Source organism: Bos indicus x Bos taurus, chromosome 14 (genome assembly GCF_003369695.1).
Source record: "Bos indicus x Bos taurus breed Angus x Brahman F1 hybrid chromosome 14, Bos_hybrid_MaternalHap_v2.0, whole genome shotgun sequence".
Classification (NCBI taxonomy): domain Eukaryota; kingdom Metazoa; phylum Chordata; class Mammalia; order Artiodactyla; family Bovidae; genus Bos; species Bos indicus x Bos taurus.
Genome location: NC_040089.1, coordinates 19200593 through 20354025, shown reverse-complemented (window position 1 = coordinate 20354025; position 1153433 = coordinate 19200593). Strand labels below are relative to the sequence as shown.

The 1153433-nt window shown below is 45.3% G+C and overlaps 12 protein-coding genes, 6 long non-coding RNA genes and 1 pseudogene across 27 annotated transcripts; 8 read left to right on the top strand and 11 right to left on the bottom strand.

Annotated features, from left to right (window-relative positions):
- Positions 1–52365: 52365 nt before the first annotated feature.
- Positions 52366–57051, bottom strand: PPDPFL (pancreatic progenitor cell differentiation and proliferation factor like). Of its 2 annotated transcripts, none has more exons than XM_027560955.1 (5): positions 56864–57051; positions 56500–56616; positions 55095–55172; positions 54708–54807; positions 52366–54461 (listed from the first exon to the last, which is right to left on the bottom strand). In XM_027560955.1, exons 2-5 carry the CDS (start codon positions 56552–56554, stop codon positions 54266–54268), a joined length of 429 nt encoding a protein of 142 aa, XP_027416756.1. In that variant the 5' UTR covers positions 56555–56616; positions 56864–57051; the 3' UTR covers positions 52366–54265. The 2 variants fall into 2 exon arrangements, with proteins under 2 accessions (XP_027416756.1, XP_027416755.1); XM_027560954.1 differs by having other exon boundaries at positions 56500–56594; positions 56864–57048.
- A 36924-nt stretch (positions 57052–93975) lies between these two features.
- SNAI2 (snail family transcriptional repressor 2) lies at positions 93976–97614 on the top strand. Its single transcript, XM_027560953.1, has 3 exons — positions 93976–94203; positions 94891–95436; positions 96363–97614. Exons 1-3 carry the CDS (start codon positions 94125–94127, stop codon positions 96542–96544), a joined length of 807 nt encoding a protein of 268 aa, XP_027416754.1. The 5' UTR covers positions 93976–94124; the 3' UTR covers positions 96545–97614.
- Positions 97615–199060: 101446 nt separating this feature from the next.
- On the bottom strand, positions 199061–210020 carry LOC113904157. The gene is made up of 3 exons (XR_003514428.1): positions 209850–210020; positions 207407–207491; positions 199061–199398 (listed from the first exon to the last, which is right to left on the bottom strand). It is a non-coding gene; the product is annotated as an uncharacterized LOC113904157 (long non-coding RNA).
- A 69-nt stretch (positions 210021–210089) lies between these two features.
- On the top strand, positions 210090–224405 carry EFCAB1 (EF-hand calcium binding domain 1). 3 transcript variants are annotated; one of them, XR_003514427.1, is made up of 8 exons: positions 210090–210279; positions 214356–214514; positions 215224–215328; positions 215977–216128; positions 216844–216948; positions 218274–218353; positions 220762–221730; positions 224142–224405. XR_003514427.1 is itself a non-coding variant. In XM_027560950.1 (7 exons), exons 1-6 carry the CDS (start codon positions 210222–210224, stop codon positions 218331–218333), a joined length of 639 nt encoding a protein of 212 aa, XP_027416751.1. In that variant the 5' UTR covers positions 210090–210221; the 3' UTR covers positions 218334–218353; positions 219198–219597. The 3 variants fall into 3 exon arrangements, 2 of the variants coding, with proteins under 2 accessions (XP_027416751.1, XP_027416753.1); XM_027560950.1 differs by lacking the exons at positions 220762–221730; positions 224142–224405 and adding an exon at positions 219198–219597; XM_027560952.1 differs by lacking the exons at positions 220762–221730; positions 224142–224405 and having other exon boundaries at positions 218274–218647.
- Positions 224406–264976: 40571 nt separating this feature from the next.
- On the bottom strand, positions 264977–282840 carry LOC113904154. The gene is made up of 4 exons (XR_003514425.1): positions 282484–282840; positions 267633–267725; positions 265626–265704; positions 264977–265260 (listed from the first exon to the last, which is right to left on the bottom strand). It is a non-coding gene; the product is annotated as an uncharacterized LOC113904154 (long non-coding RNA).
- LOC113904155 lies at positions 278136–282475 on the bottom strand. The gene is made up of 3 exons (XR_003514426.1): positions 281370–282475; positions 279928–279985; positions 278136–278166 (listed from the first exon to the last, which is right to left on the bottom strand). It is a non-coding gene; the product is annotated as an uncharacterized LOC113904155 (long non-coding RNA).
- Positions 282841–349933: 67093 nt separating the features above from the next.
- Positions 349934–357986, bottom strand: LOC113904153. The gene is made up of 3 exons (XR_003514424.1): positions 357890–357986; positions 355074–355315; positions 349934–351241 (listed from the first exon to the last, which is right to left on the bottom strand). It is a non-coding gene; the product is annotated as an uncharacterized LOC113904153 (long non-coding RNA).
- Positions 357987–422031: 64045 nt separating this feature from the next.
- UBE2V2 (ubiquitin conjugating enzyme E2 V2) lies at positions 422032–445692 on the bottom strand. The gene is made up of 4 exons (XM_027560949.1): positions 445461–445692; positions 432126–432274; positions 427694–427819; positions 422032–426533 (listed from the first exon to the last, which is right to left on the bottom strand). The coding sequence occupies exons 1-4, from the start codon at positions 445675–445677 to the stop codon at positions 426387–426389; spliced, it is 639 nt and encodes a 212-aa protein (XP_027416750.1). The 5' UTR covers positions 445678–445692; the 3' UTR covers positions 422032–426386.
- A 365-nt stretch (positions 445693–446057) lies between these two features.
- LOC113903992 lies at positions 446058–470084 on the bottom strand (annotated as a pseudogene).
- A 5145-nt stretch (positions 470085–475229) lies between these two features.
- On the bottom strand, positions 475230–487313 carry MCM4 (minichromosome maintenance complex component 4). 2 transcript variants are annotated; one of them, XM_027560947.1, is made up of 17 exons: positions 486557–487313; positions 486319–486388; positions 486107–486196; positions 485846–486009; positions 485659–485760; positions 484591–484686; positions 484413–484508; positions 482406–482544; positions 481273–481493; positions 480782–480902; positions 480115–480374; positions 479486–479851; positions 478935–479062; positions 478033–478240; positions 477058–477286; positions 476504–476637; positions 475230–475846 (listed from the first exon to the last, which is right to left on the bottom strand). In XM_027560947.1, exons 2-17 carry the CDS (start codon positions 486380–486382, stop codon positions 475754–475756), a joined length of 2511 nt encoding a protein of 836 aa, XP_027416748.1. In that variant the 5' UTR covers positions 486383–486388; positions 486557–487313; the 3' UTR covers positions 475230–475753. The 2 variants fall into 2 exon arrangements, with proteins under 2 accessions (XP_027416748.1, XP_027416747.1); XM_027560946.1 differs by having other exon boundaries at positions 486539–487307.
- A 4-nt stretch (positions 487314–487317) lies between these two features.
- Positions 487318–615522, top strand: PRKDC (protein kinase, DNA-activated, catalytic subunit). Its single transcript, XM_027560944.1, has 86 exons — positions 487318–487570; positions 489186–489262; positions 489367–489459; positions 489786–489860; positions 490727–490835; positions 491360–491472; positions 491563–491662; positions 499043–499098; positions 499182–499212; positions 499663–499820; positions 501212–501358; positions 502606–502770; positions 503191–503359; positions 503722–503771; positions 504560–504685; positions 506121–506273; positions 507618–507733; positions 508307–508466; positions 509127–509213; positions 509593–509712; positions 509958–510117; positions 510765–510871; positions 513396–513486; positions 514127–514290; positions 514939–515091; positions 519155–519262; positions 521372–521598; positions 526910–527004; positions 528297–528396; positions 529465–529598; positions 532402–532653; positions 534272–534495; positions 535330–535538; positions 535727–535859; positions 536275–536433; positions 537324–537527; positions 539115–539300; positions 539669–539773; positions 540556–540723; positions 542441–542568; positions 547755–547962; positions 551987–552165; positions 553590–553758; positions 553964–554029; positions 554982–555054; positions 556019–556167; positions 556992–557129; positions 557307–557426; positions 559651–559794; positions 561217–561368; positions 562296–562427; positions 563562–563673; positions 565642–565766; positions 565944–566093; positions 567067–567240; positions 567713–567811; positions 568777–568984; positions 570558–570747; positions 571554–571766; positions 573318–573430; positions 574868–574999; positions 576036–576215; positions 577859–578064; positions 579324–579462; positions 580246–580434; positions 581203–581427; positions 582158–582266; positions 586756–586867; positions 593396–593570; positions 597933–598107; positions 598727–598908; positions 599521–599701; positions 600070–600230; positions 602039–602250; positions 603334–603421; positions 603505–603648; positions 604734–604938; positions 606086–606153; positions 606538–606758; positions 606962–607054; positions 609976–610065; positions 610237–610308; positions 610392–610593; positions 611011–611199; positions 611731–611870; positions 613570–615522. The coding sequence occupies exons 1-86, from the start codon at positions 487417–487419 to the stop codon at positions 613772–613774; spliced, it is 12375 nt and encodes a 4124-aa protein (XP_027416745.1). The 5' UTR covers positions 487318–487416; the 3' UTR covers positions 613775–615522.
- Positions 615523–617496: 1974 nt separating this feature from the next.
- On the top strand, positions 617497–619207 carry LOC113904151 (histone H3.3C). The gene has a single exon (XM_027560948.1). The coding sequence runs from the start codon at positions 618229–618231 to the stop codon at positions 618637–618639; it is 411 nt and encodes a 136-aa protein (XP_027416749.1). The 5' UTR covers positions 617497–618228; the 3' UTR covers positions 618640–619207.
- A 13528-nt stretch (positions 619208–632735) lies between these two features.
- Positions 632736–908637, top strand: SPIDR (scaffold protein involved in DNA repair). Of its 6 annotated transcripts, XM_027560936.1 has the most exons (20): positions 632736–632850; positions 665281–665436; positions 666075–666141; positions 672272–672451; positions 675841–676001; positions 729527–729828; positions 742976–743076; positions 759933–760146; positions 812616–812811; positions 814192–814421; positions 866750–866890; positions 888157–888241; positions 889256–889399; positions 889488–889547; positions 891924–892128; positions 892962–893108; positions 902376–902469; positions 903203–903320; positions 903537–903590; positions 908328–908637. In XM_027560936.1, exons 1-20 carry the CDS (start codon positions 632818–632820, stop codon positions 908460–908462), a joined length of 2823 nt encoding a protein of 940 aa, XP_027416737.1. In that variant the 5' UTR covers positions 632736–632817; the 3' UTR covers positions 908463–908637. The 6 variants fall into 6 exon arrangements, with proteins under 6 accessions (XP_027416737.1, XP_027416741.1, XP_027416738.1 ...); XM_027560940.1 differs by lacking the exons at positions 632736–632850; positions 665281–665436; positions 666075–666141; positions 672272–672451; positions 675841–676001 and adding an exon at positions 691578–691672; XM_027560937.1 differs by lacking the exons at positions 632736–632850; positions 665281–665436; positions 666075–666141; positions 672272–672451; positions 675841–676001 and adding an exon at positions 714086–714174.
- On the bottom strand, positions 901339–902369 carry LOC113904148. The gene is made up of 2 exons (XR_003514423.1): positions 902281–902369; positions 901339–901906 (listed from the first exon to the last, which is right to left on the bottom strand). It is a non-coding gene; the product is annotated as an uncharacterized LOC113904148 (long non-coding RNA).
- A 562-nt stretch (positions 908638–909199) lies between the features above and the next one.
- Positions 909200–910795, bottom strand: CEBPD (CCAAT enhancer binding protein delta). Its single transcript, XM_027560943.1, has one exon. The coding sequence runs from the start codon at positions 910751–910753 to the stop codon at positions 909983–909985; it is 771 nt and encodes a 256-aa protein (XP_027416744.1). The 5' UTR covers positions 910754–910795; the 3' UTR covers positions 909200–909982.
- A 20058-nt stretch (positions 910796–930853) lies between these two features.
- On the top strand, positions 930854–931633 carry LOC113903991 (vomeronasal type-1 receptor 4-like). The gene has a single exon (XM_027560641.1). It carries the CDS (start codon positions 930854–930856, stop codon positions 931631–931633), a length of 780 nt encoding a protein of 259 aa, XP_027416442.1.
- Positions 931634–955464: 23831 nt separating this feature from the next.
- On the top strand, positions 955465–962863 carry LOC113904144. Its single transcript, XR_003514422.1, has 2 exons — positions 955465–955653; positions 962159–962863. It is a non-coding gene; the product is annotated as an uncharacterized LOC113904144 (long non-coding RNA).
- Positions 962864–987113: 24250 nt separating this feature from the next.
- Positions 987114–1023207, top strand: LOC113903990 (cryptic protein-like). Its single transcript, XM_027560640.1, has 4 exons — positions 987114–987195; positions 1011618–1011771; positions 1011916–1012025; positions 1022939–1023207. Exons 1-4 carry the CDS (start codon positions 987114–987116, stop codon positions 1023058–1023060), a joined length of 468 nt encoding a protein of 155 aa, XP_027416441.1. The 3' UTR covers positions 1023061–1023207.
- Positions 1023208–1042285: 19078 nt separating this feature from the next.
- LOC113903989 (serine protease 40-like) lies at positions 1042286–1052842 on the bottom strand. The gene is made up of 5 exons (XM_027560639.1): positions 1052674–1052842; positions 1051733–1051895; positions 1049231–1049505; positions 1047530–1047696; positions 1042286–1042606 (listed from the first exon to the last, which is right to left on the bottom strand). The coding sequence occupies exons 1-5, from the start codon at positions 1052816–1052818 to the stop codon at positions 1042286–1042288; spliced, it is 1071 nt and encodes a 356-aa protein (XP_027416440.1). The 5' UTR covers positions 1052819–1052842.
- Between the last annotated feature and the right edge of the window lie 100591 nt (positions 1052843–1153433).

The following is a 1153433-nucleotide window of genomic DNA, read 5'->3' as shown; positions in this document are numbered from 1 at the left end:
CTTTCTGAGCCAGTGTGATGAGAAAATTATGGAAAAATCTAAGCCTGAATATCAGTCATTTGGTAGAGAATCTGTCATGATGTTTACTAGACAAAAGGATTAGTAAGGCAGTAAATGTGAGTTTTGCTTTACACAAAGTTCTCATAACTTATTTTAAAAGGTTAACTGTTAGCCTGTCTGGTTGTCCCTGTTCCCTCGGTCATCATTAGTATAAGAGGACAAAGGGGCCAAACCAAGAGGAAATATGGCCTCATCCTCACAAACTCACTCAGTGCCAATTTCCACAGGTAAATTTCCATCCTGAAAAGTGAGAGTATCTACCACAAAGCAGAAACCCTGGTAGAGGAGCTGAGACGCATGAAAAGGTATTTTTACGCAGAATATAAAATAAGTGAAACTCTTTTGAATTGCAATTGAGTGTAAGCCTTATTTGTGCCAAGAATAGTTTAGTGTGGCTTTTCTACTCAGCACAAAAAGAACATTTTTTCAGGTGCAATAGGATGCATCATCCAAGAAGACTGCCATGGAGTTACTTGGACGGCGAGCTATGAGCCTGGAAAGAGTCTGTCAGCAAGATAAGCTGCAGAGCTGAGCTCAGTGTGGGACTCCTACACCTGACCAGTCTCATCCTTTAATAGCAGTGGGTCTTCTCACTTCTGACATGGACACGTGGCAGGACTCTTACCTCAACAGCATCCAGCCTGGGGCGGGAAGTGCAGGTACACACACCTGCATGGTCTTGAACTCAGGAAGCTTCTCAGTTCTGCCTCTTCTGGAGTATTTTATTACCTCGGTGCTCAGTTGCTCAGTCGTGTCCAACTCTTTGGGATCCCATGGACTATAGCACACCAGGCTCCTCTGTCCATAGGATTCCCCAGGCAAGAATACCAGAACAGGTTGCTATTTCCTTCTCCAGACGATCTTCCTGACCCAGGGATGGAACCTGCGTCTCCTGCATTGCCAGGACATTCTTTACCACTGAGCCACCAGGGGAAGCCCTAACCGATGATGTAGAATTCTTAAACTTCCCTATTAAAATGAAGCCAAGATTGAGCAGGAGTTGGAGTCTTGTACTCAGATTTCTGTCTGACCCCTGCCCAGGTTGCAATCAGAGGTCACTTGATTTCCCTGGGATCTGGAACACAAGTGTCTAATCCTGACATGTAGGAAGGGCCCAGAAAATGGGAGACATTATTTTGTATATTTAGAGATGACAGAGAACAGGTAGAGAAACCTAAAAAATGTTATACTCAGGGAATTGGTCTATTGTAATCTGCATTTCAAAACTATTTGTTGCTGAAAAACTAATTTTTATATTTTCTTTCCTCTTTAACATGTCACTTATTGTAGTAACATCTTAATCCCACCAACGTTTGCCAGGATAACTTTGAAGGTACAAAGCCCCACACAACTAAAAATACCCTCCCCTGTGAGCTGTGCCACGGGGCTTGGTGGTTACAAAGAAGGGATGAAAGGGCTTAAAGAAGTAAATTCATCTCAAAACAGTTTTACTGTTTTGAAAAATGCCAGATTTATTAATATTAAAATCCTCTAAAGTTAAAAAAATAGATTTATGAAATAAGCTGATATTTGTAATCACTATCACTCCAAAGAGAAAACACTATCTTACGTTTTAAAGACAATAATGTCCTGATTATTTTCCAATCTGACTGGGCTACAGTGAGCCCCTTGATGACATAGCTAAATGTAACTGAGTTCATTTGAGGGGAAAATATACTCTATTCTAATAAATTAGCATTTGCTTCAGGGGTTTTAAATAAAATGGAAAAAAAATTATAACGTTTTTCTTCTTTACCTTGTACAACTGAGCAATTTTCTTTCAAACTTTGTGAATAACTCAGTCTGTTGATGTAATGATATTCTTAGTACATTTGCAGAGCAAAAAAAAAAAAAAATGCTGCTAATCACTTACTGAACAACTTCACACAATGAAATCATGAAGCAGCTTGTTTTTGTCTTTCCTTGTTCATTCAAATATATTCTCTGGAACTAGTTCTTCCCTTGCCCCTGATGAAACTTAGAGCACGTCCCATTACTCCTGATTTTTTTTTTTTAATGAGTAATACAAGTTTCTCCAGATGGTAATAACTATAGCTAGTCAAAGTTGATACAACTCAAAACTTCGTTCAAAGTCACAGCTCTGCCCACGTCCTGTGGAAAGAAAGCCCCTAAAAGCATAAGAAAGATGTGATTGGAGAAGAAATATATCTACTCATGCTGTTTTCTTGATAAAACAGATTAACCACTTTGACACTGAGTTCCCTAGCAGACACTGGGGCACCACTCATGGCAGCAGAGCCTGGTCCTTGAGTCTGGAGCAGGGAGACAGCAATGCTGAAGCACAGGATCCTGAGCGACCAGCCTGGCAGCCAAACCACAGTCTCTTCCAGACCCAGCAGATGCCAGTACCCTAGGGCTAGACCTCAGCTTGCAGAATCTTACCTGAAAACTCAGAGGGAGAGAGGCCTTTGGGGAATGAAGCCTTCATGGGGTCAAGCAGCAGAATCAGCCAGGAATGCAGAAAAGCAAAGGAAGCGCCTTCAGATTGGGAATCCCAGGAACTATGGGGGATGCTGGAGGAAAGTGATGGTTTGACTACAAATCTTTGTCCCTGAGGCCTGAGAAAGAGGACATTGTACAAAGAAATGTATTTACAAATATTTCTTAACTCACTTATAATCTGAGACAAAACTCCAGAAAGAATTCAAAAGTATTCCCCACACAGAGGTTTCCACCCTTCTCCCCACCCCAGAGCTCCCAAATGATTCCAGTTCCCTCTTTATGTCTTGGAGACACAAGTCCAAGTCTTTATGAGTAGCAAAGAAGCAAAAGAGAAGTAAACAGCAAGATTGTGAGAATTGTTTTCATGTTGCACAAAATTCCTTCTAATTGATGCCGCAGAGTAGCCGGAGGCCGTATCCTTGCAGGACTGAGCACCACTGCTCCGTCCATCACCTCCTCAGTGGTAACTGGGCGAGGAATGCAGACTTTCTGTAAATTCACATTGTCAGAGATACTCAGAGCACAGCAGGAGCCCCCGCTCCAAGTTCCAAAGGTGATCTGAACCAGAGACCCAAACTGTCTGATCTCTCCAGTGGAAACGCCCATCTTGAGCTCCTACACCATCCCCTCATCCTTCCTGTTCAGTTTCTAGCACATTGATTTTGGCTCCTGCAGAGACACAGAGGTGCTGGTCCGAAGGCTGGGCGTTGTCTGTTCAAAAGAAAGCTATGGCCAGGGGAAGGGAAATCAGAGATCACGTCATGTTTTCTAAAACAGTTTCCTTCGATATTAGCTTCTCTGATGCATGGTTTAATGTTTAAAAAAAAAAAAAAAAGGCGCTGGACGTGTAAAGCATACTCACTCATCCTTCTGAAAATGTTTCCTTTTCGCAAACACGGGACAATTTTATTTTTTAGGCTAATGATGCCGGGAAAGATTGAAGGCAGGAGGACAAGGGGGCGACAGAAGATGAGATGGTAGGACAGCATCACCAACTCAATGGACGTGAGTCTGAGCAAGCTCCGGGAGATAGTAAAGGACAGGGAAGCCTGGCGTGCTGCAGTCCATGATGTCAGTCCATGGGGTCGCAACGAGTCTGTCAGGACTGAACAACTGAACAGTAACAACAAAATGACACGTTTCAGGATCCGCAGGGAACAAGCACCCTGCCTGGACTCAGCCACCATGCTCTGCTACCGTGTTTCTACAAATCTGGAAAATAAGTTTTCTCAGGGATTATACAATTCTTTCCCCAGAAACACTGAAATTTAAACTGTAAAGAGAGAAAAAATAAATTTATCTTAATACATATCAAATAAACAGTGCCAAGCTTTATAAACCTGTGTTTCAAAACAATTCAACTGTTTCAACCACATAATAGGCCCAGAACATTCTTTTGTGCCATGTCAAAAGCAGAATCATGCTTAGTTAAGATGGAAAAGGCTTTACGTCTGTACGAGAAAATTTTGAGAGAGGGAGAGGCCACATTCACATAACTTTATTCAGTATGTTCTCATCGTTCTATTTTATTACTAGTTACTGTTAACCTTTTGCTGTGGAGTGAGTGGGAATAGAACACTCAACAAGGCTGTGAAGCTTGTTTTCTTACCAAGGTCCTTTGTTTTTTCTTGAGTAAATTCCCTTTGCATTACTTCATACCTTTTGTTAATCTCAAGATTTCTGGAAATGTTATTAGTAAAATTTATTAATGATAGAAGTTATTAATAAGTTTCTCAGTACTTTTCTGTAGGGAAGCTCTGGAAGGTCTTTGTGTTTTCAGACCTTTTGTTCCCCCTCCTTCATCCCCTCAACCTCCACACCTCACTCTCCACTAGAGGTAACTGTCTATCCCTGGATAAATGTGTAGAGAGGAGAGCGGAGTGGACAGCTCTACCCATCAGCCTGACTGTACCAGACCTGACTTCTCCATTCTCCTGCTATAAGAGGAAAGGGTTTTTCCTTCTCCTTGACCAATACAAATTCCTTCCTTTCTGTGTGCATCTTCTCATTATTCTCATCTTGCAGGAAAAGAAACTTCAAGTTGGAATATTTAAGTAATTTTTAAAAAGATCACAAAGCTGAGCGGAGTTAAAACCTACTGGTTTTGCCCTACTCTTCTGGTCTGTCTAGCATTATCACATTGTCTCATATTATTAACAAATCATCAGAGATTTTGCAAATACAGTTATTACTATTGTTCTCACAATCTTTAAAAATATCTCTCATTTCTGTGATACACTCAATTTTGAAATTACCCATTTTTATTTAGTCTTTAGGCTTTCCCAGGTTCCCAGTCATAAAGAACCTGCCTGCCAATGCAGGAGACATAGAGTGACATGGGTTTAATCCCTGGGTCAGGGAGATCCCCTGGAGGAGGGTATGGCTACCCACTCCAATATTCTTGCCTAGAGAATCCCCTGGACAGAGGAACCTGGCGGGCTACAGTCCATGGAATCACAAAGAGCTGGACACGACTGAAGTGATTTAGCACTCACAAATTTATCCTTTAGTTTTTCACATCTAGCCATGCTTTAATTCAAACAATTCAAAACTTACAAACTCTAAACTCTATAGTGGCTGTTGGTCATACTGGTTTATATTTATTCATAGTCATGTCTGACTCTTTGCAATACCATGGACTCTAGCCCATCCAGTTCCTCTGTCCAGGGGATTCTCCATGCAAGAAAACTGGAGTGGGTAGCCATTCCTTTCTTCAGGGTATCTTCCCAAATCAGGGATCAAACTCAGGTCACCTTCATTGCAGGCAGATTCTTTACTGTCTGAACCACTAGGGAAGCCCATTTATTCATAAGAGAAGTTCATTTCTCACTCACTACAACATGGATGTGCTGGATTGGCAAAAGCTCCTTCACGACTTGGTTCAGGGGCCAGATCCCATCCACCTTCAGGCTTGACCATCCTTCCAAAACACCTTCTGAGGTAATGTATTTGTATGGAGTCAACAGAAGAGGAAATTATATATGTGCCAGGAGTGAATGTGATCCACAGAACAGAATTGTGTAGTTGGGTGACACAGTTCAATGTCACTTGGAAAAGTAACTTTGCTTCGTGGACACTTAACCAGTTTCAGACACGATGTAGTATCATTATTAGAACTCATATGATTTGAAAAAAAAGGAAAAATATGTATTTCATTTAAGTTTTATGCTAATATTTCTCAAGTTTTGCTCTAAAGTTTTAGGAATACACTTGTAGTAAAATTCTACTTGAGTTTTATTTCTATTTCTCTTGTAATTATATTAGTCTCTTGAAGTTTGTTGACAAGCAGAGTGAGTTAAGTGGTATTGTCTTATTTTCTCATTATCTCTACTATGAAATTTGGTCTAGGAAATTTATAAAGTTAGATGGATTTTAACCCTGAACATTTTCATTCAAATGCTGAAAAAAGAGATTCTGTCAGTCTCTCTAGTGATTCCTTTTCTCTGGTTAACAATAGGCAAGAATATATAGGAAATGAAAACCCTGCTCACCCTTCTGAGAAAAGGCTATCATGACTTACCAAGTGACTGTTCCAGTTCAGTTCAGTTCAGTCACTCAGTCGTGTCCAACTCTTTGTGACCCCATGAACCGCAGCACACCAGGCCTCCCTGTCCATCACCAGCTCCTGGAGTGACTGTTTAAATCCTCTTAAATCTGGACAGAGAGAGTATGGAAGATTTACCCAATGCCTGTAACAGCCATTTACAATTAAAGTTCATTCTTATAATAAACTAAGAATGTAATTCTGCTACTAAAACTGTCCCCAGAGGAATTTTCTTATAATGTTCACAAGAAATTCCAATAAAGTTCTTTAAATTATGGTGCTAACTTGAAGACTTTAAATACAACACTTAACATTTAGCTTTAGATCTGAGTCTTATAACAGGATATGAACATCAATGTCTTAGGAATGAGAGTGTTTCCAACTCCCCTGAGATAAGCACTAAAGTATGACCTAACTCACTGCCCCCAAAATGGTTATGATTGAGCAAAAAAAGAAAACACCATAAATCCAAGTGTTTGTGTTTGAATTCAAACTAAAAGAACACACACAGACATATAGGATTTAGAAAGATTAGTTTTAAAATCCTGATTAACCGATAGTCTGAATAGATCATCAGGTTATATCTATACATAAAAATTGTTTTGTTTTGTAAAAACCAGTTTGTATTGAGGATATAGTCGAACTCAGGTCAATAATGCTAAGTTCATCATGTACACAGTATGATCTCAAGGGTTTATTAAAATTCACACCAAATGTTAAATTCTTTACATAGAGATATTTAACTGAGTGCACTTAGAATACACAGGTGATTCTTGAACAACATGGGTCAATCTGAGCATAAGTTATAGTCAGCTTGTATGTCCCAGTTTTGTCCATCTAGGGAGTCAGCTAACCATGGACCTTGTCTCATGTTTACTATTGAAAACTGCTTGCCTGTGAGTGGATTGGTGCAGTTCAGACTTAAGTTGTTCAAGGTCAATTGTATATTTTTTTCATTTTAACCCATACTGGGAATTCAAGGCATAATGTATTCAGATCTGACCACACTGAGGGCAGCATTTATTGTTGAGGTTGTTGCTTAGTCACTAAGCTGCATCCGACTCTGTGATCCCTTGGACTGTAGCTCGCCAGGTCCCTCTGTCCATGGAATTCTCCCAAGCAAGACTACTGGAGTGAGTTGCCATTTTCTTCTTCAGGGGATCCTCCTGACCCAGGGACCAAACCTCCATCTCCTTCATTGACAGGTGGATTCTTTACCACTGAGCCACCTAGGAAGCCCTGTTATTGAGGGGGTGGGGTTTTTTCAACCAGGACCTTGACAGGTTGTTATCATCTAGCTATCTCTTATCAGCTATTTTTATTTTTTATTGCTTCTGCAAAAGACTATATTTTTCTACTCTTCTAACTCCGCAAAATGATTCCTATTCTTTTCAGGCAGTTGCGATGTTAGGAATTGTTATAGATACAAAAGGTCACTCATGTTTTGGGCAGGTAATTTGTTAATGTCCTTAACAGTGAATGTTGCTACCAAGGAAATGACCTAAAATTTCTCTTCCTAATAAAAAAAATAGGTGAAAGTTATATTTGCTCAATTCCAGGCTCCTCTGGCCATCGAATTCTCCAGGCAGGAATACTGGAGTGAGTAACTATTTCCTTCCCCAGGGTATCTTCTCAACCCAGGGATCAAACTCTGGTCTCCTGCATTACAAGCAGATTCTTTATCAGCTGAGCAATCAGGGAAGCCATTTTTAATGCCAAGGAAATGAACTAAAATTTCTCTTTCTAATAGAAAAATAGAAGAAACTCATTTATATTTGCTCAATTTTACTATCTAGGTTAAAATATGTCCCCCTTTTAATTTGAATTCATATATACAATATGAAAATAACATGCATTTAAAATTCATTAATGGCAAAAACCGAACCAAGCAACAAGCAAAGAAAAATTGACCATTTTGCTCAGTGTTTAACAAAACAAAAATGAAGCACACTGTAGATTATTGTCTATCAGTAAAGTACAACTGCCCTGAACTTGCTTCTTTGCTTCCACAGTGTTTCATTTCTGCTTGGAAGACACAACCTTCTTTGCTGCAAAAAAATTTTTTTTCAGAAGGGAAGGCATTTTATTTTATTTTCTTCTTTTTTTAAATTTTAATTGGATGCTAATTACTTTACAATATTGTATTGATTTTGCCATACATTGACATGAATCCACCACGGGTGCACACGTGTTCCCCATCCTGAACCCCCCTCCCCAGCTCCCTCCCCATACCATCCTTCTGGGTCATCCCAATGCACCAGCCCCGAGCACCCTGTATCATGTATCGAACCTGGACTGGCGATTTGTTCCACATATGATAATATACATGTTTCAGTGCCATTCTCCCAAATCATCCCCCCTTCCCTCTCCCACAGAGACCAAAAGACTGTTCTATACATCTATGTCTCTTTTGCTGTCTCGCATACAGGGTTATCATTACCATCTTTATAAATTCCATATATATGCATTAGTATACAGTATTGGTGTTTTTCTTTCTGGCTGACTTCACTATGTAAAATAGGGTCCAGTTTCATCCACTTCATTAGAACTGACTCAAATGTATTCTTTTTAATGGCTGGGTAATACTCCATTGTATATATATCACCGCTTTCTTTTTTTTTTTTTTTTATCACCGCTTTCTTATCCATTCGTCTGCTGATGGACATCTAGGTTGCTTCCATGTCCTGGCTATTATAAACAGTGCTTCAATGAACATTGGGGTACACTTGTCTCTTTCAATTCTTGTTTCCTCGGTGTGTATGCCCAGCAGTGGGATTGCTGGGTCATATGACAGTTCTATTTCCAGTTTTTTAAGAAATCTCCACACTGTTCTCCATGTGACTGTACTAGCTTGCATTCCCACCAACAGTGTAAGAGGGTTCCCTTTGTCCATACCCTCTCCAGCATTTATTGCTTGTAGGCTTTTGGATAGCAGCCATTCTGACTAGTATGAAATGGTACCTCATTATGGTTTTGATTTGCTGCAAATTTTTTTCAAGCTCTTGAGATTATATTTTCTTCTTCAAGAATCAAAACCAAATAAAAAAGCATTTAATTTTTTCCCTAAATTCATTTTATGGGATTTTTTTCTAATAAAAAGCAAATTCTGATTTGATAATTATCTAGTTTTTTTCCCCTTCATGAAAGTATCATGTAATTAAGTGTACCAAATATACATCAACTTTGCAATAAATAAATTTGAAATATTTAACCCTTTATACAAACCTAAATGTACTTTGGAATAAATCTATTTATTTAGAATAAATCTCTTTATGAAAAGAGAAATAATGCTGGATTGACTGGTAAGAGTTTTTTCTAGTTTGAGTTAACTACAAACCATATATTTTAGATCACTTTTCTAGCATTACATATCAGAACATCTCTTCAAACTTCATTTTATGATTAAAAAATACTGTTAACAGTTTTGAAAGTTTTACAAGTATGCCTGGAAAACATTTTTAGCAAAAGTATTGGAAAACAGAGAAAGACTAGTCTCTTTCACAATGACATTCATACTACAAAATAGACAGTAATTAAACCTGGGCTGGCATCAGGTCCCACCACTTCATGGGAAATAGATGGGAAAACAGTGGAAATGGTGTCAGACTTTATTTTTTTGGGCTCCAAAATCACTGCAGATGGTGACTGCAGCCATGAAATTAAAAGACACTTACTCCTTGGAAGAAAAGTTATGACCAACCTAGAAAGCATCATATTGAAAAGCAGAGACATTACTTTGCCAACAAAGGTCCGTCTAGTCAAGGCTATGGTTTTTCCAGTGGTCATGTATGGATGTGAGAGTTGGACTGTGAAGAAAACTGAGCACCGAAGAATTGATGCTTTTGAACTCTGGTGTTGGAGAAGACTCTTGAGAGTCCCTTGGACTGCAAGGAGGTCCAACCAGTCCATTCTGAAGAAGATCAGCCCTGGGATTTCTTTGGAAGGAATGATGCTAAAGCTGAAACTCCAGTACTTTGGCCACCTCATGTGGAGAGTTGACTCTTTGGAAAAGACCCTGATGCTGGGAGGGATTGGGGGCAGGAGGAGAAGGGGACGACAGAGGATGAGATGGCTGGATGGCATCACTGACTCAATGGACGTGAGTCTGGGTGAACTCCGGGAGTTGGTGATGGACAGGGAGGCCTGGCGTGCTGCGATTCATGGGGTCGCAGAGAGTCGGACACGAATGAACGATTGAACTGAACTGAATAGTCATCACCCGTAAAGAGTCTGATGTAAGATCTTGTGAGAGGAAACAATGCAAAGAGGGAAGTGGATGTACCAATGAATTGAATGCAAAACCACTGACCCTCAGAGCTGATGTCATCTAACTCAGGGCTGGACACTAGCTTGACCGAAGAGGTCTCCGAACAAATGTCTAGGAAACATCCTTTTGTCTGCTTGATTTTCACGTTAATTCCATCTTAGGTCAATTACTCTAAGCAACTTAAATTTCTTGGAGCTACTACACATGGGTTCATGTGCATCACATATACGGGCACCTCACCAGCTTGGGATGAATAATGGGGGTGTGTTTCATTTAAATGTTCTGATTCATGTCTCCTTTCCCGGAGCCAGTCTGCAACATTATAAAAATATTACACATATTCACACTATTATATATAAGATAGGTAACCAACAAGGGTCCACCATATAGCAAAGGGAACTCCACTCAATATTTTGTAATAACCCATAAGAAAAGAGAATCTGAGGAACATGTGTGTGTGTGTGTGTGTGTGCGCGCGCGTGCGCATGCACGCACTCATTTGCTGAGTCATATCCAACTCTTGCAGCCTGAAGGACTGTAGACCACCAGGCTCCTCTCTCCATGAAATTGTCCAGGTAAGAATATTGGAGTGGGTTGCCATTCTTTCTCCAGGGAATCTTCCCAACCCAGGGATTGGACACGTGTCTCCTGCATTGGCAAGCAAATTCCTCACCATGGTACCACCTGGAAGCCTATGCATGTGTGTATATATATATATATAAACACACACATACATGAATCACTTTGCTGTATACCTGAAACTAACATGATATTGTAAATCAAATATACTCCAATAAAAAATAAAGCAAAAGACAAACTTAAACAATTAAAAATATCAGAAAACCCACTCAAGCGCAGGGTTGGTCCCGGTGCCCTGTACCTTGTCCTTGAACCCAGACCTAAGTCCACCCCGGCACCCCCACCCCAAGGCTAAAGAAGCCATGTGGGCTCTGGCACTAAGATTCCAGGAAAGCCTGTCTGACCGTTTTCACCACCAGCTCAGGAGGCGAGTCAGGGGCAAATGAAAGCTGGACAATCCCCACGGGATCCCTCACAGTTCTAGATGCTGTCAGGGCAAAACTGACCTGGATTTATCATAACGCTGTTCTATTAGGATTTGGCTCTTTCTCTCTTTCACAAACACCCAGCAACACACAGACAGAGCCGTCCCCTCCTGTACACCCATCAGGGGCTCCTGAGGCAGCCGCATACCACACCCCAGGAGCAAGATGGAGAAGAAAAAATTCATGGTGTGTTTCCCTTTAAGGTAAAGAGTCACTCAGGTGCCCAGCGATTTCTGTTCGGCTGCGTGAATCAAAGGATTCCTTCTCACCAGGTTGGACCTGCCAGCAGGAGGAATGAGAGCTTGGTTCTCTCACTGGAGATGCTTCAGCTCCTGAGAAAATATTCCCACCACTTTCCACAAACATTGAAAGCCAGGGTTCTGGAGAAGGGTGGCCTTTGCCAATATTAGCAAATGTTTCGTTATCCTAGGAACAGCTTGCTGACTTTTAAATGAAAACATTTTATTCTAAAAATATACTTCAAATGTAACCTCTCAGCTCCCTGTCACACCAATCCTATTGATCCCTCTCTCACTGACCGTTAAGTGATCTGATTTTGTAGCTATTGCTGAATTAGTGGTTTGGGAGTTTCTATGGGGTGTGCTGGGACTGTGGACCCTCCTAAGATAGCACAACATCCAGTCCCCCGTTTGCCAGGACATTTAGTCAATTTGCTCCTCATCGATTTCTAACTGAATGTTGTTTATGTAGCTCTGATTGGAGATTCTAAAGCATCTCAAATGATCATTTTGGACTGTAAAGAAATTCATCATGTGAATTCAATGAGTTCCTTCTTAATTGACATATATTTCCATACTTGGGCTTTGATAAATTTATCTTATAGGCCTTCAAGTTAAATTAACTGGTAATTGATTAGTCATAAAAGAAGAGCTGACACTTTGCTGACAAAGGTCCATATAAGTCAAAACTATGGTTTTCCAGTAGTCATGTATAGATGAAAGAGTTGGACCGTAAAGAAGACTGAGCACCAAAGAACTGATGATTTCAAATTGTAGTGCTAGAGGTTTTTGAGAGTCCTTTGGAGAGCAAAGAGATCAAACCAGTCAGTCCTAAAGGAAATCAACCTTGAATATTCATTAGAAGGACTGTGGCCTTTCGATACTTTGGCCACCTGATACAAAGAGCCAACTCATTGGAAAAGACCCTGTTACTGCAGGAGAAGAAGGGGGTAACAGAGAATGAGATGGTTGGATGGCATCACCGACTCAATGGACATGAGTTTGAGCAAGCTCCAGGAGATAGTAGAGGACAGAGAAGCCTGGCGTGCTGCAATCAATGGGGTCACAAAGAGTCAGACACAACTTAGCGACTGAACAATACAACAAGAAAGAGCACATTTGTAATCAAAGGGAAACCTTTTCTTCAATAAAATCACTTTGATCATTGGTGCGAATAACAGGAACACCCAGCCTGTGATTCTGTCTTGGTATAAGGTTCTAGGAACCCAGCAGATCCTCTACTGACTGAGCTGGTTCCCCTCCCCTGTAGGCAGCACTGATGTGTGGTGAAATCTGAACATGGGATGATGTAACTTTCACTCTCTTCCATGAAAATGTTCTGGTTTTACTACCTCACCATGACCTTTCACTTCCTGGGCCTCATTGATTTCTCAATTAGACAGGTGATGGCTCCTAGTTTTGTAGATAATCCACGTTTACAGTCTTTCTTTTTCTCTTTTCCCCTCTTTCCTTCAGATGTTGATGCTTAGCATCTTGTCTCCATGTCTTGTAAGGAGGAGGGTAATTATGGGTGAAAAGAAGAGAAATATAGAGCTTGACCTAAATTCTAAAAATATTCCCACCACTAAAACTCTGTCATTTTAGCCAATTTATTGAAATGCTCTGGGCTTTGATTGACAACGAGAATAAAAAAACAGTTCTACAACTCAACGTGCTAAACATTGTCCTGGGAGCTGTCACGTCTACTTTTCGTCTGCGGTAATTCCACTTTCAGTGGATGCTGACCCTTGGTGTGAGACTTAGCACATGCACTGCCATTATATGTTGGCAAAACCAGAACAGTATGTATTTAAAAGACACAAGGCAATAGTGTGAAGCAAGAGTGGTAAATAATTTCTAAAGGGGGAATTCCTGAATACATAACTTTCCAAGCTCCTTGTCACTCCTGATTTTCAGTGCCATGGACAAGATCATGTAATGAAAATGCAGCATCAGCTCACCTTTTTGACAACTGGATTAAATACTAGTGGACTGCTGCTGCTAAGTCGCTTCAGTCGTGTCCGACTCTGTAGGACCCCAGAGACGGCAGCCCACCAGGCTCCCCCATCCCTGGGATTCTCCAGGCAAGAACACTGGAGTGGGTTGCCATTTCCTTCTCCAATGCATGCAAGTGAAAAGTGAAAGTGAAGTTGCTAAGTTGTATCCAACTCTTAGTTGACCCCATGGACTACAGCCTTCCAGGCTCCTCCGCCCATGGGATTTCCCAGGCAAGAGTACTGGAGTGGGGTGCCATTGCCTTCTCTGACTAGTGGACTAGTATTAGTAAATACTAATGTCAAATTGGAATTGGACATTCCAATTACAGAACAATGGTTGACTCCAGGGGAGATGTTCACATGCCTGGGGTAAAACTTGTACATTTTTAAAAATCCATTTCTGAGTCATTTACCCCCTCAATCCACACCTAGCTCAGGATCTTCTCCCCTGATGAGACTGCTCTGTGTCTGCAGCATAGCATGCAGACATTCAGCCTCCTAACAGGAAACTTTCCCCACCACCCCTGGCTTCTAGGAGAAACCCAAGAGGAACTTGCTTGCAGAGACTGAGGCACAAAAGAAAGTAATTACTGTCTGTGGGAAATTTTTTAAAATAATAACTAGTACACATAAGTGTTAATCACTCAGTCATGTCTGACTCTGCAACCCCATGGACTGTAGCCCACCAGGCTCCTCTGTCCATGGAATTCTCCAGGCAAGAATACTAGAGTGGGTTGCCATTCCCTTCTCCAGGGCACCTTCCCGACCAAGGGATCAAACTTGGGTCACCTGCATTGCAGGCAGATTCTTTACCGTCTGAGCCAGCTAGGAAGCCCAGTAAACATAATGGGAGAATCATCATATGTTTTCCTTCTCCATCAATGTCAAAGATGTAAACTATCATGTTTTGAGCTCTCCCAACCTTCTGTGGAACAGGGAGCTGGTGAATCTGATGCTTTCGAGCGTCTGTGGTAGGTGTACACTTCAGTTTACCAAGACTCGCAGCTGCTAAAGAATGTTCAGTCTCCCAGTTCTTCAGTTTCACTATATCCTTATTTAGTAACACATGCAGAAAACAACCATGAACTCCAATAGTGCAGGCATCAGAATGCTGCTTCCCAACTGGTACATAATTAAACCGTCCTGACTGTTATCAGGATGCAATATCCAAATCACATTTAATACAACCACTTGTTCAAAAATTTTATGTCAGTGCTGTTAAAACTGACTAATTATTCATATTTCTGTTTGTATTTAATTCCTCTGGGGACACACAGAACTGAATTTCTTTCAGTATGATTTCATTTCAAGTCACTGTTTTCCCATTTAAAAAAGTCTCGAGAAATTGGTACAGGAATAGACCTCATAGTCCCTAAGAAGAATATTTTTTTAACTTTGCTGAGACCAGGCAAATGGTATTTTCCATCCCTCAGTAATGTCACTTACACTCTACCTTCAGGCTTTTTCCTGGTGTTTTCTTCCGTGAGAATTCTGTCTCTAACAACAGTATTTATAAGTCTGCTAACTCAGAGGCCCTTGCTATTTCTTCCAGTTACAGGTTTTGGTGGTTGTAAATTATCACCATCAAGGGTTTACAAGAAAGAAAAACAATAAAACACTAAAAAAAAAAAAAAAAAAAAAGCCCATGTACTTCTGAATATGCATTATGCAATGAAATTTACATTTAGATTTTCAAAAGCAATCTTCATTCTTATTTAAACTCATGTATATATAAGTACCTATACTTATATATGCATGAATACCCACACATAAAACTCAAAATGTTCACTTAAAACAAAACAACGCATGCTTTGAAATGTGTTTCTAGCATTAAAAGCTTTAAGGAAATGGATATGCTTTTAAAACAACAGTATTAATCCAAACTACAGGTTTAAAAATAAAAGAATGCCACCTAAACTAGCAAATATTTTTTGTATAGGCCTTCTTATTTAAATATTTACAGAAGCAATGGGAATTAATACATATGACTTGCTTTTTTTTTTAGTATGTGCATAGCAGAAAGTCCCTGCAAAGTGAACACAGAGTACATTCTTTTTACAGGGAGAATACTGAATTTTCTCTGTTGCATACAGTGACCTTGATAAAGTACTTTTTGGAGGATCAGAACATCAACCACATTTTCATTTGTCTGGAAAAAACACAGATGCAAAATAAGTGTTCCACTGACTCAGGAAAATAATAACTGTGAAGTTAACATTTCAATAAGCCAGTAGATCCTATTATAACTAGTATTAATGCCCTACTCATAGCTTCACTATTTGTGTTAAACTTTCTCTTGCCCCTAAGAGTGGAACTAATTTCACTGACTCTTAAACAAGGAAACATCATTCATTTAAATAAATACTATGTTTTAAACATTCATTTTCCAGATTAGAAGAAGAAGCTTATGCCAAAAAGTGTTATCCACCATTTGAATATCCTGCTCCCATATTTTTCTATATTTAGATTTTGTGTTTTCACATTTCACAGTTAAATTGCAACTGCAGATTACTGGCTTATGTCTTCAAATTTACAGACACTGATTTTTTAAATAATTAAGTAAAAATATTTTATTTAGAAAGGAAATTTTGAATTTAAACCCAAAAACCTAGTTATGAGTAGGTTATGTTCTCTAGCTGTTTTAAACCATACTATGATTTTTATCAACTTTAAAAGGTCTAGGCTCCTTTTTTTCAATATCCACCTGTCTTTAGCTTTCTCAGCCACAATTATGAACAGATGAACAGAAGAAAAGTACCTGTAATTTAGCAAAAGCCTAGAAGTGATTTTTTTTTTAGCCAGATAGTTAAGGAACAGAATGTGTGGACTTTTCCAGAATAAACACAGTTCCTCAGCACAGCTTTGCTTCAAGTGTGCTTTTAGCTGCCATGTCTAATCCACCGAAGAAATTCACATTATTGTGCTTCTGTGGGTTTTCATGAATTAAACTGGCACTTTCTGTTATAACCTTCTATTTGGGGGGGTTATAGTAATTTCACTGGAAAATGTAATTTGATACAGAACTACACGAAATTGCGGCTAGAGGACATCTAGAATAAATTAAAAGGGAAGGAAAGTCCTTTTGGCGGTTTTAATTTATAGAAGTTCAAAGACAAAATAGAAAATGTGCTGGACCTGTGACTCTCTTAGAGTGATGTCTATGGTGGGAGCAATTTGCATACCATCAAAGTACCATGGATGCATCTGACTCCCCGGCACCCAGGTCCTTCATCGGACCCCATGAGGCTCTTTCTCACAGGCTTATTTGGAATAAAAGTTGTCTGGGCAAAGTGTCTTCACTAATGCACTTCACTTAGCACTCATTCTTTCAACTAAAAATGCCCTTTCAACAAAGCAGAATTATCCTTATGTCTGGAACATCCCCTGATGCAAAGGCCTGAGAACTTCTTGTCCACAAAGCTAGCATCAGCTTTGATCTTCTTCTTTAAGACCTGGACATTCCCACCAAGGTTGGAGAGAAGAAAGTATGGTTTTGAAGATCAGTTGGTATCAGAGCCGGCAGAAGCCACCATCAGATATAGCAGAACACCTGTTACCTAGAAGACACACAATAAGCATTTAATTGAATTGATAGATTATGTAAAAATAACTACAAATGGGGGGATAAATACAGATTCATAAAAAGAATGTTTTTGTACTAGGAAAGTAACAAAAGTGGTGAGGCAAGTTTAAACCGAGCCATATGCAGCACAGATGAAGGAAGCGGGAATGTTTTGCCAAGAGATTTCATTCAGTGAAATGATGACATAATAGCTTTTATATACATGAATAATTTCCATGTGGAAAGGAGATTATATTTATTTAGGAGGCATAGACAAAAGTTGCAGCATGAGATGAATAGTCATTTTGAGAAGCAGAATTTCAGCTCAATTTGAAACACAAATTTCAAGCTTTGGAAAATCCAGGAAACACTGCCTTGTGCTGGGCGGTGCTCTCTCGCAGTGATGTGCTGAGAACCAGGATCCATGCACCTTTGTTCTGGTGCTCTTAGGAGACAGGATCACAATAAAACTTTCCCAAAATGGTCCATCAAAATCGCTTCTTTGGAATGTTCGTAAGAATGGTGTAGAAAAAAAAAAGTTTCAAGGCCAAATAAGTTTAAGAAACCCTAGGATATCATTCATAAGAACTATGAACATCCAGAGGACAGACATGTGGGACCCACCTCATCTGTTGGTCCATGTTTGGTGTTACTGCAGAGGATCCCACAAGTGCCCTGGGAGAAGGGAAAACATGAGAGATGCTTCTGGGGACTGAGAGGCAAGATTGGACAGCGGGTACCTTGTTTGGTTTTGTTTCCCATCTCTTACATGCTGCGGTGCAAACACATGTGAGATTGACCAGGTGGGAAATGAGAGACAGGAAGAAAAAGGAGAGAGATGGAAGGACAAAGGGAAGGGAAGAGAGAAGGAAGGAAAGAATGGAGGTTAGAAATTAAAGATAAAAATGGAGAACAGGAGGAGAGACTGGAGGGAGGAGGTGAATTCAACCGCACAGTTGTGGCTACAACACATTATTCTTCCCAGATTTTATTATGCAATAAAATATGTATCCCCAAAACATACAAAAGAAAACAAAAATGCACAGCTCTAAAAAGCTTGAAGCCTCTCTGAGCCAATCTGTGTTATAACCCCCTTGGGATCACCAGAGTAGTGGACATGACAACAACCACCCTGAGGCCCCACTCCCCAAGCTCAGCCAGGTCTCCAGCACAGGAGAATGCTCTCCTGAAGGAATGATTCTGAGTCCTATTCACAGCCTGGGGTGAAAGCAAGGTGCTTCTCAGGGTGATTCAGGGAAGCAGCACTTTAACAAAGCACTTAAGAATGGGCTCTATTGCAATACGACACACTTCATGGTTACTTAAGGAAAAAAATCAGTGTTGGAGAAAAACACGCTTGGTTAGGCAGTTACTTTTTCAGCAACCAGTATAATGAGTATCACAAAAGGTTAGAAGTACTGACACCCCAAAACCATTAGATTTCTACACAGATGAAGGATTTGCATAAAACCCATTTGGAGCTAAGTAAGCAGCAGAGTGTTGATGCTGCTCCCTGAGCACAGAGAGGCTGCAGATGAATTGCTTCACTTCACGCAGGCAAAACCATCAGGGGACCTGCTTGCGGTTAAAGATGACTTTGAAGAATGAGCAGAATCAACAGTCCTGAATACAGGAGTCAGCGAGCAGGCCAGACCTGCAGTGGGTGACTTCGCTTTCATTCTCAAATGAGTGCAGTCAGAAGCAGTCCCCATGATGGGTTTATGCACACACTGCCTTGGGGTTTCAGGCAAAGGCATTATTTCAAAGGTAAAGATCAATTATAAAAGTAAAGGTAAAGATCGATTATAAAGGTAAAGATCAATTATATGCTAATTTGCCAGCTGCTGCCACTTCCTCCAAGGGAGAGAGGCACACTCTGTGCACAGGGGGCAGGAAAGGTGGTCAGCATCTACATCTCCACCTCTTTCTTTCTAACAAAAAGGCCGCCTCATCTTGATGTGTGTCTTTACAACAGCTGTGCTTTAAACAAAGAACTCTGTTTCAGTTGTGTGTCTGGGGCACCAGATGCTCACACATTATCACTTTATTATCCTAGGCTTTCTCACTGGACCTCAGGTGAGCGAGCCTTTGCAGATTTTGCATATTAACAGTCTACTTGAAGTGTAATCTCTATACCGCCTAACATTCTAGGTCACAAGATTGCAGGCGGCTTGAGGAGAAAGAAGGAAGAATGGGGGGAAGGTTTCCCACGTTACCTCCAGCGCTGGGCGTGACAGTGAACTCAGGAAACGCTGCTTTCACGTCTTTATTATGAAGGAAATGAGCTGAAAGACAACAGCCTCATGTTTGATGTAGGCTAGACATGTAAAATTAATTCTTCTTTTAACATAAAGGCGCTAAAGTCTATATTTTCATCTCAGAGGTGTTGAGAGCAGTGCATCAAGATGCCAATTATCTAGAAAATTAGTGTGGAATTCCACTCTTCAACTGCACTATATCTTTGGATGTCCACACAATTTCAGGGCTTCCCCCGTGGCTCAGATGGTAAAGAATCTGCCTGAAATGCAGGAGACTCGGGTTTGATCCCTGGGTCAGGAAGATCCCCTGGTGAACAGAATGGCAACCCACTCCAGTATTCTTGCCTGGAGAATTCCATGGACAGAGGAGTCTGACAAGCTTCAGTCCCTGGGGTCGCAAAGAGTCAGACATGACTTAGAGACTGTTACAGTAGCAAAAGTTTAGTAGATGTGTGAAAACACCCTTTGTCTTGATAATGCTGATAACCGGTGTTGGTACAGGGAGTTCTCCCCCTCTCCCCCACCCCCTGCTGTCTCTGCTTGCCGGCTGCCATCCTCTGACCCTTCCCCCATCTGTGACACCTGCTGCCCGTGACTCAGTGTGCAGGAAATGACCAGAGAGTTTAATTCCCACAAAAATTATTTCTCATTACCATAGTTTAACTTTCTGCCTCCACAGGAAAGTGGACAGAGGAAAATATGTGTGGCACCAATAGACCTAATAACGGCTTCCCTGGGAAAGTGAAATCCAACCACAACATGATGATATTTACAGAGGCTGCTTTAAACAGAGCAAAACAAACAGCTGAGGCTTTATATTTAAATAACCCTTAGATAACTTCAAAAGATAAGCACAAACTTCTAATTTCAGTGTTGTCACTAATTTTTAAAAACAAATACTTGGTAACAAAAAACATAGATGACAGTCATGTACGGATGTGAGAGTTGGACTATAAAGAAAGCTGAGTGCCAAAGAATTGATGCTTTTGAACTCTGGTGTTGGAGAAGACTCTTGAGTCCTCTGGACTGCAATGAAATCCAACCAGTCCATCCTAAAGGAGATCAGTCCTGGGTGTTCATTGGACTGATCTTGAAGCTGAAACTCCAATACTTTGGCCACCTGATGCGAAGAGCTGAGACTTTGGAAAAGACCCTAATGCTGGGAAAAATTGAGGGCAAGAGGAGAAGGGGATGACAGAGGATGAGATGGCTGGATGGTATCATCGACTCGATGGACATGGGTTTGGGTGGACTCTGGGAGTTGGTGATGGACAGGGAGGCCTGGCGTGCTACGATTCATGGGGTCACAAAGAGTTGGACACGACTGAGCGACTGAACTGAACTGAACTGAGACAGTCAGATCACATGTAAAGTGCCTGTGAGGATGGGGTTTGAAGCCGGAAGACGTTGGGGCTGACTAAGTGTCAATAGTGGAATTCTCCTAGTACCTATAATTCTGAACTGGAAAATGGTAATAATAACATCATTGCTCAAAGCAGAAGATGTGCATGAATTATTACTTTAAACAATATCTTGAAAGGCAATTTATAAATTGCTAGTTCAAAATAAATACTTTAAAATGCACTATTTAAAAATGTGTTATTTTTTAAAGTGATACAAATGGGCTTAAAAGAGTTTATAAAAAAATAAACGAATGTACACTCTGATTACTTCCTGGATCTCCAAAAACATTTTCTTGTCCATTTCTCTGCGAGAGAAGCACTTGCAGGTCACCCCGCTCTGCTCTTTTTCTTCCTGATTGTACACTCGTGGTCCATCTCTGCCCATCACATCTCACACGGCTTCCCGCGGAAATGACACCACTTCTGCCGCTGGAATTCCCGTCACAGATGAACCACAGGCAGGAGGATAAGCAGTAATGAGAGTGCACCAGGGAGATGTCCCCGGACCTGAGGGGCGGCCAAGACGCCTTCAGGAAGGAGTTACTGCCCGACAACACTGAAGGAGCCCAAGAGTCCCTTCTGTCACCCAGACACCCTCATCTCAACATAGAGCGTCCACACGACAGGCGTCTCCCATCTGAACCTGTCAGGTCCACCTGCCCTTCCATCCTGCTGCCCTGAACTCCTTCCTGAGCCCCTGCCTCCACCCGACCATCACCACCAGGCTCCAGACACAAAACGCCAGCCCATCAAGTCACTTCGTCGCTGAAATCTGTGCATCTGATTCCAGTTTCTCAGGATGAAACTTGAACTCATGATCACAGAACCCAAGACCCTCAGAGATTTAGTCTTGGTCCTGTCTCTGCCCTGGGGTCTCTGCCTTCTAGAAGTTCTCCCCGCCTCACTTGGACAACTCTCCTAACCATTTTTAAATGTTGCCATGTCTTAACTGAAATACCATTTCCAAACCCTACAATTAGCCCATTTTTCATGTGCTCACAGAGCCATGTGGGCATCTAAAGGGTTGACTTTAGAATATTCTCATCACTGGGAAAGAAACGCTAAGCCTCTCACTCTAGTTCCCATCCCCTGCCCCGTCTCACTATCCTCCTCTCCCCCAGGCCATAAACAACCCAGAACCTGCTTCTGTCATCATGGATCTGACTGTCCTGTGCATTCCATCAGAATCGCAGATTATGTGGACTTTTGCTTCCGGATGTTTCATTCAAAATAGCATCACTATCAGCCACACAGTGTCACACTGGTATCAGCCTGCATTCCTGCTCACAGCTGAATGACATTCCATTACATGAAAGCATCAGTTTGTTCATCAGTAGAAGGACATTTGGACAGTTTCCACCTTTTTGGCTATGATGGGAAATATCGCTGCTCTAAACACATACACTCACATTTTTGTGTGAACATATGTTTCCACATCTGGGTCATATGGTAACTTCATGATTAATCATTTGAGGAACTGTCAGACTGTTTTTTAAGGACTAGGTATCATTCTAAACTCCCACTTTCAGTGTATGAAGGTGCAGAGATGACTCGTGAAGACTGACCTTTATTCTGAGGGTCAGCCGTAAGCTTTGTTTGACGCTATCCCAACAGAAAGCACAATTTTGAATACAAGGTAATGCTGAAATATAGACAAACCCATTCAATTACTGACTGCAGGAATATTACAGGTAAAACCTGGAAGACTCAGACATAAAAGACCAGGAGAAACAGCAGCAAAAGGGAAAACACAAAGGTGCTAAATAAAAAGAACTTTATGACAGGAGACAAAGTTTTTGTTTTTTACTGCACATGTGTTTTTTTCTGAGAAATAAATCAATTGGAAATGCTCTAAAATAAATGTTTGGGAAGATATTTGCGTGCCCAACACCTAACCGAGCCTGACAGGAGGGTGAGTTTCCACTGTGGTGTCATGAGAATCACTTTGCTCTCTGGCAGAACGTTGGGAAGAGGTGAGAGCATGGTCTTCTCATTTGTTCCCATCTGGGATGCTCTGCGAGTCACACAGCAAGTTCGTATTTGTGTTTCATATCTTAATCTTCTTTTTGCCCCTTTGACACTGTCATTTACCGAGTTATGTCTCAACACCAACGTTTCTTGAAGTGTGTGCTGGTTATAAAAACTCCCCATGTAGCAATAACGGAGGCCTGAGCAGAGGGTCTGCCGCTCAGGGTCCCAGGGTCCAATCAGGGGACAACAGGACCCAGCCTCAAGAAACCCCGGACCCTCAGCCTCCACTTCACTGCAGGGAAGCTGCAGTCTCTCTGGTGATCCATTGCTGATTTTCAATGTATGAAGAGATTACAGCTGCTCATTCAGAGAACGTCTCTCTTGTTCCAAACCCCACATATTAGTCTGACTTTCTAAGTGTGACCCCACCCTTGCTCCACACCGGTGGAAAGGCATCACACCAGTGTGGTCTGACAGTGAGGTGGTCCCAGCACAGTGGGCACCTGGACAGGAGGGCACCTTCTGAACCTCACCTGCCTGTCCTCAGCCCCTCTGGGTGCCTGTCCTCAGCCCCTCTGGGTGGACCTTGCCTTGTTTGACTACAGTGAACGTGGGAAAGACAGGCACGGCAGCTGTGGCTCAGACCAGCTTACAAACTAGACATTCACTAAACTGACATTTAATGAGTGAGTCTTGAGAGCCTCTTATATCCCAGCATTGTTATGGGTGCTGAGGATACAGAAGTCACAGAACACGAGACGTCTCGTCTTCCATGACAGCAAGTAAAGAGGACACCAGATATCCACAGACATAAACAAGTGGAAAAAAGCTGTGTCATTGGCTGTGCCATGCAGAGGACTGGACAGTGCATGACAGACTCCTGCCTCAGTCCCAGAGACGCCCAGGAGTACGGAAGCTCCGACTGAGACCGAACGTGCCAGTTCTAGCAGAGGGGATGTCGATGCTGGTGTTAACCAGGCATGCCTGGGTTAGCTGTAGCTTCTCTAGCTTGAGTCTCCTCATCTGTGAAAGTTAGGCGGGGGGTGTGTGTGTGTTGGTCACTCAGTCATGTCAGACTCTTTGCAACCCCATGGACTGCAGTCCACCAGGCTCCTCTGTCCATGGGATTCTCCAGGCAAGAATACTGGAGTGGGGTGCCATTTTCAGGAGATCTTCCCAACCCACGGATGAGTGTCCTCATCTGTGAAGGTGAGATAATAACAGCCTTAGCTCATGGGGTTCTCATGAGGAAAAAAGTTATTACAAAATGAGTCTGCCACAGTAGCACCCATAAGAGGAGGCATCACTGGAATTAACCATCGCTGTTTTGCAGTGGTTGTTACTATGAGCTTTCACGTTCAATTCCAAGAAGGAAGACACCAAGAAGAAAAGTTAGTGATGTGGGTTCACAAATACAGACTCAATTCACACAGATTTTAACCACAGGAGTGAGGAAGATTGTGTGGTGATTCAAAGTAACCTGGGCAGTTAATATACGTGTCCGTCTCCTTAGAGTCTCAGAATTACTCACCACATAAAACCTTCCCATAGACATTACTGAGGCCAGCAGAGGGGGCTGTTGTAGTTGAGGTCAAGTGCGGAAGAGGGTAGCTGGAAGTGCTTATCCCAGGAAAGCAAAAAAGTGTTCCACAGGGCTCCCCGTGCACCACCCCCCCCCGCAATGTCTATGGGCCAGCTGCCTCAGCGCAGGGTGCCCTTCCCAGGGGAGGGGGAGGGGCAGAGTTAGCCCTGCTGAACTGTCCTAACTGTGAAGCTCTACACAGAAGACCTCCCCTCCTTGTCTTTCTGCCCTACTAGTCTTCTAGAAAGAGTATCTCAGCTACTCCATCCACCCCACAGCAGGATACCCATATCCCCTAGCAGGCCCCACTGCCCCACCCCACACACTCCAGCCTCTCAGCGTCTTCTTCTTTTCAAAAAATATTTATTTATTTATTTATTTGGCTGCACTGGGTCTTAGTCACACCCAGTGGAATCTTCAATCTTCATTGCAGCACGTGAACTCAGTTGCTTGGCATATGGGATCTTGCGCTGGTACGTACAGTTTTCATTATATAATGGCTGAAACCAGAAAGCAGCCCAAACTATCACAAATTGGACTTAATTTAAATTCGCTGACTTAGTAAACATTGTACCTTGATCTTAGAGAATAATTACAACCTTCAAAAAATCACCCAGTTATACTCTATAAAGCCTTGAACAAAACATGAACTTTGATCTGTTAAGACATCTTCTTCTCAGATGCAGCCGACGTCCATTACCTTCAGTTTTATGCAATATTCTCCATCCTGGTGCTTCAAAACCCAATTTTCTTAATTCTTTAAAAAAAAAAAAACCACCCTCTTCAATTTTGCACTTTCACCCCCTTATCAACACTTCCCCATCCGGTCTTGTTTAGACAGTACTTCTTGGTATAAATACTCTTTTTTTTTTTTTTTAAATACTCTTCAGTTCAAGAATTCTAGAGCACCACTGCTGTTTAGGATCCCCCTGGTTCAGACATCTAAATAAAAGCACTTTGAGATAATATTTTTAAACTTGAGGATTAAAAAAAAAAGAAATCAATTTTTAGCAATAATTGAATCCACAGTGTGATAAAAAAATCATATTAAAATAATTAAACTCATATTTATAGATATGTACAATGGCATTCTCCTTACTAGAACACTGCTAAGGACATCGAGCCTAACTCAAATCTCACTTGCCTGACTGCACACTGTGAAGTGAACAGCAGTGATGATTCGTTTCAGACAGAATAATCATGAAGTAATCCTAGACCTACCCGTGCTCTGGAGGATGGAGCAGCTGATTGGACTTGACACAAATTGAAGGCCTTCCCTTGGGAGTTGAAATTAAAGTGAAGAGATTCCAGACACAGCTTGAACTGCAGTCTTAACAGAGATGTGACAAACGGGAGTGGTGACAGGACCAAGCGCTGCCTGGTCAACCATGAGGCAGACAGAACAGCAGCCGAGGACATGGACAGGGGACCCTGGACAGCACAGGGGTCATAGCCACTGTCCTGTAGCGACTTGTGATGGAGCGTAATCTGCAGAAATGCTGAGTCACTGTGCGGCACACCTGAAACTAATAAACATTGTAAATCAACCATACTTCAATAAATAAAACTAAAACACATTTTATTGCTGAAAATTCCAGCCAAGAAAAAAAAAAAAGTGGAGAAATGGAGAGAACACACCTGGGCCCTTGACTCATAATTTCCAATTCTAGCTCTTTCCTACAACCTGGCTGCATTTTCTCAGACATCCAGTATTTCTCTAACTAAATCCCTGGTTTTGATTTTTTTCAACTCAGTTTTTGTTTCTTATTTCGAGAGGGTTCAAATCAAGACATTTAGCCAGACTAAGATTAATTCTGCTAAAAAGAATGGCTTAGGATTAAAACTTGGGTAACATTTGACAGTGTGATTGGAGACTGTGGACTGAGATAGAGAACAATATTCTCAGGTGAGAATAGAGGATAAAAAAGGCAGAGATGGGAGAAACTAGGTGTTTGGGGAGCAGTGACCATCTTGAGATGAAAGGTATATTGTGTGGAATGGGACAGAATGAGAGAAAAGTCAGACGAAGATGAGGTCAAATAACACAAGACCTTAAATGCATTAGTAAAATGTTAAACTTCTATTCTGTTATCCGTGGGTGTTCAACGACTTTTATGATTACGGCTAGGGAAAGCGTTCCCTTCCAAAATTCTGCACAAATTATTTACTTTTATATTCCGCCCCCTTTCCCCACCCGCTGTACTTTTTAAAAATTCCATTTCCATGATGTGGATCGTGGCGACTGGAACATAACTGAGAACTACTCTAGGATGTGTCTCTTACAGCCGTAATCTCACCTTCATTTTTCTGTGTGATACAAGGGATCCATTTAATAACGACAGGATTCTTCCAGGCATTCTCCTTTCTTTATTTACCCTATTTTACAGCGACAAACTGCCTCTCAGAATATAGCAGTGATTGTTCAAGACCTCTCGGCAGAGAGGTTTAGGGCCTAGAGACAAAGTCGAGCATAGCCCTCATCGGTGGTTAATGGACAGGCTCCTTAGAGGAGCAAGGACTTGATTTCAGCCCAGAAGAAAGAGATGGTTAAAGGCTCTGAGAGGAGGAGGAGGCGGGGCTGAAGTGGACAGGCAGTCCTGAGCCTCACCGTCCAGTCGTCACAGCTGGGGGCTCATCGTCCAGTCATCACAGCTGGGTGGGGGGAGTCTGTCTGAGTCTGGGGCCCTCACCATTTAGGGGACTCTCTTCTCTCGTCCACCTGGTGGAGCGCTTGAAGGGGTAAAGGACGCAGTGAAAGGAAAGCATCCATGACCCAAATCTGCACTGCAGGATAACCCGATCAAGTACACTGGGCAGTGGAATCTGCTTGTTGTGGAGAAGCCTGGGCCGTCCCTGGGGCATGAGGACAGGGAGAGTGACCCAGGGAGGCCCTGCCAGCACCTGCTAGGGGGCTCCCTGTACTGAGCCCCACTTGCTTTTTACAAGGTGACTCCTCGCCCATAACTGTCCTCCAGTGACTTCATTTGTGCTTTTTAGGTCTTCTCCTAAGTCAGATGGTCATGAGCCCTTAGATCCTGCTCAAGTGTGTCCACTACCGTCCTGAGTGGGAAGCAAAGTAGCCTGAGCTTGGTTCTGGAGTCCCAGATGCTAACAGGTAGGAGACCAGTGGGCACGTGGCCCTTGGAATCTGAATCCTGGCATCACGACCATCCACACTCGCTTGTTCAGTGGTCTGGCTAAGTATTCTGTGAAGACTAAAGGTGCATGGTCAGAAAGCAATCAGTCCCCAGGTGATTTCTGAGCACATTCTGTAAGGTCGTCACGTGCCCTGTAGTCTCACTGCACAGGGGTGTGTGTGCTCTGCAAAGACGAGATCGGAACGCCCAGTGCCACTTAGCTTGGCTGGAAAATTCCCATATATCTTCCACTTGCAAAGAAAAAACAACACCCTGCCACTCACAGTCCTTCAGTTTTCTCCTAATGTTCTAGAAACAGCTTTGATTCTTCCCCTAACTCCATCCCCTCTCCAGGGTATAGGTTAGTACAGAAGCCGTGAGGCTCCTTCACTCATCTCAGGCCCATTTCTAACACAAACAATACCTGTTTATTGTTCTCACAGGTTCTTATCAGGATCAACATTTGCAGTATTTCCTCTACTAGATATTCTCTGGAACTGAAACTGCAGCTGCTGTCTGTGCTACACTTTCACACACTGTGGTCTGAGCACAGGACATGTTGTTTTATTTCTGTTCTACTTTGTCTCCAAAATAGCCTTGATACAAATGCTCTATGCCACTCCTCTGAGCTGCACTAACTCCTGGGATGTGAAGAGCATCTGATGAACTCTCAAAGCAAGACTGTAACTTTCTGCCAAAGGGTATAAAGAACACAAACGTTTGTCCACCAATAGGAAATATACTGTCAAGAAGCCCCAGCAAATGACTTAATACAGTAGCACAGATTTTTTTATAAGCTTGTTAAGCAATTAGATTTTGCTATCATAGTCTGTAGGGATTCCCTGGTGGCTCAGACAGTAAAGCGTCTGCCTGCAATGCAGGAGACCCGGGTTCGATGAGATACACAATTCATCTTTAGAGGTGAATATGCTCTAAAAGATGTAAAATCAAGAAATCAGCCTCAGTGATATTATCTTTTGGTTTTATTCTGCCCCTTTTATCTTATCTACTGCTGGGTTAAAATATTAGTCTGGTATGTTTTAAGGTCTCACCCCAGATGCTTAATGAATTGTTTACCATTTTCTCATCAGAAAACACTGCAAAATACGAGGTAGTTTGTACTAGGGATGGAAGGCTGCGGGTGGCAGTACAGATGCAGTGCATCTTGGTCCACTGCAGTTCAGCCGCTGGACGTCCGGCTTTTCTGGAGTAAGTTACCCTGGCGACCAAGGTCACTTGGTGATGAGCTCACTTCATGCCCTTCCTTCCGCCATGAGGACGGTGGCCAGGCACCACAGTTCATGAGAAAGCAGAGGGGCCTGGGCTTCTGGTATCTCTGGGTCCTCCCGGCCTGCTTTGACGGGCAAGTACAGTAACCCAGCCTGGAAAGTGTGCTTTCCCCGGAGGGATGAGGGTCCAGCTCAGCAGGAAGGAAAATCCTGGGGTGGAGGCAGGGGCTGCCCCAGGCTGGAAGGAAGGAAGCTCCTGGCCTCTCTGACCAGAAATCCTGGGCAGGCTCCCGCAATTCCGCCCCACCCTGGAGAGAGTGAACCTAACATGAGAAGCAGGTAGACCCGAGAGCCTGGAGGAGAGACCAAAACAGAGCTGCCAGGGTCTGTCCATCTCCTGGCTGTGCCTGCAAGCCCACTGCCTCTGATCCTACACAGCCTTCCCTGGAGAATCAGCCCCTGCTAGAGGAGCCCACCCACCCCAAAACCTGGGCATGTACATCAGACCCCCCACACCCCAGGTTCCACCACTGGTGATGCTGGGGGGCCAAGTCTGACCCACTCTCCTCAAGGCGGAATCATCGTGTTACTCACATCACATCATGTATAGTATTCACCCAACTCCCCCCGACTTGGTCAACTGGATCCAGAAAAGGTGGGCTCTGCTGAAGACACGTCGCACTGGGGCCATCGCTCTTCTCCATCCTGTGTCCAATCCCCCTGACACATCCTGCGTCTAGACAGCTCGACGTCAATATTGGCTCTGAGGGAATTTAGTTTGATCATTTTTACTCCTACAGAGAATCCTATAAGATGTATTTATGTGTCACTGAGGGTGCTTTCAGGATTATGGGCCTAGTTTGGGGAGTGGACAAGTCTAGATCACATGCCCAGTAAATTCATTTTAGGTATAATCTGTGATGACTAGGAAAGCATTCAGCATTGAAGAGGATAATGAGAAATGTTTGATGACTGAGGCAATTATTTGGTTTTTTAAAGTTGATTTTTATAGAGGATATGTTAGCTCAGCTATAACATATTTAGTTAACCTTTACATTTTTTACATTTTTCTCTTTTTATAACTGTTTTTTCTGACCTCCCCACTAATCACACATCCTCCACGCAGAACCATGAATGAATCTTCAAATGGGACCCTTTTCCGTCTATGCTGAGAGCTTTGAAGGCACTTTATTGGCAACTAGCTCCATCCATTTCTTATGTGTTTTAGGTACTGAAATAAATTGCCTTCTTTGGCTATCGGGCGACCCACCATTGAACAGCAGAACCCGGCCTGCAGCTTTCTTGGAATTCTTCCCAGAATCTAACCAGAGTGTCCTCAATCATAACTGATTGGAGGTTGGAAAAGGGCAGGTGGAATTCACATACTGACAGTGTGTTATCAGAAGATGCAGCCACCTTTAAAAACTACATGAAGGCCCAGATTATTTTGTGAGTTTACTTGATTGCAAGTGGCCAAATGTGATTGCCTATGAGGGCCGATGGGTGGGAGACGGAGGAAAAGGGAAAGGTGAAAGAGCTACCCAGACACTGGCCATACACTCAGCTCACACAGCCTGAACACTTCATCTTCACAACACTTCATAGATGAGAATTATTTATTCCATTTTACAGAGTGGGAATCTAATTCAGAACTATTGATACAGAGTAATTTGGATGTGGTTACCTAGTAGCTGAGCCAGAACTCAGGAGGAGAGTTGAAACATCTGCTCTTTCCATTAAACCCTTGCCTCTTTTGAGATCCAAGTAATCTGAAATTCTGTAATTTTACCACCATTTAATGTGACGTTTACTCCTTAAGATAAGCTTCCTTGATTAAAGCATTGCTTGTGCACTTACATAAACAGTGAGCACTTATAATGCCTGGGATTCTGGGAAATATGCTGAGAAACATATGAACAATGAATCTTAAATTGGAACTCCCCTTCTCAAATTTCAGCGTCTTCCAAACTAAAAGAGGGAAGGCCTTTGCCTGGGGAATGGACAAAAGGCATGACTGTTGTCCCTCGGGGTTTGTGGGACATTGATTCCAGGACTCCAACAGACCAGGAACCACAGACACTCAAAGGGAAGGGGAAGTCACTCAGTCGTGTCCGACTCTTCACGACCCCATGGACTGCAGCCTACCAGGCTCCTCCGTCCGTGGGATTTTCCAGGCAAGAGTACTGGAGTGGGGTGCCATCACCTCAAGCCCCTTAAAACGGCAGAGTCAAGTGGATACACCACCCTTGGTGCCCAAAGGGCTCTGCATCCACGGATACAGCGAACCTTAGACAGGAGCTCCAAAGAGGACTGACTGAGCTGTTACCCCAGCGCTGGATGTTCACTTGACATATGCAAAAATGTGTTACTTCCAAGTTCAGCAGACTTTTACATACCATAGTGTTTACAAGATTTCAAATGTGAAAGCCATGATTTAAATCCCAGGCTGACCTGTGACAGCTACCTATGAGGTTTTGCCCAGTTTTAGTTCTCGAAACCGCCATCTATTCACCAGCAAAGTGAGCTCTTTCTTTACTTTGTTGTGGATCTTCAATGAGGTCCGAATAAAATAAAATACTTGAGGAGACCATCGGCACATAACTGTTCAATAAATAATCATGCGGTGGATATTTAGTATCTCAATAAGATACTAGTCCCTTCTGATATAGAAATAGCAGAAAGAACTGAAAAATGTGTATTGTGTCCTTTCATTGGCCCTCTTCTCCCCTCTCCCAACCAAGGGTGAGGAGAGATGTCAGGAAAATAGGCTTTGAAATGCAAATTCTGCAACTTCCCTTCCACACCCACTTCAAAGTGAAGAATTCCTGTTCCGGAAAGAATTGAATTGTCCTAAAGGTAAGACGTTTAGAATTAGAGGGAAAAGAGGGAGCAGGGTGTGTAGCTAGTTGAGACAACTTCTTCAAATAATGGGAAGTGATGAAAGCTGACATTTTCATCCCAGAGTCTACTTGCTGCACACTTTGTGAATGCACAGCAGATGCAATACCTTCATAAGGGACTTCCTGTGGGTTAATTTCAAACACTCGGGAACCTGGGCTGTGCCCTAGAAAACACCTTCTGCCCAAAGTTGGCCCAGGAGCAGACAGCCACCGCCTCCAAGACTATACCATCCATGTTGACCACCCCTGGACCAAAGCTTCTGAATGTTTAGAGGAGGTCCGGTCCTTTTCAGATGACCCTGAGGAGCTGAGCAAGAAGGCGGCATTCCAAATTAAATGATGACACAGAATTCCCGACCAGATCGGCAGTATAGGGAGCTCAGAGCACATTGTATTAGAGAGAGAGAGATTAAAGGTGAAACTAAAGCTCGTGTGGGCTGGAGCAGTTTTTTCCTTGCTATCTCCACCCCTACCCCCCCACCTTCAGGCCCCCAGGGACCTCGTGCAACCTCAATTATAAGAACAAATTCGTTCCCATTAAGTGGTACCCGACTCTAAAGAGATCATTCTATGCTGTCTTGCAAACTGCATTTTACTATATTTTAAAATGAAAAATAGAAACAAATGGGCCCTTTTTACATGGCTCTTGCAAACATGAGACTCTACAGTTGGCAGACTCGTGCAGTTTTTAGCAACGAAGCCAAGTCTTTGCAAATAAATTCGATGATTTGAGGTAGAAAAGGGAAGTTAGCAGACCATGTAAAGATAGTTTCCAGGAAAACTCCTGGTGAGAAGAAGGTGATGAGGCAGAACCCACAGACGCTGCCTGCCAGCTTAGGGGAGGCTTGGACTGCTTTCTCAGCCTTGAGGACAAACTTGGGGGCCGGTGCAGCCCCAGGTCTGGAGGGTCAGTACCATGAGTGCCAATGGATGCAAAATGTAATCGCTTTCTTTAAGGAGCTGACATCAGCTGGAGTAGATACAAATAGAACATGTGTGTGTGTGTGTGTGTGTGCACAGTTGCTCAGTCATATCTGACTCTTTGCCACCCCATGGACTGGAGCCCACCAGACTCCTCTGTCCATGAAATTTCTAAGGCAGAATACTGGAGTGGGTTGCCATTTCCTTCTCCAGGGGATCTTCCTAACCCAGGGATCAAATCTGAGTCTCCTGCATTGGCAGGCGGATGCTTACCACTGAGCCACCTAGGAAGCCCTACAAAGAGAACAAAATAATCTCAAAAAAAAGATGTGCAGATGAAGTCGGCACATTGGGAGTATCCCTGGTGTCTGTCCTAGACAAGACGCCTGCAGGTTTAAGGATGACTAGGTCTTACCCTGTGGAGAAGGCAATGGCACCCCACTCCAGTACTCTTGCCTGGAAAATCCCACAGATGGAGGAGCCTGGTAGGCTGCAGTCCATGGGGTCGCTAAGAGTCGGACACGACTGAGCGACTTCCCTTTCACTTTTTACTTCATGCATTGGAGGAGGAAATGGCAACCCACTCCAGTGTTCTTGCCTGGAGAATCCCAGGGACGGTGGAGCCTGGTGGGCTGCCATCTATGGGGTGGCACAGAGTCGGACACTTGGCTTAGCAGCAGCAGCAGCAGCAGGTCTTACCCTGAGAGTGTGTGTGGGTGTGTGTGGCGGGGCTGTGGTGGGAGCAAGCCAGCCAGGAGACACTGACATTGTAACAATCCCTTGTTAAAGTAACAGATGGCATTGCAGAACGTCTGCTGTTTGCCCGGTGTGGCCTTAAGTTCTGTCCTTTAACTATGAATAACAGTGTTTAGAGTGACAGCACCATGTATCACCCATTTGAGAGGAAAGGAGATGCTATTTCATAATTATGCTGAAACAACAGGTACCAGCCGTGACTTTCAAGGAAAAATAGAGTAAACATTTATCATTTTTAATGGATTTTTAAAAATGAGATACAGAAGATTGTCACTTGCCCAAGGGGGAGATTTTAGGAGGGCAGCGCTAGGGCCAGGTAACTGGGGAGAAGGGCAAGACTGTACAAGAAAGGTAGAGAACAGGTGAGAGGCAGCTTAGAAGTAAAATGTGCAGATGTGGTGACTGGCTGAGTGTCACAGGTAAAGAAGTCCAGTGAATTCTGGCCTTGACAGACAGTGGACAGGGACCCACTGGTCCAGGTGGGACCACCGAGAAAGAATAGCTCCAATGAGAAATGCTGAGTTCCAGGCAGCCTTGGTCAGACGAGTCTGCAGTGAAAAAAAAAAAAAGGAAAATATGGCCAGCAGTGTTCATATTCAGTGGAGAAATTAAGAACATTATCAATTCAGTGGAGAAATTAAGAACATGAGGAGAAATTAAGAGATGAGGGGAAAAAATCTAGACGTATATTGGAGCTGGTTGAATCAAGTAAAAATGCCATATTGTTTAAGCACCCAGAAAAGAGAAACAAAATGGTTCGCCTTGTGCATCACCCGGATTAATCCCCGAGCTCCACAGAGTTTACTCTCTTCATAAATTAAAAGCTCTACCTTTTAACTGGATTCGAAAAAAATATTTTTAGGACATGATTTGGGACATTGTTTATGCAAGACGTAATTGGAAACAAGCGATAAAAGTACTGATTCCCAATTACCTGTTAATACTAGCTTTAACTTTTGCACTCAAAAAGAGCCTGGATTTGAAAAATCGATGTTCAACATTTCACCTTTGCGGTGTTTCTTCCTTCCTGGCAAAAGTCCAAATAAGCGTGTCTTCCATTCATTGCTTCTAAACTTCGACACTTACCTGAATTTTATTACAAAGACAGCCGTTTTCCTTTCTCAGCTCTTTTATAGACATCGTGTGAATTTTCTCAGTTTTCAGTAGAGCCAGCAAAGTAACAACCACAAACAAAGAAGCATCTGCAGACGCTTCTTACTCAAGGGTTTTTTTTTCTTTGTCCAAAGGATTTTAAGAGTAATGTATTATTTTCTCCTCACAGCTATTTCCTGTGGTCCTGTCCCCGAATTGACTGTTAATTTCATTTTCAGATTGTTCATTACCTATGTGTAAAAATACAGTTGATAGTTGCATGACGTTGTGGTTATGATTTGAAAGTACCGAATACATCAGAAGAAACGGCACTGGATCCACATGGTCCTGGTACCTGTGTTCCTAATCTTCATGCAGTGGCTTATCCATGCACTCACTCGTGCTGACTGATCACTGGATCTGATAATATCTTGTTCGTGGCGGACAGCTCTAACTGTGCTTCCCCTGGGTCCACCCCAGTCATGTCTGTCTCTACTCATCTCAGAAACGTTGTGGCAGCAGCTACTTTTAACAAAGCTTAGTTGTGACTGCTCCAGAATGCCAGTTGATTGTTCTATAGGAGATTTATGAAGCACTGTTGTCCATCACAGATGAGTTTCTAGATTTACCTTATCAAGTTTAAGAGAATAACATCATTTTGATCTATGAGACTTTGTCAAAGGATATAAAAATATGATTTTAATTTTGCTTTTCTTTTGTCAAATCATTCTCCATTGTAGCTTATTTAGACAATGTTAACATCTTTTAAAGATGTACAGAGACTATTACAGAGCTGTGATATATATACAGTAGTGAAAGTATGTCATTAAATACTAAGGATCAAGATGATAACCATGGTAACACTTCAGTGTGCATGCTAAGTTGCTTCAGTCATGTCCGACTCTCTGTGACCCCAGGGACTGTAGCCCACCAGGCTCCACTGTCCATGGGATTCTCCAGGCAAGAATCCTGGAGTAGTTTGCCATGCCCTTCTCCAGGGGATCTTCCTGACCCAGGGACTGAACCCCTGTCTCTTCTGTCTGCTGCATAAGCAGTCAGGTTCTTTACCACTGGTGCCACCTGGGAATCTCAACACTTGAGCAGCTGAAGTCAAAAGACATTTCACAACAGTCAGCTTTGCTGGTTCCTTCAGTTTTCTCTCTCTAAACTCAACATATAACATTAAGTGATATCATATAAAGGATTCCTGAATCTAACCCTGAGTCTGCTGAATCCAAGTCTCTGTTCTGGGATCCAGAAATATCCTCTATTAATACGCAGTCTTCGTGATTCTTAGATACTTTAAAATTTACATGCTCAGTCTCTGACTTTGCATCTAAAGTCACGACAAGGTAGTTATTCAAGGGCTCAACTCCAATTCAAATCTACTCTAGAATTAACTTGAAACTTAGGTTGATTCCTTCATATCTCTTCTTATTTAATTCCTACCTTAGGAAGGATTTCACTTACTGGGTCCCTTCTTTCCCTATACCTTCTGCCCCACGCGTGGTCAATGCTTTGACTCCTAACACGTCCACTCCTTTGGGGCTACGATCCTTCTTCCCAGCCCCTTTCTTCATCCTAACTCTCCTCAGAGATAGGGTCCCCCATGTTTCACCTCCCATGTACCACTCAAGGTACCTTCACACAGCACCCCAACCCTGAGCCACCTACAACCCCAAAGGAAGCTAAGAATGAAAGAGACATTGGAGATTCTAAAGTCAGCTCTGGCTTTTACCACCTGGTGAAAGTGGACCAGAGAAGTCCATGGACTGGTGCGCCATCTCACTGAAAGATACTAGAACCAGCTCCAGCCACATGCTCTAGCCCTTACATCCATTATAAAACACTTGTATTACACAGTCTTGTGCCATCAACTGTACTTAACAATTCACGTGCATTTGGTGGCTTCGCCTTTTCAGCACTTCTCCAACCTAGATGGTCGAGTCTGCTATTATTTTTGGCAATAAAAACTCTAGATATCAAAGCAGCTTTTGGCTTGAGCTTATTCTGCAATTTTTAAAATACTGAAAAACAGCTGAAGGAGGGCACTTGATCAATGCTTTCATGAAATATTTGGAATTTTAGCTCACCAACAAGTCTGAGTAAACAGCAAAACTGAAATAAAACTCCAAAGACTGTTAAGTGTTAGTGCCAAACAAATGCCCCCAGGAACGGTGCCAGTGGTATGTGTTTATGTTTTAAATAAACAATTTTAACTACAGGATTATGTTTAAATAAATTATGCAAATATAATAACATGTGAAAGCTCCAGGAAGCCACCTTCATATTACACCCTAAGTAAGTGGTGCACCGCTGTGCGTAATGGGTGATAGTGAAGAAATATATAATTAATTTGAGATTTATTACCAAAGAAAAAGTGTTTATTTGTAAACTGTCTGGAAAAGTTCAGACAAGCCAGTTAACGCAAAATGTTTCCATCACAGTAAAATAAAGAAAGTCACCATCTCAGCGCCTCCTCTGGCTCGATTCTGGAGGCTGAATCTGGGCGTGGATCTTTAGCCCTTTTGTCTTCCAGGCACGGGGTGGGGGAGGGGGCAGGCGGGAGGATGACTAGAGATGGGAAGAAATGAAAATGACAGAGAAGGTGGGCTGGCTCCTGCCTCAGGGCAGATTCTGAACTCTTTTAGCTTCTACTGGGTCTCTGTGACATTACAGATGCTCCCCAAGCAGAGGTGCTTTAATTAGTTGACAAAGCAAACCTTTAGGTCTTGCTTCTCATTCAGTCCAGTGGTTTGGGCCCTTGTCTGGAAACAAGAAAAGAGTAGCAAGAGCTGAACCAAATGATAATATTTTTCATATTTTTTTAGGTGGAAGAAGAACTGCTTTATAAAGCTGTGTGAGTTTCAGGTGTACAGCAGATTTACAGATTTACAGGTGTACAGATTTTTCAGATTGTTTTCCATTATAGGTTATTACAAGAAATGGAATACAGTTCCCTGTGTTGTAAGTAGATCTCTGCTGTTTATTTTACATATAGTGTTGTGTATGTGTTGATCCCAAACTCCTGATTTATCCCCCTACCTGCCATTTTGAGTCCAAAGGCTTGAGAACAAGGGGCAGCAGTAGTAGTTCTACAGTCGAGCAGGAAAGGCCGGGTTCCCGCTGCTTCTGCCTTTTTGTTCCGTTCAGGCCTTCACCCACATTGGGAGGGCAACATTACGGTGTGCAGCAATTCAAATGCCAGTTTCATCCAGTAACACCCTCTCGGATTCTCTCAGAAATAGCTGCGTGCTCTGAACACCATCTCACGTAGAGAAGCTAATGATGGTCTTAGACTTTTCCAAGGCTCCTGGAAGCATCTGCTTGCTACCTGGCGTCCTGAACGCTCAGCACTGAAAGGTCCTCAACTCTGACCATGTTTAATCACTGGGAAATGCAGACCAGAGAAGGAGGCACATAGAAGCACAGCTGGTAGATTTGCCTGGATTGACAGTTTGGGGAAGGGGTGGGGAACTTTGCAGGATGCTACATTTATAGGGTCTTGACAAGCCATCCAGATCTCAGTGGGAGATGCTTATTACAGTAAGGTTAACCATGCCACAGAAGACTCTGCCCTAAATGACAACCCTTTTCCCAGAACCACCCTCCTCTTATTCTTTTCTGTGTAGTAGTTATTCCTGAAAAGTGTTTCAAGGGAATGATCACTTCCAATTGTCTTTAAACTCACTTTAAAATCACTTGCTAAATCTGGACGACTGGACTTTGAAATGAGAGGGGTGACCCCACCGCAGATTCCCAAGCGTGTGAGGAGGTTTAGAGCTTGGCTGCTCGGAGGAAAATAAGTGAGAGTTTCCCAAAAGCCCGGGAAGCAGTGGGCATACCTGCTGTTGGGCAGGAAATGCCCTGATCTTGCTCCTAGACCATGTCCTGATGTCGTGTGTCTTCACCGTTGAGCTCTGTGGTGGGCAGAATAATGCCCCCCAAAGATGCTCACAACATGCTCCTCCCTGGACCCACAGATAGGGTCCTTCAGTGGCAGAGACTTGACAGGCGTGCTTCAGTTAAACACCTGCAGGTGCCCTATTATCCTGGATTATTGGTGTGCCCCTAATGTGATCACAAGGGTCCTGCCATCTTGAAGTGAAAGGAAGAAGAGGAACCGCAGGATGGCACCTGGTGAGTCCTCAGCACTGTGCCGCTGTGCTTGGATGTGGGGTGGGGGAGGATGGCCAAGGTGGGCACTCTGAGAGCTGAGACGGCAAGGAGACCGCCTTCCCAGCAGCCTCCGGGAGGAACACGGTCTTGCCAGACTCTTCACTCTGGACTCCTGCCCCCTAGAACTGTAAATGGATACGTTTGTGCTGTGTTATAGCTCCTGTTTGCAGTAATTACTTAGGGCAGCCCTGGCACATGATCTCAGAAACCCCCTCCTTCTTCCCCACCCCCACACAGAAGTAACCAACAACCATTCTGAGGTGACACCCACCCTGCCAACCTCACACTCGCCATCTACGGAGAAGCCCCTGGGCTTCTGCCTCATCCACTAAGTCGTGACCTGAGTGACCCTTGACCCCTACACACAAGTGCATTAAGTCCACAGCATTCACGACACCACCCAGCTTTGGATGCTCCCATGAGACAGTGAAGGCCTTCCAGGAAGCTCTCAGGCCCTGTTACCTATAACATTCAAGAAATACTGAAGTCCTCTTAACTTCCCTGACGCTATCCATTTAACCTTAGATTACTCCCTTGTCTTAAGGTCAGTAAAGAAAATAACCCCTTTGCCATGGAACCATAGCCAACACAAAATGCAGAGAAGTAAGGGGAAGTAATTGATAATTTTCTTAGTCTCCAGAACAGTGTTTGGGATGAGATGGTCTTGTTAACGCTGTGCAAGTGTCAAGTAACCAGCTGATGGTCTCACAGCTACTAATGGACAAAGTCAGGTCTGGGTGCCTGCCTCCAAAGTAAGAACGTTCTCTGCTTCATCATGCTGACTCCAACCTCAGGAGGATGTCGATAAAGCTGCATCAGCACATGCTGTCTAACTATGTAGAGAAATGGAGAAATATATCAGTATTCCTACTACTTCTCTTCCCATCTCATCCATGCACCTTGTCAGGTTGCTATGGAGATCAATGGATATATAGGCAATGCCTCTGCAAGAAATAAAGCACTACTGCCTTCCTTCAAATATTCAGATTATTTTATGACATTTAGAAAATTGTTTCCACTTAAAAAACAGAGAACTCTATACCTAAAAATCTCCTTAGCTAATTAACATGCTCTTAGCTAATAAGAGGATGCTTGATTAGAACATGCTCTTATTACCTTAGCATGCACACACGTGCACATACTGAAGTAGCTAACTATAAATCAGCTAATTCCCATGAAGTGTTTGTTATATGCCGGGCTCTGTGTGGGAAGCTTTAGAAGCATTTTTTTACCTCATTACAGTAAACCCAAGTGATGGTTTGGCAGTTTGTTTTTAATTATTCCAGCCTAGAGATTAGAGAAATGAAATTTAAAGTTCAGAAAATTCTTCCAAGTCACACAGATTGTGCTAAAGGTGAGAATTTGACACTTGCAGTTTGAAATTTTCAGTTTGTAAATCCAAAGCTGAATTGTGATATAGGCTTAGATTTGTAAATTTTATCTTCATGTAAACCACTTAGTGTTTAATTGCAACCTAAGTTCTATCCCAGAAAAGATATTGTGTATATAATTATCATTGGTTCCAAGGGACCTGGTAAGATATTTTTAAGCAGATAATTCCAATTAATTAATCCTGGGGTGAATCACATTCAAAGCACGTATTCTAGTGTGATGGCATTGCACATGTTTATTGCAAACACTAAAGTTAATTATCCTCATCCTGGTTGTAATGTATGAAGTTAAGATGAGCTAGGACCGGAAATTGGAGAAGGAAATGGCATCCCACTCCAGTATTCTTGCCTAGAGAATCCTATGGACAGAGGAGCCTGGTGGGCTGCTGTCCATAGGGTCCACAGAGTCGGACTTGACTGAAGCAACTTAACATGCATGCATGCACTGGAGATGGAAATGGCAACACACTCCAGTATTCTTGCCTGGAGAATCCCAGGGACGGGGGAGCCTGATGGGCTGCCGTCTATGGGGTCGCACAGAGTCGGACACGACTGAAGCAACTTAACAGCAGCAGCAGCAGGACCAGAAATGCCAGCTTTAATATGGCAGCGTGAAGTAGTCCTCCTGGAATTTGTCTAAGGTAAGCAAGACAGAGAAAAACAGAAATGAATAATCAATCTTCAGCAAAAATTGAGACTTTTTAACACGGGGACCACAAATATGAGGAAAGAAAGATAAAAAGTAAAAACTAGTGAAGATGAAATAAAAGACACTCAGAGAAGTGCTGGGAATTTAAAAGTCACGGGTTCATCCCTGTGTCTGGGAAATGGTGTGGCCTGGGGTCTGAGACCCGCAAACCTTAACTCTGTTAATAACTCATAGATGCAGGGCTGACAAGGTTCCGGTCCCTGATCTTTAGTGCAGAGTCTCAGCGAGCAGAGGAGACAGACAAATGAGCGATTGCACAGAAGAGCCATGATTTGAAAGAACAACATGCTGGTAGAATGCGGGTGGAGGAGAGGAGCTTTGTGTCACAAACAGAGCTGCGGGGGCAATTTTACATTGTATTTGGAGAATGTGGCTTTGAGGGCTCACTCAGACACAGACACACATGCACACACACAAAACCCAGTGAATAAAGGAGAATTCCTGTTTGTTCAGAACACGCAGCTCCGACTCGTTCCACTTGTGAAGCTCTTGCCAAGAAAAAAAAAAAAATAATAATTTTAAGCCACTTGTTTAGAAGTAACTTTCTTTGTTCAAAAGTGATTACGGGTATAAAAAGGAACAAGCACAGAACATCTGAAATATTCTACAAGAAATAAAGGCATATTATAAACAAACTGAGTACACCACAACAACAAAAATGTTACTAAGGTTGCCGATGAAAATTTTGACCAAATATATTGACATGAATAAAAATAGAAAGCAAGGAAAGAAGGAAGAAAAGAAAAGAAAATATAGCCTCCATGAAACAGGATCAAATGATATTTGGCAAAACTAATACAATTATGTAAAGTTTAAAAATAAAATAAAATTTAAAAAAAGAAAAAAAAAAGCAGAAGTAAAAAAACCAAGAGAGCTATAGAGATTTAACAAGAGAGATAAAACACACACAAGTGAAAGAGAAAAATTAAAAGTATTATGACAATCAAGATCAAATTACTTACAGTAAACAGGAGAGTAAAAATCACAAAAACAGCAAGAAACATGGAGGGGAAGAAAGAGAGAAGCAGGCAAATGAAATGGAAACGAGTTACACAGAACAGGAAGTTAGGCCAGTGAAAATGGCAGCTTAGGGGGTTCCAGAACTACCTGGTCTCATGAAAGCAATGAGAACAATCATAAAAATGGTCAAATCAGCTCCTTCAGAACTTTGGAAATGAACCAACAGTTTGCAACAGTCCAGAACATTTCTTTAAAAAAAATAAAAAGGAATGAATATTGGTAAGAATGTGAACACTAGCGGTTTATTCCCACATTCCTCTCCCCAGTTCTGTTCAAGCCATGAAAGCCCCAGCCCCCGTGGTGAAAACTAGCAGCCTTCTTCAGCACCACATACATTCTTCAAGGCTAGACCACCTCAGAGCAGAGCCCACACAGTCCTCAGGGAAAGGAATATAGTCCAAGAATTTCAGGCACAGCCAAACAACCATGCAAGCGCAGAGGAGGAATTAAAGACAAACATGCTGGAGTGCGGGTGTCCAGGGAGCATTGTTCCTACAAGTTATTCTTCAGCAAACTATCAGAGAATGAACCTCAGCCAACCAATTAGTGAATTAAATTATTATGGCAAAATTCCAGCATTGAGAATTGAGTATGTGAATTGTTTGACAGAAGTCTGAAATACATGTGTTAATTATGGTTACAGGAAAAAAATGTAAAAGTCTTGGCAATGTAGAAATGATATTAAATTGCTAAAATTGGAAAGAGAAAGACTGTAGAAGTTTCTGTACAGCTCTGATTTTCTCAATTTTTAAAAATAGCTGATTGACAGAGATCGTTAAATACTGCTAAGCCATATGGTGGAAATATAAGTATATTTGAAGTTACATAGATAAATAAAAGAAAAATAGCATAATCAGTTAAATACATTTGGTGGAGAAGAAAGAAGAAAATACTGTACAAAGGTCTACAATCCTCTTTCTGAAATTTGTAACTCCTGATTTTCAAGATACTAATTTATTTAGACAATTGTTCAACTCCAAACCTGATTTGAATAGGAGGCTTTCTATAATCTCCTTTTTTCTGCCCTCTGTGATCATATAATATTGACATTCTTAGTTCTGTTTGTTGGTATGTAATGCATGGGTAGCACTTACACCTTCACTCTAAAATTCTAAAAATTTGAATTCTGAGAATGTGCCCCGAGGATTTTGTCAAAGGAGGATTTATATGAATTCTATTGTTGTATAGAGTAGAAAACAAACAGGTATTATCTGGAGTTCTAACAGCGTCTTTAAAAGTTGTGGTCACCTTGCTAACCATTAGAGCAAGGAGTAATACAGAGTAGAATTTTAAAGAAGGAAATTCAGTGAGTCAAACAGATGTAAAATTTATTTTAAAATCTATGAAAATAAAAGCCACAGCACAATGTGTGAGCTAAGAAATAATATCAAACATGTCTATTGTATATACATAAATATAAATGGGCTAAACTCATATGCTAAAATAAAAAATAAAACATTAGAATTTAAAGTAAATCTAACTTTAAGTGGTAGGTAAGCAATATCTATAAAGCAAAGAAATTGAAAAAGTTTGTGCAAAAAACATTCAAAACATTCCAGACAAATGAAAGTAAACAAAACTACATATACTGTAATCTTAAAAAAAAAGAAAGTGACAGAATTCAGGATTGTAAATAAGTAAATAAATATCTGTCACAATGGGCACTTTACAGTGATAACGAGCTCCTTTTATTTTTATGTCTGACAAGTGAATGCAGGTAAAGTCTTGCCGCAAATGCTCTGCAGCTGGAGGCTCCCGTGGGTACCATCCAGGTATGTACTCCCCAGTGAAGGAGTCTGAGTCTGGGATGCTGTGAGAGACAGTGACCAGAACATCAGCCAAATGTGTAAGAGCAAAACATCTCCCCCTGCTGACCCACTGGGGTCAGTAGTTCAACAACGCTGTGTTTGAGGTGAAAGGAAAATGTGTACCCTTAAATACTCATAAGCTTTAAAATTTTCATATGGAATGGAAATAAATAAGCTCCAACTGAAGAACTGAAAAATATAACAAAAAATAAATGCAGGGAAAACAAAATGGTAGATAATGCAAATGCAAATATTTTTTAAGATCATTATAGTAAGGGTAAGACTAAAAATACTAATGCTAACTAGTTATTTGTGATAAACAATGAAATATACAAACATTTACCACCCAGTAGAGAAAAAGGCAGAGAAGGCAATGGCACCCCACTCCAGTACTCTCACCTGGAAAATCCCATGGACGGAGGAGCCTGGTAGGCTGCAGTCCATGGGGTCACTAAGAGTCAGACACTACTGAGCGACTTAACTTTCACTTTTCACTTTCATGCATTGGAAAAGGAAATGGCAACCCACTCCGGGGTTCTTGCCTGGAGAATCCCAGGGATAGGGGAGCCTGGTGGGCTGCTGTCTATGGGGTCGCACAGAGTCGGACATGACTGAAGCAATTTAGCAGCAGCAGGAGCAGAGAAAAAAGGATAAAATATTTTAAAATAAGAAATATTCTGATGGGGAGAGTATAAAACCCTTCAAATTAGAAGAATTCCAAGAGGTTATTTTGATCACTTTTATGCAAATAAATGTGACAGCCTGTATGAACTGGGTAAGACTGATGAAGCGAGGGCAGAGATGCAGCTATTCAGAGAGCTGCCCACCGCCCTTTCCCCCAGCAACCTCACGCTGTTTCTAAAAGGCTGCACTTTCCAGTGGCTTTACTGGATAATTACACCAAATCATTAGGGAACAGATGATGCCAATGCTTTTAACCTCTTCCAGAACTTAGAAAAAGAAAGAAATATTGCAAATTCTTTTCAGGACATAAAGCCAACATTAAAGCAAACTCCAAAATGGTATCACAAGGGAAGAAAATTATAGATCAATTTTATAATTAAATGAACTGAGTCATAGGCTCATAGATTAAAATGAACTCCATAGACTTTGAAATGCACTTAAAACATCATCATCCATTCTTCTTTTGAAAAAGTTCTTAAATAGATGCATTCCTTAAAGTTTGCAAGATGCTGAGTGAAAAAGCCACAGCAAGACAAGGTTCCTGATCGGCACCCCAAGAGTCCTTGTGCTGTAGGTCAGGGTGTTTTCAGGGACACAATGTCCTCTCCCCAGCTTGCTTAGTTCAGCTGTGAAGGTCATTTACCTGAAACTGATATGGGTATACCAGACTACACATCTGGACATGAGGCAGAAATGGCATATAAAAACCAAGAAACAGAAGGTAAAGTGATGGTTTGTTTGCAGATTTTATGACTGTTTATTGTTAATTTAAAAATCAACTGAAAAACTATTATAATTCATAATATGCCTAAACAGAAAATTAATATACAGAAATCATTAGCCTGCAATAGACAAACCCAAGCAGTTAGGAGATGGAAGAAAGCACATAAAATATCTAGGAACACAATCAGCTCCCAAAATACATATCAATGTGAGGGAAATTTTAAAATGGAGCTGAGATGCAAATGAAGCCTTGAGCAATAGAAAACCATGCTTAATCTTGGGGGAAATAATTAATTCAACAAGAGTGAACATCCTCCCTAAATTAATCTTGAAAGTTAATGCAGTCACAATACAATAGCAACAATATTTTGGGAGGAAATAAAGGGGGTGGGTAAAAGGCAAAGTTTAAAATAGTACAGAAAGAAAGACTCCACTTCTTGGGAATGTGGAGGAGGTGTATTCCTCCTGTATTCGTGCTTAGTCGCTCAGTCATGTCCGACTCTTTGTGATCCCATGAACTGTAGCCCGCCAGGCTCCTCTGTCCTTGGGATTCTCCAGGCAAGAATACTGGAGTGGGTTGCCATGCCCTCCTCTGGGAGATCTTCCTAACATAGGTCTCCCACATTGCAGGTGGATTCTTTACTGTCTGGGCCACCAAGGAAGCACATTCCTCCTGTAAGTAAAACTAAAACCCCTGATGTTATATATAAAACAAGCACAGACGTCTCAGAGAGGGGAATGGCCATGTTCTCACAGCCAAGGAAGGACATGGGGGAGTTCCCTGGGCTTCATTTCTCCCTAATGTATCCTAAGGTCTACCCTGGTGGTTCAGTGGTAAAGAATCCACCTACCAATGCAGATGCAGGTTCAATTCCTGGGTCAGGAAGATCCCTTGGAGTAGGAAATGGCAACCCATTCCAGTATTCTTTTCTGGGAAAACCCATTGACAGAGGAGCCTAGAGGGCTATGGTCCATGGGGTTGCACAGAGTTGGAAACGACTTAGTGACTAAAGAACAACAGTGTATTTCTTTTTCTTTTTTTTCTAATTTTATTTTATTTTTAAACTTTACATAATTGTATTAGTTTTGCCAAATATCAAAATGAATCCACCACAGGTATACATTTGTTCCCCATCCCGAACCCTCCTCCCTCCTCCCTCCCCATACCATCCCTCTGGGCTGTCCCAGTGCACCAGCCCCAAGCATCCAGCATCGTGTATTTCTAACTGAATACTGTAGGAGACAGCAACCAGGAAACACCAATGAGGGAAACAAACAAAAAGCTATAGTGAGCCTGCTCCGTCAGGTCAGAGGCCCAGGGAAAGGGCCTGCTGGCCAGACCCACAGTTTTGCAATAATCTCTGTCCTGCAGCCAAACAGCACAGAGAATCTTTAGCCGCACCCACCTGGCCAGCAGAGGCGAGTGGGGCCCCATCCCAGACTTCAGGCTCAGGGGCCGACCACCCCACCACAGAGTCTCAGTCCACAATGACTTCACTCAAGTACTCCAAGTTTTGAAAATTAAGTGATTTTATAGACTGCCTTTCTAATATTTATTTTGTCAGCCATAGAGCTGTCACAGACTCACAGAAAAAAACTGTTATCAAAGATGCATAACATGCATTTTATATGACGGGTGTGTGATGGAGATAAATCAAGAAAAATGATTGTTTCCTTAAACTGCATTTATCTCTAACATGGATCATGGGTGAATTAGGGGCTGGAAAACAAGAAGTGCATTTTAATTTAAAATGAGCAGTTATTGGTAATCATTACCATTTGAGGATGGAGAAGAAAACTGTCTCCCCGAGGGGAAAATCCTTCCAAACTCCAACTCTCCTTGCAGAGGCTGAAGTCCGCTGGTTGTGCATGTTCAGCTCCTAACCCCTTCTTATTTGAAATAATTTCTCCATGTTACATGATCTTGTGTGTAGTTGTCCAAGGCGCTCTCCCAGACCATTGAGTTCTTAATGCTAAAATGACAACCACAGCTAAATATAGCACTAATAGTAGTGCATAGTAACAAAGTAGTTTGTTTCCTGGGTTTGGGGAAAGGGGTGGTTGCAGTTTATGTCAGTCTAAGAAAGTGCTACTTTTTTTAAATATAAATTTATTTATTTTAATTGGAGGCTAATTACTTTACAATATTGTATTGGTTTAGCCATACATTGACATGAATCTGCCACGGGTGTACACGTGTTCCCCATCCTGAACCCCCCTCCCACCTCCCTCCCCATCCCATCCTTCTGGGTCATCCCAGTGCACCAGCCCCGAGCATCCTGTCTCATGCATCGAACCTGGACTGGCAATTCTTTCACATATGATAATATACATGTTTCAATGCCATTCTCCCAAACTATCCCACCCTCGCCCTCTCCCACAGAGTCCAAAAGCCTGTTCTATACATCTGTGTCTCTTTTGCTGTCTCTCATACAGGGTTATGGTTACCATCTTTCTAAATTCCATATATATGCATTAGTATACAGTATTGGTGTTTTTCTTTCTGGCTTACTTCACTCTGTATAATAGGCTCCAGTTTCATCCACCTCATTAGAACTGATTCAAATGCATTCTTTTTAATGGCTAAGTAATATTCCATTGTGTATATGTACCACAGCGGAAAGCGCTACTTTTCACATCAGTTACAAGTCACCAGGAGCCTCAGCAGAGAATAAATCCCCAGGCTGCAGCTCAGGGCTCTTGATTTCAGATTCCTGGAGATGGAGCTCTGTGTGTGCATTTTATCAGGCTCCTCACACAGTTCTTAGATACACCAGACTTTGAGAATTGCAGGGTTGCAGTTTTGCTAAAATAAATTGCTTCTTGTTTAAGCAACATCCAAGGGTTTTATGAGGTTTTTATACTTTTGTAATATATGTCCAGCCTATCTCTCTGTCACCTGTCCTTTTAATCATTTAGCATCAGAGAAGCTGCTGCTTCCATTTGAAGAAACCCAGTGCTTCAAGGAAACACTGCAAAGAATGACTTATAATAACTAGCAGGAGAGACTCAATATTTGAAATTTAATACTTTCTAAAATATTGAAATTTAATATTTTTAGAATTCTAAAGGGAGGAGGATTCTGGAATCCTATAAAAGGTGGTTTCAAAAGGAAAATACTTGAATTGAAATTAGTTGACCTGTTACAGATTAGTTAAACTTTTTAAATATATTTAAGAAAAATTTATTAACCCCATAGACCCCCAAATCCCTCTTCCTCTTCTACAGTGCTGCTGGGAATGAAGTCTAATTTGCTGTCAGTTTTGGATCCAGCTCCCACGTATTCCTGAATTCAGTCTTCTTTCAGCTCTTTGATTCACCATCAGATAGACTCAGACGAGTTCCCACCTCAGGGACCGCCCCGAGTGGAGCCAACCTGACGCAGCTCGGAGGCAGGACCCTCCATGTATAAGAGGGAATGTGGCCTCCTCCAGGATGCTCAGCGGCATCAGTGAGAGCAGAAGATGGATGAGCATTGGAATCCATCAAGGAGGACATAGGACAACGTAACGTGATACATCTACTTGGTGGCCTTCCTCTGTATTCCCTTTTCATGACATTGAAACATGTAAAATATCATGTAAGAAACGAGTTGCCAGTCCAGGGTCGATGCACGATAATTGATGCTTGGGGCTAGTGCACTGGGACGACCCAGAGGGATGATATGGGGAGGGAGGAGGGAGGAGGGTTCAGGATGGGGAACACATGTATACCTGTGGCGGATTCATTTTGATATTTGGCAAAACTAATACAATTATGTAAAGTTTAAAAATAAAATAAAATTTTAAAAAAAAAGAAATTTAGCTTGAAATCTGAAGACAGATAGCTCCCTCAAAAAGTTGTTTTAAGACTGCACAAATACTTTCAAAGGTAGTTTATTTGAAAATAGAATGTTTGTCTCTTTCCTTGCAAAGGAATTTCAACATCCTAACCTTTGCTTGAGTTGCTATCCAAAACGTAGTTCCAGTAACCGTTCATTTATTAATTCAAAACCCTCTGCTAAGCACGTTAAAAAGAATAGAATATTTATGAAACTCACACTCTGTGGCTCTTAGTCAAATAATTACTATAGTGAAAAGGATTTCATATATTTTGTGTTTACAACCTGGAGGCAAATAAGTCTCAGTATATCCAATTAAAATATGTTGAAGCAAAACTTTTACATTCCACTGATGCTAGATAAAGGGCTTCCTTATTGGCTCAGATGGTCACTAATCTGCCTGCAATGCAGAAGACATGGTTTCAGTCCCCGGGTTGGGAAGATCCCCTGGAGGAGGGCATGGCAACCCACTCCAGTATTCTTGCCTGGAGAGTCCCATGGACAGAGGAACCTGGGGGGCTACAGTCTCAAAGAGTCCAATACGATTGAAGTGACTTAGCATGCATTCATGCCTCCCTTCCTCCATCAACATCTTGAGAAACAAATAAGAAACATGAAAAAAATTTTCAGGTGCCAAACCTAAAATACGTTCTTTCTAAACTATTGAGAAAGGAGAGTAACTGTGTAGTAGTCTGTTTTTCTAGGTAATATAAGACAGTTCTATATTTTGAACAGAAAGTAGCAAAAAACAAATAAGAGTAGTACTTGGTATGAGAGGTGGGAAGACAATGACTTCTGAGACTGGAGACCCTGGTGAGGAGGGCCTTTGGGTGATCTGACTTCATACCGTTACTGCACAGCATGCCTTTGGACAATTCACTAGATCACAGATTTCTTAAGAAGGAAGCACAGAACCCCAGGCCCCACCATTTCTCATCCTGAGCTCAGCTGGAAACAACGCTGTAGACAATGTGACCTCCACAAGGAGAACACCAAACTCACCCAAAGCTTCTGTCCCCTGACGACAGTGTCACAAGGTACTGGAAACAGGTGGACAGCGTGGTCAGTCAGTCTGGTGTCCGCGAGAGTGCCTTGCTCAAAGGTGGCCACTTCCCCCCTCAGGGTCCGGTCCCTGGCCACCTTCCCTATGAGTCCTCTCCTAACCAAACCAATCAAAGCCTCTCTGCCTCCACCTCTGTCCTGGCCTAGTCGCACTTCGACATAACACCTTGTTTTATCTCCTTTACAGCACTTACCACTGCGGGAAACCATATTCCATGTTGATTTAGTGTTTACTCTCCTCTGCTAAAATGTGACGCTTCTTGGGAACAGCCCAGCTCTAGCCAAAGAAGCAGTGTCGTTCATCTGACCAATATTTATTGTTATGTCACAAGCTGGGGATAAAATGTCAAGGAGAGCAGACGTGATCCTTGTCCTCATGTGGTTTATGGTGCAGTGGGGGAGACGTATATTATGGTGCCGTGGAGAAAAGACATAACATGACACATGTAAAATTATCACTGTGGTGAGTGCCGAGAAGGAGAGAAACACAGGCTATCAGCGCCTATGATAGAACATCTAATTTAGTTAAGTAGATCGGAGGTTTCTCTGGGGAAGAGGCTTTTGAGCTAAGATTTAAGATGCATAGACATGAATTAAGGGAATAGAGTGGGGGCTGGGGATGCCCCATGGCAGGAAGGAAGATGGTGCCAGAAGGATGGACAGAGGATGATTGATGGGGCTGGACCACTGGGCACTGGGGGCATGAGAGACAGGAGTGGGTGGGAAGGATCTATGTGGCAAGAATATGCGGCAGGACGGGGCAGGGTGTGACTTTATCCTGAGAGTAATGGAACCATCAAATGTTGTGGAGGTGTGAGTATGCCTGTTCTTGTGTTCACAGGAGAAAATTAGCAGATTTGAATTTTGTGAAGATGACTGTGATTTATCTATAGAAGAGATTTAGAAAGGACAGAAGTGGACCACTGGAAGCATGTCCTGGCAGTGCCCTCAGGAGACATGATTGCAACTTGGATTCAGTTAGTAACGGTGGGAAAGGAAATGAGTAGGTAGATCCTAGAAACACACAGAATGAAATTTAAAGGGCTTGGTGTTGGATTGGTCATAAGGGAACCTCATCTCCCTAATCATCTGGGCTGATGAGTGAAGCTGCCAGTCTCAACTATAGGGGACAGTGTGGGCCTCAGAGAATGCTGTTGGGTGGGGGGGTGGATTAATTATGACTGTCTCCACTTCTTGAATGTCTATGAGTTAGAAGTTTAGCTCTATGCTATTCAACCCAGACAATTGTTTATATCCGCACTCTCTAGTAGCCCAGTGGAATTCTGCAATTTTGTTTCCCACAACCCTTGTTGTTGTTGTTCAGTCACTAAGTCATGCCCAACTCTTTGTGACCCCATGAACTGCAGTATTCCAGGCCTCTCTGTCCTTCACTATCTCCCAGAGTTTGCCCAAGTTCATATCCATTAAATCGGTGATGCCTTCCAACCATCTCATCCTCTGCTGCCCTCTTCTCCATTTGTCTGCAATCGTTCCCAGCATCAGGGTCTTTTCCAATAAGTCAGCTGTTTGCATCAGATGGCCAAAGTATTGGCCTAACAACCCTAACTTCTACAAAATGTATGAAGCATCAAATAGGCCTGAACTCCAGCAGGAGGACTTCAGAGAGAATTGGACTGGCTGTTGGCGGCTTTATCTGTAATGAATATGGGGCCAATAATATCCAACCTGCCATCAAAACCACTTCACCAAAAGGTTAGTGGAATCTCAGCATAAAATGTCACAGAAACTGAGGGCAAATTATCAAAGCTTTGTTTGATTTGATACCAACATCCAGGGCCAGTCAAATAGCATTTTATACATCACACTAGAATGATCATAGCATGTTTCAGATCACATGGACACCCCTCTGACATAACTACCTTTACTATTTATTATCTCCTCAGTAGGCAGCAAAGCCAGGAGATGTTTTAACTAAAGCAACAGTTATGCTGAGACCTACATCTGAGGTACTTTTTAAAGTACAGCCCCAAAGTGTCTAAATGGTAGGAAAATTGCATTAGAATCAATTATCTAGAATTTACCTAGAAGACATTTTGTTGTCACTATTTCTGTCATCATAAGTCTGTAGAAACTCTGGAATAGCACAAAGCAAGCCTTTCAGTTTTTAATCATTATATGTGGTATAGTCGCAAAGTCATGTTCGATTCTTTGCAACCCCATGGACTTCAGCCACCAAGCTCCTCTGTATGGGCTTCTTCAGGCAAGAATACTGGACTGGGTTGCCATTTCCTTCTCAAGGGGATCCTCCTGACCCAGGGATTGAACTTGGGCATCCTGCATTGCAGGCAGATTCCTTACTGACAGAGCCACCAGGGAAGCCAATCATTATATGAGTTCACTATGACATTATTTTTTGGAAAGATTCCTAATATTTTTCAGGGGATCTATAGCTATACATCTATCTATCTGGCAACTACAAATCCGCAAAGATAGATGTAGTGTGTGTGTGTATATACGTATACAGTACTCTAAAGTGCTTAATAACTATAGATGTTCATGATAATATGTTGGATTTAAAACCTTATGTAAAATTTAATTATCTTAAACAATAGTAACGGTCAGTAACAGCACTAAACACATTAAAAATACTGCAAACACAAAGGCAAAATTGTAACTTAACAAACAGTATCTTTCTAAGTAGACAAAGTAAATACCAACTTGATAGCTTATTTGGGGAAGTTTATCCAATAAACTAAACAAGCCATCTGTTCACACAAATCCCAAGTGATTACAAAAAAAGGAATTTGTTAATAATCTCAAATAAAAAACAAAACCCCCCACAATTTACCATTTTGTTTCATTGTGTTTTTCTCTCACTTTGGAAAAATTCAGTCTTCAATCATGCTAATTTGATTTTAGAGTAAAGGCAAATGAAATGTAGAGCTCAAAGGTTTAATGAGCCTCCACAAATGCATAAAAAATGTAAAGGCAAGTAACCAGTAGAAGAGCAGTAATATGTCAGCAATGAAGTACTCCTGGGCCACAGGGATGTTTGAATCCCTTCACTGACAGCGAAGTGATGAAGGAACGTGACTTAGAAGGAGGACACATCCCATCTGGAGGGACCAGTGAAGGCTGGTGAGGTGTCCATCACTGAGGAAGCCATCCTGCCATAGCTGTGTGGTCCTGTGGTTGGCAGAAAGACAGTGCTCCCTTCAGGTGTTTAGTGCATCATCGGCCACACCAGCATCGTAGCATCCCTAACTGCTAAGACTGGCATCGTACGTTGAAAGATATTTGCAAGCAGTATCAGAAAATCTTCAGCTGAAACTCCTTTAGCATTATCTACCAAACATGAAGGAAAGTAGGAAATACTCTGTCCGATGTCAGGAATATTCACATTCAGAAAGTGTATTCCAGCCCTCCTCTATGTGTTCCAAATTATACACAAAAACATGCTCATATTAGTCAATTTGTAAAGGTACAGAAAAATACAAAGAAGTAAATGAAAACCACCCAAACTCCCATCTCTAAAAATAACCATTGTTACCATTTTGATATATTTCCTTCCTGTCTACTCTTAAGCATATATACCTTTTAAATACAACAAAGTCCACACCATATACAGATTATCCTGCTTTTTTTCATCTAACTTGGTATCATCATGGTTTTCCATGTTGTTGAAAATAATTTACAATGATGAATTTTAAAGTCTGCATAACCAATTATGTACAGTAATGCATTCAACAGATAATGTATTTATGGGTATGTTTTCTATTTCCAATGTTCATGATTAAAAATACAATTTCTGCAACTTTTTTTTTACACTTCTGAATCCAGGGCTCTAAAACAATTATGTTAGGCATGAATGCTTCAGTTTTCAGGCATAATAAAACAATTAACAGATGTAATGAGAGTTTAACAAATTTTTTGAAAATTAACACACAATTTTTGATTTTTAAAAAATTTGAAAAAGTATAAGGTAATGAAAAGGCTATTTCACATGAATCTCTATATTTGAAGGTCACATGTTTTCAAAGTCTTTTCCAGTGTTTTCCATGTAGCTGACACCGTGGCAAGAATACTCTCAACATTGAAGCAAATGCCTAAACTTTTGCCGTCTGTGTGGCTGCAGTGGTCTTGTCTTGTGAGATATCCAGAAGATTTTCATCTTCCTATAGAGGAGATCACCAGGAGTAGCTCAGGTGCTAAAGGATCCGGGGGTCACACCTGCAGGGCCTCAGCGGGTGGCTATTACATAGAGTTGCAAACAACGGTAATACTTTACATAGTGTAGTAACTGTTACAACACTGCCCTCCAAACCGCAAAGCAAAGATCATCAGCTGAGAAATGCTCATTTGTAAGCTAGGTTGTCTTCACAGTCCAGGTAAACTGGAAAAATATTGCTGAAATAGTCCCAGACGTGCCCAATTCATTCCTGTGTCATTTTGATATATCCCCATCATTGGGGGGAATTTGTATCTTTGGGGGCACCATGAAATGGTCCGGGCTTGTCTTTTACTGTTTGACTGTTCCGGAATCTGTTTACTGTTCCAGAATCAGCCATTTCTCCAAGGACCTGTGATTCCTCTTGTTGGAGTAGAGAGTGGTTATTTGTTCCTGAAGGTACCTTGCTTCTGCTTCCTGGTCCATTCCCCCTAAACCATAATAATAACGGCATATAAGTTTTCCATTTCTCTTTGGAGATAGAATGCTCAGATCTGACTAATGATTAACTAAAAGAAACTGTGTCCCCACCTCTGCCCTCAAGTACAGGTTACATAAAAGACTTCACCTTCCAGAGAGGACCGTGTTTTATCCCTGCCGGTTGATGTGATAATTATGACACGCACTGCTTTCATCTGAAAAGGAAATATTCTTATCGGAAAAAAACTAAAACTTACCCACAAGCAGACTGGTCTTCACCTTTCACATTTGAAAGCACAGGTACAGATTGAAAAAAGGATTTAAACCACCAGGTGGATTCTGCCACTTTGGGTAATCCTATCAAATAAAATTCACATTTGTTGTTCAGTCGCTCAGTTGTGTCTGACTCTTTGTGACCCCAAGGACTGCAGCACGCCAGGCTTCCCTGTCCTTCACCCATCTCCCAGAGTCCGCTTCAACTCCAGTCCATGTGTCGGTGATGCCATCCAATCACCTCATCCTGTCTCCCCCTTCTCCCCCTGCCGTCAACCTTTTCCAGCATCAGGGTCTTATCAAACACAATTGAGAGACGAAAAACAAAGGGAAATAGGCAGGGTGGTGCTGATAAGAAATGAACTACATACCTAGCTGGGTTTTGTCATCACCTACGAAGTTGGCAGAATCAGGGCCAGTTAAAGAGGGGCCTGAAGAAACACTGGCCTCTGTAGGAAAGAAACAATAATAAACAAGCAACTAAATAATAAGCCAACACAGATTTTTACATATAAACTCTCAAGTAGCATGGTCTGAAATCATTTAATCCTGGATTAGGAACTGAAAATTTGGTTATATTACCAGCCCATTAGAAGTCTCCAGAATAATGCATATTACATTTTTATTAATAAAGTATATTCCTTTCCATGGTGAACAACTGTCACACAGATATTAAGTAGAATTTAAAATATATAATAAATGTTATCAAATTCAAAATCTTAAAAAGTACAAAATCAAGAATGAATATTATTGTACTATATTAAATATATTACTTGTACACAAGTCATATATAATGTATTATATTTAAATATCCTACAGAAGTTATCAAATTTAGAAATAAAAGAATCATTTTAAAAGAAAAACATCTAATTTGTCATATCATACTTCTATTTTAAATCTAAGTGTTGTAAAAGATAAGAATAGAAAAATAACTTTTAAGAATGTAATAACTCTAAGAATATGGGCATAGGTTAACTTTGGGTGGGGGAAAATAAATTAGTAGATGTTTCCATCTCTTGTCTACAAATAACCTTTGAAATAAGACTTTTCTACAAGCTGGTATGACTTAAAAAATGATAGCTTGGTTCTGAAATGATTGTTTCATTTTATGAAATTTCTGAATTTTCTTCGAGAAGCTATACTTTTCCATTTAGCTATAAATTTACACAGATGGAGAGATAAATAAAAATAAAACTGGCCAGGTAGAAGCTGACCTACTAACCACAGGAGAAAATGGAAATGAGAGAATCTCTGAAACACATTTGTGCTACTTCTCTTTTCTCAGAAATGAATATTTTATTTATGCAAAATTATCAGGTTTTAGTGTATCCTATTAAAGGCAAGGCACATGAAAGTAAAACCCACAGGAATGAGTTGCCATTTCCTCCTCCGGGGGATCTTCCTAACCCAGGGATGAAACCCTCAAATCCTGCATTGGCAAGAGTATTCTTTGCCATTAGCGCCACCGGGGAAGCGCCCGCCCTCCCCCCAACCCCGCCAAAATTGTGAAATATAAGCTTATTTTTACTTATTTATGTGTTAATGGTTTTATGGCTATAACAAAACATAGTTAAAGCAAAGTGATGAGGTTTGACAGTTTTTACTGATTCGGGCAGTCTCTGATAAGCTCTATTCCTATTTTTTTCACTGTCACAAAGAATTGTCATATTCTCCCTTTAGTTCTGACAGGACATGATACGTAGGTTAATTATACCCCACAAACATCACCTGAGATCATATTCTCTAGGGCCACCCTCTAGAGTTGTTACGACTCACTTCGATAATACTGATTTCTGGCCAGAAGACAACCAGCGGAAGGCACAGATGCCATTGTCCCCTGAGCAGGAGCCAGTGAGTTGGTGACCGGCAGCCTGCAAAACGGGCGATAAGAGGCTAAAGTTAATCATATTAGGTTCCTGTTCCTTTTCCCATGAGTATTTTTTGTAAAGCAACATAGCTTACCATGTAATAAATATCCCATAAAGAATTAAAGAGTTCACACAAAGTTGTGATCAAATTCATTGCCATAAACAAAAAATGCAATTCATTAGGTGAAAACACAAGAAAAAATATATATTCAAATATAACCATGTCCACAGCTGGCTCCAGAAGTGTAAACACAGCCCTGACCATCACTCACCTGCCTGCTTTCTTCAGCCTGCTCTTCCAGTGAACGTGGGTCTACAGCTTCTTCAGAAAATGCAGACTTGGGAAGGGCTGATTGATGGTGATCCGGGACAGACCTGCCATGGGGCAGGGGGTGAGCCGTCTGTGAGCACAGCACCCCTCAGTCTGGAAGGCAGAAACCTGAGCTGGGAGTGGACGCAGGTGGGCACTGGGCCACCACAGGCGGAGCCAGAGGCACCCTGCCTGCCTGCGTGCCCTTGACTGGGTCAGCCTGCCAGCGGGGGCTGTGGGCCAGGCAGGTCTTGGCCCGGACGTAGTGTTGTCCTGGCCCTCTGGACAGTCCTGGTTCAGGACTGCTGGCTTGACAGGGAGGGAGGTAACAGCCACTCTGGGGACAGAGACACAAACGTGGTCAGTCACGCAGCTGGGGACAGCACCACACTGGGCTCTGAGGGGGACACCACGGACAGGCTGCAGGCCAGCGGGAGGACTGGATGTCATCACAGCCACGGGGATGCAGTGCAGAGGCACAGGGTCTTGGGGGACAGGAAAGAGGCAGGCCAGCAGGAGGACTGGATGTCATCACAGCCACGGGGATGCAGTGCAGAGGCACAGGGTCTTGGGGGACAGGAAAGAGGTCAGGGAAGCATGGGAGCCTTCCAGAGGAGGGCCGTTCACTGCACCCCCAGTGGACAGCAGGTTAGAGAGTCCAGCAAGTACAATCCAAGACACATGGGAATCATGGGGACTGAGGAAACAGGAGCTTGATAGCCTTCTAGCAACACTGCTGATTGAAGCAAAAGCTGAATTTCTGTTCTGCTTTTAGCAATGGTCCTTACTTGAACTGCTTTGCCATTTCCTAGACTCAGTTTGCCAAGAGGTCCAGCTGTGGATCCCTGGATGTTAGGAAGAAGATGCTGTCAACTGGTGATTCAGTTCATTTGGCGGCTGTTGGTTTCACCGGCTTAAAGCAATTTTGGCAACGTGTACAGAATTGCTCATCACCTATGTTCAAATTTACTCAAAATATTTGTCTTAGTTTGCCATCATGGTTCTTTTTAAATACCTACTCTACCTGGTTATGACCCCTTTCTGTTGCCAGTATTATTCATTTCTGCCTTTTCTCCTTTTGTCTTGATTAATTTTGCTGGCGGTTTCTCTATTAAATCTTTCTTCCAAAGAACTACCTCTCTTGTTTTTAGGTTTTATATTTTATTTCCTGTCTTCTTTTATTCTTCTTCCTTCTATTTACTTTAAGGTTATTCTTGTTATCTATTTCAAAATATTTTTTACTGCTGTTATGACATTTCTTGAATATTTGAATTATTTAGTGATGCTTTTCTAGACATATACTTTCTCTGGTAGCCTAGAGGGTAAAGCATCTGTCTGCAATGCAGGAGATCCTGGTTCGAACCCTGGGTAGGGAAGATCCCCTGGAGAAGGAAATGGCAACGCACTCCAGTACTCTTGCCTAGAAAATCCCATGGACGTTGAAGCCTGGTAGGCTACAGTCCATGGGGTCACAAAGAGTCAGACACGACTGAGTGACTTCACTTTCACCTCCTAGACATATAAATGTTCTCAATTATCTTTTAATTGATGATTCCTAAATACCCTATGTTGTCAAAAGAGTCTTCTCCTTTTTATTCATTCTTTCAAATAATTTTGGAAGTGGCTTTCTGTGTATTGATAATAGTACATATTCTTCCATTGCACAGTCATGATTTTGTATCTATTTGATTGTGTTACTTAATTATGTTAAACAAACGATTTACGTACTTACTGATGTCTTACCATCTGCCCTCCCAGTCTGTAGTGCGATCGCATCAGTTGGGTCTGTCCATTTTGGCCTCATGTGTTTTGCAGCCGTGTGGGCAAGTGTGCACAGAATCCTGATGTCATAGCTTCTTGGTGGATCTTGGATTTTGCTTTCCTTTATCAGCACTAATGGTTTAACTTCTGCCCTAGATTCTCATTGGTCTAATGCTAATTTTGTGGCACCTGCTTTTTTCTATGCAATCAGAAATTGTCTCCTTTCATCTCTTTATTTTCTATCTGTTCTGTTTCCTTTTAAAAATAACCTATCAGCTCCCTTTAGCTACATTATTTTCTCCTAGTTTTACATATGCACTTTCTGTCACAGTTGTTGAACTGTTGGCTGAGTTGCTTAGCACCAAATTTCTTCACAAATTTTGGGATGTGGATTTGCAGGTTCCTTCTAAGTGGTAGGTAACTTCCATTGCTCTGTCCAGCTGTGCACCACCCCTGGCCACTATACCACACCTCTCTCCTATCTGGTGGTATCAAGATTTGACCCATGGTTTTAGTTTTTGAAGGATTCAAAAGTGAGTCTCTCAAAGACAGGGGGTTCAGTTCCATTCAGTCACTCAGTTGTATCCGACTCTTTGCAACCCCATGTACTGCAGCATGCAAGGCTTCCCTGTCCATCGCCAACTCCCAGAGCTTGTTCAAACTCATGTCCATTGAGTTCATGATGCCATCCAACCATCTTAACCTCTGTCATCCCCTTCTCCTCCTGCCTTCAATCTTTCCCAGCATCAGGGTCTTTTCTAATGAGTCAGTTCTTCGTATCAGGTGGCCAAAGTATTGGAGTTTCAGCTTCGACAGTCTTTTCAATATTCAGGACTGATTTCCTTTAGGATGGACTGGTTGGATCTCCTTGCAGTCCAAGGGACTCTCAGGAGTCTTCTCCAACACCACAGTTCAAAAGCATCAATTTTTCAGTGCTCAGTTTTCTTTATAGCCCAACTCTCACATCCATATATGACTACTGGAAAAACCATAATTTTGACTAGACAGACCTTTGTTGGAAAAGTAATGTCTCTGCTTTTTAATATGCTGTCTAGGTTGGTCATAGCTTTTCTTCCAAGGAGCAAGCATCTTTTAATTTCATGGCTGCAGTCACCATCTGCTGTGATTTTGGAGCCCAAGAAAATAAATTCTGTCACTGTTTCCATTGTTCCCCCATCTATTTCCCATGGAGTGATGGGACCGAATGCCATGATCTTCATTTTTGAAGGTTGAGTTTTTAGCCAGCTTTTTCACTCTCCTCTTTCACTTTCATTAAGAAGCTCTTCAGTTCCTCTTCGCTTTCTGCCATAAGGGTGGTGTCATGTGCGTATCTGAGGTTATTGATATTTTTCCTGGCAATCTTGATTCCAGCTTGTGCTTCATCCAGCCCAACATTTTGCATGATGTACTCTGCATATAAGCTAAATAAACAGGATGACAATATACAGCCTTGACGTATTCCTTTTCCAATTTGGAACCAGTCTGTTGTTTCATGTCAAGTTCTAACTGTTGCCTCCTGAACTACATACAGATTTCTCAGGAGACAGGTAAGGTGGTCTGGTATTCCCATCTCTTGAAGAACTTTCCATAGCTTGTTGTGATCTACACAGTCAAAGGCTTTAGCATAGTCAGTGAAGCAGACGTTTTTCTGGAATTCTCTTGCTTTTTCTATGATCCAACGGATGTTGGCAATTTGATCTCTGGTTCCTCTGCCTTTTCTAAATCCAGCTTCAACATCTAGAAGTTCTCAGTTCATGTATTGTTGAAGTCTTGCTTGGAGAATTTTGAGAATTACTTTGCTAGCATGTGAGATGGGTACCCTATATATTTTTGCTTTAGCGACACCCAGTACAAAATCCAACACATACCATAGTTCCTATTCTGAAAATCTGACAAAACCAATGTAGTCTTCCTCCTGTGTGTGGTAATGAGGGTTATATCCTTGGCTAATGATTAAAATGTTATAATAGGGCTCTGATCTCCACACCATAACCATGACATAAGGCAGGCTAATTTCTCCCCGATTGTTAGCTGACTCACGTTATTTTCCAATATCTCACTATTAAAATTAGATCCATCCACATTTCACTGAGTCTTTTATCCTAAAATTAAGTTATGCAAACATTTCTCTTTGATTATAACACACACTTCAAACTTAATGGACATCTCATTAAAGGAAGAGAAAGGCATATTTAAGAAAGACTATGGGGTCGCACAGAGTCAGACACTACTGAAGCGACTTAGCAGCAGCAGCATTGCTAGTCACAGTCCACCATAGTCTCTCTGAGGGGTGACCAGTTTATTATGTGTGAGACACTATTACTCTTTCTTGGTTTATTGATGATGGATGAAGTTGGAGACAGATATCCGATCGTTGTTTTGTAGAGCATGGAAATTCATGGCAGAAAGATGGTTGTGCTTATAGAAAATTCACTACCACCCTGTGCTGTTAGACCACTGACGAGGGGAAATCAGAGTCTGGGTGACTTCACTGCCTCTGCCTCATTCCAACTCCAGTCTGAGATGTCTATGTGTGCACACAACACACTGGGGGTCTTTAACATGCAGTGACATTGGAATCAGTGAACATGCCCCATTAAACATAAACACTCTGTTGTTGTTATCCACTCAGTGTTATCCGACTTTTTGAGACCTCATGGACTGTAGCCCTCCAGGCTCCTCTCTCCACAGGATTTCCCAGGCAAGAATACTGGAGTGGGTTGCCATTTCCTCCTCCAGGGGATCTTCCCGACCCAGGGATCGAACCTGCATCTCCTGCATTGGAAGGCAGATTCTTTACCACTGAGCCACCAGGGAAGCCCAAAAACATACACAAGGCCTCTATAATACCCAAAGCTTCAAATGAACACTGTTCAGTTCAGTTCAGTCACTCAGTCGTGTCCGACTCTTTGTGACCCCATGGACTGCAGCACGCCAGGCCTCCCTGTCCATGACCAACTCCCAGAGTTTAGTCAAACTCATGTCCATTGAGTCCGTGATGCCATCCAAATATCTGTGGCCGGTGCTTTATAGCTGAATCACCCTTCACCCCTCACCTTCCTCCTGTACCTGCCTGAGTCACCAAGGATGAACTTACAGTTCACAGTGTCAGATTCAAGTGGTGCCAGGGGACAGCTGTGGACCTGGGACCACGAGGGTCCCACCTTGCTCACACAGCTCAGGATTCTGTCCCTGAGGCTGACTATTGGTCCCCCTGCCTTACAGCTGCCAGAGGTGATAAATCCTTCACCTGCAGACTCTTACCATCCACCTACACTGGTTAATACTCTCTCTCCTTTCACAGATTTTTCCAGTGTGTGGATGCCATCCCACTACATCCAGCTCATCCCGATGTCCAGTGATAGCTGCTTCTCTGACCATCACACCCCTGAGCAGCTATGGATGCTGGACCAGCCCCTGCCACAGTGCCCCCCACCCCTCCACACCCAAATCACCACTGGTAGAGGCTGTAATAGCCACCCTGGTCTGCCGGGGCTTCTGTAACAAAGCAGCAGAGATGAGGTGGCTTAAACCACTGAAATTTGTATTTTCTCTTCTCCCAGTTCTGGGGCAGCATTGGGCTCTTCTGAGGCCCTGTCTTTGGTTTGTAGCCTGTTCTGTGTCTTCACAGGGTTGTCTTCTGTGTGCCCGTGTCCTAGTCTCCTCTCTTAACGGGCACTCAGTCACATTGGACCAATGTCCCATCCTAACAATGACATTTGAACTTAGTCACCTCTTTAAAGACCTTATCTCCAAATATAGTCACATCCTGAGGTCCTGGGGGCTAGGACTTGACCACGTGCCTCAGCCTGGAATGGCCTGCTGGAGTTTCCCATGGGCTGTGGCGCTTCACCCATCACCAACCACAGGGGCCACACAGCTGCCAACCAGGTGAAAGGTGCTCCAACTCTGAAACCCCAGCCCCAGGGCGCCCTGTCCTTGGCCGGATTCCCTGGAGAGCAGAAAGTGAGACGCACATGGTGACACTTGTGGGACAGAAAGAGGCCTTGGGCGCTACCTGTTCAATCCATCAATCTCATCAACACGTCACGAGATCACTCAGACAGCTTGCCAGGTAAAGCAAGATTTCAAACACAAAGTGTATGCTGAGCACAAAAGCTTTCATTTCAGACATGAATTGATTGAATATCCTGAATTATATCCATTTTGATGTATCTTTATCCATAAATCTGGGCACTGCTATCACTGGAACATGATGTACATAGTTTCTGACAAAAAATTTCATATGCTGTGGTCATGTTTTCACTGATCCTTTGACTAAGCTTACAAGAAATAGTTTCTTATTTAGAATTAAAACCAGAGAAGCCATGAACTTTAGAGGCAGAAACATGAGATTCATTTTTAATCGACTCATAGTAATTATCAAAGAGCACAAATCAACCCAACATGTTGAAAACATTAGATTGTGCATTCTTCCCTCGAAATAAATATTTTAAGTCTGAGATTTACACATAAAATGAAAGAATATTTTTCACAGTGATATTTATTTTACTGTACTTTTCACTCCTTGTGCCTGATGGAGAATAGAGTTTTTAAATGTGACATTTTTCACTTCCTATCTGCTTTTTTTTTTCTCTTACAAAAATAACTCTGCTCAACTTTCAGATGAAGTATCAACTTTTATCAGATGATCCAAAACACAAGTGGATTTTGATCTTCAGCCCAGGGAAGGAAGACTGTCTCTATGAATTTCATCAGCAGAGAGGAAGGGGAGGAAAAAAGGACTTCTGGCAGAACTTTCCCAAACTGTTGCCAGGAGCCATAGAAAGCTCACTTGTATTGCAAACCCATTATAACATTATAAAATAGTTTTACGTATTCAAGGTAATTTATGAATGGTTAACTACAGAAAGGCAGAAGCAATCAAGGTTACGTGAGTCACAGGGTGTTTTAATAAAGTGTTAGATTCTAGTGGTGTCAGATCTACGTGTATGTAAATACAGGCCCTCAATCACAAAAACATGCCTAGATGTGAAATTTTAGCTGCTTGTATAGTAAATGTTTGTAAAACTAGTTTTACCTGAAATCCAGAGAAAATACTGGTGAAATATTTGCTGAAAATTTAATTGCTTCAATCAGTGGCACAACTTTCTGTGTATACATCTATAGATGTATCTCTATGTAAAGATAAAATAAAGATTTTATCTTTATCCCAAAGATAAAATCTAGGATCCTTTCATGAATCCAGGCTCATTTCAGATTAGGGTGGATTTTCACAGGGGTTTTGATGTTTAATAACTCTTCGCCAAGGCTGCATCACCTTCCCCAAATCATCCCTCAGAACCACCCTACCTTACTAATGTTTAGTCGCTTCAGTTGTGTCCGACTCTTCAGCTGTGACCCAATGAACTGTAGCCTCCAGGGCCCTCTGTCCATGGAATTCCCCAGGCAAGAATATTGGAGTGGGCTGCCATGCCCTCCTCCAGGGGATCTTGCCAACCCAGGGATCAAACCCACGTAAACCAGAACAAATTTCCTTGTATTGACTTCCCATTATGGATAGTTTCCTCTTGTGTCTACTGGGAAAGAAAGCTAATGAAATTCAGAACCCAGTCCATTTAGGTCTGGATTTTGTGTAAAAGTGCTGGGTAAGCAAGATGGCATCCATCTCCCTACATCTTTATTTCTTTTTGCAAGAACAGGACTATTAAAGTTTAAATATACTTCAAAATATTGCACCTAAGGATCTTTAAGTTGGTGTATGCTCTGAAAAACATGATACAAGATGCCTCTTATTAGCAATTCAATCCAATTCATGTTCTCCTTTTACTTTAAAATTAATCTCTAATTGTACATTAGATATCTGTGAAAAATCATGAACTATTGTAGCCTCTTTTAGCAAATCTCCAAGGGAATATGTCTACTGGAGTTGGGCTATAGAGTAAATAATCATATTAGAGGCCAAGGGCTTCCTTCAGTGAACTCTGTAGAACTAACTTTCCTTGATCATTAAAAACAGTCCGCCTTTGTAGCAATTTTACATCCTTGGTGAACGTAGCCCTTTTATGAAGCATCTCCATGGAAGTATCTTTGATTTGATATTTTATTGAGAATTGAACAGAATTAATACATGTTTTCTGTAGGGCTTATGCTACAATATACCCAATGACTGCAAATTCACTGATTTCATTTTATCAAACATAACCAGTAATGAGTTTAGAGTAAACAAAACAGAAGCCACTCTTTCATGTCTAGTGGGAATACTCTTGGGTTTGTTTTAACTTTTAATTAATTAAGATGTCCATACAAGGGATCAAGTGTTTATGATTTTTCAATGAATATTTATGAAAGCTCATTGTCCAAAATTCACAAGCATTCATTCAGACTCATTAAAAACGTTCATGAATATTTCACCCAAAACAGAGATCATAAACTGAAGCACTTTGTCATCCTTTCAAGAGCCACGTAAAGAATATCCATGAACATAAACCACGCATATGTTGGTGAGCATCAGTGTTTCTTCCTTTGGAACATATGACCTCTTTACTTGGGATCAGCAGTGTTTTAGACCCCATCTGTCATGTTAGCAAGAGGTGTTCAATAACTCTCAAAAAGTTGGGGGGCAGGAAAGACAAAGTTCTAATACTGAGTTTGAGGCAACAATTACCAAATCCTGAAACACTGACGAATTAATTTTACAATCTAGAAGTCAGAAGTCAAACGTCATCATCAAATGACAGACTAAGATGAGAATGAATTTTCCAGCAAGTAGATCCATGTCACAGCTGTTTACACAGTGGTTGCTATGTGTCAGGCACCAGGCTACTATTTTTACTTTTGAGAATCCTGTGGACTGAGTGAAGACTCCTGAGGATTAACAGAGTGTCACATCTCTGTCTACAACAGAATGGAAAGTAGGAGTTGAAATCACAATGGCATTTTCAACAGACATCTGGTGTTTATCACTCATGGACACTAGTCTTTCACGGATATAGTTCTACAAGGAGGTGAAACTCAATATTGTGAATCCTTAGCACCCACTGAAACTCAGGTTTGCTTACTGTTCACTCCTCCTAAGATGTTCTTTAAGCAAGTACTATGTAGCGGGTATCTCACCATGCTAACACATATGGTAGCCAAGACAATATCCTTGATCTCATGGATGCTAGGAAGTAAACTAATATAATTCCTACCAGGGAAGCCTACTTCAAGTAAGAAACAGATAACTATGCAGGAAGAATGTTCCCTGGTGACTCAGATGGTAAAGAATTCACCTGCAATGCAGGAGACCCAGGTTCAGTCCCTGGGTCAGGAAGATCCCTTGCAGAAGGAAATGGCAACCCACTCCAGGATTCTTGCTTGGAGAACTCCATGGACAGAGGAGCCTGGCGGGCCAGAGTCCATGGGGTCACAAGAAGAGGGCACAACTGAGCGACTAACACTTTCACTTTTTCACAAGCGGGCAGCGTTGGGAGCTGATTTAGGTGAGAACAGCCTCTCTGAGGGGGTGAACCGGGCAGAGTCTCAGTGAAGGAGATGACTCGTGCCTGGTGTCAGGGTGAGGGCAATCTCAGACAAGCTCAGCAAGGGGGCGGCCATAGTCGGGGATAAGGGTCAGGACGAGACGTTTCCCAAACAGAAAACGCAAAGAGATCATCTCATTTTAGGAAAATTCGATGACTTCAGTCTTACACGTATTTGTTTATTCTTTTCTTTATTACTCTGTGTTCTTTTTTCTTGCCAAGTAGCATTCCGACATGTGACTTTACCACGATGTGTGTGTCCGTTCTCCTGTTGACAGACATTTGGGGGTTTCTAGTGTGGGATCATTGTAAGCAAAGTTGCTAAGAACACATGTCTCCAAGTCTTTTTGTAGACAAGTGTTTTCATTTCTCTTGGGTAAATACTTAAGGGGTGGAACTGCCAGGTCATGGAATAGGTACGTGTTTAACTTTTATAAGAAGCTGCCAAACAGGTTTCTAAAAATGGCTGTAAATTTTCACTCTCTTGCCAACAATGTGTGAGAACTTAGCCCAGGGATGGCTGTGCTCACGGTGTGTGTCTTTGTCGGGGCTCACCATCACCCGTCCTGCTGGGGTGAAATGGTGTCTAACGATGCTTCTCTTCTGTATTTTTTGATAATTGATGATGTCGAGGATCCCTCCCTCTGCTTCCTGACAACGTATTTTCTTTTCTGAAAAGAAAGCATCAGTTCAAGTTTGTTTGTGTTGCATTTGGGTTGTTGGCCCTTGGTTAATGACTTGTAGGAGCAAGCTTTTATTCTGAACACATCTTCTCTCCTTTGTGAATATTTCCTTTCGTTCTGTGTGCTGTCTTACAGTTTTTCTTACTCATGTCTTTTGGTAGGCTGAAGTTTTTAATTTTGTTGAAGACCAGTTAATCACTTTTAAAAAGCAGGTTTTGTGCTTTTTTGTATTCTGACTAAGAAATCTCTGTGTAGCCCAAGGTGGTAAAGATATTTTTCTATTTAGGTGTTGTATACCTTTATATTTCGGGTTTAGATGTAAGGTCCATCTAAAATCATTTTTATTAAACATTTATTTTAAATGATGTACTTTCATATTTTCTGGATTCTCTTATTTGGTTAAATTTTTCAATGTCTGATGATAAGATGACATTTATGACTAAGTGTTGCAGGTTTGGGCCCTAAAATATGATACCCCTTCGATACAAACACATTTCTAATCAATACCAAGTGACTGGTTGTTTTGTAAACTGAGATGTGACTGAATTAGAAAATATTTCACTCTGTACCTTTGAAATTTAAAAAAAGAAAACTTTTGTCTCACATTAGTACTTCTCGAAACTTTGTTGTTGCTGATGATAATCATTCTTTGTTATGGAGGGATCCAAACCTGCCCTTCACCTACCATTTTCTTTCTTGTTCCCTTCTTCTACCCTGTGTGTTTCCGTTCGGTGCTTAGAGTTTTTGAGCTACCTGCTTCATGAACATGCTAGTTACTTCATGTATGGATGCTTCTGGGAACTCTCAAGGCTCCGAGGCTGAATTAGGAGAGCAAAAAGTGTAACTGTTGTTTCTGAGTCACTCAGATGTGTCTGACTCTCTATGACCCCACGGACTACAGCAGCCAGGCTCCCCTGTTCTTCACTATCTTCCAAAGTTTGCTCAAACTGATGTCCATCGAGTCGGTGATGCCATTCAACCATCTCATCCTCTGTCGCCCCCTTCTCCTCCTGCCTTCAATCTTTCCCAACATCAGGAGCTTTTCCAATGAGTTGGCTCTTCACATCAGGTGGCCACAGTATTGGAGCTTCTTCCAATGAATATTCAGGACTGATTTCCTTTAGGATTTACTGGTTTAATCTCCTTGCTATCCAAGGGCCCTCAAGAGTCTTCCTCCCAACTGAGGAGCCACCAAGGCATGAACCTCTGACCCTGATCTAGCAACAGAAGGGAGCTCAGGGAGGCTGGCCTCTTTCTGTCTGAGGTCCTGGTGACAAAGTCAGGCAGAACTCAGTGACCTGGGTCTCCTCTCCCCACTGAGGCTGACACCCTCCTCTGCCTCCTACATAGGGGACAGATCCAGGAGCCGCTCTGTCTCTGTGTCCCCACTGCAGTCCCTGAGCCAGGTGGCAGGACAAGAGAAAGGAATAGAGTTCTTCCTTAGTTCCTGTTGCTCCATTAGGGATGAAAAGTCAGTTCCTAAATGATGCTAGGATAACTGGTAGAAAAGCTGGACTCAACCCCAGGCATCAGAAGATCAAAATGGGAAGTTAAATCAATAATTCAGAGAGGTCCCTGGGTGGATGCAAGCCAAGATGCACAGAAAAATAGATGTGAAGGGTGGAAGCTGCCGGCTCCCACAAGAGTGAAGTGAGAGCCAAGTCTATGCAGGGTAGATGTGGAGATGGGGCTGTACCCAGGGGACTGGACAAGGAAATTGTACCCTATGGAGACTAGGTTGTATTGGTCTCTCCAGACCAGGCCCCTTGACATGACAATGAAGGGTTTGCCGAGAAACTAGACATGAGGATGGTCAGTCGGGTGAGGGGGGAGGGCTGTGGCTGACAGTGGACAGTGGAAAGGACGGTTACAGTGGGTTCTGACCCCCAACAAGGGGACCCTGGAGGGGAGCTTGCAGTTCAATTCCTCAGGAATCTCTAGAAAGAATAGAACAAGGACATGAGATGTGGGTCTGAAAACATGGGAGTTAATCACTGTTCATGGAGAAGCCACACGTCCCCATAACAACCTACCACCACCATACCAGATGCAAAGGGCTGGTGGAGCAGCCTTGACCCAAACCAGCTGTGTTCCTCGAGCAGCAGCCAGGTTAGCTCAGGGGGTCTGACACCCAAAATGGCCCACCCACATGGTGGTGACTAGGGCCCCCCACTGCCCCTAAGTGAGTCTACTCTGACACGGCACCCAGTGGTCCACTCAGCCCCATCCATCCAGGCAGCACCAGAAGACACCTCTGCTCTTGAAACTAGCCTAGGAGGCAGGTGTTGCTGGCATCTCAACACATAAGTCGGGCTGTAGGCATCCTTGACTGAGCGACTAACACATCCTTGAGAACTACTCTTTACCTTGCATGGATGGGAAGCCTGAGTTCCACTGGCATCTTTCAGGGTCTGGATGAGGGATGAGCTGCCCGTGGTTTGCCCGTGTGTGATTTTTCTGAGCGAGTTCTATTCTTAAGAGAGAGATTAGCAAGTCTGGAAATTATATATAATTATAATAAATGAATGTAAATATTAATATTGTTATATAAGCATCCTTATTATACAAAAATGAGAGTAAAATATATATATACTAAAAGAAATCTTTTTCCCAGAAAATGTTGCACTACTAATTATACAACTTCAGACTTTGAGCTGCTGCTGCCATTTGAAGGAGGGAGCCATGAGCTGTGGAGTCTCAGGGTCACAGGTGGCCCTGCAGCAGCTCCAGGCAGCTCTCACGTGTGGGCTGTGAGACACTCACGACGGTCCAGGCACGAGGAAGGTAGATTTACTTGGTTTCTAAAGTTCCACTAGACGGAGAGCAGGGCAAGGCAGTGAGTGGGGAGAGCTTGGAGACTGTGTTCATGGACATTGTGTGTATGTGCACGTGTGTATATGTGTATGTGCGTGTTTGCCTGACTCGTGTGTGTATATTTGTGTCTGTGCACTCATGCATGTGCTTTCTTTGCATGGAACATATCTAGAATTCACACAAACAGAAGTACTGAAAAGAAGAGAAATTGCTTTACTCTTCTTGTCAGTATAATATCTGTGAGAAGCAGAATGAAAAAGAAACAGACCCAGCTGCTCCCATGAGTTCTTTGTGCCAGAGATGAACCAGGCGGACCTTCCTGGTGAGCAGAGGGTCAGGGACACAGTGGGAACTGGCTGGACGGAGGGTGATTTCCAGACCACACATGTGGTCACCACTGTCAGGACAGAGCCCTCATGTCAAGATGGGAGGTCGCCCCGCGACCTGCCTGTGGTGTCTCATGGCTCCCCTCTGCCCGGTCTCAGGGTCCACACTTCTCCATACTGAATAACTGCCCTCCTCACCTCGGGAGCTCCTGGGGCCTCAGAGAGACTATAGCTCACAGCTCAAGACTCCATGGTGACAATGCCACTTCCTCCAGGAAGCCTTCCCTGACTTCCTGCCCCCAGAGCTGAGGAGGCTCTGTTCGTCCACTGTCTTGATAGCCATTAACATCGACTGCAAGCGTCAGGCTGTCAGGGGCAGACCTTTCTGCTTCCCAGGACACCCACGGCCAGCACACCTGTCCCCACAGGGCAGAGTGAATGAGTGAAAGTCTCTCAGTGGTGTTGACTCTTTGTGACACCATGGACTGTACAGTCCATGGAATTCTCCAGGCCAGAATACTGGAGTGGGTAGCCGTTCCCTTCTCCAGGGGATCTTCCCAACTGAGGGATTGAACCCAGGTCTCCTCATTGCGGGTGGATTCTTTACCAGCTGAACCACCAGGGAAGTCCAAGAATACTGGAGTGGATAGCCTATCCCTTCTCCAGAGGATCTTCCTGACCCAAGAATCAAACCAAGATCTCCTGCACTGCAGGTGGATTCTTTACCAGCTGGGCTACCAGGGAAACCCAAGCCCCAGGGCATGAATATCAGCAAAACAAGGAGACAGAAGCCCAGGAAACAGAGATCAACCAAGGGGACAGGGTGGCAGGGGAGAGGGAAGGGGTGCCTGGATGGTTGCCACAGAGACGAAGCAGGTTTCGGGGTCTGAGCATCACAGGGCAGAGGTTCAGTCACCCTGCTGTGTCCTGTCCATGGGCTGGGGAGCTTCTGGGCCAGGTGGCCAGCAACAGTCCCTTTCATGTTTACAAAAAATATTCAACCACCGTACTTTGTCATAATAGTTAAGCAAATATCACAGGCCCACCTATATATAATACAAATATTTTTAAAGATTTCACCTACTACAGAATAGTTTTTGGATCAAGTTAGAATATTTTCCCTTTTTAATAATTCCAGGCCAACTGTAAACCCATACCGCCCTCTGCTGGTCATTGTGTGCCTAATATAAAAATGGATGTGGACCTGGTCTGTGGAGAAGTATGAACAACCTCAGATACCTGGATGACACCACCCTTAAGGCGGAAGGTGAAGAGCCTCTTGATGAAAGTGAAAGAGGAGAATGGGAAAGTTGGCTTAAAACTCAACCTTCAGAAAATTAAGATCACGGCATCCGGTTCCATCACTTCATGGCAAATAGATGGGGAAGCAATGGAAACCATGACAGATTTTATTTTCTTAGGCTCCACAATCACAGCAGATGGTGACTGCAGCCATGAAATTAAAAGACACTTGCTCCTTGAAAGAAAAGCTATGACCAACCTAGACAGCATATTAAAAAGCAGAGACATTTACTTTGAGACAAGGGTCCATCTAGTCAAAACTATGATTTTTCCAGTAATCATGTATGGATGTGAGAGTTGGACTATAAAGAAAGCTGAGCGCCAAAGAATTGATGCTTCTGAACTGTGGTATTGGAGAAGACTCTTGAGAGTCCCTTGGACTGCAAGGAACACCTGAGTTCTGTTCTTGACTTCACTGCTAGCCGATGGCCTCTGACAATGTAAACGAATCTGATAAACAAACCAGTCAATCCTAAAGGAAATCAGTCTTGAATATTCATTGAAAGGATTGATGCTGAAGCTGAAAATCCAATACTTTGGCCACCTGATACAAAGAACTGACTCATTGGAAAACACTGTGATGCTGGGAAAGTTTGAAGGCAGGAGGAGAAGGGGGTGACAGAGTATGAGATGGTTGGATGACATCACGGACTCGATAGACTTGAGTCTGAGCAAATTCCAGGAGTTGGTGATGGACAGGAAAGCCTGGCACGCTGCAGTCTATGGGGTCTCAAAGAGTCAGACAAGAATGAGCAACTGAACTAAACTGAACTGAGTCTGTGAAGAACCCAGCATTCCCCAGAAAACAAACTATTTTTCCTGAAGTGAATGAGTTTTTTTCTGAAACTTATTTTCCAACAAACAAAACTTTCAAATTTTTATCTTTTTATTTCTTTAATTTTTAAGCAGAGCTAGTTACTTAAAAGCAATCTTAGAATATTTTAGACTATTTATCTTAGAGTATTTTTATCTTTTATCTTTTTATAATCTTAGAATCTTTCTTAAAATATTTTTTATCAAAATGTCACTGATAAAAAGTTAATAAAATATGTGCAATAGAACTTCTCTCAAATTACACATATTTTAAAGACACTTTTTTATTTCATGCTTTTTATTTTCCATTTAATATATTTTCATATATGAACATAATTCTAAGATAAGGCTATAACCAAGACGTGCCATACATTTCACTAATTCTCTAGATAGATCGCATCTTCCAAAATGGATGGATTTAATTCACTAATTTATTTTTTCTTTCTTTTTCATTTTTTAAATTATGAAAATATTTACATGTTAGAGTTTGATAAAGGCATCACAGACAACTGAAATAGAAAGTAACAAGCAGCCGGAATTTGAAAGTCATAGATCAGCTTGCTTTCTAAGAATGTGACCTCAGGCAGATATTTACTGTAACTCAGCCTCAGCTTCCTCATCCTCAGACCACAGGTAGCACGGGATCACTGCATCGTTATTATGAATAATAACACGTGTTTCACAGAGTGTGACGCTGCCTGCAGTCACCCAGCCTCTTCCTGTGCAGAGCTGGGGCTGAGGAGCTGCCGTCTTCCTTGTCTGAGCAACAGTTCTCATGGGTGTACCTTCCAACGCAGGCACATACTAGGCTCTCAATAATACTGCTGGTGAGTGGATATTTTTAGCAAATGATGGCTGCAAGTGGAGAGATTTTAGCATATTCTGGGGTCTGTGGCCAGCCCAAATGCTTTTCTCATTCAACACATTAAAGGAGTTCTAATGGAAACAAAACATGAAACTATGGATTTATGGCATTGTTCCCGAAAGCAGTGGAATACATAATGCATCCTTTCTTAGTCTTTGTTTGGTTTCCATGGAAACAGCTGTGGCAGGTGAGATTGCTATGTATTTATCACAGACAGTTACCTCTATTACTTCTATCTCCTTGATGTAGAAATAAGAGAACAGTTCAGAGGACAGGGATGTGGAGAAGAATATCCGTACCTACAGGTGACGAGTGCCTCACGCACCTCACGATGTCCACTCATCACCTGTGGGCCCGCACCCAGCTGTGCTCCATCTCCCCTCTCCACTAAGTGCTCTGCCTCCGAGGGCAGGTGACTGTCTCAGCTGACTGCGTCCTCACGGGGTTTCGGCACAAGGAGACTTTGTATGTAGGGCAGCCGAGTCCGAGCTCGCCAGGGAAGGGTCAGTAAACGCTGGCTCCATTACACAGTTAATTTGAATGCTTAAAAAAGATCAGTGAAAGCAAAGAGCTCTTAATCTTCTTTGAAACAAATAGAAAAAAAAAACTGAAAATACAAATATTCATGCAAGTGGTCTACACACAGAAATAATCAACAATGGCACGGTCTGAGGGATTTCAGGCCCTGCATCTGCCCTAAAGCCCCACACGTATCACCTCGTGCATCTTATCACATCCTGTAGAGGTTTATTATCTCAATTCCATCCACGAGGCTAGCAATGATCATAGAAGAAATATGGCGTGTTTTTTAATAAAATAAGCTTTGTGATCAGAAACACCTGGGTTCTCTTCTTGACTTCACTGCTAGCTGATGGCCTCACACAACTTAAATGAATCTGATAAACCAAGACTTAAATCGTAATATCCGTTTTCTCTTGCACTAAAGACACATCAGCTGTAAAACAGCAGTGTGCCATGTGGATGGCAGTGTGGCTGTGGGAACTCGCCCGCAAACCGCCTCTGAACACAAATGGCTTGGGTGTGATAGCTGGAAGCTTGGCATTTGTATCAGGAGCCATGAACGCATTTGTACCCCTTGGCCTAATGATTTTACTTCTAGAACTGTTTTCTATGTCATCAAACATATTTATTGTAGCAGCATTTGTAACACTGAACATCCAGAAACAAACAATGTCCACAAACAGAAGATTTGTTGGACTAAAACGCCTAAGGATCTGTCCATGTGTTGGAATATTGTGTGTGTGTGTGTTATTTGCTCAGTCATGTCCGACTCTTTGCAACCATGGAATATTGTGTAGCTATTTATCATTACAATCCTGAGGAAGATTTAATAACAGGAAAATCCTTAGGGTGCAATGCTAAATACAAGAGCAGAACACAGTTCTGCTAGACATTATTATTTCACAACATATGCAATGTGTATAGAAAGAAGTTTGAAAATTAATACAACAAAGTGTTACCAAAGGCTCTGTTAGAGTGCTGATAGCAATATAACAAATTTTTCTCCATTTCCCACATCTTTAAAAAACTGTATATTCTTTTTAACAGTATAACACGATTTATTTTTTATGAATATAATAGACAGTAGCCTTTTTTTCTTTTTCAAGGATCCCCAGTAACACTATTACCTTTAGGGGAAAACATACTTGATCAATTTAAAAGCTGGTATTTTTTAACCTTTAACAAAACCTCCAAGAAATAAACAAAAAACAATACATCCAGAAAATATGATATCACTGGGCTGCTTCACATGGATATCAAATAGTTTAGGATGTCTTAATACATCAAAAGATTACAGTAAAATAAAAGAATAAAGAAACCAAAATGTAAGAGAAAAAAATGTTACTTTTAAAGTGTTACAGTTCTCCAGTCTTCAGAAGGACAGATGACTTCATATTAGACAGTTGGGACAGCCTTCATCAAAGCTGTGACTTACAGTTGGAACCTACCGAGTAGTGTGTTCATTTGCTTAAAAGGCAAACAGAGAAACTTCAGGGCCCGCGGTTCTGCTAAGCCTGCTGTGCGTCCAGCTGATAAGCTGAAAATAAATTGCATAGTGTTTGGGGAGCCCATTCCTTCCAAGCATCTCGCATTCATCCTAGGGGGATGAACACACAAGGATTTCATCATTCTTTCAGTCTTCCTTGAACAGCCCTCAAAGCCGGCCATGAACCGGGATTAGACTCAACACTTGAAAGGCTATGATTACAATCCAGCCGAACCTGAGTGGTTTGTGGTTCCTGGACGCCAGCTCCACAGCTCCTGTCTGGGTGTGATACTCGTGATACTTGTGTTTGTTTAACACAGACTTGTTCCTTTAAGAAGACTTTTTTTTAAGCTCAAAATAAAATAAACAATAACAAAACATATTTTATCTGTGGAAGGAAAGCAGATTGAAATTGATTCCTTTGGTGGCGTCCAGTGGCTGAAGGACCCGTGGACGGTTGGACCATGAGGGACGGCTTCCTGCCCTGGTCACATGGGCATCATGGGGTGAATCACAGAAACCCACGATGAAGCCTCCTCTCTCAGGACATAATCTAAACCCCAACAGAATTTAGTAGATTGTGAATAGTTTACAGTCAGATCAACAGGGGGCTCAGTTGTGAGGTTGAGAAATACTACTCTTTTCTCTCCTTACGAGGTCACCACATGAAGGTCTTTGCGTCAGTTGCGTCCAGATGCTGAGCAAATGGGTTTCCAGGCCCTGCATCCTTGCTGTCTCATCGGGAAGCCATGAGCCATCTGCCATGAACCATCGGATCTGCCGGCAGCTGGGGTCCCCATCCAGGGGACCAGCACTTCTCTGGACAGACGTCCCTCTCACCTGGACTTCCCTCTGGCCCGGTCTCACCTCTGTTTCTATCCTAGTAACATGCTGGATTTTCTCAAGCACTTTTTCCAGTATCAATTAAGATTTCCATTTGTTTCTAAATCTATTCATATATTAAGAAAAAAGAATTCAGACTTTTATTCTCTGAGACAGAATAACATCCCTAATCTTGGCTTCTATTTTATTCTGGGAAGTGCAGAGAATGAGAGAAGAGAGAAATTGCAGATCATATTCCTCATTCTTATTTTGAGTTTCCTGTATTTTTCAGATTTTCAACAGCATTTTAAATAAGATAAGCATGTTCCCACCCTGAGTTTTTAACCCTGTATATAAATATTCAATGATTCTTTTACTTATACATAACACTTCAATACTAAAAAATGTTTAATTTACAGTGATCTTGTTTCATAATACAGACAAAATACGTAGTAATGTTTGGGAGATGTAATTCCTATATTATACAGTTCAGCTAAGCAAAGTGTATAGCTTCTTGATTATTTCCTTCTCCATTTCCTTTGCCAGGGGATCTTCCTGACCCAGGGATGGAACCCAGGTCTCCCGCACTGCAGGTAGACGCTTTAACCTCTGAGCCACCAGGGAAGCCTCATGATTATTAGTATTGCTAAATCTGCAGGACTGTGCAGCCACCACCATGGTCCACTTTACAACATTACCCTCATCCATCTATCCTCATATCCTCATCAGCATTCATTTCCAGTTCTGTCCCACCCCCAAGCCCTTCAGCCCTGTGCATCCATGAGTGTATTTTCTGCCTCTAAATATGTGCTTGGACATATCAGACAAATAGATGTTTCTTTTCATTGTTTCACAATGAAATGCCTATCCATTTATTGCAGGATTTTCTTTTTTTTTTTTTTTAACAATGTTTTGTAATTGTCAGAGTAAAAGTCTTCTACATCTTTTGCTAAATCTGTCCTCAAGTGTTTTATTCATTTTGGTGCTACTGGGAAGCTGCTAACTTCCTTCTCAAGCAGTTCGCAGACCACTGATACTTGTATGCTGATCTTGCATCCTGCTTCCTCGCTGGGCAGGTTTACTAGTTCTAATCACGTTGCGGTAGACTCCATAGGATTCTTTATGAGCGAGATTGTGTCATCTGAAAATAGAGAAAGTTTTAGCTCTCCCTTTCTAATCTAATCTAATGCCTTGTTCTTGCCTGACTTCCTGGCTGGAACCTCCATACAATGTTGAGCAGAAGTGAGGAGGCTGGACATCCTTGAGCTGCTCCTGATCTTAGAGGGAACATTCATCCTTCATCATTAAGTATGTGAACTGTGTTGTTTTCTTTTCATCAATCTCCTTTGTCATGTTGAGAAAAATCCCTTCCATGTCTAGTCAAAGGCTTGTCTTTATCACACACACACAAAAAAATGTTGGATTTTATCAAGTGTTTCTACTTCATCTGTAAAGGCTCTGCTGGTAGGTGTATTTAAGTTGCAATTCCTATAACTTCTGAATGGGTTGACAACTTCTATAATAAAATTTCCTTTTATCTCTAGTAACACCTGAGTCTCTTGTGTGATAGTCATGTAGCCACTCTAGTTTTTTATGGGTGTTGTTTGCATCGTGCATTTTTTTTTCATCTCCTTCATTTCAAACTATATGAATGCTTGAATGACATGGAGATTCCCCCCCCCCCCAAAAAAGCACTAACTCAAATTTCCCCTCTCTGATTATAACCCTTAATCACCTCAACTTGTTACCCTCGATTCCCTAGACTTCTTAAATCTCAAAAGACTTCAGTGTATGGAGTCCTCTTGTTTTCTTTCCATCAGCCTTGTCTTTTCATTACTCATCTTTTTAATAAATTGGTTTATTGTATCAATAATATATTTGCTGTTAGTTTATAGTATAGTAGATTTAGCTTGATGTATTAAAAGTAAAAACAACACCATAGATGTCTATTTCTAACTAGTAAAAAAAAAAAAAAAAAAGACAGCTGTGAGTTACTTAAAAAAAGAAAACTGTCAACATGGAATTTGTTGAATAAGTACAGAACTAATATATATATAGTCACATTTCCTAAAGCCCCACACACCTCCTCACATAGAATGTATAAACTCCAGCTTTGAGAATAAGAGCAAAGCAGAAATTAAATCTATCTCCCTAATTTATTGCAGTGTAACAAACTCTATCCCAGCAATACTCAGGGCTGTAACACCTTCATACTTACAACTCCAGTCCCAAGAAATAGGACCAATACTTGTATCACAGACTCACCGTCTTCATCGAGACTTTGGCAGCCATCCTTGTTATGTTTGGAAGACTCTGCCTGACCGGCAATATACCCAGATCTGTGGATGAGTCATGTCGTAACAAGGATCCACTGTGCTGCTCAGGTTTGGTAGGGGAATGGCAGAGGTCTCAATAGCTTACTTTGGCTCAGCTCCACTGCCTTCTTGGGCAGCAGTGAAAACACCAACCTGAGGACCCAGGGCAGTAAGGGTGGAGACAGGACCTTATTTCAAAGAAGCCCCAGAGTTGCTTCTACCCCGGACTGTCAGAAGATGCTTCAAAACAAAACAAAAAGTAACCGAGGGTCACCTGGCACCAAGAATCCTGGCACCGAAAGGCCAACAATTGCTTTCCTAAAGCAAAACTGCTGCTGGATTTGCCAAGGGTCAGCATGAAAGTCACAGTGTCAGTCACTCAGTCGTGTCTGACTCAGTGCGACCCCATGCATTGTAACCCGCCAGGCTCCTCTGTCCCTAGAATTCTCTGGGCAAGAATATTGAAGTGGGTTGCCATTCCCTTCTCCAGGGATTCTTCCCAACCCAGGGATCAAACCTGGATCTCCCGCACTGCAGGCAGATCTTTCACAGTCTGAACCACCCCAGAGCTCCTATTAAAAATGTTTTTATAACAACAACAACAACAAAAAAAAGATGTCATTTTCAGGGTGTTGTATTATGGAACTCTAACAATAATAGCTGTCATTCATTCAACTTCTCATCAGTAGGTCTTACTGTCAGAGAAGCACAGGGCATAACATCTGTGTTCAGACTAACTGGACTCGAGTCTTGTCCACAGGACTGATGGGTGTAACTTGGGCAACTTGTGTGCAAAATGAGTTTTATTCCAACTAACTCAGGACTAGATTAAAGGGATGAGGAGAGGACTCAACAATATCTAGCACAAGGTCAGCACGGAATAAAGGATCGCTCTTAATACTCTGCTCTGTGCTGAGCAGTATAGTTAGCACCTTACACACAACATCTCAAGTCCTTCCAACAGCTCTGAGAGATAATCGTCAATATTCTCATTTCACTAAAGAGTAAACGAGAATTAAATAATTAGCCTGAGGTCACTCAGCTACTATGTGACACTAGTCATTACTCAAATCCAGACCTATTGAACTTCAAAGTCTGCAAACATTTTTAACTTGAAAACTGCATAATTTAATGGGCACTCAGGCTGGGTCATATTATTCTTTATTGTACCCTTAACCAAACACAATTACCCCAGTCTGCATAAGGGCTGCTATTGTCTGATTTCCAAATACTCAGAGGTCAATAAATGGTCGATCTGCTAATATTCAGTGTAAAAGCCAGTAGACTTAGTGTTAGAACAACTGCCATGTGTATGAAGTCTAGTTCTCAGTCTCACCAGCTGTGAAATAATAAATTATACCTGTCCTAGAGAGTTGTTATGAGATGGAAATAAGATTCATAAATATAGTTAGTGCAATTCTTGGCTAAAGGTAGGCGCTCAGTTAGTGTTTATTTTAAAAAAAGAATATATATATATATATATATATGCATGTTCTTCTAAGGATATAAAATCCATAAGAAAGAGGGAAGAAAAGAGAAAGAAAGAGAGCAAGGGAGGGAAGGAGGGAGATGGGAGGGAAGGAACCCAGCTCTGCTCATCCCGACCCTCGACCTCCAGGAGGCACCAGCCCGGAGAGATGCCTCCAGGTGTCTGTTTGCACCAAGGATCAGAAGCCTCCAGGGGAAAAACAACCAAAGGGTCAAATCCAAAGGCTGCTGGTTCAAGTCTGCAGCAGAGAGGCCCTTTGGCCTCGAGCACTGCGTTTGTCAGGGGCTTGTCATCTGATCAGGCCCCACGTCCTCACATCTCTGTTCTGGGTCCCAGGGTGGGAGGTGAAGTCAAGTGTATGGGAAAGGCAAGGCTGCGGGAGCCCCAGGGCCAGGGATTGCTGCTCTGTCCTGTCCTCCGTGTCATCCAGGACGTGGAGACCAAGGCAAGCCCGGGTGAGGTCCCAGTTCCTGGGGCTGGACACCATCTAACAGGACACACCTGACATGGATGGACAGGAGCTGAGGGGGGGGCTCGGGGGGTTCAGGAAGGGCTTCCGCAGCCTATGGGTCAGCCACCTTGGTGGTCAGAGATGGAAACACAGCCACCAAGATGGAGAAGCACCATGACACCCAGGACTCCAGGCAGGAGCTGGGGCCCCTGAGAGGAAGCCTGTGTATGCAGCTGGTGGGACAAAGCAGGAGAACCGCTCTGCAAGTGCTTCTATTCAAACCCCTTTTTATCCCCAGGCTGACAGAGCTTGAGAAAATGTAAGTCCCCTAGAAACAAAGGCTTTAAAATGGATCATCTTTAATTGTCCTTTCCAAGTCAAAAACTGCCTTTTCCTCACCTGAATGTACCAGCAATCATGTTGAGGCTTTGTTTGAGTGGTTGGTCTACCTGGACTGATTGTAGGTGTATCTGGTGAAATATCTTGAAAATACACAAATTTCCAGGTTGTTATGGAAAAATGATGAAGATGATGAAGATAATGGTAAGCACAACACTTCCTGTGATTTCCAGATTACAATTTGTTAAGCTCACTTTGGAATCCATTTGACTCACTGCTAGTGGAAATAGCTAACATCTCTATTCCAAGTATTTGAGGAGATGCCCCACGTCTAAAAACAAAGGAGAAGCCTCAGCAAGATGGTAGGAGGGGCGAAATCGCATTTAGAATCAAACCCATACCCTCCAGAAACACTCAGAGGGCTCAAAATTGTGTGCACTAGGACCCGGAGACCCCACAGAGACCGAGACAAAACTGTGTTTGAGTGCCTCCTGTGGAGGTACGGGTCAGCAGTGGACTGCCACAGGGGCAGGGGCTCTGGGTGCAGCAGACCTGGGTATAGCATATGCCCTCTTGGAGGAGGTTACCATTAACCCCACCATAGAGCCACCAGAACTTACACAGGACTGGAAAACAAACTTTTGGTGGGCACAGACAGAACTTTGTGTGCATCAGGACCCAGGAGAAAGGAGCAATGACCCCACAAGAGACTGACCAAGACTTGCCCATAAGTGTTCAGGAGTCTCTGGCAGAGGCATGGGTCAGCAGTGGCCTGCTGCAGGGATAGGGGCACTGAATGTAGCAGTGCATGCATGAGGCCTTTTGAAGGAGGTCACCATTATCTTCATTACCTTCACCATACTTTGGCACCAGGCAAATAACACGGACAGAATGTAGTCCACTGGAGAAGGGAATGGCAAACCACTTCAGTATTCTTGCCTTGAGAACCCCATGAACAGTATGAAAAGACAAAAGGATAGGATACTGAAAGAGGAACTCCCCAGGTCAGTAGGTGCCCAATATGCTACTGGAGATCAGTAGAGAAATAACTCCAGAAAGAATGAAGGAATGGAGCCAAAGCAAAAACAATACCCAGCTGTGGATGTGACTGGTGATAGAAGCAAGGTTCAATGCTGTAAACAGCAATATTGCATAGGAACCTGGAATGTCAGCTCCATGAATCAAGGCAAATTGGAAGTGGTCAAACAGGAGATGGCAAGAGTGAATGTCAACATTCCAGGAATCAGCTAACTAAAATGGACTGGAATGGGTGAATTTAACTCAGATGACCATTATATCTACTACTGTGGGCAGGAATCCCTTAGAAGAAATGGAGTAGCTATCACGGTCAACATAAGAGTCTGAAATGCAGTACTTGGATGCAATCTCAAAAACAACAGAATGCTCTCTGTTCATTTCCAAAGTGAACCATTCAATATCACGGTAATCCCAGCCTATGCCTCAACAAGTAACGCTGAAGAAGCTTAAGTTGAAAGGTTCTATGAAGACCTACAAGACCTTTTAGAACTAACATCCCAAAAAAGATGTCCTTTCCATTATAGGGGACTGGAATGCAAAAGTAGGAAGTCAAGAAACACCTGGAGTAACAGGCAAATTTGGCCTTGGAGTACAGAATGAAGCAGGGCAAAGGCTAATAGAGTTTTGCCAAGAGAATGCACTGGTCATAGCAAACACCCTCTTCCGACAACACAAGAGAAGACTCTACACATGGGCATCACCAGATGGTCAACACCGAAATCAGATTGATTATGTTCTTTGCAGCCAAAGATGGAGATGCTCTCTACAGTCAGCAAAAACAAGACCAGGAGCTGACTGTGGCTCAGATCATGAACTGCTTATTGCCAAATTTAGACTTATATTGAAGAAAGTAGGGAAAACCACTAGACCATTCAGGTATGACCTAAATCAAACCCCTTATGATTATACAGTGGAAGTGAGAAATAGATTTAAGGGCCTAGATCTGATAGACAGACTGCCTGATGAACTATGGACAGAGGTTTGTGACTTTGTACAGGAGACAGGGATCAAGACCATCCCCATGGAAAAGAAATGCAAAAAAGCAGAATGGCTGTCTGAGGAGGCTTACAGATAGCTATGAAAAGAAGAGACGTGAATAGCAAAGGAGAAAAGGAAAGATATAAGCATCTAAATGTAGATTTTCAAAGAATAGGAAGGAGAGATAAGAAAGCCTTCTTCAGCAATCAATGCAAAGAAATAGGGGGAAACAACAGAATGGGGAAGACTAGAGATCTCTTCAAGAAAATTAGAGATACCAAGGGAATATTTCATGCAAAGATGGGCTCGATAAAGGACAGAAATGGTATGGACCTAACAGAAGCAGAAGATATTAAGAAGAGGTGGCAAGAATACACAGAAGAACTGTACAAAAAAGATCTTCATGACCAAGATAATCATGATGGTGTGATCATTCACCTAGAGCCAGACATCCTGGAATGTGAAGTCAAGTGGGCCTTAGAAAGCATCACTATGAACAAAGCTAGGGGAGGTGATGAAATACCAGTTGAGCTATTTCAAATCCTGAAAGATGATGCTGTGAAAGTGCTGCACTCAATATGCCAGCAAATTTGGAAAACTCAGCAGTGGCCACAGGACTGGAAAAGGTCAATTTTCATTCCAATCCCAAAGAAAGGCAATGCCAAAGAATGCTCAAACTACCACACAATTACACTCATCTCACATGCTAGTAAAGTCATGCTCAAAATTCTCCAAGCCAGGCTTCAGCAATAAGTGAACCGTGAACTTCCTCATGTTCAAGCTGGTTTTAGAAAAGGCAGAGGAACCAGAGATCAAATTGCCAACAACCACTGGACCATGGAAAAAGCAAGAGAGTTCCAGAAAAACATCTATTTCTGCTTTATTGACTATGCCAAAGCCTTTGACTGTGTGGATCACAATAAACTGTGGAAAATTCTGAAAGGGATGGGAATACCAGACCACCTGATCTGCCTCTTGAGAAACCTATATGCAGGTTAGGAAGCAACAGTTAAAACTGGACATGTAACAACAGACTGGTTCCAAATAGGAAAAGGAGTTCGTCAAGGCTGCATATTGTCACCCTGCTTATTTAACTTATATGCAGAGTACATCATGAGAAACGCTGGGCTGGAAGGAGCACAAGCTGGAATCAAGATTACCGGGAGAAATATCAATAACCTCAGATATGCAGATGACACCACCCTTATGGCAGAAAGTGAAGAGGAACCAAAAAGCCTCTTGGTGAAAGTGAAAGAGGTGAGTGAAAAAGTTGGGTTAAAGCTCAACATTCAGAAAACTAAGATCATGGCATCTGGTCCCATCACTTCATGGGAAATAGATGGAGAAACAGTGGAAATACTGCCAGACTTTATTTTGGGGGGCTCCAAAATCACTGCAGATGGTAACTGCAGCCATGACATTAAAAGACGCTTACTCCTTGGAAGGAAAGTTATGACCAATCTAGATAGCATATTAAAAAGCAAAGACATTACTTTGCCAACAGAGGTCCGTCTAGTCAAGGCTATGGTTTTTCCAGTGGTCATGTATGGATGTGAGATTTGGACTGTGAAGAAAGCTGAGCACCAAAGAATTGATGCTTTTGAACTGTGGTGTTGGAGAAGACTCTTGAGAGTCCCTTGGACTGCAAGGAGGTCCAACCAGTCCATTCTAAAGGAGATCAGTCCTGGGTGTTCATTGGAAGGACTGATGCTGAAGCTGAAACTCCAATACTTTGGCCACCTCACATGAAGAGTTGACTCATTGGAAAAGACCCTGATGCTGGGAGGGATTGGGGGCAGGAGGAGAAGGGGACGACAGAGGATGAGATGGCTGGATGGCATCACTGACTCGATGGACATGCGTTTGGTAAACTCCAGGAGTTGGTGATGGACAGGGAGGCCTGGCGTGCTGCAATACATGGGGTTGCAAAGAGTCGGACAGGACTGAGCGACTGAACTCAACTGAACTGAAATAACAGGAAGGGAACACAGCTCCACCCATGAACAGAAAATTGGATTAAGATTTACTGAACATGGTCCCGCCCATCAGAACAAGGCCCAATTTCCCCCTCAGTCAGTCTCTCCCATCAGGAAGCTTCCATAAGCCTCTTACCCTTTTCCATCAGAGGGCAGACAGACTGAAAATCACAATCACAGAAAACTAACAAATCTGATCACATGGACCACAGCCTTGTCTAACTCAATGAAAGTATGAGCCATGGTGTGGGGCCACCCAAGATGGAAGGGTCATGGTGGAGAGTTCTGACAAAACGTGGTCGACTGGAGAAGGGAATGGCAAACCACTTCAGTATTCTTGCCTTGAGAACCCCATGAACAGTATGAAAAGGCAAAATGATAGGATACTGAAAGAGGAAGTCCCCAGGTCGGTAAGTGCCCAATATGCTACTGGAGATCAGTGGAGAAATAACTCCAGAAAGAATGAAGGAATGGAGCCAAAGCAAAAACAATACCCAGTTGTGGATGTGACTAGTGATGGAAGTAAAATCCGATGCTATAAAGAGAAATATTGCATAGAAACTTGGAATGTTAGGTCTATGAATCAAGGCAGATTGGAAGTGGTCAAACAGGAGTTGGCAAGAGTGAACATCAATATTTTAGGAATCAGAGAACTAAAATGGACTGGAATGGGTGGATTTAACTCAGATGACCATTATATCTACTACTGTGGGTAAGAATCCCTTAGAAGAAATGGAGTAGCCATCATACTCAACGAAAGAGTCTGAAATGCAGTACTTGGATGCAATCTCAAAAATGACAGAATGATCTCTGTTTGTTTCCAAGGAAAACCATTCAATATCACAGTAATTCAAGTCTATGCCCCAACCAGTAATGCTGAAGAAGCTGAAGTTGAACAGTTCTATGAAGACCTACAAGACCTTCTATAACTGACACCCAAAAAGGATGTCCTTTTCAATATAGGGGACTGGAATGCAAAAGTAAGAAGTGAAGAAATACCTGGAATAACAGACAAATTTGGCCTTGGAGTACAGAATGAAGCAGGGCAAAGGCTAATAGTGTTTTGCCAAGAGAATGCACTGGTCATAGCAAACATCCTCTTCCAACAACACAAGAGAAGATTCTACATGTGGACATCACCAGATAGTCAATACTGAAACCATACTGATTATATTCTTTGCTGCCAAAGATGGAGAAGTTCTATACAGTCAGCAAAAATAAGACTGGGAGCTGATTGTGGCTCAGATCATGAACTCCTTATTGCCAAATTCAGACTTAAATTGAAGAAAGTAAGGAAAACCACTAAACCATTCAGGTATAAACTAAATCAAATCCCTTACAATATATAGTAGAAGTGACAAATGCCAAATTCAGACTTAAATTGAAGAAAGTAGGGAAAACCATTAGACCATTCAGGTATGAGCTAAATCAAATCCCTTACAATATATAGTAGAAGTGACAAATAGTTTCAAGGGATTAGATCTGATAGACAGAGTGCCTGAAGAACTATGAATAGAGGTTCATGACACTGTACAGGAGGCAGGGATCAAGACCATCCCCAAGAAAAAGAAATGGAAAAATGCAAAATGGCTATCTGAGGAGGCCTTACAAATAACTGTGAAAAGAAGAGAAGCGAAAAGCAAAGGAGAAAAGGATATATATATATATATACCCATTTGAATGCAGAGTTCCAAAGAATAGCAAAGAGAGAAAAGAAAGCCTTCCTCAGTGATTAGTGCAAAGAAATAGAGGGAAACAACAGAATGGGGAAGACTAGAGATCTCTTCAAGAAAATTAGAGATACCAAGGGAACATTTCATGCAAAGATGGGCTCAATAAAGGACAGAAATGGTATGGACCTAACAGAAGCAGAAGATATTAAGAAGAGGTGGCAAGAATATACAGAAGAACTATTCAAAAAAGATCTTCATGACCCAGATAACCACGATGTTGTGATCAAGACATCCTGGAACGTGAAGTCAAGTGGGCCTTAGAAAGCATCACTACGAACAAAGATAGTGGAGGTGATGGAATTCCAGTCGAGCTATTTCAAATCCTATAAGATGATGCTGTGAAAGTGCTGCACTCAATATGCCAGCAAATTTGGAAAACAGCAGTGGCCACAGGACTGGAAAACGTCAGTTTTCATTCCAACCCCAAAGAAAGGCAATGCCAAAGAATGCTCAGACTACTGCACAATTGCACCATCTCACACACTAGTAAAGTAATGCTCAAAATTCTCCAAGCCAGGCTTCAACAGTATGTGAACCATGAAATTCCAGATGTTCAAATTGGTTTTAGAAAAGGCAGAGGAACCAGAGAGCAAATGGCCAACATCTGCTGGATCAACAAAAAAGCAAGAGAGTTCCAAAAAAACATCTGCTTTATTGACTATGCCAAAGCCTTTGACTGTGTGGACCACAACAAACTCTGAAAATACTTAAAGAGATGGGAATAGCAGACCACCTGACTTGCCTCTTGAGAAATCTGTATGCAGGTCAGAAAGCAACAGTTAGAACTGGACATGGAACAACAGACTGGTTCCAAATAGGGAAAGGAGTACGTCAAGGCTGGATATTGTCACCCTGCTTATTTAACTTATATGCAGAGTACATCATGAGAAATGCTGGGCTGGATGAAGCACAAGATGGAATCAAGATTGCTGGGAGAAATATCAATAACCTCAGATACGCAGAAGACACCACCCTTGTGGCAGAAAGCAAAGAAAAACTAAAGAGCCTTTTGTTGAAAATGAAAGAGGACAGTGAAAAAGTTAACTTAAAACTCAACATTAAGAAAACTCAGATCATGGCATCTGGTCCCATCACTTCATGGCAAATAGATGGGGAAACAGTGGAAACAATAACAGACTTTATTTTTGGGGGCTCAAAAATCACTGCAGATGGTGACTGCAGCCATAAAATTAAAAGATGCTTGCTCCTTGGAAGAAAAGTTATGACCAACCTAGACAGCATATTAAAAAGCAGAGACATTACTTTGCCAACAAAGGTCCATCTCGTCAAAGCTATGGTTTTTCCAGTAGTCATGTAAGAGTTGGACTATAAAGAAAGCTGAGTGCCAAAGAATTGATGCTTTTGAACTTGGTGTTGGAAAAGACTCTTGAGAGTCCCTTGGACTGCAAGGAGATCCAACCAGTCCATCCTAAAGGAAATCAGTCCTGAATATTCATTGGAAGGACTGATGCTGAAGCTGAAACTCCAATACTTTGGCCACCTGATGCAAAGAACTGACTTATTGGAAAAGACCCTGATGCTGGGAAAGATTGAAGGTGGGTGGAGAAGGGGACGACAGAGGATAAGACGGTTGGATGGCATCACCAACTCAATGATATGAGTTTGAGTAAACTCCAGGAGTTGGTGATGGACAGGAAGGCCTGGCATGCTGCAGTCCATGGGGTCACAATGAGTCGGACACAATGGAGCAACTGAACTGAACTGAACTGATTCCAAGTACAAAGGGAAAAAAGCAGCACAATCCTATCCTTAAAAAAGAATAAACAGCACATAGGTTGTTGTTCAGTCATTCGGTCGTGTCCGACTTTTTGCAGCCGCATGGACGGCAGAATGCCAGGTTTCCCTGTGCCTTACCATCTCCTGGAGTTTGTTCAAACTCATGTTCATTGAGTCAGTGATGCCATCCACCCATCTCGTCCTCTGCACATAGGACTGGCTTCCGAACTGGTTGGAATCAAGTGGGCAGTGCACTAAACTTTCTGTAGGGCCCTGCAGTCACTGGGCTTCCACCCCTGTGTGGAGGGGTTCAGCCCTGCCTCCTCCTAGTAGGTTTCTCTAGGGAGGGGCCCCCAGTGGTCTGCATTTGGGGAGCCTTCCTCACAGGGCACCTACCCACTTTCCTCCGTTGCTTAATCCTGGGGCATCATCCATGTTGACTTTAAACATTGTAGTGTCAAGTTGGGGCTTCCCTGGGGCTCAGGGGTGACACTTGCCAGCACGGAGTCTCCATTCTGACACAGCACGGCTTTGATCGATGTCATGGAGACAACAGGGACAGCCGACTCTGAGCCCTCCAGAATCAGGGACCTGGCCTCAGTCTACATGTTTAAAGGTCATGGCTACCAGGAACCCGTTTCCTTTCTCTTCCTTAGTGTAACTGGACAAATATACATCATCATCTTCTTAAGAACTGCGGGATGTTTATCTTGTACCAGGGGGTCAGCACGGTTGTAGGTGCCCGCAGGAGGGACTGAGTGGGGCTGGGGGGCCTGCCACACCCACGTGGCCAGTCCCATGAGAACACAGGTTTGTCCCGTGCTTTGGCAGGTGTCAGGGCAGAGGGACTATGTCCCCACCTCGGAGACAGCCCCATCCTCACGTGTCATGATATCCATGAGTATAACCTACTCATGAGCCAGATCAGGCTCTTTGAAGTGCTCCCCCAAAACAGCTCAGTGTCCAGGGGCGTCTCCCTGCCAGTGATCATAAAGAGCAAACCAAAAACTGGAGTCTGGGAAGACCAGACTGAGCTGTGCTCCTTGTCCTGTAAGCTGCCCCTTACACAGAGGCTGTCCCGCTGGGGTGTGTGGGGTCCAAGTCCTCCTTCACACTCAGAACCCAAGTCCCTCTGCCCTCTCCTTCCACAAGTGAGGGTCTCTCCTGGGTGGAGGCACGACTGCCATCTCAGCGGCACCTGCTGTTTCCTGCAATCTCTGCATAGCACCAGGACATCTGATGTGCAGGAGGAGAGGAGGTAACCGAAATTAACCATGCAGGTGGCATCCTCACAGAGGCATTGGGCTGGACCCCCTCCTGGGCGAGGGAGGACAGAGGAGGACAGGATGCTAAATGCACAGGAGTTCTGAAGTTGAGGATCATTCTTTCTATTGTGATGCCTTTAAATGCTTTGGAGGAGGGTCTGCAGATGAATCACATCCCAGCATAAGGTGGCCTGGCTCCTGGTACCGTGGAGACCCCTGTGCGTGCCTTATCTGGAGACCAGCAGCGTCAGATCTAATCCCAGTGAGGCTGAGAAGGTGCACACCTGGGCAGGGCCACACCTCACCTTCTTGGCCAAGGGCCAAGGGGAAGTCCTGCCTCGGACCCCCAGTTCCCGTGCTTCACCCCTCCCACACTCAGTTCCCAGTCCCAATGCGAGGTTTCCTCATGATAGCCCAGATCAACCACAATCACCCTGCTCACCAACATGTAAGGGATATAACGCATCTGTAAACACCACCTGTGTTTCTACAAACCAAGTAAGCCATCGTTAATTCAGAATAGAGTTTTTTAAAAAGTCAGGGTTTAAATAACAGTCTCCTGAAATTGGGGCAATTACAAAATGAGGTCAAGTTCCTGTCCTGGGTGTGCAGACTGTTGGCCCACCATCAGGAGGTGACAGGCTTTGCTAGAGTCTAAAAAGGAAAGCAGACACTCACCAGCAGGGGTCGCTGTGCACCCACAGATCCCGGAGCCGCGGAGCGGAGGACAAACACCCTCTCTGCAGTCTTTTCCTGTTCCTCTAACTGCAGAGTCCAGAAGTACAAAGAGGACACCGGGGGCCCGGATGTCTGACCTTGAATGACACAGTAACCGCGGGGCAGCCGCCAGAGGCAAGAGGGACTCGAAAACCGTAGCTGGAAATGAGGCTCAGAATCCAAGGGATTCAACACAAAATGCATCTCACGCTGCCCCCACGCTCAGCAAGATTTTCTGTTTGGTATCAGATGTACAGCATTTGTGGTGTCTCCTGACCACATCAGAGCCAGATGGACACACACAGAACCTGTGGCTGGGACACTGGCATTGGAGGCCCCGGACACCCAGGAAGGACGAACACCGACATACCACACAGGACAGAGTTCCCAGACAGCATGCTTCCCCATGGTTCCTTACCCCGGCTCTCCCTTGCACACGCACACACACACAGGCTCACGCTGACGTCCCTGAGCAGACACACATGTGTACCTGAGTTCCATCCACGTCCCTGGAGGAAAGGGACCCTGCTTGTCACGAAGCTCAGAACATCTTAGCAGAACCCGACACACACTCTGATTGTCTCCCTTCTGCCTTGGGAAATATTTGTCCCCACATCACCATAAAAGAAATAAAGGAAGAGTACCGAACATAATTTACAGACAGAGACACCCAGGAACCCAAGGGAACGTTTACTTCTCTTTCAGGCGCTGGTTGACTTTACCTGAAGCTGAGTTCCATCATGAGTTAGAACACATACACATACATCTGTGTACAAACACAGACACACACAACACCATGAGGCCGCTCACGTTTGTCATTCAAACTTCAAAGTTCAGTATCACGACCACTTTGTTACTGTCTAAATAGTTAAGAAGTTAGCTGCACGCTCTAATATTCTCTGGATATCACAGTCAAACCAGTGACATTCCGTGACTGCATGTTTTTCAACAGAGGTAATCCCGCCCCCACCCACACCAGGGTAATGGCCCAAACTGAAGTCAGAAAAGACGCCATGGTCTCAGGAGCTGGTTCTCTGCCTTGGCTGAGCTGTGGCTTCTTCTGGAGCTGGAATCACTCCGTTTCCTTAGCTCAGTATCTGTACTGCTGCTCCCATACCTGAGGACCTACCTGCGCACAAATCTTCCTGCAAAGTACACAAACCTGAGATGCACTCCCAAACTTCATGCATTTACTTTATTCCCTGAGTTGGCAAGGCGAGAATATGTCTTTCACAGAAAAGCCTGGGTCTGGGAGAAACCCCAGTGGTACAGGGAGCCGTGGGGAAGGGGTGGGCCCCCACGAGGTCACAGAGTTGTCTACAAGTCTTCTCCATCAGCTTCTTCAGAAAACAGAGCAAAGGAGAGACTGCCTGCTAGGCCACATCAGGTCCTGCCTGATAAACTTCGTGCTGAGTAAGGATCCAGGTGATGTGGGCCTCCCCACAGGTCACAGGTAAGGCGAGGCACTCCTGCCAGTGGGACTCAGCCACAGGGCGGGTATTGTTAGAGCCCCACTTCCTCCAGGAGAACAGAGATTCTCTGGGGAGTTGGGGCCAGGGAGCCCTGACACTGCCCTCGGACCATCCACCCGGCCCTCACGTCTCTGCCCCACAGTGGGCTGAGCCTGTCCCCACTTTGTCCCTTGTCAGGAGGGCACACCTGTGCCCCCAGCTACTCCCTGGCTGGGCTGCGAGTCAGTAACATCTCAGGACAAGTGTCCTTCCTCACTGTTCCTGGCCACCTGAGCCATCAGCCCAGGACTGGTTTCTTGCAGAACAGGACCCAGGTTGGGAGTGTGCTGCCCCAATGACACGTGTAAGCCAGGGGTCCTTGCCTCCATGCAGGGCTCTGTGCTGGGCAGTGACCGCCCCAGTATCATGTGTAAGCCAGGGGTCCGTGCCTCCATGCAGGGCTCTGTCCTGGGCAGTCACTGCCCCCACGTGGAAGCCAGGGGTCCATGCCTCCATGCAGGGCTCTGTCCTGGGCAGTGACTGGGCCAGTTTCTGGCCCACAGGAGAGGAACTTCCACAGGTCTGAGCAGAATCCCTGAAGTGGGTCTTCTTGAGGGGGGGTGTCCCAATGGTCCCCTCCATCCTGCCATCCTCACCAGCCCCAGGGTGTTTCAGCGGGGCACCTGTGCCCTGACTCACCTGGGGCTGGCCCTTCCTGCAGCAGAGCGGACCTCACATGGGCCTGGCAGACCTGTGCGAGAACAAGCCTCAGACAGGCTCCTGACACCCTTGCCGCCCGGCAGGCGCGGGAACACGTCCCGACTCTGCCCGATGTCCACGTGATGAGGCATCTGTAACCCAGATTCAAGGGTTTTCCCTTGAGTGAAATACTGTACAACTCTTAGAGCAGATTGTTCACATACACACTTAAGCAGGTCATCCTGTGCCGTAATTATCAACCAACAAACAAACACCAGAATGCCTCCAGCCCCCTCACTGTGCTGAGCAGACTCTGGGTGGAGCTGAAGGAGGAAGTCAGTGCATTGGCATCTGGGTTTTCTCAAGGGGGTCGCGTCCCTGAGAAAGTGCCTCCTGCAGGAAACGGGCTGGGAGGGGCGAGAAGAGCTCCTTTCCCAATAAACTGGCCAATCTGAAATCAAAGTGCTAGTCTCTCAGTCGAGTCCAACTCTTTGAAACCCACCCCATGGATTGTAGCCTGCCAGGCTCCTCTGTGCATGGAATTCTCCAGGCAAGAATACTGGAGTGAGTAGCCACTCCCTCACAAAACAGAAGTTCAGAAAGTTGCTCTGGGTTTATCCTGCAGTTCACAGTTTGTGGAGGACTCTGATGCATATTCATATTTTCCTGGCACCCATGAAAACTGCTTCTTTCAACATAAAGGTTCATCTAAATTCCTTTCTCTGGTGTTTGAACCAGTGACTGTTGGGAGGAAGGTAAAGGGATCCTCCACAATAGCGAGGCAGCTGGGGCCCCGCCCTCCCTGCCGCCTCACCGCAAGATTAAGAAGTTATGTGCCAGACATGCGCCTTCCTCTTGCAAGTCTTGACTTCAACTGTTATTTTTCCACTTGTTTTTTTTTTTTTTTTTCTCCTAGCACCTGTTCGAATCAAGGGTAGAGTGGTCTGATTGCAAATTTGTTCTTTCCTTAATTTTTAAGCAAGAGGTGGAAAGGAGAAGAGATGCTTGAAAACATGGTTGAAATGTCGTTTTTACAACCAGCCACTCTAGTGTATTTTTAGACTCAATACCGTACACAAAATCAAGGTGTTTCTGCTAGTTGCCCGGCTAGTATAGAAACTTAACCAAGCGCTACAGAGGAGGCACCCTTTCCTTAAAAACGCCACACAGGAGAGTGGCAGAGAGATGATGCGGTGACTTTATACTGAAAAAGGCACCACAGAAAGCAAATAAATGTTTGAAACTATTATCCCTAAGGGCCCATTCACGCTTTTTTCCATTAAAAAAAAAACAAACAAACCACCTAGTGATGCATGATAAGATAGAAGCGCTTCTCAGAGGCCTCTGGGAGAGCGTTCCAGATTCCCACGACAGGGACCTTAGTTCATCCTTCCCTCTCATCCTGGGGTCCCGCTTCTCCCTGGACGTGGGTCCTTCGGGGGCCACAAAGCGCTTCTTTCAAGCCCCGATGTTAACAAGTGACACGACCGCTTTATTTCCCGAGGAAGCGCCCTCCTACCCCCAGCCGCCGGGACACGAAGCGCATCCCCAGCGCGCGAAGCGGACGGGTCTCGACCCGGGCTGCCCCCTTGCAGGCCCGCGGCTCACTCACTGGGGCTTTGTCCTCGCCGCTACCTTCCTTTTTCAAAAGCCAGGAGTGAATTGCTCTGTCCCTGTGCGCGCCAAAGCTCTCCAAAGCCGCGAGGCTCCGGGAGCCCAGAGCCCAGCCTTCCCAGCCGGCGCGGAACCCGCACCTGAAAGCCAGGCCCGGCGGCGGACCCAGCGCGCCCGGAGCAAGGACGCCCGGCTCTGCGCTCAGGAAGGAAAACGACCTCTCCCGAAAAGACTGAAGCACTTTTTTCCTCTCCACTGAAAGCCCGGGGCACAGCCCATTTTGAACCAGAATAATTTAGTCTGACAACAGATTCCTCCTCTGCTCACAGCTGGCCCAGAGGGAGGAGCTGAAATCTGAACCTCTCGGCTGTGATTGGACCCTTCTCGCGAAAGAGAGGAAAAAAAGGCCTCCCCGCCGCCACCGCGGGCTCAGTCCGCGAGGAGCCCGCGACCTGGCGGCGCCGCGCGCGCACCTGCGGGGCAGAGATGCTGTAGGACCGCGCGCCCCGCGCCCAGCGCTCCGCGCCCCGCGCCGCCGCCAGGATGCCGCGCTCCTTCCTGGTCAAGAAGCATTTCAACGCCTCCAAGAAGCCCAACTACAGCGAGCTGGACACACACACAGGTAAGGGAAGGCCAGATGTCCGCATCTCAGTCTGTAAATAGGTAACGACAGGGGTGTGCCGCCGCTCGACTTTGATACTAAAGAGCAGGACACCCAGGCTGTCTGCTCCCGAAAGAGCGGTCCTTCCTCAGATCGTTCGGGCTCGGGTTTAATTCAAAACTTCCACACTCTGAGCTGGCGAGGAGAACTTCCCTGGGCTCTTGCGACGTCACGTTCCGCAGCGTGTACATACTTGCATAATGAGGACGTGGAAGCTGGGTGAGGCAGTGCGTGAACGTTGAATTATTGCCTTTTTCATGTAATAAGGCTCCTTTCCTCCAGAAAGAGGCTTGATTTACGCCAATCCTTGTACTTACCGGCGTGAGCCAAGCAAGCAGCCCACGCATAAGATGGAAGAGAACTTTTCTGTATCTTTAGAAAGTGGGTAGGTTTCCCTCTGCGCTCGCTGGTCGCAGGGCTGGGCAGCCCCCCACACTCGCTCGTATGCGGGGCCAGGGATTGGGGGGTGCACAAATGAGCCTTAAGCGCAGTGACCGCGAGCAGCAGCGGCGGAAAACTTATGTCCTCCCAGCGCCTGACTGCTCCTGGGGAGTCTGTCTCCTCGTTCCCTGCGCGTGCAGCCTGGCTCTTCTCTGCGCTTTCACGGTGCCCTCTGTCTCACGCCCCGCTCCTCTCCTCTCTCCGCAGTGATTATCTCCCCGTGTCTCTACGAGGGCTACCCCGTGCCTGTCATCCCACAGCCGGAGGTCCTCAGGTCGGGAGCCTACAGCCCCATCGCCGTGTGGACCACCGCCTCTCCCTTCCACGCCCCGCTGCCCGCTGGCCTCTCCCCTCTGTCCGGATACCCCGCATCCTTGGGGCGCGTGAGTCCCCCTCCTCCGTCCGACACCTCATCCAAGGACCACAGCGGCTCCGAGAGCCCCATTAGCGACGAAGAAGAAAGGCTACAGTCCAAGCTTTCAGACCCCCACGCCATCGAAGCTGAAAAATTTCAGTGCAATTTATGCAATAAAACCTATTCGACCTTCTCAGGGCTGGGCAAACACAAGCAGCTGCACTGTGACGCCCAGTCCAGGAAATCCTTCAGCTGTAAGTACTGTGACAAGGAATACGTGAGCCTGGGCGCCCTCAAGATGCACATTCGGACGCACACCTTACCTTGTGTCTGCAAGATCTGCGGCAAGGCGTTCTCCAGACCCTGGTTACTGCAAGGACACATCAGAACTCACACTGGTAAGAGAAACACATAGTCAGGGTGTCGCCGTCCAGCAGAAGGAAGCTCTGGGCTGGCTGTCCGATTTGCCTTAAGTGGTGACACAGTACTTTTGATGATGTATGTTCGGTTTTAGCTACTTCCTGACGGCTCAAAAAGTCGTCAGAGCACAAAGGACTCTACTGCTTGCTAACAGCCTCTGCTCCCGAGACTGCAAACAGCATTTAGACTTTGGAAAGTTAGATTCAGGAGGTTTGGTCTCAAAGATCAGTTAGCAAATCAGGAGAGATGTGCTTGGACGTGTGTTCAGTTAAATGTCTCCCAATGATTAGCAAATACGGATGTTGTTCTCCCAATCAATTGATTAGGCAGACAGACCGATGAAATTTTTGGTTCTTGGGTTTTTGTTAGCTACTTTCTTGCCGTGCTGTCTCTCACCCACAGCAAGTTGGATAGTGAGAGCTGAATTTGCTTTCCGTTGTTTGCTTTTGTTTTGTTTTTGCTGCTGAGTTTTCTATTCCTAGCACAAAATCACCCTGCCAGGAGCGGGGGCACTCACCCAGGCTTAGTCATAATACAGAAGGAGGGAAAAGGGGAACTGTTGGGAAACCTGGGGAGGAGCTGGCCGTTAGCTGCACCTGCCGAAGAAGAGAGCTTGAACAAGCCAAGTCCTAGGACAACAGGAATTATTTCTGCAGGACTGGCAGCAGCAATTATATATTTTTTAAATTTTTTAAATTGTATTTTTTTTAAGTGCAACTTTCACATTTGTCTTAAAGGGCCAGACATTGAAACAAATATCGATTAAGGGGGATTTGAATCAAGTTTTGCTCCTTCTCATGCTTTTGGCAAAGTGTGAAGATTGCTCGTAAGCCTCTTCTGGATCTGCATTTCCTCTGAAAACACTGACCATCTTTCTTTCTCCCCACCCCGCCCCACCCCCCAGGGGAGAAGCCTTTTTCCTGCTCTCACTGCAGCAGGGCCTTCGCAGACAGGTCCAACCTGAGGGCTCACCTGCAGACGCACTCGGACGTCAAGAAATACCAGTGCAAGAGTTGCTCCAAAACCTTCTCGCGGATGTCCCTCCTGCACAAGCACGAGGAGTCTGGCTGCTGTGCGGCGCACTAGTGACACAGCCCCTGTTTACTCGTGCAGACGCCTTTCTTGTTCACTTGTCACGCATTTTACTTGTCCCTCCACCTCTGAGCGACAAGTAAAAGTCCTAAGGCATTTTGTCTTGTGCTGACAAACCCGAATAATATGTATAGACACACACACACACACACACACACAGCTGCCAGGGCAGGGGATTCCATGTGCATCAGATTAATCCTTTCCATGTGAAATTTAAAATGACCGTGTATTTACTGACCGTTAGATGGAGAGGATAAAAGACAAGAATCTTGCTCTTCTGAGATGAAGCAAAAAGCACATTGCATCTTTCCTTACTAAGAAAGAATGCAAAGATTTACTTTGCTGCCAAAGCATTTCAACTGAAAAGAACAGTGTTGCCTTGTACGGGATTTGTAATAGATTTTCCTATAGGACAAGAATCTGCCAGACACTATCTCAGGTGCCTTATAAAGTATTCCAAGTTCACTTTATTACATGTGTCATGTCTGGTCACCATCCTTGAACTGAAGCCTACTTTGTTACCTGTCGTACTTTAAACTTTGTTTTTGAGGGAGAGAGGGAGAAGGAAATAGAGAAAGAACAAGAAGGAAAAACACAAGAGAATGTATTAAAAGTGTTTTTTTCTTCTTTTTTGGCCAATAAATAGTATGTGCCTTTGGGAGTCGGGAAAGACTATTTTGAACATTCCTGGTGCATACTCCATGTCTTATGTTTTAAAAGATTTTTAATGATTTTCTAAAATCAACTAAAGATGGGAATAAGTGCAACAAAGGATTTTTAGAAACTCTGTGATGTACTTAAACAACTTTAAATGCATACAACAAATGCAATCCACAACTGCACCCCTTCTAGCTGTCTTTTTAGTTAACTGTATAGTTGATGAGTCCATGTAAATTTGTGTTTATTTTTATATGATTGAATGAGTTTTGTATGAAAGTGAAAAGTTGTCTATAGCCAATGCCTATAAACAACCTGAAGACTTGTGAAATTTACATTTCTTTAAAAAAAAAAAAAACAGTTTTCAAGGTTCTTTTTTACAATAAACATTTTTGATTTAAAATCTATTGTTTGTATGCTCTCAGAAACTTTACTTACTTCATAATTAGTTCAAACAACTATATAAAGAGCTGCTTCTTTTGTTAATAAGAGATAAAGTGAATGGTGTTCATTATGAATATCAACTGTTAGTTTATGTGTTCGATTATAGTAAAGCCAGTAATTTTTTTTTTACTCTTAAGATAATACTGTTACATTCAGAAAGATAACATCTTACTGGGAGTTTGTTAGCATGCCTCTTTAACAAAAATCACACCTTCTGAGTGCTAAGAATATTCACCTTACTGATAGTCAAGAATATCTTTCAAAACTTTTTATTTTTGATGACTTTGATTGTGTTGGCTTTATGAAATCAAATTACAGTCACTGGTTGTAATTAATGTCTGCCACCAGAACAGTTTAAGGACTTTAAAAGAAATGTCATTAATGATATATAAGAAGAAAAATAGAGCATCTGCATGAAAAGATCAGGAAAAAGATTTATTTATAGTAGTAGACTTATAAATTACACAGGTTGGAAAATTATGTCATTCAAAGAAAGCCCCACATCTAGTGGGTTAAGACAATCAGCAGTCTGACAGGTGCATGGCTAAGAAAGAGAAGAGCGGGGTTTCTTTTTATGGTATTTTGAAGAGGCCCCCACTCAAACCCACCTACAAGCACATGCTTACCAAACACAGTGGACTGGCTCACAATCAGGATGCTAAACCACCGTCACAGGCGCTGTGACAGTCACCACCCCATGTATTTAAATCCAGACTCAAACCCATGTTGAGCAGGGTTCCTGCCACCATTAATCACGTCTCTCTGGTTTGCTCAGAACTCAAAGAATTATTTTTCCTTCTAATGTCCTTGTGATACAAACAAAAGCCAGAACCAGTATCTCAAAGATATTAGCAATACCAACATATCCCCTAGATGTTCAGATACATCCCAATGTATGTTACATTTAAGATTTAGCCGACATATAAAAAGAGAGTGTGTTGACCAAAAAACCCCTCAATTTCATATTGTTTAATTTTTTCTTATCTCAGGACATAGCTCTCAAAAGCAAAATTATTTGAAGAGCAATTTATAAATGTAACAGCGATGGCTGCTGTCTTATCTGGGGCATTCTAAAGTCAAGAAAAGACTGCTTTAGTTTGTGTATGTGGTGTATAAACGATGCCCAGAAGCTTGCAGGCCAGGTAATAAGTAGAAATGTCTCACAAGGACACGTGTAAGTGAGGCAGGCAGCATCATTGTGGCCTTCTCGTTGGTCCTCCCAGAACCACATGACTCGCTTTCCTTTCCTGTCTGTAGATCTGCTGGCATCTCCTTTCCTGGTGTACAAAACACAAACATTATTTTCTAAGGGGAAAAGCTATTCTTTCGTTTAATTTCCTAGTGAAGAATTACTGGTATAATATGTTTGCAATATTATATACTTTTTGCAGTACATATAAAATGTGTATTTCTGCTTTGTCCTCACAATTTTCATTCCATTCATGATTTAAATATTCTACTTTCATTAATGTCATGAGTTTGAAGTACAGTACATCAATTAGATATTGAGATTTTCTATAGGCATAACTCAGTAATTTTTAGAATTTTCAGCTTTTCTATGAGGTCTTTGCACATCCTGTAATACATAAGACCTGGTTTGGATGTCACATACTTTGAATACTTCCCCAAATTCGATCTTTCTGAAAGAGTTGTATCATTTACAATGTGGTGCTAATCTCCCTGAAGGGCGGTTTCTCGAAACCTTTTTCCCTCACTAGACAGAGCACCTTAAAATAAACTCACAGCAGCCAGTACATTGTCTAGAACACAGACATTAATGCATGTTTGTTGAATGAATAAGTGAATTAAAATAATAGAAATTGGTGAAAATGGCCTGCAGACCTAAAATACATTTAACATATTTCCCTTTACTGCAAAAAGTCTTGATAATCTTTGAGAGATCCTCTAGGCAAATGTGCTGGTGAGTCTCCTAACTTAGTGATGCCAGCCTCCCGCCAACAGGGCAGATGCTTCAAACAGGGGATAAGGGGCAAGTGCACCTAGACCAGGTTTGATGGACTTTCTGAGAACCTGAGCTTTGAAAACTATGGTTTCAATAAACAGGATGTGTTCTAAGGAGCCTACTCAGGATCCATCCTTGTTCCCTATAGTACGAGACAGAGTGGCACAGTTGGAGGAGTCCCAGCTTTTATTTTCAGTTTATATGTTTATATTATTGGTTTTATGTCCTTCTGCAACCTAACCCCTCGGCACCCCGTTTCCTGAAGTTTCAAGGAGGATGAGACCCGCGGGGTCACAACCGCGGCCCGACAGTCTCGGGCACGGTGTCCGCAGTGCTCCCACTCCACACACAGCCAAACCTGCTCCCTGCTCAGATGTCCCTCACCCGGTCACCTCCAGTGGCCACAGTGTCTCTGTGCAGCTGGTCTTTTACGGCTACAAAGATTAAACTCCGAGTTTGGAAAACGGAGCCAGGGCAGCAGAGGTCACGAGCTGCAGAACTGAAATCCAAACCCGAATTCTGCAGCTTTCCAGACCTGCTTCTTCCGCTGCCCTTGGGAGGAAGGGCCTCTGGAGCATCCGGGTCGTGGGCACCCGTGTCGCAGGCACACGGCAGGCAGAGGCCTCTGGAAGCCCAAGAGGACGTGCTCCTAGATCACACAGCACAGGGCTGAGCTCAGGAACCATCGTAACTCGGGGATTACACAATCACGTCCAACAATCTCCAGAGGCATTTCCCAACTCGGCTGGAGAAGCCCTGTTGGCCCCACTTCCTGCAGGGCCGCCTGGCAGGGCCCGCTCCCCACGGCTCCCCTGCGCCCTCCTGGGGCCACGAGCCATTTCCTCCCCCCACCCCCACCCTGGCAAGCTGGAAGGCAGCTGGTCTCCATCCTCGGCCGTTAACACTTCATCTTCTGAAGGCCACTACGGCTCCCTCTCACACCCACACTCCTCACCCGGCTTTTATCTCCAGAGACAACAAGGCTTCCAAGGCAAACATCCTTTCTTTCACCACTAAAATGTGGACACTCCAGGGTAATGAGGCAATTATAATTGTGAAAAGTCGAAGGCTTCCCTGGCTGACATCCACTTCCAAGGAGTTGCTCCTAGTTTAGATACGGGAAGTGTTCTGAGCAAAACTCACTTAAGAATGAGTGTCCTGTCATCACGGGGAGCAAGGATTCTCGAGTAAGACGGCTTTTCTCTCCTTCTTGTCTTCCCACCGGGGGCAGATGGAGAGCAGAAAGACTCCCCTCACCTGAGACAGACACACACAGAGGGGAAAATCCTCTCGTTTCATTTGCATTGGTAGAAGTACATGTCCACAACCACAGGGCCTGAGCTCTGGGCTAAGTGAGGGCCGGCCCCTCAGGCCTCCAGGAAGTAATCATTACCCTGTGGACGGCGTGCACGGAAAAAGCAGCGAGCCTGGCAGGACTTCCGCCCTGGCCCCCAGCCAGACCCCAGACAATGAGCGATCAGCAGAGGAAACGGCCCCGCATCCCTGGCCTGGGACCCCAGAGAGGCCGGCAGGGTATTTATAGCCGTGAGTGGGAAGGCTGCTGCCCACAGGAGGCGGTGCACTGGTACAGCCTATGCACTCGCTCACTGAGGTAGGCTCCTCTGCTTAAGATCCACTCAGCCAGTTGTTTGGGAGATGATCTGTGAGTTATCACTAACTAGTTTTCTTAGACAGCGTCGGGGTACGGTCAGGATGGGGAGAAGGATGGATGACCTTCTCCCAGGGTTTGTTCTGGGCTGGAACTTGACCCACCCCTCCCAGGGAAGAACTTCTGCTTCTGCAGAATCAGCAGGTAGCAAGAGCTGGTTGTAGAAAGTGGGAAGAAAGACTCAGGCAAAGTGAAATAGTGAGACATTCTTCTAACAAAGACAATGAATGAGCATCATATTTCTCCTGAGTTCCAGCTTCTGCCTGTAGACGCTCAGATGAGCAGAGTCGGAGCTCTCCTGTGATGCATGAGTTTTTTATTCAGACTTGGCAGAAAGAATGGTGAAAGAGGCTAAGGTCCTCACAGCCCCCACCTCTCAGATCTCTGTGAGCTGTGGTCATCCTGGGGTCTGGGGTGGGGCAGGGCCTGGGAGTCTGCATTTCTAGCTGGCTCCCAGGTGTTAGGCTGACCCTTGAACATCACCCCACAGTGTCAGGCTGTGACCACACTCAGCTCCCAGGCCCACCAAGATGAGGGTGGTAAAAACAGGACTACACAGATGTCTAGTGAAGCGGCTCCTCTCCTCCAGGCCACCTGATGCAAAGCACCAACTCATTGTAAAAGACCCTGATGCTGGGAAAGATAGAAGGCAGGAGGAGAAAGGGGTAACAGAGGATGAGATGGTTGGATGGCATCACCAACTCAATAGACTTGAGTTTGAGCAAACTTCAGCAGATAGTGAAGGACAAGGAAGCCTGGCATGTCCATGGGTTGCAAAGAGTCAGACAGACTTAATGACTGAATAGCAAAACACACACCAGCTGCTTCCACTCCCACTCCAAGACTGGGCCTTGCTATCTGCAGAGAAGCTTAAATGTGATTTTAGCCCAAAGGGAGAAAACCACCCACACTGGCAAGGCTGATGGGGCAGGTCCAGCCTGGACTGCTCCCCTGGCCCTCAGGTAGGCTCCTACCTGAGTACCATGGAACTCCTCTAGGAATGCTCACAGCCAGCTTGGGGAGCAACTGCACAGGCTTCTCCTGCCCAATTACCTTGTATCTTTTACAGACATTTGACATCCTGCCAAGTGGAAATTAGTTGATGTATTTTTTCTCTAGTTCCTAGGTTACTTTTACTATGTTGTTTTAATTTAATTACGTATTACTTACTAATACTTACATAAAATTTCAAATAGGCACTCTTAGGAGAAAATGATTTTTTATAAACTGATAGCAAATAATTCTTTTCTCTGTTAATTTTTTTTCCCCCATAATAGCCAAACTCATCCAAAATACAATAAAAGGATGACTGACAATTAAACTGAGGATCATTTTACTCTCTGTCTATCATTGAATAAGGAATATATAATAATAATCAGTTGATCCTTGAACAACACAGGTTTGAATTGCATGGGTCCATTTATAAATGCGGAGAAGGCAATGGCACCCCACTCCAGCACTCTTGCCTGGAAAATCCCATGGATGGAGGAGCCTGGTGGGCTACAGTCCATGGGGTCGAGAAGAGTCGGACACGACTGAGCGACTTCACTTTCACTTTTCACTTTCATGCATTGGAGAAGGAAATGGCAACCCACTCCAGTATTCTTGCCTGGAGGATCTCAGGGATGGCGGAGCCTGGTGGGCTGCCGTCTATGGGGTCTCACAGAGTCGGACACGACTGAAGCGACTTAGCATAGCATTTATAAATGGATTGTTTTCACTACACACTGTGGCTCCTCACAGTCCATGACTGGTTGAATCCACAGACTCTGGGGTCACCTGTAAAATTATACACAGATTTTCATCTGTGGACAGTTTGGCACCCCTCACCCCTACCTGTGTTGTTCAAGGGTCAGCTGTGTGTATAATGAAGGATTCCTTATTTCTTTTTTTTTTAAACTTTGAAGAGATTTTTTTAATTCAGTTCAGTTCAGTTCAGTCGCTCAGTCGTGTCCGACTCTTTGCGACCCCATGAATCCCAGCACTCCAGGCCTCCCTGTCCATCAACATCTCCCGGAGTTCACTCAAACCCACGTCTATCGAGTCGGTGATGCCATCCAGCCATCTCATCCTCTGTCGTCCCCTTTTCCTCCTGCCCCAAATCCCTCCCAGCATCAGAGTCTTTTCCAATGAGTCAGCTCTTTGCATGAGGTGGCCAAAGTACTGGAGTTTCAGCTTTAGCATCATTCCTTCCAAAGAACACCCAGGGCTGATCTCCTTTAGAATGGACTGGTTGGATCTCCTTGCAGTCCAAGGGACTCTCAAGAGTCTTCTCCAACACCACAGTTCAGAAGATTCAATTCTTCGGCGCTCAGCTTTCTTCACAGTCCAACTCTCACATCCATACATGACCACTAGAAAAACCATAGCCTTGACTAGACAGACCTTTGTTGGCAAAGTAATGTCTCTGCTTTTCAATATGCTGTCTAGGTTGGTCATAACTTTTCTTCCAAGGAGTAAGCGTCTTTTAATCTCATGGCTGCAGTCACCATCTGCAGTGATTTTGGAGCCCAAAATTAAAGTCTGACACTATTTCCACTGTTTCCCCATCTATTTCCCATGAAGTGATGGGACCAGTTGCCATGATCTTCGTTTTCTGGATGTTGAGCTTTAAGCCAACTTTTTCACTCTCCTCTTTCAATTTCATCAAGAGGCTTTTTAGTTCCTCTTTACTTTCTGCCATAAGGGTGGTGTCATCTGCATATCTGAGGTTATTGATATTTCTTCCGCAGTCTTGATTCCAGCTTGAGCTTCTTCCAGCCCAGCATTTCTCATGATGTACTCTGCATATGAGTTAAATAAGCAGGGTGACAATATACAGCCTTGACATCCTCCTTTTCCTATTTGGAACCAGTCTGTTGTTCCATGTAGAACACGGAATCAGAATGGCTTTAGACATTTCAACAATACTGGACATTTGAAGATAAAGGAACAGTGATTTCAAAATCAAAAGAAAACTCTCTCCAATCTAGAATTTTACACCCAGCCAAACAATCACAAATGAAGGAGCTATGAAGAGCATCTTCCATATGCAAGGGCTCAGAACATTATTCCATACACCCTTTCACAGGAAGCAGTAATCTTTTGTGCCTATTTCTTACATTAAGTACCATTTGGAGGATAAACTTCACATTATTGACCATATATCGATCACTTTGTGTTCTCTTATTTTATGGAGTAAATTTATTTTAAAACCATGTTTGTCAAAACAAAAGAGAATACAGATCACCACGTCTTAAGCCTATAGGTCTAAAGGAAGTAAAGGAGTGAATTATAATGGGGCAAATTCAGCAGAAATTACCTGAAAGTAAGAACCAGTGTCAGATTTGGGGAATGACACAGAGAAGAAAATGGTTACCCACTCCAGCGTTCTTGCCTCAGGAATTCCACAGATAGAGGAGCCTAGCAGGCTATAGGACGTGGAGTTGCGCACAACCATATGACTTACACACACACATGCACACAATACAAAATGCCATAAAGCATCACAAGGTGCTGCACTGGCCTACGGCAGGCATCTTTGTCAGGGTGGCCGTTGACCAGGTGCAGTTAGTCCCGTCTTGCTTAACTCGAGCTTTGGGTGGTCACTGGGAGGTCTACCTGCCACCCCTGACAGGGGAATAGATGCTGTGGTCTGACCCAGGTCAAGGCACTGAGAGCACTTGGGTGTCTGTGTGCCTGTGGAGCTTTGAGGTCCTGCCCTCCTCCTGGCTGTGCTTCAGGGCTTGCTCAGCTCTGGGCATCACCACAGGTTATATGTGCTATAGATAAAAGCAATCTTCTGAGTCCAGGCCCAAAATGCACACCTGGTCCCCTCTGAAGCACACTAACCACAGTCCCCCTTCCTGTCTCCTGTGGAAAGAGAGGATGATGGCTGGACCTGCAGCATCCCTGGGGGGACCAGAGGCCCTTCCAACCTCCATGTGTCCTGAAGACAGACACACAGACAGGTGAGAGGCCCAGTAAGAGTATCTCCAGCATTGGGGGTAAGATGGATGGAGAAGAAGGGGTCCCAGGGCCATGGAGAGCACTGCTGGTTATTGGCTGCTTAGTGGCTCTCGGATTTGAAAGAGCATTGGAATCATGGGAAGATCCCCTGGAGGAGTAAATGGCAACCCACTCCAGTATTCTGAACTGAACTGGCTCTGAACAGAAGAGCCTGGCAGGCTATAGTCCATGGGGTCACCAAGAGTCAGATACGACTTAGCGACTAAGCACGGAATCAGCAAAAGACTGGTGGAAACACGCATTGTCCCCCGAACTTGGAATTAGAAGGTTGGCAGGGGACCGAAGGTCCTGCATGTCTCCCAAGCTCCAAAATAAGGCTGGTACAGCTGGTCAGGGTCCTGAGCCCCTGCAGTTCGTGATGGGATTAGAGTTAGGACTTGTGCACAAGTTCAGGATCATTCTCTTGCTCACTCCAGTTCATCGCATCCCACTGCTTGCTGAGCAAGCCGGGTCCTAGACTCTCAATGGAAGGGACTGTTAGAGCAGACCATCCCCCCAGTGAAAGAATGGAAAGGAAACAGCACACACTTGTTCTGAATGATTCCAAATTCTTTACAAATTTCTTTCTAGCACAGCAGCTTTCAGAAAGTTTGAAATTCAGCTGAAAAGTACATTATATATATATATATAGTATTTAAGTATATTATATATTAATATATTATATATCATATGGTATAATAGATATTAAGCTGAAATTAAGCTGATATCATATAAAATTCAGGTTGTAGGGGTGGAGCTTCTTAGCACAATAAAAACAACTTTACAGGACAAAAGAGAAAGAAAATGATAGAGGCCTTAGCTACAAAGATTTCTTTATAATGCATAATAAATGAAACTGAGTGAGAATCCAGGCGTTTGGCTCATATGCCACAATTTTAAAGTCATTTTCTTGCATTTGTAAGCTAGCCTGAATGGGCCTGTCTGCCGTAATCAGGCTTCCACTGTGGGACGAATGCTGATCAGAGAAGGATTTCCCTCCACGAACCCAGCCAGACATGCCCTTCTTGGATTCTGTGCTTTCAACCAAAGACATAAAAGGGTCTTTGTATTACTGCTTTCCTGAGGCAATAAAAAGGCAATAAAAAAGAATTAGGAGAAAAGACGATTTTGAAATGTAACTTTTAGTTTTTTTACCATTTAGGAAAATCTGGAGGCCTTCAGGATGGAGCCGCTGCCAGGGTGCCGGCTGGACCCAGGAAGGGAGCGTCCTCACCGGGGCGCCAGCCTGGTCCTCTACTCCTGCCAACATGAAAGAGCCCGGGTACCTTTCCGGGGAGGCGTCCTGATCGACCTTAAAGGCAGCCACTCTCTTTTTTCAACTTTGATCTTAAACAAGGAAGGGGCATCATTTTCATTTATCCTGCAAAACTGCCATCCTGCAACACATCAGTGACATGACTTTTTAAAGGAACCGATGGCTGCAGCTCTGTTGTAACCTAGGCAGTTCTGGTTTGTGGTCCTAGCACAGAGGCGGGGGTAGGTGTGCAGGGCTCTGTGGCCCTGGCTGACCAGGCTCGACGCCCAACCCAAGCCGGTCTAGTGCTCCCCCTCCCTCAGCCGCCGTGAGAACGGTTCTTGACCCTGGGTGGGTGAGGAGTGCAGGCCATAGTGTCTCACACAGCAGGGCTCAGCACACTTTTTTCCTTCAGATTGAACCTGGTTTTCAATCTATAGACACCAGTTCTCAGGAGAAAGCTGAAAACAATTTTTCTCCAATGAGAAAGTGATTCTATCCTTGTCTATTAGAAAGAGATGCTCCCTCCCCTTCAGCAGCCTTCCTTTCCTGCTCTGGGCAGTTAACAAGACCACCTGAGATGGGTGTGATGTGGGCCTTCACCATGTGGTCATCACAGGTCAGAATCTGCCCCCAGCAGCCCACGAGCTGTCTCACCCAGAACAATGCAAGAAGCTGAGAAGTCAGAAGGATATATCTCAGACTCACAAACCATAAAAACATACAAAAAACTCTCCATCCAATGAGTTTGTCAAGAACTTTGAAAAGTTTTCACTTTCTGTATAATGAGTTTATATAAAGTGCACACTTAAATGAGAGTATCTCACTTCTGAAATCAGAAAAGAAACACTTTGAAAAGTCCAGAACAGATGCTTCATATCCCATGCTGTGACCAGGTTTCCTTTCTGTGTTCTATACCTGTTATCTGGGTCTATATCAAAGATAAAGTGATTTCTAAAACCAAAGTCAATTTCATTCCATCAGAAGGATTAAAATGATGTGCAGCAGAGAAGTGTCTTGAAGCAAAGTTGAGAAAGGAAGTTTAGATGTCTCACTTATCTTTTTCATGAATGTGTGAATTCCACTCTTATACACCCCCAACTGGGTGTTGCACAAGGGCAGCGAGTGAGCAGGACACCCCGACCCTTCAGTTGGAAGTGAAGCCAATGTGTGGCTGTCACAACACCAGTGATGACCCCACAAGATCAGAAAGTCGCCAGCAAACCCACTCCAGAAGTCAGGGATGGGGGCTGGTCCCCTGCTTTCCTGGGATGGACGACAGGTCCCCCACAGGCCCCGGGCTTTACCCCAAGCTTCTCTTCTGCCCTTCAACAGTGCAGCTGAGCTGAATGAAGGAAGCAAAGCCATGTGGGGTTGATGGATGATCCTCCTTGTTGTCCTTTTTGGCTTTTTCCTAGAAGCTAACCCAGTTAATCCAGTGAAATGCCAACCACCAATCCTTATTGCTCACAAAAGACGGACAACATGACTCACACCTGTTTGGGTCTCTGTTTTACTCTCTTTCCCGTAAAAAGCTAAAAATAAAGAAAATAATATGAAATATATATACATATATGGAATCACTTTGCTGCACAGTAGAAATTAAAGCAATATTGTAAATTGACTATTTAAAGTTGAAACTGTTAGCTGCTTAGTCTTGTCCAACTCTTTGTGACCCCATGGACTCTTCTGTCCACAGAAATCTCCAAGCAAGAAAACTGGGTGGGTAGCCATTCACTTCTCCAGAGATCTTCTGGACCCAAGGATCAAAACTTGGCTTTCTGCATTGGCAGGTGGATTCTTTACCATCTGAGCCACCAGGAAAGCTCAGATCAACTATGCTGTGCTAAGTCACTTCAGTCGTGTCCCACCCTGTGTGACCCCATAGACGGTAGCCTACCAGGCTCCCCCGTCCCTGGGATTCTCCAGGCAAGAACACTGGAGTGGGTTGCCATTTCCTTCTCCAATGCATGAAAGTGAAAGTGAAGTCGCTCAGTCGTGTTCGACTCTTAGCGACCCCATGGAGTGCAGCCTACCAGCTCCTCCATCCATGGGATTTCCAGGCAAGAGTACTGGAGTGGGGTGCCATTGCCTTCTCCGCAAATCAACTATACTTCAATAAAATAAATTTGTAAAAAAAAAAAAAAAAAGTAAAAAATAAAATGAAACCATTCCTGGCTTTGAGATTGAGATTGCCAATGCTCAACATGATCAGTTGTTGTTGTTGTCATTGTTTAGTCACTAATTCAAGTCTCTTTGTGACCCCACGGACTGCAGCACGCCTGGCTTCCCTGACCTTTACTATCTCCTAGAGTTTGCTCAAACTCATATCCATTTAGTCAATGATGGTATCCAACCACCTCATCCTCTGTTGCCTTCTTCTCCTCCTGCCCTCAATCTTTCCCAGCAATTGTGAATCCCACCAAGCACAACTCAGTGGAATTCAAACCTCAGCTGAATCCATAGAAGACATCAGATGAAAGAAAAACTCAGTAACCATATCAGCAAATCAGTACTGTTTCTTGTTGGCCAAATGGGCTTTTCATATACAGTAACCACAGGACCATATTTCATCAAGGAATAAGTAAGCAGAAGACTCTGAAGCTGTGAGGAACTGCTGTTGAATTCATTTTCCATCACTTGTAACTTTTACTAAATGAAAGGATCCAGAAAACTGACATTTCTTCCACAAAACACCATGGCCAATCCATCAATTGTATTGGATAATGCTTCCTGATGGGCTATTTATGTTCTGATTGGTGGACTCAGGTGGTAAAGAATTATGTTGCAATTCAGGTAAACTAGGGTTCAATTCCTGGGTCAGGAAGATCCCCTGGAGAAGGGTATGGCAATTCTCAAGTATTCTTACCTGAGAATCCCATCAACAGAGGAGCCTGGCAGGCTACAGTCCAAGGGCCACAAAGAGTTGGACAAGATTTAGTGACTAACACAGGGAGAAAGGTTAGCAGACCCTGTGCCCTAACATCAATGAGTCTTAGAAAATCCAGAAAATGTCTGCATTGGGGGTTGTGTAGGGACGTTCAAATAATTCTGACCCAAATGTAGATGTCTCTACGTGGGAATACCTTATATGGCTGTGGCTTTAGGCTCCAGTCTGATGAACCAGGAAAATGAGTATGAGAGCAGTGCCAACCCACTGGCCCGACTCCAGGGACAAACGAGTCTACTGGGTGAGGAGAGACTGAGTCTTTGCTGTGCTTCCATGGACATAGCCCACCCTCCCCACAGTTGGGTGAAGGGCAGCAGAGAGCTTTCCCGTCTTCCTCTGATAAAGCAAAGCATAGTCATGAACTCGAACGTGTTTTCTCAACGCAGCACACCAAAGGCGACCTCTGAACGAGCTGAGACCCAAACCCATAGACTTTTATTGATTCTCAGTAAATACGTAATTGAGTTTATCTTTGTGTGCACTCCAGAAATGTTGAACAGCTGGTAGTTTCCTAAACAACCTAAACTGCAGGACGTCGCACCCCGCCCACCTCTGGCACCCCTTCTCCCCTGGGTCTGTCTGGCTGACTCCTACAGGATCTTGGAACCTCAGTTCAAGTCCTGCCTCCTGCAAGGAGCTCCCTCCCACTCTCCCAGACCTGCCCCTTGGTTCTTACCCACGCACAGAGCACACCGTTCACGTGACAGCTGTTGCCTCTGTGCCCATGTCCTCTCTGGATGGTGAATTCTTTAAGGGTCGACACTGGAATCACATTTTTATCTCCCAGCAGGCTGGGCCTAAGAGATGAGCAGAACGGTTTTACTGAATGAAGGATTTTATCCCAAGGTAGACGTCATCTGGTGACTGTGGGAATAGCTTATCATAAGCCCTGAACGGTACTCTGAGACACCTTGCAGCTGAAACAGCACAGACATGCGTCAATGTATAATCAACAGCCGTCTCCCCGTGCGGCAGTGAAGCCAGCTGTCGAGACGGGTGCATTTTCTGAACCCTCATGCTCTGGCCACCATTTCCACATCTCCCCCCACCGATGAATTCATCACGATTAAACAACAGCAAGTGACTCTCACAGAAGTTATGTTTCCTCCACTGTGCGCCTGCCCTGTCTCTCTGTCCGTCTGCTCTCTCTCTCTCCCATGGATGCTGCAGGCTGCAGCCATATATGGTTTTTCCTATGATGTGAGCTCTCGACGTCTCCCCAGGTCGCCTCCCTGGCTTTGTGGTCTGGGAAACCAGCTCTGGGGATGATTCACCCACCACTAGATGGTCTGGATTGTTTAAGGCTCTTTCATGCACTTCATGGTTCTTCAAAGAAGGCAGCTGCTCAGTGTCTAGTCTGACTACATCCAGGAAGAAACAGAGTGTCTCCCCTCAAATCATCTTTACTTGCGCACAGACTAAGTCACTATCTGCACTTCTGGGTGTGTGTGTGTGCGTGAGAGTGTGAGTTTGTGTGTGTTACAGAAGCATGGTCACTGTGAGAAGTCTCTCAGGCTGGAGGCCTCAATGCAATACTTGTCTTTGAAAATCCCCATTTGGAACATTAGAAACATCTGGAGAAACCACATTTCCATGTTGAAATAAAGATAAGTTGTCATTCCTGCTGCTCATTTTGAATGTACCCCACAGCCTGATGAGAGCATTTGCCCAGAGCAAGTTATAGAGTAAGAAAGTAAAAAAGAAAAAAAAATAAGGAAAAGTAAAGAAAAAGATGGCTCAGATGGTAAAGAATCTGCCTGCAATGCAGGAGACCCAGGTTCGATCCCTGGGTCGGGAAGATTCCCCAGAGAAGGGAATGGCAACCCACTCCGGTATTCTTGCTTGGAGAATCCCATGGCTAGAGGGACCTGGCAGGCTACAGTCCATGGGGTCACACCCAGTCAGACGGGACTGAGCAACCAGCACAAAGAAAAAGAACGGATCTTTTTAGCATGAGTTTTCCAACTACCAAGCCCAGGGAGTGGGCTTCTGGGGGCATTCAGGCCAGGAGGACAGTCAGGACCGGGGCAGGCAGAGGTCCTGGGGAGGCACACTGACCAGACATTGTTGGTTTTCCTTGTGCTAAATTCAACTAATAGTTTAGATCTATGCCTACGATGGGCTTCCTTGGTGGCTCAGGCAGTAAAGAGTCTGCCTGTAATGCAGGAGACCTGGGTTCAATCCTTGAGCCTGGAAGATCCCCTGGAGAAGGAAATGGCAATCCACTCCAATATTCTTGCTGGAAAATCCCACAGATGGAGGAGCCTGGCAGGCCACAGTCCAAAGAGTTGGACATGACTGAGAGACTAACACACACACATGCCTAATGCATGTATTTGGTCTGGAAATTTAGCATAATGTAATATTAACACAAGGTTTCAGGCTGATGTTCTAATTTCACACTTGATTGCCTTCTCAGGCTTGTGATTAAATGTCACCATGTTCCATATGCCCTCCTTGTTGGGAGACAGAGATGCATTTGTGCACAAGTGCATCTGCCTGGAGCAGGCATTGGCCCATGGCTCCCATGCCTGCAGGTGGAGCATTCCCATTCCTTTGCAGGGAATCACGCACCCTGGGCTCTGCCCAGGACGGACCGGTGCCCAGCTAATGACCTCCCCAGAGCACTGACCCCCAATCACCAGAGCTACCTTCATCTCCTCACATTCTGTCCCATTGCCTCGGTGATCTGCTAAGAGGGGGTCCTTTCATTCCCTGTGGTTCTAACGCACTTGTGGGAAAAAATATCAGACGATGTTGGCTTTGGGATTTCATACTGGAGTCTGAATCTGTGGTTTCATTCCAAAAATACCATAAGAAAGTCTGAGGAGCAGCAAAGCCGGGGGAAAAAATAGCTGACATTGAGATTCAGTCCTGAGCATCCGCAAATATTTCTAGAATTTTTTTTTTTTTTTTGGTCAAGCAAACCTTTCTTCAAAGAAAAGCTTAGTCATTGAGGATCCAGCTGTGTGAAAAGCTGAGAAAGGCTCTCCTTGAAGCAGGACAGATCCTGCCTGGTCTTCTTTCCAGGCTCCTCCGCTGCCCCGGGCCGCCCCAGAGCTCACTAGGCAAGACTGACACCAGCTTCTGGTCCCCAAACTGTGCTCCAAGAAGTAGGCCCCTTCAGATGCTTCTCAAAGACTCCTCTGGTCCCGGGCCCATCGATGCTGTAGATCTTCTCACAGTGTCTTTGTGGTGTTGGACAGCAGTTCTCACACTGGAGAACAGGACATGCCAGGGCCTCTCTGGGTCATGGTCACTCCCAGATGAGCTGTCCTGCAGTCTGCGGGCCACCATGCTCCCCAGGGAAAGCCCTCAGGGAGAACAACCCCCAACTATCTGACCATTGCCTGCGTGAAGACAGACACTGGGAAAGAGGGTGTGAGGGGGAGTAACCCGGGATCCAGTGAGGCAGGGGAGGGTGAGGAGCCCATGTACATTTACGTTGGGTCGTTTCCAGTGATGAGGTCAGTCAGAGTAAATGTGGTACCTGCGCTCTCTGCCAACCAGAAATCCAGCGCAAAAGCTCCGCTGACATCCTGCCATCACCTCCCGCATCCCTCGGCAGAGCGACGGAGCACAGCAATGGCAAAGCAGGCGTCTCCTCCTCACTGGGAAAAAAATACCTTTCAAATGAATCTGAATATTCACCCCCAGTCTATTTCTAGCTCTGTAATGGCTTCCACTTCTGTGCAAACATGTGCACTTTAATGGTTTCTGAAAACAGAAAGAACAAGGAATGGGAAGAAAACACGAGACTGTGTCGCACGGCTCACACAGGTTGTCCTAAATCTATGGATGATGTGATATCCAGGCCATCGAATAGATCAACTGTTCTTTGTTTTTTGTGTGAGTGCTCCATTTTTTTCGTTTTCTGAAGGAATGGGTGAAATGCTTTGGGTAAACAGGTAAACCAAGAGATGATTCTGAGCCCAGACCTCAGCCATCCACTGCCCCGATCCTGATGGGTTTCGACCCTCCTGAAATTTTCCATTCGACTTGGGTGGCTGGCTTCACATGTTTCCTGAACCACCTCTGCACCCCGTGGGGTTTGGGACACCACCAAAGACAGGAGTGAGCGGCCACCTGCCTGCGGTCTCCAGGCTCCTGCCTGCCTGGCCACACGAAGCTGAAGGGAGGGAGCGGAGGCCAGGCTGGAGGAGGGAGAGATCTGCACTGGGAAACAGTCAAAGGAAAAGTAATTTCACACCAAGGCTGGTCCTCAGGTATAGATGGAGAATCCTTACTGAACCTCTGCTTTTCATACTAGGCTTTCATTTGCTAGAAGGTGAAAGACAAAGAAATAATTTCAATATATCTAAGAAGTTTGACAGACTTTTAGAACTAGAAATAGACTGGTGGGGATTCAGATTCACTTGAGAAATATTTCTTTACCCTCTAAAAAGACCCAAGTCAGAAATAAACCTGCTAAAATCCTAGTTGTAAAAGCAAATAAGAGGTTCATGCGGGACCTTTATGATCACAGCCACAGACCTAATTGTAAAAGGAAGTGTCCACCCCTTCTGGGGGGCTTCCCAGGTGGTACTAGTGGTAAAGAACCTGCTTCCCAATGCAGAAGATATAAGAGATGTGGTTTCAGTCCCTGGGTTGGGAAGATTCCCTGGAGGAAGGCATGGCAACCCACTCCAGTACCCTTGCCTGGAGGATCCCATGGGCAGAGGAGCCTGGCGGGCTACAGTCCATGGGGTGACAAAGAGTCGGACATGACTGAAACAGCTTAGCACACACACATGCACCCCTTCTGGGAGGTGATTTTCCAAACCTAAATGATTTCTTGAGAAAAGTGCTCAGAAGTGAATGAGTGCTACCATGCAGCTAGCGCAGTTACGACTCTGAGAAATTTAAAATTTGTTTTCCAAAGATTCTAGTTGTCATCAGCATTTTTGCAGGATCTCTGTTCTTCCATACTAACAAGGGTCTTCTAGGAAACGGTGAGTCATGGAATCACACTGGACAGCTGGCCATGATCCCTGTTCGTGGGACATGGGAGGACAGCTCCTTTGTGACCTCACTCTGAAAGGTGCCTGGACAAGGCTGAGGCTGTCTAAGGAGGCGCCCTGGATCACAAGAATGCCCAGGAGGGCAGAACTCAACTTCAGGGGTGAGTCCCCACTCCTGTCCACATTCTAACTCTGAGAAAACACTTCAGGAGCTTCTCAAAACTTTCAAGTAGCACGATTTTCACCAGCCGTGGAGGCTCTGAGGCCACCATGCGTTTCATGTATCACCTTCAGAGCAAGCTCTGCAAGGGACACGCATGATTGGACACTGCACCAGCACCTCAGAAGCCTTCTTGCACAGCTCAGTGTCCACATGGAGTCCCGTGTGACATGGGATAACTCACAAACTCCACAAAGCCACAGCACCTCAGAGTGCAATGCCGTGACAACAGAATTTGTCTCTGTGAATGGTTACCTTCATTTTCCACAGAAATAGACCATGTGTCCATCCTTACATTTTTTCCCTGAATTTAGCATGCCGTTTATCTGTGGAAAGATTTTTCCAGCACATATCTGCTTTTATTCTTTATACTGTGCATTTTTCAGTGTAAATGGTTGCAAATCACTATCTAGTAATGCTGTTCCTTTGTTTGCAGAGCCCAGAAACTAGTGGGCCTGTCCTTATACTTTTTTTCTCATCTGATGTTGAATTACACATCTCAGGGAACCTGTCCACTGACCACAAGCAAGAACAAGGTGCTGGGATGAGGCGAGGCCAGTGCCTTTGCACACGGGACATGACCGTCCTCAGGATGCACCTTCGCAGGGGTACAGCTGATGATGGATCCACAACCTCAGAGACCCCTGACCCTGGTCCCATTCCCTTGTGAACCTGCTGTGTGCGCTGGGGCTCATGTCCTCCTGTCCCGAGTGCTTACTCAACACATACGTGTCAAGTGGTTACATCATAATAAAGAATCAATAAGTGTGCTGATTGTCAAAATATTCAAGTAATTTAACAATGTCACTTGCTTTATCCTCATGAAATCTTCAGACAGGAAGTTGTGATTCTTCCCATTATTCAGGGGTGGGAAACAGCACAGACCAAATTACCTTCATGTCACAGAGCAGGACCCTGGCTCCACGCATGACCCCAGGCTGCTCCCAAGGCAGTAGAGCCTGCAGATACAGCTGGGAAACTTGAGTACACACCCCCCACTTGCTACCTGGAGCCCCAAGAAGCATGGAGGCCATCCAGGGTCAAGGTCTACCCTGATCTCCCTCTTTAAATCCTGGCCACATCTGGGGACCTCCTTCAACTGGGTTTGCATGCTTAATTTGGAAAGAACATGATAAATCTGCCAATACATACTAATGATATGCATTTCTCTTAAAAAGTGAAAGTGTTAGTCGCTCAGTTATGTCCAACTCTTTGTGACCCCATGGGCTATAGTCTGCCAGGCTTCTCTGTCCATGGGATTCTCCAGGCAAGATTACTGGGTTCTCCCTACCCAGGGATCGAACCTAGGTCTCCTGCATTGCAGGCAGATTCTTCACCATCTGAGCCACCAGGGAAGCCCTGGTTTAAGTTTCTCTTAAATGAGCCACCAAAAGAAAGGCCTCTGGCCGGGTCCGAAGACAGGACGCATGTCCTGAGCTTCTGGGGAAGTCAGACATGCAGAAGAGGCCATGAAGAAGCCGGCCCCTCCACTGCTGCCCATAGCCCTGCGCCAGACTGATCTGGATCTGACCATCCCCAAGGCTGGGCAGGGCAGCACCATCAGGCTGCTGGGAGACATCTTTCTCTGCTGAGAACATCCCCACAATCCCTGCAAGGGGCCACCAAGCTCTCCTGCCACTCATTAGCTGCTCTGACAGGGTAGAGAAAAGTGCAGGACACCTTCCCAGCCAGCAGGTGCCTGATGCCCACTTCCTCCCCTCTGCCCTGTCTGAGGGCTCTGGTCACAGGCGCTGACCACAACCAGACTGGTCCACCTCTCGCCGCCCACTATCCCCTCCCCTCCACAACTCAGCTGGGGCATCACCACTTGGCATTGTCCTCCACTGGCCCCTGGCCCCCAGGACAGGGCACTTTGCTATGTTATCCATCTGAACAAGAGTTTACTTGAGAAGAAGGTCAGGTTCAAGGTGGAGAGAAAGATCAATCTGTCATGAGTTATCAGTTTGCTCATCCAGTGTCTCACAAATTGTGCTTGGCTGGTCTAGGGAATTGGGCTCTAGGACTCTACAATTATAATCTAGAAACTTGTGGTTACCGTCTAAAAACATATGGTATCAGTTATAAAAACGTCTTTGTCATAGCGAAACTTTGACTTGAAAGATATATTCATACGGTAAAAATTTACTTTTAAAGTAAGTTACTCTCAAATTAATTTTTAAGTAATTAGGGTTAGATCCTGAGGGGCGGGGGTCTGCACATCATGTGTTGCTCACATTTTTTCTTTAAAAGAAAAAACTTGGATATTATCCAAGTTTCAAAAAATATTAGAACATGAAGTCTGATCTTAACGAAGTAAACTGCATTCACAGAAAAAAACTGAAGGAAAATACAGTAAAGAGTGAACACTGGATATTTCCAAAGGGAGCCATGGATAATTTGTTATTTCCATGCTGCAAAATCTGCAGGCTTCACCTTTATCCTAGAAAGAAAAGAGTAACTTTTAAAAATATATCAACTGTGTATAAACACAATTACAAACAGCATTCAGAATTTAGCAATCAAGTTACCAAACAAAAATCTAAAAAGACTTTCTATTAATGGGAAAAAATTTAAGAAATGATAATTTGGGAGGTTTCTAAAGCCCCTTGATTTATATTTTCCTGCAAATGTGTGTAGGTCTGACATTGTTCTTGTTGGAGAATTTTCTCAGAATACATATTGGATTACTCAGGAGATGATGCAGAAAAAACCATAGTACGGAGTGTATCGTATGCTGTAGCTGACAAACGATGTTCCCGAGCTCAGGGACAATGACCAGGGCTGGAAAAGAGGGGGACGAGCAGGTGAGGACACACAGGAAATAAAGTGGGCTGTGTGCTGAAAATCCTTGAAGCTACATGATGGGGAAATTGGGTTCATGATACTGCTTACTCTAGTATATGATCAAAATTGTCCATAATAAATGTTTAAAAAATAAAGCACAAAGCTAGTCACTCAGTGAGATGTTATTCTCCACCTCTCAAAATGGCTATCAAAAGATCAACAACACCAACAGTAGTCCAGACCTGGAGCCCTGAGAATGCTTGAACAAAACAAATCTGATTAGGAGAAAAAGGCTCTTAAGAGTGAAGCCTGCATTTTCATACATGGATTGGGTAGAAACTTTAGGAGTTTATTATCTATGCCACAGCCTAAATCTTTTCCTGCCTGGACAAACATGTATGTTTAAATCATGTGTACGTATATTTGGAGATGATACTCATGTGTGTCTGTGAGTGTGTGTGCTTATGTAAAACTGACAACACAAAATTCGCATCTTCCCATCCTTTCTAGATGGGATTAACTTGCTTAGATCACAAGCAATATCAGACTAGCCCAAAACTTGCAATGAGCACGCAACTGTGATGTCTTAATAATTATGACCTAAAGAACACAAACCCTTGTTACCACAGTGTACGCATCATAGATGTTCATGTATACATGTATCCACTGTATACACTGGAAAGTGTTAGTCCCTCAGTCATGTCTGACTCTTTGTGACCCCAGGGACTGTAGCCCACCAGGCTCCTCTGTCCATGGAATTCTCCAGGCAAGAATACTGGAGTGGGTTGCCATTTCCTTCTCCAGGGGATCTTCCCCACCCAGGGATCAAACGTGGGTCTCCCGCATTGCAGGCAGACTCTTTATCAACTGAGCCACCAGGGAAAATGGAGATCTCTGTTTTAACTTGTCACTTAGTACCTGCATACATAGAAAGAGCCCATATGACCCAATGCTGAGCATTGCATGTTTCCAATTTTTTTTAGTTCGTTTACTTAACATGTAATAGAGTCACCAGCACTGTACTGAATGTGTTTTCTATTTAAAAAATAGAAAGAGATATTTAAGAGATAAAGGAGAAGGAGTCCAAGGCTGAATTATGATAATTCTAAAGTTCTGGTATAATTATGGTGCATTATGACAGAAAACGAAGATCATGGCATCTGGTCCCATCACTTCATGGGAAATAGATGGGGAAAGAGTGTCAGACTTTATTTTTTGGGGCTCCAAAATCACTGCAGATGGTGACTTCAGCCATGAGATTAAAAGACGCTTACTCCTTGGAAGGAAAGTTATGACCAACCTAGATACCATATTCAAAAGCAGAGAAATTACTTCGCCAACAAAAGTCCGTCTAGTCAAGGCTACGGTTTTTCCTGTGGTCATGTATGGATGTGAGAGTTGGACTGTGAAGAAGGCTGAGCGCTGAAGAATTGATGCTTTTGAACTGTGGTGTTGGAGAAGACTCTTGAGAATCCCTTGGACTGCAAGGCGACCCAACCACTCCATTCTGAAGGAGATCAGCCCTGGGATTTCTTTGGAAGGAATGATGCTGAAGCTGAAACCCCAGTATTTTAGCCACCTCATGCGAAGAGTTGACTCATTAGAAAAGACTGTGATGCTGGGACGGATTGGGGGCAGGAGGAGAAGGGGACAACAGAGGATGAGATGGCTGGATGGCATCACTGACTCGATGGACGTGACTCTGAGTGAACTCGGGGAGTTGGTGATGGACAGGGAGGCCTGGCGTGCTGCGATTCATGGGGTTGCAGAGTCAGATACGACTGAGCGACTGAACTGAATTGAACTGAACTGATGACAAGTATTCTTGCCTGGCAAATCCCATGGATGGAGGAGCCTGGTAGGCCGAGGTCTATGGGGTCGCTAGGAGTCGGACACAACTGAACGACTTCACTTTCACTTTTCACTTTCATGCATTGGAGAAGGAAACGGCAACCCACTCCAGTGTTCTTACCTGAAGAATCCCAGGACCAGGGAGCCTGGTGGGCTGCTGTCTCTGGGGTTGCACAGAGTTGGACACGACTGAAGTGACTTAGCAGCAGCAGCAACAGCATGACCATTCAGACTTGACAATTTATACTGAACTATCATGATATAATATTCTTTGAGCTCAGTAATTATGACCTTTTTTCTAATTTTCCAACATTTTATATACAGGTTTTGTTTTCATAATTTTATAAATGTGCGTATAAGCACTAGGATATTGTCTTTAAAACACAAGTTGAAGTAAAGCACAGAAGAGTGAAAACGTAGGCATGGATATGGACACAGATGGAAATGTAGAAACAGAGATAGATCGGGATGTAGACAAAATGTGGTTACGGATACAGATGTAGATGTGAGTATGGGGTGGTGATGAGGACGGAGGGAGACCCAGAGGGAGACAGAGTCAGGGAAGGACAGACGGGCAGCCCAGGTGACCACTGCCTAGGTCCAGCCCCTTGCAGAGCGGAGAGCCCAGAAACTCCTGCAATTTTTCCCATCATGACAACCCCCCTTCTCCCCAAAAGGAGCCGCAGTGCGGGTTTGTGCCACCAGTCTGTTTGCCTGGCTTGTTACTGTGTGTAAACAGAACCGCGCTGTATATGTTCTCTGGTGTGCACTGCCTTCCTTGTTTCAACATTCAGTCTGTGATTCACCCCGCTGCTGAACGGAGCTATTGTTCACTCCAGGTCCGGGCCTGCAGATCTCACAAGAAACAAACCCATTTTGCTGAAACGGACATTTGAGTTATTTCCGATCAAGAGCTACTATTATTACAGATGCCACTGCCATGAACATTCTTGAAGGAATTTCTCACTGCTGTGTGTACACATGTCTGTGGGGTGTACACGTGAAGGAAAGAATTTTTTGTAGGGAATACCAAGCTTCCCCCAAAGTGGTCCCTGTTAAAAGAAAGACACTGAGACCTAGGGTTTGTGGACCCCAGAGAACCACGACTCTCATTTGAGAATTTATTTTAAAAACTAATTTGATAATTACTTAAGAAAAAAATTCTACTTTGTGAGTATTTTTCCCACTGAAATGTATCACTATGAAAGAGAAGTCCTTGTACTGTCTCAGTGTGGACAAGACTGAATTCTCTGTTACACTCTGAGCCCCTGGAGTTTTCTAACAGGGTGAACGATGCCTTCGGGCAAGCTTTCCTTTCTAGAGGCTCAGAGAAATACAGAAAACCACGTGAGATGGTGCCGTGGCTGCGGTAATGAGATTGCATTTACGTCTGCACATCCTTTAAACTGGCAGTTTGGGGAAACTTGGGCACTGACAAGAAGAGGAGACCCTTGATTAAACGAGGAGGGTGCCTTCTCCCCAGGGAGGCTGGGAAGGTCCCACAGCCCCCCTCGGCCTCCCTGCCCTCACACCATCCTCTAAACACAGAGCTAACCCAAGACTCCCCTGGAGGAAACCCCCTGTGGCTTCCCTTTCATAAGGTCTGAGTCTGAGTACCTGTCCCCAGCCTGCAAGACCTCCGCAACTCATGTCCAGACTGTGCGGCCAAGGCTGTTTCAACCCAAGCTCTCTGCATGAAATGCCCCCTGCCTGGCACACTCCCAAGTGAGTTACAAATACGAACTCACTTATCCTCATATCAGCCTAGCAGGTGGGCACCGTCGTTCACACACCCACCTTATAAATGAGGAAACTGAAGGACGAGGAGGGAGACGCCTCTGGTCGCAGGTGAGGGAGGTGCCCCAGCCAGTCCAACTTGGGGCAGGCTTGACCCACTGTCTGTGCCCCACCACCGCCCCCACCTCCCAGCTTCCCCAGCCCTCTTCATCCTGAGAGGCCAGGTGTTTCCCCCATCATCCTCACACCCTCTATGTTCCACCTGTGATTCTCTTTGGGCCACCTCTGAACTTTATCCCTTTTAAAACTTGGATATTTTAATTAAATTATTGTTTTTCATGTGTGTCCTCTACTAGAGTGAGAATTTATTGAGAGATAAAGTCCGCGCATGGTGGGGCTGAGCTATGTCGTCTAGAACACGGCCTTGTTTTTCCTGCCTCCTTAGAAAGGGCTTCCCAGGTGTCTCAGATGGTAAAGAAATCACCTGCACTGCAGGAGACATTGAGTTTGATCCCCAGGTCAGGAAGATCCCCTGGAGGAGGAAATGACAACCCACTTCAGTATTCTTGCCTGAGGAAATCCCATGGACAGAGGAGTCTGCAGGTTACAGTCCATGGGGTTGTGAAGAGTCAGTCGGTCCTGACTGAGCATTCACCCCTCCTTGGAAAAGGAGAGAGACCTTGCTTTCCTAAGAAACTCCCCGCCCATAAAACACATGCCTCCTCGTGATCCACAGTGTCATGTCTGAGAATCCACGAGCCTCGTTAGCATCATCGCTCTAACAACCCCTATTTGGCAGCAAACAAGGGCAGCGAAACGCTCGTCAGCTCGGGATGCTTTCCCACTGCCATTGTACATCCGGAGTAAACGCAGGGCAGCCTCCCCACAGCTCGATTAGTACTGCTCCTGCTTCCATCTGTGGAGACAAGGGTCTGCAGGAAGAGCCTGGTCAGACTCATGCATGTAGGTCCCGCCGCCTCCCTGGAGGGGAGACCACTTGACGAGCAGGTGGCCTTGAGTCCTCCTGCAGCAGCTCCTTTCCCAGCTTTGAAACCAGAGGATCTCAGCAAGTGTACATGACAACTGCTGCGAGGTTCACCACGAAAACCCCTGCAGGAATTCTGAGTGATTCTCAAGCATTGGCTGTAGGAGCAGCGTGGCGATTTTCTAGACAGCCTGTTATTTTAGAGCATAAGTGCTTCTGGGATTATGATTACCAAATAAAGTTCCATTTTTCCAGGGACTTTCAAAATGACAATTTTGCACCCGTGATGACTAAACACAGGAGTTTATTCAGAAACAGCTACTTTCTGAGCTGTTGTGACCAAATCCACATAAGTGTGATCTGGAGGAGTTGAAGGGAAAAGAAGGGGCAGAAAAGCAGATGAGGCCAGTCAGGCCGAGTGAGTCATGGTGCCCCCAGAGATCAGGGGCGGGAACCCCAGGGGACGCAGCGATGACCCCAACCGGAGCAAATTCAGATGACGTGAGGAGCCCACGGCCACAGCAGTCAAGCCGTGGGACCAGAGAGTCTGTGGGAGGATGGGGACAGAAGGGTTGTTGTCATGCAGGAGATGTACCACCCCACCCCGTAACCAGAGGCCAGAGGGGACAGACAGCATGCGGGCAGCTTGGTGGACATGGGGTGGCAGCAAGCGGATATTGTCTCTTCTCAGGGAGCAAGATAACAGAGCTTCCACGGAGAATGAGGGACTGACAATTTGAAGAAAGAGGAAAAGGTGTAGAACACTATCTGGAGAACTGCAATCTGATCTGTCGTTAGTATGAATCCCCTAAAGGGGGGGAACAGCCTCACCCCAGGGAGTGACAGTAGAAGGAGGTAGCACCAGGGTTAAGGATGCGAGCTCTCCTGTCTGGTTATTCCACTTTGTTCCAAGAGCATCCACATGTCATTAGCAGATGGTCCTGTGTACATGCCTCTCTGTTCCTGAGTCCTAGAGGGCTTGGAGCCACTTTTCTCAGTGACACAGACCTGGTACTGAAGGGCAGAGTGAATTCTCCTTTTATTCATCTCAGCCACACGTGGTTTAATCACTAAGTCATGTCCTACTCTTTGCAACCCTATGGACTGGAGCCCGCAGGGCTTCTCTGTCCATGGGATTTCCCAGGCAAGAATACTGGAATGGGTTGCCATTCCCTTATCCAGGGGATCTTCCTGACCCAGGAATTGAACTGAGGTCTCCTGCATTGCAGGCAGATTCTTTACCAACTGAGCTATGAGGGGATCCTGACCACCAGCCACACGTGGTCGTCCCCACACCTCAAGTGACGCACAAGCCCAAAGCCCCTCTTCATCTCATCTTCCTCCTGATTCACATTTTGCAAACCTGCAGTGGTCATCACACTGCAGCTTGATGTTGTCTGAGCACTTGGTGAGCCATGGTTGGAGCTCCGTTCCCTTGGTTACTGAGATCCCCTTGGCCAGAAAGACCTCTGGACCAAAGGCTCCTCCACCCCTGACTCAGTTGCACACCTTCGGTTTTGAGCATGTCACCTCGTTTACCTGATCGAAAGGCATCTCAAAGGACATCAGGGTAGCTGATTATCAAAGCGAAACAGGACACAGGAATATCAGCGATTCTGAGAAGAAGCTCTGTTCCTACCAGCTCCCCATCTCCCCAGGTAAAAACCAGCCACAGCACAGAACACAAGCCTCTGAGATGTGAGAGGTGAGAGGAAGGAGGATTTCGGCCAGGAGCTCAGGATGGGAGGGCAACACACAGGGAGGCTCCTGGGTTCCTCACTGCACCCAGGACTCTGAGAAAGGGCACCCCTGAGGCCTCCAACCCAGAACCAAGCAGCACAGAAAGAATTCTGGGAAAGGCCAATCTTTCTTGGCCAAGAATCAGGAAGAGGGTGGCCAGATCATGGAAAACCATTCTGGAAACTTGTGTCCAGGTGGGAAAACACCAACAGAGAGCCCACTGCTGTCTCCCCCTCTGCGGGTTTCTAGTCGCCAAAAAGAGATTTGAACTTGCTCATCCCATCCTGCCTGTGGGGCTTGGAGCAACCCCCAGGCTGATCAGGAGCCAAGCTTTCTCCCCCACCCCCTAGGCAGTGTCGCCCGGGCCCAGCAGCAGCAGAGCTGTACCCCTCCCAGCCAGAAGGAGACAGGCAGACGTGAGGTGGACACTGGCCCTGTATCCCCCATGCCCTGGTATTGCCCTGAGACTCCCTCCCGCCCAGAGGCCCCAAGTTCTGGCCTGGGGGCTCCCTTTGCACCCCAGCATTGAGATCAGGGGTGTACCAGTCGCCCCAGACAAACCAACCAGGCCAAACTAAGGCCACAAGAAATCTGAACTTAAACTCTCGTTGGAGCTGCAGCCACAAAATTACCCAGGACATGATCAAATGCAGCTTGAATAGGACCCAGAAGCTCCTGACACCATAGACAAAATCTAGGGGACACTCCAAAGCCACCTGCCACACAAGAACCAAGAAATATCACAAACTGAGGGAGAAAAGACCACCCACAGACACGGACATTGATCAGATGTCAGGATGAGTTGAGAGGAGCCTGAACGTTGTCATCATTGAAGTGCTTCAAGTACAATTTCAAAGCCTTTTGAAATTGATGGAAAGTAGACTTGGAAATCCTACAGACAAAGAGTAAGTTAGAAGTGGACATTCTAAAGCTGACAGTTATAACCAGGAAAGTAAAACCACTGTTGCTGAATGGGCTGAGTAGCAGCATGGAGACGACAGAGGGTAGAACCACTGGACTTAGTGACAGATCAATAGTATTTGCCCATCTGCTCAAAGGAGAGAAAACAAATGGGAAAAAAATGGAGAGAGTGTCGGGAGAGAAAACAGCAGAAGGAGCAACACCCATGCTGCCAGGGTCCCAGAGGTGAGGAGGGGAGTGGGGCTGGAAGCCTCTCAAAGCAATAACAGTGCAAACTTCCCAAATGTGGAAATTGAGAGACGGAAACCTACATCTTCAAAAAGCTGAGAAAACCGGAAATGGGAGGGATGCATGGGAACCCATGCCAAGGAGAGATCACATTATCAGCTTACAACACGGTGACCTGCTAAAAACTAAAAGCAAAGAAAAAAGTCACCAGAGGGGAAACCAATTTGCAGGAGGACAGATTTTTGATCTGAAGACCTGGAGGCAGAGGGAAGCACCCAGGCTTCTGCAAGCACCCAGAGAAACTCTGGAAGCTGCCATTTCTGTAATTTCGAGGAATGAAGGGAGACGGAAAGAAAACTCAGAGCATGTGTTGCCAGCAAACCAGCCCCTGGAGAATGGACCCCGAAGTCCCCCAGCCAGAGAGAAATGGTTGTGAGGGTCACTTGGAGCTTCAGAAGGAGGAACAGATCCTAGAATGCTTAAAAATGGGGCAAATGATGCAGCTAAATCATACATAATGATCGAGGCAAATTTTATAAAATTAAATTATCTGCTGTGTTAAAGTCACACCTACGAGACTTGCACTGACAGAGTAAGAGAGTCCAGGGACCTGAGCAGACATGTGGCCTCCCCACATCCCTGGGATTGGTGAGCCCTTGCTGCTGGCCAGCAGAGAGTCCTTCAGGCTGTGAGACATAGAGCAACTACTGGGAAAGACACACAGGGCAATGTCCTCAAGATCACTCTAAAGAAATCAAGTTCAGTTCAGTTCAGTCGCTCAGTCATGTCCAACACTTTGCGACCCATGAACCACAGCTCACCAGGCCTCCCTGTCCATCACCAACTCCCGGAGCTCACCCAAACCCATGTCCATCAAGTCAGTGATGCCATCCAACCACCTCATCCTCTGTCATCCCCTTCTCCTCCTGCCCTCAATCTTTCCCAGCATCAGAGTGTTTTCAAATGAGTCAGCTCTTCACATCAGGTGGCCAAAGTATTGGAGTTTCAGCTTCAATATCAGTCCTTCCAATGAACACCCAGGACTGATCTCCTTTAGGTTGGACTGGCTGGATCTCCTTGCAGTCCCAGGGACTCTCAAGAGTCTTTTCCAACACCACAGTTCAAAAGCATCAATTCTTCAGCACTCAGCTTTCTTTATAGCCCAACTCTTACATCCATACATGACTACTGGAAAAACCATAGCCTTGACTAGACGGACTTTTGTTGGCAAAGTAATGTCTCTGCTTTTTAATATGCTGCCTAGGTTGGTCATAACTTTCCTTCCAAGGAGTAAGCATCTTTTAATTTCATGGCTGCAAGAGGAATTGATAAATTAGGCTTCATCAAAGCTAAGAACTTTCCTCTGTCAAAGACACTGTAAAAAGCAAGAAAAGATAGGATAACAATTTGGGGAAAATGTTTGCTACAAAAGATAAGTATCATGCATAGATGGAGAACTCACAAAGCTCAACAGTAAGACGTAACTAATTCAATTAGACAATTGGTAGAAGATATGAAAAACGTGATTCAATGTGGAGAACAAACAGATGGCTAAGATGCACGTGACAGCTGGAATAAACAAAGTGACCACACCCACGCTGGTGAGGATGTGGTGGGAAAGCCCAGTGGTGCCGTCCCTCTAGAAACCGTGTGGCAGCTTTTCATATCACTACACGCACGAGTCCCAGGCAGCCCAGCAATGGAGAAAGGGAGACCTACGGCTGCACAAAATCTGAACATTTGTAGTGACTTTACTTGCAAGAGCCCAAAACAGGAACAACCCAGATGTCCTTCAGTTGGTGAATGACTGGACACACCACACCAGGGCCCATCTATACCATGGAGTTCTACTCAGCCACAGAGGAGAATGAGCCACTGGGACCCAGAGCAGCCTGGATGAAGCCCCAGGAATTGTGCCAAGTGAAAAGGGCTAATCCCAGTGGATTACACATGGTGTGACTCTGTTCCTAAAACACTCCTGAAATGGCAAATGTGTGGAGACTGACAACAGGTTGGTGATGGCAGTGGGCCAGGGATGGAACTGGCAGTGGGGGGCATGGGGTATGGGGGTGGTTGGTGGCTGCAGTGATGGGACATCTGTGTCTCCACGTACTGATGTCAGAGCCCTGGTCCTAACACAGGATCACTGTTGGAAGAAACCAAGCAAAGTGTCCATGGGAAATATCTGTATTATTTTTACAACTGCCTGTGAATCTACAATTATGTAAAATATTTAAGAGGAAAGCTAGACCCAAACTTAATCCCAACTTAACAAAATTAATGGACCAAAAGTTTCTAACACCAGCAAACATCTGGCCAATATTTACATCTTCTGTTAAAATTTGAATGCTTAAATTAATTTTCAAGCTGGTAGTGTATAGCAACTCATTAAGACTCGATTTCTGTTTGGAAAACTACAATTTGTTTATAGTTTTTTATGCTAATACCTCATCCTCTTGGGCAACATTCCACGTGAAAATTATACCTACAAGACCACACTTAGAACAAGAAAGGAAATAGTTTAATATATCAAACTATGCTCAGGGTCAGAATAAAAACTGAATTTTGAATTTCTTTTTTACTTGAGAAACACTTTAAATAACATAGGAAATTTCAACTAATTTAATTTGTAAAAGAAAATTTGGAAGAGAAGCTATGACCAACCTAGACAGCATATTAAAAAACAGAGACATTACTTTGCCAACAAAAGTCCGTCTAGTCAAAGCTATGGTTTTTCCAGTAGTCATGTATGGATGTGAGAGTTGGACTATAAAGAAAGCTGAGTGCTGAAGAATTGATGCTTTTGAACTGTGGTGTTGGAAAAGACTCTTGAGAGTCCCTGGGACTGCAAGGAGATCCAACCAGTCCATTCTAAAGGAGATCAGTCCTGGGTGTTCATTGGAAGGACTGATGCTAAAGCTGAAACTCCAATACTTTGGCCACCTGATGCAAAGAACTGACTCACTGGAAAAGACCCTGATTCTGGTAAAGATTGAAGGTGGGAGGAGAATGGGATGACAGAGGATGAGATGGTTGGATGACATCACTGACTCAATGGACATGAGTTTGAGCAAGTTCCAGGAGTTGGTGATGGAAAGGGAAGCCTGGCATGCTACAGTCCTTGGGGTCACAGAGAGTCGGACATGACTGAGCAACTGAACTGAACTGAATTTTGAAAATACGTATCTTTTCTGTAATATCCATGCTGTTTAGAGCAAGAGTAAGGTTTCATTTGATTTCCCTGTACGGGCCATTGCCCATAACATTTTTGGGCTTCCCCAGTGGCTCAGTGGGTAAAGAATTAGCCTGCAAGAGACACAGGAGACATGGGTTCAATTCCTGGGTGGGAATGATCCCCTGGAGTAGGAAATGGCAACCCAGATGAGTGTTCTTGCCTGAAAAATCTCATCCACAGAGGAGCCTGGCAGGCTACTATTCAAAGGTTGGCAATGAGTCAGACACCACTGAGTGACTAAACACACATTTCATTTGAAGGATTTTTTTGTTTTGTCCTAAGACATTTAATTGAAAACACGATACACAGGACATGGCAACCTCAATACCAGATGTGCTATTTCTTTAAGCAGCATGCACACGGGAGAAGGATGTGTCTAGATGACAGTAAACTGGGGTGACAGTCAGTACCCTTGTTTATAGACTAAAACAGCAAACTTAAAATAACAGTTGGAATGATGGAGTTTAATTAGCATCTGAGGCTAAAGCTCAGCTCTAGTCTCTCTCTGAACCTCATTGGTCAAGAGTGGTTGTACCCAGGGTCTCACCATCCTCAGGCCCAGTGGTCAGCATACAGAGGCTCACCCTCAAGTGCCCAGCATACCCAAGCTCATGAAAACAACATGTGCCACACACACACACACGCGCGCGCGCGTCTTCACTGACCCTCCCCATCATCCACTTGAAGATCACGGCTTGTTCTTACACTGATTTAAAAGAACAGACATGATGTATCAGCTCAATGGATTCTTATTCTAAACTGAACAGTTAGCACATCATTCCAACCTCTTGTGTTGGCCGCTCAGTCATGTCTGACTGCTTGTCGTTCCAACCTCTTATAGGTAAAAAGAAAAAGGTCTCAGCGTCACCGTTACATTGACTCTTATTCTTGCCGTGTTTGCCCAGAAGGGATCAAACACTCAAGCAGAGAAGTCCCTAATAAAGTTATCAGATCAGATCAGTCGCTCAGTCGTGTCCAACTCTTTGCAACCCCATGAATTGCAGCAGGCCAGGCTCCCTGTCCATCACCAACTCCCGGAGTTCACTCAGAGTCACGTCCATCGAGTCAGTGATGCCATCCAGCCATCTCATCCTCTGTCGTCCCCTTCTCCTCCTGCCCCCAGTCCCTCGCAGCATCAGAGTCTTTTCCAGTGAGTCAACTCTTCGCATGAGATGGCCAAAGTACTGGAGTTTCAGCTTTACCATCATTCCTTCCAAAGAAATCCCAGGGCGATCTCCTTCAGAATGGACTGGTTGGATCTCCTTGCAGTCCAAGGGACTCTCAAGAGTCTTCTCCAACACCACAGTTCAAAAGCATCAATTCTTCGATGCTCAGCCTTCTTCACAGTCCAACTCTCACATCCCATACATGACCACTGGAAAAACCATAGCCTTGACTAGACAGACCTTTGTTGGCAAAGTAATGTCTCTGCTTTTGAATATGCTATCTAGGTTGGTCATAACTTTCCTTCCAAGGAGAAAGGTCTTTTAATTTCATGGCTGCAGTCACCATCTGTAGTGATTTTGGAGCCCAGAAAAATAAAGTTTGTCACTGTTTCCACTGTTTCCCCATCTATTTCCCATGAAGTGATGGGATCGGATGCCATGATCTTCGTTTTGTGAATGTTGAGCTTTAAGCCAACTTTTTCACTCTCCACTTTCACTTTCATCAAGAGGCTTTTGAGTTCCTCTTCACTTTCTGCCATAAGGGTGGTGTCATCTGCATATCTCAGGTTATTGATATTTCTCCCAGCAATTTTTACTCCAGCTTGTGTTTCATCCAGTCCAGCGTTTCTCATGATGTACTCTGCATATAAGTTAAATAAACAGGGTGACAATATACAGCCTTGACGAACTCCTTTTCCTATTTGGAACCAGTCTGTTGGTCCATGTCCAGTTCTAACTGTTGCTTCCTGACCTGCATCCAAATTTCTCAAGAGGCAGATCAGGTGGTCTGGTATTCCCATCTCTTTCAGAATTTTCCACAGTTTATTGTGATCCACACAGTCAAAGGCTTTGGCATAGTCAATAAAGCAGAAATAGATGTTTTTCTGGAACTCTCTTGCTTTTTCTATGATCCAGCGGATGTTGGCAATTTGATCTCTGGTTCCTCTGCCTTTTCTAAAACCAGCTTGAACATCAGGAAGTTCACAGTTCATATATTGCTGAAGCTTGGCTTGGAGAATTTTGAGCATTACTTTACTAGCGTATGAGATGAGTGCAATTGTGCGGTAGTTTGAGCATTCTTTGGCATTGCCTTTCTTTGGGATTGGAATGAAAACTGACCTTTTCCAGTCCTGTGGCCACTGCTGAGTTTTCCAAATTTGCTGGCATATTGAGTGCAGCACTTTCACAGCATCATCTTTCAGGATTTGGAATAGCTCAACTGGAATTCCATCACCTCCACTAGCTTTGTTCATAGTGATGCTTCCTAAGGCCCACTTGACTTCACATTCCAGGATGTCTGGCTCTAGGTCAGTGATCACACCATCGTGATTATCTGGGTCGTGAAGATCCTTTTTGTACAGTTCTTCTGTGTATTCTTGCCATCTCTTCTTAATATCTTCTGCTTCTGTTAGGTCCATACCATTTCTGTCCTTTATCGAGCTCATCTTTGCATGAAATGCTCCTTTGGTATCTCTGATTTTCTTGAAGAGATCCCTAGTCTTTCCCATGCTGTTGTTTTCCTCTATTTCTTTGCATTGATTGCTGAAGAAGGCTTTCTTATCTCTTCTTGCTATTCTTTGGAACTCTGCATTCAGATGTTTATATCTTTCCTTTTCTCCTTTGCTTTTTGCTTCTCTTCTTTTCACAGCTATTTGTAAGGCCTCCCCAGACAGTCATTTTGCTTTTTTGCATTTCTTTTCTATGGAAATGGTCTTGATCCCTGTCTCCTGTACAATGTCACGAACCTCATTCCATAGTTCATCAGGCACTCTATCTATCAGATCTAGGCCCTTAAATCTATTTCTCACTTCCACTGTATAATCATAAGGGATTTGATTTAGGTCATACCTGAATGGTCTAGTGTTTTTCCCTACTTTCTTCAATTTAAGTCTGAATTTGGCAATAAGGGGTTCATGGTCTGAGCCACAGTCAGCTCCTGGTCTTGTTTTTGCTGACTGTATAGGGCTTCTCCATCTTTGGCTGCAAAGAATATAATCAATCTGATTTCAGTGTTGACCATCTGGTGATGTCCATGTATAGAGTCTTCTCTTGTGTTGTTGGAAGAGGGTGTTTGTTATGACCAGTGCATTTTCTTGGCAAAACGCTATTAGTCTTTGCCCTGCTTCATTCCGTATTCCAAGGCCAAATTTGCCTGTTACTCCAGGTGTTTCTTGACTTCCTACTTTTGCATTCCAGTCCCCTATAATGAAAAGGACATCTTTTTTGGGTGTTAGTTCTAAAAGGTCTTGTAGGTCTTCATAGAACCGTTCAACTTCAGCTTCTTCAGTGTTACTGGTTGGGGCATCGACTTGGATTACTGTGATATTGAATGGTTTGCCTTGGAAACGAACAGAGATCATTCTGTTGTTTTTGAGATTGCATCCAAGTACTGCATTTCGGACTCTTTTGTTGACCATGATGGCCACTCCATTTCTTCTGAGGGATTCCTGCCCGCAGTAGTAGATATAATGGTCATCTGAGTTAAATTCACCCATTCCAGTCCATTTCAGTTCGCTGATTCCTAGAATGTCGACATTCACTCTTGCCATCTCTTGTTTGACCACTTCCAATTTGCCTTGATTCATGGACCTGACATTCCAGGTTCCTATGCAATATTGCTGTTTACAGCATCGGACCTTGCTTCTATCACTAGTCACATCCACAGCTGGGTATTGTTTTTGCTTTGGCTCCATCCCTTCATTCTTTCTGGAGTTATTTCTCCACTGATCTCCAGTAGCATATTGGGCACCTACTGACCTGGGGAGTTCCTCTTTCAGTATCCTATCATTTTGCCTTTTCATACTGTTCATGGGGTTCTCAAGGCAAGAATACTGAAGTGGTTTGCCATTCCCTTCTCCAGTGGACCACATTCTGTCAGATCTCTCCACCATGACCTGCCCGTCTTGGGTTGCCCCACAGGCATGGCTTAGTTCCATTGAGTTAGACAAGGCTGTGGTCCTAGTGTGATTAGATTGACTAGTTTTCTGTGAGTATGGTTTCAGTGTGTTTGCCCTCTGATGCCCTCTTGCAACACCTACCATCTTACTTGGGTTTCTCTTACCTTGGGCGTGGGGTATCTCTTCACGGCTGCTCCAGCAAAGCACAGCCATTGCTCCTTACCTTGGACAAGGGGTATCTCCTCACCGCCGCCCTTCCTGATCTTCAGTAATAAGTTATACCTGTTAATAAATCCAGGCAGTGAGTCTTGCTGATTAACCAGGACATCAGCAAGGAAGCGTCCTCACCTTATCAGGCAATATTTAAAAAGGAAAAAAAAGATACATACAGAGCACAAATGCTTGCAACATAGTATATTACCTTAAAAGTAGTTTAGAATTTACCTCTTTATCTCCACTCCCAAATGGATTAACTTTGAAGCAAAATCAATAACCTTCAAAAGGGATACATAAATAAAAATAATAGTAATTGGGGTGATCGTAAACATATGCATCCGAAGGATATTTTTCCTGAGTTTTTAGTGTTCACTGACTTCGAAACAAAGGAGAAGGGCATTTTCACATTTAGAATCATTTTATCTATTGGCTTTTCTATCCAGGATTTGTTCTTAATGTTATTTTTTAAGAAGTAATTTAATCTGAAAGATAAAGAACATTTGTGACCATTTTGGGCCCCTCTGTGAGTTGTAGTCCCTGTCCCTCTCCTGCCCCACTATTTCGGGTTGTTACATGAGGTGGAATAAGTACAGTAACTGGTAAAGGTCTGGGCATCCTCCTCCAGCCCATTACATCATCACAGAGCTCAGAGCCTGCTCAGATCAAGCTGAGCCCCAGAGGCCAAGGGGCTTTGTCGGGGATCCCTGGAGACTCTCCCTGTTTGGAAAGCAGCCTGGGCTTTGAACCTGTAGATCAATAACTGGAAACAAACACGGTCCCAAGACCATCTGTGATGTTTGTCATCGAGCGCACCATTATTGTACAGGCAAAGTATCCACCTTGCACCCAGGCTCTGGGGTCTAAGAGCCCACCGCCTGTGCCCCCACCACGCGTCTGCAGCGTGTGTGGCAAGACCTCAGAGAGCAGGCATCCCACGCCTGGGGCCTCAAGAGGATGGAAAAGTGGTGAAAATTCCCACAGGTCACGAGGAACGCTCCTTTTCCTTTGAGTCTTCCTACCTATTCTTCAAAGTGAGACACTGGTGGTGACCCCACCAGCAATGATGCTGAGGCCTCAGGTGTCCCCAGGGCCAGGCAGGCACCAGGTGCCAGTGACCGAGGCTGGCCTGACACTCCAGGAGGGCCAGGGCCTCTCTGAAAGCACTTTCAGCGATATTTTTTTTTTAAGACTGCAGAGTCCAAACAAACCGTGACTCCTAATAAGATTTAATATTTGGCCTTTAAACACCAAACTGTAATCCTTATTTAAAAAAAAAAACAGAGAGAGAACCATGTCACCCCCTTCCTTACTCTCCCCACGAGGCAGCCCTGTGTCAGCACCTGCACTGTTCCATTTAATCCCAACAAAGTCTGAGCATGAAATATCACAGTCCCCTCTGCAGATAGGGACACCAAGGCTGGGAGTTAAGTGGGTGGACTGGGTCACACAGCGAGGAAGAAAGAGCCCTGCCCACACAGCCTCCACACTCTGGACTCTCAACACTCTGCCCCTAGCTCCACGAGCAGAAGTCTCAGTGCCGATGGCTTGGCCACAGCCAGCGCAGGACACAGAGGCCCGTGAGTAGTGACCTTCTGCCTTTAAGGAGGGTCATCTCAGTAAGGGGGGGAGGAAAAGCCCTGAACTGGAACCATGGGGCACTGGGCTCATACCCCCAGCCCCGCCGTGGGGAAGCCAGCCACATATTCGTCCCGCAGCATCTCACGAACAGGTGAGACCCTGGACATCCTATGAGGGTGGCCCCTGGGGCCACTGCCACCTGGCCATGACCAGGGTCAGCTTCGCAGGAAGCTTGCTCCGTACTTTATCCGGTCAAGACTTAGTGCCAGAGTCCCGGAGACCTAGGTAGGAGAACCCCTGAGGGCTGGCATCCATGTGTAGGTCTCCATGTGCCATTCCATCTGTTTGTCTGTCTCCTCTTTCTCAGTCCTTGGTTTGCCTTTTCTTGACTTTTGGGGAGTCCCAAGAACCCTTCTAGGATTCCACTCATGCATTCACAGTGCTTCTGAGTGCCTCCCATCTTGGGTACCTAAGCCACTCCTTAGGTATCACTGTGCACACAAGGGCGTCTGTCTCCTGGCCTATCTTTCATGACTGAAAGTGACATGTAGACTCTGCTCTTCCATGTGGGTCTGTCTGCTACCCTTCATACTTTCAACAAACAGTTGTCTCCAGTGTTTCCTCCATATTCGTACCTGGCACTGTATCAGATGGTGCTATCAAATAAGATTCAGGAAATTCATCATAAGGAGTATTATCTTAACCCCCACTTTTACTCATTCCAGTGGTTCTCTTTCCTGTCTGATGTTCTGAGCATCTGGCACTTCTATGCTGTTTAGAGACCATTCTCTCTACCTGCTCTGCAAGGGCTGGTTTGCAAGCAGTCATCTGTGTTAGAGGAGACCTAAGTTGTTTACCCCTTGATCCTGAAGAATATTTTCACTGGACACTGGATTCGTGGTTGACGTTTATCTTTGTCCTATACTGAAAATGGCACCAATACCAGTTCCTTCTAGTCCTATGGTTCTGGACAAGGAGTCACTGTCACAGCAACAGTGATGCTCTGCAGACACTGGTCCCTCCTCTGCCTGCATCGACATTGTTTATCCCCCCTAGTTTTCAGCAGTTTAACGTGATCTGTCCTGGCATGGGTTTCCAGGCATTCCTCCGATTTCAGGTTTTCTCAGCTTTTTGAAGATGGAGGTTTATGTCTCTTATTTTCCACATTTGGGAAGTTTGCACTGTTATTGCTTTGAGAGGCCTCCAGCCCCACTCCCCTCCTCACCTCTGGGACCCTGGCAGCATGGGTGTTGCTCCTTCTGCTGTTTTCTCTCCCGACACTCTCTCCATTTTTTTTCCATTTGTTTTCTCTCCTTTGAGCAGATGGGCAAATACTATTGATCTGTCACTAAGTCCAGTGGTTCTACCCTCTGTCGTCTCCATGCTGCTACTCAGCCCATTCAGTAACAGCGGTTTTTCTTTCCTGGTTATACCTGTCAGCTTTAGAATGTCCACTTCTAACTTCTCTTTGTCTGTAGGATTTCCGTGTCTACCTTCCTTCAGTTTCAAAAGGCTTTGAAATTGTACTTGAAGCACTTCTATGATGACAACATTAAAGCTCTTCTCAGCTGATCCCCATGTCAGACTCAGCTCTGTGTTGGCATCTGTTGGTCATCCTGGCCAGTCCACACGCACAGGGGAGTCTGACCAAAGGTGGTCCCATCTCAGTGCCCCTTGTCCTGCATGGGGCTCAGAGAGCTGCTTGGAAACCTCCACACCTGAGATGTTCTCCACTCTCACCTGGAAGAGCCAGGGCAGCCCTTGCAGAGAAGGGGCATTGAAGAACGTACAGAGCATCACGTCCACCCAGGGGACCAGGCCACACCTGGCTCTTCACTGGGTCTCTAACAAATCAGAGTGAGACAAGGAACAATCGTTGTAGAATCTGTATAGCTACTGTTTTAAGATGTACTTCTCATCTACACTGGGTACAGATTTTTGTCTTAACTTTCTAGCAAATAACTCATTTCCATCTTTTCTTTCTCTTTCTTCATCTTTGTTTTTTGGGGGATGTGTGATTCCAGGATCCACACCCCACCCCTTTACCTCCTGCTTCAGAAGAGTGCTCTGAGGGTATGGGGACAAAGGGAAGGGGAGATGGGGGGGCTGCTGGGGAGGGGAGGCAGGGGAGGGGCAGGAAGGAGCAGAGAGGGGTTCAGAGATGCTGCCGCTTCTCCCAGGAGCCCGGGACATGGCCACGGCCGCCCCGCCACAGGTGCTTGCTCCACAGAGGGAACCACTCAGGTGAGACACACCCCAAATCAGTGCCCAGGATCTGCTCTGGGGGCAGTCGGAAGGGGCCTGACTCAGGACTGCCCCTCCCCACCCCTTGCCTGCTGCTGGCCTGGCGCGAGGCAGAGGGCGGGCTCCCTAGAAGCCCAGTTCCACTCCCCGAGGGTTATGCGGGGTCCCCCGATTTGAGCCACTGCTGACGACATCATTTCCACAAGAAGATGAACTTTGACCTTCAAACAACCCACTCATGAATCAAACTTGAGATCACAATGCATTTATCAGCTACAAAACCCCTGCGGTTAAAATTCAGTGATTCTGTTCAGCAAAGCTGCCGCTCATCATACAGCACCAGATAAAGCGAGGACCCGTTCTGTTGGAGCAGGTGTCCAGGGGGTGCTTTCTTCTCTGTTTCTCACAAGTTTGGGCTGTTTTCCTGTGAAACCAGGCCCCATGCCTCTGTTTCCCTCCTCTCTTGGACTATCTGCAAACACCAAATGGAGCCAATTATTTACTGACAGCGGAGCCTAAACATACTGGGCAGGAATAGAGAAGACGAGCTTTAGTGTTTCTGGAAACACTAAGTCTGCGGGCTGGTAAGTTTAAAAAGAAGGGAAGAAAGGCTGGACTTGAAGCATCATGTGAAGCTCTTGCCCTGCAAACCCTACAAATTACCATCCATTAAGTAACCACATGTGACATCACCCGAGTCTGCTGGTCCTCACGGGGCCTGCGGAACCACAGAGTACAGCGGCTGCGGGGCCGCTGTGTGGAAGGTACAGTTGACCTCATATCCTGGGCATTTCTGCTCAGCAGCCTGTCTATCCCACAGGACCCAGGGTGGGTGGTAGCTTTCTGCAGACAGACGGGGTGGGAGTCCGCTGCTTTGGGCACATTCGACCAGCCTCCTGGTACAAGCAGCAAATCCAGCACAGAGCCTGAGGAAACTAATCCTAATTAAGAAAAAAAAAAAAAAATACAAAAAATGACCCAATCTCCTAACTCTAGAGACATCAAATGTGAAGAGAACGCCGGCTAGTTTTCAGAAAAGTATCGGCTTTCCTTCTGCCATCAGACTGGCACTATGGTCAGTGGGAGTACCTGACCCCCTGCCCTGTGCCGACCACCGTGATCTCCTGCCTTTGAGGGGCCGCTGGCATCAAGGCCACAGCAGCCTCCTCTCCACCTCACGGCTCTTGAGAATCAAAGGCTGCTCTGCCTGGAGTAAACCCCTGGTGCTCATTCCTCTGTGGATTTCTTTCTAACGTGAAGTTTAATTTCAGTGTCACTACTTGGAAAATAATTTTTAAGCAACATGTGGACACAGCTGTTTCTGCTTGGTATAGTTTTGAACTTGCAGTGAATTACATCTTCCTTTAAAAGAGGGGCCGCTTTCTGCTTCTCTGTGAAAGCAGAAGTCAAATAATTACAAATTGATAATAAACACGTCTGAACTTTCCTCTCCGACCCCCAAGCCCAGGAATCCGTCCGTGGCCTCTGTTCTTATTTGGTCTCCCATGTTTTAGCAGAGAAGTTTCATCTGTTCCGAAGCATGAACTTCGTGCATAAACACCGTTTAGGTTTTAACACTCTTCGTTTAGTTTGATAAACAAGAAAAAGAAAGAAAATGCTACCCAAACTGAATGATCACTCTCTAGCCAGAAAAATGTTGCTGTCAGACAATCCATTATTCTTTACCAGCTGAGCCACAAGGAAAATCCAATCCATTGACTATGTGACATTAAAAAGGAAAGTGAGTGTGTTAAAACGCGTTGTCCAGGGCAGTGAGTGAGGAAATTTGATCGGTCTTCCACCTTTAAAAGGTCCTGATATATAGTGACCTTTAAATATTTGGCAAGCTGCCCCAAAGAAGAGTCTGCAGTGATGGGAATCAAATAGCCATCTATGGTAAGTGGCCACCACACTGGAGACTTCATCTAAAGTGTAATGGACAACAGAAGGGACTGTAGTCTTGATGGCCCAAGTAACAAAACGGCATGTTGGAGAAAAAAGCCAGCAGGAGGTGAGGATGGTGGGGGGTTAGGGGGACAACAGAGGAAAGTCAACTTCCAGACCTTCTGACTCTCAGCCCAGATGGCAGCTGGCTCAAGTGATGCTGTTCTAACCCACGCCAGGCTTAATCAGTAAACCAGGGTGAGGGCCAGGAGCTCACAGACAAGGTGACAGTTTACGAAACTGAGCAGTTCGGTGGGAAGGAGACAGGATCTGGAGTTGAAGAAAATCCCATAGTATGGAGACACGTCATTACACACTTGTCCACACCATGGAGCATGAACCGCCAAGAGCAAGCCCTTGTGTGACCCACCGTAGACGTGGGTGATGACCTGTCATCGTCTCTCCGTGGATGTATCACATGCACCATCGGGTAGGGGGTGCTGACAGCGGGGCATAAGGTGCAGGGTGGGGTGGGTGCAGGAGGCGGGAGGTACCTGGGAAGTTCGTGCATCTTCCTCTCAGTTTTGATGTGAACCTAAAATTGCTCTAAATAAGAAAGTCTACTAAGAAAACATCTCAGGATTAAGAGGAAGGTGACCAAGATGCGGTGGGAGACAGCAGAACGGAGCAGAGGGAGCCCAGGTGTGCTTGCAAAGCATTCAGGGAGGTGAGAGGCTGTGCTGGAATGGGGGCCAGGTAGGGTGGCAGGCAGGGCTGGACGCCACGCCCGGTCGTATCTCTCAGAGTTGTTTGAAAGGCTGGGGCCCTGCAGCCCTCCCTTTCCTACCATGGCCTTGGCATCTGTGTGACCACGGTGCTATCTGGGTGCAGAGATAAGCAAGGCCCCCCAGCCCTGGGGCAGTGTGGACAGTGTCTCGTCTTGGACCAAGTGTTTGGAGACACAGCACCCCAGCATGAGGACCTCAGAAACCACCCCCCGGGGAAAGATGAGCAGCCATCGACCCACGCCCCGGAGCTCAGAGCCGTCGGGGGTCCCACTGTGCACACAGCGCCCCAGCTGCTCCCACACGCTGGACACGGTAGGGGCTGCCAGCTCACGGAGGCCCCGGGGGCCCGACTTCCTCTGAGGCACATGCAGACCCCCAACCCTCACACAGGTTTCCCTGAGACGTCACTGGCACTTTATGCTAATGTCACCGGAAACCTTAAAGAGCTTCGTCAGAAGGCATGGGGCAGACCTTGGTCCATCTCAGAGCTCACCCAAACCTCCGGGTCTTCACAACTGAGTCCGCCTGGCGGGGCAGGAGGCCGTAGGGCGGGCCTGAGGCTGACTCAGCCCAGACGAAGCAGGGCGGCCACCCCACCCAACCTGGAGGTGACGCTGCACTAAGGAATGCAGGCACCTGTGAGGGCAAGAGCAGGAGAGCAGTCACCTGTCACCTGATCCGCCAGGTGGAAATGGGGTGTGGTCGTGGCTGGGCCTTGGCTCTGAGCACCCCCTCCCCTCCAGCCGCCGGCTCCTCCCACCACAGTCCTCCCCACACCCAGCCCTCCCTCCCGGGACCCTCCTTCCCACCGCCCACGTTGCTCCAGGACTACAATCCCCTGTTGTCTGTGAATGTTGGTGCCCCGTTGCCTGTTAGGAAGCCCTGCTCTGTTACCCACGAGGAATCTGTGCCTTCAGGCCCCATCTTTCCTCCAGGAAAAGCTTCCAGAGTGGAAGCAGCTGAGACATGATGGGAGGTGCAGCCACGGGGCTCCCACAGCCTTGGCCCCCATGTCCTGCTAGAGCCATCTGTCTTGGGAACAGCACGTGGGCCAGAAATGCACACCGGTATGCACGCACAGAGACATGGGCACACACAAGTACATGCACACGTGCATGAACACACAGACAAGCCCTTCTGTCCTCAGGACCACACTGGAAGCAGGCTTGACGGTGGCTGAGGCCAGCAGGCCTGGCCTGAGTGCCCTGAGGCTTTGGGGAAGGTGGGGGTTGTCTGGGTGTCTGCAGGTGTTAGTGGGAGAAATCAGCCACTATCCGTGGTCCAGTGATCCCAGCCCAGAGCCCGGCTAGCCACATGTTTTCCCTGGGCTTCAAGGTTTGCAGTGATCACTGGGCCCCACAGTTTCTGCAGGGAGGCTCCCACAGGCAGGCGGAAAGCTCTCATTCCCTCTCCAACAGTTGCAAGTGCGAAACCAGGGCTCCTCTGCGTGGCTGTGGGCAGTGGGCAGTGCAGGGGAAGGTAGCCTGTGCTAACATCATGCCATGTGGGACAGAAGGACTCACAGGGGAACTGGCCATCACCATGCTCACATCCAGGGGCCCTGCTCCTCACTGTGTCTGAACCCACTGCCCCCACTGACCACATCTGCTCCCCATCCTGCTGCCAGAACAAAGGACTAGGTACCAGGGCTTCAAAACAGCAGATGCTTTATCTGCAGCCCTGGAGGCAAGGAGGGATGAGCCTCACTGGGCCAAGTCCAGGGTAGCTGGTCACTTTTGGAGTCTCCGGCTCCTGCCACCCCCGTGTCTACTCTCCCCGAATGCCTTGGCTCACGGCCCCTTCCTCCGTCTTCAAAGTCAGTCAGTATTGCCCTTTCATGATTCACATGCTTCCTGCCTGTTTGTGTCTTCCTGTCTATCTCTCTGGCCGCAGCTGGGGAAGCCCCTCTGCTCTTCAAGGCTGTGATTGGACCAGGTTCCCCAGGACAACCCAGCAGGATCTCTCCATCTCAAGACACTCACATTTCCCAAGGCCCTTGTCATGCAGGGATCAGGCTCCCGGCATCAGGAGATGGGCACTTTCAGAGCAGCCATGCTGCCTGTCACAGTCTGTTCTATCCCCTTGTTATCAGATGTGTCCTGGCACAGCTGTCCTCCAGAGTCCCTGATGTTTCCTCAGTTCCACAGAAGTCACTCAGCAGATCACGGATGGACAGATGGATGGATGGAAGCAACTGCTAAAGAAGATCAGCACTGGGTGTTCTTTGGAAGGACTGATGCTAAAGCTGAAACTCCAGTACTTTGGCTACCTCATGTGAAGAGTTGACTCATTGGAAAAGATTCTGATGCTGGTAGAGATTGGGGGCAGGAGGAGAAGGGGACGACAGAGGATGAGATGGCTGGATGGCATCACCGACTCGATGGACATGAGTGTGAGTGAACTCCGGGAGTTGGTGATGGGACAGGGAGGCCTGGCGTGCTGCAATTCATGGGGTCACAGAGAGTCGGACACGACTGACCGACTGAACTGAACTGAACTGATACGTTAACTAGAATTTTGATGTCCTCCCTGTACATTAGGACTTCCCTGGTGGCTCAGTGGCAAAGAACCCGCCTGTCAATACAGGAGATAAGGGTTTGATCCATTGGTAAGGAAGATCCCCTGGAGAAGTAAATGGCAACCCACTCCAGTGTTCTTTCCTGCGAAATCCCATGGACAGAGGAGCCTGGTGGGCTACAGTCCATATGGTCACAAAGAGTCAGACATGACTGAGGAACTAATTAACACAACAACATGTATGTTTCATTTCTTTGGAAAGCCAGGTCTTATCCTCCATTTCCACAGATGAGGAAGTGAAGGCTCAGTGTTAAGTTGCTGGGGTCACACAGTGGACTTCTGACAGGGGTGGGGCTTTGTGTATACGACCCGAAATCCAGGTGTGCCTCCCCTTTCCCCAGTGCACAGCTCACTTTTTCTTTTTTCACCCTAGACTATCAGAAATCACTGGAAAGTAGCTCAGATTTTCTGGCTGGAGTTCAACACCACTAGGGATAAAGGGAGCAGTGAGGGTGTGATGGTGAACTAGCCCTGGAGACAAAGGAGCATCGTGACGATGATGACAATGCTGGTGATGATAGAGCATCATCATGGAGATGCAGGCTGTCCCTGAAACAGCAGGAAAGTAGGACATGTTTTGTTGTCATTATCTTATGCTTATTGAGGCTTATGATGTGCCAGCATCCGTGCTCAACCATTTATAGGTATTAGCTCATTTAATTTCCTAAAATCCGGCAAGATAAAACCTCTCATCATCCTATTTCAGAATGGAGGTGACTCGCCCACATTCTCACAAGACATATAAGCAGTTGCTCCAGGAATCGATAGGTCACCTGATGCCAAGAGCCGAATCCCTGGAAAAGACCCTGATGCTAGGAAAGATCAAAGGCAAGAGGAGAAGGGGGCAACAGAGGATGAGATGGACATGAGTTTGTGCAAACTCCTGGAGATAGTGAAGGACAGGGAAGCCTGGTGTGCTGCAGTCCATGGGATCACAGAGTCAGACAGGACTGAGTGACTAACAACAACAAGCAGGAACTGAGCTCAGATCCGTGAAGACCTGCAGCCTGTGCCTTTACCAATGGCATCACATCAGAAGAAAATCCTAATAAACATTGTACTTTACCCAAACTAGCCAGTGTTATGAAAACCATAGTGAGTTCTCTTTAGATAGTATTATGCTATCAACTGGACCGTCAAAACAAATATGGATGTTCTCTGCTGGTGACACCAATCTATCCTTTTGGAGCTGCTATCCAAACATTAATGCGAAATTATTTTAAAAAATGTGGGAAAAGACAGCTGGCCCTGAGGGGGACGGGGAGATGGGAACATGTGTGGCCGGGGACCCCCCATCTTCACCTCAGCAGCAACTTAGGATCGGAAGAGGAATTGAGGGAATTTCCACTTAGAGGAAACTGCTCTGTATTCAAAATTCTCTGAGAGCAGAGGGTGACGGGGGGCAGCCTGGAAGTGGGTATGCAGAGGAAACCTCTGCGGCCTTCTTGTCACCAGGGTGTCCACCCGGGCAGCGGGTCAGCACTGATGTGTCCCCGGGCTGGAAATCCCCCGCAGCGGTCATATTCTCCACTGGGAGGACATGGCCCCAAAGCTCTGCTCTGAGTCTCTGTGGTGATATTTTCTGCTGTTTTTCAGGCAGAGATAACATTAGCGCTTATTACTTCCCAACACAAGATACACTCTATCTCACCACCATCTCCGTGACAGAAAGTCAGAGGAAAGGAAACAGCAGGAAAAGATCACCTTTTAACCTAATGTCTTCTCTATCCCACAATCGGGAGGATATCAAACAGAGTCCATCGTCGCCTATCAGATTTGAATACACAGTTAAAGACTGAGGAATTGGGCTTTTCTGAAATCTACCTTGTATATGCCATGCTGATTTTATCCCCACAGTAGATTTTTTTCATTATAAGAATCAGTGTAGGAATTTACAACATCAGACCCTTGTACGAGCCAGAACCCACAAGAAGAAATAAGCCTGCAACCTAATTCCTCTGAATTCACACCCTCTTATGTGAACTGTTGTTGTTTCACTTCATGGTGACCATCTAAACATAAGCACACACACACAAGTTAACAGTCGGGAGACGGTGGTCTAGAAAGCCATGGTTTCCATGACGACAGCCGGGCTAGTGTGCAGGACTCTTACCTGTGGATGGTTTCCTCCCCCACACCTGCGTCCACAGGGTCTATGCACCTGCTGGCTTGAAGCCCTGGGCTCTGCCCAGCTGGAGGAGATCATGGGCTGCTCTGCACACCCTCCCCACCTGCCATGTGGGGAAGTGCACTGAGATCCTGTTTGTAGGCGGCCCGTCTGCACCTCCCACACTGCCATCATCTCCTTGGTTCCTCTTCCCACCTCTGCCTTCCATGAGCTGTGGTCTCAGGGACACAGAAGCAGTACCCTCTCTACTGCTTCAACCCATGTTCCCTCAGCATCTTCGTCTGCTCTGTGGGGTGTGCACTTAACATCCCTCCAGGAGTTAAGACTGTTTCTGTATACAGAAGTCAATCCAGAGCTTTCAGGACTCTGGAAGGAGAAAGAAAAAGAAGAAAAGGTAATTTCTAGTGTCCAAGTATTCATATTAACCATCTTTTAACTCTCCAGTTAAGTTGAATATAAATACAGTTAATATCAATGGAGTATGAACCATACCTGTGTAGTTAGTTCCAACTAGTAGAGCTTATCTTTCAACTCAGTTAAATTTTAGATTTCTTTATGCACAAATCTCTCAGAATTTCCTATGTATTAACCTTCCAGATGGATAGAATGTACAATTTATATATATATTTATACATAGTTTTTAAGTCTATTAAATCAAGCAGAATAATCTAATAATTTGAAAGCTATTATATGTTGTCTCATATGAAGTATTTTAAAAAATATAATGCACATTTGAACTTAAATCATATCATAAGATCTAAAGATCAACAGTGCAGAGCAAGTTTTGGAGACTGCTGTAATTAACTGCACAGATGCTACTTGACTAAGGATGAGGTTACGTCTTGATCGACCCATTGAAGGCTGAAAGGGTCGTAAGTCAAAAATGAATCTAACACCCCTGATCCCCTGGACATCACAGCTCAGCTCAGCCTGAGTGAAGCGTGCTTAGAGGGCTCAGAAGCAACCTCAGACCACCTGGGAGCATCTCAGAGAGTGTCCTCCGAACATCACTAACGCTGGAAAAGATCAAGAATCAAAGTACAGTTTCTACTCAATGTCTATCAGTTTCACACCATCATCAAGTCCCAAAGTCCTAAGACACATCATTGTAAGTCGGGGATTGTCTGTATTTACTCGAGTTTACTGAATGAATTTGCAGCCAGGGATCAGTCATCACACGACACTGCTCCCTAGAATAATGATGTAAATAATAACATTTTGGTTGCTATTTATTCACTAAGTTGTGTTCGACTCTTTGTGACTCCATACACTATAGCCCACCAGGTTCCTCTGTCCATGGGATTCTCCAAGGAAGACTACTGGAGTGGGTTGTCATTTCCTTCTCCAGGGGATGTTCTTGACCCAGGACTTGAACCCATATCTCCTGTCTCCTGCATTGGCTGGCGGGTTCCTTACCACTGAGCCACCCTGGAAGCCCAAATAATAGCATAACCAGCCTTCATTCTACTGTTCTTCCTGTACTAGCCACTGGATGTTCTCATCTCACCCATTTTCCAGATAAGGACACAGAGGCATGGTTGAGGTATAAATATTGTTTAAATTCCACAGCAAGGAAAGGGGGCAGTTGCTTGTCACCTCCAGCACCTGAGGCTTAAACTTTGGGAGAGGGACCCCGGTCATTCCTGCCCAGGAAGAGGCCAAGTCAGGGGACTAGGCAGGGGGCCAGGCCCCCGGTACCCCAGCTCCCTCCCAAGCACCTGGAAGGAGGCCCCAGATGCAGCCCTCCAGCTGCCATCCACATGCACGTGCTTGGCCGTCCATCTTCCCTTGAGAGGAGGATGATGCTGAAATACACTCTGGCTCAGTCTGGGCTCACCCCAGTCCGTTACCACTTTCTCATGAGGTCCCAGAGTCAATAACATCACCTGCCAAACACTAAAAGACATTTTGGAAGGGGATGTTTGGGAGCAAGACACTCTACCCTGAAATGAATACTTTATAACCGCCCATGGCAGAAATGCAGGATCCGCTCAGAGCGCTCCATCAGGTCCCAGAAACTCATCTAGGCAGATCTGGCAGCTCCAACGCCAGATCTCAGGGCCTCTTTTGGACAGGGCGTTGGTGGTACCCCCATCCCGGGCCTCCAGGGGCCAGGAGACGAGTCCTGTGCAGGGTGTCCTCCCACCCAGACCCACATAGTAAATAGCCTGGAAGGAAAAGTCCAGACGTAACTCCTACAGGACAGAACATGAACTACCCAGGCCCGACCTACAGCACAAGCAACAGGAAGGCACCACTTTGAGAAAGAAGGTAATTGCTTAGATCAAGCAATTCTAGCTAGTTAGCATGGTAACAGAAAGTGCTAGAAAAAATCTAACTCTCCCAAGGCCGTCATGCAACCTCAGATCCTACGAACCACGCACACACATGGTGATTTAAACACCAAATAAACACGCGACAACACACTTTGGGCCTTATAACACGTCCTCGTGTGATTCGGGCTTATTTCCATTCCAGGTGTAGCTGTGCTGCTGCTATGTGCACAGCCCAGGAGCCCGGCCTTGCAAACACTCACGGTTCTTAGAGGGTGAGCTCTGCAGCTCCCCCCGCTACCCCAGGTGACCCACAGCCTGTTCTTTGCACCAAACTCAACAAGACGCATCATGCCCGCCCGGTGGACAGCGTGCGTCCAGATTTGCGTAACACCTGCTCAGAACAAATGCCTATTCTTCCCCTTTGTGTCTCTTGGTTCACTTAATTACACTTCTTGGCATGTTGTCTAGCTCAGCACCGAAAAAGGAATCAAGTGATTTTATTAAAAAGTCAACGTGTTTCTTTTCCTTAGAACAGTGACACTTTCTTACTCTCCTTTAAAAGGAAAAATGTACAAGAATAAGACTTCTAGGGCTCTTACACATCTTGCTCATGTCCAACTGATACAGTAAATCATATCCTGTTCCTCAGATGAATGATGTAGATGCTTCCAGTGACTCCACATTATCAACACACACTACCTCTCGAGAGGCTGGAGAGGAAAACATGTTCTGTGACATGACCCTCTTGGTAACAGGTGCCCGACAATTTCAGCCGGTTTTGCAGACCCCCAAGTCCCCCTCACATTCCCGCCCCTTGAGGAGTGCACCTCTGACACTCTCTCGGGTGGATGAGACCTTGTCGTTGTTTCGTCCTCTGAGTCACCAGTCCCAGCCAAATACATAATGAAGACAAGACAAGCCAGGGTTCTGCCCCCGGGGACCATGGCTGACAACTCTCAGGACTCTGCTGGATCATGCCCCAAGTGCAGATATGCCTGGACACGAGGCCAGTCTGAGAACAAGCTGCCTCTTCCCAACTGTGACCTGGGCCAGCCACTGTCCCATACCCTACACCCCTGGCCTGGGGACAGCCACTGGCTCCCCTTCTAGACTTCTGCCCCCACTTGCAAGGCCCAAATTGCATCCTGTCAGCCCAAAATTCACTACAACCCATGCATCATTTGATCTGCCTCCCCATCCTAAAACAGGAGGGCACCACACGTGGGCACAGACACATGTGCACATGGACACACAGACATGCAGACACACACAGGCACATGGACATGCAGACACGCACCCTGACAGTGGAAGGGGCTGTTTCCTCCCTGCAAGGTCTACGCAGGCCCCAAACTGTCCCCTTTGCAGGACCCCCCTCCCCTTCTCTGGTCCGGGGACGAATTGCAGGGTGACCGCCCCTCCAAGTTGACTTACTAGTGGGTCAGAAAATAAGACAGAACAAAATCAAACAGACAACATAAATCAAACCAGCTGAGCCCTGAAAACTACATCGCATCATCTTCCCCGCAATTTGAGTAAAACAAAGCGTTTCATACATGTGATGCTCAGTAAACGCTCTGTGAGCAGACAATCAACCAAGTGAACAGCGGTCTCCTCACTGCCTTGCAGCCCCCCACCCCCCTCCAGCATACACTTTCTGGAACAGCCCCTCTCAGGCTGCATCACAGCTAGCTGGTGAACATGCGCTGTTTGCAGGGAAATCTGGCGGCCAGGGGGGCTTTGATTTCACAGATCTTACACTATGTAGAGTAAAGTATAAGCTTTTCCCAAAGTAACCAAAGAGACCTCTTTCTGTGCAGCAAATTCCTCTGCAGACTGCATTTGTAGATATAGTTTACAAGTTGTTGAAAACAAGCCATTTGGAAATTTCTCAGCTGTTATTTGTTTAAAGATGGAGCACTCCAACTGAAATCAAGTCTGAGCTCAATCTAAACATCCCTTAACAACCAGGGCTTCACCCAGGCTGGTTGCCTGTACTCGGGTGGTCAAGGAATGGAGAGGAGGAAACCCACACGGGGCACCCTGTCCCCAGTCCAAGGTGGCCCTGCCCTGACCAGATGCACAGCGTACCAGGGTCCCCCGGAAGCAGACCCCGAGATGAAAGGTGTGTGGTTGGCTTGACATGTAATGATGTAGGAAATCAACACAGAAAAAAAGAGGAAAGTCACAAAAGAGGGAGCATTGCTGGTCCTGTGGTCCATACACAGGGACTCCGGGGGACAGCTCAGCCTGTGAGGGCCCAGGAGGCTGGATGTGTCCCCACGGGCCCCTTTCTAGGCAGGAGGGGATGGTGCCAGCTTCAGGAACCTGGCAGAATGATGGAGATGCAGCTCAACCCCAGCAGGAGGCCATCAGTACCCTCACCTGCTAGCTCCCAAGGGCCCCTTGTCTCCATCGGAGGACACGTTCACCTTCCAAGATTCTGAGTTCGCTTTCTGACTCTGCCATCTACTCAACTCTCTCCCTCAAGTAAAGCAGTCAGGACCTCACAGAGGCTTATGACATATTTCCGAGGAACTCTGCAACCTTACACAGGCAACATAAGGCAAGGGGGACTTGTTATCTCCACAGCGAGTGTAAACATAAACCAAGTAGGTATAAAACCTACTTTACAGATGTGGAGACAGAAGGGCACAGACATTAGGCCAGTTTCTTCAGTGCAAAGAACCAGGTCACGCCTGGATTGAAGCTGCGTGATTTTTCCACCTCCAGTAGTTTCTTCCAAATGTTTTAGGAGAAATGACATTAATCTTTACACAAACTTTCTCAAAGAAGAGAAAACAGAGACTGGTGGTCAACTCATCTTATGAGACCAGCATAAATCTCATACCCAAACCTACCAAATAGGGATTTCCCTGGTGGTCCAGTGGTTGAGACTCTGCGCTTCCACTGCAGGGGGCACAGGTTCGACCCTTGCTGGGGGAACCAAGATCCCACATGCCACACGTCATAGCCAAAAAAAAAAGCCCAACAAACACATCATAATTTTCAGACCAATCTCTCCCATGGACAGATGTAAAGATTTTAAACAATATATTAGCAAGTAAATCCAGTGTTACCAAAAGCATAATACCTGTGTTTCCTTTAAAAATGCTTTTTCACTCTGCAGTGTCAGGGTTGGATTTATTACATTAATGAACCACTGAGAGGTTAACAAATTGCTTCCTAGGTCAGAGGAAGCAGACTATCAGGACCATCAGCGAGATCCCTACACCTAATTTTTTGATGTATTTAAAATATCACAATCCCCATCTCCTTTCTTTCGATTTCCCCTGAATACCCCACAACACATCTTGGATTAAAGGCACAGTTTGACGGAAATCTCGTCTTGGCCACACACCAGTCAGTTCTCACAACAAGCTGGACCTACGAGAGGTGTTAAGTCTCACCCAGGAAGTGAATACAGGACCCCAGCCCCCCACTTTTAATGAGTAAACTCCTGACCCTGTTTCAGTTTCTTTTTTTTTTTGGACAGTGCAATGTGTGGCAAATGAATTTTTCCCCAGGTCCACTTCAAATCTCTCAATGTTTTCAATTCTAATTCAAGTCTCTGTTCTGTCTTCTCTGTTTGATGAAGACCTCAGTCTCCTGTCTATCTCCTTGGGCCATGCCCAAGCTCCATCATGCCTGTCCCTCCAACCAGCTGGGCCCCACAACCAACCAGATCACATGCTATGGAGACTGCAGAGCAAACGTGTCCAAAACCAGACACCTGCCCCTTTCTGCTTCACTCACAGCTCCTGCTACTCAACTGGGGCAATGCTCCTCCTCTGAAGCCAAAACCAAGGAGCTGGCCTCTTGTTAACAGGAGCAAAGTGGCAGGTTGTTTTAGCTATGTTACAACAGCTGAGGGGTCACTGAAGCTTTGATTCCATTTTAATTTCATTAATGTGTTTGAGGTGTTATGAAAATACTGCATAAATAAGAGATGAATTCACATTCAACGGTGGCTCAGTCATAAAGAATCTACCTACCAATGCAGAAGACACAAGAGACTCAGGTTTGATCTCTGGGTGGAGAAGATCCCCTGGAGAAGAAAACGGCAACCCACGCCATTATTCTTGCCTGGGAAATCCCATGTACAGAGGAGCCTGGTGGGCTACAGTCTATGGGGTCACAAAAAGTGAGAAAAGACTGAGCAACTAAACAACAATGAAAACCATCTTACAGTCAGCAGTCCCATGGTGAACTCACTCTGCAGTTCATAAAATAACTTTTGTGTAAAAGTTATGTTTTCAAAACTTTCACTTCACTTTAGAAATTACTTATTTAGGTCTTTCCCATACCTTGGCTGTTGTGAATAATGATGCAAACAGTGTATGGGTACAGACATCTCTTCAAGAGAGTGTTTTCATTTCTTTGGATGAATACCCAGGAGTGGAATTCTAGATTATATGGTAGTTCTAGTTTTGTATTTTGAGGATGCTCCACAGTGGTTGCACCAATTTACATTCCTACCACCAGTGCACAAGCGTTCTCCTTTCTCCATATCCTCACCAGCACTTGTTATTTGTGGACTTTTTGATCACAGCCATTCTGACAGGTGTGCAGTGATGTCTCATGGTGGTTTTGATTGCATTTCCCTGGTGATTAGTGATGTGGAGCATCTTTTCATGGGCCTGTTGGCTATCTGTGTGTCTTCTTTGAGAAAGAGTCTATTCTGGTTCTCTGGGTTCGAAGTTTGAAGACTGTGAGATCTAGGTTAAATTAGCTAGCAAGTATCAATATTTAAGGGGCTTCCCAGGTGGTGCTAGTGATAAAGAACCTACCTGCCATTGCAGGAGACATAAGAGATGCCGGTTCAACTCCTGGATCAAGAAGATCTCCTGGAGTAGAGCATGCAGCCCACTCCAGTATTCTTGCCTAGAGAATCCCATGGACAGAGGAGCCTGGAAGCCTGCAGTCCATAGGGTCACACAGAGTCAGACACACAACTAAAGAGACTTAGCACTTGAGCACATCAATATTTAAGGATCAGACTTCAGCATTTTCCCTTTCTGCAGTGTGTGAGCGCTGCTGGTCACTGAAGACACCCAACCCCTCCTGGGTGGGTGGAGGACACAGGGGAGGTTCCAGCCCAGTCCTGCCACGTGGTCCCTGCAAGGCCTTCGGGGAATGGAGGAGGGAAAGTCTCAACCTGCCTGGAACGGGGAGGGAAGCCTATTTCAGGAAAATGAAAGCCTTCAAGAGCAGATGGGGAACGCATGCCAGAGAGCACAGGATGTGAACGGAACATGGAAGCTGCGAGTGCCCCTGCACCTCTGCCCAAGCCTCGGGGGTTTCGGGGCCGGGCTGCCTGTCTCCTCCTCCTGGCCGGTGAAAACAGCCGATGGCCAACACAAAACCGTCGTCCGTGGAGTCCCCTTCTAATTGCTCTTTATTCTTTAAAAGCAAGAGGATGACATATGCTCAATCCCGCTAAACGCTTTAGAAAATACTTCTCAGCTGTCTTACAACCATTGGTCAGGGAAGCCGCGGAGCAGATCCTGACGGGGCAGGTGAGTTCCTGAAGGGAGGTGCACGTGGGCACCTGCTGCCCGAGACCAGGGAGTCCGGGACCCTGCCCACCGTCTGTCTTGGACCCTCCAGGTGCTTACAGTCAAGCGGCAGGAGGCTCGCCCTGCCCGAGGCCAGACACTTCACTCACCCAGGAAGTGGGAACTCAATGGATTTTGCAACTCAGTGTGGACTGCTGTCTTCAAACCCCTGCGCAGTTCGTCACTCACACTGCTCTTTAAATTACATGAATCGGATCTCTTGGCTGCATTCCAGCCTGGGAGCCCTGTGTCGGGGCAGCATTCACAAGCCCGTGTTAGGACAGGTGCCACGGCCCCAGACATGCCTGGCGGTTGGCTCAGGCCCTTTCTTGCTGTGTTTGGAGGTTAATTGCCCAGAGGAGTTGCGGGGGGAGGGGCAGGTGGATTGACGGCTTCTCTCCAAGGACGCCTCCGGGGGACAGGTGAGGCGGCCCAGCCAGGAAAACACTTGGCAGGATAGGGGGCTGGGAAACTGGACACAGACCCCTGGAAAGATGGCGGTGACGACAAACACCGCACTGTGTCCACAGGACCCCGATCCATGGTGGGGGAGTAGCACTGTGGAGGGAGTTCTCTCCCCAGTAGCAGAATGCAAACCATCCAGAGCTAGAAAGTTGGTAGGAATTCCCTCTAGGTGGAAAAATCTGAAAGGTACCATAAGCGGTGCCGAATTCCTGTGTCATTAATGGACTCTTACGTGTCCTGGGTCAGCACAGCTCCAGGCTTGTTAAGATAGGCTCACCTGCTTCTTGCCGTTTTGAATTACGTTTGCAAAGCGCTTCCAACTGCAGAACCGAGAGACCAGCTGCCCACGCTCCAGTTCGCCGGGGTCTCTAAGCATCTATAGACATGGAGCGTGAGTGTGATTCAGAACCTTCCACAGTCATGTAGGGGGTGGGGCGGACGTGGGATCCTCACATGAAGAACATGAACCACCCCATCGATAACCCCTCATCCTGGAGAGCCTGCCTCTGTCAACATTCAGGACCTCCACAGAGTGAGATCATGACACCAGCTGGTGGGTGGGAGGACACAGCTCAGGGAACTGTGGGAGGCCCATGGCCCCAGAATGAAGCCCCGGATTCTGGGTCTATGTACCATCCGCCCGATGTCAGCTTCCAGCCTCCCCAACCCGATACCGCGGGACATCAGGGGGCCAGAGAGGGACACGCCCGAGCTGGTGGTGACAGCCCTGAGTTCTTGGCATGACCCTTTCCCGTAGGTCACCCTTAGGTTCTTCACTGAGGCAGCACAGACCATCCTCAGGGGCCCTGCACAATTGCCTGTGGTCATTTTCCAGAGTGTTTCCAAAGATAAAGGGAATATTTAGGTGACATGAGAGGAAATTCAAATTATTGTTCCTAGACCTTCCTGGGGTGAGGGGGGAACAGCCTAAGGAAAAGCATGGTGAAGATGTCAACTATCCCTAAAGTTGTACATAAAAATAAACAAATGCATGTCAATGTTATTTATATATTACTTATATGCTAATATATAACAATTACATAAACATAAATGCATACACATATGTATAGGGTAAATGTAGTTCCGAGTAATTCCTATCAAGATTCCAGCATGGATTTTTGTAGACACAGACAAGCTTATTCTAAAATCTATGTAGCAAGGCTCAGGCTATAGACCAGATGAAACAGTCTTGACACTGAAGGACAAAGTGAGAGGACTCACTTTACCAGCAGTAAGTCTTATTATGCAGCTCCAGTAATCAAGACAGTGTGGGACTGGCAGAGGGACAAAGACACAGGCCAACGGAACTGAGCAGTAAACCCAAATACAGACCCACACAGATATGCTGAATTTATTTCTGACAAAGATGCGAAAAGAACTCTGTGGCAGAAAGTATTTTCAACAAATGGTGCTGGGGTCACTCGACACCCATATGCAAAAATTATAAATCTTGACCTAAAGCATACACCTCACACAAAAATTAATGAATACCGGGATTAAATGTTAAATGTAAAGTACAAAACTCTTAGGAAAAGAAAGACAAACTCTTCGAGGTCTAGGCTAGTCAAGAAGAATTAGGTTGACACACCAGCCTTACCTATAAAGAAAAAAAAAGCTGATAAATTGGACAACGTCAAAATCAAAAGCTTTTGTGAAAGTCCATCTGAGAAGTACAAAATGTCTACCCATAACCCGCAAAGGATTGTACCCAGACTATATTAAAAAAAAAAAAAACTTTCAAAACTAAATGTTAAAGCAAACAACCCAAATTTTTTGGATGAAAGACGTGAACAGGCATTTCACTGAAGACGATCCACAGATGGTAAAAAGGACACGGCCAGCCCTCAGGGAAATGCACATGGAAACCGCGGTAAGAGGTCACCTACCAGAGCAGCTAAAATAAAGAACAGCGACAACACTGCTGTCCCTGGTGAGGGTGTTCCCTCATGCTTGGCTAGTGGCCCATCAGGTGAGGCAGGCACGCAGGACTTCTCATACAACCAGACACTCACCTGTCTCCCAGCCCAAGAGGCCAAGGCATTTAGACTTTCCACTTTCACAGCACTTAAACATGCTGGAAATGGAGGCGACAGGTGGGAATTGCAGGAGGGGTGGGTATCCCGTGGGCTCTGCAACAGGAGGGGACGTGTGGGTCTGTGACCTCGGTGGGGGTGAAACAGCGCAACCAGTGAGGCTGTGTGGATCCGAGTGTGCACAGGCGAAGCTGAGAATCAGACCGTGATGGGCAACTGCATTCATGCCATGAGTTACCGTAGCCAACAACACGGGGCTTACAGATGACACACGTAAAACCTTGAGAGGGATTATTCGAGAGCGGGAGGAACCACGGAGAGGAACGCGTGCAGTCTCTGATGGGCGATCTGGGTGACAGCGATTAAAATCACAGGCAGAGGTACCGTCCTCAGAGGTCTTACTATTCTGCGACAGAATTGGCCCAGGCTCCCCAGTGGCTTCTGGCCTGGTGAGAAAGAGAGAGGGGTCAGCCTTGCCCCAAGTTATTAAGGGCCTTTCTGGGCAGCAACTGCTTATTGCTTTTCAGAGAAACAACCAGAGCTAAGAGTTCTCAGGCTTCTGGAACCTTGTAAGGGGTCCTCATGTGGTCCGTGTAATGTGCTACGGACCAGGCGAGGATGCTGGTTAGGAGAGAGATCGCACAGACCTCTGTCAAGGGAGAGTGTCGAGCTGAGCAAGTTCCAGGTCTCTTGCTCAGAAACCTCCCACCTTTAGCCTTCCAGTTAAAAACGATCAGTGAGGAACAGAGCTCAGGCACAGAGCTGGTGCCATCTATACTTAAATTTTTCTACAAACACAGATTCTGATGAAAATTGAGAAAAAACACATGGATAAATCTAAGTTTAACCACACATAGATATTTTCTAACATAGGTAATATTAAGAAAATATTTCAAGCCAACCAAAAAAAAAAAAAAAAACACCAGGCAATGAGGGTATTTCCTGCCAACCACCGTTTTCCTTTTCCTATCATTAGTCACTGTTCACAAAGATAGCTTCAAAACTCCCCAAAACTTTCTTTTCATAATGTGCTTGGTCTACACAAATTTGAAGGTGTCTCATTCAGCAGATTTTATCAAAGTTTAAGGTCTGCACAGAACTGAGCTGAAATCTGGTGGAAGCCAGTCTCCAGTTTAGGGTTGTTTTTACTGTACAGTCACTCAGTCATGTCTGACTCTTTGTAACCACATGGACTGCAGCACGCCGGGCTTCCCTGTCCTTCACTATCTCCTGGAGCTTGCTCAAACTCATGTCCATTGAGTCGGTGTTGCCATCCAACCATCTCATCCTCTGTCGTCCCCTCTCCAGCATCAGGGTCTTTTCCAATTTAGGGCCTTACTGTTAAAAGTCCCTCCTCAGTTGCGTGTTTATTGTTTCCTCTCTCCCCCAGTTCAACCCCACTGACAAGTGCAATGGAAAGTCATTTATTATAACTTAGAATCTCCGTTACTGAGGAAAATGGCAGCGTTTCAGCAGAGTTCTCATTCTGCTCAACAGCCAAAGTGTGCATTTCCAGCCATTCTGAGGCTTTATTTTCCCGGCTGAGGAGGCCAGCCAGCACAATGGGTGGGGAGGGGGACTGATGGGGGGCCGATGGCTGACTGTGCCAACCTCCCACCTGAGATTCTGGTTTACTCCTATCCATCCACCTCCAGGCCAGCACACTCTTCTGGGCTGAGTTGGACAGGGGCTCAGCCCGCTGGGTGCCTGTGGTCCTCCCCAGGCCTGAGCCCACTGAACCCACCTTCCTCCAATGGGAGAAATTATGCCCCTTTTCTTTGCATCTGTCCACCATCACCCCAAATTCCTGCACTGGGATTGTACATAAAAAGTCTGCTCTCAGAATCTCACTTCTTATGCAATTCTTTGAGCATAAAGTTTAACTGAGTCTCTTAGAAAACTATTCCAGCGTTATTGCAGTCTATTGTAATTATGGCTATTAAATGAAGGCCTCTCTGAAGAATTTCCTTGATCCAGCGATCAAGTGGGTCTGACAGGTTGAGAGTCAGAGAGTGCTTGTCCGCCACTCTGATGCCCTGTGGGCTCACGCGGACACGCTGAGAGTTCAGAGCAGTTCATGGAAGAAGTCCATCTGCAGCATCTCAGAGACTGATGACATGCTCCACTTCTCCACACTGAGAAGCACTGGTTTGCTTTCAACTTTGAAAAAAAAAATTTTTTTAAACAATAGATATAAATCGTGTGAGAGGTAATATTTTTGTATAAAAAAATGTTAGTCAAATATTTGTCCTGAGTGCCCTGAGATAGGCATGTTATTTTCTTTCTGGGGATTTTAAACAATTCCTCCTCTTCTTGCTCCTGTTCAGAGCCCCCACACTGCCCATCTGGCCTGTTACCAGATGCTGTCCAGTGCTGCTTAGGGTGACAGTTCTTTTCAAATCCAAGGTAACAAGTAAAACTATTTAAAGAACGTGTCATCTCAAGTCCTTTAAAATTCTTTTTTCCATATAAAAAGGAGATAGAGACAGAGAAGGAGGGAGGAAGACAGATAGAGGGAAGGAAGAAGGGAGACAGAGGCAGAGAGGCATAAATCTCCGAAAAGTGGTTTTCCTCCAGGACTTGGAACCCCAGGCTGTGATGAGATAGGGCTCGGCACTGAGTCACCACGAACGTCCCCGCTTCTTGCACCCTGAGTCCTTTGCCCTCCTCTCTTGTGTCTCTGAGACACTATCCTTCGGAGTCTAATTATTTTTGGTATCTGTTACAATTTGGATGACATCTACAATTACAACTAACTTGGGGGTTTTGGCCAACCTGAATATAAAAATCTCATTTCTATGAGAAAGAGTATTATTGTTTTATGACAGTGAGCAGCATGGTGAGAATTCTTAGGAAATGAAAAGGGAAAGAATCATAAAATCCTGGGAAAAAAAATTCTAGTATTTTTCTCTGTGTGATTCATTCAGATTCACCACAATTGAGCTGTTTTCATCACTTGATTTCTCTTGATCTTGGAGGCGATTTGTCTGACATTTTGAAACTTGGAGAGAGGGAGTGGGGTGCCTAGAGCCCAGAGAGGCCCAGAGTGTTGGGTTTATCTTGACCCAACAGGAAAACCCCAGTGGAAAATGACTTTAGCTGAATTCGAGCTAATAGCACAGAGATGCAAATGGCTTCAGGAGGGATGGGGTAGGACAGTTACTAAACTGTTTCCTTCCATTTCGGATGGTAAGAGTGCCGTGCCCACAGCAAAGCAGAGAACACAGTGAAGAACAAGAAAGTACAAACATGAACAGAGGCAACCAACAAGTGCACACGTCCTGGGTGTGTGCTGACATCTGCAGAATCACATGGAGCGCTGGAGGCTGCGGGTTTGTCTCAGAGACGCCCTGGGTCTTCGCCAAGAGCCTCTCCCAGGCCCCGCGTGCCCATCACAGCATCGCTCCAAAAAGAAATAGAAATGGAAGAATCTTGTCATGTACATGTTTTAACCTTTAAGCGACAGAAAGGAGTGAAGTCGGCTCAGCCTCACCCCCATGGCTGCCCAAGGCTTCCGAGGACACCACCACCACCTGAGTTATATCCGGTTTGGGAGAAAGAGTTTTATTGTTTTATGAGAGTGAGCAGCATGATGAGAATTCTTAGGAAATGAAAAGGGAAAGAATCATAAAATCCTGAAAAAAAAAATTCTAGTATTTTTCTCTGTGTGATTCATTCAGATTCACCAAAATGTTTCCTTTACTGGGCCTGCCATAGGGGCAGCTAGGAGAGACCCCACTCAGGATGTTCACAAGATCCCCGTCTTTCCCTTGCATTTTCCAGGGTGGACCCTAAACAGAGCTTGAGCTTCAGAGGAAGACACGCATTCCGTTCAGGTGCATCTAGTGGGCGGGGAGGGGGTTCCCACTGCCCCTAAGTGGACATGGGGCACCTACGGGGTGGGAACATGGAGGGCCCAGAGGAGGTCGCCCAGTGGTTTGAAGAAAAGTGAGGTCCGTGTGGTCAGGAGCTGCAGCAAGGCCTGCAGGAGGCCCCCCCTCCCTCCCCGTCTCCCAGACGTGATTGAGGTCCAAGTGCCCATCTCCCCTCCACAGGGCTCAGCAGCAACCTTGTCTCAGGTCAGGCTGATTTCCTCAGGTCCAACGCTGCTGGCCTTTGGGGCAGGTGATACTTCGAGGGGCTTTCCTGCATTTCGCGGTGGTCAACAGTCTCCTCAGACTCTGTCCTCAACACCCAGCCCCCACCAGCGCGACAGCCCCAGACATCTCCAGACACGGCCGAGTATGCCCAGGGCTGACCCTCCCTGGTCCAGGCCAGAAGGCGCAGGGCCATCCCTCTGCAGCAACCACCCCGAGGGCACCTAAGTCAGGTGACTTGGCAAGGCTGGGGGCGGAGGTGGGTGTTGTCTGATGACCCTCCCATCCCCCTAAAGAGAAGAAAAAGCTGCAGCCGCATTGGAGCCAATCTGGGACTCAGAACCAATGTGTGTTCTGACCCGGGGACAGATGCCAAAGACAGCAGGGTGAGCAGCTCAGGCCTGGAGCCCAGCCTTGCGGGAACTCATGCTGAAGGCAGTTTTCAGAGGGACATCTGAAATGATCCCATCTGTACACGCAAGGAGGGGCCTGCTATCCACAGGGCTGTGTGACTGGATGGATGTTTAGACAGAATTCTCCAAACTTCTGATCAACACGCAGCCTCCTCCACCCGAGCGGGCATGTCGCAGGCAGCCCGCCCCTGCCCGTCCCCACCCGCACGGCCTTAGACCTGCCTGGCTGCTCCAGCCCTGACCCCTCCCTCTCACAGTTGGGAACCTCCATCCTCACCACTAGCATTTGTCCAGAGTCTGTCCCCATCCACCAGCCTTCACTGCTTCCACTCCAGTCAAGCCAGGAGTCTTGATATGAATTCTTGAACCTCATCACCAGTCTCCCTGCATACACGCAGCTCCCCTTCATGCTCTCAGGACAGTCTGAGCCATCCTGAGGGGCATGCATGTCACTGGCCATCCTGGGGGACACACGTGTCAGTCACTGTCCTGTCCAAACAGCACCTGCCTCCAGCACCTGTCTCCCCAGTTCCTTCACAGCAGGCCTCACTACCTGACACACTCCGTGTTTCCTGCTTTGCTGTGGGCACTGACCATCACCCACCAGAGGGGCACCTCCTGAGGGCACACCAGTGTGTGTCCTCACTTATTCCAGAATCCAGAATGGAGCCTGCACTTAGAGCCACATTCCATGGATGGAGGAAGGAAGGAGGAACATGTGCTCAGCGCTGTGAACTGCACTTGTTATCACACTTCCAGTCCCCCACTCAATGCACATCCAGAGATTTTGGGAAAGAGGGGCATCCCCTCGCAAGGACCAGGAAATGGACCCACCGCAGGAATTCACGTAAAAACCCTCCCGGGCCTCCCAGCTTCTGATTCCCACGCAAAGACCTTGAAAGTCACTGCTCCGTCTTTACAGGAAGTGACAACCCAACAGACCGAAGGATGGTGGCACCATTGGGTCCCCAGTGGGGGCACAGTGATCACCCTTCCAGAGCAGGGTCACAGGAGCAGACCCAGCCGTGGACCCGGGGTAGGACCCAGACAGCAGTGAGAGGATCGTGGGGTGGGTCTCAGGGTTCACTGTTCAGGGGGACCTGGCCACAGGCCCCACAGAGTGGTAGGGTTTACCTCTATGAGCCCGACCAGTTCCCACGGTCAAAACCAGAGACAAGTCCCCCCAGGCTTCGGGCAGGGGGAGGAGAAAGCTCTGAAGAACACCAGAGCACTCTGTTCTTCTTAACAAGGCCTGGTTGCAGGGAAAACTAGCTAACCAGTGTCTAACCAGCTGGGCTTTATCAGAGCTGAATGCACTGGGGGAGGGGAAAGACCCAAGTCCAGCCAGCTCCAGCCAGCCTGACCTAGAGGGGTCAGGGGAAATAAATCCAGATGGAAGGAAGGAATAAAACTGCTTGGTCCACAGTTGACATGATTGTCTATGTGGAAAATAAAAATGAATAAACTTAAAAAGCTATATATATTTATAGTTGTATATATATAAAATCTTCTTCCAACACAGGCTAAACTTGCATACAAAGATCAATCAGCTGGATTCTCCTCTTTTTTCTTTCTCAACATATTCATCTCTAAGATAAAAATGCCAGCTCTGAGATGCAAACATAAAGGGTGTCTGGGCACCCAGCAAGAATTTGGGAATAAAGTACTCCCATATGGACTCTGTGGCTCAGAAAGAAATTTGATCTGACTCCTTTAAAAGTATAAAAACCATAAAACTGATCTACAGGTCTGGAAGCTGCAGACAGAACCTTGAATCAATCACAGCCCCGGATGAACCCTGTAAAGTGACCAGTGTCCTGAGAACAGACACTCGTGTACAGTCTGCCCACCCTCATTCATATCCACCCGTGGCTCCCCGAACCCTACGGCCCTCTCCTCTGCTGGGCTGACGGCAAGGTCCTCACTGATGCTCAGTCCATCTTTGGGCCCCTCAGTCCTTTACCAAACCACTCAGATTCTCTACAGCCTTTCGTTCGCTGCAAATGGTCCAAGGTCTCAGGCTGACGGAGCTGGCGTCAACACCTGTCACATGACGTAAAGAATGCTTTTTCTGCTCCTCTCACATCTTGTTCACATTCTATTTATCTTCCTCTTCTCCTCCCTTGCCTGCATTTACACCAAGCATCACCTTTCATTCATATCACCCTTTGATATTCTTAAATATTGGTGGAAATAGGACAAAAAGATGGTAGACACTTAGCTAAGAGGTATATAAGTGCCATAACCACATTGAAATTCTGGAAGTAAAACCCCGTTTTAGCAAGTTCAGTGTTAAAAACTCATCAGATTAGAGATAAAATGATGACCTGGGCTACGGGACATCACAGAAGAATGCCACATATAAGGACTGGTTATATCGTCTGGACCAGGTCCTTTAAAGAAGCATACGGTGGTCTTCTCTTAAACAGAAAGGAAGTTAGGAGACAAGACAAAGGGGTGTCTCGACTCCGTCACCTCAAGTCTCCAAGCTACATATCTGTATGTCGCTAGTTCATACCATTTCCAGCGTGAATGACTAGGGGGTTGGGGCTGGGCAGCTGTGAAATTGGGGTCCCCCTCCCCCCATGGAACTGAGCCTTCAGGAAGAAGGCCCTCCTCAGCCCTCTCGTCCCAAGAAATCCAGACAGTTTGACCCATTTCATTCTGCTTATTTGACTCACACCCTCAAGAGAATGTAGAATTTCATGATTTTCAGATGAGTAAACGAAACAGTAATTTTTCAAAAGATTTAGACAATTAATCCAAGATTCAACTTCCAGTATTTCTGGTTGTTGAAAAAACTCCACTTCCCTTGAGGTCTGTCTCTTGTTCAGATTCCCCCTCATGTACCCTGAGAACCCCTTGTTATGAGTAAAGGACAACAGCAAGCCATTACTAGAGGTACAAACATATTTACATTTATTTACTGTCATGCTATAAAACACATAGCCAATAGCATTCTTCAGTGCTACATACCTTTAAGAAGGCAGTGATGAGATGATATCCTGTAAAAACACCTTTTAAAACCAAATCCTGGATGGCAAGTCAGCAGGACTGAGGACAAACGCATAGGAGGTTGGGGCACATTACTGGCCCAGCTGCGTGGCTGGGCACTGGCCAGTCCACACCTGTGACTCTGGAGAGGGTGTGGTGTTTTCCCAGAATGGGCTTTGATGGAGCCACTGTCCCTACCTTCCTGGCCACTCCTCTGCAGTCTGGAGAAGGCAAAGTCAACCCCACCATGTTTCTGCAGCCTCTTTCCACTCACAGCTTCTGTCTCCTAATTTTCCCTGACATGCACCCTGCCCAACTTGCAGTAAATGCATGACTCTGCCTGACCCCTGTCCTTCCAGCGACCTGGAGTGGTCAGGGGGCCAGTGAACTCTCAGAGTAAAGTCAGGACATCCCACTAGTGTCCCCACAGAATCTGATGGCTCCTTCAGTGGCAGCAGGCTCAGGAGAGAAATGGTCACACGCCCCTGAAGGGGGTTATCTTGCCAGAACTGTCCAGCTGCCCCTCCTTCTTTGGAAAACTGACCTCTTTCTGGCTGCAGCATCTGTTGGACCCTTCGGAGAGCAAAGCCCAAAGCTGGAGCTCTCCCTGCCCCACGCTGTGTCCAGGTTGTACCATTGGAGAACACAGACCCCACATGTCAAAGACAGAACATACCTGTGGCAGATAGATGTGTGTGCCCCAGTCCCATCCCTTCCTGCAGCCCCCTTCTCCTCCTGACCCCGGGACCAGCTCTCCACCCTCCTCACCCACTGTTCCTGATGCTTCAACAAGGGATGCAGAGCACCCGGGACCAACTCCTCCCAGGGGGGTTGTGGGGGGACACATGCTGAAGCAGACAGAACTCAAGGGCGAGGGAGGAGCCCCAGCCTGGGACCCCGACATCGGAGGGTGGGTGGTGTCAGCATCTGGAAAGGACATCTTTCCAGTAACCCCAGCCAGTCTTCTGGCCCAGCCTTGGTGCAGAGATGCAGTCAGTCCCCCAAGGTGGCTCTCACTACAGATCATAAGCTCCAACAAATGCCGGGACTCACATGGAGACCAACCACACCCAGAGTCAGGGGTGCATGGCCCCAGAGTCTCCAGGGGTGCAGCAAGGGCACTGCTCAGGCTGTGCACCCCAAAGTCCTGACCCAGCCGCACCCCCAGCACTAGGTAGGACCTGCCCCCTCAGGCCAGGTGGCACCCCCTCCCGAGAGAGGGCCCAGCACCCCCAGCCTCATGCAGCCTCCTTGCCCCCGAGCAGGTGTGGACCCAGCCCGGGTGCTCATCTGAGCTCCAGCCCAGGCAGGCTGATCCGCCACCTCCCACCCCCACCCCCCTGCAGCCACAGCACCTGCGCTCAGCGCTCACCCCAGCCGCCATCCAGGCCGCCCTTCCCACACACTTCTGCTGTCATTCTTTGCAATAACTCAATCTTCTGAGCTTCCCCTTGGCATTTTGGAAATCACACCAAGAAGCCCTAAACTATTAAAGTGAATATTGTTCATGGCCCAAGCCATTTTCTTTAAAAACAGATCAATAACCTAAAACAACAAAGATGCACTTTGGCCCCACTGGCCTTCACTGGCCAGGACACTGGGCACCTGTGGTCAGCATTGGGAGGAAAGCCTGTGTGTCTCCCACCAGCCGAGGTCCGGTGCATGCTCATCACCCCACGCTGCTGGGGTCCCACCCATCTGCCAGTCCCCCCAGCTGGGGTCCCATCCACCTTGTCCATCCCCCCCACTAGGGTTTCACCCATCTGCCCACCCTTCTACCCCCATCCCCCACACTGGGGTCCTGCCCACCTGCCCATGTCCATATTCCTCCTCCATCTGCCTGGCCACCTGCTGTGAGTCCCTGACCCTTCCTGCAGGCCTGCCCACCTGTTGCTCCTGACTGTCCCTTCTGTTCTCTGCTTTCCCCATGGGTCATGGCCGGATTATTTCCGGGGCTGACTCATCGGCTTGGCTGTCTGGCAGCCATCCGCCCTGGCCAGGCTCCACTGGGGAGCGGCTCCCAGGCATGGACTCAGCCGCCTGGTCCGGCCCAGCCCGCAGCCATCACTGCGCTTGTGACCGGGCTCCCTGCGTCTACAGCATCAGCCACCTGCTTCAGGCCAGGGCTCCCGGGTCAGCTGTTGCCACACCTGCTCAGAATCTGTGTGTTCACAGCGGAATTCCCGCCCTCTGTCACAGCCTGTAGTCCCTCGGCTGTGGCTCAGACCCAAGTTCACAGCCACGTGCTGTTCCATGCTCCCATGCTCTGTGAGAGTGAGAGAAGATGCCCAGCGCCCAGAGAGTCAGGATGTGAGCCCACCCCTGTGCATCCTCAGATGGGCTGGGTCTCCCAGTCACTCAGGGCCTGGGTGTGTGTTCACCTGGCGGGTGGAGAAGGGGGTCTGATGATCTGAAGAGAGGAAGGGGCAGCGGGTGCAGAGAGTAGTAGTGAAGGGAAGGAAGGGAAGGGCTAGAGGTGGCGGTAGGACAGATTTCGTTTTTCACTTCTTCCACTTTTACTGAGGAATCACTGACGTGCCATGCCATGTATGCTTGTACAACATGATGGCTTGGCTTACATATAATGTGAAATGATCATCACAGTGAGTTTAGTGAGCATCTATCATCTCACACAGGCACACAAAAAAGAAAAAAATATATATTTTTCCTTGAGATGAGAGCTCAGGGTCTACTTTCTTAACAACTCTCCTGTATACCACTGGAGAGCATAACATTGTACAAGACTTCCCTTTTTACCACATCTTCGCCAACACTTGTTATCTCTTGTCTTTTTGATGATAACCATCCTGACAGGCATGAGGTGGTATCTCATCGTGGTCTTGATTTGCATTTCCCTGATGGTTAAGGATGTCGAGCATCTTTGCCGGTACCTGCAGGCGTCTGTATGTCTTCTTTGGAAAAATGTCTATTCAGATCCCCTGCTCATTTTTAAATTGGATTATTTGTTCTGTTGCTATTTAGATGTACGCGTTCTTCACATATTTTAAATAATAACACTTCTCAGATACATGGTTTGCAAATATTTTCCCCATTTCACAGGCTTTTTTACTTTGTGGTTTCCCTTTGCTGTGCAGAAGTTTGTTTGTTTTGTTTCTTTTTTCAGTCCCAGTTGTCTATTTTTTATTTCATTGCTTGTGATTTACAGGGGATTTCCAAGAAAATATTACAAGAACCAATGTCAAGGAGATTTTTTTTTCCTGTATTTTCTTCTGAGTTTCATGCTGTCAGGACATACATTTTAGTCTTTAATCCATTTTGAGTTAATTTTTGTGTAAGATGGAGTCATTCTTCTACACGTAAATATCCAGCTTTCCCAGTACTGCTTATGAGCTCCCCTTGTGGCTCAGTCGGTAAAGAATCGGTAAAGAGATTTGGGTTCGATCCTTGGGTTGGGAAGATCCCCTGGAGGAGGGCATGGCAACCCACTCCAGTATTCTAGCCTGGAGAATCCCCATGGACAGAGGAGCCTGGTGGGCTACAGTTATGGGGTCACAAAGAGTGGGACACAGCTGAAGAAACCAAGCACAGAGTTTAAGGAAGAGACTGTGTTTTTTCAGTATTCTTGACTCCTTTGTCAGATATTAATTGTCTATACATGCTTGGGTTTAGTTCTGGGCTCTTGATTCTGTCTCAGGAGTGTTTTAAAGTAAAATGCATAAATTTCAGGAAATTCTGTGTTTCCAACAAAATTTAGAACAGTGATGTAAGAAAACTTTTAATTAGCTAATATAATGATGCTAAATGATACTTCCATATAGCAATTAAAAATATTCAGTGAGTAACTATACTCTTTGGTCTCTTCCAATAAAGTGTAAACATATAATTTCATCTTATTTCCATGCTTCCCCGAAGGCCCTTGCTTATGGGGGAATAGATGACTCACCATAGTCCCCACGTGTGTTTGGTGCTCCCAGGTCCCCTTCTCTGTAGCCAGGCCCAGACACAGTGTCACAGCATCACAGGACAGCCGTTCCCAGCAGGTGACTGAGCAGAAATTCTCAGGGGTGAAGCACCTGCAGGGGCAGTTCACGTCTGCACTGAAACCAGAGTTGCCCCATTGCCTCCCTTTTTATGGGCCCACAAAAGCCAGATTTAATCAATCACAAGAACAAAATGAACGGGATGGTTTCGTCACCCCATGCAGGGAGTGCTGACATTCACCCACCATGATGGTGTCACCCACCCCAGCCGCACATGGACACAGCTGACCCCTGGCTCCATCGTCACTTCTGTGCGTGGGCAGGAGGTACCCAGTCAGGGTGAGGGGGTGGAGGGACGAAAGAATGCTTTCGAATGTAAGCAGCAGTCACAGCTGGAAAAGTCATTGAAATATAATATCAGCCCCCAATTGGTCATAAGTTATTTTTTGAGACTTATGAATGGTTAAAGAAATGGGATCCACCTTCGGGAAATAATGTTTCTTTATGTCTCATCCTCTCCCGTTATTCCCCAAAGATGGAACCAATGTGGGATGTTGTAAATCACAGTGTGGCCCTTGAACGGCTGTGCAGGCCCCCTGCCCATGGAGCCAAGGGTGCAGACAGCGTGCCCAGCCGTGGGGGCATCAGCAAGGACGCTGGAAGTGGGGTTCACAGGGTGCAAGGTCAGTACGTGAGACCCAGCACAGGTCTGGCATGGGGTGGGGAGCCTCCCACTTCCTCCACTGCAGCCTGAAGCTCCCTGCCCCGTGCTCTCCCGGCCCCACTGTGGCCAGAGCCCCATCCCCACCCCAGGCTGCCAGCCTCTCATGAGGTCAGCTGCCCCGTGTGGGCAGGCGAAGAATTTCAGAGTGGCTTGTGAAGACCCCATCCGAGACAAGCCTGGAAACAAGAGCATACCAAGGCCAGAGAGGCTGGCAGGGCCACCTGGCACGGCTGGGCAGGGCTCTGCACACCTCATGTTGTCTAGATGGGGCATCATACAGCAAAATGGAGGGCAGTGGGTGTACCTGGCCGTGGCCTCACTGAAGATGTGAGACTTTAAAAACTGAAGATCTCATACTATTCATGTTGTATCACCTTTCTTTTCTTTTTTTAAAAAAGATGTTTTTTTAATGTGGAACATTCTTATAGGTCAATTTTCAAAATTACTGTATTTATTTTTGGCTGTGCTGGGTCTTTGTTGCTGTACAAATTTTCTCTAGCTGCGGCAAGCAGGGGCTACTCTCTAGCTTCAACGCACAGGCTTCTTGCTGCAGCAGCTTCTCTTGCCATGGAGCATGGCCTCTAGGACGCACGGGGGTTCCGTAGTTGCGGCTCCTGGGCTGAGTTGCTCTGTAGTATGTGGAATCTTCCCGCTCCAGGAGTCTAACTCCCATCCCTTGCGCTATAGCCAGTCACTCTCCGCTCACTCAGCCCTTCCAAAGGGAGGACCACTGGTCAGGGCTTTTCCAGGAGCTGTCTCTACAAGAGAAGTTCCTCCTACAACCCAGATGAAGAAGTGGGAATAAGACACCACATTTCCTGCGCCCCCATAGAATGAAGGTAAAGGGACCCATAAACCACACTCCTGCCGGAGCTACCCACCTCATTCCTGTCTGGGCACGGGGGACCTGAGGCCCTCACCACTTTTTCCTCTTCACCACAAATAGCAAGTTTAAATCCACCCCAGGGTGAATGTGTGTTGTTACCCCCTGTGAAATCATACTCAGCTATAAAGCAGAGGGTGTCAGTCCTCAGGCCCACCCTCCCTCCCCACTGATGGCCTGATGGATGTTCCCAAACACCCTCGAGTCTATCTCCACTTGGGAACGTTCGCAAAGAGCAATGGATGGCTCAACGTGCCCGCACGAGAGGACACTGGAAACCGCCTGAGTGGAAGCACATTTTCCTTTTTAATAGTCTATAAAGTGGAAGTGTTACATGTCTTGAGAAAATATGGTATTATATCAGAGTAATGCAGTAGAAAGTCCGTCTCTAAACTGTTTGGCCAACCCACTTTACTATTCCCTGGCCGATCATTCTGTCTCCAAGAAGACAGCAATTAAATGCAAGATGAAGCCAGAATGGTCAAGAGCCTATGAACATACTGGGAATGAAAATTGCAAGTCTGTAGAAACTGGAATAAAATCAGGAATACATGGTGAAAAATCAAGGTCAGAAATGTCAAAAGAAAAGTGTAAAACAGGGGGGTTTGCTGCTATGGTTGCCTAGGTAGAAATAGGTGAGAGAAGGACAAGTTTTTGTGCCTCAAAGTGGTGATGATGCTGGTGACTAGGGCTGCCAGGACCCTCAGGGCTCATAGCTGTCCTGTCCACCTTCTCAGCACATCACTGTCACCTCCAGGGTCAGGTGCCTGCACAAGGTCACACAGGATGGCGGGAGGCAGTCCTTGAGGCCAACACCAATTCTGTGCTGTCCTGCAGGTTACTGTCATCTTTCTCTTCAAAAGATGAAACGCTCCTTCCAGTTTAGTTTCTCCTCATATTTTAAAAATGATAACAAGTGTCAATAATGAGTACAATATATATTTCCATTTGTACCATCTTCAATTTCTTTCATCCCTGTCTCCTATCTTTCCAAGTATGAGAGATACTATCTTTACCTCCTTATTTTGATTTATTCCTGGGTATTTTATTCTCGTTGATGAAACTTTAAATGGGATTGTTTTCTTAATTTCTCTTTCTGATAGTTCATTAGTGTACAATGTATTGCTGTTGTTGTTTAGTCGCCAAGTCGTGCCTGACTCTTTACAACTCCATTGACTGTAGCCCACCAGGCTCTTCTGTCCATGGGACTTCCCAAGCAAGAATACTGGAGTGGGTTGCCATTTCCTTATCCAGGGGATCTTCCCGACACAGTGATTGAACCCATGTCTCCTGCATTGACAGGTGGATTCTTTACAATCTGAGCCAGCAGGGAAGCACTTGCCTTTTTCAGATTCTACATATAAGTGATATCACACAGTATCTTTGTTTCTCTGTTGGGCTTATTTCATTCAGTGTAATGTCCTCAAGGTACTTCCTTTCATGTCATTGCAAACGGTGGAATTTCCTTCTTTCTCACAGCTCGTGTTCTATTGTACATACACCACATCTTCTTTATCCGTCCATCCATTGGCTGCCCTGGAGTTGTTTCCACATCTTGCCTATTGTGAATAAAGCTGAAATGAACATGAGAACACAAATACCTCTTTGAAACAGTGTTTTCATTTCCTTTGGGTTTATACCAACAAGTGGGATTTCTGGGTCTTAAGGTAGTTCTATTTTTAAATTTTTGAAGAACCTCCAGACTGTTTTCCATAGTGGTTGCGCCTCTGTGTTTTGGAAACATATTCCTCTAGCTTTTACTTCTTCCAAATATGTCTTGATATGATATGTCTGAACATGTGCTTTCATTCTTGAAGAATAGTTTTGGTAGATATAGAGTTTGCAGATGACAATTCTTTTCTTTCAGCCCTTGAAAAAGGCCGTGCCAAATACAATTCCAAACAAAATTCCAACAAGTTATTTTGTGGACATTCACAGATTGCTTCTGAAGTTTATATGAAAAGACAAAAAATCTGAAATAATAAACTCAAGACAGAAAGAGAGCAAAGTCTGGGAATGGACATACCTGACTTCAAGATTTACTCTGAAGCTCCAGGAATCAAGACAGTGTGGTGTTGGAGAAAGGATGGGCAGATGGGTGAACTGGAACAGAATAGACAGGCTGAAAACAGACCCAGAGAAACATACAGTAGGCCCCCTACTTATGAACCTTTAAGTTGCAAACTTTCAAAGATTCAAGCTTGTTCAGTCACATATATTAGTTCATGTGTCTGGCGTACATTGTCACATGCTCTATACGTGGTTGTGCTTTTGTGTACTTTTTATAGCGGGCTTCCCTGGTAACTCAGATGGTAAAGAATCTGCCTGCAATGAGAGAAACCTGAGTTCAATCCCTGGGTTGGGAAGATCCCTGAAGAAGGACCTGGAAACCCACTCCAGTATTCTAGCCTGGAGAATCCCCATGGACAGAGGAGCCAAGGCGGGCTTCAATCCATGGGGTCGCAAAGAGTCGGATACAACTGAACGAATAAGCACACACACATAGAGTACAGTAGTATGATATCTTTATTTCAAGCCCACGATGTCCAGAAGCAAGTGTAAAAGTAGTGATGTAGCTGGTACTGCTAAGAAGCGCCAAGCGCTAATGATGAAAACAAAAGTGAATATGGAGAAAATACAGCAAGAAGAAGAAGTAAGTGAAGAACAGAAGAGATTCACGATGCAGGAAATGGCAAGGGGGTTTTCTTTATTTGAAGAGGTTCTGTTAGTCTTTGAGACTCAGGACCCAAATGCAGAATGGTGCACCAAGTTTGCAGCAGCTGTTCAGAACGCAATCCAGTGCACCGTGTCATCTAAGATGAGAGAAAAAGAGCTACTACCCAGACATCACTGGACGGTTTTTACAAGAGGGTGGATAGAACTGAATCCAATAAGGAACCAGAACTGATGCCATCAACAACAGGCGTGAGTCAAGTTCAGCTTGCCCTCTGTCTCCTATTGTTAACGATCGTTTGGCTCTACCATCTCCTACCTCCTCTCCCTCCTCCAGTCAATACCTTTTCTTGCCTGTTCACCTGATGCCAGCCCCTGTACGCCAACTGTTGTTCTGTGGTATTGTGCTTTTCACAGTACTGTATTGTAAGGTTTAAAAATATTTTCTTAATTTTTTGTGTTTATTAGCTTTTTATGTGTTATTTCTGTGAAGGATATTATAAACCTACGATAGTACAGTACTATATAGCTGATTGTGTTAGTTGGGTACCCAGGCTAACTTTATTGGGCTTAAGAACAAATCAGACTTACGAAAGCATTCACTGCCTGGAAGGGAACCAGACAAAGACATAGTTTTCAACCTCCTTTTCTAAGTTGTTTACTGTAGTCAGCTGATCCCTGAGAAAGGGGCAAAGACAATTCAGTGAGAAAAGATAGTCCTTTCAACAAATGATCCTAGAACAACTGTACATCCATGTGCAAAAAATGACTCTAGACACAGACTTTATCCCCACTACAAAAATTAACTTAAAATGATTCACAATAACCAAGACATGGAAGCACCTTAAGTGTCCATCAGCAGATGAATGAATAAACAATTCAGTTCAGTTCCGTCGCTCAGACATGTCCAACCTTTGTGACCCCATGGACTGCAGCTCGCCAGGCTTCCCTATCCATCACCAACTCCTGGAGCTTGCTCAAACTCATGTCCATTGAGTTGGTGATAATATCCAACCAACTCATCCTCTGTTGTCCCCTTCTCCTCCTGCCTTCAATCTTTCCCAGCATTAGCGTCTTTTCCAGTGAGTGAGTTCTTCGCTTCAGGTGGCCAAAGTATTGGAGCTTCAGCTTCAGCATCAGTCCTTCCAGTGAATATTCAGGGCTGATTTCCTTTATGACTGACTGGTTTGATCTCCTTGCAGTCCAAGGGACTCTCAAGTCTTCTCCAACACCACAATTCAAAAGCATCAATTCTTCAGCATTCAGCTTTCCTTATGGTCCACTCTCAAATCCATACATGAGCTTTGACTAGACAGACCTTTGTTGGCAAAATAATATCTCTGCTTTTTAGTATGCTGTCTAGGATGGTCATAGCTTTTCTTCCAAGGAGCAAGCGTCTTTTAATTTCATGGCTGCAGTCACCATCTGCAGTGATTTTGTAGCCTAAGAAAATAACATCTGTCATGGTTTCCACTATTTCTCCATTTGCCATGAAATGATAGGACTGGATGCCATGATCTTCATTTTTTGAACATTGAGTTTTAAGCCAGCTTGTGACATATATGTGTGTGTGCATTCTGTGTGTGCGTGTGTATGTGTGTCAGAGTATTATTTAGCCATACAAAAGAAGGAAATACTGCCATTTGTGACAACACAGATGGACCTTGAGGACTTTATGCTAAGTGAAATGTCAGACACAGAAAGACAAATACTGTATAATCTCATTTATATGTGCAATCTTTAAAAAGGAAGAAAAGAAAAAAAAACAAATCATAGAAAAAGAGATCAAAATCTCAGATGTGTGGTTATTAGAGGGGATTGAATAACAGCGACTAGAGAAACAACTGGGAAATTTCTGAGCTCTGATCTGAGAATTGTTCAGTGCTGCCAACACTGGGCCACCTCGAGGGAGAGGGCAGGATGTGAAACCCATCGTGGGCTTCCCACCAGGGGCAAATTCAGGTCTCCTGTGTTGGGAGATGGATGGTGGACAACAGGCCACCAGTCTGCCAGAGCTAGGCCACCTGACCTCAGGTCCTGCCGGGCACTGCCAGCAGCATAGGCCTCGGCCCTAGGGTGACCAGGCACCTCAGGGCCCCCACTCATGGCACGGGGAGGAGCAGAGACCTCAGACCCTGGAGGGACCATCTGCAGACGCTGAACTCCACCCTCTCCCCCACTCAGTCCCCCCAGACGCAGGTTTGTGCCATGAGAAAGTTCAGATCGTTCACTGAGAAAGCCGAGCTGCCCCCGGAGGCCCCGAGCTTCCGCTGCGCTTGCTCCAGGGTCTGGCCTTTTCCCTTTTCTGCTCCTGCAGCCGCGGGGCCTCAGCACCTGCTCCCATCACACGATCCAGGTGCAGACGCACCCGGGGAGCAGATCGAATCTCCCCACCTGGCCGGGCATATGTCTGTCCTGCTGCGGCAGGAACGTGACGCCAGGTTGACAAAATGCATGCATCCAGGGGCCTTTGTTCCACTCAGCGCCCCTGCTGCCAGGTCTCCCCAGAGTTCAGGGGTCCAGACTTCTAACACAAATGGCGGATACCAGATCCCAGTGGGCGACACTCAGCTGGATATGTGTATCCCCCACTCAGGGTTCCTCCCTGTGTGCATCTCAGAGCCAGCGAGGAGTCTGGGGTCCATGTGCACACGTGTATGTGTCTGTGTGTCTGTGTCTGTGTGTGTACGCACACACCCCACCTCTGGCCAGGAAACCACGTTCCACCATCTCCACCCTCTGCCATATGCCTGGAGGCTCATTCTGCCTCTGAGATGCCTTCTCGCCGCTAAATCTGGTCTTTCCTTGGGGTGGGTCCTCGAGGATGCTGCCACCCCAGGGGTACCTGGATGCTAGAGATGGAGCTCTTCCCACGTTCCGTCTGCAGGGGAGGCGGGAACTACATGAGGCGGGGTCCATGGGAAGGCGGGGTCTATCAGGGCAGGGCCTACGGGGGCAGGGTCTTTGAAGAGGTGGGGTCCATGAGGAGGCGGGGTCTATGGACAGGTGGGCTCTATGGGAGGCGGGGTCATAGAGAGGCGGGGTCTACGGGGGTGGGGTCTGTAGGGAGGCAGGGTCTGTGGGGAGGCAGGGTCCATGGGGAGGCGGGGTCTATGTGGGCGGAGTCTACAGGGGCAGGGTCTGTGGGGAGGTGGGATCTGTGGAGAGGCGGGGTCTATGAGGAGGTGGGGTCTATAGATGTGAGGTCTATAGAGAGGCAGGGTCTATGAGGGTGGGGTCTGTAGGGAGGCGGGGTCTGTAGGGAGGCGGGGTCTGTGGGAGGCGGGGTTTACGAGGAGGCGGGGTTTATGGGGGAGGCGGGGACTTGGGGCCTCACCTAACAGAACTCCGGGTGCTGTATGGGCACCAGGATGGCCACCCTGGGCACCACAGGGAGCAGATATGAGATCACGGTGCCCTAAGCAACCTCAACAGTTGCTGAAGTATATGGCCTCTGAAAAGGGGTTAGATTCCAGTACCCGGGAAAGGACAGAGGGCAGGGACAATAGGAGAGAAAGTCAGGTTCAAAGGATGCGGGGACAGGGCAGGAGGTGAGGAAGAGTCGTCCCCAGGTGTCTGTGCCCCAGGCCTTCCCACCTGGGAGCCCCCGCCTCCCCAGCACTCAGCCCTCCTCACGCTCAGCACACAACCCCCTGAAGACCCTGGAAACTGGAGGAACCCCAGGACCTACAGAATGTCATCGCGGGGTTAGAAGGGTGGGGAGAGAGGAGAAGAGGGGAGGACCCCAGCCTGAACGCTTTGTTCCCTGTCTCCGACTCCGGGCGCATCCTGAGTGACTTGGAGGACAAAGCCGGGGGCTAAGAGCATGAACAAGCTCCCCCCTCAGCATCAACAGCTTCCTGGGGAAACCCAGGAGCCCGTGAACAGGCCAAACTCTGGGGCACAGGCAGCAGCTCCTAGATCCAGGGATTAGTCACATCCTCTCCGGGGCTGGGCTTTGGTCCTGCTCCCCGAGGAGGCTGGGTCTGGAAGAGCTGCCTCAGGCCGAGCCAGGGCCAGGCCCATCCAGGCTCCTCCAGGCTCCGCGGGAAGGCCCGCCCGCGCCTGGCACACCCACCCGAGCCTGGGACCCACAAAGAGCCCTCTGTGCTCCGGCCCCGCACATTCCTGTCTGCAGCGCCTTGTACAAATAGCAATTTCAGTTTTGACCAGTGTCTGTGGGCTCAAAACTGAGGGGAACAGAATAAAAGAAGGGCGGTTGGAAGCAACAACAGAAACTCAAAGCCAAATTCTTGGTAAGTATATGCTTTTCAGAACCATGAGAAAAAGGAAAAGGCTTCAGAGATTCCTGTGGTTGAGCCCACTGACCACTGCTCTTAGGGACATCTCACGTTTCTGATGACAGAGCACAGCCCGCACCCAGGCACAGGGACACTAAAGGGTCCTCTCCCAAAGCCTGGGGGACAAGCTTCTGAGTTTTTAAGTCGAGAGAAAAACCCAGATGGAAAGGGGAGCGTTCCTACCTGCAATTGGCCTGCTGGGCCACCCCAGCCACACTGGATGGCTGAGCCCCCGTGCCTGGAAAACTGAGCCCCTGGGCCTAGACGGCTGAGCCCAGGGGACTGGAAGGCTGACCGCTGAGGAAGGGGCTCCTGCTGACTGCTCCCCTCGCACAGAACAGTGTCCCACCCAAGAACCTGGAGCCTGGAGGCACGAAAGGCTGAGAAAGCAAAGCAGAGCATGATTCACTCTGAGATGAAAAGTGACTCAAAAAGGAAATTGCCGGGTGCACTGGGACAGCACGGTTCACAGTAACCCACCATGAGCAGGCCCCGCGTCAGGAGCCCTCGGGGAACACGCCAGGCACACCCCAGCCTCGACACCACCCGGAGACCAGGACAGTTCCTGGCTGGTCTGGCACTCCTGGCTGCTCCTGCCAACACTGTTCGAGACCCCCTGAGACTCCAGGAACCGAGTCAGAAGTGAAGACAGGATGGTGGGACCCAGGAGGGTGGCAGAAAAGCAGGGAACCCACCTGCTCCCCGATCCCTGGAGCCTGCGCTTGAACTTCCCGCCCCAGCTCGGAGTTCCCTGCAAGCCACACACAGGGAAAAGACATGAGCTCACTTGTGTGCTGACACGTGACTCTTTCCTAGTCTCTTCCTTTCTCTCTTTCTCCTTTCTCTCTTTCTAAGGTAAAGCAGCTTTTCTTAAGCCTTAAAACAGCTCAGTATTCCATGAGTTCGTTCACCCCTGAAAAGTAAAGATTAGGGTAAACTAAAAAAGTAAAGATTAGGGTAAACTAACATAATATTATAGATCAACTCTACTTCAATCAATAAATAAGTTACAATCAATAAGTGCACTTATAAATAAGTTTAAAAATAAAGATTAGGGTAAAGTATATGAAATTACTGCTTCGGTAAGTCAAAACTGGGGCAAATATCCTCATAATTAATCTAACAGATTATACTGGGCAGAAGCCAAAGCTGCTTCAAAAGTTGCCCTTTTTTTTTTCAGACGACTTCATTGGTGTCTCAGGAGATGTTAGCACCTGTCACTCTTCCTCACCTGGTGGTCCTTACCACGGGTCCTCAAGCACCCTGGGAGGCAGTCATCTTCCCTCACCCCAGTCGTGACAAGCCGAGTCCACCTGGCATTGACCTCTGGGCAAATTCACACCACGCCAGGCTCAGGGGTTACCAAAGAACAGCATGGACCTGGCCAAGGCCGAAACCAGACTGACAGAACAGACTTTCTCAAGGGGAGAAAGCAGCCTCCTTCCCCTTCGAGCTCGGGACCACTGTGTCCCATGACCCGGGCAGAGTGAACCAACTCGGCGGGTGGGGGATGGCCACCTGGTCCATGACTGTGGGTGTGCTGGTGGCACGCTATCCTCCACGCGCCATCGCCACCCAGCGCGGGGCTCCAGGACGTCTCCACCGGGCAACTCGGCAGCTTCCATGGAGCAGTCTGCCTGCCTGCGTTCCTGCCGCCCTTCTTTCCTTCAGCGAAAACTTAAGTGTTCATACAACACCAGGCACTTCCCAAAGAAGAATCATCAGTGTCTCAGACTGTTCCCAGAAGGCAGGGACTGTGCCCCAGCCAGGCCTGTGACGTCGCAAAGGGGTGTGTGTGGTGAAGATGGACTAGACCGCAGGGGACCAGCGAGCGTGTGGGGGCGTTACTGGGGAAGGAGCCACCCATCCCCTCCTGGGTGGCCACCCCCGCTCCAGGTGCTGGGGGCAGAGCAGTATAGGCACCTCTGACATCCGCCTGCCTCTGGATCACGTGGGCTTGACAGACAGGGGGTCTGGAGTTTAGAAAAAAATATGCAGTTCTTTAAAAGAAAGCAGGATAAATAAAGTTGTATTTAGAAAAATATATACACTTTTTTAAAAAACAGGAATCAGGAACGTAAGGATTTTCACAAAAGGAGCAGCTTTCGGTCATGGAAGCACATGGAACACAGTCCAGACAGGAAAACTATAGAAACAAAACTTTTCAGAATCTACAGCACAGGGAGCTACACTCAATATTTTGTAATAACTAACCTGTAAGGGGAAAGAATATGAAAAAATTACATACACACACACACACACACTCAGTCACTTCAGTCGTGTCCAACTCTGTGAGTCCATGGACTATAGCCTGCCAGGCTCCTCTGTCCACGGGATTCTCCAGGCAAGAATACTAGAGTGGGTTGTCATCCCTCCTCCCGGGAATCTTCCCTACCCAGGGATTGAACCCCTGTCTCCTGTGTCTCCTGCATTGGCAGGCAGGTTCTTCACCATTGAGCCGTCAGGGAAGCCCATATATATACACATGTATAACTGAATCACTTTGCTGTACACCTGAAACTATGCACTGTAAGTCAATTATACTTCAATAAAAAATGAATAAAAAAACTTTCAGAATCGGATGAATTCTAGAAAAAGGAGAACAGTAACACATCCTGGACTCTGCCTCTGACCCCCTCAGACGGATGACCCGCACCCCCAGATCTGCCCTAGTCATCGATACAGATGGAAAGCGTAATGGAAACAAGTCTGACGTTTCCACTTGCCTCCAACCCAGACCTCCTGAGCATTCTGCTTGGAGGCAGGGTGGACTGGGTGGAAAGGAAGAAAATGGCCCAGCTCCACAGAAGACCACTTCCCAACACTGATTTTCCACATTGAGCATTCTCAACGTCTGTCAGCTTCAGCTGGTGTATACAGGTGGATCCATTTCTGAATTCTCTCTTCTCTTCCATGAAGCTGTTTGTCTGTAAGCCAACAGCACACCACTATCAGATCAACACAGATCTGTAGGAAAAATCCCATTAGACAGTGTCAGTCTTCCAGTGGTTTTCATTTCTCAGCTTTGTTTTTGTTTTCTTGGGTACTTTGGTTTTCCAAATATGTTTTAGAATCAGTTAGTTTATTTCTTTTGAAAAGTGCACCCTGATATTTTGATTGCAACTGTATGAACAATAGATCGATTTTAGGAAAATTAACATTTTAGGAATGTCCTCCAATCGGTGAGCAGGAGCATCTTATTCCATTGACTTAGGCTTCTGTCAAGCAGTGGTCTTGTGTGTGTCTTTTCCTTCTTAAGTATTGTATTTTGTGTGTTGCTATTGTACACAGGATATTCGTGTCCTGTCTTCCAGTTCTTTGCTACTGGTATGTAATGTAACTGATTTTTTAAAACCGACCATCATCCTGTGACCTTGCTGAATGCACCTTGGGTTCCAGAGAAGTTTTAGCAGATCTATGTAAACCACTGTCACCTGCTAAAGAAATAATTTTACTTCTTCCTTTCCAATCATATGCTTTTTGTTTACATTTCTTACTGCACTGGCTACAATCTCCAGTATATGCTGAGTATAAGTAATGTAAGTAGTTACCCTCACATGAGTCTCAGACTCTGGGGGAAGACATTTAATGTTTCACCAACTAAGGAGGATGAACTGCAGTTTGTTTTCAATCAAGATCTTTTTACAGACTCAGGGGCTAGGACCCATAAGCTGAGGCAGTTCTGTTGGAGCCCGAGGAAGTGAGAGCCATGGCCAGTGTGACTAATCCTAATATTATGATGATTTCATTCATTCATTCATTTTTAAATATGTATGGAGCACGATCTATGCAGCCCAGCTCTGTGCCAAGTGCTAGAGATAGAGCAGAGAGCAAGTCACCCTGCCTTCAAGAAGCTTACACTCTAGTAAAATGGCATGATTCAAACAACATTTGAGGATCATTGCAAAGTGTGCTCTGTAGGAATCATACAGCCACTCCCCACCACGCTGAGTAATGGGTGGCGAGGAAGCTGCTGGCGGAACTGGAAGGTGGCAGAGGATTCAAGGATGCAGGCTCCCAGGGAGCCTGGCTCGGATGGGGGAGTTTGGGGTGGTGTCCTCACAGCAGGACAGAGAGTGGAAGGAATGAAAGTTGTTTCTTCCTTCCATCCCTCAGGAAATATCTCATTCACGCTTGAAGGCACTAAGCTGTATATCAGACACACCTCCACGTCAACCTTTTCATTCATGCTTTAGATTCCTTTTCATGCAAAAACTTGAGATTCCAACAGAAGTAGCACATTTAAACCAAGTGCACCAGGAAGGAAGGCAGTAAAATTGCATCTTTCTAATTTTTGTCACATGCAGTCAAGCTCAGCGGACGTGCTCCAGAGGAAGTGCATGGAAACAGCTCCTTAAGTAACAGGTGGCGTTTTGCTTTCCATCTGCCTGCTTTTCGGCTTTCTTTTGTTACAAGTGTTTTTTGCTTTATTTTGTTTTAATGTCAGAAAGAAGCTCTTCAGCAAACGCATAACTTAGAGCCTCCAGGTGTCTTTCTCGAGTAACAGTCTCTACATTTTCTATCCTGTGAGATTCTAGACCCTTGGAAATCATTTAATAAGTAGAATGCTTTTTCTTCCTTCAAATATACCCTCTTAAGTGTTTATTTTAGCATAAAAGCTTTCCTATGTCACCAAATAAACACCGTAGAATAATTTCAATTGAGAACAGAAATGCTTGTGCCTCCTCTCATCCCCACCGGTGACTGTATTTATTCATTTCATAAATACTTCTAAAGTGGTTCCCATATTGTGAGCCAGACACTGATAACTTAGCTAAACAACTTTCTTTTACTGCCTTCAATTTATAAATGCGGTTAGAAGACTTTTCTTCCTTGAAACTACAGGCATGCAGATATTAACTCTCTCTATATATGAACATATGTGCAACTATGAAGTTATAGAAGATTACTGTAGATTCTTAAAAAGTAATTAATTATTATGCTGCAGAGGGGTTTCACTGAGTCTAGATAAGAGATGTAAGAGCTTTAGCAAGAAAAAGAACATATTATCTATTTCACATGTTGAACAATAAATTATCTCATGAAACTTTTACAAGTGTTCCCCTGAACAAAATCCACAATGTGAAAAGAAGAAAAAATCCAGGGGGAAAAAAGCAAAATCAGTGTCATGCTTTTCTCTCAGTCCGAGTTCCATGGTCCCATGTCCGGGAGACAGTGGCCGCTCAGAGGCTGACTCAGTCCTGTTTCCACTGTAGGCGCTGCTGGGCCGGACCTGGTTTCTCAGCGATGTCATCTTATGTTTGTGCCACTTTTGTGGCTTCAGCCAAGAGCCCACCCCAGTTAAGTCTGAGAAGCTATCGTCAGTGTGCCAGGCACAAGCTGCCAGCCCATCGGGCCCCTTTGCCCACTCTGCGAGGGGCTGCCTGTCCCCGTCAGCCCCCTCTGGAACCAGATGGAATAATAAGATGAACAGAGTGGTGCTGCCACACAAGTGGGGGATAGGTAGAGAGTGAGCACCTGGGATGAATCTGCTTCCCAGCCAAGTCCCCTTAAAACTGGAGCCCTCGATCGGCGCCAAGTAAACCCCGAGATGGTCTCCAAGCCAGAGGTCTTTCCGGCAGCTCCCTCCATGGCTATTAGAGCGATTTTCTTGTCTTGAGAAGTTATGAGGAGCTTTGAACAAAGTCTGCCTTCACTGACTCAAAGAAACGATTCTCTCAAAAAGGTATCAAGAGCTTTGAGAGGCTCTTTATCAAAATATTTTTATGGAGGCTCTTTCTTAAATGTTTGACCTCCAAGTTTCCCAGACCTGAAGCTTTTCAGGTTTTCTCTCCAGACGAGAAAGAGAAGACGCTCCAGGGCTAACAAGCGCACATGGAGCAGAAACGGGACCCGGCAACAGTGAGCGAGCTACATTTGCGCATGCTCCTTTCTTCTAATACTGTTTATTTGAAAAATGCTAGAAATAGCAGAGAAACAAAAGAGTAAGACTGCAGAATGTTCATAAAATTTGAATTAGGCAGGAAATCACAACGTATTGCATTTGACAGTGAATAACTGCACCACAGGCCACAGAGCTGGAGAAAGGCCGCACACCACCAGCAGAATGCAATCATCTTTGCCTGGCTCACTCTGGAGGCGCCTGTGGGAGAAAGGAAACACGACCCTGGAAATGAGGTGACACCGAGGGATTTTCTTACAGTACCTGTGAGCAGCCGAACTTCCACAAAATTAGGGGATGATTGTCAATAATTTTAAGAAAAAAAGAGAGTTTTAATGGCTCAGGTAGCAAAAAGACCAGAACGGGATCTTCCAGTTCCATTCATTCGATCTCTGTTGATTCTTCTGGGTCCTAATTCCACACATCACCTGTTGGCAGTGTCTTCCTGGGACAATGAGAGAAACTTTGCCCATTTTAAGGCTCCATCAAGAAGACAACTCAGGTAGTAGCATTTACGAGTGAGAAGGTCTGTGTGCACCTGTCCCTGGATACAGGCTGCTGCCGCACTGGCCGAGAGCCTGAATCCACACTTGCAACGTGCAGGTCATACTTTCAGTCCAGGGCTCCCGGCTTCTGTCTAGGTTGTGGTCATGATGTGCACACTGTCTTCCTCTTGACAATCAAGATCAGCTGCTTTCTCCTTTGCACATGTTCTTTGACTTTCAAACTTTCAAGCACGTGTGTCTGAGGAGGATGTTGCTTTAAGACTAGCAGGGCAATTATGAGGCAGGATGGATGGTCCACACACAAGGGCTTGGAAGAGAGCCCTGGCATGGAAGCAACATGGGGTCATGCTTATGATGTGCACACAGCTGCCAGGTCCCTGATGGCTGCAGAGCCTGAGTATGTGCCTATAACTGGGGCATTGAGCAAAAACTTCATTGATGTCTCCTGCATCTTCCTGAAGACCAACAGTCTATGATCAGGGCAGAAAAATGCAGTATTTCCCAAGATTTTCTGGCCCTTTGGGCAAAAGAATAGTCTTTTTGTAAGTGGGAGTTTGTCAAATGAGAAATTTGGAGAGAACGTGTAAGTCAGCACGTGATTGTATGCACAGCTTCACTCCAGGCGCCGGCACACTAGGAAAGTATGACCACGATTACATCAGGCCACTGTGAACAGCTCTATGGACAGTAAAAGAAGAAATCCTGAGCACGGAATAGATGTGCTTCCCAGCATAAGCGAGAGCTCACCAGGCAAACCTCTAGCGCACATTTTCTTCCTAGTTACGATACTCGTCCCCCAGGGCTGGTGGATCCCTTCAGCCCCTGTCTCCGAGGAGCAGAGCTACATCCAGTCAGGCCCGCATGCCCTTTGCTGTTTAGCCTTCAGAGGACAGACATCATGGCTCAGGAAAAGCTCTAGTTAACTTCAGTCCACAGCTGCACTCGTTTATCAGGCTCCTGTACCCCCTGCCCCACTTTCCCTGGCAGCTGGGGTGGGGGCACAGGGAGGCGCGTGGCTTAGAGACAAAGCCCCTGAGGACACCAGTTTTCTCGTCTGTCTTCAGACTCATCTTATGGACTCCTGCCCTTTCTCCCCACCCTCAGGGAGGGGCAGCCTCCTTCCACCCTCTGCAGTTAGAACTCAGCCCTCACAGACTCCAGCACCTCCTCCTCCCCACCCCCAACAAACTGCCAAACTCCAAGTGCCTGGAGTCTCCCATCGATCACCTTGAAAGCCCAGACTACACTGAGAGCCGCCTATCACCTCAGCAGATCTGATCTCAGGAGGAGAGCTGTTATCTTGTTATTCCAAGCGGGGATGTTCAAAATTGAAGACCAGCAGACCAGCTTACCTAGAACACTACCTGCTCAGGTGGTCTGGGCGTAGCCCTTAGCATCCTGCATGTGTCTCGAGGGCAGGTCCGCAGAGCCATAGGACCCCGGGATGCCTGCCAGAGCGTGAGCTGGGGAAGCCATGCCAGCTCAGAGCTGGGGCACGCCTGGAGGGAGCGGACAAGCTGCGCCAGGATAGTGATGGGGCTAGCCAGATGCAGAGGTGGCAGAGCCAGGTGTGGGGTGTGGCCCTGGGGAGCTTACTGATTTGGAAAAAGCAGCGGCTGTGAGGACTGTGGCTCACAAGACACCCCCCACCACCACCACCAGATTCATTCCAGGATTGAGGAAACACAGGAGAAACTGTTCTGGGGGTGGTGGTGGAGACCACAGGGGCCAGGGTCCCCACCATGGCAGGATGGGGCAGATGCCAAACGTGCATGGATGCACAGAAACTGGGACAGTTTGTTGAGAGCCCAGGGTCGCGCAGCAGAGACCCTCTCCCCAGCAGACGGGGAAATAGCCCTGAAGTGAAGATTTGGAGCAGGAGTAAACAGTGGCCGCATTTGACAGAATGGCTCAGAATTCTCACTGAACTGATTGTATTACACAAAACAGACACATCAGCTTGGTGGCTACACGCCACAGCCCTTACTTTCTGTCTCCCTCGCAGAGACAGGGTTCTGACCCAGCAAACAGACCGTAATGAAACAGCGATCCACACCCTTTGTGGCTGAACAAGAGGAACAGCTAGACACAGTTTCCATTCCGTAGTCCCCCAAAACTAGATGTGAATTTTCCAGTATTTCTGCTGCTGTGGAGTAGAAGACATATATCTGAGGACCCAGACATTAAACACAGCCACAGGGGCCTGCTTTGCCCAGTCCACACCATCACAGTATCTGAAAGCCAAATATCCATTTCCTTCAGAGTCCCCATAGCACGCACCACCTAGATGCACTACATTTTGAAAAATCGATCTATTAATTTAAATTACATAAATTCAATTCTATTAACTTCACCCTAAAGTTTTAACGTAACAACAAAGTAGATCATCTTTGAGGGTTTCTTTAAATGAAAGATGCAAAGTAACATAACTGTGTTCTTTCTGCAGTTCCCTACACTCCTGTTCCTGAATCCAGGACACGGAGGTCAACAGCAGAAGAAGTTCAAAAGGTAACGAATTGTGGGAGCCTGTTGAACTGGAGAAGCAAGAACACAGGATTTAATTTACCTCAGTGCTTGAAGAAGAAGGGAGAGAGGACGGCAGAGGTGAAAGATCCGACATTCCCGTGAATCCTGGGAGCCAGCCGCGTCCGGCTTTCCCAGCTCTGGTCTGGTCTCTGGTGCCTGTTTCCTCGGCTCGGTCCAGAGGACAGAACTTTTAAAAGAAAGAGCAAATACAACAGAGAAGATTATTTTTACATCAGTTCTTTGAAGAAGTCTCAATACTGCTCATTTCTCTTCTGATCTTTAAACTTGAGTCTTTTTTTTTTAATTTCGGCTTCACTGAGGTACAATTGACACAGCTATAAGATATGGAAAGTGTACACTGCGGTGATCTGATACACGTGTGCACCATGAAAAGATTTCCCGCACATGGTTAACCAACATCCGTCTCCTCACGTTTATCTTCATGTGTGAGGACATTTAAGTTCTTCTCTCTTAGCAAATTTCAGTGATACAAACAGTGATCAACAGTTGTCACCACATTTTATATTCAATCCTCAGAAATTATCCTGCCTGTAAGCTGGAAATTTATACCCTCTACCAGCCTCTCCCTGTTCCCCTGGTCCCTGGCAACCGCCACTCTAGCTCTGTTTCTAGGATAAACTCAAGTCTAAGATGGAAAGGAAATAACCCACAAAATGTAAACAACTTAAATGCTCGTCTTAAGACAAAGTATCTACAAGAAGCAGTTATATTGAGACTTTGTTATTAATAAAATAGAAAATTCTCTCTATTAATAATACACTAATCCAACTTTATGTGTTTTTTTCATAAGCAGCCTTTATTTGATACTCCAACCCCTGTAAATTTGGGATGGGCTGGTAAATGCAATCCATCAACTAAAACTGAATTTTAATAATGTCAACATCTCATTGTGTTTAGAAGTGGTAGAAGCAGAATTTGAACCTGGATCTCATCCCCCAGCCTCTCCTGATTCCAACAGAACCAGTTGTCTTTCTTAGTTGACATGTTGAAACAAATTGATATACTCAAGTTACAGCATTTAAACTATGCATTTCCTTGGTGCACTGCCCTGAGATACTGGTGGGTTACCCTGGGGACCCTGGTAGGTTACCCGGGGACCCTGTTGGTCCCTGGTCCCTGCCCAGCTCAGCCCCACCAAGCACCTGCCCACCAGGCACAGAGAGTCCAGGCAGCAAGTCCTCACCCTGCTGCTCTCAGAGTGAAATTTTCTCCAGGCACGTTCTTACCTCCCAGCGGTCTGTGTAAAGACCTACTGGCACACAACCTTCTAAAGGAAATCAAGATCAACTGAAAGGCACGTTTAATGCTTATTGTCAGCTTTACATTTTGCCAATACTGTATATGAAATATATTGTAAAAAATTAAAAATAGCACTACCATATGATCCAGCAATCCCACTCCTGGGCATATAATTGGAGAAAACCATTATTCAAGAATATACAGGCACTCCATTGCTCAGTGCAGCACTATTTACAATAGCCAAGACATGGAAACAACCTAAATCTCCACTGACAGATGGATAAAGAAGATGTGGTGCATACATACAACAGAATACCACTCAACCATAAAAAGGAAATAATTTCATTTGCAGCAACATGGATGGACCTAGAGATAATCATACTAAGTGAAGTAAGTCAGACAGAGAAAGGCAAATATCATATGACATCACTTACATGTAGAATCCAAAAAAAGGTACAAGTGACCTTATTTACAAAACAAATCTAGTCGTAGTTGTAGAAAACAAGCTTAGGGTTACCAAAGTGGGGAAGGGATAAGTTGGGAGACTGGGATTGACATAAACACACTACTGTATATAAAATACATGACTCAGTTCAGTTCAGTTCAGTCGCTCAGTCGTGTCCGACTCTTTGCAACCCCATGAATCGCAGCATGCCAGGCCTCCCTGCCCATCACAAACTCCCGGAGTTCACCCAGACTCACGTCCATCAAGTCAGTGATGCCATCCAGCCATCTCATCCTCTGTCATCCCCTTCTCCTCCTGCCCCCAATCCCTCCCAGGATCAGGGTCTTTTCCAATGAGTCAACTCTTCGAATGAGGTGGCCAAAGTACTGGAGTTTCAGCTTTAGCATCATTCCTTCCAAAGAAATCCCAGGGCTGATCTCCTTCAGAATGGACTGGTTGGATCTCCTTGCAGTCCAAGGGACTCTCAAGAGTCTTCTCCAACACCACAGTTCAAAAGCATCAATTCTCAGCTTTCTTCACAGTCCAACTCTCACATCCATACATGACCACAGGAAAAACCATAGCCTTGACTAGATGGACCTTTGTTGGCAAAGTAATGTCTCTAATAAGGGCCTACTGTATAGCACAGAGAACACTATTCAATATTCTGTAATAATTCATACGGGGAAAGAATCTAAAAGAGTGAACTCTGTACATGTATAACTGATTCACTTTGCTGTACAGCAGAAACTAACACAACACTGTATATCAACTATATGCCAATAAATAGATAATACAAACATACATAAATACTCATTTACCAGCAAGAAAAAAAAACAAACGTGTTGAAAATTTGGGGTGCAAATGAGCAATAATCACTGTACAAATGGACATGAGGCTACTGATTGGCTTAATATGAAATTAGCTGTATTAAATTAACTAAATTAAAATGTTCACTGCTGTGGACACGGTGACAGTATGTGAAATGACAGGATGGATGCTGACTTTCCAGCCAAGTCAATGGCAAGAAATGATGGCAAAACTTTCCCAAAAGTGAGAGGAAAAACGCCTCATCCTCAAGGCAATTTGTTCAAGTTTGCAAAAATAGTTCCAGGGTATCTGCCTGGGGTGTACCTGAAATAGAAAATACCAGAACGTGTACAGTTTTCAAAACACTTTTTTATGTGCAAAGAATTCATGGCTTAATATTATTGAAAATATATACAAAATTCAAACCTCATCAAAATGAGTTTGTAGGATTGTTCAAATTGCTGCATAGCCCTAAAGAAAGAAATGAATCAGGTTATAAAGCGCTCACTAAAGCTTCTACCAGGGTACTGCAATAAGCAGATGGATCAGACAGCTGACACACAGTCAGAGTTGCGAATAACCCCAAAGTCATAATACCTGGAGTGAGTTTGAGGTTCACGGCCATGCAACATCTTTACAATTCAAAAGGGCACACACACACTTACACATGTCTCCTTCCTTGCATTTTTATACAAATTCACACACAATCCTGAATATGCATTATTTTTCTAACCTTCTGACAGATATAGAAGAGAAGAAACAGTTTTAAGAATTTATGAAACTTTTTAAAACATCATCTATAAGCTGATTAAAAGGTTATAGCTGAAGCCACATCAGGAAAAAACTGTAGTTACGGGGCCTATTAAAACCTCTACTAAACTTGGCCTCTCTGTATGTAGAAAGATATTTTTAAACACAGCTCAAGTGATGGCAGAATTATTGAATAATGACGTACAAATTGTCATTTTTATTAGCTGTGGCCTTTCAGTTTCATACTTTCCACATTGTTTTTGTTTGGCAATAAAGAGAATCCTGACACTGATAAGTCTGAAAACGTTTAGAACTTGAATTGCATTATCTCTGGAATGGAATGTCACCTCCTGAGGACATTTCTTTGCCAGGTGAGCAGACAGCCTCTGGGTGTGATGGGCTACGTGTGTCAGTCACGTGCTGGGCCCCGGGCCCTGTGCTGGTCACTGCACCTCTCCAGCCCCGCAGCCGAGGAAGCTTCCGCCGCGGCCCCGCCTTCCCGAGACAGAAGATCCTTCACGGCCCCGAGCGTCTCTGCAGAGGAGCGGACCGAACACACACAGCGGGAACCGCTGGCCGCGCAGAGCCTCACGCACTGGATGGACGTGAGGAGGCCGCCCGTGGACCGAGGCAAGAACCCAGGCTGAGGGGGAGTCTGAAGTCCAGACTCCTCTCTGGGTGAATGTAAGCCTTTTACAATACACGCCCCAAGGGTAGAACTGACGACTGTTAGAACAAAAACAAGGAGTCAGTATTCTACACAGCGGGTAGCGACCTGAGGGAGTCAGGATCCGGCAGGTCACGTGTGCACAGTCCAGAAGAGGCCGCCCCGCAGGCTACACCATGGCACGCGCTCACACCCGCTGTTTGTAAAATGGATACACTGCCATTTTCTAGAGTTATTAAAAATTATTTTTAAATCTTAAAAAATCCATATGTCTTTGAAAACATATATACATATTTTTCTATCCTTTGAGTAGAAACGTTTGTGTAAAATTAGTTTTAGGCCTTGATTCTGACGTGTTTATTTCTTTCCTTGGTTTGCATCAGGAATTACCCCCTGACAAGTCCCTTTCTGATAACACTGCTGGTTCTCATCTAAATAACTAATTTAAATAAAATAATGATAAATAACTGGTTCTCATTTAAATAACTAAGAAGTGACCAAGCCAAAGGCCAGCACACATGATGAAGAGAGACGAGGGACTCCTCTGTCACATTGCCTGACCTGTGGCCTCAAAATGAGAAACAAGTTTTGAGGTAAGAATCTTCCCAGAAGGGTGCAAATACTATTCAACGCCCATCAACAACATACACACTTCACAGAATCCCCCATTTATTGAGAATTTTCTCCCACCCTGAACTAAACCTCAGAGAAACACACTGGGCCTTCTTAGGAATAAGCCCAAAGCCTGAGGTCCCAGGAGCTATGAAATTAAAAGCAAATAAATAAAATTGAATAAATACATAATATGTTGAGCAACCTGGCTGAGCCTTAAACAACTTTTCCTTGTATGAAAACTTTCAGAAAGAAACTGCTCTGAAGTCGATAGGAGTGCATGCCCTAAGGGTTGTGCTGTGATATTTTAACCAAGATACAGGGAATGGTGACTGCAGCCACTGACAAGGTCTCCGGGCTGTCCCTTCTACTCGGGCACACACACACACAAATGCACACGCATACATGCTCATGCACACACCCACACATAAATGCATGCACATAATGCAGGCACACACATGCACGCACACACATGTACACTCATTGTATTTATTTTTTTAATGTATTTAGACATTGATGAGAATTTAGGAGCATCTCTCCTGCTCCTCTTGTTTTTGAAACTCTGATGCACATTTTAAATCTACAATAGGCACTATTTAGTCTCAGCAGGCAGGGACCCACAGGGACTGGGGGCCCTGCCTGCAGACCTAAGACAGGGAGGAATGACAGATAAAATACAACTTCATCCAAACCCTTCCCCAGAACAGATGCTGAAAGCCAAACCAGAACTGCTTTGAAGAGCATAAGAAGAGAAAACTGGGTTAACTCTGGGTTTTGCTGCTTTTAAATGAGGGTTAGTCTGCAGAGTCTGCACTTCTGAGCCCCTATAATAACTAGATGCTGCAAGAGAAATGCCAGGCCCACCCCCAAGCTGCCCAGCACACATTAATTGAGTGCCTACTGCATACCAGGGACAAGTCAACCAACCAGCACTTTCTCGGGGATCAGTAAGATGGGCAATGCTCAGAATACAGGTGGGATAAAGTGTAGTATTCTGCTTAGAATGCAGAGTCAGGCAATAGTCTTCACGTTTCCCACGCTTTCCAGTTTTCTCTCTGCCAGAAAGGCATCCTACAGCTTGGCATTCTTCTCGGAGAAATCTGTGACCACACTTATAAACAAGTAGCTATTTGTCATGAAGGAGCTTCTGTGTGGGGATACATGGACAGTCAGTGCACTGTCCACAAACCTCGAAGACCATGAGGGAAACGGAGATCCTGCAGGGCTGGGAGCTCCGGCCAGGTCCTACACCCATGCCCACGCTGCCTGGCTACTAGTGGGCCAGAGGACAAGCCTATATTTGGAACAGCTGAGTGTCCCAGGACCTGGCCAGGCATCTGAAGGCCATTCCAATATGGAGAGCAAGTTGTCCCACTGACCAAAAGCCTTCCCCTTCTGTCAAATGATAATTAACCAACAAATTAAATAATGTAACAAAAAAAAACCTACCTGGACAGTGCAGATCCACAAAATAACCACTGTCTACAGTGGGGCTTCTGAAAGTGAAGACAGTTCTGTTTTTAAATGCTCTTCAGACCCCAGGCCTGCACTCACTGGCCTCATGAGGCTGTTAATTAACAACTGTGACACTCACTCAATTGCCTAAACTGAGCTGTCAACCTGCTCACCCAAGAAGCTGCTACAGGACCAAACGTAAGGCATGACCTCGACTGAGAACAGTCCCTTTGACATCAATCCCTCCTGGTCCTCCTCGTCTCAGGTGACACTTCAGACTCCACCATCCTTCACATGGCCACCACTTAGTCCAGAAACAGCTCACCACCCCACGCTGGCCACTGAGTGCAGGTGGGGGTAGCTCCTAGAAACAGGAGTTTGTCTCCTAAGAGAAGGACACATAACCCCTCGACTCCCTCTGAACCTGCCAACTCAGCACGAATGTTGTCACATGGATGCTGAGAAAGATCAGAGAGAAGGAGGCAGCCTGATGTTGATACACCTGCAGTATCGGAGGAACTGACCTCTGAAATTCTCACTGTATGATGGTCGAATCAAGGGTTCGCTTGCAGGCAAGAGCTCCCTAGTGACTCAGAAAACATAGTATTCCTTCTGCCATGGTCCCTACAGATGAGTCTGAGAGTCCTCCAAAAAGCAGAGATTGAAAGACTGGCAACAGTCAGAGTACCATATTTTAGCTAAATGCAAATATTTGTTTTGAAATAAGTGTCGATTCACATGGCTCAGAAAGTAAAGAATCTGCCTGAAATGCAGGAGGCCTGGGTTCAATCCCTGGGTCAGGAACATCCCCTGGAGAAGGAAATGGCAACTCACTCCAGTATTCTTGCCTGGGAAACCCCATGGACAGAGGAGCCAGGTGGGATGACAAAAAGTTGGACACGACTGAGTGACTAACACTTTCACTTTTTCATAGGTCATTTAAACTTGATTTTAGAATTCCAATGGAAATATACTCCTTGGTATACCCCTCCAGGGGTAGGTGCATAGAGATCCCTGCTGTCACCAGGACTGGTGTCACGTGTAGAAAGCTTGCATCACTTTATACCCCCTTTTCTTCCATCACTCAAAAAAATTATTGGCTTAAATATTTCTTCTCACGTATAATGCTATATCCAGAAGTTTCATAAGTTTTGCTTAGACTGTCAGACACCATTTAGAGAACTCAACAAGAGAAGGCAAACACACTGTATTCTCACATTTTCTCTCTTTCCGCTCATCCTGCCCTGCTCCCCAGTCTCCTGGGGCTCGGATGACTCAGCACTGGCCCCTACAGCTGGCTCCCTCTGGGCCATTTGCTGGTGTGGGTGGGTTTGGGCAGGATCAGGTTGTCGTCTAAAAGCTTCCTGTCCTACGAGGCTCCCTTCCCTGGTCCTCAACCATGTCTTAGCTTCTGGATTATTCGGGCCCAGGTCTGGGGCACGAGGCGGAGAGAAACCAGGGACCCCTGCCCCACTCTGTGTTGTTCTCAGGGGCCTCTTGGTTCCTGTCCACCTGCCTGCCTCCACCGTCAGACTCTCACTTCATGTATTAGACTTTTGACGCCCACTGATTTCAGTTGTGCTTCGTGGAGGAACAGGAAAAGTGCGTCTAATTCATCCTCCTGAAAGAGGAAACGCCTCCGTCTCTGTCCGGTCACTGCGGAGGGGAAGGGGGGTTGCTTTTGCTTTTTGATTGTTTGGTTTAGTTGTTTTGCAAGCAAGAATCATGGCATTTTTGCGACATAAAGACAATATTTTCTCAGTTTCAGACTGAATTCACAGTTTTCTGAATGAAGCAGAGAGGCATCATAATAACAAGCTATCAGAATTCAACTGAACGATGGGAACCAGGCCGAGGCCCAGAGCCCCATGCAGACCCCGGGTGAACCAGGACACACAGGCCTCCAGGCCCCCCGGGGAGGAAGAGGAGTGTGGACAGTCCTCCCAGCCACCTCCCTCGCTTTGGGTTCCACTTCCACAGGCCTCTGATTCAGGAGAACGGCCAGCAACCAGGCCAGCTGCTCTGCGCCCGCTGCCCGGAGAGCCGTTGGGGACGCATAGGCCCAGAGGCCAGGCTATGAGTCCACTCAGGGAAGGAGCGACAGCGCCTGTCTTCCCTGCTCTGGGTTCATCCCACTCCGGGCTCCCGAGCCTGCAGCTCAGCTCCCAGCCGAGCAGGAGGGGCCTGGCGGCAGGCCGCGGCAGCAGGAACTCCTCTTGCAGACAGCCAGTCTGCGGCCGGTGGCCCACAGAAGGCCACTCTGTTCCCGGCCACCGGCAGCATCCCCACTGCACAGGCCTCGAAGGGGGAGGCTCTGAAAGGACTGTTTTTTTTCCCTAGAAAACACAGCACTCTTATTTCCTTGGGGGTGCAGCAAAAAAAAACGGGCCAGGACCAGATCGGCAAATGCTGGGGAGTCAGCAAGGACATTTATCTCCAACGCTGGGGCACGGGACAGGTCGCTGGGAGGCACTTGGAATGCTTCAGTAAATCATCGTGAAACATGAAAATAAGAAAGCATTTGCTAAACACGTCTGGGAGGAGGCTTTCATGCCTCTGCTTTTTTCTACCAACTGCTGCTCCTGGGAGAGTCGACGGGGCTGCTGGAATCCAACAGAAATTGGGTATTTGTTTGAGATGGGAGGGGGGAGAAAGCAGTCCATGCCTAGAGTCTTGATTTACACAGGTTTCTGAGGTCAAAGAAAATTCAGCTGGTAAACCCATGTGCGTATGTTATAGGAAGTGTAAAAAAAAAAAAACAACAATAAAAAAAACCAAGCAGGAATATATCTCCTGGATGTGTGCATTCTTAACAAAAGGTCTATTGAAAAGTACCATATCATTTGCTTTCCCTTTCATTAAAATATAAGAATTGGTTTCCTTAAAAATCTGTGAAAAGAAGCCACATTCTTTTATGAAGCAGGCTCGTGAGCAATGTTGCACTAGTGTGGACGCTGGAAGCCCAAGACCATCAGGAGACACACACTGGGGCTCAGCTCCCTTCTTGGCAGGCAAAGCCCTGGTTTGTTCTGAGCAGGAGGTGGAACCACATGAAAGCAGGAACCCCTTCCAGCCTAGAATCCGTCCCTTCGTGATGCTGGCCCATCCTTCCTTGAGGCCCTAACCCAGCCTGACAGCCACTTTCTCCAGGAGCCTGTCTGCAGCCCAGACTATGGGCTACCCCATGCTGTCTGTGCCCCCGGTTTCCATCAGGGACTGAATCGAGTCCCCCACACACTTGGGGCTGAAGTCCTGACCCCAGGACCTCAGTGGGGGATACACTTGGAGAGAGGCCTTTAAAGAGGTGGTTGAAGGTCCTGTCTAAATGGTGTCCTCATAAGAAGAAGAGCTTCAGACCCAGACACATAGAGGGTGATGGTGAGACAACAAAGGAGATGGTCACAGGAGAAACCTGCCCTCCAACCCTTTATCTCCAACTCCCAACTTGAGGACCATGAGAAGCTGCACGTCTGTGACACTTGTTACAGTCATCCTGGCAAAGAAACAGCCTCTCACACTCCGTGACATCCAGCTCCCAGCCTCGGGCAAAGGAAGACGCAAAGCTGGCTTGTTGGTGACCCAGTTTGCTGTTATATAATACATAATAACGTAAATATATGTAATGACATATGTAGTATATACAATACATATAGATTAGATAAATTAATACAGTGATGTCTCGTGTGACATAATTGATGTATAATTCTATGTAATGTATATAATATGTTATATTTGTGTAATACAGAATAATACATTATGTAATATAACACTATGCATCACATAGCATGATATACACAGAAGAAATATAAGGGTGAAAAAGAGAGCTGCAATTTTCTGAAAACTAAAAAAATGTACTGAGTTCTAAAAACATTCTGTAAGTAAGATGCTTATAAAATATTTAAAAGAAAAACTAAAAATCTAGCAGCCTTCCATCGGACTTTTGCTCCCAGGAAGATGTCATAAACAAGTTTTTCCCTTTCTTCCTGTTAAGCACAAATAAAAGCAATAAACAGCATATCTAACACAAACACAGAGGCAGGAGAAGGCTGGTAGCTAGAGAACAAAGTCACAGGGCCTGTAGGTGGATGTAAAAAAGAAAAGTCCCTGAAAGAAAGGAGGAAGAAAGTGTATGGAAAACTATTCAATGAAATAATGACTCAAAAATCTTCAAATTTGGCAAAGGACATAATCCTACAGATTTAAGAAGCTGAGAAAATCCCAAACAGGATAAACCCTAAAACATCCTTTCCAAGAAACATGCTAGTCACATTACTAACATGTGAGGGCAAAGGGAAAAATCTGGAAAATAGGAGAGGAAAAGAACATGCTTTCTCTAGGGGAAAAACAATTTGAATGAGAGTGAAGTTCTCTCCAGAAATTAGAGTCCACAATGTTTTTTAAGATATAATAGAAAAGAACTATCAATCCAGAATCCTATACTGATAAAACACCCTTCAAGAATGAAGAGAATTCAAGACTTTCTCAGATAAAGAAAACATCGCTGCTTGCAGAACTGACTCAACAGCGGGCTAAGTGAAGTTCTCTAGACAGAAAAGCATGTCTGACAGGAGACTTGGAGCAGCAGGAAATGAGAACAATGGAAAGAGTAAAAATATGTATCTAGACAATGCATGTCCTTCTCCTACGGAGTTTTCCAACTTACTCTTGATGATTAAAACAAAAATTATAACACTTTCTGGCGTGACTCTAAAAATACATAAAGAAAATACATAAGACAATTGTATTTTAAACAAGGTTATAAACGGGATGTAAAACAAGGTAGTCTCCAAACTTCATTCAAACTGGAAAATACTGACATCAGTAGTCTGTGACTAAAACAACAATAATAACAACTAGAAAGAGAGAAAGAGTTACATTTAAAGACACTAAGATAAATCTAAATGAAACTCAAAAGACGTGTTCAACTAACCCAGAGAAAGCCAGGGAGAAAAGACACAAAGAAAAAAAAAAACAATAAATAAATAAATAGAAAAGAAAAATGAAAGGGTAGGTTTAAGCCATAGCAATTAATAATTATATTAAGTGAGAGGTCATCACTTAAAAGACAAAAGTTGGCCCAGGGGATTGAAAATTATGACACAATTATAAATTATGACAAGCTATATAGTAAAGATGCATCATGCAAACATTAACCCAAGGAAAGGAGCTATCAACATCCATATTCCTATCAGGTAATGGAGACTTCAGAGCAAAGAGAAACACAGCGGCAGAGAGGAACAGTGCATTATGGTGAAAGGTCTGGCCGCCAAGAAGACATAACCGTCACGAATGTGTATGCACCCAACCACAGGGTTGTGTAAGTTATCAAACAAACCATGATAGAGCCGAGAGGGGAGACAGCAAGCCCACAACTCCATGTGGAGATGCCACGACCCCTCTCTCTGCACTTGATGGACAGTGACTCAGAAAACCACCAGCTACGTGGAAGGACTCAGTGGCACCATCAGCCAACAGGATCCAGTCAACACATCAAGAGACACCATATGCTGGTCGGAAAACAAAACCAACAAGTTTAACAGCATTAAAATCATACAGAATGCTTCCTGCCCATAACAGAGTCAACATAGAAACCAAAAATGGGAAGATACTTCTTTCTGTGGTGGATTCATTTCGATGTTTGGCAAAACTAATACAATATTGTAAAGTTTAAAAATAAAATAAAATTTAAAGAAAAATAAATAAATAAATAAATAGTCCATGGGTCAAAAAGGAAGTCTTGGGAGAAAGAAAGTGTGCATTGAACTGAATGAAAATGAAAATGGTCCATATTAAAATGTGTGGTGTGTGGCTAAAGCAGTGCCAGGAGGGCCATTCATAGCACTAAATGTTTATATCAGAAAAGAGGGAAATCCCCACATCGGGGATCTAGGCTTCCCACTCAAGCACCTAGAAAAGTAAACACGAAACAGAAGGAGGGAAAAGCCCAGAAACCACTGAAATTAGAAGCACAAAAACAGTAAAGAAAACCCATGAAACAAGAAGCTTTTTCTTTGAAAAGATCAACAACACTGACAAACCTCTAAAAAGACTTACAGGAAACAAAGAGAGAGGGTACGAGTTTCCACTCGTGGGGATGTTACAGTCATCCCCAGTCCTGCAGTCGTCAAAATGGTAATAAGAAAGTGACATGGGCAAGTCTGCACACGAGAATGTGACAGCTTAGATGAGTGGACCAATTCCTTGAAAAGCACAGACTACCACAACTTACCCATTATGACACATGGAATTTGAATAGCCTTTTAACTATTTGGGAAATCCAATTTGTTACTAAAAACATTCCCCAAAGGTAATCTCTAGGCACAGAGCGTTTCCCTGAAGAATGCTACCAAAACCTTGTAGAAAAATTAACATTAACTGTTTAAACTCTATTCTGGAAAATAGAAGAACTAAGTTACACCCCAGGCAGAATGAACAGCCGTGTCTGAGCTCCTGCCAGGGGCCAAGAAGACACAGGCTTTCTGAGCCACAGCTTCGGGCAGGGCTATGCTAGGTAGGCCTTTCAAGTAGCTGACAGAATCACAGGGTTTATGAGAAAGCAGATGCAGAAGAAAATAGTTAATATAAAATCTGCTAAGCATTCCAAAGTGAGTATAGAAAGGATGCCGATGGGAACAGGGGCGGAGGTAAGATGTAAAATAGAAACATTTTGGATTATAATAAACTTTAAAGTGCTTTGTTGTCAGATCTTTTGAGGAATTGCACATGTATTTAATAACAATCTGAACCATTAGAAGGTTGGAGGATATTAATGAAAGACCAAGTCTGTGTTGTAATTAGCACACTGATTTGCATGTAAAGCATAGCTGAGCACAGAAACGTGTCTATGTAGCCACAAGCCCTGGGTGTGTTATCAATTTATCAATTTTAAGCAAATAATTCGCCATGTGTTTAGAAATTTAAATTGTAACTTCATAGGATGTATGACATGGGACAGCCTGAGTGCACGAGGTTTTGCTATAAACACTAGTGAATTTTTGGTCTGCTTGAAAACAGAAGATTCCTTCCAACGAAGTGAGGTCAAGTGTAAAACATCAGATACAATGTGATAAAGAGCACAAAGTAATCAAGTTGCTCATGTAACCTCACAAATAGATGTTTACTTTTCAGATTCTGGTCTTCACCTTAAACTTCTCTGGCAGGAAGAAGTCTGCTTGACAAGGCATATAATAACATAAACTGAATCTGCACTCAGCTGAAGCGTCGAGGCCTGTGCAGAGCAGCCTCGCCGTTCCCGGGCTCCCCTCGCAGCATCCATGTCTGCTGGGAACTCTCGGCCGAGGGGCCTGCGGGGGCTGCGTTCTCCGCCCAGAGAGCACTGTCCACATCCATCTTCCAGGGGAAATAGCTGTCCAGGGGCCGCAGGCCGATAAGAAGTGGCAAGTGACAGATGAGGCACCAGCACCGGCGGACAAATGGCCCCTGGGGACAGGAGAGCCTATGAAACGGCAACTGCAGTTCAGCCGGCCACTGCAGGCCCGCCAGAAACATCACACGAGTGTGCACTGTGCACACACACGAGCGCAGACATAGAAACAACCACCAGAGCGCTAGGAAAGCACATTCTGAAGTGGCGCTCGCCCTTCGCTCCAGCGTGAAAATGGCAACTGACCCTCTCTGACCCTCAGGTCCCTCCAGCACAGCTCTGAGAGGAGAAAGGGGCCTGCCTCCCTGGGCCCACCTGGGCTCAGACGCTTCAGGACAGGCAGCATGCCGAGAGTGGCGTCCGGCACGTGGTCAGTCCTCAGTGACTGCAGCTGATCTTAAAGCAAGATGAGGTGCCCCATTGCCACCTTTCGGGTGCCTACCCTCCATCTCCAGCTTTCTACCTGTCACAACACGCTTCCCCGATTATAAATGCTGCCAAACTCCAATCAGCCAAGCTCACAATTTGTTCTGAGGACAAATCTTTATCCTTAACTGGCCTATCCGGCCCTCAGCTGTGTTTCCAGATGCTCGACACCCTGGATTCCACCTCCAGGTGAGGGAGGGGGACTCCCTTCCCGCTGGTCTCTGTCGCGGCCCTGGGCACCCACATCTGGGCCACATAGGGAAGGATCCAGCAGCCGGGCCAGGAGCAAAGCTCAAGGGCTGCAGGGCCCGCTCACCACCTCGGCTCCTCCTGGAAAAGCACCAGCTATTTTTGAAACAAAGTACTTCCTTGAGCCCGAGAAAGTCCATATTAGTAAAAGCACGGGGACTGCCTCCCGGCCCTTCCTCTGGCTCTCTCTCCCGGTTATTTTTAGCAGTTCCTTTCTCCACACCGGCCATGGAGAGAGAGGAAGCAAGCGTGTCCCTAGGGCGACGCTGTGACCTCATGGCTCCCCGGCCATGGGGTCCCCACGAGGCTCAGGCTCCAAGACGTGTGTGCCACCCCGGGAGTCACTGGACTGCTCAAGCCTCAGTCCTCTGCCCACAGAGCAGTTCTGCACAGAGAAGGGACCTCAGCCCAGTGCCTGGGAGTTCTGGACACAGCCCTGGAGTGAGAGGCAGCCTCAGCTCGGCATACCCCATTATATAAGAGTCTCCCAGAGATCCATCTCCAACCATCCTCGGAGGTTTCCTGATACTCTTGGCCAAGACCCCCAGAAGCGCATCCCTCAGAGCCGCTGGAGGCCACAGGCTGCCTCCTGCCTCCCCCTGTCCCACAGAGCCATGTCCCCCAGAAAGAGATGCCACTTCTCTTTCCCTGAGTCCACGCTGCTGTGGACCTGCTGTGACAGGGGATTGGGGCTGGAGGAGGGGCAGCCTCGAAGCAGTGTCCACCCCAGCTCTTCCCACAGGATGAGGCTGAGCCCCCTTTCCGGAGGGCTCAGAGAGGGGGCCACTCTGAGTGAGAGGGGGAGAAGAGTTCACCTCCCCTGGAGGCAGTGCTGGCCAAGAGCAGGGCCACCTCGCACCCTCAGGGCCACCATCGTCACTTCCCAGGAGACGCACAGAGAATGTTGAACCAAGCTGAGCCCAGATCACCAAGCACAGACCTGGGAAAAGACAGCTGGCCGTGGTTCTCAGCCACAGAGACTGGTCTAGGTGTCCATAGACACAGCTGATTCAGCCTGGCTGCAGCCCAGGCCTCCAGGCAGCTTCCCCCATGTACCCGGCCTCAGGCTGGTACATGAATCCCGAGCTGCCCCTCGCAACGCCAAAGGAGATCTGACTTCCCTGAGGAGACACAAGCGGGTCGCCCTGGTCAACACGCAACTCGAGAGGAACCCTAAGCTTCCCGACACTACTCCACGCAACCCACGAAATTCTCCCCTGCACGCTTGAGGTGCATGCTGCTCCCCTCCCTGAGGTGCCCCCACATGCCTTCACCTGGTCCTGGGAGGCCTCTCCCCTGACCCTGGCCCTGTGACGCCCTTCAGGCCATACATGTGGCCCTCTGACTCATGGCTGGTGTCCAGCAGGTCCTAGAATACCACCTGCCCACTGCATGGGCAGAGACCAGTAACACCTGCTGGGTTCAGACTGACATGGTTGCTTCCCTCGGAGCCGGGATGGGCTCCCAGCCATGCACGGCTCCACTCCACGGGACCCCTCAGACCTGAGCCCCCATCATGTGATTTCCCTTCACCCAGAACTGGTCTGGGGCAGGAAGCCTGTCCACCCCAGCTCCTGGAAAAGGACATGTGACTCCAAGGGTATCTTATGTCACAGTCCCTGAGGTGGCACAAACCCACCCACAAGGGAGACCAAGGCCAAGGTCTGGCAAAAGCAGCCCCATGCCTGGCTTCAAGCCTGTCACCATGGGGAGGTGACGAAAAGAATGGACCCCAGGAGGGAGCCTCCTAAGAGATGGGCAGATTTCCCAGGAACAGTTCTTGAGGAACTTGAATCAAAAAAAGAAAAAAGAAACTGATGTCGTAGAGAACAGACTTAGGGACACAGGTTGGAGAAGAGGAAGGAGAGGGCGAGATGATTGGAGGGAGAAGCATGGATGCATGTGTACCACCGTATGTAAAACAGATAAACAATGGAAATTTGCCGCATGACCCAGGGAACGCAAGCTGGGGCTCTGTAACCACCTAGAGGAGTGGGAAAGGGTAGGAGGTGGTTCAAAAGGGAGGGGAAATATGTACACCTATGGCTAATTCATGTTGACGTATTACAGAAATGAAAGCAACATTGTAAAGCAATTATCCTTCAATTAAAAATAAATGTATTAAAAAAAAAAAACTGATGTCCAAACTAACAGTACAAAGGAGAGAAGAGTGTGTGCATGCAGAGCTTTATGGGATGTCCCCTGGGCTCAGCTGAGCCATGAAGGAGTCAGTCCACACCACACAGGGCCAGCTGAGGTCAGCAGAGGGGTCCAAGCCTCCGATCTTGCGTCCAGCCGGAGAGAGCAGGGGAGAATGTAACGGATGCGAGCAGTCCTGGTTCAGGTCCAGCCTGGCCTCTGATTGGCTGGTTGGTTCATCCTCCTGGTCATGGGCTTCTTCCCTGAGAAGATCAGGAAATGCCCCGAGGCCATTGCCTAGGATGAAATGAAATAACGACAGAGAGGTCAAGTGAGCCCAGCTCAGGCACTCAGGAACCTGTGCTTCTCTGAGTGAGCCAAGGAGAAAACTACATGTAGGCATTTTGTGACCATTGTAGAGACAACATTTGGACTGTTTCACAGCCCCCTTCTTTCCAACACTGCTGCAAATGTAAACACTTCTATCTGACACCCTCACACAGACCAGAAAGCTCTGAAGGCTGCGGCCTCGGGGAGAAAGGATCAGGGCCCCATCCAAGCAGCTCATTGGGTCCCAAAGGTGGCCCAGCAATCAGGACAGCAGGGGTCGGGGACCAGCCAGGCTCAGCACACCGCCCACATGGGAGGGAAGCCAGGTCCCCCATAAGAGTGAGACAGTGGGGGAGCCACAGCTGGCAGAGAGGATGCCCCTTCACGAGATGCCCCCTGACATCCTCATCAAAGAGGATCTTTTCAGCAAGCGTTGAATCACTTGAAAATGCTTCAAAGTATATATGTCTATATGGAACTCACAGTCCTCCTACTAGAGCAGGACTCAGCTCACACCAGACCTTCTGCAGAGTCGGGCCCTGGACCACACTCCAGGTGTCACCAAGGGCATCTCCATGTCCCCTTCTGGCATGGTATTTCTCCACCTCCCAGAGCTTTGCTCATGACCCAGAATCAGGGAAATGAACCATTTTTAAATATAAATAGGGACTGACTTATTTATATTTCCCATCAATTAATTACATCAATTCCCAGGTTATGTGGACACACACACACACAATGAGAAACATCCATGGTTCAAACAAGACTTTGAAGCAGAGACATTTAAGAACTTGGTTTCCAGAATAAGAAGAAACACGTTGGAACCGAATCAAAGCTCTGCAACCAGGCTCGATTTTTGTATAAATGCAAGGTTCGCAGAGCACTGAGGAGAAGCCATACCTAAGTTCTCAGACTTAATGAGAAATGGCAGGATCCCCAGTGAATGCAGCCAACCCCTGAGAACTCCATACCAACCATCCTTCCATCAACCCCAAGGAGACTTAACCTGGCTCCCTCTCTTTTGACTGAGATTTCTATCTCCTCTCGTCTCCTGAGTTCCTGCTGGTCCCACCCCATCCCTAACCCAGCAGAAGCCACACTCCCAGCCACAAAGTCAGCTTCTCAAATGAGGCGTTGCCTTCTGCAGAAAACCAACGCATCAGCCCATGGAGATTATAAAACAAGGCTGCTTAGCCGATGATCTAGGCTGTCTCTCCCAAGTCATCAAGAGCGGTCATCTTGTTAACCGCATCCTCTAAGATCAGGGTTAGTCACACTTTGCTTCATAGGTTCCCAGGTCTGAACTGAATGGACGTGCTTCAGGGGACTCCAAAGAAGCACTAGAGTCATGAAGTTTCATTGACAGGAATTCCCCTGGTTGGAGACTCGGGGGAAAAATAAGTAGAAGCAACAGTGGGCAGGGTCCCTGAACCCCTTGTGTACAATGAGTCCTGAACAGTCACTTGAGCTTCAGTAAGAGATGTGTAGATCTGCCAGGTTTAGAACCTGACCTCCATCAGGAAATGATTTCACCAGGGATGAACCAAAAAGAAGGAGGTATCTGATTCTTTCTAAGCTCTCCTTGAAGGAAATACATTCAAATGTGTAAAATCAATATCTTATTAAAGGAAAGAATCCATTGACTCTGACCTTCCAAATGTGAGCAAACTGTGCTGTTTCTACTCGGTATAAAACCCAGGGTGGGATGTAAAAGAGAAAGTGAAGGTTCTGCTGATCTTGAGGCTGAAATCCACCGAGTCCTAAAACATGATGATGAACAGCAGGAAAATTGTAGGAAGCTAATTATCTACAAACTCGAACCCGACACGGACATGTCGAGTGATGTCATCATAACTGAAGCACTGGCGGGACTCTTCATTGTTTAACTGGGTCTCTCCTCAGCACAGGACATGACATCACCTCACGGAACACAATACGGGTTCAAGGTAGGCAGATGCTCAGAAACAATAGGGGAGGAAAAAAAACAGAAAGCCTGCTTTCAAAGCTCCAAGGATGTCACTGCAAGGGACACGTGGATTTAAGCTAAAAAAAAAAAAGTGAAGGGAATGTGATGTGCTTTTCGGAAACGTTATGGAGAGTATCCTTCTTCCCTGGGGAGAAAACACTTCCTCCGGCTAACACAGGAAGGAAGGGTAGGCGGACGCCCTGGCAGCCGTGGGGAAGAGGTGACAATTCAGAAGGTTCCCTCAGGACCACCTCTGTTTTCTGTTTGAAGGAGGTGGTGAGGCTGCATGCTCAGGTGTGACACCCTCAGAGTGCCCAGAGGAACAAAGGAAAACAGCAACGGCTCTCCCACATCACCCGGACGACCAACTTCCCCACCCCGAGTTGTTATATTAGAATGAGCTTTTGTTGTTGTTTAGGTGATGACGTGTGTTCCAAGGCAGGCTCTTAAAACCATGTGCTCTCCTTTTTGTAGAACAGTCACATGTGTGTCCCAAGACCAGTGTTCAGAGAAGCAGGGGAATACACAGGACCCCTTCATTCATTTATCTGTTGTATGCATTTATCTGCTTTCAGAACATCACGGGCATTGCCCTTAACATGGATTAAATTATCTGGTTTTGACTGAACTAACTGTGAAAAAAAGGGACAAGTAGGTTAAAGTCATTTCTTCACAGAAACACTGATTTGAGGGTAATGGTAACAGGAAAGGCATAAGCCCATGAGAAGAGCACAGCGCCGCTTCAGCCCCTGCCCACGGGGCTCTGCCATTGAGAGAAGGATGGCAGGATGATCTCGTCAGATCTGCAGAAAGATGGCCACCAACGAATGTATTCTCTGATCTATGAGATTACAAATGAATCACTGAAGAGGAAGCTGCGACTAAGAGAGCACTGCAGTTGAAAACACGAACTAATGACAGCACGGGCAGTAAGACAATTAAAAATAAGCATGTAGAACAGGGAGAGTAAATTGTAAAAAGCTTTACAATTTTTAAGGTATTTAAGGCTGGGTATACTCAACGTAGTACTTTACAAACTTTTTTTTAACTTGAGAAATATTTATAAATCTTGCTTGGGCTCTCTCGCTTCATAGGAAGAGAAAAAAAAAATAGCCAAACAGTTGGGGAAACTCTTGCTCTTCCTGGAGACAACATATCAAGATTATAAGCCATTCATTCTTCAGCATGCACAACTGGAAGATGCACATGAACAATTATGTATGGAGCATATCCCCTTCCTATCAGGGATCGGCTGCACCATTTTGCTGGACAGTATGTATTGTTCAGGGTTGCTGCTGCTGCTGCTAAGTCGCTTCAGTCATGTCCGACTCTGTGCGACTCCATAGACGACAGCCCACCAGGCTCCCCCGTCCCTGGGATTCTCCAGGCAAGAACACTGGAGTGGGTTGCCATTTTCTTCTCCAATGCATGAAAGGGAAAAGTGAAAGGGAAGTCGCTCAGTCATGTCCAACTCTTCGCGACCCCATGGACTGCAGCCTATCAGGCTCCTCCATCCATGGGATTTTTCCAGGCAAGAGTACTAGAGTGGGGTGCCATTGCCTTCTCCGTTGTTCAGGGTAGGTGATCTGTAACACAAGACCTCAAGTTTCAGGGTGGAAGAGCATGGAAGACCTTCTTACTCAGTGTCCACAGAAGGTGTCTGTCCTCCAAAGATCAACCTCAAACCCCCAGGCTCCCAACACATGTTCCCCCCCACCCATCCAGGGCAGCACACGTCCTCTGCCTCCAGGGTCAGGAGGGATGCGCTGTGGCCAGGCTGGGCAGCCCCTCCCACTTCTGCCCACGTCCCTCTGACCAAGGCCTGGCGATGTGGTCCCATCTTGATGCAAAGCCCTGAGAAGGGTGGTCCCCCCACAGAAGCAGGAGGGACACTAAGGGTGTGCTCCGAACCATCACAATGCATCTCAACACATCTAAGCTTACACGTTTGATTAACTGTATTTCAAGAACAAAATGCTGTGAGTCTCTCAGTAACAAAAATGGCAGAGAAGTATGTTCTCACATAAAAGGAAGTAGTAATTAAAAAGAATATCACATTAAAGATAAAATGCGAAGCTGTGAAACTTTGACCACAGTGAAAAAACAAAACAAATCTCCCTGAGTAATGCTCTGGAGACAACAGCAGGCCATTAAGTGGGTCATTTGTGGTCAAAGTACTTCAGTGACGAAGTTAATTCAAGGAGAACAAAGTCTGTAATGTAGTCAATTTTATAAAGCGGTGACTTACAGTGCTGCTGCTGCTGCTGCTAAGTCACTTCAGTCATGTCCGACTCTGTGTGACCCCATAGACAGCAGCCCACCAGGCTCCCCCGTCCCTGGGATTCTCCAGGCAAGAACACGAGTGGGTTGCCATTTCCTTCTCCAATGCATGAAAGTGAAAAGTCAAAGTGAAGTCGCTCAGTCGTGTCCAACGCTCAGCGACCCCATGGACTGCAGCCCACCAGGCTCCTCCATCCATGGGATTTTCCAGGCAAGAGTACTATTTGATAGTAACTCACAAGGAGGAGGGTGGGGGATGAAGGTGGACCTTCTGTGCATCAGTGATGCTCACTGTTCAGAGCACTTTGGAGAAGACAAATGCTGTGAGCATCCAGGATGAGCACGATCACTTAGTTTCCTCAAAGACGGGCATTCTGGATTTGCTGGCATTTTTTGTCATGTGCGGCTCATCCAACATGTGCTTTTGACCCTGCCGGCGAGGGAGGGGTGGATGAGCAGTACAAGCTCAACAACCCACAGATGACAAACACACTCAGGAAATTTGGAATAGATAACTTCCTACCCTGACGTAGGCCATCTGTGAGAAACCTACAGCAAAGAGCACATGTGATGTGAGACAATGGCACCTTTCCTCCAACAAGAGAGGCAGAGCAGGGGTCACTCTCACCACTGCCCTTCACAGCACACCGGAAGGGCGGGAGCAGGCATGCCTGCTGCCCCCTGTGCTGGAGGCATGTGCCCAGTGTTGATTTTAAAAGGCATACAGACTGGAAAACAAGAAGTAAAAATGCCCCTATTTATAGACAGCATGATCATCAATGCAGAAAAACTTAAATAATCTACAAAAAAATCTAGTAGAAGAATATATGAGTCCAGCATGGTTACAGCATACAAGGTCTGTATATAATTATCAGGTATATTTTACGTACTATCAAAGAACAACTGCAATATTAAATATTGCATTTATATTAGCATCAAAAATACTTACGAATACATGTAACAATAGGTGCTCAGATGTGTACACATAACACCTCAGAACAATGCTAAGAGAAACTAATGAAGACCTAAATAGAAAGACCTACCATGTCTGTGAGGGACTGGGGGCAGGAGGAGAAGGGGACGACAGAAGATAAGATGGCTGGATGGCATCACCGACTTGATGGACATGAGTTTGGGTAAGCTCCAGGAGTTGGTGATAGACAGGGAGGCCTGGCGTGCTGCGATTCATGGGGTCACAAAGAGTCAGACACAACTGAGCGACTGAACTGAACTGAACCATGTCCCTGGACCAGAAAAACCGATACTGTTAAGACATCAATTCAGTTCAGTTCAGTTGCTCAGTTGTGTCCGACTCTTTGCCACCCCATGAATTGCAGCACGCCAGGCCTCCCTGTCCATCACCAACTCCCCGAGTTCACTCAAACTCACATCCATCGAATCGGTGATGCCATCCAGCCATCTCATCCTCTGTTGTCCCCTTCTCCTCCTGCCCTCAATCCCTCCCAGCATCAGAGTCTTTTCCAATGAGTCAACTCTTCACATGAGGTGGCCAAAGTACTGGAGTTTCAGCTTTAGCATCATTCCTTCCAAAGAAACCCCAGGGCTGATCTTTAGAATGTACTGGTTGGATCTCCTTGCAGTCCAAGGGACTCTCAAGAGTCTTCTCCAACACCACAGTTCAGAAGATTCAATTCTTCGGCGCTCAGCTTTCTTCACAGTCCAACTCTCACATCCATACATGACCACTGGAAAAACCTCAGCCTTGACTAGACGGACCTTTGTTGGCAAAGTAATGTCTCTCCTTTTTAATATGCTATCCAGGTTGGTCGTAACTTTCCTTCCAAGGAGTAAGCGTCTTTTAATTTCATGGCTGCAATCACCATCTGCAGTGATTTTGGAGCCCCCAAAAATAAAGTCTGACACTGTTTCCACATCTATTTCCCATGAAGTGATGGGAACAGATGCCATGATCTTAGTTTTCTGAATGTTGAGCTTTAAGCCAACTTTTTCACTCTCCTCTTTCAGTTGCATCAAAAGGCTTTTTAGTTCCTCTTCACTTTCTGCCATAAGGGTGGTGTCATCTGCATATCTGAGGTTATTGATATTTCTCCCAGCAATCTTGATTCCAGCTTGTGCTTCTTCTAGCCCAGCATTTCTCATGATGTACTCTGCAAAATTGCTATATAGATCTGATGTAATCACAATCTTAGCAGGATTTTGCAGGGCGGGGGGCAACTAACAAGCTGATTTTAAGGCATGCCACCCTCATGGCACAAGGTGGATGTGTATGGCACAATTTTAAGGCACGAGTGTGGATGTGAGAGTTGGACTGTAAAGAAAGCTGAGTGCTGAAGAATTGATGCTTTTGAACTGTGGTGTTGAAGAAGACTCTTGAGAGTCCCTTGGACTGAAAGGAGCTCAAACTAGTCAATCCCAAAGGAAGTTAGTCCTAAATATTATCCAAAATCACTGCAGATGATAATTGCAGCCATGAAATTAAAAGATGCTTACTCCTTGGAAGGAAAGTTATGACCAACCTAGATAGCATATTCAAAAGCAGAGATATTACTTTGCCAACAAAGGTCTGTCTAGCCAAGGCTATGGTTTTTCCAGTGGTCATGTATGGATATGAGAGTTGGACTATGAAGAAAGCTGAGCACCAAAGAATTGATGCTTTTGAACTGTGGTGTTGGAGAAGACTCTTGAGAGTCCCTTGGACTGCAAGGAGATCCAACCAGTCCATTCTAAAGGATATCAGTCCTGGGTGTTCATTGGAAGGACTGATGCTGAGGCTGAAACTCCAATACTTTGGCCACCTCATGCAGAAAGTTGACTCATTGGAAAAGACCCTGATGCTGGGAGGGATTGGGGGCAGGAGGAAAAGGGGATGACAGAGGATGAGATGGCTGGATGGCATCACTGACTCGATGGACGTGAGTCTGAGTGAACTCTGGGAGTTGGTGATGGACAGGGAGGCCTGGCGTGCTGTGATTCATGGGGTCGCAAAGAATTGGACAGGACTGAGCGACTGAACTGAACTGATTTATTGGAAGGACTGATTCTGAAGCTGAAATTCCAATACTTTGGTCACCTGATGCGAAGAACTGACTCACTGGCAAAGACCCTGATGCTGGGAAAGATTGAAAGCAGGAGAAGGGGACGACAGAGGATGAGATGGTTGGATGCTATCACCGACTCGATGGACATGAGTTTGAGCAAGCTCCGGGAGTTGATGATGGACAGGGAGGACTGGAATGCTCCAGTCCATGGGGTCACAAAGAGTCGGACACGACTGAGCGACTGAACTGAACTGATGCCACCCTCAGTAAACCTCGGGCATTTGGCTTCCCCACCACTCACTTGCTTAAGGTTCCAAAAAATTACCAGAAATGTGTTAATAGCAGTGAGTGTTGAGTATGTATTTCAGGAAAATGTCTTCCTCACTCTCCAGCCCTTTAATGTCCCTTCTTTGCATTCACAGGGCTCTCCAGGACAGGCGCTGCAGAGGAAGGGCTCCAGGCTCCACCTGCTCAGGAACTCCCAGCTACCTCTCCCTAAGTGTGGACCACGGAGCATGGGCTGTGCTGCGAACTGCAGAAGGGTGACAGCGGACAGACACAGGGATTCAGAGATAAAACAGACACAAATATGGGGGGAAAGCAGGATCATGTGATTCACAGTCCAGCGGGGAGACATATCAGAGAGCCATCACTCACTGTGGGAAGCGCTGGGACAGAATGGTCTCCAGGCAGATAACGATTTACTCACGTCTCTGAAGAGCTGTCCTAGGGGACTGAGGGAAGGACAGGCGGGAGTCCTGGAGTGGGGAGACAGCTCCGTGCTGTTGGAGGGGCTGTGGGGAGCAGAAGAGGGGAGAGAAAGTGGTGAGAGATGGTCGCCTGTCTGAAAGGTTGGCTACAGTCCCCCCAGAACTTCTCAGTACTCTCCTACAACCTAAAACTGGTGTAGCTGGATATAAATCATGTAGATAAGTAACCTCTATATTTTCCTTTCATTAAAGTAATTTCATAGTAGATTTGTAATGTACCTGGAAATCAATTCTGTGATGTCATCTCCCACAGTTTCCAAATGCCTCCATTATAAAAGGTCCACATTAACTGAAATACTGTCATCAGTTTGACATCCAAGCTCTTTATCATAGCAAAACTTCAATTAATTGTGAGTCTAAGAGGAGGCTGTTTTGCAAACAAAATTAAAGGAAACACTCATAATCACTTTAATACACCGTTGTATCCACAAAAGTACCCATCCCAAAGCTGCTCGAACTCTGGACAGTTCTATGGCTATTTCTTACACAGCACAGAGTGAGCCCAGTTTTTGATTATTCTATTACTGATTGATTTGATATGAGGTAATTGTTCAGGCTTAATTTCTTCACTCGGAAAAAGCCCTTGGGACGCAGTCCTGCATCTCTTCCACACAAGCAACTAAACCTAAGAACAGAAATTACAACCAGTCTCAAAATACAGTCAGCAGACTCCATCAGGCCCACAGCTTGTTCTAAGGTATAAAAATATTAAGTTCAAAAAGGTACAAGAATGTAGAGAATGCTCTGAAGCTGGCCAACATGTGGACAAAACACACCCCTGATAAATACCTGCTTTCCCTGAGAAAGGTTTGCAAGACTGTATGGATGTGAGGCCAGTTCCACAACCCACTCTCTGAGATACTAGGGCGATGCTATGATGCGCTTGTAAAGTTTTGGCTAGGGAAATAACACAGAAGAAAGACCCGGGAGCGAGGGTGGGAGCAGGACGCCTCACCATGGTTTCTTGGCAGGTTCGGGATTTCAGCTGGTGGGACAGCTCTGACTCCTAATCAGGCTTCTGTCATACTGCCTTCCAGTGGCTTTTCCACTTTGAGGGAACATGGATGGCGGGACTCAGGCCTGAAGCCTATGAAGGAAGAACTGATCTGCTCCCCAAAGGTGCTTAGGAAGCTTCCGGCACATGAAGTCTGCAGAGATGCGTGGACACACAGATGTGCCAGCCGGGTGTCTGTTCAGCACACCTGGTAGACACGAGAGGGGCCAGCGGCTTCCCCTATTAACCACAAACAACCATTCTTTCAGCTGCTTGTCTCTATGATGAGCACCCCAACAATCTCTATGGACTAAATATTTGCCATAGCTCTGATATCTGACAAGTCCCTAAGGTCTCACAGTGAATGTATCCGAATACATCCATCCCCATTTGTTCCCTACACTCCTATTAGAAATGCCACACCTGCCCGACAAGACTACGCATAAGAATACCAGTTAGCCATTAACTGGCAAACTCACAATCACTATCACTTCATATTAGTTACTGTTCTCAAGGAATCTGCTTCAGGATAACACAGTGCCTGCCTTCCTCAAGCATGAATCCTTGACTCTGGATTCAAATAACATCCCAGTCTTCCATTCCATAACAAATGAAATAAGGAAACAGAATCAGAGACCTGATTTGGAATTGTTACTCATGGTCAGTAGAATTTTTCTGCTTTCCATTTTACAATGATAGTACACACACTATAAAATAATTTGTATTAAAAAGAATTACTGCTTCTGAAGTGAAACAAGTGACATGTTGGAGAATATTGTAGGACTTTTTCCTCCTGGCTGAGCTAACCCATGTTACTGTCTTAATTCAAACAGGGTGTCTCATCTGTGTTAAAAGCAAAAACTTCTCTCAGAGTAAAGATGTAAGAACTAGCCTTTGTTTGCAGTCAAAGAACTTGTCTTTCAAATAAGTAAAAGATTCATTTTGTTGGGATATTCTTCCAGAAAAGCAAGGTCAGGTTGTACCCCAGAGCCACTGTCCTTTGTCAGCGTGTCTTTATTTAAAAGGTTGACTCTTTATCCAGCTTAAAAAATTGCTAGGGGTTTTCCCCATATTCGACTGACAGCCTCCACCCCCACCTCAAGAATGAAAGGGGAAGGGAAAAATAAATAATTATTACAAGTCCCTCTTGCTCTCAGTAACAGCATCAAAACCTTGAAGATATCTTGCTGCAGACTCCCTCCTGGCATCAGAGCAAAAGGACTGGCAACCTGAGAGCAAGCCCCTCACCCTCCCTTCCTGCACAGCTGTCTTCCGGATCCACACCTGCTCATTCCTGCATGCCCCAGGTTCCCAGACCTCCCTGAGGACCTGGCGTCACGCTCACCACCCAAGACATCCCTGCACGGCGCGCACAACAAAATTCAGACCTTGACTCACGGTGCAGCACAGCAAAGGGGTTGTGAATCCGAGCCAGACACACCTGGATGGTCACTCGCCGATGTCACAGTCGGAAAGCGGTCGGAGGGCGCCTGGCCTGCTGCCCAGTGAGAGAGAGCAGACCCAGCAACCAATCAGCGGCCGCCCGAGGGTTGCCATGACCCCGCCGCCTGTTAGGACCGCGCCCTCTCCTGCCCAGCAGCCAATCGGCGGCCGCCTAGCCGTTGCCCCGGCCACGCCGCGTGTTAGGACCGCGTACACACACAGGGGAGACCTGCCTGCAGCCAAAGACCCAGGGCTCGCAACCGTCCTGGCAGCCGCCGCTAGACACCGGCCGCTTCCCGGTTTCCTGAGCTCCCAGCATGAACCGCAAGAAGCTGCAGAAGCTGACGGACTCCTTAACTAAAAATTGCAAGCATTGTAAGTAAGAATCAAGGGCTGGGCGGGCAGAGACTCCCAGGCCAGGCCCTATCTTGCGGGTGCTAGAGTCCGGTCTGCAGAGCCCCTCCGCGCCTGACCCTAAAGAGAAGTCTGGAAGGGAACACTAGCATCAGCTATTTTGGGTGGACACCCACAGAGCCCAGGATCTTAAGGAGCATTTCCAGGTGTCCAGGCACCAAATTCTACACCCATGCATGCACGTACTTGCTTTTCAAACTTTCTCTTAACTTCCCCTTACCTTATAAGAAATGCAATTTAATTACCCTGAAGACATATGTTGCCCTAGCCTCAGATTTAGGTGGAAAACAAGCACTAAAAACCACTGGAATCAAGAGAAGTAGCACAACAAAAAGCTCTTCTTAGAGCAAATCAACTGGCAAGGTCCAAGTTCTGGAAATTACTAAGCAAACCTTATGGGAAAGTGGTTATCAGTGGTTGAACATCCTTAGGAAAGGTGGGTTAAAGTGGTACAGAAACCTGTATCTCAGGGCAAGGAAATGTGCCTGGAAACAAAGGAGCTCAAAAAAGTTAATCACACGATAGAGTATCTGTTCCCATCTCTGGGGCCCCATTTTCCTGCAAAGTGAAGGAGACTTGGCAGGTGGCAAGATGAACACCTTTTAAAGATGTTAATGTCAATAACCTCCCTGCTCCCATCTCACACATATTCTGAAAAGTGGTCCTAGAGTTTCACAGGTAACTTTATAATTATATTCAGACTCAAAAACAGAACTGTGCTTGGGCAAGGAAGCTATGGATATGGTATAAATATTTGATGATCCAGCTTATAAGTTATGTGCTTATCACAAAACTACTCATCTCTTAAAAAGTAGAAGAAACCATAATCCCAAGACTATTCCCATAGTGCAAAGAAAGAAGAGCAAACATGTTTTGATGTAGTTCTAAAGATTATGGAATCTAGTGCCTTCTAATCAGAGTTAGTATCTTATACAATGAGAGGTAAGAAAGTCTGTCAGGATAGTGCTGCAAATAAAAGTTATGGTATGTATAAGCATCTTAAACTCCAAAAATAAAAGTTGTCCTATAATCTATTATTATGATTACTATAATCTGAGAGTTTTGTCCTGTTGTTTTTCTTAAAATATTTTCATTTGTTGGAAAAGACCAGATTTTCTTAAAACATCTAGTAACATATTGAATAAACAATGCAATAACTACTATACACAACAAACTCTGAATTTTATTTAGTTCCTTTTCCAGTGTGTTTACAAATGTATTGCAGACATTCTGTGAATATATTAAAAGATAAGTGAAAATGGGACAAGAAAACCAGTCAACAGTTTTGATTTTTGTCCTTCACATAAAATTTTTAAAGTAAATCTTAAGAACCTTGATGATTAAATTCTGTGGAAACAGTGACTAATCATAGACATTGTAATAATTTTGAATCTTTACACAGAAGACCTTTCTTCTAAAGTCAGATTTCCTTTTAGTTGCCAGGTGATGTTCCCAGCAGGATGAAGTGAGTAGATTTTGCAGAATCAGAGAAGAAAGTATCTTAAGTGGTGGTCTAGTTAATCCACCACCTGGCAGATCTGATGTGCAGAGCAGACTTACAGCAATCTGAAAAGATAAATCCCTTCTCTGGTGTCCCTAATTTCATTTAGTATTGTATTCTTGAATTTAAGAAACATTTCAGCAAGAGAATTTTTCCTGTGGAAAAATTACTCAGCTTTGATACTTTGGGTAATAAGCTAATATTCTTTCATTTTTATTCAGCTGAGATGGGAAAATGGCTAATCAACACCCCCTCAGCTAGCATTTCATATACATGAACAGATCACATCATCTTTCATGCAAGTCTCTCTTTCCCAACCATTAACATCTCTTTTTATTTTTAGAGTTTTTATTGTGGTTAAATACACACAATGTATTACACAAATACACAAAATGTATCACTTTAATTATTTGAAGTGCACAGTTCAGTGGCATTAAGTACATTCACATTGTTGGGCAGCCATGCCCCCTATCATCTCCAGAACTTTCTCATCTTCCCAAACTGAACCTCTGGTCCCTTCCTCCTCCCCTAGCCCCTGGCACCCACCACCTACTTTTTTGTCTCTGTGAATTTGACTACTCTGGGTACATCATATAAGTACAATCATAAAATATTTGTCATCTTTGTTGGCTTATTTCACTCTGCTACTGCTAAGTCACTTCAGTTGTGTCCGACTCTGCTCGACCCCACAGACGGCAGCCCACCAGGCTCCCCCGTTCCTGGGATTCTCCAGGCAAGAACACTGGAGTGGGTTGCCATTTCCTTCTCCAATGCAGGAAAGTGAAAAGTGAAAGTGAAGTCGCTCAGTCGTGTCCGACCCTCTAGCATGTTGTACTCAAGAGTCATGATATGGTAGCGTGATTCACCATTTCCCTCCTTTTTGAAGCTGAATCACAGTCCATTGTATGGATGGACACCCATCTACTCATCCTTCCATGGACACCTGGGTTACGTCCACCTTTTGTGAATACTCCTGCTATGAACACTGGTGCACAGGTATCAGAGTCCATGCTTTCAATCCTTTGGGGAAAATACCCAGAAGTGAAATCACTGGATTGTGTAGTATTTCAATGTTTAAATTTTTTGAGGAAGTGACATACTATTCATACCATTTTCTGTGGCAACTAACAGCTCTTTTAAAAAGTACAACCACTGTATCATTGTCTCCTATTTATCAATCTATTTACTAAATCATTTATTTTCTGAAGTTTTCAATGTTCCTCTTAAATTGTGGTGCCCCAAACCAGAAATCAGCCTCAAACCTGTCCTGGCCTGAAAGACGAGATGGGATTTACCCGCTTCTCTGTGCCGTTTCCTTGTACATGGACACATCTTCTTTGTTTTTAAAAATGCTCAACCACAATTTTGCCTTGTTTTGAAATAGAATCTTCCCCACCTTCCACCTGTAGTTCATATTTAAACTCCTTTTTATGTTCTTAATGCCAGACACTAATCCTTCCAGCTAGGCACCTCAGACGGTGATCAGGACACAATCAGCTCTGTGTTTACTGCGCCACCCTCTCCACACTCATGTGTACTGAAAGCAGACGCGTGTGTGCACACGCTTTAGACAAAAGTGTTCTTCCTCCAAGGTGCTGCTGCATGGTTGCCTGTTCATTTTCACATCACCCACAACCCACACTTCCTGTGTGCTAGAATATGCTTAAATCCTTCTTTATTGGAAAATAGGTGATTCTGATTTCCAAAATCTGACTCATGGCTCCACAAAAGCTAATGTGAGATGAAGTTGGTGCCTAGTTTGGGGGAGATCGGTATCTATCTCCAGGGGAACGCTAAACTGTAAATCTCATGAATGCCTGTAATCAAAATGCTGCAGAGGGCTTCCCTGGTGGTCCAGTGGTTAAGAATCTGCCTGCCAATGCAGGGGACACAGGTTTGATCCCTGGTCTGGGAGGATCCCACAGCCATGGAGCAACTTAGCCTGGGCGCCACAACTATTGAGCCTGTGCTCTAGAGCCGGGAGCTACAACTACCCAAGCCCTTGTGCCCTAGAGCCTATTCTCTGCAAAAGGAGAAGCCGCGGCAATGAGAAGCCCATGCACTGCCACAGAGAGTAGTCCCTGCTTGCCACAACTAGAGAAAGCCTGGGCGTGGCAGTGAAGATCCAGCACAGCCAAAAATAAATAAATAAAGTTATTTTTTTTAATGCTGGGGAAAATTACCATTCTTCACATCACCATGCTCACCTCTGCTGCCTTGCTCAGGTTATAATCAGACCCCACAGTTGCCTTTCAGATGACCTGGCTGATATTATCCTTTTTTTTTTTTTTCCTAAATATGAGAGCCTCAGTCTGTGGGAGGGATGGCTGTTGTTTCTACTGTGGCGAGACTCTGGGGTGATGGGGTCCTCTGTTAGCATGGGGGTCATGAGTCTCAAAGCAGGGTCGTCTCCTGTCGACAGCTGGCTGTGGACGGCTCCAGTGTAGTTTGTTTGCAGACTCATTCATGCAGAGTTGAAGCTGGACTTTAAAGGTTAAAATGCCTTTTGTTATGTCTTAATTGTATTCTTTCCCAGTTAGTAAATTTGAAGTGAAATGCCTTATCAACCTCTTCTATAACCTGGTGGGAGAAGTGACGGAGCGGCAGGGCGTGATCATCGGGCTGGACCGCAACGCCTTTCGGAACATCCTGCATATGACGTTTGGGATGACGGATGACATGATCATGGACAGGGGTGAGCAGATGCCAGCATCCTGACGGGCCAGATCCAGCCATAACTGAAGAAAACGGTTTGGAGTTCAGGCAAACTCTGGGAAGAACGCTTCATGTTCTGTGATCCCAATTCCACTTGAACATACAAATTTAATTTTCATATTTGTAGGGAAGAAGATAGCGACCACTCTTTTTGTGTATTTAAGAAGAGGACAAAGTCAGCCTGAATAACTAGGTTTCCTTTACCTTATATCAGAAAACCCCAAACATTTCTATTTCTACTTAGTAAATAGAATAATATTAAAAATATAGTTTTAAAAGGACATTCAAATTTCCTTATACCATTGAGAGTATTTCAGTAAAAATTAAGATATAGCCTGTCACGTAGTAGCATTACTTTCATTGAGTAACAAAAATACAAAATTATATATTTCATGTTAACATACCGACATCTAATATACCAACCTGTTTATGTGTTAATTGTTGATTCATGTCTTTAGATATTCAGTGTGCTTGTTCTCACAAAGTATAAAGGGAGAATGTACAAGCTTAGGTGAAAGAGTTTTCCAGTGCTATGATGTCTCAGTTTCCTGTTTTGTCAAATAAGAACATGGGGCCACATGGTCCTGAAGTTTTGCTTAAACATTAAGAGTGAGCCGTGTGGCACAGGCCTTCGCTGAGAATGCAAGCCCAGCACGAGCGTCATGTTGTATGTCTCTCTCTTTTTTTAGTTTTCCGAGGGTTTGATAAAGACAACGATGGTTGCATAAGTGTAACAGAGTGGGTTTATGGACTATCAGTGTTTCTTCGAGGAACTTTGGAAGAAAAAATGAAATGTAAGATTTCACTCATCCTACTGGTTTGTACTTTATGATAAGCAGGTGCAGAGAATGTGAATTAGAGTGGTGGGTGTCTGTTTGCTTCATTTGAACTCCCATTGACCTCATGTAGGGAGCAAATTCAAGTCAATAATAAGAGTGGAAAAAAGTAATAAACAGACAAATCAGGACACTCTAAGGAGGAATCATGCCAAGCAAGACCACACAGGCATGTAGCACACATGATAACCATATATGCATGCCTTTAGGTATGAAAGGATTGAGTATTTTACATACTTTGTTACTTGAATTATAATCGTAAAAGTCAAAAACATTGATTCAAGTTTCTGATTCTTAGTTAATTCCTAATTCACCCCCAGTGAGCTCTGTTTAAGAGGCACATTTCAATCAGTTTTCCAAGGTTTCCAAGATGAAATTGTCAACTTGTTGTTCCTTGGCCTGCTTTTTGTAGGTAAGTGTAAGAAACCTTTCTAGGACTGTTGAGTATATTCAGTAAGTGGATGTTGAGCATCTATTATGGGAATTGATTGCTTTGAGTCCTGGGCCTTGATAAGAGCATCACCCTAGAGGCCTGGGCCTTGAAAACCATCAGAGCAAACTCTACTTTGCTAATGGCAGCACTTTTGTATTGGTTGTTTTTTTAAGATTGCTTTGAAGTGTTTGACTTAAACGGGGACAGCTTCATCTCCAAGGAGGAGATGTTCCACATGCTGAAGAACAGCCTCCTGAAGCAGCCGTCTGAGGAAGACCCTGATGAAGGCATCAAGGACTTGGTGGAGATCACACTGAAGAAAATGGTGAGATGGATCATTCAGACTTTTCTACTGAAATTCACTTCCCAGGTGGCACTAGTGGTAAAGAACCTGCCTGCCAGTGCAGGACACATAAGAGACATGGGTTCAGTCCCTGGGTGGGGAAGACCCACTGGAGAAGAGAATGGCAACCCATTCCAGTATTCTTGCCTGCAGAATCCCATGGACAGAGTAGCCTGGAGGGCTATAGTCCATAGGGCTGCAAAGAGTCAAACACAACTGAGTGATTTAGCGTGCACTGAAATTCACAGGCCAGAGATGGGCTAGAAATAAGAATTCAAATTACGGAAACTCTTTTCCTGGGCTTCTCTGATGGTTCAGTGGTAAAGAATCCACCTGCCAATGCAGGAGATCCAGGTTCAATCCCTGAATCAAGAAGATCCCCTGGAGAAGGAAATGGCAACCCACTCCAGTATTCTTGCCTGGGAAATCCCATGGACACAGGAGCCTGGCGAGTTATAGTCCATGGGGTCACAAAGAGTCTGACGCAACTTAGCAACTAAACAAGAATCAGTCTTATGCCTGGTGAAAGAAAGCGCCAGCTTGTTCTCTTTCACTGTAGTATTAAAGGATCTTTTCCATTTCAGCACTTAGTCTTTTACTTTTCTAACATCTTTCTTTGAACCATGGACCACGAGAAGATAGTGTGTGTCTGTGATCAGTGTTTCCATGTTAACTGCCGCTTGGCGGTTGCCCCCAGGACCATGATCACGATGGGAAGCTGTCTTTCGCGGACTATGAACAGGCCGTGAGGGAGGAGACCCTTCTACTGGAAGCATTTGGGCCATGTCTCCCTGACCCAAAGGTAACAGCATGTGTTCACAGAACAGAGACCAAAACATCCTATAGGAGCAGCAGCCCAGGACTCCCTGGTTTGGCAAGTGATCAGATGAGTCACATTCACCCACAGAGGACAGCTTCTAAAAGAGAAAGGCAGCCGAGAAATAGGGCTGGTCCATGTCTTTGAACTCGTGTAGTCCGCTGTGACTTTTTCTTTCACTAACTTGTTTGTTCCTGTAAGAAACTGTTACTGAAGCATAATGTGGACCAGAAACCCAGATGAAAAACTCTAGGGCTGCACTCCAGAGCAGGGAAAAAAACCAACATGAAAATGATTACATGATAATAATAATCATTATACCAGCATTGCAGTAATGCTAATCAGTACCATGAGTGGTGCTGGCAGCCCCGTGTGGCCTCACTTGTCCTCTGACAACCCTGTGAAGTTGGCAATATCACTGTCCTCATTTTATGGATGAGGAAACCTAGGCTCAGAGAGTGTAGGCCACTTGCCGGGGTTCACTGATCACAGGTTACAGAGTCCCCGGGACCCAGGTGCTGGGGCTCAGAGGGGCATGTGTGGTCAAGAGGGGACGTGGAAGACTGCTGCAGGGAGTTGGGTGGACAGCTGGAGGGACAAGGCAGGCTCACGGGTCCTGTGGACCCAGTGGTCAACCAGATGCCGGGGGGCAGCAGGGCCCACACAGAGGGAGTGTCCTGTGTGAGAGGGAAAGGGGGACAGTATCAGAAGAGCATCTGGAGTCGTGAGACTGACGATGAGCCTGGAGGGCACGGAAGGGCCCAGTGCATGGAGCTCGGAGCTTGGCCTTTGTCTTGAAGGTCATGAGGATCTGTTGAAAGGTGTTAGGCAGGTGGAGTGATGTGATACATGAATATTGCCATACTCCCACCCCAGTGTCTCATCTGTATCTCCAGCTGGGCTCGTGTCTTATTTGACCTTGTCCCTTCCCCACCCCCAGGTCTCCCTCCAGCATCTCTGCTGCCACCACAGCCTGGCTGTGCCATGATGAGCCCTCTGGGATCCCCAGGGTGCCCGCCCTCCTGCAGCCCCGCTGCGGTGAGCTGAGCCCCTGGTTCTGGCCTGTGAAGCAACCCCTGGTTCTGGCCCTAAGCCTGTGGGCAGGGGCCCCTGGGAGCCAGGTCTCGCCCTCCTGGTGGTCCCTGAACCAGCACTGGGCTGGAGCAGAGTCAGCACCTGAGAATGAGCACACAGCCCATCTCAGGCCCCCACCTCATGCTCCTCATCGCTGCCAGGCTCTTCGGACGTCAGGCAGACACACAGAACGCTTTTTGTTAGTCTGTACTAATTTGAGCACCTTCATTTTACAGAGCCAGAGTGAATTTGAAGCCCAAGTATTCAAAGATCCAAATGAATTCAATGAGGTGTGAATTCCTAAATGTCATCTCAAGTGAGTAAAAAGGGAGGCTCACCCATACTGCGTGTTCTTCCTGCTTAGCCTGGACGGTGCGGGCGAATTTGGTGAATTGTGTGTTTGAGGGGGAAAGGGTCAGGGTTGACTAATGTACATCGTCACCTTTGGTATAAGATCAAGTAAGACACAGACACAGATTTCCTTATTAGCTGTGGTTGGGTTTGGCCCGATGGGTTATCACTGCAGAGAGGAGTTATCACCTAGAGCATCTGTTGACACAAACTATCATAAAATATCTCCATGAATGAAACGAATAGAGAGAGAATGTAATCGTGAGTTGTTTTTTTCATGATGGAAAGATGGTGGGCACCCATCTGAATATCACTAAACCTACTGAATTCCCTTTGGAGCAACCAGTAACCAAGATGGCTTCCAAAGAATGATGATTCTGGTGTTCAGTGTTGAGACACCTTCCTGCTGTGCCCTGGGTGACAGTCAGAGACACAGGGTCTGTTTTCATATGCTCTGTGTCACTGTCTGAAGTGCCTGAGGGCTCAGCCTGCTGCCCAGAGGGGCCCCAAGCAAACACCAGGGACAGTCAGCACCATGAGGCTGACCCATCTGTGGGTGGGCAGGGGCGGGGCATGCTCCTTCCTGGGTCTGGGGTGAGGTCTGGGTGTGAGTCAGCTCGGACATCCCCCTTCTGGTCAGATGCAAAGCCCCCACTCTGTTCTGCCCTTGGGATCTCCCCCTGGACCCCACTGTTAGTCCACATCACCCCACCTGGGACACCCCTTGTGCAGCCCCTCATCCGGGGCCACGTCACATGTGCCCACCGGCTGGGTATCCCCAAAGCTGGCCTTGCCTTCCCTTGCCCCAGTTTCCAGTGGGTGCTAAGGGCATCGGACGCAGCTCGAGAAAGACGGGCCTCATTCTGCTCAAGAAAGACGAGCCACGTCTGCCTCCTGCGAACTCCAGGGCAGCCGCGGGACGTCAAGTGGGAACCCCAGGTCCACGTGCAGACACGTAAAGGCCACACGGCCTATCAAATTCCTCTTGTTACTGCATATGCTTTATTGCATTTTAGCAAAAGAATACCTAGTGTTAAAAATGAAGTGCTATAAATAAGTGGAATATCCAGTTTCATGAAATAGAAGACATTTTACTGTCCAAGTGTTTTCTTAAAGTTTTGGATTCTCATACAGATGGACTTTGATAAAATTTTTCTGTCTTGAGTTGGCATATAAAAAATGCAACACAATATACTTGTAATTTTTATTGTATTTTTCCAATTACAAATAATAATCACTGAAAAATATTTCAGAAGTTTAAGAAATTTTAAGATGAAACTAAAACATTAATATTCTGGTATAGACTCTCTAGGCTTCCTTAAGGCCTCTGTGAGGACACCTATGTTTTCGCACAGTCGTCCATATTTTTAGGGGATACCACTGAACCTCCTCTTCTAAGCTGCATTTTTATGAACCACTGTGTCAGGAACATTCCCTCAGGTCAGGAAATCCTCGTCCAGAGCCGTCCTGGGAGGCTCTTTCCCTGCCCTTCACAATTTGAATGTCCCCACGTTTGCTGTTACGAATAATTCTCCAAATGAACTGTCCTCGGAGATAAATCTCCTCACAAGCTTCATCACTTCCTTACCTGGGGTGACTTTGTGAGTGGGAGTGCTGGCTTCCAGGCCTGCATCTCTGGAGATTTCCGGCACGTGTGACCACACGGTCCTGGGAAGGCCAGCAGGGCGGGCGCGTGAGGACCAACCCTGCCCTGCACTGCACTATTTACTTCTTTGCCAGCATGTGGGCCATAATCGACTGTGATTTTAATGGATCATGCAAAGCCCTGATTTTATACATCTGTCCCTGAACCTTTCCCTGTAGGTCAACCTCCATGTGAATAACCCTGTTTTACTACTTGACTTCATTTAAAACTAAAAAAGCCTTTAAAACACTTGTGGTGGGACTTGAGGGTGGGGCACCCAAGGGAAGCGGCTGGAGCCTCCCCACAGCCCAGGACACGCTCTGTCCCACGCCTCTGCCCTGTTCTTCCCTCCGGTGACTTTCTGTAGATGTCTAGATTCTCTGTGGCAGCTTGTGAATGACTTTATCCCCGAGGGTTCACTCAACTTCACAGCAGGTCCTCCGAGCACACGAGTCCCCCCTGAGGACCAGCCTCTCCTCCTGCTCCGCTTGGGCCCCGGTGCCTCCCCGCCTCCTCCTTCCAGGCTCAGCGGGGCTCAGCACTGCGTCTGCCCCGGGGTGGCCGGGTTGGGGCTGCGGGGAACAGTTGTAACCCGGAGCCTCCCTCCCACTGGCTCCTCAACACGCTCCCCCCTCCACGCCCTGGGAGGCCCCTCTGGGAGGGCTGCACAGCCCCTGAGCAGCACAGAGAGACTCTGTTTGGGAAACAAGTAACTTTTTTTTTTTCAGCCACAGGATTTAAAAGCTACCACTGAAAACTGGTAGTCCTGCATTCTTAACCTGCAAATATCTTTGGGAACAAGATTGCACTTGTGAGAAGCCAAGCCTGCAATTGCCTGCATCATAAAATCATCCAAAACATTCATGAGTCCCACCTCGGGCTAAGCTGGCAGGGGCGGGGGAGGTGGGTAACCCAGCCTAAATCAGTCCCCTGCCCGGTCCGCGGTGTAGACGAAGGCTCTGCACCCTGCGACACCCCTGTGACACCCCTGCTGTCCCCCTCTGCTGGAGCCCCTCCCCTCCCCCAGCAAGAGTCCTGTTGTGGAGATGGTTCAAGGGAATTCCCATCACACAGGCTCAGAAACTGTACCAATAGCCCCTCTAGAGAAGGTTCTGAGCAGCGCTTCTCAGCATCCCTGACCTCCCAGTCGTCGGGGTTCACATGCAGCTACCGGGGAAAGGAACAGACATGCACCCCAGATCATGTGTTGGTCATGATATACTAACTGTGCAACTACCTGGCGATACCCAGAAAGTGCAGAAGTCATGTGTGTCCCCCTCCTGGGGGACCACCCCTCCCTCTGGTTGGAGCACACGACCTCCTGAAGTGGCTCCAGTCTGGTCACCAGTGAAGGAGGAGCCAACCCTGAACACACCCCGGAACCAGAATCGGCCCCTAGACGCCAGATTTCCGGCAGAGAAAAGGGCAGCTATGGTGGGGCCAGCCCAGGAGACTCTCTCCCCATCCCAGCCCCATGGGGATACACCACTCCAGGTCCCATCATCCTAAGGGTAGCTTCCTGAGGCCCAAGCCTCCCACCATATCCGCCAGGAAAACACTCCTCCCCAAGACCCACATCTTCTTGTCTGCCTATACCTCCTGCTGCCCTGCCTGCCCATCTGGCCCTGGGATGGACCCACCGGCCCTGGCATCTCCACGGGAGAGACAGTCCACCTGGAGGTGTCTGCAGAAACCAGGTGAGGTCCCAGCTGTCCTGCCCTTGGCCTGTGTGCACCGTCTCCTGTCCCCACCCCAGGTCTCAACATGGACAATGCTCGGGGTCTCAGAGCCGGGACAGAAAGCCAGGTTTGGAGCAGGGCCCCAGGAAGGCCGGGAGTGGGCACGTCTTCCCTGCAGTGGTGTTTTGAGTGGAGCCACTGCCTCCTGGTGGGAGCGATTAGCCCAGAGCTCAGGACACAGCTGGGCCCCGCCCTGCCACAAGGAGGCCGTGAGGAACAGTCATGGGGGCATGTTGGAAGTCCTTCCCAGAGAGGACGAGCTGGACCCTCACACAGAGGATAGAGCGGTGCCAGACACAGACTTCCGTGTGCAGAAGGAGAAGCAGAGGCCACATGATCCCGCAGCACACACACAAGTGACCGTGTGGCCCTTACAGAGGCAGGGAGGGACCCAGCCCAAGGACCCCAGCATGGGGCGGGGGCATGGATTTGCACCAGGCCCTCCCACCTCGGTCCAGCTCTGACTGCCTGACACAGGCCACGTGGACTTGAAAGTCCAACATAAGTGAAAGGTGATTTGTGAGCTGGTGGGGACTGGAATACTCACCGTCCATCAGGGCTGCACGGAGAAGTTGTGGTCACAGTGGGACAGTCACGTATTCTCAGTCCATAACATTGTTATTGAATTGCTAAGTCTTGTCTGAATCTTTGGAACCCCAGGGGCTTTAGCCCACCAGACTCCTCTTTCCATGGAATTCTCCAGGCCAGAATACTGGAGTGGATATTCATTCCCTTCTCCCGGGGATCTTCCTGACCCAGGGAACCAAACCCACGTCTCCTGCATTGGCAGGCAGATTCTTTACCAAAGAGCCCCCTAGGAAGTCCCATAGGCTATAAACACTCTCCAAAGTGTGTTTCATATAAAATGTGAAAACACCTCCACTCTCTGCCTCCTCTCACAGGGACTTTGAGAATGAGTGAGAATAAGTTTATGATGCCATTTTGTAAACTGTGAAGTGTGACAAAAATCTGAGATAAATAAGGCTACACCGTAGACGTGAGGGTCTAGGGCAGGCAGGGTCCTCACCAGGATCTCGTAGCTGATGAAAAAATAAGAACACAGTGGACTCGACTTGAAGATCTGGCTCTGGGTCCTCCCCTTGACAAGTGTGGAGCGTCGTCTGAGTGGCGGAGCCGAAGTCTTGTGAGGGGTTCCCTAGAACTCCTTTAGTCGTCTAGTGTATTTAGAGAAACGGAGCTCATGAAACCAGCATAAAGCTCCAAAGAAAGTGTCACTAGGATTTTCACAAATGTGACACTCTTGGGGTATGTCTTTGTGAAGTTCCCCCCTGTTAATCCACTAATGCATCCTCCCCACAAACTCACAGAAACACACAGTATTTTATTCTGTTTATGAGACACACTCGAGTCCCCTGAAACCCCATGAACAATATGAAAAGGCAAAAAGATATGACAGTGAAAGATGAGCCCCCCAGGTTGTAGGTGTCCAATATGCTACTGGAAAAGAATGGAGAAATAGCTCCAAAAGGAATGAAGAGGCTGAGCCGAAGCGGATACAATGCCCAGTTGTGGATGTGTCTGGTGGTGAAAGTACAGTCCAATGCTGTAAAGAACAATATTGCATAGGAACCTGGAACGTCAGGTCTATGAATCAAGGACATGGCCAAACAGGAGATGGCAAGAGTGAACATCAACATTTTAGTACTCAGTGAACCAAAATGGACCATAATGGGCAAATTTAATTCAGACGACCGTTATATCTCACTCGTCATGACCCTGCTAATCCCGAAGCCATTGGTGCTGTCCCGCTAACGTCTGTCTTCCTGTCAACCCCACTCGAGGCTCCAGTGCTTGTGGCACTGGCTCGTGGGTGCGGAAATAGAAATCAGTAGGATACAGGGTTTGTGTGGAAGCACAGACGTCTGAAGGCTACTGAGCAAACAGGAGCTGCATCCAGTTTATGTGAGCTCCAACAAGCCCAGTCCACCTTTGGGTGTGCCTGCCATGTTCCTGAATGGGACACTGTGCATTTGACTAAGTGGAGAACAAGCTTCTTGCCTCTTTGAATTTCTAAATAATTATCTTCTGCTGATTTTGAGGCGTGTAAATGCAGAAGAGCACAGCGACCTCAGGAAACCAGGGTCAGTTGACGGCCAGGAAGGGTGGACACCTCCTTCTTGCCAAGGGCACCATCCTGTCTGGGTCTGTGCACAGAGGCTCCGGTGTGCAGAGTCTGCAGAGCACAGGCCAGGGCACTGGAACTCCAGGCAGTGCCCACCTGCAGGAGTACACGGTAGGGGGAGGGGAGAACCGTGAGGACGGGGGAGGGCGATGGGATGACGGGGTAGCAAGAAAGAGATGTTCTGACTGGCGGCATGGTTTTTAAATCATGAATTTTTTTTTTTAAGATAACAGGTAAGATGGAGAGTTAAGAGCGGCATTCGCCCCTGCCCGCGTCAGGTAGGAAATCCTGGCCGTGCAGTCTGGCCTCCGCGGGCACAGCAGGATGTGAGCAGGCTGGGGCCTGCAGCACAGCGCCAGGTATGCGGCCCGAGGAGGGCGCGCCCACGGCAGGTGCAGCTCGGCCAGCGCCCGCGGCCCCGGGACAGGAGCCCTGCAGGTACGGTCGGGACACGCCCGAGTCTGCAGAGCCACGCGGCGCCCTCCGCCTGCAGGTCCCGAGGTGCAGTGGGGCGGGGCCCGGGGGCTGCAGGGGAGGGTCATGGACCTGGCGGCTCGGGTGACGCCCACGGGCAGCTCCGGGAGGGGGTGTGGGCAGAGGGGGTTCCTGGGGAATCCTCTCTGCAGAGGCCTTGCCGGACACTCAGAGCGGCCCCACCCCTGCATTCTTGGCACCCACAGCCCCCCTTGCCCCGGGGCAGCCGCTCCGACCGTGCGCCCTGCCCGGACCTGCTGCTGCGGGGGAGGAAGGCCGGCGGTCACGTCCCTCAGGTGCTGCCGGGCGAGCAGTCACAGAAAGTCAGAGTCAGGATATTCTGGGACTCAGGCCCCCGAGGTTGTGATCCGAGACTAGGCTCCTGCAGCTCGCGGAACCTCAGGCGGTGCCGGCCCGGTCTAGGGGCGGGGGAAGGGGCGGGTGCCGCTCAGCCCCGCCTCTGAGCTGCCCCCACCCCCTCGCCCAGCCCCACCCTGCCTCCCCAGGGTCAGCAGGCTTGCTTCGGGTCCGGCCCCTCTGCACGCCCCGCCGCCGGGCACCCACAGGAAGGTGGGCTCAGCCAGGCGCCCAGGGTCCTTTGGGCCTCACACCGCGTGCCCAGTGAGGGCGACCCAGATGCCCACCCGCAGCGTGTGGAGACACAGGAAGGGGCAGATGGGGAAAGGGGTACCTGGAGGGCACCCGGCTCAGCCCCAGACTCAGTCGTCCAGACGTCCAGACGGCCTCCAGTGAAGACCTGGTGCTCTGGCCACGTGTCAAAGATCCAGACCGAAGGTGCTCCGATGGCAGTGAGGCAGGGCTCCCTGGCTCCCTCAGCAGGCAGACTCCCTCACAGGGCCTCGAGGGACAGAGTGTCTGGGGGGGGGTCACTGAAGGCGCTAGAGTGTCGTGTCCTTGGACTCAAGGGAAAACAGCACAGCTTGTAGTGACACGGGGACACTATGGTGACACGGGGCACAGTGACACAAGGATGCTATGATCACACGGGGATACTATGGTGAGTCAAGACACAGGGGGCACGCTCTCTTGCCCAGGCTCCTTCCTCAGCACCACCAAGTCCCAGGAGCTCACAGGTGACAGGTGAGGCCCAGGGACAACATCCTGCACCTGCTGCTGACCTCTGACGCTGTCACTGCTGTGTGGTCAGAACGCTGTCTCTGATGCCACTGTGGGCTCTGGTTGTGTCTGTGTGTAGATGCATCTGTGCTCACACACACGCTCACACATAATACACACTCACACAGACACACTCTCACACAGTCACACATACTGTCACACTCACACAACTCACACTCACATACACAACTCAAACACACACTCTCACACATACACACTCACACAACTCACACTCTCACACAACACATACACTCACAGTCTCATACACACTGTCATATACACAGTCACACACTCTCATACTCACACTCTCACACATAACTCACATTCTCACCCTCACACTGTCACACACAGTCACACACATACACTCACACACTCTCAGCCTCACACACGTATACTCACTCTCACACATATACACTCTCACACACACACACTGTCACACACCCTCACACACAGACACACGGGCTGCCTCCCTCTGCCTCAGGTGCCTTGCCGTCAGCTCCCCCTGCACTGCCCTCCCCTGCTGTTCTTCGGTGGCACAGGTGTCCCCCTCTCAAGAGAGGGTGAGGGCAAGAGGCACACAGCCTTGGGGCCTGGGGGCACCCCACAGCCATGGCTTGCTTCCCTGGGATGGAGGCGGCCAAGCCTCAGAGCACCTGGGGCTGCAGGCTGAGAGCATGGAAGAGCCAGCCTGGCTCAGGAAACACAGGGTCACCCCAGGAGGTCCTGTAATCCCTTCTACCTGGAAGGATCTGCAGCCCAGAAAGGTGTGAAGGGGTGGGGGCACAGCCCGATGTGGGTTTTTCAGCACCCTCTCCCGGTCACTCTGAACAAGCCTGTTCCTGCAGCTGCCTCTCAGAGCTTGAAAAATTACTACAGTGTTCAAAGTCCAGGAGCAAACAGCACTTGATTTTACAGAAAGCTTGACATTGGCTCTGATAGGAACACATGACTAGCGACCTCCTCCAAGGAGCCTTCCAGCCTCACCAAAGCCCAGTTTTCCTGATGACCATTGTCCCCTCCTCCAAGGTCACCCCTGGGATCTGCACAGTTACAACCCACAGGCGTCGTGGTCAGTTTGCTCCTGAGAAACCCTGATAAGCAGAGGAGCCGACGGCAGCAGAGGGACGAGGGTGAGGTCACCTGGGCCACGCAGGAGGGGGAGGTGGGGAGCCCGCCTCGTCCCGTCAGGTAGGAAATCCTGGCCGTGCATTCTCGCCTCCGCCGGTACAGCAGGATGTGAGCAGGCTGGGGCCTGCAGCCCAGCGCCAGGTATGCGGCCCCAGGAGGGCGCGCCCACGGCAGGTGCAGCTCGGCCAGCACCCGCGGCCCCGGGACAGGAGCCCTGCAGGTGCAGTCAGGGCACGCCCGAGTCTGCAGAGCCAAGTGGCGCCCCAGTCTCTGAGCACCCTCCGTCTGCAGGTCCCAGGGTACAGTGGGGGCGGGGTCCAGGAGGCCCAGGATTGGACAGCTAGGGTGACGCCCATGGGCACCTCTGGGAGCGGGTGTGGGTCAAGGGGGTTCCCAGGGAACCATCTCTGTAGAGGCTTCGCCGGACACTCAGTGCTGCCCCTCTGCCCCTACACCGGCACCCTGTCTGTCCACCCTTGGCCATCCCTAGGCACGTGGCTCTCTGAGTCTCCAGCTGCCGCCTGAGTCTCCTTGGCAGGTTCACACCCACCATGGGGAGGGGACTCCCAGTTCTTTGCTGAAGGACTGCTCCACCCCCTGGGAAGGCTCCCCCTCCCTAATGTGACCTCAGAAACCAGACAGGGTCCCCAGGTCCTAACACACCTTCTCCCTCTGCTTCCTCCAAAGACCTGGATCCTCAGACTGGTTTCACTGTTTCTATCAGTTGCATTGTGAGATAGGAGACGTGGTGCTAAGCTAAGGGTTGGAGTCCTGGAGGACAGCATTTCATTAGCCATCCCATCACTGCAGCCACACTAAGACTAACCCTCCTCACCCCAAGGGAAGCGGGCTTAGCACAGCCTCCATCACCCTGCTGCCAGCCTCTGCTTTGTTCTCAGTTTCTATTTACTTGTCTTATGGTTTTTTTCATTCTACACAAACGTAGGTCCATAAACACATAGGTCTGGCCACTTTTACTCACTCCTGTTCTCCTGCCTTTGCATATACTTGGCACTTAATAAATGTTTGCTAGGTGAGTTGATGACTGAATCCCAAGGCTGGGTCGTGGGAAAACCCCTTTTTGTTTTAGTCTGTGCACCCAGGGCAATGATGACTCCTGAGAAAGTTGTCAGGCCACAGCACGTGCCCAACAAAGTGGGAGGATCAGCTCCCCAAGGCCCTGACTACCTGCAACTCACCAGGAGACCAGGAGCCTGGCCAGCAGTCCACCCACCCATCATTTCAGGGGCATCAGTGTTGGCCTTTTATGTTGGTCACCAAACAAAATTAAAAATGTCCCTCTGAGACAAAGAACAGTGAACCAGGGCTACTTGGGTATCTGGAAAGTCATTGACATGAGTGGGTCTCTGCCCACGGCTGATTCAGCATCTTTACTTGATGTTCACAGAGTAAATTTGTCACATCAAATATGTCTTCAAAAAGGGAGCAAATGTAAACAGACTCCTTTTGAAGCATGGAGTAAGGATGGTTGGAGTTCAATACACAGTGTCCTGCTGATGAGGCTAGATCAAGCCAAGAGTCTTCTAAGAAACTGACATCCTTGTGAAACCTAAACATCAGATATTTTCTGATTCCTGAGTTGAGTCCCTGCAGGTGGACATTGCAGGATTCCACCCAGTCCAGGGTGAAATTATAAGACTGAGGGTTTCAAAACTCACGTGTATTCAGCACATGGCTAGCCACCAAGATCTTAACTTTTAAAGGCTGAGAATGTGCAGGTCAACAAGGTAAAAAGCTACCTGGGGAAGTCACGATCCTGAGAAGTCTCTCTTCCCCCACAGCTATGTGTTACAGGCTCAGCAACGGGCACCGTCTGGGCCTGTTAGAAAGTGTTCTGGCAACGTGATGCTTCCAAGAGGCTGCTGGCTGCCTGGCTCAACGTTACCAGGACGAGGGGCCCTGGAGATGACATCCCTGCTGTCTGCACGGCCTCACACCTCCTCCCCTTCCCTTCCCGATGGTCCACCACCTGCAGACCTCCCCGGTCTCTGCTGAGAGTTCAGCCCCGACCCCTGCCCTGCCCCCTCCTCAGCCAATTCCCCTGGGCCCGGGGCCCATAATTCACTGCAGTGCCCCGTCTGGAAGGTGACTATCCCCAGTCAGGTGATGGATGCGTGACGACTGTTCTCAGACCAGACTCGCAGACTCCAAGGGGGACTCTGGTGATTCCCCAAAGATCCCAGAATTTAGATCTCCTGCCCTGTGAATGACAGATGTCCATCTCTGTCAGCCTCTCACGCCCTCCGGGAGCAGCTACACCACAGCCTGGCCACTGCGGGACCCCCTCCTCCAGAACCTTCCATTTGACGGCTCTACCCTCCAGACACAGCCTTCTGAGTGGCTGCCTCTCAAGCCCATCCCACTGCACTTGACCTTCCACGCCATGCACACCTCTGCAGCTCACCCCAGGCCCCTGCAACCTCGCGTTTCAGCGTCGACAGGCACCTGCCCTCCAGGAACCAGGTGTCCCATGGATGCTGGCAATGAGAGAGCACTGACTGCTAGTCTGAGGATGCCGAAGCCCCCTGAGCACAGCCCCATCACTCCTGACACAGGCCCCCCAGGCCACCAGGACTCAGAGCCCGTTCCCCGAAGTGTTCAGCGAGGAGCCACACGCTGAGTCACAGTTGGCGGGCTGGCTCCCTGGTGTCCGTGCCCTGACCCTGTGCCTGCGGGGTTTTTATTATTTGAGTGGCACTTTTATACTTTGCAAATCACTTTTATACCCATGACTTCATGAAATCTTACAGCCGTCCCGGAAGTGGACGGGCAGACAGGGTGATTAATGGTGAGCAAACCAAGGCAGGGAGAGGTCAGACCTCAGCTGCAAGGTGCTCACCGGGCGGTGCCATGGACAGGGTCCCAGCGCCAGCCCGAAGTCACCCCAGCTTCGCAGGATCAACAGAATCCACAGGCGGCATGTGTCAGAGCACGGACAGCGCCAAGAGAGGCCTGGCTCAAGCGCAGAAGACACAGAGCCTCCCCAGCAAGGCAGCTTTGGGGGTGAAAGCGGCTTTGAAACATGCACTGAGTCATTGTGCTTGTTCTCACAGCATGCTGTGTGCTCTGGTGCAAAGGCCTAATTACCCTAACTCGGCCTTTAGCTCCCACCTGGCAAAGGCAATGCCCAATGTTACAAAGTCGCATCTCTGGCCACGGGCCCATTGGGCCTGGTCACAGCCCTAACACAGGTCAAACGCAGCAGCAGCTCCTGCCAGGGGCATCCCCCTCATGTCCAAGGACATCGGAGCCAAGGTGACCTGAGACATCTCGAGGGCAGGGCAGTGGGGCAGAGAGCCCCCCTTCCGGGGGGTGGCCAGCTCCCAGGGGACCAGACAGAGCAGAAAGGTGAACTGCCAGCCTCACACAGACGTCAGCTCCCCTGCGGACTCGGAGCCCGTGGCGGGAAGTCGCTGCAAACCTACCCAGCTGAAAGGAAATCATTCATTTGCCTGGAGAACAAGATGTACCCAGAAACTCGTCCAACTTCTCGCTGCCACCACCAGGAAAAACACACAGCGAGAAGCTGGACGACGCGGCTAACCATTGCTCAAACCTGCGGCCGGAGCAGGCACCAGCCTGCCCAAATTCCTCCCACCCACCCGCCCGCCAGGAGCGGCCAGGAAAACACAAAGGGATGTGGAGAGTTCAAAGGCTGAAGAGCTGGCTGCGTCGTTATCACCAGCACGGATGCTGAGGGCTGCAAGCGTCCACCAGAGAGCTGACCTGAGGCTCCTTTCCCTCTGCATCAGCCACAGCGGGTGAGGAGACTTCCTGGAGGTGGGGCCCCAAAGCTCAGTGTGTGTCCTGCACACGTGCACACTCATACAGTACACACACGCATGCCTGTGCAGGTGCACACACACGCACACACACACACCTGTCTAATAAGCAACCTGCTGGAAGGAGAGGCCGTGAGGACAAGCCTTCTCTGTGGAAACCATCCTGACGAAGACTCTGCTCCCCATTCTGTCAGCTTCCGCGGTCCTCTTCTCACGTCCACCTCCTCAGAAGGAGCACCCTCACAAAACTTCATCGAGACACAGTGCCCAGAGTCTTTTAAGTGAAAAACAAGCCTGCCATAATCGAGGGGGAGTGGACACAGACCCTGTCTGAATAAAGTTGAGACCCCCACCCCAGGCCACGTGGGCCTGGGAGTGGATGGAGGGTGTCCCCCACCACCCAGGGCTCCCAGGAGTGGACGGAGGGGTCCCCTACAGCAGCACGTCATGGAGAACCCCACTTGGTGAGGGGCTCCGAGCTTCTGTGCTTCGCTCTTCCTTTCTGTGTGGAGATGGAAGAGAAACTTCAGCAGCCGTGGAATCCAAGGACCTGGTTCTTAGCTGAGGAACTTGAGAAAATCTGCAGAACTCAAAAAGGCTCTGAAAGTACAACAATAAAAAAAAAAAAAAAACCACGCACAGCAAAAAATTTAAATAACAGTCCAAATATTAACAACAAGCACATTGGCAGGGCCAGCTTTTGTCACGGCCCCTTCCTGCAGCCTGGAGGGTGACACACCCGGAAAGGGTCTCGAGCAGTGCTTCCACACGTGTCACGGTCACTAAGACGTTGCCAGCTGTCGTCTGCGGTTAGGAGAGCAGGGCCTAGCTTCACACTACTGATGCCCACGGGCCTGATGGGAAAGAGACAGGTCCCGTCATCACCTGTTTCTGCAGGTAAGGAGCCTGAGGTCAGATCCAGCAGATAAACATCACAGCAGGACAACCCCCCCTCAGTCCCCTGAAACAGCTTGTGGTCTGACCCAGCCCAGCACCTGTACCAAGCAACCCCAGGATAGTGGCCTCGGTCTGGACACAGTTAGAAGACGGGCTGCTGGCTGAGTCTTGGGTCTATACCTGTCACACCTCCCACAGAGTGACCCCATCAGTCACCCCAGGCTTGGCCCCTCCCCAGCAGCACGCAGCACCCAGGGGCAGGGTGTGGGTGAGGGATCCTGCCGTCCTGGGAGAGGGGAAGGCAGGGGGGATACTTCCGTGCAGAGAACAGCCTGCCTTAGCCCCACCTGCAGGGCCAGCCCTGGGCTCCTCCTGCATCTTCTGAACAAACCCCAAGCAGATGTGACAGCTTCCGCAGCAGGACAGCCACAGTGGGACCTGGAGGAGGACAGACTGAAAGTCTCCCCCACCCCCATCCCACTCTGGGGCCCCAGCCATGGTCGTGTTGTGGACCCGACGTCAGCTCTCCTGTGTGGACACCCACAGGGGCAGCCGGGTGAAGAGGTGACAGGTGCTGATTGTGGAAGCAGCCTCTCACCCGTCAGCAGAGAGAAGCATGGCTCACTCATACAGTGTATGTAATCCAGCCTTCAAGAGGGCCGCACGCACAAGCCGGTCTGCAGCCTGGGAAGACGAGCCTGAGCTGCCAGGATTGTTCTGAGGGAAGAGTCAGTGATGCCCTGGTTTGTGTGCCCGTAGCACAGTGCCCGCATTAGCTCTTGTCTGCATCACCACTGATGTTATCAGCATACCGTGTCCTGATGCGTTTTCTCTGCTCTTTCAGCTCCTTACATGCTGTTCCTATACCTTTATGCTGTTTTCATGGGGAGGCTGTTAATTCTATGTTTGGCCCGAGTTTAAGTCATCAAACCTTCTCTTTATTAGTCCCACTGAAAAACCACAGTCATCAAATGAAGTGTGTTAAAACGTGGCCATCGCCCAGCTAGATGACTCTGCAGGGCTGCAGGGACCTGCGTGTGCCGGGGCCTGAGCTTGGGGGCCAGTATTTTGCTGTGTGGGCTTTGTCACAGTCTGGGAGGCGCAGGCTCCAGGTCAGGACCCCAGTCCCGCCGAGGCACCGTGTTTCCTTCCCGTGACCATCACTGGACTGTGTGCTGTATGCACATGCAGGCCCAGGCGGGGAGGGGAGCTGCTACCCTTAGTAGAGGGATGGGGACCCCTGGAAGCTTGGGCTTCTCAGTGATGGAGCTGCAGGTGGATGGCACCAGGGGTTCATCAACTGTCCCCTGTGTCACCTTGGTGGCAGAGCCTTGTTCCTCGGGTTCAAAGAGGCAGCTCCCAGTCCCAGGTCTTCCAAGAGACCCCCTAGCCCAGAGAAAGCCTGCCCAGTGCTTCCCACGCCACAGATAGAGATGAAATCCACTTTTATAAATATAAGATCGTGTGGGGAAAAACAGGTTTGAGTTAGGGAGAAAGTTCTTTATCTTTGCTTAAACAGTCAGATGGATATTAAGTCCCACTGGGCAGGACGCGGGTGGCTAGGTGACGAGGCAACAACACTCCAGCCAGCTGCCGAGGGCACAGACCCCACCAAGCCCTGGAAGGAGTCTGTGAGGGGCCTGGCCAGGACTGCTGGGAGTCTCTGCCCCACTCACGGGGTTTCCCTTTGTCTCTTTTCCAGCCACACCTCCTGAGGTTCACCTGCTCTGTATGCTTTATTTATGACTTCCTGTCTTCTGGAAAGTCACACAGACGTGTGCTAACCAGCAGGGCTACACACAGGGCATTCGCACCAGGGCACACGTCGTCCTGATTCAGCATCAGGCAGCAAAGATCTGTGTGGCGGCAGAACAAAGGCAGAGGTTGAAAGAATTATTTTGTGTTGGTTTCACTTGAATAGAAAATCCCCTAGAAGGTTTGAGCAGTGACCCGGAGACCCAAAGATTTCACACTAATGACATATTCTGTGCTGCCTTCATATCTAGATTCACCCAGGTATTGGTATTTATGCAGTAATTGCTGTGTGGGTCCAAGTTCTTCCTTATATATTAACCTCAAGATTGGTATTACCTTTGTTACATGGTATAAATCTGGGCAACACATTATCCTAGTGATAGACTCTAATAATTTCAGATACAAATGATCAGAATAATACTTGCTGCTGCTGCTGCTGCTGCTAAGTCGCTTCAGTCGTGTCCGCCTCTGTGTGACCCCATAGACGGCAGCCCACCAGGCTCCCCCATCCCTGGGATTCTCCAGGCAAGAACACTGGAGTGGGTTGCCATTTCCTTCTCCAATGCATGAAAAGGAAAAGTGAAAGTGAAGTCACTCAGTTGTGTCCAACTGTTCAGGACCCTGTGGTCTGCAGCCTACCAGGCTCCTCCGTCCATGGGCTTTTTCCAGGCAAGAGTACTGGAGTGGGGTGCCATTGCTACTATATAAGAATTTTGAGGGGCCCAGTCCACACTCATGGATTTAGAGTCCATGTTTTGAGTAATGCCATGCTCACTGTCAATATGCAATTCCCAATATCTAATATTAGGTCAATTTACTGGCTCACTATTGTAATATGTATCCTGTTTTGATCTCTTTCAATTAAGTCACCACATACATCATGAGTTTCAAAGGTGATTCCATGAAAGGAGTGTAAGGGACTGATCTGCTCAGGAGCCACTGCAAAAAGAGTATTTCTATTCTAAAAGGTTTTTCTAGACTTATGCATGTGTGCATGCTAAGTAGGTTCAGTAGTGTCTGACTCTTTGCCACTCCATGGACTGTAGCCCTCTGTCCAAGGGATTCTCCAGGCAAGAATACTGGAGTGGCTGCCGTTTCCTCCTCCAGGGGATCTTCCTGACCCAGGGATCGAACCCTCATCTCTTACGTCTCCTGCATTGGCAGGCAGGCTCCTTACCACTAGCGCCATCTGGGAGGCCTTTTAAACTTATATTTAACTTTAACTGTTGAGCCAGTCACCAGACTCAGCTGGGTGGTTAGCTGTATCTGTGGAGATCACACATTTTTGCCAGGAGCAGAGGTGGTCTCGCATAAGCTCAGGGAGACTCCAAAGAAACTCCCATGTTAGATCTTCAGGAATGTTTTAGCTGTTTGTTAAATTTCAAATGATTGAATATTAAATTATATAAACTTGCACCTGAATAAGTTATATTCAGTGTAAAAATGGTAAGAACTCAAAACTCATCACTTCCTAAATATTCACTGTTTCGCTGTGTCTGGCATCCCTAAGGCCACGTGTGGATCACAGCAGGTGGCAAGTCAGAGGCTCCTGGCTGTGGAGTCCTGCCTGAGCTCATTCACATCTCGTAGGTGAATGAGCTGGTCCGAGCTGGGGTGCTGACACCATAGACATCAGCAAACGTCACAGATCAGAGCTTGAGTCCCAAGTGAAGAAAAGAAGAAGAAAACATTTATGTTGCAAATGAGACCTGAAGGTGTGCATTTCTGTGGCCGTCACACCATGATGCAGCAAGACACGTGGGGGCCCACTGCCCCCAGCCCCCCTGCCAATCCATCTGGAGAGAAGCCATGTCCCATCCAAGGACAAATGAAGTCTGGCTCCACCCCGTATCTCCCCTCTGCCTCCATGCTGCATCACTAGGAAAACACCAGCCCACCATCACTTCTGTCCACAGCTGCGAGCTCCCAGCAGAGCCAGCAAAGGCATCCTTTGAGAGTCAGTGGGTTTGTATCCGGAGTGTTGCCTGTCACTGTCGGGCAAAGAGCTCCCAGCCTGAAAGGCAGGCGAGAGAGGCCCCTGTGATGCCACCACGGCTCCCGGGACAGCACAGTGAGGCCAGGGCCACCCGACACGGGGGAGCTGTCCCACCCTGCCCCTGCTCACAAGAGAAGTTCTGAGCAGAGCGTTTCCATTCCCTTCTCCTGTTTAGCGCCATCTGAGTGCATTTTTCTAAATTAATAAAACTCTCAATAAGGAACAGAGATCTGGACGAGATAGCTCTGTGATGTTTGCCTTGCGCATACGTGGGCTTACCACAGGGTGACCCCCCCACAGCAGGAATCCAACAGTAAAATGGTGCCCAGGGCCCTCCATCCAGTTTAATGATGCATTTGATGAGAATGACTTCACGTGTCTCATAAACCGATTAGTTACGTTGTTCTACTTCTAAACCATGGTGGGGCTGGGGCTTCAACAGCAGAGGCCAGAGGATCAACTGGACAAAAAATGAAAAATCCATTTTTCTTTAAGGATGAAAGATACAGTGTCAGGATGAATTCAACTAAACACACCACTAAACATCTATCGATACAATAAAATATAAAGAATGTAATGAACAAGCATCAGGGAAAAACATTTGCCTGTTCCAGAGATGTAGGAGGAGTTGATGAGGTTTGTCCACATAAAATATGACCCTCTGAGTCTGCCAAGGTCAGCGAGACCCAGGGCGGCCAACTTGGTCTGAACTGGGTTTGTTCGTCCTGCTCGTCTGCGCTGGTTCCTCCCTTCTTATATCTCTGCTGCTCTCTTTTACTTCCCCATCGTCCCTGCCTCTCCACCCCCGAGGGGCGCATACCACCCACGGCGAGGGCAGCGTGGTCAGGGTTGAGCGCTGAGTTCCGGTCTCCTAATTGGACCCGCTATCTCCATCTCCTTGTGGCCCGATTCTTCGGGGCGGTGGGAGGACAGATGCAAGTTGCTCAGATCATCAGAATCACTTTGTTACAAATCGGTCAGAGGGTGGCTCACTGTTGCTCATCTTTCCAAATTCCTATTTCCTTCCCAGGTTTTTACAAGCTGGCATCTCTTCACAGATGAGATGCTGATCAAGTGCGTTGGCAGGTTATAGAGGATAAGATTTTGCCTACAGCGTAAAATTATATGTAGGATGGGGAAAATAAAATCTAAGGCTTTTAGTGAATTATCATATTTAAAAGTCTAACGGCAAATATTAAGGTAGGTTAAGCCTCAAATCATCTCCCGAAATAATAATTTCTTCTGAAGTAAAAGTGTTAGTCGCTCAGTTGTGTCTGGTTCTTTGTGACCCCATGGACTGTAGCCTGCCAGGCCCCTCTGTCCATGGGATTCTCCAGGCAAGAATACCGGAGTGGGTTGCCATTCCCTTCTCCAGGGGGTCTTCGTGACCCAGGGATCAAACCTGGGTCTCCTGCACTAAAGGCTGATTCTTTACCATCTGAGCCACCAAGGAAGCCCAATTTCTTCCTAGGTGTGCTATTGAAAACACTCTACAACTTCTAGAAATACTGTGGTTGTTTGTTTGTTTTTTAAGAAATCTTATGTAGTCATGGAAACAGGAATATGGTGAAAAGGAAGAGATCCTTTTTAAGTCTTTTAGTACAAAGTAAAGCAGAGTGTCAAGCCAGAAACAAATGAACACAGAGTAGCGTCTGATGAGGAAAATCACAAAAGGAAAAACTGCGAAAGGACACATCCTCGCTATCACCTTGCTGCTGGGAAGAAACAGTTAAAGCCGCATAAATATTTCCTCCCTAAATCCCATTTATCTCATTTTTCTTTATGTACAGTTTTCTGAAAAACAAAGCATTTTCCCTGAAAACTTCCCATGCTAGGATTTTCTCTTTCTCCAGGGGTCACTTATTCACACGTTGGGAAAATCTGAGCAACATCTGTTCAAGGGTTCTGGCTTTCCGGTAGGATGAAGTGGAGGAAGCACAAGATAATACGCCTGCCCCTGAAAACTATTGGCTCATTTAATTTCAGACCCCTAATCAGTAAAGAAAAATAGCCATTTCTTCACATGCCTCAACAAGAAAGGCAGTTGTGTAGAGTATTACTAATTGAGCCTCAATAGAGACATGCGAGTTTTTCTCCAGACATGCTACACTCTTTGGAAATCACTCCTCAGACCCACGTGCCAGCTGCTCGATCTTGTCCCCATTCCTTTAGTCGGAGGTGGTCTGTGCATCCTCGGGGACAGATGCTGAGGACTGGCTGTGTGGCCTCCATCAGCCTTAGTCCACCTTGGGTCTGGGTGGCTCTCCGTCCCCCAAGGACTCCGTATTCATTCCCGCTCCATCACGGCCCTGACGCCTGGGAAAATCTAGCGACACCTGAGCTTGGAGGATGGCCGCCCGGCCAGCGCAGGACACCAAGGAGGAGCAGGACATAATACGGCCCAGGCTAGCGGCTCTCCTATCCTGGCTCTTCCATATCCATGTCCATAGGACGTCTACACAATTTTTCTCCAACATTGAGCTATTTTATTATCTTCTTGTCTTCAGAACTTTGTCTCTGACATTAAAGTTTCTTTTAAAAAAAAAAAGGAAAATGTTAAGGAATGTTGAAATTGTGGATGATCTCTGTATATTTTTTAAAGAGTTGTTGTGGATCATTTTTGAAGTCTTCAATGAATTTGTTACAATTTGCTTCTGTTGTTTATGTTCTGCTTGTTTGGCCACAAGGCATGTGAGATCTTAACTCCCAATCCAGGTATTGAACCCTCAACCTCTTCACTGAAAAGCAAAGTCTTAACCACTCGATCGCCAAGGAAGTCCCTAATTTCTGTATATTTTAAGGTAGGTGTTCCGTTTTAAATTTTGTTATCAATTTTTTAAATGTGACGGAAACAAGAACTTACTTTTGTGACACCCCTGGGACAGACCCGGAGCGTCTCAGACTGCCCAGCTTGCTCACCAGAGCGTCTCGGACATACCCTAGTCAGGGCTGACGTCTGAGCAGGGCCAGGCAGGAGGTGTTTACACAGACCATGTCCTGTGTTGCTGTGCGTCGCCAGGGCCGCCTTCTGGCCACTGGCCATCACTGATGAAGAGAAATCAACAAACAGAGCCTCATCCCAGTTCCTGCGCTGGTCTTGATGACGAGCGTGGCCGCCCAGCAGCCCAGGGGCCGCAGTGGAAAGCGTCTCTCTTTCTGCAGGAAACGCACGAGGGCAGGAAGTGAGCCCCGAGGTTAGCTTTCCTCCCCAGCTAACAGGTACCTGGCAGTTTTCCAGCTTTTATGACTTCTGTAAGAAAAGAGTACTTTTCCATTGTTATTACTACAATGGTTTTGTCTTCCAGTGACAGGATTCTTATCATCTCCTGTGACCCTCGAGTAAGAAAACTGCTCTTCTGTGACACCCACAAGTCCCCTCCCGTCAGCAGCGGGATGTCCCACCCACCCCCTCCTCACCCTCCCAAGTCTTGGGTGAAAACTGTGGAATCTTACCCAAGCCCAAAGTCAGCGGGTTCTCCCCACCCCATCCCCATCACCCACTTGGAGAGAAGTAATTACTCCTGACTGTACAACTGCTAAAAATTTACACACTGATGAAACTAACCCCTCATGCCCAGCTTGGCGACTTGGCAAGAAAAAACGTACTAAAAACTGTCCTGAGTGGATCTCCTACTGTGGACGGCCTGAGGCCCTGGCACTTCAGGATCCAGTGAAGAAGCTTAATCAGCAACGTCAGTAAGAGGAGAAGTCAGTGTGGGCTTGTTTGAAAGCTGTGTTGACCTCCGCTCACAGGAGGACTCTGTGTATTCTTGGGTGCTGTGCTGAGTAACTTGCGTGTCCTGTTTAATTTGGGAGAAAAGAATTAATGGCTGCAAGGAGCCAACATAAGTCTGTGAGACTTCAAAATGAAGTAAAAGATTTCAAGTGTGCCTCCTGAAGAGAATTCATTCAGAACGAGCAATAAGCTTCTCAACCGAGTGTTAATTATAAAGGAAGTGCAGCGATGCTGTGTTTCCATCCGTGGCTCCAAGTCAGTGAAGGGTCTTCAAACTCTTGAGGCTCTTCCAGTCCCAGGCCCCCGACACCATGGGAGGAAGCAGTACAGACTGTAAAGTGCCCGGCCCGCGTGCAGCCCGGGAGGGCAGGCATCTCCTTATTTATTGGCTTGTTGTTTCACTTGAAAGTAATCGTTAATGTGTGTTTACAGGTCTCGCTGGCTTCCCAGGTAGCTCAGCTGATTAAAAAAGTCTGCTTGCAATGCAGGAGAACCCAGTTCGATTCCTGGGTCAGGAAGTTCCCCTGGAGAAGGGAAAGGCTACCCATTCCAGTATTCTTGGACTTCCCTGGTGGCTCACATGGCAAAGAATCTGTCTGCAATGCAGGAGACCTGGGTTTGATCCCTGGGTTGGGAAGATCCCCTGGAGGAGGGCATAGCAACCCATTCTAGTATTCTTGCCTGGAGAATCCCCATAGACAAAGGAGCCTATAGTCCACGGGGTTGCAGAGTCAGACATGACTGAGCAACTGAGCACATACACATGTATATGGGTCTCGCTGCCTGTGGTCCCTATGGGATGATGGGGGGCCGCAAAGCAGAGTGGGCGAGGAAGAAGCCCCCTTGCAGGAGGTGCCATAGAAAGGAGGGTCCGGCAAGCCCCCAGGTTCCCCCTTGTGTGTCCACTTGTCTCCTAAACAAAACTAAGCAGACACTCCACTGCTCAAGGGCCCAGCCTCTTGCCACTCACTGTGAGTGACAACATCTCACTGCTCCAGAAAGCCTTGTGCCAGATGAGATAACGAGGGTGTTTCAGGGCACTTGATTTTCTTTTCAAGTATTCTGATCCACCCAAACATCACGCCCTGGCTGGGAAGGGAACTGTAATTTCACTGCTGACATTTCGAACCTCCCCTGGTTTATGGGCTCCCACCCATGGCTCTAGGAGGAAGGTAACTGTGCATTAAAACAGAGTCTCCAGTCCTCAGTCCCCAGGATCCACACTGGCCAGGGCCATGGAGAGGACACTCGCCTTGGGTTGCTTACTTTCTGAGGCTCTGGCCTCAGCTGAGACTGAAGGGTTAGTTTTCCCAGTGACCTTCCTTAGGGAGTTCAGTCAGTCTCCTATGCATCCATCAAGCCCTGCTCCTGACAACATTGAATTAGTGGTGACTGCAAAGCCATCTTTCCTTTGATGATATTGACCAGTGTAGAAATGACAGTGACTCTGAGGTGACACTAGCCACAGCCCAACACAACCCATGTCTGAGGACTGAAGGCCATTCCTTAATCTTGGGACTCACCCTTGACCATGCACGGTGACAGCTGGATGCGTGAAAGGAGTCCAGAGCATCCATCCCCAGGCACAACCTTCAGCTCATTGTGGTCTGTCTTTCTCATTTTAAATGTTCTCAGCCCTGAGGCCTCTTAAACACTTCTCAGGCTCAGTTAAGCTTCCTGGCCTATTATCTGAAGCATCTTTCTTCTCCCTTAACTACTTGGATATCTCTGGTGACAGGCTGTTACTCCAGGGACAGATGTCATGTGTAGCTGGTCAGGAATGCAACAGAATCGGGGAGGATTTAATGACAAAAGAGCAGAAGTCATTGGGACCAGAGGAGCTAACATCACAGGGGAAGGTGGGTCACACCTCACACAGCCCTGGGGGGTCCCAGTGGGTCACCTGCAGGCCCACCCCTAGAGAGGGCCAGCCCTGGCAACAGGCTGAAGCTTTACTAACCATCAACTTTGTCCTCAGTTTAGGCTGAGACCCATCAAAGACAGCCCATCCATTAAACTGCCCACTTGGTGCTATTAATAAATGAGAGGAAAGCATTTCCGTCCAAAGTGGCTTTGTTAGCCTACAATTGTTTGCAGATTAATTCTGAAAACTCTCTGCTTGTATTTCAATTATCTTCCTGTAACCCCCAGCCGAATTTGCTGATCACTTTTGTTTTGACCGGTCACTTTCTGGATCAAAGAGAAACCTCGAGCTTTCCTCATTGAACGTAGTCTCTTGGGATGGCATCCTTGCTGGTGACGGGCTTGAAGTCACTGGCCTGACAGCACATCCGCTCTCAGACACCAGCCTTAATGCTCAGTGCACTTTCCTACCTGCTTCCCTGTCCAGCGGTGTCTGGACTTGCTCTCTGGATCCCAGGCTTCACTTACACCAGCTGAGGAAGCGTTATATGCAGACCAAGCTGCACGCCCTGTACAGGACTGTTGACTGGACTCCCCTTCCCCAGGGATCAGAGCCTCGTCCCTGCCCTGGGGTTCTGCTGGGTCCCCTGGCCTCCCGGCTCCCCAGGGATGCAGATAGTATCTGGCAGAGCAGACGTGCGGCCGTAAGAACCCGGAGGAGACAGCTTTGCTCCCAGTACACCCCGATGCTGAGCTCTATCCTGGAGTCTTCACAGCAGATTTTAAACCCCTGACAACAAATTTATAATGGAAAAACTGCCAGACCACAGAGACGCCGCTGTGATATTTATAAGCACCTTTCTCTCTCCTAACACCCGTGCTCATTGCATGGGCCTCCCTTCTCTGTGTAAACACAGCAGACGGCCTGCTTCTCTCCCAGATGGTGGTTGCCCTCCTCCATCTGCAGAAGAAAGCAGGCCCCAGGAGGCAGTGGGCTCCCCGCACCACCCCCCAGCTCCGGCCCAGACGGCACAGCCTTCTTCCCTTCTGGCTTTGAGGTCAGCCAACCTGCACATCCCTGAGTGTTTCCTTAATTATTTCTTTCAAGGATGCACCTGAGGGGGTGGGGGTGACCAGGGACTGCAGACAACCTGTGAACCACGGGGTCTGACAGAATCTGACCATCGGGCTGGGCTTAAATAAACAGGGGAGAGGCCATGCACATCAGTGAAAGGACCCTCGGAGGCTGACAGCTTATCTGGCCCAACACAAGTGTGTTTCCGAGGAGATGGACCACATAATAGAGATGAGGAGTGACAAGGATTTCCTGAGTCTTCCTGCCTGGCCACCAAATCCCCCGGAGCTGGGACCTGGGAGGTGGCAGGGCAGTCTGCAGGTGAGAAGCAGACGGAGGAAAGGAAATGCCTCCTCCTCCGGGCAGGCGTCCAAGGAACCAGCTCCTCCTCCTGACTCAAGTCACAGGGGGTCACATCTGCAGGGTTGGAGCAGGCAGGCTGAGTCAGGAGCAGCCATGGCCTGGCAGCCCCCCTAACATGGGGTCAGCTTATGCCCAGCCTCTTGGTCTGAGATTTTCATCCAGAAATGGGCCAGGGGTCAGAAGCAAAGACTTGGATGGTCAAGGAAGGAGGGGGGACATTCCTGTCCAGGTGAGACAGTCAGCTACCGCGTCAGAGCCAGAGACACAGCCCCGGGGAGGTCACAGCGGGACCCACAGTCCAGCAACTGCATTCATGCAGGAGCCGGGTCACTTGACCAGACCAGTCCTGTCCCTGGGCCCTGAATCGGCTAATGCAAGCGCGTGTTTTGCAGCTGGTCTATATCCGAGGACTTGATTTCAGATAACCCTGCAAAACAGGAAGCAAAGGCTATAATTTTATAGAACTATTTGGCCATCAACCCATGAAGAATAACAATCCTAAGATTTTTAAGTGGAAGGAAAAAGACTCAGAATTTAATGTTAGAAGTTTTACGTATCTTTTCCCTGTAGTTCATCAGTCTTCACTGGGGCAGACATGAGGGAAGAGGAAAGATCAAAAGTTGCCCAAGCAAATAAGTAACTAAAAAACCCCTCAGACCCCCACCCCCAAGACAAAGGTGACATGGTGAGAAGTCAGTTTACTTCCCTCTGTAACACATCTTCCTTGAAGGAAAACAGAAAGGCTCATTTGGCAAAGTCAAAGTGAAAGCTAGTATAATCGTTGAACATGAAAGAAAAAATTAGAATAGTGGAGGGAAGGTTGGTCCTTTCCCACAGCATCTGGGGCCAAGGGCAGAAGTGCCACGTGACAGGCTGCACCCTCTACACGTGGGGAGGTGGGCTCGGAGGCAGGACCACCCATCCAGCCTGCAGGCCCAGCTCCCCTTCCCTGACACTGCCCAGCCCCCCGAAGATAGCCAAGAACACTGCACATAAAATCCCCCTTATTTCAACACAAACTGAATCTGAACACGTCTCAGCAGCTCTGTCTGTCCTGGAGCAAAACCAGCCATCCAGGGAGCGCCTGACCCCACCCGAGCTCGTGGACGTCGGCTGAGGCCCCCGGAGCCGCCGGCTGTCCTGTCCAGCCACTAAGACGTGCTCTTGGGCCTGGCATGAAGGTGTTGCACGAGAGAAAGAGCCAGAAAACAGCCCTCATAGACAGATGGCTCAGCACGCCGACTGTACTCTGCACCCCTCCAATTTCTGCCATCATTAATCACCTTCGAAGGTTGTTTCTGAGAGCAGATAGGGGCAGGGTGGGGGGCGGGCATAACCCCTGGCCCTGACAGTCCTGACCCTCAGAAAACTCCCTCTTCTGTCAAAAGGTTAGAGGTCAAAGGTCAGAGATAGTTGAGATGGACGCCGACTGTGAGCCCAGCCCCGGCAGTCACTCCCACATCCTGAGACGGAACCTGGGCTGGGTCTCGGCAGAAACCCAGGGAGGGCGTCTGGAAGTGCATCTTCTGTGTATCCACAACCTTCGTTTAAGAAGAAACACACCAGGACCACGTGTGGCCCTCCATGCTATGTTGTAGACATGACCATGGACTCGGGGGCACAGCGATGAGGTCCCAGCAGCCCTTGGCCCCCCACCTGCCATATCTGCACCCCAGGGGCCCAAAGACTGGACAGGCAAGATGTCCCCACAACACAACCCCCAACCTCCCCCCTGCTATATGTCACTGCTTCCTTTTCTCAGAACTTCACATTCCCCTCAGTCCCAAATAACTCCATCACCATTTTCACATTTTCAGCTGAAATGTTTCACTCTGGAGAAGTCTAAGTGTGAGGCCGGGGGTCACCAGGAGCTGGGCAGGCACCCCATGTGCTCCATGTGTCCTGTTTGTGACACGGGAACGTCCCTCATTCACGGCACAGTGGGCTGCTCTCCTGTCTTCTTGTCCTTAGAAAAACCATCCTTCTGGCCATCAGGGGACAGTGTCTGATGAAGAAACCAGGGGCTCTTCTCATCTGATGGGCAGCCAGCCCGGGACAGTAGGCCGGTCCCCTCTTCCCAGAACCTGACCCACTGTCAGGCAAGGAGCAAGAAAGTGGTTTAAATGTGCCCCACACTAAGGCTTCCGCCCTCCCCCCAGCATAGAACAGCCCCCGAACCAGGTGGGTCTCTACCACTGGACCCCTGTGCCCCCAAACAAAAGAGCAATGGGAAGTCACTGTGCTGATAATGTCCGCATCTAAGTTTTCTCCTTCAAAACACTGCGCATCTCCCAGGACAGTCTGTAGGGGACACTGTGACAGAGAAGCCGACACAAGTGACCTGGACACCGCGTGCAAAGGGGAAGGTCATGGTCACTGTTAAGTGGTGAAAGTTCATGGAAGCAGCAAGCCCCCCCACCAACTCCTGGACTCAGGGCCTCCCAAAGCATGTGTTAGCTTTAACCAGAAAAGTTGTAATCTTCTAATGCAACTTGAAATCACTTTGTATAATGTTCTAGTATGGTTTTCCTCACACAGAACTGAAACCCCACGCGACCCTTGTAACAGCCAAGGACACGCCCCACAAGCCCATTATCAAAGGACAGCCATCCTCCCAGAGAACCTCATTTGGGTTTGGCGGTGCCTTTGATGTGAATGAAATGCAAACCCTAGGGCCCAGCTGTTGGGTGTTGCACAGACACCCCGGGGTCACCGGCTCCATGTAATCTCCTGCTGGAGTCTCGAGGATGTGAGTCAGCCCTTCTCTCTGATGTCACTTCCACGGCCATCAGCAGCAGCTAGAATGCAGATAAAGTTCTGTAAGCACAAACCTGGCAATGAGACACACTTTCAATTTTGCACAAAAGACTCAGCTGTCAGACACAGCTGAAACCTCAAGATCAAAATTAAGCAACAACCTGTAGAATGCAAAGGAGCTTCTGTAGTGGTGCAGGTGGTAAAGAATCTGCCTGCCAGGCAGGAGACCCAGGTTTCATCCCTAGGTTGCGAAGATCCCTTGGAAAAGCGAATGGCTACCCACTCCAGTATTCTTGCCTGGAGAATCCCAAGGACAGAGGAGCCTGGCAGGCTACAGTCCATGGGGTCGCAAAGAGTCGGACACAACTCAAGCGACTCAGCACGTAGGATGCAAAAGAGAAAGGGACAATTGAACAAGATGTGGGGAAAGAGGAGGAACAGGGTGCATTAGACGAAGTGAGTCCAACTTGCTTAGGGAGTCACACGGCACTCTGTTTCTAAGTGTGTGTTGAAAAGTACCCTACTTTTCAGTACCCTACTTGAGACATGATCACTTTGTAGCTTTAAAATGTCTCTCTGAAACAGAACTTGCTAAAACATTCTGGACTAGCATTTGAAATTCAACTTCAGCCTTAACTACAGTAAATCTTATTGCAAAAAAATAATAATGACACTAGGTCAATGGGTTTTTTGGTTACTTAAATAGACTCCAAGTTTTAAACTGTTCACCAAATGTGATAAGAATTACCTTATCACCAAATGTGATAAAGTAAAGTGTAACAGGTTTATGAAATCCTTTCTAATCATACAACAAATGATTAGGTTCCAAATGTTCTTTTTTTTCAGTAGTTTGTCTACATGTCAGCCTGATTAGGTAGGGAAGCTCCCCACACGCTGACTCTTGTTTAATAGAAGTGGTTGGTGGGTCCCTGCTGGAGATGGATCACAGCAGTCCTGCGCATTCTGTGGGTGTGGAGGGAGCGTTGTGTCTGAGTGTAAACATGAGAAGTTTCTGCAGGGAAGGGCATGTGCCGGTCTCCAGAGGTGCCCTGACTGAAGGAAGACTGAGAGCCCCTCGACCCTTGCAATGCCAGCACCTCAGTGCATCCTGGCTTATTCTGTCTATGTGCGTATTTATCCTTCAGCTAATGTTTGTTGAGTGTCTGTGTGGGATCCAGTGATGCGCCCCCATCCTCAGAGCTCTTGGGCTAATTTGGAGACAGGGCTGGCAAGAGAGGCCGGAAAAGAAGTTCAGCCACCAAGCCAGCAGGTAGGACTTTCTGTCACAGCCCAGGTGTCGGGAGGAGGTGGGGGCCATACCCGATCTGCTCCGATCTGTCACAGTTACTGTCCCGAGCTGCTCACAAGCCACCATCTTCGGGCTGGCCCAGCCCCAGACACAGTTCCAGGGTGCTTTCTGTCCTTGACTTTCTTAGTGATGAGATGGGCCATTCCTGCCCCAGACCAGGAGTCAGCCAAAGTCCCAGGAAGCTCTGGTCTCCTGTCAGGTAACAGTGTTTACAGATCACAGACAGGATGCCAGGGATTCAAAATTCAGTATTTTTAAAGTGATAAAAGAGACTCCAGTTTTACATGGGATGTTTAGTTTCCATAAGCACACTTATGGAACCACTTATCGATAACACCACTCATCGATAAAGGTGGTGTTCCTCGGGACAGCCAAGGTGACAGGCAGAAGACGCTCAACTCTGCACCGCACCCGAGCCCAGCAGCCTCACCCAGCCACCCGCGGCTTCTCTCCAGTCCAGGCAGAGCGAGCACATGCTCCTCCAGATGAAGCAGGGAGACGCTCCTGGTGCTCCCTGCGCACTGCACCATGACTCACTGAGCTGAACAGGATCTCAAGGAGCCCTGGTGATCATGTGGAGCAACAAGACAGTCCTCACAAATGGAGAAGCTTCCTAGAAAATCATCAGTTCATAAATACACAGAGCTGTGGGCTTCCCTGGAGGCTCCATGGTAAAGAATCTGCCTGCCAGTGGAGGAGACACAGGTTCTACTCCACAGGTTCTACTCCTGGTCCAGGAAGATCCCACATGCTGCTGGGCAACTAAGCCCATGAACCACAACTACTGAGCCTGTGCTCGAGAGCCCAGAACCACAACTACTGAAGCCCACACACCCTAGAGCGCATACTCCACAAGAGAAGCTACCGCGATGAGAAGCCCACAACAGACGGTAGCCCCCACTCTCTGCAACTAGAGAAAAGCCCCCACAGCATCAAAGACCCAGCCAAATAAATAAATAAAAATTATATGTATAAAAGACCACAGAACCATTTCAAGCACCATATATTTTGATGCAACAGCTTCACATACAAGAATCCATTCTGGGTAAGTAAGAAATAAAAAAGCTGTGAGTGTGTTTGTTTCAGCAAAAAAAAACATCAGAAACAGACAGGGGTTTGGAGAAGGGAGAACAAACGAGGCCCATGCAATGCGGTAGACTGAGTGTGGTCCCCTGACTCCGTCACCGTGGCCGGCAGCATCCAGGGCTTGATCTGAGCCTCTCATGCCATCCACACTGCATCTTCACAACCACCGAGGACAAGCCCCCACATCACAAGGACGGTGGGACACGGAGCAGCTGGGGGCAGGGTGGGGCCGCAAAGCAGAGTCCTGACCTGCCGGCTTCTTACCCCCCACCACGGATGGGATCCGGTGATCCAGGTGACTCTGTGCCAGGATGTGGTGGAGAAAGCACGTCTCCTATTCTGTGACTAGACACACACACACTTGTTCACACTTGGGCACGGCACTCGTGAAATACTCTTATATGCATGACCACAGTCAAAACTCCCCAGTGTAAATAATGTGCATTTTTCTCAAAATCATTAATGGAATTTGCACTTATTTTTGATGGTTCTTTCCTTAACCTTTCAGTAGTATATGTTACTTTCACAGTCAAAAAAATAGCCATCACCAAAAACTGCTACACAAAGGAAGAGAAGTTGATCCATGATTTAATCTTGGTTTCTGGACCCAAGTCTGTCTCTGTATTAAAGATTTTTAACTTTTAAGCAGAATGCAAATATTAGCGATTTTATTACTCGCTTTATGCTTTGATTTTAGGGGGTCTACTTGGCCATGGATGTTGTGAAAAGCTTCCTGACCCTCTTTTCTCTCTGGAGGACCTTGTTTCCTGCCTTTGGATATATTTTAAAAGTAGGTACGGAAACCATACATTATTTCAAAACAATGAATTTATTGTTGGGATCCCTGTATACTTATTTCTTTCTGAGCAAAGTTGGTTTATAAAACCAGTTGTTACAGGACTGCTTTATGGCAGCTCTTCTAAAATTCCCAATCATTTTTCCCTTTTAGTAATTTGGCACCAAATCTCAGCTGTTTGGAAGTTGTCTTGTTCCCTCAAACATATTTTGGAATGTGCAAACAGTCCAGATAATAAAATTGTGCCGATAACTTGAGCCACTAAAAAATAGAGCCCTTCATGACTGTCCCAGGTGTCAGCTCCATCATACACCTTTCTGGCGAAGCCTCCACACCTGAGCTTGGCTGAGCCACCAGCCCACTCCAAGGCTGGTCTGGACCCAACCTTCTCCCCAGCAGTGAGTGTGTCCGCAGGGTCTCCGTGACACTCAGCTCTCCTGAATCCGTGGCTGAATCCAGTGTTCAGGGCACCACCCTAGTATGGGCTGCAGTTGTGTCCCTATCGAGGTCTGACCTGCCTAGAGGTCAGCAGGCGACAGCAGGACTTGGAGAGCTGACGGCAGGAGGAAAGGACCCCAGAGAGCATGGGCCCACTCCCCTCAATGCCCCGCTTCCTCTGCTCTAGGTAGCCTGCCGCAGCCACTGTAGACACCAGGTCCTTCATCATCCTGTCCCCCCGGCCCCCTCAAGATGATCAGAGTAAACATTTTCTGACCCAGTTTCCAGAGCTGTTTGAAAGGTGGGGAGTGGGCAGGCACGCGTGCACACACCCATGCACACACATGCACACACGTGCACACAGACCCCACATCTCCTCCCACTGCAAACACCGAATCGCAGGGCTTGGACTCCGTCCGGCTCCTTTCCTTTAACACAACTCAGACTGTTGAGAGAGGGGAAATTTGAGTCAAAACAAATCAAACAGTTGTGCTGCAGGTCGTGAGGCTGTGTGATGAAGTCGGCAGCAAACAGCATGCGGGGACCGGCCGTCAGAGGGCATGGAGCAAACCCGCTTGTCTTTGAAAGTTTCCTTTAAAAAGAAATATTTGGGTTCCAGTATCGACCGGGAAGCGGCCACCTGCTGACCTTGACTCAGGAAGCCGATAACGCCCCACCACCTGCAGCCCCGGGCCTCCCACTCTGGCCAGCCCGCCTGCCAGTCTCCCGGCTCCATCCGTCCACACAAACTGCAGACTCCCCTACACCCTCTACCCCGAGGACACAGAGCAGCTCTCCTCCCTGCCTTAGCAGTCTACATGGCATGCTCGACTCTGCATAAGAGCACAGCAGCACAGCACCCCCTGCTTCCCGGGGTCTGTTCTTGACCTCCCGGCCCCACCCTGCACCCGCACCACCGCCGCTCAAGCAAATGTGAGGAGCAACTCAAACACAGAGGAACAGCTCTAGGCTCCTCTTGGCTCCAAGGCTGTGCCATTGTTTCTGGGAAGCGCCTCCCAGCTTGAACAACTGTCAGTGTAAGTTAGGATTACCCCGTAAGCATCCTTCTTGCGTGACTTTAAACTTTTCATGAATCCTGAAGGCTGAAAGAGCCCTGGAACTGCACTCCTTGCCCACAGTCTTACCGTGACCAGCCTGCCATGAAGTGGGCAGTGGGCCTCACAGCTTCTCTTCCTGGCATTTCTGAAGAACTTTAGGTCTGCTTTGACCCCCCGAAACCATCAAGAAAGAGAGGAAGCTGAAAAGAGAGGGACATGAGCTTAGAGTCAATGTGATACCAGCATCTTGTCGGGACAGGAGGAGACCTGCTGTGCTGCTTCCTCAGGACCATGGCTCATGGGTCCCTCTGTCCCCAACCCCGTCTGGAGAACCCACCACCTCCCCTGAGAACGCACCTCCTGACAGCCGCGCTGTGGTAGAGGGTCCCGCAAACATGACATCACCTTCTAAATATAATAACAGATGCGAGAGCCACATGCCTACGACATCAGAAAAGCAATTCAAATGCAAAACCGAAGGCTTGCCTTCCAAGTCTTTGTGCGGATTCTCTGTAAATGTGCTCCACATGTCGGCTGTTTACAGAGGAGAGGTCCCTGCTCTCAGGATCACACATGTGGCGGACACGCCAGCCCCACGAGGGAAAGCTGGGGAGCACTCACCCGGCGGGGCCCGGGTTCCCGCACAAGCTGCCCAGCGGGTCAGAGCAGGAGAGGCGGGGAACCGACTGAGCCCGAGGCTCCAGGGCCCACGGTCCCACCCGGGCAAGGGGCATCTGCGCCCAGTGATCACCTTCCCAGAGCCAGAGGACAGTGCAGGAGTCAGAACAGATGTGCAAACTCGCCGGCTTTGAGACTTTCCCATGTTCCCGTGTCGTCACCTCGTGTATACACACCTTCGTGTACACACACATGTCTACACATACATACACAGGCCTGTGCGCACACACACACACCACGGCCCGGGTGTGGTCCTAAGGATGACAGGCTGTCATCAAAGCTCTTGGGGTCTCTTTGTGTGGGAATTCATGGTGGGTCACGGGGCAGGGGACTGGGGAAGGGACACCTGGGATGACTGGCACCTGCCCACCTTGCTCTTCCCACCTCCCCGAGGAAGAGGTGCCAGCTTGCCCCTCCCCCACCACTTCCTACCTGCCCCAAGGTCCCCCACACTCCACCCCGGCTGCCTCATACCCCAACCATGCCGTGCTTTCCTCCCTGTCTTAGGCCCATCGGTCACTTGGCCTGGGCTCACTTCTTCTAGGACTGCTGGTCACCTTCCCCTCCTATCTACCCCTGTCAGGATAAGCAGTGGCCAGTCACTGTTTCTGGAGAAGGCAATGGCATCCCACTCCAGTACTCTTGCCTGGAAAATCCCATGGATGGAGGAGCCTGGTAGGCTGCAGTCCATGGGGTCACTAAGAGTCAGACACGACTGAGCAACTTCACTCTCACTTTTCTCTTTCATGCATTGGAGAAGGAAATGGCAACCCACTCCAGTGTTCTTGCCTGGAGAATCCCAGGGACGGGGGAGCCTGGTGGGCTGCCGTCTATGGGGTCGCACAGAGTCAGACACGACTGAAGCGACTTAGCAGCAGCAGCAGCAGCAGCAGCAGCAGTCACTGTTTCAAGAGTTGGAGGCTCAGAGCTGCCCTCCCCAAGCTTGGGGCCCAGACAGAGGGTACCTGCCTGACGGGCAGAGGCTGTCATCACTGCCTGTGGGTCTGGGTGCGGTAAGCGCTGAAAGAACTGCTGAATCACCAGCCCAGAAGGTGTCTGCGGCTCTGTGTCCTGTGCTCCTAACCCATGTTTCTCTTTGAATCCTGCTTTTCATCTGTAAAATAAGATTAAAACTACCTACATTATACAGCCCCCATAAGAATTAAGTGAACAACATGTGGAAGTATTCTATAAGGTGAAAATTGTATTTTGCAAACATTATGATCATGACCAGGAGTGAAGTGAGGATGCAGAAGCAATCTGTTGGAAAAAACAAAGAAAAGAAAACCCAGGAGGAACCCAGTATTAAAGTGTAGCAGCAGCCTGCTCTCTGTGGGGTTCCTCTGAGCCACCCTCAGCCCCCAGCCACATCCACCCTCTGATCACTCATTAAAATCAAGGCTTGTTCCTCGGATTTCTCACACTGAAGGTCACTCACCTGAATCAGGTAGAAGAGCTCTCGTCCATTCTCCCCCAAGCTGCTTTCTGTCTCAGAAACCAGGGGCCCAGATGTCAGGAGCATACCCTTACTCTCTACTGACCCATCTGAAGAATCTCAAAACTCTGTAATTTTATTCTCACTTTAGTTCTAGACTTTTATTATGAAGTTTGAATGAATTCAGAGCTTGAGCAAATATATTTTCTGTCCCAGCAGTTGCATTTTAAGAAAAAGCTGAAAACAGAATCCGATAAGGTGAGTTAACTTTAGCATGAAGTGTATAGTAAGGCAGGGGCTTCCCAGATGGTGCTATAAGAACCCACCTGCCAATTCAGGAGACACAAGAGACACGGATCAGGCCCTGGGTCGGGAAGATCCCCTGGAGGAGGGCATGGCAACCCACTCCAGTATTCTTGCCTGGAGAATCCCCATGGACAGAGAAGCCTGGTGGGTAGTAAGGTAACTTGTGTCCTACACAGAAATACACACGACTGCGCCACCCCAGGGGGCTCCTGCCCAGCTACCCTGTGCTCTCTGCACACATTCCCAAAGGGGAGGAAGATGTACTCCCGTCTGGAAAGTGAGAGATGCTCTAGAAAATGCAACACTGCAGACCCGGGGGGAAGTGACCAATGTTGCCTTCTGCTCCTTCTGAAAGCAGCATCTATCCTTTCCCCTCCCACCCACCCCCCACCTTCTTTCTGCCTATCAGGAAATGTTCCTAAAGCCTCATGTGCGTAGCAGGCTGGCCCTGCAGCCGGGAGCTGAGTCCAGTGTGCCTGCCAGGGGCCCACCTCAGGGACGTGGGATAAGGAGGTCACAGGAGGCCCCTGCCACGTTATGCAGGTCCAGGCCCAGGGCTGCATGGTGCTGCCATGGCCCCTCAGGGCTGGCGCTCCGGGCCTCTGGGATTAACAACAGAGCCTGCAGTGCTGAACATTATGCCCCATGCCTGGTGGATGGTGAGGGATCCCAGAGCCCAGAGAAACCGAGCTGACGTTTCCCAGGGAGATAAGCAGAGGACAGGCTCCGCAGAGCCTTCAGGGAGTAATGCCAGGCACACACTCCAGAAGGTCCCCAGCCACTCCAAAGATAAAGACATGAAACCCTTGAAGATCTGAATTCCTGCCTAACTTTATCAAGACGGAGGACTTAAGACAAAGAGGCCGTTCAGCAACTCTGGGAAGGAGACTGCGGTTTCTCAAACTGAGTGGCTCCCGGGGTTTCTTTCAAGAAGGGGTCGGAGCATCCCCTCTCTGCAGCTGCATGGCTGTGCTCTTCCATGCACGGGCCTGTGGACTCCCCCATGGAAGCCCTGTGAGGCAGTGCTGGGTTACCCCTTGTTTACAGATGGGGAAACTGAGTTTCAGAGGTGAGGAGACTGCCCGAGTTTGCAAGCCTGAGGCTTGACTGCTCTGCTGTCTGCCTGTTGCCGTGTCTCTGTGTTTAAAGCAGACAGAAACCCACTCAAACCAGCAGAAACAGCCAGGACCATGCTGTGGAGGCCCCAGGCTGACCCTCAGAGTCTGCGGCGCCACCTCGGGCCACACTCAGGCCCTGTGCCTGTCCCTGAACTGAACATCATAATGGGAGCGGGGGGTGGCCTGTGGTGCTTGGAAGGTCTGAAGTCGGGTCCCTCCAAGAGGAGGAGGCGGGGGAAGCCGGCCTCCCCACCTGAAAGCTCAGTGCGTCTGAAGGTCAGGCAGGGAGGTCGGGTTTGGGAGAAGCACAGACTCACCCCCAAGACCAGAGCACAGGAGGCCAACCTTGAGCAGACCTCACAGGCCGGGGCTTTCAGCTAGAAGACACCAGCTTGTATTTTTAAATATTTTTCATACTTTTGCACCTTTACCTTATCAAGAATTCCAAATTTTATTACATGATTATTACCTAATGGCAACCAAGCTTTACATAAAAATGGAATTAACATTATCTGAGGGAATAATCCACCCTCACAATCAACTGGAGCTCTAAGTAGAAGGATGTCAAAGTCGGGCAGCGCGCATGTGCAGTGTGGACTCTGGACAAACGCAAGCGCCCGGCTTACTTGTTGAATAAACAATCTGCACCTTAGTCTCTTCACTAGCTCATCAATTCATACCGATTTCTCATGAGTCAGTGCGAACTTACTTACACGTTAGAGATAATATGATTGCAGAGGCCTGTTACATCCGTGTTTAACTTTTACGACCCTCCAAGTGATATCGGTCTGCCCGCTTCCCACGTAAGACGGGCTTTGCTCTGCGGCTCAGTGCAGCATCACGTATCGCCTGCCTGTCAGGGACATACAGCAGGCATTAGGGATAAACCTAAGTAAAATAACACCCATTCTTGTTCTCACAAGAAGAAAGACACGTTGTGTGCTGTGATGAAGGGAAGCTCATAGTCTCTGGAAACTCAAACAGAGGTTCTTAACTCTTGAAAGGGGAGAAATTTAGGCCCCAAAAAGGCAAAAAATAAAGGATTGGAGTGAGTTTCAAGCAGAGGGGGCACAGAATGGGAGTGTGGGCAGAGAAGGCGGCTGACATTCCTGGCCTGATGGAGGCAGCCCCATCTAGCAAATTCTCACATGAGTCACAATATAGGCCATGGTGTGACCTAAGCTTTCCAGTAGCCACCCTAAGAGACTAAGAAGAAAAATAGGTGAAACCAGTTTAAAATGCTTTCACCCCATTTTTCTAAAATATTACCAACTCTACACATAACTGATACAAAATTTACTTTGTTGTTCAGTAGCTCAGTCGTGTGGGACTCTTTGTAACCCCATGGACTGCAGCACACCAGGCTTCCCTGTCCTTCACCATCTCCTATAGTTTGCTCAAATTCACGTCCATTGACTCAGTAATGACATCCAACCATCTCTCGTCTTTCATTACCCCCTTTCCCTCCTGCCTTCAGTCTTTCTCAGCTTCAGGGTATTTTCCAATACTCTTCGCACCAGATGGCCAAAGTATCAGAGCTTCAGCTTCAGCATCAGTCCTTCCAATGAATATTCAGGGTTGATTTCCTTTAGGATTGACTGGTTTGATCTCCTTGCTGTCCAAGGGACAGGGACAAAAATTACTAATGAGGCCCATCTTTACACCCAAGGAGCAACTCTGCTTGGATTGGCCAGGGTCTGCCCTGGATGTAGAGCCCAGGGTCACAGGCTCAGGGCCCGGGAAGGGGAGGATCAGATAAGCTGGAGAAGTGAATAGTCCCATGAACGAGTCACTGGAAGTGGGGGGAACACAGGCGGAGAGAGGGGCTTGCAGGGTCAGTGCAATCTGAAGGAGGATGACACTGGGCCCAGGAGAAGGAGGCAGAGCTGGAAAGGCAAGACCCTGAGGCTGAAGGGTGGGTGGAGTCTGGTGGATCCGTGTGGGGAGCTCAGCCAGGGAGCCCAGCCGCAGACAGACAGTAGGAACCCAGTCCTTGGTGCAGAGCCGGAGGCTGCAGAAGGCTGGCAAGAGCTCCTGCTGTGCTCAGCACAGTGCAGCTGGTCACACACAAGACGCCCGCGTGTCACACAGACAAGTGCATGTCCCTGTGTCACCATACAGCCCTCTCCCTGCTCTGAGTGTGGAAGGGGTAGAAGCAGAGCCACCAGTTTCAAACTCAGGGCCACACTGTCAGCACTTGGCTGCCTTGGGGAAAAAGCTCCAGGGGCAAGTCCCAGCTCTCAAAGAAGATGGGCCGGGGGGATTCTCCTGGGCTCCCTGGACCCCACCATCTGCTTAGGGGACGGAGCAGGCAGACACCACCTGCTCCCCACCTAGACCCACTGCTGGCAGTTTGGACCCTGCGGCTCACACCAGCCACACACCGTGGGAAGGAACCACCACCCGCAGCTGTGGGCCCTCCCTGAGGAGTGGCATCTGGTCCTGGGAGCCCAGAGCTGGTTCCTCAGAAGCCTTGGGCTCCGGCCGGCTGTCCCCGAGGAGATGCCAACTGCGGCTGCCCCTCCTGCTGGTCATTTGGTGAGTAGGTGGGCATAGGCCTCCAGCAGGTGTTCACTGTTCCTTCTAGAAAGGCCAGGTGCTGTCCATGGCTGGGTTTGTCGTGGATACCACCTGTCTGCTTGCGTGTGAAGATGCTCTTGAAGGGAATAGAGAGTAACAGAGGGGATGGGCGAGAACCTGCCTGACCTGGCGGGCAGAGCGTGGACAGGCGTCCCAAGGCTTCAAGTGGTGCCCTCAGGAGGCAGCTTCCGGGCTGTGTAGAGCTGCACAGAGCCATGCAGGTGCGTCCTGAGCAGAGCAGGGCACTGGGGCCAAGGAGGAGACAGCTGATGTTTGGGAAAAGGAAGCGGTCTTATGCTTGGGAGGGAGGTCGGGGCTGCCCACAGCTTGGAAAGCCCAGACAGAGGGGACCAGGATGCCGAGAGTTGTCAGGAAACGTGAGCCAGCTGCAGGTCTGTGATTCGGGAAGGCTTTTGGAGGGGCTGTCTGCAGGGTGTGGACATGAGGCTGTGGCCGGCTGGAGGGAAGCAGGGAGACCTGGCGGGGTGGGGTGGGGGGCGGGCATAGGCCATGTGGGGTGAACCGAAGGACAGCAGTGGGAAGGGAGGTGAGGACCCCCAGGGGGGCCGCAGAGAGAGGAAACGGGCAGGAAGAACAGCTGGGCATGCAGGCAGGGGGTGGACGGAAGTGTTCACGCGGCCCCCATTGTCTCACTCAGTGGACAGAGTGGGCAGCAGTCTCATTTCCTGAAATGGGATTTCTGCAGGGGAGGCATAGCCATGCTGCCTCTGAAATTCCCGGCAGGTGTCCTGGAGGGCAGGTGGCCATGAAGCTGGGGCTCTGAGGACAGGCCTACAGCAAATTGGGGCTTCTGAGTGACATGGACCAGATCTGGACAGGACCCTCCACGTGGGGGCAGGTAAGCCAGGCTGGGGAAGCAGGGTGAGCAGGCGGCAGGGTGATGAGGTTGAGATGCTGACTCCAGGCTCTGGGGAGCCGGCCCCGCACCTGGATGGGGGAGATCGACGGTAGGTGGGTGGACCCCTGAGAGCCAGGTCAGCCCATCAGACTCTGGCATCTTCCTGTACCTAGACAAGCACTAAAATCGCTAATGGGCGGTATCTGTTTTCAGTGATCTGCAGACATCTCTTGGGGTTAACTGGATTGTTTTCTCAGCCAGGAGCTCCCATATGTCCTGGCTCCTTTCTGACCTTTTCAGGATGGTCCCTTGAGCTACTGAGAGGCCACCTCTGGACTCTGTAGAGTCCCTGGATGAAACACAAATCACACATTTATGTTGTGCATTCTCATCTGTCCAAACCCGGGAAGCAAACGCTTGTCCACAGTGGTCCAGACCCCTCTCCTCCACTGAAGGGGGCAGGTGACAACTGGATGTTCCTGTGAGAGTCCCTGAAGCTGGGGGGTGTGACAGGGCAGCAGACCTACCAGGTCTACCAGTTGACCAGACACCAGCCCCAGCAGCTGAGCACAGGCAGCAGGTGGACTCCAGTTTCTCATGCCCACGAGTGGGGCTACAGACAAGAACTCCCCGTGCCAGAAGAGGAGACTGATGTGGTTTCTGTCTCCCAGGAGAATGATGACAACTATGTGAGGACGGATTGGGTTGGGGCAGCAAGAGCAGTGAAGTCTCACACTGCTCGTTCCCTCACTGTGAAAACCTCATCTGTTTTCTTCTAAAGAGCATTATCCCAAAGGTTAGATTGATTCAGGCTAAACTGTCTCCTAAAAAGTTTGATTATGGAAAAGTCTGGTGACCACTGTCCTCTCCCTCTGAGCCGTTCCCCTCCCCCCAGCCCCGAGGTTACTCTTCAATACAGAAACACCCTCCTCAGTGCTTCGGGATGTCCTCCCCCTCCAGCTTGTCCAAGCCCATGGCCAGGCTCATTCCTGTTCTCAGCAGAGGGGACGGGTGCCTCTGCCAGACTTCCTGCAGCTGCCTTCTCTCAGAGCCTGTGCTCCAGTTTCCCAACTTGAAAGGTGTCCCAGAAAGGCTTGCCTCATCCCATTACCCGGGGGAGCCTAGCATCCCCAGGGACAACAGGCAACAGCTGGTCCAGGCGCAGGCATCCAAGCTTCTGAGGCCACGACCAGCAGACCGCGAGGATCGACCCGGGGAAGGCGGACTGGCCTTCCCCAGCCACCAAGCAGGGCTGGGCGGACGGCAGAGCTGTGGCTGGGACCCTGGATCCTGGTCCTGTCCAGAACATGGGCCATCCTGTGCCAGCTCCCGTGACGTCCTAATCATTTCCATCTTGGTAACGGCTGCCATATCACACAGCTATGACTTCACAGGAGGCTGGGCCAGATGAGAAGCAGAGCTGCGAGCAAAGAATGCTTGTTAAAGCAGAGCTACTTTCGGTCATGGAAAGAGGAGTTTGAGAAACTCATCTGGCCAAGAGCTTCCTTCTTCATGTTCTCAAAATTAGAGCCATGTCCAGCCCCTGTGCTGACAACACCCAGGACAGTCAGGATAAACGAGCCTCCCAGAAACCTCGTGAACAGCAGCCTGGGGGGTCAGCAGCCACCTGTCCTCTGGGACAGGGTCCTAAATTCCCCAGTCCACAAGCCTTCCTCCACACAGGAGGGACCCACTCTCTTATGATTTGGAAATAAAGAATGTTTATTCTCCTGAGGCCACATCTTGGGGTGCAAAGTGACTGATTTCTAGAGACACTGACAAACCATTTCCTCAACCTGAGCAGAAATCCAGGCTGAATGTCCAGTGTGAAGGGCTGGAGGCAGGACATGGGTGAGTGGCATGAAGAGGCTGTGTGGGTGTACTCTGCAGCCCCCAAACCCCTCCGACCACAAGATGAAAAGAGGGGGGTCCTGGCAGCATGTCTCCGGGCCTGGGGGCAGGAGGGGCCTTCATGAGCACTGGTGTGTAGCTGTCCATGGCCACATGGGTCAGGCAGCCAAAAACCACATCCCAGCTTTCAGAACCCCCCTTGCCTCCTCTCACTGCAGCAGAGCAAGAGGGAAGAGAGAATTGTGGCTGAGACCATTTCCGAGCAGAGCGGTCACTGCAGGGGGTGGAGACTCCCCACCAGAGGAGGACGCGGTGGGCAACCAGGTGGCCGCGGAGATGCTGCGGGCCGTGGTGGGGGTGAGGGGGGTCGCACAGGAAGCACCTCCTGTGAGTGAGAAGGAAAGTGTGCGGTCAGCACGGGGGTGGGCAGCTAGAGGAAGCAACCCTGAACCGTGTCCTGAAACACAATGTGTCCGTGCTGACCAACCGAGAGCTGCAGGAAAAGTGTTTTGACTTGTATATCCTTTCCGCAGACAAAGAGCTCTGTGTATCAGTATCTATTTAATCGGCTGTGCTTTCAGGACAGCTGCTGAGAGATGACCCCGGTCCTCAATCAGGACGGGGCTGATGCTAACAGCGGATAAACACAAACCACCTGGCAGCATCTACACAGAGAACCCCACCGTCGGATCCAAGAGGCAAGTCTCTGCTGGCATCACACAGACCCCTCAGACGACCGACAGCTCGGGAGGCTGTTCTGGACTCTTCCTCAAGCCGCCTGGGTCCACTCACCTTCACCTGCCCCAGTTCCGAGACCTTCAGAAGCTGACTCCACCTCACCTGTGAAATGAGAATGGTGCTAATACTCACCTGGTGGTCTGAGAAGCAAAGAGGACCATCTTGTTTGCACAACATCATCAGGAAAGAGAAGGACGCTTTGTTTCAGGTATGACTATGAAATAATCATAAAATAATACTACCTTTCTATTACAAGCACAGCAGAATCCCAAGTCTACATCCCCAATCTTTGCAAAGTAACCAGCTAAAATTTTGAAAGTGATACATTTGAAAATACTGAGCCACAGGAAAGATATGAACGATCTGCTTAGGTGATAATTTGATTCTGTTACACTGAAGGTGTTCTGAAGACAGCGTCTGCTCAGGGCCATCAGAAATAAGCTCTTCTTCGACCGGCGGCCGCCAACCAGGATGGAGCAGGAATGTGAATGCTTTTGGAAGCATTATTTGTAATAGCCAAAAACAAGGGCCAACTCAGGTGTCTTTCAGCCATGAGTGGTTACAGGAAAGGTGTTCTTTCCAGACTGTGGAAGATGCTCAGATGGAAAGGAGTCAGAGACCGGACAAAGAGGACAGGCCTCAAGGAATGACGCTCAGTGAGGACACCTCCCACACACACTGGACAACACACGAAGGCGGAAAAGAGACCGTGCTCATCAGGGGTAGGGGTGGGGGTGACCCCCGAGGGAAGCACAGGGACCCTGGTGATGGGGATAAATAAACAGATAAACAGACTCTCACCATAGGCAAGTCTGCAGCTGCACAAACTCAGCTTTAGCTTGTGACATGGAGGTGTTGGTCTATAGGCTCATGCGGCGTTACCTAGGGAGACAGGGTGAATGGTCATGGGTGTCTCTGCATCATATCTCACAACTGCACTGATTCTTCATCTCACATAAGAAGTTTAAAGGCATATACACACTACTCTGTGTATGTAGATAACTAACAAGGACCTACTGTATAGCACAGGGAATTCCACTCAATAATGACCTATGAGGGAAAAGAATCTTAAAAAGAGTGGACATATATACATATATATATATATGTCTAACTGAATTCTTTTGCTGTACAGCAGAAACTATTACATCATTGTAAATCAACTATACTACAATACATTTTTTACAAAACATATTCTTTGAGGGAAAATTTGTGACCCAGAACTCAGGTGCACAGCTTCCCACAGAGCTTCCTACAGAGCTGGCTGGCCCCTCCTTTTTGGAGAGAATCGCCTACTGACTTTTATCAGTAAAGAGCCTCCAAGCGCAGGTCAAAGACCCAGGCTGGCCCTGCTCCCCTGGTGCCAGTCACCCTGAGGCAGTGCTCTGAGGCCAGGCCCTCACTCATCCTGGATGTGGCTCCCAGGCCTGAGAGGACACCTCTGTGACTGCAGTGCAAACAGACGGGTCCTCCTCCCTCCCTCCCTGTAGCCCCCGTTCCTGCTGTGCTTCCCAGGCTCTGTCGCCTGTAGCCACTGGGGGTGGGGGGTCCACGTGCCTCTCTGCAGGACCAAGGCCCCAGACAGGCTGAGAAGCCTGCTGCAGACCTAAAGCCCGGACTCAAGCACAGAAGAACGGTGAATGGCCATGGGCCCTGCCCGACACGTGTGTGTGAAAGCGTGTGGCTGGCTCTGTGTCCAGCACAGGACTCAGCCTGTCTCGGGTCCTGGCCGCAGTGATGATGGGCTTGCACCGTGGTGATCACACTGACCCAGGTGGTAGAAGGGACAGGCTCTCCAGAGAGGGCGTCCATGTCTCAAGTTCCCTTCTTGTGACTCTGCCCTGTGCTCTCGCTGGGATCATATATGCAGACGGGTGGCCAGTGAGGTGGGGCCCAGGCCACTGACTGACAGGGCCGTGGGCAGCCCGAGGGCTGGCCACGCTTCCTCCCCTCTCTGCAGACAGCAGTCAGGCCTCCTCCAGATCCCGTGGGTAGACGGGCACCTCCTGGCCTTCCCTCATGCTCTGTGATATAAAACAGGAGGAAAATGGCTGAATCTGAGCTGCCTCTGAACAGGATGCATGGGGGTGTCGCCCGAGTGGAGTGGAAGGATGGAGCAGGGTCACGACCCTCCCTTGGGAGGTGGGTGTCATTCGGGGGTGGCCCTTCCTGCTGATGCTCGGCTTCCCAAGCCCTCTGCTGTCTGTGACGCACACAGTCATGTTAACACAGAGACACACAAGAGGAATTCAGGTGTAAAAACCAATGACTAGACACCAGCATTCATGTCTGCAGTCACGGGGGTGTTTACTCTGCATGCAGTCACTTCCACCTCCCACCCTGCATCTTCCTGCCACCACCACCGGCCCCCCTGCCCACTGTGAGAAGTGGTCCCCAGAGGAGGCTGAAATACCCACAGGGGCTGGGGGGCTATAGAGGCCGGACTCTATGCACAGAACCCTCCTGAGGGTCAGTGCTGGCTCAGGGGTCACAGCCCATGTGGGCCAGGCACTGGAAGGAAGCCAGCAGGGGGACAGAGGCACTCAAGAGGTTCCTAGAGCCCCCGCACCTCATGCCTGATGGTTCCCCTGGGGATTCTATGGTAATAAGATGGAGACGCAGGACGCCCTAGGTCAGCCTCCTCTGATCTCATCGTCACCGGTGAGGACATGACCCCCTCCAACATGGGAATCCCCGGACGTTCACTGCAGGATCAGAGATCAGTCCAGCAGTGTCCACGCAGGACAGGCTCGAACAGGAAAGCAGGTGCCTGAGCAGGTCCCTTACAGAGTGTGACCCTCTGGGCATGTGTCACCACCAGGCTGATCAGGCTGAGAGAGCAGGGGTCCATCTCCATGCCCAGGAGCATAAGGGATGGGGATGGGGGCCTCCCGGCAAAGAAACCCACTCCTGCTTGCAGACACGGAGTCGGGCCCCAGAGGGGCTGTGTGACCTCCAGTAGAATGCCTGACTCCCCTGAGCGAGCCTGCGGTGGAGAGCAGCCCCATAATAAAGAGCAGATGCCAGCACTCCCCTCCATCTGCAGGAGGGACCCAGACACCGGCATTCCTGCCCTCTGTTTCCTCTGCTTCCACTGAGATGTTTTGGGAACCTCTCCGCTGGCCACAAGTTTATATAACCTCTCATCTGCCAATTCTCGGAGAGAAAAATGCTTGAGGTTTTACAGAGCAGTTACATTCACATAAAAACAACATCAAATCCTGCACTGTAATATGCGAAATAAATCCAATTTTCATCACTAATGATAATAGAAGGAAACACCATTGGAAAGAAGGCTGTTTCGTGCCTATAACTGTAAAGAGCCTGGTAACCGTCAGAGTCTCTTGATGCAAGTGAAAGAGGAGAGTGAAAGAGCTGGCTTAAAATTCAACATTCAAAAAACAAAGATCATGGCCTCTGGTCCCATCATGGCAAATAGATGGGGAAACAATGGAAACAGTGACAAACTTTATTTTATTGGGCTCTAAAATCACTGCAGATGGTGACTGCAGCCATGAAGTTAAAAGACATGTGCTCCTTGGAAGAAAAGCTATGACCAACCTAGACAGCATATTAAAAAGCAGAGACATTACTTTGTGGACAAAAGTCCATCTAGTCAAAGCTATTGTTTTTCCAGCAGTCATGTATGGATGTGAGAGTTAGACCATAAAGAAAGCTGAGTGCTGGAAAATTGATGCTTTTGAACTGTAGTGTTGGAGAAAACTCTTGAGAGTCCCTTGGACTGCAAGGAGATCAAACCAGTCAATCCTAAAGGAGATCAATCCTGAATGTTCATTGGAAGGACTGATACTGAAGCTGAAGCTCCAATACTTTGGCCACCTGATGTAAAAAACTGACTCTGATGCTGGGAAAGATTGGAGGTGGGAGGAGAAGTGGACAACAGAGGATGAGATGTTTGGATGGCATCACCAACTCAATTGCTTTGAGTTTGAGCAAGCTGCAGGAGTTGGTGATGGACAGGGAAGCCTGGTGTGCTGCAGTCCATGGGGTCTCAAAGAGTCAAACATGACTGAGTGATTGAACTGAACTGAACCGTCAAAGAACCTCCAGGGAGGACCAAGTAAGATTCTCTTTCCAGTTGCCTTCCCATTAACTACGGTGTTGAACACAAGTTTGACCCTGGACCTCATGCACTCCTGTTCCCTGGGCACCCAGTCCTAGCATGGCTCACATGACTGCAGAGCCAGCGCCCACATGTACAGGTGGACAGGGTGAGCACAAGACTGATGCAGCTGAAGCTTGGGGTCAGCTGGTGAAAGCCTGAGGCAGTGACAGTGGGAAGTCTCCTGATGGGGCAAACACAGGAGCCCATGGGCTGCTGGTCACCCAACCTCAGTACCCAGGCTTCTTGAAGCGGGTGAGGGACCCGACCTGAAGTGGTGGGAAGAGTGTTTCAGGCAGAGGCAAATATTAATGCATACATGCCTGTGTGCACGTGCATGCTCAGTCACGTCCAACTCTGTGATCCCATGGACGGTAGCCCACCAGGTTCCTCTGTCCATGGGATCTTCCAGGCAAGAACACTGGAGTGGGTTGCGATTGCCTCCTCCAGGAGATCTTCCTGACCCCTGCATCTCTTGCATTGGTAGATGGATAATTTACCACTAGCATCACCTGGGAAGGCCCAAGAAATGTGAGCACAAAGCATTGGCTGGGAATTGAACCCAGGTCTCCCAAGTAGGAGGCAAGATTTCTACCACTGAACCACCAATGCCACTCATTTCAAGCAGACGGAGCAGCAAACATAAACCCTCAGAGTGAGGAGAGCATTAGTGGAAATGCACGGTGACCGGGGGCCATGGTGGCTGGAGAGGCGGGCAGTCAGGAGGCACACAACAGCCTCTGGACCCTATCTTCTTGAGAGCAATGGTATCCCATCGACATGTGGCTGAACTACAGCGTGCAGGGTCCAGGAAACAAGGCAGGCAAGGGTCAGCGCCTCCCAAGGCCACCGGAGGTCAGGCAGCAAAGTGAGGGGCTCCGGCCACTCGACAGACGCCGGCGGAGTCACTGGACACGGTCAGGCAGCATCCTGCTCACCCCGCGCCTGTGCAGGCGCCCAGAAGCAGCTGCCCTTGCCGTGGTTCTTGAGGAGGAGGGGGCTTGGTGTTCCTCATGACAAGCAGTTTTAAGATGCCTTCGAATTGCTGGGTTTGGAGAAGATTCTGCACAAGGGGGGCTGCAGTGGAGGGGGTGACGGCCGCTGGCCAGGCTTCCAGGCTGGGTGACCAGCTCTCAGGCTGAGAAGCCACATTTATTTCTCTCAAGAGAAAGCAAAATGATTTACAGAAATGTCACTGGTGTTCAAAATCCACCATGAGGGGGTGGAGGGAACAGAAGGAAGCCCCGTGTTGGCTGAGGGCAGCCCACCTCCTCGGGTCTCTGGAAGAAGTTTCTCCCCCAGCATGTGCGGGCGTCACAAAGGACTTACAGGGGTCCTGGGTGAAGTCCGTTAGATCTGGCTTGGTGGGGATTTTATTGTTGCTTTTGTTTGGGGGGTTTTAATCAAGTTGAACAAATAGAAGCACTTAGAGTATAAGTGTATTATTTTAGGAAGAATTGTAACCAAGTCACTTTACATTGCTACAATCCCCAGGTCAGAAGATTGTAAAGATGGGAGATGATTTCCGAAGGACAAAACCAGTAAAATTTCCAATTTATATTGTCTAACTTAAAGATGATGATTATGCTGCATGTTGCAGAGAGGGTCGGGGGGAGGGATAGAAGTGCTTGTGTTTTTTTAATCTAGGTAAAGTTTCAAAAACTAATGTAGATTAAGTGGGTCTGAGTGCAATTAAATTTATGAATACAGAGAAAAATATGAAGTTTTATTAACTGTGGAAGGAATGTGGGTCCTTAGCTGCCCAACCAGTTCATGAAGACCAAGGAGATCAGCTTACAGGGGTTAAATAAACACACTACTTTTTATTATAGCTCAAATGAATCCTCTTGCAGCAAAGCACCGAGTCCACAGTTGGCTTACGAGGTTTTCATCTTCAGGAGCTCTGGATCTGCCCAGAGAGCAGGACCCACTCTGTTTGGGGCCTCAGGCTAGATTTTTCACATCCCTGGATGGTACTTGTCCTATGTCCTAAAAGGAAACCAGTGCATAAGAAGCAGGGAGTATAAAGGACACATGTATGCAAAGAAGAAAGGCGCAGGGGGTGGATGGTGGGACCAGGCTGGGCCTCGAAGTTCTGTGCTCAGAGAGTAGAGAGTGCCTGGATGTGAGCTGACACATGACGTATGATCGTGGCTGGAGCAACTTTCAGAAATCTTAGCAAACACACTCGGGCTGATCCTGGAGACCAGGCAGAGTGGGACCAAGGCTGGGGGGAGGCCACCTTCCCAGTGGCTCAGCTGACCCCCAACCCCGGGACCTCCCTTCCTCAAGGCTATGTGGCCAACCAGGAGCTTGTTAATTGTGCCAATGATTGGTTTGCCAGCAGCTCTTACAGATTAATATTTCAGGAGTTAGAGACCCAGCTGAGCGTGAAAAGAGCATCCACTCCAGGTTGGGAATCACATTTCAACTCTGCGGAGAAAGAGAAAAAAGTGTTTCTTGAGTGAAGAGGACGAGACTCATTCACCTCCTGCGGCTGCAGACTCTGGCTTAAATTGGCTCCGGAGCTCAGAGCGGGGCACTCATCTGTCTGCCAGGGCCCAGCGCCACGGGGTCCAACCCCACAGGGCCCAGCACCGGGCCGCCAGGGTTGCCCTGTTTAGAGAACTGCCCCCTGCACTTCAAGTATCTCTTAGTTTTTCTGCGGGAAAATGGCACATTGCTTAAACTTCCTGTGGTTAAAAAGTGCTTTTCAAGAATGTGTTTCCGAAACTAAAAAAAATGAGCTGAGACTGTGTGATGTTTTTCTTACAGGGACCAGAAAGGCCTGGATTCTCTGTGTCCATGATGGACTGGTCCTGAGCTCACAGTGAGGGCAGGCTGGGGGCCAGGGTGGGGGTGCCGCTGGGGGCTGCAAACACCCTACCCAGGGTCCCATCCAGACCTCCCTGGAGTCCAGGCCTCCCAAGGTCTCCCCAACCCTCGTTTCTCCCCATACCCCACTCCCCCACCAGATCTCTGGCCCCCTCACCCACCCTGGTTCCCTACCCCTTCCCCGGGCGCCCTTCCCCTACCCCCCTCCCTCCCAGACCCCAGCTCCTCACACCCGAGGACGGTTCCCGCACCCACCGTGGGCTCCCCCGGGCACCCCTCCCCTGCAGGCTCCTCCTCCCTGGAGCGTTCTCGGGCCTGCCTATCATCTTCTCTAATTGTTTCCAGATTCGTGTGGGAGGTCAGGCCGCGAGCGCTGCTCCATGCCAAGTTTATAAACAGAGCAGTGTTTCCAGATGTCCGCTGGCTCCAGCCTGGCGAGCAGGTTGATTGGGACCAGAGCAGCAACAGGTGGAGCGCAGACAATGAATTCCTTGACACTTACTTACTCCCTCAACTCTCCTCCCCCCGCCCTCAGCCCCATCTGCCACTGTCCCCACAGATCCCCAAAGGCTCACATGAACGGCAGAGCCTGGAATGCAAGGAAAACAGTCATTTCCCTAATGAGGGCGGGGGTTGGGGAAGGGGGGCAGCGTCCCCATGGACATCAGAGCCTGGCTGGGCCTGCAGGAGGAGGGGTTCGGCGGGCTGCCTGGCCCCTCTCTCGCCCAGGCCTCCCCAGCTCTGTCCCCAGCTCATGGCCGCCCAAGTGGGGCAGCTCCTCACAGCAAGTGCTCTGGGAAATGCCTGGGCTTCTCAGGAAGAGGACAGACAACAGGGTCCAGGCCCGCTGCATGCTCAGGGATCCAAAGGGACAGGGTAGGCTGCAGTCTGGACCTTCGAACTGGACAAGGTGCACCCTGGGGACCCTGGGACCACAGCACAGTGTCCTGTCCACGGTGAAGTGGCTGGGCCAGGGGCTCAGTGAAGGCAGCACGTCAGACGCCTCTACCCAGAGGGCCTAGCTCACAGGCCCTGCAGCGGCTCCCATGAGGGCTGGGCTCCAAGCTGAGGGTCCGGGCCGCGGACCCTGAGGCCAAGAGACTAAGCCTGTGACCGGATGGAATCCAGGCTGGCTCAAGCGGGAACCCTCCCAGGTTTAAGTCCCGACCTATAGAAAGTGCTGTGAAAATACAGCACATAAATATCAAAAGCACGTCTGTGAGTGTCTCTGAGTTAAGATTAGGTTATCTTCTGCCAGTCTTTGAATCTGACTTTCTTCTTATAAAACGTAACCTGACCCTGGGCTTTGAAGAGCCGGGATCTGGGACTGGGTAGTTCATCTGAACTGACAGGACACCGGTGCGGGGGTCCATCCACCCACCCAGGCCCAGCCCAGACCCAACACTCTGAAGGCCCTGCAGCGCCACCGCTAACATCCCACGTCACAGCCGAGCACACAGATCTAGAGCAGGGCCTGCAGGACTCAGTCTCCAAAGGAAAGAGCACACACTCGTGTGTCTAATTACCTTTGCTCCATTTCCACAGGGCGGCTCTGACTGGTGCTTTATCCACAAAGCTCCAAGTACTATAGAAGGAATTCCTAAGGAAACAAATCATGCCTGAAATGAAAGAGCAAGAAAATGAGTTAGAGAGAATAAACTCCTGAATGGGAGGGTGAGGAGAAGAGGAGGGGGAGGGGAGGAAAGTGGGGGCAGGAGGGGAGGGGAGAGGAGGAGAAGAGGGAAGAGGGAGGGGAGGGGAGGGAGAGGAATATCAGAAGGAACTGGATTTGTCACAACAATCCTGCATGGCACCACCTGCCCACCAGGGAGCAGGTTCTACTCCAAACTCGAAGCACCAGTGGCTGAAGAGGACCCCCAACACGGCCGGGTTCACCCCAGCACCTTGTCCCCAGGGACTACCCCCATGACGGGGAGAACGTCTTCACCTGTGCTCTGAGACCAGGTATGGAGCTGTGTTCCCACCACCAAGCACAGAGCCCATGGCCATGGCACCCCCTGAGCCCATCAGAACAGGGCACACAGCACTTCTTCTGACTGCAAGAACCTGGCTAAACCAAGAGCAACTTCTACAGCTTAAAATCTCAACATCCTCTCTAGGTGGTTAGTGGAGACTGGAACTTGTCCTGTCTACTCGATTATAAATATGCAGCAAAAAAAAAAAAAAGTGAGCTAGTGAGAACATTAGAAAGTGTCACGGCATTTCCTAATTTCACTGATGAATGAAAACCCCTAATGTATCAGATGCAGAGTGCCACACCACGTGGGCAAACTGGCTCTCCACGTGCCCACATGACTGAGCCTCTCTTGAGGCCAAAGTGCAGAACCTACAGGAAAAGAAGCATCTTAGAGAACTTGAGTTTTCAAACTGGAATGTATTACACCTTTTCAAACATAGACCAGGATATTCCAGCAAACACAATGTGTTTGTGATTTTTATAAACTGGTGGTTCTCAGGAGGAACAATGAGCCTACGTGTGCGGAGGGCCCTTAAAGCAGGGTGTTTACTAGGGGTGCAGTCCTGGGGAGCGAGCTTAAATGCTTCCTGAGACGAAACCCAGGCAGAACTGAGCCAGTTAACCAGCCAAGTGCCTCTTTATGTAACGTTTGAAACACTTCTAACCAGAATTAAGGGATTTTTTTTTCCCCCTTCAACTTGGCAAGCAACTGAAAAGACCAGTGTGGAGGAGGTGAGAAACGCCATTTCCAAGCTGAAGCCGAGTCAGCTGCCTGGGTGACTTAACCCCATCCTGGCACAATGGGCTGTTTGTCAGCTCCCAGCTCAGACGCACGGATGCAGTCCATACTGCAAGGGGGGCTGACAAGCACATCCTTCCTTCCTGTTTGGTCCTGAGCGCCTGCCGGCCACGCACTCCTCTCTCTGCTCTGTCCAGAGCCCGAATGGTGCAGTCACACCCGTTGCTGTGTCCTCCCAGACAGAAGTCCCGGCCGCACCCGCCTGGCCGTCCTCCGGTTTCCAGGTGCCAGCCCCGCCCAGAGAGCCACTGGCCACCAACGGGGGACAGCGCTTAGGGCAGCCAGGTTGGCCTCTCTTGGGCTTTCTTCCCCTGTGCAGGGCAAGGCCCAGGAAGTTCAGCCTGTGGTCCCCAGGGTGGGTGGGGGACAGGGGTGCCTCTCGAAGGGAAGAGATCACAGCAGATCCCAGCACCCAGCATTGTCAGACCTCCAACTTCACACTTTTGTGGCTCAGTTGGTTAAGAATCTGCCTGTAATACAGGAGACCTGGGTTCGATCCCTGGGTTGGGAAGATCCCCTGGAGAAGAGAAAGGCAACCCACTCCAGTATTCTGGCCTGGAGAATTCCATGGACTGTAAAGTCCATGGGGTCGCAGAGTCAGACACAACTGAGAGACTTTCACTTTCACTGCCAAGACTGCTCAGTCTCGCTGCGTCTGACCCCACATGTGTGCTGATGAACCAACGCTGCTGAAAGAGCCCCTCTGATCCAACGTGTCCACTGATGAACCAGACTCTCCTCTCAGTAGGGCATCTGGGGTGTGAGAGTCATGTTAAGTCCATTAAAATTTGCTGGGATGACCACACACTTGGCGGTTAGTGCAAAGGCCCTGTTGTTCAAGATTTCTAGCCAAGGATTTGGCCAGACACCAAATCTAATCTCCCGGGGGTGGGAGGAAAGCAGACAGGCCTCTGACCCCACCCCAAAGGGGTGACCCCTGGGCACAGCAGGCCTGGGGGTTCTGCATCCTCCAACCCGGCTACGTAACTCAAGGTAGAAAGAATGTGCTTGTGAGGACAAGGGGCTTCCCAGGAGGCTCAGTGGTAAAGAGCCCACCTGCCAATGCAGGAGGTACAAGAGGCGTGGGTTCAATCCCTGGGTGGGGAAGTTCCCCTGGAGTAGGAAATGGCAGCCCATTCCAGTATGCTTTCCTGGAGAATCCCATGAGTAGTAGATTCTTTAAAAGTCTATCAAATGCTGTTTTGTTCTGTAAGAAGGAAACTAGAACTCCTGGATCTGAAATGAAAATTCTTAGAAATTCTGAAATTCTACAGAAATCAAAGCGATGATACCATGACCTGGAAGAAGGGGATCCAGAGAAAACCACTAATTTTAAAATATAAAGTTAATTCCATCACAAAGAACAACCTGAACCAAAATGTTTAGATGGTATCATGCAAGACGTTATTTGGAAGAAATATATTTCAATTTAAGATTTTTAAAGAATTTTTATTCTCTTTCAGTGTCGCGGGGTTTCTATAACTTAGGATGTTCCCAAAACAGAGATTTGTTTTCGCTGGGTGGACGCACCCTCTGTGATATAAGGTCACACCTGGTTTACTCACATGGCCCCAAATCACACCCCCTGGAGCCCAGGGAGGACCACTGGGGGCACCCCATCCCCAAACTCCTGACTCTGCCACCCAGGTAAATAACACAATGAAAGCTTGTCCTGATACTGGAATAAATACTTGCTACACCTGGACAAAGTTATTTTATTTAGAAAAGACCAAAAGTTACCAGTGCCCACTTGCTTCTGATGAAGATTCTTAAATATCCAGAAGGATTAAGAAAGCAGTACTTAGCAGTAATAACTTATTCCCAATAAAAGTGATCTCTGGCCAAGGCCCAGCGAAAAGTTATGTGACCCAGATGAGGCTCTGGACGGGTGAGAAGGGCCTGCTTTCCTAAGACTCAGATGTCCTTGAGCAGAGCTCCTGATAACTGCCTCCAGGGCACATGGCTCCAGAAGTGCGGAGACAGAGATGAACGGGGAGACAGAGACAGAGAGAGAACAGCAAGACAGAGAGAGGCAGCCAGAGACAAAGCAGAGAAAGACAGTCAGAGAGACAGAGAGGCAGGAAGCGCACGTGGATGCCTTCATGGTTGTAAGAAAGGCCACTTGAGCGGGAGCTGAATGCGTTTCCCAAAACCAGGTCACCTCAGGCGGACACCCAGGATCCCAGTCCCCCCTCCCCGGGGCACCCAGAGGAACCAGCAGAGGTTCTCTGGCACCAAAATGCAGCGTTTCTCTGAGAGAAGCCACAAGGAGAAGGACTGGACGACCTCGCTGAGGACCTCCTGAGGGAAACTTCCTGACTCCAGGCAGGGGACACGGGACACCTGCACACCCTGCCCGAGGCCACTGGCCCGAGAAGGGGCTGCAGCCACGGAGCTTCCTGAGAAAGCCTCGCGAAGCCTGAGAACACTGGCAAAGAGGAGACGGTGCCCTCCCTCCCTTCGGGGGCTGAGGCTCACAGCCTCTCACCGCCACCAGGAAGATGGGGTGCCAGCAAGGGGGCCGTTGGAGGCCAGGAGAGGAGACCCCGACCGGCCCATAGAGCTTCTGACTGCCCAGGGCTGGCAGCCCACGGCCCCTGGAGACCCGGGCCCAGGACGTGTCTGTGGAGGAGGCAAAGGAGACGGGAGGGCTGGCCCGTCCTGTCCAGGGAGGCCTTTGTCCAGAGGGCAGGGTCTCCAGGTGCGACTGAAGACAACACCCCGTCAGGGGCTGTGAGGACTACAGACCATGAGGGATTCATCCATCAGTGGCCAGTCAACGGCTAGAGGCTACTTCTTAAAAAACAGAATAGGTGTATGTTGAACTTTGAAAAAAATGCCGCACTTAATTTAGAAGGAGCTCAAGAAGCTGAAATATTTTCAAATATATAAATCTTAATCCAGAACTGCAACAATAGTTTAAGATGTAAAATGCAAAATCCAGACGTTTTTCAAATTCTAGATCTTGCAACTTCTCTGAACCATCCAGCATGTGGAGAGGACATCAAACCTGCTCCAAATGCCACAGACTCAACCAGCTGACAGGCCAGAGCTGAGGTTGGGGGAGCAGGGCCGGTGAGGACCCTGACTGCACAGCCCAGAGAACCAGAATTTTCAGTGAGCGATGCTTGACTCTCGGTGTGAGTGTGGATGCGTCCACAGAAGTACCCGGGAAGAACAGTCAGGCCATTTGCTTGAGCAAGACATTCCTGGAAAAATAAAACCATGCTCTGCAATCAGGAGGAGCACAAAGTCGTGCCGGTTCCAGCTCTGTGTCTCGGCAGAGCGCAGGCAGGGGTTCTCAAGGAAGAACTGGTTGTTAGTAATTTACAAATAATATGATAGGTGAGATGGCTGGATGGCATCACCGATGCAATGGACATGAACTTGAGCAAACTCCAGGAGAGAGTAGGGGACAGGGAAGTCTGGCATGCTGCAGTCCACGGGATTGCAGAGTTGGACACAACTGGGCAACTGGACAATACAACAGATAAAGATGATAAACGTCCTATTTATTAGGAATTCAGAACTGAATTTCTAGAAGAACTCACATCAACACTGGGCATTGGCAAAGTCAAAAAAATTAATTCACTTCCATTGGGCACTTGCTCAGTGCCAGATAATTTCACAAATTTCCCCCCTAATTCCTTGTTTCGGTGGGGTCAGGCAGTGAGGGGCTCGGTCCACACCCAGGACTCGCATGCTCACCGGGCTCGGTTCACTGTCTCAGCTGTTGTTGTTGTTGCTCAGTCACAAAGTCATGTCCAACCCTTTGCAACCCCATGGACTGCAGCATGCTAGGCTCCTCTCTCCTCCACTGTCTCTTAGAGTTTGTTCAAATTCATGTTCATTGAATTAGTGATGCTATCTAAACATCTCATGCTCTGCCACCCGCTTCTCCTTTTGCCTTCAATCTTTCCCAATGTCAATCCCCTCCACACACAAGGAAACCACAGAGAGAATGGCCAAGCATGCAGGGCAGGGTTCACTAGAAAGGACACTCAAGCAGGTGGCCACAGCTGGACCTTGGTCCCTGAGTTTAAATCCAGGGTTGCCTCGCTGGGACAGCCCTCCTTCCGGATAGACACGGGGCTCTGCCTGCCCCGCCAGCCCAGGCACCCCTACTCTCCCATCAGCCCTCAGCCCAAGGCCACCAGGTCCAGAAACCACGGCTGTGTGTCCTTCACACCAGGAGCAGCATCTCTGACCACAGGCTGGGCTGCAGCCCAAAGGGGAGAAGCACTTCCTCCTCAGGTTTGGCCCCAAGCCTTGGGGGTACACATGGAAGGAAAGAGGGGTGTTGCCAGCTCCCCAGGGACACACCAAGGACCAGCTGCCCTTCTGCCTCCCCCCGAGCTCGCTGAGCCAGGCCTGGATGAGCAGGAGGCTTGTTCTCAGCCGCCCAGGGCTTCTCCGTGCTTGGCCACGAGACTCTACCCTGAGTCCTATGGATGCGGGGAAGCCAGGGTTGCCCCAGTCACCTTTCCACCAGCCTGCAGGCCCTGAATGTTTGGCTCAGTCTCCTTCAGAACAGTCTGAAATGAAACCGACATGTCATCTCATCGTGACAACAGGGAGGCTCCAGGAGTCACACGTTCCCCCATCTCTCGGGCTGCAGGAGTGTTTACAAGGCTTCGGTCATCAACAGGCGGGCCACATCTTCCTCCAGTAAATGGTCCCGAACAGACCCCCAAGGGCCCTTCCCCGTCCCCTGCTCAGGTGCAGCGGGGCACCCACGGGAGGGGTGGGATGAGCATCCTCTCTCCTCCCGGCCGCAGGCCCTGTGGGAAGCTGCTGAGTCACCAGTAACAACAGTAACCAGGAGGCCCTGACATCATCTACCGGGCATCTCATGTCCAAGCTTTACATCTGTGGCCTTGTTCAGTTTTCACTGGTGCTTAGGAAAGACATTCTGAATCCTCACCAGAGGGCCAGAACACGCCCCCTTTCAGACATGACCCGTCTGACCTGCCTTTAGCAAGCCGCCAGTTGCCCAGACTCGTGGCTTGTTGGCAGCAAAGCCAGGGTGTGAAGTCCCTTCCTCCACTGTGGGCGTCTACCTCCCCCACCGTCCACAGGGGCCAGCGGGACGTGGTTCTGAGACGAGATAGGAAGACTCTGCAATCAGAAGGCGAGTGAAAAGATGCTGCAGTCCATACTCTTCTTCTGCAGGATGTGACGTTGTGACTCTTATCTATTTCTGTTACTGTATTTTCAGTTCAGTCCCTCACTTTCTTTTATCTACTTCTTTGTTACTTTCTGATTGGTGGATTCTATCTTCCTGCACCAGGCAGGATTCATTCAGTAACTCACTGGGCTTGAAAGAGTCTCGCTGGCAGAGCAATAAAATGGCATAACTGAGAACGGAATGCCCACTCCACTGTAACTCACATTCCAAAGTAATATGTATATTCACTTGTTTGGTTTGTTCCCAGGGAGCAGAAGGATTGTTTTGTGCTCCCTTCTCTGGTTCAATTCACTTTTTTTTTGGGGGGGGGGGGGCGGTGGTGATGAGTGTAGAGCAGCAGAATAAACCCAGACACGAGAGGAAAAAATGTTCTTTGATGACAACGCTGCAAGTCCACAGCACACTCCTCCAAACAGCCTGACTTTTCACCTGGCTTGCTGTCAGCCAGCTATTTTACATCTCTTCAAAAACTGCGGAGAAGGATGGGTATGCAAACTGCAGCTGTCCTGTGGAATTTCAGTAGAGTTCACTGTTCCTGCAGAAAAAATCAGTTTTGCCTACACAAACTTACTCCAAATAAACTTGGGCTTTTCACCTTTCCTTTGGACCATTTTTAACGCCTGCCTGGTTTCCTCAGTGGTCAAAGAGTAAGACAAAATCTTCAACACGGGTTGATGTTTACACCACTACGAGAATCTCGCTTTCACCTTTTCATGAAAAATATCTTTTGACAGAGATACACCCAGAAATTGACCCATGGGACCGCTTCCTCATTGTCTGGGGCCTCAAGGCCAAGTTAATATGCATCTTCCGTCTCTAATCTGACCTCGGGCCTCTTGTCTGGCCGGCTAAGCCTCTCACAACAGCCGCCGTCCATATCATTAGACAGCCAGCTCTAAATCACTTCTCTTGGTTCTCCTGCGTCCCTCTGAAATTCACGGCGGTGCGTCGGCACCACTGCAATGGAATGTCCAGGTTATGGGCGTGTCCCACCTGGACGAAAGAACCACGAGTGCACTTTTTTTGTGCCTCGAAGGAGATGCTATGTTTTTTCCAAATTGAAGATTTACAGCCACTCTGTACTGTCAGCTCATGGTGAGCATTTTTTACCAAGAAGGTATGTTTAAATTAAGCTACACACATTGTTCTTTCAGATGTACTAGTGTTGCACACTTAATAGACTACAATATAGAATAAACAACTTTTATGTTCACTGGGAAACCAAAACACGTGAGTGTCTCATTGTATCGTGGTATTTGCTTCATTGGGATGCCTAGAACCAAACCCATGAGATCTCTGAGGTGTCTCTCTGTAGGATCAATGGCCTTGATTTTTCTAGTAGGAAAAAAAGGCAGGTAAAGAAATATTGTAAAATATTTTGAGTTATTTGGGAAGTTATCTAGATCACTAATACAGTTCCAGCATTAGTTTTCCAAGAAATGCCTTACTCTGAATTTTCTTTCAGTAACAACATGGAAACAACTCCATAAGTGAAAAAGTCTCCAGCTTTTTTAAAATAAAACACATTTATAGAAACACTGTCTGGAGTCTTGTGCACGCGAGCAGGACATCACATGGTGGATACCAGTTGAGGGTTTTAAGGCAGGTTCCATTCATATGAGTAAAAAGCAACATTCATTTACAGCAACTTTAAGTCTGATAGTTCAGAGAAAAACTAACTGGTTTAAATAGCCTTCTCAGAATAGGCAGAAATGTTACTGAAGTAACTGAAGATTCAGAGACAAATTACTTAACAGGTCACTGACCCATGAATTGCTTAACCAAAAGCATCATCTGCTTCAAGACTCTTGTATAACTGAAAATTAATACTAAAGTAAAAACTGGGGAGGCAAAATGAATTCTATCCTAACAGCTGTTCAGTAGACACCGCAACGGGTAATTCTTAACACAATGCACTAATTTTTCTTCAGGTCTTTCCCTGAATGGCAAAGAGGAGTTTCATCAGTGACTTTTTAAAAGCAATTTGCTGTAAACATGAATGCCTTTTGAAACAACAGATTGAAACTCACAGCAAATTTCCAGTTAATCTTCTCTGAACATCGACATTGTTGGGAAGTGCAGGTAACACAACCATCATAGCCCCGGGGTGTCAGGCCATTAAATTAAAACAGAGCTATAATATGAAAGTGAAGGCACCCGCCCAGAAGCATGTTTTTGCCTCTATGAAAAAAGCCTGGATGCTAAACAGGCAAGCACGGTACCAAGTTCAAACAAACTTCGCAGAAAGGGAAACATTCATGAATCAGTTAATAGTAGTCCAGGGGGTCGAAAACAGTCAGACCTGACTTAGCAACTGAACAACAGGCCTACCCTTACAGATCTACTAAACAAGCTCCTTCAAGCAGACAGGGAATGATAGAAGGAAGAACTGGGAAGGAAGAAGGAGCAACAGAAAGATTAGAAATGCGCACACACAACAGACTATCCTGCTCTCAAGTTTTATCAGTTACATTCAATGATAAACCAGAAATCATAACACGTTCTAATTCATAAGAGCAAATTATTTAAAAGCAAGGAAGGAAAAAGCAACTAAATGAATGTGAAGTTTTCACTCCTGAAAATAGTAAAATATTGATACCAGTTAAGTGTTACAAGTCACATATGTATATCTGGGTACCCAGAGCAGCCACTACAAAACCTTTAGACACACACTAAAATAATGATAAATCACTTTGGGAATCCTAAAATAGTGCTAATGTACCAGGAAAAATGCAAAGAAATACAGGATCAAGAGCTGGAGAAAACAAATAATAAAACAGTCCTTTTAAGCACTAATATACCTGGAAACCACCTTAAATGCAAATTGTCCAAATACACTAATCAAAAGATACAGATTAACAGACTGGAAAAATAAACATGCTCCAAATGTACATTGCTTTTACCAAAACAATCTCTCTTCTTATGTAATGACACAGGCATGTTGAAAGCAAAAAATACGGAAATAAATATATAAACATTATTTTTTTTAAAAATAAGGAGTAATAACTCTATTAATAGCTAATAATGTAGACTTCAGATCAAAGAAAATTACAAGAGAAAAGTTTAAAACTAATCTTATATAATCTCTTCCAGATAATGAAAAAGGAAGAAACACTTCCAACTCATTTTCTGATGTCAGTACTATCTTGAAACCAAAACTAGACAAAGACAGTGATACAAGTCTATCAATCAATATAACTAATGAACCTAGACACAAAATCCTCAGAAAATATCAGCAAATTAAATCCAATAGTGTATAGAAAGAACAATACAAAGTGACCAACTGGGATTATTCCAAATATGCAAGGCTAGTCAGTATTTGAAAATCAATCAATATATTCTACCATCAGTTCAGTTCAGTTCAGTCACTCAGTCATGTCCGACTCTTTGCAACCCCATGAATTGCAGCACGCCAGGCCTCCCTGTCCATCACCAACTCCCGGAGTTCACCCAGACTCATGTCCATCGAGTCGGTGATGCCATCCAGCCATCTCATCCTCTGTCGTCCCCTTCTCCTACCACCCCCAATTCCTCCCAGCATCAGACTCTTTTCCAGTGAGTCAACTCTTCGCATCAGGTGGCCAAAGGACTGGAGTTTCAGCTTTAGCATCATTCCTTCCAAAGAAATCCCAGGGCTGATCTCCTTCAGAATGGACTGGTTGGATCTCCTTGCAGTCCAAGGGACTCAAAAGAGTTGTCTCCAACACCACAGTTCAAAAGCATCAATTCTTCGGCACTCAGCTTTCTTCACAGTCCAACTCTCACATCCATACATGACCACTGGAAAAACCATAGCCTTGACTAGATGGACCTTTGTTGGCAAAGCAATGTCTCTGCTTTTGAACATGCTGTCTAGGTTGGTCATAACTTTCCTTCCAAGGAGTAAGCGTCTTTTACTTTCATGGCTGAAATCACCATCTGCAGTGATTTTGGAGCCCAAAAAAATAAAGTCTGACACTGTTTCCACTGTTTCCTCATCTATTTCCCATGAAGTGATGGGACCAGATGCCATGATCTTAGTTTTCTGAATGTTGAGCTTTAAGCCAACTTTTTCACTCTCCTCTTTCACTTTCATGAAGAGGCTTTTTAGTTCCTCTATATCAAAAAGCAAAAGAAAACAAACCTATTATTTGATGCAGAGAAAGCATTTGATAAAACATTACACTCATTTAGGGCTTCCCTGGTGGCTCAGATGGTAAAAAATCTGCCTGCAATGCAGGAGACCCACTTTTGATCCCTGGCTCAGGAAGATCCCCTGGAGAAGGGAATGACAACCCACTCCAGTATCTTTGCCTGGAGAATCCCATGGACAGAGGAGTTTGGTACGCTACAGTCTGTGGCATCACAAAGAGCTAGACACAACAGAGCAACTAACACACTACACTCATTTATGATAAAAAAAATAATAATAATAAAGGGAAATCAGCAAGAGAGGGAAATGATCTCAACTTGACAAAGAGCATCTAGCATCTACAGCTACGATCATTCTTCATGGTGAAAGGATGTGTGCTTTCCCACTAAAATCAAGAACAAGGCAAGGCTCTACCTCTGTCATTCAATATGGCACTGGAAGTTCTGCCACTGCAGTGGCAAGAAAAATAAAAGATATTAGGAAGAAGTTAAACTATATTTGTAGATGACATGATTGTCTGTTGTAAAAGTCCAAAAGAATCTACAAAAAAAGATCCTAGAAGCAAAAAGTAAGTATAGCAAGGTCACAAGATACAAGATCAGCTCACAAAAATCAGTAACATTTCTACATACTAACAATGAACATTAAATTACTAAATTCAAAACAAATAACCATTTGTAATAACTACAAAGAAAACATAATACTTTTATATACATGTAACAAAACATGTACAGAAAGTGTACGCTAAAAATTACAACGTGTATGCTAATGAAACAAAGTGCTAATGAAAGAAGACAAACAAACATTGAGGCATACCACATTCATGGACTGGAAAATTCAACATCATAAAAATGTAAAGTCCCAAAGGAATCTATAGGTTTAACTCAATTCCTATCCAAATTTAGCAACACTTTTTGTAGATATACAAGTTAATTCTAAACTTGTTATGGAAAGGCACAAACGTAAAATCACTTGAAAAAGAAGAGTAAGGTGGGAGGAAACAGTTAATCTGACGTCAAGTCATATAACACAGCTACAGTAATCACAAAGAGTCCTATTGGGAGACAGTGAGACAGATACATGGATCTAAGGAACAGAAGAGCCCAGAAACACAGCCAGATAAATATTCTCAGCTGAGGTTTGACAAAGGTGCAGAAGTGACTCAGAGAAGGAAAGCAAGCCTTCTCAAGAAGTGGTTCTGATGAAACTGGACAGGAGGGGAGGGAACTCACCCCACACGTCTTATATATAAGTTAATTCAAACTAGGTCATAGACTTGAGTGTAAAATGTACAACTACAAACCTTTCATAAAAAGGACGCAGAAGAAATCCTCAGTCTCTAAGGTTAAACAACGAGTTCTTAGACTTGACACCAAAAGCACTCCCATACAAGGAAAATCCGATACATTGGACCCCATCAAAATTAAAACCTTTTGCTCTGTGAAAGTCTACGTGAAGAGAATGAAAAGATGAGCTACAGATGGAGAAGAGGTGTTGGCAAATCCAGCATGTGACAAAGGACCAGTATCTAGAATATGGAAAGAACTTTCAAAACTTAACAGTAAAAAAAATAACAATGCGATCGGAAAATGAGCATGAAGCATAGTGATATTTCACTGAAGAACATACATACACAGCAAACAAGCATGAGGGAAAAATAGTCAACATCATTGAGCATTAAGGAAATGAACATTTAAGCCTCAACGAGGCCACTATACACTTACGAGAACACTCAACGGTTGGCCAGGATGTGGAGAAACTGGGTCATTCATACATCGCTGGCTGGAAGGTAAAATGGCACAGTCTTGAGGACAATTCGGCAGTTTCTTTGAAACTAAGCATTAAACTACCATACAAATCATCAGTGGTCCTTCTGAACATTTATAGCAGAGAAATGAAAACTAACATTCACACAGAAACCTGTACACAAATAATATGTCAGGTTTACTTGTAATAGCCTAAAACTAGAATCAGCCCAGATGTCATTCAGCAGGTGAATGGATAAAAACTGCAGAAAAGTCATACCACAGAATACTTTTCAGCAATAAAAAGGAACAAACTACTAATACGTGTAACAATTTGGATGAATCTCCAAAGAATTATGCTAAGCAAGAAAAACAGTCCCCAAAGGACCATGCAGAGGGTAGAATTTTAGAAACAGAGGACAGATTGGTGGTTGCCAAGAACTGGGACGGGAGGAGGGGGGCATGTGGCCACAAAAGGCCACAGAGGGACCCTGTGTTGGTGGAACTGTTTTAGTGTCTGGACTGCGGTGGTGTCCACACGACCCACACATGGATACAGCTATGTGTGGAACAAATAGGCACACACTGAGTGCAAGTCACCAGATTGAGGTGAGTGAGCTGTGTCAATATCAATGTCCTGGCTGAGCATCCTTCTGTGGCTTTGCAAACTGTTACCATTGGGGGGAACTGGTAAAGAGTACACAGCCCTCTCAACCACATGTGAATCTGCAGCCTCCTTAATAAAAGTTTCAATTAAAGTAAAACAGCTGTGATAGGACCGGTGTTGAGCACACACACGTGCACACACACACACACACACAGGTTCCTGCTGGTCCCTGAGCACAGCAGGAAAATGTGGTGCGCTCCTGATTTCAAATGCTTTGTTCCATCATTAAATCAAGGAGCTCCTGGAAAACACAAGGTGAGTGTGTGGAATGGAGGACGTAAGGTCAGAAAGTCTTCCCAAGTCTTCGTGTCTATAATAGATAGGAACTAACAAAAATTCAGAACCACTAAACCCAACTGCAACATAAAAGCCTTTCTTACAAACCCCTGTGTAGTAACCCTGGTTAACAGGCAGTGACCTCACACGCATCACCTACCATAACACCCGCTAACCTGGAGAAGGAGATTTCCTTATCCGTTAGAGATGAGCAAACTGAGGCTGGAATAAGTAAGCAAGAGAGGGGCCACGCTGGTCTCTTCTCTCTGGAACCTCCTGCCTGTCCCCTGAAACTTCGGTAAAAATCTAATGTGTGAAAAGGGAGAAGCAACTGTTTTATGAATAAACTGAGAAGTCCCGCACTCGCAGCCAGACCTCTGAAAGGCCGGACCCCTCCATCACAGGAAGCCACTGCAGAATCCTGCCATCAACGTTTCAACAGGTAAAGAGAGCACAGGGTGGGGCGAATCAGACGAACCTTGAACCTTACGTCTGCCTTTGGCGGCTCTAAAGGAACCTCATTCTCACTCTGGGTTTTGGCTCCATCTTCTTAACCAAACCACCAAGCAGAGCCACTAACAGCCAATTCGCCAAATTGGACCTCGGTCTTCTCTGTGAGTCTTGGCCCAATTTCTGGCAAATTCATCAAGATACAGTCTGTGGGAGGAAACAGTGCCCTGGTAGCCTATTCAAAGCACTGTGATGCATCCGAGGCTCCTCAACATTCCAGCGCCCTGACGTCCAGCCACCGCCTGGGCCCATTGACCTCAAACGTTTAGACAAAATTCCCCCGGAAGCTGCTCCGCGGAAACGCTACCGGCCCTAGTCAGCCTGCCCCATCCCCACCGCCAAGCCTGCCCTGAGACAAGCGCAGCTCCTTCTCAGTTCCACTTAAGGACTTAAAAAAAAAAAAAGTCCCGGCTTCGGGGCCAGGGAACCCTGGCCAGGACAACGCCCCCGGCCAGATCGCCAGACCCGGCGGTGAAACAGTTTGGGACTGAGGTGGAAACCGCCTACACTTCGTGTTACTTGTTGGTGAAGACAACACAAGCTCCGCCATCATTTTCTATTTTCCTTCTTTACCATCTTTTCAAAATGACTTTGTCATGGTTTATAGCTGGCTGGTTTCTAGCTAATGAATATTCAGAACCCCAAATCCTTAAGCCCTTATTCCCTGCCAGAGGAGAGAAGGAACCACCAGCTCCAGGCAAAGACGAGGGCCAGCCAGGCACCCGGGCGCAGACCACGGGGCCAGAACCGGCCAAGGAAGCACGTCCACCCGCCGAGCGGGGTCGGAAGTCTACCCTCCAGCCCCGGCCTGGGCCCTTCTGGGAACCCAGGAAGGAAAGGCGCTCCTGGCCGGCGCTCCGTGACAGAGAGCGATGCGGCCCTCTCAGAAACAGGGCAGGAGGCTTCCGGCTGCGAGAATCAGCGTCACAACGCGCTTTGAGAGCGGCGGGGGCGGCTGGGGGCGGCGGGGTGGAAGGTTCTACCCACTGCACACAAAGTCATACAGGCCTTCAGCACCATTAGCAGAAACAGCATCTTGTTTCCAATTCGGCTGTAGATAATGAAATTAGCCCCCAAATTACCATAAAGTGGAACAAGTAGGCACAAAAGCGGGAGGTGGGTCTGGAGGCCTTCGCCCTCCCCCCTGCAGACCAGTCTCGGCTCTGGCTCTTAGCTGTTTAAATTCAAAGCAACGCTTCTGTTTTTCTAAGTCGCCGTCTTGACCCCAAGCAGATAAAGAGCGCCGCGTGACACATTCAGCAGAGTTGCTGTGTTCTTGCTCTGTTTACATCAGGAAATCCAGCGGGTGGGGACTGGCTGGGCGCCGACCCGGGCGCTGGGCCTGACTCCATCCAGATGTGCGCCGGCTCCAGAGTGGCTGCCGCGCGCAGTAAACGGGCACCGAGGCGGCCCCGCGGGCGCACAGAGGCGGCGAGAGGAGGAGGGACCGCGGCGCGCGGAGGAGGGACCGCGGGGGCGCACGGGGAGGGGGCGCGCGGGGAGGGGTCGCAGGGAGGGGGCGCTAGGAGGTGGTTGCATGGGGAAGGAGTGCGCGCGGGGAGGGGCCATGTGGGGAGAGGTCTCCGGAGAGGGGGTGAGCGGAAAGGGGGAGCTGGGGGAGGCGAAGGGAGGGGCTGTGAGGGGAGGGGGCGCACCCACAGGGCGTAGAGCAGGGACCTCGAGCGCAACGCCAGCGACCCTGGGAGTGGGCCCCCGCGCCGTGTGCATTTCCCTGTAAATGTGCTACACTTTAAAGAACAGGGAGCGCAGTATATCACTGGGAATGTTGGCTGTCTATTGGTCCCTGTGGATACTGCTGGGTTAGTACGACTTGTAACCAGAGCAAGAGAAACATAAAAAAAGCCGGGAAACACTGCCAATTAGTCATTACAAGGAGATTGTAAAAACAAGAGAAAGAAAGAGGGGAAGCAGAAGGAATAAAAGAATAAAATGCCCCAGGAAAAAAAAAAGAAACTAGATGCGCTTTTGTTCTGGAATACAGTGAACAGGCAGCAAGAGAGGCTGCTGGCTAACCAGGGGTCCTGCAAACCAACAGGTTCCCAGGACAGCCCTGGAGGGACCCCATAGCCATCTCCGGTCGGCACCCCTCTGCTGTGCTTGCAGGACTCGGGCTAGCCAGTGGGCAGGCAGTGTGCTGTGGAGCAGGGCCCAACTGTGCAAAATCCAAGTTAGACATTTATTTCTGATCGCCGGCAGCCTACATGGTCCTCACTGCTGAGTTATAAGAAAAAGAAAACAGGAATCAGTTTCTTTTTCTCACAAGTTGCTACCAGCCACCGACTTCAAGCACACTGTGGCCATACTTTCTGAACATTGTTTTTAACCTGATGGTGATTCTGATTAAAATATCTTCCCCCACCCCGACTTTTGCTGGATTCACGGCTCCAAGAACGTGGGACATAACAAGCTGAGATGGGTCTGCGGGCGCCTCCTTGGCCTCCGTCAGTCCCTTTGTCCCTTTTCCAGATTGAAGCCCCAGTGTTTTCTGCAGCAGAAGCCCAGGGTAGACAGCGCTTCTTCCAGGAAACAGCCTTCAAGCAACGGGGCAGGAGGAGGGGGGCCGCTGGAGAGGAAGCTGGGCCCCCTCCCCGGGGACTAGGGACACATGTTGCCAGCCAGAGAGGAACTGCTTATCTCAGCAGCGGAGAGTCGGCACCCCGCCAGCCCCTCCGCCCACAAGCGTCGAGTCCCACCTCCTCTGAGTCATGAGGATGGCCACATGGCCTGAAATCCAGGCCCTGGCAAGGGTGCAACTTTGCTCATCAGCTGGGGTCCTTCTTGATACCTGGCCACAAGTCAGCAGATACACAGCTCAGCTTCACCAGCACAAAATGTCTTGCATAAGATCTGTTTCAAAAACAATTACATGAGCAAATTATCTTGGCTCGTAGCAGCAGATTTTTTAAATCTGGTAGCAAGATCTCAAGAAAAAGAATGATTAAACCACAAGCACTATTTTAAAATAACATTAAACTAGACAAGAAATGAAGAATTCTCATAGAATCATGAAGAACATGTTCTTCCCCCGCTCAGTTCAGAGCATCTCCCATGTGTGTGTCTCCGGGCACCCAGACAGAGACTTCCCCAGAAGTTAAAGTAAGAAACTTGCTTCTATCTGTGCCTTGATGGAAACCAAAGGAGTAAAGATCCTTCATTCAGCAGGACTTTCCCTTCCTATCTCAGAGCTCTGACATCCATCAGCGGGAAGGTTACAGGAGAGCCTGTGGGAGAATCCGTGAGCTGGGCTCCACCTGCCCCGCCAGCTCGGCTGGCTTTGCCCACAGCCTGTGGTCCCCAAGGGATGACTGCATCCCTTTTGATCTCAGGACTCAAACGTGACACCCACTGTGGCTGGAAGCCCGTGCCAGCTCCTATTGTGTCTCCCTGTGTGTGTCTGTGTGTGGAACTCACTGTCACCCCACCTTTGTCTCCACCCCACACCCCTTCCCGGAGGGCTCAGCCCTTCATTTAAAGTATTGCGCTCCCCTCTTTGCGGATGTCGGTGAGACGGAGTCTGCAACCTTGGCCTCTGCCCCCTCACACTGTCCTATTCCACGTCATCATGTGTAACGGCTCACACTGAAGATTTTAAACATGAAGCTGTGCTCTTGACGTTTCTTCCGGCCCACGTGCTTTATTCCAGCTGCAGAGACATGCTCATCATCATGGAAACGCAGGGCCTCGACAGCCCTCTCCCTGGACTCAGGCCCGAGGCTCAGAGCCACTCGCCTCCCTCCTGTTCTCAGGGGTCTGCCCTGACTTCCAGCACAGACCTCTGGGCGGCAGCCCTGCCCACACTTGAGACACGGCCACCGCAGCCCCAAAACCATGCTGACCCGCAGCCTGATGCCCCTCCAGGGGAGTCTCTGTCAGGGGGCAACGGGGGGCTGTGTGCCCTAGGAGGGACTCTGTGTCCTGGGGGACTCTGGGTTCTGGGAAGACTCTGTGTCCTGGGCGGACTCTGTGTCCTGGGTGGGAACTGTGTCCTGGGGGACTCTGAGTCCTGGTGGGGGGACTCTGTGATCTGGGAGAAGGACTCTGTGATCTCGGGGGACTCTGTGTCCTGGGGGTGGACTCTGTGATCTAGAGGGGAACTCCGTGGGGGACTCTGTGTCCTGGGGGAGGGGACTCTGTGATCTGGGAGAAGGACTGTGTGATCTGGGGGGACTATGTGTCCTGAGGGTGGACTCTGTGATCTAGGCAGGAACTCTGTGGGGGACTCTGTGTCCTGGGGGTGGACTCTGACATCTGCGGGGGGGACCTCTGTGTCGTGGGGGGAGGACTCCTGTGTACTGGGGAGGGGGGGAGTCTTGTGTCCTGGGTGGTGGGGGGGGACTCTGTATCCTGGGGTAGGGGGAAGGGGATTCTGTCCTGGGGGGCGTAATCTGTGTCCTGGGGGGGAATCTGTGTCCTGGGGGAGTCTCTGTGTCCTGGGGGGGTAGTCTCTGTGTCCTGGGGGGGAGGACTCTATGTCCTGTGGGGGTGGGAATCTGTGTCCTGGTCGGGGGAGGGGGGAAGTCTGTGTCCTGGGGGTGGAATCTGTGTCTTGGGGGAGTCTCTGTGTCCTGGGGGAGTCTCTGTGTCCTGGGGGGGAGGACTCTGTCCTGTGGGGGCAGGAATTTGTGTCCTGTGGGGGAATCTGTGTTCTGGCGGCGGGGGACTCTGTGTCCTGGGGGGGACTCTATCCCCTGAGGTGGGAGGACTCTGTGCTCTGGGGACAGCCTCTCTGAGGTTTATCCTGCATGGTGATCCTTCTATGGATGCTGACTCCCAGATGGAAGCTTAAGCTCCTCCTTGGTCTCTGGTGGATAAATTCTAGGCAAGCCTTAAAAATCCAAGCAAATCTATTACTCTTCCCAGGGACCCCTGCCCCCACCGCCAGCCTCTCCAGGGACGCCTAGCTTCTAGAGACCGCTAGCCTCCCTAGAGGTCCCCAGCCCACTCCCAGTCATTGGTGAGCAGCTGGTCTTCATTCCAAGGACCCCAGCCTCATCCTGCTGCCGGGGCTCTTGTGTCTTGGGGACTCTGCATACTCCAAACCTGCCCTCAGGCTCTCTGCCCTTGTCTCTCCCATCACTTTTGGTCTCTTCTCAGCCTAGTGAAACCCATGGACACGCCTGCAGACTCTTCTCCTTCCCCTCCCACCTCCTCTGCCTCCAGGGTCACCAGGGCAGGACCACACCAGCCAGTGTGCATCTCCAGGATGGTCACCCCACTTCCCTGAACAGAGTGTGTTCCGAAGGCATCCCCCCGCAACTCCCAGAGCCGGGCCTTGTCTTCCCACTGGCAGGGGAGCTGCAGATGAGGGTCATCTGCCTCTACTCCCCTGGCCCCCATCATTGCTTGCTGCTCTCACAACAGGCCCAACCCTGCAAATAGCCCTTGCTGGATGCTACTTGGCCTCCTAGACGGAGAGAGAGGGCTTTCTGCTTGGAAAACAAACGGACAGGTTCCCAGAGCCCTGGGTCTTGGCACTGTGTGTCCTCAGGGCTGTGACTACCAACTCCTGGCCTGGGGGCAGCTGACGCCGGCATCAGATATGTGAGGGGCCACACAATGTCAGGCGTGGGCTAGTCCACACATGACTTTGTCACAGACTACACAGTATTCAGGGAGGGCCTCTCAGGGAACGTGGTGTGCTCCTTACAGGAGCCCGGCAGCTGTCCCTTAAACAAAGCTGAGCTCTCGGCAGGCTGAGCGTCATCTCTTCTGCTGGATGAGGCTGGAAAACAGGAATGGTGAAGAAAGAGGAGACAGAGGATGCGCTCCAATTGGATTACGTGCTGTCATCCGGAGTGTGGTCTTGTGTTTTGAAGTCCTCCGCACCCCACCCCAGGTGCACCATGCCCGGGACTCTGGCCAGTCTCAATGGCTCTTCAAACAGACAATCAGGACGGCTGTCTCTCCGGAGGGACTCATCCTCGTTTGTTTCTTCACTCTCTTCTCAACAGAACTTCACAAGCACATCTTCCAGTCCATCATCAGTCTTGAGAACTGTGTGTGGAGGCACAGCCCAGGGAGTCAGCCGTCCAGTTGGTCGTGGGGAGGGGAGGACGTGACAGGACCTTGTAGCGCAGACGGCCGGCGCTGGAGCAGGAGCTCAGAAACAGCGACGACCTGGGATGTCTGGCCAGGGGTCCAGGCAGCAAGGCCCAGTGGGCGCAGTTGGGCCTTCTGGGAACTCAGCTCACTGGTGTCTACTCTGAGGCCCAGGTGAAGTGGGTCCAACTCCTAAGTCACTTCTCTGTTGCTGCTTTAATGGGATCATGAGTTTCTACCCAGGGGTCTGGTGGTTGAGCTCACACACCCACATGAGAGGTTTCACCCACAAGCCTGGTGGTTTGAGTTCACACACACACACACACACGTCGGTGTCCTTTAGAGTCACACCAGGGAAGGCAGGTCCAGGTTTTCTCTAGACAGGAAATACTGGACATCAGCTATGCCCCCAGTCCTGAGGCAAGCCTGAGACAGGGTGACCTGTCTGCAGAGGGCAGAGTGGACTCAGATGGAGTTGCACACTCGGGGGTACGGGGTGCACACCCTCCCATCCCCAGGGTTCAACATGCCCTTCCTGTAGCAAAACAGCCTGAGACCCAGAGGACCCCCCAGACAAACTTCCCTTACATCCTTGCTTTAGCCGCCTCCGATGCCGATGCTGGGCCACTAAAATCAAGCCCCATCCGTGGTGATGGGAAGAGGCCTGTCATCCATGGAGGGGACCAGGCTGGGATGGGGGTGGGAGGAGGCTCTCACAGTTGACAGAGACCTTCTGCACCCTACCCCCGCCACATCCCCGTGGGCTAAGAAAGCCTTTAGAACCATAGCAATGAGCCAGGTCATCAGGTTCCTGCTCTACCCGCACCACCCCCCACCACTGCCCCCAGACAACGTGGGTGTGTCTGCAATCGGAAGGAGACATTCCCTTTTTAGTGTGAAAATAAATTTGTGTTATCAGTGTGAGAAGCAGTCATGAAGGGCTGCCTTGGGTGCAAGGGCTGCTAAATAAAGAAGAACTGTCCAGGGAGTTGAAGCTCAATGCAGAGCCCCAGCCCAGGCCGAGAGCAGAGCCAGGAAGCTGGTGGGAGGGGTTTCCTGGAGCCAGAAGTGCGTCTGGCAGAAAGCGTACCCACAGCCCTTTTTTGGTTTCAATTCGCATGACATCACAATCTATGAATTTGCTGTGATTGGATTTGAATGAACTTGTAGATTCAAAACAACCCATTTGAAATGAGCTTCACAAAGCAGCTCCATCTCTCTCCAGCGGCCGTTACATTATGTGTGGTTCCCTAATGCTCTTCTCTGTTCTGAATCCAGAGCACCTGGGAGGGCCCACCCAGGACCAACACAACCAAGTCCAAACCATGCACACGCATATACACACATGGACACACACATGGACACAAACACACAGAACCACAGACACACATGGACACACAGATACATGCAACCACACACACACACACGGACACACAGACACACACATGGACACAGGCACACAGAACCTTGTACACACACATGGACACACAGACGCATGGAACCACACACACACATGGGGACACAGACACACAGAACCATAGACACACACATGGACACACTCATGGACACGAACACACAGAACCACAGACACACGGAACCACAGACACACACATGGACACACAGACACACACATGGACACAGACACACAGAACCATGTACACACACATGAGCACACAGACACACGGAGCCACAGACACACACGGACACACAGACACACAGGGACACGGACACACAGAACCGTGGACACACAGACACATAGAACCACAGACACGCACACGGACACAGACACACACATGGACACAGACACACGGAATCACAGACACACACGTGGACACACAGGCATATGCATGGATGCGTCATCCTCCTCTTTCTTTCTGGGGGTTGGGGGCGACTCAGGAAAGGGTTTACCCACGTTTGTACACATCAGGGAAAACAGCGTCCCGCAGGCCTGTGTGAAGCACGGGGTTAGCTGTCTTCCAGACGTGGACAGCTGTGCAGTCAGCACAGGGCCACGGGTCCTGTTTATGATAAAATACAGGCCTGCGCCCTCCCCACCCCTGCACACCCAAACCAGCCCCCACACCAAACCTGGAGAGGCCGAGGACCCCAGACTCTGGACACAAGCTCTCGAATGTGGGTGACTTGGCCCTGGGCATGTTAGCAAAGTGTGGGGATGTCTGTGGTCCCACCAGGGCTGGGGTGCGGCCAGCACCTGGCAGGCCGAGACCAGGGTGCCCCCAGCACAGGAACGGGCCGCCCCTCCCGCTGACCTTCCCTGGCCTCATAGCTCCTGGAGCGGGACCAGCGTGGTGGCCAAGACTGCGAGGCCCAGAAGCAGCTGCCGGGCCGGCTGACCGAGACGGAAGCCTGGTGCACCCTCGGTAGGGGGCTAGGCCCTCCAGACAGGAGCCCAGGAAACTGTGAACTCACCTCCAGACCACGGTCACCTCTGCCAGTGCTCACTGAGAGTTACAGGCGTGTGATTTTCATAGATGTGTTTTATCTTGATGGGGGGTGTGGTTTATGTGGGGGAGGAAAGGAAGTGTGTCTTCTGTCACCGCGTCCATCTGTGTCTGCACCTGCACTTGTAGGGCGAGGTCAGGGGGCCCAGGGCTGCGTCTGCCTCTGAGCTCAAGGTTACAGACCAGAGCGCAGCCCCCAAGCCCTTCGGGCACCAAGAAGGAAAGCTGGACCATCCTCCTCCCCACTCCAACCCCCAATCCTGGGCCCCCTTTGGCTCCCAGGGAGGGTCCCAGCTCTGCTGTCAGCATTGACCGCACAGCCATGCTCTCCCCAAGCAGAGCCTCCACATGGGTCTCAGGTCCATGGCTGGCCTTGCAGGGTTAGCGAGGAGATCAGTGCTGGAAGGGCCACTGGGGGGCCACAGTGGCCCAGCCCTGCTGGACTTTGATCTCTCCCAAAGCTGAGACCCTCACCAAGCATGGTCAGACCCCAACCCCCACCATCTGGCCTCCTCTACAGGACTCCCACCCAACCTGCCCAGTCCTCGGGTCACGCAGCAGCCTCTCTGAGGCCGGGGTTGCCCCCTCCCATCATCTCTAACCCTCCTTCTGCTCACAAGGGGATGAAGGCTGGGACCAGAGCAGGGTGGGCCAGCACCCCCTGGGACACGAGGGCTCCTGAGCCAGCCCTTGGGCAGAAGCACGTGTGCCCTGCCCAGCCCCTCCCCCACTGTGTCCATGATGCCCGATCCTCCAGGGTCCCCCGCGGACACACTGCTGTCACCCACGTCATTGGACAGCCTCTCAGCATGAACCATGGGCATGGAGGTGTGGACGTCCATGCCTCGCTATAAGCTGGCCCTGATCCTCTGAGCCAGGCAGAGTGACCAGTCCTGGCCACGCCCCAGTACGTGCAGAGCAGCCTCACAGGATCGGAATCAGCCTTCTGGTCACCAATACTTTCTATCTGCTGACCGCTGTGTTGTTTGGCAGGAAAAACACAGAAACTCAAAACTGAGAGGAACATTCTAAAGGTTGTATTTATAGATGAAACTTCCTCTGTACATATCGTGTGTGTGCTCGGGGGTTGGGGCTCCCCTTGGGATTGAAGTATGTGAGATGAAGCAGGAAATTCTAGTGCAAAGCTCCTGCTATGTGACTTCAGGAACATTCTTTAGCCTTTCCCTGACTCACTGCCCCATTTATAATAGTTTCAGAGGAATGCAGTTTGCTACCCACACTTCAGGGGGCTTGAGATGGTCAGTTGGAATGAGGTTGCATCACATATAAAAACCTTTCAAAGAAACAATATTGTTGGTTTTTTTTTCTTTTGGTTCAACATAGCACTTCTGAGCACTTTACAATCGTGGTAAATAAGACAGCTCAGTGAATTCCTGGGAGCAATGCTTTAATTGCCACCCTTCGAGAGAAAGAAGTCATACTTTTTACATTGTTTACAAGCAGCTTGACAGAGAATCAAATCCCTTCATTGTTGATTGAGAACATATCTGTTGAATTTGAGGCCTGGAATTATATTAAAACATACTTCATTTTCAAGGACCACGAAATGAAAATATTGAACATGGAAGAAATTGCTTCACGAGCTGTGAATGAAGGCTGTGCCAGGTAGGGCTCAGGCATCAGATGGCCTCAGCCATGAATGGGGGTCCCCAGTTTCCCCCAGTCTCTGCAGAGACGAGGGCTGGTGTCCGGCCAAGATAAATATGGGAGGAAGCAGGCTCAGAACTCTCATGAACTGGGCTGTTTTCCTGCAATGGGACTTGGGAACAGGGTTTGTGCTAGAAACTCCTCTTCATTTTCCTTTCATCTCAGCCTCTCCCAGCCCCATGTCAACCATGCTCATCCCATGAAGCCTGCACTCTGTACCTCCCAAGAGTTGAGGAACTGAGGGTGCAAGTCATTTTCACTGAAATGTAGTTGATGTACAATATTATGCAAGTTACAGGTGGACAAGATGGTGATTCACAGTGTTTAATGATTTTACTCCATTTATAGTTATTATAAAATACTGGCTATATTCCCCACGTTGTACATGTCCGTGTAGCTTGTTTATGGTATTCACAGTTGTTTGTACTTCTTAATCCCCCACCCCTAGATCACCCACCCCCAAACTCCCTGCTGAGAACCACGAGTTTATTCCCTGCATCTGAGAGTCTGCTTGTTTTGTTATGTTCTCTTGTTTGCTGTATGTTTTAGATTCCACATACACGTGAGATCACACAGTGCCTGTTTTTCTCTGATTGACTTTTCACGTGCAGAGTCAGCGCTCACGGCCAGCAGGGATCTCAGGGCTGTCATCCATGGGAGGGGGACCTTAGCAGAGACGCCCCTTGGTTTTCCAGGAAATCATGAGAGTTCTAAGCATCACCATCTCACATATGTGATGGATCCACAGGGACGAGGGGAGTGAGAAGGATTCAGGACTCAGCTATTTTCTGAATCTGGAAGCTTCCTCCCTACGTTCTCCCTTTCTTTTTCTTCTTCTTCCTCTCTCTCTCTCTCTGACTCTAAGATGCTCCCCCATCTGCACAATACAAAGCAGCGAGGATGCACGCTGAGTGACCTAGAGATCCTTCTGGTGAAGGAAACCAGAGTGAGTAACAACAACCCAAGAGGGCACCAGGGAACAGCTGCTTTGTTTTTAAGTCATTCAGGACAGAAAGATAAATTCTGTAGATATTATGTGTAAACACTAAAAGAAAAAGATTGTGTACCTCCTTTCTGTTAAAAAAAAAATAGAAAGAAAGAAAGAAACTGAGCAGATGTCCAGGATGAAGGTGGGTGGGGGCTAAGGAAGCCGAGGTGGGGGGAGCAGCCGGGTGTCACCCCCGCAAAGGGCGCTGTGACAGTCAAGGCCCCTCCTGGGCCCCCCAGTCCTCCGCCTGCAGGAGTCCTAGTCAGGTCGACCCAGTGTGTGTTCACACCAACAGGTGCCTCGGACTCGGGGACAGTCAGAGGGCAGAGGCAGGGACCATCAGGGACCGTCTTGGCCTCAGAGGGACAGGGGAGTCACAGGGAAGGAACATTGCTCGTTTTAATTCTGGGTGTAAATCCTTACTTGTGCTTCCCTGAGGCGTCTTCCTGCCTGAGACGCTGCCAGAGACGGTTAAGGGACCTGGTCCCAAGTTTAGGGTCCAAACAAGTGGGTGTCCTGGCGTCCTTGGGTTTGCACCTTCTTGTTCCTTGTCGTTGCTTTGTTCCCCAGAACACCCCTACTGGATCCACGTTCTCAGACATGTTCTCTCCCAGAGAACTTCCCAGCGTCTATGCCCCAGTCGACTCAGTTACTCACAGGCCGCAGGTGGGTGGGAGACCACGAGGGGAGGGGGTACTCCCAAACAGGGGCCAAAATGAGCTGCAAGCCCGCCCGGTCCCACACTACGGCTTGAGCTCTGGTTGTTCCTCAAGACCTCGTGACAGGCCCCTTGTGGCCTGGAGTCCACACGTCCAGGAACCCGAGGTCTGGAGAGGCATAAGGCAGACACGAGGGACTCTCCATCATCCTTCCAGCAGATACCTGACTCGGTCACCCTACAGCCGTCTGTCTGTCTCCAGGTGTTTCTCTAAGAATCAGATCATAAAGTCAGAATACCAACCACAGGGGGGACGTCAGGCCTGAGGGGGTCTCTCCATGATTGCTAAGCTAGAAATCTTTGACAACTAACATGATTTCAGTTCACAGATTTAGTCCGGGGAGAAATAGTTGTCATTGACACCGTCTAGCAGTTGGATCAAATACACACCTGAAAAAATGAAGCCTATGCCATCTGTGAACTTCAGAGACCACTCCTCTTGAAACTATTCTTCTTCCCCCCATCCTCTCAAACTTGCCCAGGTGCACTGATGGAGGTAAATGAGAACAAGCCAGAGTCAGAGGCTCTCTCACCCAGCCCCTCCTCCTGGGAGGTGGGCACCATGGAGACCCACTTTCCTGCATTATTTAAAGCAAACAAACTCATTTACCAGCAATCATAGAATATTCAAAATCCCTCCTTGTTTCTCAAAGACTATTCTTTTTCTCCCTCTTCTATTTTAAAACATGAAGTCATCACCTCACTCTTCTCAGTTCTTTGCTTTGGTCTGGCCATCTCCAAAAGTGATAGGAGAGTCCTGTGGGTTTTTCTGACCCTTGTCAAGTGCCCCTCCCCTAAAACCCAGGCTGACTCCAGCCACTGTGAGAGCTGAGTCATCCTCAGTCCAGGCCCTCATCCCCAGATTAGACAGTTCGAATCCTTTGATTCATTGGAGAGTCTGTATCTTTCGAGATAGGCTGGGCCTGACATGCTACTCTCAGCAAAAGAAACCCTCCCTGCAGCCCAGCCTGGATGGGAGCCCCAGCCAGCAAGCTAACCCTCCTGGTCACATTCCGTTCCCAGGCTGCTGATGAGGTGGTCTGGGAAGCCTGGCTGGGCGAGCTCACATTGCTCAGCGGGACTGAAAAGGAATGTGGTTTCCGGAAGATTTCCAGCAAGGACATGGGAACGGGCTCTGAAGCCGGGCTGGAAGCACTTCCCTTCTGAGAAGCACTTCCAATCCCCCATGGAGCCCCGTGTAATAACAGGCTGACGTTTCCATCACAGAAGACGAATTGGTCACTCAGACGTGGCTGTCACTGGGGTGTTAATAAGCCACACCCACTTTGCAACCTTGAAGCTGCGTGGTTTAAAACAGGGAGCCCCCCGGGAAAGAGGGGTCTCCGCCAAAGCCACAGGCGATTTCTGCTCAGTCTCTCCAAGGGTCAGGAACAGCTAGAGATTCATTAAGTGAATTGAGACGCTTCTTAAAAATTGGCCTCTCTCTCCCTATGTTCAATCTCTATCCTCAAAGATTTAACAAAATTTTCCCCCTTTGACCACAAGACAGAGTTCCAGACGTGGGCAAAGGACTCTCGTAATAGGAGCTCAGAGTTCGGGGGAATTTAATACAATAATCGTGTGTTCAGGAAAATTTTCTGCCATTGCAGCTCATTTTTTCCCCTGAGTGAATCTGCTTTATTTAGAACGGCCGGCGGTTCCAAAAGCCTGGGGCCTCCCCCAGCCCGAGTGCCCAGCTCCATGTGGACCCACTTCCCAGCAGTCCTGCAGTTCCCATGCAGGGACAAGATGATTGCTTTCTAATTGTGGTGAAACACACATCACATCAGATATACACTTTCTAAGTGCACAGTTCGGTGGCATCAGGCATATTCACACTGGTGCAGCCATCCCTGCCATCCTTGGCAGAACTTCCTCAGCTTCCCAAACTGAAGCTCCTTCCCCATTAAACACAAGCTCCCCGCTTCCTTCTCTAGCCTCGGCCACTCACCCTCCACTTTCTCTTTGTGAGTTTGTCTTTCCTACATATCTCCTGTGTGTGTGTGTGTGTATGTGTGTGTGTGTGTGTATGTTAGTCGTGTCCAACTCTTGTGAGCCCATGGACTGTAGCCTGCCAGGCTTCTCTGTCCATGGAATTCTCCAAGCAAGAATACTGGAGTGGGTTTTCATTCCCTCCTCACATATCTCCTATAAATGAAGTCATATAATACTTGTGCTTTCGTACAAATATCAGCTTATTTCATCCAGCAAAATGTCTTCAAGCTTCATCTATGCCGTAGTACATGTCAGGATTTCATTCTTTTTATGGCTGTATAATAGTTCAGCAAATATATAAACCACATTTTGTTTCTTCATTCTGCAAAGTTATTAAGAGTTTGAAGAGATTGCATTACATAGTTTGGATAGAATAGACATATTTTATTCAACTTGTTAATAATAAATTGCTACTGTAATAATATTGTCTCCTGATTCATGAACATAGAATCTTTCCATTTATTTCCAACTCCTTTAACTTCTACCAGCAGTATTTTGTAGTTTTCAGTGGACAAGTCTTTCATCCCCTTGGTTAAGGTTTTCCATAGGTAATTGTATTCTTGCTGATGCTTTTATACATGGAACTTTCTTAATTTCGTTTGCAAATTGTTTATTGTTAGTGTACAGAGACACAGTTGAATTTTGTGTGATGGGAATGCTTTTTAGCATGTGTTGAGAGGTTAGGAAATACCCATAAAAAGAGAGGGTTACAAAGCCTTGTTATATTCATCTTTTTTGCAGTTTTAGGACTGATAAGCAACACTCAATTAACTAAGGTTAAGGTACACAGTGTAATGACATGAGGAACATATATTATGAAACAATTAACAATTGTTTAATATCTGTCATTTCATACAGATACAAAGAGAAAGAAGAAATACTTTCTCCTTGGGAGGAGCACCCCCAGGATGTACTCTTACCTTTCCTGTAAACCCCAGAGCAGCGTTAACTGCAGTCTCTAGATCACATGCCTAGTCCTTATTCTTCCTGTAACTGGAAGCTTGTACATTTTGACCACTTTCCTCCACCTTCCCCCACCCCCGCCCCCGCCACCATCTCTGATAACCACAAATCTCAGCTCTTTTTCCATTAGCTTGGTTTTTTGGGTTTTTTATTTATTTAGGGGCGGTTGGGGTTTGTTTTTGGTTTCTTTTAGATTCCATATGTAAGTGAGGTCATAGCATAATGCCTTCCTAGTTCAACCATGTTGTTGCAAATGGCAAGATTTCACAATTTTTTGTGGCTGAGTACTATTCCACTGCTCACATAACCACGTTTTCTGCAGTGACACATCACCGACGACACATCTACGATACTTAGGTTGTTTCCCGGTCTTGACTTTTAAACGATGCTACAATGGCCATGGAGGTACTGATACATTTTCAAGTGAGTGTTTTCATTTCCTTTGGGTAAATACTCAGGAGTGGAATTGCTGGGTCGCATGGTAGCTCTAGTTTTAGTTTTGGAGGACCCTCCACAGTCTCCACAGGGACTGTAACTTGCATCCTTACCAGCTGTGCACAGGGCTCCCCTCCCATGCATCCTCTCCAGCTCACTGACTCTTATCTCTGAGATAACAGCACTCTGACTCCTGGGCTCCCCTTCTTTGCTGGTGAACTGAGATCAAAGGCCTACTAAAAGCCAAAGAAAGAAGAGAAAAAGACTGTCCTACATAGGAAGCTAATCTCTAGGGGAAAAGCCTGGGGTTTCGGTTTTTTTAAAAAAAAGCAAAAAACAGAGGCTTTGGTCTCTGGTTTAGAGGAATTGCTGTTGCAGATAATTCATTTAATTGTGGACACTTCGTAAATAAGTACCGGGCACTGCCTACAGACTGGGGATAGAGCAGTGAACAGGACAAGAATCCTACCCTTGGATGGCAACACATGCTGTGAAACTGAGGAAGCAAAGAGAGGAAGGAGGAGACCCCAGAGGGTAGGGGTGCAGTCAGAGCCTGCCGGGGACAGGTGACCTTGTGGGGCCAGAGCCCAGGAGGGGCCTAGCACAGCACAGCCACTGCGGGTGACCCAGAGGGCCCATGGCTGCAGAGCGTTGTAAAACAGCAGACTGAGTAACGTCAGAGTCTGTAGGCATAAGCACTAAGCACCTCCGGGTTCCTTGTGCCCAAAGCACAGCCTTTAGCACACCCTCCTCAGGGCCAAATTTGAGTCTGAAATGTTAATGAAATAAGACAAAGAGGAAATTGCCTCCAATTTAGTTTCATAGCTCAGAAAATGTTCACTTTGTGTGGGCAGGGTAACCAAAAGCAGCATGGTTAAATTAAATCACGACTTTTGCTAAGTTGCTGACTCAGAGAGACACCCCGTGTTTCCAGAGAACATGTGACTTCCAGGGGAAGCAGCCTGCTTCTGACAAGGAAGACTCTGCTGGTCCCAACAAATGCACCTCTACGCCCATCACAGTGCTTTTCCACAAAGTCCAGGGTTCTGTGAATGGCCAGCAAGTTTCAGAAGACCTGGGGTGAAAGTTCTCCAGGAGAAAATAATTCATGGCCTCATATTCCTCAGGGGCCCTTCCGCTTTCAAATTCCAGTTACACATTCAAATAGCTGTTACCCGAGATCAGGGGCCAGACATGCTGAGGGCCTGCCCACGTGGGCATAGCCAGCCTGTCCTAACCAGGGCCCCGCGGTGTGGGGCGAACACACAGGGGCTCAGCAGAGATCTCGTCACCACGTCCCAGGAATTTTCTCAGCCCCCAGATGCAGGAGGTGAGGTCAAGAATCCAGAATTGGACATCGAGCTAGTCATCTTATCATTCAATAAGGAAAATTCCCCATAAACAAAGAAGACATAGAATAAGTGGCTCATGTTAAGGACAATTATTTATATGTTATGAAATGTCTGAACTCCGTCCCCTGAGAACAAACTATCTTGATGTATTTCTTCAGCTTCGCTGAGAAAAATTCCACAATAATAAACATGAGATGTCGGCCCTTTTTATTCTCCAGCAAAAAAGAAATGAGACTCTGCTCTGGCTGCCTCAGCACAGACCCATGTGTGAAACTAAACAAAAGGCTTCAGAAAGCGAGGGGGTTTGGGCAGTGCCATCCCAACCCAGCCACCCCCAACCCGTGGACCCCAGCAACATGGGAAAGACAAGCAAGTCCAGGCTCACCCATTTAACCACAGACTCAAAATGAGACAGGCCGTAAGTCCACACCAACAAGACTCAGATGTCGTTACTCTAACAGTTATCGATCAACACCTATAGAGGGCCATCCCTGGTGCCTCAACAGGAAAGAATCCGCCTACCAAGGCAGGAGACTCAGGTTCGATCCCTAGGTCGGGAAGATCCCCTGGAGAAGGAAATGGCAATCCACTCCAGTATTCTGGCCTGGACAATCCCATGGACAGAGGAGCCTGGCGGGGCTACAGTCCATGGGGTCACAGAGACGGACACAAGGGAGCCACTAAACAACAAGAACCAAACCACCACCTCCAGTGTGCCACAGTCCTGGCTCCAGACGTTGTGAGCTGTCCTCAGGTAGGAAATGCTTCTCAGATCCACTGTCTATTCACAGCCAGGAACCCAGGACTGTGGGAAAGGCAGTGTCCCCCAGGAGGCAGTGAAGACCCTTGTCTCTGGTCCCCCCCAGGACCCCCACATGCCGGGGGGAGGTGCCACCTGCCCTCCGCGGCAGCGCCATGCCTTCTACAGGGCCAGCAGGCCCCTCCGCAGACGCCTGAGAAGGACTGGACCAGGCAGGGAAGACTCCAGGGAAATCTTTCCAAATTGCTTTATTCGATGCTTTATTCGATGCTGTATTCGAGTGAGTAATACAAAGGCAGCTCCGAGGACACCCAGGAAACGGCCAGAGGGCCTGCTGACCAATTCTTGTCGACCTTGAAAATCAGGGGAAGGTGAGGACAGGAAACAGGCAGGTACCACCCCAGGCCGTAGAGCACACTCATGGCAGAGAAAGCAGGACATGGGCCAGTTCACCCGGAGCCCTGCCCGCCTCGGGTCTCAGGGGCAGGAGGCCGAGCCCAGTGGAGCTGCTCTTCCTGGGGTCACTCGCTCCCCTTCTGTAATCCCCAGTCCTGTGCATGGAACCAGGATCTGGGACAGGGCCCCGGGCAGTGCTGGTTGGGCCTGCACTCAGTGGCCAGATGCGCTGTCCTCTCTAGCTGTCCAGAGGTGCTGGGCCTCCAGGAAATCTACCTGGTTCCCGAGCCAGCCCCGTCACCCCTCACCTCCTAGAGAAGGGCCCCCAGCACCAATCTGGGGGCCACAACCAGCCAGCGCTTTCCCTTTCTCAGAATGAAAATAATCACTCGGAGGTAGGAAGCAAAGGCACCCCCCATACCAGCCAAGCCAGGATCTTCAGGCCTGAGCTCCGACTTCCTCTCCAGAGCACCCCAGCTTCTGCAGGGAGTACAGCCTCAGGACATAAGACAATAGAAAGTGAGCTTCGAGACTTTTGCATCTTGGGCTCAGACTTGGAAACGCTAATCTGCACTGACTCTTCCAGGAAGCGCCGAAAGCCTCCGGAGACAGGGAGCTGCTCAAGATTCCCTGCCCAACCTAACAGGCTGTTTGAGACGTTTTAGGCAGGTTTCAACCAAAGAGGCAAACGTGTGGGTGCTTATCTGAACCGAACCCAAACCTTTGGAATTTTACACCTCACTCTGGAAACCCTCGCTGCGTGCTGTGACCTGCAGGTCCCGGGCGGGTGCTGTCTGCTGGGAGGCGGAGCCACCTTTACATACACCTGTTCGCTCAGCGCGTCAGGCAGCCGACACAGCCAGGCAGCCCTCCTCCGACTTGGCCTATGATCCTCTGAGCCCCTCTGTATGGTCTGTGCAACCACCAAGCTTAAAGGCAAGGCCCGTGGAATGCCTCGCAGTTGGAGAATCACAGGACGGCTTTATCCTAAATCCACCTGGAGCGACTCAGAACAGGTATCAGCTAGAAGGACAATTAGGGGGCGTGTGATGCCAGGAACTTCTGCCAGTTTTTACCTGTTGGAGCTGTTGGGAAATAGACCTGTCTCTGCTGAAAACTGCACTTGTACCTGCACGCAGGATGTGGGAGGGCGAGCAGGTGTTTGTAAGCCTAGTTATGCTCCTGACAATGCTCCTGTCTCACTCACAAAGAATGCTTGCTGCTCAGACGCTTCCCGCGGGGGACACACCCGGGGCTCGGAAGCCTGAGGAGTGATCCGTCATGGGGGACGGGGACAGTGCCCACTCGTAAGCGTGGATTTCCACAGACGACGTGATCTGAATTCTCTTCATTAGGAAGCAAGCAGTTTTGGGTTTTCACGCCTAACTGCTCTGTGCTGTCAAACAGTAGAAAAGGAAGTGGACCTGGGAGCCAAACTCAGGGACCCCCTCACCACCTTCTCCTCCTCCAGGGGCTGGCGTCTCCGCCCTTCCCAGGGCAGCATTCTCAATGCTGGGAAAGGACCACCCCGCAACAGGAGCAGAGGCTGCTGAGAAGTGAGGCCCGTCTCCAGTGAACCTGACGGCTCAGAGCCTCCAGTCAGTGCTCCCAGGTCTCAGGGCAGGAGCGCTCTGGTTCTGCTGCGCTTGAGGGCGCCCTTCTCCAGGTGTGCCAGGCACGCAGCAGACACTGGCAGGCAGCAGGGCACAGCTCCTGTGTCGTGACAAAGGAACAATCACTGGAGGTTTCTTTACATGCACCCAGGCTGCCTCCTTCTTCACTGGGATGGGAGCTGCACAGTGTGGGTGAGAAAGGATTAGTAGCTCAGTTGTATCCAATTCTTTGCCACCCCCGTGGTCTGCAGCCCGCCAGGCTCCTCTGTCCACGGGATTTCCCAGGCAAGAATACTGGATTGGGTAGCCATTCCCTCTTCCAGGAAATCTTCCCAACCCAAGGGTCGAATGAGTTGGGTCGAATGAGACCCAATGAGTCTCCTGCATTGACAGGTGGATTCTTTACCATCTGAGCCATCAGGTGGGTGAGAAGGGGCCCTGGAATCTTCCTTCCTGCTGTGTGTGCAGAAATCTGAAACCCAGGTGTCAGCAAGTGTCCTGTGCAGGCTGAGGCCTGGGCGGATCCAGTCCTCTGTCTACAGCTGCCCCCTGCTTGGCCCCAGCAGTCAAACCACCCTGTCAGGAAGTGGTCAGCGCTCTATTCTCAGTCTGCGGTCCGCGGCCGCCGGTGCGATCAGTGCTGTGGTTTCCCCGGAGGTTCAGTTCACAAAGTGCCAGAACAGTGCCAGTGCCACCTACTCCCTCTACCCGCCATCCAAAAGACCTTTCCAGACCCCTGAGAAGACTTGTAAAGACCTTTCTGGACCCCTGAGAAGACTCATAAACACAGAGCAGCCAACTTTCCCTCTGAAACTGGAACACAGAGGCCCAAAGCCCACTTCCTGCAAAGAAAGGAGTGAAAATGTTGGAACTAAGTCAGGTGCAGGAAGGTCTCCCTTGCCCTTCCCAAGGATGCTCAGGGTTGTAGGAGCAAGTGGCAGGAAGATGGGAGGTCAAGAGCCTGAGACAGACCGGGCTCACAGAGCACCTGGGGAAGCACAGGTGTGGGCGCTGTGTGCGTGGACACATGTTCCCCCGCCACAGGACTTCTGCCGCCTGCCTGCAGTCCCCAGTGCTGTGAGCTGCTCCACGGAGCCTCCCTCACATCCTCCGCCCTCGTGGATGGACCCTGTGAGTAGGTGAGGGGTGGAGGTTTGAAGCCAAGAAACCAAGTCTGAACCAAGACTGGGTTTACCTGCAGACAGCACTTTATCCCAGAGCTGCAGGGTCAGATGCGTTACCCTTAATTAGGGCCTTGAGATGGTGACAGCACTGGGACTGGGAGATGGGTGCGCAGGGATTCTAGCCCCCCACCCCCAGCAGCCACGCCACCTGCCACAGGGGCACAGGGCCAGGCAAGCAAGAACATCAGTTTCACTGTTCCCAGGCCTCCCCTCCACGCCCCCACCCACTGCCAGTTGCAGATACCCCGCTCCCAGAGACTGGTGTTCATGGTCCTCAGGGACCCCCATGGGCGGGCTTGCTCTCCACGAGCAGTGAGCAGATGTGGCCCCGGGGTGGGGCTTCCATCAGCATCTCTAACCGACCAAGTGGCACCCAGGCAGTGATGCTCCACCTTCCTCATGGTCCTCTGCTGTGTTTCAGGACACATCCCCAGTCCTGAGCCCTCCAAGGCATCCCCAGTAGGCCATTTGCAAGAGGCCTTGACCCATCAGTGGGTCTTAAATGGCCTCAAGGTGCCCTGGGTGGGTGGGTAGGTCCACTCCCTCCCCTCGGCTGGGCCGAGCTGCTCCAGGACCACAGCCCGCTGGCACATCACTGGTACCTGTGGCTGGATTCATGGTGTCTAGGGTGGTTTGTGGGCATCACCTTCTTAAGCCCATAGGGACCTTATGGAGCAGAGGACACTGTCACTCCCGACATCAGGTGAGGACAGAGCATCGAAGTCATGCACAGGTCACACAGAAAGGAAATGGCCGATCTGATGGCCAGGTCAGCAGGGGCAAAGACAGCAGGGCCTGAAAGTGTGAGGCTCCTTTCTGTCACTGCATCGGCAGCCCTGCCTGGCAGGCCTCACAGGGACATCAGGCACTAGATCAGTGCAGACCATCCCAAGTGGTCGCAGGACAATTAGAAAGTGCAAGTTGCCATGGAAGCGTGACAGGATGGTGGCACCTGGCGACCCAAGTGACCTCCATACACAGGACACACACAGACCCTCCTCCCATCTGGACCATGACCCCTGACCAGAACACATTACATTTTTAATAAGGAGCTGAACAAATACATCTAACACCTAAAATGTTTCATTGTCAATTTGCTCTCATCTAAAACCTAAGAAAATGCTCACACAAAATTTCGATCTTTTGAAAAATTCTGCAAGTGACCATCATTTAAAATTTTTTCCAAGACAGTATACATTTCTATGAGTTAGGGAAAAAAAATTTTTGCCCAGGATTTAGAAACTAGAGTGGAAATGAATAAATACTGCTTCTGTGTCCTGTGTACATTTTTCATTAGAACTTGACTTGCAGAGGAAACTGAGCTTTCAGCAAATATTTTCTGTCCTATGAAGTGGGGCTAGAGTGAGGAGGTGTCGATGGCGAAGCAGAAGAGGGCACTTGGCTCATTTGCTCTTTTACAGTGATTTTTTAAAATGATTTAGCGAAGCTACTGATCACACTGAAGTACTTTAATTCTTCTGTGAGTTTCACTTCCTGAGCTTTGCTCATCGTTACATCAGCATGTACACCCGTGTGCTGAACCGGGTTACGTGATAGTTGGGTATTTGCCATTGTGACCGCTTCCAGGAACCTGGCCCTGAGTCTTCATGATGATGCTGCATCCAGGGAGATCCCACTGGTGTTACCTTGCATGCCGAGGGGCCTAGTGGATGTCGTCCTCTGATTGGCAGCTCGACATCTGGATCTTGCCCCAGTTCTGGGATAAGTCCCACGTCCCCTGACACACGCCGGCACCAGGTGTCCTCCACCCCAGCCAGGCCATGGGGTCCACTTCCCTGATTCTGGTCCCCCGGCCCCATTTAGACCTGCTGCCTGGCAAGCATGTCCCCTTCTCTGCAGCCAGAGGCCAGTCTGCGGCGTCTGCTGTCCAGAGCTGTAGCTCACACTTGCATCCTCTCATTTCATCCTCAGGGCCACTGTCACCGCTGCTCGCGCCAACGGCGAGTTTTGGATGCTTCACAGCTGTTCAAATGTGCCTTGATGGGAGCCGGCTGCCCTTCACCCAAGACACCAGCAGCCCCCGCAAGACCCGGGATTGCGAGTGGGGGGGCTACACCCACAGCCCCGGACACCAGAGTCCATTGTTCATGCATACAAGCTGCTGACTCTGTGAGAAAATCCCGTTTTTACTTTACTGACAGTGGAATTGCTTGCGTTTGGGAGAAACAGAAGATATTAACTCCTGTGGGAATAGGTTTATATGGAAAACTGAGTTAGGGAATGGGCTTTGAGAGAGTAAACTGTTGAGTAAATTTATAGGACCGATTTCCTTCAAACTGCTCAGAATACTCAAAGGCCCTGTCTCCGTTAACGGATGGCCTAGAAGAATCTCCATTTTGAGGACAAAGGCATTTCTGAGCCACAGGGATTTCAAACAGCCTGTCCGGCTTTCCCATACTTTGGTTTGAGTTGTTACCCATGTAAGATTTAATAGCAAAAGTGAAATCCGAACGAGAAAGTTCTCACAGGATTTCAGTTGAGTCTCCAACGTTAAGGACTGAATGGGCGTCCCTCCCCGAAGTCCACTGTTGAAGCCTCCCACGGTGTGCTGCGTCTGGAGGGACCATCTGCAGGGGGTAGTTATGTCCACACACCATCGCCTGGGAGTTAGGGTTTGAATGTGTGTGTTTGGCGCAGGGCGGGTAGGGGAAGGGGCAGGTGGAACACCGGGGGGCTTCACAGTTCTGCCCCTGCAGCACCCCAGAACAATGCTGCTGCACCCACTCCTGGGAGAACCAATCTGAGGCTTCAGGAGCAGCTGCAGGGGGGCAGGGCTCTTTTCCCTCCAGGAACTAGCCTCCTCAATCAGGGCCCCAGGAAGAAATAAAGATCAATACAAAGGGGAACAAAATGTGCATCAAATACATCCAAAATGTACTTGTTGGAAATTTGTTTTATTTAATAGAGAAGGAGGCACCAGTCAGACAAGTCACCCCTTGGCTGCCTGCAGGCCCCCCTGCCCCGTTTACTGCCTGGCCCAGGCTCAGCACGCGGAGCCCAGCCAGACGCGGTTCAGCCCCGACGAGCCGGCTCTGCGGCCTCGGGCCATCCCATCCCTCAGCATTGGTTTCTTCATCTGCAGAACAGTGAAATTAAAAAGTACTTATTCCAGGGGTTTCCTTACGAGATTTTAACAAGATAATTTGTTTAATGGCACTTTGTAGAAGTCCAGGATCTCAGTAAGTATCAGCCTTTCTCACAAGAGCACAGCCATTAAAACCAGAACACAGCGTAACCAAAACAAAACAGGACAAGGCCCCAAGCCCCAGAATGCTTAGTTTGTTTGAGGCGGAGCACCATTCCGGCTATTTTTCCACTAGCTTGTTGGGACTCAGTCAGCTCACACAGATACTGAAGGCATCACAGGTAATCAGGGAACCAAGGAATTCACATGCTACAAACCAAAAGAGCTTCAGCCCATGTTAACCTGAAAAGGCATCACATTGTCTCACTTGGGTCCTTTTCCCAAATCCAGTTCAAACATAATAACCAAATGCACCAGCACCTGAGTTCCGGCATCCTGCAGGGCCCAGTAAGGTCCCTCCATCCCCCCCTACAACCCTTAGCCCAGGGCCCCCACATGGCCGAGGTCCAGTGTGCCCGGGATGGGACATTCTGGCTGATGCTGGTGTTACTGTCTTTCTCAGAGACATCCCAAAGCCCCAAAATTGTGGATTCTTGAGGCAAAGTCGTGTCCTCCCCAACACGTCAGCTCAGAGGGCCCCACAACTCAGAGCTGACCCATCGTCCCAGCGACACGAGTTTGGAAGAGAGGAAAAGCATTCCCCCAAATGGGCATTTTGCAAACACGCCTCTGCATTTTGACAACGGATGCTCCACAGGGCACATGCACAGCTGGGATCACCTGGGCCGGGGTGGGGGAGTCTCATCTCAGCCTTGTTCCGTCCTCCACATAATGGCCTCGGAAGGTATGAAACACGCTGCTCAGATCTGCGAGTTTATTAAACAGTCACGTGGCACAGAGCCTCCATGGCATCCAATTCCAGGTCAAGAGGTCCCGGCCTCCCCGGTGATGGCACAGCCCTCGGGAAGCGAGAGTTCACAGCTTGGCAGGTGCAGGAGCCAAATTCAACTCTGTGAAATAGTTATCCACCTGCACAGACTGGCCAGCCTCCTGGGAAACGCACGGTCCACACCTGCTCACAGGCTCACCCGATGAACAGGTTCCCCCACCTCTGGAGCCGCCGTCCAGGTGACGTGCACAGGGCAGGTGATGCTCCTGCCCGCCCGACACCCTGCGAGATGTTCTCACGCTGTCAACAGGCTGGAAGCTGGCATAGCCTCGCGCTCTGAGTCTGTCCTGGGAAATGACATTTATTGGGGTTCCTGCCTGATTAATTGTAGTGCATAAAAGCAATACACGTTTAATACTCTTTTGTAAAACGAAAAAAATACATAGAAGCACAAGAAAAAACTTGACGTTGAGACCATTCTATTTTCTTTAGAACTTTTTTGTCTTTTTGAAAAGTAGGAACTTAGGAGCAGGGGCCTAAGCCTTGATATGTTTCTGAAGTAGCCAAGTCATATGCTTAGATCTTTTAATGAGCCTCAACTGCAGAGTCCATGGCCTGAAAGAAGCAGGTCGTGGCCACTGGGACCACCTGACTTCTCTTATACCCCTCGCGGGGGGCTTTTCCAGGAGGAGATATGTCAATATGAAGTATTATTTCATTACATACATTTTATATACATACACATATATGTATATGCTATTTAAAGAGAAAGAAACTAAGGTTGGCTTGCTTAGTGCCTTGAAATCCTCCCCTAGTGCAGCGCCCAGGGGTAGGGGTGGAGGGGGCTGAGGACAGAGACCACCGAGGCCTGAGCACCCCCCACCCCTGCCTGCTCCCTAAGCCTCTTTTCCCAAATTTTCCAACTTCTTCATCAGCTGACTGATGACAGAATGAAGTCATCACATGTTACATCTAGTCATTCTACAAATATCTCTGGGTGCCTGCTGGGAAGTGGGAGTGCTGGTTGGGGGGTGGACAATGGGGGAGCCAAGTAGGAGCCCTGAGTCCACACATTCCACAAAACTTTAGCATAGAAAATACTCTGTGCTTTAAATATACATGAAGAGTGTGTCTGTGTGTGTGTGTGTGTGTGTGTGTTAGTTGCTCAGTCATGTCCAGCTCTTTTCGACCCCATGGACTGAAGCTGTCCAGGCTCCTTTTTCCATGGGATTTCCCAGACAAGAATACTGGAGTGAGTTGCCATTCCTTTCTCCAGGGGATTTTCCTGACCCAGGGATTGAACCCACATCTCCTGCATTGCAGGCAGATTCTTTACCATCTGAGCCACCAGGGAAGAATCTGTTGCCACAAAGAAGATGTAAACAGACCTGGACATGAATTGGAATATTCATCCTTGGAACCAAGCTGAGACAAGACAAGATGGGAGATTCTGTGGCCACTTTGACACGTCAGTTCCACTGGGACGGGCCCACCAGTCAGTGTTATTTATGGGGTGTCAGCAAGTTGGATTCAGAACAGTAGACAGAGGAAAAATTTTAGATATTTCCTACATACCTCACCATCAAACTTAATTTGAAACAAAAGACAGCCGCACACGAAAGATCCAAGAGGTGATCTCCACTGACAATGAAGTATTATTATTTAAGTGCAGAGGACTTTAAGTCACATTTTAATATCATTCTAAGCCTTTTAGAGGAAAGCAAAATGAGTTTAACTTCTTTTATAAAAATTAATCAACATCTATTATTTCTGCCAACACATGTATTACAACCAAATCATCCCAAATCTGAAACTAGGGACTCACAAAATCATCTTTATTCAAAGAACTACCATCTAGGTTTCCAAATTTCACATTAAAGACTAAATAGTTAAAATTTAAACTTAAACATATTTTTAAGTATAAAAGTGGGTAATACAAAAGAAGACAAATTTCCAACACCGTCAGTTTTCTGGCACGTGCTGATGGCCAATTTAGAAACTTATTTTTAAAGCACACATGCATGGGTGCATACTAAGTTCCTTTAGTCGTTTCTGACTCTTTGTGACCACGTGGACTGTAGCCCTCGAGGCTCCTCTGTCCATGGGATTCGCCAGGCAAGAATACTGGAGTGGGTTGCCATGCCATCCTCCAGGGGATCATCCCAACCCAGGTTCAAACCCATGTCTCTTACTCTTCTGCATTGGCAGGTTGATTCTTTACCACTAATGTCACCAGGGAAGCCCTTTAAAGTGTTTGGTTGTCTCTAAGAGATGAACTGCCGCAAAGCTCTCAAAGCCCATCCGTTTGTCTGTCTTAAAACATATTGAAGGTGTGATAAAAAACTGGACACACCCAGACTGGCCAGCCCCACCTTTCTGATGATAAACTTGAGGACTGCAGAGGGTGGGTCTGGCCTCTTACTCTCCCCACCAGCCCCACGCCTACACTTTCCCATGCGGCTTGGGAGTCCCACGGGAACCAGCCTGTGGGATCCTTTTTTATGAATCATTCTCGCATCTCACCTCTGCCACACCCCGAGATACTGGATGTCAGCATAGTGTTACTGCAAGAAAAAGAGGGGCAGGCATGCCAGCCCCCACCCGCCCCACCGCCATCACTAGGCTGATTCGGTCCAAACAAGGCCCAGGAACACCTGTGTTTGACAAAGTCCTCCAACTTTGATCGAGCCTTCAAGAAGGGAACAGATTAAATTGCTCCACCAAAGGCACATTTTCAGCTTTCTAACAATGATGACTAACTTCTGATTTAAGGTCTTATCCGAATGACATCTTTACCCAGTATGGTAATTATTTATATTTTATTCTATCTTGTTCTCTGGTACTAAAAATGATTTTGGGAATTAAAACCAAGTGAGGAGGGGAAAACGTCATTTCAGAACATAAAGGATACAAGCCTGGCCCAGGTCAGGCAGGGTGTTGCCCCATCAGTGGTGGCACCTCACAGCTGCCAGTGCTCTGGCAACAAGCCTGCCTCTGGGTTGGGGCGGGGTGGGGGCGAGGGTGCCCCCCATGCCCTGTGCACCCAATCAGGTCAGGATGCAGCCTGCGAGGGACCCCAAGACTGCCCTGGAGCAGGTGGGGGACAGTCCCGCGACCCCATCTCTCCAGCCAACCTTCAAGGAGTCAGTGCAGACCTTGAATCAACACATTGGAGTTAACGTTTGTTTTCTTTGCAAATTTATCAGCTTGGCAGCTTCCTTCAAATTCTACTTTAAGCCTCTTCTCTTCAAAACATAAACCAGAAGGAGTCTTCCTGGGTCTGGATGAAACAGTGGGCAGCATCCGGGTCTGAGGATGGACTGTGGCCCTCACTATGGCCCAGCCTCCTGGCCCGCAGCCCCATCCATGTAATGTGAGTGTCAGGTGAGGCCACAGGCTTCTGGCTCCTCCCTGGGTGGCTCCGGACCACCTGGGACACAAGCCTGGGACACTTGCTCAAAGATGAATCCCAGAGCATCTCAGCAGATGGTGGGGTCTGGGACCATGTTTCCAACGAGGCTCCCTGTGGGTCTTGTGCACTGATGTCTGGGGACAGAGGAGGGTCCCTTAAGCCCTTCCCACACCCCAGGTGTTGGCTCTGCTCTTCAGAAGAACTAAGGTTCCCCACCCACACACACATCCCAGAACGTCCTCGTCCTGAGTCAGGGACTCGCCCTCTGACTGCAGTCTGCCTTGGTGTCAGTAACTCTACAGGGTGTTAGAACTAGGGGTAGGTCACCTCTTGCACCGTCTTTATCCTCAATTGCTGTGAAATGATTGGGGTGGTGGTTGGAATAGGGAAACCAAAGTCCTTGTGTTTGAGGTCAGAGGTCACAGGAGAGGGGTGATTTTCTTCCTTCCCAGTGTCACCCTTCCCCTATGACCTCTGACCCCAAAGACATGGACAAGAGGAGCCTGGCAGGCTACAGTCCATGGGGTTACAAAGAGTCAGAAACGACTGAGCATGCACACAGGCACATACTCAGAAATCCACCCAGATATTATCACCTGAACAGAATGGCTAGATGTATAGATACCATAACTGATGTCACATTATTTCTATGCACTTATATATTACTTTTTCTAGCAGAAACTCGGAGAAGGCAATGGCAACCCACTCCAGTACTCTTGCCTGGAAAATCGCATAGACAGAGGAGCCTGGTAGGTTGCAGTCCATGGGATCGCGAAGAGTCGGACACAACTGAGCAAATTCACTTTCACTTTTCACTTTCATGCATTGGAAAAGGAAATGGCAACCCACTTCAGTGTTCTTGCCTGGAGAATCCTAGGGACGGGGCAGCCTGGTGGGCTGTTGTCTATGGGGTCTCACAGAGTCGGACACGACTGAAGCCACTTAGCAGCAGCAGCAGAAACTAGTTTTCATGGTTGGATTTTTGCCCAAAACCTCATCCAACAGGGAAAGGAAGCCGAGCTTTACATGTATTATCCCACTGCTCCTAAGAGACAAGGATAGCTTTCCTTTGAGAACAGTGAAGCAAGCCTCAGAGATGTTACACTATGATGCCCCAAGGTCACACAGCTAGTGATCAGAAATGGAATTTAAATATGTCTGAGGGTGAAACTGGTAGATCACAATGTCACAATCCTGTATTTCTCACACTCACAGACATCTGCTTCCAGGATGGACAGTGCCTTTAGCCTTCCTGCCCAAGATCCCTTCCCAGCGGGTTCTCCACCGCACCATGGACTCTGCCCTGGTCCTTATGGAGCTGTGTTAAGCCACCACTAAGTACAGAACTTAAAACCAGAGAGCTGACTCTGAAACCACGGGATGGACCATGTGACAACCTCTGTGGACCCATATGACCTCTGTGGATGCATCAGCTCTAACATTCCACATGTGCCCCTGTTCACTCGAGAACTTCATAGAATGTGACCATTGCTTCTGACATCTTGGGTTGTTATTTTTCTCATGTTATCATCTTGCCTCTTCAAGTCAGATCAATATTCTTCACCCTCCCACGTCCTAGTTTAGTCTCAGGGCATAGATGACAGCAGCTCCCAGGGACAACCTGCTTGTGTGCGTGTTCCATACCTGGAACCAGTTATTAGCATCTCTGCTCAGAACAACACGATGACTCAGGGTGAGCAAGCACAGCCCCCACAGAGGAGGTATCCATCCTGCAATTTGCTAACAGATCTCATTTGTAGTTATAAGAACTGGGTGAGAAGATGGTGCAGGAGAACAGAGCAGAGTTTTCAGATTTGTTTATTTTCAATACGTAAAAAACTTCTGCAACAAAATTTAAATGGAAGCCCAGTTCATTAAACAGATAAAAACCGGATTGCTTTAAGTCAAACGCTTTGGATGAAGGCCTGGAGGCTTCCTTGGCCATCCTATCTCCTGAAAGAAAAGTCCTTTGTAAACTTCCTGCAGACCTCCCAGCCCTTCAGCAAACCCCAGTTAAACTGTCGTCCTGGTGGAAGCAACCCTAGAAAGGCAGGCAGGAATCTCCCAGACTCGCTTTTTCATAAAATCCACAGGAACACTGGTGGAAAGTGCAAACTAAGCCTTTTCAGAACTCTGAAGGTTGTCCAGAGGATCCAGCAACCCCAGGCCTGTTTATTTAAGAAAGACGGCTGAATTTTAGGGTCAACAATGAGCTCTGTGGCGTTCTACCTTGGCCCGTTCCAGTCTCCCGTGTATCAGTTTCTTATTGCTGCTGTAACACGTTACCATATACCTGGTGCCTTAAAACTGCACAGATTTATCGTCTTGTGTTTCTGCAGGTCAGAGATCTGACATGGATCTCACCGGCTGACATCCAGATGGTGGCAGAGCTGAATGCACTTGTCTCTAGATCTGGGACCACCTGTGTCCTCCCTGCTGAAGCCTCTGCAGGCTGTCCTCCTCCTCCACTCACAGCCCCTCACCCTCACAGGCAGCAAGCAGTGTAGGGCTGGGTCCTTCCTACATCACATCACACAACCTTCTCCTTAGCCCTCATCCACCTTTAAGGAGCCCTCTGACTACACGAGGCCCACACAGACATTCCTGGGTCAGGAAGATCCCCTGGAGATGGGGATGGCTACCAATCCCCGTATTCTGGCCTGGAGAATTCCACGGACAGAGCTGCCTAGCAGGCTACAGCCCATGGGGCAGCAAAGAGTTAGACACGTCTGAGCAACTAACACACAGAGACAATTCGTAACAATACTTTATAAGATCAGCTAACTGGCAATTCCGCCTGCAAAACTATTCTTCAAAAATGAAAGAGAAATTAAGACATGCCCAGATAAACGATAACTGAGAGAATTTGGCACTAGGAGTCATGCCTTACAAGAAATACTGGGAGAGGTGTTTCAAGCTGAAATGATAAGACATGAGACTGTAAGTCAAAGGCATGTTAGGAAAAGAGAGCACATTAAAACTCAACTACAATGGTAAATATGAAAGACAGTATAACTATATGTTCGTTTGTAACTCATTCCTTCACCAGATGATTTAAAAGATATTGTACACATTACTAAAATATGTTGATGGGCTCATAATGTATAAAAATGTAACTTACATGACAGTAATAGCACAAAGCAGAGTGGAAGATATACAGCTATACTGGAATATTGGAGCAAAGATTTTGCAGTCTATTGAATATAAGTTGGTATATTTCTGGACTACACAGTTTTAAATTATGTTAATAATTAAAACTAGCAGAATAAAAAGAACAGAAAGCACACAACACAGAAAGAAAATAAATAGGAAAATGGAAGCTATCAGTTCAGTTCAGTTCAGTCGCTCAGTCATGTCTGACTCTTTGCAACCCCATGAATCACAGCACACCAGGCCTCCCTGTCCATCACCAACTCCCAGCGTTCACTCAAACTCATGTCCATCAAGTTGGTGATGCCATCCAGCCATCTCATCCTCTGTCGTCCCCTTCTCCTCCTGCCCCCAATCCCTCCCAGCATCAGGATCTTTTCCAATGAGTCAACTCTTCGCATGAGGTGGCCAAAGTATTGGAGTTTCAGCTTTAGCATCAGTCCTTCCAATGAACACCCAGGACTGATCTCCTTTAGGATGGACTGGTTGGATCTCCTTGCAGTCCAAGGGACTCCCAAGAGTCCTCTCCAACACCACAGTTCAAAAGCATCAATTCTTTGGCGCTCAGCTTTCTTCACAGCCCAACTCTCACATCCATACATGACCACAGGAAAAACCATAGCCTTGACTAGACAGACCTTTGTTGGCAAAGTAATGTCTCTGCTTTTCAATATGCTATCTAGGTTGATCATAACTTTCCTTCCAAGGAGTAAGCATCTTTTAATTTCATGGCTGCAATCACCATCTGCAGTGATTTTGGAGCCCCGAAAAATAAAGTCTGACCCTGTTTCCACTGTTTCCCCATCTATTTCCCATGAAGTGATGGGACCAGATACCATGATCTTTGTTTTCTGAATGTTGAGCTTTAAGCCAACTTTTTCACTCTCCTCTTTCACTTTGATCAAGAGGCTTTTTAGTTCCTCTTCACATTCTGCCATAAAGGTGGTGTCATCTGCATATCTGAGGTGATTGATATTTCTCCCAGCAATCTTGATTCCAGCTTGTGCTTCTTCCAGCCCAGTGTTTCTCATGATGTACTCTGCATATAAGTTAAATAAGCAGGGTGACAATATACAGCCTTGACGTACTCCTTTTCCTATTTGGAACCAGTCTGTTGTTCCCTGTCCAGTTCTAACTGTTGCTTCCTGACCTGCATATAGGTTTCTCAAGAGGCAGGTCAGGTGGTCTGGTATTCCCATCTCTTTCAGAATTTTCCACAGTTTATTGTGATCCACACAGTCAAAGGCTTTGGCATAGTCAATGAAGCAGAAATAGATGTTTTTCTGGAACTCTCTTGCCTTTTCCATGGAAGCTATAAAGCCTACCTTATTACTAACTGTATTAAATGCAAATAGGTTAAACACCCCAATCATAAGAAAAACATTGGTAGAGTGAATTAAAAGATGAAAACATGATCCAATAACATACTGTCTACAAGAAGACACACTTTAGATTCAAAAGTACCAATCAATTTAAAGTAAAATGATAGACTTCCTGCTACACTTAACAAACTCCCAGCTTGATTTTTGAAGAAATTGACAAGTTCACCATAAAACGTATATGTCAATGCTGGGAACCCAGTGTAGCCAAAATAGTGTGAAACAACTATAGAACTTACTGCAAAGCTGCAGTCATGAAGCAAGTATGATACGGGCAGAGCAGACACAAAGAACAATGGGATGGAACTGAGAATGCAGAATTTAGCTTCCACATCTACGATCTGTGGGTTTCTGACGCACTGCCGAGACAATTAAATGGGGGAATAAATAGTGTTTCTGACAACTGCTGCTGGGACTGAATACACACAAGAAATACATGCATCACAGCCCACAGAAACCATCTCAGAAAGGACCACAGACGAGAGCTAACGCTGCAAATAGAATAAAATACAGGAGCTGGGGGACACCCTGGTGGTCCAGGGGTTACAACTCCGAGCTCCCACCGCAGAGGGTCCAAGTTTCACCCCTGGTTGGAGAACTAGATCCCAAATGCTGTGAATAAAAAGATCCCTTGACACACAGACATCTCAGGAGAAGAGGCACAGCAGACAGGAGCTTCCAGTTCACCCCCAGGTCCGCTGCTGGGAACACAAGACACACAGCCCTGGTCTCGAGCTCCCGGGTTCACCCCATGGGGCATGTGCACCCTCAGGGGCCACAGGCAGCTGGGGTACATGTAGGTAATGCAGGGGAATGAGGGGATGAAGGGCATGAGGGGCATTTTAAAGCAGCCCCTCCCTTCATCACAAGCCAGATCCCCAGGTTCCCTGCTGTTCTCCACCTTCACATAAAGACAAAAACTCTCATCTTGTCTAGACCCTGGTTTTTTGGGAAATAGCATCAGCATGGAATGGAGTGGAACAGGCTGTAATGGGTGTGCCCCCCCGCAACAGCTGGATGCTTTGAGCACTCAGACGCTAGGCATGTTTTATGGATTCAGCAAGCCTGTGTATTAGATATCATAATTATCCCCATTTCATAGAGAAAAAACCTAAAGCATCAGAGGTTAAGAGGTGAACTTGCCCAGGGCAAAGCTGCTAAAGGAGCTTTGGGGTGTTTGATTGAAGCCAATGACAGTCCATCCAGGCAGCCAGGTGATGGCCCAAGACAGCCTGAAGTCCAGCTTCTCTCCCGAACCCCCTGCCATGCTGCCTAATTTAGTTTAGTTCCAGAGAGTCAATACATTTATTATTTTAAAGGAAAATGAAAACATTCCAGAAGAACATTGGAGTATAATTCCAAGCTCAAAAGAACACAAAGATCACTTTACAAAGAAGTGCTCTAATGAATGAACTCTTCGTGGGGGGTGGGGAGCAGGAGGAAAAATAAAGCTGGATTTCCTTGGGATCAACTCAGCCCTTTAATTCTGACTCTCGGTTACTAACAAAACACTCTCCTGTGCAGAGTTTCACCCCATGGCTTTATCAAACAGGAAACTGTGGGAACCTTCACCAAAATTGATTCATACATTCTTCCAATAAATCATCAGCTTTGCCATTGTCCTTTCAATAAATTTTTAGGAAAGAAAGGAAACTACCATAAATTCTCCAGAATTCAGGACCTGCTGACGGATGCTGCTGTCTCTCCTGCCTTCCTCTGTAAAGGACTCCAGAAGAATCAAAGTAAAGATGTACTTTTTAAAGAAAGAAAAAGAGGGGGAAAAAATTTAAATGAAGAATCTAAATGTATTCACAAGGAAAGAAGAATTGTCAGCTGACCCCTGTGACAGTGGAGGTCGTGGCTGTCCTCAGGCTGGCCGCTGCTCCCAGCCTCCCCCCTTGGTGGGGTCTCCTTCCTGTCCTGGCCTGGGAAGCACCACACGGCTTCATTTATCTTCACACGGATGAGACCCACGTTGGAATCTGCAGCCCGAGCTCCACTCTCAGGTTTCGGCCCAGGAGTTCAGACCGTCTGCCTGGCAGCTCCAAGGGCACCTCTCAGGGACGGCCACCCAGGAGTTCCCAACCTGGACCCTGTTCCCCCTCCTGCCCTGGCAGCTCTGCACCACAGTCCAGTTACAGTCCAGCTCCCGCACAACCCTGAGACCCTCCCTGGCAGCCGCGCCCATGCCCCCTCCCAGGCCCACCTCCACAGCGTCACTGCCCCAGGTCCCGTCAGTGCTGCTCTTTCAGCCTGGCTAATGCCCAACCCCACCACCTTCCCTGCAGTCAGGATGCTGGAGGTCAGCCTCAAGCCCCATGAAGGCTCCTCTGCACCGTGCCAGAGGCAGATGCACCCAGGGGGCCCTGCAGCCTCTCTCGGGGGCAGGAGTGGGGGGCCTGGGCACCACAGGCTGGTCTGACCACTCGGACACACCAGGAGGGGTGGGCAGGGAGGCAGGAGGCGGTGTGCCCAGTCTGCACGCGTGGGAGGGGCAGCCAGGCCATGAGCACAGTTCCCTAAATGCTATCTGCATCCAGTTCTGAAGTCAGCCTGCCCCCAGTTATGTCCACTCCCGATTCCTCCTCTAATGGGCTCTGGCACTCTGGGCCACTCCACTGCCCGTCTCCCCCCGCCCAGGTCCTAGACCCAGACCCCACTGGAATCATCATCCTTGCCAGCCCTGAGCCTGCTTCTCTGCCTGGCAAGGTCCTTCCCACAGAACCACCATGCAGGCCCTCCTCTGACCTGTCCCTGTCCTCCCCCCACCCCTGCCAAGGCCTCTGGTAAAGACAAATGGGCCTCCCCACCCCCAAGGCCTCGGGTGAAGACAGGGCAGACGCCTAGGGTCTGCAGAATCAGCATCAGGATGACCGCCCCTCGCACCAGCCACCCCCATCACAGGCTGGCCAGGCAACCTCACCTCTTGGGAGTAAGCGAACTGCCCTTGGTCTAAATAAACATACGCCACCCCTGCTTCTCTGCCCTGGCGTAACAGCTGCCATCTGGCCCACTCACTGGGAAAGGCAGTGTTCTCTTCCTTCATCATTTCAAACTATCATTTAAATCGTCAGTTACAGTGTCCCATTTCCAGCCTCAGAGGTCTTCCTCACTGAGGCGAAGCTGCAGCCTAAAGCCGATGCTGGGCCGGGGAACTCCAGCCTGGCCTCTCCAAGCCCTCGGGCTCTGCATCTTCACTTCCACCACGGAAACAATGCCAGCCCCACAGGGCCGTCTGGACCGCACAAGCCCTTCAGGGAGGCCACCAGGGTGGAGCTGGCCGGGGGGCTGCCCACACCCCACCACGGCCACTTGTACCTCTGGTGGTGGCCTCTAGTTGAGGGCACTTACTGCCCTCACCCTCCCCCCTCACTGGAACTTGAGTGTCAGTGGATGAGAAAGTATGTTGAATAATTTCAGTGCTGCTCAGGGGTCAGACGGTTCACAAATGCTTTCCCTTTCTAAACCTAGAATCCGCCCTCGTATCGTCCTTTCCCAGAATTCATCCTTCCACGACTCGCTCTGTGAGTTCCTCTAATGTAAAAATATTTGGCAGCTTTTTTCCCAAAAAAAAAAGTTCAGCTGCCTAAAATCAAGAGTTTCTATAATATAATCTGGTTATGAAATCCCTTCAGGAAAAATAATGATGAAAAGCTTTCTGGTAGGGAAGTTATATTGTGGAAAAATGACTTTGCTGCTTATGAAGTCAGGTTTACTTCTGAATTACTAAATGTATGCCCAGAGATTTAAATATTCTGGGATGTGGTTTTCTTCTGAAGCTCTCTGAGCTGTGCTGCCTGTGGGTTCTGTGGGGTCTCTTTGGGGTGATGCAAAGCAGACCAGACTTTTGTTCCCAAGAGAAGGGCTGCCTCCAAATCTACCATGGAATTAGGGTCCTTTCTCTCGATGCAACAACTTTCTCAATAAAGGAAAATGTTGTTTCAACAGAGAAACTATGGCTCCAGATTCAGGAGATATTTTTCCAAGTTCTATTTCTATTCTCACATAAGAGAATTAATCACAAGAAGTTCATAGCATTGCAAAGAATTCAAGGGTCAGTGAAAAAAATATGTTGAGTCCTGACTTATCGAGGAGACAATGTCTGTTTTAACAAGTCTTCCTTGTCTGAAAGAACGTGACCATGCCTGTGTGTGCGCAAAAGTCGCTTCAGTCATGTCCGACTCTTTGTGACCCCATGGGCTGTAGCCCACCAGGTTCCTCTGTCCATGGGATTTTCCAGGCAAGAATATTGGAGTGGGTTGACATTTCCTCCTCCAGGGGATTTTACCAACCCAGGGATTGAACCTGCAGCTCCTGAGGCTCCTGCATTGCCAGCGGATTCTTTACTGCTGAGCCACCATGGAAGCCCAAGAATGACCATGCCAGGCGTTACTTCCTGAAGGCACCTGAGCAATCCCTCCCTATTTCGTGTTCCAGGACACAGATCCAGGGATCCACAGTGGAATCCCATGTCCTAATTGGAGCCACCTCACCTCCTTCCTTCCCAGGGGACTCAGCTAGACTCACTGCCCCCCCAGACCAGAGCACACATGCCCATCTACCTCCACGAACACCCACCTTCCACCTCCTCCCTGCTGCCCCAGTCCAACTGAAATCACCCCCTCATGGTCCAGAGACCCTGCCCCCGAGTTTCAGTACCTCAATCTTGATCTAAACTCTTATGTCACAGAGCCCCCACCACCCCCAAGTAACGGGCTTCAGGGCTCTTTGTGTCCACTTTCCTTGAAGTAAAAACCTAGCTAATAAAAAAAATAAAAATACACCCTCAGTTCAGTTCAGCCACTCAGTCGTGTCCGACTCTGCAACCCCATGGACTGCAGCACTCCAGGCTTCCCTGTCCATCACCAACTCCCAGAGTTTGCTCAGACTCATGTCTATCGAGTCGGTGATGCCATCCAACCACCTCATCTTCTGTCATCCTCTTCTCCTCCTGCCCTCAATCTTTCCCAGAATCAGGGTCTTTTCAAATGAGTCAGCTCTTTGCATCAGAAGGCCGAAGTATTGAAGTTGCAGCTTCAGCATCAGTCCTTCCAATGAATATTCAGGACTGATTTCCTTTAGAATGGACTGGTTGGATCTCCTTGCAGTCCAAGGGACTCTTGAGAGTCTTCTCTAACACCACAGTTCAAAAGCATCAATTTTCCAGCACTTAGCTTTCTTTATGGTCCAACTCTCATATCCATACATGACTACTGGAAAAACCATAGCTTTGACTAGACAGACCTTTGTCCACAAAGGAATGTCTCTGCTTTTTAATATGCTGTCTAGGTTGGTCATAGCTTTTCTTCCAAGGAGCAAGCGTCTTTTAATTTCATGGCTGCAGTCACCATCTGCAGTGATTTGGGAGCCCAAGAAAATAAAGTCTGTCACTGTTTCCATTGTTTCCCCATCTATTTCCCATGAAGTGATGGGGCCAGATGCCATGATCTTAGTTTTCTGAATATTGAGTTTTAAGCCAGCTTTTTCACTCTCCTCTTTCACTTTCATCAAGAGGCTCTTTAGTTCCTCTTCACTTTCTGCCATAAAGGTGGTATCATCTGCATATCTGAGGTTATTGATATTTCTCCTGGCAATCTTGATCCCAGCTTGTGCTTCATCCAGCCCGGCATTTCTCATGATGTACTCTGCATATAAGTTAAATAAGCAGAGTGACAATAGACAGCCCTGATGTACTCCTTTCCCAATTTGAAACCAGTCTATTATTCCATGTCCAGTTCTAACTGTTGCTTCTTGACCTGCATACAGATTTCTCAGGAGGCAGGTCAGGTGGTCTGGTATTCTCATCTCTTGAAGAACTTTCCACAGTTTGTTGTGATCTACACAGTCAAAGGCTTTGACATAGTCAATAAAGCAGAAGTAGATGTTTTCCTGGAATTCTCTTGCCTTTTGTATGATCCTAGGGATGTTGGCAATTTGATCTCTGGTTCCTCTGCCTTTTCTAAATCCAGCTTGAATATCTGGATGTTCATGGTTCACATACTATTGAAGCCTCACTTGGAGAATTTTGAGCATTACTTTGCTAGTGTGGGAGATGAGTACAATTGTATAGTAGTTTGAGCATTCTTTGGCATTGCTTTTCTTTGGGATTGGAATGAAAACTGACCTTTTCCAGTCCTGTGGCCACTGCTGAGTTTTCCAAATTTGCTGGCATATTGAGTGCAGCACTTTCACAGCATCATCTTTTAGGATTTGAAATAGTTCAGAAAATTAACAAGAAAACACAAACTTTAAATGATACAATAGACCAGTTAGACCTAATTGATATCTATAGGACATTTCATCCCAAAACAATGAATTTCACCTTTTTCTCAAGCGCACATGGAACCTTCTCCAGGATAGATCACATCCTGGGCCATAAATCTAGCCTTGGTAAATTCAAAAAAATAGAAATCATTCCAAGCATCTTTTCTGACCACAATGCAGTAAGATTAGATCTCAATTACAGGAGAAAAACTATTAAAAATTCCAACATATGGAGGCTGAACAACACGCTGCTGAATAACCAACAAATCACAGATGAAATCAAAATTTGTATAGAAACGAATGAAAATGAAAACACAACAACCCAAAACCTGTGGGACACTGTAAAAGCAGTCCTAAGGGGAAAGTTCATAGCAATACAGGCACACCTCAAGAAACAAGAAAAAAGTCAAATAAATAACCTAACTCTACACCTAAAGCAACTAGAAAAGGAAGAAATGAAGAACCCAGGGTTAGTAGAAGGAAAGAAATCTTAAAAATTAGGGCAGAAATAAATGCAAAAGAAACAAAAGAGACCATAGCAAAAATCAACAAAGCCAAAAGCTGGTTCTTTGAAAGGATAAATAAAATTGACAAACCACTAGCCAGACTCATCAAGAAACAAAGGGAGAAAAATCAAATCAATAAAATTAGAAATGAAAATGGAGAGATCACAACAGACAACACAGAAATACAAAGGATCATAAGAGACTACTATCAACAATTATATGCCCAAAAAATGGACAACGTGGAAGAAATGGACAAATTCTTAGAAAAGTACAACTTTCCAAAACTGGACCAGGAAGAAATAGAAAATCTTAACAGACCCATCACAAGCATGGAAATTGAAACTGTAATCAAAAATCTTCCAGCAAACAAAAGCCCAGGTCCAGACGGCTTCACAGCTGAATTCTACCAAAAATTTAGCGAAGAGCTAACACCTATCCTACTCAAACTCTTCCAGAAAATTGCAGAGGAAGGTAAACTTCCAAACTCATTCTATGAGGCCACCATCACCCTAATACCAAAACCTGACAAAGATCCCACAAAAAAAGAAAACTACAGGCCAATATCACTGATGAACATAGATGCAAAAATCTTTAATAAAATTCTAGCAATCAGAATCCAACAACACATTAAAAAGATCATACACCATGACCAAGTGGGCTTTATCCCAGGGATGCAAGGATTCTTCAATATCCGCAAATCAATCAATGTAATACACCACATTAACAAATTGAAAAATAAAAACCATATGATTATCTCAATAGATGCAGAGAAAGACTTTGACAAAATTCAACATCCATTTATGATAAAAACTCTCCAGAAAGCAGAAATAGAAGGAACATACCTCAACATAATAAAAGCTATATATGACAAACCCACAGCAAACATTATCCTCAATGGAGAAAAATTGAAAGCATTTCCTCTAAAGTCAGGAACAAGACAAGGGTGTCCACTTTCACCATCACTATTCAACATAGTTTTGGAAGTTTTGGCCACAGCAATCAGAGCAGAAAAAGAAATAAAAGGAATCCAAATTGGAAAAGAAGAAGTAAAACTCTCACTATTTGCAGATGACATGATCCTCTACATAGAAAACCCTAAAGACTCCACCAGAAAATTACTAGAACTAATCAATGATTATAGTAAAGTTGTAGGATATAAAATCAACATATAGAAATCCCTTGCATTCCTATACACTAATAATGAGAAAACAGAAAGAGAAATTAAGGAAACAATTCCATTCACCATTGCAACGGAGAGAATAAAATACTTAGGAATATATCTACCTAAAGAAACTAAAGACCTATATATAGAAAACTATAAAACACTGGTGAAAGAAATCAAAGAGGACACTAATAGATGGAGAAATATACCATGTTCATGGACTGGAAGAATCAACATAGTGAAAATGAGTATACTACCCAAAGCAATTTATAGATTCAATGCAATCCCTATCAAGCTACTAACGGTATTCTTCACAGACCTAGAACAAATAATTTCACAATTTGTATGGAAATACAAAAAACCTCGAATAGCCAAAGCGATCTTGAGAAAGAAGAATGGAACTGGAGGAATCAACCTGCCTGACTTCAGGCTCTACTACAAAGCCACAGTTATCAAGACAGTATGGTACTGGCACAAAGACAGAAATATAGATCAATGGAACAAAATAGAAAGCCCAGAGATAAATCCACGCACATATGGACACCTTATCTTTGACAAAGGAGGCAAGAATATACAATGGATTAAAGACAATCTCTTTAACAAGTGGTGCTGGGAAAACTGGTCAACCACTTGTAAAAGAATGAAACTAGAACACTTTCTAACACCATACACAAAAATAAACTCAAAACGGATTAAACATCTAAACGTAAGACCAGAAACTATAAAACTCCTAGAGTAGAACATAGGCAAAACACTCTCCGACATACATCACAGCAGGATCCTCTATGATCCACCTCCCAGAATATTGTAAATAAAAGCAAAAATAAACAAATGGGACCTAATTAAACTTAAAAGCTTCTGCACATCAAAGGAAATTATTAGCAAGGTGAAAAGGCAGCCTTCAGAATGGGAGAAAATAATAGCAATGAAGCAACTGACAAACAACTAATCTCAAAAATATACAAGCAACTCCTACAGTTCAACTCCAGAAAAATAAATGACCCAATCAAAAAATGGGCCAAAGAACTAAATAGACATTTATCCAAAGAAGACATACAGATGGCTAACAAACACATGAAAAGATGCTCAACATCACTCATTATCAGAAAAATGCAAATCATAACCACTATGAGGTACCATTTCACGCCAGTCAGAATGGCTGCGATCCAAAAATCTACAAGCAATAAATGCTGGAGAGGGTGTGGAGAAAAGGGAACCCTCTTACACTGTTGGTGGGAATGCAAACTAGTACAGCCACTATGGAGAACAGTGTGGAGATTCCTCAAAAAACTGGAAATAGAACTGCCTTATGATCCAGCAATCCCACTGCTGGGCATACACACTGAGGAAACCAGAAGGGAAAGAGACACGTGTACCCCAATGTTCATCACAGCACTGTTTATAATAGCCAGGACATGGAAGCAACCTAGATGTCCATCAGCAAATGAATGGATAAGAAAGCTGTGGTACATATACACAATGGAGTATTACTCAGCCATTAAAAAGAATACATTTGAATCAGTTCTAATGAGGTGGATGAAACTGGAGCCTATTATACAGAGTGAAGTAAGCCAGAAAGAAAAACACCAATACAGTATACTAACGCATATATATGGAATTTAGAAAGATGGTAACAATAACCCTGTGTACGAGACAGCAAAAGAGACACTGATGTATAGATCAGTCTTATGGACTCTGTTGGAGAGGGAGAGGGTGGGAAGATTTGGGAGAATGGCATTGAAACATGTATAATATCATGTATGAAACGAGTTGCCAGTCCAGGTTCGATGCACGATACTGGATGCTTGGGGCTTGTGCACTGGTACCACCCAGAGGGATGGTATGGGGAGGGAGAAGGGAGGAGGGTTCAGGATGGGGAACACATGTATACCTGTGGCGGATTCATTTCGATATTTGGCAAAACTAATACAATATTGTAAAGTTTAAAAATAAAATAAAATTTAAAAAAATAAATAAAATAAAATAATATTACTTAAAAGGGGAAAAATGGTTATCACTTTTTCTATATGTTAAAAAAATAAAATTTTTTTAAAAATAAAAAAATAAATAAAATAAAATAGTTCAACTGGAATTCCATCACTTCCACTAGCTTTGTTTGTAGTGATGCTTCCTAAGGCCCACTTGACTTTGCATTCCAGGATGTCTTGCTACACTCTGGTGGTCAGCTATTTTGGCAAGAAACACCAATTAATGAGTCATGAGACTTTAAATAGTCTCAAGGGCACCTTCACAACACTTACGGATATAGAGACAAGCTGAAGGGGCTTCATGGTGGAAGAAGCAGGCACAGAACTTCTTAATCATGTGGTCAAATTCAGTAACAAGAAAAGTCAACATCGATTGCCACCTGATAAGATCATTGCTTTGATATTCTGGCCAAAACATGTACAAACCAGGTCTAATCATGAGCAAACTGTGGATCATCTCAAATGGAGTAGTATTCTGGAAAATTACTAGCATTGGTTTTTTCTTAATGTTTACAGTCACAAAAGTCAAGGAAACACAGAGATGCTGTTCTAGATGGAAGGCGGGTGAGGAGCTGGGAGAAGGGTGCAGTGGGCCTTGGTCCTGATGAAGGCTCTTGTTGCAACACTTGGACACGTTTGAATGGGGCCTTGGTGCAACCCTGGCAAGTTTCCTGTAAGTTCCAAATCGTTCTTAAAAAGTTTACTTTAAAATGTCTTTTGCTCTTTCTCATTTTTGCCTGTGACTGGTGACATAGTTTGGTTGTATTTAAATGGATGAAAATTATACTTTACAAACATGTTTGAGTGTGTCTGTGAGACAAATGGACAAACACACAGATATGGTCTTAGATTTCAGTTAAGTGCATACGCACATGACATCACAAAACTGTGGACACAAATACAAATGCTTCCATACTTAAACACACACCAACTTAAATCTTTGTCTCCAAGCTCTACCATGGAGAAGAAATTAGAAATGCAAACCCACCAGCGTTTCAAGAAGCCCTGAGTCACCATCTCTGGGGAAGCAGGGCCTCCGTGAGAGGCAACAGGCTCTGTATGGATCTGAACAGCATCTGAAAGGATGCTCTCTAATTCTAAAGCATGGACCAGAAAATCTTCCATTGTCTCTCTAACTTCATTTCAAAGACAGAACCCCCAGCTGCTAATGTCGCCAGCCCAGTGGGCTCTGACTCCAGGGCCCTCCTCTGAGGGTGAAGGGGCCAGAAGGTCTCCTCTTCCACCACATCCCACTTGAGGCTAGGCTGCTGCCAGGCCACTACGGCCCCCTCCCCACCCAACCCCCATCCCAGCCCTGGGAGCAGCACAGGACACAGATCTACAGGGGAAGGGTGGGGGGTGCCGCCGTCCACAGAGACTCAGGAGGGGTCGGCACCTGCAAGGGGTCCCTGGGTGGAGCACGCATGAGCTGTACCTGGGATGACAGACACATTTTATGGGCCCTTTCCAGAACCATTTCTTTCCCACCCGTCACTTTTGACAAAGTCATTCCTCGGACACTGATGCCAACCAAGTCCTCGGAACAGAACTTGTTCTTACGATTAAATCCCAAGCAAACACAATCACTCTACCCGAGATGCTGAAATCCTCACTTTTCCTCTTTCTGCTGCCCAGTCCTGGAACTTCTGCTCCTAATCTCTAAGACTTGCCCAAACTCTGAGAATCTGTGAGTCTTGGTCTCTAGCATCTGCCCAGCAAAGCATTTCAACCAGCAGTGTCTTAGAGGGTCTCTGGAAACCCCTGGTGGGCTGGACACACCAGTCCAGACCACACAGTCCAGAGAGGACTGTGGTCATGGGTGGGTAGATGGCCGACACCCCTAGCCCTCAGGACAAGCTGGAGGGCAGCCGCGTCACCTCCACCCAATGACTACCGAAACCTGCCTCTCTAGGACTATTACAATCCGTGCTTCTCATCCTTCCCCAGACATCTTGTTCTGAACTCTGGACGTTGATGTGGACTGAGGATGAATCGAAGCCAGTGGGCAGGCTGGCGGAGGGCGAGGGCCCCGTAATGTCCAGGGTTTTGTTTACTGGACTCTCTTAGCGACGCTGCCGACTCGGGGGTTTTGCAATCTTGTCCTGAAAGGCTTCAATGAAGCCTTTATATGGAACTCAGTCATCTCAGGGCTGGGCTGGCCCGTGGGCCTGGATATTTATTTACACTTGTTGACCTGAGCTTAGCTCATTCCGTGGCTGTAACTGTGATCTGGCCCTTGGGGCTGCCTCTGTGCCACGGAGCACACCCTGGATGTAGACACACATTCACAGGAAAACCGAAGCAGCTTCTTACACAGCGCCTTTACACAGAATCCTTGCCCCATCGTCTTAGCAAAAGGCAGCTTGTTTCCTTGCACTCGGTGATGAGCAGGAGGGCTTCCAAGGAGGGCTGCCGGCCGGGTCGGTCAAGCGGCGGAAGGTTCGGGGTCTGGCTCCAGGCCCTGCCACGTGGGCAGTGCCCCTCCCTTGGAGGAGGACGGGCGGGGAAGAGAGTCTGGCTCACAGAGGAGTCGCTACAGAGGCTGAACCTAGCCAGGTCGCCTTCTCTCTCTTTGCTTGTTTTCAGTCCACCTGGGCGTTCACTGCCAGACCTTGTTTTCTTCTGTTTTTTTCCTGGTTCTCAGTTTTAAGGCAGATTTAAAGGGCACAGACGCTGTGCAGACAGGAGGTTCTGCCTGTCAAACCCCAACGGGCTCTCTGGCTGGGTTGTTTGGTTCAGAGGAAGTTACCCCATGTGGAGATGTCCCTTCAGTGGGTCTGCGGGAGCAGGGGCGTTCAGGATGCTCCGTGCTGTCACTGTGGTCTAGCCCCTAAAGTCCTCATACTAAACAGGGGGACTTCTTTCAAGGGGCTCACCTGCAAAGCTGACGCCTGTGGAGGCTGTCTGCTCCCTGGGTCCCCCGGGGCACAGTATATGTGGAATGATTCCTTGCGTGTTTTACTGCAGGGCTTTTCCTTCTGCATTTTGGAGTATTCGTGGATAAACGTTGTTATTTCAATAACATGAGTAGCCAAGAAAGAAGTGCTGCAGCTGAGAAGCAGCTGAAGGAAACTTGCAAAGTGGATCAAATGGCCAGTTCTCTCTCATACTTTCTCAAGCTCAGTAATGAATGAAAGATAAACAAAGAGTGTGCAAACAGTGAAAACCAAATTAGATTTGAGGTTCCTGCCCCCTCTGATTTAATAATAAATAATCCAAACAGTTATCGTTTGGGGGAGTAAGGAAGTGATGCTACAAAAATAAACGCTCTCTCTGCCAGAGCCCTTCAGCCCCAAGCCACCACGGTGAGAGCAGGGCTGTGACCCCACAAGCCCCCAGCAGGGAAGGAAGTCCTTTCAGCCCCACATGCCACCCACACCCTGCCCCCGCTCCGTGAGGATAAGAAACCCAGGAAGCATTAGATGTTCCATGTTCCTAGGGGCTGGGAGTCTGTGTCTTTTTTTTTTTTTTTTTAGGTCTTTTAAAAGTGAAAGATAGATTTGGTTTTAATTTTCACTTATTAATATTTTTGTCTATGAAAGTAACTTTCTGAATGAAGAAAGATTCTGTGTTAAGCATGCAGAGTCAGGAGTCAAATTTCACATCATTGCCTGTGGTCAGCATAACCTACAAGATTCAGGCCACTCTGGAACAGGACAAAGCCGCTGGACCCAGGCTTGCTTGCTCCTCCCCAGGTCCCACTCCAGACTCAGCATCCAGGCCAGGAAACTGCCGATGGCGCCATAGGAAGCCCAGGGGATTCGGCTGAGCCTCCAGCCCCAGACTCCAGCCCGGAGAGCAGAGCCCAGGAGGAACCCCGCTGTCTGGAGGGGTAACTGCCCGTGTGGAGGAAAGAGCAGAAGAGTAGGCCAGCCCATCGGGGGATGGGTCCCCATGGCAGAGGTCACTCCTGCTCAGCATGGGGAGCCAGGCCCTGGGCACCTCTGATGTGAATGTGACTTAGCCTGATTTTCTCCCAAGAGCTGCTTCTCTCTGGTGGGGGCAGGCGAGGGCTCTCCAAGAAGGCGGCCACCTGGCAGGGGGCCTATCTCCGGATGAACCTGAAGGTGTGATGAACCAGGCGCCAGGGAGGAGACATGAGTCCCTGTGAGCTCAGCAGGGGACCCCCACCCATTCCCCAGATGCTCATCCAGGCGGCTCCCAGACAGACAGTCCCCCCCCGCCCCCGGGAGGAGCATGTGGAGGGGCACCCGCCCAGCACACGGGAGCGGGGACTGAACCATCCTCTGGCAGGAAGACGTTCAAAGGGAACTTTTCCTACAATTGTAACAGGGAGCTGCTAAAAATGAGGCCCGGCTTGACGGGGAATCTACTGGAAACAGGCTATTAATAGGTTTCGGTAGGACGGCTGCCCAGCGGGCAGCCTGCTGGGCAGGGTGGGGAGGGAGCCCTCCTCCAACTGGCCTCGTGGGGGGACACAGGGGAGCCTACAGTCCTGTCTCTGCCCACCCGTGACCGCACCGGAACAGACAGCCAGCAGAACACTCAGGGCGAGCCAAGACAAGAGGTCCCCTGCCTGTCAGAGATGGTCCAGGGTCACAGTCAAAGGGCCACAGGACACACACACACCCCTGCATCTTAAACTTTGGGAAACGGTTCACTTCACTAGTGACTGGGAACCAGCCAACATTGCCCTCGAAGGACCCTGACCCCACCTCCGTTCAGCTCACGCCATGGAGCAGGGCATGGGTCCTTCCAGCCCGGTTCTGCCATCACACGTCTGTTGGGGGTGGAGCCCATGGTCCCCTCCGCAGTGCTGCCTGACCTTGCCATGCAGGGCCGGCAGGAGCTGCGTCACCGGGCAGTGTCAGGAGGACAGAGAAAAGTCACACGGTATGCGTGAGTAGTTGAAAACAACCTGATCCTCTCACAAGCAAAGCCCTGAACTCTTGCGCATGCTGTGGCTCCCCAGTGGGCGTTCTGGAGAACTCTGGAGCCATCGGCACAAAGTACAGAGAATCCCACCCACTCCCACTCTCAGGTGACCTCAAGAAGCTGGCCTGACCTTTTTGAGCCTCGGTTCCCTTAATTACCTGGTGGCTCAGTCAGTAAAGAATCTGCCTGCAATGCAAGAGACCTACGTTTGATCCCTGGGTCGGCAAGATTCCCTGGAGGAGGGCACAGTAACCCATTCCAGTATTCTTGCCTGGAAAATCCCATGGACAGAGAAGTCTGGCAGGCTACAGTCCATGGACTCACAAAAAGTCAGACACGACTGAGCGACTAACACTTCCCTTAATTCCAGTGCTAACAAGGAGTACCAAGGGTGTCAGCCTAAGGAGCTCCCAGCTGGGACCCCAGACCCACATTTTTCAGGCAGGCGGCAGCCCCCCATATGGAAGGCACAGCAGCCTCTGTCCCAGCAGGTCGTCCTCTGTGCTGACGCGGCCGTGCAGAAATCCTCAGCAGGATCTGCGTATCTTGCAAATGAACAGAAATTGCCTTTTAATCTCGTAGGTTTGTCGCATCCTCTCCATCTAGTAAGGACCCCGAGCCAGTGGGGAGGGGGGCCTTGGGTGACAAGACCAGGAAACCCCTCAAGGTGGCAGATCTCCTGCTGCTTCTCCGCTTCAATTGCATGACCCGCCAAACCAGGAGCTCCTTGCCAGAGCAGCCCTGCGCCTGGGTCAGCCTCTGGGCGGTGGTGGTTTAGTCGCTCATTTGTGTCCGACTCTTGCGCCCCAGGGACTGTAGCCCACCAGGCTCCTCTGTCCATGGGATTCAGCCTCTGGGAAGAGGATTCAAGTCTCTCGTAAAACCCACCAGCTCTCAAATCCGCTGAGCAAGCAGCAGAGGCCCGAATCGGCTCCTCTTGTCGGGAGGAAGTGAGTGGACGGCTGCCTGCTTTGACCTTGATGCCCAACGTTTGCCCGTTCCACCATGTCCGGCATCCAGCCCACAGTCACGGCCCCTCCTCAGCCCAGCAGCTGTGGGAACAGGCGGAAGCGGGTCCTGAATGCAGCGTGAAGGGGTGCGTTCTGGGGGGCCTCCTCCCTGCAGACACGTGAGCTCAGGAATTTCCTGACCCGAGGATCCGGCTCAGTTAGTGGTTGTATCTGTTTGTCTTCCAAGCAACTTTGCATAATATTGACAAAAGGAAAGAAGATGGACGGGGTTTTGAGCCTTCTGCTCACAGGGTGCCTGCAGGACAGATGCTGGTGGAGGGCGGGTCTATGGTCCTAGCCAGGCTGTGGTGCAGCAGGCTGTCTGAGGCGGGGCAGGGAACTGTGCATCCTCCAGTCCAGGGCACTCCCCGGGCCTGGTCCACTTCTGGTGCTGGGCTGGATGAGGGGGGCCATCCTCTTCCAGCCTGGTGCTCCTCTGAACTTACCAGAAAACTGATCCTCAGTTTAACCCAGTTTAAACTCAGTTTAGCCTAGACTGGCAATTCTCCCATGGAACTCTGAGAACTGAAATCTCAGGTGACGAAGGTCAGGTCATCAGATTTGTTCCCAATACTTTTCAGAAAAAGAGGCTTCTTTTCTATCCCTTTTAGATAATTACAGTGTATCCCCTTGAGACACACTCTGGGCAGCGTGACTTAGGTGGGGCCATGGGCCTCTGCATCCAGCAGGTGCAGCGGCTCCCCTGCCTGACCCACAGTCCATACATACTGGGTGACAAAACCTCCTGGAACCTGGGTCCAGTGGGTCAATCGCTAGTGTCTGTCCCTCGAACTCCCCACCAAGGATTGTGCACCCTGGTCCCTCTGAGGTCTCCACCCAGACCCTGCCCTGGCACCACATGTAGTGACCTCTCACTGACACAGGTTCATTTCCATCTTCTCAGACATTAGAAATGGTTTTTACTTCACTTTAAGAAATGCTCCTCATGTCTATCACTTTACTGCACTGTCTCATCAAGCCTTTTCCTTCCTCCCTCCCTCCCTCCCCCATGCCTTCCAGCCCTCAGAGGACAGGTGGCCTGGAGGCCTTCTGGGGCTCGGAGCCCAGTGCTGCAGGGCCCTTGCAGGGTGGCCCCTCTCCCACCAACCAAGTGCAGCAGAGTGTCTGAGCTGCACCACCATCCTCCAGTGTGCTCACAGACCACCGTCCACCGTGGCCCTCCACCTGGCCCCTGCGTTCACCTGGGAAAGTGAATGGCCATCTGGGTGATGGCTGAGGAAACAGGACAGAGTCCGGGGAGTGGGCAGAGACTGCATCCAGAAGACTCACATGGGAAAGAGTCAAAAATGCCCCGGGATCTGGGGCTGAGCCTCCCTCCGAGCATCTCCTGCCTTCCCAAAGCTGGTGGAAATGCTCTGAACGTATTAATAGGACGCAGATGTTAGGCAAGGCGCTTAGAATTCTGCTGCACAAATGAACGGACTGGGAGGTCGCCGGGTCCCCAGAGACATTCCACAGCGGCCCAGCTGATGGCCCCGCAGTGAAATGGAACGTTAAAGACATTCCAGCCGGAAGAGAGTGCAACTGGGCTCCTCTGACCGCATATAAATCACAAGGCAAAGGGCACCCCCCACCCGGCCACCCACCCCCCAAGGAAAACACGGTGAGGACGGGCTGCCAAGCCAAGTCAAGCCGCCCAGGCGCCAGCCGCCCCGCAGCACAGATGGCGCCCCGGACGCCTGGTCTTGGGGCTGCAGCCAGTGTTTTCACTTCACTGCAATTTGTTCCTGATTTTCAGTCAAATCCCTACAAGGCCGGGGTCCCCCAGGGAGTTTATACTCTGACCTTGTGACAGTCAACATCGAGGCTGGAGGAAGATCGATACGAGGGCAAGTCTGTCCGTGAGAGGTGGGCGGTGGGGGCCGGGTGGGTTCTCGGGGCTAAAGTAAAAGTGCTATTTGTGAAGTTATTTCCCGTCCAATAAAAAGAGCACAGTGTCTTTAAAGAGACAAGTTGCCAAGAAGGAAAGAAAGTCTTCTTTCAAAAACTGCCAGGACTGGCGATTCTCCGTTACCGTGTGTGTTGAGAAAAGGACACAAAGTAGACGAGGCTGAAGCCCTTCTGCGGCTCAAGGGCCCCGCACTCCTGCTCTGGCTGCAGGGACGAGGGCCCCGAGCTGCAGCCGGTGCGGGGTCCCCGGCCACCCGGGCTGCAGCAGGTGACAGGAGGAGCAGCGGGGCGAGCAGCATTTGTTCTCATCTCTCAGACCTGGCGCAGAGTCTCCGGGGTGGAGGGCACAGGCCGTGCGCCCCCCAGAAGACGGGGACCGCAACCCCCAGGTCCTTCAACACAGCCTGGTGTGTCCCCGGGTTCACCCAGAGGTGCATACAAGGTAACAGGGACCCCAGGCAGCCCAGTGGGTGCCCAACCTGGAGGCGAGGATGTCACAGCAGAGCCCCTCCTATGCAGGCAGGCACAGCCTCGCCCCAGCCCCGCCGGGCGCATGCGGGCAAAGGCAGGCAGGGACAGGACTCCTGCTGATGGAAACTTGGCTTCTTATTAGCTTTCTGTGTGCTCCTCCAGGACAGTCCCTGGGGACCGGGGGCGGGGAGAGGGGGTGGCCCTGATGTGTAGGGGAAGGAGGAGGAGGCAGATGGGGTGCCCACAGGTCCACGGGGAACACAGCCGCCTTTCCTGGATACTTCTGCGGAGGAGGCCCCAGAGGGCTGCGGACTGCACTCTACAAACCCCCCGGCCGGGGAGCCCAGCACAGAACATGACAGATGTAAAATGGACCCACCCACACGGAGCAGCAAGGCCAAACAGAGGCCAGTTTTCCAAAGAAATTCCAAGTTGGAAAAAAAAACAGCCAAAATTATTTCTTTTCCCCTGAGAATTTACCAGAAAGCAAGATAATTATCATCCTAAGCAGCTTGCTCAGAAAATAGAACATCCCTCTGATGGAGGAGGCCTGCTGGCTGCCTACAGGGAGCGGGGGAAAGTGGGGTGGTGGGGGGAGCAGAGGGGGCAGGGGGTGGCTTTGGGGTGTCGGCCCGGGTGGCGTTTGCGTGGTCCCCAGTGAGGGAAGAGGGTGGGGGTCTGCAGGGGCACAGCATGCCCTCGGGGCGGTGGCGGTGGGGAGGGGTCTGCAGGAGCCATGACCACATGCCGTCACCAGAGCAGTGAAGCTTGTTGGGGATAGGCTTTTTCAGTCAAGATCTTTAGAGTGGTCACACACAGAGGACAGGGAATTGACCGTTTTTGCCGAGCTAAGTGCACAGTTCCATAGGGTTAAGGACATGATGTGCCGCCATCACACCATCATCTCCAGAACTTTCTCATCTTCCCAAAGTGAGGCTCTGCGCCTCGTAACACCTCCACCCCCCCCCCATGCCCGTCCCCTCCCGGCCCTGGGCTTGGACTCCAGGAACCTCCTGTAAGCGGAATCCCACAGTAATGTTTCTCGGGGTCCGGCGTATTCACACACGCATCCCCAGGGCACATCCATGGTGCAGCACGGGTCAGAACCCTTCCTTTCCAGCCAGGATCCTACTCCCTTGCTCATGGTGACCACATCCTGCTCATCCATTTGTCCTCCTCCTCCCATCCCTCAGCTCCTGTAAACAGTGTTGCAGTGGACACGGCAGGACTGGGGAGTTGCAAGCCTCTGTGCTAGACCAGCCTTCAGTTCTTCAGGGCAAACTCTCGGGAGTGGGGTGGCTGGATCCACAGAAACGATGGCTCTGCTTTAATTTTGAGCAGCCTCCGCATTGTTCTCCACAGCAGCTGCATCGTTTTACACTCCCACCGACAGTGCGCCAGGGTTCCAGCTTCACACCCTCACCAGCACCTGCTGTAAGGATTACATTCCCAGGAGAAAAGCCTCGGAGGATTTTTCCAGGAGCCACTGCAGAGGGTAGAGCCGGTCGTGTTCCTGTTCTTGGCACACTGGGGCCCTGGGTCCACACAAGGCCTGTGGCTGGAATTACTCAATCCCAGTGTATCCCTTGCCCACTGCCAGCCCCTTCCCTCCAAAGGCCGTGTCTCTGAAACAAATCTCTTCTTACTTGAATGTGTTCTTACAAAGTGCATTTTGTTATGCACATTTATTCTTTTTTAAAGACTATGCCTTCTTTTTTTAATTTTTTATGTTTATTTATTTGGCTACACTGGGTCTTCATTGCTAAATAGGCTTTTCTCTAATTGCAGTGCACAGGCTTCTCACTGCAGTGGCTTCTCTTGGTGCAGAGCACAGGCTCTGGGACCCAGCGGCACCAGTAGGTGCAATTTGAGGGCACAGTAGTTGCAGCTCCTGGGCTCTACAGGCTTAGCTGCCCTGTGGCATGTGGCATCTTCCTGGACCAGGGATTGAACCTGTGTCTCTTGCATCGGCAGTCAGATTCTTCACCACTGAGCCACCAGAGAAGCCCTGCACATCTATTCTCGATTTAGATACGTGGATTTGGGATGTATCTCATTGCACTTCCTGTTTTCTAAGCAAGTACTGTGTTTCCAGTGGTCCCTGTCACCACACACAGTCCCCACCCCTTCCGGGTGGCTCCAATCCCTGCCTCCTCCCCACACACCTGCAGACCAACACCTCAGGGATCCGACTGGGAACCCCATAGAGCCCATCGCTGGTTGGGGCAGCCTTCACTTGAACTGGCAGGAGGGCACCCTGCCCGACTAGAACGCAAGTGCAGGAGGTTTCCCAGGTGGAGGAAGGTGCAGGGAGAGATGGTGCCCGAGAGCTGAGCCTTCGAACAGGTCAGACCTCAGTGTGGAAGGGTGGAGCCCAAGGGAAGCCATCCCACCTATCGGGTCTAAACACCACGTGGTTTGTCAGGGAACATTTAACAGGAGGATTCCAGCATGCTGTTTTCTATTTCTCAAGGATTCTCTGTTCCTTATCAGTTCCTATTCCGAGAATGAGTAGAGCTGCACGCAATTCTCAGGACTGAGATCATAGGATGAGACATGCAGTGACTCTTTTCAGCGTCAGCGACCTTGTATGTATTGACTATCCATATTATGGCTATTGATAAAATTTCATCCTGTGTAATAGCTGAATAATCATCTTACTAAAGATATATAAACCTACATTTCTGCTAATAAAGCACCCTTGCTCCATCAGAGCTTGGTCCCCATGTCTGTCTGTCTTTCTTTCTTTCTCTCTCTCTCTCTTTCACTTTCTTACCGTTGACTCCAAACCGCCAGGTTCTAGTCCATTAAAGGACAGCAACAGTGGCCAATGCCTATCTCCTGTCATTCTCCTACCCCAGGAGCCAAGGCACCTGAGACTGACCCCAGACTCTATGTCAGATGCAATTTTCTCATAAGAAACCATAGTAGACGTGAGGATCGGGGGTTTTGGTCACACGAGTCCGCTGTCTCAGTCTGTTATGGTCACTGCCTGTAGGATGATGGGGGTCGGGTGAGAGCAGGAGTGGAGGCAGGAAGTCTGGAAGGCACGAATCTCCTGAGTAGAGGCTGAGCCACCTCAGAACAGAAGGTCGGGGTCGGCCTCCCAGGACCCCCTCCTCCCCACCATCCCTGCCTCCGTGGATAAACAGCAGGCACCTGACCTGGTATCCCCAGGTGGCCTCGAGCCTCCCTGCTCTCCACAGCCACTTTTGGCTTTCTGTCTCAGAAATGGCACACCCACTGGGTGGGCAGGCCAGGCCCCGCTCATCCTGACGCTGCTGCACCCCCGCCCGCATCTCAAGGACTTGATGGTGAGAACCGCCTGATCTGCACAGCTACCCCACCCCCCAAACGCTGGCCCTCCAGCCCCTAGCCAGCCAGTGCACAGCCAACAGGGAGGCTCCGAGGACACGTGTGCTTGCCCGTCTGTGCCTGAGACACTGCACCATTTCCAGGACAGAGACAAAAGTCTAGGTCCTCTCAGGACCTGCCCCAAATCCCTTCATCTGTCCAAGATGCTCTCTCCTCCTTCTTTTCCTACCTTCTTCCCATCACCCAGATGTGACCTCAAAGCATCGGATTCCCCTCCATGTGCTCAGACTGCACACGCATCCTGCTTCTTTCAGTCTCGCATGTGTTGTTCTAACTGGGTCTTTAAACCACCACCCTACAGTCTAAACCCACCTGCCATCACCTTTGTAAGGACAGTTTCACTGGACAGGGCTGGCTGTCCTGAGTGTTGTGCAGGTGTCCACACTGGCCCCAGGCAGTCTGGGCATGAAACCACAAAGCCCTGGATGGAGGACTGGGCCAGTCTTGTTTTCTGTTAGATCCTCAAGCTCTGGTCTGACATGGGCAGGAACAAGGTCAGTGTCGGTCAGACACTGACCATCAGCATACGCCTCCCCCGGCCCTGGGTGGAGCCCTGTGGGCACCGTGTCTGTCTTCTGAATTCGTGAACTGGGACTGCTGAGCAGGGTCCTCCAGGGACCCAGTGCAGCCACCCCACCTCTTCTCGGTGCCAGGTGTGTGATGGACAAGCCATCGCGCAGACCCAACGCACCTGCCTGCACCGGTCACAGTACTACATCACCCCCACTGCTCTAATGGCCGCCCGAGGATATTCAGTGGATGAAGCTGGAGACCTATACAGATGCCTGACTACTCAGTCTTCCCTGGCCGCCTGCTCGGTGCTCAGCCTCATTCGAGGCCTGACCCAGGAGTTCCACCATGAATGCCACGTCCCAATCTCTAACAGGTCGATGGTTTTCTGGAAAATTGGGAGACAGCTCATAAAGCAGACCCAGTATTGGGGCACCCCATCCAAGTATACACCCCACAGCCAGGCTAGAGCAGCCCGCGGTATTCACAGGGCACCAGGGGCTGTGGGGCAGTGGCAAGGCCAGAGGGGCTATCCAGGCATGGATGATGGAAGGTCTGGGGTTAACCAGGGGTCCCAACTTTGGCCTGTGGGTAAAGGAAGCCATGGATGAGTTTTAAGACTTTTGTTCCCAAGTTGATTAGATTTCGTTTAGGATGAAGATTCAGTCTGGAGAAAGCACCATGAAGGAAAAATTCTCTCTTTATTTGAAGACACTGAAATGAAGCTGCAGTTCCTAAAGTAATATTCTTGACTTCCAACCAGGCATCGCCCTGAGATTAGATGGAGCTCGCAGCCCCTGGCAGGTGACACTGCAGTCCTAGCGAGACTCTGGGGCACCACCTCCTCGAACTCCCTGAACCTGCGCCCGCCGGCAGGGCCAAGGGCAAGAATGAAAGGAGCACCCTGCCCCCCACCCTGGCCCCGCGCCCATCTCCCCTCTGCAGGCACAGAGCACGTGCGGCCGTGCCCCAGCCACCGAGGCCCCGCGCCGGCCGCCTGTCCCACTGGCCGCAGGAAGCAGGACAAAGCCGGGAAGGAAGAGGAGGGAATCCTCACCCTTGGGCGGAGCCAGGCCGTGGGCCGGGGACCCTGGACAGCTTGGGACGAAAACATTCTTGGAAGTTGACGAGGCCACAAGTGAAAACAAAAGATTCTATCTGGTAGGAAATCAGACAAAATGGAGAGAAATTTGTTTGGTTTGGGGAGATAAAATAAGCAACAGGACAGTGAACTCGGGTCAGGAGGGCAAAGCAGCCTTCCCCAGGGCTGAGCGTGCAAGAGAACACCATCCTCAGCCCGGCGTGGCTCCTTTCTGCAGGGAGGGGTGCTATGTGCGAGCAGAGGAGCCAGATCCAGGTAAATGCGCCCAGGGGACCAAGCCTGCCCACCCCAGATCCAGGTGAACATGCCCAAGAGACATGGGCCTTCCCACCCAAGTGTCAGCAGAGGGGGAGCTGTCCGATGTTTCCTACCGATTCCTGCCTGAAGCCAGACCCTGGCCGGGTCCCCAGAGGGGAACCCCCTTCCTCTCGCCACCAACACCCAAGTCAGTCAGGTACTGAGTTCCCATCTGGTCCTGTGCCCTGTGGACCAAGGTCTGGAGGCCAAAGTCCAGACCAGAGTGACCTTGCATGCAAAAGGGGATGCCCAGAAGACCTAGGAACCCCAGCCTCACAGAGCGTGTGCTTGAAAAGGACAGGCGTTGGGCCATTTGCCACGTGCTTTGGAGTCCCTGTTTACACGGGAGCATCCTGCCTGCAGTGATTCACTGACAGCACACTGAGTGACTGCACTTAGCAATGACGGACAGAGCTGACACACACTCAGGGCCAGAAGGCCAGGCCTCCCGCATCTGGTGGCCAGGAGCACGGTGGCCCCTCACAGGCCCGCCTCACTCCCGGCCCCCATCTGAGCTCATCAGGGACCCTTTCTGAGTCCAGACACGCAGACCCCCAGGCCCCACTCCACGCCAGCTCTACATCAACCCCACGTCTCCTGCCCACAGGACAAGTGTCCACACAGTAAGTGGAAGCCTGGCTATCACTAGTATTCTGGAACTTTGCATCAGGGATCTAAGCAGGGGGACATCAGATTCTTTAAGAGGGAAGAAGAGCCAGAGTTTAGAGAACAATGGACGGCCAAGCCCTCCTCTGTTCTCCAGAGAGATGACTCTGCCTCCCAGGTGCAGTCATTGTCCCCAGCTAGAACTTCGGAAGGGGTCCAAACCCACACACAGGCCCCAGACACAGGGAGGCAGCGGGGTGCCGAGAGCCATCTCAGAAGAGGCTCGGAGTGTCAGCTCCCAGGGGTGCGGGCGCCCTCAGACGAGCCCGCAGGCATGGAAACAGTCTGCATGTGTGCTTCCACACTTAACAGAAATTATCGTGCAAAAACATAAGCCTGCCAAGTATGTCATGACAGCAGCCAGGCGTCTGCTGTGACAGCAAGCAGATTTCCTAACCCCGCTGCACACAGGAAAGCGCTGTAAATCTTCACTTAGACCAGTGCCCCGGTGGAGTGACCAGTGGCCAGAAATAGCTCCTTTCCTGCAGACGACCGGAGATTGCAGCCGAGATAGGCCTGAGCAGGGGGCGCGGGTGGAGGGGGAGGCCCGGCCTGCGAGCCCTTGGAAGGGTCTCTCGTATGGGGGGGCCGCGGCGCCCGCGGGAAGCAGAGGCAGCTCTGGCACACGTGGCCGCGGTGCTAAATTAACTGTTAACACAAATAATCAAAGTGCAAGACCTATCAGCGGCTGGCGCCAGCGGAGCGCGGAGGCAGTGGTCAGGGTCGGCGGGAGGCAGGTGGAGGGAGGCCGGTGGAGGGAGGCCGGCGGGTGGGACCGGATGGGGGCCGGTCGCCCGAGGATCCGGACCTGCGCAGGGGGATGGGCCGGGGAGGGGGGCGGGGACTCACTCAGGACCCAGGGGCGGGGTTACCGCAGACCCGAAGGCGGTGGGGGAGGGGAGGCTCGCACCTGGACCCTCGCACGGGTGAACTTAAGGTGCGCAGCCGCACTGGAAGCCCCGAGCCTGGAGGCACAGGTGTGGGGCTTAAGAGGCCGCATCCCGGATGGGCCGCTGTTGGGAAGCTGTGGTGACGCAGGGAGCCATGCCTTACCGTTGGCCCCAGTAGAAAGGGCGGTCTCTGCAGCCCGGCTCTGTGAGCTGCCTACAGACTCCATCGCCTCAGCTTCCAGATCGTCTCAAGGCTGAATGCACACTGGCATAACTGAGCTTTTGTAAGTTTTTAAAAACTGATTTCATGTGTGTCATGTGTGGATGTGAGAGTTGGACCATAAAGAAAGCTGAGCCCCGAAGAATTGATGCTTTTGAACTGTTGTGTTGGAGAAGACTCTTGAGAGTCCCTTGGACTGCAAGGAAATCAAACCAGTCAATCATAAAGGAACTCAGTCCTGAATATTCATTGGAAGGACTGGTGCTGAAGCTGAAACTCCAATACTTTGGCCACCTGATGTGAAAAACTGACTCACTGGAAAAGACTCTGATGATGGGAAAGATTGAAGACAGGAAGAGAAGGGGACCACGGAGAATAAGATTGTTGGATGGCATCACCAGCTCGATGGACATGAGTTTGAACAAGCTCCAGGAGTTGGTGATGGACAGGGAAGCCTGGAATGTTGTGATCCATGGGTCGCAAAGAGTCAGACACGACTGAGCGACTGAACTGAACTGAAAACTGATTTAACTGACTTTAGTGCATTTACGGGGGCTTCTCAGGTGGCTCCGTGGTAAAGAATCTGCCTACCAGTGCAGGAGATAAAGAGACACGGGTTCGATCCCTGGGTCAGAAAGATCCCCTGGAGAAGGAAGTGGCTACCCACTCTAGTATTCTTGTCTGGGAAATCCTATACACAGAGGAGCTTGGTGAGGTACATGGCAAAAAAGACAACTTGAGCATGCACGCATGCATGTGTTTATACAGACACAGCCACTGAAAAACAAAATTTCTCCCTTTGAAAAAGGCATTAGAATCATGACATAGTGACTAAGAAAACTATAATGTGCCTGTTAGATTCCTGGACCATGTTTGAACAAGAGAGGAGAATCATGTGAATGGTAGGATGGCTGTGGCCACGAGCCTCCACCTCACATCAGGGGCCCAGGCCTGAGGCCAGGCAGCCAGAGCCTGGGTCATGAGCTCAAGGCTGGAACATGGAGGATGGTCCAGAAGGGCAGCAGCAATGAGTTTTCCCTACATATTCATCCTTCACCAAATGTTGGGGTGGCCGTAATTTCATTCCGGTTTTCTGTAGCAAAATCAAGACTAAACTCACAGGCAGGACCTGTGTCTCGTCCACCATCTGTGCCCACAGACACACAATCGGCACCGATGAAGAGGTGACGGGATGAATGATCAGCAACTGACCACTGACAAGATGAGGAAAGAGAAAAAGTCAAAGTGCGGTTAGAAGATAAGAAGCTTGTGTCGGGTTGGGGTTTTGATGAGAATGGTGGTGGATGTGGGCAGCTAGAGCAAATATAAACGAAGTCCTGCCTACCCGCCTTTTGGAGCTGAAGCCGAACCAAGAACTGTGGGCTTGGGCACAATCTTTTAAAAGACCCCTCGGCATCCTCCCTGCAGGCCATGCAGCCACACCCAACAGAGCTCTCCCTCCAGGCCCGACTCTGTTCAGGAGGAGAGTCTGGGGTCAGCCGAATTTGACATCTCTTGTGAGGTTCAAAAACTAATGGAATTTAAGGCAAAAGGATTTTTTTTAAGAAACATACCCAGGTGGTCCTCATAGATGTCCTTTTACAGGAGAAAGAGCGAGGCAGACAGAGGTGGAAGAGGCAATCAGGGTATGAGGCTTTACAATAAATACGGGTTTGCTGCTAGTCACAGCTGCTTGTTTGCACTATTGGAGAAAATATGTTAACTTTTTTATTAAAGGAAGTTTTTTACATATAAGAATGTTTTTGTATGAAAAACAGCACAGCCAGAGAGTGTCTGCTCTAAAAGACATGTTGTTGATCCCAGTGTTATAGCAGGTTCCAGGGCCCTCAGCCCTGGAGCTGTTTCTGTACGCATCCGCCTGCCCTACTCTGAGGTTTTTCCCCAGGTTTGGGGCTGAGCACCCAGGACTCAGTCCCTTAGCTCCAGGAATTCCCTGGAAGCTTGTACAATTTGGGAAAAGCTAGGGGAGGAGGGGAGAAGGCAATGGCACCCCACTCCAGTACTCTTGCCTGGAAAATCCCATGGGCAGAGGAGCCTGGTAGGCTGCAGTCAATGGGGTCACGAAGAGTCGGACACGACTGAGCGACTTCCCTTTCACTTTTCACTTTCATGCGTTGGAGAAGGAAATGGCAACCCACTCCAGTGTTCTTGCCTGGAGAATCCCAGGGATGGGGGAGCCTGGTGGGCTGCCATCTATGTGGTCGCACAGAGTCGAACACAACTGAAGTGACTTAGCAGCAGCAGCAGGGGAGGAGGAGGTAGGAGGATGGAGACCCGAACCACCCCTCCCCAGCTGGGCACTCTGTCCACAGGCTCCCGGCCCGTGAGGATCAAATGGCACCTCAGCCTTTTGCTGCCGACCGGTTTTTTCCTGTCTAGAAACTAAGGGTTTTCCACTTTATTCTCCAAGAAGCAAAAAGTATTGCACATTTACTGTAATAAGCCCAAAGAAAATAATATCACAAACCAAATAAAATCAGAAAATATAATTGTGAAAAATAATAAAATAAGACAATCGGTCACCAAACTTTTACATTTGAAAAAAAAAGATGCCCTGTGTCCCACCTGCCTTCCGTGTGTTTTTCATCCTGACTTCATTGTCAGCCAAGTAGCTGCCTTTACCAAGGAGCTGATTTGAACAATAGAATGAAATCTACCCAATGTTTCAGTGTTGTCTAAAAGAGCCCCCTAAAGTCTTGTGGTGTGTCTGCGTCTTGCCTTTGCTGGCGGGAGAGCCTAGATTTCCACTGAAATTACTCAAGTCTTTGAAGAGCTCAGGAGCCTAATGTACTCAAGATCCAAGTAATTTATTTCCACTTCGTTCTACACGACTGATTAGGTTCAAACCCTCCGAACCTCAGACATACACTCCCCGTTGCCAACCATGGCTGCAGGATCATTTGTCACTAGGGGAAAGGAAATGCAGGGGCTTCTAGAAGACTGTGTCTTCCCACAGCGTGCATCAAGGATCTTCACAAGTTCTGCACATTTGTAGATTTGACGACCCTCACAGTGACAAAGCCCTGCTCAAAGCAATGACTCTTATCTTACAAATTACTTCTCTCACTTAAAAAAGTCATACATCCGCGTCACAGCCTTCTGGGCACGAATGTGTGTCTCCAGGTTTTGGGAGGGTGGCCCGGCCACCCTGGCCCTGGCAGGGGGACACTGGTCCTCAAGGCGGAGAGGCAGCAATGACTGTTTCCAGGGCTTTGGCGCGCCATGCCCTGTTTTTGTGGAGGTTCACTGCTGCTGGGCTCTTTCCTCTATCTTCTGTTTGATGGTAGGAAGAGGGTGTTGAGGGTGTGGTTAAGAAAGAGACTTAATGCCTGGAGTCCACAACCTGATCTTTGTTCTGATCACTGCTGGCTCCCCGGACCCTGTCACCTGTGTGGAAGTCCAGCTGGTGAGCGAGCATGCATTCCGCAGTGGAGATGGCCAGCCCGGGCCTTCATCTCTGAGGAAAGGACGGTTCTGGTCCCCGGGCTGTGGCGGGAAGTGAACCAGAGGGTGAGATTCCACCACCACCCCTTCCTCCCTCCCCGCGTGTGCTCTGTGCCGTGTATTCATCTCCCGTATTCTGCTCAGAAGCACCAAGTTCCTCTCCTTCTCTCCACTCTGCAGCCAGGCCTTGACCTGCACGCAGAGAGGGGCCTGGGGTTGATGAGGCCTTCGGGTCCCTCCCCCGACCTGCTGCACCCGCAGATCCAGGGAGCACGGAAGTCAGCTGGAATCAAATCCGCCTGCAGATGATGCATCAGAAAGCTTACTTGTCACCTACTGGGAACACTCCTTACAAGCCAACAGAGGGAAGCATATTTTGCAAGAAAATGGGAAGAGTGCCCAGTGCTTACCACATCCTTAAGCCTCATGCATGGCCCCCCTCATGGAAGCATTCACACTGTCCTAGAAGAACTCTGAAGCCCCCGCTTTGTGTCTAAAATAGGAGCTGATTTCAATTTGTGGTTTCTTTGTTTTTTAATTTACTGAGGAAGGAAAAAAAATCTTATCTTTATTCTGGCCCATTCAGCAAATTTTTCACTAGCATCTGTAAAACCAAATGCATAAACTGATTTATTTAAAGAGAGACACCTGAGAATCTTGTTTCTAGTATCCAAGAGTATTATTTTTCCAGTTTTATTGAGAAATAATTGACATCCATCACTGTATATGTTTAAGGTGTACAGCACGCTGGCCTGATTTATATATATTGTGAAATGATTACAGTTCCGTCAGCTAAAATGCATCATCCTGAATAGATACAATAAAGAGGGGGAAAAAATATCTCCTCGTGATGAGAACTGTTAGGATTTACTCCAACAACCTCCCTGTGAACCACAGAGCAGTGTTGACTATAGCCCCTGTGCTGTGCATCACAGCTCTTCTCCTTATTCATCTTAGAATGGTATTACAATGCTATTATGTTACTGGTAATACAATGGTATCACATCTTACAATGGTATTACATTTTGACCACCTTCCTCAGAGTGGAAACTACCAATCGGATCTCTTTTTCTATCAGTTTGGTGGGTTAGGGCTTGTTGTGGTTTTAATATGTAAGAAACATCATGCAGTAGTCCTCTTCCAGTATTTGACCTGCCTCAGTCACAATCAAGCCCCACCAATCCTGACAGGTGTGAGGTGATGTCTCTTCGTGGTCTTGATTTGCATTTCGCTGATGGTTAGTGGTGTTGAGCATCTTTGCAGGTACCTGCAGGTATGTGTGTGTCTTCTTTGGAAAAAAATGTCTATTCAGATCCTCTGCCTCTCTTTTAATTGGATTATTTCATTTGATGCTATCGAGATGTATGAATTCTTTATATATTCTGGATAAATTAACCCTTACCAGATACATGGTGTGCAATTATTTTTTCTATTTTGTAGGCTGTCCTTTTACTTTATTGATGTTTTCCTTTGCTGTGCAGAAGATTTTTAGTTTGATGTAGTCCCACTTTTTAATTTTTCATTTTATTGCTTGTGGTTGTAGTGTGATTTCCAAGAAATCATTCCAAGACCTATGGCAAGGAGACTTTTTTCCCCTAGATTTTCTTCCAGGAATATCATGGTTTCGAGTCATTGTCATGTGCTAAGTTGCTTCTGTCATGTCCGATTCTTTGTGACCCCATGGACTGTAGCCCGCCAGGCTCCTCTGTCCATGTGGATTCTCCAGGCAAGAATACTGGAGAGGGTTGCCATTTCCTCCTCCAGGGGATCATCCCAACCCACGGATTGAACCCATGTCTCTTATGTCTCTTGCATTAGCAGGTGAGTTCTTTACCGCTAATTTGTCTATAATTCACTCCAAGTAAATTTTTTTGAGTGGTATAAAACAGAAGTCTAATTTTATTCTTTTATGTGCAATTATCCAATTTTACCAGTACCATTTATCAAAGAAACTATATTTTCTCCATTGAGTATTCTTGGCTCTCTTGTCAAATATCTGTTGACTTTATGCAATTGAGTTTATTTCTGGGCTCTCAATTCTGTCCCATTGATCTGTGTGTCTGTTTTTATACCAGTGCCATACTGTGTTGATTACTGTAGCTTTACAGTATAGCTTGAAATCAGGAAGCGTGATGCCTCCTGCTTTGAGGAGCTGATTTTTGTATGACCTAATTTTGAGACCTTGGTCAATCCTCAGCCTCCTTGAGTGTATGTCTGTTAATGATTAAAATATGGTGTTTGAACTATTTGTTGCTATGGTTCATTCCAGGTCAAAAATACCATTTTCACCAAATTTTAAATCAACTTTACCAGGGGCCAAAGCACCTTAAAAGAAAATGGCAAGTCCCAAGTGAAGAGAGACACACCTCTGAAGGGTGGCTTGGAATTGTGCTCCTCGAGAAGGGACCTATTTGGGATTAAACAGAAGAAAAATGAAGCTTTGTCATTTTCAAAACTTGACACGTTCAGTGGCTTAATTGTTACAATAGCTGATGTTAACTAATACGCTGCTGGGCTTTAGTTCCATCACTTAAAAGAATGAAAGCAATAGTTCACCACTAGGAAAGTTTTTGTGTGGTTTGCATTGAACAACCTGTGTGAAGGGCCCATCGCCACCCCAGGAGCCTCCTCTGCACCCCCAGTGTCCCCCCACTCCCCCCGAAGTGCTTCCCCTTTGGAGTTCAGCTGCTGCCCTCATCCTGGAGGCCATGATGTGCCCTGGAATCACTCGTCTCCAGATTCCCGAGTCCTGTGTCTTCGATGGGGCAGGGCCAGCACACGCTGACCTGGGCCCTCCTGCTGCAACCATGGCGACACCTCTATCACCACCACCACCACAAGGGACCACTCACCCCACTGGGGGAAACCTGTGGATACCCCCGTGAGTGGAGACAGGCAGGAGGAAGACACCATCCCCGGCAATGGCGCCCCTGTCCCAGGGCCACCGCAGGCACAGGGAACTCTCCCACTGAGGTCGTCACGCAGGAAGTGTGAGCACAGGAAAGATGACCTCCCAGCACAGCCTGAGCCATGGCAGTGACAGCAGCTCACACACCATGGACTTGCCCTGTTTTCCTCACATCTTGGCCTTGACAGCCCCAGGGTCCCTGAGATTCTGTCTTCCTATCTCATCTCTTGCTGTTTTCCTCAAAACAGTTCTCCCTGTTCTTTTTCTCTAGAAATGCTTTGAAGATTCTGAGTCTCCACCACCCAGGAGGAATACCCCCCAGGGGCCTGTGACTCCAGAACACCCAGGACCCCTGTTCCCCTAGGCAGCAAAGGAGCCAGAAGGCTGTGCCTTAAGTGGGGCTGGGGGGAGGTGAGCCTGCAGAGAGCCCTGGTCCCCAGGCTTGGCCGGGAAGTGCCCCCCCTCAGGAGCTGGGACAGCAGCCACATCGGCAGCAGCCTCCCTGAGTGTGGGGGACATTTTGCCCCTGTGCTCTGTGCTCTGCCCCGCTGCAGTCCCTTGCACTGGCCTGGCCAGTGTCCCCCATGACTCAGCGCTCATTCTCACGCTGCATCCTCTGCCCTGCCCCAGTTACTCAGTGCGGCGGGCCCCCAGTGAGGTCAGACCCTCCCTTTCCGCCTCCAGTCACTTCCTAAATCCACCCTCTCTCCAAGGAAAACCCCTCAAGTGTGTTCACACTTCTGTTTTCTCTTTCAGTGCTTCTTAATCTTTTCTTTAGGACCGTTCTGAGACCCTGAAAGAAGCCGTGGATGCTGCCCTAGAGGAAGGCCAGCCTCGGGGCTCCAGGTCTCTGCAACACCCCCTGTTTGGAGTATGAGGACAGGGCAGCACAGTGGCCGGTGCCCAGCCACACGCCCCCTGAGCGCCTCTATGTGGTGGGAGCCTCGGCTGCCCCTCCTAGTCGCCTCCCTCCTCGCGGCCCCAAGCCCAGGACAAACCTCCAGGAGAGCTGCAGGCAAGGGGAGAGGGCGGGATTAGAAACTGTAATTCAAGCTAATATTTGAGGCTTGGCAAGTGCACCTCTGGGACTTCTTGAAAACCCCCGAATCTTTCTCGTTTCAGAGCAATTAAGCTAACCCCAGCGTCCTGGCTCCAGGAAGCCGCGAGGCTCCGAGTTTACTGCCGTTTCCTTTCCCTGGGCTGCTCCAGCTCCATCCTGGCCGATCAGTGCCACCGAGGGGCTCCTGCGAGCCAGCGTGGGCTGAGGCGGGGGCACCAGCGGCCTCGGGTACATGTGGCTTCCAGGCCGCGGGCCGAGGCACTGATGTGTGGTATAATCGAAAACATCCCGCAGTAATTTAATAGTTCCCACCAAGCACAGACACGAAGTCTAGCAGCCCTTCCCTCCACACGCTGAGCCCTGGGAGGCGGGGGGAGGGGGGACGCCAGCAGAAACGGGAAATCCATCTGCAGGGCTGCTGCCCAGGGACTTTCGTGCTTCTCTTTGGGTTTGGCTCTGATGTTACAGAGCAAGATGTGCACTCGGGAAACACGCAGGAAGCAGGGGTTTACATTAAATGTCTTGTCCAGCCCTGGTGGGGGTTGGGGATGGTGGGGTGCGAGGACCCTCACACACTGGGCAGGCTGGGACACCGCTGAAAGAACAGAAAGCAACACTGGTCAACACGGTGACCAGTGGGTGCCCTTTGTGAAGAGAGCTTGAATCCCACGTGGAGGGGACGCCCAGGGAGGGAGCTGACTGAAGACACTCTGAGTCCACGTCCCCCGACCCCCCACCCTGAGAACCATCAGTGGGGAGATCCCTGGGCACCCCCTCCTGCGAGTGGATTTGTGACCAGGCAGGTAACAAAAGTGGAAGCACGAGCTTGGGAAGAAATCTGTCTTCCAGTCAGAAGTTTTCTTTTTCAATCACAATAAATTTTCCTGAAATTAGTCACGAGCCGTTGCCTAAACTTCCTGTATTTGATGAGATCAGTGGCGGCCCACAGCTGTGGTTCGTGGTCTCATCTGCAGCCGCAGACTCATCTGAGGCTCTGCTGTCGAGGCCAGCAGACTGGGATGTCTGCACACGTGCATGAAGGCCTACTGTGTGCCCAGGACCATCCTGCAGGGAACACTGCTCCCCTCTGGCTCTACCCAAAGCCCGGAAGGAATGTTGACGAGATTCCCTGATGCACTAAGTGGGGCTCTGAGCAATAGTGCCAGAAGTCTTCACCTGCAGAGTCTCCAGGGTCACCTCGCCTCGTAGCCCAGGAGCCACTGGCATTCCTGGGCAGCTTGCCCCCGATGTGAGCTCAGGAGACGGGCTGGCCCAGTGCCCACCTGGTTTCGTGGCTCTGACTCTCGGAGGGGCCTCCCTGGGCTCCACGCCCTCATCTGCAAAGGAGGCTGATGAGGGCGTCATCCTGCTTAGGCCTGTGCACAAGGAGCCAGTTAATGTTGGAAAAGCACTTGGAACAGAAAGTGATGCTGTGGTGCCGGGTGGGGTTCATCATGGCTTTGCTGTGAGATGAGAGTTGGATGACACAGCTCTGACCGCAGTGGCTGAGAAAACCCATGGCATTGAGAGAGCAGACGGGGCAGGGGCGGGGGTCCTGAGAGAGCTTAGTGAGGCCCTGGGCTCCCCTGGGAAGGAGATCCTTAGCAGCAGACAGGACTGATTAGCAGACAGACCCAGATGACAGGAAAGAATTAAGAGCAGACCCAACAGCAGTCCTAATGGTGGGTCATCCCTAAGCTCTGTGTCAGCCTTCCCACCAGGCCCCACCCTGGGCAGAGTAACAGGGATGGGACACGGCCTCTCAGGGATCACACGCCCACCCACCCCTGGGGTCTGACATCCCAAACCCCCGAGTAGCCTGTTTTCCTTCCCCCACCCAGAAGGGAGCCATGACCTCAGCCTGGACCAGGGGTGGGGCAGTCCTCCTCTCCAGACCAGGGTCCTGGTGTGGACACCACTTGCCACCCACTCTCTGATGAGAAAGTTCTCCATCGGGCATAAAATATTTGATACACATTTACACAGTACACTGCGGATATGGCATTTGTTCATTTACATCTTTGATAAATACATACAACTTTATGAGAAACACATGTCACTCTGGTGGAAGAAGTCGGGTCAGATGAGAACCTGGACCTCTGCTGTGAAATGAATCCTGAATGACAGCATCCCACTGTCCCGAATAAGATCAGCCTCCCAGCAGAAGTCCCAGAAACCGAAACAACCCCAAGCAGAGAATACACTGCGTCAGGCTCATCTGGGCCTACTTCTCCACTTTCTTTGATGTTAAACGTTATCGGAGAAAAACGTGATTCAGCATGAGCTCTGTGTGCTGGTTTATCTTGGGCGTGCTGCCGCCCACAGCCACCAGCCAGGTCCTGAAGTCAGTGGTCCTGATGTGCCGAGAGGGCTCTGGGCAGCCGGGGTCTGTGTTTGTTTCCCTGGTCTCCTTAGAAACTACCAGCAAGGCCTCACCCTCCACATCCCCCATGTCAGGGGCAGGGGGGCAGGGCGGCCCTGCTGGGTCAGGCGTTCCTACAGCCCCTCCCCAGGGATGCAGGCTGTGGTCCCCCCACACCTCCTCCCCACGCCCCCCCTGCCGCAAGGCTATGCATCCCTGCACCAGCTCCCTCTCCCTGGAAGCCCCCGGCCACCTCAACAGCCTCGTCCCAGCAAGAACTGCTCCACTTGGGTGGCTGAGGCCCATAGGCCCCCAACTCTGCTCCAGCAGGCAGTGCCCACATGTCCAGTGCCCCCCTGCACCTGACCTCACTCTGTTAAAGCCCCTCAACATTTTCCTAAGAATCACCTTTCCCAGAGCCTTCCTGTGGCAGAGGTCAGACCTGAGGTGACCCCAGGCCTGACCTGACCCCAGACCTGAGGTGACCTGAGGCAACCCCAGCCCCAAGGTGACCCCAGCCCTGAGGTGGCCCCAAGCCCAAGGTAACCCTAGGCCCGAGGTACTCCTGGCCCAAGATGACCCCAGACACAAGGTGGCCCTAGACCCAAGGTGGCCCCAGACCCAAGGTGACCCCAAGCCCGAGATGACCGCAGGCCCAAGGTGATCCCAGGCTCAAGATGACCCCAGACACAAGGTGGCCCCAGACTCAAGGTGATCCCAAACCCAAGGTGACCTCAGACCTGATTTGGCCCCAGGCCTGAGGTGACCCCAGGCCAAAGATGAACCAAGATGACCCCAGACCCAAGGTGCCCCAGACCCAAGGTGACCACAGGCCCAAGGTGACCCCAGCCCCGAGGTGGCCCCAGACCTGAGGTGGCCCCAGGTCAGAGGTGCCCCAGACCCGAGGTGCCCCAGACCCAAGGTAGCCCCAGACCCAAGGTGACCCCAGACTCGAGGTGGCCCCAGACCTGATGTGACCCCAGACCTGAGGTGACCTCAGACCTGAGGTGGCCCCAGGCCCAAGGTGACCCGAGATAACCCCAGACACAAGGTACCCCAGCCCCGAGGTGGCCCCAGACCTGAGGTGCCCCTGCCCCAAGGTGGTCCCAGACCTGAGGTGACCCAGACTTAAGGTGACCCTACTTCCAAGGTGAACCCAGTCCCAAGGAGGCCCAGTGTCACACAGAGGTAGCCCTCCATCCCTCTGGCCTGGAGCAAATTAGAAGAGCAGGGGATGGGCAGAAACAGGCACTGACCACAGCCGGATCTCACCACCCTCCTGCCCTCTCCTGTCCCCGAGGGCCTCCTGCTTCCTAACTCCTTTCTGAAATTGAAATGACACATTTATCCTGGAACTCAAACCCCTTAAAGCCACCGCAGTAATTCTCCAAGCATTTGCATTTTCACTTCCAATTATTAAATGGAAGCTCCGTGTCTTGTTAAAGGAATGCCTGGTTGTGGGGAGGATTTCCGGGTGAAGCCTCCCTGCACCTAAAACCCCATCGAAGTTCCACGTGGCGGGTATGACAGGGCTGTGGGTGGTTCCATGTGGCAAGTCTGGAGGCTGTGTGCCCACACGTCGCTCAGCCTGGCCCCCAGCCTCCCTCCCAGACCTCCCAGACCCCTCCCTCAGGCAGCCCCCACCAGGACCACACGCCCGAGGGGGCTACTCTGACAACCCCAAACTCTTCCTGATCTTAGCATGGGGCGTGAAAGTGCCTTGACGGGATGAGGGGACAAAGGTGGGGAGGTGAGAGGGGAGCCAGAGGGGCTGGGTGTCTAGGAAACCTCTGCCTTCACCCCTAGGGAGCAGCAGACCCCCAGGAAAGCTGGAGGGACCCCAGGTCTGAAGGCCAGAGTCCCCAGAAGACGAGAGGAAGCATGTAGAAGCCATGTGTGCCATTGTGCTGGACACAGTCACCGTTGGTGGAGAGGGCCAGGAGGGGACAGAAAACAAGAGGTTTGAAGACATGGTTCATAGCAGGCATGCTCCAGAGCACCGCCCCCCGCATCGGCCCCTGTTCACAGGCAGGGATGGGGCACATGCTGCTGACTGAGAGACTCTGATTTTCAAAGAAGCAGATTATTTATCACTTTGATATATTCACACATGCCACCACAAAAGACATTTAAAGCAAGACTTGCCATTTTTTCAGGATCCAAACCAGGCTGCTATCTCTGCAAATGGGATGAAGAAACAGTGCTTCATCTGCGGTCCTATCCACCATGCGGGGCGCAGGGCTCATCCTTCCAAAAGTAAATATTTGCGGAGAAAGGAAAGAGTGGGATTGGTTAAGCTGGTTTTTCAGGCCTAGTGCAGAAAAGTAAAAATCTGATTTATTTCTTCCCCTGTTCTGTTCTATTAAAATGAAGTCGTGCAGAAAGCGGCTTTCCCATGCATGTGTGTGTTTTACGAAGGGGAGTTTCACCCTGAGTGAACAGCCTCCAATGTACGACGATGCCCATGGCAGCTGTTCAACGTGGGTGGCACGGAAGCCGGGTTTCCTGGGAGGGTCTTGGTCAACAGTTTGCTGGGGCCAGCTCGCCCCGCCCACCTAGGAAGCCCATTCTGCCCACCCCTTCACGTCCCTGCTGAGTGACAGCATGCTGGGGGCTTAGATCAGCCACGTGGGGGCAGTGCCCAGCCCTGAAACCAGCACACCTTACACCCAGCTCTGGTCCCCAGAGACCCATCAACCCTTCAGCAGCTCCACCAGGAAATCGAGGTGGTGGAACAAAAACCAACAAACCAAGGCCTCTGCCTGATACAGGACTCCAGCTACGAAGGGCTCCCGAGCTCCTTCCTGGTCGGAAGAACCACCTGCAAACCCTGTTATCAAACACTGAACTGCCTTGAAAACTAGCTCTTGCTGCAGATTTCATAATGTTTCTTAAGAAATTCAACCTAAAGACAAATACCAGAATCCCTATGGACAGAGGAGCCTGGAGGGCTTCAGTCCATGGGGTCACAAAGAGTTGGACACTACTGAGTGACTAAGCATACACACACACAACGCATATATACGGAATCCAGAAAGATGGTACCGACGATCCTACGGGTAGGGCAGCAAAGGAGACACAGATGTAAAGAACAGACTTTTGGACTCAGTGGGAGAAGGTGAGGCTGATTTGAGAGAATGACATTGAAACATACACATTACCATATGTAAAACAGATGACCAGTGCTAGTCTGATGTGTGACCCAGGGCACCCAAAGCCACTGCTCTGTGACATCCGGAAAGGACAGGGTTGGGAGGGAAGAGTGGAGGGGACACCTGTATACCTATGGCTGATTCATGCTGATGTATGGCAAAAACCATCACAATATTGTAAACTAATTATTCTCCAATTAAAATAAATAACTAAAGTTTAAAAAAAGGAGAAATTCAATCTAGTCATTGCATCAACAGCTAATATTGTCTCAACTACAAGTAGTATCAAGATGCTTTATACACTTCCTGTTAAAATTTAAAATGAGATGATCTCCATACCAACACAAATGGCCTTGAAAATGCATCGTTTCAGCTCAAACCACAGCCATGGCAGCTATTCTTGACCTCTGCTGCAAACGCAGAGGAAATTTCTGTATTTCAAATTCCACTTAAACTTTCTGGGTCTGTATTAGGATGGGGTAAGCTCACTTTTCTCTGATGTGTCCTCTATATACAAGTAGATAACCCCGGAAATTATAAAGAGGATGATAAAAGGACCCTAAAGCCTAGATAGAAAGAAGGGCTGACTGGAGATGTGGAGGTTTGGAGAAAAGCACTGTGGTTCCTTAGGCTCCTTTGGCCTAGAACTAAGGGCAGGAGAAGCCCACAACACAGAGCCACCAAGAGACAGGGATGACATTTCTTTCTCTCTGTAGCCAGAGCACAGGGGTAGAGGACACCAGGTTCCTCTCCCCCAGCCACGTAGCTGGCAGGTAGGCAGGCCCCCTGCAGGGCCAGCCTCGCCCTCCCCCAACTGTCCTGGGAGCCTCGGTCCAGCCCCTGGCCTCCGCCAACAGCACAGGGAGTGTTGATGCAGCAGCTCCTGAGCTCCAGTCCCACAATACAAGGCAACCCAGAGGGGTTCACAGATTTAAGATGAGAGAAACCTAACTATAGTAAACCCAAAGAAATTCACACCAGCACATCAACGTGGAACTTCTGAAAATTAAAGATGAAGAAAAATATCTTAAAAACTGACAGAGAGAAATGACACATTACTTACTAAAGAACAAGAGTTTATAACAGGAGATTTGTGATCTGAAACCTAGCAGACCAGAAAGAAGCATCATGACCACATTCAAGTGCTGAGAGGAAAGAACCATCAACCAGAATTTCATGTTTGCACAGACCACACTTATCACAACAAACTGGAAAATTCTTAAAGAGATGGGAGTACCAGACCACCTGACCTGCCTCTTGAGAAATCTGTATACAGGTCAGGAAGCAACAGTTAGAACTGGACATGGAAAAACAGACTGGTTCCAAATAGGGAAAGGAGTACGTCAAGGTTGTATATTGTCACCCTGCTTATTTAACTTCTATGCAGAGTACATCATGAGGAATGCTGGGCTGGAAGAAGCACAAGCTGGAATCAAGATTGCTGGGAGAAATATCAATAACGTCAGATATGCAGATGACACCACCCTTATGGCAGAAAGTAAAGAGGAACTAAAAAGCCTCTTGATGAAAGTGAAAGAGGAGAGTGAAAAAGTTGGCTTAAAGCTCAACATTCAGAAAACGAAGATCATGGCATCTGGTCCCATCACTTCATGGCAAATAGATACGGAAACAGTGGAAAACAGTGACAACTTTATTTTGGGGGGCTCCAAAATCACTGCAAATGGTGACTGCAGCCATGAAATTAAAAGATGCTTGCTCCTTGGAAGAAAAGCTATTGTGAACCTAGACAGCATATTAAAAAGCAGAGGCATTACTTTACTGACAAAGGTCCATCTAGTCAAAGCTATGTTTTTTCCAGTAGTCATGTATGAACATGAGAGTTGGACTATAAAGAAAGCTGAGTGGTGAAGAATTAATGCTTTTGAACTGTGGTATTGGAGAAGACTCTTGAGAGTCCCTTGGACTGCAAGGAGATCCAACCAGTCCATCCTAAAGGAAATCAGTCCCGAATATTCATTGGAAGGACTGATGCTGACGCTGAAACTCCAATACTCTGGCCACCTGATGCGAAGAACTGACTCATTGGAAAAGACCCTGATGCTGGGAAAGATTGAAGGCAGGAGGATAAGGCGATGACAGAAGATGAGATGGTTGGATGGCATCACCGACTCAGTAGACATGAGTTTGAGTAAACTCCGGGAGTTGGTGATGGACAGGGAGGCCTGGCGTGCTGCCATCCATGGGGTTGCAAACAGTCGGACATGACTGAGTGACTGAACTGAACTGAACTGAACTGAAGCCATACTTGCAGAAGGAAGAGGAAATACAAAATTCTTAGCCAAAGGAAAACTGAGATATTAACAGTTTCTAACTAGCAGACCTGTTCTCAAAGACTGGCTAAAGGAAACTCTATATTTCAGCTAGACGAAGTTTCTATGTTTTTCAAACTCCACACAGGTTTCAGAGCCAAGAGAAAAAAAAACAGGTAGTTTCTCATAGTGTCGTGCGGTCAAGGGTCTTTCTGTGGACTGAGGTTCGTGCCCGTTGTCCCCATGCCTGGCCCCTGACCACGAACCAGGCTGACCTCCTCTCCTGCCTCCACTGCCTTGTCCCCAAGGTCAGAACCCAGAACCAGGCCTGAATTAAGGGAAGTCACCCAAGCTGCTACAAACCAGAATGTGGCTGATGAAAACTATTGTGTGCTAAAACAGGAACCCATTCCTGAACCCCACACCCTGGTCACTGCTCTGAGCCTCCTGACCACCCTCTGAGCTCCCCCGGCCTGAGGTCAGGATCAGAGAGAGCAGCCCTACGCTGAGGCCACACAGACAAGTGCAGAGTGGAGGCTCAAACTCTGCCCAGCCAGATCAGACCATTGCCAACACGTTTGAAGTGCTCTTTCTGCTGTTTCCTTTGCTGCTCATCTCCCCAGGCTCCCCACCCCATCAGCCCTGCTCTAGGAAGACCTGATCCAGCCGTTTTTGTTCCATGGACTCTTGGTCAACACCGGGCACTGTTTCTCTGACTGTGCAGAGGTGGTCAGGACATCAGGGCGTGGTGGGTCTACGCCAGGATCTAGACAGTCGCCTCCTCGCAGAAGTGTGGTCTCAGGTCCAGAAAGATGATGACAACACGCTCAGGTCACACAGCTAGATACACATGTCTCTTAGAAAAGACTCTTTCTTCATTCTTAAAAGTCATACACTTCCTGGAACAAAATTAGCAATTGTTTTGTACTTTTAGGGTGAGAATAAAACCTTTACAGTAACACTCAAAACCCTGAGGGAGGGTCCAGATGCAATAGCAAATGGCTCATAAATTACCAGAGGAAGGACGAGGCCTCCAGAAGGGACTCCTCGGAAAGAATTCCTCCCCAGTCCAGTGAAATCCCAGCCACGGCAAGCAGGTGGTGGCGGGCGGGGGCGGGGGTGCGGAACTGGCCGTCATCCTCCCCACATTGTCCAAGGCCTAGCCGCTGGGCTGCACAGAGAAGACACAGAGCCCTGCCCAGAGGAGCAGGCCCAGGCCAGGCCCAGGGCAAGACTCCCCACGCACTCGGGAAGGGGGCTACCTTCGACCTGGGCAACCCGTGGCTCCACGCCACCGGGGGAACCCCAAGGCAGTCTGGGGCTCACATGCGTCCGTGCAGCTGGCCTTCCTGTAGCCATGCCGAGTGTTCTCACTCACACAGGCTTTGGCCGTGGCTGGGACAGGCTCCCAGGGGAGAGGCCACCCACAGAGACCTGCGTAATCAATAGCCTCCCCAGCAGGTGCTGACAGAGGGAGCTGGAGTTGGTGTGGGCTCCCTGGGAGCCTGTGGAATGCGACCCCGCCTGGGGCTGGCAGAGGGCCCGGACCCCAGCCTCAGGAGCCCCCCATCTCAGCCGCCTGGGCCTCGGCTAGGGGTGCGTGGCCACACCACAATCCCCGTTTCCCCATCTGCTGGAAAAAAGTCAAGCCAGTCCCTGAGTGGAGGTTCCTCGAAGAGCCAGGCGTCTTCCTTGGGTGAACAGCAACGAGGCAGAGATCTTGTCCTAAAAGCGCCGGAGGACTGGTGTGTCAAGTGCGTGTGTGCAGATGGGAGCTTGGTATGAAAACGCCACTTCCACACATGAAGTTTAACATTTTCCTAAATTGCCACTAACTGCCTTCGTTCCCTAATGGACGGAAATCAGCTGGAAAGGGCTTCATGTGAGAGAAGCAGCCTGGCTGTGGAAGTCTGGAATCAGAGGTGGGCAAGCAGCCCCAGGAAAGACTGGGCCTCCGGGCTTGCAGGCCCTCCTCCCCCTCTGGAGGTCCCTCCCCATGGTTGCCTATAACCCCCCCAGCCCCCAGCTAGGCCCCAGCGCCAGCACCAGGGGGAGCACACCTCCACACCTGCCCACAGGCCCCCCCCACTAACCTCTCCCAAACAGGCCTCCACCCCTGCCTGCGTGTCCATCCAGACCTGGGACTAAAGCCTGACTCTCTAGTTGCTGTCCAGCCCTGCGGCTGGGTCTGCTAGGGCCCCATTTCTCCCCAACCCCAGCTCTGCCAGCACACGGTCAAGGTGTTCCCCAAACCGAGGGGAGTGACCTGAGCCCTGTACTGGAGGCTGCAGCTGCAGGAATTTCACGACAGTGGGACTTCAAGGCAATTAGATTAAAGTATTTATGTGAACTTGTAAAGGTTTAGAAAGAAGCCGACCATGTAATTGGTGATTTATGTAAATGTAAGATTTCATTAATTCCCCTGCAAACAAATCCTTCCCAGGCCACACATACACCCAGCTCTCTCACCTACACAGAAAGAAATGCATTTTGCTGGGATATAGAAGTGTTCCATTCCAAATGCTATATATGTATTATATACATTCATAAATCTCTGTGTGTATTCGTATACCACATTCAACATTTCTGGCATGGACATCCAGATTCGAGGGGCGAGGCTCTTCTGCACACAAGGCCCGATCTGTACTGATCTGTTGTTGCCCCAGGAACAGAGAAAAGGGCCCTGGCCCAGTGCCTTCTCATGACACAGACACGGGCCAGAGGGCCGCAGGCCACCTCGCCGGCACTGTCCACCACGCACAGAACAAAATGTGCAGCTATGCTTCCATCCGGCGTCTCTCCTCTTGGCAAGAGTTGTTCCCACCCACAAGGCCCAGTTCCCGGACAAGCAGGGGGAAAGGAGGAGGCGGGGCAGGGAGGGGCTCAGGCTCAGAGTAAGCACCTCCTCCAGGCAGTCTCTGGGCACCACTCCCCACAGCGCGCCCAGACCTGGCCCAGCCTCCTCTGACCTCTGTGCCACCCCTCCCTAGATAAACACCAGCCTCCCAAGGGCGCTGTGGCTCACAGCTTCTTCTGTCTACATTTTCTCCACTATTAGATTTCTGACTCACTCCCCTTCCTGAGCTCCACCAGGGACCCTGCTCAGTTTCATCTAACCCAGGCTTCCATGCGGGGGGAAGACATGTAGCTCCCAAACCTGCCCTCCATCACCAACACCCTCTCTAAGAAGCACCCACCCCTGGACTGAACAAGCACCTCACACCTGCTACAGGTGCAGGGCCCCACGCTGCAGGCAGTCGCCACCTCACTCAGGAGGACCCTTCAAACACTGGACGCTCGGCATCGCTTCACCTGTTTCACCCACCTGCTCCCACTTGGAGTCACCCTCTCAACTGGCATCACTTTGGGAAGGAGAACTTTTAAACATAATTTTAGTATTTAACTCTGCTCTTATACTAAATTTGATTCTGCAACTATTCTAAGAATTGCTGTGTGACTCTAAATTCACGTACCTGGAAAAGCACTGAGTGTGACCAAGTGTTGAACGTGCTCAAGAAATATTTGTTCAAAGATGGATGGAGGGCGGCGCCCCGCTTCGCTTCGGCGTCCACCGCCGCCGCTTCTTCTTCCTCCTTCGCCACCGCCGCCGCCGCCGCCCGCAGCCCCGCAGCCGCTCCCGCCATGGCCGCCGCCGGCGCCTGGCGCAGCCCCGGCCCCAGCTCGGGGCTCCGGGGGCGGTTGAGGCAAAATGTAAAAAAAAAAAAAAAAAAGATGGATGGAGGGATGAGTGAATAGATGAATAGATGGTTAAATGGATGGTTGTTGTTCAGTTGCTAAGTCGTGTCCGACTCTTTGCTACCTCATGGACTGCAGCACACCAGACCTCCTTGCCCCTCACCGTCTCCTAGAGTTCGCCCACGTTCATGTCCATTGAATTGGCAATGCCGATTCAATGGATGGATGGGATGATGAGTGGATGGATAGATGGATGAATTGAATGCTGAGCACTGCCAGGAATGCCAGCGTCTCCTCACTTTGGGTTACAGTTCCAGGGAGGGGAGTAAGAGACGAGGGGTATGTGGCTGCTCCTGACCCAGAGGGGCACCCTCTCCCCTTGAGGTCTCCCGTCATTTCCAGAGGGTCTGTGTGTAGAGCTTCACAACACAGCCAGGAGCCACAGGGGCTTGAGCTGACTGGAACTTACTAAAGCAGTCATCTCAATAAAAAATAACACTGCGGTGCACCAGCCACTCGCCCAGTGCTCAGTGGCCACCATGCTGGAACACTGTTTTTACAGGAGACTTACTGGTCAGTGCAGAAACAGAAGTTATGTTCTGCAGGACAGAAAACGTGAAGAGACACTAACAGCCCCCAGGACCCCTCCCCTGGCAGGGACCAGCTCACCTAGAGCTCTGGCCTCGTTCCATGGTGACCAGCACTGGGCAAGGGAAGCAGCCTTCGTGTGGGTGTATAATAGGAAACACATATCTGGCGCCCTTCTAGGCTCCCGGCACAGCACTCTGAGAACCCTTGGAATTTCCTGAGCAACAGAAGTGTCTCTCGTGCTCACAACAGGGCCCTTCTAAGCAAACCCAAATTTGTGCTAATGAGGGGACTCTTGTGTGGCCCCAGGCAGCTTCAGGCCAGGCCAGGCCAGAAAAACCAAATCTGCAGTTGTCCAGGCAGAAATGAGGGGGTCTGGTGTGTGAGTCCCTACCCGCAGAGCCTGCTCTCACTTTAGGAGCTGGCATCAGAACTGAGTTGTCAGCCCAGCCAGTGTCAGAGAATCAGAAAACTGATGGCTTGTGAGGAAAATCCCCCGCTGTTAGAAATGGGGGGAAAATCAGTCCTCTATTTCCTCTCTGAACTCAGAGACTGGGGGTGGAGTTCCGGTCACACGGAGCCTGTGAGATGCTGTCCTTGAGTGGGGACTGGGGTAGGGGTGGGAATCCTGTGAGAAGCTGCCCTGGTGGGAGGTGGGGATGGTGGAACTGTGAGATGCTGCCCTGTTAGGAGGTGGGGGTGGCGGTCCTGTGAGATGCTGCCCTGGTGGGAGGTGGTCAACGAAGGTCCTGTGAGATGCTGCCCTTGGGTTGGGGGGGGTGCAGTTCCTGTGAGATGCTGTCCTTGGTGGGAGGGTCGGAGGGGGGGTCCTGTGAGAAGCTGCCCTTGGTGGGACGTGTGGGGGGTCCTGTGAGAGGTGGGGGTCCTGTGAGAAGCTGCCCATGGCGGGAGGTGTGGGGGGTCCTATGAGAGGTGGGGGTCCTGTGAGAAGCTGCCCTTGGTAGGAGGGTGGGAGGGGGGTCCTGTGAGAAGCTACCCTTGGTGGGAGGTGTGGGGGGTCCTGTGAGAGGTGGGGGTCCTGTGAGAAGCTGCCCTTGGTGGGAGGTGTGGGGGGGGTCCTGTGAGAGGTGGGGGTCCTGTGAGAAGCTGCCCTTGGTGGGAGGTGTGGGGGGGGGTCCTGTGAGAGGTGGGGTCCTGTGAGAAGCTGCCCTTGGTGGGAGGTGGGGGTGGGGGTCCTGTGAGAAGCTGCCCATGGTGGGAGGGGACATCCTATGAGATGCTGCCCTTGGTGGGAGGTTGGGGGGGGTCTTGGGGGGTCTTGGGCAGGGGCGTGGGGTGTCCTCTGTGTTCCCTGGCTGCAGGCTGCACAGAAGGCTCTGCATTCCTGCCAGAGGCCAGTGGCTCCAGGTGACCTTTCCCGCAGTGGTGTCCACCCTGACTAGCTGAGCTTGACTCAGTAGATGATGGACTGGGTGGAACCAGCATGGTTTCACAGGGAGGATGTATGTTCTGACCTGAGAATTGTGAAAGCTATTTTCAGTTTGAGAGAGGAGGACATTTTAAATGCTTCTGCCAAAAACAGTAGATTTATACCCTCTTTTCTTTAAATACAGGTAGAATGAAACCAAATAGCATTAATACAAAATGTTTTTCTAGGATCTTGCTTTCTGGATTTTCTCTCAGGGCTGAGTCTCCACTCAAAGAAGCTAGGAACTCCTGTTCGAGAACACTGGGGCTGCTGTCCACCCCACGGAGGGCCAGAGCCCCAACCACGGGCAGAGCCGTCCACACCACGGAGGGCCAGACCCCCGACCACAGGCAGAGCTGTCCACACCACGGAGGGCCAGACCCCTGACCATAGGCAGAGCTGTCCACCCCACGGAGGGTCAGACCCCTGACCACGGGCAGAGCTGTCCACCCCATGGCTCTACCCACCTGGACGTGCTCCCCTGAGAGGCCCCAGCATCAGCAGTGCAGGAATCGCACCAGCCCCCACCCCACCCATCTCACCAAGAGGAACCTTGACCTTCTGTCCCACGTCCACTCAGACATCAAGGGGCTGGGCCTTGGGAGTGTGTGTGCAGCTGTCAGGGTGGTGGTGAGCAGCTTGACCACAACCACCCAGAGATCCAGGCACAGCCCCTCACACCGCCCCCGCCCCCCACTGAGAGCCGGGTGGAGGCTCCAGGGCTCCTGCGGTCCTGTCCCTCTCAGGGTCGTCACCACCCCAGTGCACAGATTCCAGGTCAGTGTGCTCCACCAGGCCCGGCCCTGGCCAAGCGAGAAGCAGGCGGGAGCCCCCTGCCGCCCCCACCCTCTCACCAGGTACCCTGGCATCAAGTGGGCATGTCTCCACTCTCCCCCACCCACCCTTTAATGAAAGGAGCTCTGCCCCGCAGAATCAGAAAAATCAAGACCTTCCCAAACGCTCCCCAAGGGACCAGGACCAGCAGCCCGGGCCCGGCAGGCCCACAGCAGCCCATCCCCACAGAATCCTCAGACAGCGTTTCAGTCCAAGAGAGTGAGTCAAGGCCAGACGGGGATGGCGCCTGGACTCCGGCTCCTGGCCTGGCCGCCTCCCTGCAGATCTGCACCTCAACACTCCCGCCCGGCTGGGACAACCCCCCGCCGGCCAGGGCTGTCGGCGCCAGACCGCGGAGTAGGTGAAAGTCCTGGACCCTTCACAGAAAAGTCAGTCCTTGTAAAACGTCCAGGGTGTTTTCGTTAGCCCCACAGGGAGGCCGCAGCTCTGCCCCTGCGAACGGGCAGCGGGACTTTCCTGAATGCTGAAGCAAGCTGCCCATATAGCCCAAGGGGAGGTTAGCCTCACAGCCCACAGAAATACAGATCGCGAGCTGACAACCAGATGCATCAGAAGGAAGACAGTGCAAAGCCACTCCTGCTGGGCCATGCCAGGCCCTGGACAGTAATCTCCAAAACGCCAGGGGGCAGAGCATCTGATCTGCTGGTGTCCTCTGAGGACAGAGTCGGATGGATGGAAGGACGAGAGGCCACTGAGAACGTGCGGGGAGGGGTATGTTTGTAGAGACGCCCTGTGGGCAGCCACACCTGGCTCCCCTGAGGGAGGAAATATGGTCTGGTTCTAGCTCTCACTCATGAAGACGGCACATGTGCCTGACCAGGGCTGGACTTCATCCCAGACACAAAAGGGATGGGATCCCCCTGCATGGGAAGCGTGGTTATCCTGTGAAGGACTACCTTCATCCCCTGAGCCCCCCAGTCTGTGTGCTCCTCAACCTCGCCCCTCTGGTCACTGCAGTCCTGGGTGGCCACCCAGCCCGTCCTCTGATCCCACGATGGGCGAGGAGCCCGTCGGTCAAGAGGAAAGAGTCTGGATTTGTGGATTTGTTCATTTCTGTGGTGTAAATGCTCCCACCATGGACCAATTCAAACCACCGGTGCTCAACCTCTGGGGACAGAGCTCGTGGGTCTCTGACAACCCACCCTCTCAAGTTGGTTCTGCCAGGCCCAGCCCACAGCTGTCTCCTGCCACATTCAGTCCCCATCTGGCTGGATAATGACCATCACCACACCTCAGCACCACCCCACCTTCCGGTTGGACCATCTCACACCCAGGCTGTCGCCACAGCCTCCTTGTCAGCCTCCACAGTCTCCCTGTAGGGGTCCACAGCCTCTGTCTCCTTGTCTGTTTTCAATATGACTTTAACGTTTTAAAGCTGGAACAAGAACATCACAGGCCTTGGCTGAAGCCCATCTCACCATGGTCACAGCCAGCAAGCCTCTGCCACAGCAAGCTCATGGCCACCAGGGCAGCTTTCCCGCCTCCTCCTGTGGTCCCCCAGGGACACCAGTGTGCTCCTGCCTCCGCGTCTGGGCCACATGGTCCCAAGGCCACCTCCATGACGAACTCCCTCACATCCCACAGGAAAACTGTCCCTGACCGGTGCCCCACACTGGCCCCCTTCCCGGTTCATCTCTCCCCAGCTTTTCTCACCATCATTACCTGCATGGCTTAAGGGTCTCTTCCCACAGAAGGCAGAGTCCACGGAGGCCCACCACTTGGTCTGCTTCGGGCACCAGAGGTCTGCAGCCTCAGGTGCCATCTGGTGAGTGGCTACCACCCCACACTCACTCACCCCTGAGCCCCGCTCCTGCGGCTCCCCCGTGTGGGGAGCCACTCCCGGAGCCTTCCCAGGGCCACCTTTCCTTGGGGCACTCTCTCTGCCCTGGCCACTTAGACCATCATATCACAGCCCAGACACTGGTCGTCCTGTGATAGGCCCAACTCCTTCAAGCAAGAAAGGAAAATAGGGAGTCTGCCCACATGTGCCCCTGGGAGAAAGAACCCTCGTGAGCCCAAGGGCCAGCTGCTCCCAGCTGGGCAGGCAGGAGAAAAGGGTCACCTTCCTTTCAGCAAAGGCCTCTTCACAAAGCAAAAAGCCACACCAGCCAAGCCATGCTGACAGGCTTCCTCGCCACTGTCGGGGCCTGGACACAGGGAGCGTGCATGGGTGGACATGCAGACCTGCTGCTTTACCATCATCGCCATCTCTGGCCACCCCAGCAGCTCCAAGCCTTCTAACACGGCTGGACGAACATGAATGTTATCTCTCCCACACAAACAACTGCTTCCAGTAGTAACTGCAGGTGTTCCTGTGTACACAACAAGAACAAATACTAAAACTGTGTAACACTACAGAAAGGTGTAACACTCAAGAAATACTTCTAAAAATTATCAGAAAAATTAATTCAAGCCCCGGCCCATGCCACCCCTGCAACCAGCCAGGGAAACCGCAATCTTCCCTGAACACCCCACCTCTGTCTCAAAGGAACGTGTTTCCAAAAGACATTTCTTCCAAGGTTTCCCTTGGGGCAGGTGCCTCCCGCAGTTGTGTGACGTCAGTTGTGTGACGTCAGTTGTGGCTTCTCAGCCTCCCCTTTCACTGCATCCACCCCAGGACGGGTCCACGACCCCGCGGGGGCACCGAGCACTCGGCCTCCCGGGTCGGGAGGAAGAGCCAGCCCCGTCGTTTCCTAACTCTGTCCCTGCGTTTCCTTCCCGCAAAGCGGAAACTGGAGGCGGGACTCCAATGCGCAGGTGTGGCCTCAGGGCGCAAGGGGCAGGTGAGGTGCGGTGCGCTGCAGCTGCAGGTGCAGAAGCGCGGGCAGGTGAGGGGCGGGCAGGGGCGGGGCGCGGGCAAGTGCGGGGGCACGCAGGGCGCGTGAGCCCAACACTCGGTCCCCTGGCACATCCATTCGTGGAGCCGCGCGGGAAGCGCTCTAGCCCCGCCCCGCTAGCTCCTCGCCGGCCCGCGGCCCGCAGCGCAGCCGCTAGACTCAGGGACATCTGGCGGCCCCGGGCGGTACCCACTCTGATTGACAAACGTTTTCTGTACGAGGAGCAGGAAAGAAATCGCGGAAACGCTGCATGCAGCCTAGCAAACCCCCCGATTGCTGGAAAAGGGGCTGCGGGCGGTCCGTGCTCTGAGTCTCGAGCTGCTGGGCGGGTTTGGCTTTTAGTCCAACTCCTGTTTGCAGAACAGCTTCGCGGCCACGAGCCGGGAATGCAGCGGGTGGGCGGGCAGGTGCGCTGGGCTCAGGGCGGGCGATTGGGGGCGGGAAAGGCGGCCCTCAGGCGCGTGGAGGAAGGGTCAGCTCCACAGTCCGCAGGTCTGCGCGCTGAGTTCCTCCCCCACCCCCGCTCAGCGCGACGTCCATCGCAAGGACCAGCATATCTACATGCAGCTGCGATGTGAGCCAAGGACCGCGCCTCTTCCGCCAGGACAGAGTCACAGCACTGAGCGAAGACGCGGAAGTAAATCCGAGCCTTAGGACACGCTTCACGCCGTTTACATTTGCAAAGACATTTATTACTTAGGGTAGCAGGAAGTTTAAGTGCATGTGCCCAGTTACCACAGAGGGTGTTCTTGATATTAATACTTCTCCATATGGATAAGAATATTAATCACATAGTCACAATTCAAACATAGAAAATCAAGAAATGTAGAAATCTCATTTTTTAGAAAATAAAATATTTTAGAAGTTTTTTTTTTTTTTTTTAAGGAAACTTGCTTATGTGACTTATGGATACTTGGAGCAGTATACGGTGAAATTCCTGTGTTCATATACCACAGAGTGATGTCCCAGGAAAGTGCCAGTCTGCAACTGTGAACTGACCTGCTTGTGCTTGAATCTAAATAGTGTCCTGGAGTCTGAGTTTCCCTGATCTCAAGAGCTGCTGCTGCTGCCAAGTCGCTTCAGTCGTGTCTGACTCTGTGCGACCCCATAGACGGCAGCCCACCAGGCTCCCCTGTCCCTGGGATTCTCCAGGCAAGAACACTGGAGTGGGTTGCCATTTCCTTCTCCAATGCATGAAAGTGAAAAGTGAAAGTGAAGTCGCTTAGTCGTGCCCGACTCTTAGTGACCCCATGGACTGTAGCCCACCAGGCTCCTCCATCAATGGGATTTTCCAGGCAAGAGTTCTGGAGTGGAGTGCCATTGCCTTCTCCCAAGGGCTTCTAGTCTTTAGGAAAGAGAGTCCCTGGGAAATATAACTACCATCCCACGTACACCTGTGATCTGCAGCGTCCAGCTTCCAGAGTCCCTGGACCATTTTTCAAATCACTCTGAGAACTACTACTGCTGTGTGTCCTAGTTACATGCCTGCCAGTAATGAGCGCATCATACTATTACATAACAAGACATCAAGAAAATGTCCTTATTTAAGGGAGAAAAAAGACAGGAATAGGACTTCCCTGGGGGTACAGTAGATAAGAATTTACCTGCCAATGCAGGGGATACGGATTTGATCCCTGGTCTGAGAAGATCCCACATGCCACGGGACAACTAAGATGTGTGCCACAACTCCTGAGCTGGCATGCCCTAGAGCCGGTGCTCCGCGATAAGAGAAACCGCTGCAATGAGAAGCTCATGCACCACAACTGGAGAGTCGCCCCCACTCGCCACAACCCGAGAAAGCCTGCGCAGCAGCGAAGACCCAGCGCAACCAAAAGTAAAATAAAGTAAATAAATGATTTTTAAAGCAAAGAAATTTTAAAGACAAAAAGAACTAAGGAAAACCCGGCTGACTGAAGGCAGGACCAGTAAAAAGTTTTCACCTCAGTCCTTCCCCTGAGATGACCAGTGAGTCAAGGAGACAGGTTACCCCACGCCCCCTGACCAGCGTCTTTGAGATGGAGACCAGCCGTGCCCACTCCTTCTATCGCCCTGGGGCAGAGAGGCCGCTGGGTGTGCGTTTGTTTCCCCACAGGGCAAAGTTGGCCAGCGTCATCTCAGGACACCGTGTCCAAGAGAGCCTGCAGAGGAGGCAGGCAGCCAGACTCCTCTTCCAGCGGGAATCAAGTGGGCAGAAGGAAAGCCCCACAGCCCAACCCACAGTAGGGGCATCATCCACCAGGCCCTCTGAGGAGGAGAGGGGCCCGTCCCCTGCTTTTCCCGGTCCTCTGACAGCCCATGCCATGTCCTGGAACACTGACTCAGGAATGACTCAGAGAAGATTTCCCACTGAGTGAATCAGCGGCCTCAGGCCCTGCCTGTGCACCCTGGGTACTCCTGGGAGGTCTTCCTTACATTCCTGGCCAGGCCTGGTCCTGCTTCGCTCATGAGATCACAGCCCAGGGCGTGGGCCTGTCTCCCCACCTATCCCACCGAGGAGACCCAGAGCCTGCCTGCTGCACATCCATGTGCGCGTGGGTTCCTGTCTCCTCCTGCCGATCAGGCAGCCAGGAGACCCTCCCCTTCTCTCCCCAGTGACCATGCCCCTGCCCCAGGACCCTCCTGCCCCTGCAAGGCCCATATGCTTACAGTGTGCTCCACTTGTTCACCCTGTGGCCCAAGGGTCTGGGGTTCTCGGAGGCAGGCTGGACGCTGGGCTGTGTGGCCCTGACTCCAACTGGGGGAGAGTTTCAAACAGAGCAGATCAGGGAGCCATGTGCCCAGCCTGTCCTCACTCCCATCCCTCCTGAAGGAAAAGGTCAGAGAGGCTGTTGCAGCCCCCGTCCCACCCCGCCCCCGCTCCCCAGCCCAGCAAACATCAGCCCCTCCTGGCGGAACAGGAACAGGAGAGCTTCAACCTCTCGAAGCCTCACAACAAAACGCCCTGAACTATGCAGCAGCCTTTCTGAGACAAAGTCGATTTTCTTCAACAACGCGTCCCTGGACCAGGGCGTGAGCGGCCTAAACAGAAGTGGGCGGGTGGGGCGGGCAGCTCACAGGGCACTCCAGGATCCCTCCTGACTTGACGTGTTATGTAAATCCAGGTGCATTATCATTAATCTCAGTGTAGATTCATCTTTCTCTTCAGCCACCAGGTTAGTTTAATGATGCAGCTGCTGTGAGACATGGAGAGACACTGAGCGCAGGCCCCAGAGGAGGAGAAGGGCTCCCCAGGTGGCCTGGGGCTACTCACGTCCTGAGCCAAGACCAGCCTTCACTCTGGGAACAGATAAATATAGGCTGTGTAACTGTCTGGAGCCCTGAAATTTTCTAGAGTGCAGCATGGGTGGTTAGGTGATGGCCAGCATTATTCTCTTACCACTCTCTGACTTTCTGGGTTTGTTTAAAACTTTATCTATGCATGACTTTAATTGCTCAAGTTCTAACTAGCATCAAACATCTCAAGCATTTTGTTGTCCAGCACCTCATTCCCACCACAGCCACCTGCTTCAATTGCTCTGTACATGTCCACACACACACACGTGTATACACACATGCACATGTTCACACACAGGCATACGCACATGCACACGTGTGCATTTACACAAGCACACACATATGCAGACGTTCACACACAGGCACACACGGGTATAAGCACACAAACACACAGGCAGTCATGTACACGTTCACACATAGACACGCACACCTGCTCACACACAGGGAAATGTATCTTTTGGGTTACAAAAATAAGAGGAGTGGGAAACGTCAGAAACTGTTGAAGCAAAGAGGTTCAGAGAAAAAAACCTCCTGTCAAATCACGGTGGCTCGCCAGGTAGTGGCGGCCTGCCTGGTGCATGGGATGGGCACAGCCACATGTGGGTTCAGAGCCCCAAGGGCAGCCCTGAGTCCCCGAGTATCTCACTGGGAGAACCCAGTGCAGCACTGCCTGCGTGGGACGCCTTCTCCTCCTCCTCGCCTGCAGTCAGGAATTTCCCAGAAGATTCTCCACCCAGGAGAGGGACCTCCCTGTCTCCTTGACCCTCCACATCTGTGTAGCCCGATTCCCTCTGGGTGTCCATATAAAACCAACATCAGCCTCCTCGGACCCTCCAGCAACTCACTCACTAGCTGAGCTGCCCAGGACTCAAGGCACCTCATGGCCCTCCCTGGCAGCCACACCACCCACAGCTTGGCTGAACTACCAGCCCCACCAGGGTCTCCTGGAGTTCCTGGTTGAGACCAGGAACCTCTCAGAGTGCTGCTCTCACCTGCACAAATCAGACAGCAGTGGGCAGCATGCAGCCAGCGCTGAACTGCCCCTGCTGACTGACCCGCAGGTGCCTCCAAGCGTCATGGCTTCTGAACGTACAGGGAGTCTAAGTATTCCTTCAAGTTTTAGACATAAGCCCTCTTCTAGGGAAATAACCCTTTACTCATAACACTGTGTGGGAAAATCAGAAGTGATGGCATCACTTCCTCTGACACATCTTCTTCCAAGAAGAGCAGAGCTGCCTTGCGGACAAGTGGCACTCTCTCATCCGTCTTCCTCTTGGACTGTCTGAGTCCTGTGGGGTGCTTTCAGGCAGGACGGTGGTAATGGCAATCGAGAGGGAGAGGGTGGGGATTAGAGCAATGATGAAATGGAAAGGCACATGGACAAAGAGACCCCTGTGTTACACCCACCAGGTCCCGCTGCTGTCCCAGAACAGAAGTAAAAAGCCAGATTTGGAGGCTGAGTAACCTCAATGCACAATGCACACGACCCTCAGCTTCAGAAGAAATTCCAAGTGACAAGAGACGTTGAAATTATCATCACCACCCTTATCATTAGTAATCTTCCACTCAGTTTCCCTCCACTCAGCAATTTTTTATACTTTTTATTGGAATATAATTGCTTTACAGTGTTGCATTGGTTTCTGCCGTACAACGACGTGAATCAGCCATATGTATACACATATCCCCTGCCTCTTGAACCTCCCTCCCACCCCATCCCAACCCTCTAGATCATCACAGAGCACCGAGCTGAGCCCTCCTGCTATAGAGCATCTTCCTACTAGCTAGCTATTTTAAACATGGTAATGTATATATATCTTGGGGGTGGAAAAATTGAGAGGTAGCATACGGCAATGTTTAAATGAAACTCTGAACTGCAATTTTTCTGTTTCAAAGAACGTATTTCTGTTGTGTTTCCACGTAGAGAAGCTTTATTATATAAGCAAATCGAAGGTTCTGAGATTGTCACAGGCTGATGTTGAGACTTGTTCCTGGGAAACTGGTCCAGCCTCGGGTGGACGGTCAGCTCTGGACACTCCAGTCACCTGAAGAGCTGACGGGCGACAGGGAGCTGACGGGAGCCATCAGAGCAGCGTGCCCGAACCCGCTTGCGCTTCCCTTTGAAGTTTTAGACATAGTACATGTCAGAGATTTCCCAGGTAGGACCTCATTTCTTAACAGCATGCAGGGTAGTCACAGGAGAGAAAGTTTCAGAGTTTCAAAGATAGACATGCTATTGCATGCAGGTCCTCTCCTTTCATGAGTTGGGGGCTATCAACTTCAGAATTATCTTTTATTGACACAAGGCCGCTCTCAGCGGCTCCTGGTTGGTCGCACACACTCCCCGGCTCCCCCTTCCAGGGAGGTCCCCTTGGAAAATGTGACGCTCTTACCTTCATGCCTGAAGCCCCCTCAATGAGGCCAGTGTTTCACACCCGGCTCCCTCAGCAGGATAACGGTGCAAGGTGTGAGGCTCAGCCAGCACCACCAGGGACGCTCATCCATCACGGGGCTCCCTCTGCTGGTGACCGACGCCAGGAGCCCACAGTCGCCGACAAAGCACAAGGAATTTTTCATGGAAATCAACCAAACACAATGTCTCCGAAACCGTCAAAACTTGGAGAGTTGGGGACCCGCTTTCTCCTCCTTAGACATCTTCATCCGGCGGATGCTGAGAAGACCTGCATTCTGGGGTTAGAGACGCCGGCTCCAACAGTTGGGGCCCAGTGTGGCCCTAGAGTCCCCAGGACCACATGAGATGTAGAGGGAAGGATGTCCACACGCCGTGGGTTGTGTGGTGGCTGAGACCCCGGAGTGTGGGCGCCCACCTGCTGCAGTCCCCCTCTGTCCTGGAAGGAGACCCCACCCCATCACTGAGGTTACTCACAGGGACCCTGCACAGAGAAGTGGCACAGCTGGAGCCCAGTCCTTCGTGTCCCAGCCAGACCCGCAGAAGCTCAAAACCCATGGAGAGCATCTTCCCCAGATCAGAGGGGTTGCTACTCTCATCACTAAAGTTCCAGTTTCACTAAAGTCCCTGCCAAATCTCTTCTTGTGTTTTATAGGTGGTTTCCTTTTTTACACTATTTGTTAAACTATGTAGTTCTCCTTAAATACTTTATTTAACACTTCTCTTTATTTCTCTTGAAATAAATACTTCACTCCTTTTTGTCAAGTACTATCTGGTCCATTTGGTTGATGGTGAGTGAGGACTAACGTTTTACAAAGTGTGAAAACTGAAAACACAAGATAAAATGACCAGCACTGAGGTTCCTTGTCTATACATGAGTACTTTTCAGAGTATCTTTTGAAATACTCAGGGCTATAGAATTTTTAAAAGGGCTACAGTATGAGGCACTGAGAAGCAGAGGTCAGGCGATGGATAGAGGTCGGGCCAGGAAGCTGGGCTGCGTCTGCACCAAGCCGCTCCCACAGCCACTTTGCCCCACGCTCCATCCACAGAGGCGCTGCCAGAAACACAAAGCCTTACTCAGACTTACTTAAGTGGCAAGGAATTTACAGGCTCTCTGACCAAGCAGCCCAGGGAAGGTCAGTTCAGTGTGGCCTGGAGAAGGCCCCCTCTGCTTCCTGCCTCGATACAGTAAAGCGCCCACGACCCCCACATGCCCATCGCCCCCCGCCCAGCCACCAAGGAACATTCCTGAGCCCACCCTGCAGACCAACCACACGGAGCTCTTCCGCCAGGCTTCACAGCACAGAGCGGACCGGTGTCCACTCATAGGCACTCTGGAGAATGCACACCACTCCGCACTCACCCCTCAGGGAGCTTGTCCACCTCCAGGCAGGGAGTAAGGCCCAGATTTGACCCCACAACCTTCCATCCACAAGTGCTGTGGCTGTGCACCTTTCATGGACGAGGAAACCAGGGCTCAGATCAAAGAACCTGTCTGAAGCCACCCCACTTGGAAGACGGACACCCTTGACTTAAGCAGATGGGCTGACCCAGTGCCCACACACCCATCCCTGACCCGAGGCCGCATCCCATGTCCCCTCCCAGGAAGGCACAACCACCTGAAGGCAGGAGCATCTGCAGAAAAGGCACCACCCTGCTTAACCGGATATGTTTCAAACTCACGTTGCCCCCAGGCTCTGTTTTCTGGCAGCTTTGAGGTTTGCTACAGGGTCCACTTTTCTGGCTTCCGTGATCAACTTTGTCACAGGATGTCACAGTGAAATTCACGCTGGTGAAGTTCCTTTCCTCAGAGAAGCTTCGTTTTCATCTCTAGCTTCACTTCGGCTGCAAGTTCCCTGAGGCCCAGAGTCTCCCGGTCCATTTACACTGGCCCAGCTCCCTACAGACTGTGGTCAGGGGTGCACTCACCTGTCCTAGCACCTCTCCTGCTGAAGACGTGGTGCTGCTAAGACAAAAATAGCAGTGCTAACCCTTCAGTCCCCAATCTTCTTAGGAAATGCATAGGAGTTCTCACTGAGTGCTTGGTAAATAAAGAGCCTTGTGCCCACAGATGGACCCGAGGGAGAGGACATGTCCCTGCAGCATCAGGCAGCTAGGGCCTGGCTAGGAAGGTGTGCAGCGCATCCCAGCCCTGGGGTTAGTTTCCACAAGGGGATCACACTCCCCATGACCAAGCCCTCCATCCCCAACCCCCACCCCCACGCCCATCTTGGGTGAGACTGAACCACTTCCTCATGCTTTTGAACATGTCTCATTCACAGGCTCAGCTGGCAGCCCACCACTGCCTCCCAGGTCATCTACAGCCCTGGGATGACTCTCCAGGGGCCTGGCCATCAGCTGGTGAACTGCTAGACATCTGTGTGGAGCCCTCCTGGACCAGCTGATCTCAGACACACAAGTAAGCTCTGCCAAGACCAGCCTAGCTGGACCCCCACCCAGAAGATGGTGATCAGTGATGAACGGTGCTTGGTTTAAGCCAGTACATCTGGAGGCTGTTTGCACAGTTGTATGTATAAAGCTTTAAATTAATAGATTTTCAGCATTCAATAATATTAGCAGTAATTTTTCCCATCATAGCAATTTAAAAATATAGATTCTTATCTAACATGCAAATCTGAAATCTACAAAAGCACAATGGCCTTGTCTTTGCATGCCTTATTGCTATAAGGGACCATATTATTTGATTTAAATAGCCAACAAGCACTTTCCATTTAGCTGTGGCAGACCTCCTGGGCCATCCCGTTTCATGCTGAAGGCTGGAAGCCATGGGGGATGAAAGGGGACAAGAGAGCTAGTGAGCACAGCAGGTATTTTCGTCACAGAGGAACGTGGGATGGGATTGGACGGTACCAGCAGGACTAAGTGATTTGCGATGGACCATGGGACCACTTACAGATACCTCCCTCCTTTGGGGCTCCCTCAGCCTGGAGTCAGAGACCCCAAGCATCATCAGGGACATGCTCCCCAGTCCCTCCTCCTGCCTCTGCTCGCATGAGCCGGGCCATGGTGTCGAGTGTGGTAGGTCCTGTTTCTCTCAGAACACATGTCCCCAGGACCTCTCTCTCTCTCGGCCTGATGTTGACATACAGCTGTGCAAACAAGCTCCTGTTCCCGTCTTGGCTGATCAGAAAGGCACATTCAGAGATGTCCCACCGAGGCCCACACAGCAGGACCTAAGAAACCACAAGAAAGGATCCAGCGCCGAGTGCACACAGCAGGCAGCGCAGACCGTCCACCTAAGGGCCTTCTCTTGTTTTTTACCCACATAATTCCATTTCTCCAGGGGCAGCAACACACCTCGTGCCCAGCTGCAAACCCTCGGTGCCCCCAGCCACTAACCCTCGGTGCCCCCAGCCGCTCTCAGAGCAGAGACACAAGCCCTCTGTGTGGTCGTCTGTGAGACCAGGTGGCGCCCCCATCCCCGGCAGAACCCAATTCTAACTGACACACAACAAGGACTGCTACCTCCACACACACCACTCAACCTCAACCATAAGGCACATGATAAAAGAAGATGCTGGAACATGACTTAGCACAGTCTCTCATGTGCCATGGCAAACAGTGATGCACACAGAGCAGCCGAGAACGGAGCACTAGGTCTGCACACTGGCTTGTCCATGGTCTAATAGTCTTCTAAGACCAAGCCATAACGTCCCATAACGCAAGGTCATTTCCAAACTCAGATCTTATTTGCAAAGGAAACCTAGAATCTTGAACTTGAATAAACATCTTTGCTCATCTGAAGGCCAACCCAACTTCAAGAGCCAAATGTAAACAGACTCCAACCTTCGTATTGATTTAGGGGTGTGGAGCAAAGGTGCCCAGTGCAGCCAACTCACTCCATAAACACAACTGAGCACCTATTCTGGGCCAGACCATGGCCAGGCTCTGGAACATCAGAGGAATTTGTGGCTCCAGAAAGCCTTATTCCATGTCACCGGCAAGCAGAGCCAGCTTGGACGGGGACCTTCAGACGTCTACCTGCCAAGGGCAAGTCTTCTGGCTGGGGAAGCGTCCCAGTGGAGGAGGTGGTAGTTTGAAGCCGTGTTTGTCGTGGGGATTTGTGACTTTTAAAATAATCTGTGTTTCTAACGTTATTCTAACCAGCTTTTAGTCTTCCTTTTATGAATCTGAACTCCGAAATCTGTCCAGGGTTTGGATCCAAAAATAGTTTCCATTTCTATCCCTCATCAGAAACAACACACGGATGGAAAAGTTGGGTCCGAGGGCCCATTACGTGAGGCGTCAGTAGGTGCCCTGTCTTCACACCACTTCCTGTCTCTCGGGAAATCTGGCGACACTTCATCACACGCGGGCGCTCACTCCCCGTTTTCCTCTGTGTACTTTACAGCAGCATCTGTCTCTATGGTGATCCCGCCCGCCTGCCTGCCAGGACCCGCGCGCCTTTGAGAGGCTCGAGTTCACTCTCCTTACGAGGTGGCGCAGGAAATCCACTAATGCGTCTCTTCCAGCAACAGCCACTTAAGCCCATCTCTGCTTGATGATGTGAACTGTGAAATCGCTGTGCTCAGAAGACAGGCCCTGCCCTTCCTGGAGTCTGTCGGCCTGGGCTCCCTGCTCCAGAAAGTCACCACCCTGTGCAGCAGCTTTTATGTTCACTTTTGTCCACCGTGGCTGTCCTGATGAAATTCAATGCAAGGGACCCAGAATAACCCAACATAAATCAAGTCTGTGCAAACTAAGTGCCTCCAGCAAGAGGCTCTTGGCACCGCAGGCAGCCGGAAGGGATTCCGGTCCTCTCTGGAGGTGACCTCGTTAGGCCCTGGTGGCAAATTTGCGTACAAAGGCCCGGACTCTCTGCCTTACACTTGCAATTTATACTATTTGGCAAAGACACTTAAATGCTAATAACACGTCCCTTGCTTCTGGGAAGACAGCGTTGGTGTACTTTCCTCTCCTGCCCCCATGAAGTACGACAGAAACACTGGGCATGAAACCCTGAGAGGTGAGAAGAGAGGCCAGACTGGCCGGCGACCTCGGGACCTGAGGGAGCACCACGCCTCATCCCTGGGTTTCTTTCTGCCTCCAATGTCACAGACTTGGAGCTGAAGAACCCGGTAACCTGGAAATGCTGACTGGCACGGATAAAGAAGCCCCTGCAGAAGCTGCTCTTTCTGGGCAAAGGACCAGGCAAAGGGCAGCCCATCCAGAAAGAGAACTCTTAGGAAACAGCCACTGTGCTCCGGCCAAGCACCACAGGCAAAGCCAGGGTCCCTCCCCAGCACTGTGTCAGGGAAGGCCGAGACAGGAGCCTACACACCCCCACCCAGGTCCCAGGCCTCCAGGGTGGTGTCAGTGGAGATTACATGGGAGCCTAGATGGCCACCCCAGTGTGGACTGTAGCCCCAGGGACCTCCCTCTATCGTCTGGGTGGTGCCAGGGGAGGCCGAGGGGACAAGAGGACTTTCACCACAGCCCAGCCAGTAATGCCCTGCCATGGCATCAGTGAAGGGCAGAGGGGGCAGTCGCACCCCTCACAGCCAGGGATGTGCCCATGGAGGCCCAGGGGAGTTGGGCCTCTCCCAGAGCAACAAGGGATGCCCCTTGGTGTCAAGGGAGACCGAGTGGGGATCCAGGACTTCACCCCACCTGGCAGTGATGAGAAAGCACCCTCCTGGCCCCACTGGACCAGTGTTAGAGGAAACACACACAAACCAAAGGGCTCAGAACATAATAACCAGTGTTCAGGCTCCTGTCGAAATTCATTCATCACGCCAAGAACCAGGAGGATCTCAGATTGACTGAAGAAAGTCAGTCTACAGATGCCAACACTGAGATGACCCATGTGAGAATGATCTGACAAAGACTTTAAAGCAGCCAATGCAGAAATACGTCAGTGAGCAAATAAAAACATGCTTGAAACAATGAAAAATAGAGCCTTAGCAAAGAGAGAAAGTCGCTAAAAGGAATAGAAGAAACAAGAACCAAATGGAAATTTTAGAACTGAAAAATATAACTGAAATTAAGCTTAATGAACGTGCTCAATGTAGGATGGAAGGGACAGAGGAGAGAATCAGTGAACCAGAGGACAGAGAAAGAGAACTCATCCAACCCGAGCAACAGAGAAGACAGGCTGAAACACGGCAACACCCAGAGCCTTCAGTTCAGTTCAGTTGCTCAGTCGTGTCCGACTCTTTGCGACCCCATGGACAGCAGCACGCCAGGCTTCTCTGTCCATCACCAACTCCCGGAGCTTGCTCAAACTCATGTCCATTGAGTCGGTGATGCCATCCAACCATCTCATCCTCTGTCGTCCCCTTCTCCTCCTGCCTTCAGTCTTTCCCAGCATCAGGGTCTTTTCCAATGAGTCAGCTCTTCACATCAGGCGGCCAAAGTATTGGAGCTTCAGATTCAGTATCAGTCCTTTCAATGAATATTGAGGACTGGTTTCCTTTAGGATTGAATGGTTCGATCTCCCTGCAGTCCAAGGGACTCTCAAAAGTCTTCTCCAACACCATAGTTCAAAGCATCAGTTCTTCAGTGCTCAGACTGTAGCAAAAAATTTCACATTTGTGTCACAGGAATCTCAGAAGCAGAGAAGAAAGTTGAGGGGAGGGCACTGAAAATACCCAAAGGAAATAGCTGAAAACATCTTAAATTTTGCAGAAGACATAGATTCGAGAATTAAGGGAATCCCGATCCATGGGTCAGGAAGATCTCCTGGAGGAGGGCATGGCAACCCAGGCCAGTGTTCTTGCCTGGAGAATCCCATGGACAGAGGAGCCTGGCGGGCTACAGTTCACGGGGTCACTAAGAGTCAGACACGACTGAAGTGACTAAACACACACACAAACAAGATTAACCCAAAGAAATCAACACCAAGACATCTCATAATTAAACTTCTGAAATCTAAGTCCAAGGAAACCCTTGAAAGAATCCAGGGCAAAAAAAAAAGCTCTCACCTATAATGGGAAGGAACCCAAATGATAATGATTTCTCCTCAGAAACCAAGAGAAAAGAAGTGGCTCAACACAATTCAAGATCTGAAAGAAAAAAGAACAAATGGAATTCATCATCTGTTGAAACGTCCTTAAGGAATGAAAGGGAAACCAAAAGACCCTCAGATGAAGGAAAACCAAGCAAGGTACCGTCCGAAGACCTGCCCTGAAAGACTGGCTACAGGAATTCCTCTGAACAGAAAGGAAACAATAAAAGAAGGAATCTTGGGATATCAGGAAGAAACAAAGAACACAGTAAGCACAAATGTGGGAACACACACCAAACTTTTCTTCTCTTGAGTGTATTATATTATATTATACTATGCAGTTCAAGCAAAAATTACAGCGGTCTGGTGCGGTTCTAAATGTATGCAGAGGAAATGTTTAAGATAATTGTGTTATAAAAATGGGAAGATGAAGGGACTGGAAGTAAACTCCTACAAGTCATTCCACTGGCAGAGCAACAGGGGGCCCCTTGACTGGGTGGTCTGCCGCCGCCAGGGGCCGCCAGCTTGGAGCCCCCAGGCCCCGAGGCACCCACAGCTCATCCCAAGGGCTCCTGCTCTGTGCCCAATTGTTCATTTAAGGGCAAAGGTGCAATTATCCACGCTGCTCATCTCTGGGACCCACAGTACAGAGACTCACTCTCCATATCCAAGCGGACCACACAGTACCTCATGATGAAGGGTGAACCCTGCTGCTCCTTCTGGTCTGTTTCAAAAGACCCAACAGCAGGATGTGCCAACATCCTTTAGAAGTTACTCCCATGGGTGCCTGAAGTAAAGCACGAAAAACTGATCAAATCCTATCTACTATCTGCAACCACAGCTCCTGGACTATCACATCTGACTCTCAGAACCATATCAGCAGGAACTTACAAAAATTCACTGTTCAGCCCATTGCTACCAGACTACCTCCTCTGCCCGTGGCCCTGCCTGGCCTGGAGGAAGAAGACGGAAGGCATCCCAGGCAGTTGGGGCATGACTGAGGCTGCCCCACAGCAGCCACGAAGGACGTGCGGATAAGTCACTAAACAGGTGAGGCTGGTTCACTTACAGATACGCTGCGCTCACCCTAGGCGTTTACAGCCTGGGAGCTGCAAAAGTTTGCGTCAGGCTTGCCTTATGGTCTCTAGGAGCCAAACATGACATTGAAATGATCCATTCCACTAATATCGTAACATTTTGTCAATCTGGAACGCATTTTCATCGAAAGCCCCCTCAAAACGGTCTCCTTTGTTGTATTTTCTTGTTGGCTCATTCCATCAACATCTGCTCTGTTTAGACAATAAGAGTTAGAGCTGCGGATGCTGTCGGTACTCAGCTGCTCTTGGGGGTGGGGGAGCCCACCCCAGCCTGGCAGTGTTTATGTAAATCAGTGTGGCTGACACAGCCTTCATAAACACACAGGGGAATGTAACAAACACGCGGTTCACACAGGAAATGCTTGCCTGAGAGCTGGCTTTGGTCTCAGCAGACTGATGAGGAGCCGCTGACATGGCAGATCTGGGTTCCCCGTGCCCAGGGCTCCACCCGCAGCCACGTGGGACCGGAGGGGCCTGGCCCACCGAGGGGCCCTGAAGTTCTCCGGGTGGGACGTGGCCCTGCGTGCCGGGCCCTGGGCCCCTCTCTAGCTCTGGGACCCCACCAGCTCCCATCACCTCGGCTGGAGAGGTTGTGGGAAGGCCCTTCTGACCCCAACCCTTCATGTTTATTCAGGAAACGGGGTGGAAGGAACCATCACAGGCACATACAGACACATGGAGACCAGGCTGTTCATATAGGCAGACGGGGCACCAGGAGGGGCCTGGTTCACCAGCTCGGGCAGCCGAGAGAGAGCAGGAGGCTGGGGACACTGTGCTGCTCTGTGCGCTGTTGTGATGTGAAACACATGCTGTGCTCTCTGTGTGTGCAGTGCTCTGCTGTCCTGACCAGCAATGTACACTATGCGGCCCTGTGCTGCGCAGTGTCCTGGACTCTACACTGCACTCTGCACACTGCACTCTCTACTGTAACACCACACAGCTGCAGGGCACAGCACTGTGCAGGGCAGGACACCACAGTGCAGCAGAGCGCGGCAATGCAGTGTGGTGCGGCAGCAGGGCAGCATGTGCAGTGTGTCCTAGCACTACTGCAGTGTGTGCAGTGTGGTCTAGCACCAGTGCAGTGTGTGCAGTGTGGTCTAGCACTGTGTGTGTGTGTGTGTGCAGTATGATCTAGTACCAGTGCAGTGTGTGCAGTGTGTTCTAACACTAGTGCAGTGTGTGCAGTGTGGTCTAGCACCAGTGCAGTGTGTGCAGTGTGGTCTAGCACCAGTGCAGTGTGTGCAGTGTGGTCTAGCACCAGTGCAGTGTGTGCAGTGTGTTCTAACACCAGTGCAGTGTGTGCAGTGTGTTCTAACACTAGTGCAGTGTGTGCAGTGTGGTCTAGCACCAGTGCAGTGTGTGCAGTGTGTTCTAACACTAGTGCAGTGTGTGCAGTGTGTTCTAACACTAGTGCAGCCTGTGCAGTGTGGTCTAGCACTAGTGTAGTGTGTGCAGTGTGTGCAGCGTGGTCTAGCACCAGTGCAGTGTGTGCAGTGTGGTCTAGCACTGTGTGTGTGTGTGCAGTATGATCTAGTACCAGTGCGGTGTGTGCAGTGTGGTCTAGCACCAGTGCAGTGTGTGCAGTGTGTTCTAACACTAGTGCAGTGTGTGCAGTGTGTTCTAACACTAGTGCAGCGTGTGCAGTGCGTTCTAGCACTACTGCAGCATGTGCAGTGTGGCCTAGCACCAGTGTAGTGTATGCAGTGTGTGCAGTGTGTTCTAGCACTAGTGCAGTGTGTGCGGTGTGTGCAGTGTGGTCGAGCACCAGTGCAGTGTGTGCAGAGCACCACACAGCACAGCCTTGGATAACACAGTGGACTGCAGTGAAGTGCAGTGTGCAGTGTCCCAGGGGCAGCACTGCAGCAGAGTACATGCATGTGGTCCTCTCACACACCACAGCACCACATGCAACTGCCCCGCACTGCCCCGTCCTCTGGCGTGGGCTGTACCCTGGTCTCCTGCACAGCCCTTCTGCCTGCGCTGCGGGACCCTGTGCTCTGCTTGCTCTAGGTTCTCCGGTTCCTCCCAGCACTTCTAAAGGAAGGTCAGAGGCTGCCCTACTTGGGACACAACTTGATGAGACCTCAAAAGTCAGTCTACTGAGCTAACTCTGAAGGAAAGAGATACCCAGACACCCTTGGGCACAGGTGGGGGCCCAGCTCACCTACAGGACCATGAAGTGGATACCCTGGCCTCAACCCCCTCTGGCCAGGTCAAGTCACTGACTCACACCTCCTGGTGCTCAGTCTAATTATGTCATCTTGATTCCAGAAAATTCCCTGGGCTGATGACAGCATAGAAGGAATGTCCAACAACTTATTCCTTTTTTGCAGATAATACAGACTGAGCAAAAAGCTTCCAGAACATGGCACTGAATCAGACACAGAGACTTGCAGCTAGAAGTAAACCCAGAAAACACTTTAAGGCCCTCACTTCACAAAAGAGGGGACAGACTCAAAGCAGTTCATCCACCCCCATCACAAGCCATTGAATGTTCAGGCAAGGTTGAGTCCCTGTGCCCTGGGTGCCGCCCCTGACCCCACACACCTGCTTGTCTGGGACCACAACATACAAGTCACCTGGCACCACAGACTTGTCTGGTCCCATGGGATCACAGAGGGCACCCCAATCACTGCCCCCCAGGCCAGACACAGAGGGGCAGGCAGAGGGCCGTGCCAGGAGGATCCACCAGCACAGAATTTCCTCCCACTCAGAGGCCGAGATTCATGTCTTCTTAGTAAGAAAATCAGACTCCATCACTTCACAATCAAGATTAGCCGCAGCCCCAGAGGACGAATTACTCACCAGATTGCCATCTGGGAAACGTCCACCACTCTATCTCTTCCTGGGTGAGGAGTCCCAGATGTCCAGATGTGGGGGCCGCTGGCTACCATGGCGACCAGACCAACACAGAGCAGCCTCTCCACACTGTGCTCCAGGGAGGCGGCCTAACCCAAATTCTCTCTCCCGCTACCAGAGCCAGACTTCCCACTCAAGTGGAAGCAGGTCCCTAAGAGGGTCTCAAATGCCCCTTGTCTGTTGTCCGCCAAAGCCCAGATAGGGGTCCAACGGAATACCACACAGACCAGAAGCTTCCGGAAGACGGAGGGCAGACTCTTCCACCCTGGATCACTGTCCTGACGGAAGGTGAGGGGCTTAAGCGCAAGCCAGGAGCAGCTGCTCACAGGCACCATCTTCCTTATGGGAAGTGTGTGATCCTACATAAATTCAGGGTGATCTTGCGCTGAGTGGAGCCCTGGTGCAGGGCCCCTGACGGCTGGGTCCGGCTTGCTGCCTGGTCAGGCTCCTCAGCTTCAGGAGCTCCAGAAGTCTTGTGAAGACAGAGCGGGAGGGAGAGAAGACCTTTCACTACAGCTGGGCTTATTTCTTGGCCCTAAGTAAAAATTTCAGAAAATATTTTTAACCTTATTTAAACAGAAAATGAACACTAAAAACACCTCCGTGCCCCCCGCCAATTCTTGCAAAGAAGGAGCTGCTTGGATAACACTGAGTCGTTATAAAATATTTATCTAAAACAGTTTACTTATAATTACATTAGACTCTGTGATATATTTCTGATCACAGGCTGCCCAGCGCAAACCGACCAGACGGTTCTCGGAAGCCAGCACTTCTCAGAGGTGGGCCTGGAAAGGGCCTGCGTCAGCTGGTTCCTGTCTAACAAGAGTCCATACAGTAACCAGCTGCCCTGCTCCCCAGCCCGGCAGCGAACCTCTGGACCTGTTTTCTGATCTGTGGTCTGAGAAGCTGAGCCACTGGAGAGGCTGAGCCACAGGCAAGGCCACCTCTTCCAACACTGGTAGCCATGAACACCCAGTCCCTCAGCCCAGGGGCCAAGGTCGTTCCCGCAAACAAACTCGGGCCCCCCTGGGGTCCCCACAGGCACGTGCACTGTGGCCACTGCCCTTGGCCTGGGTGCTGGGAAGTGCCAGGGACGCTGCCTCTTCATCTTCTTTCTTATCCTGAGCAAACGCATCTCCAGAGCAGAGGGCCACCTGGCAAGGCTCAGGAGCTTTGCCTGAGCTTGTGCACCTCCAGCAGCACACGGGGATGGCTCCCCAGCCTATGACCCGGAGCCCGATGCCAGACCGGACCCCGTGGAGTCCGAGAGGCACCGGCAGCACCCACAGGTGGCCCTTGCCAAACTTCACGTGCAGGGCCTCAGGTTCTGTGGGGTCAGAATCTTGGGCAGGTGGGGGTCCTTCGTTGGGAAGAAAAGCGTACAATCACAAGTACAAAATGACACTGAGACTTGACCAGGATGAAGAAACCAAACCACACAAATTCAGCGAGCTCCGGGGACTCAGACCCTTTCTTCCGAAAGCCTTTTGCCAGAAATGCTTACATAAAAGGGCCTCCTCTCCACCCAGAGCCACGCCCATGTCCCACCCACCCAGGCAGGGGGTCCCTGAGCACAGACCCTCCCTGGCTGCCGGGGGAGGGAGAAAGCTTCTCAGCTGGGCTGTCCCTCCCGCCTCCCACGCCAGCTCTGGCCTCTGTGATCCGAGCTGCTTCACTGTTTGAGTGTCTTTTCCACCCACAGGAAACCCAGGGACACAGCAAGGGTCAACGGCAGGGTCCCAAGCTCCACATGTGGCACCGACGTCAGCCTGAAACATACACTGAATGGAAACAGATGTGTGAAAACGGGCTCTCAGAACACGTGTCCCACACCTGTCACCTGAGTCCCGGCCCCACAGCGCTGCCCGGGGCATCCCCGAGTCCCGCCCTCCGTTCAGACTCGGAGGACTCCAAGCCATAAGCGGCCGTGGAAACGTATACATACATCCTCGTCTCAGCGGCTGTCTTCTAAGGGCTATTTCTGTGTGATCCAGCTTTAGGTTTTCAACTCTTGTCATATTTTCTAAACTCCGGTCTCTTGCATTTACTTTAGGTCTGCGGCACCGCCCTCCCCAGAGGGAAAGCTAAACAGTGCGGTCAGGACTTGGTGTTCCCACGCAGCCCATGAAAACCCCTGTCCTCACTGTTAACTGTGGCGCTAACAGCTGTGCTGCCCCCACCCCACGAGGTCTATACCCCCCCACTGCCCAATGGATGGGCGGGCAGGTGGGTCCATGTCCACGCACATCAGGACCAGGTGTGTGGGAACTGGTCCACGCAGCAAGCAGCTCGGCTCCCAACCAGCAGAAAAAAACCATGCAGAGCGGGTTCACTGGAGGCCCATGCCACATCGCTGAACGAAAAGCTGGGAAGCAAGACCTAATACAATATGGCCTTATTTATGTACATATCTATCTGCCTGTATTTGCATGTTTCATACACACACATGAAGATTCTAGAATAGTGTTCAGTCAGCAAGTCAGCAGACTGATTATTTCTGAACAGTGGGATCTTGTCTAACTCTGAATCTCTTATCTGACCCTCTCTCCAGATAAACACAAAAAATAGGCACAACGTGCAAAATATAAGTTTTACAATGAACAGTGACTATTTTTCAAAAGGAGTAAAGCATTTAAAGATGAAGGTGGCAGGCCTGGGGGCTCAGAGGGAAGCATGCGGAGGAGCCCTCGGGGTGGCGGGGGCGGGGGAGGACAGGCACCCAGACCAGAGGGATGCACACGAGTTGGGGCAGGGAGCAGCCTCAAATTCAAGTTACAAACGCCCTGTTTTTGCTGTTTTCTCTCTCAGCATTGCTCCAAACTCCCAGTCCCACAGGGTTCAGCGGAGATGGAGGACAAGAGGGGCTGGTTACAGCGGGAGGCACCTGGGATCAACGTGGGGCCTGAGTTTAGAATCCAAAGACCTGGGTTCAGACCTGGTCTGGCTGCTGAGTGATGACAACGACAGAGTCAAGGGCACTTTCCAAACCTCTGTCTGCTTGTCAGTTGCATCTTTACCAGGAAACCCGCAACGTCACACATTTAGCAATGTCATCTCCATCTCTAGGTTGTGCTAAACAGAAAACCAAATAATTTTACGACTGTATTTTGTATTTTCAGAGGCTCAGGAATAGCGGTCTTGGAAGTCGTGCCCACCTCCCCTCTGGACCTGCCTGCACATCTGAGAGCCCCGCCCCCTGCCCCGTGGAGCCCCCACACGGGTCCACCAAGGTTGGCAAAGATTTTTAGTCACTAGAACTTATTAGGGGCTTTCCAGGTGGTGCTAGTGGTAAAAAATCTGCCTGCCAACACGGGAGACATAGGAGACGTGGGTTGGATCCCTGGGTTGGGAAGATCCCCTGGAGAAGGAGATGGCAACCCACTCCAATAACTCCTGCCTGGAGAATCCCATGGATGGAGGAGCCTGATGGGCTACAGTCCATGGGGTTGAAAAGAGTCAGACACAACTGAAACGACTGAGCACAGGATCCCCGCCCATCTCCTCTGGCCCCTCACCTCGCTAGAGATGGCACGTCCCTTGTCACAGCAGCCGCCTCCTCCCTGGTGGGAGCCTCGCAGAGCAGCTCAGTCCATGGTGACTGTCCAGGTAACCGTCCGTGGTGACCATCCATGCCACACAGAGGGCTGGGGGCTTCTGAGACCCATGTTTCTGCTCTTCAGGGAATCAACAGCCAACTCCTTGGGTCAGAAGGTACTTGTGGCCAAAATCACTGGCTGTCAAAAAAGTTCAGGAAGTTATCTTCCACAAATCACGAAGACCAGATGTGTAACCAGTGGGAGAGATTTTTTCCAAGGGGTTGATCACTAAAAAGTAAATGATCCAGCCCGCTGTGGGCATGCCCACTGCCCCGGCCGCTGCCCCTCCCCTAGGGCTGCTGTCCCTGTGGTCACAGACACCTCAGTATCTCTCCCCTGCTTCCTCCTTTCATCTCGTGTTTCATGGTCCATGAGCTGGACTAGGTCACAGGCCTGTTCTGTGTTTGAAGATCAGTAAGAATAAGAAGTTGTGCTGGGCATAAGATGCAGTCCCTCGGTTTTACCACCAAACCAGGAACAAACTCCCAGTGGGGCCGGTGACATTGGGATGGAGTGGTTGCAGTCCCCAGCACCTGCTCCACCCTGGGACCAGCGGCAACCTGATCTCTGCTGGGGGAGCCACACACACACCCGGGGCACACCAGCTCCTGTTTGGGTTCCTGACCCAAACAGCACCTCAGGCTCAGCACCTCCTGGATGAAGCACAGTGCTTCTCTGTGAAACTGGCTGTGTGCGTTTAATTCGCAGTAATTCCTTCAGCTCCTCTGTCTCTCCTCCACCGCCAGCTTCCTTCCCACCCAGAAGTCTATTTTATCTGAAAGAAGGACAGTTGCCTTGCTTTTTTTTTGGTTTCCACTCACATGGAATATCTCCTGCCAGACATCACTTCCAGCCAACATGTATCTTTAAGCTGAAATGCATCTCCTGTTGGCAGATACAGTTGGGTCTTCATTTTTCATCCCTCCAGCCATTCCACGCCTTTTGATTTCTGGGTTTGATCCATTTACATTTAGAGTGATTATTAATGTGTCAGGATTTTCACCTGCCTTCTTATTGTTTGTCTTCTGGTCATTTGTATTTCTTTTTTTTTTTCTTTTCTTTTTCCCCTCTGATTCTGTCTACCTTTGTATTAGGTTGGTACACACATAATTAGGATTTTGGATCATGAATTTTATTAATAGGTTAGTTTCTTTTTTCACTGGTTGCCTTTAAGATTCTTTATCATTGATTCTTTGACAGTTTCATTAGAATGTGTCTTAGAGAAAGTCTTTCTGAATTGAGATAACAAGAACTTCTATCAGCTTAATGGATCTACATCTAATTTCTTCCCAGATTTGGGAAGTTCTCAGCTATTACTCCTTTAAATAATCTCTGTCTCCTCCCCTTCTCTTCTCCTCTGGTGCACATTTATTATTATATCTGTCTTTCTGAGCAAACCTGATAGCTCGCATAAGGTTTTTTCACTAAGTCCACATTCTCTATTCTAATGGAATTATTTCTTCAATCCTATCCTTCAAGTCACTTAGTCTTTCTTTTATCTGGTTTGCTCTGTTACGAATACTCTCTATTGCTTCTTCATCTCATTCACTGGATTCTTCAGCTCCAGAATTTCTGGGTTTTGTGGGTTTTTTTTTTTTTTAATAATTTCAGGATCTGATAAAGAAATCCTCTGTTAATTTTATCCCTGAGTTCATCAAATTGCCTTCTGAGATTTCTTACGACTCATTGAATTGCTTTATAATGGCTATTTTTAAAATTCTTTATCAGCTACATTGCAATATTCTGTGTCCTTGAGTTCAGTTGCTGAAGAATTTTCTTTTCCTGATTCCATCTTTTCTTGATTTTTCATAGTGTCTGACAACCTGTGTTTCTACTTTCACACCTGAGTGAACAGACAGCTTCCTTAGTTGAGAATTTATTCTAACAATTCAACAAAGGTCTGTCTAGTCGCTATGGTTTGTCCAGTAGTCATATATGGATGTGAGAGTTGGACTGTAAAGAAAGCTGAGTGCCGAAGAATTGACGCCTTTGAACTGTGGTATTGGAGAAGACTCTTGAGAGTCCCTTGGACTGCAAGGAGATCCAACCAGTCCATCCTAAATGAAATCAGTCCTGAATATTCTTTGGAAGGACTGATGCTGAAGCTAAAACTCCGATATTTTGGCCACCTGACGCGAAGAACTGACTCATTTGAAAAGACCTTGATGCTGGGAAAGATTGAAGGCAGGAGGAGAAGGGGACGACAGAGGATGAGATGGTTGGATGGCATCACTGACTCGATGGGCATGAGTTTGAGCAAGCTCTGGGAGTTGATGATCCTGTCCTTCCCACACCAGCACAGGGAAGCCTGGCGTGCTGCAGTCCATGGGGTCTCAAAGAGTCGGACACGACTGAGCGACTGAACTGAACTGAACTGAACCATTCAACAGGCTGGCAATTAGAAACCTTTCTCCTGTGTCCCAGAAGGTGGCGCTACAGCCCAGTCTTGCGGCCTCTCCTGAAGGCGTTCGGGCGGGTCCACCGAGGCTTGTGCACCTAAGCTGCCTGAGAGGGGCCTGGCCTTGGCACCGGGCCTTGGGGGTCCCCGCGAAAGCAGTAAGGTGACCCTCCGGTAGTGCTCCCGGAGGTCCCGGGGGAGGACTCCAGGGCAGCAGAGGGAGACACGATCCTTCAGAGAGTGTTCCCTCTGCCCCAACCAACCCCCAACCCACCCCCCACCCCCGTCCTGCCACCTCCCACCGCCCCCCCAACACCCCGCCTTCCGGTTTCCCCTCGCCCCCTCGCCTCTCCCCCATCTCCACCCCCGGTCATCCATCCGGCCTGAGGAGTCCAGGTGCCGCTGGACTGAAACGGGTTCGTGCTGCCACAATCCCACTGCTGGGTCAACTGGATGGTCATTTGCAACATCCCACCTTCTCGGCCAAAGCGATCCCCTTGGGGAGGGGAGCTGACTGTGTGAGGCCCTCCACCGCCCCTCCCTCAAAACCCACTGCCAGGTTCCCCGTGGGCAGGCGGGACTGCCACCGATGCTCGGCCATTGGCAGACATCTGCCCAGTTTTCACCCGAGGCTGCCTTCCCCATCACGGCTCGTGGGGGTGGGGCAGGCTCTGTGACCCCCTTGGACCTTCTAAGGCCTGTCTGCTGACTGTCGGTGCACAGGTGGTTAAACCTCCCTGGTTAGAGTCAGTCACAGGTGTCCAGCTAGTGGTACGTCAAAGGGGAGAGAAGAAAGGAGCGACTCAAGCTGCCATGATGGTGACTCCACTCCCCCTGCTTCACATTCACCTGACCTGTGGCCTTGGAGCCAAAGTGGGTCTCTGGCTTGGAGCATGTAGTTGGATCATGCTTCTGGTTTTCTGTTTTTTTAATCCCTTCTGCCAATCTCTGTCTTTTGGTTGGAGAGTAATCCATTTAAATTTAAAGCAATTGCTCATAAGGAAAGACTTATTTCTGCCACTTTGCCATTTGTTTCTGTATATCTTATATAATTTCTTACCCATGTTTCCTTCCATTATTGCCTTTTATGTTAGGTGATTCTTTGTAATGATGTTTTGATTCTTTTTTTAATTCACCTTGTGTATATTTTATAGATATTTTCTTTGTGGTTGCTGTGGGGGTTACATATAATACCCTAAAATTATGATGATCAAATCTGAAATGATATCAACTTCAATCACATATAATAACTACTCCTACACAATTCCACATTATCATTGTCACAAATTACATTTTTATACATCACCTGCCAAATTAGATTGGCACACGATGTACACAGATTTTTAATTATTTTATGTATTTATCATTTAAATCCTGTAGAAAATAAAAAGTAGTTATAAACCAAAATTACAGTAGTACTGGTATTCACATTTGCCATGTATTTATCTGCACCAGAGAGAGATCTTTACAGCTTCTGTGACTACTATTTACATCAAACACGCTTGCACTCCACTGTCAGCAGTCCCTCCAGCATTGCTTATAGGGAAGGTCTAGTAGTAATGGGCTCTCGTCTATGGGGTTGCACAGAGTCGGACACGACTGAAGTGACTTAGCAGCAGCAGCAGCAGCAGTAGTGATGAGTCTCCTCAGCTTTTGTTTACCTGGGCATGTCTTAGTTTCTCCCTCATTGGGAAGGGCAGATGGAGAATTCTTGGTTGACAGTTCACTCTATCACCCTACTGCTGACAATCTTATGGAGGACACCTTGTATGTAAGGAGTCACTTTTTATATGTTTTATTTCATCTTATCTCATTTATTTACTTCTGGCTGCACTGGGTCTTCCTTGCTGTGCCCAGGTTTTCCCTAGTTTTGCTGAGTAGGGGCTACTCTCTAGTTGTGGTACACGGGCTCCTCATTGCACCGAGATGTCTGCCATTTCTGAACTCTAGGCTCGATAGTTGGGACACATGGGTTTAGCTGCCGCTTGGCACATGCAATCTTCCCTGACCAGGGTTGACACTGGTACCCTTTGCACTGACAGGCAGAATCTTGACCACTGGACCACCAAGGAAGTCCTGGGTTACTTTTCTCTTGCTGCTTTCAAGATTCTCTTTTTGCCTTGCCTTTTGACAGTCTGATTATAATGTATCTCCATTTGGGTCTCTTTGAAATTATCTTACCTGGAATTATTGAACTCTTACTTGTAGATTCACATCTTTCATTAAATTGGGGGTTTTGGCCATTCTTCTTCACATAATCTCTCTCTCACTCTCATGTTTGGGGACTCCCATAATGCAAACATGTATCTGCTTGTTCAGATCAGATCAGATCAGTCGCTCAGTCGTGTCTGACTCTTTGCGACCCCATGAATCACAGCACGCCAGGCCTCCCTGTCCATCACCAAATCCCGGAGTTCACTCAGACTCACGTCCATCGAGTCGGTGACGCCACCCAGCCATCTCATCCTCTGTCATCCCCTTCTCCTCTTGCCCCCAATCCCTCCCAGCATCACAGTCTTTTCCAATGAGTCAACTCTTCGCATGAGGTGGCCAAAGTACTGGAGTTTCAGCTTTAGCATCATTCCTTCCAAAGAAATCCCACGGCTGATCTCCTTCAGAATGGACTGGTTGGATCTCCTTGCAGTCCAAGGGACTCTCAAGAGTCTTCTCCAACACCACAGTTCAAAAGCATCAATTCTTCGGCACTCAGCCTTCTTCACAGTCCAACTCTCACATCCATACAGGACCACAGGAAAAACCATAGCCTTGACTAGACAGACCTTTGTTGGCAAAGTAACATCTCTGCTTTTGAATATGCTATCTAGGTTGGTCATAACTTTCCTTCCAAGGAGTAAGCGTCTTTTAATTTCATGGCTGCAGTCACCATCTGCAGTGATTTTGGAGCCCAAAAAAATAAAGCCTGACACTGTTTCCACTGTTTCCCCATCTATTTGCCATGAAGTGATGGGACCGGATGCCATGATCTTTGTTTTCTGAATGTTGAGCTTTAAGCCAACTTTTTCACTAGTTTCCCACAAATCCCTTCAACTCTGTTCACTTGAAACCTGCCCCGGCTGCAGGCAGGAGAGGGGTGAGATAGGGAGGAACACCACAGGACTCTCCGACCACTCTGAACACGGTGTGTTCTTGACTGGACGTTGGCTTGGCGACTGTAAACTGCCGGTTTTCCCAAGCCCCAGTTGAGGTGGTTGAGATAGTTTGTTTCCTTCAATGCTTCTGTCAGGGAGCAAGAATTATAAGCTTCTCAGACCACCATTCTGCTCATATTAACCCCTCTCCCAGTTCTCATTCTTATTTTACCACTTTCACTACATTTCTTGAACTTCTAGTGTAGTGACATTCTGAAACAAAGTATACAAATTTACCAGTTTACTTGCAAGACTTTGGCTTGCTGGACCTTCATCACACTACCTTTCAGGTAATCGTGTCCAGCGTGATCTTCGTCTCCACCAGCTTCCTGTCATCCACAATTCTCTATTCAGAGTTTTAGAAAAACAGCATGCTTAGTCGCCATGTTCTCCTAGTCTTCTGCCCTGTCTCACCAGCATCTGTCCCATAATCAGAACCCTGCATTAGAGCTACTTTGGTTTTTACTGAATCACAAACTAAGGCTCCCAAGCCATGAAATCTCCCCAGGGAAAACAGTCAACAGGTGTCAAGAGCCTTGTAGATGTCAGAAGCACTAAGAGTCAAAAGGTGATAATTACAGATAGTCTCATGAGTGTATGCTTAGTCGCTAAGTTACGTCCGACTCTTTGTGACCCCGTGGACTGTAGCCCCCCAGGCTCCTCTGTCCATGGAATTTCCCAGGCAAGAACACTGGAGTGGGTAGCCATTTCCTCCTCCAGGATAGAGACTCATCCATTCTTAAAATTCCATGATAAGAAATAATGTTGGTCCCCATTTAAAATTAAGTAGAATTTTATTTGCAGCAGTGAAAACCAGGAAGTAGGTAGTTTATCACAAAAACAAAGGCTTTGAAATCAAACAGACCAATATTCAAATATGGATATTGGCACATACTGATAGCAAATTACTTAATTTCTATAAAACTCTGTTTCTCATCTGAAAAATAAAATGGAAAAAACAACTGTCTGGCAGGGATAACATGAAAATGAAATAAAATAGCAGATTCAAAGTTGTAATATTGAATTTCATGTTCCCTTTGCTAGTAAAAAAAATGAAAATTTCCCCAAAGCTATGAATTCTAACTTTATTAAAGAGATTCTACTTGGACACCAGTCTTGGTTTATATACTTTTTCATTTGCACATGCTGTAACAGTGTGTAAATGTGATGCAGTGTATCAGGAGGTTCCAGGGTGAAAGTCTAGGGTATTTCTGGAAGACAGATGGAGTGGCCTGCCAGCGGGATATTTTGCACGAGGGGTCAAGATTCCTAGGAAATGTTTCTTATAAAAGAGGAAAGAGTCAAAGTCACAGATATGCCCCTAAGCTGGGTGAGTACAAGTCAAGGTGAGGTTTTCCTGAGTGTTGCTAGCATAGTGATGTCTAACATCACTGTGTAACTCAGCACACCCTCCACCTGCTCCCAGCTCAGGACTGACTCCCAGGGACAGAGGAACAAAACGCAGACCAAGGAAAAATGAGAGCTATTTCCTCGATCTCCTCGGGACATGAGGGCACTCATCCACTCTGGTTTACAAACAAATGAAACAGGAGTCCAGGAGAGAACTGCCTCCAACATTGGCACAGCTTCAGACTTCAGACTGACAGGCAGAAGCCAGACCAGGCAAGAGGGGACCTGCCCCAACTCTGCTCGTCGTAAATACACACAGCAAACTGAAGGAGCGTGCAGTGCCTGGGGGTCACAGCCTTCACGGGAGGTCCGGCCCGGCGCTTTCCCCTGGACACGGCCCCGCCAGGCCCCACCACCACCTCCCCGCCTCCAGCCCACTCTCCTTAGCGAGGGCGGCCATGTCCAGATGTGGTGCCGGTCTGTGGGTTGAACCACTGCCCTCAGCCGGGACCAACGCTGCCCTTGCACACGGGGGGACATGTGGGTGTGAAAACGGATGTACGAGTTACACTTGTGTGGAAAGTTAACCTACCTTCTCAATCTCCCTCACCATAAGCACAGCAGACCTTGCACGATGAAGCAGGACCCAGGGCTCCGAAAGCACTTCTCTCACTCTCTGGTGGTTCTGCCCATGGGTCCTGAGGGGTCCGCTCAGCAGCCAGGACTCACTGCTAAGCCGAGAACCAAGGGCACCTGAGAAACCGCGTGCCATCTCTAACTGCTCAGGATACTCATGAACCTGTGTGTGTCAGCCTGGACACAACATGCACAGAGCGTGATGCCAGTGCTTTACATCAGGACGAGATGGACATTTAATGCTAGAAACACAGATTGCTTTATATTGATAAAACACAAATAATACAAATTACATAAGGTATCATCAGACTTTTTAAAATTAAATTTCAGCTTCATTTCAATCATTTTGATTGAAAATTAATATCCATTTTTGTAAATTTGCATTTTAATGTTAATGTTGTAAAATAAAAATAATTTTTGAAAAATATTACTTTCTGTAATTTTCACTTGTTTTAATTTATATTTTTAAAGACATTTTCATCTTAACCGTTTAGAGCACTACTGTCAATTGAACACAAATTATGTAAAAATCATTGTTATATCTATAATTTGTGATTTAGCTGAAATAAGGCAAGAGAAAATAAATTTTATATGATATCTATTAATTGTATAATTACGTATATTTTATTTTATTATTTATTCAAACATTCACAGAACACCCATATATATGGAATAATAATTAAAATCATCTTTGATACTTTGCTCTTAGTCATACAAAACTTGTAGCTTTACTTATATTTTTGTCATCATAAAGACATTTATCAGGATAAAACAACAGAACATGTACACTGGTACCTGTCTACTGGTCTGAGTTACAAGCTTAATATTATATGTGGCACGTGGGGCCAACAGGATGGAGGGGCCCAGAGACACCCCAGGCCCAAGCCCCAGGGCCCCCACAGCCCAGAAGCCCTGGGAGGAGCCCCTAAACCCGAGTGGCAAGCTGGAAATAACAGCCCAGCAGGTCCGGGCACCAGCACCCCCACCCCAATACTCCCAAGAAACAGCCAGAACTGGGGGTAAACTGGAGGCCAGTGTGATTGTACTGAGAACAGAGAACACCTCTGAGCTTCTGCCCTGTGGACCACTTCTACCCCAAGACCATGTGGCCTTAAAAACATTAAATCACATAAAGAAGCAGAAAAGTCCCTCTCCTACCAAGCCTACCAGAAAAATGTGCTCTGCAAACGTCTAGACTGATCTTAATTCTGCTGTAATAAGCAATTTAGGACTTCCCTGACAGCTCAGTGCAAAAGAATCTGCCTGAAGTGCAGGAGACTTGGGTTCAATCTCTGGGTCAGGAAGATCCCCTGGAGGGGGAAATGGCAACCCACTCCAGTATTCTTGACTCGGAAATCCCATGGACAGAGGAGCCTGGAGGGCTACAGTCCATGAGGTCACACAGAGTTGGACACGACTAAGCAAATGAACAACAACTGAGTCACCATGGAGTGAAGCAGGGTCCGGAGCTGAGCTGAGCTCTAGGAGAGGCAAGTGGTGCCTGACCCTCTCAGTGCCCAGGGTCCTGCATAAACACATCCTCTCCAGCCAGGGCGGCCCCCGAGGAGTGGTCAGTGTTCACAAACACCAGCCTGCAGCCCTGCTGTCTGGGGTGGAGAGGTTAGTCTCAGCTTCCTTGGCGTCAAGTGGGGGTGACAATCTTCAGAGGCCCCCACACGTGGGAGAGAACACACCTGTCCCCAAGGTAAGTCAGGTTCCTCTGGGACAGGAAGGATGAAGGGGAAAGCAGGGAGGCTCCATCTTCACGTAGACCGTGCCCGCCCAAGGGGTAGCCTGGACAGTCTGGAGACCTGTCCAGGACGCGCCACTTGGTAGAGTCCCTGAACCCCAGGACTACAGGAGGCTCCCCTTACTCTCTCTGTATCTTGCTGTCATCAGAGCATCAGTCACTGTCTGGAACTGTGTGGTTTATCTCTTGACATAATTCTCTCTCTCCCTCTCTAGAAGGTAAGTTCCAAGAAGGCCAGGCCTTACCTGTGCCACTCTGACGTGGTGAGGACTCAATAGACACACAGAAGAAAGTGGGGAGGGGAGAGAGGAGCTAAAGCTGAGACCACCCCTCATATTCCCCCAAACGGAGACAAAGATGAGGCCATGTCGTAACCACACCTGAGCTCGCCCCCAAAGGTGGTCCCCGTAAACAGCTCCTGGCCAGCGTCCAGGCACAGCCCTGGTGCCATGTTTTTAATGGTTCAATTTTTATCTAGTAAAAAGGAATTGGCATCAAACTGATAATTAAAACATTAAAAAGACTGCTGAGTGTTTTATTTAAATTTTTCTAAGCCTATTTTCTTAAGGAAATGTGCCTTTCAGCCAGTGATCTTGGTCAAGCTTTAATGACTTATTTATGGATCACATTCTAGATCCCCATTCTGCTGATTGAAAACAGCACTGTCTTTGGAGGGAGACTCCAGGGTGAGATAACTTCCTGAGGCTGGTGAACATTCACCCGATGCCTCACTCAGAAGGAACTGTTACCTGACTTGGATTCGCTTCAGCCCGTGTCCCCAGTTTCAACTCTATTAAGCTGCGTATTTATACACTATTTACAGTAAAGCCTCCAGACTTGATCACCAACTTTTTGAAGTCTGAACAGTCACGGTTGTGCCCTTCCAGCCCCTCTGAACCACGTCCTTTCGGCCCTCTCAGTTGTCCCATCCGCTCCTTCATGAAAATGACAGCTCCTGGTCCCTCGTCCACCGTGAACCTCCTCTGTCCTGGGCAGGCACTTCCATCCTTAGAGCCATCATCCCATGACAGACAGGGTCTATGTCCTTCCTGAGTGTCCTGAGCGTGGTGGCGTGGGCAACCTCACCGTGGACAGCTTGCCCAGAGGAGGTAGTGCAAGAGTGAGGTGATCATGTGACCACATGACATGAGGACTCCCCGGGTTGAAGGCCGCCAGCTGAGGGCACAGACAGCAGGATCCGAGCACCCTGCCTTACAGCTTCAGTGAGGACCGCAGGGCAGCAGACACCTTGTTCCAGCCCAGGAACACCCTGGCTGGCTTCTGATGTACAGAAACGTGAGAGAAACCACGGTGTTTGAAACCACTATATTCGTGGCACTCTGTTACGGCAGCAATGGGAAACCAATATGCCATGGAGTAAAAATAAACTCTTTTGGAGAAAAATAAACACTTTGAGAAGTATTTTTTAAATAAATTTTCAAATTCTGTCCTGGTTTTCCTGATTATTAATAAAACTTCTCAATAGGATAAGTTGCAAGAATATGGTAGCTGTTATTTTTAATTTTTCCCCTTCCCCTCCCTCTAGCCATCTCTTGCTCCAGTTTCCATGCTATTCTAAGCTGTAATTTAAGGTGAAGCTGAAAGACCACAAAATGGAAAGCTGTCATAAGTGGTTCTCTCAAGTTGCTTGGACCCTGGGACCAGAACCTTGCTGGTGGCTTTTTTGGTTTGACCCAGTTAATTCTCTGTACACTGAATTCTTTATTATGAACATAAAATGTAATGACCACTTTTTATTTTTAAAATTGCTAATAGATCTTTGCATCAAAGCAAAAAAGCAAACTCTTATGCATTAAAACTTCTCTTAAAATGAGAAGAATTTTTCAAGCCTGCTTTTTTTTCTTTTACATAAAACTCAAGTTTTACTTTATATTTTTCTAAATTTCATTTTTTGTTGCATTGGGTCTTCATTGCTGCAAGTGGGCTTTCTCTAGCTGTGGCAAGCAAGGGTTACTCTCCATTGAGGTGCGTGGGCTTCTCATTGTGGTGGCTTCTCTTCTTGCAGAGCATGGGCTCTAGGGCGCTTGGGCTTCAGCAGTTGTGGCGCATGAGCCTAGCTGCTCGGAGGCACATGGAATCTTCCCAAACCCAGGATCAAAAGGGTGTCCCCTGCTTTGCATGGCAGCACCACCAGGGAGGTCTGATTTAATTTAACTTTTATTGGTGTCTAGTTGATTTATAATGCTGTGTTGGCTTCTTCTGTACAGCACAGTGAACTGTACATCACAGTTCCCTACGATCCTTCTCGGGGCCATTGATCGTTCTGCAAGAGGAGGAGCTGGGTGGCTTCAGTAATGGCACCTGCCCCGCCTCTGGCCTCTGCCCTCAGGGAGCCCAGGGCCCTGCAGCATCAGGTGCCTCATTCAGCTGGAGACCTGCAGCCCAGGGCCAGCAGGAGGCCAAGCCTCAGCTGCCGGCGACCTTGGGCCCTGACCTCAGTCCTTTGCATCTCCCACAGGACATGCACAGCATGCTGAGGTCTGTGGGTCACAGCAGGAAGTGGCTACGGTAACCCTAGTAGTGCTGTGAGGTCCCCGCTCTTCTGCATCTGACAAGAGCCTCCCAGATGGTTCCTACTCTGATGCCTCTCGAGAAGCGCGAGCTTGGCACTAAGCTGGGGTGCCAGAAACAAGAAGGGGCAGGGTCATCCTGCAGGGCCCTGGGGACCCTGACTCACTCTCACAGTCAAAGTCCAGACAAGAGGAATGTGGCAGGTGCTGAAGTTGAACCAGAGCTGCTAACAAGGTTCTGTGACTCAAGGAAGAGGCCAGCAGTAGCATGAAAACTCAAAAGAATGATCTTCCTTGTCCTCTGTATTTGATGCCTTCAAGAAATAAATATGCTAGCCTGAACTAAAAGATGTGTAACGTAGTAGTAATAGTAGTATGAGTCACTCAGTCATGTTCGACTATTTGTGACCCATGGACTGTAGCCCACCAGGCTCCTCTGTCCATGGGATTTCCCAGGCAAAAATACTGGAGTGGGTAGCCATGCCCTTCTCCAGGATGTATAACATAACAGAAATAAAAATGCTATATAATTTACCATCGTGTATGTGTCTGATACTATCCTGAGAGACTTACAGACATTTTAATTTTCACAACAGCCCTATAAGACAGGCACTATTATTACTCTTACTGATGAGAAAACCCAGGCTCAGAGAGATGGTAACTCATGCATGATCACACAGCTTGGAAGTCACAGTTAAAAGCATGATGGAGGGCGGAGGGCACCTCCCGGCCATTCCCCAGACCTACCCTGGTCCTTGCAGCCCATTCGAAAAGGCAACCTCATTCATCACCAACTATATCAGCCTGGAGTCCCCACCCCAGCAAGGGGTACAGAAGACTGAAGGATGGACACACATGGACGTGTCTGGTGCTTGGACACCTGCTCCTTTTCCTCTGCCCAACGGCTGTGTTTGTGCAGGTCCACACACCCAGCCTCGCGGAGAGCACACCCACATGGACCCCAGCCAGAGGGCAGCAGCCCTGACCTGGTCCTGCTCACACCACTGGGGCACTGGTGCTGCGGTCCCACGGCCATCTAACTACCTTCTTCAGTGTAATTTCAGAACCTGGTATTTCATGAGCACGGGCGCTGCTATTACAGTCTAGTCGCCAGGAACCTCTGTTTCCGTGATGTGGAGCCTGGACAGGGACAGTCAGGCGCAGAGACCCCGAGCTTCGGCCCAGAGGGAACTTTCTTCCTGTGAAACTGGGGGCAAGCTACTTGGCTGTTTAAAAGCTAAAAATAAATACAACTTACTGGTTCCAAACAGTGTTTGCAGTAGTTCAGCTCCAAGATCACGAGTTGTTTGTCAAACAATTAGGCCACAAGGTTATAACTGCTTTTTCTATTTTAAATAATAAAAAACAAAGTATTCTGATTAAAAAAATGGACAGCTGTACAGTAAATTTTCACTCATTTTCCCGAGGATATCAGGAACCTAGAGGCAGGGCCCTGTGATGATCCTTTCAGCAGAGAAACTTTCTCCACCAACCACAGCATTCCACCCAACATCGCAGAAATCCACAGGCTCACTCACTCAGGATAAAAATTAGGCTGCACCCTCCACAAGCCCTCTATTCATGCCGTAGGACTGAACAAATGGTTTCTGTCTGTTTCTAGCTCCTCATGAGAAAGAAGGAGATTTAGAATGCGGATTAGCAAATGTAAATTCAATGGTTAGGCAACGGGAAGTTTAAGTGTGTTTTGATAACGTGGCCTCTAAGCTGAGCTCCGGCCTCCTCGACCCAAACGCACAACCTGGGCTGGGCCACCCGCCTCCCCTCCACTCCTTCCCTCAGTCCCGCAACCCTGTGACCGACTGGGAGCTGCCACCTCAGGCCTGTCCTCGCTGCCCCCCACTCCCCACATCCTTCCTCACCGGACTCCAGGTGGGGTGAGTGACAGAGGCAGTCACAGGGAACCAGCTCCTCCCTGGGGTGGGGGTGCTCCCTGGAGCCTCCTTCCTGAACGGCAGAGACCTGGGCGTCTCCCCTGGGCCTCTCTGTGCTCGGAGAGAGCGTGGCCCCGCACGGTAGTGAGCGATGCGGCAAGAGTCACCGCAGCTTCCTGCTGGGGCCACCACGGCCCAAGTGGCTGAGGCCTGCGTGCCCTCAGCGGAGACCCTTCTGGGAGCAAACCCAGGTACCTGAGCCCCAAGGTCTCAGAGCTCAGTGAGGGACACGATCACGTCCCCCACCAACACCACACACACACACCACATACCACACACACACAGATACACACACACACACACACCACACAGATACACACACACCACACACAGATACACACACACCCAACACAGATACACACATACCACACACAGATACACACACACCACACACAGATACACACACACCACACAAAGACAGACACCACACAAAGACAGACAGCTCACATACACACAGATACACAGACACACGCACCACACAACCACATCACACACAGATACACATACACCATACACACAAACATACAAACACAGATACTACACACAGACATACAAAGGCATACACCAGACAGCTCACATATACACACACCACATACCACACACACAGATACACACACACCACACACAGACATACAAACACAGACACCACAGAAAGACATACAAAGGCATACACCACACACACAGATACACACACACAACACACACACAGATACACACACAACACACACAGACATATAAACACAGACACCACACACAGACATACAAAGACATACACTACACACACAGATACACACACACACACACACAACACACAGAGACAGACACCACACACACAGACAGCTCACACAGACACACAGACACACACACTACACAACCACATCACACACAGATACACACAGACACACACACCACACAACCACATCACACACAGATACATACACCACACATACAAACATACAAACACAGATACTACACACAGACATACAAAGGCATACACCAGACAGCTCACATATACACACACCACATACCACACACACAGATACACACACACCACACACAGACATACAAACACAGACACCACAGGAAGACATACAAAGGCATACATCACACACACAGATACACACACACAACACACACACACACACACACAACACACACAGACATATAAACACAGACACCACACAAAGACATACAAAGACATACACTACACACACAGATACACACACACAGATACGCACACAACACACAGAGACAGACACCACACACACAGACAGCTCACACAGACACACAGACACACACACTACACAACCACATCACACACAGATACACACACACCACTCACAGACACACACATACACATAGCTCACATACACACAGATACACACACACAGACACATATACCACACACAGATATACACACACCACACAACCACATCACACACAGATACACACACACCACATACATACACACACACATCACACACATAGACATACAAACACACACACCACACACACAGCTCACATACACACATATACATGCACACAGACACACCACACACACACAGGTACACACACTCACCACACACACACACCACACACAGATATACAGACACACATTACACACACACATCACACCATGCCAACACCACATACACATACACACACAGACACAGACACCCAACCTCCCCTGCCTTACCTCATCCAGCTCAACACCTCCTGCCAGCCCTGAATTCTGCAATCAGCCGGAGGTTCCTGCAGGCTGGCTCTGAACCCGCAGCCCCACCGCACACACTCGCAGCGCTCCCTGCAGGCTCCACGGAGAAGACACACGACCGCACCCAGGAGCCCTCTTCTGGCACCTGCTCAGCGAAATTGAAGGATCAGATCCCATTTCCCCCAAATGATGAGAAAGTGAACACGTCTAAATTTGAGAATCTGAGCGTGCCCTCTAACTGGTATGCTTCTGGACACACTCTAAAAATAAATCAGGGAAAAGGAAACACAAGATGTGGACTGGGGTCCGATACTGCACGCTGACTGCGCACATGACGCCCATAGTTTATACAGCGCTTTCACACGTGTCATCTTATTTGACCCTCACAACCACTACGTACACAGAACAAGCATTTAATTTCCATTTCTCAGAGTCAAGTGTAGGCTTGGTGTGCAGGGGACAAGAATTCAGCAGCCTCAGATCAAGGTTGGTCCCACTGTTTAACTTTATATCTTTCCTGTTGCACTTTCTGTGAAACATGCAGGAAAAATTCCAAAACAGCACAAGGCTGAGGTCTCTGCTTATCCAATTTACAGTAAATGTGGATTTCCCCCTTTTCAAAAGTGATGGCTTGAATGAGAATTGCATGAGTAATCAAGTTATCTTCTTAATTAAACCACCAGAGAGAGCTGGTTATAAAAGTGCTTCAGCGTGAGGAAGGGGTGGCCCTGAAGGGTCCTCATTCCCCCAGCCACCAGCCCCTAGTAGGCTCAGGAGACCCTGGGGTGGCTTTGTGAGGATACTTCGGGTGTGGCTGTCAAGATGGCAACATCCATCTGGGTCCTTTGTGTGGGACCACTGTTTCTCCACATTCCTTGCCTCTCTTGGTATCTGGACATTAGAAACAACAGCCCCCTCTCCTGGCCACCATGACCTGACCGCTTCAGAATACAGAGAGGACCCCTACCCAGCCTAGCCAGAGACTCCAGAGGCTTCTTGGATCTCCGTGCTAAACCAAACCACTGCCTGCTTCTTACTGGCACCCTGGAAGCTGGAGCAAGCTGGGCCCGTTGACACCCCCAGGCCAGCAGGACAGAGGTTGGCTGTGTTCCCACCCTCCCCTGCAGGAAGCACCCAGGACCTGGGGGTCCCCTCCTCCTGCAACCCTGGGTTGGGGAGGGATTACACCTGGAGGAGGTCTCAGACTTTACTACCAGCTTGGACAGGCATGTGTACCTACCAGTGCGGGGCACTGATGGGCACGAAACAGCACCTGCTTCACAGCCAGCCCTCGGCACAGAGGGCCCACCCACGGCCTTGGGTACCAGGGGGCCTCACTCCCCTTTTCTGGAGGTCAGCAAACTTCCTTCAGATCGTCACCCTCAGCCCCCATGGGGCCACACGTGCTGAAAGCCCACCAGGCCTCTCCCCCTTCACTCTGCAGCCATGTCCTGGTGGCTCTGAACTGCTCTGCTGGGTGTGACCCTGAGTCACACCTACGGGCTCCTCTCCACACCCCCAGACCAGCCAGAGCCAGAGCGTAGCCCAGGCATCCAAGTGGCCCCAACCAGGAGGGACAGCCCCCAGGTGGGACAGAGGCGGCAGGAACCAGGCACCATCTGCAGAGGTACTCGCCCTGGAGCCAGACTGCAGCCAGTATTCTGGAGCCAGGACACTGGCTGGTGAGGAGAGGCCTGGGTGGGCGAGGCCAAGGGCGGAACCAGCCTCTCCAGCCTTTTCCAGTGAAAAGAACTGGGTTTGGTTCTCAAGACCCGACGTGCGGAAGCAGGAGCTGTGGCCAGGGAAGCGGGCAGCTTGGCAGCCCCTGTGCTGGTTTCTCAGAATTGCTGTGTCTTCTTCCAGACCAACCTCAGGAGAGCCACAATTTAAAGCTGACTTCATCTGGGAGAGTCAAGTCATGCTGGCAGTTCTCTGCAAGGAGGAAGAAAGACAACTAACCGCTTCCCAACTCCCTCCTGTGGACAAGAAGCAAAGTCACAACACAGGCTTCTGGGAGCTGGAGGCAGAAACACGGGGAGACCCGCTGAGCTGCACGTGTGTGAGTTTGGAGAAGCAGTGCTGAGGCAAAGCATCCAGAGACTCTGCTGAAGCGGCTCTTTGTCTTTGGCCGGCCAGGCCTGCACCTCAGGGTCACAGGAGAGGCCTCTGTGTCCTTTACAAATCAGGAAACTGGGCCAGTGGAGCAGGACCTTCAGACACCTGGGCCAGGAGGGCGGGGCCTTCGGGCACCTGGGCCAGGATGGTGGGGCCTTTGGGCACCTGGGCCAGGAGGGCAGGGCCTTCGGGCACCTGGGCCTAGGCTTCAGGAGCCTGAGGGCATGCCTCTGCACACTGCCGGGAGAGGGTCCAGTCCGAGGCCTTCATTGAGGAGACACACTCGCATTGTTAATGTACAAGATGCACGTCTGACACATGGCTCCACAATGCACCCAAGACAAAATCTCAGGCTCGCCCAGCATCTCCAGGCATTCGTCCCTCTGGTGCCCACTCTGTTCTCAGAGAAAGGCCAGTACAGTGGGAAGCAGCCCAGGGGCCCAGTTAGAATGAGGGTGGGGGTGGTTGTGGGGTGGGGGGTGCAGCTTCTACTGGAGAACCATTTGGAGAAATGATGTTCTGTTGTTCAGTCACTAAATCGTGTCCGAATCTTTGTGACCCCATGGACTGGAGCACTCCAGGCTTCCCTGTCCATCACCAACTCCCGGAATTTGCTCAAACTCACATTCATTGAGTCAGTGATGTCATCCAACCATCTCATCCTCTGTCACTTCCTTCTCTTCCTGCCTTCTGTCTTTCCTAGCATCAGGGTCTTTTCCAATGAGTCAGCTCTTCACATCAGGTGGCCAAAGGACTGGAACTTCAGCTTCAGCATCAGTCCTTTCAATGAATATTCAGGACTGAGCTCCTTTAGGATTGACTGGTTTGATCTCCTTGCAGTCCAAGGGACTCTCAAGAGTCTTCTCCAACACTACCGTTCAAAAGTATCAATTCTTCAGTGCTCACCCTTCTTTGTGGTCCAACTCTCACATCTGTACTTGACTACTGAAAAAAACTGCAGCTTTAACTACATGGAACATTGTTGGCAAAGTGATGTCTCTGCTTTTTAATATGCTGTCTAAGTTTGTCATAGCTTTACTTCCAAAGAGAAAGCATCTCCTAATTTCATGGCTGCAGTCACCGTCTGCAGTGATTTTGGAGCCCCCAAAAATAAAATTTCTCACTGCTTCTACTTTTTCCCCATATATTTGTCATGAAGTAATTGAAGGCAGGAGGAGAAGGGAATGACAGAGGATGAAATGGTTGGATGGCATCACCAACTCAATGGACATGAGTTTGAGCAAGCTCCAGGAGTTGGTGAAGGATAGGGAAGCCTGGCGTGCTGCAGTCCATGAGGTTGCAAAAAGTCAGACACGACTGAGTGACTGAACTGAACTGAATGGGACCAGATGCCATAATCTTAGTTTTTGAATGCTGATGATGACAGAGCACAAATGATCAACCCGTGTAACATCACAAAGGGTGGAAGCCCCTGACAGGAGCCTCAAACTCCCTGGGATGAGGGGTGCCCTATGAACTTCAGGGGTTATTCAGCTTTAGTGGAGGGAGCAGGGAGTGCAGACACACAGCCTATTAAGTTGTGGGCCCCCCAGGCAGGCAAACTGCAGGGAGTGGCGGGCCCCCTCAAGCCCACCTGGGGTCCTTCCCTCTCCTCGCCCCTCCCCCACATCAGCACATCCCACCCGCTACCTCCTCTCACATCCTGACACCAACCTAGGGGTTCCCTCAGAACTGCAGCCCCTCCCTGCAACAGTAAGAGTCCAACCATCCCTTCAGGCTTCCAAAGGCTCCCACGCAGGCACCAAGACACTGACGCCCGTGGGCAGCTGGCCTGGTCCTGCCACACCGGGAGCCCCCAGCTCCAGCCCCTACCCCAGCCCGGGCCCACGGGACTGCACACTCAGTCCCCAGCACTGTGACCATGGAGGACTTGCCTGTTCACAGCCCTAGGGGCCCCACAGTCAAGGTCAGAGCCACATTCAGACCTGCTGTTGGCTCCCCATAGCGGTGTGCGGATGGGAGAGGGAGCCAGGGTCTCACTCACGAGAACACTGCTCAGGAACTTGGTCCACTACTTGCAGCATGGGGATGAGAGCTGTCACCTAGCAACTGTTCCACAAGCATCTTTGGAGGAACGAACATGGCCTGAGAGCATGGCCTGTCCAGAAGGCACGGTGTTTGTGTGAGCGGGAGGAGTAACAAGCAACAGAGAGCACAGGGGGATGAAAGGTAGAAGCCCAGTGGGGTGACACGTGTTTTTCATTCTGAAACCAGTAAAAAGCTACCAATAGAGCTTCATCCACTGCTGCAAATGGCAACAAATGGTTCCCGAGACACCAGAGTAAAGGCAGAGGAAGGGTTAGAAGACTGTTCCACCATCCAGGCCAAGAACGTGGCCCAAACCAAGAGGGTGGCTTTGGGATTGGACAGCACAGACTAGGGTGGTTTGTGAGCCATTAGTGATGAAAACTCGGCTAGGGTTCATCTTCCACTGGATGCCACATGGAGAAGGGACAAGCCCAGGGCGAATTAAAGGTTTCTGAACGGACAGAGGGGCAGGGAGCTGAGAAGGAAATCCTGGTCCAGGTTTGGGGAAAATGAGTCTGATTCTGAAAATGCTGAATCTGACATCACACACCCACGTGACGGCGGCTGGTCGCAGTTGGAGGCCCAGGCTTGGCGCTCGGAACAGTTTGAGCTGGAAGCACGGCACGTAGGTTGGATTTAAGCCACGAGAGTGGATGGGCTCGTGCAGGACAGCTGTAGAGAACACGGAAAGTAAGGGAAGTCTGAACACAAATCCTAATGAAAACTACACCGAGGGTGCAGGTAGGGAGCCACAGGAACAGGAAAGCGGCGGAGAGAGAAAGACTAGGGTGTGGGGTCTCATGGGCATCTGGAGAAGGGTTCCAGGGGACAGAGGCAGACGGCAGTCCAGGGACTTGGAAGTCACAGTCCAGTGACTGGGCAGTCGTCTAGAATCCTAGCAACATGACTTCAGGGGATGGTGGAAGCGGGGGAAGGAGGGTGGAAGAGGAGAGGAGACTGCACAGCATCCTTGAGCCAGCCTTCCAGCCTCCAAGTGTGTTCCCATCCACCAGTATAGGAAGTACTGCTGATCGGAGAGTGCTGGCACCACTGCCCTAAAAGCCACCAGAAAGGTGACTTAACCTTGCCACATTGACACAGCCATCTTTACTATGAAGTCACTTCATTTGGGAGGATGCAACTTTTTAAATTTCTAAACTTTTTTATTTATATTTCTGGTCATACCACAAGGGGATCTTAGTTCCCCAACCAGGGACTGAACATGGGCCCTGGCAGTGAAAGTGCCGAGTCCTAATCTCTGGACTGCCAGGGAATTCCCAGGACACAACTTTAAAAAAAGACTGATCACGATATAAAAATAGGAACCACAGAAGTGCGTGTGTGAGGTGTCAGTGGAGAATATGCCATGGAGAACTTTCTGTGTTTGTGTCTATATTTTGCAAAGCCCCACAATATTTCATAAGCTACATACTTGCGCTAGAAAACGCTCACTGTTCTCTAACAGACATGAAGGTGGATTCCAGGATTCGCTATGCAGCACTGCAGGGGATATTTAATTTTTATTCATCTTGTGTCCATATGCAAGTATTCATGCAAGTTGTATGCCAAATATGGAATGGCTGGGTCAAAAACGTGCATTTAAAATTTTTTTAGATTCTGCCAAATTGTGACGGGTATTGCCAAAAGCCATCATGATGACCACAACAATATGCACCTCAGGACCTGACCCCACCAACCCCAGGACAATTTCTATCTACTTAGCTTCCACAGGGCTAACCAGTGAAATATGGCATCATGCTGAGTTTTTAATTTGCAGTCCCCTAATTATTAGGGACATCAAGCAGAAAGGAGAAAGGGGGCATTTCAAGAGAACAGCTCCTCCTCCCAGGGACTGCCAGGGAAGGTAGAAGAGACTAGCCAAATCCTGGTGCTCTGGGGGTGATGCGGCTTCCATTACTTCTTCAAAGGAAAAGATACACTTTATCCTGAATACTGCTTTCATATACCTCACCAGTGTGTGTGGCTCACCTCTGGTGACCGTTCCAAGGCAACTGCCACTCAGCCCAATTCCCACTTATGGCCAGCAGCCCAGACGTGCGTCCACATCTCATGGACACAGTGACACAGTCACACTTCTGATTGTTTTCACTGTAATTTTTAATTCCTCACAGGCCTGGGCCATGTGTGAGGCCTGTGTGTGTGTACCAGACCGTCTTCCAAGGACCTGCCACCAATCAGACAACAGACACGAATCCGAACAAACGACCCCCCTCCTCCAGACCTCTGACACAGTGCAGCTTCCAAAACAGCCACAGGCACAGACAGCTCAGATCTCTGTTGAGCCGGAAGAGGTAGGGACACTGAGTTTCAGAGTCCAACACTGCCCCCCCACCCCCCGCCAGCCTGAGAAACTCTCTGCAGGAGGGTCGTCAGTCTCCTCACTTTGGGGTCCACTGAACCACGTACCAGCAGAGTGCATGGGTGAGGCCTGTCACAGGCACAGGTTCGGGGAGCAGGTGGATGCTGGGGCCAGGCCAGGCAGGTCAGGGATTCTGCCCCCATGGCTGCAGACACTGCCCTCACGCGGGCACGCTAGGTGGCCTCTGGTATGTCATTACCTTCCCAAATGGGCAGTTTCCTTTCCTGAGAATTTGGGATAATGACCGTTTTGGGAGACTCAGAACACCATGGGAATGATTGCAAATTCCAGGCAAATATTACTTGTGACTATTTCATTGCTGCAGTGAACATCCGCAGAGGTATAATCTACACACAGAGATGATGCTGTCAATGCTGCAGCCCTGCCCTGAAAGGGGTGATGCCCTGAATGTCCGTCCCAGGAGTGAGGGTGGCCAGGTCTTGCTCCCATGACTCCACCTGCCCCAAGGGTATGAGTAAGGGCTCAGGGATGAAGGGAGAGCTTTGTGAAGAGATGAAGTGAAGAAAATGAGAAGTTGTGACCAGACACATAACAGCAATAGGCCATTTCCTTGGGGTCTGGAGCCAAGGGGAGGGCGCAGTGACCAGGTCACCAGGGTCTTAGGGAGAGTGACACAGGCATCTTCAGGCTTGGCCAGCCAGCAGGGAGCAGGGATACACACCCTGAGCTTGCACCTCTGCTCTCCAGCATCCCACTGGTCCTCCCATCGACTGAACCCCCAGAGATGAGAAGGAAGCAAACCTGGGGCCTGCAGTCGACAGCAATCAGGAGTCCATTCCCAGAGCGTGGCAGGAACACTGGAAACACAGTGACCTGGACACTCAGAAAAAAGGAGATGTCATTCATAAATAGACATCAGTCAGTTCAGTTCAGTTCAGTCGCTCAGTCATGTCCAACTCTTTGCAACCCCATGAATCACAGCATGCCAGGCCTCCCTGTCCATCACCAAATTCTGGAGTTCACTCAGACTCACGTCCAGCAAGTCAGTGATGCCATCCAGCCATCTCATCCTCTGTCATCCCTTTCTCCTCCTGCCCCCAATCCCTCCCAGCATCAGAGTCTTTTCCAATGAGTCAACTCTGCATGAGGTGGCCAAAGTACTGGAGTTTCAGCTTTAGCATCATTCCTTCCAAGGAAATCCCAGGGCTGATCTCCTTCAGAATGGACTGGTTGGATCTCCTTGCAGTCCAAGGGACTCTCAAGAGTCTTCTCCAACACCACAGTTCAAAAGCATCAATTCTTCGGCACTCAGCCTTCTTCACAGTCCAACTCTCACATCCATACATGACCACTGGAAAAACCATAGCCTTGACTAGACGAACCTTTGTTGGCAAAGTAATGTCTCTGCTTTTCAATATGCTATCTAGGTTGGACATAACTTTCCTTCCAAAGAGTAAGCATCTTTTAATTTCATGGCTGCAGTCACCATCTGCAGTGATTTTGGAGCCCCCCAAAATAAAGTCTGAAACTGCTTCCACTGTTTCCCCATCTATTTCCCATAAAATGATGGGACCTGATGCCATGATCTTTGTTTTCTGAATGTTGAGCTTTAAGCCAACTTTTTCACTCTCCACTTTCACTTTCATCAAGAGGCTTTTTGGTTCCTCTTCACTTTCTGCCATAAGGGTGGTGTCATCTGCATATCTGAGGTTATTGATATTTCTCCCAGCAATCTTGATTCCAGCTTGTGCTTCTTCCAGTCCAGTGTTTCTCATGATGTACTCTGGATATGTTAAATAAGCAGGGTGACAATATACAGCCTTGACGTACTCCTTTTCCTATTTGGAACCAGTCTGTTGTTCCATGTCCAGTTCTAACTGTTGCTTCCTGACCTGCATACAGATTTATCAAGAGGCAGGTCAGGTGGTCTGGTATTCCCATCTCTTGAAGAATTTTCCACAGTTTATTGTGATCCACACAAAGGCTTTGGCATAGTCAATAAAGCAGAAATAGATGTTTTTCTGGAACTCTCTTGCTTTTTCCAAGATCCAGCAGATGTTGGCAATTTGATCTCTGGTTCCTCTGCCTTTTCTAAAACCAGCTTGAACATCAGGAAGTTCACGGTTCACATATTGCTGAAGCCTGGCTTGGAAAATTTACAGCTCCAAATCCTAGGGGCTTTTGGTAATGGCCATGCATCTGTCTAGGGATGAACCAGTGCAGGGTCCTCCACACCATCATCCCTGAGGCCAGCAGACCCTGATCACCAGTAGGGCCCAGGTGGAGGCAGTCGGGTGGCCCTGGGTCATGGCCTATCAGAGTCACCCTGTAGTTTCTGAAGTCGAGAAGACAGGACACATAACTTAGCAGACACGCACACTGCTGAGATCCCTCTGTGCTTCCTTCATGGTTATATTCAGATTAACAGCGACGCCTCCACCCCTGCAGAGCTGAGGTCACATTCAGCGAGGAGACGCCCACACTGCAGGGGAGACAGCAGCACCTGCCTGCATCCGAGGCATCTGGGTCCCTGTGGACAGGGATCCTTCCCTGGGGAACAGCGTCCTCCGTTCTTTATGAGGGTGGGTACTGCCCTCTGCTGATGACTCAGAGTTGGGGGAGGACAACTGCCTGGTGCAGGCAGAGCAGGCATCTCCCTCACACCCTCCCTCATCTGTCCCCTCCCTGCTGGTGGGGGAAGGGGACAGGCAGGCAGACCCCCACAGCCATGTCCAGCCCGATGCCACCCACTCATCACTGAGGCCGCGCCCATCACAGATTGGACCTTGGTCCCCGAAGAGCTCAGGATCACCAGGGAGACCCCTGAGCACAGACGTGTCAGGGACCTAGGCTCCTCAAAGGGGACAGGAGTCCAGGGGAAACCCTCCTAGAAGTCACGGCCACATACAGGGTCCCTCTGCTTGGTGCCGATGCTAGGAGTGAAGACTGCCCCTCACAGAGAAGCTGGTCACCGGGGACAGAGTGCCCTCCCCAACATGGCCGTGCGAATGCACGTGTGTCGACCTCATGAGGCTCAGAGCGATGCCACCCATGGCCCCTTCCAGAACAGGGTGCCCCCTTACAGGCTGACACAGAAAGTCGAATAACACACATTAGGTTTTCAAATACACGTGTGGTGTTTAAAAGTAGGAAACATAGTAAGAAAGGATCTTCTCCAAGTCTCTAAGGAGCCTATGCTGCTTTTGTCTAAGTATAGAGAAACCATGTCCTAATATTTAATGGGGCTTCCCAGGTGGTTCAGTTGGTAAAGAACCCACCTGCTAATGCGGGACACTCAAGAGACGGGGGTTCAGTCCCTTGGTTGGGAAGACTCCTTGGAGGAAGAAATGGCAACCTGCTCCAGTGTCCTTGCCTGGAGAATCCCATGGACAGAGGAGCCTGGTGGGCTACAGTCCATGGGGTCGCAGAGTCGGACACAACTGAAAGAATAGAAGTGGATTTGTTAAAATGAGTCTGATTTTTGGGTTAAAATTAAGATTTCAGAATATGATTTAAATCACTACAAATTCTTTCCTTGGGAGAATACTTAAAAAAAAACTTATTTCTTGAGATCCCCTTAGGCCATGAAATTAATACATTCAACAATGCTTGTTCTGCATTTAATTATCCACATCCTCCTTATTCCCACACCCAGAAGTATTCTCTTCACTTCATCCCTATTGGGAAGAAACTTCTTGGCAGGCAACCTGAACGAATAGCATCTAGGGAAGCAGCTCAGACCCGTGGGTCACAGGAGCCTCAAGAACACCCTGCAGAGGCGGCGGCCTGAGTCATGACACGGCACTTCCTCTGGGTCCTGGGCTCAGCTGCATGGGCTCAGTCAAACCTCCGGTCACGTACTGGGCAGGGGGCCACTGTCACCGCCGCTCTTCCGGAGCATCAGCTGGGCCTGGACCCAACTCAGGCCTCCCTCCCACCTGGGGCCGCACCGACGCACAACCCCCAAGCTGGAGACATGGCAGGAAATGCCCAGGGGCCTCGGCCCACCCCTCACTCAGGCGCCACAGCACCGTCTGCATACACAGCAGCCCCAGGAACACCTGTTGAATGCCTGTGCCTCAGGGGCTCGGCATGGTACTGGCGACTCCTCCGCCTCAGTCTCCCAAGCCCTGCAGTGACCGCTCAGGTGATTTTCAACAACAGGTAACACTAGTCTCATAGAATGAGTGCGAAGTGTTCTCTCTTTTTGGAAGTGTGTCTGAATTCTCCTTAAATGTTGGGTGCAATCCATCAGTGAAACCTTCTGAGCCTGGGCTTTCCTTCATGGGAAGTTGTTTTTATTACTAATTCAGTCTCTCTCTTGTTCTAAGCCTGTTCAGACTTTCTCTTGGTCTGTAACTGATAGTTCACAGCTTTCTAGGAATTGGTCTCAGTTAGCTAATGCGTCCCCTGGATCCCCTCTCAGCCCTTTTACTGGGGGCAGCGGGGGGTCTGAGAAGACTCCCCCAGGAGTATGGACACAGCGTCCCCATACAACATGGAGAAAGACCCCAGCCTGGAAAGGTTCTCTATGCAGCCGATCAGCTGCGGGAAACGGCCAGGCCTGCGGGAGAGGCCCCGGAGCCCCGGACCAAGCTCTGAGCCCGGCTGGGCAGGCGCCCCTGGCTGAGGGGCGGGAGGAGCCAGGCGCAATCCCTCCATTCTGACCCTCTCAGTTGCAGGGCCCCCTCGCCCAGGCAGCTGCACCTGTTTGTTGCCCAGCTAGGTCCCACCCCTTACCTGGAGCTCTTCTTACCTGAGGGCCTGGGCTCTGGGGACACAGTGCGCCTCCATTGGCTCGGGCCGTTGGGAGTTCCCCTGGACATGTGCACACACACCTGTGCGCTCCATATGTCCCAGCACCCACGTCCAGGATGCTAAGGCCACAACGGGCACGGCAGGGACAGTCAGTGGCTCTGGGAACATTCAGCCTCCAGCTCTGCCACAAGGCTCAGACCCAGAGAAGCCCCCGGTGCACTGAAGGGCCAGAGGACAGAAGGAGCCAGGCACCCCACAACGAAGCCCCTCAGAACCAGGCCTGTCCTATTTGCAACTTATTCTTCACCCGTATTTCTCCTCCAGTAAATTTAGATTTCAAATTAGATTGTAAACATTTGGAGAGAAGCAGAGGCCACACTTCCACCCACACTGCAACTAGCAGACTGAAATACTCACCTGGTGGTGGGAATTAAGTAAATTCTTAATTGCGTGAAGTCGTTGGAGGCTTTCTCAAAAAGCCTTTTCTATTGCGAAACATCACAAACACAGCCAGCATCACAGCTGACCGAATTATCCCCTCAGTTCTCAGGACCCTCTTGACAAAACAACAGGATCCATGCTCTAGTTTTACCACAAAAGTCTGAACAGTATAGCTCAGGTTCAGTTACACACACACACTTTCCCATTATAGGTTATTAAAAGATACTGAATAGTGGGGCTGAGTCCCTTAGCTGTTCACCTCCAACTACCACAACATTGTTAATTGGCTCTCCTCCAATACAAAATATAAAGTTTAACATTTGAAAGATAACTGAATATATTTCCCTGGGCTATACAGTAAATCCTTTTAATCTATTGTATATATTGTACTGTGTATGCATTAATCTCAAACTAATTTATCCCTCCCCCGCCTTCCCTTTTGGTAACCAATATGTTTTCTGCATGAGTCTGTTTGGTAAATAAATTAATTTGTATTTTTTTTTTTTTAGATTCCACATAGAAGTGGTATCATGCCTTCTCTTATTTCACTTAGTATGATAATCTCTAGGTTCCTCCATGTTGCTGCAAATGGCAATAATTATTTTTTTAAGACTCAGTTATATTCTATTTATATGGCACATCTTCTTCATCCATTCATCTGTCAACAGACACATTGCTTCCATGTCTTGGCTAAAGAGTGCTGCTATGAACATTGGCCATTTTTGTCTTTTCCAGAATGTATGCCCAGGAGTGAGACTGCTGGATCAGATGGTCATTCTATTTTTGGCTTAAGGAAACTTCATGAAGTTTTCCATAGTGGCTGTACAACTTACATTCCCACAAACAGTGCAGGAAGGTTCCCTTTTCTCCACATCCAGCCTTTATTATTTCTAGACTTTTTGATGATGGCCAGCTTTTTCCTTTTCTTAATGGTATCTTGGTTCTATCATACATTTCTTATTTATTGATCTTTAGTATTATCTTTATTTCCTCCTGTCTACTTTCCTTAAGTTTAATTTTGCTTTCTCTGACCTCTTGAGAGGAATGTTTAGATAATCAACTTTTAGCCTTTCACAATTTTAAATATGTATGTTTTGTGTTTATACACTTTCTTCTACACAATATTTTTGCTTCATCTCACAGGTTTTAGCATGTAGATTTTTGTCATCACTCAATTTAAGACATTTCCAGTTTCCACTGTGACTTTTCCACTGACCCACTGGTTACCGACACAACAGAATCCCTAGTGTCTCATCTCATCACTTTCTGGTCTTCATTTTAATTTCCTCAATGCTTGGAGAGCACACTCAGTGGCAAAGATGTGCTTCCAAGGAGTGTTCACTCTGCAGTTGGCGGGTTTATTTTTCTACACTCGCCCTTTAGTTCAAGTCTGCTAATCACATTCAGGTCTTCCGTAAACTTAATGGTCTGTGCTGTATCTTACACAGAGAGACATATGTTAGTGTGCAAGTGTGGTTTTCTTAAAGATGTCTGATTTCCTATCAATTTTTCCCGTGCCTATTTCAAGACTATGTTTCGTGGGTATGAACATAGGATGCAGATGTTTCCTAGTGACCAGCCTGCTTTATCTTCAGCAAGTTGTCTTTGTCTAGTGTTTGTATTGTTACCTTCCTGCATTCTTTTATTTTCAATCTTTCTGTATCCTTATTTTTTAACAGCTTTGAGGTAGAATACAATTAAATAGCAAGTTTAAACTGCACAATTTGATAAATTTCATGTTTATGTAAATAAAACCACCCCCACAATCAAGACAATATTATCCATTATCCCCAAGTTCTTTCACACTCATTTATGACTTCTCCCCTCCCAACGTCCTGTTACGAGGCAACCATCAAGCTGTAGACGTGATGGATTAGTGCATTTTCTAGAACCTCATAAAATAAAGTCACATAGTATGAACTCTTTGTCATCTTTCACTTATTTTGAAATTTCATTTTATTGCTGAATAGCATTCCATTTATGGATATATCACACAGTTTATCCATTCACTTGATGATAGACATTTGATTATTACATGATAGGTTCTGACTACTGCAAATATTCTGAGTATTCATTTCTTTGCATGGACATATGCTTGTCACTGTCTTTTGAGGGCATACCTGGGGATGGAAATGCTATATCAGATAGTAGATGTTACTTTCAGAAGTCATACCATTTTACAGACCCATCAGCAACATATGAGAACTCGTTTACCTACACCTGCCCCAACATTTGGTATGGTCAAACCTTTTTAATTCAGACATTCATAGGTGTGTAATGTTATCTCATTATAGCTTCTATTTGCATTTCCCTAATGATGAATGATATTAACCATCTTCTTATGTGCTTGCCACCTGTATACTTTTGTTACTCAAGTGTCTGTTCAGTTTGTGCCTATTTTTTTACTGGGTTGTTTTCTATTGGGGAGTTTTGAGAGTTCTATATGTTTTCTTATACCAGTGTATCAGTTTTCAATTTGTCATCAAAACAACCAACCACAAACTTAAGTGCTTTAAACAAATGTATTACCTTTTAGTTCTGCAGGTTAGAAGGCTGAAATGTCTCACTGTTTGGCTAAGATGAAGTTGTGGTTCCCTGCAGGCTTGAAGTGTGTGTCCTCTTCCTTTCTCCAACTTCTAGAGGCTGCTCGCCCTCCTTGCATTGGGGCCCAGCTCCATACTCACAGCCAGCTTTGCCTGTCACACCACCCTGACCCTGACCCTCGTCCACAGTCAAATGTCCCTGTGATCACCCCGGACTCACATAGACAGCCTCTTCTCAAGGTCAGCTGATGAGCAACCTTGATCCTGTCTGCAACCTGACCCCCTTCTGCCTTGTGATGTAACATTTTCACAGATTTGCAGGATGGGGACATAGATGTCTTCGGAAGACAATTACATGTGTGAGTCACAATATTTTCTTCCAGTCATGGCTGGTAGTTTTCTTCTCTAACAGAGTCTTTCAAAGAACACAAGTTACTCATTTTAGTGAAGTTCAGGTTCTGAACTTTTGTTCTGCAAATCCTGCTTGCTGTGGTTTGTTATCTAAGAAATCTTTGCCGAGTTGCCCCCAAAGTTAACATTTTTCTATTTTTTTCCTCTAGAAGTTTGAGGAAAATGTAAACACTTTACATTTCTATGATCCATTCTGAATTAACTTTTTTATGTGGTGTGAGGTATGGCTTTAGTTTTGCATAGTGATCCCAATGGTTCCAGAATCATTTGTGGAAAAAGATTATGGGAAGTGACAAAGGGTTCCGCTGGTCAGCAATGAGCGTGGCAGGAGCGCAGCTGGGAGGTCACAGACACAGGGGTCGGAGAGGCAAGCAGATGGTCCTCTGGGAGTTGGCACATAGCATGAAGACCACTGATCACATGTCAATGCCCATTAAGAACATCACCTGAACATCCAAGCAGACAGAACAGTCAGCTCGCCTGCTATCACGACCTTGGTGTGGGCAATGGGTACGTGAAGAGAGTGTCCATGGTGGTGGGTGGGGGCCACAGGTGGGCTTCTGCTCAGCAAGGCCTGTCTCCAGCTGCAACACCACCCTAGATGGTCAGTCAGACACTCTGGGGCAAGGATGAGTCCACGGGACCTGGTCCACCTTGCGGAAGGTTGGCTTCCTCCTCCACGATCCCCATGCTCCCCTGCCAAAGCCACCTGAGATGTCCCACCAGGCAACTCAGAGCTGGAGGGGAGGGGAGCAGCTCCTGGTGCCCGACTAGTACTAGTGCTCCTTCAGACTCAAAACAGAAGCACACCTGAGCGCTCTCAGGACCCGGAGCTGGCCTCTCACTAGTCTTTCAGGAGCAACCTGTTTCTCACACACACTTGATTCACCCAGTTGGGCTCCCTTCACTGATTCCTACCACGCAACATGACAATCGCAGTTCAACGTGTCTGCACATTGTCACATCTGCCAAGTTCTCGATACCAAACAAGTCTGCTGCCTGCACATTTTCAGCATTTATTTAACTAAACCCACAGCATAACAAATAAACAAATGCCCTATTTCGCTGAGAAACCTGCCTCCTCTGGTCAAGTACACCAATTTTTGCTCCCAGACGGCCTAGATGGCCTCCATGCGTGTGAAGAGCAGAGCGGCATTCCTGAAAAGTGACGCATGAGGATGGGTTGTGTCAAGCTGCTTTCTCACTGCGGGCCTTGCATCTTCTCCAGTCAGCGTGGTCCTGCCAGCCACTGTAATCTCCACCAGGACAGAGCAAACAAGATTTCTGTAAGTGGTCCTTCATCCTGAGCGCTGCCAGTTCACACCACTGCCCACTGAGGTTATAGTTTTTCTGGAAACCATCCAGGCTGTCACCCAACGCAAAGGAATATAAAGCACTGTCTTCTTCAGGCTTTCTCGCTGTCTGGCCACTTCCAATGCCAGAACCCTATTAGCTCTGGTTTCAGCGACAACCTCACACAGTCCTCTGCATCCTGCTATCCAAGTGGCCGCCTCTTCTGGGCCTCCTGACTTGGGCACAAGGGGACACACAGATGGGGCTGTGGAGGACCGCTCACCAGTGCCTGGTTGCAGCCTCAGACTGTGCAAACCTGACTGCCTCCCTGCTGAGGAACTGCTGGGGTGGCCAAGGACGCAGATCCGCTCCTCTCTGTGATTTGGGAAAACCCACATCTTCACACAATACTAACAGACCCACAAAGAACATTTATCCCTACCACTGCTGATGTCACCTGCCAAGTTTCAGCTCTCCTGGACTTCAATCTCACTTGTACGACAAGGATCTCAAAAAAATTGCTTCCTTAAAGTTATTGCTTACTCTAATAAACTCTTTTTTTCCTCTCCTCTAATTTTAGGACATTTTTATGTACAGAGAATATCTGTGTACTCCCGCCCCCTGCTGCTTCTCCTATTACTAGCATCAAGCCTTAGTTACTGTGGTACCTTTGCCACAACTGACGAAACAACCCTAATTATTACTAACTCAAGTTCATAATTACTATGAGGGCTCACTCTCCATGCTGTACACTCTATGGGCTGGGACATGTCTCCACCATTACGAACAGTGTCACTGTCCTAAGATCTCCACCAGTCATCCCTCTTCCTCCCCATCCCTCCCCGAAACCTGGGCAACCACATTATCTTTTCATTGTTTGTCTTTACCAGAAAGTCACATAATTGGGATCATACAAAATACAGCCTTTTCAGATTGACTGGACTTCTAGAACAACTTGTTCTCCACAGTTTATTAGCTCCAAGTTCATGCAAAGTTAGCACACACTGCTCGGAGAAGGCAATGGCACCCCACTCCAGTACTCTTGCCTGGAAAATCCCATGGACAGAGGAGCCTGGTAGGCTGCAGTCCATAGGGTCGCTAGGAGTTGGGCACGACTGAGCGACTTCACTTTCACTTTTCACTTTCATGCAATGGAGAAGGAAATGGCAACCCACTCCAGTGTTCTTGCCTGGAGAATCCCAGGGACAGGGGAGCCTAGTGGGCTGCCGTCTATGGGGTCGCACAGAGTCAGACACGACTGAAGCGACTTAGCAGCAGCAGCACACACTGCTGGAAAGCACAGTGACCGAAGAAACACAATCCCATGGACCAGTTGTACAACACAGAGCATTTCAAGACTATACTCCCTTGGATTAAAACATAAACACAAACTAAGCCTTTTATCCAATTCATAATGAATGTTACTGCTAGAAATATCTAGATCTCCAAAACAAAAAAAGTTCTTAATTAAGGAAAGGAAGAAAAAATGAGCTAGGAAATGAATTAGAAATTATGACTGCAAAAGATAGCAGAAAAGCAATTAGGTTAAAAAAAAGAAGAAGAAACGAAAGACATTCAGAGTGGAAAATAAGGATGACTATCTTTATTTGCAGATGATACAAACCTACATACAGAAAACCGTTAAAAATTTACAGCAAAAGCCTACCCACACTAGTAAGTTCAGTAAGATGGCAAACACAGGACCCCAAGCAAAGTGGGTACAAAGAGGATATACCTCAGCTGGTGAAGGCCACAAAGTGCAAGCCCACAGCTAACACCTCACTCCGCGGTGAAAAGCTGAATCATCTCCTCCAGGACAGTAAGACAAGGCTGTCTACTTCTACCACTTTGATTCAACATAGCACTGACAGTTCTAGCCAAAACAATAAGGCAAGAAAAAGAAGGGGAAGGGATGCAAGTGAGAAAGGAGGACGCACAACCGTACTTGTGGACAACGTGCTATTACGCTCAGGAAACCTTAAAGATCCCACCAAAAACACGTGTGAACTCATCAACAAATTCAGTCAAGTTGCAGGATGCAAAATCAATATATAGAAATCAGCTTCATTTCTATACACAAATAATTAGCTCTCAAAAAAAAGAAATTAAGATAATTTTCATTGAAAATTACATCAAAAACTAAAATACCTAGGAATAAATTTAAACAACATGAAAGAATTGTACATTTGAAAATGTACAGGACCCAGAATAACCAAAACAATCTTGAAAAAGAACATAATTGGAGGACTCCTAGTTCTTGATCCCAAAACTAACTATAAAACTATACTAACTACCTGTGCTTCTGGCATTAAGGCTAGATACATAAATCAATGGAACAGAATTGAGAGTCCAAAAATAAACCCATACAGACATATGGTCAAATGATTTTCAACAAAGGTGAACCACTCAATAAATGGTGCTAAAAATGAATGGGTATGTACATGCAAAAGAATGAATTTAGACCCCTCTCTCACACCATATGCAAAAATTAACTCAAAACAGACCAAAAGCCTAAATGTAAAAGCTACAAGTATAAATTCTTAGAAAACATAGATGTAAATTTCTGTTACTGTATCGGTTAGAACACAACATTACAGATAAATGGTAGACAGATAAAGAAAAGAGAGACAGACAGGCATAGAGATAGATTTATTTTAAGGAACTGGCCTAAGTGACTGTGGGGACAGGCTGGCAATTCAGGCAGCACTCGACACTACAATCCTGAAGCAGAACTTCTCCTGCAGGAAAACTGTTTTTGCTTGAGGCCTTCAGGAGACCAGAGGTGGGGTTCATCACGTTGTTAAGGACAACATGCTCTACAAAACATCTCCAAAGGACCCAGATTAGTGTTTGATTTAGTCACTGGTTACTACAACTTAGCAAAGTTGACACAAAACTAACCATCACAATGACTTTGGACTAGGCAATAATTTCTTAGACACAGTATTAAAATGACAAATGACCAAAGGAAAAATAGAAAAATTATACTGCATGAAAATTTCAGAATCTGCACATCAAAGAAATAGTATCAAAAACAGTGAAAAGATAGCCTAGAGAACAGGAAAAATATCTGCAAACCATGGATCTAATTAGCTCTAATATCCAGACTATCTAAGATATCCTGCGTGCATGCTAGTTTGCTTCAGTCGTGTCCAACTCTTTGTGACCCCATGGACTGTAGCCCACCAGGCTGCTCTTCCACAGGAGTCTCCAGGCAAGAATACTGGAGTGGGCTGCCATGTCCTCCTCCGGGGGATCTTCCTGACCCAGGGATCAAACCTGTGTCTGTCTTCCTGCATTGGCAGGTGGGTTCTTTACCACTAGCACCACCTGGGTATCCAGAATATCAAAGACCTCTTACAGTTCAACAATAAAACAACAAATAAGCCAGTTTTTCATATAGACAAAGGACATGAGTAGACATTCTCTAAAGAAAATATGCAAAAAAAAAAAGAAAATATGCAAATAGCCAGTGATCTTGTACAAAGACATTCAGCATCATTAGTGACTAGGAAAACCTGCAACGAAAACTACTTTACACCTACTAGGATGGTGAGAATCAAAGACAGTAACAGTGTCGGTGCGGAAGTGGAGATGTATGGCTTAGCCGCTTTAGAAGACAGCCAAGCAGTTCCCCAAATGCCTGAACATGGGGTTACCTTATGACTCAGCAATTCCACCTCTAGGTATCCACCCAAGAGAAATGAAAACAGGTCCTCACAAACATTGGTACACACGTCTGTAACAGCGTAACTTATCACAGCCAAAATACATAAATAGCCCAATATCCATCATTTTGGAGTGTTCTACAATTAGACAGTGGTGATGTTTGCAGTCTTGTGGATATGGTAAGTCACTGAGCTGAACAGTTTAAAAAGTGAATTTTATGATATGTAATTTACATCTCGACTTTGCAAGAAACAGGAATAATAAATATGACCCAACCTCCTCTCCCGGCTCTCCTGGCCTTGGGCCTGCACTTCCAGGTGGGGTGGAGCCCCGTGCAGTGGGGCTTCAGCTCCAGGGAGCCCCCTCCCCAGATGGGGGATCCTGGATCCCCCTGAGGATCCGACTGAGATGTCGGTCACTAACCCTCCAGTAAGGAGCCTACTAGGCAGCATTTTACACCAAGTTAGCTCAAATGGCTTAGTCCCTTTTGTCCAGGGCTTCCTCTATACGCCCTGAGCAAAAAGGATGGTCCAGCCTCTGCAGGCCTGCTCTAAGTTCCAGGTCAGGGTCTGTGCTTCTGGTGGGCCAGCGAGGTGTGTGTCCCCACGGCGTGAGATGAATGCATGGATGAACCACACCAACTCCCCTCCAGGTCCACTTGTAACTTGTATTGGTCAGAACAATAATGACAACAATCATAAATGCACTAATAATGGACATGACATGGGAGGGCAGGAGTGGTGTGCCCCCAGGGGTGGACCCACCAGGGTGACTATACCCAGGGGGTTGGGGGAGGGGTGCCAGGCATGCCAGGTCTCCCTGGCACCCAGAACACCATCTGTCAGTCTTCAACCATGAGCAGAAATTAACTTCAGAAAGCATGAGTGGTTTAATGAAGCCTACAGAACCTCATATAACCTCTTGGAAAGTCAGCCTACCCCTTACACACGAGGACAGACCTGATGTAAATGCATATCTTAACATGATTTAAGTGAACGTTCTTAGATTAAGTAACATTTTTTAATACTACCATTTATTGATAAATCATTCTGCATCTGATTGTGATTAAGAGCATTTCTACTATTTCATGAAACCATAACTCTACAGGGTAAGCATAACCTCCTCTCAGGAGAAACTGAAGGACACAGGGCTAACTGGCCCAAAGCCATGGGGAAAACTGCCCTAGGACTTGCACCAGCTCAGCTTAGAACCTCATGGTTGACAGCGCTAGGGCTAGGGTTAGGGCTAGGGCTAGCCTAGGGCTGTCAGTGAGGAGCTCCAGGGGAGGCCCACAGGCCTCATCACTCACTCCATCACCAGGGCTGACTATAACTGGCAGAGGCCTGTAACATCCATAGCACCGTCTACCTTTATGTCTTCACCAGGACTCAACACAGGGAGGGCTGGAAAACACACCCCAGCCTGTCTGCTGAACAAAACTCAGTAAAATCTGCATCACATAAAAAGTAACCTAGTTTCTGGCAGATATGTCAATAATTTTTAATCTAAATAAATAATTCCAACATTTCTTTGTAGCCAAGTACATTGGTTTCAAAAATGTATTTCTAATAATCTTAAATATCTCAAATAAGAAAACACGTTTTGATTTATAGTTTCAAAAAATATACTTTGGAGATTTTTTAATTCAAATAATATTAAATTATTAGAATACATTTATAAATATTATTAAAATCTTATTACTATGATGGGCGACTTAGAACTCTCAGAAGCAAATAAAGCAAACACATCACACACAAGGATTCAGCTCAGGGGAGGGCCTGTGCTTCTGGTGGGCCAGTGAGGTGTGTGCCCCCACGTAAGAGACGAATACATGCCCTCCCATGTTGTGTGTCAAACAGGACAAGAGTGACAGGGAGAAGACCTGCAGACCAAGGTGGCAGCGAAGGTGCGAGAGGACCCAGGTAATGAGGGGAAGGGGTAAACAAAGGGCACAGGCAAGAAGGAGCCACGCACAGCAGATGGTGTGAGCTCCGACTCTTTGGGACCCCATGGACAGCCTGCCAGGCTCCTCCGTCCATGGGATCTCCCAGGCAAAAATACTGGAGTGGGTTGCCATTTCCTTCTCCAGGGATCAAACCCCGGTCTCCTGCATTGCAGGTGGATTCTTTACCATCGGAGCCACCAAGGAAGCCCCATCACGAGTCTTCTTTAAGTCTGTGCTGAGAGATGACGTGCAGAGAGCACATCCAGGATGATCCGAGGAGCAGCTGAGAGAACGGATCCACCTTACATGACGGAGCACAGGAACGGGCTGACGAGAGGGAGACACAGAGACCACAGGTGAGGGGGACTACCAGAGAGCCACTGATGACAGACTCACAGAGGGAGGGGCCATGTTCACCTGCAGTTTGCTTTCTAAACCAATAAACGCATTCAGCACCTCGCAGCACTAAGCATGGGGAATCGCAGCACTTAGCTCTAACATACAAGGGATTAAACCGTTATCACCCAGATTTAAAACAATGTTACTAATAGATCAACTTATAGACCATCACCAATCACAGATTATGTTTATGTCTACAGAGGGCCATGAACACAGCAGAGTGAGTGTCACGGTCATTCTTGAGAACCAGGGTTTAAAACAACTATGGTCTCAAAGTGGAAGCCAAAAAGTCAGGAGTTCTAGTTTTCTGGTAAAGAACAGCAGAGGGGGACTTAATGCAGAAGTGTGTGTGTATCAAATGAAGGTCAGACAACAGAAAAAAGGTTTTTTTGTACCAGTATGGCAAGAGAAAAAAAGATAAAGAGAAACAAAAAAAAACTAAGGTCCAGCAGCACATAGTATAGACATGACAACAACAGAAAGCCAAGGAGAGACAATATTTACATTTCAAGTAGAGATTAATTCAATAAAACATTTTCAGTATTAAAGTCTTTTACATTTTAATTACTGTGTAACTTTTATAATTTTATTGGGCTTTATAATTTTATAGGACTAAGAAGTATATACATTTGCATTAACACAGTTTTATGCATTAAACAATATTTTAACAAAAATAATTCAAGACAATATTGAGTCCAAAAGAATTATTTTTTTCCTTAAGGAAGTCCACATGTTACTCAAGGTAAAGAAACCCAGGCAATTAGATACTGCACTTTTCTTGTGAACTCAATTTTTTCACTTGGGTATTCAGATGATTTTTTCAATTATAGCAGTAAAAAGATAATCTATGTTAGTGGATATAATCTGAACGTCTGTCAATCACTACTTATCTGGGCAACCTGGCTTAAGAAGCAGTCAGACATTTCTCTTTATCAATTATCAACTGTGGAGAGAATCTACTCTTCTCTCATGTTAAGGACAAACCACACAGGCCATAAGACTCCGCCCTGTGTAATACAGCGTTCACAATGACCAGGTTTGTTGACTGAAAGACAGTGAGTCTTCAGACCCAAAAACATGACCGTAAGTACTGTACCAACTTTACATTCTAATGCAGGTGTCATGTCAAAACCTCACTTTACGTTAGATGGTTAATCTTCAGATTACTTGGTAAAGTTATCTACTGTTAAGTGCCTGTTAAAAAAAAAAAAACTATTAGATACAGGAAAACTATTCCACTTAGTAGTTAGCAGTGTTTCCCCATAACTTCTGAACAATATTTAATTACTCAAGTGCAGTGAACAAACAACGCAAAGTTTCACTCTCAACGTATCCAACAGTCAGCTTCTTTACTGCCCACAGGTTTCTGACTTCAGCTGGCTCCTCAGTGTCAATAATTAGCCCTCCTTTGAAGGTGGAATATTAACTTCACTTTATAATGTTTTGGCTGCCAAAATCTCAGACGTCAGCAGCTGTTCTTATGGAACAAAGACAAGATGAAGGGATTCACAGGAAGTCTACATCTGGAGCAGAGGGGTCAGTGCCCAGTCCTGACACACTACCTGGTCAGTCACCACTGGAGGGAGGACAATTCCTGGACTCTAAGAAGTGAAATCCATCTGGCTTTAATCACCGACTTCACAAATGAACTTGAAGATAAAATCTTGTACAGATCTTCAGACTGCATGTGAAAATGAGATGGAGCAGATCTTTAGGGAATCTTTAGTGAGACTGTCCTATTAAAGATGTAAACTCCAAAAAAAAAAAAAAAAAAAAGATGTAAACTCCATGGGCAATCTCTTCAGATCCAGTGATTTTTTTTTTTTAATGACATACTCACTCCATGAGTTCCTCAAACTCCCTTACTTCACAGGATGATGATTTTGACTTGTCATTTATTTTCTGTCATCAAATACCTTCAATACTTTTGTCTTCAGAAAATACTTGTAGTGTACCTTTTCTTTTCTGTTCTCTTACTATACTTATAAAATAACCAACATTTTCAGTATGACCCATAACAACATTTCCATCTACAGTTTAATAACCTCAGAGGCATATTAATTTAGCATAAAAGACATTCTATTTCCATATACTTCCTGCTTTTCAATAAAAACAGTACTGGAAAGGAATTAACTGCTAATGCTACCAATCCTGTAACATACTGTATCCACGGCTTTTCATGTTTCTATTTTTATATACAAAATATATACACTTCCCAAAATCTCAGGAGCTGGACTCTTTTTGTGACTATAACCAAAAGCCAACCAAGTTGTTACTGGAAAATCATACTGGTACTTCATAGTTTTCTGGTAGAAAAGTGAAATCAGTACCTTTTAGATCCTTCCCAGCAATTAATTATACTATAATGCTACACATATGCATCTAAAAAATATAAAAGGAAATCTGGGGGGAAAAAACCTGTTAAGTAACTCGCCAATCCTGTAACTCATGACACCAGACTGCAGCACACATACTTCTGATATGAGAGCATGGCCGTGTGCCCATCAGAAAGAACACAACTTTGACCAAAGCCAACAATTCACAAGGCTCCTTCCAGAGCCGCCCACTCCACCACGCCCACGTCACCACACACCACATCTAGAATGGAAAACACATTGATATTTTCCAACTGTGTCCTCTAAAATTTCAAAACAACTGAATTTCATGTGTATTTATCAATAACAATATATACTTAGTGGAAACTATTTAAGTCAATGAATCAGTATTAAGTAATCCAGACTATAAACTATATGCAAGTCAAACCAATTCTCCACACACTTACTCAAATTTGAAGTGTAAATTCCTTTAAAGAGATTTAAAATAATTTTTTTCTATTTTATACTCAAAAGATCAAACACCACTGACTACCTGTAACAAAAGTTTATGTTCCAAAATCCTGAAAAGTCACACATAAACCTGCAACAACAAATGCCTTTAAAGTACTAGAAAAAATATTTTTTAAATAAGGGATTCTGAAAATTAGTAATTAAAACCATTCAAGAATAACACTGACCTAACAGGACAAACACTTTACTTTTGCAATTTTTATTAATATATGATCATCCCCGAGGGTCTTACCTGCTAGCCTTTCAAAGGCAATGCACACCTTGGGGGGGAAGAGGAGGGGAGGCCTTCACAACACTGGATGTGGGGAAATGAGAGAAGACAAGAGGTCAAGGTGCCCAGGTGATCAGCCCACTTATGTGGAAACAACAAACAGCATTCAGGTGGTTATTGGCGACCACGTGGGATAGGACACACTCTCCCTATGAAAGGGGCCACTACACACCAATCCAGACCATCAGGAACCACCACTCTCACACAGGATGTCAGTGGGATTCCACTTAATCTCAACCAGTTAAAATTTTTAAAGAATGTATGCCAAGGTAACAGTCCATTTCAAACCCATTTTAACAAAGTACACACGCACTAGTACGTATGTATACATTCTCTACGTGTCACTTTAAACATCTTTGCTATTTCAAGTCATACTGAGATTAGTAAATTTAGATACAGTGCTGCTAACTTTAATGTATTCTGGCCAAGAAAAGGTAGCTCAGAGTTTTAACTCTGAATGCACTTGATAAAAACACGCCAGTGGTTGTTTGAGAAATAAGTTCTTATTACACGACCACCTGTCTATTTTCTTCAGAAAACACAACTCTTAAGAAGGAAGGATTTTCAACAAAGTAGTACACCCAAGTGCTAGGAGATGAAAAATAGCAACCCAAAGCCTCAAGTCACTGTGGTCAAAGCAGAGCAAAAGTGAACTTTCAATTCAGAATTACACAGCTGCCAGAGTTAAGGGTAAGTGGACAAAATTAATCCCAGTCAGTACTAAGAGCACTGGGAGCAGATACTATGAAGAAAACTAGAATGTATATTTGGATAATCTGTAATCTAAATTTTATAAAAACTGCTAGAACTCAGACATCTCTTTTAATAATATTTCTAGTGAAATCAAGTTGAAAACATAATACCTGGGATTATTCTTCCTAACAAGAAATTAAAGCCTAATAGGAAATCTGTACTCTGAAATACTCTGCAAATTCCAATTTGCAAGAAGTATACCATACGGGATAAATAATGAGAGATGTGTATAGATGAACAGCTACAAGAATTCCAATTTTTGCAATCTCAGCAAGTTACTGTACACACACATCAATATAACAGAAATGGCACCGTTTCTGAAGACACATTCCACATTTTATTTACAATTTAAGACTAACTTTAATCTCCAAATCACATATCCATACACCTAATTCCTTTTTGATTTCATTTAAACGTAAATGCATGGTCTGTCCAACAAAGACTGTAAACAAATATTTACCACATCTGTTACATGGAACACACAGGAACAGCTTGTAACAGAAATTCATCCACCTCCCCCACAACATTTTTTATTATAAATACAGGTATCAAAACAATCCTGAACATATTTTTGATACTACTAGTAGTCAGCACCCATACCGCTTCAAAAATGAACACACTTTGTGACAATATTCATTGTACCTGCTACTTTAGACAATTTCAACTGAAGCTCTTTCTCTAAGCAAGATGATGGAGCACACCACTCGAGTTTCCTTCTCGGCTTTCTCGTCAGAAACACACCTGCCTGCACAGCCAGCCGACACTTCTTGCTGTGCTCTCACCTGCAAACCTGAGCTCCAGTGAGGACTCCAGGTGCGTGCTTAAGTGGTGGTGCCTTAACAAGAAAAGACTGCTGAATTTTCTTCCTGTTACCTGAAAACATAATGGGTGTACATATATTAAATATATTCTTACAAACGTCCAGGTCATGTTTACCAGCTGGAATTATCTTACTTTAATGTGTGGGTATTTTGCATTGTGATATTTAATCAAGACATTAACATGAGTAGAAGGTTGCTGATTTAAGACAAGTTTGAGATCCACTAAAATTAATTGTTGTATGTTTGTCCTTCTGGTGGCTGTGGAAGCTTCATATTTTCTTTGGACATCATTAGACGTCTTAGCTCTTGAAGTACAACTTTAATGCTATATGAATTTTGCCATTTTGCTAACACTGGTATGCTTCGTGCATCCACCTGAAAGGAGGGGAAAAAGTACAATTAACTGCGAAGTTTAAAGTACTTGGGCACCAATTTACTAGATGTAGTTTAATAAGAAGGGCTTTAAAAATCCAGTCAGGCACTATTTTCACAAAAGCAAACATTATAAAACCACAGGTCCACACAATACTTAGGGCCACAATCCAAGGCCTGAGCAGTTACTCACACCAGGGATCAGCAGACAGCGGTAACCCTGACTTCTGCTTTCAGATCCCACTCCAGCGTGCTCTTTGCACTGTGCTGAACTCATCTTCCACTGGGGGAGATGGACAGGCTGGGGCTACCGCCCCTTCGAAGCCTCAGCCACAGGTACCTGCTGTCGCCTGGCCTATCTGGCAGCTCCCTGGAAACTTGCCCACTGAGGACCACCTATTCCCTGACCACCTCCTCTCCACCCTGGTACCTGTCAAAAATAACCAGTGTCCAATGTGTAACACCAGAGACACAGACTACTATGTAGAAAATAGAGGCACCACGGATGTGTGGTACAGCACAGGGAAAAGATAATCATGATTTTGCAATAACTTTAAATGGAGTATAACTTATAAAACTACTGAATCACTATACTGTACCTATGAAATAAATATAATATTGTAAATCAACTATACTTCAATAAAAAATACAATTTTTTAAAAATTAAAGAAAAAACTGTTTTAATAGTTCTACTGCCTGAAGCGGCAGCAAGAGGGCAAGCAGGAAGGGGACCAAAGATGCCACAGGAAATGCTGGGAGAGGAGATGTCCAGTGAGGCTACAAAGTCCCATACACACCCGAGGGTCCAGGAGACACACACGTGTGCAAGGCTGCACACAGGCTTCAAAGCCTGAGAAAGCAATAAACTCTCACCTATGGCTGACCCTGATCAACATACAGACATTTTGATTATGCACCATAACCAAGCAGAATTTATCTAGGAAGTGCAAGGTTGGCTCAACATACAAAAATCAATGTAACACCCCATATTAACAGACACAAAACAGCTTCTGACAAAATCCAACACCTTTCATAATAAAAATACTCAACTAATTAGGATTATCAACCCAATAAACAGCTTCCACATGCTTCTCTGTTTTTTAATGTTCTCCTGACTATAAACTTATAAGTTGTGTAAAAATAAAATAACTACTTTAACTTACCATTCCACTGGAATTATTTATTCCATTCATATTAATTTTGGTTACAAATCTAACTGATGGAGGAGCTTCTGGGTATTTAGGTCCACATTCTACTTTCAGGCTATATATTCTGTTTTCGTAATTTGTCTGGAAGGCAGAAATAATAACAACAATTTTCAAGTGCTAATAAATCGGAAAAGCACAAGATAAATGTACTTAATATTGCCACGTGTGTGACTAAGAATTTACTTTTCAACAAATTTATTTGATCTATATGCTTAGCAAAAATACAGTTAGTATGCAATTAAAACAAGAAAATAAAACATAAATGAAAGTGACAAATTTAATACCTGTTGATTCTTGTATAAATCTGTAAAAAAAGAAGCTGACCATCTATGGATCTCAGTCACCCCAACGGATCCACGGCTTTCTCTCTCATAGTAAGAGATCTCCCAGTGGAGGTGGATCTCGGGTGTTAATAACCATGGTTTAAAAGGTATACAACAATCTTGTACATATATTAATAAATGTTTCATTATTTTTAAAAAGTAAACAGCTATATAAAACTCATCTAAGTTTAACAGCAAGCATATATTAACAGTATGCCCAGGACCCAGAAAGGCTTAAAAAGAACTAAAAAGGTCAAGGAGACACCTATCTGTTGCTCTCCACTCACACGCATACCAGCCTCTCTAGAACTTGCAGTAAAAGTATAATAATTAGATAACCAACAAGGACCCCACTGTACAGCACAGCGAACTATACTCAGTATTTTGTGATAATCTTTAAGGGAAAATAATCTGAAATAAAAATAGACACATATGTAGATAAAACTGAATCACTCTGCTGTACACCTGAAACTAAGACAACACTGTAAATCAACTACAAGAAAAAGAAAACAAAAAAAGGCCCTGAAAAATCTCATACTCTTAAAAATACTCAAAGTACATGGAAACAATCAGAATTCTCATACTTTGCTAGGAATAGGGAATGGTATAACTACTGTGGAAAAAATATGGCATTTTTTCCTATGCATTTCACTAGACACATTCAACTCTCCTTCCTTAACTCCCCTGCTGCTGCTGCTGCTAAGTCGCTTCAGTCGTGTCCGACTCTGTGCAACCCCATAGAGGGCAGCCCACCAGGCTCCCCCGTCCCTGGGATTCTCCAGGCAAGAACACTGGAGTGGGTTGCCATTTCCTTCTCTGATGCATCAAAGTAAAAAGTGAAAGTGAAGTAGCTCAGTCATGTCCAACTCTTAGCGACCCCACGAACTGCAGCCTACCAGGCTCCTCTGTCCATGGGATTTTCCAGGCAAGAGTACTGGAGTGGGGTACCATTGCCTTCTCCGCCTAACTCCCCTACTACGCAGCAATTCCAACCCTAGGCATTTTTGATCCAAGAGAAATGGAAACAAACCTATGTTCACAAGATGACGTATAATCACAGCAGCTTTATTTGCAATAACCAGAGAGAACCATGATCAGGGGAAGTGACAAGCACACTGTGGCATATCCCCACCATAATAAAAAGAAACAAACCACTACGCAGCGCACGGATGAAACAACGTAGGTGAACCTGAGGCACACCCAGTCAAAAGGAGCAGACCTCTCGGTACATACGCTACACGATTCCACTTACACCAAGTTCTCCGACGGGCAAAATACTCTAGGGCGTCAGAAGTAGTGACCGGGTCAGCTCTGGGGTGGAGGAGGGGCAAGGGACTCTCTAGGGTGATAGAAACGGTCTGTATCTCGACACAGGTGCAGGTAACAAGATACACCTTTTGAAAGTCATGGTAAGACCTATGCAAATTATAAAAGTTTTTCAGTTAAAAACAAACAAACAAACTCTAAACTAGCCTACAATGCTTAAAATTAAATATCCTAACTTTTGATACCCTGGATTAATTTCATCATCACTGGATTTTAAATTAAAAGCCAAGCCTTTCTGTTACCTAACAAAAGAGTAAAGAAGAGAATAGTAAGTAAAAGGAACTACTATTCAAGAACTATATACTAGAGTCAGATACTCTCCTATTGCCTAATTATTAATTCATTTAATTCTCAAAACTTCTAAAGTGATATGGTACTTCACTTACATAAAAGTAAACTTTGAAAAATTACTAAATCTCTAATGCTAAAAATTTAACAAACATGGAAAAACAAAACTGCTAATTATATAAATCCAAATAAATACTGGAATAATATAAAGCAACCAGGGATCTTAATAACATAAAAAAACAAGCAACAACTAACCAAGTAATAGAATGTTAAGGTAGCAATTTTCACATTACCCTAAAGCTGGGACAAAACTGTTCTAAATCTGGTACCCTACAAAGAAAAAACAACCAAGATGAGATGCCAACTCCTGCAAGTTTAATTAAAAGGCAGCTGAACGAATGCTGGAACCACAAGCCCTCATCCAGCCCCCCAGCTCAGCGAGGGGGCTGAAGCCTGGCTGGAGGACAGGGTCCACTCAGGCTGTGCCCTCCTGCACCACAAGAGGGGGAGGGGCTCCAAGTCGACCACCACAGAAAGCGGCAGGAGGCACACCTGTCTCTGAAACCCTGCCAGCTGGCCCACCCCCATGTTACCCTACAACAGCCAGGCCCCCAGTGGGCACAGCCGGACACAGGGGCTTCCTGTGGCTCAATGACACCAGGGAACAGCCAGTGTGGGGGTCCTGTGGATGACCGGAACTGGGAGAGAGATATCTGCAAACTAGGTTATGGGGCTGAGGGTCTTACTTTACATAAACTCCAACACTCTTCAAGTTCCCTCAGAGGAACAAATGGGATAAAACTCAAATCTAAGTAATTTCAGGACTTCCTGGTGGCTCAGTGGTAAAGAATCTGCCTGCCAATGCATAAGACGTGGGTTTGAGCCCTGATACGGGAAGATCCCACATGCCGCGGAGCAATTAAGTTCGCGTGCCGCAACTATTGAGCCTACTCGCTGCAACCACTGAGTCCTAGAGCTGTGCTCCACAAGAGAAGCCACTGCAATGGGAAGCCCGAGCACCAGAGCTAGAAAGTAGCCACCACTCACCACAACCAGAAAAGCCGATGCAGCTGTGAAGATGCAGCACAGCCAAAAATAAGTAATTAAAAAAGAAAAAATCTAAGTAATTCTGAAAGCATACTCCACTCAGTTCAGACTGTCCAATCTTCAAGTCATTCATTAAGTAAGAATGCTCAAAAGTTATAAGCACTTACTTTTACCAAACAGACCATGGTGATACTGTTCACAGGTAGTGAAAAAATCAAGGTTTTCATTACAAAAACTGAGTTACAAAACGACAAGAATTTTAACCATCAGCATTTTATTTCCTTCCTTACATGTCTAATGGAAAAATCAGAGCAGTGGAGGAAGAGAGAACTTGTTAGTTTAGGAGAGTGCATGAATTCTACAAAGGAATACTAGAAAACGGTAAACAAACATTTGTCTGAAGTTATCAATGCTAATTACCTGACCATTTTTCTTTTATAAAAATAAAAAAATCTAAATTCTACCCAACAGCAAAATAGTTGAAATAGTCCCATTACAGGTAGCAAACAGTACACAAAACCAAAGACTAAAAAGAAACTTAAAATTTGTGTTCTTTCTAACAAAGTCAAAGGTCATACAAAACCTATTTAAAAGACTTGCTGCAGGGGCATGCAGCAAATGCGGCCTTTGAGTGAGGAATGCAAGGTACAAAAAAATTTCCCAATCTAAAATAGATTTTGAGTAAAAATAAAAAGTCACGAACTTGAGAAAGACCTAAAATTAAAACAATAGGTCTGTGGCCAACACTAGGAAACATGCAAGAATCAGCCTTTCTGACATACTTTATAGATGAAGACATTGAAGCCAGAACATTTCCAAGGCCAATCAACCGTCACTGGCCAACAGCAATGTGCAGTCAACACAAACCAGTTTGGGAACCCTGTTGATACACACGGGCGGTTAGCAGCATGTTACCTCACGGCACGCTGTTCGCTCTTCCCAAATACCCCTCCGCTCCACGCCTCATCTTTTCCACTCTCTACCTGGAATGCTGTCCATCCCCATCTCACCTTCTGAAATCCTACCAGCCAGTCCTTTAGGCACTCCAAAGGCAACTTCCTCCACTGTCCAGCCTTCCTCAATTATTCCAGCTAGAAGAGACATATTCCACAGTCCCACCGTGGGCTCGCTCTGCCACATTCAGTCTGTCGTCTGCATTCATGCCTTCTCCTCTACTGAATCGCAAACACTTTGACAGCAATGATCACACCAGTCTTCCCGCCCTCCAACTCCTCCAGAAAATCCAGCATCAACAAATGTACAAAAAATAAGTAAAAAGTCACGAACTGTTTCACTTAAAGTTATCTTAACTATTTACTTTAATATTAATAACATAAAATAAAATGCATACTTGAAAGTTACAGTAAATATTCATAGGAAATAAATGTAATGTATGCACTGACCCGTGGTGGCCCAATGATCATGCCTGTCCACCTTGTGAGTGTCATGTCTTCATCATCTTCCAGGCCCCAGCTGACCGTACCGTCGCCCACTCCTTTCTGTCCTTCTTCAAGTTCTTCCAACAAACGAAAATTACGAGGAACTTTAACACCTATACAAAAGGAAGCCAATGTAAGTAGCTCATAATTATAAGGGCTACACACAATCAAATTCAGCTTTTCCCAAATTAACCGTTAAAAATTATTTACCAAAAAGACAAAATTCTCTAAAAAGTCTTCTGCCCCAGGAAATGCTCAATCTAATAATAATAACTCTTCAAAATGAAAAAGCTACAGACAGCATTGTTCCAAACATAACAGCAGCACAGAACATGTATAACAACACCTAACCAGTTTTACAGTGATGTACATCAATCATAAGGGAATCATTACAAGTGATTATTTTCCCATAATTGAGATTTCTGCCAAGAACAATGTATCAGGTAAACAGGCATGACCAGAAAGTCCATAAAAGTGTCACTGCATTAGCACATATTCTCCAGTGATCTGTAAAAAAGAGAACTACGTTCCATTTGTAAAAATGCACTAAAAGGCACTACTTTCTAGAATGCTGACCCCACCCTTGGTCCTCAACCAGTCTGCTGGCTGCCTAATAACCACAGCGTCCTGCCTCCACTGTGAGCAGGTCCGCTGCTGGAGAGCCAGTCTCCTGGTGGGTAATTCCCTATGACATATCTGTCCCACCCTGGCCCAACCCAGCAACACTTTCATAGCCCTTCTCACACGTCCACTTCTGAACCCTTTAGACCTCATCACTCTATTTCTCAAATCTTAATAAAAAATCTTCCCCTCTGCCCAGAACCCCAGCCTTTCACAGTCCCCACCCCCTCATTCTCACTGAACCTAGTTTTGCCACCATCACCATCCTGACCTCCAACCCCTGGAACCAGCAGGGCTGGTGATACAGCATGTGACTTGATCACAGCCTCTCTCAGGATCACTGGCCTGGCCTCTCCAGAGGATGGACCCTGTGGTCTTGCGAGCTCTCAACAGCATCCAGCCTGAAAACTCCCCAGCCCCACTGCGCAAGTTCTGAGAAAAACCAAGACCCCTCTGCTGGCTCCGGAGCACTGCCTCCCTCCCTCCCTTCCCACTCTCAGAAGCAAGCACACACAATTACGAGACAGGAAAAAACAGTGACATCTCTTTTAAGGCAACTGTCATTCTGCATAACTTATCTCTCCTGCCGAAACTAAAACATCTCTTTCAGGGTTTCCCTGGTGGCTCAGTGGTAAAGAATCCTCCTGCCAATGCAAGAGACACGGGTTCAATCCCTGGTCCAGGAAGATCCCACATGCCGCAGAGCAACTAAAACATCTCTTTCAGTTACTGATTCATAGTAGTCCTTCTGGACAAATAATGAAAAGCCAATAAATATTGTAACTTAGAAATAGTAGCCACTTTATGTACTGTGCTTCATAAAAAGTGCTTTAAAATTCTGGGCCACAGAAACATGGATATGTCAGAAACCACAAAACAAGAGTAAGCATTATTACAACTATAATAACTATTAATAACCATTTGCTTAGTGTACCCTCTGCACTAAATAAACTATCCCATTGGATCCTAAAAGCACCCATTTTACAGTTGTGGAAACTGCAGTTTGAAGGAGTTAAATGACCTACTCAAGGTCACATAGTTTTAAATGGCAACTGTTGCTGCTGTTGTACTAAGTTATGTCAGCCCCAGTATTAACGCCCAGTTTCCAGACCGAAGTCACTCTCAAGCGTTAGGTTCTCCAGGCAGCACCGTGGGCGCAGACCCGACCTCCAACCGGCCCAGCCGGCTCCCAGTGCTGCTGCCTCTCGGGCAGGGCCTCTTGCAGGTTCCTCATCTGTGAAAGGGAAGCCACCGTGGTTTCCACTTCACAGAGCCTCTGTAAGGTGATCGGTCTCAAACAGGATAAACTGACTCTCATCATTTTAGTGTTCATATTAAGAAAAATTACATAAATCTTCCACTCACCTTGACCTATGTTTTGTGAGAATTCAAGCTCTCTGCAGTCCAAAAGAATGACCCAGAAGGGGTCCCTGAGCCGAGAGTGTCTATAAACACACACTGTGCTCGCACCCTGAAACAACAGCCACTCTGTCAGAATCTCCACCATCTGTCGCTCCTGAGCTGCTCTTTAAAGGAATATGAAAGGAGCCTGATCACCCTCACCATCTAAGAAATCATTACCCAAGAAAAATTCTAAATTTGTGTGTAATTTCCTTTCCTCCCTTTCAAAAACAATTCAGTCAGGAGAGCTTTATAAGCATCCAAAACTACAAAGTAAAAAATGTAAAAATGTTTCTTTATGTAAGTGCCATAAAAGCAATAAACTGAGGGACTGCTAAACTTCTCACCATTTCTCAAAGCAGCATTTTGAGAAAATAATTCTAAGATTACCGGCAATGGTAACATTTAAAGGGTTACAGCAGCTAAGGTTGTTCTGTTTTTTTTTTTTTTTTAAAGTTTAAGACTCAAACAAATATCAGTAAGCTCTATTTTCAAACTGAGGCCTGGTGTACTCTGGCTTCGTTTCTCCCCACCACTAATGTCTGTAAAGAGAACGCACCACAAGGTGGGGCTGTGCGGCTGTGAATGCTGCAGGATGTGCGTCAGCTGCCCTCTGATGGCTGGCCATCTCGGAGCCCTTTCCTGACTTCCACTTGCCTTTATCCTGTGTGTGTCTATGTGTGCGTGGTGGTGGTACTATCCTTATTTAATAGTTTTAAATATTTTAAGTCCTTAGTCTGAGATCTTCATTAAAGGAAAAAACAAAACGGCCCATATACATGATATGAGTTCCAAAGGCCAACCTCTTAGCCACAACTCTCACTGCCTGGGAAAACAAGAATTAAACCCTAAAGACCATCTGCCAGACTGACAAACAAATGTTAACTCTGGCAACACCTGGTTTGACAAAGATATGGAGATGAAGGCTCTTCCACTGCTGAAGGTGGAATAAACTGGCACAACTACTTCAAGAGGAAACTGGTAACATTTACAGAGATGCTGGCACCAGGCTAGAGAAAGGCAGGAACGCTCATGTACTGTGATTTCTAACCGTGAAAATTTAGAAACAATCCAGACATAACATAGCATAACCCATGACACAATGATATTGCAATTAAAATGAAAGAATCAGAGCTACAAGTATCAATTAATGCTAAAATTTTAAAACATTGTTTAATGAGTGCACAGTTTCAGTTTTATGGCTGCACAACAAAGTGAATATGCAATATTGCTGAACTGTACAGAGGAAGTTAGGACAGTACACTGTATATTACATACACTTCACCATAATCACAAAGAGAAATAAACTGAAAAGCCATATAACAACAGACCTTTATACTGTTCTGAGTACATACATATCTAGCAAGAGTATAAAAATACTTGTGGAACAGACTCCAAAGTCAGAATACTGATCACCTCTGGGCCAAGAAGAAGTGGCCTAGTACTTGGAAGGATGCAGGTAACGTCTTAGTTTCTCAAAAAAAACAAAACAATCTGAAGCAAGAAAAACTTAGCACCATTTGGGAGAGCTGGGCGAGGGTGGGAGGGGGTGTAACATGTGTACTTACCCATTTTCTTGTGTTTTAAATCTTTTGTCTCAACAGAAAAGGAAAAACAGTATCCAAAAAAGGAGAGAGGGAACTGCAGGCAATGTTTGGGGACAGCAGCTGAGGATAAATGAGCAAAGAGCCAGAAACTGTCAGGAGGGACAGGTGTGCTTGCAAATTCAGACTTAACCTTTGGTGACAAGGACCCAGGGCGGGATTGAAACCCAGACTTTAAGGATGGGGAGGCAGGGTACAGTATCAGCTGTGATGAAAGAGGAATCAGGCACATGCCTCCACTAAGGAAAACGTGGTACATTTTATTGTAATTCTGTGATTTTGTCATCTGACAACCAAAGCTAAACATCGAGTACGAGCTAGGGACTGTGCGAGGCCGCCCTGCCCTCATGGAGCACACAGCATACCAGGGCAGCAAGACAAGGAAAACAAGGCACAGGAGAAGCACCGAGACAACCAAGGCAACGAGCACGTTCCATAAGGCAGGGGATCTGCTCTACCACAAAAGCAGAGAGCTGCATACTCTGACGTCAAATATGGAGCTAAAACTCACAGGCGATGACGTCCAAGCTTTGCCCGCTTCACCCCAGCTCAATGACCAATATGTGCAAGCCTCCTTCTGGAGGGAGTCCACTGGACTGGGCAGAAAGGAGAACTCCTGTCCCCAGTCTCTGCCCCTCACCTCTATCCCCAGGTTCAGAATCCCTGCAGAACCACAGTATTCCCAAAGCTCCTCCCAGGTTTAGGACCCTGGAATTCTATCTGAAGGAGTTTCAGAACAAGAGACATGACTTGAAGAAGTTTAAAAAACACAAATGCAAAGGGGAAAAAGTAACAAAAATAAGGTGAAAGTCGCTCAGTTGTGTCCAACTCTTTGCGACCCCATGGACTATACAGTTCATGGAATTCTCTAGGCCAGAATACTGGAGTGGGTGGCCTTTCTATTCTACAGGGGATCTTTCCAACCCAGGGATCAAACGAACCCAGGCCTCTTGCATTGCAGATGGACTTTTTTACCAGCTGAGCCATAAGGGAAGGCCAAGAATACTGGAGTGGGTAGCCTACCCCTTCTCCAGCGGATCATCCAGACCCAGGAAGTGAACCGGGGTCTCTGTATTGCGGATTCCTTACAAACTGAGCTATAAGGGAAAATTTTTAAGTTGATTTTTAAACAACTAAAACCCTATGTCAATAACCAGCTGCACTTAAGTAGTAATTGGATAATATATTTCACAGGTGTGAAATACAAATGATAATTGAACAACAAAAATATGCAGATAAAAAAATCATATTATTATTAGACCCCCATCAAAAAATAAAATTAACACCATGGTAAACACAATGCCGGCAAGACAGTGGAAAAACTCATTTATCCACCTCAACACATCACTGAAAACTGAATACACCTTGCTGAAGGGGTAAACTGACAAACCATCGCAAGAATTCTTAAATATTCATGCACACTGACTTAAAATCCCACTGAGTGAAATTCGCCCCCAAGAACAAAGCACGAGGAGGCAGGCAGCCTCCAGCACAGAGTCAGCTGTGAACAGCTTCTCCAGGCTCCAGGCTGGGCCCCTCCCGGCCCCCCGGAATCTGGGCTGGCCTTGCCACTTGTTCTGGTAGAACACGACGCTAGTGCGGTTCTGGGACCATCCTTGTTAGAGCCCTGGTACCCTCTGTTTGGTCTTTCAAAAGCCAACTCCCATTTAAGTTCTGACTCCCAGACACTACTGGGATGCAAGTAAGTCCAAACACGACGCCTAGACTGCCCACATGGACAAGAAACAAGGCCCTGGGCAAAGGCCAAGCCCGTCTTCAGGCGAAGGGAGACAACCAGGCCCAGCCAGTCAACCCCCAAATCATAAGAAGAAACCCCTGTCTGAAGCCATGTATCCATTTAAGATATTAAAATCTGTCTTAGAATTGATGAACTATAGTAAATAAAAATAAATCTGAAAAAATTTCAACTCAACGGTGTACCTGTGAAGCATCTGAATTTACCTTCAATCACCAGGAAGACAGACCTCTGCATTACAGGGTTTGTGAAGAACCTGGAACCAAGGTGTGGAGGCTGCACTACATACAGCAGAGGGTGAATCACGCTACTGGTACAGGTTACAGCCAAAACCACTCTGCCCCCAGCCACTGCCCAAATTCTGGAACTCTTCTCACATCCCACATGCGATATACTAACTCAGGGAAGGAAGAAAACAAGCAGCTTCATGTGTTTATTTAATGAATGCACCCAAACACAAAATATCCTTAGTACTGTTTCATTTCAGAAAAGTAAGCTCAAAACAAAATTTATGAGTAAAACATTATAATACACTAAGGAGGAAAGCTGGATTTTACTTGTGCCGTTTGTCTTTTCATCATTAAAATCACTTACACAGAAACTGGACCATAAGTAATGCCGAGTGCCAGAGGCGCTCAACAAACCCGGGGTGCGTTTCCGGCAGATGCTTACTGTCCACCTCTCTGTCCACACTTAAGGGCCTGTCCTGTAAGAAGTGCTGCTGGTGGAGGACACAGACTCCTTTGCCTAGCATCTTGGCAGAGATGGCAAGCGAGGACAACCACGGAAGCAGACGCATTCAAATGCAGTAAGCTGTCCCAAAAGATTTGCTTGAACACACTATTGGTATCTCCGTGGAACAGACAAGCCAGTGAGAACAGAGTGACTCAATGTTCTCCAGGAGAGCTGCCAGCACTGTTTACTTCAGAGCTAAGGAGGAATGCCTCCCTCAGAAGAAACGGGGGTGGAGGGCGGTCAGGCCGCCTCTGGTCCCTCCCTAGCAGAGACTTCTAAGGGGATCGAGGGCTGGCACACTCTCCCCTGACAGAGACCACTTCCAGGAACACAACTGCTCGCCTGGGACTCCCGGGAGCTGCAGCTAGAAACAAAGGAGCGATCCTGCCAAGTCGCTGCCGGTAGGTAAACACTTCAGAAAATTAAAAACTTCTCAATAACTTAAGTATATCCTCTCAGGAAACAACCACTTCTATCAATACTGGTTAGTCAACCGTAACTGATAACTGAGGGAGCAGGTGACACTACCATGAAAAACAAACAGTAAACCAAGCTATGCACTCTTGGTCCTTTTCAACAGCATTCCAGACACTAGGCTGAAAAAATCTTTGCATGATTATATACCTACAAAGAATAAACTGCTTGGAGCATTGCCTGTTACCTGGCTGTATTTCTCTTTGCTGCTGCTGCTAAGTCGCTTCAGTCGTGTCCGACTCTGTGCGACCCCATAGACGGCAGCCTATCAGGCTCTCCCGTCCCTGGGATTCTCCAGGCAAGAACACTGGAGTGGGTTGCCATTTCCTTCTCCAATGCATGAAAGTGAAAAGTGAAAGTGAAGTCGCTCAGTCGTGTCCGACTCCCAGTGACCCCAGGGACTGCAGCCTACCAGGCTCCTCCGTCCATGGGATTTGCCAAGAAAGAGTACTGGAGTGGGGTGCCATTGCCTTCTCTCTCTAATGTAACCTTAAACCTCACACCTGGCAAGGCAGGGTTTAGACTCCTGCCCTCTGTCAGATGGTAATCATGTGCAGTAATCACAACCAGACCATCACTGAGAACTCACATATACCAACATGATGTTTTTAAAACAGAGTCAAACAATGAAGCACATATCAAAAGCCAGACTTCCCATCTTAATAAAGTAGAAAAAATAAATTGGACTTTATAAAAATTTACAACTCTGAGGTTAAAAAGGACGCCATCAAGAAGGTAAAAGAAAATACAAACACATAGCTAACGAACTCGTATCCAGAATATAGAAAGAACTCTTACTACTCAACAATAAAAAGACAGTCAACACAATTTTTTAAACATGGATAAGCCTATGAGAAGGCAATGGCACCCCCACTCCAGTCCTCTTGCCTGGAAAATCCCATGGATGGAGGAGCCTGGTAGGCTGCAGTCCATGGGGTCGCTAAGAGTCGGACACGACTGAGCGACTTCACTTTCACTTTTCACTTTCATACATTGGAGAAGGAAATGGCAACCCACTCCAGTGTTCTTGCCTGGAGAATCCCAGGGATGGGGGAGCCTGGTGGGCTGCCGTCTATGGGGATGCACAGAGTCGGACATGACTGAAGCGACTTAGCAGCTTAGCAAGCCAGAAATGAGCCCACACTTACATGAGCAGTTAATCTACAATGGAGACAAGAATATACAAAGGAGCAAAGACAGTGACTTCAATAAATGGTGCTGAAGAACTGGACAGCAATATGGCCTTGAATCATACTAGACTACTCCCTTATACCATCTAAAGAAATACACTCAAAACTGATCAGACTTAAATGTAAGACCTGATGCCTTAAAATTCCTAGAAGACACAGGGAGCACGCTCTCTGACATCAGTTTTAGCAATGATTTTCTGGATCTGTCTACTCAGGCAAGGGGGAAAAAAAGCAAAAATAAACAAAATGAGACTACATCAACTAACAGCTTCAGCACAGCAAAGGAAATTATCAACAAAAGAAAAAGGAAGCTTATGGAATGGAAGAAGACATTTGCAAACACTGAATCTGACAAGCAGTTAATACCCAAAATATACAAAGAACTCATACAATTCAACATTAAAAACAAACAAACAAGAAAACTGGATTTTAAAAAGTGGGCAGAGGATTTGAACAGGACATTTTCCCAAAGAAGACACACAGATGGCCAACAAGCGCATGAAAAGATGATGCTCAACGTCACTAATCATCTGGGAAACGCAAATGAAAACCACAATGAGATACCACCTCACACCCGTCAGAATGGCTGTCATCACAAAGACAACAAACAACAAGTCAGCAAGAATGTGAAGAAAAGGGAACCCTTGTGCACTGCTCATGGGAATGTAAATTGGTGCAGCCACCATGTAAAACAGTATACAGCTTCCTCAAAAAGTTAAAAATAGAACTACCATACAATTTAGCAATTCTACTCCTGGGTATTTAATGGAAGAGAACAAAAACACTATTTTAAAATGATACACACGCCCTCATGTTTATTGCAGCATCATGTACAATAGCCAAGATGTGGAAGCAACCTAGGTTCCCATCAATACATGAATGACTGAAGAAAATGTGGCAGGCATGCACACACACCGCAACACTACTCAGCCATAAAAAAGAGTGAAATAAAATGTTGCCATTGCAACATGGATGGACCTAGATAGTATTATGCCATGTGAAATCAGCTTCTCCAAGCGAGGCTTCAACAGTATAATTAGAACCGGACATGGAACAACACACTGGTTCCAAATTGGGAAAGGAGTATGTTAAGGCTGTATGTTGTCACCCTGCTTATTTAACTTAAATGCAGAGTACATAATGCAAAATGCCGGGCTGGATGGAGCACAAGCTGGAATCAAGATTGCCAGGAGAAATATCAATAACCTCAGATATGCAGATGATACCACCCTTATGGCAGAAAGTGAAGAAGAACTAAAGAGCCTCTTGATGAAAGTGAAAGAGGAGTGTGAAAAGTTGGCTTAAAATTCAACATTCAGAAAACGAAGATCATGGCGTCTGGTCCCATCGTTTCATGGCAAATAGATGGGGAAACAGTGGAAAACAGTGACAGACTTTATTTTGGGGGCTCCAAAATCATTGCAGATGGTGACTGCAGCCATGAAATTAAGACACTCGCTCCTTGGAAGAAAACTATGACCAACCTAGACAGCATACTAAAATGCAGAGACATTACGTTGCCAACAAAGGTCCATCTAGTCAAAGCTATGGTTTTTCCAGTGGTCATGTGTGGATGTGAGAGTTGGACTACAAAGAAAGCTGAGTGCAGAAGAATTGATGCTTTTGAACTGTGGTGTTGGAGAAAACTCTTGAGAGTCCCTTGGACTGCAAGGAGATCAAATGAGTCAATCCTATAGGAAATCAGTCCTGAATATTCATTGGAAGGACTGATTCTGAAACTGAAGCTCCAATCTTTGGCCACCTGATGTGAAGAACTAACTCACTGGAAAAGACCCTGATCCTGGGAAAGACTGAAGGCAGGACAGGGGACAAAAGAAGATGAGATGGTTGGATGGCATCACCAACTTGATGGACAGGAGTTTGAGCAAGCTCCAGGAGTTGGTGATGGACAGGGAAGCCTGGTGTGCTGCAGTCCACGGGGCCGCAAAGAGTCAGACATGACTGAGCAACTGAACTGACTGACGTGAAATAAGCCACACAGAAAAAGACAGATGCTGTATGATTTCATTTATAGGCAGCAACCAAGTTTACAGAATACAGTGTGATACAGAAGAGGCACCAAAGAAGCTGAAATCAAGAAACTAGTTTGGAATCAACATCGAGCTAAATAATCTTGGGAAACTCACTTTATATCTATATATTCACTGTTCATCTATAAAATGAACTTGGCTAGAGCCTAGATGATTCATAATGTACTTTCTATGAGAACTATTATTCCAGTGTATGTAAGCACCTATACAAAGCCCTAAGAATTTCTTCCCTTCTGTGGTCTGAAATTTTGCTGAGTTACAACTTAAACTGAAAATAACATCCACTTTAACACAAGTCAGCAGAGACCTTGTAAACAAGAACACACTCCTGAATCCAGTCTTGCAGTGCCATCTCATAGTATCTCAAAGATCTTATAAATATATTGGCTCTTTACAAACAGTCAACTACTTTTAAAACAAACTTTTAAATGCCGGGTTTCATTTCATTTATTCTGTTATATCAATTTTGAAGCTTGGTGTCAAAAAGCTCCCTAAATACTTGCTAAGTAGATGTCTCCACATATGGGCAATCTCTGCTTTTCATGGTTTCCATGTGTGACTTTCAGTTACCATGATTTAAACGCCAATCCCCCAACAAGAGGGTTTAGACTCTAGTCTCCAGGGCACACACACTAGGAATAAGCACAGAGTACACATGACTGCTACTCTTCTGTCCACAAGACCAACAAGAGAACTCGGACTCCAGGCTCCAGGGCACACACACTATGAGTAAACGCAGAGAGTTCACAAGTCACTATGTGAGTAACTGCCGAGCAATCCCGACCAGCGGCCACATGCCACATCTCTCAGTCTGCAGGTGATGGTTCACCACACAGCTTACTCAATTCACAGACAACAAAGCCTGTAGTAGAGCTTCCTCCTTGCGATTAAATTTTTGAATCACACATACTAAATATACTAACAAATTTCTATTCTGTAGAGTCGTGCCCTATGAAATTATCTTGATTCCCAGAGATGACTGTCTCTTGGGAAAGGGAAACCTAGCCAGTGGAGTCTCCACCACAGTCCTACTTCCATCCATGAGAAACACTTGACAGTCTGAGACAAGGAACCTGCAGAGAGAAGAGAAGTATGAAAGCCACTCTCAAGTCTCAAAGGAAGTAAGAGTCTTCATTTCAGGACTACTCCAAATTCACAATTCCAGACTAAGCAAGACACCTGAATTCTGATCTGGACTCTAGTGCTAACCAACTATGTAAAAGCTTATACTTCCTTAGGCCTCAGTCTTCTCAACTGCAAAACAAGAGAACCAAGTGGTATGGCTAAGTATTTTCCAGCTTAGAGGTCTCAGTCTAATTAGTACTAAGTCGCTTCAGTCATGTCTGACTGTGTGTGATCCTATGAATTGTAGCCTGCCAGGCTCCTTTGTCCATGGGATTCTCCAGGCAAGAATACCAGAATGGGTTGCCATGCCCTCCTCCACGGATTCTTCCAGACCCAGGGATCGAACTGAGTCTCTTATGTCTCCTGCATTGACAGGCAGAGTCTCTACCACTAGCGGCCCCCTAGGAAGTCCCAAGTCTAATTAAAATTCTTCCCAATTCTTCTTCTTAGTAACAGCAAGTGTAAAAGTATATGACTTAAATAATACACGTTAAAATAAAATGCTTTAAATAAGATTTTAAAAAATCTGTCAGTGTTTTTTCTTTTTGGATGGTCAAACAGTTATTCTTACATTAATTTGGCTTAAATAAAAAACACGTACAGTTTTTTTCCATCTAGTTCATCTATTTTAAATTTCAAACTTTATCATATTTATTTCACAAACAGGTACTGTTTCCCTCCCTTGCTACCAAGAAGCAAGCAATACTAAAGTATAACTAAGCGAAAATGTAATTTAAAAATAGTTATTTACAAAACATAGTCTAAAACTGCTTCTGCACTCCTCTCTCCCCATGCTGGATGATACTGTCAAGGTTACAAAACACAGAAGAGGAATAATCTGATATTGACCAAGGCAATCTTCAGCAACAGTGTCAAAACAAGTTTCAGGGTCTAAGAAAACATCAATTAATAGTCTAACAGTTATTCTTCCTAATTATGCTAAGATTTCAAAACTCATAAACATAAAATTAGTGTAAATGTAACAACTGGAATGCTGAAATATAAACTATAAAACTCAAGCTTCAGATGTACAACAAAATATACTAATAATCTCTCAGCAACTTCTTTATAATTCCTTCCAAAAATGACTTAAATGTTACCAAGAAGTTTCTGTCATTAATATAACCTAATCATTGGTTTTTTCAAAATATTTCCACACTCTTTCATATGTAAAATGGTACAGGGGAGAAAAACTGTATTTAAAAAATGAAATCTACAAAATGAAAACTATCAAGTTAAAATACACCATTTTATTACTAATTTTTCAAGAACCTAAAGATAGGATGCACAAGTCTTAAAAAAGACATGGCCCCATTCATGAGCACACTCGATTTCAAATAGCAAGGACAACAGCAGAGTCTCAACTCTAAAACGTCACTTTTCAAATCACCTATGTTTTACCTCTTAGCTCTGAGCCTAAGCTTGAAATAGTTCCGCAATGCTAAAATCGTTAAACAGCTTATCCTGACACCTGCACGGAACAGAGACACAAAAGACGCAATTTTCCATTAAAAGGTAGCTAGAAAGGTACTACCTTCAAAGTACCAATCGCAACACACAATAAAGTATTCCACTTAACGAAAATTCGTGCAATGATGGCAAGAAATACAAAACCACACTGTTCTCTAGTCTGGTTTCAATAACGATCAGAAAAACGAAAGACCACACGTACTAAGGTTTTAGATTAATACAGCTTTCAACATTTTTAACATTTTTAAATAGTCAGATTTCTAAAACCTCAGTGTTAACATTTAATTTCAAAATCTGTGCTTACAAGAAACCAAAATTGTATTCAGTAGGAGAGAGGAGTTGAAAAGCTAATATAAGAAGTCGTTTTTTCTTCAATGAGCGTTCACCTCGCTCGTTGCTTTTACTTAGTCGGCACCGCAGTTATGCATTCACGGGAAAGACAGAAAACACGCATTCAGTCAGGTAAGAATGGGGCCCTCCGCCCACGTTAGGGCGAGCCGGAGGATCCGACTCGCTCCATCCACGACCCCCACACGAGCCATCGCGCGCCGAGGTGGACAGCGGGCCGCCCCAGACTCTTCTCCTCGCTCCCGCATCACCCGCGAGACCCCGCCAGCCGAATCCTGCACCGTCTGCCGGACCCCCAGCGAGCCCGGCCCAGCCCAGCCCCCCGGCGCGCAGCCGACGCGGGGCACGACCGCCGCCCCGACGGTCGCCAGGACCCTCCCTGCTCCGCCTGCGCTACGCAGGAAGTCTGGCGGTCGAGGGGCCGTACTGTGGCTTCTCTCACACAACCAGGCCGGTCGCCAGATGCAAGATGAGACGCCGCGCGGGTCGGGGTGGAAAAGCAGGTAGCCGGGCAAGGAACCGACCTGTGGAGACCGCCATCTTCTCCTGCAGCCCGACGCACCGCTCAGACGCACGCGACGTCCGCGCCACTTCCGGGAGCGCCACCGCCCGCCCCGCGGCTTCCGGCTCCCGGCTCCCTCTCCTCGGCTTCCGGTGTGTCACCGCGGGCCCGCCCCGCGGCTTCCGACTTCCTGAGACGCAGCCGCTAACTCTGAGGGAAGGGTTGAAGGCTAAGATCATGGAACAGACTTGAGTCAGTCAACAAGAAAAAGCAAGAGCGTGAGGCGAGAATGCTCTGTGAGGGTCTAGTGCTCCGGGAGCTCCCGCCGGCGCCAACATCACAGGCGTGCCTCGAAGCAGGCGCGCGGGCGCCCCCCAGAGGGCTGTCCTCTGTCTGGGAGAGGGTGGCGTCTGTGTTGAGGTACACCAAGTGTTTGTAGAAATGAGGCCCTGACCGGGGCGTTGACGGTTCTGCAGAAAATGATTCAAGGAGTGACAGAATGTTTAAAGAGACCTTAGAATTAAGCCGCCGTATTCATATTTTCTTTTGAGATAGGCCTCCTGGAGAAACATGATTAAAGTCTCTGTGACTCTAGAAAGTTCTTTCCGTTTCTGAGTGATTAGGGAGCATGACTCCGTCCGGCGGGCTGAGGTGCCCACGGGGCTTGGGCGGCCACTGGCACGGGGCGGTTCCCGGCCGTGACAGCCAGGACGACCCCCGAGGATACGACTTTCCTGGGGCACGCCGATCTCTCCCTCCCCGCGGCCCGAGCTCCAGCCCCAGTGGAACTTGTTCTGCGCAGGGCGGTGGTCCCTGCTGGGTGGACCTCTTCTTTCCATCCTGTGCACTCATTTACCCATGCCTTAGCACGACCGAGGCTTGGGGAGAAGACAGGCTCTAGTCTTAGTTCTGAACGTTTAGTGTCAGCTGCTGCTTCTTCCCAATTGGTCCCAGCTACCCCCCTAATGTGAAGTGACACTGCTGGGCGCTCTGTTACTTTTCACTCTGGTGGAAAACTATCGTGGCTCCCCGCTTGGCTTTCCTGTCTTGTTCTTTATAATCCTCTCGCCTTGTGTGTGCGCTGTTTACTGACCAGCTTCCATCGAATAAAATAACAGAAGCGTGGGGAGGTGGGGTGGCGGAGGTAATCACTTCGGAGATTTTGTTTTAGAAGACTAGATGGCCGGGAATTCCCTGCAGTCTAGTGGTTAGTACTCAGCTCTTTCACTGCCAGGGGCCCTTGGTTGGAACCTTGGTAAGGGAACTAAGAGAACTAAGATCCCACAGCCCTGGTCTGGGCCAAAAAAAATTAGATTGCATGCATTGCTGTCCCTTGCTCCAGTCCTCCCTTTGAGGGAAGCCAGCTGTCAGTTACGACAGCTACCTTATAGAGAAGCCCGCATGGCAAGGAATTGAGATCAGTCTCTGGTTAATAAACTTGACGATGTGAGGAGCTCAGTTCAACAGCCTGAGGAGCTGAATCTTGTCAACAAACACGGCTTGAGCTTTAAAGCAGATCCTCCCCAGTCAGGTCTTCAGCCTGCCCCAACATCTTGATGGCTACTCTGCTAGAGACCTTGAGACAGAGGAACCCATCTGGTCACCCCATTCCTGACCCTTAAAAATTGAGATAACAAATGTTTAGTGTTTTGAGCAAGGACATTTTGTGATAATATGCAGCAATAGGAAACTAATACACTCTTAATAGTAGCCAAGATATGGAAGCAACCTAAGTGTCCATCAACAGATGAATGGATAAAAATGCAGAATATGTGTGCACTGGAATATTACTCACCCTTTTAAAAGAATGACATTATGGGACTTTCCTGGTGGGCCAGTGGTTAAGAATCCACCTTCTAATTCAGGAGATGCAGTTCAATCTCTGGTGAGGGAACTAAGATCTTACATGTCGACGGGCAACTAAGCCTTGAGCTGCAAGTACTGAGCTCACGTGCTCTAGAGCCCCTGTGCCACAACTAAGACCTGCTGCTGCTGCTGAGTCAGGTCAGTCATGTCCGACTCTGTGCAACCCCATAGACGACAGCCCACCAGACTCCCATCCCTGGGATTCTCCAGGCAAGAACACTGGAGTGGGTTGCCGTTTCCTTCTCCAATGCGTGAAAGTGAAAAGTGAAAGTGAAGTTGCTTAGTTGTGTTGGACCCTCAGCGACCCGATGGACTGGAGCCTACCAGGCTCCTCCGTCCATAGGATTTTCCAGGCGGGAGTACTGGAGTGGGGCTTCTCTCTGGATCCTGACAAATCCACCTCTTATCGCTTTGTCTCTCAATGAATTTTTGCAATGAGACATCAGAGCCTGAGTTTCATTAGTTTTGGCCGGGCTTGAGTCCCGGGAGAGAGCTGAAGGACAGGAGGAAAAAGCAGTGGGGAAAACGTGCCAAGGAATCCCCTTCATTGCCTGCTGGAAAATTTGCTAAATATCTGACCGGTGCTCACAGTTTCATTGGTCTGATCCTTGGCACAGAGAATAGAAAGGACAGAAGAACCCCCACAATTGTGCGGTAGTTTGAGCATTCTTTGGCATTGCCTTTCTTTGGGATTGGAATGAAAACTGACCTTTTCCAGTCCTGTGGTCACTGCTGAGTTTTCCAAATTTGCTGGCATACTGAGTGCAGCACTTTCACACCATCATCTTTCAGGATTTGAAATAGCTCCACTGGAATTCCATCACCTCCACTAGCTTTGTTCGTAGTGATGCTTTCTAAGGTCCGCTTGATCTCACATTCCAGGATGTCTGGCTCTAGGTGAGTGATCACACCATCATGATTATCTTAGTCATGAAGATCTTTTTTGTACAGTTTTTCTGTGTATCCCTGCCACCTCTTCTTAATATCTTCTGCTTCTGTTAGGTCCATACCATTTCTGTCCTTTATCGAGCCCAGCTTTGCATGAAATGTTCCCTTAGTATCTCTAATTTTCTTGAAGAGATCTCTAGTCTTTCCCATTCTGTTGTTTTCCTCTATTTCTTTGCATTGGTCGCTGAGGAAGGCTTTCTTATCTCTTCTTGCTATTCTTTGGAACTCTGCATTCAGGTGCTTATATCTTTCCTTTTCTCCTTTGCTTTTCGCTTCTCTTCTTTTTATAGCTATTTGTAAGGCCTCCAGTGGAATCTAAAAAATGAAACAAGGAAATAGATATAACAAAACAGAAACAAACTCCCAGATGTAGAGAATAAGCTAGTAGTTACCAGTGGTGAGAAGGAAGGAGGAGGGGCAAGATAGGGGGAATGGATTAAGAGGTACAAACTACTATGTAGAAAATAAACTACAAGGACAGGACAGGAAATATAGCCAATGTTTTATAATAACTCTAAATGGAGTATAACATAAAAATTTAGAATCACAATGTTGTACACCTGAAACTAGTAAATCAACTCTGCCTGAATTTAAAATAAATTTGTAAATTTCTCTTGAGATTTTTTTGTCTTTGCCTCTGCTGTTATTTAGAAGTGTGCTATTCTGTCTCCATATATTTTGGGAGTCAGTGAACTTTTTTGATGTATGGTAATGGTTACTCAGTATTATAAGATAAGCTAATGTACAATAACAATAAGCAGTTATATTCTTGCCTTCTCTGTTGTAGATTAATTGACCCTAAGTGCGTGGGTTTATTACTGGCTCTTCATTCTGTCCCTTTGATCTATGTGCCTGTGTTTGTGCCCATTTCATACTGTTTATGGGGTTTTTTTGGGGGGGGGTGGTGGCTGGGATGCTTGTCAAAAAGTTTATTTGAACTAACTGTTTTGGCAGAAGCATCTGTACATCAGCCTCCTGGTAAGCCAGTGGTGTTTGTTAGTGCTTTTACCCTGTGCACCCTAGGTTGGGGCGGAGGAGGAAGCAGACAGTCCAGGAGAAAGGGAATGCACTGGTGTGTCCCACACAGCTCATCTAATGGGAGTTGTTAGACCTGTTCTAGCTCTGTCTTCAGCATTATCTGACTGTTCGGGCCTCTGTAGATCTCAGCTGCCTCATCAGCAGCTGAGGGGTGAGGACTGATTGATGCTATCATACTGTTTTGATTAATGTAGTTCTGTAGTGTAGTCTGAAGGCTGGAAGCATGCTGCCTCCAGCTCTGTTCTTCTTTCTCAAGATTGCTTTAACTATTCAGGGTCTTTATTGTTTCTCTACAAATTTTAGAATTATTCTAGTTCTGTGAAAAACACCATTGGTGTTTTGATAGGGATTGTGAGAAAGCGTTTTTTTTTTTTTTCTTTGCCACACTGTGAGGCTTGTGGGATCATAGTTCCCCAACTAGGAATTGAATCCAGACCCTGGCAATGAAAGCGCTGAATCTTGACCACTGAACTGCCAGGGAATTCTTGGGATTGCTGTAAAGCTTTTTAAATAAATGAAAACACAACTTACCAAAATTTGTGAGATACAGTGAAAGCCATACTTAAAGGGAAATTTAACACCAGGCTCCTCTGTCCATGGAATTCTCCAGGCAAGAATACTGGAGTGGGTAGCCATTCCCTTCTCCAGGGGATCTTCCCAACCCAGGGGTTGAACTTGGGTCTCCTGTATTTCAGGCAGATTCTTTACCATCTCAGCCACCAGGGAAACCCTAATAAAAGAATAGTATGAACAAATCTATGCCCCACTTTTGACAACCCAGATGAAATGGATTAATTCCTTGAAAGGTATAGTCTGCCAAAGCTGACAGACAGAACAGATTGTATGAATAGGTCTGTGTATATTGAAGAAGATAATTAATCACCTTTCAGAACAAAGCACCAGCCGCAGATGTGTTCACTGGTAAATTCTGTCAAACATTTAAGGGAAAAATTACACCAATTCTCTACAGTCTGTTTCAGAGAAAACAAACTGAATATGTTCTACCTCATTTTATGAGGTCAACATTACCCTACTACCAAAATCAAAGACATAAGAAAACTGTGATCTGTCTCTTCAACATAGATAGAAAATCTTCAACAAAATATTTGCAAATAGATTCAGTAATATATAAAAAGAATTACACATTGCAACCAAGTAGGATTTATCTCACGGATACAAAGCTATTTCAACATTCAAAATCAATTAATATAGTTCATGATATCAGCGGGTTAAAACAAAAAACACATGATCATATCAATAGATACAGAAAAGCATATGATGAAATTCAAGATTCATTCATGACAAAAACTGTGAGTAAACTAGGAATAGAGGAAGGGCCTTCCCTGGTGATCCAGTGGTTAAGAACCTGCCTTGCAGTGCAAGGGACACCATTTCAATCCTTGATCCTTTTCAACATGGTACTGGAAACCAAAGAAATAAACTATTTGTTTGCCAATGACATGATTTTCTGTGTAAAAAAATCTGAAAAAAATCAAAAAATTTCTGGAACTATAATCAATTATAGCCAGGTTGCAGGATACAAAGTTATCATACAAAAGTCTATCAGTTTCTCATATATCAGCAATGATCAACTGCTGCTAAGTCACTTCAGTTGTGTCCGACTCTGTGCGACCCCACAAACGGCAGCCCACCAGGCTCTGCCGTCCCTTGGATTCTCCAGGCAAGAACACTGAAGTGGGTTGCCATTTCCTTCTCCAATGCATGAAAGTGAAAAGTGAAAGTGAAGTCGCTCAGTTTGTCCGACTCTTAGCAACCCCATGGACTGCAGTCTACCAGGCTCCTCCATCCATGGGATTTTCCAGGCAAGAGTACTGGAGTGGGTTGCCATTGCCTTCTCCGATCAACTGCAACTTGAAGTTAAAAACATAATACTAACATAAGTACCCCCCAAATTAAACACTTAGGTACAAACCTAACAAATAACATATAATATCTGAGTAAAGTTGCAAAAACTGATAAACAAAATCAAAGAAGAACTAAATAAGTGGAGAGATATCTCATGTTCATGGATTAGAAGTCAGTATTGTCAAGATGTCAGTTCTTTCCAAATTAATCTGTAGTTTCAATGTGATCCCCATCAAAATCCTGGTAAGTTAGTTTGTGAATGTGGACAAGCTGATTCTAAAGTTTAGAGAGGCAAAGATCTAGGGTAGCCAACACAATATTAGGGAAGAACAAAATTGGTGGACTGATACTGCTCAAATTCAAGATTTACTGTGAAGATGCAGTATTCAAGATAAAATCATTTTGGTGAAAGAACTGATCATTGGAACAGAATAGCGATCCCATAAATGCTGCTGCTGCTGCTAAGTCACTTCAGTCGTGTCCGACTCTGTGTGACCGCATAGACGGCAGCCCACCAGGCTCCCCAATCCCTGGGATTCTCCAGGCAAGAACACTAGAGTGGGTTGCCATTTCCTTCTCCAAAGCATGAAAGTGAAAACTGAAGGTGAAGTCGATCAATCGTGTCCGACTCTTGGTGACCCCATGGACTTCAGCCTACCAGGCCCCTCCATCCATGGTATTTTCCAGGCAAAAGTACTGGAGTGGGGTGCCATTGCCTTCTCTGGATCCCATAAATAGACCTCTATAAATAGAGTCAGCTGATCTTTGACAGACAACAGAGGCAGTACAATGGAGGAAAGAGTCTTTTCAACAAATGGTACTTGGACAACTGAACATTCAGATGCAAAAAAAAAAAATCTAGACACAGACTTTATGTCCTTCACAAAAATGAACTTGAAATGGATCACAGACTGAAGTATATAATGCAATACTATAAAATTCCTGAAGTTAACATGGGAAAAGCTTAGATGGCAATGGGTTTGGCAATGACTTTTTAGATAGGACCCTGAGGGCACCATCCATAAAAGAACTGATAAGCTGGACTTAAGTAAAATTAAAATTTTTCTTCTTTGCAAAAAACACTGTCAAAAGAATGTAAAAACAAGCCACAGGCAGGAGAAATATTTAAAGAAGACCCATGTGATAAAGAACTATTATCCAAAATATAAGAACTTTTAAAATTCAACAAGAAAACAAACAACCTAGTTAAAAAAAATGAGCTGGAGATCCTAGAAGACCCCTCAACAAAGAAGAAATACTAATAGCAAGTAAGCACATGAGAAGATGCTCCACGTCATGTGTCATCAGGGAGAGGCAAACTAAAAGAGCAGTGAGATGTTGCTACACACCTTTTAGAATGGCCAGAACCCAGAGCCCTGACAGCACCAAATGCCACTGAGGATGTAGAGCAATGGGACTTCTCATTCTTTGCTGGTGGCAATAAAAAAAGGTGCAGCCACTTTGGAAGAAGTTTGGCAGTTTCTTACAAAACTGAACATATTCTTCATATATAATCCAGCAGTTTTGCTTCTTGATACTTACCCTGCTGCTGCTAAGTCACTTCAGTCGTGTCCAACTCTGTGCGACCCCATAGACGGCAGCCCACCGGGCTCCTCCGTCCCTGGGATTCTCCAGGCAGGAACAATGGAGTGGGTTGCCGTTTCCTTCTCCAGTGCGTGAAAGTGAAAAGTGAAAGTGAAGTCGCTCAGTCGTGTCTGACTCTTAGCGACCCCATGGACTGCAGCCTACCAGGCTCCTCCATCTGTGTGATTTTCCAGGCAAGAGTACTGGAGTGGGGTGCCATTGCCTACTCTGTGATACTTACCCAAAGGAGCTGAAAACTTATGTTCACTTGAAACCTACATGTTAATATAGTAGCTTTCTTCATGATTGCCAAAACTTGGAAGCAACCAATGTTACTAGGTGCATGGATACATAAACTGTGATGTTTGTAGACAATGGAATACTATTCAGTGCTTTAAAAAAAATGAGCTATGAAATCTTGGAAGAAACTTAAATGCATATTACTGCATATTAGGTGAAAGAAGGTACTCTGAAAAAGGTTACATACGGTTTGACTTTATGAAAGTCAAAACTGTGGAGTCCATAAAAAGATGGGTGGTTGCTCAAAGTAATGGGAGAGGTAGGGATAAATAAACAGAGGACTTTAGGGCAGTGAGATTACTCTATGATTCTGTAGTGGTGGATTTGTGTCATACACTCATCCAACCTATGGAATAACAACACCAAGAGTGAACCCTAATATAAACTGTGGACTTGGGTGATTATGATGTTTCAGTGTACATTTATTAATTATGACAAGGTTACCATCTTGTCAAGGGTGTTGATAACGGAGGCAGGCGGTGGGACTATGCAGGGTTGGGGCAGGGAGGTATATGGAAAATCACTCAGTTGTATTACAAACCTAGACTGTGCTTTAAAAAAAAAAAAAAAAAGATTTTGTAAAAACCCTACCAGTGGCTTTCCTTGTCCTCAGCTAAGGTTCCTGCAGTTGACTAGAAGGTTCCACATGGTCTGTTCCCATGCCTGCTTCCTTATCTCCCATGCTCGCCTCTAGGTCTCCTCTCCTCTGTGCTCTTTCACGTATGGTCCATGTGCTTACCCACTGTCTGTTCAACAGTGTAGATTCAGAGTCAGTTCTGGGTCTGTGCCCTGGCCATTGCTCCTACGTGGACCCCTTTCCTCCCAGTACATTGCAGCTGAGCGTCCTCCCTGCTGGCTCCTTGCAGTGTGTTGCCAGTGCATCCTGATGCTCACCTGTCCTCAGTCAGGCTGATGAGAGCCCATCACCTGTGATTTGGATTACCACTGGCTGTGCTCTGCTGAGAGCAGCCCCCCAGGGGGAGGTCTGCATGTTTCTGCTGCCCATTCCAACCAGCCCTGGGTTGGAGCATCCTTTCTGGAGTGTCCAAGCAGGCAGAGCTGTGGGGTGAGAGTAGATTCATCCTTCACCATCTACTGTGAGCTGACTGTTCAGGCCCCAAGCTCCACAAGTAAGCACTTGCACCCTAGTGGTGGGCACTCTCAGGTCACCTCTGGTTTAGAACAGTGATTGGTGTCATGGTGTTAAGTTCAAATTCACTGGGTCCATTCTCCCTCCTCTCATTCAGCAACTGGAGTATTCTTAAATCTAAATAAATAGGAGATAATGAAAACTTAAGATAATACAGATGGAATTTGTTCTTACTCCAGTGTGTTATTTTCTCACTATGAAGGAGATTCTTAGGAACATTGATAACATTTGAAGTTTCATGTCCCTAACTGGAAAGAATGGACAACAACTGAAATAACATGAACTATGCATGCTAAAAGTGGAGAGAGGACTCAGGGTTACAAAGAACTCTGAAAGAGAGGATCTGACATAAAGTCATAAACTTCTTAGATATCTAAATTCCTTCTTTTTAAAAAGATAAAATATTTTGTTAATAATAATTCTACTATAATTTACTCATGACTATTACTTTGAAAGTGAAAGTGCTAATCACTCAATCATGTCTGACTCTTTGGGACCCCACAGGCTGTAGCCCGCCAGGCTTCTCTGTCAAAGGGATTCTCCAGGCAGGAATACTGGAATGGGTTGCCATTCCCTTCTTCAGGGGATCTTCCTGACCCAGGGATCAAACTTGGGTCTCCTGCATTGCAGGCAAATTCTTTACTATCTGAGACACCAGGGAAGCTAACACATCTATTTTTAGTTTCTTATACACCTTTCACATAAACATACTTTTTAATCACTGCCCTTCCATCCTACATATTATTTACTACTTTCAGTAAAACATTTTTTTCCAGTTTTCAGAAGTACAATTTTAAAGGCTTTAAAATATTAATATTTATCATATTATCAAGACATTTTCTTCTCTGGTCATTTATCACTGCTTCCAAGACTCTTCTAGAATAAGATCTTCTGTCCACATCCTTAAGCAGTTAGGGGAAAGGTCAGAGGTTCTTCCTGAGTCTTTGGGGCCTTAAACATAATCAGCCTAAATTAATCCTCATGCTGCCAAGCCAAACTCAGGTTTGCTCACCTGATGAGCGCCAAAGCCAGTCTACCTGGTTGTGGTGAAGAAAAGTACAGAGTTTAGTCATAGGCGCCAAGCAAGGAGAACAAGCAGCTGGTGCTGGAAAGACTTGAACACCCCAAGGACTTTCAGGGAAGTTTTTAAGGCAACAACTGGTGTGAGGGTCTCAGGGTGTGGGACCAGCTCAGGTACATTCTTCTGACTGGTGGTGAGGTCACAGGGTGATGTTTCAGGAATATTAATCATCAGTCTTCTGGTTCCAACTGAAACCACACAGCTGTCTCACTCAGCTTAATGAAGCTTAGGTTCTTTATGTCTCAACACAGTAGGAATTCGGTCAGAGACAGAGTGAGAGGTAAGAAGTGGATTTGTTAGTATAGGATTCTTGTGAAGGATACGAGCAGGCAGGCAGAAGAGCTCCACCCCAAGAACTTACTGGGCTACACTTTTATAACCAGAGGAAAAGTGGGGCAGAAGAGAAGGCCAGCTTCCCCCTCATTCTTTGAATAAACTCCAAGCTTACATCACTAGCTCCTCCTTCGAGTCTTAAAAGCAGAAATAAGCAGTTCTGCATAACAGTTGGAGTCTTTGGCACCCCACTTCTGATAATGGAGACAACCATGAAGCAGAAGACTGGGAAAGAAATTGAGGACCAAGACATAATATGGACAACTTGGACAACTTGGACTCAGCAACAGTATCACCCACGGTTTTCTCAAGTGCACATGGAACAGTCTCCAGGATGAGCATCTGTCACAAAACAAGTTTTAAAATAAATTTTAAAAGATAAGAACCATAAAAAGTATCTTTTCTTATCACAAATGAAACTTAAATCATTAACAGAAAAAAATCTGGATAATTCACAAGCATGTAGAAGTTAATCAATACACTCTTAACCAGTGAGTGTGTCAAAAGAGAAATCACAAGGGAAGTTTTCTAATTTCCCAAGAATACAATTTACCGAAACTTATGGGATGCAGTGACAGCAGTGTAAACAGGGAAATGTATAGCTGTAAATATATACATTAAAAAAGAAAAAGATCTCAAATTAATTACCTAATCTTATAGCATAAGGAACGAGGCAAGGAAGCACAAACTAAACCCAAAGCTAGTAGAAAGAAACAATGAAGATTAGAGTGGAGAAAAACAGAGAATAAGAAAACAATCAAGAAAATCAATGTAATCAAATGATGGTTCTTTGAGAGGATCAATGAAACTGACAAACCCTTAGCTACATTGACTAAGAAAAAGACTACTTTTTTTTTTCATGATTAAAATCAGAAATAAAAGTGGGTATGTAACGAACTACACAGAAATAAGTATTATAAGAGACTGTCATGAACAATTGTATACTAAAAAAGTGATGTAACCTAGATGAAAGGGACAGATTCCTAGAAACACAATCTTCTGAAACTGAATTATGAAGAAATAGAAAATCTGAATAGACCTATAACCAGTAAGATTGAATCAGTAATTAAAAAAAAAATCTCCCAACAAAGAAAAGCCCCAGATCTAGATGGCTTCACTGGTGAATTTTACCAAGGATTTAGGGAAGAATTAATGCCAGTCCTCTCAAATTTTCCCCAAAAATTAAAGATGAGGGAACACTTTCTAATGGATGTTATGAAGTCGGCATTACACGATATCAAAGCCTGACAAAGACCGTGCAAGAAGAGGAAACTGCAGACCAACATCCCTCATGAATATTGAAGCAAAAAATCTCAACAAAATACCAGAAAGCTAAAATCAGCTGCATAGTGAGAGGATTGTACACCATGACCAAGTGGGACATATTCCAGGAATGCAAAGTACGGTCACATGATACCCACATTAATAGGATGAAGAAAACATTACATTGTAATCTCAATTGGTGCAGTAAAAGCCTTAGACAAATTCACCACCCTTTCATGATTAAAAAACACTCAAAAAAACTAGGAATAAAAGGAAACTTCCTCAATATCATAAAGTCCACGTCTGAAAACCCTACATCTAACATCATTCTCAGTAGTGAAAGACTGAAAGCTTTTCCCATAAGATCAGCAGTAAGATAAGGATGCCCACTTTGTCACTTCCATTTAATGCATTATTGGAAGTTTTAGAAGAATTAGGCAAGATAAGGGGATCAAAGTTACCCAAATTGGAAAGGAAGAAATAAAATTTATCTCTGTTCACTGGTGACCTGACCTTATATGTAGAAAATCCTAAAAAATGCCAAAAAACAACTTTTAGAACTAAGAACCTAATGCAGCAAAGGGGCAGGATACAATCATCACACAAAAGTCAGAAGCATTTCTATACACTAACAATGAAGAATTTTTAATGGAAATTATGAAAACCATTTCATTTGCAATAGCATAAAAATAAAAGACTGAACAATATTGAAAACATCGCTGAAAGAAACTAAAAAAGACATACCTAAATGGAAAGACAGCCCATATTCACAGATTGGAAGACCTAACCTTGTTAAGATGAGAGTATACTGACGTGGCTGCAGATAAGCACGCAGGCAACAACGTAAGCAGATGGGCCAGGATCTGAAGGCAAGGAGGTGCCTCTGTCGCAGGGCTGTGCTCACACCTGCTCCCAAAGGAGATACCTGCCTCCTCCCCACAGGTGAGCCAGCACTCTGCACCTGGGAAGGGGTGCAGCTGCAGACGGAGTGGCTGCTCCTTTACTGCCCCTGGGTCTCCGGCTGACCACTCCTGTGGCCAGCCCAGCCCAGACAGCCCAGGGAAGGAACTGCACAAAACATAGCTTCAGGGCTTCCCTGGTGGCTCAGTGGTCAAGAATCTGTCTGCCACTGCAGGAGACAGGGGTTTGATCCCTAATCTGGGAATATCCTACATCCCACTAAGCCGATGCACCACAACTTTTGAGCCTGTGTTCTAGAGCCTGGGAACGGCAGCTACTGAGCCTGCACCACAGCTGCTGAAGCCAACATGCCCTAGAGCCTGTGCTCCACAACAAGAGAAGTCAACGAGCTGAGAAGCCCAGGCACCGCAACTAGAGAGTAGCCCCCGCTCTCTGCAACTAGAGAAAGCCTGCAAGGAAGACCCAGCACAGCCAAAAATAATAAATAAAATTATATTAAAAAAAATAGTTCCAGCTTAACCAAGTTGACAGGGAACACAGCCACCACACACATGGAATATTTATAACCCAAGAAAGAAAGTCTGTTGACAAGTGAGGAGGCTGCAAATGCTTCATGTAAAGCCATTGGACTGTGTTCTAGCTTTGATTGTAACTGACATCTCCTTCCAGTTGTCTAAGAAATTCAACATGCAGAGTTGAGGACACTCATCATGTTGGTTTGCACAGAGCTTCTTTTTACCCATTCAAACTGTAATTTTATGCCTGAAGAGACATCAGAAAGATTTATGAAATATATTTTAGATTACTTCCAAATTCATAAAATTTTTTGATAGTGCTAACTTGTATGCATATGTATCTGATTATTTTAGATACATCTGAACTTACAGTGAATTCACTTTTTCCTTTTTTTTTCCACCTTAATCTAGAATAGCTTTTTTCACATACTGCTTTCAAAACTAAATGTATCAGGCTTCCCTGATGATCCAGGGGTTAAAAATCTACCTGCCAATGTAGGGGACATGGGTTTAATCCCTGGTACAGGACCCGCATGCCCAGGGGCAAGTAGGCCGGTGCACCACAACTATTGAGCCTGTACACCCTAGAGCCCGTGCTTTGCAATGAGAGAAGCCACCGCAGTGAGAAACCACAACAGCTACACAGTAGCGCCTGCTCACTGCAACTAGACAAAGTCTGTGCACAACAACGAGGGCTTAGCACAGCCAAAATAAACATAAATAAGTAAAATTGTAAAAAAAAAAAATGCATCTTCTGATGGTTGAAATAGGTGTTTCAATTGCCATCTCCCTGCTGTTGCCATTTATAAAACACTTGAAAGTTTTTTTTGACATTTTTGACAGTTTCAAACTTAAAGCAGTAAAAGGAAAAATTGTAAAACAAACAAAAAACAAAAACAAAAAACTATGAAATGGACTGAGAAGCTCACTGGGTATATGCGATGGAAACATGTCTGGGTAACCTGATTCTGCAGGTTCTCTGCTCCTTTTGCTGTCTTTATGCTATTTTACAACTCATTAATTTGTAAAAAAACAAAAAACTGGTAATGATCCATGATTTTTGTCCACAGAAATACAAATCAATTGTGTCCAGTAGTTTGCTATGGATTATTCCCTGTGGTGGGATTCCCAGGTGACTCAGTGGTAGAGAATCTGCCTGCGCAGGCAGGAGACACAGGAGACATGGGTTCAATCCCTGGGTAGGGAAGATTCCCTGGAGAAGGAAATGGTAACCCACTCCAGTATTCTTGCCTGGGAAATCCCATGGATGGAGGAGCATCTACAGTCCACGGGGTCTCAAATAGTTGTATATGACTGAGCACACACATGTGCATTCCCTGGGTGTAGTTCCATTTTGCTTCAATTTATAAATTAATGCCAATATTCTTCCAGTTTTCATTTGAGCCAACTGTAATTTCTTTTTGATTCTTTGATTAATAAGTTAAAATCTTTGACAATCATTTTATCTTTCTCCATGTGTTGATTGTATCTTTTTTAAAAGTCACCTTTTACCAACAGAGAGAGTGAACCAAGAACTTCCAGATGTCCAAGCTGGGTTTAGAAAAGAAAGAGGAACTAGAGATCAAATTGCCAACACTTGCTGGATTATAGAGAAAGCAAGGGAGTTTCAAAAAATCATCTATCTCTGTTTCATTGACTACACTAAAGCCTTAGACTGTGTGGATCAGGAGATGGGAATACCAGGCCATCTTACTTGTCTCCTGAGAAACCTGTATGCAGGTCAAGAAGCAACAGTTAGAACCCTGTGTGGAACAATTGATTGGTTCAAGAGGGGGAAAGGAGTACAACAGGGCTGTCTGCTGTCACCCTGTTTGTTTAACCTATGTGCTGAGCACATCATGAAAAATGCTGGTCTAGATGAGTTACAAGCTGGAATCAAGATAGGTGAGAGAAGCAACAAGCACCTCAGATATGCGGATGATACCACTCTAATGGCAGAAAATGAAGAGGAACTAAAGAGCCTTGATGAGGGTGAAGGAGGAGAGTGAAAGAGCCGACTTAAGACTAAATATTAAAAAAACTAAGATCATGGCATCCAGCCCCCATACTTCATGGCAAATAGAAGGAGAAAAGGTGGAAGTAGTGACAGATTTTCTCTTCTTGGGCTCCAAAATCACTGCAGATGGTGACTGCAGCCATGAAATCAGATGATTGCTTCTTGGCAGGAAAGTGATGACAAACATAGACAGTGTGTTGAAAAGTGGAGATATCACTCTGCTGACAAAGGTCCACATAGTCAAGGCTGTGGTCTTCCCAGTGAGAGCTGGACTGTAAAGAAGCCAGAACACCAAAGAATTGATGCCTTTGAACTGTGGTGCTGGAGAAGACTCCTGAAAGTCCCTTGGACAGCAAGGAGATCAAACTAGTCAATCTTAAGGGAGATCAACCCTGAATATTCACTGGAAAGACTGATGCTGAAGCTGAAGCTCCAGTATTTTGGTCATCTGATGTGCACAGATGACTTATTGGAAAAGTCCCTGATGCTGGGAAAGGTCAAGGGCAGAAGGAGAAGAGGGCGTAAGAGGATGAGACGGCTGGATGGCATCACCGATTCAATGGACATGAACTTGGGCAAACTCCAGTAGATGGTGAGGTACAGGGAGACCTGGCCTGCTGCAGTCCATGAAGTTGCAAATTGGTGGACATGACTGGGCAAACTGAGCAACAGCAAAGAGTGAGTGATAGTCACTGTCGCGTCCAGCTGTTTGTGACCCCATGGACTCTAGGCTGCCAGGCTCCTTCCTATGTGCATGGAATTCTGCAGGCAAGAATACTGAATTGGGTTGGCATTTCTTTCTCCAGGGGATCTTCCCAACCCAGGGATTGACACACAGGTCTGCATTGCAGGCAGATTCTTTACCATCTGAGCCACCAGGAAGCCTACTAAGAGACATTCTAAGTATAAAAGACAGATCAACTAAAAAAGTATCAGCAGATACATGCTTGACTTTATCTTATAATCTATAGACAATATATTAGAATATGTAATGAATCCATACACTTTTTCCAAAGGAATACCCAAGATAGAAGTAGCAATAAAGTTATAACTGACAGTCACCACAGATTAAATAATTTAGATGAAACTTACCTCTCTCAATGAGATGGACTCTGGGCAAGTGGTTAGGAAGGAAATAACAGTGTGCTTTTAACTTTGTATGAAAAACAATGTTCAGTCCCATGTTGCCGAACACAGTTGTTTTTGCCAAATAAATCCTTTTCTTCAAATTTCTGTCGGAATGCTTTATTAAAACTCTGCTTCTGGCCTTTGTTTTGGAATCTGTTACTTTTGTTGCCACCTCCTGATTGCTGTCCTCTGAAGCTTTTACTTCTTTCCCACTGTCCCCTGACACCTCGGCTGTTCTCGCGCTGTCCCCTGAAGCCTCAATTGCCTTCCCCCTGTTGTGACATCGCTCTCATGGTCCTTCTAGCTCTGGTTGCTCTGTGGCCACAGAAAGGTTCCAATCGCCATGAATCATTCCACTTTTCCTGTTCTTCTGTTACTGATACAGTAGGGATATCAAAGCAAACACTCTGCTTTCCTTTGAGAAAGACCATTCCCTTCACTTTGGAATCAATATCCTCACCCAGTTGCTCTTTAAGTTCTTTCCAAGCATAACTAATGTTTGGCGTTTCAGTTGAGCATCACAGATCATGGTCACAAAGCCCGCATTTGAGTTGATCAAGGAGCGCTGATCTATTGATGTGGCACTGGAGAATTGGGCCAGGGCTGCTGCCAAAGCTTCCACAGCTCCCTTCTCCTCAATCAGCTTCTCAGCTGACTGCTTTAAGTGACCAACTGCAGTGGGAGGCACAGAGTCCAAGAGCCTGATGGCACCTTTGCTAGAAGCTTTTTTATTATCTCTGCTGCAGAAGGAATACCTATTCGCTTAAATTTAACTCTCACTTTTTGCTCCACTTGGGCTAACTCCATTTCTTCTGAGGGATTCCTGCCCGCAGTAGTAGATATAATGGTCATCTGAGTTAAATTCACCCATTCCAGTCCAATTTAGTTCACTGATTCCTAGAATGTCGACATTCACTCTTGCCATCTCTTGTTTGACTACTTCCAGTTTGCCTTGATTCATGGACCTGACATTCCAGGTTCCTATGCAATATTGCTCTTTACAGCATTGGACCTTGCTTCAATCACCAGTCACATCCACAGCTGGGTATTGTTTTTGCTTTGGCTCCATCCCTTCATTCTTTCTGGAGTTATTTCTCCACTGATCTCCAGTAGCATATTGGGCACCTACTGACCTAGGGAGTTCCTCTTTCAGTATCCTATCATTTTGCCTTTTCATACTGTTCATGGGGTTCTCAAGGCAAGAATACTGAATTGGTTTGCCATTCCCTTCTCCAGTGGACCACATTCTGTCAGATCTCTCCACCATGACCCGCCCGAATCCCTCAGAAGAAATGGAGTAGCCATGATGGTCAACAAAAGAGTCTGAAATGCAATACTTGGATGCAATCTCAAAAACAACAGAATGATCTCTGTTCGTATCCAAGGCAAACCATTCAATATCACAGTAATCCAAGTCTATGCCCCAACCAGTAATGCTGAAGAAGCTGAAGTTGAACGGTTCTGTGAAGACCTACAAGACCTTTTAGAACTAACACCCAAAAAAAGATGTCCTTTTCATTATAGGGGACTGGAATGCAAAAGTAGGAAGTCAAGAAACACCTGGAGTAACAGGCAAATTTGGCCTTGTAATATGCAACGAAGCAGGGCAAAGACTAATAGAGTTTTGCCAAGAAAATGCAGTGGTCATAACAAACACCCTCTTCCAACAACACAAGAGAAGACTCTATACATGGACATCACCAGATGGTCAACACCGAGATCAGATTGATTATATTCTTTGCAGCCAAAGATGGAGATGCTCTATACAGTCAGCAAAAACAAGACCAGGAGCTGACTGTGGCTCAGACCATGAACTCCTTATTGCCAAATTCAGACTGAAATTGAAGAAAGTAGGGAAAACCACTAGACCATTCAGGTATGACCTAAATCAAATCCCTTATCATTATACAGTGGAAGTGAGAAATAGATTTAAGGGCCTAGATCTGATAGATAGAGTGCCTGAAGAACTATGGACTGAGGTTCATGACATTGTACAGGAGACAGGGATCAAGACCATCCCCATGGAAAAGAAATGCAAAAAAGCAAAATGGCTGTCTGGGGAGGCCTTACAAATAGCTGTGAAAAGAAGAGAAGCGAAAAGCAAAGGAGAAAAGGAAAGATATAAGCATCTGAATGCAGAGTTCCAAAGAATAGCAAGAAGAGATAAGAAAGACTTCTTCAGCGATCAATGCAAAGAAATAGAGGAAAACAACAGAATGCGAAAGACTAGAGATCTCTTCCAGAAAATTAGAGATACCAAGGGAACATTTCATGCAAAGCTGGGCTCGATAAAGGACAGAAATGGTATGGACCTAACAGAAGCAGAAGATATTAAGAAGAGATGGCAAGAATACACAGAAGAACTGTACAAAAAAGATCTTCATGACCCAGATAATCACGATGGTGTGATCACTGACCTAGAGCCAGACATCCTGGAATGTGAAGTCAAGTGGGCCTTAGAAAGCATCACTATGAACAAAGCTAGTGGAGGTGATGGAATTCCAGTTGAGCTATTTCAAATCCTGAAAGATGATGGTGTGAAAATGCTGCACTCAATATGCCAGCAAATTTGGAAAACTCAGCAGTGGCCACAGGACTGGAAAAGGTCAGTTTTCATTCCAATCCCAAAGAAAGGCAATGCCAAAGAATGTTCAAACTACCACACAATTGCACTCATCTCACACCCTAGTAAAGTAATGCTCAAAATTCTCCAAGCCAGGCTTCAGCAATATGTGAACCGTGAACTTCCTGATGTTCAAGCTGGTTTTAGAAAAGGCAGAGGAACCAGAGATCAAATTGCCAACATCCGCTGGATCATGGAGAAAGCAAGAGAGTTCTAGAAAAACATCTATTTCTGCTTTATTGACTATGCCAAAGCCTTTGACTGTGTGGATCACAATAAACTGTGGAAAATTCTGAAAGAGATGGGAATATCAGACCACCTGATCTGCCTCTTGAGAAATTTGTATGCAGGCCAGGAAGCAACAGTTAGAACTGGACATGGAACAACAGACTGGTTCCAAATAGGAAAAGGAGTATGTCAAGGCTGTATATTGTCACCCTGATTATTTAACTTCTATGCAGAGTATATCATGAGAAACGCTGGGCTGGAAGAAGCACAAGCTGGAATCAAGATTGCCGGGAGAAATATCAATAACCTCAGATATGCAGATGACACCACCCTTATGGCAGAAAGTGAAGAGGAACTAAAAAGCCTCTTGATGAAAGTGAAAGTGGAGAGTGAAAAAGTTGGCTTAAAGCTCAACATTCAGAAAACGAAGATCATGGCATCCGGTCCCATCACTTCATGGCAAATAGATGGGGAAACAGTGGAAACAGTGTCAGACTTTATTTTTTGGGGCTCCAAAATCACTACAGATGGTGACTGCAGCCATGAAATTAAAAGACGCTTACTCCTTGGAAGGAAAGTTATGACCAACCTAGATAGCATATTCAAAAGCAGAGACATTACTTTGCCAACAAAGGTTCGTCTAGTCAAGGCTATGGTTTTTCCTGTGGTCATGTATGGATGTGAGAGTTGGACTGTGAAGAAGGCTGAGTGCCGAAGAATCGATGCTTTTGAACTGTGGTGTTGGAGAAGACTCTTGAGAGTCCCTTGGACTGCAAGGAGATCCAACCAGTCCATTCTGAAGGAGATCAGCCCTGGGATTTCTTTGGAAGGAATGATGCTAAAGCTGAAACTCCAGTCCTTTGGTCACCTCATGAGAAGAGTTGACTCATTGGAAAAGACTCCAATGCTGGGACAGATTGGGGGCAGGAGGAGAAGGGGACAACAGAGGATGAGATGGCTGGATGGCATCACTGACTTGATGGGCGTGAGTCTGAGTGAACTCCGGGAGTTGGTGATGGACAGGGAGGCCTGGCGTGCTGTGATTCATGGGGTCGCAAAGAGTCGGACACGAATGAGCGACTAAACTGAACTGAACTGAACTGGGCTAACTGGTATTCTTCCTTGTGCTGATAAAAGCAGATGCAAACTCTGGTCTTTCCAGCTCTGTTCACCCAGAATGGTGAATGTAGGACTCCACGTCCTTTGGTGGAGAACTTGGAACAACCAGATCAACCTCAGGGATGTCTAACCTATGTGCAGCAATATTGGTTGCAACCAGAACTCCAACATCATCGTTTCTAAAACCTTTCAGGGTGATTTCGCCTTCCTTCTATGGAATGTCTCCATGTAAAGACTGGGCATCCTGCTTTATGGCCACATTCTGTGACAACTGGGTTTCTTCCTTCGTTTCACAAAATGTGATAGTGCACCCTTAATAACCACTGTACACTCAGCTCACGTCCCCAGTAACTGCTGCCCTCTCAGTCCAGTGGCACTTGATAGCCAGAGGCTCTACAGTTATTGCTCTTTTCTGTGTCTTTTTACCAATCGGGACTGCCTATTCATTTGTAGGTTTCATGTATTTCTTAGCAACATTATACACCCAATGAGGACAAGTTGCAGAAAAGACCAATGTTTGGGGATTTCTTCTGAATCTTTCTTGTATGCTACATATAAAATCTCTTCCACTTGATCAGCAAAGCCCATGTCCAACATCTGGTCAACTTCAGGACATCATGCCTAAGTGTGTTGAGAAGCTTTGCTTATATTCCAAATGGTGAATTTCAGCAAGAGCTCGTGGGACTACAAGTGCACCCCAGTTGTACTTATGTATTTCTTCCACTCCCACAGAGCACTCAGGCCCTGCGCTGGGCCCCGAGGAGGAGGGAGGAGACCCACGACAGTAGGTACAGAAAGCACTGCACTGCAGAACAGAGATCCCAGAGAGGTGGGTGCAGGGCAGCGGGAGGACCTGGGGACATCACAGATCTTGGAGAACAGGTAGGACTTGGTCAGAGAAAGCATTTGTGTAGAAGCACCAAGTGGGGGAGCATAACACATCCAGGGGTGAATGGGGGGCAGTGGAAGGAAGGTTGGTGTCTTCCCCTCATGGGCTGCTGTAAAAAAAAGGAAATACCAGAGACTGGGTGGCAACAAAAATGTATTTCTCACATTTTTAAGGCCTGGGAAGTCCAGGGTCATGGCACCAGCAGATTCAGGGTCTGGTGGGGGCCCTTTGCCGGGTTGCAGAAGGCCTATTGTGTGCTCATGGCATGGTCTCTGGGGCCTCTGTTACAAAACAGTGCTGCTTTTATCGCAAGGCTCTGCAGTCACCCCGCAAATGCTACCCACTAATACTATCACCTTGGGTATGAGGTTTCAACACAGGAATTTTAGGGGGACTGGACATTCAGCCCACAACAGTTGGGGATCTGGATAGGCCCCCCTGCCAGCCTGAATGAAGTCCTCGTTGAAGGACGGCACATGGCAGGTCCTGCCAACAGGAGGCTGTTTTTCTTCAGGAAGATGCTGCCCTGTCTTTAGGGGTGGGGTAGGAGAGTGCCTCACTGCCCGCATGGCTCAGCTGCTGCCTCTGTGTATACTGTGTTACCCAGAATCCAGGGACAAAGGGCTCTGCCTCTCAGGGCCAGTGGAGCTGGACAAAGTGGAAAAAAATTCTCATTTGCTCCTTCTTGATGCATCATCTTCAGTTTATCCGGGACATTTTTCCAAAGAAGACACACAGATGGCCAACAGGCACATGAAAAGAGGCCCAGTATTTCTAATCATGAGGGAAATGCAAATCAAAACCACAATGAGATACCACCTCACACCTGTCAGAATGGTTGTCATTAAAAAAATAATAATAACGAATGCCAAGTGTTGGTGAGGATGTGGAGAAAAGAGAACCCTTGTGTACCGGTGGTAGGAATGTAAACCCATGTGGCCACTATGGAAAACAATATGGAGGATCCTCAAAAAGCTAAACAGAGCTACTGTTTGGTCTAGCAATTCCACTCCTGGGCATGTATCCCAAAAGGAACCAAAACAGTAATTGGGAAAAAAAAAACACACACCCCAGTATTCATTGTAGCACTGCTTATAATAGCTCAGACATGGAAGCAACCTAAGTGTCCATCAGCAGATGAATGGATAAGGACAATGTGGTGTGTATATACGATTGATATTGCTGCTGCTGCTGCTAAGTCACTTCAGTCGTGTCTGACTCTATGTGACCCCGTAGACGGCAGCCCACCAGGCTCCCCTGTCCCTAGGATTCTCCAGGCAAGAACACTGGAGTGGGTTGCCATTTCCTTCTCCAATACATGAAAGTGAAAAGTGAAAGTGAAGTCACTCAGTTGTGTCCGACTCTTAGCGACCCCATGGACTGCAGCCTACCAGGCTCCTCCATCCATGGGATTTTCCAGGCAAGAGTACTGGAGTGGGGTGCCATTGCCTTCTCCAACCATTGATATTACTCAGCTATAAAAGAATTGAATTTTGCCATTTGCAATAACATGGATGGACTTGGAGGGTATTATGCTAAGTGAAATAAGTCAGAGAAAGACATTTAAATGACGCTAAAAAATAAAACAAACTAGTGAATATAACAAGAAACAGACTCACAGATATAGAGAACAAAACTGTGGTTACCAGTGGGAACCGGAGTGATGGAGGGGCAACGTAGGGATAATGGAGGAGTACAAGGCGTGAACTACTAGGTATACAATAAACCAGCTAAAAGTTCCCTGACCCAGGAATATAGCCAGTACTTTATAGTAACTATGAATAGAGCATAACCTCGTAACAACTGTGAATCACTATGCTATACGCCTGAAACTGATATAATATGGTAAATCAACTGTGCCTTCCCCAAAAGTTGATATACCTACGGCACCTTCATATCTAGTTATTAATATGTAGAGGGCACAAGATGTAAAAGTAAAATATTATTACTAAACAGGCTTATCAACAACATGAATTAATCTTTCCTTGGTGGATAAATGTCTAATTTCTTTAATAACAGTTACTAATTAAGCAACCCAATAGTTTGATGTGACATTAACTTTGTTCTGGTCTTCCCTCATTGCTCAGTTGGTAAAGAATCCACCTGCAATGCAGGAGACTCCAGTTCAATTCCTGGGTCGGGAAGATCTGCTGGAGAAAGGATAGGCTACCCACTCCAGTATTCTTGGGCTTCCCTTGTGGCTCAGCTGGTAAAGAATCTGCCTGCAATGCTGGAGACCTGGGTTCAATCCCTGGGTTGGCAAGATCCCTTGGAGAAGGGAAAGGCCACCTACTCCAGTATTCTGGCCTGGAGAATTCCATAGACTGTATAGTCCATGGGGTCGCAAAGAGTTGGACTTTCACTTTTTTTCTAACCTTGTTCTAAAAGAATCATTAAGGTGTAAAGTTAATAGTTTAGAAAGCACCTGGACCCCACAGTCAAAGCCTGTTTCATGGAACTGTCTGTCCTTTATCCATAAGAAGTTGAGTTTATGTAGGATCATCCACAGCCTGGAAATCTGATGTTGAGAACAAGTGAGCAGAGTGTTTCTTGAAAATTCTCCAATCTGGCATTTTTTCTTCTCACTGACAAATTCATTCTGAGCAAAAATTCACATTTGGCAGTGTTTTGATGTGGAAATCCTTCCAGATATTTTGCATTTTGACAGCAAGCTCCAGAGTTGAACTGCGGCTAGGCTGATTGGGCAAATTTAGGTCCTGAGACGGAGCCGCCGAAAGGGTCTGCTCAGGTCCCACAGAGCCATTGTTATAAATGTGCAGAGACAGTTACTCAGTGAGTCACCGAGGACAGGCTGTACCTGGTTCTGAAGCTTTCTTCTCTGTGACTGTCTGTAATTTTTACTTCTTTGCCTGCCTTTACTGTATCCTTTTTTAATTTTCAGGAGTCTTGTAAGAAACAGTCATTGAACTTTATTCCTGAGTCAAATGTGGCTTTGCTGTAATGATGCCAAAAGTCTTAAGGAGCAACATGAAGTCAACTGAATCATTATTCCCCAGTGCTTCAGCCCTTTTCAAGGTTCAGAGGGAAGAGACTTCATCCATTTAACATACATGTTGCTGAGCTTGAGTTTGGCCCTCTGGTTGTGCAAAAATTCAGAATGTATCTGATACAGTAGAAATAGGTTTCAGGGATCTTTTACTGTAAGCCCTTTTTGAAATAATCACAGCAGATAGCTTATAGAAATCGTTAGCACAGATGCTATATGTTCCATAATATTACAATATAATCTTCCAACTAAGGGAAGACTGTTTTCATTTTTGTGAGATTATGTGTTCAGGGTTCACAGCAATTCAGGCCAGCAGATCACACTCTGCCTGTGAAATCCCACTGAAGACACAGTGGCCGTGCCAGAAGCACAGCCCTCGGAGGAACAGACAGGAAGTTGGAGACTCTGAATTTTATGAGCCGGAAATGTCACTGAATTGTATGTTTCCAGTAAAGACTGATATTCTGTTGGGTAGAGCAGGGCCCCTGCTTAGCTGCTCCCAAGTGGTTCTGGAGCAAACACTGCGGAAGGCTGTCCATTCCTCAAAGACAGCTCTCCACCCTTGCAGGAATCGGCCCTGCATTTCAGCCCCCATGCCAGGAGACCCCACAAAGGTAAGGCAGCTGGATCAGCTGCTTGTCTTTCATGAGGGAAGGAGCTGGACCAGTGTCCTTCTCCAGCCCTCCCATGTCCGGGGCTACAGAGACGTGCCTGTGAAACGGGACCAGCACTGCCTTGCGGAGCTCTTGAGAGGGGAGAACACTGCACATGGGCCGAGTGGTGTGTGTTTGTGAAATAAAACATGGAATTCATTGCTTGGTCTCGGCAGAGCCTGATAAAGCCTTGGGAAACAGAAAACAGTGAAAGTGTTATTTTGCTCAGTTGTGTCCAACTCTTTGCAACCACCTGGACAGTAGCCTTCTAGGCTCCTCTGTCCATGGATTTCTCCAGGCAAACATACTGGAGTGGGTTGCCATTCTCTTCTCCAGATCTTCCCTACCCAGAGATCGAACCCAGGTCTCCCACATCATGGGCACATTCTTTACCCTCTGAGCCACCAGGGAAGCTTGAAAAACATAGAAGCAGATCTTAAATCCAACTTTCCATTTACAAAAGTAGACAGAGAGCAGTGAGAGAAAAGAATCCAAAGAATAAACACCTCTGAGGTTTTACGTTGTTTTGTTTTAGACTCCACGTAAAAGAGATTGTACAGTATTTTTGTCTTTCTCTGACTTATTTCCCTTGGCATAATGCCCTCTAGTCCATCCATGTTGTCACAAAGGGCAGGATTTCCTTCTTTTTTTTATGGATGAATGATATTCCATTGTGTGTATATGTACATACGTGTATGTATAATTACATATATATATTTATATAGAATTTCACATCTTGTTTATCCACTCATCCACCAATGGACACAGGTCGTTTCCATGTGTTGGCTGTTGTGAATAATGCTGCAATGATCATGAGGCCCATGAGGTTTTATAAATTGCTCTTTTAATCTGGAAAATTTATAGTTGCCTTGGAAAAAGTCCCTGCCTTCATGGAGCTTACGTGCTAATGGAAGTAGACAAATAGCAGACTTAAACAATACATACATGAGACACTTTCCCATCATGATAAGTACTGAAAAGCAAACGGGGCAACAGAAGAGCAACAGAGTTGGCCCCGTTCTTTAGGGCGGGCAGTGAGGGAAGGGCCCTTTCAGAGGAGGGTTGCAGCTCAGACCATGGGGCAGAGGTCCTGTGAAGCCTGGAGAGAGCCCAGGCAGAGGCCGGGGGCTGAAAGAGGAGGGCCTGGGGCCTGGGGAATGGGCCTCTGAGAGGGAAGCCCTGGTATCTGTCACTGGCCTTAGTAATGGGCTTATTTGGCCACCAGAGGAAATCCAGTGTGACTGAAAGTGTTGTTTTAGTGTTGTGTCCCTGAGGTCCCAGAGACAGCTAGAGCCAGATCCTGCAGTGTTTTACTTACGAATGACAAGGAGTTTCTGTTTTAATTAGAATAGGCAAACTTGGAAAGGTTTTTAAGAACAGGATATGTAGTGTGAAATCGTGTGGCATTGCCAGATTGCAGTAATGTGATTTGTTTTAAAATGATCAGTGCTGATATTTAAGGGTTGTTGTTATCAGTCGCTAAGTCCTGTCCAATTCTTTGCTACCCCATCAATGCACGCCAGGCTCCTCTGTCCTCCACAGGACAAATTCATGTCCATTGAGTCAGTGATGCTATCTAATCATCTCATCCTGTTACCCCCGTCTCCTTCCTGCCCTCAATCTTTCCCAGTATCAGGGACTTTTCCAGTGAGTTGGCTCTTTGCATCAGGTGGCCAAAGTATTGGAGCTTCAGCATCAGTCCTTCCAATGAATATTCAGGACTGATTTCCTTTCAGATTGACTAGTTTGATCTCCTTAGTCCTAGGGACTCTCACGAGTCTTCTCTAGCACCACAGTTCGAATGCATCAATTCTTTGGTGCTCAGACTTCCTTATGGTCCAGCTCTTACATCCATACATGATTACTGGAAAAACCATAGCTTTGACTACATAGACTTTTGTCAGCAAAGTGATGTCTCTTTTAATACATTGTCTAGGTTTGTCATAGCTTTTCTTCCAGGAAGCAAGCGTCTGTTAATTTCATGGCTGTAGTCACCGTACTGTCAGAAGTGGTTTTGGAGCCCAAGAAAATAAAATCTGTCATTGTTTCCACTTTTCCCCCATATGTTTGCCATGAAGTGATGGGACCAGAGGCCATGATCTTAGTTTTTTAAAGTTGAGTTTCAAGCCAGCTTTCCCTGTCCTCTTTCATCCTCATCAAGAGGCATTTTAGTTCCTCTTCACTTTCTGCCATTAGAGTGGTATCACCTGCATATCTGAGGTAATTTGTCCTGGAAATCTTGATTCCAGCTTGTGATTCATTCAGCCCTCCTTATCACATTATGCACTCTGCATATAAGTTTAAATAAGCAGGGTGACAAATATACAGCCTTAATGAACTCCTTTCCCAATTCTGAACCAGTCAGTTGTTCCATGTAAGGTTCTGTTGCTTCTTGAACTGCACACAGATTTCTCAGAAAATAGGTAAGGGGATGTGGTATTTCCATCTTTTTAAGAATTTTCCAGTTTGTTGTGATCCACAGTCAAAGGCTTTAGTGTAGTCAATGAAGCAGATGTTTTTCTGAAATTCCTTTCCTTTTTCTGTGATCAGATGTTGGCAATTTGATCTCTGGTTCCTCTGTCTTTTCTATCCAGCTTGAATATCTGAAAGTTCTCGGTTCATAGACTGTCGAAGCCTGGCTTGGAGAATTTTGAGCATTACTTTATTAGCGTGTGAGATGTATGCAATTGTGCAGTAGTTTGAACATTCTTTGGCATTGCCTTTCTTTGGGATTGGAATGAAAACTGACCTTTTCCAGTCCCGTGGCCACTGCTGAGTTTTCCAAATTTGCTGGCATATTGAGTGCAGCACTTTCACAGCATCATCTTTTAGGATTTGAAATAGCTCAGTTGGAATTCCATCACCTCCACTAACTTTGTTCACAGTAATGCTTCCTAAGACCCACTTGACTTCACACTTCAGGATGTCTAGCTCTAGGTTAAGTCACCACACTACTGTAGTTATCCAGATCAATAAAATCTTCGGGGTTCAAACATACTCTCAAAATCTGACAAGAAACAGAAATATTTACATCACCCCAGATTGTCTTCTCAAAAGATACTTCTAATTTAAAAAGAAAAAAAACCCAAACAATTTACAATGAAGAAATGAGGAGAACACCACCTTACTCAGGTGATAAAGTTCAACCTCAGCAGTAAAGGTCAGGTTCATGACCCCCTGGTGTGATGCGCTGAGGACACAGCCTCACCTGTGCTGCTGCTGCCAAAGAGTACTCAGAATCCAACCACAAAGATGTCAGACAGACATAAGTTGAGAGACATCTCCAAAAGCAGTGGCCTGCACTCCTTAAAAATGTCAGTCACAAAAAGATGAGAAAAGACTGAGGAATGCTCAAGACTGAAGAGGAGAGACATGAAAACTAAATGCAACTTGTGATCCTAAAGCAGAAACATGAATTTCTTAGTTTTACTATGAGCATTATTGAGACATTTGATGAATTATGAATGTCTGTAGATTAGGTAATGAATAACTTAAAAAAAAAATTAATTTTGGCGGTGCTACTGCATGGCAGTGAGATCTTAACTCCCCAACTAGGGACTGAACCCATGCCCCCTGCAGGGGAAGCACTCATTAACCGCTGGACCACCAGGAAAGTCCCTGAATTTTTATGAGTAATTCTCTGGTTTTATATGAAAGCTACTGGATTTAGGACATAAATGGTATTAAGGACATACTTATAAGTAAAGGGGCATCCTGTCTAAGTGTCTTAAATAATTAAAATTTTATAGAGAATGTTAAAAGCAGATTTGAGAAAGCCTAACAAAGGAATTTGAGTGAAGGGTCAATGAGAATTATACTAATCTAACAACTTTTTTGGGAGAAGGCAATGGCACCCCACTCCAGTACTCTTGCCTGGAAAATCCCATGGATGGAGGAGCCTGGTAGGCGGCAGTCCATGGGGTCGCTAAGAGTCAGACACGACTGAGCGACTTCACTCTCACTTTCCACTTTCATGTATTGGAGAAGGAAATGGCAACCCACTCCAGTGTTCTTGCCTGGAGAATCCCATGGACAGAGAAGCCTGGTGGGCTGCAGTCCATGGGATGGCACAGAGTCGGACACGACTGAAGCGACTTAGCAGCAGCAGCAGCAACAACTTTTTTTAAGTCTGAAACTTCAAAGTTTTAAAAGTTGAGTTGCAGAGTTATTTAAGAAATTACCTCAGACTTAATAATTAACAGCACTTTCTTAAACTAAACATTTCCTAACTTCATTCTAAGAGAGTTACATTTTGAGCATCTTCAGTCTTGCTGATCTTTGATTCCTTGGGTGGAGGTGGTTATATTTATAACAGATGCTAGGAGTATCTGTGTCTGTGTCTAAATCCAGTAAGGATGCTCCAACTAGTAAGTCTGGGTGAAAATTAGAGAGAAAAATTCAAATTCAATTACATTATTTTATAGCATTTGAAACATGTACTTGTAGGAATTAAGCTGAATTGTACCGTCCTAACAAGAAAAATTCTTCGTTTGCAGGGACACTTGGGCAGGGACCACGTGCCAGCCCGGTGCATGGATCAGGAAGAAGAGGAACCAGGACCCTGGCCTGGGCCGCCCATACCTATGCTCAACAAACCACATTCCACAGCTGGGAAGGTGCCATCCTTCCTGCCCCAGCACTTGGGGGTGAGTCCGCACGCTCACCCTCCAGCTCCAGCTCTTGGAACTGGGTCTGGCAGAGCTCTCCAGGGAGACGCACTCTTCCTCCTCCGTCTCACTGCCTGTAGACCTTTCTGTCCCGGCTCTGCCAAAAGGACAAACCCCCTACCCCCCCCCAGACCAAAAGGGACCAGAAACGTGCCCTAATAAACTGGGATCCTGCACAACAGAACCCTCATTGGGTTCATTCGACTCAAATTCCCTTAAAATCGAACTTCATCTGCAGCCTTCAGTTCTATGTTGTTACTGAATTAGAGTTCAGAAAAACATTATTAATGTATTACTTCAGGGGAAGTCAAAGGTGACACTGCTCGGGTGACCTCAAATTCCACCCCCCACTCCCAATGTAATGCTGTTTAAGCACTCAATTCGGTCCGGACACTTTCCCAATGAATAGTGACTCTAAGTTGTAAAAAGGCCAAACTCACAGAGTGACACATTTCAGGGATTACTTGTTACAGTCGTATTTCTGCCTGAGATTGCAGCCAATAGTGGTTTTATGAGAATGACGGCTAAAACCGAAGTAATTTTTAAATATGATGAAACTTATTAGTGACTTATAGAAAGTAATTAGCATCATGAATTTCCATAAAAGCAGTGTTTATTAAAGCTTTTTTCTTAGTGAAAAATGCCAGATAACCAAGTATTACTTACTCTATCACTTATTGAGGAAGAAGCTTTACACATTAGAGCAAAGCAATACAAGTTAACATGGAACCCCATTGTTACCAGTCTCTTGTAGGCAAGAAAACAAGCCTGGAGGACTCAGCGGGGCCCGTCGCCTCCTCACAGGGAGGGATGGGAACACCTGCGTGTCTCCAGTACCTGACAGAGTCCAGCACAGACCAGGACCGAGACTGCAGTCTGCAGAGAAGAGCGTGTCCTGCTGTCTGTAGGGACACGCTACTCAGCCCTGGTGCTCCAGGAACAGTATCTGCCACACACTCACAGACAGCCCAGGATACTTCACTCAGCATCAACAGATGAATACCCAGGCTTCCCAGGAAAACTGAAGCCACGTGAGCAAATTCTCATGGTGCCAAGCAATGACCTTGAAGCCCTTCCTCCTGCTAGTGGTAGGGCCAGGAGCATGCTGCTCCTGGGCCTTCAGAGCAGACGCACAGTCTTCCCAGTTACTGTCAAGAAGTCGTCATCCGCCAGGGCGCGCAGCGCTTCTTCAAACATGTCCTTGGTGATTGCCTTCGGGTAAGAATAAAGAGTTTACATTTGGAGCTGCCCTCCCCAGACACACAAGGAGCCCAAGTTCAGAAACCACTGGAGTCTCCTGCCTTCTGGGTGGCTGGACACACATTTCATGCTCCAACTCTTCCCCCAAAGGGCCCGATGCTAAGCACCACAGGCCTGGGGCCCCTGGTCTGTGTGCACCACTCAGCAGTCATGTGGGGCCAAGAAAGGGGTGTCAGGAAAGCAGGCAAGGGCTGGTCCCAACCAGCAGAGCCCCTGCCATGAACCTGGCTTTCCTAATAACAGCCAAAAATTGCAAACACTCTAAATGCCCACCAGCAGTCAAGTACATGATGGGGAAGGCATGAGACAGAGCAAACATGTTGTAGTGGCTTCAGTGTCACAGAGAGAGCTAAGACTGTCACTGATTAAAAAAGAAACCACTGACTCCGCTCAAAACCACTCATCTACACCCACACAGAAGACTGAAAAAATTCTCACTGTGATCACTCCCAGATGGTGGATGGGGACCTTACTTCTCTTCTTTATCTGTATCTACATTTATTACTCAAGCAGTAAATGAAGGGGGAAAGCTAGGGGAAAAAAACTTTAAAGCAGCATCAAGGGAAAAGAAAACTATTAAACAAACAAAATGTCCGTGTAAACACTTACTATGTCAGACTGTCCCCGAATATCTTCAAAGAGCTGCTGGTATTTCAGGGCTGGCGTCTTGCCCTTCGATAAAATAAGCTTTCTCAATGCTTCCGCTAACTCTTCTTTCCGCTTCCGAGAGGTGGCACTCATTCCTGAGTTAAGAGAAAGCAATGAAGATGTTTCTCCCATAAGGAAGGGAACACCTTTCAAATCTCTAGAAGTATTTCTTCAGCCATAAATCAACTTTAATCTAAAATAATCTTTAGTCTTGTCACCAGACAAGGTAGGGGATGGTGGCTGAATGCCAGAACACACAAAGTCAGAGTGAGGTCTGAATCCTGTCCCCAATTTTATAAAAGCTCAGAGCCGCTACTTGCCACTAAGACACAGCCCAGCAGTCCACACAGGAGCAGAGCCCCCCTCGTGGGGGCCTGAATCACTCCGTGCCTGGACAGCTGGGTGGGACAGAGCTAGGCCGAGTGCGCCAGCATCTGTCTCCGTCCAGCCCATCGCGTGGTCATGAGGGCCTCTGACCCAAGACAGGGCAGCACCCACGTCGGGGGAAGGCCGACCTGTGGTGAGGATGGAGATGTCCACGATGCCCGTCCGCGGGTCGGTGGCCGACTGCTTCAGCGCCTCCCGGTGCAGGCGCTTGGCCTCCTCCACGTCGATGGCCTCCACCTTGTTTGAAAACCGCACTTTCGCGTGGGCTTCTGCCAAGCGGATCAGCGACTCCAGCTGCCGGGGATATGCAGACACCATCCCTCGGCTGCTGCCAACCTTCCTCATGTCCACGTAGGCCTGCAAGACAGGAGACAGGCTAACTCCTCACATGGTGACTGCAGGGAGGGAAGTCCTGAGGGGAGCAAGAGCTGGTCTAGCCTTAGGCCTCCACCCTCATCCGGGGGAGGGGTGGCACCTGTGGGGGGATCGCGGTGCTGGGGAGGGAGCGGAGGACTTGGCCTGTTCACACCCTGGGAGGATTGAATAGCAGCAGGCCAAGGGGCGTTGACACAGAGCACACAAAAGGTAAACTGTGGCGTGTGGATGACCTAATTCTCTCAAGATGATGACCCAGAGGGAAAACTACGAATCACTTGTAACAGTCACTTGAGCATCTTCAGGGCTGTCAGGATGGAAAACCCACCGAAGCACCAGGAACCTTCGTAGTGTCACAACGTCCATGCGTGTGTCACCAGGCACTGCTGCCCACTTAAAAGGTACTGAGAAGTGAACGTAAAATACTTCCAGTTCTTTAGAAATGAGCAAACGCAGCTCAGAGACCAGAACTACAAAGTCACTAAGTATTAGCAGCCTCACCGATATTTCAACTCAGGCATCCTGGTCTTAAATACACTGTGCTTACAAGAACTTAAATATAAAAAGAGCGCACAACTTGTAGAAATCAATCCTTTTTCCTCTTCCACACTTGGAAAAGTCAATTTTGCAACACAGGAAGGAAAACAGTTGTAGAAGACAGTGTTGTTCTCGACTAAAGACCGTTTCAGAGCCGAGCAGGGCCCAGCAGCACTTCGGGCCGCAGGTACCTCGATGAGGGCCTGGCTGGCGTCCTGGCTGAGTCTCGGCATCACGGTGCTGTGTGCGTAGGCGATGTAGTCCCTGAGCACCGCCATGTCCATGCCCTCCTCCTGTGCCTCCTCCTCACTCTGGTAGTACAGGGACACCAGGTGGTGAGCCAGGCGCCGGTCGTACGCCTCATCCTGGGGGTCCAGCATGAGGAAGATCAAGTCAAACCTGAGGAGACACGGTGACGGTTCCCAGTCAGAACACCCAAGCACCTGAGGCCTCCGTGTGAGGGCGCAGGCGTGCCCGGCCCAGGTGGCCTGAGGAGCCCAGGCCCCCGGGTCTCCTGCCCTGGCCCTCAGTCTGCCTGGGAACAAGTGTTGGGCGCTGAAGGTGAGTCAGAAGCAGGAGGCCCCCGAGGGAAACACTGCTGTGATTCTGAAGACTGGAGGAGGTGAGTGAAACACATTTAGCTGTGCTGGGGAAAAGCAACTATTTGTGTAAGAAGTGAAGGAACCAAATTCTAAAACCCATTTATGAAATATCCATCCTTGAGGGGAAGCCTGCGTCACGTCTCCCCTCCCACAAATGCCGCTCTCAGACCCTTGTCTACTGCAGGAAGCTGCTCTCTGCGCTCTGCTGATTGTCTACAGCGGCTATAGGACCGAGCGCGGCAAGAGGTGGGCTTCTGACAGAATGGAGCACACAGGCCCCAACTGCTCCAAGAAACGAGCATGCACCAAGGTGAGCAAACGCGTGGTCCTCACTTCAGGACCCATGACTGAGCAGACATGCAGAACACACCGCCATGAAGAGATGACGATTGGCTGTGTTAATCCTGGTTATTTCCTTCTCACCCTCACCCTGAACCTTCCACAGATGAGTAAAATAAAACCATCTGTTTGATGAACATGTGCTATCATACCTTGATAAGAGTGTGTGGGGCAGCTGGATGTTTTCAATGGTGGTTTTTTTTGGATTCCACTGAGACTCGATCGGGTTTGCTGCTGCCAGGATGGACGTGCGGGCGTTGAGCTGACAGATGATCCCAGCCTGCCGGAGGGACAGATAGTGCAGTTAGCAGCCTCACAGTGAGGCCGGCAGGAGCTGAGAGCCCCTGCCTTGGGTGGCCTTTGCCAGGGACTCCTGGCACCACAAGCCTGGTACCTGCAGCATCCACCGGGGAAGCCTAAACTGGGTTTCACACCAAGGATGGAGGGGGGTAACATTTGCCGTGGCTATATCCTTCTCAAAAACCAAACCCCTGGCGTGAGACTTAGGACAAACTCAAGTTCTGAGCGCCAGGCGTTAGAGGTTAGTACTGCACAGAGCACACAGGTCCCATAGAGTCCACTCAGATGGGCTGGGACCTGACAGCAGAGTGTTGGCCAGCCCCCGGAGCTGCAAGTCCAGAGGCTGTGGTTCAGGCCCCACTCCCCACCCCCACGCAGACCTCAGAGCGGGTGGGTGGCTGACCTTGGCGATGGACAGTGTCTGCTGCTCCATGACCTCGTGTAGTACGGAGCGCGTGCTTTCATTCATCTTGTCGAACTCGTCGATGCAGCAGACGCCGTTGTCGCTCAGCACCAGGGCGCCGGTCTGCAGCACCAGCTGCCGTGTCTCAGGGTCCTTCATGACGTAGGCAGTGAGGCCCACGGCACTGGAGCCCTTCCCGGACGTGTACTGGCCCCGTGGGACCAGGTTGTGCACGTACTGCAGCAGCTGGGACTTGCTGGTCCCTGGGTCCCCGCACAGCAGGATGTTGATCTCCGCGCGGAACTTGCCCCTCCCCGTGTGGCTGAAATCCTTTCTAGTCCCGCCGAAGAGCTGAAGCAAGATTCCCTGGACAGACGGACAGACAGGTCTCAGCACTCACCTGAGGTGGGCGGTGGAGAGGCAGGGGGCTGAGCATGGATGGTGAAGAGATCAGAGAACGAGAGCATGTCAGAAGCCATGCGGGCCCTGCCTGGAAATGGGTGAGCCGCGAGTGGAGATGAGGGTGCGGCCTCTGTTCCACCCGAGGCTCAGCCTTTCCGGTGTTCACACCATCTGACCCTGAGCTTTCAGGCCTGGCCATAAGCAAGAAGCCTTTCCAGGTCAGTTACCTTCTTTATATCTTCATGCTCATAGATGCTTGGTGCCAGGGCAGATGCAAGCCTCTCATAGATGTCTGGCTTCCTGGAAAGCTCCTTGAGCAACTCCACACGTTTCTCAGAGAAAAGTTTCTGCTCTGCTTCTTCGTCAAGGCCATGCAGACGCTTTGAGTCGGTCTTCCGGTAGTGAATGACATCAATGTGGGTTTTGTAGACAGACTTCACATTGCTCACTCTGGGGTTGATGCGAATGGGGACGGCTCGATAGATGCCTGAGGGCACAAAGGACACCTCTCACCCGCCTGCTCTCAGCCCAAAGCGCGGGGAGCAGGGCTCTGAGCACAGCCGAAAGGCTGACTGGGGACCCCCACCTCCGCACGGCGCCTGCTTGCTGCTGTGTTCAGTGTGAGACAGAATCCTCATTTCTCTTTAAGTGAATGTACACTTATTAATAATTTGACTAAAAATTCTAAAATCCTGTTCCAAAAGCCTAAAAAGAAAGGAAATCCAAAAGGCTAATATATTTAAAGTCGCTCACTAGTTATTTCGGACAACAGCAGGAAGACAAACTGCTGTCTGGGAAGGCACCACATTGGAGGTCAGAGGCAGGCACTGAAAACAGCAGCCCCAGGTCATGCGCCCCCGACCAGGTCAGAGGCCTTAAGGTGGAGCCCCTCACCTGTGACGTGCACTCTGTCCCCAGGCTGGACCTTGTCCACGAGGTCATTGTGAGCAAAGAGGACGACCGTGTGCGGCGTCTGCCCCGCGGGCATGTCTTCAGGGGACTCCTGGAGCTTGATCTGGAAGGATGGGGAATGGACATCTCAGGACATCCAGATACCTGGCACCTCCACTGCCCCAGGGACGTTGTTCTGGAAGATGGCTATGCTCACCACAACACACTAGTCTCCAGCAACTCAGTCTCACCTCCATTACGAGAGCATTGTTGAGTAATGCTCCCCTATGTGGGGTGGCCACATCAGGGTGGCAGTGGGTGAGCCTGCATCACCCCCTGCCTGCTTTTCCAATTCATTCTGGACGGTACTCCCTTCCAGGTCAACCCAGTCAGGAAGCGCGGTTTTAGGGTTACACGAGTGGGCAGGTTACAATGGGCTTCAGAGGGCCCGGCAAGGGCAGAACAAGGACAGGGCACGTGGAGGGGGCACGCACCATCTGCTTGTCGGAAAACACAGAGCGGTTGTGGATGAGGGCCATGCTGTGGCTGGTGTGGCAGCGCTCGCACACGCAGGGCTCGGCAATGCGGCCACGGTCTATCTCCACGCGGGCCGTGTGGGCACATACTTGGCACTGGAAGAAGGCCTCCTGCATCTCTGGAATCAGCTGGGATGTCCTGATCACCATGCCACTGATGGCGATGAGCTGATCAATGTCTGTAAGGCGGAGAGAAGGTGGCTCGTCCCAGCTGGGTGTGGGCCTCCCCAAGGGTCTGGGTCTGCTGTCCAGCCCTGGAGGACCTCACTGCAGGCTGCATGGGGGTGCTGGAGTCACAGGAGACGCTGTGGCCAGAGCACCGACACCTCACTGGGCACCCTCAGCTCTGGCCTGGGATGTCCCTCCTGTGTCCAGCCAGATTCCTCTCAATCCCTCAAGTCCACTGACCTGCACTGAGCTCAGCTGGCCCAAGGCTGCCTGGGGACGACCGGACTTATGAAGCAGCTGCAAGAGCCCATGTGCTTGTGATAATATTCTTTATAGCCACACCCACCACCCACTATACATGTGGGGTTCACCTGTCCCACTAATAACTGGGGCCCTGATATAGCATTTCCCCAAATAAAGAACAGAAGCTTCAGGTCTGCTTTCCAAACCTTCCGATCAGGGCCCAGAGTGCGCCGTCTCCTGGACTGAGACCCCTACACTGTTCTTCTGCCTCTTCTCCTTCTTCCCAAACCAGACTTTCTCCTATGTATCAGGGAAGGGACCATATTTTATAGATCTGTTTTCTATACTGATTCAGAGAAAGTGCATACTTAGTAAAGTAACTAAAACTATTATCATTGGGTAAGTTTACCTTAAGATAGAAAACTGTCAAAAGTTATATCTTTTATATAATTTCACTTGTCACTAATAAAAAAGGTATGGTGGACTCCAAGCATACGGCACAACAGAGCCTGGTTTCTGCTCCTGGTTTCTGTCAACTCACAGTCCACCACCGTCACTGTTAGCAACTCCTTTAAGGTTCCCTGGTGAACTGACTCTCACATAAGGTATTTTCCTGCTGTTAAAAACATTACCTTCTATATGTCAACAGTATCTCAATAAAACTGGGGGAAAGACAGTACCTTCTGGATTCAGGTTCCTCATATTCTTAGTCTTCAAGGCGTTGAATGGTCTCACTTGAATCTGATGCTCTAAGATTGAGTCAGGGTAGCGGTCAAAGAAGATCTCATTGACTGCCATGTCAAAAGTTGGGATGACTTCCTAAAAAACCAAACGTAGGATGCCAAGCTATGCTTGTATTTTTAGCTTAGGATTAAATATAATAAAGCAACTGACATTAACAAGGGATAAAAACAAAGAACATGGTATAATCCAGAAGCATTACCCTAGAAATCACACATGTGCAGTTCACAAACCCTTGGGCATGCTGCAATCTCATACATCAGCACTTTCTCACTTGACTTAAAGAGGCGAGTCTACAGTAGTTTCTTCAGGCCGTGCTGGCATGACTGTAGGCTTTTAACTAGTAACACAAGCCCATACTTTCATGTCTTTTCCTCCATATCAAAATGATAGCAAAGTAGGTTAAACCGTAATTCTTACTCAAATTTGTTAACACCTGTTCTCCGTTCTGTAGATGAGGAAATGGCTGCTCGGAAGCTGAGAAACTGAGCCAAGGTTACACAGCAATTCAGCAAAATCAAGACTTAATACCAAGTCTGCTTGCCTCCAAAGCCTACAGCTATTAATAGGATCAGTACAGCTGATGCTTTGTTGATAAAGCCTGGCCTTAAGCCCAGAGAAGACTGTAGTATGGTTAACACATCCTGTTAAGACATGGAAGGCATGTGACCATTTTCATTCAAAATATTTCACATCAGCAAACCCAACGCACTATTGTGAGTCACCCATTACCTTATGCACATACTAAGAAACACTGCCAATCAAACTACGACATGCCAGCAAAAGTAACACAGATCTTGATTTCAACGTTAATATGTACAAAAAAGTGTTCAACTTAAAAAAGAAAGAACATGGTTTAGGAGTTTGGGGGTAAATTCCCTGGCGGTCCAGTCATTTGGACTCCAAATCTCACATGCCATGAGGCATAGGCCAAAGAAAAAAAGAGAAAAAGGAAAAAAGGCTCTTTGAGGCATATTCTATTTATTACAAAAATTTTTTTTTAAAGTCTCATTGACTTTTTTATTGGGATATTGTAGATCAGCATGCAGGTGTAAAAAATATAAAGATCTGAGTCTGCCCAGTTTCCATTAATGATAACATTTTGCAAACAGTCTAATATCACAAGCAGATATTAACTTGGTACAGCTCACCTATATTCAGATTTCCCAGTTTTACGTGTATTCACTCTTGTATGTATATGCGTGTGTATCAAGTTCTATCAATTCTATCACCTGCATAGGTTCATGAATCTGTCACCATAGTTAAGGTACTGAATAGTCCTTCAAAGCCAGCAAGATCCCTATGTTGTCCCTTTGTCACCATACCAAGCTCCCCCTCCCCTATTCCTTCTCTGTAACCCCAAGCAACTACTCATATGTCCATCTCTAAAATTCTGTCATCTCAAATGTTATGTAAGTGGAACTGTATATTACCTTTTAGATGTGTATGTAACCTTTTGCTCCCGTGGGATCCATTCAAGTCCCAGTAAGTTTTACCTCTGAGGCATGTTCCAGACTGGCCATACCACAGCTGTTTGCCCACAACTGACCTGAAGGCCGTCGGGGCTGATTCCAGCTATGAACATCTGTGTACAGGTTTTTATGTGAACATAAGCTTTTGTTCCTCTGGGATAAATTTCCAGACATGCAATTGCTGTGTCATAGGATGGTTATATGTTCACTTATTTTTTTCTAATTGGAGTATACTTACTTTACAGTATTCTATTAGTTTCTACTGTACTACATGAATCAGCCCTAAGTGTACACACACACCTTCCTCACTACTATGCTGTCACAATTTGTCCCATCCTCTCATCCCCTGTAGTGCCCCCCCACACACGGGCACTCTGCAGGCATATTCTGTTACTGAGAAGACTGCTATCCAGAAACCCTGCAGGTGTTCTAGATGTTTACTGTAGTATGCTAAGGTCAAAGCCAAATTCTTACCTGTGGGTAGCAGATGAGCTGTCTGTAGAGATTTGTATCAAATGATTTTATGTGTTCACAGTTTACGTTTAAAAACGGCTCTCCAGTAACATTAATCTATAGAATAGAACAAACAAATTATATTCTAATTGTTTTTACAACAGTTAACCTGAATTTTTAGGTAAGCACATTTCATTACCTCTTCAAGTCGCTGCATGTACAGAGGTTCAGTAATGTCTATGCCAACATTTTCTTCTTCTTTAGCCAGAGGATCAATGAAACGCTGAAGAAATCTCTAAACGTAGAGAATAGATTAAGCAGCTACTCAAGTTATGGGCACTAGGGTTCATGTATCTTTTCAAGTGCCCATCAATAAACAATTGGCTAAAGATGTGATGGGACTTCCCTGGTGCTCCAGTGGTTAAGAATTAACCTGCCAATGCAGAGAGTATGAGATCCACCCTTGGGAAGAGCCCACATGCCTCGAGGCAACTAAGCCCCACAACTACTGAAGCTCACACAACCTAGGGCCCATGTTCTGCAACAAGAAAAGCCACAGTAGTGAGAAGGCCACGTACCACAACTAGACACAGCTCCTGCTCACTGCAACGAAAAGCCCCGGCGTGGCAACAAAAACCAGGCAAACGCAAACACAGTGACATATGTGTGTTTATATAAAATGGAATACAACTCAGCCATAAAAAATCGGCCACTTGCAGCAACACAGATAGGTGCAGACAATATTATACTTAATGAAGTAAATTAGAGAAAATCAAGTACTATGTATCACTATCACTTACCTATATAACCTAAAAGATAACACAAATGAGTCTACGTACAAAACAAAGACTCACACAGAAAAGAAATGTGTGGTTACCAAAGAGAAGGGGGAGAGGGGAAGGGAGGGATGTATTAGTAGTATGGGGTTAACAAACACAAACTACTTTATGTAAAATAGAAAAGCAACAAGGATCTACTATATAGCACAAGAAACTATGTTCAATATCTTATTAGTTACCTAAAATGAAATCAAATCAGAAAGAAAATGTATCACTGTAACTCTTTGCTATTGTAAGCCAACTCGACTACACAAAAATAATAGTAGGAATAGTGTCAGAATTTGAAAACAAACACATTTTTTCTTCCTGAAAACTACATCTATGATTCTGACCCACATAAGCATCTGTGCCTAAACACTGGGGCACTTGGACATAGGTCACACACACTTGCTCTCACATTTTCGAAGCCTGGAGAAATGGTATCTCACCTGAAAGTTTTCTTTGCACGTCGCCACGTTTACATCTGTTCCCCAAATCACGAGTTTTTGGCCCAAAGACTGCTCGCTCGCCACTGTATCTTCTGCGGCCGGCTGCACAGGAAAAGCCGACGGGAGCGGGTTCGGGGGACCGCCCGCATCGCGCACCCCACCGCGCCCCGACCGGCCCTGGACTCACCCCGTCCGAGTGCAGATCCACCTGCAGCCCCTTCCGGGCCGAGCCCAGGTCGGGTCTCTGCCGCACGGGAGTGCCGCGCACGCCGCTCCTCGGGGTGCCCTCCACCCGCGAGCTGGGGGTGCCGTAGGTCAGGGGCGAGCTCATGTCCAGGTCCAGGGGGACCGCTGGGGATCGCATCCACACGGGTGAGCCGGGGCGGAGGGGGAAGGAGCCCAGTGGGGCGTCAACCCCCCGCCCCGGGTCCCACCCCCGACAGCGCACCTGCGGGCGGCGCGCGGGACGGGGTGCGGGGCTCGGCGCCAGGCGACGAGGGCAGCGGCTGCGGCTCTCCGGACGACAAGGGGTCCTGGCCTGTGGGGGTGGAGGGCACCGCGGCGTCGGCGCGGGCGGCACCGGGCCTGCACAGGGGCTGACCCGGCACCGCCCGCCCTCCCCGGGGACCCCATGGGGCACAGCAGGGACCAGACACTCACGTGGCTGAGCTGGGGCCGCCCGCCGGGAGCCGCGGCGGCTCGGGGTAGATGCAGGAGACGACATGGCGGGCTGCGCAACAGGGACGCGGGTTCGCGTGAACGCTCCCTACAGACCCCCGCCCCTCTTCCCTCGCTCCTGTCTTCGCTCCTCTCAATTCTTACACCCCCTCGCCCCCGTGGCCGACCACAACCAAACCCCCCGGGCCCCGCCCGGGCCCACCTAAAGTGCGCGTTTCACCTCCGCTTCAGCAGTACGCAGATTTCCCGCCGGCGGCACCGTTGGCTCCGCCCCCAGCGGCGGCCCACCAATCGCGACAGCGTCCTCGCGCGTCCCCGACCCCGGAAGGCACCACTGTGCAGCGATAGGGGGAACTGGACGGCCTCAGCCCGCGCCCCGCAGGACACCTACGCACAACTGGCTCGGCGCTCCCCCTCTAGAATGGTCTTTACCGCAACCGGAACGCGATTTCGCGGGAAATCTGTGGAGGCTGCGTTCCGGGCCTTCCTCCAAGGCGGGGCGGGGCGGGACGCGGGGGGCGGGGGGGGGGAGCGGTTTTGTCCCTGTGTCCCTTGGGATTCCAAACGACCGCCCCCAACCCGATCCCCGTTACCAAGGACTAGCGGTGGCCCCTGACCCTAGCCCTAGCCTGTCTCTTTCTGCCTCGGGCAGTTGGTCACCTCCAACTTGCCACCTGTCCTCCGCATCTATTTCCGGAAGTCGAGCTGATGGGTTCCTGACTCTCCCTAAGTTTGACTGCATTGTGCTCTGTGTATCTTAACTTAGGATGTCTAAGCCGCCGGTCCTACAAGGCAGGCCACCTCCTCGAAGATCTCCAGCAGGGACCCCTCGCCCGCGTCCAAGTCCGGAGCACTACAGGGCCGAGGCTGGATGTGCTCAGGGATCATGGATCCCCCTCCCCGGCCCACTAAGGCCCCATTCGGCCCAGCACCTCGCCCCCAAGTCCTAGGGGCAGGTTCGGGCCCAGGCAGCTGTGCGCACGCGCTGGAAAATCCGCCCATCCTCGCCCTTTCCCGCCCCTTCCCGCCCAGCGGCACTTCCGGTCCCGGCAGCGAGAGTGGTGTTCGCGGCTGGAGGATATGGCCGATTCGGGGTCCGGCGTGCGGAGCTCCTTACTGCAGCTACAAGAGTCCCTGTCCGCTGCCGATCGCTGCAGCGCGGCGGTGGCCAGTGGTCAGCTGCTGCGGGGCCTGGGGCAGGAGTGCGTGCTGAGCTCTGGCCCGGCGCTGCTGGGTGGGTACGGCTCGGGGCTCCGGACGGCCGGTGCCCGGCCGCCCGCTCGAGTCCGAGTGGGCACCCGGGGTGGTGCTTGAACGGGCCCGTGGGAATTTGTGATCTGTGTAAAACTTTGTCAACTTCCTCTGTTCTTAACACCAGAGGAAAGGTATTTCAAAGCCTGAGTTGTGGAAATGCTCTGAATTTGGCATCACTGCTAACCACGGTGGGGAGCGACGATGAGAGGGAAGTTTTATGTTCTTCCACCTCATTGTTGCCTCAACCCACCAGCACCTTTTCCAAACTCCAGTTTTGCTGTTCCTTTTGAGAAACAAGTCATGCTCTTATCTTGACTTATGCCTGGGTAAGAACTTGACCCTTTGCAGCTGAAGTGCCTCTTAGCATTTTTAATGTGTCATTGTGTGAAAACTTGGTTACATTCCCTTTTAAAAACCCAAACATGCAGAGTCTTAATTAGAGGATGAGATTTTCTTCTGAAAACGTCATTGTTAATAAAGAGGAGAAATAAAGCCTTAAAGAGATTGCTGTGTAGTACCTACAGACTGCCAGGGTGTGTTCATGAGGAGCATCACTGTGTAAATGCTTTCCAGTCTGTTCTAAGAGTTCAGTTTTGTTCTTTAGTAACCTTGTCGTAAAGCAGTTCGAGGTTCACTCTATCCAGGATGTGTCCTTTCACTTGAGGCATTGTAGGACTGTGTACTAATTTCCTATTGGTCCTGAAACACACCACCAACTTGGTGTTTACTACAGCACAGGCTTGTCGGTTATCCGTCTGTGGTTGGAAGCCAGCAGGGATCTCATCAAGCTAACACCGAGGCAGCAGGCAGGGCCACTCCTTTTTTGAAGCCCCTGGGGGAGAGTTAATTTCCTTTTCATTCAGGTTGTTAGCAGAATTCAGTTCTTTGCAGTTGTAGCACTGAGGTTCCTTTCTTCTGGCATTCCTTGTTTCCAGAAGACACCTGCATTTCTTGGATCATGCTGTCCCTCTCCCCGCTTCCTCAAAGCCAGCAGCAGAGGGTTAAGTAAGACACCTGGAACCTGTCCTGCTTGCCTGTCTTCCATCTCCTTTTCCCCCTTCCACTTGTGAGGGCCCTTGTGACTGCATTGGGCCCGCTTGATAACCTGGAAGTGAAGTGAAGTGAAGGTTTCTCAGTTGTAACCAACTCCTTGAGACCCCATGGGCTATACAGTCCATGGAATTCTCCAGGCCAAAATACTGGAATGGATAGCCTTTCCCTTCTCCAGGGGATCTTCCCAACCTGCGGATGGAACCCAGGTCTCCCGCATTGCAGGCAGATTGTTTACCAGCTGAGCCACAAGGGAAGCCCTGATAACCCAGGGCACTCCCCAGTTTAAAGTCAGATGATTGGCAGCCTTAATTCCATTTGCAACCTAATTTTCATTTGCTGTGTAAAGTTAGCGCATTCACAGGTGTGATGCTAGGCATCAGGGTTCTGGCCATTATTCTGACCTTATCACTGTGGAACATTGTCTAGAGTTTCCCGTTTTCCTTTGTCAGTTATGAGGCTGAATTGAGAAACAAGCATCACCTTTAGTGTGCGTTAATGGAGAAACTTGGCAGCTCGCTTACCTGTTTTTTTTTTTTTTCCAGCATTACACACTTCCTTAGTTTTTTCCAAAGATTTTGGTTTGCTTGTATTTGTTCGGAAATCACTTAGCATTGATGAAGTAAGTTGACCATTTTCATTTTGCTCTTCTAGTGTATGTCTCTTCATGTTGAGGTGACTTTTTTTTAGCCCACTTTTCCGTAATGTTTATTTCTTTTATTATAGTTTCGTGATTGTAGAGAAGAAGCCCTAAAGTTTTTATGTGTTTTCTTAGAAAAAATTGGCCAGAAGATCATACCTTATTCTCTAGATATTAAGGTAAGAAGAAAAAACTTACCTCTTTGTATATCAGCATCTCTTAACTTACATGGAAAGTTACATGGTAACTTACGTCATAACATGGTTAAGCTTAATTTTATTTCTCTTTCTTGTTGGGGAGTTTACTTATTTTTGCTTGATTGTATTAGAAATTAAGTGGCTAATTTTTAAAAAATTTAATGAGCTGAGGCCCTTGTAGAAAACTATTAAAGTGTAGTATGTCAAGTATTGGTATTTCTTCTCCCAGGTGTAGATTTAGCTATTAAGTCTTAGTTATAAGAAGTAAGATCTTATTGATGATTTTGATATCTCTTTTTAAATCCTAGAATATTTGTACCAGTGTTTACACAAAAGATAAAGCTGCTAAATGTAGAATTCCAGCCCTAGAACTTCTTATTAAGGTAATTTAAAAAAATATGTCTAAGTGCATGTAGTTTGTGGCGCACATATAACTTGAACTGAAAATGAGAGTTGTGGGTGAGACGCTGAGGACTCCCGTTGGTGTGAGAAGGTGCCCGTTTCCAGCCATCACCAGCAGCACTTGGTGTTCTGCCCTCACACCACTCTGGGGAGCAGAGGAAGAATCTGGGCTATGAGGGGCAAGAAGTGCAAAGTGAAAGTCGCTCAGTCGTGGCGGACTCTGCGACCCAATAGACTATAGTCCGTGGAATTCTCCAGGCCAGAATACTGGAGTGGGTAGTCTTTCCCTTCTCCAGGTGATCTTCCCAACCCAGGGATCAAACCCAGGTCTCCCATATTACAGGCGGATTCTTTACCAACTGAGCTTTAAGGGAAGCCCTTACTCTGAAAACCTAATGCTGCTGAGACTTGCCCAGATGCACCTCTTTGTGTCCTTGAATGTTTTCTTGAAACCTTACACTCACACCGCGAAGGGTCTGTGTGTTGTGTGTGTGTGGTCGTTGGGCTCGCTCTCACCTGGATCTCTGCTCAGATGCAAATCTTTTTTTTGCATCTCTGTTGTAGAATTTCTTTGGGTCTTGTTGGTTCTTAAGTGCCTCTGAGAGAATGGGTCTAGTCATAGAATAATTTTCTTGGGAAGGTGAAATTAAGTCTACATCCCTTTCCACTTGGTCTCCCCTGTTTCTCCACCACCCACCTCAGCCCCTCATTCCCCATAACCTAGCTTGACACCTATCGTGAGTGCCTGGAGATCATGGCTGTGGAACATGGCTGTGTGCGAACAGGTGCAATAGATGGAAGCCTTCCATTGCTTCCTCCTAGACTCTGCTAACTCGTGTTCTCTTAGTTACTTCAGACTTTGAGAAGTTCTAGACTCATGGATGAATTAAGAGTTGGAGAGTTATTTACCAAATTTTATGGAGAACTTGCATTGAAAGCAAAAATACCAGATACAGGTAAGATGTATTTAAATGTGTCTTTAAAATGCTTTAACAAATTTAACAAGTTTTTAGTGTAAAACTTGGATTTTTTTCTGCCAAGGTATTTATATTTTACAGATGAACTTTTTTTTAAAACTTTTGTTGGAGCATTGTTGCTTTACGACATTGTGTTTCTACTGCACAAAAAAATGAATCAGTTCTCTCTTTTTTTGGATTTCCTCCCCATTTAATACAGATGAACTCTTTTTGCTGAAAAGAAACCAAAATGGAAACAGAAATAGTGTGTTAAATCTGCTTATAAAAATTTTAATCTATACAAAATGATTTCTTCAAATAGAAAACTCACACGTCAAATGTAATTTAGCTTATAATAATACATTCACATAAAACATATCAGGAAAGATTCAGTACATAAAACTAGATAGTTTGTGTGGCTTATTGTTAAATTATTTTGAAGTAAAATCCTCTCCTTTTATTTGTGGATTTTTGCTTAATATATTTAATTTTAGGCCTTAATTTGTCTAAAATTTATTTTTCAGTTTTAGAAAAAATATATGAGCTCCTAGGAGTATTAGGTGAAGTTCATCCTAGCGAGATGATAAACAATTCGGATAAACTCTTCCGGGCTTTTCTGGGTGAACTTAAGACCCAGGTATGATAAACTTTATGATCTTCTTTTCTGCTTCCTTGTATCTGGTGGGCTATTCTCTCTTTATGGTACCTTGTTAAACTCTCCTTTCAGATGACATCGACAGTGAGAGAACCCAAACTTGCGGTGCTGGCGGGGTGTCTGAAGGGACTGGCGTCACTTATGTGTAACTTCACCAAGTCCATGGAGGAAGGTATCGCTTGATGGCACTTGAGTTTCTTTCTTTATTGAAGAACTACTACTAGTCTGATGAATTCCTGTGTGATTTTTAAATTGTATACCAGTTGTGGATTCACATGGAGTCGTGAGAGGCAATGCAGAGATGCACGTGTGGCCTTCCCCTGGCACCTCCCGGTGATGCCTGTCGTGACGTAGTGCTGCCTGATGAACCTTCGGGTCTTCTCGGTTCCAGTTGCTTCCCATGCACCGACTTGGGTGTTGAATTTAGTTCTGTGCCGCTTTATCGCATGTGGGCTAGTGTGTGCCCATGACAGTCGAGGCCCTGGCAGCCTGCCGCGGGAGCAGCCTCCTTCCTGTCCTTCTGTAGCCACATCCCCGCCCCCGGCCCCCACCCCCCCAACAGCCACTGCTCAGTCTCCCACCTTGAGCTTTGTCCTTTCACATTTATGTAAATAGACTCATAGCAGGTAACTTTGTGGCTGCCTTATTTCACTGTGCATGAGAATCCCAGGGACGGCGGAGCCTGCTGGGCTGCCGTCTACAGGAGCCTGCTGGGCTGCCGTCTACAGGGTCGCACAGAGTCGCACAGAGTCGGACACGACTGAAGTGACTTAGCAGCTTAGCAGCAAGGTCTTCGAGGTTCACCCCTGTTGTAACAGAATCCCGCTGTATGAATACAGTACACGTATGTCCATTGGGCCATCAGTGAGTACTTGGGTTGCTTCTGCTTTTTTGACTGTTGTGAATGATGGTGCTGGAAATGGGTGTGCGAACACCTGGAGTCCCCCGTTCCCTTAGAGCATCCCCAGAAGTGGGCTTGCCGGCCCACGTGGTGGTTCTGTAGTTTCCAGGGGCTGCACTAATTCCCGTTCCCACCATCAGGGCAGTCTCTTCACGCCCTCAGAGTACTTGCTTCCTGTTGTGTGACGTAGCCTTCCTAGTGAGCGTGAGGTGGTTTCTCACTGCATTTCCCCAGTGGCTGTTGGTGTTGAGTGTATTCACAAGTGCCTCTTGCCCACTTGGGTGTCGTCTTGGTTGAAGTGTCTATTCAGGTTCTCTGCCCATTTGAAAAATCAGGTCATTTGACATTTTGTTAGTTGTATGAGTTATTTACGTATTCTGCATATCAGTTCCTTATGGGATCATAATTTGCAAATATTTTCTCCCATTCCATGGGTTGTCTTTTCACTCTGTTGATCGTGCCATTTGATGTGCAAAAGTTCTTCATTTTGATGAAGTTCAGTTTATTTTTTCTTTGGTTGCCTGTGATTTTCGTGCCACATCCATGAAATCATCACCAAATCACTGAATCGTCGTGTCTTTGTAGAAAGCCAGCTGGGCATTAGCTGATTGGCTCATCACTTGTGGGGGTGGATCCTGGTTCTCTGTTCCCCTGCCCACACCACACTGTCTTTATGATATAATTATATAGCAAGCTTTAAATGTCCAGTATAGTTCTCACATTTTATTCTTTAAAAATCATTTGGGTATTATAAGGTCTGTGCCTTTCCGTGTAAATCTTAGAACGAATTGGTCTGTGTCGACGAAGTCTTCCTTGGATATTTGTGGTCTTTGTGCTAAACCTGTGGATCAGTTGGAGGAGAGTTGATGCCTTAACCATGTTGAGTTTTCCAGCCCATGAGCACAGTGCACCTCTCCATTTAGTTGAGTTGGGTCCTCTTTGATTTCTTTCATTAGCGTTTTGTAATTCTTGTGCTGCAGATCTTTGCCTTTTGGTTTTAAACTGTTTAATACAGTTTTCTTTGTAACTGTCAGTAGTGTTCTTCTATAGTATCTCAAATTTAAGCTTAGAGGATAATCTAGCTATGAGAGCTTTATAATGAATTCATTTGTTTTTAAAGGACAAATAAAACTTTTTTAATCCCAGGAAATTCTTTAAAAGAAGAACTTGTTTGCTGTTCCTTACCATTTTTGTTCAGATAATTGCCAGATTTTTCTACCTCCTGCATGTGTTTGCTTTTATTGAATTGCAACTTAAGAAAATTCCAGATCTGATCATTTCAACCTGAGGAAGCAGCAGTTTCTAACGTTTCCACCGGGTGTTCCCAGTCTTTGCTGCCTCTGAGTAGGAAAGCTGGCCCAGCTGCTCCTGTTTCCCCTCCTCGGTCTCCTCTGCTCCCTGTCCGTGGAGCATCCTGCCCTCTCAGCTTCCTGCTCGGGGATCTCCTGTTGTCTGAAGCCTCTGTGCTTCCTTGTGTGAGCTGCTTCCTTGGGCTTCTGTAGTCCTCTCTGTTACAGCACTTTCTGCGACATGTTTTTCATCTCCTAGACTGTCTATTTTGTCACTTGACCTCGGTGGCAGGTGACGTTGCTTATTTCTGTTTGTTTTTGCTTGGCGTGTTAATTGACATTTGGTGAACAAGAAAATTAATAGTACTTATTGCTCATTAACCATGTGCTAAGGATTATCGTGTTCATGTTGCAAGGGAAATTCCTGTAACAATTCACTAAAGCAGGTGATAATGTTTGTTTCCTGGATTAGAACACTGGACTGAGGTGGACAGAATAACGGCTTCCAGAGATGTGCCATGCTGATCCTAGCCCCTCGACTGTTAGGTCTGAGGCAGAGGGGAATCGTTTGTGGATGGGACGTTGAGACGAGGCTGTCCAGGTGAACCCAGTGTGATCACAGGGACATTTGACTGTGGACGAGGGTCAGGGTCAGGGTGCTGTGACGGGAGAAGCTGGCTATAAGGATGGAACTGGGGCCCCAAGGCAAGGGGGTGAGCAGCTTCTAGAAACTGAAGGCAGCCCTCAAGCCTCTAGAGAGGAGCACACCCAGGTGACTCATTGCTTTGTGTTATTTTAATGGTTTATTCATTTATATTTCTGGCCGTCCTTTGCAGCTTGTGGGATCTTAGTTCCCTGACCAGGAATTGAACTTGGACCCTGTCAGTGAACGCACCAAGTTGTAAGCCAGGAAATTCCCTATTTTATTTTTTAACTGAAGCGTAGTTGCAGTCCAGGATTGCGTTACTTCAGGTGTACAGCATAGTGATCTGACAATGAAACACCTTAGGAAATGACCATGACGAGTCTCATAGTGTCCGTCAGCAGAGTTGTGACAGTGCTGACTGCGCTCCCCAAACTGTGTGTCACGTCCTGATCTTCACCTGTGTCTCTCATGCTCCCGGCTCGCTTCCCTCTGGCAACAAGCAGTTTGCTCTCCGTATCTGTTTCTGTTTTTCTGTGTTTCTTTGTTCTTTTAGGTTCCACTTTTAGGTGAGATCACGTGTAACGTGTCTTTCCGTGACTCTGCTTCACTTAGCATAATGCTCTCTAGGTCCATCTGTGTAGCAGCAGATGACAAGACTTCATTCCTTGCAGCTGAATAGATTCCTACAAATACATATACCTGCACATTCACCACATTTTCTTTATCCATTCTTCTGTCTATGGGCACTTAAAGGTTGCTTCCATGTTTTGGCCATTGTCAATAATGCTGTTGTGAATACTGGAGTGTGTGTATCTTTTCTAATTACTGTTTCCATTTTCTTTGGATAAGTACCCAGAAGTAGAATGCTGGATCATGTGGTAACTGTAGTTTTTTGAGGAACCTCCGCTCAGTTTTCTGCAGTGGCTGCACCAGTTTTCATTCCCATCAGCGGTGCATGAGGTTCCCTTTTCTCCATCTCCTCATCAACACTCTTTATTTGTTGTCTTTTTGATGACAGCCATTCTGACAAGTGTGAGGTGAGATACTGTGGTTTTGATTTGCATTCCCCTGTTTAGTGATGTTGAGCATCTTGTGCCTGTTGGCCATCTGTGTGTTTTTGGAAAAATGTCTATTCAGATCCTCTTCTCATTTTTTATTTTTATATTTTTTCTGTTTTAAATGTATTTGTGTTTAATTGGAAGATTATTGCTTTACAATATTATGTCGGTTTCTGCCAAATATCAGCATGCATCTGCCATCTGTGTACATACATCTTCTCCTTCTTGAACTTACTTCCCACTTCTCACCCCATCCTGCATCTCTGTATTGTCACAGTCTGCTCATTTTTTTTTTTTACTGAGTTGGTTTTTTTTTTATATTGAGTTGTTAAGTTCAGTTGTTCTTTGGACGTTAACCCCTTATTAGACCTATCATTTACAAATATCTTCTCTCATTCAGCAGGATGCTTTTCTGTTTTGTTGGCGGTTTTCTTTGCCATGCAGAAGCCTTTTAGCTTGATGTAGTCCTGCATGTGTCTGCTTTTGTCATCCTCTAGTGAGGTAACTCCAGGTGGCACCGGTGGTAAAGAACTTGCCTGCCCGTGTAGGAAATGCAAGAAAGAGATGCAGGTCCGATCCCTGGGTCGAGAGGATCCCCTGGAGTAGAAATGGCAACCCACTCCAGTGTTCTTGCCTGGGTAATCCCATGGACAGAGGAGCCTGGTAGGCTATAGGTCATGGGATTGCAGAAGAGTCAGACATGACTGAACACACACATATGCACTCATGAAGTAACAGATCAAAAAAAGCACTAAGACTGATGTCAAAGAGTGCCATGTATGTTTCTTCTAGGAGTTTTTTGGTTTCAGATTATAGGTTTAGGTCTTTAATCCACTGAGTTTATTTTTGTGTGTGGTGTAAAAAAGGGTCAGGTTTCATTCTTTTGCATGTAGCTGTCCAGTGTTCCCACCACTATTTGATGAAGAGGCTATCTTTTCTCCATTGTATATTCTTGTCTCCTTGTCATACATTAATTAACCATATGTGTGTGGGTTTTTTTCTGGGCTTCCTACTCTGTTTCTTTGATCTATGTTTCTGTTTTATTGTGCCAGAACCATAACGGTTTGATTACTGTAGTGTAGTTTGAAATCAGGGCACACGATGCCTCCAGCTTTGCTTTTCTTTCTCAGAGACTGTTTTGACTATTTAGAGTCGTTTGTGTTTCCATTCAAATATTTTGCTTAACTGTTATAGTTCTGTGAAAAATGCCGTGGATACTTTGATAGGGATTGCATTAAATTTGTCAACTGCTTTGAGGAGTGTGGACATTTTATCAAAATTAGTTCTCTCTGCCTGTGAGCACAGTATATGTATGTATATTGTATATATGCATATACATATGTATTTTTGTATGTATTTTTGTATGTATGCATATACGTATGTATATTTGTACGTATTTTTGTATGTATATTATGTATTGTCTTCAGTTTCTTTCATTAATATCTTAGAGTCTTCAGGGTATAGATCTTTTACCTTCTTGGTTTAATTTATTCCAAAGTATTTTACTCTTTTAGATGCAACTAATGGCACCCCACTCCAGTACTCTTGCCTGGAAAATCACATGGATGGAAGGGCCTGGTGGGCTTGCGGTCCATGGGGTCGCTAGGAGTCAGACATGACTGAACAACTTCACTTTCACTTTTCACTTTCATGCATTGGAGAAGGAAATGGCAACCCACTCCAGTGTTCTTGCCTGGAGAATCCCAGGGACGGGGGAGCCTGGTGGGCTGCCGTCTGTGGGGTCACACAGAGTCGGATGCGACTGAAGTGACTTAGCAGTAGCAGCAGTAGCATGAATAGGATTGTTCAATTTTTCTTTATGATAGTTTATTATTAATGTATAGGAACACTATAGATTTCTGTATATTAATTTTACACTCTGCACCTTTACTGAATTCGTTTATTCTAATTGCTTTTTGGTGCAGTCTTTAGGATTTTCTGTATATAGTGTGTCATCTGCAAATAGTGACAGTTTTACTTCTTCCTTTCCACTTTGGATTCCTTTTATTTCTTGTCTGATTGCTCTCACTAGGACTTCCAATACTATGTTGAATAAAAGTAATGAGAGTGGTCATCCTTGTGTTGTTCCTGATCTTGGAAGAAATGCTTTCAGCTTCTTGCCATTGAGTATGACGTTGGCCCTGGGTTTGGCATGTATGACCTTTACTGTGTTGAAGTACATTCCTTTTTTACCTACTTCATTAAAAGTTGTTATCATAAATGGGTGTCAGTTTTGTCAGAAACTTTTTTCTTAATCTATTGAGATGGTAATATGATTTTTAGTTCTTTGTTGAAGTTCTTACTGTATTCTTTTATTCTTCTCCCGAGTTCATTGAGCATTTTTATGACCATTACTTCAAAATTTTTTTCTGGGAAGTTACTTAACCTCTGTTTTACTCAGTTCTTTTTTTGAGAATTTGTCTTCTTTCTTGTAACATGACCTTTGGCCCTGTTTTGTCAGAAACTTTTTTCTTAATCTATTGAGATGGTAATATGATATGATTTTTAGTTCTTTGTTGAAGTTCTTACTGTGTTCTTTTCTTCTTCTCCTGAGTTCATTGAGCATTTTTATGACCATTACTTTGAAATTTTTTTCTGGGAAGTTACTTACCTCTGTTTTACTCAGTTCTTTTTTTGAGATTTTGTCTTCTTTCTTGTAACATGACCTTTGGCCCCTTGTCCTGCCTAACTCTCTATTTGTTTGTGTTTGGTAGCTCAGTTACGTTTCTTGGTCTTTGTGTAGAAGGTGTCCTGTGGGGTCCAGGAGTGTAGCTCTCCCCCTCCCCTTGACTGCCCTGGAGCCAGGCACTCCAGGAGCATCCCCTGTGGTAGGTGGGCCAACCTGGCCTCCTAGGGGCCACTGTGCTGCGGTTTCTAAGGCCTGTTACCGCTGTGGCTGGTGCTCTGGCATGTGGGGGCAGCCTGGGGGAGGGAGCCACTTTGGGGGATGCTGGTGCTGGCTGAGGTGTTGGCACAGCAGGGGTCACTTTGGAGGGGTCTTGGTGCTGGCCAAGGGCCTGCATAAAGGGCTGGTGGGGGAGCAGCTTGGAGGAACACCAGCTGTGTCGGGCCTGCAGATGAAATTGGGTGGGGTGGGTGGTGCTGCTGGCTTAGATGGAGAGTCAGACCCTGCACCTCGTCTTCTGGGTGCAGGGTCTCCAGCTGGGGGGCTGAGGTGGAGTCCAGACCCTGGGATCCCAGTCCTCGGGATGGGGCTGACAGCACCGGCCCCCTCCAGGGGCCGCTCCTTCTGTCTCCAGTTGTGGAAGGTCTGTCCTGCTGTCTTCAGGTCATTCTCGGGGTTTTCTGCTTGTGTCTGTGATGATGGTTCCAGATTGCTCACCTCCAGAGCTGGGTGGTAGTGGATTTGTGCTGTTTTAAGGCACAAAGTTGGTGATAATTGATGACAGTGGTGACGGGAAACTAACGTAACCAGTGCACGCAGGACTGGGACTGCCCCCTTGGTCTGAGGCTAAAATTCAGGTTCTGGTCACGTTGTGATTATGTGACTCCAGGCAGTAGTACTGGGTACTAGCACGTTCACTAATGGAGGAAGAGCTCCTACTGTCTCCAGCAGAGCGGTGGGTCGTGAGTCTCATGAGCTTTGTCAGACACACCTTGTGATCTGTGACAGCGGCTGCTTTCTGTCTTTCCTCAGATCCCCAGACTTCAAGAGAGATTTTTGATTTTGCATTAAAGGCAATCCGTCCTCAGGTAGGATTTAGTATTCTAATTCTTTCACAACTGAGCCTTGTGATTGTCAAACATTGATGGTAGGTTTTTTTTTTTTTTAATAGATTGATCTGAAGAGATACGCCGTGCCTCTGGGTAAGATTCTGCATTTAAGGAGGTTATTAGGTTGGTGTCTGAGTGAGCGTTTGCTTAAACTGTGAGTGAAGGTGGTACTGTGACCCCTGTGATGCTCCCACGTGGTCACTGATGGCAGCTCTTGGTGCTGTTCAAGATGGTCACACTAAGATTGTACCATTTCAGAAGAAATTACTTTAGAGCAATCCGGATCTTTTGACTCTGTCTGTATTTAAATAAACCCTGATCCTACTTCTGACCTTTGTTTTGGGGGTCACTGGCCGGATTGTGGGCCTCTTGATTCAAATGGAGGATGGAGGCATTAGGTGTGAGGGGACCCTGGGCCCCTGAAGTAAGGATTCGAGGGCTTTGTGAGCACGGTTTTGGTTTGATGTGTGCCTGAAGCTTCCTAAGTTCTTTGTCTTGCCCTTTGTCATCCTGTTTTCAATACGGTGTGTTCTGTGTTTGCAGCTGGCCTGTCCTTATTCACCCTGCACGCATCTCAGTTTAGCACCTGCCTTCTGGACAACTACGCTTCTTTATTTGAAGTCCTATCGAAGTGGTGCAGCCACATGAATGTGGAATTGAAGAAAGCTGCACACTCAGCCCTGGAGTCTTTTCTGAAACAGGTACTGTGTAAAATTCTTTCTATGCGAAGACATAAATTCCAGTCTTGTGCATGAACATTTGAAAAAAAAAATACAAGTTGGTCCATTAGCTTCTGTAGTACCGAGTGACTTCACTTTCACTTCTCACTTTCATGCATTGGAGAAGGAAATGGCAACCCACTCCAGTGTTCTTGCCTGGAGAATCCCAGGGACGGGGGAGCCTGGCAGGCTGCCGTCTATGGGGTTGCATAGAGTCGGACACGACTGAATTGACTTAGCAGCAGCAGTACTTAAAGAGAAAAGTTGGTTATCCCTCTGCCACAGGAGTGGCAGCAGGTTTGAAAGAAAAAAAACTTGAAAGACATCAAGTCTGATCAGGTTCTCAGAGCCAAGGCCAGACAAGAGAGTGAGGAGGTGGGACGGAGGGAAGGTTGGCAGTCAGGGCTCCCTAGGGGTGGTGCCTGGGTCAGGATGGGAGTAGGAAGGGGTGAGGGAGGGCTGGAGGTCAGGGCTCCCTGGAGGCGGTGGCTGGGTCAGGGTGGGAGGAGGGAGGGGAGGGGGAGGTTGGCGGGATCTGCTGTCCTGTTAGACTGGATGCTTGTATCTCTGTGGCTTCTCGGCCGAGGCGAGCCCTCCTGCCCCTTCTGCCCCAGGGTGTTTCCGTCTAGGTTGGGTATGGGTGCAGGGAGCCTGTAGGCGGCCTGCCGTCTCCGGGTGCTGAGACCTGAGGCCTTCCTACGGGTCGGCGCGGGCTGCAGGTCGGCAATGTGGATGTCTTCTTTCTCCCTTTGGTGATTGTCTGGCTTATTCCCATCCTTGTCTTAGACGGTTGTGGGCAGGTGGCAAGAGCTTCCTGATGCCCTTGCTGGTCTCCAGTTCTGGCAGGTGTCACCGTGTATGGTGGATTGTCATCTCATTGCTTCTCAGAGTACTTGCTTTGGCTCACGTAATTATTGTAGCTTATTGTTTTGAGAAATGAGACACCTTTTTTTTTTTCCCCTGGTTGTTTGTTTTGAATCCTCTCTGTGTTCCCTCCTGGGGGTCCTGTCTGTGGGTGACTCTGAGCTCGCCAGCTGCTGGGCCTGCCCAGCTCTGTGTCACCTTGAGTCAAAGATGAGTCTAAGGAAGCTTTCTGCTTCATCAGGGAGCTTTAGTCCAGAGCCTGTGTTTTGTGCATATGTCTTCCTGTATCTACTTGGTTTCTCTCTCAGTCCCTTTCCCTAGGAAGAATGCATCACGTGTAATAAAGGCTTTTTCTGAACCTGATGGAGACTAAGTGGATTGAACAGATGGTTCTTTACAAGTAATAGCTGCCGTGGACCTGTAGTAGCTCACTGATGTGGTCCCATTCGGCCGTTCCAGCCTTTTCACGTTTGGAGGGATGCCTCTAAAGTGAACGTTGTGTGATGCAGGTTTCCTTGTTGGTGGCGCACGATGCCGAGGCACACAGGGGCCCCCTGCGCTTCTTCATGGAGCAGTTCTACAGCATCATCAGGAACGTGGACGCCAACAGCAAGGACCTGTCCATCGCCATCCGCGGATACGGGCTCTTCGCAGGGGTATGTCTCACTTACTGACCCCTTTTAGTTTCATTTGATGAAACTATAGTATATTTTGATATATATCACTTTAGTATATTTTGAATAGCGTCTCACACTTTTGAAAATATTATTCTTATTTGTTTTGTTGTTAATGCGTTTTTTCAGTGCTTCCTGTGTATTATCTCAAATATTCATAACTCTCCTCTAAGCTTTTAGGAATATTATTCCACTTTACAGTTGAGGAAACTGAGGCCAGAGGAGTTAGAGGACTCGTGTAAGGGTTCAGCCAGCAATAGACAGAACCGAGACATGGCTGCAGCCTGGAGACGAGGAACACCATGTTCTCCTGGCTGCGCCTGGCCACCCATCACTGATGAACCCCTGAGCTCACTCTGGCATGAGCCCCTGAGCCCGGGTGAGGTCTGCTGGAGATGCTGGGAGTCGGCATGGCTGCATCCTCCTGGAGGGGTCTATGGCTCCCACTGGCGGATTACATCTCCTGCTGTTTCTCTGTATAGATCCCCATTAGGGCTACTCCCCTGTTTTTGGGATGGAGAGTCTCTTCCAGCCCTCTGCTCACTCCTCCATCCTGATGCCTCCTCATTTGCTTCTTCCCAACACTCCTTTCTCCTTAAAGTCTTCATCTCCACATGTTTCCGTGGCTTGTTTATACAAACTTAGGGCAGAGGAAATGTGTGTGAGGAGGCTCAGAGGTGACCAAGGGCACGGACTTTGTATCCTCAGACGCTGAGGTCTGGCAGCAGGGACCTGTTTACTGTAATGAGCTGGTGTAGACAGAGTATGGTGGAACAAGGGAGAGGACACGGATCAGGCGCTGGTCCAGGCTCGTGAGAAGGTGGGACTGGGGCCGACGTCTGAGGAGCCTTTGGGAAACGTGCAGCTGGACTGTCTCCGAGTTAGGAGGGTGTGGCTGTGGGAGCCGCTGCTGTGTGGTGGGGGGATCAGGCCTGTCCCTCCTCTGGGTGTCAGGCCTCTGCAGGGATGGCACCCAATTGTCTGCCGTCTGCCCCTGCCAGAAACACAGGTGACAATAAGTGTTTTGTGTGTTAGTAACTGTTTAGAATGTATTTACAGGTTTTTTGGAAAGCATCTTTCCGATGTACAGTGCATTCTATGTCTGTATTTCTTCTCCACTGATAAGCTTGTTAACATTCAGTTATAATAACATGGCCTAATGAGACACCTTAGGTGCCATCACCCGGAGGTGGATAAGGCTGATGGAGACTGGTTTTACCGCTCTCCAGCCGTGCAAGGCAGTGAATGCCCGAGACGTGGACTTGATGTTCGTGGAGCTCATCCAGCGGTGCCGGCAGCTGTTCCTCATGGAGGCGGACGCTGCCGAGGACCATGTGTACCAGCTGCCCAGCTTCCTGCAGTCTGTGGCCAGTGTCCTGCTGCACCTTGATGCCGTGAGTGAGGGGGTGGCCCGCCGAACATGGGCTTGGCGAGTTTAGCTCAGGTCTTCAGCTGGTTTGATGCAGTGGGAGTTACATACAGTCAGTTCAGGCACCAGTATGACCAAGGTGACCTCTTTAGCTAGTACCTTGTACAGTTTTTTGGTATAGTTTTTGTCATGAAACTTGATGATTTGTTTCCAAAACAGAAAAGCTATCTGTTACTCTTTTCATATTTCTAAAAGACTAGGATTGCTGCTTGAGATAGAATCGTAGCTAACATGTCATGCAGACAGTTTTACTCCGCTGTGTTCAGGCGGTCCCAGCGAGGAGTTAGTCCCCTAGGTAACAAGCCGCTTCTTCATGGTTCCGCCCCCCTGTGTCTGCTGTGCCTGTTGCCGCAGCCCTGACCCGCGTGTGCTCTCGTCCCTGCAGGTTCCTGAGGTGCACTCGCCTGTCCTGGAACACCTCGTGGTCATGCAGATGGACAGTTTCCCCCAGTACAGCCCCAAGATGCAGCTGGTGTGCTGCAGGGCCATCGTGCGCTTGTTCCTGGCCCTGGCGGAGAAGGGGCCCATCCTCTGGAGCTGCATTGGTGCTATGGGTGAGTTTGGAGTTTACTCCTGAGATGATGCATGAAGAATCTTACCGTGTTATTTGAGATAAAGAACATCCAGTTGCCAAATTCTTTTTTGTCTTTTGATGCCTCTTGTAGAACTGCTAATATTTTGGTGAACCAAAATCTTTTTTTCTCTAGTGTTTTGAATTTCTTCATCTTTTCCTTTTGAATCTTAATAGTCTAAAATTTGAAATTAAACATTAAAAAAAAGAAAAAAAAATTAAAGGTGTTAGCAAACTTAGAGAAAAAACCAAGAGGTACTGTATATTCAAATGGCTGTCAGTTTGTTGAGAGTTTAGTATTTTTCAGTGTAATTTTTCATTTTTGTTTTTATTTTCTTTTTTTAGTGCATCAAAGTTTAATCAGAATATGTTCTAAGCCAGTGATCCTTCAAAAGGTAAATTCTGAATATATGCTTTGAAAATTAGTCTTTTGTCACCTTGCAAGTTAGAGATGTTGCTGGAACTTTTAGTCTGTAAATATACAAAAGGGGCCTTTTTGATTGCCTGAAAGATTTTTTTTAATGAAGTTGACCAATAGGATGGTTGTCACTTAAAAGAATTACCATTACTTTCTATAGTAGGTGATAGCTGCTTTCCCAAATGCAATGTTAATATTATATTCAGGTGTTTGAAATTGCAGACAAATGTGTAAATTACTTGCAATGATTGGTAATTCTTTTGGGGGGGGAAAAAATGGCCTTTCTGTTATTAGAAATGCCTTAGATTTTGATAAGTGTAGGATGTAATACCTAACTATTTTTTCAGATAAATAAAATTCTGGGTGTGAAACATCCTTAAACATAACCTTATTACTGTACCTACATTTTTACAAAAGGATATTTTCCCCTTGAAAGTCTAGGACAAAATACTTAGTATATAATGGGAGGCTTGTCTTAAGTTTACTTCAGTTAGAGAAAATAGGATGAGATGAGAGATCTGTATGAGGAGTTGAATTATTGGGTATTGTTTTGAAGCTTAGTTCGTGCATCATTATTTTGGTCCTAGAGAATGGTGACTTTTTCCCAGCTTTTTAATTGTGCTTTCATACGTGCTATCTTCCTCAACCAAGTTGCATTCTTCAGCCCGGAGCTCCCTTAGCTCCAAGAATGCACATCGGGAGGCACAGCAGTGCCTCTCTTCTCCGTCCCTCCTCAGCGTGGCTGTCTGTCTGTTTTCCCGCCAGGGAGCCGAGCCCGAGTCTGAGGACCCTGGAGCGTTGGGGGAAGCCAGGACCGGCAAGTGGAGAGTGCCCACCTACAGAGACTATGTGGACCTGTTCAGGAGCCTGCTGAGCTGTGACCAGACGATGGTAAACACTGCAGCTGAAAGCCACAGAAGCGCTTTGGCTCCTCTACAGTTTCCATAGTTCACACTGGAGACTTAATTATTTCAGAAACGTATTTTACTTTCGGTCTTTTTTTTTTTTTTTTTTTTTTTAAAGTACTTCAAGTAATGTAAATAAGGATAAAGTAAGACTTGAAAAAAATCAAATTAGGGGAGCGAAGTCATAGAACTCATTTGAAACTAATGAGTAGTTGTAGCCAAGTCCTCATTTTAGCTTAAGAAACTGCGTACAAGGTATCAGAAATGTGGCAGCGTTATCATGGTGGGAGAGCTGTGCTCTCTGTATTCCTTAAGGGTGATGTGATAGGATGGAGACGGTGCACAGTTCTGTCACCATTTGAACCACCCCTCCTGCTTCCTGTGTTGCTGGCAGGTGTTTCTGCAGTATCTGCTCCAAGCCAGGTTGGTCACCATTTCACATAGTCTCCGACAGAGCATGGGTATCCTAGGAAAAGCAGTTTTTGTCAGTAGATGGTTCCTGTCCTGTGGACAACCTCAGGAGTTTTTCTTATCAAGATATTAGTAAAGTAGTACAGGAGTATTACTAAAATGTTTTTTTTTAATATGTGATATTAGGTATATTTTGAGGTTAAGTTCCATAGACTGTTTTGAGTGAAGACAGCATAACTGGTCTATGTTTTGGGATGGTAGAATATTTCACTTTGAAAGAAATAATAGATTATAGTGCTTTTCAGTCCCTTCTGAGTATGCATGTGTATGTGAGTACATGTGTGTTTACAAGTGCACATGTATATACGTACATGCATGTGCATTTGCATATAGACATACAGAACGTGTGTATATAGCATATAGATGTGTGTATACACACACTGCTTGTGTATATTCTCAGTCCCTCAGTCGTGTCCAGCTCTTTGCAACTCAGTGGACTGTAACCTACCAGGCTCCTCTGTCCATGGGATTCTCTAGGCAAGAACACTGGAGTGGGTTGCCATGCCCTCCTCCAGGGGATCTTCCCAACCCAGGGACTGAAACCACATCTCTGACATCCCCCGCATTGGTAGGTGGATTCTTTACCACTGAGCCACCAAGGAAGCGTCTCTCTCTCTCTCTCTCTCTCACACATACACTCTCACACACACACACACACACACACACACACTCAATAATGGAGTAAATACTTAGACGAGGTTGGCCTAAACCTTCTCACTACTGTTTATGTGTATTGCGTGACTGTGTAAGTCATGTCAGACTCAAATGGTGTTGTCTTAATAATTCGAAAGGTGTCTGTATTTTACGGCTTGAAAACTTAGAGGTAAGTCTGCTCTAGTTTACACAAGTGTTTCCATAAAACCTAATTACACGTGTATGTCATGCTGATTTAATACTCATACTGACACTGTTTTGTGCAGCATTTTAAAATTTATTTTCTTTACTTTCAGGATTCTCTCTTAGCAGATGAAGCATTTGTCTTTGTGAATTCCTCCCTTCAAAGTCTGAATCGTTTGCTATATGATGAATTTGTAAAATCAGTTTTGAAGATCGTTGAAAAACTGGATCTTACACTGGAAAAGCAGAGTGTTGGGGAACAAGAGGTTAGAAGATGTTGTCAGTAGCAATTTTGCATCATTTTTGTACCAGCTCTATCTGCATGCTGCAGTATTCAGGAGCAAATCTTACATTTGTAGAGGATGGCAGGAAATTGGTTTATCAGCATTAATATGTGTCATTGATACTTTTCTATTGATATTTGAATTGCCCAGTGTGCAGAATATATTCTGTATTAGATTGTTCAAGAAGTAATTTATATGTTTAATAAGTTAAAGCAACTTTTTGGAAAAAGTTTTTGGGAGGATTAGAACTCTTGACTTAGCAACAGCAGAGACTAGTCTGATTTTGTGTAGAGGTGGCTTTTTGCAGAGGGTCTGGGCACCCTGGTGCTCCTCTGATTTATAGCCAGGGGGACTCTAGGCTCTGGAGACAGTAGAAGGGAGGGCAGGAAAGGCCACGCCTCCCGCGTTTCTGCACCGTTTTTCTGGCTGGGCTCAAAGATCAGACTGGGTATGAGGTTGCTAGCTTGGAGCTGCTGTCCCTCTGAGGAGACAGGACACTCAGGTAGTGAGACTGTCATCTAAGGTAGTTTGTTTCTGAGTCCAGTGGTTCCTAGAATCAAGTTTGCACGTTGGCTTCCATGGCTGAGGCCGTGTGGTCAGGGGGCCTATAGGGGCAGAGCCCTAGCCTTGGCTGCACTCGTCAAGGGCCAAGTTTTTGCGCTGGTTGTCGGGGCCATTGAGGGGTCGCCTGCCACTCTTCAGGCTTTTTATTTATTCACGTCTAAAGTAATTTCACGAGCAGACGTGCTCACTACCTGAGGTGATTGGCCACATGTCTGCGTGCAGAGCGCCCGTCCTAGTCTCTGTGTCTCTGCTCCCCCGCACCCACCGCCCGGTCACCGTCGTCTCTGTTGGTGTTTCCCGGGACATGCCTGGTCTCCAGCCTTGCTCTTCTTCCTGCCTGTTTGACATTTCCACCTGGGTCTGAAACACAAATTGAACGTGTTTATATTTGTGTTTTACCTAACAGTAGCCACTGGTCCTCTGTCTCTCGTTTTGAAGTCTTGGCAGTACTGGTAACTGTCTGTTTTGAGATCCTGCCTCTGTCTGGGCGCTGTGGCTCCTGTGCGCAGTTCTGCCCCGCCCCGCCCCCCGCTCTTTCTGTGTTTGCACTTTTCTTCCTCCTCACTGCATCCCTTGTGGCCTCCGGTGTAGCATGTTCTGAGGGTTCTGTCATTTTTATCTGACTGTTAGCTTTGGGCCCATCTCTTCCTCCTCACTGCTGCATTCCTTGCTCAAAGCCTCACCCATGTCTGTGGTTCACTTGCTGAGTCATTTGTTGAATGACTGAACGGTACCGTGTTTTTGGTGCAACTGATTTTTAAGGATGAAAACAAAGCTGCTGGCATTTGGGTGATCCCGACCTCAGATCCAGCTGCTAACCTGCATCCTGCGAAACCCAAAGACTTCTCCGCTTTCATCAACCTGGTGGAGTTCTGCAGGTATTCATAAAGTTTTGTATACTTAAGAGTAGATACTATCAATTGTTGGCTGTGACATAGGAGAACCACTTATGTAGATACAAGAAATAGTAGGACTTAAAATCTAAAATAGCTTATATGAAATTTTAAAATAGATCTAATAGCTGTTGAAAAAAATTTTTTTAAATTGTATTTAAAAGAGCCTCAGGTAAGGACAATAAGGGGGCATCCCTGGTGACTCAGACAGTAAAGAATCTGTCTGTCTATGCGGGAGACACAGGTTCAATCCCTGGGTTGGGAAGATCCCCTGGGAAGGAAATGGCAGCCTACTCCAGTATTCTTGTCTGGAGAATCCCGTGGACAGAGGAGCCTCACGGGCTACAGTCCATGGGGTTGCAAAGAACTGGACATGAGTGAGCGACTGAGCACAGAACACAGCACAGCAAAGAAAGAGTACAGATACACCCGAAAATGGTGTATAATGGAACCACAGATGATGACTTTGTTTTGATTATGTCACTTACAATTTCAAAGCGGAGTAAAAATAGTATATGATGAGGATTTCTGTGTTAAGCTTTAAATTTGTTTTTACAGGGAGATTCTTCCTGAGAAACATGTAGAATTTTTTGGGCCATGGGTACATTCCTTCTCATACCAGTTAATTCTGCAGTCTACACGGTTGCCACTCATTAGTGGTTTCTACAAACTGCTTTCTCTTGCTGTGAGAAATGCCAAGAAGATAAAGTATTTTGAGGTAAGTGTTTTTGAGGGCATTGAACATGCTTGTGTATTTTGGATTACATGAGTGTGTATAAGTACATTCTAAAATATGATACTGTGCAGCATATTGCAGTTTTAAAGTCCACTACTTTTATTATTTGTATTTTGAAAAACTGATGTGAGTGGCAGTTGGATGACACGGTTTAAAAGTTTAAACGTTGAACGTTTTCCCCATTTTCTGATCTGACTGGCGAGCATCTGACTGGTGCTGTGAGCTCTTCAGCACCCACCTGCAGCATCACTGGCGCCCTTTCCAGACTCAAGTCCTCAGAGCCTCTGGGCCACACCTCAGCAGCACAGCTGCTGCCCGGGGATCTGGTGGCTCCTAAGGTTGGAGAGTGGCCGCGTCAGTGTCCAGGGGCACTAGTTGAGAGCAGCTGTCTCAGCTCACAGGCGTGCACGTCAGATGACTGGCACGGGGAGTGGACTTGGGCCCGGACTCCTGGCCAGCGGTCCCCCTCCCACCTCACACGTGCTTCCTCATGGGCCTCTGCCTGAAGTGTCTTCCTCTCTGCATGAGGCCTCAGCAGAATGAGAATGGGTCCCCTCACAAGGACCAGTGGGAACCGCCAGATTAGAACATGGGACTATCTGGTTATCATTCCCTGAGCTCATTGCCTGTTTTATCTGACAGGGCGTTGGTCCAAAGAGTCAGAAACCGTCTCCCGAGGATCCAGAGAAGCATTCCTGCTTTGCTTTGTTTGCAAAATTTGGTAAAGAGGTAACTTTCAAAAGCTTTATCCAGTCTTATCATATATTATTTAAAGATGAAATGGGTTGCTTAATCCACATGGGGGTGGAGGGGTTGAAAACACTGGCAGAGAGTCACTGCACTTCCAAAGTCCCCTGAGGTTTCTCACGATAATTTTAGTGATGATGACTCAGGGTCCATAGATTCTTTAGCTTTTCCACATGATGGGAACTAAGTACTCAACACATGAACTTTTGCTGGAGATAAGTACTTAATTTTTAAATGAACATGATCGTGTCAAAGGCCACGTGATCATTTTTTGTATTTGCAAATCAGATGTTCCGTAGTTGATGATGGAGCTGAAGGCTCTGTTCAGGTGCATAGCACTAACCTTGTCTTCCCTGCCGAGGTGTCAGTTAAGATGAAGCAGTACAAAGATGAACTCCTGGCCTCCTGTTTGACCTTTGTCCTATCCTTGCCACATGACATCATCGCACTTGACGTCAGAGCCTACGTCCCCGCGTTGCAGGTGGGCACATCACTCGTGGGGGTCGTGGTTCCTGAGAAACATGGCAGTCACAGCGCCACTCACATGTCAGAACCCCCATCCCCACCCGCTGCCCACATCCTGCGTGGGCGGGCCTTCCTGAGGGGGCTTCAGTGCCCCTTCTCTCCAGCCTGCATAGGTCTGACAGAGGAAAACTTGTCATTTAAGAAGCCATCTCTCAATACTAAATTCCTGGTGTTCATTATCTCATTTGTTCTCATGTACAGATGGCTTTTAAACTGGGCCTGAGCTATGCCCCACTGGCAGAAGCCGGCCTGAATGCCCTGGAAGAATGGTCAGTTTATATCTGCAAACATGTAATTCAACCCTATTATAAGGATATTCTGCCTAGCCTTGATGGATATCTGAAAACTTCAGCCTTATCAGGTAAGTATAGAAGAGTTTTGATGTGTATCTTAAAATGGTAATGTAATACATGTGTTGGTATTTCTACATATTATGCATTCAAAATACATTTGGTTGATATTTTTGTAATCTTTCCAATTCATTTCAGTATAATTGGACATAAGTATAACTGAGGTATTAAAACTACTTATATGTTACTTACTCATGTATAATCCTAGCAAAATTTATAAAATCTTCAAGGGGAAGAACTCTTAAACATCTTGAACTTCTTATAAATTCTAATCTATTGTCTTGCAAAGAAAACCTTATTTAATCAAACAGGGATTAAAACTATAAGAAAATCCAATAGTAAAGTTATATTTTGACCTAATTTTACCTGATTTTTATTGGTTTTTCAAATAGGACTGATTTAGTACTGCATTGGGAGTGCAGAGTCCTAGCCACTGAACCACCAGGGAAGTCCCTCCAAGAAACTGTTTCTTTTAATTGGTAGTGGTGTTTAAAACTGAGACCACTGTTAATATTTTTGTTCTAGAAATTTCATTTTTAATCATACTTTAAATTAGCATTTTAATGTCTCTGTATGGTAGTCTAGTGTCTTTCCCCTTGTGTTTATTAACTAAACAAATGAGTGCTGTTTAAAATTGACTTCTGTTTACCATTGACAGATGAGACCCGGAGTAACTGGGAAGTGTCAGCGCTTTCTCGGGCTGTCCAGAAAGGATTTACTAAAGACGTGTTAAAGCATCTGAAACGGACAAAAAACATTTCATCTGTAAGAGACCCTTAAATTTTCTTTAGCTTAAATAGTGGAGAGATCAGATTCTGATGCTCATGAGTAGTAAAAAATCTTCATTTAAAATATCATTGTTACATATAAATTTGTGTACAGTATGAAAATAATTTCAGTATATGTTTAGTGATAAAAATGTAAACCGTGTTAACATGTAAACCGTGTTATTGTCTTGATCTTGTTTGTTTTGTTTGAAATAAGCAGTTGCCACACTGATATTGATGTATAAGATTGCCTCATTTACTGATTAAATCTGAAATAGGTCGTTTTGTCGAATTTAGTTCATGGCAGTTTTTATGTTTTTTTCCCAGTGATAATTTCTTAAGACCGGTTTTTTTTAGATGTGGCACATAATGTAAGAGATAAAAATGATGTAAATAGAGAAAATTGAGTTAGTGTAACTTAACATCTCGGAGAAGGCAATGGCACCCCACTCCAGTACTCTTGCCTGGAAAATCCCATGGACGGAGGAGCCTGGTAGGCTGCAGTCCATGGGGTCTCTAAGAGTTGGACACGACTGAGCAACTTCACTTTCACTTTTCACTTTCATGCAATGGAGAAGGAAATGGCAACCCACTCCAGTGTTCTTGCCTGGAGAATCCCAGGGACGGGGGGCCTGGTGGGCTGCCGTCTATGGGGTCGCACAGAGTTGAACATGACTGAAGCGACTTAGCAGCAGCAGCAGCAACTTAATATCTAGAACTGGTATTGCAAGCTTTCAGGAAGTTTCCTCTGATCTCATTATTTTTGACAGTTTTTGTTATAGGATCAGAAATTCATTTATTTCTTTTTTAAATTTTTACTTATTTTTCGCTGTGCTGGGTCTTTGTTGCTGCAAGGGCTTTTCTCTACTTGTGGCAAGTGGGGGCTACTCTCTTGACAGCTTTTGATTGGGCGACTTGAATGAAACTAGAAGTGGTGTCTAATGATTTTAAATTATTTTATCACATTTAGGTAAAAGAAGATAAAGTTTCTTGAGAATATCTCTAGTTTTGCATATTTCTTTACAGGCATAGGGCCCAGGGGCCCCAAAGTGCGAGGCCAGAACTGTTTTCACTCGTGACTATTTGCACTGTGCAGTGGTGGGTGGGGCTGTTAGTTCCTTTACGCTTCACGAAGCCTCGACCCTTGAGCACACACCGTGTACCATCCCGTGTGCTGGGGCAGGAGGCGCTGGCGGTTGTCCTCAGGGAGCATCGAGCAGCCACCTCCCCCATGAGCACCACTGTTACTGGAAGCATGGCAATGGACTCCTGGCTGCTCAGTGTCTGGCTGACGTTTTCTCTGAAATAGAGAGCGGGCCTGTCACTTCAGGAGCACATCTGAGAATCTTTGCTGCCAGTGAACCACTGTCTCCAGATGAGCAGTGCATTGTATTCCTAAACCGAGTGTAAGATAAAGCAAGCGGATTGTACTGTAATAGACTACATAAACTTCCCTCATGTGGGCTCACATGCCACATTGTAACTAACCTTTAAGAATCTACTGCTTCAGTTTTGAAGTAGTATCAAAGAAAACCCTGCTGCTGCTGCTGCTAAGTCGCTTCAGTTGTGTCTGACTCTGTGCAGCCCCATAGACAGCAGCCCACCAGGCTCCCCCGTCCCTGGGATTCTCCAGGCAAGAACACTGGAGTGGGTTGCCGTTTCCTTCTCCAGTGCATGAAAGTGAAAAGTCAAAGTGAAGTTGCTCAGTCGTGTCCGACTCTTAGCGACCTCATGGACTGCAGCCTACCAGGTTCCTCCATCCATGGGATTTTCCAGGCAAGAGTACTGGAGTGGGGTGCCATTGCCTTCTCCAAAGAAAACCCTAGTTTCCTAGAAAAACTATGAAGTCCTCCTCCCTTTTCTAGTCGCAGCCCAGAAGTCTGTCACAGACGCAAAATGTGAACAGCACCACTTGCCTGAGGTTGTTTATTTGGAATATATCCTTAGTTTTCCTAAAAGTATGTCATTTGTTAACATGTCATGGGTTCAGTGTTTTTAAATAAAATGATAAGTATTTAAATAATGGAAAGTAAAAGTGTTAGTCGATCAGTTGTGCTGACTTTTTGCAACCCCATGGACTGTAGCCCGGCCAGCTACTCTGTCCAGGGGATTTTCCAAGCAAGAATACTGGAGTGGGTTGCCATGCCCTCTACCAGAGGATCTTCCCGACCCAGGGATTGAACCTGCGTCTCCCTCATTGCAGGCAGATTCTTTACTGTCTGAGCCACCAGGGAAGCTAAGTTTTAACAAGATAAATACTGGTAAATACGACCCACATTAACAGAAGCTCTGTGGGAATCCTCAGTACTTTTTAAGGGTATCAGGACTCCGGAAACAGGAACTGCTGACCTAGAAAATGGACATTGGCTGCAAAAGTGGGAGAATTGTGGCTTCTTTTCATGTTTTTGCAGTAAAATGACGGCAGTGCTGTGGAGGATTATAAGGAGACATTGAGGGCATCAGTGGAAGAGAGGGTCTTTCTTTGAGCTCAAGGTTGTTTCTCATTGTCACCACATTTGCAGAATGAAGCACTGTCCTTAGAAGAAACACGGGTTCGAGTAGTGCAAGTACTTGGCCGTCTCGGGGGACAGATCAACAAAAACCTGCTAACAGGTGACGTTTCCTGAAAGTAACTCAACCCCTGAGACATGCGGGCCCCTCAGCTGAATGCACACCGGTCACGGTGTCTTCTGAGAGTGAATGCTTCTGCCATGCCCTGAAGCCTGTGGGTTCCTATCTTCAGGGTCTGGCATTTGTTCATTTTTTAAGCAGAGTCTAGCTGGATAGGCCTTTATGTTAAACATCGTGTCAGGAATTCAGAGTTACCTTTTTGAATACTAATATTGTTAATGTTTGGATATTTTTAGGTTGTTTTTGATCAGAATTAGTGTTTTTTGATGAGTAAAAATTTGTATTTTTAGTTTTAAAATTTCATCCTAAATGTACTGGTGAGTTTGGCATTTCAGCAGTTAGAATGTGTATTAGAAAAATATGTGTTTTAAAGAGGAACTATTTAATGAAAGTATTGTTCATTTACCATTTTTTCACAGAAGAATAACTTAACTAAAATTGAAAATTAAACGTTCCAGACTATCAGACTTGTTTAAAAATAATCTGACTTTCAGTCAGATTAGAAACAGCGTGTGGTGGTTTCTGATGTCGCTGCTGTGTGTGTGTGATAAACAGAGCAGGAGAGGGTGGGCCAGGGCCATCCCGGTGAGGGGAGGAGGGCTGACCGGCATCTCCCCTACAGCGGCGTCCCCTGAGGAGCGGGCCAGGGGCTGTGTGGCTTGGGACCGAGAGAGGAGGCTCAGCTTCGCAGTGCCCTTTGTGGACATGAAGCCCGTCATTCACCTGGACCTGTTCCTGCCGCGTGTCACAGAGCTGGCACTCTCTGCGGGTGACAGACACACCAAGGTACTCACTCGTCACTCGCCGCGGTCAGCTGCGTGCTCCTTAGGAGACATGTGTTGTGTTTCATGGGCTTTGTGTTTTCTCTAGCTTAGTGATGGGGAAACTGCTCAGTTATCAGAAATCGGTACCCTTGGAAAATGGAAATTAACCCTAAAGAGTCTGAATAGATGATAAAACATTAACACACTAGAATTCTTCATCGTAGAGAACACAGGGCACAGGGTGTTGGGAAGGGATTTTTTAGTCTGTGCTCGATTCTCTATTCAGGTTGGGAGATTCAAAACAGATGATCTCAAGGTTTTCTATTTGTACCTTTCCACATTTTGTTCATTAAAAATAGATTTTCAGGAAGTAACAGTTAAAGCGTGCTCACAACTGGAGCTGTGTTCTGTGATACGGCACCGTGGGACTGTGTCTCTTATGAATGTGTTCGTCCCAGTGCCTGGATCTTTTACGTCTCAGTTCTCAGCTCTTGGCTCCAGAGCAGAGTGAACAGAAGCATTAATCTTATACGACAGGAAGTGTTGCTTAATGTTAGTTCGTATATGGGTGGGGTAGTTACCTGCTGCACAGGTTTACCTTTTTAAAAGGCTGCGTTCTGTAGCGTTTCAAACTGCTCTTGACCTTTGTTGGACCCCTGGTCTGTTTCAGGTTGCGGCCTGTGAACTTCTGCACAGCGTGGTTATGTTTATGCTGGGAAAAGCCACTCAGATGCCTGACGGTGGCCAGGGCCCCCCACCCATGTACCAGCTCTATAAGCGCACGTTTCCTGTGCTGCTTCGACTGGCGTGTGACGTAGACCAGGTCAGTGCATGATCGTGAATCTGAAACAGTTATAGAATTTGGAAAAATGTCGCATCGGGTCCAGTGATCATCTCAGCTTGTTGCATGTTGGGACGACTCTTAGCATCCTTGAAACCTGCTGCCCGGCGCTGCCCTCCCACCTCTAGATAGGACCTGGGACTCAGGACTTCTCAAAGCACCCGCAGTCCCTAAACATGTGCCACAGGGTTTGGAAAGAGTCCCTGCTGTGGCATCTGAGGCTGTGTGTGCCATTGGCCCTGTGACGTCAGCGCTCATGGTCTCGCACGGAGGGGAGGTGGGGGAAGCCGTGGCCAGCAGTCAGGGGGCTCAGAGATACTGGCAGGGTGCTCTTTCCTTGTGGCTTTGTGGATAGGGACACAGCCTTTGGTGCTGGGACACAGAAAACATTCAAGTTCTCACTTTATTTTGTGAAGCAATAGAGGGTTCACACATAAAATAGAAAATGAAAAACCCACTTATAAACATGGATGGAAAGTCCCTTGGAATATGTGAACCAGTACAGTCCAGCAGTGCAGTGAGATGCACTGTGATTAAATAGAATTTGGGGGTAAAACTAGAAATTTACCACAGTAGATTTCTTTAGTGGTGATTCTCTCCATATAGGCCAGAAAAATATTTGTGTTGGCAACCCAGGAGTAGTTTACTTTTGCCTTTAAAATGTCATTTACCTGAATGACACAGTTGGGTCGCCCCCAGCCTTGAAGCACTGTGCTGCCTCTGTTTGGGCCTAGGTTGAGATGTGGTGAGACGTGACTCTACACCCAGAGCAGGACCTGTGGGCAGCCTGTTCTCAGAACGGCTTCATGTGTGTCTAGGAATTTATTTGTGGGGGTTGCTGTCTGTGTCTCTCATCAGGCCACGTGGTCCCTGAGGGCATGGATGTCAGAGAAAGGAAGAAAGAAGTTACTTTTTTGAATACAGTTTGTAAAAACTCTGGAAGGTTCAGATGTCAACCCATAAGTCTAAGAATCAATGAAGGTGAAAGCTGATGAATTACAAAATAGGACTCTCATATATCAGTGTTTTAATATAGCTCGTATTTTAGTATTGACCCCTTGGGAAATGTGTCTACAGTATGCCGTTCATAACAGCATCAAAGAATATAGTGCAGCATCTGGGGGAGTTCCCTGGTGGTCTAGTGGACAGATTCCGGACTTTCAGTGCTATGATGCAGGTCAGTCCCTGGCCTGCAGACAACGTGGTGCAGCCATAATAAATACAGAAAGCATCTAGCAATAGACTTTAACATGCCAGGCACTCGTGTATTTTATGAATATAAAATGAATGTGATGTGTGCCTGAAGAACCAGTACTGAGGGAATTTCCAGGTGGTCTAGCGCTTAGGGCCTGGCATTTCCACTGGTGGAGCCCGGGTTTGACACCTGGTCAGGGAACTAGGGTCCCGCATACTGCATGACTTGGCAAGAAGAAAGGATCAATACTGAAAAAAGGCTGAATCTTCCTCAAATCCTTCAGTAAGTTTGGTATCCTTCGAGCAAAAATCCTGAAAGTATTTCATTTTGAACATGAAAAGCAGTCTGAAAGAATAATTGCTTGAACCTAACCCCCAAAACTTGTGGGCGGGTCAAGTCCTGGAGGGAGTCCTGCCCTCGCAGACATCAGGAGGATGACACTCTGAGTACAGCGGTTGGACTACTGCACAGGTGTCAGTGGGGCTCTCTGGCAGTGGACATGTGGGCCCCTGTGTGCACATAAAGTATGTGTGGTGCATGGGGTTTTCTGGGTCAGTGAGAAATGGACCGTTTAGTATATTCTTTTAGAGTTATTAACATATGAAAGGTTAATTTCAGATTTAAAAGATACAGAAGGAAAAACAAACTGGAGATATGAGAGAGAAATGTAATGAATTATAGCCTGTGTGAATCTTTGGATAGGGATGGTCTTTTTCACTGGTAAAATATATTAATATGGAAACATAGGTTGCTAAAAGTAAACTCCCCACCGTCACCCCGCGCCCCCCATCACTCCCCAGGAAAAGGCATGTCATCCTCTGCAGAAAACCTGGGAAGCTTCCCTGAGATCTTAGTAAAACACATTCTTACAAACATATGTATAAATTTTGTTTTATAGAAAAAGTAGGGTCACAGTGTTCAGAAATTCTTTTATTTAAAATGAAGTTCTGCTACTCTTGTGGACTTTATCATTACATTGTAGGTGTCTTTCTGTAAAGTTTGTGTAGAAAGGGAGATTTTCATACAAGATTTGAAGGCAGATATGTGGAAGAAAATTATTAGTATATTGACTTGATCAGTGTTTAAAACTGCTGAATGACACAAAACCCACAATTTTGATATATATGTATTTAATGTGGGAGAGTCTCTTGGACAGCAAGGAGATCCAACCAGTCCATCCTAAAGGAAATCAGTCCTGAATATTCATTGGAAGGATTGATGCTGAAGCTGAAGCTCCAATACTTTGGCCACCTGATGTGAAGAACTGACTCATTTGAAAAGATCCTGATCCTGGGAAAGATTGAAGGCGGGAGGAGAAGGGGATGACAGAGGATGAGATGGTTGGATAGCATCACCAACTCGATGGACATGTGTTTGAGCAAGCTCAGGGAGTTGGTAATGGACAGGGAAGGCTGGCTTGTTACAGTCCATGGCGTAGCAAAGAGTTGGCCATGACTGAGCGGCTGAACTGAACTGAACTGAGTGTTGCCAGGCCAGTAGGGAAGAGGTCTGTCGTCCTGGCAGGAGGGAGTGCGGATGCCATGCTAGTCCAGAGAGGCATTCAGAGCGTGTGCACGTGGCTGTCACGCTTGTGAACCACCTGTGTTTCTAGCAATAGGTCCTGCTGCGTCCATACAGGAGATGCTGGGCCTCTAGGAACATACAGATACAGCCCATGTATTTATGTGAAAGGTATTCAGACAAGAGGAAAAAAAGGTGGTTACAAAAGTGTATTTTTACAGTCGTGTATATTCATATATTTAAGTGTAGAAGTGTATCGTGTTAACAGTGATTTTGAATGTTAACAGTGGTTACGTTCAAGCCCTACATTGGATGTAGGGTTATAGACGGATGGTTTTCTACATTTTCTATAAGGAATATGTATGTACATATATATAATTTATGTACTAGGAATGCAAAATAATTTTTTTGGAAACAAAAAAGTAACCCTTTAAGACCAGGTTAATTTCCAAACTGAAAGGTAAGACTCTTTTACTTTGATTTAGTCTAAAATTGTTTCAAGTTTAGGAAGATAATTTTCGGAGAAATATCTGGGTACAAGAGGACCTGTTTAGCCTGAGCCCCAAGACATGCACGTGAGTTTTGATGTGGTGTGCGTACCAAGTGCTTCCTTCTCGAGCACCGTATCACTGGGGAAGTAAAAGTCCCTGGACTGCGTGGGGCGCCTTTGCGGCCAGCCTGTAAGACACAGAGGAGAGAGATCTGAACACGGAGGATGTTCGCCTTCACTTGGACTGTGAGCATTTACTCCTCATAGAGAAAGGGGACTAGCCACATAACCACGTGTCTCAGGAGATTGCTCTGATCCAAAAGGACACTGCAGCTTCTCCCCAGGCCTGGAACTGTGAAACCCAGAGGCCAGCAGGCTGTCTGGGTCCTGGAGAGACTGTGTCTACATTTGAGCCGCTTAGGGTAAGAAACTGGGATGCCATACAGTGAAGACTTGCCTCCCTTCTTCTAGCCGGGGATGGGGGAGTGCCTCTTCTGTGATGCGTGTGGAAGCGTGTCCGCGGAGGACGTGGGAACGGACCGCCTCCTGTGCACGCTCAGGGCCAGGTTAATAGGATAGTTGTGGGAAGCTATCACTGTCAACCCTGATTGCCCTGCTTAGAAGAGGAACAATGACTCCTGGGACACATGATTTTTTTTTGCAGGCCTCTTAGAAGGGGAGAAGTTAGATCATGTTCGTCACAGAATTTAGCTGGAGAAGGACACTGGTATAACCACAGTAGTGGTATTGCTTAATTTTGCTTCTGTCGTAGAAATGGAACTTTCTCTGCTATAAGATCAGCATGAAGGAAGTGAATTGTGATGGTCTTGCTCTTCCAGGTGACAAGGCAGCTATATGAACCTCTGGTCATGCAGCTGATTCACTGGTTCACCAACAACAAGAAGTTTGAGAGTCAGGACACGGTTGCCCTGCTGGAGGCAATACTGGTGAGTGTGATCCCCTCCTGCCATTCTTGTTGACTGGCTTGTGTGGTCAGTGTTCAGGATCTTAAGCTGCCCATCGGGGTGTCAGAATGTAGCATCTCGCTAGATCCATCATCTTTTTCTTTTGTTTTAGATAATCGGTGAGATGCCATTTAATGAATGTGGTGCCATATTTATTATCTTAAGTGATACTTTTAAATAGCTGCATGCAAACAGATTTTTTTGCTTTGTTTTGGGAGGATAACTATAAACGTGACAAACTTCATCTACTTTGAGGGACTGTGTGTGTGTATGTGTGTTTGGAGGGTGGAAAGGGTGAACAGGAATGTCCCTGGACTTTTATCAGAGTTGCAGTATCCTCTTGTTTTTAAAAACATGTCTCTGGTATAATAGTTAAAAGTAAAAGGAATTATTTGAGCTTGTCCCATTTTCTCCTGCATTCAGATTCAGTTCCTCAAAACCCCTAAAAATCTCAGCTCAGCGTTTACATACAAGTGTCCTGAGCTACTGGAGGTGGCATTGTTGGGCTGTGGTCTCTCGCTCACGGAGGCAGAAGGCAGTGGTCAGCTAAAGCCTTACTGTCTTTCCACACTTATTTTATTTTCATTTTCTGAACTTGTACAAATACATGTGATTTCTTTAAATGTCATATTAAGTGATTTTTACCTATTATATCAACCCATACTTTTATTTTCTCATATGCTGACTTTGAAGTCAAAATCCCCAGTTGAACTCATAGCACATTTGTCTAAACGAAAATCCTGTAGTTCTATGTTTTTGAAAACTGATTTCTTTGAATCTCTGTGTCACTCTCTGTTGAGTGAGTAGCGTCCTCACTTGGAGGACTGCCATCCGTCCCTGCTGGCCCAGGTCAGTCCTGGCGTCCTGTCAAGTGTGTCGTTACTCGCAGAGGCCCCCGACTAGAGGTCACGTGTGGGTGGTGGGCGTTAGTGAACACTTGTAGTTAGGATGGTGGCGTCAGTACAGCTGTGGTGTACTTCCAGCAGGGCCTGGTGGTGGAGCTGCCTGTGACAGATCCAGTTAATTCAGTTTCACTTGTGGATATTTCAAGCAGACGGATTTATTCTGCTGTTTCTAAAGTCGCTATCTTAGCTGATCACTGAAGGCAGTTTAAGTCAGGGTGAGAATGGAAATGTAATGTGAGCCGGTTGTGGAGGTGAGAGCTGGTTGTGGAGGTGAGAGCCGGTGCAGGCTCCAGCACCCACGTGTCTCTCCCGTCCGCGCCTCTGCCATTTCTGCTGTGTGTGACCATCACCTCCTTGACTCTGGTTGGGACTGTGATCAGAGATTTTGTGTATGGCAGGGAACCAGTTGTGTTAGAATCCTCTTATTTCATTTTCTGAGTACTTTCTCAAGTTAAACTTCTCCTTCGTGGATCGAAGAGGGAAACAAACACTCAAGTTTCCTAGGCAGTTTTTTCTAGGTGTTCAGAGACCATGGGCTTCGGTGGTGACTCAGCTGGTAAAGAATCTGCCTGCAACATGAGAGACCTGGGTTCAGTCCTTGGGTTGGGAAGATCCCCTGGAGAAGGGAATGGCTACCTACTCTGTTATTCTGGCCTGCAGAATTCCATGGACTGTGTAGTCCATGGGGTCGCAAAGAGTCGGACACGACTGAGCAACTTTCACTTCTCTTTCAGAGACCATACCATTGTGGAGCATGCTCCGACAGAAAGTTATATTTTCAGAACCGCATCTGTCAGATTTTTCTTTGTGTAGCATTTCAGTTTCCTTGAGACTTGCAAGGTCTTTTCTTCATCCTCAATAGATAAGCATCCCAGGTGCTGTTACAGGTAGAATCAGCAGCAGAAGGTTTCAGGATGCAGCCATTGTGTTTATTCAGGGAACGAGAGACTGCTTTGTTGATATATAATTAAAGTATTCTCTCTCTTCTTACAAATGTTTCAGCTTCTTAGTCAGTGTAAAAGACAGTTTCATTTTGTCGAAGAAATTTGTTATTAGAGTCTAGATGCTTCCTGCGAAGCCCCTTGACTAGTGTCTATTTGTTCCTGAATTGAGCTCTAACTTCATTCCCATAATGTACTCCAGTTATGTTCAGGGTACTCAGCTGTCACTTTATGCTTTGTTTCAGGATGGAATTGTGGACCCTGTGGACAGCACTTTAAGAGATTTTTGTGGTCGGTGTATTCGGGAATTCCTCAAATGGTCCATTAAGCAGACAACGCCGCAGCAGCAGGAGAACAGTCCAGTAAACACCAAGTCACTCTTCAAGCGACTGTACAGCTTTGCACTTCACCCCAATGCTTTCAAAAGACTGGGAGCATCGCTTGCTTTTAATAATATCTACAGGGAGTTCAGGTGCGTGAGTTCCCTGTCTGGGGTACCGGGGCGGGGGAGCGGCACAGGGAGAGTAATACTATTTACAGGGAGTTCAGGAGTCCCATGCTTGGAAGAGTGTAAAGATTCTTACGTTTCCAGTAGTGATTTTGTGAAGTACTGTTTATGCATCCATGTAATCATGTATCAAGCACGTAGTGAAAACTTATATTCTGGACACTGTGCTGTTTTCTGGGGATTAAATAATGAATTAAAATGCTGTTTGCATTCAAGAAGAGGCTCAGAAAGTGTTGAGAACTACATTCACGCTTAATATACACAGTCTGGAAAGTGCAACAAAAGACGTCATAAGAGACTTGTGAAGCACGTAAAGGAGTCTGACACAGGGTGAGTAGGTTACACTGAGAGTGAGACTGGAGCCGTGTGGAAAGGCCCAGGCCCAGGTCAGAGAGACAGGCAGAGAGAAGAGATGGACGGGGGTCTGAGGAGACACATTTTCTCTTCCTTGCTGTGGGGGTTGAGGTGCTGATGCGAGTGAAGTGAGGCTGGCCCTGGGCCTCTCTGTAGAGCTAAGATCTGAAGGCCACAGCCAGGCCCGGAGTCATGGGAGCAGGGAACACGGTTGGACTTGTCCTGAAGCTCACCTGCCAGCAGCTGTGTGGGGAGTGGTCTGAGTGCCGGGACACCGGGGAAGAGGCTGTTTCATGGTCCGTGGAAAAGATAGTCCCTGACCTAAGGTCATGGCGATGCTGGCTTGTTCCTTCATCGAGCACTGGTTGCTAAGTTAGACTGCGTGTGCCAGGCTCCATGCCAGATGTGGGAGGTACAAAGATGCCGTGCTTCATGACGGTTGCATTTAAAAAAGCGAGGCAGGTGATAGTCACTTAGATAAAGGTAAAATTTGTAGCTGAAATCAGTGCTTTTAGTAGTAGTATAAGGGATTCCCTGGTGGCCCAATGGTTAGGACTCCATGCTTCCATTGCTGAGGGCTCAGGTTTGACCCCTGGTTAGGAAACCAAGGTCCCATGAGCTATGGTGTGCAGAGGAAAAAGAAGAAAAATTAAGTAGTGGTACATGATTACTAAAGGATCTTATAACAAATAATCAGACCTCATTTAGTCAGAATAGCTTCTCTCAGGAAATGGCACTTGGATAATGACGAGGGAGCAGTTGTTAAAATAAGAGAGATGATGGGTGGATGGGGGAGGTAGGTGGGTGGTGAGTAGATAGATTGTAGATGGATGGATGGTAGATGGAGATATGACGGACGGGTGGACTGATGGATGTCTGTATCTGCATGTGGGGGCATGTTCACGTTTGTATGAGAATTGACTGGAGTTTGAAGTCATTGTTAATTTTTTAGTTGAGGTGGAGTTGATGTAAAATGTTAGGTGTACAGTGTGATTCAGTTTTTAAAGTTTATGCTTCATTTATAGTTACAATAAAATATTGGCTATATTCCTGTATTGTGCATTGCTTATCTGTGTTGTACATAGCATTGTGTGTCTTGAATTCCTCTACCCTGTTTTGCCCCTCCTCCTTCCCTCTGGTAGTCACTGGTTTGTTCTTTATATCTGAGAGTCTGTTTCTGTTTTGTTATGTATATACGTTTGTTTTATTTTTTAAAGTCCCCATATAAGTGATATTATGCGATATTTGTCTTTGATCTGCTTCCCTAAGCATAAAACTCTCCAGGTCCAGCCATACAGCTGTGAATAGCATTATTTCATTCTTTTTTATGCTGTGTAATAATAGTCCATTGTCTATATACGCATCTTGCTCATCCTTTTATCTGTCAGTGGAAACTTAGGCTGTCTCTGTCTTGGCTGTTGTGATTCGTGCTGCTGTGAGCATTGGGGTGCCTTTATCTTACCGAATTACAGTTTTCTCAGGTATATGCCCAGGAGCGGAGGTGCTGGGTGGCATGGTAGTTGTAGTTTTAATGTTTCGAGGAACCTCCGTGCTGTTTCCATGGTGGCTGCGCTAGTCTACATTCCCACCAGCAGTGCCCAAGGGCCCCCTTTCTCCACATCCTCAGCAGTACTCGTTATTTCTGGTCTTTTTGGTGATAGTTATCTGACAGGTGTGAGGTGATATGTCATTGTGGTTTTGATTGAATTTCCCAGATGCCTAATGATGTTGATCGTCTTTTCATGTTCCTGTTGGTCGTCTGTGTGTCTCCTTTGGTGAAGTGTCTGTTCAGGTCTTCTGCCTATTTTTAAAGGGGCTGCTTTTTGATCCTGAGGTGTCTGTGTATTTTGTATACTAATCCATATTTATCATATCACTTGCAGATGTTTTCTCCTGTTGCGTAGGTTGTCATTTTGTCTTGTTGATGGCTTCCTTTGCTGTGCAGAAGCTTAAGTTTAATTAGGCCCCATTTGTTTCTTTTTGCTTTTGTTTCCTTTGCTTTAGGAGACAGATCCAAGAAAATATTGCTACAATTTATGTCAACGAGTATTCTGCCTGTATTTTCTTCTGGGAGTTTTATGTTTTGCAGTCTTACATATGACTGCATATACAGTCACATATACAGTCTTTAAAGTCTGTTAAAGATCTTACATATAGGTATTTAATTCATTTTTTTTTAATATGTTGTTAGAGAATGAATGTTCTGATTTCATTTTTTGTATGTAGCTGTCCAGTTTGCCCAACAGCATTTATTGAAGACCCTGTCTTTTCTGCATGTTATATTCTTGCCTCTTTTATCATAGAGTGACTGACCATAACTGGATGGTTTTATTTCTGGGCTCTCTGCTGTGTTCTGTTTATCTATCCGTCTGTTTTTGTGCCAGTCTCAGACCATTCTGATTACAGTATAGTCTGAACTCAGAGAGTGTGATTCCTACAGCTCTGTTACTCTTTCTCAAGATTGTCTCAGCTATTTGGGGTCTTTTATATTTCCATACAAAATTTAAAATTATTTGTTCTAGTTCTGTGAAAAATGCCTTTGGTATTTTGACTTTTTTTTTTTTTTTTTTAGCTTTTTAAGTTGTGAAACCTATCTGTACATAAGAATGTTTAAAACAGATGGCCACACCCCACGGTGTGTGGGATATTAGTTCTGCAGTCAGGGATCAGACCTGCACCTCTTGCAGTGGAACCTCGGATTCTGAACCACTGGACTACCAGGGAAGTCCACAGATGACATGATAGTTTGCATAGAGAACCCTAAAGACTCCACCAATAAAACTGTTAGAACTGATAAACTCAGTAAAGTTGCAGAATACAAAACCAGTACAGAAAAATCTGTTGCCTTTCTGTGTACTCATAACGAACAATCAGAAAGTAAAATTAAGAAAGCAGTCTCATTTACAGTTGTATCAAAAGGAATAAAATACCTCAGAATAAATTTAACCAAGGAGTGAAAGACCTGCACACTGACAACTGTAAGACACTGACGACAGAAACTGAAGAAGACGCCAGAGACAGGAGGCTGTTCTGTGCTCACGGATTGAAGTATTAATGTTGTTAAAATTTCCATACCTCCCATACAAGTCGCGAGATGCAGTGCTGTCTCTATCTAAACCCTGATGGCTGTTTGCACAGAAATAGGACCAGCGATCCTAATACGTGTGGGGAGCCACAAAGACCCGAATAGCTGAAGCAGTCCTGGAGGAGAGCCAGGCTGGAAGCATCCCCTGGGTCTCAAGACTCGTCCAGCCCTTCTGTCCGCCCTGTCTGACTTGCCTCTGGCCCTGTGTGCCCCCCTCTCCCTGTCTGCGACTCTCCCCTCCCCTTCCGATCCTCCCCTCCCTGTTCTGGTGAGACCTTGTTTCCTTTACCCTGTTGCTGTCTTCCTCGAATACCTGGGTTTGCTGGGCCGCATTCCAAGTGGCTCTGAGAGAAGATGCCGAGGGAGCTGGGTTGGGGGTGTTGTGTGTTGGACTATATGAGTACAGGCTTGGACACTTCCTTCCCGCATGCTCCAGGGCCGTTCTGGAAATCTTTCTTTGGGGAGCACAGTTTTAGAGATCATTTGTCTTGTCATTTCTCTTCTCACTACCTTAAATGGATTTGGTTTTTGTCTTACTGTCCTTTGTTTAAGATAAAACTACTGTAGTCACCCTGGCCCTCTGAGATTGACTCCAGCTCTGGAGTTTGACCACACGATGCTTTTCAGGGGAATCTCTTCTTCCCGCTCTGACACCCATGTTCCATCCTGCCTCACGCCTTTGCCCACAGCCTGTATTTTCAGTGTCAAATCTGGGTGTGTGACAGGCTGTGCATGTGGAAGATGAGGAGCCTGTGGAAACATAAGAGGCTTCTGGGATCCCCTTCTGGGATTCAAATTGAAAAAAAAAAATTAGGGTAATATTCCTGCCAAACCAGACAGCAATGTGCAGTCTTGTCCTGATGCCCCCTTCCTCTAGCCCCGCTGGTCCCTACTCTGGCCCTCACTCTGGTCCTTCACTCTGGTCCTCACTCTTGACCTCACTCTCGTCCTCACTGTGGTCTTCACTCTCGTCCTCACTCTGGTCCCTCACTCTGGTCCTCACTCTTGACCTCACTCTCGTCCTCACTGTGGTCTTCACTCTCATCCTCACTCTGGTCCCTCACTCTGGTCCTCACTCTTGACCTCACTCTGGTCCTCATTTCTGGTCTTCAATCTCATCCTCACTCTGGTCCTCACTCTTGACCTTACTCTCGTCCTCACTCTGGTTCTTCACCCTGGTCCTCACTGTGGTTCCGGGAAAACACCCCTTCCCAGAGAGGGGAGCGGTGCCTGTGTACTTGGTCACAAGCTGGAACACCCATGAGACTGCGAGCCTCCGCCTGGCAGTGTGTACACAATCACTCCCTGTCCTGTGTCAGAGGAACAGATTTTCCAGGGGCAGGCTGACCTGTGCCCAGACCCCCCAGAAGTCAGCTGTTAGTGGATCTTCCAGAGATGGTAGTGGTCCGTGTAACTGTTACATGTGGTGGGTATGCCTGTGAAAGGCCCAGAGTTGACTTGTTTTGGGCTGGGTAGAGAGCTTTTGAAGTTGCTTTAAAAGGATGAATGTAGGACCGGATCTTCTTTTCTGCTACATGTAATGTTGCGGAGGTGCGTGGATTGTGGTCAGAACAGTGGTTCAAGGTCCTGTGCTGTGAGCAGGTCCACAGGTGGAGGAGGGTGCTTGTCATGAAAGGCCATGTCTCTTGGGTCTGTTCTTGGCCAAGTTTTCTTCTTTGAGATGTTTTAGGTTGTTTTCTGTTTTAAAGTATTTGAGCCGTTTCTAAAGACAGATTCAGTTCAAGTGTGTTCTGTCTGGCAGCACTGCTGTGTCCCGGAAAACAGTGTCGTGGCTGTTTTCCGATTCTCAGATGACACTCATGTTCTCTGTTGCAGAGAGGAGGAGGCTCTGGTGGAACAGTTTGTGTTTGAAGCCCTGGTCACGTACATGGAAAGCCTGGCCTTAGCGCACACAGACGAGCGGTCTTTGGGTAGGTCCATTCGGGCTTTCTGTGCACGCTGGCCTGCACAGCTCGCCAGCTTGTCCACGCGGGGTGGGGCCAAGGCCACTCCCTTGTGAGGCGCTGTCTTCTTTCGTCTCCTGTTTAGGGTGATGAGTGAAGCAAGGACGGGCCCCTCACAGCCTCTAACCCAGTTTATACAAGAGGTGTCTGTATCCCTACCACTAAGACTCACCATGTCCCCCTGGTGGCCACTCAGGTTGACCCTGGTCATGCGGGGTCCTGCCCAGGGCTGGCGGGCCAGTTTTACGGTGAAGCCCCAGTGAAGCCAGTCAGCTGCCGTGGTGACTCAGCTGGTGGAAACTCACAGCTGGTGCAGGGCAGACAGTGGACCTGATAGGCTCAGAGAGGAGGACAGTGTCTCTGAACTCACTAACTGTGGTCTACAAGGTAGGAAATAGCTTTCCCAACAAAACTGTGATAAAGCTGTTGTGACAATAATGAAGAAAGTTTTAAAATACTGGGCCAGACATAGGCTACATTCTGTCCGGAGCTGTCAGAATCATCCTCAGTTTTCTAAGACTTCTTGGCGATCCCCTACTCGGTCTGCCTGGAGTCTGGCCCAGGGTTCTGACGTGGCTCTCAAGTGTGGAGACCCCCGCCCTCACCAGGGAGGTGCCTGTTATTAACAGACACATGGAGCCCTGTTGTCCTCCATGTTGATAGCCCTACTAATGAGTAAAAGCATCTAAACTTCAGTCCTGCCAGCATTACATTAAAATTGCTTCATCTTGACATCATATACAGGTGACTTTTCTCAACAGGAGAAATTTGACTCTTAAAAATCACTGTCAGGTAAAAAGTGTAGAGAGAAAATGCTTTCTTGGTAACAGGTGAGGGAGGCCTCTTTCCTAACCACCCTAGATGTCTGTGGATGATTTCACCGTTTTACTTCTGTTCTCCTGCAGTGCTGTATTATCAACTATAACAGAGTTTAACCTAAAGCAGAGAAGGAGGGTCAGGGAGCTCCCCCGAGATGACAGCCTGCAGTGGGGGTGCGTGGCTCTGGCCAGCTTGGTGGGTCCTGCGTCCCACCCGAAACTGAGGCTGCCTCTGGCTGGCGGGGCTGTGGTGTTGGTCTGTGTGAGTGCGCACCATGCTGACCTGCGTTTCTTGAACACGGGTTTTGGTTGTGGACGTGCAGTGTTGTATTTTATAAAATCACCTGTTTGATTACAAAGCTCGGCCAGTAAGCCTAGTACTGCTGTATTGATGACTGTCAGCTGTGAATCTCCGTGGCGATGTCTGTGTGTTGAGAGCAGGTACGGTTCAGCAGTGCTGTGATGCTGTCGACCACCTGGGGCGCATCATCGAGAAGAAGCACGTTTCCTTAAACAAAGCTAAAAAGCGACGCTGTCCCCGGTAGGTGATGTTGCTTCCTTTCTCTTTCTTTTTTTCCCCCCCAACATAAAACCAATTCTCAGTCAACACATGGGAATCTGGGAGGAGTCAGTTTTGCAAAGTCATTTAAAAGCTGTATGTTTAAAAGTGCTTCATTTAAGGTGTAATCTTGGTTGGGGTGGTAGATGCATTTTTAGAGTCGTTGTTGGAGCTGAGATATGTTTGCACTAAATACAGCTCTGATGTGGAATTGCTTGACATGCTATGGAGTAGGTTTGGAATGCAAGAACCAAAATACTAGAACAGTAGGATTTTGAGAGACATGAAGTTACAGGATTTTGAAATGAAGTCCTTCAAAACCAAGGTTGGCTCATCGCCCAGTGGTTTCCTGTCTTTACTCCCATTTCCATTCTGCTGGGTCCCATTCTCAGACGGGGTCAGGGTGTGCCATGTCCCCTCTCCCCTGGGTCTGTGCAGGGGCCTGAGGAGCCCTGGCATATGCTAACACTCTGCAGAGGCATAGCCTGTGGACTGGACATTGATTCTTACTCTGTGGTTTTAAAATCGATTCTCCCCGACCCTAGGCGTGGCATCCCTCCAGGTTGCTATGCTCACTCTTGAGCAGCAGGATTACTTTGAGGTCTGGTGACAGCGTGGGTCACTGGGCCCTGCCCTGGAATTGGCCTTTGTAGGTTTACAGGGGGCTGAGAATTTGCCTTTCTGCCGAGTTTACAGATGACACTGATGAAGCTGGTCCAGGGAGCACAACTTGAGAAGCTCTGCTTCGGATCCTTGACCCCTTTTGTTTTAAACTGCACTTAACAGAAAACATGAAAATATGTGGTGCTGTTCTTTTAGAAATGCTTTTTAATTTTTCCCTCAATTAAAAAAAAAGGCAATGAGCATTTAGGATCTATTTCACCTGTGACATTTTGATTGTATTCCAATGATAATACATTAAAAATAAATCAAATACCTTTTAATGAGTTTTCCACATGTATTAAGGAAGCAAAATTAAATTTATGGTTTATGGTTGGCTAAATGCTGAATGTTGGGGCAAATACTGAATGCAGTGTGTTCTCCATACAGAGGCTTCCCACCTATGGCGTCCTTGTGCCTGTCGGACGTGGTCCAGTGGCTTTTCACCAACTGCGGGAGGCCCCAGACGGAATGTCGACACAAGTCCATAGAACTCTTCTATAAGCTTGTTCCTTTGCTGCCAGGTATGGCGATCATTGTGCCCTATAAGTGTCTTTTACCAGTAGTCTAGAGATGTACTTATATAAAATGTGATCTTTCCATTTAGACTAATGTAACATGCCTCTAACAAACAAAAAGTAAGTTATGTTCAATAGTCATTTCAGGTCATTTGTATGACAGCTGATAATTTATGGCTACAGAGTTCTCAAAGATTTGAGAACTTTAGAAGGAAAAATCCTGTTTTGATGTTAGATGAAACAGAGGAAGTAAATTTAGGATTTCTTAGTATCTTTTTTTTTCTTCTACAACATTTTTGCTTTTCTATTCCACTTCAAAAGAAGGAAGAGTTGGATGACCATGGTAGTTGTTAACGTGATATTCAATTAAAATTTAGAAATCTTATTAACGGTTAATGAAGAAATGTAGTTGTTTTATTTTGACATGTAAATTAATAAGGGATTCCGGACTCCCAAGTCTGGATGCTGTCAGATCTCTGTGACATTAAAGGAAAGCAGTGGACCTGTGCTTTTTAGTAGTCACTGTGCTGGATCTCTAAACTGTGCTTAGAGACGTGAGATCATGTCTCAGTGTCTCAGGAGTGAGCGTCTTGTCTCTCCAGTTAGTCCGTCCCCAGGTTTGGTGGCTGGGGCGTGGGGATGCTGGGCTTCACGTGCGCCGGGCACGAGTCCGGAACCAAGTGGTGCTGTGCCACGTGCATCCGGGTGCGGCGGCGCCCTGCACCATGGCTCCTCAGCCTGTTTAGCAGGTGGCGTGGAGGACCACTGTGGGGGACCAGAGGCGAGATGCCTTCCTGTCATTCTGGGAGTTAGAAGGATTGTGCATTTTGTTATACTGTGGAATATAGTACAAGTCGCTTAGTCGTGCCCCACTCTTTGTGACCCCATGGGCTGTAGGCTCCTATGTCCATGGGATTTTCCAGGCAAGAATACTGGAGTGGGTTGCCATTTCCTTCTCCAGGGTACTATGAAATACGTGATGTTAAATACTATATAATTTACATACTATATATCATGATTGTATTCATGCTGTATATTTACATATACTATGTAAACATATAGTATGTATTTATCCACTGTACTATAATTTAACATATGTGATAGAGATGTATGTTTGTGCTTTTAATTTTTAGGGAATTGTTTAAAAAGCATTAGTATTTTATATATGCTTTTAGTCAGCAAAGTTTGTTTCACATGTTTCCATTCTCACAAGGAAGTCAGTGCAGAGTGGATGGACGGGGTGGAGGGCGGAGCAGAGGTGGGACTGCTTCCTGCAGGCCCCATGCCTGCAGGTGGCATTGGCGCGGCCGCTCTTCCTCCCAGCTGCCTGCTGCAGGCCCTCCTCCCAGCTGCCTGCTGCAGGCCCTCCTCCCAGCTGCCTGCTGCAGGCCCTCCTCCCAGCTGCCTGCTGCAGGCCCTCCTATACTTTGGTGAAATATCAGGGCTCTACCTCTCAGAATGATCTGTGTTGAGCACCGGACGCTGGGTTCGCCATCTGACTCGTCCTCCTGTGTCCTCTAGGGGGCCTCTGCCCACTTCAGGGATATTTAAGGTCCTGCGTCCTGCAGAGGTGCCCTGTGCACCAGGGCCAGGCGCGTGGACACCCAGATGCATGGGACGTGATGAACAGTGCAGGTTTGTTCCCCACCAGGGGATGGTGGTGGAAAGGCCCCGCCTCACGGGGAGTGGGAGCGAGAGACAACCTCCCCACCCTCCCCGACTCATCTTGTTTCCCTCTAGGCCTTTCTTCCTGGGCCCTTCATTTCTGCATGTTCTCCACCGCCACTCTCAGCTAGCACTTGATGTAGAATTTACATATCTTCTTATTCTTTACTCACTGTTACAGTTTTCTTTGTCTCTTAGTGAAAATAATGAACTGGTAATTTTTCTTTCTAAAACTCTGAAAACATGGTTCTAATCTTTTCTTACGTGGCTTGTGATACGTATTTTCTGAGACAATAAAAAAACATTCCTTCTTTTGCATCAGAAATACCTTACTGTTTCAGTTTCTAACTTCATTAGAATGACTTGACGTGTTTAAAGGCACTGATTTCAGAGCCTACAAAATACGCTTTAACATTCTTTGTTTAATTTAGAAAATAATTAATATCTATTAGAAAAATATCTTTTAAAAAGTAGATCATTTAATTCTCTTATTTAATGAACACTGGACTTTGCCACGTGGTAGATGCTCTTCCGAGCACTGTTTCAGATATTAGCTGCTTTGGTTCACGTAATCTTGGCGACAGCCCCGGAGGCGGATGTTGTGTGAGTCACTGGACAAGGACACAGGCCAGGGGGCCGCTCCCCATGGCGCCGGCTGGCCAGGCAGGACCTTCAGAGGGCCTCACTACTCCTGTGCTTGTTCCTGCGAAAAAGCAATAATGGTTCTCAAGATAGAGGGCAGGAGGAAGAGTCTGAAGTTTATAGATAGTGAAAAGGTATCCAGTTAGGTTGCTAATGGTTAAAGACACTGAGGAGAATGACTTCTGGTGAAATTACCTTCTTGTCTGTGGGCACAGGGAGTGAGCTGTGAGTGCCACAGTTAGAAAAACACTATCCTGGATCATTTTGGAATTTCATTGCATTGGTAGGTTTGTTTGTGTGAGTCTTTTATGGGGGGCTGTATTTGAAATATTGTGATATTGCCCGTTTTGTTATGGTCTGATGACATTTTAACCTACCAGACCTTTTTTTGTTCTTTATTGGTAGGAGAAGCTATTTTTTATTTTCGTATAGCGATTACCAAATGATTTTAATCACCCGAGAGTGACTGATGTGTGTGTTTGAATCCTGTTTCTCTTTTAAGGCAACAGGTCCCCTTCCTCATGGCTGAGAGACCTGGTCCAGAAGGAAGGCGTCCCCTTCCTCGTGAGCACCTTCGAGGGCGGAGGAGCCCGGGACCGGCCGGCCGGCCTGCTGGCCCAGCCCACCCTCCGCCACCTGCAGGGCCCTTTCAGCCTGCGCGCCGCCCTGCAGTGGATGGATGCACTGCTGGCTGCGCTGGAGTGCTACAACACCTTCCTGGATGCGGGCACCCTCAGCGCCGCCGAGGTCCTGGGTGGGTAGAGCCTGTCGGCTCAGCTCCACGGCTCTGCCCGGAGCCAGGCTGGGGAAGAGATGGGGCATGTGACTGGACGGGATCATGGGTGTCATTCTCGGCTCTGCCTGCTCCCTGCGCTCACAGTCAGGGTGCGAGGCCCCCTGTCTCACCGCCCTGGGATCCACACCACTCTCTCGCCCTGCTCCCTGGTTTTCCACCCCCGTGCCCCCTCATCTTCTGAGCTCCTGGGGGGGTGTCTGTAGTTTTCTTAGCTCTTCCTGTTCCTGGAGCATTTCTGTTCTAGGCGGTAGTGACGGCGCTTGCGGAGGACAGCGGGCGGTGGGATGTGTGTGCTGAGCGGGCCCTGTCCCCTGGGGACCTGCATGGCCCACGTGGGCAGGTGCCACTCTGGGAGGGGAGTCCCTAGGGAGGAGTGCGTGCAGCTGGCCGGTGGCTGCCAAGTGCGCTCTGCTGTGAGGCTCAGAGCAGCTGCATTTAGTGTCTGGGATTTCTCCGGGGTCCTCGCTTGCGTGGGCCTAACTGCAGACTTTCCCACAGAACAGGTTGGGCTGTTCAAATGATTGAACTGGGGGCATCTGCTCCAGCTGTGGTGACAGCTGACTGAGGGGACTGGGTCCTCCCCCAGTCCTGTCAGAGGTGACAGGGTTAGAAGGACTCAGGTGGTCCCTGGTCTGCTGTACTCAGGGCAACTCAGGTTTGAGAATGTGACTCTGACCAAATGTACTCTCAGTTACTTGAATACATAATGACCTGTCCAAAATTACTCAAGTGACCCGTTAGGTGGCAATTTGATTAACTTTCCTTAAATCTAATGACACAGAGAACTGGACACCCCACCCGAGAGGGTCTCACCCAGCCTCCACCTTTGCTCATCTCTCGACTTAGGCACCACTGGGGTCACTTGTCCCCGTCTTTATGCCCAGATGGTGAGCTGCACTCCGATTGCAGAGTGGAGAGCTTATGTCTGTCCTTCTGTGGCAGACGGGGTGGGCCAGGGGAGTGTATCTCAGACTCATGAGTTTTGTGGGAAACCCATCTGGGAGTTGGCCTGAAATTGACTCCATGAAACAGCCAGTCAGAGCCCCCTGTTTAAGGCCAGGATGTGTCTCCCCCGCTGCCCCTTTGGGGAACATTTATGTGGTTTCTTCTTATTTTAAATTGAAAACATTGCTAGAATGAACATCCTCAAAGCGCATGTTTGCAGTTCCACTGTTATTTCATGAAGATAAAATCTCAGTTCTGGATCAAAGGATATGAACTTTTAAACCTTTGATAGAAATTGGTGTGCACGTTATTTTAAAGCTTTTAGTATGATTGAGCAAATAGCCCTTCAAAAAGATTGTGTGAATTTATGGTCCCGTGGGTAGTGTTTGAGAAGCAGGATCTAACCCTGCATAGGTGTGTTCTTACTGTGTGGGTCTACAGCTGAATTCTAGGTGGGTTGTGTTTTGAAATGAGAAGAAATAACTGCCCGTTTTATTCAGCTTTTATTGAACCTTTAAAAATTTGACTGAAAGTATATATATCACGCCCATACTTAAAGAAGGAATTTTACATTAATCTTAGTGATTTTTGAAGGAGGTGTATGCTGATATTTTACTATAACTTTTTCTAGGTGCTGAAACGCAGTCTTCGCTTTGGGAAGCAGTGGCTTTCTTCTTAGAGAGCATCGCCCTGCACGACATCGCAGCAGCACAAAAGTGCTTTGGCGTGGGGACCACGGGTGACAGGCCCAGCCCGCAGGAGGGCGACAGGTACAGCTACAGCAAGTGCACGGTGGTCGTCCGGGTCCTGGAGTTCTCCACGACGCTGCTGGGCACCTGCCCCGACGGCTGGAAGGTGGGCCTGCCCTCCCACCGGCTCTGCTTTCCCAGAGCTGTCCCTGTGTGGGAACAGTCTGTTCTTGAAAATACCGGACTTCAGGTTCTCACGTGGGAACAGAAGACAATTTTCTAAATGTCTTATTGGCTCTTGGGTTTTATGCTGTGACCGAGTACCTGCCTGAGGAAATGCACATCAGCCAAAGTTTGTAAATGTGTCTGTTTGGCCGAGGCCCACAGCCCACCCATTGGCATCTACTGTGTGCCTACTGTGCACCTGGCCTGCCCCTCCCAGGGCTGGGGGCCCAGGCTGCCCCATGAGGGTGCCATGGGAGCACCTCCAGGCCCACCTTTCCCAGGACTGGGGGCCTGAGCTGCCCCATGAGGATGCCATGGGGGCACCTCCAGGCCCACCTCTCCCAGGGCTGGGGGCCCAGGCTGCCCCATGAGGGTTTCACGGGGGCACTTCCAGATCCTACTCTCTGGTGGCTGAGGGCTCAGACCACCCCATAAGGGTGTCATGGGGGGCACCTTCAGGCCCGCCTCTCCCAGGGCTGGGGGCCCAGGCCTCCCTGTGAGAGTGTCATGGGGGGCACCTCCAGGCCCGCCTCTCCTGGGGCTGAGGGCTCAGACGACCCCATAAGGGTGTCATGAGGGCACCTCCGGATCTGCCTCTACCAGGACTAGGGGCCCAGGCCTCCCTGTGAGAGTGTCATGGGGGCACCTCCAGGCCTGCCTCTCCCGGGTCAAAGATGGAGAGCGGGTGCCAGCCCTTCCCCAAGGCAGACGGACTCCCATGTGCCTGGCCGTCCAGGGCACTGGGAGTCCCACTGCTGCCATTACGTCTGTCCAGCTCCTTGGGAAAGACTCGTGCAGCGCAGACCTCATGAGGCTCCTGGTGAGGACATTGTGTGCACCCTCAAGTGTGGGCTTCAACGTTGGAGATGTGCGGGTGATGGAGCAGCTCCCTGACGTGTGTGTGGCCCTGCTGAGGGCCCTGAAGACGTCTCCACACCAGGACATGCTGGAGGCCCGCCTCCGGGAAGAGGTCACGGCAGAAAGGTGGGGCTCCGGATGGGCTCAGCACGGGGGCGGCGTCAGCCAGGGCCTGCTCGGCCCCAGGACAGCGGCCATGGCTGGGGCCCTGCAAGCTTGTAAATGCATTCCAGCAGGACTCATGATTGTCAGAGTCTTTACAGTAAGGAGGCCAGCACTCACCTGGTTTTTCTTTGTTTTCCTTGCCTGGCCAGCATTGGGGAGCTGTGTGCTGTTGACCTGTATGGCCCGGACGCTCACATGAAGAGGGCCAGACTGGCTTCTCTCGTGTTGGCTTGTAAGCAGCTGCACAAGGCTGGCTTTCTGCATGTCATAATGCCGTCTCAGGTAACTGTGCTGCGTTGTTTTACATTTGTCTTAGCTTATTATGCCAGTTAGTCTATTTGTGTGTAGTCTTTTTTAAGACATTGTTATGTACAGAGCTTGCTGAGATGGGAATTAGAGAAATACTTGATCCAGACACGTCAGTGTTGCCTGCAACAGTGAATGCTAAAGGTCGTGAATGTAAACTGGAAATCCAGTGAAGGACTTGTGAATGTTTTCAGCAGCCTTCTGAGACCTTTAGGCACTAACTGCTGTCCTCCCTTTGTGGCAGGAAGCAGAGGTGAGTGAAGTTGCCCCTGAGAGTCGGAAGGCAGTGGTCAGTGTTAGTGAACGTGGCTTTTTATGAATGAAAGCGGTGAGGTTGTGTTTTCCTCTCAAATGTCTCATTGCTGGGTATCTCAGTGTTGCTTCACTTCAGTCTGCAGATGAGCAGCATTCTCTCGGCATGAAGCTTCTTTCCTTGGTTTATAAAAGCATTGCCCCTGGACATGAGGGGCTGAGTCTGTCCTCCCTGGACCCCAGCTGCCGGCGGTTCGCACGTGAGCTTCTGGAGCTGGCCTTTGCGTGCGGAGGACTGGTAGGAGACGCGCCTGCGTGCTCATGTGCCTTCTGGTGACCTTGGGCAGCGTTCACAGCGTCCCTGGAGACGGGAGTTTAGTTGGGGACCCTCTCAGCTGTGGCTACCCACTGCTGTATTCTGACCTGGAGAATTCCATGGACTGTATAGTCCATAGAGTTGCAGAGAGTCTGACACAACTGAGCAACTTTGACTTTCACGCCACTTTTCTGAGCTGCACAAGGACTTTAATAACTGATTTACGTGAGATGACTTTTTCTCCCATAAGAAAAGAGTTTCCCTTTTTTTTATAAAAGGAGTAGAATGATGTTCTTCTTGAACTGAGGTTTGGTTTTTCTCAGGCAGAGCACATTCTGTGGGTGCAGAGCCACCCTGTGCTGACGCAGTGGCTCTTCCTCCCCCGTCCTTGGTGACTCGAGAGGCTGGTGTGGGAGGCGCGTCCAGACGCCCCAAGTGCTCATGGCCTCGGGCTCTGCCGGGCGGCCTCTGATGATCTCGCTGGCCGAGGGTCCCCGTCCACCGCCCCCCTTCTCCTGCCTGCCCCCATACCCCCTCAGCACAGACAGACTACTGTCTAATGTCCTCACCTGAGGGTCCCCACCCACCGCCCCCCTTCTCCTGTCCCCTTGTCCCCTCGGAACAGGCAGACGACTGTCTAACGACCGCACCTATCCCAGATGCTCCCCTCAAAGCAGGATTTGGGGGAGCCCTGGGAGACACGGGAGTAGGGAAGAGTTCTGACCCCAAATGGAACCTGGGAAATGGAGCCTGGGGAGGGTCTTCAGTGCACACCAGCCCAACCTCCCAGGCCAGGCCCCTATGCTTTACATGTCAGAGTTCTCTGTCGCCCAGAGAGTCCTGACCACTGCCGTCCCCTCTCCTCCTTGCAGTGTGAGCGCCTGGTGGGTCTCCTCCTGGACACAGCTGTGGTATCCACGCCATCCTCAGGAGGCACCCAGAGGAACGTTGTCAGCTTCTCTCATGGACAGTATTTCTACAACCTGTTCTCAGAAACAGTCAACACTGAACTGTTGAGAAATCTGGATCTTGCCGTATCAGAGCTCATGAAGTCATCTATGGGTAATCCCAAAATGGTAATGGGTTTTTCCTCTTAGGAAAGTGTGTTTTCTTTAGTAATAAAGGGGTTGCTGTACTGCTGAGAAAATGCATCATTAAAACAAAATACAATCTCTGCCTGGAAGGTCTAAAACTCCTGTCCAAAGCCTCTCCTCTGTGAGCAGTTAGTGACGTAGTGGATATGAGACTTTGACCCTTGTTCTCATCTCGCAGGGCCCGAACGACACGGCTCAGCTGTGGGAGCGACCGGCCTTAGTCTCCCCCGGCTACGGCTGTGCCAACGCCGCAGTCCCCGCCACAATGCTGCGTCCTCGCTTCCCACACATTCATGTTCTGGCCCCTCTGCCCCTCACACTGAACCTTTGCAGGTCAATATTTAATATGTAGTTGACTTTGGTCTGCTAAACTTAATTTTGAACTTTAAGTTGGTTGGTAGACCATCAAAAATTGTTAACTGTTGCAATGGCCATTGTAAGGCAGAGGCATAATTTCCTGCTGAGTTAATGAACTGTTATTGCAAGGAGACTTTACAGCTGGGGCCCGAGTCAGCAGGTTGTTAACTATGTGAGAGTTAAGAGCAGGTGTTTCCGATGCGCCTGGTCTCCACGGGGTCTGTGTCTGTCCCGTGCGCCTCTCTGGGAAAGCTGCTGGGGCAAGTTCTGCACCAAAATGGTGTTGCAGTGGGGACTGAGGAGGACATAGATCTGGGAAGTGGGCAGTCTCCCGGGGAGGGCGCTGACCCCCACGCAAGCCCCGGGAGGCGCCCCCCCACCCCCCCGATGATGCACAGCCTCCCCCCTTCCCACCCCCGCCCTGATGCGTTTGATGACAGCAGTGATGGTCATGAGAAAAGCTCAGGAGGGGGACACACTGGGGCGCTGTCCCTCTGCCCAGCGAGAATCCACGTACAGCCTCTGTGTGTGCGAATCCCTCCCACGGACGGCGGTGCTAGAGTGCATTTCCTCGTCAAGGGTACCTGCGCCATTCAAACCATGTTGTTCACAAGTCAAGTATTAGGTTCATGGCCGACAGTGTTGCCAAGGAAGGAGACATATGCTAGCCTGGCTCATCTGTGAGTGGCGTCATGGCAGCGGGGACGTTGATTCGTGGATCTCAGTGGACTTAGGAGAGCGCTGTTGGGAAGGCGGTTGGACAGGAATACATGCACGTGTGTCCCTGTGTGTGTGCACGTGTGTGCCTGTGTCCCTGTGTGCATGTTCCTGTGTGTGCATGTGCCTACGTATGTGTGTGCTCTGTGGCTGTATCTCTGTGTGCCTGTGTCCCTGTGTGTGTGCACGTGAACATGGTGGTAATGGTGACCACGGAGAGCTGACTTCCCCTCCCATGGAGGATGCCCCCACTAAGAAGACAGTAGTGGTGTAAGCCTGATTTAGTCAAGGGGCTGGAGACCACTGTGGGCCTTTGTAAGAAAACTCACATGTTAAGTTACATGTGAACTTCAGATTTGAGGAGCTGTGAGGTAAGAGGCTTTTCTGGAAATAGCGTCTTCATTTTCCGCGAAGAGCTTTGAATGACAGTAAATTCTGTTGTCCGTCTGTCGGCCTGGATGGTAAGTTTCCCTTTCTTTGCCCGCACTGTTCCAGGTGAGCACCGTTCTGAACGGCCTGTTGGATCAGAGCTACCGGGACCGAGCTAGCCAGAAGCACCAAGGCCTGAAACTGGTCAGCACCATCCTGCAGAGTTGGGGGTGCTGCAGCACGTGGTGGGCCGGGGACGCCACCCCTGACAGCAAAACTGCGGTGCTCACCTTACTGGCAAAAATTCTGCAGGTATTTTCAGAGAGCTTGAAAATGTAATTGTGTCCATTGCTTGTGTCTTTGAAAGTTTGGTGGAGGTTTCTTGAAAAGCTCATTAGTTTGACTAATTTCCGATTCACTTACATCTTATGTTTTTCTGTTTTTTTACTTTATTGTCCTTTATCTTCATTGTTTCTTCTTATACTTTATCTTCTCAGTGTGCCTTTATGTGCATTGTTTTAGAGGATAGTTTTAAAATATTTCAGAACAGAAATTGTTGACATCCTTTTGAAGCCCAAAAACAAATTTATAGATCATTTATGAAATTTGAAAAGTAGAAAATGTAGTATAGGAAATTGGAGGCACAGTGTAGAGATCTGAGTTTATTTTCCCTCTGTTAGATCGATTCATCGGTATCCTTTAATACAAGTCACAGTGCCTTCCCGGAAGTTTTTACAACATTTGTGAGTCTACTTGGTGATCCAAAATTGGATCTACATTTAAAGGTAAGAGATTAACAAGATTTTTTTCAGATTATGGTCTCCATTTGTTTCCTGTTTTATATTTTTGTGTATTTGTGATATTTTCTGTTTTTTAAAAAAATTTTATTTTATGGAAAATTTCAGGCATTCTCAAAAGCAGAGGGAGCAGCACAGAGAACCGCTGGATCCCTGTCACTGGTTTTTGTAGCCATCAGTCATCTTTCTACTAATTAAGAATCTAAAACTTCTCAGTAACTTGGGTCCAGAACTTCATAGACTGTAATTTTAGAGTCCTGTAACAGTTAGATTTTACTCCAGTAAAGTGTAGCCTCATGAAAGTGTCTTGCTCCTGGATCACAAGGATTTTTCTTTGGGATTTTCTGCTTCATGTGCTTAGTCAGGTTTCACATTTCTCAGCACAAGGGGCTCTGGGAACTGATGTCCCACCCAGGGAGGAAGGCCCTGCCTGGGATCTCCGGGGCCCTGGTGGAGGAGAGTCAGCTCTGTATTCACCCTGTAGGCTGTCCACAATGGTCTTTCCTCAAGGACTTGGGCAGCAGGTTCCTAGTAGTGGTTCTGCTTGTAGGAGGAGAAATCACGCAGACTCATGCTGCCCTGTCCCATGCTCTCGGGTGGCTCTGACTTGGCCACCGAGACGAGAGTGGAAGCCTGGATGCGGGCACATCCCACCGTGGGCTTGGTGTCCTGCAGTGGTCATTGAACCCCCTGGCTCCATCTGTAGAGCGCAGTCATTGCCCTTGTCCATGGGGCCTGCAGCTAGTCTCACCCTTGTGCTTGCTCCGCAGGGCCAGGCCGTGGCACTGCTCCCCTTCTTCTCCAGCCTCACGGGGGACCGTCTGCAGGAGCTCAGACACATTCTTGAGAAGCTCATCGTCTCTCATTTCCCCATGAGGTCTGGAGAGTTTCCCCCGGGGACTCTGCGCTACAGTAACTACGTGGATTGTATGAAAAAGGTTAGTTTTCAGTAGTAGCAAACAAAGGTAAAACACTGTTTGTTTCCTGTTAACATTTCTTGGGGAGAAGTAACTGAAATATTGAGAGAATGTTCTCATTTTAAGGATTCTGTTGAATTCATTTTGAAAGCTGGGTGTCTGTGGAGGCAGAAGCGTTATTTAAATCCTTTGTAACTAATTGTTCCTCAGACTTCCCTGGTGGCTCATACAGTAAAAGCATCTGCCTATAATGCGAGAGATCTGGGTTTGATCCCTGGGTTGGGAAGATCCCCTGGAGAAGGAAATGGCGACCCACTCCAGTAATCTTGCCTTGAAAATCCCATGGACGGAGGAGCCTGGTAGGCTACAGTCCGTGGGGTCACAAAGAGTCGGACACGACTAAACGACTTCTCTTTCTTTTCCAATATAAAAATTGTGAGGTATTTTATGCATATAAATTTGTGCAGTATTTTATGCATGATGTGTAACTTTTGAAGAATAATACCCAGACGCAGGAAAGTTCACACTGCTCTCAGACCCTGTGTTCTGTCGTCTGTGGTCACACTTCTGATGTCCTTGTGTTTGGCTGGATGTTTCAAATCAGGATCTAATTAACAGTTGCTTTAAATTGTCATGTCTCTCTGGTGTCTTTACATCTGTAACTGCTTCCCCTTCATCCCTTTTGTTTCTCTGTGATGTTGGGTTTTGGAAGAAAGCAGAGCCTGTTCTTAGAGGCTGACCCCCTTTGTCTGATTGGTTCCTTGAGGTGCTCTTTTGTTTCCCTCTCCCTCTGCATTTTCTCTAAACTAGAATTCAGGCTGCAGGCATGGCCATGATATTCAGGCTCACCTTTCTGGCAACAGCACCCTCCCCCAGTAGGCCTTCTGAGCGACCTCACGTCTGCTGGCTGGTCACAGTGGTTGCTGCCTCACTTCTCTGTTGGATGGTGTATTCTTTCTGCAAATTGGAAGTCATCAGTGGGCAGCAGCACCACTGCACCTGTACCATCTGAATTTCCTGCTCCCTCACAACCTGCCAGCGACTTGTTGAGTCCACAAAGGTTCTGAGTAGATCTGTAGTACCTTTCTCTTACTGTAAGTGCAAGTGCAAATAATCATGGAACGTTTGAAGAAAGCTTCTGGCCTAAAAAAGATGTAAAACAACAGGAACTGAGAGGGAACAGAGTCAACAAGTCAAGATAACATCAAAGAGACTGTTCAGAGTAACTTCAGAGACTAGAGATGGTGTCATGTTGAGAAAGAACAAGTGAGGGCTCTTGGAAATTAATTACACGAGGGCAGAATTAAAAAGCCTTCACCAAACGGCAGATGAGATTGCAGCTGTCTCCTGAAGTGTAGAGAGAGCAGAGGGACATGGAGGTGGAAGGTGGGACGTGAGGTGAGAACGCTGCACCCGCAGCCTGGAGTGTGTGTGGTGTGGCGAGGCTGGTGTGAGGGGACACTCGCACCCTGGGGGCTGGAGCCCAGGAGCGGCCTCGTGGAGGGGAAGAGAGGACCCAAAACGTGGTCAGAGGAAAACTATCTGTGAAACTCTGAGGGAATCAAAGCTCAAGTATTTTGTGAACATTATGGGCCAGGCATTAACTGTAGCCCCCAAAATGACCTATATTGGCATTTGTTAATCTTTGTGAAACTGTTACAATTTTCTCTTTTTTATTTGAACTGTCGAAAACCAGTCCAACGATTATCACCACCATTGGTGTGTGTTTCTTTCCTAGTTTCTGGATGCATTGGAGTTATCCCAGAGTCCTATGTTGATGGAGTTGATGACAGAAGTTCTGTGTCGGGAACAGCAGCATGTTCTGGAAGAATTATTTCAGTCTACTTTCAGGAAGATTGCCAGAAAGTAAGTCACTCCTAGTTTGTGATCCCAGGAACCATAAATGTTTTATTTCTGTGGGAGATTATTATCGCTGTGCAGAAAACAGTGAGTGCCTTATAACAGTAGATGCAGTTAAATTTTTGACAAAATCCAACACTCATTTACTCATTTATGATAAGAGTGGCAAAAGGTCATCTAAGAAAAACCAACAGCCAACAAAATATAGTGAAAGGCTGAGTGTTTTCTTCCTGAGTTTGAGAACAAGTTAAGGATGTATATTCTTTTCTACTCAATATAGTACTGGAGGTTCCAGCCATTGTAATCAGGCAGGCAAAAGAAATAAAAGACACTCAAGGTGGAAAGAAAGAAATAGAACTGTATTTACTCACAGATGGCCCAAGGTAGAAAATCCTGAAGATCGCAAGAAACTATTAGAACAAATAGACAATTATAGAAAATTTATTACGTACAGGATCAGTATTCACAAACCAACGATATTTCTATATATGAAGAGAGAACATTTGACACTATAATTACAAATGTAATTCCATTGATAATAGCATAGAAAAGAATAAAACAGGTGGGAATAAATCTAACAAAAGAAGTTCAAGACTAGTACACCAAAAAGTACAATCTATTGGTTAAGGAAATTAAAAAATGAAAGATCTAAATAAGTGGAGTGATATTCCATGTGCATGAATTACAAGATACAATATTGTTAGCATGGTTATTTCTATCTGCATTGGTAGCTTTCGTGCAGTCCATATCAGAATTCCAACAAGTCTTATTTTTTTGTATATAGGAATTGTCTAGGGGTTTCTAATATTTTATGGAAGTGCAAAATACCCCTTAACAGCCAAAATAATTTTGAAAAAGAGGGATAAAATTGGAGGATTTTTCACACCCCAGTTTTAAAACTTACTCCAATGCTACAATTGTCTCTATGTAATTTTTTTCATTTTTAGAGCTTTTTAAGACAAAACAGAGGTAAATGTCAGTCCATTGCCATCACTTTTCTTTCTGATGTTCCTGCTGTCCCATCTGTGGCCAGTGGGTCCCTGGTAGCTAGTTCCTCAGTGCTTGGGCAGCTCTCCACTGGTCTCCGATTGTCTTTCAGATGCTCTCTGGCTCTGCAAATTGTCTCAGGCTCCTGAATCACACCATTTCTCCAGAGGGTCCGTGAAATGGTGTTTAGAGACCACAGTCTGGGTCCGAGGTGAACTTGGTGCTGCTGGGTTGCAGTGTTACTTTCAGTTCACACAACTAAGGAAGAGTTTGTTAAGGAAAAGAAAAATACTCTGATCTTTCTCTTTCAATCTTAACATTATGAGTTCTTTATTGTTTAACTTCTTTTATTATTTTTTCCTTTACATTGTAGATCTTTATTTTTTCTGTTGAGTATTGATTTAAATAACATTCCATGTTACTAATTGTTTTATCCTATAATACACAGAAAGTATCTTCAAAAATAACTAAGAATAATCATAGCTGGATGAAGTTAACATTTAAAATTTTATTTATAATTTACTTAGAGTGTATTCTCTGAGGATATAGTCACACTTTATGTTCACTTGAGTGTTTTTCAGTGTGTGGTTATTACACCACTTCATTAGGTACACTTTAATTAATTTTCAGATCTTAGAAGTTATTTTCTTTTTATTTAATTTTGTTTTTGAACGTGTGAAATACATACATGCATTGAACACGTTGAAAGTAAGTAATGTGCTGTGTTCCGGAACCTCCTTCCATCTTGGTCCCTCTTCTGTCATCTTATGCTCCTTTACCTTTTTTTCTACTTATTATATTCTACAGACACTCCAAATCAGCTATAGAGATCTCTGCTTTCCTTTTTTTAAAAAAAGCAATTGTGTAATTATTCACTGTGTGGAAGTGTTGCAGTGTGTGGACACAGTCCCTGCTGCTGGGCTCTGTGTCAGCCTTTTGCTGTTGAAAGTAGTAGCTCAGTGACTAGAGTAATGGCTCAGTGACTAGAGTAATGGCTCAGTGACTAGAGTAATGGCACAGTAACTAAATAGCTCAGTGAGTAGGGGAATAGCCAGTGACTGGAGTAATAGCTCAGTGACTAGAGGAGAAATAGCCCAGTGACCAGAGGAGTAATAGCCCAGTGACCAGAGGAGTAATAGCCCAGTGACCAGAGCAGTAATAGCCCAGTGACCAGAGGAGTAATAGCCCAGTGACCAGAGGAGTAATAGCCCAGTGACCAGAGGAGTAATAGCCCAGTGACCAGAGGAGTAATAGCCCAGTGACTAGAGCAGTAATAGCCCAGTGACCAGAGGAGTAATAGCCCAGTGACCAGAGGAGTAATAGCCCAGTGACCAGAGGAGTAATAGCCCAGTGACCAGAGGAGTAATAGCCCAGTGACTAGAGCAGTAATAGCCCAGTGACCAGAGGAGTAATAGCCCAGTGACCAGAGGAGTAATAGCCCAGTGACCAGAGGAGTAATAGTGCAACGACCAGAGGAGCAATAGCTCAATGACTAGAGTAGTAGCTCAGTGACTAGAGCAATAGCTCAGTGACTAGAGTAATAGCTCAGTGACTAGAGGAGTAGCTCAGTGACTAGAGTAATGGCTCAGTGACTAGAGTAATGGCACAGTGACTGGAGTAATAGCTCAGTGACTAGAGGAGTAATAGCACAGTGACCAGAGGAGTAATAGCCCAGTGACCAGAGGAGTAATAGTGCAACGACCAGAGGAGCAATAGCTCAATGACTAGAGTAGTAGCTCAGTGACTAGAGCAATAGCTCAGTGACTAGAGTAATAGCTCAGTGACTAGAGGAGTAGCTCAGTGACTAGAGTAATGGCTCAGTGACTAGAGTAATGGCACAGTGACTGTAAATAGCTCAGTGACTAGAGTAATAGCTCAATGACTAGAGTAATAGCACAGTGACTGGAGTAATAGCTCAGTGACTAGAGGAGTAATAGCACAGTGACCAGAGGAGTAATAGCCCAGTGACTAGAGCAATAGCTCAGTGACTATAAATAGCTCAGTGACTAGAGCAATAGCTCAGTGACTATAAATAGCTCAGTGACTAGAGTAATAGCTCAATGACTAGAGTAATAGCACAGTGACTGGAGTAATAGCTCAGTGACTAGAGGAGTAATAGCACAGTGACCAGAGGAGTAATAGCCCAGTGACTAGAGCAATAGCTCAGTGACTATAAATAGCTCAGTGACTAGAGTAATAGCTCAATGACTAGAGCAATAGCTCAGTGACTGGAGTAATAGCTCAGTGACTAGAGGAGTAATAGCACAGTGACCAGAGGAGTAATAGCCCAGTGACTAGAGGAGTAATAGCACAGTGACCAGAGGAGTAATAGCCCAGTGACTAGAGCAATAGCTCAGTGACTATAAATAGCTCAGTGACTAGAGTAATAGCTCAATGACTAGAGTGATAGCACAGTGACCAGAGGAGTAATAGTGCAACGACCAGAGGAGCAATAGCTCAGTGACTAGAGCAATAGCTCAGTGACTAGAGCAATAGCTCAGTGACTAGAGTAGTAGCTCAGTGACTAGAGTAATGGCACAGTGACTATAAATAGCTCAGTGACTAGAGTAATAGCACAGTGACCAGAGGAGTAATAGCTCAGTGACCAGAGGAGTAATAGTGCAACGACCAGAGGAGCAATAGCTCAGTGACTAGAGTAGTAGCTCAGTGACTAGAGTAATGGCACAGTGACTAGAGTAATAGCTCAATGACTAGAGTAGTAGCTCAGTGACTAGAGTAATGGCACAGTGACTAGAGTAATAGCTCAATGACTAGAGTAGTAGCTCAGTGACTAGAGTAATGGCTCAGTGACTAGAGCAATAGCTCAGTGACTAGAGTAGTAGCTCAGTGACTAGAGTAATAGCACAGTGACTAGAGTAATGGCTCAGTGACTAAATATCTCAGTGACTAGAGTAATAGCTCAGTGACTAGAGTAATGGCTCAGTGACTAGAGCAATAGCTCAGTGACTAGAGTAGTAGCTCAGTGACTAGAGTAATAGCACAGTGACTAGAGTAATGGCTCAGTGACTAAATAGCTCAGTGACTAGAGTAATAGTTCAGTGACTAGAGTAATGGCTCAGTGACTAGAGTAGTGGCTCAGTGACTAGAGTAATGGCTCAGCGACCAGAGGAGCCGTAGCCCAGTGACTCGCCCTGGGCCTGGCCTGTTGTGTGTTGCCAGTGCAGCTTTGCAGTGGATCCCTAAGTGTGAGAGCAAAGGTAAACGCATCTTTAATTGTGCTAGAAAGCATCACATCCCCTCTGGGGGATGTGTTATTTGTATTCCTTTCGGCAATGTGTGTAAGTGTGTATTTCATCACAGTCTTGTCAATGGAGTATACTGACAAACGTGGATTTTTTCCGGTGATAACAGGTGAGAAAGAATGTCTCAGTGTCACTCTAATGTGTTTCTTCTGTTATGAGTGACGTGGAACACGTGTTCATAGTGAATGCTCATCTGCACTGACTTTTCAGTAAACTGTGTGGTGGCCATTCTTGCTCTTTTCCCTTTCCTCCTTCTTCCTTTAGCAGGATGGTCCTGGAGAATTTAGGTCTGGGACAGAGTCTGGACTCACATTGCAGAGCTCTTGTAGGTCCAATCGTGTCCTGAAACCTCAATTTTTTGTGACTGAATTACCCTCAAATTCAGTATTTTTTCTCATATCTAACTTGTGAACATCAAGATTTTAGAACTGGGAAAGATTTTAATGGCCATTCAGTCATAACCTCTTATTTTTTTTTTGTAACCTCTTATTTTTATAGGCAGGGAAACAGTCTATCCTTTAACTTCAAGATTCATAGACTGAATTGTGTAGGCAATCATTCATAGACCGTGTTTCCCCGATGGCTGAGTCTCTACCTGGAAAGTACAATGGTGGGTCCTTGGTTCATGAGTTTCAGGGTCCGGGACACATGCTGGAGTTCAGCCTGGGGCTCTTCGAAGCCTTGCAGGTGTCCTCTGAACCGGACCAAACTTGAAAATAAATGAAAATATCCTTTTTCCTAGGCCTAAAAAGGCACGAAGGTTTCTGGGGATGGGTAAGATCACATGGCTTATGTGCATATTCTTCTTGTATTTCATGGTTTTATATACATAATCATTGGTTTTCTAATTCATAATCATTAGCATTTACTTGTAGCATAGTGGGCCCTCGTGGAGTATTCGTTTAAAGCTGGCATGTGCATGTAATTTTCCTTTGTTCTTAGGGGTTCATGTGCCACGCAGTTGGGCCTTCTGGAAAGCGTGTACCGGAAGTTCAGCAGGGACGACCTGCTTCCCAGCGCCACCCGCCAGGCGGTAGTGGGCCGGGCCCTTCTCACTCTGCTGCGGCACTGTGGTCTGGGGGCCCTGAGGGACTTCTTCAGCAGAACTGTGGTGGAGGCTATCGATGTGTTGAAGTCCAGGTTTACAAAGGTATCAAAGTCTGTTACTAAGTTGGATGTTAGTAAGAGACGACAGCCCTCCTTGGTCAGGGTCACTAGAAACTGCCGTGTATTCAGCCAGGGTGTCAGCAACTCAAGAAGCGTCCCCTCCGTGCTCTGATCTCAGCCTTTGGGCACATGGCGTCTGCGTTAGTCTCCGGAGACGTCTGTAACAAATGACTGGGAGTGTGGCTTAGACCCACAGGGCTTTCTGTCTCATGGTTCTGAGATCAGAAGTCAGAAATCTGCTTCCTGGGGCTGTACTTGCTCTGGAGGCTCCAAGGAGAACACATTTCTCTCCACCAGCCCCTGGGCCCAGCATCCCTCACTCATGGCCCCGGTGCTCCTCCCTCGGCTCATGGCCCCGGTGCTCCTCCCTCCGAGTCTTGGTCACTTGACCCCCCCCTTCTCCTCTTCCTCTTCTTCTTTTTTAAAAAAATCCACTATTTTTCTTTTTTTAAATTGATATATAGTTGATTTACAATGTTGTGTTCATTTCAGGTATACAGCAAAGTGTGTGTTATATTAAGTTGGTGCAAACGTAATTGTAGTTTTGGGCTGTGAATTTTAAAACATTATAACTAGGCTCAAACACATCTTTATTAATCAAAGTAGGAACCATTACAGTCATTCACTGTTGTCGCATAGAATAAGAGAAGATGACTCTTCAAAACAACCAAGCTTTTTCACCTTTCCAGTTTGCTTCACATACTGAACAACCATAGAGTGGTTGACAATGAGTTCTTCGACAACTTCTCTTCTAGTTTTAAGAGGATCAGCTTCAGTGATGGCTCTCAATTGGTCGTTGTCAACATCCGAAGTCTGGGTACTTCACTCCTTATCTGCAAGGCTCTCATCTCCTTTGCAAAACTTCTTGAACCACCACCGCACTGTACATTCATTAGCAGTTTCTGGGCCAAATGCGTTGTTGATGTTGTAAGTTGTCTCCTCTGCTTTATGACTCATTTTGAACTTGAATAAGAAAAATCGCTCAAATTTGCTTTTTGTCTAGCTTCATTTCCATAGTCTATCATTACACATATCATTACATTACATTACAGACCATATCATTACACAGCTATAAGTCATTAGCAAAAATCTTAGTGAGAAATGTGCATTAAAATGATGTAATGATATATAACATAACCAAATTAAGAATGTATTCCAATATCAAACAGCAGAGTTCAACAGTACAAAACCCCAATTACTTTTGCACCAACCTAATACATATATCGGAGAAGGCAATGGCACCCCACTCCAGTACTTTTGCCTAGAAAATCCCATGGATGGAGGAGCCTGGTAGGCTGCAGTCCATGGGGTCGCTAGCGACTTCACTTTCTCTTTTCACTTTCATGCATTGGAGAAGGAAATGGCAGCCCACTCCAGTGTTCTTGCCTGGAGAATCCCAGGGATGGGGAAGCCTGGTGGGCTGCCGTCTATGGGGTTGCACAGAGTCAGACACGACTGAAGTGACTTAGCAGCAGCAGTAGCAGCAGCAATACATATATGTGTGTCTATTTTTTACTTGATTCTTTCCCATTAGAGGTTATTACAAGACACTGAGTATAGTTCCTGTGCTATACAATGGGTCTTTGTCTGTTTTATGTATAGTTACGTGTATGTTAATTCTAGACTCCTAATTTATCTGCTTCCCCTCCTCACCCTTTAGTAACCAGAAGTCTGTTCTCTGTCTTTGAATCTATTTCTGTTTTCTAAGTTGACTGTCTCATAGTTTAGATTCCACTTATAAATGATACCATATGATATTTGTCTTTGTGTGACTTACTTCCCTTAGTATGATAATCTGTAGGTCCGTCCATGTTGCTGCAAATGGCATTATTTCATTCTTTTTTATGGCTAAGTAATATTCTCTCGTGTTGATGTATGTACCACCTCTTTATCCATTCCACTGTCAGTGAACACTTGAGTTGCTTTTGGCCTCCTCAGTTCTGTGTACTGTCTCTCTCTGCCTCTCTCCTGTAAACAGGAGTGCGTTTAGGACCCCCTTGGATAATCTCAGAATTCTTTGTTTCATTTCATCTGTCTCGTCCCTTCTCTCATGCAAGGTGACAGACCCAGGTTCCAGGATTGGAGTGTGGGTGTCCTTTCAGGTCTTTAATTCAGCCTCACAGCCCACCTGTGCCAAGTGTTTCTACTTGCAAAATACAGTTACCTCATTCCAGGTCTAAACCCATTACAACATCAACTTCTGTGTCCAAAAGCTCACCTAAAAATTGTTAGCACCAAGTCCCAGACCTCATCATCTAAATCGGTATGGGTGGGCTTCTCAGAATGGTGCATTCTGAGCCCACATCCTCTCCATTTGTGGACCTGTGAAGCTAGAAAACACGTTATTTGCTTCCAAAATACAGTGGTGGGACAGGCATAGGATGATCATTATAGACCTTCCTATTCCAAACAGGAGACAATGGAAGGAAGGAGTTTGTTCTCCAAAGCAGTTTGAAAATTCAGCCGGGCAGATCCATTAGGCTTCAAGACCTGAGAATAGTGCTCTGTGGCCTGATGTTTATGCTCTGGGCCAAAGACTCCGTCCTTGGAGTCATCTCCTTTTTCCTTGAAGGTTAGCATTTGTTTTCAGCTGAGCAGTTTTGTCTGTTTCTTGCCTGTAGCATTTGGGGAATATAGCATCCTTTTTTTAAATTTCATCTTGTCTCCTTCCCTTTCAGTTCAAACTGGTCTGAGCTTCTCAGAAACTTTCTGTCTGTCTCCTGCCCATCTTGGAGATTCCTGCCACGGCCCCTCCCTGGTCCTGGGTCTTACGGGGGTTGGGGGGAGTGCAGGCTGAGGCAGCAGTGAGCACAGGCTTCTTTCCCTGGCTGCCCCTGTGGTCTTCTCCAATCGACTTCCCTCACCATGGATCTCCTCGTGGCAGCGTCTTCTACAAGCTGGATGGGCTGAGAATTTCCCACATCATCAAGTTCTGGTTCTTTTTGTTTAATAGTTCTGTCTAATTTCTCATACCCACATTTTATTATGAGCAGCAAAGAAGAAGCCAGGCTTATCTCCAACAAATTTACTTAGAAATCCTTTCAGCTCCATATTCAAGGGCACAGCCTACATTCTCTGCTTCCTGCACAACCTCTGAACATTCTTCAGCTAAGCTTTCTCCCACCATAGGGCATGGATCCTCTTTCCTCCAGTTTCTAAAAACTGTTACCTACTTCATTCTGAGACCTCACCACCAATTACTTTTAACGTCCGTATTTCTACCAAAAATAGGTTTGTGACAGTGCCATTCCGAGACAGCATTCATTGCTTTTGCTGCCACTCCTTGCCCTCCACTTCCTTCTGAGCGCTCACCATCAGTGCCTTCAATGTTGACATTTCTAACAACAGTCTCTACAAGGCAATATAGACATTTTCTGTCATGTATGGTGAAATTTTTTTCCTCCTCTCTTCCCTGTTCAATTCCAAAGCCACTTATGTATTTTTTTCATTTTGAAGTAGCCCCCCCACTCTTGGTACCCAAATATATATTAGTTTCCTTAACCCCCTGTAATAAATTACTGTAAGCTCGGTGGCCCCACAGAAGTCTGTTGTTGTTTTGGAGGCCAGAAGTCCAAAATGAGTTTCACTGAGCTGAAGTATTTGCTGCCACACATCAGTACTTACGTTCATGTTTTAGCCCATGGGCTGTTTCTTACTGAAGTGGTTTAACATCTTTGTTAAAATTATTTTCAATTTAAAGGGCATTGAGTATTGACAGACAGCAATTCACTCAGTCCTGTCCGACTCTTTGTGACCCCACAGACTGTGTAGCCCGCCAGTCTCCTCTGTCTATGGAATTCTCCAGGCAAGAATACTAGAGTGGGTTGCCATTGCCTTCTGCAGGGAAGATTCCCGACCCAGGGATTGAACCTGGGTCTCCTGCATCACAGGCAGATTCTTTACTGTCTGGGCCACCAGGAAACATTGAGTATTAAAGTTGATTTATTCAATAAAATATTTTCCATGTTTGATAGGACCAAAGATAATCATTTTTTATATGTTTTTAGCTGAATGAATCTGCCTTTGACACTCAAATCACCAAGAAGATGGGATATTACAAGATGCTAGAGGTGATGTACTCTCGTCTTCCAAAAGATGATGTCCACTCCAAGGAATCTAAAATTAACCAGGTGTTCCACGGCTCGAGCGTCACAGAAGGAAATGAACTTACAAAGACATTGATTAAGTAAGGTTTTCCTTAACTTTAGATTGTAGTTAATTTTTTTGGTGCATGTATTTTTACTTATGTATATAATATGAATACATGCCTAAACACTGAATCTTAGTAGTTTTCCTGTGTACAGACTATGTGGTGGTGGTGGTGCCTCTGTCCGTGGGATTCTCCAGGCAGGAACACTGGAGTGGAGTGCTGTTTCTTTCTCCAGGGGATCTTCCCAACCCAGGGATCAAACTTAGGTCTCCTGCATGGCATGGCAGGCAGATTCTTTCCCACTGAGCCACCAGGGAAGCCCTTACAGAGTACTTGGATGGAGTTAATTCAACATGTCATTGAGCAGCATGTTTTATCCAATACACATCATCCATAAAGAGTACAGCTTTTTCCCTTACTGTTTTTCTACCATTTTTTCTCCCTCAACAGCTCAGTATGTTTTCAGTGTATGATTTACAGGAAGGCAGGATTGAGTGTATTTTATTTCTCTCTCATTTGAAACTGAAGGAGTGTTTAGCATTTCTAAGCAGTGGTTCTGTAAGGCACAGAATAGTCAGACGTGTCATCTCTGAAGCCAGCTTTCTGTGCAGCTCCTGTCTTAGTGCTGAACACAGATGTGTAGGGTCTCGCTCTGCAGAGTCCCCTCCACCCCTGTGAAGCCTCCTTATGTGTGCGCCTTGGGGGTGATGTCACCCCCAGGCATTGGCATCGATGAAGGTCTTGAGGGCCATGTTTTTCCTTCTGAATCCAACCTCTGAGCACAGCCCCCAGGGCTGGTGGGTTTGTGTTGCTAGTCTCCTGGAGCTAGTGGCAGGGAAATGTTGGGCTTGCCAGGTGGAGCTGCATAGGCCTCCTGGTGACAAGTCTCGCTGCCCTGTGGTCACAGCTACCATCCGTGTATTACCGGAACCTGATCGATTGCTCCTCGGCCTGCAACTCTGCAGAGGGACCCCGTCCCATAGCTGGGGGGTCCCATGGCTGGGGGTTTCCTGTAACTGGAGGGGGCCTGGCAGGGTAGGGGATGTGGTCCCCTGGCTGGGGCTGGTACACTTCTCCCGTCAAGGGCTGGCCGGTGATCCCTTCCAACTGCAGGCTGTGCGGAGCAGCTGGGAGCAGCGTAGACGGAGGGGCAGCTGTGTTCTGATGGCAGTGTGCTCACAGGGGCTGGCCGCTGTGGGCAGGGCCAAGACCAGGCTCCTGGGTGTGCTGGGCACCTCTGTCACCGCTGCCACCCACCTTCCATGCCCTCGCACAGACCTTGGACTGTCATTTCAGACCCGGCATCTTGGAGCACCCCCTCCTCCTCAGGCTGGGCCCCCCACCCCAGCTTCCTGTGCAGTACAGCCTAGGTGTGGGCGCGGGTGTGCAGGGCAGGTCCCATGCTGTGGACTGGAGCCGGTCGCCCCTGGAGGGACTGACCGCCACCCGGTCGCCCACAGGCTGTGCCACGATGCCTTCTCGGAGAACATGGCTGGGGAGGCCCAGCTGCTGGAGCGCCGGCGGCTGTACCACTGTGCTGCCTACACCTGTGCCATTGCCCTCGTCCGCTGCGTCTTCACGGAGCTCAGGTTTTACCAGGGCTTCCTGTTCAGTGAGAAACCAGAGAAGGTAGGCCCCTCCAGACCGCTGGCTGTGCTGCCTGGGTCCCGTGGGGTGGGGTTGGGGTTGCTGCTGGGTCCCACAGGGCAGGGTGGGGAGGGGTGGGGGGGTCTCCCGGAGCTGGGTGCAGATGCGGACGGCAGGTGCTGCAGTGACATGAGCACCAGGTCTCTCTGCTGCTGGGGCATCGTCACAGGACTCTTTGCATTTACAGAACTTGCTCATTTTTGAAAATCTGATAGACCTGAAGCGCTGCTACACGTTTCCCATAGAAGTGGAGGTAAGTGAGGCTGGTCATGGTGTTTCCAAAGTAAAAACACTTACCAAGGCTTGAAGGGAAAAAGGTACATGGTGCTAAACACTAAATGCCCTCTACTCAAGTCCGCTGTGAACTGTAAACACAGGCGGTTTCTTACAGTTCAACCTCAGGTATAATCTCAGGCAGCTGTAAAAGATTGGCCCTGACTCACGTTTCCCCTTAACTTGTAAAGGAGAGAAAATGCCAGTAAAAGGAGCTGTTAGCACACATCCCCCTAGTGGTCTCCTGAGTAAGCTCCTGTGGTCAGTGAGTTGAGGTCTGCCCCGTGCAATGTTGGGCCCTGGTGGAGGCTCACCCAATCCTGGGCGCCGGGAACAGGAGTAGGGTGATGGGGAGGACACTGTGACCAGAGCCGAGCTCAGCGGGTGCTAGGGGTGCTGCAGCCTTTTCACAGCCCAGGGTGGTGGACGGGCAGAGCAAGTGCGAGGGGAGGCTGGCATTCTGTCCCGCGCCACTGACCTCCGCCCTGTCCTAGTGTGGCTCGGTGGCTCAAAGTTCAGGTAAGTGGTTGCTCCTGCCCTTGTGCCCTGTGCCCTTTTGGAATAAAGCTAGGACTGTTTTCTAGGCCTATGTTCAAAGAACTAAGACATCACATAATCACACTAGTCTTTGGGGCACTCAAATACTCTGTGTGTTACCTGTGAGTGTCTGGGAGCAGCTGGGAGCTCTGTGGTCTGTTGCAGCTGTGCAGTTGAGGGCCTGAAGCTCCTGACCAGGCCTGAGGCTGGAGGAGCACCACCCGCTGAGTCCCAGAGCCAAAGGAACACCAGCTCCCGGGCTCTTGGGGTCTGTCTCTGTGGGTGTTAGTTTTGCTTAAAATGAGTAACAGTGATGTTTGTCAGATTGCTGTAAAAATAGAAAATATGTGACCCTGAGTCTAAAAAGTTTTAAATTGTCTGTTTTTGCCTAATAGGTTCCTATGGAAAGAAAGAAAAAGTACATTGAAATTAGGAGAGAAGCCAGGGAGGCGGCAAATGAAGATTCAGGTAGGACATTTTCAAAATGATGAGGAAGATTCTAGTATATAGATAGTATTTTAAATACCTCAACTTTGAATTGGATTTAGAAATTTTTATTTTCAAGTGGTAAATAGAATTGTACTTTGAAAGAAATGCAGTTAGTTAAAGCAGCACAGAAGCATCTCAGGGTAGCCAGAGGAGTTCAGATCTGGTTCACTTTCTTAAGCAAGATTGGTGAGCTGTTTGCTTTTGGATTCTGTTTGTGTGTTACTTAGACTCGTCTCCCCACGTTTGCTGCAGTGTCCCTGAAGGGGGTCTTGGTCCTCGAGGTCAGCGTGGCCCGCGATCCTTTGTGTAACGCCAGTCTCTGAAGAGAGCTCTCCTAGCCTCTGTATTCACTACTTACATGCCTGCATCAAGCCTTGGTTGTGACGCTCAGGCTTGGTTGCTCCGTGGCACGTGGAATCTGTTTCGTAACTAAGAATTGAATGCGAGTCCCCTGCCTTGGAACGCAGACTCTTAACCACTGCACCCCCAGGGACGTCCCTAGCCTCTCTATTTCGAATCAACCCTCTGTGCTTCCACGTGGTCCTGGTTTCAATTTTTGGCTTAATTTTTCTTCATGGCTTTCCCCTCCTCTGATTCAAGGGTAAAATTTGGACCAGTTTTGTAACCTTACATACTTTGGATTAGTTATTTATCAGTAATACCTCTAGCCACATTTATGTTAGGGTTTGTGAGCAGAATGTGCATCATCAAAATTTTAAATTCAAGAAGTTCTGTTAGCATCACGTCCAAAAACTGGATCTAGTTTGACTTAATGTCTTTGTTTTTGCTAAAGAGTAACTGCTCAGGGATTCCAGATCACCTGGATGGTGGGTGAGGAGTACGGATTTAATGAAAGTATCCTAAATGCAGGAGTCACTTGAGCTTCGAGACACACGTGTCTTACTGACTTGAGTGATGGTAGCTCATCCTCTTTTTCCTTCAGGTGGCCCCCAATACATGTCTTCACTATCGTATCTGGCAGACAGCAGCCTGAGCGAGGAAATGAGTCAGTTCGATTTTTCAACTGGAGTCCAGAGCTACTCGTATGGGTCCCAAGACCCTCAGTCCAGTGCTGGTCATTTCCGGAGACGGGTGATTAAAGAGTGTTGTTGGTGTTGGGAAGGAAGGGGCGCCTCAGGATAGAGGGGCCCGAGCCTCTAGTCCAGGCGCAGGGTTTAATGCTGCCAGCACAGGGAGGAGGCAGTGGGGGGATGGTCACATTCCCGGCTCCTCCCGGGCTCAGAGTTGATGTCAGAACTGTGTGTCTGCCATCAGTGCTCCTGGCCCAAGCAGAGCCTCCCCCTTGGAGGGTGGGCCTCCAGGGAAGGAGTGTCTGGCAGCAGGGGCAGGCTGGGACCTTCACTTGTCCGATATGTCCTCTCGGGGTTTCCTGGAAGTGGTCTGTGCTGGGACAAGCCCACATCAGTTACTCCTCCCTGTGTGTGTGACATCTCAGTTCAGCATCCCGTGTGTAAAATGATTATCCCTGCTCTTTCTTTCTTAAAAAGGATCAGGAATTTTAAAAATTCTATTATTGATTAAAATTTTCAGGCAGATTAAGTTCACAGAAGTCCTCAGTACTTTTCAAAGTACTGACAACACGATAGGAAACCATGTACCCTGTGATTATCCTTCAGTCGCTCTACTTTCTACATAAAGTGGCAGCTGAGAATCGTGGGGACTGTTGCTCTCAACGTGGAGTGTTCTGGGGCCACCAGGACACGTCTGAAGAGATGTGTGTGTAGAGAGCAGCAGCTCTTCAGTGATGCCCTGACTTCGGTGTGGCCCCAGAGAGAGCTGAGCAGACGGGGGGAGGGGACACTTCCTGAGAACATGAGGAAGATGTGAGGTCGGACTGTGTGCACTGCGTGGCAGAGCAGGCAGTCGGGTGCTCAACCCCGACTCTCTCTCCCCAGGAGCGTCAGGACCCTGACGGCCCAGGCGACGTGCTGGACCTGGACGTGGATGAGCTCAGCCAGCACGAGTGCATGGCCCCCCTGGTGGCCCTGGTCCAGCACATGCAAAGACTTGAGGCTGCGCTGCCCGGAGAGGAGGTCTCTCTGCTCTTTCTGGTCTCACTCACCACGTCCTGTGGAACGAACATTTGGCATCGAAGACTAGGCTGAATTCCATCTCTAACACTCGTGATGTCTTGCACTCATGTCCTGCTTTGTCACTGTTGTGTCATAATGCCACTTTCTCACTAAGTAATATTGAGTGTGTTATTTCAGGGTTCAGTGCCAAGAAATCTTCCTCCTTGGATGAAATTTCTTCATGACAAACTGGGAAATCCATCAGTGTCATTAAATATCCGTCTTTTCTTAGCCAAGCTGGTTGTTAATACAGAAGAAGTAAGTTATTTATTTATTTAAAAACTCTTTTCAATTACATGCATCTCCTTAGAGAAGGAAATGGCAGCCCACTCCAATATTCCTGCCTAGGAAATCCCATGAACAGAGGAGCCTGGTGGGCTACAGTCCATGGGGCCTCAAAGAGTTGTACATGACTTAGCGACTAAGCACAAAAGCACATATGAATCTACTTTTAAAAAACCCATAATAAAGGAAGACGTTAAGGGTCACAGCATGACTTTATTCTCTGAATAAATTAGCCAGCCTGGATTACTTATTCAGCATCATTTTTCTTTCATTTTCTTGTAAAACATGTAAATTAACTTCTCCTGAGTTAGAAGTGGCCTTTGTTATGAAGTATGTGGGTCGGCAGGTTTCTTACAGCTGCTAGCCTTCTTGGTTTAGAGTGACAGAGAACGTGGTGAAGAGATTCCTGGTAACTGTATGAAGAGTAGCCAACGTGTTTGCATCATGGCTCTGTTTATCTGTCGGTCACACGTGGCCCTGTCAGGAGGGGCACTCGGACGGGTTTATGAGTGATCCTAGGCTGACCTGGGAGGGGCAAGGGATTCACATGCAGCTCAGGAGGAGCAAGTGTCAGGAGGGGGCCTCTGGGCAGCAACTCGTGAGGCCTTAAGGCCATCAAGTAGTGAGGGCCCTTCCTCAGAGTCATACTTGGCTTCTAGCTCCTGTGGCTCAGACAGCAGAAATGACCCTTCTGGTTCTGAGACTGGAATCCCGAGACTGGGATGTCAGCCAGTTGGCCCCGATGATACATGACCAGCTGCTGTGCACCTTGGCTGTTTCTTGGCCTGTGGACGGTCTTCTCTTGGCACCTATCTCACGTGTAAAAATTTCCCTTTTAATCCTTTTATCAGATAAAGACACTGCCACTGGTTAAGTTCCCCGCTAATGACTCTTAACCTTCCAAGACCCTGTTTCTGAATCAGGTCACATTTACAGGTCCTGTGAGTTGGACCTCAGTGTCCTCTTGGGGTTCACAGGTCAGCCATAGTACTTGGGATCATGTGACTTCCAGCTTGTGTTCCTGTAGTGCTGGCTTGATGGCTGGAGGAGAGGAGCTGGCATCTAGTGTTTAGTTCAACAAGGGGGCTGCTGAGCTGTGTGCACTCGTGTGGCATGAGGGGCCTGCAGTATTGCACACGTCCTGAGCTCAGGAACCTTCAGGGCCCATTGTCTTAATGGAAGAAAAACAGAAGTTGTATTACAATTCTTTTTAAAGTTTGAACTTTTATCCTTTTTTATAGTTTAATAATACAGTAAAGAAGTTTATATTTAGAATTTATAAACAAACCAGTAGACATATATGGAAAGTGTAAACATTATTTACCTCTGGGGTACTTGATCAAAAAGATTTGAGACAACACAGATTTAATTGTGAGCGTAGATTTGAAATCCCTGAGAAAACATTTGGAGAAAGAAGAGGGTGGCAGAGGGGAAGGAGGCCGAGAGTCTTGGGTTACACTCGGTCTGAGTTTCTAAACTAAATTCAGTGGAATTTAGTACATCGAGGTGCTCTGGATTTCAGAGACCTTGGGTGTGTGAAAAAAATTCGCCACATGCACCTCACTTCTATATCCTCCTTTTCCACTTCCCCTTGCTTCTATATCCAGTAAGAGTAGGATCCTACAGTTGTATGCTGTGTGGAGGGTGGGATTGGCGTAGAATGTTGTTACTACTCTAAGCATAGTTGGAGCTGCTGCTGCTGCTAAGTCACTTCAGTCCGACTCTGTGCGACCCCATAGACGGCAGCCCATCAGGCTCCCTGTCCCTGGGGTTCTCCAGGCCAAGCATACTGGAGTGGGTAGCCATTTCCTTCTCCAATGCATGAAAGTGAAAAGTGAAAGTGAAGTCGCTCAGTCGTGCCTGACTCTTAGCGACCCCATGGACTGCAGCCTACCAGGCTCCTCTGTCCATGGGATTTTCCAGGCAAGAGTACTGGGGTGGGTTGCCATTGTCTTCTCCGATAGTTGGAGCAGATCTATGCAAAGAGCAGATCAGTTTGAATCTGTCTCCACTGAGCTGTGGTTTCAGGGCCCACAAAGAAGACTTGAGCTGAGAATCTAATTGAATCAAGCAGCATAGTTGTTGACATTCATGTCTGTTTTGAATTTAGGTAGAGTTGTGATACAGAAGGATGTTCCTGAACTCCCATCTTGGTTACTCAGCAGTTCTGACATCTGACCTTTGAACTCTCGCCTAGGTCTTCCGGCCTCATGCGAGGCACTGGCTGGGCCCCTTGCTGCAGCTGGTGGTCTCTGAGAACAACGGCGGGGACGGGATCCACTATCTAGTGGTTGAGATCGTGGCCACGGTCCTTTCGTGGACGGGAATAGCCACCCCTGTGGTAAGAGCAGCTGTGCCTCTGGTGCCCTCTCCCCACGCAGCACCCGGGACCCAACCCCGAGTGTCCTCAGCGTCTCCAGCCCAGATCCTGCCCATCTGTGCTGCTGCAGAAGGCCCCAATCTACTCCTTCACTTCTGTCTGCTTTGCTTTGCTTTTGATAATTCCTCTGGCTTTGCTTTTGTTTTTAAGGTGTTGGATGTTTGTTCTGATTTCTTACTGCTTTAGCTTGCTAGGAGGACTGACCCTGATAATTGGTTTATTAAAAGTACATGTGAAGTATCCAACCAGGCTCCTCTGTCCGTACGTTTCTGTAGGCAAGATTACTAGCATGGGTAGCCATTCCTTTCTCCAGGGGATCTTCCTGACCCAGGGATCGAATCCAGGTCTCCTAGCATTGCAGGCAGATTCTTTACTGTCTGAGCCACCAGGGAAAAATATTTTATTAAAAGTACATGTAAAATAGATGTTGGCAGACCTTGAATGTGAGGCTGAGGTCATGGTCTCCGGCATCCGTCTTGTCAGCCTCCCTGCTCCTGGTGACCTGGTGTGACTTGGTGACCTCTAGTGTGATGGTGACGCTCAGTGCCCGCACTGTCCTGATGCAGGCCGTGGCGTCCCCCAGCTCTCTGGCTCTCTGGAGCTCTCTCTGCTCTCCCATCTGCTTACTGATGTCGGCCCCAGTGGTGTGCAGAGTTCCCCTAGAAGGATGGCCTGGCATGTGCTTACTGAACAGAATATGCGCCCATGGAGCTGTCACATGTGTTTGTGTTGGAATGTGGCTATCCCATTTCACAGCAAGCCGAGTTTAACTGAGGAACCTCTGCAAGAGGTTGACTCCCGTGTCAGGCATTCAGCTGGGCTAGGAGAGCTGCAACAGCCAGGTTGAAGGCCATAATGAACTTTCACCACTCATTGCAATAGTTTGAGCAAGAGGCTGAAAGCAGAGGGAGGGTGTCCCCGCCCCGTTCCTTGTACCCCATGGAGCAGTGTCTTGGCAGTGGGTCAGGTGACCGGCACAGACCTGGGGTCACTTCGCCATTGAGGGGTGGGAAGGCGCCAGCAGTTGGTGGGATCCTGGGTTTGGAAGGAGGCCGGGGCAGGGCTGGGTGCCCAGTCAGAGCAGGGAAGATGTCTTCAGGGACCCCATAGGGACGTCTCAGCAGAGGCCCCCAGGGGCTGCAGGACCCTGTACAGACCTGTAGGAGCACAGCCACCCTGGTGTCAGGGCTGCCCTTGAGGGTTCTGGGGGAGACCCTCCAGGGGAGACCTTTGTGTTACAGTCATGTGTCGTCTGAACAATCATGGGAGCCAGAGTCCTCAGTACAATGCCAGTTTTCTTTTATAAACAGACTTCTGAGTTAAGAAATGTTTTCCCAGAAGGGAATGCTACGTATTTACATGAAATTTCTCTGCATTTTTCAGGGGGTCCCTAAAGATGAAGTGTTAGCGAATCGATTGCTCCATTTCCTAATGAAACATGTTTTTCATCAAAAAAGAGCTGTGTTTCGACATAACCTTGAAATCATAAAGACCCTCGTTGAGTGCTGGAAGGATTGTCTGTCCGTCCCTTACAGGTATTGGTTTAATGGGATTTGCAGTGTCCTTTAACTCATCACACATTGTGCAGGGTTAATTACCATGAGATTTAATGACTTCAAGGCTTCCCTGGTGGCTCTGCCTGCAATGCGTGAGACCTGGGTTCAATCCCCAGGTCAGGAAGATTCCCTCGAGAAGGGAATGGTTACCCACTCCACTCTAGTCTTCTAGCCTGGAGAATCCCATGAACAGAGGAGCCTGGTGGGCTGCAGTTCATGGGGTTGCAGAGTCAGATACGACTGAGCGACTAGCATACTAATGGACTTGAAGTGCTGGAAGGAAGGATGGTTCCTGGAGTGGAATCTGTTGGTAGGGCATGATGTCACTCATGATCAGCCCTCAGCATCTCCGGACTGCACCGCCCTCAAGTAGCCTTCCCTCTCTTTGGGCCTGCAGCATGTGCTCTGCCCACAGGGCTGATTCCTGTCAGCATAGCCTGGGGCAAACCAGAATTTCCCAAAGGTTTTCCATCAACCATGGGCTTCCCTGGTGGTTCAGATGGTAAAGCATCTGCCTGTAATGGAAGAGACCTGGGTTCAATCCCTGGGTTGGGAAGATCCCCTAGAGAAGGAAAAGGCAACGCACTCCAGTACTCTTGCCTAGAAAATTCCATGGACAGAGGAGCCTGGTAGGCTAGTCCATGGGGTTGCAAAGAGTCGGACATGAGTGAGCAACTGCACTTTTCTTTCTTTTCTCACCATCAACCGAGGGAGAATTAGGGCAGATAAGTAGATTGTGGGAGATGCAGAGCTCCCTGTGTCCCAGAGGCAGAGTAACCGGGTGTAAACAAAGTAATGGGAAGCAAGGGGTTTCTTACCTGACAGTCAGCTATGGAAGATCTTATGTCTGTCTTCCTGCTCCTTACATCTGACAGCTTACACTGTTTCTTCACACTCACATTTCAGGTTAATATTTGACAAGTTTTCCAGTAAAGACCCTAATTCTAAAGACAATTCTGTAGGAATTCAGTTGTTGGGTATTGTAATGGCCAACAACTTGCCTCCCTACGACCCAAAGTGTGGCGTGGAAAGTGTCCGGTAAGTGTCATGTTTTTTTGCTTTGTTTCTTTTTTGGGTAAAGTGTCCCTGATTCTGATTGGAGACTGGAATATGGTTTAATTTTGATAAATTTAAGGACTAGAACCCATATTAGTATTTCCACCTAAATTAAGTAGTTGGGTTTAGAGATCATTTGGGAGAAGAAATATGTTAGTAGAGTGAATGAGAAAAGTGAGACCGTATGGTTTTTTCCATGCAATTTTGGCAGACAAGGTGTTAGCTATTTCTGTTATTTTCTAAGCTGCCATTTTCAGCATCCGCTCCAGAAAGCAGCCTGAGGTCCGGAGACCCTTCACCACAGGGTGTGGCCACGAGGGGGCGCTGCAGGTCTGCCGCAGGTGCAGCCTACCGGCTCCTCATTACCTGGGGTAGGGGAGGGTCCACGTGGCCCGGCCTTAGCAGGACAGCCCGAAACTTCACAGAGAGGGGCTGGATCCCTGCAGAGGCGGTCACTCGGTCCAGTTCACTGTCTCTCTGGAAGTGTTCACTGTCCAGTTGGTCCTCCTGGGTCAGCCTCCGAGGCACCAGGGGCTTTGGCCGCCTGGTGCCATGGACTACGTGCAGCTCAGCACAGCATCAGCGGGAAGTGGTTAACTTTCGAACAAGTGGCTTTCCTGATCCCCAGTCCTGCTGTCATGAGGCCAGGGTGCACCGCCCCCCACCCCCACCCCCACCCCACCCCTGTGTGACTGTGTGTCCTCCTCCTGTCCTATAGACAGCTTTAGAGGGGTCAGAGGTCAGGCCATTGCTGATTTCACCGCTGTCAGTGTCTATATCTGGAGCTGTGTGGGTGGGCGGGGCCTGCCCAGGGGTCACTCGTCTGGGTGGGTGGGGAGGACTGTTGTGATACACTTCTGTCTGACAGCAGCTTCGCTGGTGGCTCAGCTGGTAAAGAATCTCCCTGCAATGCGGGCGACCTGGGTTCAGTCGCTGGGTTGAGAAGATCCCCTGGAGGAGGAAACGGCAACCCACTCCACTATTCTGGCCTACATAATTCTATGGACTGTATAGTCTATGGGGTCGCCGAGTCGGACACGACTGAGCAACTTCCACTTTCTTTCGGATAGCAGGACGGGTTGCCCTGTGCTCACTGGCTTTCTGTGTTTCTTGCAGGTACTTTGAAGCTCTGGTCAGTAACATGTCCTTTGTCAGATATAAAGAGGTGTATGCAGCATCAGCGGAGGTCCTGGGGCTTGTTCTCCGGTATCTCAGTGGGAGAGAGAAGGTGAGTGTGCACACACGGCATGAACGCCTCTTCTTCACTGTTGGCTCAGCCTCGGTACTGCGTCCTCTGTACTAGGAGCTAGAGTGGGCAGTTTTTTTAATGCCTGGAAACTTGGCAAGCGTTAAGGTTGTTAACCTGCTTCTTATTGTAAAGTTGGGATGTAAGCATTGGAGCAGCTTTCATTCCTCTGACCTGGCATCAGGGCACTTTGGAGAAACTGCCCTGATGGAGCCTTGCTTTTGTTTGGGGGAGGGTAAACACTCTTCCAGTTTCTGGCATAGTGCAGCTGAAAAGCAGGGGCAACCTCTGACTTGGGCGCCTGGTGTGTGCTCTGCCCCTCCCGCACCCCTAAGCACAGTCTCCGCATTGGCCCGTGTATGGAAATCACAGGTTATAACTTGCTGCTCCTTGGCTGACCCCCATGGGTTACTGCAGGGACTTCACGCTAGCCTCTGCAGAGCCTGTCGCCCACGCTGACAGGACGCGGGTGCAGACTGTCCAGGACGGTCTGTGCTGGTGCTTGCAGAGTCCGTCACCCGTGAGGACCAGACGCAGGTGCACTGTCTAGAATGCCACACTGGACCAGTCCTTGGCCCTCTGTCACTGCTCAGAGGACACTCTCTCTCCCTCACTGGGGTGTCATCCCGCCGGCCTCCCCCACAACTTGGAGTGTGGGCCCCTAGCCGGTTACCTAGTCTCATGGCTTGAGAACTCCTCAGGCTCCTGATTCCCAAATTCGTGTCTCCAGTCCCCTCTCCTCCTACAATGAGACAGGATGAGGAGAGGCTGGGGAAGTTGGGGGATCCTTAGGGCAGAACCGTCCTCCCACAACATGTTGGAGCCCGGCCTATTTCACCAATTAGGCCTTTATTTGGATTTAGAGGAAAATTAAACTGAGAGGAAATAGGAACCCCCTCCCCTGAGAAAATCAAACTTATAATTTATTTTAGGGATTGCCAGCTATTTTTATAAAATAAAAACATGTTTCAAATTCAGGATAACGTTGTGATGACATGATTCTAATGCCCTTGAGTGGTGGGTTTCAATTCACATAATGTGCTCAGTTATCACCACGGGTGGAGCACACAACAGCAGATCGAAAGGTTAATCTCTCATGACTTAAGTCTCAACTTAATACAAATGATACACCCTTTGGTTTGACATAGCTCTTTTCTGAGTGTAAAATGGCTGATTTAGCTTGGAAGATGGGGGAGCAGTGTGGGACACAGAAGTGGGGGTCACTTGTGTTCTGACCACTGACCAGCGTGGCTCCAGACCATGGTCTCTGGTCCCAAGGGCCCCTCGTGCTCCTCATTTCTCCCGTGGGGTCAGAGCCCCCTGTTCTGTGGGTGGATGCTCCCTGGGGGTACGGGTTTCGGGGAGCAGTCAGGAGAGGCCAGGCCTGGAAGATGGGCATAGGGAGATGGGCAGGCTGCCTGCAGATGGAGCTCCCTGAAATCCTGGTTTGTGTGAGTCTTTGCCCAGATACGTGCACACTGACATAATAAAATGCATCTTTTTTTTCTTAAGATTTTTTGATGTGGACCGTTTTTAAAGTCTATTGAATTTGTTGCAATATTGCTTCTGAGGCTTGGGAGTTCTTAGCTCCCCGACCAGAGATTAAACTTGCACCCCCTGCATTGGAAGGCATCCCAACCACTGGACCTCCAGGAAAGTCCCTCAAATGCGTCCTAAACAGCGTTCAGTCCCTGGTCTTTGTTCAGCTGCTCAGATGACTCGCTGGCAGAGTTTTGGTGTCAGAAAGAAGTTTAGTCTTGATCATTCTTTCACCCGCTGTGTGGCCGAGGCCTGGGTCACCTGAACCCGTTGCCGCCGAGCCTCTGGTGGTGCCCAGTGGTGAGGGCCCCCACGGCCTCCTCGAGATGGTGCTCTGGGTGGTCACCTCAGTCCTCTCAGTTCCTCCGAGTTCCCACTTGTGTGTATTTGAAAGGAAACTTGGTCTTCCAGATGCTAGAGGAGTCTGTGCATGAACTGGTGGTGAAGCAGCTGAAGCGGCATCAGAACACACTGGAGGACAAGTTCATCGTGTGCCTGAGCAGAGCCACGAAGAACTTCCCTCCTCTGGCTGACAGGTGGGGGTGGCGTCTGCCTGCCTGCTGGGGAGGGTCATGCGCGGGGTGGGTGGTTGTGTCCGTCTGCCTGCCCCTGCCTGCGGAGAGGGTCGTGGGGCGTTGTCAGCACCTGCCTGCCGGGGACAGTCCTGGTGGGGGTCAGTGCCCCTCCGCTCACTGGCCCTGCCCGCTGCCCAGGTTCATGAACAGCGTGCTCTTCCTGCTGCCGAGGTTCCACGGCGTGATGAAGACGCTGTGTCTGGAGGTGGTGCTGTGTCGTGCGGAGGAGACCCCTGACCTGTACCTGCAGCTGAAGAGCAAGGATTTCGTTCAGGTCATGAGGCACAGGTGAGTGGCCGCCGCCTGTGTCCTTGGATGCAGCTGTTTGTTCCGCTGTCCCCTCAACTCAAGGGGACTTGTGAGTCTTCGTGACAGGAGTGTTTGTTCACTTTGACACCTGACACTTGAGAGGCCCCGTCTTGGGTTGTCCAGGGCTGTTTTCAAATTCAAAATGTGTGGTTTTGAGTTCCGTACCTGTTCTGTCAGCTAACAGGCTTCCATTATTTGTTAAATTTGTTTATTTTCAAAATGGTAACACGCGATTACGGTAAATGTTAACAGAGGGCTGCTGATGGCACCCCGTGTGTTCCTCCCTCTGCTGTTTTCCTCCCGCCTGTGTGCACACTTTTACACGGTGATAAACTGTCTTTGTGTTGGTTTCCTCCAGTCAGCCTGGCTCAGTGTCTACTGTGTGTGGAGCCTTCAGCTGGTGCTTATTTAAGGAGGACATGGGGGTGCACCACATTGGGCCCTGACTGCACTTAACCCCTGGTGCCTGACCAGCCCTGGAAACCATTTTTTAAAGTCATGAAATCCTTTATAGTTAGCTTATTTTGTTTGACTTTTGTCAGGTTTTTTAAAAATGAACTTTTTATTTTGGAATAATTTGATTTTTACAGAAAAGTTAGAAGTACACAGAATTCGCACACACCTTTCACCTAGCTTCCCCATCTTACATCATCAGGGTGTTTCTCTAAACCAAGAAGTTAACATTAGTGCACTTCTGTCTATTTGAAATCACCAGTTTCCTCATCCTCTTCCTAGGATCCAGGCAGGACACTACAGTATTAATTTCCTTTTCATAATCTAGGCCACGATAATTATTTTCAAGAGTTTAATTTTTATATAAATGTAGTATTAGCTATAATAATAAAATCTGAAATACAGAACAGCACAGAGAAGAAAATGTTACTTCTCATATCTAAAGGTATAGTAATAGCAGTTAAGTCTGTGTTTTTGAAAATTCCTGTTTATATTATAGAGATGATGAGAGACAGAAAGTATGTTTGGACATAATTTCCAAGATGATGGCACGGCTGAGACCGGCAGAGCTCCGGGAGCTCCTGAGCGCCGTGGTGGAGTTCCTGGCTCACCCTGCAGTGCTGTGCCGTGAGCGGATGTACGCCATCCTCATGTGGGTCCATGACAACTACAGGTGAGCGCCTCGCCTGTCCCCGCCAGACGCTCGTGTCCCGTCTCTTAGGGAGCGTCTGGGTGCCTCCAGCAGTCTGGAACGACTATAATAAATGATAAGACATTTAAAAATGTGTGGTTAACAACTGCAACAAGTTTGGTATGTTGAGATATATTCTCATCTTACTGCATTTCATGACCCCGTGGGAAATGTTCAGAGCGCGGTGTTGCTGGTTGAGCTGAAAGTGTACTTTGTTCTCCCTTACAGTCGGACAAGGTTTAGGAAGGAGCTCCTGGGATGTTTCCTCCTTGGGGGCTGTGGTCCTGCTCGCCAGCTGGCCACTAGGGCCCGGGTCAGGGTGCAGGCCCCGTGGGGGGGGTGGAAGTTGGGGAAGAGGCAGGTTTCGTTACTTTCATCCTAGACAACATTGTTGGGTTGACCTAGAGCAGCAGAAGGAGCAGTAACAGTTTTATTGTCTTGTGACTGCTCTCAGAGACCCAGAGAGTCAGGCAGATGAAGACTCGCGTGAAGTATTCAAGCTGGCGAAAGATGTGTTGATCCAAGGGCTGACCGACGAGAACCCTGGGCTTCAGTAAGTGCCCCTCCCGGAGCAGCGTGGGTGGGTGGGCACATTCAGGGCTCTTTCTGGGCCAATGTGGGGTCTCTCTGAGGTGTCAAAGGGCCTTTGCTGTATTAGCCTTTTCTCTGCCTCTTGCTGGCATAAGAAAAATGTATTTTAAATCACATTAGAACCTGAAAGTCCTGGCATGTTACTTTAATATACAAGTCTTGAAAAACTGGTGTGGGTAACGCTGTCTTAACTGTGCTGTGAGTTACAGCATCTCAGGATGAGAAACCTGTAATGAAAAGTGGGTTGTCATTCCCCATTTAACCCCAAGTGAGCTCCCACCCTGCACATCAGTGTCAGACGGCGTGCTGGAGGCCTTGGAAACCAGAGGGCGCTGCAGCGCCATCACAGATGCCCACGTGCTCGCCACGCGCTCGTTATGTTATAGCAGGCACGGCGGAAACCCTGACGATTCTGTGTGTCAGCTAACTTGGAGCGTACTGCAATTTTTAATTCATTGAGCTTTTAAAAATTGTATTTGGACTCCTCAAACATTCACAAATTATAAAGCCGGATCTGGTTTTTAATTTCTTTAATAGTTTGACTATTTTCTGTTCACATTATGTTTTGAATATTTTGTGGCACTAATGTGTAGAGTGAATTGTCTTAGTAAGACAATGAAGGACTATATATATAGTTCTCTTGGTGTTTTCTCAGTTTCAGAGTATGTAATGTAAAATTCTCATCTTTGCAAACTTCTGGGTAATAGAAATGAGAATAGAATGATCCAGCTTCTCACCTCCTGTTAAGTATGCCAGCATTCTGGAATATTTCCCCTTCAGCACGTGCCTCATCTGTCAGGCAGCTTACCTGTGGATGGAGGTCTGCACGTGGATGGAGTCCCAGGGCTGATCTCCGGTGGAAGAAGAGATCTTCCCCGTGGGGCACACGTAGAGACCTCCTCTTCTTCTTTCTTCTCTGCCTTCCAGATTAACTATTCGGAACTTCTGGAGCCATGAAACTAGGTTGCCTTCAAATACCTTGGACCGATTGCTGGCCCTAAATTCCTTATATTCTCCTAAGATAGAAGTGCACTTCTTGAGTTTAGCGACAGATTTCCTGCTTGAAATGACCAGCCTGAGCCCCGACTTCCGGACTTCCCTGTTTGAGCACCCTCTGTCAGAGTGTGAGTTTCAGGTGAGCTCTGGCCCTGTGAGCTGACTATCCCGCCTGTTGGTCAGCAGACTTTGTCCACTGGTGTTAAATCCTTGCTTTTTTCTTTAATTAAGGTATAATTAGGATAGTATTTGTTTTCAGTGCACAAGGTAGTGATTTGATATTTGTATATATTACAGAATTATCACCACAATAAATCTAGTTAACATCCATCACTGCCCATAGTTAGAGGTTTTTTATCTTGCGACGAGAACTTTCAAGATATACTCTCTTACAAAACTTCACGTATACGAATGGTGTTACTGACTGTAGTCGCCATGCGCACATCGCCCCCCAGATCTTACTTACAGCTGTGAGTTCGTGCCCTTCGACCCCCTTCACCCGTCTCCACCACCCCTCACCTCTGACAACCACCAATCTGTTCTCTGTTTCTATGAGCTTTTTTGGTTTGGTTTTGTTAGGTTTTTGTTTTAGATTTTACGTATGAATAAGATCACGCAGTATTTGTGTTTCTCTCTGACTTATTTCATGTAGCATAATATCTTCAGGGTCCATCCATGTTGTTGCAAATGGCAGGATTTCGTTGTGTTTCAAAGCTGAGAGCTGAGTAGTAGCCCATCATTGTGTGTGGTGTGAGTGCGTGCGCACTCACCACACGTCTTCTTTCTCCTTTTGTCTGCTGACGGACACTTAGGTTGTCTCCATATCCTGGCTGTTGTCAGCAGTGCTGTTATGAACACTGGGGTGCCTGTGTCTTTTCCCATTAGTGTTTTTGTTCTCTTCTGATAAACACCCAGCTGTGGGGTTGCTGGATCCTCTGGTGGTTCTATTTATAATTTCCTGAGGAACCTGCACTCTGCTGTCCACATGGCAGCAGCAGGTTACACGCCCACCCAGTGCACAGGGTGCCCTTCCCCCCTCAGCTGCAGGTGCCACCTCTCTCTCCTGGTCACAGCCACACGGCAGGCGTCTGGTGATGCCTCACTGTGGTTCGATTGGCGTTTCCCTGATGACTTGTGCTGGCTTCCTGAGTTTACTTGGAATCCACACACATTCTTCCCGAGATGCCCACCTGCACCTCACCCCGCTCGCCCCCTGTCCTGCACACAGCTCACCCTTGTCCCTTCGGCCTCCATGGAGGCATTTCCTTCCCCCGCTCCCCCTCCACGCCCCGTAGGTGCTTGTTTGCACCTCTACCTGGCAGCACCGCTGATGAGCCACATGATGACTCACAGCCCTGACGCAGAGCCCCCGCCCCATCCCCCCATGTCCCCAGCATCTCCCATTCTGGATACTTGGCAGGGGCAGTGGGGTCAGAGGAGCCGAGTCATTCCCTGAGCGTGGCAGTGAGCCTCTGAATGCAGGATGTTAGGAGGAGAAAAGCAGTTTTTCTCCCCAGCACTGATTGGTTTTATTTGTTGACAGATAATTGTTCTGTTAAAAATTTTAAATTTGAGAAAGTTGTTCTTCAGCGACTTCTTGCAGAGCTACATGGAGTGTAGTACTGTTTGTGGAGAGGACTGTGGAGTTTTAAATAAAGCATTTGCATGTTCTGAGAAGGGCCGTGACCTCACCTGACCCTCTCTCCTGGCAGGAGTATACCATTGACCCTGACTGGCGCTTCCGGAGTACGGTCCTCACACCAATGTTTGTTGAGACTCAGGCGTCTCAGAGCACGCTCCAGGCCCGGACCCAGGAAGGGTCCATCTCGGCTCGCAGGGCGATGGCTGGGCAGGTCCGGGCCACCCAGCAGCAGCTCGACTTCACGCCCACACAGAGCGCAGGTACTGCCTCCGCTGTGGGTATGCATGCCGAGGGCACCGTGAAGGCCTTGATGGCAGGAGGGAGGATGGGCTGGGTCCCTGGGTTGTAGATTCGGGGGTGGGGTGGCCTCGAGGGGCCCTGGGGACAGAGGTGGGGAGGGCTGTGCAACCAGCAAACGTGCTGGGCTCTTTAGAGTGCGTGACGCCATCCATTGGACTGTCTGTGTTTTTACCACAATTTTAAAAAGGGGGAGAAAAACATTATTTCTGACTGGAGAAAACAAGAAAGATTTCAGTACATGTAAGTTTTAGTTTGATTTTTGTCCGGAAACATCTGTCCATTGCATCCCATTTAAAAACGCTTGTCTCAGAAGCAAAGCAGAGCTAAACCAGATTCACTTACTGTGTTCGTAGTTGATTAAACTGCTCTTTCTCAAACGGTTCAGCTGTTTCCTTTGATCATCAGAGTATCAGTTGTAGAGTAAAATCCCCAAGTCGTTTTTATGGAAATACTTCAGTGTTTTTCCCTTATGTAATTTTTTCATACTCTGTTGTGGAAATAGGACTAACTTGGCCAATTACCGTGGGACCTTTAGAAACTGATGTTAGAAATCACAGACCTTAGTGGCATGTAGATGCTGTGTCATCCTGACGAGCATGTGGTGGTCTCCCTCGTGCCCACAAGGACAGGAGGTCCGGCTGCCGGGCCTCCTTGGGACATGGCCCACCCTGGTAACTGTGGGCTGCCCTGCTCTCGAGCAGCAGGTCGTGGCCGAGGCGCTGGCCGAGCGGCGCTGCTGTGACCCGCGCATCGTTTGTGTTTGCAGGGGGAAGAGTGCTCTCCCACTGGCTGACGGCGGGCAGCCCCGACCCTCTGGGTGGCAGCCTGGCCCCCACCGCCGAGGCCTCGTCTGCGTCCCTGCTGTTTGCCCACAAGAGGCCCGAGAGGCCCCGGGGGACGCCCCTGAAGCCCGTGGGGCCTGAATTTGGGAAGAAAAGGCTAGGACTCCTTGAGGATGAGGTGGACGACGGAGCACAAGGTAAAAGTGTTGAAACGCCTGCCTCCACAAACTCATGACTGTTCCTGAGTCCGGGTGGCCTGCGTGGAGCCCAGCACCACGTGGGAGCCTGGTTTGGAGTCCAGAAAGCGGTTGCCTGAACTGGCTTGGCCCCTCACTCAGGGCTCCCAGGGGTCTAGAGGCCATGGTACTAGCAGGATGGGGAAGCTGAGTCAGAGAGAGTTTAGGTTCGGGGGCTGGGAGGGTCAGGGCAGGCCTGAGGGCAGGAATGGGGATGCAGACATTCGGCTCACCGGGGTTGGGGGTGTGCTCCGGGAGGAGCCCCGGCCAGATGCCCCCCAGACTCGAGAGAAGCCCCCAGCCCCATCCCCGGGCCCCCTTCCCCAGCCAGCCTCATCTTCACATCCAGCTCGTCAGTGTTGCTTCCACAGCTCCAGTTGGCGTTACTGTGGCCCCCTTTCTTTGGGGTCTTGGTCACTTTCTCCCTTGCCCACCCCCTCTCTCCACACTGTCACCGACGTCCTGAACAGGTCTTGCTGCGGCTTGGCTCACGTCGGGCTTCTCCTTTCTCGTGTGGTCACTGTTCATGGGCATTAATGGCCTCCGTTTCCTTTTTGGTTGCAGTAGAGTTGTGTTGATTTCTCCTGTGTGGCACAGTGATCCACCTGCATGTATGTACATATATACGTGTTCTTTCTCATTAGGAAACGGCTTCCCTTTTCTCCCGTGGGTGATTTTGCTGATAATTTCCAAACGTCAGTTTTCTCTTGTAGGAATTCCACCTTGACTGTCAGACCCGAGGGATTACCCTTCCAATTTTCCCTTCTTACCATCTCTGCTCGGCTCTGGGCACAGCGATACCTTCTGACTGTGCGTGTGCGTGACGATGTCCAGTCTCTAGTTCCCACGAGCTTCTGTGCTCTTGGAAAGTCCCTTCCATGCCCTGTTACAGGACCTATTTTTGCTCTTGTGATAAAGGGTCATTTAACAAATTTTTTTCCTAGATGGTCTGCTTTCAACATTTTCTCCCCCCTGTTGCTTTGGTTCCTATTTTTCTTACTTGAAGCTTTGCTCAAACGTCAGCTGATTTTCAGCTTTTGCTGTGTCCAGGCAGGCAGTAACTGGCGTTGGGAGTGGTGGCTGCACACTGGGTGTGCTGACTGGCCTCACCAGACGTGGAGGCCCCCGTTTTGTACTGGGTGGTCCCCCTCCAAGGCCAGGTCTCCCCGCTCCCGCCTGCACGTCCAGGCCTGGTGCTGGGGCAGCGCTGGGTTCCCCAGTGGTCCCGGCTGCGGGGGCTCTGCTCCAGCCATGTGGCCCCGCACCTCCAGCCTCAGCCTCGCATTTCCAAGCCCTCTCTTTCTCCAAGATGTCCGAGCCCTGCCTGCTTCCTCCATGCAGCCTCAGTTCTCCAGCTTCCAAAACTGCGCTTCACAGGCTTAGGTTGTTTTGGAAATAGAGCGGCGGGGAGTAGGAGATGGAGACGAGCAGATGCCTCATTTCATGTCAGCAATTCTGGGGAGGAGGGGACGACATCAGCCGCGCATAACCAACCTGCTGTCTGTTCTTCAGCTCCAGATAATCGTGCAGAAATACTGCGATTACGCAGACGATTTCTAAAGGACCAAGAAAAGCTGAGTTTGATTTATGCCAGGAAAGGTGTTGTGGAGCAAAAGCGAGAAAAGGTTTGTACCCATTTCTGGAATTTGGTCGGAAATAGGTATTTCTGTCACAGGATGTGTGCCCAGGAGATGTCTTCTGGTTGGCCTAGGCCAGATCGCAGAGATGGCCCATGCGATCCCACCTCCAGGTGTCCCCTGAGCCCCACTGCTCTGCTGGGGAGTGGGAGGTGCTGTTCTCTCTGGACAGACAGGCTTTCTGCATGAGGTGGAGACCAGACCCCCCCCGCCCCCAGTGCCCTGGGGTCACGTCTCTCAGCTGCAGTCCCCGCAGCCTTGAGGCCAGAGCCCTGACGCCGTGGCTGAGGGCAAACAAACCGAGGGGCTGTGCTCCTGGAGGCTGGTGGGGAGCTGGGTGAGGAGCGTGGCCAGTCCCGAGCTGCCTACTGCAGACACACGTGTGGCATGAATGGATGGTTGAACGTTTCTCCCAATGTGGAAGTAACAGCAGAAGTTGTTCAGCCCTAAAGTCAGTGTGAGATACAGATCAGAGATGTTGACAGGCTGTTCTAGGATTAGACTGTGGGTGAGAATCCTGTTTCCATTGTGACTCAGTTTAAATCCTCAGGCACTTCACTTCCAAGTCTGCGTGTGAAATGGTCAAAAGGTTCCACTGTCTTCTGTGGAAAGATTGGACTTCCCTATATCTCTGTAACCACAGCACTGCAGGCCGAGGGCCGGGCCCACCCAGCCTAGGGTCCTTCGCTCCAGCCTCCTCATTAAGCCTGAGTCCTGCCTGGGCTTCTTGAGGGGACAGGGCGGGGGTGGGATAGAGGCACTCGGCTGATCGCTGAGGGTCTCAGGGAATGGATGGGCTGTGGCCTGGGACCTGGGGTGGCCTTGCTGGGTGTCGTCACCACTCTCAGCAGAGGCATTTGGGGGTCCCCTCTGCTCTTGCAGCTGCAGAGCAGCATGTAGCAGATGGAGAAGCTGGGCCGCCTCAGGGGTTAGCCAGGATGTACGCATGTGAGGGAGTGCCCTGTGAGGGGAACAGGGCCCGCAGGGGGAACCTGGCCCCACAGAGGGAACGGCCCCTTGGCATTGGAACTGGTACCCGCTGGGGGAATGGGGCCCGAAGGGGGAACAGCTGCAGAGAGCAGGGCCAGCTGGGGCCAGTGGGCTCTGTAGCCAAGGTTTGTCTTGAGAGTGACAAAGAAATACAATCTTCTCATTTGTGGGTTGAAAAAGTTTTAAATCAAGTTCTCTAATTTCAGAGAAACTCGGATTTCTTTGTAACAGATCTTTAAATAATCTTCCCATTGCACATCTGACACTGGTTTTGGGCTCACTGTCTGCCACCTTGATCAAGTGTAGTGACTAGAGCATCTTGGATAGAATTGACCTTGATTCACTTTTGTCAGTGGTGGGTGAGGATGCTTTCATCACCCAAGCACTACTCTTTAGATGAAAGTTGTAACCTTCCTGTATTGCTGATGATCGTAGGAGATCAAGAGTGAGTTGAAAATGAAGCACGAGGCTCAGGTCGTCTTGTACAGAAGTTACCGCCGTGGAGACCTTCCTGACATCCAGATTCCACACAGCAGCCTGATCACCCCGCTGCAGGCTGTGGCCCAGGTCAGTGCGGGGCTGGCACATGCTCTGGGGCCGTTGCCTCGTGTGGGAGCAGGGGTGACCTGTCCCCCACATGGGCCTCAGTGCTGAGCCTCATCCCAAGTCCTGGCTCCCGGGGACCCCGCCATGGGGTCCCATCCAGCACTTTGCTCTGGGCCCAGTGTCTCTGTGTGCTAGTCACACCGCACTCTTTTTCTCACCAGTGATGTTGGTGGGAATGAAATAGTATGTAAGTAGCTTCACCACTTAAATCATTGATTATACAAAACCCTCTTGTGGGGGTGATAGGAAAGGTCAGTGGTATCAGCATCCTCCTCCAAAATTCCCATGCACCGAGGACTGAAATACTCCTCTGCGTCGTTAGAGTGACCACGAGCTTCAGGAGTGAGTGAGGTTCTGTAGCTGAGTGCTCTGAGATAAACGGGATATTTATCCCTCAAAAGTCTGGTTAAGATTCCTTTGACTTTAATGAAGTAATTTTAAAAATCTTCATACTGTGTCATATAGTACATAATTAGGTACTGAAACTTGATGCCTCATATTTTTACTGTACTTAAGCTTGCAGTACTAATATTGATCATAAGTGATAAGTGAAAGTCGCTCAGTTGTGTCTGACTCCTTGTGACCCCATGGACTATACAGTCCATGGAATTCTCCAAGCCAGAATACTGGAGTGGGTAGCCTTTCCCTTTTCCAGGGAATCTTCCCAACCCAGGGCTTGAACCCAGGTCTCCTGCATTGCAGGCACTTTCTTTACCAGCTGAACTATTGGGAAAGCCCAATATTGATCATAATAATAGGTTACGTCTGTGTAGCCCATTACTGCTTTATAAACTTTTTACTAATCTAACTATTTATAAAGTGATAGGAATTTGCAAAATAGCGTACAGCCCCACGTCCCTTCCCAGCTTTATTGGTGGGCACAGTCCTCCAGTGACGTTGCCCAGCGTGGCGACCGGCGGCAGCGCTTGATGTTTCAGGCCGGGCTCTGACGCATGGGCAAGTCAGTGCACCTGTCCCACTCGGGAATGTCTTACAGAGAGACCCGCTCGTCGCGAGGCAGCTCTTCGGCAGCCTGTGCTCGGGGATCCTGAGGGAGTCGGGCGAGCGCAGGACAGTGGCTGAGGGGCGGGGCGCCGCCCAGAAGCTCCTGCAGGACTTCACGCACTTTCTGGACACCAGCTTCTCCTTCTTCCCGCCCTTCGTGTCCTGCATCCAGGTGAGGCTGTCGGCACGCCCGTGTCCCAGTGGCTCTGCTGGTTTCCCAGTTGCAGTATGGGTTTAACACAGCAGCTGGACTCTGGTGGGGCCACCTCCTCCCAGGTGGCTCAGGGCAGCTTACTTATTCTTTTTGGCTGTGCTGGGTCTTCCTTGCTGTGTGGGCTCTTCTCTAGTTGTGTTGGCGGGGGGTGCGGGGCCTAGTCTTTGTTGTGGTGCACGGGCTTCTCATTGCCATGGCTTCTCTTGTTGTGTAGCTCAGGCTCTAGGACACGGGCTTCAGTAGTCCTGGGTCCCGGGCTCTAGAGCACAGACTTGGTAGTTTGGCACCTGGGCTTAGTTTCTCCATGCGATGTGGAATTTTCCAGAGCAGGGATTGAACCTGTGTCTCCTGCCTTGATAGGCAGATTCTTTACCATTAAGCCACCAGGGAAGCCCCAACTAATTTGTATTTTTTTTTAAATTTATATATGACAGAATAATCTGAGATCCAACTTAATACAAAGTTGCTCTGACTGTGTCAGCTCGTCCCTGCAGGGTTCTGGTCACACCTGCATGTCACGTGGCACCCAGCCCTACTGTCACCTTTGGGGACATTGACGGAGTACGTGCCTACCTGTGCACCGGGTGGGGACCAGGCAACGGGGACACAGAACTACATTCGGTGGGGGCAGGCGGGGGGCAGGCAGAGGTGGAAGGTCACGAGGGCATGGCACATGATGCAGAAGTGGGTGGGGTGCAGGGCCTGATGGGCAGATCAGCGGGCCACACCTTGCTGGGGGGTGGGGGGTGCTGTGCACCATTGCAGACACGGGGGACACAGGTGTCAGAGAAGGTTTCCAAAGCAATGCAGTTCGAACAGAGGACTAGTGTGGATGTACTTCTGTAACCACTAAGCATACTTATTAGGGGATTAAGAAATACTTTCTTTATACTCGAAACATGGATAATTACAAAGCTCCTAATAGAAAATCATCTGGATTCATGTCAGTATTTTTGTAGTTAGTTATGTCCTTGGAGTAGTTTAAAAATTTTGTTCTTTAATGCTATTTATCAGTAGCTGTGGTTTGCAAACTGGGTAATAATTCCTTGAGTTGAAGTATTTATTATGCCTACTTTGTTCTTTTCCATGCAGCATGAAACTGTTAATACAGTTTCTTTTTATGTACTCTACTTTTTATTGGTTTATAATTTACATGTAGAATTCTTTCATTGATTTTCTCCTGGCAATACCAAAGACAAGGCTTGAGAAATTATATTGCATCAGCCAGTGTTTCAGAGTAAGTTTCTCTTCACGTTGTATCCTACATATTGCATCAGCCAGTGTTTCAGAGTAAGTTTCTCTTCACGTTGTATCCTACAGTGATTTTTTTATATCTGAATTTCTAGTTTTGCAGTTTTGTCCACTGCTGTGTAAGGAGGTTTCCATAGGTAACATATCGCCCTGCAGCTTGCCTTCGGGCCCGGAACTGGGGGAGCTGCACGGGAGGGATCCAGGTTCAGACTTGGTCTGAGACTGTGTGTGAAGTGTTCCATGTCTCTCTCCCGTGACTGCTAACGCCAGAACTTAGTGTTTTTGGTAAAACGAGGTGCTCCTGGTTGGAGACCCTCTCACTGAAGGACTGCGTATCTGTATCTTGCCAGGAGATCAGCTGCCAACACGCTGACCTGCTGAGCCTTGATCCGGCTCTGGTCAGTGGGGCTGGCCTGGCGGGCCTGCAGCAGCCCGGGGCCATCTGCCTGCTGGAGGAGGCGCTGTTGCGACTGGCACCCCAGGAGCCGCCCGCCAAGCGTGCGCGGGGGAGGCCCAGCCTGCCCCCCGACGTCGGCAGGTGGATGGAACTTGCCAAGTAAGCTCTGGGCCCCGACCCTGCTGTAGCCAAAGCGATGCGTCTGACACAGTTACTTTATTTGGGCAACACACAATCCTGTTTCAGTCTTCTCTTACCTGAGGTTTATCATGAGAAACCCAGTGCCTAATTCTCAGGCACTGGATTCTGAGGGCGCTGGATTAGGGTGAGACTGGGTTTGCACTTTTCCTGAAGCACTGGTTTTAAAATATTCCAGGTTCTGGGAAAAGCATAAAAGAGTGTCATTGTTGTGTAGTCACTCCTGTCCCTGTACCAGCAAGAAGTGAGCAGTAGGAGCTGTGTCGCTGCCGAGGAGCCTCACAGTCCGGGTGTGACCCATCCCCTGGGGGACCACGTGCTGGGGCTGCTGCTCTGCCCACTGGCTGTTCCCACCCCGTTGTGTCCTCTGTGGGCATGGATGGTCGTGACACCTTGTGTGGAGACACTGAAGACAGGAAGAAGTCTCCAGGGAGGAGGGAATGGACTTTTAGACACCTGAGCCTGTCTTCAAGTGGGAGGCTTGGCTGATGGGCCCACAAATTTGTGTTGACATCAAAGTTGAAACTCTCAGTAACATCGAGACAGCCGTTGAATGTGGAGTACATGGCATCTGTAGGACCAGAACTAGTTTACCTACTTCTGGGTTTTGGACCACATTCCAGATTCCAGAAAGGTCCCCACAGATAAGTGTTTCAGTGATGGCGTGACATAGAACAGTCTCATTTAATGAGTCAACTTGTGCATTGTAAAGCTAGGATATTTTCAGCTTTTACATTGAGTGCACTTTAGAATGGGCTTCCCAAGGGGATGCTCTTGGCAAAGTGCCACTAGTGGTTAGTGGCAAAGAAGCCGCCTACCAATGCAGAAGACATGAGAGAAGACATAGATTCCTGGGCCGGGAAGGTCCCCTGGAGGGGAGGGCATGGCAGCCCACTCCAGTATTCGTGCCTGGAGAATCCCATGGACAGAGAAGCCTGGCAGGCTACAGTCCACGGGGTCACAAGAAGTCAGACCAGCTGAGGTGACTGAGCACACATGCATGCACTTTAGAATAATTTCTGCCTTCTCTATGGCTCAAGTAATAAAACTTAATGGTAACTTCAAAATTCTTAAGATTTTATGTTTTAACAAAACAATATGACATCTTTTTTAGTTATTATAATTGTGGCATCTTGATTTAATGTCATTTCAAGAAAGACTTGAAAAATATTAGGGCATTCACTGATTTGTCCTCTTTTTTTTTTTGATCTGTTTCATAGACTGTACAGGTCGATCGGGGAGTATGACATCCTCCGTGGTATTTTCAGCAGTGAGATTGGAACAAAGCAGATCACTCAGGACGCACTGTTAGCAGAGGCAAGAAGTGACTATTCTGAAGCTGCCAGGCTATATAACGAGGTAGAGCTGATCTCCAGCGAGTGTGTCAGTTGCTTTACCACTTCTGTTCTCTGGATGGAAACACTGTCAGCTTTAGAATTTAGACCTTCAGATATTCCGCTGTATTCCTTAACTTTTGCACAAAGATTACTACCAGAAAATGGTTTCATAATAACTGAACGTGAACTAGTTACTGTTCTGATTCTTACTCTTTTTAAGAAAATACTGAATCAAAGAGAAAGTGTTTTTTACCAAGTTAGTATGAAATTGTAAGATGTCATTTCAGTATCTGGTATTGTAATATAGTTTCTGTTTGAGTCGATTGTTTCCACTCTGGAAGTAAAACTTATAAAAAGGTGGGTGAGGGCTGGTTTGGGGAAGTCCAGTTTTGCACGTCTTGTGTTGGAGTTGCCCGTGGCTGAGTGTGGGTGTGTGGCAGGTACACACTGCAGTTGAGGGCCTTTGGCCTGTGCGAGACGTCTACATGGTGAAACCCTCTGCAGTCTTCTATAAATGTCCTGTTTTCTAATTTTCATTCTAAGAACTTTCCAAGTAGTGAAGAATCTACAGTATTTACATCAAATTAGGGGCCCTTTTCAGTTTTCAGCTTATTAATTGACTTTATAGTTAAGTTCCCCAAAGAAGTGGTTCTGTCCTAGCTGGGATTTTTAATATTCATTTGACTGTTAGGTTCCCTCAAGTTAACTCTCTTTTCCCTTTTTTCTCTACTTGTCATAAATCTGACAGTGATTATTCTTAGTGTGAACGTTACCTGTATCCAGTTTGGTAAAATAATCTTCACAGGCCCTCAACACACAAGAGTGGGCAGATGGCGAGCCCACGGAAGCTGAGAAGGACTTCTGGGAACTCGCATCCCTTGACTGCTACAACCAGCTGGCCGAGTGGAAGTCGCTGGAGTACTGCTCCTCGGCTAGCGCTGATGGCGAGGGCACCCTGGACCTGAGCAAGATGTGGAGCGAGCCCTTCTATCAGGTGCGGGGCCATCTGTGAGGTCATCCAAGTAGATGTCCTCGATGGTCAAGTGCTCTCTCATTAATGAAGGTGTTTAAAACTTTTCAGAAACAGGAAAGTGGTTGTAAAGCATTAGAGTGTTTATAGAACTTGACTCCCCCAAACTCCATAATATTGTTAAACCACTGTGCTTCCCTCATAGCTCAGTTGGTAAAGAAGCTGCCTGCAATGCAGGAGACCTGGGTTGGATCCCTGGGCTGGGAAGATTCCCTGGAGAAGGGAAAGGCTACCTACTCCAGTATTCTAGCCTGGAGAATTCCATGGACTGTATAGTCCATGGGGTCGTAAAGAGTCGGACATGACTGAGCGATTTTAACTCACTCACTGTGCTCTTAGCTAATGCTTTCAAAACAAGCAGATGCCTTTACAGAGGAATGTTAGCCTCCCTGGTGTGACCATAGGGAGAGTGCTTCCTGTTGTGTCTGCACCGCACAGAGGCCTCACTGGGCCGGCCTGGCACCCATCTGCACCGCTGCCCTCACCCGGCCTTCAGGTCCTCACTTGGTACTGCACATCCGGTTCTCTTTCAGCTACAAGTAGTTCCCGTTTTCCATAGAACATGTTCCTGTATGTTTTGTGGTTATAAAATAAGCAATTGTAGATGAACTTGCTTTAAAGATCGTGGCCTTAGGTTTGAAACATTAAGCGCCATCATTTGAACCTGTGAAGTGACACCACAGATGCGTGGCGATGCCATCTCGGCATGTCACATCCATTCTTGCTCTGCAGGAGACCTGCCTGCCATACATGGTGCGCAGCAAGCTGAAGCTGCTGCTGCGCGGGGAGGGCGACCAGGCACTGCTGACCTTTGTGGACGAGGCACTGACCTCCGAGCTGCGGAAGGCCCTGCTCGAGCTCCGCTACAGCCAGGAGCTGAGTCTCCTCTACCTCCTGCAGGACGACATTGACAGGGCCAAGTATTACATCCAGAACTGCATCCAGATGTTCATGCAGGTAACCTGGGCGCGCCCGCTGGTGGTGCGCTATTCCTGTGAGCTTGGGTCGACGTGGGCAGCTCGCTGGCCACTTCCCTCTGATTCCCTGCACACCAGCCAACGGCCTGGGGCCTTTTAGTGGCTGTTTCTGATTTAGAAAGTTCCTTTTGTTTTCCCTTGGGGTTTTCTTTCTCTCCCTGGACGAGTACCTGGGAGCAGGCCCCACCCCCAGGCATCTGGGTGGGAGGTGGTCGTGCAGGAGGGTCGTGCGGCCCCGCCAGCCAGGGTCTGTCCTGCCTCTGAGGTTGGCCGTTACGTTGTTAAAGATGCATCTTGTGTAGAGTCCCTGAATGTTTGTTGTTGCCAAACATAGACATTCACTGTCTTTATTCTAGTTTTTAAACATGTTTGAGGTTGAGTAGCAGTCCACTCGAGGAAGTTTATGGAAGGAGACAGGTTGGCTTCTATAGTTGGCAGTTCTGTATTATAGGATATTGTGACTTTTAAGAATTGGTGGGGAATGGAGGCAGCAGCCCCTGATTGTATTGCTCTTATTGATTTTGTTGAACCAAAATGTAATTGAAAACCAAATTTAAAAATAAATTAGACCATTTAATTGCTCCTGTGACTACTCAGAGACATCCCGTGTAACTGATCTGTTTATAGGGTGGTTGCTGTTTCATGTTTAGACTGTGTTAAAATCTGAAGCAGTACAGTGACCTGTAACCAATGCTAAATAACTTTTCCAGAACTATTCCAGTATTGATGTCCTCTTACACAGAAGTAGACTCACCAAATTGCAGTCTGTACAGACGTTCATAGAAATTCAGGAGTTCATCAGCTTTATTAGCAAACAAGGTAATTTTTTATTTATATGTATCTTTTGTCCTTTCATAATTAGGAAGAGTTTTGGCATCTGAGTTTGTTTGTTTGTTTGGTGATAGTACATGTTTCTTAATGTATGGGTTAGAAACTGTCTTGAGTTTACTCCATGAATGTGTGTTTTGAGATTGTTGAAATAAGTGTTTAAAATTGTCCAGTGCTCTTCCGGGTGCTTAAAAAGCTTCCAAGGAGCAGACGCTGTGGTCCCCACAGAGCAGAGCAGTCCAGGAGCCCCATGAAAAATTGGGGTGATAGAATCTGCAGGTAGGGCTTGAGTTAGGTATGGTCGGAAGAGAGGGGTTCTCAGAAGGCCAGCCTGAGCCTGGGGTACTGGTGTGACTGTCCCAGGTACCAGGTGGTGAGGTGAGGCCCGGGTGGCTGTGCCCAGACCGAAGGCCTTTCTGCTGCTGCTGAGTGGGCTTAATCTTGGTGCCGATGGAAGGTCCCCCAGAGTCAGAAGTAATCTCTTGTTAATTTCATTTCTATTTCTAAAAATAACTATGAAAGACTTCTTAGAGTACCGATAAAAGTTGGTATTCAGAACCATCTACCTGACTGTTCTCTGTTTTAAATTTGGAGAATGGTTTTTCAAGTATGTATTATTAGTGGCGTATCATTCTAGGAGCTGTGTTAGTTTCTTTTCTCTGTATTTTACCCAGTTTTATAACAGCCTATGAGATGTAGGCTCAAAAACTAATATATATCATGGCATCTGATGACCGATGCTGAAGCTGGAATACTTTGGCCAGGTGATACGAAGAACTTACTCATTAGAAAAGACCCTGATGCTGGGAAAGACTGAAGGCAGGAGAAGAAGGGGACGACAGAGGATGAGATGGTTGGATGGCATTACTGACTTGATGCGCATGAGTCTGAGCAAACTCTGGGAGTTGGTGATGGACAGGGAAGCCTTGTGTGCTGCAGTCCCTAGGGTTGCAAAGAGTGGGACATGACTGAATAACTAAACTGAACTAAACTGATCAGGTTTTGTATTTATTATGTCAGCAAATCTGGAAGACCCAGATGGGGTAGTACTAAAGAATGCTCTAACCATCAGACAATTGTACTCATCTTCCATGCTAGTAAGATCATGCTTATAATCTTGCATGCTAGGCTTCAGCATTATTCAAACCAATAACTTCCAGGTATCTAAGCTGGGTTTAGAGAAGGAAGAAGAACTAGAGATCAGATTGCCAACATTCACTGGATTATAGAGAAAAATATCTATCTCTGTCTCATTGACAATGCTAAAGTCTCTGACTGTGTGGATCATACAAACTGTCGAAAGCTCTTAGATGGGAACACCAGACCATGTTACCTGTCTCCTGAGAAACCTGTATGCGTGTCAAGAAGAAACAGAACCTTGTATGGGACAACTGATTCATTCAAGATCGAGAAAGCAGTGTGACAGGGCTGTCTGCTGTCACCCTGCTTGTTTAACCTATACACTGAGCACATCATGCGAAATGCCAGCCTGGATGAGTTACCAGCTGGAATCAAGATAGGTGGGAGAAACAACAACCACCTCAGATACGCAGATGATACCACTCTAACGGCAGAAAGCGAAGCGGGAACTAAAGAACCTCTTGATGAGGGTGAAGGAGGAAGGTGAAAGAGCTGGCTTAAAACTGTCAAGAAAACTAAAATCATGGCATCTGGCCCCATTACTGCATGGCACATAGAAGGGGAAGAGGTGGAAGTAGTGACAGATTTCCTCTTCTTGGGCTCCAAAATCACTGTGGACGGTGACTGCAGCCATGAAATCAGAAGATGCTTGCTTCTTGGCAGGAAAGCAATGACAAACGTAGATGGTGTGTTGAAAAGCAGAGACGAAAGTCCACTGTGGTTTTCCCAGTGGTCATGTACGGTTGTGAGAGCTGGACTGTTAAAGAAGGCAGAATGTCAGAGAATTCATGCCTTTGAACTGTGGTGCTAGAGAAGACTTCTGAGAGTCCCTTGGACAGCAAGGAGATCAAACCAGTCAATTTTAAGGGAGATCAACTCCGAACTGGAAGAACTGATGCTCGAACTGAAGCCCCAGTATTTTGGTCATCGGATGTGCACAGATGATTCATTGGACAAGTCCCTGATGCTGGGAAAGATTGAGGGTAGCAGGAGAAGAGGGTGTCAGAGGATGAAATGGCTGGACAGCATCACTGAAGCGATGAACATCAACCTGGGTAGACTCCGAGAGATACTGAGGGACTGAACAACAACAAATGAGACGTAGATTCTTTTTCCTCATTTATAGGGCATCAGAGATTGAGTAACTTGCCTGAACAAGGTAAGCATGCTTTCTCACCATAGAAAGAAAACAAAAGCTTAAAACGTTGCTATTATTGTTCAGTCGCCCAGTTGTGTCTGACTCTTTGTGACCCCACGGCCTGCAGCACACCAAGACTACGTGTCCTTCACCACCTCCTGGAGCTTGCGCAAACGCATGACCATTGAGTCGGTGATGCCATCCAACCATCTCATCCTCTGTCGTCCCCTTTTCCTCCTGCCTTCAATCTTTCCTAGCATCAGGGTCTCTTCTTATAAGGTAGCTCTTCCTATCAGGTGGCCAAAGTATTGAAGCCTCAGCATCAGTCCTTTCAATGAATATTCAGGACTGATTTCCTTTAGGATGGATTGGTTGGATCTCCTTGCAGTCCAAGGGCCTCTCAAGAGTCTTCTCCAACACCACAGTTCAAAAGCATCAATTCTTCAGCACTCAGTCTTTATGGCCCAACTCTCACATCCATATATAACTACTGGAAAAACCATAGCTTTGACTAGAATGACCTTTGTTAGTAATGTCTCTGCTTTTTAATATGCTGTCTAGGTTTGTCATAGCTTTTCTTCCAAGGGGCAAGCATCTTTTAATTTCATGGCTGCAGTCACCATCTGCAGTGATTTTGGAGCCTGAGAAAATAAGGTCTGTCACTATTTCCACTGTTTCCCCATCTATTTGCAATGAAATGATGGGACCAGATGCCATGATCTTTATTTTTTGAATGTTGAATTTTCAAACCTTGATGGCATCATCCTTTAGGGATTTGAATGGTTCTGCTGGAATTTCATTAACAGCAGCTTTATTAAGAGCAGTGCTTCTTAAGGCCAGCTTGACTTCACAGTCCAGAATGTCTGGCTCTGGATGACTAACCACACCATCACAGTAATCTGGTTCATTAAGATCTTTTTTATATAGTTCTTCCATGTATTCATTCCATCTCTTCTTGATCTCTTCAGCATCTACTAGGTCTCTACCATTTTATCCTTTATTGTGCCCATTTTTGGGCGGAGTATTCCCTTGATGTTTCCAGTTTTCTTGAAGAGATCACTAGTCTTCCCCCTTTTGTTGTTTCTTCGATTATTAAGCACTGTTCATTGAAGACGGCCTTCTTGACTGTTGCAGCTGTATTTTGGAACTCTGCATTTAATTGGATGTACTTTTCCGTCTCTCCCTTGCTTTTCACTTCTCTTCGTTCTTCTGCTATTTGTAAAGCCTCCTCAGATAACCACTTTGCCTTCTTGCTTTTCTTTTTCTTTACAGTGGTTTTGTTTGTCACCTCCTGTACTGTGCTTAGTTCTTCAGGCATATTGTTAACTCGATCTAGTCCCTTGAATCTGTTCATTACCTCTGTCGCGAATTCATATGGGATTTAAGTCATACCTGGTTGTCCTATTGTTTTTCCAGTGTTTTTTTTTTTTTTTTTTTTTTTAGTTTAAGCCTGAATTTTGCTATGAGAAGTTGATGATCTGAGCTACAGTCAGCTGCTGGTCTTGTTTTTGCTGACAGTATACAGCTTCTCCATCTTTGGCTACAAAGAATGTAATCACTTTGATTTCAGTATTGACCATTTGGTGATGTCCACGTGTAAAGTCATCTCTTATATTGTTGAAAAAGGTTATTTGCTATGACTAGTGCATTCTCTTTAAATATTAGTGTTGTGGAATTTAGAAGCCCTTGAGCCAGGTTGTTTGGGGACTTTTGTCATGGTGACCTCACGTGCACACCAGATCTGGGTTGGTGGCCAATCCTCCAGCAACGGACGAGTCTCCCCCTCCTCTGGGCACTCCCACGAGTGGCACGAGCAGGTTCGGTTGTCCCGCGACGATTCATATTAGATTTTGTAAACAAGAAAATTGGTTGCAACCCCATGAATAGCTTGTCAGTTTTCAGTGCTTTTTAGATTTTCGGATTGTGAGTGAGTGGAGCATTGTGATTGTGGACCTGTGGTGAGTGTAAAAACTGTGCATGTTTATGTCCTCCTCTTTCCTTGATGGCCTGAAGACATTAAGTTTTCATGCCAGAATATATTAAACATGGTAACTTTGTGCTCCTGTTGTGAACAATAGGGCCAAGTGTTGTAGTTTGGACCAGGAATCTGAACTAAGTTTCTGTTTACTGATGGCAGCTCACTTTGTAAGGTGGTCTGATCATTGGGCTGTTGGCCACACTCATACCATAATGTCATTTTAGGTAATTTATCATCTCACGTTCCCCTGAAGAGACTTGTGAAAACCTGGACAAATCGATACCCTGATGCTAAAATGGACCCGATGAACGTCTGGGATGACATCATCACGAATCGGTGAGATGTGATCCCCCAAGTTGATGTGATCTCTTTTCTGAAGTTTCCAGAATTGTTTTTCTCCCAAACTGTGGTTGAGCAGTGTGGAGTCTGAGCCTTGCGTGCGCCCGTTTCCACTGAGGTTGTCCATCAGCAGTCTCCCTGCCTGTGTGCTGTCCCCTGTCCGTCCTGTGCTGGGTGGTGAGCTGTGGATGCGCTCGGAGGTGAGAGAAGGCGGGGCGGCCCCTCTGCTCCTGTCTCAGGGCTGCATGACGGGGAGCGACACCCCAACTTCTCAGCCCTGTTATGCACCATATGCCTCACTTCACCAGGTCTGAGGCTCTCTGCCTCCCTTGTAACAGCCCTGGGTGGTCCACAGGCAGATACTTGCCACACGTATCCGTGGGAGGAGCAGGGCCAGAGAGGCTGTGAGCTGTTTTATGCAGAAACACAGTCAGCGGGACTGAAGGACTGTGACCCCACAGTTCCTCTTCCTGCCATTGGACCCTGTTTCCTCTGGTACTACAGCTTTTCAAAGATTCTCTTTTAATACTTTTTGTTTTTCAAACTTTTTTACTTTTTATTTTGAGACAATTCTGTAAAAAAAAATAACAAGAAAAGTGGCACTCTCCTGTATGCCTTTTTCTCAGATTCATGGTTTTTTTAGACATTTTAAATAGATGGCTGTATTAGCCTTTTTTTCTTTCTCTCTACATATATGTACTTATTTTTGGAACCATTTGAGGATAAGCTACACACATCTGCTTCTTTACCTCTTTGTTTATCAGTGTACCTTTCCTAAGAAAAAGAGTATTTTCTTAGAATCACAGTACAATAGTAACTTCTCTGTTTTCACTTTAATGTACAGCCTCAATTTCAGTTTTGTCATTTCTCCATTAATGTCCTGTAAAGCATTCTGGCCTTTAAGACAGGAAGCAGCAGCATCGTATATGCATTTATTTAGCTGATATGTCTTCTTGATCTCCTTGAATCTGGGACAGTTCTTCAACTATCTTTCAGGACACTGATGCTCTGGAGGTGTTTTCTGTAGTTTGGGTTTAGCTGTATGTTGTCACGACTGTCCAGGTGAGATGCCCATGGTGGGAATGCGGCTGAAGCAGTGTGTGCGTCCTGCGGCATCCCTCCTAGAAACACAGAGTGTCCCCTGCCCTTCCTTTCCTGGGGGCAGTGGTGTTGGCTGTCTGGTTAAAGCAGTGTCCGGCCTTCCCGGGTGTCAGGCCTGTTTTCTCCTCTGCACCTAACGGATGACAGAGGAGGTGCTCTGCGACACGCTGGTCCTGCTCGATGAGGCCGCCGCCTCCACACTGGGTCTGGATGACCTTGGACAAAGCAGCCTTGGCAGTGCTGTCCAGTGACCATCGTCTCCCCCTGCCAAAGTGCCCGTGTTTGTCTGCACCTTGTAGGAAGCCCTCCTTCTCCCCCACCTGTTTATCTACTCATTTACTTAAATTTTAATTATTAGTATATAATCATGGAATCAAATTTTATTTATGGAATATAATCCATTCCTGTTCTTCTTTATTTCATGTTCAGAATGTCTCAGGTTTAGTTAGTGGGAGACCTTTCGATCTGGTATTCCAGGCTCATCTTGCAAAATTATCCTCCTGTATTTTCTTCTAGAAATGTTATGGTTTCATTTTCTATGTCTAGGCCTGTGATCCAGTGAAAGATGATCCTGTAGATGGTGTGAGGCAGGGGTACAAGTGCACTTTTTCCATGTGGATATCTGATTGTGTAGTCCCATTTGTTCAAAAGTCTTAACTTTTTTTTCATTGGATTGCCTTGGCACCTTTTGTGAAAATCAGTGGCCATTATATTTGTGGGTCTTTTTTTGAATTCTTTGTCCTGTTTCTCGATTTTTATGCTTATCTTTTTACAATATCAAACTGTATTCATTACTGATGCTTTATGCTGCTGCTGCTGCTAAGTTGCTTCAGTCGTGTCCGACTCTGTGTGACCCCATAGCAGCCAACCAAGCTCCCCCGTCCCTGGGATTCTCCAGGCAAGAACACTGGAGTGGGTTGCCATTTCCTTCTCCAATGCATGAAAGTGAAAAGTGAAAGGGAAGTCGCTCCGTTGTGTCCAACTCTTAGCGACCCCATGGACTGCAGCCTACCAGGCTCCTCCGTCCATGGGATTTTCCAGGCAAGAGTACTGGAGGGGGGTGCCATCGCCTTCTCCGGATGCTTTATAGTAAGTCTTGAATCAGATAGGGTGAGTCCTCCAACTTTGTTTCCCTTAATGAAAATTGCTTTGTTTCTGTTAGGATACTTATATTTATATATACTCTTGAATCAGATAGGGTGAGTCCTCCAACTTTGTTTTCCCTAATGAAAATTGCTTTGTTTCTGTTAGGATACTTATATTTATATATACATTTTAGAATCTGTTTATCAATTTCTACCAAAAAAAGAAAAACAGAGTTTGGTTGGACTTTTGTTGACTATAGATCAGCTTGGGGAATTGCTGTCTTAACAGCATAGAGTTCTCTAGTTCAGGAATGTGGTATGTCTCTCGGTTTACTTAGGTCTTATTTAATTTCAAAGATTTGTATTTTTTCAGTATGGAAATCTTAGATGTCTTTGTTAGATTTGTTTCTAAATATGTGTTGTTTTTTCAGCACTGTTGTAAATGGATTTTTTTTTTCATTGTATTGGTATTTTCCAATTATTTGCTGCTCATCTACTGATTTTCTGAAAGTTTTTTTTTTATAATGAAGAAATATTGAATTTTGTCATATGCCTTTTCTTTGCATCGTTTAATTGAACGTGTTTTTCTCTTTTTTTCATGTATGTGTCTGTTAGGTCAGTATTGTCTATAGTATTGTTCAAATCTGCTATTTCTTTACTGATTTTCTGTCTGGATGATCTATCCATTGTTGGTGGTGGAGTATTAAAGTCCTAACAATAGTTGGATTGCTGTTTATTTCTCCTTTTAGTTCTATTACTGTTTGCTTTGTAGGTGTTTCGATGTTGGGTGCGTAAATATTTGTAATCGTTATATTTTCTTGACAGATTGGTAGTTGGCCCCTTTATCCTCGTGTAATGACCTTCCTTGTATCTTTTTACTGTTGTTAGCTTAGTTTGCTCTGATAGAGTAGAGCTATGCCTGCTCTTTGGGGTTACCATTTACTTGAAATATCTTTCCCTTTACTCTGTCAGTGTGTCTCAGAGCAAAGGTGAGTCTGTAGTAGACATCATATCGTTGGATCTTTTTTGTCTTCTGACTGTGTCATGTGGCTTGTGGGATCCTAGTTCCCTGTCCAGAGATGGACCTTGGGCCAGGACAATGCAGGTGCCAGATCCTAACCACTAGACCTCGAGAGTTCTCCCTGGATCTTGTTTTTATCCATTCAGACATTCTGTGTCTTTTGCTTGAAGACTCTAACCTGTTTACATTTGAAACAGTTATTGATGGGTAAGGACTTACTGTTCCCATTTTGTTACTTGCCCTCTGACAGTTTTGTGGGTTCATTACCCCTTTTTGCTTTCCCTGTTCTTTCTTGTGTGATTTGATGACTTTTTGTCTACTGAGTTTTGACTTCTTTATCACATCTTTTGTGTGGCTACTACAGGCTTTCCTTTGTGTCTAGCATGTGGCTTACATAAACTATCTTGTAAAAGGATTCTCTGTGCTGCCTGGATTCTCTGATCAGGCTTCCTGGGTTGTTGGAACATGGTCCTGTGCTCAGCAATAAGGTAGGGTACTGTTGAGGGGAGGGGACAACTTATCATTTGGGGACCCAGATCAGGTGGGACTGCACACCAATTCCCTGGCCAGACAGGGCCACCAGTTCCCTCTGAAGACAGGACGGGAGAGACACTGGCCAAGCTGTCTGCTGCAGCAGTGCTGTGTGCTGGGCTGCTCCACAGCCCACATGTTCTTGTGCGGCTCCCTGGGTAGCTGAGCTAAAGGCTCTTCCACAGGTCAGTTCCCAGCCCATGTGGGGACACCCCGTAGGCCCCTCAGCTGGCAGGACTCTTGTTTGGGAACCAGATGCAGCAGAACCATGCGCCAAGCTACATGGCTCTGTGGCCAAACCACTGACCTGGCTCTGTCCACGCCACTGTCCTGGCTCTGTCCACAGGCAGGGCCTCCTGCTGGGCTGTCCCATGCTGCTGTGAGCAGGGTCGCAGGGTGGGCTCTGCAGGCACCCGAGCTCCAGTTAGGCTTCCCAGTACGGTGGCTGGGGCTGTGAATTACCTTCTCTGCCCCTGCAGAGGACAGAACACACTCCAGGACTGGCGACACTCATTGTTTGGGTCCTGAATCAGGCAAACCTGCACCCTGCCCAGCTCCCTGGTCAGACTGGGCCAGCATCTTGGCTCAGGTACATAAAGCCACTGGTTAGGATTTCTGTTCAGGCACCACTGGGAGCAGGGCCCTGCCTCCCTGGATCCATTGGTGGTTGCTGTAATCCCCCCAGCTTTTCTGTCATGGTCTGAGCCCTGAGACCCCTAGGAGGAGAGAACCACAGCCCTGAGAGCGGGCATCCCCTCAGTCTCTGGGGTACAGGCTTATTTACAACTCACCGTTGTGTTGGGGGATTTTCCCAGGAGTGTCTTGTCCGTGAATGTTGTTTGGTTTTCCTGTGAGGGGACCAAGGTCAAGAATGACCTGTGTCACCATCTGGATAATGTAGCTCATCTTTGCTGTGTTTTTGGTGTAATATGTTGCTTTTGATTCTGAAGTAGATGGTGCATTTGAAGGTAAACCTGTGTGGTTATGGTGATCTCTTTTCCAATCTCTTTTCCATATTCTTGGTTTGCTAACATTTTGTTAAGAATTTTTTCTGTCTGTATTCAAGTGGGAACTAGTCTGTAATGTCTCCCTTTTTTGTAATGTCTTTGTTAGGTTTTGATGTTAGGGTTATGCTGGCCTCATAAAATGAGTTAGGACAAGCACCCTTCTCTCTTTTTTGAAAACAGTTTGTGTAAGATACTTCTTATTTCCTAAATATTTGATATAGTTCATCAGTGAAACTGTATATACCTGGAGGTTTCCTATGGGGCAGCTTTTTGATAGTATATGTCATTACTTAAGTAATATAGAGCTGGGACCTCCCTGGTGGCCCAGCAGCAAGGGCTCCATGCTCCCGGGGCAGGGGGCCAGGTTCATTCCCTGATGGGGGAAGTAGGTACCACCTGGTGCAACTAAGACCCAGCATGGCGAAATAAATAAATACTGGGGAAAAAACACCTTTCTGAAGACAGATATATAGGACTATTTAAATTTAAATTTTCTATTTCTTTCCATATCAATTTTATTAAATTGTATTTTTCCATTTCATGTCAAATTGTTGGCATAAAGTTACTCATATTATACTCTAATGTTATTATTTGTGGTATCTGTAGTGGGAGATCCTTATTCAGTCCTGATATTGATGATTTGTGTTTCTTTTTTTTCTTCATCAGTTTCTCAATTTTAGGTGTCTGTCAATTCTGCTGATTTTCTCAAAGGATCTGCTTTGCTGATTTTATCATCAATCTGTTTTCTGTTTCGTTTATTTCTGGTTTCATCTTTAGTATTTTCTTTCTGTGTACTTTAGACTTAGCTTTTCCTTTTTCAGTTTCTTATGGTGTAAACTTTGATCATTGATTTTATGCTTTTTTCTTCAGTATATTTAAAGTTATAATGTTCCTCTAAGCACTGCTTCAGCTGCACACTGCAGATTTTAGTATGTTGGTTTTATATTTTTATATTTTATATTATCTTATAGTTCAAAATATTTTCTCATTCTTCTGTGATTTCCTTTTTGATCCATAAAATAGTTATAAGTGAGTGTCTGTGTCTTACTGAATTAATTCCTCGTGGTTATAAACATACTGTATGGTTTCGGTCTCTTTAAATTTATTGAGTCTTGATCCATGGCCAGGCATATGGTCTATTTTAGTAAATATACCATGTGTACTTGAAAACCCAATGTACTCTGCAGTTCTTGGACATAATGTGTATAATTTTCAATTAGATCAAGGTGGTCAATTGTGTTTTTCAGATCTTCCATGTCTTTAGTGATTTTTTGGTGTGCCAGCGTTACTGAAAATTAAAACACTGAAATACAATCACAGGAACCAAATCAGATATGTATAAAATTGGCCATATGTGTAACACAGCCACTGAGAACAGTGGTTATAACCTGCCTACCACTTGACACTGTCTGACTTTGGGAGGAGGACCTTAGATCTGGAGACAGAAGAGAAAAATGGTTTTGACCCAACACCGATGTGCTGTCCCTTCATTAAGAAGGCAGGTTATGAGTGTAAATACTGTACTTTGTGGAGGTGGAGGCAATAGATGATATCTGAAAAGTTAAAATATCCTCGGTGATCTTCAGAGGATCCTCAGAGTTGGTTAATAAAAATGGAGATTAAGTCCAGTTCCGAGAGTGTAACATTAACCGTCTAAAAAATGAGCAAAATTTCAGTAAGTGTAGAATTTCTGTCTAAAGGCTATCCAGTAGCTTCCTGTATGTCATAGATTCCTTTCACAAGTCCGGCATTAACTCTTACTTTTCTTTGTTTCATGTAGATGTTTCTTTCTCAGCAAAATAGAGGAGAAGCTCTGTCTCCTTCCAGACAGCGAAGGTGCGAGTGAGGACGGGGCCGAGATGGACTCACAGGCTCAGGAAGAAGACGCACGGGCCCTGATCACGAGCTGCAGCTTCTCCATGAGGATGCAGATGGCCGAGAGCGCGAGGAAGCAGGTGGGCACCAGGGCCACAGACTCGAGCTGGCGGTCTCTAAGCCCAGCTCCTCTTAAAAAGCTGATGCTTAGAGGTGATGGAGTTGTTCGTATTTCTTAAGAAAGTAAGCTTGAAGAAAAATTAAAGTTTTCCAGAAAGCCTCTAAAGTTTATTATTCACTTGTCAGTCATTTCAAAATGATTATTTTCTGTAACTTACAAAGAAAATAGGCCTAACATCAGGTTTTCTCTTCTTTAACAAAGTGAGTGCTTGCCAGTTTGTTACAAATTGTATTGTATTGTATTTAAGTTTCAAATTGTATTTTGTGAAAAATATGTCCTTTGATAATAAGATCCTTAATTTATACAAGTGTGCTTTGTTTAAAAGTGGCATATTAACATTTTAAGTATTAAAATTTTCATGTAATCATATTTAAATGTACTAGGGGAACTTTCTGTTTTAATGACCCTATGTTGATTGCTGTTATAAAGCAAAGAATATTATGCCAATAATAATTAGTATTTCTGTTTTGTGGGTTTTAATGCTCTTGTATAATGTTTTTCTTTGAGGTAAGTATTATATGAGGAATTTTTATATTTTCAATAAGAAAAAGCCCAGCCTGGAACAGCCTGAGTGAACAAAGGAGCTGTATCAACCCCTAAATTGTGTTTTAGAGGAGCACGATTTCAGATGCTCTCAAATTCGCCACCGAGGAGGATCTGTCTCCTGTCCCAGTCTCCCCTGCCACACACAGACGAATCTTGTTCTTTGTGACTCTGGTAGCTCCAGGCTTCCCTTGGAGTTGGAAATGCTCTTGATGTTTTGTGTATTGCTTTCCCACTGCGTCTTTCTGGGATTAGGTAGTCTCTCCATGACTATTTCCTGCAGAAAAGAAAGAAGATTCTCTTTTTCCAGAAGGTCCTGGCCATTTCTCCTTCTGTCTCCTTAGCTCTGGGTGCAGCAGTAGTGGCTGTGGTCCAGGGCATGCAGCTGAGGTGATGCACGTGGCTTCTCAGCAGGAAGCGGGGCACAGCGGGTGCTTTCCACTGCTGGGGGGGCACAGGGTTGTGGGGGAGAAAGGCTCCAGGGAGAGGAGGCACCTGGGAATGGTAGGAAAGAAAGGTGCTGAGATACATTTTTAGATAATATCCCAAAGATGAGAAACTGGGAACTGAAGAGCCTGCTGTGAGGGGAAGGCTATCCCGTGATGCTGGTTTGAAGTGGACCGTGAGGCTTGTGGCCCCAAATTAGGTACTGGAGACTCCAGGAGGTCCTGGAAGGTCTTGAACATGCTGGTGGGAACAAAAACTGTGTTCAAGAAGACCAGAGATGACAGGAGTGATGAGGGCGACCTGGACTTCTGGTCTGAGTGGTTGGAAGGGTCGTAACACACTCTAATGTCAGTGTCCTTGAAGCTTTGGCAGAGAATTAGATTTAAGAGATGTCCATAAAACAACCAGATAAAAAGTAGAGAAATTGTACATTAAAAGCTTCTGTACCTCAAGCAACACACTAAAGAAAGTGAAGAGACAACCCACACAATGGGAGACAATATTTGGAAATTGTTTATCTGATAAGCGTCCTCTTATCCAGAATACATAAATAACTCTTTACGACTGAACAACAGAAAGTCAAACAATCTAGTGATAAAATGGGCAAAGGATCTGAATGGATGCTTCTCCCAGGAAGACACTCAAGTGGCTAGTACACACATGAAGAACGCAGCACCACGCGTCGTGGGAGGAGGCGGGTCAGACCACAGCAAGGGCCCACCCACCACCACCCTCGGGACGGCTGGAGTAGAGGTGCACCCTGCGGTCACCGGTCTGGCAGCTCCTGCAAATGCCATGTGACTGTAGTTCCCTCCTCGGAATATACCCTCAGGAAAGCAGAGCTTAGGTCCACACGGAAATTTGTATCTAGGGGCTTTCAGTTCAGTTACTCAGTCATGTCCAACTCTTTGCGATCCTGTGGACTACAGCATGCCAGGCTTCCCTGTCCATCACCCATTCCCAGAGCTTACTCAAACTCATGTCCCTCGAATTGGTGATGCCATCCAACCATCTCATCCTCTGTCGTCCCCTTCTCCTCCTGCCTTCAGTCTTTCCCAGCATCAGGGTCTTTTCAAATGAGTCAGTTCTTCGCATCAGGTAGCTAACGTATTGGAGTTTCAGCTTCAGCATCAGTCCTTCCAATGAATATTCAGGACTGATTTCCTTTAGGGTTGGCTGGTTTGATCTCTTTGCAGTCCAACGGACTCTCAAGAGTCTTCAACACCACAGTTCAAAAGCATCAATTCTTTGGCACTCAGCTTTCTTTATAGTCCAACTCTCACATCCATACATGACTACTGGAAAAACCATAGCTTTGCTAGACGGAATTTTGTTGGCAACATAATGTCTCTGCTTTTTAATATGCTGTCTAGGTTAGTCATAGCTTTTCTTCCAAGGATCATATGTCTTTTAATTTCATGGCTACAGTCACCATCTGCAGTGATTTTGGAACCCCAAAAAATAAAGTCTCTCACTGTCCATTGTTTCTGCATCTATTTGCCATGAAGTGATGGGACCAGATGCCATGATCTTAGTTTTCTGAATGTTGAGTTTTAAGCCAACTTTTTCACTCTCCTCTTTTACTTTCATCAAGAGGCTCTTTAGTTCTTTGCTTTCTACCATAAGGGTGGTATCATCTGCATATCTGAGGTTATTGATATTTCTCCCAGCACTTTTGATTCCAGCTTGTGCTTCATCCAGCCTGGCATGTCGCATGGTGTACTCTGCGTAGAAGTTAAATAAGCAGGGTGACAATATACAGCTTTGATGTATTCCTTTTCCAGTTTGGAACCAGTCTGTTGTTCCATGTCCAGTTCTAACTGTTGCTTCTTGACCTGCATACACATTTCTCAGGAGGCAGGTCAGGTGGTCTGATATTCCCATCTCTTTAAGAATTTTCCAGTTTGTTGTGATCCATACAGTCAAAAGCTTTGGCATAGTCAATAAAGCAGAATTAGATGTTTTTCTGGAATTCTCTTGCTTTTTCGATGATCCAATAGATGTTGACAATTTGATCTCTGGTTCCTCTGCCTTTTTTAAATCCAGCTTGAACATCTGGAAGTTCTTTGTTCACATACTGTTGAAGCCTGGCTTGGAGAATTTTGAGCATTACTTTGCTAGCATGTGAGATGAGTGCAATTGTACAGTATTTGAACATTCTTTGGCATTGCCTTTCTTTGGGACTGGAATGAAAACTGACCTTTTCCAGTCCTGTGGCCACTACTGAGTTTTCCAAATTTGCTGGCATATTGAGTGCAGCACTTTCACAGCATCATCTTTTAGGAATTGAAATAGTTCAGCTGGAACTCCACCACCACTAGCTTTGTTCATAGTGATGCTTCTTAAGGCCCACTTGACTTCACATTCCAGGATGTCTGACTCAGCGTGAGTGATCACACCATCGTGGTTATCTGGGTCATGAAGATCTTTTTTGTTTATTTCTTCCATGTATTCTTGCCATCTCTTCTTAATATCTTCTGCTTCTGTTAGGTCCATGCCATTTCTGTCCTTTATTGAGCCCATCTTTGTATGAAATGTTCCGTTGGTATCTCTGATTTTCTTGATGAGATCTCTGCTGCTGCTGCTAAGTCATTTCAGTTGTGTCCGACTCTGTGCGACCCCATAGATGGCAGCCCACCAGGCTCCCCCATCCCTGGGATTCTCCGGGCAATAATACTAGAGTGGGTTGCCATTTCTTTCTCTAATTCTATTCCCATTCTATCGTTTTCCTCTATCTCTTTGCATTGATCACTGAGGAAGGCTTTCTTGTCTCTCCTTGCTATTCTTTGGAACTCTGCATTCAGATGGGTATATCTTTCCTTTTCTCCTTTGCCTTTAGCTTCTCCAGGGGCTTTATTTCCATTCAGATTAGCAAAGAACATTATTTGAAATAGCCGAAAGGTGGCAACAACAAAGCTGGAATGTGTATCAGGAGGAGGTGGGTGATAAACTGTGGTTCACCCTGCGAGAGAGCATTGTTCAGCTGTAGGGAAGAGTGGGATTGTGAGTCAAGTCGAAAGTTGTCTGCTGATTTGACTATACCAAGGGTCCAGAAGAGGCAGATCCAGAAGCAAAAGGCCATGGTCGCCAGCAGCTGGGGAGGGGAAACCCCTTTGGACAGGGCTTTCGTGGTTGAGGAATGTGTTGTGAACTTGGTGGCAGTGACGCTCTCCCAGCCTCCCTGGAGTGCATGTTGTGGCTGCGACTGTCCCTACGGTAAACACAGGGACACCCCGTGGTTTCAGCTCAGGTGATGGGTCTCTGCTTCCTGCTGGATTGTGTGCTGCGGGCCCCATCTCATCTCTCTGCTTCCTCTCTCTCTCTCTCGCAGAACAATTTCTCACTCGCCTTGAAGCTGCTGAAGGAGCTGCACAGAGAGTCGAAAGCCCGGGAGGACTGGCTGGTGATGTGGGTGCAGGCCTACTGCCGGCTCAGCCACAGCCGGGCCCGGGCCCAGCGCCGGCCCGAGCAGCTGTGCACGGCGCTCAGGACTGCGTCCCTGCTGGGTGCGAGCTGCTTTCTGGGCGGCGCACGTTCTGCATCCTGTCTTCTCACCTCTTCTTTGTGCTGCTCTATCTGACATTTGGGAACTCAATTTTATAAAAATGTTTTAAAAGATAATTTTATTTGTTTTTGGCTGTGCTGGGTCTTCAGTACCACACGAGCTTTTTTCTAGCTGCAGAGGATGGGCTCTGGAGCACTCGGGCTTCAGTCACTGTGACATACGGGCTCAGTAACTGGCTCCCTGGCTCTGGAGCACACGTTCAGTAGTTGTGGCCATGGGCTTAGCTGCTTCTTGGCATGTGGAATCTTCTTGGCTCAGGGATGGGACCTGTGTCTCCTACATTGGCAGGCAAATTCTTTACCACTGAGCCACCAGGGAAGCCCTGTAAAATTTTTCTTAAATGTTTATTAGGTATTTGGAGCCAAGGTACTTTGTATCCTAATAATACTATTAAGTATGACTTTTGGAGCTTTTATTTCTTTAAAGTTTAAGTTTAAAATGTTCTTTTTAACACTTAGCTAAGTTTTGGGTGTAATAGTTTAATTATGACTATATTCTCTTTAATTTGTGTTTTTACTCACTTCTAAAAAATTTGTGTGTGTGTGTGTGTAATCCAATAGCTGAGAACACATTGAGCACAAGCACCCTGGCTTCCCGTGACCATCACGTCCTCCTGGGTACGACCTACCGGATCCTAGCCGATGCTCTCTGTGACGAGCCCACCTGCCTTGCTGAGATTGGGGAGAGTAAGGCCAGGAGTGTCGTGGAGCTGTCTGGGTCCAGCTCGGAGGATGCAGACAAGGTAGTGAGGCTGGGGACCTGAGCTCCTTGTGTCGTGTGTTTGTCCTGCCCGTGACGGTTCTGCTGCATGAAAGCAGCATCAGGTCTTGCTGTGTGCTTTTAACACGTAGCTGGCAGTTACACGCAACTGAGTTTGCCACTGGGCTGGTGACACGCTCCATGTGCTTCCTGTTCATTCGGATAACAGCCTTCCTTTAGTGTCAAGAATGAGGAGTCTGTGTTGATCCCTGCGGACAGTTTTTCCATGCACTTTGCTGTAATCTTGCCACCCATCGTTATCCAGACACCCCACTAGCTTGTGGGGAAAACCAGCTTTTCTGCTTTTTTGTGTAGCAGCTGCTCTGTTGGCTTTTTTCAGGTGATTCTGTATTATCAGTAATTCCCATGTGCTCCTCATGTCTCTTGTGTCCCCAGCCCTTCCTCAGCCCACTCTGGGGCCTGGGGGCCCACCTCGTGTTGTCTTTCAGGTCCTGAGGTTGTATGAGGCTCGTGTCTCTCCTGGTCTGGCACTAACAGCTTTGTGTTCCCTGGTGGCCCATGGGGCCCAGGTAGGGAGGAAGGTCCTCAGGAAGCTCTGGGCCCACTCACAGCTGTCGGGGTCTCTGAATTCCAGGTCATGGCAGGTTTATACCAGAGAGCGTTCCACCACCTTTCTGAGGCCGTGCGGGCAGCAGAGGAGGAGGCCGGGCCCTTGGCACGGGGCCAGGGCCCTACAGCCGGCATGACCGTGGCTTACCTGACACTCGCCGAGTTCTGTGACCAGCAGCTCCACAGGCAGGAGGAGGGCATGTCCGGTGAGCCTCATGTTGTGTCAGCGTGCAGTTTGTTTGAGCGGCAGTGACACGGACACACCCTGTGGCCTGCCTGTGACCGGTGGCAGGCTGTCTCTGTCCCTCCGTCTGCTTACCTGACGCGAGTATGACCGGCTCCTGTGGCCGCCCTCCTGTTGCAGCCCAGGACTCAGATGGCTTCACCCAGGAGTAGGGGTCAGCCCCTGAGCGAAGCCCTCACACGTGGCCCAGGACCGCCTGCTCTGCTGCAGTAGTTGCTGCAGAGGGAACATGATAATTACAACATGCAAGCCCCGGGAAGTGAGCGTCAGAGTCGGTCACTGTGTCTGCCTGGGGGTAGTGACCGCATCTCCCCTCTTCTGTCCCACTAGTCCTTGGGTCCGCAGAGCTGCTCACGTATCCAGCCCTTGTGGTGGACAAGATGCTGAAGGCATTGAAGTTTCACTCGAGCGAGGCCCGGCTGAAGTTCCCCCGGCTCCTGCAAATTGTCACACAGTATCCAGAGGAGACGCTGGGCCTGATGACCAGAGAGGTCAGTGTGTTCATTCCAGCAGCCGGAACTTGATAGAACTTATGTCCAGACACGCACCATGTGTGGGGCATGGGTGATGGCTTTTCCTAACCACCGCTTTCTGCTCCATCCCAGAACATGTGTCAGTGAAACGCTGAGAGTGAGCTCCCAGGCCCTGCTTTCCTCTGGGGGTGTTGGTGTGAAGACTCCGTCTGCAGGGGGACCCGAGGGGCAGAGAAGGGGCGAGGCTGGCACATGACCCCCTCTCCCTTCAGGGCCGAGCCTCGTCTGTCGCATCCCGGGCCTTATGCTCAGCTCACTGTTTGGCAGTGCCACATTTTGGCAGGGGACGTTTTGGGAACCAGCCCACCACACCCTGCATCTCAGCGACCCTGAGGGCTCCTGCGAACATCCCACTCCCCTGCTCATGTCCTGTGCTGGCCTCTCTGCTGGGGCTGCGCTGGGGCAAAAGGGCGGCAGGGTCCTCAGAGAGGCTCCTTAGTGACTTCTGTGGTGCTGTAACTGGAAAACTAGGCCAGGCTTTGAATTGACAATGTTCAGAAAGGGTGACACAGCACTGTTAGCTGGGCACAGCAGGCTTGTAGATGGTGCTGTCACCGAGCTCAGAGTCAGTGCTCTGCGCACTTGGATGGGTGAGCATTTCAGTAGGTGCAACACAGGAAATTAAGGTCAATTTAGTATGCAACACACAGGCGTTTTTCTTAAAGATAAGTAAAGAAATTTCAATAAGTTATTTCATTTTTCCCCAAATCATATTTATATATAATAAAAATAACATCTTGAGTTTGTGTGGAAACAGAGCGGTGGGTCTATATCAAGACCCTTGAGAGGGGCAACTGGCCTCGCGCTGCGGGTTTCCTAAGCTGCCCGCCCTCCCTCGCTTTACACCAGTGTTTCAGGTGCGTCAGACTTTATCCTGAAACAAACGGCTGGAAAAGCTTTGGAGGAAAACCTGAGCGAAATTTTAAAATGATCTTGAAGTTGAGAGACAACAACCAGGGGCTATAAAGGAAAATAATTTGATGCTCCTAGCATTTAAAAAACAACAACAACAACTGTATACAAAGTTTAAAAGAAAACTCAGAGAAAGATATTAGCAACACATAGTGGAGATGGAGAGCAGTTGTCCCCGGTCTCCAAAGTAACAGACTAATAGAAAACAGCAGATGCTCGCGTGGTTAAAGTATGTGAGGCCAAGACGCGCAGGCTTCTAAAAATGAAACATGCAAATTACAATCAGATGCTTTTTCATTTCTCAGATTGACAATAAATTTTAAAAGTTGATTGTCCTCAGTGTTGGAAAGGATTTTGGAAAAGACTTAGAGGTGAACATTGGAAAAATCTTCTTGGAGGAAAATCAGTGATTTTTACTGTTAACATTAAAAGTAAGCAGAGAGTTAGGAATTTCTCCTGTGGGCGTATAGCACAGGTACAAAGAGATAAACATGCAGGGATGAGCCCTGTAGTATTGTCTGGAAAGCAAGACCTGCGGGCACCCTAAAAGTTGCTGATGGAGCACAAGTGAGATGACGTGGGATACAGTACAGCTGGCGGAAGGAATGACGTAAATCCAAGGAGAATCAGCGACAGCGGTTCTGTCTGCTTCCCTTCTTATGAAGAAAGGGGCCGTGTGAGTGCCCAGAGAAGGCTCGTGGCGGGTCAGAACCGAAAGGGCAGGAGAAGGCCAACCTCCATCAATGCGTCTGTCTGCTTTTACGCTGACAATCGCAAATGCAGCTGTGCTTTGTTGTTGGACACACAGCCCCTGTGTAGGGAAAGAACATTAAATGCCCTGCTCTGTGTTGCAGATCTCTTCTGTCCCTTGCTGGGAGTTCATCGGCTGGATTGGCCACATGCTGCCCTTGCTGGACAAGGAGGAGGCGGTTGCCATCCAGCGCACCGTGGAGGACATTGCTGACCACTACCCGCAGGCCATCGTCTACCCGTTCATGATAAGTAGCGAAAGCTACTGCTTCAGAGACACTTCTGCTGGTCATAAAAACAAGGAGTTTGTGGCCAGGTGACAGAAAAATTAGGTCGCTCAAACACTGAAAGATTGTAAAAATGACTGTGGGCCAAGCAGACACACGGACGCTTATGTTTGTCCTCAGATGAGTTAGCGCCGCCCTGGGGCGGGAGGCCTGGGCATCTGCAGGCTGGGTGCATCCACCTGGAGTGTTACTTGTTGTAGAATTTCTTTCCTTTTGTAAGCACAATTCATCTCACAGTGTTGGTCAGGAGAGGGTTGCGCTAAATGCTAGTGATCCCTTGGTTGAGACAGACTCAAGATGCATTCTGAAATCAGTTCCTGAAGTTGTTCTGAAATTGAAAGTCTCTGGGAAGCCCCTCTTAATTAGGACTTGCAAAATAGCCCAGATGTTATCCTTTTGGTTCCTTCAGTTGATTGGTGAGTGAGCACACAGGCAGTGGTGTTTCGCTTTAGAAAGAGGACTTTGGTAGACACCAGTGTCGTAGCCGGCCTTCTGTGTCAGGAGCTGATGTGCCTAGTTATTTAGAGTGGTGAGCTTCTGAGTGGCAGTGTGGGGGAGTGCAGTGCCCTGATGGGCTGGCCACGCACCCACCGCCCCATGACGCCCACCACCCTGTGGCACCCACCTCTGTCTCAGCAGAGGCAGCTGTAGCGTGATCAGTTCCTTAGAAAGAGAACAGTTGCAAGTTTGTTGAGAAAGGGACCTTTTAACCACAGAAACTGTATGTGTCAGTTTGTGTGCATCAGAATGTCGAGGATTTGCTTTCTTTTTTTTAATAAGTATCTTTTTTTTTTTTTTTAAAGTTCATTTACTTATTTGGCTGCACTGGGTCTCAATTGCAGCATGTGGGATCTTTAGTTTTAGTTGCAGCATGTGAGATCACGTTTCCCGACCAGGGATTGAACCCCAGACCCCTCGCATTGGGAGCATAGCATCTTAGCCCCTTGTCCCACCATGGAAGTCCCTGTTTTAATTTTTAAATTGCTCCTTCCCTGGACTAGGTAGCTGGTTAAATATTTTCTTATATATAAATATAGTTATATACACATAAAAATTGTTGGCCTTGATCTTTGGAAGACGTTTGAGCACCTAAACTTTAGTTTTTGTAACAGGATTAAAGCTAAGCTGGATCGAGAAGGCGTGGTTCAGGATTTCATTAATGCCCTGGAGCAGCTCTCCAACCCTGAGATGCTTTTTAAGGTGAGGTGACAGCTCCTGGCGTAACTCACGGAACTCAGTGCGACTTGCCTGTGGTCCCGCTTGACGTGTCTTTCTCTGCGCAGGACTGGATGGAGGACGTTAAGGTTGAACTAGGGAAAACACCTGTGGATAAAAAGAACATTCAGAGAATGTATGAGAGGATGCATGCAGCCCTGGGAGACCCACAGGCTCCTGGCCTTGGGAGTTTTCGAAGGAGGTTTATCCAGGTACGTGGATGGCAGGCTCCTCGAGATTACAGAGTCGTGTGGAGACCAGGGCTTATATTTGCTGGTTCGTTGATAATTCTGGTTTTAAAATGTCTGTTGCGCTTGTAAACTTTCATTAGATCTGTGACTTTCTGGTAGATATTGATGGCATGTTTGTAGGTCAGATAGTGGCACATTTATTACATTCTGTTCTTCATGGCTAGATTCTTAGATGTACAGGTTAAGTGTGGTTTAATCTTCTTGGTTCTCAGAGTGATCCTGGATACCACACATGTCTGCACCATCACCACTCAGAATCCCAGATGGCAGGTGGATGGACCGCAAGGCTGGCAGGGTTCAGCAGAATTTGGGTGTGAGGTCAGGCAGGGGCTGGCCCAGGGTCGACCAGAGAGGGCAGCAGAGTAGGTGCTGCAAGCGGTCACAGAGCAGCCTTCTGAGGAGAGGAGGGGCCCACCCGCTCCTCCTGTGGAGGGCTCCTGCGGGGTCATACCCAGGTCAAGCCCGTTGTCACTCTGCACACTGGGTTTCCTTTCCCTCCTGCTGAGCCCATCAGCTCTGACCCAGAAACTCTGGCCTGACTGGGTCGAGTATAGCCTGCTGCCCGCCTGGGCAGAGCCCCTATAGAAAGAAACCTTGCTGCAGCTGCAGCCACGGTTTGTCCTGAGGTTGGTTTCTATTACCTGGGACCATCCATCTAGAACTTTCTACTTCATCACAAATCAACACATAATTTACATCAATTAAAAGGTTAATCCACCAGAACAGAGTTGAAACATTCAAGGAAAGTGAAACTGTTGATTAAAGGCACAGGAAAAAAGCAATGTAACTGAGTACCTATTTGTTATAAAGATTTATAAACCTAGAACCTTTCCAGGCGTCAACTTCACATTATTATTAAAGATAAATTAGATGGACGTGTGTATACTACTGTGTATACCATAGGTGACTGACGAGAACCAACGGTATGGCACAGGAAACTCTCCCCAGTGCTCTGTGGTGACAGCAGAGACTAACACTGTGAAGCAACTGTACCCCAATAAAAAAATTTTTTTTTTAATTTAAGGTAAGTTTATTATTACTTTCAGGCTTTTGGAAAGGAATTTGATAAGCACTTTGGGAGAGGAGGCTCTAAACTCCCAGGCATGAAGCTCCAGGACTTCTACACCATCGCTGGCTCGCTACTGGAGGGGATGCTCAGGGCCTCAAATGCGCCGGGGAACCTGAGGGAATGTTCTCCCTGGATGAGCAACTTCAGGGTGGAATTCCTGAGAGCGGAGCTGGAGGTCCCTGGTGAGTTCACCTGTGTGTGGACAGCATGGCGCTGGGGAGAGTCGTGCCAGAGCAAGAGCCTCTGTCTCTAAGAGGGTGAAATCAGAATCATGACAGTTTTCTTTCTTTTTTTGAAAAGATTTTAAATTCCACATGTTTTTCATCATGAAAATCTGTAGTTTCTATGGTCAGTACACTTAAGCACATTACAAGTCCCGTCCCATTCCTGAGGACGAGTGCTCAGCTGGCCCCCTGCTGTCATGGTAGCTAGTAATGTCCTCAGAACCTGCCCACGCTTTGCCCTGCAGAACTTTTCTTCAGAAATAAAATTCAGGCAACCCCCCGAGATGCTGTGTGTTTTATTCCAGCCCCTGCAGCAGAGCACATCAAAGCAGGTGGCTGCCCAGTGACGCATTGTAAGTGCTGTGTTTATACCACACTGTGCAGTGGCCTCCTGTCTACAAAACAGAGTACATACGAAAGTTGAAACACACTGTTTCTGAAAAACGCCATCTCCTGGCAACTCAGGGCCGTCACCAAGCCTCCATTTGTAAAAACGGCAGTGTCTGCAGAGCAGTGAGATGCAGTGTGCCTGCACCCTGCTTCTCTGGAGACGTGCTGGTCCCACCTGAAGTGAGGGGGGTGATGGCACCTGACATGCCTTCAGGAGGGGCTGGGGACTCTGCAAGCAGGCGGCAGCAGGCTGGCCAGATGTGGGCACTGTGATCCCCACATCCCTTCTTCCCCCTGGAATTTGCCAGACAAAAAATGTTATAGTACAGTGACTTGTATCCTTACTCCAGTGGGGGGAAAAAAGATTTGGAGAAACACTTCTCTTTGTTATTATTAACAGCTATGCATCCCAGACTGTGAGTTTCAGGAAGAACGTTGAAGCATAGCCTCCTGATACACAACGTGACTAGAATCGGGGCTGAGGTGGGGGTGGGGGGCTCGCCCAAGGCCCTGTCTCCCCATTTGCTTCTGCTCCACCAAATAGGAAGCAACATCCATTAGTCAAACGAGAAATAACAGCATTTTTAAAAAATACATCCACTGAAAATTTTGAGTAACATTTTTCTCCTATTAGACTGGGGGAGGGGGATGAAGTGGGGTGTGAAGGGCATGTGCTGTCCCTGCGGCCTCTGAGGCGGCTCTGTGTCCATCCCAGGTCAGTACGATGGCAGAAGCAAACCAATGCCCGAGCACCACGCGCGGATCGCAGGCTTCGACGAGCGGGTAGGTGCCGGTTCCACCAGCTCCAGGGCCAGGGTCAGCCCCTCGGTTCACTCCTCACATTGGTCTCGGGCGCATGGAGTTCTGTGAGAGTTGTGTTATGAGTTTTCTGATGGAATTTACTGGCCTTAATATAATGTTTCACTTTCAACTTCAGTCATGTGTAAGGGTCTAGTAGACTTGAGGCATCAGCTCTGTGTGTGTCCATTATAGACGTAACGCAAGTGGACGTGTCGTGTGGCTTGTTCACGAGCACGCGTGTTTGTCAGTGTAACTCGTAATCAGGGCAACCAGGGGCCCCACAACCTGTCACCCACCTGCGTCCCTCTGGGGACGAGACCACCCGGTCTCTCAGCTGCACCTGAGGATGCTGTTCAATCTCTAAAGGTCAAAGTGATGGCCTCGATCAGGAAACCCAAGCGCATCGTGATTCGCGGCCACGATGAACGGGAGTATCCCTTCCTGGTGAAGGGCGGCGAGGATCTGCGCCAAGACCACCGCATCCAGCAGCTGCTCCAGGTCATGAACAGCGTCCTGGCCCACGATGCCGCCTGCGGCCAGAGGGGCCTGCAAATGACCACCTACCACGTGGTGCCCATGACCTCCAGGTGCGGCTGCCCCTCTGTGGGGGTGGGGGGCTGCCCTCTGTGGGCGGGGGCAAGGGACAGTTCGGGTTTCAGGTGTCACAGGACAGAGAGCAGCAGCACAGACTGCTCTGCTGTGAGGCTCCTCCTCGTGGAGGAAGCGAGAGCAGAGCTGTTGTATAGAGAAGGCCGAGCAGCGGGGGCTCATGACTGTCCCTTCCTTTCAGGCTGGGGCTAATCGAATGGATTGAAAACACCTGCACGTTGAAGGAACTTCTTCTGAGCAGCATGTCGCGGGAGGAGAAGAAAGCCTACACCAGGTGACCCGAGGCCCAGGGCCCATCTCCCACTCCACCTGGCCGCCCCAGCCCACTGCCCCCCTCCCTGGGCAGGACTCCTTCACCCCGTGCCTGCAGGGATGTTTTCAGGCCCTTTTCATTGCTGCCCTGCCCAGCCTGTTTCAGTCTGCCTCTAGGTGGGTAAAGATGACCTGGAGTCAAGGTTTCTAAGCAGTCATTCACTCACTCATGTCCAGTTGTTCAGTCATACCCGGCTGTTTGCAACCCCATGGACTGCAGCACTCCGGGCTTGCTTGTCCATCACTATCTCCCGGAGTTTGCTTAGACTCATGTCCATTGAGTTGGTGGTGCCATCTAACCATCTCATCCTCTGCCTCCCGCTTCTCCTCCTAAGTAGTAGCTGCATATATTTTATCACAATCTTTAAAAAAGAATTAACCTTGAACAAAAAGAAGAGTGTTTGAAGAAGATAAAGCAAATAATAAAATTTCAGCTAACATTTAGTTACATGTTTTCTGTGGCACCATTCTCAGTTTTTACTGTGTATGAAGTTATTTTTTACCAAAACTTAACATGGTGAGTACTACTGTCCCCTCTGTGCAGACAAAGCAGCTGAGGCTGGAGAGGTGAGGTGTCCCTGGTGTGTAAGGGGTGCAGGTCAAAGACTGCTGGGCACGGGTGGGTGACTGGTGGGTGTAGGTTAGTGCATGTGAGTGACTCATGGGTGTAGGTCAGTGCAGGAGGGTGTAGGTCAGAGTATGTGAGTGACTGGTGGGTGTAGGTGGGTGACCGGTGGGTGTAGGTTAGCGCAGGGGGGTGACTGGTGGGTATAGGTTAGTACACGTGGGTGACTGGTAGGCGTAGATTAGTGTGTGACTGGCTGGTGCAGGTGGGTACAGGTTAGAGTAGGTAGGGGACTGGTGCTGAGTTCCAGGTCAAGATACAACTTTATACTTTCCTTTATCCTTTTTTATTTTCCAAGTTTTCTATATGTACTTTTGTAATCAGTAATTTAAAAAAAATTGTTCCTTGTTTCTGTAAAGAAAGGAAAGAACAGTGTGGCTTACAGCCATTTTGAAGCGGGAGTCAGCATGTTTGGGGACCAGCAGGAGGATGGTGGGGAGGAGACAATCATAAAAGGCTTCAGGCCTCTCCTTCTTCTCAAAGCATTTGCGTAGGAGCAGCGCTCTTACCCAGGGATGGGAGCCTGGTGGGCTGCCGTCTAGGGGGTCGCACAGAGTCGGACACGACTGGAGCGACTTAGCAGCAGCAGCAGCGCTCTCACCGCCTCTTACTTAACGTAGGAGCACTGCTCTCTTCAGACTCTCACGCCTGGGTAGTAGTTGCTACAGAGTGTTTACCCACTTTAAATTCCAATCACTGGAGTCCTTTGCCTGAAATGACTCCTGCTGTCCCTGGAGGACTGCGCCCGGGGTCAGGAATCTGCTCTAGGATCTACTAACACGCAGTGAGCCCAACTGGCCCCACAGCCCCACTTGTAAGGTGAGAAAGTGTGAAAAGCACACTGTACACAGATGTCCATGGAGTGTGAAGTGCTTTTCAAATTGGGCTTCCCTGGTGGCTCAGCTGGTAAAGAATCCGCCTGCAATGTGAGAGACCTGGGTTCGATCCCTGGGTTGGGAAGATCCCCTGGAGAAGGGAAAAGCTACCCACTCTAGTGCTCTGGCCTGGAGAATTCTATAGACTGTATAGTCCATGGGGTCGCAAAGAGTCAGACATGACTGAGTGACTTTCACTTTCAAATAGGAATCATATAAATTGGAGAAGGCAATGGCACCCCACTCCAGTACTCTTGCCTGGAAAATCCCATGGACAGAGGAGCCTGGTGGGCTGCAGTCCATGGGGTCGCTAAGAGTCAGACACGACTAAGCGACTTCACTTTCACTTTCCACTTTGATGCATTGGAGAAGGAAATGGCAACCCATTCCAGTGTTCTTGCCTGGAGAATCCCAGGGACGGGGGAGCCTGGTGGGCTGCCGTCTGTGGGGTCGCACAGAGTCGGACACGACTGAAGCGACTTAGCAGCAGCAGCAGCACCTTTTTAAAACAGCCCCCTATTCCTAAAATCCTTGCCATTTTTTCCCTTAATTTGTACATTGCAATTTTCCTGCCTACACATTTTTGTCCAGTTGTAACTGAAAGAGAATTTAGTTTGAAATCATCTCTTCCTGAAATTAACTTAGTAGCAGCTCAGAAAAGCTTCAGGGAAGTGATTTGATTACTAAGTAGTACATGTAACCCTGTTTCATCTTCAGCTTTTGATACAAACCCCAAAGTGGCTCTACAAGCACCAGCTGTTTCCACCTGTCCAGACACTGCCTTTTGTCTGTGAAGCGTCACTGAAAGCAGCTTTTCAAATTGAGCTCACCTCCATCGTCATTTAAGAAAATGCTTTTTTGCACTTACTCTGGATTTTGTCTGTATTTCCTTATTGGAAATGTTTTAAGAAAACGTGTGGCAATGTTTAAATAATGACAGAAGCAGACAGTCTGCCATCAACAAGTAATTTGTGGCTGTGTAGTTTGTTAGTGACTGGCCTGCTGTGAACAGGTTGTGTGTGGTGCTGCCGTCCTGCTGGGAGGGGTCCCCCCTCCCCGGGGCCTTCGGAACCATATGCCTGCATCATCAGCTCATTTTCCTCCTCTGTGTGAAACGGGATGTCACTTGTATCTGGTGGTCTATCCCTGCATTTTTGCACAGGAAGTAGCCATGGGTTTTGAGGAGTGATTCAGAATGAATAGTGTTATGTTGTTCTTGGCCCAGGGTGGCAGGAATGCAGTGTCAATATTAAATATGATTTAAGTCGTATTTGTTTTTCCTGCCTCTTCACTATTTTGCAGTGAGTCCCTGGTGGTGGGGCCTCTGAAGTCAGCTGCCCTCGATACCTTCCTAACATTGGTTCTCTTTCTCCTGCATGTTAGTGACCCCCGGGCGCCTGCATCTGAGTACAGAGAATGGCTGACCATGATGGTGGGAAAGTGTGACCCTGGGGCCTATGCCCGCATGTTCAGGTACGTGGTGTTCTCATCCCCTCGTTCCAACTAGTTCATTCTTCTCAAAGTTGTACATTCACTTTGTTTCTGAGAAAATTTTGCCTTGGAGTGTCAGTTTAACAAAAAATTTTAAATTTTAAATCATGGGAAGTTTGTTCTAATCAGACATTTCCTATGATTAAATCATAGAGTAGCTAATCGCACTGAAGCAGTCACATCTTTTAGGAAAAGAGAAAGTAGAGTGCCTGCAGATCTCTTAAAGTAAGTGCCTTTCTGACTTTACACCTGTGGGGGAGGGGCAGGGTTGGGGCAGAGGCCACATGACCGTCCCCTGTCCCCTGTAGGCGGGCCTTCCTGAAGATGAGCACTGGCCCCGAGGCCTTCTTAGCCCTTCGCAACCACTTCACCACTTCCCACGCACTCCTGTGCGTCGGCCACTGGGTTCTGGGCATTGGAGACCGGCATCTGAACAACTTCATGGTGAGCCTGGAGACGGGCGGCGTGATCGGGATTGACTTCGGACATGCGTTCGGCTCTGCCACCCAGGTGAGCTTGCCCGGCTCTGTGCTGGGGTGGACCTGTCGTCAGCTTTGTGAGCCCTCTATGGACAGTTGGCCTGCTGTGATCATTAAAGTGGCCATTCTTGCAAAATGGGAGAGTCTCAGCTTTGTATCAGCCTCATTCAGGTGATTGTAGACGGTGTGCTGATAGATTAATTACATCACTTGCTCCTGTAAAAAGGTAGGAGGCTCATCAGAACGTCTTGTGTGGATGAGATACACACCTTTCCTGATGTCAGACTACAGCTCTCCTTCTCTTGGCCGTGTGGTTGCTCCGGGGTACGGTGACCTCACACGCATGTGGCCAGTTCCAAGAAGAAGGGAGCAGATGTGCTCTGCACGCATGAGCGACAGCTGCAGGCGGCCTCACTCATCCGCCTCCTGCATCTCATTTGCTGTTTAGGTCCTGCGGGTCCCTGAGCTAATGCCTTTCCGGCTGACTCGCCAGTTCATCAACCTGATGTCACCACTGAAGGAGACGGGGCTCGTGAGCAGCGTCATGGTGTGTGCGCTGAGGGCCTTCCGCTCGCGCGCCGACCTGCTCACCACCACCATGGACGTGTTCGTGAAGGAGCCGTCCTTTGACTGGAAGGTCGGTGGTTCTCCCCGCTTCGCAGCTTTGTTCCAGCGTGCTCATGACTGACCGCCTTTCCTGTCTCCTGGTGGGGATGTGTTTACCAAAGTACTTACCTGGTTCTGTACAGCTCTCAAAGTTAACATTTGGGATCATTTAGCTTGAAAATCAGACAAGAGACCTGCCTTTTATTTGGAGGACACTGTTAGACTTGAGAGTATTTGTAGTCCTTTGGTGATGGGGATTGGTTTCTTTTAGACAAGTTTTAGTTTTGAGTCTGTTCCACACAAGGTCAGCATCCTTCTCAGCTCAGCCCCCAGGAGGAAGCGCAGCAGTGACACGTCCTCAGGGAGGGCCGCGGTAAGCCCAAGTGTAGACCCTGGTGGTCACCATCACTGTCACGTGTGCTGCAGGGAGGGTGTGTGCAAAAAGCTGCAGAGCCCTTCCTGGCTGGAGACTTGCTTTATTTTGAGATCACTACCTGTTGGGTCTGTTTGAACGTGACCGTATGTACCATTAAGCAGAGAAAATCATGTTCCTTTCCCTCAGAATTTTGAACAGACAATGCTGAGAAAAGGAGGATCGTGGATTAAAGAAATAAATGTAACTGAACAAAATTGGTATCCACGGCAGAAGATTCATTATGCTAAGAGAAAGCTAGCAGGTGCCAATCCAGCAGTTATTACTTGGTAAGCATTTATTTGTGGAAAAACACACACACACCAACATGCCGCTGTTCCCAAGAGAATCACTAAACGTATTTGTGTGTGTGTATGTCCTCAGCCTGTGTCATCAGCCCGTCACCCCCACTGACAATGCCTCTCACTGCCCGGCCAGGTCCTGACTCTAAAATACACACACACACACGCCCCACACCCCGGTCAGCCTGGCAAGGTCCTAACTCTGAAACCCACACTCACACCACACATACACAGGCACACACCGGTCAGCCCAGCAAGGTCCTGACTCTTAAACACACACAACACATACCATACTCCCCCAACACAACACCACCCCCCGTCAGCCCAGTGAGGTTCTAACTCGGAAATCCACATTCACACCACACACACACACGCACACCCCACACCCCACACCCCAGTCAGCCCTGAAACACACATAGACTCATAGACACAGACACATACACCCGAGTCAGACCAGGCCCCCTCACCACACCCCCGGGCCAAGACACACACACCCCCCCCAATCAACCTGGATGCGCTCATGCATGTACACACACACACACACACACACACACCGATCAGCCTGGGCACGTGCGCACACACGCACATACACACACACGCACCAATCAGCCTGGACTCCCTCACCACAGTCCTGGACTGTCTCATGAACATGTCTACCTGCATGAGCAAATGTTGTTTTTAAATTTGCTTCTGTCTTTTCTCGGGACAAATGTGGCCCTGGTGGCAGAGCCCTTGGTGCACAGAGCATAGTGGAGGCTCATTAATGCATATGCAGATCAGGTTACCTTTAACCTAGCTTTCATGTTTTTCTGGTTGAGGTCTACAACAAATACAGATTTGCAGAAATGATTCACAAGAAGGAAAAAAGTTGGATTTTCCCATTAATAGTAAATGGTGACCATGGTCAGTTCTTTTTTGACAAAGATGCCAAGACCATTCAGTGGTCTTTCCAGCAAAGATCACTGAGAGGAATGAAGGTGGAACTCCCACCCCAAACGACATACAGAGTTAATTCAAAGAGGATCAAGACCTACCTGTGAGAGCTAAAACTATAACGTCCTTAGAAGCAAACATAGGGGTAAATCTTTTGGACCTTGGATTTGGCAATGATATTTGACCTTCTTAAGTCTAAAACCAAAAGCACAAACAAGAAAAGGAGAAAGAAAAGCATAAATTCATCAAAATTAAAAACTTTTGTGCCTCAAAGGATACCATCAGGAAAGTAAAAATATAGTCCACAGAATGGGGTAAGACATTTGAAAGTCATATAGCTAATAAGGAATTTGAGTATAGAATCCATTAAAAAATTCTTACAGCTGAATAATTAAAAGACCACCCAATGAAAAAAATGACCAAAGGACTTGAACAGACATTTCTATAAAAGAATGTAGACAAATGGCCAATAAACAAATGGAAAGATGCTTAAAATTGTTAGTCATCAGATAAATGCAAGTGAGACTCCTCTCCCACTAGGATTGCTATTAATATAATCAGAAACTGGAATATAACAAGTTGTTGGTGAGGATCACACACACACACACACACACACACACACACACACACGGAGTCTTGACTTTAAGGACAATGAGCAGCAGAGAGTATGCTGTGTGACCAGGTGGAGCGTCTGGTTTGGACTGGAGAAATAACCTGCAGTTTGTGTCTTTGTGTTGCTTGATCTTTTCTCCAGTAATGAGCTTCTCCTGGGCCATGAGAAGGAGTCTGCCTTCAGAGACTACGTCGCTGTGGCACAAGGAAGCCGAGAGCACAGCGTTCGTGCCCAGGAGCCTGAGAGTGGACTTTCAGAAGAGGCCCAAGTGAGGTGCCTGATTGACCAGGCAACTGACCCTAACATCCTCGGCAGAACTTGGGAAGGGTGGGAGCCCTGGATGTGAGATCCCCCGGAGGCAGCAGACAGGGCCCCTGTGTGTGTGTTTAAAGACCGTCCTGAACTCTGATCCAAGCCACCAGTGACTTCATCTTCCCAAAGCCCCAGAGAGCAGGTGTCTGTGTGTGACTTCCTCTTGTATCACAGTTTAATCCAGCTCATGATGAAGTGAATGCTGACCCGGGTGAGGGACTAGGCCATGGTCAAGGATGAGCTTAGGATCACAGTGGACATAGAAGGGCGGGTGTATCCAGGCTCGTGCAAGTGCCGAATCATGGCACAGCAAACAGGCGCTATGGCTGGATGAACAGCTGTCAGCGTTAGTGGTGTGTGTGAGCATCCCACGTGCCTTGGAAATTACGCCCAGAAGACTGTCCCGCAGACTTTGTGAGAGTAACTGATGGGATGTTAGGTTGTATCAGCAGCGCAAGAATATGAACAGCTCAGGGTGTGGTTATGGCTTATATTTACACATGGTTGTGTAATGTGTGAACAGAAAGGATCTCTTTATTGTTGTCTGGAATTGTGGCACCATCTGTTACCCGGTGGCTTTTAGAAAATTGATAAATAAACAAACACAAGAGAGTCAGAAATGAAGTTACCTGAATGCTATGAGAACTTTATAGATGTTTATCCCCAAATTTTTCCTTGATTGTGATTTGACATGATTGTGTTTGACATTTTAGGATATTTTTGTAGGTTTTCTCTTTCACATTTTTCTCCTCTAGCTTTGAGAGTTTATGATAGAATTGTCCTCTAGAAGGTAAAGTGTTGAGGAGAGAGAAAGTTTTGGTCTTAGCTTTGCTACCTTTGCTACTCTGATCACAGCTGGAAGGTGGATCCAGGAGCTTTGCATCCCAGACTCGGGAAGTCTGAGTAGGCCTGGCACTTGACATTCCTGTTCTAGGAACATGAAGAAAACCCCTGCTTGAAATGAGTCCTCCTTGGAGATAAAGCATGATTCTGGGGCCACAGGTCAGGTTATGAAATGCAGGATGGAAACAGTTTCCTGTCCACTCACCAAGCCTTGGTCCCCACACCTCCCCAGCTGGAGCCTGTTTCAGGCTGACTTGAGCTTTGTGTTAGAGCTTTCCAAACATTTCTAATCACAGACTCTTCAATGTTTGGGGAAATGGTGAATCTTAGTGCCCTGACCAGGGATCAGATCCACATCCCCTGCATTGCAAGGCGGATTCTTTTTTGGTGGGAGAGTTTGGAAGACCATTTGTCCTTCAGTTTTATTTTCACTTTAATTATTGTGAAATAATATTTAAGTATGGACCATATTCTCCAATTCTAGCTAAAGAGATAAGCATGTTTATATATGTGTGGACAAGCTTGTAGATTTCTGTTGTCTCAACACTTTAAATCATAACATTTTAAAATCATAGGTCCCTCCTTGGAGAGGTTAAGGGTTGTTCCTATTGCTGTTGGCAAGTGTAATCATGGACTGACAGTGTAGATGAACAAAAACGATCTCTTTATTGTTGTCTGGAGTTGTGGCACCATCTGTTACCCAGTGGCTTTCAGAAAATTGATAAACAAACACAAGGGAATCAGAAGTAATGTTCCCTCAATGCTATGAGAACTTCTTTACAGTTGTTTATCTCCAAATTTTCTCCTTGTAAAACATTAGTTATAGAAAAACACACATTTATACCATGTTCAGTTGTGAGGTTTTTGAGCTCTACCCTATATAATTCAGAATCAGTCTCTCTTTGGTTGTAATAAAATGTAGGCAAGTTGCCCTTTAAACTTTGGCATTGTGAATTTGAAAACAGACTGCTGTTGTCCACCTGCACCTCTTGAAATGGAGTTCAGATCAGTGGTGTGCCAGAGCCCTCTTGTTCCCACCCACACGAGCAACATTCAGAACACCAGGAATTTTGCCAGCGAATTGTTACGCTCACTCAGAAAGTCAGCAAGTGCTACGAATCCGGGTTTCTGTTTATCAGAGTCTGTGCTCCAATGGACAGCTGGCGTCCACGGTTAGGGCGCCGTCAGTCCAGGCTGGGTCCATCCAGCATGACGCCCGCAAGCTCCTGGATGCCAGTGTGTGGCGGTCACGTCCCAAGTGTCTCCCACTATGTCCCCTCTTGTCCTGTACCTCTCCCTGGATCCTGTCTTTATGGTCTTTGCCCAAGATCACTGCCACTGCCTCCCAGCAGACTCTCTACCGCTGGAGGGACTTCCCTGATGGTCCAGGAGCCAAGACTCTGTGTGCCCAGTGCAGGGGGCACAGGTTCAAGCCCTGGTTCAGGGAACTAAGATTCCCACAGGCTGCACGGTGTAGCCAAATAAATAAATAAGTAAATCTAGTACTAGAATACAATTTAAGAAAGAACCCTGCTATCCTGGAATTGAAGAAAAGGTAGTTATCTCCAACTATTGGGGGAAATTGCTATATAAATAGGGCGCTTTTGATTGACTGTAAAGTAGGTGTGGTTTTTGTGTAGTAGTACCCAAAAAATTGTTCTACAGACTGAATCTATGACTGTAGAATTTATTTTCAAAACAGTTGGCCAGCGCTAGGTTACAGCCCATAACTATGTGACAGTGATAGTAATACAGTCACAGTGCTGCTGACCCCGTGAGTTCTGACCTCATGATTGTCTTGTTCTAGCCAGCTGATCAGGAGCAGTTTGTGGATGAAAACATCCCCCAGAGGGACTGCTCCCCTGGGGCATGGTCACACCCATCTCTATCTTACTCTGCCCGAGCCTGGGCTGGGGGAGACCCTCCAAGCTGCCTCAGCTCCAGTGTGGTATCACCTAGCCTGCTGCAGGCATGTCCATAATTAACACTGGTTGTTGTCATTTTAATTGCTAAATCGTGTCCAATCCTTTTGCAACCCCATAGCTCTTCAGGCTCCTCTGTCCATGGGATTTTCCAGGCAAGAATACTGGGGTGGGTTGCCATTTCCTTTTCCAGGGGATCTTCCCCACCCAGGGATCAAACCTGCCTTTCTTGTGTCTCCTGCATTGGCAGGCAGATTCCTTTCTAAGAAACCGAGCTAATTAACAATGTTAGATGTGCAGAAATACAAGAATGCTGTGTTTTCTTCTTTATTTTTTTTCCATTTTCACCATTTTTAAAAATTTTTTATTGTTTAAGTGAAGCATAATTGCTTTACAGAATTGTGTTGGTTTCTGCCAAACATCAACATGATAGCCACATGGCCTCATTAAGAAAGTAAAATGTTTGTGAGTCTCCTGCAGAATTTTTCTTCTCCGGATTGTAGGATCTCTCTGTCAGCACAGCACTCTGAGCCTGGAGAGTTCAGAGAATCACTTCAGTAATGTGACAGCCTCGTCCATTTAAAATGGAATTCAGTGCCAGCTTCCCTCAGAGGCATTCACTGAAACTCCGTGCATGAGCTATTCCTGTTGTCACTTAATAATGTCTCTCATGTTTGCCAGCCATGACAGCATTGCTCAAGTTCATTAGGCTGGACTGGGCTTCCCTGGGATGTGTGAAGCCTCCCACAGTTCATTCTGCATCTTGTTTGGAGCAAGGAGCAGCAGCCCGTGCCATGCTGTTAGGGGCATGAGCAAAGGTGATTGGGGTCTGGGGCTGACCCCTGTAAGGTGGATTCTTAACCAAGTGGTTTGATATTTAACAATAGTAAATCTTCCAATCCACGAACATGGTGTCTTTCTTTTTATTTAACTTCTTTCAGCAGTGTTTTGTAATTTTTACTAGTTTTTGTTTCTCATCTTGAATTCCATTTTTTGAGACAAAGGATAGTATATGAAAATGACATACCGATATTTTCTATAAAGTTCATGAAAGATATGTAGCCCAGGTAAGCACGTACAAAGGAAAGCGTGTCACCCTGACCCCTTACAGAGCTGGGAAAGAACATTGTTGTTTTAAGTTACACTGCTAGCATCAGAAGGAAAAGAAACACTGATCTTGATGGCTGAGCAGGCACTTCACCTTGAAGGAGCTGTAGTTAATGTGTGATCAGACACACCCTACATCCCTCTATACACTAAAGGGACGGCAGGGAGGGAGGAGGCCTGAACAAAGAAATTTTTAATTTTTCTTGTCCTGCCTTCAAATAGAAATTTTTATTTCATCACATTTTAGCGCCTATATTAGAAAAGAAAGATTGCAAAAAGTAACCTAATGCTACACGTTTAGGAGACTAAGAAAAAGAACAAACTTAAACTTGGTGCCAGTAAAAAGAGCACAAAAAGAAGCAGCAAGCAAAACATTGATTCTTTGAACAGCTCATTGATAAACCTAGACTGATTCAGAAAAAAAAAAAAAAAAAAAAGCAAATATCTAATATCAGAAACTAAAGTGGAGCGCAGAACGGTTTGGTTGTTCGTTGGAAGGAGTTCTTCTGTTCGTTGGAAGGAGTTTTTCCCGTAGCTGAGCTATTGCGGCTCTTTGGGCAGCAGCGGCGGCGAGGTGGTCGAAGAGGCCTAAAGCTTAGGCGTTGGGTAAAAGAAAATGGCTCGAACCAAGCAGACTGCTCGGAAGTCAACGGGTGGGAAAGCGCCCCGCAAGCAGCTGGTCACAAAAGCAGCCAGGAAAAGCGCCCCCTCTACCGGCGGGATGAAGAAACCTCATCGCTACAGGCCCGGGACTGTTGCGCTTCGAGAAATCCGTCGTCACCAGAAATCCACCGAGCTTCTGATCCGGAAACTGCCTTTCCAGAGGCTGGTGAGGGAGATCGCCCAGGATTTCAAAACCGACTTGCGGTTCCAGAGTGCCGCCATCGGTGCGCTGCAGGAGGCTAGCGAAGCGTACCTGGTGGGCTTGTTTGAAGATACTAATCTGTGTGCCATCCACGCTAAGAGAGTAACCGTCATGCCCAGAGACATCCAGTTGGCTCGCCGGATACGGGGAGAGAGAGCTTAAGTGAGGGCGGTTTTTATGGTGTTTTGCAGTACATTTTTGTAAAATACTTTGGTTTAATTTGTGACTTTTTTTGGTAAGAAATTGTTTATAATATGTTGCATTTGTACTTAAGTTATTCCATCTTTCACTCAGGATGAAGGCGAAAAGTGACTGTTCACAGACCTGAGAGATGTGAGCGCTGTTGCTGAGGAGTGACAAGTTGCTAATATGCAGAAGGGATGGGTGATATTTCTTGCTTCTCATGATGGATGTTTCTGTATGTTAATGATTTGTTGGGTAGCTATTAAGGTACTAGAATTGATAAATGTGTACAGGGTCCTTTTGCAATAAAACTGGTTATGACTTCATCCAAGTGTTTAACAATTGGGACTGTAAGTCTGACCATACATCACTGTGATGGAATGTGGGCTTTTTCAGGAGTGAAGATACAAGTCTTAACCACAGTGTAACTTACAGTTTCCTTAAAAAAAAAGTCAACCTGGCAGCTATAGAATACACTATGTGCATTTATAATAGCTATTTTATATATTGTAGTGTCAACATTTTTCAATTAAATGTTTTACATTGACATGTGCTGGAGACTGTTGTCTTTAAGGTGTGTGTAATTCAGAGGCCAATAGGTTTTCTCCTGAGTAGACTGCACTTGTTTATGCAGTAAAATGCTTTGTGCGTTATGCCTTGCGTAAGTCCTCGTTCTACCACATGTTAAACTAACCCTCTAGCTGATAATGCAAACACTAACGGGGAGGGGGATTTATTTATAAGGGCTCTAGACTATAATACTGGAGAAGGCCATGGCACCCCACTCCAGTACTCTTGCCTGGAGAGTCCCATGGATGGAGGAGCCTGGTGGGTTGCAGTCCATGGGGTCGCGAAGAGTTGGACAGGACTGAGCGACTTCACTTTCACTTTTCACTTCCATGCATTGGAGAAGGAAATGGCAACCCACTCCAGTGTTTTGCCTGGAGAATCCCAGGGACGGGGGAGCCTGGTGGGCTGCCGTCTATGGGGTTGCACGGAGTCAGACACGACTGAAGTGACTTAGCAGCAGCAGACTATAATACAAGTTATTCACAGCAGCAGCATCTGTTACTAATATAGTAGTTAGTGCAGCTTTTCTTTGTGTTGTGATTGGTCTGATAACTAGGTTGAACTTTTCTCTACCGAGGAGGAACAATACCGAACTTTTTTTCCTGGTGGGGTTTGTATTATAACCGTTAGGGTAAACTTGCTGTGGGGGAGGGACACAGCTTCAGCTTATGGAACCTCTGCCAGTTAAAATGGTGTTCATGTGGCATAGGTTCTAGGAAAATCACTTCATAGAGATGGCTTTCCAAGTGGTTTAAAATTTATCCTTCATTGAAGTTTTTAGGTCAATTATGTAAGTTGACTAAATTTACAAATAAACTTGTTTATTCAAAAAAAAAAAATGAAAGTGGAGACATCAGCCTTACAGAAATAAAAATTCCTAGAAATATAAATTGCCAGAACTGACTCAAGAAATAGAAAATCTGAACAGATCTGCAATGAGACTTAATTAGTAATTAAAAACGAACCCCCGCCCCCCACCCACCCGCCAAAAGAAACAGACAGTATACTGGTGAATTCTACCAAACACTGAAAAAGGAGTTAACACCAATCCTCAAATGCTTCCAAAAAATATCAGAAAGGGAAAAGCTCCCTAACTGATCCCAGGAACCCAGCATTACCCTGATATCAAAGCCGGAGACTCTATAAGAAAACAGTAGACCAATATCCCTTATGGACACTGATGCAGAAATCCTCGATAGAACACTCCGAAATGGAGTCCAGCAGCACGAAGGATTACTCACTGGCACGTGGTGCCATCCCAGCGTGGCAGGGTTGCTTCAGCATCTAAAACCCATTGTTGTGATGCATAACATTAATACACAAAGGAAAAAACAGGTTCATCTCAATGCAAAAAAGTATTTGACAGATTCAATACAGTTTCCCGATAAAAATCACACAGCAAACCAAGACTAGAAGGAAACTTAATCAACCTGACAAAGAACATCTATGAAAATCCACAGGTAACATTCTACTCATTGGTGAAAGAGAAAACGTTCCCCCGAGGTCAGGATCAAGAGAAGGATGCCCACTTTCACCACTGCTGTTCAACACTGCTGGATGTTCTAGTCAGAGCAGTCAGACAAGAAAAAAAGATTCAAATTAGGAAAAAAGAAATAAAACTATCAGACAACTAACAGACAACATGATCATATATACAAAAAAAAACCCAAAGATGCACAAAGTACTAGAGATGGTAAATTAATCCAACAGTAATTAACTGTTCTTACCCTCTTCAATACATCTGTTCTCAGATTTTTTGCTCCAGAGAAGTGATGGAACTTCACTGCTGGAATCAGGACTCCAAAAGAAGTACCCTTATCAGTGGGTGATTGTCCAAATACTTATTCTTTGGAAGGATAACAACAGAAAACTTATTCCACCATCTTGCTGTGATACCACTCTCCTACATAGCTCTCTTGAAAAGAAGGTTTCAACACAGTTTCATAGGTATATAAGCAAAACCAGTAACACATGTAGCTTATAGTGTTTCAGCATATTTCAGTTATAAAAATTGTACATACGTAGATACAGTAAAAGGATGAATGTGCAAACATACAGCTAAAAACAATTTTTAATTCCAAAAAATAGTATACACCTAGGTTGCTTAACGGAGAAGGCAATGGCACCCCACTCCAGTACTCTTGCCTGGAAAATCCCATGGATGGAGGAGCCCGGTAGGCTGCAGTCCATGGGGTCGTTCAGAGTCAAACACGACTGAGCGACTTCACTTTCACTTTTCACCTTCATGCATTGGAGAAGGAAATGGCAACCCACTCCAGTATTCTTGCCTGGAGAATCCCAGGGACAGGGGAGCCTGATAGGCTGCTGTCTACGGGGTCGCACAGAGTCGGACATGACTGAAGCGATTTAGCAGCAGCAGTAGGTTGCTTAAACACAGAGGTTAGTACACATCAGTAAAGTAGGAAGTAACTCACCCTATTGAATACATTAATTATGTGCAGTTTTTTGTATACCTGTATCTCAATAAAGCTGGAGGGAAACAAAGTATGTTTCACACATATACTTCTATCCATAGTAAGGCACCCACCAGTTTTAAATACACTGAATTATGATATACCATTTAATAAGGGGGCAGCCATGCCATGCACATGTAAACACAATGTTTCTAACATCTCAATACTGATGAACACTCGCCTATCACTGTTAAACACACTGTTTCAACAAACACCATTCAAAGGTCAGAGTAAGACTTAGGCGCAGAGTCCAGTTTAGAGTCAGACTGAAGGTCAAGGTCAAAATTGGATTTAGGGTACTTGGAGTGTGTGGTCCAAGGTCAGCTTCAGGGTTATTATGGGGGTAAAAGGTCAGGGACAATGGGGAAGAATCAAGCAGCAGATGAGATTCAAGCTCATACAGTCAGGACAGGTTCAGGATTTTGGTGAGGAGGTGAGGACAAGGGTCAGAGCTGACAAGATGTTCATTGTGAGGTATATGATCATCAGGATCTCCATGGTTAGGGTCAAGGTCATGGAAATAGGGTCAAGGTCATGGCAGTAGTAAATGGCAGAATTAGTGTCAAGGGTAAGTTTAGGATGAGGATCTAGATCAGGGTCAATGTCAAAGTTATGAGGAACGTTCTATTCAGTATCGCGGTGATTATCAGGGTTAGGAAGATGTAGCCCGAAGTGAGTGTAAAGGTCATAGGGTCAGGGTAAAGGTCAAGTTCTGGTCTGTATGAGAATTGAAATCAGTTTCATGTTAGGGGTGGGTATAAGGGTGATGGCATCATTGACCCAATGGACATGAGGAGGACAGGGAGGCCTGGCATGCTGCAGTCCATGGGGTGGCAACAAGTAGGACACGACTGACCAACTGAACCACAACAATAAGGGAGAAGGCTCGGTCATGGTAAATGTTAGATTCACTTATGGTGAATGAGGGTGTTTATTAGTTCTTAGGTCTGTGTAACAAATTGACACAAACTAGTTAGCTTAAACCAAAAGAAGTGTATTCTCCCACAGTTGTGGATGTCAGAAGTCTGGAATCTAGGTGTGGGCGGGGCCATACCCTCTCCAGGGGAGGAGCCTCCTTGGTCTCTTGCAGTTTCTGGTCCCCCTGCAGTTCCTGGGCTTGTGATGGCATCACTGCAGTCTCTGCCTCTGTCTTCATGTGCACTTCCTCCATACCTGTGCTTTCTCCTTTTCTGTGTTTCAACATATATCACTAAACAAACTAGTACATGCGCCACCCACAATGCAACGGTGTTCAGCGTATCTCATCTAGAGGTCCTTAATTCTGCAAAGGCCCTATTTCCAAGTAAGGTTAGATTCACAGGTACTGGTATTAGAACTTAGATACATGTTTTGGGGACTACTATTCAAGCCGGCATAGGGTCAAGGCATTTCGAATGATGTACTCTGCATGTAAGTTAAATAACAGGGTAACAAACTATAGCCTTGATGTACTCCTGAACATTAGGATTACAATAAGGCCAAGGGTTAGGTTCAGGACTAGGGCTGGGTGACATGAGGGTCCAGTTTAGGTGTGGGTCAGTGCTGGAGTGAGGGTGGGGTGACTTGAGGGTCAGGGTAATCATGGTCAGTGTTGGGTGTTAGGGAGAGAGTCATACTGATGGCTGCAGTTACTGTCTTAGGAGGGTCAGGATCACAGGTCAAGGTCGGGTTAAGTTTCAGTGTCAGGTTCAGGGTCAGTGTCAAGCTCTGGGTAAAGAGTGAGTATTGTGATCAGTTCAGGGCTATGGTAAGTGTGGGTCAGGGTGAGATTCAGGATATGTGTTAGGGTCAGCATTAGAGTGAGGGTTAATATCAGTGATGTTTAGGTTCAGGGTTGGTTAAGACTCAGGAAAAGCGTTAGAGTCCAGGGGAGTTTGAGTATCAGGGTTAATGTCTGTTGGTTCAATTGTAAATTCCTCATAATTACACTGCGTTATGAATGGCATAATGTAGAGAACACAGACCTAGGTGTCACACTCGAGTCTAATTCTAAACATTACTAGCTCTGTACCCTTAGGCAAGTTTACTTACTAATTATTAGTTCATTTATTCATTCATATCTAGTATTTATTTGAGTGCTTTATATGTGGAAGAAACTGTGAAGTGCTATGGATGTAAAGGTCAAGAAGACAGAAATGGCACTGCTTTATATAGGTGGAGCCAGATGATAATTATTTAGGTTATGAATATTGTAACATCATCAAAGGAGCATAGGGTTTGTGAAAATGAAGAACAGGGAGGTTCAGCCTCCTAGGAGTTCAAGGAAACTGAGAACAGGTTCAAGTTCACTCTGTCTTGTTTTTTTAAATCTCAATTGAAATTAAAAAAATTATTTTCATATATTTCATTTATTATTATATAAAAACATATATCAAGGAATATTATAGTGAACCTCCATGTGCTGACCTCCCAGCTTCAGCACTTTTCAGGAGCTGTATATAAACTGGCTTGGCAGAGACCAGAGCCTTTCAGGAAACGGAGTAGCGAATGTGCAGACTCTGAAGCACCATGCACATTCAGTAACTGCAGGTAAGGCTCCCATGAAGAGCACACACATCCCTGGGTATCTGTGTGGAGAATGGATTGTGTGTGCTTATATGTGCACGGACGAGGGCAAGAGCGGACCAGGGACACTGCTTATGAGGCCACTGAGTAGACGGGGCAAAATAAATCAGGGGCCTGAAATACATCCATGGAGGAGTCGGGTGGGTGGAGAGATCAGCACAGGACAGACAGGGCTTTGACAGGAGAGCCAGACGTGCTCATGATAGTTCTCAGGTTTTGTTACTGATCCCCAGCGGGTTGGTTCTAGAAGATCTTGCAGGTCTTCATAGAATTGGTCAACTTCAGCTTCTTTGGTATTAGTGGATGGGGTATAGACTTGGATTGCTGTGATGTTGAATGGTTTGCCTTGGAAATGAACCAAGCTCATCCTCAGTTTATCCCAAGATCTACAACACCTTCTAGCACTAACACCAAAAAAAGATGTCCTTTTCTTCATAGAGGATTGGAATGCAAAAGTAGGAAGTCAAGAGATACTTGGAGTAACAGGCAAGTTCGGCCTTTGAGTCCAAAATGAAGGAGGGTAAAGGCTAACAGGGTTTTGTCAAGAGAACACCCTGGTCATAGCAACCTCGTCCAACAACACAAGTGATGACTCTACACATGGACATCATGAGGTGGGAAATAGTGAAATCAGATTGATTATATTCTTTCTAGTTGAAGATGGACAACCTCTATTCAGTCAGCAAAAACAAGACCTGGAGTTGACTGTGGCTCAAATCATGAGCTCCTTATTGCAACAAATGAAAGTCATTCAGTCATGTCTGACTCTTTGCGACCCCATGGACTATACAGTCCATGGCATTCTCCAGACCAGAATACTGGAGTTGGTAGCCTTTCCCTTCTCCAGGGGATCTTCCCAACCCATGGATTAAACCCAGATCTCCTGCATTGCAGGTGGATTCTTTACCAACTGAGGTATCAGGGAAATTGCAACATTCAGGCTTAAATTGAAGAAAGTAGGGAAAATCACTAGACCATTCAGATATGACCTAAATCAACCTCTTATGATTATACAGTGGAGGTGATGAATAGATTCAAGATATTAGACCTGGTAGACAGAGTGCCTATAGAACTATGGACAGAGGTTTGTAACATTGCACAGGAGGTGGTGATCAAAACCATTCCCAAGAAAAAGAAATGCAAGAAGGCAAAGTGGTTGTCTGAGGAGGCTTTGCAAATAGCTGAGAAAAGAAGAGACACAAAAGGCAAGGGAGAAAGGGAAAGATACACCCAACTGAATGCAGAGATCCAGGAAATGGCAAGGAGAGATAAGAAAGCCTTCCTAAGTGAACAATGCAAAGAAAAACAGGAAAACAATAGAATGGGAAAGACTAGAGATCTCGTCAAGAAAATTAGAGATATCAAGGGAATATTTCATGCAAGGATGGGCATGATAACAGACAGAAATGGTAAGGACTTAACAGAAGCAGAAGAGATTAACGAGAAACAGCAAGAATACACAAAACTATACCAAAAAAGTCTTAATGACCACGATAACCACAATGGTGGTGTCACTCAGCTAGAGCCAGACATCCCAGAATGCGAAATCAAGTGGGCCTTAGGAAGCATTACTATGAACAAAACTGGTGGAGGTGATGGAATTCCAGCTGAATTATTTCAAATCCTAAAAGATGTTGCTGTGAAAGTGTGGCACTCACTATGCTAGCAAATTTGGAAAACTCAGCAGTGGCCCCAGGACTGGAAAAGATGAGTTTTCATTCCAACCCCAAAGAAGGGCAATGCCAAAGAATGTTCAAATTACCATACAATTCCACTCATTTCACATGCTAGCAAAGTTATGCTCAAAATCATTCAAACTAGGCTTCAACAATATGTGAACCAAGAACTTCCAGATGTTCAAGCTGGATTTAGAAAAGGCAGAGGAACCAGAGATCAAATTGCCAACATCCACTGGATCATAGATAAAGCAAGGTAATTCCAGAAAAACATCTACTTCTGCTTCATTGACTATGCTAAAGTCTTTGTGTGGATCACAACAAACTGTGGAAAATTCTTAAAAAGATTGGAATAACAGACCATGTGACCTGTCTCCTCAGAAACCTGTATGCAGGTCAAGAAGCAATAGATCTGGACATGGAACAACAGATTGGTTCAAAGTTGGAAAAGGATTTTTATAAGGCTATATATTGTCACCCTGCTTATTTAACTTCTATGCAGAGTACATCATGCAAAATGCCAGACTGGGTGAATCACACGCTGGAAACAAGATCGCCAGGAGAAATATCAACACCTCAAATATGCAGATGATACAACTCTAACAGCAGAAAGTGAAGAGGAACTAAAGAGCCTCTTGATGAAGGTGAAAAGAGGAGACCGAAAAGCTGGCTTGAAACTCAACATTCAAAAAATGGACATCATGGTATCCAGTCCCATCACTGCATGGCAAATAGATGGGGAAAAAGTTGAAACAGACAAATTTTATTTATTAGGATCCAAAATCACTGTAGACGGTGACTGCAGCCATGAAATTAAAAGATGCTAGCTCCTTGAAAAGCTATGACAAACCTAGACAGCATAAGTTATATCGTTATAACTTTAACCATATAGTTAAAGCTAATGTTTTTCCAGTAGTCATGTATGAATGTGAGAGTTGGACCGTAAAGAAGGCTGAGTGCCAAAGAATTGATGTTTTGAACTGTGGTGTTGGAGAAGACTCTTGAGAATCCCTTGGAGAGCAAAGAGATAAAATGAGTCCATCTTGAAGGGAATCAGTCCTGAATATTCATTGGAAGGACTTATGCTGAGGCTGAAACTCCAATACTTTGGGCATCTGATGTAAAGAATTGACTCATTTGAAAAGACTCTGATGCTGGAGGGAGAAGAGGATGACAGAGGATGAGATGGTTGGATGGCATATCTGACTCAATGGACATGAGTTTGAGTAAACTCAGGGAGTTGGTGATGGGCAGGGAGGTCTGGTGTGCTGCAGTCCAAGGGGTCACAGAGTCAGACATGACTGAGCGACTGAACTGAACTGAAGAGAAGTTTAAGGGGTAGGAGGCAGACTTGTTAGTGGGGTTCTAGGAATGGCTTCCCTCATAGCTCAGTTGGTAAAGAATCTGCCTGCGATGCAGGAGACCCAGGTTTGATTCCTGGGTCGGGACAATCCCCCGTAGAAGGAAACGGCAACCCTGTCCAGTATTCTTGCCTGGAGGATCCCATGGACAGAGAAGCCTGGCAAGCTACTGTCCATGAGGTTGCAAGAGTCAGACATGACTTAGCGACTAAACCACCAACCAGGAAGGGGATGGAGATTTCCGAGGGCAGCCAGGTTCGGGGCGGTGGTGGTGTGTGGAGCAGCCAGGGCTTGCACGCAGCATGAACTGTGCCTGCTGCTGCTGCTGCTAAGTCACTTCAGTCGTGTTTGACTCTGTGCGACCCCATAGACGGCAGCCCACCAGGCTCCCCCGTCCCTGGGATTCTCCAGGCAAGAACACTGGAGTGGGTTGCCATTTCCTTCTCCAATGCATGAAAGTGAAAAGTGAAAGTGAAGTCACTCAGTCATGTCTGACTCTTAGCGACCCCATGTAGTGCAGCCTACCAGACTCCTCTGCTCATGGGATTTTCCAGGCAAGAGTACTGGAGTGGGTTGCCATTGTCTTCTCCGGTGAACTGTGCCTAGCAGAGTACAAGTCTCCACCCCCGTCCTTGGATGGAGATCTTAACATAGTAATGAAGCAGTGGTAACTTCTGGAGACCTCCAAGTCTCATCTGCAGAGGTGCATTCCTGTGGTCAAGTCAGAGCCAGTTTGGAGCAGTTGATCACTACATACCTCTGAAAGTACAGCTGCAAAGCATCTGTCAAACATCAGATGCTTCCGAAACATAGAGGTGAATGGAGGCAATGATCGTTTAACTGTCAGAGGCTGGTATGGGTGACAGTTTCAGTATGAGCTACTGGCTGGATGTCAGTGCCACCACTGAGATGGAGATTTCTGAAAAGGAAGCTATTTTGGGAAGAGAAGAATTTAGGTTAAAGAGTCTCTCAGACATTCAAGTGACAATGACCAGAAGTTAGTGCAATGGGACTTTAGTTCAAGCATCAGGAAGCGATCTGTTTGCAACTTACAAGTTGAGAGCCAAGAAAGACACAGTGAGATGGCTGAGCTGTGTCATTGGGCCTAACTGAGGCAACCATTTGTGCGGTGTCCCAGTCAGAGGCCCAATATTCTAAACCCTAAACTAGCTACATTTAGAGTCCAGTTTATCTTAGGCTAAGTGTTGACAATAATAGTATTAGCAATATCTGTGTGTGTGTGTGTGTGTGTGTGCGTGCTCTTTGTGACCTCATGGACTGTAGCCTACCAGGCTGCTCTGTTCATGGAATTTTCCAGGCAAGAATTCTGGAGTGGGTTAATATTTCCTACTCCAGGTGATCTTCCCAACCCAGGGGTCAAAACTGTGTCTCTTGGCTCTCCTGCGTTGCAGGCGAATTCTTTCTGCTGAGCCACCAGGGAAGTCCCAGTAGAAATGTCTACCTAGAGCTAATATGTTTCTTTCTTTCTTTTTCAAAAATCGCAGTGTGGACATCTTTATACAAAGTATTTGTGCTTTAGTGAGTGAAACTCAAATGCAATATGTTGAAAGAATAGGGACTAGGCAGGAAAGATGGAAAATGGATCAAGTGCAAAATATTGGTATTCTTACAGAGGCATGAGAAAGTGCTTTTAGAGCAAAAAACTCCACTTCCGCCAAGTTATGAGGGTACAAATCGGAATCCTTTCCTCCTTCCCAGGCTGACGCTTTTCAAATCACTATTGTCGGTTTTTTCTACAATAGACACCTTTATTTAGACAACAGCCTGCCTGGTGAGTTTGTAACCTAATTATGGCTCTCCTCAGCCCCAACCCCCCTTCCCATTACATTTCCTTTAAAATCTCTGCCTCCAAGTGTTGGAACACTTAAGCAAACTCACGTGCAGGGTCTAAGGAAGGGCTCTGCCTGCGGTTCTCAAAATGACGCGGGATGGCAGCAATGTCACCTGAGAACCTGTTAGAAATGCAAGTTCTCCGGCCCCAGTCCGGACCTTCCGAGTCCGAGACCCAGTCACGGGCTGTAGCAGGTCCCCGGGGATTCTGGCGTCTCTGAACTTGAAAACTGCTCTGGATACTGCTGCTGCTGCTAAGTCGCTTCAGTCCTATCCGACTCTGTGCAACCCCTTAGACGGCAGCCGACCAGGCTCCCCTGTCCCTGGGATTCTCCAGGCAAGAACACTGGAGTGGGTTACCATTTCCTTCTCCAATGCAAGAAAGTGAAAAATGAAGTGAAAAGTGAACTCGCTCAGTCGTGTCCGAGCCTCAGCGACCCTATGGACTGCAGCCTTCCAGGCTCCTCCGTCCATGGGATTTTCCAGGCAAGAGTACTGGAGTGGGGTGCCATTGCTTTCTCCAGCTCTGGATACTAAGCCCCCCCAACCACACCCCTGCCTCCGCCTCAGCAGATGGGGCAATAAGACCCCTATCTCCGGGTACCCACGGCTACAACCATTTCCTAAGCACCGCTTGCTGAATTCATAGCCCACTTGGGGTTATCATTTATTTTTAATTTCGGTCCTTATTATTAATGTCGGTCCTTGCCTGACAAAGCACACCCCGGACGAGCTTTATTTGGAAAACCCCGCGCAGGCTTTTCAGCAGCTCCCTGGCCAGGAGCCGACCGCGACGCTGCGCGTGCTCCGTTAATCCGGGTCCAGCCACAGGTTGGGGCCACAGCGCAGAAAATCCGTCCCCGGATCTGTTGCCCGTGCCGGTTCCCAGACGCCACGGTTCAGGTCAGCGCCAGGGGGCGCGAGTAGCAGGAAAACCACACCCCCCCCCCCCCCCCCCCCCCCGCGGACCATCAGTTCAGTTCAGTTCAGTCGCTCAGTCGTGTCCGACTCTTTACGACCCCATGAATCGCAGCACGCCAGGCCTCCCTGTCCATCACCAACTCCCGGAGTTCACTCAGACTCACGTCCATCGAGTCGGTGATGCCATCCAGCCATCTCATCCTCTGTCGTCCCCTTCTCCTCCTGCCCCCAATCCCTCCCAGCATCAGAGTCTTTTCCAAAGAGTCAACTCTTCGCATGAGGTAGCCAAAGTACTGGAGTTTCAGCTTTAGCATCATTCCTTACAAAGAAATCCCAGGGCTGATCTCCTTCAGAATGGATTGGTTGGATCTCCTTGCAGTCCAAGGGACTCTCAAGAGTCTTCTCCAACACCACAGTTCAAAAGCATCAATTCTTCAGCGCTCAGCTTTCTTCACAGTCCAACTCTCACATCCATACATGACCACTGGAAAAACCATAGCCTTGACTAGACGGACCTTAGTTTGCAAAGTAATGTCTCTGCTTTTCAATACGCTATCTAGGTTGGTCATAACTTTCCTTCCAAGGAGTAAGCGTCTTTTAATTTCATGGCTGCAGTCACCATGTGCAGTGATTTTGGAGCCCCAAAAAATAAAGTCTGACACTGCTTCCACTGTTTCCCCATCTATTTGCCATGAAGTGATGGGACCAGATGCCATGATCTTAGTTTTCTGAATGTAGAGCTTTAAGCCAACTTTTTCATTTTCCACTTTCACTTTCATCAAGAGGCTTTTTAGTTCCTCTTCACTTTCTGCCATAAGGGTGGTGTCATCTGCATATCTGAGGTTATTGGTATTTCTCCTGGCAATCTTGATTCCAGCTTGTGCTTCTTCCAGCCCAGCGTTTCTCATGATGTACTCTGCGTAGAAGTTAAATAAGCAGGGTGACAATATACTGCCTTGACGTACTCCTTTTCCTAGTTGGAACCAGTCTGTTGTTCCATGTCCAGTTCTAACTGTTGCTTCCTGACGTGCATATAGGTTTCTCAAGAGGCAGGTCTGGTGGTCTGGTATTCCCATCTGTTTCAGAATTTTCCACAGTTTATTGTGATCCACACAGTCAAAGGCTTTGGCATAGTCAATAAAGCAGAAATAGATGTTTTTCTGGAACTCTCTTGCTTTTTCCATGATCCAGCAGATGTTGGCAATTTGATCTCTGGTTCCTCTGCCTTTTCTAAAACCAGCTTGAACATCTGGAAGTTCACAGTTCACGTATTGCTGAAGCCTGGCTTAGAGAATTTGGAGCATTACTTTACTAGCGTGTGAGATGAGTGCAATCGTGTGGTAGTTTGAGCATTCTTTGGCATTGCCTTTCTTCGGGATTGGAATGAAAACCGACCTTTTCCAGTCCTGTGGCCACTGCTGAGTTTTCCAAATTTGCTGGCATAGTGAGTGCAGCACTTTCATAGCATCATCTTTCAGGATTTGAAATAGCTCAACTGGAATTCCATCACCTCCACTAGCTTGGTTCGTAGTGATCCTTTCTAAGGCCCACTTGACTTCACATTCCAGAATGTCTGGCTCTAGGTGAGTGATCACACCATTGTGATTATCTTGGTAGTGAAGATCCTTTTTGTACAGGTCTTCTATGTATTCCTGCCACCTCTTCTTAATATCTTCTGCTTCTGTTAGGTCCATACCATTTCTGTCCTTTATTGAGCCCATCTTTGCATGAAATGTTCCCTTGGTATCTCTAGTTTTCTGGAAGAGATCTCTAGTCTTTCCCATTCTGTTGTTTTCCTCTATTTCTTTGCACTGATCGCTGAGGAAGGCTTTCTTATCTCTTCTTGCTATTCTTTGGAACTCTGCATGCAGATGCTTATATCTTTCCTTTTCTCCTTTGCTTTTTGCTTCTCTTCTTTTCACAGCTATTTCTAAGGCCTCCTCAGACAGCCATTTTGCTTTTTTGCATTTCTTTTCCATGGGGATGGTCTTGATCCCTGTCTCCTGTACAATGTCACGAACCTCCATCCATAGTTCATCAGGCACTCTATCTATCAGATCTAGTTCCTTAAATCTATTTCTCACTTTCACTGTATAATCATAAGGGATTTGATTTAGGTCATACCTGAATGGTCTAGTGGTTTTCCCTACTTTCTTCAATTTCAGTCTGATTTTGGCAATAAGGAGTTCATGATCTGAGCCACAGTCAGCTCCTGGTCTTGTTTTTGCTGACTGTATAGAGCTTCTCCATTTTTGGCTGCAAAGAATATAATCAATTTGATTTCAGTGTTGACCATCTGGTGATGTCCAAGTGTAGAGTCTTCTCTTGTGTTGTTGAAAAGGGTGTTTGCTATGACCAGTGCATTTTCTTGGTAAAACTCTATTAGTCTTTGCACTGCTTCATTCCGTATTCCAAGGCCAAATTTGCTGTTACTCCAGGTGTTTCTTTACTTCCTACTTTCGCATTCCAGTCCAGGAGCATCCAAATGCAGGGTAAGGCGGGGCGCCGGGAGGTGGTGGGGCCGTGCGCCGGAGAAGCCCCGCCCCCAGCCGGAGCATCTGCCAATCGCAACGCTCGCGCCGGTAGGGCGGTGCGTCCGAGGAAGCCCCGCCCCCTACCCGAAAGTCCGCCAATCGCAGCACGCTGTGCGGCCCGGCGCGCCGAGTTGGTTCTGCGACTCACGGCCTTCCGGTGCCTTCAGAGGGCGGTGCACCCTTGAGGAGGTGGAAGCGCCTGGAGATGCCCGGTGGGGGTCAGTCTCGAGGCCCCAAGGTAGGCTGTGGGCTTGTGGGCGCAGTCTCCCTGGTCTCCATATGTTGGAGGACCCGCGGGGCGCGTATGGCGGGCTCTGGGCTGGTGGAAGTTTGTGGAATGGACGCCGCCTGCGTCTGGCCGCCTTCCTGGAGAGCGAGGGTCGCTGCCTTGGGGCAACGATAATGCATGAGCCTCGCTGGTGTTCAGGGTTTCTGCCTGGTCGAACCATGACAGCGGTGTCGGGGGTCTGGGAGAGCTTCGTCCCTGCTGCGATGCCTCTCCTGCCCCGTTGCAGAGAAGAAGCCAATTCTTACTCCATGTTGAAATTGTTTCTGTGACTTGCTTTTTGTTGCTTTTGTTATTATAATCATACTTAATACCTTACCTCAGAGAATCCTGCCCCTCTACCTGACTGTTAACTAAAGTGCCTTTGTTCAGAACCCTGTCTACCTGTAGATGGCAGGGAGGAAGAAATTAACACATCCCCTGCTTTTCTAGGAGATGTGTGCAAGATTAATGGCCTTTTTACTTTGCTTCCTCACCTCTGCCCATCTCTGATCTATAAAAGAACCTGGCATCTAGACCCCGAGAAAATGGTTATTTTGAGGTGCTAGCCTGCGATCGTCTCCTCAGCTGCTTTCCGAATAAAGTGTGTTTCCTTTCCTCAACACCTCCTCTCTCGAATTCATCAACCTGTTAGGAGAGCAGAGAGAGCTAGGATTCAGTAACAGTTTGGCAAGCCAGCCGGGAGCCTAGCTGCTTGGGGCTAGCTGGCCCTGGTCAGGGAACACTAGGGCAAGACCCTAGCAGCTGCTAGAACTGTCCTGAGGTTCTTTCCTTCAAGATTCCCTGAAGTGGCACCAGCTGCCCCCAGCTCTTGGCAGTTGAGACAAGGAACTGACAAACTTCTAGAGTTGACGGACTCGATTTTGTTTATAGTGTGAATGAGTGATAGTTGCTCAGTCATGCCTGACTCTTTGCAACCCCATGGACTGTAGCCTGCCAGGCTCCCCTGTTCATGGAATTCTCAAGGCAAGATTACTGGAGTGGGTTGCCATTTCCTTCTCCAAGTGATCTTCCTGACCCAGGGATCCTGCATTGCAGGAGAGTCTTTACCATCTGAGCCACCAGGAAAGCTTACTATTAAGAGACATTTCTACGTATAAAAACAGGTCACTTTAAAAAGTATTAGCAGATACATGGAGAAGGCAATGTCACCCCACTCCAGTACTTTTGGATGGAGGAGCTTGGTAGGCTGCAGTCCATGGGGTCGCTAAGAGTCGGACACGACTGAGTGACTTCACTTTCACTTTTCACTTTCATGCACTGGAGAAGGAAATGGCAACCCACTCCAGTGTTCTTGCCTTGAGAATCCCAGGGACAGGGGAGCCTGGTGGGCTGCCGTCTGTGGGGTCACACAGAGTCGAACACGACTGAAGCGACTTAGCAGCAGCAGTAGCAGCAGCAGATACATGCTTGACTTTATCTTATAATCTATAAACAATACATTAGAATAGGTAATGAATCCATACACCTTTTCCAAGAGAATACCCAAGATGAAAGTAGCAATAAAGTTATAAATGACAGTCATCAATCAGATGAAATAATTTAGATGAAGCTTTTCTCTCTTGAAAAGATGGGGACTGGGCAAGTGGTCAGGAAGGAAATACAATGTGCTTTTAACTTTGTATGAAAAATAATTCCACATTGCTGAACATAGTTCTGTTTTTGCCAAATAAATCCTCTACTTCGAGTTACTGTCCAACTGCGTTATTAAAACTCCACTTCTGGCCTTTGTTTTGGAATCTGTTACTTTTGTTGCCACCTCCTGATCGCTGTCCTCTGAAGCTTCTACTTCTTTCCCGCTGTCTGCTGACACCTCGGTTACCCTTGTGCTGTCCACTGAAGCCTTGATTGCCTTCCCTCTGTAAGTCTACCCAATTCGGTAGCGGGTGCAGTTGGTCCACTTGTTTTATGTGTTCTTTTTTGTTAAGAGTGATGGGCTCGATTTTGGAGGATAAGTCGCTCCAGTGTCCGGGAACATATTTTCCTCTCAAGTTGGGCTTTTCCTTCATGGGACAAGCCAATTTGGTTGGGGTACCCTGTTGGAGAAGGGAAGTGTTGGACGCTACCCTGAACCAGTTCACTGGGGAACTAGTTCTTGTGGGGCAAGCCCACCCTAGTTTGAATTAGCTTATTTGTTGATTAGGGTAAATTTCTTTATCTGATTTGGGAATTGGTTCAGTTGGAACTGGTTCATTGGAGAGCTAGGTCTTTTAGGGGTGGGTAGCCTAGTTAATGGAGAAGGCAATGGCACCCCACTCCAGTACTCTTGCCTGGAAAATCCCATGGATGGAGGAGCCTGGTAGGCTGCAGTCCATGGGGTCGATAGAGTTGGACATGACTGAGTGATGTCACTTTCACTTTTCACTTTCATGCATTGGAGAAGGAAATGGCAACCCACTCCAGTGTTCTTGCCTGGAGAATCCCAGGGACGGGGGAGCCTGGTGGGTTGCCGTCTATGGGGTCGCACAGAGTCGGACACGACTAAAGCGACACAGTAGCAGCAGCAGCAGCAGCAGCCTAGTTGAAATTAGTTCATTTGTTTTGTAAGTTAAATTTATTTACCTGATTTGGGAATTGATTGATCTGTATGCATCGATGCTAGAATCTGTTCATACCATTTTTGTTGGAATTTGTGTGCGTCTTTTGTGTTTTGATGTTATAAAACTTATAAAAATGGGAAATATTTCATCTGTCACAAAGGAAAGATCTTTGGGGCATATATTAGATATGTTAAGATCAGAAGAACAATGGCCCCCGAATGGCTCACAGTTAAACAATCTGGTAAGCAGAAGGAGAAGAACACTGATAATAAACAGGCCCAGGGGCTCCCCTGAACTTGAGGCATCCCTTTCTAATTTCCCCTACAGTAGCCTCCGGTAATTGTGACAGTAGGGAACAAGTTGATTGACTTTCTAATAGACACAACTCTCCTTTGTAAATTAAGTGCTCAAATAACTATTTCCCCAGAACAGCCTTATATGAGAGTCCCTGCCGGGGCCTTTTTGACCTTGTCCAGCCTGGGGAGCTTTGGCTCCAATTTAGGGTGTTCTCCCTGTGAAGGGAAACTGTTTATAAGGTTCTTTGGAGAAAGGCCACTAGTCTAATGGGACTGGGAAGGCATGTTCAATGTGGCTTTCCAGCTGTTAGGTTTTGGTTTATTCTGGTTACTTTGGTAATGCACAGACATCTGGTACTAACTGCTTCCTCTAAGGCTTCTTCTACAGTTTTCTCATTTCTTTCTTCTTGAACCCTGTGCACACAGGTGAGTGGCTGTGGAAACAGTTGAAGAACTCTGGCCAGGGTTACTCTGGTGTGTTCCAAAGGCCTCCCCTACCCAATCCCATCCCCTCCAGGTTCGTGGCTGAACCAACCATTCTAATTATGACCTCAGGATGCACTTCAGCAGAAACCATCAGGGGACTCTGAGAAACAAGATTCATTGCTCACAGATCCTGAAGGGTACGTGGTACACCCAGGGGCTGCACAGTGAGGTCAGAGGCAGAGAGACACAGAGGGAGAGAGGGAGGTGCACCTGGGTCTGCCTTTATTAGGGTCTGAGGGCTAGGTGTCTAGAGTTGCGTGTGCTCACTCTTCATTGGCTAGTTTAAAGCAATAGCAGGGATCAGGGTGCAGGAATGGAGAAGGAGGGTCACTCAGACGGTCATTTATGTAGGTTACCAGGGCTTTTTGAAATCGGGACCTCCATGTGTGGAGGCAGGCTAGTCCTTGCCTTGTTGTTTTGGAGTACAGCTGACCAGGAGCAGACCGTGCCCCTGTGGCCAGTCCTGCGGGATACTTTTATTCAGGTTGGACTTCTGAAGTGGATGCCACTTGGCAGTCAAATGATTAATGTTGGGCAATTACACTACATCTTCACTTAGAAATATTCGTGTTTTTGACCTAATACTCACTTTTTCCCCTAGTCATTCTATTAGTTTTCGAGACCTTATCATTTTTTTAAAATTGTATTAGTTAACTATTGTTGATATAACAGATTTGACTCAAAACCAAAGCAGCTTAAAAAATGTTTGTTTTCTGATACAGTTTCTGAAGGTCAGGGATTGGGAATGGTTCAGCTGTGTGGTTCTAGTTCAGGGTGTCATCAAGTTGGAGTCAAGGGTCATCACAGCTGGAGAATCTGTTTCTAAGCTCATGCGTGTACTTCTTGGCAAGTGTCAGTTCCTTGCCACTTCCATAAGGCAGCTCATGACATGGTAACTGGCTTTCTTTCTAAGAGACCCTGGTGTCTTTAATAACATAATTTCTGAAGTGACATACCATATTTTCTATTAATCACATAGATCAAACTGATAGTGTGAGAGGGAACTGTAGAGGTTGTGAACACCAAGTGGGGGATCATAGGATGCTATCTTAGAGACTGGCTATCAGGATAGTTTTGCTCCAGGATTTTTTCTTTTTTTTTTTTCATTTCTTCCTAGATTGGGTACAGAGTAAATACTTTATGCCTGGAGTGTTTGTGTGTAACAGGTAGCGTACTCCCATTCCATCTTCTGAGATCCTTTCCCATAGGAACCACTTTAATTATGTGTAATTAAATATGTATAATTCCTGTGCTTCCCACGTGGCACTAGTGGTAAAGAATCCCCCTGCCAATGTGGGGGACCGAAGAGATGCACGGTCAGTCCCTGGATCATGAAGATCCTCTGGAGAAGGAAATGGCAACCCTTCTAGTATTCTTGCTTGGAGAATCCCATGGACAGAGGAGCCTGGTAGGCTACAGTCCATGAGGTGGCAAAGAGTCGGACACGAGTGAGCACACACACACATTCCTTTGCTTAAGCATCATTTTACTTCTTATTGACTGCATAATAGTTTTATTTTGGGCTGCAGTCAGTCAGTTCAGGAGCTCAGTTGTATGACTCTTTGTGACCCCATGGACTGCAACACACCAGGCTTCCCTGTCCATCACCAACTCCCAGAGCTTACTCAAACTCATGTCCATCGTGTCAGTGATGCCATTCAACCATCTCATCCTCTGTCATCCCTTTATCCTCCTGCCTTCAATCTTTCCCAGCATCAGGGTCTTTTCCAATGAGTCAGTTCTTCACATCAGGTGGCCAAAGTATTGGAATTTCAGCTTCAGCATCAGTCCTTCCAATGAATATTCAGGACTGGTTTCCTTTAGGATGGACTGGTTGGATCTCCTTGCTTTCCAAGGAACTCTTAAGAGTCTTCTCCAACACCACAGTTCAAAAGCATCAATTCTTCGGCACTCAGCTTTCTTTATAGTCCAACTCTCACATCCATACATGACTACTGGGAAAACCATAGCTTTGACTAGACAGGCCTTTGTTGGTAAAGTAATGTCTCTGCTTTTTAATATGCTATCTAGGTTGGTCTATGTCCAGTTCTAACTGTTGTTTCTTGACTTGCATACAGATTTCTCAAGAGGCAGGTCAGGTGGTCTGGTATTCCCATCTCTTGAAGAATTTTCTACAGTTTGTTGTGATCCACACAGTCAAAGGCTTTAGCATAGTCAATAAGGCAAAAGTAAATGTTTTTCTGGAACTCTCTTGCTTTTTTGATGATCCAGTGGACCTTGGCAATATGATCTCTGTTTCCTCTGCCTTTTCTAAATCCAGCTTGAACATCTGGAAGTTCACGGTTCACATACTGTTGAAGCCTCGCTTGGAGAATTTTGAGCATTACTTTGCTAGCATGGAAGATGAGTGCAGTTGTGTGGTAGTTTGAGCATTCTTTGTTTGGCATTGCCTTTCTTTGGGATTGGAATGAAAAGTGACCTTTTTCTAGTCTTGTGGCCACTACTGAGTTTTCCAGATTTGCTGGCATATTGAGTGAAGTGCTTTCACAGCATCTTCTTTTAGGATTTGAAATTTCAATTTGAAATCTGAAATTTGAAAACCTGTAATTCTATCACCTCCACTAGCTTTGTTCGTAGTGATGCTTTCTAAGGTCCACTTGACTTCGCATTCCAGGATGTCTGGTTCTAGGTGAGTGATCACACCATCATGGTTATCTGGGTCATGAGATATGCAAATATTGCAGATTGGGGAAATAATCTGGTCAGAAGACTTCGGTACCAGCCTCAGCTCTCCAACTAACTAATTATATGATTTTTAGCAAGATATATAAATCTTTCTGGACTCTTAAAAGGAAAGTTGATATGGGCCTGAACTAACATGGTAAAATTGGAAATAGTGTTGGGAAAGGACTGAGTAGATAGATTTAAAAAAAGGAAGATGAGATTTAAGCACCTGAAATCTCTTGAAAGATGAAGAGGGAGGAGTCAGAATTGACTCAAAAGTTGAACCTGTGAAAAATGGGAAGCTTGAGGAGAGTTAGTTGTTTCTTAACCTGATGTTAGGATACACAGATACATGAAACTTAAGGCCCAGGGAGAGCTTAGGGCAGTCAGTTGCAGAGTATTTTACTTCTTCCTTCTCTCTTGCCTTAGCCGCTCTTACTGTTCTTTCAAGTACTATGACTCTTATTCCCTTTATGCTTTGTCTTCTTTCCTTGCTAAGTAGCCACGAATGACCACAAACCCTTTATCAGTTGCTTGCCCCCTGAGAACCCCTGATCCTACCCTCACTCTCACAGTTCCTTTTGCCCCCTCAGACTCAATCCTGGGTGTCCCACTTCTGTTTCTCACTGAAAGAAAACCTGTATCTTGGTAAGATCATAAAAGAGATCTTTCTGATAATACCCTGCTTCTCTAATCCTTTGGGTCCTCATTACAAAACCTTATTTCTGGTGCTTCTTGTATAATGTCAAGGACATAGTGATTATTAATTAAATGAAGTGTACCCTTCATTTCAGAGAGTTTTTCCTTTTTTAAGAAAGAGAAACATGGCTTCTTTGAAGCAGGAAGGGAGGAGCCAAGGGGAAAGTAAGGACCTGGCTTCTGTTGTATTACTGAAAGGAGTCAGCTTTGGGTAACAGGAGCATTTTTCCTCTGGGACTGCTGGGGAGAAGGAGAGCTCGGTAGATGAGAGGTCTGCTGAGTTTCGTGGTGGCTCATTTTACCCTTTGGGAAGATGAGACGATCAGAGCTATGATGGTGACATGGAGAGGTAAAGGCAAGCCTGAGTGTGGAACTTGTGTATATGTAAGTGTGTGTGTGTAAGAGTAGAGGAGTAGAGAGTGGAAACTGTTTACCAGCATTGATCAAGGACAAGTAATAAGAAAATTTGAAGAGGGTCGCTCTCTTTTCGGGTCTTTTTATGCTAGCCCTGTGGGTTGGTGACTGGTAAAGTGAACTGGTAGAAGGGTAGGAGTCCTAACACTTGAAAGGCCACCCTGAAGTCGTTGGCCATGAGTGCAGAGTGGCAGAAGAGCCTTCATGACTAGGGAGGCTGGTGATGACAGTGTGATTGGGCTTGAGACTCATAAGTCCCAGTGAATTCCCAGGTATTCAACCCAGTCAGAAGCCCAGATGCCGGTATGTACCTTTATGAGGGACAGTTTTGTTAAAGTGAGATAATGTGGAGTGGCTAGAGTCTTTATTTCTGGGAATTAGACATACATGGGAGAAAATCCTGACATATTGCTTACTAGCTCTCTGACTAGCACAATATACCCAGCATTTCTAAGTTGTAGCTTCTTTGTCTATAAAATGGGGATAATACCTGCCTTGCAAGGTTGGTATGAGGGTTAAATGATGAGAATGCATGAAATGATATACTGAGCATATAAGTGTTCAATTACTGTCAGTGATAATGAAAGCAATTAATAAAACACCATGATAATGAAAGTATCTTTTAGATACTATTGTGAAACCTCTACTGTTTTGCCTTTGACTTTCCCTGGGATTGTTGACTCAACTTGTTGAACAAGGAATAGGAAGAGGGCTTAGTTTTAATCTCTCTTCAGTGATGGTGAGAGATTCTCTTATAGTTATCTTTGGGTGTATACCTTATGGTTCCAGTTTTAGCTCTTGGTAATGCCACTGGATGACTTAGTAGTAATTCCTTGGGATTCTCCAGGCAAGAATACTGGAGTGGGTTGCCATTTCCTTCTCCAGGGGATCTGCCCGACCCAGGGATCGAATCCAGGTCTCCTGCATTAGAGGCAGATGCTTTAACCTCTGAGCCACCAGGGAAGCCCCTAAAATCCATTGAAGACTTTTCATATGACAGGTACTTCACATACATCCCTGTGTAAAGGAAAAATATTTTCTTTTAAGTCAAGCATACATAGATAAGATAAAGTAGTATGAAAAAATTTCTCATGAAAACTAGAAATCATTGCACTGGTCTTTTCTCCACTTAGTCCTGACCCTGTAGGCAGTCTGTCTTTAAAACTGCGATATTTGTAGAAGCACGTACAGTTGTAAAGAATAACAGAGATCTCATCTATTCTTTATCCAGTTTGTCCCATTGGTGACACTGTGCAAAACTGTAGTACAGTATCACCACCAATATATTGACCTGAATACAATCCGACTGCCTTATTCAAATCTCCCTAGATGTGTGTCTGTGTATGTATTGTGTGTGTGTTTAGTTCTGTACAATTTTGGGACATGTGTAGGTTCATACTACTTTATCAGCTGGAATTCCACCACCTCCACTAGCTTTGTTCATAGTGATGCTTCCTAAGGTCCACCTGACTTTGTATTCCATGATGTCTGGCTCTATGTGAACACCATCGTGGTTATCTGGGTCATTAAGATCTTTTTATATAGCTTTTCTGTGTATTCTTGCCACCTCTTCTTAGTATCTTCTGCTTCTCTTAGGTCCATACTGTTTCTGTCCTTTATCATGCTAATCTTAGCATGAAATGTTCCCATGGTATTTTATATTTTCTTGAAGAGATCTCTAGTCCTTCCCATTCTATTGTTTTCCTCTATTTTTTTGTATTGATCACTGAGGAAGGCTTTCATATCTCTCCTTGCTATTCTTTGGAACTATGTATTCAGATGGGTATATCTTTCCTTTTCTCCTTTGCCTTTAGCTTCTTCTCTCAGCTACTTGTACAGCCTCCTCCAACAACCATTTTGCCTTTCTTTTTCTTGGGGATGGTTTTGATCACTGTCTTCAGTACAAATATCATGAACCTCCACCCATAGTTCTTCAGGGACTCTGTCTATCAGATCTAATCAGTTCAGTTCAGTTCAGTTGCTCAGTCATGTCCAACTTTTTGCGACCCCATGGACTGCAGCATGCCAGGCTTCCTTGTCCATCACCAACTCCTGGAGTTTACTCAAAGTCAGGTGAGTCTATTTGTCACTTCTACTGTATAGTCATACGGGTTTTGATTTAGGTCATACCTGGACCGTCTAGTGGTTTTCCCTAGTTTCTTCAGTTTAAGTCTGAATTTGGCAATGAGTTCATGATCTGAGCCAGTCAGCTCCTGGTCTTGTTTTGCTGAATGTATAGGGGTTCTCCATTTTCATCTGCAAAGAATATAGTCAATCTGATTTTGGTATTCACTATCTGGTGATGTCCATGTGTAGAGTTGTCTCGTGTGTTGTTGGAAGAGGGTGTTTGCTATGACCAGTGTGTTTGCTTGGCAAAACTCTGTCAACCTTCGCACTCCTTCATTTTGTACTCCCAGGCCAAATTTGCCTGTTACTCCAAATATCTCTTGACTTCCTACTTTTGCATTCCAGTCCCCTATCATGAAAAGCACATCTTTTTTGCTGTTATTTCTAGAAGGTCTTCATTGGACTGTTCAACTTCATGTTCTTCAGCATTAGTGGTTGGGGCATAGACTTGGATTACTGTGATATTGAATGGTTTGCTTTGGAAACAGAGATCATTCTGTTGTTTTCGAGATTGTAGCCAAGCACTGCATTACAGACTCTTTTGTTGACTATTGAGGGCTACTTTATTTCTTCTAAAGGATTCATGCCCACAGTAGTAGATATAATGGTTATCTGAATTAAATTTGCCCATTTCGGTCCATTTTAGCTCACTGATTTCTGAAATGTCAATGTTCACTCTTGCTGCCTCCTGTTTGGCCACTTCCAATTTACCTTAATTCATGGACTTGACATTCCAGCTTCCTATGCAATATTGTTCTTTATAGCATTGGGTTTTACTTCCATCACCAGTCACATCCACAGCTGGGCTCTGTTTTCACTTTGGTTCAGCCTCTTTGTTCTTCCTGGGGCTATTTCTCCACTCGTCTCCAATAGCATACTGGGCACCTACCGGCCTGGGGCGTTCATCTTTCAGTGTCCTGTGTTTTTGCCTTTTCATGCTGTTCATGGGGTTCTCAAGGCAAGAATACTGAAGTGGTTTGCCATTCCCTTCTCCAGTGGACCATGTTTTTTTTGTCAGTTCACATGTTTTATAGTCTCACCAGCACGGAATGAGGATTCTAATTTTTCCCATGCATGTCAGTACTTGTCACTGCCTTCTTTTGACTTTAGTGTGCTCAGTCATGTTTGACTGTTTCCAACCCACCAGGTTCTTTTGTCCATGGGATTTTCCAAGCAAGAATACTGGAGTGGGTTGCCATTTCCTCCTCCAGGGGATCTTCCCAACTTAGGGCTCGAACCCTCTTCTCTTGCATCTCCTGCATTAGCAGATGGATTCTTTATCAGTGTACCACTTGGGAAGCCCCAGGGATGACTATATTATCTCTGAATATTCAGAGGTAGTTTTACTTCTTCCTTTCCAATTTGAATGTCTTTTATTTCTTCTCCTTCCCTAATTGCCATGACCAGAACCTCTAGTACAATCTTGAATGTAAGTGGTGAGGGCTGGCATCCTTTTCTTGATCCTTATCCTAAGGAGAAAGCATTCAGTATTTTATTATTGTGTTGTTGTGTATGATGCTCTCTGAGTTCTATTTAGAACGCTAATATCATGGAAGGATGTTGGCTTTTGTAAGTTGTTTTCCTGTTGATCCTGTTTTTTTTCCCCCTTGATTATATTGATACAGTATATTGATTGGTTTTGGATGTGGCATAAATCTTGCATTGCTAAGGGGAAGATCCCTATTGGTCACTGTGTATATTCCTTTGTATATGCTGCTGGATTCAGTATGTTAGTATCTTGTTGAGGATTTTTGCATGTGTATTCATAAGTAATAATGGCCCGTAGTTTTTTGTGATGTCTTTGGTTTTGTTATAAGGATATTGAATTTCATAGTATGAATTAGGAGTTTATGAAGCATTGCTATTAATGGGTTTTTACATGTTTGGTATAAATTATCAGCATAGCCATGTGAGCCTTGCTTTTCTTTGTGGTAAGCTTCTAAATTACTCATTCAATCCATTTGTTATGTCTGTTCAGTTTTTTATTTTTCCTTGAGTCAGTTTTGCTAGTTGTGTCTTTCTAGGAGTTTGTCTGCTGTATGGTAGTTATCCATATTTTCAGCATGTGGCTTTTTCATGTTTCTCTCTTGTCAGTCAGTCTCTCAGTTGTATCCAACTCTTTGCAACCCCATGGACTGCAGCACGCCAGGCTTCCCTGTCCATCACCAACTCCTGGAGCTTGCTCAAACTCATGTCCATCGAGTCGGTGATGCCATCCAACCATCTCATCTTCTGTTGTCTTCTTCTCCTGCCTTCAGTCTTTCTCAGCCTCAGGGTCTTTTCTAAAGAGTCAGTTCTTCGCATCAGGTGGCCAAAGGATTGTAGTTTCAGCTTCAGCCTCAGTCCTTCCAATGAATATTCAGGACTGATTTCCTTTAGGATTGATTGGTTGGATCTCCTTGCTGTCCAAGGGACTCTCAAGAGTCTTCTCCAACACCGCAGTTCAAAAGCATCAGTTCTTTGCTGCTCAGGTTTCTTTATGGTCCAACTCTCACATCCATACATGACCACTGGAAAAACCATAGCTTTGACTAGATGGACCTTTGTTGGCAAAGTAATGTCTCTGCTTTTTAATATGCTGTCTAGGTTGGTCATAGCTTTTCTTCCAAGGAGTAGGCATCTTTTAATTTCATAGCTTCAGTCACCATCTGCAGTGATTTTGGATAATCTTATAGTGTTTTATATAATCCTTAGTTTGGTAGTGCTTCTCTTCTTTCATTTCTTATTTTTGCAATTTGAATCTTCTCTCTGTCCCTATTTTTTCTTGTCAGTTTAGCTAAAGTTTTGTCAGTTTTTAAAAATGTTTTTCATATTGATTTTTGTTAATTTATTTGGCGGTAAGGAATCTTTAGTTGAGACATGCAGGATCTAATTCTTTGACCAGGGATTGAACTTGGGTCCCCTGCATTGGGAGCACAGAGTCTTAGCCACAGGACCACCAGGGAAGTCTCAAGACCTGTCAGTTTGGTCTTTTCAAGGAATCAACTTTTGGTTATATTCTTTGTTGTTCTGTTTTCTATTTTATTTCTGCCTAATTGTTCTCATTTCCTTCTTTCAGCTTGCTTTGTATTACTTGCTCTTTTTTTCTAGTTTTCTAAGATGAAAGGTTAAGCTGTTACTTTAAGGCCTTCTTTTTAAAAATAGGTATTTAGGGCTATAAATTTCTCTGTAAATGCTGCTTTTTCTACATCCACAAGTTTTATCTATTTTATTTTTTCATTTTTCTCATAGTGTCTTCTAATTTTTCTTGTGATTCTGTCTTTGATCCAATGGGTATTTAGGAGTCTTTTGTTTAATTTCCACATTTTTGTGGTCTTTGCAGTTTTATTTCTGTTGTTAATTTAATTGTATTGTTGTCTTCAGTTCAGTTCAGTCGCTCAGTCATGTCCGACTCTTTGCGACCCCATGAACCACAGCATGCCAGGCCTCCCTGTCCATCACCAACTCCTGGAGTTCACCCAAACTCATGTACTTTGAGTCAGTGATGCCATCCAGCCATCTCATCCTCTGTCGTCCCCTTCTCCTCCTGCCCCCAATCCCTCCCAGCATCAGAGTCTTTTCCAATGAGCCAACCCTTCGCATGAGGTGGCCAAAGTACTGGAGTTTCAGCTTTAACATCAGTCCTTCCAATGAACACCCAGGACTGATCTCCTTTAGGATGGACTGGTTGGATCTCCTTGCAGTCCAAGGGACTCTCAAGAGTCTTCTCCAACACCACAGTTCAAAAGCATCAATTAGTTGGTGCTCAGCTTTCTTCACAGTCCAACTCTCACATCCACACATGACTACACATGAGAAAACCATAACCTTGACTAGATGGACCTTTGTTGACAAAGTAATGTCTCTGCTTTTTAATATGCTGTCTAGGTTGGTCATAACTTTCCTTCCAAGGAGTAAGCATCTTTTAATTTCATGGCTGCAGTTATCATCTGTAGTGATTTTGGAGCCCAGAAAAATAAAGTCAGCCACTGTTTCCACTGTTTCTGCATCTATTTGCCATGAAGTGATGGGACCAGATGTCATGATCTTAGTTTTCTGAATGTTGAGCTTTAAGCCAACTTTTTCACTCTCCTCTTTCACTTTCATCAAGAGGCTCTTTAGTTCTTCTTCACTTTCTGCCATTATTGTCTTACGAATAGTAATAATATGATCTCACTCCTTTACAGTGTATGGAGGCTTGTTCTGTCTAGGAGAAGTTTTCCTCTGTGTGTGAGAAGAATGTATTCTGCTGCTGTTTGTTTGAAGGGTCTTCATGATTTCTTGTGGACAGTTAGCTGTTAATCTTACTAAGGGTCCTTTTACACGGTGAGTTGTTTTTCTCTTGTGCTTTTATGATTTCTCTTTGTCTTTCAGTTGACACGATGTGTTTATAGTTGGTCTCTTTGAGTTTATCCTCAAGAGTTTTTTGAGTTTCTTGGGTATATATTTAATAGCTCATCAAATTTGGGAAGATTTTGGTCTGTATTTCTTGAAATACTGTTTCTACTGCTTTCATTTTCTTACCTGATGGTATCCCACAGGTCTCTGAGGTTTTGTTCATTTTTATTCATTCTATTTTCTTTCTGTTCTTCACCTCGGATATGCGCAATTTTCCTATCTTAAAGGTTGATGACTTTTTTTTTCTGCTAGCACAAATCTGCTATAGAGCCCCACTTGAGATCTTATTTCAGTTATTGTACTATTTAAATCTTGAATTTCTGTTTTATTTTATTTTTTTTTTCCCTTTTTTTCTAAAGAATAATTGTTATGGCTTTATATTCTCTATTTGCTGAGGTGTTTTCTTTTAACGTTTTAAGACAATTTCCTTTTTTTTTTTTCCTTTGAGCATATTTACAGAACTATTTTAAAGTTTTTGTCTAGTGCATCCAACTTCTGGCCTCCCTCAGGTACAATTTTTTTTGACTGCATCCTATTTCTTCATGTGTCTCACAATTTTTTGTTGAAAACCAGACATTTAAAATATAATGTGACCACTCTGAACATTGAGTTCTCCCACCCCCTTTCCAGAGGATATTTTTGGTTTGTTATTGCTGTTTATTTTGTTTAGGGATTCCCAGGTGGCACTAGTGGAAAAGAACCAGCCTGCCAATGCTTGAGATGACCCTCCTAGTCTGGTTTTGTGATGTTCATATTTCCCCCAGGAAAAGGGGTACCTCCAGCTTTTCCTGCTGGCTCCATTAAGGGGCAAGGAGAAGATTGCCATCGCCTTGAGCTGGAGGTAAAGGAGCCTTGCAGTCCCAACCTGTGTCCTGTGAACCCGGACCCACAGACTGCATAAAATGTGGTATTAGTGGCTGTTTGAGGTAAATGCCAAAAATCTGAGGAAAATTTTCTGTCATGTGTAGCTGTTGAAGACACTCCATTGTTAGTTTACTTGTCTATGAGTTATTGGACAGAGATTTCTTTAAATGCTTTGAGCCAATAAGTCCATCAGTCTTACTGAGGAACTCACTGTATGTTGATACATGCCTTCTGTACTCTGGCAATTTATAACCGACTATCCCCTGGAGGAGAAAATGGCAACCCACTCCAGTATCCTTAGGGCTCACGGTGGTTAACGTTAAAGAATCTGCCTGCGATGCAGGAGACTCGAGGTTGATTCTTGGGTCAGGGAAGATCCCCTGGAGAAGGAAATGATAACCCACTCCAGTATTCTTGCCTGGAGAATACTGTGGACAGAGGAGCCTGGCAGGCTACTGTCCATGGGTCACAAGAGTAAGACATGACTTAGTGACTAAACCACCACCATTGTGAATGACTATTCAAACCTCTTGCCTATTTTAATGAAACTTATCTTTCCTATGGGGCTTCCCTGGTGGCTCAGACTGTAAAGAATCTGGCTGCAGTGCAGGAGACATGAGTTAGATCCCTGGGTCAGGAAGATCCCTTGGAGAAGGGAATGGCTACCTACTCCAGCATTCTTGCATGGAGAATTCCATGGACAGAGGGCCAGGCGGGCCACCCTCCTTGGGGTCACAAAGAGTCGAACATGACTGAGTGACTAACACTTTGACTTTCCAGTGTTCTTGCCTGGAAAATTCCATGGACAGGGAAGCCAGGTGGGCTACAATCCATGAGATTGCAAAGAGTTATACATAATTGAGCACGCACACACACTCACACGCTTGGCATGTAACTCTGTGCAGGGCCTCAATCCTGAGGTACTAGGGTCTTCTCAGGGTTTCCTGGGCATACACACAGCCCTTCAAACACAAATAGCGTTCCAGATCCCCTGAAGGTGTCAGCTCTTCAGTGCTGCCTATGGACATCTCATTCTTCAGATATTCCTTTAGTATTTTTTGTCAGTGTGATTTCTTAATCCACTGTTTCTGTCTCAGGCAGCTATAATATTAATTAATTGCTGTCAATTGTTTTAGACAAATGCTCTGATGGTAGGGCTTTCCCACTGAGTGAGCTCTGAGTTAGAGCAAATTACGGTAATTTCTGTGAGTAGTTTTTTTTTTTTCTCCACTAGCTGTCGGGCAGTTCAGGTAGGGATAGTACTCTGAGGAAGCAGCCTTTTTGACAGCTGCAAGCCCAGTTTGCTCTCTCCTATGGCTGCTGGGCTATCAGTCTACACAGCTACCCGGGCTGTGAGGCTGCTGTTTTTCAAGGCTGCCATGGAGCTAAAGAGGGGGTATGAGATGAGGGCAAGTTAAAACACCAAAAGTTCAGTGTTCTTGCTGATATTAAGCTGTTTTTTTGAGTGAATGCTGTTCAGATTATGAGCCTGTGGTTAATTTCCAAAGTTTTGAAAAATTAAATTAATTTGAAAAAGATTAGTTAATTAATTAATTAATTAGATTATTTTTTGCCACTATTATTATTCCTCTTATGGAGGAATGGGTTTTTAGAGGTTGTTATTCTCTTATTCTGGAAGTTTGCCCATCACAATTTTATTTTAGCTATTTTTATAGGTGTGTGCAGATAACTCATTGTGACTTGACTTTGTATTGCCATGATGGCTAGTAATGTTGAATGTGTTTTTATGTGCTTATTTACCATCTGTCTATCTTCTTTGCAAAATATCTGTTCATGTCTTTTGCTGTTGCTTAGAAGCGAAGTCGTGTCTTTGTGACTCCATGGACCTTAGCCTGCTAGGCTCCTCTTTCCATGGGATTTTCCAGGCAAGAATACTGGAATGGACTGCCATTTCAGTCTCAAATGGACCACGTTTTGTCTTTTACCCATTTTTAAATCAATTTTTTTTTTTTGGATATTGCTGAATTTTGAGTGTTTTAAAAATATTCTAGATATTAGTCCCTTGTTGGACATGTTGTTACCAAATATCTTCTGTCAGCGCAACATTTTAAAATTTTTACAATGTCCATTTGCTAGTTTGTGCTTTTGCTATCAAATTTATATAAACTCTTTGCCTAGCCATAGAACCTAAAGATTTTTTTTTTTTTTCACAAACAGCTTTGCCATTTAATAGTTTATATTTAAGTTTGTGACATATTAGATTGGCCAAAAAGTTTACATGGTTTTCCCATAAAGTCTAGGTTAATTTTCATATAAGGTGAGCAGTTTAGGGTTGTTTTTTTTTAATTTTAATTTTTTGGTCTATGGTTGTTCTGTTGTCCAGTACCATTTACTGAAAGTCTATTCCTTTCTCCACTGAATTGCTTTTGTGTGTTTGTCAGAAACCAATTGCACTTTGGTTTTTACTTCTGGGTTTCTGAAGCAGTCTAGTCATCTACATGTCTGTCTCTTTGCCAAATGTATTGTCTTGATTATTGGAGTTACGTAATAAGCCTTGACATCTGATAGAGTGACTTTCTACTTCATTCTTCTTCAAATAGTTTTAGCTTTTCTAGGGCCTGTGGCTTTCACTGAAAGTTTCAGAATAGTCTGGCAATATCTATAAAGTACTTTCTGGAATTTTGACAGGAAATGAACTAAAACTATAGATCAGTCTGGACCAGAGAGACGCCTGTGAGTCTCCTAGTTCATGTTTCTCTGTTTATTAATCTTTCTTTAGGTTCTTTCATCAGCATTTTGAATTTTTTAGCCTGTAGATTCTGTACATATTTTGGTAAGTTTATGCTTAATATTTCATTTCCTTTGGTGTGATTATAAATTGTATTCTGTTTTTAATTTCAGTTTGTATATGTTTATTGTTAGTATTTAAAAATGGATTGGTTTTCGTGCATTGATGTTATATCCTGTAGCCTCACTCCACTCACTTATTAGTACTGGTCATTGTGGGGGGTAGATTTCGTGGGATTTTCTACATAGACTATAATGTCTCTGTTGTTTTTCTTTTTTCTTTTTCAAGCTGTATGTTCTAAAAGCCATCCTTCACCGCCTGCCTCCCACCCCATCTCCTGGTCTTATTGCAGCAGCTTTAGCTTCCAGTTGTGGCTCAGCTGGTAAAGAATCTGCCTGCGGGAGACCTGGGTTCAATCCCTGGGTTGGGGAGATCCCCTGGAGAAGGGAAAGGCTACCCACTCCAGTATTCTGGCCTGGAGAATTCCAAGGACTATATAGTCCATGGGGTTGCAAAAGAGTTGGACACGATTGAGCGACTTTCACTTTCACTTCACTATAGCTTCCGGTACCATGTTGAAGAAGTGATGAGAGTGGACATCCTTACTTGTTACTGATCTGAGGGGGAAAGCATTCATTCTTTCCTGGTTGAGTATGGTGTGAGCTGAAGGTTTGTGGTAGTTGCTCTTCGGTTGAGGAAGTTTATCTCTACTTGTAGTTTGTTTATAGTTTTTCTTGAATTGGTATTGGATTTTGCCATACGCTTTGTTTTTGTATCAGATGGTGCAGTTTTTTTAACTCGTTGATATGGTAGATTACATTGGCTGACTTTTACATGTTGAATCAGCCATGGACACCTGAAATAAATTCCCCTTGACCTTGATGTGTAATTCTTTGTAAACATTCAGTCAGCTCAGTCACTCAGTCATGTCCGACTCTGCGACCCCATAAACCGCAGCACGCCAGGCCTCCCTGTCCATCACCAACTCCCGGAGTCCACCCAAACCCTTGTCCATTGAGTCGGTGATCCCGTCCAACCATCTTATCCTCTGTCATCCCCTTCTCCTCCTGCCCTCAATCTTCCCAGCATCATGGTCTTTTCCAGTGAGTCAGGTCTTCTCATCAGGTGGCCAAAATATTGGAGTTTCAGCTTTAAATCAGTCCTTCCAATGAATACTCAGGACTAATCTCCTTTAGGATGGACTGGTTGGATCTCCTTGCAGTCCAAGGGACTCTAAAGAGTCTTCTCCAACATCACAGTTCAAAAGCATCAATTCTTTGGTGCTCAGCTTTCTTTATAGTCCAACTCTCACATCCATACATGGCACTGAAAAAACCATAGCCTTGACTAGACGGACCTTTGTTGGCAAAGCAATGTCTCTGCTTTTTAATATGCTGTCTGCTGCTACTGCTGCTGCTAAGTCACTTCAGTCATGTCCGACTCTGTGTGACCCCATAGACAGCAGCCCACCAGGCTCCCCCGTCCCTGGGATTCTCCAGGCAAGAACACTGGAGTGGGTTGCCATTTCCTTCTCCAAGGCATGAAAGTGAAAAGTAAAAGGGAAGTCGCTCAGTTGTGTCCGAGTCTTCGCGACCCCATGGACTGCAGCCCATCAGGCTCCTCCGTCCATAGGGTTTGCCAGGCAAGAGTACTGGATTGGGGTGCCATCGCCTTCTCATGGTCATAACTTTCCTTCCAAGGAGTAAGTGTCTTTTAATTTCATGGCTGCAGTCACCATCTGCAACAATCTTGGAGCCCAAAAAAATAGTCAGCCACTGTTTCCCCATCTATTTGCCATGATGTGATGAGACCAGATGCCATGATCTTAGTTTTCTGAATGTTGAGCTTTAAGCCAACTTTTTCACTCTCCACTTTCACTTTCATCAAGAGGCTTTTTAGTTCTTCTTCACTTTCTGCCATAAGGGTGGTGTCATCTGCATATCTGAGATTTTTGATATTTCTCCCGGCAATCTTGATTCCAGCTTGTGCTTCCTCCAGCCCAGCGTTTCTCCTGATGTACTCTGCATATAAGTTGGATTCCTTTTGCTAATATTTTGTTGAGTCTTTTTTTTTTTTGCACTTAAATTCATAAGAGACATTTGGTCTGCAGTTTTCTTTTTTATACTGTTTTTACTTGACTCTATCAGGGTAACATTTGTTTTCTAAAATGAGTTTGGAAGTGTTCTCTCTTATTTTCCTGAAGTTATTATATAATATTGACATTAATTCTTGTGTTAAAGGTTAGTTAGAACCCTATAATGAAATCACTTGGGCCTAGTGGTTTGTTTTCAGGGACTTTTAAACTTCAGATTCAATTTCATGGACTTTTAAACTTCAGATTCAATTTATTTGATGGTTATGAGGTTTGTTCACATTATCCTTGATTGAGTTGTAGTTTTTGAGGAATTGGTTGGTTTCCTCTAAGTTACTGAATTTTGGGTGCAAAGTTTGTAGTGTTCTTTTATCTTGTTAATGACTGTTGAATTTGTAGTAATATCCCCTATTTTAAACTCATATTGGTCATTTGTGTCTTCTCTGTTCTTGTGTTTTGTCAGTCATGCTAAAAGTGTATCAATTGTCATTATCTTTGAAGAATCAGCCCTTGGTTTCATTGCTTTAAGAAGTAATTGTTTTCCTCTTTTCAGTTGAATTGATTCCTACTGTTTATTCTCTTCCTTTTGCTTGCTTTATTTTTTGTTCCTTTAGTTTCTTGAGATTGGAATTTTGTTATTGATTTGAGATTTCCTTTATTTCCAGTGACAGTAAGTTGACCCTTGAACAGTGCAGGGTTTAGGAGGCTGATCTCTTGTGCAGTTGAAAATCCATGGTTAACTTATAATTAGCTCTCTGTATCCACGGTTCCACATCCATGGGTTCTGGCAACTGTGGATCATGTGCTCCTGGAGTAGATATTTATTGAAAAAAAAAATCCATGTGTAAGTGAACTCATGCAGTTCAAACCTGTGTTGTTCAAGGGTCAACTGTATTTAGTATTATGAATTTCCCTCAGTTTTGCTCTAGCTACATCCCATATATTTTGATGTTTTCTTTTTCATTTAATTTTGTATATTTTAAAAATTCTCTTAAAGTCTGTATGTTTGATTTGTTATTTTTTAGTCATGTGTTTAGCATTTATTTTCATTCCTGATTTCTAACTTAATTTGTTTATGATCAAGCCACACATTCTGTATGATTTCAGTCGTTTAAATTTACTCTGAATCTGCTTTATTTGGGTAAATATTCCTTTTTGTTTGGTGAAATAATATGTATTTTGTTTTTGACAGGTGGGCTGTTCTCTCTGTGTCAGGCATTAGGTTTGTTTTTGTGTGTGTGTAAGGTCTTGTATCATTTAGCTTGTTTTCTCCCAACTAGTTCTGTCAGCTGCTGAGCACGGTGGGCAGGTGTTGAAATCCCCAGTATTACATTGGTGGATTTCACTGTTTATTCTTTCAGCTCTATCAGTTCTATTTTATGCATTTTGAGGCTCTGTTGTTGGGTGTTTATAAAATTAGTATTATATCTTGCTGAATTTATCCTTTTATCATTGTGTAATATCTGTCTTTGACCTGAGTCTACTTTACCAGATACTAATATTGCAGCCCCTGTTCTTGTCAGTGTTTACTTGGCATATCTTTCTATTCGTTTACTTTCAATGTCACTGTAATATTGAACTTGAGTTTCTTCCAAACAGCATGTAATTGGTTCATGTTTTCAGTTTATTCTGCCAGGCTCTGTGTTTTGATGGATGTCCTTAGGTCATTTACATGTAAGAGATAATTACTGATATATTAGTGCCATCTTGTTATTTGTTTTTTGTGACTTTCTTTCTGTTGTTTTTTTCCTTTCTCTCTTCTTGACTTTTTAGAGCTACTTAAACATTATTAGGTTTCCAGTTTGACTTACTTATAATTATTCCTAGCTTATCCTGTTTTATTGTGTTCTCGATGGTTTTTCTACGTATACAATAATACGTATGTAACTTACCACAGTCTACATGTGCAGCATTTTACCACTTCTGGTAAAATATAGGAGCTTCACTTTTATCTTTAATGTCAGCTAGTGTTGTAACTTGTTTCATATTTCATATTTATTGAATGTGATTTGTACAGTTCTTGAGAAGGATTGTCTTTAGTATTTATCCATATATCTGTAATTTCTGTTTTTCCTTTTTCATCACTGATGACAAGATTTTTAAAAAATCATTTTCTTCTGTTTGAGGACTTCTTTTTACCAATCTTTATACATCTGTTGATTTCTAAGTATTATATATTTTTTTGGTCTAAAAATGTCATTATTTTCTCTTTACTAATGAGGATATTTATTGTTTATTGTTTTGACTATTATTGTTTATTGACTGTTTATTGGATATCAAGTCGTGAGTTACAGTTATTTTCTTTAAGAATTGAAAAATAATTACTCCAGTTCATTCTGGCCTCTAAGGTTTCAGGTAAGAATTTTGCCACTAGAATTGGTATTTCTATATAGGCAATATGTTATCATGACCCTTTTCCAAACTTTTTTTTGTCTTTGGATTTTAAAAGTTTAATTTTGATGTCTCACCATTGGTTTCTTTAGGTTTATCCTGCTTTGGGTTTATTTAGCTTATTAAATCTGTAGAAGTATTGTACCTTTGGCCAAGTATAGAAGGCAATGGCATCCCACTCCAGTACTCTTGCCTGGAAAATCCCATGGATGGAGGAGCCTGGTAGGCTGCAGTCCATGGGGTCGCTAGGAGTTGGACACAACTGAGCGACTTCACTTTCACTTTTCACTTTCATGCATTGGAGAAGGAAATGGCAACCCACTCTGGTGTTCTTGCATTGAGAATCCCAGGGACGGGGGAGCCTGGTGGGCTGCCATCTATGGGGTCGCACAGAGTTGGACACGACTGAAGCTACTTAGCAGCATTAGCAGTAGCAGGAAATTTTAAGCTGATATATTTTAACATAGTTTTCCAATCTCCTTTCTTTTTCTTTACCTCTCGGGGCACTGATGGTATGAATGATGAATCTTGTTACTGTCTCACAGGCTCTGGGGCTCTAGTCAGGTTTTTTTAAAAGATATTCTCTTAATCTGTTATTCAGATTAGGTGAATTCTATCGATTGGCCTACAAATTACTGATTTTATCTTCTGTAATTATTTTACTACTGAGTCCATACAGTAGTGGTTTTTTTTTTTTTTTTTTGGTAATTTATTATTATTTTTTAATTTGATAATTGTACTTTTCAGTTCTATAATTTCCATTTGGTCTTTTTAAAATAATTCTTTTTTTACTAGTTTGTCATTGTTTCAAGAGAACTTGACATTGATGGTTGAAACATTTTTATGACAGCTATTTAAAAATTCTTGTTAGGTATTTCCAGCACAAGATTCATTTAATTGTTGGCATCAGTTAACTTTTTTCTTACTTGTTTTTTGATAGTATTGATTCTTAGTGAAGAGCAATTTTTCAGTTGTACTCTGGACATTTTGTCCATTTAGGAGATGCTGGGTTCCATTTAAGTGTTTTATCTTAGTAGTATGCTGCTACGATCAAGCACTCAGGTCCTGACCTACTTTTGTGGACTGTGGTTTCAGTGATAGTTTAATTTTTAGAATCTTTGTGATGGTGTTGGTCTGCCTGGCATATCTAGTGCCAGGAACCTGAGGGAACAGAGGATGGTTCCCCAGGCTGCCCTGCTGCGTGTCTCTCGGTGAGGGAGCAGACAGTCTCGGGGCACAGAGTGACCAAGAAGCTTCCCTCGTCAGGTTCATGCTATGTTCCTGCCCCCATGCCTCTGACATCAGTGAATCTTCTGTTGTGGTGGAGATTTGTCTTACTGACACTCATGTCTTCTCTACCTTTCTCCTCTCTCTTCCTTGTCCTGAAACCTCTAATGGAGAAGGAGGTCTGAGTGCATTGGGATTCCCTTGATCACTTATCTGTAGGGCTCGTGATTGCTCTCGTTGGTGGTGCTCGGCTTACTTGATATTGTCAGAGAGACTCCTGCTTGATCAAGTGGAGGAATGAGGTAGATTGCAGGTGGGGAGACATGGGATCTGGGTGACCTTCTGTTGGATGCTGGGACATAAGGCACTTTGTTGCTCTGTTATTCCTTCAGTCTTGGGCTCTTCAACCAGCTTGCCATCTTCTTGCCACCTTCGAGAATTCTCACCAGTCTCTGTGGTACTTCTAGGGATGATAGTTGTTCTTGCTTGGCAGAAGCTGGGAGAAACAAATCTGCACCATTTTGTTTAGGTTAGAAGTTTGCAAATCACTAATTCTTTTAGCTATTTTTTGTGGAGTTTATTTTCTTATTTTAAAAAACACGTTTTGGCTCAGCTGGAAAAGAATCTACCTGCAATGTGGGAGACCTGGATTCCATCCCTGGATTAGGAAAATCCCCTGGAGAAGGGAACAGCTACCCACTCCAGTATTCTGGCCTGAAGAATTCCATGGACTGTGTAGCCCATAGGGTTGCAAAGATTCAGACATGACTGAGTGACTTTCACTTTCACTTTCTTTAAATCTGTTGATTACCTACTATGGAAAATCAGGACATAGCTCCTGTGAGCATTCCATATCTCTGTTAACCTTTCTTGTATAGTTATGTTACAGTTTTTTTGCTAAACCAGAAGTGAATATTAATACCACGGTCACATAAATATGGTCCATTGAAAACTCAAGTTGTATATACTGTTTCCTTTCTGTGCAGCCATTATTTTAATATAGGAAATAATCACTGCATATTTTTCTTTACATCATTTTTTACTTAATTATAGGTAATTAAAGTTTTTATGCCTGTCTCTAGTCAGGTATATGGCTTATTTCCTCCTTTTACTGTGATATATCCTCCAGTATCTTCCTAATAAAGAGTTTTTTTGAGTTCTGCATGTCTGAAAATTTCTTTATTTTGTTTGCACTGTTGATTAATAATTTGGCTGAGTATATAAGTCTAGATTGAAAACCAGTTTTCCTCAGAATTTTAAAGACATTGTTCCAGTGTCTCCTAATGTCCATTTTGTCTTAAATGACTTAATTAAAATATAAGTGCAGATGGAGTTGGGCTTTCCTCGTGACTCTGAGGTAAAGAATCTGTCTGCAGTGCAGGAAACACAGGAGGGGCAGGTTCGATCCCTGGGTCGGGAACATACCCTGGAAAAGGGAATGGCTACCCACTCCAGTATTCTTGCCTGGAGAATCCCATTGACAGGGGAGCCTGCTGGGCTGCAGTCCATGGAGCAAAAAGAGCTGGACACAGCTGAAGTGACTGAGCACGTAATCAAGGCCCGTGTATATATTTAGGAAAAGAAAGTTAAAAATTCAGTACTCTTAATACTTTGCTTCATAATTCGGATTTTGATCAGCAAAGCTAATGGATTCAGATGTATGGAGAAAAAAGTTTGAAGGTATGGAAGACATTGAAGGAGGTAGCTAAAGAAACTTAGGAAAGAAAAGCTTTAGAGTGGTTAAGTTGTTTCCTGATACCTTGTTAACTTGCTCTGAAGTTCATAGTTCAGGTATCATTGTCTTTTGATATGATTTGATTTAAGAAATCTTTGCCTTCTAACCATTGCTCTTACTTTTGGGGAATTGTTTAAATAACCAGCAGGGGGAGTACTTAGGTTCCTTTTGGAACAGAGACTCAAGCTGGAAAGATACTTGGGATTTTAGTGTGTACAGTTTAGAACAGTTAAATTTTTTTTTTGTCTTTTCTGATAATAATACACACCTATTGTAAAATTGCTATAAAATAATACACTAGAGAATATCACCTGTCAATCTGCAGTCAGGTGACACAGGCACTTTCATGCGTTTCCTGCAAATATTTTTTTCTATCAATGCTTGTATCTACATCAAAATTGATGTTACTGTTTTAAAACTTACAGTCATTAGTGTTAATAGATATATACTTGAAAATAAATTCTGAATATTTTTTTCCATCCGGATACAGTCAGAAACAGAACATTGATTCTTGTGTATAAATGGTTTCCATTGGCTTCTCATAAACTCATAGGTTTGATTTCTCTTCTTTTAAGGGGTAGGACTTTTGTAGAGCATCAGAAAATTCCCACTGAGCAAAGAAAAACAGCAGAATACAACATTATCTGTTTTAAGGATACAGCTAAAATGTGTGTAATCAGAAGACACGAATCGGGCAGCAGTGTATTAAAACAGGTGTGTCAGTGGCTAGCCTGGTCCCTGGTACACAATTTTGTACTCAGTTTTTGTAATAGACAAATAGTGGAATAGAGTGATTCTTTAAAAAAAGTTATTGTAATGTCAAGACACAAAAAGGAATACTTCTGTAAAGATTGAAACACACAAGAACAATTTCTGTAAAAGTTATTTGTAAGAAAACCTGTCCAGTTTGTGTAACTCTAGGTTATCTCCTCCTAAAAACTATGACAGAGAAAAACAGTGTATTTTGTATACCCAATAACTAATTTATTTACAGAAAGAAGAGAAGCATACTTAGTGCCTGAGTTCTTGGCCACAGTTTTATGAAGATCTCAAAAAATTTTCCCTTTGAACATTCTGTATAAGTCTTTCCTTATTTTGAACCAGTTTATTGAATTCACCTGGGCTTCCTAGGGGGCTCTGGTAAAGAAACTGCCTGCCAATGCAGGAGACTCAGGAGACGCCAGTCCGATCCCTGGGTCAGGAAGATCCCCTGGAGAAGGAAATGTCTACCCTGTCCAGTATTCTTGCCTGGAGAATCTCATGGACAGAGGAGCCTGGTGGGCTACAGTCTGTGGGGTTGCAAAGAATTGGACATGACACATTGAATTCTTTTTTCAGTTCTTGTCATTTATTTATGAAAATAATGATACCTGTACATTTATGAGTGTGAAGCAATACATTCATCAAAGGGAAAACAGTTTTGAGGAGAGGTTAGTGAAGAAATGAAGTTGCAGTAGTCTCTATGTAAGTGTGCTAGGGAAGAGAAGGAGCAAGGGATAGCTAGATGGGGTCATGGTAAGAGAGAGATTAAAAAAAAAAAAAAGCAGAGAGAAACTTGTGCATGGTTGAATGACGGCTTGAGGAGTGGAACTGTCTATGGTAGGAGAGTTTGGAGCCTGAATATAGTGTCTTGGGACTTGCATCCTGGTCTTTGAAGATTTCCTTCTTACAGCCTCCAGCCCCTGGGATGTAAAGCTTCATAGGTTTCTCCCTTGGCCTTTTCAAAAGCTCAGCAGAGCCAATGGTATTTTTACTTGTTTTACCCAACAGTGTGTACTTGACAGCTATAGAAAATTCCAAGTATGTGCAGAGACGCTTGTGTGTTTAGTTTCCCCTTACAGTGCGGATTTTAACCCAGTGTGCTGTGTGGCAGTTCTCAAACTGTAATAGTGGAAGACTCAGCAAGATGGTTGCTGAAATGCAAATTCCTGAGCCTCTCCTCACTCAGGGTTCTCATTTGAGGTTTGAGGATCTCCTGTCTCCAGAAGCATACCTGATGATTTTGATGTGCATTGCCCTTGATAGCAATTTTTAGACTTGTGGTAAAATAATGTAGTTTACTGTTTTAACGATTTTAAGTGTATGGTGTGTGACACTAAGTACTTTCCTGTTGTTCTGGAACTGTCACCACCTTCCATCTCTAGAATTTTTTGTCATCCCAAACCGAAACCCTTTACCCATTTAAACAACAGCTCCTCATTTTTCCCTCCCCCAGCCCCTGGCCACCATAGTTCTACTTTATGTCTCTGTGAATTTGATGACTCTGAGGACCTCATGTGAGTGGAATCATACGGTGTTTGCCTTTTGGGTCTCTTTTATTTCACTTAGCTTAATGTCTTCAAGGTTTTTCCATGTTGTATCTTGTGTCAGAATTTTTTTCTTTCTTTAAGGCTGAATAATGCTCCATTGTGTGTGTATACACTGGCTTTTTCCAACGAGTCATTTAATTCCTTTCTGCTCCTTAAACTCTCTGAGAGACTGTAGGGTGCTAATCAGTAAACTTCATTTTCTTTTTTTGAGTTTTGAAATATTAAAGCTGGTCATTAGATTGAAACAGTATTTTTGTGAATCCTAGTAAACATCTTTATTAAAAATGTCTAAAGTACATTCTCATATTAACTCTCCTGAATATTAACCAACTCTTCTTCTTCCTTCTGTTATGGTGGTATATGGTACTATCATCTCACAGTATTGTTTTTAAGTACAGATTTTATCTTGGTGGTGGTCTTGAGATACGTGCATCTATTATCCATATTTTACTGACACAGAAACTGGGTCTTGAGAATTGTAAATGTAGCCAACTGGTAGCACAGCTGTGACTCAGGCCAGACCAGTGTGACAGCACAGCCTGAAGATGAGGGCGAAAGGATTTGTGTTCTGCTTGTGAAATTTCCTGGGTATTTCTGTGCTTAAGGAGGATCATAGCTCACGACATTGACTAGCCTGGACAACCCAGGATCTACAGGTAGCCGTCACCAAAGTATATTTCTTCCTTTGTTCAAGTCAGAGCGAGCTTTCTCCAGGAAACATTCACTCATGAACCTGTTTCTGAGCTCATCAGCCCAATGTTGGTCTATTTCTTCCTCCACTCTAATTATGTCGTTAGAGCCCAAGGTCATTGAAGGTGAAAATGGGTTTTGGCTGTGTACCTTCAGAGGGCTCAGTGAGTCACTTCAGCTCAGTATAGATATTTACTGAATACTGTGGCTCAGCTCTTTTAGTATCTGGTGATTGAAGGCCAATTTAAGTTGGATAGAGGCTTGGAAGATTGCTGCGTTGGCCTGCAGCTCACAGCATCTGGGCACCTGGGCTGCTTGGGGACCTGCCCTCTAGCCTGGAGCATGGCTTGTTCCTCTTCTGACTTTCTCAGGTTTCTTCCCATTGTATGGGATAAGGTGGCTGGCTGCTTTGGGGACACACCCTTGACCAAGTTGAGAAGAGAATCTTCTCCAGTGGTCCCACTGAGCGGGTCTCTGACCGCCTCAGCTTGGGTCCCGTGGCATTACTGGACCAGTCACTGTGGACAGGCCGATGTCCTATGATTAACCTTGACCATGCTGGGTGCCCAAAACTGTGGTTGGGGAGTGTGTGTGTTTTTTGTGGAAAAAAAAAAAAAAGGTGGATGAACGAGAAGGTTGGGTAGTGAAGTTGCCCTGTAAGCACCTGCTTGTGGCAGAGTGAACACTGTGGAGAGAGAAGTATCCATGCTGTCTAGCCATGTAGAGAGGGATGCTGGAGGTATTGTTTTTGACCATAGGTGGATAAAATGGAAATGAAGTGGGCTGCATTTCCCCATAGGCTTATACTTACTGACTGACTTACCTTGGATATTTAAAAATTTTGTGACAGATCTGGTGTAATAGTCACAGAATTTGCCTGTTTGTTCAGTAGTTATGTAAAGAGGACCTCAGGGGGGGTTCTGTGCAGCGGGGATGAGGTGCAGAGGCACGGGACTCCTGCCCTCAGGAGCTCTTACTCCAGGGCAAGGGGTAAGTTGGGCAAGAAACCGGATGGGGTCCCTGAGGGAGGGCGTTGATGGAGACTTTGAAGGATATTTCATGGAAAAGATGAGCATGATCTGTGGAGGAATCTGTTAGAGAGACCAGAGGAGGAGAGGAGACGTCTGGCAAAGCGTGCGTGGATGCAGGTGTGGTGTTGGAAATGCCCCGCCTGGCAGCAGCACGGGAAACGAGACTGGCTGGGGCAGTCGGAGGGACCGCCGAAGAGGGCTGTGGAGGGCCGGGCTGGGAGCTGCCTGAACTGGGGCTCAGACCCTTTTGTCCTTGCACTTGTGGGAGGGTCTGTGTCACTCCTGCCTGAGCTGCTGGAGGATGGGGTCCTTCTTGCTCATTTTGTGTCCCGGGGCCTGCAGAGTGTCTGCATTGGCTGACTGGAAAGCAGGACCTTAGAATTCTGTCCTTTATGTTAAGTTACAGGGTTCTAGTCCCTGAAGAATCTTGAGTGTGGATGAAATCCAGAGAAGCAGAGGACGGGTCAGATGTAACCAAAGTAGTGAGTGACAAGCCTGAGAGATGTTCTATTGTCAGAGCAGAGGAAGGGTCTCTGAAAAAAACACGCACTCAGTAAACCTCACAGGACAGGCTCTGAGCACCACAGTGCGGGCATACTCGCTGATGTAGTTAAAACTTGCACATCTGTTCCTCATTCTCTCTCCTTAATGTAGATCAATTCCTGGGTGAAAAGTGTTGACATCCATTGAGTATGTGGCTAGAGCCACTGAGATTTTTTCAGATACCCAAGTAAACTTTGTATTGGTAGACATTTGATTTGTTCTCCAAATTTATTACATGATATCCAAAGCAATATTTAGAAATTTTCACTTCTTTCCAAAGGGAGTATCCCACAGATGTCTAGTGGCATGCATTTGGTATCAAAGGAATAAAGTTTCAAAATGAGTAAATACATACACCTGATGTGAAAGAAGTGAAAATTTGAGCAGAGAGGTGAGAGGAAGGAAAAGTGGTCTGTGAGGGGCTGATGTGGATAGTAAAGCAGAATTTAACGTTTTTGGGTTTTAACTAGTTGCTTCTTTCTAAGTATGCTCCGTTCAAAGTACAGTCAATTCTCATTTTTCAAAGACTGTATATTTATGAAATTGCCTCCTTGCTCAACTTTATTTGTAATCCCTGAATCGCTGCTCATGGTGCTTTTATAGTCTCTTGCAGGCATGTAGAGCAGGGAAAATTCCGAGTCACCTGACATGCATGTTCCCAGCGGAGGTTCATGGCCCCACTCTGTCTGCTTGTTCCAGTTCTCAGATCCGCTCAGTTCAGTTGCACAGTCGTGTCTGACTCTTTGCGACCCCATGAACTGCAGCACGCCAGGCCTCCCTGTCCATCACCAACTCATGTCCGTGTTCTCAGATCAGTTGCCTAATAATGGTCTGTTTTCCTGGTTCAGGATCCAGTCCAGGATCACATGCTGTATTTTCTCTCCATGCCTCTGCAGCCTTACGTTGATCTGGGTTAGCTCCTCAGGTTCTCTCTGTGTTTCTTGGCCGGGTCCTTGTTGAGGCGGGCAGTCCAGTTGTTTTAGGTTTGTCTGATGTTTTCAGTGTTGAGATTGAGGTTATGTGTTTTTGGTAGTAATATTGTGGAGGTTGACTTATATTCTGCTCGGTGCCTCATATCAAGAAGCACTTGTTGATGGTTTGCATCAACATTCTTGACTTGATTAAGATGGTGTCTGAAAGATTTCTCCACTGTAAAGTTACTGTTTTTCCCTTTGGAATTAATAAGTCACTTCTGGGGAGATGTTCTGTGACCATGTATATATTCTCTTCATCCTCAAACTTCACCTACTAGTTTCATTGATGATATTCTAAATCTGTCATTTGTTTGTTTATGTCGTTGTAGACTTACATTCTTATTTTGTTCAGTTGGTTATAATCCTTTACTATCATTACTTACTTGATGCTGGAATGTCCCACATTTGGCCACAAGGGCCCCTTCATGCAGGCCCCTATGTCTTTTTTGCATGCTCTCATTATTCCTTGAGCAGTTTCTTACTCTCTGGCTCAGGATATTTCAGGCTCATGCTGTCCTTCCCTGTCCCATTCCTGGTATCACCCACTTTACTGAGGAGCCGACCTGGACCGATTTATTGTATTAGAGAGATATTCGGGAGTTAAAAATATATGTATATATATAGACCAAGAACTGAATAGACCAAATGATGTTTCCCAGTTTCCTTACTGTTCTAGGTAACTCAGTGAACCTCTTCAGATAGCTGCACTGTGGTGGAGGTGGCACCTTCCTGAGGTCGATGCCTCTTTGCTTGCAGTTCTCCCCACCACGGGAATTTCTACATAAGAGGAAACAAGCTTAGACCTCTTAAGTATTAAAATGCCATCTATGTTATGGCTGAATTTATGTTTATGAATTTGTTCCCTTCTTCCTCATTAAGGAAGTTTTAATGGTGTATTTTAATCTTAATTTATTTTTTAAAACTGCAGTGTCATTGGTTGGGGGGTTTTATTTCTGATAAAGTGATCAGCTTCTAGTAGGTTACCTTAATTTAATTCCCAATGCAAATCTAAAATTTTCTTTAAAATGCAAATTAAAGAACTTATAAGGTGAGTGTTTGTTTGTCACGTATTGTGTTAGTCACTCAGTCATGTCCAACTCTTTGTGACCCCATGGACTGTAGCCCGTCAGGCTCCTCTATCCGTGGACTTCTCCAGGCAAGAATACCCGAGTGGGTTGCCATTTCCTTCTCCATTGTTTGTCGTAGACATTAAAAAAAAAACCTAAATAAGATAGCTTGAGAGAAAACAATCAGTGTTGTCACCGTTTTTGGTCGTAAGCTCCTTGGTTCCTTTGGGTCTCGGGTGGAGCCCCTGTCCTCCCATTTCTGGTGCATTCTCAGCTGCTGCTCTCCTGCCTGCTGCACACCAGCTGCCTCTGTGCTCGGCCCTCCTCTGTTTTCTTGCTTCTCTTGGCTCTTTCCTGTCAGATGGGATACCATGCAGGACTTTGGAGGGTTCATGGTTTGTCCTCATCCACTTGTATTTTAGAGTTGGTTGTCTAGTTGTGTTGTTCAAGCCCTTTTAGTTTTGCTGTCTTCTGACTCTTCTTTCTGTGGAGGTTCAGAGACAGTTTGCAAACTCTGCCAGCTCTCTCTTGCCTCCTTGCTTCCATTTCCAAAATGACCACAGAAGGAAAAAACGATGGTCGTGTCTAGGAAGGGCCGAGGCCACATGCAGCCTGTTCATGCACCAGCTGTGCCCAGTGTGTGCCCAAGGACAAGGCCATTAAGAAGTTCCTCATTTGGAACAAAGTAGAGGCTGAAGCCATCAGACATTGCTGAAACGAGTGTTTCCAATGCCTGTGTGCTTCACGAGCTGTGTGTGAAACTACCTTACTGTATGAGCCGTGTCACTCACAGCCAGGGGGTCAGGAGTCATTCCCAGGAAGCCCAGAAGGACCTTCCCCCTGAAGCAGACCTGCAGCTGTTGCCCCACGGCCTCCACCGAAGCCCATGGAAGGAGCTAAGTCCTTAAAGACTGGAGAAATACTGTTCTCTAAAAAGACACTAAAATGGAAATTCTACATGAAAATGAAATAAAAACTGGGTCCTCACTGATGCCATTGCTGGGCTTGCTCCCCAATGCCATTTGTTAGTGTATATTTAATGAAATTGATTTCCTTATTTTTTTTCTTTGAAAACTGTTTCTACAGAGAAAAAGAAATCGGGATGCAGAGTACCCGTCCTTTCCAGGAGAGAGTCCCCTACCATGCAGACGAGCAGGGCTCAGGACCGTGGGGACTGTGGCTTCCCTGTCTGAAGCATGGCTCAGGTGTGGAGAAGGATTTCTGAAGAGTCCTGGCACTCCGGTAAAGTCATGATGCTGTCTTCCCCGAACGCTGAGTGATAAATCCTAGCTTCCTGAGAGTTCACGCCACTATACTTACATTTCTTTGGAATTCCCTTCCTTATTTTCTTTCAGAACACTGTAATTGATGTGTTCCTTGTTTTTCTCATCCTTGAATTCCCTACAATCGTGGCATAGTAGTATTCACCTCTTTCTGTCATGTAGGACTTTGCACTTTGTAAGTAGGGATGCATACTGGAAATATTCTCAGAAGATGACACTGTTGAGCATCCTACCTTTAAAAGAAGTCTATTTAATGAAATGCTTATGTATCAGGACCTGATGACACTGGGGGATTCTGGTTGATTTTGGTTTATGTGGTAACTTTGAAGTACTCACCGTAAGAAGGGGTGCTCACCACTGTTATCAACTCTAAAAAGACAGTCCTCTGTTTAGATTCTGGAAAAATATAAAAATGCAATTATAAATATGTGCTTTGGGAATACTTGTTGGTAAATAAAGGAAAATAGATGAATATGTTAAAGGGGTGTAGTGTAAGTTCTTGAATATTTTATGTAATGTTGGTTTTTAGCTCTTGTCACATGAATTACTACATCATTATTAATTATTATTATTATTGTTACCATTATCTGCTTGAAGTCATTAACAGATGAAAAGAAGACTACTACAGAAAAACACCTTGAATTATCCTGTCGACCCAAGAAAGGTAATATTGTTGATTTCTTGGCAGGAAAGAAAAAAGCCTAATATATCCTCCTTTGATTTATTTGTTTTCTTTTAAAAAGTCATTTATATCGTTTGGAAAAACTATATATTCATGGTTAGAAAAAACACCCAAACAATGTAAAGAGGTGTTTTTTGCATCTCTCTCATCTTTTTTCACCATTTGTCCCATGTTTTATGCCTCCTATAGATAATTATTAAATTTTTTTGTTTCTTTATTGAATTCACTGTTATCAACAGAACCCAGTAGGTAAGCTCAGATTCATGGCTGCAGGGTTTTAAAAGGAATCTGATTTGAGAAATAAAGTTATGACCGGTAATATAAGGACTATACTACTTAGTCAGTGATGGTTAGGGAAGACTTGGAGTTATGGATCGTAGGAAAGTGTATTGAAGTGTTTGAAGGGATGGGTTGAATTTATCTCCTGCAACAAGAAGGTCAGGGGGCTGGACTCATTTTGAGTTCTGCTGTCTGTTTTTGCAGTCATGAGGAAGAAGCTGAATTCTGCAGGCCCAGTTCTCAGGAAAAGTGTAGACTTGGGAGGATTTTCTCCAAATGAACTTTCCTCTGAGAAGGAGTACTGTCCCTCGGACCTCTGCCTTTAGCCAGAATCTGTTCCACAGTGTCACCTCCACCAAAAGAGACATCAGTGAAATTAGGGATTTTTAAACATATGTGTTTCTGCTCCAATAAAACTGGGATTTTGTTGGTAAGGAGGAAGGGGTGTGACTAGCAGGGAGGCCGCAGGTTCTGCTGCTACACTCGCTCACCCTCAGGCTGGGCAGGAGGGGTTGTGACTCCAGACTTCGGGGGTCTCATTTGATTGTGCCATGTCCCGACTGTGTTTTGACTGTGGTATCTTGAGAAAGCAAGCTAAGCATGCTTTGCTTCAGTTTCTGCATCTGGAAAATAGGTCTCAAACTTGTGTATCTCACTGGGTTGTTGTGAATTAAAAAAAAAAATCCCTGTTCAAAGGTTAACACTTAGTAGGAGATCACATCAGTCAGTCCTAAAGGAAATCAACCCTGAATATTCATTGCAAGAACTGATGCTGAAGCTGAAGCTCCAGTAATGTGGTCACTTCATGAGAAGAGCTGATTCATTGGAAATGGGACTGATGCTGGGAAAGATTGAGGGCAGGAGGAGAAGGGGATGGCAGAGGATGAGATGGTTGGATGGCATCACCAAGTCAATGGACATGAGTTTGAGCAAGCTCCAGGAGATGGTAGAGGGCAGAGGAATCTGGCGTGCCGCTGTCCGTGGGGTCGCAGAGAGTTGGACATGACTTAGGGACTTAGATGGTAACAACTGCAGCAATTGCTGTTCTGTTTGATGGCAGAGAGGTGAGCGCCTGCTCAGTGTCCTGCTGAGTGAAAAACTTTCTGTGAATAAGAGATTTAACACTTTAAGCTGTATTATTATTTTAAGGGGATTCCTTTTATGCAATTGAAAAATAAAATTCTCCTAATTTTTTTGATTCTTAAAATACTGTATAGTAAAATAATACCGTAATCTTCTGATGGTGCTACAGAATTTAAATTTTACTATTATTAATGCCAAATGTTGTAATTTTCAAAGATCAATTTAATTCTAATTTCTAAGCTGTCATAATATGAAGTATGGAGAAAATAAATAGTACAGTTGTCCCTTGAATGACTGGCATGGGGGGCTGGGGTGCTGACCCTACACACAGTCAGAAATTCGCCTGGAGCTAACTTCACAATCAGCCCTATCTGCAATTCTGCATCAGCAGATTCAACCTACTGTGGGTTGTGTAGGACTGTAGTAGTACATACAAAAAAATTTCTGTGTAAATAGACCTGTGCAGTTCACGCCTGGGTTGTTCAAGAATCAACTCTTTCTTTCTTTTACACGATGTGGGTTATACCTTTTTCTGCAGATTTGAAGGTATAATCAAATTTAACTTGGACAGAGAAAGAAATATTAAATAAGCTGCTACCTTGTGTTTAATTTCAAAAGCATCTTTTGAGTTGGTTTTCCATGCCAATGTATATTCAACCTAAAACCTACTCTGCTATACTATCTTTTCTGTGCAATGACCAGTATGTTCTGATAGACTGGAAAAGCATATATCCATGTATAGTTAATTTGTTTACAGCATAAGCAGCTTGTTAAGAGAACAAAGTGTTATTAATAATTTACCAAAAACTCATAAATAGAAACTGATAGAAAAGGGAACTCAAGGCATTCCCTGAAACTGGTTTATTTTAAAAATAGTAACTTTTAAAGTGTTAGTTTAAGATAGGCTGTTAACAAAATTTCTAGAATGTGGAAGTAGTATTTTTTTGAGAACAGGGAAGCAAAAGTGGGGGAACATACTTTGGCAGAGTGTGCAAAAAACGGGGAGACTCCATTTCCTTATCTCCATGTCTGTTTCCTTACCTGAAAGGTACTGAGAACCAGACAAGGAAGGGGGAGGAGATGGAGGAGAAGAGAAGGGGTGAGAGAGGTGATCCTTTGCTTGCTGGCAAAGGATCTTGCCGGAAGGTTTGTAGCAGGTGGAAGAAGAGAAAACTGAAATAAAAATAGGCTGGAACCTTTGTAAATAGTAATTTTCTTTAAAAGGAAGAACTTTTTAAAAAATGTGAAAATGTGTTTCCTAAGCAAATGAAACCATGTAATAAAAAAAAATAGTGTGTTTTATTTTATTTTTCTTGAAATATTCTGCAGAATATATTCTCAGAGGCTGTTTTTTGTTGAGGTCAGAAATCTCCTTGAAAGGCATCAGTAAATTTTTAAATTGTTATTTTTTGATGTGTCTTTCTCCCTGTTGAACCATAGGTTTTTTTCAGGGCAGACCCTCCTCTGTTGCTCATCTTTCTCTCCAAAGTGACTTGGGTTAGCATATGGCTAAGGCTGCCATAATGAAGTGCTACAGACAGGATATTTTAAACAACAGAAACTTTATCTCTCACAGTTCTGGAGGCTAGAATTCCAAAGTGAGATATTGGCAGGATTGGTTCCTTCCAGGAAATGTGCTCCTGACTTGTTTCCTTGACTTGTAGGTGGCTGTTTCTTTTCCAAGTATCTCTTTCCTAGGTCTTCCCTCTCTGCATGTGTGGTTAGGTGTCGAGATTTCTCCTTTATGTAAGGAGAGCTGTCGTAATAGATGGGGGCCCACACTAACTTCTCACTTTAATTTGATTACCTAAAGACCCAGTCTCCAAATACGATTACATTCTGAGATGCTGGGGTTAGAACTTAACATATTAGTGGATTTGTTGTTCATTCGCTGAGTCGTGACCAGTTCTTTGCGACCCCATGGACGGCAGCACGCCAGGCTTCCTTGTCCTTCATTATCTCCCAGAGTTTGCTCAAAGTCATGTCCATTGAGTCGGTGATGCCGTCCAACCATCTCAACCTCTATTGCCCCCTTAACTGTCTGCCCTCAATCTTTCCCAGCATCAGGGTCTTTTCCAATGATTGGCTCTTCTCATCACGTAGCCAAAATATTGGAGCTTCACCTTCAGTCCTTCCAAGGAATTTCAGGGTTGATTTCTTATAGGATCGACTGGTTTGATGTCTTTGCAGCCCACGGGACTCTCAAGAGTCTTCTCCAGAACCACAATTCAAAACCATTAATTCTTCAGCGCTCAGCCTTCTTTATGGTTCAACTCTCATGTCTGTATCTGACTCTTGGAAAACCATAGCTTTGACTATACTGACCTCTGTCGGCAAAGTGTTATCTCTGCTTTTTAGTACTCTGTCTAGGTTTGTCATAGCTTTCCTTCTGGAGGAGTAAGTGTCTTTTAATTTCATGACTGCAGTCACTGTTATCAGTGATTTTGGAGCCCAAGAAAATAAAATCTGTCACTGCTTCCACTTTTCCCCCTTCTGTTTGCCAGGAAGTGATGGGACCAGATGCCGTGATCTTAGTTTTTTGAGTGTTCAGTTTTAAACCAGCTTTTTCACTCTGCTCTTTCACCTTCATCAAGAGGCTCTTCAGTTCCTCTTCACTTCACCTTGTGCTAATTGCATTCCTGAGGGCTTCACCATTATGACCTGATTACCTCCTGAAGAGGCCATCACAGAGGATTAGGCTGCAATGTGTGAGTTTTGGGGGACTCACACATTCAGTGTATAGAGCATTCCACTTTTCCCTTTTGATTACTTTTCCAGATGCATAATAATGAAAAAGATTGATAATGTCTTTTGTAAGTAAGTTCACAGCTTAGTTTTATTAGCTCTTTAAATCAATATGGGTTCTTTGTTTATTCTGAATAGTTTACATTTAATTTTATATTTTGATGGATAGACAACTTTAGTAATTCTAGATGTTCATAACACAAAGTAAGTGTTCAGTAAATGTTTACTATTATTTCATGTTTTTGTGCCTTTGTAAGTGTTGATTTTCTAGACACCATTTTGTCAGTGAATCTTCCTTTCCTGATTAGTATAAAGTGGAGCATTCACTTTTTTGTGTGATCCTCAATATTCTGTGACATATCTCAAATAAAGTATTTGATTTTTCTTTTCATAGTTAATTAATGTTGCATTCCTCGAGGGCAGGAATTTTCTTCTTTTTTTTGTTTTCCTCAAGGTTTTACTGTATCGAAGATGTTATATAAATATGTATTTAATGAAGCCATTTAGCTTCTGATACTGTTTCCTCTTCTGTAAAACTTGAGTTGTAATATCTAATCTCTTATAGTGTATTGAAATGTGGTTAAGGGTTTTTTCCTTGGTTTTAGCATTATAACTCAATTATCCAGTCAATGTGAATAGGAAAATTGATTTTTATTAGATATCTAATCTGTTCTGATTAATATCAGTAAGATTTTCTGTTAAACTTTGGTTCCACTGCAGTGGAGATGCTCCATTCCTGCTAGATTTCCTGTCTGTAGAATGGACAACATAAAAATAGTGAGCACACCACGTGCTGGTGATACGGAGAAACTGTATCACCCTCACAGTGCTGTGGGACTGTAGAATGGCACGGCCACTCTGGAACACAGCTGGGCAGTTCTTTATAAGGCTTCACATGCAATTACCATACAGTCCAACAGTCATACCCTTAGACATCCTGGAGAATGAAATTGCAGTCACATGAAATCCCGTACACAGTGTTCGTAGTGGCTTCATTCGTCATAGCCCCAAACTGAAAACAATCCAGATGTCCTTCAAGGGGTAACTGATTAAACGTGTTGTGCTTCATTCACACCACAGAACAGCGCTCAGTAATTTAAAAAAAAAAAAGGAAGTGACTGTTGGTACATACAACAGCCTGGTGAATGTCCAGGTAATTATGCTAAGCTCAAAAAGCCAGTGATAAAAGGGGATGTAGGTGATATCATTTGTATGTTATTCTTGAAATGACAAAATTAGAGAAGTGAAAAATTGCTTTGTGATTGCTAGGAAATAGGAATTGAGGTGGGGAGGCGAGCTCTGTTACTGGCTTTGAAAAGGCAGTGCAAGATATCCCCACAGTGATGGAGTTGTTCTCTGTTTTGACAGCATCACTGTCGGCATTCTGGCTGTGATGTTGTACTGTAGTTTGCAGAATGTTACCCCTGGAGCAGCTGCTTGAAGCATACCAGGGCTCTCTTGTTATTTCTGACAACTGTATGTGAACCAACTATAATCTGAAAATAAGGTTAATTAAATTTAAAAGCTCGCTGTTAAGCATTTTAAGCAAACTGCTGTTACCAGGGCTCCTAGTATAGTAAAGGAAGCACACAGAAGCATTCCTTTTGTAGATAATTATTGATTTTTTGTTTTTTGGGGAACTTTTTTACCCTTAAGGCTTGATGAAATATTCTATAACAAAGTTATAGTTTTATAACAAAGTTCTATAACAAAGTTATAGTTTTATAGTTATTTCAGGGTTATTTTTTGACTTTTCATTTGTGCTCCAGTCATTTTCCTTGTCTTTTATAACTTTGACTTTATTTTTTTTCTTCTTGTAGTTTGGATTTAATTTAGCCAGGTTGCTCATAGACCTTTAGTTGGAAAGATTTGAAATAAGACATTGTTTTCACTATCAACAGAACTTTGTATATTTGTGCCTTTGGCAAAGTAGCATGTATTAAACCTCATATTGATCAATAACCATAATCAATTGGCCATTAAGATTTTTTTTTTTCTTTTGCAGAACCTACCACCTCTAAGAGTACCAGTGGACTTGCAGCTATAACGTGGAGTTCTAGTGGAAGTGATCTGTCAGATGAAGATAAAACAGCTTTTAAATCACAAAGAGATAATGGATATCATTCTAGAACAGGCAGGTGTTGTAACAGCAACATTTTATGTACAGAAGATGGGGCCAGTGAAGGTAAATTGATAATTTTTTAAAGAAATTTAATTTCTATTATATATTGTGTTTTAATAATACAAATAACTTACACTTCTCTTCTAATACTTAGCATTGATTTTGATATTACTGAGTCCCAACCTTTTAGAAACATTTTCTCATAATATTTCTCACAATAACTCCCTCAGAGGTAGGTATTATCAGGATTATTTTTACAGTTGACAATTTAGGCTTGAACATGTTAAAATTGATCAAAGCCAGTTCTCTAAAGTACAATATAAAATAATATATAAAGTATAAATAATATAATATAAAGCATAAAGTACCTGGAGGTATTTGGGTTTGGCTCCAGACCAGCACAGTAAAGTAAAGTGAATGTTGCAGTAAACAAGTTACCTGAATGTTTTGGTTTCCCAGCACATACAAGTCATGTGTTTATACTACTGTAGTCTAGTAAGTGTGTGTGCACTAGTATTATGTCTAAACAAATGATAGACACACCCTAATTTAAAAACACTTTATTGCTTAAAACTTCTATGTACCATCTGAGCCTTCATTTAGTAAGTCTTACATTTTTGCTGCTGGAGGGTCTTACTTCAGTGTTGATGGCTACTCAAGTGAAGCTTGGGGTTGGTGTGGCAGTTTCTTAAAGCCACAGTGAGGTTTGCAACATCGATGGAGTGTTCCTTTCATAAACATTTTTCCTGAAGCATGCAGTGCTGCTCAGTAACATTTTACCCACAGAACTTCTTTCAGAATTGGAGTCAGTCCTCTCAGACCTTGCTGCTGCTTTATCAGCTAGGTTTATGTCATATTCTACATCCTTTGTTGCCATTTCAACAGTCTTCACAGCCTCTTCACCAGGAGTCAATTCCATCTCAAGAAACCACTTTCTAGGAACACCTCCTCACCAGTTAGAATTTTATCCTGAGATTTGAGCAATTCAGTCATATCTACAGGCTCCACTTCTAGTTCTCTTGCTGTTTCTACCACACCTGCAGCCCCTTGCTCCCATGAAGTTTTGAACCCCTCACAGTCATCTGTGAGGCTCCAAACCACTTCTTCCTCACTCCTATCACTGTGGGTATTTTGACCTCTTCCTTTGCACGAATCATGAATGTTCTTAATGGCATCTAGAATGCTGACTCCCCTCCAGAAAATTTTCAGTGGACTTTGCCCAGATCCATCAGAGAATCACTGTCGATGGCAGCTGTAGCCTTGTGGAGTGAACTTCTTAAATCATAAGGCCTGAAGGTTGAAATTATTCCTCGATCCATGGGCTGCAGAGTGGATGTTGTGTTATCAAGCATGAAAACAACATTCATTCTGTTGTACATCTTCATCAGAACTCTTGGCTGACCAGGGACATTGTCAGTGAACATTAGTATTTTGAGGGGAATCTTTCTGAGGAGCAGGTCTCAGCAGTAGGCTCACAGTGCTCAGCAAACTGCCTGATAACAGATGTGCTGTCACACGGACTCTGTTGTGCTGTCACTGGAGCACAGGCAGAGTAGACTTAGCTTTGATGCTTAAGCACCCTAGGATTTTCAGAACGGTGGGGAACACTGGCTCAACCTCAGCCCACCAGCTACATTAGCCCCTAACGAGGCGGTCAGCCTGTCCTTTGTAGCTTTGCAGCCAAGCACTGATTTCTGCTCATCTATGAAAGATCAAATTGCAAACATCTGTTGGATCATCAAAAAAGCAAGAAAGTTCCAGAAAAACATCTACTTCTGTTTTATTGACTATGCCAGAGCCTTTGACTGTGTGGATCACAACAAACTGTGGAAAATTCTTCAAGAGATGGGAATACCACACCACCTGACCTGCCTCCTGAGAAACCTATATGCAGGTCAGGAAGCAACAGTTAGAACTGGACATGGAAAAACAGACTAGTTCCAAATTGGGAAAGGAGTATCTCAAGGCTGTATATTGTCACCCTGCTTATTTAACTTCTATGCAGAGTACATCGTGTGAAATGCTGGACTGGATGAAGCACAAGCTGGAATCAAGATTGCAGGGAGAAAGATCAATAACCTCAGATATGCAGATGACACCATCCTTATGGCAGAAAGTGAAGAACTAAAGAGTCTCTTGATGAAAGTAAAAGAGGAGAGTGAAAAAGTTGGCTTAAAGCTCAACATTTAGAAAACTAAGATCATGGCATCTGGTCCCATCACTTTATGGGAAATAGATGGGGAAACAGTGGAAACCGTGACAGACTATTTTTTTGGGCTCCAAAATCACTGCAGATGGTGACTGCAGTCATGAAATTCAAAGACACTTGCTCCTTGGAAGAAAAGTTATGACCAACCTAGACAGCATATTAAAAAGCAGAGACAGTACTTTGCCAACAAAGGTCCGTCTCTAGTCAAGCCTATGGTTTTTCCAGTGGTCATGTATGGATGTGAGAGTTGGACTATAATGAAAGCTGAGCGCCAATGAATTGATGCTTTTGAACTGTAGTGTTAGAGAAGAGTCTTGAGAGTCCCTTGGAGTGTAAGGAGATCCAACCAGTCCATCCTAAAGGAAATCAGTCCTGAATATTCATTGGAAGGACTAATGCTGAAGCTGAAACTTCAATACTTTGGCCACCTGATGCAGAGCTAACTCAGTTGAAAAGACCCTGATGCTGGGAAAGATTGAAGGCAGGAGGAAAAGGGGACTACAGAGGATGAGGTGGCTGGATGGCATCACCGACTCAATGGACATAAGTTTGAGTAAACTCCAGGAGCTGGTGATGGACAGGGAAGCCTGGTATGCTGCAGTCCAACGGGTCACAGAGTCTGACACTACTGAGCATCTGAACTGAACTGATGAAAATCCTAGGTGGCCTCTTTTCCAGTAGCAGGCTGTTTCACCTGATTTGCTAATCTGTTGTTTAGTGTAACCACCATCATGAATTCTCTTTGCCTGATCACTGGATGACTGGGTGAGGCATTTACATCTGCACTCACTGTTTCACTTTGCACTTTTCTGTCACGGAAGTGACTTCTTTCCTTAAGCCTTGCAAACCAGTCTCTGCCAGCTTTAAACTTTTCTTCTGTAGCTTCCGCACCTGTCTCAGTCTTCACAGAACTGAGGAGAGTTAGGGCCTTGCTCTGGGTTAGGCTTTGGTGTCAGGGAATGTTGTTTCTGGTTTGATCTTCTATCGAGATACTAAAACTTTCTCCATATCAACAGTAATGCTGAAGAAACTCCAGACGAACAGAAAAGCAACTAATAGAAGTTGAGAATTGAGGTGGTAGTCAGAGGTGGGAGAAATGAGATGCTTATAGATAAAAGTAGAAATATACTTTCTTCTGCCTTTTAATATATTTTTAAATTGTTGAACAACATGGGTCTTTTAAAAATCCTGAGGACACACAGATTTAATACAATTTAAGAATATTTTAAAATTGTATTTTTAGATGACCTGCAGGTTATTGACTGGGAGATTGACAGTGAGAGGGAAGATGCTTGTGAATGTGATGAATTTGAAGAGCGTGAAAGTGTGGAGATATCTGACTGTGCTTCCGGCGCAAGCAGTCGTTCTTTGACACCAGCAGAGACGCCACCTGAGCTTCCTAAGGTGAGGACGAACTGTTTCCAACTTTCCATTCTGTTCATGGCATGTCTTAGTCACAGCCTTTGGTGTTTTGTTTGCAACTCCTCTAAACAGTATGCTGGTAATGTGCTTTTAAACATGGATAAATACTGAGTTCTCTTCTCACCTGCTCTCCCCTCTGGTACACATGGGTCTTTCCCAGGATCCTTCTGTTCCACCCGGACAGGTGTCTCGTGGTCTAGTCAGATTAGATTCAGCAATGTGCAATTCTGAATAATAATATTCATAGCAATACAACTACTAATTGTGATTTTCCTTTACAGCTTTCATTTTTTTATGGAGTTAATTATTTGGGTTTATGCTGCTTTGTTTTACTTATGAATAAAACTCTTAAATTTTCACTGTTCAGTTCTCTCATTAAGATTTTCAGACATAGCAGGCATTCTATTAAGTTTTTAGAAAATTAAAAAAATATTTTATTGAAGTATAGTTGATTTTCAATGTTGTGTTAATTTCTACTCTACAGCAAAGTGATTCAATTTTATATATATGTATGTGTGTATATATGTATTCTTTTTTCATATTCTTTTCCATTATGGTTTATCGCAGGATATTGAATATAGTTCCCTGTGCTATACAGTAGGACATTGTTGTTTATCCATTCTAAATATACTAGTTTACATCTGCTAATCCCAAACTCCCAATCCATCCCTCCCCTGTCCCCCTCCCCTGGGCAGCCACAGGACTGTTGTCTGTGTCTGTGAGTCTGTTTATGTTTGGTATATTTGTTCATATGTGTCATTTCAGATTCCACAAAGAAGTGGTACCATATGATATTTGCTTCTGTCTGACTTACTTTACGTAGTATGATTAGGTCTGTCTATGTTCCTGCAAATGGCATTACTTCATTTTTTATGACTAAGTAATATTCCATTGTGATTATATACTGCTGCTGCTGCTGCTGCTGCTGCTGCTAAGTCGCTTTAGTCGTGTCCGACTCTGTGCGACCCCAGAGACGGCAGCCCACCAGGCTGAGTGGCAAGGTTCACAAAGCAGAGAGGACTCTCAGGTGACATCAGAGAGGCTAGGAGTTTGTGAGAAATAGTTCTCCACAAAAACAAAACTAATCAAATGCTGAATGAATAAATAATGAATGAATGAATAAATATTCAGCATTTGATTAGTTTTGTTTTTGTGGAGAACTATTTCTCACAAACTCCTAGCCTCTCTGATGTCACCTGAGAGTCCTCTCTGCTTTGTGAACCTTGCCACTCTTCACCCTCTTTCGGGGAATTCCCTTCACCTTGTTCCTGCTTGGAGTAACTTTATCCTGGATTCCATGTCTTTTTCTTTCTTGGTTTTTACTCTCATTTTGATTGAATACTTCTTCCAATAGCTTCCAAGGAAGGATTTATGGAAGATAATTTTGTGGAATTTGTCATGTCAGAAAATGCAGTCATTACACTTTGACCTGGGGTTGAAACTTTATATAGAATTTTGGTTGGAAATCATTTTTCTTGAGAATTTTGAAGGCAATGCTTCCTTTTCTTTTAGTTCCAGAGTTGCTATCAAGAAACCAGCAGTTATTCTTACTCTTGATGTTTTAAGATTTCTCTTCCCTGTTTTAAACTGTTTTGGTTGTGATGTGGTTAGATGTAGTTTTCTGTTCGGAGTTTGCCAAGTTTTTGGATCTGTGGTTGGTCTGGGATCCCCAAGTTCCCTTCTAGGTTCGGTGATTTGCCAGGAAGACATGCAGAACTTAGCATACAAAAGCAAAATCATCACTCTTCCAAGAGTCTTTCTCAGCGGAGTCACACAGGGTATGCTTTATTGCTCCAGCAGTGAGTTTTGACAACATATGTGCACTTGTGTCTACCAGTGGGGCTCCCTCATCAGTGACTCCGAGCCCAGGATTTTTACTGAGGGGTGCTGTCTGCCTAGCATTGCCAGAATTTCAGATTTCAGGAAGAAAAACGGGTATTCAACATAAGCCGCATTGTTGGCACAGTTGAGGCGCGGGGAGCCACTGTTACCATTTAGGGCATGGTGGGCTCATCCTGACATCTTTTAGGGCATGGTGGGCCCATCCTGACATCCAGGTTAGTTCCCAGAGGTTGGCAAGGACCAGCCTTGCAAACAAGGAGCTCGCGGGACACCTGTCTCAGGTCTGCTGAGTTAACTCTCTTCCTCACAAGTGGGCACAAAGCTTTCATCAAATTTGAAGAGTTTTTTGCCTTTATTCAGCACTTTTTTTTTCCTTTCTGATTTCCCTTTCCCTTCTCTTCTGTGACTGTAATTATCTGTGTATTAATTGGGTTGCTTGATTTTATGTCATGGTTTATTGATGTTGTGCCCATTTTTTCTCGCATTTCATTTTGAGCGGTTTTTATTGTTATATCAAGTTTAACCGTTTTTCCTGTCATTCTAGTCTGCTGTTTGCCACCTCTAAAAGTTTGATATGAGTCATTTTACATTGTCCATGTCTCTCCTTAACACAATCATACATTTATCTGTATTTTCAGCATAAATAGTCTATTTATAATAGCTGTTTTAATGGCTTTTTCTGTAAATCTATCATCTGTGTCATTTCTATGTCTCTTTCTATTGATTGATACTTCTTTTCATTTGAAGTTGTATTTTTCTCCTTCTTTACCTGCCTGGAAATTTTTGAGTGTATATCAAATATTTTGAATTTTATGTTGTTGGGTACTAGATTTTTAAAAAATTTCTTTGAATACTCTGAGGCTTTGCTCTGTGGTACAGTTACTGGAAACAGTTTCATCCTTTTTAATGTTGCTTCATGGTTTTTTCTCTGCGTCTGGAGGAGTACTCAGTCTTAGGTCTTAGTGCTGAAGCAGGACCTTCCCGAGTGTTCTCTGTAATGCCCTGAATTACGGTTTTCCACCGGGTTAGCAGGAACAGCCAGTTTCCTGACCCTGTATGAACTCTAGGCGCTGGTCTTCTCTGCTCCCAAGGGACTCTTTCCCTGATGTAGAGTTTCTTTATGTGCACATGCTGATCAGTACTCTGCCGAATACTTGAGGGGGATGTTTGGGTTTCTCTGTGCAGCTCTGGCTTTTCTGGTGCTCTGGCCTATGAACTTGAGCTCCTTCTATCTCCATGGACTCTCGGCCCTGTCCCTTCAACTCAGGGAGCCCTGAGTCTCCACCTCAGTTCCCCCTCCTCACTGTGTAGTTTGGAAATTCTTTCCGGAAAGTAAGCTGAGTCAATTGTAGGGCTCAGTTCTTTGTTTCCCATCTTTAAGGAGTTAGTATTCTTCTTGCCTGATGTCCCATGTCTTGAAAGCCATTGTTTCAAGTATTTTGTCTCATTTCTTTCCTTTTGGTTATTTCAAGCAAGAGGATAAATCCATTTCCTATTATACCATCATGGCCATATTCTGGATTCTTTCCAGGCAACCTGGAACATGAAAAGATGTTCCTAATTGTTAGTCATTAGCTGATCAAAACCATAATGAGATATTACTATATACCCATTAGGATAGCTGTTACCCATAAATGGGAAAATAAATGTTGAGGATGTGGAGAAATTGGAACCCCTGGGTACGATTGGTGGGAATTTCAAATGATGCAGCCACTCTGGAAGGCAGTTTGTTGGTTTCTCAAAAGTTAAAGTAGAATTACCATATGACCTAGTGATTTTGCCTCTGGACATAGACCCCAAAGATTTGACAGCAGGGTCTCAACAGAAATTGTACCTTAATGTTCATAGTGGCACTATTCACAGTGTCCTAATGGTGGAAGCAACCCAAATATCTATCATCAGGTGAAGGAATAAACAAAATGTGTGGGTATGTGTATTGTCTGGGCTTCCCTGGTAAAGAATCCGACTGCCAGTGGAAGTAGACGCGGGTAGATCCCTGGGTCAGGAAGATTCCCTGGAAAAGGAAATGGCAACCCATTCCTCAGTTTTACCCGGGAAATCCCATGGACAGAGGAGTCTGGTGGGCTAAGTCCATGGGGTTGCAGAAGAGTTGGACACGACTTCGTGAGTGAACAACAACAAATGTATATTGTGTACTAAAAAAAATATTCACAACCTAAAAGATGAGAGTTATGTTTTATTTGGTGGGAATTTTTAGGACTTAAGGCCTGGAAGGCAGCATCACAAGTAACCCCGAGATAAACTGCTGTAATGAGCTGAGTGGGGAGGGGTAGTCAGAATATATAGGCGTTATGCAACAAAGGGTAGGTAGTCTGAACATCAAAAGGTTATTGTTAATTAAAGAAAACCTGGTATCTCAAGTTAAGGAATTTAGTGCTTTTCTGTGTTTGGGAAGATACCAGAGTCTGAATTCCCTTAAATCATTCCTTAGATACACATCTTAACTGTCTAGGGCCAGTATCCTGTGTTTTCTCATCCCAAGTTTCCTCAGGGCTCAGTGTGGGGGGTGACTGCAGTCTGATGGCTGCTAGACAGCAGGTACTTCCTTCCTGCGTTCCCTCAGGGCTCACCAGCTCATCTTCTGTGGTGGCTGCAATCGGTAATGACTGTGCCAGCCCTTGTTTACTGATGTGGCAGGAAATATACCATTTCTCAATGTGTGTGTACGTATATGTGTGTTTTTGTATATAGATATAGATATGTGTGTGTGTGTGTGTGTGTTACGGAATTAAACTTGGGTCTGCCTGCTCTGGTGTAGTAAAGCCAGTCTGTTGACACTGGGTTGTGGTGAGGGCAAGTGCAGCCTTTGTTGCATGGCACTCCCACTGTTTGGGGCTGAGCGTGGAGGCATGAGTTTGGGTCCCAGGGACCCAAACTCCGCCATGGCTTTCAGGGCAAAACTTTTAGTGACAGGGCTGCAGGGTGACTGATCAGTTGTGGACATTTTTCTGCTTGGCTGGTGCTGAAGTAGTCAGGAGTCACCATTATCCCACTTCTGGCAACATCCAGCCTGTGGCTTGTGTGCTTGTGGTCAGCGTGCAGCTAATTTATTCCACCTGGTGAGGTTTCAGTGTCAGCAGAACGACTCAAGGACAGTGCTCAGGATAATACCTCTGTCCCCTGCGGAAGAACTGAAGGTCCTTGACTGTGTTCAGTAGCTGAACTGTTACTGTTTTATGTTGCTTGACAGCTTTCCTTTGTTCCTCCATTTTCTTACTTGTCTAATTAAATTTGTTCTTTGGAACTTGGGAAGGTCCTAGCAGGTGAAGCTTTTCTACAAACGAGAGGCAGGATCCTATTCTGTTTCATACACAGTGGTTATTATTCAGCATTCAAAAGGATTGAAATTCCGATACGTGGTACAAGGTGGATGAAACTTGATAACATTATGCTGTGTAAATTTTTTTCTTGGCTTTTTTGGGGGGAAATACTCTTGTTAATTACGGTTATATTTATCACTTGAAAGTTGTGTAAATAACCACGTCTGTTAGAACTGTAATGGTGCGTGGTGGAGATGCAGTTGGCTGACTGGGGTTTACTAACTCAGCTAATTGAGAAACTCGTGCACACAGGTCTTGTAGTGCTTGCAATTCAAATTCACACCTTGTTAAAATTACAAATTACAGTACAACACAGACTTTTCAGGCTAGCTCTTGAAGAAGTGGGCTTCTGTGGTGGCTCAGATGGTAAAGCGTCTGCCTGCAATCCGGGAGACCCAGGTTCAATCCCTGGGTCGGGAAGATCCCCTGGAGAAGGAAATGGCAACCCACTCCAGTACTCTTGCCTGGAAAATTCCATGGACTGAGGAGCCTGGTAGGCTACAGTCCATGGGGTCGCAAAGAGTCGGACACAACTGAGCAATTTCACTTTTCACTTGAATAAGTATAGTTTATGAGAAGTGTGTGTCTATGGGTGGTAGAATTATTGGAGAAGTTTATTTCCTTCTTTGCTATATATATATATATATATTTCATAATAATAATAATAAAAGACAGAAAAGTCATTGGCTTTTCCCTCAAGGAAGAGGAAGAATCAGATCATGTATATTGACCATCTACTGGGCCTTATATTGTACTAATTGCTTTATGTATTAGTCTGTTTGAGTTGCTGTAACAAAAATATTATAGACTAAGTGGCTTATAAAACAGAAATTCTGACAGTTTTGGAGGCTGAAGTTCTGCTATCTAGGAGCCAGCAGATATGGCGTCTGTTGAGGGCTTGCTTCCTGGTTCTTAGATAGCTGTCGTCTCATGTGTCCTCAGTGATGGAGGGGGTTAGGGCGTCTCCCTGGGACCTTCCAGGAAGGGCATTAATCCCATTTATGAGGGCTACACAGCATGGCTTCACTCCCAGGTGCCATCACACTGGGGATTAGGTTTCAGCATGGAGTTTGTAGCAGTACATTTTTCATTTGAGCCTTAGAACAAGCTTGTGAAGTCAATGGTGTTATGCCCTATTTTCAGACAGGAAAGTGTATTATTAAAGGTATGTGACTGTGACCAGGTTATTTCTATAATCATCAAGGCCGCTCTGAAACCTTGCAACGAAAGTATTGGGTGGTGGTTGAATGCCTCAGGATCCACGTCGATTGCTTTCTTATATCAGAAGCAGCGTGCACACGCACGTGAGAACTTTGAAAGTTATGGTGATAGAAAAGGGAAGTCCGTGGCTCGCTCTTTATCTAAAAAATTCAGTATTTCTCTATGTAGTTTCTCATCAAGTGCACTTGTTTTTTTTTAGTAGTTAATATGTTAAAATATGACATATTACGTTGTTATTAAAAAGTGACTCAAAAAATGGATTGCTCCAAGCAGGCCCTGGGAGGCGTTCTTGTGATGGGGAAACTGTGGTCTGCCTAGTCATGGCCGTGTTCTCTGTGGCCTTAACTCCTGCCTTCTTTTCCTCCTTTCTCTTCCTGGTATAGGAACAAAGACTCAATTATTATCCTTATTATCTTCAAGCTGCTCATTGTTAAGTCTTTTTCTGACCCCCTTGCCATCCTGAATTCCATGTGGGTTTTCAACTGCCTGATGACATCTTTGTGTGGATGTCCTAAACATACCGCGAGTCTCAGAGTTCCAAGTCCTGTCCCTCTTCCTTCTAATCCAGGCTCATGTTCTCCATGTGTTTTGGTCCTAGTTCTTTTTTTTTTTTTTTTGCACTGCCTTAATCTACTCATTATCAGGTCATGCAGATTTGGCCTCAAAATCACAGCATCCCTACCACTTCTTCCCTATATCGGGCCCCTTCCCCTGTTGTCTGTCTTGTTTCCTTGCTTCATAACTGATTTCTTAGCTTATGTCTTTTTCTTAGATTCATCTTAATAAGCATTATCACCTCATCATTTACTTATTTATACTTTCAGTGGCTCCCCACACAGCCTGAGAATCAAGGTCCATGTAATTCGACCATTACAGTTTAGCCTCAGGTCCTTAAAATGAATGAGGCAGAATATATACTGTATAATTCTATTTATGTAAAATTCTAAAAAGTGCAAATGATTTTAGTGAGAGAGCAGGCCAGTGGTTTATTGGGAATGAGGGTGGAGATGGATGGATTACAGTGGGACAAAGAGCACAGTTCTGGGGCTGATTGGGAAGGTTTATCTTGATTGTGGTGATACTTTCATATGTCAGTGGAATTGATAAAACATTTTCTCAAGTATAAGAAGGATATAAGTCTGTGTGCTTATGAAATATTCAAAATAGTTTGTTAAATGACAAAAACATAGACTAATTGTGTAGAAAAATGGAAAGAATGTACATCTGTATGGACTGTCTCTGCATTGAGGAATCTCTGCGTTGAGGCAACTTTTTTCTATGCTATTTTGAATTTTGAACCATGTACGTGCATTACTTGTATTAAAAAAATTTTTAAAGGACACTTTACACTTCTATCCAGAATATAGTGAGAACTTCTGCAGAATAGTAAAGAAAAGATAAATAGCTCACAGCTGTGGTCCTGTCCATTTTGTTATAGTGCCAATAATAGTAATAGCAATGATACCATTAATAACAATACAGTAACTCTGAGTTATTGCTATATGCCACACACTTTGGTAAGTGCTGATCATGTTATGTAGATGTTGTTATTAGCCCCATTTTGCAGATTAGGGGATTGAGACATAGCTGGTAAATGCAGAATGAGGTTCTAACTAGTGTAGCATGATCCCCTGCAGTGTAGCACAGTTATGCAACTTGGAGGAAAAGCATGATGAAAATCAAAAGATCATAGCTTCAGTTCATAATGTCACCTTTTAGGACATGTGATTAATTGATTCTTGCTGTGACTTCCTATTCAGTATTGTTATCTGGGTTTTCCATTTATTTTATGTGTCTTCCAAGAACCCTTCCTATAGAGGGCAGCAGAGATACAGCAGTGAGTTTTCTACTAACCTACATTTTTCAGGAAGCACAAAGAAAATTGGCTTTAAGTGAGCTTTGTTATGTAATTCTCTTGTACTTTATATAGTGATTCCTATGCAAATACAGGCTTGTAGCTTAATAAATATCAGATAACCTGAGTGAGAGTTGGAGTTTTGTTGAAGGTGCGCAACATAAGCTGGATGACAAACAAGATCTGAAAGTTGTAGTTTTAAAGAGAAAGCAAATGTGATTTTCAAATTTCAAATATGGATTCATTGTTACAAAACAGATGTTGTCTGTGTATTTTTAACAGTAAGAGCAGAACAAATGATTCAGTATCTCACAGAATATGGAATAGGGAAAAATTTAATAAAAGTAGACTAGCAAAATTTTATATTTCTTGAGAGGATATTTAGAAAGTAATCTGGCAGACTTTGAAAGTATTTCTAAGTTTAATGAGCATGTTTGTAATTCTTTGTTTATATTATATGAAAAATTGAAAGTAACACATGTAATTTAACATTTAATCATTTTAAATGATGAATCAGAATAAATTGATGTAACTAAATATGTACTAATTGTTAATGTCTGAGAACTCCCCAATTTATCCATGTAGATTTGACGGAATTTGATTATGATGATCAAAAGCACACATTTTAGAAATCCTCTCTAAAATGTAATTATGTTTATATAAAATGAAAATTTCATGCTTGTAAAAGGGAAAATATAGGGAGTATTTAGCCATGATTTCATTTGATTATATTTTGAAGATTTCAGTATAGAAACATTACATTTAAGAAACAAAGTCAAGGCTTTCCTGGTGGTCCAGTGGTTAAGAATCCACCTGCTGATGCACAGGATGCTGGTTCCATCCCTGGTCCTGGAAGATCCCACGTGTCACAGGGCAACTAAGCCTGTGCTGCTGCTCCTACTGTGTGCTCTAAAGCCTGTGCTTTAGAGTCTGGGGGCTGCAGCTACTGAAACCCATGCACCTAGGCCTGTGCTCCACAGCAAGAGAAAGCACCGTGATACGCCCACGCACTGCAGGTAGGCAGCAGCTCGCACTCGCTGCAGTGGGAGAACCCTCACAAAGCAACAAAGACCAGCACAGCCAAAAACACATAACTAAACACAGGGCTTTTTAAAAGAGAGGCAGATTTGTACTCCAGTGTATTCTTATGTTAAAAAGGAGGACTCTTAGGAGTAGTACTGAGGAATAGGTACTTTTTGTTGTTGTTTTACATTAGTTTTGTGTGCATATATCTGTGAACACTATCTGTTCTTGATCTGATAGCGCTATAGCATATTTTGGCTTTTATTCTCTTTAGGAAAGTGAGTATGTGCCAATATCATTTGTAGCATTTGTTTCAGAACTTAACATCCTTATTCTTCCACATCTCCCTTGTTAATTGGCTAAACCTTAGCTTATGACATATCAGGTCTGAGACTTTGTCATTTTTTGTTTCAGTGTAAATCTTCCTCCTTTTTCACTGTCACCCTGTCATTTCTTATACCTTCAGTTTTGTTTTTCCTTCTGTTTCTTTTATTCCTAAATTCATCTGTTTTCTGGTATGAGAATGGTAGAATAGAAAAGAGTGTTGTAGGAATTATCATTGCTGCTGGTGCTGCTGCTAATTCACTTCAGTCATGTCCAACTCTGTCCAACCCCATAGACGGCAGCTCACCAGGCTCCCCATCCCTGGGATTCTCCAGGCAAGAACACTGGAGTGGGTTGCCATTTCCTTCTCCAATGCATGAAAGTGAAAGTGAAGTCGCTCAGTCGTGTCCGACTCCTAGCGACCCCATGGACTGCAGCCCACCAGGCTCCTCCATCCATGGGATTTTCCAGGCAAGAGTACTGGAGTGGGGTGCCATTGTCTTCTCTGAGGAATTATCATTACATGTATATAAATTAAAAAGTCATAATATGAGTCATTACAGTGTGACTTTAGTCCTCTGCTACTGCTGCTAAGTCACTTCAGTCGTGTCTGACTCTGTGCGACCCCAGAGATGGCAGCCTACCAGGCTCTTCTGTCCCTGGGATTCTCCAGGCAAGAACACTGGAGTGGGTTGCCATTTCCCTCTCCAAAGCATGAGAATGAAAAGTGAAAATGAAGTCGCTCAGTCGTGTCTGACTCTTCAGGACCCCACGGACTGCAGCCTACCAGGCTCCTCCATCCATGGGATTTTCCAAGCAAGAGTACTGGAGTGGGGTGCCATTGCCTTCTCCTCTAGTTTTCTAATTTAAAAAAATCCTTAGGAGTTCCACTTGCAGTAAGGACAGAGCATCATGTGTCAGATTACCTTTCTTACAAATAGCAATGACAAATTTTGGACATATAAAGTATATTAAATATATTTTAAAAATAAGTTTATATAAAAATATAAAGAGTATAAAAATACTTGAAGACAGTAGATAAAAGGAGAAGACAGTAGATAGAAGGAGAAGACAGCTGGCAGAGACTTGCAGGGGTTGGCATTTTAAAGAAGAAAATGGCACAAGCAAGGAGGGATTTTCATTTATCACCACTTTTTACCCAAAGGCAGGCCCCTGTCTGTGTTGGTCAGGGTGACTAAACTTGGATAGAAATCATAACACAGAGTTGGGGGTATAGGAGGTTAAAGGTGAAAGTAGAACCTCCCAGGGAGAACCCCACATTATGCATATAGATCTTACAGGCCATAAGAACTACACAGATTTCAGCTGCTCTTCACTACACAGGAGAAAGCAGTGTACTTTCTGTACTCACAGGGGAGTGAGTATGCCAAATTAACTACTGTTTAAGCAGAAAAGTAAATACTCCTCAGAAGAGCGTAACAGAATCCAGAGTCTACATCCCTGATAATGACCAGGATACACTTCACATTTGTTAGACATAGACACATATACACGTAAACCCAGGAATGTGATGCATGTTTAAAGGAAAAGGCAGATAATTGAGATAGACCCTGATATATTAGAATATACTAGATAATATTAGAATATTAGAACTCAAATATTAGAATTACCAGATCTTGTAACTCTGTTCCAGCACAGAAAGGAAAATATGCAAATAATGAATGCACCGATCAAAAACTCAACAGAAAAATAGAAATTGAAGAGAACTTTCTAATTAAATGTAGAGTTGTCTTTCTGTCACTAAGTCGTGTCCTTGTGACCCCATGAACTGCAGCATGCCAGGCTTCCCTGTCCTTCACTATCCCTAGGAGTTGTCTCAAACTCATGTCCATCCAGTGATGCTACTTAACCATCTCATCCTCGGTCGCCCCCTTCTCTTTCTGCACTCAAACTTTCTCAGCTTGAGTCTTTTCCATTGAGTTGGCTCTTTGCATCAGGTGTCCAAAGGATTGGAGCTTCAGTTTCAACATCAGTCCTTCCAGTGAATGTTCAGGGTTGATTTCTTTGGCATTGACTGGCTTGATTCCTTTGCTGTCCAAGGGACTAAGTCTTTTTCGGGCACCACAGTTCGAAAACATCAGTTTTTCGGTGCTCTGCCTTCCTTATGGTCCAACTCTCACATCCACACGTAACTGCTGGAAAAACCATAGTTTTGATTAGTTAGACCTTTGTTGGCAAAGTGATGTCTCTGTTTTTAAGTATGCTATCTAGGTTTGTCATTGCTTTTCTGCAAAGGAGCAAGCATCTTTTAATTTTGTGGCTGCAGTCACCACCCACAGTGTTTTTGGAGCCCAAGAAAATAAACTTTGTCACTGTTTCCACTTTTTTCCCATGTATTTGCCGTGAAGTGATGGGATCAAGCACCTAATTGGTATTTGTAGAATATTTCATGCAATACAAATACAATAGGATGCACATTCTATTCATGTGCACACGATATACATACCACAATAAATCATATGTTGTGTCATAAAATGTCTCAAAAAACTTCAAAAGATTGTAACTCTGAACATGATATTCTGCAACCATGATAGAATTTAAAGTAGAAATCAGTAATAATAAGATATCCAGGAGAAATTCATATTTAAAAAAATTAAAGAACATAATTTTCTCTAGTTGATATGTAGATTTAATGCAGTTGAAATCATGAACATTTTTAAAGGCATCTACAGTAGATACAAAAGTTAGTCACTCAGTCCTGCCTGACTCTTTGCAACCCCATGGACTGTGGCCCACCAGGCTCCTCTGTCCATGGAATTCTCCAGGCAAGAATACTGGAGTGGGTTGCTATTTCCTTCTCCAGGGGATCTTCCTGACCCAGGGATTGAAACTGCATCTCTTACATCTCCTGTATTGATAGGTGGCTACTTACCACTGGCCACCTGGGAAGCCCTATAGTTATGGTTATAGTTTTATTATAAAGGGTATAACTCAGGAACAGCCAAATAAAAGGAAGAGACGTATAGGAAAAGTTGTTATGGGGGTGGAGGTACGGCAAGGGGTAGGGAGTCTCTTGGTCTGCTATTCTCCTAGCTCACGGTTGTGTTCACCAAATTGGAAAGTCTTGCATACCTCACCATTCTGAATTGTGTTTTTATTTAATTTAAATTTTAAAGTTTTTATACAGTTTAACAATTTTTGATGTACAGTTATTACAAAATATTGGCTGTATCCCTGGTGTTGTACAGTATATCACTGAGCCTGTCGTATACCCAGCAGTTTGTACCTCTTACTCTCCAACCCCTATATTACCTCTCCCCGCACCTACTTACTGGTAACCTGTAGTTTTTTCTCTACATCTGTGAGTCTGCTTCTTTTCTGTTGTATTCATTGGTTTGTTGTAGTTTTTAGATTCCACATATAAGTGAAATATCATACAGTATTTATCTTTCTCTAACTTATCTCACTTATCATACTTACTAGGCTTATCATCTGTGTTACTGCAAATGGTAAAAAATTTCATTCCTTTTTTATAGCTGAATAGTATTCTGTTTTGTGTGTGTATGTACCACATCTTCTTTACTCATTCATCTGTTGTTGAACACAGGTTGTTTCCATGTCTTGGCAATTGTAAATAATGCTGCTATGAATATTGGGGTGCATGCCTCTTTTTAAATTAGTGGGGCTTTTGGATATATACCCAGAAGTGGAATTACTGAGTCCTCTGATAGTTCTAGTTTTAGATTTTTGAGAAACCTCGATATTGTTTTCCACAGTGCTGCACCAATTTACATTCCTACCAACAGTGTACAAGGGTTCCCTTTTCTCTGCATCCTCAGCAACGTTTGTTATTTGTAGACTTTTTCATGATGGCCATCCGCACAGGTGTGAGGTGGTTCTCATTTTGGTTTTGATGTGCATCTCCCTGATGACTAAGTGATGTAGAGCATGTTGTCATGTGTCTGTCGGCCCTCCGCATCACCTTGTAATGAGAACTTTTTGTGGTATCTCATTTTGGTTTTTATTTGCTCTTTAATAGCTAAATGGCTTTGAACATTGTTTCATGTGCTTATTGGGTATTTGTGTATACTTTTATAATTTCTCTCTTCAGTTTCTTTATTCTCTCTTTCACATGGAATTTCTGTTCAGATCTTTTACCTATTTATCACTTGGCTTATTTGGGTTTTTACTGTTGAGATAAAAGAGTTCTGTATATAGTGTATATATGTGTTATCTGATACATGACTTGGTAATATTTTCTCCCATGTATGAGTTGTCTTTTCACTTTCTTGATATTGCCCTTGGTTGCAAAAGGTTTTTATTTTGCAGAAGTCCAGTTTATTTATTTTTTTCTTTGATTCCTTGTGCTTTTCTTGTGTCATATATAAAAAACTATATAATATATGGTCATGCAGATTTAAACCTATGCTTTCTTCTTAGATTTTCTGTAGTTTTACCTTTTAAATACTGATGTATGATCCTTTTTGAATTAATATTTTACCTGGTTTTAGGCAGGGTGAAATTCGTTCTTTTTCATGAGTTTGTCCAATTGTCCCAGCACCATGTGTTGAAAACCTGTTCTTTCTCCATTTAAAGGTCATGGTATCCGTGTCAAAAATCAGCTGACTATATGTGGATGGGTTTATGTCTGGAATCTAAATCATTTTCCACTGATCTGTATGCCTCCTCTTTTGCCAATTCCATCCTCTCTTGATTAGTGTAGTTTTGTAGTAGATTTTGAAACTGAAAAGTTAGCATTCCCTAACTCTGTTTTTCTTTTTCAAGATTGTTTTGGCTATTTTGGGTCTGTTGCATTTACATATGTATTTTAAAATGAGTTTCCTATTTTTGTCCTCTTCTGCCCCACCCGTCCATGGCTGGGAGGACCTGTTTCCTTCTCCTGGTGTTGGTGTGTGGGAGCATGAGGAATGCAGAGGAGCATTCTGCAGGAAAGAGACCACATTCTAGAAATGACCTAGTAGTGGTCAGGGCCTGAAGATTTCAGGAGAGGCATGGTTGGAAGAGTGCTGTTCTACTTTTATGCTGTAAAATTCCTAACTGTAAATGTAACATGACCAGAAAGCCTAATTATTCACACATTCCTGGTTAAGACTTGAGGTCTTCAAACAAAATCTAACAACCTTTGAGAGAATCATTGGAAGTTAGTGATTAGGTGATACAATGGAAGAAGAGTGTCATTAGTAGAGATAGAACCAACATTGACTAAATGGCATCGAGGAACCGGAGCACATGTGTACTGTTTCAATACCAACATGTCCTAGGAGCACTGTGAGTGATAACCGTAGTCACCTTTTTCTTGACTGGGAGTTATGAAATTAGTTTTTCACTGTGGCAGTAAAAACCGCAGATATGATGTCTATACTACACTACAAAGAATATTTATGTGCATGATTGCACAGTAGATAGACACTGAGTGTCTATTTTTCTAGTCCATATTTGAAAACTTCATTGATAAATCACGTAGCTCTCATGAGCCCATGAGAATTTTGTAAAATCAATTATTTATTCAGACAGTTGCTTTACAAAAACCATATGCTCAGGACTGCCACATAGCCTAGGGGTTTACATCAGTGAACAGAATCCAAGTTGTTGGTGGGATGTCAGCCTTGCCGTTCTTTTATACTAATTGATAGGATCCCTGAGAACAGGGAATGTTTTCATGAGTTAAGGGTAGAGTGAGTAGTATCAGTTGAGCTTGCGTTGTTTTACTTTAAACAAAGGTGTTATTTATAGTGTCTCTTCATGGGTGAATGCACACTGAGGAGTATGAGTAAAACATTTCTTTAACTAGATGTGTGAACTTTGTGTTCTTAGGACTGCCTCTGAGGGGCCTGGGCTGGGTGGAGAACAGGAACTACAGCGTTCAGGTGTTCATAATTACAGCCTTCAATCCACAGTAGAATTGACTTTTTAATTATAACAAAATCTGAAGCCTAGGCCTACTTCTAGGTGCAGTTTTGGTCCATGTAACCTTAGTTGTCAGTTGATGTCAAGATATTTAGATTAGTTTTAACATTCATCTGAGTAAATCATATTTGATTGAAAACAGAAGCTTTTATCAGAAGGTAAACCATATATATTTCCAGTTTTTTTTCCTTTGACTTCCTATGCTAGTATTATTTATAACTTACTTTAAACATAATTTGAAATAATTATGAATAAATAATTATGTCATAGTTTTGAAAGAGTAAGGTTTAAAGTATGTGATAATTTTAAAAGAATAAATGTTCAAGATTTTTTAACCTTTTACTATGTTGAGGAAAATCATTTGACTACGTGATTCTGTCAGAGTTAAAGATGTGATAGGCCTGTTTGCTTTGATCTTAAGACATAGTTTGTGTTGTTGTAAGACGAGAGACCTATGAAACTATTTAGTAAAAATTAAGGCTGAAAACTAAAGGGTGAACAAACATCTGTGATTTCATCGTGGCCTTCTACCAGCGTAGACTGCCGAGTGTTTGTGGTTTGAGTCTTGTCTCTGTGAGTACTGTAGGACTCCTGTGGGTTTCCCCGGATCAGGAGCTGGTTGTGAACTGCTACAGTTCATGAGGATGAACTGTCGTAATGTTACACCAAGGATGGCGTTTTTGGAGTAGGAGAAAAAGCAGATGACAGAAACTAGAGGAAAAGAGACGCATTTTTTTCTGAAAGTATGTAGACTGCCTGCAGATTGTGTGTTCCTTGCCTCCTCATTTGCATCTCACCCTTGTGGACGAGTTAACGTAACCTGTGTGGGAATGACATAACTTTACTATCTCTCACTTAATTCTGACTGCATCGTGTGAGGGGACTGCACGGTGGCCCACATTTTTCTCCAGGGCTTTCTGCGGAAGTGAGTCAATACGTTGTTTCTGGCTTTACTTGCTGGCCCTCCCTCCCATGCCAGCGCTGGGTGCATTGGAATTTTCCAGGTATATCATTAGAGGAGGCAGCACAGAAGGGCCGGAGCAAGATTCACAGTGCCTGGGGAAGTCCCAGGGATTGTTCCAGGAAGTACTGAAAGTGAGCCAGATGGAGTAGGGGTAAAAAAATGACCTGAATTAAAAATGGACAGAACACGGAACAGCCTTCATCATATTTAACTTTTATTATCATATTTAAAAACTGATTTAAAATGTAAGCTGAGATTTCTTTTTAGCGTGGATTTCAACACCTTTTTTTCTGCTTGTGCCAAGAACACAGTGTTCTGTTAAGTCATTCAGTGACGAAGACTGCTGGCTTGCTGCCAACCAGGGTCAAGTTCATTCAGATAAGCTTCAGTGTAGATAGTAAACTGAGTGAGGAACATTCCTCTGTCTTGGCATGTTAGGTGGGTTTGGAGGATCAGTTGTTTTCGAAGATTGTTGTGCTAATGTCACATTCTTGTCTGTTTGTTGACTCTGAGTCTGACTTAGTGAAATAGCGCTGCTCTCCTAACCATTCCAGACGACTACCTCGCAGGCCCTGGATGAGCTCTGCTCTGTCATGTGAACTGTGCTTTACACCACTGAAGGGAACACGCAGGATTCAAGAAGTGCTCTTTTCAGTCACATATGCACATCAAAGCTGGAAAAGGTGGATTAGAAGCAAGAAAAATGCTATTAAATACCCATCTTTAAGGATTTTATTCATCCTTTCACTCATTGGAATGGTTCTTTCTTAGTTCCTTGGTTTAATTTCTCAGTTACCATCTTTGTTTTCCAGTTTCAGAAATTCATTGACTCTGTTATATTAAAAATTACTAAGTACACAGAAATATAACGACTAGAGCTATTTTGCCTGAAAATTACATTTAAACAGTTTTTTTCTGAAAGTATTTAATTTGTCAGTGTGTGATTGAGCAAACACATCTTGGCTTATAAGTGGCTTACTAGATCCTAGAAGATTACTTTTTTCCTGTTCATTGTAGTATTTACCCAAGGATAATTTGGAGTTGGTGTTGCTACTGATAAAGTTTAAAGAACGCGTGCATTACTTACTGTCTGCTGGAATATGTGGTTTGGGGGGCCAGTGTCTGGTGATGGCCCTCTTTCTGTGATTGGTCACGGTGTCACATAATAGTTCTCTTCCTGTGACTGATCACCGTCTTACTCATTAATGCCTGTCTGGACTCGAGCAGGATGCCTTGTCCTCATCGGCTCACCGGGTACCAACAGTTGGCCAGTTAATGGATACCAGTCACGCCACGGGTCAGACGTGTGATGATGGAGCATTTAGGTCTGGGAACATATTTTATATCATAAAAAATAATCCCATGAAGCAAATAAATCATAAGCATATGCCTTTACAGACTTATTTAAAAGCAAACATGTTATCAAAAGCTGAAACATAAGTATTTGTTTGGCTAATTTTTCTGCCTGGGTTACTTTGGGCTTCTAGTAAAGCTTGAGCAGAAGAAACTTCTTCCATCAAATCTTCATGTAGCAAGCATACTAATTTACCACTCTTCCAAGGACCTTTGAACAGTATTAAATATTGTTAATACAGATAGAATATGCACGAATTTCTCAGAAAGCCTTAGAATGTTAAGTGCTGGAAGGAATATAGCATTCCTCCCTTCCTCAAGAGGCACTCTGTAGTGTTAGTAGAGAGTTAGGGTTGGGTATTATATCGCCATGGCACTCCTTTTGCTTCCATTGTGCCCTTTATCATAGCTCCCAGCAAACATTGCCTTTCTCCCCAGCTAGACTGAAGTTTCTTGAAGTCCAGGGTCTACCTGAGTGAGGGAATGAATGAATGAGTGAAACAGAGGCAAGACATGCAGATGGACAGTGACAGGGACTTTGTAAAAACACTGCTGGCAAGACTCATATATTCTCAAGTTAAATACCTATATCTGTGGTGAAAGCTGAACTAAATACAACTATTTAAATGTTCATTCTTATGGAAATTGAATAGCTGATATTCTATTTTTTGTCTATTTATTCTCCTTCATTTCTCTACTTTTATCAGAAAGCTTTATGCCTGCAGTGAGGGTGACAGGACAGAGTAATGGGGTCGGAGTGCTGTCATGGGAGCATGATTTCTCATCCAGTCACTGTGCCTGTCAGTACCCAAACTTCCAGATTGTAGTTGAGGGTACTTAACAAAGTATGTGTCCTGATATCATCAAAATTTTCAGCTGTGAGAAAAGCTAAGTGGAGAAAGATTCTGTACCTAATTAGGAAAAAGTTAAACAAATGACTGTGTAATAAGCATGCATGATCACATGGCTTAGCCACTTGAAAACGTTTTACCAGAATTTTGTATGATACCTACATTCCAAGTAGAGAGCTCATTAACAAAGCACACGGGTCTCATAGATTGAATGTGTGCTAATGGTCTATATCACTTATATTTCTAGGAGGAATTGTAGTGGAAACACTCTTCAGTACACAGCACGTTTGTGGTGTGGGAGCAGGGGATACCTGCTTGTAGTCTACTCAGTTTAGTTGAGTGTTCATATAAAAGGGAGCACATGTATATCTGTGATGGATTCATTTTATATTTGGCAAAACTAATACAATTATGTAAAGTTTAAAAATAAAATTAAAAAAAAAAAGGTTTTGATTCTTAAATAAGTAGGAGTTTAAGGAGTAGGGGAAAGTGTGAATTTATCTACAGGGATTATAAGGGAAACATGTTAAATTTGCCATACTCCCGTGCTTTTTGTTCATCTTTTACTGAGTCTTCCATCCAAATTGCTGGACCTTTGACATACTTGCTGTTTGGATCTGAGGGAGGGAACATCATCGCACCACGTTTCCACATCGCAGCAGCCGTTGCCTCCACGCCCCGACACCCACTCCTAGCCACAAGTCAGAACTTGTGCTTGTCTTGCCTGTGTTAAGGTATCAGCGCACTGCTCTGCTCCGTGTGTATCTTACAGGTTTTAAAGATGTCCTGCTAGGTACTAGGATTTCTGCCTGAAAAAAGCACTGAGTGGAGGGGTTTAGGAAGGCCAAGGGAAAGAGGACATTTGCTTAAGTCAAGCTTCTTTCTTTTATCTTATCCATCCTTTCTCTTTGGCTATGAGTTACATTCTTTGTGTGGTATGATGGAGCAAGATAGCACTTATTTTCCCCACTGTATGATTTCTGCTTCTTTTATTGAGCTGAACTTCTAAGAAAGAAAGCTCAAAGGGCCTTATTTCCTTAAATATGTGCCTTTGTTTTGTTTACTTATAAGAAAGAAATTTGAAATCTCAAATTTGGAGTTGTGAAAAAAAAACAAGAAGAAAATGAGAAAAAAAGGAAAGGAGATTTCTTATGTGTTGAGGATGTAGTGTTTTAAAGCTGCATTAAGGTCAGTAAATCCTATTAGAAAGTATTAAATGTAAATATGCTTATTTGTGATTCAGTAGATGTGTGAGTGTTTCCTCACTAAAATGTGGCTTGCACATATTTTATTCTGACAGATTTTGCTCTCCACCCTGGTAAAAATTGCCATCCGTATTTATAAAATCTGTTAACAAGTAAACTGGGCTCTAGGCATAACATTTTATTTATTTAATTTAAAAATATTGAATGATTATCTTATTTTTCCCCCAAATAACTGCACATCCAAAATGATAGATTTACACTGTATGGTTCACTCCTGAGTTTGGCACATTTTCCTGTGGTGGCAGGAAGACAGGACCAGAAACAGATTTTCTTAAGATTCAGATTTAAGGCTAAGATATCCTTCTGCCCATTGCACAGCAGTCTTGTGACGTGAAGACAATTAAATATATTCACGTCTGCTCTTTCTGTAGTTGTCTCTAATACGGAATGGCATTGGCTCAAACTGTCTCATAAGAATTTCTCAATTCAAGAGCACTTTCTCACCTTTATATTACTTCAGTGGGAAACTTCAAAGGTTCTATTTTCATGTAATCTTTCTTTTCTATGGGTTTTAGTCCTGCCCAAAGTTATTTATATTTAAGAAGTTAGGATGTAGGATACACATGTGAACACATACACCCTCTTTTGAGTTTTGTCTTCATTATTAATTCATATTCCAGTAATTTTTCTATAGTCTGTCTAGCTGGAGGTAATTAGAATCAGCACTTTTATATAATTTATTTTCATTTTAAGATGTGAACTCTGTGTGACTGGGATTTCATGGACATCTGGTAATAAGAATGAAGCATAGTGTCTCCGACCCTTTTACTTGTATAAGTTTTTAGTCGAGTTCTATTTTTATATTATTATCCGTGGCACATTAGATGAAGAATTCATACCACGTCAGAGCACTGTTAGTCCCAAATGTTGACAGCATCACTCCTTTAAAAGTACCACAGACAAGGCCTCTGCTTGTTTGGGAGTCTCTGGTCCCAGGTCTGTGCGTCAGAGCACATGAAGAGCCTGAGATGGCCTTCCCTTTCGGCTGAACCCACAGGGGCAGAATTGAAAAGAGAGTTTAGGAATGCAGGAATGCAGGATAGTGATTTTATGTCTCAGCCTGTTCTGCAGGGATGAAGGTGGGGAATGAATATTTGAATTCTTTTTCTCATTTTCCTTGAAAATCAGCTAACCGTTGCAGACAAGCTTGAGATTTGATCACTCGACTTAGCGCCTTGTACGGTTTATCGGTGTCTTCCAGTTTAAGGTAGGCAGCACCCCATCTCTCTGGAGAGTGCAGTCTTTTGTGGATGTGTGTGTTTCAGGTACTTTGTGTGTGTCAAGAATACATCACGAACGGTAGTTCTCATTTTGAAATTTACCACTAGCTTTCTCCTTCCAGGTATTCTTCCTGCTTCAACAAGTGAATCCTCAGTAGCAACAAACCACAGCAGTGTAATCAGGGTTGACTTTCAGACTGAACAATGCATATGTATGTATGTAAAACTGCTTGAAAGAGTCTGGGACACTCTTTATAGAAATGGAGAGAAACTGGCTTTTCCAGAAAGCAGACAATAAGAATCATTGCTGTGTGGCTGGTTATTTCTCATTAGTTCTTAAGCAGCCAGAGGACATCGCTCTCAAGTGGTGATTCCGTTTACTGTGCTCACCTTGAAGCCTGGGGAGTTTCCTCTGCTCACCTGTCTCTGTCATTGATTCTACCTGTGGATCAATGGTCCACAGGTAGGAGGCCTGTGGGCTGGGGGAGTGGTTCAGAGCGTCAGGCCTCTGAGGGGTTGCCGGGCACAGGACCTGTAAGCTGTTAGGAGGCTCCCACAGGTGCTGCTTTACTGGAATGTGGCTCCCACATCAGATCCTCTCAGTTTCCAGGAAGCTCTCCAGATCTATCTGTAAAAATCTCCCCATTTCTACATGTAGGCAGCTCATGCAAAGAAAATCAAAACGAAAAGTGAAACACTCCATAGGGTGAAAAGCAAACACGGAAACTTCTCAGCTACTGCCAGTCTGAGGCAGTGTTGATGCTTCACGGTGCCCATCACCTTGTTCTTGGAACATTGCTTTGGTGCTGTTTGTATTCATGGGCGGGTAGGACTCTGATTCAGCATTTATTTTGTGTTATGGTGAGCATTCACCTATGTCTTTCACACCTTGCTTAGATTCTGTTGTGCTTTTTAATATTGAAAATAAGTGATAAGTGATGCTGATGAAACTGTAAAAAAAAAAAAATTACAGCTGATAAATGGATTAAATGACCACAGTTACGCAAAAGGAGGCGTCTAAAGTGCTAGTGCGTGGCCTTGAGTAGGTTCAAAACTGCTCTGACTTCACTTTTAGCCCTGAAATGCAGACAGTGATATCTGCTATTAGAACTTGTTGTCAGGTTCCAGTGAGCCCACATAAGAGGATGAAGGATTTGTAAATGGTAAAGCATTATATGAATTTGTCATCATAATAAATCATTTTTGTTAATAATTGAGTTCCTTATATGCTGAGTGCCTTCTAGCCATCCGACCATTAGTAAGGAGACAGGCTGGAAGTACACTGACCCTGGTCTATAGGTCAGTGACACACTGTGGCCCCCAGGAAGGGCCTGAGTGGGGGCTGCCAACCCCCATGCCTAGTTAGGGAGTTCACTGCCCCTGGGGAGACTACAGGCTTGGACTCAGTAAGGCTGCATTAAGTGGACAGGAGTTAAAACCAAATATTCAGATGTGAGGCCTGTGTAGAGACGTCATCTCCAACCAGCAGCAGAGCACCACCTAAGAGCTTGTTAGAAATACAGATTCTCGGGCAAGCCACAGACCACTGAATCAGTCAGGGGTGAGGCCCAGCTGTCCTTAATGAGCTCTGCAGGCGTTCTGTGACTTGAACGTTGCCAAGACGGAGAGGCATTCGGAGATATGTGTCGTAGAGTAGTCTTGGAACTGGCGTGTGTGGGGATCCGGAACTCAGGGCTCCGGGAGTGCAGGAGTGCTCGCTTAGTTTGGCTCAGTTGGGTCTGGAAGAGCAGGCCCTCGGTGATGGGTGTCAGGAACACAGGGCTCGTCAGCTGTCAGGTCACGGCCAGCGCTTCTGGGCTGCCTTTGCGGTGGTCATCCAGTCCAGAGGCTCTGCATGCTTCATGTCTTCTGACCTGAGTCTAGGTTTTGGAGTAGCCAGAGGGGCCCCGGGAAGGCAGAGTGGTTAGTGTGAGCCTAATCGCAGTGTGGTGGAGGGCTGTGGGGCAGTGGGGCTGTGTGTAGGGTGTGTGTGCGCGCAGCGTAGCAGGTGCGGTGGAGGGTATGTGTGTGTGTGCATGGATGTGTGCAACATGGCAGGTGCAGTGGAGCACTGTGGGGCAGTGTGGAGGGTGTGTGTGTTTGCATATGCACACGCTTTCGTGGATGTGTGCAGCACAGCAGGTGCAGTGGAGGGCTCTGGGGCAGCTTGGAGGGGGTGTGTGTGCGTGGATGCGAGCAGCACGGCAGGTGGCATGCGCGCTTCCTGAGGTTGGTGGGGAAGAGGCCTGCTGTGCTGCCCCAGAAACAAGAGGCTGCGAGGGCCTGTCTTGCGTGCTGCTGACAGAACACTTGCCTCGTGTTTACAGACGCACAGTAGCTGTGATGTGTGGTGGGGTCAGAAGCCCCCATCAAGACTGTTGCAGAGCTGTCGTGGGACTGGCCTGGGGGGCCTTCCTCCGGGCCCCGTGTCTGCAGGCCGCCAGGCACAGGTCACCTCTTGCAGGTGTGTCTCCGAGTCCTACCTTGAACCTTTTCTCCCATCACTCTTGGCCCACACACCTTTACACATCACCACATCTGATTTCTGCCATTTCTAGAATATGTGCGTTGTGTTTTTTGGCCTGTTTTTTTAAAAATAAAATAGGTATACAAAAATAGAGAAAAAATCATGAGCACCCATGAATCTGCACAGCCTGGGAAATAACACATTACAGGGAGAATTTAGGCACCCTCCTCCCTTCTTACCCATGTTCCTGTTTGGGGGGCCACCATCACCTCCACTTGATCAAAGCCTTACCTATCCAGTCTTGTCCCGCCGCTGCCTGGTGAGCCAACAATGCGGTGTGTTTTGTCAGAGGTTGCGTTACAGTAAGCTCCAGGGGAGACTCATGGGCTAATTCATGTTGCAAAAGTGTCTCCCGGGGAATTAAAAGACATGGAAATTAGAGCTATTTAAAGGAATGTTATTTAGGTAGGAAAATATTTCGAACTCTTCAGTTTCTGGGTTCCCCTCTGTCCTTGCCCCCAACCCTGCCTCTGGCATTGACCTCTCAGAAGGGAGGCTTGTTGGATGGCCCCTTTCCATGCCTGTGTTTGGAAGCATCACAGAGTTCTGCATGTTATTAAAATGACTCTTTTAAAAAAAGCATTCGCTTTCTGATTTTGCTCTTCAGAAGAGCAGAAACATGCTTTGTGTTGCAGTTCAGTTTGGGGGCCGCTGAGCTCATGTTTGGTCGGGAGAGTGCGGTGGCCCGCTGCCAGTGTGCTCCCTCCCCCTCCCCCTCCCTGCTTCTCTCCCTCCCTCTCTCCTTTCCTCCATCTCTAGGAGTTAAGGAAAATCACTCTCTTCTAGCAGAGTTCTAGCTGTTTTGGGGGCTTAAAGCGAGGTGGCTGAAGTGCCTGTAGAGTACTAAAATCAAAGGTAGACATCTGTTTTAAATATACATGGGTCACTGTTTCAAAGGAGAACATGGAGAAGGGGCAATATGCTCTCTGTGTTTAGTGGTTGCTCCTATAAAGCATTATTCTTCTGTTAATATGAAATAAAACATTTGGTTCATTGTGAAAGCGTACTGCCCAGGAGAGTAAACAATCACATTTAATCCTACAGATAAAGAGTTCCTCCCTGAACTCTTTCATGGCTCCTGCCCTGTTGGCCATCAAGCCAAGGTTCCTCTGTGCTGGGTGTTCACTCCCAAGTCCTTGACTCTGGAGTTTGGGCCTCACTTTGAAGAGCCGTGGTTGTCTTGTTGGCCTAATCTGGGCCAGAAGCTGCCACAGGAACCCCCGCTTGGTTTCAAGCTGTGTTCTGGTTCTTTGTTTATTTTTCTGTTTCTTAAGTTGCCATGTAATTGGCATATAAGGTTGTAGCAGTTTCAGGTGTACAGCATGATGATGCTGTATGTCTTTTGTGTGTGTCACAGGATGATCACCAGAAGTCTAGTTCAAATCCCTAAGCAGTGTTTTTGATCCTGTAACTTCAAAGCAGGTTTTGTTTTTGTAGAGCCTAGTCCTAGATGAGGTACCAGCTCCACTAGCTGGCTAGGTCTGCTCAGTTGTTTAATTATCAGTCGCAGGCCCCACATAGAATTGTCATTTGGAAGATACCCAGTGTTCATTTGATTTCTTTCAGTGGTAACAAATCTTACAGACTTTTTTGAGAATACCAGGTTTCTCATGAAGTCTTCTCAGGGGTGTTTCTGGTAAAGCAGCCTTCATATTCCAAAAATGTTTACTGAAAAGTGTCTCCATCTCTAGTAGTTAGGTTTTTCCTTTGAGCTTATGGTCAGACCTTGTCTTGGGTCCACAGCTGCTGCCCAGTCTCGGGTGAGTTTCCAGCCTTTCCCTGCATGCACTGGGGCAGGTAGCAGATGGATTGGCTTTATTTTTTCTTTATTTTTAACTTATAATTGATTCAGTTTTTAACTGAAATAGTTCGGACAGATACCACCTGTAAATTTAAGGTGTACAGCCTGTTAATTTGATACAGTTGTATATTGCAACATGATTGCCCTTGTGGGGATAATTAGCACCTCTGTTATGTTACATAATTATCATTTCTTCTTAATTTTTGCAATTGTTAGGTGTCAGTCTCCAAGCCAGTTTGATGATGAGAACACTTATTGCTATCTGTATTCCCTGCTGTGTATTAGATTTCTGGGGCTTATTTCCTGTTGGCTGCAGGTCTGTCCCCGTCACAGCATCTGTCCCACCCCTCCACCCCCAGCCCCTGGTAACCATTGTGTTGCTCTCTGCCTCTACCAGTTTGGCTTGTTTGTTTAGATTCCACGTATAGATGATACCATGTAGGACTTGTCTTTCTCTCCCTGACTTGCTTCACTTAGCGTAATGGCCTTGAGTTCCATTCATGTAGTCACACATGGCACATCTGATGGTCTCTATGGCAGGGTGGGCGGGTGCCACCTGACCACCCTCACCACAGGCTGTGGGTCTTCTCCGATGTGTCTGTGCTGCGGGCAGCCCAGCACCTGCCGCAGAAGTGGGGTCCACAGGTGTTAGGATGTGTGACCTCTGCAACTTCCCCTGCCAGAGAAGGTCAGGTAAAGACATAGGTGGGTTTCTGCAAGTAGGAGGCTTCTTCTGGGGCCCTGAGCTTGGTAACAAGCTGTGGGCCAGTCTGTCCTGCTCCTGCATTCGCAGAGCAGCTCCGCCAGGCCTCTTTTGGAACCAGGTTCCTGCAGTCACCATACTACACGCAGGGTGGCAGCTGCCTCTCTCCCAGAGTCCCCTTCCCCAGCAGGCAACCACTATGACTAAGTTTTCCCAGAGACATTAGTGTGTGACGCTCTGTCCCCTGACCTCTGTACACGAATGCCAGCATGCCTGACACACAGCGCTGCACGTGGAGTGCACAGGCAGTGTGCCCGGGTCCTTCCGTACCTGACACACAGCGCTGCACGTGGAGTGCACAGGCAGTGTGCCTGGGTCCTCCCATATGTGACACACAGCGCTGCACGCGGGGTGCACAGGCAGAGTGCCCGGGTCCGTCCGTACCTGACACACAGCGCTGCACGTGCAGTACACAGGCAATGTGCCCGGGTCCTTCTGTACCTGACACACAGCATTGAACGCGGAGTGCACAGGCAGTGTGCCCGGGTCCTTCCGTACCTGACACACAGCGCTGCACATGGGGTGCACAGGCAGAGTGCCCGGGTCCTTCCGTACCTGACACACAGCGTTGCACGTGGGGTGCACAGGCAGAGTGCCCGGGTCCTCCCATACCTGACACACAGTGCTGCACACAGAGTGCGCAGGCCGTGTGCCTGGGTCCTTCCGTACCTGACACACAGTGCTGCATGTGGAGTGCACAGGCAATGTGCCCGGGTCCTTCCGTACCTGACACACAGCACTGCACATGGGGTGCACAGGCAGAGTGCCTGGGTCCTTCCGTACCTGACACACAGCGCTGCACGCAGGGTGCACAGGCAGAGTGCCCGGGTCCTCCCATACCTCACACACAGTGCTGCACGTGGAGTGCACAGGCAGTGTGCCTGGGTCCTTCTGTACCTGACACACAGCGCTGCATGTGGAGTGCACAGGCAGTGTGCCTGGGTCCTTCCATACCTGACACACAGCGCTGCACGTGGAGTGCACAGGCAGTGTGCCTGGGTCCTTCTGTACCTGACACACAGTGCTGCACACAGAGTGCGCAGGCCGTGTGCCTGGGTCCTTCCGTACCTGACACACAGTGCTGCATGTGGAGTGCACAGGCAATGTGCCCGGGTCCTTCCGTACCTGACACACAGCACTGCACATGGGGTGCACAGGCAGAGTGCCTGGGTCCTTCCGTACCTGACACACAGCGCTGCACGCAGGGTGCACAGGCAGAGTGCCCGGGTCCTCCCATACCTCACACACAGTGCTGCACGTGGAGTGCACAGGCAGTGTGCCTGGGTCCTTCTGTACCTGACACACAGCGCTGCATGTGGAGTGCACAGGCAGTGTGCCTGGGTCCTTCCATACCTGACACACAGCACTGCACATGGGGTGCACAGGCAGTGTGCCCGGGTCCTTCCGTACCTGACACACAGCGCTGCACGCGGGGTGCACAGGCAGTGTGCCCGGGTCGTTCCCTGGGAACGCAGGAGGTCCCCTTCACTGCCCAGTGTGGTGCGGGGCCCACACAGGGCAGGACCCCCTTCTCTCGCGCCGTTCCCCTGTGTGTGGACATTCAAGTTGTTTCCCATCTTTTACTTGGGAAACAAAGCAGCCCCCATGCATAGCAGTTTTGCATATGAAAATGTAGATTTTCCAAGTTATGTTTCTCTCCCTACTTTAAAGCTTTTACTATGTGTCCTTGATTTCTAGAAGAAGTAGTTTATTTTCCTAGAATCTCTTTTCCATTATTTAATGTAGACATTAAGTAAATTGACTTATCTGTAACTCTGGATTGTTAGTTATGCTATTACCTCATTCCTATAGAGAGGAGGAGAATGGATCACTTACTGTATTAGCCTCTATTCTGAACATGTTGTTCTTTCCAGCAGGAAGAAATAAAGGGATTCTAAAAACAGATGAAAAATTAGGACTGGAGATATCAATAAATTGGATAGTGGGGAAAAATGACAAATTCCCTAACTTCTTAGGTGTGCTGCACAAGGTCTGAGGGATCTATAAAACAATGTGTGTGTGTGTGTATGTATACTGAACACACACATACTCACACAGATCTGGACAAGGTAGAGAACCACAGTGCCCTTATTAAACGTGTGTGTGTGTATGTATACCTAACACATACACCCACAGATCTAGACAAGGTGGAGAAGCACAGTGCCCCTATTAAACATATATGTGTGTGTGTGTGTGTGTGTGTGTATGTATACTGAACATGCACACACACAGATCTGGACAAGGTAGAGAAGCACAGTGCCCCTATTAAATATATGTGTGTGTGTATATATGTATATTGAGTGCACACACACACACACACACACACACACACAGATCTGGACAAGGTAGAGAAGCACAGTGCCCCTATTAAAGTGACAGGTGCCAAAGCCAGATGAGGCTCATGCTGGGCAGTGTGGGTACAGAGTGTCTGAGACAGGTGGGGGCTATAACCAGAAAAGCCTCCGTGGAGCAGGCTCAGGAGCCTCTAGGGCTAAGGCATGTGTGCTCTGAACCTGAGGTGTGGGCCTCGTGGGGAGGAGTCCCTGAGGCCGACTCTGGTGTGAAGTGGGATTGAGGGCCTTGAAGTATGAGGTTGGGGCTCAGGGAATGCTAAGTGTTGGCCTTGGGTGCTGGCCTGAGGAGCTCCCTGTGACTGGAGCAAGGGGGCCACGCTGATTCCCAAGTGGAGGAGACTGAGTGGGCTGCTGAGGACTTCACTGGCATGGGTGGAGCGGGGCCAGTCTGTTCATGGACAGGAGAAAGAAGGAAAGTCCCAGGGAGGGGAGGTCAGGTTGGGTTTCTAATGACCCTGTTCCAGACGGAGTGTGCGTGGGAATGGAGAGAGGAAGGAGTATTAAGACCTATGAATGAATTAGTTTCAGTTTGGCTTGTTGTCACAGAGAACATAGAGCAAAAGATAAAGTCATCATGCTGAGGCAGGTAGCCTGGAACACTGGCTGCCTGCGGGTGTAACAAAAATCTAAGAAGGGGGAAGGCTATAAATTTGCTTGTATTATGTGAGGTTGAGAGAGATATTCAAATATAAATGTCTCAGGTATTTGTAAAGATGAGTGATTTAAGGATAAAAAAGCAGGAGGCATAGATTTGACTGTTGTCTGTAATTTTTTGGTTTTTGCAATCTCAAGTTTGAAAAATAAAATCCTTACATAGAAAGAAACTTGTACTCTATTTCTCATCGGTACCATAAATTCTTCCTTGATGACAAGTATTTTGATGCCAGCTTTTTGTGGTTTTTGCGTTTTCTTTATAAATTGTGGTAGAGTTCTGAAATGACCCTGATACCCCACTTCTGCTGAATCCTGCACGGCCCCTGAAACTGTGACTTGGGTGCATTTACTCCCTGATTAAACTTTGTATTTAGCTCAGTGGACTTGAGGACAAGAGTTGATCCTCTGGGCCTGGCCTCATCCCACAAACCCTTTCCATCTGGGTCTAGAGGTCAGAGATGGGGGAGTCAGAATTGGAGGCAGAAAAGGGATTTATGTAATATTGCTGGTTCACAGTTGGAAGAGGCCACAGGGCAAGGAGTGTGGGAGCATCTAGGAGCTCAGGGTGGACCCTGACCCCCAGCCAGCCAGGAAGTGGAGACCTCAGTCTTAAAGTCAGAAGGACCTGAATTCTACCAACAAGAAGACTGAACTTAGAATTGGATTTTTCTCCAGAGTCTGGGGGAGAACTAAGCCCAGCCATGCCTTGATGTCACCTTTGTGATACCCTGAGCAGAATACTCAGTTAAAATGAGCAAGGGACTTCCCTGGCAATCCAGTGGTTAAGACTCCCTGCTTCCAGTGTAGGGGGTGCATGGGTTCAATCCCTGGTGGGGGAATTAAGATCCCATATGCCACCTGACACGGCCACAAAAACACAAGGGAAAAACAAGCAAGACTTGTGGCCTGCAGAACTGCTAGGTAATAAGCCAGTGTGACTGCAGTCCCCTGAGTTTGTGGAACCCTGTTGCATAGGGTAGAAAGAAAACAAATGCAGAGCTTGTGGACAGCATTCTAAGGGCACAGGCAGTGCATGTTGTTAAGCACATGTTTAAGACAGTGGAAATATGCGAACATGATGAAGTTAAACAGCTGGCCAGAAACTCCACTGCCGGCGGCCTAGGACATTCACAGGGCCAGCCTCTCCCGGGAGCCCTCCCTGTACCCACCCCGGGTAGGCTCATGCCCTGCTCCCCACCTCATAGCGCTTTGTCCTTCCTCCTGCCATGGCACGTGGTGTGCTCGGTGGTACAGGTTACTCCCTGCCCACGCCTCGCCCACGTCTACCTCAGTGTTTGTGCAGCAGCAGTGAGCAGAGCGCCTGGCGCTCAGGGGTGTTTGGTCCGTGAATGAAAGTGAGACAGGGAGATGTCGATCTAAGAACACAGGGATTCAGAAGCCAGATGAGAAGTGTAGGATGATGATTTCAGTGACTGTTGAGATATCAAAAATGTGGTTTTTCAAGGGAGATCTCACTGTTGAGTGCAGGTCATTTAGAGTAAAATAGTGATTACCAGAACTCCTCATAGATAGTGAACGAAGACATGATTTGACTTCTCTAGGTGAAAACGTGAGGCATTCTGATTTTGACAATCAGAATAAAAAGCAGGTTCTGGTGCCTCACATTACTCACAGAAGTAAACATGCTGAGAGTCGGGCTAGAGAGAAATCGACACGGTCACACTTACTTTCCAGACTTGGGAAAGAAAGTCACATGTGGTCTTGTATGAAACCTGTGAATAGTCTTGTTAATGCCACTACTCATATTTATAAAGCCTGTTATTGACTAAAAACATATATGCAATGCTATTTCTTGCTTAATGGTGAAAAGGTGTGTTCTGTGAATATTTATAAGCATCCTATCCTATCAATCCTGAGATATGAAGTTTCTGTTCAGTTTCTGTTGTCTGTAGCTTCCCCTGTAGCTCAGTGGTAAAGAATCCACCTGCAGTGCAGGATTCCATCCCTGGGTTGGGAAGATCCTCTGTGGGAGGGCATGGCAACTCACTCTAGTATTCTTGCCTGGAGAATCCCATGGACAGAAGAGCCTGGCAAGCTTACAGTCCATAGGGTCGCAGAGAGTTGGATATGACTGAAGTGACTTAGCACACGTGCATGCACAGATGAAGGGGACAGAAACAACTTCTACCGGAGAGTCCTTAGGTCTCACTGTGAAAGTTGTTCTGAACTCAAAATGATCATTTGTGCTCTTTCATTTATTGCCAAGGAGCTGACTAGTAGTATGTTCTTTGTGACTACGACAATCTTACTGGCAAATGGAAATACACTTTCAGAGAATCTACCATTTTTTATGGAGACTGAAAGCTCCTGTGGGAGCATTTGTATGTGAGAAGGAGGGTGCAGGGCATGGTTATCATGAAGAGGAGTATGACCAGGATTCTCATTGTAGGAGCAGACGGGTGAGAGTGGTCTTCCTCTGTCCCTTTAGTCAGTGTCATCATAGACATTCTTACAGAAGAGCTCCCTGCAAGGAATAGAGGCAGACAGCAGCTCCTCACAGACAGTTAACGAAGACAGGATTTGACTTCTGTAGGTGAAAACGTGAGGCATGTATGTGCGTGCTCAGTTGTGTCTGACTCTTTGTGGTCCCATGGACTGTAGCCCTCCAGGCTCCTCTGTCCATAGGATTTCCCAGGCAAGAATACTGGAGTAGGTTGCCATTTTCCACTCCAGGAGATCTTACTGACCCAGGAATTGAACCTGCGTCGTAAGGCGGATTGTTTACCATTGAGCCATCCGGAAATCCCCACTGTGGGTAAACTTTACCCTGAACTGCATTGGCAAAGTTTCAAATTTATAATTAATGATAACCTGAATATGCTGCATAAGGTTTTAAGTATGTGTGAGACCACAAGTAGTTTCTTCAGTATTTTCTCAAGTTCTTAAGACACTTAATTCTCCCTCTTGACTTCCTCTTCATCTTAGAACCTGCAATTTCCTTTGTACGAACAACTTCCTGCTGGGCTCCACTGTCTTCGGCCACTTCTGCCTTGGATGCCCTGCGTTTTCACCCAAGCCATAACTGCATTGCAACACCAGGCCGTTTCATCACCCTCTGAGTTGAGAAAGTCTAGCAGGAAATCACCAGTTGACTGTCCCCAGAACAAGCTTCGTGTTTCTTGGTTGCTGTGTCATGATAGGCAGTTATGAGGGGGATGCTTTGTAGAAAAAATTTGTTTTCTATGGTACATTTAAGAGTCTTGTCATCTGGGGAACAAATACTTGTAGAAAGAGAAATATTTTCACCCTAGTCTGAAAAAGATCCTATTGTTAGTGACTGTTTTCCTACGGTCACTTCAGGTCTGTTGCTTTCTGTTAATCCCATCTTCTCTCACAGGACCTGATTTCACATTTCTCTCCTGAAGAGGTAGTTTCCTGGATGTAAAAATAGGTCAGAGCCGAGGTGGTTACCCTCTCATATGAGTAGTATCTGTAAGTTTGGTTGTGGTCTCCCCGAGGGTCTTTTTTTTGTGTGTGTGTTACGTAACATAGACAGAATCTGCGCTCCTCCCAAAGCAGAAGGAGCCTGTTTAGCTTCCTTCTCTACCAGCTGCAGAAGTGGTGCAAAACTCATTTCCCCATTGCTGCTGTTCAGATGGAACTGTTGTGCCTAGCACATAAGGGAAGGGTATATAGTGTAAAAAATGGATTTCTGCTGTTGTTATTTAGAGATCAGATAAAGAGAAGTTTTCAGTGAGTGATGTGGTCAGAACCTACTTGTTTCATATTCTCTCTCACAGGAACTTTCTCTGTGCCAGTCTAAACTCTTGAAGCCGTGCATACAGAAACCAGGTTAGGCTTTTAAGCTCACAGTCTCAAAGGACGGACATGTACACAAATAACATATAGAAATTCAGTAATAGAAGTGGGTACACTGTGTAGTGTTGGCAAGAGAAAAGCCTTTGTGGGTTAGGAGGAGCTCTGTAGTAGATACATGCTAAGCAAAGTGTGGGAGTAGCCATGGGGTATCCTCAGTGGTGGATGTGTGGGTGTTCACTCATAATAGAAGGTTGGGGTAGAGAGGACTTTGTAGATGATGGATGGATTAACAAAGTCTTCAGCATTAAATAAGAATTTGCCTGGTAGAAGAGAAAGAGGCAGGGCATTTCACGGGCTTCCAAGGTGGTGCTCGTAGTAAAGAATCCACCTACCAATGCAAGAGATGTGAGAGACAAGGGTTCGATCCCTGGGTGGGGAAGATCCCCTGGAGGAGGAAGTGGCAATCCGTTCCAGTATTCTTGCCTGGAAAATTCCGTGGATAAAGGAGCCTGGTGGGCTACAGTCCGTAGAGTCGAAAAGAGTCAGACATGATTGAGCATAACAACAAGAAAATGGCTCTAATTGGTTTATGGTCTCAAGTTGTTAGAAATTTCTTGTTTTGTTCTTTTGTGTTAGTTATCATTAAGGCAGCAAGTTGTGGAGATGAAGGAAGGAATTTATATAGATTTGGGGCACTTAACAGGTATGATTAAGAACCTCGCATGATAAGCATGTTTGTTTGACCTCATTCAAAGTCATGTAGTCCTTGAATGCTTAAGGTTCACGTCAGTGCTGGTCCAGTGTCTCAGAAGCTTGGGTTAAATGTTCTTAAGGTCGGACCATTTCTATAAAAAAGCTCATTTCAAAACCTCTCAATGATTTTTCAGGGCTTTGATTTTGTTAGGCACACTTTGCGATATTCATTGAGCAATGCTGAATCCAGTTATTGTCTAAATTAAATGTTTAGACTTTGACTGTAGGAACAAGTTGCAGGAGATTATGTGAGGATTCCACAGGAACAGGACTGTTTGTTGCTGGATCTGAAGATGGGGCGGCCATGTGGAAAGTAATGTTGGGTAGGAGCAGCCCCCAGCTGACGGGCAGCAGGAACCTCAGTCCAGAAGCTGTGAGGAGCTCACTCTTCTATTGTGGGGACTGGGAAGAGGACCCTGTGCCCAAATGAGAAGCAGCCCGCCAGCACCTTGACTGACCTTTAGGGACTCTGTGTAGAGACTTTAGCCTGGACTCTCTTGCCCTGAATAAAGGCTTGAACACCAGAACTGTGAGCTAATAAATGGATGTTGCCTTAAGCCTCTGACTTAGTGGTGATTTGTTATGAAGCAATAGAAAACCCAGGCTAGAGTTTCCCAGTGCCAGAGAGCCAGGAAGTTACCCCTGGCTTGCCTTTTCGTGACTTTTGGTATTATTCTGAGTTCATAGAAGGTATCAGCAGATCCTAAGTTGATTTTTAAAATTTATGATTTAGGTCATTTGAGTTTTATTATAGCAACATTGAGTGATGAAGAAAGAATTTTGGTATTCTCCTTTGTTTACTTTTTGTTTTATTATATTTTTAATATGTGGTTTTCTTTACCTAGGAAAGAAATTGAAAAAATCATTTGTTCTGGAATGAGGTTGGCAAACTGTAGCTTGCATGCTACATCACGCCCCTTACCTGTCTTTGCAAATAAAGTTTTATTGAAATGCAGCCATGCATACTGGTTTCTGCACTGTCTGTTATGGTGCTCATGCTGCAGTGACACAGTTCAGTATTTGTGAAAGACACTGTGTGGCCCTCAAAGCCTAAAGTACTTACCATCTGGTCCTTTACCAAAAAAACCCAAAAAAACAAAACTGCCATCCCGTGTTCTAGATGGTGATCTGATTTAAAACCGTATTTATCTAACTATAAATGGTTTCCATGAATGGAGATTGATATTTTTCTAAGTCATGTAACTTATGTTATTAGAAGAGCTGTATCTGATTACCAGGATTGTATAGACTAGTTTTTACCTCTTATTCTACTCAAATGATGGAAAGTGTATTAAAATTATGAACTCTGTGTGTCTGGAGTCCCTAAGACCCTCTCCAGATTTAGCGATTTGTCAGGAGGAATCATTGAACTTGGAAGTCATTATACTTGAGGCTGTGATTTATTACAACAAATGATACTAAGCACAGTCCACAGGGGAAAGTGTGTCAGAAGTTGGGTGACCAGGCACAAGCTTCAAAGAGTCCTCGCCCAGGGGTAGCGGAGGACATGCTTCATCTCAACCTGCAGCAGCTCTTGCAGAGTGTAGTAAGCTCATTGGTTCCGCACAGTTTTGGTTGTCCCTGTAACAGTGCCTGGTGACTGGGCAGTGACCAAACCCAGTTCCAGAAGGAAAGCAGATGCTTACCATGAATCACATTATTTGCACAGACCACCTAGACAGAACAGTACAGTGTGGCCAAGGTACTGAGTGTGCAAAATGTTTCTATCAGTTTGAATATTCCAAGAGGTCAGTTCTCTAGTGCCAGTCAAGAGGCAGTGAGTAAAGCAACCCTTCTGAGCACACGTGGTTGGTTCAGCTTGTGCGTTAATGCTCTTGAGCACTCCATGGTACGTGTTCAGAAACACACACAGAATTTTTGTTGGTTGTAAATGTTCTGCTATACAGTCTTTATGTATGTAGTTTCAGGTACATATAGAATGTTCTTCTAGTTACAACTGTATTTCAAGTATGTTCTTTTAGTGAATTATTTTTAGTCAGCATTATCTTTATTTTTCAAGTAAGAAAATCTGCATTGCTTCATGTATCAAGCCCAACATAACTTTACAGAATCATGGGTCTTTAAAACTTCACAAAGATAAACATTGTTTTGTTTGAATTTATAGTTTAAATTGGAGAGGGCAATGTCAACCCACTCCAGTACTCTTGCCTGGAAAATCCCATGGACGGAGGAGCCTGGTGGGCTGCAGTCCATGGGGTCGATAGGAGTCGGACTCAACTGAAGTGACTTAGCAGCAGCAGCAGCATAGTTTAAATCAAGTATCTTCTTAAGGGTGGACTACTTTGCTGTTTCTGGCTTTGTAGGGACTAAAACAGCCTGGTACTTCTTTTCATAGTTCATGTTCCTGCATGAATGTTAAAGAGTAATCATTTTCAGAGTTGACTTACCTCCATGATATTGTTTTGGCTCATTGTAGCCAATAAAATTCCTAACTGTATTAAACATTATCTTTTAGTTATTGAAATAATGATGAAATGAGCTTTACGAAACATTACACCTTTTAAATACCTTAATATAAAGTGCTTGCTGTATCACCTTTATCAACCCTCATGTTATGGAAAAATATACAGGACAGATTTCTTCTATGGACAGAATTCTTATAAGTTTTGCCTTCCTGTACTTCTGTAACTATCAAAGTTAAATATGTATACATATGTGTGTATGTGTGTGTGTGTGTGTGTGTGTGTGTGTGTGTGTGTATATATGTATAAGTTTTCCTCTATTCCTTCGCCCGGCGTTGTTTTCTTTTTCTTGACAGAGGCTGATACAGTGTGTTTAGGATTCTGTGTGGATAGTGAGGATTCCTGAGATTATTCCCTTATCTTGTGTGACTGCACAACTATGTTTAAGTCATCTTCTGTATTTCAGTTTACCTAATTTGTCCTCTTTCATCTCAAAGGAATTTTGTGAGGATTATTTTGACGAGGTTTGATTATTTTGAAGAAGCATCTATTTATATATAAGATACGGTCAGGTGCTACCTGCCTGACGTCCAGTTGGGACCCTTTCAGCTAACCTTGGGTCTGGAGCGAGGCCTAGGTCCTCTGACATACTTGCTGTTAGATTTGCTTTACAGTGAGTGTTTTGGCTTCACTCGGTTATAAGCAAGTAGCCAGATAGAGGTGTCTAGAGAGCAGAGTATATATTTTTTAGTCTTCTGTTGTCCAGCACTGAGCCTTGCTATTTCCTGGTTTCAAACCCAGAGCAAGCAAGGAGCCTGTGACTTTGATAGTCAGAAATGCAGCAGGGGCGGGCTTGAGCATCGCAGGTTTGAGGCCCACCAGCAGTCTTGCAAATGGTGGGAAAGGAAGCCTATCTGGTACGTGCAGAACTGCACACCTCAACATCCTAAGTAATGTTTCTCTATGAGAACAGCTGTCAAGAAAATGTTAAACTACATTCAGTCTACGATATTTAAACAGACAGAAGTTATGGAAAACTACAGCCCTCCCTTAGAGATCACAGATGGAAGGACGTAGTAAAGGCTCCTGAGAAAGCTCAGCATTTAATTTCATTCATCCACGTTTATTCACACTGCCTTGACTGTGGAGCTCCCTCTGCCTTCATCTTCATGCCTGTTAATGCCTCCTGGCGCCCTACTTGGATTTGTTTACCACCTTGTTCCTTAGGGCACTTCCCTGGCTTGTTTCCTTGGAAGCTTTCTGCCTTCTCCAGACTCCTCCCTCCATTCTGACTTCCCACCCCCACCCCCTTCGGCACTGTGTAGGATTTTATTTTGCTTCAGTTTAGTTCTTTTAAATTGAAGTGTGGTTGCTGTACAGTATTATATAGTTACAGGTATACAATGTAGTGATTCAGAATTTTTAAATGTTATACTGCATTTATAGTTATAAAATATTGACCATGTTCCCCGTGTTGTATCGTATACCCTTGTAGCTTTGGTTGCTTGCTTAGTTTGTTGTGTCCAGCTCTTTGCGACCTCATGGACTATAGCCCACCAGGCTCCTCTGTCCATGGAATTTCCCAGGCAAGAATATTGGAGTGGGTTGCCATTTCCTCCTGCAGGGGTTCTTGCCAACACAGGGATAGAACCTGCCTTTCTTGTGCCTCTTGCCTTGCATGCGGATATTTTACCCACTGAGCCATAGGGGAATGCCCATGGTCTTATTTTGTACCTAATAGTTTGTGTACGATTTTAATTCTTTGCCTTGAAAAAAAGCAAAGTCTGGCTCATAACCAGCAACAGCCTGTGTCTTGCCTCTGATTCTGTTTGCAAATGAATAGATTAATTTTTTGAGTGTGCGGTCATTTTGCCTTTCTGTTAGTTTTGAGGCTCCAGTTTTGAGCGTGCTCTGAGTTGGATGTTCCTTAGCCTCCAGCTGACCAGGGAAAGGTATGCCACCCCTGCCTATCTGCCAGAAGACCTGTGTCTTCAGGGAAAGACAGGCTGTGTCTTTCCCTGAAAATGTCTGAAACAGAGAGAGAGGCAGCCAGGTTGTGTCACAGACTGCGTCTGTACTCCAGTCGAGCCCTGTCTTCCTGGGAGGAGGCGTGCTTTCACTTCCTGACCTGTAGTCACTCTCTGGGCTGGGGGATCCTGATTCTGGGTGGATCTCTGCTGCGAGGCCCTGCTGGCCCCGGGCCATTAGGCACTTCTGTGCTCTCGGCTGCTGCTCAGTGAACTTTGACCCACAGCTTCCTTTTTGAGTGCTGCAGTCGCTGTCTTGCTGTCTCTAATGATGAGCCTCTCCCCTGCTGATCGTTGTTTTCCCCTTGGGCTCCTCAGAGCAGGCACTTTGGTTGTAAAGATGAGGTGGAACGGTGCTTCTGTGAACCCACAGAACGTCGGTAGGACTTGAGTTCTGTTGTTCTCATCGGGCTGGAATTTGAGGTTGGAAACATTTTGTTTGGGGAAGGCAAGCCAAGTGGTTTACAGAGGTGTAACTCTGGGTGTAGCTTGTTAAACCTGTTTACCTCAGAAAAAAAATTTTTTTTTTCTTGAATGTGTGAGAAAATCTGTCGCTTTTGTTTTCCCTCTCACTAGTTGGCAATGATTTTCATGGATAAAGTTTCAGTCACAAAAAGCACGAAAGTAAACAGTGAAAGTGTATCACCTGTGATTAGTTTAAGGCTGTATTATCTAGAATTATGTTGCTTTTACTGATTTTTAATCCCAATAGAAAATAAAATTCTGTTAGGATCTGGAAGTCTGATACACTCCTGGTCTCAATGGTTTTGCTGTCCTTTTCTACACATCCAGTGTTGTTCTTGATAGAGAACAGCCCACGTTAATGAAGGAGTGAGTGTGTATATGTGTGTGTGTATGTGTGCGTATGATGATTCCACCAGAATTTAAAGACCATAGAGGTTCGGATTCTGGTATCGGCTCCCCCCATCACCACCACTAGATCCATTGTACCCAGAATGATTTCTGATGCACAGCAGCATTGAGCTGATTTGTTAAAGGAATGAATTCCATTTTAGAGTTTTGAGTGGAAATGGAAGTGTCTGATAACTAAATTTGTTGGTTTATCAGCTGCCAGTATTCCTCATTCCCATTAATTTTTAAGAGCTGTATTGGTTTTGGTGGTTTCACTCATCACAGCTGCCAGGGCATATCTTCTTTAGCATTTTAGCTGTTGCCTGCACCTTTTAACCTACATAAACATGTTTAGTGGTTGTTATTAGATTCAAAAGCTCCTAAACAGGCAGAACCTTATACTTCTCTTCTAATGTCCTTAAAATTCCCGTGACTGTTGTCATTTGTAGTGTGAGTTGAAGAAAGGGAGGCTGAATCAGGATAAACGTGAACTTGGCGTGGCCTGGGCCTCGCTGATCTTCCCGGGCAGGTCTGGGCCAGCCAGTAATTGGGTGGGAGCCTCAGAGAGCAGAAACCAGTGCTTCGAGACACGGGCCTGCCGGTTAGGGTGCAGCCGACAGCTGCCCCCACAGCAGGGCCCCGGCCGCACAGGGTGCTTCACTGACCCTGCAGGGCTGAGACCAGAGCGTAAGGCTTTTGTTTTTGCATAAAATACAGTAAAGTGAGCTGTTTTTGTCCTGTAATCGGTTATCTCAAGAAGTGATTTTAGTTTAGTTACCTTTCGTTTGTTTTGCCAGCTGGGTAAGTAATTTAGCTTACAAAGGTGTCATTTAGAATGGAAGAGGTCGTCATTTGTTACTGATATTCCACTGTTGCTGTTGGTGCAACCTGCCTATACATTTTAGAATTGAAAGCTGTAATTTCTGAAAGTTAGAGAGTGTTGTTTCATCTGGCTGATTGGTTTCACTTGTTTTATGGCAGTGTGTCTTTGTCTTGCAGGTAGACGCTTGACTTCCTGACTTTGTTAGTGGACGCTGTTTGTATCCAGGACGACCCTGCACATGTAGACATGGATTTAGATTTAGATTTGATGTGGGAACTAGGATGCTTAGGTTCAGGGCTAGTTCTTTATTTATGAGACTCTTTCCTGAACATTTCATGCAGAAATTAGTGGATAGGATTACAGGGGGTAACTTCAGCTTAAAGAATATCAGATGAATTACATGGAATATTGTGTGAATTAATTTTTTAAATTAAAATTTTGTGATACTTATTTAAAAATCTATTTTAAATAAAACGTGTTGAATATCTACCTATTTGGAGAATTGAAGAATTTTTTTATTCCTGATTTTTCCAGTGATTATAGCTCACATAAGTGTGTGTGTATGCTTCCCATATTTTCCTTGCTCTCATCACCCAGATGTATGCACTGCCAGATAACTGGCAGATTTTAAGGGAGAGACAGTGGAGTCTTTTTTATCATCTTAGGTGCACAGTATTACAGATTATCAAAGTAAGATGGAGTCGTTGTGATTCGTGATATAGTCTGTAGGAGGTTGGTTGTTTATGGTGAGGCTGAAGTAATAAATGCACCTGGACTCGGTCCACGGAGCCCAGAAATCAGAGTGCTGCAGCCAGCTTGTCTTCACTCGTGTCCTCCATGAGGAGTCTTACGGGTTGGTGTCGTTGGTGTCTTGAATCATTTCTTCTCCAGTGGCATCTTTGTCAAGGAGCTGAATTTCCAGTCTCCTGCTAGGTGGTTCTGTGTGTCTGTGCTCATCCTGTGATCATTTAAAACTCCATGTGTTCCAAAGAACAGCTTCTCTTTCCATTCTTTGCTCTTGAATGTGTCCTCTGTTTCAGTCAAGACAGCACCACTGTCTTGACTGAAGTTTGGCCTTTTGTAGTGCATTACTTGAACCGACTATCTGCAGTATTTTCATTAGTGCTATTTGGTTACCAAACAGTTTTAGAATAATAATTATTAAAGTAGTAGGCTGTGAATGCATTTACACTTGCCAGTGTGCTGAATTTCCACACATTAAAATACTATAGTAACTTAAGTTGCTGGACTTACCAGGTGACTCAGTGGTAAAGAATCCACCTGTTGATGTAGGAGATGCAAGAGACATGTGTTCAAGCCCTGGGTTGGGAAAATCCCCTGGAGAAGGAAATGGCCACCCACACCAGTATTCTTTCCTGGGAAATCCCATGGACAGAGGAGCCTGGTGGGCTACAGACCGTGGGGTCGCAAAGAGTCAGATGTGATTTAGCAACTAAACAACAACAAACTTAATTTGCTAGAGCATGTCTTCAGTGGGTTTGGGAATGGAAAGAAATCTGAAGGCATGGACCTTATCACTGACCCAGAGCAGTCCCTGGTACCAAGAAGCCACACGGAAAGTATGTGAGTGAATTTGCCATCAAATTTATCATCATTCCAAGAAATAAATTTAGAACCTACTTCCCACTGCTGATGGCTTGCTTGATTTGTCTTTATGTGAGAGGACGTTTGTGCTCTCTACACCCCTGAGTCTGTCGGTTACATTGTTATCTCTTGCCTCCCAGTGTGAACTCCACACTTTGATTTGTCAAGACTTGTCCCTGTATCTTGAATATCCTGGTCCTTCCCTGCCTCATGTGCTTTCTTTCATCTTTTCTCATCTTTAAAATGCTAAGGATTCTTCGGTCCTTTGAGACGCAGTGTAGGTTTTGTCTCTTCCAGCGCATCTGCTAGTTTCTGATCAGCCAGAAACAGGGGCTCTATTCTGTGCTCATTTGGAACATCTCATGTGAGCCGTGCTTACACTATCTCCTTTATTTGATTTCAGGTTCGTTATGGAACTGTATCTCATTAAATTTTGTTTCTTATATAACACCTTACACATAGTATATCCTTAATAAGGCTGCTATTTCTTTAATGGAACACTTTTTGTACCTTGAGATATTTAACAGATAGTTAATTTTTAGTTGCAAGTAACAAAAAGCAAATATAGTTGAACAGGAGTAAAGGTTTTAGAACCATGCTAGTATATCCTGAGGTTGCTCTGGATATATTATTTCTGTAACTGGACTATAGACCTGAAGAAAGTAATTATATGTGAAAGTTTTCGGAGGGCTCCATTTGGTCAGCTTTCACAAGGAACCTGCTGGAAGTCAGTCTCTCCATCTCCCTGTGTCTCTCGTCTTTTGCTCTGGCAGCCTAAGCAGACTCATCCAGAGGTTGGTGCTGAGAAGTGTGGTGCTGCTATAGAAAACACCTTAAAGTGCAGAAGTGGCTTCAGAATTGGATGTGGGGAAAGGCTGGGAGAATTTCGAGGTACAGAGACACAAAAACAGACGGGGGTGAAGGGACTGCTCAAGGTGATTCCGGTGAGACCTGAGAAAGAAGTGATACTGTTTTTTATATATTTGGTTAAATAACGTTGTTATATTAATTTCATCTGTTTCTTTTTATTTCTCAATATGGCTACTAGAAAGTTTTAAATTATATATCTTTTATTGGGCAGCACTGAAATAGAGCTACATGTATGAACATGAATAAATGTTTTAAAAAAGATAATGTTGGTGGAAAAAATAGGTCATTCAGAGCTGTGTTCAGAGGATACCATTTAAAAATTTTATATAAAGTTTGAAAGCTCACAAAATAATACACTATAGTATTTGTGTGTGTGGTAAAGAATAAAGAGAGAATAATATTCTTTTATAAGAATACAAAGAGGATGTTGATGAAATGCCAAATTCAGGAGGGAGTTACCTCTAGGGTGGAGGAAAACTAGAACATGAAGAGAGATGCAGGAATTTTCAACTGCCTTTAAAAAAAAAAAAAACTGAAGAAAAATTTGTATTGTGTTAATATTTGATGAAGAGTGATTAGGTAATGAGCACAGGTATTTTTTATTTCTTGCACTTTTCCATGTGCTTAAATCATTTCATAATAAGTAGTCATTATCCCTCATTCTTAAAATGCTTCTGGAAGAATTTTTCCATTTAGCTAAGGAATGACAGAGCCAGCAAAGTGACTTGTGCAACTACGAAACAGGAAAACAGGGGACCTGTGATTGAAAACCAAGTCTTTTTTTGTTCCAAAACTCATAGCCGTCCATTCTCATTAATCAGCTTCTACAATAAAGATAAAAGTCACCTGGAGCTTCTGAACCTGCAGACTCCTGTGAGCGGTCTTTGATTCCTTCCTTCTCCTCCTATCCCATGCACTTGCACCTCTGCATGCATGTACAGGGACACACAGTGCGTGTGCACTCATGGACTCAGCATGCTTTGTGAAAGAATGAGTTCCTTACTGTCAGGCTGGGACTAAGACAGCTGGGGTCTCGTGAGCGGCCATTTCTCCCTGTGTCCATGTGAGGAGAGCTCGTCCACACTCATCAGGATTTCAGCCTTTGGGGAGCAGTTCTAAAGGAAAATGTGCTGAAGTGCTGCTGCTTGCCATCTTTCCCCAAAGATGTTTGTTATGGCTTTTGTTTCCTCTTAAAAATTGGACGTGCCTACATCAAGAATCAGATCAGATCAGTCGCTCAGTCGTGTCCAACTCTTTGCGACCCCATGAATTGCAGCACGCCAGGCCTCCCTGTCCATCACCAACACCCGGAGTTCACTCAGACTCACATCCATCGACTCAGTGATGCCATCCAGGCATCTCATCCTCTGTCGTCCCCTTCCCCTCCTGCCCCCAATCCCTCCCAGCATCAGAGTCTTTTCCAATGAGTCAACTCTTCGCATGAGGTGGCCAAAGTACTGGAGTATCAGCTTTAGCATCATTCCTTCCAAAGAAATCCCAGGGCTGATCTCCTTCAGAATGGACTGGTTGGATCTCCTTGCAGTCCAAGGGACTCTCAAGAGTCTTCTCCAACACCACAGTTCAAAAGCATCAATTCTTCGGCACTCAGCCTTCTTCACAGTCCAACTCTCACATCCATACATGACCACAGGAAAAACCATAGCCTTGCCTAGACGGACCTTTGTTGGCAAAGTAATGTCTCTGCTTTTGAATATGCTATCTAGGTTGGTCATAACTTTCCTTCCAAGGAGTAAGCGTCTTTTAATTTCATGGCTGCAGGCACCATCTGCAGTGATTTTGGAGCCCAGAAAAATAAAGTCTGACACTGTTTCCACTGTTTCCCCATCTATTTCCCATGAAGTGATGGGACCAGATGCCATGATCTTCGTTTTCTGAATGTTGAGCTTTAAGCCAACTTTTTCACTCTCCACTTTCACTTTCATCAAGAGGCTTTTTAGTTCCTCTTCACTTTCTGCCATAAGGGTGTTATCATCTGCATATCTGAGGTTATTGATATTTCTCCTGGCAATCTTGATTCCAGCTTGTGCTTCTTCCAGTCCAGCGTTTCTCATGATGTACTCTGCATATAAGTTAAATAAACAGGGTGACAATATACAGCCTTGACGTACTCCTTTTCCTATTTGGAACCAGTCTGTTGTTCCATGTCCAGTTCTAACTGTTGCTTCCTGACCTGCATACAAATTTCTCAAGAGGCAGATCAGGTGGTCTGGTATTCCCATCTCTTTCAGAATTTTCCACAGTTTATTGTGATCCACACAGTCAAAGGCTTTGGCATAGTCAATAAAGCAGAAATAGATGTTTTCTGAAACTCTCTTGCTTTTTCCATGATCTAGTGGATGTTGGCAATTTGATCTCTGGTTCCTCTGCCTTTTCTAAAACCAGCTTGAACATCAGGAAGTTCACGGTTCACATATTGCTGAAGCCTGGCTTGGAGAATTTTGAGCATTACTTTACTAGCGTGTGAGATGAGTGCAATTGTGCCGTAGTTTTAGCATTCTTTGGCATTGCCTTTCTTTGGGATTGGAATGAAAACTGACCTTTTCCAGTCCTGTGGCCACTGCTGAGTTTTCCAAATTTGCTGGCATATTGAGTGCAGCACTTTCACAGCATCATCTTTCAGGATTTGGAATAGCTTCACTGGAATTCCATCACCTCCATTAGCTTTGTTCATGGTGATGCTTTCTAAGGCCCACTTGACTTCACATTCCAGGATGTCTGGCTCTAGGTGAGTGATCACACCATCGTGATTATCTGGGTCGTGAAGATCTTTTTTGTACAGTTCTGTGTATTCTTGCCATCTCTTCTTAATATCTTCTGCTTCTGTTAGGTTCCTACCATTTCTGTCCTTTATCGAGCCCATCTTTGCATGAAATTTTCCTTTGGTATCTCTGATTTTCTTGAAGAGATCTCTAGTCTTTCCCATTCTGTTGTTTTCCTCTATTTCTTTGCATTGATCGCTGAAGAAGGCTTTCTTATCTCTTCTTGCTATTCTTTGGAACTCTCCATGCAGATGTTTATATCTTTCCTTTTCTCCTTTGCTTTTTGCTTCTCTTCTTTTCACAGCTATTTGTAAGGCCTCCTCAGACAGCCATTTTGCTTTTTTGCATTTCTTTTCCATGGGGATGGTCTTAATCCCTGTCTCCTGTACAATGTCACGAACCTCAGTCCATAGTTCATCAGGCACTCTATCTATCAGATCTAGTCCCTTAAATCTGTTTCTCACTTCCCCTGTATAATCATAAGGGATTTGATTTAGGTCATACCTGAATGGTCTAGTGGTTTTCCCTACTTTCTTCAATTTCAGTCTGAATTTGGCAATAAGGAGTTCGTGGTCTGAGCCACAGTCAGCTCCTGGTCTTGTTTTTGCTGACTGTATAGGGCTTCTCCATCTTTGGCTGCAAAGAATATAATCAATCTGATTTCGGTGTTGACCATCTGGTGATGTCCATGTATAGAGTCTTCTCTTGTGTTGTTGGAAGAGGATGTTTGTTATGACCAGTGCATTTTCTTGGCAAAACTCTATCAGTCTTTGCCCTGCTTTACTGCGTATTCCAAGGCCAAATTTGCCTCTTACTCCAGGTATTTCTTGACTTTCTACTTTTGCATTCCAGTCCCCTATAATGAAAAGGACATCTTTTTTGGGTGTTAGTTCTAAAAGGTCTTGTAGGTCTTCATAGAACCGTTCAACTTCAGCTTCTTCAGCATTACTGGTTGGGGCATAGACTTGGATTACTGTGATATTGAATGGTTTGCCTTGGAAACGAACAGAGATCATTCTGTCGTTTTTGAGATTGCATCCAGGTACTGCATTTCAGACTCTTTTGTTGACCATGATGGCTACTCCATTTCTTCTGAGGGATTCCTGCCTGCAGTAGTAGATATAATGGTCATCTGAATTAAATTCACCCATTCCAGTCCATTTCAGTTTGCTGATTCCTAGAATGTCGACATTCACTCTTGTCATCTCTTGTTTGAGCACTTCCAATTTGCCTTGATTCATGGAGCTGACATTCCAGGTTCCTATGCAATATTGCTCTTTACAACATCGGACCTTGCTTCTATCACCAGTCACATCCACAGCTGGGTATTCTTTTTGCTTTGGCTCCATCCCTTCATTCTTTCTAGAGTTATTTCTCCACGGGTCTCCAGTAGCATATTGAGCACCTACTGACCTGGGGAGTTTCTCTTTCAGTATCCTATCATTTTGCCTTTTCATACTGTTCATGGGGTTCTCAAGGCAAGAATACTGAAGTGGTTTGCCATTCCCTTCTCCATGGTTTGTTTTGCTGGCTAAGGCATTGTTCGTGTTTGATCGGCTGCTGAAGACATTATTTGCTCTGTTCCTCATTGTCATTTACAGAGATCCTCTTAGGGATTAAGAAAAATCTTAAAAAAGAAAATAAATATAAAATTTAATACATTTATTAAATGCTTAAAACCTCAGTTGCAAAGAATCTGTCTGCAGTGCAAGAGACACGAGTTCAATTCCTGGGTCGGGAAGATCCCCTGAAGAAGGAAGTGGCTACCATTCCAGTATTCTTGCCTGGAGAATCCCATGGACAGAGGAGCCTGGTGGGCAATAATCATGGGGTTGCAAGAGTTGGACACGACTTAGTGACTAAATGACGATGAAATGCTTAATGTGTTAGATGTTACTGTGTCTCCAAATTGAAGATGAAGAAACAGGCATCAGATCAGATCAGATCAGTCGCTCAGTCGTGTCCGACTCTTTGCGACCCCATGAATCGCAGCACGCCAGGCCTCCCTGTCCATCACCAACTCCTGGAGTTCACTGAGACTCACGTCCATCGAGTCAGTGATACCATCCAGCCATCTCATCCTCTGTCATCCCCTTCTCCTCCTGCCCCCAATCCCTCCCAGCATCAGAGTCTTTTCCAATGAGTCAACTCTTCGCATGAGGTGGCCAAAGTACTGGAGTTTCAGCTTTAGCATCATTCCTTCCAAAGAAATCCCAGGACTGATTTCCTTCAGAAAACAGGCATAGGAAAGTTAAATAAATTGCTTAAGATATCCTGTGATTGAGGGCAGGGCTGAGCTTGAGATGGTGTTGGGTTCGTATCTGTGCAATCTCTTCCTTCTCAAGTGAGTTCACTTTTCTGTCTCTTCTCACCTGAATACAGCTTAAATGTTGATGATATTCCCAAAGTTCCAGCCTGGAGCTTCTCTTCGGTTACATGGTTTCTGTGGACCGTCTTTCCCATGAGCCCTCAACTTGAGCGCACAGTTTCTGTCCCTATGGTTCCTGCACTTGAATCTCCATGTCGAATCTCTTTGTTTAAGCTCCAGGCCTGTTAAGCCGTGGCTGCCTCTTGGTCATTGTTACCTCAGCTATTTCATAGACGTTACAATATTAACATACCAAAACCAAATTCAGTATTGGGAACAATCCTGTTCCAGATATATTTCTGGAATTCCCTTTCTTGATAAATGGACCTCTCTTGTTGCCCAGACCAGGTGCTTGGGGTCTCCTTTCATTCTGCCTTCACTTTCATTTCTGACATCTGGGAGTCCTCAAGTATTGTTACATTTTCTTTGTTATTTTCTCTCCAGTCTGCTTCTGTATCCTCCTGCCACCTCTCACATCTTCATCTCTTGCTTTGATTATGGAGGAGACTTCTTGCTAGCTGCTGCCTCCTTCCTTCAACAGCTAGCTGCTGTTCTTCAGAATGTTGTCTGGGTGATCTCTCCACACCAGCATGAGCCTTGGCTTGCCCCTGGTAAAACTGCCCGTGGCTCGCAAGGGCCTCAGAGTGCAGCAGCATGCCCTGCTGTGGTCTGCTCGGCCTTCAACGCCCCTTTCCTCTGCTTCTTGTAGATTACCCTGGTGCGCTCTGTTCTTTCTGGCCTCCTATTTGTGGTCGTGCTATTTCAGTCCCCGAATGCACTTCCTTTTCTCTCTGCCTAATAACCTGCAGTTCGCATTCAGCTTTAGGTGGCAAGTCCTGATTCTAGTGGCATCTGTTTCCTTCTTCCCCTCTCCCTGTGCCCCAGCTGGCTTTGTTCTCTTACCTGTTCCTGTGCAGCCTGAACAACACTTCTATTGCAGTACTTCCACCAGTTTGTTCTGTGACTATTTCATTTTGACCTCCTCAGTTTTTCATGTGAGTCCCTGGCACAGGCCACGTGTAGCTGGTTATTTGTTGACTTTTTTCTAGGACAGTAGTTCTCGATCGGGGGATGCCTGGAGACTTTTGATCATTCTGCTAGTGGGTAGTGGCCAGGATGCTGCTAACCACCCTGCGGTGCACAGGACCGCCCCCACGTTATCCTGGGTGAAATGGCAGCGGTGCTGACGCTGAGCAGCCCTGCTCTAGCGGGAAGTGCACAACTTTCGAGTACTGAAGAAAAAGACATTCCATAGCAAAACCATGAAATTAAACTGGGAGTTCTCAAGTAATATCCGAAAATTTCATGTTGAGAAACTTAGTTTTCAGTGTCCGCTACTGTGGTTCTTTTGTGGCCTGTTCTTAATGTTTACTCGGAAGCTGTGTCTGGCAGGGCAGTGTTGAGGGGAACAGGTGCCCCTGACGAGCAGTGTGTAGTACTGAATACTTCTGCTACTGCTGAGTCACTTCAGTTGTGTCCGACTCTTAGCGACCCCATGGATTGCAGCCTACCAGGCTCCTCCGTCCATGGGATTTTCCAGGCAAGAGTACTGGAGTGGGGTGCCATTGCCTTCTCCTACTGAATACTTCAGTAACACAGTAAAGTGGGCACACAGTTGAGCCTGTGGAGAGGATTGTGGGATGAAGCTCTTCTTTTGACAGTTTTTTCATGTACTTTTTCATATTTTAAATGGCACCTGATAACAGGTGACTACCCAAACTTTTGAGATGTGGGAATAGGTGAGGTCCTTTTTAAGCTCTTAAAAAGATTTTAACGATAAGATTCTTAAAAGGCCAAATGTGATCAATTTTTTTGCCTTGTGTGTAGATTAGTAAATGATTAAAATTGTAATGCTAACCTACACACACACACACACTCACACACACACACACACACACACATACCCCCAGTGCACATGCGCACACACACACCCACAAGTGATAACCTCGTTCTCATGTGTCCATGTGCCTGCTACAGTGCCAGTGACACAGTCCAAGCTGACCATCAATAGGAAGTGCTCCTTTTGAGGGTCCCTGTAGCTGCAGTATGAATCAATGGGGTATAGAACCCAATCAACTAAATGTACAGTTTACATTTAATGAGTTAAAAATTTAGACACTGTCCAAGCTGACCATCAATAGGAAGTGCTCCTTGTGAGGGTCCCTGTAGCTGCAGTATGAATCAATGGGGTATAGAACCCAATCAACTAAATGTACAGTTTACATTTAATGAGTTAAAAATTTAGTGTAGCTATTAAATTAGGAGCAGCTACTAATATACTGGAAAATTAGAATGTTGAGGGATAAATTGTTGCTGACATTAAAACAATGAGAGTGACTTGCAAAATCAAGTAATAGGAAAATATCTACCATATTTAAACATTTTAGCATGTTTCTGGGCAAAGACAGAAGATATTACAGAAGAATGTTCTGATTTTTCTCTCCAGGATTTGCAGTTTATTTACTTACTTATTTATTTATTGGCTGTACTGGGTTTTCAGTGCTGCACGAGCTTTTCTCTAGTTGCAGCAGGGGAGTCTACTTTCTAGTTGAGATTCTCGGGCTTCTCACTGCGGTGGCTTCTCTTCAGAGCATGGGCTCTAGGGTGTGTGGCCTTAAGTTGTTGCAGCTGCCAGGCTGTAGAGCACAGGCTCAGTAGTTGTGGTGCATGACTTAGTTGCTCTGAGGCATGTGGGATCTTCCTGGACCAGGGATCAACCCATGTCTCCTGCATTGGAAGGTGGATTCATTACTACTAAGCCACCAGGGAAGCCCTAGTTTTGGCTCTTGATGTGAAGTCCTGTTTTATAATCTGGTGTTCAAAGCAAAAATTCTTATTTGGTACTTCAGAAATTTGAGTAGAAGGAAGTATAGGAAATGTTAGGAAAAAGACTCAGTGACTCATTCTAACATAGTTCCTGTTTGTTTGTTTTTTAATTCCAAAGGTAAATATTTGTTATGCTCTCAAGCATATTATTATTATATTATAATTATATTATATTGCATAACAGTTCTATCCACCATGCCATGATATTTCCCTCAATTATCAAGATAGCACAAAAACACAAATTAATAGAACATTCTGAAAAACAAGACATTAAAAGGGGAAAAAGTGCATAGGACTAGTTTCTTTTTTTTTTTGATGTGCAGTGAAAAGAGGATTTTATTTTATTGCCTTTATTTTTAATTAATTAATATATTTTAATTGGAGAATAATTACTTTATAGTATTGTGATGGTTTTTGCCATACAATCACATGAGTCAGTCACAGGTATACATGTGTCCTCCCCAATCCTGAACCCACCTCCTTCCCCACCCCATCCCTCTGGGTTGTCCCAGAGTACCAGTTTTTGGTGCCCTGCTTCATGCATCAAACTTTCACTAGCCATCTGTTTTACATATGGTAATACGTATGTTTCAATGCTATTCTCTCAAATCATCCCACCCTCGCTTTCTCCCGCTGAGTCCAAAAGTCTGTTCTTTACATCTGTGTCTCCTTTGCTGCCCTGAATATATGATCATCAGTACCATCTAAATTCCGTATATATCCGTTAATATACATTATTTGTCTTTCTGTTTCTGACTTATGTCAGTCTGTATATTAGGCTCTAGGTTCATCTACCTCATCAGAACTGACTCAAATGCATTCCTTTTTATAGCTGAGTAATAGTCCATTGTGTATATGTATCACAGCTTCCTTATCCATTTGTCTCCTGATGAAGATCTAGGTTGCTTCCATGTCCTGGCTATTGTACAGTGCTGCAGTGAACATTGGGGTACATGTGTCTCTCTCAGTTCTGGTTTCCTCGGGGTGTATGCCCAGCAGTGGGATTGGTGGGTCGTATGGCAGTTCTATTTCCAGTTTTTTTAAGGAATCTCCACACTGTTCTCCACAGTGTCTGTACCAGTTTGCCTTCCACCCAACAGTGTAAGAGGTTTCCCTTTTCTGCACACCCTCTTCAGCATTTATTGTTTGTAGACTTTTTGATCATAGCCATTCTGACCAACATGAGGTGATACCTCATTGTGGTTTTGGTTTGCATTTCTCTAATAATGAGTGATATTGAGCACTTTTCATGTGTTTATTAGCCATCTATGTGTCTTCTTTAGAGAAACGTCTGTTTTGGTCTTTTGCCCAACTTTTTGATTGGGTTGTTCATTTTTCTGGTATTGAGCTGCATGGGCTACTTGTGTATTTTGGAGATTAATTCTTTTTCAGTTGTTTCGTTTGCTATTATTTTCTCCCATTCTGAGAGTTGTCATTTCACCTTACTTACAGTTGCCTTTGTTGTGTAAAAGCTTTTAAGTTTAATTAGGTCCCATTTGTTTATTTTTGTTTTTATTTCCATTACTCTGGGAGGTGGATCATGGAGGATCTTGCTGTGATTTATGTTCGAGAGTGTTCTGCCTGTTTTCCTCTAAGAGTTTTTATAGTATCTGGTCTTAGATTTAGGTCTTTAATCCATTTTGAGTTTATTTTTGTGTGTGGTATTATGAAGTGTTCTAGTTTCATTCTTTTACACGTAGTTGACTGGTTTTCCCACGGTTGAAGAGACTGTTTTTTCTCCATTGTATATTTTTGCCTTCTTTTTCAAAGATAAGGTGTCCATAGGTATATGGATTTATCTCTGGATTTCCTATTTTGTTCCAGTGATATATATTTTTGTCTTTGTGCCAGAACCATACTATCGTGATGACTGTAGCAGGTGATGGCACCCCACTTCAGTACTCTTGCCTGGAAAATCCCATGGACGGAGGAGCCTGGTGGGCTGCAGTCCATGGGGTCGCTACAAGTCAGACACGACTGAGCGACTTCACTTTTACTTTTCACTTTCATGCACTGGAGGAGGAAATGGCAACCCACTCCAGAATTCTTGCCTGGAGAATCCCAGGGATGGGGGAGCCTGGTGGGCTGCTGGCTATGGGGTCACACAGAGTCGGACATGACTGAAGCGACTTAGCAGCAGCAGCAGTATAGCCTAAAGTCAGGAAGATTGATTCCACCAGTTCCGTTCCTCTTTCTCAATATTGCTTTGGCTATTTGGGGCCTTTTGTATTTCCATAAAAATTCTGAAATTATTTGTTCTAGTTATGTGAAAAATACCATTGGTAGTTTGATAGGGATTGCACTGAATCTATAGATTGCTTTAGGTAGTATACTCATTTTTACTATGTTGATTCTTCCAATTGAAGAACATGGTATATTTCTCCATCTATTTGTGTCATCTTTGATTTCTTTCATCAGTGTTTTATTCTGTATACTTGGTCTTTTGTTTCTTTAGGTAAATTTATTCTTGAGTATTTTATTTTTTTCATTGCAATAGTGAGTGGGATTGTTTCCTTAATTTCTCTGAGTTTTCATTGTTAGTATATAAGAATGCAAGCGATTTCTGTGTATTAATTTTATTAGCAGTTTCAAACTGGCCTCTGGAAAATATTTCATTGGAATTATATGGGAAAACTCAATTTTTCATCTTTATCCTTAGAGACTTTTTTGGTCAATTAAGTGGGTTACATCTGAAGAGGCAGTTTTAGAGAAAATTTGAGTTTTAACAAATAGTAAATTATTATTATACCCCACATTAAAATTCAGAATCAAAAGATTACTTTTTCCCCAGTAGGTGTTAAATGACTGATGGCATTCAGGTTCATGCTATTAATTCAGTTTTTGAGACTGACAAATGTGTGGCACATTTCTTTTAGTTTATTGAAGGAAGATTGAAATGTTTGTACTGGATTTGGTGGATTCTGTGAGATAGTGTCTGGCTTACAATTGGTTTAATCTCTTCTTTGGGTATATGGCTTGCTTAGTTTGGATTTTGTATCAAGAAAGAAGTTTAAGATACAGATATTATGTCTGCAAAGTTATTTCAATGAGTATAATCATAGGGGAGTAGAATAATAGGCGTGGTATAAATATGGATTTGAATAAACAATTCTCTAAAGTTAATTGCATTTCTCTTAATTTTTTTGTTTTCAGACAAATCCTACAGAGATTTTAGAGTATTCATCAGATAGTGAAGAAGATGACGGCTCTGAGAACGTCTTGCTCATTGATTCAGAATCCTCTCACAAATACCACATGGATTTTGGATCAGATGGAAGACAGGTCACAGAGAGACGAAAAAACCTGCGGGTAGAATCTACAGAGACCATTTTGCAGACACCCAAGAAACAGACAAAACTTCCCAAGACTCCGGAGACCATTTTGCAGACACCCAAGAAACAGACAAAACTTCCCAAGACTCCAGAAAGTTCAGCAAAAAGGAAGAAGCTTTTAAGGTTAAATACTTTATAAAACAGTTTTTCTTTTTCTAAGAAAATCCAAATACCTAAAATGTTAATTTAAAAATATCTATTTATTAAAAAAAAAATCTATTTATGTGGGAAGGAAGATTTATAGAATAGAATTGTAGTTCTGATGAGCAGTTATAGGGTCCTAATTTCTGGAGATGACTTATGGATTTGTTTATATAAGTTGAACATCCACTGTTTCAATCATAACCAGCTTATGTAACTGTTTTCCTTAATGGAGACTGGTTGGTTGGGTTTATCAAATTTTATTTAGTAACCATGTTCCAAGTGCTGTGTTTGACAGTTAATACAAGTAAATGACTGTTCTTGTTTTTGAGTGAGTTATATCTAAAGAGGGAAATAGAAATATAGAGTATTGAGATTGCTTTTGTGATTGTAGTTGGCGAGAGCAAGGATTCACAGGCCTGATACTGGCTGGTGTGTGTGTGAAGAACCATAGAAGCTAGGCTACAGAGGGCCAGCAGAATGTGTGCAGGAGCACAGTAGAGTGTGTAAATGCACTAATGAAGAATACGGTTTGGGATCTGTTGAGGCTGTGTACTTCACGGAGGGCAAGTACAGCACACACCAAGGAGAGCCCAGTGATGGTGTTAGTGTTGGGTCAGTGGGGGAGGAGGCAAGGAGCTTGAGTTCTGGAAAGCAGTGTCACCTCTGCTAGAAGCTGCAGTTCAAAGCAGGAAAGGGGCAGGCACACGTTTGATCAGGCTTGATTGGGATCCAGTGTCTAAAAGAGATCCCAGAGGAAAAATGTGAGATGAGTTAGAAAATAATAGAGAAGACCCAGTGGAGACAGAGGTTAGGAATAATCGCTGTCCATATCCAGGGATGCAAATGGGAGAAGGAGACCTGTTTTGAATAAAGGAGCAGAGGGGAGACTAGAAGAATGTGACTGATCCAGTGCGATGGATATAGTCTGGTGATATGTCGATGCCTGTTCACTGTTGTTGTTTTTGACATAAAGTAAGACAGAATGCCTCATGCCCAGAGTGAAGAAGTTATTAAATACCCTTAAATGAGAATGATGTCGTAGTCTATTGAGAAAACAGGAAAGGAATCTAATTAAAGGGATTCAAATATCCTTTGCTCATGACTGAAGCAACTCCAGCAATATGCAAATAGTTGATTTCTTCTTGTGATTTCTAAGTGATAACTGAGAGATGTCTGTTTTGTGGTTATTCTTTCAGAGTTACTGTGTTGAAATACTAAGAGTGTGATTGGTGTGATTAGGGCTGTCTGTCTCAGGCATCAGACTGGAAGACTCTCTGTTGACACTAGGAGGAGCTTTACTGAACTTCCTGAAGGCCCATGGTTGCTGCCCGGAGCAGGTTTGCTGACCTGGTTCAGAAGCAGGGGAAAGGTCACATGTTCGGCTCATAGGCTGTTCTGTTTAGAGCATCATGTTTTCAGTTGAGAAAATCTCTTAACTAGTTGTCTAGTAATGATGAAAGAAAGACTTGTTGAAGTGAACTTTTATGAAAATGCTGTGGATACAGACATCTTGATAATCTTCACAGGGAAGGGTCACAAGCCATTGTCACAGAAGTTCAGCTGGGGATGGGGTGGGGGGCAGTCTGTGGAAAATGAAACTGCAGTGAGGAAAAAGGTGGGTGTAGCACAAATGTAGCACAAATAAAATATTTATAAATGCGATTAAAAGGATTCTTTTCTTTTTTTTAAACCTCATAAGGACTAGCTAGCAAGGATCCAGTTAAGTAGTTGGCATTTCAAGGCTGGAGAACATTGGCCCTCTCTCTTGTGATTTGTCCGACAGGGAAATGTTAATTCAGCGTCTTTGGGCCTTCTTCCTTGTTTGTTTATTTTTTAAAAGTTATTTATGTATTTATTCATGGTGGTACCGGGTCCTGTTGCTCCATGTGGGCTCTCTCTACTTGCGTGGAGTGCGGGCTACTCTTTGTCGTGGTGCACAGGCTTCTTGTTGCAGTGGCTTCTCTTGTCGTGGAGCACGGGCTCTAGGAGCACTGTCCTCGGTAGTTGCGGCCTGTGGGCCCTGGAGGGTGGGTACAGTAGCTGTGGCACACAGACTCAGTTGTTCCTTGGCATGTGGAATCTTCCCGGACCAGGGATCAAACCCATGTCCCCTATGTTGGGAAGTGGGCTCTTATCCACTGAGCTACAAGGGAAGTCCTGTTTTTATTTTTGTTGATGCATGGCACTGTTTAAGGCATAACTAATGAAAGGCAATCTAGCACTGCTTTGATATTTTAGTTAGGTTGTCAATAATAAGGCCATATTTCACCAGTCTTACGGTCAGGTGTTTTTGTTTTTTTTTTTGCAGTGCTTGCTATATTTGACAGAAAGCAAAACTTGAAGATATTATATAGTATGTTTATTTAAATTATTTTCTCTTTACCTGATTTCTTCACCTGGTAGAGTGTATTAAAAGTATGTGGTGATTCTTTTTCTGGAAATTAGTTAGAATGCTTTTGAATCTTTCTCTTTTTCATTTCACATTTTGTATAAGTGTTTAGCCTTGTTGAATTGATGCCAATCTATTTTTGGTACCAATTATTGGTACCAATTATTTTATATAAAAGGTAATTGGACTGTCTTAACTTGCCTGTGAAATCCCATGGATGGAGGAGCCTGGTGTGCTACAGTCCACGGGGTCGCAAAGAGTTGGACACGTCTGAGTGACTTCACTTTCACTTGAAAACTTTCATGCATTGGAGAAGGAAATGGCAACCCACTCCAGTGTTCTTGCCTGGAGCATTCCAGGGACGGGGGAGCCTGATGGACTGCCATCTATGGGGTTGCACAGAGTTGGACACCACTGATTTGACTTAGCAGCAGCAGCAGCAACTTGCTTAGTGAATTTATGAGATCCTCACCATAGACCCCACCCTGGCTCAGCAACATGCAGTTTGCATGTTGGAGCAGAGAATTTGGATCCAGTATTTAGCACTTCAACTTCTAAAACTTTCACTGGAAGGACTAGCCCCCCAAACACCTGGCTCTAAAAGCCAAAAGGGCTTGTGTCTATGAGACCCACCAGATTCTCAGTTCAGTCGCTCAGTTGTGTTCAATGCTTTGCAACCCCATGGACTGCAGCATGCCAGGCTTCCCTGTCCATCACCAACTCCCGGAGCCTACTCAAACTCATGTACATCCAGTTGGTCCTGCCACCAGACTTTAGCAGAGATATAGTTCTTAATGAACTTACCAAGACTCCCTGTGGCTATTCCTCTAGGGCTCAGCCCACAGTGAGCTGACAAAAACATCTCCCATTCTTTCTCCCAAAGAGGCCTATTTGCATATGATAAAAGCTGTTGCCTGAGGGTCAGTTCAGTTCAGTTGCTCAGTGTCCAACTCTTTGTGACCCCGTGGACTGCAGCACACCAGGCTTCCCTGTCCATCACCAGCTCCTAGAGCTTGTTCAAACTCATGTCCATCGAATTGGTCATGCCATCCGATCATCTCATCCTCTGTCGTCCCCTTCTCCTCCTGCCTTCAATCTTTCCCAGCATCAGGGTCTTTCCCAATGAGTCAGTTCTTCACATCAGGTGGCCAAAGTATTGGAGTTTCAGCTTCAGCATCAGTCCTTCCAATGAATATTCAGGACTGATTTCCTTTAGGATGGACTGGTTGGATCTCCTTGCAGTCAAAGGGGCTCTCAAGACTCTTCTCCAGCACCACAGTTCAAAAGCATCAATTCTTCTGTTTTCAGCTTTCTTTATAGTCCAGCTCTCACATCTATACATGACTACTGGAAAAACCATAACTTTGAGTAGACAGACCTTTGTTGGCAAAGTAAGGTCTCTACTTTTTAATATGCTGTCTACCTACAAGACCTTCTAGACCTAACACCCCCCAAAAAATGTCCTTTTCATCATAGGGGACTGGAATGCAAAAGTAGGAAGTCAAGAAATACCTGGAGTAACAGGCAAATTTGGCCTTGGAGTACAAAACGAAGTAGGGCAAAAGCTAACAGAGTTTTGCCAAGAGAATGCACTGACCATAGCAAACACCTTCTTCCAACAACACAAGAGAAGACGCTACACATGGACATCACCAGATGGTCAACACCAAAATCAGATTGATTATATTCTTTGCAGCCAAAGATGGAGAAGCTCTATACAGTCAGCAAAAACAAGACCAGGAGCTGACTGTGGCTTAGATCATGTACTCCTTATTGCCAAATTCAGACTTGAAGAAAGTAGGGAAAACCACTAGACCATTCAGGTGTGACCTAAATCAAATCCCTTATGATTATACAGTGGAAGTGACAAATAGATTCAAGGGATTAGATCTGATAGACTGAGTGTCTGAAGAACTATGGATGGAGGTTTGTGACATTGTACAGGAGGCAGTGATCAAGAGCATCCCCAAGAAAAATAAATGCAAAAAGGCAAAATCGTTGTCTGAGGACGCCTTGCAAATAGCTGAGAAAAGAAGAGAAGTGAAAGGCAAAGGAGAAAAGGAAAGATATACCCATTTGAATGCAGAGTTACAGAATAGCAAGGAGAGATAAGAAAGCCTTCCTCAATGACCAATACAAAGAAATAGAGAAAACCAATAAAATGGGAAAGACTAGAGATCTCTTCAAGAAAATTAGACATACCAAGGGAACATTTCATGCAAAGATGGGCACCATAAAGGACAGAAATGGTATGGACCTAACAGAAGCAGAAGATATGGAGGTGGCAAGAATAAACAGAAGAGCTATACAAAAAACAGCTTTATGACCCAGATAGCCACGATGGTGTGATCACTCACCTAGAGCCAGACATACTGTAATGCAAATCAAGTAGGCCTTAGGAAGCATCACTATGGACAAAGCTGGTGGAAGTGATGGAATTCCAGTTGAACTATTTCAAATCCTAAAAGATGATGCTGTGAAAGTGCTGTACTCAATATGCCAGCAAATTTGAAAAACTCACCAGTGGCCACAGGACTGGAAAAGGTCAGTTTTCATTCCAATCCCTAAGAAAGTGAAGTCATTCAGTCATGTCTGACTCTTTGCAATCCCATAAACTGTAGCCTACCAGGCTCCTCTGTCCATGGGATTTTCCAGGCAATAGTACTGAAGTGGATTGCCATTTCCTTCTCCAGGGGATCTTTCCAACCCAGGGCTCCAACCCTGGTCTCCCGCTTTGCCAAAGAATGCTCAAACTACTGCACAATTACCTGAGGATCAGGTTCTAATTTATCACACATCTTGGCTGCTGACTGCCATTCTCCTTGGATACATGGGAGGCCAGCAGGTGCCGTCTTCTCACTCTCTCTCCACATCGCTGTGGGTTGATGATGTCTCCTAGAAGAGGCTTGTGCACATGTCTGGCATTTTAGCTTTTGTGACTGCCACCCAGAGGACATACCTTGATTGCCTATGTCTGATGGCCAGCAGGACTGGCGTTTGCGGATTGAGCAGGACAGTAGCAAATAAAGAAGCAGTTCTTATCTGGCTATCCCCAAAGGGCTCAACACAGAGGGAGTGCACGGAATTGCCCAGCTCCCTGTATTTCCCTGCAGAAGTTTACTTGTGTTCTTTAAAAGGTGTTGACTGAGATTCTGCCTTTGGGACACTGATGGGTCTTGGCACACTCTCAACTTCCAGGACACTGAGAACAAAGACGACATCTTGGATGTTCACAAAAATTTGCGGGAACCAAGAACTCAGGCCTGGCTGAACAATAAGGTTGTTCTCCTAAACACATAGAGTCAAACAAAATGAAAAAATAAGAGAAATACATTAAAAAAAAGAAAACAATAGAAAACTCTGGAAACAGACAGAGGCATAAATGATTTGCCTGAAAAGAGTTCAAAAATAATAGTCCTAAGGATGCTCACTGAGGTCAAGAGAATAATGCAATAGCAAAGTGAAAATTTTAAGAGATAGAAGATATAAGAAAGTACCAAATAGAAGCCACAAAGCTGAAGAATGCAATAATTTCATTGAAAAACTGAGTGGAGGGTTTCAACGGCAGTGTAGATCCAGTGGAAGAATGAATCTGTGAACTCAAAAACAGGGCAGGAGAGTTCATCCAAACAGAGAACCAGAAAGAGAGAGGAATGAAAAAGACTGAAGATATCTTCAGGGACTTGAGATACCATTAAGTGGGCCAGTATTTCATTGTAGGGGTCTCAGAAGGAGAAGAGAGAAGCAGGCAGAAAGTTCATTCAAAGAAATAATGCCTGAAACTTACCTATGATGGGTAAAGAAACAAACATCTAGATCCAGGAAGTCTAGAAAATTCTTAGTAAGTTGAATCCAAACAGACCCATGTCAAAACATATAATGAAATTATCAAAAGTTAAGGTAAATCATTGTAAAAACAGCAAGGGAACATCAGTGTCTTATGTACCAGGAAACCAAAGTAAAACTATGAGTAGATTTTTAGCACAGCATTGGCAAACAAGAAGTGTGTGGCATGATATATCTAGTGTACTGAAGGGGAAAAAATGCCAACGTAGAATACTGTACCCAGCAAAATTGTCCTTCAGAGTTGAACAAGAGATGAAGCAAAAAAATTGAAGAAGTACATCTATTACACTAATCTAGCCTTACAGTAGGAGAAGGCAATGGCAACCCACTCCAGTACTGGGAAATCTGATGGACGGAGCAGCCTGGTAGGCTACAGTCCATAGGGTCACGAAGAGTCAGACACAACTGAGCAACTTCACTTTCACTTTTCACTTTCATGAACTGGAGAAGGAAATGGCAACCCACTCCAGTGTTCTCGCCTGGAGAATCCCAGGGATGGGAGCCTCGTGGGCCGCCGTCTATGGGGTCTCAGAGAGTCGGACGCGACTGACGTGACTTAGCAGCAGCAGCAGCCTTACAGTAAGTGCTAAGGGAGTTCCTCAAACTGAAAAGAGGGATGTTAAAAGTAATGGGAAACATGTCAGAATAAATCTCACTGGTAAATGTAAATATATCGTTATATTCACAATATTCTAATTCTGTTATAGTGGTGAGTAAATCACCTCTAAATATAGTATGAAAAAAAATTAAAGACAAAAATATTTAAAATTACTGTAACTACAGTGCTTTGTTTGGAGAAGGTGATGGCACCCCACTCTAGTACTCTTGCCTGGAAAATCCCATGGACGGAGAAGCCTGGAAGGCTGCAGTTCATGGGGTCACTGAGGGTCGGATACGACTGAGCGACTTCACTTTCACTTTTCACTTTCATGCATTGGAGAAGGAAATGGCAACCCACTCCAGTATTCTTGCCTGGAGAATTCCAGGGACAGGGGAGCCTGATGGGCTGCCGTCTATGGGGTCACACAGAGTTGGACGAGACTGAAGCGACTTAGCAGCAGTAGCAGCAGCACAGTGCTTTGTTAATGGATACATAAGATAAAAGCATGTAAATTGTACCATCAAAAACATAAAATGTCAGAGTGGGATAAAGTAAATGTATAGAATTCTGGTAAGCATTTGAACCTAAGTTGTTATCAGCTTCAAGTAGACTGCTTTAAATACCAGACATATTATATAGCCTCATGGTAACCACAGAGTGAAAAACCTATAATAGATAACAAAGTTAAAGAGAAAGGAATCAAAACATACCATAGAGAAAAATCAACAAATTGAAATGAAAGGGACAAAGAGAAGACAAAAGGAACAAAGGGTTACAGAAAACCAGAAAGCAATGAACAAAATGGTGACAATAAATCCGTATTTATCAGTAATTACTTTTGGTGTAAATGGACTAAATTCTCCAATCAAAAGACAAAGAGTAGCTGAATGGATTTTTTAAAGAAAAGTCCAACCAAATGCCGCTTGTAAGAAACTTCACCTTTAAGTAGAGAGAAAGAGACTGAATGTGAAGGGATGGAAAAAAATATTCCATGAAAATGGAAACCTAAAGAAAGAGGGGTAGCTCTACTTGTACCATACTGTATAGGCTTTGAACCCAGAACTATAACAAGAGGCAAGGGAAATCATTTCATAATGATGAAGTCAGCAGTGCACGAACAACCTAACTGCACTTCAAAGAATCATATTAAGAAGAACAACTAGGCCCAAAGTTAGTAGAAGAAATAGTAAAAATCAGTAGGGAAATATATGATATAGATTGAAAAGACAATTGAAAAGATTTGTAGAAATGATTAATGTTTTGAAAAGCTAAACAAAATAGACACACACTTACCTAGATACAAGAAAAAAGGAGAAAAGTCTCGAAACTGGAACTAAAAAGGGAGTCATTATAAGTAATACCATATAAATAGAAAAAATTATGATAGGTACGATAAACAATTATATACCAACGAATTGGACAACCTAGAAGAAATGGATAAATCCTAGAAACATTGACCTACCAAGACTGAATCAAGATAAAATTAAGAATTTGAATGGAGGAACTACTAGTGAGATTGAAAGAAAGTGAGTTGCTCGGTCCTATCTGACTCTTTTCAACCCCACCGTCCTTAGCCCACCAGGCTCCTCTGTCCATGGAATTTCCCAGGCAATACTGGAGTGGGTTGCTCTTCCCTTCTCCAGGGGATCTTCCCTCCCTGGGGATGAAGTCTGGGTCTCCTGCACTGCAGTCAGATTCTTTACCATCAGTAATCAAAAACCTCACAACAAAGAAAAATCCAGGAACAGATGGCTTCACTATTTAATTCTGTCTCATAGTCAATAAAGAATTAATGCCAATGTTTTTCAAACTCTTTCCAAGGACAGAAAAGGAGGGAACAACTGCAAACTCATTTTACATGGCCCTGATATGGAAATCAGACAAGGACACCTGAAGAAAAGAAAATTATAGATCAATATCCCTAATGAACATGGACACAGAAATCCTTAATAAAAGTATTGGCAAATCAGGTTCAACAATATATTAAAAGGATTATGTACCATGATCAATTGGGATTGATTCTAGAGATTCAAGGATTGTTCACCCTTCACAAATCAGTCAACATGATATATCACATTAATAAGATAGACAAAAAAATCATATCATTTCAATAGACGCAGAAAATGTTTTTATAGATATCAACATCCGTTTATGAAAAAAACTTCCAACAAACTGAGTGTTAAGGAACGTACCTTAACGTTGTAAAAACCACAAAGTGCAAACCCACAGCAGACATCATACTTGACAGCGAAAAGGTCAAAGCTTTTCCTCTAATATCAAGAACAACAAGGATGTTCATTCATTCTTGTCACTTTTATTTAACACAGTACTAAAAGTCCTAGCCCCAGTAATTAGGCAAGAAAGAGAAATAAAAGACATCTAAATATCAGAAGAGTTAGAGCTTGTCTTATTTACAGATGGCATGATACTATACAGGAAAACCCAAAGACTCACTAAAAAAACTGTGAGAAGTAGTAAATAAATTCAGTAAAGGATACAAAATCAATATAGGCCTACTTCTTTTTTTGTGTGCTTTGCTTCATTGTATTTTGCAAGTATTGTGTGTTTTTGTTTTACAGATTGAAAGTTTGTGGCAACCCTGTGTTTTTCTGCCATTTTTAGTAGCATTTTAAAATTAAGATATATACATTTTTAAGACATAATGCTGTTGTACATTTAATAGAGTACTGTGTAGTGTAAACTTAATTTTTACATGTATAAGGAAACCAAAAAGTTTCTTGTGATCTGCTTTATTATGATAATAAATTCACTGTGTTGTTCTGGAACCAAGTCCCTAGTATCTCTGTGTACAAAAATCCGTTGCATTTCTCTATGCTAACCACAAACCTATCCAAAATAAAAATTAAGAAAGAAATCCTATTTTACAGTTCCATCAAAAAGAATAAAATACTTGGGAATAAATTTAACCAAGGAGGTAAAAAAAAAAAAAAAAAAAAACACTTAAAATTATGACATTGGTGAATGAAATTGAGGAAGACAAAAATAAATGGAAAGTTATTCTGTTCTCATGGATTGAAAGAATTAATATGGTTAAAATGTCCATACTACCCAGAGCTATCTACAGAGCCAGTGCAACCCCTATCAAAATTCCAATCCTAAACTTTATGTGGATCCACAAAGACCCCAAATAGCTAAAGCAATCTTGAGAAAGATGAGCAAAGTTAGAGGCATCACACTTCCAGATTTCAGGCCGCATTACAAAGTGGTAGTGGAGCATGATAGAGTCCAGGAGTAAACCTGTGCACATATGGTGAGTTAACTCATAACTGTGGAGCCACAATATACTATGGATAGAGGGTAGTCTTTTCAGTAATGTTGGGAAAATTCGACAGCCACATACAAAAGAATGAAACTGAACCCCTGTCTTACACCATTCATTAAAGCAACTCAGGTGTTAGACTTCAGTGGAAGACCTGAAAACGTAGAAGTCCTAAATGAAAACATAGGTGGTAATCTCCTTCACCTTGGTCCTGGTGATGGATTTTGGGGATTTGACACCAAAACAAAATCTAAAAAAGCAAAAATAAGCAAGTGGAATTTTTCAAAATAGAAAGCTTCTGCAGAATAAAGGAAACCAGAAGCGAATGAAAAAGGCAACCTACAGAATGGAAAAAAATACTTGTAAATTATTTCTGATAAAGGTTAATATCCAAAACACATCATTAACTCATGCAACTCAATAGCAAAAATATCAAACCATCAGCTTTTAAAAATGAGCAGAAGAATTGAATAGACATTTTCCAAAGAAGACATTCAAATGACCAAAGATGTGAGAAAAGGTGTTCAACATCAGTCGTCATCAGGGAAATGCAAGTCCAAGTTCACTGAGATGCCACCTAACACCTGTCAGAATGACTGTCATTAAAAAGACAAGCAATGACAAGTGCTGGCCAGGATGCAGAGAAACGGGAACACTCGTGGGCTGTTGGTGCGAGTGTAAATGGTGCAGCCACTAAGGAAAACAGTATGGAGGTTCTGAGGAAACTGAGTAGATTCTTCCATACTATCCAGCAGTCCCACTTCTGGGAATGCATTCATGCGAAAAGAGTGCAAACTTATAGTCATAAAGTGAGTAAGTTATGAGGATCTGATGTAAACATGGTGACCGTTATTCAGAACACTACATTGTACAACTGAAATTTGTCAAGAGTGGAATTTAAATGTTTACATCAAAAAAGATAAAATATAAACATGTGATCTATCAGCTGAGTAAATGGGGGAGGATCCTTTCACAGGTATACATATATCAAGTCACCACTGTATATACCGTATGTACTTTACAAATTCATTTGTCAAATATGTCTCAATAAAACTGAAAAAGAAAAAAATTATTTTGCATATATTATAGCAGAGCCTTATTGAATCTTTTTTTTTTTTTTTAAATATACAAGAGATTTTTTACTGGAATTGTGATTGTTGACTAGAGATCATGGTGTTTCCATTCCTGAGTTCTGGTCTACCTGCTCAGAATTCCCTGCAGGAATTCTTGGAACAGAGGAATCCTGTGACCAAAGCCTGGGAGGGAATGTAGGTTCTCTCTTAGGCTTCAGATGCTCCCACATGTGACAGAGGACAGTTTTGCATTCATTCATTTTTACTCCTGATTTTTACCTTTCAATCCTAAGTTCACTTGTAAGATAATGCTTTCAGACTGTATGTTCTTTTTTTTTTCCTTCTCCCTTAAAGTCATAAGTTTGCAAACAAACATTTGGTAAATAATTAGGTCGTTGTGCAGAGAACACAGTCTTCTGCTTTTCTATGTATTCTTAGTATCTTTAAGTAGCAGGTATTCCTGAAGAGGCAGTAGGTGTGTCACTGAGTCTTGAGCTTGTGATCTCTGGAGCCAGACCGCCTGGTGTTCACCAGCTGCGCCCCTCAGCAGATGTCTCACCTTGCACAGTGTTGCACTCTCAGTGCTTCTGTTTGTCCTGTGTCATGTGAGGATGCCAGTAGTGCCTGCTTAGTCACTTCATGTGAACAGAATGATCTGAAGAAAGGCTTACGTATATATAAAGTAGAGATGCTTTGGCATATATATGATTGTGAGAATTTTTAAAAATTTCCTGTAATATATACTGCTCTCTCACACACATATTCAGAAATAATAAGTGCCTGTAGAAAAAAACCCTACCTAATAGGAAAATGAAGTAATTTGTAGTGATAATATATATAATGTTTATTAAAATGAGGTCTTTTAGTCATTGTGGAAAGAGTGTAGGGTGCAAGTAAAAATCTAACAGAGTCAGTAATGGCAGTGACAAGCATTTCTTGAAGATTGACTAAATGCCAGACACAGCATCCTTTCTGTTTCCTCATCTGGCTGGTTATACAATATTGGAGAATTTTCCTGATCTCTCTTTAAGCTCTGACTTTTTTCATGTATGAGGTGGGTATTGATATCTGTTGTTTCTACATCAAAGGAATATTATTAGAATAAAATGAAATAATGAGAAATGATCAGTGAACATAATTTTATGAGATAATAAATAATTGATGACTTACATAGTCAAATGGTGATTAACAGCTGATCATGGTTTCTCTTGTGGTCAGAGATATGTTAGGAATTGCTGACTCTTCTGAATGTAGGTAGTTCATGGAAAAACCCAAATGAGCTTTATAATTTATCTGTATGTCTATTTATTCATTGATAGATCGGGTCTCTTGTGAAGTGCCTGTGTATCCTTTATTATTAGTCATCTTCCTGCCATTCATGGAAGTTTTTTCCTTTGTATAATGTTGGCTGTATTTACAGTTAATACTCACTTATCTCTAGGTCAAGTAATGAGCTCATACCCAGATCCTCTTATGTGAGTGTTCTGCCTGTCAACTGGGTGCAGGTTTTATTCTTGATTACAACTCTGAACCCATTTTACACTTATCTTTTTGCCCATCTGTGGATTAGACTATAAGGTCCACCGTGGTGTGGCTTGTTGCCTTCTTCACATCCTTGGCACCTGTGCTTGGCTCGGCATAGCAGGAAACACATAATCAGTATATATGTATGGAGTAAGTTAACTAAGAAAGAGTAGTCAGAAAGTCAGACTCATCTCAGAGGAGCTCACATTTCTAAGAATCAGAAAACTGATCATCCAAGAAGTCTTAAAAAAGGAGATCACTAATGTAGAAGGATTTGACCTGTAGGAAGAGAATGTAATGCCAAATGAGTTAAAACTTGCATGCCCTGATTGGAGGGTATAAAGTATAAATGTTCCAACTGTTCTGAAGCTTTTCTTTTCACTAAACTTAATACATTATAATTTGTTGAACAGAGGCGGGCTAGCAGAAAGACTAAATGGACTGCAGAATCGAGAGAGATCCACCATTTCTTTGTGGAGACATCAGGGTCTTTCTTACCAAAAGACACTTTCAGGTAAGGCTTGCACTGGTATATGTGAGTAAAGAATATGCCAGGTAAAAGTATTTTTACATTAAAATATATACATTACTATTTTTACCCCTTTTTCTCTAGGTGCCAAAGATCTGAGTTGGAGGGTTCTATATTATATCTGTTTCTGCTTTATCTGTTTCAGTAGCTTTCTGATTGTTGTGACTGTGACCCATAGTAAGCAGTACATCTTACTGCATCTCATAATACACACACCTGAAATAGACATTCAGTAAACACTAACCTAACATTTACACATAATAACTCATACACAGACACACACCCGAAACATTCACACATATCATTCACACACACACACACACCTGAAACAGATGTTCAATAAACACTAACTTCAATAGTATCCCAAGTCCTTGTCTCACTAAATTGATGTAGAACCCTTCTAATGAGGTGTAGTATGCAGCTTAAAAGTTGCTACTTCAACTTCTCATTAAAGTGAATTAACCAGATGGTCAAGCATAGAGCTGAGAAAGTACGTTCTGGAGGTTGGACAAGAAAAATACCAAGTAAAACAAGTATGACTGGGTGCTGAGACTGAAGGGAACAGATGAGCTTTTGTTTGGCTCATCAACACCAGATAGCTTATTTGGAATCTTCCTTTTGTTTTCTTTTCTTTCATTTGAGAATAGAGGGTACTTACTGATATGATGAGTGAAAGAGAAAAGCAAAATAAAAAAACAGGCAAAAATTGTCTATTAATTGAAAACATGAATAAGACCAACTCCAATAGATTGTTCTTTTAGAAGTCTTTGTATTTAAGAATTTGGATTTTGTTTTTCTCTTTGATGAATTTCTTATTTTTCAGACCTATGAATCCTCTCCTTGATATTTGTAAGAAGTTGTGTCTTTTTCTTTACTTTTGGTACACCTCACTGTAGGTGTATATTAGGAAGAACGTCTCACTGTTTGGTGTTTTGTTTCCTTTGTGGGCTGGCAGAAGACTTTTTTTCCTTTCAATATAAAAAAGTATTTTCTCACTTCTGTATGTTTATAGCAACTGGTAAATAAGAGAAAAACTTGTAAATATTAAATAGAGGTAATTCCCTTTCTCCTCAATCCCAGGAACTGCCATGTAGTGAACAGCTGAAATTCAGGGATGGACTCATGGGGTATCTCTGTGACGAAACCCTCTGAGCCTAGAGCCTATTATACAGAGTGAAGTAAGTCGGAGAAAAACAAATATTTTTTATTAACACACATATGTGGAATCTAGAAAAATGGTACTGATGAACCTATTTGCAGGGAAGAACTGGATACGCAGAGAATGTACTTGTGGACATATTGTGGGGAAGGAAAGGGAAGTATGAATTGAGAAAGTAGCATTGACATATATACACTTGGTGAAGGCAATGGCACCCCACTCAAGTACTCATGCCTGGAAAATCCCATGGACAGAGGAGCCTGGAAGGCTGAAGTCCATGGGGTCGCTGAGGGTCGGACACGACTGAGTGACTTCACTTTCCGCATTGGAGAAGGAAATGGCAACCCACTCCAGTATTCTTGCCTGGAGAATCCCAGGGACAGGGGAGCCTGGTGGCTGACGTCTATGGGGTCGCACAGAGTCGGACACGACTGAAGCGACTTAGCAGCATATACACTAGCACGTGTAAAACAGAGAGCTAGTGGGAAGCTGCTGAATAACACAGGAAGCCCAGCCTGGTGCTCTGTGATGACCTAGAAGGGTGGGATAGGGGGAGAGAGGGAGAGGAGATATATACATATATAATTATGGCTTATTTGCGTTGTTGTACGGCAGAAACTATCACAACATTCTAAAGCAATTATCCTCCAATTAAAAAATATTTTTAAAACTGAGGTTGATTTTCCCAGTGAGGCAGTTGTTACAACGCTGAGTAACAAGATGCTCCTTGTCCTTGAGCATCATTAGCTGTGAGCACTCAGAAGTTTCATCTCCAGGGGCAGAGTGGGTCCCCTGGGCACTGCTCCTGGAGCCCTTCTCTCCCTTTGCTGTGCCCCTGAGGCACAGGAAGCGTCCAGAGTAGTGGCTCCTGTGGAGTGGGTCTCCCTCGGCCCTGCTGGAGCAAGAAGCCAGAAATCTGGCCCCTGCCTCTTTCTCACTGCTTCCCAGGGACCCCTCTAAGACTCAGGAGGCCCCTGAAACAGGGTCGTGTTCAAGACTCCCCACTTGAGTGGTCAGGACAGGAAGAAGAAATGACAGGGCCAGCATTTTCTACACAGTGATGGTGGTGTGAGCCCGAAGACCAGGGATTTTGTGTAGATGTGTGTTGTCTCCTGTGTTGTGCTGTGCTTAGTCGCTCAGTAGGGTCCGACTCCTGACCCCATAGACTGCAGTCTGCCAGGCTCCTCTGTCCTTGAGGCTTCTCCAGGCAAGAATACTGGAATAGGTTGCCATGTCCGTCTTAATTTCTTCATTGCAGTATTTTCTCATAAATAAAAAGTGTCTTGGTGTTAGTAAATGGTTGATTATTTCTGCCAAACCTAGTTAGTTGGTAAACTAAGATCCTTCAATTACTTGAAAAAAATACTTGATAGAAAATACATATGACTTGGTCTAAGTATTCTAATATTGAGAGCTTAAAGCTAGGAAAGAGAGGCATGTGGTTGGCTGTTTATTTAATTTGTCTGATTTTTGGCAGTATTGTGCCTGTTAAATTTTGGTTTCTGTGAAGACGTGGGGTTTTTGACATAATATGACAAGTTTAAAAACAATACATGTTTGTTCAGATTTATGGAATGATAATGACATGGCCTGAAACAGGTTGCAGTTTCCTAGTTCCAAGTCTTAAACTCATTTAAAATGTTTTCTTCAACTCCTTGGTCTATCTTAGTTATTTACCCTTTGCTTCAAGTGAAGGGACCCTGCCTGTGACCTGCTCAGTGTGGGTCAGCTCCAGGATGCTGAGGAGGTCTAGCTGCAGTTCTTTTTCCTAACTTCCGCTTTCCTCTGGGGTCAAGGGAGCTGCCTCTGGAGTATTTCTAGCTTCCCTCTGACCAATAAAACCAGAAAGCCGATTAGTGTCTAAGCTTTATTTTTTCCACTTTTTATATCCAAACCCACATTTAGGTACAGCAGTGGTATTTAATATTGCTCTTTGTAGTCATGGGCAAGAGGAACTCACATTAATTCTCTTTGAGTTATTTAAGTCAGGAAACAAACAATGATACCAGTTTACCCACTGTTAGAACTGTGACTTCATGTCCCAAATGACTGTAATTTCCAGTGATCATTTTAAGTGTAAGTTAGTAGAAAAGAGTTCATATGATCAAGTTATTTCATAATTATGTTAAAGTATTGATGGGACCTGAGAGAGAGAGGAAAGGATACTGACACCAAACCCAACTCTCTAGCTACTGTGTGTCAGTCCTTAGCTGTTTCTGCTTCATCTATTTTTCATCTCTTGTGAGTTTTTCTACCTAAAAACCCATGTAATGAGATTTGGTGGCACAGCAGAATTAAATGATGCTTTCAGATTCCCTGCAAGTTTATTTAATCTGTGCTTTCTCCATTTCTTTTTACACGAAAAGAAAAACAGTAATTCTACAGATTCTTTTCTCATAGATCTGAGGTTTAAAAGAATCTTTATTTCTGTTTTCTTTTGTAAATTATCCAAAAACAAGACTGCAAAGTTAGCCCATTCTAAATGAATTATATAGTGCGTAATACACATTTGCTGTTGAATTCCACATGTGGCTCAATGAATAAAAATTCATTCATAGAGTTAAATTGGGACCTCATTAATGACAAAAATTATCTGTATGTTCAAAATGCTAGTTGTGACCTTTAGAAAAGCGTTGATCTTGGCAAGGCAGCACTCCCTTTGGCTTGCTCAGGCAATTGTCGTTTTACCCTCCAGCCTAGTTCAGTATCGTGTCGGCCTTCGTCCTGATGTGAAATCTTGAGTGTGTCATCGTAACCTTTTCACCAGTCTATCTTTCCAAACTCTGTGAGCTCATTTTTACTTTCAGGGAGGTTGTAATTTCCACTTGGGACCTTGGTGCCTGAAGGAGTCTGCTTGAAAGTAGGAGTCCAGGCTTGACTGCCTGTGTCTCCCCGGAAGATGGTGAGGAAGGGGAGTGAGCCAGCCGACTTGGCGGCTCATAAGTGTTGTTGCAGGATGGTGGTCTTAGAGTGTGCGGCTGCTTATCACACAATGCTCCTAAGCTTTCCGAACACATTCTGTTACAAAATAGGAAACTTTTCAACACGCGTGCAGAATAAGTAAGTTCTTGGATTAGTAAAATGCCTTACAAAGTTTGGAAACTGCCTTTGTACTGTGACAGCGATTTACGAGGGTAGCAACTTGAGCACACCCGCTTCCATCCCCTGTGACGCTGCTCCATCTCCACCAGTATGCGGAAGTGGTCATTCCTCGGCGCTGTGTTCATGCAGCCTCACACAGCTGGTCGCCCTTCCTTCAGGGACACGCTCCTTCCTGGTCTGCCTCCTCCTGTGTACACTTTCCTCCTGTGTGACTCCTCCTCTGTGTGCAGCTTCAGCAGGTGTTTGTCAGGCTTCTGCCTTGACCTCTTCTGTTCTGTGTCCCCTTCCTGGATAATCTGGGATCTCCATTCCAACCACCCCCCCCCACTCCCAGGACTGCTGGGCAGTCTGGAAACTGCCCTGGCCCAGCACCATCACCACCGGCACCTCAGTGCCTGCACACCCAGCGGACCAGTGTGCCTGCCACCTGCTACCCCGGCCCATACACCAAGTGTCTTCCATGGGCTCTCTTTTTTTTTCCCCATGGTCTGTCTTGCACATGTTTTCAAGCCATCAAGTCCCTCAGTGCTGGTGATTCTTCCTCACAACTCTCTCAGGTCAGACCTCTTCAGCGATCCCATCTGCCACGAGCTCAGGCCCCTGTCCCCTTGTGCCTGGATTGCTGCGTCACTCCCGCCTGGTCTCCCTGTCCCTGCCTGTCTTCATTTTCAGCTTGTTGGGGTCATTATCCTAAGAGGCAAATCTGCTGTCACTTATCTGCTTTAAAACATGTCCATTGACTGCCTCTTGTGTTGGAGTAAGTGTCCATCACCGTCGGAGCCTGTGGTGTGAGCTTTCTTGGTCTGGGTCTTGGCCCACCCAACTAGTTATTTCTCACATACATACCACCCTGAGCCTGTCACAGCTGCCCTGCACCTGCCGTGTCTTTCATGATAGCCACTTGACCACCAGGCCCAGTACACTTTTCTCTGTTGGTAGTTACACTGCTGGCGTCCTGTTGTTCGGTAGGTATACCAAGTAAAGGTAAATCCTAGCTCTGCAAAGTGCCACAAGGATGTGCAGGGCTGACCCCAACCCTGAGCTGTGCCCGAGGACTCAGTAGGTGTTTATGAAGTAAATAAATGATGTCGGTGGTTTAAATTAAAAATTTTTCCATGACACCAGAGTACAGAAATGGTCCTAGCTCTGCTGAAGGAGCTGAAGGCCCTTGCAGGTCACTTGATCTGTGCCTCTTTCTTTCCTGAGAAAATTTGTCTTAGCCAAACCTTCGGTGATTTCTTCTTGAGATCCTGTGTTGCCATTGTCCACTGTTCTGGCATGAAGGCATCCTCCGAGTGCTCCCCCTCAGGCTCTCTGGTGATTGTATTCCCTGGTCTCTCCATGCATGCCCTTGGAGAGACGATAAACTTTTCTATATCATCTCATTTTAATCCTTCAGCTGATTGCTCTCCTTTGCCTCTCCTCCCTCTTAGGGTCAATTACAGTGTCCTTGGAAAGGGAATGGCACCCAAGACCGAAATACCTGCTCTTCTTTAGCAGTTGTGAATTCACTGTAATTCCTGCTGGAACGTACACTGCTCTAAGTATTGATACTGCCTGTGTGTGTGCTCAGTCATGTCCAACTCTTTTGTGACCCTATGAACTGTTGTCCATCAGGCTCTTGTCTATGGACTTTGCCAGGCAGGAATACTGGAGTGGGTTGCCATTTCCTCCTCTAGGGGATCTTCCCGACCCAGGGTTAGGGTTATGGATTGCCAGGCAGATTCTTTACCACTACACCACCTGGGAAGCTTGCCTATTTTGACCCAATTTAAAGTGGCTTAACTAAAAAAATAAAAAATAAAATGATAAAGTGGCTTAACTGATGGATTAGAAGTTCTTCACTAGAATATCCTTTATGAATAGTTCTCAGAGACTGGGAGGGGATTAGGGTTGCTATTGGAGTGAGTATCAAGAGTAACAGGGCCTTAGGGACACCCTGGATCTGTCCATACGTCAGTACACGTGTCTTTAGTTCTTTTGGCTGCAGGATTTTCAGTATGTTGGACTGCCAGTGAGTGTGCACTTTGCACAGATGCACACGCACTCTAGCCTCCCTCAGGATGGCTTAGAGAAGGTGGATATGAGCCCTGATTTCTAGAGGACTCTGCTAGTTAATAACTATCCAGAAGTAGTAATTGGCTGTTTTGTAGTTGGGTTCCTAAAATTTTTCTCAAGACATTTGTTTGCTTTATAGCTGATGTTAAATATATAAAAAAGAGATATTTAACAGCCCTATGACCCTTTAAAAGTTGTTTTCAGTGTGATTTTTAAAATTTTTTATTTTGAGGAAATTGCTTTACAGTGTTGGGATAGTTTCTGCTATATAATAGTGCAAATCAGTCATGATTGTACACCTATCCCTTCCTTCCTGCACCCGCCTCCTCTTCCCTCATCTGGCCCTCTAGGTCGTTGCGGAGCGCCGGCTGAGCTCCCTGCGTCATGCAGCAGCCTCTCACCGGCTGTCTGCTTTTCACAGGGCAGCGTGTATGTGTCAGTGCTGCCCCCTCAATCCGTCCCACTTTCTCCTTTCCCTACTGTGTCCACAAGTCTGTTCTATACATCTGCGTCTCCATTCCTTCCCTGCAAATAGGTTCATCAGTACTGTTTTTCTAGATTCCATCTATATGCTAACACATATATACATATAAGCAATGTTTGTTTTTCTCTTTCTGACTTCACTCCGTATCACAGGCTCTAGCTTCATCCCCCTCACTACAACTGACTCAAATTCATACTTTTTTTTATGGCTGAGTAATATTCCATAGTATATATGTACCATATCTTCTTTATCCATTCACCTGTCAGTGGACATCTAGGTTGCTTCCGTGTCCTGGCTGTTGTAACTAGTGCTGCAGTAAACACTGGGATACATATGTCTTTTTGAACTGTGGTTTTCTCAGGATATATGACCAGTAGTGGGATTGCTGGGTCATATGGTAGTTTTATTCCTAGTTTTTTTTTTTTTTAAGGAATCTCCATACTGCTATCCATAGTGTCTGTATAAATTTACATTTCCACCAGCAGTGAAGGAGGGTCCCCTTTTTCCACACCCTCTCCAGTATTTATTGCTTGTGGATTTTTTGATGATAGCCATTCTGACTGCTATGAGGTGATACCTCTTTGCAGTTTTGATTTTCATTTCTCTAATAATGAATAATATTGAGTATCTTTTGAGCATCTTTTCATGAATTTATTGGCCATTTGTATGTCTTTTTTGGAGAAATGTCTAGTTAGGTCTTCTGCCCATTTTTTGAGTGGGCTGTTTGTTTTTCTGATATTGAGCTGTATGAGCTGCTTATATATTTTGGAGATTAATCTTTTGTCAGTTGTTTCATTTGCAATTATTTTCTCCCATTCTGAGAGTTGTCTTTTCATCTTGTTTATAGTTTCCTTTGCTGTGCAAAAGCTTTTAAGTTTCATTAGGTCCCATTTGTTTATTTTGTTTTTATTTCCACTACTCTAGGAGGTGGGCAATATGATTTTTGAACACCATTTTAAAACACTGTTAGAACACTGTTTAGAACACTGTTTTCTGAGCCAAAAATACTACCTACAATACTATGAAGGAAAGTTTTTAAACAAGGAAGTTTTTCAATAAAGAAGACCTTGCTTTGGGTGTACTCAGAGTGGAAGGGTCAGTTTGCACATCAGGTGGTCCCACACACAGCTCCTTTGGAAATCTAACCCGTACTAGACCCTGTGTCAGCTCGGGCAGCCATAACTTAGTACCATAGACTGGGTGACTTGGCTAGCAGATGTTGTTGCTCAGAGCTCTTTAGGTGAAGTTCTGAAGTCAGGGTGCTGGCAAGACCTAGTTCTAGCGAGGCTCTCTTCCTGGCTTTTAGGCAGTTGCCATCTGGCTGCGTGCTTATGCAGAGAGAGAGAGATCTGGTTCTTTAGTTTCTCTTCTTATTTTAAGGGCACTTGGGCCATCTGATGCGAAGAGCCGACTCATTGGGAAAGGCCCTGATGCTGGGAACGGTTGAAGGCAAAAGGATAAGGGGATGACAGAGGGTGAGATGGTTGGGTGGCATTACCAACTCAAAGGGCATGACTTTGAGCAGGCTCAAATAGTGAAGGACAGGGAAGCTGGTGTGCTGCTGTCCATGGGGTTGCAAAGAGTCAGACACGACTTAGAAACTGAACAGCAACAAAGGACACTAATCCTTTAGAATTGGTGCCCCAATCCTTATGACCTCATTTAAGTTAGACCCTTCCTTAGAGGCCCCGTCTCTAACTATATCCACACTGGGAGGCGAGGGGGCTTCAGTGTATGAATTTTGAGGGACCAAAGCATTCAGTCTCAAATATCCTGCCCTAGCCTTCAACAGTTCATGTTCTTCTCACATTCAAAATGCATTCATTCTATCCCAACAGCCCCCAAACCCTTAAGCCTTTCCAGCATCGGCTCTATAGTCCAGAGTTTCGTCTAGATGTCTGAATCAGATGTAGGTGAGACTTGAGGTTCGATTCCAGCCTGAGACAGAATTCCTCAATAGCTGTGAGACCATAGTCATGTGCTTCTGGATACAGTGTGGTCAGGTATAGGACAGACATTGTCTTTCCACAGGAAGAAACAGGAAGGAAGAATGCAGTGATAAGTCCCAAGCAAGCCCAGAAACTACCAAGGGTCATTCTATTAATTTTAAAGGTCAAGGAAAATCCTCTTTGGTTCAGTGTTCTGCCACCCAGGCCCCCTGGAGGACGGTGTCACCCCCACGGCTCTGTTGGGCCTCTCACCGAAGGCTCTCTGTAGAGACACCACCCCTGGGGCGGAGAAGGGCATCTTCTCCCCACAAACCCAAGATGCAGCCCTGCCCTTGGAAGCACAGAAGGGAATACCAGCCCTGCCCCGGCCTTGTGGTGAGAGTGGCAGCCCTTAGGATCTCTGGGTGGCCTTTAGGGTCATCATTCCCTTTTTTGAAGGGTGACACATATTTGCAGGCTAGCTTTTCTGTCCTGGGAAGAAGCCTCACAGCCTTCCTTCATTTCCCGTGGTCTTTGTCTCCTCTGATGCAGACTGGTAGTGTCTGTGCTCACAGAATCTCTTTACTGAGTGATCGTTTAGCTACATCGTTGGGATCCTTGTCCCAGTATGCTTTTTCATTGTTTGGCAATATGGACAGGCTGAGAATTTTACAGATCTTCAAGTTTTGCTTCTTTCTGCCTTCTGCTGTGTGCTCACAGGCGAGGAGGGAGAGCCTCGCTGTGTCTCTTCTTATAAGGGTTCTGACCCTATTCTTGAGGGCTCTGTCTTGGCATAATCACCTCCCAAAGCTGCACCTCCAGGCACCATCACGTTAGGGACCTCAATATAAAGATTTTGTGGGGACAGAAACATTCGGTCCATAGCAGTCCCCTGTCCTCCGCTGTCCATGACTTGTTCCTTACGTCTGCTTGATACCTCACCAGAATCTCCTTTAACATCTGTATTCCTAATATGTACCTCATACTTCTCCAGTCTCTGCCCACTGTCCAGTTACAAAGCTGCACCCACATTTTCAGATACTTGCTATAGCAGAAGCCTACTTCATGGTACCGAAATCTGTCTTACTCGGCTTTGGCTGCTGTACAAAATGCCGCAAACTGCAGGACTTAAACAGCAGACGTTTATTTTCTCACTGTTCTAGAGGCTGGAAGTTCAGGATTGAGGTGCCACCGTGGTCAGTTTCTAGAGAGAGCTGTCTTCGTGGCTTGGAGACGGCGGCCATCTGGGCATGTGCTCACAGGGCCTTTCCTCTCTGCTTGGCAAAGAGATACAGGAAGCTGTGGCTCTGTTCGCCCAAGGACCCTCACTAATCCTGTCACATCAGCCCCTCCCATGACCTCTTTCAACCTTAATTACTGTCTTGGAGGTCTGTCTCCAAATATAGCCACAGCGTGGGGTTAGGGCTTGCATACGTGGGTTTAGGGGGACACAGGCATGCTACTCCAGAGTACTCCCTCTTCTCTGGTTTTGTATGGACTTTGCTGAGGGGTCTGTTGCTTTCCTGGAATTTCTGTATGCTTTTTCCTTACTTGAATTTCTTAAAAAATGAGACCTTCCATTGCTCATTTACCCTCTCCAGAACAGTGCAGGCTACCCCAGAGAACAGACCCTCTGACACAGCTGGTGGCCGCTCTGTGTCTCTGTGATCCCAGGGGCTGACGTGCTCTCTCCATTGTTCACATTGCTGGGGACTGTGATGGGCATCACAGCCTCTCAGGCCATGTTGTCTTGTCTGGTTCTTTTTTTTTTTTTTTTTTTTTTCTTTTTAAGACTTGGGTTTCAGATTTCTGTTTCATGCTTAGAATTATTGTGGCTTTTGGAAGAGAATATTTTAAACTGGGTGAAAAGGCCAAAACAAAAAAAAAATGTAGAATCAAGAAGTGAAAGCATAATTGTTTACAGTTCAGTAAGCAGTTGTGGTTAAGAAATGTGTCTGTTCATCATTGCCAGATGACTTAAAATTTTAAGGGGGAGCATAAGTTTTACAAAGAATAATTGTGCTTTTACAGGATTAAGATGTAAATTTCCTCAGAATTCAGTTTTTAGGTATTGTAATCTAGAACTCCTAGTTAGAGCTTTATGAATTTTATTGTGAAATTATCTATGAAATGAATCTGATGGCAGCTTACAACATTTACTCAGAAACTAAAATTTTGATGTACCAAGCATTAGTAATAATATAATAATGCACTTGGGCATACCAGACCACCTTACCTGTCTCCTGAGAAACCTGTATGCAGGTAAAGAAGCAACAGTTAGAACTGGACATGGAACAAGAGACAGGTTCAAAATTGGGAAAGCAGTATGTCAAGGTTGTTTATTGTGACCCTGCAGAGTAACGTTTCTTAACTTAAATACAGAGTACATCATGAAAAATGTGGGGCTGGATGAATCACAGGTTGAAATCAAGATTGCCTGGAGAAATATCAACAGCCTCAGGTATGCAGATGATACCACTCTAATGGCAGAAGGTAAAGAGGAACTAAAGAGCCTCTTGATAAGGGTAAAAGAGGAGAGTGAAAAGGCTGGCTTGAAACTCAATGTTAAAAAAAGTTAGGATCCTGGCATCCGGTTCCAACACTTCATGGCGAACAGAAGAGGAAAAAGTGGAAGCAGTGACAGATTTTATTTTCTTGGGATCCCAAATCTTGAGGACGGTGAGTGTAGCCATGAAATTAAAAGACACTTGCTCCTTGGAAGAAAAACTAAATCTAGGCAGCAGCAGACATTACTTTGCTGACGAAGGTCCATCTAGTCAAAGCTGTCATTTTTCCAGTAGTCATGTACGGATGTGAGTTGGACCATAAAGAAGGCTTTCTAGTTGTTGTGCTGAAGATGGATCTTGAGAGACCCTTGAACTGCAAGGAGATCAAACCAGTCAATCCTAAAGGGAATCAACACTGAATATTCATTGGAAAAACTGATGCTAAAGCTGAAGCTCCAATTCTTTGGCCACCTAATGGTAAGAGCCAACTCATTGGAAAAGACCCTGATTCTGGGAAAGATTGAAGGCAAAAGGAGAAGGGGGCAGCAGTAGATGAGATGGCTGGATGGCGTCACTAACTCAATGGACATGAAATTGAACAAACTCCGGGAGATAGTAAAAGACAGAGGAGCCTGGAGTGCTGCAGCCCATGGGATTGCAGAGTCAGACACGGCTTAATGACTGAACTGCAACAACAACAGTGCAGTTAAAGACTCAGTAACTGAACACTCACAGGCCTATACTGTTGCTGGGTGTTTGAGATCATTGGTAGAATCAGGCATTGTTGTAACATCTCAAAAGAAAAGATAGTACAGTTGTGTACAAATAAATACAATTCAACTTTCAGTATATATTAATGAAAATAAGCAGTGGTACAATAGAGTGAATAGATCAAATACCACTTGGATTTGATTTTTTGGACTGTAGTGTTTATTGCAGTTTATTTTGCGTCCCTTGGGTACACATCACTTCCAGTTGAGGGGAGGGAGGTCACAACCATCTTGGTCGGCAGTGAAATCAAGAACAGAAGAGAGGTCCCAAATTTCTTTACACCGATTTGTGTTGTTGGAATTCATTCAGCTCATACGTATTTCATTGGTATTTATCTAAGTACAGTGCAAAGTTAATGATTTAGTAGACAAAATTATTCATTTTATGTGTTAAAATCTTGGTAAGTAAGAGCTACAGTGATGACATAATGGAGATAAACTACTGAACGGGAAACAACTGTGGTCAGAGCATTCACCTGGGAGATGGTGATGAAGTGCTTTCTTAAACTGAGAGTATGGCAATAATTTAAAGCTTCTTGAGAGCTGTGGAACTTGAGGGCAGAGCAGGGAGAAGTAACTGGTTACAAAAGCATTTCTAAACAGTGGACCGTTGTTTGGGTTACTCAGTGGTTGGCCCCTGAAGCGTTCAAGAACAGGAATGGCTGTCATCAAATTTACGCGGAAAGAGACAGCTCTGGAAGGCCTTGGGATCGGGCCGAGCAGTCTGGTACCAGACTGAGGAGGTCAGTTGGGGCCAGGCTGTTGTAATAACTAAGAGACATCTCAGTCTTACTAAGCCTAACACTGATATCTTGATATCACTGTTGTCCCCTGTCCCTTGCCCATCACACACACGCCTGCTCCTCTGTCTGCACAGGAAGCCCCGATTTGCTCTACTGTCTTGCCCTCCCACCCCAGCCTGTGTGTGCACATGTGTGTTTTCATGTGTGCATGTGTAAACACATGTGTGTACATGAGGAGTGAGGACCGAGGGAAACATGACGGGCACCTGCTGATGATTTGGCCTGATGAAGAGAAAAAGTGCCAGTTTCAGAGAATAGTAGACATGTATTTTAAAGCCAGACTCTTTATAGGTTAGCCTGTTGGAATATCTGTGAAGACAAAGAGTAATAATATGGGGAAAATCCCAAATTACTCTGTGGTCAACATTTGGATAAGTAAATGGAACAAGTTAAAGTTAATGCAACCATTATGAAAGGTATTTCATAATAAAAAATTACAGATGTTTCTGTCTCAATAGGAGGATGATTTCAATATTTCTCCCCACATAGCAATTTGGCTCACTTGCTACTTTCTTTTATAATTTTTGTTAGTTTTTTGCATAGTATTTTTATGTAGGTATTCATGAAAGTTGTCCTCACAATATATATATTAATTCATCAATGTAACCCACTGAGAAAGATTGGAATTAACATGTATTATAAATGGACTCTAGCCACCTGTATATTGCAGATAAATCAATTCAAGTATCAAATATCAAATTATATTATTTGCTTGTTTTTAGACCTCTTGTTTATTTAAAAGCAAAGACTTTTTTTAGAGCAGTTAGGTGATAAAAATAAGTCTCTTATTGATGCATTCATTCAGCAGATGTTTGCCTGGAAGGCGCCTGTTTTCCCTTGTAGCGCGGAGCGTTTTGTCTGCTCAGCCCTGGTGGCGTATTTCCTGTGAGTGGTCTTCCCCAAGCCTTCCCCGCTCTGGTGCTGTGTTGCTGTCCGTACCCTCCATTTGGTCTTCGAGCTCTTCTTCCTCGGAGTTTGGTTTCTGTCAGATTACACTCTTCCTTACCAGTGTTGAAATCCTGACTGTGTCCTGCCAGTGAGAAGCCTCACTGGAGTCCATTTCTCAACCTGGTGTACCTTAAAAAAAAAAAATTGTTTTAAACAAGTCCAATGTTTTAGTATAATAAAACAGGGGTAAAAGCATCCTCAGTTTCCTGTCTTTCACTGGCATTTACCCTCAAGACACTGCTTCCAGGACTCATGAGAACACTGTTTTCTCACCTAACCCTAACCCCTGAGTCCTGCCAGTGATCCTCTCTGCCCTGAAGAAGTCATGTGAGCAGCTAACTTGTTCAGTTTTCTTACTGGTCAAAACGGGAGATTAGTATATTCCTTACCTATTTCATAGAGTTATTGTGGATCAGGTGCGAGAATATCAATAGATGTAGAAATGCCTTGGAAAGTCAGTGTTGTGACAGCGCTGTGATGACAGTGGCCGCCTCTGTTGCGCGGGTAGCAAACCAGGCCCTGCACTGTATGCTCTCCGTGTCTCTCGGTGTTTGCAGTGTTCTAGACAATAGCTGATACCATCTCCATTCTAAAAGGAGGGTTCTCATGAGAAAGATAAGTGTAGATAAGGCAGTTGAGGGTTTCTGAGGGAAGGAACACTGCCTGTGGCTGGGATTCAGGAAACACTTCCTTGACAACATAGATAGAAGCTTCGACCGAGTCTCAACAGGGCTTATGAAAAACTGTTGTCCCACCATCACAGAATAGCCTTTTTGTATTCCCCTCCATCTAATTGCAAAATTGGTCATTTGTAAAACCAGTATCTGCTGTGCTCGGATTGAAACTTGGATCGAATGCATAATTGGTCTTGGATTGTCCAGGCTCTGTCTCCCGCCGAGGAAGGGGAGGTTACCCTGTTTCCTTTCTCCAGAGAAAGCCGACTTCGGCTTCCCCGCTGGCCTGTGGGAGGAGCTTCACACCCCCCCACCTAGCCCCCGAGCCCCACTTGCAGCCAAGACCTGTTAGTCAGGAAGCGTCCAGTGGTAATGGTCGGATCAGGGTTCATATTTATTAGGTATTGTCAGGAGTTCTCATAAAAATCTTCAGAGAAACTGCAGTCAGTAGCAGTGTGACTCAGAATTACAGGTATTTCTACTGTCATACTATTTACATGCCTCTGTAGTGTCTGGCCTTCTGTAAAATCTGTCAGGGACTGTAGAGTTGGAGGCAGACCATTGAAAACCTAAGTCACTTTGTGATCAGCCGCACGTAACAGTGACTGGTAACCGGAGGAAGAACAGTGCTGCCTGGACAGGCGCTGGCCCTTGAACTCCAGCGGGGCAGTGGGTACTGGGGAGCACAGGCCTCAGAGCCCTGGGCAGCTGCCGCTGCCAGTGGCGGAGGATAGTGTTGGGGGTGAGCCCTGAGTGCGCATACAAGTTTTAATAATTCCTGAAATATGTCCAGAAATGTTCCTGTGGCTAGCCCTAACCCTAGGGCTTTTCTTTTTGCTGCCGGTGAACTTGACTCCGCCCACTGCTCTGCTGCCCAGTGCAGGCAAAAAATGTGTGCACCACAGTGACCCCGCATATGCTGACTTCTCTTCCTGTTCGCTTGCTGAGGGTGCACTGCCTTTTACTTGGAGACGCCTGTAGTGGCAGAGCCGAGTCCGTCTTCCCTTCCTAGGCAGTGCTGTTCTTATGGTGTGTTTTTACTCCCTGCAGGGACCAGTGCAGCCTAGCATTGTGCTTGTTCATGTACCTCCCCCTCCTCAGGGTAGACGCATGCCTTAGAAACGCTTGTTCCCGGTTGTGCTCTGGGGAGGTGCTGTGACCTTACTTCATACGTGAAGTGCTGTTGGCACTCAGAGAGAGGAGAGTATGGAACAATTTGGGGAAGAGGGGAAAATGATGGAGAAAAGTGAAAGGGTTTTTTTTTTTTTTTTTTTTTTAGAAATGGAAACGAGATTAAACTGTATATCCACAGCCTTGGCTCCGTTAAAGCCTTTCATTAACCGGTTAGCTAAAGTGGCAATGAAACTTGTATTAGTATCTATTATTAACAAGACACGTGCCAGACACTTAGGTTTTATCTCATTTAATGCATTTACTTTTTAATTAAAAAGCAGAGAGTAATAAAAGTAATAAGTAGTCACTAACTAGGATTAACAGCACATTAATCTTCTGTGTCTTCCGCTTCATGTATTTTTATAACAGTATAGCAGATAAGTTTGAAGTCTCTTGGCTTCCCATCCTGAGGCACACTCCTTTCTCTCATGATGCAGTGGTTATCACAAGTTTTCTGTGTGTTTTACTAGTCCATATTTCTGTAACTGTCTGACATTTGTGTCTGTAATGATATTTTATTGGTCTTTGTGTTTGAGAGAAATAGCATTAGGGTGTTAGGCTGCCCACGGCTTGTTTACCCCTTTTATTTACTGAGATCTCTCCCAGCTGATACACACAGATCAGGTCCACTCATGTAGCTGCCGTGGAGTCTCCTCTGTCCACCCCCTCAGCCCACCCACTGGCCACCGATTGATGCTGGGTTGGTTTCCGGCTCTTACAACACTGAGTTGTGTGGCCTTGTCTCGATCTCCAGGAGCATGTGACAGAGGCCTTGGATGCATTTCTGCTATATGGTTACAGGCTATGCACACTGTCAACTTTATTTATCTTACTTAATTCTTAAAAATATTAATCAAAGCAGGTGGCATGATCCCCATGTTACATATGAGAAAAATGGAGTGTTGAAATGCTGTGTAACTGGGCCAACTTAATAAGAGAGCCGGTGATTGAATCCAGATCAAATTCCATCCACTTCAGTCTCGAGCCCTAACTCCCATTATTCCACAGAAATCCACAACTTTTAATCTGTATGATTGTTATAGTATTTGCAGCTGGTCAGTCATACTGCATCGTTTACAAGTAGGCAATCAGAGCAGGTAATGAAGTGGAGGAGCGTGTGAGACAGGGGGACCCCGGTCATGCTCCCTTTGTTGTTGTTTTTGAAAGGGTTCAAGTTTTAGAGTAAAAACATGCTTTATGAAATGATGGGTTTGCCTTTGTTCATCTCCTTCCAGGTATAAAATCTGGTGTCTTAACTGTGAAGATTCTAGAGCTGCATGAGGAGTGCAGTGTCCACGTCGCCACGTGTAGGCAGCTGTCAGAGCTACAGGCTGACGGCCCTTCTCAGGGTGGGGCTGTGGGGGCCAGCCTGAAGGTTCTCTTCACCAAGGAGACTGCCCACTGTCTCAGGGGGCGTCCACAGGATGTTGTCCACATCTATCCTCCCTGGTGAGTGCAGTCACCAACTGTGAGTGTGTCTCAAAAGACTTTGTTATCAGGAACATTTTTATGACTTTATTATATGGTGATGCCAGGGGAAGGGAGCCAGGATTCAACATGGGTTTTATGTAACAGAAGCTCTGAACTGCCTCTCATGGCTTGTTTGTACTTCTGGCAACAAAGTTTCGATAATTTGGTGGGGGTGGAGGTCCACATCAAAATTTCTGCTTAAGGGCCATGTTTTTATAAAATCTGGCTGTTTCTGTTTTTATTTTTCTTAGAAATGTAATTTTAGTAATGGTGATTATTTTGTCGGAGGGGTAAAAATCATAAAGTAAGATGAAATAGGGGTTTAATCTTCCGGGGCATAAGTGGTCACTAGTGGATCAGAAATTATTTTTGAGGATACCATGTTTGTTTTCTTCTGCATAGGATATTAATTTTTACCACAATAAAAAGAGGGAAAGTTTGCACAGACTTGTTTTAAGGGTTACTAAGTTAACTATCTGTTCATCTGGCTGCTCCAGGTTTTGGCTGTGGCAGGACCCTCAGTCTTCACTGTGTCACACGGGGTCTTAAGTGTTGGCATGTGGTGTCTAGTTCCCCGACCAAGGATCAAACACGAGCACCCTGCACTGGGAGCGTGGAGTCTTTACAACTGGACTGACCACCAGCGAAGTCCCTCAGGGATATTGATTTTATTGGCAGTTTTTTTTTTTTTTAATTATTTATCTGTTTATTTTTGACTGTGCTGAGTCTTCATTGCTTTGTGTGGGCTTTCTCCAGTTGCAGAGAGTGCGGGCTACTCTCTGCTTGTGGTTCATGGACTCACTGCGGTGGCTTCTCCTGTGCGTGGCTCCAGAGCACATGGGCTTCAGCACCTGTGGCGCACAGGTTCAGTTACTCAGCAGCCTGTGGGATCTGCCTGGACCAGGGGTTGAACTGGTATCCCCTGCATTTCAGGGTGCATTCCTAACCACTTGACCACCAGGAAAGCACCCCTACTGGCATTTTTTAAATTTCATTCATCAATAAATTCTTAGATTTGAATTCAGCTGGCTCAGATGGTAAAGAATCTGCCTGCAATGCCGGAGACCCAGGTTCGATCCCTGGGTGGGGAAGACCCCCTTGAGAAGGGAAAGGCAACCCACTCCAATATTCTTGCCTGGAGAATTCCATGGACAGAGGAACCTTGTGGGCTACAGTCCATGGGGTCACAAAGAGTCAGACACGACTGAGTGACTAACATTGTCATTGTCATTGTAAAGATCTTTAAGTTTAACTTCTTCCCCAGAGGAGGGATCTTTTCATTTTGTCTATAGTGAGTGAGCATTAGTCTCTAATTCAATTCTTCCAAATAGGCTGAGGATATCACAGGCAACTTGAATTGCTTTATTTCAATTTTTAATACATTTTAAAATTGACCAATATAATACACATATAGAATCATACACAGGTTATAAGTTTATATTTCATTAAGTTATCATGAGGTAAATACATAATTGTTGATTCGCATGGCGGGGATACGCTGCTGTGCTTTTCCATAAGGTGACTGAAGATAAATGATAATAAATACTCCATTTTGAACCAGACTATTTCTACATGTTTTTCTCTGTGACATAAAACATAATTATAACTGTGTGGTTCAGGGGCTTCGACTTCACACAGTAATTTTGAAAATTCTGTGAAGAATTAGGAAGTAATCTTGGTGAGTATTTTAGGTAACAGAGCATTGAGTTCAACACTGCTTACTGAGGTGACACATTTAGGGTAAGCTAAGTGAAGTCCTAGGGATAAAGTGTTCTGTGGATTTGTTCTGAAAGAGGAAGACTTACTGAGGTCAGCAGATACTGCCCTTTTTCTGTCTTGAGCAAGGTTGATTTCTTTCAGAGAAACTACACATCAGTCATTTTGATCCAGCAACACAGGCAGCTCCTGGCACAGGCACAAGTGCTGTGAAGGCCTGTTAGAAACATTATGGTTCCAGCACTAAGCTTTTGGTTAAATATTATACATTAATGAATGAATGGAATGCTTCATGTCTAATGTGGCCTCCCAGTTGGCCCACGTGTACTCTTTATCATAAAAATAAAGATTGGAAAAGCAAAAAAGTTTCCTTGTTTTAAAAATGTGTCTGCTTTCTGGCCGTGGTCTTCCAGAGGTGGGCTGTTAGCGCAAAGCACAGCCCCGGAGCTCCTGGGTGGAGAGAGTGCAGCCAGCGTCGCTGCCCGGCTCTCCTGGTGTGTCTCCCTCTTGGAACACTCCATGTAGCACACGAGTTCTGTCAGATAAACAGACACATCGTGACCTGTCAGATTAAAGCACATCCACGAACCCAGGAAATATCTCATAATTCAGTATAGATTTATTCTTAGTTGAAAGGTCTTGGAAACAATCCTGCTTTCTGCCTTCTGGGAGTTCAGATCATGGAAGCATAACATGCCTTATCCGTACATGTCCTAGCTAGAATGATGAAGTTTCTCCTAATTTTTCAAAGTTGTTTTTTCTTTTATTATTTTTAACATAATGATAATCTGTGAAACAAAGACAAAAGCCAGAATAGATAGTGGGTGACTTTTGCATGGTCTTGTTCTTCAGTGGCTTATTGTGGTCACTGAGAGTCCACACACACACCCCACCCCTCTGCCTCTGTAGGTATGGTTCTTTCTTACTAGAGGGTTTTTCATGACCCCAGGTCCACGTGACAAAACTTATGCCTCTCCTGCCCCTTTTCTGTATGCTTTCCTTGCCTCTTCTTCCCAACTCAAGACGCGCTTGGTTGCTCTGCTTACATGCCACATTGTGCCTTCCACACGCCGCTATTATAAGACATCTGATAGAAAATCATTTCAGTCACACTTCTGTCTGACCCTCCATGGTGAGCTTCTTGAGGGCAGGGCACATGTGATTGGTGCTTTGCAAGACCATATGACCATAGCGAAGTGAAGGTGTTAGCTGCTCAGACATGTCTGACTCTGCAACCCCATGGACTGTTGCCCGCCAGACTCCAGACTCTGTCCATGGATCCATGTTTTCTCAGAAAATCTTGAGATTAGATAACCAGCTCATTTTTGAGGAATTGAAATGGTAGTGGGAATATGTGTACCAGTATTTGTATCTGTGAAAGCACTCAGTTATTAGATCTTCCTAGCCTAGCTAACATGAAAATGCTTGGAAGTTTTCCTTCTCTCTCCACAAGCTTACAGGACAGGTAGTGTTCACTTAACAGCAGTGCTGTCCTCATCAGTCAGCACCAAGCAGTCAGGAACAGTGCTTCTGCACAAGCAGGATCCTTGGGTCTCCAGCTGTTTTCACAGGAGCCATACTCTCGCTCAGCCCAGCATGGCGACACTGTAGGGACTCCATCACCATCCTTTAATGGCTGGAGAAAAATCACTAGGCGGAAAAAAATCAGAGTAGTCTGGTTGATGATTGGGAAGTAGATATATGTTTGACCACAAATCTTAAGCATATTTTTTTAATAGTATCAGGCTTTTTTTTTTCAAAACCGTGTGGAACATTCATGGATATTTTGAGGAAGTTTGAAAATAATGTTGAAAATGAATATATGTTAATTAATAGCTTACTCAGTAATTATGCTCAGTAAAAATGCCATCCTTAGCTGTTTTAGGAATGTAATCTTGAAAGAATAATCCAAAGACTACTGTAGTGGGAACACTAATATGTAAGGGATTTCTCTAACCCCAGTCACAGCATCAGTCTCTCAGTGGTTCTGAACCCTGGACCACTTTCTCATTGGGCTGAAGGTCAGCTCTTACCTTCTACAATGTCTATGAACAGATCAGCTTATCATTTTGCATACTCTTCTCCTTCAGAGAAGACAGTAATGTAAAAAGAGTTCTGACTCCGTTTCCTTTCCAAAGTTGGTCTCAGACCCTTTTCTTTTTTCTGGTAACAGAAAATAGAAATGCCTGTTTGATTTTACCTGCATCTAGAATCCTAAGGATTTTAGAAGTAATTGATTTAAGAACTATGACTCCAGTCCAATACAGAATTAACTTGTTACCTGCTCTCTTTTGTGGGATGTAGAATTTGTCATTTCCATACTATAGATGAGGGAACAGAATTAATACAGTTTAAGTGTAGCTGTTTGATGCAGGCAGTTGGGTCATAACATTCAAAATTCTTGACTGTCACATCTGCTTGCATTGTGTCTATCACCATTTTTACTAACAGTGTCATGGACACGTAGTTATTTAAGTTACTTTGGATCTGTGAGGAAGCAACTTCATGTTCTAGCAGTAGATGCTTCATAGATTCTCTTCAGGTCCTGGGGAGGTTGCCATGGAGAGTGGGAGACTGTTGGAGACTGCTGGGAAGCCATGGCATGATTCTCCTGTGATGCTGCCCTGTGTATAAAGGCAGCTGGATTGGCGTTGTCTTTACCTGAAGCCCCTGCGTTAGGGAAAGCAGTTGAGGAAGGCAGGCTGGTGGTCCAGCAGAGGCATACGGGTGCAGTTTGCTGTCCTCCTCATGCCCTGCCAAGTATTCCGGAAACATATTCTGAGTAGAATGTACTCATGCAGGGTAGTATATTTTGTTATCTCACTTTGTTTTGATTTTTACTCTTTTCCTGCCTTTCATGTAGAAATCAAACCAGCTTTCAAGGAATAGATTTGTGCTTATTAGATGGCTATTTCATGATTCTTCTTGTTGTTCAGTTGCTAAGTTGTGTGCGACTCTTTGTGACCCCATGAACTGCAGCACGCCAGGTTTCCCTGTCCTTCACTGTCTTCCAGAGTTTGCTCAAATTCCTGCTGTTGTGTTGATGATGCCATCTAATCATCTTATCCTTCTCCTCCTGCCCTCAGTCTTTCCCAGCATCAGGGTTTTTTTTTCCCAGATCAGCATCATCTTTTCCAATGAGTTGGCTAACACGCTTATTTCCAGCCACTGCCCTCTGTCACGTCAGCCCATCTGAAAACCAGACCTGACTTTTTCTCTTCAGATTACTTGTCATGCACTTTCCTATGAGGCCGTAAGTGTGGGCTGAGGGAAGGATGGCCGGTGTCACAGGAGTAGGTAAAGCAAGAGTACAAGCCTCCTGTTTGTGGAACTTAGTTTCAGATGCTCTTCACCCTTAGTATGCTACATACACCACTTTCACTTGCAGACATGGTATTCCTGGATGTATCCTTCCCTAATACTAGTTGAATCAGATAGTGCCCAGTTCATGATAAGTCCATGGCCATCTCATGTCCCTTGTCAAGGCTGCATGATTATCTAATATAGTCAGGTGTCCTGTCACCACTGGGAGCCAGCAGCAAGCCAGGATTTCCTGTCAAAAGGAAAACAGTTATTTATTGACTAAAGCATGTCTTAGCCCCCAGACCTTTGGTCCTTCTGCTCTTCTGTTTTGGCTCCAAGTATCTCAATCAGCTGTAGGCATTTCCATTAGTTACTGAGACCAGAACAGAGATCCTTGTTGTATCCTGGCCCACATGGAGTGCGTTCTCTCACCTCGCTGAATGCTGAGCCTTTTAGGTCACTCAGGAGATAGAGAAGAACACAGGTGGGTGGAATGAGAGATACTGACATTCGTGCCTCTTTTTTGGTGGTAGCAGATGAAGAGCGCAACAGTTTTTCTCTTTGGAGGAAATACCTTAACATGCTTCCACATCATAGCACCTTTGGAAACTTTGCGCAGGGCACAAAATTTACTCTGAATTCTTTTAGCATTTATCTTCTGTCCATTGGTACAGGCTTGTATTGCCAGGGTGTCTGAGGCTACCTTTTGTTTCCTGTTAACACATTCTATCTGTATGACGCCCTCTTGTCCTGTGAAACAGTGAGATGATGAGGTTCCTGTAGGCTGAGCTGCAGTGAGAACTGGAGTTTATATCGCGTAATGTCAGCAAGATGGAAGTAGCCTGCTGTCGGCCAGGTGAAAGCAGGTAGCTTTCTGTTTTCTCTGCTGTTTGGGACAGAGAAACACACCTGCACATACACATTGAGCTCTGAGATCAGTAGCTGCCAACCAGGGCAGGCAATGTGCTGATTCTCTCCAGTAGAACTCACAGCTCGATCTGCAGCTGCAGCAGGGGCTGCTCCTGGTAAAATCTGTGGTAACTGCTGTCATCCTCAAAGCCGTCTGTGTTCTATGGAGGCCTGATGCCAAACAGGAGGGGAGAGAGGAGTCAGCAGCATGCCTGTCTCAGTCTCTGAGATGATCCCTCAGAAGATGTGGTATCTCTTTCATTGTTGTTTGCAGTGCAGAGAAACTTTGGATTTCTTTTCAGCTCATCTCATCACAGCAGTTCTCATTATATGAATCAAGGTGCAAATGTGGGAGTTCTTCCTGTTTCTGAGTATATGTTCCATCCACAAACTCAAGATCTGGGCAGATAATCATAAGACAGACTTCATTTGTGTTTGTCACTCATGAAACCTTCAACTTGGCCAGTAGAGCACAGGGGTATTGAGTCCTCGGGGATCAACATTACATCAGGACAGGGACCCGTAAGTCCCGAAAGGTCTAGCTTTCTCTTTCTCCAGTGCACTGCTGCTGCTGCTGCTGCTAAGTCGCTTCAGTCGTGTCCAACTCTGTGCGACCCCATAGACGGCAGCCCACCAGGCTCCGCCATCCCTGGGATTCTCCAGGCAAGAATACTGGAGTGGGTTGCCATTTCCTTCTCCAATGCATGAAAGTGAAAAGTGAAAGTGAAGTCGCTTAGTTGTGCCCGACTCTTAGTGACCCCGTGGACTGCATCCTACCAGGCTTCTCCCTCCAGTGCACAGTTGTCCCCAAAAGTAACGCTTTGGGAAGAAGGACGAATTAACTGACAGGATTAGGATGTCAGTGAAGGGTTCTTTCCTGAAGGACCAGCTGCTCTCTGAATCAGGGGCTCTGGGACTGCCTCTGACTCAGGCTGGGACCCAGAGGATACTCCTGGACCTTATGGTGCTTGATCAGGCAGGGCCTCTGTTACCCTAGAGGTTATATGGGAGTTTCTTTAGATTCTCAGCTCTTCCACAAATCTCTCAGTAGCCATCCTCCACCAAATATTCCTGTACCTCAGGGCGTATTAATAACTTAGGTCCTCTGGGTCCTTATGTGTGCTCTGCCTGACTGCTTCTGGGCACTTGGCTCCACTTTTCCTTACCTCGTGGAAATCTGGGAGCCTATTTCAAGGGCAGCCTCTGCCATACTGACCTTCTCTGTGGCTCCCCGAGGGGTCAAGTTAAGAGGTGGGTGACCATGACACATGACAGATGTCTCTCAGTCTTCATATTTCTGTCTCTGTCTTTTACTGTCACATTGCTAGCATCCAGATATTCTGATTTCTGTTCTGGGCTATGCAGAAGGCAGAAAGTTTGAGTTGGGCTTTTATAGGATAGTTCTAATTAAAGACAAACACTTTGGCCACTGTGATGAATTCCCAGTTTCATCCCTGAAATGCGTTTTGTAGTGATATATTACAATACCTAACAGACAGAAGCTAATCAAGGAACTTCTCGGAGTACTTTCATGTCTGTTTTCTTATTTCCTCTTCAGATAACCTTGTGGTATAAATAGAACTAGATTCTTACAGATGAGGAAACAGGTTCAGAAAAGGTAATTACTTTTCTGGAGGCAGAACTAGGACTGGAACCTGAATCCCTTGACTCCTTACCTTGTGCTGTCTCTTCAACACACGCCTAGTGGCTCACATAGGGTGGCATACGTGTCTCTATCCGGAAACCACAGTTCACAGTTGTGTTAGATGCTGGTTGCCCCTAATTACAGCTTATATTTAAGAATATATTTGCAAGTAAGTTAACAAACACACTTGACAGAAACCTAGGAAGTTACAAATGAAAATTGTAGGTAAAAAGAGTATGTGCATGTTTGTATTTTCTCTGTAATATTCACACCTTCAGTTTCTATCTCTATGCAATAATTCTCTCCAGAGGAAATACATCTGCTACTTTCTAAATGCATCCACTGCTTGCTTTAGAAGTCCCTGAATGGGACTTCCATCTCTTCCTCCTGTAAGAGGATTTGGAGACAGGTTGAGGGGTTGTTTAATTGAGGAAGTTCTGCAGGTTGAAACCCAGCCTATTTTGTTGTCCATCTTACCTGATCTGCATAGTAATGGCTAAGCCTAAGATCAGTCTGTTGATCATTGTTGCTAAATCATTTTCTGTATTTTTTTCTCCCAAGAAACATAAAATTTTTGAAGATTAGTGTTACATGTACTTTATAAGTTCGCTCAGTGCCCTGCCATCTTAACTATTCATGTTTAGAGCATCACATGAAGGCGTTCTTAATGAGATTTAGTGCAGGCCTCTGCTGTTATCTCACTGGAGGGTTTGCTGGAGGCTGGCTTTCCCGACAGCCCTGACCACAGAGTGTTGGAATGCGGGGCTGACGTCACAGCCGCTCCTGGGAATGTTCTGCATTCCTCTTCCTGGCAGTGGTCAGGTGGCTTCCAGCAAGAATGAAGGATAACAGCTTCCAAAGAAGAAAAAGAAAGAGGAGGAAGAGAACAGTTTATAATCAAACTATTGTGGGGGAGGCACTTTTATTCTGAGCCAAAATTGAAATTAGAACCAGATGTCTAACATTCTGATGCTGCACGAATGTTAAATGCATTTATTAATGACTGTAATAGCTGAGTTATTTGGCTTCTTATTGAACTTAAGTTTTGAAACTCTCTTTAAGAATTCTGGAAAAACAACTTCTTGTAGTTGATATTTTATCTGCAGGCACCTTTTTGAGTGTAAAGGGGGGTGGGGAATGGCGCACTGAGGCCCAGGTGCTGTGGTTAATGAACAGGCTGTGTAAAATCTGATAATCTTCGGAAACATGACTTCTGAAACATGAAGTCTCTGTAATGTGTTAATGTAGTAACTTCAATCCATTAATTAGGGGAGAGGTATATTCTATTAAGATATATGCTACAGAAGTTTTTTTCCTGAAAATATTCGCATTAACGTTGTTGTTTCTGAATATTATGTTACTGGCCAAGCCAGGTATTCAAAACAAAACATAGCAGACTCTTAATATAATAAACACAGATTTCCCAGAAGTCATTCAACTCTGCAGTAGTGTGTGCAACAGAAAATTGGACAGTAACTGAGTTAAGTTTAAACTTAATTTGTGTTTTCCTGTCTTCTAGGCACTGAAGTACTTTGTTCACAGTGATTGTACTGGCTTAGCATATCATAATTTGTGTGTGTTAAAGTAAAAAAGTTTTTTCTTTTTTTTTTTAAACAGTGCCTTTCAGTAGATTCTCTTATTTCTGTATCATAGCAGTTACATTAAAACAGTTCTCCAGTTTAGGTGAACTATGTTTGAGTACTTCCTGTTACATATTGAAATGGAAAGTTGGCCTCCTGTTGTAGGTCATGTCGCTGGTAAGGAATTTCCAGAAATGTGGAGAAGTGCTGACTCATGGTGTACAGTGGACTGATCCCACTGCAGTAAGTCATGAGGGGGTTTTCTGAGTTCCTCGTTGAAGCAAGCAAAATATGCCTGGGTAATGTGCTACTTTATTTTTAGATGTAGCTGTGGGGGTGGAAGAGAGGCTGTTGGTTGGACTATTAGTCTTGCTAATAGCTTTAAAAGTTCTAGGGTTAGGTATGTGTGTAAATGTGTTTTTCTACAGGCTATTATTAGAATTTGGAAACCAGATTGTTTTTGTTGTAGTCACCTACTGTTGTTCTGTCTGAATCTTGCCCCCCACAGGAACCCCATGCCCTCAGGCTGGGATGGTGTCTGGCTGTGGGCTCTATGAAATGTCAGGGATGGTGGTGCTTGCGTTTAGGGGGGTTGGTCCAGAAAGAGGTGTTGAATTCTTTGTATCTATAATTGGAAGTTTCTGAAACTAATAGTAATGATTTACAACTTTAAATATTAGCGGGCAGAAGTTAGCAGAAAAACTAAGATTTGTTGCGTTTAATGTACCTGGCTTTGTCCTGAATATTTTACGTATGTTAAATTGTCTAAATCTGAAGTTACCGGTTGAAATTTATTTTTCATTCATTTGGTATGGAGATGTCTGCTAAATTTGAGGGAGAGGAGCTATCTATAACAAAAATTCACTTCTAAATGCATATCTAATCTCATCTAATGCAAAGTGTACCCATCCATCAATTCCACAAACACTTGCCGAGTAACTGTTCTGTTCCAGGCCAGTGCTGCTGGGTGCTGGGCGCTAGGCGATGAGTGCTGGGTGATAGGTGCTGTGGAAGATGTGCCCTTAGTTCCCTCTCTGAGGGCAGCGGTGCTGCATGTAGGACCAGAGCAGGAAGCACACGTTCATGGTTTGTGCAGCATTCTGTTATGGCTATCGTGGTAGAATTCTATAGGTACAGTGGGGCACAAAGAAGGGATATACTTAGATCTATGCTAGATTCTGTCAGATTGTGCTGTGCTTAGTCGCTCTTTGCAACCCCATGAAATGTAGCCCACCAGGCTTCTCCTCTGTTCCTTGGATTTTCCAGGCAAGAATCCTGGAGTGGGTTGCCTCTTTTAATATGATTCTGAGGATGTCAAACTTGATGACTGAAAGTAATTTGAGTAGGCAGTGCTGAAAAAAACAAGCTTATAAGGGAGATGAGGGAAGTACTCCAGTATATGTGACAGTTACTCAGGACTGCTTAAGAGGAAATTTAAGAAATTTAAATATTTCCTTACGTCAAGTCATTTCCTTCCATACACACGTACATCTCACAAAACAGCATGACAGTCGCCTTGTGTGTCTGAGTCTACCCTTCTCACACACTCCTAAAGAGATTGAGTGGCTCTTTGTTAACACTCACCATGGAATCATAGAGCATGTTCTAAAACTGTTTCCTGTTATGTGAAGGTTGACAGAAGGAAGAGTAGGTGTCCTTCTGGTGAGTAGAGCCGCTGCCATTGGGGAGGCACATGGAACTCTGCAGGTGGCCTGCAGGCGGAAGCCCCGCTGAGCAGCTGTTCAGGGAGCTCTTGTCCTGTCTCCTGACCACCTCTATTGTCACCTTCTGCTGAGCTATACCAAGGGAGTCATTGACCTGTTTTGAGAGGTGATCGTAAGGAATTATTAACAGAACGATGCTCATATTTCAGAATGCAGGAATAGTTCTCTTCCTTTTCCAAATGTGTGTTCGCTAATTACATTGCAGAGAAAATCCTTGCCGACCTCTGGTAGGTGTTTTGCTTGAGAATGGGATAAGCACTGGCAGGGCATAGCCAATAGCCCTGAGGCTGGAGGTGATGCAGAGGCACCTAGGGCCTGTCACGCCATCCACATGGGATCCTCCAGTAATCTACAAAGCCCAGGAGTGTCTAGAAATTTAACATATTTGTTGACTGAGTAAGTGATGTTTCTATACTTTGAGACAAAACTACATTCTTTACTTTGTAAACTCTCGTATATGTATACACATAATTCATCAATGCTTAAAAAAAAACAGTGGCAAATACACATCACATAACATAAAACCATTTTAATATTTTTATACATATTCAGTGGTATTAAGTACATTTGTAACGTGTTGCAAGCATCACCAGTGTACAGAGCTTTTTCATCATCTCAGACAGAAACTGTACCCATTTAATAATAATTCCCCACCTCTTTCCCCAGCCGCCCCCCACAGCTCCTGGTAACCTCCGTTATACCTTCATCTCTATAGACTTGCTTATTCTAGGTAACTCGTATAAGTGGAGTTACACAGTATTTGTCCTTTTGTGTCTGACTTCTCTCACCTAGCTTAATGTTCTCAAAGTCCATGCCACTCTATGGATGGATCACATCTTATTTATTCATTCATTTGTTAACAGACACTAGAGTTGTTTCTACCTTTCATTTATTGTGGAAAATGCTGCTGTGAACATCGATTTACAAATACCTGTTTTAGTTCCTGCTTTCAGTTCTTTTGAGCATATATCTAGGAGTGAAAATAGTAGAGCATATGTTCATTCTGTGTTTAACTTTTTGAGGAACTCTTGTAGTTTTCCACAGTGGCCCAGCCATTGCCCATTCCCACCAGCAGTGGGTTCTAGTTTCTCGATGTCCTCACCAATGCTTGATATTTTCCTTTTAAAAAAATAGCGATTCTAATGGGTGTGGGGTGGTATTTCATCCTGGTTTTGGTTTGAGTTTCCATCATGACTAGCGATGTTGAGCACATAATACACTTTGAAATTCCAAAATAACCCAGAAAACAATTAAAAGTCTCTAAGAAGATGAAGAGTTCCTCATCAGACCATTTTCACTGCAACTGTGGCCTCTCCAGCCCACAAACACAGTTTCTTCAACATTTGCATCTGTGACTGAAGGCTGGGACCACTGTTCTCAGGGCTCAGAAAAATAGAAAAAGTTCTTTTCAAGTCAGGTAACCGTTCAACATGGAGAAGGCAATGGCACCCCACTCCAGTACTCTTGCCTGGAAAATCCCATGGATGGAGGAGCCTGGTAGGCTGCAGTCCATGGGGTCGCTAAGAGTTGGACACAACTGAGCGACTTCACTTTCACTTTTCACTTTCACGCATTGGAGAAGGAAATGGCAACCCACTCCAGTGTTCTTGCCTGGAGAATCCTAGGGACAGGGGAGCCTGGTGGGGTGCTGTCTATGGGGTCGCACAGAGTCGGACACGACTGAAGCGACTTAGCAGCAGCAGCAGCAACCCTTCCACAACATGTTCTTTTGCTGTGTTTGTATCAGATTCATTAAGTATGAAAAATGATTATGTTCACTTACACTTACTAATTTTCTTAAACAAACCAAGCTTTTAATCTAAAACTATGTGCGTGTGTGTGCTCAGCTGTGTCTGTGACCACATGGATTGTAGCCCGCCAGGCTCCTCTGTCCATGAGATTTCCCAGCAAGAACATTGGAGTGGCCATTTCCTCCTTCAGGAGAACCTTTTGACCCAGGGATCGAACCTACATCCCTTGGTTTCCTGGATTGGCAGGTGGATTCTTTACCAGCTGCGCCACCTGGGAAGTCAGTCTAAAGCTATATGTAGGCATTAGGTAATTGGAAAAGAAAGGGTCTATACCGTGAGGGCATGTGAAAATGATGAAATCAATTAAATGTTTAATTCTGTACTAGTAATTTCATGATTTCATTATTTACATTTATTGCCTTAATATGTTTATATTTAATGCTTTAATATATTTTGGTGTATAATATGAGATAGGGATCAATTTTAATGTTTTCCAAATAATTTTATCAGCCTCACTTTCTAAATAATTTTCCATCACTGACTCTAAATATTTCTCTTATTGCTTATTATATTCCTGTATCCTAGGATTTATTTCTTTGCTCTATATTCTGTTTTGTTGTGTTGATAGACAGTAAACCTTGATATAAATCAATGCCTTGCTTCTGTGTATGTATGAATAATTTATAGATAAATACACTTGATCGGGGGGCAAAATCATTAAAAATTTTAAAACAAAGTGCATGATCGGTTTCAAAAACAACAGCCCACCAGTCCATGAACACAACATCTGGCGGGTTTTGTAATTCTTCTCTTGCCCTTGGGTTTGACCGTTGTTCATTCAGTCAGCACAGCTTCATCCCACCTTCAGGCAGGGTTGTTACTTCAGGACGACCCGACTTCACTACAGATGCACAGCCCACGCTTGGGATCTCAGCAATGAAGGGTACTTTGCTTGACTCACTTTTCTTTGTTGCTCAGTTTTCTTGAGAAACTCTACAAAGGAATTTTAGAGCAATATGCTTATTATAACAGAGGGAGTTTTTTTTTTTTTTTTAAGTACTTTATTGATCAGCGGAGAAGGGAATGGCAAGCCACTCCTGTACTCTTGCCTAGAAAATCCCATGGATGGAGGAGCCTGGTAGGCTGCAGTCCATGGGGTCGCTACAAGTTGGACGCGACTGAGCGACTTCACTTTCACTTTTCACTTTCACACAATGGAGAAGGCAATGGCGGCCCACTCCAGTGTTCTTGCCTGGAGAATCCCAGGGACGGCAGAGCCTGGTGGGCTGCCGTCTATGGGGTCGCACAGAGTCGGACACGACTGAAGCGACTTAGCAGCAGCAGGTCTTTAAGGATCCCCTAAGTTCCTTGGATTGCAAGAAGATCAAACCAGCCAATCCTAAAAGAAATCAGGGTTGAATATTTATTGTAAGGACTGATGCTGAATCTGAAGCTCCATTATTTTGGCCACCTGATACAAAGAGCCAGCTCATTGGAAAAGACCCTAATGCTGGGAAAGATTGAAGGCAGGTGGAGAAGGGGACAACAGAGGGCGAGATGGTTGGATGGCATCACTGACTCAACAGACATGAATTTGAGCAAATGCTGGGAGGTGGTGAAGGACAGGAAAGACAGGAAAGACTGGCGTGCTGCAGTCCATGGGGTCGCAAAGAGCTGGACATGACTGAGTAACTGAACAACGACATAGCTTGCTAGTGATCAGTTTAACATTGGCCCCAAGGAGGTCACCTGTTCTGGTCACCTTTTTACTTCATGTTAAAATTGGCACAGCTTTAAAAAAAGTTTTTATTGAAGTGTAGTTAGGAATAAAACATAGCCATCCTATATTTTATTTGGTAAATCGGACAACTGTTTACCTTAAGCTGAATTATACATAATATATTTAAAATGTTGTGTTACTTTCTGCTGTAGAGCAAAATGAGTCATTTATACATATATATGTACCACCTGACCTGCCTGTTGAGAAATCTGTATGCAGGTCAGGAAGCAACAGTTAGAACTGGACATGGAACAACAGACTGGTTCCAAATAGGAAAAGGAGTACGTCAAGGCTATATATTGTCACCCTGTTTATTTAACTTATATGCAGAGTACATCATGAGAAACGCTGGACTGGAGGAAACACAAGCTGGAATCAAGATTGCCGGGAGAAATATTAATAACCTCAGATATGCAGATGACACCACCTTTATGGCAGAAAGTGAAGAGGAACTAAAAAGCCTCTTGATGAAAGTGAAAGTGGAGAGTGAAAAAGTTGGCTTAAAGCTCAACATTCAGAAAACGAAGATCATGGCATCTGGTCCCGTCACTTCATGGGAAATAGATGGGGAAACAGTGGAAACAGTGTCAGACTTTATTTTTTTGGGCTCCAAAATCACTGCAGATGGTGACTGCAGCCATGAAATTAAAAGATGCTTACTCCTTGGAAGGAAAGTTATGACTAATCTAGATAGCATATTCAAAAGCAGAGACATTACTTTGCCAACAAAAGTCCGTCTAGTCAAGGCTGTGGTTTTTCCTGTGGTCATGTATGGATGTGAGAGTTGGACTATAAAGAAAGCTGAGCACTGAAGAATTGATGCTTTTGTACTGTGGTGCTGGAGAAGACTCTTGTATTGCAAGGAGATCCAACCAGTCCATTCTGAAGGAGATCAGCCCTGGGATTTCTTTGGAAGGAATGATGCTACTGAAAACTCCAGTATTTGGAGCTGAAACTCCAGTACTTTGGCCACCTCATGCGAAGAGTTGACTCATTGGAAAAGACTCTGATGCTGGGAGGGATTGGGGGCAGGAGGAGAAGGGGACGACAGAGGATGAGATGGCTGGATGGCATCACTGACTCGATGGACGTGAGTCTGAGTGAACTCCGGGAGTTGGTAATGGACAGGGAGGCCTAGCGTGCTGCGATTCATGGGGTCGCAAAGAGTCAGACACGACTGAGTGACTGAACTGAACTGAACTGATGTATATATATATCTAGTCTTTTTTTAGATTCTTTTCCCATGTAGGTCATTACGGAGTACTGAGTAGAGTTCCCTGTGCTACACAGTAGGTCCTTGTTAGTTATGTCTTTGACATATAGTAGTGTGTTTGTGTCAATCCCAGTCTCCTAATTTATCCCTCCCCCGCTTCCCCTTTGTTAACCGTAAGTTTGAAACTGGCACACATTCTAGTGTTTGTTTGATATGAATGAAACAAAACTTAAATTGTTGAGTTTTGTGCTTGTATCAAGCAAACTGAAGAGTGGTTTGTTCATTTTAGAGTTTGACTTCAGAATCTTTGTCCCTGAATTTTCTCCTCTCAGTCCCCGGGGTGATTCCTGCCTCTCCTGGTCTGCCTTGTGACCACGCAAGACAACACGCAGCTGATGGCATGAACGTTCTTGTTCTTTGGAGAAGAAGCTCACTGGATATAATGTTTCATGGATGTTACTTCTTTTCATCCTTAACACAAATATAAGAGAAGCATAACTGTCTGAAATTTTCAGATGGGGAGACTGAAGTCAGGGAGATGAGATCATTCGCTGCATGTCCACCACTCTTGAGGCTGGCAGAGCCATGTGCAGGGCAGGTCGGCACCTAGAAGGAGTTCTGGTTACCTGGCTTCAGAAAGGAGCCCCATCTTTGTCTTAGACTTGCTGTAGTATGGAGCACATGGAGAGCAAGGGATGTCAAGTTTTCCTGAGCTTTTGGTAGTCTGTTGAAATGACCTTGAGAAAATTTAAAGCAACTGGCTGAGGCTCTCAGAGTTTTGTAGGGACCTTTTCCTGATGTGCTCTGCGACTTTCATATTACTGTGGTCATGGCCTTTCCCAGACTTTGCTCTTTCAGAGAAAAGGGTATGGGTAGCATTTGAGATTGCCTCTTGGATCCCAGTCCTCCCCCAGCAGAGAGTCTCTTCAGAGTGGGCGTCAGGTCAGAGGCAGAGTGGGTGGGACCCAGCAGAGGGCCCCAGGTGCATGTTGAGGGTGACCTCATTCACTTTTACTGTGGATGTTTGATTAAGTTGCTTTGATGAATAAATAGTAGTAACTATCTTCCTTTCCTTACTACTTTCTCCTCAAGAGCAAATGATTAAAGCCAGAAATTTCTGTCTTGGGTATTATGGAATGTATGTTGGTATAAATGAAGGAAATATGGAAATGGCGAGGAGGATTTTAGAAGAAATACCTAGATGTTTTTGTTGTCCTAATAGAGAGTAGATCCATTTTGTATTTGAAAGCATTTCAGGTGGGTTTTATAGATGCATTTCAGTTAGTTTTAGGGTAGCGTTTCACATTAATGAAGGATGCTGCTAGATCTTAGAAGTGTGTGAGCAGTAGAGAAATGATTTTAGCCCTGAGAGGATCATGCTGTCCCACCTGCTCGTTGCTTCAGTAAGCATGTGGCTTTGACTGGCTGTGCGGCACTGTGACACATCACTGCATGTACCCACACACGTTCCCTCGCATTATCTCTTTCTCCAAACTTGTGAGGAAAATAACCATTGTAAAATTCATTTATTTTCCCTGTTTGGTTGTCAGTGGCAGAAAAAGCTGATGAAGGCTTGGTCAGAGCCAGCGTGGATAGGCAAGGGCCTGTGAGCTCAGAGGCCTGGCTCAGAGGTTGCCGGCTTCCAGAGTAGCCTTGGCCTGACTGGTCTCCTCTCCAAGTTTGCAGGACTGACTGGGCTACAGGTGTGTTCATGTCAGAAATCACAAATCACTGTGTTGTGTGCACCATATTCTATTGTTTTCCTTTTTTGAAAAGACCATTGTAGGTAGAAATTATTTGTAGAATTTTAAAACATGGTTTTAAAATCCAAGTTTATATTATTATTTTTTAATCCTAAAAAATATTTTATTTTCTGGATATCTTTGTTTTTGGATAGTTTTTTTTTTTTTTTTTCTTCTTCTTCTTCTTCCAGGTAGTAATATTCTGTTTCTGGGAAAGCTCTTTATTATGTATTATTTGTGAAATCTACAGTAATCTAATAATGTTTCTGCCACATTGTTTTAAAAGCAACATTTAAGATAAGGAATTTTTTTAAGTTTTAAGGCAATTTTTTCTTTCACAAGTTGAACCTGGCTACTAGTTTGGTGTATTTTCGCCTAAGTTCTATTTTATGAGCTTCCTGGTGCTTTATTGAACTCCTGTTTCACTGACCCTGACCGAATCAGTAAGGTGGAGGCATTGCACACAGATGGACTTTGGTGGGATTGTGACCTCAAATGGTAACTTCGTGGCCTGAAAATCTGGCTTGGGAGTCTGGAGCTTTGATGACTGTGCTTTAGGGGAGACCCCTACTATGTGACACAGAGACTTGGAGCTGTGGCTGTGACACTTGAGCTGTTTCTCCCCTTAGTTGAGCCACCAGCCTCAGGGTTGTCAGTTCAGCGCTGTTGTCCTTGACCTTCCGCTCACTCCTGAACCTGTCATGTCTGACTCTTTATGACCCCATGGACTGTAGCACGCCAGGCTTCCCTGTCCTTCACCATCTCCCAGAGCTTGCTCAGACTCATGTCCTGTGAGTTGGTGATGCTGTCTGGCCATCTCATCCTTTCTCCTGCCCTCAGTCTTTCCCAGCAGGACCCCCAGTGTACAGCAGATTGCACCCAGCTTTGCCACTCTTTGCTCTTTATTGCTCCTTGCTGTATATCCTAAAGAAGCCTCTCAGTTTTTCTTCCAATAGTAATAGCACCTCTTGAATTCATTAAAATAATGTCCTTGTGGGGTTAAGAAACATTTCCCCCCTTCTTACTCCTCATCTAAACCTTGAAGTCAGGGAAGCCTGTACTTTACTTCATGTTAACCCTTCTACACTCCGCTCCCGTATGCCCAAATGGAAATCTCTGTGAGGGGCGCTTGGCCCCTTGTGTTTCACGTGTCTGGCTCCTGGAGTCACTGTCATTTAGGTCAGGGCCAGCCGTGCTGTGGCAGCAGGGCAAGTTCCTGTCTCTCCTGACCCCTCCCTCCTGAAACCACTGGCCCAGCACTCCAATTTGTCCCTCCAGCCAGAGGCAAGGGAGACGGGCATGTAAAACCCCCGGTGTGTTTCCGGGGGTGTGGAGGTCTTCCCTCCCTCCAGCTCTGAGACCCCTGTGAAGTTATTCAGGTGACCCAGGGGACAAGAGCGGGCTGATACAGTGTCAGAGAGGGTTGCGGAGTGGAAGGGGTTGGCAGAACTAGATAACTTTACTGCCTTCCAAGACTGATAATCGGTATCCAGAGGGGGTGGAGCAGAGCTCCCAGCCGCTCCAGGGCCTGGCTGTGGGCATTCAGAGGTCCTGCACAGTATTTCTAGATCATCTGAGTGAAACGGCATCTCTTGTATGGGCCTTTAACACCTGGAAGCTCTTATTTCCAAAGGCTGTCAGTCAAGGTGTCAAGGCCCTGCTGTGAATTAAGGTGACACGCCCTGTTTGAATTGGATTTCCTGCTCGTTCTGATGGCAGGCATTATTCCCGGACAGGGTGAATTCAGTTCCAGTGTTTGCTTGTAAAACTGAATCCAGTCATTGTATTTGTCGTTTGGCTTTTTGCCTGCTGTTAAAGCACAGAGCAAACTTCTGCTAGTTCGTCCCTATGGTTCTGAGTCCTCCGCAAAGAACAGGGACGGGAAAGGGGAAAACCCAGAGGGTGACTGAGTTCATTTACATACGGTGCCAGAGGGCAGCTGTGTGCTGCCTGGCCGTCACATGACCCTGTGCAGAATCCCAGTGTTCCACTTACTGGAATAGGAGACAGCCTGAAAACCCCAGCACACAGGAACTGCTTAAGATCTCTTTATGGTTCTCAGCTTAGTGTTGGCAGCTGAATACCGCAATTCTACTGTGTAAAAAACATAGGTGAAAAATAGGCTTCATGTTTCTCCCTCTTTTCAAAGTTTTGTTCAAGAAAGAACTTCTCTAAAGGAGCAGACTCACGGGGCCCTGCTGGTTGGCTCAGCCCGACTGGACTCTGCCCACTGAGTCGTCCTGAGGGCCCAGATCAGCAGGCTGCTGTTGGGATTTGTGAGTGAGGTTTGCAAGGCCACACCCTCTACCTGGACTAATAGAAGATGTGATTCAGTCCACTCAGTATGACTCCAGGTGGTCCACACATGGCTGAGTGCAGTAGACACGTTGCAGAGTGTGCATTAAGAAGGATTATTTTTCCCATTAAATGTGAAGGGCATCCAGAAGGATCCAGCAGCGCAGCCACCCCAGGTACCATAGGGGTACAGTACTTAGAGTCGTTCCCCTGGGTTAAACTCTGAGCCCTCCTAACCTGGGGAAAGGATAAGGTGGGGGGGTGGGCTGATCAGCTGCTGCTGCAAATCTGTTCCCTCTCTGAGGCAGCCCCGCCTGAAGTGAAATGAGGGGTGTGGTGGTGATGCCCCGGGGTGGATTCCCATCCTGCCCTGGTGACCTTACAGCCTCTGTGTCCCTTGCTGCCCCTATTTTATTTAATTCTGGTCTGGCCCGTTGGGTTAGAGCTAGATCACTTTTTCCTCAGACTTAGTTTATATAAATGGAAGAAATTTGAGTGTTTAATTGAGTAAATATCAATAAGTTTTGAGTTTTTTATTAGTGAGGAGCAGAGAGCCCTGCTGCCTTGCTGCTGCTTTGCTCAGTACTAAGAGAATATCCAAACGTCTGAGAAACAGGTTTTGGCCACAGGGAGCCCATGGTCTTCTTTTGGGTAGAATACCTAAGCCCAGCCAACTGTCATCTCAGAGCAGAGTGTGAACAGAAAGAAAGACCCAGGTTCCCACGTGGATGTTTTGTAGACTGGACAGTAATCAGATGTGGGAAAAAAAGAGCTGGTGGGTGGTAAGCTTCCCAGAGCCTGCCGCGGGAATGGTGCAAACAAGGAGGGCCCAAGGAGAGCAATAGGAAGAGTTAAAGGCCCAAATGAAGCCATCAGAACAGGAGTTCTGATTTCGTTTCTGGTCTGACATACAAGGAACTTGGAAGGCACTTCTATTTTCACAACAAGAAAAAAGCCAAAGAAACAAAATCAGCAGCTCCTTTAGGTCCGACAGAGAATTGAAGTCCTAGGGCGCATCCCTGCCCCACAATAGAGAGAGATGGGCGAGCAGATGTAGCAACTTGTAGAGGCTTCACTGGGACCAGAACTGGGGTGGAAGGGCTTTGAAAGTGCAAGTGTTGGTCGCTCAGTCATGCCCAACTCTTGGCAATTTCATGGATGGCACCCCACCAGGCTCCTCTGTCCTTGAGATTTTCCAGGCAAGGATACTGGAGTGGTTTGCCATTTCCTTCTCCAGGGGATCTTCCTGACCTAGGGATCAAACCCAGGTCCCCTGCACTGCACTGCTCAGTCTTTAGCGACTGAGCCATCAGGGAAGCCGGAAGGGCCTTAACAGTAGTGGAAGAACTACTGGGGCTCAGTGCGGACAAGCCAGAGAGTTAAAAATCCCAGGGGCCCCACCTTGGGGGTGAGGGTACAGTTTTGTGAGACTACTTCTCAGAGCCCTACCAGATTCTCACAGAAAAGATCAGAGAAAATTCCCCCCAGGCACCTGGCTTGGAGAGGGAACAGGAACCATTTTGAAAGACACCAGGGCACTCTTTACTTCTTAACAGGTCCTGGCCTCGGGGAACTATCTAACCAGGTCTTATCAGAGCCTCTTGGCTCAGCCCTAAAAAATCCGCCTGCAGTACAGGAGACACAGGAGATGCAGGAGACATGGGTTGGATCCCCTGGAGGAGGAAATGGAAACCCACTCCATTATTCTTGCCTGGAGAATGCCATGGACAGAGGAGCCTGGTGGGCTACAGTCCATGGGGTCTCAAAAAGACAGGACTGAACACGACTGTTAGAGCCCAACAGACCTGGTGGGGAGGGAAGAGAGCCCATGCCAGATTCCTCCAGTCTTCCTGTCTCACCTGAGGGGGTCATAGTCCCGAGGCTTAGGCTCAGGAAGCCCTGAGACCTGATCGTAGGCTCTAGGACATTTGCTTCACCCCTCAGGTCCTGCCTCACCTCCACACCAGGTCTCCTTGTACTGTCACGGGAGTAAAACTGAAAGGGCCACACGTCTCAGACCTCCTTTAAGAAGCCTCTTGGGAAAGGCAGACACAACAGGGCAGACAAAACAGTGACCACAGAGAAAGTTTTTGGCTATGACGACTACAGCTACGCACGCAGCAAAGACAGTGTGAATCCTCATGAGGCAGACGTAAAGCCTCATGCTAAGGGCCTGCACACCTCAGTTCCTTGGACCCAGGACATCATATCTGGCTTTCAACAGTAAGTTGCAACACATTCTAAAAGGCAAAAATCATAATTTGAAGAACAGATCAAGCATTAGGACTGGACATAGATGTGGCAGAGATGTTGGAATCACTCAGATTAGGAACGGAAAACAGTTGTGTTAGTATCCTGGGGGGCTGTAAAGGAAAAAGTGGACAACCAGGCAAGAACAGATGGGTAGTGCAAGCAGAGGGAGAGAAGCCCTAAGAAAGAAGCAAAAGAAAATGATAGAAATCAAAGGCACGGTGACGTGAAGTGTGCCTTTGGTGGGCTCATCAGCAGACTGAACATGCCCAGGGAAAGAATCCACGAGCTGGAAGAATGGTCAGTAGAACTTTCAAAACTGAAGTGTAGAGGGAGAGAAAAAGAGTAATGAAAAGGGAACATAGTATCCAAGAACTGTGGGACAGTGGCAGAAGATAAAAGGTACAGAGGATGAGAGGGCCTTCCCAGCTGACTCAGTGGTAGAGAACCCGCCTGCCAGTGCCGGAGACTTACAGGAAATGCGGTTTGACACCCAGGTCAGGAAGATCCCTTGGAGAAGGAAATGGCAACGCACTCCGGTATTCTTACCGGGGAGATCCCATGGACAGAGGAGCCTAGTGGACTATAGTCCATGGGGTCGCAAAAGGGACAGATCAGTCATAGAGTGACTGATCTCTATGGAAACAGCATGGAAGGTCTGCAAAAAATTAAAAATAGAACTACCACATGGTCCAGCAATCCTACTCCCAAAGAAAACGAAAACGCTAATTTGGAAAGGTATATGCACCCCAGTGTTCACTGAAGCATGATTTATAGTAGTTAAGACAGGGAAGCAACGTAAGTGTCCATCGATGGATGAATGGGTAAAGAAAATGTGGTGTGTGTGTTCCACACACAAGGGAATAATATTCAGGCATTAAAAATGAAGGCAGTCTAGCCATTTGTGAATATAATGCACTGTGCTAAATTTAAGTCAGGAAAAGAAAGATAAGTACCATTTGACTTCACTTATATGTCGAATTTAAAAAGAACAGCAACAAAACAAGCTTATAGAGAGAGCAGATTGGTGGTTACCAGAGACAAGAGATGAGAATGGGAGAAGGTGGCAGAAAGGGTGAAAATGTACAAACTTGTAGTTATGCAGTTAATGAATCCTGGAGATGTAATGTACCCAGGATGGCTATAGTTAATAACACCATACGCACATTTGAAAATTGCTGCACGAGTAGCTCCTAAAGTTCTTGTCATAAGAAAAAAAAATCTTGTAACTGTGTATGGTGATGGATGTCAACTAGATTACTGTGGTGATGATTTTGCATTGTCTGTAAATATCATGTTGCACACCTGAAACTGACATAATATAATGTCAGTTATATCTGAATGTTCAAAAATGTAAATGGATGCAAAGAGCTAACAAGATTCAAAAGGAAGCTGGAGTAGCCATGTTAATTCCAGCCAGAGCTGATTCCAGCATGAGGACGATGATCAGATATAGACAGGAGCATCACATAATTATAAAGAGATCAGTTCTCTAAGAGGACATAGCAGTTCTTAAAGTGTATGTGCTTAATAACTGACCAGCAACATATGCAAGGCAAAAACTGATGGAGCTGCACGGGGGAAGAGAGGAATCCAGAACCTTGGGTGGGATGGAGCGTGGGCCCGTGATGGGTGAGAAAGCCCATGCTGGCAGTGAGCAGCTTTGGCAGCAGCTTGACGGGCTGAGGCTGTTGGGAGGGACGGCTTGGGGCTGGTATTTAAAGTGACAGGACTCCATCAGGACAGTTTGGAGGAGGAAGAGGGACAGGTCTGAGACCATTCCCGGATTCTGACATTGACAGTTGCATGTTAGTGGGACGTTTAGGCAAGATAAATAATACTGAGGCCAGGGAAAGCTTCCCGTTCCATTTTTGACAGATTTTCATTTGAAATCCAACGTGGTCTAGTCGGTCGTTAGAGTCAAATACATGTGGAGAAGCAGGTCAGCAGGTTGGAGCCAGAGCTGAGGAGCCCATGGGGTAGCCATCCTGTGGGGTGACACTTGTGGGAAAAGAGAGGGGAGAGGAAGGAATGACCTTCAGACGGGCCACAGTGGGTGATGGCCATCCAGTAGCCTTGGGAAAGACAGTGGTCAACAGAAGAAATAAGACGAGGAAGTGCCCCTTTCCTTAGGGGTTGTGGTGACTAGGGGTGTTGCAGTGGATGCCAGTACTACTAAAGGTTGAGCAAACAGTGATTCTTTCAAGGAGCTTGGCTAAGAAGAGGCCTCAGAAATGGATGGTGGCTAACAGAAATGGCAGTAAAGGGCTTTTTTCTTTCCTTTAACTGGGAAAACCATGGACATTTTTCACCTGGTGGCAAGAAAACTTTGGATAGGAAGGGATTGAAGACGGAGATGAGGCAGAGTTACGAGAGAAGGTTGGAGAGAGCCAGAATGAGGGATTTAACCTTGGACAAGTGTGCGGTCTCTTTTCCAGGTCAGAGGAAGGGAGGATAGGAGGGCTGGACCTTCTGAGAACATATGTTCTTGGGCCTCTTAGTAGTGCCGGCTGGAGCAGACGCCCCTCTTGTCAGAAAGGGGCAGTGCCAGTTTCTGACTTCCAGGGCTATTGTGAGACTAAATGAGGTCATTCATGCGAAGAATTCAGTACAAAGAGAGGTTCGTAGTACTTACTTTAAACAGTGTTAATTTAAATGTTAAGTGTTAATTTAAATGTTAAGTGTTACTTTTGTTTCATCAGAATTAATTTCCATTACTCATTAATACACCTAATAACTACTTCATGAATACCTACTGTTTCCCTGGGGTGCAGTGGGATGAGATACCACAAAGGGTGGCAGGTAGGTGAAGAAGGACTTCACAGCCTGCTCCGGGGCCAGGTCTCTCTCCCATCTTGCTGCTCCAGGAGCACTCCTGTTTCTTTAGGGGCCACACCTACTTTCCTTTTACCCCACCCTACTCCTTAACCACATATTAAAAAGCAGAGACATTACTTTGCCTACAAAGGTAATTTTCTAAAGGTAATCAACACTGAATATTCATTGAAAGGACTGATGCTGAAGCTGAAGTACTTTGGCCACCTGATGTGAAGAGCTGATTCATTGGAAAACATCCTGATGCTGGGAAAGATTGAAGGCAGGAGAAGGGGATGACAGAGGACGAGATGGTTGGACGGCATCACCTACTCAATGGACATGAGTTTAATCAAGCTCGGGGAGATGCTAAAGGACAGGGAAGCCTGGCGTGCTGCAGTCCACGGGTGGGTCACAAAAAGTAGGACACAATTGAGTGACTGAACAACAACCGCCTTAATCACTGACAATCGTTTATCTGTTTCCTGTTGTTGCTATTTGGTATATCAGCAGCATTTCCTAAATGGAATTGTATGGTACATAATGTGTTGAAGTAGGCTTTTCTCACTCGGGATGATTCTCTGGAGGTGTGTCTAGCTTGTCACCTGTGTCAGTAGCTCTTTCCTTTTCACTGCTGGGTAGTCTTCCCTTGTGAGGAGCAATGTAGTAGTTTATCCTGTTGAGGGTTTTGTGAATAAAGCTGCCGTGGACATTGATATACCAGTTTTTGTGTAAACATATGCTTTCGTCTCTCTTGGGTAAATACACTATACCAGAGTGTAGTTATGGGATCTTATAAATAGTTACATGTTCGGTTTTTTAACAAACTGCAAACTTTTTCAGACTGGCTATGCCACTGTACATTCCCACCAGCAGTGTGGGCATGATCCTGGTTCTCCACATGCTCACCAGTGAGTGTATCTTGTTTTCACTTTTTATTTTAGCCACGTGTGTAGTGATTGCCAGTGTGGTTTAAATGCCTTTCACAGATGACATTAAATATCTTTCGATGTGCTTGTTTGCCATCTGTGTGTCCTCTTGGTGAAATGTGTGTTTGTATCTTTTACCCATGTTCCAATTGGAATGTTTTCTATTTACTGTTAAGACTTGAAGCTTCATAAATGTATTCTAGGACTTCAAGTTCTAATCTCAGTTTCTAGTTTATCTTTTCAGCCTTCTTAAGAGTCTTTTCACAGAACAACATTTTTCTCAAATCAACGAAGTCCAACTTAACAGTTTTCCCTTTTCTGAGTTATGTGTTTCTTGTCAAGTTTAAGAACTTTGTGCTTAGCCCTAGTATCCAAATATTTTCTCCTGTGTTGTTTTATAGTTAGTTCCACAATGTGCTTGGAATCATTTTTTATATAAGGTGTGACACTTGTTTGGAGGTCCTTTGTTTGTGCCTGTGGATACCTGGTTCCTTTAGAACCGTTTGCTGAAAGCCTATCTTTTCTCTAAATTATTTTTGCCCCTTTGTCCAAAATAAGTTGAACATACGTGTGTGGGTTTTATTGCTGGATTCTTTGTTCTGTTTGTTGAGTTACATGTGTGTCCCTCTGCCAGTACCATACACTCTTAATTGTAGAAGCTCTTTAATGTCTTGGAATTAGGTAGATCAGTTTTTACCCCCGCATTCTTCTTTTTCAAAACTGTTTCAACTGTTCTAGACAAACATTGCCTTTCCACATAAATTTTAGAATAATTTTTGTTTAAACCTTGCTGAGATTTCAATAGGAATTATGTCAAACACGTTTATGAGTTTGAGAATTGACATCATTCCTTTATGTAGTCTTTTAATCAGTGAACATAGTATTTCTCTGCATTTGTTTAATACTTCTTTGATTTCTTTCCTCATTTTTAAAAATGTATTTATTTTTTAACTGAAGAATATTTGCTTTACAGAATTTTGTTGTTTTCTGTCAAACATCAACAGGAATCAGCCATAAGTGTACATATGTCCCCTCCCTCTCCTTCTTCCCATCTCCCTCCCCATCCAGAATCTTGTAGTTTCAGCATGTAAGTCTTATATACATGTTTTGTTAGATTTACAGTGAAATATTCCTCTTTTTAAAAGCAGTTGTAAAAAAAATAAATAAATAAAAGCAGTTGTAAAGAGTATTTTTAATTTTGGTGTTCATTGCTAGTACATATGAACACAGTTAATTTCTGTGTGTTGATTTTGTGTCCTGCATTGATAAGTGAACTCATTTATCAGTCCTAGAATTTTTCTGTAAAATCCTTGGGAATTTATATGTAGGCAGCATGTCATCTGCAGGTAGGACAGTTTGCGTCTCCCTTTCTGGTCTGTGCACCTTTTCCCCGCTCTGGCCACAGCCAGTCATCCTGTGTTGAAGAAGAGCAGTGAGAGCACGTGTTCCTGATCTTGAGGGAAAACTCGTAGACTTTCCCCATTAAGTGTAAGGGTACCTGTGCGTCTGTTGTGGATGCTCTTTATCAAGGTGAGGGAGTTTCCCTTTATTTCTACTTTTCTGACTTTTTAAAAATCATGAATGAGTGTTGAATCTTACCAAACAGTTTTTCTTTATTGATGTATATGATTGTATGATTTTTTTCTTAGCATTTAATGTAGTAAATTATAATGCTTGATTTTCGAGTATTAAACCAGCTTTGCATCCCTGCACTAACCTCTACTTGCTCATAGGATGTGTTTGTGTGTGTGTATGAATTTTTTGTTACATGTTGCTGAATTCTGTTTACTGTTATTTTGTGAAGAATTTTTAGAGCTACATTTATAAATCACACTGGCCTGTAGATTTCTTTTGTGTGTGTGCTGTCTTTGTTTTGTTTTTAGTATCGGGGTGATTCTAGCTTCCTGAAATGATAGACAAATGTTCCCACTTCTCTTTTCTGAAAGAGATCGTGTAGTATAGTTACAAATGTTAATGTGTCTTCATATGTTTGGTAGAATTCTCCAGTGAAATTGCCCAGATTTAGAGAGATATTTCGGGGGGTTCTAAAATTACATTTTTAATTTTCTTACTGACTCTTAAGTCTAGTCAAATATTTTGTGTTGTGTGAGTTGTGGTGGTGTGTGTTCTCTCAAGGAATTGGTTCGTCTCATTGAATACGTCACGTTTATGTGTGTAGAGCTGTGTGTAGTATTTCCTTCCTTTCCTTTGTCTGCAGAGTTGTGTGAGATCCCTTGCTCCATTTCTGATACTGGTTGGTAGATTTTGTCCATGAACCAGTTCTCTGTTATATTGGTTTTCTCTTTTTTAAAAATTTCAACATCAGTGATTTCTGTTCTTCTCCTTGCTTGGGTTTATTTTCATTTTCTTTTTGTAAGTCACTGAGGAGAGTGTTTAGATTATTGATTTAAAACTTTTCTTATGTCTGTGGCTCATTTGCTCAGTCGTGTCTGACTCTTCATGGCCACATGGACTGTAGCCTGGGAATTTTCCAAGCAAGAATACTGGAATGGGTTGCCATTTCCTACTCTAGGGGATCTTCCTGACCCAGGGATTGAACTTGCATCTCCTGTGGCTCCTGCATCACAGGCAGATTCTTTAGCGCTGAGCCACAGGGATGCTGTGAGATTCCCTCTCAGCGCTGCTTTAGCTGCATCTTACCTGTTTTGTTGTGTAGTATTTTCATTTTTGTTCAGTGGAGCATATTTTTCAGTCTCCTTTAAGACTTCCTGTGTAACTCGTGGACTTTTTAGAAGTATGTTATTTAGTTTCCAAATGTTTGGTGATCTTCCTATAATTTTTCTATTATTAATGAGAAGACAGGAAAAAGTGGCTTTTGCCTTAAATTAAAATCCAGTAATGAATATGATACAGTACTGATGCATGACACATGAAGTATACAGATTATATAAAATTGATAATCAAATATAGCTTAGATCTGCTATGTACATTAACACAAAGAGTAGAAGCTGCCGCTGCTGCTGCTAAGTCGCTTCAGTCGTGTCCGACTCTGTGCGACCCCATAGACGCAGCCCACCAGGCTCCCCCGTCCCTGGGATTCTCCAGGCAAGAACACTGGAGTGGGTTGCTATTTCCTTCTCCAATGCATAAAAGTGAAAAGTGAAAGTGAAGTCACTCAGCCGTGTCCGACTCTTCGTGACCCCATGGACTGCAGCCTACCAGGCTCCTCCATCCATGGGATTTTCCAGGCAAGAGTACTGGAGTGGGGTGCCATCGCCTTCTCCAAAAGAGTAGAAGAACATAGCCTAAAACGTCAACTTTTTACATAATTCTACCTGTTTTAACAAAAATGATAAAAGGACTGATTAAAATTATTTTAAGAAGCAAGAGGAAATACTCCATCCTGTGTATTTGACTATCTTAACAGTTCTTTGTATTGAAATGTATATTGTCTAGGTTAAATATCAAATGCATGCATCCCATAATTTTGATTACTTAGAAATATCAAGTTCCTGTCTTCCAGTCCTTGGTCTAGAAACTTTAGACGGTCATGAGTTAATCTAGAGAACTTGTAGGTAAATGAATGGTATAAACAGTTCCCTTTTTATTATCTTTTCTCTGTGCTTTGCTTTGACTTTCTCCCACTTTTCGTGGGATCATTTTATTGTCCTAAAGCACAGATTTCAAAGACATTATATGTATTTCTTAAGGAACAAAACTAGAAAATGAATTCATCTATAGTAATCCATTAGGTGAAATAACCATCCTGGGATAGGAAGGACTTGCTGAAGAAACCGAGAAACATTCATTCCAACATATATCTGGTGACGCCTGCTGTGTGCCCAGCACTTACTGCATTCCACATGAGGTGGAAAAATAGGAGCTGTCATCCAGTCCCTAAGATCTCACGGGGTACGTCCTCTGGAAGGTCCTGGGAGACAGGTGCTCGCTCACCTGTAATGATGTGGTCTGGTAATTGGTTTGTTTTCATTGCTGCACGCTGGCTTCCTCTAGTTGCAGCGAGCAGGGGCTGTACTCTTCGTTGCTGAGTGTGGGCTTCTCATTGTGATGGCTTCTCTTATTTTGGAGCATGGGCTGTAGGCGCTCAGACTTCAGTAGCTGTGGCTGTGGGCTACTAGCTGTGATGTGTGGGCCCAGTAGTTGCATCTCCAAGCCCTAGAGTGCAGGCTCAGTTGTCCTGCAGCATGCAGAATGTTGCTGGACCAGGGATCGAACCCATGTTCCCTGCATTGGCAGGCGGCCTTCTAACCACTGGACCACCAGGGCAGTCCTTGGCACCGTTCTTAACCTATCAAATAAGAACAGCACCCTCTCCACCTTGGCAGGGTTATTTTTTTTTTTTTTTTTTTTAGTACCAGGAATTTAATGGCAGGGTTATTAAGAGGACCGAATAGAGGACTGGAATCACCAGTCTTAGACAAATAGAGATGCCCTACGCGTGTCCTTGAGTTTCTTGTACACAGATGCCCACGTCTTGAAGTTCCCTGAAGGCCACGCTCCCTCCTGCTACATCATCTGTTGTTAGCTGGGCATTGCTTTTAGTCTCTGCTAGGCCAGACGGACCAGTAATGAAAACAAACCGTGGGCCTTGTGACCTTAGACGGAGAGCCATGCTGTGGTCTGGAGGCAGGCTGGCCGCAGGTGGGTTCCCAGGGGGCTGCACAGGGGTGTGTCTCTGAGTTGGCTTCATCCTGTGTGATGCCTGTCCCACGTGGATTCTCAGCCTGCCTGCACCGCTCTGTCCCACTGGTTCCCGTCCCGGGGAAAAACTAGGTACAGTCTCACACTCTGACTGCAGATGAGCAGCCTCCCAAACCAGAACTGTCATCTGGGACCTAGATATTTGGGCTGAAAAATTCCTGGCTTTTGTTTTCTGGAGCACCAGTATGTTACATAACATATCTAGCCTTCACATTAATTGATGAATGAAGTCTTCTGATTCGACATAAACAGATAATGCCCACACTACGTGTTGTAATTGAAACCTGTAGGTGAGTATTTAGGACTAGAAATCACAGGTTACTATATTGGTAGGAATAAAACTTGTTAAGTTTAAATCAGAGTGTTTGCTTGTCCCCAACCTTGCTACCTGTTAGTATCTGGACCCAAAGTACACACCCTAAAGTATGAATGGGTTGTCTCCCAAGGGTTCCTTTCTTAGAACTTGGACTGCATTTGCCCAAAGAACAGTAGTAGAAGAATGGCTTCATTCCCAGGCCAGCTCCAAAAAGTCTCTTTCACTTTAATGCATTCTAACATTTTACTGACAGTGGAACTTGAGCTGCCTTATCCCACATTTATAACATTATTTCTCTAAGAAAAATTTGAGGCCAAGCTCAGACGTTAAGGGCGTTAAGTGCATGGGAGTGGGGAGAGAGAGAAGGGAAGAGAGAATCTGTTATCTGGAGGCTGGCATGTCTTAATACGTGGAGAAGCCATCCTGAGCACTGACAGGTCTGTATGCCTTCTCTGAGAGGATACCTGTGCAGGCCAGACTGCTCTGTTCTGAACTGGCCCAGAAGGGTTGTTGCCGGAAGACGGCACAGGGGAAATGCTGAGGAGTGCTGTCTAAATACTGTCTGTGCGTGTGTTTGGTTATTTCCTAAGTTGGAGGCAGCTCAGAAACTGGTTGTACAATGTTTGATGTGTATGTTTCTCATTTTTAAAGCATGTTAATTGCATCATTGTCAATTTGTAAACGATGGTGGACAAAAGATGCATTGGCTGAACACTTCCCATGTAGCCTGAAGCCCACACTACCTAACTGTCTTTCAGACTCTTAGTTTAGTTCGTCGGCCAGCGTTGTGTACAGGTCTACTTATTTGAGGATATGAGCCTTTGGTGTGGTCCTTGAGACACCTAAGGTCTTTTTAGATGTACACCAGATTTTCGAATTCTGTAAATGGTTTAAAGAAGCCTGCTTTATATGCTGATGCTTCTGTTGCTATGATGGTACATTTTTAATATTCTTAAAAAATGGAGCTTTTTGAGTTTGATACAAATATTCATATTATGCAAATGTAAAAATTTTGTTTTGAACCTTTATATAGCTCCAGCTGAACACAAATTATATACTCCCAAAGAGAAAAAGCCCCATAATGTCTTTATTCCAGAAGATACTAATAGATAATGAGCAAATTATGGTTACATTCAGAACATGGGGATTATTGTCGTCTTTACAAACCCAGTTCCAGGTAAATACAAGCTCTCCTGTTTTTAAACCCAAGGAAGGCTTGAATTCCACATTAACCTTGTAACAAGCCAGTGAAATATGCACTGGTGTATCTTGTGCAGCATGTGACCTTATCTGTAGATTTTAATATCCTTTGTGGTTGCTGGTGACGTGGTTTGTTTTAGGCTCCGAGGAATGTTTGCTCTTGTTTCTTTCTCTAGTCTGGCGCTAGTTACTCTGGAGCATTCCTTGAAGTGATTACTGTATAATATAAAAGGAAAAATAAAAGCAGTTTTGGACACAGAGGTGAAAAAAGTCACCTGCAGGAAGAGTGGACATTTTAAAATTACACAGGTTTTTGGAATAATAACAGTTCTGTTCTGAAAAACATGTTGCATTTAACTGCCTGTGCCTGTATTCTAGTGTGTCATCTGACTAAAACTGCATATTCTTTTTTAAAAATCGGTTTTACTCTGCCTAGACTTGACTGTCTAACCAGCGTGGCTGTACGTATTTTGTTGGAAGCAGTTTCTTTGAGCAGCCCAGTTGACCTGAGCCCATGCTCTTTCCTGAGCTCTGGGACCGCCATGAGCCACCACCTGTTGTCTGGTGTGTCTGCTTCCCCATCCATAAAGTGTCTAGTGGCATGAAGACAGCCGTGGTCAGGCAGGGGTGATCTGACTGCTGGTGAGATTTCCTCTTCTCTGTGCTGTGGCTACTGAGCAGACAGGGGTCAAGTGTGGGTGACACAGACACAGCCCTGGGCTTGTTTGCAGTGGGTTTCAAGGCGAGGCTGGGTGGCAGCAGTACATAGTGCTGTGTTTGTGGGACCTTACTCATTTATGAAGAAGTAAATTAGGAAAGAAATCTTCATAGCAAAAGCTGTATGGTTGTATCTTATATCTTCCAGAAAAGAAAGATAGCACTAAGTTGTGTCCGACTCTTGCAACCCTAAAGACTGTAGCCTCCCAGGCTGCCCTGCCCATGGGATTCTCCAGGCAAGAATACTGGAGTCTTCCATCTGGGACCCAAATCCAAGTTTTCTCCTTCAGATCAGGTTGACTTTACCAAGCACCAGCAGAAACTGTGGTTCCTGATTTTGTTTTATGTAACCAGCTTCTGAAGACTAACATGTAATATGATGCTACTTGTTTGAAGTGAAATGCTTATTCTCTTTGGGGAAAATAAGCAGATATAACTCTCAGAATGATAAAATTTCCTTGCTTATGTTATGTTGATGTGCCACACCTGAGAAAGTTGCAGACGATCTTATCAAAAGTGGTGGTTGTTGTTGGCTGCATTAAAGAGCATTTCCCAATTTCTCCTGTATTCACACTCTTCCTGGGATTCTGACGTACACATGTCTGTGAAACTTGACATCTGTTCCACTCTCTTGTTAGGAACTGTCGCTCTGTTACAGTCTCAGCTGGCATTTCCAAATCTGTTTTTCCACATCTCGTCCTGGTAAGCCAAGGGGACAACCTGTCCACTGGTGTTCAGATTCTTGGCGCCAGCGTCTTTCCTAGACGTCTTCAGGTAGCCACTCACAGTTCCATTTCTGTGTCTTCAGGGGTCAAGCATCCACACTTACTGTTTTTCTCATCGACACTTGCAGCTTTTCTTGCATCTAGTAGTTCGCTTAGAATTTTCTCTTCCATGAAAAGCCTTCCAGTTTCAAACAAGGGGTTCAGATTACATAATCATTTTGCCAAAACTCTGGGTTTGTTTAGGGACAGATGTTCAAGAAGCCCAGTGTAATTGCTTTTACATATTCCGCCAGAATTACAGAGATATACCAGCATATTCAAATGCCTGTCTGCTTGTTAATTATTCTTTCTTTTTTGTACTTTTCTGATTTTCCCAAGTTGTCTGTAATGACTGTTTATGGTTTTCGTAATCAGAACAACTGTTTTTCTTCCTGTTCTCCTGTCCCCTTTATGCATACCTTGGGGAAATCTATCTATTCTTAAGTCTACAACAGATCCCACATTTTACTACTTGAAGAGTTAGTATCTATGTGGGTTTTCTTCAGAAAAAGTAAGCATTTCACCTGAAACAACCCCTTTGGACTGTTTTGTAAAATGAAACTGACGATTCCTTTGTTTCTGGGGATGTCCTTTCTAGGTCTTATCCACGTAAGATAACGTTAGTTCACACCTAGTTTTTCTGTTCCTGGCTTTGTGATATTGGTATGTTAACCTGTTTCCACATTGGTTTCTTCACCTGTATTTGTGATGTCAACAGCACCTCCTTTGGAGAGCGGGCCTAACAGCTCATCCAGGTGAAACATGCAGCGTGCCTGGCTCAGAACAGGTGTTTCATAAAACCTTCGCACTTGGAGGCTTGAACTGTTCATGCATTCAGATCCTATTTGAGGTGGCTCCAGGCTGCCCGATTAGGGCCTGTCAAGTATACCTGTGTGGCTGCATATCAAATAAAAGTGCTTCTCAATTCAAATATATTTCTTTTGTAATTTTCACAGGGAGCTTCCAAACAGAATTACTTTCTCACATCTTGACCTGTGTCCCAACTTTGCTGTTTTGACTTTTACACTAGCTTTAAAATTGGTTACTCTACCACTCTGTTTAATTTGGTATCTGTGATACAATAAAGAAGAGTGATTCTCATAAATATTTAGAAAGGCACCTAATTAAATCCCACTATTATAATAAACTATTTAGATTTTTTTCATTTTCATGTAGTATTTACTCATTTGTATCTTTTTTTTAACTGTTGCAGTTATTTTAACCATGTCATATTACATATTTTTACTTAATATTTCAATAAACATTTAATGTATGACTCTATAGTCTTTGAAATGAAAACCAAATACCAAAAAGGTACCTGTACTCCCATGTGTATTGCAGCATTATTTGCAGTACCAAGATATGGAAACAACTTGAGTATCCATGAATAAATGAATAAATAAAGAAGATGTGACTTATATATACACAGTGAAATATTACTCAGCCATGAGAAAAAGAAAATTTTTTCTGCCCTTTGTGACATGGATGGACCCTGAGGACATTATACTTAGTAAAATAAGCCCACAGTTCATTTCAGTTCAGTTCAGTCGCTCAGTCATGTCCGACTCTTTGCGACCCTATGAATTGGAGCACGCCAGGCCTCCCTGTCCATCACCAACTCCCTGAGTTCACCCAAACTCACATCAATCGAGTCAGTGATACCATCCAGCCATCTCATCCTCTGTCATCCCCTTCTCCTGCCTCCAATCCCTCCCAGCATCAGAGTCTTTTCCAATGAGTCAACTCTTCGTATGAGGTGGCCAAAGTACTGGAGTTTCAGCTTTAGCATCATTCCTTCCAAAGAACACCCAGGACTCATCTCCTTTAGAATGAACTTCTTGGATCTCCTTGCAGTCCAAGGGACTCTCAAGAGTCTTCTCCAACACCACAGTTCAAAAGCATCAATTCTTTGGCACTCAGCTTTCTTCACAGTAGTCTTCATAGTCTTTATATAGTTTTAATACTTGCATTGTATTAAATATAATATAAATATATATGCTAGTCCATAAATTACTATTTAACCTGTTTATTAAGATTTAAGTATTAAATATTACTAAAAGAATAAAAATAAAATTTCAAATGGGAAATTATTTTTTTCTTTTTGGCTGAAAATTATGTAAACAGTATATACCAGAATATTATTGATAAGGATCTGATGTTTGTATTCAGATTTTTTCTTTCTTGAACTACTTTCTTCCTCTAATCTAAAGTGATGTCCTCCCCTGAGTTTTCATATCCAGCCACAGGTACACATCTACTTTCTTTTCTTCCCTGACAGATAGTATGCAATTTTAAGTGGATTATCATAGAACTGTAGGACTGGGAAGGACTGGTAGAGACCAGCTTCTGTCTCCAGATGGGGTGACAGTTGCTTGAGGCAGATGACTGTCTCTTTTTTATCTTGAAAATCTCCTGGGAAAAAGATTTCAAAGCTCTCTGGAGCCACTGTTAGATATTTTGAATCATTTTTCTGCTTTTCACATTTATCTTAGATCATGTTCACTATAGTTTAAGCCACTGTCACTTAGTACATACAAGACGTAGTATTATATGCTGAGACATATATAAATTAAAATTTCATCCCTGAAGGCTCTGCAGGCCGTTTTTAGAAGTTGAAAGTGAATGTGTAGTCGCTCAGTCGTGTCCAGCTCTTTGCAATTAGCCTGCCAGGCTTTTCCGTCCACGGGATTTTCCAGGCAAGAATACTGGAGTGGGTTATGGTTTCCTTCTCCAGGGGATCTTCTGGACCCAGGCATTGAACTCAGGCCTCCTGCATTGCGGGCAGACTCTACCATCTGAGCCACCAGGGACTTCCTAAAAGTCTGTTCCCATCCAGTTTTGAACCAGGGACCTTTCATGTGTCAGGCGGATGTGATAACCACTACGCTACAGAGACGAATGGGCTCAAATATCACACTAAGGATTCTATTCTGTATATGGAGCCATCAGGGATATCTTAGCATAGACGTGATGCAATGGCTGTCATATTTTAAGTAGATTTAATCTGTGTTTCTGGGCAAAAAGCTTTCATTTATCACTCACTAAGCACATATTTGTTTTAGACCTAATTTTATTTATATATCCATGTGACAGATAAAGAGAAAACACAATTTCTTTTCTCTTTCAAAGACTTTTAAATACATGACTACATAAATAATTGTAATGTAAGGCAGTGAATTCCATGTAGGTAGTACAGACAGAATGGAGACTGCATTTACTGGACTCATGATGGTAGGCTTTCTGGAGATAGTGGAGATTAACCTGGTTTTGGAAGATAGGCCATATGTCTGAAGACTGTGAATTCTGGACTCTGCCATTGTTTCTGAAGATACTTCTACTGAGGCAGAGATTTTGCTGCAAATTCCAAATGCCTTGGTGCTCAGAGAAGTGAGGATATATGGTAGAGAAGGGCTGGGAATTAGTAGACTAAGTGATAATCATCACTTTGGATTTATAGACTCTTTGTGTGACCTTTGAACAATTCACTAACTTTATTGAACTTTTGTTTTCTTATTTACAAAATGAGTGACCCAAACCTGATGATTTTTAAGGTATTTTCTAGCTCTACTGAAGTTCTTTGTGCAAAGTGTAGTGGTTAGGAGAACAAATCTGATGCTAAACTGCCTTGTGGCCCAGATCCACTATTTTGCGTCTCTTTGATTAGACTTGTTGCTTTGTCTCTGATCCCTCACTTGTAAGATGGGAAGCCTCCTAATACACTCTCACAGTGGGAAGATATGAGGGTGGAGACTGTTCAGCATAGTACTTGGCACAAAGTAAGTTCTTAGTAAGTATGAGCTATTTTTGGAACCAAGTCAAGGAAGATGGCAGAACAGGAAGTTCCAGGAACATGTCCCTCCACCAAAACAACAACTGAACTTTCAAAAATGTCTCAGGCAACTGTTTGGAACTTTGGATCTAATAGGACACTTGCAGTGTTCGGGGAGAACTTGATGAAGACAATGGTAAATTTCAGTAAATCTTGGTTGAATTCAATGTTCACGCTGCTGTGGCTGCCATCGGCCACCTCCAGCCTTGTGGCAGGTATCTGTCAGGCGCTAAAGCATTCCTCATGCAGCTTGCTGGTGCCACGGTGGGCAATGAGGATTTTGTCCTCCAGCAATGAGGGTTGCGAGTTTTGATTGCTGGTTGCTGCTTTTGATTACTGTGGGCATGACAGAGAGGTCAGCCATTGTTTCACTCCACTATGGGCTGAAGTTGCTTTCCAGATATTGGGGGATTTAAGAGACAAAACTCTCCCTTCCCCCACTCTTGGGAGTCAGACTTTTGAAGAATCCTTTGGTTAGGTCTGTGGCTGTCATCAGAGACAAATGAAGAGAAAGTTTAGTTTCTCACATACAGTAAGAATACACAGTTTGCAGAACAGCTTTGGAAGAGTCACAGAAGGATAGCTCCAGCTCTCAGCAAACAAAAATTGTTCCCGAGGAGTGGGGAAATTAGATTTCTAGAATTACCACAACATAATATTCACAATACCCAGTTCTAAAGAAAAAACATACAAAGGAACAGGAAAAGTATTTCTCTTTCACAGGAAATAAGAATTTGACAGAAACCATCCTAGAGGAAGCACACACATTGGAATTATTAGTCAGACTCTGCAAATCGATGTCTTTAAACTGTCCTGTAACAGATGCTGAAGTGACTTCTTCAGGCTAATATGAAAGGATACTAAACAGCCTCTTGAATCCATAAGAAAAAAATGAACACCAGTAAAGGTAACTACATAGGTAAAATATAAAAGCTGGTATTATTGTATTTTAGATATTTGTAATTTCTCACTTTTTCCTATATACACCAATGGTTATAAATCTCTGTGAACATCTAATGGATATATAATACATAAAGTTGTTATCTGTGTCAATAACCATATAAAGGGGAAGAGATGGAGATGTGCAGGAGCAGAGTGTTTATATGATATTGAAACTACTTTGAGATTATTCAAACCAGGCTGTTACATCTTTGAGGATGCTAATTATAATTTCCAAAGTAACTACTAAGAAAATTTAAAAATACAGAATAGGAAAGAAGAGAATTTAAATGATACACTCCCCAAAAATCAGCTAAATATTTAAAGAGCAGTAATGAAGGAACTAAATAAAGAACAACAACCAAAAGACACATACCTAAAAAGAATAAAAACCACATACATAAAAAGAGTTAAAAAACACTAGGAAACCAATTTATAAATGCCAAAAGCAAATCTGCCTTTATCATTAATCACATTAAATGTAACTGATTGAAACTCAGCTATTAAAAGGTAGAGATTGGAGGACTGAGTTTCCCCCTCACAAAGGATCCATCTGTATACTGTCTACCAGAGATTGACCTTAGGTGTAAGAATGCAAAGAGATGGAAAGTAAAGGGATGGAGTAAGATATTCCATGCCGATAGTAATCAGATGATTGTGAGACAGTGTCCACTTTAACTCAGATTATAAGAGATAAGGAAAGGCATTTATGTTGATAAACGTTTCAGTACATCAAGAAGAGAGAACAATTATAAACATATGTGCACCTAAAAATGTTCATGGATTGGACAACTAATAATATTAAGATGTCAGTACCACCCAAAGCTATCCACAGAATCAATACAATCTTTATCAAAGGATTTGAATTTAGGGGGTAGTTTTTCTATTTTTGTTTGTTATACAGAAAACCTCATCTTAAAATTCATATGGGGCTTTCCTGGTGGCTCAGTGGTAAAGAATCCACCTACCAGTGCAAGATACTCATGTTCCGTCCCTGATGTGGGAAGATCCCACCTGCTGTAGAGCAACTAAACCCACACACCACAACTATTTAAATAAATAAAAGTTTTAAAAAATTCTTTTGGTATCTCAGGAGACCCTGAATAGCCAAAATAATCCTGAAAAAAAGACTAAAGCTAGAAGACTCACATTTCTTCATTTCAAAATTACTGCAAAGCTATAATAATCAGTAATATGATAGTGACATAAAGGTAGACATATAGACAGTGAGTTGAACAGAATACCCAAGATAAACCCTTACACATATGGTCAATGGAATGCTGACACAGGTGCCAAAGCCATTCATGTGGAAAGGATAGTCTTTTCAGCAAATGGTGGCTGGGAAAATCAGATATCCATATGCAAAAGAATGAGGTTAAAGTAGACAAGGAATATGAATAAACATTTCTTCAGAGAAGACACACAAATGCCAGTAAGAATAATGGTTGTCCAGACAGACTGCCTCTACTCAGATGTTGGCCTCCCACTTGCTAGCTATGTACTCTTATTGCACTTTTCTGTACTTCAGGGGGTCTCCTTTGAGGTTGAAGGCGTTCATGAGTGGAGGGTGTCTGGCACCTAAGAAGCATGAGGAAATGCTGGCTCTCTTGGTTGTCGTCATGTGCTTGGCCACATCCAGGCGCCGGTGCAGGCATCTGCACCCTGGTTCCTGCCCTGCTTTTCACTCATCTTCCAAGCAGACCACAGGCTTCACCTCTAAAATGCAGATGATTCTGTGTGCCCTACTTTCCTCTCAGGGCAGTTACAAGAATCAAGTGAGATAATTTAAGGGAAAATAATTTATAAAGTGTTCATTTAATTAGTGCATGAAACATAAACATAACAATAAACATTATTATAATTATTAAGCATTACTATAATTAACATAACAATGTATGTTATTTTTATGCTTTCCCTCTCCTAATAGACTAAGCTTCTTATTGTGTTAATCCTATTCTTCTTTGTATCATTTGGTTTACTGAGTAATATCTTGTGTATAATAAGTGCTCAGTAAATGTACTAGAGGAGAATTTAATTGGTATGGTATAAACTTTTTATTTTTAAAAATGTATTTATTTTTGGCTCTGCCGGGCCTTGGTTGCTCCATATGGTCTCTTCTCTAGATGCGACGAGTGAGGGCTGCTTTCTTCGTCGTGGTGCACATTCCCACTGCGGCGGCTTCTCTTGTTGCTGAGCGCCGTGGGTTCCCGGGTGTGCGGGCTTTAGTAGTCGCGGCACGCTGGCTTTAGAGCACAAGCTTGGTACTTGTGGCATGCAGGCTTAGTTGCCCCACAGCCTGTAGAATCTGTCTGGACGAGGAGTTGAACCCATGTCTCCTGTATTTGCAGGTGAATTCGTGGCTGAAATAGTATAAAATTTGTAATTATATGAAATACTTGAGTGTTGTTTTATTTTCTGAGAGGGTGCAGCGGGCTATTTTGAATTAATGTCAATGGCTTTTTTGGTCTGTTTTGACAAAAATGACAAAAAGATCATCTCTACCATTGTATGCTTCCCTGGTAGCTCAAATGGTAAAGAATCTGCCTGCAATGCAGGAGACCTGGGCTTGATCCCTGGGTCAGAAAGATCCCCTGGAGAAGGGCATGGCTACCTACTCCAGTATTCTTGCTTGGAGAATTTCATGGACAGAGGAATCTGGCAGGCCACAGTCCATGGGATTGCAAACAGTCTGACACACTGAATGATTAATACTTTCAGAGTGATAATTTACAACCATAAGTATAGATATCTCTAACTATACATTTTAAGGAACCAAGAATTCAGTTGATAGGTATTGTATTTAGTTCATAGATAGTAATAAACTCATAAAAGAAGATAGAAACACTTGTAGAATTGTTTCCTTTGAAGATTCACTTTGCAAATTATAACCGTTTTAAAGACAAAAATGAAATATGAAAAAGGCTTCCATTTGTGTAAGTCCGTTCCCTCTTGCAGCCTCACACACACGGACTCAGTGTCTCTCTGGGAACTGGGGCTCTGCCCTGCCTGTCCCCAGGAGCCCACTCAATGGAGTCCAGGAAGAGGAGAGCATTAAACAGTACCCAGTGGATGGAAGGAAACAATCCCATCATTGAGGAAAACAAATCCTTATGTGCTTGTCTTTGTATTAAGAAACAAGAATGATTTAAGTTTGTTAAGTAGAAAGTCATTTATATTAATTTTTCAAATAGTATGTTGAATACAGGTGAGCCTGATTCTATTTAAACGTATCTAAATTGCAGAGCGGAGCTTCTGCAGGGTGAGCTTACACACTGCTTGTCTCGATCAGGGCACTGGGCAAGCTCGTACCTGAGGAGACTTGGGAATGTGGGTAGGCGTTTGTAGCTTAAAGGTATGTTTCAAGCTGTGTTACTAACCTTCCACGGTAAGGAGTTGAAAGGGTAATGGCATACTAACTGCTCCATGGTCATACAGTCACTTTCAGGTCAGGCAGGCTCAGGAGGCCTCAGTGATGTTGGGACCACCCTCAGATTCTGCTCTGCAGTTGTGTTTGTGGGGGTGTGGCACCCAAGACCAGGGCTAGGCAGCTCTCAGGGGGACACACTGTCAGGTGGACCCACGTGGCGGAAGGTTTCGGGAGAAACTAAGTACAGAAGCTTTCATCCCCTCCCCTGGATTAATGCGCAGGACTGCAGCCTCGGCTAGCTGTGGCGTCTCAAGGGAGGTTTTTCTTTTGTGCGGCACACTCTCACTGTTTAAAGGCCCAAACTTGTATTTTGTGTGTCTGGCTCTAGTTACTTTAGTGTTTCTCCTGGGTGGGTGAAGCGCACATAGAGATACTGGTTTTGATTCTGGCGTATGACACGCCCTGCTATGGTTTTGCTCTGCCCTGGTTGCTATGTTACATTCTGAGGTTTCTGCCATTCTTGTTTGCCCTAATTTCTTTTTCATGAAGATAAGTTGTGCCATTCAAGAGAAGTTGTGCTACTGCTTCTTCTAAGAGTGTTTTGTTGTCCCAGAACATTCTTATTCCTTTTATAATTTAAAGCGTGTCCTCTAATGAGTCTTGTACATTTATCTAGTTCAGCTGATGCTCCTTCAGTTTGAAGCTAGACTAGGTTTTGTTTGTGGTAATAATTAAACCCAGGCTTTGAGATTTTTGAGGACAGTCTTAATTAACTCTCTGAATTTAGTACTGTCAACTTCAGTTCTTTTGTGATCATTGTCTTCCAAAGTTTCTTTAAATGTCATTTATTGTGAATCCTTTTGGTCTAAATTTCATAAGTTTTTGTACTGAAATTTCAGTTTGGGACATTTTTTGGATTTTAGAAAAATATTTTTCAATTCATTTGATTTGTTTTTCTCCCTTTTTTTTTCTTGACACACTATTCAAATACTGTAGTCTATTCCTCATTTTTTGTGTTACCTCAACTTTTATTTTTCTTTGTGAGATCAAAAGATCAAACCATTAAAAAATTTATTTTACATGTGAATACTGTCATCTTTTGTTGAGATCTATATTATATATTATGTGACCATTATTAGAATTCCTTTTACAGAACACTATTATGTTTCTGCCTTCGTTAGTTTTTGGTGATCTGAATCTATTTGCGGATTAAATTATTTGTATGAATAGTTATGGTAACATTTCTTGATAAAAGTGGATTTTTAAATCAACTTTGTATCTCCGTTGGAAAGAGAAACCTGGACAAGATAAGCTTAGCCATTCTGACTGCTGTGGTTCTTTGGTCTGTCCTGAGCCAGGTTTTCCTTCAGAGCTCTAGTGAAGGCGAGCATAAGGAAAAACTCAGTCACTCCTCTGACTCCTGGCTTGCCTTGTGTCTTGTCGCTTCATCTTTTTGTTTCTAAGTTTCATTTTTCTTTGAAAGTGGTCTCCACATTGAGGTTTGTGGTTATAGACATCTTAGAATTGAAGTTAGCTTTGTTACCTATGTATTTGGGAAGTAATATATTTCTGATTAAAAAATCATACACCAAAAGAGTTCTCACTTTTGATAGTTTTTAAAAAAGCATCTTTTTTGTTTGTTTGTCTGTTTAACATTAAGTTGCATTGAAATTGCAGCTTTAAATTGTTTGTAACTGGAAAGATGCTGTTTGGAAGTTTTCTAGAATGGGTGAATTTTTATAATCCATGGTTGTTGAAGAATAATAACCATCATTTATATAAAGCATTTTAATGTATCAAATACTTTGGTATCCATTGTTGTCTTAAAATCGTCAAGCTTAAATGTTGTTATCCACCAGAACAAGACAAAAAGGATTCTGTTTAGGCGATGCAGTCCAGATCATCTGGCTTGTAAGTGACCAAATGGGATTTGAACCCAAATCTCTAGACTTTCACGTTCTTGTTCTACTTGCTGTACCAAACTGCTGCTCTGAATAGACAATTTTTACCTAGAAAGAAGCATGGAGTGTTATGTTGCAAGTTTCTAAAAAAAAAAAAAAATGCATTTCATTGGGATGGCCAAAAAGTTCATCCAGGTTTTTTTAAGATGTAGCAGAAAAACTCAAACAAAGTTTTCGGCCAAGCCAGTACTTGCAGCCTTGTCTTCCAACTCTGTGGATGAGATGTGAGGGAGGCGCTGTTCACTCCGTCACATGAAGAAAACGCTTCATCACGTTGTGATTTTTATCTTGGAGCCATTGAGCTGTGGGCCAGAGACAAGAGGTATAATTTCTTTCTCTTTTTTTCTGCTGCATGGAGCGAGATCTTTCTTGTTAATTCAAAGGTGAGAAGGCCAAGCCCTGCCAATCAGTGAGTTAAAGTCTTAGATATGTACAGGTCACCAGATGTGATGGGAGAGCAAAAGAGGAAGTGCTGCCTTTGTACAAGTCCTGGCAAAGCCAGAAGACTCCGCCAAGAAGCTTCCTGCCCTTTGTGCAGGAAGTCCTGACGGTGGAGCAGGTGTTCTGTAGCTAAGAAGAGTAAACTTGAAAGGGCTGCCAGTCTCTTGAGTGAAGTTAGGAAGGTGTGATGGTTGTGTGGGTTTTTCTAGAGCAGTAATCCTTCGAGTATGGTGAGGGGACCAGCAGCGTCACCGTGGAGCCTGTAACCAACACAGATTAGGCGGCCCCTCCCCAGACTCCTGAATCAGAGGCTCAGGGTGTGGGGCCTAGCAGTGGGTGTTGTAACAAGCCTGTAGTTCTGATTCATGCTCAAGTTAAAACTTTCTGTTCTGGAGTCACATTAGGAGATAAAGTCTGTAAGTAAAGGTTTCAGATAGGCTCCGAGAGAGCGGTGTGGCAACGTGGGAATACTTGTAGGTTTGTGTTCAGGAAATGCTTATGACCTTACAGATAGAGGCTGGCCACAACTGATCCTGAGGCATCAGGTTTCTGTCTTCACTGTCCTTGTTAATGCATATATTTAGGTCTTGTCATAAAGATTGCTGTTTCTGATTTTCAAGAAACAGAACTGAATAGAGCAGGGAGAGTCCTTTACCCAGAGACCACAGCTGCAGGAAGTCCAGCCACAGCACTGTGCTGTGTAAGCTGGTGGAATATGCTTTAATGAAGCAGAGTGGCTGAAAGATGGTAGTCCACTTTCTGAGTATCTTTAAAGGTGGTACTGTCGTGCTGCAAATCTGAACTTAGAGATGGGTAGACAGACAATAGAACTGAGGTGCTGAGGAAGAGATGGGAAAGGAGCATGTGAACTCTTACCAGTTGGTCAGTTTGGACTCATTTGAGAGTTACTTACAGGAAGTGGTTGTTGCTTAGTTTATTCAAGTAATGAGGCAGTTTATTGTTAAGTAAAAGGTTGATTCAAGTGCTTATTTGTATCTGTTAAAGAATACATTTTTACTGTAGGAAAAAAAGACAATAATATAAAGAAGAGCATTCAAACTTACTGGTATATAATCCTTTTATTTAAGGATAAGTTGCTTAGTTTTCTGGTGCAATTCATCTCAAAACTTCCTCCTTGTAAGAATATTATATAAATAATATGTAGTCTTACTATCTGGGAATCTCATAGTGCATACGAGCCTGAATCTGTTTCTCTAATTCAACAATATAACAGTTGTCACCCACAGTGGTGTTACCCACAGGGGGCTACTCCTTGTTGCTGTGCCCTGGCTTCTCATTGCGGTCGCTGGTCTTGTTACGGAGCACAGGCTCTAGGGCTGCAGGGCTTGCAGCAGGGGGGATCAGCAGTTGCGGCTCCCAGGCTCTGGGGCACGGGCTCCTAGTTGTGGTGCACCGGCTTAGTTGCTCTGTGGCATGTGGGATCTTCCTGGACCAGGAATCGACCTGTGTCTCCTGCATTGATTGGCAGATGGATTCTTTACCACTGAGCCCCCAGGGAAGACCCCTACTTTTCTTTAATTAGGATTCTTTATGCTATCATTTGTATAGCTGTTTCATTACTTTTCTACTTTTTATTAGAAAGTTAGCTTCTTTGCTGTGTTTCACTATAATATATGAGTATGATTAATGTTTTTGTGTGTCTTATTCCTCCACATCTCTGATTATTTCATTGGTATAAATTCTTAACAATGACTTTGTTGAATAAAAATGAATAAACATTTTTAAGGCCTTTAATTACCCAGTTGTATATAGAAGTACATATATTAGCATGAACCCAGAGGAAACTAAATTTTTTTAAGGTTTCCTGTCTTACACTGGAAATACCGTTAACCTATAGAGAGTTTTAAAATAGCCAATGTATTACGTACTATTTTAATTAGTAGCCAGTGTGTATGCCAAGCCTGGTATGTACTCGTCTCTCTCTGGCTTGTATATTGGAATGTATGCACCTAGTCTCACAGTAACAACATTAAGTAGGCATGATCCCCATTTTAGTTATGAAAAAGTTAAAGTTGAGAAAAATCTAAGTAATTTGAAGAAGATAAAATTGGCAGCATGTAGCATAGCTAGAATTTAAACCGAGGTCAGTCTGACATCAGACCATGCTTTTTCCTGCTTTCCTTCTTTCTTTCTGCATTTTCTATTATATTTTAACAGAATTTTTGTTACTGAATAAGTGTGGGATTTGTGCCTTGAAAATAAAGTTTACACCTACTGCCAGAAAAGTGGTGGTTCTTTCTGTAAACTGGAATTTCCAGTGACCTGTGCCTGAAAAAGGATATGGTCAGAAACTTATGTTAGTGTGGAGAATTAGGCTTCTGGTTTACAGAGGAAGAAACTTATGTTGGTGTGGAGAATTAGGCTTCTGGTTTATAGAGGAAGTCTGTCTTACATTTTATATTCTTCCATGAATTCATCTTTAATGTCTTTTGCTGTCCACTTTAGAATGGGAATAAACTGTCAGTGATGTCTTTATTTGGATAAAAAAGGAATTAATGTCTACTCTGGGAATTTAAAATAACACACAGTTATAACTGTGTTCTGCATCAGTGTTTTTATCAGTTTTTTAGGTAATGTGGGTGTTATTTGGATAGGAAGGTAAAAGAAACATATTTGAACCAGGTGATAAATCTTGTCAAATAAGAAGTTGAAAATAAAGGGAGTATGAACTGTAAACTTACTGTTTCTTAAATTGGTTTGATTCTTCAGTTTAGAGATTTCCTAGGATTAAGGTTTTAAATTTTTTAGAATAAATCTGATTTTTGGTGAGAGGAGGAGTGCCCATTCACTCTTTGAATAATTGAAAATGTGGGCAGGATATTTTGCTGTTTTTAAAAATTCATGAAAACACTGCTAACACTGTCTTGTTGCCAACTTGGGTTTCACGCAGGGATTCATATGCTGGTGTCTGGGGGAGGGGCCAGATGGGCCTGAGCTTGTGCAGTGGCTCAGAAGTCAAGAGGTACAATAGCCTTTTTAAATCCAGCAAGTTGATCAATGAAAAAGGGCTTACCAAGTGAATGGAATGTGGTTTATTTTCTCTCTGGAGAATGAAGTTCTCCGATAGCTGCGTGGAACTCTGTGCGGTGATCTGTGCTGCCCAGTATGGTACTGACCACATCGCAGACTGGACACGTGGCTCCTGCACCTTGGGATCTGTATTGTAGGTTTTGTTTTCTTTCATTTTATTTAAAATCTATTTGCCACTATGGCTGCCTTCCAGGCACGGGTGTAGAAAGTGGCTCTGAGGCTCTGTTGTCACCAGAGACCTTTGTGCATCTGCTTTTACGTCCCTGCGTGGCTGCTTGTCAGATGGGCCCCCCACTGTCTCACACTGTCCTGGTGGCTCCGCTGACCTGTGCACTGGCCCCTGCCTGGCAGCCGTGCCACTTCCTGTCCAGGCACTGCCCTTCCGGGAGTGGTGCGGGACCTTTCTGGCCACATTCAGTGGTGGGTCCCGTCCTCCCACCAGGAAAGAGAACAGACTGGCTTTAAAGCCGTTGGCTTGTGTTTCAGCCCTGTCGTGGACCCTTGCTGTGGACACAGTTGTTATCGTTCCTCCTCTGAAAATGCAGACAGGCCTCCTCATTGTGAAGAGGACTGAATGAGAGTGTGGCCAGTGCAGTAGCACCCAGAGCAGAATCCAGCCAGAGAGGAGGAGCGACACAGGCGTCTTCGTGCACATGAGCACATGGAGGCAGCGGGGAGTCGTATTTTCTGCTCATGGCGTAGACTTCTCACTGACCTTCAGGAGGAGAAAGAAGATGGGCCACAGGCAAATAACACTGTTACCCTAGTTTTTGCTAAACAAGAGACAGTGACTACTGTGAAGTGACTGAAGGTGTAATTCTTGGAGGAGCAGCAGTACTGGCAGCCTCCATCTATTTGTGCAAAGCTGCTCCCAGAACCCCACACCATGCTGTTACTTCATCCTCGAAGAAATCTCTGCGGTCCTTATAGCTACTGTTCATGCTCCTGTGTTATACAAACTGAGTCATCAGTTACATTTGCCCACATTCACACAGCTCAGTTCAGTTCAGTTCAGTCGCTCAGTCGTGTCCGACTCTTTGCAACCCCATGAATCGCAGCACACCAGGCCTCCCTGTCTATCACCAACTCCTGGAATTCACTCAGACTCACGTCCATCGAGTCAGTGATGCCATCCAGCCATCTCATCCTATGTCATCCCCTTCTCCTCCTGCCCCCAATCCCTCCCAGCATCACAGTCTTTTCCAGTGAGTCAGCTCTTCGCATGAGGTGGCCAAAGTACTGGAGTTTCAGCTTTAGCATCATTCCTTCCAAAGAAATCCCAGGGCTGATCTCCTTCAGAATGGACTGGTTGGATCTCCTTGCAGTCCAAGGGACTCTCAAGAGTCTTCTCCAGCACCACAGTACAAAAGCATCAATTCTTTGGTGCTCAGCTTTCTTCACAGTCCAACTCTCACATCCATACATGACCACTGGAAAAACCATAGCCTTGACTAGACAGACCTTTGTTGGCAAAGTAATGTCTCTGCTTTTGAATATGCTATCTAGGTTGGTCATAACTTTCCAAGGAGTAAGCGTCTTTTAATTTCATGGCTGCAGTCACCATCTGCAGTGATTTTGGAGCCCCCCAAAATAAAGTCTGACACTGTTTCCACTGTTTCCCCATGTAATTGCCATGAAGTGATGGGACCAGATGCCATGATCTTAGTTTTCTGAATGTTGAGCTTTAAGCCAACTTTTTCACTCTCCTCTTTCACCTTCATCAAGAGGCTTTTGAGTTCCTCTTCACTTTCTGCCATAAGGGTAGTGTCATCTGCGTATCTGAGGATATTGATATTTCTCCCGGCAATCTTGATTCCAGCTTGTGCTTCTTCCAGCCCAGCGTTTCTCATGATGTACTCTGCATAGACGTTAAATAAGCAGGGTGACAATATACAGCCTTGACGTACTCCTTTTCCTCTTTGGAACCAGTCTGTTGTTCCATGTCCAGTTCTAACTGTTGTTTCCTGATCTGCATATAAATTTCTCAAGAGGCAGGTCAGGTGGTCTGGTATTCCCATCTGTTTCAGAATTTTCCACAGTTTATTGTGATCCACACAGTCAAAGGCTTTGGCATAGTCAATAAAGCAGAAATAGATGTTTTTCTGGAACTCTCTTGCTTTTTCCATGATCCAGTGCATGTTGGCAATTTGATCTCTGGTTCCTCTGCCTTTTCTAAAACCAGCTTGAACAACTGCAAGTTCACGGTTCATGCATTGCTGAAGCCTGGCTTGGAGAATTTTGAGCATTACTTTACTAGCGTGTGAGATGAGTGCAATTGTGCGGTAGTTTGAGTGTTCTTTGGCATTGCCTTTCTTTGGGATTGGAATGAAAACTGACTTTTTCAGTAGCAAAGCCAGGATTTAAACCCAGGCTTCTTAGAATCCAAACCATGTCTTTCCCCCCGCCTCCCAAGCCATCGTGTGCTGTGCTCTGGAGCTCTGTGCCTGCACACGTCCCCTCCAACCTTCTATTCTTCCACGGCCTGATATGAAATGTGTGCCACGGCCAGATTCCTCCTCTAAAGAACATGGACACAGCTGTGTAAGTTCTGGTTTATCTGTTCAGAAGGCACGCTCATTTCTTTATAAACACATCTGATGAATAGGAATAAAGTGGTTTTGGTTGCATTAATTTAGGAAGCATTTATTGAGTCCCTTACACATGTCAGGTACTGTCTGGCACTCAGAAACAAAGATAAAGGAGAGGCAGATGATCTTTTCTAGGATTTGAGGGGTTTAGTTGTAGAGGCCAGCATAAACATTTTGAAAAGCACTAGTGAGTACAGAGAGAAGAGGTGCTTTTGCCACAGACGCCAGAAAAAGGGGTAACATCCATTTGAAAAACATTTTTATCTGTATGAAATAATGATGGGTGAACCAATCAGACAAGACCTCTCACAGGGATAGCAATCTGTAGATGATTAATTACTTGGAGAGCTCCATGCTTGTCTGCCCTCAGAAGCCTGGGTTCCGGCAGCGCCAGCGTTGATCTGCTTCTCTCGGGTGTTCCCTTGGTGTCTGTCCCCTTGTGGGCTGTCTTCCCCTCAGCCTGCCCCCCATGGTGGTGGGGGACGTGTACACCAGCCAGCTCTGTACTGTGGCTTCCAGTGGAGACAGAATTGTAAACAGAATTTATTACTGGTCCCAGGTATGTCATAAGTGGAAAGTAGATTAAGACTGCTGCTGCTGCTGCTAAGTCGCTTCAGTCGTATCCGACTCTGTGCGACCCCATAGACGGCAGCCCACCAGGCTCCCCGTCCCTGGGATTCTCCAGGCAAGGACACTGGAGTGGGTTGCCATTTCCTTCTCCAATGCATGAAAGTGAAAAGTGAAAGTGAAGTCGCTCAGTCGTGTCTGACTCCTAGCGACCCCATGGACTGCAGCCCACCAGGCCCCTCCATCCACGGGAATTTCATGGCAAGAGTCCTGGAGTGGGGTGCCATTGCCTTTTGTTTTTCTGACGACTACAGTTCTCAGTCTGACTCTTTAGCTAACTAGCCATTAAAATAAGAGAGAAGGAAAAAAGTAAGGGAATTCCTTCTGTTTGTCTTGTTTTCTTTAGGTCACAGCATTAATCCCAACAGTTGTCTTTGCCACCCACCAGATTAGGACACCTTCTTCCTAGACAGTAAATAAACACATTGATCTTATTTGTGATGTGAAAGAAATACTGTTTGTTCTGAGCTGCTAATAGGATATTTCACACTTTGGCAGGGTTGACAAGCACTGGAAAATGAAAAGAGATTTCACTTGGTTTTCCTTCTGTGCCCTTGGTGACATTAAAAAACAGTCTATTTTTCCCTGTTTACCTGAATTCTGTTCATAACAGACTCAGTAAAGAACAATGGAAATGGTTCTTCGTGAAAGCAGACATTCTGACAAATTACTGTTTCTATTTGAATATACAGGGTTCTCTTTCTTTTCTAAATGAGCTTCAGTAGAAACCCTGGTGCTTGGCTCCACACCCTAGGATTCTGTGTGTGTCCCCGTGTGTGACTACCTGCATGGCAGCCTGTGCCGCTGCCGCCGCTGCCTCGTCAGGGAGGTCCTGAGCGAGGACTGGAAAGTAAACACATCGCATTCCTCATATTCCTTAGCAGAAGAATCCGTGCAGGCCCAGCCTCATGTTGATGTTCATTGCTGTTGTTGGTTGTCATGTGATTTATCAAGTGAGCTTTTACAAACCTTGTTGTTCAGTCACTCAGACGTGGCTGACTCTTTGCGACCCCATGGACTGCAGCACGCCAGGCTTCCCTGTCCTTCACCATCTCCTGGAGCTTGCTCAAACCCATGTCTGTTGACTCAGCGATGCCATCCAACCATCTCATCCCCGTTGCCCCTGTTCGCCTCCTGGCGTCAGTCTTTGTGTAACAAGTGATTTTAGATGGTAACTGTGCACGTTAGGTATTATGAGATCCTGGATCTTATTTAAACCAGTTTTAGCTGGCTTTGTCTGACAGTGCTCTGGGAAGAGAAATGGGGGGATGGGGGGGTTCTCTCTACCAGGCGGAGGGAGACGTCAGGATACCCCTCGTCCCTGCCCCCCGCATGGCCCCCGCTGACCGCAGTGGACGGTGGTGGGAGACTGGGTTGTGGGGAAAGCCCTGACACTGCTGGGCCTCCTCTGACACTGCGTGGGCTGGAGGTGGGGCTTGGTTCTGGGCGTCGGGCATCACCCTGTGATGGCGGGGTGGGCGGTCCCACTGGGCTGCAGAGACTCCCCACGACAGCCTGTCGAGGGCCACGTGTGGGCTCCTCTCGCCCTTGGCTGGTGTGTGTGGCCATGGGTCACGGTTTTTCTGTGAAGTTTGCCTAAAAGGAAACAGCAAAACCCTTTCTGGCTCACTGGGCTGCCCCTTCCTTGTCCTTCAGTCGGAGAAAGTGTGCTTTTGAGGGTGTTGTCTGCTCCTCTCTCCTTTCAGCATCTTCTCATTTTGTTTCTGTGCAACATCAGGCAGTCCCTGTGTCTAGGGGGAGAAACAGGGAAAGTGTATCTCCTCCATCTCCCTGGGAGTGGAGGTTCTAAATCTCCCTGAATGTTAAGCAGCTCCCCCTGTGTGAGGAATGAGCCTGAGAGTCTGAGAGGCACCGGGAGAACCTTGTCCTGTTTCTGCTCAAATGTGAGCCACCGCAGTGACTGTAACTGTGTCCGTTTGGTAGCGAAGGTGGAGTTCCTTTGGTGTCTGACGCCTCTTCTCTGAAAGAGGCGAGCTGTCTTCTTGTAACGTTCCCTTCAGGTCTGTGCTCCTCCCCTCTGGTGGTGCCTGCCCCTGAGGGGTCCTGAGGCCACCCTGCAGCAGCTCCCACTGGCAGGGGTGTGGTCGCCTCCTCCACCTGACTCCAGAGGCAGGATCTGCTCCGAGCAGCAGAGCAGATGCACTGACGCTGCGTGAGGCCAGGGCGCTCTCCCTGGGGCTGGTTTGTGGTGTCTGTAGCCAGCACGCCATTGCCCTTCGTACTCAAGATTTAGCAAGAGAGAGGAATCCAGCATTGCAAATAAATTTTTATTTGCGTTTCTTTCCCTTTCCAGGCAAAAGCTTATTATCCCAGGTGGAAGTTGCCCTGTTATTCTGAATACTTACTTTTGTCAGAAAGTTGTTGCCAAAGAAGATTCAGAAGCATCACGTGATGGGCACGAGTGTTACACGCCCTGTCCGAGGAGGAGCAGCACTCTGGCTCAGATGTTCCAGTTTAAGAGCCTAACCGATAGCTCACCCGAAAGCAAGGTATACTCCTCAACTTAGAAATTTTCACTTTGTAATAATACTGCATTTAAAGGCCAGGTATTTATAGAAGTGTTTTCCTTTGGTCTTCTTTAAGTATTCAACACACATATATGTCATATATACTCTAATTTATTAAAATTTGAGTTTTTTTTTCTGTTCTCATAACTGCCTAAGAGCTTACTTAAGCCTCTTTAATTTATTTTAAAAAATCATCTTTTTCTTTTTCATGATGTTTGTTGCCCTGGGGATAAAGAGAGTTGCGTAAACTTGAGGTTACACACTGGAGATTGCTTTTTGGAATGTTAATGACCCTGAGCCATGACTATCCATGATGATGAACTGGGGGAGCGCTAAGCCACACTTGTGGTAGGCAAGAGGACACTCCTGGGGTGCTGTGGGCTCCAAGTGTCTGACTCCAGCGCAGCTACCTCAGGGTCACCTGGCTCCCCGCGTCAGCACTGAGGGGTATGTTGAGGGTGACCACATGAGGGGAAACCAGAAAGCAAAGCAAATGGACTTTCATCCTGCTTTGTATGTGTGGAATCAAGCAGGGCCTCTCTTTGACTATCAGAACATGTGTCTGGAAGGAATTACATGAAATCTCCCTTTAATCAATTTAACAGATGTACAGTATATGGCCCAAACTACATTACTGCTTTAACATACAGTTTCAAACAAGTATGTGATGTTAAATTCATGAAATGTGTCTACGTTGCCATCTATGCCAGGGTAGCTGCCAGAGAGCTTAGTGTCGAGAGTGCGGGCTGTGGACCTCAGTGCCGAGTTCGGGTCCTGCCTCAGCCACTTCCTGCTGGCAGTCTTGGGCAGGATTCTCGGCTCCTGTCTCAGCACGCCTGTCTGTATAACAGTGGTGACGGTGCAGCCTGCCTCCTTGGGTTGTGAGGGTCACATGTTTGTTACGCAAGCACAGGATGTAGAGAACAGTGCTGGGATGCAGGGGCACAGAGTCTTCTGGAGGCACCGTCCTCTTGTGAAGGTGTTTACCGGGATTGCTGAGGCGGCTCCTGTGGTTCACTGGAGTGTGCAGAGTGCTGGCACTTCACAGTAACCCTGGTCCTTCTTTCGTTTTGTTTTGTAGTTTGTGCTTTGAGATTGTTACCTCATAGAAGAAAACTTTTAAAATTACCATGAGATATTTTAATAGGAGTCCTTTCTGCATGTTCTCAAACCCCCGAGGTGGTCTGTGTGCCTCGCTCACCATGGCTGCACAGGTGGCCCGCAGGTGGGAGCCCTGAGCTGCGGCTGTGCATTTGTCCTTGTCATTCCTTGAGTGTCCTACAGTCACGCGGGCTGCCACATTTGGTATGGTGCATGCCCTCGTGAGTCAGGCTGCAAGTGTCCTTTTGCATGTCTCATCAGGTTCTGTGTGATAGTCACACTGCGGTGGGCACAGACCAGACCCTCCATCCTGAACAAGTGGAGCCATGCGTCCCCAGCCAAGCTCCCCTGAGGGACTCTCTGCTGGATGCAGTCGAGAGCCACGGAGCTGCCGCCTGGACGGGAGTGGGCGTGCGAGTGGTGGTGCAGAGAGTGTACTCCCTGCCCTGCAGAGGCCAGCAGGCAGACAGCGCAGACCCAACCAGGGCACGGTGAGTGACGGACATGGGTGCCGGGCCCACACTCATCTGCACAGAGGGGAAGCTCTTCTCAGAGTGGTTTCATCACCACGCACAGGGGTGGTTTTTCTTTGGTTGGTTTTCTCTTACATCAAAATTTGAAACACCTGGTATGACAGAGGATTTTGTCCACGTATAATTATCTAAATGTGCTCAGTTGCTCAGTTGTGGCCAACTCTTTGTGACCCTGTGGACTGTAGCCTGCCAGGCTTCTCTGTCCATGGAATTTTCCAGGCAAGAATACCGGAGTGGGTTGCCATTTCCTTCTCCATTTTATCTAAATAGACCTAGTAGAAAAGTTAGTCACATTTACTTTTACCTTTGATTGTTTATGTTACTGAACGTCATACAAACATGATTGGTATTGTTCTGAAAGAGCCAAGGCAAGGTTAAGAAGACCATGACAATGGCTGTCAAGTTTTATGTCTTAGAAACCAGGATAAAGAAATGGCAGCTGGTGGGTCTGTGGCTCTCAGATGGGCCTTTTGAGTTCACTTCGGTGTTACCTCAGGATCTGTGAGTGATGCAGATGTTGCTCACTGCCCTCGCCCGTGCGGCAGCCACTGACCACGCAGGCAGTACGGCTGCTGGGGTGAGCAAACTACATTTATAATTTCACTGAAGTTTAATTAAGTCATTTTAGGTAGCCCCCTGTGGGTAGTGGCTGCCTTGGTGCCCTGCCTAACTCAGCAGCTGTGGGAGCAAGGGCAGACCTGTGATTCACGGTGCTTCGCTCCAACAGATAGTGGGAGCGGCAGCTTTCTACTCGCATTTCCACTCTTCCTGGTTGTGTGTTTGCAGACAGCTGTAGACACATGGTTGAGTAAGAGTTTCTTTGTCCTTGTCAGACCCTTCTGAGGTCATCTTTCTATGTTAAATTGCTCTCAAAGCAGTAACAGATTTATAGAAGAATAGAAATTAAAAGTGTAGATGCCAGTTTATCTGACAATCAGTCATTTTGTGCCTCTACTGTTAGAGAAGCACATACTGAAGCAATAATAAGTCACAGGCATCCTGTCCTTACGGTGCCTTCTGATGTTCTGAAGGAGCGGCAGCAAGCACGACTCTGTTACCTGTCAGTTGCCTTCCGGTGGACTGCAGCTTACTTTGAAGGACCATGAATTTCACAAAGTCCTTTCAGGTGCAGAGTTACAGAATATTTCTTGTGGAATTATAGAAAAGTTTATTTTTATTCTGTTTGGAAAATGTATGTGTGAAACCAATATATCCGTCTTTAGGTCTTTAGCACACTTGTAGCTGTTGACCGGTTTTGTTCTAGACTTAAAATTGTGTCCTTTTAAACAGACTTACCTGAGACAGTTACAGATCAGACAAAGGTTTTGTCTTGCTTGGCTGCTTCTGCGGTCTGTGACCATGCTGGGCTCTGAGGAGAAGATCCTAAAGCCCGCAGAGCACTGCTCCCACCTGGCACATACCAACTGAGGCTGTGCTCACAGTGGATTGAAGGCAGGGCAGGTGTAAAGCTCAGAAATAAGAAAGCAACACTGAGTTAATCAGATGTAATGAATATGCATCAGTGAGCATGGGGATTTCTTGTAGCACATGTGAGATTATAAACAGAGGCTGGAGGACGGTAACCCATTTCATAGATGAGAACACTGGGCCTCAGAGATTGACTTGCTGACAGTTATACGTGGATGAAAGAAAACCATCATGAGATATAGAATCCCCACATGACAGGGTTGTAGAGAATACTGAAGCTGAAAGAAAGGGAAGAATATTGACTTGGAAGCAGGCTCTGTTTGATGCTAGATGGCCAGGGGCCAGTCACCCTGGAAAGCCGGCATGGGACCTGAGTAGACTGTGTACCATGAGGAAGGGTGGTCCTTCTGGACAGAGGTCATAGCGTTTGGCCTGGGGTGGGAGATGAGCCTTCTGTGATGTATTTGGGGTACAGAAAGGTCTTACTGTATACTCCATTATTAGTTTTTTCTAGATTCATTTGCTGTAATAATGATCAGGTCTCCAGTTTACAAATCCAATTAATATAGAAGGAATAAGACCCTTAGCCCTCTACTGATTCTCTGCTGGTGTGTATAAGGTGTGTCCTTGAGAGTCACTCAGCAGCATGTGTCCTGGCGTGGACCTTCACACCTGCATGTGCCACACGATACGAGGGGAGACACCCTCAGAAAACGTAGGCGTGTTGCCCGGAATGCTCTTTTCTATCAGCGATTTCTGCCTGTAACTTCTTGCCTGCTGGTAATTTCGGGCAGCCGTGCAGTGCACAGAGTCAGTCTTGTCCAGAGGCCCGAGCACGGAGGACATAGCAGGGAGACTGAACAGTGAGGGCCACTCCCCTGAGTTAGCTCACCTGCTTTTTCCCAAGAACCTCTGCTCCAGCAGTGAACTGAAGTCTTCTCTGATCACCATTTGTTTCCGTAGAGCCAGAAATTGCCATGTCAGAGTAAATTGAGGCCTGTGCCTGGGCATAAACAGAAGCAAGTCTGTTTTCTGGGACTCTTGCTACAGTGATTCTCCCTTCCTGCCCAACCAGGTCAGATGCCCCCCGAGGAAACACTGTGATGACTCACGTCTAACTTGGCACCTGATCTCGTTTGTCTGTCTGCTCCCAGCACTCTACCCATGGCACTTTTATGAGATCAGTCACAGCTTAGCTTCTGATGGCATGTAGCCCAATTTTTGTCACCTTTGAAATTAAGAGAAATTTATTTGAGGCCTGCCAGTCCTGAAGAGGGTCAGATAGATTTGTCCTCTGAGCTGTGAAACATTAGCGAAAGTTTACGTTAGATTTCAGAAATGTCATATGTGAGTCTGCTGTCCATTGTTCTTCTGGATGACTTCTTTTAACTCACGCTATTAAAGAAAACATTTTTACTTGGTTTCTCAAGGTGTTATATATCAGAGTAAGCCACATGAACTTTAGTTTTATAAATCATTCAATCAAAAGTAACAGAAGCCAGACCCGAAGCACTCCCTAAACAGTAAGCAGGAAATCTGTTCAGCACCAGCACACACCTTTACCTGGACCCACTTCATGTTGGATAAGTGCTAGGTAAACGTATGACTAATCAGACCACAGGCTTTTTAGCCCAGGGGGAGCACTAGTTTCTTCTGGAGGGAACTGCAGCAGAGAGCGCAGAAGTGGGCTGCCTGCCACAACCCCCTCCTGACAGAGTGGTGTCTGGACCACTCTACTCCCTGTCCGTGGTGATTGACTTTCTTCCTCCCTTTCTGAAACCATCACTTCCTTTTTCCTTGAGATGCTTAACTTAGGGACAGATAATTTTATCCCTCAGAGACACGTTGTTTCTAGCCTGTCACTGCAGAAACATTTATTGCTGGAGAGTTAGTCTTTCGTGAGGGCATTGAATTCATAGAACTTGTCCAGTGGTCTTGCATTTGGACGAAAGCCTGGAGGGAAAGACCCTTCATATTTAACTATTTCAGGGGATTAGATCTGATAAACAGAGTGCACGAAGAACTATGGACTGAGGTTTGTTACACTGTACAGGAGGAAGGGATCAAGACCATCCCCAAGAAAAAGAAATGCAAAAAGGCAAAATGGTTGTTTGATGAGGCCTTACAAATAGCTGAGAAAAGAAGAGAAGCTAAAGGCAAAAGAGAAAGGAAAGATATACCCATTTGAATGCAGAGTTCCAAAGAATAGCAAGAGATAAGAAAGCCTTCCTCACTGATCAGTGCAAAAAAATAGAGGAAAATAATAAAATGGGAAAGACTAGAGATCTCTTCAAGAAAATTGGAGATACCAAAGAAACATTTCATGCAAAGGTGGGCACCGTAAAGGACAGAAATGGTATGGACATAACAGAAGCGGGAGATACTAAGAAGGGGTGGCAGCAGTACACAGAAGACTGTACAAAAAGGATCTTCACGACCAGATAACCATGATGGTGTGATCACTCACCTAGAGCCAGACATCCTGGAATGTGAAGTCAAGGGGGCCTTAGGAAGCATCACTATGAACAAAGCTAGTGGAGGTGATGGAATCCCAGTTGTGTTCTTTCAAATCCTAAAAGATGATGCTGTGCAAGTACTGCAGTCAGTATGCCAGCAAATTTGGAAAACTAAGCAGTGGCCACAGGACTGGAAAAGGTCAGTTTTCATTCCAATCCCAAAGAAAGGCAATGCCAAAGAATGTTCAATTTATCACACAATTTCACTCATCTCATACGCTAGCAAAGTAATGCTCAAAATTCTCCAAGCCAGCCTTCAACATCATGGGAACCGTGAACTTCCAGATGTTCAAGCTGGATTTAGAAAAGGCAGAGGAATCAGAGATCAAATTGCCAACATCTGTTGGATCATCAAAAAAGCAAGAGAGTTCCAGAAAAACATCTACTTTTGCTTTATTGACTACGTCAAAGCCTTTGACTGTGTGGATCACAACAAACTGGAAAATTCTTAAAGAGATGGGAATACAGACCACCTGACCTGCCCCTTGAGAAATCTGTATCCAGGTCAAGAAGCAACAGTTAGAACCGAACACGGAACAACACACTGGTTCCAAATTGGGGAAGGAGTACATCAAGGCTATATATTGTCACCCTGTTTGTTTAACTTCTATGCAGAGTACATCATGTGAAACGCTGGACTGGATGAAGCACAAGCTAGAATCAAGATTGCCAGGAAAAATATCAGTAACCTCAGATATACAGATGATACCACCCTTATGGCAGAAAGTGAAGAAGAACTAAAGAGCCTCTTGATTTGAAAGTGAAAGAGGAGAGTAAAAAAGTTGGCTTAAAACGCAGCATTCAAAAAATGAAGATCATGGCATCCAGTCCCATCACTTCATGGCAAATAGACGGGGAAACAATGAAAACAGTGACAGACTTTATTTCTGGGGACTCCAAAAATCACTGCAGATGGTGACTGCAGCCATGAAATTAAAAGACACTCCTTGGAAGAAAAGCTGTGACCAACCTAGACAGCATATTAAAAAGCAGAGACATTACTCTGCCAACAGAAGTCCATCTAGTCAAAGCTATGGTTTTTCCAGTAGTCATGTATGGGTGTGAGAGTTGGACCGTAAAGAAAGCTGAGCACAGAAGAATTGATGCTTTTGAACTGTGATGTTGGAGAAGACTCTTGAGAGTCCTTTGGACTCTAAGGAGATCAAAACAGTCAATCTTAAAGGAAGTCAGTCCTGAATAATCACTGGAAGAACTGATGCAGAAGCTGAATCTCCAATACTTTGGCTACTTCATGGGAAGAACTGACTCATTGGGAAAGACCCTGATGCTGGGAAACATTGAGGGCCGGAGAAGAAGGGGACGAAAGAGGATGAGATGGTTGGATGGCATCACTGACTCGATGGACATGAGTTTGAGCAAGCTCTGGGAGTTGGTGATGGACAGGGAAGCCTGGCATGCTGCAGTCCATGGGGTCACAAAGAGTCAGACACAATGAGTGACTGAACTGAACTAATGTTGTGTTTTGCTCAGTCGTGTCCAACTCTTTGTGACCTCAGGGACAGTAGCCCGCCAGGTTCCTCCATCCATGGGATTCTCCAGGCAAGAAGGCTGGAGTAGGTTGCCATTTCCTTCTCCATAAGCTGCATTTTAGTTTCATGGAAATTCATTGAACTGAACTCAGGAAAGAAAAACATTGTCCTTTCTCTCTACTTTGACGTTTTATTCTCTTTTCATCTTTTGACCCTTACTTAGTCTCTTGGCTTACATTTCTTCCTCTTTTCACTTCCCCTGGTCCTGGGTTGGGTTCTGGTTCTACATAGTTGACAAAACCAGGCATTGTCCTGTGCTCATGGAGCATTGTCTGGTGAGGGAGTCCCACATAAACCAATTGAAACCAAAGACATTTATGATTTTAAGTTGTACTCAGTGCTTGGTGAGAACAAACAGGATATTCTGAGAGACAGTGAGTCGACAGTTTGGGGATCGAAGGCCCGTGTTCTGAAGCAGTGCTACTTAAGTGACACTGGAAAGCTCAGAGGATGTTGGATGAAAAAGAGATGAAAGAGAAGTATCCATGGAGGCAGGGGTGTGGGGGGCCTTCTAGAGCTCCAAACAGGAAGGAGGTGGCAGAGTGGCAAGCGAGTGTGGGCCACTGGTGTGCCTGTCTGGCAGACACGTCAGCTGTGGGACGGAAATGGTTTGGGAATGAGAGGGCGTGGAGCATGGCCTCAGTGGAAGTAGAGAGGCCCAGAGGAAGCTCCTGCCAGGCCCAGCACAGACAAGGCTCCCATCTCACACAATGCCGCAGGGAAATGGAGACACTTCTCATGTGCGTGTGACTGGATGGAGGGTTGGGGGTGGTAAGGCAGAAGGAAATAGTAAGAGTGCTTCTCAGGCAGATTCAATCTGGGGCCTGTTCAGTTTGAGATTCCTTTGAGGCATCCAGGAAAGGGTGTCAGGTGAACAGTCTGGATAAATAGATCTCACAGTTAGGGAAGACTTTAGCTTGGAGGTAAGTATTGAGGGATTTTTAGCCTCCAGCTTGCCAGTCTGTGTATTTGTTATGTGCATTCGTGTGTGGCTGATGAAGAGTACTTTTGTCCATGGTGCCAGATTCCAGAGGTCCTGGGGCCTGGAGAGAGAGCAAGATGCCCTCGGCCCTCCTCCCTTTATACCTTCAGAGCTGTTCCATCACAGGTGGAGACTGTCTAAGGCCAAGGCAGTGGATGTGAGCACACTGCGGACATAGCAGACACCAAGGAAGGAAAACATTGGCTCCAAGACTTCAGGTCCTGCAGCACTGGAGGATGGAGCCTGGAGGGGAAGGGCTGGTCGTGGCAGCACTCTGTCATGGGGCAGTGCCTCAGGTGAGAGAGGGCAGCTGATCTGATGCTGCAGAGATGCCTGACAAGGTGACAGATGACGCCAGGTGAAGTTCCTGGGTGACTTACGTGCAGGAGTTACCGAGGGGGTGGGAGGAGGGTGGAAGCTAGCTCCCTGGGCACGGAAGAGGGTGTGATGCAAGGAGCATGGACAGGTTTTGATAGCAAGGTCTTATTGATGCAGACGGGGATGAGAATGCTCAGCATTCAGTGGCACAAGAGAACTACAGTGCAGGCATTCTGTTTCTTGCTCCCAAGACAGGTACCAGTTTTCTTTCTTCTTGTGTGTATCAAGACAGAGTGGCATGGAGTTCCTCCAGAATAGCGAATTATGCATGTCCGCAGGGAGAGAGCGCAAAGGGAGGACGACCGCTCCTCCTCACCAGGACACATAGGCCGCCCCACGCGCCCTTCTGTGTCCCCCACACTCCACCAGTCTGTGCAGTGATTGTATGGATCGACCTGCACAGCAACACATTTTCATAGGTTGTTATTGTTACTTGTACTTTATTTCTTCATATTGTAGAAAAATTGGAATCACTCCTTTTCAATGGTTTGAGTATTTTTATTGTGATGCAAAGATATAAGAGCAGAGCATCATTTTCTTAATGTCTCCTCATAAATGATGTCAGAGCCCATTCCTCAGGTTCTCCTTACTTACCTGTGCTCTCAGTAAATACAAGTCTTCTCTTAATCATTAGCTCTGTGTTCATGAGTCTTAAATAAAGCCTCTAATCTCAGCTTCCTAGCTCCTACCTTTTGCCTGTTTGATCTCTCAAACAGCTCTTGGTGGTCCTTGTGATATCTCAGGGTCATTCAGCCCTGATTCCTTCACAGCCTGTCTTATTACTGGTGATTCTACTAACTGACATCCAGACCTGTTTATTATGTTCTCTGCCCTTCCTTCTGTTCACATTCTGGAGTACCGTGAAGGGTAAAAACAGCATCGTGTCCTTGGAATTACAGCTCTAGGTCTTACTGTTCTTAATGCATATGAAGAGGTGTCAGCATTGGAACTATCTTACTTCTATCTCCTCTTTTTTATATAATGCACATGCTGTAAAAATTCACCCTTTTACAGTATACAGTTCAATACTTAATGTTTGCAGAGTTGGTCAGTCATGACCACATTCTAGTATTACAACATTTTTATTGCCTCAAAAAGAAACTCCATACCAATTGGCTGCTAACTTCCCTTCTCCCAGCCATGGCAGCCATTAATCTACTTTTTGTCTCTATGGATTTGTCTGTTTTGTAATAGTGCTGCTATGAACATTTTAATCCAAGTTCTTTCTGTGGACATAATTTTTCAGTTTTCTTGAGTATATATCTGGGAGTGGAATATCTGGGTCATAGGGTAACTCTTTTTTAAATTCTCTGAGGAATTAGTGTTTTCCAAAGAAACTGTTTTGGCACAATCAATAACATAGAAAAGCATTTATTTCTGCTTTATTGACTATGCCAAAGCCTTTGACTGTGTGGATTACAATAAACTGTAGAAAACTCTTCAAGAGATGGGAATACCAGACCATCTGACCTGCCTCTTGAGAAACCTATATGCAGGTCAGGAAGCAACAGTTAGAACTGGACATGGAACAACAGACTGGTTCCAAAGAGGAAAAGGAGTACGTCAAGGCTGTATATTGTCACCCTGTTTGTTTAACTTCTATGCAGAGTACATCATGAGAAACGCTGGGCTGGAAGAAGCACAAGCTAGAATCAAGATTGCCAGGAGAAATATCAATAACCTCAGATATGCAGAGGACACCACCCTTATGGCAGAAAGTGAAGAGGAACTCAAAAGCCTCATTGATGAAAGTGAAAGAGGAGAGTGAAAAAGTTGGCTTAAAGCTCAACATTCAGAAAACTAAGATCATGGCATCTGGTCCCATCACTTCATGGGAAATAGATGGGGAAACAGTGGAAACAGTGTCAGACTTTATTTTGGGGGACTCCAAAATCACTGCAGGTGGTGATTGCAGCCATGAAATTAAAAGACACTTACTCCTTGGAAGGAAAGTTATGACCAACCTAGATAGCATATTAAAAAGCAGAGATATTACTTTGCCAACAAAGGGTCCTTCTGGTCAAGGCTATGGTTTTTCCAGTGGTCACGTATGGATGTGAGAATTAGACTGTGAAGAAAGCTGAGCGCTGAAGAATTGATGCTTTTGAACTGTGGTGCTGGAGAAGACTCTTGACAGTCCCTTGGACTGCAAGGAGATCCAACCAGTCCATCCTAAAGGAGACCAGTCCTGGGTGTTCATTGGAAGGACTGATGCTGAGGCTGAAACTCCAATACTTTGGCCACCTCATGCGAAGATTTGACTCATTGGAGAAGACCCCGATGCTGGGAAGGATTGGGGGCAGGAGGAGAAGGGGACGACAGAGGATGAGATGGCTGGATGGCATCACTGACTCGATGGACGTGAGTCTGAGTGAATTCTGGGAGTTGGTGATGGAGAGGGATGCCTGGCGTGCTGCGATTCATGGGGTCGCAGAGTCAGACACGACTGAGAGACTCAACTGAACTGAACTGAAAGAAACTGCAGCATTTTACATTCCTACCAGCACTGTGTGAGGGCTCCAGTTCCTCCACATCATGCTCAACACTTGTCATGGTCTTTTTTCTACTAGCCATCCTAGTGTTACGGAGCCATATCTCATTGCGGGTTTTTCTTCCAGCCATCCTAGTGGGTATGAAGCTGTATCTCATTGCAGCTTTGATTTATATTTCCCTAAGGAGTAACAATGTTGAGCATCTTTTAATGCTTCTTGCTCATTTGTATACTTCGTTGGAGAAATGCTAGTTTAAATCCTTTGCCTACTTTCTTATTTGGGTTATTTGTCCTTTTTTGTTGAATTATAAGAGTTCTTTATTCTGTATATAAGTCTCATATATATGATTCACAAATATTTTCTGCCATTATCTGGTGGGCTTTTTCCCCCACTTTTTTTATAGCTCTCTTTGAAACAGAAGTTTATAATTTTGGTGATGTCCAGTTTATCTTTTTGCTTGTTTGTTTGGTTGCTTGTGCTTTTGGTGTTGCATCTAAGGAAGTGTTGCCTAATCTAGGCTTATGAAGGTTTACTTCCGTATTTTCTTCTAAGATTTAATAGGTTTACTCTTCCATTTAGGTCTGTGATCCATTTGAATGATTTTTGTTTATGGTGTGAGGCTGGGGTCCAGCCTCACAGTCATGCTAACATGACTACTCTTTGTCTATGGAATTTTCTTGGCACCCTTGGCAAAAATCAGTTGACTGTACATGTAAGTGTTTATTTCTAAACTCTCATTTCTCGCCCTTTGTGCTGTCTGCATGTCTCTATGCTAGCACTGCAGTGATCTCAGTTACTCTATGTTTATGCTGCTGCTAAGTCACTTCAGTCCTGTCCAACTCTGTGCGACCCCATAGACAGCAGCCCACCAGGCTCCCCCATCCCTGGGATTCTCAAGGCAAGAACACTGGAATGGGTTGCCATTTCCTTCTCCAATGCATGAAAGTGAAAAGTGAAAGTGAAGTTGCTCAGTCGTGCCCGACTCTTAGCGACCCCAGGGACTGCAGCCCTGGGATTTTCCAGGCAAGAGTACTGGAGTGGGGTGCCATTACCTTCTCCCTCTATGTTTATATTATGTTTCAAAATCACGAAGTATAAGTCCTCTAACTGTATTTTTCCAAGATGATGTTCAGAATTCTGAGTCTTTTATATTTACGTATGAGTTTTAGAATCAGCTTGTTAATTGTTATTTATTTTTCAGTAAATCAACTGGGTTTTTGATAGAGATTGTGTTGAATATGTATGTCAATTTGAAGAAAATTGCTATCTTATCAGTATTTAGTCTTTGGATCCATAAACATGGGATGTCTTTCAATTAGATCTTTCATTTCTTTCAGCAGTGCTTTATAGTTTTCAGCCGTTAAATTTATACCTGAGTATTGTCTGTTTTTTTTACTATTGTAAATGCAGTTGTTCCCTTAATTTCAGATTGTTTATTGCTAATGTGTAGATATGAAGGTGATTTTTATATATTGGCCTATACTCTGAAGTCTTTTTGAATTTGCTTGTTAGCTGTCATAGTTTTTTAGTGGTTTCCTTAGGATTTTTCATACATAAAATCATGTAGTCTTTGAATAAAGACAGTTTTACTTCTTCATTTTCAATCTGGATGTATCTTATTTCTTTTTCTTTCTTAATTTCCCTGGAAGCTCTCTTAATTTTCTTGAGGCAGAAAAACCAAAATGGTTATTTAATGCTGTGGTGTTTTCACAGTAGCTCATCTCCAACTCATTTTCTCAGTCTTTTGAGGCCTGTGCAGACTTCACTATGGTTGTATGCCACTTGCCCTGCGAAGTCTCTCCTGGTTTTAGCCATGCAAATAGTCTCTTTATCAGTGTATTAGAATGAAAAAAAAAAGCAAATTTTGGAAGTAGGCAGGCGTGGGTTTGAATCTGAGCTTTGCTAACCTACTAGCTATATTTTCTTGGTTAAAGATAGGTAGGTAGATAATCTTAACTCTCTTAATTTTTTTTAACAGCCCCATGCAGTTAGTAACGTCATTGTCAGTCATGTATAATTGTTTTGAAGATTCAGTGAGATAAGATTTATAAAATGCCTGGTGCCAAGCATACACTCTTAACACTATTTGCTTTATGACAGCTGTAGTCCTTTGTATTATAGTTAGTTATAGAAGTGTCCGTCTTTACTGGAAGGTTGTCAGCTCCTTGTGGGTAAGGATTATGTGTAGGAATATTTATTATTGCCTCCTGGTACACATACTGTGCCTACTATATCTATAGTTATATATCCCTGAATATTTTTTCAGTTAGATGTATCTCTTTTGGCATTTATGATGGTTTGTGTGAGTTTCATTTCTCCTCTTCTAGATGGCACAAAATGGATCCATTTTCCTACCCTTTATCTCCTTTTTAAGCTTTTATCATTTTATTGGTCTAGTGTCAGATTACAGGTAGCTGGTTGCAATTTTAAATGTTGCAGAGTAGAATCAGAGCTATGAATAATTTGAAAGCAGTATGTTCATGTTCTTTAAACTGTGTAATACCAACCTATATCATTGATCCTGTTTATATTTACAGCATACATGTGCCTTGAATGTGTGTATGTATGCTTAATGAGCTTATTGATAATATAAAATAGCAATGAAGGTTCCCTCATTCTTTTTTTATGTATTAAACCAGTGATACACTTGAAGGAAAAAATCAAAAGGAATGGCAACAGCCTAGTGATATGAGTACAGACATTTAGGAAAATAAAATGTTCATAACCTGATGAAGATAGCAAGAGTAATTTTCCAAATTAATAGCCAGACAACTGTGGTGCGTGTATCCATAGTTGAGAGTTTGCATATTAGTCTGACCTTGGTGATTTTCCAGCACCTGTTATCCATCAAGATCAAGAATGATTTCAAGGTGGCCCTATATAAAAGCCGTGGAATTTTCTGCCTGTTCCTGACCTCCTTTCTCTGGAAACTTCTGTTCTTAAAGAGGCCGGAGACCTCTGATGGTCTGCACCCCCACCCTCTCGTGCCTGCAGCTTGATCTGGAGCTGTGCTGTGGTCACGCTAGAACTTTCCTGTGAGCCAGACAGCGCTCTGGAATGTGTGCTCTGAGAGGACAGCGCAGAGCAGAGCCGTGGGAGACAAGGTGCCAGCCGGCAGCATTGGGGTGGGAGGCATGGGGAGAGGGGAGCAGATGCAAACACTCAGCCCCACGTGCCTCTGCAGCCAGATGCTCAGAGGGGCGAGATCAGAGAGACCGGACTTGACCTCCCACTCCAGCTGGACTGCCAGGCTTGCCGCCCCCTCTCCCCCGTTCGCCTGTGTCACGTGGACCTGTTCCGCCCTGCCTCCCAGCTGCTGTTGGATCCAGAGCACTTGGGGCAGCCAGCTGGCAGTCTTGGGAGGCTTGCCCTCGTTGTGCTCATTTCTTGGCCCTGAAGTTCTAATTAGCTTGAGCCTGATGAGCGCCATGTGCCACAGAAAACTGCAGCAAACGTATCCTCCAGAACAATTCTTAGGAAGAGAGAGACACTGTGAACAAAGACTCCTGGTCTCTTCTGGATCAGCTGGCCTAGCAGTGATGAAAACGTTCTGAACCTTCATGTTTATTTGCACAGATACAAAAAGAGAGAGGGATGGATACAGGGGCATCTAGACAGTGCTTGTTGTAGAGTGAGGATAACGGCCGGGTGTTGTGCATTCACTGGCACTTGTCAGTACTTTCAAAATCAGCCCATACATGTCGTTTTTAAATTTCACTCCTCCTGTTTAACCATCTGAGGTCAAGGACTGTGACTCATTGGTTTTGGTACAGGACCACGAAGGCAGCCTGTGGGGATGGGAGAAACAGTAGTGGGAGAGGAGCTGAGGGTGCAGTGTATGGTTGGCTGTGTCACCGTCTTCACACAGGACTAACCAAGCTGTGGGCACAGCGGAGCACAGGAGCCGTCATTCCTCAAAAGAGACCTATGAGGAGGCTTAGGGTGGGTGGTTTACTGAATTGCCAGGGACACTGTGCTTCAGGAAAGACTCAGGGCCCCTACAGGGGGGTCATTCAGTATAAAGCAGCAGGCAGGGGGGCTTCTAGAGAGGAAGCAAGGAAGGAGTAAGAGCTGCTCTGGGCCCAGGGTGTTCATCAAGAGGAAAAAAAAAAACAAAACCTGTTGCAAATGACTGAAGGTTTTAAAGCATTTGTTACAATTAGTGCAGAACTAAGAAATCAAGATAAAAGCAATCCCCCACAGGTAGAAGATGAAAGGATAAAAACATTTTAATGACACTTAGTGAGGAGGAAGGAACCCATGACTTGAATGAAAGAGAGAAGGTCTGAGTCATGCAGGGGCAGCTGGCTGGGCCAGTCTCTGGGTTTGGAGTAGCCCTTACTGTCAGCCTGCTGCTCTGTGGGGTCTTTGGCTGTGTCCTGGCCTGTCTTTCCTCTCCCCTTGGTGGAGTCTGAACACAGAGGGAGCAGAAGGACCAGGCCGGCTACACGTAGGGGAGAGGAAAGAGAAGAGCTACATTTCCCTACGTCTCACTACTTATACCAGGGGCTTCCCTGGTGGTGCAGCAGCAAAGAATCTGCCTGCCAAAACAGGAGATGCAGGAGATGTGGGTTTGATCCCTGGGTCATACTCCAGGGAAGATCCCCTGGAGAAGGAAATGGCAACCACTCCAGTATTCTTGCTGGAAAACTCCATGGACAGAGGAGCCTGGCGGACTACAGTCCCTGCGATCAGAAAGAGTTGAACATGACTTAGAAACCAAGACCATCACACCACTTACACAGTCTCTTGGAAAACTGGTGTTTATTGGAAGGAATGATGCTGAGGCTGAAACTCCAATACTTTGGTCACCTCATGCAGAGAGTTGACTCATTGGAAAAGACCCTGATGTTGGGAGGGATTGAGGGCAGGAGGAGAAGGAGACGACAGAGGATGAGATGGCTGGATGGCATCACCAACTCGATGCACATGAGTTTGGGTGAACTCTGGGAGTTGGTGATGGACAGGGAGGCCTGGCGTGCTGCGATCCATGGGGTTGCAAAGAGTCAGACACGACTGAGCAACTGAACTGGAAAACTGGGAGGTGGCCTAGGAGGCTCTGCACTACGAGTGTATGCCCAGAGAAGCCGCAGTAGGATCCTGGTGTGTCGGAGACCATAGACATTCTTCGAAGGCCTGTCTGTCTGGGAGCTGCAGAAAAGTGAAAAACTGCAGTGACAGCAAAGACACTGGAAAATTTTATCTTTAAATCTTTCGAAAGCAAGTAATTCCAGTTTTTACTCTGCTCATTAACATCTTCTCTTCAGAAAAGGCCAGAATGAGATTCCTACAGTGACATGCTTTGTACCAAGGCTACAGCATATTTGGTAGCTAGTGTCATCCAACATGGGGACAGTCTACCAGAGTCTGTTTATGTTTAAACTTGGAGTTTCTTCCAGGTGCTTCCTAAGGAAGAGTTGGTGCTCTCTTCTGGGGTGGGGGTGGGTCAATGAAAAGTGGAGCAGAGACCAAACCTGGGACTGAGGTGTGGCAGTGAAGCCCCTCTCAGGGGCTCTCAGGCCGCCTGGAAGTTTACACGAGGAGGGGCTGTTTCCATCACTGCCTGGGGAGGAATTGTCCATTGTGGGACCAGTTCCCTGAATGCCTGTTAGAACACATGGACTCTATGTGTCCATGTCACCTTTTCTTTAAAAAAAATTTTTTTTAGATTGAGGTGAAATTCACATAAAACTAACCATTTTAAAGCATGCAGCTCAATGATACTTAGTTCATCACAGTGTCGTGCAGCCACCACTTCTATTTGGTTCCAGCATATCCTGCGCCCATTATCAGTCCCTCTTATAAGCCTCCCCCACCCCCGGCCCCTGGCAACCGCAGCCCTGCTTTCTGTCTCTGCGTCTCCACCCGTCCTGGACATTTCCTGTAAATGGAGTCCTAACAGTGTGTGGACTTCTGTGCCTGCTGTCTTTTACTCAGCATCATGTTTTCAAAGTTTGTCCATGTTGGAGCCTTCTGTCCTTATGGCTGAATAATATTCCAGTGTATAGATGCATCACATTTGTATTTACCCACTCATCAGCTGATTTACATTTGGGTTGTTTCCACTTCGGGCTGTTATGGATGATGCTCAGTGAACATCTTTCTAGAAGTCTTTGGGAACAGATATTTTCATTTTTCTTGGGCATATCCCCAGGAGTAGTATTGCTGGGCTGTATGGTATTTCTGTGTTTAATTCTCTGAGGAGCCACCAGAGACGCACCATTTCATATTCCTGTATCAGGCCTGTGATTTCTCCACACCCTCCCTAACACATGTTACTGTCTTTCTTTTAATAACAACTTTTGTAACTAGTCTGAAGACTAGTTTTACGTCTTCCTTTCTAGTATATTTGTCATTTGTTTCTTATTTTTACCTAATTGCTCTGGGTGCAGTTTCCAGTACAACAGTTAAAAGGAAGTAGCAAGAAAAAGTATTTTCACTTTGTTCCTGATCTTAGGGGGGACTTTGATCTTTCACCATTGAGTCTGATGTTGGCTGTGGATTATTCATATATGTCCTACGTCAGGTTGAGGAAGTTCCCTTCTGTTCCTAGTTTGTTGAATATCTTTATCATGAAAGAGTGTTGGATCTTGTCAGATGCTTTTTTGCACAGCCTAATCCAACTTTTTTGGGATTATACATTTTAAGGTTAGGAATCTGAGAAGTTATTAACGTCGTGTTTCTTAGTAGAGAAGGTATTGTAACCAGATTATTAAAATAATTGCTTTGAGTCACCAGGTTATGGAACTGCTTCTATTCTACTTGATCCTTCTCTGCAATAATATTCTCTGTAATGGGAGTTTACAAGCATGCACTTAGCTTTGCTTTTCTTAAAATTGATTTTAATACAGTTTTTCTTTTAAAATAGTTTTAGATTTGCAAAGAGAGGTCCCACGTATCCCATACACAGCTTCCTCTATTTTTTTTTAAATTGAACTATAGTTGATTTACAATTTTATAGAAGTTTATATAAGTTTCAGGCTATTTTTAATATCATACTATTATCATGCAATCTCATTGTTATTGAACCAATAGTGATTCTGTTATTATTAACTGAAACTTATACTTTACTAGATTTCCTCAGATTTTCCCTAATGTCCTTTTTCTGGTCTAGGATTCCATCCACAGACCATACTACATTTAGCTGATATGTCTTCTTAGGCTACTCCAGACTGTCAGTGTCATAGATCTGCTTTCTTATGATAACCTTGCTAGTTGTGAGGATTACTGGCTAGGTGTTTTGTAGAATATCCCTTGTTTTGTGTCCTCTTGATGTTTAGGCCAGTATGGGTTTGGGGAGGAAGAGCCATGCTGAACACATCATGTCAGGGTGCATGCACCCTGTCAGTAATTTTTAAAAATTAGCTTTATGTTTTAATTCCTGTTGGATAATGACAAAGCTAGAGCATTCACTGTTTCCTCCATTGGTATTGGAGGGAGTCTGGACCAAGAGCGCTTGTGACTTTTATAGGCTCAGAGCAAAGTGATATGTGAGTCAGATTTCTGAGTTGGTTATCTTTGACGTCATTTATTATTCATGTTCATTTCTGTGTGGGAAGTACAGAGTTAGGATTCTTTCCCCACAAACATGCTTGTATGCTGAGAAGGCGTTACTCTGGCCATCAGAAGACCCTCTGTCTTCCTTTAGAAGATCGGGGGGATGACGGACCCATGGTGCAGAGGGGTGGTCAGTTAGCAGAAGGTCAGGGGGATGATGGACTCGTGCTGCAGAGGAGTGGTCAGTTAGCAGAAGGTCAGGGGGATGATGGACCCATGGTGCAGAGGAGTGGTCAGTTAGCAGAAGGTCAGGGGGAAGATGGACCCGTGCTGCAGAGAAGTGGTCAGTTATCAGAAGGTCAGGGGGATGATGGACCTGTGCTGCAGAGGAGTGGCCAGTTAGCAGAAGGTCAGGGGGAAGATGGACCCATGCTGCAGAGGAGTGGTCAGTTAGCAGAGGGTCAGGGGGATGATGGACCCATGGTGTAGAGGAGTGGTCAGTTAGCAGATCTTCATGAGCCTCTTGTGGTGCAATACCCTGCAGTGCAAAAAATGGCATTAACAGAAAAGAAGCTTGCACAAGTCACCTCTGTGCCCAGATTCGCCCTGGATGGGCATTGATCCCATGTGGGTGTTGGAGACTCTAAGGTGAGAATGTCCTGTGTGTGTCGGGGCACCTATGTACACACTTGGTGCCAGGAGGCTGTGTGCTTGAAGTAGGCAGCGCCATGCATGGTCCACGGGGCAGCTAAGCATCTGCAGTGTGTGCAAGTCCTCAGAAGACTCCTTGAGGCTTCAGTGGGCCTTCCTGTCACAAGCAAGTCCTAACGTGGAGAGTGCCAGGTGACGGAGTTACACACTTTTATATCTGTGATTTGTGTTTGAATCAGAATTCCTCCCATGTGTCATTTCCAGTTGATTGGTTCAGCTGGGTTTTTTAAATTAGTAAGATATCTTCCTTTTATCTTCTACAGCTGAGATCTATCTATCCATGACATCTTTTCTTATCATCCAGTTCAACTAAAACAATTTAATTGCTTTATTTAGTCTTGAAGGAAACCTAAACTGAATTTATTTGAAATCTGAATCACTTGAATTACTGGTTTTTCCCTTTGGGTGCATACATTAACACAAACTGTAATAGAATACCACCAAGGATGATAGGCTGTGCAGTGAACATTTCTGAAGTTTAACAGGTGTTAATTTCTCTTTATGAAGCTATATTTTTTCATAATTTAATTTTGTGAATATAAACTTTCAAAACACACTAGTACTTATTATGCAAAAAGAATATAAATAAATGTGTTGCCTTTTTATAATTACTTGAGAAGCAATTTATTACTCTACATGAGGTATTATTTTTAAAATACATGAAAGCTGGCTTAAAACCCAACATTCAAAAAACTAAGATCATGGTATCCAGTCCCATCACTTCATAGCAAATAGTTGGAGGAAAAATGAAAACAGTGACAGATTTTATTTTCTTGGACTCCAAAATCACTGTGGATGGTGATTGCAGCCACAAAATTAAGACACTTGCTCCTTGGAAGAAAAGCTATGACCAACCTAGACAGCAGAGATATCAGAGTCACAGCTGTGGTTTTTCCAGTAGACATGTATGGATATCAGAGTTGGACCATAAAGAAGCCTGAGCACTGAAAAATTGATGCTTTCAAACTGTGGTTCTGGAGAAGACTTGAGAGTCCCTTGGACATCAAGATCAAACCAGTCAATCCTACAGAAAATCAACCCTGAATATTCAATGAAAGGACTGATTCTGAAGCTGAAACTCCAATACTTTCGCCCTGATGCGAAGAGCCGACTCATTGGAAAAGACCCTGATGCTGGGAAAGACTGAGGCCAGAAAAAGAAGGGAGCAACAGAGGATGAGATGGTTAGTCGCTCAATAGTGTCTGACTCTTTGCAACCCAGTGGTCTGTGGTTGCCAGGCTCCTCTGTCCATGGAATTCTCCAGGCAAGAATACTGGAGTGGGCCGCCATTTCCTTCTGCAGGGGATCTCCCCAACCCAGGGATCGAACAATTGTCTCTTACATCTTCTGCATTGGTAGACAGGTTCTTTACCAGCTGAGCCATGAGGCTCAGAATATCTGATAAGGCATTAATTTATCCCAGATTTAATGATCAATTTTTCATAACATAAACCTAAGTACTCAAAGTGTGTATGTGTGCTTAAAAAATTGCTCAGAGTACTCTGGCTCTGCTTTTGAAGGTTTTCTCTGCCCCCTGTATGTTATAGAACTAAATCTGGGATCAGGCGGAATGTTGGCCCCATGTGCTAATGGATCTTGTGGTTCCTCCCCTCCCCACCTCTGCTCAGTGGTTCCTGCACACACTGTTCAGTAAACAACTGGGAGAACCAAGCTCAGCCGCTTCATTCACAGAGTGTTTGGAAAGGGCTGAGCAGCCTTGACACACTGGCTCAAGTGGGGTGAGAGGCAGTGTTCATGTTTTCGTTAGTTCTTTTTATAGCCTCCAGTCAGCTGTAGCTGGTTAACTGAAGCCGGGGCTGCTATTAGTGCACAGGTCTCTTACGCAGGATAAAGGGCCTCTGGTGGAAAGAGATTTTGTTACTCATGATGCCACGACCGTGTTTACATGAGCTCACCCTGTCGTCTGTCATGGGATGTGATTTAGAGTGGTTCCGTGAAAACACAGGAAGTCCCTGGGAGCTGTTCAAATCACCCTTGAAAACAGAAAATACAGATAGCTCTCCTGTGAAGCCAGCCGTCCTTCATAGATCATGCTCTCTGGGCTGACGCCTGTGAGGAGAGCGCAGACATTTCCCATTGGTGTTAGAGAAACTGGGTGGAGAGAGTGGTTTTCCCTCTTCCCACAGCAAGGAATCATCATCTTATTGGGGTAGAGAGTTATTTACCCAGTCATTTCTGGATAAGTTCAACACATCTGTTTGTATCGCTGTAGCTTTTCATGGGCCGAACTCTGACTGAAGGCGGAGTTTAACTTGTTAGAGATCATTAATAGCTAGATGGAAATAAATGTGGGCTGAATTCATCCTGCCACCTCTTTGTAAATAAAGTTTTATTGGGACCAGCCTATCTGTTCTGTTCTCTGGCATTCTTGTCCAGAGGTGCTTTCACACCTCAAAGGCTGAGGTGAATAATGGCAAGAGCCTGAAATACCATCCTCACTGACTCTGCTCCACAAGTGAGAACACAGCGAAGCCCCACTGTAAGCAGGTTCCTCACCTCTGCTACCTCGTTTAATCCCCTGAACAACCCAGTGAGGCGAATGACAGTCCAGCCCCTGGCACCACCCTGACAATGGTGGTGGTAGTTTCATTCACTAAGTCATGTCCGACTCTTGTGACCCCATGGACTGTAGCCTGCCAGGCTCCTTTGTCCATGGCATTCTCCAGGCAAGAATACTGGAGTAGGTTGCCATTTCCTTCCCTAGGGGATCTTCCCAACCCAGGGATCGAACCTAGGTCTCCTGCATTGCAGGCAGATTCTTTACCAACTGAGCTACAAGGGAAGCCCCACCCTGACCAGTGTAGCTACCAGGTCTCTGACCCTGTCAGAGTCTGCTCTGGGCAAGAGAGGCACATGAGGAGGAGCCAAGGACAAGTCTGGATTGTGAGAGGGGCCTGCATCTCCTCCAGCAGCTGCTGCCCCTGTCAGAGGAGAAACCTCAGCCCCTGTGTTTTCAAGACGTCATCATTTCACATGCTGAAGAAGCTCACTTCTGCTGATAAATCAGGTTTGAAAGAACGTACTTTCTCGCCTCTAGTGAGACCGATCCATCAAGGAGCTGAGCCCCACAGATTTTTGGCAACTTTGGAATGCTAGCTAAATTGGCTTATCCGTTAATCCCCCAAAACAAGCAGCACAAGAATTCAATGCTGCTGCTGCTGCTAAGTTGCTTCAGTCATGTCTGACTCAGCGACCCAGGGTCCAGTGTCCATGGGGATTCTCTAGGCAAGAATACTGGAGTGGGTTGCCATTTCCTTCTCCAATAAACACTCTCCATTCAAAATGCTTTTTATTTCCCATTTCCAGTTCTCTACATAGAATTGAATATATATAGACATTTATTTCCATCTAGCTATTAGTGATCTGTAAAAATTATGCAATGGTTAACATTTCTTGTCACAATAACAGTTGAAGACATAAGTATATGCTTTGAACTACATACAAAAAAATATGTGAAATTAAAGTGTGTAATGGTTAATATATTAATTTTCAGATACAATAGCTCCTGTCACATGCTAAATGACCTGACTTTAGGAATGTTGGGATCTCTGTGTACTTGGCCTTCAGATGTGATGAATTACAGAGTGATAGAGGTAGTATAGCAAACTTGTGAGCCAAAGTAAGTAAAAACATGAAACCTTTATACCAGGATTTATGATTTACAAGTGAGAGAATGAACACAGGAGAATAGTAAGCACTAGGAAAACATGTTAATCAAATTATGGGTGAAAGCTTTGTTAATGTGAATTCTGAGTGAAGCAGTGGGGAGTGGGAAGCAGGGTGTGATTCCAGTCTCACCTTCAGCAGCCGGCCCTGGCGCTCCCTTGGCCTCAGCCCTGGGCACGCAGTGGGGGTGGAGGCTTCACGTTGTCCTGTGGGTGCTGAGGTGCATCACGAGCTTCCGGGTCCACCCGGCCGAGCGCGAGAGCGCAGCCTCACCTAATCATAGCGGTCCGAGCAGCCTCCCAGGGCTGGGGGAAACGATGCACAGACTCACCTGGTCCACTCTCGGTCTGGGCCTCAGGTCCACCAGCCATGCCCTCGTCCAGCCTCACGCACCAGTGCGGAGTCGGGTGCGGAGTCATGTGGAGTGGTGGCAGTTTGTGCTCTCTACATCCTCCTTGTCGGTCACAAACCTGCGCCCCTGAGCCCAGGTGAACCTGCAGCCAGTCTGACACGACTCGTCCTTATAGGGGTGTAGCCCAGACCTACTGACTTTCCTGTGGGCTCAAAAGCAACAAAGCAGGAAGTCAGGTGCCTCCTTCAGGGCTGGGCAGAGGTTAGAGCAAGGATCCAACCAACCCCGTGGTGGGGTGGTGGGTGGCTGAGGCAGGGGAGGTGGGCCCTCCCCCTCCAAGTCTGCTATTCCCTGCAGCCTCTGCTGGCCTTGAAACAGTGGGGACTTCAGGCTGCAAACTTGTCATTACAGTAGATTTTAGGGAAAATCAGTATTGCACTTGTACAAACAGAAGTAAGAATTTAGGCTTTTGTCCATAATCACATGGGTCTTACTTCCTCATAATTACATATTTCATGTATTAATGGATTTAATAACTTCACAAATATTAATGTATACTGTAAAACTGAAAAGTAGCCCAGAAGCACTGGATTCAGGAGTCATCACATTAGACATATCAGGGCAAATGGTGAAAGAGGAAATTTGTATCTCAAAAACAAGTTTAGATTTATCTATTCCTAACATTTGAAAAAGGATTGAAGGGCAGATGAAGAATTCTTATTAGATTTTTCAGAGTTCACAACTCATGTAAAATTCAGAGAATCAACATACGGTTTTCATTTATAATTGTCCTTTGCTTTCTGGAAGGCCAGTAAAATACAGCTCCTTGATTTATGTGAAATTTACCCCCTGACAAACTTAAGTCTTTCAGTGAGACCAGCATCCAGGATTCAGCCGTTACCTCCGGATGATCTGAGAAAACTGAAGAGCCAAATGTTTCATTGCTTTAGATTAGTTAAGTGATGATAACCATGAGCATTTATAATATTATTTTTAAATTGTCCCTGTGAGGTTTTAAGACACAGAACTGAATGTACTGCCAGATATTTTTGCAGGAGTCACAGATGTAAAAGAGAATTCTGCACACACATCCCGCGCCCCAACACCCAAACAGAACATATTTTGCGTTAAACCCTTTGGAATGGACTATTTTTAGAAAAATGACAGGGGAGTTAGGAAATGTTTTTTCACAACTTTTTGCATTACAGCCCATAAAAAATGATTATGTTTTAATTTAATTATGACATGTCCTGTACTGTGATTGATTCTGCTGATAGTGAAGTACCGAATCGAAAGACCATCCTATCTTTATGTCAAACAGATAGCAGCGTTCTACCTGCTCTGAACTTGGGGAGGTCACACGTGGTGCCCAGGCGTGGGCCAGGCTTGGCAGGACTGCTCTGGGAGCAGCGTTGCTCAACATTGCACACTGCATTGCTTGTGCTCACAGCCCATCTTGTGCATGAAGTAACATAACCATGGAAGGAATAGCCTGGTCCATTAATATTTTTTGTGTACTTTTAAACCATAAAAGCAACATGGTGACATCTATAGAAAATTTCCAGCAATAGAAAAATTATTCTAATTCTGTTCACCGTGTAATCATTTTGTATATTCTCTGTTTTTATGGTACTTCTTTCAAGCTGAAATCATAAAACACTTGTTTTCTTAGCCCAAAGAATGTCGGCACACTGTTATTATTGTTGCTTCCTTTGTGCAACATTTCACTTTCACTCTGTACTCAAGGAGGAAAGAGGGAACTTGGTTGAGGACCTACAGTATGCCGAGTGCTTCTGTTTTTGTGTGATTGTTTGAGGGGCTAATTGTGTGCATGTGTTAGTTACTCAGTCACGTCCAACTCTTTGTGACCCATGGACTCTAGCCCACCAGGCTCCTCTGTCCATGGAATTCTCCAGGCAAGAATACTGGAATGGGTTGCCATTTTCTTCTCCAGGGGATCTTCCCAACCTAGAGACTGAACCCAGGTCTCCTGCATTGCAGGCAGACTCTTTACCAGTTGAGCCACAGAGTTGGTAAGGAATCCACCTGCAATGCAGGAGATCCAAGTTCAATTCTTGGGTCAGGAAGATCAGCTGAAGAAGGGATAGGCTACCCACTCCAGTATTCTTGGGCTTCCTTTGTGACTCAGCTGGAGAATTCCATGGACTGTATAGTGCATGGGGTCACAAAGAGTCGGACACAACTGAGCAACTTTCACTTCACTTGAGGGCCTAATTAAGCACATAAAATATCCATGCAGTACCTGCCAGTAGCCCTGTGCACAGCAGCAATGGAAAAGGCCAGTACCTGGGAGAGGTGGGTGTGAGTTTTCCCATTGCTCAGAGGAGGCCACCGACTGGGAAGGAGGCTAAGCTTGTCTCAGGCCGAGCTTGAACTCAGAATCAAGTCCTTGTGGCTCTGAGCCATTTGCCATTTTAAGTGTAGCAGCCAAGGTATGCCCCATTCCAGAGTTCAGTAGAACACTGTCCATTTGAAACCACTGGGTCCTTGTAAGCACTCTCACTCACTCTGGTGCAGCCTGCACTGGCACTGATACTAGAAAAGCTACTAGTGGCGTTTGTAGTTGAGTGTGAGCAGTTACTGCCTGCACAGTAACTGCAAAGAACACACCTGTCCAAACAGCTGGCTGTAATCTGGTGTTTGGAATATTAACATTGATAACATTATTTCTTGGCATCTAAAAGATTTTTAAACAAAAAGTCAGTCATGTATCCAGTGGTAAATTGCCTAAGCTGTTTGATAAAGAGAGAAAGTAAAGGTCCCTGAGCCCCTCGGTGTTACCTCCTGCTGCTGCCGGCCCTGTGGGCAGCGCTGCTTTTCAGAAAATGCCTCTGAGCCTGTAAGGGAGTAGGAGGTGTGCTGCAGACCGGCATCCTGGGCGTGGAAACTGGGCGCACACACGTGCTGGCTGGCTGTGCAGGCTCAGGCAGCACAGCCCATCCACACAGCGAACCATGTCCCTCTGTGAACAGAAATTCAGTCCGGAAAGCTTTCTAAGTAGTTCATGAATGCTTGACCAAGAAATGAGATTAAATCTAAACCTGTAGCAATTTAGAAACACAAACCAGTAACAAAGTAGTTCAGTAGTCTCACTAGTCAAGAAAAATATTATCCCATTATGCTGTATCAGTGCAGTTCAGTTGCTCAGTCATGTCTGACTCTTTGCAACCCCATGAACTGCAGCAGGCCAGACCTCCCTGTCCATTACCAACTCCCAGAATTTACTCAAGTTCATGTCCTTTGAGTCAGTGATGCCATCCAACCATCTCATCCTCTGTCATTCCCCTTCTTCTCCCACATTCAATCTTTCCCAGCATCCTGGTCTTTTCCAATGATTCAGTTCTTCCCGTCAGGTGGCCAAAGTCTTGGAGCTTCAGCTTCAGCATCAGTCCTTCCAATGAATATTCAGGACTGATTCCTTGATTGACTGGTTGGATCTCCTTGCAGTCCAAGGGACTCTCAAGAGTCTTCTCCAACACCACAGTTCAAAAACATCAATTTTCGGCAGTCAGCTTTCTTTATAGGCTAACTCTCACGTCCGTACATGACTACTGGGAAAACAGTGCTGTATGTCAGTTGTATCTCAGTAAAACTGGAAAAAATAAAATATAATAGAGCATTATTGTTCCTTCCCTGCGTAGTGCTGAGCACAGAGCTGCCCTGAAGGCTTCAGCTTAGGGTGAGGGGTCCTGGGATCCACATGGACACTCACCATCATCTGCATGGACTGAAGTGTCTGCCACAGAATGGACTACTTCCTGAAAGTATATAGAGGTTTTTTGGTTTTGTTTTTTAGCTTTATTTTTGACTGTGCTGGGTCTTTGTTGCTGTGTGGGCTTTTCACTAGTGAGGCACACGCTTTAGGGCACGTAGGCGTCAATAGTTTCAGCAGATGGACTCAATAGTTGTGGCTCCCGGGCTCTGGAGCACAGGCTCAATAGTTGTAGTACACAGGCTTAGAGGCAAGTGGGATCTTCCTTCAGGGATCGAAGCCATGTCTCCTGCATTGGCAGGCAGGTTCTTTTACCAATGAGCCACCAGGGAAGCCCCAGAGGGTTTTTTTTTTTTAATTAACTGAAGTCCCTAATTTATTCAGTTTCCCTAGACTTAATGTTTTTATTCTGTCCCCCACCCCCACCCCGACCCTATCCAGGGAGCCCATCACATTTAATAGTCCTGTGTCTTTATGGTCCTCTGGGCTGTGACTGCTTCTAAGGCTTTGCCAGTTTCTGATGACAGTTTTCAGGGCGACTGGGTAGGGCGGGTACTCTGTGGAATCCTCTTAACTGGAAGTGGTCTGATGACTCAGGATTAGACCGGGGTTGTGGGGTTGCAGTGGCACGTGTGTGAGGGCTCACACATCCTGCTGCTGCTGCTGTTGGCCTAACTGCTGGCTGACGGGTTCTCCATGTCTCCTGGGACCCCACTACCCACCCCACCCCCACTCCCCGGAGTCTTTGGGAAGAAGTTGGTCTGCACATCCCCAGCCCAAGGCATGGGTTCCAATGGCATCCGTGTCCGCGGAGTCCTGACTTGGAGTTCCTCATGTATTTATTCACTTATTTAGATCAGCATGGACTCATTTTTTTTAATACTTGGATTATAATCCAGTACTGTTTTGCTTATTTTGTTGCTCAGATTGTTCCAGCTTCGGCCCCTGAAGCTCTTTGTGCTGACTCCTTGTCTCTCTGATGTACTCCCATCATTGTGGGTTTTCAGTTTGGTTGTGCTTTGTCTTCAGCATTTTCTTACTTCCTGGCACTGCATAGTGTTTATTGCCCCTATGCTAGAATCAGCCATTTCAACAAGGAGTTTCTTTTGTTGGAAAATGGTTTGGAGATACCAGAAAACACAATTTTAAGAAAATACAAGTTCAGGATGTCTCTGGTGACACAGTGGGTTAGAATCCACCTGCCATGGGTTTGACCCCTGGTACAGGAAGATTCCACATGCCTTGGGGCAACCAAGGCCATGCGCCACAACTACAGAAGCCCGCACGCCTGGAGCCCACGCTCAGCAAAAGGGGAGCTGGCACATGAGAAACCGTGCAGCTGGAGTAGCCCCCACTCACCACAATGGAAAAAGCAACAAACCCCAGCACGGACAGAGTAAACAATTCATTTAAAAAGGAGAATGCAGGCTCCGCTTAAAGCATCATAGGGTTGCTGCCAGCTTCAGTAGTCAGGGTCAGATAGAGGCTCTAGAAAGAGGAGTGCCTGGTTCTGGAGTGTTTGTTGTGTAGCCCTGACCTTGGGCAGGGGTTGTCTGTAGTCCGAGGAAGATGGCCTGTCTCAGCATTGTTCTGTACACAGAACTCTCTTTAGCTCTTGCGCTCACTTGTCTCTTAGACGGTTTTCACGATCATGCTCGACCATCTTTCCAGAGATGATGTTTGTCTTGCGCTCACTTGTCTCTCAGACGGCTTTCACAGTCATGCTCGCCATCTTTCCAGAGATGCCGTTCGTCATCCAGCGTTGTCTGCAGTGTTTTTGGGCGAGTGCACTGTCAGCCTCGGTATCTATGCCGCCCTCCTGGGACTGCCTCCCCTCCTCCACCTGCCCCGCTGGGCCTCTCAGCCACGTGCCTGCGCCCTGGTGTCCTCTGAACCATTTCAGGATATTTCTGCACAAAAAGGCTCCTCTAAATGATTTACTGTTTGTTTTATGCGTCTCTGGTGCTAGATGCTATGGTTTCTATGATCTGTGACTATGGTATTAAAAGAATGTGCCTTCTCAAATACTTCTTAAAATAAATTGTGTGGCCAGATAACACCTAGGTATTTTAACCACTGGTTTCCAAACAGTAAGGCCCCTTTTTTTTTAAGCACCAGAAATACTGTTTTTTAGAAAAATTTGGTATTATTAGCTGAGATGTATTTTACTGGTGGTTGCCTTATGAAAATCATACTAAGCAATAGAAGGAAAGAAAAACTCTGGGTACACCCTCTTTTTATTGTGGGTCACTCATTTTCTCAGGATGTGCTACCATGTAGTTGCTCTATAGTTGTTGACACATAAGTAATATTTCTTACAGATTTTCTCCTCTGTCGTCCAGCAATTATGTAGAAAAACCCCAGGTTCAAAAGCTTCGTGGGGTCCCTGCTCAGGGGACTCTGGGCATAGATATGTGAACTGGTGTGTTTCTGATCTCATTCATCTTTCAGAGACTTAAAATTATCTGTGGAAGTTAACACAAGTCTTTGTTCATGAGTTTGTTTTTGCCTTTTTGGTTGTTGTCGATTATTGAGGAAAAAGCATATAAAAGCATATAGCATTCTCTTCCCTCACAATCTACTTCCTGTGAGAATCTTCATGTTGAAGAAGTTAGGCTCAGTGACAGGGATATCTACTCCATTTAACCTAAACAGAAAAAGATTCATCAAAGAGTTCAGAAGGCTTAAAGAGTTTCTGGAAAAAGTGAGGAAACAGACTTCAGGACAGACTCTCCGAGTGGCACTGAAGAGCCAGGGTGCCGTGAGGACCTCCCCACTCCAGCCCTTCATAGCTCCAAAGCCTCTTCTCGTGATGCCTCATGTCTGCCTTTTAGCCTTCACAGTGATTGGCCAGGCCCTGAGATCTCTGTTAATGTCGTGCTTGGCAGCAGCAGGACAGAATCAGACCCTCCGCCTTTGATCCGCAGGAGGAACTCTGCTGCAGGGAGCATTATAAGTGCAGTTTGCTCGCAGCCTCTGGGGTCTAGGAAGGCCCAGAGAAGGCATTTGGAATCTTCTTACCCACCAGAACAGTTAGAAAAATTGAAAAGAGAGAAGTAGAAATGTTTGAAAGAAATACAGGCCCGCCTCGAAGACATGGAAGGTTCAATTCCAGACTGCCACAATAAAGTGAATATCCCAATAAAGTGAGTCACACAAATGTTTTGGTTTCCCCATGTGTATAAAATTTATGTTTACACTATACTCTTGTTTATTAAGTGTGCAGCATTATTTCCAAAAAAACAATGTATATACCCTAATTAAAAAATACTTTATTGCAAAAAAAAAAAAAACATCACCTGAGCCTTTGGCAAGTCTTCTGTTTCTGCTGGTGGAGGATCTTTTCTCAGTGTTGAGAGCTGCTCTCTGATCAAGGTGGTGGTTGCTGAAGCTTGGGGTTGGTGTGGCAGTTTCTTAAAATAAGGCCACAGTGAGGTTTGCAACATCGATGGAGTGTTCCTTTCATAAACATTTTCCCTAAAGCATGCATTGCCGCTCAGTAACATTTTACCCACAGAACTTCTTTCAGAATTGGAGTCAGTCCTCTCAGACCTTACTGTTGCTTTATCAGCTAGGTTTATGTCATATTCTACATCCTTTGTTGCCATTTCAACAGTCTTCACAACCTTATCACCAGGAGTCAATTCCATCTCAAGAAACCATTTCTTTGCTCATGTGTAAGAAGCAGCTCCTCACCTGTTAGAGTTTTAGCATGAGATTTGAGCAATTTAGACACATCTACAGGCTCCACTTCTAATTCTCTTGCTGTTTTTACCACACCTGCAGCCCCTTGCTCCCATGAAGTCTTGAACCCTCACAGTCGTCCGTGAGGCTCCAAATCCACTTCTTCCTCACTCCTATCACTGTGGGTATTTTGACCTCTTCCTTTGCACGAATCATGAATGTTCTTAATGGCATCTAGAATGCTGACTCCCCTCCAGAAAATTTTCAGTGAACTTTGCCCAGATCCATCAGAGAATCACTGTCGATGACAGCTGTAGCCTTGTGGAATTCTTAAATCATAAGGCCTGAAGGTTGAAATTATTCCTCGATCCATGGGCTGCAGAGTGGATGTTGTGTTATCAGGCATGAAAACAACATTCATTCTGTTGTTCAACGTCTTCATCAGAACTCTTGGCTGACCAGGGACATTGTTAGTGAATATTAGTATTTTGAGGGGAATCTTTCTGAGGAGCAGGTCTCAGCAGTCGGTTCACAATGCTCAGCAAACTGCGTCGTAACAGATGTGCTGTCACACGGACTCTGTTGTGCTGTCACTGGAGCACAGGCAGAGTAGACTTAGCTTCGATGCTTAAGCACCCTAGGATTTTCAGAATGGTAGGGGAACACTGGCTCAACCTCAGCCCACCAGCTACATTAGCCCCTAGCGAGGCAGTCAGCCTATCCTTTGTAGCTTTGCAGCCAAGCACTGATTTCTGCTCATCTATGAAAGTCCTGGGTGGCATCTTCTTCCAGTAGCAGGCTGTTTCACCTGAGTTAAAAATCTGTTGTTTAGTGTAACCACAATCATGAATTTTCTTTGCTTGATCCCTGGATGACTGGGTGAGGCTTCTGCATCTGCACTCACTGCTTCACCTTGTATTTTCCTGTCATGGAAGTGACTTCTTTCCTTAAGCTTCATGAACCAGCCTCTGGCAGCTTTAAACTTGTCTTCTGCAGCTTCTGCATCTGTCTCAGCCTTCACAGAACTGAGGAGAGTTAAATCTGCAATAAGTCCATTTTGCTTTCTTATCATTTGTGTATTCACTGAAGTAGCACTTCTAATTTCCTCAAGAACTTTTCTTTACATTTGCAGCTTGGCTAACTGTTTGGCTCAAGAGACCTAGCTTTTGACCCATCTCTGAACTTGCCTTCTTCATTAAGCATAATCATTTCTAACTTTTGACTTAAAGTGAGAGATGTGCAACTGTCCTTTCACCTGAACATTTAGAGGCCATTAGTATGGTTATTAACTGGCCTAATTTCATTATTGTTGTGTCTTAGGAAAAGGGAGGCATAAAGAGGGGGAGAGAGGCGAGGGAATGGTCAGTTTGTGGAGTGGTCAGAAAACACAACATTTGTTGATTGATCCGTCTCCTATGGACGCAGTTCATGGCACCCGAAAACAATTATAGTAGTATTAGTAATACTGATGATGATTGATCATAGATCACCGTAAACTAATACAATAGTAAATGAAGCTACCAAAAAGTGATGCAGAGACACAAAGTAAGCAAATGCTGTTTGAAAAATAGCACTGATAGACTTGCTTGACACTGAGTTGCCACAAACCTTCAATTTATTTAAAACACACACACACACACACACACACAGTATCTGCAAAGCACAATCAAGTGAAGTACAATAAAGAAGATCTCCCTGTGGAGGAGAACTGCAAAGACCCACAGTCCTAAAATTTCATTTTAGAATGCCATTAGCTATGGAATGCTATTGTTCAGTTGCTCAGTCATGTCCGACTCTTTTGTGACCCCATGGACTGTAGCCTGCCAGGCGCCTCTGTCCACGCGATTTCCCAGACAAGAATACTGGAGTGGGTTGCCACTTTCTTCTCCAGGGGATCTTCCCGACCCAGGAGACTCGGTTTGAACACAGTGGGTGCACATGTAGCTGAGGGCTGTGTTCAGTGCTCAGACTCTGGGGGACAGAGACTGACTCTGGAGAGGGGACACTGAAGTGGAGCTCAGCCCCACACATGCTGGAGCTGGGTGAGAAGTTGATGGATTCCTAGACAGCTTCTTACTCAGTGATGAACAGAAAGGGAACGCCTGCCTGCACTTTGGAGAGACTGAATCTGACCTGGCTGTGGTCTTTGGGGCCTGAGAGCAGTGGCAGGTCTGCGTGGCAGTGACAGGCCTGGTGTGGAGTTGTGGCCTCAGTCACGCTGGCATACACGGATCGGTGTGCGAGGGGACCCGAGGCCTGCTCTGGTGTGATGAGCAGTGACCGAGGACAGGGGCCAGGCCCCTGCTCCACTGCACCCAACACCTCCTATCAGGGCAACGCTGTCGCTTCCACATGGTACCCTAGTAAAATGATAGTGCTTTTCTCATCTTAAAAGGTCATTAATAAGAGGGGAAATTCAGCAAAGGTTGAAAAAGCAGTCGTGAGTATGAGTCTGTTCATGGAAAATTCTCAAGAAAAAAATGTAATTTGGTGGAAGGCAAGATGTACGAATATTTCCAGTCTTTGTAACTTGGGAAATTATAAAGGTCTTGGAATGTGTCTTATTCATACATGAGGGTTCTGGCATATGAATCCAGAGCACTCTCATTTATTCTACTTTGTCCTCCTGCCATGAAATCAGTGCCACCGTGTTTGTCTTCTCAGCGTCTAACCCAGAGAGAGCTGTCAAGGTCTACAGAGGCTTGAGAACATGAGCATGAACACGTCTTCCACACAAACTGGAGGACACAAAACTCCGTGCGTAAACTGGAGGACCCTAGCTCTGTACACAAACTGTAGGGAACTTCTGAGCAGAACGTATTTTAAGTCAAATTCAGCCCATGTCTATGTATTTGTGGTGGAAAGTACTAATATTCAGATAATTAATGGATGCAGTGTCCTCTGTTTTCTCTTCTGCATTATGTAACTTTCTCCATGCTGTAACTGTGATCATCTATTTCAGAGAAAACTGCAGCCGAGTAGTTGAAATATTTTTAGTGTGTTATATATGAACAAAGCATTTGCCATGAAAAAACTTTGAATTGTGTATTCAAAAACATCTTGAAGAGTGGTATTTGAAATGGGAAGACTTTGCTTCCTGTCCGAAATGGAATAGTCGTTCAGCTCTGTGCTGTCATGGCCTTGTAGAGCAATACTTAAAACATGCTTTCAGTTTATTAAAGGTTGGTTTTTTCCATGATATGTTTTATTCAACTGTGTAAACTTTTGAGGCCCTTCATCATAGTTAGTGACATGCACATGCTTGTTAATCACACTGTTTAAACGCCAAGCACAGTGTCCCCAGAGCTCACATTTCTGGAACCCGTAGGCTCCATATTCTGTCCTCACTAGCCCTCGGCAGTGACTCTTGCTATCAGCAAAGCTGAGTCATGGCCAAGCCAGTGCCGAGGGGTCATCAAGGAGGCAGGACCCTGGGGGCCATAGCCGCCACTGCTGGCCTCCTCGGCCACCTCCTGGCAAGAGGGTAAATCTGAATGAAGGCTGAGGTTGCCTCCCTCCTCCTCGTAATTGAGGGCTCAAAACTGTTTGCTCTTCTTATGGGAAGTGATACCATGGTGTGTATGGAGGAGCTTGGGTCGGGTGTTAGGGTTACCTGGAGTGACTGAGACGGAAGGCTGGCAAGAGCCCTTTGAAGAAAGACCTGAATGCAAAGGTGGATCCAGCCTGGAAAGCTCCAGGAGACGCACTTTCTAGAAAGACCATCGCTTGCAAAGAAGGATGAACTTTGTGTTTCAGGAAGCAGGGAACTGGCTTGACTGGGGCGCCACGACCCCAGGCCTGACACACAGGGGCCAGGGGAGGCAGGCAGCTTCCTCCTGTGTGCTGAGAGGCCCCAGGGGCTCAGGCCTGGGCTGCTCTGATCTGTGCCTCGACAAGAATGCTCCTGCTGTGCTGGATCACATGGAATGTGGAGGAGCAGGAACCCAAGGAGAGGGCCGAGGCTGTCTCGGGAGTCCAGATGGGAGGCGGGTGATCTGGGTGAGCTTGCTGTGCTTAACTGGAGGAAAGGAGAGAGACTCGCACTCTGTTAAAGGTGCCAGTGGCTGGATGTGGGGTGATGGAAGGAGGGGTCAGGGATGACTGTGTGCTGTTGGCTTGAGGGCAGCTCAAGTTACTGAGGGGAAGTGACCCGGGAGGCACTGAGTGGAAGTTGAGAGGTCCAGTACGTCCTTGAGATGGAGGTGCCCGTGAGAGACTAGACTAGAGAAGCCCGCCTGCACGTGAACTTGCAGTGGAGGAGAGAGGCGAAGCCCTGAGAACCAGGTGCCGTGCCCAGGACAGAGGGAAACACCATGAGCTGGGTCATATCTAGCTGTTAGAATTTAATGGAAGGCAGAGTTTTCCCCCTTAGTGTAATAGATAAACCAATGGAACAAGAGAGAAGATCCCAAATATATATAGGAATTTCATAAATAATATGCGTATTTCAAAACAATGGGGAAAGATTAGCCATTCGATAAGTGGTGTGAGGACAACAGATAAGCCATCTGGGAAGAAAGAAGCTGGATCTGGCTTATCTCAGCCTGCACTGGAGAAGGAAGTGCTGGGTCCACACAGGACAAGCCGAAAACCCGCGCTTAAACATGCACCCCCAGCCCCTCTCCCCCAGAGTGACAGCTCGTCCTCCCCACCAGACTCCTCGTGGAACTTACCTGCAGATGCACAGAACTGTGCTCTTCAACAGCGTAAATGGTCAGCATTAGAGGGTTAAACTAAATCACACCCAGTGGGGTACTTACTACACAGCTGTCTGTCTATGCTGTTGTATAAAAAGAATGAGGAAGCACTCTGTGATCTGATACCCAAACATCGATGTATTGGTTAAATACAGAAAGCAAGGAGCAGGGCAGTCTTTAAAATGTGCTGTGCTCCTTGGAAATTTATAAACAGAAACTCTGGAAAGACACGTAAAAAGCAACAGTGATAATCTGTGAAGGGCATATGATTACTAGGGGACAGAGGACAAGAATGGGAGGGAATCTTTGTCACATAACTCTGTATAATTTAATTTTTTTAATTATATATTATTTAGGAAAACAAAGGACTTTTATAGACAGTCGTTGCTCTTGGGAATTTTTAACCATTACCCATGGTTTTGGAAAGCAGTACATAGAGCAATGAAGATACACTCTTTGACCCTAAAATTCTTAGAAATTTAATTCATAAGAAACATAAAAAAATCACAAGAGTGCACACTATTCTTAATGGTAGCAATGCCTATAATAATGGAAAAATAGAAGCAATCCCAGTATTCAGTATAAGGAAGATTATTTAACACTGACAAACCTCACGATATAATATTGAGCTGCTGCATAATATACTGAAGAAGACCAGTGGAGACATTCATATAGCACGCACCTTTGTGCCACCTCCGTCACTCGTTGTTCTGGGTGTTAGGGATACAGCAATAAATAAGACCAAAAAAGGCAAAGTCTGTGCGCTAATGGAACCAACATTAGATTGGGGAACACTGGCAGCAGGCAAACACATACTGTATGAGAAAGTAATGTTGGTTCTGACTTCAAATAAACCTGGATGACCCAGTGGTTGCTGCTTTCACATAAGAATCGAGGCGAGCCTTGTGGATTACATAGTATCTGAGTGAAAGAGTGGAAGGAAACACACACCCTACCATAGTAAGATAGGTAGCCAGTGGGGATTTGCTGTATGACACAGGGTGCTCAAACTCAGTGCTCTGTGACCACCTAGAGGGGTAGGTTAGGGTGGAAGGTGGGAGGGAGCTTCAAGAGGGAGGGGACATACGTCTACCTATGGCTGACTTGTGTTGACGTATGGCAGAAACTAATACAATATTGTAAAGCAATTATCTGCCATTGGGAAAAAAAAATCCCAAAGGTGAGAAGCCATGAGGCATTTGGAGAGAGTGTCCCGGGGGCAGGGTGGACAGGGGTCTGTCATAAGAAGGTCAGGAAGCTGTGGCTGGACTGTTGACTCTATGCTCTGTGCAACTCAAAGCTTCTGGGAGGTTTTGTCAGAAGAGGATGTATCATAAATGCCATGTGAGAAGCACGGGGAATGGTGGATAAAGAGGTGGTGCACCCTGAAGACAAGGAAAAGGCAGGACTGCATGAAGTGTTGGATGTGGGGAGTGGAGTAAAGGGAGGAACCGAGAAGGATTCAGTGGTTTGGGCCACAAGATGAATGGTGGGTACCATAAGGGAGATAGGAAATTGAAGCGCTAACAGATGTGGAAAGAAGAAGGAAAGGGGTGGGTTTTGTTGTAGATGTGTTGAGTTTGAGGTACCTGTGAGTTACAGATGTAGAAAGAGAGAACTAAAATGAACTGTGTGATGAGTAAACTTACAGTTTTCGTGATGGGCACACGGGTGAGTAAACAGAGGTGGACGTGTGCTGGTATGTGGGAGGGTGTGTGTCTTCTGTGAGGTCCTGGGCCTGTGACACTCCAGGAGCACTGAGCACATTTAGCACCTGGGTATTAGCTTTTAAATATCTGAAAGAAACCAGGGCTTCTTGGTGAAATGGGTGATTCCAGGGTGGGGTGGGAGAAAATAGGATATGCATCTTGAACATTTTATGTGGAAAAGAAGGAATGTTCTTAAAGAATGATGGAAACATATCTGGAGGACACAGGAGCCAGCTTGAAAAAAGCCCACAACCAGCTGATTCTGGGATAAGTTGAGCATCACAATGATAGTTTGGGGTACAATCCATTGTCTGAGAATTCATGAATCCACAGTTTTTAAAAATTAATGATTCAAAAATTCGACAAGGACTAGGATAGTTACATAGCCTGACAGTATTTGCCACACAGTTTTTTTTTTTTTTTAAATTTCAGAAGGAAAAAGTAACTTAGAGTTGAGAAGCCTGATAGACATCACCTCAATTAAGTAATAAAACTGATCATCGTCGCAAATGGTCATTACTGAAATAGCATGCCCACTGTTAGCACACAGCAGCAATACATGAGCTGATCTCATCGTGAGAACATATCAGAGAAATCTAAAGTGAGAGTTTGTGTACCACAAAACTGCGTCCTTGGAGAATGTCAAGGTCATGAAAGTCAAGGAGGACTAGGATCCGACAGCAGCACGCAGCTCCGCGTTGTCTCCTGCTGCAGAGTGTGGGACGGACAGAGTGGGGAAACACGGAGCATGTGAGGGCAGACAGTGTTCCTTTCCTCACTTCTGTGGTCGTCAGTAGTGATTTTCACAGGAGAAGGTCCTTGTTTATAGGGATGACCCTCATTTGAGAGTGACTGGGCAGTAAGTGAGAGAAACAAGACGACAGTGCCGCCAGGGCTACTCAACTGATTTTGAGTAAAAACTTTCTTAGCTAAGATCTGTCCTTCCTTCATTTATCTTGTTCTATTTACAACTTCACTAGGACACTAGTGATTCAGGGTTGGGGGCGGGGAGGGAGAGGAGGGAATGCTTTGTACTGTATTTAGAAGTTTTAGAAAATTCGAAACTGTGAGACCTGTAGTTTCTCGAAGACGACAGAAGAGAGGGCTGCAGGGCTCCTGCTGGGAGGAGAGCATTGCTCTTACAGGGACTCACCGTGCTGGTCCACACACAGAGCTGGCCTGTGGCGACAGAGCGGGACAGGGGCTGCTCACAGGGCTGGGGGTGGGCGACCAGCTGGGAGAGCTGGGGCTGGAGGCCGGGTGTGGCCACTGTCCTGCCCTGACGTGGATTCATACCTGAGGACCTTCCTTCTCTCTGCAGTCGAGTCGTCTTCTGAAAGTGATCCCTCATCTGCTCTCTTGAGTATGATAAACTGAGTATGGTTTATTCTTTGAAGTTGAAATTATGTCATTATCAAACTCCCTAAAACAATTTACTATTGCTTAGTGATAGTGTCCCTAGAACAGGTGTTCTTAGGATTACAGAAGAACTTACAAACTCAATATTGATGTTTAAAAAAGAAGACAGCCTTGCATGCATGCCTCTTGCTGAGGTGGTTTGTGTTTTGTTTGGTAAGGTCAGAGCAGGTAGAACATGTACCTCTGCTTCACAAACACCGGTGATTTACACGCTGCTTGTTGGACAGGACCGGTTTCCAGGCCGGTTAGTCAGCTTCTAGTGTGAAACCCTGACTCAGAAGCCGGTCGTCTGGGATGAGTCACCCTGCTCCTGCTGCGTCACGAGGTCCAGCGCAGCCTGGTTGCTCTCAACTGGCGCCCTTCCTGGAACCACAGACCCTGAGGATATTCAGGACTCTTCTCTCCCAAGACTGCATGTAACCAGTGCCCCCACGATGCTCGGGAAGGTCGGAGCTGTCGCATTCAGTGCGGCCTTAGTGTGTCAGGGCTTCAGGCTTCACAGAGAACTCTGAGCGAGAGAGGCAGTGAGGACTCTGGGTTTGGCCGCCAAGCCACGTGGTGATCCAGGGAGCATCATGGAATGTGTGACCTCCCTCGGCAATACAGAAGCACTCAATGTCTTCTTCCTTCTTTGCACTCAGGCACAGGCCCCCGGCCTTTCAGGTTCAGCAGTGAGAGGCCATGGAAAGGTGGGAATACCAAATGACCCTCGTTTGAGAGTGACTGGGGGATGAATGAGGGAAAACAAGACCACAGCCCCCAGGGCTGCTCAGTGGATTTGGCACATTTTGAGTAAAAACTTTCTTAACTAAGATCCCTTCTTCCCTTCATCTGTCTTACTCTGATTTAGAACTTCACTAGGCCACTAATACTCCTACCCGTTGTAGCAGTGAAAAAGTCTCAGCTTGTGAACTAGCTGTATAAGGCATTTTAACACTGATTCTCGTCCACAAGTATTGAAACTTCTTCTTACACCTTCTGTCCCTACAAAGCCAGAATAAATGCCTGTCAGTTAATTCAGCTTGGTACATCAAGCACATATTGATCATCTGTAATACACAGCTAAGGGCTGCGATGGGCACGTGGAGAATACAAAGTATGTTCCCATCCCCAAGAATGTGCAGTCAAAAAGAAGAGAGAAAAGATCTACTCAGGTTTTTGAGTAGAATGTGATAAAAGCTAAAAGGCAAAAAATAAATCATTTTGCATACAAAGAAAAAGGAAGAATTGGGAACTTACATGGTTGTCCAGTGGCTAGGACTCCATGCTCTCAATACAGGGGTCCTGGGTTCAATCCCTGGTCAATAAACTGTGACACGCATGCCATAACTAAATATCCTGCATGCCACACCTAAGACCTGGTGCCACCAAATAAATAAATAAAATACTAAAGAAAGGAAAAAAGAAAATTGTTTACACTATAGAATGAGAAACATTGAGAAAGAAGTGGAATGAGTTTGTCTTTGAAAAATGAGCATCTTTAGACAGGTATGGTGGTGGGAACATGAAGTTTGTGTAGAGGAACTAATGGGAGCCCAGTGGAAACAGTGTCAGACTTTATTTTGGGGGGCTCCAAAATCACTGCAGATGGTGATTGCAGCCATGAAATTAAAAGACACTTACTCCTTGGAAGGAAAGTTATGACCAACCTAGATAGCATATTCAAAAGCAGAGATATTATTGATATGTTGCCAACAAAGGTCCGTCTAGTCAAGGCTATGGTTTTTCCAGTCGTCATATGGATGTGAGAGTTGGAACGTAAAGAAAGCTGAGCGCCAAAGAATTGATGCTTTTGAACTATGGTATTGGAAGACTCTTGAGAGTCCCTTGGACTTCAAGGAAATCCAACCAGTCCATCCTAAAGGAGATCAGTCCTGGATGTTCATTGGAAGGACTGATGCTGAAGCTGAAACTCCAATACTTGGGCCACTTCATGCGAAGAGTTGACTCATTGGAAAAGACCCTGATGCTGGGAGGGATTAGGGGCAGGAGGAGAAGGGGACAACAAAGGATGAGATGGCTGGATGGCATCACCGACTTGATGCACATGAGTTTGAGTGAACTCCAGGAGTTGGTGATGGACAGGGAGGCCTGGCATGCTGCGATTCATGGGGTTGCAAAGAGTCAGACATGACTGAGCAACTGAACTGAACCGAACTGAACTGAATGGGAGCCAAGACTCAGTTGGGGGTGAGGCTGCAGTAACTTGGTCTTAGACTCACACATGCATCAATCAGGAGACCTGCAGGAGTCATGAGCATGCCCTGGAACTTCCATAACTAGTTCAGTGATATGACTAACTGTCCCTTAGGAAAGAGTGTTTTAGAGCAACCTACAGGAGTGGTGAGAGGGAAGGACCAGGTTAGGAGATCAGTTAGGAGACATATCCCTAGTCCACGTAACATGCAAAGCAAGAAGCAAAACAGGAATGAGAAGGAAGGATGATGTTAAAAAAGATAAACATGGGGCAAATGGATTGACTGCAGCAACTGGATATGGAAAAGGAAATAAAGGTCACTTGCAGATTTTGGAACAGAGTGACCAAGAAATGGTGGGGCTGTGGCTGTGTTACACAAAGAGGGAACACACAGGAAGAACCTCAAGTCTGGGCCACAAGACACAGGACACTGGGAGTCCTCTGATGATAAAGTCATAGAACTGGATTAAATGAGATCCTGGTCAGTTACCTGTGCTCACGTTTCCCTGGACCTAAATAAACAACAGCAACAACTTTAGTCTGTATATCCTGGGAAGGATAGATGCATTTATACATCTCTGTGCTAATGATAGGCAAAAAATCTAATTAAATCCTCTCCTTTGGTGGGTTCAGACTATTTCTTTGAAGACCTACACTCATATACTTCATTTTTGAAAAGATATCACTGGCATGATATATATGTTCTTTTAAAATTATAAATACCTTTCATCTGTGATCTGAGCTTCTCTGGTGGCTTAGCTGGTAAAGAATCCACCTGCAATGCAGGAGACCTGGGTTCAATCCCTGGGTTGGGAAGATCTCCTGGAGAAGGGAAAGGCTACCCACTCCAGTATTCTGGCCTGGAGAATTCCATGGACCATATAGTCCATGGGGTCACAAAAAGTTGGACACAACTGAGCGACTTTCACTTCATCTGTGTTCAACTGATTTTTTGACAGGGGAGCTGACATTTTAACTGGGAAAGAATAGTAATTCCCACAAGTAGCCCTGAGAGAAATGGATATGCACATGCAAAAGAGTCAAGTTGACCCCTGCCTCAAATCATAAATAGGAATTATTTCAAAATAGATCATGGGCCTAAATATAAGAACTAAAACTATCATACTCAAAAGAAAAAATAGGAATATGTCTTCATAACCATATATACTGGGCAGTTGTTCCTTACATATGACACCAAAAGTATATACACACCCCAAAAATAAATAAATAAAGGGGACTTCATAAACACAGAAATTTCTTTGCTTCACAGGACATTCAGGAAAGTAACAGACAACCTAGAGAACTGGAGAAACTTTTTGCAAATCACGTATCTGGTAGGGGATTTGTAACCAAATAAATATAAAAGCTAATGCAAAAAGTTGCATCATTATAAAAAAAAGATAACCCAAATGAAAAACAGAGGATTTGATTAGACACTTCACCAAAGAAGTTGGCCAAGAATCGCATGATATCATCATTAGCCATCAGGGAAATGCAAATCAAAGCCACAGTGTGATATATAACCTCCCACCCACTGGGGTGGCTGTAATAAAATAGACAGCCAATAATATGTGTCTACAAGGATGTGGATAAAGGACCGAAATGGTATGGACCTAAGAGAAGCAGAAGATATTAAGAAGAGGTGGCAAGAATACACAGAAGAACTACACAAAAAAGATCTTCATGACCCAGATAATCATGATGGTGTGATCACTCACCTAGAGCCAGACATCCTGGAATGCAAAGTCAAATGGGCTTTAGGAAGTATCACTATGGACAAAAAGCTAGTGGAAGTGATGAAATACCATTTGAGCTATTTTAAATCCTAAAAGATGATGCTGTGAAAGCGCTGCACTGAATATGCCAGCAAATTTGGAAAACTCAGCAGTGGCCACAGGACTGGAAATGGTCAGTTTTCATTCTAATCCCAAAGAAAGGCAATGCTAAAGAATGTTCAAACTACCGCACAATTGCACTCATCTCACATGCTAGCAAAGTAATGCTTAAAATTCTTCAAGCCAGGCTTCAACAGTATGTGAACCATGAACTTCCAGATATTCAAGCTGGATTTAGAAAAGGCACTCTTAGAGTACATCATGAGAAATGCCAGGCTGGATGACGCACAAGCTGGAATCAAGATTGCCGGGAGAAATATCAATAACCTCAGATATGCAGATAACACCACCCTTATGGCAGAAAGTGAAGAGAAACTGAAGAGCCTCTTGATGAAAGTGAAAGAGGAGAGTGAAAAAGTTGGCTTCAAGCTCAGTATTCAAAAAATGAAGATCATGGCATCTGGTCCCATCACTTTATGGCAAATAGATGGGGAAACAATGGAAACAGTAACAAACTTTATTTTGGGGGGCTCCAAAATCACTGCAGATGGTGACTGCAGCCATGAAATTAAAAGACACTTGCTCCTTGGAAGAAAAGCTATGACCAATCTAGACAGTATATTAAAAAGCAGAGACATTACTTTGCCAACAAAGGTATGTCTAGTTAAAGCTCTGGTTTTTCCAGTGGTCATATATGGATGTGAGAGCTGGACTATAAAGAAAGCTGAGCGCCAAAGAATTGATGGTTTTGAACTGTGGTGTTGGAGAAGACTCTTGAGAGTCCCTTGAACTGCAAGGAGATCAAACCAGTCAATCCTAAAGGAAATCAATCCCGAATATTCATTGGAAGGACTGATGCTGAAGCTCAAGCTCCAATACTTTGACCACCTGATGCAAAGAACTGACTCATCGGGAAAGACCCTGATGCTGGGAAAGATTGAAGGCAGGAGGAGAAGGGGACAACAGAGGATGAGATGGCTGGATGGCATTACTGACTCGATGGACACGAGTTTGAGCAAGCTCTGGGAGTTGGTGACGGACAGGGAAGCCTGGTGTACTGCAATCCATGTAGTCACAAAGAGTCGGACATGACTGAGCAACTGAACTGAACTGAACAAAGATGTGGAGAAACTGGAGCCCTCATAATGGCTGGTAAAATGGTGCAGCCACTTTGGAAAACAGTCTGGCAGTTCCTCAAGAATCTAAACTTCGCATTACCATATGATCCAGCAAAGGTACTCCTCGGTATAAACCCAAAAGAATTGAAAACATATATCTATGTAACTTGTACACTGACATTCATAGCAGTATTACTTGTAAATGCAAGAATGTGGAAACAACGCAAATGGCCAACAGTGGTGGATGGATAAATAAAATGTTACATATGCATATAATGGAATACTATTCAGCAATAAACAGGAGTTCAGTACTGGCACTTCCTATTAATATAGCTTGGATGCGACTTGAAAATGTTATGCTGTGTGAAATAAGCCAGTCTCAGAAGGCCACAGCTTCCGTGATTTCATTCCTGTGAAATGTTCAGAGCAGACAGATCCATAGAGAGGAAGTAGATCAGTGTGTTTGGGGGAGGGGAGAGCAGGGAGGCCCTGTGACAGCTTGGGGCTTTTGGACTAATGTTCAGGGACTAGACAGTGCTGGTGGTTGGAGAACACGTGTATGTACGTAATGCCACTAAATTGTACACTTTAGAATGGTGGAATTGTATGTTTTATGTGTGTTTTGCCACAATATTTTTATTTGGGTGAATTTTATGGCATGTAAATTAGGTCTCAGTAAAGCTGTTATAAAAATACAAAGCATATCAGCCTGATTGTTTTCAGGGCATTGTGCTGAGGCGAAAGGTTCAATCCAAAGATCCTATAGTAGATGACTCCATTTTTATAACATTTCAAAGTGGCCAAATCTTAGAAACCGAGGACAGATCAGCAGTTTGTAAATGTTGGGGATGGAGGGGAGGGAAGGGAGGTGGGTGATAAAAGACAGCCAAGGCGTCCCTGTGGAGGACCCTGGGAGGTCCTTGTGGAGGTGGGTGCAGGACGTCCACAGTGGTGAACTTCACAGCACCAGGCACACGGCACACAGATACCATCGGGATGGGTGAGACGTGAGCCCAGGTGCGTGGCAGCCACGAGTGTCTGGTGTGATGTCTGACTGTTGTCGGCCTGGGACAGTGTGCCACTGGGGGAAGGGGCAGAACTGACACCTCTGTCCATGGGAATTTCACTTCAAAATGTGTAAGAGGAGCTGTGTCTCTTTGAAAACTTGTTCTGGAGGCGGACTTCTGTGGCTGTGAGATGTCCTCTTCCGACATGCCTCGGCCCAGTCTAGTCTCATCTCCAGGGGCGGTGACTGCGGTCCAAGTCCAGGACTCCAGTTATGTCCTGGTTACTTGTGTCCTCCTTCAGACCAAGCTTGCAGCAGGATTTATTGTTTGGTTAATTTCACCAATGCAGTATTTTCCGAAAATAAAGAGGAAGTGAAAGTGTGGAAAAGGCCTTTCTCGGGACTTTTGCCATGCTTTAGTTACGTTTAGCAGGGGAAAAAAAAGGTTGTTATTCTTTCCTATTCACTGATATTAGAAAGTTTCCATGTCACACTTTTATTTTAGCAAAGAGAAAATATGATTTTTCTGATGAATAAAACCACATTTCCGTGCAGTAGAGATCATCCTGCTAACATCTCATGTTGAAAAGATAAACAGCAGGATTAACTGTTTACTTTAGGAGCGCGGTCTGCTTGTTTTTCAGGAGGACACAGTGTCCTGCTGTATCTGGTTTCCCGTCTGCTTGCGGCTTGGAGCTGGGAAAGGCCCTGCCCCTCGTGCTACGCACCCCCTCCAACCCTGCCCCCCCACCTCACACCGCACCCCCACCCGCCCCCGCCCCGGGCTGGGTCCAAATTCCCCTCCCAACCTCTCCTCCCCTTTCTGTCTTTCCTGCTTTTTTTCTCACTTTATCCTGGAATTTCTTCTGTTTATTTCTTAGATTGGGTTTAGTAAGGGATCATAACGTGGCGAGAAGGACCGTTGTTGATCAGAGACTGCTTCGGTTGACTCTGACCTAGAATAGAGCAGCCGGACCTGACTCTGATTCCGGGAATTCTTAGTGAAGTGCTCAGAACTGCTTCCACGACTCATGTAAACATCCACATGTCACTTCATCTGCTTCTCCCTTGGAACACAAGCATCCGCAGACACACGTGTGCACACACGCTCACTGGTTCTCTCCCACTCTGCTTCTGTGTCTGTGATGCAGAGCCAGTGAACGAAAGGAGGGAAAAATAAATATTTTTGAAAAGTTGGGAAGGGGCATTTGAAGCTTCAGAAATTAAATTATAGGCTCTCTGAAACCCCCTCTGTGAATCAACAGTTTTGTTTTTCTTCTTCCTTATGCTTGTTTTGTTGCTTTCACAGATTAACAGTACATGCACATTCAGAATTTTTTAAATGTTCTTTAGTTAGCATGATGAGATGATGAGACATTCAGCCCATAAGAGAAGGAAAGAAAGAAGCATTCTTAAAGACAAACATTAACTCCATGGTGGACTTTATACTTCCATGGTGATACGGCTGAGGTTGAACCCTGCACCTCTTATCTGTTATTTTGTTGCTGGGCAGGTGCTGTGCAGCGCAGCAGTTTTACTCCCTTCCTCCAGCCTCACCCTCCTGGCTCATGAATGCAAGAAAGTCAAGGCACTGCAGCCAAGGGCTCTGGGACCAGGCGAGCGGCGGCCGAGGGTTTGTCATTGATTTCGACTGCTCAAGCAGAGAGGCGCTTTCCTTACAACAGACCCGGGTGGTGTGGTCGGCACCTGAGGCACCTCCTGAGCTGGCTTCAGGGAGGACGGCGTTGTTTCTGAGCCCTTTCCACTGCCTCAGTCACTGTCCTATGGGCCCTTCACGCAGGAGATCGGCCTTTTACAAAGGGGCTCACACCTCTTACCACTCAGGAGAGCTGATACCTGACCAGAGAATGCCACCTTCCTGTCAATCAGCTTTGTCTGGTAGCAAATTGGATTTGCCTGGTGGGTGAAGGAAACTGAGATGCTTAGGTGCAGAGTAGGGGCAGGCTCTTCACCAGGGGCTAAACAGATTGGAGTTACCTGGATTGTGAGGGTCAGAGCGGAGCTCCGAGCAGCCGGGCAGGTCTCCAGCGGTAGAGGAGCCCCTCCCCCACAGCCAGGCACCACATGCTGACAGCCATGAGAGGGGGGGAGGGGTTTACTTGGTGAAGGTCAGTCTTTTAGGCTTGGGTGGAACCTTGAGCTGAGATAAGTGGCATTCTCTTGCCAGACTCTTGGAGAGTTTTGAATGGCAGACTGACAGGCTCTTTAACCCTTCCTCCCTGGAGACATCTTCTCTGTGCTGTTTCAGCGTTTATCAACGTTTATCCAAGTGGACCACATCTGAAAGCAGCAGTTTACCTCCCATGCAAGGCTTGGGATCCCAGCATCAGTGCTCAGCATGCATGAAAGTCACCTGCAGCCTGGGGCATGGTGTCACTGGGTGTCCTGGGCGTCCTGGCTGGGGCTCCGAACATTCTCTGTTAAAACAACTACCTCCCGTGCCAGCGGCCGTGTTTCTACAACAGCATCCCCCTTACTCCCCAGTGGTAGGAGGTGGGCATGCTGGCTGTCCTGGGCCAGTGACTGACCCACCTGGCCCTGGACCCAAACCCTCCACCCCACACAGGCTGCTCGCTGCGGCTCCACACCGCCCCCAGAGCTGCCAACCAGGGTGACATCTCTACCTCCATCCCTGTTTCCATAAACATAACTGATTTTAAATTAAGAATAATGCATGGGAATACCCGAATAGTAAGTAGTCTTTCCCCTTATGACCACTTTCCCTCTATCTTTGTTCTTGCATAGTATTTTCCGGCCTTCTCTCAACTTCTCAAACATGGGAAAACTCCCATGTTGCTGTCCCAGTTTTTGAGTGTGCCTTGCGCCCTGCTCTTAAGTGTGTTCCTGTCAACCCTGTGCAGGACAGGCTTCAAGACCAGCCCTGGAAGAAGCCTTCCCCGACCACCTGGCCAGGCCCTTCCACCCCAGCACTTTGCCGCAGGCTCCAGCAGTCCCGCGCCTGTGCTCGTGTGTGTGCTTGGGCCAGGCCTTGCCCTGGGGAGGAGCTGAGGGCCCTGCCCAGGCCTGGGACCGCCGCAGTCCCGCTGTTCTTAGCACACAAGAAACCTCTCGAGGCTGGGGCACTGTTCGGGGCACGGGGATGAGCATGTTCGTGCCACTGTTACTGACTCTTCACCCCTCAAGGCCTCTCTACGTCAAGCACTCCTGCGTCTGACCCAGTAATTTTGCATTTGGCTCATTTCTTGTGTTCACACAAGTCAAGGTGTCTTTTAAGGAAAAAAGAACAAGTCACACTTAAGTCTGTGAACTCAGAGAGTTTCCAAATACTCTTATAACTCACAAATAATGGCTGAAGAGCCTGGCACATGCTGGCTGTCCAGAGGGTCTTTGTTTGGCGAGGATGTGAGTTGCAGAGTCAGATAAGAACCAGCTTCTGGAGTAGCAGTGAGTGCACGGTGGACTCTTCCCTCACAAACTAGCATTGTAGCTGCAGAAACTGAACAACAATCATTTGAGCTTTTGGAAATTGTCCTAAGGGCACACAGCAGATGGAGGACATTCCATCTGTAGAATCATGGAAACCTACTATGTCTCAGTAAGAACAGTGAGTCTGTGGCTCTTGAGCCTTGACCCACTTCCTGCCAGCTGCTCCTGCTCTAGGCTCTGCTCCAGGGCCACAGACAGTGCCCAGTCCAGCACTCGGTCTCCTTCTAGGAGGGCTGTCCACCACATCCCTCATCCCCAGGCCTCTGTTGAGAGGCTCCACCCCAAGTGTGGGGGGCCAAGAGTACCTCCCCTAGCTCACCCTCAGGGTGAGAGGCTCGCCCAGAAGACCCACGCCCACCAGCACCCATGCTGGGGCAGAGGCATCCGTGCAGGCAGAGGGGCACTGCCCAGAGGGAGGTGGTACCCGAGAGTGAAGGGAACGGGATCTGGGAGAGCAGTTCACAGAGTGCTTCAGGCAGATGACAGAGCCATGAGCAGGTAACAGAGAGCATCAGGGAAAGAGCCAAGGGCTGCCCAGGAATCGCTGTCGGACTTGAGAGACAGGAGGGGTGCGCTCAGGAGCAGTCGGCACACCCACGGGGAGAGGTGGATACAAAGCTCACTGCCCTGCAGGCCTCCACACCGCCTCCGTCCCCACACTGGACAGTCAGCTGCTTGACCCATGGACAACTCTTAGAGCCAGTATCAATGTCTTATAGCCACAGCATATTAAAAAAATGTCACATGTGTGGAAATTTAACACTAGTATCTTTAAGATAGATAGGGCATTCTTCTGGTTTCCACCTGCCAAATAACCACTCCCGAACAGACTGAAACCATAGTGCATCAGGTGAGCGGACAGGGGTTTCCTGGTGTTCTTGGGTATAAAATACTATATTGCAAGGAAAATTGAACACAGTAATAATTATATATGATTTTGATGTATTTTTACCTCTGTAGATCTGACAAAGTAAATTTTAGAAAAATTATCGCTAGCAACATTTTGGTGATGATTTTCAAGGAATACCTATTAATATATTTGAATATTAATGTTTGGTAAAACATAATTTGATTGCTAAGTAATGTCTGACTCTTTGCGACCCCATGAACTGCAGCATGCCAGACTCCCCTGTCCTTCAGTGTCTTCTGGAGTTTGCTCAAACTCATGTCCATTAAGTCAGTGTTGCCATCCAACCGTCTCATCCTCTGTTGCCTCTTCCTCCTCCTGCCCTCAATCTTTCCAAGCATCAGGGTCTTTTCCAATGAGTCAGCTCTTTGCATCAGGTACAGAAAGTATTGGAACTTCAGCATCAGTCCTTCCAGTGAATATTCAGTATTGATTTCCTTTAGGATTGACTGGTTTGATCTCCTGGCTGTCTAAGGGACTGTCAAGAGTCTTCTCCAGCACCACAGTTTGAAAGCATCAATTCTTCGATGCTCAGCTTTCTTTATGATCCAACTCTCACATCTGTATGTAAAGGTTGATTAGCTGATTATTAAGTATAATATTTATAGTTTTTCGGATACTCTAATTGTTATGCCTTTAGACTGTGCTGCCATATGTAGCTGTTTACATTTAAACTAATTACAGTTAGGTAAAACTTAAAATTCAGCTCCTCGCCCACGTTAGCCGCATTTGAAGTCTCAGCAGCCTGCGTGGCTGCCGCAGCGGGTGCAGAGCCACGCATCAGCACGGTTTTTGAGCCCACACGCTGCTGCGGGCTGCCGTTCTCTGCTTTGCTCCTCACTCCCACTGTGTGTTCATCGGGTTTACCTGTCTTGACATAAGGAGTTTAGCTTCATTTCTGGCTAATTTCTTAGCCTGGTAATTTCCCAGTTTTGTACATTTAAAAAGAGATTTATGTTAAATATGTTTATATGTTCATTTTATCTTATTGTTAAGAGTTCTCTTATGTAACATTATGTGGTCTTGGGCAAGACCCGAAAACCTTCTGATCTTCAGTTCTCTGTATGCTGAGTGAGGGTGAGAATAATCACACCCTCAGAGGCCATCTAAGGATAAAATGATGCCCATGGAACAGGGCCTGGCACCCACCACCCACTGTCAAGATGATGCATTTCTAACCCATGCCCACTCAAAAAAATTAATGTTTGTTATTTTAAGCTTCTAACTTGTAGAATGACTTGCTGTGTAGCAATAGGTAGCTAATCGAATAACTAGTCAGTGAGGCAGACAAAAAAAGTTAGTGAAGGAACACAAGACTTGAAAAATACACTTAAGTAACTTGACTTACAAATCTCATACAAAACCATCTTTAACAACTAGAGCATGTCCATTCTTCTTGGTTGATATTGTCTTAAAAAGTGATTGTGTGCTAGGCCATACAGCAGATCCTACAAATGTAAGAGAACCATTATCAGAGAGCATATTCTTTCACTGTAGTACAATTAAATTAGAGTTAATGACAAAAATATGTGCATTTTCAATCCTTACAGAAAAAAATTTTAAATACTTCCAAATAATTCCTGGATCAAAGAAGAAATAATAATGGAAATTTAAAAATACCTAGAACTGATGAATAATCGTAAAAATACTAAATATCAAATTTTATGTGATATCATTAGTTTGATACTTAGAAGAAATGTTATAGTCTAAGCTCACTTTAGAAAGAAGGGAGGTTCAAAATTAAATAAGCCAAGGCTCTAACATAAAAAGCAATTTAAAAATAATAGGATAAATACCAAGAAAATAGAAGGAAGGAGATTATAAGCATAAGGGTAGAAATTAATGACATGAACTGAGTAAACAAAGCCAAGAGTTGGTTCTTTGAAATGATTAATAATAATTCAATGAAAAACTCATAAAGAGAGGAGAGAAGATGTAAATAAGCACAACTGAAAAGGGAAGATATGAGGATCAGCCCCATCAGTTAGAGATGCAGTGAGAGGGTATTATTCTATCTTTATGCTAATAAACTTGAAAATGTAAACAAAATGGATAAACCCCTAGAAAAATATAACTTACCAGAAAATCCCCCAAAGTTCAACTGTTATTCAAGAAATTGAGAGTTAAAGTCTTCCCAGGTAAAGAAAGCATGGTAGCGAAGTCATTTTATTACTAAATCCTTTCAAAGTCATGTGTCGAAAAACATATGACTCAAGTCTTATATGAAGTCTTCACATGAAAAAGGAATTCCTATCAGCTCATTATATGAAGCTGATATAAAGAATCCTGATACCAAATCTAAGAGAGAAAATTAAAGGTCCATATCACTCATGGGTATAGATAACAAGTCTGAATACACAGCAGAATCCTTGCTCTTTCTTGGGAGTAAAAAATTGGTTTCATACTTGGTAAACTGTCATTGTCATTTAACCACATTAGTAAAGGAGATGAAAACATACAGTCTTTTCATTGACTACAAAAAATGCATTTTATAAGCTCTAATACCCATTCATGATTTTTAAACTTTCTCAGTAAACTAGGAATCTTTAACCTGATGAAGAATATCTACAACCAAAAAAAAAAAAAATTGAGGATACAAACTTTCTTTAAAATCAAGAACACAATGAGGATGCCATGTCACTGCCTCTGTTCACTGTGGCACTGAAGACATTCAAGGGCAGTCAGAGAAGATGATGCAAAAAGAGCATCGGGGCTGGGAGGTGGACGCTTTCCTTATGCACAGACCAGATGGTAACTTGTACCTCCTTAGAAGTGTTGTGAATAGTAAACTCCATTAGGATTGATGAATTACAGGAGCTGATTGTACTTTTTCCATCCTTTGGCCACAAAGAAAAACACCATCTAAAACAGCAAGCACAGTCATGCGCAGTCTAGTCACAGACCGACGGAGGTGGAGCATGGGCTGTACAGAGAACCTTGTTCTAAAAACTGCCCTGAGCGCCCCTCCCTCCCCCCAAGGCAGGACGGACTCCTGGTGCCGTCCCTGTGCCAGCCCGAGCGCCCTTCCTGCTCACAGCCCCAGAGCTCACTCCCCACCATCTCCTTACAGTGAGAACATTCCAGCTACTGCAGTCACCCCCAGGGTACTACCTCCCTGCGAAGGCATTCGTGTTCCCTGAATGTGATGTAATTTATGGGAAACACCTCTTGATTCAGGAAAAACAAGTTGATCGAGGGCCTTTTCTGTGCAGACCTGCAGTGGTTTTTGAAGATTGCTGGTCAGGAGCAGGAAACAAGTGTAGTGCTTGGGGCTCCTGTGTGCTCCTCAGCCCGCTCCCACTGGGAGTGTGCTGACCGCCCGGCTCCCGTCCCGTGGGCCAGAGGGACAAAGCTGCCTGTGAGAGCAGAGCAAGGCGGGAGGGTGTGTGTGCTGGGTGTGAACACGGTGAGGAGAGTAGTAGGGGGGCCTGAGTGCCTCCCTCCCCCCCAAGTCAGGACGGACTCCAGGCAGAAGAATAAACAGGAGCACCCTTCCTGGGTCATCTGCGACATGGGCAAACGTCAGAGCAGGTTTAAGGCAAGGGTAGGATCCAGTTCCCCACCTCCCCCTTCTCAACACAAGCAGTCAGAAATTCTCTCTAGTTTCAGGTAGGATTGAAATATATACATTACCATATGCAGAGTAGATAGCTAGTCGGAAGTTGCTGTGAGCCTTGAGGAGATCAACCCAGTGCTCTGTGATGACCTAGTGGGGTGGGGTAGGGTGGGGTGGGGAGGGAGGTTCCAGAGGGAAGGGATATATAAACACTTATGGCTGATTCCCATTGTTGCATGGCAGAAACAAATACAACATTGTGAAGCAAGTATCCTCCAATTAAGAAAAAAATTCTAGTCTTAAAAAGCAGATCCTTTTGGACTCTGTGGGAGAAGACCAGGGTGGGATGATTTGAGAGAAGCATTGGAACACGTATATCATCATAAATGTGAAACAGATCGCCAGTCCAGGTTCGATGCATGAGACAGGCACTCAGGGCCGGTGCACTGGGATGACCCTGAGGGGTGGGATGGGGAGGGAGGTGGGAGGGGAGTTCAGGATGGGGAACACATGTACACCCATGGCTGATTCATGTCAGTGTATGGCAAAAACCACTACAATAATTGTAAAGTAATTAGCCTCCAATTAAATAAATTTAAAAACAGATCCATGGAGGTTTTTGTATACATCTTGACTTCATATATGTTAACAGTAATACAGAGCAGTGTGAAATGCTCCAGGGGTCGGTGAGGCGACCGAGGGCATGAGAGTGGGTGTAGCACCCCCTGCCCTGCCCTCTCACAGCTGGCAGATGGAGCCTGGTCACCTGCCCCTGCCTCAGCCTGAGTTAGACTAGGAGCAGAGGAGCAAGTCAGGGCAAACCGAAGGGCTTCCCTCCTAGAGGCTCTGCATTGCGGAATGGTCAGGGGACAAAACCACAGGATAGGTGTAACATGGAAGTGCGTGCTGTCTTCATCCCTGCCTTCACTCGGCAGGCTGCTCCAAACAGGACAGGATCATGAGAGACCGTGGCTCAGTGTTGAGCATCCATACGAAACATAAATGTTTCTGTTACGGCAGACAGGGTAAACAAGGGAAAGGGGCTACTCTGTGTCTGGCAGTGGTAAAATACTTGATTTGAAAGGTGGTCTCAGTGTGCTCTTGTAAAGCACATTGGGGTTAGGGCGTAGTTATCTTCCTGAAGAGAATTCTGTCTCCTACTGTTTTCTGTGGGTGGTGGTCCACGCACCTGCTTGTACAAATCTAAGAAGTGCATGTTTTAGTTCAATATTGTTCATTTATCCTGGTTCACCTATTTGGGAAGATGCCTACAGTGGATTTCTGTTGAAGGAGAAGGAAATTCTGGTCTCTGTACCGAATCAAAACCTGTTTCCTAAAGAGCACATGTGGATGCTTTTTTGTAGAGTCTGCCTTCTTGTGCAAGACGCCCTTGGACTCTTCAGTGAGGTGCACTTGGAGGGCGGCATCCTGAAAGACAGGCGGCTGGAGGGGAAGTGCTGCAGGCTGTCAGGCATGAAGGTTCTGCAGAAGGTCACCAGAGCAAGGTGAGACATCTGTACTTTTATTTTTAGGCCTGAAAGTTTGCCTCTAAAACAAGGCTGGGAGTTGGGTTAAGCTCATAAAGTATTTCTGAGAGAAACAGTATAAGTGACAACAGAAATAATGTTGCAAGTTTAGTGATTCACAGTTTTATTAAGATTAGGATTAAAAATGCTATACATGTGTCTTTTCATTCTAAAGTTTTTTCTATATACTATCTATACTAATAAGGTAGCTTCGCATGAGTCAGTTTATATAAATGAAAATACAACTTTGTGAAAAGGCATTTCAGAACTCTTTATTTTGCCGTGTTTTTTGCTTTCCATGGCAAGAAAGCATATTTTCTGTCGAGCTGCATGGCACCTCACCCTCGATGTTGTTTTGGGTAGAAATAGTACATGGATCTGGCCCAGCAGTTCATTGTTCCATTCAAGTAATCATCTTAGTCTTGAATTAGGGGAAAGAAGAACATTTTTAATGGAACTATCCAGTCATGTAGAGAATTGTAAACAGTGAATTTGGGGATTTCTCATTGGAGCCTCTTTCCTCAAACAGCATGTCATTGTAGGTCTTGATGTCCGTGTTTTGCTGGAGTAACGTCTCAGCTTGTCACACTGTCTGCGGGAGGGCAAGCCCATCATGTGCACATGCGGTCTGACTTGGAGCAGGTTGGAAGCCGGTGGTTTGCACCGCAGCCGTCTGCTGTGGTCTTCCTAAACTTGGAGCATTGCCGAGCATTCCTCCACCTGACCTCCATCCACAGTCCGCTCTCCCCATCCCGGCTCTGTGCCTAATCTGTCTTTCACGTGGCACCAGGCAGGTGAGCAGTGGCTCCACCCAGGACCCTGCTTTCCTGAAGGACAGATCCCTTGTGAGCCCTGCGTTGATCCATGCATGTTTGTCTTGTAACAGATTCTTCCTCCTGTTTGTGGAAAGGTGGCTGTATTATAATGTAATTGCCTTATACGTTAGGCACAGCACTGCCCAGATATTTGGAAAGCCCAACTGGGCCGCATGAACCTTGTCCTTATGAAGTTGAACCCCATTTAGCCCTTGGTTTCAGAATCACAAGCATCTGGAAAGACCGTGTGTAGTTGTGGTAAGCGAGGTGTTGCCCTGACATTAGCCTGGCGGCAGTAACTCCACTGGCCCTGTGTAGACCTCCCAGAGGTGCACTCAGCACGGTTCCCCCCGTCGCCACCACACACCAGGTACGTGGGGCTCTGCGTCACGTGCATCTCAATGGAGCCCCTCCAGCTGGCAGATCTCCTGGAGTGCTGCAGGCCAAGGGGCTGCTTCTGGGGACACACTTCCTGCTGGTGAAGGCGGGACTCACCTCCAGGGCCGTGCTCCTGGGGACTGACAGAGCCTGGGGCCCAGGGGCTCTGGCTCCATAAAGCACCTGCTCTTTACCGTGAGGCCACAGAACCGTCTGTGTACCTGACATTTAACCGGGTTCTTGTGAGTTGTACTGGAGGTATACTATTGTCTACAACATTGCCATAGGACATATTTTTTCTGTAGGAAATGCACTGAGTAATCTAAATAATTTGTTTACAGACAAACTTTTGGAACCCACTCCATTTTTAAGTTGAACTAAAATTTGACTAAATGTCATTTAGTTGCTAAGTCATGTCCTACTCTTTGCCACCACATGGACTATAGCCCCCCAGGCTCCTTTGTCCGTGAGATTTTCCAGGCAAGAATAATGGGGTGGGTTGCTATTGAAATAGTTGATACTTCTTTTTAGGTTGGAATTAATTTCTTTATCTTATGTATTTAACTTTACTTTGACATGTAACCATCCAAATAGATTGTCTTTTTGTTCTTTTGGAAGCTATATTTCTTCAAAACAAATTATTTAATAGTTTTGGAATGCTGAATGTTATAATTGCCTATTAGTGACATCACCCACTGCCAGTCATCCATCCATGGCCCAGTAAACAAAAATTGTCTCTTTTTTCCCCTAAATTATTGTGTTTCGTAGCAACTCATAAACCTTAACAAAATATATTTCTCATAAATCTTAACAAAATAGACTTACTTCCCAGAACTCAAGCTAAAATGATTAATTGTAATTATATAACTCCAATGTCTAATATAGAAAGCTGCTTCTTTGTCAGTTTGAAGGTAGTTTTTGTTTGGGCTAAGTCATGGAGTCGTTTAAATTTTAGCTCCTGATGGTCCACTGTCCTAGTGGCAGCTCTAGGTGGACTGATGGCCTCGGGGCTGGGCCCCTGTGCAGGGCACCCCACCCTGTTCACCTTCCCCCCTTGGAATGGTTGAACAAAAACAGCCGTCTTTTGTGTTTCTCTGACACATTTTTGGTGTTTTGTGTCCCTACTGACCAGTTAAAGTGAGAAGAGTCAGGAAAATAGCCTGGATGTAATGGCAAAGACCCTTTCAAATAGCACTGCTGAGCCCACCCCTGCCCTGCTCGCTTCTTCCCCAGGACTCAGGCTGTTTGTCCAGGGACAGGCGTGTCCCCTGACCTTTGTTCTCCCAGGTGGCCTCTGCAACGGTGTAGAGGTCAGATAGGCTGAAAACTCACTTTACTTTGATGTCCTAATTCTGGGTATGAGCTTTATCTTTTTATTGCTGATTAGTAGGTGATCTTATTTTTATGTGATATATCAATACTGAGGGAAAATTTGTTTAGATTTTTTTCAGTGGCACTTTGAGAGTAATGTACTGAAGACTGTTGTTTAGTCAGCCTTCACTGTATACAGACGAGTCTGCCTGAGTGCTGACCATGATGAGGAAGCAACTTACATGGTCTTTGACCTTGAATTGCCTCCTTTGAACTGAAGACTAGACCTGCCCAAGGACTTGGGCGGTTGTTGCTTTAAGTGATGAGGTCTTAAATATCTGATCTCAGAAGATTTCCTGAAAGCAGTGAGTGAGAATGTACAGACATCTTGATCTTGCAAATAGAAAATTTCTCCTCAAATTGGTAAGATGTTATCTGTGAAGACATAAAAGTAGGGTTAGGAGAAAGTATAATTCATTTACTCTTTAAATATTTGGTGCCTGTTTGTGCTATGTGTCTGGCTAGTTACTGCTCTGCTAGATTTGGGGGATTTATCCTAAATCAGAAAGTACTGAAATAAAAAGTCAGTCAGATGAAGCCTCAAATCCTGTTAACTAGGAATTCTGCAGTGACCCAGGGAAAATTAGGGCCCCTAGGAGTTTTTGAGAGAAGAAACGAAGAGGTAACAAAATTGAAAATGGAGTAGAGCTGATTCTGGTCTTGTATTTTTAATATATTTGAAACAGAGGGAGTGATTGGGGCAGCGGTGCAGACCTGGGGATCTCTGCAGCCGCTGGGGGCAGAAGCAGGGACCTGGCACCGTGGATTTGTAACTTCCGGTCACTCCGGGGTGGGAGTGGGGAGATTCTCCAGGGAGCCAGGACTGATGCCAGGAGGGTAGATTAGCCCTTTCCTGCCCGAGCTCACAGACCAGCAGGAGAGCCAGGAGGAGGTCCTGAAACACACCCGACAGTGAGTACCAGACACAGCAGCCATTTTGTGGGGCTCAGAGGGCAGGTTCAGATCTGGGGACCCTGGAGAGAACTGCAGGAGTCGGGGGCTGAGGACTCAGGTGAGGGCGGGAGGACCCACCCCCCTGGTTGAGACATCCACTCCCCTGCCTGGGGCAGAGACTGGTAAGCTTTGAGGATAGAGTGAGGGGTTGGGGACGCTGAGGGGGGTGTATTTCAGAAAATGGTCCAATTAATAGTTAGTGTTTACATGCCAGCTTTTGTTTTAAAGGTAACAGATTTAAGTACCAATAATCTTTAAGTTCAAAACCAAGCTTAGTTAGCTTGCTCACAAACTAACCCACGGCCAGGAGGTCAGAAGCCCCCATCCCACCCCCAGCCCACAGTACTTCCTGTCCAGAGCAGTCACCCTTTGTCCCAGGTACCAGTCCTTCCTGCCCTCATATCTGGGCTCTCTAAGGCCCTCTGTCTCCTGCAGCAGCTCCCTTGGCCCAGTGCTCAGGGCTATGTGGGTTTCTCATGACCTGTGTCCCACCAGAGGGGTGTATTCTAATGTAAATTTGAGTGACATCTTAGTGATAATATGCAATTATCAACACCTGTCTGAGGAGCCCTGGAATGGCTCCCCTAGCTTGCCTGTGTCAGGTACAGGCTGCCCAGCTCAGAGTCCCAGTGGCTTACTGACATACAGACTGGTTCTCAACCCAGTCACTCCCCTCTGCATGGTGTAGACCTTTGTGGATTAGCATACCTGGTGGCCAGTGTCCACGCTGGCCTGCCCATCGCCAGGCTCTGTGAGTGCAGGCTCTGTTTCTCACTCACCATTGTATTTCCTGTGCACGGTTCAATCCCTGGCACCTGAGAGGCTCATAAGAAGTGTTTGTGGAATGGACATTAGTTGTTTGCTTGGATTCATCTTAGATTTTCCTCAACAAGCCTTGAACTTGTGCTTTCTTGGCAGTAATCACTGGTGCACAGTTTTAGAGGGAAGATTGGAGGCTGAGTTGTCCAAAGACCAAGTGCAGATGGGAAACACATCCTCTGTGTGCCCCAGGCTGGGACCCTGGCTCCTCCCCACTATGCCCAGGGGGACGCGCTTGAGGGTGATGGGAAAGCACTTTGTCAGGGATGGAATCCCAGCTTATGGAGGAGGGCCTGGAACAGGTGAGGGTGGCTAGCCCAGGTCAGGCTCTGCGTGACTCTGGGCCCTGGGGCGTCGGTCTCCTGGAGGCCCTTGTGTGGCCAGGTGTGTGGAGGGGCAGCACAGGAAGCTTTTAGGAACCGTCCAGCACGAGTGGACGGGGCTTGGGGGCCGTTGTTGAGGCATCATCTCAGATGCTGTTTCAGCAGAAAGCGAGTCTGGTGAATGTGCTCCTGGGAACAGAAGCCTCAATGACTTCCTCCTTTGATTCCCCTCTTCAAACAGCTGCCTCTTAAAGAGACACACTTCCCTTGGGGTTTGCTCATTGCTGTGGTTGGAATCCTCTTTCAAGAGACATACTCAAGAAATCTTTCATCATTTTGAAAAATTGTTCCTGGTGGGTTCACCACCCAGTTAATGGCAGGAGAATAAAGTGTCACTGAAAGAGAATGTACTAAATCCTAAAACCAAGGATGCTCAAAAAACTGGCCAAAAGGCACAAAGCACTGACTCATGTAGAACACGATGCTGAGTGAAGGGAGTCCACGCAGAAGGCTGCATGCATGCTGTGGGGTCCCGCTTGCATGAAACAGAGGAGACAAACCCATGGCGACAGAGTGCGGGTTGGTGCTCGCCAGACGGGAGGAGAGCAGGGGGTGACTGCTGGCGGGCACCGTGTCTTGCTGGGACGATGACTGTATTCCAGGACTGGACGACATTGTGAATGTGCTCACTGCCAGTGAACTGTGCTGTGTGACACAGTTAATCCTGCGTCATGTGAATTTCACCTCAGCCTTTTAAAGGGACATAAATGAATTCATTGCCCCAAAAGTACACTGTGTTATGAAAACAGCTACAAATGTTTCATAAGTCCAGTTGGAGAAGAATAGTTTCTAAATGGAATGTCTAGGCATAATTTCACATCATTCAAAAAGACCTAAGTCGGGAGTTAGGGGCTCAGAAGGAAATGTCGAGTATTGAACTTGAACCGTAAAGATTATTTCTGGGAAACTAGGACAGATTTCTTTTCGGACATGACTGAAGCGACTTAGCAGCAGCAGCAGCAGCAGGACAGATTTCTTTAGTAAACTGGGCACTTCTAAACCATTCCTTACCTTTATCATTCAATGAACAACCCTTAAGAAGAGAAAACTCTTGTATATCTCTCTGTGTAACCAGTGATGAATATATAGACAAAGGGGAAAACCGGCAGATTACAGAGAGGCTCATACGCCCACCAGGTTGATCACAGGAAGAGGAGGAGAAGAGAACCACAAACCACCTGAAAGAGGCGTTTGAACTGTGTAGGCCAAGCATTAACCACTGTCAGGATTACTGCCCTAGTAGTGCTTCAGAAAACCATCCAATAAAAAGAAATTCACCCTGTCGGCAGTTAGATACAGAAGTTCTGCCCTGAGGGTCCTCTGCATGTCTGTCCCTGTCAGTGGTTCATGAACACGGTGGCTGAGTGTGGATGCAGGGCTGAAGTCAGTCCAGTCAGCAGGAAGCTGACCTGCCTGCGGGGCTGTACTGACAGTCGGAGGAGGTTTTTGCTGGAGCGGGTGGGGCTTTACCCAGAGGCTTTCAGGGTGTGGCTTGTTCCAGTTCATGGCAGACACCCATGGGAGGGCACGTCCCCACCCATAAGTTCATTCCTGTTATCTCTTGACCAAAAATAGACTGTCTTGCTGGAGCCAAGTGTTACTTATCCTCATGTCCTCTGTAGCAATCAATAGAGCGTGCAGTGAAAACCTGACTAAAATGATGAGGTCTGAACCACAGCAGACTGTCACAGTAGTTCTTGGCCATTTGAAAAAGGAATTGTTAGTAGCAATCTCCGAAGTGGCTCAGACACCCACCCCCTTTCCTAAGTCGAACCCAGTTCACTGGGGTGATTTTGGCAGTGTCGGCCTGACTGGTGCAGGGGGCTTGCTTAGCAAAATCAAAGCTTCAGGAGCAACGCTGGTCACTGAGTAGAGGCAGTGGAGGGGAGAGCAGGGCTCTGCACCACCGTCTGTGTGTCTCATCTCAGGCGTCGGTCTGTGCGCTGGGGGCTGACCCCTCAGGCGTCAGGCAGGACAGGTAGCACTTGCCTTCCCAGGCGGTTGTGACTTCGTGAGTTCACACACAAGTGGTTCTGCACACCTGAGAACACCATGGTAGTGGTTCTGCCCTTGCTCCTCCCACTTTTTTCTCTTTTCCATTTAACTAAAAAGTAGAGCTCTGGTCAGCATTAATCTAACTCTTTCTTGTTTTTACAAACAAAATGGGAAGAGTACGATGAGTAATTTAGAAGAATGATAACTAGAGGTTGGAAGTGTTTTTATTTTTTTCCAAGATAGAACAGAAATCAAGTTGGCCTTGTTAATTATAACAGTGGGCAAGAAGGGGTAATGAAGCCAGTGGAGTTAAAAGTACAGAGAGATTTTAGCTAAAACAGGAATCCAAGAGACCAGAAGGAAGATCAGCTGATACAGGAACACAAAAACATCTGCTGCCTAACTCTGGTTAGTAATTTATCCAGTAAATTTACCTGCAGCACAGTAAGTCTAGAATTCAGCCAGTGGACAGGATTTTTTTTTTGCTTTTTCATTCATTCCTTCTCTTACAAATCTCAGTACTCCCCTTCTCCCCACACTCATCTCACAAAAATCAAAATGATCTACCTGCAGGGGACCAGCAGTTTTAAAGCTTTCAAACTTTTAAAAAATAGAAGTCCAGACAGCAAGCTCTGTGTTAATAATAAATCTGCATAGAGCTCTTCTGTTTAGAACTGGGAGGTGGTGGGTTGGGCCACCATGGCCCCCACCCAGCTCCTAGGGCTGCGTGATTGGGAAGTGATCACTGAGGACTGGCTTTTGTTCTGGACATTTCACATATCCACACGGTTCTTTCTTGAGACTTCCCTGGTGGTCCAGTGGTTAAGACTCCTAAGGCAAGGGGCCTGGATTCCATCTCTGGTCAGGGAACTAGATCCTGCATGCTGCAGCTAAGATTTGGCACAGCCAAATAAATAAACAAAACTAAGTATAAAAATATATGTATATGGTTTTTCCTCTTCCTCTCTCAGCATAATAGCCTGGGGCAGCAGGCCTTATCGTGGGGCACTGGGCCATGTGATTCAGAAGCTTGGTGGGATGTTCCTTGTTCATCTCAAATATGAAACACAAATGCTTGATTTTGCTTTTGTTAAGTGCCTTCTCAAATTTGGAGAATCTTACGTATGATAATTTTAGGTAGAAGCTACTTAAATCTTTTTGTTTGCAGTAAAATGCCTGTCCGTTCATATAGGACGTAGAAGTGGGAAGAGAAGTGTCACTGCCACTGTGGTCCTTCTTTCTTTCCCTTCAACTCTCCAGCCTGCTGGCAAATTAGGTCATGTTACTGTGTTTTTAAGTAAAGACCCGGAAGCTCCTGAGACAAGTAATAACTTGGCTGCAGGTCAAGGGTGGGCCTGGAGCCTGGTCCTCCAGAGGCCATCGGCTGCATCCCTGGTGCTCTGGCCTACATGTAGTTACTTCCAGTTCCAGGGGAATTCACTTCTGTTAAATTTCTCATTTGCTTTATAGTTGTAATCCCTGGCCCTCAGATCAGAAGTCTGACCATTTCTTGTCAGGAGTGATGTAAATTTAGATTCTTGGTGTTTTCCACTGTTTTTGTTAAACAGCAGCAGTGAGCCATCTCTGCTGCAATTATCTTGAATGACAGGAGGAGCATCAGATCCATACTAATTGCACTGAATGCCTCAGGTTTAGTTCAACATTTTTTTTTTCCTGTTTACTTAGACACTTACGAATGAAAATATGACATTTAAGAACTGGACATTTTCGTTACTATTTTTCATTATAGTATAGTCATTTTCATTACTATTCTTTTTAAACCAAAGACTTTGCTCCTCTGCCTGGAATCACTGACAGTGGAGAGAGTGGTCCCAAGGGTGCCCTGGGGCTGGACCACAACATGTTGGAGAAGCATCAGACCAGGCCTCCAGGATTATCTGTGGGAGCTCATAGTACAGCTGCCGCCGTCACTGGTTGTTAATATATGGGGAAAAGGAAATTTAAACATCTCCTTTCCGCTGGGCATTTACTGCATGTCTTTCTCCACGAATGCAAACTTGTTTATAAACAAAGGAGAATGGTTGCTTTTCTCTTTGTTGTTTCCAACGGTGTCCTTTCCAGTTTCTGCCACCGCTAGTAACGGACACGTGTGTGCGCCCTGTGTCTCCTTTACTGATCTTTTCACTCACTTAGCCTTGTTTATGGGGAAACGTGACAGACATGAGAGCTGTTCCTCAGTGCAGAGTAGAGTGAACAACTGTAGGGCTACCCAGGATGCCACCACCAGATTCAAAGGACAAAACATGCTGGGCGTCCAGGCGCCACCCCACGCCCCAGGACCTCTGCAGCCCTGATTTCCCCCGCTGTCTTCTTTGTAGTTTTACCATTTTATGTTGCCTCAGAGCCCAGTCACTGGCGGAGGGTTGTGTTGGTTTGTTGCTTGTGCCCATGTAGACCATCCCCACAGGAGAGCAGAGGGTCTTCCGGGGAGTCTGTGCAGGGCAGCTACGTGGTATGTGAATTTGTGGTGATGGAGTAGATTGTGAAGAGGCTAGCTTGTTTCAAATATGAGAGCGCACCGGTAGTGTTGGATAAAAAGTGTATGTATCTATCAGAAAATCTGGGCTGACAGATTTTGTGTGGAGCGTGAGTGTTCCTGTCTCCACACTGGTAAGTAGGTCACGTCACACTGTTGAAGTGATAAAGACCTCCTGGGCCCTGAGACCAGCCTAAGAACTGTCTGCAGTTCTGGACAGCAGCAGCTTGCAGCAAGAATTCCTTATTTCCCCTCTCTGAGTGTGTGTGTGTGTGTGTGTGTGTGTGGCAGTTCCTGCCCAGGTAGAACAGAAATGCACAAAGTACTTGTTTTATATGAACTTGAGCTCAGTTCAGTTCCCTTCATTTGCTCAGTCGTGACCGACTCTTTGTGATCCCATGGATTGCAGCACACCAGGCTTCCCTGCCCATCACCAACTCCTGGAGCTTACTCAAACTCATGTCCTTTGAGTCGGTGATGCCATCCAACCATCTCATCCTCTGTCTTCCCCTTCTCCTCCTGCCTGCAATCTTTCCCAGCATCAGGGTCTTTCCCACTGAGTCAGTTCTTACCATCAGGTGGCCAAAGTATTGGAGTTTCAGCTTCAGCATCAGTCCTTCCAATGAATATTCAGGATTGATTTCCTTTAGGATTCACTGGTTGAATCTCCTTGCTGTCCAAGGGACTCTCAAGAGTCTTCTCCAACACCACAGTTCAAAGTATCAATTTTTCGGTCCTCAGTTTTCTTTGTAGTCCAACTCCCATACCCATACATGACTACTGGAAAAACCAGAGGTTTGACTATACAGACCTTTGTTGGCAAACTAATGTCTGCTTTTTAATATTGCTGTGTTAAAAAAAAAAAATATATATATATATATATATATATATATATTGCTGTGTAGGTTGGTCATAACTTTTCTTCCAAGGAACAAGCGTCTTTTAATTTCATGGCTGCAGTCACCATCTGCAGTGATTTTGGAGCCCCCCAAAATAAAGTCTGTCACCGTTTCCATTGTTTCCCCATCTACTTGCCATGAAGTGATGGGACCGGATGCCATGATCTTCGTTTTCTGAATGTTGAGTTTTAAGCCAACTTTTTCACTCTCCTCTTTCACTTTCATCAAGGGGCTCTTTAGTTCTTCACTTTCTGCCATAAGGGTGGTATAATCTGCATATCTGAGGTTACTGATACTTCTCCCAGCAATCTTGATTCCAGCTTGTGCTTCATTCAGCCCAGCATTTTTCATGATGTACTCTGTATATAAGTTAAATAAGTAGGGTGACAATGTACAGCCTTGACATACTCCTTTCCTAATTTGGAACCAGTCCGTTGTTCCATGTCCTGTTCTGACTGTTGTTTTTTGACCTGCATAGAGATTTCTCAGGAGGCAGGTTAGGTGGTCTGGTATTCCCATCTCTTGAAGAATTTTCCACAGTTTATTGTGATCCACATGCTCAAAGGCTTTGGTATAGTCAATAAAGCAGAAGTAGATGTTTTTCTGGAACTCTCTTGATTTTTCGATGATCCAGTGGATGTTGGCAATTTGATCTCTGGTTCCTCTGCCTTTTCTAAATCCAGCTTGAACATCTGGAGGTTCACGTACTGTTGAAGCTTGACTTGGAGAATTTTGAGCATTACTTTGCTAGCGTGTGAGATGAGTGCAATTGTGTGGTACTTTGAACATTCTTTGGCATTGCCTTTCTTTGGGATTGGAATGAAAACTGACCTTTTCAGTCCTGTGGCCACTGCTGAGTTTTCCTAATTTGCTGGCATATTGACTCCAGCACTTTCACAGACTTTCTTATCTCTCCTTGCTATTCTTTGGAACTCTGCATTCAAATGGGTATATCTTTCCTTTTCTCCTTTGCCTTTCACTTCTCTTCTTTTCTCAGCTATTTTTAAGGTTTCCTCAGACAACCATTTTGCCTTTTTGCATTTCTTTTTCTTGGGGATGGTCTTGATCCCCAAGAATGTCACAAACCTGCGTCCATAGTTCTTCAGGCACTCAGTCTATCAGATCTAGTCCCTTAAATCTATTTCTCACTTCCACTATATAATCGTAAGGGATTTGATTTAGGTCATACCTAAATGGTCTAGTGGTTTTCCCTACTTTCTTCAATTTCAGTCTGAATTTGGCAATAAAGAGTTCATGATCTGAGCCACTGTCAGCTCCGGGTCTTGTTTTTGCTGACTGTATAGAGCTTCTTCATCTTTGGCTGCAAAGAATATAATCAATCTGATTTTGGTGTTGACCATCTGTGATGTCCATGTGTAGAGTCTTCTCTTATGTTGTTGGAAGAGGGTGTTTGCTATGACCAGTGCATTCTCTTGGCAAAACTCTTTTAGCCTTTGTCCTGCTTCATTTTGTACTCCAAGGTGAAATTTGCCTGTTACTCTAGATATCTCTCGACTTCCTACTTTGGCATTCCAGTCTCCTATAATGAAAAGGACATCGTTTTTGGGTGTTAGTTCTAGAAGGTCTTGTAGGTCTTCATAGAACCGTTCAACTTCAGCTTCTTTAGCATTACTGGTCAGGGCATAGACTTGGATTACTCTGATATTGGATGGTTTGCCTTGGAGACAAACAGAGATCATTCTGTCATTTTTGAGTCTGCATCCAAGTACTGCATTTCGGACTCTTTTGTTTACTATGATGGCTACTCCATTTCTTCTAAGAAATTCCTGCCCACAGTAGTAGATACAGTGGTCATCTGAGTTAAATTCACCCATTCCAGTCTGTTTTAGTTCACCGATTCCCAAAATGTCAGTGTTCACTCTTGCCGTCTTCTGTTTGACCACTTCCAATTTGCCTTGATTCATGGACCTAACATTCCAGGTTCCTATGCAATATTGCTCTTTATAGCATCGGACTTTACTTCAATCACCAAAGTTCTGTTAGTTATTTATTTACTTAGTGTTTCGGCTGTCCTAGGCCTTTGCTGCTGCGTGGGGCTTTCCCTAGTTACAGCGAGTGGGGACTGCTCGTCATTGTGGCGCCCAAACTTCTCATTACCGTGACTTCTCTTGTTGTGACATAACGGGTGCTGGAGGGCATGGGCGCAGTTGTGCACATGGGCTTAGTTGCTCCGTGGCCTGTGGGGTCCTCCCGGACCAGGGCTGGAATCTGTGTCCCCTGCATTGCAATGTGGATTCTTTTTTTTTTTTTTTTTAATCAGTAATTATAGCTTTGTTTATGAAAATAAACTCATGTTTAGCATTTGTTCACCAGTTTGAATGCTACAATTCCAACTTAAAAATATAAAAGTGAGCATGTAAATTTCACTCTGTTCCTTTGTAAATGCCACCAACGTATCAATACTTTTTTTTTAATGAATGCTTATCAACAGAGAAAATACTGAACTAATTTTGATACACACATCATGGAATATCATGTAGCCTTTATAAAGAATTAAAACTATAACAAATGAGTTGGAAGAGATTTAGCAAGGTGGATTCTTAACCACTGGATCACCAGGGAAGCTCTAGTTAATATTTTTATATCCTAAATCTTGAAGAAAGAATTAAGATTAGGAAGGACATTTTAAAAATGTAACTACCAGATATCCTGCAAAATGTGAGGTATTCCAAAATTATAAATTTATCTTACATGGTTATATAATAAATTTAAGTGATGGTACAAAGAAATAGTAAAAAAGGCTTAAATTCAGATGTGTATGCATTTATTTTTCTTTTTTTTTAACGTAAAAAATTTTACTGGGTTATAATTAACATACAATATTATATTAGTTTCAAGTGTACAACATAGTGATTTGATATTTTTATACATCATGAAATGGTCACCGCTGTGTGACCAGTTACCACGGTCACCATAAGTTCTGTTCTGTTGCCACATCTCCACCTCTGTATTGAGATCGTGTCCCCTGATTCTTTCCCAGCTTTGCTGGGTTTCTCTTCCTTTCACTAGCTTCTGAGGAAACCAGCTCCTCTGTCTTACAGCTCCGCTGTCTTGTCTGGAGTGTCTGTTTGTGGCTTTGTTTAACCTTGTCAGTTTACCCTCTGAGCACTTAATTTTTTAGTATCTCTATCTACAATTTGAAAAATATCATCCTGAAATGCACTGGATTAACCTTGCAACGTGTTTAGTAATCCCCACACTTGTGGGGTGTTCTTAGCAGAGCATGGTCTCTGAAGTCAGAGTGCCCGACTTGATGCCATCACTGTCTAATTAAGGAACAGCTGATTTCTAATACAGTTGATTTCTAATTCAGGAATCTCTCCCAAAGAGGCACATCCCCATGAGCCGCCGCTCCCTCCCCGGCCCCCACCACTGTCAGCAGCCCCTGGCAGCTGTTCATCTGCTGTCTGTCTGTGAGTTTGTGCGTACTGAACATGTGATAGTGAGGAACCATGGATAGTGAGGAACCATGGATAGTGAGGTCCATCCGTGTTGGATCATGTGTCAGTGCTTCAGCCCTTTTCATGGCGGCCTGATGCTCTGTTACATGGATATAGCAGTCAGTAGTATTGTACCACTCTTTTTACTCACCAAGATGGCCAGTCCAGTTGGTAAAACCAGGGCTTTAGCTTCAGACAGACATGCACAGAATGGCAAGGGGCGTGTGTGCTTTTCTTCCACAAGTTCGCCTGGGTTTGTAGTTTTTGTTGTCCTTGCCCAGCCTTTCTTTGAGTAGTTTCATTATGTAGTGGGGGCAGGGAGAAAGTGGAAAGGAATGAGAGAACTTGTCTGCGGTTGAGGGAATAGGGTAGTGACTTTGCCCTTCATCCAGCTTCGTGAGTGTCCCGTTGCTGACATCACACCCCCCCACTCTCCATGTGCTCCTGGTCATGTTCTCTGTCCTTGATGTCCTCTCAGGGTTTTTTCATATCAGAGTGTTTGAAAGTGGAAGTTAAACGTTAGATTATATATATAGATAGATTTTATATATATATAATATATATATATATGTGGAAGTTAAATGTTAGATTCTGATAGAGTGCTTTCAAAGTACTAAACAGACTGACTAGCACAGTGAAGCAAGGCAAAACAAAAGAATCAGAAAGGAAGAAATAAAACTGTGAGATGACATGATGGTCTAGGTCAGAAATCCCAAGGAATCTGCAAAAGACAAAAAGGTTCCTAAAATGAGTAAGTCAGTTTAGCAGAGTCCCAGCATACAAGATTAACATTCAAAATCGGTCACATTTCCAGTGAACCCTTCGAACCCAAAATTTAAAACACAGTATTTTCAGTTGCTGAAAAAGGACTATTTAGGCATAACCCTAATGAAATATGTCAGGAGTTGTATGCTGCAAACTCCAAAACACTGATTAAAGGAATCAGTCGACATCTAAATAAACATGTGCCACATCATGGATTGGAAGACTCAACATCGTGAAGATGCTACTTCTCCCCAGAAGAGTGGATCGGCTTGACACAATGCCCATTAAAGTTCCAACAAAAAAAAATGTGTAGATATGTCTAGGCCTATTCCAAACTTTATTGGGAAATGCAGAGGAACCAGAATAGATAAAACCACTTTGAAAAGGGATAGAGTGGGAGGAATGGTACCCAATTTCAGAACTTATTAAATGGCTACAAGAAACTGCTGCATTGGTGGAGGCATGACTAGTCAGTGGAGAGAACTTAGGAAGGGCTGTGGGATTACAGCCACGTGACTCCTGACCAAGTGCAAACAAAGCCACTCAGTGGAGGAAGGATGGTCTCAGCTCACTGCCCGTGGATGGGCAAAAAATTAATCTCAACCTCAATCTCATACCTCACGAAATATTTTAGGTTTAAATATAACATAAAACTATAAAGTTTTTAGTAGAAAACCATTGGGACCTACTAAGAAAAGAGTTCTGAGATAGACACCAAAAGTGTGTTCCACAAAAGGAAAAAAAATCAGTAAGTTGGACTTTATCAAAATAAAAATCTTTTGCTCTGCAAAAGATTGTATTAAGAGAATGAAAAAGATAAGCTACAGACCATGGGAAAATATTTGTAAATCTTATATCTTAGACTATATAATGAAATCTAAAGACTCAGCAGTAAACATACACACACTCAGTCCGGTTAGAAATGGGCAAAGGACATGAAGAGACATTTCCAAAGAGGACATCGCATGGCAGATAAACGCCTGGAAAGATGTTTGACGTCACTGTCCTCAGGTAGAAGCACAGCATGACTGAGGTGAATATTACCACACTCCTGTCAGAACAACTGAAATGAGAAGCAGTGGCAGCCTTGGATGCTAGTGAGGATGTGAAGAAACGGTCTCTCATGTTGCTGGTACGGCTGTAGGGTGGTGTGGTTCCCTGCAGGAACAGAATTGGCAGTCCCTTTAAAACCTGAACATACTTAGCCAAGCAGCTGCACCCCTGGGCATTTATCTGGAGAAAAGAACATCAGCATTCCCATAAAATTCTGTGCCAAGTGTTTTTAATAGCCCCAAGCTGGAAAGAACCCCCATGTCCCTCAGAGGTGAATGGTAAACAAGCTGTGTCACGTGCACACCGTGGACAGCGCTCAGCAGTACAAGCAGCGAGTGCTGGTGCCGCTGCAGCCTGGGTGGACCTCAAGGCCACTGTGCTGAGTGACGGAAGCCGAACTGAACACACCAGGCACCACATGACTCTGTTTATGCGGGGTTCTTCTCTGAGGTTGTGTCAGTGCACATGAGACTGTGTGAATGCTGGTTACTCCCTCACAGGGTCTCCAAGCCTCGACTGGGCTAGCACTTTGGTGCCCATCCCTCAGGGAGCTGTATGGAAGGAGGAGGGGCAGAAGTGGGCAGACAGGCACAGTGGGCCCACCAGCCCCCAGCTTCCAGGGGACCCCCGGCATCCAGTGGCCGCCTCTCAACCTCAGCTGGCCCTGGTCAGTCACCCAGCTCTGTCCGGTCACCTACACAAACAGCTGCTGCCAGGAGAAGGGGAGAGTGACTTTTCACCAGCGTGTCCCCATTTACTTGCCGCTTTTGTTCTTGATTTGGACCCAGAGTCTTGGTGTTGGCTGCAGACCCTGCCCTGTGCACCACGCTTCTGCTGTGATCCATGCGAGGGGCCAGAAGACAGCAGGGAAGCTTTGAGTCTCCTTTTCTGTGATGCCAAGGCTCTCAACTCTGAGTTTAACTGCTGGATCCTAAGCATTTAAAATAGTACATTTCTCAACATTAAATGTGGAAAAAAATAAAAATGTGTAATATTAATTGTCAAGGCCACAAGCTTTTAATAACGTAAACAACATTATTATCTATTAACACTGTTGAAAATTAGGGCAAAATCTAAGAAGCCTTTGAGATATATAGTTTTTTTTTTCAACTAAAACGGCATTTTTAAAACTGATAAAATCCACATAATATAAAAGTTTCCATCTTACAGTTTTTAGGTAGCAGGAAGTACATTCACAGTGCTCTGCAGCCATCATACCAGCATGTCCCAGAACCTGTCACCCTCGTGAAGTGAAGCTCTATGCCCTGAACCAGGGCTCCCTGGCCCCTGACAGCCACCCCCTACCTTCTGTCTGTGAATTGCTCTGGTTGGGGACAGAATGTGGTCTACTGAAGAAGGGAATGGCAAACCACTTCAGTATTCTTGCCTTGAGAACCCCATGAACAGTATGAAAAGGCAAAATGATAGGATACTGAAAGAGAAACTCCCCAGGTCAGTAGGTGCCCAATATGCTACTGGAGATCCGTGGAGAAATAACTCCAGAAAGAATGAAGGGATGGAGCCAAAGCAAAAACAATACCCAGCTGTGGATGTGACTGGTGATAGAAGCAAGGTCTGATGCTGTAAAGAGCAGTATTGCATAGGAACCTGGAATGTCAGCTCCATGAATCAAGGCAAATTGGAAGTGCTCAAACAAGAGATGGCAAGAGTGAATGTTGACATTCTAGGAATCAGCGAACTGAAATGGACTGGAATGGGTGAATTTAACTCAGATGACCATTATATCTACTACTGCGGGCAGGAATCCCTCAGAAGAAATGGAGTAGCCATCATGGTCAACAAAAGAGTCCGAAATGCAGTACTTGGATGCAATCTCAAAAATGACAGAATGATCTCTGTTCATTTGCAAGGCAAACCATTCAATATCACAGTAATCCAAGTCTATATGCCCCAACCGGTAATGCTGAATAAGCTGAAGTTGAACAGTTCTATGAAGACCTACAAGACCTTTTAGAACTAACACCCAAAAAAGATGTCCTTTTCATTATAGGGAACTGGAATGCAAAAGTAGGAAGTCAAGAAACACCTGGAGTAACAGGCAAATTTAGCCTTGGAATACAGAATGAAGCAGGGCAAAGACTGATAGAGTTTGGCCAAGAAAATGCACTGGTCATAACAAACATCCTCTTCCAACAACACAAGAGAAGACTCTATACATGGACATCACCAGATGGTCAACACCGAAATCAGATTGATTATATTCTTTGCAGCCAAAGATGGAGAAGCTCTATACAGTCAGCAAAAACAAGACCAGGAGCTGACTGTGGCTCAGACCATGAACTCCTTATTGCCAAATTCAGACTGAAATTGAAGAAAGTAGGGAAAACCACTAGACCATTCAGGTATGACCTAAATCAAATCCCTTATGATTATACAGTGGAAGTGAGAAATAGATTTAAGGGCCTAGATCTGATAGATAGAGTACCTGATGAACTATGGAATGAGGTTCGTGACATTGTACAGGAGACAGGGATCAAGACCATCCCCATGAAAAAGAAATGCAAAAAAAGCAAAATGGCTGTCTGGAAAGGCCTTACAAATAGCTGTGAAAAGAAGAGAAGCAAAAAGCCAAGGAGAAAAGGAAAGATATAAACATCTGCATGCAGAGTTCCAAAGAATAGCAAGAAGAGGTAAGAAAGCCTTCTTCAGCAATCAATGCAAAGAAATAGAGGAAAACAACAGAATGGGAAAGACTGGAGATCTCTTCAAGAAAATCAGAGATACCAAAGGAACATTTCGTACAAAGATGGGCTCGATAAAGGACAGAAATGGTAGGGATCTAACAGAAGCAGAAAATATTAAGAAGAGATGGCAAGAATACACAGAAGAACTGTACAAAAAGATCTTCACGACCCAAATAATCATGATTGTGTGATCACTGACCTAGAGCCAGACATCCTGGAATGTGAAGTCAAGTGGGCCTTAGAAAGCATCACTACGAACAAAGCTAGTGGAGGTGATAGAATTCCAGTTGAGCTATTCCAAATCCTGAAAGATGATGCTGTGAAAGTGCTACACTCAATATGCCAGCAAATTTGGAAAACTCAGCAGTGGCCACAGGACTGGAAAAGGTCAATTTTCATTCCAATCCCAAAGAAAGGCAATACCAAAGAATGCTCAAACTACTGCACAATTGCACTCATCTCACACGCTAGTGAAGTAATGCTGAAAATTCTCCAAGCCAGGCTTCAGCAATATGTGAACCGTGAACTTCCTGATGTTCAAACTGGTTTTAGAAAAGGCAGAGGAACCAGAGATCAAATTGCCAACATCCACTGGATCATGGAAAAAGCAAGAGAGTTCCAGAAAAACATCTATTTCTGCTTTATTGACTATGCCAAAGCCTTGGACTGTGTGGATCACAATAAACTGGAAAATTCTGAAAGAGATGGGAATACCAGACCACCTGATCTGCCTCTTGAGAAATTTGTATGCAGGTCAGGAAGCAACAGTTAGAACTGGACATGGAACAACAGACTGGTTCCAAATAGGAAAAGAAGTATGTCAAGGCTGTATATTGTCACCCTGTTTATTTAACTTATATGCAGAGTACATCATGAGAAACGCTGGACTGGAAGAAACACAAGCTGGAATCAAGATTGCCAGGAGAAATATCAATAACCTCAGATATGCAGATGACACCACCCTTATGGCAGAAAGTGAAGAGGAACTCAAAAGCCTCTTGATGAAAGTGAAAGTAGAGAGTGAAAAAGTTGGCTTAAAACTCAACACTCAGAAAACGAAGATCATGGCATCCAGTCCCATCACTTCATGGGAAATAGATGGGGAAACAGTGGAAACAGTGTCAGACTTTATTTTGGGGGACTCCAAAATCACTGCAGATGGTGACTGCAGCCATGAAATTAAAAGACACTTAGTCCTTGGAAGGAAAGTTATGATCAACCTAGATAGCATATTCAAAAGCAGAGACATTACTTTGCCAACAAAGGTCTGTCTAGTCAAGGCTATGGTTTTTCCTGTGGTCATGTATGGATGTGAAAGTTGGACTGTGAAGAAGGCTGAGCACCGAAGAATTGATGCTTTTGAACTGTGGTATTGGAGAAGACTCTTGAGAGTCCCTTGGACTGCAAGGAGATCCAACCAGTCCATTCTGAAGGAGTTCGGCCCTGGGATTTCTTTGGAAGGAATGATGCTAAAGCTGAAACTCCAGTCCTTTGGCCACCTCATGTGAAGAGTTGACTCATTGGAAAGGACTCTGATGCTGGGAGGGATTGGGGGCAGGAGGAGAAGGGGAGGACAGAGGATGAGATGGCTGGATGGCATCACCAACTCGATGGACATGAGTCTGAGTGAACTCTGGGAGTTGGTGATGGACAGGGAGGCCTGGTGTGCTGCGATTCATGGGGTCGCAAAGAGTCAGACACGACTGAGCGACTGATCTGATCTGATCTGGGGATCTCATATAAATAGAATCACACACTACTTGTCTTTTTGTGTCTGACTATATTCTCTATTTTAGATAATATTGGTAATTTTTCTTGTTCTGTGAGTAAAACGTATCTGTTTTTGAAAAATACAGGAAAGACTTAAACCAAAGGAAGAAAATAAATGTCACCTTTAAGTTCTACTCGGATAACCACTAAAAACATTTTTTTTACTCTTTCAGAGAGAGACGTTATAATTTGTTGTCTGCTTTTCACTTAGCAAGGTATCATGAATATCTTTCCATGTCCATAAATAGTTTCTGTGTAAACATTTCAAAAGCTGTATCATATTTCATTGTGCAGATGCATCATAATTTTGTGTATTTTTTTATTGAAGTGTAGTTGATTTACATGGTTTCAGATGGATAGCAAAGTGATTCAGTTATACATACATGCATATATATTCTTTTTCAGTTTCTTTTCCATTATCGATTATTACAATTTATTGCATATATTTTTCTATCCTATACAGTAGGTTCTTACTGTTTATCTGTTTTATGTATAGTGGTGTGTATCTGTTAATCCCAAAGCCCTAATATATCCCAGCCCCACTGCCTTTCCAGTCTGGTAACCATCAGTTTGTTGCTTACATCTGTGAGTCTATTTCCATTCTGTAAATACGTTCATTTGTATCATTTTCTTAAGATTCCACATATAAGTGATATCACATGATATTTGTCTTTCTGTTTCTGACTTCCTTCACTTAGTATAATTTCTGGATCCATCCATGTTGCTGCAAATGGTATTACTTCACTCTTTTTTGTGGCTGAGTAGTATTCTGTTGTCAGAGAAGGCAATGGCACCCCACTCCAGTACTCTTGCCTGGAAAATCCCATGGACGGAGGAGCCTGGAAGGCTGCAGTCCATGGGGTCACGAAGAGTCAGACACGACTGAGCGACTTCACTTTCACTTTTCACTTTCATGCATTGGAGAAGGAAATGGCAACCCACTCCAGTGTTCTTGCCTGGAGAATCCCAGGGACAGGGGAGCCTGGTGGGCTGCTGTCTGTGGGGTTGCACGGAGTCGGACACGACTGAAGCGACTTAGCAGCAGCAGCAGCAGTATTCCATTGTATATATGCACCACATTTTCTTTATCCAGTCCTCTGTCGATGGACATTTAGGTCGCTTCCATGTCCTGGCTACTGTGAATAGTGCTGCTATGAGAGTTGGGGTGCATGTGTCTTTTTGAATTAGAGTTTTCTCTAGACATATCAAATGCATGATAATTTAGTGAACAGTCTCTTTCCTGAGCTTACACATTCCAGGTTGCAAGGTCTGTCTGTCTGTGTGTGTGCCCCTGACTTCATCACGTATTCTGAATGTTGGCTTCTTGGTGTTCAGCCTGCATCTGACCGGCTCACTGATCAGCATCTCTTCTTTCTTCAGGATGGCTGAGCTTTTTAGTTTGATTGACACCATGTGGCCTCCACGGGCAGCTCTGAAAGCAACAGGCCCTGGCACGGCCTTCGAGGTAAGCCTGGCATTGAAGCACTGCCCTGTCACAACAGTGCACCTCCTGAGAAACCCTGTGAGGTTAGCCTGGCGTTGAGGCACCCCTACACATAGCGCACCTCCCAAGAAGCCCTGTGAGTTAGCCTGGCTTTGAGGCACCCCCCACCCCCCTACACACACAGTGCACACCCCCTGAGAAGCCTGGATCCAGTGAGTGTGAGCCAGGACAGAGGTCACACTGCTGCCTCACTTATAGGCTGGAGTCTGGCTACCTTCTCCACCATGTCGCATGCGTGCTTCCGGAGGTTCCTTTATGGTGACCTCTCTCCACCCCCATTGTCATGGGCCACTGCACGCTGAGGGTCTCAGCCTTGCACCCAACAAGAAGCATGTGGTTTCCCTGCCTCCTTCCAGTCAGTAGTAGAACCACCACTGAGTACCAGTTAGAGCAGAGACTCAGTGCACGGAATCTGTGGGCATCGGTCCAACTGCTAGCTCATCTCAGCTCGGGGTCTCCCTCTCCTTCTTCCTCACTCTGTGTATGGTAGCTAGTTGCCCACAGGTAGCAAAATTGGGAAGAGTATCTGTCCTTCCTGCTCTGAACCCTGTCCAGCAGGCTGGCAGCTACTGCTTCAGGCCTTGGCTCCCCAGGCTGAGAGCTGGCCCCTTGCTTGTGTGGTTCTGACTCCTGGCACAGGCGGACACAGTAGCTCTGTCCAGAGCTGGAGCAGCGGCCCAGTCAGAAATGCCATTTCTAGATGCCTCACAGGGAAGAACTTTGTGAATGGAGTCTTCAGTAAATCTGGAGATTGAATTTCTAGAATGACATCTTGAATTGGTGATAAATTCAGGAGCACAGAAACTCTCATGCTGGGTCCAGAGAGAAACAACCCCATCTGTAAAGAACCTTGCAGAGAGTCAGTCTGCATCTGTGAGCAGAGATGGCTCTGTTGAAGAGTCAATTTATGTTAATAGCGCATTTGAGTCTTTTGGCAGTGCATTCACGTTCTACTTTTGTCTTCATTTTAAACAGGAGAAAACTCATCTGCCTCCTCCTAGCTTCTGTTACATCCTCAGCGCTCATCCAGACGTGGGGCAGATTGATGTAATTGAAGATGACCCTGTTGCAGAACTTTACCAGCCACCGACTCCCCGCTTCTTAAAAGAAATTCTGCAGGTGGTGCCTTTCTGTGTGCCAGGCCTCTGTTCCTTTGCTGTGTGTGTGGGCTTGGGGAGACTTACACACTGTTTTCAATACATTCCAGACGGATGGCCTCTGTACCCATTGCAGCTTCTGTGCCAGAGTGATTTACCGGAGACCACAGGTGATCCATTTCTCTTTCTCCTCACATGTCGTACAGCTTACCAAAGGATAATCTCCCTCAGAAATGGGTGGAGTCCCCAAACAGAAAAGCATTGTTAAATGCCAGTTGCGTGATCTGCACTGACATGGTGGTAAGTGCACTGCTTGTGCAGGTGGGGCTGTGGCCTCTCATGAAGTCCTGGGTGTGAAGCCTGAGTGTGCTCTCAGGACGCGAGCAGCAGCCTCGTGGCTGTCGCTCACTGGCTCCTGCCCACAGCCCTGCAGCTGGGCCAGAGGTGGAGGGGCAAGGAGTGTTCAGATGCACTGCCACCTTCGGCTGGTCTGTGGAAATCCTTACCCTTCCTGAGAAACTGACCATTTGCTAAGATGAACTCCTCCGTCCAGTGTAAGGCCATGTGCAGGACCTTGGGGTCCTGTCCCTTCTGTCTCCTTCAGATGGAATGTTTTTTCATCTTTCTTTTCTTTTATGACCTTGTCATTTTTGAAGAAGAGGTTGATTACTTAACAGAATGCCCCTCCATTTAGATTTGCCTGATCACAAAGAGATTTGTGATCTACGCCACATAAAAATGCTGTGTTCATACCAGGAGCACACAGTTGAGCTGTCCCAGTGCTGTGACATGATACCAGTTGATTAAGATTTCTCTACTCTAAAGTTAACTAATAAATATTCCATACTTATTGCTTAATAACTGTGTAACAAATGTTTTGTAGGAAGATAGCTTAAGACTATTTTAATATCCTGTTTCTTATCAAACTTCTACCCATTCATTGTAACATCTATATGAATCTTACTTGAATTATTACTCTGATAGTGGCTAAATGATAATTTTCTAATTTCAGCATTTTTCTACATTTATTAGTTGGCATTGGCTATACTTAGGAACTTTTATTTCCATGATTTATTTATGAATTAAGTCATTTATCTCAGCTTGAACTAGTAGATTGAATTTTTATTCAATGGGTTGTTATCTGTAACTGTCACTTATTCCAATGCTTACGTCTCCCCAGATTCAGGACAGCTCCCGTGTCCTTTGGACATGTCCCCATCACTCCTCAAGGGCTGCCTTACTTTCTGCAATAATAAGATGCTTCAGACTCTTCTTGTGTTTCCTCTGCTCTGAAGTCAGCTGTCTGCTAAGGAGCCCTGGTTGATTTTAGTGAAGAATGGCATTTAGAAGCCAAGATTTGGGTCCTTGGTGGGCTCATTGCTGCTGGGCCATCTCAGCAGATGGAACAAGGAAGTATGTGTGTGTCCTCATGCACGTGTACCTACCGCTCCACATCTATTCTTTCTTTACATCTGTGTCTACCTAAAACTCATCATCTTATACCAGTACTTCCAACTCGAGGCCATAACCATGGAACTGACTCTAGATTTCCTCACTTCCGTATTAATAACTCCCTCATCCAGCTCTGAGAAACCCGGCTCTCACTTTCCTCAGTATAAACTTCTTTAATTTCTTATATGTAATCAACCTCCCAACCATGTGAACCACCTCTTCCACTCAGCTCACAGCCCCTGACTTCACCAGTCACCTTCTTTGCCCAGTCATGTCCACTAGCCACGTGGGATCATCAGCCTGACCACCATCCATCCCAGCAACACCCTCATGCCAACCAGCTTCTCATAGCCTGGCCCTGCTGATCCCAGGGGTAATTCCAGTCAGATCCTGTCCCCATGTGCATCTACTGAGTCCTAATGGCAGAAGACTGTGATGTAGTTGTGTCCTAGCCACCTCCCGAAGGCCCTGTGTCCATGACCGTCACACTGGAGTGTAGGATTCACCATGTGCATCCGTGGGGCCAGGGGTGTGAGCATTTCGTTCATAACACTTCCTCATCCTTGGGACACTTACATCTCGCAGGAGAGAAGAGTGTGTGTGCTTCGTGGAAGCCACTATGATGACTCACATCCTCACCCTGTGGACGTGGGATTGGGAGGAAGTGCGTGGCTTCTTCCTCTTTGGTCAGAGGACTTGGAGAGAGGAGCCAGGGAGGGACAGGCCTCCCCCGAGCCATGGAGCCCTTAGAACAGCGACAGGGCTGGAGCTTACTGGGCTTGGCCATGTCCGGGGTGCTGATGACCACATATGCAAAGGCCGTTGCATCTGTGGAAATACTTATTGAAATGATATCAGAAATATTAGTGTTAATAATAATCATCTAAGATTATTGCCTTTAAAAATAATTTTGGATTTAAGAAGAGCTACCAGGTTAATGGCAATCCACTCCAGTACTATTGCCTGGAAAATCCCATGGACAGAGGAGCCTAGTAGACTACAGTCCATGGGGTCGCAAAGAGTCGGACACGACTGAGCGACTTCACTTTCACTTTCACCAGGTTAATAGCCTTGACTGTGACTTTGAATTCTAGGCAAACAGTTTGTTTCTGGAGCCAAGGGAGATGTGGCTGGTGGTGACCGACATTACTCTGCAGACGCTGGACAAGGACTCAGGCCTCCCCAGAACCATGCCTGTGCGTGTTGCTGCCTCCTGCCTACTGGACCAGGAGGTCCGGGATGCTCTCTGCAAGACCACCTCCCAAAGCTTCCTCTTCCGGGACGCTCTCCGAGACCAGGGTACGCCTTCCTCTTACTGAAAGCACTGGTCTTTCCCCGGCCCAGAGTTCCCTGCAGACCAGGCCCCTGTGACAGCTGCCTAGACAGAATAGAGCCCCGCCTGTGGTGCTGGCATGCAGGGGTGATGCTGGGGTCACTGGGGAGGGTCTGTTGGGGTCATGCTTTATGGGTACAGAAGTAACAAAGCTGCTGCCTAGAGCACCACTTTGTAAAACAAACAGAGAGCTCAAGCATTAATGTCCATCCTTCAGTGTCCACCCTCTGCAGCACCAAGTCTCCGTCTAGAGAAAGGTGGTGTTCGCATGTGACCTACATACATGTTCTTACCAGGTAAACCCTGTAAAACATGTACCTCGTGCCATGTCAGGCTGTGTAAATACTGGTTGATGTGCAGCAAATCCACATTTGGCTTTTTGGAACTTTCCCTAAGTGTTTTCCACCCACGGTAGTCTGCGTCCGTTCTGGCTGGAGTCTGCAGATATGGGGCCTGTAGGTACGGAGACCTGACTCTCTGCTTATAACCCGTCAGCACTCTTTCCAGGAACCACAGTAGGACCCTGCCTGGACAGCATATTTTCAGTGTTGAAGCTGCGTGACACGAAATTGATCTTTCTGCATCGAATGTGAACCTGTGTTTGTGTGTGTTTACAGCTCTGGCTCCCTTTCTGCATAGGCTGTGTCCCTGGACACACAGGGGCCCCACACCAGTGCCCCTGGCCACCCCTTCTGCCACTAACTGCCAGGAGGCTGGCAAAGGATGAGTCTTTCCTGGCAGGAGAACTTGCTAGTTTCAAACCTAGAACTGCAGTAATCCAAAGCATCTCTGTTGGCAGGTCAGATTGTCTGTGTTGGCCGAACTGTCCTCCTGCCTCTGAAACCCCGTGAGGGTGTGACCCTGGGTGCCTGGGAGCTGACGGGCCCCCTGCGTCTGGATGAGCTGGGCCCTGCCACTCGGGTCAACTCCATTTGCAGCATCCAAGGTGTGTATCGATCTTGATGGAAGAGAGATTTGTATTTTCTTAAATACCCCACTCACTTTGTGTTCGTTATTTATTCAGTGAGTGTTTGTTGAGTACCTGACATAGGGTACATGAGGAACAAAATGAAAAGACGCCGGCCTTTCAGACACAAGCAGAGCCAGGTTGGCAGCCTCTGGGGCTCCGAGTGCCTGTCCTGGGCCCTCCCTGTGGGCACAGACAGGAGCCCTGAGCCGAGGGGGAGGGGAGGGTGAGCCTGTCAGATGAGGGGCGGGGCGGGGCGGGGGTGGGGGGCGAGCACACCTGCCCAGGCTGCTGACAGGGGTGGGTGAGCTCCGAAGTGGGAGGAGGTGGCAGAGGTGTGTGTGGCGGGGGTGGCAGTCGGGGGTAGGGGGATTCAGGGCGGAGGTGTATGTGAGGGAGAGTTCGGTCAGGAGACCGGACACGTGGGGGAACAGTGATCTGGGACAGCACCGTGCTAGTCAGTTTCCAGAAGGTACAGAGGTTCCACACGTACGTCGCGGGCCTGTGTCCTCCACCCCAGGGCCACTCGACCCCCAAACCCCGTGTGCTTTTTATGAACAGCAAAGGCTGTGACCCCACTGCTGCTTGAGCCCAAGTCCCCTGTGTGATTGTGAGGCTGAGCACGTGTCCGCTGTGTTTCCTTCGGTGCATTCCCTTTACCCTAGTGTTCCCACCAAGATGTAGCTCCTCAGGCTCATGGACTTGAAGAAGGCAGGCTCCAGCCGTCAGCTGGGTCTGTTCCTGCCCCCGCTCTCTCATCTCTGCTCCAAGGATGGCAGGACTGACCTCAGAGACTGGTTAAGGAGTCCGTGGGCTGACGGGGAAGCCAAAGTTCTGTGCTCCGACTGCCACAGGCGGGCGGCTGGCTGGGGGCTCGGGGGCTGGAGCCAGCGACAGCAGGGATGGGGCCCAGACTGCCACCCCTGCCCAGGCAGAGTTGGTGCAGGCCTTTCAGAAAGGTGGGAGGGCACGTGGGAAACCCAGGACAGCTGCACAAGCTCCATGTGCTGGAGGAGAGGGGCCAAGGTGGCCAGCTGGCCCTGTCCTGTTCTGCTGTCCCAGCTGTGCTAACGGAGTGGAACAGTCAGGTTTTTGTCTTGATGAAGCCCTGTTTTCAGCACCACGGGTCGACTCTGGAGTAAAATGGGGGCTGGCTGTTGGCTATTGGGAGGAGCACAGGAGAGGTTGGCTGAGAGTCTGGAGGCTGGGCAGGCCGGTGGACAGGCGTGAAGGCCGGACTCTGCAGAGCCGCACAGACTTTCCGCGGCCTATGCTCTCCAGGCTCCCATCCCCTCGGGTCTCCCAGGGTGGGTCATCCAGGCTCAGAGCCCCTGGAAGGAGGAGGAAGTGACTCCGGGTGACAGTTCCCACCCCCAAACCCCTCCCGCATTTTATGAGAAAATGTACCTGAAGAGCTGGCTTCCTGAGAAGGGTTTGGAGCCAGACCGCTCTTACCTGCAGCCAGGGAGTAAGAAGCATAGAGATGCAGGCCAGGAGCGTGCAGACAGTGGTGAGACAGAGACTTGCCTTTCCTAAAGAACCTCACATTTTAAAGAAATAATAATTTACAGTGAGATTTACAAAATACAAAATTTAACCATTTGAACAAGAAATTCGGTGGCAGTCCATTTACAGTACTGTGCAACCCTCTCCTAGTTTACATTTTGGCCTTTGTCGTCTCACTGGCTTTGAAAATAGAGTGGCAGCCTAGTTTTCAATCACAGTGTCATTGAGCAGAAATTCACCCTTTTAAAGTGTGCAACTCATTGTAGTGTATTCATACAGTTGTGCAAGCATGGCCACTAAGCTCCAGAGAGAAACCCTGTGTCCGTCAGCACTCACATCTCATCCCCTCCCAGCCCCTGGCTCCTGCTCCTCTGCCCTCTACCTCATGGACACTCATGTGAATGAATCATACGCTGTGTGCTCCTTGGTTTCTGGCTGCTTGCACTCAGCAGGACATTTTCAAGGCGTTTCTCAGGCTTTGTTCCTTTCTGGGGCTGAATAGTCCATCATATGGATAGAGCCTGTTTTATTTATCCATTCATCAGTGGATGCACACTTGTTTGATCCTATAACTCATGCTGCTCTGAATTTTCATGTAAGGTCCTTGGGTGGACATCTACTTCCTGTTCTTTGGGTGTATGCCTGATGTCTGACATAGTTTTCATGTGGGCCACAGTCACAAATAGCAGCAGCAGCAGAAGTTGTGCTCCCTCCTCACGTGATGGGGGAGGCATCTGTAGGAAGTGGCCCTTGAGAGGGCAGAACGTGAGGCTGAGACTGAACACCCCATGTCCAGACGTGGTGACCAAAGGGAGTGTCGGGAGGCACAGCCCAAGATGAGGGAGATCAGGTATCCTCTGTGACCGGTCTGGAGAGGGGCAGTGTTGGTGGAGGGTCTCTGGCCAGCGGTGCCTGTGGAGTGACCCTGGGCCGACACAGGCTGCCTCGCGCTCCTGGAGCAGAGCTGTGACATGTGACATCCCCCTGCTCCGTCCTCCCAGCACTGGGTATTCTCAGGTTGTAGATCGTCAGTCATTCTCTCAGGTGTGTGCTAGTGTCAGGTTGCTGATTCAGTTTGCGTTTTCCTGACAGCATGTGCTATGGAACGTCATTCCTGTGTTTATTTGACATCTGTATATCTTCTGTGGTGAGGTGTCTGCCAAGGGCTTTGTCCGTTTTTATTTGGGTTACTCACTTTCTTATTGAGTTTTTTGAGTTTTTCATATATTTTGGATAGCAGTCCTGTCCTAGATAGGTATTTTGCAAATATCTTTTCCCATCTATGGCATCTCATCTCTTAACAGTGTCTTTTGTGGACTAATTTTAATTTTAATGAAGTCCAACATAGACTTATTTTTCCCTATGAATTGTGGTTTTGATGTTGTATTTAAAAACTCATTGCCGGACTAAGGTCACCCAGATTTTTTTCCTGTTTTCTTCTAGGAATTTTATAGTTTTGCATTTTACACTTCAGTATACAATCTGTTTTGAGTTAAATTTTGTAAAAGAGGTAAGGTCTTTTTCTAGATTCCTGTTTTTCCAGGGTGTTTGTCAGTTGCTGTAACACTATTGGAAACACTGTCTTTTCCTCTATTGAAATGTCAGGTCAGTTGACTGTGTTCGTGTGGGTGTGTTTCTGGGCTCTCTGGTCTGTTGCGTTGGTTTTTTCTTTCGAGGGCAGGATGCTGTCTTGATGACGGTGGCTCTGTTGTGTGTCTGTCCTCAGCTCCATTCTTCTCCAGTATTGTCCTGCCTACTCTAGGCCTTTCTGCCTCCCGTGTAAACTTGAAACTTGGCTTATGGTATCCACAAAGTGACTTGCTGTGCTTTTGATGAGAATTGTGTTGAATCTGCAGTGCACCTTAGAAAAAGTGTACATCTTAACAGTGTTGTCTTCCTGTACGTGAACATGGACTATCTCTCTCATAATTTTGATCTTTGATGTATTTCAGCAGTGTTACAGTTTTTCTCATACAGATCTGTATGTATTTTGCTACACTTATACCTAAGTATTTCATTTATTTTAGCTAATATAAATGGTATTGTATGTTTTTAATTTAAAATTTCACTTGTTCATTGTTAGTGTATAGGAAAGCAATTGAGTTTTGTATTTTACCTTTGTATCCTACAACCTAGCTACAATCATTTTGTAGCGCTAGATTTTTTTCTTGTTGATTCTTTGAGATAGTCTATATAGGAAACTGTCACTTGTGAACAAGGACAAGTTTTTCTTCACTCCCAGTCTCTATCCATTTTATTTCTTTTTCTGGCCTTCTCACCTTAGCTGGATTCCCAGCACCAGATTGAAGAGAAGTGATGAGAGAGACCTCCTTGCCCTGTTGCTGATCTCAAGGAGAAAGCACCACCTTTCCCACCATTAGTCAGTGATGTCAGCTGTCAGGTTTTGAGTGTTTGTTGTTTTTTCAGCTAAAGATAATATCTCTTTATTCCACATATTGAAGGGAAAGAATGTACCGGTCTCTTACTTCCCCTCCAGTCAGTTCTGATTATTAAGATCGATAATGTTCCGTTCTGTAGCTGTAAAGCTTTGCCCTTTGTTGCAGGTTGATCCTCATAGATGAAAAACAGTAAATGGTATTTTATTATAATGATTATATAAATATTTTTCGCTGAACAGGAAACTAGTACATACTGTATTTCCTTTCTTGTATGATTCTTTTCATGGAGTTTTGTGTTGAATTTTGTTTTACTTACACTGCCTGCTCTATATTCTTAATTATTTTCCAAATCCTCAAAAATGGTGACAGATCTTTGGAGCCATCCTTTTCCTATGTAATTTCTCTCCTGGAGCCTTCTGTCCCTCTGAACCTTCCTTGACTGATTGCTCTGCTGTCAGCTGTCATCTAGGCCTCCTCTGTATTAATCCTTTAGGGTCATCCTTTCCTAAATCACAGAACTTCTTTATTGGTTTATTCCAACTGTAGGCTTTTAATAAATGTTCTTTACCAAGGTGAGGAAACTTCCTCTATTCGTTGATTAATGAGAGTTTTTATCATCAGTGGGTATTGGATTTTGTCAAGTGGCTTTTCTACATCTATTGATACGATCATATGATTTTTCTTCTTTATTCTGTTGATATGATAGACTGTTGTTATTTAGTCGGTAAGTCATGTCTGATTCTTTATGACCCCATGGACTGTAGCCCACCAGGCTCCTCTGTCCATGGAACTTCCTTGTAAGAATACTGGAGTGGGTTTCCATTTCCTTCTCCAGGGGATCTTCCCGACCCAGGGATTGAACCCGTGTCTCCTGCACTGGCGTATATTCTTTAGTGCTGAGCCTCCAGGGAAGCCCGGTGATAAATTACACCCGGTGATAAATTAGTTGATTTTTTAAAATATTGAATTGGCCTATAAACCTAGAATAAGTCCCATTTGGTCATGGTGTAATCCTTTTTTATATATAGTTGGATTAGATTGCTGATATCTTGCTAAGGACATTTGCAGCTCTGTTCATGACAGACCCTGGTCTGTAGTTGTCTTTTCAGGTAGTGTCTGTATCTGGGTTTGGAATTAGGTGCATGCTGTTGTTAGGGGATGAGCTGAGAAGTACTCCCTCCCTCTGCTACTGTCTTCTGGAGGGAACTGCATAGGATTGGTATAATTTCTTTCTTAAATGTTTGCTCCAATTGATCAGTGAACTCCTCTGGGCCTGGTGCTTTGTTTTGGAAAGTTATGAATTATTGATTCCGATTCTTTAATACAGGCTTACTTCGTTTTATAGTGCTTGGTGGATACTATGCTTTTTACACATTGAAGGTTTGTAGCAGCCGTGTGTCAAGCAAGTCTCTCCCTGCTGTTTCTTCAGTAGCTCACTTAGTGTTTTGGTGTCACATTTTGGTAATTCACGCAGTATTTCAATTTTTTTCCTTATGGTTATATTTGTCATGGTGATCTGTGATCAGTGATCTTCGATGCTACTATTACAAAAAGATTGCAACTTGCTGAAGGCTTAGATGACAGTTAACGTAATTTAGCAATTAAGTATTCTTTAATTAAGGTGTTCGTTTTTTAGACATTATGCATTTGTTGCACATTTAATAAGCCATAGTATAGTGTGGACGTAACTTTTATGCACACTGGGAGCCAGGGATCAAACCCAGATCCAGCCATTGCCTGGCTTGCCAGAAGGGGGTTGCCAGTGGTATGAAGACCCCAGACAAAATGTATTTCCTCAGCTCGAGTCGTGTTCTGTAATTGGAAGGAAATTGCTTAATCCCATGTAATTGTAAATATTGTTAGCGCTCACGGATACCGTAGGATAAAAGGAACTGTGGTTTGTACCAGTCTTCTTTTTCTTAATTCATTTAGCAGACTCGCCATAACTGTGTGATTGAGTCTCTGTGCTGGGAGCCCTCCCCTCAGCTTGGACTCTGCCCTCTGTGAAGACAAGCCTTCTGGCTGTGCTTTTACTGGCTTAACTTTGACTCAATCTTGATTAGATTTGTAAGAACAATGAAATTAGCTAGGCAGTCTTTTTTAAATCAGGATGTATTATTTTCCTTTTCAAAAAGTCATTCAAGGATGCATTGCAGGAATGCATTTTAATAAACCAAGCCTACTTAGTTCTCATTATTTTATCCTCTACAGATAAATTTTCTCCTAATGTTTGTTCTAGTGGAAAATTAAATTCTTTGCTCCAAGAGTGGGAAGGATGACTCTCCTGTTTTTCTGGAAACTTAGTTCACATCTTACTTTTTCTCACATGTCTCATTTCACCACTCTTCAACAAGGATGGTCTGAGATTTGCAGTGTATCTTGATGGTATGTACAGTGCTTCACATTCCAAGAAAATTAGACCAACTCAATCTCCTGTTTAAAATTCCTTCCTGGCTTCTCATCCCTTCCAAGATCAAGTCTAGAATCCCAAGGAGACTTGGAAGGTGCTGGCCCGAACAGTTCTCTGCTGTCTCACCTGCCTTTTTCTCTGCCTCAGGGTAAAGGGTGGGCCTGTGCCCCTCCCTACCAGCAGCCCCACCTCAGCTCCATTCTTTCAGGAAGCCTCCCCTGACACTTAGGCCAGCCTAGAGGGCCTCTCTTAGGCCCCTCTAAGGGGTCTTTTCCATTTCTCAATTTAGCATGTATTTTATGTTCTACTTTTTTTTTCCTTCAAGACACTATTTTTTAGAGCAGTTTTAGCAAAATTGAGCAGAAGGTTCAGAGATTTTGCACATTCTCTCTACCCCCACACATGCACAACCTCCCCCACCGTCAGCACCCCCACCAGATGGTGCGTTTGTTGTAACTGATGAACCTGTACCGACTCTCATCACCCAGAGTCATAGCTATAGCTGGGGTCACTCTTGGTGACTACATTGTGTGGATTTAGACAAACTTATGACATGCAGCCATCATTACAGTGCTGTACCGAGTGGTTTTCCTGACCTAAAACGTCTGTGCTCCACCTCTTCAGCCCTCCCCCTTAATACCTGGCAGCCACTGATCTTTTCACAATCTGTATAGTTTTGCTTTTGCCACAATGTCCTATAGTTGGAATCATACAGTCTGTAGCCTTTTGAGATTGGCTTCTTTCGGTTAGTAATATGCATTTAAGGTTCCTTCATGTCTTTTCATGACCAGAGAGCTCATTTATTAAAAATTACTGAACAGTGTTGCACTTTCTAGATAAGCCAGACTTTATGTATCCATTCACCTACTGAAGGACTTCTTGGTTGCTTCCATGTTTTGGTAATTAAGAGTAAATAGCCACATGCCAATGTGGAGAAGGCAATGGCACCCCACTCCAGTGCTCTTGCCTGGAGAATCCCATGGACGGAGGAGCCTGGTGGGCTGCAGTCCATGGGGTCGCTGAGGGTCAGACACAACTGAGCAACTTCACTTTCACTTTTCACTTTCACGCATTGGAGAAGGAAATGGCAACCCACTCCAGTGTTCTTGCCTGGAGAATCCCAGGGACAGGGGAGCCTGGTGGGCTGCCGTCTATGGGGTCGCACAGTCGGACACGACTGACGCGACTTAGCAGCAGCAGCAGCAGCAGCAATGTGTATGTGGACCTGTGTTTTCAACTCCTTTGTGAAAATACCAAGGAGTGTGATTGGTTCATTGTACCATAGGACAGTGTTTAATTGTGTAAGAAATTGCCAAACTGTCCACAGTGGCCATACCATGTTTTATTACCACCAGCAGTGACTGCAAGCTCCTGTTGCTCCACATCCTCAGAAGCATTTGGTGCATCAGTGCTCAGGACTTGGCTGTCCCTGTAGGTGAGCAGCAGGGTCTCACTGCTGTGTTCATAGGTGTGCAGGGGTGTCTCATTGCTGTGTTCATAGGTGTGCAGGGGTGTCTCATTGCTGTGTTCATAGGTGTGCAGCGGTGTCTGATTTCTGTGTTCATAGGTGTGCAGGGGTGTCTCACTTCTGTGTTCATGGGTGTGCAGCGGTGTCTCACTTCTGTGTTCATTTGCATTTCCCTCATGACATGACACTGGACATCTTCTTGTGTGCTTCTTTGCCGTCTGTGTATCTTCTCTGGTTAGGTGTCTGTTGAAGTTTTTGGCCCATTTTTTAATCAGGTTATTCTGGTTCTTATTATTGAGTTTTAACGGTTATTTGTATATTTTGGATAGCAATTCTTTATCAGAGTGTCTTTTGCGGATATTTTCTCCCATATTTCATGATATTTTTACTCATTTGTTTATCTGCTTTCCCAGTCAGACTGTGGAGTCCATTGTAATTGTGGCATTTATTCTTATGTTCACAGTGCTACATTTATATCCCACAGTAAAAAACATTGTATACATATTTGTTTGTTGAATAAATAAATCACAAATGTTGGAGTAAAGAGAAATAGGGAAACCACATAAGAGGAGATACTAACAAACCAGTAAGAATCTTTCCTTATCAAGAAAGTGGAAACCAAGATGTGGGATTCCATTCCACCATCCAGGAGGCAGATGCTTACTGTAAATGTCCAGGCAGTGGGCGAATGTGAACAGTGTGAGCCAGAGGTCCTGTGGGATGCACCTCTGAGGGTTTTTCCATCTCTGGGCTCACACTTTTGGACACAGTGACTCCGTCCACCCCATGAGTCCATTCCAGGGGAAGAGCCCTTCACGGAAAGGGCCCAGTAGACAGATGCCTGCTGCCTTGTCCTAGAGCAGTTTGGACGCCTAGTGTCCAGTCTGGAGAGTGGTCAGGGGAACCCTGACGTAAATCTTCAGTCATGCAGAGCCTCAGGGCAGGACGTGACGGCGCAGGCATGCGTTCTTGTCACGTACTCATAACACGCATGCTGGGAGAACGCAAAGACAAAAATACTCGGGTAGGTGGTAATAGGCTTACGCTTTAAAACTTGTCCTTTGCTGTAACTTAGTGCAATAAATGGGAATTATAATAAGTTTGAAAGTGAAAGTGAAGTTATTCAGTCGTGTCAACTCTTTGCAACCCCATGGACTATAGCCTACCAGGTTCCTCCATCCATGGGATTTTCCAGGCAAGAATACTGGAGTGGGTTGCCATTTCCTTCTTCAGGAGATCTTCCCAACCCAGGGATTGAACTTGGGTCTCCCGCATTGTAGGCAGATGCTTTACCATCTGAGCCACCAGGGAAGTAATAATAATAAGTTTAGGAGCATTTATATAAACTCACAAATTGAGGAAACAAACCTGGGCACCTCCTGTTACCATCTGTGACCTGAGGGGCACAGAGAGGCTGGGGGACAGAGCCGCCTCTGAGCCCAGCTCCCCTTCCCTGATCCCAGGCACCGTGGTTGCTGTGGACGAGAGCACCGCCTGCTCGTGGCCTGTGTGTGATCTGTGTGGCAGCGAGAGACTGGAACGGAGCCTGGCAGACAGGTAGGGGGCAGCCGCCAGGAACCCCACGGCCTGGGGCTAAGGGGGCACATGGGGCAGCCGAGCTGCCAAAGGAGGCTGGGCGCGTTTTCTCCCCAAGTCACCACTGCGCTCCTGCTGCTCCCCTGAGGCTCCTCTGGTCCTAGAAGAGAAAAGAGCGGGCTTCCTCAGCTCCTCTGTTGTCAAGTGGGAGAGAAAGAACTTAGGGCAAACATAAATGTGTGGCATGCTGGTGACCGCACGGGCGACCCTCCGCAAGCTGACATACCTTCCTGCCCAGCATTACTGCCCCCTGTCCCCCACACACCCTGGACCCACCCTCCGAGCCAGTCCTCTGGCCCCACTGGCCGTTAGAGGCACCCAGGGCGCCCTCACTTTCCTGCTGCTGGACACCTGCTGGGTGGTGGCCTCGGGCCCAGACCAGACAGTGCAGGCCAGGACTTGGAGACGACGGGAGCGTGGAGCTAGGTTCCTGGGAGGCAGGAAGGAGCAGGGACGCAGGTGACCAGAGCAGGTCTGCCTGGCCCCGCCCCTTGTTGGCCAGGCACTCAGCCGGGTGAGCTCCCTGCCAGGTCTCTCCCTCCTCCGGCCACTCCACAAGTGGCCAGATCTCTGCGCCCAGGCTGCTTCGGGCCTGTGTCAAGACCTGGGTTTCTGAACGTGACGCCCAGACCCGGGGTGCAGCAATTGTCTGTCCCCACCAGGCTCCCACTCTCTGTCCTCTTGTCTCCAACAGCAGCGGCACCTTCTCCTGTGGGGACTGCTCCCACGTGGTCACCTTGCCCATCCTCAGGAGGCACCTGCAGGTCTTCCTGGACTCCCCCTCGCAACCCCGGTGCACAGTCAGGGTCAAGGTAGGAGCCGGCAGGGGCTGGCGCATCTGTGTCCACCTCCAGGGCCCCTTCACCTGCGGCCAGGAGGGGGCTGCCTCTCCTGGTCTCTTCCCGGGGAGGGAAGGCTCAGTCTCTGCAGTGGGGCTGGTGGCCTCGAGCCACACGGCAGTCCCCGGGAGGGGTGTTTCCGGTGAGTGGGGTTGGGTGTTGACGCAGCCCCCTTGGTGGTTCTTGCAGCTGCTACAAGACAGCATCTCTTCGCTCCTGAAGTTTGCTGCCTGCGAGGATGGGGTAAGTGGAGGCCCAGCCCCTGGGTGTGTGCTTCTCCCCTCTGCCTGTTCCTCGTGTGCTGGGCACCAATAGAGGTCAGACTCTGGAGGCTCAGCTCGGTCCCTGCTTCCTCCTCTGACTCACGCCTTTCCCTTTCGGAACTGAGGTTACTTCTCATCAGTCCTGCAGGAGATATGGGGCTCTGTCCCCTGGCTTCCACTGTGATAGGATGGTCTCAAGGTTTCAAGTTAGACCTAATAGAACAGCTATCTGAGACATACATTTTTTAAATTGCTGGGTGAGTCTGAGTGCATGGAAACCTCTCAGAGCTACCCTGACTGAATGGTGGTGGCTTTGTGAAGAGGTGTGAGGCATGCTCCTGAAAGAGACTGCCACCTGAGCATACACACCTCACCTTACACGCTGACATTACCTTACACATCCATCTCACCTTACACACCCACCTTACCTTACACACCCACCTTACCTCACACACGTTACCTTACACACCCACCTCAACTTACAGACTGGCATTCCCTTACACATCCACCTCACCTTACACACCTGCATTCCCTCACACACCCACCTCACCTTACACACCCACCTTACCTTGCACACCTGTGTTCCCTTACACATCCACCCTACCTCACACACCTACCTCACCTTACACAACCACCTCACCTACATGCCTACCTTATCTTGCACACCAGTCTCACACATCTACCTCCTTACACATCCATATCACCTTACACACCCACTTTACCTTACACACCCACCTTACCTCACATACCTGTTACCTTACACAACTGTTACCTTATACTACCACCTCAACTTACACAGTGGCATTCCCTTACACATCCACCTCACCTTACACACCTGCATTCCTTTATACACCCACCTCACCTTACACACCTAACCTTACACACCTACCTCACCTACAGGCCTACCTTACCTTGCACACCCATCTCACCTTGCATACCCATCTCACTTTACACATCCACCTCATCTTACACACTGGTATTACCTTACACACCTCTCACACACTCACTTTACCTTACACACTTGAATTCCCTTACACACCTAATTGCACACACCTGCCTTGCCTCACACCCTTATGGAGCAGATAGCTCTGTCCATGTCAGAGCCATGCAGAAGCTTGTGAGGGGCTTGCGTGTCTGCTCTCAGTGTTTGAAACCCAGGTGGCAGACGTGCACAGCTCCTGCAGTTGCTGGCAAAGAGGATGCTCACATCGGCAGAGCTAAGGGTTCCCACAGCCACAGGCCCACTCTGCATCCAGCCTGAATTTGGAGGCTCCATGCAGCCCTCCTAGCTGCTTGCCAGCCCCTCCTGGGCTTAGGGGTGGGGGGAGAAGTGGCACTTATTACAGTCTTTACTTTACACCAGATGTCAGAGTTTTGAGTAAATCGGAATGTCCGTGCACAGAATCTGTAAGGAGCCCTGGTCTGGCTGCAGTTCCAACTCGAATCCCCAGCCTCATGCACCTCTTTAGAGCAACTTGTTGACCCCCTGCCCCCTCCCCCCAACAAACCTTCATCCAAGGGGCTGCTGTGCGGTGGGGACCAATGTCTCGAGGAGGGCTTGTGGACAGGTGTCCCTGATCGTGTTCAAGTGTGATGGGAATCAGCAGTTAGAGCAGCCAGCCCCCATGCTCCCTGCTGTCCTCAAGATGGGCAGAGGCCACACTGACTGGAGAGGCCACAGGGACAGGGCTCCTGTCAGATGCAAAGAGACCCGCAGAGGGAAGGTCACTGCAGTCTTCACAAGCGACAGCTAGAGGGTAGCCAGCCTGGGTGGGGACGACAGGGACCCTGCGTGTGTTCTCTTCAGATGGAAGTCCTGTGTTTCACAGGTGGTGAGCCTGTGGTTCGGTGACTGTTGGTCCTTGGGTAAGGCTCATGGATTGGAGAGTTCCAAGGTAGGGGGCTTTAAACAGACACTAAATATGGCAGGTCCATCTCACCTCATGCCCTCAGGGAGGAGAGCTCTGTCTGTGTCAGAGCCATTTGGAATTTGTTACCGTGGAGGATAGGATGCTGGGGGAGTTCTTCTCAAGGAGAACACAGCAGAACAAATCGAAGCCCATGGCTGAGTGCTTAGGGATGGCACCCAGAGCATCCATGGGCCCTGCAGTAACCCGGGTGCCTTTCCTGGGCCCCAGGCTCCCTGGACAGTGGCCCTCGACCTCCTGCTCTCTTCAGGGGCCTGGAGTCTGAGAGGCCTGGTAGGAACCCACTCATTCACTTATTCCCTTTTAATGGAGGCAGGCTGTACCTCCCACACATTCGACTTCTCGACTGCTTGCATCCTAGAGAGCTTGTGTATGCTTGTGTGTATGTGATCCATGTGTGTGGGGCATGTGCACCAGTGCCCTGGCTGAGAGGCCCAGTGGCGAGCACCTCAGTGTCCCCTTTGTGCTGCTCTGCCAGCAGAGGCGAGGCCAGTAGGACTGGGGAGGTGCCAAGCTCGTCACCCCCAACCCCGCCTCTGCACTCAGTGGATTCTCAGGCTTTATGTCTACCTGGAAGGAAGTGGACACGGGTGTGGGTGAGAGGGGGGCATTGGCCACGAAGACCACCTGAACTCTGTCAGTTTAGGGTGCGGATGTACATTCACAAATTGCAAAGAATCAGATGACTCTCCATGAGAACCATGACTGCATTCCCAGAACAAACTGTGCCATTTCTGGTAGGACCCAGGAGTGTTGGGTCTCAGGCCTCCACTTAACAAGGTCCAGCTTCAGATGTGAAGGCAGTGGTCACACCCACCACTCTACCTGAGTGACATCACAGAAGCAAGAGTCAAAGAAAATACACTGTACCTTTTAAAAACAGAGGCACGTTTTATACTCACACACAAATACATGTATTCATGTAAACGAGCACGTGTGAGTTTGGTACTGTGATTGTTTTTAACTTCTTCATGTTAATTTCCCCCCAATATAGGTATAATTAAATCTCTATTTATAAATGATAGAGTTATTATTGAAAACTATAGCTGCCAAACCTGGCGTTTTAAAAAGAGGGTATTTTTCAGACTTTTTTTTCCAAGTCAGAGTTTAGTGCTTGTATCCAGGGGACCTGGGCCCCCCATGGATACACACCGGGGAAGCCCTTGTAGACGACACAGCGGCATACAGCATCACCTTGTCCCTCTCAGCCCTGAGTGGGAACCTCCTGCCCCCTTCTCCAGCATCTCTGCCGCCTTCCTGCCACTGCGCCTGTGCGAGGCCCCTCATGAGCACAGAAGCCCTGGGAGTGACCGAGGGGGTGTGACCTTGATGTCTTGGCCACAGGAGCCCGGCGGGAGGCCTCCACACTGTCCAGTCTCATCCTCTCATTTCCCCCCTTCACCTGCGTGGACCTCAGCTCTCTCCCTCGCTTTACCTGAACGTGCTACCAGGGAGGTCGGACCTCCCTGTGAACCACGGTAGGGAAACAGGGCATTTGGTGCTGTGCCTGTCTTGTAGGTGGGAGACGGGGATTGCAGTGAGCTGGCTTCACAGCGTCCACATCCCAGACCAATCTGGACATTTACTGCTGCAGAAGGAGCCATCTCAGGCCTCAGTGTGTCTATGCTGTGCACACAGACCCACTGTCTGGACATGGCTCTGCTGGGCAGCAGTCACAAGGCTAGACTGTGGTCACAGATGTCCCCCAGTCCCTGGCTGGCCCTTATGCTCCTGTCGGCTGGGACCTCGCTGGGCCCTGAGCCAGAAACCCACGTGGTCTGGACCCCCTCATGGCATGCGTCTGGTCCTGAGCAGGGATGGGGCACACTCCATGCCCCTCCCACCACACCATGCTCACAAGAAGCCAGACACGGGGTGAGGGCAGTGAGGTGCCCATCAGGAACACAGATGCGCCAACCCTGGCCATGCTGCTGACCGCCCAGCCTGGGTCTCCCTGCCAGGACACGTTAATGATGGAAGGGGCAAGTTAGCACTGAACTCAGTGATCACAGACATCCATCAGGTGTCTGGCACAGAGCAGGGCTGGGAGGAGCCCCAGCACTGCGCCTCAGGTCCTGTGGAGAAACTTCCCAAAGAACACGTGACCTGAGGCTTCAGTCTTCCTGAAGACCAATAAGCCTCTCTTTTTGTTCAGCCCTATTCCCCCAAAGAAAGTGTCCTGAGGTCTGATACCTGGAGACCAGGAGGGCACAACATACTGCCCAACTTGGTCACCGGGCCCCGTCGCCTGGAGCTCTGCATTCCCAAGTGGACATGATGCTTGCCCAGGGCTAACCTGTTCCCTGAGACTGTCATCAGACAGTGAGATGGAAGGCCTTTCTACAGCATGGGGAGAGGCGCTCAGCTCAGGGCAGCTCTGGGAGAGATACCTTGTTGAGGCAGGCAGAGCAAGTCCTTGACCAGAAGTGCTGGTCGACTGCGGAAGTGGGAGTCAGCAGCAGGCGCGATAGAACTCCCGCTGGGACCCCAGGCACGGCTTCCCGTGTGCTTCCCCCCCAGCTTCTGTCCTAGAGCGGCCAGCTGAGAGGTGTGCGCCTTGTATCCACTGACAGACATCGATAAGAGACATTCTTGATGTTCTTGTGTAAAAACAAACTCAGCTACCAGAAAAAAGCAGTTCCTTTGCTTGTATCACAGCCTATTCTCACCTCCAGAGAGGGTCACGGGCCAGGGAAGGGCCTCCTGCTCTGGCTGTGGTGTGCCAAGTCGGCGGGGAGCAGGGTGTCCAGGGCTGTTTGCTCTAACCAGCCTGCCTCTCCTCCCTGCAGAGTTACGAAGTGAGGAGTGTCCTTGGAAAGGAGGTGGGGCCGTTAACCTGTTTTGTCCGGTGCATCACCACCCACCCGACCAGCAGCGTGGGATTGGAGGAGGTTGAGCTCCTGAGCGAGGGGAGAGCCTCTTGAGAACACTGGCAACGGCCACAGGATCTGTGAACTTTACCAAGTGGCTGAGAGGTGGTGGTGGTTTGGGTAATTTCTTAACCCTGGGCAAAGTGAATGTACTTTATGATCTTGAAATGGAACTTCATGTTAGTAAAATGGCTTTGTAAACTATCAATCAAAATACTTTTTTCTATGATTATGTATTTTTTATTACCTTTCTGCATGTTAAAGCTTAAATAAGCTTCAGGCCTTCGTATTTATTTTAGATAATACAGTAGAAAAAATTATTTTGTCCTACTGTAATTTTAAAGTGTTCTGTTCAAATTTTACCATGATTCAACAGGTTTTTTTCCCCATTTCTTTTAACATTTCCTCAAAGAATACCCAGCAAAGGGCCAACCTTTGTCCTCTCGTCTATTACTGCCCTGCACAGTCAGTGTCCAACCTAAGTACTTTGCAGTTCATTATTATTGTTTGGAAAATGTTCTGGGGGCACTATGTCAGAGGTCAAACTGTTATGAGTAAAGTATAGATAAAGTGAGAGAACAACAGGTCTGGTTAGCACTGGGTGCAGAGACAAGGCCACCCCGCCACAGGAGAGCTGGGTCATCGTTCACCTTGTTGGCAGAGTATCTGAGTTAAAAGTAAAACCCCGGACTAATTATCTCTGGACACTAAAGATTTTGTTTCCTCCCTATGACAATATAATCATGACAGGCCACGGTTAATAAATTACATAATATAGAGGTAGCAGCCAAGACAAAGAAAGGCTGCCCAATACCCACTCTCATGGGGGAAAGGCAACGACTTTATTTATTCGTCCAGGTTAATCTTTGAAATATTACAAGTACTGGCAAGGTAGCCAGTTTTAAGTAGCTTTGTGACTGTCCTTTCCATCTCCTACATGACTTGTACTTCACGCACTTGGAAAATCTACTTGAAGCTGACTACAGAAGTGAGGAAAGTGAAAGCAAATCCCATGAAAGCCAAGATGAGTCGGGCTGGTTTTCGGGTAACCGAGCCCTCTTCTCCTTGCCCCTAGACCCCCACTCGAAGTGGGACGCACTCCAACGGGTTTCCAACACGTTCCCGGGGCGCGGGCACCTTCCACCCGAACGGATCTCGGCAAGTTAACCAGCACGTCCGCAGGTGGAGTTCGGCCTGTTTGAGAAGCAAAGCAACCCGGGATGACCGGCCCCGGGGTGCAAGTCAGCCAGATGCGCGCCCTCCCCTGCGGGTTCGGAGGGCCGCGAGCGCAGGAATCAAAGTGGGTCTAACGCGTCTTTATTCTTACAAATACTGTAAAAATCAGTATAAAAAAGTGAGCATGCTCAGTCTTTCCCTCGTATCTACAGTACAAAGGCTTGTCGGAAAAGTCTCTTTTACGAAAGTACCTTAGCTGCATCCTAGGCGTAGGATGTAGAGAAGCTGCCGTCACAGTAACTTAGGGTCCACGCGGCAGCTGTCCGAGTCCCGGCCAAGCGCGGGAGTCCGGCCCGGCGGCTCCAGGCAGTGCGGCCGCAGCCCGCGCGGCCCCCGCGTCACCGCGCGTCCGCCGCCCCCGCGCCGGGCAGGAAGGGCGCGCCGGGCAGCTGCTTGAAGAACCGCCGCAGTCCGGCCAGGTCCCGCGTGAGCTGCTCCACGCGCTGCTGCAGCTTCTCGTTCTCGGCCGAAAGCTCCACCAGCTTCTGCTGCATCTCCTGGTTGCGTCGCTTGGCCTTGTCGCGGCTCTTGCGCACAGCGATGTTGTTGCGCTCGCGTCGCTGCCGGTACTCGGGGCTGCCGCGGTCCGGGCCCCGCTTGCCTGCCGCCTTGTCTCGCGCGGGCCCGGGCGCTGGGGGCGCGGGGCTCCGGCGCGGCGGCTCTGGCGACGCGGGCGGTGTGGGTTGCGCAGCGGCCGCGAGGCTCACCACCGTCTGCGCGCACGCGGCCACCTGCGCGGGCAGCAGGGAGCCGGGCGCGTCGCCGTCGCCCCAGTCGGGCTCGCGCTTGAGGGGTCGCGGCGCCGGGCCAGGGCCCCCGAGGCGCGCGGGGCCCCCGGGCAGTAGCTCCAGGGCGCCCGCTTTGTGGTTGCTGTTGAAGAGGTCGGCGAAGAGCTCATCGTGGCACAGCTCCAGGGTGGGCACGGCGGCCATGGAGTCGATGTAGGCGCTGAAGTCGATGGCGCTCTCGTCGTCGTACATGGCGGACGCGGCGGGCTCGGCTCCCCGACCCGGTTTCCCCGCGCGGCCGGGCTCGTAGAAGGCAGCGGGTTCCGCCGTCCAGGGCGCGCCGCGCGCTGGGCCGTCCAGGCTGAAGAGCGCGGCGCTCATGGCGGCGTCGGGCCGGCGGCGAGCGCGGTCCCCGGGCGGGCCGGGCGCTGCCTTTTCTAGCCCGGCTGACGCGCACGCCCCGCCCCGGCCGCGAACCGCGGGACCCCCGCCCGCGCGCCTCCCCCGCGCTTCCTGCCCGCCGGCCCGGCCCGCGCGGCGCTGCCGGGAACGACCCTCCCTTGGCCGCGCCTCCTTCTTCCTCCTGGTGGGTCGGCGCCTCCGGGGCGGAACCAGAACGGGGCACCGGACCGGCTCGCGAACTAGGGCACCGGGGCGCTGCCCCGCAGCTTCAGGGAGTTCGGGCCGCGGTGCTTCCCTATCGCGGGGATCGGGAGGTCGGGACGCTGCCCCATCGAGGCTCGGCCATGTCTGGGGAGCGCGCCTGGGGCCAAGGAGAGCCTCGAACCCCGCGCGCCCATGAACCCCAAGAGCGCCCGAGAACTCCGAGCTCAGCTCCTGTGAGCCCCGCGCCCCGGACCCTGCTTCCAGGTCCACAGAGCAGTCCCATTTTGCGGTGGTGTCTTACTTCGGTCCTATCTATACTTCCAGACTTTTTTTTTTTTTTCCCCTTCTGTTCAGTGTTCCAAAAAGAAGCGCCTTTGGATCCAAAGCAGTGGGGTAGTTCCCCTTTAAGAAAAAGATAATATTTAGACTAGTAGCTCTGAGAAGGTATTAACTTGCTAGCTTTTCACTTTATAAAACTCAGGAGAAGACTGTCAATTGGCTTTGTTGGTAAACATTTGCTACAATTTGGGTCAGGCATTTCGGGTTAGTTCTATTTTTCACATCACAGTCCGTTTTCAGACCGGGCCTCAGTCCACATCCTTTTTCATTTTGCTACTTCCCAACACCAGGCAATCCACAAGCCCCACAACCTTCCACAGTATTCCAAAAGTAACTTCTAATGTGTGGTTCATGCACACTCTCAGAAAAGACATTTATTTTGGAAGACAAAAAAACGCTACTAAAGCCCTCCCTAGTCAGGGAATGCAAAATAAATACTTGCACGGAAAACCGTATTCTCCTGAAAATAATTCGGTGACATGATTAGTAGATTCGGATGTCATTGGGATTGAGCTTGAGAGATACTACGCCCATATTTTTTAGATGAAGTAACTAGTAATTAATGATAACTTTTCGATAAGAATTTTCTTCCCTTTTCCAAAAATGAGAAAGGAAAGATCATAGACCAACAAAGTAGGAATTTGTTATGACTTTTAAAGGCAATAGAAATACAATAATACGATTTAAAGTTTAGCTTTTGTGTTAGTAGTTCACACTCATTTCTTAAATGTCTCCACCTACTGTCTTTTCCTATTAATTTATGCAAGGTAAATATAAAGTTGTTCATGATTTCTCATAGTTAGGAATCTTGAGTTTTCTGATTCTGAGTGATTTTGTGTGGTTTTCTGAGTAGGACTGTCCAAAGGAAGCAGTCACATAAGAAAGCGTTTTCTTGAAAATGTTGGAGCCTTGGATTCCCCCGTGTTTATTTACCCCGTTTTTTAACCGGAGTAAAGTTATGTCCTCTCCCCTCTCCACCCACCCCCCACCCCCAGTCCCGTAGAATGTTGCTATGGAAATTTTTCAGATGCTGTGCTTCAGGTGGACTTTCCAGATATGTCTGTCCTCTAGAAATTCTGGGGACTGGGCATGCCTGAACACACTCCAGCTAAGAGGCACTGTCAGGGTTAGAAAGTGGGACTGGCTTGTTCCTAACACTGAGGAGTCACATGTCAGTCCTCACAAGGGGTCATTTTTGGGTGCTTCATAACGTGTAAGATACAGGCAAGAAGAGTTCTCCAAATTGAAGTCTGAAACAAAGTTTCTGAGAAGTGCCAGCATCAAAAGGACAGAAAGTGTGACTTTAGTGCCCTCTTCAGGGGATGATTCTCCTGTTCTGTGAGAGACAGTAGTGAAGTTACAAGGACAGGCTTTTTAGATAAACCTCTTTCTCAGATTTTTTTGTGTAAGGACTATAAGAATGAAGCCACTGGGTATTGGGGTCACACATCCATGGCACTGCTAAAGCCTGTGTATTTCCTTAAAAACCTACTGTAATGAGTCAAACATTCTGCATTCACTTCAGCCTCTGGAATTTAGGAGACAGAGCCCCCAGACGACAAAGCATCCAGAGCGGAGAACAGATTTATTCTGTGAGTCAGGTGTCCACCTGCCACAGATTGGCTTATGTTCCCAGTGGTACAAAAGAAGGAGACGCACTTGACCTTCCCAGCCCCGCCTGTCAGCACTGCCACAGGCCATCAGTGTGCGTTGAATTGGCACACGGTCTTGCATAGTATGGTCCTTTTAACAACGTTGATTCTTTCAGTCTGAGAACAAGGCATATCTTTCCATTTGTTTACATCATCTTCAGTTTCTTTCATCAGTGTCTTTTAGTTTTCAGATTATAGATTTTTTGCTTCCTTTTTAAAGTTGCTCAGTCGTGTCTGACTCTTTGCGACCCCATTGACTATGCAGTCCATGGAATTCACCAGGCCAGAATACTGGAGTGGGTAGCTGTTCCCTTCTCCAGGGGATTTTCCAACCCAGGGATCAAACGCAGGTCTCCCACACTACAGGCAGATTCTTTACTAGCTGAGCCACTAGGGAAGCCCAGGAATACTGGAGTTTGTAAGCCTATCCCTTCTCTAGTGGATCTTCCTGACCCAGGATTTGAACCAGGATCTCCTGCATTGCAGGTGGATTCTTCACTGGCTGAGCTACCAAGGAAGCCCTTTACCTTCTTGGGTAAGTTTCTTTCTGTGTGTTTTATTCTGTCTCTTCAGTTCAGTTCACTCACTTGTGTCCGACTCTTTGTGACCCCATGGACTGCAGCATGCCAGGCCTTCCTGTCCATCACCAACCCCCGGAGCTTGCTCAGACTCATGTCCATTGAGTTGATGATGCCATCCAACCATCTCATCCTCTGTTGTCCCCTTCTCCTCCTGTCTTCAATCTTTCCCAGCATCAGGATCTTTTCCAACGAGTCAGTTCTCCGCATTACGTGGGCAAAGTATTGGAATTTCAGCTTCAGCATCGGTCCTTCCAACGAATATTCAAGATTGATTTCCTTTAGGATTGACTGGTATGATCTCCTTGCAGTCCAAGGGACTCTCAAGAGTCTTTTAGAGCACCACAGTTCAAAAGCATCAATTCTTTGCCTCTCAGCTTTATGGTCCAACTCTCACATCCATACATGACCACTGGAGAAACCATACTTTTGACAAGATGGACTTTTATCGGCAGACTAATGTCTCTGTTTTTTAATATGCTGTCTAGGTTGGTCATGGTTTTTCTTCCAAGGGGCAAGCGTCTTTTAATTCCATGGCTGTAGTCACCATCTGCAGTGATTTTGGAGCCCAAGAAGATAAAATCTGTCACTGTTTCCATTGTTTCCCCATCTACTTGCCATGAAGTGATGGGACCAGATGCCATGATCTTAGTTTTTTGAATGTTGAGTTTTAAGTTAGCTTTTTCACTCTTCTCTTTCACTTTAATCAAGAGGCTCTTAGTCCTCTTGGCTTTCTGCCATAAGGGTGGTGTCATCTGCATATCTGAGGTTATTGATATTTCTCCTGGCAATCTTGATTCCAGCTTGTGCTTCATCCGGCCCAGCATTTTGCATGCTGTACTCTGCACAATTGCACTTATCTCACACGCTAGCAAAATAATGCTCAAAATTTTCTAAGCCAGGCTTCAACAGTATGTGAACCGTGAACTTCCAGATGTTCAAGCTGGATTTAGAAAAGGCAGAGGAACCAGAGATCAAATTGCCAACATCCTCTGCATCATAAAAAAAGCAAGAGAGTTCCAGAGAAAAATCTACTTCTGCATTATTGACTACACCAAAGTCTTTGGCGGTGTGGGTCACAACAAACTGGAAAATTCTTCAAGAGATAGGAATACCAGACCACTTGACCTGTCTCCTGAGAAATCTGTATGCAGGTCAAGAAGCAACAGTTAGAACCAGACATGGAATAACACACTGGTTCCAAATTGGCAAAGGAGTACATCAAGGCTGTATATTGTCATTCTGCTTATTTAACTTACATGCAGAGTACATTATGCGAAATGCCAGGCTGGATGAAGCACAAGCTGGAATTAAGAGTGCCAGGAGAAGTATCAACAACCTCAGATACACAGATGACCCCATCCTTACAGCAGAAAGCAAAGAAGAACTAAAGAGCCTCTTGCTGAAAGTAAAAGAGGAGAGTGAAAAAGTTAGCTTAAAACTCAACATTCAAAAAACTAAGATCATGGCATCTGGTCCCATCCCTTCATGGCAATTACATGGGGAAACAGTGAAAGACTTTATCTTTTGGGGCTCCAAAATCACTGCAGATGGTGACTGCATCATGAAATTGAAAGACGCTTGCTCCTTGGAAGAAAAGCTATGACCATCCTAGACAGCATATTGAAAAGTAGAGACATTACTTTCACTACTTTGCCAATGAAGATCCATCTAGTCAAAGCTATGGTTTTTCCAGTAGTCATGTATGGATGTAAGAGTTGCACTATAAAGAAGGCTGAGTGTCAAAAATTTGATGCTTTTGAACTGTGGTGTTGGAGAAAACTCTTGAGGTCCCTTGGACTGCAAGGAGATCAAACCAGTCAATCCTAAAGGAAATCAGTCCTGAATATTCATTGGGAGGACTGATGCTGAAGCTGAAGCTCAAATACTTTGGTTTCCTGATGGGAAGAACTGACTCATTAAGACCCTGATGCTGGGAAAGATTGAAGACAGGAGAAGGGGACGACAGAGGATGAGATGGTTGGATGGTATCACCGACTCAATGGACATGAGTTTGAGTAAACTCCGGGAGTTGGTGATGAACAGGGAAGCCTGGCATGCTGCAGTCCATGGGGTTGCAAAGAGGTGGACATGACTGAGTAACTGAACTGACTGACTCTGCATATAAGTTAAATAAACAGGGTGACAGTATACAGCCTTTACATACTCCTTTCCCAATTTGGAATCAGTCTGTTGTTCCATGTCTGGTTCTAACTGTTGCTTCTTGACCTGCATACTGGTTTCTCAGGAGACAGGTAAGGTGGTCTGGTATTCTCATCTCTTGAAGAATTTTCTATAGTTTGTTGTGATCCACACAGTCCAAGGCTTTGGCATAGTCAAAAAAACAGAAGTAGATGTTTTTCTGGAACTCTCTTGCATTTTCTAGGATCCAAGGAATGCTGGCAATTTGATCTCTGATGCTCTGCTTGAACATCTTGCTTGAATCCAGCTTGAACATCTTGGTTCTTGGTTCACGGACTGTTGAAGCCTGGCTTGGAGAATTTTGAGCATTACTTTCCTAGTGTGTGAGATGAGTGCAATTGTGCGGTAGTTTGAACATTATTTGGCATTGCCTTTGGGATTGGAATGAAAACTGACCTTTTCCAGTCCTGTGGCCATTGCTGAGTTTTCCTAATTTGCTGGCATATTGAGTGCAGCACTTCACAGCATCATCTTTTAGGATTTGAAACAGCTCATCTGAAATTCCATCACCTCCACTAGCTTTGTTCATAGTTATGCTTCCCAAGGCCCACTTGACTTCTCATTCCAGGATGTCTGGCTCTAGGTGAGTGATCACACCATCGTTGTTATCTAGGTCATTAAGATCTTTTTTGTATAGTTCTTCTGTGTATTCTTGCCACCTCTTCTGCTTTTGTTAGGTCCGTACTGTTTCTGTCCTTTATTGTGTCCATCTTTACATGAAATGTTCCCTTGGTATCTCTAATTTTCTTGAAGAGATCTCTAGTCTTTCCCATTCTATTGTTTTCCTCTGTTTCTTTGCATTGATCACTGAGGAAGGCTTTCTTATCTCTTCTTACTATTCTTTGGAACTTTAATTTCAAATGGGTATGTCTTTCTTTTTCTCTTTTGCCTTTAGCTTCTCTTCTCTTCTCAGCTATTTGTAAGGCCTTGTCAGACAAGCATTTTGCCTTTTTGCATTTCTTTTTCTTGGGGATGGTCTTGATCACTGCCTCATGTACAATATCTCAAACCTCCATCCATAGTTCTTCGGGCACTTGGTCTATCAGATCTAATCACTTGAATCTATTTGTCACTTCCACTGTATAACCACTGTATTGATTTATGTCATATCCGAATGGTCTAGTGGTTTTCCGTACTTTCTTCAATCTAAGTCTGAATTTTGCAATAAGGAGTTCATAATATGAACCACAGTCAGCTCCTAGTCTTGTTTTCGGTGACTCTGTAGAGCTGCTTCATCTTGCGGCTGCAAAGAATATAATCAATCTGATTTGGTATTGACCATTATCCTGTCTGATGTGATGGTAAATGGGATTGTTTCTTTCATTTCTTTTTCTGATATTTCGTTGTTAGTGTATAGAACTGCAATAGATTTCTGTATATTAATTTTGTATACAACCTGCAACTTTACCAAAGTCTGTGATTTCTGCTGGCATCTTTAGGGTTTTCTATGTGTAGTATCATGTCGTTAGCAGACAGTCACAGTGTTACCTCTTCCTTTCCTATTTGGATTTCTTTTATGTCTTTTTCTTTTCTGATTGCTGTGGCTAGGACTTCTAAAACTATAGTGAATAGAAGTGGTAAGGGTGAGCATTCTCATCTTGTTCCTGATATTAGAGAAAATGCTTTCATCTTTTCATAGTTGAGAATAATGTTGACTGAGTTTGTCATATACGGTCTTTATTAGGCAGAAATAAATTGTGGATCATGAGTTTACCTCTTAGTGGAGGAAATTCATCATTTTCATTCAAAAGATGCTGATAGAAAGTTAAGTATAAAATTTAAACCCTCTTTGTATTTTTAACAAAGTATATTTGATTTGCAATATTTTGTTAGTTTCAGGTGTATAGAATAGTGATTGTTTTGGCACATTATACTCCATTACAGGTTACTGCAAAACAATGGCTGTAATTATCTGTGCTATACACTGTATCTTTGTTGATTATTTGTTTTCTACATAGTACTTTGTATCAATTCCATGTTCTTAATTTGTCCTTTCCCCCTTCCCTTTCCCCTTTGGTAACCATGCATTTATTTTTTAGATCAGTGAATTAGTGAGTCTGTTTATGTTTTGCATGTTAGTTCATTTGTGTTTGGGCTTCCCTTGTGGCTCAGCTGGTAAAGAATCCACCTGCAATGTGGGAGACCTGGGTTTGATCCCTGGGTTAGGAAGATCCCCTGGAGAAGCGAAAGGCTGCTGCTGCTGCTAAGTTGCTTCAGTCGTGTCCGACTCTGTGCGACCCCATGGACTGCAGCCTACCAGGCTCCCCCGTCCCTGGGATTCTCCAGGCAAAAACACTGGAGTGGGTTTCCCTTTCCTTCTCCAGTGGGATTTTCCAGGCAAGAGGGAAAGGCTATCCACTCCATATTCTGGCCTGGAGAATTCCATGGACTGTATGGTCCATGGAGTCGCAAAGAGTCGGACATGACTGAGTACCTTTCACTTCATTTGTATTATTTTTTGGAGTCTACATATAAATGATATTATACAGTATTTGTCTTTCTCTGACTTATTTCACTTAGCATAATATTCTGTAGTTCCATCCACATTACTGCAAATGACAAAATTCATTGTTTTTTTATGGCTGAGTAATTTTTTCATTATATATATATACATATATATATGTATATGTATATCATGTCTTAATCCAGTTGCCTGTTGACAGATACTTGGGATGCTTCCATGTCTTGGCTATTGTAAATAATACTGCTGCATACCTTGGTGTGCATTTATCTTTTTGAATTAGTGTTTTCATAACCCATGACTGGCAGTGCTGGGTCACATGGTAGTCCTAGTTTTAGTTTTTTGAGGAACCTCCGTGTTCGTTTCCATAGTGACTGTACCAATTTACATTCCCATTCACATTATACATTATGAGTTCCCTTTTCTCCATCTCCTCTCCAATATTTGTAAATTTTTAGACTTTTCAATGATAGCCATTCTGCCTGGTATGAGGTAATATCTCATTATTGTTTTGATCTGCATGTCTGTAGTAACTCGTGATGTTGAACACCTTTTCACGTGCCCATTAGCCATCTGTATTTCTTCTTTGGAAGAATATCTGTTCAGGTATTTTGCCCATCTTTTGATTTTTTTATACTGAGTTGTATGATCTCCTTGTATATTTTGGAGGTTAACACCTTGTCCGTCATATCATTTGCAAATATTTTCTCACACTCGGTAGGTTATCTTTTCATTTTGTCAGTGGTTGCCTTTGCTGTGCAAAAGCTCTGAGGTTTAATTAGGTCCCACTTGTTTGTTTTTGCTTTTATTTCTCTTGCCTTAGGAGACTGACCCAAAACAAATAGTGCTACTGTTTATGTCAGAGAGTGTTCTGTGTGTTCTCTTTTAGTAGTTTTTTGGTGTCCCTCCTTCCTTCTAGTGACTTTGAGCTTTGTTTATGCTGCTGCTTCTAATTCCTTTAGGTGGTTGATTAGGTTGTTCATTGAAGATTTTTCTTATTTTTTGAGGAAATCCTGTATTGCTAAAAACTTCCCTCTTAGAACTGCTTTGCTGCATACCATAGATTTTGGAAAGTTGTATTTCCATTTTCATTTGTCTTGAGGTATTTTCTGATTTCATCCTTGATTTTATCAGTGACCAATTGTTTTTCTTTTTGTATCATGTTATTTAATCTCCACGTATTTATCCATTTTCCTTCTGCAATTGATTTTTAGTTTCATACTATTGCAGTTGGAAAAAAAATGATTGATATAATTTCTCCCCTCTTAAATTTGTTGAGGCTTATTTTATGACCCATACCAAGACACATTACAATTAAAATGTCAAAAATTAAAAACAAGACTATTAAAAGCAACATGGGAATCCTCATGAAACTATTAGCAGATTTTTCAGCAGAAATCTATAGGCCAAGAGGGGAGTGGCTGAAATATATACAAAATGATTTTTTAAAAATCTTCTAACCAGAAATAGTCTATCTGTAAAAGTTATAATTCAGAACTGAAGGGAAGCTAAGGAATTTTAAGACAAGGAAAAGCTAAAGGAGTTGATCGTCACTAAAATGGCTTTAAAGAAATGGTAAAATAACTTCTTTATCTTGAGAAAAGAGTACTAAATACAAGAAAACATAAAGGTATACATCTCATAGGTAAAGGTAAATAGACAGTAAAATTTAGAATAACCTAATGTTGTAAAGCCTTTGACTGTGTGGATCACAATATACTGTGGAAAATTCTCTAAGAGATGGGAATACCAGACCACCTGACCTGCCTCTTGAGAAATCTGTATGCAGGTCAGGAAGCAACAGTTAGAACTGGACGTGGAACAACAGACTGGTTCCAAATAGGAAAACGAGTACGTCAAGGCTGTATATTGTCACCCTGCTTATTTAACTTATATGCAGAGTACATCATGAGACATGCCGGGCTGGAAGAAGCACAAGCTGGAATCAAGATTGCTGGGAGAAATATCAATAACCTCAGGTATGTACATGACATCACTCTTATGGCAGAAAGCGAGGAAGAACTAAAGAGCCTCTTGATGAAAGTAAAAGAGGAGAGTGGAAAAGTTGGCTTAAAACTCAACATTCATAAAACAAAGATCATGGCATCTGGTCCCATCACTTCATGGCAAATAGATGGGGAAATAGTGGAAACTGAGGCTTTGTTTTTTGAGCTCCAGAATCACTGCAAATGGTGACTGCATCATGAAATTAAAAGATGCTTACTCTTTGGAGGGAAAGTTATGACCAACCTAGACAGCATATTAAAAAGCATAGACATTACTTTGCCAACAAAGGTCCATCTAGTCAAGGCTATGGTTTTTCCAGTAGTCATGTATGGATGTGAGAGTTGGACTGTAAAAAAAGCTGAGTGCTGAAGAATTGATGCTTTTGAACTGTGATGTTGGAGAAGACTCTTGAGAGTCCCTTGGACTGCAAGGAGATCCAACCAGTCCATCCTAAAGGAGATCAGTCCTGGGTGTTCACTGGAAGGACTGATGTTGAAGCTGAAACTTCAATACTTTGGCCGCCTGATGTGAAGAGCTGACTCTTTGGAAAAGACCCTGATGCTGGGAGGGATTGGGGGCAGGAGGAGAAGGGGATGACAGAGGATGAGATGGTTGGATGGCATCACCAACTCAATGAACAAGAGTTTGGGTAAACTCTGGGAGTTGGTGATGGACAGGGAGGCCTGGCGTGCTGCAGTTCATGTGGTCGCAAAGAGTCGGACACGACTGAGTGAACTGAACTGACTGAATGTTGTAAAGGTGGTAGGTTAATCACTTATAAAGCTAGTATAGAGATTAAAAGATAAAAATAGTAAAAAAATATATAACCATAAAATTCATTATAAAATAATTAGTGGTTACACAGGATAAAAAGATGTACAATATCTTTTATAGCAATAGATATTGATACAAAATACCACAAACACAAAATGTTGGTGGGAAATAAATATGTAGAGCTTTAAAATAGGTTCGAACTCAAGTTATTATCATCATAAAGTAGACCATTATAAATATAAATTGTTATATGTAAGTCTCATGGTACCCACAGAGCAAAAACCTATAGTTGCTATCCAGAAGATAAAAAAAAGAGCATTTAAGTATGACCAAAAAAAGGTCAACAAATCACAAAGGAAGAGAAACAAGAAAAATAACAGAGAAATGTGAAACAATCAGAAAATAATATAGCAATAAGTGCATACCTATCACTAATTACTTTCAATACAAATGAACTAAACAGTCTAGTCAGAAGATATAGAGTAGGTCTTAACAGGTAAAAAGCAAGACCCATCTATATATTACCTACAAGAGACTTATTTCAGATTTAAGGACATTCACAGATTAAAAGTGAAAGAATATATAGATATTGTATACTATACTTTAATAAAAAAGTAAAGATTTATAGACAATAATTTACATAATTGGGGGAAAAAGAAAAGGGATGGCAAAAGATATTCCATGAAAATGGAAATGAAAGCTTGGTTAGCTATATACTTATATCAGACAAAATAGACTTAAAAACAAAAATTGTAATAAGAGGGCATTACATTATGATATAGGGATCAATCAAAAGGATATAACATAAATATTTATACATCCAACAAGAGTACATACAGACACATACACACACATATGTAACCTATAAGACTGAATAATGAAGAAACAATATCTGAATATTCTTATATACACACACACACAAAGATTAAGTTAGTAATGGATACCCTTCCAAAAAACAAAAATTTTGGACCACGTGGCTTCATTGGTGGATTCTACCAAATATTCAAAGAATTAATACCAATATTTCTCAAATCCTTCCAAAATACAGAAGAGGGATTCCTCCAAACGTATTTCACAAAGCCATTAACCTGATAAAGTTCCCCGGTGGCTAAGCAAGAAAAGAATCTGCCTGCAATGCAGGTGACGTAAGAGAAATGGGTTGGGTCCCTGGATCAGGAAGATCCCCTGGAGAAGGAAATGGCAACCCACTCCAGTATTGTCGCCTGAAAAATCCCATGGACAGAGTAGCCTGGCAGGCTACAGCCCAGGGCTAACCTGATAACAAAAACAGGCAGGGTATCACGTGGAAAGAAAAATTCAAACCAGTAATTCTGAAGAACATCAATTTCAAAATCCTCATCAAAGTATTAGCAAAGCAAATTCAAAAATATATTAAAAGGATCATCAGATCAGATCAGATCAGTCGCTCAGTTGTGTCCGACTCTTTGTGACCCCATGAATCACAGCACGCCAGGACTCCCTGTCCATCACCAACTCCCACAGTTCACTGAGACTCACGTCCATCGAGTCAGTGATGCCATTCAGCCATCTCATCCTCTGTTGTCCCCTTCTCTTGCCCCCAATCCCTCCCAGCATCAGAGTCTTTTCCAATGAGTCAACTCTTCGCATGAGGTGGCCAAAGTACTGGAGTTTCAGCTTTAGCATCATTCCATCCAAAGAAATCCCAGGGCTGATCTCCTTCAGAATGGACTGGTTGGATCTCCTTGTAGTCCAAGGGACTCTCAAGAGTCTTCTCCAACACCACAGTTCAAAACCATCAATTCTTCGGCGCTCAGCCTTCTTCACAGTCCAACTCTTACATCCATACATGACCACAGGAAAAACCATAGCTTTGACTAGACGAACCTTTGTTGGCAAAGTAATGTCTCTGCTTTTCAATATGCTATCTAGGTTGGTCATAACTTTCCTTCCAAGGAGTAAGCGTCTTTTAATTTCATGGCTGCAGTCACCATCTGTAGTGATTTTGACCATAACAAAATGAGATTTATTCTAGGGCAAGAATGGTTCAACATTTGCAAACCAGTCAATGTGATATACCACATAACAAAATGAACCATAAAAATTATATGATTATTTCAACAGATGAAGAAAAAGTGTTCTACAAAATTCAACGTATATTTATGATTAAAACTCTAAACAAAGTGGGTATAGAGAGGGAGTTACCTTATGGTCCAGTGGTTAGGACCCAGCACTTTCACTGTTGCGCCCCGTGTGCAGTACTTGATCAGGGAACCAGGATCCTGCAACCTGTACAGCACAGCCAATAGAATAAAATAAAACTCAAGAAAAAGTGGGTGTAGAGGAAACATATCTCAATATAATAAAAGCCGTATGTGACAAGCTCACAGCTAATATTATACTCAATGGTAAGAATTTGAAAGCTGTTGTCTAAAATCAGAAACAAGATAAGAATGACCACTGTCACCACTTTCTTTCAGCATAGTACTGGAAGTCCTAGGCATAGCAATCAAACAAGAAAAATGAATACATTGGGAAAGGAAGAAGTAAAAATCTTAGCACTTGCAGGTAACAGGATATTACATTAGAAAATCCTTAAGACTCCACTCAAAAAACATATTAAAATAGTAATTTATATAATAAAAAATAATTGATTCAGACTAGAGAAGATATTGTCTAAGGCTATAAAATACGTTTTTATAGCTACTTTACCTGGAGAATTAGATGGAATTTTTTTTAAATGTGAGTTCTGGTTGAAAACTTGCAATATCCGTTATATTTATATGACTTTTCTCCCATGTGAATTGTCTGAGACTTGTAATGTGTGACCTCTGACTGACAGCTTTTGCACAGGCATGGCATTTTACAGTGTTCTCTTGACTGAATTCTCTGATATACTGTAAGGTGTGAGCTCTGACTGAAGGTTTTTCCAATCTGTTCCACTTAGAGTTCTTCTCTGGAATGAAATGCTTGCTGTGCTTCTTCAGAAGCGTTTTGCACACCAGTTACCTTGGTGGTTTCTCTCCAGGGTGACCTCTGGGATGTGTTGCAAGGTAGGAGCTCTGGCCGAAAGTTTTGTCACAGTCATTGCACCTGTGGGGTTTCTCTCCTGTGTGTCCCCTGATGACCAATAAGTGGGAATCCTGACTAAATGCCTTCTCACTCTCACTGTTTATGTAGGGACTGGGTTTCTCTCCACTGTGCTTTTTGATATTCACTGAGAGCCGAGTGTCCCTGAAAGGTCTTCCCACATTAAAAACATACATGCGGTTCCTCTTCCGTGTGAATGGACTGCTGCTGATTGTGTGCTGTGAGGTCACTGAAGCCTTATCCACCCCTACCACAATTCTAGAGCTTCCCTGCACTGTGAATTCTCTGGTGCTCAGTGAAGGATGAAGCTTTGGCTGAAAGCTTTCCTGCATTTACCACATTCATAGGCTTTCTCCCCAGTGTGAATTCCCTGATGTTGAGTAAGGGAATTTTTAAAAACGTGTTTATTTAATTTTGGCAGTGCTGGGTCTTCACTGCTGTGTGCAGGCTTTCTCTCATGGCGAGGAAAGGCCATTCTGAGTTGCGGTGTGTGGGCTTCTCATTGCGGTGGCTCCTCTTGTTGCAGAGCAAGGGCTCCAGGGCATGCGGGCTTCAGTGGTTGTGGCTCGCAGGCACAGTGGTTGTGGCTCATGGGCTATAGAGTGCAGGTTCAGTAGTTGTGGCTTGCGGGCTTAGTTGCTTGGTTGTGGAATCTTTCTGGACCAGGGTTCGAATCTCTGTCCCCTCCATTGGTCCACCAGGGAAGTCCTTGAGTAAAGAATTGTTCTGAAGTCATTCTCTGAGTTTGCTACATTTGTATGTGGTCTCTCTAATGAATTAACTGGTACTGAATGAAAGATTTGGTGAGGCTGAAGAGTTTTCCACACTCATTACACTGAAAAGATTTGCCCCCAGAATGGCTTCTCAGGTGCTGAGTACGGTGTACTCTGCAGATGAGGCCTTGTCATGTTCTGTGCATTTGGATTTCCCTCCCACATGAATTATGTGGTGTTGAGTTACTGATGAACTTTTACTGCTGAATGCTTTCCCATATTCTTTGCAATCACAAAAATTCTCTCTGGTACCAAGTGTCTGCATCTGAATAGAGCATCCTCTGATCAGGGCTTCTTCTGCATCCAAGGACCCTTGTGAGCGTGAATTATCTGTGTTTCAAAAGAAAAATGCTGCTCTGGCTGACGGCTTTTTAACATTCACTGAAGACAGCTTCTTTCCAGCACGAGCTCTGTTGTGTCCAAAAGTCTGGGAAGACCATCAATTTGTTGCCACATTTCTAGCACTCTGGAGTTTCTTCCCTGAGCTGACTGAGCATCCCATTTCAGAACCTTTTTCTGGTAGGGATGCTGGGCTGTCTACACAGAACTGACAACGCTGGTAGCCCCTCTTTGCATCAGTAATAGCCAAGTGGTGTTCGTGACTTGCTCCAGAGTTGTGCTGAGTTGCCTCTGCCCCTCAGCCTTGACCTCCAGCTGCCTTGGCACTTCCAGGCCTCATATACTCTGGTTTCTGGAAAATGGTTCTTGGTGAGGAAAGATGATCTCTCATCCCAAGTGTCTTTGTGAAGCCTTCAGTCTGAGAGATACAATCAATTAAAAGTTCTTTTGAGTACTGTGGTGGGAATTAGATAATAGGGCAATAATGAGACTGGGATAACAGGACAGAATTTAATGCCTGGTGACATTAATTACCATGTTATTAAAATCCACAATTTGAAAAGTTTCCCTTAAGGGCAGATGCATGTTGATGTATGGCAAAACCAATACAGTATTGTAAAGTAAAAAAATATATAATAATAATAAAAAGTTTCCCTTAATTAAATGCTTTTTATGGTCCAGACATATTTTATAGCACCTTTTGTATAATTAATACATTTAATTCACACCACTACCTTACCTCTGAAGTAGGTCCCATTATTATCTCCATTTTATAGATGATGAAACTGAAGAAGTTGCCAAAGGCTATATAACAAAATACAAACAAAAGCAATCTGGCTCCACATATATTGCTTTAAACGACTTCATTTCTCAGAGGAAAACAGGAAACAACTCAAATGTTCAATGGTTACAATATTACATTCCATAGAAATTTTGGAAAATAATGTGGCCTGGGTAGATGTCAGTTTTTATGTTAGATTAATGTAGCAGAACACAATTTACGTATAAGTACACTTTTAAAAGTTACATTAAAAGCCCTTTGTAAAATGAAACTACCTCCTACTTTGGGTGTGGTGAGGGATTACAGGTGACTTTTTCATTTTAAAAATTAATTGTAATCAATTTGTCTTCTTTTTCTGGGAATCTGGCAAGCTAGGTTATTCAGACCAATCATCGTCCCTCCCAAGAAAATGAAGTATATGTGATACTGTGACTTAGAAGAAATATGTATTCGATTATTCATAGGTCCCAATATATTTCTCATGTAAATGGCTTCCGTCTTCACCTTCTGGCTCCAACTCCCAAACCGCTAGAATAGTCCAGGTGTTGAGAGTGACCAGTTATCTTTTGTTATGCGACTGAGGTGACTTTTTGGAAGCACTTTAGAATGGGGCTGGCTGCCAGGGGAAGCAGCCTGTGAACAGAGGGTTGGGCTTTTCAGGACCACCCCGATTTCTGGGAAGGGGAGGGTAGCTGGGGGGTCTGTCAGTCACCTGTGGATAATGATGTAGTCAATCTTGACTATGTGAAAAAGCCTTCATAAAAACCCTAAAGTCAGCTTTCTGGCCCCTTTGCAGAAAGCTTTAAAAGCAGGGAACCCACATGCTCCCACCCATCTCCATGTGGGGCCTCAGGCCTCAGAGGACAGATACTCCTGGCTGTTGAGTCATATCTTTTAATATCCTTTAATGATAAATCAGTGATCTAAAGAGTCATTGGGATAGTAAGCAAGAAGTAATAAGCAGGAGGAATGAACAAAATATTAAAAAATTTATAGTAGGTTAACAAAGTCAACACTTGGTTCTTTGAAGAAACAAAGTTCACAAATGTCTATTGAAGCCAGTCAAGAAAAAGAAACACCAAGAGTCAACATCTCAGATGGAAACATGCTGCACATATAAAAAGATGAGGGTGTAATTTTGCCCATGATTCAGTGCTGTAGTTTCTGTGAGACAGAAACTTAATTTAGGGATCAGAGGATGTGTCCCTCAGGAAGTGGCCTGTATGATGAGAAGTGTGTGTGTCCGTGTCTGTGTGTGTGTGTCTGTTGTCTGTGTGTGTCTATCTGTATTTGTGTTGTGTGTGTGCCTGTGTTGTCTGTGTCTGTGTGTTGTGTGTGTGTCTGTGTGTCTGTGTCTGTTGTCTGTGTGTGTCTATCTGTATCTGTGTTGTGTGTGTGCCTGTGTTGTCTGTGTCTGTGTGTTGTGTGTGTGTGTGTCTGTGTCTGTTGTCTGTGTGTGTCTATCTGTATTTGTGTTGTGTGTGTGCCTGTGTTGTCTGTGTCTGTGTGTTGTGTGTGTGTCTGTGTGTCTGTGTCTGTTGTCTGTGTGTGTCTATCTGTATTTGTGTTGTGTGTGTGCCTGTGTTGTCTGTGTGTGTGTGTTGTGTGTGTGTGTGTGTCTGTGTCTGTTGTCTGTGTGTGTCTATCTGTATCTGTGTTGTGTGTGTGCCTGTGTTGTCTGTGTCTGTGTGTTGTGTGTGTGTGTCTGTGTGTCTGTTGTCTGTGTGTGTCTATCTGTATCTGTGTTGTGTGTGTGCCTGTGTTGTCTGTGTCTGTGTGCTGTGTGTGTGTGTGTGTGTGTGTGTCGTCTGTGTGTGTCTATCTGTATCTGTGTTGTGTGTGTGCCTGTGTTGTCTGTGTGTGTGTGTTGTGTGTGTGTGTCTGTGTGTCTGTGTCTGTTGTCTGTGTGTATCTATCTGTATCTGTGTTGTGTGTGTGCCTGTGTTGTCTGTGTCTGTGTGTCTATCTGTGTCTGTGTTTTGTGTTGTCTGTCTGTATTGTGTCTGTGTGTGTGTGGTGGTAACAGCACAAAGGCCCAAGTGCTCTGGTAGAAGGGCAGGAATGGCAGTGGGCTGGAGTGGGGGATCTTGGTGGGCTGATGGGGTACAGCTGTGGGTGGGGAGGCTCCTGAGAAGGCCCATCAGAGGCGGTGGTGCTGGGATGACGAGGGAGGGAGGTGAGCCACCGAGTTTCCAGAGTAGTTGCTGCATCTCCACACTCTGGCCAGGCCAGGCTCAGGACTCCTTCCCCAGGCTGCCCATCTGCTCCCAAGATGACCCAAGGCTTCCTCTAGGCTCCGGGCTACAGCCTCTCTCTCAGCACTTTGTCCAGGGAAAGGTTCCCAAGGGACTGGGAAGGCACTGGCTGGGCCAGTCTCTGACCTGAGGGGCTGCTTGGCATCCTCTCCTCTCCTTGGATGGGGAAGAAGGAACAGCCACGATCCCGGCGCCTACTTCCTTTCCCTTCATCTCCTGCCCACTGAACGGACATGCAACTCCTCCCCCTTCAGGGTGTGGGCATAGCAGGGAGGTCCCGTTCACACACGCACCCCCACCAGATCACCAGCTCACTTCACAGAAGGTGCAAATCTAAGAAGCAAAGGCACAGCTAAGAAAACTTCATGAAGCAAAGGAACCGTAGCTGGGGGGTGAAGGCGTGGTTAGAAGTCATCAAGGCTGTGTCAGGATCATGCAGGCTGGAAGATGTTTGCAAACCCCTGACGTCCTGTATACAGGGATGAGACTGGAGGGGAAGGGACTAGGACTGCCAGGACTGGAAACAGCACCCACCCCTGGCTGGGAGCGCTGGTGCACAGCTGGGGACCATCCGTGGGTCACCTTGAACTTAACAGAGGGACATCCCTGTTAGAAGGGACAACAATGAACCCATGTCGGAGACTGGCTGGGGGAGTCCCTGTTCCCCACTGAGCAATACTCCCCTCCCCGCAGTTGACATAAACCTCCCCCTGTAGCCCCAGGAGCTGGAAGACCTTCCCTTCGGCAGTGCATGCTGCTCGTTAGGCCTCCTGCTTAATCACGGGTAACCGCTGCTGTACTCACACCTGGGACACACGTGCATACCTCCCTGGAGATACCCAGACTCCCTGTTCAGGGTCAGTGCAGGTGACACAGTGACAGCCGCTCTGGGGCCAGACTTGCAAAGCCCATGCCTATATCAGTGGCCGCAGACGCCCCCTGCACATCCTGCTGGTCACTCCCTACCCAGAGGCCCAGCAGCGCAGGTGAGTCTGAGTGTCCTCGGGGCTCAGGTCAGGGCTGGGCTGCTAGTGGGCTCGTGCTTCCTGGCGGGGGTGCTTGGGGCGCAGATCTGAGCCCACAAGAGCCTGGCCTCCAGTCTCAGGTGGCACCCAGTCTTGCCTGGGCCCCGTTTCAGCAGGACTGTGTGGGCTGCGGCAGCTTGTGGTGGGGACTCTGACTCCCCAGAAGTGTGGGGGCTAAAGCTGTCCTAAAGGCTCCATGCGTGCTGAATTCCAGCCTGCCTCTGACTCTCTTTACTTTTCTGCCTTCTCAGTGAAGAAAGAGAAAGATAACCATTTTTAGTTATCATGCTATCCCCCTGGCTTTCTCCTTGCTGGTCTCCTTTTCATTCTAAAACTAAATTCAGATATCCTGGAGTCTGGACAACCTTCACATATTCCTTGATGTTACTTCCTCCAGACATTTGCACATTTCTTATTCTGATAATTTAAATTTAATTGTTAAATGTGTTTATGAGTTTGTTCCTCTAAAATCAGAAATGAAGACTTCACCAATCATTGAGTTGGGAATAAGCAGGGGTTCGATAGAGTAGAAGAGAGAGAAGGCCTGACCTGGGTGAGCATAAGCTGTCCCTCTGTGTGCTCTGCTTACGGTGACTGGAGGTACTAACCATTGGCCATCCCAGTGATTCCGTTGATTTCTTTGGTTGACAAACTCTCTCAGGCCTTCAGAGTCCCTTCTCTCTCAGTGCAGATGGTGAGGGCCAGGGTCCCTGTGATCCCTTCTCCATCAGTGCAGATGGTGAGGGCCAGGGTCCCTGTGATTCCTTCTCCGTCTGTGCAGATGGTGAGGGCCAGGGTCCCTGTGATCCCTTCTCTCTCAGTGCAGATGGTGAGGGCCAAAGTCCCTGTGATCCCTTCTCCATCAGTGCAGATGGTGAGGGCCAGAGTCCCTGTGATCCCTTCTCTCTCAGTGCAGATGGCGAGGGCCAGGGTCCCTGTGATCCCTTCTCTGTCTGTGCAGATGGTGAGGGCCAGGGTCCCTGTGATGCCTTCTCTCTCAGTGCAGATTGAGGGCCAGGGTCCCTGTGATCCCTTCTCTCTCAGTGCAGATGGTGAGGGCCAGAGTCCCTGTGATCCCTTCTCTCAGTGCAGATGGCAAGGGCCAGGGTCCCTGTGATCCCTTCTCTGTCTGTGCAGATGGTGAGGGCCAGGGTCCCTGTGATCCCTTCTCTCTCAGTGCAGATGGTGAGGGCCAGGGTCCCTGTGATCCCTTCTCTCTCAGTGCAGATGGTGAGGGCCAGGGTCCCTGTGATCCCTTCTCTCTCAGTGCAGATGGTGAGGGCCAGGGTCTCTGGGATCCCTTCTCTGTCTGTGCAGATGGTGAGGGCCAGGGTCCCTGTGATTCCTTCTTTGTCTGTGCAGATGGTAAGGGCCAGGGTCCCTGTGATCCCTTCACTCTCAGTGCAGATGGCGAGGGCCAGAGTCCCTGTGATCCCTTCTTTGTCTGTGCAGATGGTGAGGGCCAGGGTCCCTGTGATTCTTTCTCTCTCAGTGCAGATGGTGAGGGCCAGGGTCCCTGTGATTCCTGGGCTTACCATGCTATTTTGTTATGTTCCAGGAGGCCACCTGGTTCCCCAGCCACACGCCGGCACAGACATAGCACAGGTGACTACTGATGCCATGGTCCTGAAGGCTGTATTCCTCTTCCAGGCGGGAGCTGGCATTCTGGGAAACTCCTTCCTCCTGTCCACCTATAGCTCCTCCTTTCTCACTGCACACAGGCCAAAGCCCACAGACGTGGTTCTGTCCAGCTTGGCTGTGGCCAACTCCTTGGTTCTCGTCTCCAAGGGGACACCTCATGTGGTGGGTGTGCTGGGACTCCCAGGTGCCCTGGGGACCGCTGGGTGCAAAGTCACCTACTACTTGCGCAGGGTGTCCCGGGATTGTTCTCTCTGCACCACCTGCCTGCTGAGCTGCCTGCAGGCCACCACCATTAGCCGCAAGAGCGCGGTATGGGCAGCCCTCAAGGGCTGGGTGTCAAAGAATGTGGGCTCCTCCTGCCTGTTCTGCTGGACCCTGAATCTGGCAATCAACTCCTTCTCTCCCATGCAGGTAAGTGTCTCCTGGGACAATAACAGTGTTTCCAGAACAGAGAACCTCCTCTTTTGCCAGTACAAGTTCTCCCTGTCTGGAATATCTGTAATCCCAGTCTCCTTTGTGGGTGCCATGTTAATAGTCCTTATGATCTTGGCCAGCGTCCACATGGTGTGTCTCCTGCATAGTCCCCACCGGAGAGTGCATTACATCCACCACTCCAGCCTCGCCCGTAGGACGTCTCCTGAGAAAGGGGCCGCTGACACCATCCTGCTTGTGGTGGCTAACTTGATTCCCTTTTACTTTCTCAATTCCGTGTATATATTTTATGACACAAAGGCTTTTAGTTCCTACTTGTGGCTGTAGCACACGCTAAAGCTTCTTGCTGTATGCTTTCCCTCCCTCAGCCCCTTAGTGCTGTTGCTTCAGAACTCCAGAGTCCTGGGGTCTTGCTTTTAGACCCTGGGAGTGTCAGCCAGTCTCTCCTCTCTTTTGCCTGCCTGCATAGCTTCCTTCCTTTCTTCCACAGGCTTTTCATGAAACTCCTGCAAAGTGCTTGTTATTAATACAAATAGATCCAGAACACTCTTACCAATCTTTGCAGGACCTCACAGCCTATCAAAGAGACAAAGTGTAACATTAATAAATCCAGTACAACACAGTGTGGTTTTAACTTAAGATATTTAGAGGAAAAATAATTTATCTCACACATAGCAATATTAATGTTTTTCTTTCTCTTCCATGTGTATGGGAAGAAAGGTAGGTATAATCTGGGAGAACTCTATCGGGATTTTAATAAGTTTCTTTGCTGTTATAGGAAATTGAGTAAAATAAAGCAAGTAAGAGCATAGCATTAGCATTTATCAGATATAGTTTTCATCTGGACCATACCACTTCTTCAGGGCTATGTGATTTTATACTATTTAGCCATTTTGAGTTTCAGTATATTTTATGTCATAGAATTATAATGAAGGTAACTGTGACTCTGTGACACTAGTATCAGTGTCTAATGCTGCATGTCTTTTTAGTTACTATAATAAGCAAAATATGTTATTAACGGATAATTGATAGATACATGACAATTATGGAAAATTTAAGAATATTGGAACACAATTCACATTAAGGTAATACTGATTTCTTTAGTTTTAACAAACTCCATGAGTTATGTTTCATCACATATTCTAAGTCAGATATACTGTATACATTGTTATTATTAGTATAACTCTCTAACACACATGATATAATTATTGTCCTTTTCCATGTGGATTCTATGACTCCTGTATCATTTCCAAGGTTGCACAGCAAAGAAGTATAATATTTTTAAACGGGTTATTCACCAACACTTAGATTCTTTATATAATTCAATATTTCACAAACAGATACTTAATAAAGAGCAGTAAACTATGAGTTTTAAGAAAAAAAAAGGGGAGAAGATTTCCATTGGCTTACTTAAGAACAAGGGCTTCCCTTGTAGCTCATCTGGTAATGAATCCACCTACAATGCAGGAGACCCCAGTTTAATTCCTAGGTCTGGAAGATCCCCTAGAAAAGACATAGTCTACCCACTCCAGTATTCTTGGACTTCCCTGGTGGCTCAGATGGTAAAGAATCCACTTGCAATGCAGGAGGCCTGGGTTCAATCCCTGGTTTGGGAAGATCCCACTCCAGTATTCTGGCCTGGAGAATTCCGTGGACTGTATAGTCATGGAATCGCAAAGAGCTGGACACTTTGACTTTCACTTTCACTTAAAAAGGAAGTAATCATAAGTTAAATCCTGTGACCTGCCTTGATTGATTATGCTCACTTTACTTGTTGCTGCAGAAGACTGGTATGTCCTTCAAATGTAATCGAAACAATGTTTGCTCAAGTTGTTTTTGTTGAAGGAACTTGGAGTCAGATGGTGCAGTTTGAACTGAGCTACTAAAGGTGGGCTAAGACCACTGACCCTCCAGCTAGGCACGTGCAAGTTTCCACTCACTCACCTTCTGACTTCAGAGGGCTAAGAGCAACCCCCTGGGAACACCCTGGCGTTGCCACTTCCTGAGTATGTGTTCTAAAGCGTGCAGCTTAGGTGTGCCTGTGCTGGACAATTACCTCACCTTCTTCTCATTGCCCGTTACATTTCCCTACACTTGCCACATCTCAGCTTTACCCACACAGATCACAAGCCCTTCACCTTCTGGGGGGCTGGGGACCAGACTTGTTCTGTCTCCACACTTGGCTGCCTCATGGATAAGCTCCCTCTCAGCTGCATGGCTTGGCTTCTCAGCATTTGGCTTGCTGCAGATGGCTCAGTGGTAAAGAATCTGCCTGTTGATGCAGAATGCAGGATATGCTAGAGACGTGGGGTCAACCCTGGGTCAGGAAGATTCCCTGGAGGAGGGCATGGCAACCCGCTCCAGTATTCTTCCTGGGAAATCCATGGACAGAGGAGCCTGTTGGACTACAGTCTGCAGGGTCACAAAGAGTCGAACATACCTGAGCACACATGCAATTTGGGGAAATCAAACCTGGTTCGGTAACTTATATAACCCAGAGAATTGAAAGTTGCAGTATCTGTGAATTCCTTATACCCAGCCTAGTGTGTGTTAAATGCAGAGAAAGTGCTCCCATTTGTCACTCAACTCGGGGGAGCTCATTGAAGCGTTTTGCTGCCCACACCAAGGGACAATTCAGATGCTCACCTTGGTGTGTAAATAAATAAAGCTCAGATGAATCCATGTTAAATGTTACAGCATAAAGGTATTCACATTTATTATTTATTTTGTGGTTCCAGTAACTATTTGCTCCAGGAAAAGCATAAACAGTTCTGAATAATAAACATTGGGTTTCTGATTAGCTATAACTTTTCCAAAACCACGGATCCTCTGATGGCTCCATGTGGCTTCTGAAGGGAGTAAATAGTGAGCCCACAAAGAACAACTTTGAACCACATCCTAGTAAACAGACAAAGCTAGTGAAAAGTAAAAGAAAAAACAGACCATCGCAGGTCCTGGAAATTGACGTAGGAGCAAGCCAAAATGAAGACACAATCACTCTGAAAAGTCAACTGCATCTTTGAAGAACAGAGAGGTCGGTGGCACATAACCCTGACCCACACCCTCTTTTCCCTGACACACCCCCTCTCTCCTGCTGAAAACTCGGGCTGCCAAGGATTTACTCCATCGGGTGTGACGAGGAGGATGGGGATTCCTCCTCCTCCATCTCCAGGCAGGAGACTGGAAGGAATCTCCCTGAAAGAGTCAGGCTGCCAATACTTCTCATATCCCCAGCATCATGTGAAAAGGGCACAATTCAAGGGTTAAGGTTAAGGGTTCCATCTCCTGTCAGTCTCCTTGGAAGCAGGAATCAATCTCTCCTGTGAAAGGTACACCACCTGAGACCTGAGGCCTGAGGCTGCAGGGCTGGAGGCCTGCTGGCTTCTGCACGTTAGTTCCTTCTGGAAGCCTTCTGTCATGACTGCTGAGGTGCCATTACTTTTGTGACAACCGAGGCCAACTCCTCTCTCGGCCTATTTCTGAGAAAAGCTGAGCCTGAGCCTCTGCAGATTCTCTGCATTTCTTGGCACAGAGACTGACCCGCACCCTCCCATCCTGCCAGACCCCTTGTACAAACACCTCCCCTTTAAGAGTTCTTTTTCCTCATCCAGATAATAACACCCAAGTCAGCAAACCAGCCGACAGATCTCCAGCTGGTCCCTTTCTACCTCAGCCACTTCAGAGTCACTATCTCAGAAGTACTTTAACTCAATGACTTACTGCTGTGTCCCTTTCTCTGGCACAGTGCCATCCCTGGTGAGCCCCATCTCATGTCGCCATGACGGCCTTGCTCAGGTGAGCTGGACACAGTGCCCCAAAGTGGCCCGATGGAAGCACCATACCTTCAAAACGACCAACACCCCAAATCCACCATCAACATGGTGGTCCAGAGACTGGGGATGTGTGTGTGCCTCCCACAAAACCGTTGCTCAGGAGACCCCAGCATCTATCAACAATCTTCTCCATGTTCTCCTGACCCATTTCCTTCCTCTTTTCTGCTGATACCTTGCTAGATTGTTCACGGAGAGATTAGATACCATCCAGCAAGAGCAGACTCATCTCTCCAACACATGAGAAAAGAACAGACACTGGCCTGCAGCCACTTTATCCTCCTCAGTCTGCCTGGCCCATCATGGCAGCAAAAGGCGTCCCTTCTCCCATCAGAAGCAAACCCCAGGTAAAAGACTTAGATGTGAGGGAAACCAGATTACTGTCTTGAGCTTCAGACACTTCAGGGCTTCCCAGGTAGCTCAGATGGTAAAGAATCTGCCTGCGATGCAGGAGACTGGGGTTTGATCTCTGGATCAGGAAGATCCCCTGGAGAAGGGGCTGGCAACCCCCTCCAGTATTCTTGCCTGGAGAATTCCATGAACAGAGAAGCCTGGGGTCCATGGGGTTGCAAAGAGTCAGGCATGACTGAGCGACTAACACATACATATACATACAGACAGACACTTTAAAAAACAAAAACAAAGCAACACCCTCAAAACAGCAAGTGCAAAAAGGGTGTGCTGAGCCTTCCCCTCTTTCTTCCTGGAAGCAGGAGAGAAAATATCCACCCCTACCCCCACAGAATATGTCCTTCATCTGCTGGAAGGTGAATGACATTGTTATTGTCAAGGGCAGAAAGTTGAGAACAAGGGAATTCTGTACAAACAGACCTTTTCCGCCTTAGCCTCCGCACATGGTGTACTTCCTTTTTCACAATCACCTCTCTTTGTTCAACAGAAAAGCATTTAGGTTTTGCCACTTCTCCGGGTCTTTCTTCATTTCCTTGGGAGGGTGCCCTGGGTCACATAAAACTCATGGGAAATAAATGTAGATGCTTCTCTCCTGTGCATCAGTCTTGTGTCCACTTTGTTCTCAGGATCAGCTGTCAACCCTCCGAGGGTGGAAGTGTGGTTTTGTCTTGGCGACATCTTTCTTGCTGGGATCACTGAATTCTACCTTGTTCCTTGGCTTAGTTCCTCAGTATGCTAACATGCTGTCAGCTACCATCTTCAGAAATTCTGAAAATGAAACACATTCTCACCGTATGATCCAGCCATTGAACTGTTTGGTTCCATGGACCCAAGTGAGTCGAATGCTTACATCTAATGCTTATATAAGTCTATATAGGACTTTAATGGCAGCTTTATTCATAACTGGCAGAACGTGGAAGCAACCAAGATGTCCCTCAGGAGGTGAATGGACACATAGACTGGGCTTCATCCATGCAACAGGATGTTCTTCAGTGCTGAACAGTTGTGAGAGTGATGGAGTCATGGGGAGACAGGTGGGGAAACTTCAGTGCATATTATTCATTGAAAGAAGCCAATTTGGAAAAGCGGCAAAGCTCAGGATACCAACTACCTAGGACCTTCCCGAAAAGGCAAACCATGAAAAGGGTGAAAAGATCAGTGTGTAGCCAGGACTTTGTGGCAGTGTTGAGGGGTGGGGGGTGGTAAGCAAGTCAAGGACAGAGGATTTTTAAGACAGGAAATTATACAGTGAGATAAGAGTCGTCAAAACCCATAGAATGTACAATACGAGGAGTGATGCCTAATGTCGATGCTGGACTCTGGTGACCATGATGTTTTCATGTAGATTCATCCATAGTAACGGGCACACAGAATGCTGATAGGGTAGTTGGGGAGCAGGAGGCTTTGAGCACCTGGGTGGGGGGCTGGGACTAGCAGAGCAGGGAGCTTAAGGCACCTCCCTGTACCCTTAATTTTGCTGTGAACTCAAAACTTCCTTAAAAAAACAATAAAGCCTGTTTAAACAAACAAACATTCCAGTAGCATGCCATCACTGTTCCTCTTCAGTTCCTCAATTTGTCTGATCCGCTTGAGAGTCAAACTTCAGCAGATGTTTTCCTTTCAACCTGCATCCTTTCTAAGTTTCATGTGACATCTGCTTTTTACTCTCACTATACTCTTTTACTTTTTAAAGAGTATTTTTCTTCTTTTAAAATTTATTTATTTATTTAATTTTTGTTTTACATGATCTTGGTTCCCCAACTAGGGATTGAAGCCAGGCTCTCCCAGTGAAAACACTGAGTTATAACAACTGGACCACAAGATAATTCCCTTTTTAAAAAATTGATATATAAATGACAATAAAAAATTGATATATAAATGTATTGAGTTGGCCAAAAATTTCTTTTGGTGTTTAAGTAAAAATAAAAGACACAGTTTTGATTTTCACCAAGAGCTTTACTGAACAATGTATTCACCATTTCGTTTCACTGCCTTCTGCCATTTTCCAGGTATCTTTTTAATTCTAGGTACCTGTCCTCCAAAAACTTTTTATCTTTTTGCACAAAGAACTGTTCCAGGTGCCTTTTACAGTTGTCTATGGAATTGAAATTTTTTCCATTAAGATAATTTTGTAAAGACTGAAATAAATGGGAATCTGAAGCTGAAATGTCTGCTGAATATGGTGACTAAATCAGAACTTCTTAGCCAAGCTGTAATAATTTTTGCCTGATCATCAAAGAAATATGTGGTTTTACATTATCCTGATGGAAGATTGTGCATTTTCTGTTGTCTAATTCAGGACAATGCGAGTGCTGCTTTCAGTTGGTCTAACTGAATGTACTTGTTGGAATTAATCATTTGGTTTTCTGGAAAGAGGTCATAAGAGAGGACTCCTTTCCAGTTCCACCATATACACAACATCACCTTCTTTGGATGAAGATTGGCCTTTGGTGTGGTTGGTGATGGTTCATATCACTTACCCCACATTCTCTTCCACTCCATATTTTTGCACAGTATCCATTTTTCATTGTCCATCAAAATTTGTTTTAAAAACGGGATGTTTTGTTATGTTTCAGTAGAGAATTGCATGTAGAAATATGGTCAAGAAGCTTTTTTTTCACGTATGTGGAACCCAAACATCAAAGTGATTAACAAAGTTAACGCAAATAATTTTAAACGCTTGATTTGGATATTTTGAGTATGTCCTCTATCTTCTGTGTGGTATAATGTTGATTGTTCTCAATTAATGTCTCTATTTGATCAGAGTCAACTTCAACAGGTCTACCTGACTGTGGAGCATCGTCCAGTGAGACATCTGCAGCATAAAACTTTACAAACCACTTTGGACATGGTGAAACAGTTACAACAGTTTCTCCATACACTGCACAAATCTTTTTTTTTGCATTTCAGTTGACTTTTTACATTTCTTGAAATAATAAAGTATAATATGCCAAAATATTACTTTTTCTACCATCTTCAATATTAAAATTGCTATATAAAAATTCACAAATTTGGTAAGTTTTTAAAGTTTTCATTTACTTTAATTGGAGGGTAAGTACTTTACAGTATTGTGATGGTTTTTGCTGTACATCACTATGAATTGGCCATGGGCATACCTGTGTCCCTTCCCTCCTGAACTCCCCTCCCACCTCCCTCCCCACCCCATCCCTCCAGGTTGTCACAGAGCCCCGGCTTTTGGTACCCTGCATCATAAATCAAACTCCGACTGGCTATCTGTTTGTATATGTTTCAGTGCTATTCTTTCAAGTCATCTCACCCTCTCCTCCCACTGAGTCCAAAAGTCTGTTCTTTTTGTCGGTGTCTCTTTTGCTGCCTTGTATGTAGGATCATCGGTATCATCTTTCTAGATCCCACATATTTGCATTAATAAATGGTATTTGTCTTTCTCTTTCTGACTTACTTCATTCTGTATAATAGCCTCTAGGTTCATCCACCTTATTAGAACTGACTCAAATGCATTCCTTTTTATACCTGAGTAATATTCCTTTGGGTATATGTACCACAACTTCCTTATCCATTCATCTGCTGCTGGCTATCTAAGTTGCTTCCATGTCCCAGCTATTGTAAATAGTGCTGCAATGAACATTGGGGTGCATGTGTCTTTTTCAACTATGGTTTTCTCAAGGCATATGCCCAGTAGTGGGATTGCTGGGTTGTATGATAGTTTTATTCCCAGTTTTTTAAGGAATCTACTACTGTTCTCCATAGTGGTTGTATCAGTTTGCCTTCCCACCAACAGTATAAGATAGTTCCCTTTTGCCACACCCTCTCCAGCATTTATTGTTCATAGACTCTTTGATGATGGCCTTTCTGACCAGTGTGAGATGATACCTCATTGTAGTTTTGATTTGCTTTTCTCTAATAGTGAGCAATGTTCAGCATCTCTTCATGTGTTTGTTAGCCATCTCTATGTATTCTTTGGAAAAATGTCTGTTTAGGTGTTCTGCCCACTTTTTGATTGGGTTGTTTGTTTTTCTCATATTGAACTACATGAGCTGCTTGTGTATTTTGGAGATTAGCTTTTTGTCAGTTTTGTTATTATTTTCTCTCATTCTGAGGGTTGTCTTTTCACCTTGTGTATAACTTCCTTCGTTATGCAAAGCTTTTAAGTCTAATCAGGTCCTATTTGTTTATTGTGTTTTTATTTCCATTACTCTAGTGGGTGGGTCACAGAGGGTCTTGCTGTGATTTGGGTCAGAGGGTGAGTTTTTTTTGGGGGGGCTTTATTGTGATATAAAACACAGCTTCAATCACTCATCAAAGTGTACAATTCAATGGTTTTTAGTACATTCACTGTTGTTTAGTCACTAAGTTGTGTCCAGCTCTTTTGCAACTCCATGGACTGTAGCCCGCCAGGCTCCTCTGTCCATGGGATTTCCCAGGTAAGAATACTGTTGCTGCTGCTGCTGCTAAGTCGCTTCAGTTGTGTCCAACTCTGTGCAACCCCATAGACAGCAGCCCACCAGGCTCCCCCATCCCTGGGATTCTCCAGCCAAGAACACTGGAGTGGGTTGCCATTTCCTTCTCCAATGCATGAAAGTGGAAAGTGAGAGTGAAGTCGCTCAGTCGTGTCTGACTCTTCATGACCCCATGGACTGCAGCCCACCAGGCTCCTCCATCCATGGGATTTTCCAGGCAAGACTGTTAGGCAGCTATTAATAATAGAACATCTTCATAACTTCAGAATGGAAACCCATACTCATTAGAAGTCATTTCTCATTCTCTACCTCACACTCTCCCACACCCCAGACTTAGACAACCACTAATCTACTCTCTATTATGCCTATTCTGGACATTTTATATAAATGGAATCATACAATATTGGTCTTCTATGACTGGCTTCTTTCACATAGTGTGTTTCAAGGTCCATCCACGTTGCATGTTTCAATATTTCATTTCTTTTTATGGCTGAGTAATATTCCATTGTATAGATATACTACATTTTATTAATCTATAACTTGCTGAGAATTTGGATTGTTTCCACTTTTGGGCTTTAATGAAAAATGATCCTGTGAACATTTGTGTACAAGTTGTTGTGTGGATATATATTTTCATTTCTTATGGGCATATACTTGAGAGTGAAATTTCTGCATTGTAGGGTAGCTCTATGTTTAATATTTTAAATTACCAAACTGTTTTTTAATTTTATTGATATAATCTCACCAGCAATATATGAGCATTTCAATTTCTCCATATCCTCATGAATGCTTGTTATTGCCTGTCTTTTGATTTTAACCATGTAGGTGGGTATGAAATAACATCTCATTGTGGGTTTTTTTTTATTTTATTTTTTAAATTTATTTTTTATTGAAGGATAATTTCCTTACAGAATTTTTTTGTTTTCTGTAAAACCTCAACATGAATCAAACGTAGGTATACATATATCCCCTCCCTTTTGAACTTCCCTCCCATCACCCTCCCCATCCCACCCCTCTAGGTTGATACAGAGCCCCTGTTTGAGTTTCCTAAGCCATACAGCAAATTCCAATTGGCTTTCTCTTTTACATATTGTAATGTAAGTTTCCACGTTATTCTTTCCATACATCTCACCCTCTCCTCCCCTCTCGCCATGTCCATAAGTCTATTCTCTATGTCTGTTTCTCCATTGCTGCCCTGTAAATAATTCTTCAGAATCATTTTTCTAGATTCCGTATATGTGCATTAGAATATGACATTTTTCTTTCTCTTTCTGACTCACTTCACTCTGTATAATAGGTTATAGGTCCATCCATTTAATTAGAACTGACTTAAATGCATTCCTTTTTATGGCTAGGTAATATTCCATTGTGTATATATACCACAACTTCTTTATCCATTCATCTGTTGATTGGCATCTAGGTTGCTTCCATGTTCTAGATTTGTAAATAGTGCTGAAATGAACAATGGGATACATGTGTCTTTTTCAACCCTGGTTTCCTCAGGGTATATGCCTAGGAGTGGGATTGCTGGGTCATATGGTGGTTTTATTCCTAGTTTTTTAAGGAATCTCCATACTGTCTTCCATAGTGGCTGTATCAATCTACATTGCCACCAACAGTGCAAGAGTGTTCCCTCTTCTCCACATTCTCTCCAGCATCATTTATTGTTTGTAGACTTTTGACGATGGCGATTCTGGCCGGTGTGAGGTACTATCTCATTGTGGTTTTAATTTGCATTTCTCTAATAGTGAGCGATGTTGAGCATCTTTTCACGTGTTTGTCAGCCACCTGTACTTCTTATTTGGAGAAATGTCTGTTTCAGTCTTTTCCCCACTTTTTGATTGCGCTGCTTGTTTTTCTTGTATTTAATTGTATGAGCTGCTTGTATATCTTGGAAATTAATCCATTGTCAGTTGTTTCATTTGCTATTATTTTCTCCCATTCTGAGGGTTGTCTTTTTACCTTGCTTGTAGTTTCCTTTGCTGTGCAAAAGCTTTTAAGTTTAATCAGGTCCCACTTGTTTACTTTTGTTTTTCTTTCCGTTACTCTAGGAGGTGGGTCATAGAGGATCTTGCTTTGATTTATGTCATTGAGTGTTCTACTCATGTTTTCCTTTAAGCGTTTTATAGTTTCTGGTCTTATATTTAGGTCTTTAATCCATTTTGAGTTTATCTTTATGTATCGTGTTAGGAAGTGTTCTAATTTAATTCTATTACATGTAGCTGTCCAGTTTTCCCAGTACCATTGATTGAAGAGGCTGTCTTTGCCCCATTATATATTCTTGCCTCCTTTGTCAAGAATAAGGTGCCCATAGGTGCATGGGTTTATTTCTGGGCTTTCTATCTTGTTCCATTGGTCTATATTTCTGTTTTTGTGCTAGTACCATACTGTCTTGATGACTATAGCTTTGTAGTATAATCAGAAGTCAGGAAGGTTGATTCCTCTGGTTCCATTCTTCTTTCTTAAGACTGCTTTGGCTATTTGGGGCCTTTTGTGTTTCCATATGAATTGTGAAATTTTTTGTTCTAGTTCTGTGAAAAATGCCATTGGTAATTTGATAGGGATCACATTGAATGTATAGATTGTGTTTGGTAGTATAGTCATTTTCACAATATTGATTCTTCCTACTGAACAACATGGAATATCTCTCCATCTGTTTATGTTGCCTTTGATTTCTTTCATCAGTGTTTTACAGTTTTCTGTGTACAGTTATTTTGTCTCCTTAGGTAGGTTATTCCTAGATATTTTTTTCTTTTTGTTGCAATGGTGAATGGGATTGATTCCTTCATTTCTCTTTCTGATTTTTCATTGTTAGTATATAGAAATGCAAGTGATTTCTGTGTATTGATTTTGTATCCTGCAACTTTGCTAAATTCACTGATTAGCCCTAGTAATTTTCTGATACTATCTTTAGGGTTTTCTATATACAGTATAATGTCATCTGCAAACAGTGAGAGCTTTACTTCTTCTTTTCCAATATGGATTACTTTTATTTCTTTTTCTTCTCTGATTGCTGTAGCTAGGACTTCCAGAACTATGTTGAATAATAGTGGTGAAACTGGACACACTTGTCTGTTCCTGATCTTAGAGGGAATGCTCTCAGTTTCTCACCATTGAGAATAAAGTTTGCTGTAGGCTTGTCATATATGGCCTTTACTATGTTGAGGTAGGTTCCTTCTATGCCCATTTTTTTTGAAGAGTGGAAGTGAGAAACAGATTTAAGGGACTAGATCTGATAAACAGAGTTCCTGATGAACTATGGATGGAGGTTCGTGACATTGTACAGGAGACAGGAATCAAGACCATCCCCAAGAAAAAGAAATGCACAAAAGCAAAATGGCTGTCTGAGGAGGCCTTATAAATTGCTGTGAAAAGAAGAGAAGTGAAAAACAAAGGAGAAAAGGAAAGATATACCCATATGAATGCAGAGTTCCAAAGAATAGCAAGGAGAGATAAGAAAGCCTTCCTCAGTGATCAGTGCAAAGAAATAGAGGAAAACAATAGAATAGGAAAGACTAGAGATCTCTTCAAGAAAATTAGAGATACCAAGGGAATATTTAATGCAAAGATGGGCTCAATAAAGGACAGAAATGGTAGGGACATAACAGAAGCAGAAGATATTAAGAGGTGGCAAGAATACACAGAAGAACTGTACAGAAAAGATCTTCACGACCCAGATATTCACAATGGTGTGATCACTCACCTAGAGCCAGACATCCTGGAATGTGAAGTGAAGTTGGCCTTAGGAAGCATCACTACAAACAAAGCTAGTGGAGGTGATGGAATTCCAGTGGAGCTATTTCAAATCCTGAAAGACAATGCTGTGAAAGTGCTGCACTCAATATGCCAGCAAATTTGGAAAACTCAGCAGTGGCCACAGGACTGGAAAAGGTCAGTCTTCATTTCAGTCCCAAAGAAAGGCAATGCCAAAGAATGCTCAAACTACCACACAATTGCACTCATCTCACACACTAGTAAAGTAATGCTCAAAATTTTCCAAGCCAGGCTTCAGCAATACATGAACCGTGAACTTCCAGATGTTCAAGCTGGTTTCAGAAAAGGCAGAGGAACCAGAGATCAAATTGCCAACATCCACTGGATCATGGAAAAAGCAAGAGAGTTCCCGAAAAACATCTATTTCTGCTTTATTGACTATGCCAAAGCCTTTGACTGTGTGGATCACAATAACTGTGGAAAATTCTGAAAGAGATGGGAATACCAGACCACCTGACCTGCCTCTTGAGAAACCTGTATGCAGGTCAGGAAGCAACAGTTAGAACTGGACATGGAACAACAGACTGGTTCCAAATAGGAAAAGGAGTACGTCAAGGCTGCATATTGTCACCCTGCTTATTTAACTTCTATGCAGAGTACATCATGAGAAACGCTGGGCTGGAAGAATCACAAGCTGGAATCAAGATTGCCAGGAGAAATATCAGTAACCTCAGATATGCAGATGACACCACCCTTATGGCAGAAAGTGAAGAAGAACTAAAGAGCCTCTTGATGAAAGTGAAAGAGGAGTGTGAAAAAGTTGGCTTAAAGCTCAACATTCAGAAAAATAAGATCATGGCATCCGGTCCCATCACTTCATGGCAAATAGATGGGGAAACAGTAGAAACAGTGTCAGACTTTATTTTTGGGGCTCCCAAATCACTGCAGATGGTGATTTCAGCCATGAAATTAAAAGACGTGTACTCCTTGGAGGGAAAGTTATGACCAACCTAGACAGCATATTCAAAAGCAGAGACATTACTTTGCCAACAAAGGTCCATCTACTCAAGCCTATGGTTTTTCCAGTGGTAATGTATGGATGTGAGAGCTGGACTATAAAGAAAGCTGAGTGCAGAAGAATTGATGCTTTTGCACTGTGGTGTTGGAGAAGACTCTTGAGAGTCCCTTGGACTATTAGGAGATCCAACCAGTCCATCCTAAAGGAGATCAGTCCTGGGTATTCACTGGAAGGACTGATGTTGAAGCTGAAACTCTGATACTTTGGCCACCTGATGCGAAGAGCTGACTCATTGGAAAAGACCCTGAAGCTGGGAAAGAATGAGGGCAGGAGGAGAAGGGGACGACAGAGGATAAGATGGTTGGATGGTATCACTGACTCAATGGATATGGGTTTGGGTGGACTCCGGGAGTTGGTGATAGACAGGGAGGCCTGGCGTGCTGCAGTTCATGGGTCTGCAAAGAGTTGGACACGACTGAGTGACTGAACTGAACTGAATCATAAATGGGTGGCTTAATTTTGTCAAAGGGTTTTTTTTGCATCTGTTGAAATGATCATATGGTTTTTATCTTTCAACTTGTTAATATGGTGTATCACCTTGATTGATTTACATGTATGGAAGAATCCTTGCATCTGTGGAATAAACCCAACTTGATCATGGTGTATGAGCTTTTTGATGTGTTGCTGAAGTCTGTTTGCTAAAATTTTGTTGAGGATTTTTGCATCTATGTTCATCTGTAATATTGGTCTGTAGTTTTCTTTTTTTGTGTTCCCTTTGTCTGGTTTTGGTATCAGGGTGATGGTTGCCTTGTAGAATGAATTTGGAAGTGTTCCTTCCTCTGCAATTTTTTGAGAGTTTTAGAAGGATAGACATTAGCTCTTCTCTAAATGTTTGATAGAATTTTCCTGTGAAGCCATCTGGTCCTGGGCTTTTGTTTTTTTGGGAAAATTTTGATCGCAGCTTCACTTTCAGTGCTTATAATTGGGTTGTTCATAATTTCTATTTCTTCCTGGTTCAGTCTTGGAAGACTGAACTTTTCTAAGAATCTGTCCATTTCTTCCATGTTATCCATTTTATTGCAATATAGTTGTTCATAATAGTCTCTTATAACCCTTTGTATTTATGCATTGTCTGTTGTAACCTCTGCTTTTTCATTACTCATTTTGTTCACTTGAGTCTTCTCTCTTTTTTTTTCTTAATGAGTCTGGCTAAAAGTTTATCAATTTTGTTTATCTTCTCAAAGAATCATATTTTAGTTTTATTAAGCTTTACTATTGTTTCTTTCATCTCTTTTTCATTTATTTTTGCTTGGATCTTTAGGATTTCTTTCCTTCTACTAATTTTGGGGGTTTTTGTTCTTCTTTTTCCAGTTGTTTTAGGTGTAAAGTTGGACTGTCTATTCGATCCATTTCTTGTTTCTTAAGGTAGTATTGTATTGCTATAAACTTCCCTCTTAGGGCTGCTTTTGCTGCATCCCATAGGTTTTGAGTTGTCGTGTTTTCATTGTCATTTGTTTCTAGAATTTTTTTATTTCCCTTTTGATTTCTTCAGTAACCTGTTGGTTATTTAGAAATGTGTTGTTTAATCTCCATGTGTTTGTGTTTCTTACAGTTTTTTTCTTGTAATTGATATCTAGTCTAATAGCGTTGTGGTCGGAGGAGATGCTTGATATGATTTCAGTTTTCTTATTTACTGAGGTTTGATTTGTGACCCAAGATGTGGTCTGTCCTGGAGAAAGTTCCATGTGCACTTGAGAAGAAGGTATATTCTTCTGCATTGAATGGAATGTCCTGAAGATATCAAAGAGATCGATCTCATCTAATGTATCATTTAAGACTTGTGTTTCCTTTTTAATTTTCTATTTTGATAAACTGTCCATTGGTGTGAGTGGGGTGTTAAAGTCTCCTACTATTATTGTGTTACTGTCAATTTCTCCTTTTATGTCTGTTAGTGTCTGTCTTACGTATTGAGGTGCTCCTATGTTGGATGCACAGATATTTACAATTGTTATGTCTTCCTCTTGGATTGATCCCTTGACCATTTTGTACTGTCCTTCCTTATCTCTTGTAATCTTCTTTATTATAAGGTCTATTTTGTCTGATATGAGGATTGCTACTCCAGCTTTCTTTTGCTTCCCATTTTCATGGAATATATTTTTCCATTCTCTCCCTTTCAGTTTATATGTGTCTTTAGGTCTGAAGTGGGTTTCTTGTAGACAGCATATATATGGGTCTTGTTACTGTATCTATTCAGCCAGTCTGTGTCTTTTGTTTAGAGCATTTAATGCATTTACATTTAAAGTAATTATTGATATATGTGTTCCTATTGCCATTTTCTTAATTGTTTGGGGTTGATTTTGTAGATCTTTTTTCTTCTCTTGTATTTCTTGACTATATAAGTCTGTTTAACATTTGTTGTAGAGCTGGTTTGGTGGTACTGAATTCTCTTGACTTTTGCTTGTCTAAAAAGCTTTTTATTTCTTTATCAGTTTGGAATGAGATCCTTGCCAGGTACAGTAATCTTAGTTGTAGATTTTTCCCTTTCGGAACTTTAAACATATCCTGCCATTCCCTTCTGGCCTGCAGAGTTTCTGCTGAAAGATCAGCTGTGAAGCATATGGGGTTTCCCTTGTATGTTTTTGTTGCTTCTTCCTTCCTGCTTTTAATATTCTTTCTTTGGGTTTAGTACTTGTTAGTTTGATTAGTATGTGTCTTGGCATGTTTCTCCTTGGGTTTATCCTGTATGGGACTCTTTGTGCCTCTTGGACTTGATTAACTATTTCCTTTTCCATGTTGGGGAAATTTTCAACTATAATTTCTTCAAAAATTTTCTCATACCCTTTATTTTTCTCTCCTTCTTCTGAAACCCCTATTATTTGAATGTTGGTGTGTTTGATATTGTCCATGAGGTCTCTGAGACTATCCTCAGTCTTTTCACACTTGTTACTTTTTTCTGCTCTTCAGAAGTTATTTCCACCATTTTATCTTCCAGCTCACTGATTCATTATTCTGCTTCATATATTCTGCTATTGATTCCTTCTAGAGTATTTTTAATTTCAATAATTGTGTTGTTTGTCTCTGTTTATTCTTTAATTCTTCTAGATCTTTGTTAATTGATTCTTGCATTTTCCCCATTTTGCTTTCAAGGTTTTGATCATCTTTACTATTTTATTCTGAATTCTTTTTCAGGTAATTTGCCCATTTCCTCATGATTTATTTGGACTTCTGTGTTTCTAGTTTGTTCCTTCATTTGTGTAGTATTTCTCTGCCTTTTCATTGTTATTTTAAAAAATTTATTGTGTTTGAGCATTTGAGTTCTCGTTTTCCCAGACTTCAAGTTTGAATTCTTTCTTCCTTTTGGTTCTGCCCTCTAAGGTTGGTCCAGTGGTTTGTGTAAGCTTCTTATAAGGTAAGATTTGTGCTGAGTTTTTGTTTGTTTGTTTTTCCTCTGAGGGGCAAGGCTGAGTGAGGTGGTAATCCTGTGTGCTGATGATTGGGTTTGTATTTTAGTTTTGTTTGTTGTTTAGATGTCCTGCACAGGGTGCTATTAGTGGTTGGGTGATGCCGGGTCTTGTATTACAGTGGTTTCCTTTGTTTGAGTTCTCACTATTTAATACCCCCTAGGGTTAGTTCTCTGGTATTCTAGGGTCTTGGAGTCAGTGCTCCCACTCCATAGTCTCAGGACTTGATCTCTGGTCAGGAATGAAGATTCCACAAGTGGTTTGTTATGGCATTAAGTGAGATTAAAACAAATATTCAAAAACGAAAAACCAAAGATGAACTCCAGACAAATGGCAGTTACAAAATCAGGCAAATAATAATCAAAATAATGGAATATACACATATACATCCATGAGAAAGTCAAAACAGTCCAACAAAAATAAAGTACAATAGATTGACCTGGCAAACAAAGGAAATAAAAAATTTTATTTACCAGTTAAGAGCAAAGCTAACTAAAGCATGAACTGGAAAACAAAACTAAAGCAAGGTGCCAAGGGGGGAATAAAGCAATGAAAGTAAAACTAACAAATATGTTGAGAGGAAAATAAAGAAAGAAAAAAAAGAAAGAATAGATATGCAAAGTTAAATAGAGGTAGATGAAGAAGATTTATATATATTAAAGATTAACTGCAAGGGGAAAAGAACAGTAGGAAGGGCAAACAAAGGAATACATGTAGAAAAATATAATAGGTTTAAAAAAATAAAAAGTTAAAATTATAAAAAAAGAGAAAAGATTTAAAAAATGGAAGAAGAAAGAAAAAAAAGAGAAAGGAAAACTCCACAGAACTGCAAAAGCCCAACGTAGAAGCAGAGGTTTATAACAATAATAAAAAGTGTGACTGAATACACACACACACACACACACACACATACATCCATAAGCAAAATCAAAACAGTTCAACAAAAATAAAGTACAACCTGGAGAACAAAGGAAGCCTAAAATTATATCTACCAGAACAAAACTAACTAAAGTACAAACTGGAAAACAAAACTAAAGCAAGCTGCCAATTGGGGAATAGAGCAATGGAAATAAAACTAACAAATATGTTGAGAGGAAAGGAAAGAAAGAAAGTATAGCTATGCAAAGTTAAATAGAGGTAGATGAAGATTTATATACATTGAAGATTAACTGCAAGTGGAAAAGAACAGTAGGAAAGGCAAACAGAGGAATAAATATAGAAAAAATACAATAAGTTTAAGAAAATTAAAAATTAAAATTATAAAATAGAGAAGAAAAAAATATGGAAGAAGAACAAAACTAACTAAAGCACAAACTGGAAAACAAAACTAAAGCAAGGTATGAATTGGGGTATAGAGCAATGAAAATAAAACTAACAAATATGTTGAGGCTAAAGGAAAGAAAGAAAAGAAAGAATAGATATGCAAAGTTAAATAGAGGTAGATGAAGATTTATATAAAAAATTAACTGAAAGGGGGAAAAGAACAGTAGGAAAAGCAAACAAAGGAATAAATGTAGAAAAAAATAATAATAGATTTAAAAGATTAAAAAACAACAACAACGAATCCTCCCCCAAACTGCAAAAGCCCAATACAGAGGCAGAGATTTATAACAACAATAAAAAATGTGACTGAGAAAAGAAAAAAGCTCAAAAGCTTAGTTAGATTTCATAGTGCCAATAAAATTGACAACTACAACAAAGGGGGGGAAAAGAAAAAAGGATCTACAGAACAAGTCAAAACATAAGAATATTAAATGTTTTTCTTGAGTCACTGCTGTCAGAGTCCTTTCCCTCTTTGGGAGTCACAGTCCACTTCACCTCCCTAGGATGCCCTCTAACACTGTGCTGATCTCTGGACATGCTTTGAGGGCAGCTCAGATTCTAATCTGCTCCTATGCCTCTGTGTTCTTGCCTCCAATGTCCACAGCTATCAGAACTAGTGCGTCTTCTTTTGTGGGAGCTCTCAATTAACTTTTATCTATTTCACAGATGCAGAGTCTGCCTAGTTGATTGTGTGGATTTAATCTGCAGCTTGTACAGCTGATGGAAGGGTTTCAGGTCTTCTTCCTTAGTCACACTGCCCCTGGGTTTCAATTGTGGTTTTATTTCCACCTCTGGATATGGGTCGTCCGCTGGGGTTTGCTCCTGAGGCTGCCCTGGAGAAATTGGGTTTGCCCCTGTGAGGGCCAGATGTGGAGGCGATGCAGCTGCTTGGGTCGCAGGGGTTCTGGCAGCACCAGGTACTCAGGGGAGTTGGCAGCTAGGGCAGCAGGAAATATAGTGCTCTAGAAGGGTAGGGCAACCAGTATTGGCCAATATGCTCCAGTATTCTCGCCTGGAGAACCCCTCTCTCTGACAGAGAAGCCTGGCAGTCCACAGTCCACAGGGTTGCAAAGAGTCAGACATTACCGAAGTGATCCTGCATGCCTAGGCGAAGGCTGCCTGTGGCAGCTCTGCCCCAGTGAGAGTTGAGCATGAAGGTAGCAGAGCTGCTTGGCTTGCGGGGACCCTGGCGGTGCCAAGTGTACAGGGACATGGACTGCCTCTGCTGTAGGAGTTATGGCCCTATCAGAGTCTTTTTTCAAGCCTCTTGTAGCTGGCAATCAGAAGGCCTCTTTGACCAGTCTTTCTCCATAGCTCCACCCTTTCAGGCACTTAGAGGTCTGTTTCATTACCTGGGGTCCTTCTCTGTTGTTCGGTGCCAGGGTCCTACTCTATAGATTGGCACATCAGGCACTTAAAGGGGCACCCGGGGTGGGGTCCTACTCTGTAGTTCAGTGTGTCAGGCATTTGATGGGCCAGGCTCTCTATTGTTCAGCTGCCAATGCTGGCGTGTGGGGGGAGAGGCTGTGGTGATGACTCCACCCCCTACGCGTGACTCAGCAGTATTGCCTAGTTTCCATGGCTGCCTGGCTTTCCTCTACAGGCATTTCCCCCCACAATCTCCTCCCTCACATCCCCTCAATCCATCTCTCCACAGTCAACAGCAGCCCTTGCCCTGGGATTGCTCCACAATCCCTAAACTCCAACTCCCAGCCACTAGGCTGTGACAAGGTCTGTCTGATTCTCATTCCATTTAGGCTGCCACAGATCAGCTGTTTCCCTTTCAGTCTTAAATGTTTCTCCTCTGACTCAGACAATTGCCCCGATGTCGGGGTCGGACCCCTGCTTCAGTTCCCTCACCCACCGAGGGCAGGCCCAGTCCTACCTACTAACACTCCCGTTTCCCCCCTACTTCCTTCATCCTACCGAGTTTTGTGTGGCTCTATATATTCTTTTCCACTGGTCAGGTACTCCTGTCCGCTCTCAGCTGGTGTTCAGCATGAACTTCTGTGTCTGAAGGTGTGTTCCTGATGTATCCGTGCAGAGAGATGTATTCCATGTCCACCTACTCCTCCGCCATCTTGTCGATCAGAGGGTGAGTTTTTAACAGATGCATTCTGACAGCTGTCAAAATACAATTTAAAAAATTGTTTCTAATGAAGTTAAAGACAACTAACCCCTACCAGAGCCCACTCCAGTATTCTTGCCTGGAGAATCCCCATGGACAGAGGAACTTGGTGGACTTCAGTCCATGGGGTCTCAAAGAGTCAGACACGACTGAGTGACTAAGCACAAACAGAGAGCCACCTCACTGAAAAAATGAACAAAGCGTTTGGCCAGCCCAGTGTTAATTTTCTGGTATACAACGTAGTGATTTTATGTTTTTATACATTACACAATGATGACCAAGATACGTCTAGTTACCGTTCATCACCATACAATGTTAGTGCAGTATCATGGACGCTATTCCCTAGTCTGTATGTTGCATCCCCATGACATTTGTTCCACAAGTGGAATTCAGTGCTTCTCAGTCTCTCTCACCCTTTGCACTCATGCCCCTACCCCTCTGCCCTCTGTCAACAACCAGCACATTCTTGGGAATCTATGAATTCATTTCTGTTATGTACTTGTTCGCTTGTTTTATTTTCTAGTTTCTGCATGTAAGTGACATTATAAGGTGTTTCTGTTTCTCTGTCATATCTCACTTTCTCTGTCATTTCTCCCTCTAGGTCCATTCATGTTGTTGTAAGATATCATTTTTTTTTTGTGGCTTAGTCATATACCAGTGGGGCTTCCCTGGTGGCTCAGATGGTAAAGTGTCTGCCTGCAATGCAGGAGACCCAGGTTCAATCCCTGGGTTAGGAAGATGCCCTGGAGAAGGAAATGGCAACCTATTCCAGTACTCTTGCCTGAAAAATTCCATGGATGGAGGAGCCTGGTGGGCTACAGTCTACGGGGCTGCAAAGAGTTGGACACAGCTGAGCGACTTCACTTCACATATAGCATTGTGTGTGTATGTATATATATGAAAACTTCTTTATCTATCAGTTGATGGACATTTTGTGGCTTACGTGTCTTGGCTATTATGAACAAAGTGCCATGAATATAGGGGTGTGTATATCATTTTGGATCGTGGTATTGTTTCATCGGAAAGATACTCCCAAGTGTAATTCCTGCATCACATGGTAGTTCTAGTCTTAATTTCTTGAGGACCTGTGTACTATTTTCTGTAGCTGTACCAGTGAACATTCCCAACAAAATGCATGAGGGTTCTCCACATTCTCGCTGATACTTCTTATTTATTGTGTTTTGGATGGTAGTCTTTTTATTTTAGGTGTGAGGTGATAACCTAAATTCCTTGTTCTGTTGATGTGCATTTCCCAGATGAAAGGCGATATCGATGATAGTTGCATGTGTCTCTTTGCCATCTGTACTACTCCTTGGAAAAACGTTCAGTCCCAATTTTTAGTTGGGTATTTGGAGGTTCACTTGTGTCAGTTCTTCATCCGTTTTGGATATGAACCCCTTTTCAGGTGATATTGTTCACAAATATTTTCTCACATTCAGGTTGCCTTTCATTTTGTGAATGGTTTCCTTTACCCTTGGGAAGCTTTTCAGTTGGATGGAGTCTCATTTGTTCTGCTTTTGTTTCTCTTGCCTGCGGGGACAGATCCAGAAAATGTTTCTAGGTCTGATGTCAAAGAGTGTACTGCCTGTGTTTTCTTCTAGCAGTTTTATGGCTTCAGGTTTTGCATTGAAGTGTTTGATTCATTGTGAGGTTGCTTTTGAGGATAGCATGGAAAGGATTCCAGTGTGATTCTTGTGCATGTGTGTGCAGTTTTCCCATCACTACTCACCGAAGAGACTCTCTTTTCCTCCTTGTGTAGTCTCACCTCCTTTGTCATAGATGAATGGACTATATCACTTCACTCACTTCAGTCGCTCAGTCGTGTCCGACTGTTTGTGACCCCGTGAACTGCAGCACACCAGGCCTCCCTGTCCATCACCAGCTTTCCCGGAGTCCACCCAAACCCATGTCCGTTGAGTCAGTGATGCCATCCAACCATCTCATCCTCTGTCGTCCCCTTCTCCTCCTGCCCTCAATCTTTCCCAGCATCAGGGTCTTTTCAAATGAGTCAGCTCTCTCTCTATATGCTTATTTCTGGGCTCTCAATTCTGTCCCATGGGTCTGTGTGTATATCTTTTGTTCTCATACCATACCATCTTGAGTATTATTATTGTAGTATATTTTGAAATCAAGGAGGGCTTCCCTGGTGGCTCAGATGGTGAAGAATCTGCCTGAAATGCAGGAGACTTGGGTTCAATCCCTGGGTTGGGGAGATCCCCTGGAGAAAGTAATGGCAACCCACTCCAGTATTCTTGCTGCTAGACCATGCTGAATGAAAGTGGTGAGAATGGTCAGGTTAGTTAGGTATAAGCTCAACTGGCTCTCGTCCCCTTGCTCCCTCTCTATCTCTCTGAGGCTTCCAGGAGGGACAGGACTAGTCCATGGTCACACATGGCTCAAGGAGTCAACTGGACCATTATTTTTCTACTCCCCAGTCCTGGGCACAGTTTTGTGAACTGTGTACCTTCTTTGACCCAGTGTCCATTTAGAGCTTTCCTAATTTTAATGGGGTTGTGTTAGAGTTCTTTGTATATTTTGAGATAAAACCTTTATTAAATATGTGTTTGCAAATATTTTTTTCCCAGTTGTGTTGTTTTTTGATTTTTTGAATGAGGTTTTCACAACAGTAGCAATCTTTAATTTTATAACATCCATGGAATCTCTTGCTTTTCTTTCTGGAATGGTGTGTTTTGTGTTGTGTGTTACAACTACAAAGCTTGTGATCTACATGACCAAACCCAAGCTCATGTCAATTTTGTTTTGTGTTTTCTTCTATAATTTTGAATAGTTTTGCATTTAAAATTTGTGAGAAGGTAACAGGAAGGCCAGAGGCCCCCAAGCAGCAGGGGGAACTGCAAGTGGCAGACGTTTTTTGTTTTCTTTTGTTTTCCCCTTCTCTGTTGATCAAACAGGTTCTGCCTAAGACTAACTTTTTTTTTCTTTTCTCAAACCTTGGGCTAATAATGGCTCAACAAGGCAGTATTCATGGCAATTGTTTTATGGCCAGGAATGATACAACTTGTGCCATCCTATCTCAAAAATGCATATTGTGAGAGGGGGGGCCTGGTGAAACTCCCCTCACCCTTGAGGTGTTTCTTTTATCTGATTAGAAGCTCGCTAACAGACATAAAATGCCTTGCTAAAAACTAGCACGTGGGCATTCTATCTGCCCCTTCTGATGTCCATGTGCGAAGCTTTCTCTATCTCCCTTATACTTGAATAAAATTCTGTTACACAAAAAGCTCCAGCGGTCAAGCCTCGTCTCTGGCCCCGGATCAAATTCTCCTCTGGAGGCGGCAAATCTCAGCATAGCACGTGGACAGCAGCAGCAACCTTTCAAGTTGTCTATAAATAATTTTGAGTGAATTTTGTGTACCTCGTAAAGTTTGCGTCTACATTTATTTCATTCTATATGGTTTTCAATTCTTTGTTCTTTACCTATTTTTTAAAAGTTATGGGATATTGTCTTCATTTGAGTTTGAATTTCCAGTTTAATGGGTTTCCCTAGTGGCTCAGCTGGTAAAGAATCCGGCTGCAATGCGGGAGACTTGGGTTCGATCCTTGGGTTGGGAACATCCCCTGGAGAAGGGAAAGGCAACCCACTCTAGTATTCTGGCCAAGAGAATTCCATGGACTGTATAGTCCATGGGGTCTCAAAGAGTCCGGCTCGACTGAGCGACTTTCGCTTTCCAGTTTAACAGACTCAGCAGTTCTGCCAGCAGGGGCCGCTGTGCCCCGTGACCTGTGAGTGAGGCGTGGCCGGCACTTTCCTTATTGACCATAGGGTGGCGCTGAGCCCGCGTCACTGACTCACAGCGCATGCGTGTTCCCTGCAGCTCCGACTTAGCGTAGCTGAGGGGAGTTTGTCCGCTCAGGTACGGCAGGGCTTCGTCTGGGACTCCCAGGTGAGCGCTCAATCGCCTTGGAAGTCGCTGGGGTGTCGGCTTCAGGACAACACGGGGCGGCGTCCACACTGATGGGAGCTGGGATTCCTGACGACTCAGGCGACGTCGAGAAGAAAAGGTGGGGAAAATTCAGGAGAAGTTTGGTGAAGTTTCCTGTGTGCGAATGACTACTGTTTTCAGGCGACCCAGGAGGCCGTGATGGAAAGCGGGGGTTTTAGTCAGTTGTAGACGGTGTAGACGGTGTCCGGGGCCCGTCTTTGGATGTGGTGTCTAGTTTTCCCAGCTCTGTTTATTGTGGGGACTGTCCTTCCCCTTGGTGAGTCCTCGGCCCCTTTGCCATGGATAACGGACCATCCATGTGGGCAGAATTCTGAGCCCTCTATCCTGTACCTCTGGCCGTGTGCCTGTTTTTTTGTGCCAATTCCGCACAGTTTTGTAGCTTCACCAGATTTAGTGTGGAGTCAGGGAGGGAGATGCCTACAGACGGTTCTTTCTTGGGGTCACCTTGGCTATTGGGGGTCCTTTGTGATTCACACAAATGTTAGGAGGATTTGCACTTTCTGTGAAAAGTATCATTGGAAATTTAGGAAGGATTGCATTCACTGTGTGCTTTGAGTAGAATGGACATTTTAACAACCGTATTTGTTCTGTTCATGAACACAAGTTGTTCCGTCACTCAGTCCTGTCCGACTCTTTGCAACCCCATAGATTGCAGCGCGCCAGGCTTCCCTGTCCGTCATCAACTCCCGGAGCTTGCTCAGACTCATGTCCATCCAGGCAGTGAGGCCATCCAACCATCTCATCCTCTGTCACTCCCTTCTCCTCCTGCCCTCAGTCTTTCCCAGCATCAGGGTCTTTTCCAATGAGTCAGTTCTTTGCATCAATACTTTGGCCACAAAGTATCGGAGCTTCAGCTTCAACATCTGTCCATCCAACGAATATTCAGGCTATCAATGAATATTCATGGTGAGCAGAAGTATCTTTAACTAATTCTTCTGTTCCATGAGCACAGGTATCTTTGCAGTGATTTGTATCTTCTTTGGTTTATTCATCATTGTCTTAAAGTTTTCAGTGTACGGGTCTTTGACGTCCTTTGTTAAATTTATTCCTTGATATTTAGTTCTTTTTGATGCAATTGTAAATAGAGTTTTTTCACTTTTGGATGGTTCATTATTATTGTTTAGGAATGCAGTTGATTTCTGTGTATTTATTTTGCATCTTTACTGAATTCATTTATTATTTCTAGTAGTTTTTTGGTGGAATGATGTAGAAAATTGGAATTTTAAATCCCAGTTTCTGCCACATCCAGGTTGTCCACAACAGGGAGGAAAGGGAAGTCCTTTATGTTGTTGTTGTTGTTGAGTTGCTCAGTTGTGTCCGACTCTTTGTGACCCCATAGACTGCAGCACACCAGGCTTCCCTGTCCTTTGCCATCTCTAGGAGCTTGCTCAAACTTGTGTCCATTGAGTTGGTAATGCCATCCAACCATCTCGTCCTCTATCGTACCCTTCTCCTCTGCCTTCACTCTTCCCCAGCATCATGGTCAGGCTTCCCTGGTGGCCCAGATGGTAAAGAATCTGCCCACAATGCAGAAGGCCTGGGTTCAATCCCTGGGTTGGAAAGATCCCCTGGAGAAGGAAATGGCAACCCATGCCAGTGTTCTTGCCTGGGAAATCCCATGGACAGAGGGTCCTGGAGGGCTATAGTCCATGGGGTTGCAAAGAGCCTCTATAGGGAAGCCCTAATATAGTCTTCCCACAGTGCCTTCTGAATTCCATGTGGATTTTGAGTGAACTGGATCTGGATAAGGCTTGGCCTCTATATGGAAGTTTAATATTTTCTTTGCTTTTCTGGCATGGTTTTGACATGGTACTTTGAAAAGTATTTTATTTTCCAGTAATTTCAGATGTATAGACAACTTTATGTACATGAGAGCAAGTTTTGTGTCTTGATTAGATATATCCCTAAATATTAATGTTAACATTTAAATGGAATTATTTTTATAAGCTCATTTTCAGATTATTTATTGCTAGTGTATATGTACAAGATAGGTTTTTGTAAAGTGATATTTTGTCCTATGACTTTGCTGAATTAGTTGACTAGTCAAATAATTTTTCGTTGTTATACGAAGTTTTGCATATAAGATAGTGTGATCTGTGTTCTGTGAGCAGACACAGTTTTAATTTTTCTGTTCATGTATGAATGCCTTTTATTTCTTTCCTCAGACCTCTGGGTAGAACTTCCAGTACCCTACTGAGTAACAGTGGTGAAGGCCGGCTTCCTGTCCTTGTTCCCAATTTCAGGAGTAAATCTTCCACTGTTTTTCACTGAGCATGAAGCTTGATGTGGCTTTGTATGCTACTCTCACATTGAACAAATTTCCTTTTATTCCTACTTTCTTGAGTGTTTGCATCATGAGATAGCACTGGACTTTGATTATAGCTTCCTCTGCAGTAATTGAAATGATCATGTGTTTCTGCTTCACAGTTTATAGTGGTTCAATACACTGCTTAGTTTTAATATGTGGAACAACCTGACGTTTCTGGTGTAGAGATATTGCTTATGGCACCGTCCATTCAATGTTCTGATGGTTTCATGTTGCTGTAATTTTGTGGAGAATTCTTGCTTTCATGTTTATACGGTATACTGGTGTAGTTTTCTTATTATTACGTACTGTTTGATTTGATTAGCTTTGGCTTGGTGTTGGTGGCTTGAAGGGATAGCCTTAGGGCTGAGACTGGTGTGCGGGCTGGGTTATGGGTTATGGTTGCTGAAAAGTGATGCATGTTGCAGACCAGGCCACCTGACTCTGACATCCCCATCCCGCCAGCTCCTGCCTGGCCCTCTAGAGACTGCTCAGTGCCCAGAGGGCAGGGGTGGTCGCCTAGTTGGCCTCCCTCCTGCCTCTGCCTGTCCATCTGTCCTGCCTGAGTCAGGGCACTGCTTCCTCCATGAGGCTTCTGGATTCTGGCCTTGGAACCCCACCCCCCCTACACACACATCCCCACAAGCTGTGTTGACCACCAGGATTTGTCACCTCAAGAGGCCCAGGAACTTGGACTCCCCAGGACCTCAGAATGGGACTTTGTGTGCAGATGGGCCACTGCAGAGCTGCCCAGGTTGAGATGAGGTCACTGACCTCTATGTGAGGGGGGAGCAGTCCTCATGGGGGAGAAGGAAGGTGAAAGCAGAGACAGAAATGGGCAAAGAGAGACCTGGAACCAGCTGACCACAGAGCCTGCAGGAGGAGCAGGCCCCCAGCACCTGGACCTAGGGCTCCAGGCCTGAGGGTAAGTGTCCCCTATTACACCCCTCACACCTCCCCCCACACGCATCTGGTGTTCTGTGTTGGGGCCACAGGAATCCCAAACCTGGCCTGTGGAGGCTGGGGCGTCGTGCTTGTTGAAACCCAGGGCAGTCACTAGCTGCCTCCCTCTGGACGTAACCCCGCCCTTTCCCGGAGGAGGGACCCAAGGTCCAGGAAGACCCACTCTTCCCTGTGGTATGGCTGCCTGCCCCCTGTCCACTGGGCATCTCAGGCCCGAGAAAGAAGCCACAGTGGTGTAGTGACCATGGTGAGTGCCTGCAGGTCGCCCATACCCACCTCCTGCCCTGAGTGTGGCCATCTTAGAAGGGGCCCTCTAGCCCCCCATGCAGGTGCCTCGTTTCACAGGGTAGGCTCTTGCGCCTTGTTCTCGGAGGAGGGTGTCGAGAGCCGTGGTGACTGACGCCTGTGAGTCTGTGGGCCAGAGAGGTCTTGCCCAAGAGCCCAGGCACAGCTGGGCCAGGACAGATCCACCCCTCCCCTCCCGTGTATCCCATGGAGTGAGGATCAATTCCCATTAACCCCCAGGAAGAGACAAAACCCCCAGAGGACTAGACCGTCCACAGATCGGGGACTGAGTGTGCGCCTCATTCCCTCAGAGAGAGCAATGTCTTCACCAGGGCCTCCAGATTGGCCCATGTCCCCACCAACATCCAGCCTCGGGGACCATCCAGACAGAAATCCCCTTCCAGGAGCAGGGGCCCCTGTGCTTATAGACCCCGCCTTTGGGAAAGGGGGCCGGCCCGAGGGACGATGGGCGTGCCCCAGTGCCCCACGCTCACTGACCATCGTCCCCACCCCCCTGCCCCCTCCTGCTCCCTGTGGCCTCACCCCCTCATTTGGAGACCCTCCTCTCTAGGCTCCAGGCACCCACGCTTCCCACCTCATCCCCATTTCTCTCCAGTTCAGTTTGCCCTTTTCCACACCGGGTGAAGAGGAGAGTGAACACCTCATGCCGGTGTTTGCAGCTGTGTCGATGGATGCAGCTGTGTCGATGTCCAGCTAGACCTGGCTGCAGTCTAGCTGGACACCGGGTGGTTTCCAGGGGTACAGGGCTCGGCGTCGCCCAGCAGGGAGCAGCTCTGACACCCGTGCCCCACACCCCTCGTCCAGCCTCAGGGGTGACCCAGGACCCTCCCTGGGCTTCCCCGACCCTTGGTCGGTGTCCTCCATCATGCGCTGACAGGCGAGGGTTCCCTCCAAATGCTCCTAAACGCTTCACCCCAACACCCTTCCCGCAGTCGGCCCCTTGTCCTGTGGGGATGCTCCACCCTCACCAGGTCTCGACTGCATGGCAAGGGCAGACATCAGGCCCGCTGTATGCACTGCTGTGCATCCTGCTGTGTACACAGGTATGACCCTGCCCCAGGACTGGGAAATGCAGCCCTACAGGGGATGTGGGGAGACGTGACTGACCACAGGGTGGACGTCAGCTCTCAGCTCACGGGCGAGGGCAGCCGGCTTCTCGCTCCTGGGACCCTTTCTCACCCAGCCTGACCATGACCTGGCTTTGTTCCACCCTGTTGTCCCTCTGTTGGCCTTGCTCTGTGAGCATAACAGGCCAGTGTGGCCAGTGGCCACAGACTGAGGCACATGGACACTAGCTGACCCCGTGCGCCCTTGCTGGCCACTCGGGACAGGCGCTGCCCTGGGGCCTGTGCGCTGGGGGCTCAGCTGTGCACAGAGAGCCCAGGCCTCTGCTTCTGGCTCTGGAGTCACCTTGAGTCTGCCGGGGGTGTCTCTGCTCCCTGGACCTCTTTTCCAGGCTGGTCTGTTATGATGGCATGGTGCATGGTGGGGCTTCCCGAGTCCCCGGGGGGCTGGAGGCTGAGGTCAGGCACATCCTGGCCCCATGTTGATGTGACAGACCCCAGTAAACCCTGCACCTCAGGACTCAGGTGGGCTTCCTGGGCTGCTATAGCCAAGGAGGCTGGACTCTGCTCCACACATGTCCTTGCTGAGTTTAACTGCATCCTTCATCATAACTAACCCTGAGTATAACAGCTTCAGGGACTTCTGGGAGGCGGTCTCTGGATCCCTGACTCTGCAATCGGGGTCAAAAATGGTGGAGGGTCATGGGGCCCTGGAATCGAAGGGCCCTCTACCAGGGGGGTGGGTAGGAGACCCCAGGTGGTAGTTAGCTGAGTCCAAGGCCCTCCCAGGTATGAGGCATCCTAGCCCCTGTGCATCACAAAGAAGCCTGGTCCCTGCTTCTGAGAAATTCCCTAGGGTGGGTCCTGGTGCCAGAGGTGCCCCTATGCTGTGGCTCCTGAGTTTCCAGGGAGGACAGAGGAGTGAGGAGAGACTTGTCCACAGAAAGAGAGATTCTGTCAGAACAGAGCCTAGGGCTGCCACACCCCAACCTCCACCACCAGCCCAGGTGCACTGCGGCATGGCTGTGAGAGCAAGGCTCCTTCCCCCCACAAGACACGCAGGACACGTGGGGCACTGGCCACTGGACCCCCAACTCAGTGTTAAAACCTCCCACTCAGGCCTGTTGAGTGAGAGACACCATTTGAAGACTATTAATGGGGTGGGGTGGGCTGGGAGTGAATGCCCAGGGGGGTGAAGCTGGGGTGGGGCAACTTGGAAAGTCACCCAAGGCCAGGCTCTCCCTGCAGCAACCCCCCATGTGAGCCCAGGTGGAGGTGGACCCCTCGAGTCAGAGCCCCAACGGCTCAGACACTACATTCTGGGCCTTTGGGGCACCAGTGCCCAAGCAGCCCCCGTTCTTGTCTATACCTGCTGCAGTCAGGGCTGGCCCTGTCTTCGTCTTCTTACTAGTATTTTATTTGTATTTTTGGAGAAGATTTTTTCACAAGAAACACGGATTTTTTTTTTTTTTTCAAACAAAAGGTTTACACATTAAGAATCTATTGTTTTGGAAGAATAGAAAAAGTCTCTTCGGCTAGCAAGGCATAATTCAGATCAGAGGAACTAGTGAAGCAAGTTATATCCTGGAAGTTCTGATTGATCCAGTTTTAGGAATAAGATTGACTGTCTTCTTATCTAGTTGTGTAAGGCTCCTAATGTGCTGTCTCAGCTCGAGACTGGTAACACTCACAATCGAGCCTCCATGGTCCCATCTGGTGTGGACACGGCTGGCTCACTCTCCAGGAGGCTGCATCTGTTCACAGAGGCCACCAAGCTGCTCCCCAGGTGCCCCAGTCCTGTTGTTACTATTGAGGGCACAGACCTCTGCTCTCTGCCTGTTCCCACTCCTGCTGGGCTGACTTCTGTCTGGCCTTCTCCACTCTACTGACAGGCTCTTTAACTCTGGGTTTTTCTTTACATGCAGGTGGATCCATGGCTTGGCTTCTGCAGACTTCTTCACCAGCGTTGACCTGGATGGCACAGAAGAAGGTTGATCCCTGGGTCCAGAGTCCAGCCCCACCACTGCCCTGTCTTCTTCATGGCCAAGTTCTCACCCGTCCCAGCAGGCCTCTTGGGGGCCACTGGGATGGGGTGTCCATGGCAGGAGCAGGGGTCCACGACGGGATGGGGGTGTCCACACCAGGACTGGAGGGTCTTTGGGGGGCTGGAGGCCACGGGGCAGGCAGGAAGGCTCCCAGCATTCAGGCGGGTCCACACATCATGGTCGTAGGCCCGCCCACAGTGCACCAGGCTGTCGATGTGGTAGAAGGTGCAGTGGTCCGGGGACCACCAGTCCAGCCTGCGCAGGTGCCTGACCACCAACTGGTCAGTGTAGAGTATGCACAGGGAGCCCTGGCCATGCTCCCGCACTTCGAGAGGACACTCAGCATGGTCCCTGGGATCACCAGGAGGTCAACCAGCAGGGTCCCCCCAGGCAACCTCACTAAGTTACAGTAAGAAACAAAAGACACCTCCATGCAGGAAGACGGAAAGTCACCAGCCTGAGTGCTGTCCTGAGGAAGGCAGGCTGGCATCTGGGAACTGGGTGCTGTATGGAGTGAATGAGTGGCTCCCAGATGCTATGTCCATGTCATGACTTCAGAATTTGAAAATGGAACCTTCTTTGGAAGTAGGTCTTTTGCAGGTGTAATTGGTTACAAATCTGGAGAGGAGGTCATCCTGGATTGGGGTGGCCCTAAATCATTGAGAGCGTCCTTCTAAGAGACACAAACACAGAGGAGATACCAGGTGAAGATGGAGCCAGAGGTGGGAGGGAGGGGGCCACAAGCCCAGGAACACCTGGAGCCCAAAAAACTGGAAGAGGCAGGAAGGACCCTGTGCTGGAGCCTCTGGAGGGACCGCAGCACTGGGACACCCTGACCACAGACGGCTGGTCTCCAGCCTGAGAGGGGACAGGCTTCCGGTGTTCAGAGCCTCCGTGTGTGGTCATTTGTCACCGCTGCCCCAGGAAGCTCATGCAGCTGGTGGGAAGCTCCCTGCCCTGTTCTAAAGCCTCCCTCCCATTAGGGGCAGGCCCCTGCACCGGTGCTGTTTGCACTAACCATGAGGTTCATGCTGAGCCTGGCTCCCCTTCTGGGCACTGGTATTCTGGAGGGAGAGGGCAGATACCACCACATGACCAGCCCCCAGCTGGGTGCCAAGTCTCCAGTGAGCTTCCCTGGGGAGTTGGGGTGGGGGTGACTGTCAGGGCTTTGCCCTTTGTCATGGGGGAAGAGACACCCCAGACACCCTCGAGGAGGGAGAGGCACGATGGGTGAGTGACCGGCTCAGGGCCCCCACTGGTGCCTCCCCACTGCGCCCTGAGGCCCGTCAGAGCTGTGAGCACCCCAGCCGGTGCTGAGCCCTGGAGCCCCCCAGCAGGCCCCGCCCCTTCCTCCACTTCTGGTAGGTGGGACACCCCTTCCCCTTGTCACTTCAAGAGCACTGCAGGCCCTGCCCGCTTTGTCCTCTTCTAGTTGGTGCGACACCCCTTCTTGTCATTCCAGGAGCACTGCAGACCTCGCCCTCTTCCTCAATGTCTAGTAGGTGTCACACCCCTTCTCCTTGTCACTGTAGGAGCACAGCAGACCCCGCCCCCTTCCTCCACATCTAGTAGGTGGGACACCCCTTTTTGTCATTCCAAGAGCACAGGAGACCCTGTGTCTTCTTCCATGTCTAGTAGGTGGGACATCCCTTCTCCTTGTCACTCCAGGAACAGTTCTGGAGCCAATGTGTGACTGGTTCTGGGGTTTGCAGGCTGAGCCCCTGATTCTGTGCCCCCTTCACCACATGAGCACTAAGAGCAAGCTATCTACCCGGCTGCCTGAATGCCCTCACCCCCACTCAGTATTCTCAGGGAAGGATTAGGGGCTTCTGTAGCAGCATCTGAACCCTCCTTTAATAGGGGTATCCTTGTTCACAACCCTTTAACCCCAACCTTTAGCTGCTGCTGCTAAGTCGCTTCAGTCATGTCCGACCCTGTGCGACCCCATAGACGGCAGTCCACCAGGCTCTGCAGCCCCTGGGATTCTCCAGGCAAGAACACTGGAGTGGGTTGCCATTTCCTTCTCCAGTGCATGAAAGTGAAAAGTGAAAGTGAAGTCGCTCAGTCATGTCTGACTCTTAGCGACCCCAGGGGCTTCTGTAGCAGCATATGAACCCTCCTTTAATAGGGGTGTCCTTGTTCACAACCCTTTAACCCCAACCTTTAGCAGGAGGTAACAAAAGTCTCTAAGGTAAAGGTTCCAGAGAAGAATGGTAGCTACAAGCAAAACTAGATGGAACCAGCTGGGACCAAGCTGGCAATGAATCTGACTTCCAACAGACATTGTGTGTTGATTTTACTGTATTATTGATGTTGGAGATAAATGGGCTCTAGATTAGACATAACTGGCCTCCTGTTTGCATTTCATGGGACACAAATAAGTGTACTTTATTTCATGGTGGATACTTACAACTGTTAGCATTTCTGAAGGAAGAGTTAGATGGGCTAGGTATTTTCAGTCAGCCTCCTGTTTGCCCTCTGAAATGGAAATAACAACAGAGAGTAAATAGCCAGTGTTTGTCTCTTGCAAACACCTTAAGGTAACAGTCACGGCAAGGACAAAGGGGGCGCAAAATCCTGTATGAGTAAAGAGTTAAGGGATCTCTGCCCACCACTCTTTTGGGACAAGGGAGACACTACGTGTGCACAGAAGGTCTTCTTATGGGTCAAAACTCAAGAGATAATGCCAGGAGCAATGAGTCTTGCTTTTCCCAGAAGACTTCACTTCAAGATCCATCCTGGCTGAAGAGTGAGTGTGCACCCAGGGGGAGGGTCCCAGGGTAGGTCAGGTGTGGGAAAAGAAACCGGATAATCAGCCTGAAGGAAAACAACGACCCGGAAGAACTGCCCCATATAAGTGACTTAACCATCTCTTTACTCTGCTCTTCCTCACTCGGGGGGACGCCCACACCCTTTCTCTGCTGTGCTTCTATCTTAACAAGCCGTTTCTCCCTGTGCTTCCCCATTTGTTGTTATTCTATGTCTCTAAAAAATTTATACCTGAATTTAGTTTCTGTCTCTGTGATAAATACACTTTTCACCGTGGGTAAAGATCCAGGGAAAAATGGCTTCTAGCTTCTAGCCCTTGCCGATCTGGTGGCTAGGATTCGTGGTTCTCATCCAGGTTTCCCAGGTTCAATTCCTGGGCAGGGAATTAAGATCTCCTTTCATGTCACCACTGGCTGCTAACTTGATCATTATATTAAGTGACACACCTACTGGTGGCCATACACAACGTGAAGAACCAAAAAAAGGTAAAAATGAGGTGGCCCCCTGCTAATTCGGAAAAGCCCTGCCCTTCCCCTAAACGTACCTGCCTCCCCAGCATTAGCCTCACTCCTCCTCCCAGTGTCTTTACTGTTTAAAATCAAACCACTTTCCCCAGGTGGGCGAGAAGTTGAGCTGTGAACTTAGTTCCTGCTTCTCTGTTCTTTGGCGTCTGAGTAAAGCCTGTGCTGTGTTGCTCTTGGCTTTGATTTCATAATTGTCCTCTTGAGCCCAAGTGGAAAAAGGAAGCCTTCCCTGTTGAGGCAGAGAGCCTTGACCAGGCTAGGGCCTGAGCAGAGTCCATAGGACAACTTGGTGACAATCTGTGAGGGGATGGTGGTCTCTGCCTGTGGGGTGGTGGAGGGCACACCTACAGCTACAGTACTGGCTCCAAGGATGAGCATCAGGACGCAGAGATGATGTGAGCCAGATGATGCTCTTGTGAGGGCAAGAGTCAGGCTCTAGTGAGGACCACATTCAGGCTGTCTTGATGACGAGAGACAGGGCCCAGTGAGGGCCAGAGCCAGGCCCTAGAAAGGATGAGATTCAGGCCCTAATGAGGATGAGTGTCAGTGCCTAGTGAGGACATGAGTAAGGCTGTAGTGAGGACCAGACGGGGCCGAGTGAGACCCAGAGTCACGTTCCAGTGAGGCAGAGTCAGGCCACAGTGAGGCACAGTTTCAGGCCGTATAGGAAAGAGTCAAGCCTCACTAAGTGAGGAGGAGAGTCAGGTTCTAGTTAGGACCAGAGTCAAGCCACAGTGTGGACCAGAGTTAAAACCCCATGATGACCAGATTCAGGGTCTAGTGAGGAAGAGTGTCCAGCCCTACTGAGGGCAAGAGTCATGCCATGGTGAGGATCAGAGCCAGGCCATAGTGAGGACCAGATTCAGGGCCCAGTGTGGAACAGTGTCAAGCTCCAGTAAGGACAAGAGTCAGGCCCCCATGAGGTAAACAGTCAAGCTGTAAGTAGGCAAGATTCGGGCCATGGAGGACAGAGTCGACATAGTGAGGATGAGAGTCTGACCATGGTGAGGATGAAAGTCAGGACAAAGAGAGGACCAATGTCAAACTGTAGTGAGGACCAAAGTTAGAGCCCAGTGAGGACCAGACTCAGGGCACCGTGAGGACCAGAGTCAGCGTCTAGTGAGGACAAGTGTCAGGACATAGGGAGGACAAGTGTTAGGCCCTAGTGAGGACGAGAGTCAGGATATTGTGAGGACCAGAGTCAGACTGTAGGGAGGATCAGACTTGGGCCCATTGAGAACCACAGTCATGGCCTATTGGGTACCAGAGTCAGGCCCCAGTGAGGCAAAGAGTCAGGTCATAGAGAGGCAAAGAGTCAAGTTGTAGAGAGGACAAGTAATGTCATAGTGAAGACCAGAGTTGGACCATAGTGAGAACCAGAGTGAGGGCCCAGTGAGGAACAAACTCTGAAGTCAGTGAGGACCAATCTCAGGGTGCAGTGAGAACCAGAATCAGCATCTTGTGAGGACAAGAGTCAGGCCCAGTGAGGACGACAGTCAAGCCCTAGTGAGGACCACAGTCAGGTCCCAGTGAGGCAAAGAGTCGGGTAGTAGAGAGGACAGAATAAAGTCAAAGAGAAGACCAGAGTCAGGCCATAGTGACAAAGACAGTCAGGCCACAGAGAGGACCATAGTCACAGCATATTGAGAAGCAATGTCAGATAATAGAAAAAATGTGAGGATGCTGTGAGGACCAGAGTCAGGCCCAGTGAGGATGACAGTCAGGCCCTAGTGAGGACTCAGGCAAAGAGTCAGGCAGTAGAGAGTAAAGAATCAAACCTTGGTGAGGTGAATCAGGCCATGGTGAGGAGCAGAGTCACATCCCAGTGAGGCAAAGAGTCACTAGAGAGGACAGAATAAAGTCGAAGAGAAGACCAGAGTCAGGCCATAGTGACAAAGACAGGCCACAGAGAAGACCATAGTCACAGCACATTGAGAAGCAGTGTCAGATAACAGAATAAGTTTGAGGATGCTGTGAGGACCAGAGTGAGGCCATACTGAGGATGAGTCAGGCCCTAGTGAGGCCAAGAATTGGTCCCTAGTAGCATACGAGTCAGTGCCTTGAGAGGATGAGATTCATGCCATAGTGGGGCAGAGTCAGGCATAGTGAGGACCAAAATAGGGCCAGGTGAAGAATCATCTCAGGTTCCAGTGAGGACAAGAGTCAGGCCCCAGTGAGTCAAAAGTCAGACTCAAGTGAGACAAAGAGTCAGGTAGTTGAGAGGACAGTGTCAAGCCATAGAGAGGACCAGAGTCTGGCCACAGTGAGGACCAGACAGGCTGTATAAAGTACTAGAGCCAGGGCCCAGTGAGGACCTGAGTCAGGGCCCAATGAGGACTAGAGTCAGGCCCAGTGAGGCAAAGCATCAGGCCATAGAGAGGACCAGAGTCAGGCCATAGGGAGGGCAAGAGCAGGCCGTAGAATGGACGAGAGTCGGGCAGTAAAGAAGATCAGTAACAGGGCCCAGGGAGGAACAAAGTCTGGGCCCAGTGAGGACCGGAGACAGGCCCTAGTGAGTATGAGAGTCAGGCCCTGGTGAGGATTTGAGTCATGCCATAATTAGAACTAGAGTCAGGCCACAGGGAGGACCAGACTCATGGCCCAGTGAGCAACAGTGTGAGGCTCCGATGAGGACAAGAAACAGGCCCCAGTGAGGCAGAAAGGAGAGAGGAAAGAGTCAGGTCATAGGACAAAAGCCAGGCCATGATGAGGAGGAGAGTCATGTCAGGGTGAGGATGAGAGTCAGGCTAAAGTGAAGACGAGTCAGGCTTTAGTGAGAACCACAATCAGGACAGAGTTAGGCCCCAGTGAGGCAAAGAGTCAGGCAGTTGAGAGGACTGAGTCAAGCCGCAGAAAGGACAAGAGTCAGGTCACAGTGAGGACCAGGCAGGCTGTAGAGAGGACCAGACTCAGGCCCTTGTGAAGACGAGAGTAAGGCCCTAGTGATGACCAGAGTCAGGTCATAGTGAGGCAAAGAATCAGGTCGTAATTAAGACCAGATTCAGTTGTAGACCGCAGCAGGGTCAGGCCATAGAGGAAGAGAATCATGCCACAGAGAGGACCAGTGTCCTGAAATAATCAGGACCAGACTCAAGGCCCATGAGGACCAGAGTCAGGGCCTAGTCATAAGCAGTGTCAGGTAATAGGAAAAGGATGTAGTGAGGACCAGAGTGAAGCTGTAGTGAGGACCATGCTGCTGCTGCTGCTGCTAAGTCGCTTCAGTCGTGTCCGACTCTGTGTGACCCCATGGACGGCAGCCCACCAGGCTCTGCTGTCCCTGGGATTCTCCAGGCAAGAACACTGGAGTGGGTTGCCATTTCCTTCTCCAATGCACGAAAGTGAAAAGTGAAAGGGAAGTCGCTCAGTCGTGTCCGACTCTTCGAGACCCTATGGACTGCAGCCCACCAGGCTCCTCCGTCCATGGGATTTTCCAGGCAAGAGTACTGGAGTGGGGTGCCATTGCCTTCTCCAGTGAGGACCATAGTGATGTGGTAATGAGGATCAGAGTTTGGCTATAGTGAGGAGTAGAGCAAGGCCCTAGTATGGACGAGAGCCAGGCCCTAGTGAGGACCAGAGTCAGGGCCCAGTGAGCCAAATACCCAGGCCTCAGTGTGGCAAAGAGTCAGACCATAGTGATGCAAAGAGTCAGGTTTCAGTGAGGATAGCATCGGGCCATAGATAGGACATGGTCAGGACCTAGAGAGGACCAGAGTCAGGCTGTAGGAAGTACCAGGGTTAGGCCATCGTGAAGAACTAGGGTCAGGTCATAGTGAGGACCAGAGTCAGGGCTAGTGGCAAAAAAGTCAGGTCCCAGTGAGGGCCTGACTGAGCCTGACAGCAGAGTCAAGCTGTTGTGAGGCAGAGATTCAGGCTGAGGGAGGCAAAAGTCAGGCCACAGTGAGGCATAGAGTCAGGCTGCAGTGAGGACCAGAGTGAGGCCATAGTGAGGACAAGGATTAGGATGTAGTGAGGACCTGGGTGAGGCTTCAGTGAGGACCAGAGTCAGGCCATCGAGAGGAGCAGGGTCAGACTGTAGTTAGGACCCTTTGGAGGACCAGAGTCAGGCCATAAGGATGACCAGAGTCAGGGCCCAGTGAGGACTGGAGTCAGGCACCTGTGACAAAATAGTCAGGCCCAAGTGAGGGAGAGTCAGGCTGAATGAGACAGAGTCAGGCCACAAAGTCAGCTGCAGTGAGGACCAGAGCCATGGCCCGGTGAGGACCAGAGTCAGGCCCAGTGAGGATAAGAGTCAGCTCAAGTGAGGACAAGGTTAGGACAAACTGAGGACCAGAGTAGGGCACAGTGAGGACCAGAGTCAGGCCATAGAGGACAGAGACAGGCCATAGTGAGGACTTTGTCAGGCCCTGGTGAGAATGAGAGTCAGGCCCTAGTGAGGCCCAGACTCAGACTGTAGTGAGGACGAGCCTAGGGAGCAGTGAGGATGAGTGTCAGCACTAGTGGGGACAAGAGTCAGGCTCTAGTGAGGATGAGAGGACCAGAGTCAGGTCCCAGTGAGGCAAAGGGTCAGGCCATAGAGAGTACAGAGCAGAGCCACAGAGAGAGCCAGAGTCAGGTCCGCATGAGGAAGAGAGTCACCAGAGAGTGAGGACCAGAGTCTGGCCATAGTGAGGACAAGACTCAAATCACTGAGTCAGCCATAGAGAGAAGAGGAGTCAGGCTGTAGAGAGACAGTCATGCCATAGAGAGGACCAGTGTCTGGGCCCAGTAAGGAGAAGACTCAGGGCTCAGTGAGGACAAGAGTCAGGGCCTAGTGATAGATAGTGTCAGGTAATAGGAAAAGAGAGGGCATACAGTGAGGGCCAGAGCAAGGCTGTAATGAGGACCAGAGTGAGGCCTTAGTGAGGGGCATGGTGAGGCCCTAGTGTGTACGAGAGTCAGGCATTAGTGAGGATGAGAGTCTGAGACCAGTGAGCCAAACAGTCAGGTCCCTTTGTGGCAAAGAGTCAGGCCACAGTGTGACAAAGTGTCAGACCACAGTGATGCAAAAAGACAGGTTGTAGTGAGGCAAAGTGTCTGACTTCGCGACTCCATGGACTGTAGCCTGCCAGACTCCTCCATCCAGGCAAGAATACTGAAATGGGTTGCCATTTCCTTCTCTAGGGGATCTTCCCAACCCAGGGCTTGAACCTGGGAGTCTGCACTGCAGGCAGACTCTTTACCATCTGAGCCACCAGGGAAGACCAGAGCCATTATAAGAGCTATGCAATTGGATATTTGAACAATTTATCTCTAATATGAAAATAAAAGTGTAATTTCTCAGTTGTCTCAGACTCTTTGTGACTCCATAGACTGTAGCCTACCAGGCTCATCCATCCATGGGATTTCCCAGGCAAGAGTACTGGATTGGGTTGTCATTTCCATCTCCAGGTGATCTTCCCAACCCAGGGATTGAACCTGGTCTCCCGCATTGCAGGCAGATGCTTTACCATCTGAGCCACCAAGGAAGCCCATATCTCCAATATAGAGGTTGTTAATGCTGTACTGTAAACCTCTTGCACTTGTCACCATCTTTGTTTAGTTCAGTAATATCTTGTGGTTTAGCTTCTGTCTTCTGTGTATAGTAAGCTAATCACTGATTGAAAATATGTATAACTTTGCTTTATGCTATTTTATATTTCACAGCAATATCCCTGTTAACATCTGTCAAAGAACTTGCTATGGAAACTGAACCATAACATACCATATTATACATGCAGATTTAACATTTTGTTTCATATCCTTTCTGGTGGAAATTTTGTCCATATGTTCAATTTTATATTACTCTGTATTTCAGTGTTTTAATTTTCTTTTCAATAAAAGTAGAAGTTATTTGATATGCTAATACTACACTGTCATACATAGGGAATTTCTTTTTAGCCTTTAAAACTAAACTATTTTTGCTGTATGATTTTAGAAAATAGAGTATATGGGAAAAGACAGCTAAAACAAATTATGCTTTAGAACTTTCCCATACCTAGAAATTAGAAAACTTTAAATATTGAAAATTAATAATTATATAGAAAATATTTGAATTATTAAGAAGATTATGTTATTATTTAACCTTCATAAGTAAAATAAAAGTATTGTATCTAAAATATGGTAATACAGGAATCAGGTATTGATTCCTTTGATATTTTATTGGAGTATAGATGCTTTAAAATGTTGTGTTAGTTTCTGCTAAATAGCAAAGTGAATCAATTATACCTATACATATATCTACTCTTTTTTAGATTTCCTTCCCATTCAGTTGAGCACAGAGCATTGAGTACAGTTCCCTGTGCTGTACAGCAAGTCCTTATTAGTTACCTATTTTATATAGTGTTACTGTTGTTTAGTCCTTACGTCATGTCTGACCCTATTACAACCCCATGGACTGTAGCCCACCAGGCTCCTCTGTCCATGGGATTTCCAGCAAGAATATTGGAGTTGGTTGCGATTTCCTTCTCCAGGGCATCTTCTCAACCTCAGGGATCAAACCCATGTCTCTTGAGATGGCAGGTGAATTCTCTACCACTGAGCCACCAGGAAAGCCCATTTTATATATAGTAGTATATATTAATAAATGTCAATCCCAATCTCTCAATTCACTTTAAAATAAAAAAAAATGCAGGTGGGAAAGAAGTAAATTAGACTTATAAAACAATCATTTAAAATTATTTAACTGGGTATGTTGAGTTGTTTCCCTCAAGATATTTACTGATTACTGAGTTGATTTCTTAGTGGATTAGTGTTAACATTGCACTTTGCAGCATAGGTCAAAACTATGGCCTTTCAGGCCATTTCAACCAATTTTAGGTCTTTGTGGAGGACAGGAAATTGAAGATGGGGAGATGGTCTGAATTGAATTACCCATTTGGTGTATCACAAAGCATTCCACATTAACATTTATTGTATCATTGAGCAGTTTACTTGTAATCAATAACATTGCAATTTTGCTTCAAAAATAATAAAACAACTGTTTAAATGCTAACTCCCATTTTAAGAAAAAGAAAATCTATCTTATTACATTTTAGCTAAATTCTACTTTAAACTGCTTGATGTCCTTGTTTATTATTCCTGAGTTGTTTCATATCTATTTTCATTAAGTACTCAATTCCTAATCTTCAGATCAGAAACTTCTCTTCTATGCATTCCTCTGATACACAATAGGTCTTGCTTTTGACACTGTATTAAAAATCTCTTTGTAACCATCGTGTGGTAGGCAGAATCTGGATGGCCCCCTAATTCCCTCCTTGTTGATGCACAAGACCTGCACAACCTGGAGAATGGAGAAGACCTATGAATATAAGGGTTATTATTCTCTTGTGTGGAGGTACATTTTCCTACTGGCTTTAAAGAAGCTGCCATATTGTGACAGGGCCAAGGTGGCTAGGGTCTGAGGGTTGTCTCTAGAATCTGAGATCAGTCCCTGGGGACCTCAGTCCTACAGCTGCAAGAGACCGAGTTCTGCCAACAACTTGAATGAGCTTGGACGAGGACTCTGAGCCCCAGATGGGAATGCAACCTAGGCCAAAATCTTGGTTACATCCGTGTTACACACCAGCAGAGATTCCATCTCCATTGGGCCTGGACTTCTGACCTACAGATACTGTGAGACAGTAAGTGGATGTAGTCTTAAGTCTTTAAGTTTGTGGTAATTTGTTTATAGCAATAGAAAACTAACACAATCTGAGTTCCTTTTCTATACTCTTTTTCACTTCTTTTCTGCCATAGGTTAACTAGTAGCAAGTGGGCCCTACATGATTAATCTCAAAATGGGCAATTAAGATAACAATTGTAATGGAAACTTGGCTAATCAAAGCTGGTTTACCTTGTGTTAATGCAGAAGAAAATGGCAACTCACTCCAGTACTCTTGCCTGGAGAATCCCATGGACAGAGGAGGCTGGCAGGCTACATACAGTCCATGACATTGCAAGAGTCTGACATGACTTAGCGACTAAACCATCACTGCCAAGGCAACATTCTGTAAGTGCTCTTACCTGAGCCACTTCTATTTTGTACTTGTGTGTTTTCTGAATGCAGATATAATATTCTTAAAAATCCCTTGTTGTTCATACTGTTAATGCTGTTTATGGGGTTCTCAAGGAAAGAATATTGAAGTGGTTTGCCATTCCCTTCTCCAGTGGACCACATTTTGTCAGAATTCTCCACCATGACCCATCCATCTTGGGTGGCCCTACATGGCATGGCTCATAGTTTCACTGAGTTAGACAAGGCTGTGGTCCATGTGATCAGATTGGTTAGTTTTCTGTGACTGTGGTTTTCAGTCTGTCTGCCCTCTGATGGAGAAGGATAAGAGGCTTATGGAAGCTTCCTGATAGGAGAGACTGACTGAGGGGAAACTGGGTCTTATTCTGATGGGTGGGGCCATACTCAGTAAATCTTTAATCCAATTTTATGTTTTTGGGTGGAGCTATGTTCCCTCCCTGTTGTTTGACCTGAAACCAAATTATGGTAGAAGGCCTTCCCTGGTGGCTCAGAGGTTAAAGCCTCTGCCTGGAATGCAGGAGACCAGGGTTCGATCCCTGGGTCGGGAAGATCCCCTGGAGAAGGAAATGGCAACCCACTCCAGTACTCTTGCCTGGAGAATCCCATGGGGTCACAAAGAGTCGGACACGATTGAGCGACTTCACTTCACTAGTGAAGATAATGGTGACCTCCTTCAAAAGGTCTGGTGCACGCACTGCCACACTCCCAACCCTACAGCAGGCCACTGCCAACCCATGCCTCCTCTGGGGACTCCTGGACACTCACAGGCAAGTCTGAGTCAGTCTCTTGTAGGATCAGTGCTTCTTTCTCCCTGGGTCCTGGTGCACACAAGGTTTTGTTTGTGCCCTTCAAGAGTCTGTTTCCCCAGTCCTGTATAAGAACATTTCATTCAAAGATGGGCATAATAAAGGACAGAAAAGATATAGACTTAACAGAAGCAGAAGATATTAAGAAGAGGTGGCAATAATACATAGAAGAACTGTACAAAAAAGATCCTCATGACCCAGATAACCATGATAGTGTGATCACTTACCTAGAGCCAGACATTCTGGAGTCCAAAGTCATGTGGGCCTTAGGAAGCATCACTATGAACAAAGCTGGTGGAGGTTATGGAATTCCAGTTGAGCTATTACAAGTCCTAAAACATGAAGCTGTTAAAGTGTTCCACTCAATATGCCAGCAAATTTGGAAAACTTAGCAGTGGCCACAGGCCTGGAAAAGGTCAGTTTTCATTCCAATCCCAAAGAAAGGCAATGCCAAAGAATGTTCAGTTTATCACACAATTGTACTCATCTCACACGCTAGCAAAGTAATGCTCAAAATTCTCCAAGCCAGGCTTCAAGAGTACGTGAACTGTGAACTTCCAGATGTTCAAGCTGGATTTAGAAAAGGGAGAGGAAGCAGAGATCAAATTCCAACATCTGTTGGATCATCAAAAAAGCAAGAGAGTTCCAGAAAAACATCTACTTCTGCTTTATTGAGTACACCAAAGCCTTTGACTGTGTGGATCACACAAACTGTGGAAAATTCTTCAAGAGATGGGAATAGTAGATTACCTTACCTGCCTCCTGTATTACCTTACCTGACCTGTATGCAGGTCAAGAAGCAACAGTTAGAACCAGACATGGAACAATGGACTGGTTCAAAATTGGGAGAGGAGTATGACAAGGCTGTATATTGTCACCCTGCTTATTTAACTTCTTTGCAGAGTACATCATTCAAAACGCCAGGCTGGATGAATTGCAAGCTGAAATCAAGATTGCCAGGGGAAATACTAACAACCTCAGATACACAGATGACACTACCCTAAAGGCAGAAAGCAAAGAGAAACTAAAAAGCCTCTTGATGAAAGTGAAAGAGAAAAGTGAAAAAGCTGGCTTAAAACTCAACATTCAAAAAACCAAGATTGTGGCATCTTGTTCCTTTACTTAATGGCAAATAGATGGGTAAAAGTGGAAACAGTGATTTCTTGGGCTCTAAAATCACTATGGACAGTGACTGCAGCCATGGAATTAAGAGATGCTTGCTCCTTGGAAGAAAAGCTTTGACTAACCTAGACAGTGTATTAAACAGCAGAGACATCACTTTGCTGACAAAGATCCTATGGTTTTTCCAGTAGTCATGTGTGGATGTGAGAGATGGACCAAAAAGAAGTCTGATGCTTTAAAACAGTCATGCTGGAGAAGACTCTTGAGAGTCGTTTGGACAGCAAGGAGATCAAACCAGTTAATAATAAAGGAAATCTACCCTGAATATTTAGTGGAAAGACTGTTGCTGAAGCTGAATCTCCAATACTTTGAATACCTTATGCGAAGAACCAACTCATTTTAATGAGTCTTTTAGACCCTGATGCTGGGAAAGATTGAGGGCAGGAGGAGAAGAGGGTGACAGAGGATGAGATGGTTCATGGCATCTTTGATTCAGCGAACATGAGTTTGAGCAAATTCCAGGAAACAGTGAAGGACAGGAAAGCCTGGCATGATGCAGCCCATGGGGTCACAAAGACTCAGACATGCCTTAGTGACAGAACCAGAGAATTTCAAAGCCCATGAGAGACATCTTAAAGAAAGAGGGGAAAGGAAAACATTTTACTCATCTGTTCTCTTTAATTTATGGAGAAAAGTTTACAAATGATGGCCATATACCAGGCACTAGATAGATGCTGGGCCTGTGACAGGGCAAGTCATGTCTCTCCAATGAGCTGAGTAAGCCAACTATTCAATACTTGGCCCAATGTATGTCTAAAAGGCTACTGAGAATGGGTAAGAAAGATGTGCAGCTTGGGAGATGAAACTTGAACTATACCTGAAAGAATGGACTAGGGAGCAGAAAAAGACAGGTAGGTGGGACATCTGCAAAATCAGGAAAAGATGAAAGGACAAAGCCACAACCATGCTGGGAGCAGAGGGCAGGTGGCTTCTCAGGGACAGTGCTTGTGTACCATGATGGGACTAGTGGACTTCTCTGGAGGCCATAAAGAGTAATAAAAGGAACTTCAGCAGAAAACTGAAAGATGGCTACAAAGCTCCTACCAAGACCACCAGAGACTGATCACATGAAACTATTCAACTTTCTGAGTAAAAGTGAGCATCACCTCCAGGAAATCTTGATAACATCTCAAAGCGAGAGTGAGGGCAGGGTGCTGAAAGGTTTCAGATGGTTCTGGGGAAGGTTTGGGCAGCAAGGACCCGCCAGAATTTGTAAACCAAGGGAGTTGCTGGCACAGTCTCATTTTTGGAATCCTTGAGTCTTTGTGGAACCCCTGAACTAAGGGCTTATCTTGGAATATACAGACCTGAAATAGCTTGTGTTAAGCCAATTTGAGCTTGAGGTAGTTTTTCTTGTCATGTCGTAGTTTGAGACAGTTTATCAGTTTTGAGATTCACACTGTTAGTTTTATAAATTGTGGTTTCTGTTTCATTTCTCATTATTTTGCATTTTAAAAAGATCATCAAGAAGTAGTATGAGGAAGGGATCATATGGGGATAGACAAGAGGCAAGGAGACTTTGAGACTGTAGAGTAACACACAACACCTAAAGGACAAGGTGGAACCATGGAGCAGTGAGCAGGTGACGGAGTAATACAGAGCAACTGTAGCAAGTTGTGGAAACCAAATAATTTGCGGGAGAGGAATAGGGCAGGATGAGAGAGAGGGAAAATTTGGGAGTGATACCCGCCTGCCAGCTTCGATGGATGGGGAGGGAAAAAAAGCTTGGAAAAATATAAATAAGTTCAAGGTGGAACTGTTGCCTGTGGACATCTGGGTGCTGCTCCGAGGACACTCACTTATTTTCCAACAATCATTTCTTGAGAACTCTCATGTGCCTGGTTCACTTCTAGTTACTGGGATAGATTAGTGCTTTGTCTCCTGCAAAACACCCAGATCTCTGTTCATGTGTAGCTTATATTTTAATAAGAGGAGATGAACAATAAACACAACCAGTGAATTATATGGTGTGTTAGAAGGTGACAAATGTTGTAACGAAGAGAGTAAGAAAGGTAAAGGAATTTGGGTGTGGTAGGGAAAGACCCAGAGAAGGCAGTGGCACCCCACTCCAGTACTCTTGCCTGGAAAATCCCATGGGCGGAGGAGCCTGGTAGGCTGCAGTCCATGGGGTTGCGAAGAGTCGGACACGACTGAGCGACTTCACTTTCACTTTTCACTTTCCTGCATTGGAAAAGGAAATGGCAACCCACTCCAGTGTTCTTGCCTGAAGAATCCCAGGGACGGGGGAGCCTGGTGGGCTGCCATCTATGGGGTCACACAGAGTCGGACACGACTGAAGCGACTTAGCAACTTAGTAGTAGCAGGGAAAGACCTGGGTGGTAATTTTAAATGGGTACTGAGGGTGGGCCTCTGGGAAGGAGACCTTTCTGAGAAAAGACCTGATAGAAGTTAGGAGCACTCCACGAAGTGCTGGCAGGCAAAATATAGGATACCCAGTCACAGTTGAATTTCAAATAAGTAGGGAGTAATTTTTTCATGTCAGTATGTCCCATGCAATATTTGGGACATAGTTAAATAAATTATTTGTTTATCTGAAATGAAAATTTAACTGGGCATCTTGTATTTTTATTTGCTAAGTCAGGCAGCATGATTCCAGGCAGAGAGAATATTCCATGCAAAGCCTCTAAGAAAGGAGTGTGTCAAGGAAAGTCAAAGGCCTGTGTGGCCAGTTCCATGTGGGTAGGGATGGGGTGGGTACGTGAGCTGAAAGGGCCACTATGGGGTCATGGCTTTAAAAGGGATGAAATGGGCAGCTGCTGCAGGGCTGAAGGCAGAGGGGTCAGAACTGCCCTGCTTGTTAACAGGATCACTCTGGCTGTTGAGTGAGACTAAACTGTAAGGGAGAAAGGGGGGAAGCAGGGTAACCCCTGGGTGACCTCTGGAAAGGGACTGTGTGTGCAGAAAGGTGGGTGGTCAAGATTCCTTAGCTTTTCTGTACTTCAGAAGAATATTTTAAATTTAAGAAAAAGGAAAGGAAGAGACTAGGTTTGTTTGTGATTTCATGGGCATTTGTCTTGCTGTCTCAAAATAAATAAATAAATAGACACAGACCAAAATCTCCTCTCCAGGAGTCTGCAAACACTTTTTATAAAGAGCTAGATGGTAAATCTCTTTTAGGTTTTACAGGCCAAGTTGCAAAATTGAAGGTATTAAGGCTATATCTACATGACAAGAGAGAAACAAATTTCCATAAGATTTCATAAACAAAAGCTAAGCATGATGTTTTACAATACAGGAGCGCTAATGGAAAGAATGGTAGTATTTGGGGGATGACATTTTGCTTAGTTGGGGTTAAAAGTTACTGTTTCCTGTCATCAAAATTGATTCCAAGTGTTCATCTATTACCACCGACCTATAATAAGATTTCACATATTTTACCTTTGAAAAATTTTTTTTCATGCAAGTGAATACTAGCAAATACTGACCTCTAAAGATATGGTATTAATTGAGAGTATTTACCATTTGGGAGACTTTTATAGAATTCTGCTATATTCTCCTCTTGATGTCTGCCTTTTAGCATGTCATTACAATGCAGATTATCACTTCCAATCAAAAGTTAGGTGGAAGCCCATCAATTTCTCAGGTAAATGGATTTTGCAATAAGGACATTTTCTTTACACTTTTGTTGCAGTCCAAAAAAATATTGTTACAACTGTAGTTTCAGTTCAGAATGTATACTTACACAAATTTGTATGGGAATAGAGTTTGCACCTGTTTTTCTTTTTTTGGTTTTTAGAATTTATCTATCTTTAATTGAAGGATAATTGCTTTACAGAATTTTGTTGGTTTCTGCCAAACGTCAACATGAATCAGCCATAGGTATACATATGTCCCTTCCCTCTTGAACCTCCCTCCTACGTCCCTTCCCATCCCACCCCTCTAGGTTGTTACAGAGCCCCTGTTTGAATTCTCTGAGTCATACAGCAAATTCGCATTGGTTATTTATTTTACATACAGTAATGTAAGTTTCTATGTTACTCTCTCTATACATCTCACCCTCTCCTTCCTCCCCCCAAACCTTGACTGTGTCCATAATTTTTGATAGCACAGGAGTTACATAAAGCAACTTGCCTTTACTTGTGATTTAAACATTAGCTGTTGTCTAATTTGCTTTACTACAGTATAAATTTTACACACAAGCTCTATATTTCCTTAGAGTTTTAGGTCGATTTCACTAAGAAACATTATCAAATCTGTAACCAAAGCTAACTTTCAAATTCAACCCATGGTTAATAATAGTGATTATCTTAGAAAAAAATTCAATTCAGCCCTGAGCTCAAAAAAAAAAAAAAACCAAAAAACCAAAACATTAACACTTTATAATTGCTAACCTATTGAATTGCTATGTGGTTGAGAAAGTTAGGATATTCAGTTTTTCTCCTGACAAAAATTCACGAAAGTAATAAAGGTTAAGTCCAAATGAGGGTCACTGCTGACTCTACTGGTTCAATAATACATGATAGATTCCAATGTTTTTTGCAAAGTCCCTGCTGTTGAATAACAAAACGACTGACCATTCACATCAAAGGGTTTGTATTTTCAGAAGTTTTGCAAATTTGTCCAACTAAGCCTTTTTTTGCTCCACAAATGTTTTTACCATCATCTACTGTAAAGCAGCTTAACAATTTGCATTCAGGTTGTACTGAATTTGTGTTTTCTGAACCTTTTTGAAAATGTCCCTGCTCCACACACACACTAGTTACAGTGTAACTCAGGTGCTTCAAACTCAGTACTGGTTTCTCAAATAAGCAACACCTATCAAGCAACCCCATTAGGCTTATCAAAGGCCAAAGAGTATCACTTGAAAACATTTGCCCTATTTTAATTAGCCATTAATGTTGCTCACAATGTCCTCAGCCCTTCAAGAAAGTTATAGTTGAATGACCAATAGTCTTAAACTAGTTTATTTTCAGGTACTGCAGTAAATCAATCTAATTAACTCACCATTAGTAACTTGTTTGTCCAACACTTGGAGACTTACTTTAGTTGCAGCCTCATTTTTATTTTTGTGAAGAAATTGTGCTCTGATGAGCCATTTCATTTTAAAATTTCTAATTTTTTTTCTGACTCGTCTTCCTGTAAGTTGGGAATGCTGTGGTGAGTGCTTAGTCTCATAAGGTCAACACTTTATTCTTTTTAGCCCAGTTGCTGTTGTATAATAAACACAATGCTTTGCCATCTAATTGGATAACAAAATAATTGACACTTCAATGTGCTTTAAAAAAAAAACATGAAGTCCACTCTTCTTTCTTTCTTTTAATGTGATGGGTATGTACCAATAATAAAAGCAAATATAATGTCACAGTACATGGCACTGGGACAAATGTCTAGTTGCAACTGAGTTGGTTACATTTTGAGTGCACCAGGCAGCTTTCCAAAGTGGGTAACTGAGACATTATGGCTCTGTCTCAATTACCCAACTCTGTGTATTTTTCAATTCTATTGTGTTGAACTTGCGGCTTTTTTTTTAATATTGAGAAGATGACATTGCCCCAAGAGCCAAATATAAATGGGAACTGAAAAGAAAAAATAAATAAACAAATAAAATTTTCCTTTAGTTCTTCTTTATCCTCTATTTCTTTGCTGGAGATTTTCCTTTTTTTTTTTTTTTTTAATGTATGTTGATCATGTTGATGACTGGTCCTTGAAATATTTTTAGGATGACTCCTTTAATATCCTTGTCATCTTGGTATTGGCATCTATTGTCTTTTCTAATTCAGGTTGAGATTTCCCCATTTTTTGGAAAGAGGAGTGATTTTCAACTGAAATCTGGACATTCTGGGTATTATGTTATGAGACTGAGTCTTTTAAAAGAATTTTATTTATTTAGTAATTTTTGGCTACTCTGGGTTTTCATTGCTGCTCAGGAGTTTTCTCTAGTTGCAGTGAGCAGGGGTTACTTTCTAGGTGTGGAACACAGGTACTAGAGCACATGGGCTCAGCAGTTTCAGTTCTCAGGCTCCAGAGTGTGGGCTCAGTAGTTCTGGTGCTTGGGCTTCATTGCTGTGCAGTATGTGAGATCTTCCTGGATTGAACCAGCATCCCCTGCATGCAAGGAAGACTCTTAACCACTGGACCACCAGGGAAGACTGAGACTGTCTTTTTACATCTTGCATTTTAATTGGCCTCCTGACACCACTCCAGTAGTGCCATCTCCTTCAGTCAGTTCAGTCGCTCAGTCGTGTCCGACTCTTTGCAGCCCCATGAATCGCAGCACGCCAGGCCTCCCTGTCCGTCACCAACTCCTGGAGTTCACTCAAACTCATATCCATTGAGTCGGTGATGCCATCCAGCCATCCTCTGTCATCCCCTTCTCCTCCTGCCCCTAATCCCTCCCAGCATCAGAGTCTTTTCCAATGAGTCAACTCTTCGCATGAGGTGGCCAAAGTATTGGAGTTTTAGCTTTAGCATCAGTCCTTCCAATGAACACCCAGGACTGATCTCCTTTAGAATGCACTGGGTGGATCTCCTTGCAGTCCAAGGGACTCTCAGGAGTTTTCTCCAACACCACAGTTCAAAAGCATCAGTTCTTCGACGTTCAGCTTTCTTCACAGTCCAACTCTCACATCCATACATGACCACTGGAAAAACCATAGCTTTGACTAGACAGACCTTTGTTGGCAAAGTAATGTCTCTGCTTTTTAATATGCTGTCTAGGTTGGTCATAACTTTCCTTCCAAGGAGTAAGCGTCTTTTAATTTCATGGCTGCAGTCACCATCTGCAGTGATTTTGGAGCCCAGAAAAATAAAGTCTGACACTGTTTCCACTGTTTCCCCATCTATTTCCCATGAAGTGATGGGACCAGATGCCATGATCTTCGTTTTCTGAATGTTGAGCTTTAAGCCAATCTTTTCCCTCTCCTCTTTCACTTTCATCAAGAGGCTTTTTAGTTCCTCTTCACTTTCTGCCATAAGGGTGGTGTCATCTGCATATCTGAGGTGATTGATATTTCTCCTGGCAATCTTGATTCCAGCTTGTGCTTCTTCCAGCCCAGCGTTTCTCATGATGTACTCTGCGTAGATGTTAAATAAGCAGGGTGACAATATACAGCCTTGACATATTCCTTTTCCTATTTGGAACCAGTCTGTTGTTCCATGTCCAGTTCTAACTGTTGCTTCCTGACCTGCATATAGGTTTCTCAAGAGGCCAGTCAGGTGGTCTGGTATTCCCATCTCTTGAAGAATTTTCCACAGTTTATTGTGATCCACACAGTCAAAGGCTTTGGCATAGTCAATAAAGCAGAAATAGATGTTTTTCTGGAACTCTCTTGCTTTTTCGATGATCCAGCAGATGTTGGCGATTTGATCTCTGGTTCCTCTGCCTTTTCTAAAACCAGTTTGAACATCTGGAAGTTCACGGTTCATGTATTGCTGAAGCCTGGCTTGGAGAATTTTGAGCATTACTTTACTAGCGTGTGAGATGAGTGCAATTGTGCAGTAGTTTGAGCATTCTTTGGCATTGCCTTTCTTTGGCATTGGAATGAAAACTGACCTTTCCAGTCCTGTGGCCACTGCTGTTTTCCAAATTTGCTGGCATATTGAGTGCAGCACTTTCACAGCATCATTTTTCAGGATTTGAAATAGCTCAACTGGAATTCCATCATCTCCACTAGCTTTGTTTGTAGTGATGCTTTCTAAGGCCCACTTGACTTCACATTCCAGGGTGTCTGGCTCTAAGTGAGCAATCACGCCATCGTGGTTATCTGGGTCATGAAGATCTTTTTTGTACAGTTCTTCTGTGTATTCTTGCCACCTCTTCTTAATATCTTCTGCTTCTGTTATGTCCCTACCATTTCTGTCCTCTATCTAGCCCATCTTTGCACGAAATGTTCCCTTGGTATCTCTAATTTTCTTGAAGAGATCGCTAATCTTTCCCATTCTGTTGTTTTCCTCTACTTCTTTGCATTGATCACTGAGGAAGGCTTTCTTATCTCCCCTTGCTATTTTTTGGAACTCTGCATTCAGATGCTTATATCTTTCCTTTTCTCCTTTGCTTTTCACTTCTCTTCTTTTCACAGCTATTTGTAAGGCCTCCCTAGACAGCCGTTTTGCTTAGTGCTAGGTGATGAGGCAGGATGTGTGAAGTCTATGTTCCCACTGACTTCCTGCTGATGTCAAGACCCAAATAAAATTCACGTTCACTGTTATTTCTTTAATTTCTGAATATTGATCTGTGGATAAGGGAAATAATATAATTTTCAAGAGTAATAGGCTAGTTGTACTGGAGTTATTCAAAGCTTTCACAGTGGATTTATCAGAAGTCTTTCCAAGCTTTGTGGAAATTTCAGAAAACTAATTGTGCTGCCAGGAACCACAGTGGACCCACTGTAGACAGGCGGGGCACACTGACCTTGGGATGAGTCAGAATCATCTTTCTGAAGCAAAGGACGGTTTCTAAAGCAACAGGAGAGAGAAACAAGAACTGACATTTTAATTCTTTCAAGAGACATGAAAGTTAGGACTTCAATATGGTATAAATTTGTTAAAAGCACATAAACTTGGACCTAGATGCAAGTATATCCAACTGCATGAAACAAAACAAAAAAACTTGCAATGTAAACCAAAACATAAAATGTACTTAATGGTGTTACTACCAGTGCTCGTCTCTGTAGGAAGGCATATCTGTCCTTTGACTATTCTCCTCCAACTGTGTTGTAAGGTGCATGGGTATTTTTAAAAAGAAAAAGATACAGTAATTTGTACATTTAAAATCCACACACAGTGTGTAGTTTGTGTAAAGAAATGCTCAGGTCTCACAGAAAGTGAGAGAGAAGAGATGAGGAGGCTTGATATGAGGTATACTGGTCCCATTGGTAACAGACAGGCCTGGGTAGCAGACAGTGCATTATACTCCTCCACATCATTGCACTATTTAAAAGTCTTATTTTTAAATTAAAATGCTATGTGTTCATTTTTTACATTTACACAATAAAACTGAGTAAAGTTGGGGAGCCCAGCCTGGAACTCTGTGACAACCTAGAGGGGTGAGATGGGAGAGGAGAGGGAAGTTCAAGAGGGAGGGGTATATATTATGTGTGTGTGTATATATATATATATATGTATATATATGTATTATGTATATATACACATATATATATGTCTTATGGGAGGGGTATATATATATTATGACTGATTTGCATTGTTTTATGGCAGAAACCAATGTAACATTGTGTATCAATTATCCTCCAACTAAAGAAAAGTGTGTAAAGTAGTGAAATTTTGCTTCTCATGCACACAATCCATTGTTCCCCTTTTAACCCATGGAATAGTCTAAAATAGGGCTTCCCTTGTGGCTCACCTTGCAAAGAATCTACTGGCAACGTGGGAGACCTGGGTTCAATCCCTGGGTTGGGAAGATCCCCTGGAGAAGGGAAAGGCTACCCACTCCAGTATTCTGGCCTGGAGAATTCCATGGACTGTATAGTCCAGGGGGTTTCAAAGACTCAGACACTACTGAGTGAGTTTCACTTACTTTAGTCTAAAATAAACATTTTAAAATCTTTTAGCAAGATAGCCATTTTTAGCAAGTAAAAATTTAAGTTGACCACTCAACATGTAAAAGATAAATTGGGGAGATCTAATGACCCCTCCGGAGAAGGCAATGGCAACCCATCCCAGTACTCTTGCCCGGAAAATCTCATGGGCAGAGGAGCCTGGTGGGCTGCAGTCCATGGAGTCACGAAGAGTCGGACACGACTGAGCGACTTCACTTTCACTTTTCACTTTCCTGCATTGGAGAAGGAAATGGCAACCCACTCCAGTGTTTTTGCCTGGAGAATCCCAGGGACAGCAGAGCCTGGTGGGCTGCCGTCTGTGGGGTCGCACAGAGTCAGACACAACTGAAGCGACTTAGCAGCGGTCGCAGCAGCAATGACCCCTCCACCCTTCCCACGTAGTGCTAGTGGTAAAAGAATCTGCCTGCCAATGCAGGGAACATAAGAGATGTGGGTTTGATCCCTGGGGGAAGATCCCCTAGAGGAAGGCATGGTAACCCACTCCAGTATTCTTGCCTGGAGGATCCCCATGGACAGAGGCACCTGGCAGGCTACAGTCCGTAGGGTCACAAAGAGTCAGATACAACTGAAGTGATTTAGCACGCACTGTGACCCCTCCACTCCCTCTGGATAGTGTCAGAAAGACCTTGGGGAACATAGTGCTCATTCATCCAATTAGTATGAATTAATTACAGGCTCTGTGCTATGTGATACAGATACACAGAGAACATTGTGTACAGTATCTTCTAGCAGAGAGACACATAAACAGCTACATGCATATATTTCAGCTGGTGAAAACACTCAGGGCAAAAATAAACTTGGGTGAATGAGACAGGGTGAGATGGTCTGGGCAGTGGCAGCACATGGGGAGCTTCTTCAGGGAGGGCCTCTCTTGCAGTGATGTTTGAGCAAAGACTGAGAGGGATGGGACAGCAATTCCATGGACATCTGGGGAGAAGTGTCTCAGGTGGAAAACACAAGTGCAGAAGCTCTGGTGAGAAAGTTCTCTGCATTTAAGGGACAGCAAAAGGACAGGCCTGGTGAAGGCGAATTCTGAGAGGAAGCCCAGGCACATGGTGGTGGGCATGAAGGCCACTTGAGGCCTTTAGCCTCTATTCCTACAGAGTTGGGGGCCAGAGGAGAGCTTTGAGTTGAAGAGAAATATAATGCCTCTTACATCCTGAGTGAACCATCTGGCCACTGTGTAGGGATCAGTATATGGGTTGAAGTCAGGCTGAGAAAATGAGCCTGTGGAGGGCTAGTGCACTACTCAAGTGATGGAAGGTGCTACTGCCTCACCCAGGCCAAGGGAGCAGTGGTGGAGGCACTGAAAAGGGGGTAGATTCCATAGTATGTGCCACCAGACTGGATGTGAGAGTAACAAGAAAGAGAAGAGTCTGGGATGACTCCAAGGTTTGGGTGTTTCCAAAGTGCTGGTAATGAGAAGAGCTGGCTGGTGCACAGTTCACAAGAGCAGGCCCCACCACTGAAGACACACACACACACACACACACACACACACACACCACCTTTTATATGTTTGTCACTAACTCTCACTCTCTGATTAATACAAAATGCTTAACAGAAAAGACACATGCCACAAGTAAGTCAACAAGTGAACAGTAGTGATTGTTTTGTTATTTTTATATATGATACTGTTGACCTTGTTACTTTCTGTACTCAGTTGATGCATTAGCCTTTATTCCTAATCAAGAGAACTAAGTTTGAACTACACAGTTTTCTCTAATTTTCATTAAATCAGAGAAAAAGAATAGAACTCTAGCTCAATGTCTATCTCACTGAGATAAATTTAAATGGGAAAAACTACTAAATAATAGAACACTCCACTTGAAGTAGCTTAAACAGTAAGGGCACATGATATTTCTCATTACAAGGAATTTGGGAACAGACAATTACAGGAGGGTTCATCATTGGCTTGACCTTGTTACCAGACCAAACTTGGATCTGCTTGCATGTGTATAATAAAGCTAATCTACAAATATGGGTTGTGGTAAAGGAAAGAACAGCAATTATTGCAAGGCACCCAAAATGGGGCCAAGCAAGGAGAATGGGCAGCTCACCCACAAAAGACCCAAGATCCTCAAAGTCTTTCAGGGAAAGGTTTCTAAAGGTAAGGTAAGGGAGAGGTCAAGGGGTATGTGGATTTTGGCTTTCTTCTGATAGGTTGGTGGTGTGGTGACAAGGAGGTATTTTGGAAGTTAACATAATCAGTTTTCTGATTCCAAGCCATCTGGGGTCTATGTGCTTGTATTCAGCATACAGCTAACTCCTTCTATCTCATGGAGGTTTTAGTATCTGCAAAACAACTCAAGAATATGACTCATAAGGTTATCAGCTGATTTTTCAGTAGAAGTTATGTACTTCAAAAGTGAGTTGCAGGATATACTTAAAGTGATGAAGGGAAAATTTACAACCAAGAATACTATACCAGCAAGGCTCTCATTCAGATTCAACAGAGAAATCAAAAGTTTTTCAGACAAGCAAAAACAGAGAATTCAGGACCACCAAGCCAGGTTTACAACAAATGCTAAAGGAACTTCTCTAAGTGGGAAACACAAGAGAAAGGAACTAAAGAGGAAGGGAAGAAACAAGGCCTACAAAGCAAACTCAAAGCAATTAACAAAATGGCAATAGGAATATACATATTGATAACTGCCTTATATGCAAATGGATTAAATTCTCCAACAAAAATATGTAGGCTGGCTGAATGGATATATAAACAGGAACCATATATATGCTGTTTACATGAGATCCACTTCATATCTGAGGACATATACAGACTGAAAATGAGGGAATGGAGAAAGATATTCCATAGAAATGGAAATCAAAACAAAGTTGGAGTGCTTGCATGTGTGCTCAGTTGTGTCCAATTTATTGCAACCCATGGACTGTAGCCTGCCAGGCTCATCTGTCCATGGAATTTTCCAGGCAAGAATACTGGAGTGGTTTGTCATTTCCTTCTCCAGGAGATCTTCCCAACTCAGGGATTGAACCCACATTTTCTGTGTCTCCTGCATTGGCGGGCAGATTCTTCACCATTGCACCACCTGCAATACTCATATCAGACAAAATAGGGGTGGGATGGGGTGGGAGATGGGAGGGAAGTTCAAAAGGGAGAGGATATATATATATACCTATAGCTGATTCATGTTGAGGTTTGACAAAATTCTGTAAAGCAATTATCCTTCAATTAAAAAATAAATTAAAAAAAAAACAAAAAACAGACTTCAAAGTAAAGACCATTCAAAGGTACTACATACATTCATCAAGGGATGAATCCAAGAAGACATAACAATTATAAATATATATGAACCCAAAATAGGAGCCCCTCAATATATAAGGCAAATGCTAACAGCTGATGCGAAGAACTGACTCATTTGAAAAGACCCTGATGCTGGGAAAGATTGAGGGCAGGAGAAGAAGGGGGATGACAGAGGATGAGATGGTTGGATGGCATCACTGACTCAATGGACATGAGTTTGGGTAAACTCCAGGAGTTGGTGATGGACAGGGAGGACTGGCATGGTGCAATCCATGGGGTTGCAAAGAGTCAGACACGACTGAGCGACTGAACTAAACTGAACAGCTATAAAAGGGGAAACTGACAGTAATACAATAATAATGGGGGACTGTAATACTTCACCTTCTGGTGGCTCAGTGGTAAAGAATCTGCCTAGAGACTGAAGAACAACCAAAATCTAAGGTTAGTGGAAGGAAATAAATCCTAAAGTTCAGAGCAGAAAAAATAAAATGGAGACAAAGGAAACAATAGCAAAGATCAGTGAAACTAAAAGCTGGTTCTTTGAGAAGATAAATCTTTAGCCAGATTCATCAAGAAAAAAAAAAGTGGAAGAGGAATCAAATCAATAAAATTAGAAATGAAAAAGGAGAAGTCACATTTGATACCATGGAAATACAAAGGATCATAGACTATTATAAGCAAATATATGCCAATAAAATGGACAACCTAGAAGAAAAGGACACATTCTTAGAAAGGTACAACCCTCTAAGACTGAACCAGGAAGAAGTTGAAAATATGAACAGACCAATCACAAGTAGTGAAATTGAAACTGTGATCTGAAATCTTTCAAAAAGCAAAAGCCCAGGACCAGATGGCTTCACATGAATTCTGTCAAACATTTAGAGAATTAACACCTACCCTTCTCAAACTCTTCCTAAAAATTGCAGAGGAAGGAACACCCCCAAACTCATTCTATGAGGTCATCATTATTACCCTGATACAAAAACCAGACAAAGATATCACACAAAAAAAGAAAATAACAAGCCAGTATCACTGATGAACATAGATGCAAAAATCCTCAACAAAATACTAGCAAACTGAATCCAAGAGCACATTAAAAGGATCATACACCATGCTGAGGTGGGAGTTACTGCAAAGAAATCAATGTGATACACCATATTAACAAATTAAAGAATAAAAACCATATGATCATCTCAATAGATGCAGAAAAAGCCTCTGACAAAATTCAACAAAAATTTATGATTAAAAAAACCTCTCCAGAAAGTAGGCATAGAGGGAATCTACCTCAACATAATAAAGGTCATATACAACAGATCCACAGTAAATCTCATTCTCAAAGATGAAAAACTGAAAGCACTTCCTCTAAGATCAGGAATTAGACAAGGATGTTGACCCTCTCCACTTTCATTCAGGGTAGTTTGGAAATTCTAGCAATGGAGTAAGAGAAGAAAAAGAAATAAAAGGAATAGAAACTGGAAAAGAAGAAATAAAAGGAATAGAAACTGGAAAAGAAGAAATAAAATTTCACTGTTTGCAGATTAGTTGATACTATACATAGAAAATTCTAAAGATGCCATCAGAAAACATCAGAAAATCAATGAATTTGGTAAAGTTGCCAGATACAAAATTAATACACAGAAATCTCTTGCATTTTTATACACTAACAAAAAAATTCAGGAAAAAAGGAAACAATCCCATTTACCATCTGATTAAAAGGAATAAAATGCCTAGGAATAAATCTAGCTAAGGAGGTAAAACAGCTATACTCAGAAAACTGTCAGACACTGATGAAAGAAATTGAAGATAACACAAACAGATGGAAAGATGTGCTGTGTTCTTAGACTGGAAGAAACAATATGTTAAAGTGACCATACTACCTAAGACAATCTGCAGATTCAATTCAATCCCTATCAAATTACCAATGGAATTTTTCACAGAACTAGAAGGGGAAAAAAATTGTATGGAAATACAAAGACCTTGAATAGTCAAAGCAATCTGAAAAAGAAAAACAGTGCTCGAGAAGTCTGGCTCCCAGACTTGGACTATACTACACATCTACAGATATCAAAACAGCATGGTTCTGGCCCAAAAGAGAAAAACCAGAAATATAGATCAATGAAACAGGATAGAAAGCCCAGAAATACACCCATGTGCATTTGGTCAATTAATTGATGACAAATGAGGCAAGAATATACAATGGAGTAAAGACAGTCTCTTCAATATGTGGGAAATTCTGGTAAATACTGTGAAAACTAGAAAGTTCCATGTAAAAGAATGAAATTTGAACAGTGTCTCACACCATGTATACAAATAAAATGAATTAAAGACCCAATTGTACAACTGGACACCCTGCAACTCCTAGAAGAAAACATATGTCCTTTGAAATAAGTCTTAGTAAACTTTTTTGGATCTGTCTCCTCAGGCAAGGGAAAGAAAAGCCAAAATAAACAAGTGTGACCTAATTAAACTGAAAAGCTTTTGCACAACTATGGAAACCCTCAAGAAAACAAACAAACAAACCCAAAGGGCAACATATAGAATGGGAGAAGATATATATATATAAAAATATAAATTTATTTTAATTGGAGGCTAATTACAATATTGTAGTGGTTTGCCATACATTGACATGAATCCACCACGGGTGTACATTTGTTCCCCATACTGAACCCCCCTCCCACCTCCCTCCCCATCGCATCCTTCTGGCTCATCCCAGTGCACCAGCCTTGAGCACCCTGTCTCGTGCATCAAACCTGGACTGGCGATTCATCTCACATATGATAATATTCATGTTTCAATGCCATTCTCCCAAATCATCCCACTCTCACCCTCTCCCACAGAGTCCAAAAGACTGTTCTATACATCTGTATCTCTTTTGCTGTCTTGCATATAGGGTTGTCATTACCATCTTTCTAAATTCCATATATATGCATTAGTATTCTGTATTGGTGTTTCTCTTTCTGGCTTACTTGACTCTGTATAATAGGCTCCAGTTTCATCTACCTCATTAGAACTGATTCAAATGTATTGTTTTTAATGGCTGAGTAATATTCCATTGTGTATATATACTACAGCTTTCTTATCCATTTGTCTGCTGATGGACATCTAGGTTGCTTCCATGTCTTGGGTATTGTAAACAGTGCTGTGATGAACATTGGGGTACACGTGTCTTTTTCAATTCTGGTTTCCTCGGTGTGTATACCCAGCAGTGGGATTGCTGGGTCATATGGCAGTTCTATTTCCAGTTTTTTAAGGAACCTCCACACTGTTCTCCATAGTGGCTGTACTAGTTTGCATTCCCACCAACAGTGTAAGAGGGTTCCCTTTTCTCCACACCCTTTTCAGCAGTTATTTTTTGTAGACGTTTGGATAGCAGCCATTCTGACTGGCGTGAGATGGTACCTCATTGTGGTTTTGATTTGCATTTCTCTGATAATGAGTGACGTTGAGCATCTTTTCATGTGTTTGTTAGCCATCTGTATATCTTCTTTGGAGAAATGTCTGTTTAGTTCTTTGGCCCATTTTTTGATTGGGCTGTTTATTTTTCTGGAATTGAGCTGCAGGAGTTGCTTGCATATTTTTGAGATTAATTCTTTGTCAGTTGCTTCGTTTGCTATTATTTCAGAATGGGAGAAGATATTTGCAAATGATATGTTTGATAAGGGATTAATAGTCTCTCTCTGTATATATAAATGTATAACTCAGATTAAAAAAACAAATAATCTAATTAAGAAATGAGCATAAGATCTGAATAGTTTCCCAAAGAAGACATACAAATGGTTAATAGGCACATGAAAATATGCTTAACATCAAAAATCGTCATGGAAATGCAAATCAAAACACTAAGAAATTACTTCACACTTGTCAGAATGGCTACCATAAAAAAAGTCTACAAGTAGCAAATACTGATGAGGATGTGGAGAAATAGGAACCTTTGTTCACTGTTGGTGGTAATGTTAGTGCAGCCACTATGGAAAACAGTATGGAGGTTCCTTAAAAAAAAAAAAAAAAAGGCTCAGTGGTAACAAATCCACCTGCTAATGTAGGAGACTCAGGAGATGTGGGTTCAGTCCCTAGATCAGGAAGATCTCCTGGAGGAAGAAATAGCAACTCACTCCAGTATTCTTGCCAGGAAAATCCCATGGAGAGAGGAGCCTGGTGGTCTACAGTCCATGGGTTGCAAAGAATCAGACATCACTTAGCAACTGAGCATGTATGCATGCATGATAGACCATAATGGAAAAGAATATAGAAAAAGAAGAATGTATACAATGAATCACTTTGCTTTCATTAGTAATTAACACAACACTGTAAACCAACTATACCTCAATTTAAAAAAAAAAAAAAAACAGAATAAAAATAGAGTTTACCATATGATCCAACAATCCCACCTCTGGGCACATATATGGAGAAAACTCCAATTTGAAAAGATATATTCATACTGATATTCATAGCAGCACTGTTTACAATAGCCAAGACACAAAAGTAACCTAAATGTTCATTATAGATGAATGAATAAAGAAGTTGTTGTAAATATATGCAATGGAGTATTACCTAGCTATTGAAAAAAGAATGAAATAATGTCACTTGCAACAATGTGGATGGATGCAGAGATTATCATATTAAATCATACAGAGAAAGACAAATATATTACTTATATGTGTAATGTAAAAAAAATGTGATAAAAATGAACTTTTTTCAAAACAGAAATAGACTCATAGAGACAGAAAGCAAACCTTATGGTTACCAAAGGGGATAGAGGGGATGAGGGAGAGACACAAATTAGGAGTTTGGCATTAACATATACATACTGCTATATATAAAATAGGTAAATAACAAAAACCTACTGTATAACACAGGGAACTCAATGTCTTGTAATATCCTGTAATGGAAAGGAATCTGAAAAATATGTGTGTGTGTGTGTGTGTGTGTGTGTGTGTGTGTGTGTATGAGTCACTTTGCATTGTACTTGGAACTAACATGACATATAAAAAGGAAGATATTAGAAGAATTTATTAAAATTTAAAAAAACATTGTCTACCTGTGAAACACTCACTATAGATACAAAGACAAAATAAGTTGAAATTTAAAGCATGGAAAAAGATATTCCACACAGACAGTAACCAAAGAGAGCAAGAGTGACTGTTTTATCGGACAATATACATTTTAAGAAAAAAAGGTGCAAGAGACAAGAAGGATACTATATATTGATCAAATTTTAAATACATGAAGAAGATACTACAATTCATAAACATATGAACAAGTTCCATGAAGTGAAATTAACAGAACTGAAGGGTGAAATAGACAATTCTACAGTAATAGTTGGAGAATGTGATATCCTATTTTCAATAATGGATAGAACCACCAGGCAAAGTAAGGAAATAGAAGACTTGAACAACTACTAACTAATTAGACCTAAAAGATATATACAGAACATTCTATTAAACAGCAGCAGAATATACATTTTTCTCAAGTATACATGGGCCATTCTCCAAGGTAGACCATACATTAGTCCACAAAAATTCTAACTGCATTTTAAAGACTGAAATTGTACAAAGTGCCTTTCCAATCATAATGGAATGAAACTAAAAATCACCAATAAAGGGAAAACTGAGAAATTCACAAATATGTGGGAAGTAAACAACAAACTCTTAAACAACTAGTGGGTGAAAGGAGAAGTCACAAAGGAATTTTGAAAATATCTTGAGACAAAAATAGAAACAATTGTGCCAAAACACAGAATGTATCAAAAACAGTACTAAGAGGGAAATTTATAGGTGCAAATATTTACTTTGATAAAGAAGAAAATCATTAATCTTTCTAAACTATCCCTAAATATTTAAGAGAAGGAACATGTCTTAATTCATCCTATAGATTAACTGTTACCCTAATACAAGGCCAGAAAAAAACACTAAAAGAAGAGAAAAACTACAGACCAATATCCCTCATGAATTTTAATGCAGAATATTCAATAAAATACTTGCAAACTGAATTCAACAGCTAGCATCTTGTTTAATATAATAAAAGAATACTGTACCATAACCACATGGGAGTTATTCCTATAGTGAAAGGATATTTTAGTGTACAAAAAAATCAATGTAGTATGCCCTGTTAAAAGAATGAAAGGAAACAAACTACATGATCATCTCAATTGATGAAGAAAAAGCATTTGACAAAATTCAACACATTTTCATATTAAAACAAACAAACACAACTCACCAAACTAGGAATAGAAAGAAACTATCTCAATATATAAAGCCCAAACATGAAATATGCACAATTAACATCATAACCAATGGTGAGAAAAAAGATTTTCTCCTAAGATCAGGAGCAAAACAAGGATGCCCACTTTTACCACTTCTATTCAACATAGTACTGGAAATTCTCATCAGAGCAGTTGCATAAGAAAAAGAAATTAATTGAAGAGGAAGAAGCAGAACTATTTTTGTTTGTTGCATGATATTATAACATAAAAAACTCCAAAGGTTCAACAACAAAAAAAGCATTTATAGCAAGTGATAAATTCAACAAAGTTGCAAGATACAAAAATCAACACTCAAAAAATTAGTTTTGTTTCTACTGATGAAAGAAATCAAAGATGACACAAAGAGATGGATCAGAAGAATCAATATAGTGAAAATGAGTTTACTACTCAAAGCAATCTACAGATTCAATGCAATCTACAGATTCAATGCAATCCCTATCAAACTGCCAATGGCATTTTTCACAGAACTAGAACAAATAATTTTCACAACTTTTATGGAAATACAAAAACCCTCAAATAGCTAAAGCAACCTTGAGAAAGAAGAAGGGGACTGGAGGAATCAACCTGCCTCACTTCAGACTATACTACAAAGCTACAGTCATCAAGACAGTATGGTAGTGGCACAAAGACAGAAATATAGATCAGTGGAACAAAACAGAAAGCCCAGAGATAAATCCACACACCTGTGGACACCTTATCTTTGACAAAGGAGGCAAAAATACACAATGGAGAAGAGACAATCTCTTTAACAAGTGGTGCTGGGAAAACTGGTCAACCACCTGTAAAAAAATGAAACTAGAACACTTTCTAACACCATACACAAAAATAAACTCAAAATGGACTAAAGATCTAAATGTAAGACCAGAAACTATAAAACCAGTAGAGGAAAACATAGACAAAACACTCTGATAAATCACAGCAAGATCCTCTATGACCCACCTCCCAGAGTAATGGAAATAAAACCAAAAATAAACAAATGGGACCTAATTAAACTTAAAAGCTTTTGCACAATGAAGAAAACTATAAGCAAGGTGAAAAGACAGCCTTCAGAATGGGAGAAAATAATAGCAAATGAAGCAACTGACAAAGAATTAATCTCAAAAATATGCAAGCAGCTCCTGCAGCTCAATACCAGAAAAATAAACAGCCCAATCAAAAAATGGGCCAAAGAACTAAACAGACATTTCTCCAAAGAAGACATAGAGATGAAAACACATGAAAAGATGCTCAACATCACTCATTATCAGAGAAATGCAAGTCAAAACCACAAAGATGTACCATCTCACGCCAGTCAGAATGGCTGCTATCCAAACGTCTACAAAAAATAACATGCTGGAGAGGGTGTGGAGAAAAGGGAACCCTCTTACACTGTTGGTGGGAATGCAAACTAGTACAGCCACTATGGAGAACAGTGTGGAGATTCCTTAAAAAACTGGAAATAGAACTGCCATATGACCCAGCAATCCCACTGCTGGGTATACACACCAAGGAAACCAGAATTGAAAGAGACACATTCATAGCAGCACTGTTTACAATAGCTAGGACATGGAAGCAACCTAGATGCCCATCAGCAGACGAATGGATAAGAAAGCTGTGGTACATATACACAATGGAATATTCAGTTCAGTTCAGTTCAGTTCAGTCGCTCAGTCATTTCTGACTCTTTGCGACCCCATGAATGGCAGCATGCCAGGCCTCCCTGTCCATCACCAACTCCCGGAGTTCACTCAAACTCACGTCCATGGAGTCAGTGATGCCATCCAGCCATTTCATCCTCTGTCATCCCCTTTTCCTCCTGCCCCCAATATCTCCCAGCATCAAAGTCTTTTCCAATGAGTCAACTCTTTGCATGAGATGGCCAAAGTACTGGAGTTTCAGCTTTAGCATCATTCCTTCCAAAGAAATCCCAGGGCTGATCTCCTTCAGAATGGACTGGTTGGATCTCCCTGCAGTCCAAGGGACTCTCAAGAGTCTTCTCCAACACCACAGTTCAAAAGTGTCAGTTCTCCGGCACTCAGCTTTCTTCACAGTCCAACTCTCACATCCATACATGACCACAGGAAAAACCATTGCCTTGACTAGATGGACCTTTGTTGGCAAAGTAATGTCTCTGCTTTTCAATATGCTATCTAGGTTGATCTTAATTTTCCTTCCAAGGAGTAAGCGTCTTTTAATTTCATGGCTGCAGTCACCATCTGCAGTGATTTTGGAGCCCAGAAAAATAAAGTCTGACACTGTTTCCATTGTTTCCCCATCTATTTGCCATGAAGTGATGGGACCAGATGCCATGATCTTCGTTTTCCGAATGTTGAGCTTTAAGCCAACCTTTTCACTCTCCTATTTCACTTTCATTAAGAGGCTTTTTAGTTCCTCTTCACCTTCTGCCATAAGGGTTGGTGTCATCTGCATATCTGAGGTTATTGATATTTCTCCTGGCAATCTTGATTCCAGCTTGTGTTTCTTCCAGTCCAGCATTTCTCATGATGTACTCTGCATATACGTTAAATAAGCAGGGTGACAGTATACAGCCTTGACATATTCCTTTTCCTATTTGGAACCAGTCTGTTGTTCCATGTCCAGTTCTAACTGTTGCTTCCTGACCTGCATATAGGTTTCTCAAGAGGCTTACTCAGCTATTAAGAACAACACATTTGAATCAGTTCTAGTGAGGTGGATGAAACTGGAGCCTATTATACAGAATGAAGTAAGTCAGAAAGAAAAACACCAATACAGTATATTAACACTTATATATGGAATTCAGAAAGATGGTAACAAAGACCCTATATGTGAGACAGCAAAAGAGACACAGATATAAAGAACAGACTTTGGATTCTGTGGGAGAAGGCAAGGGTGGGATGATTTGAGAGAATAACACTGAAACATGTATATTATTACCATATGTGAAATAGATGACCAGTCCAAGTTCAATGCATGAAACAGGGCACTTAAAGCTGGTGCCCTGGGACAACCCAGAAGGATGGGATGGGGAGGGAGGTGGGAGGGGGGTTCAAGATGTGGGACACATGTGCACCCGTGCTGATTCATGTCAATGTATGGCAAAAATCACCACAATATTGTAAGTAATATTGTATTACTTGTAAAGTAATTATCCTCCAATTAAAATAAATAAATTTAAAAAATCAGTTAGTTTCTATACTCTAGCAATGAATGATCCAAGAAGAAAATTAAGAAAGCCATCCCATTTACAGTAGTGTCAAAAAGAGGTAAATTTATCTAAGAAAGTAAGTCTTGTCTACTGAAAACTATAAAACATAGCTGAAAGAAATTTTTAAAAACTTAAATAAATGGAAAGACATTAATGTTTATGCATTAAAGACTAAATTTCATTAAGATGACAATATTACTCAAAGTGATATTCAGATTCAAAGCAATTCATATCAAAATTCTAGTAGTGTTTCTTGCAGAAATAGTAAAACCCATTTTGAAATTAAAGGGAATCAAATAACGAAAACAATCTTAAAAAAAAAAAAGGACAAAACTGGAAGACTCACACTTTTCAATTTCATCTCAATACTACGCTAGAGTAATCAAGATATATGGTACTGGCCTAAGACTAGATAGACCAGTGGTATAGAATTGAAACCCCATAAATAAACCCTCTAATCTATGGTCAATTGATTTTTAATTAGGATGCCAAAACCATTCAAAGAGAATAGTCTCTTCAACAAATGGTCCTAAGAAAACTGGATATCCACATGTAAAAGAAAAAACAGTTGGGCCCTTACCTTATACCACATACAATATTAACCAAGTGAATCAAAGATACAAAGTTAAGAGCTAAATCTACAAATCTTTAGAAAAAAGCATAGTAAATCTTCATGGCCTTGGGTTTGACAATGGCTTTTTAAGTATGACCCCAAAAGGAAAGGGAACAAAATTAAAAAAAAAATTACATAAATTAGACTTCAAAATTTAAAACTTTTGTTCATCAAAGTACATTAAAATGAAAAGATAATCTACAAGATAGGAGAAAATATTTGCAAATCATATTTCGTGTAAGAGACTTATAGCCAGAATATGGAAAAACTCCTGTAAGTCAACAGAAAGAAAAACAACTCAAATTTAAAAATAGGGAAAACTTTAATAGACATTTACCTGAAGAATGTATATAAATGCCAATAAGTACTTGAAAAGATGGTCAACTTCACTAGCTATTAAGGAACTGCAAATCAAAACCATAATGACTAATCACTTCAAATCCATTAGAATGGTTATTATCATAAAGAAGAAAATAACAAATGTTGGTAAATATGTACAGAAATTAGAACATTGCTGGTCGGTATGTAAAATAGTGCAGCTACTGTGGAAAATAGTTTGGCAATTCCTCAAAAAGTTAAATATAGAATTACCATATGTCTCAACAATTCTTCTCCTAGGAATATACTCAAAAAATTAAAAACAAGGTCTCAAACAGGTATTTTTACACCGATGTTCATTAAAGTGGGCTTCCCAGGTGGTGCTAGTGGTAAAGAACCCGCTTGTCAATGCAGGAGACATAAGAGATGTAGGCTCATTAAAGAATTATTCCCAATAGTTAAAAGGTGGAACCAAACCAAGTGTCCATCAACAGAAGACTGGATAGGAAATTCCCTGGCAGTCCAGTGGTCAGGACTCAGTGCTTTCACTGCCAGAGCCTTGGATTCCATTCTTGGTTGGGGAACTAAGATTCTGCAAGCCACAGGAAGCAGCCAAAACCAGCAGCAATAACAACAGCAACAACAACAAAATCCCAGAACAATGGATAAGTAAAATGTGGTATATGTGTGTGTGTATAAATGTATATCTATATATACATATATGTATAACAGTGAAATATTAGCCATCAAAAGGAGTAAAGTTCTGATACATGCTACAACATGGTTGAATCTGACTATATTATGCTAAGTGAAATGAGCCAGAAGAATAAGTACAAATAATGGATGATTCTACTCATATGAAATACCTAGAATTAGCATTATTCATAGAGACAGAAAGTAGATTAGAGGTTACCTGTGGCCAGGTAGGCAGGCAATGGTGAATTATTGCTACACGGGTACAGTTTCTTTTGGGGTAATGAAAATGTTTTTAATTAGTGGTGATGGCTGCACAATATTATGATTGTAATATATATGGTAGAATGGCAAACTTTTCTATGGATTGAATTATACTCTGTGTGTGTGCTTAGTCGCTCATCTAACTCTTTGTGACCCCATGGACTGTAGCTCACCAGGCTCCTCTGTTCATAGGGATTCTCCAGGCGAGAATACTGGAGTAGGTTGCCATGCCCTCCTCCAGGGGTCGAACCCAGGTCTCCCAAATTGCAGGCAGATTCTTTACCATCTGAGCCACCAGGGAAACCCTAAAATACTAGAGTGGGTAGCCTATCCCTTCTCCAGGGGATCTTCCTGACCCAGGAATCGAATCAGGGTCTCTTGCATTGCAGGCAGATTCTTTACCAGCTGAGCTACCAGGGAAGTCCGAATGATGCTATGGTCTCACCTAAATTTATACTTTGTAGTGGTAACTCCCAGTGTAATGGTACTTGGAAATGGGGCCTTTGGGAAGTTCAGATCATGTAATGAGGGAGGGACCCTCAGGGTGGGATTAGAGCCCTTATATGAAGAGACCAGAGAGCTTACTTTCTGCCCTCCCTTGTGCCACATGAGGTCACAATGGGAAGACAGCTGTTTGCAAGCCAGGAGGAGAGCTATCACCAGGAACCAATTCTGTCAGCACCTTGATCTTGGATTTCCCAACCTCTAGAACTGTGAGGATTACATGTCTGTTGTTTTGTTACAGCAGCCTGAGCTAAGACTTTTTGTGTTTATATATGTTTTACCACAGTTAGCAGTCCCACTACTGGTCATATATCTTGAGAAAACCAGAATTCTAGAAGACACATGTACCCCAGTGTTCACTGCAGCACTGTTTACAATAGACAGGACATGAAAGCAAACTAGATGTCCATTGACAGATGAATGGATGAAGAAGTTATGGTACATATATCCAATGGAATTTTACTCAGCCAAAAAAGGAACAAATTTGAGTCAGTTAAGGTGAGGTGGATGAACCTAGAGACTGTTATACAGAGTGAAGTAAGTCACTCTGAAAGAGAAAAACAAATATTGTATATTAATGCATATATATGGAATCTAGAACAATGGTACTGACGAACCTATTTGCAGGGAAGGAATGGAGACGCAGACACAGAGAACAGACTTGTGGACACAGTGGGGGGAGGAGAGGGTGGGACGAACTGAGAGAGGAGCACTGACATATACACACTATCATGTGTTAAATGGTAGCTGGAGGGAAGTTGCCATATAACACAGGGAGCCTAGCCTTGCACTCTGTGCTGGCCTGGAGGGGTGGAACAGATGGAAGAGATATATGTATAATTATGACTGATTCACATTGCTGTACAGCAGAACCCAACACAACACTGCAAAGCAATTTTCCTCCAAACAAAAAAATTGAGTAATAAACAAAGATTAACTATATTCCTGAATACAAGCAACAAAAAGTTAAATAACAAAAACATACCATTTACAATGAAATAAAAATATAAAAATCACCTAGGATTAATCTAAAAATATGGCAAATTGACAGGTGACAGGGGCTCCTGTGTTCAGTGGTCTTCAGACACTGCACAGGCACTATGCAGGCTGCTTCTCCTGACATGTGTACAGTTCATGTTTCCCAAAAATCTGTCTTAAACTCTGTCTTGCTTGCCTCAATTTTTACATGCAGGATGATAATAGACTTGGTTGAAAAAAAAACCTAATCATCATTTCATTTTCTTTCTTATTAAAAAAATATATTTATCTGTTTATTTGGCTACATCGGATCTTAGTTATGGCATGCAGGCTTAGTTGCTCTGAGGCTTGTGGGATCTTAGTTTCCTGACCAGGGATCAAACCTGCATCACCTGCACTGCAAGTTGCATTCTCCATCTCTGGACCATCAGGGAAGTCCCTTAAGAGTCATTTCTGACCAGTGACAATATGAGTGATTTTTATCTTCTCTGTCGTGTTTTTCTGTACTTCCCAAATTGGCTAACATCAGAATATATTACATTTTTCATAATCAGAGGAAAAGGACATTGGTTGTTAAATATATATTTACAATTTACTCTTTTTTCTTAACTGCCACTTAATCCCTACTTAGGCATGCATGAATTCTGGGAAAAGCATCCAGGTTCCTGTCATCTGACCTGCATCAAATGTCTCCACCCGTACCCTCTCCTCTCCTCCTGCCCTTCCACCCTTGTGTCTGCTGTCAGTCCTCTGAGGTCCTCTTCCTCCAGCAGTCAGGGCCTTCCCTCTTCCTGTAGCCAGTTCTGTCTGTGCTTTCTGTCCTCTAAAACCTTCCCTTACTGCAGGAAGGGGCAGTGTCTCTGCATCCACTCTCCTCCACTGTGTCCCATGGAAGCCCTCAGCCCAGTTCAGATGGGCACATAGGAAGGATCAGGAGCAGTAGTTCAGCTCTGACTGCTGGCCACTGTTGTGAAGCACTGTGCAAGTCCTCAACACTTGAAATCTTATTTTTCTCACCTGCAAAATGGAGAAATTATGTGTCATAATTTTGCATAATGTCATAATGTTGCAGGAAAGAATGTGGGGCACAAGAAGATGGTCATGTGCCGTGTCTCAGGCAAGTCCTTGGGACAGCCACTGAGTGTGAGTTCTTGGCTTTGCACAGAAAAGAATTCACAAGCCAGCCATAGTAAAGTGAAAGAAGGTTTATTCAGGAAGAAACACATTCCATAGACAGTGTGCACCATCTCAAGGCAAGAGGTGCCAGGGTATGGCATTGTCAGTTTTTATAGGGGTGGGTAATTTCATAGGCTAATGAGTAGGAGAACTATTTCAAGTATTTTGAGGAAGAGACAGGGATTCCCAGGAATTGGGCCACCACCCATTTTTTTGCCTTTTATGGTTGGTTTTGGAACTTTTATGGCCCACGAGGATATGTCATTTAGCTGATGTATCACAATGAGCTGAGGCTCAAGGTCATATGGGAGTCAATCGCCCACCATCGTGGGCCTAGTTGGTTCTAACTAGTTTATGTCATGACCTCAATAACTGTCATTTGTCTAAAGAGTGTGTCCTGCCCTCTTCCTATATCATTAAGGATGTGATGACCATAGAACAAAACAATCTGTGTAACTAGTGAGTATATTATATCTGTATGTGTGTTAGTTGCTCAATCATGTCCAACTCTTTGTGACCCATGGACTGTAGCACGTGAGGCTCCTCTGTCTATGGAAATCTCCAGGCAAGAATACTGGAGTGGGTAAGCCCTTCATTTATCCAGGGCATCTTCCCGAACTAGGGATTGAATTCTGTGCTCCACATTACAGGCAGATTCTTTACCATCTGAGTCACCAATCAGTTCAGTTCAGTTCAGTTCAGTCACTTAGTCGTGTCTGACTCTTTGTGACCCCATAAATCGTAGCACGCCAGGCCTCCCTGTCCATCACCATCTCCCGGAGTTCACTCAAACTCATGTCCATTGAGTCAGTGATGCCATCCAGCCATCTCATCCTCTGTCGTCCCCTTCTCTTCCTGCCCCCAATCCCTCCCAGCATCAGTCTTTTCCAATGAGTCAGCTCTTCGCATGAGGTGGCCAAAGTACTGGAGTTTCAGCTTTAGCATCATTCCTTCCAAAGAAATGCCAGGGCTAATCTCCTTCAGAATGGACTGGTTGGATCTCCTTGCAGTCCAAGGAACTCTCAAGAGTCTTCTCCAACACCGCAGTTCAAAAGCATCAATTCTTTGGCACTCAGCTTTCTTCACAGTCCAACTCTCACATCCATACATGACCACAGGAAAAACCATAGCCTTGACTAGACGGACCTTTGTTGCCAATACCTACATTAAACACGCAATAATTCTAAAGCAACTTGAATCAAACACAGATTTTAGATCAGATGAATTTGCGTTCAAGGCCAAACATGGCTGTTTGTTAGTCATTTTCCCCCAAGATGGTAACTTTTTAATCTCATTTTCCTCACTGAAAAGTGGATATGTGTGCTCGTGCATTGATTATTGTGTGGTGCCACGCACCAAGCACTGTGCTAAAAGGTAGGGGCACATTCCCATTCTAGGAAGCACACAGCCAAGTAGGACTTGGATACATTCCAGTCTTGGCTGCAGGCTGGACCCACCTTGTTGTTGTTGTTCAGCCGCTAAGTCGTGTCTGACTCTTCGTGACACCATGGACTGCAGCACGCCAGGCTTCCCTGTCCTTCACTTGTCTCCTGGAGTTTGAGTTCAGTCTTGTCCTCTGTCATCCCCTTCTCCTCCTGCCCTCAATCTTCCCAGCATCAGGGTATTTTCCAATGTGTCAGCTCTTTGCATCAGGTGGCCAAAGTATTGGAGCTTCGACTAGCATCAGTATTTCCAATGAATATTCAAGGTTGATTTCCTTTAGGATTGACTGGTTTGATGTCCTTGCTGTCCAAGGGACTCTCAAGAGTCTTCTCCAGCACCACAGTTTGAAAGCATCAATTCTTTGGTGCTCAGCCTTCTTTGTGGTCCAACTCTCACATCCACACATAACTGCTGGAAAAACCATAGCTTTGTCAGTGAAGTGATGTCTCTGCTTTCTAATATGCTGTCTAGGTTTGTCATCGGAGAAGGCAATGGCACCCCACTTCAGTACTCTTGCCTGGAAAATCCCATGGACGGAAGAGCCTGGTAGGCTGCAGTCCATGGGGTCGTGAAGAGTTGGACACAACTGAGCAACTTCACTTTCACTTTTCACTTTCATGCATTGGAGAAGGAAATGGCAACCCACTTCAGTGTTCTTGCCTGGAGAATCCCAGGGATGGGGGAGCCTGGTGGGCTGCCATCTATGGGGTCACAGAGTCGGACATGACTGAAGCGACTTAGCAGCAGCAGCAGAAGGTTTGTCATAGCTATTCTTCCAAGGAGCAAGCATCTTTTAAAATTGACATCTTTTAAAATTGACTGCTGCAGTCACAGTCTGCAGTAATTTTGGAACCCAAGAAAACAAAATCTGCCACCATTTCCATTTTTCCCCCTTGTATTTGCCATGAAATGATGAGACTGGATGCCATGATCTTAGGGTTTTGAAAGTTGAGTTTTAAGCCACCTTTTTTTTACTCTCCTCTTTCACCTTCATCAAGAGGCTCTTTAGTTTCTCCTAGATTTCTGCCTTTAGGGTGGTATCACCTGCATATCTGATGCTGTTGATATTTCTCCTGTCAATCTTGATTCCAGCTTGTGATGTGACAAATAGATTTAAAGGATTATTTCTGATAGACAGAATGCCTGAAGAACTATGGGCAGAGGTTCATAACATTGTACAGCAGGCAGTGACCAAAACTATCCCCAAGAAAAAGAAACTCAAGAAGGCAAAATGGTTGTCTGAGGAGGCCTTGACAAAGCTGAGAAAAGAAGTGAAAGGCAAAGGAGAAAGGGAAAGATAAACTGAATGCAGAGTTCCAGAGTATAGAGAGGAGAGGTAAGAAAGCCTTCTTTAGTGAACAATGCAAAGAAATAGAACCCACCTGGGCAGGTTCATTCCAATCCCAAAGAAAAGCAATGCCAAAGAATGCTCAAACTACCAGTCAATTGCACTCATCTCACACACTAGTAAGATCAGATCAGATCAGTCACTCAGTCGTGTCCGACTCTGTGCGACCCCATGAATTGCAGCACGCCAGGCCTCCCTGTCCAGCACCAACTCCCGGAGTTCACTGAGACTCACGTCCATCGAGTCAGTGATGCCATCCAGCCATCTCATCCTCTGTCATACCCACACACTAGTAAGGCAATGCTCAAAATTCTCCAAGCAAGGCTTCAACAGTACATGAACCATGAACTTGCAGATGTTCAAGCTGGATTTAGAAAAGGGAGAGGAAGCAGAGATCAAATTGCCAACATCTGTTGGGTCATCGAAAAAGCAAGAGAGTTCCAGAAAAACATCTACTTCTGTTTTATTGAGTACACCAAAGCCTTTGACTGTGTGCATCACAACAAACTGTGGAAAATTCTTAAAAAGATGGGAATCCCAGACCACCTGACCTGCCTCCTGAGAAATCTATATGCAGGTAAAGAAGCCACAGTTAGAACTGGACATGGAACAACAAACTGGTCCCAAATTGGGAAAGGAGTACATCAAGGCTATATTTTATCATCCTGCTTATTTAACTTATATGCAGAGTACATCATGAGAAATGCTGGACTGGATGAAGCGCAAACTGGAATCATGATTGCTGGGAGAAATATCAATAATCTCAGATATGCAGAAGACACCACCCTTATGGCAGAAAGTGAAGGTCTTTAGAAGAACTAAAGACCCTCTTGATGCAAGTGAAAGAGGAGAGTGAAAGTTTTAAGTTGGCTTAAAACTCAACATTTAGAAAACTAAGATCATACATGGCATCAGGTCCCATCACTTCATGGCAAATAGATGGGGAAACAATGGAAACAGTGAGAGACTTTATTTTATTGGGCTCCGAAATCACTGCAGATGGTGACTGCACCCATGAAATTAAAAAAGACTTGCTCCTTGGAAGAAAAGCTATGACGAACCTAGACAGCATATTAAAAAGCAGAGACATTACTTTGCCAACAAAGGTTCATCTAGTCAAGGTTATGGTTTTTCCAGTAGTCATGTATGGATGTGAGAGCTGGACTATAAGGAAAGATGAGCACTGAAGAATTGATGCTTTTGAGCTGTGGTGTTGGAGAAGACTCTTCAGAGTCCCTTGGACAGCAAGGAGATTCAACCAGTCAATCCTAAAGGAAATCAGTCCTGAATATTTATTGGAAGGACTGATGTTGAAGCTGAAACTCCAATACTTTGGCCACCTGATGTGAAGAGCTGACTCATTTGAAAAGACCCTGATGCTGGGAAAGATTGAAGGTAGGAGGAGAAGGGGACGACAGAGGATGAGATGGTTGGATGGTTATCACCGACTCAATGGACATGAGTTTGAGTAATCTCTGGGAGTTGGTGATGGACAGGGAAGCCTGGCATGCTGCAATCCATGGGGTCGCAAAGAGTCAAACACGACTGAGTGACTGAACTGAACTGGGCAGGTTTAAAAAATCCCGAGGCCCTGGGGGTTCTGAGCAAAGGGCCTGAGGTGTGGTCTAAATGCATTTTAAGAGTTTCCAGGAAACCCCTAGTAGCACACATCAAAGACTCTCTGGAAAGTGACTCCCAAAGAATTCCTTCACACCTAATTGGCATAGAACATTTTCCTCAGTGATTGTTTGATGTACTGAAGACAGAGAGGTGAGGTGGTCTCCAGTCTTCAGACAGGGTTTTCCAATTCCCACACTATGTCAGCTCAAAAGAAGTCAGAAGTCTGATGGGAGTGCTGGCTCCAGTCTTATCTATTTACAACTGATAACAAGAAAGTGGACCTTCCCCAATTTAGGGAAGTTGGTAGGGGGGTGTTGGGATCTGCCTGCCAACCACTGGGCCTCCAGCTGTTTCCAGACAACCCTTTCCAGCAGGGTCTTATTAACTAAGCAAACCTGGGCTCCTCCTACTGAAATGCAAAAGTCTTTATAAGACCTTTAAGTAAATGAGAGCAAGTGTCAGAGTGTTTTATCACCCCTAAGCTTTCAGCCCTTTCCCTCCTCAAAGCTGATTTCAACTCTTAAGCAAACACCCAGAGAGGGGCATTGGTCCTATATCTAGCCTTAGCCCTATCTCGCTGGTAATACATTTCCCTTCCTTTTTCTAAAGTTTCCATTTGTAAGACACACATTTTCATTGACATAGGAAATATCATGATGCCTGCGATTTGCCTTAAAAAACTCCAAGAAAAAAAAATGTGGGGGAAAAACAATCAGGAAAGATTGGCAATGGTTGGCTGCTGAACCCAAGTTTATTGACTCAGTGTCTCAGCTTTTGTGTATATTTGAGAATACAAAATTTAATAAAAGAAACTGTAGATTTTAGAAAATTCTTATAAAACTTAAATATTATCAGAAAGATTTGGATTCAATATCATCCTATAAACTGAACAGTTTTAAAACTTATTTAAATATTCTTTAGCTTATCCATGGTTTTTAGTGTTCAATCCATGTTGCTCATAAAGAAGTTACTATTGACTTAAAGTCATAAATGTAATTACTTTTGTATATAACTAAAGTATGCAATTAACAAGAAATTGCATTACATCTAAAAGTTGCATTACATCTAAAAGTATATTTGTCTTGAATCTCATTACAGATGTTTCATGAAGGCATGAGACAACCTACTCTGTATGTTTTGCCTGCTCTGATCTGTGGGTTCTGGTCCTGGCAGCTCATGGGCCCAGCTTTTGGGAGGTCTCATGGCAGCCAAGCTCACCAATTTCCTACTAGTTTATTTAACAGCATCTTTAATTAACTTCCCATTTAAAAGTTTAAAACATTAAATCAGAATCAAAAAATATCTCATCTTTGGAGGATACATATCATTTTCAGAAAATATTTTTTATACTAAAATCATAGGACAATTTGTATAAGAGTTGCAAGGCATCCTCTGTACTGTGAGGCAAGGGTCCCAGTCCCTATTTTGGCAATTAGAAAAACTGAAAACCAGCAAGTCCCAGAAGAAGCCCCTGAACCACTCCCCTCTTGGTTCAGAGCAGGCTCCTCATCAGACATTAGTGAAACATGAGGGAGGGGGCAGGGCACAACCTTTGAAAGAATGAGGACCCAACACAAGCCAGAGTCCAACGGGTCCAAGTCTAGTCAACCTGGATTAGACCTTGATCCTCAGTATAGGCTCAGTGTAACATATCAGCAAGGTAAATGACACACTCAGAGATGCCATGACAGTTGAAGGCCCACCATCAAAGATCAAAATGTGGGTGGTGACCCAATTTCTGGAAATCTCCACCCCCTCCCCAAAATAGTTGGAATAATCCTCCTACTCATTAGCCTATGAAATTACCCAGCCTATCTCCTGAAATAGCTCACACTGTCTGCTGCATGTGTTTCTTTTTAAATAAATCTGCTTCTTACCTATCACTTCATCTCTACTGAATTCTCCCTGGGATGAGACATTAAGAACATGAGCTTCTTGAACCACCAGGGAGGGGACATATGTCCACCTATGGCTGATTCATGTTGATGTTTGACAGAAAACAAAATTCTGTAAAGCAATTATCTATCAATTAAAAAAAGAAAAAAACCTGAGTGTCATTAGGTCTTGAAACCAGGTCTGTGAACTCAGTTGGAAGACTGGGTTTTGGCTGGGTTTGCATTCCCGCACGTGAGTTCAAGTCTCAGTGAGGGGAATAGTTTCACTAGCGGGTGGCACTTACCCCTGTGCTCTGCGGTCTTCAGATACCCAGTGTAAGGCTTGCCTCACTGTGGGCCGATCACCCCACACACTGCAGCCTTCTTATAATATCTGTGTGTTTCACGTTTTTCAAATATCTAAGTGCCAAAGGTTTGTGACTTAAACTCAAAGCCTCAGTTGCTTCAGCAAAATATGGAGGGTAAAAATAGTGCCTCCCCTGAGGGGTCCTGTATTAAGTGGGTAATGACTACGATATAGTGATCATTATGCTAGGCACAGAGAAAAGGCCTAGTTTGTAAAAATACTGATGCATCCTCAGAAAGGAGGTGTTGAAATGTCTCTCTTTCATATTCATGCTCCCCATCCGAGGCTTGGAATCAAGCCAGCTGGTTCTTTTCGACACAACAGCTCTCTTCTCTGGCTGGGCCCCTCCCCATCTCCTCAGTGAGAGGAGTGTGCAATATGAAATCTCTATTTCCACATGAAAACTTTTTTGTTCATGTTGAGGTTTTATTGATAATTTTTTTTCTTTTTTTTTTCCCAGGAAGGGAAAAGGCTATTGCCTTCTAGTCACCAGTGTTTGACATTAGGGGTTGACTCCTCCTGCTCCTATCAGCACTGTAAGCACTGTAGGGGAAGAGAACCGTCCTGTCTGCACAGGCCCCGCCCCCGGCCCTAGCAGGGTATCACTGAAGGGATGGTCCCCGAGGCTCTGTGCTGGACCCTGCCTGTCACAGCACAGCCTTTGCCAAAGCAACTGCACCGCAGAACCTGGAGACATCATTGCTGTTTCTCACAGTTATTTAGTGACCAAGGTAGAGAGCAGGAAACACCTGTGTCTTCTGTACTTATCCATTTTGCATCCTGAGGCAGTTCTTCCAGTAACTGCAGTAAAGACATCTTCAAATACAAAAACTGTTCAGACTCAGTCCCGTGGAATTGATCTTCAATGTATCCATGAGAGGAGACTTTTTTATACCAGACGTGTCAGTGGGAAAATGACCTGGAGCCATTCTGTTAGGTAAGAACAAAAATCATCTAAGTCTTAGAGCCAAGAGGGGTGTTTAAGAGCCTGGAATAAAATGCAATACATGCTTAATGTTGCTTCTCTTAAAGGGACGGGTACATGCTTGGTCTAAAATCTTTCTAAGGAATGACAAGGTTAATCAAAATCTACTAGTTACAAAATAATTATGTAATTATCTATTGTACATTAAATATATATTCATACATATATTTGTATATGAATGCATTACATTTTATGCATATGTAAATTTCTGATTAAATTTCTTTAAATATTCTAGGCTTCTGTTTGTGATCAGTTTGATATTGCAGATCATCCCCATGGGAAAGAGTAAGAAGCATTTTGTTTATATTCTCTTAGTTTTTATTGTATATTTGTTTGTCAATTATTATCAGTCTCATATTTTCAATTAATTTTTAAGGCTATCAAACAGGGAAATATAAAAGTAGTAGAGAAGAAAGCAGCAGTGGTAAAGCTCAGAAGTTCCAGCAGAAAACACTCAACTGGACCTTGAATAATTTAAGGGAGGAGAATGACAGCACGGAGGGCTGGAAGCCTCAGGGTTTATTCCCCTACTCCTTGACTTTCCAAGAGCTAAGTGGCCATGCTGCAGACAAAGGTCATCTCGGTCAGTGAACTCTGAGTTTGTGTGTGTGTGTGTGTGTGTGTGTGTGTGTGTGTGTGTGTGTGTGTCTGTGACTGTGTGTCTGTGTGTGTGCGCCTAGAGGGGATCTTCCAGACTTTCTCCTTTGTCTCCTTCCTTGGCAGGCAGATTCTTTACCACTAGGAGGCCGGAACCCTGAGTTTAGAATTGGAAAAAAAAAAAAAAAAAAACTAGGATAAGTTAACAATAAAACGAGAAACCCAATGAATAACATTTTACCGTCTTTAAATATATACTATAAAGTAAAAGGATAAAGACACTATAAAGTAAAAGGATAAAGACACTATAAAGTATATACTTTATATAAAGTATATATATATAAAGACACTATAAAGTATATACTTTTATACTACAAAGTAAAAGTATAAAGACAGAGGATGAGATGTTGGATGGCATCACCTACTTGATGGACGTGAGTTTGATCAAGCTTTGGGAGTTGGTGATGGACGGGGAAGCCTGGCGTGCTGCAGTCCATGGGGTCGCAAAGAGTCGGACACGAACGAGCGACTCAACTGACTGATAAAGTAAAAAATATTTCCTAGTGAGGTGTTCTTTTACTCTGAAAAAAGTTTTAATATTTTATTGGTAAAACGTGGCTTTGGCTTTTAACTGGTTATTTTTCTGCAGGTTCAGAGCTATCCCAAGCCCAGATAATAGCGGACCTTTGCTAGGCTTATCACAGTCTCTCAGGCTCCAGTGGTAGATTTTTTTTTAAATCGTTTCGGTGTCTTTGCACCCGTGGGTGGTCCCTGCTCGCTTGCCGCTCTCCGGAGAGGCTGGTCTGTAATCACTGTCTTGGGAAGTCACAGCCTAATTTTAACATATGAAAGGAAGGAAGAAAGAAAACGCTACTTGCAGGGGGCAGGGTTTCCCATGTCTTAGGGAGCCTTCCAGACCCGCCCGCACCCCTGGTAGTTTGTTTTTAATCCTTAAACTAACAAGCAGGGTTTACCTGAGCAAACACTATTAGCAGGAAGCCAATTTTATTGCCTCCCCGAGGGGATCTCTCTTGGCCCTTCTCGGGCTTATCAGACACTGAGGGTCCCGCGCGGCGCTGACCCCAGGCGACGCCCCCACAGGTGCACCTCCGCGGCGGAGCTGCTGCCAGAACGGCGGCACCTGCGTGCTGAGCAGCTTCTGCGTGTGCCCCGCTCACTTCACCGGCCGCTACTGTGAGCACGACCAGAGGCGCAGGTAGGCGCGGGGTGGTGCAGGCTGGGGCACAACGGGGCCTGCGGGGAGAGGAGACTGGGAGCCGGGCGGGGGCGGCGGGACCTCGCGGGGCGGGCCGGGCGTGCGCGCGCCCCCTGCACTAACGCCAGGTCTGGTCTTCCTCAGCAAGTGCGGTGCCCTGGTGCACGGAGCCTGGACCTTCCGCGGCTGCCACCTCTGCAGGTGCGTCTTTGCGGCCCTGCACTGCCTCCCCCTGCAGACACCCGGCCGCTGCGGTAAGAAGAACCCGCCCTGCGTCCTGTGCTCATAACCCACACTCAGGCAGTTGCTCCTTTATACGTACCGACCCATACTGATCTACCTGTGCCAGACGACACAGGAATGAGTGATCTGCATGGATTCATCACTAGGGAAAGTCACATTCGTGGTGAATCACATAGTGTATTATCATTATAGTCATTGAAAAATTTATTCCTAGGTTTCCCACTTGCGGAATTTAAACGTGATTTCCAAACAGTGTACTTAAATGTTCTTTACAGAGAGCAGAACTTTGGAAGCAAACAAGCTGGTAATTAGAGCCGAACCAGGTAGACAGGATCAGTTCAGTTCAGTCGCTCAGTCGTGTCCAACTCTTTGCAACCCCATGGACTGCAGCATGCCAGGCCTCCCTGTCCATCGCCAACTCCCAGAGTTGACTCAAACTCATGTCCTTTGAGTCGGTGACGCCACCCAACCATCTCATCCTCTGTTGTCCCCTTCTCCTCCTGCCTTCAATTTTTCCCAGCATCAGGGTCTTTTCAAATAAGTCAGTTCTTCGCATCAGGTGGCCAAAGTATTGGAGTTTCAGCTTCAACATCAGTCCTTCCAATGAACATTCAGGACTAATTTCCTTTAGGATGGACTGGTTGGATCTCCTTGCAGTCCAAGGGACTCTTAAGAGTCTTCTCCAACACCGCAGTTCAAAAGTATCAATTCTTCAGCGTTCAGCTTTCTTTATAGTCCAACTGTCACATCCATACATGACTACTGGAAAAACCATAGCTTTGACAGGGTACCCAAACTAAATCTCTAGGGACTTCTCTACACTGGGCCGATACCCACCTTCTCAACTGTGAAATGTAGAGAGAGCCCTGGAGCAGGACAGGAGCAGGCCTGAATGGCCAGGTGCTGCCCTTCAAGGCCAACCTGGCAATGCTCCAGAAAGCAAGGTGCCTGGTAACCACAGCTCAGGCCTGCCACTAAAAGTCAGTGGGGTGTGGACAACACGCAGGGTGAACACTTATTTGTGATGACTCTGAGCAGTTCCCAACTCAATGCAAATGTTTTACTTGTAAAACTAAGGAATGTGAATCTTCTGAGGTCAGAAAACAGACAAAATGCTCGGCTGCAGTCGTCATCTCAGGCAGGGACCAGAGACACAGGTATAGCAGGCACAGCACTTCCACGGCCTTCTCCCCTTTACAGTAAGCTCTGGCTGGGATAGCAGTAAGGGACTTGGTTAATGCAGGCAGAGTTCTTCAGTCCTCTTTGTTAGCCCTGGGTGGGCTCCATGTGAAGGCCCTAGGCCTACTCTCCTTTTCCTTCCTGCACTGTAGTCGACCCTGGGCCAATCCCACAGTGTAAGGGTATGTTTAATGGTGGTACAGCCCTTGACCCCCACTTCACATCCCCTTGTCCACTGTTAGATTGCTGTAGAAAGGCAGCACTCTTAGGGGTAGAGCCCTTCAAACCACCCTTTTGGTGGTGTTCCCTGGGTGGGGTGACTGGTGGAGGAACACACATAATGAATGCTCAGCCTCAGACCCATCTTCCTCCCTTCCTTCCTCCTCTGCAACCTGGGATAGGATTAGCATTCTAGTGACATTCTTAGTGAAGGTGCAGCCCTTCAGCCCCACTTCTGCTCCTCTTCCTCAGCCAGCTCTGCATGGTGCCAGCAGTGTGTGTGGGGGGTGGGGGAAAGGGTGGGTGGGTGTGTTCAGTTCAGTTCAGTTCAGTCTCTCAGTTGTGTCCGACTTTTTGTGACCCCATGAATTGCAGCATGCCAGGCCTCCCTGGGAGAAGGCAATGGCACCCCACTCCAGTACTCTTGCCTGGAAAATCCCATGGACAGAGCAGCCTGGTAGGCTGCAGTCCATGGGGTCGCTAAGAGTCAGACACGACTGAGCGACTTCACTTTCACTTTTCACTTTCATGCACTGAAGGAAATGGCAGCCCACTCCAGTGTTCTTGCCTGGAGAATCCCAGGGACAGAGGAGCCTAGTGGGCTGCTGTCTATGGGGTCGCACAGAGTCGGACATGACTAAAGTGACTTAGTAGCAGCAGGCCTCCCTGTCCATCACCAACTCCCGAAGTTCACTCAAACTCACGTCCATCGAGTCAGTGATGCCATCCAGCCATCTCATCCTCTGTCATCCCCTTCTCCTCCTGCCCCCAATCCCTCCCAGCATCAGAGTCTTTTCCAGTGAGTCAACTCTTCACATGAGGTGGCCAAAGTACTGGAGTTTCAGCTTTAGCATCATTCCTTCCAAAGAACACCCAGGACTGATCTCCTTTAGAATGGACTGGTTGGATCTCCTTGCAGTCCACGGGACTCTCAAGAGTCTTTTCCAACACCACAGTTCCAAAGTGTCAGTTCTTCTGTGCTCAGCCTTCTTCACAGTCCAACTCTCACATCCATACATGACCACTGGAAAAACCATAGCCTTAACTAGATGGACCTTTGTTGGCAAAGTAATGTCTCTGCTTTTGAATATGCTATCTAGGTTAGTCATAACTTTCCCTCCAAGGAGCAAGTGTCTTTTAATTTCATGGCTGCAATCACCATCTGCAGTGATTTTGGAGCCCCCCGAAATAAAGTCTGACACTGTTTCCACTGTTTCCCCATCTATTTGCCATGAAGTGATGGGACCAGATGCCATGATCTTCTTTTTCTGAATGTTGAGCTTTAAGCCAACTTTTTCACTCTCCTTTTTCACTTTCATCAAGAGGCTTTTTAGTTCCTCTTCACTTTCTGCCATAAGGGTGGTGTCATCTGCATGTCTGAGATTATTGATATTTCTCCCAGCAATCTTGATTCCAGCTTGTGCTTCTTCCAGCCCAGCGTTTCTCATGATGTACTCTGCGTAGAAGTTAAATAAGCAGGGTGACAATATACAGCCTTGACGTACTCCTTTTCCTATTTGGAACCAGTCTGTTGTTCCATGTCCAGTTCTAACTGTTGCCTCCTGACCTGCATATAGGCTTCTCAAGAGGCCGGTCAGGTGGTCTGGTATTCCCATCTCTTGAAGAATTTTCCATGGTTTATTGTGATCCACACAGTCAAAGGCTTTGGCATAGTGTGTGGTGGTGATTATAGTGCAATATACTTTCCCTTCCTCCCTCTCCTAACAGGCTCTTCATTTGCCGGGCCTGTGCCACTGATTCAGTAGCTGGTCTTTGAATGACCCAGAGAAATGAGGACACAGATTATGGCATAAGCATCAGAATTGCAGACGGTGCCTGTGTAGTCCTACAGGTGAGGTCATTTCCCACTGTGGTTGGTGCTCCTTGCAATGATTTGGGGAAAGGCCTAGCTCTGATCATTTTCAGTATTCTAAGCAAGGGCTTCCCTTTGGGCTCAGCTGGTAAAGAATCTGCCTGCAATGAGGGAGACCTGGGTTTGATTCCTGGGTTGGAAAGTTCCCCTGGAGAAGGGAAAGGCTACCCACTCCAATATTCTGGCCTAGAGAATTCCATCGACTGTATAGTCCATGGGGTCACAAAGGGTCAGAATGACTGAGCAACTTTCACTTTCACTTTCTAGCAAGGCCAGCTTGGGTCCTAAGCACCAGAGCAGGAGCTAGGTTCCAGGATGTCTGCTCACATCCTGGAAAACATTCAAGGCTGGGACTACTGTCTGCCAAGGACAATGATAGTGACTTGTGTGGCTTGTGCTCATCAAAAGTGAACCAAATAGTGAGGTCATCTCTCGGAGTAATTTGTCAGGAGCACTCTGTGACCCACTGATTGTGCGTCAGGGCAGATGACAGTGGTGGTGGCTGTGCTGACTGGTTACGACCTGAGGATGATGATGATAACGACAGCAGCAGTGCTGATAGATGATTATGATGTTGTGAGGATGACAGTCATCAGGATAAGCATCTTTATTAGCTCTCAGTTTATTTCAGGGACTTTATTTACTTAATCCCAGTCAGTTCTTAACAAGCCTTTGAAGTAAGTATTATACTTTTTATATTTGAGGAAATTGAAGCTTAGACTGGTTAACTTCTTCAGCTATTCTTTTTTTTTTTTCTTAAGAGATAAATTATATTTTATAATAACATTTAAATTATTTTAGAATATAAATCAACATACAATAGCATACTGGTGTAAACATTGACATAGTGATAATTAATGTACAATTAATATTAATTGAAATAAAATTGCTACCAGAGTACATAAGCGCATCCCTGAACTATGTCAGACACTTTTTTTAAAAAATGAGATAGTTCAGTTCAGTTCAGTCACTCAGTCATGCTGACTCTTTTCGACCACATGGACTGCAGCATGCCAGGCTTCCCTGTCCATTGCCAGCTCCCAGAGGTTGATCAAACTCATGTCCATGGAGACAGTAATGCCATCCAACCATCTCATCCTCTGTCATCCCCTTCTCCTCCTGCCTTCAATCTTTCCCAGCATCAGGGTCTTTTTTCAATGAGTTAGTTCTTCGCATGAGGTGGCCAAAGTATTGGAGCTTTAGCTTCAGCATCAGTCCTAATGAGTATTCAGGACTGATTTCCTTTAGGATTCACTGGTTTGATTTCCTTGCAGTCCAAGGGACTCTCAAGAGTCTTCTCCAACACCACAACTGAAAACCATCAGTTCTTCAGTGCTCAGCTTTCTTTATGGTCCAACTCTTAACATCCATACATGACTACTGGAAAAACCATAGCTTTGACTAGACGGACCTTTGTTTGCAAAGTAATGTCTCTGCTTTTTAATATGCTGTCTAGGTTGGTCATAACTTTTCCTCCAAGGAGCAAACGTCTTTTAATTTTATAGCTGCAGTCACCATCTGCAGTGACTTTTATGATTGCCATGTAGCATTATATTAGTTTCAGGTATACACAATGGTTTGGTATTATATACAAATATATATAATTGAGAAATGATAACCATAGCAAACCTAGTTAACATCCATCACCATACATACAATAATGACTTTTTTTTCTTGTGATGAGAAATTTTAAGATCTACTCTCTTTGTTGTTGTTCAGTCGCTCAGTCATGTCCGACTCTTTTCAACCCCATGGACTGAGGCATGCTAGGCTTCCCTGTCCTTCACCATCTCCCAGAGCTTGCTCAAACTCATGACCATTGAGTCAGTGATGCCATCCAAGCATCTCATCCTCTGTGATCCCTTTCTCCTCCTGCCCTCAATATTTCCCAGCATCAGGGTCTTTTCCAATGAGTCGGCTCTTCACATCAGGTGGCGGCTTTAACATTAGTCTACTCTCTTAGTAATTTTCAAATATGCAATGCAGTATTATTAACTGTCACCATCTTGTATGTTACATCAATTTCTTTTCTTTTTCAATTTTTAGATTCTACAAAAAAGTGAAATCAGATGGTATTTGTCATTTTTGCCTCACTTATTTTGCTTTCTGTAATGCCTTCAAGGTCCATCTATGTTGTTGCAAGTGGCACGATTTCCTTCCAGGCTTCTCCTGTAATTTTCAGTATAAAATCAATATTCTTTGGAGTGGTATTTTTTACATTAAAATTTTATTATGAATATAATTAGAACTCTTATTGGTAAAGCTACATTTTTTATTGAATTTTCCCTGAGCCACTGAGTAGATTTGCCCTAAATATGTCTTTTTTTTTTAATTGAATAAAGATTCTTTAAATTCTATAGTGTTTTTAAAAGTTTTTGAAGTCTCACACACATGGCTTCACATAATAGTCCTTTTATTTTCTGGACGTTTGTATCGCCCCTTCCCTCTTTCTTCTCTCTTCTGGCAAGCACTAGTTTGTTTTCTGTATCAGTGAGTCTGCTTCTTTTTTGTTTTTTCAATAGTTTGTTGTGTTTTTTAGATTCCACGTATAAATTATGTCATTCAGTATTTGTCTTTCTCTATCTGCCATTTGACTAAGGATAATACCCTCCAAGCCCATTTATGTTGCTGAAATGGCAAAATTTCATTTTATGGCCGAGTAGTATTCTCTCTTGTGTGTGTGTTTAGCACATCTTTATCTATTCATCTGTTGATAGACACTTAGGTTGCTTCCATACTTTGACAATTTTGAATAATGCTGTTATGAACCTTGGCGTGTATGTTCTTTTTGAATTAGTGTTTTGGGGTTTTTTGGATGTATTCCCAGGAGTGGAATTGCTGGTCATATGGTAATTCTAATTTTAGTTTTTTGAAAAAAACCTCTATACTGTTTTTGACAGTGGCTATACCAATTTACATTCCCATCAACAGTGTAGAAGAGTTCCCTTTTATCCACATTCCCAACAGCATTTGTTATCTGTATTCTTTTTGATGATGCCCTTCTGATAGGTAAGAGGCAACATCTCATTGTGGTTCGGATTTGCATCTCCCTGATGATAAGCCACATTGAGCATCTTTTCATGTGCCTGTCGGCCATCTACATTTACTCTTTGGAAAAAAATCTGTTCAGTTTTCTGTCCATTTCTTAAATTTGGTTTGTTGTGAGTTTTTCTTTTTAAATGCTGAGTTGTGTGAGCTGTTTATATATATTGGATATTAATCCCTTATATGTCATATCATTTGCAAATATTTTCTCCCATTCAGTAGGTTGCCTTTTTGTTCTGTCGATGGTTTCCTTTGCTGTGCAAAAGCTTTTATATTTGATTGGATCCCACTTGTTTATTTGCACTTTTACTTGCTTTGCTTTAGGAGACAAATTCAAAAAACACTGCTTCGATTTATGTAAAACAGTGTCCTGCATATGTTTCCTCTGGGAGTTTTATTGTATCCATTCTTCTGTGGAAGTCTTTAATCCATTTTGAGTTTATTTTTGTGTATGGTATGATGTTAGGGAGTTTTCTAATTTCATTCTTTTACATGTAGTTGTCCAATTTTCCCAGCACTGCTCGTTGAAGAGACTGTCTTTTCTCTATTATGTAACCTTGTCTCCTTTGTCATAGATTAATTGATCATTTATTAATGGGTTTATTGTGGGCCTCTTTAAGAATATTTTGGACAGTATTATTTAGAATATCGAAAATTTGACCACACTGTAAATCCAATAGCAGAATAATAGGTAAGTAAATGTTTTAATTCCTTTAATGGAATTTTATGATGACTTTGAAGAGTATATAGAAGATAGAATGGAAAACTGTGTTTCCAATATAATTCTAATATGAAAGGACACATATGGATAGGGGAATCACAAATATTGGGCTGGCCAAAAAGTTCCTTTGGGTTTTTTATAATAGCTTATGGAAAAATCCAAACACTTTTTAGCCAATCCAAAAGATAAAAGTATACTACAGAATCAGGGTCCTTTGGCTCCTCTAGGCACACAAAGGCCAGAGAATCTCCAAGTGCCCTCTTTGCTTGACACTCTACGGGTCCACGTACAACAGGCTTTCTTAATCCCAATATAATATCTTTTCAAGGACATATTTTTCATTCTGTTTCAGAGGAACACTGTTTATTCTCCAGTTTCCTCATGTAAAATGAGGATAATCTGCCCTGAACTTTCACACAGATACTGAAGAATAAAATTTATGCAAAGCAGTCTTATTTGTTGATGTGAGCTGTCTTGTAATTTTTCTCTTCCATGACCTAAAATAATGCTCTGTGTATAATAATTCTAAATAAATATTAAATGGATGACTGTTGACGTTTTAGTTCCAAATATAGTGCCAAAGAAGAAACACCATGAAGGCCATTGCCTACTATTACATTACATTAAAGCCATCTATTTTCAGTATTCTATTAATAAATACAGTATATTTTAAACAGGTAAATATCATTCTACCATTTTCTTCATTTATATTTGTTAATTTTGTGTTTAAAGAGGAAATTTGGCATAATAGAAAAAGCATGGGAAATCCACAAAATACTTGTTCAAATCCCCTGAAATACTTGTTGTAATGTTTACCATCTTTATAAACTGTGCTTCAGTCTCCACAGCAGAAATAATTTACCCCACAGATTTGTAAAGATGAAAAGGCCCTATACCTGTTTTATATTATACATAAAATAAAATATTGTTGCATTATTGTCACCATCGACAGTGTTCACATCAATACAATGAGATTAGAAAAAATTGCTTCATAATCTAGGACTTATATGCAAATTTACCAAAATGTGTTTTTTTAGGTTGTGAAAAATATCCGCTATACACGTTAATTGGTGAGCATTGCTAGAGTTAAAAAAAAAAAAAAAATCAAGAAGAATGACAGCCTTGGAGCTAGCAGTCCTTAAATCAACCCATGATCTCGTTTTACTGAGAGGGCGATTCTTCCTACATATAACCCAAAGAATTAAATATTTCTTTAGCATCAAGAACCAATATGTTCTAAAATTTAGAGTCTAGGTAATGACACGGTGAAGAAGCAATTTAGAACTTCTTCAGAGAGAAACAGGTCATGCAAATGTCAGATTGGGGTCAGGTCAGGCCTCACCTCATTCTTCAAACCCAATTTAAAAAGTACAGTTCTGTCGCAAAGCAGACAACCAACCAAACAACAAGCAAGTGAACGTCTGCAGGCCGGAGCCAGGTTGTGGGCCTGTTGGAAGGATGGCCTTCCTAGGTCCTGGCTCCAGCTGGCTGTCAGCCGAGGGCATGCTGACTGGGAGAGAGCAGATCCTTTGTCAAATCCCTCTGGGACATTCTCCCATGATAGGTGTCATTTCAGTGGGGTAGCTTCTCTGGGTGTCATGACAGGAGAGAAAGCCGTGTGGCTTTCCAAGGGCATTCAGGGTTATCTGTAAACTGGAAAATTTGGGGAATGCCAGCTCTGAACCTCATACTGAAGTACGATTTTATCCTCACCCAAGGTGGTCTCCAAACTATTTTAAATCACCACTTCGTGGTGGTGATATAGTGCCACACGCTGAGCATTCACAAATTTGATTTCAGTTCTATCTTCCTTTTCACACGTGCTTAAGACTAAAGTAATGATAAAAATCTCTGCGATGTGTAAGTCTGAAAAGAGAACTTCTGGTAAGTATATAATTAAAATCCTATGTTATAGTATATCATCACTGGTAGCAGAGTTTCTTTTTTGGTAGGACATAAAATAATGAAGGGCTTCCAGGTAGCACTAGTGGTAAAGAACCTGCCTGCCAGTGCAGGAGATGCAGGCGATGTGGGTTTGATCCCTGGGTTGGGAAGATCCTCTGGAGGAGGGCACCCTACCCCAGTACTCTTGCCTGGACAGTCCCATGGACAAAGGAATCTGGTGACCTACATACAGTCCATAGGTTCACAAAAAGAGACTTGGACATGACTGAGTGACTTATCTCAGCAAAAATGATGATAGGCCACAGAACCATTGATTTTTTAGGTTCCAATAAATAGTAAATGTGAATAAAGCTTGCTTTAATTTTTCCTATCAATATATAGTGGAAGTTCTAATATTTTCTCTCTTAGCTTGGTGGGTGACCTTGGGCCCCTAAGGAGGGACATTGCCTGGTGCTCACAGCCCCAGTTTGGAGACCCCTGCTTGGGGGACTGACTTGGTTTAACCAAACTCATAAAACTGACTCTTACAATGGCTTTTGAGTTCACATGCAAGAAAAGACCACCAACAGGGCCTGAATCCTGTGGTCAGCCTGTTCCCTTTCACCAGGGGAAAAATCAACAGTGAAGCTCCCTATGGGCTGACCAGTAGCTGCTTCTCACACTGAGAGCACCTGTTGTATCATCAGCTTTTCTGGAGCTACCTCTGAGCCTGCATGCCAAGGCTTCTGTTTTGTGGGGTTCTAGTACCCTGGAACAACCCTCTCCTATGTGCGGTGATGTGGGGAATGGTGCCCAGGTCTGCAGTGAGCCTGCCCTCAGTCTTGTGCTGAGTGTGGCCTCCTAGCCATGTTCACCATAGTCACCTGCAGAAAGGCAGGGCAGGTCTCTGCTGCAGTGGCTTGTCTTGATGTCTACTTATTAGCTTTTGATGGTTCAAGCTGACCACAGGTTTTGACGTTCAGAAGGCACTTTCTGGCAGAATCCTAGAGGACAGGGCTTGGCAGGTTTGTCAGGGGGAAGAACAGGTTGGCCTCTGCCAAACAGCCCTGGGGAAAAAGTCCCTGTAAGTTGGGCCTTTGTATGCTTCCCTGACCAGCCGATCCCACATCCAATTCCAGATTTGCTTGGGAGACTACTTAGTGGAGCTGGTGCCCCTGCCTCTAGCCATACCTGTGGGGCTTGTCAGTTTCACGTGGTAACCCTTCATCACTGGGGAGTTTAGCAAACACCCTTATCTGGTCTCACTACCCCAGAGATTCCCACTAAACACCTCTGGGGTGGGGTCCTAGCTATAGGAAAAGCCAGACCTACTGAGTTTGGGGCTCAGAGTGAGGCCTGCAGTGGAGGAGCCACATTGCCTCAGTGGGGTGGTGAGCACTCCAGTTGGGGCACATCTGCAGCTGTACCTCGTTGTCATGTCCTTTGTGAGAACATCCACCATCGCTGTAGGAAAGGGTGCTTTCCTCCTCTTTAATAAGTGGTCCCTAGTCAAAGAAATAGTGTTAGGACTATCTGGGGGAACAGATGATAGCAGATGGATGCAAGCAGTTTTACTTTATTTTAAATCAGATCCACTTTAATTGTTAAATGACAGTATAGTACTCTGAACCACCACCTTGGTTAGCTCATGCGCCAAATGATAAGGGCTGAAGGACTATTTCTTTGTGAGCCTTAAAAGCAGCAAACAGATTCTCCTTCAGCTCTCCAAGTTACATAAAAATCCCTGTTTCCAGCTGCAGCGAAAGGAATGCACAAGCTAAAGGGAAGCTCATCTCCCTTGAGCTGTGCTGTGTTCTCCACAGCTGGTGTCCATCCGTGCTCTGTGCTGCCCGCCAGGTGGCCCAGTCCACAGGGTAAGGCCCAGTAGGGAGGCCCAGGCAGGAAAGGGCCTTTCCTTGAGCAGGTGCAGACATTCTAGTTCACTCTCTACAAGCAGGCCTGCACAGCATGTCTCATAACTCTCTCGGGATTTTTTTCCCCAGACTTGAAAGACTTTCTCACCTCACACTCTAATGGACTGAGACCCCAGCTCACGTGGCATGTTCTCCTCCTCTTGTCCTGGTTCCTCCTGAAATCCATCCTCAGTGGAGGGGGAGCCTGCTGATCAGACCACAGTTCACCCAGCAGAACCAGAACTGTTCCTGGCCTCCCAGCGTGGCTGAACCAGATGGTGCTGCATGGGGAAGCCAGGGATTATATGTCCTCTTGCATTGTCTATGTTGTATGTAATAGACTGGTTTCCTTTCTTATAAACCAGAAGATTAAATGAATATTTGTAATGCTTAATAAACTTTTTCATGAAAGAGCCTTTCTTGTTTTCCTAGTTATTTCAAGGTACAGTAAGTCTCCCACATACAAATGAGTTCCATTCTAAAAGCACAGTCATAAATCCAATTTGCTTGTAAGCACAGCAAAGTTAGCCTAGGTACCAAGCAAATACAATCAGCTATGTAGTACTCTACTGCAATAGTCTTGCAATACTATTCACACAAATAATACATAAAGACAAGAAGTAAAGAAAATATTTTTAATCTTACAATATAGTCACTGCTACATCACCACTGCTTTTATGCTTGCTTCTGGACATCTTGGGTTTAAAATATAAATACTATATTACTGTACTCTATCAATGCAGGAGACCCCAGTTTGATTCCTGGGTCAGGAAGATCCACCGGAGAAGGGAAAGGCTACCCACTCCAGTATTCCTGGGCTTCCTTTGTGGCTCAGCTGGTAGAGAATCTGCCTGCAATGAGGGAGATCTGGATTTGATCCCTGGGTTGGGAAGATCCCCTGGAGAAGGGAAAGGCTACTCACTCCAGTATTCTGTCCTGGAGAATTCCATGGACTGTATAGTCCGTGTGGTCACAAAGAGTCAGACACCACCGAGCAACTTTCACTCTCACTCTATACAGTGCTTATACAGTGAGAACACAAAAACACAACCACTTGTAGAGGATGCGTGTGCTTGACAACGTGTGCCAGATCCTCAAACTAACATGACTGGACATGTGAACACATATTCATGTCCTTGAAACCTGACAAAAGTTTGCATGTAGGGGACTTACTGTATATGACTAGATGTGCGAGAGTAAACACTAGAGGCTGGGGCCTGTTCAGGCGGAATCTCTGATGATTCAGAGTACACCAAACGTGTGGCCCTTCAGGTAACAGCTCCCTTTCACACACTCCTTGAGCCCCACACATAGATTCTGCAACACTTGGCATTATTTATGTGTTCACTCAGTCTCTTCAGAAGCTCTAAGCCCTGGGGGGCAGGGCCAGTGCCACATGTGTGTTCCCAGCACCACCATGCTGTGAATGCGGCAAGGAGCAGACGCCAAAAAATGTTCCACAGACAGAGAAAGGAGCGCATGAGGGGAGGGAGCCACGATTGGAAAAGGCAGCTGGCACCCTACCTCCTTTTCTCCAGCTTCCTCTACTAATGACTCAGTTGTGACATGCTTTCAGGACAGTTAGCACTTTTTGGAGTTATCACCAGTATCTCCATAAAAAGGAGCTCTTGAAGTGGACCAACGAGTCTGCCTTCCTGCCTGTCACACAGAACTTGGGAATTAGGTGCTTCTCAGTTGAATCTGTCAAATACACTTGCTCTCTATTGATTGAACACAGCCCTATTTGGACAGATACCATAACTAAAAACACAAGAAGGAAAACAGGAAAAATATTGCAAATTATTCAGTCAAACAAATCAATAAGAGTAAAATATGACAGAGAAAAAGACTCTGGGATAGACAATACAGCCTGAATTAAATTAATCGATCAAAATATTGATATTTTATAAACCTTGTAGAACTTCCTTTAAAATATTCAAAGCTGAATGCAATGCAAAGGCCATCACAGAGCTTATTGTGCATGTGATACAAAGCTATATATACTGAAGTGCTTTTGTGGACAGAAAAGTGGCTTTCAATCAACACTGAAACTCCCTGCCCAGAGAGAGTCATCCCAGTGTACTACACATACAGCTAAACAGAGAGTTCTCAGTGTGAACACTGAAATGGGATCTTTGTTGAGTTAAATGGGCTTTTATTTTTGGGCTTCCCTGGTGGCTCAGACAGTAAAGAATCTCCCTGCAATTCAAGAGAGATCCATGGGTCAGGAAGATTTTCTGGAGAAGGGAAAGGTTACCCACTCCAGTATTCTTGCTTGGAGAATTCCATGGACACAGGAGCCAGACAGGCTACAGTCCATGGGGTCGCAGAGCCAGACACAACTAAGCAACTAACACTTTCACTTTCACTATGAATACTGTGGAAAATTCTTAAAGAGATGGGAATACCAGACCACCTTACCTGCCTCCATAGAAACCTGTATGCAGGTCAAGAAGCAACAGTTAAACCAGACATGAAACAATGGGCTGATTCAAAATTGAAAAGGAGTACGTCAAGGCTGTATATTGTCACCCTGCTTATTTAACTTCTATGCAGAGTACATCATGAGAAATGCTGGGCTGGATGAATCACAAGCTGGAATCAAGATTGCTGGGAAAAATATCAATAACCTCAGATATGTAGATGACACCACCCTAATGTCAGAAAGTGAAGGGATAAAGAGCACTTGATGAAGGTGACAGAGGAGAGTGAAAAAAGCTGGTTTAAAACTCAACATTCAAAAAACTAAGATCATGGCACCTGGGTCCATCACTTCTGGCAAATACATGGGGAAACAGTGACAGATTTTATTTTCTTGGGCTCTAAAATCACTGTGGGCAGTGACTACAGCATGAAATTAAAAGACACTTGCTCCTTGAAAGAAAAGCCAAGACAAACCTAGACAGCGTATTAAAAACAGGGACATCACTTTGCCGACAAAGGTCTGAATAGTCAAAGCTATAGTTTTTCCAGTAGTCACCTACAGATGTGAGAATTGGTCTGTAAAAAAGGCTGAGCTCCAATGCTTTTGAACTGTGGTGTTGGAGAAGACTCTTGAGAGTCCCTTGAGCATCAAGTAGATCAAACCAGTCAAACCTAAAGGAAATCAACCCTGAATATTCATTGGAAGGACTAATGCTGAAGCTCTAATACTTTGGCCACTGGATGCCAAAGGCTGACTCATTGGAAAAGGTCCTGATGCTGGGAAAGATTGAGGGCAGGAGGCGAAGGGGACGACAGAGGATGAGATGGCTGGATGGCATTACCGGCTCAATGGACATGAGTTTGAGTAAATTCTGGGAGATAGTGGAGGACAGGGGAAGCCTGGCGTGCTGCATACCATGGGGTCGCAAACAGTCAGACATGACTTAGTGACTGAACAACAGTGAATACTTTAGTACTTTAGAGCTCTACAAAGCAAGCAGGCAAGCGTGCATGTGTGCATGTGCACACACACACACACATACACATGGCAAATATCTTCTTAGGCCCACTATAAGTTGGGGTTGGTGGTCCCACCCTTCAGGCTTGAGCAGGAGAGAGAAGTGAAACAATGCCAAAGTCAGTGACTGTGGAAGTCTCCCAGGATTCTTCAGAACACGAAGGAGCCAGGCTGGCTGAGAAAGGCCCCATGCGCGTGAAACTGCACACCTGAGAATGTTCAAATAGAAAGCTCACAGACAGGTGATATTCCCACTGAATTTTTCAGTTTTTTAAATACTCCTTAGTTGATAAGCCTATGAAATGCAGTTATTTTAAAAACGTATGTTACAAATTAGTTTCTGGGCATTTTCAAAATTTTCCACCACTGGCTATGGAAATATGAATTTGATGTAATGTTCAAATGAGAGTTAAAGAAAAAAGTTGAGTTCAGCCACTATTGACTGAGACTGTAGTTTGGGAAAAAATAATTATTAAAGTTTTGAGACATAAATATTTCTGGGTAAAAATGTCTTCTGATAGCAATATTGTCTTTACATAGTTCCAAGTACGTTCTGAACAGTACTATCTGTTGTAGCTGAATTTTCTACAAATAAACAAATGATGAACTTTGCAATTTATCCTAAGAACCTGATGAATGTGTTTATATTATGTGTAAAATATTTACAAAATGCATATCTTCTACACTTTTATACCAATATGAAGTTTGCTAAAAACAAAACAAAACAAAAAACAGACAAAAATATATATTGTCTCATTGTCAATAGCTCCACTTAAGGAAATTGAACAAGAGGACTGTTCTACACTTGAGAGGTTACAATTGTGATAAAAAGGAAAAGCGAGACATGTTCATTTTTAGTAAGAATATCCAGGATATAAATGCTCATCTACATTTTAAATAGAAAATTAGGAATCAGGATTATGGATTCTCTTAAGAGAATAATTCCTGATTTTAAGCAAGAAAACCACCTTAACCATTTTCTCTATCTATCCATCCATTTATACATCCACTTAACTAACCAACTGAGAAACCTTGATTTACCTAGCTCTGAAAAGAACAGAAATTGTGAAAAGTAAGCTGCCAACTTTTTCTATAGTGCATGGAAAATTTGAGTGTAAAAGATATTTTCCCTGTAAATGGTTCCCCAGATGTTCAGAAAGATCATTAAAAAGTATACACTTCCCAGGAGACAAATGACGATCCTGGACTCCTGGTTGGAAGCTTCATTCACACAAATGTGTCATGGATCTTACCCATCTCCTGCTGTTGAGCGTAGATAGAGACAGTCTTCCTGGGCCATTATCTCAGAGCTGCCCTCACCACAGGAAAGAGCTTTTTCACACCCTGGTTTTTCTCACTCTGACAGAGGGTGAGGAGTCCTCCCTTTGCAGAAAGCGATAACAAGCGCTCTCCAATTCTGGATTGTTTGTAGAAGCCCACTCTTTCCTTTCCAGCTTTTGTTCTCACTCAGTCTACCCTTTACATATTCCAGAAAACTAGGATCTGCCACAGTGTCGTGTGTATTCTCACTAAGGACACAACAGAGACACTGAAAGAAGGAACAGGAAAAGCCACAGGAATTTATACTAGTCACATGATTTCAATTCCCTGACGGTTCAGACCTTTCAACCCATCCCTGTGTTACACTTTACTCCAGAGCCAAAGCAAGAGCCTGGTGGGGAGGTGCTCTCTTGTACTTCTCGGCCGCATCACAGTTACCCCTTTCTAGCATGAAAACAACTGACTCTAATCTTGGCTGAGAGCATTGAAAACCAGCTTCTGAATGTATTTCCAATTTCTGCCGTCTTCAAAAACCCACTCTGGCGCATGTAGCTTTATATCACACCAAGTCATAGGTCCTGTGACAGATCTATTAAGTTTAGCTTTGAATAGCTAAAAGTAAGCTTCATAAGCACAGTCTTTTCCATTTCACCTGGACTGTCTGCTCTTGGGAAAGGAAAATGAGGGGCTGTGTTTCTTCTACTTAGAACTGTTGGCTGACTGCTGACCTCCTGACCAGCAACTGGATTACTGCAGGACCCCAACTAGGTACAGTGGAAATCTGTAGTCACAGAGATGGCTGAATGCTCAGCAGTTGAACACTGCCAAGCTGAGTGAAGGTGCTGTGCTTGGAAATGTCTGCACACTTCCGATGGAGTTTGTAGAATGATGAGCAAGTAAATGTTTAATAACTAGCTCTCCAGAAAAAATTACATATACATCAGTTTATTACAAGTAAAGTGGTTTATTACACATAGAGTATAAAACAAGAGGGAAGTGGGCAGGGCACAATTTTTGAAAGAATGACATAGCTCAAGGACATAAAATAAACTGATTAGAATCAAATGGATCCAAGATGGTAGACAAGTTAACTTCAACCAGACCTTGATCCTCAATCAGCAAGCTAAATGACATGCCCAGAGGTGCCATGATAATTCCTAGGCACTGTCTAAAGACAAATATTTACCCCTTCCCCCAAAATAGTTGGAATAATCCTCCCAGTCATTAGCCTATGAAATTACCCAGTTCATAAAAACTAACCACACCACACTTTGTGGCCACCACACTCACTCCCTGCAATGGCCCACACTCTGTCTGTGGGATGTGTTTCTGAATAAACTCACTACTTACCTATCACTTTGTCTCTTTCTAAATAAACTCACTACTTACCTATCACTTTGTCTTTTCCTAAATTCTTTCTGTGATGAGACATCAAGAATCTGAGCTTTATTAGGTCCTGAAACCAGGTACTGTGGGTTTCGCCAGGTTCAAGTCCCAGCACATGGGATCAAGTCCCATCTGAGGTAAATGGTTTCATGTACAGCACAGAATTTTCAAATAGTGATAAACATTTATAATGTTCTATGTTGTAAATTCCAATGGAGCAGCAAACTTTTGTAGATTTTTACCAAAATCTACAACATATATCCAACCTAGAGTTGTGCTTCAACCATAATTTGACAAATGGTACCACAAGTCAACATCTAAAGCCAGTGCCTAGGAATTATCATGGCACCTCTGGGCATGTCCTTTAGCTTGCTGATTGAGGATCAAGGTCTGGTTGAAGTTGGCTTGTCCTTGATTTCCTATCAAAGGAAATAATCACTAAACAATCTATAACAGGAATAGAAAAACGTTTTATCTGAGCCAAACTGAAGACTATAGCCCAGAAGACAGCCTCTCAAATAACTCTGAGGTACTGCTCCAGAGAAGCACAGTTTCCCACACAGTTTTATATCTTTTCAGAACTAAGAACAACAAATAAGTCAGAGATAGATTCCTTCAAGGTTCAAAAAAAAAAAAAAAAAAAAGATCAACATGTACACAGCAAGTCAGTGTAGACTTGGCACCTGGGAAGGGAGTCTTTATCTTCAAATAAGTGCCATCATTGGCACAAGGGAAGCATTTAATCTTTATTTTTAACATGGACAATCTTCATTTCTAATCAATGTCTGCTTTTCTTTAATAATTAAGCAGATGTACAATGTATGTTTGACAGGCCGCAAACAGGCTGTTTTAGTAAAACATTCAGTTTAACTCATGTATTAGCCAGAATGACTTCCCTTGATATGTGAAAATTGCTTTGCACTAATCTTAATTCACTGACTCTTCTCCCAGTAAGTGAAAGTGAAGTGAAGTCGCTCAGTCGTGTCTGACTCTTTTCGACCCTGTGGACTGTAGCCTATCAGTCTCCTCCGTCCATGGGATTTTCCAGGCAAGAGTGCTGGAGTGGATGTACTGTCATTAAATCTGGCAGGGACCTAATATGAAACTATTTCTAATCCTCATTATGTTAATTAACCAAACTCTCTGAACTTTGGCACTTCAGTTTTTTGTCGACACGAATAACTTCTTTGCTGTATTAAAATTAGGCTTGGTAAGACACACAGACACAGAAATGACTGTCATGAAGGAAGTTCTCTTTCTCATTTCACTTTTGAAAAAAAGCACATTATAATACCTGAAGTACGTCAAGAAGATGCACTTTAATTTTCTGCAGTGGTGTTATTCTGAAAGTATGTCCTTTTGCCCCATGCAACTGTTGCCTGGGATTCAACATCAATAGTTTATGTCACTAAACTTTATATGAAGTTTGTTTTCTTGAATTTGTAGAAAGCAGCATAATTTAAATAGCTTTTCTCTCCTGTTGTTATGAAATGCTAACAAATATATGGTATCTTGCTTCTGGAGTGTTCTCAGCTCTGTTCTTCCACTTCTCCTCCATGGGTGTCTGTCTGTTCTCTTATTTCTGTCGCCGCAGCTGCCCTTCTCTGCCCCAGTTTTGCTCTTTGATAAAGGGAGCAGCTTGTATAGTTTATGAGGGGACAATGGCCAAATCTTCCCGAAAGCTTGAGCTATTCCTTTTAACTGGTTTTCAGAGTCAGCTTTAAAGTTGTTTTCAACTACACACATATTTTTAAATGATTTAATGTCTGAGTTATTTTAACTTATTTTTAATACATATTTCATTTGTATAATTATGAGTTTTTAGTTTCTTATTTATTTTAATCATGGATTTAAAATAATTTAAAAAATTTATGTTAGTCATTTGATTTTAGAGTTGTTCATTTTAGTTTTATTTATTTAATAAAAAATTATAATAGATTCATTTATTTATAAAACACAATCTTCCCTGTGCTAGGTTTAGGAAAAAACATTGCTGAGATTAGGATCCCAGCCCAAAGAAGCTTACAGTCTTAGACTACCTCAAACACATTGCAATGTCATAAGTGCTGTTAAAAAGTATACAAATGAAGATGTATGCAAATGAAAATATACACAAAATGAAAAAAATGTATACAAAAAATGAACTTTTAAACAAGAATTGTTTCTGACAGCCTTTAGGTAATGCTACTGAACTAAGTAACTAAATCCAAACTGTAATGAGAAAATCTGATTATTTTATGTGGATCAACAGAAATCAACTACATGGGACCGAATGAACTGATAAATATGATTTATAACCTTGACTTTGAAAAATATACTAGCTTGAATCTGTTTCCCACTTAACCTTTTTTTCTCTTTCGCTGGGACCTACAACTGGTTAATGAAGTATATGTCTTTGTAAATGGAGATGGGACATTTGTCTTTTTCTCCTACCTGACCCTGCCAGGATTTTGCTTCTCCAGCTGCCTACCCTGTGGACTTGATAGTTTATTGCAACTAGATTACAACTTAGTTATACTAATCATTGTTTTAACCTGTTCTTTGCTTCCAAACAGTTTATACTTGTATCTCTGCTACACTATGGGAGAAGGCAATGGCACCCCACTCCAGTACTCTTGCCTAGAAAATCTCATGGACAGAGGAGCCTGGTAGGCTGCAGTCCATGGGGTCGTGAAGAGTCGGACACGACTGAGTGACTTCACTTTCACTTTTCACTTTAATGCGTTGGAGAAGGAAATGGCAACCCACTCCAGTGTTCTTGCCTGGAGAATCCCAGGGATGGGGGAGCCTGGTGGGCTGCCGTCTATGGGGTCGCACAGAGTCGGACATGACTGAAGTGACTTAGCAGCAGCAGCTGCTACACTATGCCTTGTCAAGGTTACTAGCTACATTCAGTCAGTTCAGTTCAGTCTCTCAGTCATGTCTGACTCTTTGCAATCCAATCTGGCATGGACTGCACCATGCCAGACTTCCCTGTCCATCATCAGGGAGCTTACTCCTGAGTTGGTGATGCCATCCAACCATCTCATCCTCTGTCGTCCCCTTCTCCTCCTGCCTTCAATCTTTTCCAGCATCAGGGTCTTCTATTTTATAATACTGTTGTCTCTTATAGTATATAGCCAGGCCTCCAACAAATGTAATGGTGAGTAGGTGACTTCAAGCAATTTATGAAAAATATAGTTCTGCATCCCACCAAAAATTGTAATAGTGTAATTCTTGGCATGGGAAGAAGCAACAGGGAAATATCTCCTGAATCTTAATAGCTTAGAAGATAGAGGATCCAGGGAACATTTTACTATCTATCGATGGGCCTAAGCCAGAATTAATGCCTGGAGTGACATACTGATGAGAACTTCCACCTGATCTGAGATGAGCTTTCCAGCACCATGGGGCAAAAATTGTCACGAAATGTCTCCCAAATATTGGTTGAATTTTCAACCATAGGGAGGTACTGTGAAATGGAGTATTTCCTACCATATCAGTAAACAAGAATGTCACAGTCATTAGCAATTTGGGACCTCCAAATGTGAATTTCTGAGCCCAGAGGGCACTTGAAAGGGAGAATAAGCCTGCAACACAGCAGCTGTTGGCTGCTGCCACACCTTACAGTGAGCAAGGAATTAAGGTTGTGAAAAATCAAGAAGCAGGATGCTGGCCCCAGGTAGCTGAGATGCATATGAAAGGAATGATTTCAGTGAGCCCAAATGGTTGTATCTTTCCATACATAGAAGAGTGCTAAATTCCTTGACTTGAGAAATCTGGTTTTCCTTAATTAAGAATAATCTTTTGATGTTCAGACTACACACCCCTTGTTGCAAACTCGTATCTAACCAAACTCCTCAACCCACCTCCTGGGAGCAATTTCAGAATCTGTCTCCTGGACTTGAAGTCCTAACAATTCCCACTAAATAAAACACGTGTGTGTGTGTGTGTGTGTGTGTGCACTTAATCACTCAGTCATGTCTGAATCTTTGCAACCTCATGGGCTGTAGCTCACCAGGCTCCTCTGTCCGTGAGGATTCTCCAAGCAAGAATACTGAAGTGAGTTGCCATGCCCTCCTCCAGGGGATCTTCCCAATCCTGGGATCAAACCCAGGTTTTCTGTATTGCAAGTGGATTCTTTACCATCTGAGTCACCACTTTTAGGCTGTGACTACCTTTTTTTAGTTAACACAGGTCAACTTGCCTAAAGTGACAGTGTTTAAACATTATTCTGGATGTTTCTATGAAGGTGTTTTGTTGAGATTAATGTTTAAATCAATGGAGTTTGAGGAAAGGAGATTGCCTTCCATAATGTAGGTGGGCCTCATCCAATCAGTTGAAGGTCTGAATAGAAGAAAAGAGAAACTGTCCTGGAGTAAGAAGGTATTTTGCAAGCAGACTGCCATCAGACTTGAGCTGCAATGTTGTTCCTTCCTAGGTGGGCAGCATGACAGCCTTTTTGGATTTTCTATTAAAATGTACCTGTGGGATTTTAGCTTAAGGGGTGTTAAAGAAAGTAAATGGAAGTAATCGTGCTCAAGCTTCAGAGGCAAGAAAGCAGAGGAGGCCTCTGACCTTGCTTCTGACCTCTCTGGATACTGCCCTGACTCCATGCCTGCTGTGAGTGCAGGACCAGCAGCACCACAGATAAGACAGGGGGCAGAACTTGGAGTTGTTGAGGCCTTGGAGGTGGTCTGGCCAACCATGGCTAAGGGTTTACCAACGTTCTAAGATTTGCAAAACAAAACAAACAGCATTGTAAAAAAAGATTAACATAATCTAGTGCTGCAGTTTACTGGCAAACAGATGATGTATCAGTTTGTGGCCTGGGATTATAAGTGGGAGCCCCAAACTGCAATTTTGAAGACTTAGCCATGAGCAAACATGCTGCCCTGGACCTTTTCCCAATTGAGACACCAGATTGCTATTACACAGGACTTCCCAGCACTGTTTAAGTCTGGATGTCCATCAGTGCAATTAGTTGATGTACATACTGTTACTCTTCCTTTGTTGTTGTTGTTTAATCACAGACTAGTATCCAACTCTTTTGCGACCCCATGGACTGTAGCCCACCAGGCTCCCCTGTCCATGGGCTTTCCTAGGCCAAAATATGGAGTTTATTGCCATTTTCTCCTTTAGGGGAACTTCCTGACCCAGAATTGACCTCAATTTTCCTACATTGGCAAGTGGATTCTTTACCAGTGATCTACAAGGAAAGCCCCCATCCAAAGGACATCCATACAAATCCCAGTGGCAAGATCACATCAGTTTCCAAATAATTTATAGTCTGTTTCAACCAGTGTTTCTCTACCTTTTTTAATTAGTACTCCACTAAGGAGTTGTTTTTAGTCTTTTTAATCCTAGTCAGCACTCTACTAAGTTAAATTAAATATTACTGATATAATGTATATCTGTTTACATATTATGTATATCCATAAGGATACATATAAAGAATAAGATTTTTGCCACCAAGAGCAAATTTTCACCAAAAACAGTCTAAGCAATGAATGGTTTACAGTATTAAAAGTTTTTAAAAAAGAATAAATATGGAGAAGAAATGATGTATTTCAGCATTTAGTTATGTAGATTATTTCCAAAATAATTCGACTACTCAGTGATATCAGAATTAATTTTTCCTGAAGTAGGTACTATTCTTAACTATAGGTAGTCCTTGCCTTGCCTGGGTGTTAGGGAGGGACCATAAAAATGGCAATCAAAGCAATTTTAATAAGGAATGAGGAAAATTGTTATTGTTCTGTGACCTTGAAAAAAATTGTCAAAATATTTAAAAGTGTCATCTATAAACATAAAAGAAAATTTTAAAAAATTTAAAAATAAAAAGGACAATTTTTGCTTTTCCTTTTATGTTACTGTTTCTATTTCTTTTTGTATATTGAAAGTAAGATAATTCTTCATTAAATTGTTTACTTGTGAATAACAAGTGGTTTCTTTTATGAATGAATCCTTCGAACCTAATACAAAAGATAAAACTTTCACCGAAGCATGGTGATGGCATGTTTCAGCAAAACCAAGTGATGGCACAGAGGCCAATTACCACTGAGAGAAGACTTTCTTTACTTACACTTCCCAAAAGGAGGGGTCCTCTACCCCCACAAAGAGCCACATGATGAAGGACCAGTCTGGTCAGGAGACAGAAGCAAGGGTGAGAGGAAAGCATGGCCCAGAGTCTTTATTGTGTTTTCCATGGAAAAAGCAAGGCTGGCAGGAAAATAGCTTAGCAATGGCAAATGTGAATAAAGTTAGTGGGCTCTAGGCTACATTGGTGGTTTCGTTTTCTGCAGTGGTTTAGGGCAGGGGATATATTGGGTTGGAGTGTGAGAATTGGATAAAGTTAGCTGTTGTGGGTATGGACTTGGGATTGGTTGTTTGCAAATAAAAGGTATGTTCACAGTTGATTATTATTTCTCCCTGACCATGAAGGGCTCCCAACATGTCAAACCATAATGAAATATAGGACATTTAAAATACGATTCATATGGACTTGAGCTGCTGTATCAGTTCTTTCTGAGTCTCCAGACTGCTGGCACATCCTGCAGATTTTGGATTTTCAGTCTCTATAATGAACCAACTCCTTAAAACTAATCTCTCTATGTATATAGATAGATACATAGATATAGATATAGAAACATGCAGCTGTTCTCTGGAGAGCCCTGACTTCCTGTTGCGGATGTTTGCTGAGGCCCAGTTTTGACCTGCATATTAGAACACTCTTGCAGCAAAAACAACTTTGGATCTCCCATATTCTAATTATACTCTGATTGTAGGCTTTCTTCCAGAATTTGGTCTGGAAGATCCCAGCTTTCTTTCTACCTCTTTATGAAGATTTTATTTTAAATAAATTGATTCAAACTTTTAATTTCTTCCTTTTTATTTTTTGGCAGAAGAGTCAATCCAAATACTGTAGACCATCTGTGGCAGTTGCTTCTCCAGGGGCCCTCTCACCCCTCCCACTGATCCTGGGATGGGGTGTCCCTCCAGTTGAACTCTTATACCCTCTTTCTTGTCTGTGGGGTGGGCTGGGAAGGTGTCAACAGGCTCCTATTTCCTCTGGCTGCACTTGGGGTCAGCTAATTGGGGGCCTTAGCTGAAGATTTGAGGAAGGAAATAAAATGGTCAGGGCATTTACTCTATGAAAACCCCCCTTGTGAGGTTTCTTAGGCTTGCTATGTCCCTCAACTGCAGGTCTCCCATTCTTTCAAGGCAGCTTCTCTGTGACCTTCCCATCAAGACCCACAAGACCTTGAGGTGGCAAAGTCTCTATTGCTGCTGCCTAGGGCGGGGTCCTGAACTGGGCCTTCTCTTTTCCTTGTACCGCAACCATAATACTATGGTAATCAGTTCTTTTGTAAATACACACTCTGCAGTTCACCCTCCCTCAGTGTGTGCCAGCTCCAAAGCCCATACTTTGAAATGTCCATTCAAGGTAATGATCACATTTTTCTCTCATCTGTGTTTATCCTTCTATTCACTCAATCTAGTGTGCTCTTTAATTCAACTACTACGTTATTCCTTGCTTTTTTGCTTGTTCCTGGGGAGAAAAGCAATGACAAACCTAGAGAGTGTATTAAAGCAGAGACATCATTTTGCCAGAAAAAGGTCTCTCTAGTCAAAGCTATGGTTTTTCCAGTAGTCATGTACAGATGTGAGAGTTAGACCATAAAGAAGGTTGAGAGTTAAAGAATTGATGCTTTTGAATTGTGCTGCTGGAGAAGACTCTTGAGAGTCCCTTGGGCAGCAAGGAGATCAAACCAGTAAATCCTAAAGGAAATTAACCCTGAATATTTATTGGAAGGACTGATGCTGAAGCTGAAGCTCCAATACTTTGGTCACCTGATAGGAAGAGTTGACTTACTGAAAAGACCTTGGTGCTGGGAAAGATTGAGGGCAGGAGGATAAGGGGGCAACAGAGAGTGAGGTGGTTGGATGGCATCACCAACTCAATGGACATGAATTTGAGCAAATTCTGGGTGACAGTGAAGGACAGGGAAGCCTGGTGTTCAGAAGTCCATGGGGTCACAAAGATTTGGACATGACTTAGCAGCTGAACAACAATAAAAGTTATTCCTATAATTATTTTGACTTTGTTCTTTTCTGTGGTTCCTTTGTCTTGGGTCTTATTGTTAATAGTATTTTCTTATATCCATAAAGATATTCATTATGCCTATTAAACATTTTTAATCTGTCTTTTCCAACAAGTCTATTTCAAATACAGTAAGGCCCCTATGTATGAATGAGTTACATTCTGAGAGCATGTTCATAAGTCCAATTTGTTTGTAAGTACAACAAAGCCTAGGTACCCAACTGACACAATCGGCTACATCATAACTACAACAGGTTTATAATGTGCTTAGTTGCTCAGTTGTGTCCAACTCCTTGTGACCCCATGAACTGCAGCTTTCCAGGCTCCTCTGTCCATGGGGATTCTCCAGGCAAGAATATTGGAGTGGGCTGCCATTTCCTCCTCCAGGAGATCTTCCCAGACCAGGGATAGAACCAAGGTCTCCTGCATTGCAGGTGGATTCTTTGCTGTCTGAGCCACCAAGGAAGCCAGGTTTATAATAATACTTTTCACAAAAATAGTACATTAAAAATCACGAAAAAAAGAAAACATTTTTTAATCTTACAGTACAGTACCTTGAAAAGTACAGTGGTATACAGTACAACAGCTGGCAGACAGGTTGGCATCTAGTGAACAGGCAATAAGTGTTACTGACTGGAGGGGGGACAGGTTGGCCGATGGTAGAGGTGAAGGATTGTCAGTAACAGGAGACAATTGCACATGAGTGCAATCTCACTCATGCCTGACATTGATGGCACAGGTTCTGGTTCCTTGCTGGATTCAATTCTATCTACCCTCTTGAAAAAAATGATCCAGTGATACCTAGGTAGAAGCTCTTTTTTTCTTGTCATAGATGACATGGTAGTCCTGGGTTGCATTCTAAACAGCTGCTGCAACCTTCATGTAGCATTCTACATTCGGATCCTGCACCTCTCACACTAATGGTGCCTCCTCAAATAAATAAAATCCCCTTGCCATTTCCTGCATCATGAATCTCTTCAGTTCTTCAGTTACCTCTTCTTTTTGTCTCTCTTCATCCTTTCTCTGGTAAAGTACACAAAAGCACAACCACTTGTAGAGAATGCACACACCAGACACATGAACTAACTTACGTGATTGGACACGTAAACACACATTCACATCATTGAAAGTTCGTGACTTGAAGGTTCGTATGTAGTGGACTTTTTGTAACCTATAACATGCAGTCTGTTGTGTTTCTCATGTGGGAGTCACATTCAGTGTGTAGCTGTGTGAACACGTGAGCTATTCCCCATGGTTAACAGCTACTCTGTCACTCTGGAACAGTGCACTGGAGAAGGACTGAGGTCCTAATGAGTTTAAGGAGAAGGGAGGGTGTCCCTAGAGCAGAGGGCCCCAGGCACCAAAGGGTCACTCTTACGCTTTCCTCAGTACTGGCTCTACTAGTCAGCTCCTATAGTCAGGGCTTCAACTGAGAGCCTTAGAAGAAATCGCTATGGAAGGATCAAGTCTCCCTAGTAGCAATGCCTCTGTCTTTGGGGGTAGAAGTAAGGGGATGGAGGGCAAAAGCTCAAAGGTGGATGGTGGGACCTACACTCCTATTGACATGGCCACCCTGAAGCACAGTGGCACCAGAGGAAGGTTATGCAGCATTTATTGTGAGGATGTGTGTGGGGTGTAGGAGCAGAGCATGTGGAGAGAGGCACTCTTCAAGTCAATCCTCTCACCTCCTTCCTTTATCCCCACCAGCTACAGATCACTCCAATTTCTCTGGTTTTTCTCTTGATTTTGGTTTCCGAAATCTACATTTTCTTGTCACCTCCCCAGTTCATCCAGGGTTGATTCTGGGGTGAGAGCCAGAAGCCTGTGGGAAGCTCCTGCTGGCACGGCTGGTGAAACCCACCTCAAGGGCCTTTCCCAGCCTGTCCCCCAGACCCAGAGTCAATTATCCTTACAGATCTGCCTTCCACTCTGCTCTCAGTTTTATTTGGGATCTTTCTTTGTCACTGACCAGAGGGAATTCTGAGCCACATTTGGGACAGTCAGTCCTGAGAGAGTCAGGGCCTGAAGAGTCTGTGAGAGGCCTTCAGTGAGAGGAGAACAGAGGTTTCCAAGCACTCTCCAGATGTCAGGGCTGGAATTCCTGTTCCACTATTGACCACTCAGGTGCCACAGACACATTACTTACCCAGGCTAAGCCTTGTGTCCTTAACTATAAAAAGTTGAAAGGTTGTTGCTGAGCCATGAAAGATGCCAGGATTCTTGGCCTCCAGAGGAGAGGATTTCAATCTGGGGCCAGTGATGAGGCTTGATCACGCAGAGCTTTTGTGTGATAAAGTTTTTTTGAAGTATAAAAGAGACAGAGAAAGCTTCTGACATAGACATCAGAAAGGGGCAGAAAGAGTGTTCCCCTGCTAGTCTTTGGTAGGAAGTTATATATCTACTGCTGCTGCTGCTGCTGCTAAGTCGCTTCAGTTGTGTCCGACTCTGTGCGACCCCATAGACAGCAGCCCATCAGGCTCCCCCGTCCCTGGGATTCTCCAGGCAAGAACACTGGAGTGGGTTGCCATGTCCTTCTCCAATGCATGAAAGTGAAAAGGGAAAGTGAAGTCGCTCAGTCGTGTCTGACTCTAGCGACCCCATGGACTGCAGCCCACCAGGCTCCTCTGTCCATGGGATTTTCCAGGCAAGAGTACTGGAGTGGGGTGCCAGCACCTTTTCCGTATAGCAGGCTGCTAATTAGAGAAAAGAAATGTCTCAAAACTCAGAGAGTGAGACCAGGCCCCTCACCCACAACATGCATTTTGAGAGAACACTGGCACAAGGTGAGCCATCCCGGCCATAAAATGATTGACATGAATGCTGACGAAGAAAGGCAGGTTTCTAAGCAAATACACAGTCTCATTAACATAACTTAAGAGAACATTTGCATGAGTAAAGCACACTGGTTTGTCAAGGCAGTTCTGAGTCTCAGGCAGAACCAACTTGAAGAAAGACAGAGTCTAAGGTAAATACATAGTTCATTAACACAGCTTAAGAAAAACATTTCCATAAGAAAAAAGCATTGGTTAGCTCAAGGTTTGAGAAAAGTTAAATGTAAGTGGAACCAGGTGTCTTCATGGCAGCAAAGAATTTTAAAAGAAACATCCTTTTAATTTTGTATGAGAAGGGAAAAAAGTCTGACTTGTAGTTTGTTTCCTCCTGCCTTGAGAGAGAGAGAGAGAGAGAGAGAGAAATCTGACAGTTGCAGCCTATTTCCTCCATTTGGAGACCCCTAGCCTTCCTGCCTGTTACCCTCTCAAAGTGACCAAACCTAGATAAATAATACTGTTGACTAAAAAGATGCACAATATGTGAGTTGCAAGTTAAATGATGTAGCCTGGGAGACAGTACCTCAGATAGCTCTGAGAGACTGCTCCAAAGAGGCAATGGAGAAAGGTAAACATATAAGATTTTGGTGAAGGGGGCATTCAATGCAATCAAGCACTTACTTTGCAAAAGGTTTTCTGCTAGTCAAGAGGAGCTGATGTCACCATGAAGGGATTTGGTGTTTTTCTAGATATGAAGAGATGCAAGGATTAAGGATCATAAAATCAGTTCCTGAAAATATCTAACTATCTGAAGACCTGTTCCACTAGTTTCCCTGGAGCACAGAGTGCCTCACTCTCCATCCTGAATTCCCCTCAGTAGGTGTTCAGCAGCAGCAGCAGCACAGGCTTCAATCTCCTCAGGGGCAGATGGCAAATGCTGTTGTTGTTGTTGTTTAGTTGTTGACAAAGGCTCTTGGCAAGTGCCAACTGGTAGTTGACAATACTGAGCATTGAACCTGATTCCAGGTAATAGGGAGGTGGGCTGGGATTGGGGTTTTGACTTTTCAGGTCTCCAGAGTGTCCAGATAATGTTTTTTAATCCCCTGAATTGGGGACCCAGGGAGCTTCAGAGAGAAGCAGTCACATCTCTCCATGCTCCAAACACAAACATGCTGTTGGACAGAAGTTTCCATGTTTGAGAAATCCAGCACAGCCAGCATGAGGCCTCTGTGCATTGAAAGAAAGGGACGTTTCCCAGGACCGTGGGTGGGACTGTGGGTGGTTGAGACGGCAGATCTCACCTGACCTCACTTGCATCTCGGTCCCAGCAGCCCTGCTCTGCTATCTATAACTTAGCCCACTGTCAGGGAGGTCTTTCTCACTTCCAGACACTTCTGAACTGGGAACAAAATCTGTGTTAGTGGAAGCAAGATTCTGGTGACCATGTGTGTGTGACTTCACCTGCTGTCACATGTTGGCAAGGGGGCAGGGCTATTTGGGTGACAACGGGTTTGGAAAGAATTTTCACAGACCACCTGATGGCACTTTGGACACAGTGGACTTGCAATGAATAGGGCTCTTCCCTGATCAACAAGGGTCCAGGCCGGGGGCTGTGGTTGTTCCTCTGAGAGCTCTGCTAACTGACTAAAATTCTGTGACCCAGATGTGCTTGCCAGGCACAGCTCAGGACATGGCTTATGGGCTTGGGGGTGGGCCACCAAGTCCTGGGTCAGCCCAACCTCAACCACTGCAGGGAACTGCAAGTCTACAGGGGGTTGGAGGTTGGGCCTCTGGAGACCATCAGAGGACAGGGCTGTGGGAACAGGGAAAACAGGCTGGAGCTGAGCCATGGAAGAGAGCTCTGACTGCTGACATGAGCCTGGTGGCCAAGGTCTCTTGCTCTTTACTTCAAATCAAGCCTTTCAAACACAGCCTCAGTGGCCTATCAGCTCAGGGAAGATCTTACACCTCTAGAGTGACTGCTATGCTGACTCTCAGTGATCTGCAGGCCCTGGGGCGTAACGTTTTGCCCCTGAGCTGTGCCAGCTCTTTTAGAAGACTCCTTGAGGAGGATTCAGCTCCAGATGAAGATCATCCACCTCTAGAGTGACTGCTATGCTGACTCTCCATGATCTGCAGGCCCTGGGGAGTAACGCTTTGTCCCTGAGCCCTGCCAGCTCTTTTGGTAGACTCACCAAGGGGTATTCAGCTCCAGATGTCCTGCCAGTCACTCAGTGCCCCTGTCTTTTCCCATCTCTGCCCACGGAGGAGCTCAAAGCACATTTGGGGTAGGGGTATGAGGTGGTTCTGATGACTCAGAAACAAGAGCAGAAGCTTCTTCCATTATTTTTATTTTATCAGGCTTGGAGCAGAGTCAGATTTAGGGAGGACTCAGAGTTGAACACATTTAAGTACAGCCAGTTGGCAAAAACGCAGATGGGCTTCTCAGAAGAGAGCCAGGGGGCCCCAGGTGTCTGTCAGAGCCCCACTGTCCAGAGGAAAATCAGCAGCAGGAGGAAGGTTTGTGAAGCCACAAGGACTAGGAAGTTCCTGGGCTTGTGGACATTGCCCAGAGAATTAAAGCTGAACAGAGCAGGAGGTTTCTCCTCAGGAGGAGCAGTTGAAGGGTCAGGATTGGGCGAGCTTTTCTGCTTCTCAGTGATCCATTGGTTGAAGTAGGAGACTTTGGTGAAGATGCCGGGGCCTATGGGCTTCTCACAGGGTGTGCTAAAGCTGGCCAGCCCCATCAGATACCAGGTGTCATTTAATTTGCAGACGAGGGGTCCCCCAGAATCGCCCTGAGGAAAGAGAGGGCATGAGTCATGCGGACCAACACGGAGATGGACAGGCATTGTTCAGAAAGTGTGAGGAGAACACAGTGGAGTTTAGAAGGCCTCATGGCTAGATGGGAATATGAGTGAGTTGTTATCAGAATTACATGGGCAGTTTGAAAGGTCCAGACACAGGGTTCCCACTGTAAACCGTCTAGATCAAAATCTCAAGGACGAGGCCTTAGAGCTCATTTCATATCTACAAGAAGAAACAGGGGCACCCCAGGCTCAGGATGTGAGTCCTCTTCCCTCCCAACTCCATGTGAGAGAAGGTACCCTCTAATGTCCTGAAGACTGGCTGTGGCAGGCCTGGAAGCTGCCAACTATCTGCTCAGCCTAGCACTGCATCCCAACCATCATTTTTGTTGTTCAGTCACTAAGTCATGTCCCACTCTTTGTGAGCCCCACAGACTGCAGCCTGCCAGGCTTCCCTGTCCGTCACTATCTCCTGGAGTTTACTCAGACTCATGTCTTTTGAGTCGGTGACACCTTCCAACCATCTCAAGCTCAATCATACCCTTCTCCTCCTGCCCTCAATCTTTCTCACTGTCAGGGTCTTTTCCGATGAGTCAGCTCTTTGCATCATGTGGCCAAATTATTGGACCTTCAACTTTAGCATTAGTCCTTCCAATGAATATTCAGGGGTGATTTCCTTAAGAATTGACTTGCTCTCCAAGGGACTCTCAAGTGTCTTTTCCAGCACTACTTTCAAAAGCATGAATTCTTTGTCCCTCAGCCTTTTTTATGGTCCAAATCTCACATCTGTACATGACCAATGGAGAAACCAAAGCCAGCTTGTTCACTGTCCTCTTTCACCCTCATCAAGCGGCTCTTTAGTTCAGCTTCATTTTTTGCCTTTACAGTGGTATCACCTGCTTATCTGAGGTTGTTAATAGTGGCAATCTTGATTCCAGCTTGTGATTCATCCAGCCTGGCATTTCACATGATGTATCCTGCATACAAGTTAAACAAGCAGGGTGACAATTTACAGCCTTGATGTATTCCTTTCCTAATTTTGAACCAGTCCGTTGTTCCATGTTCTGTTCTAACTATTGCTTCTTGACCTGCATATAGGTTTCTCAGGAGACAGGTAAGGTGATCTGGTAGTCCCATCTCTTTAAGAATTTTCCAGTTTGTTGTGATCCACACCATCAAAGGCTTTCTTGTAGTCAGTAAAGTATATGTTTTTCTGGAATTCCCTTGCTTTTTCTATGATCCAACAGATGTTGGCAATTTGATCTCTGGTTCCTCTGCCTTTTCTAAATCCAGCTTGAACATCTGGAAGTTCATGGTTCATGTACTGTTGAAGCCTGGCTTGGAGAATTTTCAACATTACTTTGCTAGTGTGTGAGATGAGTGCAATTGTGTGGTAGTTTGGCATTGCCTTTCTTTGGGATTGGAATGAAAACTGACCTTTTCCAGTCCTGTGGTCACTGCTGAGTTTTCCATATTTGCTGGCATATTGAGTGCAACACTTAAACAGCATCATCTTGAAGTTCTTGGTTCATGTACTGTTGAAGCCTAGCTTGAAGGATTTTGAGCATTGTTTGCTAGCCTATGAAATGAGCACATTTGAACATTCTTTGGCATTGCCTTTCTTTGGGATTGGAATGAAAACTGACCTTTTCCAGTCCTGTGGCCACTGCTGAGTTTTCCAAATTAGCTGGCATATAGAGTGCCAGCAAACAGCATCATTTTTTAGGGTTTGAAATATCTCAGCTGGAATTCCATCACATCTACATCTAACTGTGTTCATAGTGATGCTTCCTAAGGCCCACTTGACTTCTCACTCCAGGATGTCTGCCTCTAGGTGAGTGATCACACCATCATGGTTATCCAGATCATTAAGACCTTTTTTGTACAGTTCTTCTGTGTATTTTTTCACCTCTTCTTAATCTCTTCTGCTTTTGTTAGGTCCTCTCCATTTCTGTCCTTTATTGTGCGCATCTTTGCAGGATATGTTCCCTTGGTATTTCCAATTTTGTTGAAGAGATCTCTAGTCTTTCTCATTCTATTGCTTTCCTCTATTTCTTTGCATTATTCACTTAAGAAGGCTTTCTTTTCTCTCCTAGATATTCTTTGGAACTCTACATTCAATTGGGTATATCTTTCCCTTTCTGCTTTGCCTTTTTTTTCCCTTTCTTCAGCTAATTTTGAGGCCTCCTCAGACAGTCATTTTGCCTTCTTGCATTTCTTTTTCACAGGAGGCGAATTTACACATAGACATCACCAGATGGTCAATACTTAAACCATATAGATTACATTCTCTGCAGCCACAGATGGAAAAGCTCTGTACAGTCAGCAAAAGCAAAACCTGGAGCTGATGCTGGCCCACATCACTAGTTCCTTATTGCAAAATTGAGGCTTAAATTGAAGAAACTAGGGAAAACTACTAGGCCATTCAGGTATGACTTAAATACCTTATGATTATACAATCGAGGTGAAGAATAGACTCAAGGGATTGGATCTGGTAGACAGAGTGCCAGAATAACTATGGACAGGTTCGTGATATTGTACAGGAAGTGGTGATCCGAACCATTCCACCCGAGCTTTTAGATTTGATTTACTATGGTTTCTAGTTTTTCCTCAGTTTCTTGGTTAAACTTCTTTAGAAAATGCCAAACTGCTAGATGTGCTCAGAGGAAAAGAGGTGAGGCCTATGGCGAGGCTGGCAGGATGGCTGGAATTGAAGGGATTCCCAAGGGACTTCCAGGAGAATGTGAGGAACTTTGAGTGTGGGACGCCAAGACAGGAAGTCACCTGCCACTATGGGGCACAATGTTTCCATCTCACAGGGCAAAAAGTGGGACCAAGGAAACACAGCACGCCTCCGCCCTTCTGTATTCAGCACGTGTGTTCATCCAGAACATGAAGAGCACGTTCCGCAGGTGGGAGACAGGGTGACGATGCATGATGCGACGCGGACAGCATGTTCTCCATGGCTGCAGGCTCGGAGGTGACACGGAAGCGCCCAGAGGAGGGTCTGCAGAGAGCTCCTCTAAGCTAAGACTGCAGAGATGGGCAAGGCCTGACTCTGTGAGATGCAGGCAGAGGTGGCCTAGAGTGGCGAGCTCTGCCCCCAGCTCATCAGCCAGGAGCTGGAGGTGAAGGGAACACTGGAGGACACCCAGCAGGGAGGTGATGTGGCCTAAACTGGATTCTAAATGGATGGTAGGTTGGCTCTGGGGCTGGGTAGAACAGTCAATGGGAGGCCACGAAACTGCAGGGACACGATGAGGACACGACAGTGGCAGCAAGGGTAACGAAGATATGCAAGAAATGGTTGAGACTCAGAATCTGCCATACTGAGACTCTTCCTCTCTATCTATGGAAAGAATGGAGCAAGGCAAGAAAAGCAGGATGAGGATGAATGCTAAGGGGTGGTTCCTTGGTGGGCTGGTGTCGGGAGGAGGAGAAAGGGAGCAGGAGACACCGGAGGGGCCACCCTTAGAATCTGATGAAAAATGCTGCAGGCTGCACTGCTGAGTGGGTGTGGGAGGAAGTCTGATAGCGACGAGAAGCCCCAACAAGGCTGAGGCCTTTGGTTATCTTGATAAAAGCAGTGTGGGGGAATGGCAGGTGCTGATGTTTGATGAAGTGAGCTGAGGTGAGAAAGAGAAGTGAGCAAGCAAGAGAGGGCAAGTGCAGACATCCTGCGACGAACTCTGCTGGGAAGGCAGGCAGAGAATTAGGGCAGTGGGAAGAGGAGAGAAGGGTCATGTGGCATGTTTGAAGATGGCAGTGTGTTTCGGAGACAGAGAAAGCACTACAAAGAAGGTGTGGGAGGAGAGGAGAATGTGCGAGGAAGCTGGTGGGGGCACAGCCTCAGAGAAGGACATGGTTCTTCTAAGGCTGACGTTGGCCATCCTCTGGCCTCTTCCCTTGCTGAACCTCAGTTCCCCCATCATAAACTAGAAGCACTGCACGGAGTGGGAGAAGGCATTGACAGAGCACACAAGCACTGCTGGATTCACAGCCCACAATTCAGTTTGAAATGAGGGCAAAATACTTGGATAGATACTACAGAAAGGCAATACACATATGAAAAAGACCTTGCCTTCATTATTCATCAGAGAAACACAAACTAAAAACACTCGCAATGGTTAAACCCAAAACGTGGACAGTGTGAAGTCCTGGCGGCCAACTGGAGCAGCCATTGTTGGTGGGAGTGCAAGTGTGTCCAAGCAGGGTGGAAGGCTGGTCTCCAGTATCTAGGAGAGATGAACATGTGCACATTTTATGGTGCGGTAATTCTATCCCTAGCATTATGCCCAACTAAAATATGAACCCTTGAACATTCAAACACATGCACAAGGATGCCATCTGCAAGGGTCTCAAGCAGAAACTACCCAAATGCCATCAACACGAGAATGGAAAAAGAAAACGATGGTATATTCACACAACACTAAGCAGGTAACGCTGCACAGCAGTATGACACATAACAGAAACTCCACACAGGACAAACAGAACTCACACACAGAATGGTGACTGAAGGGGGCTGAAAGCGTGCCCTGCGAGATTCCGTTTATGTCCTGACAAACATTTATGTCCATTTACGCCAAGGCTACTCTGGGGTAAAAGGAAGGGGTATGAGGAAGCCCATTTGGATGCTGGTTACTTGAATGTGTCAATTTCTAAAAGACACATCCAATGATACACTTGTAAAGTATGCCCTTTTCTATGTATTCTAGCCTTCAACAAAGCTTCTAAAAGTTATAAAGGAAATGGAAGGAATGGACCAGCACCCTTTGAGGGCTTCTGTGCTTCAGCTCTGATGCATCAGGCTGGGGTGGGCCTGGGAAGAGGAAGTCACGGACTGGGAAAGGGCTCAGAGAAGACAGGAGAGGGGACAGAAGCCGCAGGAGAGGAGAAGCAGCCCGTGTCACTTACTCGGCAGACAGACTTTCCTGCGAGGAAGTCTGCAGCGCACAACATGCCGTCCTGTATAGCAATTGTTTGGTTGATCGTTTCTGGCGGTTTCAAAATCGATTCACAAAATGAATTATCCAAAAAGCCGACCTGTGCTTCCTGCAGTGTTCTGGGAGTAGGTAGGAGCTCTGCAGGTGAAGGGAGAGGGGTTCAGATGTGGGGTGGACCCTGAGAGAGACACTAGCTCGCTCCCTAACCTTCCTGCTAATAGAGATGCTGCCAGTTCTAGTTGCCAGGATCGGGGAAGCCTTCAGTGAAGATGAGGGGGAAGGATACCTTGCAGATGAAACAGCAAATGTGAGGAGCCCATGGTGGGGAGGATGAGGAGGGAAGTCATTGTGGCTGCAGTGGGTACACTAGGGGGTGAAAAAGATAAGGCAATATCATAGCCGATGAGTCTGGAGCAAGCAGGCCTCCTCACCAGGATGTGGAGCTTGGACTTCATTCTAAGCACACTAGGAAACCACAGAAGGGTCTGCTTATCTTTAAAATACAAGTAATCTGGCTGCCCTGTGGAAACAGAAGCGGAGGCATAAAGGGTGGAAGCTGGGTCCTGGCTAGGCCAAGGCATGGCAGTGCCTCGTGGTGCTTAGGCGGCTTGACAAATGAGGCATGGGTCTGCCTCTTAGAGGAGCGCATGTCTAGGGACACTGTCCATGCGGGCGCTACTTCTACATCTTGTCCACAGACCGGAGGCACCCTCCTGTGGCAGCACAGTGTGCTCCTATGCAGTGCTTGCCCCGTGTGCTTCACATGTCACAGGGCTGGCACAGGCCCAGCAACTGTACCCAGCAGAGGGTACGGAGAGGGAAGGACAGTTGACAGCTGGGAATCTCTTCAGTGTCAGCTGCTCCCTGTCCTGGTGGCTGCTCCAGCCTGTGACTTCCCTTCATGTCCCAACACCTACTGTCTTATCTGTCTTGGAGAATCTTTCTTGCTTTGCCAGTGGTCCTTACCAAGTGACAGCCCATCACAGAAGATGTCTTTGGAAATGGAGAGTTGGCTGTTCTCATGATGAGGCATTGTGACTGACGTTTGTGGCCAGGGGCAGGGATGCTGGCACTGGCCTGCACAGCAAACAAAGTCCTGGCCAAATGACTCCACTGAAATATGGTCTGCCAAACCATGATCCTACAAATCATGTCAAATTTACATTCCGCATTTTTTCACTCAATGTTATTATTTTTCTGAATCAAAGGCATTCACTCTAGCGCAAAATTCTCTCAGTCTAAAAATAAGCATGCCCAGCAAGCTGGCAGAATGGGTAAGCTTCACTTGAGTTAAAGGATGAGGGACATGAGATTCATTGATGTAAATGTTCTTAAGCCTTAAATGCTCCAACTTAACCTGCCTGGCCAGAAAGCAGGCCCACCTTCATTTCCTTACTGCTGCCCAAGCACCTCTACCTGCAGTGGAAGGTCAAGAGGTGTCCTGAAGGGGCTTGCCCAAACAGGACCAGGGAGTCAAGTTGGAATCCTGAGTAGCTGAGTCAAGGAGCTCAAGATCCTGGTTTTGAAATTAGAGATACTCAGGCTGTTTTGAACCATGGGCTGAAGGAAACTTGAAGCATGAGAAGGGCTGGAAGGGCCCCGCAGTGGTTACTGCAGTCCCCTCTCTCCCTCCTCAACCCTGGCTGTTTATGCCTGCCCTGCCCCCACTCACCTTGGTCATTGACCATCCCCCAGCCGGTTATCCAGCAGAGGATAAGATCGAGCAACTGGATATTAACTTCCGGGAGGCAGACGGTGCGGATGGAGTCAGAAAACTTTGCAGGCCGATACAGCTGCAAGAGAGTTATGTCACTCTCCTGGTAGTAGTGTTTGTTATAGTCAGCGTGGATGAAGAGTCGGTACACTGCTGCCAACTGACTGTAGGAAGTAGGTTTTTCTAGTTGATAGTACCCCAGCAAGATTTTGTAGTCAGATGGCTTATGGGACCTGTTGTGGGAGGCTTAGTTACTACCCATATCCTCTGAGTGCTGGCCCATCATCCTTACCCTGGCTGCCTACCTCCCATCCCCTCCTCCTGGTGACACACCACCACTATTCCAAAGGATTTTTCCTCCTCCTTTCCTAATATTGAGGTAGGTTTGATTGCTGTCCATAGCCTCAGGATATTTGTCCTCTGAAAGTTTCTGATGGCTTATCCAGCATGTAATAGAATCAAAGGAGCAGAGAGTCTTTGTGCTGGAAAGAAACTTTGGATACACATCAAACTGTAACCCTTCAGTTTAGATGAGCAGTCCCTTGGACACAAGAAGGTTAAACCAGTCAGTCCAAAAGGAAATCAACCCTGAATATTCACGGGAAGGACTGATGTTAAAGCTGAAGCTCGAATAATTTGGCTACCAGGTACAAAGAGCTGACTCATTGGAAAAGACCCTGATTCTGGGAAAGATTGAGGGTAGCAGCAGAAGGGAATAACAGAGGATGAGATATTCGGATGGCATCACCAACTCAATGGACATGAGTTTGAGCAAGCTCTGGGAGATAGTGAAGGATAGGGAAGACTGGCATGCTGCAGTACATGGGTCCCAAAGAGTTGGACATGACTTAGTGCCTGAACAACAACAAACCGCACCCCCTACAGTTTGGATCAGCAGATACTTGGCTCATTCCCAGCTCTGACCAGAACACTTGGAAGTTCCCAGGGCCAGAAGTGATTCTCAGATTTCTCAGCCCAGAATGATGCATCCCTCTCCTGCCCAGTCCTCACACACTGTTTTCTCTACAGGCTGGTCCTCCTCTGTTGACAGGCACTCAACAAGTCTTTGAACAAATAAAGGAGTTCATGGAACTGAACTTCTCCTTGCTGTTGGAACATGAGCAACTTTATACCCATATGTCCTGTTTAGACTGTCTCCCTAACCAAACTCCTCCTACAAGGCCCCTCCAACTTCAAGCCCCTCATCTGACAGCACCCACAGACTTCCCTTAACAGTGGTTCAAGATCTACTTTCTTGCACATTCTGGCCTCCCATCCTGTATCACAGGAGTTGGGCTTGTGTCTCACTTTCCTGGTAGGATCAGAAACTTCAAGATGGGCTTTGCATCTCCAGTTCTGCCTCACTGGACCTCACATGGGGCCTGGCACCTAGGGGTGCTGAATGAATAAACAGAACCAAAGTAGAATCTCAAAGCCAGCTGATGCCAGCAGCTCTAGACTCCTGACTTGGAGGGTGACACTTTCCACCTGCTCCAGGTACCCATCAAGCCCAGGATGCACCTGAGGAGCAGCTCACTCTCTTGACTGCCCTGTCCCATTTCTCTGGACAGAGGCCATCTGCTTTATGCATCACTCTTCCTGTGGGGATGGTGGGGACCACAGCTCCTCTTAGACACATGCTTCAACAAAAGTGACAAGAAGAGCTGGATTCCAAAATGCCTCCAGAAAGAAACTTGCCAGTCTGTGGAAGTGGTCAGGACCCAGGGAAGCCTCTAGCAATTGTGCTGAAGATGGCCTGTGGATCGCCTGGTTGGAAGAAGGCAAAATGTTTGTCCACACCAGGACTTGATGGATGCCCGCAGCTCTGGCAAGCCTTGGGACTATGGTTCTAATACAGAGCCTGAAGCTTGTGCCTTGCATGTGACCAGAGACACTACACATCCACTGCTATTTTCACAAAAAGAAGGTAAAGCCAAGATCTTGTGGACTCTCTAGACCCGGGCAAGATGTAGAAATCAGAGTCCTTGTTGAGTGGGAACAATATCTAACTCCTAAGTTCAGGGAAGATAAAGAATAGATTGGAGGCACTTAAAATGGAAGTAAAGTCTACTTCCTAGTATTTACTGATCATCACAGAGTTAAATTTTCATTTAGCTATTTAACATGCATTACATGCAGCTGAGATAATGACAGCATCTTGGCAAGTATCACCAGAGTATGAAGGGGTGTCCCCAGAGGGAGAATGAGGCAAACAGCCCCTGTCCTGGGATTCAGACAGTCAGGAAACTGGAGTCTGGTGAGGATCAAGGATGGCCTTCCAGGGAGAGGGGACTTCGGAGTCAAAGGCAGGGGCAACTGCACACACAGAAACCCTGGGTGGCAGCAAAACATGATCAAAGCCTAAGAAAGAAAGACTAGGACAGCCTTCATCCCCTTCTGTCCTGCCCATCTGTGCTCCCTCCCCATCCCACCCAGCAGCAGGCTGTGGGGAAGACGTACATTTGGAAGCAGTGGGCAGCTGAGATCACCCAGTAGTCACTGATGAGGGAAGCTCCACAGATAAACATACCCTGGTAGAGAAGACCTGCTTGCCAAGGCCAGCGTTTGTCAACTGTATTCTTGCCACCAATGATCTTCCCAGTTACGGCAGTCTTCCCACATGCTGTAGAGACAGTCCCAGCCATGAGGCCTCTGTGTTATGGACACCAACTTTGGTGCCTCCAAAGGTCAGTATCCATAGGACCCAGGCCACCACAGCCCATCCTCCCGCTTCAAGCTGGAAAATCCAAGAGCCAGGGTGAAAGGATTTGGCTCACATGACAAAAAGCCACCTAACTTCACTGGCAATGGTGCTGCTCTGGAAGCAGCCTGTAGATCCGGAGAGGGCAAGAAGGGAGGCAGGTGCAGAGATGTTTATCAGCACACTAGCCAGGGCAGAGGTCCAGGTCGGGCAGTGGTCCAGACACCTTCCCAGACCTAGTTCACCTAACTAGCACACTGCTTTTGAAGTCCCAGAAACTGAAGCCTTCCAGGGTGATGCCACTGAGACGAAGTGGTGGCATCTCTTCTCACCCATCCTCATATTCTAGAGAGACTAGGGCCAAACAGAACATGCTCTGCTTGACAGTTCTCTCTCTCAAGCGGTACTTCCTCATTCTCCAAATGAAGAGAGTATGGGGGCCAACAAGGACAGGAAGTGCAGGCCACTGGTCCTCGGACAGAGGACAATTGAAATCTAGCAGGAAGACCGAGCAGGGAAGTGGGCTATCACTTCCTCCACCTCTCATGCCCCACAGAGACTCAGGGACTCCAGAAACCAGTGGGCAGGTACAGGTCCTAACTGTCTACTGTCAGGGATGAGATGGGAACAGCGGGGAGCAGAGGGAGGGGACACATGAGGGCAAGCGACCTTGACCCCCTTCACCCTCCTGCTTACTCACATGACACGGCAGACACTGGTGGTCCATCTGTGGTCCCAGCCACCTTGGTGTGCGGCAGGAGTGAGTGCAGGCAGAGCAGGACAACAGCTAGCATGCAGGCTACCTTCCAGCCTGGCCCTAAGCCCTCGGCTGCCGTGATATCCATCCGGCCGGTCCTGCATCTGCGATCTGACTGAGCTGACCTCGGCTCGCGTGGGCCCCAGGGCATGCTGGGAAACCGTCTCCTTGTGCGGGCCACGCCCGTGACCTGGACCGGACAGCAGGCACGCGGTTGGAGAAGCAGCCTGCCATGGGTGTCTGGAGGTCGTAGCCCCTGGTCCCTGGACGGTAGTCATCGCTGGGAGTCCCTAGCTTGATGGGGGGCAGCAGAGGGCACATGGAGAAGGCAATGGCACCCCACTCCAGTACTCTTGCCTGGAAAATCCCATGGATGGAGGAGCCTGGTGGGCTGCAGTCCATGGGGTCGCTAAGAGTTGGACACGACTGAGCGACTTCATTTTCACTTCTCACTTGCATGCATTGGAGAAGGAAATGGCAACCCACTTCAGTGTTCTTGCCTGGAGAATCCCAGGGACGGGGCTGCCGTCTATGGGGTCGTGCAGAGTCGGACACGACTGAAGCTACTTAGCAGCAGCAGCAGCAGCAGAGGGCACATAGGATCCCTCTCCAGTGACCCCATTTAGCTGGGGAGTCATCATGACAGCTATGGCAATATGCCAAGGAATATATACTAATGCTCAAAGGAATATGTACTATGAATATACACAAGGAATAGATACTAAAGCTCAGAGGAATATATACTGGGAATATATACAAGGAATATATACCAATGCTCAAAGGTCAGGTGCTTCTATAAGTGTCATCAAATGTGGCCAACTTGCTTTCAAGATCCAGTGGATTTTGCACTCATCTGTTCCTCCATCTCCCACTCCCCATGTGATCAGGTCAGGGCCACCAAAGGTAATATCCCTTTCTTAATCTCACTTGGTATTATACAACATGACATAATCATGGGATGGATAATCACAGGTCTTTCCCCACCTAGCAAGAGAGAATTATACAAGAGTATGAATCTTTAGGGGGTCCAACCGCTGACCTCTAATGACTAATGTTCTTCTCAAATGCCTAATCATTCACTGCGCCTCAAGGTTCCCAAGAGTCTCATTCTGTTAAACTTGAAATTTGAAGTCTCATCTGTTGGAGGATGTCATCAAAAGGATATAATCACAAGTTGACCCTGGAGCTGAACCTGGGCAAATGGAAGCTCCTCACCGCTCCCCTGTTCTTGAAATGTAGATTCTGCCCACTGTGGGTCTGCTCCAAGGATGCAGCCCTGAGGGAGTAAGGTGTTGGTGAGACCATCTGGACAGTTTATATGACTGAACCAGGTTAAGATCTCCATATAATCTAAGACTCTCTCGAGAAGGTGCCCTGTGCCTTCACCCCCCTCGAGAGGGTGCCCGGTGCCTTTGTGAGAGACGCAAGTCCTGTGTCAAGAACTATATTGTTTTTCTGTGTAAACCAGGGAGTATCAGCTTCTCTCTCTCTTTCACTTTCTTATTGTCACCTCCGGACTGCCAGGTCCCAGTCCATTAAAGGACCCCAACAACTGTGGAGGCTTATCATGGCCTTTTTTTTTTTTTTTTTTTTTTTTACAGAAAATAACACGTGTTTGCACTGGGATAGTTCTATATGGTTGCTTCCTGTAGTAGATATCTGGGGGTCCAACTTTCATTTTGTACTTTCTTTGTCCCTTTCAGTAAAAATGGTAGTGTTTCTACTGTCATAAACTTCTCAGGGAATTTGTGGTCCTTGCTGTGGGTCTCACTAGGCTTAACTCCATTAGACAAAGTCACAAAACAGATTGTTGAGACTATTGCTTTCCTAACTTGGCCTTTTGTTGAGATATTATATATTTATCACTGCAATAAAAAGCTGGAAAAAGGTAATATGACTGTCCCAAATATATCCAGAGACATAGAGGAAAAGATGAGAAGTTTTGAAGAGGAGTTGGAACAAGTGAACAGAGTAGAAAGAGAAAGGTGGTAAAGCATGGTGACTGAGATCAAAGGTAGCATCGGGTGTGGGAGAGCAGAGGTATTGCAGATGCGGAGAAGGACAAGGGGTGGGACAGGACACTCCAGACAGGTGGGTCTGAGGACAAAGGCAGTCTCCCATTAAGTGGCTGCAGAAAAACAGTTTTCAGCGAACATTGGGAGATGGAAGGGACTTTGGTGAAGATGGGGTGCAGGAGATTTGCTGCTAACCATCTAGGCTGTACCTGATTTTGTTCAGAGGAAAGAAAGGCATGAAAGGCACCAGAACAGATGCCTTCCATGCACTCCACATGTCATCTTCACAACTATAAGCATTCCTAGTTTGCATGTGAGGAAACTGAATCCAAGGATAAACCAGCATTATACAGGGCTTGCAGGGTTAGGACTCAAGCCCAGCTCTGCTGGTGTCCTGATCCTGACCAGTCAGAACCCTAACATTACACTGCCTGTCCAACCCCAATCTGTTTTCAAGGAAGTACAGAAGATAGTCTTCAGCCTGTGCCTATGACAGGGTTGCCACCACTTTGAACTGGTTAAATGTGGAGAGGAGAAGGGTGCTGTGAGCAGTGGTAAGGTGCTGTGAAGGCTGTGGACACCTGGAAAGGCGGCTTCATAGCCACCTGGGGGGGTAGACTGTCCAGACACCTTTCACAGATAAGGAAGAAACAGCCTGAGAGGGGCGGTGACCTGCAGGCAGGTTGAGTAACAGGACTGGGCCAAGCTAGCAGGCTCTAGGATCCATGACAGTAACCACTGCCCCATACCGCCTCTCTCTACAGGCCTGCAAAATGCTAGGACAGGTGCAGACTTCCCCTCTGGCTTTTCCTAAAACTAGAAGTATATTTGATTAACAATGTTATATTAGGTGCACAGCATAGTGATTTGATATAGTTATGATTGTTGTTGTTGTTCTTTGGTACCTAAGTTGTGTCTGACTCTTTGTGACCCCATGGACTACATAGAGCACCAGGTTTCCCTGTCTTTCACTATCTCCTGGAGTTTGCTCAGATTCGTGTCCATTGAGTTGGTGATGCTATCTAACCATCTTGTCCTCTGCTACCGCCTTCTCCTTTTGCCTTCAGTCTTTCCCAGCATCAGGGTATTTTCCAATGAGTCAGCTCTTCTCATCAGGTGGCCAAGTATTGGAGCTTCAGCTTCAGCATCAGTCCTTCCCATGCATATTCAGGGTTGATTTTCTTTAGGATTGACTGGTTTGATCTCCTTACAGTCCTAGGGATTCTGAAGAGTTTTCTCCAGCACCACAATTTGAAAGCATCTATTCTTCAGGCCTCAGCCTTCTTTATGGTCCAGTTCTCACATCTGTACATGACTACTGGAAAAACCATTGTTTTGACTATGTGGACCTTTGTCAGGAAAGTGATGTCTCTGTTTTTAATATGCTGTCTAGGTTTGTCATAGATTTTCTTCCAAGGAGCAAGCATCCTTTATAAATAATTTCATAGCTGAAGTCACCATCCACAGTAAATTTGGAGTCCAAGAAAATAAAATCCGTCACTCCTTCCACTTTTTCCCCTTCTATTTGTCATGAAGTGATGAGATCAGATGCCATGATCTTACTGTTTTGAATGCTAAATTTAAAGCTAGCTTTTTCACTCACCTCTTTCACCCTCATTAAGAAGCTTTTTAGTTATTCTTCACTTTCTGCCATCTGCATATCTGAGGTGGTTGTATTTCTCCTGGCAGTCTTGATTCCAGATTGTGATTCATTCAGGCAGATATTTCATATGATGTACTTTGCATATAAGTTATATAAGCATGGTGACAATATACAGCATCATCATACTCATTTTCCAATGTTGAACTAGTCAATTGTTCCATGTCCAGTTCTAACTGTTGCTTCTTGACCTGCATACAGGTTTCTCAGGAGACAGGTAAGGAGGTCTGGTATTCCCATCCATTTAAAATTACTATAAAATATTGGTTATATTTCATGTGTTTTATAACACATCTTTGCATTTATTTATTTTATATCGAATACTCTGTACCTTTTAAGCCCTTATCCCTACCTTGCCTTTCCTTTCAATCCTCTCCTCACTGGTAACCACTAATTTGTTTCCTGTATCTATGATGCTGTTTCTGTTTTGTTATTTTCACTAGTTTGTTTCCTTTTTTAGATTCCACATATAACTGAAAACAAACAATATTCATCTTTGTCTGAGTTACTTCAAAAGCACATAATATCCTCCAGGTCAATCACGTTTTTTCATATGACTTATAATATTCCATTGTATGTATATATACCACATCTTCTTTATCCATTCATTTGTCAAGTTACACTTAGGTTGCTTCCATATTTTGGCTAGTGTAAGTACTGCTGTTATGAACATTGGAGTGCATGTATTTTTCAAATTAGTATTTTAGTTTTCTTTAGATATCTACCCTTGAGTGGAATTGCTTAAACCATATGGCAATTTTACTTTTTTTTTTTTTAGGAACCTTCTTAGCAACCATGAACTAAGATTCCCTTTTCTCTACATCCTCACCAATATTTGTTACTTGTTACATCCTTGCCAATATTTGCTATTTGTAGATTTTGTTCATGGTAGCCATGCTGACAGGTGTGAAGGGATATCTCAAGGTGGTGTTGATTTGCATTTCCCTGATGTTTTTGAACTGTGGTGCTGGAGAATACTCTTGAGAGTCCCTTGGACTGCAAGGAGATCCAACCAGTCCATTCTGAAGGAGATCAGCCCTGGGATTTTTTTGAAGGAATGATGCTAAAGCTGAAACTCCAGTACTTTGGCCACCTCATGCGAAGAGTTGACTCATTGGAAAAGACTCTGATGCTGGGAGGGATTGGGGGCAGGAGGAGAAGGGGACGACAGAGGATGAGATGGCTGGATGGCATCGCTGACTCGATGGACGTGAGTCTGGGTGAACTCCGGGAGTTGGTGATGGACAGGGAGGCCTGGCGTGCTGCGATTCATGGGGTCGCAAAGAGTCGGACACGACTGAGCGACTGATCTGATCTGATAATTAGTGATGAGCATCTCTTCACGTTCCTGTTGGCTGTTTGCATGTCTTCTTTGGGAACCTGTCTCTTCAGGCCTTCTGCCTATTTCTTAATTGAATTGCTTGGTTTTGATGATTTGGTTTTGAGTTGTATGTGCTGTTTATATATTTTGCATATTATTAATCTCTTATCAGATATATCATTTGCAAATATCTTCTCCCATGCTATAGGCTGCCTTTTGGTTCTTTTTGAGGGTATTTTTAGTTGTGCAAAAACTTTTCGGTTTAATTAGGTCCCACTTGTTTATTGAGGCTTTTGTTTCCCTTTGGAAGCCTGAGGAAACAGATCCAAAAATATATTACTAAGACTGTATGTTTTCTTCTAGGAATTTAATGATGTTATTTTACACTTAGGTCTTTAAGCCATTTTATTTGTATATGTGGTGTAAGAAAATGTTTAAATTTCATTCGTTTACATGTAGCTGTCTAGTTTTCACAACACCACTTATTGAAAAAACTGTCTTTTCTCCATGGTATATGCTTGACTCCTTTGTTGTAGATTAATTGACCATAGCTGAGTGGGTTTATATTTGGGCTGCTTATTCTATTCCATTGATTTATGCATCTGATTTTGTGCCAGTGCCATACTGTTTTGATTACAGCAGCTTTGAATTATACTCTGAAGACAAGGGGAGTGATAGCTCCAGCTTTGTTTGTTTGCTTTTTCTTAAGATTGCTTTGACTATTCAGAATAAAATTCACCCATAAATTAGGATCGTTTGTTACAGTTCTGTGAAAAATGCTTTGGGCAATTGGATAAGTATTGCACTAAATCTGTAGGTTGCTTTGGGTAGTGTGCTTGCATTAGCAATATTAATTCTTCCAATCATGAATGCAAAATATCTACCTATTTATTGTATCACCTTCAATTTTCTTTATCAGTGTCTTATAGCTTTCAAACTATAGGTCTCTTACCTCCTTGGTTAAATTTATTGCTAGGTATTTTATTCTTTTTGATGTGAGTGTAAAATGGGATTGTTTCTTTGCTTTCTCTTTCTGATAGTTCATTAGTACGTGTACAAAACAACCAATTTCTGTATATTTATCTAATATCCTGTAGCTTTACTGAATTCATTCATTAGTTATAATAGGTCTTCAGTAGAGACTTTAAGGTTTTCTATACATAGTGTCATGTCATCTGCAAACAGTGACAGTTTTATTTCTTCCCTTCCAACTTGAATGCCTTTTAAATTTCTTTTGTCTGAGTCCTGTGGCTAGGACTTCCAATACTAGGTAAAATAGAAATGGTGACAGTGGGCATTCTTGTTCTGTTCCTAATTTTAGAGGGAAAGGTTTCAGTTTTTACCTTTTGAGTATGATGCTTGCTCTGAGTTTGTCATAAATGGCCTTTATTATGTTGAGTTATGTTCTATCTTTATCATGTAACTTTTGGTCATTCCTTTTGTTAATGTGCTATATCACATTGATCAATGTGGATATTGAATCATCCTTATATTCCTGAATAAGTCTCACTTGATCATGATATATGATTCTTTTTTATACTGCTTGATTTTGTTTGCTAACATTTTGTTGAGAACTTTTACATCAATATTCATCAGGAATATTGGACTTTAATTTCCTTTCTTTTAGTGTTTTGTAACAGGCTTCCCTGGTAGCTCAGCTGGTAAAGAATTCACCTACAATGCGGAAGACTCTGGTTCAATTCCTGGGTTGGGAAGATCTGCTGGAAAAGGTATAGGCTACCTACTCCAGTATTTTTTGAGCTTCCCTGGTGGCTCAGTGTTTTGTATGTTTTGGGTACCAGGGTAATGGTAACTTTGTAGAATGATCTTGAGAGTATTTTCTCCTCTTCTTTTTCTAAAATAGTTTGAGAAGGATAGGTGTTAACTCTTCTTTATGTGTTTGGTAGAATTCCCTTGTGAAACCATGCAGTCTTGGTCTTTTGTTTGTTGTGAGTTTTTTTATTATTGATTCAGTTTCACTACTCATCCATTCAGATTATCTGTTCTTTCTGATTCAGTCTTGGAAGATTGTATGCTTCTGGGAATTTATCCATTTTTTCTACATTGTCTAGTTTGTTGGCAATTTGTTATTCTAGTATTCTCTTATGATTTTATTTTTTATATTTCTGTGATATTGGTTATAATTTCTCCTCTTTTTTCCCCTCATTTTGTGTATTTATATATCTTTTTTCTTAATGAGTCTGCTAAAGATTTATCAATTTTGTCCATCTTTTCAAAAAATGCAATTCTTTTTTTTCATTAATGTTTTTGGTCTATTTTATTTACTTCCTCTCTGATCTTTATTATTTCTTTCTTTCTGCTGACTTTGGGCTTTTTTCTTCTTTTTCTAATTTCTTTAGATGATAGATTAGCTTATTTGATATTTTTCTTATTTCTTAAAGTGTGCCTGTGTTGCTATAAACTTCCTTCTTAGAACTGCTTTTGTTGAGTCCCATTGATTTTGGAAAACAGTGTTTTCATTTGGTTTAAGGTATTTTTTGATTTCCTCTTTTATCTTTTTGTTGACCTATTGAGATTTTAGCAGTATATTTTTTAGTGTCCATATGTTTGGTTGTTTTCCAATTTTTCTTCCTGTAGTTGATTCCTAGTTTCATATTGTTGTGGTTGGAAATGATACCTGAAATAATTTTTATTCTTTTATATTTGTTGAATCTTATTGTGGTCTGTGACTGGGGAACATTCCATGTACACGTGAAAGTGTGCATTATGTTATTTTTTAATGGAATGTCCTGGAGATAGTTTTTAAGTCCAACTGATTGACTGTGTCATTTATGGCAAATGTTTCATTATTGATTTTTTATCTGGATATCTGTCCATTGATGTAAAAGGGATATTAAAGTCTTCTATTGTTATTTTATTATCAGTTTCTCCCATTGTGTCTGTTTATTTAGGTGCTTCTGTATTGGGTGAATGAGTTTAGAAATATTATATCTTCTTCTATTGATTTCTTTACCATAATATAATGTCTTTCTTTGTGTTTTTTTTTCTTTTTAATTTTTTTATTGAAGGATAAATTGCTTTATAGAATTTTGTTGTTTACTGTCAAATCTCAGCATGAATCAGCCATAGGTATACATATATCCCCTTCCTTTTGAACCTCCCTCCTATCTCCCGCCCCATCCCACCCCTTTAGATTGATACAGAGCCCCTGTTTGAGTTTCCTAAGCCATACAGCAAATTCCCATTGGCTATCTATTTTACATATGGTAATGTAAGTTTCCATGTTACTATTTCCATACATCTCCACCCTCTTCTTCCCTCTCCCCGTGTCCATAAGTCTATTTTCTAGGTCTTTGTGTTTTATTATAAACTTTGTTTTAAATTCTTCTTTGAATGACATATTGCTATTCCACTGTCCCTTTTATTTGCATTTGCACTTTTCATCTCCTCGGTTTCAGTCTGTGTGTTTTACCTCTGAAGTTAGTCTCTTGTAGGCAGCATATAGATGAATCTTGTTTTTCTCTTTTTCAGTTCCAATCACCTGCCCTATGTCTTTTGCTTGGAGCATTTAGTTCATTGGCATTTAAAAATGATTATCGATAGTATGTATTTAATGCCACTTTCTTGTTTTCTGGTTGGCTTTTTGTAGTTATCCTCTGTTCTTTTCCTCTTTTAGTTTCTTCACTTGTAGTTTGATGATTTCTTTAGTGTTAACATTTGTGATCCTTTCTGATTTTTGTATATATATTGAAGGTTTTGATTTGTGGTTACCATGTAGTTCATATATGCTGATTATAACTAATCCTATTTATTTTAAACTGATAGTCATTAAAGTTCAAGCATATTCTAAAAGCTTTACATTTTCTACTCCCCTCTTCAAGTTTTGTGTTTCCAATGCCATATTTTACACTATCATTCTATCCTATAACTGTTTATTGCACTTACAACTGGCTTTTACAATTTGTATCTTTTAATCTTTGTTAAACTTATTCAAGTGGTTAGTCCACAGCCTTTACTATATATTTGCCTTTACTGGTGGAAAGTTCCTCCACCTACATTTTCTTTCTTGTTGTAGTCTTTTTCTTACATAAAGAAGACCCTTTAACACTTCTTATAAGGTGGGCTTAATATTGATGAACTCTTAGATTTTGCTTGTCTGAGAAGCTCTTTATCAGTCAAATATGAAAGATAATTTTGCTGGGTAGAAGATCCTACATTGTATTTTCTTTCCTTTCAGCACTCTAAATACATCGGATAACTCCTGTCTTGCCTAGTCTGCACAGTTTTTGCAGAAAATCAACCAATAACCTTATTGGGTTCCTTTATTTATGATTCTTTATCTCTTATTGCCTTTAAAATGACCTTTTTAATTTTAACTTTTGCTATTTTAATTATATGTCATCATGTGTATGTCTTTGAGTTCATCTTGTTTGGGATCCTCTCTGCTTCCTGTACCTATATGTCTGTTTCCTTCTTCAGTGTCAGCAAGTTTTGAGCCATAACTTCATCAAATACAGTTTCTATTTATTTCTGTCTTTCCTCCTTCTGACACCCCTATAATGCAAATATCAGAACACTTAATGTTAAAACATCTATTTCTGCTTTATTGACTATGCTAAAGTCTTTGACTGTGTGGATCACAATAAACTGTGGAAAATTCTGAAAGAGATGGGAATACCAGACCACCTGGTCTGCCTCTTGAGAAATTTGTATGCAGGTCAGGAAGCAACAGTTAGAACTGGACATGGAACAACAGACTGGTTCCAAATAGGAAAAGGAGTACGTCAAGGCTGTATATTGTCACCCTGTTTATTTAACTTATATGCAGAGTACATCATGAGAAACGCTGGACTGGAAGAAATACAAGCTGGAATCAAGATTGCCGGGAGAAATATCAGTAACCTCAGAAATGCAGATGACACCACCCTTATGGCAGAAAGTGAAGAGGAACTAAAAAGCCTCTTGATGAAAGTGAAAGTGGAGAGTGAAAAAGTTGGCTTAAAGCTCAACATTCAGAAAACAAAGATCATAGCATCCGGTCCCATCACTTCATGGGAAATAGATGGGGAAACAGTGGAAAAAGTGTCAGACTTTATTTTTCTGGGCTCCAAAATCACTGCAGATTGTGACTGCAGCCATGAAATTAAAAGACGCTTACTCCTTGGAAGGAAAGTTATGACCAACCTAGATAGCATATTCAAAAGCAGAGACGTTGCTTTGCCAACAAAGGTTCGTCTAGTCAAGGCTATGGTTTTTCTTGTGGTCATGTATGGATGTGAGAGTTGGACTGTGAAGAAGGCTGAGCGCTAAAGAATTGATGCTCTTGAACTGTGGTGTTGGAGAAGACTCTTGAGAGTCCCTTGGACTGCAAGGAGATCCAACCAGTCCATTCTGAAGATCAGCCCTGGGATTTCTTTAGAAGGAATGATGCTAAAGCTGAAACTCCAGTACTTTGGCCACCTCATGCAAAGAGTTGACTCATTGGAAAAGACTCCGATGCTGGGAGGGACTGGGGGCAGAAGGAGAAGGGGACGACAGAGGATGAGATGGCTGGATGGCATCAGTGACTCGATGGACATGAGTCTGAGTGAACTCCGGGAGTTGGTAATGGACAGGGAGGCCTGGCGTGCTGCGATTCATGGGGTTGCAAAGAGTCAGACATGACTGAGCAACTGATCTGATCTGATCTAATATTGTCCCAGAGGTCCCTTAAACTAGCCTCATTTCTTCAAATTTGTTTTCTTTTTCTTGTTTCAAATGTGTGATTTTCACTATTGTATCTTCCAGTTCGTTTATGCGTCTTCTGTATTACCTAATTGGCTTTTGATTCCCTCTAGTGTGTTTTTCGTTTCAGTTCTTCATCTCTGAATTATTCTCCTTTATACTTTATAGTTCTCTGTTAAAATTCTAACCATGTTCATCTAATCTTTTACCCAATTTAGTTGGCATTCTTATTACTATTTCTTTGAGCTCTTACTCAGATAAATTATTAATATTTATATCTTTTTTATTAGCATGTTTTTCCAGATTTTTTCTTTTTTTTTTTTTTAACATATTCCTTTGTCTTTTCATTTTAACTTTCTATGTCTGTATGAAATTAGGTGAAACAGTTACATTTCTGGTCTTGAAGATGTGTTCTTATGTGGGAGTGTCCCTACGCAGTCTGTGTGTGCCCAATGTCTTTGGTGGGACAACTAGATCTGAAGTGAACATCTTCCCACCTTGGGTGGGAGGTAGGCCTGGAGCACAAGTGGCTAGAACCAGAGCTAGGTATGAACGGGAGCTGTCACTGCCCTCTCAGGGGGAAGAGTCAATGGTTGAGGAGCTGGAGCAGAAGCTCTGGGGAATCTTAATTTCTCCCAGTTATAACAGTAGTTACGTCTTGGTTTGGGACGTGGCCAGGGCCTGAGAGCTTGGCCTGCACTTTTCACCATATCCCCCAGTGCTCGTGTCTTGCTTAGTGACTTGTTCCGGGCCAGAAGGATTGGTGCCACAACACTGAGGGGGCCTCACCCCCTATCAGATTTTCACAGGGCTGGGAGCTCAGGTGTTGGTGTTCTCTGCCCTGGAGCTAGCTTCACCCCCTCTGGAATGTTATGCAGGGATTCCCCTCTCCGACTTCACAAATCCCAAGATGTCACTGGCTGCCTCTGCCCTGTTCAGAGGCAGGGCAAGGGTTAGAACTAGATATGTTCCTCACAAGTATATGCATTCTCACTAGAAACAGTAGCCTCTGCTTTAGTGGAGAGCAGCCAGAACAAGGGGAGATGAAGGAGAACCCTGGCACTAGATGGGAGCTTCACTGGGGTGGCCCTGCAGACCATCAGGCAATTTTCAATATGTTGCCTTAGCACTGTGATGAGGAAAGAGCAAGTCTGTGTGTGCACTCTTGAGAAGTGGACTCTTAGTTTCGAACAGCCCTCAGGTTAGCCCCAGTGGTTTTAAAATCTTTGGCCACCTGATGCGAAGAGTTGACTCATTGGAAAAGACTCTGATGCTGGGAGGGATTGGGGGCAAGAGGAGAAGGGGACGACAGAGGATGAGATGGCTGGATGGCATCACTGACTTGATGGACGTGAGTCTGGGTGAACTCCGGGAGTTGGTGATGGACAGGGAGGCCTGGCGTGCTGCGATTCATGGGGTCTCAAAGAGTCGGACACGACTGAGTGACTGATCTGATCTGATCTGAAGGGGAGTTATCTTCTAAGTGTTGGATGCCAGGGCTGAAGTGACTTGAATACCTCACTCTCCAAGGAGGATTCCCAAGCCCCTGATATCCCTGCATCTTCTGTGTCCCCCATTGTGTCCCGACTAGGTCACTTTTCCCCTCTTCCTACTAGACTCCGTGTGGATCTGTCTTTTCTTTGGTTGTAGAAGAGCTGCTCTTCTAGTCCCTAGACCAATTTCAGCAAGAGTCACTCTATATGTAGTTGTAGTTTTGATGTGTTTTTGATAGGAGATGAGCCCAGAGTCCTTTATTCTGCCTCTTGATCTTCTCTCTTCTCCCATTTTGCGTTTTCATGGCCAGTTGGGGTTTTCCCTTCTCTTTCCTCCAGCAATATGTTGCTCTGAGCCTTGCCGTGAGGTGGCAGGATTAAACTGTTTGTCATTGTCTTAGCAAGCTTGTATGTTCAGACCTAGTACCTAAAATCATGGTGTGCATGCTCTTGGGTACGCAGGTTTCCTTGTACCTACTCTTTTCACTATTGCTGGCTGTGGCCCCTCAACATTTATGCCATCTGCACTGTCCCAGACTCCCTAATACCTCCCCTTTTACCTTCACCTATCAAGTGGAAACTTGCTCTCCCATTTTTTTTCTTTTGTCTAAGTCCACTGGCCTTAAGGTCAAGCCGTTTAACCCCCAGCTTCACATTTACATGAGCCCTCTGCATGACTGGCTCTAGGAGTGTGCTGGAGAGCAGGACAAACTGAACTCTTACTTCCATGGAGCTGATTCTGATAGCAAAGTTAGACATGAGTCATGCAAGAAAACTGAGACAAATTGTGGTAAGTCATATAAAAGAAATAAGGAGCAATATATGAGTATAAAACAGAGAGCTGTGTTCCATTCTAGGTGCCAAGAGATATTTGCCTAAAGAGTCTTTCAAACTGACATTGGCTGATCTGCAAAGTGGGCAATAATATTCCCAGGTGGCAAGGTTCTTGTGTCATTTAAGGAGTCAACAGGAGGCAAGTGAGCTGGAGCTTAGAGGCTGAAGAGGGAGGGAGGGACAGGGAATGGGCTGTACCTGGTCTCAGGTATTAGGTTAAAGATCTTAGTCTTTATCTTAAGAGCAGTGAGAAACCAGTTGCTGATGGTGTGACGGTGACCATGGTGATGGTGAAGATGGTAAAGAAGAGAAGGAAGATGATGGTGATAGTGATGATGGCAGATGACTATGGTGATGGTGAGGATAATGATAGTAATGATGTTGTTTACATAAGGATGAGAGTGACTGCGACAGTAAGAATGATAATGACATGGTGATAACAATGAGGATGCTGAGATGCTGATGAGGATGCTGCAGATAATGAAGGGCCCAGCACCACTACCTGCTAAGAAGGCAGGAATGAGAATGGAAACAACACATTATTTGAAGGAAGACACATCTGGTACTCTGCCATTTACTTGCTGGCTGGAATGAGAAAATACTTTGACCTCATGTGCGCTTCAATTTATTTATCCTTAGTAGGGTTCCTGAAGATGAAGTGAGGTGTATAAGGGTGCTTGGTACCCAGAAGTTGCAAAATTAGCTCCCTGGTGTCTCCGTGACACAGAGGCACGCAGCCAGGCACGTGACAATGACAGCCTGTGGGTGGAGAGCCCCTCCACTGCTTCACTTCTGCAGCCTGGTCAGGTGACATGCTCAGAGACTGAGGGGCATCATACTGCTGTCAAAAAACTAACAGCCTGTGTTTAGATCATCTCCTCCAAACTGGCTGTCCTACTGTCTGTAGGAATAGTTGTGTGGTGGGAGCTCTGCTGGGAGTATCTCGGTACCTCATCCACAGCCTGCTGCCCTCACCCTCTGGCAACTCAGGGGGACACAGCAATGGGGACTCTGCATGTCTAGGGAAAAATCCTAAGTCTCCTCCAAATGTGACACTTGGCAAGACACTTAATCTCGCTGGGTGCATTTCTCATCTGAAGCCAGTTTGGCAGCTTGAGGTGGCTTCCTGTGAGATTGTGCACAAGCGGATGCTCCACAGTGAGGCCTGCAGTCACTCTTAGCTTGCCTCTCCCTTGGGGGCAGGATTGAGAGCTCCATTTATTGTCAGTTTGAATCTGTTTGCATTGAGCCTTCCACAGTTTCAGCTTGGCTCCAGTTTCCTGGAGGTTACCTTCTGGCCAGTCCCAGGACAGGGACAGTCCCAGCATCCCACGGCCCTTGAAATGACACATATGTGAAGACTTTATTTCCAAAGTGACATGTAGATCACTAACCTGTTCTGCACATCTGCCCTGTGTCAGCACACATCGGGTGGTGAGTGGCCCCCACAGGCTGACAGGTCAGGCTGTTCTGACCCGTAATGAATGCAGAAAGTGGAAGCGACAGAGCATTTTAAGGCCCTGGGGTCTCTAGGTAGGAACAGGTAGTGCTAGGCCATCCCACGATGGCCAGTGCATTTTGAGTTGGCCCAACAATAAGGCAGATTCTTTAACATCTAGCAGTTCACGCATCGTGGAGATTATTCTCTTTCTGTTTCCCTGGAATTGTTGCCTACCACTGGCTATCAGAAGGCTTGAGCTCCCGGTCACACTTTTACTGAGGGGTTGTCATGTAACAGGTTTTCCTCTCCCAGGGAATTTGCATTATAACACGGGGATCTTCGAGAGACAACACTGACAGCCAGTGTCTGGGAGGGGCTTTCTGCTGGGCTCACAGCAGAGAGCACCCTAACGTTCAGCCCAGTTGTATAACATGCAGAGTACACATCAGGCAGGGCTCTGCTGTCTCCAGGCCTGGGGTCAGTGGGAGTATGAGGGAAACACCCCAGTGAGAGGTGCAGGCCCTGGCAGAGGGGACAGGGAGTTGGGGTCAGCCCTCTGGCAATTGCAATCTCTTCAGAGGAGGGGGATGTGCTTTCTTAGAATAACTTGCCATCAGAGCTCAGGTACTGCTGCTCTTCCTCCTGCGAATGCTGTAATAGATCCTCAGGGAGGGCATGGCCTTTGAGCTAGTGACTCTCTGGGAATACAGCCTTTGGCTGGCTCTGAAGGATGGAATGATTCTCATGCTCCAGAAAGGGCCTCCTGGGTGAGAAGAACTTCTCTGGGATCCCACTTTGCAGGTTAACACAACAGCTGTCCAACCTGAGGGTGATAGCCCCAGGACCACCCTACTTCTCTGCTCATCTCACCTGGGCCCCACAGTGTGAAGTGGAACCAGTGTAATCCAGATCTCTCTTCCAGGTTGGGTCCATTGTCACAGTGAACCCCAGGTGGGGCCATGAAGGCGCTAAGTTATTTAGCCAAGACCACACTGCTAAGGACAAGAGGCAGAGCTGCTGAGGAAGAAAAGGGAGGTAGGACGTGGGGACCCAGTGTAGTCAGAGCGTCCATGAGGCAGGGTTCTGTGTGTCACCCAGTGGTTCTGGCCTGGGTGACATTATGTCAGGCTGGGACACTCATGGCTCTGTGTCCTGCCTCCCCCAGATCCCAATGCTCAGGGAGGCTCTAGCTCCAGGCTGCTCTCTCAACCCCACCCGCACCCCCTGACTGCCGGGGAGGGATTGCAGGGGCACAGATCAGCTCATGCAGCTCCCTCTGTGGTTAGGTCTGTGGAGTAGAGAGCACTTGCTGCCTCTGTGAGCTCGGTGCAAGGTGAGAGTTGACGGGGATGCACATTTACCTAGGGCTCCCATTGCATGACTAACTATTCCACCTCTGGATTGTCCTGACATTTCTACAAGGTACACGAGGTCCTCGTGCACAGCATCCACATTTCACAGATAAAGAAACAATGTAGAGAGATTAACAAAGTTTCTCAAAGCCATTACAGCCAGGACCTCCAGAGCGTGTGGGCTGCTCACCTGAGCCAGAGCCCCACAACGGTGAGTGCACTGTGAGTGCACAAGCTTGTGACACCCTCCGACAACCCTACATGTCCCAGCTGCCCAGTAGCCTCCCACTCCAGTGTCCCCCCACCTTTTGGTCCTCCCACCTCTGTTCCATGCTGCCTCTGTCAGACTTCCCAGGGTTCAGCGACACCACACAGGGGTCCCTTCCAATGGTTTCCACACACACCACAGCTACTGATGAAGCATTATTGCTGAAAAGTACTGCTGCTGCTGCTAGTGCTAAGTCGCTTCATTTGTGTCGGACTCTGTGCGACCCCATAGATGGCAGGCCACCAGGCTCCCCCGTCCCTGGGATTCTCCAGGCAAGAACACTGGAGTGGGTTGCCATGTCCTTCTCCAATGCATGAAAGTGAAAAGGGAAAGTGAAGTCGCTCAGTCGTGTCTGACTCTAGCGACCCCATGGACTGCAGCCTACCAGGCTCCTCCATCCATGGGATTTTCCAGGCAAAAGAGTACTGGAGTGGGGTGCCATTGAAAAGCACAGAGAGGCTAAAAACCTTTACTGAAAGCTAGAACCTGGAAAGTAAGCAAGCAGAGCTGTGGAATCTGGGACCGCAAACCTCTGTTTTACAACAGCTCAGGATCTGGGAGGGGCAAAGCGAAGCTAGGACACACCTCTAGTGAGGAGTGTCATGGAGACACCTATACAGCTGGAGCCCAAAAGGATTACAATCTCAGAATAAGGGTACATGGCAACCAAGAAACCAGCAAGAGAACTGGCCTGCAGTGATATCAGTACCAGGAAGAAAAGGAAGAAAATTCCTTGAATATTCCTGAGTAGAAGCCATGCTTCTGACAGGATTAGAGCTAGGTTTCAAACCATTTTAATGATTAAAACTCTTATCCTGTGGTTGGTGTGGTGCTTCTGGAGGATCTGAGCTTCTGCTCAGGGCTCAAAGCAGTGAAACAACCTTAAAAAAAAAAAAATGAGTTGCATTTGTCAAAACTCACAAAGTCACACAGGAGAATAAGACTCTATGAATGAGAATGAGAGGAAACAAGAAGATAGCTGCATTGTGTCTAGCACCTTGGATTATCAGATACTTGGTTAATACAAAAATGTTTAATACAGTTTAAGGCATTAAAATGACATGAAAACAAGCATTTAGGTACATCAGAGTTTTAAAACAACCAAATAGATTAAGAATTAAATAAAACTAGGAAAGAAAAATAATGAGAATTGCAAAGGGGCAGAACCAAGATATCAGATAGGGAGGATGCAGAGTCCATGTCTCCCCACAACTAGGGCATCTGCTGGACACTGGTGGAGAACCTCAACACCCTGGTGCTGGGAGGAACCCCCCAGAGACATGGTACAAAGTGGAGGGGAGTGAGCAGGGAGAAGCAGCAGAGGATGGTGGAGACCAGCCCGCCTGAAGGCGACTGGGAGAAGGGTTGCCATGCCCGGAGAGGCACAATTACATTGAGAGGATCAAGGGAATGGGGAAGAGGGTACCTTCAGGGGTTTGGAGGATCAGAGGAGAATATGCCGGGCATTCCCCTCACCCACTTGACACCTAGGTGTCTGCTGAGATCCTGGGCCTGGTCATCCCTGCTCCAGGGCAACCTTTGCTCATATGGGTCTTGGAGGTGTGAGAGGGAGTGGTGGAGAGGAAGTGCTGAGTGTGATGGGGAGGGGTCCTTGGGGGTTAGAGAACCAGGGCAACATCCCCCCTTCACCCCCCCTCACTCAGCCTGGGCAGCCAACTGAGGGCCCAGGCCTGATCCTCTGCACTTGGAGGCTGGAGGCACTCTGGGACCCTCTCCATCTTCATCAAGCCTAGGCTCTGCCAACACCCCAAACCCTGGGCCATTTACCGGCTGCATGCATCCTGTGTATAGGTCTGCTGCTGCTAAGTCGTTTCAGTTGTGTCCGACTCTGTGCGACTCTATAGATGGCAGCCCACCAGGCTCCCCCATCCCTGGGATTCTCCAGGCAAGAACACTGGAGTGGGTTGCCATTTCCTTCTCCAATGCATGAAAGTGAAAAGTGAAAGTGAGGTTGCTCAGTCGTGTCTGACTCTTCGCTACCCCATGGACTGCAGCCTACCAGGCTCCTCTGTCCATGGGATTTTCCAGGCAAGACTACTGGAGTGGGGTGCCAGTGCCTTCTCCGGTGTGTATAGGTCTAGTCCCCACATAAGCCCCACCCTTGACTGAGCCCTGAATAAGCCCCTCCCACCCCCACCTCCACCAGTCAAGGCTTTTTCTGTGTCTTTTTTTTTTGCTGCTGTGGTTCTGTTTACCTTCTGGTAGTTGTTTCATTTATAGGTTTATTTTTTCTAGTATACCTGTTAGTTCTCTATATTTATTTCTTATTCTTTGCTATTATTCTCCTTTAGTTTCTTTTTGTTATTAGGATTCTATTTTACCTGCCAGTGCTTGACTTTATTTTTTAAGAATATACTTGTTTTTATTTTTATTTTTTTACATGTATCAGTTAGTTTTCTAAATTTAATTAATTTTTTTCCCCTGGATCAGAAAGGTCCCCTGGAGTAGGAAGTGGTAACCCTCTCCAGTATTCTTGCCTGGAAAATTCAAGAGGAACCTTGAGGGATAGTCCTTTGAGCCACAGATGGTCAGGCACGACTGAGCACAAACATACACACACACACAAATAACACAAGGAACAACACTACCTAAAGATCAGGGGATAATTTCAAGGGGAAAATAAAACAACTATAAATATTTTCACACACAACATAAGAATACTTCAATATATTAACAAATACTAACAGCCATAAGTGATGGAATTCCAGTTGAGCTATTTCAAATCCTAAAAGAAAATGCTGTGAAAGTGCTACACGCAATGCCAGCAAATTTGGAAAACTCAGCAGTGGCCACAGGGCTGGAAAAGGTAAGTTTTCAATCCAATCCCAAAGAAAGGCAATGTCAAAAATGTTCAGACTACCGCACAATTGCACTCATCTCACACACTAGCAAAGTAATACTCAAAATTCTCCATTCATCTGTTGATGGACATCTAGGTTTCTTCCATGTCCTGGTTATTATAAATAGTGAGGAATGAACATAGGGGTATGTGTCTTTTGGCATTATAGTTTTCTCAGGGTATATGCCCAGTTGTGGGATTGCTGGGTCCTATGGTACTAATAGTCAACAAAATTCTGTAAAGCAATTATTCTTCAATTAAAAAATAAATAAAATAAAATAATTTCATATACAAAAATAAATAAATACATTTCATCACAACTGTCCCATGAAATTTAATCATGGTTTAGTCTCATATGGGATTAATAACCATGATCAATGCAATGAAAAACCATCACTGTGTTTCTAATATAAGTATATTAATGACCCATATCCAAAAATCCCATCCACTACTTACAGCAAAATCATTTGCTTATTGACCAGTCCTGTCAAATATTTCATCATGATAAAATTTTGACTCTCTGTTAATCCCTTGTGGCTAAGCTGGTAAAGAATCTGCCTGCAATGTGGGAGACCTGGGTTCGATCCCTGGGTTGGGAAGATCCCCTGGAGAAGGGAAAGGCTGCCCACTCCAGTATCCTGGCAGAGAATTCCATGGACTGTATAGTCTATGGGGTCGCAAAGAGTCGGACATGACTGAGTGACTTTCACACTTTGACTATGAATCTTAATCTTACAAATTCTAACAAGACTATTTCAAGTCATACACTACATATCAGACACAATAATTCCTTTCTTTCTGTAACCTACATCTACTATGACATTAAAATGGACTATTTGGTATTTATACATCAAAGGGACATCTGTATTTTTTTGTGTCGTTTTATTCACAGAGGACCAGGCCTGTACAATGAATCTTCTACTTTTCTAGAAATGTGAAACATCAGAATCATTATGTTATTCAAAGCGATAACCACAGCATTTATATGTCCTAACATGAGGTAAAGAGCCTTTTAATTAGGGTGAAAGAAGAGAGTGAAAAAACTGACTTAAAACTCAACATTCAATAAATGAAGACCATGGCATCCAGTGCCATCATTTCATGGCACATAGATGGGGAAAAAGTGGAGACAGTGTTAGGTTTTCTTTTCTTGGGCTCCAAAATCACTGCAGATGGTGACTGCATCAATGAAATTAAAAGGAACTTGCTCCTTGGAAGAAAAGCTATGATAAACCTAGACAACATATTAAAACACAGAGGAGTCACTTTGCCAACAAAGGTCCATCTTGTCAAAGCTATGGTTTTTCCAGTAGCCATGTATGGATGAAAGAGTTGGACCACATAGAAGGCTGAACACCGAAGAATTGATACTTTTGAATTGTCTTGAATTATAGTGTTGGAAAAGACTCTTGAGAGTCCTTTGAACTTCAAGGAGATTAAACCAGTCAATCCTAAAGGAAATCAACGCTGAATATTCACTGGAAGGACTGATGCTGAAGCTGAAGCTCTAGTCCTTTGGCCACTGGATGCAAAGAGCCAATTCATTGGAAAAGACCCTGATTCTGGGAAAGATTGAGGGCAGGAGGAGAGGGAGGTGGCAGAGGATGAAATGGTTGAATGGCCTCACTGACTCGACGGACACGAGTCTGAGTAAACTCTGGCTGGTAATGAAGGACAGGGACGGCTGGGGTGCTGCAGTCCATGGTTGGCAGGGTGTTGGGCGTGACTTGGTGACTGAATAACATCAACAACCATGACGTCAAATATTTTTCTGAGAAATAGCAGTCATTAAAAATATATATACCCATGGCTGATTCATGCTGAGGTTTGATAGAAAACAACAAAATTCTGTAAAACAATTATCCTTAAATTAAAAAAGAAATTAATTTAAAAAATCCCCTTCTTGTCATTCGTTATATTGATACACCCAATCGAATGAATCTGAGAAGGATTCTCAGTAAATTCCTACTCTATTCTTTGCTTTTGCCTTCATCCTGTCATTCAGTAGTTAAGCCCCAATAATTATTTATCTATTATTTTTTCATGAAACAGGATGTAATAACACAATAGGAATCTCATCTGGTGTGAAGAAGGTTCCATTTTATCACACTACACAATAAGCAATATCTTAGGATTTTATTTTTAATTTGAATGCTATCCATATTAGTACTGTTTCTCCCAACTTTATAGGAGATCCAGAGAAGGCTACTCCTGCCAACCCCCTGGTCACTTGTCCACACATCAAACCATAATGATATTACATATTCACATATGCAATTGCACAGCCTATTCCTAAATAGTAAATCGGGTGATATACTTGCTCTAATTTTCTCAATTCTGATTCTAGCAATCATCTCAGCACTTTATACATCATCATAATAAAGTATAACATTTCAACCCCTTAATCAATGTTTGTTCTGATTACTAATATCAGATATACCAATGCTAGCACAAATAGAGGACAACAAGCTGAGCACTTATTTATAATCACCAGACAACTAGCATGGATTTTACATTTATCTTTCTCATTCTCTTGCTTGTATCACTCACAAGCCTTATTATTGAGAATAATCTAAAATAAAGAGTCTTCATGGTGTATTTATTACTCTGGTCTTTAAATCAGGAAAGAATAACACTTCTCTCTAAGACTCAAGGAAGAAGCTCCAGCTCCACCACCAGTAGCCAAAGCTGAAATTCTACTTAAATTACTCCTTGAAAAATTACACATGAACAGTGAAACTTTATTACCTTGTGCTATACTAGTATTAGGAATATATTCTAGACAAAGAACTTTACACCTTTCACAAAAATGAACTCAGAATGAATCACAGATCTAAATGTAGAATGCAAAACTATAAGACAGAAGAATATGTATGACAATACAGATAACTTTGAGTTTGGTGATGACTTTTTAGACATGACACCAAAGGCACATACGATGAAAGAAATAATTGATAAGCTGGACTTCATTAAAACAATGTGGACAGAATGGAAAGGCAGAATGTAGTCTGGGAGTCCAGAATGTAGTCTGGGAGAAAATATATGCAAAAGACAAATATTTGGACAAAAGACAAAAAAGGACAGTTATCCAAAATACACAAAAAACTCTCCAAAAAGAAAACCAACAACTTGACTTAAAAAATGGGCTAAAGACTTCAAGAGATACCTAACTAAAGAAGAGACAGAGGGCAAGTAAGCATATTAAAAGATGCTCCACATCGTGTCTTAAGACAGCGATTCCCAGCCTTTTAAGCACCAGGGACCAGTTTCGTGGAAGAGAGTTTCTCCCACTGCCTGGCAGTGGGGGATGGTTTTGGGATGATTCAAGCACATTTCAGTTATTGTGCACTTTATTGCTATTATTATTGCATTGTGATATATAACGAAACACACAACGCACCAAAGGGCAGAACCATTGTGAGCCCTGAGCCTGTTTTCCTGCAACTAGACAGTGCCATCTAGGGGTGATGGGAGACAATGACACCCAAAGCGTGTAGCTTATTTCCAGAATACTCAGTAACCTCGTTCTGGTTGCTGTCACTGCAGTAAATTCATTCTACCTCACAAAAATAGTATATTGTAAATGGAAGCAGAATTTCTAGTGCTTTTGTGGCAGGCTCAGGATATTCAACCTCAACTTTAATCCAGAATATATGGCAATTTGAAGTTGTCTTAAACATACTTTTAAGGCCACCACCATTTGCGATCTCAAGCAGATGATCTAGCATGAACAAAGTTGATTCACCTGACTTACTCACAATTGACTCACAGATCCATTCCTCCCCAGTTGTTTTTTTTTTTTTTGTGCTTGGGAAATAATGCTCAAACTCTTGAAAGCTGAGATAGATTCATACACCAGGTGGGAGAAAGAAGGCCCTGGCTTGGTCTCCTTCAAAATCTCTGTTAATGTTTGAAACATGTCAAGAATCCCACTTTTCAACCCCTATAATTCCAGTTTGACTTTGGATGCAGTCACTTTATCTGTTGACTTGAATATGGTTGATGTTCAGACCTGAAGTGACAGATTGAATTCACTGAGCAGGTTGAATATGTCACACAAGTAAGCACAATTTGCAACCCATCCTGTGTAATTGAAATACTCTTTCAGTGGTGACAGCCTTTCTCAAAGAAATCTCTGGAGCTGCTCTCATAACTTGAAAATTCTGTCCAGTGATCTACCTTTAGGAAGCTATCTAACTTCTGTGGAAGGACTGATGTTGATGCTGAAACTCCAATACTTTGGCCACCTTATGTGAAGAGCTGACTTATTTGAAAAGACCCTGATGCTGGGAAAGATTGAGGGCAGAAGGAGAAGGGGATGACAGAGGATGAGATGGTTGGATGGCGTCACTGACTCAATGGACATGAGTTTGGGTAAACTCCTGGAGTTGGTGATGGACAGGGAGGCCTGGTGTGCTGCGGTTGATGGGGTTGCAAAGAGTCAGACACGACTGAGCGACTGAACTGAACTAACTTCTGTGTATAAAGGAAGACACGTGTGCTCTGTGTCCATCTCTTCTCAGAGTTGCACAAACAGATTTGATTTAAGGACATGTACTTTAATGTGGTTGATAATTTTAATCACATCATGCAAAACATTAAGTTAAGGTGACATTTTTCAGCTGTGCAGCATTTCTCCATGCATGACACAGTGCATAGACTCACATTCAGAAGCAACCTCTTTGACTTAAGTAGTGAAACCTGGAAACCATCCAGTCACGGTAGCCACTCTGTCCATGTATATACCAACACAAAATGACCAATTCAGTTTCCTGAAAGGCTTGAATAGTTCTGCAGCTGTGCTGTTGGTTGGCAACAAAAGTGCACAAAACATTCTCATGCACATCTTCTTGAAAAAGACAAATCACACAGAAACAAGCCCTGTGGCCTTGTTGCCAACATCAGTAGACTCATCAACCTGGTTGTGTACCACAGTGACTCATTAATCCTCTCTAAAAATCATGCTTCAGTATCCTCTGCTACTTCATCAGTTCATCTAGTATGGTGCTAGCTGAAAGAGGAACATGTGCCACATTTTGAACTGCAGCCTCTCCTAAAATTTCATGACGAATGTCCTAACCAGCAGTCAGGATCAATTCTTCTATAATAGCAAATGGCTTCTTAGCTTCAATAATGCAGTTAGCCACTAAGAATGATGCTCTCAGTGAGGTGCATTTGATGAAGTGGTGGCCTTCTGTAATTGTTTCTATTCTTCATGTTCATGTTTTGTTTTTTTTTTTTTTACTTTTGAAAAACTCCAGAGGCTTGTCTTTTAACACAGGATGGTTGGGCTCCATGTAGTGAAGCAGTTTTGAAGGTTTCATTGTTTTATTAAACAGCTCATGGCCACCTATTATATTATACAAAGAGGGCTTGAGAATGTGAATCACCTGTTCAATGAACCCATAATTTAAGTAGGACTCTGGTATTTTCTTTAAATGCAGCTCGCTTTTTGTTGGCAGTCTTAGAATCTTTTGCTGTCTCATCATTTGGTCTTTCCTCCTTTTCAAAGAAGCTCTCCAGCAACATGTATTTTTACTACTTTTGGGTAGAGTTACCTTATGAAAACAGCGACCAAGGCAAGTGCAGTGTGGGAAAGAGGCACAGACAGAAGTGGTACATAAAATAGTGGGCAGGTTCCATGCAGACTAAAATAATGGTCAGAATCTGCCTGCCACCAAGTGCAGCTTAGTTGTCACTTGCCTCTCACAGATAGGGTTTTGATATGAATTTGAAAGTAATTGATTTATTATGGTTTCTGTGGGGTCAGACTTCTCTGCTAATGATAATCTGTATTTGCAGCTACTCTCCAGTGCTATCATCACCACTTAGGCTCAGTTCATCAGGCATTAGATTCTCATAAGGAGGATGCAACCTAGAGCCCTCACATGGCACAGTTCACAGTAGGGTTCACGCTCCTATGAGAATCTAATGCCACTGCTGCAACCGACAGAAGGTGGAGTTCAGACAGTAGTGTGAACAATAGGGGACAGTTTTCACTTTCATGCATTGGAGAAGGCAATGGCAACCCACTCCAGTGTTCTTGCCTGGAGAATCCCAGGGACGGCGGTGCCTGGTGGGCTGCCGTCTATGGGGTCGCACGGAGTCAGACACGACTGAAGCAACTTAGTAGCAGCAGCAGCAGTAAATATAGATGCTTCATTCATGCATCTGCAGCTCACCTTCTGCTGTGCAGCCCTGTTCCTAACAGGTCATGGACTGGAACTGGTCAATGGCCTAGGAGTTGGGGACCTCTGCCTAAAGAGAATTGCAAATCAAAATAACAAATATCACTACATACCTATTAGAATCCTGAGCTCTTTATTTTCCTGGGCTCCAAAATTGCCACACATGTGACTGCAGCCATGAAATTAAAAGATGCTTGCTCTTTGGAAGAAAAGTTATGACAAACCTAGACAGTGTATTAAAAAGCAGAAACATCACTTTGTGGACAAAGGTCCATATAGTCAAAACTATGGTTTTTCTAGTAATCCTGTATGTATTTGAGAGCTGGACCATAACGAAGGCTGAGCACTGAAGAAATGAGGCTTTCAAATTGTGGTGCTGGAGAAGATTCACAAAAGTCCCTTGGACTGCAAGGAGATCAAACCAGTCAATCCTAAAGGAAATCAACCTTGAATATTCATTGGAAGATCTGATGCTGAAGGTGAAGCTCCAGTACTTTGACTACCTGATGTGAAGACCCGACTCTTTGGAAAAGACCCTGATGCTGGAAAAGATGGAAGGCAGAACGAGAAGGAGACGACAGAAGATGAGATGGCTGGATGGCATTATTGACTCAATGGATATGAATTTGAGCAAACTCTGAGAGTTAGTGATGGACAGGGAAGCCTGGCAAGCTGCAGTCCATGGAGTTGAAAACAGTCGGACACACTGAGAGACTGAACAACAGCAACCTCTTAGAATGATCAAAATCACAAAAATGACACTGAATACACCAAATGCTGACGAGGATGTGAAGCAACAGGAATTCTCATTCATTACTAATGAAAATGTAAAACTGTACGGTCTCTTTGGCTAGTTTATCAATGTCTTACTAAATTAAGCATATTCTTAACATAAGGCTCAGCAATCATACTACTTGGCATTTACCCAAATGAGTTGACAACTATGCTGACCCAAAAAACCTGCACACAGATGTTTTTAGCAGCTTTATTCATAATTGCTAAAATTTGGAAGAAATTAATGAATGTACCAGTTCCAGATAATGGAATACTATTTAGTGCCAAAAAATTGAATAATCTACCAAACCACAAAAAGACATAGAGGAGGGATGAACCACTCTCCAGAGGAGAGGAGACACAGTGTCTGCCTGCCGTTAGCCCAGGCCCCTGTTTGGTGTCCTCCAGAATACATGTGGGGACTCTCCTGAGACTGTGTTTCAAGCCCCTTGGCTCTGGCCTGCTGGTCCTCCTCCATCCCAGCCTTCTCTGGGATGGCACTGAGGATAAAGCCCTGAACCTTTGGAGTGGGAGCACTGACTCCAACCTAGACTACCAGAGAACTAACCCTAGGGAGGATCAAATAGTGAGAACTCACACAAAGGAAAGCACCTGAATACAAGACCCAGCATCACCCAGCCACCAGTAGCACCCTGTGCAGGACGCCTCATCTAAACAACAAACAAAACAAAAATATGAACCAAATCATCAGCAGACAGGATTACCACCTCATGCAGCCTTGCCCATCAGAGGAAAAACAAACAAACAAACAAAACCAGAAACCACTGGACTAACCTTAGGAGGGCAGAAACCCAAAGGAAAAAAGAATTCAACCTTGAAGACTGGGAAAAAGATGCCTCAAACACAATTAGTTAAAATAAAATAATGAAAAGGCAGAAACACACTACACAAATGAAGGAACAAATTAGAAACACAGAAGTCCAAATAAATGAAGAAGAAGGAAATAGGCAAACTATCTGAAAAAGAATTCAGAATAATGATAGTAAAGGTGATCAAAAACCTGGAAAACAAAATGGAGAAAATGCAAGAATCAGTTAACAAAGGCCTAGAAGAAGTAAAGAATAAGCCTGCAGAGACAAACTACACAATTACTGAAATTAAAAATACTCTGGAAGGAATCAATAGTAGAATATCTGAAGCAGAAGAACGAATCAATGAGCTGGAAGATAAAATGGTGGAAATTACTTCTGAATAGCAGAATAAAGTAAAAGAAATGAAAAGAACTGAGAATAGTCTTAGAGACCTCTGGGAAAATATCAAATGCACCAACATTTGAATTATGGGGGACCCAGAAGGAGAAGAAGAAAAGAAAGGGTGTGAGAAAATTTTTGAAGAGATTATAGTTGAAAATTTCCCCAACATGGAAAAGGTAATAGTCAATCAAGTCCAAGAGGTGCAAAGAGTCGCATACAGGGTAAACCCAAGGAGAAACATGCCAGGACACATAGTAATCAAACTAACAGAGACTAAACACAAAGAAAGAATATTGAAAGCAGTAACGGACAAGCAACAAGTAACATACAAGGGAAACCCCATACATTTAACAGCGATCTTTCAGCAGAAGCTCTGCAGGCCAGAAGGGAATGGAAGGATATATTTAAAGTACTGAAAGGGGAAAAGCTACAACCAAGTGCCCGGCAAGGATCTCATTCAAAATTGATGGAGAAATAAAAAATTTTACAGACAAGCAAAAGTTAAGAGAATTCAGTACCACCAAACCAGCTTTACAGCAAATGTTGAAGGGACTTATACAGTCAAGAAATACAAGAAAAGGAAAAAGATCTACAAAATCAACCCCAAACAATTAAAAAAATGTCAATAGGAACATATATATCAATACTTATTTTAAATGTAAATGGATTAAATGCTTCAACTGAAAGACACAGACTGGCTGAATGGATACAATAACAAGACCCATATATATGCTGTCTACAAGAAACTCAATTCAGACCTAAAGACACATATAAACTGAAAGTGAGAGAATGGAAAAATATATTCCATGCAAATGGGAAGCAAAAGAAAGTTGGAGTAGCAATCCTCATATCAGACAAAATAGACCTTAAAATAAAGAAGATTACAAGAGATATGGCTTCCCTCGTGGCTCAGCTGGTAAAGAATCTGCCTAAGGAAGGACACTACATAATGATCAAAGGATCAATCCAAGAGGAAGACATAACAGTTGTAAATATCTATGCACCCAATATAGGAGCACCTCAATACATAAGACAAACACTAACAGACATAAAAGGAGAAATTGACAGCAACACAATAATAGTAGGAGGCTTTAACACCCCACTCACACCAATGGACAGGAAATTAAAAAGGAAACACAAATGATACATTAGATGAGACGGATGTCATTAATATCTTCAGGATATTCCATCCAAATGTAGAAGAATACACCTTCTTCTCAAGTGCACATGGAACATTCTCCAGGATAGACCACATCTAGGGTCACAAATCAAACCTCAGTAAATTTAAGAAAATTCAAATCATATCAAGCATCTTCTCTGACCACAATGCTATTTGACTAGATATCAATTATGAGAAAAAACCTGTAAGAAATACAAACACTTGGAGATTAAACAACACATTTGTAAATAATCAACAGGTTACTGAAGAAATCAAAGGGAAATAAAAAAGTTTCTAGAAACAAATGACAATGAAAACATGACAACTCAAAACCTATGGGATGCAGCGAAAGCAGTCCTAAGAGGGAAATTTATAGCAATACAAGCCTACCTCAAGAAATGAGAAAAACATTGAATAGACAGTCTAACTTTACACCTAAAACAACTGGAAAAAGAAGAACAACCCCCCTCCCCCAAATTAGTAGAAGGAAAGAAATCATATAGATCTGAGCAAAATAAACAAAAAAGAAATGAAAGAAACAACAGTAAAGATTAATAAAACTAAAAGCTGGTTCTTTCAGAAGATAAACAAAATCGACAAACCTTTGGCCAGATTTATCAAGAAAAAAAGACAGAAGAATCAAATAAACAAAATTAGAAATGAAAAAGGAGAGGTTACAACAGACAGTGCATAAATACAAAGGATTATAAGAGACTATTATGAACAACTATACGACAATAAAATGCATAACCTGGAAGAAATGGACAGATTCTTAGAAAAGTTCAATCTTCCAAGACTGAACCAGGAAGAAATAGAAATTATGAACAACCCAATTACAAACACTGAAATTGAAGCTGTGATAAAAAAATCTCCTCCCAAACAAAAGCCCAGGACCAGATGGCTTCACAAGAGAATTCTATCAAACATTTAGAGAAGAGCCAATGCTTATCCTTCTAAAACTCTTTCAAAAAATTGCAGAAGAAGGAACACTTCCAAACTCATTCTAAGAGGCAAGCATCACCCTGATACCAAAACCAGACAAACACAACACAGGAAAAGAAAACTACAGGCCAATATCACTGATAGATGCAAAAATCCGCGACAGAATTTTAGCAAGCAGACTTCAGCAACACATCAAAAAGCTCATACACCATGATCTAGTTGGGTTTATTTCAGGGACGCAAGGATTCTTCCATATATGCAAATCAAACAATGTGATATACCATATTAACAAATTGAAAGATAAAAACCATATGATCATCTCAATAGATGCAGAAGAAGCCTTTGACAAAATTCAGCACCCATTTATGATTAAAACTCTTCAAAAAATGGGCATAGAAGGAACCTACCTCAACATAGTAAAGGCCATGTATGATAGTTCAGTTCAGTTCAGTTGCTCAGTCGTGTCTGACTCTTCACGACCCCATGAATCACAGCACACCAGGCCTCCCTGTCCATCACCAACTCCTGGAGTTCACTCAGACTCACGTCCATCGAGTCAGTGATGCCATCCAGCCATCTCATCCTCTGTCGTCCTCTTCAGCCTACAGCAAACATTATTCTCAATGGTGAGAAACTGAAAGCATTCCTTCTAAGATCAGGAACAGACAAGGGTATCCACTTTCCTCCTTATTTTTCAACATAGTTCTGGAAGTCCTAGCTACAGCAATCAGAGAAGAAAAAGAAATAAAAGGAATCCAGATGAGAAAAGAAGTAAAACTCACTGTTTGCAGATGACATGATACTTTACATAGAAAACCCTAAAGTATCAGAAAACTACTAGAAAACTACAGAAAACTAAATCAGTGAATTTAGCAAAGCTGCAGTATACAAAACCAATACACAGAAATCACTTGTATTTCTATATACTAACAATGAAAAATCAGAGAAAGTAAGGAATCAATCCCATTCACCATTTCAACAAAAAGAATTATATATCTAGGAATAAAGTTACCTAAGGAGACAAAAGAACTTTACACAGAAAATTGTAAGACACTAATGAAAGAAATAAAAGAGGAAATAAACAGATGGAGAGATATTCCTGAGTAGGAAGAATCAATATTGTGGAAATGACTATACTACCAAACACAATCTATACATTCAATGCGATCCTTATCAAATTACCAATGACATTTTTCACAAAACTAGAACAAAAAATTTCACAGTTTACATGGAAACACAAAAGACCCTGAATAGCCAAAGCAGTCTTGATAAAGAAGAATGGAGTTGGAGGAATCAACCTTCCTGACTTCAGATTATGCTATGAAGCTGCAGTCATCAAGACAGTATGGTACTGACACAAAAACAGAAATATAGACCAATGGAGTAAGATAGAAAGCCCAGAAATAAACTCATGCTCCCATGGGTACTTCATTTTTGACAAAGGAGGCAAAAATATACAATGGGGCAAAGAGAACCTTTTCAATAAATGGTGCTGGGAAAACTGGACAGCTACATGTAAAAGAATGAAATCAGAACACTTCTTAGCACCATACACAAAGATAAACTCAAAATGGATTAAAGACCTAAATGCAAGACCAGAAACTATAAAACTCTTAGAGGAAAACATAGGCAGAACACTCAATGACATAAAGCAAGATCCTCTATGACCCACCTCTTAGAGTAATGGAAATAAAAACAAAAGTGAACAAGTGGGACCTGATTAAACTTAAAATTGTTTGCACAGCAAAGGAAACTATAAACATGGTGAAAAGGCAACCCTCAGAGAAAATGGGAGAAAATAATAGCAATGAAACAACTGACAAAAGATCAATTTCCAAAATATACAGGCAGCTCACACACCTCAATACCAGAAAAACAAACAACCTAATCAAAAAGTGGGAAAAATGTCTAAACAGACATTTCTCCAAAGAAGACATACAGGTGGCTAACAAACACATGAAAAGATGCTCAACATCACTCATTATTAGAGAAATGCAAATCAAAACTACAGTGAGATATCAGCTCACACTGGTCAGAATGGCCATTATCAAAAAGTCTACAAACAAATGCTGGAGAGGGTGTAGGAAAAAGGGAATGCTCTTGCACTGTTGGTGGGAATGTGAATTGATACAGCCACTATGGAAGACAGTAAGGAGATTCTTTAAAAAACTAGGAATTAAACCACCATATGACCCAGAAATCCCACTCCTAGGCATATACCCTGAAGAAACCAAAATTGGAAAAGACACATGTATCCCATTGTTCATTTCAGCACAATAGCTAGAACATGGAAGCAACCTAGATGTCCATCAACAGATGAATGAATAAAGAAGTTTTTGTACATATGCACAATGGAATTATTACTCAGCCATAAAAAGGAACACATTTGAGGCAGTTCTGATGAAGTGGATGAACCTAGAACCTATTATACAGAGTCATAAAGAGAAAAAGTAAAGAAAAAGTAAGTCAGAAACAGAAAGATAAATATGGTATTCTAATGCATAAATATACAGAATCTATAAAAATGGTACTGAAGAATTTACTTACAGGGCAGCAATGAAGAAACAGACATAGAGAATATACTTGCGGACATTGGGAGAAGCGAGGAGAGGGTGAAATATATGGAAAGAGTAACATGGAAACTTACATACTACCATATGTAAAATAGATAGCCAATGGGAACTTGCTGTATGGCTAAGGAAACTCAAACAGGGGCTCTGTATCAACATGGAGGGGTGGGATGGGGAGGGAGATGGGAGGGAGGTTCAAAAGGGAGGGGATATATGTATACCTATGGCTGATTCATATTGAGGTTTGACAGAAAACAACAAAATTCTGTAAAGTAATTATCCTTTAATTTTAAAAAATTAATTAAAAATAAGAAAATGGCAAAAAAAAAAAAAAGGACAGAGGAAACATAAATGCACTTTCCTAAGTCAAAATCCATTGAATGTACAACTAAGAGTGAACTGTAGGGTAAATTATATACTCTGGGTGATAAAGACTTATCAGTATAGGTTCATTAATTGTAACAAATATAGGTCTCTGGTGGAAAATGTTGACAATGGGGGAGGCTATGTATGTGGGGGAGGGGGAATATATGGAAAATTTCTGAACCAACATGCCAATATTTCTGTGAACATAAAACTGCTCTTTAATAATACTTTGGCCACCTGATGTGAAGATCTGACTCATTGGAAAAGACCCTGATGCTGGGAAAGATTGAAAGTGGGAGGAGAAGGGGACGACAGAGGATGAGATGGTTGGATGACATCACCAATTCGATGGACATGAGTTTGAGTAATCTCCGGGAGTTGGTGATGGACAGGGCTGGCGTGCTGCAGTCCATGGGGTCACAGAGTCAGACATGACTGAGAGACTGAACTGAACTGAACTGAGTGTACACATATGTGCTTTATTGTACCTGATACACAATCACACATTATTTACCCCATGCATATAAGCACATCCACAAAACTATTAATTTGCACAATATATAATATAATTCATCACACATACCATTCTTTACCACATAGATATCCATTGTATACCATATATACTTAATATTACATAAGATAGAATAATAATTGCACATGCCCTCTTAAGTCAGATCATTTCCAGTCAACGTTCTTTAGTTCAGTTCAGTTCAGTTCAGTCACTCAGTCGTGTCTGACTCTTTGTGACCCCATGAACTGCAGTATGCCAGGCCTCCCTGTCCATCACCAACTCCAGGAGTTTACCCAAACTCACATCCATTGAATTGGTGATGCCATCCAGCCATCTCATCCTCTGTTGTCCCCTCCTCCCACCTTCAATCTTTCCCAGCATCAGGGTCTTTTCCAATGAATCAGTTCTTTGCATCAGGTAGCCAAAGTATAAGTACAACACATAATCATTTCTTAATTAACAAGCTTTACGAAACCAACATTGAGGAATTCCCTGGTTGTCCAGTGGTTAGGACTCTGTGCTGTCACTTCAAAGGGCTCAGGTTCAGTCACTGGTCAGGGAAATAAGATCCCACAGCCGGATGGCACTTCTCACTCTGATACCATAGCACACGAGGGTTGCTAAAAATGAACTCTATGGGGCATGTGCTTCTTAATTCAGGACACTCTCTCCTAAGATTGCTCACTCATTTTTTATAATTAAGTTTACTTTTAATTGAAGGATAATTGTTCTATAATATTGTGTTGGTTTCTGCCAAACATCTACATGAATCAGCCTTTGGTATACCTATGTCCCCTCCTTTTTGAAACTCCTGCCCACATCCACCCTCATCCCACCCTTCTAGGTTGTTAAGAAACCCTGGTTTGAGTTCCCTGGGTCACACAGCAAATTCCCACAGGCTATTTATTTTACACATGGTAATGTATATATTTCCATGTTACTCTCTCCATACATCCCACCCTGTCCTTCCTCTCCCCTCCACATGTCCATAAGTATGTTCTCTATGTCTGTGTTTCCATTTTGTGGTTCAGTCGCCCAGTCGTGTCCAACTCTTTGTGATTGCATGGACTGCAGCATGCTAGGCCTCCCTGTCCCTCACCATCTCCCAGAGTTTGCCCAAGTTCATGTCCATTGCATCGGTGTTGCCATCCAGCCATCTCATCCTGTGATGCCCTCTTCTCCTTCTGCCCTCAATCTTTCCCAGCATCATTGCTGCCCTACAAATAGGTTCTTCAGTACTATTTTTCCAGATTCCATATATATATATATATATAAATGCATGCTACTTGTTTTTCTCTTTCTGACTTACCTCACTGTATATAATTAGCTCTACACTGTATATAATTAGCTCTACATACATTAGTCGCTTCATTAGAACTGACTCAAATGCATTCCTTTTTATGGCCGAGTAATACTCCATTGTATGTATGTACCACAACTTCTTTATCCCTTCGTCTGTCGAAAGACATCTAGGTTGTTTCCACGTCCTAGCTGTTGTAAAAACTGCTGCAATGATTGGGGTACATGTCTTTTTGGGGTACATACATTTTTAAATTTTGGTTTTCTCAGGGTATATACCTAGCAGTGGGATTGTGGGTTATATGGTGTCTTTATTCCTAGTTTTTAAAGGAATCTTCATATTGTCTTCCCTAATGGCTGTATCAATTTACATTCCCACCAACAGTGCAAGAGGGTGTGCTTTTCTCCCCACTCTCTCCAGCATTATTTGTTAGTAAATTTTTTGATGATAGCCATCCTGATTGGAGTGAAGTAATGCCTCGTTGTAGTTTTGATTTGCATTTCACTAATAATGAGTGTCGTTGAGCATCTTTTCATGTGTTTGTAAGCCATCTTTACGTCTTCTTGGGCAAAATGTCTGTTTAGGTCTTCTGCCTGCTTTTTGGCTGGTTTGTCTGTTTTTCTAATATTGAGCTGTATGAGTAACATATATTTTGAATATATAGTTTGTCAGTTGCTTTATTTGCAATTATTTTCTCCCATTCTGAGGGTTGTCTTTTCATCTTGCTCATGGTTTACTTTGCTGTGCAAAACTAAGTTTAATTACATCTCATTTATTTTTGCTTTTATTTTCATTAATCTAGGAAGTGGGTCAGAGAGAATCTTGCTGTGATTTATATGAATGAGGGTACTGCCTATGTTTTCCTCTGAGAGCTTTATAGTTTCTGGCTTAGCATTTAGATCTTTAATTCATTTTGAGGTTTTTTTTTTTTTTTTTGATGCGTGTTTATGGTGTTAGGGAGTGTTCTAATCTCATTCTTTTATACCTAGCTATCCAGTTTTCCCAGCATCACTTTTTGAAGAGGTTGTCTTTTCTCCAGTGTATATTCTTGCATCCTTTGTTAAAAATAAGGTGCCCATAGATATGTGGGCTTATCTCTGGGCTTTATATCTTGTTATCTTGGTCTTTATTTCTGTTCTTATGCCTGTACCATGTTGTCTTGATGACTGTAACTTTGTAGTATAGCCTGAAGTCAGGGAGGTTGATTCCTCTAGCTCCATTTTTCTTTCTCAAGATTGTTTTTCTATTCAGGGTCTTTTAGTTTTTCATAAAAGTGGCAAATTTTTTTGTTCAAGTTCTGTGAAAAATGCAGTTGGAAATTTAATAGGAATTGCATTGAGTTTGTAGATTACTTTGGGTAGTACAGTCATTTTCACAATATTGATTCTTCTAGTCCAAGAACATGGTATATCTCTCCATCTGTTTGTGACATCTTTGATTTCTTTCATCAGTTTCTTATAGTTTTCTGTTTACCAGTGTTTTGTCACTTAAGGAGAGTGAAAAAGTTGGCTTATAGCTCAACATTCAGAAAACTAAGATCATGGCATCTGATCCCATCACTTCATGGCAAATAGATGAGGAAACAGTGTCAGACTTTATTTTTGGGGGCTCCCAAATCACTGCAGATGGTGATTGCAGCCATAAAATTAAAAGACGCTTACTCCTTGGAAGGAAAGTTATGACCAACCTAGACAGCATATTCAAAAGCAGAGACATTACTTTGCCAACAAAGGTCTATCTAGTCAATGCTATGGTTTTTCCAGTATCATGTATGGATGTGAGAGTTGGGCTGTGAATAAAGCTAAGCACCAAAGAATTGATACTTTTGAACTGTGGTGTTGGAGAAGACTCTTGAGAGTCCCTTGGACTGTAAGGAGATCCAAACAGTCCATTCTAAAGGAGAGCAGTCCTGGGTGTTCATTGGAAGGACTGATGCTAAAGCTGAAACTCCAGTACTTTGGCCACCTCATGCAAAGAGTTGACTCATTGGAAAAGACTCTGATGCTGGGAAGGATTGGGGGCAGGAGGAAAAGGGGACGACAGAAGATGAGATGGCTGGATGGCATCACCAACTTGATAGATGTGAGTTTGAGTGAACTTCGGGAGTTGGTGATGGATAGGAAGGCCTGGCATGCTGCAGTTCATGGGGTCGCAAAGAGTCGGACATGACTGGGCGACTGAACTGAACTGAACTGATCCCTAGGTATGTTATTCTTTTTGTTGCAATGGTGAATGGGATTTTTTCCTTAATTTAACTTTCTGATTTTTCATTATTAGTGTATAGGAATGCAAGTGATTTCTGCATATTAATTTTATACCCTGCAACTTTACTAAATTCATGGACTAGCTCTAGAAGGTTTTTGGTGTCATATTTGTGACTTTCTATGTGTAGTATCATATCATCTGCAAGCAGTGAGAGTTTTACTTCTTCTTTTCCAATCTGGATTCTTTTTCTTCTCTGATTGCCATGACTAGGACTTCCAAAACTATACTGAAATGGTTGTGAGAGTGGGTAGCCTTATCTTATTCCTGATCTTAGAGGAAATGGTATTTCTAATATTAATGGCATGGCCTGAAATTGACGTCTGGCTAACAGCTGTGGTATCCTGACCATGCAAGGGCAGCATGAAAAGGACTTGTTTGAATGGCCTCCTGAGGTTTTACTGTCTCTCACTTTTAATCAGTGACATTGACTCGCCTGTGAATAGGCAGGAACGATCAAATATGATGAGAAGACTCTGAGGAGTTTTAGTTAATTAGTCCAAAAACAACAAACAGCAACCAAATCAAGGGATAACAAAACTTTAAATGGGCTAATAATTTTGATTGGAGTGACTGAAGAATAAAATAATCTCTAAGTGTTTAAAATCTACACCAGTTAGTCACATATTGATCCAAAATAAAGCTGCCCTAGAGATTACAGTTCAATCTCCCGTAGAGTTTATTTAAATAAAAGAGTTTATAACCTTGAAGTTAAATCAGGGCATCTCAATGGTACAGACACTGTTAATGGTTTGTTTGTACAATGATTAGAGTTCTGCATGATTTGAGTTTAGACCAAAGCAATCCAGATCACTTTCTATTGATTCTACATTTCTTCCAGTAGGAAAAGGCAAGAGAAATACGACCTCATTTACAAAAGTGCCTTCAACCTAACAGATGATACAATCTTTAACTAACTTTTATGTTTTTCCTGACAAAGAACAGGAATTGTTAGGGTGGCAGAGACCAGTAATTGCATGAAACTTAAATCTTTATTACCAGAAGGTCAATTATTCTCCCTAACAGTATGTTCATAACCAATTTTATTCCATTAATTGTCTGTATTGTCATGCTACAGCATTCCTTAGACTAACTGACCCAAAGCTTTAGGTTATATCCAACTCTTTAAGGGACCTCATGTTAAAACATATCTCTGAAGTCAAATTATTCAATGAAAACCTCTACAACCACTATCATCCAGGTCTGTACTCATTATTGAAAAAACTCTCACTTTCACTCTAGCCCTAACAAAATGACTCAATACTATATCCCATACCATAGGCATTTATTAACATAAACGTAGGTATAGTGTTTATATTAGATATATTGAGTTGGCTGAGCTTCAAATTTAAGATATATAAAAATATTTAAAAACGTATTTAATTATTTTAAGTTGGGGATATCAAGTATTTTGTGATGAAAATGAATGTAACAAAAATAATTCTTGTGTTCCAGAGATAAATTCCACCCAATACTGGTATATGATACTTTTTAAGAGATGTTGAATTCAGTTTGCTTGTATTTTGTTGAAGATTCTTGCAATGATGTTCATCAAGAATATGCACATGTAGTTTTCTTTTCTTCTAGTGCCTTTGTATGGCTCTGCTGCTACTGCTAAGTTGCTTCAGTCGTGTCCGACTCTGTGTGACCCCAGAGACGGCAGCCCACTAGGCTCCCCTGTCCCTGGGATTCTCCAGGCAAGAACACTGGAGTGGGTTGCCATTTCCTTCTCCAATGCATGAAAGTGAAAAGTGAAAGTGAAGTCGCTCAGTCGTGTCCGACTCTTAGCGACCCCATGGACTACAGCCTACCAGGCTCCTCCATCCATGGGATTTTCCAGGCAAGAGTACTGGAGTGGGGTGCCATTGCCTTCTCTGTTGTATGGCTCTAGCATTAGTATAATGATGATATCATAAAGTGATTTTAGAAGTGTCTCTGCCATTTCAATGTTTGGAAGAGTTTGAGAATGATTGCTATTTATTCTAAACAAAATGAGCACGTGGACCACAGCTTTGCATAACTTAATGAAACGATGAGCCATGCTGCGTGTGCCACCCAAGATGAACGAGTTATGGTGGAGAGTTCTGACAAAAGTGTTGTCCACTGGAGAAGGGAATGGAAAACCACTTCAGCATTCTTGTCTCGAGAACCCCATGAACAGTATGAAAAGGCAGAAAGACATGACACTGAAAGCTGAACCACCCCTCCACCCAGGTCAGTAGGTGTCCAATATGCCACTGCCGAGCATGCCAGTTGCAAATAAAGATGCCAACTGTGGAGCTTGGACTTAATTATGTGAGGAAATACCCTTGAGAATTCCCTAGGTTTCTACTCAGGAATGAGTGCAAGATGGGGAGTGAAGGATGAGGAGCAGCGACTGGCAGTTCCCTCAAATTGTCCAGTTGGATATCTTCTTGGTCAGAAAACTCATACTGCAGCACACTTGCAATGAAAGGAAACAATCTACATGTAATATTTCAAATGTACCATTGTTAACTTTGAATATAAATATTAAGTGATGAAAGTTTCTTTCTAAGTGATCTATTTAAGAGCCTCTCAAAGAGGGGTTATCATATTTTAAAGGCAGGAAAGATGATTTGACTTTTAACTGTTGGGAATTTAATTCTATAAATATTGCTATTACCAGCTATATTGATGAACTGAATATATTTTCACATTATAATGCAATATTTACACAAAGAATATTATATATATTTTATATGTTATATATATAAAACACAATGTTTATATACGTAATATATAGCCCTATAGGATTGATATATAATAGATATCAAAACTATCTTGAGAATTGTGGCTTAATGAGGATTCAAACAGAATAAAAGATTAATCTCTAAAGTACACTACTTTCACTGTAAAAAGAGATAACCCAAGCATTCTGTAAATAGAGAAAGTCCCACATTTTTTGGCAATTTCTAGGAATTCTAATACATTTAGATGAAAGAAGTTGACCATGAAGGACCTCACTGACGTGCTCATCTAGGCACATCTAGCTCATCTGTGGTGCTGGGAAAAAAGACACATGTCTTTTGTCTAAATATCTGTTTTTACTTTTCCTGGGTGAAGAATACCTGGGAGTGGCACTATTCAGTAAATATGTGCTAAATAAATATAAATACTATTTGATTATGTAGGAGACTTTTTGAGGTATACTTTGCAAGCCATATAGTCACTGATTTAAATACACAATTCTTTGTTTTGTGTGAGTTAACACACAGAGCTGTGTCTGCATCAAAATCCCACTTTGGAAAAATTTTTTCGTGGTAAAAAACATTCTCAATCCTCAGTACTTTTTACTGGCTTCATATGGCACTCAGTCTCTTTCTCCTTGAAATACTTCCTTCATTCTGATTCCAGTTCTGGTGGCTGAGACAGTAAAGTACCTGCCTACAATACAGGAGACCTGAGTTCAATTTCTGGTTCAGGAGGATCCCCCAGAGACGGGAATGGCTACCCACTCCATTATTCTTGCCTCCAGAATTCCAGAGACAGAGGAGTCTGGCAGGCTACAGACCATGGAACTGTAGAGAGTCAGACACGACTGAGCCACTAACACTACTGATATATTCTACAGTTTTTATCATTGTCTTTGCTGTTTGGTGCATTTTTCTAAACTCACCTGCCTTTCTTTATCTGGCTCCATGGATGGCCTCTATTTCTCTCCCTAACCTCTTTGCATTAGTTTTGACCTGGCACGTAGCTCTTGCACCAGTTTTCTTTCTCCGTATCATAGCCCCTTGCTGACCTCATCCAATCTTGAGTCATTAGTGATAGCTAAAACTGTCATGACTTCTACATATGTTTATCCTTTCCACACAGTCCAGATTTACACCCACCCTCTGCCTCCACATCTCTGCGTGGGCACTGAACAGACCAAAGCCAGACTAGATTTCTCCCCTGAACCTGCTCGCCCTCTGTATCCCATGTCCCACAACTAAATCCTTTCTGACAGGTGTTTCAGAACCCAGACTTGTGATTTCTCTTGACGTCTTCCTGCTCTCCACCTCACCTCATTCCAGTCAGAAAAGGCTCCATCCACAGCTCCAAAAATGACCCATACTTGCCTCTCCCTATTCTACCCGGTCAAGGCTGCTATCACCTCTTAACAGGATAGCTGTGGCTGTTGTAGCTAACCACCCTCCTTCTCCTGCCCTCACCCTGCAGGCTGTTCTCTACCCAACACAAGCAATCCAGTCAGGCCACTCCTCAGCCCATTCTCCCAGTAGATATCTGCTCATCAAGCCAAAATGCACATGTCACCCATGAGTCCTAGGATCTGACACCTGGTTACTTCTCCATAGCCTGGCCAGGCCTCATCTGTTCCAGCCTAACAGGCCTCCTCGCTGCTCCTTGAGGGTGACAGGATGCTCCTGCCTCAGGGCCTGGCATTAGCTCTCACCTCTGCCTAGAATTCTCCCCACAGCTCTCACATGAGGGTCTCCTTCCTTCCCTTCAGGTCTCTGATCAAATGATGGTGAGGAAGTTCTCCCCAGAAGATCCCACATAGTGAAGACCCAGTAGCTGTTCCATCATGATGTTACCAAACGGGCTTGACTGCTCATTACCTAAGAAGTTAACACTGACAGAAAAGTGTTGGGCAAAGGAAGAGTAGCTTTATTTAAGGAAGACAACAACCTGGAGAGAAGGTGGACTCTGTCCAAATGAACCAACTTCCAACTCCCCAAGTTTTAGCCAGAATTTATTTAAGAGGTGAAGCAGAATTGCCTGCAAGCTTTGTGCTGTGGATAGGCTGCTTTTCTATTTTTGAAGACTGGTATAATCATCGTGAGGTGCCTTACTAGCACTGGAATCTGACTGTGGATGTTACATGGTCTAGATCAGCACATCTGTTCTATGGGTCAGTGGAACAAAGGAAGACAAAGACAAAATAGCAGCAAAATAGGACAAATGAAACAGGAACCAGTCCATAAAACACTGGACTGTGTTTAAGTATCAACAAGCCCTTGGTTGTTGTGGGGAAATTAGCAAGATGTTGCCACTCAGGTTCTCTTGCCCCACACTCTCATGTCCTCTCACCCCTTGTTCTGTAAACAGTGACTTTTCACAGTTGTGTAACAGCTGAGATCACTTATGACACTGCACACACACATCACAAGCTGCTTACTTGGCCACGGGTTACTTTTGTTCTATAAGCATATATAAGCTTTACCTGGAAACACCCTGGAGGGTTGTGTGTGGTTACGCTGTGCTATGTTATGGCTACCGCTATGGCTGCTGGGCCAGCCATGAGAGAATAAATGTGTCTGCAGTTCCTACAGCTCCTCGAGTCTACTTCCAACCTCTTAGCTCATGCATTGCCTACCCTGGGTTCAGTGAACAGTGTAAACAGCAAAACAATTAGTGTCACGAACAGGATCAGCAATACAGCCATAAAGCAAAAGCAGTTGCAATGATACTTCTGTACATCACCACCCTTACCCCCTCTCTGTCTCATTCCCCTTCACCGCCCTCATTACAATTTCACGTGTACACATGCACTGTCTTTTATGAAATGCCTAGTTTGTCATTAAACTGGAAGTTTTATAAGGACAGAAATTTCCTCACCAATGTATTATTGCTTCCTTTCCAATGCCCATTACATAACGGTTGCACTGTAGTGCAAACGAAACATTGAACAAATTGCACGAGAATATTTGTGCTTCCCAGGTGGCAGCGCTAGTGGTAAAGAACCTGCCTGCAAATGCAGGAGACATAAGTGATGCTTGTTCAGTCCCTGGGTTGGGAGGATCCCCTGGAGGAGACAATGGCAACCCGCTCCCGTATTCTTGCCTGCAGAATCACATGGACACAGAGGAGCCTGGTGAGTTACAGTCCATGGGGTCACAAAGAGTTGGACACGACTGAAGCAACTTAGCGTGCATGACTTTTTCCAAAGCTGCCTATGTAGGTGTATGCCAGCATATTTCAGTTATTCTTTAGTCTTCTGATGTAAAATTAATTTCTCTAGTATCTTATTGGGAAGAAACTCTAGGTTTAGGAAGATTTCATAGTAAATAGCTGAGGAGAAAGTAAAAAATAATAACTTAAGTAAATGCTTAATGCTTAAATGTGGCTACTGGTGTGCAACTCACCTAGTAGGAAGCTTGAAGAAGGGTAGTTTCTGGGAAGGAACATAATCTGCCCCTACGTCTTCCCTCTGATCATGAGGAATGTTTGCATGTCCAAGGATGTGTGACCAGTGTGGGAAATCATGGTACTGAAAGTCTTCTCAGTATCTGCTTCTGCAGCTCCAGGCCTGGCCTCCAGCAGATCAACAATCAGGTTCAGTCCCTCAAAATTTTCTGGGAGAAAATTTCTTTTTTGGAAGTTAGACTTCAACAGAGCATGAACTGAGAACTTCCAGATGTACAAGCTGCCTTTAGAGAAGGCAGAGAAGCCAGAGATCAAATTGCCAACATCTGCTGGATCACAGAAAAAGCAAGGGAATTCCAGAAGAATATCTACTTCTGCTTCATTGACTGTGCTAAAGCCTTTTACTGTGTGAATCACAGCAAACTGTGGAAAATTCTTAAAGAGATGTGAATACTAGACAACCTTACCTGCCTCCTGAGAAATCTGTATGCGGGTCAAGAAGCAACAGTTAGAACCAGACATGGAACAATGGATTGATTCAAAATTGGGAAAGGATGTATACAAAAAGGCTGTGTATTGTAACTATGCTTATTTAACTTATGCAGAGTACATCATGTGAAATGCAGGGCTGGATGAATAGCAAGCTGGAATCAAGATTGCCAGGGGAAATAACAACAACCTCAGATATGCAGATGATGCCACTCTAATGGCAGAAAGTGAGGAGGATCTAAATAGCCTCTTGATGAGGGTGAAAGAAGAGAGTGGAAAAAGCTGGCTTAAAACTCAACATTCAAAAAACTAAGATCATGGTATCTGGTCCCATCACTTCATGGCAAATAAATGAGGAAAAAATAGGAAACACTGGCAGATTTTATTTTCTTGGGCTCCAAAATCACAGCAAAAAATGGCTGCAGCCATGAAATTAAAAGATGCTTGCTCCTTGGAAAGAAAGCTATGACCAACCTAGACAGTATTAAAAAGCAGAGGCGTTACTTTGCTGACAAATGTCTGTCAAAGCTATGTTTTTTTCTGTAGTGATGTACGTACTTGAGAGGTGGACCATAAATAAGGCTGAGAGCCAAAGAATTGAGGCTTTTGAACTGTGGAGCTTGAGAAGACTCTTGAGAGTCCCTTGGACAGCTGGGAGATCAAACCAGTCAATCCATCAGGAAGTGAACCCTGACTATTCATTGGAAAGACTGATGCTGAAGCTAAGCTCCAAGACTTTGGCCACCTGATGTGAAGAGACAACTCATTGGAAAAGACCCAATGCTGGAAAAGATTGAAGGCAAAAGGAGGAGGGGACAAAAGAGGACGAGATAGCATTACTGACTCAATGGACATCAGTTTGAGCAAACTCCATAACATAGTGGAGGACAGAAGAGCCTGAGGTCCATGGGGTCTCAGAGAGTCAGACACAACTTAGTGACTGAACAACAGCAAGTAACTATGCTTTGTAATAGTGTTACTACAGAGTTTCCTTCTTCATCAAACACTGGTGCAAAAACATAGCTAGAAATGACAGAATAACTTTTAATTTTGATAGAGACAGACATGTTTGGTAAACATGGCCACTACCCCTCCCATTCTTTCCCTCTAGTTTGTCACAGAGTGCAGTGCTGGGCTCCCGGTGTTAACAGCAGCTTCCTGCTAGCTATCTACTTTACACGCGAAAGTGCATATGTGTCAGTGCCACGCTCTCAATTTGTCTTACTCTCTCCGTCTCCTGCTGTGTCCACGAGTCCATTCTCTGAGTCCTCGTCTCTTTTTTTTTTTTCCTGCAAATGCATTCACTAGTACCATTTTTCTACATTTCATATATATGCGTTAACATATAATATTTATCTTTCTGACTTCCTTCACTCCATATAATAAGCTCTACGTTCATCCACCTCAGTTCAACTGATTCACATTTGTTCCTTTTTATGACTAATATTCCATTGTATATACATACCACAACTTCTTTATCCATTCATCTGTCGATGGGCACCTGGGTTGCTTCTATGTCCTGGCTATTGTAAATAATGCTGCAATGAATGTTGGGGTATATGGGTCTTTTTGAATTATAGTTTTTTCAGGGTATATGCCCAGTAGTGGGAATGCTGAGTCATATGGTAGTTTTATTCCTAGTTTTCTAAGGAATCTCCATACTGTTCTCCACAGTGGCTGTATCAATTTACATTCTCACAAACAGTACAAGAGGTTCCCTTTTGTCCACATCTTTCCCTGAATTTATTGTTTAAAGTTTTTTTTGATGATGACCATTTTGACTAGTGTGAGGTTGATACCTCATTGTAGCTTTGATTTGCATTTCTCTAATAATGAGTGATGTTGAACATCTTTTCGTGTGTTTATTGGGCCTCTGGATGTCTTCTTTGAAGAAATGTCTGTTTAGTGCTCTTGCCCAGTTTTTGATTGGGTTGTTTGTTTTTCTGATATTGAGCTGCATGAGCTGCTTATGTGTTTTGAAGATTAACCCTTTACTGGGCAGCAACGTATGAAAGAATGAAATCAGAATATTTCCTAACACCACATACAAAAATAAGCTCAAAATGGATTAAAGAGTTAAATGAAAAGCCAGAAACTACAAAACTCTTAGAGGTAAACCTAGGCAGAACGCTCTTTGACGTAAGTAACAGCAAGATCCTCTTTGACCTACCTCCTATAAGTGGCACTAGTGGTGAAGAACCCATATGCCCATAAAGGAGATGTAAGTGATAAAGGTTCGATCCTTCAGTCAGGAAAATCCCCCGGAGCAGGGCACGGCGACTCACTCCAGTACTCTTGTGTGGAGAATCCACTGGACAGAGGAGCCTGGTGAGCTACAGTCCACAGGGTTGCAAAGAGTCAGACATGACTGAAGCGACTTAGCATACACGCATACATACTAATGGAAATAACAAGAAAAATAAACAAATGGGACGTAATTAAACTTAAAAGCTTTTTTCACAGCAAAGGAAACTATAAACATGATGAAAAGACAGCCCTCATAATTAGAGAAAATAATTACAAATGAAGCAACTCACAATGGATAGGGTGCATATTGAAAGCTGCCTCTTTGGCTGCACATCAGCAAGCTGATTTCTTTTAGCTTCCATGGTGTTAAATTTGGAATGCCCTGTTGTTTTAATAATTGCCAACTGCATTGACAGTTGCATAACAATAATTCTGCAACCTGTTTTTAAAATTCTTTTGTAGTCTGTATTGAAGAGGTTAAAACCTCATTTCAAAGTTGTGTGCCACTTCAAAAGCATAGTAACTGTTAGTATAAATATTCATTACTCCATCTTTGCCTAGTTGGCAATTAATTCAGCTGTTGTGATGATTTTGTTTCTGGTAAATAAAAGTTTTCAATTATGTCTTCTGAAGACATTATTGCATAGCCAACTCAATAATGTCCTTGTTCATCTTTTAAGTAGGACACATCTCTAAATTAAATTATATCAGTTTTATCCGTAGGGGCTTCTTAGAAGTCATTGCTGGAAGCAAGAAGGTAATCTGTTGACAAAATGCAGTTGTGATTTTTTCCTTTCTGTAGTGCTGGAAGCAAAGTAGCAAGGTTAAGGTTATTAGATGGAACCAAAGAAGTATCCACAAGTGGATACTTTGGGCTTTCCTTGTGGCTCAGCTTGTAAAGAATCTGCCTGCAATGCAGGAGACCTGGGTTCGATCCCTGGGTTGGGAAGATCCCCAGGAGAAGGGAAAGGCTACCCGCTCCAGTATTCTGGCCTGGAGAATTCCATGGACAGTCCATGGGGTCACAGAGAGTCGGACATGACTGAGTGACTGAACTGAACTGAACTGAACTTTAGATATGGGAAGAAGCAACAAGAAGGAATATTTTCCTGGACCTAGAGGCTAGAAAGACAGGTATGGTCCAGAGACTTTTGCTCCTTACAAGGCCTGGTCTAGTGACAACATAGTGAGCGGCCCGTCAGTGGAATCTTTGTTAGACCTGGGAGTGAGCCTTTTCAGCACCTTGAGGCACAATGACCATGAAATGCCCCCAAAACATGGTCAAATATGTGGCTATGAAGGGGCCCTGCTGACTGGAAGTTGGCCCTTGCCAGCTGCCTCTACAAAGATTAAATCATGACCACTACAAATGCTGACCTTCCTCACCCCCTTGAAAGGAGTTCAGGGTGGAGACAAAAAAATAAGGCACTCTGTGCTCTGGGAAAAACCCGGAAAAACAGGCCTTCAGATAGTCAGATGTTTTCAGGTAAAGATTTTTATGAGTCCAATTCTTGCATCTTCTCATACTTAGAGCAACACTAATGTCATGAACCAACATCTGGACCTGGCTCTCCTGGCTAGCTCCACCAAAACTTCCCTACTTCTATTAATCGTTGGGCCATGTATCTTTAATTTTCTTGTTAAGTTTTTTCCTCCAAGTAGTAATATGACAAGAATGCTGCTGCTGCTGCTAAGTCGCTTCAGTCGTGTCCGACTCTGTGCGACCCCAGAGATGGCAGCTCACCAGGCTCCCCCGTCCCTGGGATTCTCCAGGCAAGAACACGGGAGTGGGTTGCCATTTCCTTCTCCAATGCAGGAAAGTGAAAAGTGAAAGTGAAGTCGCTCAGTCATGTCCGACTCCTAGCGACCCCATGGACTGCAGCCTACCAGGCTTCTCTGTCCATGGGATTGTCCAGGCAAGAGTACTGGAGTGGGTATGACAAGCTGTCTTATCATTCTGTGGACTCTCACCTCCCTCCATAAATGCACCCCGAGGTCCTCAGGCTAGTCTCCCTTTGAGATCATATACGGGAGACCACCCGCATGATAGAAAAGCTCAAGGGAGACCACCAACAACTAGCTGACCTGGAGCTGTCCCAACACCTCCAGGCCCTGGGAACAGTCCTCTGCCATATTGCCCGAGAAACCTGAGAAAGGACACCCATTCCTCTGGGCAACTGGGTTCATCCCTATCAGCCAGGAGATGAGATACAGGTTAAAGATTGGAAAAAGGAACCACTTCAGCCAGTTTCAACAGGCCCTCACACGGCCAGCCTGGCAACCCCTACTGCTGTTAGAGTTATAGGTGTCATCCTTTGGATCCACCACACCAGAGTCAAGAAGGCAGCGACTTCCTGTGATGAGGACTCCTGGAAAAGAGTTTGGGACCCTGAAAACCTCCTCAAGGTCCGGTTCCAGAGACAACAGCCCTCACCCACAAAGGATGCTGAGCCCTGCTCTAGTCACTCTGGAAGCTGACCAGTCAATGCAAGGCAGAAGCTTGAGGATTCTTCAGCTTTCTCCAGCCACACTCTGGCAGCTGGTTGGTCAAAGCATGGCAGAAACTTGAGGATCTGGCTATCAAAATACCAATGAATTTTCATTGTCAACCCTGACCTCTATCCCTAATCTGTATTATTGTTGTGCTCTTCATTACAGGACCAACTAGACTTCCTGGCTGAGGTGGTTTTATGGAAAAGGAGAGGGCTAGATCTACTGACAGCCGAAAAGAGAGGAGTCTGCCTCTTCTTGAATGAAGAATGCTGCTTTTATATAAACCAATCCAAAAATAGTCAGAGACATGGCCCAACAGCTAAGGGAATGAATCATTAAGAGGAGAGAGAAACTAGCTAATTCCTGGGGTAATTGGAGCAATATCTGGAGCTGGGCATCGTGGCTTCTCCCTTTTACAGGTCCTCTCTTCATGAACTGAACTGATACCTTAATAAAGTAGCTTTTTAAAATGGAGATAAGGGAATTCCCTAATGCTCCATTGGTTAAGACTCCATGCTTCCAATGCAAGGGGTACAGGTTCAGTCCTTTGTCAGGGAACCAAGATCCCACGTGACACATCAGTTCAGTTCAGTTCAGTTGCTCAGTCATGTCCAACTCTTTGCAATCCCATGGACTGTAGCACATCAGGCCTCCCTGTTCATCACCAACTCCTGGAGTTTACTCAAACTCATGTCCATTGAGTCGGTGATGCCATCCAACCATCTCATCCTCTGTTGTCCCCTTCTCCACCTGCCCTCGCTCTTTCCCAGCATCAGGGTCTTTTCAAATGAGTCAGCTCTACACAGTAGGTGGCCAAAGTATTGGAGTTTCAACTTCAACATCAGTCCTTCCAATAAACACTCAGGACTGATCTCTTTTAGGATGGACTGGTTGGATCTCCTTGCCAGTCCAAGGGACTCTCAAGAGTCTTCTCCAACACCACAGTTCAAAAGCATCAATTCTTTGGTGCTCAGCTTTCTTTATAGTTCATCTCTCACATCCATACATGACTACTGGAAAAACCACAGCCTTGACTAGACAGACCTTTGTTGGCAAAGTAATGTCTCTGCTTTTCAATATGCTATCTAGGTTGGTCATAACTTTTCTTCCAAGGAGTAAGCGTCTTTTAATTTCATGGCTGCAGTCACCATTTGCAGTGATTTTGGAGCCCCCCAAAATAAAGTCTGACACTGTTTCCACTGTTTCCCCATCTATTTCCCATGAAATGATGGGACCAGATGCCATGATCTTCGTTTTCTGAATGTTGAGCTTTAAGCCAACTTTTTCACTCTCCTCTTTCACTTTCATGAAGAGGCTTTTTAGTTCTTCTTCACTTTCTGCCATAAGGGTGGTGTCATCTGCATATCTGAGGTTATTGATATTTCTCCCAGCAATCTTGATTCCAGCCTGTGCTTCTTCCAGCCCAGCATTTCTCATGATGTACTCTACATATAGGTTAAATAAATAGGGTGACAATATACAGCCTTGACGTCCTCTTTGTTCTGTTGTTCCACGTCCAGTTCTCACTGTTGCTTCCTGACCTGCATATAAGTTGCTTCCTATATATAACTTGCATATAACTGTTGCTCAAGAGGCAGGTCAGGTGGTCTGGTATTCCCATCTCTTTCAGAATTTTCCACAGTTTATTGTGATCCACACAGTCAAAGACTTTATTTTGTGGGGCTCCAAAATCACTGTGGATGGTGACTGAAGCCAGGAAAGCTATGACAAACCTAGACAACATATTAAAAAGCAGAGACATCACTTGGCCAACAAAGGTCCATATAGTCAAAGCTATGGGTTTTCCAGTAGATATGTAAAGGTATGAGAGTTAGACCATAAAGAAGGCAGAGTGCTGAAGAATTGATGCTTTTGAACTGTGGTGTTGGAGAAGACTTTTGAGAGTCCCTTGGACAACAAAGAGATCAATCCAGGCAATCCTGAAGGAAATCAGCCCTGACTATTCACTGGAAGAACTGATGCTGAAGCTCCAGTACTTTGGTTACCTGATGTGAAGAGCTGACTCAGTGGAGAAGACCTTGATGCTGTGGAATGGTTAAGGGCAGGAGGAGAAGGGCGCGACAGAGGATGTGCTAGTGGGATGGCATCACTGACTCAAGGAACATGAGTTTGAGCAAACTCTTGGAGACAGTAAAGGACAGGGAAGCCTGGTATTTTGCAGTCCATGGGTCTCAAAGGGTCAGACATGACTCAGTGAGTAAACAGCAGTCATATCAACAATCAGTGATATTGAGCAACTTTTCATGTGTGTCTTGGTCATCTACATGTCTTCTTTGGAGAAACGTCTGTTTAGGTCTTCTGCCCATTTTTTGATTGGGTTGTTTGTTTGATGTTGAGTTGAAGTTTTTCTTTGTAAATTTTGGAGATTAATCCCTTGTCATTCACGTCATTTACAAATATTTTCTCTCATTCAGTAAACTGTCTTTTCATTTTGTTTATAATTTCCTTTGCTGTGCAAGGCTTTTGTGTTTAATTAGGTTTCATTTGTTTGTTTCTGTTTTTATTTCCATTACTCTAGGAGACGGATCAAAAAGACCTTGCTGTGATTCATGTCAAAGAGTGTTTTATGTTTTCCTCTAAGAGTTTTGTAGTATCCGGTCTTACATTTAGATTTTTAAATAAATTTTGAATTTATTTTTGTGTTTGGTATTATTAGTGAATGCTCTGAAAGTGTTGTGAAAGCGTTAGTCACTCAGTCATGTCCAACTCTTTGTGACCCCATGAACTATAGCTTGCCAGGCTCCTCTGTCCATGGAATTCTCCAGGCAAGAGTACTAGAGTTGATGACCATTTCCTTCTCCAGGGATCTAGTGAACTCAGAGATCAAACTCAGGTCTCTTGCATTGTAGGCAGATTCTAGTTTTATTCTTTTATATGTAGCTGTCCAGTTTTCTGAGCACCTCTTATTGAAGAGACTGTCTTTCCTGCACTGCATATTCTCACTTCCTTTATCATAGATTAATTGGCCATAGGTGCATGAGTTTATTTGTGGGCATTTGAACCTTTTCCATTAGTTTGTATTCTGTTTTTAATGCCAATAGCATACTGTTTTGATTACTTCAATAGTCTGAAGTCAGGGAGCCTAATTGGCATCACTTTCTGATTTGCATTTTAAATGATATTTACTGAGGAAATGCCACAGACCCACAGTTGATGGCGGTACTTTGAGGGCAGGTGGGGTGTTTGATTAACTTCTCACACTACCCTCCCCACCCTCACCTCTTCACACTGCCTTTCGCATATTGGACAATGTGTGCTTTCTGAGAACACAGTACCAGGCCCTAGAGCTGTACAGAGGACAGGGTCTCTGCTGTACTATTTTGTTATTATGAATAAGTAGTAACCTTTCTGGTGCAGCTAATACCACTGGCATTGGCTGGATGGCATCACTGACTTGATGGACGTGAGTCTGAGTGAACTCCGGGAGTTGGTGATGGACAGGGAGGCCTGGCGTGCTGCAATTCATGGGGTCGCAAAGAGTCAAACATGACTGAGCGACTGAACTGAACTGCATGTTAATTCTCTTCTGCCACAATATATAGGTAAGTTGGAGAAACAAGATTGAAACACATTAGACAAGAAAATATTTAAGCAAACATGCCAGAGAAGGTGAATTTTAGAGGCTTCATCGTGGAGGCAAGGAATGAGTTCGTTTCTGAAAGGATCAACTGGGTTTGTATGAATAGAAGTATACGCATAGGAGAAATTCCAAGCTCAGGCTCTGTAGGTGTTAAATATATCATCTCTAAATCAGTCACACTCAGTTGGAATTTTGACTTCTTACCATTTTAAGACACTGAATGATGTCTTTCAGTTGAGTGATGTGGGGCAAGTGATTTAATTCCCTATTTCTCATCTGTAAAGTGAGATATTAATATTTAACTGACCTTGTTGTGAGGATTCAATTAGGTAAATGCCAAACAACTCATCACAGAGTCAGGTACTTTGTAACCACTCAATACAGATCAGTAGGCTTATTTGGAGTGGTATTGTATTGTCAGCATTATTTTTCCACTTGCATGGATTTTCTATGTCTCTTTTGCTTATGGACCCCACGGCAGCCAACACACCGTCAGTCTAGAAATTTCTTGTCAAATTGCCTCTCTTGTTTCTTCTTACACGTTCTGATGGATCACCTTGCCTCCTGCTCTGCTGTTCAGGTACAGGCCCCTTTGCACCCTCCTTGACTTGTGAGAATAAACGTAGCAGTGAATCCAGTCATGGCATTAATTCCGCATGGTTCATGCAGCTTCTGAAGTGAGTGAATGAGGAAGGAGAATTTGACGACTCCAGAGCATCAGGTCTTTCAGCCAACAATAATTTACCATTTCTACTAAGGGCCTCTAGATGCTATCTGTAGAGGGGATGGACTATTTCATATACAAGTGGCAAAATCCATTCCTAAGAGATTGTGTAGCCAGAGTCAAATGCCTCCGCTGAGTGGAGAAAGGGTATGGTTTTTCTTTTCCAGCCAAGTCACAGTTTTTCCTTTCCTAAAGTTGTAGCCAGCGCACACAGGAGGCAGCAATACTCCAGGAGGTCATAAAGAAGGGGGATGTATTAGAGCAGGAAACTATTGGCTATAGGTATAGATATTGGAGACTGATGCTAATTTTTGGAGACTCAGAATGTCAAAACAAGGTTGGACATGTATGAGCATGTATGTGTGTGTTTGAGTGTTTGCTCTGGGTATATGTACACACATGACGCTTGTATGCGTGTACATGCTTAAGTTTGTGTACATGTTTGTGTGCATATGTGAGTGCCCTTTATGCATGCGTGCTGATGCTCGGTCACCTGGTCCTCTGCTCCTTTCTCTTCTGCTTTTGCTGAGTTACTATCTATCTATCTGTTGTCTATTTTTATTAAACAGACATACGGTATTGAAAACATTCTATGGCAGGCACCCAGCTAAGTATATCTGTAAAACAATCCTCTGAGGTTGCTTTTATAACCCCAAGTTACCTCGAAGAACCAAAACTTAAGAAAGAGTGATTTGCCCAAGGATAGCAACCTTGTGAGTGGCCCAGCAGAGGGATCAAATTCAAGCAGACACAGCTCTCTATATACAATCTGCTTGAAAGATCCCACCTTCCGGTCAGTAAGTCTTCTCTGTCATCCTCTCAGGTTTTTCCAACATCTTTTTTGAAGCATCCAGAATCCCAGTTATGGTCCTCGTGTGATGATCTGTCAAGTCAGTGTCCAGTCAGGTCACCTTCAGTCACCAGTCACCAGTCAGGTCACCCCGAGGCAGCATTTTTAGTACCTGCTTCAAGGCAGTGGGCTTCTACTTCCCTGACCTTGTACAGAGAGCATTGCTTTTCAGTCCTAAATTTCAGAGCCCTTGGGAATTTCCATAGCTCATTTATGAAGCGTGAATATCAGGCACAGGTCAGGAAAGGAGGCCAGAGGTCAGCACTAACTAGCTGTTTAGAGAGAGGGAAAGGGTAAACAGGTTTATGTGACATCAGACCTCCTGGGTCCTTCAGGGTCGTCTTGGTGCCAACAGCTAGCCTGGCAGTGCTGGGAAGACCTTTGAGCACAGAGATCTGTCCAGACTATAATCCCATCAGCTCTTCCAAAATGGAGAGAGGAAACTATCTGAGCGATCTGGGAAGTGTGAAGGGTTCCAGAGTGTAATGGGAAATTCATAAGCAGGCTTCCACTCACTCGGTTGGGTATGAATGTCAAATTCTTCCTGCCCACAAGGTTTCTCTCTTTCAGTGTGAAAATTCCCACTCTAAGGTAAAATATTGTCCGAGAAGGCCGATATAGCAAACAAGGGCTGTCAGTTAGCAGCATCTTGGGATGGATCATTTTATCAGACTAACCTTTGAAAGGAGCAATGACCTGAAAGGCTGAAACTGAAGACGGGGATGTCTCTAGAGCTGAGCTAATATGCTAGCCGTGAGCCATCTGGGGCTTTTGAGCAGCTAAATTGTGGCTAGTCTGAGCCGATAGGTAAGTGTAAAATACACACTGGGTTTTGGAAATGTAGTATGATAAAATGAATTTAAAATATTTCATTAATAACTGCTTTATATTGACTGCATATTGAAATAATGAATTTTGGATTTGTTGGGCTAAATAAAACATGTTAAAATTAGTTTCTGCTGTTTCTTATTACTTCTAAAAATGTGGCTACTAGAAAATTTTAAATCGCATATGTGGCTTGCATTTGTAGTGTCTGTTATACATCCTTTGGATGTTGCTGCTCTAGAAGTATAGTCCGGTGAGGTTCTTCAAACTGCAGGGTAGCTTGAGAGTCTTGGTGTTGCTGTGTGCAGGGTTGACAGTGGGTGCTATCAATATACTTTTCCTACATCCCATCTTTCCTTCGGCAGAACCTGCCTGCATTATCTTATGAGAGAGGTCTCTTCTGGTGAAGCAAATATGTATCCTACACACGCATGATTTGGCACTTTCTTCTCCTAATAATTAAATAAGCCATTCGCTCCCTAAATCTAAAACATCTTCTGGGGTTATACATATGTAACCTGAGAAAAACTTATATATAATAAAGCAAAAAAAAGTATAAAAATAAACTTATATGTATGTAAACGTATTATCTTAGTTTTTTGTAAGCATTAAGCACTCTTCAAGTCTTATGAAATCTTTCTTGAATGCATGGGCCTCATTGATCTCCCTTCACTGGCCTTCTTGGGTACTTATTTCCTGAGCTATAGCTATGATCACATAGGGACTATTTTTTTGTTTGTTTGTTTGCTTTTTCTTATGTCACCTATGGAAGTCCTGTGTTCTGGGTTATATTTGTCCCCTACTGGGCCAGGCAGAGTCGGTGCTTTAATAAATACTCTATTGCTGGCATTATTGCTTTGCTCTGCCTCTTCATGTCTTCCCATGAAATTTGTACCCCTTGTGGAAAACGGTGGCAATGCAAGCAGCTTGAGGCCAGGTCTAAAGCCTTCTGAGTTTAGGGGCTCATTGTTAAGCTTGATGTTATTCACCTCAAACACATCCTAGTGCTACAAGAAGAGGACCTTGATGGCTTCTGACCTAGCATAAACTGTGAGCGATTGGCTGAACCAGGTGCCATAAATGTCCCCTGTGGGCCTGACACATGGTGCTTGTGATTTATCTAGTACAGATGTTTCTCTTTATCACTTGGTTTCTTTGAATATGTAATGTTCCTATAAGAAGGGATGCTTATTAACCCCATACCCCAGAAAACAGTGAGTCTGCTGGAAGATGACAAGGGGGAGAGGGGAGAGCTGTAAGAGAGAGAACATTAAGGAAATGTAGGGAAGTGAAGTCGCTCAGTTGTGTCCGACTCTTTGCGATCCCATGGACTGTAGTCTACCAGGCTTCTCTGTCAATGGGATTTTCCAGGCAAGAGTCCTGGAGTGGGTTGCCATTTCCTTCTCCAGGGGATCTTCCTGACCCAGGGATTGAACCCAGGTCTCCTGCATTGCAGGCAGACACTTTACCCTCTGAACCGCCAGGGAAGCTAGGGTAGCTAAAACTACACTTAGCATTTCTCCCAAATTTCCTGGGTCTCGAAAGAGTTCACATCCTTGGTTTATTTCATCCCAGCTAAGCCAGAGCTGGAGAAATCAGTAAATCAGTAAAATTTACCTTGCATCAGTAAATCAACAGAGCTGAGAGCTCAGTCAGCCTGTCAGTCTTAAGAGCATTCTTGGATTTGTGGATGCCTTGAAAAGGATGCTTAGTGAAACAGAGGACAGCATAGTTACTAAAAGAGATTAAAAGGTATTAGCTCGTGCTTCAGCAAGTTATAATTTAAAAAGGGAAGAAAAGAAACAGGAGGCTAATTTTTCCAGTCACTGAAATTTCAAGGAGGGGTGAGCTGGCCTCTAAACCATTAATGTTTTATATTAATTCTCCTGTATGCTTAAATCTAACCCAAAGACATGTCTTTCTTGGTTGGAAATGTCTAGTCAATTTCACTGTATTATACAGAGAGTTGGCCTCCTGGAAGACCAAGCAGTCATATTAACCTCATATGGTATTATTCTCTGAAGGATTTCGACACCTGATTTGAACAATAAATGAAATGCTTCTAGGACACACCCTCGACATGAGAAAGAGGAATTATGATGATGTCCATCTGGGGAAGTTGAGCCCAGGAAAAGTAAAAGAATAGCTGGTCCTAGGACCCAGCAGTCAAGTGTATTGCTTAGCGGCACATTGTGACGTGGGTTATAATGACTTGGTCCCTTTGCTGGTTGTTAGGACTGCACAGGAAAGGCAGGGGACCACATTCCTGATGAGGTTTAACAAGGCCTTTCTAGTCCCTCACTCTCAATATGTCTACTTCAGTTCAAGGTCTAACATTCCCCTCTAGATCTTCTATTTTATAACTTAAGATGTCTCTGTTAGCATGCAAACTGAGTAGCACTATACTTAACTGATGCCATTCATTTACCGTTAGTCAAGAATTAGAGATCTGAGACTAATTTTGGAGAGAGCGTCTAGATTAACAGATTACTGGGTAACTGGCACACTAGAGAGATATAGCAAATTTGTCACCCTCAAATTTTTGAACAAGTTCAGTTTTGATTTGTTATTACATATCATTTTGTTATTTTAAAGGATTTAGCAACAATAGAGTTAAAGCTCTTGGTGAGAAAATATTTTTTAAAAATAGATGTGCATCATGATTTACATGGTTATGTAGAGCCCTCTGGACTACTGATTGACTTTCTCATCTTGAAATTCTATATTCAAGGTTACATGAATTTAGTGCATTCTCACAATGGTTGCCTACTCCATAGCAGATTACAAGTAGCCCAGACAAAAATGGCAGAATCAGAAAGTGGCAGCTGACAGTCTGACAGGGGGAGGAAAAAAGGAAAAATTAAAAAAAAAAAAACATAGCTAACATTTTTAAAGGCTCAGAATTCTGACATCAAGTGCCATTGAATGAACAGTGCTTCCTATGTCAAGACCCCTCAGAGGGCGCTAATGACACAACCACTGACTTCCATGAGGGGTGACTGTGAGACATAAGAAAACACTGGAGTTAGATGCAGTCTCCTGGGCTGGGCTGGGGGTAGGTACAGCTAAGCGGAATTCAATGTATTGAACTACAGACTGAGGTAGGTGATACACATCGATCATCCTCTCATTTTCTCAACATTTCTATGCAGTGGGCATTCTAGAGAAGAGAAAACTGAAGTTGGGAGAAGGGAAAAATATTCAGTTCACTGATGTAGGAGCTACACGAGTGTCCACATCTCTCTCCTCCAAGCACATGCACTCCTTGGCTCCAGGGATAGGTCGTTGTAGCCCTCCCTTTCATGGTGACCACTTCCTTCACCATTTTACACTCTTTCGTATCCTTAGCTCAGGGTGTCTACTGCTTTCTGTCTACATTTCCAAGTTCAACACTCATCTCCTCCAGAGGACTCCCTACCTCACATCACATAGCTTTCCTCTGAGTTTGATTTCCACAGCACTTGTGGCCACTCAGCTGGTCCGCAGTGATTGCTGCCCCTCAGTCCTAGGTGTTTATCAGGCCTCATTCTGTACAGCCTGTGGTTGGCTTTGCTTCCTCATCTAAAGGCTTGCTTCCTTAGGTCAGGGACCTCGTCTTTTCTTCTTTCTGTTTCCCAGTTCCACATGAAACATTTATTGACTCCTTGTAAATTTTTGATGTTTAGAATATACAGGGGTGAGTCTAGGCAGTCTCTTCTGCATTTATGCATTATGGTTAGCTGACGTTCATCTGAGCCCTAGTTTGTGAATATATGCCCGCCCTCTGCCCACCCCCCTGCCCCCCACCAAATCCTGCTTTAGGAATATCTGAAATGGTTTCAAGAATTCTTTCTTCACTGTTTGCAGGCTTGGTCCATGAGACACGTGGTGACCTTGTTGCCTAAACTATTCTCAATCAAGGAGAGAGACATCTTCCAAGGATTGAAGTCCCCAAGAACAATAAATATGCTAATCATTCCATTAATTACTTGTTGCCGTCCTAAATATTAGAGCTAAAAAAATATGTGCGTGTATTTCAGCCTCACCATTTCAGTATCTTTGGCCAGAGTACTTTCATCCACAGTTTCCTGTGCCCTGTGCCACCCTCCCTCTGTCCCTCCGGTTCACAGTAAGCACCCTGCTTGCATCTTCCTCTGTCCCTGGGAGTCACTGTCCTTTGCTAGCATGGACCCTTTACTCCCTTCCAGTCTTTGCCAGTAAGATCACTTCACCAAACTAAAGCTCATTAAAGGCAAAGGCAGAGAGGCGATTCAGCATTCTGACCCCAGATACTGTACCTGAAAAAGCTCTTTGCCTTTTATATTTCAATCTGAATAGGTGTATGACTCAGTGGTGGAAGGATTTGTAGCTGACACTCAATAGAAACTGCTCTCGAATTTTGACAAATCCCATCTTGAGCCTAGAAGGGAAGCAGATATTGATCCTAAATGTACCTAATTCATCTCTGCACTTGTAATCCTCAAAGAAAATGCCTTCTGTGACCAGAGGGCAGTCAATATTTTTTCTATCTTGTAAAATAAATAGCACTTATTTTGGTGTGTCTTCATGTATCTTTTTTCACCAGATGTGAAAAAAGAGTTGATTTTTCCTCTTCCCATAGTCAAGTTATAATAAACACAGTGTCTCTTGTTTGGGCTAATTAAAACTACATCAAATAATTTGGGTTGATGAGTGACCAGAGGTGACTGTATTATACTTTGTCCACATGAACCAGGAAGCCTCATTCCCCAGGCTGGGGAGGGGTATATCTATCAAGACTTAGCTGGAGATATACAATAAAGTGCAAGAGAATTCATTTCAGGGACTCTCTGATTCTAGCAGTATTACAGTTTTAGCCACACAGGGGAGGTGTTCATATCAATCAGGAATCTTCTTACAAACATGGTTTTTTTATTGTAAATAATACCTGTGAGACTAGAGTTAGTTATGGGAGAACTTCCAGAAGGTCAGCAGGTCCTGCCAGACAGAGAACAGTTCTATTTCCACAATCATTCTGTCTATTCTCAACCCAGCTGGAGGGTTACAAGTTGTTGGAAATACCAAAAATCTGATTTGTGTCTATATTGGTTCAAGCTCCACATCCTTTCCCAACCACCCCAGGTCAATTCCAACAAACAAGCCCAGAGCCTCTCTGAAGTGATGCACAGCAAGCACTGTGCCTACATTTGGGCAAACCATCTAGTTTCATTTTTTTCTTCACGTTAATAATTGTTTTCATTATTGTATCTGACTAATTCATCAGATAAACCAACCTTCTAACTTCTTGAAAATGAAGAACAATTTCAGGAATCCAATTTGGATTATTCAAGACTTTGAAGGGTTATTAGTTTTAAATGACAAATCATTTTTTGGCAGTCTAAGAGAACCATGTGGATGCTCCCCAAATTTTCTTTCAATGCTTTGTCATAAATCTTATTTGAATAGAATATAAGTCTTACCCAGAGAAGCGATTCTAATTTCCTCAGAATTTGCCAGACCCACGGGGTTCTGGGCAAACAAGCCCTCATGATGCAACAGTCAGGCGTTTGGGGACTGAGTCCACATATTCCACTCTCTAGCCGAACCAGCCTTACTTCTTTTTTCCTGGTATGGACCTCACAGTCTTCCTTGTAGGCTGATGTTTGCTCCTGAATTATCCTCTCTTCCACCAGTTTGTATTAAATTAACATTCCAGCTAGTTTCTCCAATGTCCTCATGAATAGGCCTGCAGGTTCTGTACACCAGCTTTGAGATGCTTCCTCCGAAGGCATGGCAAATTCAAGTCCAGGGCTCAATGTGGAGATGAGTGATAAATACGCTAGGCCAAACCAAACAAAATTATTTTAAAATTTATAAAATTTCTACCTAATATATGTACTCTGCATATAAGTTAGATAAGCAGGGTGACAATATACAGCCTTGATGTACTCCTTTTCCTATTTGGAACCAGTCTGTTGTTCCATGTCCAGTTCTAACTGTTGCTTCCTGACCTGCATACAGATTTCTGAAGAGGCAGGTCAGGTGGTCTGGGATTCCCATCTCTTTCGGAATTTTCCACAGTTTGTTGTGATCCACACAGTCAAAGGCTTTGGCATAGTCAATAAAGCAGAAATAGATGTTTTTCTGGAACTCTCTTGCTTTTTCCATGATCCAGCAGATGTCGGCAATTTGATCTCTGGTTCCTCTGCCTTTTCTAAAACCAGCTTGAGCATCAGGAAGTTCACAGTTCGCGTACTCTTGAAGCCTGGCTTGGAGAATTTTGAGCATTACTTTACTAGCATGTGAGATGAGTGCAATTGTGCAGTAGTTTGAGCATTCTTTGGCATTGCCTTTCTTTGGGATTGGAATGAAAACTGACCTTTTCCAGTCTTGTGGCCACTGCTGAATTTTCCAAATTTGCTGGCATATTGAGTGCAGCACTTTCACAGCATTATCTTTCAGAATTTGAAATAGCTCCACTGGAATTCCATCACCTCCACTAGCTTTGTTCGTAGTGATGCTTTCTAAGGCCCATTTGACTTCACATTCCAGGATGTCTGGCTCTAGGTGAGTGATCACACCATTATGATTATCTAGGTCGTGTAAATCTTTTTTGTACAGTTCTTCTGTGTATTCTTGCCACCTCTTCCTAATATCTTCTGCTTCTGTTAGGTCCATACAATTTCTGTCCTTTATCGAGCCCATCTTTGCATGAAATCTTCTCTTGGTATCTCCAAATAGTATTCCCATTCTGTTGTTTTCCTCTATTTCTTTGCATTGATTGCTGAGGAAGGCTTTCTTCTCTCTCCTTGCTATTCTTTGAAACTCTGCATTCAGATGCTTATATCTTTCCTTTTCTCCTTTGCTTTTCGCTTCTCTTCTTTTCACAGCTCTTTGTAAGGCCTCCCCAGACAGACATTTTACTTTTTTGCATTTCTTTTTCCAAAAAAAAGAGGCTTTTTTTTTACTCAAAAGCCTCTTGATGAAAGTGAAAGTGGAGAGTGAAAAAGTTGGCTTAAAGCTCAACATTCAGAAAACAAAGATCATGGCATCCAGTCCCATCACTTCATTGGAAATAGATGGGGAAACAGTGGAAACAGTGTCAGACTTTATTTTGGGGGGCTCTAAAATCACTGCAGATGGTGACTGCAGCCATGAAATTAAAAAGACGCTTACTCCTTGGAAGGAAAGTTATGACCAAACTAGATAGCATATTCAAAAGCAGAGACATTACTTTGCCAATGAAGGTCTGTCTAGTCAAGGCTATGGTTTTTCCTGTGGTCATGTATGGATGTGAGAGTTGGACCGTGAAGAAGGCTGAGCGCTGAAGAATTGATGCTTTTGAACTGTGGTGTTGAAGACTCTTGAGAGTCCCTTGGACTGCAAGGAGATCCAACCAGTCCATTCTGAAGGAGATCAGCCCTGGGATTTCTTTGGAAGGAATGATGCGAAAGCTGAAACTCCAGTACTTTGGCCACCTCATGCGAAGAGTTGACTCATTGGAGAAGACTCTGATGCTGGGAGGGATTGGGGGCAGGAGGGGAAGGGGACGACAGAGGATGAGATGGCTGGATGGCATCACTGGCTCGATGGACATGGGTCTGAGTGAACTCTGGGAGTTGGTGATGGACAGGGAGGCCTGGCGTGCTGCGATTCATGGGGTCGCAAAGAGTTGGACATGACTGAGGGACTGAACTGAACTGAACCTAATATATGAGTATATAACTACATGTCAACAACCTTAGTAAAAATAATAAAACTGTGAAGCTCATAAGAAAGGATAAGTGACACTTTAAATGAACAAATATATATAATTTGATGAAGAGTTAGAAGCACTGAAGACTATCTCAGCCTTGGCCTGAAGTAACCATGTCCTTATTGAAGTCATTTTGTATTTCTGGGTTTAAATGTCCTTGCTGTCAAATGAGGGGGTTGGGATTAGATGAACTCTAAGTCTCCCTGCTGCTTTAATATTCTATGATTCTGTGTTCAAAGACATGTAAATAAGTCATTTGGGAAGATTTTCATTGTTTTCTTTACAACTGTAATGCAATAGAGATACTGGGATTATCTCAGCATGGTTAAAACTGAAGAAATATCAAGCTTATGTTGTGAATCTCTTTAGTGAATCAAGGTATTTACCAAGGTTCTTCTTTTACCATTTTCATCTTCTAGAGTGTTAGGGATGAAAAATGTGGTGCACACTGGTAAAACTAATATTGTTACTAATGAAATTGTCTTATAGTATTACTTTTCATAACATAGCTAGTGCATTGACATGCATGTATATGATGTGCACATATTCATGATCATGGATTCTTATGTTAAAAAAGACAGCCCAGAGATGATTTCATCTAGTCCTTCCTTTCACAGATGAGACTATAAAGCTCCAGAGAAGAGGAGTCGCCTAGTCACCTGAGTAATTTAAACTTTGAGATCCAATGGCTTAGCTGACACTTGTCTAATCTTTTTTTTTCTGCTTCCTTCTGAGATGTATACATTGTATATAGACATCTATTTCATTGAGGTAGCATGCAAATATGTCTTCATTATTTGTATACCTAAAATTTACCCTCACCAATAAAAAAATGCATTCTTAAGACTGATGCAAAGTGTTTAAAGATCATCCATAGACTTCAAACCTCTTTCTAGATTCCCTAGGAATCTGACTTAGCCAGTACTCCCCCTGGCTTGTACTTTATCCAAGTCACATGGTAAACCCAGGCTGGTTAAATCAAGATTTCTTTCCTGACTAGTTATTTAAAGATTAGACCTGGAGCATGGGGCTTTCAGTTCTGTTTGTGTTTCTTCTCACTTATCAAACTAGCATTTATCCAACTTCTATATTTTTTCCAACTTCTTACCCAGTCTTTGTTTAAATACTTCCCGTAAATAGAGTCTACCTATTTCCACCATAAAGGAAACAACTAATTCCTCCATAAGAATATTATTTCTGATTTTGACTTGAAATGAGATTCTCTGTGACTCCACTTGCGGCCTATTTTGTCCTCCGCTCCTGTGTATAATGCCACCCACACCGTCATATCACTTACATATTAGAAATCAACCACCCTGTTCCTTTCCTCACTGGGTTTGGCTTTCCTATTCTGTTCTCCCTTTCATCCGTCACACCATGTTTCCCCTCCTTTGGGTACTTCTCATTGTCCTTGGGAAAACGTTGTGCCCCAAATAGAAAACGATCCCCTAGGTATCCTCTGATCAGTATAGAGTGTTCAGTTCAGTTCAGTCGCTCAGTTGTGTCCGACTCTTGGCAACCCCATGAATTGCAGCGTGCCAGGCCTCCCTGTCTATCACCAACTCCCGAAGTTCACTCAGACTCATGTCCATTGAGTTAGTGATGCCATCCAGCCATCTCATCCTCTGTCGTCCCCTTCTCCTCCTGCCCCCAATCTCTCCCAGCATCAGGGTCTTTTCCAATGAGTCAACTCTTCGCATGAGGTGGCCAAAGTACTGGAGTTTCAGCTTCAGCATCAGTCCTTCCAATGAATATTCAGGACTGATTTCCTTTAGGATTGACTGGTTGGATCTCCTTGCAGTCCAAGGGATTCTCAAGAGTCCTCTCCAACACCACAGTTCAAAAGCATCAATTCTTCAGTGCTCAGCCTTCTTCACAGTCCAACTCTCACATCCATACATGACCACTGGAAAAACTGTAGCCTTGACTAGACGGACCTTTGTTGGCAAAGTAATGTCTCTGCTTTTGAATATGCTATCTAGGTTGGTCATAACTTTCCTTCCAAGGAGTAAGCGTCTTTTAATTTCATGGCTGCCATCACCATCTGCAGTGATTTTGGAGCCCCAAAGCATAAAACCTGACACTGTTTCCCCATGTAATTGCCATGAAGTGATGGGACCAGATGCCGTGATCTTAGTTTTCTGAATGTTGAGCTTTAAGCCAACTTTTCCCCTCTCCTCTTTCACTTTCATCAAGAGGCTTTTTAGTTCCTCTTCACTTTCTGTGATAAGGGTGGTGTCATCTGCATATCTGGGGTTATTGATATTTCTCCCAGCAATCTTGATTCCAGCTTGTGTTTCTTCCAGCCCAGCGTTTTTCATGATGTACTCTGAATATAAGTTAAATAAGCAGGGTGACAGTATAGATTGTAGTGAGCTGTTAATCACCATGAACAGGATATTACCTTTCTATCAAGCCAACAGACTCATCGGTTTTCACTTCAGTTCAGTTCAGTCGCTCAGTCGTGTCCGACTCTTTGCGACCCCATGAATCACAGCACGCCAGGCCTCCCTGTCCATCACCAACTCCCAGAGTTCACTGAGACTCACGTCCATCGAGTCAGTGATGCCATCCAGCCATCTCATCCTCTGTTGTCCCCTTCTCCTCCTGCCCCCAATCCCGGGTGATAAATTCGCTCAATCCTTTGTTTCTCAGCAGAAGGCAGGCAGAGGAGCAATGGGGTTGATTTCAAGAGTCTCTTTCCTGCTAGAACAATGAAGAGCTTGTCAATATCTTTTCTAGGTGTGTTTTGTCAAACCGATATTCCAATCGACAGCCATTAGCACCTCACCCTCTGCTTCAGAATCATATTTGGGGGAGTTTACTTTGACTGACAGTTTGCAAGGACCATTTGTTTGTATGGATCTAATCTTAAATTTCAAAAGCCATTTCCTATCATGGAAAATGTAAGTCTACCCCTTCTTACATTGATTTGTAGAGAGCAGTATAGAAATGCATCTTTTACTTTTCTTTGAGGCTTGTCTAAAGGAAAAAAAAAAAAATCTCTCTCCCCACATCTCCCCAACCCCAGGAAGAATCAGCCACTGAAGATAAAAGATATCACACCTCCTAAGAAATCTGGTGAAAGCAAATTATCACCCTATTGACATATTGAAATGGCAAATCACATACTGCATTTCCCAGGCCCCAGCAATATGAATGTTTTTCTTTCTTGGACTGTATCTGATTGGGTAAGTTTATTGTCCTATAGATTTTAATGTGGTGCTCAGTTGGAAAAAACTATCAAAGGCAGAGTAACTCTGATTCTTATTATAAGCAGTGGCCATATTTTCATCAAGACCCCCACCCCCCACCCAAAAAAAAAGGAAGAAAAGATAAATACCCCTAAGCAGAGGAGATTCTAGGATATGATTCTCTTCTGTGTTTTGAACAGCAATATAAGAGGAAAACAGTGTAATAGGCCAAGGGAAAAAATGCAGTTGATGATAAGAACAATAGATTTTACGGGAAAATATGTGATAAGAAAGAAACATTGGATTGTTTGGGACACCTGTAGGTAATTACTGCAGCTAAAGACATTAAAATCAGTTTATTCACTCATATCTTCGTAGACTGTTTGGCAATATTAAATGAAAAAAGCTTAATAATCAAAAGTACTGAGTTAGCAAATGTTTTCTAATTTTAATAACTTCTTGTTGTAATTACCAAGTCTTAGAGTGAAGTGATTTAATTAGAAAGTAATCAAGAAGTGTCTACTGTTAATTGAAGGAATTAAAAAAGATCTAAATTTTTAATATATTTCTGGGGTGATAAAATTAGAATTTATCATAATTGTTTTTCAACCACCCTGATGGGGAATTTTTCACACTACCACAGTATTTGATACTTTTAAGAGGGACATCCATCACTGAGAACTATGTGGATTACAAGGTCTCATTCCTTTTTTCTGGGAAATAATAATAGTGGTAATAATAACAACTAATATTTATTGAGAACTTACTGTATGTCAGAAAAAAGTGGTTCACAGCAGGAACAATATCTGTTTTATTCACCAGTGTATTTTCTGCACAAATAATATGTCTCTGATAAAGAATTTTGAATCATGCTGAACACCAGGCAGATTCAGAAAATAACAAGTGTGATGAGAATCCTATGCTCACATTTAATGGAGTTGGTCAGCTGATTCAGTCTTCTCATTTGAACCCTCTGTTGGCACATACTTCTTTCAGATGAATAGACTTATTTATATTTTCTCTCAGAAAATAATACATATTTATATACACATAAAGTTCAGCTGAAGTGGCAAAGATCTTGCCAGAGACCCTAGAGAACAAGTGTTTACTGTCTGCTGCTTCTGCTTTACCCTTCCAATGTATAAGCAATCAAGTACTGGATACTAATGGCTATTTATAGAATAGAAGTAAGTAGTAAGCAAGGGAATGAAGATAAATTAAAAAAAAGTGAAAGTCGCTCAGTCATATCCAACTCTTTGTGACCCCATGGACTGTAGCCCACCAGGCTCCTCTGTCCATGGAATTCACTAGGCAAGAATTCTGGAGTGGGTTTCTATTTCCTTATCCAGGGGATCTTCTTGACCCAGGAATTGAACCCTGGTCTCCTGCACTGCAGCCAGATTCTTTACCATCAGAATCACCAGGGAAGCCCTAAAAAAAAGAAGTTAGTATCAATTCCATCAAATAGGAATGGTTCTGTTGAATGCTATAAAGTAAAAAGCATTCAGCTTCATACTGCTGATGTGGAGCAGGAATGTGAGATATGCCTTTAAATACCTAGCTGTAGAAAAGCAGTCCTTTTCAAGGGAACTGGAAAATTCACATCTTCACTAAACCACCAGGCTCTTGCTGTCCCTCCCAGGCCCATCAGTATGATATGCCTGCCTCGCCATCCACAGTGAATTACCAGGGCTTAACAGTTATCTGGGGTATAATGACTTTTCTCTGCATTTTGGACCATCAACTCCTCCTGGACTCTCATTAATCCCAAGGGCAATGTCTTAGACCGTGATCATTATTGCTTTAACAAATAGTTCCAGTATACAACAAGACTGACTTTTCATTTATCTTCCATGGAAATGCATTTTGCAGGAGTGACACTGTCAGCTGGAGACACAAGAGACACAAGAGACACAAGCTATTGTCTCAAAGTTAGAAAAATGGTATTTTTGCTCTCTGTACTTATTGTATTGAAAGGCAAAGGCTAATTAAATGTTTTATTTCCTTGGAGACAGAGAAATGCTGGTCAACTTGCTTTAAGAAAGTTTTGCTAATATTGTAACGATATTTATCCTTCATACAGGTAAAAGCTAGTGGGGATGGTAAGAGAGATGTGTGTGTGTGTCGGGGGTAGGGGGGAGTGTATGAGGAATTAATACCTAGAAGAGTCAGTATTTCAAGGACTCCAATCTCCAAAATTTAACTGAGTAAACCAGAGAACAAGTTAATGAAAGGACCAATATCTATTCATTAACAAATTCCTGTGTTTGTCGTTTATTGTTAACTTTAGATTTGTAGACTCAGCTTACAAAGGCTGTTGATTCAGTCCCTAAAAAACTAAAAATGAAGAGCTAAGTTCACAGTTCATGCAGTGGCACTAGGTAGGAGAATTTGCCTCTGTCATGTGGCTCAGATGGTAAAGAATCTGCCTGCAATGAGGGATACCTAGGTTTGATACCTAGGTTGGGAGGAACCCCTGGAGGAGGGCATGGTAAACCACTCCAGTATTCTTGCCTGGAGAATCCCCTTAAACAGAGGAGCCTGATGGGCTACGGTCCATGGGGTCACAAACAGTCAGACATGACTGAGTGACTAAGCACACATATATGCATGAAATGGTTTATCAAAGATCCAGATTACAGTAAGAAACTTTCTAGGGCATTATTATTAGAGAATCTATTAAAACTGATTTGCTTAAAAAACATCAAGTGAGGAGTATATTCCAAAGTGCTCTTTGAAAGTAAGATTTAATTTTCTGGGCTCCAAAATCACTACAGATGGTGACTGCAGCCATGAAATTAAAAGACGCTTACTCCTTGGAAGGAAAGTTATGACCAAACTAGATAGCATATTCAAAAGCAGAGACATTACTTTGCCAACAAAGGTCCGTCTAGTCAAGGCTACGGTTTTTCCTGTGGTCATGTATGGATGTGAGAGTTGGACTGTGAAGAAGGCTGAGTGCCGAAAAATTGATGCTTTTGAACTGTGGTGTTGGAGAAGACTCTTGAGAGTCCCTTGGACTGCAAGGAGATCCAACCAGTCCATTCTGAAGGAGATCAGCCCTAGGAGTTCTTTGGAAGGAATGATGCTAAAGCTGAAACTCCAGTACTTTGGCCACCTCATGCGAAGTGTTGATTCATTGGAAAAGACTCTGATGCTGGGAGGGATTGGGGGCAGGAGGAGAAGGGGACGACAGAGGATGAGATGGCTGGATGGCATCACTGACTCGATGAATGTGAGTCTCAGTGAACTCTGGGAGTTGGTGATGGACAGGGAGGCCTGGCGTGCTGCGATTCATGGGGTCTCAAAGAGTCGGACACGACTGAGCGACTGATCTGATCTGATAATTGAATACTTTGATACCAAAGCCTAGTATTTATGTGTTAGAAAGCCAACGCCAGCTCTCTCATCTAGTTTCAGAATCCCAGCGTCTGATTCTAGGCCATTGTTACTTTATTTGGAGACAAAATATTTTACACTTCATCAAAGACATTTGTTGTAAGGTTTATCTCCATGGTAAATTCTTTCATTTAACAGTGGTCCAATCACTAGGTATAAGGAAGAATCTTCTCTGTTTCCCTGTTTGCATGTTTCCTATGTACACATTTTTTACTAATATTGTAGGCCCAGGAAGAAGAAAATCTTATGGGACATCTCTGTGTCTAGTTTTTGCCATTCTGCCCTCACATTAATGTGTAATATAGGACAAACCATGTAACCTCTATGGTTGGTTCATTCTTTAAGGAGAGGACATATCAAAGATGTTAGAATTGCTAAGATCTCTTCAGGTTTAAAAGGATATGATTAAAGAGGAGAAAATACGTTTTCACTTTGCTGTGTTAAGAAGACACCTATTTCTCCTATCCACTTTCAAACATGTTAGATGGATGGTACCATGGTGGTGTAATGCTTCAAAACCAACCACCCCTTCATCCAATTAGTCCTTGATCCTGAGTTCTCAGAAAGTCTTTTTGGCAATTATTTGCAGTATTAAAACTAGATTAAATGTTTCAGGAGAACAGCATATTTTTATAAGTTCAGAGAAGCTTGCACAACCTGGAGTAGAAGTAGACATCATTGTCGTTCTCACCTGAAAGAACTTATTGTTTTTACAACTTTCCCCATAAACCATGCTGCAGGGTCTTAATTGACAATAGTACTATATTAAGTACTTGTTTTCCCTATTAATTCATCAGAGATCTACCTGATTGCAAGAACTTGGACTCATTGAAATTATCAAATTTATACTTAGTGTTCCTATAATTCCCCATCCAAATATTAGTCCAAACAATATCATGGTAAGGTAAGTATGTGATTCTCATTTAGGTTTTTGAGATAGGGAAAATAGCTGCTCAGTCTCACTTCTGTTTTAAATGTCCAGGTTCTATGTACCCAAGGTGTTGTTGTTTTTGTTCAGTTGCTCAGTCATGTTCAGCTCTTTGTGACCCCATGGACTGCAGCATGCCAGGCTTTCCTGTCCTTCACTATCTCCTGGAGCTTGCTCAAACTCATGTCCATTGAGTCGATGATGCCATCCAACCATCTCATCCTCTGTTGTCCCCTTCTCCTCCCGCCTTCAATCTTTCCCAGCGTCAGGGTCTTTTCCAATGAGTTGGCCCTTTGCATCAGGTGGCCAGAGCACTGGGGCTTCAGCTTTAGTGTCAGTCCTTCCAATGTATATTCAGGGTTGATTTTCTTTAGGATTGCCTGGTTTGATCTTCTTGCTGTCCAAGGGACTCTCAAAAGTCTTCTCCAGCACCACAGTTTGAAAGTATCAATTCTTCAGCATGCAGCCTTCTTTATGGTCCAACTCTCCCATCCATACACGACTACTGGAAAAACCATAGCTTTGACTCTACAGACCTTTGTTGGCAAAGTGATGTCTCTGCTTTTTAATGCACTGTCTAGGTTTGTCATAGCTTTTCTTCTAAGGAGCAAGCGTCTTTTAATTTCCTGGCTGCCATCACTGTCCACAGTGATTTTGGAGGCCAAGAAAATAGTCTCACTGTTCCCATTTTTTCCATTTTTCCCCGTCTATTTGCCATGAAGTGATGGGACTGGATACCATGATATTAGTTGTTTGAATGTTGAGTTTTAAGCCAGCTTTTTCACTCTCCTTTTTCACCTTGAAGAGGGTCTTCAGTTCCTCTTTGCTTTCTGCCACAAGGGTGGTGTCATCTGCATATTTGAGGTTATTGATATTTCTCCCTGCAATCTTGATTCCAGCTTGTGCTTCATCCAGCTCAGCATTTCGCATGCTGTGCTCTGCATAGAAGTTAAATAAGCAAAGTGACAGTATAGAGCCTTGATGTTCTTTTCCAATTTTGTCTCAGTCCATTGTTCCATGTCTGGTTCTAACTGTTGCTTCTTGACCTGCATACAGGTTTCTCAGGAGGCAGGTAAGGTGGTCTGGTATTCCCATCTTTTGAAGAATTTCCCACAGTTTCTTGTGATCCACACATTAAAAAGCTTTAGCACAGTCAATGAAGCAGAAGTAGGTATTTTTTCTGGAATTCCCTTGCTTTTTCTATGATCCAACAGATGTTGGCAATTTGATCTCTGGTTCCTCTGCCTTTTCTAAATCCAGTTTGTACATCTGGAAGTTCTCAGTTCAGGTACTATTAAAGCCTAACTTGAAGGATTTTGAGTATTACCTTGTTAGCATGTGAAATGAGTGCAATTATGCAGTAGTTTGAACATTCTTTGGCATTGCACTCTTTTGGGATTGGAATGAAAACTGACCTTTTCTGGTCCTGTTCCTGTGGCCACTGCTGAGTTTTCAAAATGCTGGCATATTGCGTGCAGCACTTTAGCAACATCATTTTTAAGGATTTTAAGTAACTCAGCTGGAATTCCATCACCTCCATTAGCTTTGTTCATAGTAATGAGGTACCTCATTTATCAGATCGCAAAGCTAGAATTGGTGATTCATGCAAGGTAACAAATAAAATCCGTGGTGGTATCACATCCTGCTATGGTCATTACCTTTGGTCCTAGAAAACTGGGGAATTATCATAAACTCTTTGTGGTCCCAGCTGCTACTAACACCTGTTAGAGTTTCTTATAAACCTTTAGATTTTCTCCATAAACATGGCCACTGCATTAATTCAGTGTCTGTTCAGTTTCTTCCCTGGACAATTTCAGTTTCATTAGTTTTATTGAAAAATTAGCCTTCAGTAACCTCCTCCAACATTATCTCTGACATCCCCTTGAGAATCAGACAACCCACCTGTGCTCCCACAGCACACTTTTCCATGATAGCAATATTTGGCCATATTAGTATAATCATCTATTTATGGTTCTGTTTTCTCTAATATTCCTCAAGCCACACACATTATATCAGGGGACTCAGTGTTTTGTACTCTGACACTATTTGACCCTTGTGTGTGATCTGTGTATTCATGAAGGATTAAGAAATGTAAGACTACACATTTGGGAATTGGGAGGAGTATAGTTTTTCTCATGATTTATCCAAATATGATAACAAAGGAATATTTTTCATACCGTGGTGGAGGTAAGATCAAAAAAAGAAGCCCTGCTCTAAATACCTGGTTGTCAATTGATGGGAGCCATCTCTCAAAGAGGAAAGGTTTCCTAAATGATTGAGCCATCTTGGGTTATTGAAGAAAAAAAGAGAGATTTGTGAAGCAGTTACTTCCCTTAATGAAGTAATTTCAATAGTAACTTCTATATACATCCGTTAGACCATACTCAAGGGAGCTAATTTATGACAGGGTCCTGAATTGAAAGGTTGCTGGAATTGTTAATAACACACAGAGGCAGTGGAGGTAATGTTTCCCATACTTCTCCCAATGTCTCTATTTGAGTAAACAGGATGTGAGTAAACCCAAAGAAATTCTCTCCATTATCTTCTACTTGCACATTTTGCATTTAATTTTCCTTTTCATTCCCTCCACATCAAAAGTATTTCTGATTTCTCTGCCCCAAATATATGAATATATGCCCTTTTTTTGTCTCCTGGGTTTTTTTTTTAAATCATCTTCTGAGTCCTGACTGCCTGGTGGAATTGGGGAAACCCTTTGTCAAAGATCTTCAAGTTTAGCAAGGAAAGTTCTTGTGCAAAAAACACAATCTTGAAACTTTTCTCAACAAAATTTCTAAAATTATCTCCCTTTAGTCTAAGTCCAAAGTAGAGTGACTGGTGTTTTAAAAGCAAAACACTGTTCATCTGTCACCAAAGTGATACAATATCAGCCTCCTGCTTTAAGAAAAGTGTAGAATATGAGACCCATTCGAAACACATTATGACCTAATGAAGAACATTTCTCCACATCTGAATTTTCTAAGGAAAAACAAAACATTTTGAAAGAATTTGGAGTATTCCAAGGACTATTTGTGAAGAAAGTGGGCTTAAACAAAAACATTTAAAAAATTCAGATCAACTTTAAAATGATTCCATGTAGGTGTATACATTTACATATGCTAACTGAAAAAAATATGAAGAGAATAGAAAGGATGGACATAGTCATGTTTAACAAATCTCACACACCCAAACTAGGAGCCCTCAATTTTAAAAACTAAAAGGGATTGCAAAAACAAATATCATATGATATTACTTATATGTGGAATCTAAAAAATGGTACAAATGAACTTGTGTACAAAATAAAAATAGTATCACAGATGTAAGAAAACAAACTTATGGTTACCAGGCGGGAAAGGGAGGGGGTGATAAACTGGGAAGTTGGGATTGACACATACACATCACTATATATAAAATAGATAACTAATAAGGACCTGGGAGAAGGCGATGGCACCCCACTCCAGTACTCTTGCCTGGAAAATCCCATGGATGGAGGAGCCTGGTAGGCTGCAGTCCATGGGGTCGCTAAGAGTCGGACACAACTGAGCGACTTCTCTTTCACTGTTCACTTTCATGCATTGGAGAAGGAAATGGCAACCCACTCCAGTGTTCTTGCCTGGAGAATCCCAGGGACGGGGTAGCCTGGTGGGCTGCCATCTACGGGGTCGCATAGAGTCCGACACAACTGAAGTGATTTAGCAGCAGCAGCAGCAGCAGCAGCAGCAGTATAGCACAGGGAACTATACTCAGGACTCTGTAATGACCTATATGGGAAAAGAATCTAAAAAAGAATAGCTATATGTATAAGTGATTCACTTTGCTTTGCAACAGAAGCTAACACAACATTGTAAATCAATTATATTCCAATAAAAATTTAAAATAAATAAAAGGGATTGCACTGATTTTGAAGGTGCCACATACTGCTGAGAAAGTAAAATCCTGCTGCCTTCCTCCCAGTTTTTGTGTTACCAAGAAAGAAACCATTCAGTATTGGTTTCCCAGTCTGCAAAGAAAATCCAGGAAAATTTACTGAGATAATAATATACTCTCAAAATATTGAAAGCATCCCTATTCATCAGCAGTTCATTTCAGTTCAGTCGCTCAGTTGTGTCCAACTCTTTGTGACCCCACGAACTGCAGCATGCCAGGCATCCTTGTCCATCACCAACTCCTGGAGCTTACTCAAACTCATGTCGAATGAGTCGGTGATGCCATCCAACCATCTCATCCTCTGCCGTTCCCTTCTTCTCCTGCCTTCAATCTTTCCCAACATCAGGGTCTTTTCAAATGAGTCAGCTCTTTGCATTAGGTGGCCAAAATATTGGAGTTTTACCTTCAACATCAGCCCTTTCAATGATCACCCAGGACTGATCTCCTTTAGGATGGACTGGTTGGATCTCCTTGCAGTCCAAGGGACTCTCAAGAGTCTTCTCCAACACCACAGTGCAAAAGCATCAATTCTTTGGCGCTTAGCTTTCTTTACGGTCCAACTCTCACATCCATACATGACCACTGGAAAAGCCATAGCCTTGACTAGACGGACCTTTGTTGACAAAGCAATGTCTCTGCTTTTTAATATGCTATCTAGGTTGGTCATAATTTTCCTTCCAAGGAGTGCTGCTAAGTTGCTTCAGTCATGTCCGACTCTGTGCGACCCCATACACAGGCTCCCCCGTCCCTGGGATTCTCCAGGCAAGAACACTGGAGTGGGTTGCCATATCCTTCTCCAATGCATGAAAGTGAAAAGTGAAAGTGAAGTCACTCAGTTGTGTCCGACTCTTAGCGACCCCATGGACTGCAGCCCACCAGGTTCCTCCGTCCATGGGATTTTCCAGGTAAGAGTACTGGAGTGGGGTGCCATTGCCTTCTCCGTCCAAGTAGTAAGCATCTTTTAATTTAATGGTTGCAATCACCATCTGCAGTGATTTTGGATCCTCCCAAAAATAAAGTCAGCCACTGTTTCTACTGTTTCCCCATCTATTTGCCATGAACTGATGGGACCGGATGCCATGATCTTAGTTTTCTGAATGCTGAGCTTTAAGCCAACTTTTTCACTCTCCGCTTTCACTTTCATCAAGAGGCTTTTTAGTTCCTCTTCACTTTCTGCCATAAGAGTGGTGTCATCTGCATATCTGAGGTTGTTGATATTTCTCCTGGCAATCTTGATTCCAGCCTGTGTTTCTTCCAGCCCAGCGTTTCTCATGATGTACTCTGCATAGAAGTTAAATAAGCAGGGTGACAATATACAGCCTTGACGTACTCCTTTTCCTATTTGGAACCAGTCTGTTGTTCCATGTCCAGTTCTAACTGTTGCTTCCTGACCTGCTTACAGGTTTCTCAAGAGGCAGGTCAGGTGGTCTGGTATTCCCATCTCTTTCAGGATTTTCCAGTTTATTGTGATCCACACAGTCAAAGGCTTTGGCATAGTCAATAAAGCAGAAATAGATGTTTTTCTGGAACTGTCTTGCTTTTTCAATGATCCAGCAAATGTTGGCAATTTGATCTCTGGTTCCTCTGCCTTTTCTAAAACCAGCTTGAACATCTAAAAGAAAACTGCTCCTGCAAGGACAGTTCTGTCCCTTCTCAATTCTTATACTTCTTACCTCTGCTTTTGTCATATTGAATTGGTATGGGGCTCTGGTACAATGTTGATTGATAATATGATAACATATTTCATTTTTTCCCCTAATATCCATGAAAATGATTCTAAATTTCAAATTCAAATTCAATGTTTGTTGTAAGCTTTGATAGATATCTTTTATTAGGTTAAGGGCGCCCTTACTTAAGTATTCTTAGTTAACTTGGGAATTTAAAAATTTGAATGAACTATATGATTTTCCTGCATTATTGAGATGTCAGTAAGTTGACATTCTTAATCTGTCAATAAATTTAATAAACTGAAGTTTCTGACTTTGAGATAATCCTGCATTCATAAGTAAAATGCTACCTTGTAATAGTGCAATCTGTGAAAATGCACATAAAGTTTAAAGTTTTAATGCTTTTTTTACAGGATTTATAAAACAGGTTTTTTTTGAACATCTTTTGTTCAAATTTGATGTCAAAGTTATTCTAGAATAATAAAAAAAATTGGAGTACTTTTACTCCAATTCATGTAAAATGATTCATGTAATAAGTAACTGTCTTTTTTGATATCTGTATGTTATTTTCATTAGAGTACTTCTCTGTATTTACAGTTTCTTGTTGTTCGATTTCATTGTCAAAGTTTGTGTGTATTATTTTGTCATGGTTAAGTAATCATATTTGCATTTTAACAAATGTCTTGGAACAATGAAAAGTACAGAAGTTAAAACTTAAATTATGGAAATATCGGCCAATTGTTTTATGTATCATATATCTGTTGTGTGTGTTGCATATGTTTAGTCGCTCAGTTGTGTCCAACTCTGCAGCCACATGGACTATAGCCCACCAGGCTCCTCTGTCCATAGAATTTTCCAGGCAAGAATACTAGAGCTGGTTGCTTTTTCCTCCTCCAGGGGATCTTCCTGTCCCAAGGATTGAACCTGCGTCTCTTGCATCTCCTGCATTGGCATGAAGATTTTTTACTACCAGCTCCACCTGTGAAGCCCTCACATATCTGTTGATCCCTTTTAAATTCCCTTATTAATTATTATTTTTTTTTGCCTTTTCTACCTTTGATTTTTTTACATGTTCAAGTTAGAAGTTTATTTAATATCTGTTTCAATTTTACTAATTCTCTGCATTGCTTCTTTGTTTTTTTTCTATTTAATTATAAACATTATACAAGTGCAACTAATGATTAATTACTTTCTGATCTTATCATTGTTATTTCCTTCTACTTTATAAAGATTTATTCTTTTCCTTATCAGGCTTTTGAGTTGAAAGTCAATTCATTTATTTTGCATTATTATAATTTTAAATGAATACTTTTATATCTAGAAGCTGCTTTCAAAACATTCTATAGTTTTCATCATAATTTTCTTTTTAACTCACAAGGTGTTGAGCAATCATGGAACAATCTGAGCTTGTTTTTGTCTTGTTCCTCTTAATTTTTAATGTAATGATATTGCACTCAATGAATATGATTTTTTATGATACTGAGTGTTTGAAACTGACTGAACTTAGTTTTGTAACTTTATTCACATACAATGAATTAAACACATTTTATATGAACCTGAGAACATCCTACAATCTTTAGTTTTCTGAGTAGAGTTGTGTAAATGGCTATTAGATAAGTATTTTTATTTTGTTATTTAAAGCTTCTATATTGGTAAAGATTTGTTGTCATTTGCATGTGTCAGTCCCTGACAGATATGCTTTAAAATTTCCACTATAATTATGTATTTGTCATTTGTTCTGAAAATGCTGTCAGTTTTAACATGACATATTTCTTCATCAAACAGCCCTTTCCTCTATCTTATTAGCTTAAAAAATTATGTTTACTTTTAAAAATAAAAGTTAAATTTATTTATAATCCATAGTTAATTAAATTTACTGCTATTTAAAAGCCATTTCTGGGCTCATCATGGTGAAACTTACTTCCAAGTACGTATTCTTCTGGCTGAAGTGGATACCTTAATAATTTTTATGATGGGACTTTATGGGTAATAAGCTCAGCATTTATATTACTGAAACTGTCTTTTCAAGAAACTCCTGGAAAGAGTTGTTCATGTTATCCTGTTCACTTGTTTTTTTTTCCTGCCCAGTCAGGTCACTGTTGCTTGCTATTCACTGAATCTTTTCTTGTTAAGTAATGACCTCCCATGCCCGATCCAATGGTCATGTCTCTGGTTCTTCTTTGATTTATAAGCAACATTGGACATCGTTGAACACTTCTCTTTTGTGGAACACATTCCACATTTCATCTTTATGGTACTCTCTTTGGATTTTCCATCTCCCTTGCTGGCCTTTGTTAAGTGGGTTCCTCATCGGTTCTTTCCACCTTTCTTTCTTGTACATCCTTCATTCCTCCAGGTTCAGCTCTGAGATGTTTCTTTTTATCTGTATTCGTACTTAGCACATGACTTTAACTAATAAATAGATGCTGACTTGTATCTCTCATTACAACCTTTGCCCCTGGATTCCAGATTCCTATATCTAGTTGCCTACATGATGCTCTCATTTAAATGTCTTTTGGGTGTCTCATGTACAGAAGCAGCCTCCTGGGTTTTCATCTACAAACTGGCATATGCTGAAGACAACTCCATTCTGTCAATTCCTCTAGCCAAAAACTTGAGTTATTCTTTTTTCTTCCCCTCCCCTGCTCCTCCTCTTTTTAAAAGTCATTCTGAGTACTCCATCTGGAATTATTGTCTCAGACATACGTATGGATAATTCCTGGATTCCTTAAGGAGTTTCATCAAATGTCATGTCTTTGGAAAGGGCTTTCTTTATGCCTCTTCATAAATGACATATTCCCATCACTACTGTGTACCCTTCATCCTACCTTTTCTTTTTTATGGCACTTAACCACTTCATGACATAGTATCTCTTTATTGTCTGTCTGTCCTCATAGAAAAGAGGCTTGAGAAAATGGGCTTTCTTTCTTACTTCCTGCTATATTCCAAAGTTTAGGACAGGAGTTGAAACAGCAAACTCAAGGAAAATTATTTGCTGAATGAATAAACTATGCCTTTGTTTTATAATCCTATATAATTCTTTAATTTTAAGTTTACAGTTATTTCCTTAAGTATTTCTAACATATTATCCATTCTCTTTTGGCACCTACGGATGCCAAAGGGAACCCCACTTGTCATTATACTGTCATTTTCTTTTATTAAAAATAATCTGTCAATTTTTAAAAGCTTTTAAAATTGTCATTTAATTCTTAGTAGTCTATAGTTTTGCTTCTCTATGACTTGGAATGGATTTTAAAGTTTAAATGAAAGGTTAAATAAATAAATAAACAGTATGAGTATATGTATCATCTAATATCTAACTTTCTTTTAAAAGTTTCTTTTAAATCTGAGAATGACCATTAGATAAACATTTTTATTTTGGTTTTCTTAAATTTTGGATAATTCTGTTATTACCTTTTAAAATATTGTTACTTTACCCTTTATTCTTACTCTTTTCCAGAAATTGTTCATCCTATTTTCCAGGCCTTTGATGAATTTTGTCATATTATAATAGAAAAAGTCTTATTTCTCTAAAATATCTTGAATTTCTTGATTCGAAATCACTAATGTCCAGAGTAGAGTTTTAAATTGCCTTTAAATTTCAAAAATTAAATTTTTATTTAAAAATTTTTTGACTTTTTTTCTTTTTTATCTTTTGGCTCTTGCTTTACTCCTAAGTTTCTTTCATAATTTCTTGTTTATTTATTTATTTTTAAAAATTGTGTGTTATGACTTTTTGTGTCATTTCAGCATCATAAATATTTAGATAAAAGTCTCTGTGCTATTGTTCTAAAAGCAAACTTCATCTATCTTGAATTCATGTTAAAATTCTTCAAGTTACAAATGATATATTTTATTAAAAGTTTTGGGGCTATCTGGGTTATTGGTGAAAATCCTTGACCTAGAACAAACTTTCCAAGCTTTTTCTCAAAATATGCAGGTAACATGACCCAGACTAAGGGATAATCTTTAATATTGGTCTACATGTTGATGACAAATAGGGAAATCTTTTGATTATAGTTGGGGTTTGAATAGCTGAACTTGTTTCTGTTATCTTATTTTGCATTTTTCACTTTACTAAAAGTCAGTATAGTCAAAGCCATGGTTTTTCCAGTAATCCTGTATGGATGTAAGAGTTGGACCATCAAGAAGGCTGAACACTTAAGAACTGATGCTTTCAAATTATGATGCTGGAGAAGACTCTTGAGAGTCCCTTGGACTGCAAGGAGAGAAAACCAGTCAATCCTAAAAGAAATCAGCCATTGGAAGGACCGATGCTGAAGCTGAAGTTCCAATATTTTGGCCTCCTGATATGAAGAGCCAACTCAATGGAAAAGACCCCAATGTTGGGAAAGGTTGAGGGCAAGAGGAGAAGGGGGCAGCAAAGAGTTTGACACGATTTAGTGACTGAACAACAACAGCAATGCTGTGGGTCATAGATGATTTCTTTATAGCCCCCTTTTTTTCTCAACTGAAATAAAAAGGTATACATTATATTTTTATCCTTAACAGCAGTGTCTAAAATACCTATTTATCCCCAAATAATTAAAAAGTTAATCTTATTCTTGAAATATGATAAGTGAAAGTGTTAGTAACTCAGTTATGTCTTACTCTTTGCCACCCCAAGGACTGTAACCCACCAGGCTCCTCTGTCCTTGGAATTCTCCAGGCAAGAATACTGGAGTGGGTAGCCATTCCCTTCTCTATTCCCTTCCCTTCCCTTCTTTCCCACCCAGGGATTGAACTCATGTCTTCTGCATTGAAGGCAGAATCTATACCATCTGAGCCACCAGGAAAGCCCAATCTTACTCATATTCTATGCCAAAATATATGAAGACTTAAAACTTTAAAACTCATATTTCCTTCACTTTCCATTGCCCTATATTCCTGTCTTATTTCTAAAACCCCCAAATCTTGTTTTTCATTATTTTCCATCAATACTTTACATGCACAAACATGCTTGCTATGTTAATCATTTGATATTTTGTGTGTATGCACTCCTTTCTTCTATCAAGTTGTGGGAGATATATTATATTCAAAATATTGACTGTCTCTTCCCCTCTCCTGATGGGAAATTTGTTTTGCCAAGAACTGTGAGCAGAAGTGTGAAATGTGTTGCTGCCCAGGAGCTGAAATTCTGAGCTTGCTCTGAAGGCCTCTGGATCCGGAGCACAGAAGATGTGGGGCTAAGTTCCAGCTACACACAACCTTTCATGGTAGCAAAGCCTAGCCTCCCCCAAGCCTCTATCTTGAGAGACTTTGATATATAAAGTGTCTTTTAATAGCTCTCTCACTGACAGTTTGCTTATGATAAAAGCCTGTAGTCTTTGCCTGAAAAAAATTTAATTTTGCCTCAATGTTTTCTTTCTTTAAAGGTCTCAAATTCAATACTCACACTTTCTCCATAGTTATAAAATGTATAAACTACAAAAAATTATAGTTATAATTCAACTCAACACAAAAACTTCCAAACTGGGAAGCTTCCTCAATTATTATTATCTTGACACTTTTGAAGACTCAGTTCAGTTCAGTTCAGTCACTCAATTGTGTCTGACTCTTTGTGACCCCATGGACTGCAGCACACCAGGCCTCCCTGTCTATCACCAACTCCCGGAGCCTCTCAAACTCTTGTCCATTGAGTTGGTGATGCCATCCAACCATCTCCTCCTGCCTTCAGTCTTTCCCAGCATCAGGGTATTTTCCAATGAGACTGTTCTTTGCATCAGGTGGCCAAAGTATTAGAGTTTCAGCTTCAGCATCAGTCCTTCCAATGAATATTCAGGGCTGATTTCCTTTAGGATTGACTGATTTGATCTCCTTGCAGTCCAAAGGACCCTCAAGAGTCCTCTCCAACACCACAGTTCAAAAGCATCAATTGTTTGGTGCTCAGCTTTCTTTATAGTCCAACTCTCACATCCATACATGACTACTGGAAAAACCATAGCTTTCACTAAATGGACCTTTGTCAGAAAAGTAATGTCTCTGCTTGAAGACTACTGGGTGGTTATTTTGAATGACTCAATTTGAGTTCTTCTGATAGTCTTAATGTTTAGATCTAGATTTTATATCACTGGCAGAAAAGTCACAGAGTAATGTGGTGTTTTCTCATTGCTTCAAGACAAGCATCACTGTTTTGATTTGTCCCATTACTGGTAATGTTTAATCCTTTTACTAAGCCTGGTGTATGCCTGATTTCTCCATTATAAAGTTATTCTTTTTCCTTTTGTAATTATTAAGAATTAATGTGAAATGACTTTAAGACTGTGAAAATACCCCTTTCTCAATGAACTTCCAATGAATCCATTTATATCTTTGTACCCATGGCTTCTTAATTTCATTCAGTGGGTTATAACCAGATACTAATGTTATTTATTTTGATGTTGAAATTATCCCAGGCAAGGTCAGTGGAAGACCTCAGAAGCAGGCTCTGGCCTTTTGACAAATCCCTGTCATTCTTTGAGTATATTCCTGTTTTCAGTCACAAGGAGCATTGGTTTATTCTGGATTCCAGATGTACTCACTGCTATTAGGATGTCACTTCTCTTAGGCCTGCAAAGTGGATCAAGCTAAGGAATATGTGTATATGTGAAGAGAAAGTGGGTGAGTAATCACATATATTTAGATTTCTCTCTCTCTCTCTATTTATCATTGTCATTTACCTACTTCTAAAATCCTGAATTTATATTGCTGTATCCAATATTACAGAATTCATTCTTATTTATGCTTTTTCTATGTTTATAATTGTCTTCCTTAAAAATGAGAAACCTTGCACTCATTATCTTCAATATATTTATTTGATCAATCAATTTGCATATAATCAATCTTCTATCACCACTAATAGCTATAATTGCCAACTTTGCTGTTATTCCAGTTGGCATTCCTTGATAGAAAGTACTTTTTAAAATATAGTTTACTTTTTAGGAAAGTTCTGGATTTACAGAAAAATTGAGAATATAGTAGAGAGGGTTCCCATAACCTGACACCCACATTCCTTTTTATTAACATTTTACATTAGTTTGATACATTTGTTATAATTAATGAACCCATGCATCTGTGCTAAGTCATTTCAGTCATGCCCGACTCTTTGTGATCCTCAGGACCATAGCCCGTCAGGCTCCTCTGTCCATGAGATTCTCCAGCAACAATACTGAAGTGGGTTAACATGCCCTCCTCCAGGGGATCTTCCCAACTCAGGAACTGAGCCCATCTTTTGCTTTGGCAAGCGGGTTCTTTCCACTAGCGCCACATGGGAATTCCAATGAACCTATGTAAACTCAGTATTATTAACTAAAATCCATGGTCTGCTCAGATTACTGTGGTTTTTACCTAATGTTCATTATATGTTTGAAGATCCCGTTCAAGATAACATATTGCTTTTAGTTATTATGTTTCCTTTTTGGGCAGTTTCTCGGGCTTCTCTTGCTTTTGATGACTTTGATAATTTTGAGGAGTAATGATCAGATATTTTGTAGGATGCCCCATTACTGGAAATTGTCTGATCTTTTTTTCCTCCGTATAAAACTGAAATATGGATTTTGTGGGAGGAAACCCAGGGGTAAAGTATCATTTTCATCACATCATGTCAGGAGTATGTGCTCTCACTGTGTTTAACGACTGTTGATGTTGACCTTGATCACCTGGCTGAGATAGTGTTTGATAGATTGCTCCAACATAAAGTCACTCTTTCCTTCTTTTTACACTTATTATTTGGAAGGAAGCCATTATTTGCAGTCCATGTCTCAGGAGTGGGGAGCTATACTTCACTTCCTTGAAGGAAAACCATCTACATAAATTACTTGAAATTCTACTCTATAAGAAATGTGTCTCTTCTCCCACATATTAGTTTTTTCAACCATTTATTTGTATCAGTGTGGACATATAGATATTTATTTTATGCTTTGAGTTATAATTCAGCACTACTTCATTTACTTTGTTGCTCAAATTATTTCAGCTTTGGCCATGGGGAGCTCCTGCACTCCTTTGACATAATCCCATCACTGTGGGATTTTGGCTTTTTTCTCCTTACTTTCTGGTACTATAAAATGTTCAATGCTCACCCCTATACTTCCTGATTCAGTCTTAGAATCAGTCATTTCTCCCAGGACCCTTATTTCTTCCTTTTATTAGAGATGGTATGAGAGACCAAGATTTGGGCATTAGATTTGCTTGTTGGTATTAGACTTTTTTTCTTTTTCTTTTAGGCTTTCTCAACTGACAGCAAAAAAACATATATGTGCGTATTAACCTTTGTATATATACATATCAACAAATATTTCTCTAAGTAATCATCTGTATCTAAATTAAACATGAGCTCATACTGATATCCCCAACTCTAATTCATTGCTACATAGATTATTCTAGGCACCCTTGCTAATATGCAAATTCCCACTCTATCAGTGAGAACTTTAATTCTGGCAATTTTAAAGATTATTTTTTCCTCTGGCAATCTGTCCTTTTATTACATTGGAACTGGGTGTAGATTTAATTTACTCTATTTAAAACTCAATGTGCTCATTTAATTGAAAGACATCTTTTATTAAATTATGTATGTGTCTCAGACATTCTATCTTTGAGTACTACTGTTTCCCTTTGAGCCCCCAGAAGATATATATGTAATTTTTCATTCTGTTTTTCATCTGTCTTATAATTTCTTTCATAATTCTCATCTTATTATATCTTTACATTCATTCAGTTCAGTTCAGTTCAATTGCTCAATCATGTCCAACTCTTTGTGACCCCATGAATTGCAACACGCCAGGCCTCCCTGTCCATCACCAACTCCTGGAGTTTACCCAAACTCATGTCCATCAACTCAGTGATGCCATCCAACCATCTCATCCTCTGTTGTCCCCTTCTCCTCCTGCCCCCAATCCCTCCCAGCATCAGAGTCTTTTCCAATGAGTCAACTCTTCGCATGAGGTGGCCAAAGTACTGGAGTTTCAGCTTCTACATCAGTCCTTCCAATGAACACCCAGGACTGATCTCCTTTAGGATGGACTGGTTGGATCCACTTGCAGTCCAAGGGACTCTCAAGAGTCTTCTCCAACACCACAGTTCAAAAGCATCAATTCTTCGCCATTCAGCTTTCTTCACAGTCCAACTCTCACATCCATACATGACCACAGGAAAAACCATAGCCTTGACTAGATGGACCTTTGTTGGCAAAGTAATGTCTCTGCTTTTGAATATGCTTATCTAGGTTGGTCATAACTTTCCTTCCAAGGAGTAAGTGTCTTTTAACTTCATGGCTGCAATCACCATCTGCAGTGATTTGGAAGCCCCCCAAAATAAAGTCTGACACTGTTTCCACTGTTTCCCCATCTATTTCCCATGAAGTAATGGGACCAGATGCTATGATCTTCGTTTTCTGAATGTTGAGCTTTAAGCCAACTTTTCCCTCTCTTCTTTCACTTTCATCACTTTCCTCTTCACTTTCTGCCATAAGGGTGGTGTCATCTGCATATCTGAGGTTGTTGATATTTCTCCTGGCAACCTTGATTCCAGCTTGTGCTTCTTCCAGCCCAGCGTTTCTCATGATGTACTCTGCATGATGCTTTCTAAGGCCCACTTGACTTCACATTCCAGGATGTCTGGCAATCTCAAAAATGACCTTATAAGGAAAAGGACATCTTTTTTGGGTGTTAGTTCTAAAAGGTCTTGTAGGTCTTTATAGAACCATTCAACTTCAGCTTCTTCAGCATTACTGGTTGAGGCATAGACTTGGATTACTGTGATATTGAATGGTTTGCCTTGGAAATGATTGGAGATCATTCTGTCATTTTTGAGATTGCATCCAAGTACTACATTTCAGACTCTTTTGTTGACCATGATGGCTACTCCATTTCTTCTAAGGGATTCCTGCCTGCAGTAGTAGATATAATGGTCATCTGAGTTAAATTCACTCATTCCAGTCCATTTTAGTTTGCTGATTCCTAGAATGTCGACGTTCACTCTTGCCATCTCCTGTTTGACCACTTCCAATTTGCCTTGATTCATGGACCTGACATTCCAGGTTCCTATGCAATATTGCTCTTTACAGCATCGGACCTTGCTTCTCTCACCAGTCACATCCACAACTGGGTATTGTTTTTGCTTTGGCTCCATCCCTTCATTCTTTCTGAAATTATTTCTCCACTGATCTCCAGTAGCATATTGGGCACCTACCGATCTGGGGAGTTCCTCTTTCAGTATCCTATCATTTTGCCTTTTCATACTGTTCATGGGGTTCTCAAGGCAAGAATACTGAAGTGGTTTGCCATTGCCTCCTCCAGTGGACCACATTCTGTCAGACCTCTCCACCATGACCCGCCCGCCTTGGGTGGCCCCACATGGCATGGCTTAGTTTCATTGAGTTAGACAAGGCTGTGCTCTGTGTGATTGGATTGACTAGTTTTCTGTGATTATGGTTTGTGTGTCTGCCCTCTGATGGCTCTCGCAACACCTACCGTCTTACTTGGGTTTCTCTTACCTTGGACGGGGGGTATCTCCTCACAGCCGCCCCTCCTGACCTTGAACGTGGAGTAGCTCCTCTTGGCCCTCCTGCGCCCGCGCTGCCACCGCTCCTTGGATGTGGGGTTGCTCCTCTCGGCTGCTGCCCCTGACCTTGGGCTAGGGGTAGCTCCTCTTGGCCACGCTTCTGCGTGGTCCATCGCAGCTGGCATGCTTCTGCCTCCATATGTCTTAGGGAGACATAAGTACACTTCAATTAGGTATATACCTATATATTGAAATACTGGTTATAATTACATATGGGTTTAGCTTTAATCGTTGCTGCAAAACTATTTTCCAAAGTGAGCATAACAATATGCAATCAAATTCATCAATATATAAGAATTCTAGTTGCTTCACATCCTTGCCAATCCTTGGTATTGACAGCCTTCATAATTTTAGACATTCTGCTGGATGTGCAGTGGTATCTCACAATGTTTTAAATTTTCTTTTTTATTTTATTTTATTTTTTAACTTTACAATATTGTATTGGTTTTGCCATATATCAACATTTTCATTTAAACTAAGTGTTAATCGTTTAGTCATACTTGACTTTTCATGACCCCATGGACTGTAGCCCACCAGGCTCCTCTGTCTATGGAATTCTCCAGGCCAGAATTCTGCAGTGGGTAGACACTCCATTCTCCAAGGAATCTTCCCAACCTAGGAATCTAACTCCAGTCTCTTGCATTGTAGGAACATTCTTTACCATCTGAGCCACCAGGAAAGCCCACATTTTCATTTTGGTTGTAACTGATGACATTGAACATTTTTTCAAATATTCATTGGCCATTTTTCTATCCTTTTGGTGAAGTATTTTTTTAAGTTTTTTGCCTACTATTTTGTTGGATTATCTGTCTTTATCTTATTGATTTGTAGTATTTTTAATATATGCTGGATAGGAGATTTTTGTCAGTATATGCATCGAAAATATCTTATACTCTACTTTTTGACTAATACAAAAATTAAAACAATGTTTCTAGAAGAAAACAGGAAAATATATTTATAATCTTGGAAGAGGCAAAAATTTGTTAAACATGACACAGAAAGATTTAACTTTAAGAAAACATTGCTAAATTGTATTCATAAAGCCATTTTAATATTCTTATTTTAAAGAGTTTTACACAATCTCTCCTTTTTTTGTTATTGGTGTTATTATGTGTGTTCATTCTCTCTCTTGGAGATTTGTCTCTTAAAATGCCTTGTGATTTATTATTATTATTATTACCTAGTCAACAGAATTTATTTTCTGTTGGAGTCCAGCAGTTTCTGTACTTTGGAAAAATCATTTAACAGCAAAGTATTCTTTTGTCACTTCTTCTGTCACTTCACTAGTTATGGGTATATTTTATGTTTTTTCCCAATTTGTGTCTCTATTCCACATATATAAATTTGGAACTCACAGCTACGCTTGGAGCAGGCTTTAGTATCCAATATAATTTGAATGATCACACCCATAGCATCAGGGAAATAATAAGAATCCTTGCTATTTGTCCAGGCTGATGGGTGGAATTTTCTAGTCTCCCTTTAATGACTAGGAGAATGATGATAATGCCCAGATTTTACAGGTAGATCAGCTCCAGTTCTCACAGCAGAGAGCTGTGACTACATTGCTCCAGCTTGAGTGGGAAGCAGATAGTTCTGAATCAGTTCAGTCTTCAATTTTGCCCCCCAAATGTCTGGTATGTGCTTAACTGTGTTTCCACAACACAGAGATTTTATGGCTACATTGAGGAACAACTCTGAAAAAAATACATTTTAATAAATACTGGACAAGACTATGCGATCAAGTCGTAGTCACCTTTGTATCCCTAGCCCTTAGCCTAATATGTAGTTTATTGATTATGTGAATAAATTAAGATTAAATTTAAGCTTTATAATGTTGACTGAAGCATGAGCAGATGCAGCTGAAATCTATTTTCCTGAAAACTGCCTTTAGAATAATTTTGTTCTTGTTTGTAGTTATGACCATTTGACAAGAGTCCATGAAAAAGAGAATATGATAACCCTCTTGTCAATACCAAGGATGTGTTAATAATGGAAAAACGTCTGTGCAACATGTCCTGGGAACAACAAAGCAGACAATATCCATTATCCATGTGTCATTTCTTGGTTGAGGATATAAAAACAAATCAAGGCAAAACCCACTGCGTCTTTAAATTAGTGGCACAGATCGATGCCCGTATTTCTGTGTCATTTCATTATGTTGAACTATTTATGTCATCATAACCCAAAGCATCTTTTTTTTTTGATGATAAATGCATTTCATCATTTTTTTTAATGTTTAAGCTCTTGCACTAGATTTTTATAAGCTAGTGAACACTGACAAATTATTTCTTCCACAGAACTATAACCACATATTCCCAGACAGTATAAATATATCATTGAGCTAATGTTAATACACATCACCATTTTATCAATTATATAATAAAACAAATTGTCAAGTATCCAAATATTAAGTTACACAGCCCAAAAGGTATGTAAAAATATAAAAATGTCTGCTCAGTTCATTAGCAGAAACCCACTTGTTTTTTTTGCAAGAGAGGCTGGGAATCACATTTCAAACAAAACTAAGTTGGTAAACAACTTCAGGTAAGTATGAAAAAAATTACAAGAATTTCAGAAATTTTGATTAAGAATTGTTTTAATTACAGTAACAAAGTATTTCTACCTTTTAAAAATACTAAATTAAAGCACATATTCTACATGTTCTGCACAAGACAAAGGCAACATTTTACTAAAAATACTTAATAGCCCCCTCCCATTCTTTTTTCAGGCCCTCCCTGTATGTTGCACCCCAAAGTGCAAACATTAAAATGAACTGTAAGGCTTTTGTTTGGAGACATTAAAGACATGTGCTTCTGTACAATGTAGATTTTCAAAATGGAGGCCTTTTACAACACAAAATGAGGTTTATAGAAAGATATTAAATAATCACTGTAAGACTTGGTTAATTAAAAAAGTAGCAAATCTGATGTATATTGGTATGAATGTGGGAGATGTAAACATATTGTGAGCAAACAAACCTCATAGGCCCTACTTTCTATGTTTGAAATGATGCAAGGAATAAACCACATATGATCCAGAGGGTTCCTAGTTCCTGGGATTTGTTCTATATGATACTAAAAATATACAAGTATTGTGCTGGATATTTTGGCATCTAGTCTTTCTAAATTTATTACATATTGGTAAGATTTTGGCATGAAAACAGATTTAAAGACATGACTTAATACTGCTTAAGTCATTAAAATGATAATACTTAATCATTTTAGGAAAGGTCAATTGCTTTATTGACTTTATTGCCTTTATTGCCGAAGCCTTTGACTATGTGGATCACCACAAACTGTGGAAAATTCTTCAAGAGATGGAAATACCAGACCACCTGACCTGCCTCTTGAGAAATCTGTATGCAGGTCAGGAAGCAAATCTGTATGCAGGTCCAGTTAGAACTGGACATGGAACAACAGACTGCTTCCAAATAGGAAAAGGAGTACGTCAAGTCTGTATATTGTCACCCTGCTTATTTAAGTTATAGGCAGAGTACATCATGAGAAACACTGGGCTGGATGAAGCACAAACTGGAATCAAGACTGCCGGGAGAAGTATCAATAACATATCTGAGGTTATGACACCACTCTTATAGCAGAAAGTGAAGAGGAACTAAAGGGCCTCTTGATGAAAGTGAAAAAGGAGAGGGAAAAAGTTGGCTTAAAGCTCAACATTCAGAAAACTAGGATCATGGCATTTGGTCCCATCACTTCTTGGGAAATAGATGGGGAAACAGTGGAAACAGTGTCAGACTTTATTTTTGGGGGCTCCAAAATCACTGCAGGTGGTGACTGCAGCCATGAACTTAAAAGACGCTTACTCCTTGGAAGGAAAGTTATGACCAACCTAGACAGCATATTAAAAAGCAGAGACATTATTTTGCCAACAAAGCTCTGTCTCTTCAAGGCTATGGTTTTTCCAGTAGTCATGTATGGATGTGAGAGTTGGACTATAAAGAAAGCTGAGCACTGAATAATTGATGCTTTTGAACTGTGGTGTTGGAGAAAACCCTTGAGAGTCCCTTGGACTGCAAGGAGATCCAACCAGTCCATCCTAAAGGAAATCAGTTCCGAATATTCATTGGAAGGGCTGATGCTGAAGCTGAAGATCCAATACTTTGGCCAACTGATGCGAAGAGCTGACTCACTGGAAAAGACCCTGATGCTGGGAAAGATTGAAGGCAGGAGAAGGGGACGACAGAGGATGAGATGGTTGGATGGCATCACTGACTCAATGGACATGAGTTTGAGTGAACTCTGGGAGTTGGTGATGGATGGAGGCCTGGTGCATTGCAGTCCATGGGGTCGCGAAGAGTTGGACTCGACTGAGTGACTGAACTGAACTGAACTGAACTTAAAGCCCCTTTACATCCCTGAAGAAAAAACATGGTTATTACAAGAGGGAGCACAACCACAAGGAGATTGTTTACAAAAACAGGGTTGCTATGTCCTTCCTCGATCTCAGGCTACACAGACTCTTACAGACATTCATCAGGCCCTACACATAGGCACTAAACTTCTTTATCGTCTCTTAAGACCTCTTATCACCTATCCTAACCTTTCACTCCTACAACAAATCGCTCACTCATGCATTATCTGCTTCTCAGTTTCACTGCAGGGAGCCCTAAAACCTATTCTCTCATTCCCAACACATCAGGCTCCAGGATACATCCCAGGAGAGGACTGGCAAATTGACTTCACTCACATGCCTCCAACAAGAAAAACAAAAGCATGCTTGCTCTAGTAGACACTTTTTCAGGGTGGATTGAGGCTTTTCCCACGAGATCAGAAACTGCCTCAGAGGTAGCACAGTTTCTCATACGAGAAATCATCCCTCGCTTTGGCTTCCCACTCTGTCTCCAATCCGATAATGGGCCAGCTTTTATTTCCCAAATCACTCAACAGGTAGCCTAATCCCTTGGCATAACCCAGAAATTACATATTCCTTATAGACCCCCAATCCTCGGGAAAAGTAGAAAAGTCAAATTCTATTCTCAAAACGCACCTAACCAAACTCTCTCTAGAACTACAAAGGCCATGGACCTGAACTCCTTCCCATGACTTTGGCTCACATTAGGGCTACTCCACGGGCCCCATATTTCCTCAGTCCTTTTGAGTTCATGTATGGACGTCCTTTTCTCTTAGGTCAGTTCCCTACTGTGAGCCCCTTGCTGGGAGATTATCTTCCCTCCCTTAAGCTACTAGACAGCTCATGAGAGAACATGCAGATTGCTCTCTCCCAAAGCCTCATCAAACGAATTCAGCTGACTTAACACTCATACCCAGGAATCGAGTCCTGCTTAAAACCTTACACCATAAGGATCTGCAACTTCAATGAACTGGTCCATTTGAGGTCATTCTAACCACACCAACAGCTGCTAAACTAGCAGGTCATTCCTCTTGGTTTCATATCTCTAGATTAAAGTGGGCCCCAGGAGACTCTCCATCTCTGCCAAGAAACATTCCCCACTCAGACACTTCTTGCTACACCAGCATTGCTCTGGGACCCACTAGACTTTGACTGGATCGAATTCCAGAAGAAACAGAACAGCCAAAAACAAATATCAATAAGTAAAACAAAAACAGATGTATTGGTTACTAATTGGACTGGGATTTCCCCTACTCACCCTATTCACAGTAGGAATTTACTCTGTGTCTCCCCCTGAGTGGACTATCATTCAAAAGCTTTCTCTCTGTTTTACCTGCTTCTCTATGGTTCTTGTTTTTTGTGGGCGTGGCCCTCCTCTTACTGTAATCAACCTAGATGAATTCATTATCCACTCTCCTTCACTTAGTAACACAAGCCCTTACCTTTCCTGGAAATACCACTGTTACTGATCTCCCCTTACTCCTTGACTTTATAACTGATCTTTGGCTCCAGGGAGATTTCATTGAGTTCACACCAACCCAAATTGATTTCTACACCTGAATTTTTATTTTTATCATTTTCTCCCCTTAGACACGAGCCATCACATCATGATTTTACTCTTACTCCCTCTTCTTTTACAGTTCAAACTTCACACCTCACTGACAGCCTAGAAGAAATAGCTAACAGCCTTATCACTATCCAAAACCAGCTAGATTCCCTGGCAGCCGTGGTCCTCCAAAACAGAAGAGGATTAGACCTCCTCACAGCAGAAAAAGACCTATGCCTATTTTTGGAGGAAGCCTGCTGTTTCTATGCCAATAAATCAGGCGTTGTAAAGGAAGCAACAAGAAGTCTGACAAACAGGGCCTTGAGAATATGTCAGCACCTCAGTAATTCATGGGAATACTGGTTAAGCAATTGGAATTGAATGCCCTGGGTCCTACCTTTTCTAGGCCCTCTCCTTCTACTTACCCTTATTCTAACTTTCAGCCCATGTTTAATGCGTCTTTTTTCAAAATTTCTTCAGGATTGCTTACAAGCGTTTACCAATCGAAGTATCCACGAGCTACTTTTAACTCAGATTATCAAAAACTTCGACCCCACACTAACCCCCTGGACCCGCATTCCAGCCTTTTCTTACCTTACCCCCATGATGCCCCTGTCCCGCAGGAAGCAGTTACAGAAGATTGACCTTTGACCCTTACCCTAAATTAAAAAGGCTGGAATGATAGGGCCCACATGGGGTCTTATTGATAAGACGGCTTGTTATGTCGACCTTGCAAAAAATAAAATCAGAGTGATCCGTGAGACTGACCAAATTGCCCAAATGGCATCCTGTTATCTCACTGGCACCTATCTTCTCAAAGCTGTGAGACCACCAGATTCCAGACCTCCGGCTACATGACCATCCCTTCAGAGAGTTTTTCATTGGTGGGGTAAAAGAAGGACTCCGTCAGAAAAGGAGGATGCTGGTTCTCCTTAAGAGCCAGTCACTCTCTCTTTTCCTTCTAATAAATTTCCCTTTTCTTGCCTGACTACCCGGCTCACTCTCTTTCTCTGCACTCACCTTACAAGAGGAACTAAAGAGCCTCTTGATTAAAGTGAAAGAGTGTGAAAAAGCTGGCTTAAAACTCAACATTCAAAAAATGAAGATAATGGCATCCGGTCCCATCACTTCATGGAAAAGAGATGGGGAAACAATGGAAACCATGACAGACTTAATTTTCTTGGGCTCCAAAATCACTGCAGATGGTAACTGCAGCCATGAAATTAAAAGACACTTGCTCCTTGGAAGAAAAGCTATGACCAACCTAGACAGCATATTAAAAAGCAGACATCACTTTGCCAACAAAGGCCCATCTAGTCAAAGCTATGGCTTTTTCAGTAATCATGTATGGATGAGACAGTTGGACCATAAAGAAAGCTGAGCACCCAAGGATTGATGCCTTTGAACTGTGGTGTTGGAGAAGACCCTTGGGAGTCTCTTGGACTGCAAGGAAATCCAACCAGTCCATCCTAAAGGAAATCAGTCCTGAATATGCATTGGAAGGACTGATACTAAAACTCCCAATACTTTGGCCACCTAATGTGAAGAACTGACTCACTGGAAAAGACTCTGATGCTGGCAAAGACTGAAGGCAGGAGGAGAAGGAGACGACAGAGGATGAGATGGTTGGATGTCATCACCGACTCAATGGACATGAGTTTGAGTAAGTTCCGAGAGTTGGTGATGAACAGGGAAGCCGGACGTGCTGCGGCCCATGAGGTTGCAAAGAGTCAGACACAACTGAGTGACTGAACTGAACTGAACAGATGGATGCAATATTTTTATGGAATCTACTTTATTGAAATGTTACCAGATTGTGAGGTTTTTGTTGGTTTTGGATATGAATTGCTTGTGGGTATCTTGGTTTGGGTTGCCTTCTTCATTCCTGAAGGATTCCTTTTTTGGACACCTGCTTTGAAATTGAAGTTAGGTTGCATTTTCCTGATTTTGGCTGATTTCCCATTGCTCTAGGAGATGGATTCCAAAAGACCTTGCAACGAAGTCATCCAAACCCCAAAAGACCTCGTAGTTTATATCCTCACGTATCCTGCCTATGTTTTCCTTAAGACTTTCATAGAAGCCCTCCTGACTTTTAGATATTTATGACTTGGAGCTCATTTTGTGTATGGTGTTAGAGAGTGTGCTAAGCTGAGTCTCACTTTCTTTGTTTTAATAAGCCTCCCGCCACCCTTCATAGTGTCTCTCACCAATATCTATCGCCAGCCTCAGGCCCCCTTTCTTCAGGCCTTCTGCATCAGTTGTTGTTTGTCTTGTTTCTGACAATGGCCATACTGAGTGCTGTGAGGCCATTCCTTCCTGTGGTTTTAATTTGCATTTCTCATATTTAGCGAAATTGACCTCTTTTCATGTACTTTCTTTTCAAGGGTGAGTTCATGGTATCTTTTCTGATGACCACCCTCAGGACATTTGTTGAGATTAGCTGTTTTTGCCTCTGGCTGGGCAATGGGGGATCCCAGAGGGCTGCCTCCCCCAAGCCCTAGCAAGAGTAGGCAACCATCTCATCCTCTGTTGTCCCCTTCTCCTCCTGCCTTCAATCTTTCCCAGCATCATGATCTTTTTCAATGAGTCAGTTCTTCGAATCAGGTGGCCAACATAATGGAATTTCAGCTTCAGCATCAATCCTTCCAATGAACATTCAGGACTGATTTCCTTTAGGCTTGACTGGTTTGATCTCCTTGCAATCCAAGGGTCTCTCAAGAGTCTTCTCCAACACCACAGTTCAAAAGCATCAATCTTTGGCATTCAGCTTTCTTTATGGTCCAACTCTCACATCCATATGTGACTACTAGAAAAACCATAGCTTTGACTAGATGGACCTTTGTTGGCAAAGTAATGTCTCTGTTCTTTAATATGCTGTCTAGATTGGTCATAGCTTTTCTTCCAAGGAGCAAGCATCTTTTAAAATAGACATGTAAAATAAGGGAAAAATCTTGAGACTCTTGAGCCCCTGGAGGGGTGCTGGGTGACTAAACCCCAGGCTTAATAACATTTCAAGTTTTACAAGACAAAACAAACAGCATTAACATGAAACCAGAGCTGCAATTTGCTCACAGATTGATGAAGTTATTAGTTTGCATCCTGGGATTAATAGCAGGAACCCTGAACTTCAATCTTTGACCTCTCACCCAGAGAGTGGACTTACTGCCTGGGACATTTTCCCAACTGGGACTCCAGATGTGCTGTGAAAGGGGACTTCCTGGCACTGTTTGCGTCTGGATGTTGGTCAAAACCCAATTTGATAATGTATCCTCTGCTGTTTTTATTTCTCTTTTCTTTTAATGTTAGTATATTGAAAGTCAGCTAGATAATTCTCTAATAAATATTGGTATTATCTATTTGTATAGTACAAGTGGCTTATTTTGTTAACAAATCCTTTGAACCTGAAACGAAAGTGAAAACTTGCAGTCAAAGACCAGCCTCCCCCCACTGCATCCCCCTTCTCCCCAACCGCAGGGATGTTGTTTGTATTTTTGATGGAGGTGGGTATCTTTGTCTGCCAATATTTTTCCTATTCTGAGTGTTGTCTTTGTCTTTCCTTTAGGGTTTCCTTTGCTGTGCAAATGCTGTTGCGATTAATTAGGTCCTGTTTTCTTATTTCTGGCTTATTTTCTGTTATTCTAAGAAGTACTTGTAAAAAGTACTTGATGCAATTGCTGGCAAAGTGTGTCCTTCGAAATATTCCTCCAGAATTTCCTAGGATCTGTGCTTACCCTTGGAACCTTATATTACTTGGAGTTTCTTTTGGCTTATGTTGTTAGCAAGTCTTCCCATCTCATCCTGTTTTTCACTGTTTGAGGAGCCTCCACACTGTCATCGGTCGTGGCTCTTACCAAGTTCCATCCTCAACCTCAGTGGAGGTGAGTTCATTTTTGTCCACACCCTCTCCACAACTTACTGTCTGTGGAGATTTTGGCAATTGCCATTCTGACTGGTGTGAGGTGATACCTCGTGGTACTTCTTTCCATTTCTCGAACACTTAGCGATGTTGACAACTTATCATGGGACTTGTTTAGAATGGTGTGATTGAAACTTACCTGTTGAAATTGGTTTCCAAGGTCTGCCCAAGTTGGACTTCCTTTTCGCTGACCAGCCCTAGGACACTTTGTGAGGGGAGGTGTTTCTTACAGGCTGCCCTGGCCTTATGAACATGGAGTGCCCGTCCACAAACCTTTGCAAGTGGTTTTATAGCAGAAAGCCAGAAGGCGACCACTTGTCTTCAGGCCTCACGCTGATTTTTTTTTCCTGCTGTAATTTCCTTGTTATTGTGTATTGGAGTAGTGTTTATTTGTGTTGTCCTGTTTGTTCCCGGTGTACAAGAACTTGATTCAGTTCCACTTAGACACTCATCTGTTCTCTTTCGGGTTCTCTTTTCCTATGAGGTGATTACACTGTCTTCCCTAGCCTTTCCTGTGGTATTCAGTAGGTCCTTTTGATTTCTCCATTTGATATCTATTAAAGTGTAGAAGTTCATTCCAATCTCTTAATTGCTTCTTCTGCCCTAACATTTCAGAGAAGGTACTGGCGACCCACTCCAGTACTCTTGCCTGGAAAATCCCATGGACTGAGGAGCCTGGTGGGCCGCAGTCCATGGGGTTGCGAAGAGTCAGACATGACTGAGCGACTTCACTTTCACTTTTCACTTTCATGCATTGGAGAAGGAAATGGCAACCCACTCCAATGTTCTTGCCTGGAGAATCCCAGGGACGGGGGAGCCTGGTGGGCTGCCGTCTGTGGGGTCGCACAGAGTCGGACATGACTGACGTGACTTAGCAGCAGCAGCAGCCCTAACATTTTCTTTTTGAGAATTTTAAGTTGGTTTTGTAAGTTTGTGAGACTGTTTCTCCTGTGTAAATGAGTTTCTTTGTATGAATTTTTAGATCCCACCAGGCAGGGTTATCTTATGTTATTTTTCTCTCTGACTCACTTCCCTTAGTATTCCAGTCTCTGGGGCCATCCATGCCTATGGCCACTGGTATAATTCTGTACTTTTTAATGACTCAGCAGGATTCTGGGGGAGAGGTGTACCTCTTAGACTTCAGTTTCTGTTTTTAGACAATTGGTTTGATTCTGATGTCTAGGCTCTTGTATATCATGCTGCCCTGAAAACAGGAGTGCACGTGTCATCTCGAATTCTGATTTTCTCTGGATCTAAGCCCAGGAGTGGGAGAGTAGGATAGCCCAATCAGAAGTGTCAACTAAAATTTATAGTCACAACCTGGAAGGAGAGAGTTATTTTCTTTGGTGGGAACGTTGAGGACTCTGAGCCCAGGAGATAGCATCTCGATAGCTCTGAGAAAACTGCGAGGAGGCAGGAGGGGAAGTCAGGCTACAAGCAAATTTGCGACAAAGGCAACAGGCACTCTGAATATGAAAGATCAGGTATCAAATTGAGGACTTTAGCATTCTGTGCATGGGAAGATGTAAGCCTCTGGGTTCCCTGAATTCATATGCATCTCAGCTATCTGGGGTGAATCCTGTTTCCTTGTTCACCTTGCTTCTTGCATCATTCCCCAGCTCCTTAGCAATCACCTCGAGGGTGGCAGCGTCTGCAGGATTGCTGTTTTGGGAGTCTTCGTTCACATTTGGAGGCCAGAAATCACTGATGGCGGTGACATTTCTTGTTTATTAATACGGCAGGAGGTATTTTCATTTCACAGGAGGTTCTCCTATGTTTAGTTTTTTTTTTAAAGACATCCCTATGCTGCTTTTCTTATTTCCTGTACCCATTTGCATCCATATGAAGAGGGAAGGAGGATTCCTTTTTCTCTGAGTCCTCTGTGGGACTTAGTTTGAGTAGATCTTTTTAATACTGGTCTTTCTGAGCAATATGAGGTGATTTCTTGTGATGGGTTTGATTGGCCTCATTTTAGGAGGTAGTCACATGGAGAAGGCGACGGCACCCCACTCCAGTACTCTTGCCTGGAAAACCCCATGGACGGAGGAGCCTGGTGGGCTGCAGTCCATGCGGTCGCTAAGAGTCAGACACAACTGAGCGACTTCAGTTTCCCTTTTCACTTTCATGCATTAGAGAAGGAAATGGCAACCCACTCCAGTGTTCTTGCCTGGAGAATCCCAGGGACGGGGTAGCCTGGCGGGCTGCCGTCTATGGGGTTGCACAGAGTCGGACACGACTGAAGCGACTTAGCAGCAGCAGCAGCAGCAGCATATGGAGTACGAGTTCCCTGGTGGCTCAGAGAATAAAGCATCTGCCTGCCATGTGGGAGACCCGGGTTCGATCCCTGGGTTGGGAAGATCCCCTGGAGAAGTAAATGGCAACCCACTCCAGTACTCTTGCCTGCAGAATCCCATGGACAGAGGAGCCTGGCAGGCTACAGTCCACGGGGTTGCAGAGTCGGACATGACTGAGCGAGTTCACATGTGGAGTATATTTCCAAGTGCTTTTGGACTTTACACAGAGTGAGTACAATGTACCTCTTGAAATTGCGCCCTGCTTTGAATTATTTTTTGATGATTTTCCCAGGGACATTACTTGAAGGGCAGGTGCCATTTACAGCCTCTCAGGCCTTTTGAATAAAATTAGGCTTCTCTGGTAGCTCAGTCAGTAAAGAATCTGCCTCCTACGCAGGAGACCTGGGTTTGATTCCTGGGTCGGGAATTTCCCCCGGAGAGGAAATGGCAACCCACTACAGTATTCTTGTCTGGAAAATCCCATGGGCAGAGGAGCTTGGCAGGGTAGAGTCCATGGGGTCACAAAGAGCTGGACACGATTGAGCAACAACCACTACAGGCCTCCTGAATAGTAAGACTTCTTGAGAACTGGTTTTAAAGTTGTTTTACTGGAGGCAGCCACAAGGTGGCAGCAGTTCTTCATGCTCAACTCGTTCCTTGGGCAAGCAGAGCCTCTGGGAAAATCCTGCGCATGGATAGTCAGTTGGAGTGAAATACTTTGGCCACCTGATGCGAAGAACAGACTCATTTGAAAAGACCCTGATGCTGGGAAAGATTGAAGACAGGAGGAGAAGGGGATGCCAGAGGATGAGATGGTTGGATGGCATCGATGTCCGACTTGATGGACATGAGTTTGAGTAAGCTCTGGGAGTTGGTGATGGACAGGGAAGCCAGGCGTGCTGTAGTCCAAGGGGTTGCAAAGAGCTGGACACGACTGAGCGACTGAACTGAACTGTGCCAGGGGAAACACCAAACACCCAAAGGTTTGTGTTTCGTTACTTCTTCCCCCTTACCCTTGATCCACAGAACTCTTCCTAACTCCTCTTCCCTGGGTTGGGAAGATCCCCTGGAGAAGGAAATTGACAACCCACTCCAGGCTTCTTGCCTGGGAAGCCCCACTGACAGAGCAGCCTGTTGGACGGTGGTCCATGGGATCACAAAGAGTTGAGCATGTCAGAGCACACACGCACTATGGGGAACCCAAGCCTGGCTTGGTAACATGTATAACTCAGACACTTAAAAGTCACAATATCTGTGAATTCCTAATACTCAGACTAGTGTGTTTTAAATGCAGATAAAATGCTCCTATTTCTCACGCAACTTGGGGGAACTCACTGAAAGGTTTTGCTGCCCACACCAAGGGGCAGTTCAGATGCTCACCCTGGTGTGTAAATAAATAACGCTCAGGTGAATCCATGTAAAATGCTATGGTGTAGAGGTATTACGTTTTATTATTTACTTTGTGGTTCCAGTAACTATTTGCTCCAGGAAAAACATAAAGAATTCTGAATAATGAACATTGGGCTTCTGATTAGCTATAACTTATGAAATTCATGGTTTCTCTGATGGCTCCTTATGGCTTCTGAAGTGAGGAAATTGTAAGCATATAAAGAACAACTTTGACTCACATCCTAGTAAACAGGCAAAGCTAGTGAAAAGTATAAAGAAGAAGAAAAAAAACCAGACCATTGCAGGTCCTGGAAATTGGCCAGTCCTCCAGTCTCCAGCATCATGTTAAAGAACACAATTAAAAGGCAAGTTTTAGGGTTTGGAAATGGCAACCCACTCCAGTGTTCTTGCCTGAAGAATCCCAGGGACGGGGGAGCCTGGTGGGCTGCCATCTATGGGGTTGCACAGAGTTGGACACGACTGAAGTGACTTAGCAGCAGCAGCAGCAGCAGCAGGGTTCCATCTCCTGTCTGTCTCCTTGGGAAATAAATCTCTTCTGTGAAAGGTACACTGTGGTAGCTGAGGCCTGAGGGTGGAGGGCTGCAGGCCCAAACATCAAAGTGATTAATCTAACCAAGTTAATGCAGATGATTTTCAGCACTTGAGTTGGGTATTTCGAGTATGTCATCTATCTCTTGCATGGTATAATGTTGACTGTCCTTAGTTAATGTCTCTATTTGATCATGGTCAACTTCAACAGGTCTACCCGAGTGTGGAGCATCGTCCAGTGAGAAATCTCCAGCATAAAACTTCACAAACCCCTTTGGACACAATGAAACAATGTGGGCTCAGGGGACTCCTGGAGCCCAAAAAACTGGAAGAGGCAGGAAGGACCCTGTGCTGGAGCCTCTGGAGGGACCGCAGCACTGGGACACCCTGACCACAGACGGCTGGTCTCCAGCCTGAGAGGGGACAGGCTTCCGGTGTTCAGAGCCTCCGTGTGTGGTCATTTGTCACCGCTGCCCCAGGAAGCTCATGCAGCTGGTGAAAGCTCCCTGCCCTGTTCTAAAGCCTCCCTCCCATTAGGGGCAGGCCCCTGCACCGGTGCCGTTTGCACTAACCATGAGGTTCATGCTGAGCCTGGCTCCCCTTCTGGGCACTGGTATTCTGGAGGGAGAGGGCAGACACCACCACATGACCAGCCCCCAGCTGGGTGCCAAGTCTCCAGTGAGCTTCCCTGGGGAGTTGGGGTGAGGGTGACTGTCAGGGCTCCGCCCTTTGTTATGGGGGAAGAGACACCCTAGACACCCTTGAGGGGGGAGAGGCACGATGGGTGAGTGACCGGCTCAGGGCCCCCACCGGTGCCTCCCCACTGCGCCCTGAGGCCCCTCTCAGCTGTGAGGACCCCATCCGGTGCTGAGCCCTGGAGCCCCCCAGCAGGTCCTGAGATGAGGTGGCCATGCAGACCCCACCCCTTCCTCCACATCTAGAAGGTGGGACACCCCTTCTCTTTGTCACTCCAGAAACCCTGCAGACCCTGGCATGTCTAGTAGATGGGACACCCCTTCTTGCCACTCCAGGAGCGGTTCTGGAGCTGATCTGTGAGTGGTTCTGTGGTTGAGGGCTGAGCCCCTGTTGCTGCACCGCCCCCCTCCCCCCAACCTTCCCTACACAGTCATCCAGAGCAAGCTGTCTGCCCTGTTGCCTGAATGCCCCCTTCCACTCAGTATTCTCAAGAAAGGATCAGGGGTACTGTAGCATCATCTGAAACCTTCTTTAATAGGGGTGTCCTTGGTCACAACCCTTTAACCTTGTTCACATCTTTAGCAGGATGTAACAAAAGTCTTTAAGGTAAAGGGTCTAGAGAGAAGAGAGGAAGCTACAAACAAAACCAGATGGGACCAGCTGGGACCACAATGGCGGTGACTTCCAACAGACACCGAATCTCATTGTATGTTGATTTTAGTGTATTATTGATGTAGGAGATAGATGGGCTCCAGATTAGACATTTATAACTGGCCTCCTGTTTGCATTTCATGGGGCACGAAGATATGGGCTTCCGGCTGGATGCTTACAATTGTTAGCATTTCTGAGAGAAGAGATAGGCAGGCTTCAGGCTAGGTATTTATAATCAGCCTCCTGTTTGCCCTTTGAAATGGAAATAACAGAGAGTAAATAGCTAGTGTTTGTCTCTTGTAAACACCTTAAGGTAATAGTCATGGCAAAGACAAAGAGGGGGAAAAAGCCTGTATGAGTAAAGGATTAGGAGATCT

Bases quoted from the DNA above. Each gene is read 5' to 3' on its own strand.
- CEBPD (XM_027560943.1), bottom strand. From the start codon at position 910,753: ATGAGCGCCGCGCTCTTCAGCCTGGACGGCCCAGCGCGCGGCGCGCCC.
- SNAI2 (XM_027560953.1), top strand. From the start codon at position 94,125: ATGCCGCGCTCCTTCCTGGTCAAGAAGCATTTCAACGCCTCCAAGAAG. The intron at 94,204-94,890 runs GTAAGGGAAGGC...CTCTCTCCGCAG, and splicing joins CGAGCTGGACACACACACAG to TGATTATCTCCCCGTGTCTC. The intron at 95,437-96,362 runs GTAAGAGAAACA...CCCACCCCCCAG, and splicing joins ACACATCAGAACTCACACTG to GGGAGAAGCCTTTTTCCTGC.
- EFCAB1 (XM_027560950.1), top strand. From the start codon at position 210,222: ATGAACCGCAAGAAGCTGCAGAAGCTGACGGACTCCTTAACTAAAAAT. The intron at 210,280-214,355 runs GTAAGTAAGAAT...ATTCTTTCCCAG, and splicing joins AACTAAAAATTGCAAGCATT to TTAGTAAATTTGAAGTGAAA. The intron at 215,329-215,976 runs GTAAGATTTCAC...TGTTTTTTTAAG, and splicing joins TTTGGAAGAAAAAATGAAAT to ATTGCTTTGAAGTGTTTGAC.
- LOC113903991 (XM_027560641.1), top strand. From the start codon at position 930,854: ATGGTCCTGAAGGCTGTATTCCTCTTCCAGGCGGGAGCTGGCATTCTG.
- SPIDR (XM_027560936.1), top strand. From the start codon at position 632,818: ATGCCCGGTGGGGGTCAGTCTCGAGGCCCCAAG. The intron at 729,829-742,975 runs GTTAAATACTTT...TTTGTTGAACAG, and splicing joins AAAAGGAAGAAGCTTTTAAG to AGGCGGGCTAGCAGAAAGAC. The intron at 903,591-908,327 runs GTAAGTGGAGGC...TCCTCCCTGCAG, and splicing joins TTGCTGCCTGCGAGGATGGG to AGTTACGAAGTGAGGAGTGT.
- LOC113904151 (XM_027560948.1), top strand. From the start codon at position 618,229: ATGGCTCGAACCAAGCAGACTGCTCGGAAGTCAACGGGTGGGAAAGCG.
- LOC113903990 (XM_027560640.1), top strand. From the start codon at position 987,114: ATGGGGCCAAGCAAGGAGAATGGGCAGCTCACCCACAAAAGACCCAAG. The intron at 987,196-1,011,617 runs GTAAGGTAAGGG...TCAGACACTGAG, and splicing joins TCAGGGAAAGGTTTCTAAAG to GGTCCCGCGCGGCGCTGACC. The intron at 1,012,026-1,022,938 runs GTAAGAAGAACC...TTTTTTCCCCAG, and splicing joins GCAGACACCCGGCCGCTGCG to ACTTGAAAGACTTTCTCACC.
- PPDPFL (XM_027560955.1), bottom strand. From the start codon at position 56,554: ATGGCATCTGTGCCTTCCGCTGGTTGTCTTCTGGCCAGAAATCAGTAT. The intron at 54,808-55,094 runs GTATGTAGTTCA...TTTATTTGATAG, and splicing joins TGATGACAAAACCCAGCTAG to GATTACCCAAAGTGGCAGAA. The intron at 54,462-54,707 runs GTAAGTTTTAGT...ATTATGGTTTAG, and splicing joins GAAGACCAGTCTGCTTGTGG to GGGGAATGGACCAGGAAGCA.
- PRKDC (XM_027560944.1), top strand. From the start codon at position 487,417: ATGGCCGATTCGGGGTCCGGCGTGCGGAGCTCCTTACTGCAGCTACAA. The intron at 532,654-534,271 runs GTGGGTAGAGCC...AACTTTTTCTAG, and splicing joins CAGCGCCGCCGAGGTCCTGG to GTGCTGAAACGCAGTCTTCG. The intron at 535,860-536,274 runs GTAACTGTGCTG...GCTTCACTTCAG, and splicing joins ATGTCATAATGCCGTCTCAG to TCTGCAGATGAGCAGCATTC.
- LOC113903989 (XM_027560639.1), bottom strand. From the start codon at position 1,052,818: ATGGATATCACGGCAGCCGAGGGCTTAGGGCCAGGCTGGAAGGTAGCC. The intron at 1,047,697-1,049,230 runs GTGAGTGGGGGC...CTTCACCTGCAG, and splicing joins GGGGATGGTCAATGACCAAG to AGCTCCTACCTACTCCCAGA. The intron at 1,042,607-1,047,529 runs GTAAGTGACACG...CTCTTTCCTCAG, and splicing joins CAGGAAAGTCTGTCTGCCGA to GGCGATTCTGGGGGACCCCT.
- MCM4 (XM_027560947.1), bottom strand. From the start codon at position 486,382: ATGTCGTCTCCTGCATCTACCCCGAGCCGCCGCGGCTCCCGGCGGGCG. The intron at 480,375-480,781 runs GTGAGGGGCTCC...TTGTGCCCTCAG, and splicing joins GGACAGAGTGCACGTCACAG to GCATCTATCGAGCCGTCCCC. The intron at 477,287-478,032 runs GTACCTGCGGCC...CCTGTCTTGCAG, and splicing joins CCAGCCAGGCCCTCATCGAG to GCCTACGTGGACATGAGGAA.
- UBE2V2 (XM_027560949.1), bottom strand. From the start codon at position 445,677: ATGATCTTAGCCTTCAACCCTTCCCTCAGAGTTAGCGGCTGCGTCTCA. The intron at 427,820-432,125 runs GTCAGTGCATAC...TCTGCCTTCCAG, and splicing joins TGATCATTGGGCCACCACGG to ACAAATTACGAAAACAGAAT. The intron at 426,534-427,693 runs GTAAGTTAAAGT...CCCTCCTTTCAG, and splicing joins TAAATAATTCCAGTGGAATG to GTGGATGCACGAAGCATACC.